Source organism: Dromaius novaehollandiae, chromosome 16 (assembly GCF_036370855.1).
Source record: "Dromaius novaehollandiae isolate bDroNov1 chromosome 16, bDroNov1.hap1, whole genome shotgun sequence".
Classification (NCBI taxonomy): Eukaryota; Metazoa; Chordata; class Aves; order Casuariiformes; family Dromaiidae; genus Dromaius; species Dromaius novaehollandiae.
Genome location: NC_088113.1, coordinates 7134582 through 8288014, shown reverse-complemented (window position 1 = coordinate 8288014; position 1153433 = coordinate 7134582). Strand labels below are relative to the sequence as shown.

General features: G+C 44.7%; 6 protein-coding genes, 2 long non-coding RNA genes and 1 pseudogene across 19 annotated transcripts; 4 read left to right on the top strand and 5 right to left on the bottom strand.

Annotated features, from left to right (window-relative positions):
- Nucleotides 1–21660: 21660 nt before the first annotated feature.
- Nucleotides 21661–24887, top strand: SLC32A1 (solute carrier family 32 member 1). The gene is made up of 2 exons (XM_064521404.1): nt 21661–22178; nt 22946–24887. Exons 1-2 carry the CDS (start codon nt 21801–21803, stop codon nt 24131–24133), a joined length of 1566 nt encoding a protein of 521 aa, XP_064377474.1. The 5' UTR covers nt 21661–21800; the 3' UTR covers nt 24134–24887.
- A 5516-nt stretch (nt 24888–30403) lies between these two features.
- On the top strand, nt 30404–53518 carry SGK2 (serum/glucocorticoid regulated kinase 2). 3 transcript variants are annotated; one of them, XM_026093044.2, is made up of 15 exons: nt 30404–30553; nt 35830–36017; nt 41736–41805; nt 43221–43278; nt 44200–44249; nt 44865–44922; nt 45547–45630; nt 46203–46334; nt 47759–47871; nt 48431–48467; nt 49034–49120; nt 50321–50416; nt 50684–50839; nt 51455–51544; nt 51793–53518. In XM_026093044.2, the coding sequence occupies exons 2-15, from the start codon at nt 35966–35968 to the stop codon at nt 51946–51948; spliced, it is 1239 nt and encodes a 412-aa protein (XP_025948829.1). In that variant the 5' UTR covers nt 30404–30553; nt 35830–35965; the 3' UTR covers nt 51949–53518. The 3 variants fall into 3 exon arrangements, with proteins under 3 accessions (XP_025948829.1, XP_064377473.1, XP_064377472.1); XM_064521403.1 differs by lacking the exon at nt 35830–36017 and having other exon boundaries at nt 30534–30553; XM_064521402.1 differs by lacking the exons at nt 30404–30553; nt 35830–36017; nt 41736–41805 and adding an exon at nt 41973–42058.
- Nucleotides 53519–53954: 436 nt separating this feature from the next.
- On the top strand, nt 53955–66382 carry IFT52 (intraflagellar transport 52). Of its 3 annotated transcripts, XR_010391865.1 has the most exons (14): nt 53955–54348; nt 55454–55541; nt 55803–55932; nt 57449–57524; nt 57612–57683; nt 58398–58524; nt 60515–60601; nt 61277–61369; nt 62063–62217; nt 63566–63653; nt 64477–64585; nt 64679–64740; nt 65319–65464; nt 66044–66382. XR_010391865.1 is itself a non-coding variant. In XM_026093001.2 (13 exons), the coding sequence occupies exons 1-13, from the start codon at nt 54230–54232 to the stop codon at nt 66089–66091; spliced, it is 1338 nt and encodes a 445-aa protein (XP_025948786.2). In that variant the 5' UTR covers nt 53957–54229; the 3' UTR covers nt 66092–66382. The 3 variants fall into 3 exon arrangements, 2 of the variants coding, with proteins under 2 accessions (XP_025948786.2, XP_025948787.2); XM_026093001.2 differs by lacking the exon at nt 64679–64740 and having other exon boundaries at nt 53957–54348; XM_026093002.2 differs by lacking the exon at nt 64679–64740 and having other exon boundaries at nt 53958–54348; nt 61277–61345.
- Nucleotides 66383–69572: 3190 nt separating this feature from the next.
- Nucleotides 69573–70337, bottom strand: LOC135330164 (uncharacterized). Its single transcript, XM_064521807.1, has one exon. The coding sequence runs from the start codon at nt 70335–70337 to the stop codon at nt 69573–69575; it is 765 nt and encodes a 254-aa protein (XP_064377877.1).
- A 2008-nt stretch (nt 70338–72345) lies between these two features.
- Nucleotides 72346–90820, top strand: MYBL2 (MYB proto-oncogene like 2). 5 transcript variants are annotated; one of them, XM_064521397.1, is made up of 14 exons: nt 72346–72593; nt 74734–74827; nt 76137–76208; nt 76625–76717; nt 78451–78671; nt 78826–78982; nt 79681–79950; nt 81420–81806; nt 83041–83180; nt 84668–84767; nt 85358–85471; nt 86030–86146; nt 87617–87763; nt 90049–90820. In XM_064521397.1, exons 1-14 carry the CDS (start codon nt 72361–72363, stop codon nt 90175–90177), a joined length of 2274 nt encoding a protein of 757 aa, XP_064377467.1. In that variant the 5' UTR covers nt 72346–72360; the 3' UTR covers nt 90178–90820. The 5 variants fall into 5 exon arrangements, with proteins under 5 accessions (XP_064377467.1, XP_064377468.1, XP_064377469.1 ...); XM_026093040.2 differs by lacking the exon at nt 72346–72593 and adding an exon at nt 73431–73613; XM_064521398.1 differs by lacking the exon at nt 76137–76208.
- A 100663-nt stretch (nt 90821–191483) lies between these two features.
- Nucleotides 191484–197736, bottom strand: LOC112983795 (vesicle-associated membrane protein-associated protein B-like; annotated as a pseudogene).
- A 262912-nt stretch (nt 197737–460648) lies between these two features.
- Nucleotides 460649–550531, bottom strand: LOC135330099 (uncharacterized). Of its 4 annotated transcripts, none has more exons than XR_010391861.1 (21): nt 548249–550531; nt 547547–547761; nt 547265–547448; nt 546759–546892; nt 539100–539186; nt 535098–535191; nt 533938–534041; nt 531087–531149; nt 520792–521023; nt 508098–508235; nt 487054–487133; nt 484521–484658; nt 484263–484341; nt 483622–483801; nt 480950–481303; nt 474107–474157; nt 470153–470217; nt 466490–466562; nt 464294–464382; nt 461564–461815; nt 460649–461441 (listed from the first exon to the last, which is right to left on the bottom strand). It is a non-coding gene; the product is annotated as an uncharacterized LOC135330099 (long non-coding RNA). The 4 variants fall into 4 exon arrangements; XR_010391864.1 differs by having other exon boundaries at nt 520792–521000; XR_010391862.1 differs by lacking the exon at nt 464294–464382.
- Nucleotides 550532–553498: 2967 nt separating this feature from the next.
- Nucleotides 553499–558219, bottom strand: LOC135330098 (uncharacterized). The gene is made up of 3 exons (XR_010391860.1): nt 558091–558219; nt 557703–557803; nt 553499–554048 (listed from the first exon to the last, which is right to left on the bottom strand). It is a non-coding gene; the product is annotated as an uncharacterized LOC135330098 (long non-coding RNA).
- Nucleotides 558220–581141: 22922 nt separating this feature from the next.
- On the bottom strand, nt 581142–1059787 carry PTPRT (protein tyrosine phosphatase receptor type T). Its single transcript, XM_064521396.1, has 33 exons — nt 1059692–1059787; nt 928496–928621; nt 877000–877271; nt 871416–871497; nt 867350–867465; nt 864830–865004; nt 815640–815933; nt 740853–741149; nt 738034–738143; nt 704550–704751; nt 700939–701041; nt 680632–680905; nt 671797–671833; nt 657212–657347; nt 649803–649832; nt 642518–642565; nt 640126–640274; nt 633517–633552; nt 624978–625165; nt 619131–619218; nt 610887–610963; nt 609902–609938; nt 608757–608854; nt 606832–606948; nt 605413–605567; nt 602544–602679; nt 601361–601510; nt 598215–598388; nt 594203–594334; nt 591936–592061; nt 590356–590519; nt 589725–589860; nt 581142–589021 (listed from the first exon to the last, which is right to left on the bottom strand). The coding sequence occupies exons 1-33, from the start codon at nt 1059759–1059761 to the stop codon at nt 588968–588970; spliced, it is 4389 nt and encodes a 1462-aa protein (XP_064377466.1). The 5' UTR covers nt 1059762–1059787; the 3' UTR covers nt 581142–588967.
- Nucleotides 1059788–1153433: the final 93646 nt, after the last annotated feature.

The window sequence follows — 1153433 nt, the reverse complement described above, 5'->3', positions numbered from 1 at the left end:
TTTTTTTTTTTAGCATGCTACTCTGAGGATATGAAAATTGCTTATATACCTAGTAGAAATGCCCACATTTAGGCCTTTAGCTAACAGCATGTGTATTCCACTCCTCCTCTCCTTCTCTTTGAATGCTTACCAAGTAAAAATTGCTCAGGAGTAATCCATGTAATTTCTATTTCTTGAATGATAAAGCACACCCTTAATCAAATGCTTTTTGGTCAGGATATTCATAAATAAATAAATATACTAGTCTCCAAGCCACATGACTTTATAATAATAAAAAATCCCTTTTTATTCAAGCAGCTGACCTTCCAACAAATTATAACTCATTAGCCTCTCCCATTTTGGAGAAAAAGGAAAGCTTTTAAACCCCAATTTAGAATCCATTTGTCAGCTCTCTCGAGGCCTTTTATTGCCACTTGGATCCAGTGAGAAATCCCTGTGTTAAACAGCAGGAAAGTGCAGAAAGCAGCAGTGATCTGCGAGGGAACTGGGATTTCTGAAATCTTTTTTTTGTATTAAAATCAATAATAAATTATTAAAGTAGCAACATTTTCAAAAATGCCCATGGTGTATATAAAGAGGAGAGAAGGGGAAACTCAGTGCCAAAATAGGCCAATCCCAAGACAACAAGCGGCACATTCCTGCCCATCAGGGACTCCGGCCTGTGCATGGTGCTGAGTGCTTTCACTGCCTGTTTCTCAGAGAGGAAAAATAAAAGATATCTGCGAAAGGTATCACGTTAAAGTCACAAAATCAGGTATGTGATAGCATACATTCTTTCCCTCTGCATTTACTTTTTATTTGAGTTTTTACGTGATGTGGAATGTAACACCTAAACCACCTGCGGGTCAGTACTGGTGCTCTTTGTTTCCTTGGTTAACTACTTGGTATCTTGAGGCCTGATTTTTCTGCAGTCCACTTCCTCAACTCTGCCATTAAAGTCAATGGAATCTGGATTTTGAGCATAACAGTTGCTCAATAATATGAAGTTCCCTTAAAAACTGAGATCCTGGGTATTTCAAGTTGGCATACACAATTAAGCACCATACTGCATAAGTAAAATTGGGATAATACTGCCATGTTCTACTGAATTGATGTGCAGATAAATCTGTCAGTGTTGGAAAACCCAGTTGCTGTAAAGGCCATCAAAAATGGCCTGTGAGAAAACAAATACTCTGACGTTCAGAATATTATCTTACCACTATGCAATAAATGAGGCTTGTGGCCACAAAAAAAAGAAAATGTTGCGATGAGAGTTATCCTTGCTGTGCGGGGAACGAAGCAGGGCCCATGGAGAGAACGTGCACTAGTTGGAAGGCTGACTTTTGGATCCGCATGAAGATGCTAAATTAAACTTGCAAGGATAAGCTTAACTCCGGTGCTTTTGGTCTCCTGAATGCTTCATTTTCCAGTGGTCACGGAGTTATCTGAGTATTGTTTCTGTGTAGTTTCCTGCCTTTAGAAGGAAGATTATACTGACTTCTAGTTTGTTTGCTAGCAGGGTTGGAAGCTGTAGATCCACCAGACACTTGGACTGATGGAGTAGCTGTTAGCTGTCCAATGTGTTATGGTTGACTATGTAAACCTGGGTGAAACAAGAAAGTGTTTTCCTAGGGGGTCTTATAGTTATTTTCAGACAATGCAGAAACAGTGAAATTCATTACTCGTCCCGTTTCCCTCTTTCTCCGACTTCTCCCCCCATCTCCTTCCTCACCGTATCCTGCCTTCCTCCCAGCCACAGCGCCCTCGGGCAGCTCACACCGGCATGCCCTCCGGCACGTTTTTGTTTGTACCGGGCATCTGTCTCGGGAAATTTGGGTCTGAAAAGTCAGTGTTTGCCCAGGCTGAGACGGGCTGAAACAGAGGTTTTCAGGTGGGAAGCGCTACGCCTTGCTGTTGGCTTCGAATAACTGACGTTTCCCTCACACCACATTGCTGGGAGAGAGAAAATTAGTGGCTCTGTCTGTTCGTTGGTGACGAGGCCGGTAAAGCGCGGCGCTGGAGCCCGGGCGCCTGCCCGGGGCCGCGTTCCTGCAGCGACGCTGCCCGGAGGAGCAACCCGCCACCCCGCTGCACCGGCCCCGCGGGAGCCCGCCGGCAGGGGCGGGCTGGGAGGAACCCTGGCGCCGGGTGCGAATCCAGCCCTCCATGCCTTGGCCACGACGCAGTTTTTTAAAAGCATTCCTTTTACAAAAAGTAATACAAACCCTGTCGCTCTGATGACGACATCACCACCTCTCAGGAGAACTCAGGAAGATGCTGTAGAGGCATTTTTAGCCTTCGTACTTTGATCCTGCCGTTTGCCGGAGAGCCAACCTGAATACTTGTTAGATGCTATTGCAACCCGTGTCATCCGGTGCTAGCTGTGACCCCTCCGGGCTGTGAGCCGAAGCCGGGAGCGTCCCAGCTGGCGGCACTGCGCCTGTATTGTGTCACCTCAAAATGCCACGTGCTGTGCTGAGACGCTGCCGGGGTGGGTGCGGAGGGTGGCGTGTGGGGACGTGCCGGCTAAGGAAACCCCCACCGCGGGAGAGGATGGGAGGTTCTGCAGCCTTCCAGCATGGGGAGGTAAAATTAAATAAAAATCTCAACCAACTATTTGAATGTGGCAACAGATGTTTGGGAAAAGATTAGTAAGGGCTGTCCCTGTCCCACGGACATCTGGAGAACAGGGTTTGGTCCTCATAAAAATTATAAAAAATCCTGAACTGCAAAGGGTGTGTAAACATTAATATCAGTACAATTTTCCTGATTTATAACGATGGCATCTTGAGATACTTCCGTATGTCTGCTCTTTCCTCTTGTTACACCTCATCTCGGTACTGCAGGCCTCGTTCACTCTTTTATGTCACATGAGCCTTGTCACGCTGCTCGTACTGGCTCTTTGCCCGTGTCTGAAGGCATCTTGCACCCAACAGCAATTGCCAGCTGAAATAAGATCAGGCCATGAAAAACACTGCATTATTTCACTTACTATTGGTATTTTCCTATGAACTGAGGTGTTTCAGGGTGAGTCTTCGCCGAAGCAGTATCCATGTCGTGCCGGTATGGCACGGGCTGGAGGCAGCGGTTGCCTTTGCCACTTCCCATCTCTGGCGGAGGGTCGGTGGCACACGTGTAGCTCAGCAGAAAAGAGCAGCCCTGGGATTGCCGCTGCTTGGGTATATCATGATATATACTTAGCTGACCTCAGTATGGCACAATACGCGTAGTGTATAGCACAAAATTGTTGAGGACTTCTGTTTTCTAATGCGGGCTTGAGGACTGGGCAAATCTCTGCATAAGCCTAGAGGCACGTTCACAGCTATGAGTCCATCGTACTGCTTCAGCGCCGGCATGAGCAGGTACAAGGGAGTGACCACTGCTGTAAAAATCTCTAATTTTGTAACTACAGTTTAGTTTGGATGGGAAAAAAAGGTCAGACTACAATGCCTTTGATATATGTCACTTTGCTGTTAAATCCTGTATAATGGTGTTATATTAGCGTACTACATTAGCATGGTGCCTCACATGAAAATTATTCCTGAAGAGTATTTTTCTCTTTATGTAGATTTAAACACTTTGCCCCATTTGCCAGGAGAGACAGATTGTTAAAGGCCATAGAAACCCTTTGCCTCTCTTGGCACTCCACAGTGCCACACAGCTGCTGCGAATTTTAATATTATCATCTTCAATTTTAAAAAATTAAGCCAATTTTAGGGAAAAGTAAATAGTCAGGGTTTTCCACTGAGCCCAGCTCACCTCCCTGCCCTTTAAAATTTTATAAATAGAAAAACATCATCAACAAACTCCTTCATTGTGCAAGAGCCTAATTTCTTCCCCTCCACTGGGATCTGGTGTGTTTTTCAGACTCTGTCATTAATTGTGCTGTATTGTGTGCATTTTCTGCTTCACTAGTTAGTCAGAGAGGCAGCAAATGGAGTCAGCTCTAGGTCACAGAACACAAAAAGCCAACTCCTGCTGTCTCCCAATCAGGTAGAGATATTGAATTGGGCTCCACATAATTGAAAACATTAGCAGGCTAGAAAATAAGCCAATTTTTAAACACAGAAATGCAGAAAAAGAGACAAAGTCATAAATTCATGATGAGCCTTATCCAACTCCTGCTCAAAGCAGTAGAAATTCTCCTGTCTCTTGCAATGGGAGCAGATTAGGAGGCACGGAAAGAAAAACTGAGGGCACCGCAATTGAAAGGTAGAGATCAAAATATTTAACAAACAAATGGTACTTCTCCATGACCTGTGAATAAAATAAGTTCTAGTGTTCCCACTTTTCGAACAGGCAAGCTGAGACATAGGAAAAAATGTAGGGATTTTTTACCATAGTTTTCAAAAAGAGCGAGTATAGACTTTCTTTTCTCTACCAATAGAGTTCATAAGCATATCTTATTTGTTCAGAGCTTTTTCTTTCCTACCTTTGTGCCTAGAACTTGTAAATATTTGACCTTTCTTTCCTCAGCTTGTTTTGTTGGTTTTGATGCCCAAGTCAGGGGTGGTGTAGATCACTTTGGCCATAAGAATATGCAGGAAAAGAGGTTACAGTACTCTGCGATGCGCTGCTTTTTACGTGCCGCAGAACACAATTGCTGGTGGAAACCAGAGGCTCCAGCTCAGGCAAGGTGCGTGTCACAGCTAGGGATGGAAAGCTCTTGAGGATGGGCTGGTCGTTGTGGAGCATCTCAGAATGCTTAGCCTGACTCCCACCTCTAATGCTAAAATATCAGAAAGGGGATGGCAGGGAGGGAAACACACACGTTTTTCTGTGCAAATATCTTCTAGGATAACTATCATTATTTTACTGCTGCTCACTGACCACTGTAATGGGATTCAGTGCAGTCTTGTCCGTTACCCCGTACCATGCAAATCTTGGGATTCCTTGTCTGGTCTCCACTGGGGATGCTGTGACACCAACAGCCAATTATATGCATTTTCATTAAAATTAGTTTGGATGTGCTTTCTTCCAAATCTCCCTAGATCTAAAAAATGCAGGATAATAGTTGTGGCCAGGCAGAGGATGTAGGGCAAGAAACTGTAGAAATGTGCTCGATGGAGCTTCCCTTATCAGGTGAGCAGCACTGGCAGATGTGTTCCTCTGGGACCTGCCAGAAATGATGACGTACCCTGAACGAAGGAGATAAGGCAAGGAATAATTCCCCATTGCTTCCTGCTGCTTCTGACCGGCTATCTACATCATCACAGCCCCTTAGTCCATGTACGCCGAGCATTTGGCAGGCGTCAGAACAATACGTGTGCATCAAATCAGCATCAGAACAAAATGTTTGGGGTTCGTTGCTCTAAATCTGCTCAGCTCAACGGTTTTGAAAGGCATGAACTGGAGCTTGCTGCTGCTGTGCTATTGGCCCCACAAGAGCAATGTAATTCCCTGAGCAAAGGGGCAATTCAAATACATATGGATGGATGCTGATGAATGACTGTATCTGCAGCAACTGCCCAGTACCCTAGAAAAGGGCCCTGAAGAGAATCTAGGGGTATAAGACAAATGGACAAAATCACCCTTTACTGAACCTCCATGGAAAAAAAATTGATCTACTGTAGCCACTGTATTTGTACATGTAGTGGCGAGGTGTACAAAGAGGGCACACCCTTCCATTTCCTCTCCCCCACCTCCACATTTTGAAAGACAGTTTATTTTATCATGGCAATAAACTTCAAGATGAAGCACTCTGAAAAAGAGCGTGGGCCCATTCAGCAGTGCTTCCTTACAACCTCAGGTAATGTTTTGCTGATACAGATCGTACATCGGAAGCGTGGTACAGGTTCCACAGTATCGTCTTGGGCTTAGGGAAATACTCCAGTCGTGCAGCTGGATACGAGCCGAAACTCAGTGTGCCTGTTCAGGCATGGGAAATGTACAGTGGGTTGTAGGTTCATAGCAGATGAAATGTGTGAGGTGTTCAAACATGAAAACAGATTTTAGTATTGAATTTTCTTCAGCATCACTCTGGAGTGCACCTCACAGCTGTATTAGTTTTTGATAACAAAATCTTGGGGAGAAGTGGGGAGGCACAGCTTTTATGCAGGTAAATGTATTAATGCTGTTGATAGTGCAAGCGGAAATCTTTTAGCTACTTGTGATTGATGAGGAGGTTGCTAACATCTGGAAATAGCTTTGTGGCATACCCTTATTGTTTACACTCTCATGCTGCTGCATCCCTTATTATTCAGCCACGTGGTCTGTGACCATCACAGAAGAGCAGCTGTTAGCAAATAATATGGACATACAGGTCACATTCATTAAGTTTCAGAGTGAACACCACATGAAGATAAATAAGGCAGTTCACAAAGTTCAAAGAACAGAGAAAGACAGGCTTTTTTTAGGCTTCATAAAGATTCCAAAAGGGTGAGAATGAATGTCTACCTTGACCCAGCTGCATGCTGTTAGCTAACACCTTTAACAACATCCTTTTACTACTAGAATTGTTGGGGCATAGCAGCAGCTGAGACCTTTTAACAGATTTGCACATGTGATGTTTGTGCTCACAGATCCATATGGGAGAGCAGTTGCCATCTCAGTGAAATGAGATATTTCTCCTAGGTGCTCAGCAGAGCAAATGAGTCTTGCATGTTTTCAGGTGGTCTGCTCTTTGAAATTTTGGCACTGGTCCTGTTAAAAGCTCTCTCTCTTGCTCAGTGATGGATTTTACCTCGTGGCTGCAGGAACATGACATAAGTATGGGGCTGCTGAGATGCTCGGTGTTGTATCAGACCGCTTTGGATGTTCTGGATAAGGTGCTTCCAGGAAAGACTGCGTCACTGCTGCTGAGCTGCGCTGGATTGGGGACAGCTGCATTGCAGTACTCAGCAGGTCTTACTGAGCCAGAGTCTCCTTTCTGAAGAAACCCCTGGAAGAGGGTATGTAAAGAACATAGACTTTTTCTCATTGATGTGGGAGAGATTTCCCTCATGGAGAAACCACTAGGGGTATGATCTGAGACCTGACAGATTTCCAGGACAGGTGCTACACTAGATCACAGCTTCTCTGGTGCTTCTCCAGTGAGAGCAAGACACCTTTACTTCCCAACTGTGAGTTTCTCCTCTGCTCTGTCTTTCCTCACCTCTTCTCACAGCAGGGCCCATCACGCTCCTTGCCCAAAAATGTGTGTGGTCAACAGGAGACTGACCCACATCTAAAGGCAAAGCTTCCTCAGGTTCCAGGTGTGGAAGTTGCTGAGCCCTGTGTTGAAGACAAGGCAAATTAAAAAAAATCCTTCTCTGGTTATTGATCTGGAGTGTGTGGGCCTGTGTTGGGACCTCTCTGTAGAGACCCAGCTGGGACAGCTTACAGATACACGCAGATGCTTGCAAACCATCCGGTCACCACGGTTATAGCTGTGATACCTTAAGCCAACAACTTCTGTTGCACAACAGGAACAGGCCAGGAATATCTACAAAGTTGATTAGTGTGATTTCGCTGATGAGTGGTAACTTCTAACACTGTAGTAATTTGTTTACTGTAATCACCCCTCCATAGCATGACTTCTTTGATTTGACCTCCCTGCTCCATGTTTTGTTTGTGAGGTTGCTGTTGCCTTGGCACGCACTCGTGCACCTTGGGGCATCCACTCAGATGCTTCTTCCTAGCCTGGTTTGCTTTTCAGTCTGTAAAAGGTGTGTATCAGACTGAAATCTCAGGGTGACCTTGACATCTGGAAATATTAGGTTAAAATAATACCTCTCTGTGCTATTGCTAAGGCATAATTTAGACACTAGCAAATTTTGTGTTTCCATGTGTGTTCTTACACCAACAAAATGGCTTTGATACTAACTGAAAATGAAGAGAAACTATCTGAGGGTAACAAGAAACAAAAGGGAGAGAGAGAGAGATACAGGTTTTGATTATAAAATAAAACTTTAATTCTTACAAAGCCCTGAATGAGACACAGGAGGGGCAAATATTTATTCTGCTACTGACCTTCTCAGGCAAATAGTGTGTTAGGCCCTGCTGGGGCCAGGAGCATTGTACTGCAGGGAAGTAAGAAATCATTAAAAGCGAGGAAGAGTTTTTAGAGAAGCAACTGATTGCTCAGGGGAATGATAATGAATTCCCCAAATTCCACTGTAGTGAAAAGCTATCATCTGGATGAATGTGGCCAAATAACACCCTTGGATTTTTAGAGTAACATCTGTCCAAACAACCACAACCTTTCCCTTGCTGGGTTGCGCTGGCATCCTCGTGGTGAGAAGATCCCGATGCATGCTCAGACTTTGCGGTTGCTGCAACTGAGGTGCTGGGGGAAGATCTGGGAAACCCGCGTGCTTGCTGGTCTGAGAGCTGGGCCCAAACACCTTTGGTGCTTCTTCATCATTGAATTTCTATAAAGCTAGAACACAACTGCTGAGGATGTGCTTATGTGGCAACATGGTCTTAGCAGATAGGGGATAGCAAATGTTAGTCATGTCCACAGGTTGCTCACGTGGGGTTTATCCTCTTCCTCTGGTGAGATGTAATGCTGGAGGTGCCTGTTTCGAGGGCAGGACTTCCTAGCCATGTGTGCTTGGCCTCTCACAGCAGAGCCTCCCCAAACGCCCGAACCTGCCCTGGGAAATGCTGCACGGGAGCCTTCCCGGGGAGCCCAGGAAGGGAGCGCGTGCTGCGCCGCACCTCCAGAAAGAGCGAGGCTGAGCTCTGGCTGTGGGCGGATCAACCTACAGCAGTAGGAAACGGGATAGGAACTTTTTGCTCATGCTAACATCACCCCCAGATTACACAGAGCTGCAAGAGACACATGGAAGTAGAAGTGGTGGATAGTACCAAATGTTGTTACTCCAACAGCGAAGGCTGCTGAACAGAAATGCCTTATGGGCTGAGCATATTTTCCTTTAGGAGGCTTCACAGCCATCTGCTTCAGCATTTGTACTGACAGCAAGGCCCACAAGAAGGAAGAAAATAGTTTAAGTGCTAGATAACTTTTACTGTTCCTTTATTGGGTCCCATTATTTTTAACTTCTGTTTGTTTTTCATTTTTAAAATACACCTAGATATGTGTCTCTTGTGGGACAAGATGAGAGGAAATATTCTTTTTGTGAAAAATGCCTTTTAATGAACCTTCTATAACATACCAAAGGCCCATAGCCTAGTCTTGACATGTCTTCATCACAAATAAACCAAACAACAACAAAAAAAATTGGATCTGATAAAAAGATAGAGGTGCAGCTAGCACTGGAAGTGTGACGAGAGGAAAAAATTGGCCAGAGGTTTCAATCAGAAGACAGTTAATGCCACCCATTTGTGGTAACCATCCTTAGTGACAGCTTCCACCTTTTAAAGCAGCGTAGAGGGCTGGATACTGAAAGCTGATGTGGGGAGGGAGAAGCTCTGCCAGAGTGAGGATAGGGGTTAATTCTACCAAGGATCAAAACCTGCAGTTCCCTGCCTTCCTCTGCCGGCCTCCATAGACACGCAATCTGGTGATGGCTTCCTCCTCAGGTATATTTTCCACTGATGTTTTTGGACATTTCTCTTTGCATTTGAATGTTTCAAAAATCTGGGCTGAAAAACTGTTTTTTGGAGGCTGCTGACCCCCGTGCTGTGCTGTGGTCAGCCAGATGCCTTGACCCCCCGAGACACCAACCTGAGCCCCTCGTTGCTTTGTGCTGTTAGCTGGGGGACAACCATTCTCTCAACATATGGACTGAGCTTGTAGTGGTTTATATGAAGCTGCTGAAGGCCTAATCCAAAGAAGGTCAATGGGAGTATTTCTTTGTTTGACAGAAGTAGCGTTTTAATCATATGCTGAAGGACAATAAACACAATAGTCATATTTCTTAATATATTGACACTTGGATTATTGGTAAAGAAAGTCTAATTTTGATTTGAGCTTGTGGGTCTTTCCTGGGAGGGGTGAGCGGTGCCTGTGGGGTTTGGCTAGGATGTGGAATGACGTTGTACCAAATATCCATTACAGCTGCTTAGATGCACACTCCTACTCTGACATGGACAGGTGGGAGCATACCGTCCCGGGGGGTAGGGCAAGCTGTTGGCACTTGCCAGGGTTTTCCCTCAGTTGCAGTGTGTGTACAGGTAATTGCAATGCAGGAATAGTGGAGGTGCCACAAGTTTGTCTCCTTGTATCTTGAAACATTACAGACCCTTTGAAGGAAATCTTGGGGTCTGCTTGGTTCTTTAAAACATGTGCCACTCTTTGATTCATCAGCAAAAATGAAATTTCAGGCCTCTGAGATGGTCTTGATTTGCCACCCAGACTGCCTGGCTGGATGGAGCAGCTTTAGTCCACGCTGGCCTCCAGCAGCACACGTGCCTAGCGGTGCCCCGGCCCCTGCGCACCGTGACGGCAGCCGCCCGGGTCGCGAGAGACAGCGGCGGTGGGTGCTGCTCCTAGTGAGCACAGTGCTCTGCAGGAGCGAAGGCAGGCAGACTGCACTCGGGAAGGAAAACACTACTGTTTCCCACCTCAAGTTGCAGTGGGCTGGCTCCTAACAGCAAGCCGCATGGATCGATCGCAGTTATTACAATAAAAATCTGTGCGGTGTCCGGGAATCGTAAGAAAGCCAAGGCCCAAGGAAGCCCAGAGGGTGTCTGCAGAAAATGGGCAACCTGTAGGGACTTGGGAGAGGTATCTGCACCGACAAACTGAAGGAGCAGCGTGCACAAAGTGAGAGAAAAGGGGAAAGCCAAGTTTAGGAGCTCCCGAGCGCATGGCTCAGTTATGTGTATTCCTGCTAAAACAAAGGTAGGAATAAAAGCTGTCTAAATACATAAAAACCATGTGGATTGCTCACTCCACCCCGTCGGAGCTATGGGGATGGACCTCGAGGACCCTGCTAACAAGCTGCTGAATTTGAGTGGCAGGTATGAAACATTTTTAGTCACATGAAGGAAGACCCTGCATCAGAATTAGATCCACAGCAGACAGTGGGAGACCAGCTGAGCACCACTAAAATATGGTTTCAAAAGGTATTGGACAAAATTTGGCAGAAAACGATCAGACAGGTGCCTAACTCTTGAAGAATAAGAAGCTCTTTTGCATAGTTAACAAAAGATTTTTTTTTTCCTCTTCGTCAGATTTACTATAAACTTTATTACAGCTTCGAATGATAGCTTTCTCTGGATTAGTAGTTTTTCTGAGAATACCAAGATTGGCTTATTTCTGCAGGGTTAGTGATCGTTGCTGCTGAAGAGAAACGTACATGTTTCCAGTGTGAGCCTAGAGCTGAAATTCAAACATTTTCAGCCTATGTGTGACTTTCTGCGTGTGAGCAGTCCTGCTGCTTCTGCTGCAGGAGAACGGTTTTTATTACGTTGAGCTGAGAAATGATCTTTGAGCAAATTCGGGTAGGATTTGCCATTCTGTCACACAGATAAGTTAATCTTGGCGCTGCCTGTATCTCCAAGGGCGTTCACCTGAGCTGGGCAAGCTGCGGAGATAGCCGCTTACTTTACCCACTGCTATGAAAAGTGACGTTGCTGCTCTTTGGAGTGCACACGCTGGGGGTCACGCAGCCCATGGAGCCGGCGGCGGCTCTACCACTGTGCTTCTTGCCCAGCCCGGAGGTTTGGGTAGATTTAAGATGCAAAGGAGAAAGAACAGCCAGGGAAAAAAGCTGTAAATGCTAATACCTGGCCGACAGGTTAACGGGGTGTGCAGTACTCACGACTCCCACGCTCTTCCTCGCAGGTTTTCTCTTCCTGCGAGCACCCCTCAGTCGAGTCCGTGGCTTTATTGTGGGCAGCTGAGCAGCTCCATAATGATGCCATTTGTGACTAATCTTCCAGGATTAAAAATGAACTGTATCCGCTGCAGCTTCCACCTTTGCCGCATAGCAACGAGAGCAGAAAGTCAATTAATTACCTTCTCGCTGGAATCCGCCGGCCTTTCGTCCTCAGCTCAGTCAAGTGTGTAATGGAAAAAGGAACGAGGCAGGCTGCATCTGGCCAGCAGGGAATTGCATGACAAAGTGAAAGATGAGCTGTGGGGAAACACGGGAGGGAGGGCACTGGGGGGAAATCCTGGTCCTACAGGTTCATTAAAAAAGTAAGACACCACTGATTACACAATTATTGACTTACTTCCCTGCTTTCAGCCTTAGCTACAGTTGCGCAGGCACCTTTGTCTCCTTGCGGTGCACCAGCTGAGCTGTTGGAGCTGAGGGGCGTTCTCCACCAGATTCTCCCTTCCTTTAGATCTGTGCTTTGGAGAGTGTTTTTTGTTTTGTTGTTGTTGTTTTTTCCTGATGATGTTCACTTCTTGGCTGTCAGAGCCTCTTGTGTTGCCCCAGATGGATGCCACATAGCAACTGGTGGCCAGATCTCCATTGTAGCTCTGAGAGCTGGTTTCAAAGGTGGCCGTTTTACTGTTATTTCAGGTGGCTTCCTATGGTGAAGATTGGGGGAAAAATAATTTTAAAGGTCAAATTTCCTCAAAGATTTGACTGGTGGGTAGTAACACAACTGCGAAAGCACAGGTCTGAACTGATGTTAGGTTTGAATGCAGTCAAGAGGAGGTGGCTTTCCTGTGACGTGAGCATGTATAATATTGCCCTTAGCCCTCCAACGCTAGGGCTAAGTGGGCAGAGCCCTATTTGGGGTGAAACTGGAAAAATGCAAGAAGATAAGGGGTCTTTTAATGTCCATTTATCAGGTCTGGCAGCTTCAGACCCTTCTGCCATTGCCTGTTAATGAGTTAAGTGAGTTAGTGTTGCCTTCAAGTTTACCAGTAGCACTCATCTCACCTTCTCCTGTTGTTCTGCCATGGTTTAAGGATGGGGGCATCATGACAGACACCTCCCGGGCAGGTGGGAAGAAGTGGCAGCGGCAGGGGGAAGGATGAACTGGGATGTGCATAAAGCCTCTGCAGTGGGATCTCTGCTTGTCCTTCCTTTGGTGGCAGAGATGTCATTTAAGGTGCCAGGGAGATGGAGCAGTCCTTAAACTGCCCGTTCCTTTGGTGTTGCAGACAGACCTGGAGGTTGGAAGGGGCTGATAAGTTATTTCTTCCCTCTGGGGACTGTCCCAAACAAGGCAGTTGGTGATGTGAGCTTTCCTGGGTGCTGGTGGAATAAGCAGCATCCAGGTGAGCTCAGGGTGACAGACCCCGTGATCGGAGGCGTCAGGTTGCACCAAGGGGCTCTGAAATACCATCGGGGAGTGAATCCGAGCCTGGTCGCACCGTGCAGCGGCCCTGTGCTGCGAGCTGAGGTGGAGCGAGAGGGCGGCAGAGCTCCTCCGGGGCACAGCAAGCGCTCCAGAGAGGCTGCACGATCACCGCCTACGAGGGCTGTTTGCTGCGCTGAGGGGTTTAAAGCTAAAATAGGGTGGATTCGGTAGAAAGGGAAAAGGTGCTAAAAATAAAACGGGGATTTTCAGGCTGAAATTGGAGCCAGTGGCTAAAGCATAACACAGACACTCCTGCGCTAAAGGCGCAGGCCTGGGGTTCAGACGTTATCGGCATGGTCTCTGGGGTCAGGCCAAAAAATTTCTGCTTAGGCTGGTAATTTAGGCTGAAATGTATATAAGTGGTTAAGTGGTGAACTGCAGCTTTCCGCCGGGGGAAACGCGGGAGCAGCACGCACAAGCACTCGCACGCTTCCGTTTGCCGTGCAGAGAGGCAGAGGACCCGTGGGCCCTGCAGCACCGGCGCAGCCGCCCTTCGGAGACGGATGGGCACCTCTGCGCCCGGCAGCCTTGCGCTCGGGGCCGGGGGCAGCTGGGTGTGCTGTCCCCCGGGAGCCACAACTCGTCCTCCCCCGGGCGCGACGTCTTGGTTTCTTAGCTCTCGCAATGGTGAGAGCAGCGTTTTTGTCTGGTTTTGCAGGTGCAAGGAGGTGTGTGTCTTGATGAGCACATATGTGTGTGTATACTTATATATAGGTATATATCACGTTTTTTACATCTAGGGAAAAGATGTCAGGCATTGTTGCTTCTAAAAATTGTTTTTCGGTCCCATTTACCTTCCCTTCTTATTTCAATGGCCCAGGCTAAATTCACGCAAAGGCACAGGAGCCGTCACTGAAGCCCACGTTAACCCTGGCCCAGCCATTCCCTCGTGCAGCTTCCGAGGCCTTTCTCTGCCATGGTCTGCGGGGCCCGCGCCGTGTGGGGGAATGCGCGGGGCTCTCGGCAAAACCCGCCGTGGGGAGCACGGCCAGTGTGTCAGCACGCTGCCGGGATCGCTCCCCAGCAGCAGCAAACCCCCCGAGGGCCCGGCTCGTCTCGTCGGGAGCATCGACAGGAAAGCTTGCCGCATCCGCATGTTTGATAAATCATACGGCAGTGCTACATTTAGAATATAATTAATACGACCTGTTGCTGTGATTGGATCCAAAGCCACCCAAGTGGATCTGTCCGCGGCCTGCAGTGATCTGCCGCTTAAGCACGCTGGGGATTAGGCACTTGTCGGAGCAGGATAGCAAATAAAATCGCTGCTCAGCTGACTGTTCGGGCCATAGAAGAAATAGGCAAATTCTCTATTGCCTAAATTAGATGTAGGTAAACTGTGTTTACCTGCACTGCCCTCAATTACAGCTTCAGCCACAGCAAGGCTGATTCTGCAGGATGCCGAGAGTTTCCTTGCAGCTGCAAAAAGCCTCGCGGTCTCGTTGCCTTTGAGTCTGCAGCGCGTTTTCCCAGCGCTGTGTGTTGCTGTGTGCACGCTAGTCGGTGTGAGCTGAAAGAGAGCGATGTGCTTGCAGCCCCTCTGCAAAACAAGGCTTTTTCCTCCCCCACTCTTTCTTTTTTCCAGGACAGAAAACCGCAGCCCGCACGCTGCCGCGGTACCGGGAGCGCTGCTGCGGGCTGAGCCCCTCTCCGTTCGCACGGGGCGATGACGGGCCTCGCTCTGCCGGCAGAGCCCAGCGCTTTGGCTTTTCTCGACATGGTAATGACTTGGCACGGTGTGCTTCAGAGCTCGGCTGCGCGTCGCGTCCTCTCCGCGGCTTTTATTTTTGGCCTCTGGCAAGAAGTAATCAATGACATCCGCAAGCAGTGGCTGCGTGGGCAAACGGTGCCTCCCGAAATAGCAGCCTCGCTGCGGGCGCTGCAGGGCTGTGGCTGGTTTTGGGGAGCCGTCGGGAGGGCTGGCGTTTCACCACCATCGTGCCGGTCCCTGCCCGGCAGAGGACTATTTGTGTCAGCCCAAAATCCTGCGCGAGGTCCTGCTTTTGGATAACGCAAAAGCTGATACCTGCTGCCGCCCCTTGCCAGCCTTGGCTGCCCTGGTGGGAGCACCGAGCAGCTCCGAAGCAGAGCCTTCCTGGATAAAAAAATTCATACACGAGAGGAAAAAAAACACAGAACAATGTATAAACGCTGCAGTCGCAGGGCATTAGCTGACTACAGGCTGCTTAGGAAGAAATTTCTGCTCCTGCACAAGATGCCGGCTGGGCCGTGGGCCCTGGGGGGAGCGCGGGCTGGGTATGTCCCGGAGCGTCTGCCTCCGCATTCCCGTGCTGCTGGGGCCCGGACGGTGATGCCGGGCCATGGCCATGCATGACGCTCGCTTGTCTGCAGCTTGCAGTAGACCAGAGTTTTGGGTTTAAAAAAAACAACCCCCTCCCCCCAAACTCCCAGTTTTATACTGGAGGAGAACAGCCTCTTCAGGACCAAGGAGCATGATAATTCAATAATTTTGAAATAAGGCTCTTAGATTATAGTGCTGTAGCAGCAGAGAGGAGAATGGTGCTTTTTATTTGCAAGCCAAAGCTAAAAAACGTGGCACATATGAACTACGCTTTTTCCATTCCTAGTCCATAATTCTTCTCTAGGAAATGCAAGAGCAGGGATATATATGGATATTCAATTTGTCAGTGATGAAGCTTTATATGTTTTGTCAATGAAAATGCTCTTAAGCTCATGGGGACAATACTATTTGCCTAGTGAGCTGGGGATTTGGCATAACAAATAACCAATGACAATCACTTCATTTTTAAGTCAGTAATAAAGACACACTCTCAGTTAAATTCAATTCCAACCTATTGGGAGTATCTTTGAGAACATGTTTCAGTCACATTTTGAGGATGCTTTTGCTTCATAGGTGATAGTAATTTATCAGGGCTCCCCCCTCCTGGTGGCTGAAAATCACAGAAATTCATATACAAATTGGCTCCCAAATCACGGCTCAAAAGAGGCCTATGTTATAAATAGGGAGATCAAATCAAGAAGCCTATATTTAGCTTTCACGTTTTCTTCAGGCCGATTTTCTCCCGGGCTAACTGCTAAGACGTTAATCTGAAATGACGATACTCCCGGCTGTTTATCCGTCCTGTCTTTGTTTTACGGGTCTACGATTTAGGCAGCCATTTTGTGCTAGGCAGAAGAAATTAAAGGCAGGGGAGACATCCAGCACAGGCACCTTCTCCCAGAGACTCCTTTCAGACTTTATTGCTTTGTGTTATTTCCTTCCAAAGTACTGTAATTGTGGCCGTAACTGTCTTCCTGCCCTTTCTGTCTTGAAAACCATTTTCTGTTGAATGGAGCTTTAATATGAAGATCCAAAAGACCAAACGGAGCTTATATGAGCACGGATGCTCTAGGTAGTGCTCCTGCTTTATGCTGGTGGCAGCTGCAGCCGGTCCTGCCCTTCTTCCTCCTGCCTTCTCCTTCCCTCCCTGCTTCAAATTCCCGGAGCTATTAACTAGGTCACGGGAGCTGGTCCCAATCCAGCAGTTTATCTAATTGCCTCTTTATAGTTTCCTGTGTGACTCTTCATTATCCTGTCAGCCCTCCGCTGCCTGGGGCGGGCAGCAGCGCAGGGCTCCCGTGCCGCCCGTCCAGGCCTGCCGCGGCCGGAGGTGCAGCCGGGAGAGCTGCCGGCCCCTCGGCAGGCCTCGTGCAGGGATGCTCCTCGGCCTCGGCGGCTTCTGCAGCCGGCAGCTCCTCCGAGGCTGCCCAGGGGCAGGTTTTAGGCCTGCGGGGCACCTTCGTGGCATAAATAAGGGCTGCGTGCTCGGATGTGGATGCCCACGCTGTCTGTGAGCGTGGAGGGTGAAGCTGAGCACAGAGGATGCTCCTTAAGTTCCCTTTCTCGTGTGGACACACTGCTAACACTGCTGTGCGTCCAGGGCAGCTCACAGCCCCCCAAGCCGATGGGAACCGAGTCCTTTGGGGGCTGGGAGCGTGGCTGTGCAGCGAACCAGGCGAGCTGCTCGTCCTGCCTCCAAAAAATCGTGCTTTAATGCAACTGTCGCTGCGCCGTGCCTAGCAGCAGCCCTGAGAGGGGCTTTTGAGGGCTGGAGAAGGCAGTCCGCCCGGGACTGGCCTTCCTGCTTTGCTCAGATGATTTTTTTAGCATAAATCGCTCTTTTCCCTCTGTTTGGTAGCTAGAGGTGCCAGGCACAAGCCCAGCGGAGCCTGCTCGGCGGCGATAAGGCAGCGTCGCTCCCCTCACTGCCTCTGCCGGTCTCCGGGGAGGGTTTGGGCGAGGGGACGGGCTGCTCCCGCAGGAGCGGGGCTGCACACGCCGAGCCGGGGGGGGGGGGGCACGGGGGGGAGACGAGACCCCCGCCCGCCCCGGGAGCGCTGCAGAGAAGCAGCCGCCGCGGGAGGCCCCGCGGCCGGGGAGCCCTGGCCCCGCGGAGCGGCGGCTGCGGGCGGGCTGCTCCCGCGGCTTCGCCGGAACCGGTGCGCAGCTCCGACACCCCCGGAGAGCCTCTAACCTTTGCACGGGGCTTGGCTCCGTTGTCCCCCTCGGGCTCCTGGGGGTTAGGGGGAGCCCGGAGTGACGCGGCCGCCTCGGCGCAGCCCTCCGCGCAGCCCTGCCTGCTCCGCCACTCCTCGCTCCCCAGCGGAGCAGCGCGCTGCAGGCGGCGATGGGGAGAGAAGCAGAGGTAAAAGGCAAAACCCTCCTCTCTGTCTCTCCGGGCTTCTCTCTTTCCTCTCCTCCTCTGCCTCTCCCCCCTCCCCTTTTTTTTCCCCTCCGGTGTGTTTTATACCCGCTTTTGGCCCCTGTCAGCACATCAGGGTTTTTCTAGACGGCGCAGCAAGACGCTGCTGAAGAAAGTCTTCATCGCCGTCCTTGGCAGCGGGGCCGGCAGCGGAGGGGCTCCGCGGCGCGGCACGGGCTGCAGCCGGGGCCGGGCCGGGCGCCGCGGTGAGAGGCGGGGCGGGGGCCCGACCCGGCCCCGCTGGTGCCGCTGCGGGGCGAGTCCCGCTGCCGGCTCACGTCGGGGCAAGTTTTTCCGCCGCGGACATCGGAGGACCCCGGGGTCCTGCCCGGAGCCCGGGCGGAGGGCGCAGCGGCCGCGGGGGGCAGGCGGGAGCGGGGCGGGCTGCGGGGCGACGGCGCTCGGCAGCGGTTCGCCCGCTGCCCGGACTCCCCGGCACCTTCCCTCCGCTTTAATCCCCACTCCAAGCGGAGGCACCCGCTTTTTTTTTTGTCACTGAAGACCCCCAGACTTCGCCTCGTTTGTCACCGCTCGTTCAGGTGGTGAATGGCCGCCTGCGGGGGCTGGTCTCGGCCACGGGGGTAGGGAGTGTGTGTGGGGCACCGCCTGCACCCCTGCCCCGCCCTCATCCCCTGTACCCCCTGCATCCCTGCACCCCGCACCGCCAGCCAGCATCCCCTGCACCACCCTGATCCCCTGCACCCGCTGCATCCCTGCACCCAGGCATCCCCCGGGCTCCTGCATCCCTGCACCCCGTGGACAGTCCTCATCTCCTGTCCTGCCTTACTGCTCTGCACCCCCTTATGCCCTGCGCATCCCCTGCATCGCCATCACCCTCCGCACCCCGGCGTCCCCGGCACCTCCGCACTCCCTGCAGTCCCGCACCGCCTGGACCGCCTCATCCCCTGCACCCCCCACCGACGCCTCCTCTGCACCCCCACATCCCCTTGCACTGCCCGCATCCCCTGCACCCCCCGCCTCCACTCCACCCCCCCGCATCTCCTGCACCCAATATCCCCTACTCCCCCCGCATCCACTGCACCTGGACCTCCTGCACCCCCTGCACCGCCTGCACCCCCTGCACCGCCTGCACCCCCTGCTTCTCCTGCATCCCCTGCTTCTCCTGCACCCCCTGCTTCTCCTGCCTCCCCCGCATCTCCTGCACCCCCTGCACCGCCTGCACCCCCTGCTTCTCCTGCATCCCCTGCTTCTCCTGCCTCCCCCGCGTCTCCTGCACCCCCGCTCCCCCCGTGCACCGCCCCCCGGTTGCTCGTTTGCCTCCGTGGCCGCCAGGCTTGGCGTGCAGCAGGTTTTTTGACGGGGGCGATAACGCGAGGGGCTCCCTCGGGGCAGGAGGGGTCACCGCTGCCCCCAGCAGCACGTCGGCGGCGAAAAGATCCGCCACCCCACGGCCTCCGCCCGAGGAGAGGGTCCAAGCCCCGAGCGGCGGCGAGGAAGGGGATCCGTAACCCGTGCGGGGGCAGCGCTCAGCAGCCCCTGCCTCGCCCCCCCGTCTCTCCTCTGCCGCGCAGCCCCGGGCCAGCGGCTCTGATTTTCCGGCTCTCCCTGCCTGGAGGCAGCTCCGGAGCCTCCTCAACGCCAGCAGCCGAAGCGGCGTCCCAGCTCTCCCGGGAAAGGGGCGGCCGCCGGGCAACGCTTCGGGCGATCCTTCCTTCTTTCCTCCCTGATGCCCCCTGCACCCCCCAGAAATCTGTCGCTTTCACGGCATTTTTTACAATAAACTTGTCTTTGGTTAAAATAAAAAAAAAAATCGTTCAATTAACCCGCCGCGGTGTTTGTCTTAGTCGTTTTTCAGCATTGTCGAGAGGCGAAACGGGGGCCGCTCGCTACTGCTGCTGCGGCAGCCGTTTTTTAGGTAAAGGCAGCAGTTATGGTCAAAGCCTTCGTTTCCTCGTCCGGAGAGGTTTTAATTTATCTGCATTAAATTCTAGCCACGAAACGCTCCTTGCACGGCCCCAAGCGCACGCCGGACATTTCTAAATCCGGAGCGCGGGTGTGCACCGCTTGCCTTTCCCGACCTATTTGTGCAATGATATGTAATAATTCCTCTGCAAAGCAAAGGCGGAGATGCGCCTTGTTTTGCTGCCTTCTCCGCCTTGCAGAGGAGCGTTTGCTACAGTCAGCCCCATTTTGGGGGCTGGGCCGCGGCCCCGCAGCAGCCGCCCCCGCGCCGAGCGCCGCTGCCTGCCCGGGCCGCTCACGGGCGCCGCAGCCCCGAGCAGCCGCCGCGCACCGGCCTTTCGTTGCCGTCCGCATCAGCGACGTTTCTTTTTGGAAAGTGGCATTTCAGCCGCTTGGCACCCAGTTTCCTTCTGGAGTCCATCAGGCAAATCGTTGCTTTGGAGCGTTTTCTGGAAAGGGGGAGAAGGATGGTTTCCGCAGCTCCCTTCCTTCCCGCGCCGCATCGCACCTGCAGCCCGCGGCTTGGCCGCGCTCCTCCGCGTCTCCTCGGGTTCAATAACGACATTAGAAAAGAATTTGATGTTGACGATTCCGCTCATCTTTAGCAAAAAAATGTGCATTTCTTGCTGTCTAAAAGCAGCAAAGGATGCATAGATTTTTTTTGCCCCTTTTAAGGACCGTCTTATTTTTCAAAAAATAGAACCATTCAAACGATTTTTCGCTAAAACAAAGGGCGGGACGTGCTCCCTCAAACACACTGCTTGACAGTTACGAAGGTTCCCTCGCAACGGTGTGGCTCCCTTTCATAGTGGCTTCTTTGCCATAGAATAGGACAGGGATTTTTTGTTGCCATTATTTGCCGTGGTGGATGGTCACTTCGGAAATACTTAAAATAAAGATAATATAAAGACAAATAGTTGTTTTTATTAAATCACAAGCATAAGCATTCGGAAGCCAAACGAAAATGTCGATACTTTTTAAGGAAAGGCGAATCTCTACTTTTAGCTCGTGGAGGAATGTGTAACGAAATCTCGCCGCGGGGTGCAGATGTCGCATAGCCGCGCAGCGCGGGGACAGCGCCGACGCGCTCGGGGACAGGCGCGGAGCGGCGGTGTCATGGAAGCCGCCTGCCTGGCTGTGGACCCGGGCAGGAGGGAGAACCCGGCATTTCCACATGGATTTGCCGCACACGGACGGTCGGAGTCGTTCCCGACATCTAAATCCGCGGCCGCTCCGCAGAGATTTCGTTATACCGCAGCGGCGCCTGTTCCGCGCAGCCCGCCCCCGCCGCTGTGCCCACCCCCCGCAGTATTATTGTTATTTTTTGGGGTGGGAAAGGCAAAAAGAGGGGGGGGGGAGGAAAATTCCATTAGAAGCCGTGCGAGCGCCCCTTCAGCGGGGGTTGCTCTCTCGGGCGCCCGCTCCGCGGTCGGAGCGGGCTCGGGGCTCCGGCCGCGGTGCGGGGCGGTGCGGGGCGGTGCGGGGCGGTGCGGGGCGGTGCGGGGCGTGCGCGCCCGCGCTGCTGCGGCGGAGCGGGGGCCGGGGCGGGCCGGGGCGGGGGGCCGGGGGGCCGGGGCCGGGCGGGGGGGCCGGGCCGCCGCTCGGCACCTCCCCCAGCACTGCAGCAGCCCGCCCCCGCGCCGCCGCTGCCTGCCGGGGGGCCGCGCTGGCGTGGGGCCGCGGTGCGCGCAGCCCGCGGCGGGCGCTGGCCGTCTGCTGAGCATCGCGCCAGCCGCGCTCCGCATTGCCCGGCCACGCGCGGAGCGGCGCGGAGGGGCGCGGGGCGGGCGGGCTGCGCGGGGCTGGCGGCGCCCGCACCTTCCCGCAGCCGTGTCATGCCCCAGGGGCTGCGGAGCGGCCGCGGGGCGCTGCGCTGCCCAGCGCAGGTAGCGGCTCGGCAAAGCCTCCCGCAGCGGCGGCCGCCTCTCGCCGGCCGCTGAGGCGCCGTCGCCCGCCGCCCGCCCCGTCGGGTCCCTCCGCCGCAGAGGGGCTCCGAGCCGCGGAGCCGGCGCGCCAGCCGCCATGGCCACCCTCCTCCGCAGCAAGCTGTCCAACGTGGCCACCTCGGTGTCCAACAAGTCCCAGGCGAAGATGAGCGGGATGTTCGCGCGGATGGGCTTCCAGGCGGCCACCGACGAGGAGGCGGTGGGGTTCGCCCACTGCGACGACCTGGACATGGAGCACCGGCAGGGCTTGCAGATGGACGTCCTCAAGTCCGACGCCAGCGAGGAGGGCGCCGAGCCGCCCCTGGAAGGGGACATCCACTACCAGCGCGACGGCACCGGCCCGCTGCCGCCGTCCGCCTCCAAGGACGCGGGCGTGTGCGCGGAGCTCGCCGGGCAGGGCAAGCCCAAGATCACGGCGTGGGAGGCGGGCTGGAATGTCACCAACGCCATCCAGGTAAGCGCCGGGGTCCCCGCCGGCTGCCCCGGCCCCCCCGCCCCGCTCCCGCGCCCGCGCCCCCGACCCCGGCGGCTCCGGTGCCCGCCGCACGAATTGCGCCCGCGATCGCAACCCCCCTGCGACGGAAAAAAAAATAATAATAAAAACAAAAACAATCCCCCCAAGCCCCAAGGCTGGATCCCTTTGCTCTGCCCCCCCGCCCCGGCCCCGAATAACGCGCAGAGCCAGGGAGGGGGTGGCGAGCCCCGCAGCGGGAGGGGGGGCGGGGAGGGGGGAGACGGTGGCCCCTGGCCCGGCCCCTCCCGGGGTCCCGGCTCTGGGGACGCCGCCGGGGGTGGCGGCGCACCGGGAGAGGCTGCGGACGGAGAGGGCAGAGACGAGGGCAAAGGCTGGTGTGCGGAAACTGTGCTGGCTTGTCCTGGGTGCCGGGGTGTCCGGGGTGCGCCTGCGGGTACGCGGCGGTGCGTGGGTGCTGCGGTGTGATTGCGCGGGTGACAGTGTGACAGTGCAGGTGGGATTGCAGGGGTGTGAGTGCCCAGGGGTGGTGTGTAAGACGGAGAGAAAGGCTGGGTGTATAACTGCGTGCGGCTGTGATTGCGGGGGTGTGATGGTGCGTGTCGGTGTGCGCGGCTGTGACGGTGTGCAGCTGAGCTAGTGCGTGTGTGCGAGGCGGTGATCGTGCAGCTGCGTGTGCCCAGGAACGGGCGCCTGCCTGATCCTCTCTGCCAGACAAGCAACACAGTTTCCATTTTGTCTCTTTCTAGGGGATGTTTGTTCTGGGCCTGCCCTACGCCATCCTTCATGGCGGATACCTAGGACTCTTTTTAATAATTTTTGCTGCAGTGGTTTGCTGCTACACTGGGAAAATCCTTATTGCCTGTCTTTATGAAGAGAATGAGGATGGGGAGATAGTCAGGGTGAGAGACTCCTATGTGGACATAGCAAACGCTTGCTGCGCGCCCCGCTTCCCCACGCTCGGAGGCAGGATCGTGAATGTGGCTCAGATCATTGAACTCGTCATGACCTGCATTCTCTATGTGGTGGTCAGTGGGAATCTGATGTACAACAGCTTCCCAAACTTGCCTGTCTCCCAGAAGTCATGGTCCATCATTGCCACGGCAGTGCTCCTGCCTTGCGCATTCTTGAAGAACCTCAAGGCAGTCTCGAAGTTCAGCTTGCTCTGCACGTTAGCCCACTTTGTGATCAACATCTTGGTGATTGCCTACTGCCTCTCCAGGGCACGTGACTGGGCCTGGGACAAAGTCAAGTTTTACATTGATGTGAAGAAGTTTCCCATTTCCATTGGTATCATTGTCTTCAGCTACACCTCCCAGATCTTTTTGCCTTCCTTGGAGGGGAACATGCAGAACCCCAAGGAGTTTCATTGCATGATGAACTGGACTCACATAGCAGCTTGCATCCTTAAGGGACTCTTCGCCTTGGTCGCCTATCTGACCTGGGCCGATGAGACCAAGGAAGTCATTACAGACAACTTGCCATCTACCATTAGGGCAGTAGTCAACATTTTCTTGGTGGCCAAAGCTTTGCTTTCTTATCCCTTGCCCTTCTTTGCGGCTGTGGAAGTCTTGGAGAGATCCCTTTTCCAAGATGGAAACAGGGCCTTCTTTCCTAACTGCTATGGGGGTGATGGCAGGCTCAAATCCTGGGGACTCACCCTCAGATGTGCTCTGGTAGTTTTCACCTTGCTGATGGCTATCTATGTCCCTCATTTTGCCCTCTTGATGGGTCTTACTGGGAGCCTCACAGGTGCAGGTCTCTGTTTCCTGCTCCCCAGTCTTTTCCACCTCAAACTCTTGTGGCGGAAGCTCTTGTGGCACCATGTCTTCTTTGATGTAGCCATTTTCGTTATAGGTGGTATCTGCAGTGTTTCTGGGTTCATCCATTCTTTAGAAGGCCTCATAGAGGCCTTTAGAACCAATGCTGAAGACTAAGGAGTGGCCAGAGTTGGTTGCATTAAAAGAGAATTGCATTGAACATCCGCATAGCCAAATAATTCTGCATCCTTTTAATGAAAAGTCATTTTTTTAGTTACGTGCATCCAACAAATTCTATGTCATAGAATCTAAAAATTAAACGAAATACAAGGAAATAAAAGTGTTTCCCCTAAAGTCTTTTTAAATAAGCTAACATTTAAATATATTTTTTGTTATTTAGATTTTTTCAGAGGAAAATATCTGATGCCCCACCCCATCTCCTCACTAGTTGCCTGAAGCTTGGCTCCCAGCAAATGGCCTATTGGGAAACAGTCAGCTTTCAATGCTCTTTACAGATATGCAATTCAGTGTTTCAGGAGCTGAAACACAGTTGCCAGTCCAACGGATTTGGGTTACTGTGCTTGCAATTAGAAGCGAATTAGTGAGTACTGGTAGCAGGAACCTTGTGAGACAGATGTAGACGAGACCTAGATTGTGTGAACAGCCTGACAACTCCAAGCGACAACTGATGACCAGCGATGCCAGTTACCTCTAATGTTTACACTGTAGTTACATAGCACATAAGGACTGCTTAATTCTTCCATCTCAATTCATATCGAGGAACGGCGCTTCCCATCGATTATATTTTGCCTCCGAACGAAATCACAGAATCTGGAGTCCACTTCTTGGTGATGATTGTTTTTTTCATTTGTTTTAACAAGTGTTACTTCTAAATCATGAAAAGAAAAAGCTGTTGGATTTGACATTGTTCAGGATACAGAAACAAAAGTAAGACAACTCATTCTGTGCAATCTACCAGATCCGTGGAGCTGTTTCCAATGTATGTGTGGTGTAATTGTGATAAATAAGATGAAAAATGTATATCAGAAAAAAAATCTATCTTTAACATATAATGTGGTACATAAATATATCAAACAATAAAGAGGAAACATAACCGACACGGCTGGCCTGGTTTGTTGGGGGCTCGCAGGCGCTGGGCAGGGCCAAGAGTGGAGGGAGGGCAAGTGGCCCCCGTGTTTTCCGATGTTTGGGAGGGAGCAGGGCAGAAGGCAGAGCTGCCCCCGGCCCCAGGGCGCCCCGGGAGGCAGAGCTCGGCATCGCCGCCTCCCTTCCAGCCCTTGGTGGAAGCGCCTCGCCGCTTTTAAGCAACGGCGGGAGCGACGGGGTTCCTTCTCGCCGCCTGTGGTTGCCCTGGGCAGATCGGGCGCGCTCCACGCAGCGCGGGGCGGGCAGCGGTGGCACACGGACAGCCCCGCAGCCTGGCGCTTCTTTCTCATCAGCTGCCGAATTAAATTGCCCGTAGCAGGTCGGGAATCGGCGTTTCGCGAACAGCTCGTCCCCCGCCCAGCGAGGGGGCGGCCGCTGCCCGGCCCGGCTGCCCGACCCGCGGCTCCGGCTCGGAGGCGCCGTTTGCCAGCGCGGCCCGAGCCTCTGCTGCTTGTGGGAGGGGAAAATCCCTCAGGCAAACCGAGGCCGTAGGGCAGAGAACGAAACGAAGCGAGGGGCTCAGAGCAGCCCCGGCTGAAGGCAGCTGCCGCCCGAGCCCTGCCTGTCCCCAGCGCTGCGGCCGGGCCGGGGCGCTCAGCCAGGCGCCCTGCGTCCCTGCCCCCGCTCCGCAGCAGGGAACCACCGGCCGTTTTAAAAGCGACCACGGAACGACTCAGCCTCCGCCCGAGCGTTGCCGGGGTGCGGAGGAGCGTTTGCAAGCGCCGGGACCCGCCGGTGCCGTTCCCGCAGCCCCGGCTTAGCGGTGCGTTAGCAGAAGCGATTTCCATTTCGACCCCTCTCCCCCCCCAAACTGCGTGCGAGCCCCGCTGGGGGCAGCGCCAGGGCGGGGGCTGCCGCCTGCCCGGCGGGGCCGGCTGCGAGGCCGCGGTGAGGGGCGGCCGGCTCGGGCGGGCAGCGCCCCCGGGCAGCTCCGCGCTGCGGGGCCGGGGCGCCGCGGCCCGCCCGGCTCGGCCCCAGCGGGGCGAGGGGGCTGCGGAGAGGAGGGGCGCGATGTCCCTGCCCCGCGGCTCTCCGGCAGGAAGCCCAAAGGAAGCTTTCGGCGTGAGCCGGGTTTATTCGGCGTAGGGAAAAGCCACGCCACGCGTGTCCAGGCCCCCGCCTCGTGTGCGCGAGGCTCCGCGGTGGGTCTCTGCCCCCCCAGAGAAGCCACCCTCTGCCTCACCCCCTCGCCGGGCCGCCCTGCCCGAGGAGCGGCGTTTCCCCCGGTGCCCGGGGAACGCACCTGTAGCTGATCCCCCCCCGCCCCCGGGACGGGCCGCGGGTGCGCCGCGACCGGCCGCCTTGCCGCAACACGCAGCCGTGAGCAGCGGGGGCGGCGCGGCCCCTCACCGGCCCTGGCGGCGGCGCGGGGAGCGGCCGGGTGCGCAGCGCCCTCGCCCGGCCCGCACCGGGCAGCGAGGGATCCCCGGGTCCCTCCGGGCGGGAGCCCGCGGTGACGGGCAGGAGGTAGGTGCGGGCTCTGCTTTCCAGCCCCGCCCGCCCTTGTCACCTCCCTGAGCCGCAGCCACCTCCTTCCGCGGTTTCTGTTGCTCTTCTCTGCTGTGGCCTCTCTGTTCAGCTCTGCTTTCCCTCGAGAGCGCTGGGAAGAGACCAGCGTGGGAGGCGATCCGCTCCCCTGTCCCCCCTCTCCCTGCCCGACGTCAGGCTGAGCTAACCCTGTGCGTCCTGAGAGTAAGTGGGGGGCTGAGGGCCCCTGGAAGGTCAACCTGCTCCTCTGCGCGTTCGTGTGCTGTGGTTTTAGGGTCCTTCTCCCTGTGTTCCCCCTTCAGGCTGCGGGAGGCAAAAGGATGCGCCCAGGGCATCCGCATCCGCTGCAGCGTAGCACAGCTCACTCACCTGCCCTTGCAAGGGGCTGCCTGCGTGTGAATGGGGATGTTCATGGACTAACTCTTCTGCTGTTTTTCTGGGTTTTTTTTTAGGGGCTAAAGGCTCTCTGGTTCAGGGCACAAGATGATGGAAAATGTTTTATGGCACCTGAACTTTGCAGAGGTTTCAAACCTAATTTGGGATTTTCCTTTTTTTTCTGGCGAACAAAAGTGGCTCCTGCTTTGAGGGTGTTTGGGGCTGTGGTAGGATCTGTGCCCTTATCAGGATGGTGGGGGAGAGCCAGAGCAGCGGAGGGCTCCTTGTTCTGCCCTCGGCCTGTGCTGTGGGGGAAGACCAGGTGAGTATGAGCAGAGACCATCTCTCAGTGCGAGGTGTGTGCACCTGAGTCCTCCCTACGTGCGGCCTGACCCGTGCACCAGCTGCCCCGAGAACAGAGATACCCCAGCTAGAGAGACAGTTCCCACTCATAGGTCCTACCTCTGCAGCACACTGCGCACACCTGTGCATGCACGCACCTCCTGGGAGCGGAGAGGACACTGCCTGCCCCTTTTCGGGCTGACGTGCACCAAGCAAAGCCCTCCTGGCCCCGTGCCCACGGCGCTGCTCTGCTTGCAGGACTCTACACAGGATGCCGGCAGGAAGGAGGATCTACGGAGGTGGGAATCCCCTTTGGAGGGAGTTGCACCTCTGCTGTGATGCCTTGGAATAGGCTGTGCTGGATGCAGAGGATGACAGGGCATCTCAGTCTGGCCCGCTGTAGTTTTCAGTTGTGGTAAAGTCAGCGAACACTCAGAAAGACCAAAGGGGCTTTGTCGTGCTGTCAGCTCAGCTCAAACATCCTCCTGTGCGCTGCTGTCAGGCTGCTGCTGCACGCTCGCGGCTGCCACGCACACAGCGCCCTGCTTGTGCAACCAACCCGCTCAGCGAGCTGAAGTGATAAGCTGAGGCTTTGTCCTCTAGACTCGTCCATGGCTCAAACGAGCACAGTTGTTTGTGCAACCCTTGTGACTTGGGCTTTAAATACACACAGGCCATGTCCAGCCTGCTGGAGCAGACATCTTGGTGCTGCGCTGATGCTGGTGCAAGTTATGGGCACGCAGTTTTGCTGGAGATGTGCAGCCTGTAAGCAGGGGATGCAGTGAGGTGATCAAAACAAGCCCCCAAATAACGGCAGGTATGAGTCAGACAAATTCTCTGAAAAGCTAGCATAATGGGAAAGTACGATCTCTATTCCAACTGGCTTTTGTCTGCAGATTTGTAGCTTCTGGTCATGTGCTGTACCAAACCTTCTCATTCTGGAAATGAATAAAACAAAGGCCTTCTCTGCCCTGGGAGGAAACAGATTCCTTTATCTCCCTGTGTCTTTATAGTTCCTCAAGTACAATAGGGACCTCTATTTGGGTTAGTTCCCCTAGACACCAGTGTAATATAAAATATTCACTATTGTCATGCACTTGTGTTGCTGTACTGCTGAACAAAGCATTCATGGGCGCTACAGTGAGGGGCAGGCTTAGCCCACTCCCTGTCAGCGTGGTGGTTATGGTGCCAGAGCTCAAAGAGGGATAATACTGGCTCTGCGTTTTACCCCAGGATGTGGAGTCGGCGACCTTGGCGAGAACAGTCGACTGTCTTGGCCTAATGAACCTTGAATTCCTCAAATCATGTATCTAAGACTGCTTCCAAAAATGTTTATTTTCATGGCAGTCATATGTTTTCTTCTGATGTTGTCCATCAGCTGATTTTGTAGCCACATCTTTGTGTTGTTTTGTGTATTCAAATCCTGCCTCAGCTCACACTTCTCCTTTTCTAATGGCCTCCCCTTACAGAGGGATCCTTTTCTTTTTACAATGACCCTTTTTTTTCTCCTCTTTGGCCCGAGATGCCCTGGCCCAACTGGGAGGTATCCATGCTCGTGGGGAGACGGAGCGGTAAGTGGATTGACAAACGTGAGGAACTGTGATGCAGTCGTGTTTTTGTTGTGGGTGTGGGTTTTTTTTCCCTCAAAGCTGTGGGACCCAATTGACTTGATTAGGTCATGACCCCTTTCCATGAGAGGGGCAGGTACAAAAGGTCTTTTAAGTTAAAAAGAAACCTTCCTGTGTAATCAGAAAATGCCTTTACACCTAAGGCATTTTCTATTTCTGGTAAGGAGCTGGAGGTTTCCTTAGGGTGGTATTAGCTGGTGGTATAAGGCAGAGTAGAGGGAAAACACATCTGGGGTGAACAGCAGCCTGCCTTCTTGCTTACCCTTGAAGTAACTGGCCTATAGCAGCTGTGACAAGAAATACTGCCTTTTTTTCCAGAGCAGAAGCTAAAGGATGGCAAGTCCATCAGCATGCTCAACCAGGCAGCTGCGCAGGAGCCCACGTGGTGATGCAGTGCACTGCTGGCCCTTCGCGGGGCTGGGTACCCCAGCCACTGTGGGGTGCCCGTTGCTGCCTTTGGCCCTGGGAGAGGATCCCGCAGCACGTCCCACTCTTGCTGTAATGTCTCTGTCCCTGCCACAAAGGTGGGAGGTGGGCTGGTGGACCTCCTTCAGGGTCTGTGAAGTGAGCACAGCTTCAGGGAGGGGTATTTCTCAGCGTGGGGAGTGCACACAGGGGGGATGGAGGGGAGCAGGGTGCTCACAGGGAGACTGGAGGGGACCTAGGAACGCGAGGAGAAGAGAGTTTGTGGAGGGGGTCCGACAGGCGCTGACAGGAACAGGGAGCAAAAGGCAGCAGGGAACGGAGAGGGCAATCGATCTGATTTTGTTTTTTAACTTGGACTGGTTCCAGCAGGATTCCTCTGGGCCAGTTAGTCCTTTATGCCCCTAATGGGAGGACTTGGACCTGACATGCAGCCAGGGCCCAGTCCTTGCTTGCTGTTCAGGTGTTCTTGCATACCTGTGGCCCAGGATGGGGAGTGTGGAGCAGGAGAAATGTTATGCAGGAGACAAAAATGATGCTGTAGGGCTGTTGTACCAGCAAAGCTCAAGCTTGTAAATGTCCCTGGATCTCCTGTCCAGCTCAGCCCCCACGCATGGGCTGGTGGAGGCTTACAGGGGCAGTGCTGCAAGGTGGCAAAGATCCATGGCGGAGGGACAACCTTGCACAGCTCTTCGCTTGCCCACAAGCTCAGCTGGATCAGTGGTGGATTGTGTCCAGATCCAGGACTCCTACCAGTTCCCCTCTACCTGATGCTGCTGATGTTTCGGAGGTGACGCATGCCTCATTACCTCTGCTAGGACCTGGCATGTGACCCGGCATAGCCTCCGGAAAACGGAGCACTTTGTTCTAAGCCTTTGCACTGCCCTTGGAAGTGAGCTGCCCTCTAAGCACCCCCCAAGGAGGTATTTTTTCTCTCCCACCCCAGTTCCTGTGCCTGAGGCACCTCTAAGTGATGGCAGGGTAATCATTTACTTCCTGCCGTAAGCCACTCCTTCGGACTTTCCTTCGACCTTCAGACTAAATCACCAAAATAAAAACAACAGGAGGGAGAGAGGTAAATGCTGCCTTCTGCAGCTGGCTCCAGGCAGCTGCCTGCCTTCTCCTGCTCCCGGGAACCCAGGAGTCCTGCTCTCTGCTCCTCGCCCCTTGGCTGGTAAAGCTGATTTATTTTCTCATTGATGATTTTGACTTTCTCTTCTCTTAAGGACTTGAGCTAATTTGGGAGAAGCATAGTTTTTTGTGAAGGTCTTGTCTCTTACTACCAGGGACTAGGTACAGAGAGGACCTGGCTCATGGGAGAGCTGGTTGTGGGCATGGTGGGTCTGACTCTGGGACAGCCTTTGGACATGGAGTGGGGGAGGTACTTTGATTTCCAGAATTGGGTTTGTTTCCCAGTTATGGAAGATCACACGAAGCACTAGAACTCTAGAGAGGAGAGAAGCAGCCTCCTTGGACCCCCTGGAAATGCTCTGGAAGGTGGAAAGATTGCTTGCACTGAAACGTGGCTTCCCGAGGGCAGCAATTGCTAGGAAACCACTGGGCAGGGGGCAAAGGAGCTTCTGCCTCCTGCTTGTGTCCTTAGTCCTGCTTCAACTTATGTTCCTGGGATATGAGGAGCAGCTACAAGTGTTTCTGATCCTATCTGCTTTTTTTGACCTGGCAGATCTGTAGAGGCAGTTAGTGACAAATTTTGCCGCAAACAACCTGTGCAGGGAGAGGAGCTGCATTAGGAGTTTGCAGCCAGTACAAGAACAGTTTGTTTGCATCAGAAACTTCGGGTAGTTTTGGCTGTGGTCTCCCAGACTGCCTCTGCGGCTGGGCTGCACCTTGTGAAGTTCAAGGTTGCTGTGTCCAGCACCCCTTGTTTGGGGCACCCCCAACTCCCCTCTCCAGCAGGGCAGGCTGTTCCTGTGAGACAGGAGAGTTTGACACCAGAGCAGAGAGAACGAAGGTTCAGCAGAGCTGAGGACTGGGGGTATATGCACAAGCCGGTGTGTTCTGTGTTATTTCATTGGGAGGGTGTTGGGTGGCTGGCTGGATTTTACTGCTTTTGCACAGAGGCCCACAGCCCCAGATAGTGCCTTGAGCAGCATTTGGCCCAGTTTGGACTGGGCTGCCTGCTGGATCCAGTATTTAACTATATAACTTTGGAAATAATCTCTTGCCATGCCAGCACCAGTTGCTCTCCAGGTTTTATATGTGGATAAAAAGGGGTAAAGGCTGGTACCTTGCACAGCTTCCCACTCCTGCAGGGAAGGGGAAGGTCTAAGCTCACAGGTTTGGGGACAGGCAGTCGGGCTGGCATTCCCAGGGATGCCATCCACAAGTTTTCTGACAAATCCAGTGCCGTGCCAGTGGAGTGGAGGCCTGTTTTTTGGGAAGTGTGGCTGTAGGAGCCATCTCCTAGCTGTTAAGCTGTGCTCAGTCCACTTGGGATGCCCAGGAAACTGCCTCTCTGCCCTTGTCCTGGTTACGCCGGTTACACCTGAAGGTTGGAGCTGTGGGCAGTAGCCCTGTGTGTGCACCCTGCATCAGATATACTTAAAGGTAAATTGCACTGCGGGACCAAAAGTGAATTCGTCTCAAAAGGCCAGATATTTTGTTAAGAAACCCCCCAAAACTTAGGCTGTAAAATGACAAAACTAATCCAAAATCCTGCTGGGGAGGAGAGAACAGCAAACAGGAGAGCTGCAGTATCACCCAGGGACTGGCCTGGGCAGCTGGGAGAGGAGGAGATGTTTAGAGTCTGGCTGCTTCCAACTTTGTTATTTATTCTTTGAGACTGTGCCAACACTTTAATAAAAAACAACAACAACAAAAAAAAACACTTGGGAGCAAGTCCTAGCCAACTAATTTAATGGTAGTAATAAGATCAGGTGTTTCTTCCTCTGAAGATGTCAAAGGTTTTACAAAAGGGATTAGTAATGTTCTGCCATGTTCGTGGTTGTAGAAACTGAGGCACAGAAAGTTGCAGGGGTTAGTCAGAACCACGACTCTGTGCTGTGGAACAGAAACCTGAGCCAGAGCGTTCTCCTCTTGGCTCCTTTTACTAAAATGTGGAAAACTGCCTGGCGTCCGTGTGAGACTCCTTGGCAAACCTGAGGGACAATACTGTGGGCAGAGCCCTGGCTTTCTGAAGCTAAAAGAGAAGGGGAGAGGAGGAAGGTCGGAGGGGAACAGAGATTTTAAAGAACTCCCATTGCTCACCAAAAGTCTGTTCAGTCTTCCTTGAATCTTCTTAGGTGAAGAAATAGGCTGAGACCTTTTAAAGAGCTATGCTATGCGATGCAATGCTGTTCCCTACAAAACAGATGTAACGGAGCAGCCAAACATGTCCCAGTAGTGCCTTAAGCATTTTAGGTCACCTTTCACTGCAAGTTGAAGGGAACTGTGCTCTCCAGGGAAATGTTTGTTTTAACCTTATCTGGACCTTTCCCTGCAATTCTGATTGCTTAGGACGGTGTAGTTCCTCTTAAGTGATACATTTATGATTATGGTTACAGATATTGGTGTATAAAGAGATTAAGACAGGGCAACATTATGCAATAGCTGAATAGCATACAAAAGGTTATAAAACAGAGTATATATGAGAGAGTGAGGGGGTGCTTCTCTGCATGCGTGCGTGGGCTGGGCCTGTTGTCCATCAGAAGCATCTTGCCCTGGAGCAGCCAGAAATGCAGCCTCTATAGGGGAGAGCAGCAGCAGCAGCCGGTCCAGCCAGGAGGGCCAAAGCTCAGCCTTCGCAGTGCAGAGGGTCCACACACCCCATCTTTCACTTCTTTCTAAGGTTTAGGAATGTAAAGGCAGTTTTCCTCTCCCAGAGACAAAGGGAAAAGTGTTTCCAAGTACAGGCAATGTCCACAGGCTCCGGGCTACCCCAGTGCAGCTAAAAACCAGCTTTCTGTAGCTAAGGCTTGTTCCCAGACAGTTTGCCTGACTTTGCCACTGTGGTTTGATGAAGCCCAGGCAGGAGCCATGTGCATAAAAGGGGTTAAACTGCTTGAGAACTGCTAATCACCTCTAGACTGACCTCCAGCAGGAGCTGGCACAGATATGCTCACTGGAGGGCAGGGAAACATCTCCCCCACACAGAAAGGGCAAAGCAATGCCTGCAAGCCCTAACATCGATGCAAGTAGGCCTCTGGCTTTACCCACATAATTCAGTTTTGCTTAGGAAATCAGCTTAAGCTGTGCCAAGATGAACTCTGTGAGCAGTATAATCCCTGCGTGCCCTGGCCAGCCCGCGAGGCGATGCCTGCCTCTGCAGCCTCAGCCGTTTGGCGGTGTTGCACGTTGCTGCAGGGAGCAAAGACCCAGGCAGGTACAGCGGAGCTGGTGGCTCCCCCAGACACCCTCATTTTGGATTTCCTAAAGTGCAAAGCCCCAAGATGAGTAAATGCTGGGACTGAAGAGCCGAGAGCTGAGCTCTGACAGGTGCAGATGTGGGTTTGGGAGCTTGAGCTGGCTGTGTGCACACATCAGTCCTCCCAGTGCTCACCAATAACCTGCTGCTCCTCGTAGCAGCCCAGGCCAGCTGAAGGGCATTGGCCCTGTTACAAGCTGCACTTGGTCACCTTGGCAGGCCCTCCCACTTTAAGGAAACCGCCAGCTATTTTAAGCAAGCCCTGGGTATGCAGAGGGCTCTTTCCAAACCCTGAGGCAGTTTGCAGGCCCATCAGAGCGGGGGCCTGGCGTCAGCAGCCCTAAAGCGACTTCCACTTTGGCCTGCTTCCATGGTGCCACAGAGCTCAGCTGGTCAATATTTAATTGCAGGCGTTGTTTAATCATTAAAGAGCCTAGTTCCTCCTCTGGTTCCTACCTGGCATCAAAGGGGAAGAAGATACAGTTGTGGTGTCTGCCATCCCAGGTTCCCATTGCTCCAGGCAAGGCACAAACCGTGCTATTTCTCAGCAGGATGGATGATATGTATGGACACAACGGGAACCTGCTGGGTGCTGGGCTGGAAATGGGTCAGACCCAGTTCCACGTAATGGGTGCCCACAGGGACATAGGCGTGACAGCAGGGCTGTGTGGAGATGCAGACCTGCTGGTCTCTGCCTCCAGGGCTTGGGCTGAGGCGGCCTCATCTCCTGACCATGAGGGTCTGCAATGCGGATGATGGGGGCTCAGCGCTGAGTACTTGTGCTTACCTGGTAGTACCACCAGTGGGAGCCGCCGGGACTCGCAGGGAGCTGGTCGGCCTCCACCATCGCTCGGCTGCCCCGTACTGCCCTCCTGGCCTGTGGTGGTCCTGTGCTCTGGACCTGGTGCAGAGTCCTGCCTGGACAGACAAGGATGGGGTGCCACCTTTGCCTGACAGCTGTGGCTTCTGGGTGCGGGTGCACTCGAGCCGTCACCCAGCCACGAAGGCTTGTGCCAGCACCCCGTGCATGACCGTTCCCTGCAGTGTATCTAGGGAAGTGGGCCTGAACGGCCGTATAACATAGGTGCCCTGCAAATGTTCCCACATCCAGCAGCCCATCCTGCCCTTCAGTGTGGCACCAACATGTCTGGTCGTGGGTAAGGGGCAGCAGGGAGCTGCGCGGGAGGCAAGAGCTGCTGCTCCAGCGTTGCAAGCTGCTCTGGGACATGTTTGTGGGTGCATAGGGGCAGGGTGAGGGGGAAAGTCTCATCCTTGTGCACATACCAACGGTTTCCTGGGTGGGAACTGTGATGGAGTCTAGCCCTGCTCCTGCCTACCCTCTGTCCCACGCAGGTCACCGATCAGGGGACAGCCACTTGCCCAGGACACCTCTTCACACTGTGGGGTTCTCCAGGACAAACCCCTCAGCAGCTGTCCCAGCAGTCTGAGGGTGTCTGGGCCCTGCTGGTGACTCCCCAGATGGGAGCCCGTTCTACACTCAGGGTGTACCAGCCCTCAGCACCTCCCCGTGCTCCCAGAGCACGTGTTCTCCTGTGCCGGGGAGCCATCCATCCCCAGGCAGTTAGTGCAGGTGCGTGGAGGATGGATTTGACCTCAGCTCCTCAAAAGCATTAAATAGCAAAATCCCTTCCCAAGAGCAGAAACTTGTGAATTTAGCAATGTTATGGTACACTTCTTCCATTGGACAGAATTCAAGCATCCAACCCATAACACCCAGCTCTCATCTGGTGGCATCCGTCTACCAGCCTCAAAGCACTTCACAAAGGAGTCTAAAGAGAGGGAAACTGAGGCACAGGCAAGCAGCTTCCCAGCAGGGCAGTCACAGAGCCAGGAGGGCACTGAGCACCCTGATCTCCACCAGACCTCTTTGTAACCGCATGTTGGGTTGGGGTGACCAGACAACTGTCAGGAAGCAGGTTGCCGCGTCCCAGGGCGCATGCCCAGAGCGTGGCAGCTCACCTTGCTCTGCTGGCTGGCAGCCAGCAGGAAACCCAAGGACTTGCTCTCTTTCTTACCTGTGTAAGACATGACCTTCATCTTTGCAGCGGAAGAAAGGACAGGGCTGCGGCGTGCCTGCCCTCTGTGCGCTCTGCTTCCCAGGGACACCGAGCCGGTCGCCTGGTGCCAGTTGCTGAATTCCTGCCCGAGCTGTAGGGAGAAGTGACGATTTCAGCGGACTTTATGTACGCGACCTGGATGGAGCCCTCCTCCACAGCCCTGGGGAAGACGAGGGGTAATGCTCCTGGCTGGCGCGGTGTTAATAACTGCTGGGGGACTGTGAGGGCAGGGAGGAGGAGGAGGGAGGAGGCCATCGTGTTATGTTTGGCACCCTCTGAGCCTGTTCTGGTCGGAGCCCACGGTGGCAATGGGAAGTCCCTGATGTCCCCTGCTGCATGGCTTCCAGATGGGCTAATTTGGCTTGACGCTTGGTCCCTGGCCCCCACTTTTGACTTTGGACAGGGTTTTTTTCTTGCAGACACAAGGAGCCCAGACACAGCATAACCATCACTTTTTCCATCATTATACGTCATCATCACTGACCATGCTCTAGCTTACTTATTTTATATATTCTGGCCAGTAAAAAGTTTTCCTTCTAGAAGCCTCCTACTTTCTCTTCATTGGATAGAAAATGGGCTTTTAATTAAAGATATCTTGTTGTGGTAAACACAAAATCAGATAGATTTTGCCAACAATACTGAGGTTTTCATTGACAGAAACAAAAGCAGAAGATATTGATTTGAAAATGGAAGATAGCTGCTGAAAGCCAGAAAGTATTCCGAAACATGACCATTCCAATTCAAATAAAGGCAAAAATGGAGTAAAATATTCCTATATTAATATTCCTATATTAAAAACATGATAGAAGAAAATATGATAGTGCTAATAGCTTTAGGATGCTGGCTGAGCAAAAACTTCAGGCTAAGTGAGAACAATATTTTAAGCAGCATGATGCTTCCCCATTCTTGCTACACATGGTGATAAGCACTAAAAACTAAAAGACATTGTCACTTAAATGAATACTGGTCTTTTTATCAGGGTCCTTTCAAACTCAAGACTGTATTAGTTACAGACATGCAGAAGACTTGTCTCTGTAGCCATAACTGTAAAGGCTGCTTTCTTTTCAAATGTTTTGCTCCTGGTAGTTGAGGTTTGGAGCAAGAAGCATGTTTGGTGACAACCAGCCCTTTAGCTCTCAGCGGCAAAGACTACCCCGACTGCTGCAGTAGCTGCACAGCCTTTGCTGCCTTGCATTCACCACTTCACTTGGTCTGCTCAAATCCAAGGCACCCGCGCGCGCCCGCCCCCCCCCCCCCCCCCCCATCATCGCAGGCTGGCATTTCTCCTGCTGTAGCCGCATGGAGGAGATTTTATAGGAAATGATGATGCAAGCAAAAAGAGGCTTTTTTATTTGTTGTGAAGAGAGAGACATGACACCAGCCCTTTTCTGATGTTTCCTTTTCCCAACAGCATGCCCCTGGCACCAGGTTTTCCCCTGCCCAGGTGTTTATGTTTGCATTTAATACTCACGCAAAGGGCCAATCTGGCCACCTTAGGCTGCAGTCTTTCCTGTTTATCACAGAGGTCAGTGGCAGATGCTGAAAGGAGCAGTTTCTTCTGAATTTGACCTAAACTGGATGACAGTTTTAACCTTCCTCCAAACCACATGACAATGGGCAAATTTACAGATCACTACAATGTGTATGAAATTGTTCTAATTCCACCTGAGGTGTCTGCCAGGATTTAATTGGCTCTTATCACCACCTGCACTCCTCCTTCCTCATTCAAAATTACCACCCCCACCTGAATTTTGGGCCCTTGGGTATATCTAGCAGATGCCTTTTCATTTTACCAGCTGATTAGCTTTTCTGGCCCTCTTTAAAGGGCTGCAGAGCAGTAGTAGCACAGTCACCTGAAGAAGGTGGGAGTGTTAATGTTTGTGGGCTAAGTGAACTGCTGTAGGCAACAGAATCATTTCTCCCTGGGTTTTAGGAAACAGCCTCAGGCTTCTAGGCTGGAAGGGTGGTTGGCTGTAGGGTGGGCCAGAGCAAGGATGGGAAGTGTGGGGGATGAGGTGCCTCCACACCCACAGGCTATGGATTGCTTCCTGTGCTTCCGGACACAGGCTTTGCTAGTAGATGTGCTCCCAGGTGTGTTTGATGCTTTGTTCTCTAATTTCATTAGATTTATTTATTTTATTTATTTCTCTCTCCCTCCCCCCCCCCCCCAAATGCTGCAAGCTTTAGCCACCTGCTGTGTTTCCAGATTTGCATGTAGCTCTTTCCCTAAAATCTAGGAGGCTGCTTGTCTGTTAGCTCCAGTTTGCTCAGAGACAGGGCTGCTCAGTTGTGCTTCCCTGTCTGGTTTGCAGCCTCCCTTGGGTGGAGAGAAAGGATCCTCAGGCTAAAACTGGGCAATTTGGAACCTCTGCAGGGGGCAACTAAGTATGTTTCTGCAAGTGAAGAAATCCTTGAAATCTTTCCAAACCTTTTTCTGGGCTAGCTCAATGGGACCCTGTAGACTGAGGAGACATCTGAGGAGGTGAAAGTGGAGCTCCGTGTGGGTTTCCTGGAGGTGGCAGCCTCCCAGATTTGTGGCAGGGGAAAGCCTGAGTCTTCTTTGGCCGGTAAAAGCATGTGTTTGATGTCCTCCTTCCTTTGTTCTCCCTCTGTGCCTCTTCTCTGAGCTGAAACTGGGGTGTCCCCCCAGCTTAGGTTTCATGCAGCCCTGTGTTGGATGAAAGCTGTGGGCTACTCCAGGTGCCTGTCTCAAAACCCTGCCCCTCTAAACCCTGTACTTCCTTCAAAATGTTGCCTGCTGTCCCAATGACAGCCTGCCAGGCCTCGCTGCCTTTCCACGCCGGCAGCTCGCGTCTCCCAGAGAGGGAGCGGATGAGGCACTTGCTCGGAGGGGTTTGCAATCTAGGTTAGGTAGGAAGCGATGCCGAGAGCGGTGACATCAGGAAGGAGGGTGGGAGGCAGCTTGCACATGACGAGTCTATGAGGTTGCCTCTCCGTGCTAGGTATGCGTTGCATTAGTAATGCGGTTGTAGCAAGTAACGCTGGGCTAGCATGGGAATGTGGGTCACCGCTGGCAGAACCATTGAAGGAAGAGGGAGCTGCTGGTGCTGTGCTGTGAGGAAAACGTGTGTTACTGAGGGATGTTTTTTGCAGGGGGGATCCAGCTACGGTAACTGCTCCAACTTGTAAGTAGCAGCCTCATGTTGTGCGAGCTGGTGCCTGCTGCCTTCGGGGTGCCTCTGGCCTGTGCATGGGGTGTAGAGGTCTCTGAGAAGTGTGTGTGTGGGAGGGGGGGAAGGGGTTGTGTGGGAGGGTGCAGCAATCTGTGTTCCTGGAGCGTAACGGCCACATCATGTCATGAAACTTGGACGTGTTTGCTGTTGTGGTCTGTGGCCCTGGCCGTGCCTGGAGCATCCCTGCTGCCCCAGCAGGAGCGATGAGGGATGCAGCCGGGCATGTATAACCAAGTATTCCAGTGTATTTTCATGACCTATTTCTGATTCTGTTGTTCTGTGCATGTGCACTCAGAAAATCTTCATGCTTTAAGGGGAGTGGGATTTGCTAGCAATAAGAAAAAGCTTGTTTGGTTTAAATCTCTTGAGCAGTCAGAAACTACCCTGGCTTTGCAGGTGTGCTCAGGCTGGGGAAGGTGGCTCTTAGTCACTCTAGTATATGGTACAGGATGGGGATATGTGTATCACAAAAATGTGCATGGGACTTCAGTGCAGAAAGAGAGACTCCTGCCTCAGAGCAGGTACACTTAATGAATTAGCTTTGCTGCAAATGCTGCCCTTGGTCAGCAGGGACTTGTTGAGTAGCTTCACTTAGAGCAAGGCAGTAGCTGAGCAGGATGGGGCTAGTGGGGGGGAGCCCTGCGAAGGCTATGCAGCCTTTGTTCAGCCGCACTGCTCCTGCCTTGCTGCAGGCTGGGGAGACTTCACCAAATCAAGCACTGCAGTGTTTGCCCAGCCCCGCAAAGCAAGCTGTGCGCTAGTCCGGAATCCTGCACTGCCACCAAATACCTCTAAGCTAGATGGATGTGTTCCTGTAGCTTGCCCACCTGCTCTCTGAGAAAGCCAAGCCCTGAAATGCCCACCTACAGCTGAAGGGAGTCACCCCTCGCCCCAAGTCTGGGGTCAAATGGTGTCTATGGCAGCAAGTTGAATCTGGGACCAGAAACAGGCTTGTGGGGGACCAAATCTGGAGGACAGGCTGCAGCAGCTGAAGGAGCTGTGTGCAGAGAGCAGCAGGGAAGTGGTCAAACTGCTTGGGCTTGGTTGGGTTGCTCTGGTGAGGGGCTCTTGGGCAGGGGGAAGAGACCTCCTCCTCCTTAGCCCTCTGCTGAATGCTGCTGTTTGCAGCTTGGTGCTTGTTCCACAAGTGCATGTGTGTGTACACCTGGCCGTTCTCTGTCCTGGCCTCCTTCCTGTCACTCTGCTTTGAGTTAGTGTTGCCTGCTCAGTGCCAACAGAGCTGATGTCCCTCAGCCTGTCTCTCCAGGAGCCTGTGGGACAGGCACAGCTTCTGGGCAGGTGCTGGGTGACCTTCAATAGACCTTGGTAATCAAGTGAGACAGACTGTTGGGGAAATAAGGACTATACCGTGTGGGAAGAGGAAGGGGATTGATTTATCTCTGTGTTAGAAGCTGCCTTTGTGCTGTCCCTTCTGGTGGGTGCCTGCTGGGACAAGCTCTTGCCCTGCAGCAGGGCAAGGCATTGGATGGGACTCGTGTCTTGGTGACTTCCCCGATGTTGTAAACTCGCTTGCTGAATGGTTTGTGGGTTTTCCTTTAGATTCCTGCTTTTCTCCTCCCAGTCCAAACTCTAAAGCTGCTGCCTGGTTTTTCTCCTCATCAGATCTGCACCCGGGTCTCGGAACTGCAGGCTGCTAGTGGCTCTCTGGAGCATGCTTAGTCCATCTACCTGCCGCACGCCAGCCCCAGTTCAGACCAGTAGGGGAAATGCTCTGCAAATGATCACAGCCTTGCTCTTACCTCAAAACTTGTTCTCCAACAGACTCCTTGCCTGGAAAGATGGGCTCTGGCAACTGGTGTTGCCAAGTTCTGTCCAATATGACATCTTGTTCATGTCCACAAAAGCACTTTTTAAAACTAATTTGAAAATGTGCATGATTCTGTGAACATTTTGGTTCTTTCTCTTTCCCTTCAGTAGCAAAACTAGCGCTGAACTAGAGGGTGAAAAATGAGTCTTTAAATACTTTGGTTACTTACCGTTAAACAAAATGAGGGACTCCTCAAAAATGCAACTTGAATTGAGGCTTTTCTCCCACTCTGCCTGTGCAGCGGGGAGGAAGGCTCAGGGCTTTGCCCCTCTGTAAAGCGAGTGGTGAAGTTGGGTGGTGGCAGCTGCCTGCTCTCCTCAGCCTGTGCAGCCGAGCACAGGGATGCTCCTTGGTGGGAATCCCGGCTCTGGCTCTGCTGCGTGTCCTTGGGCAAGTTACTTATTTGCTGCCGTGTGTGCTGGCCTACCTCCTGCAGGGCCTTGAAAGGTTTCATTCATGTCCCTAATTACTCGGAGAGCCCTGAATGAAAGGGGCAGTGGATGTGCCAAGTGTGACGTATCCCAGCACAACATCTTCCTTGTGAGCTCTCTCCTTCTCCCCGCTGGGTACTCAGGGGTGTAGCTCAGGGAGGCTTGATGGGGTGTTTTTGACCAAGCCCATCTGCCTGCCCTGGGAGAGGGTGTCCGTTTGGTGGCGCTTATCCCTGTCCTACGAGCTATCGCGGGCTCCCGGTGGGGGTGGGAGGGTGTCCTGGTTCCTATAATTTCCTGGTTATTTTGGTATGTGGGTGGAAGGGGGGAGGAGGGTGGCTGTGGAGAGAAGAGCAAGGTCAGCGAAGAACAAACGTGCCTCTGTGCACTTGTGATCGTGCCGCCGGCGCATCGGCTTAGGTTTTCCAACTTTTCTCGCAGAACTTATAAAGCACGGCCGCGAGAGGATAGGACAAACCATCAAGGCCTCCGGCTCCAGGCTCTGCTCATAGTGAGTACGAAAGCCTCCGCGCGGGATCCGAGCCCTTTAAAAGCGCGGCCCGATAACCCCTGCTCTGGCACCGCGCGGTGAATAGAGCTGGCTGGCACGGGCCAGATGTGGGCAGGGCCCCGGGGACGGGAGAGCCGCCAGCGCGCTGCCGCCGAGCATCGCGACCATGCTCGGCCCTGCCACGGAGGAGGGGGCCGCGGGGAGGGCTCCGTGCCCGGCGGTGCCTGGGGGACGAGCAGGGGATGGCGCGGAGGTGAGGCGTGGGGGAGCCCTGTGTGAGAGCCGGGGCATGAGCTGCGGTCTTCGGAGCTGCCCTGTGGGGTCTGGGAGTTTGAAGGGGCCGAGGGGGAATGGAGAAAGCTCCCTAGGGCAGGGGAGGAGGAACCGGAGCTGCTTTTTCTTCTGCCATGGCTTTAATCTTGGCTTTTGCGAGGGGTGAGTGAGAGGCCTTGAAGAAAAGGGGAATCTCTGGGGCTGCAGGACCCATCCCTCCCCAGCAGCGCTGTCACTTGAGCGGAGCAGGCCTGAGCCAAAAAGCATTGCTGGGCTTAAGCATCCAATTTCTCTCCCCCTGCACCGGCTGCCTCGGGTGGATGAGAGGTTCTCGGTGCATCTGCTTCCTGAGCCTGCCCCAGCTGCTGCAGGCCCTTCCCTGCCGACACAAATGGTCCAAAACTGTCCCGTGCGGTGCAGTCTGGTCTGCGCTGGCCTGGGGAAACGGCCCCAACCAGCGGCAGCCCCAGGCCGGGCGGTGTGGAGCAGCCGGACCCGGCTGGACTCGCCCGCCTCCTGCGCGAGGCCTTGGCAGGAGGGGGCACCTGCCCTGTGGCATCCCTGCACGGTGCCCGCCAGGACCGAGCCCTGCTCCCGGGTTGGGGTGGCACCTGGGCCCCTGCTGCGAGCTGGGGAGCTGTGACCGCCTGGAGGAGGGTCCGGCCGTGCCGGAGAGGACCACAACCCTGTCCAGCCCTGCGACCGTGTGGCTGCTGGGGCTCTGACCATCTCCATGTTGGCTTTCCTGCCAGCTGCTGCCCTTGCAAAATGAAAGGCTGATTGAAGAGCGTTTAGGAAGCCTGTGCTTGTTCCTGGGTGCACGAGTGATTTGAACCTTTTCCCCTCTTCTGTTGGCCTGCACCATGTGCACCTGCTGTCCCTTGCCCACCCCGATGCACCTTGCTGAGGGCAGTGCCGCTCTGGGGGGTGGGACAGGGCCCTGCTGCATGCCAACGTCGTGCTGGCCTGTGGCGGGGAGCTCAGCTGAGGTCCTCCACACGGCAGGGGCGAGTGTGTGATGAGACCTGCGCTGTCCCTGCCAGGCTTGCAGGTTTTGGGTGTGAAGATGTTTCTTGGATTTGTTTTGGGTGGTGGTTTTGTATTTACTTTTTTTTATCCTCACTTGCTCTTCTCTTCCCAAGTGCTGAACGAGTTGCCTTTTTAATGGACCGATCCAGAAGCCCAGACACTAGTCCCCAGGTGAGACCATGGCTCTGATCTGGGAACACCATCACCGGGATGACGAGAGGGGCTGGTGTCCGTAGGAGAAGGCAAGGAGGAGAGCCTGTATGTAGCTCCTGAGCCTGGGCTTAGGCACTCCTGGGGCAGTCAGGTATGACTGCAAAAGTTGTGGAAGCTAAGCCTTGCCTTGGCAGGGCTGGGAGGTCACTGGCCATGTGCTGCTGCCCAGATTGATCCCAGCTGAGTTCTGGGGATGTGGTGCTGCCCCATGTATCCTCAATTTGAAGGTGAATTTTGCACCCCACTTAGACTGGCTCCCCCCAGCCTGTTCCTGCACAGCTAGGCAAGGAGACCCTGTGGGGCTGGCTTCTTCTGTGCCTTCCATGGCTGAGAGGCTTGGGGATGTGGTGAGTGCCCCCTCCCACGTACTGGGCTGCATTCTTCTGGTGGGGAATCATTTGCTTATGGTGTAGAGCAAAAAAATCCCTCCTGGGGTATTTGGTGGCTTCTGCCAGGCAAGGTCTACTGCTATCTTGTCCCTGTGGTCTGTGGGTGATGCTAGCTGGAGAAAAGGGAGAAAAGAGGCCCCAAACAGCCTTTTGGACAAGGATTATTGCCCACAGAATCCAGGGAGGGCAAGATTCCTGGGGAACAGTCTCCTAAGCAATCTCTGACTTGGTCCTTCTGTCCCTTTTGGCAAGCATGGGATGAGGACTTCAGCACAGGTTTTTGACTTAGTAGAGCCTGCAGATTGGGGATGGTATTGCCTTAGGACATAGCTTTGTTTTCCCTAGCCCTTAAAGTTTACCAGAGCATCTTATGTGCCTCTCACTGACTGACATTCCTCAAAGGCTCTGTGCTGCTGCCCTCTGCTAGGGGTGCTGTACTGAGAGAGGGAACGTGCAACCTTGCAACTAATGTTATTGTCATCCTCTCTAGCCTCCAACACCAACTGACAATATCAACCTTGGACCTTCTGCTAACCCAAAGTAAGCTTCCTGCAACAGCCAGGTAGGGTGTGGAGCTTGTGGTGAAGAGATCTGGTGGGGAAACCAGTCAGCCCCTCTGTCTTGTTAAATCTTTTGCAGATGCCATCCATGTGATTACATTGTCCAGCCTTTAACACTATGTATATCTCCAGTGCACCTTCTTTCAAGGCATTCAGCTACAGCTAGTTCCTGTTATCATAACCATCCTCTCCTGTACATGTTCTCTGCAGCCGCTTGTTCCATCTTCCTTTTGAGGGAAAAGAGGGGAAGATATTTTTCATCAGTGCTGCCTCCCTGGCTACTTTTCTCCCTAGAAACAGGGATAAACTCTGTCCCCTTTAAAGCTGCCACCTGACAGGTGCTTTCACCTGCTGTTGTGCTCAGCAGGTGGACTGCTGAGAGATCCCTCATAATTTGTTTAGTGCATTGACACACACACAGTGTGAATTGCCCGTTTGCTGTCAGCACCTTAAGGAGTGAGGGTGACCTACCCAGTGCCCCTTAATCCTTTCACAAGTGCTTATATTTCTGAGAAGGAATGTCGCTCTGATAGTAGCATTGCTGTTAGATGTTTCTCTCCTAGAGGCATTAACTTGCTGCATTCTTGTCCAACAGTGCCAAGCCAACAGACTTCGATTTCCTGAAAGTTATTGGCAAAGGAAGCTTTGGAAGAGTAAGTGGGTTTGTATGGGTGGGCTGTAGTTCTTTGCAGGCAGCTTGGAAAGCGACTTCCTTGCTGAAGGAGATTTTAGCTGTGTCCTTCACTTGCACGTCTCCTGAGGAGTTTGGCCTGAGTGGGGCTGAGAACAGATGAGACCTGAGACAGAGGTTTTTCATAGTCCATCCTTTCTTTGAGATGTCCTGCAGCCCCTCTCCAGAAAGAAGTGGGAGGTGTTTTATGTGCAGTGTTTTATGTCTTACGTTGGTGAGGAGTGGTGCTTGGCAAAATAAGCCTCAGGCTCATTCAGCTAGCAAAAGATCCCTAGACAAATCTGTGCCTAATGAGATTACAAAGACCTACTTTAAGAGAGACCCTCCCCCAGTACTCCAAGCCCACTTGCTATTGCATGGGTAACATGTATTTGGAGATGTCTTGTACCCTTCTCTCCCAATAGGAAAGCATTGAATTAGGGGAAGTCAGCAGGCTGAAGCTTGAGCTTTTAAAATTTTGTATCTGACCCTCTGAAGCAGTGCTCTGAGTATAATCACTCACATGAGTGCTGAGCTAGTGAGGAAACACTGACCAAGTGGCAGAGGGCAAGACACTCAAATCTATGACCATGACTTTCTGTTGCAGGTTCTCCTGGCCAAACGCAAGTGTGATGGGACTTTTTATGCTGTGAAAGTCTTGCAAAAGAAAACCATCCTAAAGAAAAAGGAGGTATGTCTACAAGAGAACTCCTCAGAGAAGATTGGAGGAGGCTTTCATACCTTTACTTTTCACTGGCAAGGTCTGTTCCTCTCCTGTTGGTATGCTGTCCCTGTTGGGAACTATTAATATATACTCCTACTTGAGCCCACTGAAAGGGTAATGTGGCGTATGATAGTGAAGCCAGTGCTTCTCGGAGGGAGGACTGAACCTGCCCTGGCTGTGCTCTGCATAGGGCCAAGCCTCTCCCATCTTGCAGCATAGCTACTGTTTCCCCTGCCCCTTCCTTGGCTACTTCCACAAACACTATTCAGTGTATGAGTAATCCTGGTAATGTAGTTGAAGTATCTTGTGGTTGAGTGAATATTCATGTAGACTACTCACATGTTAAACATGGACTTCTCTGTGCCATGGGAAAGTAGAGAAGAACTGAGATGAATGAGTGAGCAGGAGCTTCCCTTTCTGGGGCTGGAGATGACCACTTTAGGCTCCCAGCTTCCCCTTGTGCAAAACAGCAGTGAGCCCCTACCACACCTTTGGCTGGACCCTGGCTTGAAACTAATGCTTTGCCTGGTTTTTGATAGCAAAACCACATCATGGCAGAACGCAATGTGCTCCTGAAAAATGTCAAGCACCCCTTTCTTGTGGGACTCCATTACTCCTTCCAGACCTCGGAGAAGCTTTATTTTGTGTTGGACTATGTAAATGGGGGTGAGGTGAGTGCATGCACAGTCTGTTCTTAATTAGTCTACTTAATCTTTCCCAGACCTGCTGCTTAATTGTCTAAACCTATTTCCTTTCAGACAATGATGCTGAAGTGTAATGTTGCTTTAACTTCTGAAAAGGACCAGCTAGGAGTGGCTGGCATGCATCTTGCTTATCAGACAAGTGAGGTCTTGCTGGATATGTTGGGGTAGAGTGAAGACTGGAACAGTGTGAAGCATTTTAGAAATGACCCTGCAATGCTGTCTGTCACGGCCTTGAGCATCCATCCACCAGGCACTGTCCTCACTGTGCAGCCCAGTGCCCTGATGAGGTGTCTCACCTCAGTCTGAGCTTTGGGGAGAGGAGGCTTTCCTGGGGGAAATGTGCTGGCAGAGAGATGCTGCCTCTCCAGCATCTCTTCATCATGAGCCTGGGTGCCCACACAACTATATGCTGTATTATGCAGCCTCGCTAGAGAGGAAAATAACCCACTGGCTTCTGGTTCTGTTGGACTTGAGCTTTATAACTTCAGCTCCAACTAGGGAGCTGGGAAACCAGCAGAGGTCAAACACCTGTGTCTCAGGAAAACATAAGGAAACAGGCTGAGCCTGTGGCCAGCCAAACCTAGTGCTGGCAAACACTTATCAGATCTGCTCAGCAGCAGAAAGCACTTGTCCTAGCTCTGCCCAGACAGGCAGTGCTGTGAGTGGTATGTGGTTGCGATGTTTTGTTTTTTGTTTTTTTTTTTTTCTTTTTCCTGACCTGTGCTAGCCACTTCCCAAGATAAGGATGCAGGGGGTGGGGAAATTTATGTGTTAAGGGCATTTTATAAATGGTTGGAGAATATGGGAGATGCTCACCTCTAGGACAGTGGTGAGTTCTGTGCAAAACTTGCTTGTGGACCAGCTCTGGACCCCAGTTCAGTGTTTGGGTGATACCATTGCAGTATGCTAAAAACCTCTTTTTCTGTCCTCTAAAAGTTCCTTTTGCTTCGGCTGCCCTTTTTTAGGGCTACTTGAAACTGGTCAGGAGTTACTGTTAACACGGATGTCGTATCAAAGTGTAATTCCTATTGAGAATGTTAGAGGGCTCAGCTCTGTGTGTGTGTGTACCACTCTTCATGGTTATGGTACAGCTATAAATTGGTCATAGCTAGTGTGTAGCAAGCTATAAAGCTTAATTGGATCAGGAGATGACTGCTTCTGGTACGTGTGCTCTTAAGTGAGATGGTGATATAAGAGAGACACAAATGAAGCAGTTTCAGAAAGTCTTTTAGACTGTTAAATAAGGCTGGTTGGTTTGGGCTTATTTGGTGCTGTTCATGTGCAATTTGCTGCAAAACAGTTTTCATTTGGGTAGTTGGCTTTTCGGCTTGCTCCCAGGTATCCTTCAGCTTCAGAAAAGAAATGATACAACCCTCTCTTTTTGCCTGCAGCTCTTCTTCCACTTGCAAAGAGAACGCTGTTTTCGTGAACCCCGGGCTCGCTTCTATGCTGCAGAAGTTGCTAGTGCAATTGGGTACCTGCATTCCTTAAATATCATTTACAGGTAAGGCATGCATTCCTGCTGGGGAGAACAGGCACAGCGAGCCTGCACAGCCAGGGTGTGTGCCCTGCTGGGGAGGGGAAGGCTTCTTGTGGGAGCCGTGCGAAGTGCAAGACTGGAGTAGCTGGAGAATCTCCTGCCCCAGACAAAATACTGCTCAGCTGGCATCTTAGCCTGCAAGAGGGCTGCTGTCTGTGCAGGACTGGCTGGGCAATAAATACTCCCAGCCTGGGAAGGGAACAGCTGGTGAAATCTCTGTGAGAAAAAGATCTAAAATAAGTCTAGCTCAAGAAATAAGAAAATCTGTCTCATAATGACAATTAATGCATGAATGAGCAGGGAAACACAGGCTAACATCTGACCCTGTGTGAGAGCAGTCTTCCTATTTTATCATGCACATGTTGATTCCCAGCAGAGATGGGAATCTGTACTTTGGGAAGGTTTTAGTGAGTTGGATTGTCAAGTCCAGTCACCTCCTGTTCTTTTCAGCTGATGCTGTTCCAGATCAGGCTTTTCTGAACACCTGGCCAAACCTGCTCAAACAGTAACTTTTGTCTTGCAGGGACTTAAAACCTGAGAACATCCTCTTGGATTGCCAGGTATACTGACTTGTTGTATTGCCTTCCTTTTGGCTTTAAAAGCATTGGGATCACAAATAGAGGGCCAAAGTACTGCAAGCTAACTTCTGGCTCACTTCACTGCGTGGATTTTGTGTGCCACTACACTTCTGCACAGACCTTCAGAGAGGAAGTGAGCACACCCTCTGCAGAACTGCATGCATGGTCCCTGTTCATGCTCCTGCCCAGAGCTGGGACCTGACCTGTGGGCAGGAATCTGCGGTGTTAAAAGCAAGTCTCTGCTGCTACTCTAGAGGGGGCTGCTGTGCGAACTGGTTCTGGGATAAAGGGGTGGCAAAGCACAGCAGAGCACTCTGGATGTCTTTGTAGCTATGCAACTGCAGACACACTTTTTTTTTTTTAAACTAGCTCACTCTCTGTGAGCTCCTGTAATAACATTATAGGATGCCCAGAAAGTAAGGGACGGGAAACAGATGGATGAGGGGCACTATAATGTACACCGGCTGTAATGTGATGGCCAGCACTTCGAAATACTGTCTCCTCACTACAAAGAGTGGGCCAGCCTGAAATACCTTCCTTTTCTTTAGGGACATGTAGTACTGACGGACTTTGGACTCTGCAAAGAAGGAATGGAACAAGAAGAGACTACTTCTACTTTTTGTGGCACCCCTGAGGTACAGCATGTGCTGGAGAGTTTCACTGTGCCCTGGGAGCCAAGAGACCTGCAGAGATCTGCTGCCCTGGGTCTCATAAAGACTTGAGTGGGTGCTCAGCATCTCTGAAAATATGGACTGTGGGAACTAGAGACCATCTTGTGGCTCTTTACAAGGTTGTCAGCCTGAGGCTGGGTTAAAATAAGGCCTTTCCCACAGAGGAGAGAGAGGTTTACCTGTAACAGCTGACTAATACTTTAAATTTGCTGTGCTGTCAGGGACAGGGCGTTCTGGTGCCTTGGAAATGGCTGTTCTTGTGAAACTGGGGCCGTTCCAGGTGGCTGTGGAGACAACCTTGACCCTGGAAGCCCGGAGGCTGGCAGCTGTGAGCAGGCTGTTTACCTGCTTTGATACCCTCTGGTCACAGAACATGAAGGGCACAGCCAGGCTCTGGCCCTGGCTCTGCAAAGGCCCCAAGATTCCTGTGGTATGCAGAGGCTGCAAAATGTCTCATCTGGAGGAGAAGACCAGGCTGTGGAGAATAATGTCTCCTAGTCGGGGTGAATTCTGCGCAGAGGGACAGGAATGCCTTTTCCCTAACACAACTCAACCAGACTTGGCTGAAACAAGTAGCCGTTAGTTTACAGAGGAGGCCCATTTACTCAGGAGTACCGCATGGACTAAGTGGGAATGTTTCAGCATAGTTTTCTGGATTGGGAGCCTGACAGCATATGGAAATGTGGTCTCATGTGTGAGACCAGGCTCTATGTGCTGCTTTTTGTGCAGCAAAACTCTTGAATTCTTGGCTGTTTTTCCCTGGCTGTGGTCACAGAGCTGTGCTTATTGGTGGTTTCACTGATTTGGGCAGACTTACTACGCCTGAAGGCTGCTGCTTTTTTGGAACTACACGGGTTACTTAGTGTAATGTGTCACTTCAGGACAGGTTGGTGGTTGAGTTGTGGTGGCAATTCTTTGTACAAGTCACCTAAAAAAAGAGAATATTCTGCAGCCCAGATAAACACTTCAGGGGTGTTGGCAGGTGCCTTTCAAACCCACTGCTCTAAAGCAAGCAGAAGGTCAACTAAAAAATAGCAGCAATTGCATCTGTGTGCTTCCTAGTGCATTTGCCTAGCTTGAACCGCAACCAAGTTTGCGTATTTACAGAGATACAGCCCTTCCTGTATAATTTGATTCAAATATTTTCCTTCCGACTCCTCCCAGTACTTGGCTCCTGAGGTGCTAAAGAAGCAGCCGTATGACAGGACAGTAGACTGGTGGTGCCTTGGAGCTGTCCTCTATGAGATGCTGTTTGGACTGGTGAGTTTTGAAGCTGTCTTATTCTGTGGCGGATGACTTATTTTCAAGAACTGATGTGAGGTTGGCCTGGTGTTCAAATGGTACATGACATGGATGACTGAATTCTGTATTAAAGTACTTGGTTCAGCCATATCATTGACCTTTTAACAGACAGATCTGGCAGGCCTCCCTCACCCACTCACTGCAGAACTTGTTTAAACCTATGATGCATGGTCCCTTTCAGTAGTCCATGTTTTACCTAGCTGCTTCTCCTCTCTTCCAAATTAGCCTCCTTTTTACAGCCGGGACGTGTCTCAGATGTATGATAACATTCTGCACAAGCCACTGCAGGTCCAAGGAAGCAAGACCATAGCAGCTTGTGACATCCTCCAGGGACTTCTCCACAAGGACCAGAAGAGGAGGCTGGGTGCCAAGACAGACTTTGTAGGTGGCTTCCCTTATGGTTGGGAGAAAGGATAGATTAAAAAACCTTTCTCTTTTGAGCCTTTCTTTTGTGATAACAGCACTGCCTTGGAAAAAGCTTTCCAAGTAGGTTGCTCCCTTTCTCCGTAGTCCTAGAAGGAGCTAATGGGGGAGATAGGGTTGGCTTGGGTAAAGGTCCTCTAGTCTCTAGACACGGTTACTTTGTGGAACCCTTCAGGGCTTTTTTTGATTAAGTTCTGATCTGATCTAGCATACCTAGCTTGTACAGTGCCTCTGAACTGCAGCCTCTCTGTTTTGCTCCAGGGAGAATAATGCCAGGAATATACTACGGAGCCCTGGTTCAGAACAAAAGGGAAATGCTATGGGTCAAGGTGTGGTGGCAAGCTAGGATGCGAGCGTGTGACATTGTCTCTCTTCAGGGGATTACCAAACCATGATGCTCATGTAATGAGGATTGTCTAAGTGGGTTCTACATGAACGTGTGGTAGCTCCAAGTTGTGCCTCAAAAATTTGACTGTTGATGTGAAACCAGCTGTTGGCTTCTGCAAAAGGAAAGCTGGCGGAATACTGACTTTTTCAATTTCCTCCTTCCCCCCCCCCCCCTTTTCTCTGCAGCTTGAGATCAAGAACCATGTATTCTTCAGCCCAATAAACTGGGATGATCTGTATCACAAGAGGATTACCCCTCCATTCAACCCCAACGTGGTAAGTGGATATTTCTGTCGGTATCTGTTATACAGTGGCACAAAAGGAATTGAGCCTGCAAGGTCAATGGTTCCTCTCCAAACACCTCACGTTGACCCTGAGGGATGCTGAAGTGCAGGTTTTGAATCACAAATGCAGAGGCAACGATTGCTTCGAGAGAGTCGCTGTGTTAGACTGTCCAGACACAACCAAGTGGTGGAGGTCTGCTCATGTGAACTGATGCTGTGCCTCTCTGCTCCTTGGTTTAGGCCGGCCCAGCTGATCTGCGACACTTTGATCCGGAGTTCACCCAAGAAGCAGTCTCAAACTCAATCACCCACACACCTGACTTAGCAGCCAGCAGCTCCAGTGCCTCAGATGCGTTTTTAGGATTTTCTTATGCACCAACAGAGGAGGACATCTAGGTTTTAAAAAGGCTTTGAGAAGCCAGATTTTTAACTCAATGGGTTTTATCCTTTTTGAAAGAAATGGTACTGTCCTTTGCTCATGGTTTAAGGAAACTGGGACTAACACACTAACAGGCTAGGACAGAATGGAATTCTTAATTTCTGCTGTTTGGTGGATTTCCCTCTAAATGACTGTTTCTCTGGTAGGGGAGGTGGGACTTTTTTTTTTTCCCCCTTCCCTCTCCCTGGGTGTCTTGTACAACTCTGGCAGACTTGTATCCACTCTGTGTTTGTATTTATGGTTGAGGTATGTACCATCACTCACATCAGCAGCCACATCCCTGTAACTGGCCACTTATTTTGTGTGGAGCTAACTCGGCCCAGCTATGTCTCCTTATTTTTCCTCCCCACACATGCACACCCAAAACAGACTGATCACACTACCTACAGCAGCGGGAAAAACAGTGGCTTCCTTAAACAAGCACAAGTCCACTTAAAGTGGTTGGGAAAGGGATAGTCTGTTCACCAGGGGCCAAACTGAACGGGGTTAGCTTAGCAAGTCCTCTCTCTAAGGCCAGCAACAAACCTGGTAGCTCCAGAGGTTCTTCTGCTGCTGCCTGCAGGTGCTGGTCAGCTTTAATACTTTAGGCCAGGGCTGCAGGGGTTCAGTGGGAGCCTCCAAGGAAGCAGTGCTGTGTTGGCAGTGCAGGTAAGCGATGCTGCTCTCTGGATGAAGCCATTTCTGCATCCTGGACTGAGCTTGCAGGTGACATAGCTGGGCTGAGACTGTTGAGCAGGTATTGCTCCAAAGGCAGCCACCTGTCTGTGTTTTTCTAAGCCTGCCCCTCCACCCCCAAGGTGAATGGATCTTCCCCTCTCCCTCTCTGATCCAGGATGGGGATGCTGCTGAAGCAGCAAGGAGGCTGCTCCGGAGGGGGCCAATATATGCCAAAATCCCAGGTAAAATGGGGGCAGAAGGGGCCAGGCAGCTTAGCCACATACGGATAACCTTATGGCCAAACCCTGCCTTGAGGGAAAGGGTTCCTGTTGCAGCATGGACTGTGCCTCTTGACTCATCTCTGAGGAACAAAAGCACTGCCAAAACACACATGGTCCTGGGCACCACGGAGCACAGTCCAGCACCCAAAGAGGGGCCTAAGCACCGCTCCAGGCACTGCATGTGGGCGACCTACAGCGGACTGAGCCAGAAAATCATCCAGGCTCCAGCGGTGCTCTGGAAACGCCTGTCACCGATGTAGAAAAGCTATTTATTCTGCCTTAATTTAAATGCTGGTATACTCACTGAATGTCACCTTTCCCTTCCCCCCCCCCACCCCACCCTTTTTTTAAAGAGAGAGTTTGTTATTCTCTCTCTGGGGGGAGGCTAAAGGGGGCCAAGCTTCTACCTTATTATTTATATGTGCAACACATGGATAAACAAGGGCCTTTCTAAGAATTGTGCAACAGTTGTACTGTTGGGAAGCTTGTAGGGAAACTTTTTTTTTTAATTACCAGACTCTTATCTTGTACATACTTAAGACATCAGAACTATTACATGGTTTATAGTAAAGTGAACACATGGATGTGCTTTCACCTTTGTGGCCTGTATGTAACTGAGGGGAGTGGGCACAGTGAGCAAGCAGCTGCCTGCTTTATGCATTACAGTTGTTTGTATGTGTATCCTACCCCCCCTTTTTTTCTTTCTTTTTTTTTCTTTTTTTTTAAAAGGAGGATTTGCGGGGGGGAGGGGGGGCGGCAGATTTTACTTCCGATCTGTGAGTGAGTAGCACACCTAGCCCTAATTCCTAGCGGGAGCAGAAAACTGTTCCGGGGGAGGGAGGGGCGCAGCCTCTCCCAGCGCTGACAGGAGTCGCCTCCGCTGCCGTCAGCCTCGGGGTGCGGGCGGGCTCCCGTCCCAGGCGGCCCCCGCCAGCCGTAGTGGTACAGCTTAGCGTCCCCCCCCCCCCCGGGAATGGAACGACCCGCTGCCTCCTGGCTTCGAGAAGGTTCTTTGGCGATGGCCACCACCGCGCCTGCGCGAAGTGAGGGCTGCGCAGGCGCGGCCGGCGCGTTGCTAGGCAGAGCGCGGGCCGCCGCCGGCGCGGGGTGGCGGTTGCGGAGGGCCGCCACTGGCGCAGCCGGTCGCCGCTGCCGTAGCGCGGGGTGACCTCGCTCGGCCCGCCGCGGGGAGGCGCCCGGGGAGCAGGGGCGGTGGCGAAGGGCACGTTGGCGACTGGGCTGGGAGATTCCCTTCAAAGAGCTAGCGGCGCTTGGGGGGGTCGTGGGTAGCCGCGGTGCCATGGAGAAGGGCCAGCGGAACGACATAGTGTTTAACGCGTCCAAGGGGGAGGCTTTCACTCTCAACAGCGGTTACAAATCCCTGCGCAAAAGGCTTCGTAGTAGCTGGAAGATACGAAGGTAAGCTGTGACTTTCTGATGAGCTCTTCGTAGCTTCTCTGGAGCCTTGGGGTGGGGGAGGCCGTGGGGCTGTGACGCAGCCTCGCCTACCCGGCGGGCCGCCGCTGGGTTCCCCGTCGCCTGGCGGGGTGGGAGAGTTTGCCCAGACTGCAGGAGGGTTAGGAGGGACATGCTGCAGTGGGACATAGCGTTAAGTGCTTGCTTTCATCCTTGTCCTTCTGATTTATCCCAGCATTTCCATGTCCAGCAGCAGTAGTTGTCTAAAGAGCATGGGTTTGCGGGTCTTTAGACGTGGGGTGGTCGGTGGGCTCCGTTACAGGCAGGACTGAAGGCACAGTTGGGTTTTTTGGAGCCAGTGGAGAAGGGCTGCGTGGATTCATCTCATCTCTAAGGGAGAAATCGGCTGCTCCTGTGCGAAGAGGCTAGGATGCTTCATCCAGGCCCGGGGTAGGAGTTAGGGCACTGCAGAGATATCCCAATATAAATTTGTGTGTGGTCTGCAGCACTTAAATCATTGACCTACCTGAATAATCTTTGGGAGTATTTATAGCAAGCTAAAGTCTTTAGTTGTGTTGACTGAGCTCTGCAATGTTAGCTAAAATTTTGCTCCAGGATGCTATGCATGGTCTTTGTTGGAAGCTTTCAAGTATTTTATCTGTGGAAGAGACAGAGAGCTCGAGTTATAAGGATCAAATTCCAAATACAAGTTTTTGAGTCTACGTTGCTTTGAAGTTTGTAATAAAAAGAAATCCAGCGTTTCTGTATTAAATTACTGTGTTGTCTCTCTGTCTGTTATAAGATACATCCAGAGGAAAAGGGAAAAAAAAGTAGGAGGAAGCTCATCTAGTGCAAAGTTTGATAGTATCTGTGACAGCTCATACCAGTTCTGAATTGTAACAATATCTTTTTTTAGCGTACTGTCCTATTTAATGGGTTGAAATATGTAAGGATTATTTTAGACTGAGTTGTCAACTTTAAATCGAGAGAAAGGGATGTGAAGTGACTGAAGTGATTTGCTTTGGGTTTATTTGCCAGTTCTTTACAAAAAGTTGTGGTTCAGGGCTATATTCAAGAATAACATGTCTCTTGATTAATCTATTCGTAGTTTAAGAGATGAGATCACGTCGGAGAAACTGGTTGGAGTAAAACTATGGATTACAGCAGGGCCAAGAGAAAAGTTCACTGCTGCTGAGGTAAGAAGTCAATAATCATTTGCAGTTTAGCTACGATTTTAGATTTGTTTAATGCAAAAGAGAAAAGAACAGTGCAGAAGACTGCAGTATTACTGCTTTATATACATTTACACAATTTGAGATTTGAATACCTTTCTTATAGGATCAAATTCATTGCAAGTAGTCAGAAACAGTTATCTTCCCTCATCTCACTGTAACTTCCTGCAGCATTGTTCTTTGCTCCTTTCTTACGTATTTTTCTGGATTTTTGTTACTTTATAGTTTTCTGTTCTGAAGAAATTCCTGGAGGAGGGTGGAGCTCTACTGGTGATGCTGACAGAAGGCGGTGAATCCAGATATGGCACAAATATTAACTACTTGTTAGAAGACTATGGGGTAGCGGTCAATAATGGTAATGGGACTCACTAATACCTTTTATTCCTTTGTTTCCAGCAAAATCTAAAGAACAAGTTGTAAGGTGTAAGCCGTGTAGGTACGTCTCATAAAGTACAGTTTGCTCTAAGATGTTTTCCTTAAAATCTACATGTACACAGCAGTGTAGTGCTGAAGTGCACCAAGGGCTTTTTGTGCCCACAGTAGTTTGGTAACATAGCCATCTCCATTCCTTTGCTGTAGTTGTCAGTTTTAATGGTATTTACTAACAAAAGTTGAATACTAGTGATGTTCCTTGGTAAATAGCCTTTCATTACGGACTTTTTTTTTTTAAGTGTGTTTTAATGGATTGAATCACTTTATGCTCACTCTGAATAAACAATGTCACCTTTCTTTAGCAGCCTGCTAAAATACCATTCATGAGAATTTGTGTTTCCAGAAAATAAGTGAACTGTGTGTTTCCGTATATAAAATATTTTTAGGCTCTTTAGTGGCAGTTGGACAGCTGGTCTTCTAGGTTGTGCTTTTTGCATCAGAACACTGATAGTTTTGGAAGGCATATAAAAAAGAATTTAAGCTTGTAAACATTGATAAATATTCACTCTTTTAATTTGACAATCTTTTTGCATCCGTAAAAGTTGTAGAAGATGTGGAGATGTGCTTATTGTGCATATTTTTATTTGAACTTGCAAATACTTTCCTGTTTTAAATCTGTAAGTCCAGAAGTGTCACGGATGAGTGAGGAGTGGTGCACTTCACTCGTAAGAGAGAAGCAGCAGTATGTTTTATTGAGGTGATGAGATAGTGATTTAACAGACTTTAATCGTAAATAAGACAATAATTTAACAAGGGTCAGTGGCAAGGTTCACTCAGTTATTTACTGCATGGAGGACAGAGTCAGATGAAAGTGTCAAGGAAACCCTCCCGTTGAGTCACGAGGTTCAGAACAAACCCCCTTGCTTTCCAAACTCCTTCTCAGAGGAGTCTGGGTGCGACTGGATCCAGTCTTAGTCCCAGACTTGGTCAGCAGTTTATGTCCAAAGGATTGTGTGTATGATCAATCAGAGATGTAACTTAGCAAAGTTTGCAAAGTTTCAGCATGCTGTTAGTCGCTTACTGAGGATCTGTTGTGGGTAAGGAATCTCTCGACCTTGAGGAGTAACCTTGAGAGGTGTCCCTGCTCAGGAGGAGGTTCTGTACTGCAGCTTGCTGCTGTGCAGGAGAGCTCAGTGGGGTCTGCACTGCCCCCTATTTATGTGGTAAGATGATTGACTCCTAGTCATATTTGCATACTAGACGGATTTTTGTTGGTGCATGCTCAATTAGCTCCTGCCTGTGTGCTGTTTATGGAGAGGTCAGGTGAGGGGGTGGAAGTAGCACGCAGTCACAAGAAGGAAATTTCTTTGGGAACCACATGCCAGTTTTGTGTTAGAAGCAAATGCCCAAGGTAGCCAAGAGCTGAATTCATTTTTAATTGTTATGTCTAGCATAATATATTATATAATGATGTAAATTTCTTCATTTTTCTCTTCAAGATGCTGTAGTACGAAATGTATATTACAAGTACTTCCACCCGAAAGAAGCACTAATTTCTGATGGAGTTTTGAATAGGTAAATATTTTGGGTATATAAATCTTTACTGTAAAGTCTTACACTCCCTTGTGTTTTCAGTAGGTTTTGCTTTTCCGTCTCTTGTAGAGGAATCAGTGAAGCTGCAAGAAAAACAGGGTTTGAGACAACATATGAAGATGGAGGTGCACATGCTGCACAGTAAGTGTTTTCCTCTGAAGCTGCTTCTGTGGAAAGGTGTAGCATAAATCTGAATTGCCAGGCATGTAACCTAGCAGGAGTATATTGTGCTTGTGTTGAGGTGTTCCGATATATTTTTAATGTCAGTCAGATTCTTGCTTCTCAAGGTTCTATCTGGAAAGAAGAATCTGCTCAGTAACTCTTAGCAACTAATCAAGGAGCAGGAGTGGTAGATTTTGAAGGGAATTACTGCTCTCCTGACCTGGTCTTTTTTGCCCCTTTTCAGTGAATTTGAATTTGATTAAACAAAATAAATAGGAATACCCTCTGGTGGGTTGTCTGGCTGCTGGCATGAAGAACTCTAGTTGTTTTCAAAGAGTTTTATTGCAGAGCAGGATAGACAAGTAAGATAGACTTTTATCATAAATTTTATATTACGTTATGTATTTACAGTTAAGTACTCCTGCACTTCTCTCAAATTCAGAAATACACAAATGGAAATGAAGAGCATTCTTTGTTACTTAAATAAGACAAATAAATCCTCAACCTGGAAAATGTCTGGAAAGAGCCTAAAATGTCTTTTTAATTGTCTGAATTTTATAAAGCATTCCTCTTAGCATTGCACCACCATTACATAATTACCATTTGCAGTTTAGGCAGATAGACTGAGGCTTACAGATATGACCGGCCTACCTGATATAGCAGGTACTTAGAGAGTTTTTGTGTTTCCTGCAGAACTCTTACTTTTGTGTATCCATTTGGTGCAACACTGAATGTAATGAAACCAGCAGTGGCTGTTTTGTCCACAGGATCTGTTTGCTTCCCACTCAACCGACCCATTCTTGCTTTTTATCAGCATGAGGTACGATTCTACATGAAATAAACCGTGTATTCTCTGCTTTACCTCCCATAAGAATTGTAAGTATATTGTCCGACAGAGCTTATAAACCACTTCTGTTTTTGATGCATCTGCAAACTCCATATGAGCACAGCAACTCTTGTCTGCTTTTATGGAAAACTTTGTTGCATGGGGTTCAAAGGAGAATGAATTTGATGATCAGTGAAGTTTATGTATTTCTTTATATACCAGAGGATTATTTTTAGTTCTTCTTCATAGCTTTGTTTTATTTTTTTCACTGTTTTAGTGACTGTTTAGTAAGTGGCTTTATTGTTAGCTTCATAAATAGGCCATATTGTATTAGGAAAGAGGTCCGTCTCCTTGGAACCGGTAGATTTTTGTGTGTTATCTTACCCGTTGGGACCTGTTTAGTTTATTTAAAAAAAAATCAGAAACCAAGTCGTAGCTGATAGGTACAAAGAGATAATATGGCTAATGAATGTAATATGTCAACATATTGTTTACTATGTAGGTGCATTTCTAATAGTACTGTGATTTTTGGTATCTTTGAGGGTTTTTTTTTTTTTCTGAAGATGTCTGACTTAATTTGCCCATGTTGTGGCTGAAATAAGCCTCATAAATCGAAGACAGTACAGCAGGGTAAGGTGAACTTGTAAGTACGCTTACTGCTCATATTTTAGTCTGCAGCTGTCAGAGTAAGATATAATTACTTCTCTCTCCCCCGTGCTGTATTTGCACATGGATCCAAACGTATGGATCCATGCCTAATCTTGTGCCCATGATAATCTTGAAGTTATTTGCATTAATGATGAAGATGCTTTTTGGCAACATGATCATCTACGTTATGTAAAGCCTGAGCTGTACTGGGACTATAGCCGTCACAGTTAGTATTGTGTTTCAATACAGTTCCTCTTTAAGTAGGGTCTTACATGTTTCCCCTAGCTGGTATGGAGAGGAGCGTTTTCTTTTGAGAACTATAACAACTAAGTTATACTATAGATGAAGCCCCAAAACCTTTTCTGTACCTCCATGAAGTCATTTGCATGGTTTGATTACCGAAATGTAATAGCTTTGTGTAGTGGAAACAATTTTACATCACACTGGCAGTTCTTCCTTTGATATGTTACAGGGGCATGCACGTCAAATAGATCTTTAAGCAGGCATCATTTTTCCTAACTCGCTGGAGGACGTTTTAGACACAAAGATAGAAGATGAATAAAAAGACTTGTGCCTATCTTGTGACTTATCTTTAGACTTGTTACAGCAGTCTTCCTGATAACATTATGCTATGAATTTTATGCTTGGTGCAGAAAGCATTGCTGTTTTTTGTTGTGTTGAAAACTTCCTATTTCTTATGCACGTCCTTGTGGAAAGGTTAAGGGGTAATCTGGATAGAAAAGAACTCTAAAGAAGGTTCATGCATGTGTCTTCATACATGTTTAATTTAGCTAAATTAAAATATAATGACCTGCATATTTTGCATTTAGTCTTACAAAGAATAAAATTATCAAACTCTTCTCTCATTAGCTGACATGAATGCATGCTATATTGGCATGCTTGCGCATCAGTCCTTCAGGAATACATTCTGAACCACTCAAGATAGGGCTGCAGGAATTTAACAATATGTTAATGTCACTTAATTCTTTTTTGCTTGATTGAAAAAAAAGCATTCTTTTTCTGCAAAAATCACTTAATGCAGCTATTCTTGATGATATTCTGTGTATTTTTTTGATTGCTAATCAATTATCTCTCTAATCTTATGAAATGTAGATCACTATTTTTAATAAATTTATAAGCCTTGTAGAAGTAAGCATATATATACTCTTACAATAATGCCGCATTCTTGTGAGCTTGCCGTCTTTGAAACTGCCTTTGGCACTGCTTTTTCCAAAGTTCCTATTTCTTTAAATCACTTTGTAATTAAACTGCATTAACAATTGCCTCTAAAGCTCTGATCTGGATGGATTTTTTGCTATGTTTTCTTTGTTGACAGGCTCAAGGTGGAAAGATGGCAGTGTTGGGATCTTGCCACATGTTTTCTGATCAATATTTGGATAAAGAAGAAAACAGTAAGATCATGGTAAGTTTTAAAAAAATGTTTCCTTAGTGGATCTTCACAGCATTTACACAGTAATTCAAGCCTCTTAGCTTCCTCTTAGAGCAAGACAGCCATGAAATAGATTCAGTATGGACATTCTAGCCTAATACTAACATACTGGGGAATTTGTCGAAACACAAGTAACAGGAGTATGTTCTAAAAAAATAGATTATGTTACGGGACTCTGAAAAGCTTTTCCTGTCTCTGTCCACCACTTCGTTGTTGTTGATATTTAAACATTTGGTAGCTTTTTGGTTTATTACTTATTCAGAGCTTCTTTAGAGCTTGATTATGGCTACATGATTAATAATAAGCTTTTGCATATATAGCTTCCACCATCTAGAGATGGTAATGGATTTTCCAAAGTGGAATATGTAATATTGTCATCGTGTGTAAGAAGGGGTGTTTTCTGCTGAGGTGTTTCTTGAAAGTATGCATCTAACACAAAGTGTGCTCATTGTTGTGAGTCATTGCTTCCATAAGTATATACAAACAAAGTTTGTATTTTCTCCCTACATGTTCTGTGATTTATTACACAGTTTTTTCCTTCTTTTTCAGCATGTTATTAGTTGGATTTATTATGAATGTTGAAGCAGTTTTAGCACTGTAATAAATTACTTGGACTCTCCTGAAATTAATTGTTTTGCCCTTCTCCAGGATGTGCTTTTCCAGTGGCTCACAACATCAGATATCCAGTTAAACCAGGTGGATATGGAGGACCCTGGGGTAAGAGAGAGCCATCACAATGAAGTAAATAACAGTTTGATCCAACAGGACCAGTTTTGCCAAACCATGTACTTAGCAGGAAATGACTAACAGCTAGATAAATGCTGCTGCTGTTGCAGACCTTTAGTTCATGGCAGGAGGTGAGGTAGACAGAGGAGCTAGGCATAAAAAAAATAATGGCGTAGCAGCTTTGTCAGAGTTGGATGGATGTTTACTGAAAAATTTAAGTCACAGAAGCGTGTTCCAAATTTGCCTGTGTTTACCAGATCATTTGTTGCTCCAGTTGGGTAGGTTTGTACTTCATGTCTGAGCCTTCAGACAGGAGGAGCGTATATGAGGTAAAGGCAGATTTTCTGTATTCGAGTAGGGATCACCTGTGTATCGTTTTCAGCTGATATATGTAAATGCTATTTCTTTATTCGGAAATAACATACATGACAACTGTATACTGCTTATGCATAAGAAGGAAGAGCTGCAGTCTTTCACAGCTGACTACAGTGAGCTCTCTTTATTTCATTTTAATAAAAAATTAATTGGCTTTACAGTTAAGAGAACAGAGATTGCACAGTTTAGAAAATCTAGTAAGCTACACTGCAAAGGGTCATAGCTGGTAGAGAGTGATACAGTTATTTATAGATGAGATTTTAAGTGAGGTAAAAACTAGAAAGAGACTGTAAATGAATTTTTTTCCGCTCATAGCAGTGTCTTTGCGTTCAGATTTCAGACTATACAATGATCCCGGATACAGGTGCGTTGTCTGAGCGATTGAGAGTCTGTCTACAAGAGGGAGAGGAAATCCCAAGAGACTTCACAAAGTTGTTTGATACGTCTCTCTATGAGCTAGATACAACTGCCCTCCCTTCGGTTATCAAGTCAGCAGCTGTGACTTTTTTTTTTCTTTTCTTTCTTTCCTTTTTTTTTTTTTTTTTTTGCTTTCTGTATTTGGCATTTTCTGTTTGTGTTTTAATGTGTGGGAGCTTACGAGCAGAAGGGACTGAGCTGTAAGCAGCATTATGAATACGGATACACCAGAGGTTTGATTTATATGGTGCCACAATGCTATTTCTGTTTTCTCTTGCCCCTTTTCTTAGCTGTAATTTCTGACATTCTCTTTGCCTTTTCTGACTGCTGCTAATTGAATGAATTGGTATTTCTTATAGAACTGTCCACAGTGATGCTGCTGAAATGATACTTGAGAGCTGTTTATTTTTCTGCTTATGCATACTATTTAGCATTTATTGATGCTGAATTTCATTCATCTTTGCATTTCTCAATAATTCTGTATCTTGAGATCCATCTGCTGCTAGGTTTTATCAGTTTTGTATCACTAACAGTTTTGTCACATCACAGCCCATTTGGATCATGCATCCATATCATGTATGAACATGTTGAATAGTAGCAGGCTTAACACAGATTGTATGAAACTCTACTCCACTGTGGACATGCTTTTTTCTTACTATGTATTTCTTGTATTTTCACTTGGTGTAAATTGATGAGGAGATCTCCCTTCCCATTCTGTAACAAATAATTTTCTTTAAATAGCTTTTGATTAGGGAATTTTTCAAAACTTTTTGGAAATCTACGAGTCTGCTTTTTTGAACTGGTCACCTCTCCCACATGCACAATCATCCCTTTAAAAGTCTCTTGAAGAATTTTGATGTGTGATTTCCTTCTTTTCCATCATCTGGTGTCTTCAGCGATCATTATTTTCTTCTTCTCTATCATAATTCTAACTAATTTGCTTTTGTAGAAGTTGGTTCTTACTGATCTGTAGTTCTCTGGAGTCCTTCTAGAAGTGGGCATTCCATTTGTTGCCTTCCAGAATTCCCCTGTTACCATCAGAATTCTTTTATTGGAAATGCTCTAGAGCTTTTCTGGGGAAATCACCTTGTTTATTGTTATTTCATATACTGGTTTGATTTGTCTCCGGTAAAGAAAGCCTTTGTATGTGGGAACTCCACTAAGCTTTTCTGTAGGGAACAGTGATATAAGTAATTGTTGCAACTTTTCCTTTTGTATCCTACCTTTGTGGTCTTCTGTGTTGTGTTGATCAGTCATTTGAGACTCATTTGTGATTTTTATTTTATGCTGCGCCTTTGCGCAGAATGTTGACCCTGGTGTCTTTGAAATATTCGTATCTGCAAACCTTTCTAATGCATGTGAGTTGAAACAGATACTGTATCGTTTCTCTCCTCACACTTTGATCTTTCTGTGCTGCAGAGCTTATGAGCAGCTGAATGTGAAGCGTGAACCTCTCCGGCTCATTCGGCCTCAGTTTGAGACTCCACTACCTCCCCTTCAGCCAGCTGTGAGTAATCTCTGTGCTGATACAGGATATGTTGAATGCTCCTCTCATCTATAAAACTTCTGTGCGTCATTTCCATAGTTCACAGAAGAAAAAAAAAATGCTGTGTTAATATTAATTACTTGATAGAGTTGAATACATTGCAAGGGCTGTCTTTTTAAAAGACGCACTTATTTACACTTGTAATTTTTATCAACAGAGCTTGAAAATGAAGTGTCTGGTGGCACAGCACAATCCAAATCTAGAGAGCTCAGAATGGTTTGCATATATAATGAAATGCTCTTTTAAGCACTTGTAAGCTCTGTCAGTTGCAGAGTCCAGCCTGTGGCTTAAGTGGTGGTTGCATGAAAAAGAAAATACATGTTTTCCCTGATAACTTTTGCCAGAATTAATATGAATACATTTCCAAGGTTAATTGGCCAGCCTCTTACCTGGACTCTTTCAATCCAAAATTGAATCACTTGAATCTCATGGAACAAAACTAAGAACAAACTATGCAAATGCAATATATCTCTTGTTGTGATACTAGCTGGCAATAAATTGGATTGCTCAAAGCAGACTGCCGCAAAAATCAGAAAAGCATCTGATTTTAACGCTTGATTTCATTGTAAGAATGTCTAGAATAAAAGTTTAAGGGCAGAAATTCTGGCATATATATGACTAAACTGTTTTGGAATATTTAGTTTTTTTTGTGAAATCTAAATAGAATTTTTAAAATGTGAAAAGTTTCTTAAAGTCTGATACAAGTCCAAAGCTGTCGTCTTAATTATCTACAAAGTATAAGAAAAATATTTGGCAATCAACCATGCTAATTCTTGTCTTCAAGGTTTTTCCACCTGCTTTCAGAGAATTACCTCCTCCCCCTCTGGAGCTGTTTGACTTAGATGAAATTTTTGCCTCTGAGAAAGCCCGTCTAGCAGAGATTACAAACAAATGTAAGCAGAGCAGGCTAATTGTTTACATGTTTATATATATAAAATCCAAGTTTTTGGAGGAAAACTGGTGATATATTCAGTTTTAAAACACAGGCCTCATTTATGAAAACCTATTGCTGTCATCCTGGACTAAGAATGCTCTGAGTCTTTGGAAGGTAGTATATGACTTCTTAGTTTTGCAATATCAAATAGCAGCAGTGCAGCTTTGTCTTCCTTTCCCTGTGTCTTCCGTCTTCCCCTTTCAAATAGGTGTTTGACCTTCAAGAGGTCTTGTTATGTTAGAGAGTTTTGGCTTCCCTTTCAATTGTTTTTGAGTATTGTTTTTGAAATACTAGTGCAAAATATAGCACCAACTGTTGTTAAGTGCCTGTGTGCTGCTGATGTTACTGATGAGGCTGCAGTTCATTTAATATAAACAGGCATTTTATTTTGCTTCCACCTTCCATTTCCTATATCATTCATAAATCATTTTTCACACTATTGCTGATTAATTTCACATCTTTTTCTGCTTTAAAGTAAAAATGGTAAGGTTTATTCTAAACACACCTTAAATCTAAACAAGATGAGAAAGTACTAGCTGCAGAAGTACATCATGACTAGTCCACTTACCTAAATTATAGGACCTAACTTCCCAAAATGCCGATGACAAATAGCAATGAGTAGTATATTTTTGCACAGGCAATGCAGCTATGTATAGTACTCATCTGTTTCCTTCCTTGGGGTGCTTGCTTAGGTACTGATGACAACTTGGAGTTTTATGTCCGAAAGTGTGGCGAAATCCTGGGAGTAACAAGCAAACTTCCAAAGGACAAGCAAGATGCCAAACATATCCTGGAGCACATCTTTTTCCAAGTGGTTGAGTTTAAGAAAGTGAATCAGGTATTTCTATTAACAGAACTGCAAGTGAATAGTCTGTAGTATCAGCACGGAAGCTGGTAGTCAGTATCTTTGTAGGAGCTATGCTTGTCACAGGCAAGAGGTACAGTGGTATGTTAAGATGTTTACTGTACAGTAAATTAGACCAGTGAAGTGTGATCCAGAATATTTATGACTGGTAATCTATATAGAATATGCAATGCTCAATTTATTAAGTCTTTCATTTATTTTAATTGGGGGATTAATACATGCAAGTGTAGTTCAGGTAATTTCAGCTTAATGTGGCTCATTGATTGTGCATACTTTGTAAAAGCAGCGTGCCCTCATGAATGTTCCTATTGCTTGCTAATACTAAATGTGAAATCAGCAGTGTTAATCACAAGGAGGATTGTGTTTTAAATAATTCTTCCTAGTAAATTTGATGCTTTTAAGCCTGTTTGGGATATTTCCCCCACAGATCGGTTGTTTCCACTAGCAAGTGTTCCACATTTCTCAGATAGTCTAGTTAAAGAGAAAATCTTAAATTTTTACCTTATTACTAATATTCTCTTGTTTTTTCTTCCTCCTATTCCCTCCACTAAGGAACATGGTACCGACACAAGTGAAACTGGATTCCAGAATGGTAACTGAGACCTGGCTTTCTCCAATCTGAGAGATGTTTCAGTAAAAACATACTTGTAATTTTTTTTAACCTCTGTATTCGTTATATTAATTGGAATTATCCTGGTGGTTCTTTGAATGTTTGGATCGTTTATGTGTAGTGATTCAGATAATTTAAGCCTTTTGAGGAAGTGCCTTGTATTTTGCGACCATTTTCCAAATAATTCTCTATTTTTTCCTGCTACTTTATTGTAACTGTGATTTTTAAAAAAAAAAATATGAAAAAAGTCTTATGTTAATAAAATGTGGTTTTGGTCCTTCTTTCTGGCTCTAGTATTTATGTTCTTGTAGTAAGGCTTACTGTGGATTCTTTCAGTGTACACGTAGTCCTTAATGGCACTGCAGGAAAGATCAGCATTTTGGTTCGTGAACTGTGGAAGATGTTGCCATTAATACAGGAGTTGCTGAGGTATGCTAATCTGTCACTCTGAGGCAATCTCCTTTTGGCTCTCTGCCTGACTGAACCAAAGAGAGGCAGGTTTCTTACTGTAGAAGGAAAATACCTCTTCCAGTGAAGGGGAAGAACTGAAAATAAGCAATGGTGACATTCTGTTGCAGAGCTCACTGCCTTTTATAAGGTTGGAAAGGTATTTTGAGAAGAAGGGACAGCATTTGAACGAAAGGGACTTCTAAGATTTAATGGGTTACTATTAAGAAGACGTGATACTGTGCAGCAACTTAGGGAATAGCCTAGATATAGAATACCTGTAAGTAAAAAATATTCCAGAGATAGTGAAGTAGGCACAAGAATGGGAATTAAAGTGGAATTCATTGGCTATGAAATACTGAAGCACAGTGCGCAGCAGAAATGGAGCCAAGAGTATTAGCAATGAAAGGAAAAGATTTGTCAGTAGTATTAGCACTGTCTTTGTTGCAAGGACATTCTTCTTACGTAAACGTCATGAAATTGCACTCTGACATCTCCAAATTGTGTATTTAATCTGGGACCCAAACCATGAAACTGAAATTCTTTTGTTTTTTCTTTTTCCCCCCCATCCTCAAGCCCGCTATGTGGCCTTCACGATCTGTGATTTATCTTGCTGTGTCATGTTTTTTAACTTCAAGGCTGCTTTTTCCAAAACATCTTTGCATCTTCATCCCCTCAAAAAATCCGTTCATTTTACATTCCCTCATGCTTTGGGTTATGAACATTGCACAGATTTTCTGCAAAGCAGGTGTAAGTTACTAACCAGTTGAGACATGCTAGTATGTTAGCAGAAGTCGTTTTATCTCTGCTCGCACTGTAGCTTTTTTTTAATGTAGGTAGATGTGATATATGGCTTATTTTACACATATGTAGGCAATTCAGTGAAGAATTCACAATATCCCAGGCTGCCCTTGTGGCTGCGCTGGCAATAGCTGAAATCTGCAACTGAAGTCTTGGTTATAGCAGCGTGTTTGAAGTTCTGTGTTTCTGTCGCTTTTCTTTAATGACCTGGTTTTATGTTTTTACACAGAGCAGGGCATGGTATGTTCCAGCTAGAGATTTGCACAATAAGCTTAATCTTTCCTCTGCAGTATCAACACCAATCAGTCAACTGGCACAGACTGCAGTTGAACCAAACAGCTGCATTATCCTCTTGCTGGTTTGTACTGCTCTGTGGTGTTTATACTTCAAACTGTAAATAAGTTCTCTTCCTTGGCCATTTTCATGATTGTCACCTGTTCCTGATGTTGTAATATGTTTTAGAAAGACTCATCTGAGCAGCCAGAGAATACAAGCAGCTCTGTGTTTAGTATTTGGTGTCTATAGTGCCACTCTTAACAGCTGAAGTAGAATAGATGTTATTTTGCCCAGAACGTCTAGCATAAAATCTATGTGGAAGCAATGTTTCTCTCCTTCAGCGTTGTTCTCTTGGCCCTCTGGAAGTATTTAAACTGTTATTCTGTAAACAGAAGTGCTTGCTTTGGTCACAGAAGTATGGTACATACTAGGTTTATTGCTGAGTGACAGAATCTTGAAGGGAGTGCAAGGGGGTGAAGGTTTTCAATGAAGTGAGGCAAAGACCCCACGATGTTACACGCAGCTCATCAGGGAGTTTATATAGTAATGATCTTACTGCTGCAATTCATAAATATTGGCTATAAGCAGATATTGCTGCTTTCCCCTTTTTCTGTGCATCTCCTTATGCAAAATTTATCACTTCTCATGCCTTAGTCTATCCCTAAAGGAAGATTGAGGAACACGTATTATTTCTTCAGTAAGTACTAAAGGCCTGGGGAGGCTGTTTTAACACCAGTGATTCTCCAAGTCTTCCTGTCTGCTGTAAACAGCATTGAATAAGAAGGGGAGGTACAGCAAGTAGATGTGTAAGGTAGGAAATGCTAACAAGATGCCAGCAAAAAAATCCTTAAACAGGGACTGAGGGCTCTCCCCTGAGGCCTGGAGGTTGCGGAAAGAGGTAAGCTGTCCTTGCAACTGTGTCAGTAAATGCTTGTGTTGAAGAATTCCTCCAGGTGAGCACAGGATTAAAGTCCTGCACAAAATGCAATGCTGCTGTAGCACTAGGCTGGCTCGCAGGGCTGCGGGTGCCCCAGGAGCCGCTTTCCCCCAGCTCCCTCTTGCTGCCCAGGCCATTCATCTTCTGGGGTGCTAGAAGAGGGATCCCCTGCACTGGCTGCCTGTCCCCCTGCCCTTTCCTCCCGCAGCAGGACCCGGCCAGCTCAGCCCATCGCCTCTCAGCCTTGGGCAGTGACAAGCAGCCACTGCCACAGCTTGGTGCTGCCTGTGCGGGTGCTCAGGCTGCCCCCATCCAGCTCCCCACCCCACAGCAGCGCCAGGCACGCTCACCCTTGTCCTCAGCTGACCTCAGTCACAAGTCCTCTGAAAGACAGTAGCAGTCCCCCCCATTTTTTTCCTCCTCCAAGAAAAAAAGTAAAACTTGCTGAGCAAGTAATCTGAAATGTATTTACAGAAATTCAGCTGGAGGAAGCACTGGCAGTCAGAGCTTGCCAGGTGATGAGCATCAGAGACCACACACAGAATGAAGTTGAAATCTTTATTGCATTAATACAAAAGACACTGATAGGGGAGGGGAAGAGAACTACTCTGGGAAACCACTAGAGCTGCATGTCACTGAGCAGTGCCAATTAGTTGGCATTAGCTTATGGCAGCTTTCTGGGGACTACAGCTAACAAGCAGTCTGCACTTTCTCCATCCAGTGGTGCCCCAAGCAGTTTTCCACTTAAGTCATCTCTAGTTGGAAGATTAAAAATTGCACCTACATCAACAGGTAGTTTCATCAGCAAGCAAGCCCTTGGCTCAGTTCAGGGTAGGAGGCCACTCAGCTGTGTGATCTTCTGTGCTGCAGCATGCATCCATTGTTTTGTGTAGAGTATTATGATCTGCATCACAGAAGTTACCTGAAGCTGTCCGATGAGGCACATAGCAGCTGAACACACACAAATTTAAGATAGGGATTCACTTAGATTTGGAGCTAGGACAGCAGCATCACAGGACTTGATGCAGAAACCCAGATACAGGCTCAGGATCACTTGGCTGATTCTCACAGGTGGAAGACCTATGGATCAGAGCAGGGCACCTCTTGAAGGCACCAGGCCAAGCCAGAGGAATTACTACAGAGGAGGTGTCCAGTGATGGGGTATCCGGTTTTGAACATCCCAGCAACCTCAGCTCTTCAGCACTTACGTCAAGGGACAGATTGGTGTCCAGGGGGACTTTTATTTCAGAAATCTCCCATCTGGGTGCTGGTGGCTTCCCAACAGTTGAGATGTCAGTTACAAGCTCAGTACTCTTGGAAAGCAGATTCTCCAGTGGTTTGGAGTGCTTTTCTGTCTTGCATGGTGTTGATGTGTTCTGCAAGACCACATCCATCATGGAGTGGCACCCCAGTCCTCTGTTGGGGTGCTCAGAAGTCAAGCCAGACAAATCAAAAACAGTTTGACCATGAGGGGTCTTGCAGAAAGAGAAAAGACTGCTATCAGAGACTCCCTGGGTCTGACCGTGCAGGTCAGTCTTCAGACAGCTATTCAGAGACTCTGACTGCTTGACCACATACAGAGAGCTACCTTTTGCTGTGTTGTCCAAGTCTATGAAGAGCTCCCAGGTATTGAGTTTTGAGGCACTGCTAGAATCCATGTAATAACTGTGGACAGGAGAAGAATGGCTATGGCTGGAGGCTCCTGCAACAAAGCCATTTTCCAGGATTTCCTTTAGAGTCAGGATACTGGTACTGTTCTTCTTGGTGGACAACATGATGCAGTATCCCAGCAGTGTCAGGCTTGTGAAGATGAAGATGTCCCTGGTAGAATAAATGTGGTAATAAATAAATAAAAATCCTGTTTCTTAGTGTCCCTTAGGAGGGTGAGGAGACATGCAAGATCTAAGGAAAGCTAGGCATCCAAATTGTAATTTTCTTCTAGTGCAACAGAACTGCCTGTTTATAGGCAGTCAGACCATGGCCTATTTACTGCTCAGAGGAGGTCATTACTGTCAGTGATCTAAGAAGTGCTCCCCCAGGCACTGCAGCACCCTTGCCAAGTTGGGGCAGAAGGGAGCATCCCCACAGCTGCACCTATTCAGCTTTTGGCCAGAGTCCTTGGATGTACTGTTAGGCAGGGCTGTTTCCCATCTACGGGAGGCCTGAAGGAACAGTCCTCCATTCGGTTAGATCAGCTTTCACAGCTGAGCTTCAGCCACTGAATGGCATCCCTTGATGTCCTCGGCCTGCATACCATTACTCTCAGTTTTGTCCTCTTGGATGTAAAGAATCTCAGTAAACCTCTCCATCTGCTAGCAGTACTAAGCTGGAGCAGGACAGGCCTTTTCCTGGCGATACCAGATATTCTGTCCTCATTCCTCAAACCAGGACAGTGTTAACCTCAGTTAGAGTTGCTTCCCTTTGCAAGGGAGGCCCTAATACTGGACCCTGGTTAGGATAAGTGAGAGTCTGAGAATAAGGACTAGCTCCCACATTACATGTAGTCCTGCACATGGTAAAGCCCCTGCCTGCAGATTTGTGGGACCCTGTGATCTACATGTGTGGCACCTAGGGAAGTCCTACTGGACACGTCCTCCTGGCTGCTCTTGTCTTGCTCCGACACTGCACACCAGTACAGCTTGCTCAGCCAGTAACAGTTTCCTTCACGTTCCCCCTCCTCTTGCCAGGAAAGTTCTCTCTCCTTGCTCAATAAACAGCTGCTTGGTAACCATATGGAGAAGAAATGTGGGAGGACAAGGTGGGGAAGGCAGCCAATATCATGAAAAAAGCCACTTTATTTACTATAAAGGGGGACTGCACAATGATGGGTCGTTGTGGAGGAGAAATGTTCCTTAAGAGACTAAAATACTTCTTCCTCAAAGACACTTTAAATAAATTAGTACATGAAAAATAACAAGGAAATAAAAAGCACTTACCTCTAAGAGAAGAGGAAAAAAACCCCACCTCACTACTTACCTTCAGCTTCTATAGAGACCCCTTTCAAGATCCTGATCCTTTTTTACTACTGTTGCTGGTAGTATTTTTATAGTTTTGGTAATTAATTAACAAGCTAATTTCCTAATTAAGCTAGTTTGGATGAGGGAGGATTTTTAGCTTGATGGTAGTAATTAGGGGACACTACTAACCATGCTGAAAGTAAATCCTGAGGCCTGCAAGGACTTGCTTGCGTTTACAACTTTGAAGCGCGTCAGCAAGCAGCTTAGGAGCACAAACGAGGTGTTTGCAATTAAGTTTGGGTGGGTTTGGGACCCATGTTTTTTGACTGTAGGTGAAGGACACATGCACCATTCCTGCTTTGTGGGCCCTAGATGGAAAGCTCAGCTTAGTCTGAAATACTGACCAGGGAACACTTGTATGCACAGACCAAACACTAGGAATTAAAATTATTTTATTAATTTATTATTTATTATTATATCCAATTTATTAATATTATTAAAATTATTTAATAATAAAAATTATTAAAATAGGGGCACTAGCAGGTATGTGGAGATGTGCACGTGTAGCATGCAATGCAAAACCAGCAACCATCCAAAATACATGTGTGCAAATTCCTGTCACGTTCAAGAACAGCTATAACTCATGTAACTTATTATGCTTCTTTTTCAGGCCTGCTTTTTCGTGTGCGTGGTGTAACAGTGCCGCCCCCTGGCAAGAAGGGATGAGGAAGGGCAGAGCGAGGGTTTTCCAGGAGAGCCCCAGCCGCTGGGAGCGTGTGGCCCCGTGCCTTCGGCTTGGGACCCTGTAGTGCCCCCAGAGCAACGGCGCTGGAAAGGCAACATGGGGAACGCGTCCGTTTGTTTGCTGTGTCCTGCCCTCTCAGCAGGTGCCGGGGAGGCGGAGGGAGCAGCGCCCTGCGGCCGAGCGGCCAGGCCACGAGGTGCTGCGTGGTTCCGAGCCTGGACGCGGCTGGTGCTGGTCCCCTCATCGGACTACCTGTTACCCCCGAGGGGTTCAGGCCCCTCTTTTAACCCCGGAAAGCAAACCTGTGCCCACATCCGTGTTCAAAAGCGGTAGGTTTAGCAAGGATGGAGGTGGCCCACGGGAGGATCCCCCTGCCCCACGCAGGTTCCTCGCGAACAGCCCCTCCGCGAGGAGGGACGCGGGTGGGGTGGCTCCTGCCGCGAGCCCCCGGGGCAGGCTGTGCCGGGGGGCCCGGGGGTGGCTGTGCGGGGGCTGGCGGCAGAGAGGGCAGGAGACGATTTGCCTTTAGATTTGTTTCCATACGGTTTTCTTTATAAACTTGCCCAGGTCACAGAGGGGGGTTCCCGACAGGTGGGCAGTTAAGCTAAGCAGCCTTGGGGGCGTTTTAACGTGAGCTCGTCCGCAGGGTGGGTTGCGAGGGGGCTCCCTGCACCCAGGTCCCTGGTGCCGCGGGGGGCACGGCCGCCCTCGAGGGAGAGAGGGCTCTCCCAGCGGGAGAGCAAACCGGCGCTTTATTTGTCACGAGTTGTGCCGAGAGCTGCCGGCCCGCAGCGGGGAAGGGCGCCGGGCCCGAGGGGGCCACCGGGCTCCTGGCAGCGCCCTCTCCGTGGGGACGCGCGGAGCTCCTCGGCCTTGCCCGCGGGCAGAGCCCGGTGCCCTCCTGCAGCCTGGGGCACCCGGGCCGCCGCCACCCCGCCCGGGCCGGGCCGCCGAGAGCCCCCGGGGCTGCGAGGTGGCACCGGGCCGGGCTCTGGGGGACCCCGGGCCAGGTGGCGGCGGGGCGGGGCGGGGCCGCTCCCCGAGGGCGCCGCGGGCCGGGCGGGAACGAGGCCGCTCCCCGAGGGAGCCGCGGGCCGGGCAGCGCTGTCCCGCGCGCGCCTCTTTGTGCAGGCGGACGGACGGGCGGCGGGCGGCGCAGGGGTGCGGTGCGCAGGCGCGGCCCGGCCCCGCGGCGGGGGGGGCCGCAGTTGGCGCGAGATAGGAAAGTGCCTGCCGCCGCCGCCGCCGCCGCCCGGCTCGGCTCGGCTCGGCTCGGCCTGGCCCGGCCCAGTCTGGCCCGCGGGTCCGCGCCGCCAGCCCGCGGCCGCCATGGCGCGCCGCAGCCGCGGGTGAGTGGGGCCGCCCGCGCGCCGGGCTTTATGTGCCTGCCCGCGCCTTCCCGCCGGGCGGAGAGGGGCAAGGCCGGGCCGGGGGGCGGAAAGGGGCAGGTCGGGGGGCGGCGGGGGGGAGAGGGGCAGGCCGGGCGCCGGCCCTGCCTGCAGGGGTGCCAGCCGGGGACCCCCCCCCCCGGTGCCGGGGGCACAGCCTGCCCCGTAGCGGGCGGCAGGACCCACCGCCGGGGCCTGGGCTGTGCTGCGGCCCGGGGGGCCCTGCCTGTGCCCCCGCCCCGGCTGGAGCGGCTTCCTGGGGCCCTGCACCCCGAGCCAGGCGGAGCTGCGCCCGCCTCCCCTCGCTGGAGGCTCGGTACCGGGGGCCTCTCGGCTGCTCTTTGTGGTGCTGCTGCTCCTGAGCAGGCAAAAAGTGGGAGCGGGGACCTAAACGCGTGCTCGGGGCTGGGGATGTGGGGTGGCGGGGCACGGAGTCCTCCCGCACGGCGGCCCGTGCCCCCGGCATCGCGCTGGCAGCAGCTCCGTGGTGTGCGCTGCCCGATCCGGCGCGAAGAGCAGCCCGGGATCTCCGGTTAACATCGGCCTGCGTGGGTGCAGCCCTGGTGGGACGTGCGTGCCGAGTCCCTGCCTGCGCTGTGTAGGATGGCCTCTGCCCTGAAAGCTCACCCCAGAGCACCCAGCTGTCTCCTCTGAGAGCTCCTCCGGGCCCTTCCAGACCATTTTGTTCCTGTTGAATTGTTCTGTGACTGGCTTCTCCTCCTTTTTTCATCTCTTGTTTATGCCAGCAATCAAGGAGGGAGGCCAATGATCTGTAAAGAAGGGAAGTAGCCCCAGCCCCTAGACACAGGGTCCTCCCAGAGGGAAAGAAGCTAGCAAAAATAAAGAGAAATGCTCCTTCCCCTGCTCTCTTGGTGTCCTAGAAATTGCTAGCACACAGCAAGATTTCAAAGTTGAGGGCCCTCTTTAAACCTCCTGTGTCTGAGTTAGTGTCTGAGGTATTGAGATTCAGCACGGGGAAGACTGTAGATCTGGAGCTCTGCACTCCGCTGTGGAGGTTGCTCCCTCTGCTGCATATTTATTGGAGGAGGAAATAATAATCTTTGTTTATTTGTTTCTTTAGTGAGGACCAAGATGATTTGCATTACCAGGATACTGACTCGGATGTGTCAGAACAGCGGGACAGCAGGTGCAAAGTCAAATGGACGCAAGAGGAGGTGAGTGAAAGCCTGGCACTTGCTGAGAGCAGGTGTTTCTGGGGAGGGTTGCAGATGCTGTGGCTGTTTGGAGGCACCTCAGTGACTTCATCTGGCATGGATAAGCTGTAGGAGAACAGCTGGACACATGGAAGAAAGTTGATGGTATGTGTTGAGGATGTTTGTTTATCGTATCCATTAGCAGCTGGGAGAGGAGGCTGTCCCTGGCCTCTGGCATGGCACCTGAGGGTTGGGTGCCACCCTCCAAGTCCTTGCTGAGTGACCACACCATCACCTCGTGTCTTGTCTCACTACTGGAAAGGCCATGGGTCTGTTTTGCTGACCTGAGCTGAGATCTTAGTGAGGAAGGAGTTTCAGGTGAGTCTGAAGTGTAGCTGGAGAGTGGGAGCTCACACCATTTCAGCTTGTGTGTCTGAGCCCTGAGTTGAGGCATCTAGTGTCTGAGGCTCTCTAGGGAGCCAAGAGCGGTTCCAGAGGATGGCTGAGGCCTTGGTGAGCTGAATCACACTGTGGAGATGCCCTCCCTTTTCTGTAGTAAGAGCAGAGAATACTGAGAGTGTTGGGATCATGGTTTAGTCATCCTGGCTGAGAGCCTGAGATTAGTTGGGGTGTTTTCTGCCCTCCTTCCAGTTCCTCCTTAATCTTTATTTTGTGCAAGACCTACAAAATATCCTATCTACCCTGGGGTTTGAACACTGAGTAAGAGCGGTCTTTGTGCAGAGATCAAAGCCTCTTGGGCTCATGTTGGGCAGGGAATTGTTTCTTACCTCTTTGCCCAGCCAGAGCACAGGGGCAAGCTGGCCTGTAGCAGACTTTGCCTGATCTGTAAGAGTAGCAGAAACGTGCGGTTTTTGAAAGGAGTGCTGTAAGGGCTCATCAGTGCTGAAAGGCAGCAGGCTACCAGGTTAGCAGGGATGCACTTAGACAGCAAAAGCAGTGGCTGAGTTGAAGACAGACTGTCTGGTCAGGGATGTGCTGGGACTGAATAAGCAGGTAGCCCTGGCTGCACAGTACGGTTTCACTGTACTAGGACAGAACTGAGATAGGCCTGAATGTGACCACAGCAGCAGAGCTTTTGTATTATACCTCACTGTACAAGCTGGTCCTTGTGCAAAGCCTTGGACTGAACAGTCTGGAGTGCTGCTAAAGGACAGCATGAGCTGCCTTCCTCCCCAGGATGTAGAATGACAAAAAGCTTCTTGACAGATCGAAAGATCGTGCTCCTTTTCTTGATGCCATTGGACCTGGGCATGCCTGTGGCATCTATTGCCTCAGTGTATGTGAAAGTAGATGTCATTATTCTTTGCAGGATGAGCAGCTGAAGATGCTAGTGAGACATTATGGGCAGAATGACTGGAAGTTCCTGGCCAGTCACTTTCCTGTAAGTGAACCCTTGCCCAGTTGGGAATCTTGGTGTATGCCTGTTGCTTCTTGTGCTCGGTGCACTAGTGATCTGTGTTTGTGCAGCAGTTTGCACAATGGGACTCCGGTCTGTGACTGCAGCTCCAGTCTGCTATTATGAAAACAGTGTTCTTTCAGGGCAGGAATACATCCTTCTTTCATAGAGGATGTTTAAGGGTGAGTCTGTTGGAGCTGGGATGAGAAATCGGGGCTCCTGTCTCTATCTTCCATGTCCAGTGCCCTAGCCTATAGTATGTATTCTCCATGTGCTTCTGCAGGTTTTCCATGGGACAGCCTGTCCCCTGCTGTCAAGATGTGCATGTGGGGACTGCTGTTGCCATAGAGGCTTTTGAAGCCTCCAGTCTAACGCAAGGGTGTTCTGATTCCTCCTCCCAGAATCACAGCGATCAGCAGTGTCAGTACCGGTGGCTGAGGGTGTTGAATCCAGACTTGGTTAAGGGCCCTTGGACCAAAGAGGAAGACCAAAAGGTAAGCTGTGCAAGGGCAGGATCTGAGCACTGAAGTGTGGTTGTCTGTGGAGATGATGGAGGTGTCAGACCCTCAAGTCTTTTATTGTAAATTGTGTAATTCCTTCTATTGGTTGTTTCCCTTGGGAGCAGAGCTCTGGACTGCTCTGAGCAGCCTAATGCAGCCACAGCTGTAATGAGCTGAGGCAAGTCTGGGCCTCACCAGCACTGCTGTGGTGGGCTGGCAAGGGAGAGCAGAATGGGGAATTCATCTATCTGCCTGTAGATCTCTTTGCCTGAGCTGGCTGTGGACACAATAGAAAATAAAAAGGCTTTTCCTGTGCCACAGTAGACAGTCTAAAGTAGACACCTGAAATCGGCTGGGTGAATTGACACTACTGAGACCCCGTTTCTCTCTGCTGATTCCAGAGTGAGCTGAGAGGGACCAGTTCAGATAGAGACATCACCTTGACATGCTTAAGAAAAGCTGAGATGAATTTCCCATGTCATGTGTTTTCTGCCCCCAAATTTCCTAGTTTGTCAGGTTACCTGTAACATTTCCCCTCCTTTCTCTCCCTTTTGCTTGCATTACAGGCTGTTATGGTCCCTTCTGCCCCTCAGGCCTCCCATCTGTGTGTTATGTGCATGTCCCAGGGAAACTTGTCATGATGTCCTTCCACCTCCCTGCAGCAGAGCAGTTGCTGCCTGCTCTCCTTTCCCTCTGCAGCTCCCCTTTGCATGTCCTGATCGCACCTGCAAGCTCTCTGGCTCCTTGGACCATGCCGCAGTTTGGTGTCTTTGGTCCATTTCACTGCACTTGGTAGTAAGCAACAGGGACTCCCTTGCCTGGTATATACCAAGAGCCCTGTGAACATGATCGGTGAATCACCTGGCTACCAGCGCCTTTCAGCCAAACACAGCTGGGCGGGATGGAAATGCCCTTTGTGAGCCTTCCAGACTCCTCTCTAAGCTTTTGGCAGGGGAAAGGTTGCTGCTGAACATTGCAGGCAGCAGGTTACATTATAGTGATTTGTCCCGACAGTGCGTGGACATATTGCAGGGGGCTCAGAACAGGTCCCCTGCCCATAAGCATTTGCATCGATCCATGGGCAGAAGTGACAAAGTCCTGGGTGAAGGAGAAGTGGTGGAGTGGATGGTTCTGAAGTGAGTATTGCTCCTTTCTGCTTTGGAGCTTGCACTGTGCATCCTGGTGCTAGCGGGGCATGGAGCTGCAGCCCTTGGCATGTCCTAGGTGTAACGCCCTCTGTTACAGGGAGACCGTGCCCCTTTGTCCTGGCAGGCAGAGCAGTACAGAGTGGATGGGGACTGTTCTCATGCAGCCAAATTCCCAGTAGAAGCGAGGGCAGAAGGAGCCCTGGAGCATGTGGGACTTGATACTTGTTCAGAAATGGGCACGTGTTTTTAAATCTGGGCCCCTCTGCACCCAGTGCACCTGGCAGTCTCCATCTGTGTTCTCTGTGAGCGGTCATCTACGTTCATAGAAGTCATGCAGCAAAATGGTTGCACGGAAACAGCCTTTCTCAGAAATCTATCTGAACCATTGCTCGTGCAAGTGGAGGTACAGCTGATTGACAGCGTTGGATCTCTGCAGTGTTTTCTCATGAGGGGGGCCTTTTCTCTCTGCCCTTAGCTGGTCCCAGCAGAGGTGAAGAACAAAGCCCAAAGATGGCTGTACTGACCCTCTACTCCTATGTTCCATTTCCTTATTTTCTACCTTCTCCCCCCTCTTTAAAGGTAATTGAATTGGTTAAAAAATATGGCACCAAGCAATGGACTCTGATAGCCAAGCACCTGAAAGGGCGGTTAGGAAAGCAGTGCCGGGAACGCTGGCATAACCACCTGAACCCAGAGGTGAAGAAGTCCTCGTGGACAGAGGAAGAGGATCGCATCATTTTTGAGGCCCACAAGGTCCTGGGGAATCGCTGGGCTGAGATTGCCAAGCTGCTGCCTGGGAGGTAGGGCCTCTTTGCTCACTGGTACCTTCACAGCTGGGAGGGCTGTGGAGATCCATGCGTTGGGCCCACACGATGGGGCTGGGGAGTGTGTAGAAACTGCCAGCGATTCACTGCTGTTAATGGCGATTTCTGTTTCCTTCCTCTTTCTCTGGAGGACTGACAATGCTGTGAAGAACCACTGGAATTCCACCATCAAGCGGAAGGTGGACATGGGAGGCTTCCTCAATGAAGCGAAAGAGTCCAAGTCGCTGTATTTACTAGTGGAGGTGGATGGCAAGGAGGACCAGAGTCAAACGAGAGCAGAGTGCCAGGTATTGTACCAATGCATTTGCAGTGCGCAGATGGGGTCTGTCACTTCTGCCTTTGCCACAGCCAGGTGTCTAGATAGGAAGTCTGTGCCTTCCCCCAGCCTTTTCCAAGACACTTAGCTCTTGGGAGGCGTCTCCCTCCAGGGGGTAGAGGTATAATGTGTGCCCGAGTCTGTTAGCCCTGGTAGTGCTGTTGTCTTCCCAGCCACAGTGTCATCTGTGCTGGAGTCTGAAGATCTGTTGCCAGTGGGAAAGGGAGGCTGCTCCACACAGTGCAGTATCTGGGATCATGGTGGGAGAGGTATTGTGTTTCCTTCCTTTAAAAAAGGAAAGAGGGGAAATACACGCAATTATCTGTGTGAAGAAAACGTGGATTTTCAAAGGCAGGCTCTTGGAAAGTAGTAATGCGGAATTAGTACTACCTGCTCAGCCTTTGTTCAACTTCCTCCTGGTGCACTGTTACAGTGAAACCTTTAACTAAAGACTCCTATGGCCATTATGTTGCACAGACTCCTTCCTCAGGTGGTGTATGAGACTGAGCAGAGAGGGAGGATGGGGATGTAAGAAAAGCCAGATAGAAGGGACGGAAAGCAGGAGGAGCTGAATGTGTCCAGGGATCCTTGCCCCTTGTCCCCAGGGCTTGACCTTGCTGCCTTGGTTTCTGTTAATCGCTGGACTTTGTCTTTGTTGTTCGGGAGAAGAATGTCCTACCAAACTGGCCAGTTGATATCTCTGAAATAAAAGAAGAGGATGCCAGTGATGAAGAAGTGACAGGCTTGCAGGAGTTACCCTTGGAGCTGCCAGCTGCTGAACTGGCAGAGCATAACACTGAGGGGACCCCAGACGATGTGGTGCCTGAGGATGCCTCAACATATGTCACGTCACCGTACAAATGGGTTGTCGAAGCTGCCAACTATTTGTGTCCGACAACGGTGCCAGCCTTTAATGAAGCTCTGGACATGATAGAGTCTGTAAGGAACGAACCTCCCGCTAATGTCGGGAGGCCATAGGACCTGATCTGCCCAGCCCTTTCCCTTGAGTGAACTTACTGCCATAGTTTTCCTGGGGCGGGATGGGTCTCTGGCTGAGTTGTGGCTTCCCACTGCACCTTTTCAAAAGGTGGATTAGGCCTTCCCAGCTGTGCCAGTATTGCTCTGAGCCTGCGAATTCCCCTAAGTGTTCTTGTGCAAGGGCTCAGGTTGCGTGTGAGCTGGTTGTTCCTGGCAAACCTGGTCTTGAGCTCTCTTTTATCAGACAGGGTGTAGGAGTGTCCCCAGGTGTCACCTTGCTAAAGAACCAGGCCCAAGCTCATGGGGCTTTCCCTTATTCTCCTTCCTGTTGTGGGATGGGATAGGACAGGTTGAGAGTAGGGCCGGTCCACTTGTAGCATGCAGGACAGATGCCACCATATTGGGGTGAGGCTTTCAGTGGATATAGTTTCGTGAAACTAATAACTGCTCCAGTAAAGTGGTGCTGAGATCGCTGGGGTGACCTAGGTGTGCCAGGGAGAGAGACTGTCCAGAACTGGGAATCTGGGCTGAATTTTGGCAGCAGCAGCAGGGCAAGGCTCTCCAAGGTGTGCAGGCTCCCTGCGCATAGGCAAGTCTCTTGATGTTTCAGAAAGTCTCAATCCTGTGTCCCCATTCTTGCAGCTTGTGCTGCTGAGTCCATCCTGAGCTGCTGTGAGCAGTAAGGGCTGTGATGGTAGGAAGGCTTTCTCCTGTGTGGATTCCTTTAGATTAGCCTCCAGTTAAATATATAACCAGAGCACTTTGCTGCCTTGAGAGGGAAATGTCTCTGCAACCCTCAGCCTGGCTGGGGAGCTTCTGAGCTGATTATCTGTGAAACATCCACTTTGCATGTGTGTGGGAGGACAGAGGCTCTGTCCTTAAGGGTTTAATGGCCCATCTGTGGGTCCTTAGAGGCCTGCCAATACTTTGGGTATTGATGGGGTTGAGCTGTGTTGGGCATCTGATCAATGAACTGGTCTGGTTATTTTTTGATCTGCTTTCAGACATGCACTTTACAGCAGGGCCTTATGGCTGCCTGTACTGGTGCGCCTGGGACTGTGGTTTGGTGTTTGGTGACAGACCATGTTTTGTTTTGTCCCTTCTGTGTGCTGGTGCAGCTGTTTGCGCAGCTGTGCTGTGACCTGAACTGGGGAACTGATCTGGCGTAAAGAAAGAAAACTGCCCTACCCACAAACAACAGCTTTCAGCTGGATCAGTTCCCTGGTCTGCTTCTCAGCTGTGCTGGCAGCAAAAGAGAGGGGGGGCTTGAGCTCTTCTTTAGCCAGGCTCCTTGCAGAAGTCAGTGCAACCTCACAGACCCAGTTATGTCACCCCCCCTTCCCACCTTGCAGTTAGTCTCTGCCTGTGCACCATTTAAACTACTCTGCTTTCCTTCCTGGGCTGTTTCTGATGGTTGCTCTTGTGTGCAGGACCCAGATGGGTGGTGTGATCTTACCCAATTTGACCTGCCTGAGGATCCTTCTGCTGGCAGCAGCAGTAGCAGCAACAGCCCTGTGAGGCAAACGCCCAGCAAGCCAGCTTCATCCCTACATAATGTGACCGAGTACCGCCTGGACGGCCACACCATCTCTGACCTCAGCAAGAGCAGCAAGGGAGAGCTCATCCCTATCTCCCCACATGCAGAGGTGAGCTTTGGCACACCGCCCTCCGTGCTGAAGAGGCAGAAGAAGAGGAAGATCTCCCTCTCTCCTGTTACAGAGAACACCACCAGCACCAGCCTTTCCTTCCTTGACTCCTGCAACAGCATGACACCCAAAAGCACCCCTGTGAAGACATTGCCTTTCTCCCCATCCCAGGTACGGAGCAATGGCAGAGGCCACTCTGTGCCCTTCTGCTTCAGTGAGTTTGTGAACTACTAAGAATGCCAGTGCTTTATCTGCTTGTCTTAATGCTGTGTGTTCCCACCAACTCTGCCAGCTTTCTGTTTCTGTTCCCTTGAATGAGGCAATGCCAGTGCGCAGGGTGTGTGTCCCTCTCTGCTAAGACAAGGTGCAGACTCAGGATCTTTCTATGTCTGTCATCCACTGCTATAACGTCCGCACATGTGATCTTGCAGCATACATCCTGCTGGAGCACCGTGGTGTTCAAACCACCTGAGCCTGCTGCATTGCCGTGTCCTCCGGTACAGTTTCTGCAGCCTGCTCTGCTGTTCTCACCCCATCTCCCCATGCCACTGGCTGAGCCTTTCAGTATTTCTGCTGTTTTCTGCAGCCCTGGGTGGCATGTGGGAGGGTTCTAGTGGACCTTGGATGTGAGGCCAGCAGGAACCAGGATTTGGGGATGTGACCTGAAACATGCAGTTCTGCGGAGTGTGAAGGCCTGAAATGCCTGGAGTGAGTCTGAGAAAACGGAGTGTGCATCCTGTCTCTGACTGAACTCCAGCCATTAGTGAATGTAATAAAAACAGCTGTTCTCCCCTGACAGGATCTTGGATATGAACGTGGTTTCTTGTAGGAGTAAAGCTGTGTCATTTATTAACTGTCGTGAAGTAAAGCCCTAGCAGAGATAAGACAGTTTGTGGTTTTTTCATGAATTAAGTTGAGGACAGCTCAGTACAAAACTTGGCAATTTGTACAGAATCTAGATTGTCATGTTGCTTAGACTTTCAGGTTTGTTAATCCGAGGTTGGAATAGATCTTTAGGTGGTGTGACAGTACCGTTCCTCCCCGTCTTCACCACTTTGGCCTTATCTGGACCACTGCAAGCGGAGGCTTCCCTCCCACTCTGTATCTGACTGTAGTCACACCGACCGATTCCTTATGTGAAGGGAGTAAACTCCATAGGTGGTGAGGCACCTTCCTGTAACCTTCATGTGTGTGCCCATAAACAAGACTATATCCACAGCAGGAGTCATCCTAGTTCATTTGTAGTAGGACAAACTCCCCTCAAGTTGCTCAGTGTTGGTAAGCTGGGAGGATTGTCCCTACACCAGGTTTTTCCCCTTACTTATGAAAAGGTGATACTTGTGATAACGTGCTGGGAAAGCTTAAGACTAAGTGTGTTCTCCTCTTTCCTTCCTGTCCTGGCCAGTTCTTAAACTTCTGGACCAAACAGGATACCCTGGAACTGGAGAACCCGTCTCTGACCTCCACACCTGTGTGCAGTCAAAAGGTGATTGTCACCACCCCTCTGCACAGGGACAAGACTCCGCTGCTCCAGAAGAACTCAGCGTAAGTCCTTTTTTTTCTCCTGTTCCTCCTCACTTGTCCCCACCTGAGCAGCATCCTTTCCACACAAGATGTTTTGCTAACTGGGAGCTCCATTTGTCTGGTGGTTGTGGTGGGCTATGCCTTCAGCAGCAAATTGTCCCCTTGAATTGCTGCTTAAATTGTGCTGAGGAAGCCAGCTGATAGGAGAAGTCAGAGTGTCTAAAACATGCAGGGCAAAGCTGTGAGTGCAAGTGAAAGTCTGTCTAATTGAGCAACAGAACATTCGTCTCCCTGACGCTACCGTGTGCCTTTCGCACATGGCCAGGGCTGGGGGCACCAGCCTCCTCTTGGATCCCCAAGGGTGGATGGAGTTGGTCGCCTTTGCAGGGACATCGGAGGCTGTGTTGCCTTTGGGAGCAGTCCTGCAGTCTCTGTCACATAACTGTTTGTAGGCCAGGCTGGAGATGGGTTCAGGAACTGATCTGAGTTAAGAATGCCTGCTGTGAAACCAAATCCGTGCATTTTCTTAGCTAGGTGAGCTCTCCAGCCCAATTCAGGCATAGCTTCCCCAGTACTTGTACTGGCACTACTGAAAGAAGGGCAGGGCTGGGGATTTCCTTAAATCAGTGTTGCCCCCAAAGACAGCTCCTCTCTGAGCTGCAGGTAACAAACGTCCCATCTGACTGGGGCTGCTGCCAAAGGACCACTGTTGTGCTCAGCTGCTGGGTACGCTGTTGCCTTCTGTGCACATCTTTGTTTGGGAAACATCACTATGCTGTGATCTCTGTGCCAGCAGGGAAGGGATTTGGTTTCCTCAGCAAAGGCTGTCCAGATCCATCCCTTTAGCTCTGCACTCTGTTTTGCCTTGCCCTGAGGGGCAGTGCAGGGCAGTGATCCCAGGGCATCATACCAAACAGAGGTTGGAGAGGGTGGCCTAAACAGGGAGTGCTTTGCTGGTGGACCTGTCACCGTGTGTCACTACACTGCAGCAGCACAGTGTTCGGGGATGCTGGCTTGTGCTAGAAAAAACAGTCTGCCATTGGTATTGCCTTGGGCAGCTCCCCCATCCAGGCAGTGTAAACTGGGTAGGCTGCTCCAAGTGTGTCTGTGCTGGGGACTTCTGCTGGCCCAGCTGTGACTGTCACAAAGCTCAGGTTGGACCTGAGGAGCTCTGCCAACAGAAGCATTGCAGAGTAACACTGGCCTGCAGACCTGTATGTTGCCTGTGTTGGGGCTGCCATACCATTTTCTAACAAGGGTGCTTGGCAGCTGGCTGATCAGAACGGTGTGGCTGGTGTTTCTGAAGGATGTTGTCATGACTAAAGGCTCTTCAGTGCCTGTTCACCCTGCTCACACCCAGAAGCAGTCCAGCCAGGCAGGTGGTGCCTGCTGTTGCTGTGTGAGACACCCCAGGTGGCTCATGTAACGAGAGGACTTGGAAGGACATAGGGTGGTTTTGTGGGTTACAGCATGTCTGATCCTTAGTTTTTCCTTCTCTCTGTTGCCAGGTTTGTCACACCAGATCAGAAGTATGTGGTGGACAACACCCCTCATACCCCTACACCTTTCAAAAACGCCCTGGAGAAATATGGACCAATTAGACCCCTGGTACGTATTGGGCAAGCCTGCTCTTGCTGATGCTGGTGCTTTACTCCCTGTGACCCTTAGTGAATCCAATGGGACTTGGGATAGGTTGCAACAGAGCTGCGAGCCAGCCGTCATCTGGGCAGTAGTAAGGTGGTACAGTCTGGCAGTACTGGGCTGGGCTGAGAGGGATGAAAGGGACCTTATTATGAAGAACATGTCATGGTAAGTAGTCACAGGACTCTTAACTGCCCTGTTAACCAGCGCAAAACATCAAAACTGCCCTTGGATCAGGCTGCAGTACTTGGCTATTGATGACCTAGAGGAAAAGCAAGCAAACAATATACCTAGGTCTCCTTGTGGAACTGGGTCTCTAATGTGGACATAGCTGGGTGCTGTGGGGATGGCAATTTCCAGTATCCAAAGCCCTCTCTTCACGCTGGTCTCTTGAGGGTGCATCTGAAGTTGAGTGTCTTTGTGCCTGGAGAACCTGTAAATCTATCAGGCTGGCAGAAATCTTGTTATGCCTTTTCCTGCAGGGAAGTGAATAATTCCTCCTCATGTTCATCCTTGACTAAATGTCTTATGCTCTATCCCTCCCCTCTTCACTCCAGCCCCAGACCCCTCACCTGGAAGAAGACTTGAAAGAGGTGCTCCGAAGTGAAGCTGGCATTGAATTGATCATAGAGGATGATGTAAAGCCTGAGAAACAGAAAAGGAAACAAGGGGTGAGCTGGTCTTGTGTCCAGTACCTGCTTTTTGGCTGCCCTGTGTTGCTGAGGGGTGTTTGTCCTGCTGCTGGTCCCAAAGGGCCTGTTGGCATGTGGCTGCTGGCTTTTCGTCGTTGGGGCTTCTTGTGTGCCTGAAGTTAAGGCTTGCTTAAAATACTGCTGGCTTCATCCTGATTTATGCTGAACTCGGGACACTGCTAGAAGATACTGTGTGTAGCATACAGGAGATTCCGGACTCAGACCATCTGTGGTGTGTTGGGCTTCCAGAAGGCTGTGGGCTGGTAGACTAAGCTTCTTGGCTCAGTCGCCACTGATAGCATGGCCTTCTCTTCATAACGTGAGGGACTTCCTCTTCTGAATCAATGGCTTTCGATGCTAGGAGGGTAGCAGTGAAGCTGCTCTGCCCTGTGGTGGAGAAGGCTGCAGCACCTCTTCTTCCTGAGGTGCTAATGCCATGCAGACCAGGGGTGATGTGGGCTTGGTGTGCACCTTGGGCCCTTTGCCGAGAATTCACTGAATTGATTTGTGCTGACGCTGTGTTTCTGTGTCCCCCAGCTGCGCAGGAGTCCCATCAAGAAGGTCCGAAAATCTCTGGCCCTGGATATTGTGGATGAAGATACAAAGCAAAATATGCCTGCCCTCCCCAAGACAATCTGTTTCAAGAGGGCCCAGGTGAGAGGTGCTGGGATCAGAGCAGGGGTAGAGCTGGCTGCAGCAGGTGTGAGAGATGAACTTGAGCTCTTTTGGCAGAGGAGCTCTGGGCAGGGATCTGGGCTGGTTGCTTCTGTAATCCTTGTTCAGGATCCTCCACAGCCACCTTGGAGAGTGAGGAGCTGCAGGGAGAGAGCTTTTCTGAGAGGTTAGGCTGCGTTTTTAGAAGGAACCATTGGTTAGAGGGCAGCAAGATCAACTTGGTATCAAATATGATAGCTGAGCAGAACCTGCTGCTCAGCTTCTTGCTGCTGTCAAGCTTTGTATGTGGTTGAGGAGGCCAGGGGCCTTTACAAAAGCCTTGTGCTCTCTGATACCAAAGCAAACATCTCCCTGAAAATATAACACGTCCCTCTCCATCGCAGCTCTACCACTCCTGCTTGCCTGACCACATGGGGTTGGCTCAGGGAGCTGACCTGGCAGAGCACTATCCTAAGGAGGCAGTGATAATTTGTTCTTTACCAGGTTAGTTCCCTGAATTGAGTTGCCACGGGGGGGGGGGGGGGTGAGCCCTTGATGCAGCACAGCTGATAGGGACGGAGGAATAAGTAGGTTGCTCCCAAGTAGGTTGCTCCCCTTTCATCTGCAGCTTTTCTGTATCATCAAGCTGTGCCTGAGAGTATTCCCAGGCAGCTGCACTGTCCTGTGGCTCAGTGCTGCTGAAATGGAGGGCCTGTTCTGCCCTTCCAACACCATCTGGCTGCAGTTTTCCACCCACCACCACTGCTGCTTTTGTGTGCTGACACTGATGAGCCTGGATCATCTCTCTCTGTGTCAGTTGACCCCATTAAAACAGCAGAAAAGCATCAGCATTTTTTGCTGTGCGCTTTTTTTTTTTTTTTTTTTTCCCCCACAGCAACTTAACACAGGGACTGCTGAATCCAGAGCCCTGGCATGGTGTGGGGCTGCAGGTGGAAATCGCAGCCTGAAGGGCAAAGACTCCAGATGGATAGAAATGTGCATGAAAAAGTTACTCAAACTGCAGAAGGGGTGCAAATTCCCTCGTTGCTTGATCACTGCCCAGCTGGTTTTTGATCTGTAGGAGGTGGGAGAAGCCTTATGTGCTCTCATCCTCAGAGCTGCCAGGCTATCCTGGACAAGGTTGGGTGCAGGTGTGAGAAAACCAGATCTTACCAGCCCTCTGTGTCTGTGGGAGGAAGGAGAGGCCTGCATTTGGGCACAGTTGCTTGGTTCTAACATGATGGCCTGCATGTCTTTTTCCCTGAAAGGCTGATTAGGTTAGTAAGCTCTCCAAAGAAACCTTGTACAAAGCAGCTGTGAGAGCTTTGCCACCTACAGCTGCCTCTGAACACCACTTGTTGATGTGGATGCAGGGCTGGATTTGTTCACTAGGCCTGGCCAGGCCAAGGATGCAGCACCGTAGGGCAAATCAGCTTTTTGCTTATACAATTTTCTATCTCTTTAATGCAGCCAGTGAATTTCCTGTCGAGATCCTTGAACCTTTCCTCCTCGAGCAGGAAGAATGACAGCGGTTTGCTCAACAGAGCCTTTGTGCAAGTGCAGCCAGAGAAAATGTCCTACAGGAAAATGCCAAGCCATTTCAGACCACCAGCACCGGTAAATCCTGCAGCTGCTGCTCTCCCCATCAGGAGCTTAGCTGACAGTGCAACCCCTGTTCCTTCTCAGGAGGAAGAGAGAGGGGACACAGCTCTGGAGAAACATAATGCACTCCCATGTGGGCATCCATGCACTGCTAGGGCTGGGTGCTGTCTTTGCATCCAGGTTTGGAGATGCTCAGGCAGTAGTGTCATACCACAGCTCCCTTCCCCTCTCCTTGCCAACCTGCTCTTCTGCTGAGGCTCGAAGCTGTGAGCCTGCTTACCATGTTTGGCCTCGATTTTCTCATGCGAATCGCATCTTGTCCCAGCCCATCAGGGAATTTGGACTATTGACCAGCAGTGAAGTAAACCTTCTTTTTCCCAATGAGCACTCCCTGGGTGGGCAGTAGGAGGCTCATCCTTCTCGTTCCTCTGACCATAGCAGTCTGAGGTGCTGCAAAAATGCCAAACAAAACGGCATTCCCACCCCTGTGATCTTCAGGGTGTTTCTAGGTTGTGGTGAAGGCAGTGGGGCACAGACAGCCCTGGCTGGCTTCATCTTGCTGTTCACTGATCCAGTGCCAGTGTAGAGCTCCAGTTGCCAGTGTGTTTACTGACATTTCAAGCATGGCCTGCCGAGTTTGGTGCTCTTGCAGCTACGCTGTTCCTGGGCTCCCTGTTGTTGCATCCGGGTTGTGCTGGGGTCTCAGCAGCTTACAAATACCCTCAAGATCTCTGGGATATACATGGTTTCTTGTGTTCTGTTTAAAATCTTTACCACTTGCCGTGTTTGCAGGCAGAGTGTACTAGTAGGGGTGTATCCTTGCCTTGGTTAATGGTGTCTTGCCTTGATTGGTGATCAGAGAAAGGGGACTTGGACTGTGATTTTGCTGATGTTTGCTTGGGCCAAGTCATGGGAACTCTCTGGTAGCTCCCATGAGCATGGAAATGCATACTTTTCTTGAGGTGGGGGAACTGCAACAGCAGGCACTGTGCTGGTGTTTTCAGATCCCAGGAAAGGCCTAGGTGCAATATTGTCTTCACTGAGCAGCCTTAGCTCTGTCTTCAGCTAAACACATCAATGAAGAGGGTGCCAGCCATCTTTGGATTAGAGCTGTCCGTTGTGAAAGCCCTTTCTTCTGACAAATAAGTACTCCTCAGCCAAAGCAATTCCTTCCCCTTCTCAAAATAAACCCTACTTAAACACTTCCATCTCTTCTCCCGTCCTAGGCAGGGTCATACTGCTCTGAGTGCTAATAGATCCATATAAATAAAGCTCTGGAAGTGACTTGATGGTGACAGTAAGGCAGCCTGCATGATGACAGTACAGGTGTGCAGTGAACTCCCATCACCCAAAGACAGCAGAGCTGCCGTTGGTGTTGCTCTGAGATTTATGGTAGCAGACTGGTGGTGCTCCTGGCAGTGGCAGATATTTATTAAGGAAGCTCACTTAGCTGTGGGCTGGACCTAAATTAGCCCTTGAGAAAGCACTAGTTGCCAAGCTGTGGCTCTATGGGGCATTTTAATGTTAGCAAACACGGCACCTTGAGCTCCGGTTCTTTGCTGTACATGTGAAAGCGTATTTCCAGTGCTGGGGACTGTGTATCTTTTGGCTGCAGCTATCAGAGGATTCCCATAGGTTTTCCCAGTGTGCCAGACCACCTCATGGGAGCCCCTTCTATGAGCAGTGACTGAAGCACTCCTGATTTACAGCTCTTCCTGCATGCTGCAGGGCCCTGCTGAAACTACAGGCACTGAACTGCAGTTAAGGATGGTCTTTGTGACCAATCTAACCCTTCAGGATTTGAGGCTGAGCAGCTCCTGTAGGAATTGAGTCGTTTAGGAAAAAAGTCCAAAGCTGTTCTTGAACTCCTTCCATCCTTCTGGACTCTTTATTCGGCATGAGGAAGCTTAGTGGGTTTGCGCTTTGGGGTTTCCATCTCGGAAGTCACATGTGAAAGCCTCCAAGTGTACCTGAGTAGTCCAGAAATAGAGTGCTTACCTGAAAAACTAGTGAATGCATCTCCTCTTAGCTAGACATGACCACCTGCCAGCTGAGATGCAGTCAGTGGTGGTGTGTGCATGTCTCCTTGTTGTGAGACAGGTATTCCTAAGCAAGAGGTTTTATTTTCCCTGGGTGGCAAAGTCATTTTTTTTGTTTTTTGTTTGTCATTCTCTTTCCCCCCGTGTTTTGAAATGGTATTTCAATGTTGTAGCGCTCCCACTAGGACATATATAGTAGGACTCTCAGCCCCTTCGTCTCCCCTAACTGTGGTGTAAGTGTACTTTCCTTTCCCTCCACAGATGACCAGAGCTTGGAAAGCCGTGGCCTGTGGTGGAACGCGAGACCAACTCTTCATGCAAGAGAAAGCTCGACAGTTCTTGGGCATGTTGAAACAGAGTCACACATCAAGGACCTTAATCTTATCATGAAGGATTGTTCTGCTTTTTTATTTTTATTTTTATAAAACTTTTATAAGTGGAGGGGAGGGAACCACACTGAAAAAAATATCCTCTGCAAGGCCATAGTGTTGGAGGATTTTTTTTTTCTCCTTTCTGTTCCCAGATCTGAATTTTAATAAATTGGGCTAACTGCTGGCTAATATGTGGGATGCAAGTTTTGAAATCTTATGGCAAGGCAAATAAGGGAGAGGTAGAGAGTGAACAGGGTATTTATCACTCTCTGCAAGATCTAGGTTCCCCAAAAGTTGAAATACACAGCCACGTTTCACCTTGGAATAATGTGTGAAATGGATGTTGGACACTGACCTAACAGACTGTCTGGATTTCATGCTGGCTGCTCTGATCCCTTGGAAATGGCTTTTGTTAAGATTCCTGCACACCTCATGTCTCCTCTCCTGGCTTTACCTGGGCGATGGAGTGGTTCCCCCCTCGCTCTAGGATGGGAAAGGTGTTACGCTCTGGTGGGAGAAGGGACGTGCTTCGAGGTGACCTTCGTTCGGCGCTGGTTGCTCGCTCCCTGCGAAGCTGCTTTGTACTGCTGCGCAATGGGAGCAGCGGGCACCTCTCCCCAGGGACGTGCTCTCTCTTTAAATAAATGATGGTGCTAACAACACCCTTTCGTTCAGACTTGATTTGACTTTGTCCGGGGTGTTGTGATACCCTGAGGGAGGCAGTGCTGTCCCAGGGTAGTGACATCTGGCAAAGGGAGCTGTTGATTGCAGCATTTCCAGGCTCCCGGGAAGGAGAGGGACCCGTGGAGCTCCCCTGCCTGCTCCCCATCGCCCACATCTGCGCAGCCAGCCCGGGGGAGGTCAGACTGGTTGCAGCCGCCTCCCCCCAGGCGGCTGGTGGGACCCGCTGTCTCAGGGGAGCCCTTTGCAGACCCCGGCTCTCCTGGGCGGTGGTGCTGGGGGCGGCACACCCCGGGCGAGGGAGGTGGGGAATGGTTCAGCTGATCCAGCTGAACACAATGCTCAAACCTCAATAACTGCTGGGATTTAACGCTTGGGTCTGGGCCTCAACCAGACCCTGGGGATACCATCATTTCTTACAAGGGATGGTTTATGAGCTCCTGAGGTCAACTGATGAGGGGGAAAGGTGCAGGGCTTGGTGTAAAGGCAGGAAAGCTGGGAGAGCTCAGAAGGGAGCCTGTTTTCATGCAGGTCCTTTTCTTTTATGGCAAGTTGCTGAATTTCTTTGTTAGCTTCCCGGTGTGGGGGAGAAGAGGTGGTTTCCCTTGCCCCCTTGGTAGTTTGATCAGGTGTTTAGAAACAGCTTTGGCTACTTTGCGGGAAGGTGCCTGCTGTAAAGGCCTGAGCGTCTGAGTGGAGTGCCCTGCTGCCTGGTAGGCTCAGCGTAAGAGGGAGCTGTGCAAAGCTGCGCAGAGCCGTGGGCTGGAGGACAGCAGCAGGAGTGCGTGATACAGCAGAGTCTTTTGAGGCCTCTTCTGTCCTCTTTCAGATGCAAAAGATGTGTTGCTGTAGCTGTTTTAGTGCAGTAGCAGTGGTACGGTCTCCTGCTTTGATATAGGCAAGGATGAAATGCAGTGATTTTAGCAATACGTTAACTGTTTGCATTTAGAGTGGTGCTGGAAAAATTGCAGTTACTCACCAGTTAGACCAGTACATAGAGAGCCCTTGGAGCAAGCTCTTAGGGTGTGCGCTGCGATGTGCTGTCTGTCCCTCATGAGTCACCCCGGCAGGTATTGTCTCCAGCTGGCTGGTGGCCACAGCAAAGGTGGTGGTGTGAGGGTCTGTTTGCCTCTGCGCCTCTGAGCGGGACGCACTGCCCGTAGTCCCCTTGCAGGGCGGAAAAACAGAGGAGGGCTACGTAAATCTTGTTTTGGGTTGTGGTTTACATTAGAAATACACAGCTGAAAAATCCTTACTGACAAACTTGTTAGTAAAACCTTGGATCCTAGGAAACAAGGGAATCCTCACAGCCTGGCTCACTTTTCATTTCTACAAGCTCTGGGCCAAAGAAAATCCGTGAAGTCATTTTTATTTCTGTTTCTCCGTGCTGCAGTGTTTGCTTTGGAAATATGGCTGGGACCACTTGTCTGAAAGCATGGCTGTAGCTATTTCAATTTTGTTATTGTTTTAAGAGAAATATGCATAGAACTATCCCTATTTGGCTTTGGGAAGGAAGAAGACCTTTGTGCACCTCCTAGGGTTTTTTTGTTTTGTTTTGCTTTTTTTAAATTGCCTTGGACAAATCCTGGGATGATTTTTGGGTTCTTGTTGTACCGAATCTTGATGAAGATCATCCACAAAGATTCTTGCGTTCCCTCTCTGAGGCCTGCCTTGTCTCAAGGAGCTGTGAACAGACTCGTGCTATTCCAGCATAGCCAGCCCTCTCCTCCTGCAGCCTTTAAAATGAGTGCATGTTTAAACGCCCAGACTGCCTAAACTAGGGAAAGGCTCGGTCGGAAGCGCGTGGAAAGGCTCTGAGTCACGGCTGTGCCCCAGCACGAGCAGTCTGGGCTGGTCTGTGAAATGTGCTGCCCACCGCAGTTTGTCCCGGGCTCTTGCTGCAGAGCTGCTGCTTGACGCGGCCAGGCTTCGTGCACCGTGGTTTGGCCGGCCAGCTGGAGGGAGCAGCACTGGCTGAAGCATTTGCCATGTTACGCCGTGCCTGGGGAGCTTGTCCATGGAGCGGTTTGAGTTTCTTGGACTCTTGTGTCCAGCTGTCGCTCCTCGCTCTGCCTTTCTCTGCTGAGGAAGGGGCCCATTAGACTCACTCTTGGCTCCCTGCAAGCTCCCTTGGACCATGCGTGGTGGCACCCTAGAAACGTGTGTATAGCAGAGACCTGGTGAAATGCTTTGCCTTTCTGAGACTCCGAGCGTGCAGCTTGGGCTCCTGCCTGCCACAACGAAAGTGTGGGAGCCTCAGCTCTGCGGAGACCCTTGTTTGCCAAATCCAGGGTATTCCTGGATTGCTGCCCAGCAGCCCTGAGGTGTCCCGCTGCCGTGGGAAGGAAGAGCCGGGAAGGAAGGGGACACTGTGTCGGAGCCGGCAGCGGTGCTCCGGTGGCCTGGGCAGTTACGCTGCCCGCTCCCGTCCTCGGAGCCGAGCCCTGCAGGAGAGGCGGCTCCCTGTGCGGCGCTCCTGCGGGGTGAGCGTCCCCGTCTGCAGCGTGAGCTGGTGCAGCGAGGGGAGCTCGTTTGGTTTCCAAGTTATAAAAATTGCAGCAGGAGGAGGGATGGAAGGAGAAAACATCTCTGCAGCTGGGCCTGAAAAGCTCTCCGAGACCCCAGCAGCTCTTTTCTGGGGAGCAGGAAACTGGAATTTTTGGAGCGCTCCTGGGAAAGCGTGGAGGAGGTGGGAGAAAGGAGGGTGCTCTCTGAATTTAGCACTCCCAGCCCTTCCTGAGCTGGACAACTTACAAACCCTAATACGAAATTGTGTTTCCTTCCCCACGCCGACGTGAGCTGAGAGTCCTGGGCAGACGCTGCCGGCCTTAGCTGAAGAATAAATCAGTGCACAATCCTGGCATATGTTTCAGAGTTGGCCCTAAATTAAAGGATTATGAGCCTGAGAAGTATTAACTGCTACTCTAATGCTGTGAATCCAGATAGAGCTGGGTGTCCTGCATTGCAGATTGCTTATTAAGAAAGATTGAGGTGCAGAAAAATACTGAGGAAAATGAGTAAGGATAGCATGGTTAATGAGTAAAAAGACAATTAGCTTTTAATTGGAAAATGGAGCTCTTTTGCATGTGGATAGCACCAGCTTGGCTTGGGAACGCCGGGGCAGGAATGGGCATGGGAAGAGGTGCAGCTCAGGAGCTGTTGGCTGGGGAGAAAGGTCCCACTTGCTTCATTTTTCCTTTAATTCAGATGCTTTATTTTATTCCTCCAGAAACCTCTTAGCGGTTAAACTTCAAACGAGCCATTGACTCTCCAGGCCCAGCTCGGCAGGTCTGGGCTGGGGAGGGAAATGCCTTTCAGCCCGGTGCCCAAGGGAGCAGAGCCTCGGGTGTGCAGGGAGAAATCCCCTGCTGCGGCCGTGCTTGCGGCAAAGCTGCCAAAACCTCAGGTCTCTGCTTTTTTTCCTGTATTTAGGCGATTGCCGCAGTTGTTTGAGCCCCGACAAGGAGATTGGATTGATTTTAGCAGGGACGAGAGGGGACCAGTGGAGCTGGAGCGGCTCCTGGGGTGATGGAAGTGCACAGGCTGCAAACAGCACTTTGCTTCCAACCGGGACAGACTGTGGGGAAAAAAGGAAGAAAACACAAACACTGGGGTAAGGAAACGAGGAGAGGACCCCCAAGGCAGGGCCAGGTGCAGGGAGAGCCCCTCTGCTGCCCCAAACGTGGGTCTGGGTGCAGGGCCACCTGGGAGACTGGCGTATGCCTCGCGAAGGGCCCGCGGGGCTGGGGCTCCTTGGGCTTGCTCTTGCTGGCTGGAGGCATTTTATAGCCTTTTTATCTTGTTTTCACAGCCGATTCTGCTAAAGCGCTGTGCAAACAGCAGGTTGTTTACAGGGGGCTTTTCAGCAAGGAGCCTGCAGGGAGAAACCTCCCCGCACGCGGCTGCTGGCAAGTGCAGAGGGAAGCAAACAGCAAAGTGGATATTTTTCCTCGTCTCGGGCATTACCTGTGACCGAAGGAAAAAGATTTCATGCAAATCGGAGGAGGATGGATCTCTCTCCCTGCTCTCTGAAAGTCTCCCATCTCCAAGAGCCTAAACTTCCCGCTGGCTCTTTACATCGGAGGTGTAATTTGCTCTGCAAACGCCTGGGCAGGGCCGGAAGAGAGAGAAACCCTGGGAATCCTGTGCCAGTTTGGTCCCAGTACGGGAGGAAGGAGCCGAGGTTGCCCTTGGCTCCTGCTGGTCGGGACCCGGTGGTTTCGGTGCCCGCTGGGACGTGCGGCTGCCACCAAGGCAGGCAAGTGCCATGTCAACTTGACTCCTATTTACCCCACTGACGGCTCAGACTGAGGAAGAGCAAAATAATTGCTTTTTGCCCTGGTTGGCAAAGTAAGTGGGTTGAGCCGTCAGTGCCGACCCAGGATGCACCTGCATCTGCAGAAACACCGACATATCGCTCCAAGTGAAGTCTGACTGTGGTTTTTTTGCAAAGCCGTGGCCAGGCAGCGTGCAGCTGCTCATCCCGCTGGCATCCAGGGGCTGGCTGGCACCCTGCTCCGGAGCGGAGCTGCTTTGCCTGGTCCCGCATCCCCTTCATGGCCAAGAAATCCGGAAATCTCATTTGCTGTTGAGTTATCGTAAAGGAAGAAGGTGGTGGCATGAATACGGCATGTTGCCGGAGAGCGACGTGGCCGCGGAGCCGGGAGCCCGGTGCAGCTGGGCTCAGCGCTCAGCTGAACTGGCTGGTTTTGGAGCCGGGTGTAAGGCGGTGGAGATGGGGCTGCAACGCGGGAGGCTGCGGAGGAATCCAGACCGCAAGGTTTCCCGAAAACCCGTGTTAGCATCACCGCACCACCTCCCAGCGCGGTGGCCGTGCCGGAGGAGCTGGTACCGGGGCGTGATGAGCACTGCAGTGAAAAGCTGCCCGCCGCCCCCCGCGCTCCATGCATGCATGCAGCCAGTAAATTGCAGAGTGTGAAACTATGAATAATTGTTTAATAGTGATGTGAAGGTTTGAGTTTTAGCATCGCCTGTCATTGGCTGACGTTTCCGTGCAAACACAGCGAGGCTGCGGTGCAGATGCGGGGTGGCTGTGAGGTCTGCGCTCCGCTGGCTCCCCGGCAGCAGCGGCGTGCTGCCGTGGCGTTGCGTTGCGTTGCGTTGCATTGCATTGCGTTGCGTTGCGTTGCGTTGTGTTGCAGCAGAGCTGCCGTTCGCTCGCTGGAAGCGCGGCTGCACTGGCAGTGCTGGCGCTGGACGGGGCCCATCCCCAGCTTTGCTAGGGCGTGCTCGAGCCAGGTGCCTGCTGCTGTTTGGGGACAGAAAGACGAAAAAAAGGAAGAGGTTTGGAAAAGAAAGATGAGTTCTCCGTCGGTGGCCGAATTGCTGAGCACGTTACCCTTTCAGCTGGCTTTGGTCACAGGTGTTTCTCAAACCTTATCTCATCGCTGTGCGGGAACGGAGGCCGCGTTGGCCAGGATCTCATCGCGTTAGACCCCGCGCCGGCTGGCGTCAGGGGAGAAACCGCGGCGCAGTGCTGAGCCCGCGGCGGGCGAGAGGGGCGGTGCACAGTGGCACCTCGGCTCCTGCCCGCGCTTACGTTATTTATCGAGCAGTTGCTAAGCGATAACCTTGTGAAATTTCCCATGTTCTGCTTTTGACACTCTAAACCGTGGGTTTTAGAGGTTTAGGAAATTAGAAGGACAAGTTTAGGCTGATAGATACGTGCTGAGGATTAACTGAGCAGCTCCTGGGTTTTGAGAGATGGAGACCACTCGCGCTCAGAGCTGGCTGCAGCTGGACGGGAGACTAATGGTGTTGGGGAGCTTCAATTTTTTTTTTTTTTCCATGCTGCCGGAGCGAGGAGAGCGCAATTCTTCATCTCAACTAGTGCAGAATAATAAAAGATTAAAAAATGGTACGAGGTCAGGCAAAACATTTTGCTGTGGGAACGGAGGGCTTCTGAGTGAGGAAATGAATGTTTTCATTTGGAAAACATTAGAGAAGAGAAATTTCAGGGAGCTGAAAACTCCCAATATGAGAAGACCGAGTGAAAGAGCCCTCGGGACAGCCTCGGTTTAGCCCAGGTGGCGTTTTCCCATGGGGGCCCATGCTGCGGGAAAGGCCCGCGTGCCGCGCTCGACCGCACGCTGCTCCTCTCCCCGGGGTACCGCTGGCTAACGGAGGTGTGGCTGGAGATACAGGGGCACTTGGTGGCTTTAAATATTTTTTTCCTTAAGGGGAGGCTGTTTTTCCAGAGGTGGGAAGACGTGTGGGTCGCTAACGGGCGCTGGCTTGGGCTGACATTTGTGCAGCACCGGGTTTAACCACTGGAGACCTGCCCGGGGTGGCCGGCGCGGCTCTCGCAGATGCCCCGGCGTGAGCGGCGTTGCAAAACGCCTCTGTCCGGAGAGACCATTTGTATAAAAATGCCGATATCAAATTAGAATCCACAGGGCTGTGAAAATAAAGCCTGTTATCTGTAATTGTGTAGCAGGTAATGGGTGCCAACATCTGCGTTAGATCTGCCCAAACGGATCCGATAAGAGAGGGGGGGAAAAAGTAATAATTTTAGATACAATTCTGCTGATATACTCGTCTATTCCCAGTGTTAGTATAAACTGGGTTTTGAATTAAGCCAAAACAGCCACAGTTAATGTCTAAATCTGCCATTTCTCAGGCTGTGCAGAGGCAGACAAACACAAAATCAATATTTTCCCTAGATGTTGCTAAGTTTTCTTTATAGATTAGTTTCTGCCCAATAACCCTTGCGGAAAGGGGTCTCCAGAGCCCCCTCCGCACCGGGTGGTATCCCGCAGGGAGCCGGCTGTCACGGCAGCACCGTCCGCTTCCCCTGGGCTCGGCCAGGGAACTGGGGGGCTCCCACCTGGCGCCTCCCTGGAGCAGCGGCGAAAGCTGCTGCGATCCCTCCACCAGTGTTTAAGCACAGGGAAATAAATCTCCGCTCCTCATACGCAGTGGAAGGACGTTAAAAGCTTGCTTTACTGGCCGGGAGGCAGCCTGGGCAGCAGGGCAGCTGCGATGGGAACATTGCCTTGGAGGGGAGCAGGCAGGCCTGTCGGGACCCCTCTCCACTTCCTTCAGCTGCCTGGACTTTCCTGCTGCTGCTTGAATCTCACTCTCAAAAAACTGCTCGATCTTCAGAGGAATGAAAACCATTCTTCCCCTGCAAGGAAGAAAATCGTCTTTTTTCCCATCTCTCAGTGTTACGCTTCCTTTTTTAGACAGCTGTGGTAAGTACTGTGCTGTGGACATGCGGCCAGATTAATACACAGATTTGCACGCCGGGCCGTGTTGAGGCAGCAGATCATTTTGTCTCCTGGCAAAGTTTTTCTGGTGTGAACGCTTGTTCTCGGCTGCTGCCACTAAGCGGGAGTGTTGCCACGCAGCAGAGCCGGCCGAGCGGGCCAGCCGCCAGCGGGGCCCCCTTCTCCTTCTCGCTGTTGCTTCTTCCTACGGGAGCAGGAGGAAAATCGGGGAGGAATTTTTGTGTACTTAGAAACCTTTTAACAAGGGCGGTGCCCGTGGAAGCGCGCTCCCAGCTTGCTGGTGCCAGCATATGTTTCTGGCTCTGCTTTCACGAGCAACGAGGCCAAGTGCCCCTTCCTTCCCCAGGCACTTCAGGGAAGCCCAGGTGCTTCCTGGCCCTGGGAATGGGACACGTTCCCCGCTGGCCGGCGCAGGGACTGCTGCTCCCACCAGTCTCTGGAAGCCCGTGCTGGGAATGGAGAGCTTCCTTCGCAAAGAAATGCTGCTAGTCCGAAAGCCCGCAGGTAGGGGAGGGAGGCCAGTGTTGGTCCCATTTTCTGGGGAAGCATCCATGAATGCTGGATGAAAAACCACCAGCAATATGGTCTCCAGTAGCTCAGTGAATGTGATCTGGCTTCTGCTTTTTATCCATGCTTCATGCCAGTCCTTCATTTGAGTTTGTTACAGTGAAGACAGACTCACTAAACTATACATTTAACTTTCCCAAATCTAAGCTGTTACCTGACTCTCTCAACCCAGCACACAAATGACTTCTCCTTTTAATGACTTCTCCTTCTAGCAGTTGTGTCTTGCTGGGAGGACAGCTCTGAAGGCAGAGGGGAAGGGGCAACCACAGCGACGCTGGGGGAAAGCTCGTAGCCATCCCTGGTGATTGGGCAAATACCGCACTGTCAGTCAGAGGCTTATTTTGTGTTAAAGGGGCAAGTGACCTGAGTTCAGAGACTTAGCTGGGACAATGAATAAAAGTATGATCCTTCCCTTGCAACTAAATAAGTCTGACTACATGGACCAAAAGAGACCGATTTACCCCCAGAGCACTTGGAGCCGTGGGGAGGAGAGGTGTTAGTGAAGAGCTGGGGTCGGTTGACGAGGATGCAGGTCAGCTGAGGGACGTTTCACAACCTGGGAAGTGTGACTTCCTGCTGTTGCAATGAGCGCATCAAGAACAGAAGAAATCCTCCAAAATCTGTCGTGGAAGTGACTCCTCCCTGCCTGGAGAAGAGAGCAATAAATGGGTCTCACTTGCTCATTCAAGAATTGCAGTTCAGGATCTCTGCTTTTGGGTGCTTTGATATGGAGTTAACTCTTTCATTATAGGCATGAAGTGGGATAGTGTTTATTTTTTGTCCTTGATATTGATAAAAGATACCCGTCTGCTGCTTTTGGATCTGTCGATATGACTTAAAAGCCAGTGTAATCAAACTGGCTGAGCATTCCCTGCCTAACGCCCTCTGCAGACACTACCAGGTTGTCTGCAGTTCTCCATCTCTCAGAGAGAGCGGTCTCATTCGCATTTTGAGTGGGCTGAGCTGATGCTTGCATAATAACTTATGTGCTTAAGTTGACCTGAAGGTTATTCACCTGCTCTGTGAGATACAATTAAAATGAGACTGGGCTTAGGTAGCTCAGGTTAATTAAACCAGGATGTAATTCAACCCTTTCCCCAGTTAAGACTCTGGTGTCTTTGCCTATGAAATGCAGATAACCCTGTTTATCTGAATGTTCAGACCTTCCTTCAAAGGGTTTTGGGATCTACAAGTGGCAAACACTTGTTTATGGCTTGCCTGAGTTAGAGTTGTGAGTTTTCTTTAAAAATATGTTCTGTTTTCAGTTTCTTATTCCATTTCAAATGTCATCATTTTCTCTTCTTCTTCCAGGGCCACCCAGGGACTTTATTCACAGAATTGGAATGAGCTGCAAAAGGGATAAAGATCATTCGAAGGAACCTAAAAAGAATTGTCTGAGCTCTATGAAATGAAGATTAAAATAAAATAGGTAGGTGAAGCATAGAAGCCGGCACGTATATCTCATAAATACTTGTCCATGAAACTGTGTGCTTTTCCCACCATGCATTATGCCTTAAAATCTGTGAGGGAAGGAGCTGCTGTATCTGTCTTACAAATGGATAAATGGGAACACAGACCAAGGGTGGTAAAATTCAGCAGATTAGAAAATCTGCTAGCACACTGTTAAACACATTTCTGCTTCTTCCTCCCTGTGTGGAAGCTGTAAAGATGTGCTCTGCTGTGGGCTGTTTCAAAGCTGGCATGTGTTACCTGAAGGATATTGTTAAAAATGCTCTACCCTTGCCCAAGTCCGAGCCCTGTAGTCCAGTCACATGTAATCACGGCCCACTTCTTGGCTGGCCATGAGCTAAGCTGCTTGGACACAATGCATCTCGTTCCTGTGTGCCGGTGACTGGTTTTGTGCTTGTGGTGGTGTCGGTGGGGTGGGCAGAGGTGGTCAGTGGGGTCTGTGGGTCGGGCCCAGCCTCGGACCCGTCCTGTGCCAGAGCAACGGCTGGGGTGATGCAGAGTGCATGCGGGAACTGCGGCAGGAATGGCAATGATTCATTAGTTACATGAAGAGCAAAGCTGGGGGAGCAAAACTCCAGAGATGGTTCAGTGCAAGTGAGCGGCTCACGTCATCGCCAAAGTTAACGATGGCATAGGCATCAACTTCTAATTCCTGGGGGAGGTGAGCCTTGGAGGAGGAGAAAAGAGTCTTAACCCTTTGCTGCCTTCAAACACAACGTTCTGGTGCTTTCACTGTGAGTGTAAAGTGAAGGGCTGCCCTGAGTGAAGAGGAAGCCTCAGCAGTGGCCAGGTTTCTGTGTTGGTCTGTGCCTGGGAGGCCGGTATTTATGGGTCTGATAGCTGCACCTGGCTTGCTGCTGGAGTGAGGATCCAGAGGGTTTTTTACACTTTATTTTCTGAACACACTTGAAATTGCTCTGGCTTACCTTCCCCTTCACGCAGCACAGCCCAGCATGGTTATTTATGATGTACCTGGGAACCTGCTAGGTTATGCTCTAAGGACCTGGGTCTAATTGCTTCCAACATTCATTGTGTCTTGGTTGACATTTATCGCTTTAGTTTCCTCCCATCACACCAACAATATTCCTCTAAAATGCCTTCCTCCAGGTTGGCATTTGCATGGTGAAACCCAAGCAGAACCCCTTCCTCCCACATTTTTACATACAAGCTATCTCTCTTGGCAAAGTAGCAGTGACTGTCCAGGAAGGGTCTTCAGAAGGACTCAGTCCTTTCCCTGTAAGGTTATATAGGTAACTGTTCCTCTCTCCAGCACTGTTAGCCTTAAGCACAAGCCAAAGAAAGAGCTTTCTGGAAGATGTAAGGTTACCTGGTGAGGGCCTATTTACATAGCAGGACTTAGTCCTACAACCTGACAGAAGAAAGAGTCCTGTAGCCCGACACCTCTCATCCTGCAGCAGGGTTCCTCAAGGCTCAAATATCTCATTTGCTGGAGGTCAGCAAACAGCCCAGGCCAGTCTCCCAAGGGCTCACAAGGCCCTCCTTGCTGGCTCTGCCTCTCCTGGTAGCTGACAGAGCAGGTAGCTGAGTTCAGACTTTAAAATATTGGTTGAATCTTGTTTGTTCTGCTTTGGAAACAGCATTTAATTCTCCCCCTGTGCATGTGCACATACACGCATCCCTGCAGAAAGCTGCGGGACCTGCAGTTCAGAGCAAATGTATCGCATCTGAGTGGGAGGACAGCAGCAGCTCTATATATGTTTGCCCTATATAGGCAAGAGAGGAAGTCAGAGATCCGAGCCTTGGGTAAACATAAGTTTGGGAGCTGGAATAACCCAAAGGTAAAGTGCTTTAGGATACACCAGATGCAAATGTTCAGGGAGAAGTTCCAGGATGCAGGAAAGCAAATCAACAGTCCTCTCCGCAGACCAGTACCGGCTCCTGTGTTGCCAACTCCAGCAGACCTGGGCTCTTCCAAGAGATGCCATCTCCTCTCTGAACTGATACCTGGTCATGGTGGGCTGCAGCGTCATGCAGAAGGCAAACCTCCAGCAAGGGGTGCTGGGGGCAACCACTGTGGGGCTTGGGGACACCCTTTGTGATGGAGCTGTGTGATAGGAGGGCTGGTGGGTTGGGCTGGCACAAGCCTGGGTCACTTGAATCCCTTGCTGCAGGGCTAGAAGACTTGCCAGGGCTGAGGGTGCTGCATTGTGCTGGAACTTGCTGGGCATTGCAGGGCCTAGTGTTGGTGAGATCTCTGGAGAGGCATCGTACCCTCTCATCTGTGGATGACTCCATGAATCCCTCTGTGCCTCAGCTACCTATGGTCATTGTATCTTGTTCTTAGCCATGCGGTAATGTTGGTATATAGCTAGCAGGTCAGGAAGTCTGGCCACGCTTTGGAGTTGACTGGAGAACAGAGAAAGACCTCTAGCCCTAAGGACTAACTCTCTCTTTCTCCCCAGCCTTTTGAGTGCATGGGCATCCAAGGGCCTTTCTAGGGACCCTGTGAAATGAGAGAAGCTCAGTTACCAGACAGCACAGTAGGCCTGATGTCAATGCATCAGATCTACTAAACTTGCCCCCAAGCTGGTTTTGCACTTGCATGACCGAGGGCCTCCTCATGGCCTCCCTTGTCCCACTCAGCCCTGTTCTTGTTCTCCAGGGTCCCTTAGGTCAACCCTGGATCTGCTGAGTGTCCCCACTCAGCATGTCTCTAGCATGTACCTTATAACAGTTCATTCCTCGGGGCTTTCTGAGATCAGGAGCGTATTGTTGCAGCAGTGTATTGTGCGGATATCTTCCTTGCCCAGGTAAATCTATCTGTTACACATGGCTAACAGATCTGAAAGTCAACTGGTTACACTACACATAATTTACTGCCTCTCGGATGAGGTAGGTCACCAATCCATCTTGGATTTATTTTGTATGACGCGTAGGAGAACTTGATAAGATCCTGTTTCTTACCTCTCCACCCACAGAAGATAGGACAGAGGACTGCGAAATCCCAAGGAGAAAGGCCTTATCCTGCACTGTGTTGGCTCTTGGCTTGACTGAGTGGAGGCTGCGACTCACAAGGGAGGTGGCTTGTGCCAGGGCAGTTGACTGATTTATTGCCTATTTGCTGATTTTGGTTTGCCTTAAGATGTTGGACTGCACACATCACTGACCGGTGGGATGACCTCTGGGAGAGCTTGCTCCTCATGTGGAGGGCACACAGCTGTGGACATCCCAGTGCAATTTGCTGCATCTTTGAGTCAGAGGCAAGGGATTCAGACACAGAATTTGTGTCAGAAAAAAACACACTTAAAAGTAAGCATAAAATGTGAGTGTATCTGTTGCTTCTCTTGGGGATGTAAGCGACCTTGAGGATTGTATCTCAAAATAAGGTGAGGGAAGACAACTCCTGTTTTTGCTTTATAAAGTCATACTTTGTCTATGCTGATTTTCTTGGAGGATCCCGTGGCTGGCTGCTGAAATGTTAGATTTCTGACCTCTCTGTTATCAGGAATGAGCCATAATTAAATGTGAAACTTCCCCCCTTCTCTATCCCTTATCTTTAAAATTCTAGTTGGAAGGGTTTTTTTGGTGCCCATCTAGCTATGGGCGGGCTGCTTTCCTCTTCTGCCCTCAGGGCTATGTCCATGAGACAAGGGCAATGCCAAGACATCACAATGACTTTGGGAGGTGGAGGTGAATAAAAGCCAGGTCATGGTAGGTAACTGTTGAGAACATAACAAAATAACTCAGGAAGGACAAAGGTCTCCAACTCTGCATCAGGCAGTAAAGATGAGGAAGGCAAAGCTGCTATTTCTATGAAGGATAAGTGGAGTCCTGGTCCTCCTTCCAGTATAAAGAAAAAATAAAAGCCATTTTGGGCTTCACTGTTAAGGATTCAACTAACCTTCTCTCTATGTTCCTACCTTTGCAAGACACCATTCAGCTGAGACCTGGCATGTAGGGCTTTCAAAAGTATCTTGATGTAAGCACTTGGACAGTCCCTGCATCATTTAAAGTCTTTGTAGCTCTGTTACGAGCTGTGCCCCTGGTATTGTGCACCTGTGCCCAGGGACCAGCACTTGGTTTCAGGGAGTATGTCAGGCAGTGCTTCGTATCACCCAAAGCATAAATAAAGTCTGAAAAACTCTGCTGTAGTTACTGAAATTCCTTTCCATCATCTAGGGCTTGCTTCTGCCCACACACACTTCTGAATAATCATAAGTTGCTTCTATAATTATGTTTATTACACACTTGCTATGGTGACACAGTATCTTGTGCTGTGGTTGAGACTGCAACCAAGCTGGAATTTTGGTACAAACACGACGCTGATTTTATGGAGGTGCTGAAGGGTTGGGGGGAGGGGGTGAAATCCTTCTGCAGTTATTCTGTCAAACTGCTCCTGCCCAAAACAATGTCACAGTAGATTGTGCAGAGCTTAATAACATGATCATCTTTCTTTACGTGTGTATTTTGATCAACAGCAGACTAATTAATAATGATGTGTCAACAATTTTTAGGCTTTTATGCTTAACACCAGGTTTAGAAGAAGATCATAACCATGTCTGAGCTGCAGTGCACAGATGTAGGCAGACAGGCTGCAATAAATGTTATATGATCTAGATTTCGAATTTTTTTTTAATGTTTATTTCCTGGTTGTGAAGGTTACAGACTTAATCCTCTTTTTTTCCTACCTGCCCCAACTGATCCAATCCTCTAATTTAGGATAGAACAAAGACTTTTGCTTTATCAGATGAACAACTGCTTTGGGGTGAAATCACCCATCCCCCTAAACTTCATGTTATTTTACAAATTGTCTCCTTGACACATTGTAGGGGGGGACTGGCAGCTGAGGTGTTGGTGGCATATCTGACGTCCCAAGCAGGGAGTTGCTAAGATTCTTGAATCAGTGGAACTTGACATGGAGCAAGAGGCTGTCTAGGCACTCAGGTTTCTGTTAAGGGAAACCCCTAGGTACTGGTGACTTTGTCCCAGAGCAGATCATGGGTTGGACAGGCTGTGGACACTGTTGCTGTGTAAATGCTTTTTCTGATCCATGCTTGAGCTTCAAAACTCTGTTATTTGGTGCCAAAGGCTTTTACAGGCTTTTGATTCTACTGACGTGACTCATTGTTACAGAAAATGTCTGCACTGAGCTCCCTCCTTTCCAGAGGTATCTACCTGCCTTTTGAAGTCTCATATAGCTCCTCTCAGAAGGTAAAATAGGCAGAGGGTTAGGGAATGCTGATGTTCTAGTTTGCAAGGGCAGTTGTGATACTCTTGTAGGTACTGGCCCATATTTGATAGTACCAACAGGCTATTTTGCACTGACCCCTGAGGGAGTTCAAAGGAATGGGAGATCTTCAATGTCTTTCATTCACTACGAAGTTCAGGATAAGACTGTTCAGCTTCCAAATATTGGAGAACCCTTTGGAGATGGCTCCCCTCAGTTTCCATTTCAGTCAGGGATCCTAGCCCTGCGGTAACCCTTGCGCAGAAGAGCTGACTGAAGTATCTAGCATGTTGAAGGCTGAGGGAAGGGCCAGTTCTGCTTGCAAAGTGATGCCTGGACAGCCCCTTGGTCCCAAATGAACTCCTTGCAGAAAGGGTGATTGATGGAGCAGCGCTGGCCTTGAATGTGTTGTCCTTTCTGAAGGACATTAAGTGGCTTGGTGTGGGGATGAGGTGGCGAGGACTCTGCATCTAATTGCTGAGAGAGGGCATGTGTCTCCCACCTGTCTTCTGTGACACAGCAGAGAGCTTGCTGTGTTGCCAGGGTTTTGCATAAGGGCAGCGCACCCCAAGGCTGGCTTTCCTGACATGTTTGTTAGCAGCCTGGCCTGCTCTGAGGCCGGTGTTGACCCCAGTCTGAGCAGGAGGTTGGACCAGAGACATCCAGCCTGACCTGTCTTATGATTCCACAACACTGCAAACTTTTGCCAACTTACCCAGGACATAGAGGATTGTTCTCATCCTTCTGCCCGGGCTGATATAGCTGATGCAAGCAACTCGCCCCCTCGGTAGGCAAAGGAGTCCCCTCATATTTCTCCAGTTCATGCTGCTTGGCATAACAGAGATAGTGAAAGAATTTGCCAGCCTGTCCGTGCAGCTGTATCAATGGAGCCTTTGTTACGGTGATGCCCTTTTCTACACACTTCATTCCCCCGCCATCTTCATTGTCTCTTCCTTTTCCCTGTCTTTACCAGCTGCTTCTATCTTTGCCTCTGAATAGTGTTAACCTCAGCGGCATAAGGATAATCTTTTTGACAGGAGCTCCACCAGCTGAGCCCCTCTGAGAAAGCTCCTTTCTGCTCCTCCAGCAGAGACCATCCGCCTGTCTGATACTGGAGCTTTTCCTCCCATCTCAGGGAATAAGACCCCAGAGTGAAAAAGCACAGAGAGGGGTGCAGTTAGTGCCCCGCTGCGATCCCCAGGCAGTGGGAACGGCCTGTCTGGCTGCCAGCCTTCCTGCTGAGAGAGCGAGCTACGTAGCATGGCATGCTGGATACCAACAGGGTAATCAGCGCATAAGCTGCTAATTAAAATATAAGTATACTGCAGTGAGAAGGTGCTTGTGCAACGGACCTTGAAATGCACTGTTTGCATAACTGATGAGAGACGGTTAACACTTCTACAGTAACTCTGGGCTTTCTCTGTGGAAACCTGTGGGCCTGCCCAGCCCGTGTGCACACGTGAAGGAAGTTCTGCTCCCACCTGGGTCCATCCCAGAGGCTATTGTCCCTACAGCAGAGCTGGAGTTAAGGTCTCAGTTCATTTTACACTGTAATTGTGTCTCAGGGTGCAGGCTGTGACATCTAGGGCCTGAGGAACAGACACATGGGCTCAGTCAGCAGCTTTGGGAAGCGGTGACCTGGGGTGGCAGCCAGTGGTGGAAACAGAGGCACAGTGCTCCCATGGACCTCCCTGCTGTGAACAGCCAGTGCTTTTAGCAGGCTGAAGCTGTCCCTCAGATGTCGAGCCTTTGGCTTCCACCTATCTGTGCTGAGCTGAAGTCGTGCTAATCAAAGAGGTATGGAGGCTCCCTTCCCATTGGGTAAGAAGTGACATTTCTGTAGGATTCAGGTCTTCTACCCCCAAACGCTTGGGTGTCGGCTGTCTACCATGCTCTTGAAACACCTGGTCTGAGGGAAGGATGGAGGGGTAGAGTGTTGTCAAAGGAGGACGCGGGCATGTGGACTGCTGAAGGTCTTCCAAATCCTGATTCATGCTCCCTGTGTGAGCCATGGGAAGCTGGAGGCTCGGTTCATCCCCGGACCTGTCTGAAAAGTGGTGTCAGAGGGGACATAGCAGTGGAGCAGTCTGCCCTTGTTCTGCTGCCTGGATGGCAAGAAGCATTGCTGCATGCAGCCACGGAGGTAGGCAGGGGAGTTGTGACCTCTTTCACGCCTTAGTAAACCCACTTCTGGATTATCCTGCTGTAAATGGGCTGTTTGCTCCCTCCTACCTGCACGCCTGAAATGTGGGAGGCTTCGGTTTAATCACTGCCAAAGTGATTGGCGGAGGAAAAACGTAGTCTTTGATTATGCTTATAATGAGCCAGACTTGAATTCACTCTTCTCCCTTTCTTGCTTGTCCATGAGGTCTGCTCTGAGCAGATTCAACATTTACACAGGTGACAAAGTCAAACATGGTCAATACACCCATTATATAGACACATACACAAATTAGGAGTGGACTACAATAGATAATTCCCCTTATGATGAGCGTGGAAAACTAAACAGAGAGGGGAGAAATAAGGTGGCTCTATTTTGCAGACTCTCTTGCTGAGGAAGTTTCTGTTCACCTTTCCGGGGTAGAGGCTGCCCTGCAGACCATGGCTGTTGCTTTGCCTCTGGACGTGCACATGGCCAACCATTTTCTGCTATTTTTCCCCCCCCTGTGCTGCACTCCCAGGCAGCCCCTCTGCTGTCTGCACCCGCCGGTCAGCTGGTTAGCAGGGGTCAGCTCTCCAAGCCCAGTTTTCTGACAAAAGCAGTACCGGCATGGTGGAAAAGACACTTCAGCTTTGTTTTTATTTGCTGAAGGAATGATCTCCCAGTCACTGCATATTTAATGGCTTCCTATGGCTATTTGTTAACCTGACAAGTCGACTAGTGCACCCGGAGCAACGATTCTAGCTGCTTGCCAGAACGTCTCTTTTTACCCCAATAAACTTTCCCAGTCCTCATAGCTCTGTTGATGAGTCTGCCCTTAGATGCAGAGGAGGATATCTCCAAAACAATGAATTCATGTCAGAAGATTTGTGAACAAGCAGCCAAACAATTCCAGCCACAAAGACGTAAGAAAGAATATCATTCCTAAAAGTACTGCATTATTGATTAAGAATTTGTGATCTATAAAATATGGTAACAACACAGGCTGGCTGCAGAATGAATTCGACTAAAAAGCCACCTTTTACCGCCTCTGATCCTCAAGGACGAGAGTAAAACAAGTTTAGCATCGAGCTGGAATTCATTTGTATAATAATATTTTTTGATGACTTGCAAAGGTTATTTTATGATTATCCATCTAATTATAAAATGGCCAACGATTCCATCTTATCCAAATCTGCATCAGCTAAATTATGAAATGTCCTTGTTCTATGCAAATTCTGGAAATATTGCTTCCCTAACCTTCCAACCCCGCTGTCTGTCAATAAGGCTTGTGTGGAGCATAAATCTTAGGGCAGTGCCAGAGTTTGATTCAACTGCAGATAAAATGTGGTGAATTAATTCCGCAGTAATGCTTGGTGGACGGTGAGCGACGAGGAGGTGTGAGCGCGAGCCAGGCGCTGGCGGACGTGCCGTGGTGGGGCTCGAGCGGGGCTGTGCCACCCCGGAGGGGTCCCGCATGGCAAACTCGCCACCTGCGGTTTGCTGTGGGAGGTACGTGGGCTGCTTATTTTTAAAGGATTCGCTGGATGTCCAGATGACTGTGGAGAAGATGCTGGATGATGTTCTCGTGCTCTGGCTGTGGGAGCACTGGAGGAGGGCTGCCCCGTTCCCGGCTCTGCTGCTCGCTGCTCCCCCAACCTTCAAACCACCACGCGATTTCTCTCTGATTGAATTTCTCTCTGTGAGCTGAAGAAAGCATATTTTTCTCTTTTCCCCCTCTTGGTAGGTAGATGGCTCTGAAGAGCGTGTCTGGCGGGCATTATGGTGATGGGCCGTACAGCACGCATTCCTGCTGTGCTCTCTCTCCTCCAGGGACGGTGGTGGGGGGAAACCGAGTCACAGAGTCCCTTCCTGTCCTGAGGGCCCCAGGCAGGGGCACATGTCCAGCTGCCCTCAGCCCCCTGCCCCAGCACTCAGGAAATGCTTCAGTCGGACAATTTGTGGTCTCCGTGCCAAAAGGCAACCTGGAAGGACGGGCCGGAAGAGAAACCCTGTCTCCTTTCACCCCGTGTCCCCCTGTGAGCAACCGAAGTGGAGCAACCTCCACTTACAGCAGGGCGTTTTTTCTGCTGTAACCATTTCCGTTCTGGGCTTTCGCCGTCCCAGCCTGTTGCACTGAAAACCTCAAATCTGTGCCGGCAAACGGTGCCGCTTGGGCCAGGCAGGGTGTCTGGGAGGCTGCAGGGGGGCAGCCTGGGCACCAGCACCCTGCCTGCCCCAGGGGCTCTTCCCGCATTCCCAGGGGCTCTTCCCACATTCCCAGGGGCTGCCGGGCTGGGAAGGGCCACGGGTACGGGGCAGCCGGGATGGCCGCGGGCTCGGCAGGCGGCTGCGCAGAGGGGACGTGCGGGTCCCCGGGGCTGCTCTGCCCCGCCTGGAGCATCTCTCTGCCCAGCTCTTGGCTCGCAGGAAACCAAAGGGAATTTGATTTCTCGGAGGCTTCCTCTCCTCCGTGAAACTTGGCTCGAAAGCCTTTTCAGGGGAGCTGTCAGATAAGCAGAGCCGAGAGACTTGACAGCTGTGGCGGTTTTCTGGCGGGCGGCCGTGGGCCAGGCTGGTCTGCAGTGTTTTTTAGCTCTGCTGTCGCTACCGTGCTTGAATGCCGAGCACACGGTGCAAAGGTGCGAGGGTACTTCCCCCAGCCCTGGCCCCGATGGCTGCCACGGTGAGCGTGGGATGACTGCTCTTGATGCGTGTTGAAGCCAAGAGAGGCGTTTCAGAAAATAAGTAAGGCTCTGTAGGAAGTAGTTGTGTTTATTGGCACAGATAGTGTTGGACAGGGAATAAAACCCCTGAAACTTTGTTCCTTGTACTCCATGGTAGAAATGATCCGTAGCTGGATGAGAGCTCTGGGGACAGTAAATTTTATGACTTGGTTACAGTGCCCTTCTTTGTGTGTTAGATGTGCTAAAAAAACACCTGACCTATGGACAGTGCAATTTAAAGCACAGTTGGTGCAGGTATTAAAATGACTATTGCAGCCGCTATAACCTTGGAGATATTTTGGAAAAGGATGCCACCAACAGAAAGACACTATCAGGGCAGAGCACAGCTGCTAATAGCATGGTACAAATGACCCTTGGCTCTCATTCTACCTGGCCGACCTAGAGTATAACTAGTCATATTTATCAATGTGATAGGAGAAGTCTCAATATGGCCCATTTTTTTGGTGTTATTTTGAAGGTTTGGGCTCTAATTACTAAGAAAAAGTGTCTAGAAATACTTGTGTGGGGGAGAGAGAAAGTACATGCATGAACATGGGGACTTGCATTCCTGGAGATGCTGGGAGGTGCCGTATTTCTGGAATTGTTATCCAGGAGCTTTTCTATACTCATAAGCATATCCTGAGACTCAGCTGTAGCTGGCCATGATCATGGGAATATTTAGAACTATCACAGAAACACTGTGTATATGTATATATCCCTTTTTTGTTTCGAAAAAGATATCAATTCCTAGTACTTAAAAAAAATACATTTTTCCAATTGATAAATAATGAGGCAAAAGAAATTTTTACTTCAGACTTTTGGTTAAAATCCTCTAAAACCGAACGTCTTGGCTACTCAGGGGAGAGGACTTTCCCTCCAAACACCGCAGCTTCTCTCATAGCACTGCGGAAGACAATACTGAAATAAAATAGTCCGAGGCCAATGATTCTTGCAGAGCTGGGTGGAAAAAAGCCCTCATTGTCCATTCACTAAATTAAGTGTTTTGTTTTGTTTTGTTTTTGCTGCCATTCCTGTTGCTGTTAAAACAGGCCTGTGATGATGGGCTTGTGCCTGTATCACGGAGGACGGGCCCGGGGGCGAGCGCAGCCACAGCTCCTGGCTTGGTGGGACTCCCCGCCGGGGCCGGTTGGGGAAACGAGGTCCTGGAGGAATGGAGAGGAGTAAGGAGGAGGTGAAATGCTGCAAAAGGGGAATGGGGAGGAAAGAAGGATTATAAAGATTAGGTCCAATTAGGTACGTGCACTTTAAACATCCGCTCCCGTTAAATGCTCCCAGTTTAAAACAGGCTCTGTTACACGGTTGCAGCTTCCAGACAAAGTCCTATTAAATGCAGCGCCTTTGAAATCCAGGGTCCCAGACACGTCTATTATGAAGATCAGGCCCTATTAAATATATTTGGTTTGAAGATTAGGCCCCATGAAACGCAGGCAGTTTCAAGCTGAAGGCCAATTAAGTGCAGGCAGCCGGAGAACGGGAGCTGGTGGGGAAAGGGAGAGCCCGTAGCGCCGTTCGGCACGTCCGCGCTCCGTCGCTGGCGGGAGCGAGCGTCTGATCCCTTGTGAGACGGCCGGCTTGCGCTTCTGCCCAAGAGCCTCCGACTGCCCTGGCCGTGCTACAGCAGTTCTCCACGCTCGGTCGTCAGCGTGCAGGAACCTGGATGGTCCTGCAGACGTGTGGGGAGCAGAGGCTGGAAGCTGCCCGAGAGGGATGCCTAGGGGATGCCGAACACGCTGGAGCACCCGGCAGTTGGGTGGATGTTGTTAACTGGGGGGGACTGGGGCGGGCACTTGTTGTTATTACTTCTTTTGCAAAGCCCTACTTACCCTGGCGTTTTCGCTGACTTCCACAGATGTGGCGACTCTGCAGAGCCGGGACCGAGAGCCGTGTCGGTGGATTTGGGAGTGATTTTGCAGGATGGCAGCAAGGCCGTTCGGGTGCTCACCTGCCTTTTCAGACTCAGCCATACGTGGCTTGGTCTGGGGTTGCGGTTTTGGTGTTTGAGAGTGCAGCTTGCAGCAGCAACCTCCCCTTTCTGCTGGCGAAGGTGATTCAGCCGTGCATTGGTCTACACCAGCTGCTGGGGACCCCGTAGCGGTTTTTCCCATAGGAGCCCCCATGGCTCCCAGGCTGGATTGCTCCTGCTCCCACGCAGCGAGCAGCATGCCCGGAGGCGGGCGTCAGGCGCTCCTGACCCCATTCCCTCTCCCGGTCCCACCTCGGTGCCTTCTCCCTGCCTTCGTCCCGCTCCTTCCTGCTCTGCTCCCCATGTGTGCGATGCACAAGCGCGTGCAAGGAGCAAGAAGGGCCATTTTCCATCCCGTGCCACCTGGGCGCCGGTCAGGCCGGAGGGGCCTGGTCGTGCTCGCGGGGATGTTAGCAGCATTGTGGCTGTTTGTTTCTGGGGGGTTATGCTGTACTGCTTTTGGGCCTGCGCTTTGGCAGCTTTGGATAACTTTTAATTAGTGCCAGGTGCTTTTTTCTTTAATGGCGAGAAGGGATTTATGCCATTTGAATTTTATCGTATGAAATATTAACTTAAATATGTATATTTAATTTTGGGGATTAGATATTATGCAACAGCACAGTACTAATATCAAAACTTTAATACAGTGTAAATGTCAGACCGCGTCATAAAGATAAAATCTAAATGAAATGTATTTATTTACCTCACTGTTTCACTTACAATAGAAAAAGATATTCAAGTCAAAACAGATTTCTTTTCGCTTTTCAGCTGAAGTGCCTTTTTCTTTGTTCTACTAGAAACCTTTCCATTAAAGCGTTTTTGTACCGCTTCTAACACGTGCAGCTTGACGACCCGTGGTGTTAATGAGCAGCGGGGCTAAGGCCTGCGGTGGGAGGCGAGAGTGCTGTCAGCTCTCGTATCTTCCTGGCCTGATCTTTCCTTCCCTGTTTTCTCCTCGCTCCCTTTCCTAGCCCGGGCTGTGCCTAGGATGGGGACGCGCGTCCCGGCTGCCCAGCGCGCATGCTGCCCGTCCCTGGTTACCTGTGTGCCTCAAAACGTTTTCATGCATTTTTCGCCTTGCCGTGTGAGGTGGGGGCACCTCCGACTCCTGCCTCCCCGGGGCAGCGGCGGTGCTGCAGCCTGGCAGCCGGGGGACGGTGCGGGGCGCCTGGCCGCTCTGCTGCGCCTCTCCCGAGGCAGCGTCCGTCTCGGGCCCCGGCACGGTGCCGATGCGCCTCCCGGAGCAGCACTGGCTCCGCAGCCCGGTCAAGGTTGGGCCCCCCGCGACATTTTGGGGGCGTCAGGGAGGAGCGCGTAACAGCGCGGGCTTGGCGCAGCCTCCTGCCCTCAGTCCTGAGCGATGGGGGCTGGTTTGCAGCGCCGTGCCTCAGTTTCCCTGGAGCAGCCCCTGGCCACCTCCACAGCTTGGACCCCCAGGCCTGGAGCCATCCAGCCTCCACAGCGGGGCGCAGGCAGGGGACCCCCAGGGCAGGTTTGCTGGCACTGCCCCTGCCGCGCTCTCGAAGGCCTGGGTGGCCGCGACATCCATGACGGAGGAGCCCTGCCCTGGGGAACGGCACGACAGGATGAGCACCGTGCTCCCCTTCGCCGCTACCCGCTTGGATCAGCAAGATGAAACTGTGATGCAGGGACACGCGGGCCGTGCTAACGCGGAGAGTGCAATGCAAGCAAGTCTCTCAGTGCAATATTTCTTAGTATTGCCTGTCTTTTGCTTTAATCTTTTTATCTATATCCCTTTTTTTGAAGAAGGAGCAGATGAAAGAGCCCACCACTCACATCAAACTCCTCTCACTCACGGTAAAGGGAACGCTTTTTGCTTTATGGTTCGCTTTGAAGGGAACACTGGCAAAATGAGCTAGGAAGGCGCAAAAGACACCCCAGTTAGTTTAGCAGCATTTATAGTGTCAGAAATTTACACTCCAAAGTAATTAAGACACAGCCATTGGAAAAGGATGCATGAGGCTGCCTCACTGTGGTGCGCTTTCGCTCAGCTTCTGCCACTCCCCAGGGACGGCTGCAAACTGCTCCAAATTACCCCTTCCACTTAAAACAAGTCACAGGCTTTTGGAATAGCAGAGGGTAGAGATGCAGAAACATTTCCACTTCAGAGCCTTGAGCTGCAATATGTTTCAGTTTCTCTAGAATTTGATTTTCTGGCTGAATCCCCAGTCTCTGTCTCTCTGCGTATCAGAGCTGCCAGGCACCTTTGCACAGGCTGGGCTTGCCTTGAGGCAGAGAGGAGATGCCCAAGTGGTAGGTGAAGCTCCTTAAGGACAGCAGGATCGAGGATTTCCAGGACTGGACTCGGAGACCTTGGGAATTAAGGCTTTTTCTAAGGTGCCACAAAGTTTAACTATTGGAGCTCATTGTCTTGTGACATAGTGTGATATAAGGTGATAAAATGTGACCTTGAAGCTTGGTGTCAGCTCGAGAGGAACTGGACTTAAGTAGCTTTAAGAAGCTTCCTGTAGGGGTTTCCTGCAGCTTCTGCCCAAGCGCCGCGAGGGGCTGGGGCTGGGGCTGGGGCTGGGGCTGGGGCCAGGCAGCTGCTGCTCTGGGGCATGCACTAATCCAGCCCGCGAGTGGCCAGCAGCGCTGAGCAGGGCAAATGCAGCCGCTCGCGCCAAGCCTGCCTCTGGATAAATTCTGTTTTAAATTCCTCCTCCTTACCGAATCCAATAAATCAGATGCAATAGCTTCCTCTATCACAAGTGAGATCGTTGCTGCCTGTGCTTGGCCAGGGCTGGTGAGATATCCAGGCGGGGTGATGTGCAGAGGGGTCACAAGCAGGCCGATGACGGTGTGTTGCGTCCCTCACATGCAATGCAGGCGTGGATGATTTAGCCGGACTCTCCTGCCTTCTAGGAAATTGTTCCCTCTATATCTGTGAATTTGGCATCATCATTTAATAATGGGCCAGATCGCACAGCCTGACAGCAAATGGCTTACACAGGGAGGTCTGGAGATTTTGTATTCTATTGTGTAGGAGCTATAAATTGTAACCCTTGTGTCTAGACATGCTAAGGTTAGTGAAAAACAAAGAAAAAAGAGATTCCACTCAGCCATGATGGTAGCTGAAGGCACGAGCTCCACAATGACGGAGCCTCTGATGGCTTCGCTCAGCCCAGCTGGCAGCCAGCAAACTCCTTGGGGCAGGGGCTGCGCTGATCAGGGCTCCGTGCACAGGCTCCCTCATCCCGAGGTGCGTTTGTGGACGTAATGAATAGCAGCATCTGTTCACCTCCTTCTTGCCTGCTGGGAAGGAGCTGGAGCTTGGCGAAGCTCCCCGGCGTTTTGCACGAGTCTCTCCCCCGCCATAGGCAAGTGTGCAGTCCCTCGACTGAGCGAGCGGTGAGGTTTAGAAAAAATAAATTGAGGAGTTTTTTGCTGCAGGCTGTAATTGGCCCCCTGTTTTCCAGGCTCAAAGCCATATATAGCTACTTTGGAGAAGCGATCAGTAATTTTACAGCCAATAAACAACTGCTGTAGGTTTTACAGGCTCAGCCGCTTTGGAGGTCATAGCTCACCCTCGAGGGTGGAAACACGTCCACTGAAGAAGCTGCTGCTGATCCACCTCCTGCGTGCAGTGGTGAAGCTGCCTTTCAGGTGCACTTTGAAGCATCCATCTGTGGTTATTTCCCTGGATTTGGATCCTGGTTATGAGGAACCAGAGATCTGCTCCATAGTGACAAATCATTCTTTCCTATACAACAGACCTCATATCACATCCCCCATGCTTTTTGTGGGGGGTCTTTGCTCCAGTGCAAATGTCTGTGGAGGAAGGGAGACCTTAGGTACCCACAAGGGACAGGGAGGTAGATGGGGGTAGGCAGGATCATCTCCTCGAGCACCAGGGCAGGGCACCTGAGCACACGGCAGCTTGTTTCTGTACCACATCTTTGCCTTAGAAGCATAACGGTAATAAATGATGAAACTCATTGCTGGGTCTGAGGAGCTTTTCTGCTGGCTGCAGCTCCCTGCATGCTGGAAGCGAAGCACTTCTTGCAAGAGGCAAAAGGATGTCATTATGGTCAGCGTATCACCTTGCAACCGCTGGCAATAGCCACGAAGTGGGCTGTATTTCACTACTTTTGAAAAGTGGAGGAATATAAAATTCCAAGTGATAGCTCAAGTTTTAGTTTTATGGGCAGTTGGGGAGCATTGTACTTTTTACCGCTGGCCACAGTGGGGCTGAAGCTAAATTGAACTCAGAAGTTTAATCTGGTTTTAACAAGCTGGGAAGCGTTGGCAAAAAGGAGCAGGTCAATCTCTCCCACGGGGCCCGTGGCAGTGAGCGCAGGGACACTTGCGGCTCCTCGGCAGATGCTGTGTCCGGGCACGAGCCAACAGCCCTGTTGCCTGCGCAGGCTTTGCGCCTGGGCTCCATCGGTGAGCACTGACCTCCGATTTCTGTCCGACCTCCAGGATGAGGCACGAGCCTGGGATTTTCCTTGCTGCACACCCGTTGTGTCAGTCTCAGCCCACTCTACAATATTTACCAGGATTCACACAAGTGAGAAAAGACTGGCCTGCTGCAGTCATTTGGATACTGTGGGGAGGAGGAAATGTAATTCAAGTCCTCATTTTTGCCATGGTTAATTAGGCCCTCTGGAAAGCATAGTGATGCTGAAGGTGAGGAAGACATCTCAGGGCCTGTGGTCACTGCATGGGACTTGGCTCTCCCAAGTGCTCAGCTCAGGCTTTGCAAGGAGCTCAGACCCGGTGCATGGCGCTCCTTGAAAGTCTGTTGACTTACTAAACTGCTAAATGAGTGCTGAGCTTGTCTACAAATGTGGCCTTACCCAGGGGCTAATAATTGAACAACAGTCATTCCTTCCAGCATGATGATTTTGTGAGGAAGGCAGAGACTGCTCAGTGTCTTAGCTTGAAGATTTGCAGTTATTTCCACTTCCAGAGTCGATCTGCCTTCTTTGGGATGCACTGTCCTGCTCAGCATGATGCTGGGCAGATACTTTATCTAGCTTTAGATCAAGTTGAGGTATTGGATGCTGTCCAGCCGGATCAATCTGGGCTAATATACCCTGCCGAGCATCAGTCTGGCTGGAACAACTAGCTGGCAAACCTATGCCATTGCCTCTCTTGATACCAGTATATTTCAGAGCTGAAGGTGGTAATCTCTAGGTGGCCCTGTGCAGTGTGAACATAAGTAGCTCCATGCTGCCCCTGGCTAAGAAAAGCCTGGGCAGAAAATTACTAATTGGCAGGAGCGATAGAGGTGTAGGAGAGCCATGAGAAACTCATTTGTGGGGTCCCACATGGCCGGTGACTCTGCTTTTGGAGATGTCTCCAGATCAGTGGGGACGGTACTGGGAACACAAGCCAGTCAGTGTGTGACTGGGAGCACCAGTCTATTGGCACCTTGAATTCAGGTGTGAACCATTGCGGGCAGGCAATGATCTAGTGAGCACATCCAACCCATCGTCCGCCCTCTGTCCCACTCGCCTCTGGCTCTTTGCTCCAGCAGCTCTGGGAACTGCTGAGGCTTCGACTCCCCAGCTGCAGCTGCTATTTCACTCCCCAGTCCGTGCAGGCACAGGCCATTCAGTACAAGCCTGTGCCTTGAGGAGTGGTGGTTGCTGAGCTGATGAGAAATCTGACTTTAAATTGGAGGAATTTGTAAGTGTGGTTTGCTGGATTTGTAGGGAAATGCTATTGAGCTGCTGTGCTATTGATTTAGACATTTGCTTGGGGTTTGCAGTCTCACTCCTCTTTCTTTTGTTTGGTTTGGGGCTCTGCTGGTGAGTATTGACAGAAGCTATTCAATTATTCCCAAGAAAAAGAGCGAGAGGCAGCGTCAGCATGGCTGCTGCAGCTGCTGCAGAGCAGCTCCCAGAGGGCAGGTCTCAGATTTGCGGGACGAAGTCCACTCCTGGAGCCTCAGCACAGCACAGCCAGGACCCCGGCAGAGAAATCTGCTCTTTTCCTCCTCCCAGGCACAATCCTCTGTCTTGGCAGTCAATAGGAGATGGAGAACTTTTGTAGAAACCACTTCATAATATCACCTTCCAGTTACACCCAGAGAAAGCAAGCATTTAAAGGGGATAAATCATTTCTTTCCCTACACAACTGCGGCAATCAGCCAGAAAAGACGGGGCTGGGCCTGCAGGGAGCACCACTCTTCAGGGCTGATGCCCAGCTGTGATTTGAAGGACTGATTACAGGCAGCCATTGGGTACTCAGGCAGCCAAAGGATTAGACCAAAGAGTATGAATTGTCTGAAAAAGGCACTGTCTTGCTGCAGTGCCCGAAGGGGCACGGGGTGCTGGAGAACGGGAAGGTCTGGCAAAGTGGCAGTGTGCGTGTGCCAGGAGGATGTCTCTAGCGAGGCTGCAGGTGGAAATGGCAGCTGGAGCCCTTCCCTTCCAGAGGTCTCCCTGGCACAAAGCAAAGGGCGCAGGAGCAGCAGCACTGGGGGTCAAGGGGGAGCTCCAGCTGCCTTGGCTCCGCAAAGAGCTTGCCCCCAGCTTCTGCAGGCAGGGCACAGAGGCTGTGCTGAGCACCGCCACCGCCTCAGCCGCACACGAGCCGAGCTGCTGTCAGCTTGAGTCACCAGGCAAAGGGCTGGCCCCGTGCGGGCACGCAGCACAGCAGGTTGAAGAAGCTGCTTTGGGGAAGGTGCAGTCCCTGCCCGCCCGCCGGCTGCAGAACCCAGCACCCGCCATCTGGCAGCACCGCTGCCCCGACACCCTCTCTGCGGGACAAGAGCAGCCCACGGCAGCCTGACCCTTCCCAGCCACGGCTGCACCCGCTCTCAAGGCCGACTCCTCCAGCCCCGAGCACATCCCCTGCTGACGGCTGCTGGACGGGTCTCGCTTGCCCAGCAAGCTGGCCCCTGTGCCAGGCTGGCTGAAAGCTTCCCTTGCTGGCAGAGATGAATTCCCACCCCTAGGGGAAGGACAGTAGAGCCAAGGAGAGACAGAGCGAGAGATTTCCCCGGTGCCGTAGGGTGTCTTCCTCCCTCAGAGGAAAACCAACCCAAACCACGCAGCGCAGTCCCCCTGCCTACCAAACTCCTTGAGGCGAGCCGAGTATTTTCCTGCTCTGAAAACGTGCTGGATTTCATGCAGCAGTGCCCCTGCGAGGCATAGCCCAGCCGTTGGGAAGGGGCTGCACCGAAAGGTGCACGGAGGGTTCTGGGTGGCTCCGAAGCAACCCCAGGGCTCGTGCTGCAGTGGATTTACAGCAGGCATTCGACTGCTGGCCATGGAAATGTTTGCGGCGGCCTCTGAAGCACAGCAGTCTTCCCTCCACTGGCACCCTAACGTAGGGGCAGGAGCTGAGCTCGGTAACACAGGTGCGAGGGCAAGTGCTGGGAGCCCCCTTGCCTTCCCTGATGACGCCTTGATAGCCCAGGCCTTCGCAGTCCCCCGCCCCCCGCCCCGAGAAAACAGGCTGTGGAGCCCTTCCCTCAGGCAGGCGCGTTGGACAGAAACTCGGGCTCCTCGGCCTTGCTAGCCGGGCAGAAGGTGTCGGCCAGCTCTCGGAGGAGTTGCTGGCGACAAAGAGGAAATCGCAAGAGCAGCAAAAGGATACCAGGACGTCAAAGCAGCGCTTGGAAGTAAAGTCTTTATTCTGTGCTGGGGGCGGAGGGGGGTGGGGGATAAGAGGAGGAGGGGGCTCCCCTCCCCGGGGGCTCTCTGGCTCTGGGCAGCAGCTGTGCTGGAAGATGCTTAGAGGATCCCAGCTGGAGGGGCTGTGCCACGCGGTGAGGCCTGTTCTCCGCTGACACGCGAGTCGGCACCGTCAGCAGCCCCTGCGGCTCAGAGAGAGCCAGGGAAGCACAGGGGCATGCGCGCCACAGAGTGCCGAGCCTTCCCTGGCCCGGCAAAGGCAGCGGGAGTGAGGTGCAGCACAGCCCTCTGCGATGTGCTTCCTGCATGTTCTTCTCCCCACGGATTGTTCCAGAGTCTGAGCAAGCTCCCTGCCTTCTCTTGCTGACCGTTCCTTCCGAGCACCGGTGTCAGCAGATGACCTGAAGCCTGGCGCCACGCACCTCCTCAGCTCACCCCCCAGCAGCCACCCAGCTAATGCCCTCCCTCAGCACGCGCATTACTCCGGCGTGGCCCTCACAAGCTTTCCACGCATGGGTCTCTGCCGGGCTCCTCTCTGGGAAGGGGGCTTTGGAGCCGTTGGAGGGACGGGCTGCCTGGAATACTGCTGGCCCGTGGAGGGGAAGGTGTCTCGCGTGCTCCCTGGCCTCGCTTTAGCTTGGGTTTCTGGCACTGGAGCGCAAGGTCTTGATGGGGGTGCCGAGGGGTAATAGAGGGGCTTCTGCACGCCTTCTGCTGTGCTCTGAGCATCTTGCTGAGAGCTTTGGAGGACAGAGGGCAGGAGATGAGGTGACAGTTCCTCTTCAGACTGTGCTTCTGCCTCTGAAGGCATGGCCGTTCCGGGGACCATGATAGGTGGGAGCTTCGTGCTTGGTTGAGGCGTGTCTAAGTTTTTAGCGGGGATTTTCTTTTCTGCTGGCCTTAGAAAGCCCTGGCCCGGAGAGCTCTCCTTCCCATCTCTTGGTCTGCGCTGTTTTGCGACCCGCCTTCCACAATGGACTCCTGAAGCCGGTGTAGTCAGAGAGGGACCACACCGCTCTAATAGCTGCTCCACTAGCCCACTCTCCTCCGTGCTTTCTTCCGAAGAGTCCTCAAAGGAGCTTGCCTTTGCATGCATTTCTTTTTCTAACTTCTCCTCCTCCTTCTTCAGGCTGTCAAGAGCATCACGGACAATCCTTTCAGCATACGCTGTTAATTCTGCGTGGAGATGCCGAACTTGGCAAATGGCATTTTGGATGCTACGCCTTGCAAGCGTGCTACTCTCCGGGGATACAGTTGCAAGATTTTGCAAAGGCTGCACCGGGGGCAACCTTGTGGCTTCTGACAGCCAATGTGCAGATTCCCTAGATGATCCTGCCCCTTCTTTTGTGCTCTGGGTGGAGACAGGCGTCTGGGGTGGCTGCGGTTGTCTCTCAGAAATCGTTTCAAGGGGCAGCTTCAGGACTTCAGAAAATTTACACTGGAAGTGCCGTTCAAATTGAGAAGCCACGAATGATTGCAAGGTGGCTCCAACACTCACAACTGCATCTGTGGGGATTTGGTCAAGAGAAGGCAGAGGAGATGCTCCATCATAGCCTGCTCCCTCAGCTTGCCTCGCTCCGCTTCCTCCCGCTTCGGCAGCTCGCGTGGCTCCTCCGGCAACGAGCTGCTGCCTCCGCCTGGCCAACAGCCTGGGCTCAGAGGCGCCTGACGGGCTGCATAGCAAACGCTTCCCTAAGCGATCCCAAAGGGTTGCTGCAATCTCTCTGGCCGCCTGCCCGATTTCCTGCTGGAGATCTGCAGGCGATGTCTCTGAAGGCTCTGCCCTCCTCGCACTAGCCAATATCCTTCCGCTGATGGCCAGGGGAGCCCGCCTTAAAACGTGGACTGCCGGATGCAGCTCTTTCACCCTCTGCAGCACTTCCTCGACCACGCTCTCAGCCAGCTCTTGCAGCTCCGGGGCTTCTGTCGGCGTAGTGCACACCAGCGTAGTCTGGACTTTGTGATGCACTTCTCCCCTTAAAGGCTTCTGTAACAGAAACCAGCAGCAACTGATGAGGGAACGGTGAAGAAAAGGGTAGAGGAGAGGCAGGAGGTTAAGTGGTTGGGCTGGACTCTTTGCGCTCTTCTGCCGTGGGTGCTGCCTGCTCTCACGACACCTCTGCCTCTTCTCTGAGGCTCACTTGCACCTTTTCCAGTGCGCATGTGAAGAAGGCTAGTTTTGAGACCAAGAGAATAGAAAGGCAGTGCTTGTTCCCGGAGCACCCAGCTGCTCCTGTACTTTGCCTGCCAGGCTGCTCCACCGGATGGAGCCAGGCAGCATTTCCCACGCCCCGCTAATGAGACTCGGGCAACAGCAGGCTCGGCTCTCCTCTAAGCTAACCTTGGAGCTCCCGCAGGAGGCAACTAAGCCACGGACGGCTAAGCACTGGCACTATCGGCCTCAGGGACGCTGCATGTCTGGCTGCTCGCCACAGCAGAAACAAGCAACGGGGACCGTGGGGACACGTAGTGCAGCTAAGGGATTGATGCTGAGCAGGGGAGTCTGAGAGCACCAGAGCCCACTCAGAGCGCCGGGCACACCTGGTCCTGCTCAGCCTGCTGGGGGAGGCTTCACCCTGGCCCAGAGCAGCGCTGTGCTTCAGCCACGCACCCGGGGCGGGAGAGAAGGGCTTGCCTCAGCACTCGCGGCGGGCCCTCGGGCCTGCCTGTGCCCAGCCCCGCGCCCTGCGCTAGCTCAGCACGGAGCCGCGCAGTCGTTTCCGTGCCACAAGGCCTGGCACGCCAGCGCAGCCTTCCCCGCTTCTTCAGGGCAGGCCTTGCTGAGAGACAAGAAGTGAGGCCCCGACCCTCTGCACCGGGAAGCGTGCCTGTGAGCCCTGAGCTGTACGTACTTGTTCTCGACGGTACGTTTTGTGCGCCTCTGTCCTGAGCGTGGCCAGGTACTGCCTGTAGTCGTTGAACTCCCGCAGAGTGCACACCACCTGCGGTGGGACGAGGGCAGAAATCACCCAACGCCTGTCACGCTCGCTACGCAGCCGGCCTTGCCAGCAAGAGCGCTAACGCAGCGGGAGCTGCTCCCCTGCACCCCCTGCCCTGCGCAGCGGCTGGGGGCTCTGCTCCCACCCCCGCAGCGGGCAGCAGCGCTCCTCGCTCCGCCGCCAGGCCACGCACCCGCTGCTCCGTCGGCGCCCAGGCAGCGCGGCACGGCCCTGGCAGAGCAGGCGTGGGACTTCCCCGAGCGGGCTTTGGGCTCCTGCTGCCCCCAGGCAAAGCAGCGCAGCAGCCCCGCGCCCTCCGCCCACAAGAGGCGGCTGCAGCAAGCGCTCTGGCAACCCTGCCTCCTGGAAACTCTTCTTCTCACCCCCATAGCCAACCTACTTTGCCATCCCTGGTGACGTAACCTCCTCTCTGCAGTCTCCGCAGGTTGTCTTTGCGGTTGTAGTAGGCCTGCAAATGCGGGTCATGCAGACCGTTGTACTCGTTGCTTAGTAAGCGGCAGTGTGGGTCGCCCAGATTGAAATAACCAGACGGCTGGTGAAGCTGTAAAACGTATCGTCCGCAGCATGAGCAGGGTAGGAGGGATCAGGAAAGAGACAAAGACGCTTCAGAGCTTCCTCAGCCCATAGGGTAGCTTCTTCAGCCTCTGAGGTTTAGAGTAATTCCTGGCTCAGCACTTAGCTCAGCTCTGAATTTTACCCAAAGGACAGATTTTGCTACTTGAGAAAAAGCCTGGGGCCTACAGCTTCAGTCTAGGGGTCATCTGCTGTTACTGTATGCAAGTGAGGAGCTATTTATGGGGCCATTTGAGAAGATGTCCCGTTTCTCCACTAACATTTACTTCTCCTTTTCTGCATCCAGGGTTGCAGTTCTAAGGAGCTTGCCAGAAAGTTTGCATCTACCTATGGTTTCTTTCCTTTGGCAATTCACTGTGATTGCAAAATGAGGTTGTTGTCAGGAGAGCCACAAAACTGTACGTGTGAAAATAGAAAGTGAGTTTGAATAGCTGATACCAGAAGTCTTTCCCATCATTGTGAAGTCCTAACAAATAGCACAGCCACAGTGCAGGGCAGAGGAGGGTGGGGAGAAGGCAAGAGAAACCCCCCCAAGCAGAAGAGGCATGCAAGCCAAGCAGGGAGCAGTGCAGGAAATCTCCACACCAAAAACTTTTGTCCTGGTGTTTCAAAGTTAGCAAATCTCTGCTCCGCTGTAAGCAGTCTCCTCAGGGTTAGGCAGTCCTAAGGAGCGCCTTGGCTAACTTTGCCTCCGAGTAGTATCTGTATTGGCAACAGTGTATTGAGGCCTGGAAGAAAGAAGAGACTTCCTCTGTTTCCCTAGCAGAGAGGCCATGGCATTGGCATATACCCAAAGAACTGAAGCAGGAGAAATTTTGACTCTCCTTGATGATGATGGTGAGCCCTCCCATTTCTTCTCCAGGCTGCTCAGTGTATCTGGGCAAGCAGAGGCTGAAAAAGCAGGGACTTTTCCTACTCCTTTCTACTGCTTTTACCTTTTCCCCCAGCTTGGTCCGGTAGAAGACAGGGTTGGAGCCAGGCAGCAAAGGGAGTTTGACCCCCAGCGGCATATCCAGCAGCTCAGGACATCCTGCTCCGAGCTGCTGTCTTCTGCGCCCGGGCTAGAAAGACAGAGACGCTCATGGGCATTCGGGCCTCCATCTCAAGAGCCTTCTTGCAGAGCGCTTACCGGAAATGCTCTTTAAAGAGCCCAGACAAGGAGAGTGCAAAGAGTGGCCTATTCCACAGCAGCTCTTTGCTTCATCGCCTCCTTCCCCACAGCTCCAACGCCTGTAAACCAGCCCCCTGGGGTCCTTGCACAGCACCCCTCCTACCTGCTGAGCTCAAATCCAGCACGGGCAGAGAGACAGGAGCCCCTGGGAGCCTGCACTGGCATCCCTCTAGGCCTACCACTCTCACTTCCCTCCGCACTGCCCCAGGCCCCAGAGCAGCCCGCGCGGTCGCCGGCTCCCAAGCTGAGCCCTCTCCATCTGTCCAGCACGCACCTCGCCCCTCTTCTCCTCTGCACTCAGCAGTCCGTCTGCGTCTCGCAGCCCTGCAGCCAGGTAATGCTCCATGGCTCCTCTCGAGAGCCCTCCTGCAGCTGCGACCCTCCACCGGCACCTCTCGCTCCAGCGGCACCCAGCTCCGGTCGCCCCAGCCGGTCTCCCGGCGAGCGGCACGCCCAGAACAATCGCGCATTGTTGCATTGGCGCTTTCCCGCGCCACCGCCCCGCTGCTGCCGGGCCAGCCCGGGGCCGGCCTGCAGCCCTGGCCTGCCCTCGGCTTGCAGGAGAGTTCAAGAGCAAGGCCGACCCAGTCCTTGGGGAGGCTGTGGCAGGCCCTGCGCAGAGCTCTTGACCTTTCCTGAGCACCAAGCAGAGCACCCAAGCTGCTAATCCCCAACCACAGACGTGCCCAGGCAGCGCTGCCAACCAGGCAGCCTGCGGGGTGCCGAACGGTGAGGGCGGAGCCCCAGCATCCATCCCCCCAAAACCACACAAAACTGGAAGGAGACTCAGCCACAGCTGCTGGGAACTCTTCTGCTCAGTAAGGGGAAGGACATCCGCCTTCTGAGAAGAGCAGCCCAAACCAGAGGCCCGTGCAGGCCCGCATGGTGCTGGCGACCTTAGAGCTCCCAGGTCATGGCCCAAAGTGGCTCTCAGGATGTGAGCTTCCACTGCACTGGCGGTGCTGCTCTCTACCTGAGGAAGGTCTCTCTGAGCATGGCTGGGCTTTCTCCTTTGAGCAGGAGATGCCGTGATGCTGTCTGTCGGCAGTCATCACCTTCTCCGAGTGTGCCGGGACAGCCTTTCAGCAGGGCAGGCTCGCAGGTCGCGTTCCTGCCACGCCAATGTGCCAGGAAGGCAGTGCAGCACTCACTGCTGCCCTACCTGCCTGCGGCTGGCTGAGCAAGGGCTTTCAGAAGCATCCACCACAGGGACATGGGGTGCTGGTGAAGGGGAAGGTCTGGCAAAGTGGCAGTGTGCGTGTGCCAGGAGGATGTCTCTAGCGAGGCTGCAGGTGGAAATGGCAGCTGGAGCCCTTCCCTTCCAGAGGTCTCCCTGGGACAAAGCAAAGGGCGCAGGAGCAGCAGCACTGGGGGTCAAGGGGGAGCTCCAGCTGCCTTGGCTCCGCAAAGAGCTTGCCCCCAGCTTCTGCAGGCAGGGCACAGAGGCTGTGCTGAGCACCGCCACCGCCTCAGCCGCACACGAGCCGAGCTGCTGTCAGCTTGAGTCACCAGGCAAAGGGCTGGCCCCGTGCGGGCACGCAGCACAGCAGGTTGAAGAAGCTGCTTTGGGGAAGGTGCAGTCCCTGCCCGCCCGCCGGCTGCAGAACCCAGCACCCGCCATCTGGCAGCACCGCTGCCCCGACACCCTCTCTGCGGGACAAGAGCAGCCCACGGCAGCCTGACGCTTTCCAGCCACGGCTGCACCCGCTCTCAAGGCCGACTCCTCCAGCCCCGAGCACATCCCCTGCTGACGGCTGCTGGACGGGTCTCGCTTGCCCAGCAAGCTGGCCCCTGTGCCAGGCTGGCTGAAAGCTTCCCTTGCTGGCAGAGATGAATTCCCACCCCTAGGGGAAGGACAGTAGAGCCAAGGAGAGACAGAGCGAGAGATTTCCCCAGTGCCGTAGGGTGTCTTCCTCCCTCAGAGGAAAACCAACCCAAACCACGCAGCGCAGTCCCCCTGCCTACCAAACTCCTTGAGGCGAGCCGAGTATTTTCCTGCTCTGAAAACGTGCTGGATTTCATGCAGCAGTGCCCCTGCGAGGCATAGCCCAGCCGTTGGGAAGGGGCTGCACCGAAAGGTGCACGGAGGGTTCTGGGTGGCTCCGAAGCAACCCCAGGGCTCGTGCTGCAGTGGATTTACAGCAGGCATTCGACTGCTGGCCATGGAAATGTTTGCGGCGGCCTCTGAAGCACAGCAGTCTTCCCTCCACTGGCACCCTAACGTAGGGGCAGGAGCTGAGCTCGGTAACACAGGTGCGAGGGCAAGTGCTGGGAGCCCCCTTGCCTTCCCTGATGACGCCTTGATAGCCCAGGCCTTCGCAGTCCCCCGCCCCCCGCCCCGAGAAAACAGGCTGTGGAGCCCTTCCCTCAGGCAGGCGCGTTGGACAGAAACTCGGGCTCCTCGGCCTTGCTAGCCGGGCAGAAGGTGTCGGCCAGCTCTCGGAGGAGTTGCTGGCGACAAAGAGGAAATCGCAAGAGCAGCAAAAGGATACCAGGACGTCAAAGCAGCGCTTGGAAGTAAAGTCTTTATTCTGTGCTGGGGGCGGAGGGGGGTGGGGGATAAGAGGAGGAGGGGGCTCCCCTCCCCGGGGGCTCTCTGGCTCTGGGCAGCAGCTGTGCTGGAAGATGCTTAGAGGATCCCAGCTGGAGGGGCTGTGCCACGCGGTGAGGCCTGTTCTCCGCTGACACGCGAGTCGGCACCGTCAGCAGCCCCTGCGGCTCAGAGAGAGCCAGGGAAGCACAGGGGCATGCGCGCCACAGAGTGCCGAGCCTTCCCTGGCCCGGCAAAGGCAGCGGGAGTGAGGTGCAGCACAGCCCTCTGCGATGTGCTTCCTGCATGTTCTTCTCCCCACGGATTGTTCCAGAGTCTGAGCAAGCTCCCTGCCTTCTCTTGCTGACCGTTCCTTCCGAGCACCGGTGTCAGCAGATGATCTGAAGCCTGGCGCCACGCACCTCCTCAGCTCACCCCCCAGCAGCCACCCAGCTAATGCCCTCCCTCAGCACGCGCATTACTCCGGCGTGGCCCTCACAAGCTTTCCACGCATGGGTCTCTGCCGGGCTCCTCTCTGGGAAGGGGGCTTTGGAGCCGTTGGAGGGACGGGCTGCCTGGAATACTGCTGGCCCGTGGAGGGGAAGGTGTCTCGCGTGCTCCCTGGCCTCGCTTTAGCTTGGGTTTCTGGCACTGGAGCGCAAGGTCTTGATGGGGGTGCCGAGGGGTAATAGAGGGGCTTCTGCACGCCTTCTGCTGTGCTCTGAGCATCTTGCTGAGAGCTTTGGAGGACAGAGGGCAGGAGATGAGGTGACAGTTCCTCTTCAGACTGTGCTTCTGCCTCTGAAGGCATGGCCGTTCCGGGGACCATGATAGGTGGGAGCTTCGTGCTTGGTTGAGGCGTGTCTAAGTTTTTAGCGGGGATTTTCTTTTCTGCTGGCCTTAGAAAGCCCTGGCCCGGAGAGCTCTCCTTCCCATCTCTTGGTCTGCGCTGTTTTGCGACCCGCCTTCCACAATGGACTCCTGAAGCCGGTGTAGTCAGAGAGGGACCACACCGCTCTAATAGCTGCTCCACTAGCCCACTCTCCTCCGTGCTTTCTTCCGAAGAGTCCTCAGAGGAGCTTGCCTTTGCATGCATTTCTTTTTCTAACTTCTCCTCCTCCTCCTTCTTCAGGCTGTCAAGAGCATCACGGACAATCCTTTCAGCATACGCTGTTAATTCTGCGTGGAGATGCCGAACTTGGCAAATGGCATTTTGGATGCTACGCCTTGCAAGCGTGCTACTCTCCGGGGATACAGTTGCAAGATTTTGCAAAGGCTGCACCGGGGGCAACCTTGTGGCTTCTGACAGCCAATGTGCAGATTCGCTAGATGATCCTGCCCCTTCTTTTGTGCTCTGGGTGGAGACAGGCGTCTGGGGTGGCTGCGGTTGTCTCTCAGAAATCGTTTCAAGGGGCAGCTTCAGGACTTCAGAAAATTTACACTGGAAGTGCCGTTCAAATTGAGAAGCCACGAATGATTGCAAGGTGGCTCCAACACTCACAACTGCATCTGTGGGGATTTGGTCAAGAGAAGGCAGAGGAGATGCTCCATCATAGCCTGCTCCCTCAGCTTGCCTCGCTCCGCTTCCTCCCGCTTCGGCAGCTCGCGTGGCTCCTCCGGCAACGAGCTGCTGCCTCCGCCTGGCCAACAGCCTGGGCTCAGAGGCGCCTGACGGGCTGCATAGCAAACGCTTCCCTAAGCGATCCCAAAGGGTTGCTGCAATCTCTCTGGCCGCCTGCCCGATTTCCTGCTGGAGATCTGCAGGCGATGTCTCTGAAGGCTCTGCCCTCCTCGCACTAGCCAATATCCTTCCGCTGATGGCCAGGGGAGCCCGCCTTAAAACGTGGACTGCCGGATGCAGCTCTTTCACCCTCTGCAGCACTTCCTCGACCACGCTCTCAGCCAGCTCTTGCAGCTCCGGGGCTTCTGTCGGCGTAGTGCACACCAGCGTAGTCTGGACTTTGTGATGCACTTCTCCCCTTAAAGGCTTCTGTAACAGAAACCAGCAGCAACTGATGAGGGAACGGTGAAGAAAAGGGTAGAGGAGAGGCAGGAGGTTAAGTGGTTGGGCTGGACTCTTTGCGCTCTTCTGCCGTGGGTGCTGCCTGCTCTCACGACACCTCTGCCTCTTCTCTGAGGCTCACTTGCACCTTTTCCAGTGCGCATGTGAAGAAGGCTAGTTTTGAGACCAAGAGAATAGAAAGGCAGTGCTTGTTCCCGGAGCACCCAGCTGCTCCTGTACTTTGCCTGCCAGGCTGCTCCACCGGATGGAGCCAGGCAGCATTTCCCACGCCCCGCTAATGAGACTCGGGCAACAGCAGGCTCGGCTCTCCTCTAAGCTAACCTTGGAGCTCCCGCAGGAGGCAACTAAGCCACGGACGGCTAAGCACTGGCACTATCGGCCTCAGGGACGCTGCATGTCTGGCTGCTCGCCACAGCAGAAACAAGCAACGGGGACCGTGGGGACACGTAGTGCAGCTAAGGGATTGATGCTGAGCAGGGGAGTCTGAGAGCACCAGAGCCCACTCAGAGCGCCGGGCACACCTGGTCCTGCTCAGCCTGCTGGGGGAGGCTTCACCCTGGCCCAGAGCAGCGCTGTGCTTCAGCCACGCACCCGGGGCGGGAGAGAAGGGCTTGCCTCAGCACTCGCGGCGGGCCCTCGGGCCTGCCTGTGCCCAGCCCCGCGCCCTGCGCTAGCTCAGCACGGAGCCGCGCAGTCGTTTCCGTGCCACAAGGCCTGGCACGCCAGCGCAGCCTTCCCCGCTTCTTCAGGGCAGGCCTTGCTGAGAGACAAGAAGTGAGGCCCCGACCCTCTGCACCGGGAAGCGTGCCTGTGAGCCCTGAGCTGTACGTACTTGTTCTCGACGGTACGTTTTGTGCGCCTCTGTCCTGAGCGTGGCCAGATACTGCCTGTAGTCGTTGAACTCCCGCCGAGTGCACACCACCTGCGGTGGGACGAGGGCAGAAATCACCCAACGCCTGTCACGCTCGCTACGCAGCCGGCCTTGCCAGCAAGAGCGCTAACGCAGCGGGAGCTGCTCCCCTGCACCCCCTGCCCCGCGCAGCGGCTGGGGGCTCTGCTCCCACCCCCGCAGCGGGCAGCAGCGCTCCTCGCTCCGCCGCCAGGCCACGCACCCGCTGCTCCGTCGGCGCCCAGGCAGCGCGGCACGGCCCTGGCAGAGCAGGCGTGGGACTTCCCCGAGCGGGCTTTGGGCTCCTGCTGCCCCCAGGCAAAGCAGCGCAGCAGCCCCGCGCCCTCCGCCCACAAGAGGCGGCTGCAGCAAGCGCTCTGGCAACCCTGCCTCCTGGAAACTCTTCTTCTCACCCCCATAGCCAACCTACTTTGCCATCCCTGGTGACGTAACCTCCTCTCTGCAGTCTCCGCAGGTTGTCTTTGCGGTTGTAGTAGGCCTGCAAATGCGGGTCATGCAGACCGTTGTACTCGTTGCTTAGTAAGCGGCAGTGTGGGTCGCCCAGATTGAAATAACCAGACGGCTGGTGAAGCTGTAAAACGTATCGTCCGCAGCATGAGCAGGGTAGGAGGGATCAGGAAAGAGACAAAGACGCTTCAGAGCTTCCTCAGCCCATAGGGTAGCTTCTTCAGCCTCTGAGGTTTAGAGTAATTCCTGGCTCAGCACTTAGCTCAGCTCTGAATTTTACCCAAAGGACAGATTTTGCTACTTGAGAAAAAGCCTGGGGCCTACAGCTTCAGTCTAGGGGTCATCTGCTGTTACTGTATGCAAGTGAGGAGCTATTTATGGGGCCATTTGAGAAGATGTCCCGTTTCTCCACTAACATTTACTTCTCCTTTTCTGCATCCAGGGTTGCAGTTCTAAGGAGCTCGCCAGAAAGTTTGCATCTACCTATGGTTTCTTTCCTTTGGCAATTCACTGTGATTGCAAAATGAGGTTGTTGTCAGGAGAGCCACAAAACTGTACGTGTGAAAATAGAAAGTGAGTTTGAATAGCTGATACCAGAAGTCTTTCCCATCATTGTGAAGTCCTAACAAATAGCACAGCCACAGTGCAGGGCAGAGGAGGGTGGGGAGAAGGCAAGAGAAACCCCCCCAAGCAGAAGAGGCATGCAAGCCAAGCAGGGAGCAGTGCAGGAAATCTCCACACCAAAAACTTTTGTCCTGGTGTTTCAAAGTTAGCAAATCTCTGCTCCGCTGTAAGCAGTCTCCTCAGGGTTAGGCAGTCCTAAGGAGCGCCTTGGCTAACTTTGCCTCCGAGTAGTATCTGTATTGGCAACAGTGTATTGAGGCCTGGAAGAAAGAAGAGACTTCCTCTGTTTCCCTAGCAGAGAGGCCATGGCATTGGCATATACCCAAAGAACTGAAGCAGGAGAAATTTTGACTCTCCTTGATGATGATGGTGAGCCCTCCCATTTCTTCTCCAGGCTGCTCAGTGTATCTGGGCAAGCAGAGGCTGAAAAAGCAGGGACTTTTCCTACTCCTTTCTACTGCTTTTACCTTTTCCCCCAGCTTGGTCCGGTAGAAGACAGGGTTGGAGCCAGGCAGCAAAGGGAGTTTGACCCCCAGCGGCATATCCAGCAGCTCAGGACATCCTGCTCCGAGCTGCTGTCTTCTGCGCCCGGGCTAGAAAGACAGAGACGCTCATGGGCATTCGGGCCTCCATCTCAAGAGCCTTCTTGCAGAGCGCTTACCGGAAATGCTCTTTAAAGAGCCCAGACAAGGAGAGTGCAAAGAGTGGCCTATTCCACAGCAGCTCTTTGCTTCATCGCCTCCTTCCCCACAGCTCCAACGCCTGTAAACCAGCCCCCTGGGGTCCTTGCACAGCACCCCTCCTACCTGCTGAGCTCAAATCCAGCACGGGCAGAGAGACAGGAGCCCCTGGGAGCCTGCACTGGCATCCCTCTAGGCCTACCACTCTCACTTCCCTCCGCACTGCCCCAGGCCCCAGAGCAGCCCGCGCGGTCGCCGGCTCCCAAGCTGAGCCCTCTCCACCCGTCCAGCACGCACCTCGCCCCTCTTCTCCTCTGCACTCAGCAGTCCGTCTGCGTCTCGCAGCCCTGCAGCCAGGTAATGCTCCATGGCTCCTCTCGAGAGCCCTCCTGCAGCTGCGACCCTCCACCGGCACCTCTCGCTCCAGCGGCACCCAGCTCCGGTCGCCCCAGCCGGTCTCCCGGCGAGCGGCACGCCCAGAACAATCGCGCATTGTTGCATTGGCGCTTTCCCGCGCCACCGCCCCGCCGCTGCCGGGCCAGCCCGGGGCCGGCCTGCAGCCCTGGCCTGCCCTCGGCTTGCAGGAGAGTTCAAGAGCAAGGCCGACCCAGTCCTTGGGGAGGCTGTGGCAGGCCCTGCGCAGAGCTCTTGACCTTTCCTGAGCACCAAGCAGAGCACCCAAGCTGCTAATCCCCAACCACAGACGTGCCCAGGCAGCGCTGCCAACCAGGCAGCCTGCGGGGTGCCGAACGGTGAGGGCGGAGCCCCAGCATCCATCCCCCCAAAACCACACAAAACTGGAAGGAGACTCAGCCACAGCTGCTGGGAACTCTTCTGCTCAGTAAGGGGAAGGACATCCGCCTTCTGAGAAGAGCAGCCCAAACCAGAGGCCCGTGCAGGCCCGCATGGTGCTGGCGACCTTAGAGCTCCCAGGTCATGGCCCAAAGTGGCTCTCAGGATGTGAGCTTCCACTGCACTGGCGGTGCTGCTCTCTACCTGAGGAAGGTCTCTCTGAGCATGGCTGGGCTTTCTCCTTTGAGCAGGAGATGCCGTGATGCTGTCTGTCGGCAGTCATCACCTTCTCCGAGTGTGCCGGGACAGCCTTTCAGCAGGGCAGGCTCGCAGGTCGCGTTCCTGCCACGCCAATGTGCCAGGAAGGCAGTGCAGCACTCACTGCTGCCCTACCTGCCTGTGGCTGGCTGAGCAAGGGCTTGCAGAAGCATCCACCACAGGGACATGGGGTGCTGGTGAAGGGGAAGGTCTGGCAAAGTGGCAGTGTGCGTGTGCCAGGAGGATGTCTCTAGCGAGGCTGCAGGTGGAAATGGCAGCTGGAGCCCTTCCCTTCCAGAGGTCTCCCTGGCACAAAGCAAAGGGCGCAGGAGCGGCAGCACTGGGGGTCAAGGGGGAGCTCCAGCTGCCTTGGCTCCGCAAAGAGCTTGCCCCCAGCTTCTGCAGGCAGGGCACAGAGGCTGTGCTGAGCACCGCCACCGCCTCAGCCGCACACGAGCCGAGCTGCTGTCAGCTTGAGTCACCAGGCAAAGGGCTGGCCCCGTGCGGGCACGCAGCACAGCAGGTTGAAGAAGCTGCTTTGGGGAAGGTGCAGTCCCTGCCCGCCCGCCGGCTGCAGAACCCAGCACCCGCCATCTGGCAGCACCGCTGCCCCGACACCCTCTCTGCGGGACAAGAGCAGCCCACGGCAGCCTGACCCTTCCCAGCCACGGCTGCACCCGCTCTCAAGGCCGACTCCTCCAGCCCCGAGCACATCCCCTGCTGACGGCTGCTGGACGGGTCTCGCTTGCCCAGCAAGCTGGCCCCTGTGCCAGGCTGGCTGAAAGCTTCCCTTGCTGGCAGAGATGAATTCCCACCCCTAGGGGAAGGACAGTAGAGCCAAGGAGAGACAGAGCGAGAGATTTCCCCAGTGCCGTAGGGTGTCTTCCTCCCTCAGAGGAAAACCAACCCAAACCACGCAGCGCAGTCCCCCTGCCTACCAAACTCCTTGAGGCGAGCCGAGTATTTTCCTGCTCTGAAAACGTGCTGGATTTCATGCAGCAGTGCCCCTGCGAGGCATAGCCCAGCCGTTGGGAAGGGGCTGCACCGAAAGGTGCACGGAGGGTTCTGGGTGGCTCCGAAGCAACCCCAGGGCTCGTGCTGCAGTGGATTTACAGCAGGCATTCGACTGCTGGCCATGGAAATGTTTGCGGCGGCCTCTGAAGCACAGCAGTCTTCCCTCCACTGGCACCCTAACGTAGGGGCAGGAGCTGAGCTCGGTAACACAGGTGCGAGGGCAAGTGCTGGGAGCCCCCTTGCCTTCCCTGATGACGCCTTGATAGCCCAGGCCTTCGCAGTCCCCCGCCCCCCGCCCCGAGAAAACAGGCTGTGGAGCCCTTCCCTCAGGCAGGCGCGTTGGACAGAAACTCGGGCTCCTCGGCCTTGCTAGCCGGGCAGAAGGTGTCGGCCAGCTCTCGGAGGAGTTGCTGGCGACAAAGAGGAAATCGCAAGAGCAGCAAAAGGATACCAGGACGTCAAAGCAGCGCTTGGAAGTAAAGTCTTTATTCTGTGCTGGGGGCGGAGGGGGGTGGGGGATAAGAGGAGGAGGGGGCTCCCCTCCCCGGGGGCTCTCTGGCTCTGGGCAGCAGCTGTGCTGGAAGATGCTTAGAGGATCCCAGCTGGAGGGGCTGTGCCACGCGGTGAGGCCTGTTCTCCGCTGACACGCGAGTCGGCACCGTCAGCAGCCCCTGCGGCTCAGAGAGAGCCAGGGAAGCACAGGGGCATGCGCGCCACAGAGTGCCGAGCCTTCCCTGGCCCGGCAAAGGCAGCGGGAGTGAGGTGCAGCACAGCCCTCTGCGATGTGCTTCCTGCATGTTCTTCTCCCCACGGATTGTTCCAGAGTCTGAGCAAGCTCCCTGCCTTCTCTTGCTGACCGTTCCTTCCGAGCACCGGTGTCAGCAGATGATCTGAAGCCTGGCGCCACGCACCTCCTCAGCTCACCCCCCAGCAGCCACCCAGCTAATGCCCTCCCTCAGCACGCGCATTACTCCGGCGTGCCCCTCACAAGCTTTCCACGCATGGGTCTCTGCCGGGCTCCTCTCTGGGAAGGGGGCTTTGGAGCCGTTGGAGGGACGGGCTGCCTGGAATACTGCTGGCCCGTGGAGGGGAAGGTGTCTCGCGTGCTCCCTGGCCTCGCTTTAGCGTGGGTTTCTGGCACTGGAGCGCAAGGTCTTGATGGGGGTGCCGAGGGGTAATAGAGGGGCTTCTGCACGCCTTCTGCTGTGCTCTGAGCATCTTGCTGAGAGCTTTGGAGGACAGAGGGCAGGAGATGAGGTGACAGTTCCTCTTCAGACTGTGCTTCTGCCTCTGAAGGCATGGCCGTTCCGGGGACCATGATAGGTGGGAGCTTTGTGCTTGGTTGAGGCGTGTCTAAGTTTTTAGCGGGGATTTTCTTTTCTGCTGGCCTTAGAAAGCCCTGGCCCGGAGAGCTCTCCTTCCCATCTCTTGGTCTGCGCTGTTTTGCGACCCGCCTTCCACAATGGACTCCTGAAGCCGGTGTAGTCAGAGGGGGACCACACCGCTCTAATAGCTGCTCCACTAGCCCACTCTCCTCCGTGCTTTCTTCCGAAGAGTCCTCAGAGGAGCTTGCCTTTGCATGCATTTCTTTTTCTAACTTCTCCTCCTCCTCCTTCTTCAGGCTGTCAAGAGCATCACGGACAATCCTTTCAGCATACGCTGTTAATTCTGCGTGGAGATGCCGAACTTGGCAAATGGCATTTTGGATGCTACGCCTTGCAAGCGTGCTACTCTCCGGGGATACAGTTGCAAGATTTTGCAAAGGCTGCACCGGGGGCAACCTTGTGGCTTCTGACAGCCAATGTGCAGATTCGCTAGATGATCCTGCCCCTTCTTTTGTGCTCTGGGTGGAGACAGGCGTCTGGGGTGGCTGCGGTTGTCTCTCAGAAATCGTTTCAAGGGGCAGCTTCAGGACTTCAGAAAATTTACACTGGAAGTGCCGTTCAAATTGAGAAGCCACGAATGATTGCAAGGTGGCTCCAACACTCACAACTGCATCTGTGGGGATTTGGTCAAGAGAAGGCAGAGGAGATGCTCCATCATAGCCTGCTCCCTCAGCTTGCCTCGCTCCGCTTCCTCCCGCTTCGGCAGCTCGCGTGGCTCCTCCGGCAACGAGCTGCTGCCTCCGCCTGGCCAACAGCCTGGGCTCAGAGGCGCCTGACGGGCTGCATAGCAAACGCTTCCCTAAGCGATCCCAAAGGGTTGCTGCAATCTCTCTGGCCGCCTGCCCGATTTCCTGCTGGAGATCTGCAGGCGATGTCTCTGAAGGCTCTGCCCTCCTCGCACTAGCCAATATCCTTCCGCTGATGGCCAGGGGAGCCCGCCTTAAAACGTGGACTGCCGGATGCAGCTCTTTCACCCTCTGCAGCACTTCCTCGACCACGCTCTCAGCCAGCTCTTGCAGCTCCGGGGCTTCTGTCGGCGTAGTGCACACCAGCGTAGTCTGGACTTTGTGATGCACTTCTCCCCTTAAAGGCTTCTGTAACAGAAACCAGCAGCAACTGATGAGGGAACGGTGAAGAAAAGGGTAGAGGAGAGGCAGGAGGTTAAGTGGTTGGGCTGGACTCTTTGCGCTCTTCTGCCGTGGGTGCTGCCTGCTCTCACGACACCTCTGCCTCTTCTCTGAGGCTCACTTGCACCTTTTCCAGTGCGCATGTAAAGAAGGCTAGTTTTGAGACCAAGAGAATAGAAAGGCAGTGCTTGTTCCCGGAGCACCCAGCTGCTCCTGTACTTTGCCTGCCAGGCTGCTCCACCGGATGGAGCCAGGCAGCATTTCCCACGCCCCGCTAATGAGACTCGGGCAACAGCAGGCTCGGCTCTCCTCTAAGCTAACCTTGGAGCTCCCGCAGGAGGCAACTAAGCCACGGACGGCTAAGCACTGGCACTATCGGCCTCAGGGACGCTGCATGTCTGGCTGCTCGCCACAGCAGAAACAAGCAACGGGGACCGTGGGGACACGTAGTGCAGCTAAGGGATTGATGCTGAGCAGGGGAGTCTGAGAGCACCAGAGCCCACTCAGAGCGCCGGGCACACCTGGTCCTGCTCAGCCTGCTGGGGGAGGCTTCACCCTGGCCCAGAGCAGCGCTGTGCTTCAGCCACGCACCCGGGGCGGGAGAGAAGGGCTTGCCTCAGCACTCGCGGCGGGCCCTCGGGCCTGCCTGTGCCCAGCCCCGCGCCCTGCGCTAGCTCAGCACGGAGCCGCGCAGTCGTTTCCGTGCCACAAGGCCTGGCACGCCAGCGCAGCCTTCCCCGCTTCTTCAGGGCAGGCCTTGCTGAGAGACAAGAAGTGAGGCCCCGACCCTCTGCACCGGGAAGCGTGCCTGTGAGCCCTGAGCTGTACGTACTTGTTCTCGACGGTACGTTTTGTGCGCCTCTGTCCTGAGCGTGGCCAGGTACTGCCTGTAGTCGTTGAACTCCCGCCGAGTGCACACCACCTGCGGTGGGACGAGGGCAGAAATCACCCAACGCCTGTCACGCTCGCTACGCAGCCGGCCTTGCCAGCAAGAGCGCTAACGCAGCGGGAGCTGCTCCCCTGCACCCCCTGCCCCGCGCAGCGGCTGGGGGCTCTGCTCCCACCCCCGCAGCGGGCAGCAGCGCTCCTCGCTCCGCCGCCAGGCCACGCACCCGCTGCTCCGTCGGCGCCCAGGCAGCGCGGCACGGCCCTGGCAGAGCAGGCGTGGGACTTCCCCGAGCGGGCTTTGGGCTCCTGCTGCCCCCAGGCAAAGCAGCGCAGCAGCCCCGCGCCCTCCGCCCACAAGAGGCGGCTGCAGCAAGCGCTCTGGCAACCCTGCCTCCTGGAAACTCTTCTTCTCACCCCCATAGCCAACCTACTTTGCCATCCCTGGTGACGTAACCTCCTCTCTGCAGTCTCCGCAGGTTGTCTTTGCGGTTGTAGTAGGCCTGCAAATGCGGGTCATGCAGACCGTTGTACTCGTTGCTTAGTAAGCGGCAGTGTGGGTCGCCCAGATTGAAATAACCAGACGGCTGGTGAAGCTGTAAAACGTATCGTCCGCAGCATGAGCAGGGTAGGAGGGATCAGGAAAGAGACAAAGACGCTTCAGAGCTTCCTCAGCCCATAGGGTAGCTTCTTCAGCCTCTGAGGTTTAGAGTAATTCCTGGCTCAGCACTTAGCTCAGCTCTGAATTTTACCCAAAGGACAGATTTTGCTACTTGAGAAAAAGCCTGGGGCCTACAGCTTCAGTCTAGGGGTCATCTGCTGTTACTGTATGCAAGTGAGGAGCTATTTATGGGGCCATTTGAGAAGATGTCCCGTTTCTCCACTAACATTTACTTCTCCTTTTCTGCATCCAGGGTTGCAGTTCTAAGGAGCTTGCCAGAAAGTTTGCATCTACCTATGGTTTCTTTCCTTTGGCAATTCACTGTGATTGCAAAATGAGGTTGTTGTCAGGAGAGCCACAAAACTGTACGTGTGAAAATAGAAAGTGAGTTTGAATAGCTGATACCAGAAGTCTTTCCCATCATTGTGAAGTCCTAACAAATAGCACAGCCACAGTGCAGGGCAGAGGAGGGTGGGGAGAAGGCAAGAGAAACCCCCCCAAGCAGAAGAGGCATGCAAGCCAAGCAGGGAGCAGTGCAGGAAATCTCCACACCAAAAACTTTTGTCCTGGTGTTTCAAAGTTAGCAAATCTCTGCTCCGCTGTAAGCAGTCTCCTCAGGGTTAGGCAGTCCTAAGGAGCGCCTTGGCTAACTTTGCCTCCGAGTAGTATCTGTATTGGCAACAGTGTATTGAGGCCTGGAAGAAAGAAGAGACTTCCTCTGTTTCCCTAGCAGAGAGGCCATGGCATTGGCATATACCCAAAGAACTGAAGCAGGAGAAATTTTGACTCTCCTTGATGATGATGGTGAGCCCTCCCATTTCTTCTCCAGGCTGCTCAGTGTATCTGGGCAAGCAGAGGCTGAAAAAGCAGGGACTTTTCCTACTCCTTTCTACTGCTTTTACCTTTTCCCCCAGCTTGGTCCGGTAGAAGACAGGGTTGGAGCCAGGCAGCAAAGGGAGTTTGACCCCCAGCGGCATATCCAGCAGCTCAGGACATCCTGCTCCGAGCTGCTGTCTTCTGCGCCCGGGCTAGAAAGACAGAGACGCTCATGGGCATTCGGGCCTCCATCTCAAGAGCCTTCTTGCAGAGCGCTTACCGGAAATGCTCTTTAAAGAGCCCAGACAAGGAGAGTGCAAAGAGTGGCCTATTCCACAGCAGCTCTTTGCTTCATCGCCTCCTTCCCCACAGCTCCAACGCCTGTAAACCAGCCCCCTGGGGTCCTTGCACAGCACCCCTCCTACCTGCTGAGCTCAAATCCAGCACGGGCAGAGAGACAGGAGCCCCTGGGAGCCTGCACTGGCATCCCTCTAGGCCTACCACTCTCACTTCCCTCCGCACTGCCCCAGGCCCCAGAGCAGCCCGCGCGGTCGCCGGCTCCCAAGCTGAGCCCTCTCCACCCATCCAGCACGCACCTCGCCCCTCTTCTCCTCTGCACTCAGCAGTCCGTCTGCGTCTCGCAGCCCTGCAGCCAGGTAATGCTCCATGGCTCCTCTCGAGAGCCCTCCTGCAGCTGCGACCCTCCACCGGCACCTCTCGCTCCAGCGGCACCCAGCTCCGGTCGCCCCAGCCGGTCTCCCGGCGAGCGGCACGCCCAGAACAATCGCGCATTGTTGCATTGGCGCTTTCCCGCGCCACCGCCCCGCCGCTGCCGGGCCAGCCCGGGGCCGGCCTGCAGCCCTGGCCTGCCCTCGGCTTGCAGGAGAGTTCAAGAGCAAGGCCGACCCAGTCCTTGGGGAGGCTGTGGCAGGCCCTGCGCAGAGCTCTTGACCTTTCCTGAGCACCAAGCAGAGCACCCAAGCTGCTAATCCCCAACCACAGACGTGCCCAGGCAGCGCTGCCAACCAGGCAGCCTGCGGGGTGCCGAACGGTGAGGGCGGAGCCCCAGCATCCCCCCAAAACCACACAAAACTGGAAGGAGACTCAGCCACAGCTGCTGGGAACTCTTCTGCTCAGTAAGGGGAAGGACATCCGCCTTCTGAGAAGAGCAGCCCAAACCAGAGGCCCGTGCAGGCCCGCATGGTGCTGGCGACCTTAGAGCTCCCAGGTCATGGCCCAAAGTGGCTCTCAGGATGTGAGCTTCCACTGCACTGGCGGTGCTGCTCTCTACCTGAGGAAGGTCTCTCTGAGCATGGCTGGGCTTTCTCCTTTGAGCAGGAGATGCCGTGATGCTGTCTGTCGGCAGTCATCACCTTCTCCGAGTGTGCCGGGACAGCCTTTCAGCAGGGCAGGCTCGCAGGTCGCGTTCCTGCCACGCCAATGTGCCAGGAAGGCAGTGCAGCACTCACTGCTGCCCTACCTGCCTGTGGCTGGCTGAGCAAGGGCTTGCAGAAGCATCCACCACAGGGACATGGGGTGCTGGTGAAGGGGAAGGTCTGGCAAAGTGGCAGTGTGCGTGTGCCAGGAGGATGTCTCTAGCGAGGCTGCAGGTGGAAATGGCAGCTGGAGCCCTTCCCTTCCAGAGGTCTCCCTGGGACAAAGCAAAGGGCGCAGGAGCGGCAGCACTGGGGGTCAAGGGGGAGCTCCAGCTGCCTTGGCTCCGCAAAGAGCTTGCCCCCAGCTTCTGCAGGCAGGGCACAGAGGCTGTGCTGAGCACCGCCACCGCCTCAGCCGCACACGAGCCGAGCTGCTGTCAGCTTGAGTCACCAGGCAAAGGGCTGGCCCCGTGCGGGCACGCAGCACAGCAGGTTGAAGAAGCTGCTTTGGGGAAGGTGCAGTCCCTGCCCGCCCGCCGGCTGCAGAACCCAGCACCCGCCATCTGGCAGCACCGCTGCCCCGACACCCTCTCTGCGGGACAAGAGCAGCCCACGGCAGCCTGACCCTTCCCAGCCACGGCTGCACCCGCTCTCAAGGCCGACTCCTCCAGCCCCGAGCACATCCCCTGCTGACGGCTGCTGGACGGGTCTCGCTTGCCCAGCAAGCTGGCCCCTGTGCCAGGCTGGCTGAAAGCTTCCCTTGCTGGCAGAGATGAATTCCCACCCCTAGGGGAAGGACGGTAGAGCCAAGGAGAGACAGAGCGAGAGATTTCCCCAGTGCCGTAGGGTGTCTTCCTCCCTCAGAGGAAAACCAACCCAAACCACGCAGCGCAGTCCCCCTGCCTACCAAACTCCTTGAGGTGAGCCGAGTATTTTCCTGCTCTGAAAACGTGCTGGATTTCATGCAGCAGTGCCCCTGCGAGGCATAGCCCAGCCGTTGGGAAGGGGCTGCACCGAAAGGTGCACGGAGGGTTCTGGGTGGCTCCGAAGCAACCCCAGGGCTCGTGCTGCAGTGGATTTACAGCAGGCATTCGACTGCTGGCCATGGAAATGTTTGCGGCGGCCTCTGAAGCACAGCAGTCTTCCCTCCACTGGCACCCTAACGTAGGGGCAGGAGCTGAGCTCGGTAACACAGGTGCGAGGGCAAGTGCTGGGAGCCCCCTTGCCTTCCCTGATGACGCCTTGATAGCCCAGGCCTTCGCAGTCCCCCGCCCCCCGCCCCGAGAAAACAGGCTGTGGAGCCCTTCCCTCAGGCAGGCGCGTTGGACAGAAACTCGGGCTCCTCGGCCTTGCTAGCCGGGCAGAAGGTGTCGGCCAGCTCTCGGAGGAGTTGCTGGCGACAAAGAGGAAATCGCAAGAGCAGCAAAAGGATACCAGGACGTCAAAGCAGCGCTTGGAAGTAAAGTCTTTATTCTGTGCTGGGGGCGGAGGGGGGTGGGGGATAAGAGGAGGAGGGGGCTCCCCTCCCCGGGGGCTCTCTGGCTCTGGGCAGCAGCTGTGCTGGAAGATGCTTAGAGGATCCCAGCTGGAGGGGCTGTGCCACGCGGTGAGGCCTGTTCTCCGCTGACACGCGAGTCGGCACCGTCAGCAGCCCCTGCGGCTCAGAGAGAGCCAGGGAAGCACAGGGGCATGCGCGCCACAGAGTGCCGAGCCTTCCCTGGCCCGGCAAAGGCAGCGGGAGTGAGGTGCAGCACAGCCCTCTGCGATGTGCTTCCTGCATGTTCTTCTCCCCACGGATTGTTCCAGAGTCTGAGCAAGCTCCCTGCCTTCTCTTGCTGACCGTTCCTTCCGAGCACCGGTGTCAGCAGATGATCTGAAGCCTGGCGCCACGCACCTCCTCAGCTCACCCCCCAGCAGCCACCCAGCTAATGCCCTCCCTCAGCACGCGCATTACTCCGGCGTGGCCCTCACAAGCTTTCCACGCATGGGTCTCTGCCGGGCTCCTCTCTGGGAAGGGGGCTTTGGAGCCGTTGGAGGGACGGGCTGCCTGGAATACTGCTGGCCCGTGGAGGGGAAGGTGTCTCGCGTGCTCCCTGGCCTCGCTTTAGCGTGGGTTTCTGGCACTGGAGCGCAAGGCCTTGATGGGGGTGCCGAGGGGTAATAGAGGGGCTTCTGCACGCCTTCTGCTGTGCTCTGAGCATCTTGCTGAGAGCTTTGGAGGACAGAGGGCAGGAGATGAGGTGACAGTTCCTCTTCAGACTGTGCTTCTGCCTCTGAAGGCATGGCCGTTCCGGGGACCATGATAGGTGGGAGCTTCGTGCTTGGTTGAGGCGTGTCTAAGTTTTTAGCGGGGATTTTCTTTTCTGCTGGCCTTAGAAAGTCCTGGCCCGGAGAGCTCTCCTTCCCATCTCTTGGTCTGCGCTGTTTTGCGACCCGCCTTCCACAATGGACTCCTGAAGCCGGTGTAGTCAGAGAGGGACCACACCGCTCTAATAGCTGCTCCACTAGCCCACTCTCCTCCGTGCTTTCTTCCGAAGAGTCCTCAGAGGAGCTTGCCTTTGCATGCATTTCTTTTTCTAACTTCTCCTCCTCCTCCTTCTTCAGGCTGTCAAGAGCATCACGGACAATCCTTTCAGCATACGCTGTTAATTCTGCGTGGAGATGCCGAACTTGGCAAATGGCATTTTGGATGCTACGCCTTGCAAGCGTGCTACTCTCCGGGGATACAGTTGCAAGATTTTGCAAAGGCTGCAGCGGGGGCAACCTTGTGGCTTCTGACAGCCAATGTGCAGATTCGCTAGATGATCCTTCCCCTTCTTTTGTGCTCTGGGTGGAGACAGGCGTCTGGGGTGGCTGCGGTTGTCTCTCAGAAATCGTTTCAAGGGGCAGCTTCAGGACTTCAGAAAATTTACACTGGAAGTGCCGTTCAAATTGAGAAGCCACGAATGATTGCAAGGTGGCTCCAACACTCACAACTGCATCTGTGGGGATTTGGTCAAGAGAAGGCAGAGGAGATGCTCCATCATAGCCTGCTCCCTCAGCTTGCCTCGCTCCGCTTCCTCCCGCTTCGGCAGCTCGCGTGGCTCCTCCGGCAACGAGCTGCTGCCTCCGCCTGGCCAACAGCCTGGGCTCAGAGGCGCCTGACGGGCTGCATAGCAAACGCTTCCCTAAGCGATCCCAAAGGGTTGCTGCAATCTCTCTGGCCGCCTGTCCGATTTCCTGCTGGAGATCTGCAGGCGATGTCTCTGAAGGCTCTGCCCTCCTCGCACTAGCCAATATCCTTCCGCTGATGGCCAGGGGAGCCCGCCTTAAAACGTGGACTGCCGGATGCAGCTCTTTCACCCTCTGCAGCACTTCCTCGACCACGCTCTCAGCCAGCTCTTGCAGCTCCGGGGCTTCTGTCAGCGTAGTGCACACCAGCGTAGTCTGGACTTTGTGATGCACTTCTCCCCTTAAAGGCTTCTGTAACAGAAACCAGCAGCAACTGATGAGGGAACGGTGAAGAAAAGGGTAGAGGAGAGGCAGGAGGTTAAGTGGTTGGGCTGGACTCTTTGCGCTCTTCTGCCGTGGGTGCTGCCTGCTCTCACGACACCTCTGCCTCTTCTCTGAGGCTCACTTGCACCTTTTCCAGTGCGCATGTGAAGAAGGCTAGTTTTGAGACCAAGAGAATAGAAAGGCAGTGCTTGTTCCCGGAGCACCCAGCTGCTCCTGTACTTTGCCTGCCAGGCTGCTCCACCGGATGGAGCCAGGCAGCATTTCCCACGCCCCACTAATGAGACTCGGGCAACAGCAGGCTCGGCTCTCCTCTAAGCTAACCTTGGAGCTCCCGCAGGAGGCAACTAAGCCACGGACGGCTAAGCACTGGCACTATCGGCCTCAGGGACGCTGCATGTCTGGCTGCTCGCCACAGCAGAAACAAGCAACGGGGACCGTGGGGACACGTAGTGCAGCTAAGGGATTGATGCTGAGCAGGGGAGTCTGAGAGCACCAGAGCCCACTCAGAGCGCCGGGCACACCTGGTCCTGCTCAGCCTGCTGGGGGAGGCTTCACCCTGGCCCAGAGCAGCGCTGTGCTTCAGCCACGCACCCGGGGCGGGAGAGAAGGGCTTGCCTCAGCACTCGCGGCGGGCCCTCGGGCCTGCCTGTGCCCAGCCCCGCGCCCTGCGCTAGCTCAGCACGGAGCCGCGCAGTCGTTTCCGTGCCACAAGGCCTGGCACGCCAGCGCAGCCTTCCCCGCTTCTTCAGGGCAGGCCTTGCTGAGAGACAAGAAGTGAGGCCCCGACCCTCTGCACCGGGAAGCGTGCCTGTGAGCCCTGAGCTGTACGTACTTGTTCTCGACGGTACGTTTTGTGCGCCTCTGTCCTGAGCGTGGCCAGGTACTGCCTGTAGTCGTTGAACTCCCGCCGAGTGCACACCACCTGCGGTGGGACGAGGGCAGAAATCACCCAAGGCTTGTCACGCTCGCTACGCAGCCGGCCTTGCCAGCAAGAGCGCTAACGCAGCGGGAGCTGCTCCCCTGCACCCCCTGCCCCGCGCAGCGGCTGGGGGCTCTGCTCCCACCCCCGCAGCGGGCAGCAGCGCTCCTCGCTCCGCCGCCAGGCCACGCACCCGCTGCTCCGTCGGCGCCCAGGCAGCGCGGCACGGCCCTGGCAGAGCAGGCGTGGGACTTCCCCGAGCGGGCTTTGGGCTCCTGCTGCCCCCAGGCAAAGCAGCGCAGCAGCCCCGCGCCCTCCGCCCACAAGAGGCGGCTGCAGCAAGCGCTCTGGCAACCCTGCCTCCTGGAAACTCTTCTTCTCACCCCCATAGCCAACCTACTTTGCCATCCCTGGTGACGTAACCTCCTCTCTGCAGTCTCCGCAGGTTGTCTTTGCGGTTGTAGTAGGCCTGCAAATGCGGGTCATGCAGACCGTTGTACTCGTTGCTTAGTAAGCGGCAGTGTGGGTCGCCCAGATTGAAATAACCAGACGGCTGGTGAAGCTGTAAAACGTATCGTCCGCAGCATGAGCAGGGTAGGAGGGATCAGGAAAGAGACAAAGACGCTTCAGAGCTTCCTCAGCCCATAGGGTAGCTTCTTCAGCCTCTGAGGTTTAGAGTAATTCCTGGCTCAGCACTTAGCTCAGCTCTGAATTTTACCCAAAGGACAGATTTTGCTACTTGAGAAAAAGCCTGGGGCCTACAGCTTCAGTCTAGGGGTCATCTGCTGTTACTGTATGCAAGTGAGGAGCTATTTATGGGGCCATTTGAGAAGATGTCCCGTTTCTCCACTAACATTTACTTCTCCTTTTCTGCATCCAGGGTTGCAGTTCTAAGGAGCTTGCCAGAAAGTTTGCATCTACCTATGGTTTCTTTCCTTTGGCAATTCACTGTGATTGCAAAATGAGGTTGTTGTCAGGAGAGCCACAAAACTGTACGTGTGAAAATAGAAAGTGAGTTTGAATAGCTGATACCAGAAGTCTTTCCCATCATTGTGAAGTCCTAACAAATAGCACAGCCACAGTGCAGGGCAGAGGAGGGTGGGGAGAAGGCAAGAGAAACCCCCCCAAGCAGAAGAGGCATGCAAGCCAAGCAGGGAGCAGTGCAGGAAATCTCCACACCAAAAACTTTTGTCCTGGTGTTTCAAAGTTAGCAAATCTCTGCTCCGCTGTAAGCAGTCTCCTCAGGGTTAGGCAGTCCTAAGGAGCGCCTTGGCTAACTTTGCCTCGGAGTAGTATCTGTATTGGCAACAGTGTATTGAGGCCTGGAAGAAAGAAGAGACTTCCTCTGTTTCCCTAGCAGAGAGGCCATGGCATTGGCATATACCCAAAGAACTGAAGCAGGAGAAATTTTGACTCTCCTTGATGATGATGGTGAGCCCTCCCATTTCTTCTCCAGGCTGCTCAGTGTATCTGGGCAAGCAGAGGCTGAAAAAGCAGGGACTTTTCCTACTCCTTTCTACTGCTTTTACCTTTTCCCCCAGCTTGGTCCGGTAGAAGACAGGGTTGGAGCCAGGCAGCAAAGGGAGTTTGACCCCCAGCGGCATATCCAGCAGCTCAGGACATCCTGCTCCGAGCTGCTGTCTTCTGCGCCCGGGCTAGAAAGACAGAGACGCTCATGGGCATTCGGGCCTCCATCTCAAGAGCCTTCTTGCAGAGCGCTTACCGGAAATGCTCTTTAAAGAGCCCAGACAAGGAGAGTGCAAAGAGTGGCCTATTCCACAGCAGCTCTTTGCTTCATCGCCTCCTTCCCCACAGCTCCAACGCCTGTAAACCAGCCCCCTGGGGTCCTTGCACAGCACCCCTCCTACCTGCTGAGCTCAAATCCAGCACGGGCAGAGAGACAGGAGCCCCTGGGAGCCTGCACTGGCATCCCTCTAGGCCTACCACTCTCACTTCCCTCCGCACTGCCCCAGGCCCCAGAGCAGCCCGCGCGGTCGCCGGCTCCCAAGCTGAGCCCTCTCCACCCATCCAGCACGCACCTCGCCCCTCTTCTCCTCTGCACTCAGCAGTCCGTCTGCGTCTCGCAGCCCTGCAGCCAGGTAATGCTCCATGGCTCCTCTCGAGAGCCCTCCTGCAGCTGCGACCCTCCACCGGCACCTCTCGCTCCAGCGGCACCCAGCTCCGGTCGCCCCAGCCGGTCTCCCGGCGAGCGGCACGCCCAGAACAATCGCGCATTGTTGCATTGGCGCTTTCCCGCGCCACCGCCCCGCTGCTGCCGGGCCAGCCCGGGGCCGGCCTGCAGCCCTGGCCTGCCCTCGGCTTGCAGGAGAGTTCAAGAGCAAGGCCGACCCAGTCCTTGGGGAGGCTGTGGCAGGCCCTGCGCAGAGCTCTTGACCTTTCCTGAGCACCAAGCAGAGCACCCAAGCTGCTAATCCCCAACCACAGACGTGCCCAGGCAGCGCTGCCAACCAGGCAGCCTGCGGGGTGCCGAACGGTGAGGGCGGAGCCCCAGCATCCCCCCAAAACCACACAAAACTGGAAGGAGACTCAGCCACAGCTGCTGGGAACTCTTCTGCTCAGTAAGGGGAAGGACATCCGCCTTCTGAGAAGAGCAGCCCAAACCAGAGGCCCGTGCAGGCCCGCATGGTGCTGGCGACCTTAGAGCTCCCAGGTCATGGCCCAAAGTGGCTCTCAGGATGTGAGCTTCCACTGCACTGGCGGTGCTGCTCTCTACCTGAGGAAGGTCTCTCTGAGCATGGCTGGGCTTTCTCCTTTGAGCAGGAGATGCCGTGATGCTGTCTGTCGGCAGTCATCACCTTCTCCGAGTGTGCCGGGACAGCCTTTCAGCAGGGCAGGCTCGCAGGTCGCGTTCCTGCCACGCCAATGTGCCAGGAAGGCAGTGCAGCACTCACTGCTGCCCTACCTGCCTGTGGCTGGCTGAGCAAGGGCTTGCAGAAGCATCCACCACAGGGACATGGGGTGCTGGTGAAGGGGAAGGTCTGGCAAAGTGGCAGTGTGCGTGTGCCAGGAGGATGTCTCTAGCGAGGCTGCAGGTGGAAATGGCAGCTGGAGCCCTTCCCTTCCAGAGGTCTCCCTGGCACAAAGCAAAGGGCGCAGGAGCGGCAGCACTGGGGGTCAAGGGGGAGCTCCAGCTGCCTTGGCTCCGCAAAGAGCTTGCCCCCAGCTTCTGCAGGCAGGGCACAGAGGCTGTGCTGAGCACCGCCACCGCCTCAGCCGCACACGAGCCGAGCTGCTGTCAGCTTGAGTCACCAGGCAAAGGGCTGGCCCCGTGCGGGCACGCAGCACAGCAGGTTGAAGAAGCTGCTTTGGGGAAGGTGCAGTCCCTGCCCGCCCGCCGGCTGCAGAACCCAGCACCCGCCATCTGGCAGCACCGCTGCCCCGACACCCTCTCTGCGGGACAAGAGCAGCCCACGGCAGCCTGACCCTTCCCAGCCACGGCTGCACCCGCTCTCAAGGCCGACTCCTCCAGCCCCGAGCACATCCCCTGCTGACGGCTGCTGGACGGGTCTCGCTTGCCCAGCAAGCTGGCCCCTGTGCCAGGCTGGCTGAAAGCTTCCCTTGCTGGCAGAGATGAATTCCCACCCCTAGGGGAAGGACGGTAGAGCCAAGGAGAGACAGAGCGAGAGATTTCCCCAGTGCCGTAGGGTGTCTTCCTCCCTCAGAGGAAAACCAACCCAAACCACGCAGCGCAGTCCCCCTGCCTACCAAACTCCTTGAGGCGAGCCGAGTATTTTCCTGCTCTGAAAACGTGCTGGATTTCATGCAGCAGTGCCCCTGCGAGGCATAGCCCAGCCGTTGGGAAGGGGCTGCACCGAAAGGTGCACGGAGGGTTCTGGGTGGCTCCGAAGCAACCCCAGGGCTCGTGCTGCAGTGGATTTACAGCAGGCATTCGACTGCTGGCCATGGAAATGTTTGCGGCGGCCTCTGAAGCACAGCAGTCTTCCCTCCACTGGCACCCTAACGTAGGGGCAGGAGCTGAGCTCGGTAACACAGGTGCGAGGGCAAGTGCTGGGAGCCCCCTTGCCTTCCCTGATGACGCCTTGATAGCCCAGGCCTTCGCAGTCCCCCGCCCCCCGCCCCGAGAAAACAGGCTGTGGAGCCCTTCCCTCAGGCAGGCGCGTTGGACAGAAACTCGGGCTCCTCGGCCTTGCTAGCCGGGCAGAAGGTGTCGGCCAGCTCTCGGAGGAGTTGCTGGCGACAAAGAGGAAATCGCAAGAGCAGCAAAAGGATACCAGGACGTCAAAGCAGCGCTTGGAAGTAAAGTCTTTATTCTGTGCTGGGGGCGGAGGGGGGTGGGGGATAAGAGGAGGAGGGGGCTCCCCTCCCCGGGGGCTCTCTGGCTCTGGGCAGCAGCTGTGCTGGAAGATGCTTAGAGGATCCCAGCTGGAGGGGCTGTGCCACGCGGTGAGGCCTGTTCTCCGCTGACACGCGAGTCGGCACCGTCAGCAGCCCCTGCGGCTCAGAGAGAGCCAGGGAAGCACAGGGGCATGCGCGCCACAGAGTGCCGAGCCTTCCCTGGCCCGGCAAAGGCAGCGGGAGTGAGGTGCAGCACAGCCCTCTGCGATGTGCTTCCTGCATGTTCTTCTCCCCACGGATTGTTCCAGAGTCTGAGCAAGCTCCCTGCCTTCTCTTGCTGACCGTTCCTTCCGAGCACCGGTGTCAGCAGATGATCTGAAGCCTGGCGCCACGCACCTCCTCAGCTCACCCCCCAGCAGCCACCCAGCTAATGCCCTCCCTCAGCACGCGCATTACTCCGGCGTGGCCCTCACAAGCTTTCCACGCATGGGTCTCTGCCGGGCTCCTCTCTGGGAAGGGGGCTTTGGAGCCGTTGGAGGGACGGGCTGCCTGGAATACTGCTGGCCCGTGGAGGGGAAGGCGTCTCGCGTGCTCCCTGGCCTCGCTTTAGCTTGGGTTTCTGGCACTGGAGCGCAAGGCCTTGATGGGGGTGCCGAGGGGTAATAGAGGGGCTTCTGCACGCCTTCTGCTGTGCTCTGAGCATCTTGCTGAGAGCTTTGGAGGACAGAGGGGAGGAGATGAGGTGACAGTTCCTCTTCAGACTGTGCTTCTGCCTCTGAAGGCATGGCCGTTCGGGGGACCGTGATAGGTGGGAGCTTCGTGGTTGGTTGAGGCGTGTCTAAGTTTTTAGCGGGGATTTTCTTTTCTGCTGGCCTTAGAAAGTCCTGGCCCGGAGAGCTCTCCTTCCCATCTCTTGGTCTGCGCTGTTTTGCGACCCGCCTTCCACAATGGACTCCTGAAGCCGGTGTAGTCAGAGGGGGACCACACCGCTCTAATAGCTGCTCCACTAGCCCACTCTCCTCCGTGCTTTCTTCCGAAGAGTCCTCAGAGGAGCTTGCCTTTGCATGCATTTCTTTTTCTAACTTCTCCTCCTCCTCCTTCTTCAGGCTGTCAAGAGCATCACGGACAATCCTTTCAGCATACGCTGTTAATTCTGCGTGGAGATGCCGAACTTGGCAAATGGCATTTTGGATGCTACGCCTTGCAAGCGTGCTACTCTCCGGGGATACAGTTGCAAGATTTTGCAAAGGCTGCAGCGGGGGCAACCTTGTGGCTTCTGACAGCCAATGTGCAGATTCGCTAGATGATCCTTCCCCTTCTTTTGTGCTCTGGGTGGAGACAGGCGTCTGGGGTGGCTGCGGTTGTCTCTCAGAAATCGTTTCAAGGGGCAGCTTCAGGACTTCAGAAAATTTACACTGGAAGTGCCGTTCAAATTGAGAAGCCACGAATGATTGCAAGGTGGCTCCAACACTCACAACTGCATCTGTGGGGATTTGGTCAAGAGAAGGCAGAGGAGATGCTCCATCATAGCCTGCTCCCTCAGCTTGCCTCGCTCCGCTTCCTCCCGCTTCGGCAGCTCGCGTGGCTCCTCCGGCAACGAGCTGCTGCCTCCGCCTGGCCAACAGCCTGGGCTCAGAGGCGCCTGACGGGCTGCATAGCAAACGCTTCCCTAAGCGATCCCAAAGGGTTGCTGCAATCTCTCTGGCCGCCTGCCCGATTTCCTGCTGGAGATCTGCAGGCGATGTCTCTGAAGGCTCTGCCCTCCTCGCACTAGCCAATATCCTTCCGCTGATGGCCAGGGGAGCCCGCCTTAAAACGTGGACTGCCGGATGCAGCTCTTTCACCCTCTCCAGCACTTCCTCGACCACGCTCTCAGCCAGCTCTTGCAGCTCCGGGGCTTCTGTCGGCGTAGTGCACACCAGCGTAGTCTGGACTTTGTGATGCACTTCTCCCCTTAAAGGCTTCTGTAACAGAAACCAGCAGCAACTGATGAGGGAACGGTGAAGAAAAGGGTAGAGGAGAGGCAGAAGGGTAAGTTGTTGGGCTGGACTCTTTGCGCTCTTCTGCCGTGGGTGCTGCCTGCTCTCACGACACCTCTGCCTCTTCTCTGAGGCTCACTTGCACCTTTTCCAGTGCGCATGTGAAGAAGGCTAGTTTTGAGACCAAGAGAATAGAAAAGCAGTGCTTGTTCCCGGAGCACCCAGCTGCTCCTGTACTTTGCCTGCCAGGCTGCTCCACCGGATGGAGCCAGGCAGCATTTCCCACGCCCCGCTAATGAGACTCGGGCAACAGCAGGCTCGGCTCTCCTCTAAGCTAACCTTGGAGCTCCCGCAGGAGGCAACTAAGCCACGGACGGCTAAGCACTGGCACTATCGGCCTCAGGGACGCTGCATGTCTGGCTGCTCGCCACAGCAGAAACAAGCAACGGGGACCGTGGGGACACGTAGTGCAGCTAAGGGATTGATGCTGAGCAGGGGAGTCTGAGAGCACCAGAGCCCACTCAGAGCGCCGGGCACACCTGGTCCTGCTCAGCCTGCTGGGGGAGGCTTCACCCTGGCCCAGAGCAGCGCTGTGCTTCAGCCACGCACCCGGGGCGGGAGAGAAGGGCTTGCCTCAGCACTCGCGGCGGGCCCTCGGGCCTGCCTGTGCCCAGCCCCGCGCCCTGCGCTAGCTCAGCACGGAGCCGCGCAGTCGTTTCCGTGCCACAAGGCCTGGCACGCCAGCGCAGCCTTCCCCGCTTCTTCAGGGCAGGCCTTGCTGAGAGACAAGAAGTGAGGCCCCGACCCTCTGCACCGGGAAGCGTGCCTGTGAGCCCTGAGCTGTACGTACTTGTTCTCGACGGTACGTTTTGTGCGCCTCTGTCCTGAGCGTGGCCAGGTACTGCCTGTAGTCGTTGAACTCCCGCCGAGTGCACACCACCTGCGGTGGGACGAGGGCAGAAATCACCCAAGGCTTGTCACGCTCGCTACGCAGCCGGCCTTGCCAGCAAGAGCGCTAACGCAGCGGGAGCTGCTCCCCTGCACCCCCTGCCCCGCGCAGCGGCTGGGGGCTCTGCTCCCACCCCCGCAGCGGGCAGCAGCGCTCCTCGCTCCGCCGCCAGGCCACGCACCCGCTGCTCCGTCGGCGCCCAGGCAGCGCGGCACGGCCCTGGCAGAGCAGGCGTGGGACTTCCCCGAGCGGGCTTTGGGCTCCTGCTGCCCCCAGGCAAAGCAGCGCAGCAGCCCCGCGCCCTCCGCCCACAAGAGGCGGCTGCAGCAAGCGCTCTGGCAACCCTGCCTCCTGGAAACTCTTCTTCTCACCCCCATAGCCAACCTACTTTGCCATCCCTGGTGACGTAACCTCCTCTCTGCAGTCTCCGCAGGTTGTCTTTGCGGTTGTAGTAGGCCTGCAAATGCGGGTCATGCAGACCGTTGTACTCGTTGCTTAGTAAGCGGCAGTGTGGGTCGCCCAGATTGAAATAACCAGACGGCTGGTGAAGCTGTAAAACGTATCGTCCGCAGCATGAGCAGGGTAGGAGGGATCAGGAAAGAGACAAAGACGCTTCAGAGCTTCCTCAGCCCATAGGGTAGCTTCTTCAGCCTCTGAGGTTTAGAGTAATTCCTGGCTCAGCACTTAGCTCAGCTCTGAATTTTACCCAAAGGACAGATTTTGCTACTTGAGAAAAAGCCTGGGGCCTACAGCTTCAGTCTAGGGGTCATCTGCTGTTACTGTATGCAAGTGAGGAGCTATTTATGGGGCCATTTGAGAAGATGTCCCGTTTCTCCACTAACATTTACTTCTCCTTTTCTGCATCCAGGGTTGCAGTTCTAAGGAGCTCGCCAGAAAGTCTGCATCTACCTATGGTTTCTTTCCTTTGGCAATTCACTGTGATTGCAAAATGAGGTTGTTGTCAGGAGAGCCACAAAACTGTACGTGTGAAAATAGAAAGTGAGTTTGAATAGCTGATACCAGAAGTCTTTCCCATCATTGTGAAGTCCCAACAAATAGCACAGCCACAGTGCAGGGCAGAGGAGGGTGGGGAGAAGGCAAGAGAAACCACCCCCCCCACACACACCCCCAAGCAGAAGAGGCATGCAAGCCAAGCAGGAAGGAGTGCAGGAAATCTCCACACCAAAAACTTTTGTCCTGGTGTTTCAAAGTTAGCAAATCTCTGCTCCGCTGTAAGCAGTCTCCTCAGGGTTAGGCAGTCCTAAGGAGCGCCTTGGCTAACTTTGCCTCCGAGTAGTATCTGTATTGGCAACAGTGTATTGAGGCCCGGAAGAAAGAAGAGACTCCCTCTGTTTCCCTAGCAGAGAGGCCATGGCATTGGCATATAGCCAAAGAACTGAAGCAGGAGAAATTTTGACTCTCCTTGATGATGATGGTGAGCCCTCCCATTTCTTCTCCAGGCTGCTCAGTGTATCTGGGCAAGCAGAGGCTGAAAAAGCAGGGACTTTTCCTACTCCTTTCTACTGCTTTTACCTTTTCCCCCAGCTTGGTCCGGTAGAAGACAGGGTTGGAGCCAGGCAGCAAAGGGAGTTTGACCCCCAGCGGCATATCCAGCAGCTCAGGACATCCTGCTCCGAGCTGCTGTCTTCTGCGCCCGGGCTAGAAAGACAGAGACGCTCATGGGCATTCGGGCCTCCATCTCAAGAGCCTTCTTGCAGAGCGCTTACCGGAAATGCTCTTTAAAGAGCCCAGACAAGGAGAGTGCAAAGAGTGGCCTATTCCACAGCAGCTCTTTGCTTCATCGCCTCCTTCCCCACAGCTCCAACGCCTGTAAACCAGCCCCCTGGGGTCCTTGCACAGCACCCCTCCTACCTGCTGAGCTCAAATCCAGCACGGGCAGAGAGACAGGAGCCCCTGGGAGCCTGCACTGGCATCCCTCTAGGCCTACCACTCTCACTTCCCTCCGCACTGCCCCAGGCCCCAGAGCAGCCCGCGCGGTCGCCGGCTCCCAAGCTGAGCCCTCTCCACCCATCCAGCACGCACCTCGCCCCTCTTCTCCTCTGCACTCAGCAGTCCGTCTGCGTCTCGCAGCCCTGCAGCCAGGTAATGCTCCATGGCTCCTCTCGAGAGCCCTCCTGCAGCTGCGACCCTCCACCGGCACCTCTCGCTCCAGCGGCACCCAGCTCCGGTCGCCCCAGCCGGTCTCCCGGCGAGCGGCACGCCCAGAACAATCGCGCATTGTTGCATTGGCGCTTTCCCGCGCCACCGCCCCGCCGCTGCCGGGCCAGCCCGGGGCCGGCCTGCAGCCCTGGCCTGCCCTCGGCTTGCAGGAGAGTTCAAGAGCAAGGCCGACCCAGTCCTTGGGGAGGCTGTGGCAGGCCCTGCGCAGAGCTCTTGACCTTTCCTGAGCACCAAGCAGAGCACCCAAGCTGCTAATCCCCAACCACAGACGTGCCCAGGCAGCGCTGCCAACCAGGCAGCCTGCGGGGTGCCGAACGGTGAGGGCGGAGCCCCAGCATCCATCCCCCCAAAACCACACAAAACTGGAAGGAGACTCAGCCACAGCTGCTGGGAACTCTTCTGCTCAGTAAGGGGAAGGACATCCGCCTTCTGAGAAGAGCAGCCCAAACCAGAGGCCCGTGCAGGCCCGCATGGTGCTGGCGACCTTAGAGCTCCCAGGTCATGGCCCAAAGTGGCTCTCAGGATGTGAGCTTCCACTGCACTGGCGGTGCTGCTCTCTACCTGAGGAAGGTCTCTCTGAGCATGGCTGGGCTTTCTCCTTTGAGCAGGAGATGCCGTGATGCTGTCTGTCGGCAGTCATCACCTTCTCCGAGTGTGCCGGGACAGCCTTTCAGCAGGGCAGGCTCGCAGGTCGCGTTCCTGCCACGCCAATGTGCCAGGAAGGCAGTGCAGCACTCACTGCTGCCCTACCTGCCTGTGGCTGGCTGAGCAAGGGCTTGCAGAAGCATCCACCACAGGGACATGGGGTGCTGGTGAAGGGGAAGGTCTGGCAAAGTGGCAGTGTGCGTGTGCCAGGAGGATGTCTCTAGCGAGGCTGCAGGTGGAAATGGCAGCTGGAGCCCTTCCCTTCCAGAGGTCTCCCTGGCACAAAGCAAAGGGCGCAGGAGCGGCAGCACTGGGGGTCAAGGGGGAGCTCCAGCTGCCTTGGCTCCGCAAAGAGCTTGCCCCCAGCTTCTGCAGGCAGGGCACAGAGGCTGTGCTGAGCACCGCCACCGCCTCAGCCGCACACGAGCCGAGCTGCTGTCAGCTTGAGTCACCAGGCAAAGGGCTGGCCCCGTGCGGGCACGCAGCACAGCAGGTTGAAGAAGCTGCTTTGGGGAAGGTGCAGTCCCTGCCCGCCCGCCGGCTGCAGAACCCAGCACCCGCCATCTGGCAGCACCGCTGCCCCGACACCCTCTCTGCGGGACAAGAGCAGCCCACGGCAGCCTGACCCTTTCCAGCCACGGCTGCACCCGCTCTCAAGGCCGACTCCTCCAGCCCCGAGCACATCCCCTGCTGACGGCTGCTGGACGGGTCTCGCTTGCCCAGCAAGCTGGCCCCTGTGCCAGGCTGGCTGAAAGCTTCCCTTGCTGGCAGAGATGAATTCCCACCCCTAGGGGAAGGACGGTAGAGCCAAGGAGAGACAGAGCGAGAGATTTCCCCAGTGCCGTAGGGTGTCTTCCTCCCTCAGAGGAAAACCAACCCAAACCACGCAGCGCAGTCCCCCTGCCTACCAAACTCCTTGAGGCGAGCCGAGTATTTTCCTGCTCTGAAAACGTGCTGGATTTCATGCAGCAGTGCCCCTGCGAGGCATAGCCCAGCCGTTGGGAAGGGGCTGCACCGAAAGGTGCACGGAGGGTTCTGGGTGGCTCCGAAGCAACCCCAGGGCTCGTGCTGCAGTGGATTTACAGCAGGCATTCGACTGCTGGCCATGGAAATGTTTGCGGCGGCCTCTGAAGCACAGCAGTCTTCCCTCCACTGGCACCCTAACGTAGGGGCAGGAGCTGAGCTCGGTAACACAGGTGCGAGGGCAAGTGCTGGGAGCCCCCTTGCCTTCCCTGATGACGCCTTGATAGCCCAGGTCTTCGCAGTCCCCCGCCCCCCGCCCCGAGAAAACAGGCTGTGGAGCCCTTCCCTCAGGCAGGCGCGTTGGACAGAAACTCGGGCTCCTCGGCCTTGCTAGCCGGGCAGAAGGTGTCGGCCAGCTCTCGGAGGAGTTGCTGGCGACAAAGAGGAAATCGCAAGAGCAGCAAAAGGATACCAGGACGTCAAAGCAGCGCTTGGAAGTAAAGTCTTTATTCTGTGCTGGGGGCGGAGGGGGGTGGGGGATAAGAGGAGGAGGGGGCTCCCCTCCCCGGGGGCTCTCTGGCTCTGGGCAGCAGCTGTGCTGGAAGATGCTTAGAGGATCCCAGCTGGAGGGGCTGTGCCACGCGGTGAGGCCTGTTCTCCGCTGACACGCGAGTCGGCACCGTCAGCAGCCCCTGCGGCTCAGAGAGAGCCAGGGAAGCACAGGGGCATGCGCGCCACAGAGTGCCGAGCCTTCCCTGGCCCGGCAAAGGCAGCGGGAGTGAGGTGCAGCACAGCCCTCTGCGATGTGCTTCCTGCATGTTCTTCTCCCCACGGACTGTTCCAGAGTCTGAGCAAGCTCCCTGCCTTCTCTTGCTGACCGTTCCTTCCGAGCACCGGTGTCAGCAGATGATCTGAAGCCTGGCGCCACGCACCTCCTCAGCTCACCCCCCAGCAGCCACCCAGCTAATGCCCTCCCTCAGCACGCGCATTACTCCGGCGTGCCCCTCACAAGCTTTCCACGCATGGGTCTCTGCCGGGCTCCTCTCTGGGAAGGGGGCTTTGGAGCCGTTGGAGGGACGGGCTGCCTGGAATACTGCTGGCCCGTGGAGGGGAAGGTGTCTCGCGTGCTCCCTGGCCTCGCTTTAGCTTGGGTTTCTGGCACTGGAGCGCAAGGTCTTGATGGGGGTGCCGAGGGGTAATAGAGGGGCTTCTGCACGCCTTCTGCTGTGCTCTGAGCATCTTGCTGAGAGCTTTGGAGGACAGAGGGCAGGAGATGAGGTGACAGTTCCTCTTCAGACTGTGCTTCTGCCTCTGAAGGCATGGCCGTTCCGGGGACCATGATAGGTGGGAGCTTCGTGCTTGGTTGAGGCGTGTCTAAGTTTTTAGCGGGGATTTTCTTTTCTGCTGGCCTTAGAAAGCCCTGGCCCGGAGAGCTCTCCTTCCCATCTCTTGGTCTGCGCTGTTTTGCGACCCGCCTTCCACAATGGACTCCTGAAGCCGGTGTAGTCAGAGAGGGACCACACCGCTCTAATAGCTGCTCCACTAGCCCACTCTCCTCCGTGCTTTCTTCCGAAGAGTCCTCAAAGGAGCTTGCCTTTGCATGCATTTCTTTTTCTAACTTCTCCTCCTCCTTCTTCAGGCTGTCAAGAGCATCACGGACAATCCTTTCAGCATACGCTGTTAATTCTGCGTGGAGATGCCGAACTTGGCAAATGGCATTTTGGATGCTACGCCTTGCAAGCGTGCTACTCTCCGGGGATACAGTTGCAAGATTTTGCAAAGGCTGCACCGGGGGCAACCTTGTGGCTTCTGACAGCCAATGTGCAGATTCCCTAGATGATCCTGCCCCTTCTTTTGTGCTCTGGGTGGAGACAGGCGTCTGGGGTGGCTGTGGTTGTCTCTCAGAAATCGTTTCAAGGGGCAGCTTCAGGACTTCAGAAAATTTACACTGGAAGTGCCGTTCAAATTGAGAAGCCACGAATGATTGCAAGGTGGCTCCAACACTCACAACTGCATCTGTGGGGATTTGGTCAAGAGAAGGCAGAGGAGATGCTCCATCATAGCCTGCTCCCTCAGCTTGCCTCGCTCCGCTTCCTCCCGCTTCGGCAGCTCGCGTGGCTCCTCCGGCAACGAGCTGCTGCCTCCGCCTGGCCAACAGCCTGGGCTCAGAGGCGCCTGACGGGCTGCATAGCAAACGCTTCCCTAAGCGATCCCAAAGGGTTGCTGCAATCTCTCTGGCCGCCTGCCCGATTTCCTGCTGGAGATCTGCAGGCGATGTCTCTGAAGGCTCTGCCCTCCTCGCACTAGCCAATATCCTTCCGCTGATGGCCAGGGGAGCCCGCCTTAAAACGTGGACTGCCGGATGCAGCTCTTTCACCCTCTGCAGCACTTCCTCGACCACGCTCTCAGCCAGCTCTTGCAGCTCCGGGGCTTCTGTCGGCGTAGTGCACACCAGCGTAGTCTGGACTTTGTGATGCACTTCTCCCCTTAAAGGCTTCTGTAACAGAAACCAGCAGCAACTGATGAGGGAACGGTGAAGAAAAGGGTAGAGGAGAGGCAGGAGGTTAAGTGGTTGGGCTGGACTCTTTGCGCTCTTCTGCCGTGGGTGCTGCCTGCTCTCACGACACCTCTGCCTCTTCTCTGAGGCTCACTTGCACCTTTTCCAGTGCGCATGTAAAGAAGGCTAGTTTTGAGACCAAGAGAATAGAAAGGCAGTGCTTGTTCCCGGAGCACCCAGCTGCTCCTGTACTTTGCCTGCCAGGCTGCTCCACCGGATGGAGCCAGGCAGCATTTCCCACGCCCCGCTAATGAGACTCGGGCAACAGCAGGCTCGGCTCTCCTCTAAGCTAACCTTGGAGCTCCCGCAGGAGGCAACTAAGCCACGGACGGCTAAGCACTGGCACTATCGGCCTCAGGGACGCTGCATGTCTGGCTGCTCGCCACAGCAGAAACAAGCAACGGGGACCGTGGGGACACGTAGTGCAGCTAAGGGATTGATGCTGAGCAGGGGAGTCTGAGAGCACCAGAGCCCACTCAGAGCGCCGGGCACACCTGGTCCTGCTCAGCCTGCTGGGGGAGGCTTCACCCTGGCCCAGAGCAGCGCTGTGCTTCAGCCACGCACCCGGGGCGGGAGAGAAGGGCTTGCCTCAGCACTCGCGGCGGGCCCTCGGGCCTGCCTGTGCCCAGCCCCGCGCCCTGCGCTAGCTCAGCACGGAGCCGCGCAGTCGTTTCCGTGCCACAAGGCCTGGCACGCCAGCGCAGCCTTCCCCGCTTCTTCAGGGCAGGCCTTGCTGAGAGACAAGAAGTGAGGCCCCGACCCTCTGCACCGGGAAGCGTGCCTGTGAGCCCTGAGCTGTACGTACTTGTTCTCGACGGTACGTTTTGTGCGCCTCTGTCCTGAGCGTGGCCAGGTACTGCCTGTAGTCGTTGAACTCCCGCCGAGTGCACACCACCTGCGGTGGGACGAGGGCAGAAATCACCCAACGCCTGTCACGCTCGCTACGCAGCCGGCCTTGCCAGCAAGAGCGCTAACGCAGCGGGAGCTGCTCCCCTGCACCCCCTGCCCTGCGCAGCGGCTGGGGGCTCTGCTCCCACCCCCGCAGCGGGCAGCAGCGCTCCTCGCTCCGCCGCCAGGCCACGCACCCGCTGCTCCGTCGGCGCCCAGGCAGCGCGGCACGGCCCTGGCAGAGCAGGCGTGGGACTTCCCCGAGCGGGCTTTGGGCTCCTGCTGCCCCCAGGCAAAGCAGCGCAGCAGCCCCGCGCCCTCCGCCCACAAGAGGCGGCTGCAGCAAGCGCTCTGGCAACCCTGCCTCCTGGAAACTCTTCTTCTCACCCCCATAGCCAACCTACTTTGCCATCCCTGGTGACGTAACCTCCTCTCTGCAGTCTCCGCAGGTTGTCTTTGCGGTTGTAGTAGGCCTGCAAATGCGGGTCATGCAGACCGTTGTACTCGTTGCTTAGTAAGCGGCAGTGTGGGTCGCCCAGATTGAAATAACCAGACGGCTGGTGAAGCTGTAAAACGTATCGTCCGCAGCATGAGCAGGGTAGGAGGGATCAGGAAAGAGACAAAGACGCTTCAGAGCTTCCTCAGCCCATAGGGTAGCTTCTTCAGCCTCTGAGGTTTAGAGTAATTCCTGGCTCAGCACTTAGCTCAGCTCTGAATTTTACCCAAAGGACAGATTTTGCTACTTGAGAAAAAGCCTGGGGCCTACAGCTTCAGTCTAGGGGTCATCTGCTGTTACTGTATGCAAGTGAGGAGCTATTTATGGGGCCATTTGAGAAGATGTCCCGTTTCTCCACTAACATTTACTTCTCCTTTTCTGCATCCAGGGTTGCAGTTCTAAGGAGCTTGCCAGAAAGTTTGCATCTACCTATGGTTTCTTTCCTTTGGCAATTCACTGTGATTGCAAAATGAGGTTGTTGTCAGGAGAGCCACAAAACTGTACGTGTGAAAATAGAAAGTGAGTTTGAATAGCTGATACCAGAAGTCTTTCCCATCATTGTGAAGTCCTAACAAATAGCACAGCCACAGTGCAGGGCAGAGGAGGGTGGGGAGAAGGCAAGAGAAACCCCCCCAAGCAGAAGAGGCATGCAAGCCAAGCAGGGAGCAGTGCAGGAAATCTCCACACCAAAAACTTTTGTCCTGGTGTTTCAAAGTTAGCAAATCTCTGCTCCGCTGTAAGCAGTCTCCTCAGGGTTAGGCAGTCCTAAGGAGCGCCTTGGCTAACTTTGCCTCCGAGTAGTATCTGTATTGGCAACAGTGTATTGAGGCCTGGAAGAAAGAAGAGACTTCCTCTGTTTCCCTAGCAGAGAGGCCATGGCATTGGCATATACCCAAAGAACTGAAGCAGGAGAAATTTTGACTCTCCTTGATGATGATGGTGAGCCCTCCCATTTCTTCTCCAGGCTGCTCAGTGTATCTGGGCAAGCAGAGGCTGAAAAAGCAGGGACTTTTCCTACTCCTTTCTACTGCTTTTACCTTTTCCCCCAGCTTGGTCCGGTAGAAGACAGGGTTGGAGCCAGGCAGCAAAGGGAGTTTGACCCCCAGCGGCATATCCAGCAGCTCAGGACATCCTGCTCCGAGCTGCTGTCTTCTGCGCCCGGGCTAGAAAGACAGAGACGCTCATGGGCATTCGGGCCTCCATCTCAAGAGCCTTCTTGCAGAGCGCTTACCGGAAATGCTCTTTAAAGAGCCCAGACAAGGAGAGTGCAAAGAGTGGCCTATTCCACAGCAGCTCTTTGCTTCATCGCCTCCTTCCCCACAGCTCCAACGCCTGTAAACCAGCCCCCTGGGGTCCTTGCACAGCACCCCTCCTACCTGCTGAGCTCAAATCCAGCACGGGCAGAGAGACAGGAGCCCCTGGGAGCCTGCACTGGCATCCCTCTAGGCCTACCACTCTCACTTCCCTCCGCACTGCCCCAGGCCCCAGAGCAGCCCGCGCGGTCGCCGGCTCCCAAGCTGAGCCCTCTCCATCCGTCCAGCACGCACCTCGCCCCTCTTCTCCTCTGCACTCAGCAGTCCGTCTGCGTCTCGCAGCCCTGCAGCCAGGTAATGCTCCATGGCTCCTCTCGAGAGCCCTCCTGCAGCTGCGACCCTCCACCGGCACCTCTCGCTCCAGCGGCACCCAGCTCCGGTCGCCCCAGCCGGTCTCCCGGCGAGCGGCACGCCCAGAACAATCGCGCATTGTTGCATTGGCGCTTTCCCGCGCCACCGCCCCGCTGCTGCCGGGCCAGCCCGGGGCCGGCCTGCAGCCCTGGCCTGCCCTCGGCTTGCAGGAGAGTTCAAGAGCAAGGCCGACCCAGTCCTTGGGGAGGCTGTGGCAGGCCCTGCGCAGAGCTCTTGACCTTTCCTGAGCACCAAGCAGAGCACCCAAGCTGCTAATCCCCAACCACAGACGTGCCCAGGCAGCGCTGCCAACCAGGCAGCCTGCGGGGTGCCGAACGGTGAGGGCGGAGCCCCAGCATCCATCCCCCCAAAACCACACAAAACTGGAAGGAGACTCAGCCACAGCTGCTGGGAACTCTTCTGCTCAGGGGAAGGGGAAGGACATCCGCCTTCTGAGAAGAGCAGCCCAAACCAGAGGCCCGTGCAGGCCCGCATGGTGCTGGCGACCTTAGAGCTCCCAGGTCATGGCCCAAAGTGGCTCTCAGGATGTGAGCTTCCACTGCACTGGCGGTGCTGCTCTCTACCTGAGGAAGGTCTCTCTGAGCATGGCTGGGCTTTCTCCTTTGAGCAGGAGATGCCGTGATGCTGTCTGTCGGCAGTCATCACCTTCTCCGAGTGTGCCGGGACAGCCTTTCAGCAGGGCAGGCTCGCAGGTCGCGTTCCTGCCACGCCAATGTGCCAGGAAGGCAGTGCAGCACTCACTGCTGCCCTACCTGCCTGCGGCTGGCTGAGCAAGGGCTTTCAGAAGCATCCACCACATGGACATGGGGTGCTGGTGAAGGGGAAGGTCTGGCAAAGTGGCAGTGTGCGTGTGCCAGGAGGATGTCTCTAGCGAGGCTGCAGGTGGAAATGGCAGCTGGAGCCCTTCCCTTCCAGAGGTCTCCCTGGGACAAAGCAAAGGGCGCAGGAGCAGCAGCACTGGGGGTCAAGGGGGAGCTCCAGCTGCCTTGGCTCCGCAAAGAGCTTGCCCCCAGCTTCTGCAGGCAGGGCACAGAGGCTGTGCTGAGCACCGCCACCGCCTCAGCCGCACACGAGCCGAGCTGCTGTCAGCTTGAGTCACCAGGCAAAGGGCTGGCCCCGTGCGGGCACGCAGCACAGCAGGTTGAAGAAGCTGCTTTGGGGAAGGTGCAGTCCCTGCCCGCCCGCCGGCTGCAGAACCCAGCACCCGCCATCTGGCAGCACCGCTGCCCCGACACCCTCTCTGCGGGACAAGAGCAGCCCACGGCAGCCTGACGCTTTCCAGCCACGGCTGCACCCGCTCTCAAGGCCGACTCCTCCAGCCCCGAGCACATCCCCTGCTGACGGCTGCTGGACGGGTCTCGCTTGCCCAGCAAGCTGGCCCCTGTGCCAGGCTGGCTGAAAGCTTCCCTTGCTGGCAGAGATGAATTCCCACCCCTAGGGGAAGGACAGTAGAGCCAAGGAGAGACAGAGCGAGAGATTTCCCCAGTGCCGTAGGGTGTCTTCCTCCCTCAGAGGAAAACCAACCCAAACCACGCAGCGCAGTCCCCCTGCCTACCAAACTCCTTGAGGCGAGCCGAGTATTTTCCTGCTCTGAAAACGTGCTGGATTTCATGCAGCAGTGCCCCTGCGAGGCATAGCCCAGCCGTTGGGAAGGGGCTGCACCGAAAGGTGCACGGAGGGTTCTGGGTGGCTCCGAAGCAACCCCAGGGCTCGTGCTGCAGTGGATTTACAGCAGGCATTCGACTGCTGGCCATGGAAATGTTTGCGGCGGCCTCTGAAGCACAGCAGTCTTCCCTCCACTGGCACCCTAACGTAGGGGCAGGAGCTGAGCTCGGTAACACAGGTGCGAGGGCAAGTGCTGGGAGCCCCCTTGCCTTCCCTGATGACGCCTTGATAGCCCAGGCCTTCGCAGTCCCCCGCCCCCCGCCCCGAGAAAACAGGCTGTGGAGCCCTTCCCTCAGGCAGGCGCGTTGGACAGAAACTCGGGCTCCTCGGCCTTGCTAGCCGGGCAGAAGGTGTCGGCCAGCTCTCGGAGGAGTTGCTGGCGACAAAGAGGAAATCGCAAGAGCAGCAAAAGGATACCAGGACGTCAAAGCAGCGCTTGGAAGTAAAGTCTTTATTCTGTGCTGGGGGCGGAGGGGGGTGGGGGATAAGAGGAGGAGGGGGCTCCCCTCCCCGGGGGCTCTCTGGCTCTGGGCAGCAGCTGTGCTGGAAGATGCTTAGAGGATCCCAGCTGGAGGGGCTGTGCCACGCGGTGAGGCCTGTTCTCCGCTGACACGCGAGTCGGCACCGTCAGCAGCCCCTGCGGCTCAGAGAGAGCCAGGGAAGCACAGGGGCATGCGCGCCACAGAGTGCCGAGCCTTCCCTGGCCCGGCAAAGGCAGCGGGAGTGAGGTGCAGCACAGCCCTCTGCGATGTGCTTCCTGCATGTTCTTCTCCCCACGGATTGTTCCAGAGTCTGAGCAAGCTCCCTGCCTTCTCTTGCTGACCGTTCCTTCCGAGCACCGGTGTCAGCAGATGATCTGAAGCCTGGCGCCACGCACCTCCTCAGCTCACCCCCCAGCAGCCACCCAGCTAATGCCCTCCCTCAGCACGCGCATTACTCCGGCGTGCCCCTCACAAGCTTTCCACGCATGGGTCTCTGCCGGGCTCCTCTCTGGGAAGGGGGCTTTGGAGCCGTTGGAGGGACGGGCTGCCTGGAATACTGCTGGCCCGTGGAGGGGAAGGTGTCTCGCGTGCTCCCTGGCCTCGCTTTAGCGTGGGTTTCTGGCACTGGAGCGCAAGGTCTTGATGGGGGTGCCGAGGGGTAATAGAGGGGCTTCTGCACGCCTTCTGCTGTGCTCTGAGCATCTTGCTGAGAGCTTTGGAGGACAGAGGGCAGGAGATGAGGTGACAGTTCCTCTTCAGACTGTGCTTCTGCCTCTGAAGGCATGGCCGTTCCGGGGACCATGATAGGTGGGAGCTTCGTGCTTGGTTGAGGCGTGTCTAAGTTTTTAGCGGGGATTTTCTTTTCTGCTGGCCTTAGAAAGCCCTGGCCCGGAGAGCTCTCCTTCCCATCTCTTGGTCTGCGCTGTTTTGCGACCCGCCTTCCACAATGGACTCCTGAAGCCGGTGTAGTCAGAGAGGGACCACACCGCTCTAATAGCTGCTCCACTAGCCCACTCTCCTCCGTGCTTTCTTCCGAAGAGTCCTCAGAGGAGCTTGCCTTTGCATGCATTTCTTTTTCTAACTTCTCCTCCTCCTCCTTCTTCAGGCTGTCAAGAGCATCACGGACAATCCTTTCAGCATACGCTGTTAATTCTGCGTGGAGATGCCGAACTTGGCAAATGGCATTTTGGATGCTACGCCTTGCAAGCGTGCTACTCTCCGGGGATACAGTTGCAAGATTTTGCAAAGGCTGCAGCGGGGGCAACCTTGTGGCTTCTGACAGCCAATGTGCAGATTCGCTAGATGATCCTGCCCCTTCTTTTGTGCTCTGGGTGGAGACAGGCGTCTGGGGTGGCTGCGGTTGTCTCTCAGAAATCGTTTCAAGGGGCAGCTTCAGGACTTCAGAAAATTTACACTGGAAGTGCCGTTCAAATTGAGAAGCCACGAATGATTGCAAGGTGGCTCCAACACTCACAACTGCATCTGTGGGGATTTGGTCAAGAGAAGGCAGAGGAGATGCTCCATCATAGCCTGCTCCCTCAGCTTGCCTCGCTCCGCTTCCTCCCGCTTCGGCAGCTCGCGTGGCTCCTCCGGCAACGAGCTGCTGCCTCCGCCTGGCCAACAGCCTGGGCTCAGAGGCGCCTGACGGGCTGCATAGCAAACGCTTCCCTAAGCGATCCCAAAGGGTTGCTGCAATCTCTCTGGCCGCCTGCCCGATTTCCTGCTGGAGATCTGCAGGCGATGTCTCTGAAGGCTCTGCCCTCCTCGCACTAGCCAATATCCTTCCGCTGATGGCCAGGGGAGCCCGCCTTAAAACGTGGACTGCCGGATGCAGCTCTTTCACCCTCTGCAGCACTTCCTCGACCACGCTCTCAGCCAGCTCTTGCAGCTCCGGGGCTTCTGTCGGCGTAGTGCACACCAGCGTAGTCTGGACTTTGTGATGCACTTCTCCCCTTAAAGGCTTCTGTAACAGAAACCAGCAGCAACTGATGAGGGAACGGTGAAGAAAAGGGTAGAGGAGAGGCAGGAGGTTAAGTGGTTGGGCTGGACTCTTTGCGCTCTTCTGCCGTGGGTGCTGCCTGCTCTCACGACACCTCTGCCTCTTCTCTGAGGCTCACTTGCACCTTTTCCAGTGCGCATGTGAAGAAGGCTAGTTTTGAGACCAAGAGAATAGAAAGGCAGTGCTTGTTCCCGGAGCACCCAGCTGCTCCTGTACTTTGCCTGCCAGGCTGCTCCACCGGATGGAGCCAGGCAGCATTTCCCACGCCCCGCTAATGAGACTCGGGCAACAGCAGGCTCGGCTCTCCTCTAAGCTAACCTTGGAGCTCCCGCAGGAGGCAACTAAGCCACGGACGGCTAAGCACTGGCACTATCGGCCTCAGGGACGCTGCATGTCTGGCTGCTCGCCACAGCAGAAACAAGCAACGGGGACCGTGGGGACACGTAGTGCAGCTAAGGGATTGATGCTGAGCAGGGGAGTCTGAGAGCACCAGAGCCCACTCAGAGCGCCGGGCACACCTGGTCCTGCTCAGCCTGCTGGGGGAGGCTTCACCCTGGCCCAGAGCAGCGCTGTGCTTCAGCCACGCACCCGGGGCGGGAGAGAAGGGCTTGCCTCAGCACTCGCGGCGGGCCCTCGGGCCTGCCTGTGCCCAGCCCCGCGCCCTGCGCTAGCTCAGCACGGAGCCGCGCAGTCGTTTCCGTGCCACAAGGCCTGGCACGCCAGCGCAGCCTTCCCCGCTTCTTCAGGGCAGGCCTTGCTGAGAGACAAGAAGTGAGGCCCCGACCCTCTGCACCGGGAAGCGTGCCTGTGAGCCCTGAGCTGTACGTACTTGTTCTCGACGGTACGTTTTGTGCGCCTCTGTCCTGAGCGTGGCCAGATACTGCCTGTAGTCGTTGAACTCCCGCAGAGTGCACACGACCTGCGGTGGGACGAGGGCAGAAATCACCCAAGGCTTGTCACGCTCGCTACGCAGCCGGCCTTGCCAGCAAGAGCGCTAACGCAGCGGGAGCTGCTCCCCTGCACCCCCTGCCCTGCGCAGCGGCTGGGGGCTCTGCTCCCACCCCCGCAGCGGGCAGCAGCGCTCCTCGCTCCGCCGCCAGGCCACGCACCCGCTGCTCCGTCGGCGCCCAGGCAGCGCGGCACGGCCCTGGCAGAGCAGGCGTGGGACTTCCCCGAGCGGGCTTTGGGCTCCTGCTGCCCCCAGGCAAAGCAGCGCAGCAGCCCCGCGCCCTCCGCCCACAAGAGGCGGCTGCAGCAAGCGCTCTGGCAACCCTGCCTCCTGGAAACTCTTCTTCTCACCCCCATAGCCAACCTACTTTGCCATCCCTGGTGACGTAACCTCCTCTCTGCAGTCTCCGCAGGTTGTCTTTGCGGTTGTAGTAGGCCTGCAAATGCGGGTCATGCAGACCGTTGTACTCGTTGCTTAGTAAGCGGCAGTGTGGGTCGCCCAGATTGAAATAACCAGACGGCTGGTGAAGCTGTAAAACGTATCGTCCGCAGCATGAGCAGGGTAGGAGGGATCAGGAAAGAGACAAAGACGCTTCAGAGCTTCCTCAGCCCATAGGGTAGCTTCTTCAGCCTCTGAGGTTTAGAGTAATTCCTGGCTCAGCACTTAGCTCAGCTCTGAATTTTACCCAAAGGACAGATTTTGCTACTTGAGAAAAAGCCTGGGGCCTACAGCTTCAGTCTAGGGGTCATCTGCTGTTACTGTATGCAAGTGAGGAGCTATTTATGGGGCCATTTGAGAAGATGTCCCGTTTCTCCACTAACATTTACTTCTCCTTTTCTGCATCCAGGGTTGCAGTTCTAAGGAGCTCGCCAGAAAGTTTGCATCTACCTATGGTTTCTTTCCTTTGGCAATTCACTGTGATTGCAAAATGAGGTTGTTGTCAGGAGAGCCACAAAACTGTACGTGTGAAAATAGAAAGTGAGTTTGAATAGCTGATACCAGAAGTCTTTCCCATCATTGTGAAGTCCTAACAAATAGCACAGCCACAGTGCAGGGCAGAGGAGGGTGGGGAGAAGGCAAGAGAAACCCCCCCAAGCAGAAGAGGCATGCAAGCCAAGCAGGGAGCAGTGCAGGAAATCTCCACACCAAAAACTTTTGTCCTGGTGTTTCAAAGTTAGCAAATCTCTGCTCCGCTGTAAGCAGTCTCCTCAGGGTTAGGCAGTCCTAAGGAGCGCCTTGGCTAACTTTGCCTCCGAGTAGTATCTGTATTGGCAACAGTGTATTGAGGCCTGGAAGAAAGAAGAGACTTCCTCTGTTTCCCTAGCAGAGAGGCCATGGCATTGGCATATACCCAAAGAACTGAAGCAGGAGAAATTTTGACTCTCCTTGATGATGATGGTGAGCCCTCCCATTTCTTCTCCAGGCTGCTCAGTGTATCTGGGCAAGCAGAGGCTGAAAAAGCAGGGACTTTTCCTACTCCTTTCTACTGCTTTTACCTTTTCCCCCAGCTTGGTCCGGTAGAAGACAGGGTTGGAGCCAGGCAGCAAAGGGAGTTTGACCCCCAGCGGCATATCCAGCAGCTCAGGACATCCTGCTCCGAGCTGCTGTCTTCTGCGCCCGGGCTAGAAAGACAGAGACGCTCATGGGCATTCGGGCCTCCATCTCAAGAGCCTTCTTGCAGAGCGCTTACCGGAAATGCTCTTTAAAGAGCCCAGACAAGGAGAGTGCAAAGAGTGGCCTATTCCACAGCAGCTCTTTGCTTCATCGCCTCCTTCCCCACAGCTCCAACGCCTGTAAACCAGCCCCCTGGGGTCCTTGCACAGCACCCCTCCTACCTGCTGAGCTCAAATCCAGCACGGGCAGAGAGACAGGAGCCCCTGGGAGCCTGCACTGGCATCCCTCTAGGCCTACCACTCTCACTTCCCTCCGCACTGCCCCAGGCCCCAGAGCAGCCCGCGCGGTCGCCGGCTCCCAAGCTGAGCCCTCTCCACCCGTCCAGCACGCACCTCGCCCCTCTTCTCCTCTGCACTCAGCAGTCCGTCTGCGTCTCGCAGCCCTGCAGCCAGGTAATGCTCCATGGCTCCTCTCGAGAGCCCTCCTGCAGCTGCGACCCTCCACCGGCACCTCTCGCTCCAGCGGCACCCAGCTCCGGTCGCCCCAGCCGGTCTCCCGGCGAGCGGCACGCCCAGAACAATCGCGCATTGTTGCATTGGCGCTTTCCCGCGCCACCGCCCCGCCGCTGCCGGGCCAGCCCGGGGCCGGCCTGCAGCCCTGGCCTGCCCTCGGCTTGCAGGAGAGTTCAAGAGCAAGGCCGACCCAGTCCTTGGGGAGGCTGTGGCAGGCCCTGCGCAGAGCTCTTGACCTTTCCTGAGCACCAAGCAGAGCACCCAAGCTGCTAATCCCCAACCACAGACGTGCCCAGGCAGCGCTGCCAACCAGGCAGCCTGCGGGGTGCCGAACGGTGAGGGCGGAGCCCCAGCATCCCCCCAAAACCACGCAAAACTGGAAGGAGACTCAGCCACAGCTGCTGGGAACTCTTCTGCTCAGTAAGGGGAAGGACATCCGCCTTCTGAGAAGAGCAGCCCAAACCAGAGGCCCGTGCAGGCCCGCATGGTGCTGGCGACCTTAGAGCTCCCAGGTCATGGCCCAAAGTGGCTCTCAGGATGTGAGCTTCCACTGCACTGGCGGTGCTGCTCTCTACCTGAGGAAGGTCTCTCTGAGCATGGCTGGGCTTTCTCCTTTGAGCAGGAGATGCCGTGATGCTGTCTGTCGGCAGTCATCACCTTCTCCGAGTGTGCCGGGACAGCCTTTCAGCAGGGCAGGCTCGCAGGTCGCGTTCCTGCCACGCCAATGTGCCAGGAAGGCAGTGCAGCACTCACTGCTGCCCTACCTGCCTGTGGCTGGCTGAGCAAGGGCTTGCAGAAGCATCCACCACAGGGACATGGGGTGCTGGTGAAGGGGAAGGTCTGGCAAAGTGGCAGTGTGCGTGTGCCAGGAGGATGTCTCTAGCGAGGCTGCAGGTGGAAATGGCAGCTGGAGCCCTTCCCTTCCAGAGGTCTCCCTGGGACAAAGCAAAGGGCGCAGGAGCAGCAGCACTGGGGGTCAAGGGGGAGCTCCAGCTGCCTTGGCTCCGCAAAGAGCTTGCCCCCAGCTTCTGCAGGCAGGGCACAGAGGCTGTGCTGAGCACCGCCACCGCCTCAGCCGCACACGAGCCGAGCTGCTGTCAGCTTGAGTCACCAGGCAAAGGGCTGGCCCCGTGCGGGCACGCAGCACAGCAGGTTGAAGAAGCTGCTTTGGGGAAGGTGCAGTCCCTGCCCGCCCGCCGGCTGCAGAACCCAGCACCCGCCATCTGGCAGCACCGCTGCCCCGACACCCTCTCTGCGGGACAAGAGCAGCCCACGGCAGCCTGACCCTTCCCAGCCACGGCTGCACCCGCTCTCAAGGCCGACTCCTCCAGCCCCGAGCACATCCCCTGCTGACGGCTGCTGGACGGGTCTCGCTTGCCCAGCAAGCTGGCCCCTGTGCCAGGCTGGCTGAAAGCTTCCCTTGCTGGCAGAGATGAATTCCCACCCCTAGGGGAAGGACAGTAGAGCCAAGGAGAGACAGAGCGAGAGATTTCCCCAGTGCCGTAGGGTGTCTTCCTCCCTCAGAGGAAAACCAACCCAAACCACGCAGCGCAGTCCCCCTGCCTACCAAACTCCTTGAGGCGAGCCGAGTATTTTCCTGCTCTGAAAACGTGCTGGATTTCATGCAGCAGTGCCCCTGCGAGGCATAGCCCAGCCGTTGGGAAGGGGCTGCACCGAAAGGTGCACGGAGGGTTCTGGGTGGCTCCGAAGCAACCCCAGGGCTCGTGCTGCAGTGGATTTACAGCAGGCATTCGACTGCTGGCCATGGAAATGTTTGCGGCGGCCTCTGAAGCACAGCAGTCTTCCCTCCACTGGCACCCTAACGTAGGGGCAGGAGCTGAGCTCGGTAACACAGGTGCGAGGGCAAGTGCTGGGAGCCCCCTTGCCTTCCCTGATGACGCCTTGATAGCCCAGGCCTTCGCAGTCCCCCGCCCCCCGCCCCGAGAAAACAGGCTGTGGAGCCCTTCCCTCAGGCAGGCGCGTTGGACAGAAACTCGGGCTCCTCGGCCTTGCTAGCCGGGCAGAAGGTGTCGGCCAGCTCTCGGAGGAGTTGCTGGCGACAAAGAGGAAATCGCAAGAGCAGCAAAAGGATACCAGGACGTCAAAGCAGCGCTTGGAAGTAAAGTCTTTATTCTGTGCTGGGGGCGGAGGGGGGTGGGGGATAAGAGGAGGAGGGGGCTCCCCTCCCCGGGGGCTCTCTGGCTCTGGGCAGCAGCTGTGCTGGAAGATGCTTAGAGGATCCCAGCTGGAGGGGCTGTGCCACGCGGTGAGGCCTGTTCTCCGCTGACACGCGAGTCGGCACCGTCAGCAGCCCCTGCGGCTCAGAGAGAGCCAGGGAAGCACAGGGGCATGCGCGCCACAGAGTGCCGAGCCTTCCCTGGCCCGGCAAAGGCAGCGGGAGTGAGGTGCAGCACAGCCCTCTGCGATGTGCTTCCTGCATGTTCTTCTCCCCACGGATTGTTCCAGAGTCTGAGCAAGCTCCCTGCCTTCTCTTGCTGACCGTTCCTTCCGAGCACCGGTGTCAGCAGATGATCTGAAGCCTGGCGCCACGCACCTCCTCAGCTCACCCCCCAGCAGCCACCCAGCTAATGCCCTCCCTCAGCACGCGCATTACTCCGGCGTGCCCCTCACAAGCTTTCCACGCATGGGTCTCTGCCGGGCTCCTCTCTGGGAAGGGGGCTTTGGAGCCGTTGGAGGGACGGGCTGCCTGGAATACTGCTGGCCCGTGGAGGGGAAGGTGTCTCGCGTGCTCCCTGGCCTCGCTTTAGCGTGGGTTTCTGGCACTGGAGCGCAAGGTCTTGATGGGGGTGCCGAGGGGTAATAGAGGGGCTTCTGCACGCCTTCTGCTGTGCTCTGAGCATCTTGCTGAGAGCTTTGGAGGACAGAGGGCAGGAGATGAGGTGACAGTTCCTCTTCAGACTGTGCTTCTGCCTCTGAAGGCATGGCCGTTCCGGGGACCATGATAGGTGGGAGCTTTGTGCTTGGTTGAGGCGTGTCTAAGTTTTTAGCGGGGATTTTCTTTTCTGCTGGCCTTAGAAAGCCCTGGCCCGGAGAGCTCTCCTTCCCATCTCTTGGTCTGCGCTGTTTTGCGACCCGCCTTCCACAATGGACTCCTGAAGCCGGTGTAGTCAGAGGGGGACCACACCGCTCTAATAGCTGCTCCACTAGCCCACTCTCCTCCGTGCTTTCTTCCGAAGAGTCCTCAGAGGAGCTTGCCTTTGCATGCATTTCTTTTTCTAACTTCTCCTCCTCCTCCTTCTTCAGGCTGTCAAGAGCATCACGGACAATCCTTTCAGCATACGCTGTTAATTCTGCGTGGAGATGCCGAACTTGGCAAATGGCATTTTGGATGCTACGCCTTGCAAGCGTGCTACTCTCCGGGGATACAGTTGCAAGATTTTGCAAAGGCTGCACCGGGGGCAACCTTGTGGCTTCTGACAGCCAATGTGCAGATTCGCTAGATGATCCTGCCCCTTCTTTTGTGCTCTGGGTGGAGACAGGCGTCTGGGGTGGCTGCGGTTGTCTCTCAGAAATCGTTTCAAGGGGCAGCTTCAGGACTTCAGAAAATTTACACTGGAAGTGCCGTTCAAATTGAGAAGCCACGAATGATTGCAAGGTGGCTCCAACACTCACAACTGCATCTGTGGGGATTTGGTCAAGAGAAGGCAGAGGAGATGCTCCATCATAGCCTGCTCCCTCAGCTTGCCTCGCTCCGCTTCCTCCCGCTTCGGCAGCTCGCGTGGCTCCTCCGGCAACGAGCTGCTGCCTCCGCCTGGCCAACAGCCTGGGCTCAGAGGCGCCTGACGGGCTGCATAGCAAACGCTTCCCTAAGCGATCCCAAAGGGTTGCTGCAATCTCTCTGGCCGCCTGCCCGATTTCCTGCTGGAGATCTGCAGGCGATGTCTCTGAAGGCTCTGCCCTCCTCGCACTAGCCAATATCCTTCCGCTGATGGCCAGGGGAGCCCGCCTTAAAACGTGGACTGCCGGATGCAGCTCTTTCACCCTCTGCAGCACTTCCTCGACCACGCTCTCAGCCAGCTCTTGCAGCTCCGGGGCTTCTGTCGGCGTAGTGCACACCAGCGTAGTCTGGACTTTGTGATGCACTTCTCCCCTTAAAGGCTTCTGTAACAGAAACCAGCAGCAACTGATGAGGGAACGGTGAAGAAAAGGGTAGAGGAGAGGCAGGAGGTTAAGTGGTTGGGCTGGACTCTTTGCGCTCTTCTGCCGTGGGTGCTGCCTGCTCTCACGACACCTCTGCCTCTTCTCTGAGGCTCACTTGCACCTTTTCCAGTGCGCATGTAAAGAAGGCTAGTTTTGAGACCAAGAGAATAGAAAGGCAGTGCTTGTTCCCGGAGCACCCAGCTGCTCCTGTACTTTGCCTGCCAGGCTGCTCCACCGGATGGAGCCAGGCAGCATTTCCCACGCCCCGCTAATGAGACTCGGGCAACAGCAGGCTCGGCTCTCCTCTAAGCTAACCTTGGAGCTCCCGCAGGAGGCAACTAAGCCACGGACGGCTAAGCACTGGCACTATCGGCCTCAGGGACGCTGCATGTCTGGCTGCTCGCCACAGCAGAAACAAGCAACGGGGACCGTGGGGACACGTAGTGCAGCTAAGGGATTGATGCTGAGCAGGGGAGTCTGAGAGCACCAGAGCCCACTCAGAGCGCCGGGCACACCTGGTCCTGCTCAGCCTGCTGGGGGAGGCTTCACCCTGGCCCAGAGCAGCGCTGTGCTTCAGCCACGCACCCGGGGCGGGAGAGAAGGGCTTGCCTCAGCACTCGCGGCGGGCCCTCGGGCCTGCCTGTGCCCAGCCCCGCGCCCTGCGCTAGCTCAGCACGGAGCCGCGCAGTCGTTTCCGTGCCACAAGGCCTGGCACGCCAGCGCAGCCTTCCCCGCTTCTTCAGGGCAGGCCTTGCTGAGAGACAAGAAGTGAGGCCCCGACCCTCTGCACCGGGAAGCGTGCCTGTGAGCCCTGAGCTGTACGTACTTGTTCTCGACGGTACGTTTTGTGCGCCTCTGTCCTGAGCGTGGCCAGGTACTGCCTGTAGTCGTTGAACTCCCGCCGAGTGCACACCACCTGCGGTGGGACGAGGGCAGAAATCACCCAACGCCTGTCACGCTTGCTACGCAGCCGGCCTTGCCAGCAAGAGCGCTAACGCAGCGGGAGCTGCTCCCCTGCACCCCCTGCCCCGCGCAGCGGCTGGGGGCTCTGCTCCCACCCCCGCAGCGGGCAGCAGCGCTCCTCGCTCCGCCGCCAGGCCACGCACCCGCTGCTCCGTCGGCGCCCAGGCAGCGTGGCACGGCCCTGGCAGAGCAGGCGTGGGACTTCCCCGAGCGGGCTTTGGGCTCCTGCTGCCCCCAGGCAAAGCAGCGCAGCAGCCCCGCGCCCTCCGCCCACAAGAGGCGGCTGCAGCAAGCGCTCTGGCAACCCTGCCTCCTGGAAACTCTTCTTCTCACCCCCATAGCCAACCTACTTTGCCATCCCTGGTGACGTAACCTCCTCTCTGCAGTCTCCGCAGGTTGTCTTTGCGGTTGTAGTAGGCCTGCAAATGCGGGTCATGCAGACCGTTGTACTCGTTGCTTAGTAAGCGGCAGTGTGGGTCGCCCAGATTGAAATAACCAGACGGCTGGTGAAGCTGTAAAACGTATCGTCCGCAGCATGAGCAGGGTAGGAGGGATCAGGAAAGAGACAAAGACGCTTCAGAGCTTCCTCAGCCCATAGGGTAGCTTCTTCAGCCTCTGAGGTTTAGAGTAATTCCTGGCTCAGCACTTAGCTCAGCTCTGAATTTTACCCAAAGGACAGATTTTGCTACTTGAGAAAAAGCCTGGGGCCTACAGCTTCAGTCTAGGGGTCATCTGCTGTTACTGTATGCAAGTGAGGAGCTATTTATGGGGCCATTTGAGAAGATGTCCCGTTTCTCCACTAACATTTACTTCTCCTTTTCTGCATCCAGGGTTGCAGTTCTAAGGAGCTTGCCAGAAAGTTTGCATCTACCTATGGTTTCTTTCCTTTGGCAATTCACTGTGATTGCAAAATGAGGTTGTTGTCAGGAGAGCCACAAAACTGTACGTGTGAAAATAGAAAGTGAGTTTGAATAGCTGATACCAGAAGTCTTTCCCATCATTGTGAAGTCCTAACAAATAGCACAGCCACAGTGCAGGGCAGAGGAGGGTGGGGAGAAGGCAAGAGAAACCCCCCCAAGCAGAAGAGGCATGCAAGCCAAGCAGGGAGCAGTGCAGGAAATCTCCACACCAAAAACTTTTGTCCTGGTGTTTCAAAGTTAGCAAATCTCTGCTCCGCTGTAAGCAGTCTCCTCAGGGTTAGGCAGTCCTAAGGAGCGCCTTGGCTAACTTTGCCTCCGAGTAGTATCTGTATTGGCAACAGTGTATTGAGGCCTGGAAGAAAGAAGAGACTTCCTCTGTTTCCCTAGCAGAGAGGCCATGGCATTGGCATATACCCAAAGAACTGAAGCAGGAGAAATTTTGACTCTCCTTGATGATGATGGTGAGCCCTCCCATTTCTTCTCCAGGCTGCTCAGTGTATCTGGGCAAGCAGAGGCTGAAAAAGCAGGGACTTTTCCTACTCCTTTCTACTGCTTTTACCTTTTCCCCCAGCTTGGTCCGGTAGAAGACAGGGTTGGAGCCAGGCAGCAAAGGGAGTTTGACCCCCAGCGGCATATCCAGCAGCTCAGGACATCCTGCTCCGAGCTGCTGTCTTCTGCGCCCGGGCTAGAAAGACAGAGACGCTCATGGGCATTCGGGCCTCCATCTCAAGAGCCTTCTTGCAGAGCGCTTACCGGAAATGCTCTTTAAAGAGCCCAGACAAGGAGAGTGCAAAGAGTGGCCTATTCCACAGCAGCTCTTTGCTTCATCGCCTCCTTCCCCACAGCTCCAACGCCTGTAAACCAGCCCCCTGGGGTCCTTGCACAGCACCCCTCCTACCTGCTGAGCTCAAATCCAGCACGGGCAGAGAGACAGGAGCCCCTGGGAGCCTGCACTGGCATCCCTCTAGGCCTACCACTCTCACTTCCCTCCGCACTGCCCCAGGCCCCAGAGCAGCCCGCGCGGTCGCCGGCTCCCAAGCTGAGCCCTCTCCACCCATCCAGCACGCACCTCGCCCCTCTTCTCCTCTGCACTCAGCAGTCCGTCTGCGTCTCGCAGCCCTGCAGCCAGGTAATGCTCCATGGCTCCTCTCGAGAGCCCTCCTGCAGCTGCGACCCTCCACCGGCACCTCTCGCTCCAGCGGCACCCAGCTCCGGTCGCCCCAGCCGGTCTCCCGGCGAGCGGCACGCCCAGAACAATCGCGCATTGTTGCATTGGCGCTTTCCCGCGCCACCGCCCCGCCGCTGCCGGGCCAGCCCGGGGCCGGCCTGCAGCCCTGGCCTGCCCTCGGCTTGCAGGAGAGTTCAAGAGCAAGGCCGACCCAGTCCTTGGGGAGGCTGTGGCAGGCCCTGCGCAGAGCTCTTGACCTTTCCTGAGCACCAAGCAGAGCACCCAAGCTGCTAATCCCCAACCACAGACGTGCCCAGGCAGCGCTGCCAACCAGGCAGCCTGCGGGGTGCCGAACGGTGAGGGCGGAGCCCCAGCATCCATCCCCCCAAAACCACACAAAACTGGAAGGAGACTCAGCCACAGCTGCTGGGAACTCTTCTGCTCAGGGGAAGGGGAAGGACATCCGCCTTCTGAGAAGAGCAGCCCAAACCAGAGGCCCGTGCAGGCCCGCATGGTGCTGGCGACCTTAGAGCTCCCAGGTCATGGCCCAAAGTGGCTCTCAGGATGTGAGCTTCCACTGCACTGGCGGTGCTGCTCTCTACCTGAGGAAGGTCTCTCTGAGCATGGCTGGGCTTTCTCCTTTGAGCAGGAGATGCCGTGATGCTGTCTGTCGGCAGTCATCACCTTCTCCGAGTGTGCCGGGACAGCCTTTCAGCAGGGCAGGCTCGCAGGTCGCGTTCCTGCCACGCCAATGTGCCAGGAAGGCAGTGCAGCACTCACTGCTGCCCTACCTGCCTGTGGCTGGCTGAGCAAGGGCTTGCAGAAGCATCCACCACAGGGACATGGGGTGCTGGTGAAGGGGAAGGTCTGGCAAAGTGGCAGTGTGCGTGTGCCAGGAGGATGTCTCTAGCGAGGCTGCAGGTGGAAATGGCAGCTGGAGCCCTTCCCTTCCAGAGGTCTCCCTGGGACAAAGCAAAGGGCGCAGGAGCAGCAGCACTGGGGGTCAAGGGGGAGCTCCAGCTGCCTTGGCTCCGCAAAGAGCTTGCCCCCAGCTTCTGCAGGCAGGGCACAGAGGCTGTGCTGAGCACCGCCACCGCCTCAGCCGCACACGAGCCGAGCTGCTGTCAGCTTGAGTCACCAGGCAAAGGGCTGGCCCCGTGCGGGCACGCAGCACAGCAGGTTGAAGAAGCTGCTTTGGGGAAGGTGCAGTCCCTGCCCGCCCGCCGGCTGCAGAACCCAGCACCCGCCATCTGGCAGCACCGCTGCCCCGACACCCTCTCTGCGGGACAAGAGCAGCCCACGGCAGCCTGACCCTTCCCAGCCACGGCTGCACCCGCTCTCAAGGCCGACTCCTCCAGCCCCGAGCACATCCCCTGCTGACGGCTGCTGGACGGGTCTCGCTTGCCCAGCAAGCTGGCCCCTGTGCCAGGCTGGCTGAAAGCTTCCCTTGCTGGCAGAGATGAATTCCCACCCCTAGGGGAAGGACGGTAGAGCCAAGGAGAGACAGAGCGAGAGATTTCCCCAGTGCCGTAGGGTGTCTTCCTCCCTCAGAGGAAAACCAACCCAAACCACGCAGCGCAGTCCCCCTGCCTACCAAACTCCTTGAGGTGAGCCGAGTATTTTCCTGCTCTGAAAACGTGCTGGATTTCATGCAGCAGTGCCCCTGCGAGGCATAGCCCAGCCGTTGGGAAGGGGCTGCACCGAAAGGTGCACGGAGGGTTCTGGGTGGCTCCGAAGCAACCCCAGGGCTCGTGCTGCAGTGGATTTACAGCAGGCATTCGACTGCTGGCCATGGAAATGTTTGCGGCGGCCTCTGAAGCACAGCAGTCTTCCCTCCACTGGCACCCTAACGTAGGGGCAGGAGCTGAGCTCGGTAACACAGGTGCGAGGGCAAGTGCTGGGAGCCCCCTTGCCTTCCCTGATGACGCCTTGATAGCCCAGGCCTTCGCAGTCCCCCGCCCCCCGCCCCGAGAAAACAGGCTGTGGAGCCCTTCCCTCAGGCAGGCGCGTTGGACAGAAACTCGGGCTCCTCGGCCTTGCTAGCCGGGCAGAAGGTGTCGGCCAGCTCTCGGAGGAGTTGCTGGCGACAAAGAGGAAATCGCAAGAGCAGCAAAAGGATACCAGGACGTCAAAGCAGCGCTTGGAAGTAAAGTCTTTATTCTGTGCTGGGGGCGGAGGGGGGTGGGGGATAAGAGGAGGAGGGGGCTCCCCTCCCCGGGGGCTCTCTGGCTCTGGGCAGCAGCTGTGCTGGAAGATGCTTAGAGGATCCCAGCTGGAGGGGCTGTGCCACGCGGTGAGGCCTGTTCTCCGCTGACACGCGAGTCGGCACCGTCAGCAGCCCCTGCGGCTCAGAGAGAGCCAGGGAAGCACAGGGGCATGCGCGCCACAGAGTGCCGAGCCTTCCCTGGCCCGGCAAAGGCAGCGGGAGTGAGGTGCAGCACAGCCCTCTGCGATGTGCTTCCTGCATGTTCTTCTCCCCACGGATTGTTCCAGAGTCTGAGCAAGCTCCCTGCCTTCTCTTGCTGACCGTTCCTTCCGAGCACCGGTGTCAGCAGATGATCTGAAGCCTGGCGCCACGCACCTCCTCAGCTCACCCCCCAGCAGCCACCCAGCTAATGCCCTCCCTCAGCACGCGCATTACTCCGGCGTGGCCCTCACAAGCTTTCCACGCATGGGTCTCTGCCGGGCTCCTCTCTGGGAAGGGGGCTTTGGAGCCGTTGGAGGGACGGGCTGCCTGGAATACTGCTGGCCCGTGGAGGGGAAGGTGTCTCGCGTGCTCCCTGGCCTCGCTTTAGCGTGGGTTTCTGGCACTGGAGCGCAAGGCCTTGATGGGGGTGCCGAGGGGTAATAGAGGGGCTTCTGCACGCCTTCTGCTGTGCTCTGAGCATCTTGCTGAGAGCTTTGGAGGACAGAGGGCAGGAGATGAGGTGACAGTTCCTCTTCAGACTGTGCTTCTGCCTCTGAAGGCATGGCCGTTCCGGGGACCATGATAGGTGGGAGCTTCGTGCTTGGTTGAGGCGTGTCTAAGTTTTTAGCGGGGATTTTCTTTTCTGCTGGCCTTAGAAAGTCCTGGCCCGGAGAGCTCTCCTTCCCATCTCTTGGTCTGCGCTGTTTTGCGACCCGCCTTCCACAATGGACTCCTGAAGCCGGTGTAGTCAGAGAGGGACCACACCGCTCTAATAGCTGCTCCACTAGCCCACTCTCCTCCGTGCTTTCTTCCGAAGAGTCCTCAGAGGAGCTTGCCTTTGCATGCATTTCTTTTTCTAACTTCTCCTCCTCCTCCTTCTTCAGGCTGTCAAGAGCATCACGGACAATCCTTTCAGCATACGCTGTTAATTCTGCGTGGAGATGCCGAACTTGGCAAATGGCATTTTGGATGCTACGCCTTGCAAGCGTGCTACTCTCCGGGGATACAGTTGCAAGATTTTGCAAAGGCTGCAGCGGGGGCAACCTTGTGGCTTCTGACAGCCAATGTGCAGATTCGCTAGATGATCCTTCCCCTTCTTTTGTGCTCTGGGTGGAGACAGGCGTCTGGGGTGGCTGCGGTTGTCTCTCAGAAATCGTTTCAAGGGGCAGCTTCAGGACTTCAGAAAATTTACACTGGAAGTGCCGTTCAAATTGAGAAGCCACGAATGATTGCAAGGTGGCTCCAACACTCACAACTGCATCTGTGGGGATTTGGTCAAGAGAAGGCAGAGGAGATGCTCCATCATAGCCTGCTCCCTCAGCTTGCCTCGCTCCGCTTCCTCCCGCTTCGGCAGCTCGCGTGGCTCCTCCGGCAACGAGCTGCTGCCTCCGCCTGGCCAACAGCCTGGGCTCAGAGGCGTCTGACGGGCTGCATAGCAAACGCTTCCCTAAGCGATCCCAAAGGGTTGCTGCAATCTCTCTGGCCGCCTGCCCGATTTCCTGCTGGAGATCTGCAGGCGATGTCTCTGAAGGCTCTGCCCTCCTCGCACTAGCCAATATCCTTCCGCTGATGGCCAGGGGAGCCCGCCTTAAAACGTGGACTGCCGGATGCAGCTCTTTCACCCTCTGCAGCACTTCCTCGACCACGCTCTCAGCCAGCTCTTGCAGCTCCGGGGCTTCTGTCAGCGTAGTGCACACCAGCGTAGTCTGGACTTTGTGATGCACTTCTCCCCTTAAAGGCTTCTGTAACAGAAACCAGCAGCAACTGATGAGGGAACGGTGAAGAAAAGGGTAGAGGAGAGGCAGGAGGTTAAGTGGTTGGGCTGGACTCTTTGCGCTCTTCTGCCGTGGGTGCTGCCTGCTCTCACGACACCTCTGCCTCTTCTCTGAGGCTCACTTGCACCTTTTCCAGTGCGCATGTGAAGAAGGCTAGTTTTGAGACCAAGAGAATAGAAAGGCAGTGCTTGTTCCCGGAGCACCCAGCTGCTCCTGTACTTTGCCTGCCAGGCTGCTCCACCGGATGGAGCCAGGCAGCATTTCCCACGCCCCGCTAATGAGACTCGGGCAACAGCAGGCTCGGCTCTCCTCTAAGCTAACCTTGGAGCTCCCGCAGGAGGCAACTAAGCCACGGACGGCTAAGCACTGGCACTATCGGCCTCAGGGACGCTGCATGTCTGGCTGCTCGCCACAGCAGAAACAAGCAACGGGGACCGTGGGGACACGTAGTGCAGCTAAGGGATTGATGCTGAGCAGGGGAGTCTGAGAGCACCAGAGCCCACTCAGAGCGCCGGGCACACCTGGTCCTGCTCAGCCTGCTGGGGGAGGCTTCACCCTGGCCCAGAGCAGCGCTGTGCTTCAGCCACGCACCCGGGGCGGGAGAGAAGGGCTTGCCTCAGCACTCGCGGCGGGCCCTCGGGCCTGCCTGTGCCCAGCCCCGCGCCCTGCGCTAGCTCAGCACGGAGCCGCGCAGTCGTTTCCGTGCCACAAGGCCTGGCACGCCAGCGCAGCCTTCCCCGCTTCTTCAGGGCAGGCCTTGCTGAGGGAAAAGAAGTGAGGCCCCGACCCTCTGCACCGGGAAGCGTGCCTGTGAGCCCTGAGCTGTACGTACTTGTTCTCGACGGTACGTTTTGTGCGCCTCTGTCCTGAGCGTGGCCAGATACTGCCTGTAGTCGTTGAACTCCCGCAGAGTGCACACCACCTGCGGTGGGACGAGGGCAGAAATCACCCAACGCCTGTCACGCTCGCTACGCAGCCGGCCTTGCCAGCAAGAGCGCTAACGCAGCGGGAGCTGCTCCCCTGCACCCCCTGCCCTGCGCAGCGGCTGGGGGCTCTGCTCCCACCCCCGCAGCGGGCAGCAGCGCTCCTCGCTCCGCCGCCAGGCCACGCACCCGCTGCTCCGTCGGCGCCCAGGCAGCGCGGCACGGCCCTGGCAGAGCAGGCGTGGGACTTCCCCGAGCGGGCTTTGGGCTCCTGCTGCCCCCAGGCAAAGCAGCGCAGCAGCCCCGCGCCCTCCGCCCACAAGAGGCGGCTGCAGCAAGCGCTCTGGCAACCCTGCCTCCTGGAAACTCTTCTTCTCACCCCCATAGCCAACCTACTTTGCCATCCCTGGTGACGTAACCTCCTCTCTGCAGTCTCCGCAGGTTGTCTTTGCGGTTGTAGTAGGCCTGCAAATGCGGGTCATGCAGACCGTTGTACTCGTTGCTTAGTAAGCGGCAGTGTGGGTCGCCCAGATTGAAATAACCAGACGGCTGGTGAAGCTGTAAAACGTATCGTCCGCAGCATGAGCAGGGTAGGAGGGATCAGGAAAGAGACAAAGACGCTTCAGAGCTTCCTCAGCCCATAGGGTAGCTTCTTCAGCCTCTGAGGTTTAGAGTAATTCCTGGCTCAGCACTTAGCTCAGCTCTGAATTTTACCCAAAGGACAGATTTTGCTACTTGAGAAAAAGCCTGGGGCCTACAGCTTCAGTCTAGGGGTCATCTGCTGTTACTGTATGCAAGTGAGGAGCTATTTATGGGGCCATTTGAGAAGATGTCCCGTTTCTCCACTAACATTTACTTCTCCTTTTCTGCATCCAGGGTTGCAGTTCTAAGGAGCTTGCCAGAAAGTTTGCATCTACCTATGGTTTCTTTCCTTTGGCAATTCACTGTGATTGCAAAATGAGGTTGTTGTCAGGAGAGCCACAAAACTGTACGTGTGAAAATAGAAAGTGAGTTTGAATAGCTGATACCAGAAGTCTTTCCCATCATTGTGAAGTCCTAACAAATAGCACAGCCACAGTGCAGGGCAGAGGAGGGTGGGGAGAAGGCAAGAGAAACCCCCCCAAGCAGAAGAGGCATGCAAGCCAAGCAGGGAGCAGTGCAGGAAATCTCCACACCAAAAACTTTTGTCCTGGTGTTTCAAAGTTAGCAAATCTCTGCTCCGCTGTAAGCAGTCTCCTCAGGGTTAGGCAGTCCTAAGGAGCGCCTTGGCTAACTTTGCCTCCGAGTAGTATCTGTATTGGCAACAGTGTATTGAGGCCTGGAAGAAAGAAGAGACTTCCTCTGTTTCCCTAGCAGAGAGGCCATGGCATTGGCATATACCCAAAGAACTGAAGCAGGAGAAATTTTGACTCTCCTTGATGATGATGGTGAGCCCTCCCATTTCTTCTCCAGGCTGCTCAGTGTATCTGGGCAAGCAGAGGCTGAAAAAGCAGGGACTTTTCCTACTCCTTTCTACTGCTTTTACCTTTTCCCCCAGCTTGGTCCGGTAGAAGACAGGGTTGGAGCCAGGCAGCAAAGGGAGTTTGACCCCCAGCGGCATATCCAGCAGCTCAGGACATCCTGCTCCGAGCTGCTGTCTTCTGCGCCCGGGCTAGAAAGACAGAGACGCTCATGGGCATTCGGGCCTCCATCTCAAGAGCCTTCTTGCAGAGCGCTTACCGGAAATGCTCTTTAAAGAGCCCAGACAAGGAGAGTGCAAAGAGTGGCCTATTCCACAGCAGCTCTTTGCTTCATCGCCTCCTTCCCCACAGCTCCAACGCCTGTAAACCAGCCCCCTGGGGTCCTTGCACAGCACCCCTCCTACCTGCTGAGCTCAAATCCAGCACGGGCAGAGAGACAGGAGCCCCTGGGAGCCTGCACTGGCATCCCTCTAGGCCTACCACTCTCACTTCCCTCCGCACTGCCCCAGGCCCCAGAGCAGCCCGCGCGGTCGCCGGCTCCCAAGCTGAGCCCTCTCCACCCATCCAGCACGCACCTCGCCCCTCTTCTCCTCTGCACTCAGCAGTCCGTCTGCGTCTCGCAGCCCTGCAGCCAGGTAATGCTCCATGGCTCCTCTCGAGAGCCCTCCTGCAGCTGCGACCCTCCACCGGCACCTCTCGCTCCAGCGGCACCCAGCTCCGGTCGCCCCAGCCGGTCTCCCGGCGAGCGGCACGCCCAGAACAATCGCGCATTGTTGCATTGGCGCTTTCCCGCGCCACCGCCCCGCTGCTGCCGGGCCAGCCCGGGGCCGGCCTGCAGCCCTGGCCTGCCCTCGGCTTGCAGGAGAGTTCAAGAGCAAGGCCGACCCAGTCCTTGGGGAGGCTGTGGCAGGCCCTGCGCAGAGCTCTTGACCTTTCCTGAGCACCAAGCAGAGCACCCAAGCTGCTAATCCCCAACCACAGACGTGCCCAGGCAGCGCTGCCAACCAGGCAGCCTGCGGGGTGCCGAACGGTGAGGGCGGAGCCCCAGCATCCCCCCAAAACCACACAAAACTGGAAGGAGACTCAGCCACAGCTGCTGGGAACTCTTCTGCTCAGTAAGGGGAAGGACATCCGCCTTCTGAGAAGAGCAGCCCAAACCAGAGGCCCGTGCAGGCCCGCATGGTGCTGGCGACCTTAGAGCTCCCAGGTCATGGCCCAAAGTGGCTCTCAGGATGTGAGCTTCCACTGCACTGGCGGTGCTGCTCTCTACCTGAGGAAGGTCTCTCTGAGCATGGCTGGGCTTTCTCCTTTGAGCAGGAGATGCCGTGATGCTGTCTGTCGGCAGTCATCACCTTCTCCGAGTGTGCCGGGACAGCCTTTCAGCAGGGCAGGCTCGCAGGTCGCGTTCCTGCCACGCCAATGTGCCAGGAAGGCAGTGCAGCACTCACTGCTGCCCTACGTGCCTGTGGCTGGCTGAGCAAGGGCTTGCAGAAGCATCCACCACAGGGACATGGGGTGCTGGTGAAGGGGAAGGTCTGGCAAAGTGGCAGTGTGCGTGTGCCAGGAGGATGTCTCTAGCGAGGCTGCAGGTGGAAATGGCAGCTGGAGCCCTTCCCTTCCAGAGGTCTCCCTGGCACAAAGCAAAGGGCGCAGGAGCGGCAGCACTGGGGGTCAAGGGGGAGCTCCAGCTGCCTTGGCTCCGCAAAGAGCTTGCCCCCAGCTTCTGCAGGCAGGGCACAGAGGCTGTGCTGAGCACCGCCACCGCCTCAGCCGCACACGAGCCGAGCTGCTGTCAGCTTGAGTCACCAGGCAAAGGGCTGGCCCCGTGCGGGCACGCAGCACAGCAGGTTGAAGAAGCTGCTTTGGGGAAGGTGCAGTCCCTGCCCGCCCGCCGGCTGCAGAACCCAGCACCCGCCATCTGGCAGCACCGCTGCCCCGACACCCTCTCTGCGGGACAAGAGCAGCCCACGGCAGCCTGACCCTTCCCAGCCACGGCTGCACCCGCTCTCAAGGCCGACTCCTCCAGCCCCGAGCACATCCCCTGCTGACGGCTGCTGGACGGGTCTCGCTTGCCCAGCAAGCTGGCCCCTGTGCCAGGCTGGCTGAAAGCTTCCCTTGCTGGCAGAGATGAATTCCCACCCCTAGGGGAAGGACGGTAGAGCCAAGGAGAGACAGAGCGAGAGATTTCCCCAGTGCCGTAGGGTGTCTTCCTCCCTCAGAGGAAAACCAACCCAAACCACGCAGCGCAGTCCCCCTGCCTACCAAACTCCTTGAGGCGAGCCGAGTATTTTCCTGCTCTGAAAACGTGCTGGATTTCATGCAGCAGTGCCCCTGCGAGGCATAGCCCAGCCGTTGGGAAGGGGCTGCACCGAAAGGTGCACGGAGGGTTCTGGGTGGCTCCGAAGCAACCCCAGGGCTCGTGCTGCAGTGGATTTACAGCAGGCATTCGACTGCTGGCCATGGAAATGTTTGCGGCGGCCTCTGAAGCACAGCAGTCTTCCCTCCACTGGCACCCTAACGTAGGGGCAGGAGCTGAGCTCGGTAACACAGGTGCGAGGGCAAGTGCTGGGAGCCCCCTTGCCTTCCCTGATGACGCCTTGATAGCCCAGGCCTTCGCAGTCCCCCGCCCCCCGCCCCGAGAAAACAGGCTGTGGAGCCCTTCCCTCAGGCAGGCGCGTTGGACAGAAACTCGGGCTCCTCGGCCTTGCTAGCCGGGCAGAAGGTGTCGGCCAGCTCTCGGAGGAGTTGCTGGCGACAAAGAGGAAATCGCAAGAGCAGCAAAAGGATACCAGGACGTCAAAGCAGCGCTTGGAAGTAAAGTCTTTATTCTGTGCTGGGGGCGGAGGGGGGTGGGGGATAAGAGGAGGAGGGGGCTCCCCTCCCCGGGGGCTCTCTGGCTCTGGGCAGCAGCTGTGCTGGAAGATGCTTAGAGGATCCCAGCTGGAGGGGCTGTGCCACGCGGTGAGGCCTGTTCTCCGCTGACACGCGAGTCGGCACCGTCAGCAGCCCCTGCGGCTCAGAGAGAGCCAGGGAAGCACAGGGGCATGCGCGCCACAGAGTGCCGAGCCTTCCCTGGCCCGGCAAAGGCAGCGGGAGTGAGGTGCAGCACAGCCCTCTGCGATGTGCTTCCTGCATGTTCTTCTCCCCACGGATTGTTCCAGAGTCTGAGCAAGCTCCCTGCCTTCTCTTGCTGACCGTTCCTTCCGAGCACCGGTGTCAGCAGATGATCTGAAGCCTGGCGCCACGCACCTCCTCAGCTCACCCCCCAGCAGCCACCCAGCTAATGCCCTCCCTCAGCACGCGCATTACTCCGGCGTGCCCCTCACAAGCTTTCCACGCATGGGTCTCTGCCGGGCTCCTCTCTGGGAAGGGGGCTTTGGAGCCGTTGGAGGGACGGGCTGCCTGGAATACTGCTGGCCCGTGGAGGGGAAGGCGTCTCGCGTGCTCCCTGGCCTCGCTTTAGCGTGGGTTTCTGGCACTGGAGCGCAAGGCCTTGATGGGGGTGCCGAGGGGTAATAGAGGGGCTTCTGCACGCCTTCTGCTGTGCTCTGAGCATCTTGCTGAGAGCTTTGGAGGACAGAGGGGAGGAGATGAGGTGACAGTTCCTCTTCAGACTGTGCTTCTGCCTCTGAAGGCATGGCCGTTCGGGGGACCGTGATAGGTGGGAGCTTCGTGCTTGGTTGAGGCGTGTCTAAGTTTTTAGCGGGGATTTTCTTTTCTGCTGGCCTTAGAAAGTCCTGGCCCGGAGAGCTCTCCTTCCCATCTCTTGGTCTGCGCTGTTTTGCGACCCGCCTTCCACAATGGACTCCTGAAGCCGGTGTAGTCAGAGGGGGACCACACCGCTCTAATAGCTGCTCCACTAGCCCACTCTCCTCCGTGCTTTCTTCCGAAGAGTCCTCAGAGGAGCTTGCCTTTGCATGCATTTCTTTTTCTAACTTCTCCTCCTCCTCCTTCTTCAGGCTGTCAAGAGCATCACGGACAATCCTTTCAGCATACGCTGTTAATTCTGCGTGGAGATGCCGAACTTGGCAAATGGCATTTTGGATGCTACGCCTTGCAAGCGTGCTACTCTCCGGGGATACAGTTGCAAGATTTTGCAAAGGCTGCAGCGGGGGCAACCTTGTGGCTTCTGACAGCCAATGTGCAGATTCGCTAGATGATCCTTCCCCTTCTTTTGTGCTCTGGGTGGAGACAGGCGTCTGGGGTGGCTGCGGTTGTCTCTCAGAAATCGTTTCAAGGGGCAGCTTCAGGACTTCAGAAAATTTACACTGGAAGTGCCGTTCAAATTGAGAAGCCACGAATGATTGCAAGGTGGCTCCAACACTCACAACTGCATCTGTGGGGATTTGGTCAAGAGAAGGCAGAGGAGATGCTCCATCATAGCCTGCTCCCTCAGCTTGCCTCGCTCCGCTTCCTCCCGCTTCGGCAGCTCGCGTGGCTCCTCCGGCAACGAGCTGCTGCCTCCGCCTGGCCAACAGCCTGGGCTCAGAGGCGTCTGACGGGCTGCATAGCAAACGCTTCCCTAAGCGATCCCAAAGGGTTGCTGCAATCTCTCTGGCCGCCTGCCCGATTTCCTGCTGGAGATCTGCAGGCGATGTCTCTGAAGGCTCTGCCCTCCTCGCACTAGCCAATATCCTTCCGCTGATGGCCAGGGGAGCCCGCCTTAAAACGTGGACTGCCGGATGCAGCTCTTTCACCCTCTCCAGCACTTCCTCGACCACGCTCTCAGCCAGCTCTTGCAGCTCCGGGGCTTCTGTCGGCGTAGTGCACACCAGCGTAGTCTGGACTTTGTGATGCACTTCTCCCCTTAAAGGCTTCTGTAACAGAAACCAGCAGCAACTGATGAGGGAACGGTGAAGAAAAGGGTAGAGGAGAGGCAGAAGGGTAAGTTGTTGGGCTGGACTCTTTGCGCTCTTCTGCCGTGGGTGCTGCCTGCTCTCACGACACCTCTGCCTCTTCTCTGAGGCTCACTTGCACCTTTTCCAGTGCGCATGTGAAGAAGGCTAGTTTTGAGACCAAGAGAATAGAAAAGCAGTGCTTGTTCCCGGAGCACCCAGCTGCTCCTGTACTTTGCCTGCCAGGCTGCTCCACCGGATGGAGCCAGGCAGCATTTCCCACGCCCCGCTAATGAGACTCGGGCAACAGCAGGCTCGGCTCTCCTCTAAGCTAACCTTGGAGCTCCCGCAGGAGGCAACTAAGCCACGGACGGCTAAGCACTGGCACTATCGGCCTCAGGGACGCTGCATGTCTGGCTGCTCGCCACAGCAGAAACAAGCAACGGGGACCGTGGGGACACGTAGTGCAGCTAAGGGATTGATGCTGAGCAGGGGAGTCTGAGAGCACCAGAGCCCACTCAGAGCGCCGGGCACACCTGGTCCTGCTCAGCCTGCTGGGGGAGGCTTCACCCTGGCCCAGAGCAGCGCTGTGCTTCAGCCACGCACCCGGGGCGGGAGAGAAGGGCTTGCCTCAGCACTCGCGGCGGGCCCTCGGGCCTGCCTGTGCCCAGCCCCGCGCCCTGCGCTAGCTCAGCACGGAGCCGCGCAGTCGTTTCCGTGCCACAAGGCCTGGCACGCCAGCGCAGCCTTCCCCGCTTCTTCAGGGCAGGCCTTGCTGAGAGACAAGAAGTGAGGCCCCGACCCTCTGCACCGGGAAGCGTGCCTGTGAGCCCTGAGCTGTACGTACTTGTTCTCGACGGTACGTTTTGTGCGCCTCTGTCCTGAGCGTGGCCAGGTACTGCCTGTAGTCGTTGAACTCCCGCCGAGTGCACACCACCTGCGGTGGGACGAGGGCAGAAATCACCCAAGGCTTGTCACGCTCGCTACGCAGCCGGCCTTGCCAGCAAGAGCGCTAACGCAGCGGGAGCTGCTCCCCTGCACCCCCTGCCCCGCGCAGCGGCTGGGGGCTCTGCTCCCACCCCCGCAGCGGGCAGCAGCGCTCCTCGCTCCGCCGCCAGGCCACGCACCCGCTGCTCCGTCGGCGCCCAGGCAGCGCGGCACGGCCCTGGCAGAGCAGGCGTGGGACTTCCCCGAGCGGGCTTTGGGCTCCTGCTGCCCCCAGGCAAAGCAGCGCAGCAGCCCCGCGCCCTCCGCCCACAAGAGGCGGCTGCAGCAAGCGCTCTGGCAACCCTGCCTCCTGGAAACTCTTCTTCTCACCCCCATAGCCAACCTACTTTGCCATCCCTGGTGACGTAACCTCCTTTCTGCAGTCTCCGCAGGTTGTCTTTGCGGTTGTAGTAGGCCTGCAAATGCGGGTCATGCAGACCGTTGTACTCGTTGCTTAGTAAGCGGCAGTGTGGGTCGCCCAGATTGAAATAACCAGACGGCTGGTGAAGCTGTAAAACGTATCGTCCGCAGCATGAGCAGGGTAGGAGGGATCAGGAAAGAGACAAAGACGCTTCAGAGCTTCCTCAGCCCATAGGGTAGCTTCTTCAGCCTCTGAGGTTTAGAGTAATTCCTGGCTCAGCACTTAGCTCAGCTCTGAATTTTACCCAAAGGACAGATTTTGCTACTTGAGAAAAAGCCTGGGGCCTACAGCTTCAGTCTAGGGGTCATCTGCTGTTACTGTATGCAAGTGAGGAGCTATTTATGGGGCCATTTGAGAAGATGTCCCGTTTCTCCACTAACATTTACTTCTCCTTTTCTGCATCCAGGGTTGCAGTTCTAAGGAGCTCGCCAGAAAGTCTGCATCTACCTATGGTTTCTTTCCTTTGGCAATTCACTGTGATTGCAAAATGAGGTTGTTGTCAGGAGAGCCACAAAACTGTACGTGTGAAAATAGAAAGTGAGTTTGAATAGCTGATACCAGAAGTCTTTCCCATCATTGTGAAGTCCCAACAAATAGCACAGCCACAGTGCAGGGCAGAGGAGGGTGGGGAGAAGGCAAGAGAAACCACCCCCCCCACACACACCCCCAAGCAGAAGAGGCATGCAAGCCAAGCAGGAAGGAGTGCAGGAAATCTCCACACCAAAAACTTTTGTCCTGGTGTTTCAAAGTTAGCAAATCTCTGCTCCGCTGTAAGCAGTCTCCTCAGGGTTAGGCAGTCCTAAGGAGCGCCTTGGCTAACTTTGCCTCCGAGTAGTATCTGTATTGGCAACAGTGTATTGAGGCCCGGAAGAAAGAAGAGACTCCCTCTGTTTCCCTAGCAGAGAGGCCATGGCATTGGCATATAGCCAAAGAACTGAAGCAGGAGAAATTTTGACTCTCCTTGATGATGATGGTGAGCCCTCCCATTTCTTCTCCAGGCTGCTCAGTGTATCTGGGCAAGCAGAGGCTGAAAAAGCAGGGACTTTTCCTACTCCTTTCTACTGCTTTTACCTTTTCCCCCAGCTTGGTCCGGTAGAAGACAGGGTTGGAGCCAGGCAGCAAAGGGAGTTTGACCCCCAGCGGCATATCCAGCAGCTCAGGACATCCTGCTCCGAGCTGCTGTCTTCTGCGCCCGGGCTAGAAAGACAGAGACGCTCATGGGCATTCGGGCCTCCATCTCAAGAGCCTTCTTGCAGAGCGCTTACCGGAAATGCTCTTTAAAGAGCCCAGACAAGGAGAGTGCAAAGAGTGGCCTATTCCACAGCAGCTCTTTGCTTCATCGCCTCCTTCCCCACAGCTCCAACGCCTGTAAACCAGCCCCCTGGGGTCCTTGCACAGCACCCCTCCTACCTGCTGAGCTCAAATCCAGCACGGGCAGAGAGACAGGAGCCCCTGGGAGCCTGCACTGGCATCCCTCTAGGCCTACCACTCTCACTTCCCTCCGCACTGCCCCAGGCCCCAGAGCAGCCCGCGCGGTCGCCGGCTCCCAAGCTGAGCCCTCTCCACCCATCCAGCACGCACCTCGCCCCTCTTCTCCTCTGCACTCAGCAGTCCGTCTGCGTCTCGCAGCCCTGCAGCCAGGTAATGCTCCATGGCTCCTCTCGAGAGCCCTCCTGCAGCTGCGACCCTCCACCGGCACCTCTCGCTCCAGCGGCACCCAGCTCCGGTCGCCCCAGCCGGTCTCCCGGCGAGCGGCACGCCCAGAACAATCGCGCATTGTTGCATTGGCGCTTTCCCGCGCCACCGCCCCGCTGCTGCCGGGCCAGCCCGGGGCCGGCCTGCAGCCCTGGCCTGCCCTCGGCTTGCAGGAGAGTTCAAGAGCAAGGCCGACCCAGTCCTTGGGGAGGCTGTGGCAGGCCCTGCGCAGAGCTCTTGACCTTTCCTGAGCACCAAGCAGAGCACCCAAGCTGCTAATCCCCAACCACAGACGTGCCCAGGCAGCGCTGCCAACCAGGCAGCCTGCGGGGTGCCGAACGGTGAGGGCGGAGCCCCAGCATCCATCCCCCCAAAACCACACAAAACTGGAAGGAGACTCAGCCACAGCTGCTGGGAACTCTTCTGCTCGGGAAGGGGAAGGACATCCGCCTTCTGAGAAGAGCAGCCCAAACCAGAGGCCCGTGCAGGCCCGCATGGTGCTGGCGACCTTAGAGCTCCCAGGTCATGGCCCAAAGTGGCTCTCAGGATGTGAGCTTCCACTGCACTGGCGGTGCTGCTCTCTACCTGAGGAAGGTCTCTCTGAGCATGGCTGGGCTTTCTCCTTTGAGCAGGAGATGCCGTGATGCTGTCTGTCGGCAGTCATCACCTTCTCCGAGTGTGCCGGGACAGCCTTTCAGCAGGGCAGGCTCGCAGGTCGCGTTCCTGCCACGCCAATGTGCCAGGAAGGCAGTGCAGCACTCACTGCTGCCCTACGTGCCTGTGGCTGGCTGAGCAAGGGCTTGCAGAAGCATCCACCACAGGGACATGGGGTGCTGGTGAAGGGGAAGGTCTGGCAAAGTGGCAGTGTGCGTGTGCCAGGAGGATGTCTCTAGCGAGGCTGCAGGTGGAAATGGCAGCTGGAGCCCTTCCCTTCCAGAGGTCTCCCTGGGACAAAGCAAAGGGCGCAGGAGCGGCAGCACTGGGGGTCAAGGGGGAGCTCCAGCTGCCTTGGCTCCGCAAAGAGCTTGCCCCCAGCTTCTGCAGGCAGGGCACAGAGGCTGTGCTGAGCACCGCCACCGCCTCAGCCGCACACGAGCCGAGCTGCTGTCAGCTTGAGTCACCAGGCAAAGGGCTGGCCCCATGCGGGCACGCAGCACAGCAGGTTGGAAAAGCTGCTTTGGGGAAGGTGCAGTCCCTGCCCGCCCGCCGGCTGCAGAACCCAGCACCCGCCATCTGGCAGCACTGCTGCCCCGACACCCTGTCTCCGGGCAGTGTGCATGTGTTCAGTCAGCAATCGCCTGAGGGCTGTGCCGCTCCAGCACCTTGGGCGGCAATGCCCCAGTGCCCATGCCTGGGAGAGCTCCTAGACACCTCTGGCAGGCTCCCCGCTGGCTGCTCTTGGAAAACCAAGCCCCCAGCTGTCCCCATGCAGCCAGCTGGCTACGGGGGCAGTACCTGGCCACTCTATCCGTAGCTCTCCCAGTCCATGGCCTCTGGGATGCCACAGGCAGCCACGCCATCCATCTCCAAAGCCTGCAAGAGAAAAGGAGGCATTTGCAGGGAGAGCCCTGAAGCCAGTGGGCTCTGGCCCCAGGGCCCCTTTGCACCTCCCTGCCCGGGACAGGTGATGCACAGCGCAGGCCGAGCTCGGCCTGCCCGCAGCAGCCTCCCTGCCACGGGCGGTCCCTTTTCCAGGGTGGCAGCAAAGTGGAAACTGGAGAAAAGGGAAATCTGAGCGGTCCGAGCGCGGTCTGGCCTGCAGTGGATTTGGGCCCTGCCTTCTGAGCCATCACGCAGGCCCTCCTGTACCCCCGCAGCTCCCCTGCATCTTCTCCCGAGCATCAGTGGCCCCTGGTGCCGGCCGGGCCGGCCCAGCTACACACCTGGCCTTGTCGCCCTGTGGCCAGCACTGGAGCCACGGTGGGACGGAGCCTTTGGAAGCATCCGTGTTCCCATGGCGATAACAGCCCCGTTGTGATGAGCCTTGGTGGGGGCAGGGCTGGGGGGCCAGTGGGCGCACGGTGAGGAAGGGTGGTCCTATGTTGGACCTACCCTAGCACTGATGACCATGGCAGCAGAGACAAATCCTTGGCGTTGGGCTTGCTGGGTGGGAGCGAGGTCTGCTCAAGCAGTCCAGTGCTGATGCTGGTGGTTGCCTCCCCCAGAGGCTGGGGTCTACTTGGCGCTGTCGTTTGTCAGACCTTTGCAAGCACGCTTTCACACCTTGCTCTATCTCCACTGCTCTGCTACTCCCCTTACCACCCCATTTACTCCAGAAGGTGTGTTCTACATGGTCGAGGTGTGTTGCTTGGTAGCCCAATTACCCCAAAGGCCAGTTTTGCCCAGCTCCCAGGTCTGCATCGCTTTAGCAGAGCACTCGTGAGTTGCTGGTGGCCTGGGAGCCTCTGGGGTCCTGCTGGGCTCCTCCTCTTCTCATGCTGGGCACCTTGCAGGCGCCACGTCCCGCGGCTGAGCCCAGCCTTCCCACAGCTCAGGCACTCCTGCCCATCACCCGGGCTGCCTTGGCCTGCTCCGCCGGGCGAGGGGAGAAGGGGCGTGTGTCTGCCCTGACCAGCGGAGACCTGAGGCTGTTGCAGACCTGCTGAGCAAAGGCCTCGCCCCAGCAAGGCTGGTGGGCTGGCGTGGGGAGCCCGCAGCAACCCTGGCTCTAAGATGGTGGTTCCTTGCCTGGCAGCTCTGCCGCCTGCAGCGTGCATGGGGCCTACCCGAGGGCTTGGAAAGGCAGAAAGCCGTCCTCCCCGCTATTCCCCAGAGTGGCATTTCTCATAGCCATTTTGCAGTGACCTACCTTTCCTGTACGGGGAGCAGACACAAATCTCTGCAGGGGCTTTGCTCTGCAGCTCGGCAGTGCTGTGTGCGTGACCATCAGCAGGGTTTGCAGGGACTGCTGGGCCGTGGGGAAAGGGGCTGCGAGCACTGCCAGGGCCACAACCCAGCGCCAGCGTGGTCCAGCTGCAGGCAGTGGTGTGTTTTAGTAGTGCACCTGCCCTCGCCAAGCCCCAACACGCTTGCAGCTCCACCCCAGCCAAAACAGAGAGGCCTCTGCAAAGCTGGCAAACAGGCACTGAGCAAGCGGCATTGCCTCCAAAGGGTGGCTGAAGGGCCACCACCGCTATTACGCCAGAGCCCACTCCAGCAAGGGGGGGAAGCAGGTGGGAGAGAAGAGGGGCAGACACTGCCATAGCCTTCGGCCTCAGCCTGCGGCTGCTGTGTGTACAACCGGAACCTCTGCAAGCAGCCCTGGCATTCCACGGCAGGAAGAAGCCTTGTCCCAGCGGGCACAGTGGCTCAAGGCACTAGGCTCCTGCAGCACAGGAGAGACACGCTGCAGAGAAAGCAGGTTCTCTGGCCTGGGAAGCATCTCTTGTACCTGCCCCAGGCCTTGGTCTTTATGTACCTTGGCCACAGGGAAGGCCATGGCACAGCAAGTCCTCCCACCACCTCTCATTGCAGGTGCCACCCTAGGTGATTCTGTTTGATTAGTGGCTACTTTGTCCCCACAAAGTTTTGTTTTCCCTCCCAGGGAACTTCTCAGGTAGCTCCCTTCATGGTTCCAAGCATGTAAGGTCTCTGTGACACCCGGGGTCAGCCTGAGGCGCTTTTCCGCCTCTCCAGTGCTCTGATTCCTGGCAGAACTGTGTGCTTGTGGGTGGGGGTGCAAAGGGTGGCAACTTCAGTGGAGTTGTGTCTCCTCTCCTTGCTGAGCTGAAAACACCTGGTGAGCCAGTGGGTTTCCTGCTGCCCTCTGTGATGACCTTCCCAGTCCTGGAGCAGGGCAGACTTCCCATCCTACCAGGTAGCTCCTCCCTGCATGCGCTACAGCTGCTGAAGCTGCCCAAAGGATACACTGGCTCCTCCCACACAGCATCCCATTTCTCTTCAAGTCTACCTTGGTTGTGGGTCGTGGCTGTGCATGCGATTCTCGTTCCTTCAGCCACAGCCACTGTCAGGGTAGCCTCTATTTTCGTACTCAGTTCTTGGTTTAAAGCCTTCTGCAACAGAAACAAGGGAAAACTCATGAGTGAAAGCATTCCTTTACTTGGGTTAGTTTTCCTCTTCCTCACTGTCAAGTACACACCGGCTGCGCCTCCAGCAGTCAAACCTGAACAAAGTGTCATCTCCACCGAGAAACCGTCAGATTCCAAGCAGCATTGGACCATTCCTTCAAGCACTGTCTATGATTTGCCAAAGGAATAAGTGGTGGTAGGGGCACGTCACCTGGGATACAGGTATGGGAGGTTTCTCCTGTCCAGGAGTCAAGTGTTGCTGGTGTTTCTAAAAGTCAAGCAGGGGACATTTCCCAAAACAAGGGCGGCTGCAGCCACCCTGAGGTCATGCTTTTGGATCGGGGTGCAGCAGACCTCATACGTTAGGCCGTGCCCTGGAAGTTAGTGGCTGCCTAGGTACCAGCAGGCACGGCCTGACGGCGTTCACTATGTGGTGCATGTGCCTGCAGTCCTGGGTGCAGTCTGAAGAAGGCTGCCACAGGCTGCCAGCCTGATTGCGATGGGGGAGCAAGCTCTGTGTCAAGTATAGAGCCAGGCAAGAGGCTGAAGGTGCCATGACCCATCATTCCCTCTTTTGCACCTTGATTGTTGGGACAAAAGAAGGTTAAGACCTGACTCCCGGGATGTCACCCCACTCCATTCTTGTGTTATTTTCAGAGAGGCTTTTGGATGGGACAGACCCGCACAGCCTTTGAGAAGACCTCCACCAATGGGAATCTCATGTCAGGCAAGAGCAGGCTCTCTCCTCAGCAAGCCTCTCCTCCCCTTCATGAATCAACTAACCCCAAAGCGGCTGCGTTCTCACAACGAGATTCCTGTAGCTGCATCAGTCAACTACATCGTGATTGGCCTCTAGAAGAAAGAGTGACACTGAGGGTTGCCTTTCCCCTGCTTTCTGGGGGACAGGTTAGAAAACCACAACTTGGACAGAGAGAGAGAGGGAGAGAGTGGGAGTCTGGAGCACCATTGTCACAAGAAGGCAAAAGTTGTCTCCTGGGATGGCTTCCTCAGAGCCACCAGCCTGCCATCCCATTAGTTGATTTTTTTTCCCAAGCCTGCCTTCTCTTCAAAAGGCTCAGAAGATGTTCTGCCATGAATGAATTCCTCAGAAAGGACAAAGCTGCTCTGAGTTATGCTGCTTTACTGCATCAGTCCCCAGGCTGTTTGCTGCTCAGCCAGTGCCATCAGCTTTCTGGGGGTTTGTTTCCTCAAGCCACCTGAACCCAAGGCTCCAAACACAGGTTGTGCCACTGTCTTTACAACTAGCGCCTCTTTCCCTCTGGATGCAGACTTTGCTTACTGACGTGCAGGGCTCCAGGACTTCTGTGAGCATCCACAGGGGCGCTCCTATGTCACATATGAAGACACGGACCTCAGATAGGGTGGTGCAAGAGATCGTTTATTGAGGCAACAATGACTGGTTATATAGCAACCAAGCCCAGCCCCTCCTCCTTCTGCGTGTCTCCTTGTGCGTTGTGGCATCTTGCGATAGGCAGGAAGGCACACCGTGATCACTGGCACGTAGGTAGGAAGGCACGTCGTGATCACTGGCACGTAGGCAGGAAGGCACACACTGATCATGGGCACGTAGGCAGGAAGGCACATACTGATCACGGGCAACTCACGTGCACACATTCTGGCCACAGTTCATAGTTACCACATCATCACTTTCTGCCTTAGAGATTCTCTGCTGTCTTACACAGCGTCATCCTATCTTGGTCCCCAACATATCCCCCCTTTTTATTTCTTAAGCTGAATATTGCCAGTACAGTGTGTATTTGTACAGCAAGTACTTTGTGCAAAGCCCTTCGAGTCATTCTCTGCATAAGGCTTATTAAGCAGGGGAGATAGATAGCAAGGGCTAGAAAACTTAGCAAGATTACCAATCCATACGCCAGTACCTTCTTAACCCACGACCCCAAACCTAACGTCCAGTCCTATCCCTCAAAAGGGTTCCATTCTGATTCTATCTACGACTTGTTAGTAAGGTCGTGTAGTCGCCGTAAGCTTTTATGAATCGACATTGACCTGCATGAGGCAGGCAGGTATTGCCAGAAAATACTCCAAAATGTGTTCGTCTTAACTGGCTCTCAGTCCTCGTTTGGTGTTCTGAGGGATGAGTCAATGGGTCGAATCAGCTGTGCAGGCATCCAGCGAGGCCCGTTACCTGTGGAGACACAAGCATAACCTTTCCCCCATGTTATTAAGTCTACTGGTTCACTCCATTGACCCGTTTCCAGGTTCTTATAGCGAACTCGAGGCCGTTCTCGCGCTGCAGGACATGAGAAATGCTTATTAACTGCACTTTGGTCCGTATAATGGTTTAAAAAGTTGAGAACATAGCTTTCCATAGCTGCTCTTGTGGGGAGGCACCGGGACTATTCCCCCTTTTTTGTTTTTCAAGCATGTTTTTTAGAGTACGATGGGTATGTTCCACTATTGCCTGGCCAGTTGGGGAATAGGGAATTCCGGTCACGAGTGACCCCCCAGGTTTGAAGAAATGCCTGTGATCGCTGTGCAGTGTATGCGGGACCATTGTCAGTTTTAATCTGAGTGGGAACCCCCATTGTGGCAAAACAGGCAAGCCAGTGACGACATACATCGTGGCTTTTTTCCCCAGCATAGGCAGTAGTGACAACGTAATGGGAAAAGGTATCTACAGAGACATGGACATATTTCAGTCTTCCGAATGAGGGATAATGGGTAACGTCTGTCTGCCAGACACTGCAGGGTTGCAGGCCTCGAGGGTTGGTCTCTGAGTAGGGTGATAACGGGGATACATTTTGGCAATCAGGGCAACTTCGGATAATGTTTTGGGCCTGGTGATATGATAAGTTTTTTGTAGTGCCTTTGCATTTTGGTGAAAAAAAAATCGTGGGACAATTTAGCCTGCTGATAGGTGTTAGGTGTCAGAACAGCTGCTGTAAAACGGTCGGCAATGCAATTGCCTTGGGCAATCGGCCTGGGTAGAGTGGTGTGAGAGCGAACAGGTAAAACAAAATAGTCATGCTCTCTTTGTTCCAACAAAAACAAGAGTTCCTTCAGAAGAAGAAACAACTGTTGATTCAAAAGGCTTTTCAAAAAGGATCGTTCCAGGCATTGGATAATACCCGTAACGTAAAGAGAGTCAGCAACAACGTTCAAAGGCTGTGCCTTGAATAGTGTGAAGGCTTGGACAGCAGCTGCAGAAGCAGATATTGGGTTGTTTGTCTGGGGTGTCTTCCTCATCCGAAGTCCAACTTCTTCCTTAAACTGTTTATTCTCCTCTGGTAACCTGTGAACTTCTACTTAAAGTCTCTTATATTCTTCCATTACTTTCTTAACTTCAATGTCATCCAGGTTTTGCTTCTTTCCATACTGCTTCCATATCTGAAGTATCAGCTGGAGCAAACATAGACTGTTTGTTTTTTTGTTTTTTTAGCCATAAACTTGTGTTTACTTTTCTCATTAGGATCATAGTCAAAAGGCTGTAGCATCACAGAAACATTAACTGATGTTTCTGCATCAATAATTCCACTGTTAGGTCTTACACAGTATCTATGCAGTGCTGTTGTCTTAACTTTGAAGCACTCATTTCTGTCTGTAGGATTGCCGAGCTTCAGGTTTGTGGTGGCAGCATCTGTGAAAGGCCCTTTGAAAATGAGCTCGAGCTGCGGTTCGAGGCTGAGGACCTGCTCTGCTTTCGCCATGTTCCTCCTCCTGCTGCTCAGCGGTGGCGGGACCAGGCGGAGGCCAATTTTAAAAAAGCTTCCAACATCCCACTTTTCACTTGGTAACTGCATCTCTCGGGCCACCACTACGAGGAGGCCTTGTGCATACTGACAACCCAACTGAGGCCACCAAGAAGACATTGCTTCCTCCAGACGCTGCTGCAGCATCCCTTGCCAACCTGCAATCCCCCCCCTTTCTCCACTCCCTGCTCTCTCCCTGCCCTGGAGAAAGAGCTCGCAAAGCTGGCTGAGCCGCTCAGGCCACTAAGGCGGTTTAGCCCGAATGGATATACTTCATTCTGCTCGCTGGGAAATCAAGGAGGCAGAGCCTGAGCGCTGCCTGCAGTGAGTGGGAAGGGCCCATCCCTGGCGGCCTCCTCCCAGGCATGGCTGCCTTGTCCCCTCCCAAGCAACTAAAAAGTCCTGAGGCCTCGCAAGCCCCTTCATGATGCCCCCACACCTTCGTCGACACAGTCAGGCTCTCTAGGGTAGCAAATCATCGCATGGACAATGTGTGTAAAACTCCCCAGTGTCCCTCCGGCTGAGGCTGCCACCCCGCTGGGAGAAGGGGAGGTGGATGCTCTGTGTCTCAACTTGGCGATTCCTCATCCGTCTTGGCACCTTCAGAGCAGTGAGACTTACTCAGGCAGCAAAGGAGCATTTGGGGCACGAGCAGGAGCAACTGATTTCCCTTTTGTGAGGAAAAGTAAATCCTCAGTGCTGGTGTGAAACTGCATAGAAAAGGAGTTGTCTAGATTACAGGGAGAAAAATACCAATTATATTAAAATAGGGGGAAAATCAGGAAGGCTTTACAAAGGCCGTTCACTGACAAAACTTAGAGCTGAAGGCGGTATATAAAAAGGCTCAGATTTCAATCCACAGAAACATTTCAGTTAAAATAATCCTACAGTACCTGGGCAAAACTCCTGCGGGGTCCAGTGGGAGCCTCACTCGAGGCCTGGAGGATTTACCTTAGCGCTCTTTTGAAAATACTGAAGAGTTTAAAACCGTGGGTTGACTTACCCTGAGGAAAATGATGTGCAGCGGGCCAGGCTGACTCCTGCGTGTCATGGCGGGAGCCAACGCGCAGCGTCCCTCGTGGAGGGACCGGGCTTTGCTCTTTGTCCTTTCCCTTTTGCGGTACAGCAAGAGGAAAGGATGAAAGCGAGGCCCTATAAAGTTTCTGTCTCCACACTCTGGCAGGGCTTTTTTCCCTTGATTTTCTTTTTGCTTGGCTTGGCTGCAAAATCTGCTTTGTTCCTGGCCGCTCGCTGCCCTCGGGACTTGGCGGGGACAGAAAGCGGCTGGCGCAGGGTCGGGAGAGGAGCCTTCCTCGGGGACGTGTTGTGCTTTGCCAGCTGTGGGTGTGATAGGTACCGTTCCCGCAGCCCGCGACGCTTGCTGCGACTAGCACTGGTGCTGAAGCCATCTGGGGGCAATGCTTTTCGAGGGCACCAAAATGAAAAGTTACCAAAATTTTATTGTGCAGCTGTATTTCGCCTGGGAGGCCACGAGACGTGCTCTTCCCTTGAGGATGTGGACTTTGGCTCCTGGTGGCTTTTGAATACCCAGCAAGTGCCAACAAAACATGGCCATGCAGAAAAAAGGAGCTTGAAAAAATGTTCCTTAGCCTATTTCTGCTTTCTGGCTGCTAAAGCGTTACGCAGTCGTTTGTGGGTGAGCTTGGCAGGGTGAGCTAGGCTTGCCGGTCGGCTGCCGGCCTCAGCTGGCGTCACCCTGCGGGGCCAGCCCCCGGGCACCTGCGGGGTTTGGCATGGGTGCCAGCGGGAGCGTGGGGCGGGTGCATCCCCTCGCCGGAGCACGTCTCTGCTTAGAAATGGCGTTTTTCTGGAAAGGTAGGAGGCAACAGGCAGTGCTGAAGTAGCGGAGGAAAAAGACAAATGAGCTCAGAGGATCCTTCAGGGACTTGTTGGAAAAGCAGAGACAGAAAGTAAAAGTCAGGCAGCTGGAGATACTCAGGGACGGAGCAGCTCCTGCCGGGATGAGACCAGCCCGCTGATGTCCTCTCAGCTGCCACCACCTGAAGCTGCAAAGGGAGACTGGGAAAAAATTGTGACTGGTGATAACAGGGAAATTCTTCAGACAGTTGGTGTTTGCGTTATGTCCTGGAGGATAAACCTCTCTAACCTGTATGATATTTTTTTCTCTTCTATTTAACATGGCTGTGGTTCCTCTCGCCATCAATTTAAATGTCCGGTCTGCTTGAATCCTGCTGAAACCTCAGTGATCATTTGTGGCAGCATGTTCCAGAGGTTAATGATACGTTACGTGAAATATTGTAAAAATATAAAAGAAATTTCCCCCAGGCATTTTAACCTCTTCCGGCTGCACTGCCCAGGCTGGCTGTGTGTGATGCCGCGGAGCAGACCTAATTGCAGGGGCACCCCTTCACCTCGTCCTCCTCACCTTGCAAACCCAAAGCCCATCTCAGCCGTTAGCGAATGCTTTATTAACTTGGGAAAAGCGCAAAGAGGTGGGTTTGCAGCGGGGAGAAGAGCCGGCCCCAGTAGAGCTGGGCGGCTGATGCGCTCGGGGCCACTCTCTGCCTGCGGCGAGTGCAGCCGTGTCACCTGCCTGCTAATTAGCTAAACCCATTGAAGGGGCCACAGGCTGTCAGTCGCGACAGCATCTGGCTTTCACCTGATTATTATTAACTTTTTTTTTTCTTAGTTCAGGATTGAGTTTCTTTTCACTTCCCGATAATTGGTGCTGGGTTGCAGAGAGGAAGCCATCTGCGCGACTGGGGAGATTTACCGAGTCGGTAACAGAAGGGATGTCCATGGTGTTTGTTAATTTAGAAGACTACAGTAATCCAAAGCTGATTACAGCTGAGCTGATGCAGTGGGAAATTTGGGACATATTGGCCACCAAGTGTTTCCAGCAGCATCAGGCTGCAGCGGTCGGTCTGGGCGCTCCCGGGCCCAAGAGCACTCTCTTGTGCCCTGCGGCCCCGTGGGCCCAGCACTGATGCTCCCGGCGCAGTCGCTGCTGCTGGTTTCTCCTGCAAAATTCAGCATAGTGTCACTGAAAATCCTGCCTGGTGAACTGGTTGTAATTGAGCCAGGTTTGCATGGTCAGCTCTTGTGTGTCATCTGCTGTGATTTATCTGCTGTGATTTACCCCTTAGCAGAGCCCAGCCCCCCAACACAGGGGTGCTGGAGGAGACCACCTCCCACAGCTAAAATGTACGGAGCTCTCTCACGAGTGTTAGAGCAGGGTAGGGCTACGCCTGTTTGCTCCGCATGGTCATGCTTGAGCCCTGCAGGCCTGATCTGCAAAGACGCTGGCACCTTCCCTCCTGGTTCAAGCCTGCGGGGATGGCAGAGCATCCTTAATTCGCTCCCTCCATTCACTCCAACTTCTTCCACGGGTGCTGTATAAATGAGTTTTTGTAAGGGTCCTGAGCAAAGGCAATGTGGAGAGCGTTTCCTCTGTGCACTGAGCCTGCAACAGGTACCTGATGGCGGTGGGCAAACACGTCCATACCCCACGCTCCTGTCCCCATGCAGTGACAAACTGCACCCAGGGCTGCTTTGCATGGAGATGCTGAGGGTCAGTCGCTGCAGGGCCTCCTGGAGGGGCCAGATTTATTTGCTTGGGGTTGACCACAGCTCTGCATTGCCTCCGATGAGTAATGCAGCCTATGCAAATCGCCCAAATAAATGTCAGGCTTCAGAGAGAGCAATGATGTATCCCTGCCAGGGCAGAGAAGCATCTCTCACATTTGTCACACTTTATTAGCAAATACAGGAGGTTCGATCACCTTCAGTCCCATAAATAAATGCTGGGGGGAGTCATGTGGATGCTCTCCTCTGCAGGGGTCTTTGGTTCAGCCCTGAGGCCACCGGGGAAGAGTGGGACCAGGCTGTGGCTGCAATACCGTGAGCGCGGGGCCGTGCTGGGTGCTTTCCCCCATGGCACGAGGTTTTCCCAGCACTCTGTGCTTGCCCTGGTGCCTGCCTGGGGAGAAAGCGCCGTGTGTGAGCCTCTCCGGAGGGCAACGGGCTCTGCAAAGCACAGCATCTCTGTCCCAAGGCTTGCCTGTGCCGAAGCCCCCTTTTCAATGGAAAAGCCGAATGTGAGTGTTGGGGAGGAAGATAAAAAGCGTCCTGCAAACTGCAGCCAGCTAGCCAGCTCTCCAGCGCGAGGAGGCGAGCACCTCGGATGGGCCTCACATGCAGGCTCGTGCTTACGACTACCATTAAAATGATATATCCCGTGCTGAAGTTCCTAAAGCACATTGGGTTGTCATCCAAATCCTGGACTGGCTGATGGATTCTTTTGCCAGTCATCTGAAGTGATAAACGTTTAATTGGTTTTTCAGGGTGTTTATTGTTTTAATCTCAGTTCAGCTTCCAGGTGTTCATACTTAACTACCTGCACCAGACCGTGCTGCCCCCCACTCCAGCAACGTTACCACGACACGTGGCAGCGTCCTCTGATTCAAACACAGGCAAAACCTGCCTGGGCCATCGGCGGGGCCTGGCTTTTGGAAAGGCCGGGCTGCGGGATCAGGCCCGCAGGCTGTGAACGCGAGCTGTCCCGGATCGAACGCCGCTATTGATTGTTGGTTTGATTCCTGCTGTTTTATTTACTTGTTCAGTAATAATTTGCTTAATAAAACCCTGCGATGCTGATTACTGAGTCACAGAGCCTTTTGATTTCCGATTCCTTTCCCAGCCCAAAAGTTAACGGAGCTTCTGCATTTCCTTCGAAGGACGGTCGAGGGTTTATATCACATACGCAGCGGCATCTCACTAATGCTCCAGCTTGCAGTATAGGCATAAAAACTCAGCAACTAGCATGGTGCTCTTGTGTGCCTAGGTGGGCAAAGGTCTTAACAGCCCACTGCTCATGTAAACACAAAAATATGACTTATGCAAAAGTGTTTAAGGTGAGAAAGGCATTTTTTTTTTGCATTTGTACAGCACCCAGCACAACAGGTCCCTGCCTGGGAGCTGTAGGCAAGCCAGCAACATAAATATGAAATAATATTAATAAAAGTAAGCAAGACTGGAGCTTGCCAGCTGCAGCCACACTGGGGGTTGTCAGGAAGTGACAATACTGCATACAGCCTCTGTGCAAGATTAGAAAGTGTTTGGAAATTGTCCCCCTGAGTCTTTAACTAAGAACAGACAATATGCAAATACAGTTAGTTAATCATTGCAAAATAGGACAAGGTTTCTAGGGACAGAAGGCAATTTTATTCTTCCAGTATACAGGCTCCTTGCTCTTAAATATGTTTAAGAGAAGTCCATATTTTTGGAAAAGGAAGAAAAAAAAGTGAATGGAAAGCTTTGTACCTGGCAGGTGCTTTTGGAGCCCCTTGCTCTTCCCAGGGGTGACAGTGGCAGGTATTGCGCGGCTGTGCTGCGCCTTGTCATGTGATTTGTTTTGGGTTTGGTGACTGCAGAGGGTTTGAACCTGGTTTTGGAGCTGTGGTCACTCATCCTGGTCTACAGGAGCTTGGGATGAGCTTGGAGCAGGGAGTGCCCAAGTTGGCACCCGGCAGTGCTCTGCCCACGCATGCGGCCCCGTTGGCTCCTGCGTCGCACGGTGGTGGAAACCGGGCGGTTTGCAGGCTGAGCGGGGGCAGCAGGAGCCATCATGAAATTCACCAAAAATATTAGGAGAGGGAGCAATGCGACACACTTTGCAGCCCTTATCATCAGTGCGGTGCAGCCTGAATAGCTGTAAAAGTTGATGCTCTTCCACCTGCCGGGCTCGGTGCCGAGGCCCCATCCTGGCACTGCTGCTTCTCAGCATCCCCCACCTTCGTCCACACTGGACTCTCCAGCTCAGAGAGGGTCCCACCGCGGCAGGAGCGAGGTATAAACCCGGCCTGGACCCCAACAAAATGAAATATTTGATATTTTCTCATCAGCCTTTTTTGTTTCCCTGAACTTCCTATCAGTGAAAAATATTTCTGTTTGGCATTTTTAGTCTAATCTGGGATGAAAGAGAAATGCTGAAATATTCCTCTGACCTGCGGCAGTGTTTAGCCAGCTCTATTAATACATCTGCATGCATATTAATAGCCAGGCTGCTCACAAATGGGGGGCGAATTCTGCTGAGCCTCAAACACTGCTGCCGCGCAGCGATGCAGCAACGCGGCCCCCCTCGCTCCCGGTTTCACCGCTGTCTGGCGAGCGCCGGCGGGGTTTTGGGGAGGTGCTGGAAGGGGAGCTGTGGCTGGCGGCAGTTTGGGATGCTGCAGCGTTGCTGCCCTCTACGTGTCCCGGTGGCCACGGGGAATAGGAGCTACCTGGTGGGGCTGCATCAAGCAGGACCCGAGAGTGGTTCAGCCTCTGTCTCCACACCCGGCGGGTATCTTTTTGCTTTGAAACCCACTGGGACCAAGCCAGTGTCCTCTTGGCACTGAGCAAAGCTGCTGGCTGCGTGCGCGGTGCTGGCGGCTGTTCGGTCTGGACTCCTGCCTCTAGATGGCACTGACCCAACGTGTATGGGTGAGAAAGCAGGACAACACCGAGATTTTTTCTTTTTTTTTCTCCCTTTGGGTTATTTTTGTTGTGGAGCAAATTTGGAAGCCCATAATAATGGATTTTCAGTTTCAGAAACAAGTTGCTGATTACAGAAATAGTCGATGCCATTGCGAGAAGGGAGCTTTGCGAGGTCAGGCCCTTGCCCGCCCTACTTGTTTCAGCTGCACTGGTGCTTGGAGGGTTTCCTCCGCGGCGAGTGAAGCCCAGGCGCACGCGCCTTGGTCGCCCTGCACTTTCGGGGCTCCCTCTCACCAGGACGAGCTGTGCAGAGACGCCTGGGGCAGGGTGTCTCCTCATTCCCAGGGAGCAGAGCACTGGCTCCAGTCTCTGGGACCTCCCCTAGAGGCTGCGAGAGATGTTCTCCGAAAGCTCAGGTCTCCTCATGCCCTTGCTGCAGTGTGAACCCCTTGCAAGCAAAGACAGCAGGGTGTTATATGCAGCATGGGGCATATGCAGCTGTGAAGAGTCTCCCCAGCTTCTGCTCTTGGTTACCCCTAGGAAGAGCTTTGCTTTCTAAAGCTCCTTTTACACTTATTTCCGCCTCCCTGAAGCCAAGCAGCAAGAACCTGCCTTCAGATTGGAAGCACTGCAAGACCTGCAGAGTTTGGTGCTATAAACAGCAGCAAGGTTTGCTTCTTCCTCTTCCTCAGCCACTGCTCATAAACCTCCTTTCCTCCTTACTGATGCCGTGGCACTTTCACAGCCCCACGGTGGTGGACCAGGTCCTTCCCAGCATGGAGGGGTCTCCTTTCCATGCCATCAGAGGAGGCTGGGCCAGTGTCACGCTCCTGCAGCCCCGGATGGCTCATGGGAGCGCATGGATTGACGCCGTTGCCGAGCTCTTTGGCTGTGGAAATGGCTGAGAGAAGTGGCACTCCCTATTTAGTAGGCACCACACACTGAATGCTTGAGAAGAGAGGAAAAATTCCCTTTCCTGCTGGGCTGGTTGTGGAGGATAAAATTCTCAGGCATGGGTAGGATGGGTGCAGGGGGAATCGCAGCTCTGGGTAGAAGAAAGACTTTATAAAGAGACACAGAAATATGGGGTGGCTTCAAGGACCAGGGTGAAAGCCCAAGACTTTAATGCCGTTCAGCAGGATGGGTTGTGTGAGCACGGCTGGGCTGGCCGGGGCAGGAGCAAGGACGGCCCTGTCCCCTCGTGTGCATGCTGCCTGCCTCCCTCCCCTGCTGAGGCTGAATTACTGCTCTGGCCGAGGGGGATTACTTATCTGATGGAAGATAAAACCCCAAGGTCACTCAGGCTGAAGGGCTGCTTATGCTTCCTCGTAAGAAATAACTGGAAGGTTTTCGATAGATTTTTGCCTGACCTTGTGGATAACGATGTGCGTGAGCAAAAGGGCAGGGATGGGACTCATCAGGGCCAACCCATGGCTGCAGAGCAGCTCGTGGAAGTATCTGGCTGGGATCTACCTGGTCCTGGGTGGGGAAAGAGCAGTTTATGGCCTGTCTCAGGATATTCATTTGTAGGTATTTGAAAACTGGTGTGATTGCCTACTATACTTGCCAGGCAGCTGGGCTGAGGGCTGAGTATTTGTCTGTGCTTCTTAATACTCTCCAGTAAGCTGCACAAAGGACACTGCAGCATTATTTAGGCATATTTTAACAGGCAAGTCAAGGGAGATTTCTGGGAAATTGGGGCTATTCCCCACGCAGTGAGGGAGGGGAGTACTCAGCTCCCTCCTATTCTGCACAAATTAGCAAGCAGCGTATGTGTTGCCTGAGCAGGAGGGAATCGAATTTGGAGAGGAAACTTTTAAAATGTAGGATGCCTCTATTTCTGCTGTCCCTGCCATCCTGACATCTGTCCTGGGTGGCAGATGTAGCACTGTGCGTGACTCCCTCACTGCCATGGGACATGCCCCGTGATGCTGCCTGTTATGTGAGAAGGGACTTGGGGTTAGGGTGACAACGGGAAGGTGTTCATTTAGGTTGGCCCTTCACATGGGAAAGGGTTGCTACTGAGCCTGTGGTGCCCTGAAGGGGAAAACCTCCAACAAAATAGGTGGGAGACTCTCAGGAAGGGAGGAACCTGCACAGGTGTAACTAGAGAGTCACACATTTGCTGCCAGTTGGCAGCGCAGCTGTGACAAACAGCTGGAATTAAATCAGCTGTGATTGCAGGGTGCCATCGCCTCTCTTGAGTTGCAAATGTGCTAGGACTGCTGGGGGCCTGCAGACCCCTGAGGATAGACAGGATTTGTGCTGTAAACAGCTTCTCCAGCTCTGCCTGTTCTCTGCTTGGAAAGTTGGTCATCCAAAAAGAGAAATGATGCTGTGGGACCAAGCACCTCTCCCCAGGGAGCTCAGTGGTGAGCAGGACTGCATGCAAACCACTCAGAAACCCAATATTCAGCAGATTATTTAGGCCACATGACTTAGCAGCTGTCTGCAGAGAAGAGCCCTGTGCGGGGAGGCAGGAGGCTGGTTAATGAATCTGCCAGTGCTCAGAGTGTGGTTTTGTGTAGGTCAAGTCAATCTCCTTTCCTTCATCTGTCCAATCCAAATTGGCTGCTTGTTTAAGCAAACACTTATTTCTTGTGTGTGTGTGCGGTGACAGGTATGTTCTAGGCTGGGAAGCAATGATAATAGCCAGTGATGATAAAACCAGTTTGTTCAGATCAGTGCACACCAATGTGGCTATCCCATCCAGCTGCTGAGTGCGGGTGAAGATGGATGCTCACAACTGAGAGGGCTGCTGGCATTGCCACAATCAAGGAGTGATTTCTAGGGAGAAATCATATATTTTATTAGACCGATTTACACTGTTAGAAAAAATAGGCGAGCTTTCAGGCACACAAGTCTTTGCCAGCCTTGGGCGAGTTTACTTTTTCAGCCATTCTAGCAGAAAAACATTGCCTCTTTGCATAAACCTAATGCCATTTAAACCTTAGCCCAGCAATCCTATCACATCAGTACTAAGAACTGATGACAAATGCACGTTTTTCCAGCTATCTGAGCAGACTGCCAGATCCCTGGATTTCCACGTGAATGGTGCTTCAGAGACAATCCCTTTTGCTCGTTTTAACCAGGTTACACACTGCTGACCTACGGTGTGTGGGCTCTAGGCCCAGCTGCTGCCAGGGATTTCCAGTTCCTATGCTTAGCATCCCTGTCATTTGGGACTGTTATGGACTAGGTGAGTCCATTGACTGTATCATGGTCCCACTGTTCAAGATTCCACGGTCTCGAAACTTGATCCAACACTCAGTGGGGTTAGAGTTGTTCAGCAGACTGCAACATGTATCAAGCTGTTGGAGACAATGTTTTTCTATATATTTCTAGAAATAGGTACCTGTAGTCACCTGATACCTGTCTGCTGTGGTGGCCTCTAAGGTGCTCTCATCCCTGTCACTCTGATTCCTCTTTTGGCCAGGAGCTTTAGAGGGCAGTTGCTAGCAACGATTTGAGTAGGGGACCAGAAACTGATTGCTTTGATGCTGTCTTTGCCTTTTTGTTGTCTGTGATCAGTAATTAGTCTCATGGTATTGCTCCTGTCCTCTGGCTGAGGATGGAGGTAGCTGGGAATCATGGAAACTGTGGTTGGAAAGAGCCTCTGGAGGTCTCCAAGTCCAACCTCCTGCTCCACATGGACTATCACCAACACCAGGTCAGCTGCAGCTGAGTCTTGAAAAACTCAGCAAGAAAGAATTACTGAAAATCACATTTTCAAGAAGATTTTGGGAAGGGTTGTGAATATCATTAAAAGAAATTTGGATGTTTTGTTTGGATGAGGCCTTACGAATTTTCTGGGCAATAAATGTATCTGATAGGAAATATGAATGTGGGTAAAGTGTTTGCACTATCTTCTATCTGCAGAGTTGCAAAGCTCCTAGAAACATTGCTTTTAGTATTTGCTGTATGTATTTATTCCTTCAGCAAATGTTTCTGGCTTTTATTCATATTTGCTGAATGTTTGGCACACTTCTGAAGCTCAAAAGACAGGAGTGGGCTTGCATGTCCTGTTGCTTGAGAAAGGAGGTGGGATTAGGACAATAATAAAAAGGAGCTCAGGTCCCCGATTTAATCTCAGTAAGAAGCTGCTTGTTCTCCCAGTTTTTGGCTCTGAACATTTTTGTAAGGTTCATCTTCTCCCTGGAGGAAAACACCTGGATGTGAGGTTTCAGGAGCTTCTAACAGACTCTTTTCTTGCAACCTGAAATGCTGAGCGACCCCATTGCTCCTCTGACAAGACGGCTGCTGCTTAATTTCTTCCAGGGCAGAGTGTGAGGAGCAGCTTTACATATAAGTTGGAAGCATTAGCCTTCACACAGCCACCTTGGTGGCTGTGATGGGTGGTTTGAGAATTCCAGCTATAAAGATGCCAAACTAATCACAGGGCTTAGCACCACAAGCAGCGTGAGTATCCCCTGATTTGGTAGTGTTGTGCCGAGGGCCAAGAAGCTGGCAATATTTTTTGTCCTCTGAGCTATTTGGCTGTGTTCAGGTCTCACAACATACTGATTTTGGCAGGCTCCACATGAACCTTGAGGCCACGATGGTCACGGTCACTCAGCCATATGCAGAAGTTTGCCCATAACTCTCCACACCCAAGGGATCAGCAAAACAGCAAAAGCAGAGGGTTTGCCCATCTGCCAAAGTTTTGGGCTGTTCTGGGCAGGATGGCAATGACAGAGACTGCACTCCTACATATCGCTTGGGAAGGCAGGAGCAAGGTTTAGTGCCCTGGACTCATACAGGGAAAACAAATCTCCCAGCCACGGCAAGGTGAAGATGAGGGTAATCAATCCAGAACATTTCTAATGAAGAGTAAACAAGTAAACATGGGCTAGCTGTCTACCTGGGTATATAGCTTCATCAAGAGACACTGGTGACACACTGATAATGGCTTGTATTTAATAACAGGATTTAACATCCTCATAAAGGGAGCAGGCGGTCGTCTGTTGTCAGAACTGCACGATAGAATTTTCTTGTATTATACTTTTACAAATTGCTTGTGAAAAAAGGTCAGGCAGCTTCTATGTGAGATGCTATCTGTTCCCGCTTCCCATCTGGAGCTGGACTTGCAGCCGAGTCCTTGGTGGCTGCTGCGAACGTGCAGGGAACCAGCAGAGCTGCCCCCCCGCCGAGCTGGCTGTGCTGGACGTTGGGCAGCTGAGCTCCCTGTCCCGCTGCTGGCACTGCTCATGTGGTTGGACTCTTAGTTGGGCATTGCCCTGGCTCAAATCCAGCACATTGCCCTCTGGGCAGGTTTGGCCTGTTGCTGCTGAGCCTGCTCCAGGCTCTCTGCTCTGTGGCAGCACGCTGCCCATGGGGAACAGAGCTTCACTGGAGCCCAGTCGCGGAGTCCTCATGGTGCTGCTCTCACGGCACAGCCTGGCCGAGGTCTCGGGCTGGCCTTGTTCCAGGTGTTACAGCTTTAGGCACCCAGCGCAACCAAAGGCGGTGGTTGCTCAGTGGTGCAGACCGTCCGCAGCAGCACTGGACTCATCAAGCCCCTTGCAGTCCCACTGGGGCATGGGAAACTACTCCAAAGACCCAGCTTGCCTCGAAGCTTTGCATGCTCTGGATGTACAGACACCTCCTGGGAGCCCTGCGGATGTGGCACAGCAGGATGGGCTGTGCGGACAGCCAGCAGCACTCACCTCCTTCCTTAGCGTGAGTAATCCCAATTTAGTCATCCAGCGAGCTCCTGGGGCAGAGGGGAGGATGCTATGCGCGGGCGCGAGTGTGCAGTACAAGGCCGTTCACAGGCTATATCAAAGGGGTCTGATGATATCATGGTAACCACAGGGGTGAAGCTTGATTAGCTGGGGTTGTGATCAATAATTAATGATGGTTATTTATTATTTGTTAAGTGCCAACACTGTGTTAGCTTCCACATCCCCAAATGTATACATAGCCTTGTTTGGTGTCCCTGAGTTGCATTTTTATACTGCTTGTAGGTCAGAAAAGATTTCACAGAGAGAATATTTTAAAAAAATGTAATCCTTTGTACAGAAAGAACAGAAACATCCCACTGCTGCAAATTTGCTGTAACCGGGGAGAAAAATTCTCTTCTTTTTGTTAGCAGTTTTATTTCAGCACAGCTCTCAGACAGTGCAGGATGCTATAATCTGCGGGTCAGAAGTCATCACAGAAGTAGTGTGAGTTCATTCCTGTACTGCCGTTCCTCCGGTTAACATAAAGCAGGAGCTGTGCTGAATGCATCAGAGCAAAGAGGAGGGAGAGATGTAATGCAGCCAGATTTTAAAAGATTTAAATAATTTGGGTGGCTGGGTCATGGGCAGTACATGCCATTTGTGATACCTCTGAAGTTGTGCTAATGCCTCGGGGTTGAAATTCATCCCAGGGCAGGAGGTCTGTAGCTTTCCTATAGCTGTTCCTGGCACAGGTGGTCACTATCGCCATATAGCGCTTGTGTGTGGACCTGAGACCCCCCACACACACAGGAGAGAGGGGTCTGGACCTGCAGTTGGACTCTTTATAATGGCAATGGATTAAACACGATGAAGAGAGGACAACATGATGGGACTGAGAAACTAGACTGTCCAAGATGCAGGTGGTGTTGACAGCAAGAAGGACAAAACAGTGAAAGGCTCAGGGATTGGAATTTAATACGATAATTTGAAACCATCTTCCTCTTAATTGGTGGGAATGGTTTATGGTGGGGAGACGTGGAGTGTCAGTCTTTCTTCCCACCCATCATTGCCAAGCAAGGTGCAGCTCCCTATGTCTTGTAACGGGAACAACATACCCCCTCCTCCCTCCACCATGATGGTTCTATCACCAGCCTCCTCTGAAACACCATGTGAAAATGATGGTGATTTTCTTAAGGTGAAAAAGAAACACAGCTGGTATTTGGGAAAATGAGTGAGTGGTTAGTTAAATCTTTATAACCCCTTCACAAAGGTCCTTCAGTTGTACTGGGGAATGGATCCACGGAGAGGACAGGAAAAAGTCAGGGTCAGAGTGTGGCCCCCAGACACGCAGAGCTGAGGCCTGGGCTGTTCGAAGGAGCTGGTTTGTATTTTATATTGGTAAACTTAGCAGTGTTATATTTCTTGCCCTATTGCTCCAACGGTTAGAGACTCTCTTCTAATTTCTGATCTAACTGTAACTCCAGCCAAATTGCACCCTGGTTGAGTACGGGAAGGTTGCCCAACCCAACACGCACGGCAAGGTGTCACCACAAGAGCTCCCAGCATGTTTTGCTGGGCCTCGAAAGTGGGGCAGGGCAACCGCAAACCCCACGCCAGGCCCAGGACATAGGGCTGGGGGAAGCTACTCTGCCCCAGGCTGGCGGCAGTGCTTCCTCTTCTTCCTCCTCCTGCTTGTGTGAGGATTGGGAAGGGGCCATAGCCTCTCCACGGAAGCAGGAGGCCTTGCTTGGCCGCGGTGGGGCTGCTTCGGGCAAGTGTCCTTCTCCACTACTGTCAAGTGATATCAGCCCATTTTTCCCCAATTCTTTTTTTTTTTTCCCAGTATTTATTTCCTACTAATTTTTGCATACTTTCAGAAATGCCATTCCTTCCCAGGGGGACCTGGGGACAATTTTATTGCCATGTTGACACTGGGATTTCTGTCGCTTGCCCTTCACTCCCTCACGGGAGGAGTCATGCCTTCAGAAGTTTCCCAGATTCTTCAAGTCACCTCATTTTAGGGCACTTTTCCCCTCTCCAGAGCCTGTCAGCACTTGCTGGAATAGATGTATGGGTTTTGGGGGTTAAAAGCTGCCACTGAAGGCCGTTCTCCCCAGTGGGCTTTCCCAGCTTGCTGCCACAGGTCCCTTGCCGGGAATGCGTGTCTGCTCAATGTCTGTCTCATAAATCCCACCCTTTCCTAATGCCTGCTCTAATTCTTCCGCTGCTTTAGCTCCCATCCTTTCACTCCTGGCTTCGCTGTTTCGGCTTAAACTGGCGAGAGTGTGAATACAGGCAGTGCGTGATGTACTGTAAACTCACGGATTCAGAACAAACATGTATTAGGTGTCAGTGTTATTTGTAGCTGTCTGACTGTAACAAATCAAATTTTTAAGCAAACTCTGGATACTGTGCAGCCCTATTGTTATCTAGCTCGTTCTGGTGACTGGGACAAATCACTTAAGCTTTGTGCTTGTGGTATATATTTTTTGCCAGAAACCTTTGTTAATATCCGATCCCAGCCTTATATCATACAGAGGGGCACAGTTAATCTTCTCTCTCTCTCTCTCTCTCTCTCTCTCTCTTTCTCTCAGAGAGAGAGAGAGAGAGAGAATTTGGTGTAAACAGAGCGTTATTTTGTACAGAAACACTCTCTACTTAATCCCTATTTTGATGCAATGGGAAAGGGAATGAAGGGTTAATTGGCCCTCCCTGGAGAGATCAGTCTGGAATTTTTAAGGCTTCTTTAGTCCTGTAACGTTTATTAAAGGCTTTTTTGTTTTATTGTTGTAACGCTCCATTCAAAGAAATCCCTCCTGGAGAATTCTTTCAATTTGATCTCTAGCACAGAAATAAACTAGCTTATCTGAGATCTTTTAATATCATATTCAGGGCTTTTAATAAATGTGAGTTTCATCAGTGTCTTTTTCTTTTTCCTTTTTTTTACTGGTGAGATAATTTAATATTAACACATCACACCTTATCACCCAATAACACTTAGTCTCTGTAATCTTATGACAGGCTAATTTCTGTAGCAACATCCCCTGTGTCAAATCTGCTCCATTCCATTACTACCCCAGTTGCTCATACAGTCTGGGTTGGTAATGAATATTCTGGCTTCTAAGCTTTTATCTAAGGATTATGAAATGAATTTTGAGTTTAGCTTGAGGGAGTTACAGCTTCATTTTGCCTAGCAGAGTTTGTAATACCGTTGGAACAAATGGTACCCTCTGTATGCTAAAAATGTAGGATGGAGACCCCAAAATATGTATGTTATAATCATGCAAAACCCCGAACATGGGCTGGGTAATATGTGTAGGATTTGAGAAAAAGGGTTAATTGAAAAGAGATGAGAGGATAAGGAGAAATACATGCTGTGCTGCCTGGGGCCTGGGAATGAGCAGAGCGTGCTGCACCTTATGGTTTAGGTGGGGGAAAAGCCACTTGCGCTGCTGCTAACCTGCTCTCTGAGTGCTGTAGTAAAGGGAAGGGGTTGAATCCCCATGTTTCACGCAGTGTCTTCAATACTACGGTTGCGCTGCTAATAGTGCAGAGGCTGGACGGGGCTGTGGCTGGTGGCAGGGAGGAGGCTGCAGCCTTCCTCTCCCAACCGTCAGTCCAGCCATCGCTGGAGGCCACAGAAGCCGTGCCTGGTCCCTGCTGCATGTCCAGCCGTTGCTTTTCCCTTCCTGTCTTTCTTCACTGTGATGCTAAGAGCTTTCACTTAATTTAATATGTGCAGCTCAGAAGGCTGAAGATGAGGTGAGCTCATTTGGCATAATTATCAGATGTGTCAGGAATGTGAAATTCAAGGCAATATAACTGTCCTAGAGCCGTCACACCTTCGACAGCCTGTCGGCTGTTGATGCTGCAAGGAGAGGAAATGCACCTGCTTCCTCAAGCAGAAAATAGACTGTTAAAAAAAACTGGAGAAGGCTAAACTGCTATCATGTTTTTATGTTTAGCATATGCTCCCAGTTGCTGCTCTGCTGCCCTCTCCCCGCTCGGCTGGCATGAGACCCTCGGAGCAGCACAGGCTCCTCCAGGGAGGGCAGTATCCCCGGAGGAGATCACACCGGCAGCAGTGGGTGCTAAGTTGGAAAGGAAATTCTCTCCCACGTGTATGGTTACATCCAGATAAAATTACACAGTTGCAGCTGATGTGTGGTTGCTCCTGCTAATACACAAAACTGCTCTTCCTTGCCGGGGACAGAACAGGAGCAATACCATGAGACTAATTGCTGATCACAGACAACAAACAGGCAAAGACAGCATCAAAGCAATCAGTTTCTTGTCCCCTACTCAAATTGTTGCTAGCAACTGTCCTCCAAAGCTCCTGGCCAAAAGAAGAATCAGAGTGACAAGGATGAGAGCACCTCAGAGGCCACCACAGCAGACAGGTATCAGGTGACTACAGATAAGGCCTTGTGCAACCCCCAGGAGGATGTGTGAAGATCCTTCCTTGGCCTTCACTGCCCCACATGCCAGCTGTGCTGGGACACGACCCAGTGGCATGGAGGATGGCCAGCCTTCTGCTCCCCCAGCGTCATGTCAGCAGGTGCGGGCATGGGCTTGCGAGGAGGAAAACAGTCTTGAGGCCAGGTCTCTTGCTGAGCTCTGTGTCCAGCTTGGTCACTTGGTGCTTGGGAAGCTGCTGCCCTCCACTGACATGTGCAGAGAGGAGAGTGGTTGCATGCCAGGAGGTGATGTGAGCACAGGTGGGAATGCATGGTGGTGTAGCTTTGTTTAACAAGCAGGGGATGCCTTTCCATCCTCAGAAAGCATTGCAGTATGTTGCCAAGCTGTGCCGCATTTCTACAATTCTCATCCACTCCTCACCTGGCCGCATTCCCACCTGGAGACCATGAGCACAGCTGATAAGTAGGAGAGTAGGTCACCTCTGAAGGCTGAGTGTATTCAGGGAAACTGTTGTTACTAGAAGGTGCTGGAGTGAAAGAAAGGATCCTCTATTCTAGTGTGAGCAGGATTTATTGGTTTCCCTGTGCTGTTTGCTGATGGAGAAGCATTGGAAAGTGAGATGTCTTGCAGTTGCCTACAATTTCCTTATTTGATCTCTTTCCCACCCATGTGGCCTTTAGTTTCCTGTGGAGAGGTCTTTTGCCATTTCACAGCCATGACTAAAGGTCTTGGACTGCTGTCTTTCCTAAGCCTTTTGAACGTGGAATAACAATGACTACAAAGCAAAAGGAGAAGCTGGGAGGTGCTTGGACTTGGGAGCTTTCAATGTAGTGCCTTAATCTGTTCCAGGGGCTGGCTGAAGGTTGCCCATGCTCTGAATGGAGTCCTCTTACTCCTCTTGCATCTGGTGAAGAGGAGCCCTTGTGTCCCAGTGGTCCATGCTCTCAGGTCAGAGACTAGGGCACTCTCAGGTGGCCCTGCCTCCTTCTGCCCTTCAAGGAGGGGCAGCAGCTGAGAACCAGTCTGTTCTGTGGGAACTGGAGTCACTTTTTGATGGTTACTTGTGCAAAGTGACACCAGGCAAAAACATGGTTGTTGTGTGTGGAGGTGGGTGCCTGTATTATTTTTGCCTGACTTCTGCCTGCAGCACTCCATCATTCCTTACTTTATCTTTTGAGAATCCTATCCTTCAGCACAAGCAGGTAAGGACTGCACCATAATACCAATAACCCACCATGAAATGAAGGCATGAAGGAGACAGAGCAGCTAGGATGAGTTATAAGGCAAGAGGGAAGCTAGGCTGCCCCTTGCCTGGCATCCCCCCATGTTGCCTAGGATGAGCAGCAGTGGTGGGAGGACTGCAAAGTCCAAGTCTCCTGCTCTCTTAGTAAATCTCCTACCCCTGCTTTTCTGATAAACGTTTTGGAGCAGCTAGACAAGTTCTTAGCCCAGGCCATGGGGTGCGAAGAAAACAGCTCTGGAGGGCTGAATGGTGCAGTTTCAAAGCTTTGGAGCAGACTTGTCCAATCTGACAGAAGCACTCTTGCCATTTTTTCATGAAAATGATGAGCACATCCCAGTGATGCATCCTGAGCCAAGTGCTTCTGGATGTGGGCTCCCGTGCGTGTGAGAGCTGGCATGTGAGTGCAGGGCAGCTGTTGGGTTTCCCTTTGCCCACATGCCTGCACAAGCCCATGAAGCATCTGATGTTGTGATCCTGGGAGCACAAAGAGCTTCTCTGGGGAGAGATTAGCACTCAGTCAGGGATGCTGCCAGTAAGGAAATAAACAGATGACACTGGGAGGCCTGTACTGGAAAGCAGTGGGTTTCAGAAGGAGATGAGAGGGTAGGTAACAGTTAGACAGCTGCAGGACTTGCTCCACTTCCCTCAGGTTACTTGGCAACGCAACGGCACTGTGCCTGCTCCAGTTTATACTGGAGAAACAGGAGGGTGTTAGCGGGCCTGCTCCTCTTCAGCCACGCTAACGACCGCCGAAATTAACCTGCTGCTTGCACCTCTCTTCCCCAGCAAATGCCTAATAATAAATTCAACAAAAAATAATTACCTTGCCATAAATTGGGTATTAGCATATGAATTAGAGTTTAACATATGAAAGGGCTTTTGATGCCGTATAAAATTAATATTGAAAATGACCGTAACAGAATAACAAATTACACTTTAAAAGTCAGCTTTATCTAGCCCAGACTGACAGCTCAATGGCTGAACTGAAGTGCCCATGTTGGGAACAAGAAGGAGAGCCTGGCAGGAGGGGAGGGATTGCCTCTCCCACTGTCTGGAGGAGGCTGACCGCCACTGTTCAGGAGGACTGGTTCAAACTGAGTAATTTCACTGATCCTAGGGCCTGACACCCCTCCTGCTACAGCCTCTGTCTTCCCTGGGACTGATCTCCCACTGTCATCACCAAGAGATCATCAGGGCTGCTGGGAAGGAAAATTTCTCCCTCAAGGAAGAAAACCACAAAGTGGTGTTTCCAAGGCTGGGACCTCTGCAGAGTTGCCTTTCTCCAGCCAGGGGCAGTGGGGAGGGTGAAGGGATACAGCAGAAGCTGCTAGAAGGTCTAGGTAAAGTGTAGGAGACAGTGTGGGGAAGTCGTCAGTGAACCCACGGCACAACGCAGTGTATGCTTTTGCTGTATGAGCTGATATGTGCTGTGATATACTCTGGTTATAGCTACTGTGCGCATGTTTAATCATTTTACTTGGGCCCTGAGCTTTGGGGGAAGAGTGTGTCCAGACCACCAGGGCTTCTCAGGTAAATGGCTTAGACAGGTGGAAAACTGAGGGATGGAGGAACAGGGCTGAAATGCCGAACTGAAGGAGGATACTAAGCAGGGAAACTCAGGCAAGACCCGCAAAAAGAGCAGGGAGGCAGGACTGGCCTGTGCCTGGTTTGAGAGGCGGCCAGAGTAGCCTTACAGCTCTTGGGCTGTGGGGTCACCAACTTGGCCAAGGCTGGGACTGGAGACTTTGTAGGAGTGCTAGGAAAAGTGCAAGCAGGATCTAGGCAAGAGGTTCAGTGGGGCAGGGCCCCTATGAGGACTCAGCAGGCAGGTGGTCACAGGGACCACAGAAGCAGAGAGAAACTGGAGCACTGAGTTTGCCATCACTGATGCTCAAAACCTCCAGTTTATCTTCTGTGAAAAATGAGGTGGAATAAAGCCTGCTCCATGAGGATGAATTTTATCAAACCAACTCTTCTACAGACTGGTTTCTCGTACAGCCTATTTTGGCATTGCTCTCAGCACTGCAAATTTTTCTTGCTGCTCTGCCAAGCTGACTCTGACTTGCACTGGAAAGGTTTGGCTGTGGGAAGCGGTTGCTTCTCTGCCCTCTCCATCAGCTGCAGCTTAGGTGGGGGGAGAGATATGAGATCCAGGTGGGACCTAGGTGGCAAGTTCACAAATGAGAGCCGGTTACAGCAGCTTTCTAAGCTGCCCTGCACCACCTGCGCTGCTGTAGGATCATGGACATCCTCCCTTGCAGCAAATGCCACGTGCCCCTACTTGGAGGAGCTCCAGTGACCCTGGTGTCCAGCTTCCCAGTGGTGACTGTCCCCACAGCATGGCTGGCAGCAGTGACAGTGTGCTCAGACCTGTGTCATTGCAGTTGCAGCTTGGCATATTGCTCTGACCCCCTGGCAAAAGGCAAAGCACCTGGGGGCAGAGGGGTCTCAAACAGCGGCAGCCGCTTGCTTTGGTGCATGCGAGTCAGAGCTGCAAGATGCTCCTGAGGCCACGTGGGAGGAATTAATCTCATCAGCTCAGGTCTGACCCAGGCTAAAAGCACTGGCACGAACAATAACTGCAGACAGCCCATGTCTCGTAACTCCTCGAACCAATGCTGGGTTATTTTGTATCTAAGCTCCCAGACTGGAACCTGCCTTTTGTTTGCAGCTCCCCAGACACCCACAGGACAGTAGCATCTTCCAGGCACTGCTGTGCTGGACAAGAGATGGGAAGCTCTGCTAAGACCTTGATTAGCAGCCTTCATTTTGAGTGCTCCCTCTTTTTTCTAAGGCAGGGAAAGAATTACCTAGGGAAATTATGTGTGTCCTTCACTGGCGATTAGCCTCCCCTCTGCCCCTCTCACATGTCCCCTGAATTCCTGGGGCCTTTGCTGGATTTGTGCTACTGTGGCTGGCTGTCTTGTGAACGCAGAGCACCAAGTGGACCCGAACAGCAGCTCCTGAGGTTGCTGCAACGAGCAGAAAGTCTCGCTTTAGCCAGACTTGACATTTTGGTGTCTGGCAGCAGGTGCCCAGTAAGTGACAGATGAGAACAGTTAGCTCAATGGCACTGATCATGGCTCTAAGTAGCTCATTATTTTGCTTTTACCTACTGATCATTACAGTCCCTTTCACTTCCAACACAGAAGAAAAAAGCCACCTCCAAGCACTGTTTAGGGCTGCATCACCAGCCAGGGTAATTCTGGCAGCCTCTGCATCTCTTTCTGGCACTCGCTGCCTCCTGTGCTCTCCCCATGCTCCTCTGCAATGTGGCTTTCCCTGAGCACCTCTCCTGGGCTGTGGCCTCTCGTGTGCAATGGTGCAAGCGTTGTGGAGAGCACGGGACCTGCCGGATTGCGGGGACCAGCTCTATAATCCAGAGCTTTCCTTGTGGAGCAAATCGCACTGACCCCAGCAGGCACTCGAACCACCTGCCCCGGGCAGCATCTGGCCTCTGGAGTACGTGTACGGTTTGCTCCTCTGTTAAGAAAGCAAACAAATATCCCCCCCCGCCGCCTGCCCGCCCTGGGTAGGCTAGGGTCAGAGCCTGCCTCGTGCTCCCAGACGCAGCTCCTAGGAAGCCACGAGGACTCCCAGCTGCTGTTCACAGAAACATATATTCCCTGGTGTGCGCAAAGGTGCTGAAGCTGAAAGCAAGGCAATTCATACATTTAATCCCTCCCCTACCCGCCCCCCCATTAGTATTTTGACACTTGCTTCTCATTTATTTGGGGAAGTAATCATTTATTTTTTGTCCATAGCTTTTGTCCAGGGCAATTGTTTTTTACTGATGATTAACCTGGTGCTCTGTTCAGCTGAGTTTTAAGTATCCCAAACAGACTGGCTTTCAGCTGCATTGTTGGTACATCCAGGACAGGATTTAAAAAAGCTGTTCAGGCATGTTGTGATATTGTTAAAACCAATCTGTGGAAATAAATTATTTATTCACAGGCAAAAAGTTTTCTAGGACACAGTTAAGCTGGTAAAGACAAGCCATTTATTTTCTGAGGGGGGGGGCGGGAAAGAAAACCAAGCTCTTATTAGAACAGGAAAGGTAGGAATGCATGATTAAATGTGGTTTAGGTATGAGTAGTTTAATGAGTTGCCACTCATGTCCTGAGCTGCCACATGGGCTCTGTGCACACTCTTAGACTGGCTTAACTGGGAAATAAAACGTGTTAGCTTAAGTCACCTTCTCTGAAGTTTAAGTCAACATGCCTTATCTTGCATTAGGAGCAAGGTAAGAGCACTCAGCTGATGAATGGTGACCCATTAAAATGCAATAACCCCTTTGCATGTCATCACATGTTCAACAGACACAGAAGGTATTAGAAAATGTGAGTCAGAAAGCTTGAAGACTTTTCCAGCCATGCAGCTGGGAAGCTCCACAAACCTGGCCTGCACACAGTGCACCTTTGCAAGGAGCATTGTGCTGTGGTGACACACAACAGTGTCCGTAAGCCACTGTCATGTTTCCCACCAATGTTTTTGTTTTTGTGACAAGAATAGTATCTGTATGGTGGGGAGGGTCATGGCTCATGGGGTTTGTGTTGGAGAGTGAGAGGATGTCTAGCCAGCAGTATTCAGCCACGATATAGAGGTGGATCACCTCTGGGGATCAAGCACTACATGAGCTCGTGGGGCCGGACAAAAGTCAGTCTCCCTCATCTGCCTACCCCAGTGCTTTGCAGAACCTCCTAAGATGTCCTTCTCCCTTGCTTGAGGCATGTCAAGCCTCTGTGCTGGCCTGCATCCAGTTCAGGTCACAAGTTCACGGTTTCATGGCTGTCCTTTTTCTTTCTTCTTGGAGTTTTTTTTGGTTTTGTTTTGTTCTTGCTTGTGGGTGTGGGTTTTTTTAATGTGTGTGTGTGAGCTGAAAACCCTTGGGTTGTGTGTATGCCTAAGATAGTAACATAATTATACCTTCCCAGCTGCTGTCTCTGAGTGTGCTTGCCATGAGTGCCAATTAAAATAAATGCAGATTATTGGGAACTTAAAGGACAAACAAATTGCTTTTGGTCTAAATATCAAGCCTGAATGCTGGATGCTGGGGCCATTGAGGTGTTCTGCATTAGTGTCTGCATTTATGACCTGTATCAGTTCCTTTTAGCAAGGGAAGGACCTCAATCTTGTTGCTGGAGCAGGCAGGGAGTTGTGGCACAGAGGGGCTTTCGATGGGCTGGCTTCTGCACCGAGGGGGTGATGGAGGGAGCGCTTCGCTGCCCCGGCTAGCGTGCCTTCTTTGGACTGAGGGCCGGAGAAGGCTGTGCACTCTGATTGCTGAGCAAACAAGCACTAATCTAAGGAGCTTGCTCTAAATTCACGGCCATACCGAGCAAGCCAAATAGAGACAATCAGGCTTTGCCCTGAGGGTTAACTACCTGCTGCTGAAATACTAATTGCAGTGAATTGTGTCCACCAATTATAGCAAAGGGGGTTTGCCTCCCCACCCCGAGGCTGGGTGAGGAAGAAGCCTGGATCCTCTGGGTGAGGCATGGCACAAATGAGCTTTCTGCTAATCAGCTGAGAGAATGGGGGGTTTGGGAAACCAGTAATGAGGGGGACGCAAGCATCCCTGATCAGCCTGTAACTAGCACAGCCTCAGCTCATCCTAAGTGCCTGTTTGCTTTGGGTGCTTGAGGTCCAGTTCCTACATGCAGGTCCCATGTCTTGGCTGACACTGGCCCCCTCGCTGCTGATGTGATCCAGTGATCGTCTGAGAGAGGTTTGCCGGCTGCCCTCATCTATGCAGCTGTGCATGGGGGGTTGCTCTTCCTCTGGTGCAGAGGATAGTGGTGGTGAGGAATCGGTGTGGTGTTGGAGGGCTGCTTCCCCTGGTGTCTGTGTCCTGTTGGTCCCAGCAGCGAGCCCTCAGCTGGGCACTCGGCTTGAGCTGAGAGCGCCCTAAAGACGAGCTCTCCACCAGGCTGGTCCTCAATGCAGAGAGATGGAGCCAACCATTGGAGAGATGTACCAAACCTGCCTGCTGGCTCTTTTGGGGTGGCCAACATGAACCATCATCGCAAAGGACCTGAAAAACATCTTACTGATCTGTGGCTAAGCCAGATTCTTCAGCCTGGCCTTATCTGCTCAGCTTGATGTCAGCATGGCTGCATGAACTGAAAACACCATGCATCCCAGTCTTAAACTGTGTTATTAACTTTGTGACTGGTTTTCCTGGAGACAGAGTAGTTCTGGTGGGCTGGCAGCTGCTTTGCTCAAGGCTTGCACAGACATGGACTTCACCGCGGCCCCGCTGTGTGCCAGGGGTCTTGCGTGGCGGTGGCCTCCCCATGCAATGGCCAGTGGGGCCAGGAGTGTCCTGCTTGCCATCAGGGAGGATGGAGTTGTACAGGGCTGTTACAGGTCTGTTCCCCTGGGATTTTCTCTAGGCAGAGGTGCTGCGGTCCATGCTGTCTGGGGCAACCGGGCAGGTTGTTCTCCTCATGGAAACTGCTGCCAGTTGGGTCCCTCAGTGCCTCTTGGAGGGTCTAGGACTGGGTTTCTGATGAGACCATATGTCCTGCCAGAGCTGTAGTGGGATCATCCGGCAGGCGGGGTTCAAACTTTCCTTCCTTCAGGCAACTATTTTAATTACAATGTTATAATACTAATAATAAAAAGCAGGATTTAACATTGCCAGCTTTGGGAATCTATTGTTCAGCCTGTTTACCTCCCTTTTTGTTCTGAGAAATGATTAATTGTCTCCTTGGACAAGGTTGTCCTCTAAATTATACTAAATTGGTGGTAAGTTATGTAATATTTCGCACTCTGTACAGCGGTGATTCATTGTTTACAGACCCTCTTGCTGGTGACTCCTTTTGGGAGGCTCAGCTCCGCCGCGGAGGGATCCTGGAGGGATGAGGGAAACGCTGGCACCGCTGCGAGGGCTCGGGGCTGACCGCCGTGCCCCAGCGCGCTCGGCTCTGCGGCAGGACAGTGGCAGCGTGGAGAAACTCGCCCCCGGTTTGCCAGCAGCCCCGAGAGGGGCTGGGAACGTGCCGGTCTCCCGGGCCACTGTGCTGCTCTTCACGTCTGTCTGTCGCCTCTCTTCCTCCAACACGCAAAACCTACAACTGGGGCCACCAGGGAGACTAAACAGCGGCACAGTGAGAAAGATCCGACTCCACTGGCAAAACTCATCAAAGGCACTGTTTTTTCTCCATAGGGATGACCTGAAGACACCCCTCTTTTGGATGGGTACAGCAATCTTTTTTTATTCTTTTAATTTTTAATCAGATCCATTTTATGCTACTAAGAGTCTGTTAGTGGCTGTCCTAGGCAGACCTAGGAGCTGATATGAGTTTTATCACTGGGAGAGGATCGCATCTCCAGTTTATATGCGAGGAGGAAGGAGCAGGTATCTCTTAAAACAAGTTACCTTCTTTTCCCTACGTGTCCGTCCTATTTTTCTAAACTCATAAATTACTCATAAGTAAGCTACCAAAGCGCTACATCTTTGAGATACCTCTTGACGCTTGGTTTAAATGCTGGCAGGTCGAACTTTTGCAGATTCTCAGCCAAGCTCTTGGCTGACTTATTTCATAGAAATGCTGGGTGAAAGCAACCTTGGGAAATCTCTAATCCAACCTCCGGCTCGAAGTGGGCCTACCACCAACACTAGCTCAGGCCAGCTGTGGTGGTGTGTGGTCATATCGCAGAGACCTCTGAGGATGGAAATTTCACCAACTCTGGTGACCTGCTCCAGGGCTTCACCATGCTACAAGGGGAAATCTTTCCCTAATGTTCAACCTGACTTTATATTTTTCACACACCTCCACCCACACCTCACTTAAAGGCTGAACAAGCCCATCTCTCCTGAAACTGGCTGTTTGTGATACTGCGGAAAGGTTCCTCATGAGAGCATGGGCTGAGGAGAAGTGGCCCTGTGCGTGGAAGCATCCGTGCGGGAGGATGGAAAATAATCCATGCAAAATAATAGTTTGCATCTATGCAAAATACCCCCCTACGGCCTCAGGCAGAAGTTCAGACAGCCTTGTGGCAGCGGGTAAGGGAGACATCTCACCCTCTTACTGCACCTGACAGATTTCTCTTGCCTTGAAATGACAGGCAGAGCCTTGAAATAGTATGTACCTTCAGCAGTGACACATGCTTTTCCCTACTTACTTTTTTTTCCCTCCAGCTCTCAGCTGTAGTTTCAGACTATTATTGTAAATTTATCCCAGTTGTATGTCTTCCTTCTGAAAGGAAAGGAAACCCTTCCCCCCCCCCCCCCCCTTTTCAGGCTTTTTTAAATGTAAGTTTTAGTTCTATGCTTTTATTAAAAGATAACTAAAATTTTGAATGTCCTTGTTGAATCTGTTCAGTTTGGGGATGAACGTCTTTTTGATATTGTAATGTGAGCACTTTTTCTCCTAAGTTTTTGCTTGCCAGGAAGTACTGAAGCTCTATACCCCAGTATGGTAGAATTCAGAATATATATATTCTTGATTAGCCCCAGGGGCACATCTCTAAGTAAAAATCTTTCCATCTGGGAAGAACAGAATGATGTGGGTGATCTGGAGAAAATACAAGGGTGACAACCAAACTTTTCCATAGGTATCTGTCATGAAAACCTGTCACTTTGCCAAACTCTTGCCAAATCCCAGCTGCATCCTTTGCCTCCCAGCCCAGGAGTGGGTTGGGCAGTGAAGTCTGCCCTTCAGCTGGAGCAGCTGAGAGACTATTCAGCAGTCTTCTCCCTTTATGGCCTAAATCCCCTTGTCTGTCAAAAGAACAGAAGTGCTGGAGTTATTTAAATGTAAAACTGTCACAATACCTTGATCTTAAAGCTGGAACACATAAAGCATCATAGACTCATAATATCTGATATAAACCTTAACGGTGTGAATGGTGAGTGTTGGCCGTGTTGCAGAGAGCCTCCTTCACAAAGACCAGTAATGCATTTTGGTATGTTTTTTACAGAAACATCCACTTAATCCCCTTTAGGTTTTAAGTAATGCTTTGTACAGGGCAAAAGGGGTATTACTGCCTTTTTGTGTTGTTTGGCCAAATGTTTCCCATGGAGGATATGGGATGTGCCCTCTTCTTTGCCACTCTGCCAACAAGGGTTTTATTTTTAATTTGATTCGGTTCAGACTTATTCATTTAAATGAACAGGTTAAGTATTTTTGACCAAATGCAGATGCTAGATTAAACCAGTGCTGTTGTAAAAGAATACTTCTTCTCTGGAAGTGCTCAGTCAGCTGCAGTTATGTTATGTACTTGTGAATACGTGATAACAGCACACGTTCAAGGGACACAACTAAGCATGTGAACAGTCTGGCTTCGTCCACACAGGAATTTCCCAGAAACCTTTTCTTCATCTGATGGCTGATGAGGTTTTTTTCCCCACCTCTTTGGGGATGGCGGAAGGTTTGGTTGTGTTTTGTGATTCTTGCGGGGATGGAAAGGGATGTGCCAGGGCAGGAGCAATAGGAGCTGGTTAGCCGTGCTGGAGCCATGCCGTCCCAGGTTTGCTGACCACATCACATGTGCAAGCATGATTGGGTGGCAAAGGATTAGAATTAGTGGAGTTTAGGGCAATTTGGAAACTTTGGATTTTGCTGTCACTGTCTCCTGCCTCCTTTTCCTGCTCAAGCTCTCAGGCAGGTTCTCAGGCGAGAGATGCTGCCACCACCGTGTCCTGGAGCCACCGGATAATGGCACTGCTGTTTTACTAAATACACTTGTCCCACATCCCTGGTGTCAACATAAACACGCTCCCTCCTCTCTAGTCCTCCAGCTAATTACTGCCCCTTTCTAGCAGCCCAGGAAACAAGGCTTGCAGAGATGCCTTCACGAGGAGGCTCGGCACGACCGGGGAGCAGTGCTCTGGCTCTGGTCCACAGCCGCAAGCTCTGCTCTGATCAAAAGGTGCCGCAGAAGCGGGGAGCCCCCGTGCAGTGATGCGGCCCTGGGACCAGCAGCTGCCTACCCCGCTGCCCGAGGCATCTGCCAGCTTAGACTCCAGGATGGAGCTGCGCTGTTCCGCCTTTTTTTTTTTCTTTTCTTTTTTCTTCCTTGTTGTTGGAGGCATTTCTGCAGTTTGGGAGTGTCACAGGCCCGCCGGCTCTGGCACTTCACAGCCTGCCGCCCTGAACGTGGCGTTTCTCCCGCGCCCCTCTGCGCCGGGCTCTCCCGCTGCCGCGCCGGCCGGCCCTCCCCGACGTAGTTCTTCACGGACAGAGGCCGGCTTTAGCAGAAGCCTCCTTTGATCACAGGGAGCCTCATCCGGTTCCCGAGACAAGCGTGGCACCGGGAGACGGCAGAAATTAGGGCAGCTCGGTGGCAAGAGGATGCAGTTGCCAAACGGCAGTCAGACAGCGGCTCCCACTCCCGTGTCCTCTCTGTGGCGGTCCAGGAGAGCTCAGGAGCCATCCCTGGGGCCTGGACCTTCCCGGGAGGGAGGGCTGGCAGCCCCTGGGAGCTCCTCCTTTAAGGGGGTGCTGTGAGGGTGACCAAGGTGGCCTTTTTAATGCTGTCAGGATTAGGCTAAGCAGGCAACACTGACGAGGGCACTGGGCAAAAGGAGACTTGTTTGAAACAAGGGGCTGCGTGCTGCCACGTGCCTCCCTTGCACTGATTTCTGTGACCTCCCTCACTGCCGCTCACGTGCCACGACTGCATCTCTGCGCTGATGTGGCTGAGCGAGCTGGGAAGTCGCAGGTACCGGGAGCTCTTTCCTACCCCTTCCCTCTTTATTCACTGTTCCAGGCCTGGTTATCTCGGCATGGATTTTAATTTGGCAGGCTAACATGATTACTTTTCAATAATCCTCAATAAATAATTTAGCGCAGAGTTCTGCCTCTTGCCACTCGTGCCAGTAGGGTTCAAATTGTTTTACCCGATACGTTATAACACAGTCACCTATGTGATGGGCTCAGATCTCACTAGGGATGGGACAAAAGATGAACAGCTACTGAGACAGGACTTGTCTTGTACCTTTGTGGCAACTGTTTGCTTTTTTGGATGCCTGGTAGCCCAGATGTATGGAAGAGCAGATACAGCTGGTGTGCGGATAAATAGCATGTTGTGCTTTGCCCGGGACCCTACATCGGTGCTCTTGTGAGCTGCCAGGTGCAGAGGGGAAAGACTGCAAACTTTCCTTCCCATTAAACCCCAGGACCTTTTAGCGGCCATCACCAAGCAGGAGGCGAGAGCAGATGATCTAATGGTCACCCCTGTGCTGCGGCCAAGCTCTCCTGGGAGTCACTGGGAGCCCCAGTCTTGGCTGGCGGCCACGGCTGCTTTGGGCTCTGGTGTTGTAGTTGGCACCCCGAGGAGGATGGGCTGGTGTCTCCCTGAGCTTGGGCATTGCCCAGCCCCGAATGGCTCCCTTCCCTCCCTGCCCCCCCGCCTTGTGATTCTGGCACGCTGCCCTGGAAAACGGGCCCACAGGATGGGGTGACCCCAGCCCAGCTCGCCAGCCAGGATGGGCACTGCAGCCCCAGAGCCAGCTGACCTTTTGTGCAGTGCATTAACAGCAAATCCTGAAGAGGAGGAGGGCAGGGCCATTATGGAGCAATTTATATGTAAATGCATGAAGTACCAAATCAAAACAAGTCCAGTGGCATTCATTAAGAAAAAAAATATTGAGTTTTCTTGCATGTGTCTGTTTTCCTTTTTCTTTCTTTTCTTTTAAGTCTCAGAGGACAAAACACTTTGGAACCACCTGTATGGCCTCTTTACTTTCCAGCTGCGTCCAGCTGCTGTATCCAAGCATGCATTACAGCTTTGTTTTTCCCCTTCCTACCTAAGGTGGGAGCGAGGTGGCAAGGCACAGTCCTCCAGGCTTCCTCAGAAGGCACTGGAGAGTGGCCTCCCCCCAGGCAACTTGGCCCTTCCTTCTCTGCTGGCTGTCACAGAAACCAGGGCGTCATCTCCCCTGTGAGATGATCCAGGCCTTTGTTGTCCCTGCACCAAAGTGGGAGCCTAAGGGAATCCCTGCAGGGAGCTCCACGGCTGAGACCTCGCTTTCACTTAGAAAGAAGGGCCAAAAACCTTGGACCAGAGGGATTTCTGACCAAAGTATGTTTACCTGTAGCTAAAAACTGAAAAGTCTCTACTGTAAGGTTTTAGCTCTCAGCTGGGGACTGTTTCTGCCAGCAGCAACAGAAACAAGGTAAAATATATGTATACATTCTTAATCAAACTCTTATCTTACAGTAACGGCCCCCCGTAGTAGAGCTGGTGGCACTGCCGCTGAAGCAAGTGTTCTGGTGGTTTTGCATGTGTGAAGAAGGAGCTGGTTCTTCTCCCCTCCTAGCACTGGGTTATCTCTTGTCAAGCCTGGCTTGGCCCATACACAGTTGAGTTTGTGAGGTCTCAGACCTCGCCCGGGGAGTCCCTTGCTTGTATTGCAAGCCTGGCTGTGGTTTGACTTGAAAGGCAGAAAGTGCTCAGGAGAAACTGTTGTCTAGACCTGAACTCAAACTGGAAGAGCTGCTTACAGTGGAAGCGACTTCCCTGGGCAGGTCTTCTTTTTGCACCAATGATTGTGCCAAAATCCCCAGTCCTGCTCCCTTCCCCAGCATCATCGCATCCCAGGGGCTCGTCAAAGTGTCAGAGCCCACGAAGGCACTCCCAGCCTCAGCTCCACAGATGTCGGCAGCAATTGTAGCTGCTTTCATGGGCAGGATATACAGGCCAGCAGTGAAGGAGCGGGGAGGCTTTTTGGCCTCCTGCTTTCTAATCTAGAGGAGGGTTTGTTCAGCTGCGTTAATGCACCTCACAGGCCATGTGCAGCAGTTTTCTGTCCCAGTGCAGTGATTGGGTTACGGTGTCTTCCAGTTGGCTGCTTATGTGTTAGTGGGGAAACAAGAATGCAATCCTGTGCTCAGCATTTTGGGCAATATTATGCAAATCAATGTAAATTCAGTGAGCCCTGCCCCACTGAAATAATGATGGGATTGTCTGCTTTGTCAGGCATTAGTTGAAACACATCATATTTCTATCACGCTTCTTGACACAGAGCATCTGGAGACTTCCGAGAGAGTCTTTCAGCAGCTGTGCAAGGGTATGCTATTCAAATGGAGGAAGAAGAATAATGGAAAATTACTGATGTTATAACACCACTATCAAATATGCAGGAACCCACATCCTGGAAGAGATGTGCTCATTATCTCTCAAACGTATCAAACATGATAGCTCACTCCACAATGCTTAAGCCCGTGGACAGGCATTGCAGACCCAAAGCAGGTGCAGTTAGCAAACATGTATCCTTGGCCTTATCCCCACCCCATCCTCCAAACAGCCAATTTATGATTCTTTCCCTTGAGTGCTTTTATCAGTGGGGGACTGAGCTAGAATTAATCCTGTTTCACTCTGGAGCAAAGAAATATTAGCCTTGTCCCATCAGTGTTGAAGAGCAGCTGAGCTTCTGTTGCCAGCTCGTGTGGCAAACAGGTTTGCAGGAGGATTCCCGTGGTGGCAATGAGCCAGCACATCTGGCCACGCTGGGGTTTTGGGTGATGCAGATGCAAGGCTGGCCTTGGTGAGGCTTTCAGCTGTGCCTGCTGACACGGTGGCGGCGCGGTGGCATTAGGCAAAGTCGACGCAGCAAACAGAAGTGCTGTTGCTCTAGGGCTCTGATTTTGAGACTGTGCTCTGGCGGAGGCTGAGCATGCTGTGAACTCAGGCTAAGCAGAACTATTCTTAGGAGCTCAAATTTGTTGTAAAGGGGACTGTGTCTGCCAGGAAAAAAATGGAGGGGGCAAGGTGAAAAAGGCTAAACATTGCTGTCCGGGTGTGTGGAGTCGTGCTTCACGTGCCAAGATCTTGCCAGAACAGGAGCAGGGCCTCCTCCAGCCCCAGGGCGAGCAGGAACCAGAGCACTGTGGGCACAAGTCAGTGGAGACCTGGCATGTTAACAAGCAATTTAATGAGGAGTCGCATCAACTAGCAGCTGTTGGCTGCCCGAAGGAACAGCAAACCATACCCTGGTGCTTGTATCATGCATGTTGCTGCTGCCGCTTCCTCATGTGCTTTGGTACCTCCACTCGGGAGTAGACGAATGCCCGTAAGCTCTAGGAGGAATTGTGCTAGTTACTTGGCCATCTCTTTGTTTATCCAAAATAACTACCTAGGTGGGTTGGGGCTTTAACTCTTAAAACTCATGATTGGATGAAGCGGGAAAAAGACCCATCTGACAGATTTCCCAGTCACTTGGACAGATTTTTCTGCCAGCTTCTTCCTTATGTGCCTGTGTCAACCCTCAGAAATTAACTAAAAAAATCACAAGAGTTCAGAGAATCATCCCAGAGAGAATTTTCAGGGTAAAAGACTGAAAAGGCGTCACTTAATCATGCAATACAAGAAGTAGATAACAAATAATGCAATACACATCTGAAATGGCTAATTCGTGTGCTAGAGTGATAGCTGAACACCAGACCCCACTTTTGTTGTGTCAGTAATATACCTCAGTCAATGTAAGATAAATCCGATCATAACATTTTATCTTAATCTAAAGGAGATAAAAATAATGCCTACTGGCAAGATGGTGCTCATGGTGTTTTTTTTAGTCTTTTGCCCATTGGAAGTGTTGACTCATCTCTGTCTGGCACATGCTTTCTAATCCTACAACTTCCACTCAGCCTATCGAAAACTAAGTTCACCTCAGCTGCACATTGCATTCACGTAAGCTAAATGACTCCTCGTGTTCTGCTCTCTCTCTAGTGGTTCCCTTGCCTTGTCTGCCCTATTATATCAAACAAAAATCTAGCTACTAAGAGGGAGAGGGTGCAATGCCTCTGGGTGAGGTTTGCCCTTTCCCCTTGGTGAGGCCACCAGCCCGGGGTGGCCGGGACCTGCCACGGCACCGTGCTGTGCCAAGCGGCTCCAGCGCTGGTGGAGGCACCTGGCTGCTGCTGGGGAGGGCGATTGCTCTCCTCTGCCTCTTTTATCCCAGTATTGGGGCTAAGCCCTTGCCAGGAGCCTGGGAGAAGGGACCCAGCTGGGAGGGGAGGCCAGTGGGCCACCGAGATGCCAAGAAGGGAACATGAGCTTTTCCAGATTGGTTTCCAGCCCGCAGCAGGAGACTCCAAGCATTTCTCGTCTCAAGAGTGGCACCTCCTGGGACATGACAATTAATCACTCCCCAGCTGCTATCTACCTGGGAATTAACTAATTTCCTAAGGATTAACCTAATTGCCTAATTATTCTTTGTATTGCCCCTCCACCCACTCCTCATTCATTGTTTAATTTGTAAAATAGCTTTAGTCTCTTCTATTTAAAGACGTTCAAGAGACCTATTTTGGTTTTTGTGCCTATTTCTTTTCTAAACAGTCCAAACAGCCACAAAACTCTCAGCAGCTTCCCTGACAGCAAGGCTGGAAAGGTTTGGCCTGTTACCGTACACCGCCTCCCTCCCTGCCTAGATGAAAGCCCTCTAATCCATTTTATACTTGTGTTCTTCTCGCCTGAATTGCTTCTGAGACAATATTACAATGTAAAAGGGATGAATCTCTGGAGAATATGCTCTATGAGAGCTCCTTGACAGGAGGTGTAGGGTTAGGATATTAACGCAATTTTCTCCTTCGGTGGCTGTTTAACTAATCGAGTTTGTCCTTGCATTTAAAGAATCTGCGCTTGTGTCCGTGAAGCTGCTGTGTGTCTGCCCCTTGGTCTATGTTCACAGTGTCACTAAAAAAAATATGTAAATCACAAACAGAGCAGCTTTTGGTGATCAGGATTGAATATGTTTGTGAGTGGTGGGGTGAATTTGGGCTCCAGTACCCCAGCGGCTTTTGCGAAGGGCCTTAGAGGCTCTTTCAGAGAAGAAGTCAGTGCTCCACCAGGTACCAGCACCTCATGGTTGGGTGCTAGTTGCCCTTTCCACCAGCCAGAGGACCTTCCTTCTCCTCCCCTTCCCTCTGCAGAGCCGGTGCTGAGTCTGAAGCAGGCCCGCTGCCATCCGGGAGGAGAGCAGCTGAACCGCTGCAGATACTAGTCCTCTACTGATTTTGCCTTGTTCTTACAATCATTTAAGTAGTTTCACTAAGCAGAATGAGAAAATCTTCTGATCCCCCAGAGGGTTCTCTCATTCCTTTCTTTCTCGCAAGGAAAAAGAAAAAACAAAATAAACAAAAACAAAGCAGAAAAATTAAACCCATGAGTAAACCATAAATAATGGGGAGAGCTGGCTGAGAGTGCTTTGATGATAAAAATGCATCGGTTATTTGTTTTGCTTTTTCCCTTATAATTTTTCTGTACTCACTTTCCTAACTTTTCACAGACAAGATTTTAATACCACGCATGGCTGCCTTGATAGCCTGGGAGAGTTTGCAGTTCGGCAAGGAGGAGTGTGAGCCCAGTCAGGAGCAGGTGATCCTGTTTCTTGCCTGGGCACATGTGTCACAGCACACTGATTTCCTCCACGGAGCTGCCTGGGGAGTCATTCCTCTGCCACAAGCGTGTCTATCAAGGTCTTAACTGTTTTGTGAGTTACCGAAATGCTTGGGTGTGAGCTGCACATTCATCTTGCTGTGCTTTTCCTGTGTTGTGCTGATGTGTCAGGATCGGTGTAGCCCAGGGTCCATGAATGTCCGTGCGTTGGTTATGTCTGTGGCTGCTTGTGGATCAGGGGTGTCTCTAAAGAGTTTTGCATGGGGGGGAGAAGGGATGTGTGCGTGTGCGTGTGTGTGTGTAGGGGGGTCTGCCCATCTTGCCAGAGAGCAGCGTTTGTAACAAAAGCCAATTTAGAGCGCTAGCAGCACCGTTCTGCTGCTCAGAGGTACTTATTGGCTCATGCAACTAAAAAGATTATGGCATTCAAAGGAAATAATTTATAAACAGCAGATGTTTCATAAACTATGATAAATAAGTAAGTAAAAAAACCCAACCAGAAAACCAACCCACCCAGTATGTGCATGCACCTTGACTTGGAAAAAGGTATCTAGACAGAGCAGCTGCTGAGCGAGCCAAGGGAGGTCAGCTCTGGGCTAGCAGAGAGATACATGCACAATGCCGAATGCCTAATAAGAAATTTCAAAGTGATATGGAGAGAGCATCAGAGGGAAATTAAACTCATGAATTTTTTGGTAAAAAGCAGGTGGGGGGAGAATGAGAGCAAATGGGGAGGTGTGATGTGGAGAATGGGGAAAGGAGATGTAAAAAAATAGTGAAGATGCAGCAGAGCTAGGCCAAAATGCGAAATAGTTCCATCATGCGCCGTGAGCAAAGCTGGAGCATCTTGCAGCCTGCAGGCAGAAAAGTGCCCCGGTCGCTTGCCTGCCTTGTTCCTGGGACAGTGACGGAGGACTGCCCCTGGGGAGGTAGAGGCCTGATGGAGAAGGGGCACCCGAGGCTGTCATTGCCGTGTGCTCCTTCCCAGAGTGCCTCTTTGAGACAACTGTAAAAAATTCTTTTTCAACATCAAAGCATATTTTAGTCTGAGCTTTCAGTATTGATTTCATTTCTCCTGCATCCACTAAATAATGACACTAGCATTTTCAGAAAGTGCCCTTCTAGTGCTCTCTAATTACTTGATTTTTGGACTGTAATCAGCCCTTTCCCTCACTGCTGTCCTGGCAGCCCCTTTCCAGCCACGTGGCACTGGAGAGGAGCAGCAGGACATCTCCCTCCTCCTTGGACTGCCTGCCGGACTGTCTGCCAGTGACGTCCAGCCAGCCGTGGCCCCCGGTGACACAGTGGCTGTGCGCCCGACGGCTCGGCTGCAGCCAGCTGCGCCATTCCCCGCTCCTGCTGCTCTGCCTGCACCCCCTTCTCTGCTTCTCTGTAGCACCAGGACCAGCTCCTTCCTTACAGCTCTTGCTCTATGAACCCATATATCTGCCTGCACTGCTGTACTTCTGCAGTTTTAGCCCCTTTCACATAAAATCAGAAGACATCTGCAGCTTCAGCCTTGGCAGCTGTCAGCCTCACTGGTATGATTGTGTTGGCCTCCCTAAGGCATTACAGGGATGTGAAAGACCTGGCACATTCTTTCCTGGTTGGATGTTAATCATCATATTGTTTGCTCCAGAAATCCTTTGGCAAAGATCCACATCTCTTGACTAGCTTCTAGCAACACCTTCCAGTGATAGCCACTGATGTGATTTCACATTCATATCCATAAATGCTTGCTAATCAGTCCACCATCTGGGTAGGGATCTGGAGTAAGCAGGTAAGTGTCCCTAGTTACCACCTGAAAACTACTAAACAGTGCAAATGAAACAGACGATATAGAAATGTGAAGTGGAGGGATCTCAGGTGATATCCAGCCAGACCAGACCCTCCTCAGCTGCAATAACCGTTGGAGATGTTTCACAGCAGGATGTCTGGGTACCTGGCACACTAACAAAATAACTCAAGGCTGCGGTGGGCTGTCTTCTCCAGATTTACAGACTTCTGTTAACTGTTCCTCCTTCTAGCTTGTGTTTCTATTTACCTGTTTTTCCAGTTTGTCCTTGTCGGGGAGCCAGTGGGATTTTTGGACTTAGGGATCCTTCTCCCTGCTACAAGTAGACTTTTACCTGCTGATTAGAGCAAATGCCCATTTAGGGATTGTAGCTCAGATGGGTGATGGTGTTGATGAGTTAGGCTTTGTGCAGCTTTCGACAACAGGTCAAAGCAGAATGGACATTTTGGAAGAATGTGGCCAAGGTCTGGTTTAATATAGCTCAGACTTCCTGGAGAACTTCATTTGTAGACCAGCTTCAGAAAAGGCTCATAAAGGACTTCAGAAGTCCTCCTGATTTTCTCTCCTGCTCCGCTTTGCACACATGTTTCTCAAGCACTGCTTGAGCATCCAAAGCCACGGCGACGTAGGTTTCAGCTCCCGGGAAAGGGATGTCACTCTGCCCACCTACTCTCGTTTGGCAGAGACATTCTCCCTGACAAAGGCAGTAGAGACCATGGGTCTACTGTGGTTGAGTTATGCAGGCAGAGCAGGCTGTGCATTTGCAGGTGATTTATTTTTGCTTGCTATTTACATTTTCCAGCGCTTGTGTCTCGTGTTTTTTCCTAGAAGAACACAGAATTCATAAAAACCTGGTTCTGTCTCATCCCCTGGGTCATGGCTGGGAGCTCGTTCCTTGTTCATTTCTTTCTGTTTCCATGAATGAAGTGCTCTCCTTTGAGAGGTGCTGTGTGTTAGAAAGAGCTCATTCTAATAGGATTAGTGTTGTCACCATTACTTGTCCTGCCCTAGAGTTTTGAGCTCACACACGTGCTAGAGCTCACATGCTGCTGGGTCCTTATGCACATGCATGTCTCTAGTATCAAGGAAGATGGAGGCCCAGCCTCAAAATGTGTATCAGAGGTGTGACTGAAACATCAGTGTGTGTACACAGGGGGTTGTGCTGAGGGATGAAGCCAGCCCGTACTTGGGGCAGCTGAGTCTAACCTGCACGGCTGTGCCCCAGTACGGTGACGGGCCCTCAGGAAGCCACTGCCTGTGACCTTCTCCCAGGTTCTCCTTCTCACTGGGAGTTGTCTTGTAGCCATACAAAGATTTTAATATTCTCTTTGCAGAGCAAGAGCTCTGAAAGGCCAGCCATCCCCAGGCTTTTCCATGAATAAGAGATTAATCTAGGGACAGTGGTTGGTTACTCATCAGAGCAAAGATCCATGTCCCCCAGCAGCCTCATCTCTGAAAGCGGCCAACAGGAGAGGCCTCAGGAATAGGCTGATTTCAGGGAAGACAAGTGGTTGCACTTCCCCAGTCTGGAGCTGTGCTCCCAGTCTGCAGCTCAGGGACTTCTGAACAGTGGTGGTATCTTTGTATTTAATAACGTTGATGGATTTTTTCTTCCATGTATTTGTTTAATTGCTTTTTGAATTTCTGGATATCTATTTGCTAGCTAATCTCAGCCAAGGAAAGGTTAATGAATTAGAGCCCTTTTAAGTGCCCAAAGGGTCTTGAAACAAAGTATTCTCTATACACAAAGCCTCATATTTTTATACCATCATTAAGAGCTGTAGGGCCATTTGTAAGGGTGGTTGGTGTAAGTCCCAGAGCGCTGGACTCTGATCCATGTCCCCTCCTGTCCCCCTTTCCTCTTGCCCTCACATGCCTGAAAGAGGGATGAATGCTCAGGCTGATTATCTTCTGTTCATAGACACGCAGAAGCAGTGCATTGCTCCCAGATACGGACTGAGTCGCCTTGATCACTTCAGACAACGAGTCTTTCTATTGAACAGAACCGATGGCTTTAGTATTTGCATGGATTCCCTCACCATCACACTGGAAATGGTTTGCAGCCATCATCCTGCGGGTGTTTCAGCTGGGACTGATTCCTGTCCCTTGCAGGAGAGCATGGGGGGTTGCTGCATTAGCACGCCCGCCCTAGCTGTTTCATTTCTGGAGAAGCAGATGTGAAGTGGAGAGCAAGCATTGCCCCACCAGGAGAGGAGAGGGCTTTTCGTCTGGAGGTGCAGGATTTGTCTCAGGCAAGGGCATGTGGCCTCCCTCCTTTACCACCTGAAATCCAGGCCACAGGAAGTCAGTGCATGTTGTGAGAAAAGGAGTGAAAAGAAAAAAATTCTGCCTCTGGTATTTTCTTCTGTCTGAGGTGCTCAGCCCTCAGCAGTGAAGGCAGAGCTGGCCTTCAAGTGAGGTCCGTACAACCGATGTTACCTACAGCTCTCCTGAAACTCGGGTGTGTTAAGAAAGCAATGAGGGATGCGGTTGTTTTTCCCTGATAGAATAAATCTGTAGAGGGCAAAGAAGGGAGAGCATTTGGCAAAGCCAATCCCAGAGAGGATGTGCCTGCAGCCCTGCAAATCGCAGGCTGTTCTCTGCCCTCAAATCAATGTTCAGATCCCTCCGTGACAGGGCTCTGCATTCTGTGGCCTCCCCATCTTTCTCTTAGAGGCTTGAATGCCCAGCTCATGCCTGGCCAATTTCTCTAAGTCTGTCTGGAAATGGCCATTCCCACTAAAGCCATTTTGTTCTGTGCCTGGCAGGTTTTGTCTTCTTCTATTTAGTTATTTTCTATTAGAGGAGGAGGGAGGGATGCTTTTGTTTCAAACATGCAACCTGAAAAACAACATCTGCTTATTATGGATGTGTTTTCTGGGGCCCAGAAACTGCAGCAGAGGAGAAATCTAAAGGAGTGAAGCTGGGTAAAAGTGGAAGTGATAACCAGCATGAACCCAAACCAGCTGAAGAAGAGGTGTCTGGAGGACAGAGCTTCCAGCAACCAGCTCCACTAGTGGCTCCTGCAGGCACAGCTCTGTGGAGCACGCAGCATCTCTGCAGTCTCCCCATCTCGCTCCGGCTCTGCTGGAGCCAGTACTGCTCTTGGGGACAGCAAGATGCTGCCTAACCTCTGCTCAGGGCCGAGTCAGCTGCCAGCCCTGGATGCTCAGCTGGTGCCCTTGTCCCCCTCACACGTCCTGCTGCAAGCTGCCACTCTCCCCTTCTCAGCCTGGAAAGGACATCTGTGCTCTTCAGCTTTGGGGAGAACCATGACTTTGCACCTGCCCTGTGCACAGGCAGAGAACAATTGCTCCAACAACGCACGCTGCCTGTAAAGGGACCAAAAGGTGGTGGCTCAGGACCCTTCCTTCCTCTTTATAGGGCCATGCAGGCAGCCCCTGGCCCGTAGCTGGAAATGCTGGTGGCCTCCGGGTAAAGGAGCAGCTAGGAAGCAGCCAGCAGCACGTGGGAACATGCACTTGGAAAGGGGAGACGGCTGTCCTCTCTGGGTGGGACTCCCAGGACAGCCTACACAGGGAGATGACATATAATTATCTCCCAAACCTGGAATCTGAGAATGTAATTAGGGCTTGTGGGCTGTAATTAACCACAGGGACAGAGCACACAAGCTCTCAGCGTATAAGAGGAGCTTAATGATTGCCTGGAGCCTCCCACTCCAGTGGCTGTTGTACTCTTCAGAGAAGGTATGGGCATAAAACCCCTTCTTGCTGTTATAGCTGTGGGGGACTTCTGTAATACCACCTTTAAATGCATTTTATGAAGTGGGCCTAAGACATGAAAGCTAAGGTTATACATTGCATGGCTGGGTACCTTGAACTGGGCTCCACTGTTTTGGAGGATAGCAGCGAAACTCCAGCATCAGGTGTTGCGGGGTAGCACAAGTGCTTCAGAACCCCAAACACTTGGGCAGCCCATCCTTTCTTGAGGGATATCACTGCCCTCCTACCTCAGCTGCTGCCACAGGTGGGGTCATGTCACTGGCATGGCCTGTGGAAGTGGCCAAGGGTTGGAGGGAAGCAAACGCAGAGTCCCTGGAGGGGCCTCGTGTCCACCTCCCCCTGCTAACCCTGAGCTGCAATGCTGCTGCAGGGATGATGAAGACACGTCCCCAGCTGCTAACTTGTCCAAGGTTCTCACTACTGCATTTCCTTATCCCTCCCCTGAGGAGGTAGGCTCGGCAGCAGCAGGAATACTCTTTGCTGCCAGATTTTGCTGCCAGAGCCCTGTGTGCACCACCTGGCTCCAACAGCTTTGACCAGCCACACCTGGGGCCTCACCCACCCACACACCCTCCAGCTTGGGGATGCATTTAAGCTCAGGCTCTTGGCCCTAGGCATTCCCTAAGCTGGGCTGTGTGTATGTGCTTAGACTTGCACCTTTCTGAGCCTGGCTTTGGTTTGCCCTTGGCCCTGCCCCATTGCTATGGGCCTGTCTGGTGAACCTGTCACTGTCCCCAGCCTGGCTCTTCTTGCTTGGTACCATGGGGCTGTGCCCCTGGTTGGTGAGTTTGCTGTCCTGCAGGTCTTGCTGTCCCCGTTGGCACCCAGCTTGCCTTCACCTGCAGAGCAGGCTGCTCTTACTGCCTCTTGACATTTGCTTCCCCAGGTAGGTCAGACACATTATTATTATTATTTTAATGCTTTTTTTTAATGGAGGCACTAATGCAGTGCAGTTTTTCTCTGGACCTGGCTCATCCGCTACTCAGAGAGAGAGGCCAGCCCCCAGCAGTGAAGATTTCAGTGCCGCCCTTGGGGCAGGAGGGAGTGGGGGGTTGTGTGAGGGGAAGAGGTTGTTGCAAGGTTTTTCTGTCACTTCTGTTGAAGTGGCAGCTGCTGGGGCTCTCAGCCTGGTGTTCAGGTGAGAAATTCTAGCTGAGTGGTGGCATTGCACGGACCCTACTCGCTGGGAGGTGGAAGCGGTCCCAGATACTCAAGGGCGCTGACTCCAGCCTTTGGCCCCCGTTGCCTTGTGCTGCTGTTCCCAGGCAAGGGGTTGGCTGGTCAATCCCCAGCAGTGTGCCACGCCAGGATGGGTGGCTGCCACAGGATTTAGGAGCTGATTTTAAAGGCTCAAAGCTGAGGCTACATTTTCTGTTTCTAATTGCCAGCAGACTTTTAAACACAAGAGGCCAGCTGTGATATATGTTGTAACACAACTAGTGACAGGGTCACAGAGGGCTGTGATACAATAAGGGAAAAAAGCTGGGGAATTGCAGGGTGTGAGAAGAAAGATGAAGAATTGAGGAGAGGGAAGCAAAGAAAAAGCCAGAAGTGACTGGAGGAGGGTGGTAATAAGGTGACAAGGAGTTAATACTTCAGCAGCTGCTTGGTGCACCCAGCAACCCAACACATTTAATGAGATGCTGCATGATGCTAACTTAAAGGGTTGGTCGCTTTAAATAAATATTATAATACATGGGGGACTGTTCTGACAACCTGCTTCAATCCCTCTCAACTCTCCCTATTTTGCTTGGCAGCGTTTTACTGAACCTGCTGTTTTCCCACATGCTGTGGCTACTTTTGGCTGCTGGTTGAACACCAATGCAGCATAGGAGGCTCCTGCCCAGGAGATGTCTGGCTCCTTGGTGCTGCTGGGAGCAGTGCGATGTGCCCTGGCCCTGCTGGCTCTCCTTGCAGGTGACATGTGCTGGAGGAGGGTGCGGCTAGGTGTCCTGGGCACGTCTTGGCCAGGGTGAGGTGGCAAAGCTTGAGTGGGCATGGACCCTGGGCGCTGAATCTGGCTGCGCCTCTGTAGGCTCCCGTCCTTGGTCTGGTGTACTGCTGTCTCTCCAGGGTCTGGCTTCTCAGCACAGATTCATGGTGCCCTGAACCATGCTTTTATCTGCATAAAGCTGACTGCGCTTTAAACCCCCCTCTCCCAGCTCTCCAGGTCCAGCCTAAAGACTAGTTATCAAATGTGCTTGCCGCTTGTGCGGCTTTCTACACCTGGCCCAGTACCTACCTCTGGGAGGCTGGTCTGACAGGGCTTGGAGGAAAGGCTGTTTCAGAATGAGGCAAATGGTTGCTTGACAGGCAGTGATGGGCTCTGCGAATTTGTGATCAAACGCTTTGCCCCGTCCAGGGTCCCTTTCCTACGGTCAGGGCCAGACACAAGGTGATGTGTGCTAGAGGGGAAGGAGCTCACTGTCCTGGGCAAGAAGGGTGGCTGGGACTGACCTCGAGTGGGGAGAAGGCTCAAGGATGTCTGGAGACTGGGAGGAGACTTGCTTAGGGATGGCACAGCTGTGGGGTGTTTAGTGCAGAGCCCTGCTATGTGGGACAAAAGCTGAGCAAAAGGGAAAAGGTTTTCGAAGGGAAAAAGCCCTGACAAACCTGCTGTTTAAATTGCAAACCCAGTCCAAGTGTGCAAAGTGATAGGCTTCTGCGTGTCTGGAGGAAAATACTGCTGCTCTTGTGCCCCTCTCCCTAGCAGTGAGGTTGGGGTGGGAGAGAGCCTGTTGTGGCTCCTGCAGACCTGGGCTCCCCTCTGGCCTCTCCCGCAGGCTGACAGAGTGGCTTTGGCAATTCCTCGCCTGCCTGCGTAACAAGGATAATGCCACTCTAAGGCATGTTGAGAACTTCAGGTGAGATGCTGGGGTTTTTAACTGGGATGCTCACATGATTTCTGGTGAAAACTGCTGTGTGGGGTGGGTGTGTGGTTTTTTTCCTTCTTCAATACACCAAAGTGCTGCCCAATGACTGCAGCCAGCTTGAAAGCCTACTAAAGCAGCTGGGCTTTACAGCTGAGCAAACCCTTTCCTGTGGATGTGATCTTCCCGGGTTTGCAGATTCCTTGTGCTCATGTGGGACAACCCAGAGCTACTGAGGAAGATGAAGAGCTGGGAATAGAGTGGCTAGGTGATTGAAACCAAAGAAAAAGGTTAAAAGTCCCAGCAGTGCAGCTGTAATAACAGGTGCACTGAGCACTTTGCTGCAGTGTAAGATCATTCCAGGTTTTACTGCTCCTCCAGGACACTTTCGCAGGCTGATATCCTTCTCCTGTGCTCTGCCGCCAGCTAACCAGCTGCGAAAAGCAACTGTGAAAGTAAGGAGTGAGAGGAACTGGGAGATCACTAACACGCTAACTGGAGCTGCTCTTCACAGCATGTTTCTCAGTGCCTCTGCTTCAGCTCAGCAGCTCTTTTACTCAAAAGTGCAATCATCTCAAATGCTTCCTGTGCTAAATGCTTGTTTTTAACCTGCTTTTTATGACGGTTCCTCTCTAGCCTCTGTGGCCAAAATGGTGACTGGTTTTGCTTTTCTGAGCAAGATCAGATGGTAATCCTCTTGCCTCTGATCTCTCTTTTTAAAGAGTACTAATTTTCTTCTATGTGGAAATAACATGCATTTTTGCTGTCAAAAAATGGTTGGGATGCTGAGTTGTTCATAGGTTGCAAATAATGTGCTGCGGGGTAGCTTCTAAGACCTGAGCAGACACTATAGAGAGTTTCTTCTTTATCTAAATGCCTATCTATCTCATGCTGTCAAATGCTCCTAAGGGTTTGGTCTGGAAGTTCACTAAGTGTAGGGAAAAGCTTGTGTAGCATGCGTTTCCACAGTGGGAAATGTGTCACATCATGAGGAACTCAAGAGATGTGCAGGACCTGGGTGAAGCTGTTTAAAAAAAAATAAAAATAAATAAAATAATAATAATAATTGTGGCTGAGGGCTACTTTACACTGTGACTTCTGAGTCCTCCCTCCCTCCTTCCACTTGTGTTATTATGGGAGCCCTGTGCTATAGAGAGAGAGCAAAAGAAATGAAATGCTGGGCTGGATGCATTTGCCCAAGGTTGCATGAGCGAGCCACAAGGCGAGAACATCCCCTTAAGTCCTGGCATACTGCCTTTAAAGCTCCCTATGCCCTTAAATTGTGAAGCTGTTGGTGGTAATACCTCCAAAGGTAGCTTGTTTCCCTCCCCGATTTGACAGTCTCTGTGCTGAGCATGGCGAGTTCCTGCACCAAAGGGTGGAAGAGAGGCCTGGCCTTTGCTTGGCTGAATGTTGAACATTGCTGGTGGCCCTCAGGCCTCTGCGGAGCCCTGACTGCCCTCATGTCTGGTCACCTCCTGTGGGAAATCTTTTTTGGAGGAAGGCAGGCCTGATGCAGAGTTGTGCTGTCGATCAGGTGAAGGGTTTGCTGGTAACTGAAACACTGGGGCTGCCTCAGGGCTTCTCAGCACTGTCAGCAGAAGGAAACTCTCTTTCCCTTGCTGCTTGTGGTGAGGTGTTACTAGAGGCAGAAGTGGTTTGTCTCAAGCCTAATGCTGGGATAAAAAGTCATCTTGCTGCACTTCTCGTTGGAGCTCAGCCCCTGCACTGGCTGAGCTGTTGTGGTCTGTTCCCCAGCAGCCTTGCAGCGTGGGGGCAGTGATCTCCATGGTGTGACAGCCTGGCCCTGCCCTGTGTTGTGCAATGCTTGGAAAAGTGCTAGAGCAGCCTTAAAATACACTGTACAGGGAAGAAAGTGCAAAAACATTGATTAAACTGTTTCTGCATATTTTTCTCTATTTTTAGTTGCAATTTGAGAAATGAATGTAGGTTAGAAGTTGGGGAGGGCTTGAGTTTTGCTTGTTTTGAGCAAAATTCAAGAGAATTTTGGAAAACTGGAACAGCTCAGGAAAGCGCTAAGTAGGAACCAAGTACCAAGGGCCCTGGGAGAGCTTGAAAGCAGCTCACTTCTGCCTGAAGAGCAGGCTCCTTGCGTGGCAGGCAGGGAAGAGTTAATTTTTATTTCCTTCCAAATTGTTCCCTGTTTTGTTGGAAGGCATCAGCCATTCTGGTTCACTCGTATAAAATATTACCTAAAGTACAGGTTTTCACCTCACCTAAAGGTATTGTGGAGTGGTGCAAATGACATTTTCTCAGATGCCTGTAGCATTTTTGAGCAGGAGAGGGGACAGTAGACATTGTGGTAGTTGCCACATGGCAAGTGGTTCCACTCGGCTGGCAGGCGAGCCCCTGGAAAGCAGACTGGGACCGCAAGCCCCTGAAAGGGAAGAGTTTGGGATGCAACGTGTGATCTGACAGTTATGTCTTCTGACGCAGCAGTAGGTTACTTCATACAGGGCAAACTCCGATATAATGAAGCACTGGGGACTAGGTTCATAAATGGCTCCAGGCACCTCACTCATTACCTGCCTAATGGGAAAGCTGAGTTTTAGGGGCATTTCATTGAAAATTAATGGGATTCAAGCTCTGGAGTTGCATCAGTTCTTTGGAGGAGGTTAGAGCAGGGACTGGATTTTTTTTCTCCCCTTTCTACCCCCCCCCCCCCCCCCGGCACCAGTCATGTTTCCATGCCTTGGGAAATCCTTTTTTGTCTGATGCAAAAGCCCTCTCACCTAGGGAGCAGGGGAGATCCTCTCCTTGAGCCATCTCTTCTAGCAGGACATGCTATTAGTGTGTACTAGAAATAGCTTAATTTGCAGACTTTTTTTTTTAAAAAAAAAAAGGGGGGGGGGGGGAGAAAAGCCTAAATGTTAAGCTCCTGCAAGCAGCCAGCTCATTCCTCTCTAGCCTGGAGGCACAGTCTTTCAGTAAAGTAGTTCAACCTCAGAAAGTAATTGCTCTTGCAAAATACATGCCCTGTTTTCTCACCAGGTTACTGCAAATGTGTGTACAAACTGGGCAGTCCCAGATGCACTCAGGACTCTGAGCCAGGGCTGAGGATGCTGCTGGGCGGATCTGAGCTAGTCCGGTTTCTAGCAACCATTAGTGTAATTAACCATTCAGTGCCTGTGTAACATTTTATAAGCTATGCGGCTCTCACAGAGGTGTGAGATGTCTTTTTAAGGTATCTCATTGATTTTTTGTGTTCCTGGTTCTACCTCTGGTGCTGGGCTCAGGCTGGGGACTAAAACCATTCCTGGTCACCCAACTGGCAGAGCCCCTGGGGCCCAGGCTCCTGGGTGCAGGCGGAGCAAGGTGAGGAGAGTTACTTGATCTGAGTAGCTATTCAACAGTTAAGGAGAAGAGCAAATTTCCTAGTAGACTGAACTGTAATGTTCCTTATTATAGCTGCTAGATAAGTTATAATTTAACCTGCATTTGGAAAAAAAAAGCTCCGTAGAATGGAACTACACTTCATATCTTTTATTTCAACAAATTATTACTTTGAATACACAGCAAGCTTCGCCTGTTTGCTGCAGAATATTTGAAATACCTAGTGGAGTTAAACAAAAGAGCAGTATTATGGAGTAAACCTAGGTGTGGAGAAGGCACTGAAGTCTCACCTTGGATCCTGCTTAGCAGGAGGGCTGTTGGTGTAGGGGCTGAACACTCAGGTGGAGTTGAGGGCTGTATAGCCTTCTGCCCTCTGCAGAGTAATGAGAGGGATCCTCAGAGGACCGCTAAAGACAGGGAAATTGCCATTGGACAGACACAGATCTAAGAAATCTAGTTTGTTCCTCTGTCATAGATTACTGCTCCCCAGGGAAAGGTTTGAGAGATGGGGTTGTGCTGGGGGGAAGGTGAACTTCTCTGAAATGGAGTCTGAACTGGCCCTAGTCCCAGCTATAGTCTCAGCTGGGTTTAGTTGGGTTTTCAGCAGGATCCCTTGAAGGAGGAGAGGGGGCAGCAGTGGTAAAACTATAAGGAAAAACAGTTGCAGGGCCACCTGCACGGCTCAGTAAAGAGGAGACCTGAGCATGGATCTTGTCCTTCTCCCTTCACCCTTAAAGATGTTCCCCTGCCAGTGCCCTCGGGGGCAGGTTATTGCTGTGGGCTGGGAGGATCACTTTTAGCACTGTTACTGCATCTTCTGGACTGCCTCCCAGCACATCAGTGTTGGGTGCGAATGTTCCGGTCTGTGCCACTGAACTGTGCTTTTTCCCATTACTTTCCCTGCTCTACCCAGCAAAGAAAAGTCTGATGAAGTAACTTTCTTCTTGTAGTGCTCTGCTGCCTTCAGGACACTTGCTCATTCCTCTGGCTTTCAGGCATATGCAAATGTAATTAATATGTTCTAAATTAATCTTCAGCACACAGGGGAGCAAAAAGACACAACCTTCCCCCACTTTTCCCCTAGTCCCCATTTGTCATAACGATGGTGCAGATTAATAGGACTGCAAGAAAGAGCATTTAATATCAAGCTGTGCTGTTACGAAGGTCTGCCTGTGGCTTCCTGCATGGCGGCATAGTTGTTGTAGCTGCTGCTGTCGGACTTATCAGGAGGAGCAGGGATTATTGGCATCCAGAGGTGGGCTTGCAGACTTGTTCAGACTTCAGGAAACATGGGCTGCCACAGTCTGAAGGAGCCCTGGTCCCCTTGGCCCTCACCCTGTGAGGTTTCCTCTGGAGGTGGCTGGTGAGGAGCCATCAGCACTCAATGCCTGGCCCATCATGTTCTGGATGGGGAAGCAGGCTGGAAAACACACCAGGAAACCAAATGACATAATTTTATTAAAAAAAAAAAAAAAAAAAAGGGGACTGATGCAATTCTTTTTCAGCCTGACTCACTGTACATCTCCACTTGTGCGTGCAGTGATTGGCCCCATCACTCTGTGCTCAGCAGGTCACTGAGAGGTTGGCTCATTCATCCTGGCCTTGACTCCTGCTCTCTCAGCCTCTGCTCCTGCCTGGCCCTGTGTGGCATCCCTGGGCCCTGGCACCCATGTCCCTGACAGCACAGCAGTCTCCTGAGCTGCACCACAGCTCTGGGGTGGGGAATGAAGCCTGGGAAAAGCAGCAGGATTAACTTGGGAGACTTCAAGAACAGCAGGCTTTTGAATTTTTTGTCACATTTGTCTCTGGCCATTTAAAAATATTTATGCATTAGTGGGAGATATGCCAAGTTGCTTGTGTGTGCAAATCATGTTTAATTATGCATTAACCTACATTAACAGCTTTTTATCTAGAAACCTCAAAGCGCTTGGCAAGGGTGGGGTGGGGGGAGATGCTTTGCCCTAACTGTTACAGGCACAGAGTATTTCTAAGGGGACGTGGGTGCCTTCCCATGCTGCTGGACAGGGCTGCTGGGGATGGGCCATGGTCTATGCCCATGTGGCTGTATGATGCTCCCTTGCCCTGCATGTGCATGTGACAGCCTGGCCCTGGACTGCAAGGGGACCTGCTTGCACAAGAGCAAGAGTGAGGCCCTTCCTTGCTGAAGTGTTGGCTTTGAGTACTTTTCCTTGCCCCTACCTAAAGCATTTTTTTTTTTTTTTTTTTTTTTATTCCCCTTGAAGGGTCCTTGCAGGACTGTATATAAAATGATGTACTGTCTCTCTGCCTGTTCTTGAAAATCAGGTCTTTAATGCATCCTTCCAGTGCTTTCTATAGATATGTTCATGTAGTATTAGAAGACTCTTTTGCTTACAGGTGCTCTGTACAGGGCATTCTTTTGTACTGACTGGTTTACAGACCACTGACAGCTAACAAAGCATTCAGATATCAGTGCACTTGACTTGTGGCAGGAATATTTTTTAGACTCAGCTAAAGCAAGATTAGTGGATAATCAATGTGTGCTGTAAATTCTATATAGTTAACACATACAATATTTTAAAAGTACCCTACCTGCTTTTCTATTATTTTGTAAAAAGACAGTAATTGATGGATTGGCTTTGATTTTCGTAGAGAGAATAATTGTGTGTGCAAGTCTGAGATGAGGCACTTAGCTAGCTGACATCATGTTCTACAACTCTTCCACCCATTTAGTCATGAAAATCACTGTTTTCAGTGTACCTGGAAAGCTGTACTAGAGTATAGTGCAATGCATTTATTATCAAGTCTTGGAGGTATGTTGTACATGAGCAGCTGAGAAGGCTGGAAATGTGGCTTGTAAAATGCTGACCTTGTGTTTTGTTGGATGCAGTAGTTTTCATGTATCTTGTGCTCTGGCTCTTTCCCTTGACTACCAGTGTCTTCTAAGAGGCAGACTCGATTCTCTTAGTGGGTAGGAAATTGTGCTGCCCTTGACGCAGTTTTCTGATAAATACCTGATGAAAAATGGTTCACTAGCTGCTAACTGTGTTCCTAACTCATTAAATCTCATGGGAACGAACGGTCTCTGCACTTAATGTTTTGTCGGCTGCAGCCTGCCTGAGAGCAACTGTGTATTGCATCAATGCCAAGCGAAAGCCAGCTGCTGGGGAGGCAAAACAAGACTGGATCCCTTGTGTTGGGCTGTCTACAGAGAAATGAAACACCTTTGATCTTCATGGCCTACAACCAGAACTGGTGATGGACAAAGTCAGGAGGGAGTACAAGAAATGGAGATGAGATTATTTTTCCTGTGGCCTCAGGCCAGAGGCAGGGACAAAAGCCAGGACTCAGGTCAAGGCCCTATCTGCTCAATGGGGATACTGGGCAGAAAGGGATTCATCGAGTCAGGAGCTACCCTGAGACATGCAGAGAAGCTCCCTCCTGTTACCATCTTTGAATGCTGCACGCACTGATGCCCTGCAGGGGTAAGTGGCTGCAGGACGGACTCATACTTCAGTTTTCTTTAACAGCTCTCCTAGTGACTAGGTAGTATTTGCCAGAGCAGGAAGTCTTTGAGCCAGCTGTGGCACGACACTGCTGTGTGGCACAAAACCCTCTCATGCAAGAGATGGGACTGCTGCAGCAAAAACCTCATGCTTGTGACTGCCCTGGTCTGTGTGGAGAGATGATCCACCAAGATGTTAGTGTGGCAAGGAGTAAAGCATTAACAGCAGGCAGCCTCAGCTGTTGCCTTGAGGCCTGCAGAAGTCAGGGTTTTGTTCTTTGTGCTGTCTTTCTTCAGCTATGCCAGCTGCTCTGGACTGTTACAAGTTGTTGAGTGAATGTGCATGGGGAAATAGAAAACCTCAGTGCTCTGGCATCTGCAAAGGCTTCATGCATACATGACTGCCCCATCACCAGCCTAGCCCAGGCCCTGTGAGGCTGCATGGGCATAGGTGGAAGCTTGCTGTGTAATGAATGCCTAAATTTAACAGTGAAGTATCTCCTGGAGGCCTAATTTAATCTCCAAGAGTTAAAGCATACAAAATATCATATCCCATGATGGGTGAGAAATAGAGAGACAACAGCCTGCAGAGCAATGTGGTCTACGGGGAAGATCTAGTGCTTAACTTTCATGACTTAAATGGGTTGCCAGACCTTTGAGCAATAGTCTTGTTAACTCCAGGTAAGCAAGTCTGCATTCCCAGCCCTGACAGTGTATACCTAGAAGATGGCCTCTCTCAGAAGGCAGTGCCATGTCCTACTGACCTTCCTGCGGTGGGGATGTCTGATGAGGTCTTGCCAAGAACCTTGCTCATGGGGAGAAGAGGGTTAGTTGACAGCAGTGTAAAACTGAGGTTCTTCCATGCTACTCTCTAATCTGGGACTTGGTCTGTGGAAGCTGCTTGGACCTCTTGTTAAAGATTCCTGTCTGGGTTTGAAGTGGGGAACTGTCTTTCTGCTTGTTCTAATTCCTGTGGATCTTTTAATGTAAAGCTCTGAAAAGGAGCTGAGAAACTAGGGTGGAGGTGCTTCTCACTCCCAAAATGTAGAGGCGGCTCAGCTCTGTGCTTCCTGGGAGACCACAGATGGAGATGATGATCCTTTTGCAAGGAGTGCTCCTTAGCTGGCATTTCTGATGCTACTTGGAAAGCACAAATCAACTAGGAGGCTGAGAAGGCCAGAAATCTGGGATGCATGTTCCTCCCAGGTTTGTCTGGAATTGCAGGACCTCTCTGGTCTAATGTAAGACAAAGAGCAAATGTGTGGAGAAGAACATGAAAATGTTTGCTGGTAACAAGTGAAATGTTCACCTGTAACCTCTTATCAGGGACCTAATTTTCAGAACTCGCCTTTAGTTTCTGGTGCCATTTGCCTTGCAGTTTTGTTTTGGCAACTAGCTTTTTCTAACCAGCTCAAAATATTGAGCACCTGATACCATCCGTTGATGCTTTATGAAGACACCGGTCAGGGCCTGATTCAGATGGCTATATAGGAGCAAGGGTCCTGGGAGTCTTTGGGAGAGGTGAGGGGGAAGGATCCTTTTCCTAAACAACTGGGAGACTGTCCTAACTGCTATTCCCTCAAATCCAGGGTTTTAGTTCTTGTCTTTATTCTCCTGCAGATGACCCAGAACATCTATTCATATCCTGGCTAGCTTGCATTTGTATAGCAGGAGCATGGGATGAAACCTAGCTGAAAATTGTACCCCAAGGAGCCACTTCTAGAAAAATTTCAGGATACTTTGAAATTGTCAGACATGGGAGCAAGTACTGTGCAGATGTAACTACTCCTTGAAAGGCTGGTCTTTTCGCTTAAGATTGATTACTCTGTCTCAGCACGGGTTACTAAACATAAAAAATAAAGGATGCAAGGGAATAAACTCTAGTATAAAAACCTGAAGATTTATCTTTGAGATTTCTCCACCCAGCTTCTGTATTTGTTTTACTGCTTACTTTAGGGGCTCAATTAAGTTTTGGAAGAGGCAGGAGGCAAAGGGTGGGGAAGAAGTCTGTCAGCTAGATGACAAGGCACAGTGCTTCAGTGAGGTGTAACAACATCTGTTTGCTCATGGGAAGGAAGAGGGACCGGTTTTGGTGGTAGCCCTTGGATGGTGGGTATATCAGCAACAGCTGCCTTTGTGCATGTGTGGCAGATGATGAAAGCCTAGGTCTGAAAGCTAGCATGCGGGGCTACAAATTTCTTTGCTACTTGGGTGCTCTGCTGTTGCCCCCCCCCCCCCCCCCAAAGAACAGATTTTGCAGTTCTCAGTGTGGGGGGGAGGGGAGGGGGGAATAAAAAGACTCTCGCTTTCTTTTGTTAATAGAGTTGAACTTAAATGCTTTTGCCTACTGAATTGCATTAAGGTTATGGATGTCTGCTGCATTCAGCATGTTCCTTACTGCCTTAAAATCACCCTCGCAATCCTTACTGCATCCTGTAGGGAAATGCAGTGTGGTGTTTTCCACCGCAGAATAATCCCACCAGCAAGCAGAAATGCTCCCAAAGGCGCTCTGCTCTTGTGGGTCTCTGGGGCGCCACCATGACAGTGGTCTCAGGGCGTTGCTCAGGTAGCAGCAGCAGCTGCTGGTAAAAGGCTGACTTGGGATAAAGCAATGGAAGTAATGGATTTTAGGGAGACATTTTCTGCTGCAGTGATACTGGCAGCTCTGTTGGGATTCATGGAGTTGCTGACCCTGTAAATAGGCTTTTTGCCAGAAAGGTGGCTTTTTCTAGAGGTGGAGTTCCTGTGTTCCCATTTATGGATGGGAAACTGCATGAAGCTCCCAGGTGTGTGGGAAGTCTGCAAGCAAGGGCCAGGGTCCTCCACAGCCTTGGCCAGTGCCCTGTTAGCCTTGAACCATTGCTGGGTGAGTGGGGCTGTCTGGTCCTGAGGAGGCCACAGAGACCCAGCAGGGTATCTTTCCTGTGCCTGGGCTGTGCCCACCAGTTTGTCAGCCCCAGCACAGAGCAGGGATCTCTGAACTCTGATACTGACTGTGGTGCTCTTGCTTTGAGGGAACGTGCTTGGTGGCTTTCCAAACACGACCTGAGAACAAGGCAAGACAGGGCAATAGGACAAGCAGTAGGAGCAGACCTACTGATGTTCACCAGTAGCTTTATTTGCTCAGGTATGTTTGACAAATCCTGTTCCTCTATTTTCTTATTCTCCCTTTCTCCACATCAATAGGAAGCACTTGGGCCCCCTCCCAAGAAATGCTTGGGGTTCTGCAAACAGGGAATGATGATGGGGTTTATTCCTTGGTGCAGGGAAAGTTCAGAGGGTAGCCAGGAGCCAGCTACTTAAGAGGTGCAATCTCTTTGCGGTTGTCTGGGTAGTGATTGTGGTGCAGCTTCCTTAGTCTGAAAACATAAATGAGGCAAGTAATATAGTCAGGCTAGCTGATAAGAGTTGCCAAAAAAAAAAGTGCTCAAGCTAAGAGACTCTGTTACTGTTAGGCTTAGCAGAAGCTGGGTTTTGTTCCATATTCTCCAGTTTTCCACTTCTTTCATCCAGTAGTAATTTTCCTGGGGTTAAAAAGGTGGCTGTTCTTACTCTATACAAATATACTTCTGTCTTTCAAACTTTCACTTTTTAAAATCTGTTTAATGGAAAAAGCACACAGAGTAATTTATTGCAGCTGTTTCTGTCCTGTCACCAGGGAGACACTGAAAGAAGAACAAGAGCCTGGTAGTGCAGGGAGGTAAAAAGCTGGGGCAGAATTGAAATGGGTGATAGAACAGGCAGGAGGACAAGAGGACTGTCCTGTGTGTGTGTGCTCACATACCTACATATGTCATGTCTCTGTGTGTGCACGCACTTACATATATATAGACATATATATGACAAATGAGCTCAGAGGTGGTTTATTTATAATCATTATTATTGGCGAGAACTTTTGTCTTCCTTTGGCTGAACAGCAACAAAAAAAAAAAATCTGTATTATTGTTTCATGCCTTGTTGTACAAGATGCCAGTGCACAGGTTAATGAAAAAAATGCATGAATTTGGATAGATGTATAAAGGTCCCTTGGGTGTTCAGTCATGAGTCTCTGTAGCTGGAAGGCAGAACAGACATAAATAGGCCTGATACAACCAACTGTTTTACATACAAATGATTGCTTGCCTTTTATTTAGTTGACAATATTTGAATCCAAGAATATTAAATAAATTCTGTTATGCTGTCTCCATTACGAGTGATCCTTGATCTCTGAATTGTGGCTTTGGGCTCTGTGGGCTTGCATAAAGGGAGGGGGTGTGAGTATGCATGTGTATTATTCTATATAATGGGGTGAGTGCACTGAAATATGTTCTATTCTTTTGTGAAATGCACCTTCCCCATAATGCTCCACTAGGAGATATGAATAAAGGAAATACATTGGCTTATGATGGACCCATACATGTTAAGGGCTCCATACAATGTACTTTTACTAAACAGCCACAGAGAGTGTTTTTCTCTTTAAATATAACATAATTCTTCTTTTCCATTCCAGGCAATATAATGCTGATGTACGGTTCCAATTGACAGCACTGGGATTCAAGTCCTCACTTCCACCTGCGGAATGTGCACAGGCAAGGAATGTCTTTTCCCTTCCCCTTGTGGGGCTGTCTGGGAGCAGGAGGAGGCGAGGGGTGGCCTGTGGTGCCCACCCGGCAAAGCTGCAGCTGGGGACTGGGGCCACCGGTCACCAAATCCCCTGCCTGCATGGTTCGTTGCTGCAGCCTGCCCCATGTCAGCTTTGCAGCGGTGTCTTTGCATGGAAAAAGCTCTGTATGCCATTAATCCCAGTCTTGTTCAGTCCCGGGAGTAAAAGAAAGACTTAATGAGGGATTTCTCTCAAATACCATCCAGTTCCTTGTACTTACTGGGCAATATTAAAAGCATAAATAAAACAGCTGTTTGTTTCTTCTGGTTGTCTGCTGACTGCAAATCTAGAGGCTTTGCTAGTTCCAGCAAATTACCCTGCTAAGAACACCGCCACCAAAAGGATTAGGTGGACTTCTTGCATAGAAAAACAATTGCTTGAATTAATGGCAACAAGCCCATGCGGTGGCTGTAGGGAACCAGTACTAAATGCGGTTTTGTCTCGTCACTGCTGCTGCACCGCCATTTCCTGGCATTGAACATCCTACCTTGAACAAAGAAACCATCTTCTTCACAGTTTAGAGGTAAACAACCTCGTGTGCCTGTGCAGCAAAAAAAGGTGCAAAGGGCAGACGGCGGCTTCCAGGGGAACGGCACGTCCGGCACGCACCGCCCGCGCACAGCTGCGCTCTGCGCATGAGCAGGAGACCCCGGCTGCCCCCAGCCCGTTTCTGGAAGGTTCCGGGAGGGCGGACTGCGCACGACAGCTAACCTGCATGGGGAGGGAGGAAGCACCGCCCAGAGGCGGGGCAGGAACCTATAAAAACTGCAGACGGCGTGACTGAGGGAGGAGGCGGCTTGTGGAGGGGAGCGGAGAGCTGGGCGTGGAGCTCCGTGTTCGTCGCGGCCGGGCCATGGCTGCCGCCGGCGGGACTTGCGATGACTGGAGATCTCGAACGGAGTCAGCGGAACATCCTCGGACTCGGAGTGGCGGTACCTAGTTCCTTTTCTCCTTTTCCAACTTTCTCTATCTCTTCCCCTTGCCCTTGTTCCCCTCCCCCCTTCGCCTCCCCTTTGCCTTTCCCTCACCTTTTCTCCCCACTTCGCTGAAAATAAAGTTAAAAGGTTGTACGATATTTGACCAGTTTTAGCGTCTTAATCTGCTCCTTGGGATCGTAACGAAACCCTCCCGATATTGGATCGGGACAGTGGCATCCTCTGAAAGGAAAAGGTACTTAGTGCACTTTACTGTGTGGTAAAACATATCTGGAGTGAGCACACGATGGGTGAACAAAAAACAGATGAGGCTTTTTTAGCACTATTCCTTTCATGAAGAAGAGTAAATTCGAAGAATGGTGGAAAAGTTTTGATTTTATTGGCTTTATACAGGTTGTTCTTTAAGCCGTTTGTGTGTCATTGCATAAGCTGTACTAAAATATGACTGTAAACACTCTGGGGTTTCTTGACAGTCCTTGACTGTTGCAAGTATTTTTAAATTGTAGGGAACAGCATCCCTGAAAGTTTTCCCCAGAATTGCAGTTGATGATTGAGTTTATTCTTTTTGATGAAAGGTCTCTCTAGCAAAATTCAGTGTTTCTGGAAGCTTGGTAGGGTCTGTGGCTCTAACATCTCTAAATGCCTGGGTATGTGATTAACTCCCTGTTTTTGTCTTTGTGCTCACAAAATCCACAGTAGTGTACACAGAAGGTGTAATTTTCTATACAGAATGTAAATGGAGACAAAGAAAAGGGACTTGGTCAGGATTGTGCAGATAGTTGGTAGCAAATGAAACTGGGCCCTGTTCCCTTGCAGCCAGGGTTCACTTCCCATCCACAGGCTACCTTCCATATTTAGCAGTTTGTGGAATTTTGTTTTTCCATGAAGATATGCACTATGATATATACTGTGGTAGCACGGACCATAATTCGATAGCAAAAGGCACATCTGCAAGGTTTTGAGAGACCTGAGGGAAAATCTAAACCTAAGAATACTGTTGGATGTGTGAATTGCATTGCAAGGTTACTGCCATATAGGGAAAAAAAATATGGTCACCCATTGAAGTCACTGCTCTGTTGGTTAAAGAAAAATAAGTTAGGGTCCCTGAGACTGCTCAAACCCATTCTTTCCACCCTATCTTGCTTGCTTTTGGCTGCTGCAGCATGCTGACATCATTGCTCTGGCCCCAGCTATGCTCAGCTCTTTGCTAAGCAGATGACCTGAGGCAGATGAGTTGCGCAGGAGATGCCCTCCCAGCACATTTGTGTTTGTTAGTGTAGACATCTCACTTTCCATCCCTCAGGCTTAGTTCCAGGCTTTTTCTTGCCTCTTCAGGTGCATAAAGCAAAACCCAGCTTAGTTTTCTACAGGTCCTTGGGGTTGTCTTTGCTCTTAGCTCACCTAAGTAACAGAAGTGTTGCAGTTATTGAAATCTATACAAAGGGAAGTTTAATTTTAAAACAAAGTTTTCAAATGATGAGAGCCAGCCAGCTCAGAGAACTGTACTTTCAAAAAAAAAAAAAAAACCTCCCTGATTCTATATTAATCCGGAAAATTAAGATAAAATAGTAATTATGGAGCACCACAATGTTCTTATTCTGTCAGAGCTGAGAAGCTGAAGTCCAAAAATGGAGACTGCTCCTGAAACTAAAAATCCTGATACTTTTGAGCTTTTATCTGAGTTCTCACTTCAGAGCTGACAGGATAGAAACCAGGTCCTGGCCATCCTGACCCTGCCTGAGCAGTGCTGAGCAGATTAATGTCTTTGGTGCTGGGCTTCCTGCCTATAGTAAGTTGTGTGTGTGTGGTGTTCCCCCCCCCCCTCCTGTTTCATGGTGATATGGGAGGGATGATGGTGAAGGATGGGGTCTACATTGGTGTGTGAGAAGGTGCTATGCCTGCCAGCAAGACTTTAAACATGCTGCGAGTCTCCACAACTTGTGGTTTTGACAGGCACCCCACAGGCAAGCGTGGGACACCGGATGGTACAGCCCATAGAAGAGGGGTTTGCTCTGAGGTGCTCCCTAAAAGTTAACAAACATCTGGTGCGCCAGGGCCACCACACTGAGGTTGCTGTAGCTTAAGGGCACACCCTCCATTGACCCCCATAAGTCCAGACAAAGGAGAAGTGACACTGCAGACCCACACAATAGACATCTTGGTGCTGTGGAGCCCTCCCTTGCAGAATGATCCGTTAATGGGTGTGTTGGTACTCACTGAGCAGGGCCGTGGGCTGAGCACAAGGTCACCCCGCTGATGAGCGCACTGGGATTGACCAGAGCCATGTGGCCTTGCTACGGCTGTGGGCTGGCATTGTTCTGACTGGGTATAAAAGGTAGTAAGCCACATATGCTTGGTGTGGACTCGGGCCCACGGTTAGCTGGCTTGCAGACCGGAGGACCCATCCGTCAGCACGAATGCCCCTGATGCCAACAGTGTGGTGAGGAGAAACTGCGGAAAATTAGACCGTAAGGGTGGCCCATAAGGGGCGAGAGTGGTTGCTATATGGTGCACCTGTTGCCTGAGAATCAAGGGAAAACTATCCTGGAGGGGTGGCCCTTGAGGAAAGGGTGAGAGCAGTCATTGTATCGTGCACCTGTGATTGAACTGTAGAGCTCTGATATGCATATATATTTACAGTTCTGTTCCATTTCTAGCTTTGCTATACTGTTACCTTTGTTATAACCTCTTAGCTCTAATAAATTCTCACCCTTGACAAATGATGATCTCTTGAGTTCAGTACAACTAACCCTGGAATCCAGAAGAATCCTGGATGTCCTTCTGGTGGCACATCACGCTTTGTGGATGATTCCTCTTTGTTCAGATCATCTTCGCTTAACCATGTATTGGTGCAAGGGGTTATAGGCTGCTGCTAAAAGCTGGCAGGAGAAGAGGTAAAGGGAAAAGGCCTTCTCGCGTCATTTGTAGTTCAGAGATATGCGCGCTTCTCGGAAGCGAGAGTGTTTGCCCTTTGTTGCCTGATGCTCTTACTGCCTCTGTGCCACCACAAAATGCAGCAAGATTCATTGCAAATACAAAGTTTTCCTTGAATAATTGTATTTAGAAGGACCCTTTTGGCATGGGGATGGCGGGTATCTGGCCATACAGGGAGTCTTGGGTGCCACAGCCCTGAACTGCTCCTGGCGCAGCAGCAGCTGCTCCACAGCAAAGCACAAACTTGGTAATTGCTGCAGTGTGCAGCTGATGAATGTGTCTGCAATTAATTTTTGGAGTGAATTATAATTAGCTGCAGGACAGCAGGAGCACAATGTACAGAGGGAAGATGCAGATGCATTTGCAACTCTTCTCTAGTCCACTTTCAAACAACGCTGAACTCAGTGTTTGTGGTGGCCAGCAGTGTTACCTGTTCATTGGGGAGGGCAGGGAGTCGGTGTGAGTTGGCACCACCCTACAATGGGCCTTGTGGAAGGGAGAGGTCCTCCTGCAGCGTTGCCACTTGGGGACAGCGGAGGGGCCCATCACGTGGGTGTGTGGCATGGGAGATGGTGCCCCACCGCCTGCCGGGAGCGGGTGGGGTGGGCAGGAAGGTGGCAGGGCCCCAGCCTGCCCAGCTCCTTACCTGGCTGCTGGAAGTAGCTGAAGTCTCCAGTCTCTTGCTGTGGGTGCCCCAGTGCCTCTTTATAAGCTTCTGTACCATTGCAGGTTGTATCCACCCATACCTCAGGCCCCCTCCTCCAATTCTGCTGTACTGTGGATCTTGATGCTTTGGGGTGTTATTTTTGTAGCTTCTCTGGCTTCTTGTATTTAGAAAACTCCCATTTCCTTGCTGCCAGAAACTTTGCAAAGCAGCTTTGTTCAGCATGTTGTAAAGGGCTAGCACTAATAGTTAATACGCTTTCTGTGTCCCTTGTTTTATTTTGTCAACCATAAATAAGAGGAAAAAAACCACTGGATGATACTGGATCTATGACACGTTTGCTAATGTGGGAGTAATTATTTGAATGGCTTTTGTTCACCGTTCCAAAAAATAAAGGGAGAGAGGGAAAAGCCCTGGGAGCTTTGCTGAAGTAGCTAGCAATTTGCACCAAGGGCTATTAGAGAGCTTTGGCTTGTTTCCTGGGAAATGCTTCTGTGAGCCCCTAATCAGCGCAAGCTTCACAACAATGCATTGCTTGGCTAACTGTGGCTTAACTTATTCCTTTTATTTGCATTTAATGTGCTGTGGCTGAATAGAGATGCAAGTCTGTGTAATGAACACAACTACAATCTGTTTATACAGCAAATAAGAGTAATATTTTTTTCCCCTTGTATAATGCCCTGTAGCTCGGTGAGAGCTTCTTTGAGCAGGGTGCTCAGGGACTTCATATTCTGGCTACACATCTTCTGTGGATGCTATTTCTGTCTGTCGTGACCCTGGCATTGTTTCAAGTCCTGAGTTTCTTGCAGACTTCTCAGTAAATTTCCTTTGATGCCTAAATGCCAGCTCCTGGGCATGCTGAGAAATGTCTAAATGTTTCTGGTGAGGAGCAGCTGGCAATTAAGACATCAGGATCTGTGAAAGGCCTGTCGTCACTCAGCATACTAGCTGATAGGAAGTAGTTGTTGGCATTACTGACTTAAGCTCTTCTGCATCACCTACTTCTTGCTACTTGCTCATTTTATGTGGCTTTAAAATTGCCAGATCGGTCCCTCCCCATGTCTACAGCCTTGCCACCACACAGCCCCCGGGGAGGGGGGAGCTGCGGCTAGCATGGGAAGCAGGAGGTAATGGGAGCAGGTTGTGCCTGTGTTGTCATCAAACGCAGTGACAACCCTAGAAGCCCAGGCTGCGGCTCCTAGCAAGGCATGGAAGTACTGTTTTTTTTTCCTGTTTTTTTTTTCTTTTACTTTTGGTCTTCAGCTCAAGTGTTAGAAATATCTTCCTTTATGTGCTGCAGAGGCTCTGGGTTCATTCCCTACCCTGCTCTCCCAGGGCAATACCTTTTAGGTGCAGGTTATTTGCACCTGGGCTGTATGGAGGAGATGTACTTAACAATTTCTGCCTCTAGGGTTTAATGCTGTTTGTGGCCAATGTGTGAGGGAGAAAACATGTCCGAGATCAGAGGCTTGGGCAGATTGCTGGAATGATTCTGTATGCAGAAACCTTGTGCTGAAATGTGTGAGGGACTGTTGTACTGATACTTAAATCACTGTTGCACTGTAACATACAGCTGGCTAAAGGGAGTATCCCTCTGGGCAGCTGGAGTCAAAGGCTTAATCTGTGTCAGAGGTGCATGGGAGATCTTGCTTTCCTGCCCAGGAAAGGAGAGAACCTATCCATGCAAGCCTCAGAAAAAGCAGAGCTTCCTTCAATAACAAAGGTATTCTCCAGAAAACAGCCTCGCTCAGCAGCTGCAGGGGGAACAGACTTATAACCACGTGTCTCCAGGCTGAATCCTTCACGGCTCTGAGAAGCACATAAATTGCAGCCATGAGAGGAGGGTTTGGCAGCCCTGGTGCAAGATGGATATGACGCCTGCAAAGGACTTGTCCGCAGGTTGCTGACTCAAGATAACTGGTCCTTGCACTGAAGGTGCTGGCAGCGGGCATGGGGAAGTTCAGAAGCTGGAAAATGAACTACGAGCTACAATTTAGTCTTTGGAGAGAGGAAAAATCATATGTACTTACAGATTCCCCCCCCAGCAGCTCACTTTTTAATGTTGGAGACAGGCACCCAAGTGAATGCCTGGGTGAAAACCTGCTAGGACATGCTCACCCGCCCCTTCGCAGTGAACATCATTCATCCTTGTGTTTTGGAGGCAAGCGGTGGTCTGGAGAGCCAAGGTGGCTGCTTGGGGTCTGCTTCTTCTGGGCAGGCCAGCTCTGGGCTTTCAGCTGCCTGAATGGACGGTAGTATTTTCAGCCTGTGTTCTTTAAAACTGAGCAAATAAGCTTATATGTGCATGTGCGTGTAAATGTTGCTAGAGCATTTGAGATGTCAGTGGTCACAAAATGTAAATTGAGCGAAGATGCTGTGGATGGAGCAAAACTCTTCCTATATCTAATAGGCTAGTAAAAATGTTTCCCGTGAAGTCCGGAGATTGTTATTAGTATGCTGTTCTGCTTCCTTCAGTGTAGTCTTGTCAAAAAATTAACTCCGCTGTTCTTCCAACAGCATCGTTTTCTTGTTTGTTTTTCAGGCCCATTCCTGTTTCTTTATCCTGAGGCTTCCTACTTTGCCTTCCTCTTATTTACCACCTCCTTCTGTGAACATCCTTGAAATGGAAAAACAGACAGTTGGGAACACCTGCCTGTCGACATTTTCTGTGGTGTTTCCCCAAAACTGGTGAACTCTGAGGCTGCAGGTGGAAGGTAAGTTCTCCATTTGATTGATTAAACTTAGAAAAGATCTTTTAAGATGAATTCTTTTTCTCACTGCTCACTAGTTCACTTCCAGATAGCACGTTGTCATTTCTCAGAGTATATTATTTCTTCCTCCATCTCAAGGAGGATTCAGATTCCTCCTGCTTGCTGTGGTTGAACCAGGCCTCTAAGGGACTTTTTGGTGACTCCTTTTTCTTCTCCAGCTGCTCTGAGACCCTTGTATGGCCACAGTGCCACATCACGGCTGGAGGGAGAACGTGAGGGGAAACCCCCTCATTGCACATGTTTGAATGGTAGAAACATGAAGGATGGACAAGCTCATGAAAATATATGTCCTTCATGTGGGGTCAGGCCTACGTCTGCTGAATGAGCCTACACCTCCTGGCCAATGCTTTGAAGCTGCACCTGGTGTGTTGAGTTGTTTTCTGTTGTTTTTCCCCTGCCAATGGGGATTAATCAGGGCGATCTGTCTCTGCAGGGCAACGAGGGAGGGAAGTGCCTTTGCAGTGCCAGCCCCGTTCTCGGCGAGCTGATGGGCTGGGCTTTGCAGCTGGACCGCAGAATGGCCCAGGGCAGTGTTTCCCAGCATCTGTCTGCAAAACCGAGCGTGTTTTTTTTCCATGAGGCTCAACATTTCCATTTCTTGAGGCTCTCCCGGGAGCAGCACTGGAGGAGCTTGCTCTGAGTAGCCCCTAATCCCAAAGGGTTAGTCTCACTGTGGGCACAGGCTGGGTAAGTTGTAGGGGAGGGGACATGAAAATTATTAATTTATTTTCATTTCTAGGCAGAATTGGTCCCCAAGCTGTGTGACACTTAGGGGACTGCTGAAACTGCAAAACTGTGTTTTTTGTGTGTGAAGACATGGGCTTTCTTTAAATATGATTACATGAAGAAGAATGAGCCCTGGCTGGGAGCCTGCTTCTCTCTGTATCTCACATATACTGCCTGCGGAGCACCTCACAGATGCCCATAATATGCCTCAAGTACTGCCATCTCCATCATGCATCTCTTATTTTATTTTTTTTCTTCATGGTTTCCCTGAAAGGCCCCTTTGGAAGAAGGACACAGAGGCAGGTGTGCATTGTGTTGGATCACAGGTGCTGGGTTTAGGTTGGAAGGGACCTTTGGAGGGCTCTAGCCGGCAGCACTGCTCGGGGCAGGGCTCCCATCACAGCCGGCTTGGCGCCAGCGGCGTGTTTCCTGCAGCAGCCCTGCTTGCGGGTGGCCCTGGAGCTCCCTCCCCTCTTGGGTTAGCAGTCTTGCACGGAAGCCACTAATAAATTGTTAAGTAATTACTCATGTCCAAAGCAATTTGCTGTCCTGTCCCTTTCATTTTCTCCTGAGAGACAATATTAGTCCTGATTTATGAAGCTCCCTGCCTCAGCCCTAGCACTGTGCACATGCACATGCTGCCAGGGACTCCTGGGACAAGGTCTGGAAGGATGAGCCTGCAATCAGGAGGCTCCAAAGACAGCTTAAAAGCAGAGATTTCTTGTTCACTACAGCTTCTGTAGCAGTTGAAATAGCTTTGAGTGGATATGGGTGTGAATTATTTGTTTTTGTCAGTTCTCGGTGATCACAGAAAAGGCAACCAGACTGTTAACGCTGCTCTGCTTAGGTAGCAACAGAGTGGTAAGAGCAAGTGCTGCGTGCAGAATCTGCTGCTGTCTGAATCTGCTGTCCTTGGGTTCCCACATCCCTGGTCAGTGCTCTGATGGACTGGAGACTTCCCAAGAAAAACCTGGGATTTTGCAGGTGGCATTCATGATTTGGCATTATTCCTTCTGAAATAATGTAGCCAATAAGTGGTTTTTGTTTGCGCGTGGGGGGGGGTGTTTTTTGTTTTTGGGTTTTTTTTGTTTAAGAAAGCAAAGCTCTTGTTACTTGTAGTGTCCAAGAGATAGTACGCGTGATGTTTTTTGTTTAGCTTTGGAAGCATGGGAACATGACCCCAGGCCCCAGGGCCATCCAGGCACATTTGTCCTCCCCTGCTGGTGGCCGTCAGACCACATGCGCAGGAAATGGGGTCCTGTGATGGACAAGTACAAGGTGGTTCTCCTTCAGAGGAAATGAGGGCCCTCGAATCTCCACCAGAATTTGAAAGGATACAGAAAGAGCTATCTGTGACTGTTAAAAGGCACCTTTCTTCACATCATGGTGGCCTGCTGTATCTGTCTCCTGCTCCAGGTTTCTGGCTATAGTCCCTTTTTATAGGCTGTGAGAGACGCAGTTAAAACTTTGGGAGCTTTTCCACCTGTGCTCTCCCTCTTGGCCTAGGTATGACTTTCCTGGCTGGCGTGGTGGAGGAATGCTTGGCATGTCCAATGGGGATTAATTTTCTTTTCCGGAGAGCCCTGAATTATGTTTTTATAGGAGATGTGGATAAAAGTAAATGACTTTAATCAGATTTTTTTTTTTAAGCTGTGGAGCATTAAGCGCGGAATTCTGATCATCCATATTATGGTCTTAATATATTAAAATAATTTGTATTAAATGGAAAAGCTTAAGCAACATGTTTGTTGCTGAAGTTTTCTGATGCATCAAACCACTGAACTGATGGGTATCACTTGGCCAAGCACCTGGAGCAGGCTTTGCTGAAGGGCTGTCTAGTCTTTAAAAACAGGCGTCTTCTGTGGTTACAGAAAGTATATATATTTTTTCCAGTTTTGTCTGGTAGTTAAGCTCAACAGTTCATTTATTCAAAGTCTGTTTAAAAAAAAAAAAAAAAAAAAAGAAATTGGTTTTCCTTTTGCAATCTCTGAATAAAAATCAGGTGCAAGAAGATGAAATCTACTAGCTCTAACATCCTGGAAGATTTTGGCCTCAGTTATCAGAAACAATCAGTTCGATTTTACTGACAGCATGTAATTCTTCTTTTCTATAGTAGATCAGATTTAAATGCAAAGCATACTTTAATAAAAAATATTTTATCTAGCACAGATGAGTAACCTGTAACTGATAGGAAGTTATTTTAAATGCTGATTTGTGTATTTTCATTTGGTTCCAGTTTTCATCCAAGTACAGTTTGGCACAAGTGAAAACAAAAAGACCTCCTGTCGTTTAGTAAATAGGAAGGGCATCACTTAGCATTGTTTAACAAGGCTTTTTTAAAAAAAAGGGAAAAAGGAAAAATTCAGATTCTGAATGTAGGTAACTATTCGCTTAAATACGTACATGTGTATCAGGCACTGCTGGCTAAGAGCGGCAGCAGTGAATTGAATATGAAGGCTATATTTAATTGCACTTCATGTTTTACTGATTTCCCACTTGTGCGAATGAACTTTTCTGCTTGGGAGCAGCTCCCAAGCACAAACAGAAATTGAAACCAGTGAGGTTAACCCTGCTTGCTGATTGAAACCCTTACTTAAATCACCTCGGTCCTTCCCAGGAAGGAGTAAAAGACCTTTGTCACCAGGTAGGGGCCGAGGGCTGTGGACGGCAGCAGCCTCTGCGTGCAGGGCCGGACTGCGGTGCAGTCCCTGTCACCCGCTCCATGCCCAGGAGGCAGCGCCTGCTCCACTTCATTGGCACAACGGAGCCTCCCCAAAACATCCCGCCTTTCTCCTATTTAGTTGCATTTGGATTTGGAAAGCTGCAGAGCTGAAACTGCCATGTTTTCTCCAGTTCCAGGTCACAAAAGAAAGGGTTTCCAGCCCTTCAGAGGGGGGGAGAGAGTGAGAAATAGCTCCTAATCAAAGGGGACACAATAGATTGCTGCTAAAGAAATAAAAATCTGCCTGCACTGATAGTAAACATTGCAGCTGCTCCCACAATTGCTCCCCAGGGCAGCTCATTCAAACTTTAGTCATGCAAGAAAAATAACTGCACCCAGCAGAGCCAGTCCATTCAATAATCAAAAAAAAAAAAAAGCCAGAAAAGAGCCCGTGAGGAAGAGTGGAATTGGTCTATCTTGCTGTTCTTGTCAAGGACATCATGCATAAGTGACCCAGACTCACCGTGGCAGTGAGGTCCAGCTGGTTTTGGGCATCAGCCACTCTGCCTGCACTCTTTCTTCCTTGTTTCCTCCTTTTATCTGTTGTGATCTTCAGTACATTATATGTGGCCAAAAATTGCTATGGATGTGCCTAAGTGGAGGGAGGGAGTGTGTGTGTGTGTGGTGGTTTTTTGTTTTGTTTAAGCACTATTCTTGCGTTGGGGGCTTGGGGATGCCCTAGCCACATCTTCCTTCTGCTTCTGACTCCCTGCATCAGCTGAGGCCACTTAGTCAGTGTCCCTGTGCCTCAGTTTCCCAGGTCTAGTAACATGTATGAGGCCCTGTGGAGATAGGGCTGTACCTCCTCCCACGTACATCAAGAGAGAACAGCTGCTCTTAAAGGAGTGAGAAACCTGCCTTTCTCAAACAAGGGAAGGACTTTTTGAAACCTCTCTTCAGCATCAGGGGAGAAAGGAATGATGTCTGCCCTCTCATCCTCTCCATCACCTTACCTTCCCATGGAAAATGAGCTGCAGGTCTTTTGATATTTTGGAGGGGGAGGTCTAGGGAAGTGCCAAATTGGTTGTGCTCGCACCCATCTCCTTCCATCTCCAGGAATTGTTTCTGGACGCTCCTCCTCCTGCCCTAGCAGCTCAATCCTACTTAAGTTATATCCTGGGAAATGTAGTTCCCATGAAATGCTATGCTTAATAAAATGTGTTGCACATCAATAATTTAACTGCCTCTGACAACATATAAAAATCTGTTAAAAATATTGCAAACTTGGCACAGTATTCTTGATAATTAAAAATGGATGTAATGGCAAAGTATGGTAGGTGTTAACTATAATTCAGCTTTTCATTGTATTTAAAGCAGGGGCCATCAATTTTAAAATACCATAAAAGTGTGGCAAGTTTGCACTACTTTAAATATATCTGATATATTGTCCTATATATTTTAATTATTAATATGCAATACAGCCAACAGGAGTCTAAATTCTACCCAGCACAAGCTCTAGGCAATCATTGTAGGAGGAACTCAGCAAGCCCTTCTCTGGGCTTGAGTCTCCTCTGCCTTGCTCCGTGTGGAGTCATTTACACCTGCGCTAAGCGGGGATAAGATGCCGTCAACCTGAATTTTTCCCCGCATTGCCCTTGAGGTTGTGCTTTGCATCTGTTTTGCATTTGCTGAGCCAGATTGCAGCCTTATCTCTGCTGTTGTAGCCCGGGCATTACAGCAGGGAAGTCAGATGAGTTATTTGAGATTTGTGACAGGGTGGCCGAGAGCAGGATCTGCAGTGCTTTTAACATGGGAGAGAAGAAGAGAAAGTGCACAGCACATGCCTGGCATTAGCTCACTTAATGCAGAGCTGGGAGTTGCTCTGACCCTGTTGAAGATAGAAAGGTAGGGAACAGAAATATAAATAAAATACAACGAAGTGGAGACCTGGGCCAGAAACTCAGACTTTACCATTAACTTTGGGTCAGATTCAGCACACGTACGCTGGTGTAAATGTGGAGAAACTCTAGGAACTTGCTCTGGATTTGCAGTTACTCAGCTGAGGTCTTGTTTCTCCCAAGGTCATGAATGAAGGGCACTCTGCAGAGAGTGATAAGAAATAAGGTAAGCTTAGTTAATGAAACACAAAAATGAGGACCCAGATTTCATAGTATGTGCAGCTCCCTGGCAGGGGGGAGGTTCAGTAAGAGGCAAAGGGTTCACAAAGCTCCAGTATTTCCTGTGTTATCCAGGGCCACCATAATAAAGCAGTCTGGGGTTTTGTGCTTGCTCCAGGTTGTGCCCTACTGCTGTGTCTCTGTCTTTGTTTTGGGACAGAAGAGGTAAAATGAATGGGTAGCTAAAATTTCTTGGAGTTTTTATTTAAGGCTGTCTGCAGTTTCAGGAGGGCATCACCTATGCTTTTCTAGAGTTTTTCTGGGAGTCCTGACTGAGGGAAAACCTGATTTTAAGGAAATGGAGCTGGTGTGCAGTCCAGAGTGAGACAGGAACATGTTGTGAAGTCCCAGAATGTGGGCAAAATGTTCTTTTCTATAAATTGCACTTTGTTTTTAAGATTCTATGGACTGGGCTGTCAAAAAAAGGACAAAAATAGTTCAATTTAGTTCTGCATCCTGGTTTGGGCTGTGCTTTTTTTCGGAGGCTGTGTGTGAACACATCACTTGGCGCACCTGGCCAGATGATTAATATTTTCTCACGGGGGGAATTTATTCCTGACCTGACACAAGCAGGTGATTGGTTTATGCCTTCGAGCCAGAGGATTTATAGGATTGTGCCGTTAGGGAAACACCGGGGTGACTGCGCTCGCTTGAGGCTGGCCGGATCCTGCCATCAGTGCTCCAGTGCTGTGGTCCGGGCAACCCTTGCTGCAGAGCAGCAGGTTCCCCAAAGCTCCCCTCTTCCCCCACTTTGCTTTCCCCCTTTTTTGGGTCCCCAGAGCGCGTTGCTGCACTGCCAGACCCAAGTGCTTCATGATTTCTTGTTTTCTGCCATCTCTAACAGTGTCTTTGGTGTCGACGCTGCCTTGCACAAATAATCCTCGCTAACCTACCGGTGTAAGCGCTTCTGGCTCTTATGTTGTATCAACATCCTTTTTATTCCTCCGAGGTGCGGTCTGTAGGTGATATTTTAGAGAAATCAATTGTGAAGTGAAAATTGGCAGCTTTGGCTCTGCGTGACAATGATAAGTGCCTCATTACTGGCCCAAAGATTTTTTTTCGGGGGGGGGGGGGGGTGGCGGTGGAAAATGTCGATGTTCTGCTTTTCTTTTTAAACAGACTCAGATTATCGTGGGTGTCATGGAAGCATTTTGTATTTTCTGATCAGTAGTGTCTTTGTTAGATACCAGAAGGATTCTCTCCGTGCTGCAGAGCACGGCGCAGAGGATTAATCGGCCTGCTCACAGAGGCAGTATTTTCACGGGTCACTAATAATTGTGTGTGGTGCTTCCTCACAAGGTTTTTTTTTTTTTTTTTCCTGAAGATAAGTAAAAACTGATAAAAATCAAAAAGAAGGTGCAACCTTTGGATGCACACTTCTCTGTTGACTGAACTCTTAGCTCCTTCGTTTTTCCTCCAAGTTGCCCCTTCTTGGTTTGCGGCTGTTCCTGCTGGTTCCCTCTGAGTTCATCCGTGTCCGGCCACAGCGTGGCTGCAGCCTGCTTCTCCTTTTGGAGCATTTTTCTTGTTTCTCAAGCCTGGTTCAAACACTCCTCTGCTCCTGTCCCTAGCGGCACTGCCCCGTTTGATGCTGTCTGCAGCTGCTTTGCTTCACCTGGGCCTAATGGTGAAAATAATGGCTAATTGTGGCCAGGACAAATCCTCACGTAATGCTGACTGATATGTCCCTACAGTTTGATGGAAAATCATTGAAAACTGCTTCCTGAGTATGTTTTTTTTCCACCTGAAGCATAACCACCTTAACAGTCTCACCTAACCATGCTTCTGTGGATTGTTTAAGACAATATCATGTAAGATGGTGTCAAAAGCCTTGCTGAGGTCATCACGTATGACAGCTACTGCTTCTCCCTTTCCACAAGTCCTGCCACTCTGTCATAGAAAAATATTAGATTGGCTTGACATAATTTCTTCTTGACAAATGCATGTTGGCTGTTCCTCACTACCTTGTTATCTTTTAGGTGCTTAGGAAGCGTTTGTTTGATGATTTGTTCCAATATTTTTTCTGGGAATTGAAGTTAAGCTGACTGGCCTGTAATTCCCCTCTCTGTTTGCTGTTCTCTGTTCTTCTGGGACTTGCCACAGTCCCTGAGTTTTCAAAGATAAGCGCTAACAGCCCGGAGATTACTTCTGCCGCTTCTAGGTACCTGGCAGTGAATCACAGCAGACCCAGATGATTTGAAAACATGTAATTTATATGAATTTCTTCTAGACTATTGCCCACTCCTTGTAGTCTGAGTTCCTGCCTTTTTGTCACCATTAATGACTGTAATATCTACACAAATGAATCCATCATTTTTGGCAGTGAAGCATTAGCGTTTGCAATGCTGGTTGGTAGCTGAGCTCTGCTGAGTAATGGAAGAACACTTTGGTCATTGTCTTATTACTAATTTGAATTTTTTGTTGTTGTTATTATTCAGGTTCCTTAAAAACTATATATCAATGCGTAACTTGGCCTCTTTTTATTTGCTTACTTATTTTATTCCTGAAGATGTGTCCTATTCCTCCACATGGCCCTTATAGCCCTTAGCCATTTGAATCAATCTGTATTCTTTTTTCCTCTCTGTGGCCCAGGATGTTGTCCTCACCAGGCTCTTTCTCCATTGGGATAGTTTGCATTTGGTGCCTTTAATATTGCTGTTTAAGATTCAAAGGCAGATGGGTCAGAAGGGAGGGACTGTGCCTGAGTGAGGCTGGAGATGGCAGAAAGTCCCTGCTGGGCTGTGACGCCCTGCCGGGCCCCGGCAGGTCCCCGGCACCGAAGCCAGGTGGGCAGCCTTCAGCTCCTTGTGGCAAGGTCAGGAAGGCAAAACATGCTGTCATGCTCACACGGCAACTTTTCAAGTGAAAACAAATCTTAAATTGGCTGGAAGAATTTTCACTTTGGAACTCTGACACTTTAGATTTACTCTTACCGTTTTCTTATTTTAATATCATTTTGTGCACTTTGCTAATAATTTCACTGATAATGGTAGATACTATGACAATCTGTTAAACAAATCATGCTAATGTTTTTCTTGCTTGCATTAAAGATGCCTGGGATCTGGCTTGCTGATTGGAAACATCTTACTTTTCCTGCTTTTCAAAGTGCTTCCTATCGAATTTGCAATGAAATGGTTTGGCAGTTTTCAAGCAGCAACACTTAGATCAAAGTGTCAACTTGCTTCATTGGAACAAACAGGAGTTGTTTTGTTCTAGAAGTATTTAGTATCTGCTGTACCTAATAATTTATAAATAGTGTTTCAAGTCATATGTTCTGTCATGGTAGAACTTGTCAGTCATAGTAACATGTATTATAAGTTATAATGAACACATCATACAATGAAAAAAAATCTGTAGGAGAGAATCACAACTAAAATTTTGCAAATCTGAAATGAAACCCTGAACTGAAAATTTGATATAAGATGTTGTCATGTCATTTCAGAATTTTCCAATGGGAGCTGACACAAAGGAGCATTTCTTCAAATGACTTTGATGTCAATAAAACAGAATCTTTTTTAACTGAAGAATGGTAAGATAAAAAGGGAAGTGTGGAGAAGTGTAACCACTGAGAGGCCTACATAGATAGCGAAGATCTAATTGTGTTAGGAAATGCCTTTTCCCATGACTCAGTCAGTCTTCTGCCTTACATACTAACTAAAAGAACTTTTTCTCTATATAAAATTCTTGCTAGTAAATTCAAGGCCATGGCAGAACTAAATAGTTCCTCACCTACGTGAGCACTTCCCCTGGGGCAAAACCAAGAGAAGTGAACAGGAAGCTCAGAGCACCAACCCTGCTGTCCTACCCTTGATGGTACCATCATTTATACCTCTGCGGTTGGTGAGGTAGGTCCCTTCCTCTTGCATCGGGGTAAATAGTGACCACAATCACTGCTCAGTGAGGAATCCCAGCCTTTGAAATGTTGCTGGCTGTTGCCTTCTGGGATGTCTTGGTGATTTCTTTTCCTTTTTGGGGGAGGCCTTTGAGATGGAGAGGAGGAGCAGAGAAAGGCAGCCGAGTTGGGTGCATTGCTGTTGGGCACAGCTGAGCCTTCCTGCCTGCACCGGAGTTGGTGGTGGTCTGGCCTGCCTAAGAGACAGACCTGTAAGGGAGGCTGGCTGCGTGCCCCATCTCAAAGTAGAGGAAATCTGCCCACGCCCTAGTTTTATGCTGCAGTGAAAAGACTTTAATGTTGTTCTGTAAAGCATAATGCTCTAATAACTACTTGCTACAGCATTAGTGTATTATTACAAGACTGAGACTGACAAAGAATCAGGATGTGGTGCTTCTCTTTTTAAAATCTTATTTTTTTTGCGGTTCTTACTCTCTGCATAAATCTACGGTCTTTGCCCCAACCTGATTGCTTGTGCCAGATAGCAGGTTTGTAACAGGTCTGAATTTTTCTTTGCGAAAGATTTACATTAGAAGATTGTGTTTTGGTGAAATTGTATTTTTCAGTATGTGTGCTGCATGCAGAAAGGGTATTGATGCGACAATTTAACTTAGTAGGATAAAAGGTAGTATTTTGGAAAGCCCTGCTTTGATTGGATTTGAATGACAGGTTTTGATATTTTTAGTTTGAAATAACATTTTATTTAAAAAATACATAAAAGGGGGGAGAGACTAATCAAGAGCCAAAACTGAAGAGAAACATGTCAGTTAATAGGAATTCTTTTTCTTCCCTTTGGAAATGTATTTCACAATTTAGCAAAGAAAAAAGCCCCCAGATTTTGCATTTCCGTTCAAGACAAAAAAAAGAAAAAGTCTTTGTGTGTGGAATGGCCAGCCCTCAGCGGAATGGCTACCAAGAATGAAAGAGCTGCAAGTATAAAGAAAAGGTAATTTATGTGGTGTAAACCCTTCCTTCCCATTGCTTTCCATGCACTCTGAATCCAGTCACAGAGGAGGTTTATTTTGAAGCCATGAAGACAGATGTAGAGCTGTGGTGACCTAGTGGCTTTTATTGAGATCTCAAACCTGCAGATCTTTGGTCCAAAGTCTGACAGCCCACTGTTCTGCTGCCAGTGCCATGCCGGTAGGATTATAACTAGTGCAAAAGTCTTCAGCTTTAAAAGCTTGGCACGTAGTGAGACATTCTGGGGTTTGCATGGGAATAGAGATATAGTAATGAGTGTGTGCATGAGCAATTGTCTCATGAGTAATTATATGAAAGCTAAGGCCAGCATCAAGCTGCTAGACATGTGCCCGTGTTTAAGTTATGCAGGATTTGAAAGGTTCGGCTCTGAGCAGTACTGCTGGTAGGTCTCCACAGGGCCCATTCTAAGCTTGCATGCTGACTGGCTCTGTAAACAAAACAATAATGAATATAATTATGAATAATTTCCAGCTTCTTGTTCTTATTCAGAAGTCAAGCTGAGTAACTAAAGAATCCTAATTTCCTTGGTGCGGTGATGTCCTATTCAGGATTGGGCAAATGCTAGAGTTTTCCATTTGTGTTTGACTCACTCTTAAAACAGCTCCTCTCCTCACGTCTGCTGTTGCCTTTGATGGATAGACCAGTACCATTAATGCTGATGCTCCTGATGTCAAGCTCCCACTGAGTGGGGCTGCTTTGTGCTAAGCAGGGCACGAGAGAGCTAGTGGCAGCGCCTCTGCCATCTCAGCAGGCAGGACACAGCAGACGGCTGCCATCCTCAGCTGAGAGACAGAGCTCATAATGTGGTCTTTCAGCCCAGGCTCTACATGCAAATTTGCCTGCAAGAAAATAGTGTGGCACAGAACCAAAGTCTTCTAGAGAGAGGGCTGGGGCTCTGGGAGTAAGTGGGGGGTGGCAGTGGCCTGCCAGATGGGGCACATCGGGGACGATTCCTGGGAACAGAGAGGATGGGTCTGGTGGTGTGAGCTGGTGCTGGCTGGCAGCACCCATGGGAGCATGCAGCTGGGAATCCTTTCCTACCCAGCTGGGGGGATGCGAACCACAGAGCACCCTGCAGCACCAGGTCAGAACTCATCAGGATATGGCCACATAGCTGAAACCACAGGGAAAAATGCAATTTGCTGAACAAACGGTATTTGGGAATGCCCAAAATGCAGCTGGGGGATACTGCAATGTTGGGAGACAGATTTGCCCTTTTTCCCTTTTTCATTTTCTTTGCTGCTACGCCGGTGTGCAGAATGCAGTGAAAACAGGCCTGTTTGGTTTTGTGAAAAATGCTGTGGGATCTTTGGTGATCACTAGTGATCAGGAGAGTATCCTGTGTCCCTAAAGGCTTGTTTGTTGTGGCTCTCCAAAGACATTTAAGGTCTCTCGCTCTTACCTTTGAAAGTCAAGCGCTAAAGCCCTGAACGAGGAAATATATGTGCATGTAAACAGCTTCACTCGCATAGGAACTCACCTCCAACTCGAGGGCACTGCTCACATTTGTGCCACTCCTCCCCAAAGAACTTGCTGCATTAAGACATAAAACTCAGCAAATGAGATGGATTCGTTGATGCTCTTTCTGCCAGGAGCTGCGTGCCGCTGGCTCTGCACTGGGAGCAAGGGGTGAAACAGAGGTAGGGCTGGTGTCCCAGGGCATGGGTGGAGAGTGCGGATTCCCAGCATGCTTGATTCAAACTCATGCCTTTGGCTTGCTAAAAAAGAGCTCATATGATTTACGGTGGTGGGAGAGGGAGTAGATACCCACAAAGAATAAAACAGCTTCTCCCTTTCTTGCCTATCTGAAAGTATGACCTCATTTTGAGTTACAGTTTCACTGCTGCCACTGTCTTTTATTATTTCCAAACTGAAAAGTATAACAAAAGGAAAAGATAAAGTCTGAAATCCATTAAAAGCTTCTTATTCTGTGGACTTTTAAAATACCATCTCACCTTGATGTTATTTGAGTTTTCAGTGGCTAAGCTGAATTTTAATTTTGCTCCAGTAGCTTTGCTAGCCAGTTATACCTTTCAGGTTCATACCGCATGCAAGATTAAAAAAAAAATCATCCAGATTTCATTTTTAATCTCCCTCTAACTTCAAACAATTTATCCTTTTTGAGATACCTAATTACCTAACCTCTTTTAGATAACCACGTGATGTGTGCATGTGTGTGTTACATCTGTGATCGCAAAATGGAAGATCTGATCCCTATGGAATGATCCATCAGGGAATGAGGGTAATTAGTCTCTAACAAATACAAATTTGGAAACATCTGTGCTGATTTAAGCTTAGGGAACAGGACTGGGGAGCAGGTTTCAGCAACAGGAAGAGAGTGAGAAGACACAACTCAAGGTACTAGGCAAGTATTGCAATTAAATTAGCTTGAGGAAATTAAATCAAGGGAAATTGGAGTGTGTCATATTTTTCGATCTGGATTTCTGGCCGTTATGAGATTTTGAAGAGAGGTAGTGAAAAAAATAGAAGCTAATAAGTTTTAATTTTTTTTTCTTAGTGACTCAGAGGAGAGCTTGATCAAGCCCTTTCTCATTTTGTGATAATTAATGTGACTCCCATGGCAAAGGGAAGCTGCAATGATTAGTCATAAATCAGCTGAAGTTTCACAGCAGATTTTTGGACAACTTCTCATTGTTTCCGTCTGCACAACTGCACAGGTTTTTTCCTGCAAGTCGAGTTACTCTTGCATGGGCCCATCCAATCTGCAAGGCTGGTCTTTGCTGAAGAAATCCGGGTGTAAACTTGTGAGGAGCAGCTCTCCTGGCCAGGGGGGGATTAGCATTAGCTAACACGCAGGGCTGGGAGCTGTAGGCGTAGAGGCACAGTACCTGATCATTTCTGTTGTGGATAATGAGTGGTAATCTCTGGCAGGGCAGCAGGAGCACACATTGCTGGAGTTATGTCTACTGGTGCTTTTGGGGGGACCATGTTTCACACTTCAGGGAAAGAAAGAACTTCCCTGACTTTTAGGGGTGGTGCATCAGGCTAGGTAGCCTGTGTCTTAGCATTGTTAACTTCATTGTCCTTCAAGGTCTGCACTGGGAAAAGTAGTTAACCTTGTCCTTAAAATTAAGTGCCCACTTAGATGCCAATAGATATGAATAGATGCTTAAGTGCATTCATGAAGAACTTTTCTGAATTACGAATGGATAAATTTAGCTGTCCCTTCAAAAAAAATTGTGTAAGATGCTAAGAGTGCCTTTATAGCAGTGCCTATGTAGCAATATATGTCATATGGCCCAAAGTGTGTGACATGTATCTATCATGCTTAAAACAGGCCAAGGAACCTTTCTTAAGAATTTCTGCTTTCAGTTTTGACCAAAACTGATGCCAGTTTGTAACAGTATTCATTTGGAGTACAGGTTTGGTATCCTCTTGCAAGCCAAGAGGATTACAGGCTTTTGTAATCCAGAGCTCCTGGGTTCTTAAATGCTTTAGAGAGTGGAGCAACACTGTTAGCAGTGCAATTCATTCCCCTGGTGCCCTGTTAAAGAAAGTGGCCTGACATGCCCAGCAGACTTCAATTCAGCAGCGAGAGCAAAGGAGGACAAAGGCCTTTGCACAAGGCAGTTGAGTGACTGTTTCGTTTTTCATTATTACACAGGTAGACAGCACTGCACTCACAGTAGATGTAGAGACTAGGACATGTCCTCCTCCATGGGGAGAGAGCAGAGGACTAAGGAAGGATGAGCTGTTAGACTGGCAAACTCAGAAAAGCAGCAGATTTTCCGGTAGCGATGGTGTTGCTGTGTATTATGGTTAAAACAAACGAGAAAAAGAAGAATTCGTAATTAACTATCCGGGAAGGTGTAAATTAGCAGTTTCTTTCTGAAAAGTGCTACTGTGAGTTCCTTCCCGATTTCTTCTCGTTCCTTGGAGGTGGGAGGTAAGAGGACACCCAGTGATGTAGGTGTTACCACATTGTGCTTCTAAAGGCCCAGGGGAACATGCAGAAATAGCAGGCGCTTATTGTAAAGCGGCAAAAGCTGTTAAACCCAGAGGGTTTGCAGAGCTCTGAATGAGCTTTCTGATAGAGCAAGTACAGAAGCTATGAAAGAGCGGAAGAAGGTGGGTTGAAGGGTAGAGGCTTAGTGTCCCTCTCTCAAGCATCCTAAAAGCAGCTTCCAAGCGCTACAGAATAAACCCAGTGGTGTCCTGCTAACTGGTGTCTCTTTTGCAAGAGGAGGAGAGCAGTGTATGAAGTTACTGGGTGACCTGGTGGGCAGCACAGCCAGCTGCCCTCCTGTAAGTGTGTTTTTTCTCCTTTTATCCCTAGTAGTGTGGGTAGGAAAGCTCACAAAACCGCATGTTCCCCAAAGGAATCTCACTTTCCTTTAGATGAAGTATGTGCTGATGTTGAATGTGTCTTTTAATTGCCTGTACTTTATTCAGTTTTTTCCCCAAATGAGGAAATTGTGGGTGAAAGGCAGCTGTTGCATATTTTTTTCCACTTGGAAGTCCCTTTGCTTTTATGAAGTGTAGGCCACAAGAAACTTGAACTACCATTTTCAAGACAATCAACAAAATCTTTTAGACCTTTTCATGGAAAAGACTGCTCTTCCAGGGATGTGCACCATATCTTTCCAAAACAAGCCACAAGCTTCGCAAGGAACCAGAGTTGTCTTGCCCAAACAGACCTAGGTCATTCCTTTAAAATGAAGTAGGTCTGATGCATAGCTTCTTAATTAATAAAGTTTAAGTACTCCTCTCTAAAAGGTGAGGCTCTTACTGGTTCTTGGCTGAGATCGCAGGCAGAAGAAACAAGACTGGAAACCTTTTTGTACTGCCAGTAGAGTAGATGACTCAGGACCTTCCTGCTGCTGTTTGTCCAAGTGTGAGACAGCAGTAGAAACTTGCACTTGTTCCTTGCCTCCATTCTCTGCTCTAGAGGAGCAAAGCATGTATTTAATTCCATGGCTTTCTCTACTGTTGTTCCCTGTTGTGACTGACAGGGATGATTCTGGATCTGAAGTAGGTCAGCTCCTTTTGAGAAGCTGAACGTGGAGGCTACCAGTTTGTTGTGGTGAGGAAGCCAGGAGAGCTAGCATCTGGCTGGCTTTTGGCTCCAGGATTCCTCCTAGCCTTGGGACCATTTAGCTAATCCAAGAGCTCTACAGGCCACTGCCTCAGTGGAACAGATTTTGATATCCTTTAAATAATTACTTCTGCTTGCAGAAGAAGAAAATAAATGTTAGATGGGCCACTATGGAGGAAAGTAGGTTTATTTCCATGCTGCTCCAATGATTATATTGATATATGCCATGAGTGGTTATTTTTGTTCTACTCTTGGTCTGTTGCAGCTCTAGTACTTATTTCAGGCTCCTGAAAGGCGCTCAGAGATACCTCTAGATATTTTAAACAAATGGATCATGTATCACCTGCAAGATCCTTCCCCAGGGTGTGCTACCGTTTTCAAATGGAGCGGGTCCCCAGGTTGAGTGTGGCAACCCAGTGGCTGATTTCTGCAGTCCTGGGGAGAGAGGACCATCTTCGAGCTGCAGTCCAAGGCAAGCGACGTGTCAGACAATGCATTTACCTGATCGTGATGGAAACCCCATAGCTGTACAAAGAGAGGGCTGGGATGGTAAAGCTGAGGTTCAGGGATAGAAGTTTGTGTTTGGACACAGTTTCCTTGGTGTCTCCCTTCAATTTGAATGCAGAAGTGTATTCCTGTGGTTTTTCAAGCTCTGCCTCTTAGTGTGGGCCTTGGGTTCTCGGCTGGTGAAGAGTTAGTACGTGGTGCGTGTTACACAGAGAAGCTGGAGGAAGGGGGAGTTCCCATGGAGACGGTGGGCCAAAAATGAAACCAAAGGCCATGGATTAGCTGAGCACTGGAGAAGATTAAATGGGGAAGAGGTGGAGTTTTCACCCTGGAGGTCTTCAGAGCAGATGGTCACCTGCGAAGGGTGGTTTTGCATGCAGAGTGTCCCTCATTAGGGTACAAGAACAGGCTGTGTTTGGCATGACTGCAGAGAGGTCACATGCTGAGATCTGTTCTGCCCCTGTACAAAAGCAGAGATTGACACTCACTGCTGCTCTTCCCTTGTTTCTCAGTCTTTAATAGCTAAGTATGGGAGTGTGGCAGGAAGAACACAGCATACTTTCCATCTCCTCCACTCGCAATGTCATTTCTTTGTGAATGTTTGCAAGTAAAAATAGAAAAATAAATAGATGTTGAAGCAAATCCTAGATATGATCTCTAATTAGATTAAGACAGTTATGGAATAATAAATTATCTAACTACCACTGTACAGCTTCACAATGCTTTTAAGATTGATTTTAGCCTAGGGCCCTGGAAAAGTGACTTCAACAAAACTTAAAGAGATTAAGTCTGATTATTAAGTGAAAATACTTTTTTGGTGCCTCTTTCAGATACACAAGCAATCCTTAATGACCCTGTTAAAAAATGATGCGCTGTGCAACTTTGGCAGCTGCTACAGTGCATGGAGCATGGCTTGGGTTTGTGAGGCTGAGCATTGGAAAAAGCAAATGTCCATGGAGAGCTGGGCTACTTGTTTGAAACTTGATGAGTTCAAGTACCTGCAGGTGCAGCCAGCCTGCTTATGGACTGGAAAGGGACTGAGGATCCCAGGTGCTGAGGGCTCAGAGAGCTGAGCAAGAGAGACAAGATAACCGAGAGAGAGGTTGCAGCAGTGTGCTACAACCAGCTGTGAGGTACTGAGACAAACGTATTATGCATTGGGTTAGTTTATTCATTGTCAAAAATGATATTAAAAAGCTTTCCAAGGTGGAAGATGAAGCAGCCAAACAACCTTTTTTTTTTCTTGCAACCTTTTTTTTTTTTTCTTCCTTTTTTTTAATTTTACACCCAGCAGTCACCTGGCAGAGAAAACCGTAGTTTGAGTTAGTCTGGCAAAGGAAAAAGCAAATCGAGGAGAGATCTGTGAGAGGAAGCAAAGCTCTGGGCCAGGCTGTGTACCAGTATGCCTCTGTGTCCCACCCCACTTCCTTTCGCTGTGCTGGCAAGTGCAGTGACAGCAGGCAGATGCTGGGAGAGGTGGGTCCTACTCATGGTGTCTTGTCATGGGAAATGATGCCTGAGCCATCCTGCAGGGCACAAGTCCTCCCAGAGACATGTCTTCTCAGCGCTCGGCTTTGGATTGCCTACTCTCCCTCTGAACCTTCTGCAAGCTGGACCACAGCCTGAGTAAGGGGCAACAGCTAACTTTTGAACACCTCCTGCACCCCCAGGTCCCAGTCAGCTCCATGTGCACAAGTTCCTAGACTGGGAGGACATGACTTTGTGAGGACTTGGGTTTTCTTTGGTATATCTTTTCAAATAAGAGTAACTTGAACCAAAAGGTCTAGGTTTGCTCTTTGGGTAGAGATAATGCACTCTTTTAATCTACCCATAACTGCAGTCCCTCTAACACTTTGGGTTTTTTTCCATTCCGAATTATTTTTGTCCTGCTCTGAAGACAAGCATACAGACTGGTTTATGATGTTCTGACCGTCTAGCTCCAGCTAAGATATTGTGGAGGTTACATTACATAGGTAAATGACTCCAAGAGAGAAGTTCTGTGAGATCTGTGACCAAACCAGAAGTTAGTAAGTCAGGCGCTGACGTGGAAATGTGATAGTGAAATGATTTTATTATTATTATTATTTTTTAAACTTTTAGCCCTTCTAAATTAAAACCCATGCCCCAGTGTTTCAAGTACAAGGGCTCTATTCATTTCTGTCATTGTGTTACGTCTTTAGCTCAGAAGTGATTCACAGTGTTGTTCATCTCCAGTCTGCTAATTTTATCAAGCTGAGCCATGCAGGGTCCATTGCTAATGATGAAGTTTTATTTCATCTCATCTCAGCCATTTGTAGTGTTAATCACCGGCGCTTTTGTCTCCAGCTAGCTAGTCGCCTGGTACTCTTGTCAAGCCACACGGCAGTCGCAGCCCTTTCTTTCCCTGGAGGCAGGAACTGACAGTGCCGGAGGAAGGCTCATGGTTAAGAAATGGTGCTGGTGCCATCGGAGTTCAATCCCTGACAAGTCACTTCATCTCTCCATGCGTCATTTCCCCATCTGGAGAGCGCAGGCTGTGCTTCCTGCCTCCTGGGCATCTGATGGGTTTGAAGGGGCTGGATGCTGTACACAAGATCTGTGCCTGGCGTCCCACATCCTCCAGTGGGAAGCAGTAGGATTTTAGGCTAAGAGATATGCCCTAGCTTCTAATCACCCCAGGATACTGATTCTTTTTTACAATTTTGGGCAAATCATTTAAGCTCTCTGTGGCTAAAGTTCTGCCAGCTGCAAAATATGTACCTGGCTCACAGGAGTGTTTAACAGCAGTAATTAGACGATGTTTGTATATGGCTTTGAGAGCTTGGTGCTGTTATTTGTCACCTGCAGTGCAGTTAACAATCCATATGCCTTTTTTTCCCCTTTGTTTCACAGTCCACTGCAAGCAGTATTTAGAAAGGATTTGCTGTCTGCCATGCAGGAGCGTTTGGAAGCCATCATTATTAAATTAGTCCAGATGGCTTGACAATGCCATTTTGTAGTGCACTGGCCTCTTAACTCTGGACATGCAAGAACATCCAGTCTCATAAAATTGCCCATTACTCGCCGTCAATCTTCACTCTGAAGCTCCTTCAAGTTTTGCCACTGTCCAAGAAAAGCCCAGCTTAGAAGAGCAAAGGTAGACAGTAGCTGATCATGCAACTGGAAACGTCCTAGGTGGAAAGGTGTGTGGAGAATCTGTTCAGGTGAGAGATTTTTAGCAAATGTCCAAACAGTGTGGCTGGAAGACATTGACTTTGTGGGTCCCATCTTGAGTACTAGGCTGTGGCAGAGTGCCCGGCAGCTAAATACATCTCATTACTGCTCATTTACTTTCACTGCTTAAAAGGGGTGCATCAGCATGGGCAAAGCTTGAAACAGCTTTTTTGTGGAAAATCAAGCAGCAGATAGGACTCTAAATATGCAGCAGGTATTTACCAGGGGCTCTGAAGATCTCAGACAGCTAAGGTGTTTCTTCCTTTTGTGGTCATCATGCTGCCTGTGGGACCTGACTGGCCCTCGGGCTGGGTTGCCTGGAGTGACACGCAGTCTGTGCAGCCTCCAGGCAGCAGAGGGGTGGACGGAGATGTGGTTTTATCGATGAATAAGAGCTTGTTCTTCCAAGCTGTCATAGTTACATCACAACCCAGGGGTGAGCATATAGCTCCTTCACTGTATGCCTCTGAATCTCTCCAGCTTTTCCTCGCCCTTGGCAGCCTCAGCAGTTCTGCGTCACCTGTGGATTCGGCCTCCCTGGGGTTGTGTCCCAGGAACATACTTGGCAGAGGAGCACCATGCTGTCAGCCTGTGCCACGGTCATTGCTGACTGGTCCTGCCTACGGCTGCCATTTGTCCCTTCCTAGTCCGTGGCAGGGTTGTGCATCTTGCCTCATGACTACTTAGTCCCCTAAATGGTTTCTTGTGAAGACTTTGACAAAGGTCTTTTAAAAAATCAGGTGCTTTACTTGGCCTCCCTTTAGTCATTATTTTATTGACATTCTGTAGAAAACTAATTAGAGGCTTGGCTTTTCCTGACAGAAGCTTTGCTCACTCTTTCCTGTCACGTCGTATTCACCACGGTACTTTGTTCCTAACTAGATCCCCATCTAAACCATGAGTAATTTCTTTCACTGCTTTATGCTCTATATAAAGAGCAGTCACCTTCTCTGTTTGGTCAGGCTATGTGTCATGAGGATTTAATTCAGAATATGGGTTTTGATTCAGTAAGAGGAGAGAGGCCACTGAGAAGCCAGTGCCAGTGATGCGAGGGGATGCTGCAGAGAGGAGCCTTTACTCATAGGAAGCTAAGTCTATCCTGGGGTGGAGCCTGCAGGGCATCTGCTCGAGAGCTGTCTGTGCCATTGCAAAAACTGCTTAGAGCCAGGGAAGGTGATGTGATGGGAAAATGTCCCGTGTCTTCGTTGCCCTGTAAGTTGGATGGCTGCACATCGCAGCAGCGGTGGGAAGTTGGGTGCTGACTGTTCCCTGCTCCCATGGCATGATCTGACTGTTCCTCCTGTCATGATTTACAAGCTAAACTCCCAGGCTTTCAGGAGTGTCTGTGATACAGTTATACAACACCTTGCAATGCCCTAAATACCTGAAATGGAGAAAAAAAAAAAAAAGAACTTCACTGTGCAAATAGTGTTTGAAGGCATTTGCATAGGCCAAGATGGGCTGTAGAGACCTTTCAGCAAGAGACAGCACCTGATTCAGGGGTGTGTGATACGTAGTTTAGGTTTGGTGAAGTGAGGTGTCTCACAGGGGACTGAATACATATTGAGCCAAGGGCTGTGGAGGGGAGGACTCGTTTTAAGACCTTGGCCTTGTGCTGAGTGCGGTGTCTGTCTGCACAAAACTAGAATGGGCTGCGCACTGCAGGCATCTTTTTGAAATGGTACTGAGGTCAGGGAGGGTTTAGTAAGCCCCCATTAGAGGTGATCTGCCTCTTTCAGTGCGCATGCAGCAAGGTCTGTTGCAATATAGTAAAGCCAACGTGGAAGAATCGGGCCCTGCTGCTGGCTCTGTTTTTTTTGTGCTTGCCCAGTGTCTCTGTGGAGCAGCTGCTGCAGCAAGCTGTCACCGAGAGCCCCTGCCTCTTTGCTTCTATTGCATGTGGAGGGGAGGATGAATTGCTCTTTCCATGAGTATTAAATATTTTATTTTGTGACCTTCTAATCAGATGCTTTATCTCAACTATATATTAAAAGAATAGTAATAAAAAAAGGATTTTAATAAACTTAACCTCCTTAAATTGTGTAATTGTCACTTTCCTAGGACATTAGGGAAGCTGTAAGGAGGAAAAATATGTACAGAGCAGTTTTTGGTGCATTGATAATTTATTATCTAATAATCTCTTCTCTTCCTCACTATTCCCAGTTTTCTCATTACTTGTACACAGCATAATGCCCTGTTGCTAGCAGCGGGTTGCTGTGCTATTGCAGAGCCAGATCTGCTCTGTGTCAGCGTCAATGTGCTGGTGGTTGAGAGGAGGAGGGACTGCTGGATCCAGGCATAGCCAAGACCCGAAGCTGTTAAAAATGCTAAGTGAGCTGATTTCTTTCCTAATGCGGGGCTGTTTTGGGGAAGTGCCATTTCCAGCACAGTGGTGGCCAGCCTTCCTACCTCCCACAAGCCATTTCAGGCATTTCTCAGAGACATAAACCCAGCAGTGGCAGAAGGCTCAGCCCTATGGTTGGTGGAAGCCACTCTTGAGGAGTCACGTGCTGCCCAGGAGATGCTGGTTGGTTGCCCCTGCTCTGTCATTAGGACACTTTTGGGGCTGTATGTAGTGGGACCTGGCCATCACGTGCTGCGATGTGCCCAGCAGAACTGTTTGTCAGGGCCTGCAAAGTCTTTGAAAGGCAAAGCAGAATAGCAGTTCTCTGCGCTGGATCCTAGTGCGCTAGGGATGTGTCCATGCTGTAAAGAAGTGCTGCTTTCAACTCCTTCAGAGTAATTGAAGTGGTATAACATGCCCAGTCTGGGTGTAATCATACCAGTATTAATGGACAACTATGCATTTAAGTCTGGTATGTCATCTGTAATTTGTTCCATTCCCTGACTCTCCTTGCTGGGAGTAAGTGGAAAAACATTTCAGAGCAGGTCCAAGTGCAGTTTAGTTAGTCTCTGATCCTGAACTATTAGAAAGCAGGCACATCCCTGGCTGTGATGGGTACACGTATCCTCAGACACATACCAGATGAAGCTGGTTTCCATGAAGTCACTGAGCTAGCTGATGCTTAGGTATGAAACAAACCCTGCAGATCCCTTGTTTTTCTCAGAGAATGTGTTCCAGATTAGTCAATTTAAATTGAAATAAGTCTTTTCTCATTTGAATGATGGTACGGATGTGAGTTTGTCTCCACTGTGCTGAATGTTGCACAAACTCATTAAGAGCACAAAATACCTACCTGGCAGAGCTCACACACTAGTGCAGGCTGTGCATTTGCCAGAAAAAAAGTGTGTTTACATAGAGGAGGAAGAGCTGAGATAGCTGAGACACTGCAGGGTCCTGATGGAGACAAAGCAGTGGCTTTTTCTACCCCACAGCTGAGGTCAGCTCATTCCTGGTGCCTGGAAATACCCTGCAGAAGCTGGGGTAAAAGTGACCTGGCTTGGTCTTCACAGGGCTTTACAGGGCTGTGGGTCTACCAAAATGTAAAAATGCATGTGATTTTGAAGTGTAGATGTAGCTCCAAGCCAGGTGTACAAGGGGAAATAGAGGCACAGGTTGGAGATAGGACTTCTCTCACCAGCCACCCTGAAGGTTGGGATAGACTTAAGCCAAGAGCTTGGGTGCAGTGCACTCTGCTTGTCCTGACCACACTGCTAGAGTCCACAGCTGGACATCAACATTAGCAATCCCAGAATGGAAAACCCATGACTGCTCTGGCCATTACGTGTCTTGTATGCACTGCTTCCCCTCTCTTTTCTGCTCTCTTATTTGCTTTCTTTCCGTTATGTTTAAAAGTGGAAAATTCTCTCCTTTTACTGTTTACCTTCATATGAGAATTTGTGTGACAGCTTTACCTACACTAGAGTGCTTCTCCTGGAGATAAGTTCATACCTCAAGTCTTTCTGTATCAAAAGGTTATTAATGAAGAGTGAGCATGGGTCAGATAACTGATGCCTGCTGCAATTTGCAATTATTTACTGTGTTTGGGGACACGCATGAAAGTTTTACCATTGTTAAGCTTTGGACAGGGTAGATTGATGGATATGATTTGATTGAAATTGTGTAGAGGGTGATTACAATAAGGAGGTAGGAAATGAAATGAAAATGGTACTGGTTAGGAACCAAATGTAAATTAGTTGCTTTTATTCTTTAGAGCTTTATGTATGTCGATTTGCATCTGCATCGCCAAGGAAGGGCACAGTGCACAGGAACCAGAAGATTATATGTGGTGAAAGCAGATAAATGCACTGTGGTTATGAGTTATCAAACAGAAACTCAGCCTTGACTGTGGGGCAGGCAGATACTACTCTTCAGAGAGCAGAGCTAGATAGTTTTGCCTAACCAAGACACAAATAGGAAGGTGCATGTCCCATAGATAGGGTCAGTAGTGGGGAATCAGGAGACCTGAGCCCTGCTGTTGAGCTGGTGCTGGTTTGCTGGGTGTGTGCACCCAGGTAGGTGCTTGGGGCGCAGTGGGGGAGCAGCCATGTCTGGGAGATGCTAATGACCCACTGGTGCCCTCTTGGTTGTGCCAGAACAGCATGGCATCAGACTGTTCCCTGACCACATCTGTCAAAATGATCCAGGCTGGGGAAGAAAGGGTTCAAAAAGCCTTTAGGTTAAATTGCAGTGTTTCAAGACGGAGTCCTTGATATCTCTCCCAAAACATAGTGATAACAGCTAAGTGTAGCATAGGTACGACTTAAGTGCTGTGACCTGGGAGGCAGATGGGTGTAGCTTTTGGGAGAGCAGAGATGTGTTAAAAGCTTATTGGGAGGGTTTTTGGCTCAGTGGTGGCAGCAGGTCGGAGGAAGAGATCCTGCAACTATGAGTGGCAGTGAGCAACCAAGGGTGGGCTGAGCAGGGTGAGCCTTTAACCTGTGAAGAAGGTGTCTAACTGGGCCCTTATGCCTAACCTTTCAAAGAGGTTCTCAGTTTAGGATGATCCACTTGAGGTACGTAAAAGTCTGAGATGGCAAACGAGGGCAGAGGCACCCCAAACCAGAGCTTTCACCCTGCCTCGGTCATGTCCTTCACAAACTGGGAAGGCGCTTGGATGAGCCCTCTCTTGCAGGGGCAGAGGGCTGGGAATGTAAACTGCTGATTTTATGCAAATATTTCTTTAGCTATTGTTATGACTTTAAAATTGGGGAGAGTCCTGCAAATGCTGCAAATCAGCATGCAATAGCTAATGAAAGGATCTTAATAGAGATTTGCATTGTGGTCTGAGGCCATGACTAGGTACTAGAGGCCATGATGGAGGGAGAGTAAAAGTGGTTACCAGAGCATGATGTGTATCAGCTGGGAACTAAGTGGCAAAGCTCAGATCCAGACCTAAGCTCGGCTGCAGGGCAAAAGGGCTTGGACTTTATCACTGTCCAATCTGGCCATGGAAACTGATGCCCCTGCGCTCTGCCCCCCCCGCTCTCTCCTTGATTCTTGTGATTTTAAAGTAAAATTGGTTTTATTATTCATGAAAACCTGGGATATTCCCCCCTCCCACCCCCAACAAATGGGATTCTGATAACAGAGTTAATAAGGGTAATGTTGTTTTCAGTCACTGGATTTGACTTAAAGCTGGCCTAGGAGAAAGGGAATTCATCTCTGAATACATTAGTTGATGACTGACAGAAAAATATTGCAAATGATGTATATGGTGTATATTATTCAGTCACCTGTTCAGCAGGCTGCATTTTGGAAAAATGTTTTTGCAAATGTATTGTAATAATTGGCAGAAAAGAAAGAAATGAATATTATGCAACCAGTTCTCACTCAAATTGCTCTATTATGTACCTACAGAAGCAAGAACCTCCTAAATTGGGAATGGATGCACACTCTAGACCTCCGTCTCAGGCTCAGCAAGGCATGGTGGTGTATTGACAGGGCAGCTGAACTATAAGGGACCCCCCCATAGCTCCTGCCGCTGTTTGTAAGCCAAGACGAGTGTGAGCGTGTCTCCCAGAGGGTGCAGACTTCTTTTTGGGTTCTGGGACTGTACAGCACCATTTCAGATTCGGTCTGTGCAAGTCAAAGACATGCTGATTTGTTCCGAGCTTGAAGGTTTATTTGCTGCAGCAGATAGGAGGCTGCTTTCTGAGAGAGGGTTTTGGTTGGTAAGTGATAGACAAATAATGATTTTCACTCTGGGACCTCCTGGTTCCTGGCTATGATCTATTCCCAAGCAGAACATAGATCTTGGTTACCCTGGGGTGCTTTTGCATCCTGTGTGACTACCCCAGTGCAGCTGTGCTGGTGCCAGATACCTGCTAATTGATATCAGGGCTTGTATTTGCCAACTGACATAGCCCTGGTGATATCATCTGCAGTATTTTTGTCACCTGTGTGCGCAGTATAGCAAACGCGTCCAGGGGATGTGCACTGGCTTTGCTGTTGTACAGTTTGTCTGCCTGAGTGAGGCACTCCACATGTTGGTCCTTGGTGGCTCACCTCGCTTTGTGCAAGCAGCAGCTCTTGAGTCCGTGCAAGGTAAATTTGCACCTGACAAATCCAGTTTCTACACGCTGACAGCAAATTTGGAACAGGGTAAGAAGTCTCTTGGAAAATGAGCAAGAATGACAGTTAGAAAAGATAATAGATAATATTGGTAGATGGGAGAGCAGTGGAGTAGGAAGAGGAGGAATAATCTATGAGGTAGTTCATAACAGTGGTGGCAGATTTCAAGAGGATGTTCAGTCTGCCTGGAGCAGTGACCCTGCCCCAGCCTGTGTGTGCTGAATCAACTTTTTGACAAAGAGACCCTCTACTGAGTTTAAAATGAACAGTAAGAGATTTCTTTTGACAGTGATCCCATTTGACATGAATAGAGCCCACTGCTGCTGGCTGTTGGAGGCTAGTGGACTTGTAAGATTAGTGGGCCAGAAAACCTAGGTCATGTTCTCATTTGCTCCTAACAGACAGTTTTGATGTACTGACTCTGACCCAGGTTTCTTGATGAAGGACATGATGTTTCTCCCTGCATCTAGCCTGCCTGCTCTGTGTATGTCTCCTTGGGCTATCAAAAGCCTTGAGATTTCTCCAAGGAGCCCAAAAGAAGGTGAGGAGAAGCAAGACAGCCTGTGTGCCCTGTCGCATGGAGAAGGGCTCGCACTAAGTTTTATTCCTGCTGGCTGGGTCCACACCACAAACACTCATTGTGGCTGTTGATTTCTCCTATGAGCTGTCCCCTGGGTCTGAGATGAAAGCAGTGTAATTGGATGCACCACCATAGTGGCCAATGACAAAAAGCATTTTTCTGAAAGCCTTTTCCCCCCCGTTTCTGAAAGATTACATCTGATGTTACAAACCAGTATCATTCCCAGTTGGTACCACTGCTGAGTAATTTACCCTTCTAGAAAAGCTGCTTGTTATTGCAGCATGTTCACTGCAGCCATCCAGGTGAAATTCTCTTTCAAGTTAGAAAAAAAGAAGACAGGATTTTTGTCTTGTGTTGTCCAACAATTCAAAACCCTTGGAGAAAAATGAGATCCAGAGCAAGAGAGGGAGAACACCCATTACTGGATCTGATTTTTAAAAAAAGAAGTGTTGAGAGGGGGAGGCAGAGGGATGCCAGAAGGGTGCTGACCCTACTTGGAAAGGGCTTAGGTCAAGAAATCTCAAGCTATACAGTCCAAAGTGGGATTTGGGTAGGAATTTTCCCTGACCACAAGTGGGTGTTTCAGAAGAAAGACACCAAAGCATCATCCATGGTTCATCAGTGCTTTTGGGAACTTACAGTAGGATAAATGCAGGATGGGAGACATGGTATGACTTTAGTTGATTCCACTTAACTTCAGCTTTCTTCATCCGAAGAGAAATTCCTCTCTTTCCCTACACACTTAAGTTTACTTTCTCTTGCTCTCTTTCTCTTGGGTACATGGAAGCTGCAAGATGTTTGTAGGTGGTGTCTGGCCATGGCTACTTGAATCATCAGAAACCTTGTGCTCCACTGGGCTCTGCTTTGGGGACAGCTAGTCAAAAGCAGTCAAGTGTTCAGTGAGGGGTGTCCACTACCAGATGTAGACCAAAGCCACTGTTCCCCCTTAGGTCATGGTTGTTATTGAAGACCTTTAAACCTGAGAGTCCTTCTCCAGGACAAGGGTAGCAGTGGGGAGAGCACAGGCTGGAAATAAAATAGCTCATATTTGAAGCATCCAGAAAAGTATGCAAGTATGCTCAGAAGGTGTCAGTGATCTCCGGCTTCCCTTGCTGTATAAATTGTGCCAGCCTGGTGTCAGAACGGGCAGATGAAGGCAGAGTATTGGCACCAGATTCAGATGGATGGGAGAATCAGTTTAGATCCATATCAGGACCCAAACCAGAAAGGCTTATTTTCCAATTCAATTCTGCTGAAATCTCAAGGCCCAGTTGGCCTCCTGTGCTCCTGTTTGACTGAGGGTGGTGTTCTCATTAGGGGTGATAATTGATATTTTCAGCTCTGAGCCTCCGATGGGACCTTCTCCAAGGTCCAGGACAGCACAGATGCAGCCCTGCCACGCCAGTCTGCTTCACAGGCCAGCTTCCTCCCCAAGGAACCTGCCTCTGAGACTGACTTGGAGGAGGAAGATAGGTTGCTTTTTTGTTTTTGTTTTTTTTTTTCCAGAGCAAGCAAGAGCTGTGTGAATACTTGAATGCATGTGTACACTTGCCTTCCAGCCTATTCTTGTTATCTTTTGAACAATTGGCCAATTTCAAAGTGATTTAACAGAGAAGTAGAGCTTATAAAGGTATTATATTCCCCCAAAGTTCTGTAAAAATAGCTGAGCAGGTGAGGAAGAGTATCATCCATGGGCCCAACTGAGGGAAAGCCTGCAGCATGAAGTCACTTCTTATAACGTGTTAGAAAATCTTCCTTAGGACTTTCCATAAGAAATTTGGTAATTCTCCTGGCTGTGCAAGTGCCTAAAGTGCGGCAGATGGCGGAACTTTGTTTTTCATCTTTAACAAAAAAAAAAAAAAAAAAAAAAAGTGAGGGGTGGATGTTGATGATGTCTCATGCTTGGAGGCCTTGGGGACCATAGTAGTTACCTAAACCAAAGTTGCCATTGATAGGAAGCATGAAAGGACACCATTCTCAGTTGAACAACAAGGAAATAATGGGAGTAGATAATTCTAGGAAAAATCAAACTTGAATACCTTGTAATTCTTTCTGTTCAAGAGATCTACAGTGCCTTGAAATCACTTTATGCTTATAGTTTTGTAGAAAGTTGGTAGGTAATTCTGTCACTGTTTTACATGTGGGGAAACAGAGGCACAAGGACATGGAAAGTCTGTGGCAGAATCAGGCTTTCAGCCCCTGGTTCTCATCTCAGAGCCTTAGTCACAAGACATTCCATTTTCTTGTAACCAAGGAAATAGAGGAAAAGGAAATGAAGAAGCTGTTCGTTGGTGGCTGTCATTCCTCATGAAAAACTTCAGCAGTGTTTTCTATTTTTACAATAGTTTTTTTTTAGAAAGTCTGCCAAGCTTGATTTCAAAACTGTGAAGTTGGAGAATCTCTGACATTGTTCAGGTCAGTCATTCCAACGGTTAATAATTTTTATTAAAAACAACCCCTTCTTACAGAGTATTTTGAGATGGTGAATGAAGGCCCAGCTCTGCTGTCCTTGAAGCTCTTTGCTTTGTTTGCCACTAAAGCCAGAATTTCTTCTAGAGCCTCTGCATACAGACAGTATGGGTGTTACATTTAATATTACTCACATATGTCCAGATATGCAAGTGACTGACCTTGACACCTAGATAAATAACTCTTCCCTGCCATTTCCGCCCTTTCAGGAGTTCATGTGTGAAAGATTCACGGTGGGGCTGGCTGGAGTCTGCCTTCCTGGGGGAGAATTTTGCAAGCTAAAAAAGAAGGCCTAAAACCATCAGGATGTCTCTCTGAGACAGAAAATCTGTCAGAGATTATTCTGAGCTGTGTTCCTAATCAACCCGAGGCAATGGGAAAATTGTATGCTCCTGTGATTTAATCAAGAAAAACCCAGCATGGTCCAGCCGTTCCTCAGAAGTTAGGATGCTATTTTGTACTAAGAACATGGCAGCAGAAGGCAGAGCAAACACATTCCCCTGGAGCCAGCAAACAGAGGCCTGAGCAGATAAACTATCTGAAAAATGGTTACACTCTATACCCTGCTTAGACTCCCCGTACACGAAATGGCCAGCTAATAACAGACAGATCCTGAAATCAGGATTGAAGGTGTTGTGAGAGAGCTGCCGCACTCTGCTAACTTTCAATAATCGGTGAAGCAATGGCAGTAGAGTTTGTGCACTGCAGTGGAAGAAATCTATTAAGAGTCCTTTCCAAGGCTACGCTGCTGGGGAGAACAGTTAATTGAAACTATAGTGCTTATTTTAATTGTGTCTGTCCATAAGCTTTTGCTCAAATTGCTGTGTTGAGCTGGCTTCCCCACTCCAATAGCTCTGCTCCTGAGTTGAGTGATGGTACTGTATTAGTACGTGGTTTTTTTTTACAGCAGATTTGGATTTACTTTTGTAAAGTGCAGCAGGACTTCAGAGCTGGATAAAAATCAATCCTTCAGGTTCTTTCCTGCAGAGAGATGGGGCTGTCTTCATCCTTTCCACGCCCAGCACCTGTCTCAGAGGGTTGTCTCCAGCCTGCAGAGCGGCGCCCACAGAGAGTCTCGCATTAGCATCCATCAAGCTTTGCACTTCGAAGGGGAACAGCACGTTGACATTGGTTTGGCATGGATGGAGGGGAGGTCTGAATTACCCAGACACAGGGCCTTGCTGAGGCCATTCCCTTTCTGAGTGCCAAGGTAGGATCTCTGCACACTGCAGAACTGAGATGTGTAAGCTCCAAGCCAGTCTGGGTGCCAGACACGGTTTGTGTGGGTGGTTTGCACTTTGCTATTGGCCGTGGTGTATGTATAAACTAGAGACAGCTGCTGAGATGGAGAAAGGAAGTTGTGCAGTGGATTACTTAAATATGGTCTGTCCCGCTAACTGCTAGGAATGCTGTTGCCAGTAATACCAGCCAGTTTGAGCGGAAGAAGCGATTAGGAAAAATGGGGTATTAGTGCTTAAAGTGATCCCAGGAGACCAGCAGCCAAGTGATAAGGAGAGGTGTTAGAAAAGATACCCAAGTCAGAAGCCAGATTAGCACATAGCAAATACACGGCAGCCAAGGCTACGCTGCCAGCCAGGCAATGGGTAATCCGGTGCATGGGAATGTGGCTGGCACGGAGGGAGCCAGGCTCCCAGCTGGGGGTGTTTAGCTGCTGGACGGACAGCACTGATGGCTCTTAGCACAGCATTTTGACTGTGCTGCTTGCTTGATTGCCTTAAAATAAAGAAATTCCAAGTAACGGTTCTTGTTGATAAATCCATTTTGTGCTGCAGATGTCAGAAACCAGGCTGCACTGCAGATCCCCTTTGTGGGTGCTACTTTTCCAGATGAGACACAAATGCTGATTTTTAATAACTACAGAGATAACTGATCAGTGAAGTTTGTCAGTGTCTTGTATTAGTCTAAATCGCCAAGTCTAACTATTCTTCCCTTCAGTTAGGGTAACCCTTTTGCCTTTCCGGAGGGTCTAATGGCTGGTGTGCTGACCAGCAGTCCTGGAGTTTCTTTCTAGCCAGACTGCTGCACTGCTGGGTGACCTCTGCAAGCCACTTCTCTTGCCCATTTTCTCCCAGTGCGAAGTGAGGGTGATGGTATGACCAGGGCTTTGAGATTGGCAGATAACATGAAGTTTGTAAGTGATGTTGGCTATTACATTGCTGGGAAGGACTTGATTTAAACCAAGAGCGGTGCCGGCCAGTTGTGGTTAGGCAGTCACCTTAAGGCAGACTGAGTCTGTGATTCTGGTGATAGGGGACATTTCTGTCACTGACTCCGTGCCAGCGTTTGCAGGACTTGGAGCAGGGACCAGATGGAGAAGAAAAACTACCCTAAGCAAAGAATTGAAGAAAAAGGTTTTTCACATGCTGCCTCCCTTCACGCATAGGGGGTTTTCGGACGTGATAGGTCCAGGGTGCTCCTTGGCTGCACACTCGGTGCAGAGCCGCCTTGCTGCCAACCCCATCCTGGTGCAGATCGCCGCTGGTTTCCACCCGTGCTCTGCACCCATGTCCTTACATCTGGCCTTCCTCGTGGGGAGCCCGTGTGGTGACAAGATGAAAATTCAGCACGCTTGCATCCCTACACAGCCTAGCGCTCGCGCTTGTTTATATTTATACTGCTCCGGCAGTGTGAAGGGAACTTAGTGTAAATTAAATTGAGTGTAAATTATCCTTATTTCAAAACCACTTCACAGTGCCAAGAAAGTCTAAACTGGTTTTAAGACTGCATGGGAATGAAGCTTGTTGCTTTAAAATCCGATCACCTTGTGCTTGGGACCCCTGGGAGGCTTCAAAAGTCTCTAGCAGAGTCTTGCTTTGTTTGCTTGGATTAAAAATGTAAATATATTTAGGCTATAAGTGCAGAATGGGGAGAAGGGAAAAGATTAAAAATATTATGCATTTCCGATTTTTAGATTTATGCTCTTCCTCATAAAAGTGTGAATGACATTTATTTGGCTGGCTGCATAATCCATGTTAACAAGACAATTAGTATGTGCTGAAAGTTATTATTTTCCTCAGCACGTCAAAGTCAGGACTGCTGCTGGATTTGGAATGAAGCCTTGATTCATTTCTTCTTCGCAGTATAAGATAATATTGAATTTTTCTCCAAAGATCTTGACAGCATGTAATTAATACTTTTTTTCCCTTCCTTAAATAAAATGGAGCAAAACACAACAACCTAGCTGGGGAAAAATTCATAGAAAAATGAACATCTCTTTTTTCATCATGTATTGAGTGAATTCTGTGCTTGCTAAAGGTAACAGATTGACAGCCATGGATGACTACAACTCTCTGCTTGTTCAGTGAGCAAGCACAGTGCTAGCAAAGGCAGAAAGTTTTTTCCACGCACCGCGATGTGTCTCTACTGCATAGTTTTGCTGCAGTTGCTCACCTCTGCTCACGCTGATTTGAAACCATTTGGGTGACAGAATCTGGAGTCAGACAGAGTTCCCAGACACTGCCACACTGTAAGTGATTCTGTGTTACTTAAAATGGTGCAAATACTGCGGTCACTGCTTGCTTCTGTTTGCAGGATCCCGGCAGGTTTTGCCAGGGCCTGTGTTACTTTGCTGAAGGTTTCTTCTCCAGCGGGACTCTGGCTGGTTTATTAAAGCCTGTGCCTGTGCACATTGGGGGTTATAAAAGGCCATTCCTTAGCAGCATTTTTCACTTTTTCTCTTAACATTTCCTGCTTTCTCCCCCTGCTCTACATTGCAGAGCTATACGTCTTTTTGCCAGCTAGGCAGGGACTGCTAACACCTTGGGTCTGGCAGCACGGGGCTTGCTGCAGGATCCACTTGGCCTCAGCAAGTCTTGCAGCCATGGCTCAGGCTGTGGTGTTGGGAAGCTTCAAAAGAGCTAATTTCAAGCTCCGGCAAGTACCTGAGCATGTGCTGCTTTGCAGATCACCTTGGGGCAGACAGCCCCGTGCTTGCCCCAGGAGCAGTGGTGGGCAGCAGCCAGGGCAGGAGGCTGCCTGTGGGCTGGGTGAGCCCCCACCCCAGGGCAAGGCTGGGCTGGAGGCCACGTAGTGGAGAAGTGCCCTGAGCAGAAAGGGTAGGGTCGCTAGAGAGCATGTGGATAGCCCTGCTTTCTAGGTTTCATGTTCTTTTTTTATAGTAGGACTTTGGTACCTGGTGGTAAGTGGACATGAAGCCTGTCCTGGCTGAGGAGTGGTGGCAGCTGAGCGTGGGGGAACCTGTAATGGGGTGAGCAGAGCTCTGGGTTGGAAGGAGGCAAACACTGGAAATCAAGAAATGCTCCATCTTAGCTTATTCATGTCATCTTAGGGTGATAGTCACTGGTCCTGCACTGTTCCTTCCCAAGAACCTTCCCAGAGCAAGAGCGGTGGTGCTGGGGCTGTGAATCCAGACTGAGCAGCAGATGAGTTGCCCTACCAACAGTTTGTACTGCAAGGTGGAAGGGGTGTAGAAAAGCAGGCTGCATTATACCTGAGAATTTCCCTCCGTCCCGGTTAGTATCCGAGCATTGCTAGGTGATGCCAGGTGCATCCCTGGTGGGTGGTCAGTAATTGCGTGCTCCTCCTTTGCACTGAGCTCTCAGCGGGATATTGGGTACCTGCAGAGTGGATCAGTCAACAGGAGACGGGGATGCTCTGCCGTTGGAGCAGCGCTGTGCAGGAAGGGGAGCTCATCGGAGGCTGAAGCTCTGTTGCTGGCTCTGCAACTGATTTTGTCTGGGCATCACAGGTGTCTCTGCATCTCAGCTTCACCACCTCTAACAAGGGGAACAGCACTTTTCTGCTTCTCCAGGGAAGATGCAGAGAGCAATTGATTAGCATTTGTGAGGCAGAATGATAAACACCCCCAAAAAAGACCGTGGATAATCAAGCGCAGGGTTTGGAGGGGTGCAGTAAATACAGCAGAGCTCCCACATTGAATACGAATTAATTTAAACATTGAATAACTCTCCTACTCCCTGAGTGCTGTCTATCCTGTGCGCTGAATGAGGCAGGGGTCCTATGGATAAAAGAGTGTGATTAAATTCTGAAACATCATTCATCCGTACAAGGGGACTGGAAAGCTGTGCAAGCATAATTGTAATTAGTGAGAAGAGCCATTCTGGCAGGGCGAGTGGAGAGGGCAAGTCTGCACATACAAAGCTGATCACGCTAACCTCCACGGTAGCACCGTTGGCTTCGGGAGCATGAAAGTAGGGTGAGATCAGGCCAACTATCTTTGACAAATAGCAAATGTGGCAGGGAAATTGATGAAAAACTTCAGAGAGGTGAAAAGATTTAGGGTTAGGCATGAAAAATGTAAGTGTTCCTGGCAGCACGACAATCTTCAGAGTCGTATTTCAATTCCTGGGGGAGAGCTCTTTGTTTAGGAAGGTCACCAGTCTCCTAGCCAGCTACCGCTGTAACTTGCACAAATAAGCATGCAGATTTACCCCTCTCCTTAAACGTGGCCACACAACTAGAATTGCAGCGTTCGTTTGCTTTGGATTCAAAAACTGTTCTTTTAACAGGCTTCCCCTATTTCCCCCTGTAAAACATTTGTCGATGAGAGTCTTTAATTGCTCCAGATCCGGGTCCTCTGGGTACAGCTTAATTCCTTTCTTCTGGCATCCTGCTGCGTCCAAGCTTGGTTCGCTGCAGACCCAGTTCAGCTACAAGAAACTCATTTAGGCCATTAACTGCAGCAGGTGCAAGCTCAAGCCTTCGAGAAAGGCTGTTAGACGACATGCACAGATCAGCCCCGAGTAAAGGTTAATTTCATTCATCAGAAGATGAGATTAAACCACTCTAACTGGTAGCTATTGTTCTGGGCTCTATTATGAGCATTGACACAGACCGGTTCAGGAGCAGTAGTTTCTGTGTTTTCTCTTGCTGTTGAAACACTAGAATAAATTAGGCCCCAGCAACCCTAAACGTAAATAATTCCTACAGGGTTTTTCTGTCATGTCTCGGCCAATCTCTGTTATTATTTTCATAATTATGCCATTCTCCATCTGCTTGATGGAGCTAATGTCTCGCTTTGTCAGTCACTGGCCCATCTTCCTCCAGTGTCTCAGCAATAGGCAGCCAGAGTATGCAGAAATTAGGTTATTTTCCAGGCATTTAAATTACAGCTTTTAGTGCATGCGTATTCATCTTTATGTGTATTCATTGACTGGCTCCTCCTCAATTTTGCCTCATCAGGAAAAGCAGCGTTGCTCCAATCGCTAGAAACGAAGGAAGAAATTCCTTGGGCCGCTAAATGGGTGCAAGGGGGGATCAGCGCTGGTGGGGGGCGCAGAGCCGTGGGGCAGACGTGGCCCCTGGTCCCGCTGTGTCTCGCAAGTGGACCCGGAGGCAGGATGGGTTGAAAGGTGCCTGTATCTCCCCATGTCCGTGTTTCATGGTGCGCGTGGGTACAGCTGCAGTGCTGTTCAAACAGCAGTGAGGGGCTCATCTCTTGCCTCCCCTTTGCCCCCAAAACCTGACTGAACCCCCCAAAAGACAAAGAAAGGTGGTCTCCTCTGGCAAGGCCAGAGGGAGTTGAGACCGTGCATGAGAGCAAAGCAGCCACATGAGCTGTGCTGTGGGGCTTGGCTTGTTCTGTGAAAGGCACTTACTTTCTCCTGTAGGTGCTGATAGCGATATGCCTCAGCAAAAAGTGATATGGGGGGCACAGCTTTTGCAGGATGCCTCCGAGAAGAGCCTTTTTTTGATGCCCTCCCTTTTTGCATGGGGTACAGCCCCTTTTTGCTTTTCTTCTCGTATGTTTTAGATGCTCCAGCCTCACTATAAAGGAGAGACAAAAAGAAAGGTCTCCTGGATGCAGGGCAACACCATGCAGGGCCTCCAGCCAGCTTGGATATGCTGGAGCAGGATTTTAAACTGGCCAGCTCACGCATTGCTAGTCAGAGCTGGAACAGCTCGGCACAGGCTTTAAAACTTGCTGGAAATCTGGGTAAATACTTTGCTAGGTAGCCCACGGCACTGACGCTAGCAGTGCCCGGGCTGGCTGGGCAAGCTGCAAGCTTGAAGGTGATGGGATTGTGCACCTTTCCCAGCCTGACTCCGTGGAGAGCCAGCAAACTGGGGGAGAGCATCTGGCCCCCTTGCATGCCCAGGGGCAGAGGGAGCAGGACATGCCGCAGGACAGAGGGTGATTAATGGCATCAGCATCGCTGTGCATGCCTGCGTCCCTGCTGGGCAGGGACGGTTTCCCACTGATCTGAATAAAGGTGGATGAAGAAAACACAGCGTAGAGGTGCTGTCCGTAAAAAGCGAGGCTGTACGGCTTCGTCGGGGGTGCAGGACAGGCTTGTGGGCGCCTGCGGCCCCGACTGCTTTGATAACGCGGCTCCAGCAGGGCCGACGTAGGCCACGCCTCCTCGGAGCTCGTTATCCTGGCCAAAGCACAAAACAGGTACCGGGCCCAGGCTGCCTCAGTTAAAACTAGCTGGAGTAGCTCTGCACAGACATGCCCTAAGAGAAAGCACTGGTTATGTGTATTGCGCTGCAGTGGATACCTGCAAACGGACATGCACCCTGCTAAATGCATCCACGGTAAAGAGCTAAGGCTGTTGCGTACTTAATATTTCAAACATTCCTAAGCTAGATTGATATGCCATAAATGAACAATGTCAGGTGGCAATGGACATTAGGTAAGAAGCAGCTGGAAGTGATCTGCCTGTGTTTGGGATCTGGCACTGCTAGGAAACTGCTTATATTTGCAGCAGCTTGAAAAACCTTAAGGGATTTTCAGAGAGGTGCGCTATATCCTGGGTGAGAAGGGGGACTCGTCTTCTTGCCCCTCGGGGGTAGTTGCTTTGCCCAGGGCCCACTGTCAGGACCGGATTCTCCTCCAGCGCAAGCCAGCATCACTGCACAGCTGTGTGCGGCTGGCCTGTGGTCTGGAAGCTGCACGCTGGCTTCGGGGGCGAAAGCGTTCTTCCTGAATTTCACATTAAAATGAGGAATTGGGTAACCGAGTGCAGAGATCTGAATTTCAAGTGTGGATGCTCTGTTTAATGAGAGATCGAATTTCTTCACTGATCAGTAAGGGTTACCATTTGTTCATTCCATGAGCAAAAAATACAGCTACACCTCCTGCAGCCAGCTGACAGATTTGCTTATTTCACTTAGTTTTTACCCGTCTTGGTGTACAGTTTGCAGTTCATTTTTGGCACGTTATTTGTAGAATGTAGATTTGGTTCCAGGTCTTTGGTCACTAATAGATTATTCAGTTTAATACGGTGTTTTGTATTGTATGTATGATATCTGCCTTGAATATTTGCCAGATTTATATTATTTATTTCAGAGGAGATACTGTGTCCCCTTCAGCCTGAGTGGTTAACAAAAATTTGAAGTCTGGCTGATTTGTTTCTGTTAGGATGAGAAAGCAGTGATATGCATCAGCTACCTTGTTTGTGTAGCCCTTTTTTTTAATCATGTGCAGAAAAAAAAAAAGAAAAAAGCACATCAGTCATGTTTCCTTAAGCACAATGGGGATAATTCAAGCAGATTCATAAGCCAGAAATCAACACATCTGCCACTCCAGTGAGTTCTCTGACTGAGAAACTAAATCTCTCTCATGTGCCAAATTCATGACTTCCCTTGACTTTCTGCCTCAGGACCACAGGGCTGGGAGCAGAAGGGCAGCTCTACCCTCGCCTACCCACTGTCCACATCTCCTACCACACCCAGACGGCAGCCGTTTCCACTGATGGAAGGACGCAGCTGGTAAAAGTTACCCCAGCAGGCTGAGCTGGCAGTCCAGACTGCCATTAGCATCCAAGTCTGAGGCTCAGCATCTCAAAGAAAGTCTTCAGGAAACTCACTTTGTCCCTGATTTAGAAAAGGTACCTAGAAGAATTCGTTGTCCCGTGTGATGCCGTCTAGGACAGAGGATTTCTTCTCTACCGGCACAGCCAGCCTTGGCCCTACAATGTGCCAGTTTAGCATCGTGACTGGACACTGGGGGCTGCATCCCATTTTTCTTCTGATAAAATCTATTAAATATGCTCCTGACACGCCTGGGCCTCAGGGGTCTGAATCCAAAATGTAGCAGCCATTCGCCACCCAGAGCACAAGTCAAGCTGGGAAACACTGCAACTCTTCAGTCCTTTACAAGGGTGGCATCAAGAATGGGCAGTTTATTTTCAGTTTGGTTGACAAACTCTTGCAGAAGAGAAACCTCTGTGATAGTAAAACTCATTTCAGGAAAAAAAAAGAAAAAGGAAGAGAAAAATATTCCTGTTATGAAATGTAAACTCCCTGCTGTGGAAAACTATTGAGGCAAGTAGATGAGTAAGATTATAAAAAGGATTAGGTATGGATTATCCAGGATTAAGACAATGAACTCTCTTGGATAAAATTCACAAGAGGTTTTCATCTAAATGTGTTTGGGGTCCTAGATAAACTATTACCTTGTGTTAGGAAAAAAAATAAAAACCTCTCCTGGATTGCGAAGAACTACAGACTTTCTTTTTTTCCCATTTCCTCCTTAAAAAAAAAACAAACAACAAAAAAACAGATGAACAAGGACTGAGTGAAATGACCTCATAATACCAACTGGCAACAAAGTAGCAGGTCAAATTTAATGTAGCTGAATGTAAAGTATGCATGTGGGGAAAAAAAGTGTTAACTGTATATAAACTGGGATGGACCCTGGCCTGACTGTTGCCCTGAGGAATGAGATACTGGAATTACAACAGATAGCCCCTATGGAAATGTCAGCTTAGTGCTCAGGAGCAATCAAAACTATGAATCAAATGTGCAAAGGGGACAGAGCAACTTCTCCACCAGGGACAAACGGTGAAGGGTCCAAGGGTCTTCAACTTGGAAGAGGAAGGGTGGAGAGGAGATTACAGCAGAGCTAGAGAAAATCAGGAGTGGTTTGAATTGGGAAGAGAGGTTCACTCTCTCTCCTAAACATACACAAGATCAAACTAAAACAGCAGGTTCAGAAAACCTTAAATAAGGTTTTGTTTCTGGCAGTGGCTTGCTCAGGTGTGGTTCTTGGGACACTGCGATATTAAACCTGGCAGAGGTTTGAAAGGCAACTAGCGAAAAGGTAAGGAGAAAAAATCACAATGGCTTTCAAACCTTGAGGGATACTGCCCTGGCTCAGCAGGTCCTTGAGCCACAGACAGCAGGAAGCTGAGACAGTCCCAGGGACACGTCAGCACATGCTTGTCCCCCACTCACAAATGGCCCCACAGGTTCTCACTGGTGGCTGCAGGAGAGGGAAGAGGCAGACACAGACTTTTGCTCCTCTGCAGTGAGCTCCCTGCAAAGCTGTTGGCCAGGAAGCAGAAGCCATCTGAGACCTTTGCCACACCAGGCACTGCTCCTGCTCCTCCTTGGGCTCCCTGCAGCCCCCAGCACTTCTGCTCCTCACAGCTGTCCCTTTCCTGACAGCAGCAACCCAAGCCAGAAATGTTTTGGCATATGTATGCGTCTCTGTGATACCTGCTCAGAAAAGGACATGGGGCAGATGCCTCTCACCCCAGCATGGACACAGTCCAGCTAACAAGGACAACATTTGGTCTGTACCATGCTGGAAAGGAAAATACGTTACGTTAATTATTCCCCAAGCCTTCCACTACTGCCTTTTTGGAGTAAAGCACTGTTATCAGTGTATGTTATGTAGCATTAATACACAGCATCATCTTTCACAACTTGCTCTTAACAAAGCGAGTTTGGGACTGCAACAGTCCAAGTTATCAGTTCCATTCGTATTTCTAATAGAGGTGATATTGCTTGGTTGTAGACAGCGAAAAATAATTTTCAGATGTTGCTGCTACTCTCAGCAGGGTATAATAGAAACTCATTATCGTTCACAAGTCTAACTTAATTACATTTTTTCTTGAAGGATGTTATGCTGGCTCAGCATGACGTGGGTCTCTTCTACATACATTCAGGGGCTGCCTTCTCAAAATTTACTGTTATCTGTAGTAGAGACCTAAGAAAGGTGGGAAGCAGCTTTAGAACTTTCCTTTTTTCAATGCAGACTGCAACACGGCTCTGCTAGGGCTCAGAGGAAACATTATCCGTGTCCAGGATCTAGATGAAGAGAATAAGATGTTACCTTGCTCCTTTCTAGGCTTGTTGTATCAGATGGTAGCAGAGACTGAAAATTAGTATCGTCTCCACTGGTCGAATCTTGAAGGCTTAACTTGTTCTTTGCTTAACTCTCCTTCACAGAAGATTTACGGTGTTAGTGTGAGTTTGAAGGAGCATAACAGAGGAGTTTGGGACTCAATCCAGGGGTAATAAAAGCATTCTTTGGTTACCCTTTGGATGACCTCTAGGTATAATTTGATGCTGGACATACTGCCTATGTAAGGTAGGATCATGATCTCTGGTGACTAAGATAGAGGGATGACTTGCTGCAGGTCAGAAGTTAAGCGCAGGGAGCCCTTCTCCAAGGTCAGTCCCACGAAAGGCTGCTTTCTCCATTGTTGTCATTGTACAAGAGCCTCCTGTGATCTGGAGGCTGAGGCAGGGAGCTGAAAGTACCCAAACTGAAAATGCCTTTAGCCATTTTATTCATGGGTAACCTACAGTGAGAATCAGCACAGCTTCATGGACCCACTTTCTAGGTCAGCCTGGGAAGTCCCTGGAGTCTGACTCTGGCCCAGCACAACAATCACTGCAGCTTGGAATGGGTTTGGGTGAGTGGTCATAGCATGCACAGGAATGGGCCAGAAAAGATGAATTTTGAAGGCAGGCTCCAAGGCGGGGAAGACAGGGGTGAAGAGAGGAGAACTCAGCCATATAATGAGCTGTGTAATTAAACTTTCTCTTGAGCAAGCGACACTGGGCCAATTCTGCCTCCTGTGAAGCACAACACCTCCAGCACCTCTGACTTCAAGACAAATAAGACCCATGCCTAGGAGCGTTTCTCCAGACAAGGAGGGGGAAACTGAGTACAGAAGCTGTTCTTGTTGCAGGTTTAACAAATGTCTCTGGGGCTATAGTAGAAGGATTTAACCATAAGATACGGAAAGGGGGTTGCCTAGTAATGCATGTGGCCCCAGCATGAGAAAGAAGTCGTCTGAAACAAAGCAAAAGTAATTAAACAGCAGCAGAGCAGGCAGCACCCCTTTGTTGATAATCTATGCAAACTACGAGGGTTCTTGTTTGGACAATCAATAAGCCAGCCCATTTCATTTTATTTTTGTGTGGTTGCATGTAGTGGCTATATTGTGATAGAAACATTGTGAAGAATTGATTCACAGAAATATATCTAGGTTGCTTGTGGTTTATTAAGAAGATCAAGATAACAAGTGCTGCATTATTGATCAAACCCAGAGGGACACTTCCTTCTTTTCTTCTTGTCAATGAAATCCTGTTGTAATTATTTTTTCCCTTTTCTCATTCTTCCCTTCCTCTCAGCCCTCTCTAAGAGGAACTCTCTGGAGATGCAGTAATGAAGTAAGCACAAAAAATGTCCATCAGGGCTGGCAGTGGGCAAGAAAGGGGTAGAAGAGGAGAGAGAGCAGAGATACTGCTAGGAAAGAAAACGTTTATCAGGGTGTATAGAAGTGCATGCTCTGCTAATGCTCTTCATTGAAGCTTACCAGGGGCTGGAGCTGAACAGGAGCCAAAGTGGCCTTTTTTATTTGCACTTTAGAAATTTTCTGTATATTTAAATCTTTATTTACAGCATAACCAGGCCTCCCCACTGGGCTCTGTGCAGAGTTGGGTTTATAAAGCATAGAGATTGCTGTGGGCAAAGGTGGGGAGACCTGGTGACTTGTTAGGAGTTTTAGAAGAAGAAAAGGTGAAGGTTTTCCTAAGGCACTGCCGAGAACTGCTGGTGTGCATGTAAGTACCTATATGTGTATGATTATGTTCATGGTACTGCATCTTTTGTGACAAGCGCAATTTGTTTAAAAGCTCGAGCTCTTGGAATCCTGTGAAAATCTTCACTTTTGACTAAGGAAAAAAAAAAGGTATTTCTTGCCTCATGGCTGCAGAGAAGAGCAAGAGGAGAGTTTGCTTGAGCAGGGTTCAGTAAGCTCGCTTGCCTCTGAGCCCGCAGCTGAAGTCCTGACCTTCCAGGTCCCTTAGTCCCTTCCCTAAGTGAGCATTTACTCTTCCATCAGTATGCAGTTTCTGCAGAATAGGACAGTTTTGAAGTAATCTTGTCCCTTGTTCCTGCTCCTCAAGATTTCCTTCGTCCTGTGAGTCTGAGCTCCTGTCAGCAGTTCAGAGTGGGTAGACCCTACTGTTTTTCCTCTTCCATCTCTAATTTTCACATTTAGCCATGGGAAGTTCAGTTAATCTTTTCCAGTGATCAGTATTCCTTAAGTTCACTCTGTACCTCAGTGATCAGGCTGGAAAATTCCAGTCCTACAGGTTTGTTATAAAGAAAACCTTTAGACTTTGGGATAGGCGAGTTGTACTGCCCTTTGAAGAAGGTGCTTGCCTCAAGTGTCCCACGTGCACCCTTTGGAGCAACAGATTGCCCCCCACCGCAGCTCCCAGGGCTGGGCGTGCAAGGAGCCACGTTGAGCTGGCAGTGGACATTCAAATCTGCTTAAACCATGGGGGAGTGCAGGATTTGAGGAAACCTCTATTGGCGCCTGGGCTCTTTGTTCATCCAGGTTTTCATGTTGGTTATTAACATAGCAAATGGAAATTTCATACTGGAAAGATGGATTGTCCTACAAAAGCTACTGCAATGCTGTGCTTGTTCCCGTGGTTATTAGTTGCCTCCACTGGACAAGTTCCTGGCAGCTGATCGTTAGCTGGAGAGTAGCCGCCAGTGCCTGGCCCTGGACGCCTGGGCCCACACTGTGCACTTCGCTGCCCATCTGTAAGGTGACACTGCAGCTTGCTGACCCCCCCTCCCCAGTGGCCAGTGCCGCTGGCAGTGCTGCCTAAGCATAGCCTGAACGACTTTTCTGCTCAGACAGGCTGTGGGAGATGCTCACATCCTTTATATTAAACATAATACCTTCTGGGCTCAGCGTATTATTTCCTTCCTAAATCCTGTGCCTGTCTAGGCTGCTGTCTGGAGCTCGGCTGAACCCCAGCCCTCCCACACGCCGCACAGGGAAGTGCTCAGTGTACTTAGCAGTTACAACTCGCCAGGCAGTAACTGCTTTTCCTTCAGCCACCTGTATTTGTTGCTCAATTTGTACAGACTAAGATCTCCCACCACTTACATCCCGCAACCCCATAAAATTTAAAAGACTTGCCTGGGCATAATTGGTCTATGTTTTGTTTATATAAGATCACAAACAACACGCTCAAAAATACCAGGAGTACAAAGTGAAGCATAACAGAGTTAGGGAGAGGCCAGAGCTAAACTGTTTGTAGAATTGCCTTGTGCACATACGTGTTATAATCATCTTTAATTGTATGGTCATGTTTAAAAGCTCCCTGCTAGCACTTCAAGTCTCTGCCAGGAAACATGAGATGCTCTAACACTCCCAATGAAAGTGTCACCAGCTGTTCTTTTTTAACAGAGGAATGACTTTTTTTGTTGTTGTTTTCTTTTGTTTTCTGAAATGCCTGAGTCATTTTGGCTGAGCAGATCTGTTCAGACTTAGTCAGGCACTGGGGATTGAAAATTTCCATGTAGCACAGAATTTGGCAGAGTGGTACTCCGGTACTCCACCACTTTTACTGCGCAGCACTTCTGGTCCTGATGGTGCTGCATGCGGCTGACATACAATTTATGTACAGATAGAAGAAAAATACATGCAGGTGTTGGAGATCTAGAGTTTGCCTTGCCTCTTATTTGAGAAATGGTAGCCAAATGCTAGAGTAAACTAAGGGTCAGAGGCTCATAACATGACAGAGATGGTGCTGCCTACTAGCCTTTTTGTTGGGCTCAGATTTAGCACTAAAAACTTAGCTTCACAAGCCCAAAGAGGCTTGCGAGAGGTGCCAATACCCAGCGGTCACTAATTTTGTCCCACTGTCAATGAAGAAAAAGACATGTCCAGCAAGCTGTTCTGGCTTTCCCTCCCCAGCGCAACTACACTCCCAATTTAGGTAGGTGCGACAGATAGGTAGACTTACTTTTGCCTGAACAAAATCACTACAATACTTTCTGTAGAAGCACCAGCATTGCTAGCCCAGGTGGGAGAGGGCATGAATCACAGAAGATAAATTTTATATTCAAAGGTAGTCTGGCAAGTTCTTATGGCACTTAATAGCTGGCAAACTCCCACTGCAAGGGAAGCAGAAAGTAAGTTCAATCATTTCTGTTACAAAAATCCCACTGCTCTTTATTATGTGCACAGATGGTGTCTCAGGAGCTTTGCTGCCAGTGCTCTGCATGCCTAATGCTGGGCAGGGAGCACTCCTTTTCCAGCCCAGGTGATAGTGGGAAAGTACCACTCCTTCATTTCCTAGAACTGTGTGGATTTCCAGCCTCTCCCATTTATACATTTCATTTAAATCAACCTTCCAGCAAAAAGTCAAAATATTACTGCAGACCATATTTAGGGGAGATGAAACCAGAGATACAAGTGAGTGCAGGCTATGTACCATGGAGATGAAGAGCTCTTGCAAACAGAGAAATTAATAGAAAGGTATTGCAGGACATCAAATGAGACGTGGAATGGAGTTGTTTTGTTTTAAATCCTTGATCATTTACAGAACCCTGTAAGGCTGAACTGTATAATCAGCTAGATTTATGGAAATATTTCAATTCCAGGAATGGAGTAATCTGACCAAGTGTTTTCTGTTTTTATTAAGGCTTCTTAATGCAGCACTGCCTTCCATAATAGTGTTCCAGCAGCCTGCACTTCCGCAGCTGCTTAGAAATAACCTAATCTGGCCTTTGATGGTAAGAACCATCTTTCCTGCACTGGTTGCTATTTGCTATAGTGAGCTGGCACTCCTTCACTGCTAACTGGGTTTGGGATACTCCTCCGAATAAAAGTTACAGGACTGTAGAAAGGTCAGATATGCAGGTCTGCTCAGCCTCTTTTTACCAGTATCACACTAATACTGCTATTTACTTTAAACAATAAAACACTGTAGGTTTACACTTTCCTCTTCCAACCTGAAGCTTTCCTAGCACTTAACAGCTGTTACATTATACTATACAGCACCACTAGGATATTGAAAAACACCATCCCAGGTTCACAGGTAGAATAAAAGACACAGAGGACCTGGCTTTTGAGAATCACAGACCTTATCTCAAATGCTTTGGTCTGGTAGAATTGAACCCCTATGTCCTTCAGCTGACAGAACCTGGCATAGATCCATCTAATTTCATGCTGATAGACTAATTACAGTCAGCTGAGAAGTCAAGCATTCTCCCCCCTCCCTCTTCAGAGGAGATAAATACCACTGCACAGTTAGCTGTAGTTGTTGGGGTTTGCCCTTGGCCTTAGTTCTGTAGATTGTGTGCTGTTGTGTGGAAATAGCCTTCTAAAGGGGAAGCTGAAAATGGCCAGAAATCCTTGGGTATGTAAAATAAGAACAGATACTTCAAATTTTGTGCGTGTGCCTGAAGTACCTGTACATTAGATATGTTGGAGGTAATGGATTTAACATGCATGACATTTATCAGACCATTGGCCAACTGAGATACTGATTGCAAATGATTTCAGGTAGAGCAGCTTACGTCACAAACCATTTGGCCTCTGGTCAATTGAAAACCAAAGGATGTAGAATGATGCCTTAGAGTGACCTTCATCTTCTACAGCTAGGCTAAAGGTAAAGGTGAGCTCAGTGGGAACTGTAGATATATCTTTGAAAAACAGACTTCAAATTCCTGATTTCATTAGGAACTTGTGCCTCTACTTTCCCCTGACTTTAGTGGGTTCAGGTATCTAGGTCTCTCTGAATATTTAGGCTTAACTGTCTCCAAGCTAAGCATCCATGAACTGAGACATTAGAATTTACTGAGAATTTTGTCCTAGATCTTTTAATTTTCCTGCCTTTTGTTCAAAGGGCCTTTATTACAAAGCCTGCTGGATTTCCTTGTTGACCTTAATTAATCTGCCCTCTTAGGTAACTGCAGTGCATGCTATGGCTCTGCAAACTTTCTCTGCTATGTTTCTATGTTTAGTGGGTTTTTTTGCTTTTGGTCTTTTTTGCCTCTTTACTGTTGTTTGTAAATAATGGGCCAAATAGAAAGGTAGTATTAGCCATGCTTGGACTGCCCTGATGCTCTGGAGAATTGAAGTGGATGCTCAGGGAACTGAGGGGTGGTCGTTTGTCGTAGCATAATTCTGCTGACTGTCGAGAGAAGCTTAATGTTCCTAGCCTTTCACCTTCAATGATACTAGCAGAGCTGACCTGAGATGCTGGCCTAAAAGAAGTTAGTAAGATAGCTAGCGCCATGAAGTTGGGGGAGTCGATAGTAATGAATATTTAAGTGGTAGAATTTTCCACTGCCACTACTGAACTTTTGTTCTACTAATTACTGCCATTAATAAAATCCTGCCAGCACCTGACTAATGAGGACTTAGCACCAACTGTACTTAATCTATGGCCTTTTGTTTTCTTGGTTGTACGATGCATGTGACAGTTGCCAAGTTGCTGAGCCAGCTTAAGGAGAGTTTCTGAGCATGGAGGGTTTAGTTTGATAGAATATGGAAACAGCCTTGCAAGAAGCCCATGTTGATGAAAATAAAACTTCTTGAAGATGATGCCTTTTGGATTTCAAATAAATGCTAGTTCTTCTCTCTCAAATAAATGCTAGTTCTTCTCTCTCAGATGTTCAGAGAGATGACGGGTATTGTCTTCTGCTTTCTAGGATGACTCTCGATGTCTGAAGGTGGAGTATGGAAGCATGAATTTGCTCACAGGTCTCATCCTCTCCCAGCAGCTACCCAGGAACATCTGCTCTAAAGAGGAAAGAGGTGAGGATGTAAGATGCTTTATGCATACAGTGTACGTGGCTCTCTCCTGTATGATAGCAAACGATGAGCAGATGGAACTCCGTTTTCTGCTGGTGGAAACTAGATTGGAATTTTTGAATTTTCTTGTTGTAGCTTGACTTCTTGTCTACACCAGTCTATGAAATGTGGTGTTCATATGAGGAAAAACTCCATTTACTTCATTCAGAGTCCTTGGTTCAAACTCCGATTTCATCTCCACCTGACCTTTTAGACTGTTCAGGCAGAGATGAAGTTCCTATAGTGTATGCAACAGCTTCTTCCGCTTTTAAAGCACCACAGCACAAAGGTTTGTTCATTCTTTTGAAGTTAACCTGCTTGCAGCTTATCTGTAAATAATTTGTATTGAATAGATGGTATTTAGCTGTAGAACCATGATGCTTTCTCATGCTGTTAGCTGGTATGTGACATGTTATACGCAGTCAAATACTTCAGTAGTTGACCCTCCTGGGGATGATGATGTTGTTTTGAGTGCTGGAATTCCTCCAGTTTGAATTTATTAGGGCTTCAGAGGAGTCTATGCAGAACTAACTGAGGGGGGGAGTCAAATTCTTCACTCAGAAGCGAATGTGAATTGTCTAAGTGTGGAATAGCTGTCACTTGTGACAAGATGGGGGTGTAATTGCAGAACCAAAAAGTCAGCCTGACTCTGAGAGACAGGGGGCTCGGGGCTGCGAATTGCAGTCAACACCAAGCTCTGGCTTCTATCATTTTAAAGTTGTTTCATGTTTAAACAGTGTAATTGCTGTTAAATGCAAGTTCTCTGAGTTTTAATAAAAATAGCTCCACATTAACCTAATGAGTTTTACAGACGAGATTGATAACATTTATTAAAGAGCTTATATAATGTGTTTGCCTGCAATAAAAGATGATAGGACTTGATGACCTGAGAGGTCTTTCTGGTACCAGTGTTTCTGTTACAAGTAGACCAGCCATAAGAGAGCAACAAAAGCTCATGTGCCACTAGTAGAGTTATATAAAGAGTGTAACTAGAAATCAGTTAATATGTGGCCAGTCTGGCAGCTCTGGCAAAAAAAATTTGCTGCTGTTCACTGGCAAGTGGTCTGCTTAGCAGCACCACTTCATGGAGGGGTGCTTATGGAGAAAATGGCTAGAATATGCCATCTGGAAAGGAGGAGAAATGGAGCATCAGAGTCTACCTCCCTATTGGAATAAATGCCACCAGGAGGTTGAGAGAAGCACATTCCCTACTGCCATGCCTGTTTCTTTCCTGGGGGTGACCAAAGTGGAAGTAACTTCCATGCAGCAATAAATTTTTCTCTGCAGTCTGTGGGGAAGGTTGTTTTTTTGTGCTTCTGTCCCATTACTCAATCACTGCAAGAGGTAATACTGCCTGGAGTGGTTCATGGCCGTTCCTGCCCATTTCACAGCCTGTGGCAGATGACACAACTTGTGAGTCATGGCCCTTTAAAAAGCAGGAGAACTAATGATGAATGTATAGCCATGAAACATTCGAGATAGATTTCAGTCCCGGTTTCCCTTAAAGGAAAAAGAAAACCAACCCCAAACCAGAAGACAATTGTAACAGAAATGAGCTTGATTAGCATATGATCCTGAAAACAGAGATGAGAAGCTGCCTTGGTTGCTAACTGCAGTGGTGCTCTGGAAAGGTGTGCAGGGAGAGGAAGAAGCCCCTGACCCCTTGTCTTTTATTAATGTGAGACACCTAGAAGCAATGTTACTATGCATCTTTTTGCAGTTGATTTTCATTTCTTTCACTTTCTCTGTCTTCAGTCCCAACCTATATATTTTTTTCTCTCTCTTGACCTCCCCATTGTCCTAGTTATATACCTTATTATTAAGGTCTGTTCACAGAACTCAAAGGAGCATCTCCTGAATCTCATCAGCAGTTAATGTGCAAGGATTCCCTGAAACCATAACCAGCTAATGACTCCCTGTACTGCTAGTTAGAGAAGTGGTGCAAAGCAGGTCAGAGGGCTCTGTAACAGCCTTAAAATCCTTTCTTGACAGAAGTGAATTAGATACTTGGCCTTGAAAGAAACCACACGTATAGATGGGAGGAGTGTAAGCTCTGTGTGGGACTGGCTGTGTGACTGCCTGACCTCCATACTGTGAGAAAGGGATGATTTCTGATAGCTTGCTTTGTCTGTATTGTGGTGGCCCTGGAAAGCCTTTCTCCTGGCCCATGTTCTGACTTTGCTGGGCAATACACAAACACAAAGCAAGATGATGTGTTTAAAAAAGAAAAATAAAAAAGTGGGAGCAGGAAGAGGCTGCTGGCTTCTGAAAATGGCCTAGTAGTTTTTGCATTAATCATCATGAGCAACCCAAACAGGCCTTAGGCTGAGTTCAACTGTGGGGTGAATGGATGCAGTTCCCCACTGATTAGGAATGTCCTGGAAAGTGTTGGTGCAAATTTGCCACAGATCTGCCTGCTGTGGATTTCTGAGTGGCAGTAAATCCCTTATTACTGCTTATTTCTAAGGAGTGTGTTGTTGAAGTATATTTTGTTACTCATTCTTTTTTCTTAGTTGTCTGAAATTCCCTCAAAAAAGAAGTGGTAGAGTGCATGGTAGAAAGGATGATGATGAATGGAGGATTTGATGGAGGAGGTTCTAGTTAAAAGGAAAAAGCGGAAAGACAATTGGAAGAGTAGAGAAAATGAAGACAAGAAGAGAGTGAAGGAAGGGAGAAGTAGGGACTGTTGGAAGGATGAGACATCTGACTCAGAAAAGGGAGAAAGAGTGGTTGGGAAGGAGGTGGGAACCGTTTATGAATTACATTTTCTCATGATTTGACTGCCTAGGATAATGTCCTCCAGGCATCTGTAGATATTTAATTTTGTAGGGTCTTAGAGTCCCAAGGGGAAATTTCATCCAGCCTCTCGTTTGGGGGCAGTATTTGTCCAGCTTTTCAACATGGCATGAGTGCAGACAGCATGCTGTCAATCAGCTATACAAGACCTGCAGGGAAAGGACGTGATAAGGATTATAACTGCTAAAGCTAAAGATGAAAAAGTACTACTTCCGTGGACTTGGAAATAAAAGCTTTGTGTGGCATTTTTTATTTCATTGTGCTGCGTCTTTGTTTTTAAAGGGAGAGAGAAGAACAAGGTTATTTGTGGGGGCATTAAGTTAAGCAACAGAAAATTCTCTGACTTGAAGTTGCTGCTAGTTTCTTCTCATTTTGTTTTTTTTGACCCTAGATGCATTACTCTCCTGCATCTTCATAGACTGAAGAATAAAACATGACATAACTAAGATGTACAATGTGCTTTTTGGCTAAGCTGCAGGACTGGCAAAACATTACCATCATTTTTCTGACTTTTATTTGAAATCATAAAGAGTTAAGTGCATCCGTTTGCTGTGGTTTATTTTTTCTTCCTTTCTGTGAATAAAAAATGAAGGTGGAGTATGGCAGTTAATTTAATAGTTTGTTGAAAAAATATACTGATCTATGACATCATTAATTGAAATGAAGGGCAGAGAACGTTCAGAGCTGAAAAAAAAAAACCAAAAAAAAAAAACCAAAAGAAAACCAAAAAGGAATGCTTGGCAAATGAGATGAAATAACAAATGAGATCTCAGGGCTCAAACTTACTCCTCATATAGTTTCCAGATTCTGTTCAGTGACGGATCTTAGGGGGCAGAGATAAGAACAGCAGGGTGGGCTTTGATAGTGGTTCTGCTTTTGTGAGGCTTTTTTCCCCCCACTAATTGACAGATGTTTGTCAGCGAATCTTTGGATGCTTGCCAAGTAGATATCTTTTCCTCTCTCTATTTTAAGGAATAGAGTGCTTGTGGAGCCAGTTTCCAAATGTAAGCATTTATTAAGGTAGGCACTAAATCCATATGTAGATACCTAATACTCATTTTTGGTGTTTTACCTTCAAAGAATGACGGCAAAGAAATGATAATAGGTGTCTCCAGGTGCCTGGAATGGTTATTTAAACACATTTCTGGACTTGTCTCAGAGGAACCTAGACGTAAGACAGACTGACCACGATGGACTCATTTATAATAAATCACATCCAACTAATAGTACTGTAAGCCTGGAGTGTTGCTTTTAAAGATGGCATATTGATCTCTTCTTGACAACTTTTGGCTATTTTTAAAGGGTCTTTAGGGCTGAATAAAAAGTGCTGTGATTTTATAGGATTTGAAACCCTATAACTACTGTTCTTCTGTGAAATATTAGTGGAAGAAGGTAGTATTTTCCATTGAGATTTGATGTCATTCTTATGACATCTCTAAATTCAGAAAAAGTGGAAGGCATCTTCCTGTGGTGTGAAGCTATGAGGCTGAAACATCACCTTGTGGGCCAGCAGCCCTGGAGCCTCAATGTAAGCTTTAGTATTGCTGCCTGCGAGCTAGATGTAGTGACCAGCGAAGCTCCTTGGAGCATTAGCGAAGAACCAAGTCACTGTGACTGCATTCCTGCTTCCACTGACTTTGGCTTTATAGCCCCATTTCTACCATTGCTAAAGATGCCAGAAGATTCAGTGCTTGAGCAAACTTTGCTGGAAAAAATTGATTTAGAAATAGTGACAGAGATAAAAAGAAATCTATAGTGGGATAAGCATGTCATGAATGTTGCGGTGACAAGATCAATCTGTTTTGATCAGCGTAGTGCCTTGTACTTCAGCAGCACATTTTGTCTCAAGGCTCACATGTCTGGAGAATGGCAGTGGAAATGGCCGTCGTGTGTCGTCTGTCATCTGGGTAGATAGGGTTAAATGCTCCACAAGAGGAGTTGGAGACAGATGTCTAGGAAACATAATTGTACACCTGCGTATCTTTTTCAGAAGATGCTCTGCTCTGAAATTTAAAACTTTAGGGGTGGGATGTTAGCACAGAAATTAATTTCTAGACATCAGTGCTATCTGGTTAGAGTAATTGCTTATTATCTGCTCCCCTTGGGTTTTCAGCTCTTGGATATGACTATTTGCATCTCAGTTTGTGCTTAAAGGAAGGAGAAAATCACACTCCATCTTTCCAAGGCTCTGTTCTGGCTCTGATACGCCAGGAGGAAAAAAGAATTCAAAGAAATCTTTCTCCTGACTCGTCCTTTCCAAGGAGTACCAGAGTTTGACTGATTTGTCTGACTGGTGATGATGGTAGCTAGTGGATTGGCTGTGGACTCGTAATGATGGTAGCTAGTGGACTAGTGAGATTTGCCATTATACTTAGCCTGTCTTGGCTAAGCCCTGCTGACAGCCCTAAATGAACCCCGTGAGCCCTTCTAATGCGTTAAAAGGTTTTTTTATAAAAGACAGATCACTCATCGTGTAGGTACTGTGGAAACTTGTCTCATCAAAAACTCAAGACAGGCAGAGAAATCTAAATTAGGAACAAATATTAAGCCTCTGGATAGGAAGGTGATGGTTATCTTTGTATCATCAGTAACTCAAATTTGCAGTGAATTGTTGGAGGAGACTATTAGATCCTGTTTGTGTACATCCCAGAGCTGTTGTCAGCTAGACCTTGAAAACTGCCCTGCTCCCAGCAGACCAATGTGCTTGGGTGGTCACCAGGGAGCTGGCTGACAAAAGTGTTCAGACAGTTACTACCAGATTCTCTCCGTGGAAGAAGGTGGAGGGAAGATTTGTTAGCTTGGAGTGTGCTGTTAAAGCTGATTGCAGCTAAAATGGGGGTTCAGGACCTGAAGCGATGTGTGTCCTGTAGTTGCCCCCCCAGCGAGACCATCCAGACAAAACAGATGAAAATGTCAGCATGGCTGGGGAACTTGGGCACAGGGAGGGAGAAACTGGCCCTAGGTCACATATGGTGTCTGGGATGCAGTGAAGGGTCTGAATCGGGATCCATTAGCCATCCAAGTCCAAGCAGTGTCCCTCTTCCACCATGTTTACTGTAGTATGTACATCTTGGGAACCTGGGTTGTAAATGGTGTGGGATAGAAACCCAGTATACTGCTCTCCATGTACCTCGCTTTGTAGGTTGGGATCTGGTATCATTTGCAGCCTCTGAATGTTAATGAGATTTAAGCTGTGAGTAGCCAGAGTGCTGGTTAGTGGTTTAGAAGTCACGGTGTGCGGAATAGTGAAGTTTTTGTCTTTCTCTTTGTCTTTTTTATTTATTTATTTGTTTCTAAGTCTAGAGTAAACACTGCTATAAACTATGCTGATGTAAAACAACTGCAAATCGAGGCATTATTTCATGTTATTTGTACCACAATTTTATTGCATTCACAGTTATTTACAGTATGTAAATAAGCTCCACACTGTGGAAAAATGTGCTGCTATAACTCAGTTGTTTGAGCACTAAAGGGGGGGAAGAATCAACCAAAACCCTTAGATGCGTGCAGCAAGAAAAGATTATGGATAATATTATGGATTTTTTTTGTTATAGGATTAGCTCTGTTTGAAAATAGTACCCATTTCCCAAAATGCTGAAATTTGTGTACTTCAGCTACCTGCATTGTGTTATAAATCTATAATGACTATTTTCCATCAAATATTGTGTTACAGTTGGAATTATTAAATGGTAAATGGCTGTGTAAAGCAATGAGAATTTCCTGCCAGTTGAAAGAGACCTCGCGTGGGTAAGAATATAGCCTTTGAACGTCCCAGCGTCTGTAGACACAAGCAATTATATGCAGATGGAGCGCAGGCAGTACAAAGATATAAATGTAAGGCTCTTTTAAATCCTGCTTGCTGTATTCCCTATGTGAATGTGGACTGCAGTGAGATTGGCTCTTAAGGCTTCATTTTCATCCCACCGAATGTAATGGGAAAACACCTATTAATTTTAGTGGCAGCAGAGCAGGGTGTTTTGGCTGTAGATTAAAGCAGCCTGAGAATTTTGGAGAGAGGGGTACGGAACAACTTTGGCAGAAGAATGTTGCTTGGGTGCGTGCAATTTGAAGAGACTGTTCAAACAGGGAGGAGGCTTCTGTGCTGGCCCTTATGCTTTGTATTAGCAAGTTGGGCTGATTTCCAGAGCCCTGATCTAGGCCAGCGTAAAGTTTGTTCTGGTGAAATCATGGTGTTTGCCAAATACATCATGAAAAGCAGCCATAATAATAATATGCAGTAGAAATAAGAGAGCCATTCTGGTAGACCCAGCTAAAGAAGGAAAAGATTTTTGAAAACAAGGTGATTTTTCCGTTTGCTGAGGGATCTAGCATGTGTTAGTGTTGCACTGCCGCTAAAGAGACCAGGTGCCTTCTGCTGGTACTCTTCCATGGGGTGATAAACGGTCAGAGGAGTGAGTAACACATCTTGTTAGCTCCACGCATGTTCCTCAGTTGTGGGAGGGTGCGATGGCTCTTGCATTGGAGTCGCAGGTGGTTAAAAGAGTGCATTTAAGAAAAGCAGCGTGGCATGTCAAGCTGTCATGAGTGATGCTAGATACGCTTGCAGCGTATAACCCAGCCCCTGCATGTCTCGTGCGCTGTGGAGTTACGGACAGGGCATGACTGCTGTTGAACAAGAGGACAATGCTCTCCGTCCTGCGTGTAAATCATCTGTTTCACACAAACACAATCTCTTGGCTTCCCAGCAGAATACTTAGGAAAACAAACAAATCTCTTTTTCCAGTTTTAATAAACATCTTGTGTAGCTGTCTCTTTTCACCACCTTTCCCTTCTCATTAGGTGAGGCAGTGCCTTCCTTGCAGCCCTCAGAGCTGACCTGTCTGCAGAGAGGCACTGCAAACTGTGCTGCCCTTGTTTCAGGGCTGATGAAACTCCTTTCTGGGCAGCAGGGTTTGCCCACGGGCTCGCTGAACACACACAAATACAGTGAGCTGTCAGGCTGCTGATTTTAGGAGAGATTTTGGCACCTGAAGGTCATTCCCTTGGAAACAGAAAACCTCAAGGGCCTAAAAGGCAGTGAGAGTAAAATGCAGTTAAAATGCAGCAGTGGTGGTTGGTGGAGATGGCTCCAGGGTCACATCAGGGCTGTGACGGTCTGCCCTCCTGTGCCGTCCTCCCTCTGTCTGTCCTTCTGCGTTAGCCTCTGCTCTAAAGCCCTTTGCAATGTGCGTGACCAGATCTGAGTGGTTGTACCATGCCCTGGGACAGTGCAGTATGTTGCTGCACCGTGCCCATTTCTGAAGTAATCTTTTAATGCATGTGGGTAGGTGATCTGCGATTGTACTCATGCTGATGTTTTGAAAGCAAATCAAGCTTTGTTCTTAAACTATGGAAGCTGAGAGCCAAGCCTGGAAAGTAGATTACAAGCCCCTTGTAAGACCTGATGGTGCTGCAGCAATACAGAGAATCTGAAGGGGTTTGGAGGCAGCCCTTGAACAAGAGAAGGATGCGAAGATACTTCATTGTTATTTTTTAAAGTAGCACCTACATGGTTTCTCAGCCATGTTTCTTCCCCCCTAAGTTTTTTTTCCCCAAACATTTTTATCTTTGCTTTCTTTCCCCTGTTCCTGAGAGTCAGAAAAAGCATCTGTTTTCCAAACCCAGTGCGCTGGGCCCTTAACTGGTAGCGGGGGGTGGGAGGGACCAACAGCAAGATGAGCTCTATCCAGGGCTTTTCTCTTTGTTTTCACTGGCTGTTATGATCAGACCCCCAGTAATGTGCTGTAATGAATCAGCACCTCGCAGATGTGGAATAAATTAGTCTTGTGGAAAGAATTTTGCCATAGAAGCAACATAAACTTTGCTGTATTACCCTAAGGTGCCTGGTAATTGCTGTTGATTGGTGGGGGGGGGGGAAAAGCCATCCAGAGGAGAAATGCAATTTGTTGCTGTGGCTACTAGCTCCCAGATTTATTATCTCTCCTCTTTCTCCCTGAGTGTTGTAAAATACCCCACAAATTCAGCAGCTCCAATGGATTCTTTTTCTTTTATGGTTCTTTTTTTCTTTTTTTATTTTAGAGTTAATTCTGTCTGCGGGTTTACAAGGCTGGTGAGTGCACTGTTGCTGTGGACTTGTATTGTAATCACTCGGTGGTGCCCTGTGCTAGTCGTTTGGCATCTGCTCTCAGCCCAGATCTGGAGGCTGCCATTTAAAAATGCATTCGGTATAATGCCTTTCCCCTGAGGTGCCTCATGCCAGGCATCATCAGAGGTGGAGCACAGCAGCTCTCCGATCACGTGCAGCAAAGCTGCATGTGCTGCTAAGGGGAAGAAGGAAGAAGCATCTGATATGTCTGACTGGTTCAGCAGGCATGACCTGGGATATACACACCATGCTAGATAATCCCCTGGACCCGTGCGGCAACACACCTTCGCCTGAAGGAATTATCATGGGAAAAGTAAAGGGACTTCGCTCTTTCTCTCCTCTGAGAGCTGCCGGCTCCTGGCCCAGGCAGTGCTGGCGTAGCCAGGCAGGGACGAGGACGTGTGCCACGGAGCAGCAGGGGCTGTGCAAGGCTGCTCTCCGGGCACTGCCATGGGCCCTCCTCCCCTTGGCACTCTTCCCCCTCCTCACCTCTGCTGCTGGCAAGGTGCAGTGGCTGCTTTTGCATTGGTACGTGGTAATCCAGGCTCCTTGTGGCCAAAGATTGCATCACTTTGGGCCAGGAACTGCTGAAGAGCATCCGGAAAACACTCCTGTGGGTTTCTGTTTGCTTTTACCAAGCTGTCGCACTTTGTACCAGTGCTCTCATTAGGGCTTGGGAGGTGGAAACCTCTTTAATCCCTTGCTGCAGAAACGGGAGATGGGGAGGGTGGAGAGAAACAGGATGCAGTGGTGCCTCCGTCAGGTCCTGCTCCCCAGGGCCCATGAGAGTTCCTGGCTGTTTTTTTTTCCCTTTCTTCCTGCTGAGTGGAGGAAGACCTAAACTGTGCACTGAGGAGACACCCAGCTCCCTGATTTCCACTTTGTTGTCTGTAGTCGGAGTGAAAAAAGGCCTGATTCTGGCTTTTGCAGCTGCAGTGAGGAGAGATGGAGGATTTGCTCTAGTGATCTCCCTAGAGAAAGTCTGCAGCTGGGGAAGCTGCGCTGCAGAGAGTAGAGACAGAACAGCAGAAAAGATTGGGGAAAGGGGTTCAGTTCTTTGCAGCGACCCCCAAAATGTTAAAGTCAGCTCTAAGCCTAGTGGGTCTGCACTGCTGGCTTAGCGACACCCTTGCTCCAAGTGGTGAAAGCTGTCTCCTGCTGCTGCCAGCACTGTGCTGGAAATGTGGTGCTGAGCTGAGGCAGGTGGAGGCCCCTCTCTCTTCATGCACCAAGAATAAAGGCGGGGGCAGCTCCTGCAACGCTCTCAGGGCCAGGCTCTGCAAAGACAGTGTATCTCATGGGTGTTTCTTCTGAATATCTTTGTTAATAGGAGCCTTTGTACACGTACACCCGTGTGCATGCCTAAGCAATAAACCAGCTAAAAGGGGCCCTCTGAAGAGCCTTCCTCTTCTGTGCCTTTTTGGTGCCACCTGCTCTGATATGGAAGCCAGCCTGAAGAGGACTCCTCACTGCCTCCTGGGCCATTTTGCTTTCCCCATCGTGCTGCCTGATGTCCTCTTTCCAGCACTGGGACTGTCAGAGGCACCAGCAATCACTGAATGGGCCGGCTCTCCTGGCTGGGCCGTGTGGCCCCTGCTCAGGCCAGCTGCGCCTGGTGCAACTCTCCCTTTCCCTTGCGAAAGGGCTGGGGCTATTTCCAGATGACGTGCCCAGTCTGCATGCCGGCTCACTGGGGAACACCTCATGCCACTTACCATTCTCAAGGAGAGAACAGGCTAAAGGTTGTATTTATAGCAATTGTAGATGTTGGAGTCATTTTCAGCAGTCTTTTCTCAAGGCTGGAAGGAACATTCTTGGCTGGTGGGACTGGAGCAGATGCTCCTCTTTTTCAGTCTGAGGTTTTCCTCAGCTTGCTAATGTCATGGCTGCATTTTTCTGGAGATGGAGGAAAAACCTGTACCAGTGGCATCCCGCAAAGGCAAAAGGATCCACTCCTGCCCAGGCTTTGCCTGGGGATGTACACGGGGATGCTACAGAAGCTGAGTTAAGGGATGCAGTCAAAGTCTGTGTTGGGTTAAATAAACCCTGCATCACCCTGACCTTCCTAGGTAGAAATGTTTCATTGGCATTTTGGCCCATTGCAAGAGAGAATTTACATGCTGAGTGCTTCATTGTGTTGTCTTTTCCCAGTCTCCTCTTTTAGGAGATATGACGTGCTCCTCCTTTCTCTCCTGGAAAGTCCTGACACGTGCATCATGGAGAGACTTTCAGTTTACCAAATACCCTGCTAGCTTCTCTCGTTCATGGAGGCTAACTGTTAACGACAGCTACCAGAAATGCTTTGACTGTGATAGTGATTACTGGATCAATTTTTTTTCCACCACATTCTTTCTCTGGAAGCGTGTTCAGGACTAATCTTGTGATTTAGAATTAAAAGTTTGCATTGCTTTATAACCTTCCGCTATATGCACACGCACACCCCCCGCAAAGTTTGCACCCACCCTAGGTAAGTCATCTGCTGTATAATTGCTGCAAGTTGCTGAAGTTGCAAGGGTAGCAGGCAGGATCAGAGCTGACTCCGAAGAATCCACAGCAAAAAGCCTGCTCTGCGAAGGTGGTGAGGCCATTTTGTAGATGTCTGAAGCACGAAGGCAGCTTTAGTCTGAGATCCTCTCTCCCTTCCTGCACCCTAGGGTCTGAGCAATAAGGCAATAATTCCCCCAAGATGCACAGTTTTCGTCCCACTGAACAGGCTCAGGACAGCCCTCACTTTTTCAGAATTACTCCTGGTGCAGCATAGAACCAACTTGTTTCTAATATCACCTGGATTCCCAGAAAATAGTGTTGAATGACATGTCTACTAGCAGTTTCTCTTTGAAAGCTAATGCGAGTGTTTGTAGCAGCCTGGGTACTCGTGTTACCCAGGCATACTTCTCTGGCCCACGGAGGTCGTGTTGTAGCTTCTCTTCATCTAGCTTTAGCTGATGGTTGGGCAAAGGAAGCTTGGGGCATTTGTTGGAGGGAAGCATGTGACTATTTCATTTATACACAGTTATAGTCATTTATATATTGTTTATAAAAATGAATATATTGATTTCAAAGGCATATTAAATTACACATGCAATGTATATATTACATATAAAAAATTGGGAAGGCAGGCATGAGGCAGAGGAAATATTTCTGGGCGTGTGTATTTTGCAGTGAGGGACAGCAGCATATAGTACTGAGGAAAAAGGAAGGGAGATTCCTTGTAGGATTTCCCAGGATGGAAGAGTCAGAGTTGGATCTGTGTTCCTCACCAGGATTCCTGCGTGAGCCTGGGCAAGTCCTTTCAGTTTCTGTAAAACGAATATTGTAGCCTTGCTGTTCCTCTCAGTGCTGTGGAGTGGTTTCATGTCGAGGAGTCTGGAGAGGAGCCTCAGAATATTAGGGGTGATATTGCTTATTCTGATAAAAATTCTTTATTTGGTGTCAGAAGATGGCAGTGGTGCGAGTCTTTCTCTGCTTTCTTTTGCACCTATGTTTTAAAGATACAGCCTGCAGAACTTCCCAGTCCCACCTGTAGGCTGCAGGGCACAACAAAGATGCTCCTTGTGGCCGTTAAATAACTTGGCTGGAGACATGGGAGATGGGACAGCTCTGCTGTCCTGGGTAATATACCCACCACTTCCCTCTATCGTGTGATCTGAGTACTGGGTTCTCATCTGAACATCCTGCATCTTCATCTGTCCAGTGCCAAAATCCACCCACTCACCAGTTTCTCTCATACTGTTTGTTTATTGTTTCCTTATGGGTTTCTTATTGTTTCCCGCCTTGTGTATCTAAGCCTGGGTGCATGTTTTCAGGCAGATCATGTTTCTTGTATCGTATGAGCCACTATGTGACCTTTGTCTTCCAGCCTAATACTTTCGTTCTGAGTCCTGTTGCTTTACGCAACTCCTTGTAGGGTCAAGATGCGCTATTTCAAGCACTGTAGACTGGGAAGCTTTTGTCTTTTTTCAGCGCACTGAGTATGGTGGAGCGTGTGTCTGTTCTGGAGAGCTGAGTTTTTGTTATCTATCTGTCTAAATACAGAGCTGGATTTTTCAAAATGATTCAGATTTTGGACTGTTCGGACAGGAAAAGAAATGCCAGGTTCTTAAATTTGCCTCACCTATTACCTTCCCATGATAGACTTTTTAGCTAGGTTTTTAAATACTGGGAGCACAGAGGGAGTTTAAATGTGTAGAATTTTTTAAAAATGTGATGATCTGCCGTGTTATATTAATGGCAGCCTCAGCTTTTCTGCAAAAATGAACTGCAGCTGCTGAGCACTTTGATGTGAGGCAGGGAATGACCCTGCAACCGAAAGCCAACGTGGCACAGAAACGCATGCATGCTATGTTCATGTGAGCCAGCAAACTGGTCAACACCACAGTTCACTAATTATCTCAATTATTTTGGCAGCTTCCTGATCCAGCACCAGTTTCTTAGCTTGTTCCCTGATCCCTGTTTAATGACGGAGTGCTCCTGTAGTTAATTTTTATATTTATGGTCCCTGCCATCACATTCCTTGGGTCTGTTAAATTTTATGCTCTGTAAAACTGTTTATGATTCATGGTGACCCTTGTGCTACTCCAGCTGCAGTGCACAACTGTAAATCTTGTGCTCACTCTTCGGCAGTTAGCTAGTGTGTCCCCCTCCATCCGTTGTGCCTTTTACAGCCTGGGCACAAGTGATGAGCAGAGGGCCCAGACCTGCCCTTGCGTTCTGTTTAGATACCAGAGGCTTGTGCTTTTCTGAGAGTCACTGGCCCAGCCACAGCTACCCACCCAGTGGGCTCTGGGGCGGAGGAACTTGCAGTTCAATGCTTTTTCCAGAAAGCAGAGAGAATTTCTCTTCAGGGTTTTCTTAGAGCTAGATACCAAAAATGGAGCCATCCAAATTTGCTAGGCACTCACGGAAAAAGAGCATAAATCCTAAAAATCTTGGTGTAAAAACTTGAAAGTGGGCAAATCTGAAGGATGTTTTAGAAGTTCTTCAGTTTCTGGAATTGGCATCTAGTTTTGGGTTAGGAAAATGCTTTCCAGCGTTACAGAAAAATCTTTTTTTTTCTTCCCCCCCTATTTAAAAAAGGATTTATTTTTCACAGGAACTCAATGTAGAAGTCTGTATATTTTCTCAGAGATCTGGAACCATTCAGGTTCTTGTTTGGGTCATATTCTTTACCATATAGTGAGGTAACAGGATGTGATTTTTTTTTTTAATGGGGATGTAGCATCCCATAAGTTGTGTCCAGTCATGGTAAAATACTGTTTAAACTTCAGTGGCTGTAAACTCTTATTTAATGTGTGTAATCATTATGAATTTTGTCTTGAGTCTAAATAGCTTTGTAGTCTGAATTGCTGATTTAATTAAAACGAAGGCAGTTTTTTTCATTCCAAATGAAATTATTAGTTTAGCTATAGATTTTTAAGAGAACCAGAGAGATCATTGTTACAACCCGGGCTAACTTTTTGTATAATACAAGCCATAGGATTTCACTCAATGATGTATCCATCCCAATAATTTCTGGTTGACCTGGAATGAAAATGTGTGTATGTGTATATAAAATTCAATCATCTTAAAAAGATATGAAGCGATAGAATATCTACTGCATCCTTTGGCAGTCTGTTCCAATTTGTTGGAATAAGTTCTCCTAAGTCTTCTTCCGACCTTCATTCAGATAAGGTTGGAGTCATTTAAAAATCCTAACTCATCATTTTTCTGCCTGGAAATGTTTTGTGGTTGCCAGTGCTTCCAGCTGCTGGCCAGGTCATTCTTATACTTAATTTGAAGATTTCATTGGACTGTTTAATTCTTTATACTGCCTTTGGGGTTTTGTCATATTCGAAAAATGAAAAAGTACTTGACTGGGTCCCTAGCAAAATGTGTATAAGAAAAACATCCCACAAGAAAATAGATGATATCTCAGCAACAGATGGTAGAAAAATGTTAACTAACCTGAACAGTGCTGTGTGGAAGAACAGCAGAAATGTTGCTTGTGATTTTGATTTTCTATTTGTAAATAGTAGTTTCTGGAGGTCATGCCACACCTGATTAACCCCAAAATCTTAAGGAAAGTTTTAAGCATCATCCTGATTTTGCTCGTTCGTAAACACAGAAAAATCCTGATTCCCACGCAAAACACTTTTAGGCAGAGGTAACATGGCCAGTTCACACTCTCTCCACTTTGTCTGTATTTCAACCCCGCTGATGGACCGTTCTGCTGGGGAGCATCTGCTCTTGAGCGTCTTTCATCCATGCCTAGCAGACTCATGAGTCTGTGTGTCTGTGGGAAGTCCATCAGGGAAGGTACCTTTCGAAGAGTCTATCACTAAGTCAAATTGTTGGGATTTAGTCTCTGGCATTACTTGTTTAAGTCGCGCTGGCCTGACTCAGAAGGCACATGTCAAAAGGTGCTGGTGCTATCTTAAGAACAGTCTGTGTTGGTCCTGATTTTGATCCCACCAACACCATTTTCACGCTTTCAAATTCAAGTGAAGTCAGCACGGCTGCTTCCAGTTTACCCTGACACAGGCAAAAAACAAAGCTAAGTTATTTCATTTTATTGCACTGGACATTTTGCTCTGCACATTTCACTTCCTTCTGATTCTTTCCACTTTTCCTTCTTGCTTTGCTTCCAGGTTCTCCCCCTGAAGCACTGCAGTGCAGTTTCACTTGGCCTTGTGCTCACGCTAGCTGTCCTCTGGCTTATTTTTCTCACAGTTCAGTGTTTCTTTATAAATCCACATCAGCTAGTCTGTACCTGCCTTATGGCTCCAGGCACTTCTGCCAGCACAATTTTTGAAAATTTTTTGATGTTTCCAGCTAGTTAACCAGATCAGCTGGGAGCTCCGTACATGCATTTTCTGTGTCTTTTCTTAGCTGGTCACATCTCTCTCCTCTAAGCATGGAGGGAAAACAAATGGTGCTGCATGCCACAAGGTTCAGTCTGTTTAGATAGTCCTCTTCTACCCAGCTTTAACAATCTCCCTGTTGGCTGTTGCGTGCAGTAGCAACATCTGCCTAGTAGTAAAGTGGGGTATATTATGGGAAGACAAGAAACTCTGGATATATTGCTTAATAAGTAGATTTTAAAATGCTAGTTCTTTATTCTGGTGAATCAAAGCATTTTTCCTTGAGCACAACAACTTTAGAACCACAATAACCCATTAGTAACAAATATTTAAACCCATAAATTACGTTAAATCGGTGTGACCTAAATTGGTAGCCATTGCTACTGCTTCCACATGAATTTCAGAGCAAGGATCCTTGCAGTAGCAGATGTGAGACCTGCCCAGGGCCTAACCTGCCATGTCACTGTGTCAGCCAAGCTCTTATTTGGCAGTTTGGAAGAGATTGTCAAGGGATGATCTGACCGACTGCATAGACATCCTGTGGTCTCCGCACAACATGATCCCTGAGTCTGATGTACCCTGATGTACTTGACCTGCTATAGGTGCTTCGTAGTCCTTAGCTGAAGGTTGCTCAAGGTGGACCTGCAGTGTGGTGACGCCTAAGAGAGCCACATGGCTACAAGCCTCAAGGCAGCTCTGGAGAGGATCCTGGTGCTGGTTTTCAGTCTTTGCCACTGAAGCTGATAGCATCCCTTGAGCTTCAACATTAAAATGATTGCTTAAGTATTTTAATACCTCTGCATCTTTCAGTAAAATAGACCTGAGACTCAGATTCCCTTGATGATCCCAGCCTTTGGCTGCGCAGTCAGAGCAGGGTAAAGATTTAAGGAGCGTTTGCTTATTTCACAAAAAGGGAAAGACTGCTGCACCTCTGGGATAGTGCTGTTCCAGGATATAGTCAAAAATGACTCTGCAGAAGCACCGGTGATGGATGGTAGTAACAAATACTTTTCTGCATAAGGTTTTCATTTTCTAGAGAGAAACGTTTGTTACTGGTTAGTGATAGAGTGTGGTCTTTGGTTTTTCATCTTCTATTTCCTAATCCACTGGTAGATCTTAACTATTCCAATCCTAAATGTTGTTGTTAATTATCTAAACGGTCTTTTTCAAAGATTGCCAGTATTTGGACAGGCTGGGCAGCCTGGTCTCCCATCTGCACTGTTGACCGGTCCTCCAGCACAAGTAGAGCAGAAGAAAAAGGAGGGGAAGAGAGAACTGATGCAACCTGACAGCTCTTGAGGGGTTGCAGACAAGGGGCAGGTGACTTGGACTCTAATGCCAATACTTCCTTAGCCCTTTCTGGTTCCAGTCTCCCAGGACAGCAGGCTGGGAGAGTTTAGTTTGTCTGAGGAAGGCCATTGGGTAGGCTTTCCTTCACTGCTGGAGGATTTAATCAAGGCTAACTCAAAGAAACAAATGGCATGTGTACTGGGGAGTTTCACTGATGGATTTAAGAGAAGACCCTGAGCTCTTGTATTTTTAGAGGATGATGCTACTTGCGATAGCAGTGATTCCAAGTGGCTGCAGAGGTTCAGATGTTTGCTTTGTGAGCAATGAGAATGAGTAGTTCGCATCTGCCACGCAAGCCTGTGGGGTGGGCACTGGATATTGCCCCTTCTCTGTGAGGACACATCTCATAACCCTGTGCATGTCAAGGCCGATTGCAAGCTCCAGGAGCCAACCTGTGTTTTCTTCAAGGGCAAAGAAAGTTGAAGCTGGAGTTTGTTAGTTTGGTAACAAAGGCTGATCTCTTCTCTAGCTCTGTTGAGATCAGCTTAATTCCTGCAAGACACTAGGCTGAGCCAGGGCAGGCTCTTGGGTGCTCAAGTGAGGGGCCTAAAGACCATCCTTCCAAAGAGGCTTTGGTTGCTGCTCCGAAGCTTCAGCATTGCCATGCTCAGGAAATATTTAAAAAAAACAACATCCACCTGAATCAGACTCTCCAAATTGTGAGATTTAGAAAACAAACAATGTCATTGAGAATTTTTAGTCTGTCATGTGTGAGATATTCTTCAATCTGGAATTAGCCTTAACTGCACACTTCTCTGACGGAGACTGGGATAATCCTTTCTGAGGGGAGTTGCTATGCGTTAATTGCTTGTCTTGACTGTTTTCCTTCCTTTTTTCCCACTTCATCCTATCTTTTACTCCTGTACAGGAGCAACAAAATGTGTCTAGAGAAAATGATGGAAAAACTAAATATAACTACTTCCCACATATTATGTTTTCTGACTATTTTTCAATAAAAATTTCTCAGTTGCAAAGACCTTATACATGAGAATGTAATTGCATCATCAACCACTTTCTAATTGCTAGAAAAAAACATTAGCCCAAACAGAGCTTCCTGTAACTTAGCATTATAATTAGATTTAGAATCTTTCAATATATCTTAAAAAAATACTTTCTCACGCATTCAAAGCACTTAAAATAATTTAAAATCATTCTCATTTCTTTATAAAATTTCTATCAACTGCGTAGTGATATAAATTATTCAGTAATTACAATAAATATAAGTTTAATATACATATATATCATTGTAATTAACTGTCCAAATAACCAAAAGTAATTTATTTTTGTTTTAATTCTCTTCTGCTTTCATGGCTCCAAGAGTTGTTCTTTGCCTGAGACCCTACATCTCTCCCATAGTTTATCCCTACCAGTAGATGGTGCCTAATTTATGTGCTTGGAATTATTGTCAGGAGGAATTTCTCCTCTGGCTGTAAAAGGAGCTTGGATGGCTGTTTTAGATGCCTAGTTAGCCAGTTTTCCTCAAATTGCACTGCTGTCCGTAGTACTGCAGCCCTTAAATCCAGGTGTCTTCACCCCCACTCTAGCCCCCCTGTGACTGAAGCACTCCTCCACTGCTGGCGACATGGAAGCTGAGCCAGGTCCTCTCCTGCTGGGGCTGGAGCCTTTTTTTTTTTTTTTTTTTTTTTTTGTCAGGAGGTGACCCCCAGGGAGGAGTTGCTGGTCATGGTGGGTGAGCAAGCAGAGCTCTGGCGGGGGGCATCAGGGTGAAGCCAGTGATGCCGGCTAGTCCGGCACAGTGCTAGATGCTGGGTTCCAGCTGAATGCCTATATCTCTGGGCTCTCGGGTGTTGCTGGAAGGAGAGGTGAGAGTATTCTTCTCCTATGAGAGGAGAAAGCAGTTCCCTTTTGGCCAGGGTGGAGCAGTATTGCTGGGCCCAAGCTGCCCAGGAACCAGTTTATGTCTTACCCTGGGCTGTGAAACCAGAGGGTGTGATGCGCTCACACCTGTGTGGGATGATGGCTCCATGTTTCTTTTTACACTCTGCTGTGAACAAGAGCAGTTGGAGAGATGGTGGTGAAGAACAAATTGCTGGATGGCTCTGCAGAGCAACCTGAACAGGGCGGGGATGAGATACACACCAGGAAATGGGCATTCCTAGCCCTTCACCTTTCTTGTCTCTAGCCTCCAGATCCCTCACTTCTGTCTGAGATAGTCCATATCAGTATCACGCTTTGTTTAAAAGAAAAAGTGAGAAAGAGAAGAAAAATGTAGAAGAAACATTTAGGCACACAGATTATCGATGTTCTCTCATTCCTTGTCCTCGATCGGCTAGTCTTGTCTTCCGTTTTGCAGTTACAGAAGAAAAAGGCATTTGTAGAGCTTGGGACTTCTTATTTACCCTGCAACAGACACGTCCCTGCCTCCCCCTTCCAATGTTTCTTAGTGTCTCTGTTTAAGAACTGGGATGCTAGTAAACTCTTTGCTCTTTGGTTATCCTTTAAGCTTCCCTTTTAGCTGGAAGGAAGAATACTTGAATGGCAGTAAGACCACCTGATCACCCTACCCTCTCTATCCTTGGAAAGCACTTCCTAAACCTTACTTATGCCAGCATACATGAACTGTTTTCTGCTTGGGCAAAATATACCCTGGGAGCTTTATGGTGTGTTGGGTATGTCCAAACCCAAAGTGTGTGGTATGTGGCTGCTTGTGATCCAGAGATGGCCATGCCAAGGTGGTCCCCGGCTGTCTGCGAAGCTGTAGACAGTGTCTTGCTCAGGATGCTTGGAGGTTGGAGCAGCCCCTTATCTGCATTTGGGAGCTTGCCTAGATGGGGTGCTAGAGGGTAGGAAAGCAGAGGAGGTGACACTGGTGGGACAGCACAAGTTTGGGGAGCAAATCAAAGGTGTGAAGATGTCTCAGAAAAACAAACCTGTTGTTAAACCCATCCTAGGCTGCTGGGGATTTTGTTTTTAAATGGATGGGGGGAAGGACGGGGGATCCTGACACTTTTATTCAAATGACTAAAGAGCTCATGTTAACATTCACTTTTTAAAATACAGCGTCGGCCTGCTTGTAAAATGAGCTTTGAAGTGCAGAGCTGACAAACCCCTGGGGAAAGTATGTCTTTTATTAACAACTGCCGGTACACTTCAGGAACCTTATTTTAATGTTTAGTGAAAACGTTTTCTGTGAGAGTAAAAATGGTTGAGAAATCCACTGGACATGGCAGGAGACTTTGGTGCTCTTCATGCTGCTTGCTTTCCTGCCCAAAGAGCTGCTCCCTCTCTTGGTAGCTCTGTTCGAGCCCGCAGGCAGGGTGGGAGGAGGATCAGCTAGTGATGACCATGATAACAGTCATTGCAGAGTCTCGGTGAGTAAGTCATGGTGTGTTGTAACTACTTATGTTACAGGCTAGCAATATCCTACCTGTTTTTTGTTGTTTGGTTGGGTTTTTTTCCTAGTTGTTGAAGTGATTTATGGTCCAAGGCTTCCCCTTGGATTTCAGAGGTGTGATGAGTTCCAGTTCTTCAAAAGGTGCTTAGGCACTTTTGGGAAGATTTTCCCTTTAGAGAATGGTTTATCAAAGAAGTGTCATTACTGTGCTATACACATATACCTCAGATCAGGGTTAAATAAAGGCCAGATACAAAGCAGATGTATTTTAAATATATTTATATAATACAGAGAGTGGACCCATTCTTTCCTGTCTTTAAACGGCCTTGGATGAGTGCAGATTTATTTGGTAGAAATAGACTGGAGCTTTCTTCTTCCTCTCTCATCAGCAGTGCTTTGTGTCCTGCTTGCTCCTGCACATGTCCCTTGTGTGACCAGCAGTATTCATCTGCTAACCAGTGGCACCATGCTGCACACTTGTGGGGAGAGCAGTGCCCCCATCCCTTGCAGATGATTATTCCTGTGAGTAGAACTGGATGTGTAAACTACCAGAAATGGGCAACAGACTCTTAGGTTTCAGGTCAGGAGTTCAAGCCCTGTTGAGGATGAGTGACGTGACGATGACTGCATGCCATGGCCATTCCCAGTGTGAAGCCTATGGTCTGGGGCTGGTCTCTAGAAGGTCAAGTAGGTGTTGGTGTCATAACACTTTCCCCAGTGATGATGTAGGTTAGAAATTTTGACTAATTGTAGCAGAAAACCTATTGATTGAAGAGGTGCTGGCAACCTGACTTCCATAAAAAGAGAAGAAACAAGGCACACTGTCAGGATAGCTCTAGGGAAGCTGTACAGCTACCAACAATGCTATGAATAAATGGAGAAGCCTTCTCCTCCATGCCAGTGTTGCCCCTTGCCCATAGCTCTCAGTAGACTCTTCCACTAGAAGGCTCATTCCCTTTGTTATAGCGGGATCCGCCTGCTGTTTCTGGAACTTGAACAATTTGCTGTAGACTTTCCCTATCAATAAACTTCTAAAATGTAAGAAACTGGCTTGTAAATTGGAACTGTTCCTTGCCAGCCCATGATTATGATGGCAAGGAAGAATCTGGCTATCCTGATTCCTTGATTAAAGACAGTGGTGGACTACAAAGGCATCGCTGAGCTTGCTGTTGAGGCAGAGGCCAGAAGTGTCGATAGCTTTAGCCTGTGTTGCGGTGTCTGTAGCTAAAACAGTGTAAGGGACAAATGTGATTGCACAGTCGGGAAGTGGGGCAAATGGCATGGCTGTCTACCTGCAGACTTTCAGTTATAGGGTCCATAGGAAATCCACTAAACAAATAGCCGTAGCAAGCAGAAGGAGGTGTGATACTTTCTTGCCTTACTGGAATGATGTTCTGAAGAAATCATCAGTAACTTCATCTTTCAGGATTTCTTGGATCAAACGCTGAGGTTTCCATCCACAGCCCTGGATCCAACACAGGGTAATTGCTCCCCTCACATGGATGTCTCAACTTCATAAAGTTATGCACAATTTCATAGGGGTTTTCAGAGAGATCCTTGTCTGAAGACCGTGGGAGGTTAAATAACTCGTCCATGGCTAAAGAAAGAGGTCAGGATCAATGCTGTGATTAGACCTTTGCAGTTCTTGGTTTGAGATTTGGGGATCTGAGAATGGCTGATACAGAATGAAATCAGAGCATCCTGAATTTTTTATGTTGCAGTTCAAGTATATTTGGGCTAGATTCATCAAAGGAATAACCGGGAGAGATATTTTTCATTTGTAGAATCTTAATGAATACATGACATTGCTATTCATTATTTATCTACTTTCACATTTTAATTAATAGCTTTACTGGCCATTTATGATTTTTCTATATTTATAGAAAACCAGCACTCCAAAAATATTGAATTATGCTGCTGTTTGTACCTTTTTGTAAAATTTCCTTAGTATTAGGGAGGACTGAACTTTGTTGTAACTTGTAAGTGCATAAATGAAGGAGAAGAATATCATATATTTTTCTATTCCTTTGAGCCCTGTCAAAAGTTTGCGTTTTGTTTCTCCCACATGCTTTTTACAATGCAGTTGACGTAAATCAGCCAAGGAGGCTGATGTTTCCTGTACGGGTAAGAACCACTAGAGGACACCACCCCTACACCTCATGAAGTAAACGGGCATAACCGTAAATAAAGAAACTGGAGGAAAAGAGTGGCAGTGAAGAAATGCTGCTTCCTACTGTTCCCTGGAGAGGGATGGAGCTAATCCAGCACCTCCTTATAGCCTGGCAGCAGACATAGGCTGGTGATGCACAAGTCCTTGCAACACCTCAGACATCCTTATGTCTTGCAATGCCGGGCTGGATCTGCCTGGCAGAGCCTCTTGTTGCCTGGAGGTGGAGGAGGCCTCCAGGCTTTGCGGGCCTGGAACAGCTCAGGAGGTGCAGTTGTTGGAGGTCTACCTGGGCTTTCTCCAATGGCTCCAGAAGCAACTGTACGCTTAAAAATGAACTAATTTGGAGGTTGCTTAAAATTGAAGGCTCAAAGAAGCATTAATTTAAGACACATTTTCAAAAGAATCAGGGTGCTGACAGCTGACTTGATTGCAGGCTGTACAAGCACCTGGCAAAAAAGACCAACAGCCTGCTGGGGCATGGGCCTGGGGCAGAGCATGCACAAAATGTTAGCGATCCTCCAGCCCTGCTGTGCCCAGAAGCAGTGGCACTGCGCCGCGGGAACAAGAACACCTTTGGGGGAGAGGCTAAAGCAGAGGAATAGGAAATCATGGCTTTGGGGGAAAGATCCTGAGAATGAACATTGTTTGAGCTTACAGAACAGAAAGCTGAGGCTGGGTGTGATGGGTCTGTGTGTATTTTGAGCAGTACAAAGGAGAAGGTGTTTGTCCTCTGTTATGGGGGACAAGGACTGGACTGAAACTGCATCAAGGAAATTCAGATTAAATTTAAAAGAAATCCCTTCAACAGCAAGCCCTGATGAGGTAGGACAGAGTTGCAGGCTACCATAGAGCTAGAGAAACTCCTGTCAGGGTTGTGCCACGTGTTAAGGGAAAGGATTAGGTGACTTTCCTCAACATGCGAGTCCTGTGCCATCCCTTCAGCATGGGCGTGACATCCTTTATCCCGGGAATGACCATTCACACTTCACTGACCCCAAATTGTAATTTATGCAAGATAGGCTTTCTGGTGTAGCTGAGACAGCTCGAGGAGTATGTTGCATCACCCGACTGTCCCCTCAGAGAGCACTCCAGGGTAGGCTGGAGGACAAAGCTCTTAATCTTTTGAAGCTAATGTGAAAAATGATGGAATTTTAAGGCAGACCTGTCTCTCTTGAAGCTTCTCCTTAAAAGAAGCCGTTTCAGGAGCCATGAAAGGTTTATAGTTTTTCAAATGACAGATTTAAAGACAGGGTAATGATGTCAACAAAGCAATTAGATCGCGGAGATAACACAAACACAGGCATTTCCTCTGTTGAAAACTGGTAGCCAAGCTAGGTACTGGGACCTCTTCCACTTAATGGGGGGAAGGGAGGGGAGCTTCCAGACAGGGAAAAGTATTTTAAACTTTTTATTTTTAGGTATTTCAAGGAAAATTATCAGTGACGGTATTAGAACAGAGAGGCATGTATGGAAGAACCCAAGCATGAAGTCACGTTCTTGGGCCCTTGACTGTAAGTCAAAGCTCTCTAGAACAGCAAGTTCATTGTTGTTTTACAAGTTTTTTCAATCTTAAATGCAAAAAAAACAATAAAACTCAATTGAAAAAGTTTGCATCTTTCCTGTATAGCTTTTACCTCCTCTGTGCTGTGTTGTGAATGTCAGAGGAGCAGTGGACATTGATGCTTTCTTAAAGGTCTTTTAATCCTACCAAAATCATGTAAGTCATGTGAAATCTTGGCGCCACTGAAGATGACGGCAAAAATTGTGTTGATTGCTTCAGTCGTGACAGGTTCTTGTGTTTCGCTTTTAACTTATCTGCTTATTGTCTCTATTACTACTGCTAACCTCCGAAATGCCAGGGATTTCTGGGAATGGAAAGGCATCTAGGAAAATGCTCCACTTATTCTCTAAAAAGCATTTTTAAATGGCTTTGAGTTTGCTCCTGAAAAGTAAAGGCACATGCACCTGTCCATGAAGTGGTGTTTTCAAAGAAAGAAGGCTTACCCCTGAGCACACAGGACTGTGCCAAACCTAAGAACATTTTTCCAAATTTCTCCCAGTCTACCCATATACCCATATCTGTTCCTCAGCATTTCCTGGAAAATGGTCCTTTGACAGTAAAAAGCCCACATATGTTTTGGTTACTGATTACCTCTTTTTTTGTTAGAAATGATAACCAAAATGGTTATTTCTGTTGCTAAATTTCTGCCATATTTTTAGGCCTAAGTCTGAATGCAAAACACAGGATGTTAAAATCAAAAATACCTAAGATTTCCAATGTGAAACTTCCCCTGCTCCCCCTTATTTTAAATTAGTGCTCTAAAAAGCTACAGGTTTGAAACCTTTTCTTTTTCTTTTTGAATGAAAAGAGTTCAGAGTAAATTTAAGGCAGATTCTTAAGGAATCACAGGAGCATTTTTTTTTTAAAAGGTATATTTAATTTGCATATGTATACACACACACGTGTGTGTGTATAGGTATATACATACACACATATATTCTTTTCTTCATTCTTGGTAGAATGTAAGATAGTAATTTTTCTGGGTTGCATCACAGGAGAATGGGAGACTTTTCCACTGGGGAAAGAGCAAAACCAGCCTCAGCACAGTCCCTGCCCCAAGGAGGTTACACTGAATCGAGTGGGTTTTTTTGTTGTTGTTGTTTTTAACGCATGCAGCAGTGCTGTTTTTAACCAACACAGACCTGTGATTATGCCCCTTTTCCCATCTGGCTTTTTGCATCAGGACTTCAGCACAGGACGACTTTAACCCTGGCCTGAGCGTGAGTGAGCACTGCGGGTTTCGGAGCGTGTGGCTCTACCGTGTCCTTCTGTGCGGCAGTCACCAGAGGGGGACAAAGCCCCACGCACGGGCGCTGCAGATTGATGCACCTTCCCCACTGCCAAGCTCCTTCCAGGGGTCTGCCAGGTTGGGAGCTGCCCTGGGGCCACCTGCCCTTCAAGTAACCATATATTTGCCCAGGGTAAGGGAGGAGAAGGCTGAACTCTTTTTGCAGACGTAGCATCAGAGCTTTCAAAACTGGTCAGCCTTTCCTCATTTCAACAAAAACACTGATTAAAAATTAGTATTTGTATGTATGAGGACACCCCTTACCCCTGTTTTGACCTAATCCATGGAAAAATGGAGTATACCCGATGCCCAGATGTTTAAGTCAGCACAACTAGTCTATCAGGAAAACTTGCAGCCTGTGGCATTGGAAAATGAGGCAAAAAGCAAATTTGATGAGTATTTGGCTTTTTCAATAGCTAGCTATGCCTGATTGAAACCTGTAGGGAAAACAAACACAATTATTTGGGAGAGATTGAATTTCATTTCCAACAGAAAATATGAAATCTGTCACCTGCGTGTTCACTGTAAGCTGGTTAAAAGCCTGTTGCCAGTTGGAGAATATGCCAGCAACTGTGCCAGCAGATACCAACAGCAGTAGCATCCAGCTCTGAGTCAGGCTGCGTGCACGAGGGACCTGCGTCCTCGTGTCTTTCTGCCACGTGTGCCCCCGAAAGTGAGAGTGCCCCATGCGGCAGACCTCAGCCCCCTTCCAGAGAGCATGAGCGGAGACAGGCGAAGCAGATCCCCCCGCACTCAGGACCTGGGGCCGTGTCCCCCATGATGTGCACTCTAGGCTGCAAACCTTTTGGCTGGTTGGCCGGCCAAGCTTGTTGTGATGAAGTCTGTGAAACCTTAAGACTGAAATAATATTTGGCTTGCGTCCATTTGCTCAGCGCTGGACAGCTTGCTGCTGAATGAAGTTTTTTCTTTGGGTCCTCAGAGTCAGACCCTAGCTGAGATCCAGCTGTCCCTCGTAATTAAATTTTAATGCCTCAAGCTGGGAGTTTGTATTGGTGTCTGAAGTGAAGCAAGTTACGCGGTCAGCCTTGCCGCCGCTGCAGGCTTTGAAGCTCCCCCTGCGCCCACGGGGACGGCGGGGGAAGTCGCACCTCCGCGGGCGCTGCCGCCCTGCTCAGCCCCAGCTGAATCAATGAGACGGTTGTCCATTGATTCAGGGAATGAAAGCTCTTTCTCTTGTGCAGAAGGGAGAGAGGCTAGAAAGCTAATTAGAGTTTGTTCCAGTAAAAGCAGCCTCTGAAGAATGCATTATATTTTCTGAGACGGACACTAAGTGGTGAAGGTCCATCCCTGATGTTTGAGGCGGTTTGAGAGGAAGCGGAAAAATGTGCCCTGTCTTCTCACGTTGTTACACCACCTCCAAAAGGAGCTCTCCGATGGAGACAGCTCATGCAGGCAGTTCAGTGCATGCACCGAGCTAACAGGAGCTAAAAATAGTCATTCTGTCACTTTGAGTCAAATGGTTCTTCCTCATATTGTGTTTTGGCAAAAGGTTTAATTAGAATCGAAAAAACACGACTGCAGCTCGGGTTTTGCTTGAAGCGCGTTTCAGGAACCTACTGCTTCCCGCACTCCCTGGGGGCTCTGCCTACGGTGCCTGTTTTGGACAGCCAACGGCAGCTTTGCTGCCTGCCTCATGGCACCATCTCCCCAGAGCAGTGACCGCAGGCACTGGGGTCCCCACCACCGAGTCTGAACACCACCTTGCTCTGGCAGACGGAGGCACCGAGCCCGCGTCCTCCCGGGAGCACTTGAGGGACACAGGCGGGAGGTGAGCTGGAGGGGCGCCCGCACCCCAGAAGGAGCATAGGAGGAAAGAGGGGACTAGAAAAGCCAACTTTGCTGATGGGCAACATGCTCTTTCTCCTTCTTGTGGTTAGACCTTTTCATTGTGATTACCGTGCAAATAGCCTAGGTGATTATTACGGGGTTTTGTGGGTGTAAATTTAACAAGTCATTCTCGTGTAGTTACACTGGGAGGAAAGACTTTTTCCTTTTTTTCCTCATCTTCTGTATGAGTTAAGTGTGTTTGGTTAATAGTGACTTGATTAGGGACTAGCTCCACATGCAGATTGGCATCAGGACCTGGGTCCTGCCATGATGCAAACCCCATTCGCAGGAGGATCCAGGGAGCAGCAGCAAAAGCTTCTGCAGAAGCGTTCTGTGATCCAACACAAAGCCCAGCGTAAGGGATGCAAAATGAAGGCAGTATGTCTTGCAAGGCTTCTGAGAGCCTTCTTGTCCCCACCCAAACCGTCGTGGTTAGGGAGAACAAATGGGATGCTAGTACAAACAAATCCTGTGTTTAGATGCTGGGGGTTTATACAAGCATCCTTAGAGAGGGTGCATTGGGATTCAGTCCTGCAGGACTCTGGTGGCCAAAGTTTATTGAGCTCTAAAGCACTTGTCTCTCACAAATTCATAGCGAACACAAGATGGTGCAAATGTATCTTAGGGACACCATTTTGTATTTTTATTTCTGACTTTAGCATGCTGCACTGAATTTTGTGAATCTCGTCTCATATTCATTTATTTATTCTAAGTGAAGTTTTCATGGAATTAGAGCAGTTTCCCTTTTAGGCTGGTCATAAAAAATCTGAGTTTTGTCATTACCTTGCCTGCTTAGCATTAAGCCCCAAAATAAATCAGTGCAGATGTGGCTCACTGAAACAAAGATCCAGCAGTTCAAGATGAAAGAGGTGCTAACAAACAACTTTGAATATATGTGCGCTTGTGTGTCTGTGTGTAATACAGTTGATCAAACCTCCGCTGCTGTTTGAGCTTCAGAACAGATGAGTTGGAAAAGACTGTCAAGTAAGTTATAAATTGTTTCCTATCACCCATGCTGCCTTCTTGTTCTGTTATTCCAGCCCTTTCTATTGCATTTGTTTCCTTCCTCCCTCCTTTATGCTATATTAAAGCGTAGCAGAAAATGCTTGTGCTGAAGGTGCCTGTACTTACGTGCTGCTCATAGTATTTTTATTAGACTCTCCCTAGGAATTGACTGCCTGGCTCTCACAAATGAACTAGCCAGCAAAGCCCATTGCTGAGCAGCTGTTTTTCTGCTGGTTGGATAAAGATGCTGTCTGGAGCAGTTTCATCTTTTCAGTTTATCTTTTATTTCCCACACGTACACTCTATGGCATAACATGTCCTGCTGAGTATTAAACCTGTCAGTGCTTTTGGATGTACCTCTACTGCAAGAGCTGATGTTTTGTTCCGAGTTCCTTGTCATCAAAAATATATTGGGCTTGTCCTTCCTATGCACAACCCCGGTGAGGTCCGTGCAGGAAGCTGGAGGTGCATAGTTGTGCCCACAAAGATTCAGGCGTCCTCCAGAGTATCCAAGGGGCTTTGATTTGTTTTTTTGTATGTGTGTAAAGATAACACCTTCTGCATTTTAAATGACTCACAGTGGATGTGATTAAGTCAGGTAGGTTGTAGTTTGGGGGGAATAAAGGAGGAAGAGGTTATTCCGTTCTTTCTCTTGTTTTCCTACTTGAATTCCATTTAATCCATGTTGTCCTTGGGCCATGGAGGAGGTGAGTGGAAAATCAACACATAATGTAGAAACAGAGCCCCAGGCCTTCATATTTCCAACAGGGAAAGCAACTTGCTTGTACAGAAGCTTTTTAAAGTAGCCCCATGGGGACTTAGGGATGCTCCTTGCGCCTTGCCTCTAGAACACTTCAGCTGGCAGTGCGTTCACCGCGAGGGTGTTTTTAAAATCCAATTTGGTGGCTAAACCCTGTGGCAACAAGGCTCAGGTGTTTTTTGACTTTGTGTAAGTACTATGAATCAGTCCAGGCTACTTATCTCCGTGTAAAAATGCGTCTTATTCACAGCTAAGACAAGCACAGGGGAAAGCATGGATCAGGAGGGGTGGCAGTCTCAGCTGGACTGTTCTGGAGCCCTTGCCTGCATTTGGTCGGTCTTATTTAAAACAAACCAAAACCAAATGCCTCCCCTGCATATCACTAACAGCAGTAAACGTTGCCTACCTGGGTTCTGGGAGCACAGCTGAAGCGTGAGCAGCGCTTCTGGGTCTGCGCAGGGACCTGTGCGTTCACAGCACCTCGTGGTCTCCAGGCTTGGCCACCAGTGTCGCGGGCTCCAGAGGTGTGTGCTGCTGCGGGAAAAATATCCCGAGAGTCTGCTAGGCCCAGAGCATTTCCACTGCGAGCTGTGCGCAGCCGCTCCACTGGAGTGAGCGAAAGGGGAACGTGCCTGGTGCGCATCCGCAGTCCCAGACGGCTGTCCTGCTGGACCGGGATTTCCTGGCACCGCAGGGGTAAAGCTTAACGTTTGCGGGACTTGCTTTGCGTGCACGTGCAATTGATACTCAGCTAACGGTGCCTGCATTTTAGTGACCTCTGTCTGCCGGATATTCGTTGGGGGGGAAAAAAAAAAGCCAAAAACAAGCCTGACTGAGGGGAAGAGGAGGGACACATAGCTTACGGGAAAATGGCTCTCAATATGAGATTATAAAAAAAGGAATCAGAAGTCTGACAAGAACATCTCATTTGACAAAGCAGAATGAGAAATGATTTTCTTCTCCCAGGAGAATGTGTGAGATTTCAAATCAGAATCAAAAGTTGGAATCTGGACACTTTTGCTAACCAGCCAGTTAATTTTGTTTACTCAAAAGGAATTAAGGTTTTTCCTGAAATGAAAAAAAAATAGTTCATCTAACTTTGAGCATTTTTGATTTAAGGTTTAAAAATATTTTCCTGACCTTCTTTCTTAAATGAAGAAAACATATGAAAGTGACTCTTTCTTCTGATCAGCCTCCATTTAATAGATGTATATTTTTCAAAGGGAAGATGTTACATCAAACTTTTCTAATGAGCTCTATTTATTGGACATGGCCAAGAAAAGTGTCTGGCTTAAGTCCTGCTTGTGTTGGTTTCTTCCATCTGTGGAATAAATAGCGCAACAGTTTTGTAAATGACAGGATGAGATGGTGAAGAGAACCAGTGAGAAAAAACATCCCTCATACCTGGAATTTTTTGACAGAGATCTAGAGAAAGCGCTCAATCTTGCACAACCAAATTAAAGCCTAATAGTGCGATCTCTCATGGATCTTCATCTGCCCTAGTATGTCTCGAAAATTACTGATAATATTTAGATACTGACTGTACTTCCAACAAAATGGGATTTCAGTCTGACTTGCATTTGAGCTCCCCCAAAGTCCAGAGGTTGTCTGGATTCTGCTCTGGGCTTGTCTCTGCGGGAGGGAAGTGGGAATGCTGCATGTTCTTACTATGTGTTTTAAAGGAAGGTTTCAGATTTCTCTTGCTCGCTTCCTTGGAAAATAACTGATGACAAAAGAGATTTGGGGTTTGGATAAGATAAGAATTAAATTGAATATTTGTCCAGAACCAGTAATGCACTTGTTGGCTTGAAAAGTTTTGCTTGTTTTAATAGTCTCTCTGCTTTCTTCAGCTCCTTAAATTCTCTGTGTCGATATTATACTCAAGCACTAAAACAATCAACAATCCCAAACACCACAGGGTGACAGGATCCATTACAGTAAATGTCTCATTAAAATTCTATAATGGAAAACATTCCCGTCCCTTTTTTGTAATGGCAAAGTACCCCGGGAGGTACAAATATCACATGTAGCACAAAGCCTTTCGAGATATTTTTATAATTTGCAGAAAAAGGGATGACTACACAGGGCTGTTAATTTCAGAGATGGACCCAAGCCTCACAGCTGAAATTTCCGTATTGTCCTAGTTCCTAAAAGCACTTAGGTGTGTGCTCAGCCTTAAGCGCCTGTTTCCATTTACCAGCTTGAGCAAGGCATGTAAAGTCAGAATAATGAGCCATGTGCAAGTGCCCCCCGAACAAGAATTGCACACTCCAGGCTCCAAGGACGGTGTCTCTGAGCCTTGTTCCTTTGGTGAATCACAGTTTATGTCTCTTGGATGGCAGCCTAGGGCCATCCTTCTTAGAGGCGATTCCCCTAATTCCTGTATAAATAGGTTAGCTCTGACTAGACCTACCTACAATAGATAGAGAATAAATTGTTTTGAACCTCCCCAGATCCTGCTGAGGATGATCCCTGAGGTTCTTCCATGTGAGAGCTGGTGCCCAGCAGAGATCACAATGCCATAAAACAGCCTTTTTAAAACAAAGTGTCATGTAGCGTTAACGCTAGGACCAGTGCAGCTTAAGAGAAGAGGATGTGTTCATCGGGACACTGGGAGTAGATACTGAAATGGCAGGTAGTTTGTTGCCTCTTAGTGTTTATTTAGAAGGAATGAGAAAGAAGTGTGCGTTTTCTGACAAACCTGTCAATAAATCTGCTCAGTAGACACCAATAGTAAGCAGCACAGGGACATGGCCAACATATCATAGGCATAAATGATTAAAAACAACTCAAAATCTGTTAGCATGTGATCAAAATTAAGAGAGAGTCTAAGCAAGCTTCTGAATCAGGGCCTAAAATCTAGGTTATTAGTTGCAGTATGTTACCTAGTAATCAGCTACAAGAAAATGCATGCTGCTTAGGTTGTATTTCTAGTTAGTACATAATACGAAAATTAAACAATTAAAATATTTGTGGCAAATAAAACATTATGCTTTCAAGCAAGCAACTGTCCTTATTTAATGCCCTGATTTGTAGTTAGAGTAGCTGCGCAGACGCATCCTATATGTGTTCAGTAGAGCCAGCTGAATTATATGTTTAGAATAATTCATCAGATAAATTCATGCCCATGCATAATCTGCATTCAGATCATGACCTTTACCAATCTGTGCTTTTTCCAGATCTCAGAGCTATCAGTTGATGCTGCCAGGAGGCAGGAGGAGCACAGAAAAGCTTTCTTCCTCCCTCCTCAGTTGGGTAGCATTCCTCCTTTTTGGAGTGGGGGGATGGCCTCAGACCAGGGGCTATTTCTAAAAGGGGAGAAAGATTCTCTGAGCATGTTGTTCAAGGTGCTTTGACCAGAGAACCAGGAAAGGAGTTGTTGATGCAGCAGCGTTTCAAGTACTGATGAGTGGTTGGGAGCACCGTGGCCTTCCCATGGGTCAGCCGAGCTGCGAGAGCTGAGTGCGGCTGGCAGCAAATGCAAGGGGAATGCAAGGAAAAGGTAGGGTAAAGAGGCCTTCCTTGGCCAGCACAGACCAGCTGAGTCATACCTGCTTTCACTGGCCACTAGAAGTTGAAATGCAGTCACCAGCGCCCAGCTGATGTGCAGCGTCTTGCTAAACCACAGTTGCCAAATCGTATGTTTGAGCCCAGAAAGGGTCTGGTGGGGTGAATCGGTCGAGGCAGTGGTAACGGCTGAACTGTGTAACCTGGTGTCTCACAGCTGCTGGACTTTAGGAAATGAGGCAGGGCAGTCGGTGCAGGAGATGTAGGTCCACACATGTTTATCCACTGAAACAGCTGGCTGCTTACACCAGCACCAACCTGATGGGGAAAAATACTGTCAGAGCAGCTCGCTGCTTATGGTGGATATCAGTGTGAGCTGAGCTCATTTTGTGCATCTTAGTGCACTGGAGAGAATAGGACAAAATTAAAATAACTTCGTCACCACAGGCAGAAGCTTAGAAGAGCACAGATAAGGATTAAAAGCAGTTGTAACCCCTGAGGGGTTTTACTCATTCCAAAAAATAATAGGAAGTAAAATAGCTGAAAGCAACAGGACTGTGAAGCGTCAGGAGCCAGAACTGAGCCAGAGCTTCCACGTAGCAGACATTGGTGAATAAGCTTGACCAGATCACAGCCGAAAAAGAAAAGGTGCCTCAATTTGGTTATATAGATTAAGGTAACTTTATGTTAATAATGAAGGAACAGAAATAATCAGATGGCATTCCTCTAGTATTCAGCCGTGGAGAGGTTTCTGTCTGACCTGCATGGTATTTGGACCTTAGCTTCTTAATATTAGATAAGTTTGGTATTTATTAGTGATTTTAAAAGCAAACATTAGTGATTTTAGTATAGAACACCCACATTCTCTCATTTATTTTTGATAGATTCAAAGATTTTTTGTACTGCTCTCACATAGTAACATCTTATCAATACTGCAGTGTTCTTTATTTGCTTCATGTGTTTGAGATTATAAGTAACATTTCCTATAATCTGTTTTTGTGGGAGTGGGGTTTCTCTGTGGCATGTTCCTCAGGCTCCTTTGGATCCTGGCACATTTGGATGAGGGAGAATTTTAACGGATACAAGTCCTGGAGTTGCTGAACTCTTTGACAAGGGCCACAGTTTGTTTAACTCAGGGTGGCTTGACGCTTTGATGCAGTAAGTCCCTGGAAGAGCTGTTCCTCCTTCAAAATGAGCAGGAAACCTGAGTCTTGGGGTTAGATTAGATGTAGGGTCTCTCACTTTGTAGATGTAGTCCTTATTTTGCTGTTCCTCAGCAGCCTCTTGGTTTCCTCGTCTGTAAAATGGGGGACTTGTAATGATCTCTCGTAAGAGTTTGCATAGTGGACAAAAAATAAAAAAAAAAAAAGGTGTTCTGTAGGAAATGTGCGTGAAGGAATATTGAAAAGGAGGACAAGAAATACTGGATTTTGAAAGTTTGTGTGTATACAGTGAGGTTTATTTGCTCTTTCCGTTCATTTGTTCTTTCATCAGGCCAATGAACAATAGCCAAAAACCAAGGAAGACCACATATTTTTTAAAGGATATTAATGTTCCTGTATCTTTGAAGCCAATTAAGTAGCAGCAGGTTTGCAGTGCAGAATGGAACAGCTTTGAATTCTTCCTGTTGGGGTTTTTGACTGCAAAAGCGTGACTGAATGGGGCTTTCATTATTTCATTTTTTTTATTTATTTTAGGCTGTTAAAGAATTATCGTGAATAATTTTCCCATTTCACCATCTGCTTTGGACTCCATTTCAAAGGGTTCCCAATGAGTGTGGCACGTAAAACCCTTTAAAAATGATCCTCTCCATATTTCCTGCACTCAGCAGTCTGCTAATGTGGCCAATAGATCTAGGTGATGGGGCTGCATGATTTAGAGAGGATCATTAGGGTTATGATGAGCTGTGCAACTGTCTTGTTTATTCACAGTTAGCAATTTCACGGCAGTGCCCCTTGTCTCACAAAGATTTTTGCATTTAACCTTTTATAGACTGAGTCGTGCCAGAAACATTCAGCCTGCGGCAGCTCCACGTCGGTCTCCGGAGCACAAGCTGCTCTGCTGCTTTCCATCACATTTCCCCAGTGAGTTGGGCTTGCTGCACGCAGCAGCTCTGGAGAACGTTTCCCAGCTGATGTGCTGGGAAATGCATGTCTCCCACCAGCACTCAGAGGGTTGCTCTCAAGGAGCCGACACATCTTGACTGTCAAGCCACAGTCTCCATGTATTTCCTACTCCTACTGTCTCTTGGGTCCGAGGTCCACTTTTTCTTTGTCTCCCAGTGTCTAACGCCACTGAAGCCTCTATTAAATATTCTTACTGCGATGTCTCTCAGTACAGTGCACAAATGCCCACCTTTCCTGCGAGGAGGAGGAGGAGTAGAAAGCTAAAGTATTTAACCTGCCTGTTGAACAAAATTATTCACTCAGGTGAGGGGCTAAGCAGCATTTTGTTCCTGTGAAGAATATACAGAACGGTCAGTCTTGATGCTGCCCTGTTATGCCAGCTGTAGAATTATTCACATACAGAAAGAAACAGGGTGCAAATCTTAATTCCCTTCGTTGTCTGTAAAGGATAGGAGGGAAGTGACCTTCCGATCATGGAATTTTAATGGAAGAAGCTCTGTAGCCCCAGTTCACCTCTCCCCCTCGGGGGTACCGACTCCTTCGGAGCAGAGGGAACTTGCATGAGGCCTTAAAGTAGCTGCTGCTTCGGGCAGGATGGAGGAGTGAAGACACGTGCTTGGCCCTGGCCCTGCTCTGACCTGGTGGGGTGTGAGTCACTGCCTGTCCCCTCAGCTGTTCAGGCACATTGGCATGTGACTATATCCACATTAACGTGTGCAGATAGATTTATTAGTACAAATATAGCTTCATCGTAATGAGGTTACACGGCTCTGGGACTGCACCTAACTCATCTCCTGACATCTTGGAACCAGGGGGAGATAAACGTGCAACTGTCCTCATCTCTGCCCTGTAGATTTTGTTTGTAGTTCAGAAGACAGACAAATATACTCAGACTTCTCCCCTAAGAATGATATCATTGTAGTTTTTTTTTAATATTCAGGGTAAAATATTATAATGGCACCATTTTCATCCTTCAAGCAAGAAAAAAGTTGATCAGATCTTCCATTCCCACGAAAAGCCTATGAGTCTATTACTTTGCCGGGAATTGGATTTTTTTTTCTTTAAAAGGGCTGCTTTCCTTGCCTAAAAAAATCATGTTTTAGCTGAAATATACTTTCTACTGTGTTTTGTAACAGAATACATAAACAACTCTGAACATTTTCATTTCTGATTCTATATAGTCAGAGTTAGCTTTATATTTCATATTACTGACATCACATTAAAAAACTCCAGCTTTTTGTTTTTATAAACTTTTGTTTTTACTTGTCCTTTTCTCAGTGCGGCTGCATTGGCCTCTTACTTGTCCTGGCAACCCACAGGGTAATAAAAGTAAATATAAGTGTGCTTGAAAAACACAGTCTGGCACTCCCTCCCAAACAAAACCACGTTTTGATGACTTGTTCATTAATGCTAACATAAACCAGCTACAAAAGTCTCGATGCAGACCCTGCAAACCAGAGAGAGTCCTTCCATGACTTACCGGACTTTGACTCAGGCCTTTAATGTACAGAGACAAGACAGCCAGACATACGACTGACCTGAAGAGATCAGATTTACAATAGACATCGATAATAGACATCCATAGTAGGCGGCCGAAGGCTATGGGTGCCTGATAGGTAAACTGAGTGGGTGGGTGGATATGACTGTAACATAGGGCCATGAGGGCATTGGAGTGAGGCCTCTAATTTCACATTAGCATTCTTCTCGTATTTGTTAGATAGAACAATATTAACCTTTTGAATTTATTTAGAAACTCATTAGTGCTTTTTCTATAGTCCATTCTTTTCCTGATTAGCTCTCCTCATTACAATTCAAATTTCTTTCTGCTACATTTACCACATTGTCCTGCTTTCTCTCATCTCTATTGTTGCTAAGCTTAATTTATTAAAGCAATGAAAAAGGAGGAGGGGGGATCAGTTGACATAGCAGACTTCCTAGTCCCTGGTGCTCTGGGAGAAGTATCCAGGGGAGGGGAAGCACTGAAGAAAAGAAACACTGCGAGCTTTCCTTCACACCCTTTCCCCCCCAGCAGCTTGCCAGCATGGGAGGGAGCAAGAGCGGCCGCAGCAGGTTGCTGTATGTGCGCCCATGGCATCAGGGAGCCTGGGCAAACACCGTGCTTCATCGTGGCAGCACCGGGTGAAAGATATTTGGGGTCTGCTCTGATTCGTGCTCAGAGCTGCAGCGAATGGACTGAGCCGCTGGCTGCAGGCAGCTGCCATCCCATGCGCGCCTTCAGCATCCTTCTCTCTCCCGATGCTGCTTTAACGTGGGGAGGCTTGGCTCTTTCATTTTAGGCTTTTTCATTTTAGTTGTTCCTTAATCTAAGAATTTTTAAATTGAATTCACTCTGAAAGTTCAGCATAGTCATCATGTCCGGGAAACACGCACAAATAATCCTCCAGACACCTTTGGCATCTGGTTTTCAAGGTTGCTTTAAGCTGTGTACCTCTAGTAGCGTTTCTTTTGTGTACTTTTTCTTTGTATCAAGATGGAAGTCTGGGAGCTGCTGTAATTGCTCTTGACTTTGCATGCCTCCAGCGGAACATGGATTAACATTATTGGCCAGTATTTTTATAAGAGACCTAAGGAGGCCCTTGTTTTGGAGGGAAGGGAATAGGGGGATGCTAAGCTTTCACACTTGCATTTAGATACTTGTTGCCCTACCTTGCAAAATACTTTCTATTGAGCATATGGAATTTTTGGTGTTGTTTTCCTTTAAAATGGAATGAAAGGCAGTTTATTTGTCCCGCTTGTGTCTCGAGAGCGGTGGCCGTAGTTGCCCATGTGTTTGTGATTAAAGATGCATATGCTTTTGACAAGAGATGATTACATACAGCCAGATGAGTGCAACACTGTGGTTTTCTGATTATTGGTATATATGAACACCTCACAAACGTGCATCACTGTGTTTCACTGCAACTATCATGAAACAGGGAAGGGTGACAGTAATTTTTTTTGAGGCAAGGAGAGATTAAGTAAGTGACTCGACAAAGGTTATAGAAGGAGTTTTTAGCAGAGCCACAAAAGGAATCTAGATTTCTGAATTTCTAGTCCAATGCCTTAATCATAAAATCACCTCTTTTCTGAATTCTTTTCTCTCTGTGGTAATTATAGTTTTTGCTGGTTTTATGTCCTTTATAAAAACCTGTCTTTCACACATTTGTGAAACTAAAAAAACAAGAAGATAAAACAATCATAATTTTCTGAGTGTATAATTTTGGACTCCCGCAGAGGCCTAAAACGAGTAAGGTAATTATTCCACTCAGCTCAGCACCGTTTGGAGAATTAGGCTATTTTTTGACTTGTAGTTTTAAAATAAGACACATGAACTGGAAAAAGTTCAGTGATCAACATGTTAAATAAATCCTTGCAAATATCAGATTTAAGAGAAAGGGAGCTGACTATAAGCCTGGTTGATATTGATGGAATGGCATAAAAAAAAGAAGATTGCATTATACCCTTTAGGGGGAAATGCCAGGGCAGACTTTCAGGGCTAAATTCATTCCACTCCTGGTGAAAGTTAAAGAAAAAGGATTTTCCCCAAGGATGAACTTGGCTCTTGGGCAATCACAAGGGGTCAGTCAGGGGAAGCTGCCAAGAGGAGGTGGGGCCAGCATTAGTAGAGTTGTTAAGGTCTAGACTAGACTTGCATTTGTTAGTGATGGTTAATTAACTTGTTCCTTGGCAATCAGCCATCAGGGCAGGAGGTGGACTTGATTTACAAGTCCTGATTGCCAAGAAAGTCACTGATAATTGCCTGAGAACTTGTGGCTTTCTGCTTTCCACCTTGGTCTTTTGTTCCACTGCAAACTTTTTTTTCCTCTCCCAACAGATTCTTGTCCTCATATAAGACCATTCTGTGGTTGTCACTGTTGACGTGATCGAACCTCTGCCACAGTCTGATTTTGTGTGCCAGTGCCCATGGCAACTGGAGAACATCAGCCATTCACATAGGTAATAAGAGCAAAATTGCGTGTGGTTGAAGAGGGGATTCAGGACCATTGTCTGTGGTTGAGGACAGCACAGTACCCCATAGTATCGCTATCTATCTCCTTCTTCTAGGTTGTCTTTCACTTTGTTTCTAGTTCCATTTTTTCCTCTGTAATATCTGAACACTCTCTGCTGTGCATTGAGCAACATCGCTGCTGTGCTGCCAGTTGTCTGGGTATGTCGTGGGGGGACTGACTGTCAAACAGGTCCAGTGTTGGTGGAAGAACCCATGTGATCCTCCTGTCTCCAGTAGGGTGTCAAGGTACAAATCAGGCTGAGCAGAAGGGAGAACACAGGATTGAGTTACCACTTAGAAAGAGCCAGCCAGACACCAAAATGATTTTCTGTTTAGCTAGAGGTATGCATGGGGTGCATATAGCAAAGGAAGTAGGTTGCCTGTGCAATGCGCGTGTAAGGCAGAGCCAGAATCTGAAAGAGGAAAGGCAGTTTGCATTTATCTTTTTGTGTGTGTTCCCAGAGGCAGGAAAATGGTGGCAATTGCCATGCAGCAAGTTTCTGCTTGGCCAGCTTTGGACGGTTGTTTATAACGAAGCAAATCAGGAAGGAGGGAGAATGCAATAGTCTTGACTGATTTTTGCTACTTCCTCTTTTCCTGGATGTAAGTGAAAGAGAAGGCTGAGAAAGCTTGAGTGCCTAATTGGATCCTGCTAGCGCCAGCCTTTACTGCTGGTACTAGCGAAGTGATGTGAGGAGGGTCTCAGATTCTGGTCCAGGCTGTGGCACAGATTTGCTGCTTACAAGACACTGGGAAGTCCTGCCTGGGGGACCCAACTCTGCATTCTTGCAGGAAGAAAGGTTGCTGGATCCACGATGAGGCTGTTCTGTTTGGGGGATTTTGGGGGAAGATGTTGCATTTTGTCCCCTGTCAAAAGACAGAGTGATAACAAATTTGTGAGACAGGGAGCAGTTGCAGATGCAGCAAGAGACTTGGGGGAGTTGCTGAACCAGAGGGGAACAAAAGGAAGAGAATGACGTTAGCATGTAATTTTTGGCCGTTGTTGCAGAGCATAATAACTTCAATTTAAAAGCTTCTCATTTTCCTCACTTTGTGCCATATTATGGGCTCCAACATATATTTAATGATGGGAATATCACATTTTGCTTCTCTAATCCTGTGCTTGCAATTGATCCATGGCAACCTGCTAAATCTCCATTTGGGTTTCTGAAGTCTGTGAGGGCTCTTGCTATTTGTGTCCTGAGAGATATAAAATTTTAACTTGACCTCTCTTTTTTTGGTGCGTGTATTATTTTGCTTCTTTGCTTTTTTGTGGTAAGATTAGAGTAAAAAAAGAGCGAACAAGGTTGTTTTTGTTACATCTCAAATATTTGTGTCATGTTTCCAGGCTGCCTGCCAGGTTCCTCTTGAACCTCTCTCAATTTCTTCCATTTTGCATTGGCAACTCCATGTCCAGGAGCCCACCTTGCTCTGTGGACTGTCTTAGCTGGGAACCATGACCTCTTGTACCTGGGCAGCACAGCCAAGCAAACAGCCTTAAGATGGAGCCCTCAGGGTTTCTGAAACCCCCAGTTTGAAAAAACAGCTCTAGGTCTAGCTATGGTTTGGCTCCGACTGTTTTGGTGAGGCAAAGGAGAGCTAGGACAGAGGTGCTGGGGTCACAGCATCCTGTGTAACCCTGACAGACAGCCTTCCAGCTCATTCAAAGCTCATTTCTTCAGCTGCAGAACATCTCCAAGGGCTTCCTCAAAGCTCCATCATAATGAATTTGATTGCCATCAGTGACTGTGTCTTTACCTGGAGAACTCATATTAAGTGACCCTTAGCAAGTCTTTCCTGCTGGTTGGTGTGTTTTATGCTCACAGGTTGTGTTGAGACAATACAGCTCCACCTACATATATAACCACATTGAGGAGTTCTGATCCTGGTGAGCTAAGTGTCTGTAACTTTCATGTTAAAAAATAAAAATAAACAAAAAGATAGGTATATATTTTATTGGCACAAACTGTCTTCATAAAAATTGAGCTTGGGGGGAGCGTCTCCTTTGACAAATTGTCTTTGAATCCGTAAGTTACTCATGTTTCACATAGTCTGGCCTTTTCTACCTTTGCTGCAGTGTTTAGTGCCAAATCCTCCTTTCATTTTCCTGTCTGTAGCTGTGCTGTAGATCTTTTCCAAAATACTTTTTTCCTGTGCGACTCATCCAGCTTCCTAAGAGAAACTGCAGCTTATTCCAACTATTCTAAATCTATTTATCCAGGCAAATATTTGGACGTCTAAAACAGTGGTAAAGTGCTGTGATGTCTATCAGGGCAGGAGAGTGCACAAAATCTTTGCAATCGTAAATGTCTCTCTAGTGTGTTTTATCTAAAAATATTAATTGGCAAAGAGCAGTGTATCAAATTTCATTCATACACATACACATTGAGTGGAAGCTTTATTCGTGTTTGAGCTCCATTTTCCCTGCACTAATTTTCAGTTTGCACAGCCTTACTGCTTTATCAGATACTTCACCATGAAGGGAGCAAGGGGCTTTGAGGCTAGGTAACTGCGTGTAGGTATCTGTCTTCTGTGTTACTGTTTCAGTCTTTAAAAGCCATGAGTTGTCATGAGCTGATGGCTGTGTAATGGATTGTTCAAAATCAGCTGGTACTCAGAGACAAAGTCTTCCGATTTTTAGTGTTGTCCGGAATATATTAGATGTCTGAAAGTTAGCCTTGAAGAGGATTTCTCCTGTGGCTGCTGATCAGTCTGGCTTCTTAGTGTGGCTGAAATGCCCTTGGAGCATGTATTGTTGCTGTGTTTGAGCCTTTCTTGCAGCAAAAAAGACATAGTGCCTGGAAGAGAAAAGTAGGGGTAAAAGTGGTGAGGATTTCTGGACTGGTCAAAAGCTCTCGTTTAAGTTGTGGCCAAGTTCAGTTCAGTGGGTCTTGACAGCTACACACTGTCGTACAAGTCAAACACGCCAGAAGAATTTAATGAACATCTGCAAAGGGAATCCTAGTCATAGTGGGTGATGTTGGATGAGACCTCAAGAGAGGATCCGTCCTGTCCCAGTTTCTCAAGCAAGGCTGACCCTTCCTCCAAGAGACATGTTCTCAGATCTGCTGACGCGTGGTCCCGCACTGGGTCACTAGAGCACACAGGGGGCAGTGGGGTGTATAAATTGCTATATAGGTGGCTAGGAATTTGGCAAGATTTCATAGGGAATATTTGGCCTGAGAATATTTCCCATGGACATTGTTTTCCTGGAGGCTCCCAAGGCTGCAGGTGTGAAAGATTTGGTTTTGTTCTCCTTTTCTGGCTTTAAATTTCTAACTGCCTGAGTTCCTTTGTTTCTTCTTGATTCTGTAATAAAGACAGAGGCCTGAATTCATATGTTTGTTTTTATTTGCATTTTTTACTGCATTTAGTCTCATTTCCACATTGCTGAAGGCCATTAGTGAGGAGCTGGATGGCTTGTCTAGGTTTTTGCTTTTTGTAATTTTCCAGAGCTCTATACATAATAAATCAGGCACAAGTTTTTGCTTTTGTAATTAGCTAATCCACAATGCAACAGAAGCAGTAGAAGTGATTGAATACGTCAAGTTTTAGGCCTTGTGAAAAAACACAACAAAATAAAGAAACATATTTGTGGTGATACTTTTCAGAATTGTTGTCCTCACTCTTATCCAGATCTCGCCATGAATTTAGGACAAGCAAAAGATTTTTGCCCCTATGCCGTCCTCCAGCCTGTCCTAACCTGTACTTGATATGGGCTTTTAATATGAAACATAAACCTCTGCAGCCTAAGTATTGCTTCACCTTTCAGTTCATCTCACTTACACACAACAACTCTTCTCTCTTCCCCTAAAGGAAGGTGCAGGCCAGCAGCAAGACTAGCAGCATGCGTTTCTTGTATGAATATCTTGATCAGCTAGTTACAGCTCTTCTGTGGCGAGACCCTGTAATTCATCCTTTTCGAAGACCCCTTAAACTCTGTTTTATCTTCCTTCGCTAAAGAAGGAAGGTCAAAGTGAAGGAAGTTCGGCGCGACTTTCTCAGAAACACGTCTGATGTTGCTGACTGGTACTGAGCTGTAATATTTAATCAAATCCACATTAGGCTGCATTCAGACAGGATGCTGTTTGAGTTCAGTCTGACCGCTTTTCTTAAATAAGCAAAGAATAGCACTCGAAAGTCCTCTCTCACAGCCTAGTGAAAGCAAAGTTGCATATCAGGTGTCCTCTATACTGACAAAATATTCCTATGTCAGAAACTGCTTCTGCTAATCTTACACCGTTTACTTTAAATTATTTTTATCATTTATACAGTTAAGTGTCCTTGCTTCTGATGTTTCACCACATGAACTTCACCTTGTTTTGTACAGAAGGCCCTGGGTCATCTCCTGTATAGCTCTTGCTCTGCGGTTCTTCTGCCCTTCGCTGGCATGCTCAAACCTTAATTCCTTGTATTCCAACTGCTAATTGTAGTTATTTATTTCGTACAACATCTTTTTTCGTAAAGAAGAAAACTTAATGCAGACTGAGTGCTGGATTCCTGCTTTCCTCCACATGGAGGAAGAGCATTCAAAGTTCCAGCTCTGTAATTATTTCCTGACTTCCATGTACACCTGCAAAATACTGCCTGCAGCAGAACATCAGAGACCATTAAAAGAATATTTTCTGCAAAGAGGAGAATGCAAGAATGCACTAAAGATTTTATATCTATTTGGTGAATGTAAGAATATTAACAGAATAAAAATATTAATTGTCAGCAAATGAACAAATTTAGCTGGTAATGTTGGAAGCATAAAGCATTAAGAATACTTAATTTAAAACACGTTTGAGGAGGAAAAGGTATGTAATCTGAAGTAGTCTTCATTTTAATAGGTATTTCCTTGACTTCATTGAGGCTCATTGTTTTGAGTTGCAAATATTTTGTGTACTGTATTGTCCACTCGTTAAGCAATGCTCTATTTGCTGCTTGTTTGTTACACTCATAATTTGCTACTTAGTCTAGTTGAAATTAAGAGTAGCTTCCACTGAAGGCATACAGAGGAGCTTGGGGAAGGGGGGGCTGTGTTTCACAGCTGTGAACTAGAAGATCGTGCAGGATGATATGTCTCACTGTGATATCGTAAGGACAATGACAATGGTTATGACAATGAAAATCAACCAATGACTTCAGCTTTTATTTTCTAAAAAGATTAGGACAAGAGTCACACTAAATTTTTTCTCGGGACTGCTCCTTGGTTCACCCCTTCCGTGCACTGATGCAGGTCATCAGCATGCTCAAAGTCTTGATAAACTGTGCTTGCGCTATTGGCTCTGCAGATGTAATGCACACAGGACAGCTGCCCTCTGTAATTTCTGATGAGGAAAGCTTTCATATTCACTGGTAAGAGCAACCTCTCTCTTAAACTGTCACAGCCTGGGTCAGGAAAGTATAAGACTGTTTCCTTTGGAGCTGATCTGCCTTCTCTTCTGGGAATTAGCTAGGCATTAGTCATAGTTTTACTGGGCCCTCTCTTTGCCCTTTCCAGATAAATTGGTTTGGAAGAGGAGGGCAGGGCTGTGAGACTCGGAAGGGCGGAGGCACTGTCCAGGCAGCTTCTTCTTGGGACAACTGATTTACAGAGCCAGAAGGAAGCTCCTGGAAACCTAGCTTTCGCTTCTGCATGGGGGGTCGGTTTATCTAATTTCACCCTGACATTGCCAGGTGGTGGGTCATGGATGAGACACGGCCCCTGGATGTTACAGCAGCTCATGGAGTCTGTGTCAGGAGGCGGTAAAGGTGTGCTCTGGTGTGCAGGGTACACAGAAAGGGTTTTTTTTGTTTGTTTGGTTGGTTTTTTGTGATCCCCTTCTCATTCCAAAAGAAGCACCAGAGATCCTGCTTAAGCAGCAGATGAAAAGAAAACGCCCTTATCTTATCCCATAGACAGTAGAGAAGGCCAAAAGGGCATGGCCTCTTCCCTGTCAGAGCCGTGTTAGTGGCAGGATATGAAACCTTCCCTGAGAGCTGAAAGAATGGTGAAGGGTGCGAATGTAATCCTTCTGCTATAATGTCCCGGACCCACTCGGATGATTTACTAGTGACAGGATAACTTATGTGATCCTATGGAAATCTGTGTGAGCCTTCTGTCATTGACTTAGAAAGGCCAGGATTTCACCCTACAGTGCTTCAGTTCTTTTTCTGGTCTTCAGTGTCTTTTCTACCTGTTTTCATCTACTATCTTCTCTGCAAACTACTTTCACTTTTTGTCAGATAGAAAATGTTTGCTGCTCTCGGGTCCAGCCCGGCTAGGGTTTCCTTGAAGATGCTCTGTCCATCAGAGGTTTATTTTGCAGATGGAAACTGCTGAGATGCCCTCGATAGTACCCATTGTTCAAGTATTTGTTCACCCTGCCCTTTCCTCAGCAAATTTCCAACATATGTATTGGCTTTCTGAGTTAGTCACATGGATGATGGCTTTTATTTGTGTGCACCCACGTTTGAAAACTGCATTGGATCAGTTGCTACAAGAGCAATGGCAAGATTCATTCCTGGAGAAACAGGCAGCTCCAGACCCAAAGTTTGGATCCAGAGCTGGGCTAACCTCTGCTCAGAGAATGTGGGTCTAGGGATCCACAAGCCGTTCATCTGCAGTTTGGACCTGCATCTCTGGAAAATGTCAGGAAGGCATGCTGACAAGAAGCAACACAATAATATTTTTCCAGTGAGCTGCTATTAACCTCCATGTCTTTTATACCTTAAAGCAATGTTACACATGAAAAGAGATCAGCAAATACTTTTCCAAAGGCAGTCAAACACTGTTGTTCTTTATCGGCTCAAATCTTTGTTGCCTGAGGTTATCTGAATCATTCCACTTGCTAAAATGTGGGGATGATTTTCCTTCTTTTAGTGTGAAAAGTTTACACTTTAAGACTCATGCAGGAAGGACCAAAAAGCATTTAGTTTGGCTGCACAGTAAAACAGTGGTTTGAGTTCATTGCTTTGTTACTTTGAAGTGCTTATTACAAACTAGCTCCATCACAGCTGCTGTTAAAAATCTGTGCCCAGGTCTCTGCACACTGACACAAACTGCAAAATGTACAGTTTACACCGGTTGTTTCTGTGTGCTGGTAACAGCTGGTATGTAAAAAAGCATTCTCTCTTCCCCAATTCATGTTACTAAATCTGTAGTCTGTGGGTGTTTGTCTGGATTTTGCTTATTTCAATGACTCCCAAAACATCTCCTGATGGGGCAACAGGAAGTAGCAGGGATGCAATAAGGAAGGACGAGATATCCGGAGAGCATGGTTAGAGGTGCAGCAAAATCAACCCGAAGTGGAGTGGAATTGAGCAACAGATGCAGGGCAGAAATCTTTGTCTTTTCTGTGGATGGCCCAGCTGAGATCCTTTCCTCTGCAAGCCTGATTTGATGTGTCGTGGTCTTCTCTCTTTCTCAGAATGAGTAGCTAGGGAGGTCCAAGCATTATGGTAAGGCAAGGTTTGTAGGGTGAGGTAAACCTTTTAATAAATTAAGAGATGGAAGAAAATGCATTTCGGGGAGTACAAGCCTCTCTCTGTTACATGCAGCATGCTGTCCTTCAGGAAAAGGCTTCTCCAAGAGCTTCATGTGGAGACTCTGGGAGATTGACAGGTAACAATAGCAGTCAGATTGGTAAAAGTTTTTGTAGATTTACTGTCAACAGAACCTAACTTTTCCTGAGAATGTTTACCTTAGTTCTTTTTTTACTCCAACCTTAAAAATAGTTGGAAAAATAGATTTTATTGATGGAAAAATTGCATGAGTCTTTTTCACCTGCATTTTCAACAGAAATAAGTCTGCTGCATGCAGACTTCTTTTTCTGGTGGTGCTAATCTTTTGGGGGGTTGGTTACTCGATGCTACCAGAAAAATAATAGCAATTTCATGGAAAGCGAAGGCTGTCCTTGAACATTTCCTTTTGTAGAAAATCCCTCTTTCCTTTGGGAGGGAAAATATTCCACTGGAAAACTTTCAGCCAGTCTTGATTTGCTTCTTGCCTTTTCTACATTGTAGCTCTGGCTCCACATCAAATCATTCACTTTTGTCTGTGCCCGCTTCTTTCCCATCTGCCACACTGTAATGGGAAATAAATCTCCAAGCTCTTTTCTGTTCCTTAGCATCCTGAAAGTCTTCTGTTCTCACTGACTGACTGAGATTATACATCTCCTCTTCTAAAACACTAAAAGTACCATTTATATTTTTTCCCAGAATCCTTTTTGACTGGTGTCAGATATAGAAATACTAACAAAATAAACCTCAAGCATAAAACAAAAAAAGCATCTCTGGTTCTATTTGCACTAAAGATAAGATCCTTTTTTCAATGGAAAGGGATGTTTACTGAGATGCTCTGGCTTCTCTCTCCCTGCCAGCCACTTTCCCATGTCCTGCTGAAGCCAGTGCAGTTTTGCCCCGTGCACTATGGGATGAAAGTTGGTTCCTGTGTTGGCAGCGGTCACACAACACCACATGCCATGTGTTCCCCATGTTGCCGTTTTGCAGTCTGAACTTTTCCCTAGGCAAACAGATCTGGGCAGCGCCCAGGTTCTTGGCTCCAGGATATGCCTCAGCCCATGGATTTCTTGGAGCATGACAAGGCCTTGCCTTATATCCTGAGACTTGTTGGTCCTTAGTAAGCATGGAGCAGGGTTTTAGTTTTGCAGTGATTTCTAAGTCAAATCTGCCCTTTTTTGTTTCAACCTGTCTGATGTGTTCTGCTGGGGATCTGTGAGTCAGGCTAGGCTCTCTCCAGAAATCAGGGGGGTTGTTACCATCATGCACTCTATGGCACCCAGACATCCCACTGCCTAATCAGAGTGGCACGATTTGCTTTAGTCATCTGCTTTATATGCTCAGAATCGCCCTTTCAAGGTGTCTGCTGCGTCTGGGGAAAGCTTAGGTTCCTAATTGTTGAGTTGCTGAAGACTGCCTCTGCCAGAGCTAAATGTCTAATGCAGGTTAAAGCTCAAGCTGTAAAGTCCTGCTCTTCCCAGTAAGCCGCTCTGCTCTTGGCACGCTTGGCAGAAGCGGCGCCAGCTCGCGCACAGCTGCTGCAGGGTGGGCATGGGCAACGGCTCCGCGCGCGCGTGTGGGCTTGCAGTCAGCAGAGTAATCAGATGCGGTTGTGAGCACGCCCAAGGAGTAGGAAGGTGTTGCTTTTACACTAGCCCCTTCTCACTGCAGAATCACGCTTGAAACTCTTTCTCGTCAGATGCTGAAAGCAAAGCATCTCTGATGTATATTTGCCATTTTGGAAGGGAGAGCGTCCAACTTCAGCTGGTGGCTGCGTCACGTACCAAAGTGCCTTCCACTGCTCCTGAAAGCACCTTGGCTGTGCGCTCCAGATACGGCTCTAAATGACAACGCGACTGTGGGGTGGTTAAGGCACTGTGAGAGGTCAAAGGCTAATGAGCAATCCTTCCTTTAAGGAAATACATTGTCACCTTCAGGGCTACCACTTGGCTGCACCAACTCTCCCAGCTTTCTGACAGCTCGGGTTCATTTTTATCTGTTCTGAGCATATCCATCTGCTCTCCGAGGCAGCGAACTGTTCTGCTCTCGTTGGGAATGAAATGTGAAGGGAAAGGGGAAAAAAGCATTTGATTCCTGTCAGGTAGATGAAAACTCAGTTTCCCTCCTTCTCTTTGCTGCCTCCTGGACAACATACCGAATGTAGAAGGTGACCTTTTGTCTCCTTCCTCCCCACCCGAGCCGAAAGAGATTCGGCTGACACATCTGATGACAGATAGATACCAGCGTGAGCAAATTGTGCTTGAACTTGCTCCAGAGAAAATTGTTACAAGGCGTGCGCACAGGCTCAGCCGCATTAGGGAGAGCACAGATCATAGTCAAATGTTTGTGTCATTTGCAAACGCCACAGAGAGGGGACATGGAGGGATGAACAGATGAGCATTTTAAACTCTAAAGGTTACTGTAGAGAACATGAAATAAGGCTCTGTGTTTGACTTTTGAAGAATGTTCTCCATTTGGGGAAAGTTCAGATGAAATCAGTTTAATCTCTACCACCTGGAATTTTGTTTTTTTCATCTTGTGCATTTTTGTAATTTTATTTTAAAGGTGATTTCTTGTTTTTTTTTTTTCCTAAGAAGTTCCTGAAATCTTGATGCTCACCAACCTTTGGTTGGTGTATATGCTGAGTACTGCTGGTATGAGCAGAAGTTAGGGAAAATAGATACGCAGACATTTTAAAGCTGTAGAAACTGTTTATGAGAACTAAATTCTGATTGAAAATCCCAGACACAGAAAGGGAATCTAAATCCAAGCACTTTTAAAGTGTATCCTTGCCTGTCCAAATAGCATTTCCTGGCTGATCTGCAGTAAACGCCACGTTAACTCATAAATTCATCAAGATACAATGAAGAGTTGTCCATTCTGGCCACCTCTATCATTCTGCCACTCGTGTCTGAACAAACTTGCTCTCTTCCTGCACATGCACACACTGAACCCTGCCAAGCTCTGCTCAGACAGGAGCACTGAGTTCCTTCCAGGCTGCTTATTTTAAGATGTGAAGGATATTTTGGGATTAAACATATAGTACAAGAATGACCTTTTTTTTCCCTCTCTTTGTCTGTCATGGTGAAATCATGTCTCTCCATCCTTTGATCTTAGTAAGATAATCATTTATGGCACTGCCTAATGCTTGGTCATCCTTCAGGATGCTCAGAGAAGCAGCTTCACTCCTTGCACCAGGCAGCTCCTATTGAATCTGTTCAGGCCGTGTCTGTTTAAAAACTAGGCTCTGCAGCCAAGAGGACAGCAAGAAATGGTTGGTGCTGGCATGCAGCCCCTTGAGAGGACAGAGACAGGATCAGCCTGCAGTGGACAGGGACAGACAAAAGAAACCTGCAGGACTGGCATGCAATTATCTTGCTTGCCAACCTCATTACAGAGGCATGTACTTCCAGTATGCTGCCCCTTGCCTCAGAGAGGACGAAGTCCGACTGATTCTGAATAATTCTGGGCGAAATTCAGGTGGGGCTGAAGCAGGTGTAGTTTCAAGGAAGTCAGTTTGTTTGGCCCAGCTTAAGCTGGGGTCCCTTTGCATGGTGGATGAGTCCCCAGGATCACTCTGGGCAGCCTCAGGACTGTTGGGAGTGACACGAAAAGGCAGTGATCCTTTTTGTGCTACTCTGAAACTTGTTAGATCAATGTACTCTGGTAGTATCATCACTGCCAGAGCACGTGCCTGGGAGTTTTAACCTGCTTCTTAGCCCTTGCTGATTCTAGAAAAAGTCAAAAGTACAAGTGTGGGAGCCTGAGACAAATCTGATCCTACAACACTAGCATTGAAAAAAGCAAAATCCATAGCATGAAAGCCTCTTTGCTCTCAACAAAGAAATTCAGCAGCATTTAGATTTTTGGGGGAAATGCCTGTATTTGGGACACCAAATAATATTTTGGCCTTGGCATGCTGGTCAAAGTCCAGTTACAATTTCTCAGGAAGATGCTACTCCATGGCTTGAGGTGAAATCCAGGTAAAAGACTCTTTAGAGAAAGCTGGTATAAAGAGCTGCAAAAAAAGAACTGTTTGTAGTGCCACAAAGTAAGTTTGGAAGCCCCCGGGGATGCTGCTTCATATTCATGAGTGGCATCTACTGGCATTTATCTATTAACTCGTTACCCACAAGCGGGTGAGACCCACGTTCCCCGACTTCCCTGCAGCAGCTCCCTCTGCTTGCAGCAGGCCTCCAGGTGGGCCATTTTGGTGGCCCGTGGCCCCAAACCACTTGCCCAGCTCCTGGGGATGGCTGGCGGGAGCAAGGCTATGACCGGCATGCCCCCATCCACCATCTGTTTTGAGATGGGAGGCAGAGTCATGAGAGCGTATCAGCCTGTGTTTCTGGGAGATGGCTGGTGGCTCTGACGGCGATGTGTGCACACCTGCCGTATTTACAGCACCAAGAAGCTACCTCGGCAACACGAGGCTGGAGCAAAAAGTCAGCGACGCTGCCTCGGAGAGGTGTCTGACCGAGCTCTGCTGCACACGTCGTCAGCCAGGGGATTTCCATTGTTAAGACGATCCGCGGCACCGCTCTTTAACAGTCTCCGGACAGCAGCCTGTAGCCTGAGCAAGCAGTCTGGAGAGCTGTTTCAGAGACAGCAAAATGCACTGAAACACACATTTATGGCCATGAAGGCTTGTTTATAGGACTTGGCCTGATGATGGGCTTTTATGGAACATGACACGTGGATGTTGAAAGCCTTAAAGTTCCTCAGGCTTATTGACAAAAGCTGCATGCTTCTTCTAAGGTGGCTGAAAAAACAGGGAAGAGAACATTTCCTCTCAGTTAAGAAAACCCTATTTTGTTTGGGTTTGTTTCATTTTCTTTTGCTGCGGGAAGCCAGCCCATCCTCCTGGACTGCCTCAGTGGGCTTCAGGCATGTTTCCCACCATCTCCTTATTTCCTCAGGGCAGTCCAGGATGTGTCCTACCTCTTCTCACCCTTGCTATGGTTTTCATGATAGTGCCATGTCCCTTCCCCATGAGGGAGCCTGTCGTCACCAGACATGTGCCCTACTCAGGTGAAGATGGAAACTCTAGCCAGAGCAAGGAGAGACAGTGGCACAAAGTCAGCACCAGCTCCTTGCACCCAGCAATGCTCAGGTACCTCTGTGAAAGTTTCTGACCAGTCTCTTTCATTTCTGCCACTTAATTCTGTGTGTATTTCCAGTTCAAATGAAAACCTAGTAGGGCACTACAGGAATCAGCCAGGTTCCTTTATTTGGCCGTAAAAACCAGAGATCAGAGCTGATCTGCAGAGTCTCAGCATGTAATTTAAATAAAAAAAGAGTATTTGTCTTCCTGTTTCACTCTTCTGAAGTGATAACATAATATAATATATACATACCTTCAAGGAACCCCATATAAATGATATTAGGATTCAAAGCTGACACACTTTTTTAGGAAATGCTTCCCTTAATACTGTGTGTGTAGCTCTAATTTGGCCTATGTGGTTGCACATACATGTGGTATCATGCAGCTTTTTCTGCTGAATTTTTGCTTTGCCAGGACTGGGGTAACCATTCAATGTTTCCTTCTCTTCCTCTTGGTGCCTTCTTCACAGATGGTGTGTAGAATTCAGATTAATTTCTTCCTAGTTTTTCCTTTCTGTGGTACATGTGCTTCATGGACGTGACTGATTTTTTTTTTCTACAATACCCGATATGCATTGTATATCAGCTTGTTTTGTAGTTGAGAAAGTGAGGCACAAAAGAGCTGTAACTAGTGTCCACTGATTTTCCTTTTTCCAACTTGAAAATTGCTGGGATTGATTATTAAAAGACTGCAGGAAGCTGACCCTGCTGCTGTGCACACACCCAGGAGAACTGAGCCCTGTTGTGAAATGCTGCTGAGAGTTTGCCATGAATTCGTAGGTGTTATTTCCCTTCTGCATTTGGCTCAGGTAGTATTGGTTCCTTGCAGAGGCGCGTTACAGTAACCGCGAGGGCTTTGGAGACTGTGGTGCTCCCCTACGGCTCCGTTTTGAGATATTTGAGCAGAACTTTGTTGCCTGAGCTGGGGGATGATATATGGTAATTTTTTCAAAATCTTATTACTGAAAATGTTGGCTAGCATTTATAGCATTTCCTGACTGGTTATGTACATGGTTGGAGAGTTAATTTACTCCGTAATTAACTACTTGCATGCTTGCCCTTGCCAATCTTCCCTCTCTATTTTGTCTTCTATGGCCAGGGGCTTAGTTTTCTAACGTGTAGCATCTCTCATTCATTTGGGTTTCTCTTTCTTGATACCACGTGGCTTGTGGTTGTTTAGGAAGGTGGCTGTTGCAGCCCTGTCCAGGCTGCAGTAAAGCCTACTATACCGTAAATGTTGGGCCACTGAAGCATGACTTTACTGATCATAATTTTTCCTCTCTGGAGCCACACTGGCTCTTTAGTTTTGTGCAGTCAGTGTCCTACAGGATCTGTGCTGGACCCTGCACACTAAGGTTTTCAAATGGCCCGTGATTTCTACGATAATTGGGCATAGTCTATGGAAGATAATGGCAGGATGTAGGCCTGTGATTCAGTTCGCTTCTGCCTTCTCAAACACCAACCTAAATTTTAAATCCAATCTAACAGCTTACCTAAGCAGCTTTGAAACCTATCCAGTCCCCATTTCTGGCTTCTTTCCCCCCTTCCTCTGTACCCCTTCCCTTCTCTGAGGCTGTTCATCTCATTTCTTCCCCCCTCCTCCTCCTCCTCGCCCCCCCCCCCCCCAACCTGTTCATCCTACGTCTGGCTTTCAACTGATCCAGGCTGTGATGAGCAACCACTCATGCCAGCCAGTAGCTTCAAAAGCTTTCTTGAATGTCAGTATTGCTTAGGATGCTTTCCTCCAAAATATGTTTGCTGCTGAAGAACTCCTGTGAGTTGAAAGGCACTGGGTGGCATTTTCAAAAGGGCCTATGTAACTTAGGGACTCAGGTCTCAACGGACATCGGTAACGGGGGGTGCCTTGATCCACTTGCATGCTCTTTAAAATCACTGCCTGTTGTTCCAAAAGCAACGCAGGCAGATGAAGAAATGTCAGTATGCAAGGACTTGCATTTCTCTCCTGTTGTCCAAACCAGGAAATTACCTGCTTCTGTATATGTAGAACAGTGAAGTTGTTATATGTTGCAGCTGCTGAACGAGTTTCCTGTCTGATTGGCCATGTAGTTCTGTGAGAAATATTTGGAATGGAGTAGATGTGTGGTCTCTGAGGGTTTTCCAGGTGTGTGATGAGGAGATTGAAACAACTGTTTTCAGGAAATATCCTTCCTCGACAGGAAAGACTGTCTCTAAAAGCTATGGCTTTTAGGGGGCTGCCTTTGACCAAGCAGTAGACCATGGGTTATATGAACCTAAAGCTGCTCTAGAACTGCTGTATGACGGACTACAACAACTAGCTCTCCCTGGCCCAGACAGTGACCACACTCCACTGAAGAACTACTGCACTGCAGGTTGTGAGCCAGTGAGAGGGCTGCTTTAATGTCTGAACAGGTGGAACAGAGGACAGTTAGAAGCCTTCCAGTTACGGGAAATCTGAGTCATGAAAACCACTGGATAAATTTAAATACATTGTTCTAGCTTAGATGAGGAGACAATCTGGGTGAGGAGAAGGAGGTATGCATCTTACTGAGGGAAGAACCCGTTCAAATGGCATAGGAACTGTCCTGAGCCTGAAAATCTGCCAGACCTGAGATAAAAGGACTAGCTTTGAAAGACACTGATTTAATATTTGCATTTCAAAAATCCAGCTAAGGGACATTATGCTAAAATGTTTTTTAAAAGTGAGAAAAAACTTTTGCTGGTATTTGCAAGTTGTATGAAGGAAGAGGGCCTGGAAATCTCATCAGAACTGCACATTATAAAGCCTTTTAGAGACTTTTGAGGGAATCTTGTATTTGAACTCTAAATTTGGTAACATCTCTGCTTTAAACAAAAAACTGGGAAAGGAATGGGAAGATCGCACTGTAGTGAGGTTGCAGTGGGCTCGGACAGGCTGGTGAGACAATCTGGCTTTTAACTGGTTTTTGAGAGTCAAGAGTCTGGTCTGCTACCCGGTTTACCCCTGCAGGTCGGAGTTAATGGGCCTTGGTGAGCCATGTGATCTCCAAATGGACTTTCTATGGTTGTGTTTGTCTGGGAACCGCTGCCACAAAGTGCGTAGCAAACAGCCTGGTGTTCTGGCTGTCTCTCCTGGCACTTACACTGGTCTCAAACATCATGTAAATGGCATGTTAGCAGTGGTGCTCAGGTAAACTCCACACCACCTGTCAGAGTGAAAAGTATCAGCTATTAATTTTCACAAAGATCCTGGACACTGGTTGAGACAAGGCTGATAAGTGTGAGAGCTGGAGGTGGAGTGGAGATGTGCAGGTTGACCCAGGTGATGGTGGGAAGAGGGGTGAATAGCCTGTGATTCGCTCGGTGCTGAGCTGCAATTGCGACCATGTAAATGAAGGCAGTTTAGGGGGAAACAATCTGAAGTCAAAGGCCTAGTCACTCTTACCATGTTGATAGACAGATTGCCTACAAAGTGCATAATGAAAGCATCCTCTGCGTCACCATCTGCTATCATCTTCTTGGGAAATGAGCTGCATGGCTTACTGGTATCACCACTCCCGGGCTCCCAGTGACAGTAGAAATCTCATCTGCAACCAGCCTGGGACAGTGTGATTGCTGAGGTGAACAGAGGGATCCAGGCCTGATGTCACAACAGGACAGGGTTTAGAAAATAACCACGTAGCTACTAATACAAAACAACCAGGCCCATGGGGCTTTCTCTCCACCCTTGCTTTAGACAGTAACAGTAATTCTAAGTATTATTACGGTTTTTACAAACAAAGATCTCAAAACACTATGGTACAGACTCATTATTATCATCTTACACATGGGGTCTGTGAAGCATACGGAAATGAAATGGTTTCCCTGGGACCATTAAGTGGGTAAATGACAGGGCTAAAAAGGAGTCTCAATTCAACCTTTCATGCAATCTGTCGCCATCTCCAAATCAGAGGAAGAGGGCCAGGAAAGTTAAGTAACTGCTATTTAACTGAATGACTACCATGAGCTGAGTCCTCTCAGTAAGATGCTTTCACAAGTACTCCACCTAGATTGCTCTGATAAACCAAGACATTTTTCAACAAAAAACATTTGACAGAAAGGACAGCGAGCCACATATGGCTATACTGTATGTCAGTCACACGAACCCTAATACATTCAGAAGTTCCAAATGCCTTTTAAAGCTAATGGTCTGTGCACTAATAGCTCCTGGCCCTGGAATCCGGGCTAGCAGCTGGTGCCACTATTTGGTAGCCCCAAGGATGAGCATGTGTGCAGTGGGCAGGCGACTGGATTTCAGGAGCGGCGAAAGGCTTAGGATTCCTGCCTTGCTAATTCTATCATTCAGTGTAGTCTTTAATCAAGATGAAAAGTCAAGAGACCGCAAGGGGCTAACAAACAACAGCTTTGCCCGATTACTGGAGTCCAGCTCACTCAGACCTGACAGACATTGCCTGCAACTGCCAGGCCAGTAACAGCTTGTAAAACTGCCTGAGTTGCAGCTGTTCTTCTTCCCCTGTGGTGTCTGCTGGACAATGCTAGAAATAACATCAGAGAATAATACGTCTGTCTCTGGCCTTTTCGGTGATGCAGGGTCTATTATTTGAGGGGTGGATGTCAAGTCGTATAAAAGCATCTGAATATCTCCACCTAAGCCCAGCAGAAATAAACAGGCTCTCTGACATGGGGTTGTAATATCAACTAGTGAAGGCATTAGTATCTCTCTTCCTTCTCTCTTTCTTGGTCTTTGCCTTGTGGAATGCATCTGAAGAACATAGCCTTGTAAGGCAGGGCCATGGCAGAAAGAGCAAGAGCACTAAAATGGCTAAAGGAGATTGTCAGAGCACTGAAACCATTCAAGGAGATGCTGTACATTGCTGAAGCCAGTACAGAGTGATCCAGTTTGTATCTGGAGGGTGATTTGGAAAGTTGGTTTGTTACTTGAGCTGTGCAAAGCGATGGGTACCACCTGTTTTCTTGATGGTAAGAGGTTTTAAGGTATCCTCTGATGTCCCATTTTAACCCTGATAGTCAAGGTTTTGACATTCCACATGAAACCTAATACATTACTGGAATGAACGCATCTAAGCACCGTCTGTCTTTCTGCCCTTGAGAGCTGAGCCATCCCAGACTTAGGAGTTGCAAAATCCCTGCGGTTGCTGAAAATCTCCTTCTGATGCTCTGCAGGTTGTCTAGGGTCCACTCCAGTCTCCTGGACAAATTGGGATAATCCCAGATTGAAAATCATTTTGGGTGACTCTCTCTACTCTATTGGCTGAGGTTCTACAGGCCCAGTTCCCATCAAATCTCATAGCTCTCGCTCTCTGCCCAAAAGCTTACTCTTAGTGGTTCCAGATCATACAGTAGAGACCAGAAAGGCTCTTTTGAGTGTCACACACGGTGAGATCCAGAAAGAGATCACCAGTTCTAAGCATACTCATCATTAACCTTCCCACCATTTCCCAGAAATATCCTTTCCCATTACACTTGTGACTGAGTCTGAACCTTGCTCCAGATGGCAGTGGGCTGAGGAGATGAATTTTTACTGCAGTCAGAGCTCACAGATACTCAAAAAAAGGGAAATTGTGAAAAATTGCAATGACAAGGTTGTTTGGGTAGCTTGTGATGTTCTGGCTTTAGAGAAATCCATGGCTAATGTGCCTGCGTGGCAAGGTAAACTAAAGACCATTTAATTCTATTTAAGCTTAACACAGCAGAGGAAGAATCCCCCTGTATCCTGGATTCCTCCTTGCTGTTTGCAAGCATTGAGGCTGTTTTTTACACATGTTGCTCAGTCACTTGATGTTAAGGAGTTTAGGATAATGTATTTCTGGGACTGGGTTATTAAGGAGCTTAGGGCCCTTGCTCTGCCTCATACTCTTTTTGGACCACACGATCTGGTACAATATGGCAATTCAGGGGTTCATGGAAGAGAAGATCTACTTGTTCCTTGCACCTCCCTATCCTTTCTTCCTGCATCCCTGTTGCAAGGAGGAATCTTGCTCCTTGTTTCTCTAGTAGTCATAAAGCTGAGCTTGAGATGAGAGATGATAGTCCCTTCCAGAAGCTAGACTGCAGCTATGTATAGACTTTATATTTCATGCAATGACAGGAGAACAATCTGGTGTTTAAAGTACTGGGGTGAGCTGCTCATCTTGGGAAAGGCATGAAGTGGGCAGTATCTTACAGAGTTGGAGGCCTAAAGGGGAGTGAGAAACCACCTTCCCACTTTGTGAGGTGCGGTGCTGCATTGCTCTGTGTCATGGTATGGGTGTCTTATGGGGGAGAACTGAAATCCTAATTTGGCTGAGGGACAGGGAGCAGGTGGAGTCTGGGCAGATCTGAAACTTTCTCTCCATTCCTTTATTTACCATCTCCATTTGTTTTTTCTTCTACTTCATTTTCGTTAGCATTTGCCACTGCATTTTCTCTCCCCCGCTCCCTTCTTTCTTCTGATCTTAACAATCCTATTTCCAAGCCTGGAGTGTTTAGGAGTGTTTGAAATTAGGAAATATTTCCTGCTGTGTTCTGTGTGGTACTTGTTAAAAGGTTAGCTGTATTTTAATACAGCATCATCAGTAGCAGTGAATTGAGGTTTAGGGCATCATATATTAAACATGTAAACGCAGATATTTTTCACAATAGCTGCCTCATCTTACACAATATATTAATAACGCAGGGAGTTCTAGATCATCTGTCCCTGTCATTGCTGCTACATATTGATTTAGTCACAAGGACTAGCCGTTAGAGAGCAAAATAGGTGAAGCTGTTCCATGACCTTTTTCCTTCTCCTCACTAATAAATTCTGTAGTTTCTTTACAGGCAATCAACACTGCATCCTAGCAGCAGTATTTTGGTAATGTCCATGGTGCTGAGTCTGGATATAACCAAGCCTAGGGGGTAAATGCTTTTCAGAAAGATTATATTAGTGCAGATCTTGATGATCCACTGGCTTGTATATATGATTCTCTTCTGTGCCAGACAGGAGAACTTAATTCATGCCTCTGGTGTTCGTCTCACATCACTGCAGGGTACCTGCATTCATCACTAGGCGCAGTCCTACCTGGGAAGCTGTATGATAATGGAAAGGAGGTTGCAAGGAATCTGGAGAGTTTATTTAGTCCACCCCCTGACCCTGAAGTTGTAGTGCGCTTCCACAGGATGACCTAGATTTTTAAGACTGAGTATGTGGAGCAGAAGAGGCATATGTCTCCCCTAACAGCTCTTCTTGATGAAGAAGTAGGTGGGAACTGCATTGCTCAGCTCCAGAAGTGGATAGAGCCTGTTCAGATGGGATGGGTACTGAGCTGGCAGTCTGCTGACAGCTCCCTGCTCATGTGGGTACATCCCCAGGGAGGATGTTACTCCTGTCTCTGCAGAAATGACTCAGGCCCCAGGAACCTGGGGACTCTCCTCATGCACTAAGGTATCTGTGTAGTGAAGGAAAGCCAACAATGTCTCTACTTTTCTTCAAGAATTTCAGGCTTCTGTCATTGGGGTACCTGCAGGGGATGGAAATGAAGTGGATGGCACCCCTTCGTGCTTTTGTCCATGCAAGCAGGGCTGGCTCTAGTGGATATTTGCATGCAGTATACACAAGTACAGCATGCTTTTGAAAATAGGGGTCCAGGGGTCCTGCCTCCAGTTGGCAGGCACAGATACCACCTGCCTGTATGGGCAAACGGTGGCAGCTGGCATTGTAATGCTTCAGTTCCCCTCTCCGAAAGCTACGGTGCAGTGCTGCCTAACACAATATTGATAAATGCTCCTTTAGTCCTTGTTATTTTCTCAGAGTTGATGGTAGAGTCAGGAGTCCCACTCAGGGGTGGATTTTTCCCTTGCCAGTGTCAGAGCTGGGCATCCACATGGAGTTGTGCACTGCCTGTGTGGAGCAGGCGAGAGGGGACTCATGTCCTCAGGCTGCAATTTATGAGAGAGGTGACATTGTTAGAGAAATGTACGCTAGCACCCATGGTCAGAATCATACCAAGAGTGCTAGAGGCCAGACCTTGAGTGACAACAGGGAGTGGCAGTGATGGGTGACTTTCTCCAGAGAGATACCGTGGGACTTGCCAGAATGAGGTCTGTGAGTCTCCCAGAGCTCTTTTTGGGCACTGTTACATTATAGCCCCTAGACTGATATAATTAATGAGACATCCCACTTTATGTACTAATATGTTTTGTGTGACTCACCCTAATGAACAAAAACAATACTGTGTGCCTCATAATGGGACTCCTGGTCTTCATGTCCCAGTGTTTGCTATGAATTATTTGAGTCATCTAGAGGGATGTGAGAGTAGTGAATTCACTGCTGATTCCATCTCTCTTCAGGTGACTCAGAGGGTCTAGTTAGCAGTTTTGATTCTATTTAGGACTAGTCCTCAACCTGCAGAGTCTGCCAGCTTGAAAATGTCTCCGTGGTCTTGTCCTCTACTTTCATTTAGCCCTTGACTACATTTTCCTTACCTTCCCTCGGCTTAAAAAATAAGGTATGTTCTTCCATATCTCATGTGTATTGTGGGTGCACTAAGGCTAGGTCTATCAGAAAAGGAAGACAAGTAATTTAGCTCTTAAATTTAAGGACAGTAGCAGCAGTCATGGCAGGCTTTTACTCAGATGAGTCTGTAAAGCGTGTGCATGGTGTGCGTGTTCCAGAGGAATGAACAGATCAAGTTGCTTCATGGGCGGGAAAGTTGACAATCACTTCTATTTAGAAGTAGGTTGAGTCTGAAGCTTTGTTTCTTAAAACCTGTAATCTTCTTTTAAATCCTTCCATGTTCACTTTTTCACTTGGTGCCTTGAGGTTTCACTGCCCTTCTGGACTTTGAGGTTCTGTGAAGACATTCTTCTAGCTGGAGCCTTGGAACAGAAAGCCTGAAGGGAACTTTGGAAAGATTAAAGATTGCTTCAAGAGAATGAATGAGAGCAGACAGCTGGGATTTCCCAAAGCTAAGAGCTGGTGCACAGAACCTTACTGCTTTGTAGCAGCTCTGAATTTGCCTCTGCCAATGGCTAAAGGGGATAAAACTGAACATCTGCCGTCTGTGACTTATGACCAGTGAGGGGTGATCCTCCATTATTCCAGGGAATGAGACTGATATAAAACAAAACACTTCATGCCATGCTTTTACTGACATTAGAAGGACACAGATGTTAGGGTCACGTTTCTATTTTTAAGACCCCACTTCAGATTACAAGCCTACAATAGGCCAGTGGAAAAGAAGTCGGTCTCCCTTGAAGAAAAGGAGTTAAGAGTCTTTTGTGGATGCAAAACTGAAGAGACAAGTGCTACAGCAAGTGAGGCAGGGATACGCGCTTCACTTCCACCAGACTTAAGTGGCTAGAGTTCTAGGACTTCTCTCTGATTTTGTGCACATACCATAGAGATTGCCTAAATCCTAAAATATCTCATCTGTGAAATTTTAGGAAGAAGCATCTTAGGACTTTCCTCAAAAAGTAGTGGCTATTAGGAATGATTAAGGTAACTGAGTACAGCAAGATAGTTTTATCATCTTTTCCTGAGTAAGAAGACTTAAGAATACTTGAAAAGCAGAGTGAATGTTAGTTTTAATCTAACAGTTTAAATAGTTCAGACTTTTTCTGTAGCTTGCATAGGCCAGATCTTTGGAAGGTTCACCCCCTCTATCTCACATTTAAGATTACAAAAGGGGACTTAAAGCAGAAGTCAGTGGGGTTGGCATGTCAAAGGGAGTGGTGTTGATGTATCCTGGATGATGGCATGACCTGTGGCAGAGATTATCTATCAATACTTCTTAGAGAAACCTTGAAGTGGTTTTAGCTATGGCAGGCGACAAATCAGGAAGGGTGGTAAAAGCCACTTTTGCACCCCACCTTCTCTAGCATTGCTGAACCAGCCCTGGCAAGGCCATAAAAAATAGCTCCATGTAAATATTTGGCCTCAGTCATCCTATTCATATTTCTTCTTGTCACTTTCTTGCTCCTTTTTCCTTCAGAAAAGCCCTAAGAAAATCTGTTCCTTGCATATACGGCTAAAAAGAATGAAAATAATCATGTTAACAAGATTTGTATTTATACCTTGCGTAATTTTTCCCAGTAGGGGAAAATTTGCCTTAACATCTACAACAGACTCTAAATGCTTTGTCCAATAGATTGATGTGCTCTGTGAATTAACAAGTATTAGTAAGAGGATGACTCTGCTATGCTCCCCTGAAAGCAATAGAAACATATGGGGTATTACATGAAGAAAATTCCAAAAAAACCCAAACGACTATAAGAAGAGGGATCCGCCAAAGCATGATTGCTAATTCTTCCCAAGATGCAAAGTTTAAAAACAATTAGATGGAGGCACAAACTGTGCAAGCAAATCCATTTCCATGTGCAAAATCTTCTGTTAGTAATTGCAAATTGGACAGTGAGTTGAAATTCTCCCCAGTGGAGATGGGGAAAGCACAGAGGCTTCTGCCCCTCTAAAATCTTGTTTGTCTCTGTGGTACTTACAGAGCCCTTATTAATGAAGTATTTAAGCATGTTGCAACCTTACCACAACCCCTGAGAACAGCATTCATTTTATAGGCATAAACTGAAACACAGGAGTTATGTTAATGCTTACCTTGGCTCAGCTGTCCTGGGAGTAGCAGCCTGCAGCATCCCAAAACCCAGATCTGCACATCCACATTGCCCTTACGGGCAGGCTGCACTGCAAATCCCATCTGCTGCAGCAGGAGGTAACAACAAGGTCCTTTTAAGATCCTTGGAACATTTTATCTCACCAGCCTCAGTCCTCAGGTGATTCTTACAATGTGGATGCGTGGAGAACAGGCATAATCTCTGTGGCCCGTTTGCCTTGGACTCGAAGTCTGCCCAGCAGCAATAGCACCCCAGTTGCCACCAGGATGAGCCTCAAAATACTCCACCAACTGAACAGCATGGTCAGGCTGTAAGTTTGGCCTCTGGCCAAATCTCAGTGGTGATCTTTTACTTTAGAACAGATGCAGATGATAAGTGCAGTTTGTTCAAGGTTATTCAGAAGGTCTGTGGGCAATCTGGCTTCAAGTCCTTGAAAACCCAGGCTAAGTGGATAGTGGAAGCAGATGTATCTGAGATCCTTGGGTCTTTCTGCCAAAAGAGTAGCTCTTTGCTCCTTGCAAAAACCTCTGTGCCTGGGCTGTGGATGTAGCACAGCTCAGAGAGGCAATGCTCTCAGGGCACAGCACGTGGAGAAGAGGAGCAGGTTTCCCAAAGTAAGATTTGAACCTGCTCAGACACAAGCCTGTCTGAACTGAAGTGACGTTGAGTAATCTCATAAAGAGAATGATACACTATGGTACCTGTGGTCACAGCATACTGGTATGGGTTACCGAGGAGGTCCTTTTTCAATCTTATATTCTTGCAGCCATCTATCCTCTTGAGAGAAAACTTAGACCACAGCTGAAGTGAATTAGTTAGGGATAATTTCTGTCTTGTTTATGAATGCCCTCTTGCTTCCAGTCGTGCAGGTGGCTGTGTATTTTGCAGATGAATCAATGTGAAGCAAAAAAAGCCCTAATTAACTGCACGCTTTCCTTTTTCAAGTAATGACGAACAAAGATGTTTCAAAGTTGTGGCTCAAAGGTACTTGATAAATAAGGTATCCAAATACAATGCTTTTTTCATCTGAATGTTGGATGGTTTCTAAGAAAGTCCCAGAACAACAGGACAACGACAGAACAGTAATAAACAAAATGTTGGTGGGTTCACATGGAAGTCAGGAAGTTTTTTATTAATCCCACAATGTTTCCCTGGACTACTTTAAAAGCCAGGAATTAAAGATCATCCTCTAGTGTTGACTATTTTCAATAGCTGGAATATATTTAACAATAAATGCGTCCAAAAATGGGTCCTTGCCAGTGGTTTTTCACTCAGCACTGCCCTTGCTGACCTGCCACAGTGCCCCAGCTGTCTGCCCAGCTCCTCACAGCTGCTCCATCTCCCTTTCGTGCAGACCCCAACCCCAAAATCACCCCCATCATGCCCTCACATCCTTCATGCACTTCCCAGCCTGTCCTTCAGAGCCACGATGCAGGCATTGGAGGGGTTTATTCATGGGGGAATGGGTATATTCGTACATATATTACTGTTTGACTTCCCTCCGAAGACTTCGAGGGACCTTATGGGAAAAGAGGCAGAAGGGGCAGCTTTCAACAGCTTGACCAGCTTTGCAGTCAGTGTTGCTGCCTCTGAACATCCCGCGAATATCCACTCCTTCTGGTTCAGTTTGTTCATCTGATTGTTTTTCTGCTTGCCTTCATTTTAAAAATTCAAGTCTTGTCCCAGCTAATTCAGAAAGAGGAAAGGTGGGGAAACTTTCTTCAGGTTCCCTAAACCAGAAGAGAAAGCAGCAGCCTGCTTGGAAAGAGATCACAGGATGGATGTAGAAATACCTGAACGTTCCAAATGCCGACCAAATTAAAATGCTTATTAAGAAATAGGGGAGAGCTTCCAATAGAGAGAGCACTGGGAGCCATAGCTGGTAGCATACCCTGTGCTGGCACTGGATGTAACAGCAGCTTTTTGATGGCTTGTAGTCTTAGAAAGGCACAATATAAAATCCACCTAAATCCCAAAGCAGCCTTGGGCTATGAAATTAAGCAAGTCCAAAGACTGCTGTGGGGAGAGTAAACAAGGAGAGTCCTTCGAAGATATTTGTTGCTGTAGAATATGTGCTTTTTGGAATATGATTATAAAGAATGCAAAATAAATTATTAGCAGACTGGAAATCAGTTTCCTTCTGCACTGAGTTATTCTTCATTGGGATAATCCTTCCTATCGATAATTTTAAAATTCAAAAATTGGTTAAAACTTTGTTCCTTGCTGGGAATATATGTCACTACTAGGCATCGGAAATCTTCTTTACCACCTTCCCATAAAACTGGTTGACAAATATATGACTCATCAAGGCACTGAAAAAGTTTATTTATATTTTTCAAGACATGCTTAAGATCTCCTCTCTCCACCCCACCCCAACCCTCCAACTTTGTCACTTTTTCAGGACTTTATGTTGACATCTAGAGGGGAAATAAGACAAAAGGAAGCCAAAAGAGGGTGAGATTTGAAGGAAACCAAGGTGCTTGCACAAAACTTACAGGACAATCAGATGCAGCTCTGTGTGTGCTGGCAGTTTGTGTATCACACGTGGGCCCAATCCTGCTCCCATTTTGGCTGGGGCATTCTTAGAGGTTAAGCTCCTGTGTGCCCATGCTAGGTATGTGCTGAATCCTGATGTGTTTCTTAAGCTTGCCTCAAGACCTGATTTTCTGTCCATACAGACAGTAAAGCTGCAACTGTGGTTCTAGGACTGGCCAGAGGATGCCTCAGAGGGGCACCTCCAACCCTGCCTCTCCGGTACTTGCGGTGCGCCCCAAAGCCTTGGGGCAGAGGCTGTGTGCGAGTGTGGTTTGGGCGAAAGGGGTCAGGTTGTGAACTATTGTTTGTGTGAGGTTGCTGTCATTTCTGCCCTTGACGTTGTTAGCAGACAAATGTATTCTGGCTGTGGGCTCTGCATACTTCTCCATAACAATTTTTACACCCATTTTATGGCTCTGTGTAGCAGGGAGGAAGGGGATTTAGAGTGACTTTTCTGTAATTGAGAATCAGGTCCTATAGCTCATAAGAAGTCTATTACCAAACTCATCGATATGTGGTAATCAGAGATGCTCAGGTGTCTGCATATATGAGAAATGCAGTTTCTGCAAAAATAGAGTTTTCCATGGAAAAAACTGATTGTAAAGGAAAATAGATTTTTCTGTTTGGTCAAGAAGATTTAAATGAAATATATCATTCCAGTCTAGTGGAGCCAGATCGAACTATCTTGGCACATTAAACCAAATCAAAACATGTCATTTTCAGTTAATTCAACATTTCTTTGTGTTTGCCAGAGCTGCTCCAGTGCCCTGCGGGAGCTGTAGTTCAGATGCTGTGTGCCCTGCTCCTGCACTGATAGCTCTGTGGCTGAAGCACATCCCTCGCAATGAACTGGGGCCTCTTGTTCGGGCGGGAGAGGGTGGAAGGACAGATGACCACAGAAGAGCCTGGAGAAAGTGTTTGGTTTGAAAGCCTAGCTGATAGAGAGGAATGGCTGCAGCATATCTCAAGAAGGCAAAGCAAGGCTTTTTGATTTATGAAAATGATTTTGTTATATAGAGAAATGTTTCTAAACAAAACACATTAAGGTAATCAGGTTTTCTCATTTTTTTCCCTAACAACATTTTCCTATGACCTGCATTTCATTTGCCCCTTCTTCAGGCACAGCTCTCATTGTGCTGCATTTTGCTGTCTCCTGGTCTGAACTAGCACTGTCCAGATCGGGGGACACCACTTACAAACCTTTTTTTGAAAATCCTGACTCATTTTCAGAATCAGCCACATCTGAGCTCCTTTTTCCTTTTCATTTCCTAATTTTCAGAGCTTCACAGATACTTTTGTGTGCACTAGTTTCTGGGAAAAGACTGGATTTCTGTCTTGAGCTGTAGGCCTGCACAGAGTGCGCATGATACTTGAAACCACACCATTTGCACCACTAACAGTAGGTATCTAAGAGAGCCAGCCGTGTGTATTTTATAGACTGGTAGAGTCAAGCCCATCACTAAGTCACTCTTTTTTAGGTGAGTGAAATCCTCTGGATTTCTGTGAATTTGCACAAGTAGACATCTGAAGTATCATCATGCTGGAACTAAGCTGTATGAATCCATCTACTAAAGCAAAGGCATTTCTTACAAGCATGATTTGTAAACAGTGGTTGTGTTCAAGTGAAATGTGAAATGTCAATTGACATTAATCCAAACCTTGCCCCCAGTGAGAAGTAAAGCTCATAGGGGTTGCCCACAGATTTTGATTTAGTTCCCGAAACTGTGATGTTAAAGCTGTGAAAGATTGGGATGGCTGACAACCACTGAATTTGCCTCGGTAAATGAATAATGTTGACTTCCCTTCCAGGCCCACTGGGTGCTGAGTGTGATTAAAGGCAAGTCAAGAAGGACTGTGTGGTATTAATTCTATAGAGGAAATCTGTTGCATTATTCATCAGATGTATACGGATAATTCTAGGAGGAGAGAAAATAGAGAAGCACCTTTGGTTGTATTGTAACATCTGTGAGTACAGCTGGCTCTTTTCGTATGTGTTCCACTTATTATGTGCAATTTGTATGTTTTCTTCTCCATCCTCAGTGAAAAACAGCTCTAAAGAAGAAAGTTGCAGAGCTTGTTATTACCAGGGCAAAACTCCCACTCCTCCTGTACAGACAGGAATGGCCAAGCTCCTGTTCAGCCTTGGCTGTAATATCTGCTATCATTTGTCAGCCTTCACATAATCAGGTAATGTAATATAATTCCTACACTCTTAATCAAGCCTGGTGAGCAGATGGCAGAATTCAAGCTCCTAGATTTTGTCTAATGATGCAGCCCAATTCCAGATCTGATCCCCCCCACTGCTGCTGCCAGTGTGGTCTTTACACTCGGGCCAGGGATGCAGCTCCACTTGCCCAGCTAATGGGTGGCCCAGGAAAGGGAGGCCGGCAGCAAGTGAGAGAGGGGCACTAAGCCCAGACCAGTCGCCTTCCTCTTCATTATGGTGCTGGAGCCATCTCTCCAGGTATGAATACAGAGAGGAAGGCCAAGGGATGCACTGAGATTAGGTGGCATGGTGGCATGGTTTTGCAGGGTGTTGCAGGGCACAGGGACCACTGCAGCTCCAGTGTGCTTCTCACCAGCACCTGAGCTGTGAGGCAGCTCTGCTGGGGGCTGTTCACGTGCTGTGCTTTGAATGCGGCATTAAACCTAGATCACCTCTGCTTGCCAACAGGAGTCAGCTGATAGCAGCAGTTGGACAGAGGCTTGACAGTGTCCCCAGCACCAATAAACATTTTCCAAGCCGTGTGTAACCAGCTTTGGAGAACATGGTCACAGTGTTTCACAGCCACGATGCTACCGTGGAGCATCTAAGCTGATGAGAAGGAGCCAGTATACGTGAACGGAGGAGCATAGATGTGAGGCGTTTTGTATGAGACAGTCTGTCCTGATAAGTTTGGCCAAGGAAGGTAATGCTGCGTGTTTCATTCGCCCCACCTGTAAAGTGAGAGTAGCAACACTAAACTTCCACACTAAAGAGGATGCAAAGTTTATCCTACAAATGTCCATGAAATGCTTTTTTGGTAAGGAAATTATTATTCCTGTGCAAGATTTGAGCAGCATTTCACAGAGAGCTACTCCAGAAATAACATTGTGCTTTGGAAACAGGGAAAGCTTTACATATCCTGCACACAGAGTAAGGCAGGCCAGCTTCTCCCAGGAAGTATATCTCTGACAGCTTCCTTTGGGAAATAAAGCCAGCTCCAGGACTTAGTAGCTGGATCTCCTTTACAAAATGTGTTAGATCACCTTCTAGCTTCACCTGAATTACTACAGCCTGATCCTTCTCATTTGACGCACAGCTTCTCCCCTTTGCCTGGCTGAGCTCATCTGCTCGAAGGCCACTTTGCCAGGTGGCAGGCCATGCTTGTATGTATTTTTGCACCTGAACCTGGAGGTGTTTCATGGCTTCTGTCAGAAGTGATGTCAAGTTATATAGACTAGCTGCTTAGGACTGCTTTACTAAGAGACTGCTAAAGATACATAGTCTTTTCATGCCTGCTCCCACAGGAGGGCTGGTAGGTGGTTGTTTTCCATGTTGCATTAACATTATTTTTCTGATTCTAAGCTGCTAAGCATCCCAAGGAAAAACTTGAGAGCTACTTTGAAGAGAGAAAACGTGGACGTACTGTTGTTGCTCAAACAGCAGCAATGACCTGAGAGGGTGTGCATCAACTTAATGCACAGTATGTGGGAATTGTCTATCCTTCCTCCCTTTTGCTGGAAGATTTCTCTTGGTGCCGCTGTGGCACCTGGGGAAACACAGATGCCATTGGAGTTGCTACTCCTAGGGAGCATGGGGGACGGAGGGACAGGGTGCTGGAGCCTTTGAGCACTGCAGGGCAGTCCCAGGAGGAGCTGTGTTTGCAAGCGGAGTCCCAAGGCTGCAGTGAATCTCAGTGCTCTCTCTGAGATAGGGTGTTCATTTCTTCAGTGGAGTTGTGCTAAAAGAAATCTTGTGGTAAGCACGGATGTGCTAATAACTGTGGATGTCTGCTCAGTTAGAAGGACTGAAAGGGGCTTAAAAGCCCTCCTCAGAATCCTGCACTGCTGGTAATCATCTCGAGTGATTAGAGCCTTATAAACTGAAATGCACAGGTACATGTCCAGACACACAGCTGTGTGTGGTGACCCATTTGTGTGGGCACTTCCCAGATGTCTGGCTGAATCAAGGCAGAAGATGACTTGTTTGATGCACAAATGACCACTAAGCTTACAAGCTTAGGGGGCAACATTTAATTTGGCTGCTGGAAACAGTTTCAACCAGGTACAGGAAGAGATGCATTTTGGCTGTTGGGGAAAATGACAGAAACAAGAAGGGAGACAAGTGTGTTTCTGCATTGCTTTTGTTGCATGAGTTCATATTCTAATAGATGGTCCTTCTCCTGCCTGGTGCACGTGGCTGCTGTCCTGACATGTGTGGCTCCACTAAAGTCCCTCTGCCCCCTCCCTCCTTAAGCCATGGAGATGTGAGATTAATTCCCAGCTGTGATAGTCATTGTCTCCTTGTGCAGGTTCATCAGGTACAACACAGACTCAAGCTTGTCTGAACCTTGATGATAAGCTCTCCTTGTTAAAAGCCATTATATTTGCTACTAGCTGAGTACAATTCTGACTGACTACCGCAGTTCTCCTCTGCATGTAATTGAATTCATATTCATCATAAAGCAATGAAAAATAAATTGTGTGTGTGTTTTTTTCCCCCTCATAAAGCAAGGCATGCCGCTGGCTCTGCCTTCCCTGTAATCTTCCCCCTTGCAACTTATTATAATAGAATTCATGGGAACAGAACAGCAGAAATAGATTGTGCATTTTTGACCCACCTAGCAGAAAGAGAGCTTTATTTCAGTGCCAAGGAGGAATTGATTAATTCAGTTGGCTTCAGGGGAAAGCTGAAGTCTTAGTTTAAGATGCTTCAATACCAAAGGACAGTGCTTGCTCAGTTGCAGGCTGACTGAGATGGCGTGACAGAGGCCCTGTGCCTCCAGTTGTGTGGGGGTCTGTGGGTGGCAAAATATTCAAGTAATCAGTTGTTCTGAGTCTAAAATCTTAAAGGCTTCATGTGTCTCCGTGTGAGGTTTCCAAGTGCAAGCCTCCACAGCCTGTGCGCTTCCAGCATGCAAAACATCCCAGTTCAAGAGAATCTGCTAGTCCAGTGTGCAGCGCGGGTGGGATCAGTTCAAGAAGGAGTCCATCTTCCCATGGTAACTAGCTGTCACCATGGCAATGACATATGTTTGGTGCAGAGGAGGGGGAGAAGTTGTCACAGACTATCAGGACCACTTTCCCAAGATGCTTTAAAGGGTGCAAGGCATTGCTGTGAGTGGTGCTTATTCCTTTAGATCCTGTTCCTGTCCAGAGACTGATGGTTTCCCTTATGTTGGTCTGCTGAAGAGACATCTTCCTTTGAAGGAGATGTCAAACCACTTGGTGCCCTCCTTTGAATTGTTTTTAAAGCCCTCTTGATTGGGCAGCCTACAAATGATGGATAGTTGGTGGAGAGCTGGTTAACTGAGGCCATTGCCTCCTCCTCATTTGTGTTTACCTTTTTTTTTTTTTTTGTCCTTCTGTCTTTGATGTGATCCAGAAACCAGGATTTAATGGTGCCCTGTGAGCAGAGCTACTACTGCCTTGTAGAAGCCTGTCAGAAGAGTTCTGACAGGAAAAAAGCAATGTTTTCTGCAGCCCCTGGCTCACTGCCATTTGGGGGATATTTGCTTCTGAGACAGACCAGCGCAGGCAGTCCTGATGCAGCATAATATTAGCAGATTTTGTTCAACAAAGGGTTCAAATGTCTTACCAGCTAATTATTAATTTAATTACAATGAAATTATTAATTACATTTTAATACTGAAAGGCTTTGCTTCTGCAATTCGTGAAGTTTACATTAGGGAAAAAAAAAAAGAAAGGGAACTCATTGGCAACAAGGCCTGGGAGTTGTGTGATTGCAGCCCTCTGTGAGGCTCCCACCTCGCAGCTCATGCTTTTTCTTCCCTTCTTCCTCTCAGCACTTGTGGTGGTAAGCATGTAAGTCATGGGTGGAAAGCACCATGCTTGTGCTGTCCTGCATAGGACAGTTTCTGTCCTAATCAATGCTAGATGCACCTCAGGAATTCAGAAACCTTCCTTAACCTTACTTGTGTTGGCTGCCCGTGATAAAATCCCTTCTTTGTTGAAATAAAACTTCCTTAAAGTAAAAATAGTAGAGCAAAGTAGAACAGGGAGAAGTTTGCAGGTTCCTGAGGAAGACCTCTACCACAGATGAAGTCTGGGCTTGTGACTCAGGCCCTCAGCACTTCTGCAGTGCCTATAAAAATGGTCATCACCTTCTGTCTTGAGGTCTGGGGAGCAGAAAGAGAGAAATGATTTCCCCTTCAGTAGAAAACTCTCAGAGGACTTTCAGATTGTTGGGGGTAATAATATTTTCCTCTCTCATCACTCCTTATGCTGTGTGACCATACCATGGGATGAGAAAGGTTAATGCATGCCTTCTCTATAAAACAAGGTAACAAGCACCCGTCTCTGGGGACCATGAATGCATCACCTTTGCACTGGCTAGTTTGCTCTGATGGCTGAGGGAAGAGCTTAGGCTGTGATGATATAATTACAGATATAATTGCAGTCAGCAATTGTTAAAATAATTCATCTGTTTTCTGCCTTATGAGGGAAGTCATGAAGTAAAACCTGCAGAAGGGAATCTAATGCATGATACAGTAACCCTGCTGGGCATCTGACAATCGTCTCTAAATTAGAAGTCTGTTTGATGGGTGTTCCTTGGAGTATCATATTATGCATAAATTTCTCTCTGCTTTCACCCTTACTTTTGAGATTTTCTATAGTTCAGTAAACACTTGCCACTGGAGATAGGAGTTGCTATGCAGGATCAGAAAAGCGTTTCCTTAGGTCAGAAACCCGTCTCTGGTGCTGGCCACCACAGCAGCTTTAAAAGGGGACAGGGAAAAGCCACGGAGGAATAGATGCCAGAAAGGATGATGATGCCATTACACACAATGAATAGCAAACAATACCTGCCTTTTTAACAGATTTCTTATGCAGATCTTTCAAAGCATGTCTTCTAAAGTTCAGTGTCATTTATTCCTCATTTTACTGAAGAGGAAACTGAAGAATAAAGAGGCAAAATGTCTCAGCTGAGATCATTCAATATGTGAAAGACAGAATAGGAAAGAGAACCCAGGTCTCCTGTGTCCCTCTCCAGTATTTTATCCATTAGGCATTACTTTCTCCTGGTTCTTGCACTTTCTGTTCATATGCAAGTCCCTCTAAAGCCATTACTTCTGCTCATTTCACAAATGCTATTTCTTCTGTATAGCTTTTGAGATGGCGTGATAAGAACCGAACACAGTGCTCAAGTGAGATCATATCGTTGGTTTATACAACAGCATATTTATATAGGCAACCAGATGTTTTGTTTGCTTTAATTCCTTTGAGTTGTCTCACACTGGTGCACAGTCATTTCTAATGGCTTATGATTTGTTTAGACCCTAGCAGGAGGTCTAGACTCTTTTTAAGAAACATTGGGAAAAGCAGGGAAATGTGTTCAAGTAAGGATTGTGAAATATTCTCCCTTCTAACTGAAGATGGAGATGGGCAATCTCCCCATTCTTCTCAGAAAATTATACAGTTAAATGGAAAATTGGGACATATTTTTGATCTTTTGATAACTTCAAAAAAGGTGTCACAGAGGTCAGGCATACACACACACACCACACAAATACAGAAAAAATTACGTATAATGTGACCTTTAAAAATACTTCCTCCTTCCCTATTTCCTCTCATTTGCTTTGCCTAGCAATGAAACTGGATGGTTAAGGTCTTCTTTCCAGAGTGCTTAGTCTCTGTCTGTCAATCCTTGGGTTTCAGCAGCTAATCACCCAGCTTTGTGAGGGCCTGCTGAAGTCCTTGCAGTGTTCTCCAGCACCGACCAAGCTTGTAACAGCCTTGGTTGAAGCCTGGTGGAGGGGTTGTGTTTCAAGGCTGATAAACAGAGCGGCAGAAGGTGATCCTACAGTGTCCCTGTCATATCCACTGGTATATAAGAACAAGGCTTTCTAAAGAGAGAGGGTGACAGCAGCCACCAGCAAAACGTGAAGGACTGAGGTCTTTAGCACAGAAAACAGTAAGGGTGCAGGGGAGAAGGCAGGTCCCATCAAGTGCAGCTCAATCTGCTAACTGGGGTATTTAAGGGGAGGTGTTCACATGACCCCGTGATAGATGGGAAGCAAAGTCTGCTCGTGTGAGGACGCCCACAGCTGCTAGGCCAGCCAGGCCTCCTGTCCTGGCTTCTTTAGTTTGACTGGCATGAGTGGGACTGTTATGAGAAAAGATGGTTTCATGGGGAGGGAGCTTTTGGTTGGAAAGGCAGCAGTAGTAATTTCCAGCCATGAGAGCTCAGCCCTGAGGGAGCACTTTGATCTAGCCTGGCTCTCCCAACCGCAGTGGCATTTCTGTATGATTGCAGTGCATTTGATGCTTCCAGAGATGGTCTGTGAATGTGACATCACGCCAAGAATATTGAGGTGTTTGTGTATTCATGTATTATGTTAATTCACAAGCAGGCTAGTCAGGACAGGAGAGAGAGACCAGAGGGGATTTAAGACGCAGCCAGCTCTGAAATGTTGCACTGATTAAGGAGGGCATATACCCTTGTTGTTCCGCCAGGTCTGCACCCAGAGCTTGCACTAGAATGCTCAGTTTGCACGTGATGTTAGCGTGCATACACTTTGTGCCAGATATCTTACAGTCACTTAATTTATTCCACTTGTCAAATAGGGGTTCTTCTTTTAGGCCAGTAGAGAGGATTTGGTGCCAGCAGGTACAACTCAGAGGAGCATTTGTAAAGACAGTGCATTCGTGGTACAGGCTTATGGCCCCATACAGTGGCACCTTACACTGCTTGTGTGGGCATCTTTTAATTTTTTGTCAATACATCTCTTATCTTCCTAGCAATAGGGCACTTCCAGTAATGTTAAGAAATAGAGAGTGACTAGGAAGAAAATCCAAGATGAGTCAGTGACTGAGCTGGAAGAAAAGAATCAGGAGTCCTGAGGCCCGGCTCCTTCAGTGTATAGCAAAAGCAGAATTACCATGATGTCCTCTTTGGACTCTGGCCTTCCACAGTTGGTTCAGTTTGATCTTTAGGAGGTAAAGACTTGGCACCTGGACTTTCCTATGGACCATCAGATGAGGTAATTAAAAAAAAGTGGAGAAATAGCCAACCTCATGCTCCTGTTTTAACCACACAAGATGTATATCCTCGCTTGGTTCCCTAGCAGCAGGGAAGCCACAAGCAGTCCTCCCACTGAAGTACAGCACTGTTCAAGAACTAAACCAGCACTTATTCTCAGATGCTTAAACTGATTGCAGCCGTGATCTGCCTGGTCAGCCTCTGAATGCCACTTCCCCTTGCTTGAGTCATTTAATCACCACTGCCAATCAGCACTATTGAACAGAGGAACAATACATTTCAAAGCTCAATCACCTTCATAATCATCTCACTGTCAGCACATGTGTCTCCCTGGAGGGCAGAACTACGGACAGATGAGATGCAGGGTGTTTTTATAGTTGAAATGCTCATTCATATGTATGTCTCGTGAGCACACATATGACTACATGTATATATACATGGGTATGTATGTTATGCTTTTAAAGGTAGACTAAATATTGGGAGAAGCATGCACTCAGAGTAATATGCATTCAACAGCATGTGCAGCTTCTTGAATGTGAATAAAAGTTCAGTCAGCTGAGAAATGTGCTTAAAAACAACAGTGATGTTGCAAGGCTTATAGTGACACTGGTCATTGTTTAAATGCACTCAGTGGAGAGGGCTCACATGGAAATGAGTCCATGATAGACCTTCTGCTGGAAGGTCTCCTACTTCGCTTTGTATAGAAGTTGCGAGGGACAGAACACAATTTCCGTCCCTGCTGCAGTGCTATCAGACACTGATGCTAAATCTCCTCATTATCATTAAGTTGTTCAAGCTGCTCCTTTCTTTCTTTTTTGAATTCAGAAACTTTCTCTGAAAAGCATCCATGTGGTGTGAGAGACAGGAGCCTTAGAGAATCTGTTCAGCTTTGTGGAGCCAGTCAGTCACAGAGCCATCTCTTCCATCCTGCATAAATGCTCCAGGTGGGCTGGGAAGTCTCCCTGCCCACCCTCCCTCCTCTCTTCATGTCCTTCCCAGCAATAAGTTCTCTGAAAACTGGCATTTCCCTGTAGAAATTTTATATTGCAGCAGAAGAGGATTTTCATGCAAACAGTTCTTTAAGTGAGAAATTTTCAATTCTGATAGCTATCCACTCCCTATTTGTAACTATTTTCAGCTTTCTACACAGCTTTCTCTCCTTCATCGCTCCTGATATGCATTATTGAGTTAAACCTTCTTAATCATTGTGCTCTGGAGCAGTCTGTCTAGCACCTTCGATAAGTCCTGACTTCACTTCTAGGGATTTTACAAGCAGCAATGTCCCCTGTTAGTCCTGAGATGTGGGAACATGCATCCAGCCCTGCAGTGGTTGTGCCCAGTGGTGTTACTAGGATCACTGGCTTTTGACCAACAGCATAGTACAAGGCTGATGGTATGTAATACTCTGTTGTGATTCATCACTCAAGAGTATAGATACTAATTATAATCTGCCTTTTATATATGTCACTAGCCTATAATTTTAATCCCAAACATTTGTGTGTGTAATGAGGCAGTGCTTTTATGGCATGCATCCTGGCGTAAGCCTGTGATTTGTAACATGCTGGAAATATAAAATCAAATAAGAGGAAATAAAAATGAAACAATAGCAAACTTGTGCCCTTTGAATTTGATATATAAAAAGTGTTGTAATGACTTTAGAGTTTGCAAGGAAAACTGAATGTGCATATACCTCTCTCTCTCTCTCTCTCTCTCTCTCTCTCTCTCTCCCTCTCTCTCTCTGTGTGTGTGTGTTTATACACATATACAAAGGTAACTTTCAAAGTCTAGGCTTTCTTACGCTGATGCTCATCAAAGCAAATCTTCTTGATATCCTTTGACCCAGAGGGAATGTGTGAGTAGGATCAAACCAGAGTCATATCTGCCTTTGACTTGTTAAGGCAGAGTATAAACACAACTCAATTGCATGCAGAGCTGCTTCCTGGTGTGCGGATGCCTTTCCCGGAAGGCTTTGAGGGGCACCTCTGCTATCGCCATCAGTAACTTCTGGGCTGACATGCCAGCCTTCATTGGCACTCAGATTCCGGTTCTGACCCAAGTGTTGGTTGGATTGCTGCAACCTAATTTGCAGGGTGCAGATTCAGCTCCTATTCGAGTGTTAGCACCTTTACCAACATGACTCCCACAGCAGCTGTAACAAGGCCTGATGGCCATGCAGGCTCATTAACCGTGGGATGTATGGGCTGGGTAAAGAAGTGGGAGCTTCCAGGAAATGTGGTCTTATTAATCTATACCAAATCGGGAAAATGCCCCATAGGGAGGAATTTGGGGGTTCTGGGCACTTTTCCGATAAGGAACATTAGGGCGTCTGGAAAGGAGGACTCTGGCTAGGAGCAGGAGGCCACTGCAAGAAAGGGAGGCACAATTAGCACCACCAGTGAGTGCCAGGTCAGACATGTGGTTCTGTTACTGTATCCCAGAACTTCATCTGTCTGACAGCCACAAGGCACATGACACGTACCAGAAGAGCTGAGGCTCTGGAGAGCTTTAGGAACAATTTCTGGAACAGAAAAGATTACTGGTCCCCAGCACGCTGCTGCTTTGCAGACTGAACTGGTATCAGGTGCCCCAGATCCCCGCTGGCTTGTTGCCCCAGCTGGGGTTTGATCCCATCGAGCAGCCCCTGAGCCAGCGTAACTGTTGATGTTAACTGTCTCATGGCATCGACCATGGGATGGTTGAGCCTGGCACAAAGCTGCACAGCCAGGAACAGGGGATCCTGAAGTGCCAGTCTGTGCTCTCCTGATGGCTTTCGTAGTTCTGGGGAAGAACCCACATTTATCCTGGTCAACCCATCGGTTTAATGGACATGTGAACTAAATAAATGTGCCAGGAGGAAAGGCATATGCTTTGTTGGATTCTGTTTCTCCTAAAGAATATTCTTTATCAAAAGTTGAGTGATACGAGAGAGTGAGTAGGAAGAAAACAATAAAAAAAAATTGATATTTGAGCACTGGAAGAAGAAACCAGCTTTCCTTGGAGAATGACACTGAGGAGGAAAAGAGAAAGTACTGAGTTGGAAATAATCTATGTTTTATGTTTTAAAATAGCAGCAAAAGCAATAAACTATTCCTTTTGGCTGCTTCTCCAAGCAAGACACTTTGGATGGAGGCTTTTCACTGCAATGAAAATTATATGATCTCACTTGTAGATTGGCATGATGTAATAATCATGTAGAGAGTATTTCATTATCTTACATGGGTCATTGGAAAACTGGTTGGTAAAATGGATCATGAGCTATAGGGAACATTCCTGCTACAATTCAAAAATGTCCAACATACAGCAAGTGACTAAAGGGTTTTAAAAAATCCCGCTGTATGTAGTAATTTTTTCTAGTTACAGTCACAAAAATATACATTTTTTTCCCCTCTGTGATTTTTCATCCCTTCTTAATAACAGCCAAGACGTCCTTCCTAGGCCTTCATTTTTTCTTCTGTATTAAGACCTGATGATCCGTTAAGGCAAATCCTATATTTTGAATTGCATCTAAATTGATACTGGAACATGGAAGGCTTGCTGCAAAACCACTTCCATTCTCTTCCGTTGGCCATTAGATGGATTTTTCTTTCAGAAAACAAATGAGAATTTTGATTGTGTGTGTCATTCAAACTGCAATTCCATTTTATTAAATGGTTCCAGACAGTTGGTGCTGGGAACACTGTAATAAGGACTTTAACATCTGAGACTGTTTGGCTGAATTTGCCAGCCAATTCCATGCACTTAGTCAGGAAATTCTGGCTGTGGCTAAGTGCACAAACTGAAAAACATACGAAACAATGAAAATAAGTGTTTTATTATGTCACTAATATTTAAAATGCTTTAGGATGGCAGCTGTTCATTTCTGCATGTTCCAATGCCCTAAGGAACAGTACTCTCTGGACTTCTTGTTTTCAGTGTTCGTCTTGGCATTGCAACGCCATTCCTCTTCCCCTTCTAACATCCCAAATGTTCTTGAAGTCACTGGGGAAAGGAAGCCTCAGACAGAATAAATGCTGCCTGAGACGAAAGGATAACATTTCAGGAATGCATTAATCTTTTTTTCTTCCCCAAAACAGGCACAGATTCATCAGCCTAGATCCAAGGAAGGATGTGGGCTTTGCTTTCTCCATTTCTACACACCCAGGCCTTCGAGGGGAGCCCAGAGTCCTGGGCAGGTACCTGCATCTGTACAGTGCCAGCAGAAGGAAAGCGTCTCCGTTAGGAACAGAGGAAGCCCACCTCTGCCCTGCTAGCATCTGTGGAGGGCCCACAATCAGCAATGCTGCCCTCAGGCAGGTGCTTCCAACTCTTCTTGTAAAATAACATCAATCCGGCTTTTTTGGAGTCACATAGAAATGCATATCCCCAGGCAATGCCCAAATCCCCAAGGGACAGACTGGAGTATGGGTTGTGGTCAGTCCCTGCTAAGTCAAGAGTATTGTGCAGAAAGGAGTGAGATTTTTAGAGAGAAAAGGAGCATAAAGGCATAAAGGCAGCACAACTGTAGGTTTGTGGAGGTCAGATTAGAATACAGTACAGATTTTATTAGTTTGCACAGGTCTCAGTCCGACTAGGATTACAGATACCCATGTGCTGTGCAAGCAAGGCAAGTAGTCCCTGCCTTTTGGTTAGACATCCAGCTGGAAGGGAGAAGTCCTGAGTAGATTCTGTAAGGCCTGTGATTCTTTTTTCTTTTCTTTTTTTTGTTCAAAGACTAGTCACTGTTTAATGTGAAATGCAACTGCTGCTGCAAACCACAAACAGCTCAGTACAAATGGGATGCGGCGCTCTCATGGCGACTCACTCCACCTTGATTCAGTGGCTTGATTTAAGGAGACTGCAGTCACCAGCAGCACAAAATCCATAAAATGTAGGTGCTTGCGTGGCTCCTGTTTGGAAGCTGTACAACAGCTTCCCAGTCAAACCGAAGGGCTTTCTTTTTTCCCTGTTAGCACCGTTTTCCCATGTGGAGGTAGCTTTCTCCCAACAGAGCAAGGCTGGAGATGGAAAGTGTCAATAGATAGCTAAGCACAGGTGACCACTGGAGAAGGGAGGCTGGAAACAGCTGCCTTTGCAAGTCACTCGGTCTCTCTCCTCCCAAGGCAAAGAAAAGAAAAGAAAGAAATTTTAGTAGCCTTGCTTGTGGTTTGAGGAAAAATCCCATTAAAAGGCCACCAGAGGGGGTAGCTTCCACTACTTCATAGAAGTCCTGGAAAGCTGGTGCCAGCATGGCACATATTAATGTTATTATTTATAGCACTCTACCTATACTTATGTAAGTGGTGCTAATTAGTAGATGGAATTAGCCAACTGCTCTCGGCAGTATAATTGTAAATAATTTCCTAACGTTTCACTCGCTGAGTAATGAGTTTCTCTTGGAAATACAAAAGATGAACTAATGATAATCTGGCAATTTCCAGCAAGATGACAAACATTAATTACATGGGATTACAATGTGATCCTCAAATTTAAGTCACTTTGGTATTTCTAGGCACAGATAGATCTTAGGATTTAGTGGACTCTCTTTCTGGCCTGCAGCATTTTATTTTATTTTTTCTTGTTTAAAGCCACCTTTCAACTTTATCTTTCACCCACAGATCAAGTCACGATCAACCACTTTACAGGCAGAACTGCTGGGCCAGATTTTCTGACAAGATAGTCACATAATTGTGAATGAAAAATATGTACAGTCTCAAGCTTAATTGGCATTTTAAAATGAGTGTGCCTGCAGACTGGACCATTGCATGTACAGGTACGTAGCTTGGGTTTGATTGCATTTATGATCAGGCAGCTGTGAGCTTAAATGTGGGATGTATGATGTACTAAAATCAGCTCCAGAAGAGAGTGGTGCAAGGAATGCTGGAATACAAAATATTCACTGAATAAGCTCGTGTCAGCAAACCGAACCTTTTATTTGGTGTTTTCAAAAGATCTCTGCTAACTGCTGAAGGTCCTTTGGAAGTTCCTTTACGCTAATGTCTGAATTCTGGAGTTTCCAAATAACAGGGAAATTAATATTTATTAATAACAGGGGTTGCAGAGAGAAACTACATCTACTGATGCAGACCTGTTTCTTCCTGGTCCAACCAAGTTTTCCTCAGGTGCCTCTTATCCAAGCATTGCCTAAATGCACCTTTCTTCTTTGGGAAGATTTGAGTTATCACTCATAGAGAAGGGGATGTAGATATGAAACTGGGTGCTAGGCTGTCAAAACCAAAGTCCATTTTTGAATTTTTAACTGAGGTGTGATCACCTTCATGTGTTTGGAATCAGTCCCAGGCTAATTATAGTTTCCATACTTGCAGGAAATTGGAACTTTGTATATGATAACCTTGCTGTTCTCGACATATTCACTAGTTCTCTGTAAATAATATAAACTGATGAAAATCACCACTGGAACGGTTCACTAAAATGAGAAAGGAGACTTTATTCACTGAAATAAAGAGGAAGACATTCATGGATAGTGGTTGGACTGAAATCCAGGGGCACCAGGACTTTCAGCAGCAGTGCTTGGTTTCTGAGTTTGTACAGAGCCGACATGAGCTTGTGCATACAGCCACTTCGCTGGGCATCAGCAAAGCCCCTTTCTATTCTGCCCCTGCGGCTTGCCTGCAATGTGATCGCGGGCATGCAACAACCTCTTTTAGTTTCTCCATCCACACCCAGGGGATAATGATACTTCTTCATTTACACAGAGCTCCTTCTCTCTCCCCAGATCCCAAGGTGGTATGCAAAGATGTGTAAGTATTACAGTAATTGCTGTATCACTGCCAGCATGCACTGGGTTGGGAGGACGTGAGCTGACTGCATACTCATAACAAAGCACGTGGCCCTGTGTCCGCTTAACTGCTTGTTTTCAGGTCCCACTCATCCGACACAGAGCCAGCAGTTGTTTGAAGTATAAATACTGCGTGCATCTTACGCTATCTTCCCAGACCTCTTGCAATGCTCCATTGGCTTACTTGGAATTGCTGTGAGTTTGCTAAATACTAAAGACCAGTGCTCAGATTTCAAAATATTTTGGTGCCCAAGTCCTATTGATTTAAAAGCAAACTATTGTTTTAAAAGCCTTTGAAAATCTGCCTCTTCGGGTCTGTCTGCATAGATACAGGTGCAGACGTGGCCCCAATTCTGCCATCAGTACTTAAAGTGAGGGGTAGCTGGGTATAGCCTGGCTAATTTCTTGAGGTTTACTCACAGAGTATTTATCATCTTGCACCGAGAAGGAGGAGAGCAAAATCCAGCCTCAGGAGCTGAGGTTTAGAATTTAAAAATTATTATCTTATCATTTACATTCACATCTATTCACGGAAAAAAGTTTTGACTATTTACCTTTGTAGCGGGTGAAATCTGACAGTGCTGCCGTCTGTTGTGATGTTCACAGCGGCTGCAGGATGCATACGTTTATATAGTGCAAAAGGGTGTTGTAATTCCCCTCGGCTCTACACCAACCAGTTTCCCAGAGCCTGCCACATGTTGCATGGCCTCCATCTGCAGGTAAGAATAATGGTGTTATTTCTCCCTTCCTGTGACTTTTGAATCAGTAAAAACATCTCTTACCTCAGCTCTCATAATTAAGTGTCAGGGTTGATTTTGCTCTAGAGTTGGTACCTGAAGTAGCAATGTGTGAACAAGCTTTAGTGACAGCTTTTGTTATTTTGGCAAGTCCCATACAATCCACCAGACAACTGGCTCAACTGAAGGTTACTTGTCCTGTCATTTGGGCATTTTCTTATACGTATAAACTAGATATTGCATTAATTTGCTTACTATGCTGGCCTCAGTCATGTCCCTCTTTTCAGGGGAATCTTTTCCAACTGCTCAAAGTCACTGATAAAATCAATTTATAATTTTAATTCTATCTTTCAGTCTCCAGCGACTCTTCAGCATTGTCTCTCGCAGGAGCCCTGCCTGTTGGCGAGTCCTCTAACATATATCACTGCAAGCTCCTTGTAATCCTGCTAGACTTCACATATTCAACTGAAATTTTCTGTAACAGGTACCTGCCACCAGCTGACTTGCTTAGAGAAGACTTCAGGCAAAACAATTCTGAAGTTTCTGAGAAAGGGTAATGAGATATATGCTGTTTCACTCACCCTAACAAAAAACTTCCAGCGATCTCTCCTTTCAGAAGCTCCGCTTTGCTTTAGAGCAGGGATTTAAAATCTCTGTCGAGGATTTTCCTTTCCCTCTGTCTTGAAACTATCCCAAATACGTCCACTCGCAGACATTTGGAAAAATGCAGTTTGTGAATAATGAAGATTTGCTAGGTCTTTGTTGCTGAAAAGGTTGTACTCCTGTTTCATTTGCCCTGAACGTGCTAAAGTGTAGACAAAGGAGGATTGCTTCTGCAGCAGGGACTGCAGGATGCTGCGGACCTGCAGAAGCCAAGCGTACATACGGAAAAAGAGCTCTCCCCAGCTCTGAGGCTCCTTGCTGATGCTCAGGCAGGATGAAATACGAAGTTACCTGATTCCCTTTCAGAGGAGATAATGACTAGACCTACGGAGAGAGCGTAGTAAGACTAGTCTGGGAAAATGTACTTTAGGGAATACGACTGAGCTTGGAGCTTAGCAAGCAGGAAGAAGAGGAGCAAGACTGGAAACTGGCCGGGATGTAGGGACTGGCTTGGCAGACACCGGGGCCGAGAGCAGCTATTAATTACAGTACCGAGTGTCTGTGAAATGCATACTGATCAGGGTGGTGGTCTTTTAAACTCCCCTTTGCTGCATTTCGCATCCTGTGAATGCATGCAGGAAGTAACAGAGATTCAGGCCCAAGATTGCTGCGCAGGTATTTCCTTCAGCAGTTCCTCCGAGCCGGCGAGCGCACGTGGTTGAAGGAGGTACCGGTTTCCATAACTTTGAGCCTGTTTTTTTCTGGTTAAGGACAGCCCTTTAAGTGCTGTCTTGAGTAAGGACTCAGACCTTTAATGCTGCTTGCTGAAACTCTTTCATAGACATGCAGAAGAATATTCAGTTATTTAGAAAACATAGATAAAAATCAGGATCTCGAATCCTTATTTTTACTCATTGGCATTTTCTGTTATCTCCTGTCTTCTTCCCTTTGCAGTCCCTTTCCTTGTCTTCTGCTGCTTTAACCATGAAAGTATCTAATAGCTAAATTGATTGAGTCTTGACCTGTAGCTAAAGGAGAACAGTCCGTTCTCAGAAGCTGAGCTGTCAGTTTTTTTATATAGCTCCTTTAATTGTGTTTATTTCAGAATTAGAGAGACCAATTCTCTATGGGCAGAAACTGTTGACACTAGCAGAGCATTTGGCCATCAAAATTATGTACATTTTATTGTTGTGCATTATTTACTGGCTTATATAGCATCTTTAGCAAATGCTGCTGCACCATAATGAATACCCATTAATTTTGCATTAATGTATGCCCTATCAAATACATTCTAGAGGGTCTGGCACGGGGTACCAGCTTTCTCTGACCTTGGTTGTGCCAGTTAATTACCTGGTAAATGAACACTGTGAAGTGGGTCGTGGAATGATATGTACCTCAAATGATGTCGTGAGGCTTAATCCATTCATAGCACTTTGAGATCTTTCAGAAAAAGCATAGTCAGAAAACAATATTTAAAACAGGAGGGGGTTGTCTGGTAGCTGTTATTACAGTGGACACTGAACACTTCTCCAAATAAAGGCTGAATGCTTGCAAGGGAGGACAAAATACCTTCAAATATTTACTTATGCTTTTAATCGCTCTTGGGATATTTCCACGCAGGAGAGTGCTGTGCTAAATAGAGAAAGGGGCTAGCAGAGGTACAGCGCAGCTGTGCAGCCATACTGACTAGGAGAGAAGCTTGGGCAACTTGGAGCGGGATCCTAGACTAGAGCCAAAGCTGTAGCTATAACAGCTTTGCATGAGGAAACCACAGTCCTGCATTTCTCAGGTTTGGCCCCTTTTCGCAGACGTTTGGACAATTTAGGTTTTCTTTGCAAAGCTGCCCACAGGAAGAAAAGTTGGAACTCCTGAACAGATATGCTAGTGGAAAGAGAATTTAAAAATTATTTCATTTACATCCATCCAGGGGGCTTGGAGGAATAGTCCTTGCGGGTGAGTGACTCGATGCCCTGCAGGAATGCAACACAAGTGGGGAGTCCAGAGGCGGGGCGGGGAGCAAATTAAATTTGGAACAAAGAGCGAGCGGCTGGGCAATAAACAGACATGATATGTTCATTGACATTTGTGAGCTGGAGTCTCACTTGGCTGAATGGTTATGGATTGTCTGACTGGCTAATGAAAAAAGAAGTATTTATTTCACTTTGGTTTATGGTCAGTTTCTACTAAGATTCGCTTTCCGACGGCCGTGTGTTAGGCTGCTGCTACAGAGTTTGGATCACAGAAATAATGAGAAAGTATTTCACACTCTGGAAATACAGCATGAAATCCTGGCCCATCTGAATGCCAGTGTGAAGGACTCCTTAACTGCTGAGGAGCCAGGACTTCCTCCCCAAACCTGTCACTGAATGCCTTGTATTTATTGGAACCTGGAAAGGTTTCTAAAAAAAGGTATGTTTCTGAATCACTCATCAGATAGTCAAAATTATCTTTTGACTCCTATCTGGAGTCACTGTCGAGCTGGAAGAGAGGGAGCTGAGGGTTGTTCCAGCATCTTCTGAGTTGTAGCACATGAGATGTTGGGGCAGCAGAAGATCTGGGAAAGGTGTTATGGCCCCGAGATTCGCTCCCCCTCTGCTAAATCAGGGTTTGCCTGCTACTGCTGGGGCCGCAGTGGAGCAGTCCTGGGGAGAACTTCATCCTGGTGGGAACAGAGGAGCCTCAAGCTGGACTGCTCAGTCCATCACTGTCACCTGTGAATTAGTTTTACAAACTCCTGGTTCAGAAAGTGCTTTTAACAGTATCCTTTCTGCCCAGAGTCAGATGCTGCTTACCTTGAACATATGGTACTGTAGTAGCCATGATGGCTGAAGGATTGTGGCAGGGAAAAATATCCTCTACTGAACCAGCTGCTATAGATGGAAAATCAGAGACAGGGCCAAGAGAAACAAAGGGCTTCTCTAAACAGGGCTTGCGTGCCCTCAGTTCTCTTCATATGAAGTAGATGGCACCTCTCCTGGCAAACCTTGCTCCATGTTGACGAGTTGTGCCTAATTACTGCTGTTGGCTGCTGGAAGGTCCCACAGCACTAGGCATCCCTGATGCCTTGTTTCTATCTCTCTCCTTTTCTCTGCTTCCATGAAATGTTCCACTTCAAACAGTGAGATGGAATCACAGGCATGCAATTGCACCCGCACCTACGTGCGGGTGTCGAGTGAGTCATGCTGGCTTGGGCCCCTGAGGCTGTCCTGCTTCTGCTCTCACTTTTCTCATCCTTCCTTTTCCTCCTCCTGCTGTGCCACCCGCTTGGTTTTAATTGCTGGGTACGGTGGCTGCCCACACATAGGCACCAATGAGTAGCTGTAGCATGGAGCCAACGCTCCATGAAATAATAACATATTCTGGTTTATCACAGTCCGTCTCCTCTCTTCCCACCAGCTTCTTTCACTCACTTTACACCTGTTAGGCTGCCACTGTTCCTGATCTCACAGATCCTCACACTTTTCCCTTCACTTTCATTCTCATGGACTGTCACATCTGGCAGCATGAAATTCGTGTCTCAGCAATGGGGAGATTTTGGAAAGCCACTTTTGTCAAAGCACTGCTGCTGAGACAAGTCTGCTTTATCTGTGGTCTCCTTGGACTCACCTCTTCCTCACACCTTGCTCTGCCTCTCACCATCTCTTCATAAATTAGCATTGACTTTCTGACTCCACACATTTCCTGAGTTGTCCATATTGTCTTAATCTCACCAAGGTATATTTGTATATGGGGAGGAGAGTGCGTGGAGGACATAGAAAGCTGCCAGGGAGAGAAAAGCTATTATTTAAGACGTGCCCTAGCCATGTTTTGTTCACGAGAGTGAACGCGGCCTGGGACAGAGCCTTCATTTGCATTGACTCCAGGCCTCTCTGCGACATACAGAGTATTTTATTTTTGGAGCCATGTCTGCAGGCAGCATAATAATGGGATAGATCCTGACTGCGTAGACATTTGTTCAGACTCTGTGCTGGTGGGCATACGGAAAAAACGAGAACAGAATAGATGAGACTAGCCTAGAGTAACTAGCAGTCAGATCCACTGTAGTCACCGATTTATACTAACTAAGGATCCAGCCTGTGCAATCTGGTTGAACGTTAATTTCTGCTCAAATTCCACTTTCCATTAGCACTCTGTGAGCATTTCTTTGACAGGAGAAATTTTTCACTATCGTAAAAAAAGCAGTCACGTTTCGGCGGAAGCTACTGCATTCAGTTCATCTACACACACGCATGCACTCCCAGACATGCACAGAGCTTAATTTTGCATAATCACATTGGTTTTTAACCATAGCAATATATTCAGATCTTTGGACACCTGACAGTCAGATCCAGCTCTCTAGCAGCCTCCCTGCTAGAAAAGTGATTACATTTGTCGAAAGGCACCCAGTGGAGAGTTTAAAGGTGCCTCAGACCTACCATTCTAGGGGGAGCAGAGTGCCTTTCAGGTTAATTATTGCAAAGGGGGCATCTCGGCCAAACTTTCCACCACAATAGAGCTCAGGTGATCAAGAACAATTGTAACTACATCCAGCAAAGGATTATGAACTTTAACTCACTAATGGGTGATTTAGTCAGACTGTCTTTCACTTTGTGGTGATGAATCTGCTTGTTGAGATCAAAGTCTAGTAATAAAATTCTTTGTTTACCTCCAAAGAAAGCAGAACCTTTCTAGTTGAGTTGAAGGGGTGGGAGGGACACCAGCCATTTGCTACCTCTTCTGCTCAGCTTCTTTTCTGTGCATGAAGTTCTTTAGTTTCACTAGAATCTATAAAAAAAACAACTTGAAGCAAACCAGAATCTAGTAATTCTTCCAAGCTTTTCCCCTCCTGCTCAGCTGGGCTGAGCTAGTGATTGTTTGCTCTCCTGCTCTCTAAGTCCCTTTTAAAAGAGACAATCTCAAATGAAATAATCATGATTAACAATAATTACATTCCCAAATGAACAGCCACTGTTGTTGGATCCTGCTATACTTTGAACTTCAATGCCGATCTCTGTACTCTGAGTGAAGACGCATGTGGCTGGCCTCTGTAAGGGATGGTACAGGGAGAATTCATCCCTCCCTGGGACAAGAAAATAAACTAGATGGCCTTTTGAGGCTCTGAGCCCCTGTGGTGAAGGAGTTACACGAGCGCTTTGCCTGTCTCTTTACACTAAACTGTTAAAAAAAATCCTGTCATATGACAGAGAAATGGAGCTGCCACAAGGCTGAGAGAGAATACTTTTGGGGAAGAAATTGAGTAGCAAAATGCAACTGTCTCTAATTAGAAGGTTTCATGGACACTGGAAGGCCATCTCCTTGCTTTCAACATGATCTAAGACCTGAAGTGACTTAAATAAGAAACTTAAATAAGAAACTTGAAGAGGAGAGAATATTTTGCTTTTTTTTTTTTTTTTTTTTTTTTTTTTGGAACATAAATGTAATTTGGGTGCGATAGACGTGATGAACTGTAATGTTTCAGTTTAGGTTCTGTTTCCTGAATGGCATTGCTTGACTCGTTCAGATTTGGTATACTGTTGTCAATCAATCAAAGTTAACCAAGTGACTGAAAGTGCACTCAGAAAGTACGGAGTTTGCTCCAGCAGCTGTAGTCCTTGTGGAGATAAAATAAACATCACAAAAGTGTTTTCTGAAGATTTTTCATAAGCAAACAAAGAGCACACAAAATTATAAAATTGAAACAACTAAATGCCCAAGAGACATTTTCATGTTTATCTGGTGTGCACTAAAATATATAATAAGGCTTTATGAAATAGGCTACATTTCTCCTGCAGATATTCCTGATGTGTAATAGGGTTCATTTGAATTGGAAAACAGAAAAATCTTGGAATCATTCTAGACATGATCTTGGGGATTTTCCAGCAAATTCAATTTATTTTGGACTTTGTATGTGGGCCTGACTGAGCCTTGGAAGGTTCAGGAGAATTTTTTGGAACCTCCGTGACAGATTTTTCTCTCTGTTACACCAGTAGGAGCCTGAAAAAGTTGTATTTATAGCAAGCGATTTACTTGAGTTACATCTGTATGCATTAATTGAGATCACACTCTGTCTCCATCCTTAAATGTTTTCCTTTTTTTGAACATAGATCAGAGATGAGGCATCTCTGCTCTCCGTGCTCAGGTACCATGGGGCTGTGGGATGGCAGGGATATTAACTGGGAACTGTGTCTGCTACAGTACCGTGCTAGTGACCTTTCTAGTAACAATCACGCTGCGTAGACAACTGCATAAATGCAAAGTACTATCTTTTCTTTCATCGGGCAAGGAGGTGCAGTACTGGAGTTCTGACAAACATCTCTTTCATTTTGCTTTCTCAAATTTAGCTCAGATAATGGAAACTTTCACACAACAAAGAAAAAACAGCAAGAGTTCCCATTATTTGCAAATCTGCAGAGTTTTAGCCACTGAGGGATAAATCACAGAGCTAGGAAAGCCCTGAGACTATGCGATTTTGGTTTTATGGGTCATTAGCTTAAGTGGCCTGAGATGCTCTTCTTTTGACATACAAATGGCAGCATTTTTATTTATTGTGGGTGGGATTGGTTTCCCTCACAAGGGGTTCTCTTGAACCTATCATTATTTGCATTGAGCATGGAAAGAGGTGTATTTCTTCAGTTGTGTGAAGCACTTCTTTAAGGATCAGCGTTGTTTTCTCCATCCCTCAGCTTCCTCACAGGCTGATAGTTTTTGTGGCACCGCTGGTTCCAACTGGAGCTAAAAGACTTGTGAGTGTGGCTAAATGTCATTGCCTATGTTTCACTTAGTTATACTGAAACTCTTGCGACAGGCAGTGCTGTTTAGCCTTTGATGTAAGCGAATCTCAGCGCATGTTGGCACTGTAAAGGATAATTATTGTAAAAAGCAAGGTACCCAATTCCTTTAAGCTCCTTTAGAGATTTCTCACCAAATTCAAGCACTGCAACAGGAATTCCTTCTCTCTTTGCTTTTGCAAGTGATCGGGAAGTTCCGGATCTGCCTCTACTGCCAGGAAGTGGCTGTGTCCTGGCACAGCAGGGGTGCAACTCCCTGGCACAGCAGCAACCAGCTGCCCGCTGGACTCTGTGCTGCTGTTCAGCGCTTGGCTTGTTCATGCAGGATTATATGCAGACTGCCCAGCTGGGTGCTGACCTGGTGGGTAAGACACTGTTCTTTTCTGCATGGGCAGGAACACTCACAGATACTGGGAGGAAGATGCTGTTCTACCTTTGCAGATGCCGTTGCTGAAGATTTTTTTGTCTTGCTCCATCAGTTCAGTACAGCCTGGGACATTTGATAGTCCTGGGTCTGTCAGAGGAGTACCCTATGCTTTCCTCTAATTGCCTAAGCCGTAGATCTATGGCATAAGATTCAAAAGTGATTGGTTATTTACTAAAGCTGTGCTGATGTTCAGCATAGGGTTTTATCTTCTGTGTTTCTAGCAACAGATACATGGAACAGTTTCCTAAATCCGGCACTGCAAGCTTTGGTCTTCTTTCAGAGGTCAGATCTAGAGAAGAGAACTTTGTCACTAGTGTCCTGTACAGTGGAGTCCCACTGAAGTTAAGATGGTTAAAAGTCCTCCCAGATAACTAATTTCTTTAGTGCAAATAGTGCACTAAATAGTGCAATAATTTTTACTGCCCCACAAGTGGAATGACAAGGGCTGCAAATCTAAATATTCATTTTCTTCCTGTAATAGAACTGTCCCCAGACAAAACAAAATGTTGGGCAAGACCCATGCTGCTTTCCGCATGGGGAAGCAGCCCTGCGCGGTGGTGTGGGCCTCATCCTGAGAATGAAATAGGTTTTGTGTGTGTGGTTTTTGCTATGGAGGCACCCATGCCTTGCTCGTGACGACAGCCATATGCTGCTGGGTGAAAGTAAAGCTGCAAAAGGTGGTGATCTGGTTAAGTGAGCAGCAAAACAAGTGGAGGGCATTGGGGGCATGAAGTAATCAAATAGCAGTTTTGGAAGATTGTGCAACAGCAGTAAAGAAGATCCTGTGTGTTTTATAGTGTGAGGATGGATTATGCACAGGCCAGTCTGCCATTCAGTCTGTGCAGAATTGCATCCAAAAACCCAAAACCAATAGGTACAACGTAGCCAAACACTGAGTGCAATTGTTTATTTGCTGTGGTCTTCTCTTTTTGCAGTCAGGTGTTTCAGTTGATCACTCTTAAAAGCTTATGCTTGATCAAGGTATTATACCAAAACACAGTCCTATATAGCTGGTGAATCCTTTATGCTCTTCAGCAAGGGGATAACTCTTTCAAGGTATCACTGTGGTCTCAGAGCAGCCACTGATCTAATGCATTTTGCTTCAGAAGCACAACATGCAGGTGCACATGGCCATGCCTGCACCACCTTCCCCTACATCTATCATTTGGGTTTCTTCCTGCCTTTTGATGTAATCTTCATGAAGTAGGAATTTGCTTTACTTCAGCTGGCACACTACTGCGTCAGTTCAGTGCAAGCGGAGATGTAGATTACTAACCTGTATTTAATGCAAAAGCATCAGTGAAAAAAATTCCTACGTCTCCATCACCCCCCTGCACCATCAGTCCTTCTACCCACATTTGCAACAGCAAATACTGACTGTTTTGATCGTTACTTAATGCACATGCCTCTGCTTTGGCAGGAAGCATCCTGCTGACTAGCTTCAAATTGCACAGATTCAAACACACTTTCAGTGGCCTTTTCCCTACTACAGTTAGAGGGGCAAGGTCAAATACACAGTGGAATTGCTCTCTGCTTCCTTCCAGTGATTTTTGGACCCTATGTACATCAGCTGGAGATGGCTTTCATGTAGCCTGGAACTACTCCAGAGTTTTTATATTAGAACAAAAAAAAAATCCCGTCTTAAAGGCACCACACATTATTTTGCTGGACATAGTGTTCTGCCTCCTACTGCGAAGGTCAAAAGCAAAAGCTCTATTTTTCACAAGTGTCATGCCAGAAAAAGCTAACACTGACAGCCTTGGAAATAAAAAATCTACTTACATGGTCTGAGTAGTGTCAGTTTGTCTTTCTCATGTGCACATACATTGCATGAGAGCCCTAACTCAGACTTGAGCAGGCTTCCTCTAGGAGTGAGCAGTCCTGGTAGAAATGCATTCCTCTCTGTTCATATAGCAGCTGTGACTGCCAGATGAGGCCTCAGCTCATGCCAGGGCTTTCGTTATGTGGATACCTAACTATGAAGGGCTTTTCTGAGACCTCCCTCAAATAATCTCACAAGTCACAGAGACAGATTTGGATTCATGAACAGCTCATTTTGACTTGTAGCTTTTAGCCTGAAATCTCCAATTTCTATAGCCTGTTGAAATTTTCTGTGTTAAATCAGATGAAGCTTATGACAGGCAAGACAGAGGAACATAGGACTGGCAGGGACATCTCAGGCTATCCAGTTCTGCCTCTTGTTATTGTGGGCTACCTCTTCATTCAAGCTTATTTATGAAACTGTCTAGGCTTCAGTCTTTCAGTCTTCCTGCTCTAAGTTGAAAGCTGCCCAAGTACTTCATTCCCCTTATTCCTGGGACCTTTCTAATTTCTAGCCTGAACTTATTCTCCCCCCAGGCCAACATTCCCAATTTTTTCTTGTCACTGTTATCTTTTATATCTGTGGTGAGGACAAATTGCAAATTTAACTAGCATTGATGCTGCAAAGTTTTGCTGTATATATAAATAGAATAATTTAACGTTTTCAATAATTACAATATTTTAGTGTTTTCATCTGATTACCTGAAAATGCTTTTTTTCCCTCCTCCCATATTTCACATAAGTTCCTTTTATCAACAATTTAAACAAATGTTATTCTATAGGGGTTTGCTGTAGTTGCTCTAGATTTAAAAAGCATAAAAACTTGTTTGTAAGTATGTCTTGTAACCATTTGTAACAGTGACTATTACTCCCTTTATGACAGTGTGGAAAAGAGAGAACTGAGCACATGGACTATAAAGCTGTGGGAACTATGGAATTATAAACTATAGAACGATAAATTATAGGAAGGAGGGACAGGGGGGGTAGGTACTGATTGCTCACCCTTTTCTCCAGCACAAGAATTAGTCGGCATCACTTGAAGCCAGAAGAAGCTACCTTCAAAACAAACATTAAAAGGTCGTAGTTCTTGCAACTGATGGTAGACTTGCTGGACTTCTTGCTGAAGAATTTGGCAGATGCAAAAAACATTACATGGATTCAAGGGGAAAAGAGTTAATGGAAGAGAAATCTGAGAGTTTCAGAGTGTAAAGAATTTCTTTTCAATTCGGGAAGACCCTGAGCCAAAAGGATTTGAGGATGGGAGAAAGTAAGTATCGTACGAGTTTGCCATGTTGTTATTCTCTAGGCAAATAACACTGGAGTTAGCTTAGCTCAGTGAGCTTGGAGAGTGATAATGGTACCTGGAGCTATGCTGTTTAACCTTGGTTCACAACAGCCTAACGCAGTAAGTTTGTCCCACAATGTTCGGTGAACATCTTTTTTTTTTTCTTTATGTGAATATATCCTATCACTCATATGATTCATATTTGTAACTTGCCTAAAACAGGTGTGAAGCCCTGATTCATTGATTTTAAGAGGTATTTTAAAACCAGAAAATTTACAGAGGTGGATAGGAGAATTTTTAAAAGCGTCAGAACACTGCCCTCCATTGATTTCAGTAGCAGCCAGCTTTGTAAGTGTACCCAATTTGCACGAATAAACGAATGATTTCAGCTGTGTGAATCATGACTGTAAATACTGGAATTTCAACTGAAGTAGCTTCTTGTGAACTTTTAGCTTTTTATCTCTCAGACCATTAAAAAAAACATTAAAAAGTAACAAAGAGCTAGTGTTTGTGCTGTCATCGCAGGAAAATAAAGAAAATAAAGTTCACTGAAGGCATTGCAAGTTTAGCTCCTCTTAGCAACATGCTATTCTTTCCAGATTGTCTGAGTAGATTTGATTTGAAAATGTCAGAAAATCACTTATCTTCTCAGTGAAAGTCCAGGTATGAGGTATAGGCTCATGTAGAGGCCACTCATCATACCTCACCTTTGAGGCCATTGTGTCAAAGTTGGGCCCTTTTGCTCATTTTGAATTTGAGCAAAGAGTCCAGAGGGATTCAGTGAAAGAAGTGTTATTAATTCTTCACAAAACATATGGAAAGATATGACAATTACTGTAGTAGGCATATCTGTTTCTGCCTCTCGGGAAAGGAAAAAGGAAGGAAAAACTGAAAACTTTCTATACTGAGGACTTTCTGTAAAGGGATGTTCTGTCATGGCCTTGCATCTTGTGCTAGATCTTGCTTTCTGAATCAGTGAAAAGGAGTGCTAACTCTGAAGGTTTTTTAACTTTTTTTTACTGTTTATATATATATATACACACATGTATATACACACACATATTTATACACATATGTGTGTGCGCATATCTGTGTTTGTGTGTGTGTGTATATATGTACATATATATATGTATATATATATCAAAGCAATTTTACAGCAGTACAATCTCATTGTCTTGCACTTCCAGAAAGTCCTCGCTTGTACCAAGTGAAAGTGAGCTCATATTAGGTCTGGTTTTATAAATATGAAAGCATAGCTTTGGTATAAATGCTTGTGTGCCTCTGTGCTGCTTCATATACACTTTGGAAGGTCCAGTTAATGCTGCAACACAAAGCATTAAGACCCTTGTAAATGGATGGTTAATGACGACTAGTGGAAAATCTGCTAGTGTTTTATTTTATTAAGAATTGCCTAGGTGGGACACAGAATGGGGTAACAGAGTTAATATGTTCATGTTCGTGACTGATTCAGTGCAATCAAGGGATTGCTGTGATTGGAGAAGAAAGATGAGTGAGGACACTGCTTTCTTCATTTGTCACTTGCCTTTCTCTGGCCAGATGATAACTTGAATTATTTGAAAATGGAGCCCATCTCTGGAAGCTGTTAAGCAGTTTCAGTTCATGCTGAAAGGCCTGAGAATGTTTTTTGAAAAATGCTTTAGGAATCTAGAACTGATATTTTCATTACAACCTAAAGTCTGGCCTCTTCAGACAGTATTCTGGGCGGATTTGTGATTTCATAGCAAAAATGGTGACAGTATGGAATAGCAGATGTGGGTTGTTCTCTGGGAGTTTTATGGATTCAGTTAGGGAGGTATTGATCTGCTCAGTAAATGCTTAAGTTTTTGCATTTCTTCATATAGCTGCAGTCAGGAGATCTGGTGTCCAAAATACTAGATTTTTCCTTATCTGTTCATGCTTATTTATGTGCCCTCTCAGCAACCTTCCATCTGTTCTTGTGCCCTGTTGAAACCCCAGGTAGGAAGCAATGGGACTGGAGAAATTCTGTGGAGTAATGGATGGTGTGTCCATGCTGAGCTGTCCTGGATGAAGCATAATTACAAGGAAAAAGGCATGAAGGACAGGGAGAAAAAACTGGGGAAAGGTGAGAGGAAAGGCAAACTCAGTTGGCTTATGCCAACATTTTCGAAATCCCTAATTCATTCCGACTTCTTCATAATGAGTAGCAGCAGAATTAATTACAATATTTGCCACCATATCTCTCAGCTTGCCTTTTGCTAAAATCTTACATGCTTCCTAGAATTTTTATTGTAGCTAAGCCACTCCCACCATCAGTGCATGTGATTACTTTAGCCCTGGTGGACACATGATGTTAGTGAGCTGAATATAGAGAACACATGATTTTAGTGAGCTGCATTTGGCACCTTTTTGCTGTCCTCCTTCAGCACCCTTCTGTGATGGCAGGTTTGTTACCTTGACTCAGAGTGTAGGACTTGACTTCTCTGTCAGTCTTTGATGGGGACTATTAGCCACAGTTCTTCTCTTGAAAGGTATTAGGGTCTTACCAAAATCTCTAAATAACAAATTTTAGCAAGTACTGCTCACTGTGTGTGTCCCGTCTTCCTGGCATTGGAAAGGTGTACTGTATTGCCAACAGTTGTCGTAACATTTGGTCAAAAATTGCGTTCTGGCTGCTCCTGACCCTTTTCTCTCCTTTACCCACAGAGGGAATTGCAAGGGGCATGCTGGCTCCCCCTTGGATACCTCTTTGCCAGCCAGCATTATCAGTGTTTTGTGGCTGGCTGTCTCCAGGCCTCCAGCAGTCTCAGCTTCCTCCTCTAGCTGACTTGGTTTGGCAGCTGGGCTTCTGCCCAGGGGAGCTCCCCCTGCCCTGGTCTTGCCAAGCGTGACCTGACTCAGGCTGGGAGAGCGCTGCTCTGGGGAGGTGGATGCTCCATTGCAACTTGTGCTCAGGGCACAGTGACCCAGTTAAGGACACTGTCACACCTTTGTGTGATAGCCTTGACTCTGCAGAGAGAAGCAGTCACGCAGACAGGGAAGAAGGGAGGACGGAGTCTTCTCACCACAGACACCTGGCAAAAGGTACCGGGAAGCTGGCACAGAAGCAGGGAGACCTCAGAGCAAAGTCCTCAGGGGTGGAAGCTTTCATGTGGGAGAAATGCACAGTGGGAGTGAAAGAGGTTTATTTTTAGTGTTTCTGTTGGACTGAATCCAGAAAGCCAGATGATGCGCCTTCTGATAAGCAAATGTGTTTTTACTGGCTTCAGCAAACCCATATGTATGTCCAAAGAGTTATGTTTCCCTTAAATTTTGCTAATGGGAGCTTCCAGTCTGAACTACAGCGTGGTGTAGCTACAGGATCCTTTTAGTGAGCATATTTGCTCTACAGATTTGTGCAGCATCATGTCTGCCATACAATTTAACAGAACCTGCAGAGCCCTGGGGGGTGGGGAGGGTAGATTCACTTCTGGCTTGCACATTCCTCACAAAATTAAATCAGGACAAGTTCTGGCTTAGAGCTACCTAAAAGGCCAACACTTCTATAATCATGCAAATGGCTAGTTACGCTGAGCGGTATATATGGTGGGGAGGAGGAGTGCAAGGAGAGAGTTGGGCCAGGATCCAAGCCTTAAGGAGACTGTAGGAAGAAGATCCTGCAGTCTTCGGACTGTAGGAGCAGTCTGCTTAGATCTCAGCCAGTGGTTCATGCACTGTTTCCATTTTCTTGCAAGAAATTTTCTGAAGAAAAAGTGTCATCTAAGATATCTTTACATTGTTACCACAGCTGCTATCGGCATTCAAGTCATGTGCCTAAAGACCAACTTCTTGCTGCCTTCTTCCTTCCTACCACCACCCTACTCTTTTCAGTACCATATGGGTTGCTATTACGCTTTTTTTCAATATCTTTGTTTTATTTCTTATGACAGCAGTTGCTGATCTGCCAAGGCCAGAGCATTCCTAGCACATAATAAAGACTGTGCCCTGTTAGTGAGGTCCTTGTCTTCTGCAGCCCACTGGTTTCCAGTCTCACAAGAGTGCTAGTCTTTGACACAGTCTCCTAAGTCCTATTTGTGCTCTTGCTGTTTCTGTTCTGCAGTTATCTGCCACCTGCTTGGTGGCACAGTAGTCAGTTGCTGCTTTGTTCCTAAACCTCATATTTTCACTGTTTTATCATGCTTAGCTGATGGCTAGACCTGTTCCTAAGTTCTCCCTATCCCAGCTTGTCTGTCCTGGCCACCTCTTGCTATTCCACCGCTGTCTTAATACCATCCTCCCCTGCTTGTGCCCTGTGACTGCTGTTACACTGCAACAGGAGCCTTCATCACTCCTTTGGCAGTGCCCTCAACTGCCTTTTTCATGATTTGTAGTCCCAGAGCCATCTTGCAGCACAGCCTGAAGTGACAGGTAGCTGTGCAATTTGCTGGCTGTTCCAGGAGGTACAAGTAGCAGCCCTATGCTTTTGGCCACCTTGTGACAATTCTCCATTGTCCTGGGCTATATAACTAGCTCAGCACTGACTCAATAGCATCTGCGCTTGCTAGTCCTCCACCAGACCACAACAGACTTTCTCCATGTAATGCAGTCTCTTGGCTCTGCAGCTCGTCGGTATCTCTGGGCTGTTACCTGTTTTCCTCTCTGCTCTCTAACTTGTCCTCCAGCACAATTGTTCGAAACAGGTGCAGCAGGGGACCAGAAGTCACTGCTCATTTAGAAACATGATATAACCTCTTTCCCAGTCTTAATTTTCAACTGAGGCAGGTTCATTTCCCAAGCAGTGACAGAGATGCGGACAAGATCCAAGTTCTCTTACGCTTAAAGAAAGATGAAAACTGCTGTCTTAGCTGGAGGGAGGTACCTTGGGGTAGAGCCAGTGGGAAAGAGGTCAAACCTAGGATCTGCCATCAGCGAAGAGATTTTGGAGAGTTTTTCTTAGGTCTGTTTCTTCTGCCATCTTTTCTCAGTTATGCACACACCGGCATACAAGTGCTACTGTATCATTGTTTACTACTTAGCCAGTGACAGGGAAAGTATTTCTCTCCTCTTAGGCTACAACTGCCAACACTTAGCCTTCAGGAACATAATGACCAGCCAGTGTGAAACTGTTAAAATTACCTCATAAATAACTCTTAATGCACAGAGAACTAGGAGTTGCTGTTGCTCATGGATAAATTACTCACTGCCATTATGGAGCATTAAACCATGGCTAATATGGAGGTCTCCGTAGGGAATTCATTAAACACCAGAGGTTTCCTATGGATTTAACCATCAGGGAGTGACACAGCTCTTGCTGCTTCCCAACTCTACTGGGTCAGAGGTAATGCACTTCTGCACAGGAGTACCAGGGATGCTAATGGACCAGGAAAATGCCTCTTAATGAAAAAAATACCAACATTGTTAACATTTGGTGGCAGAATGTTGTTTGTAGCAAGATTTTTTTCTACATATAGTTTGGAAGTTTTCTCCTTTCTTTTCACATGAAGACATTAAGGAAGTGTAATTGGAATTGCTCCTCTTACAATCGGAAACCATGCAAAGGGCAATACATCAGACTTGCCAGTCCTGCCGGTGAAGATGATTTCCACATGTCTACATTTAGCTTGGCTGAAAAAGATGTGTTGCAATATGTTCATTTGTTGCCTGTGATAGATCAGAGCTATTGCAAGATGTATCTACCTGTGTTAACCATCACACTCTGATTACCTGGTAGGTGAACCCTCTGACAAGACACAGCTGTGCCTGCATTTACATGGCCATGCAACTCCCCTGAAATGGGATTTCAGCAGCCCAGACTCCTTCCACCTGAGCAGAGGTACTAAACTGAGTCAGAAGGCAGAGGCTCCCTATGATTGAGTAAGAGATGTCAGCATCTCTTGACAGTCTTTGAGCCTGTATATGATCTAAATTGACCTTCAGAGACTCTCAATCAAAAGCAGACTGAATTGTAACTATAGACCTATGCATAACTTCACTGTGTATTTAAGGTGTGTTGAGCACCTTCAGGTCCTCAGAACAAAGTTGGGCCAGTGCAGCTTCCAGCATTCTAGTGGTTCATGTGCATTTGTGCTTGCAGGTCACAAAAGCCCAATGAAAAGATACTACCTACCATTTTAAGGAATTTTGGGAAGGCTTGATGACTACTCTGAAAGTGCTTGGGGTTTCCTTTTGTAAGAAACTATTTGGTAAGTACTGACTGTATTTCTCTAGCACGTTTTTCCATTTTTATTCCCTTTTGTATTACTACTTTAGCATAAGTAATTTTAGTATTAAAATTATTCAAATCAAAATTTTTTTGATATATTCAGTATCAAGGTGTTATGTAAAAGGCATGTCCTTTGTAGCATTCTAGTGAAACTGTAGTTATTCTTAAAGCTATTGTAGCTGTTATTTGCATGTTGTTAATATGACTACACTATTAACTACCCCACTGACACTAATTAGACAGAGATGTGAACAGAACTTGACACCCAGCAGTGTTCCCCATTGGGCCACCTCTTCCACACCTTCCTACTCCATATTTTAGTTAAATGCTGGGTGGACATCTGCAAAATAGCCACATAAATGTAGACTCATTGTGGCCCAGTAAATTCTGTATCCATTGGAAAAACTACTGGTTTCCTTCTGTGCAGTTGGTACCCAATGAAAGTTGCACTGATGTCATGGGCTGACTCCCTGTGCATGGCCTATACATCCCAAGGCAAAAAGGGAAGATCTCGTGACTGCCAGTAGAGCCCCGAAGGAACTTGACTTTCCATGGTTTTGTGTGAAGACTACCAAACAAGACTGCTTTACTCTTTCACCTTCCTATTGAGGGACCAGGGATAGTTATGGCTGGAATTACTGGTGCTGTGCTGGGTTAGTGCAAACCGTGTAACTAACTCTTTCAGAACCAGCTAGAATTCCAACCATTCAGGGTGCTGAGGGGATTTGCACCATTTAAGCTTTCTATAGACCAAGAGTGGTCTCTCTAATTATTCAGGGCATCTATGCTGTGGGCCTGGCCACTGCTTATTTCAAGTGAGCTGAAAGTCTGCCTCGGCGGCAGGGTGACTGTGCTCAGTGGTGCGCGCTCTTGCTGGTCCACTGGCTGTCTCTAAGGAGGACCTGGCTGAAACACGCCCTGGCTCCCTCCTGGAAAGCAGAAAGGAAGGCAAAGCATAGCACAGAAGGAACCAAAACTTGGAGAGGAAGTGGCTGGGCAGCACTTACAAGTGTCATGGTTTAAACATAGCTTGAGTCTTAGTCTAGAGTAGTCAAGTTGTTTCACTGATTATCTAGGGAAACTCAGCTTCTGACATTAGGAGACTAAATTAGGTGATGTGATTACTTCCTTGAAGTCAAATAAGATACTAATCCTTCAGGCATCCTGATCTTTCTGGCTTCTCTTCCATTCCTTCCATTGCAATGCAAGTCATACATTGCAAGTCAATTAAAAAGATGAACTGTTATTAATTAAATAGTCTTCAAAACTCTGCTTAATGTTCTGACCCCTATTTCTGGCTCAGCAGGATACTAAATGATGCCCACTGAGTCAGGAGCAAACCCAGCCCTTTACCATGAAGAAAGTCTGAGATCTGAAGGGAGAAGGCAGAGGGAAAAGTAATTAACTGTGCTTCTGACTGATCAAGAAGTTTAATCCTCACCTGCAGCTGGACTGTATTTAGCTGATAGGAAGGAGGGAGACTAGGATTCAATTCAGCCAGCCCTAGAGCATCCTGCTGTATCCTGCCTGAATTCTCCTCCTCTGGCTCCATTGTAGCCATGCTGGAGCAGACAGGATCTGGCCTGGTGCTGTTCTTCTTGGGTCATTTTTTTCCTGCTCTGACTTACTTACATATGAAACAGGCAAAGAGACCGTGTAGGGATATTGCAAGTCTTCAAAAATGTTTTATTTTGGTATCTGCATAACACTGGGTCTGCCCTGGTAAGGTTATTGCAACGAATAACTGATGAAACAACATTCAGTGGCCAGTTATTTTAAAGTGCTCCCAATCTTGTTTGGTTGTGATAAAGAGGATAAATAGAGAAATACACATATTCACATCCACACAAAAGCTGAAATCACATGTGGCAGAGATAGTCAGAAACAATAAAGTCCAAGATTGAAAAATGAAAGAGAAGGGTAAAGCCTGGTGGTTTAATATGAGGGAGAATATATGACAGAATCTTTCATCTCTGACCATGTTTGCTGCAAAGTAATAAGATACATTGGCTCTGAATGGAGAAGATAAGAGACTGGGATAAAAAACAAGCTTCAGTACAACAATCATGGGAGCAAAATTATTGCCTTGTTTTTATTACTACAGGCATAGAAATATGGTGGAAATATGTAGCTGCAGAGAAAACTCAACTGACTGGATGGGGTGCTAAACACTTGAGGTACACTTTTAAAAGGGTGAATGTTCAAGCAATTTGCTCTTTTAAAACTATCTGAATAATGCTGCCTCTGGACAGGCTGAATGCCTTAAAACAGTGGTTGTAGCTTACAGCTTTGAGTGAAAACGTTGAGAAAATAGGACCTCCTACAGCAAACCAGTAGTGGCTGTCTGTGCCAGGACTGGGAAGATGGTACAGCATCAGATCCGACGGTGCTGGCTCCCAGACCCCCTTTCCCTGACGCAGCAGCGCCCTGGTGCTACAGCTGCAGCCCTTGCTAGTGAATTCAATTTGCGACCAGGTTTAGACATTTCCCTGTTTTAAAGCTAGGGAAATAGAAATGAAACCAGAATGACATTTTCAAGTGCAGGAGCGTACTGCTGAGTTCCGAACTTTGCATGTAGTTTCCTAAACAAGCAGGCTGATTTTCCAACATGCTGAGCAGCTTCTGAAGCCAAATGGAAATTCAGCTGGAGACACAGCTGGGTCACTAATGTGAAAAGGGCTTGGGATGAAAGGCACTGTGTGAAAGTTTCTGTCATGCAGTTGCTTTGTCTCTGTAGACTTCCAGACAGCCCTGAAAGCTGAAGCAAGTGTAAAGATGCAGCTGAACCTGGGAGCATGTGTTACACAGCACTGCTGGGCTTCTTGGATCTCATACATTGCAAGTCAGCTTTTAAAGAAGTTAGAGTCTTTTTCCCACTATTATTCATCCTCCTAGCTCAGGAAAGCTTCTCTTTGCTCCCCTTCTAGGACAGGAATTTCCATTTTTTCTATGTTTCTGTTTGGCTGCCAGGGAGAAAGAGGCAGGGGACATGCAGATTCTTGCCACTCCCTGGACTGCTCTTTGCTCCCTGGGCCCAAGGAGGTGTCAAGCAAAAATATGAGGTCCAGCTTGCAGAGCATCAGGGAGTTTTAGACTTGCATCAAAATGTTTTGGCTTTAACCCTCTTTTGGTAGCAGGTCAGACCAGCCTTTGGCCAAGACTTCCATGCTCAGCCCAGCCCAGGGGGATGTCTGGGTTCTGAGCCAGTGTCACTCTGTGCTGTTAATTCGTTCCTGGTGTTGTCAATGTGTTTAACTCCATCTTGTATGGATTTGAGGTTTGGATTGACTACCTGTTTGTCACCAAATAGTTGTTTTATTTGTTTTTTCTTCTAACTTCATACACATTTCAGCTAAAATGCTTTTTGCTTTTGTCCAGCTTTGAGTCAAGATAGACCGGGTGTGTAACCTTCAAAACCTACACTGCTCAGAGGAAGGGGGGAAAAAACAGTCAAATCACTCTGTGCCCATCCACCTTTCTCCTGCCTCCCTCCCCCATGCTCACCTGCCTGACGTGGCCTGGCTTGGCCTGGCCCCGTTAGCTGTTCCCACAGTTCATCTTCCTGCTCTTCTAACCACTGTCCACCCGTGCACACACACACACAGGCATGCATCTGCAAGGTCCCTGCACCTGTGCTTCCTATGTTGCTCAGTGCTGAGAGGTCCTCAGAGATCCTATTTTCTCTTTATCACCAGGACAGCTGAATTGCAATGAGTGGTGGCATTTCAAACCTAAACGCTGGAGCTCAGGTGCAGGGAGGTGTTGGGGAAAAGATGAAAATGAGGGACACTTGTAGCCTTCAGAGCTTTCTGGACATAAGAGGAGGCTGCGTAAGGCGGATGGGGCTGTGGGGACCTAGTGAGAGGGCGTAGAGTGGGGCACATGGCTTTGGCGTGCTCGGTGGGCTGCTTGCACCCGGGAGGAAGACCGCCTTCTGCTTTCAGTGATTTAGAGGGAGAAGGATCCTCTGTGTGTCTGCGACCTCGCAGCATTACTGCAACCCAAATAATTATTAATGCAACGTCTTGCTATGCAGCCCAAAGGGGCTACGTTTTGTGATGCAGAATATACTGACTCCCCGCTGTGCGGTATCTTATGTTGCAGTGACAGCAGTCTCCCAGGCTCTTCATTACAGCAGCTTTCCTTATTTGTTTATCAGGAGAAAATATGACAAATTTGGTCAGGTTATGGAACAAGGAGCATATACAGGCTTTTTCTAAAGACCAAATCTCCCTGGAGCTTGTTTCCCCCCCACCTTTTTCCACTAGTGCCTTTGAAGATTTGGCCTCTCCAGCTCCCCCAAGTGGATTTGTTCACTAGCTTGTAAGCAGTTTATATCTGAAGCATATTAAAATGAAAACTCTGTGGATTAAAGCAGCATTTCCACCATATTTGAGCAAAAAGCTTCCAAAGGACCCACTGAGATGAAAACACAGTTTCTGTACTTGAATGCGATTATGCTCATTAGAAATTGTCCTTCACAGGACTTATGTATAGTTTCCTGATAGGAGAGGTAGGCAGGACACTAGTTCCTTCTCCAGTTGGAGGTGCTGCAAGGTATCACGTGTTGTTGGACAAAGGAGAAAAATGTGGGGGTTTTTTGTTTTTATTTTTTTCTTTTTTTCCAAAGACGAATTTGGAAGTTTATGCAGAGGAGCCATTTCAGCACATCTCTGTGGTTTGTGAAGGTTATTTTACTTCTAGAAAAAGCTCAGGAATGCCAGGGCTACCCTCTAGCCTGCTGCTGTAGGGGCGCGATGTGGATGTCCTCTGGTGAGAGGCTGATTGGGCTTTGGATGTGGAAAAAATGAGGTAGCTCCAGGCTGATTTTGTGGTGGCAAGAAACTACAACACAGAATTGCCACCATCTATCAAGGAGTGAGACCTCTGAGCCAATGCACGTGAGTTGCCCTCCCACCACCCCAGAAGAAGGAGATGGCTGCAAGGGTGTGGTGTGTTGTTTTTTTTTTTTTTTTTTTTTTTTTTTTTTTTTAATATCAAGGCATGTCACGCAGCATGATCTGATGATTTGTCCCGTGACACATTGATCCCGGCATCCTGAGACGTCGAGGTCTTTTTTGGGGCAGAGTGTGACCATGGCAATTGAAGTCTCTGATTTGAACTTCTGCACTACATGTACCCCTCCTCTTTTGCTTGTCACTTGGGAATAGATGTTGAGTTTTGTGTGATACCAAAGATACAGCTGCAGCAACAGAGAACAAAAAAAAAAAAAGAAAAAAACCAAGAGTGTTTAAAATAACCAACTATAAACTGTAGAGTAATGTAGGGGTATAATTCAGAAAAGCAGCCAGCCTTCCAGGAGTGATGTCCCCATCAGCTCATGAGTTCCTCTTTCCCCACTGGTTTCTCAGTTTCTGTTCATGTTGGTCAACCAATGCCCCTCCTAGAGCAGATCTGCTGTCATTTAAAGGCCATGTGGATAAGTGTGAAACATATTTGAATGCTAAAAATATGGGACACTTCAACAACAGTTAGAAAAAAGTTTTTTAAGGTTCAGATTTCCTCATTTATTGAGAGTATCCCAAGTTCAGGCATCTCAATTCCAAACCAATAGAACTAAAGATATTTATTTCATGTGAAGTGATTGTTTCTATGACATGAAAATACTTCATTCTATTTTCATTTTTTTTAGACCTATTTTAAAAGTTCTCTTGAAATGTCAGTTAAAAAAAAACCCTAAGCATTTCATTGTAGATCAATTCAATCTTATCAGATTTTCATTTGTAAAACAAAGTTTTGTAAGGTTGACAAGCACGTTTAAATTTAAGTAGCCTCTTTTGGTTTCAGATTTCCTGAACGGAAAAGAATTCCCATGGGTTCTATTTAAAACCTGCTGTTATGTGCATTAAAAAAAAAAATCCAAACTATAAAGTGTCATGAACCAGAATGTGTTTCATTCACCCCAACATAAATTGCAAGTGTAACAATGCCTTTGAGAAACAGGGAACAGGAGAGTATTTCTCAAGTACTTCAGCGTGCCAAGAAAACTGTACCCTCATCAGTTATTCCTGCTACAGCTCAAGATTTTTCTGAAGTAGACACATTTAAGAGTTCTCAATAAAAACCCAGAGCCAACAGAAATCACCTCATTTAATTCTGAGTGTGAGGCTGAGACCAAGTTCCCTGAAAGGTTAACGAAGATTTCTGGTCTATGCATGCCTCTGGGAGTGTATCTGATCAGTCCCACCCTTTTCTGTGATTTTGCATTGAAGTGCTAAGAAAGGACTTTACAGCCCCTTTAAATATTAGTAGTTAGTATTCCCCACATATGTTCAGGCCAGAAAGCAAATAAACAAGCAAACAAACCAAAACAACACAACCAAGAAAAGAAGAGGGTAGAACTATTGATGGAAATTTTACATCTGGCACTCAAAAAAAAAAAAGGTCAGACCTTGAGGGCGTAAGTTGAGAGAACCAGCTGCCTGGTGCTTGTTAGGTGAAGCTGCTGATCTGGGTGTTGCGTCTGTGATTGCTCCGGGTGCAAAGCTCGGTCTGGCAGCAAATGGGATTCGGGGTCTTCAGAGTGTTACGTGCTCGTATGTGCTAGTAAAGATCCCTCAGGTTCTTCTTCCCTCAAAGATTTGGCACTAAGTATTTTGACATAGCACGATATATTCTAAATATAGAGAGATATATGTATATATTACGCACACTGAAATTCATATTTTTGGATTGCATGAAATGCTGACAGTTTTGCAACATTTTACATCTATGTTCCTTAAACTGCTTTGCAGGTGAATTTTGTAATGTTTGGGAAACACCTTCCTTTGTTTACGTAGAAGGAGATTGGATAACACAGCTTCATACGCAGGGATTTCATCGTTTCTATTATCTGTCCTTTGAGTAAAACTATGTAGCTGGACTCTTGTTCCTTCACACAAGCCTCTTGATGTCAGAGGAGACTTTATTATTATAAGGACATCTGCAAATGGATTTGATTTAACTGGGGAGGCAGGCAACTGTGACTGGCATTTTTTTTCAACGCAAGTGGAAGCAGGAAGGAGAAGGAGAGATGCAGGTGTGGAGGAGGCCTATGAGATGCATTGCTGGAAGAAAGTCCTGGCCAAGGATGCCGTAAATCTTTACGCTGGCTCTGAGTGTGACAAGCTGGTTTTGCTATTGTCACTGCTGATTTGGGTTCCTTTGTTTTCATGCCTAAACAGGCATCTAACTCATTCTCACCTGGGCTACAACTACCCTGGGAAGGGGGGTGGGATGAACGTCACTGGAAATGGAAATTATTTTTAGCCAAATTTTGGAATCTTGATATACCTCAGTTTTCACTTTCTCAGCACATTTTATTCAATTTTATTAGGTCATTTAGCAAATAATTTTAATTTTCTGCTTAGATCTGAATTTCTGAAAGTAATGTACTGTTGTACAGTTAATGAGTCTGCTAATAAGCTCCAAGAAAATGTGATTTGCAAATCATTCCAGGACATAACTGTCACTCAGACCCCATGCCAATTAGCATAACCATTAGCAACTATCCCTAAGAGGTCCTTGAAATTTAAATGAGAGTTCCTAAGATCCCTTTTACTAGGGGAAGGCAAAGATTCTTCCTCATATGGAAAATTCAGCCTGATAAAAAGCAATAACTCATTAAAGACAAAGTATGTCTTTAGAGGTAAATGGCCACCTGGGTTTTGAGCAGCGGCAGTGTTTCTGTAATGCACTTCATGTTTGTTTGCCCTTATAATGATGTTAAGAGGTATCATGGCCAACCACTTGCTTGAGCCACAAAGAGCTGCTGCCGAGGCATTGATACAGCCACAAGGTGAGGAGTGGTTTTATTGCGAACGTGAAATAAAAGTTAGTATTATGGGAGGATTTAGGGAGCAATATTTCACCCACGAGTTCTTGCCAAATCTTGGTGAATTTAACAACATATTTACTTGAAAAAGGGCTGCATAAACATTGCCTGAGGTTGTGGCTGATGCTGCAACGTCCTCAGGTGCTGCAGGTGGCTGGAGCTCCTCTGGGTCTGAGTGAGTTAGGCCTGGCTGTGATGCATGCTGGATGTCAGACCCCAATGTTTGGCACCACAGGCCCAGCTTTAAGGGGAAGCACTTTTGGGTCCCTTTGGTGTCCCCAACCCATCCGTTTCCCCTGCTGCTACCACAGTGCAACACTGCCTGAGGCCTGTCGGCCACAGTGAGGACAGGGCTGGTGCTGGGAGGCTGAGATTGTTGATTTTCTTAAAAAAAAAAAAAAAAAAAAAAATTCCACAGATCTGACGTGTCTAGGAACCCCCTCCTCTCCTTTGCCTCAGTTAAAGTCAACGCTTGCAAGAGGAGGGTTGTAATCATCGATTCGCTTTTTGCTCTACTTGACCATATTCAGAGAGGACTGTGTTTCAGGTCAGCAGATGATGCTTCTGTGTCTTTCTAGCAATGGAAATACCTATTTTTTTGTCTTTCCTTCCCCGTCTCTTACTGCTTTGGGCTCCCAGGACTCATTTTGTCACATATCCTAGGGAGCAAAGAACTTCATGGCTTTGTTTAGGGTAACATAACATCACAGGGATCTTGCCATGACATTGCAGATATCTTCCTGCAGGTAATGTTTTAGCCAGGTTTATCAGGCAAACACTTTAGGAGAGATGTAAAAGCATTTCACTCAGGAGACTGTTCTGGTTGAGGATGAAGGGGAATAAAAAAGTGTGCCATATTAGGCAAATTTAAAGACATAGTAAAGGCATAGCTTATTCTCTTTTCTTTGAATCTTGCCTTATTTCCATAATGAGTAATCCTTGTACTTGCACCTAACTTCTGCAAACTAGAGTTGGATGGTTCTGCTGGGGTCTCACTGGCCAGAGCCAGCTCACTGGGGGATCTTTCAGCCATCTCCTTTCCTCCACGGCAGCCTCACAGGGGACAGACCCTTGCTGCGGCATGTGAAACACTAAAGTTGCACACTGTGTCTTGTGTCTGTGCAGGTGGGCAGGCCTGATGACTACCACTGCACCCATGCAGCTCATGGCGGTGCAGTCCAAAGCTGAGATCCAGTCCTAAGAACTTGAAAGCTTGTGCTGCTTTTTTTTTTCCAGTTACTCTTGAGAGCAGTTCAGGAGGGTGCTCACAGCCCGAGGATGGAGCCCTGCAATGACGCCGATGGGGTATTTGTGACTTTGAAACTCTTCCGAGCTTCTAAGTGTCCAGCTGACTCTATCTGGGTTTTACCTAAGCAAATGAATATGAAATACAGGATTAAATAAAACAGAGATCTAGCAATTGATGCGAGTCATCTAGGAGAGATTAAAATTGACAGACAAATGAACAAAGCAGATCATACGCTAAGATGAAAGAGGGGATGAAGTTTGTCAGGCCCAAGGAACTGACTCGGAAGGCAGTGTTATGAATTAACGGCACAGTACAGCTGGCCATCAGGCTAGATAACTTCTTTTGCTGTCCTGTGCGCAGTCCTTCTCCCGTCCGCCTCCGGAGGGCTTGCCCTGCCACCACTTGTGTTCCCATCAGCCGGAGGAATGTCAGCCCAGTGCTACCTGCCTTGTTTCCCGCAAGGGTGTTGTGTCAGGTTTCTTCATATCCCACCTGCTAATGATTTGACTGTTTGTTTGTTTCTCCCTTTTTTTAAAGCAACATTAAAGACATTTAGGACTGGGGAAAGGATGTATGCAGTAATAATATTATGCAAACAAAGCAAACTGATTATGATGGTGATTATTAATAGTAACATTAAGCAGCATCTGGGACCTGATTGATTAAAGACAACTGAGAGGTACAGGAGGCCTTAGAGCACTTTCCAAGGTCTGTTTTCTCCTTTCCTGATGGATTCTGAGCAGCTGTTGCCTGGATGCTTTATACCACCTTGTACAGCCAGGCTCCTCGCTAACCTGTCTTATGTCTAGCCAGGACTCTGCCAGGGAGGTGCAATCCTTTCAGAGCTGCCAGTGAGTGGCTGTATCCCACCAGGTATTACAGCTCAGGCTAGTCAAAGCTCAGTAAATGCTAGTTTTCCTTATTTAATAAGAAGATTGTATGGAAACTCCGGTTTCCTGTAGTGAGCCTAGGAGAGGATGATTCTTAAATCATTCCCAGTTCAGGCCTTATTCTGGGGCTAAACTTTTCTTGGCCCTTTTGGCTATTGATAGATAATCATTTGCCATCTTCTTTTTTTCTTCTTGAAAGGAAAAGCCAAGGGCACATAAATCATATTTTCATGCAAGAGACCAGGTACAGATTTTTTTGGTATTTGCCATTAATTGCCTTCTCAGTTTTTGTTAGACAAGAAAGGATATTAAGGGGATTGCGCAATGGCCAATTAGTTTTAAAGGTCTTTAGTTCCAATACTTACCAGGAATAATTTGTAATCTTCCTTTGACAAAGGCAGCCGAGAAACCCTTTTTGATAATAACACTAAATCAAGCTGCTAGAGCACACACCGATTAACATATACAAGGGACGTTACACCAAACAGAAATTCAATTTAACAGAACTCACAGCTCCAACCACATCCCAGGTGTATTCATATCCTTCTGCAGCCTTCTCTGTTTCACCCTCTTATCCCCGTCTTCAGAGGTCTCAACATGAATTTTATCATGTTTCCTCTTACCCTCTGTCATACACAGCGTACTCACTGCCCACCATTTTTTCGCATAACGTTCTTTGGCCTCTTCTTTCTTTACTGATCTCTTCAGATCAGATCTTTGGATCTAGCTACAGGGATGAAGGTCATTTTGTTACCAGGCAAGCAGGAGGCAGCATGTGTGCACTTAAGCCCTTTCCCACATCTTAGAGATACAAGAAAAGGGTGCTGACTTCAGTTGTTTAGGGTCTGCATGTGCTGAAGCTAGGCCAGCTGAACTAGACCAGCTTAGTAAAGGACTTCTCCTTTCATTTCTAAGGCACCCAGGGCTCAACATCCTCAAGAGAGTCTGCTGCAGCTCAGGCCAGGGCACTGAGAAGACTGGCTCAGTATTCTGTCACTCCAGCAGAGCAGAAGAAACCTAAGTGCAGACCTGATCACGCACAGACAAGGCACCAGCTATTTGATCCAGCCTTCCCCCTTGGTGGGAGCTATCCGACCTTGCACATTTGGCCAGCTGCCAGGCTTCCATCTCTATTTTAGCCATTAGAAAGGCAGACGGATACCTGTAAATGGGTGTTCTGAAAGATGTATAATATCACTACCTTTGCTGAAATGCAAATGGGAATAATTTTATCACCTATGACCACTAGAAATGGTTTGCGAAATAAAGGCATTGAGAGGAACAAAGAAAGCGAGCATGGGTTGAAGGCTCCCTAAGTAGAGCCAATAGTATCCCCTAATAGGAAATAAAGTCCTTGTTAAGGAGCTATTATTGCATTAAAAAGTAGTGGTTGAAATCAGTTCATAAGGAGCTGAGCCACTTAAGTGTATCTGCAGACAAAGCATGTTCCTATTAAAGGACTTGCCTGTCTGTGCTATCTCTGAATGTTTCTTCTGAGCCTTCTTCAGGTATATCAACAAATCTTTTTTTTGTCGAGTGAGGATACTGTTTACAGTGGAGATTTTAGTGGAGTGTTTTGTAGCTGTAGAGATTACATCGGCTTTTTATGTAGTACTGGAGACCCCAAAATGTTGTCCTAGCCCTACTCTCAACGGAGAGCCTGGGCAGCTGGCCAGCCACAACTGCTCCATGAAACAGAGGAGAAGGCAACTTAGCAGCCAAAAGTGACAGCAGGACTTCATCTATATCCTCCTCTCCCTCTCCCCCCTGTAAACCTACTCTGGAGAGAGCAGTGATGTGACATTACGTCTGTCTTTCTATTTTCTCTATTTCTGTCTTTTGTTTATTTGTTCATAAGCTGAGAAGAATTTCTTAACAGTACTTGTGAATGTCAGCAATCAGAATGCAATGCCACGGAGACCTAAATCAGCTGTCATCTCTCAAATGCCTCTCCAATGCTGAAAGTGTCAAACACGTTTGTCAAAGTGTGGGAAGATGCCTGCACACAAAACATTCATCTGGGGCTGCCTTCTAATATCTACTTTCATACTAAATATTGTCTTTTTCTATAGGTAACACAGGCAACAAAATCTGTCACTTTCAAAAAAAGCCAAACAGGCAGAGAAATGTGGAGTCAGTTCATCTCTGTTGCATGGTAGGTTTTGTAGCATCTTGGTTATTGTAGAGCTGTAATAATTCAAACCAGACTGCTAATGTCTGTGTGCTAGTAAGCTGGCGGAGCCCCACTCACTTGAAGAAAATGAGGATTTGGTTTTGACTTTAGGCTGAACAGTTCTCTTTTGTCTGCTTAGGTTGTTCCCTTGTTGAGTGGCAGGAGCATGTCTTCCCTTTGCCAACCTTTCACAGGCTTCTCTAATGAAATAGTAAATTTTCTGTGGCAGAGACCATCTCTGTTAATGTTTGTCTTGCACTGTAGTCACAGCAGTTCAGTGATGGGGGCCAGGCACCTGTTTTGGGACCTGCATCTCATATGCTGCGTAGATCCATGTTGAGATGTGTGTGGGCACATGGAACCAGGCCTGTGTGTGTCCAGACAGAGCTGCTCATAGGAAGGTGCAGTAGGAAATATGCTTTCAAGGCTCTTTACACCATGCCGTGTGACTCTGGGCGTCTCCCCATGCACAAGGTACAGGCTTTGCAGAAAACCAAAATGCCACCCCTGTATCTTGTGAGGGAAACGCAACTGCAGTTTAAATGATTACATCCTGTAGGCTGGATCTGGCCCAAAGGTCACTGCTAGATTGTGCTGATGTAGCTTGCATGAGAGTCCTTGGCTGAGTGTATGTGCAGGCCTGATGTGGCAGTTTGGTATCTCATCTGGTTTCCTAGACATTTTTGGGCTTGTGTCTGTCTACCAGATCTGCCTAATAATTCCTGAGTCATTGGCTAATTTCAACCAAAGTTGATGTAGGAATGGAGAGCTCAAGGATAATTACACTTCTGCAGGTTACATGAAAATAAGTTGCTGGGTAAAAAAAAAAGAGAGAGAAAAACTCTATGAAAGTGGTCACAGAAGGAAGTGCTCACTCATGAACTTAAACCTCATAAGACATCTAAGAGCACCATGTTGCATATCCTAACTGCAGAAAAGGCTTTGTCACACTCATCAGCCATCAGAAACTCCAAACACAAGACACACAACTATAAGAACCAGGTTTCATTAGTACCACACCTCACAAAACTGCTAAATTATATCATGTGCCTTGCAGGGTTAGTTGTCCCCTGGTCCATGCCAGATGCAGAGTCTTGACCTGGTAGTCAGGAATCCACAGCTTCCATTTCTGCTTCTTCCACAGTGACAAGGTGGGTGGATTTCCATCCAAGTGATTTAAATGAGCCAGTAGGGAACCGTGATTTAAATCATCCATGTTTGCTTTTTACATTGGCACAAAGGCAGCTTTAATGATGTATGTTCCTACTGCTGCAGCTGAAATCTAAATTCCTGGAATATTCCCCCTAGATAATCTCTAAAGTTCATGTGTTTGCCTCAGGCTAGTGAGCTCCACACAAGGGAGTACATTCTCAGCATGGTTAAGCATTGTGGAACTACTGCAGCTTGTATGGGCAGCCTGAAATAGGCAGCCAGGAGGTAGGTGCCAAACGGGAGGATATTAAGTACCTCTTGGCTTCTGCTGAGCAGAGGACTAAGAGGGATACTGTTCTGAAGAGCTAGAAAGTGCTGGAAGGTGGACAGCAGGACCACCAGAGTAGGACATGACATGTCTGAGCCATGGCCTGTCATGCTGTAAAGCAACCGCCCCGCAACACGCTGAGTGGAAGAAATCAGTGAAGATGCTCCCATGTGCAGAGCAGGAGCAGCGTGGGCCACGCGCAGCTGGGAATTTTGGACTTCCAGTGTGCATACGAAGGTATTCTAAGCAAAATTTCAGGCCTGGATGGATGGGAAACTTACAGTGTAGATACGCTATTAGTTAAAAAGAAAAGATCTTTTTTTCATGGAAAACCATGAAACTTTGATGCATAACTAGTAAATACAGACTTGATATTCAAGCCCCTTTTTTTTCTTGCTAGCTAGAAAAATGCCCTATACTAGACAAAGTTATTTGAACAAGTATGCTGTTTAACTGCACATTAATCAAGTCTTCATTTTTATATTTTGCAATGTTAAAAATGGTGAATTCTCCACTTTATTAGTGGAGAATCAGCATCTCACCTGCAATCTGTTTCAAGTTGCACTTGGGTGGAAAATGGGACCTAAGGACATGAAGAAGCATGTGTCTTATTCATCAACAACACTCTGTCAAGGTGCTGAATATAAAAGACAGTGAATGAGGGCCAAATTTCTGGTCATCTTATGGTATGATTTTATGAAAGGTAGATCTGGGCCTCTCATCCTTAAGTTATATTCTTGGATTGAACAGGTCCTGACTTTTTGACTTTCTGAGTCAACTGGTCACAGAACTGAAATAGCTGAATAAGCTGAAATCGAAAAGAAAAAAAAAAGTCCTTTAGTATCTGCAAAAGTGACCATAAGTTTAAGTGCTTCTGCAGACATCAGTTCTGGGTGAGTCAGGTTAGTTGGCTTGACCTCCACTTATCTGTGGTGACAAGCTTCTGCCATCCAAATATAGTATCTGTAATTTAGGTTTAAGGTGTGCAATAGATTATAATAAGTTTACACGGTCAACACTTAATCTTTTAATCTAAGTATCATTTTTTGTTTTTAAAATAACAAGTATTAAAGTTTGAAAAATCTGATTGTACTTTTGAAAAGTCACTTTTTAGCTTTCACATTTAACCATCCTAGCATGTGTTTGCAGCCAACTCTTCCTCTTTCATATTTTCATTTCACCATCCATAAAGTGGAGAAGACGCTTGCCATATGTGTACAACACAGTGGGATTCCCTGGTTCTAAACCGTCAATTAGTCCTAACAACTATTATTTCTTTATTGCAGAAGGCACTTTTCACACCTCACATTATCAAAGCAGCACGATACACATCTCGCCGTATCCTTTCCATTGTGTACAGCATCCCCTACTTTTCCAGATCATGCAGAGATGATTAACACCACCTGATACAATAGCAGTTTCCTGACATGGCTTCCTGAGGCATTTCGTGAATGCAGTAAACTTCAGAAAGCCCATTAGTGAGGAGAGATACAAACACACCTTACCAGTGTGGGTCAGTTCAGTCGCAGATGGTGTTCCATGCCTTGTGTTTCAAGGCCAAGCACTTGATGATGTGGAGTACTCTATTCTTCTCTGTCTTCTGGTTTCATCCTGGTAGCCATGGTAATAGTGTGTTCTGCAAAGCTGGCACTGAGCACCACGTATTCTCCTCATCGCCTACAACAGGTAATTGGAGGAGCGGGAGCCTTCTTGTCTCCCAGCAGTCGCGTTAATGCGGAGCACAGTGGAACCCGCCAACATTGGTATTCCAGTGCTCTTCTCTTTTCCTTCCTAGCTGCCTTCTTCCTCCTAGCTATTTTCCATACAAACACCCATTTAAGGCGAAGGGGAGAAAAAAGACAAATGCTAATAATTGCATTATGATTTCCGAAGCCAGGAAGTTTGACTGGCGTTGTTATCACTGGTATGATAATGTGGTAAGTAAGAAGATACCATCAGAAGTTGCCTTCATCTCTGGAGATACTTAATAACCTCTCTGTGTAGATACCTATCTTAGACTCCACAAGGGTTATGACTGGAAGGCTTTTCTGAAAGTCCTACTTGCACTACTTTATATAAATATTTCAAAACTTGTTAACACGCTCTCCCCGACAGAATTCATCAGCACAGGACTGTAATTGTAAAGCAACTTCAAACAGCTCCGCTACTGCCTTCTCGTGTGTCTGAGGGAGGCTGTGCACCGGGGCTCATTTATCAAACTACCTGTTAGGAGAAAACAGCTATTAAAGAACATCTATTTCAAACACTGTGACCAAAGAGTATAACAACACTTTGGCCTTGTGTGGCTCTTTTCATGTGTAGATCTCAAAGTGCTTTGGTGTCACTAATTTGAAGCAGATATCTCGCTAATTAACATTAATGTCTGGGATGGAGGACTGCGTTTTGCGAATCAGTAATGACATGGACAGTCATCATTTACTGCTAGATGAAAGATAACGTATTGCAGAGTAGGCTTTGGTCATTTTTTTTGTAACAAACTTAGTTCACTTTGCTTAGGGAGAAGGATCTGCAGCAGAGCATAAGGTCCCTAAGCTTCATGGCAAGCTGAAGCCCAATTTTGAAATATTTGTGCCCAGTTCCTCTCTCTCTCTCTCTCCAAAGTTTCTTAGGTGTGGAGAAGGGGACCGATGTCTAGGTGGAGATCTGCTTTTTCCCCTTTTGGTATCTGTATTTTCAGTAACTGGTGCCTGCACTTCCAGTGGGTTTGACAGTAAACTTGGCCCCACTCAGGACCACAGAAAGTTTTATGTGCAGTATGTTGCAAAAGAGAGGCCCTCAGCTAGCAAACGTTTCCAGGAAGGAAGGGTAGGGTTGGTTTGTTTAGGGCCAGTGCTCATCTGCACTCGTTCTCGATGCTATCTGGGCTGTACTGACTGCTGGATGGCTGCTGCAGCACGGGACATGGGGCTTGGCAGTGCTCGCTGAGAGGACAGCTGTCGCCTGTACGCCAAGCGGGTTGGATTGCCATGCAGCCCGTCCTGTTGAGCTGCTCCTTAGCCCACCGTGCCATCCCGCGGGGTGAGATGAGAGATGACAGCTTCACCTAGAAAAGCTATTTTATGTTTCAAGTCATCGGCCATATCTACATCCAAAGTACAAGCTTTCTAAACAAAACCAAGGAGATCTGTAGGGACAGCTGGGAGAGAAGAAGCTCCTGGAGCAAGAGGGCTCTGGAGATCTTGATGGTGTTTCACAAGAGCATTATCTCGTCGAAGGCTGTCACTTGGGAAACCAAGTGCTACCACAGCATGAAGGTTTAAATGCCGTTCCAGAGTGATTCAGTTGGCAGAACTGCTGGTTTTGCTATGCCTGATTCAAATCCTGTGCTTCAGTTGCTAGGCCCAACAAGCGAAGCCTATTAAGTCCCCAAAATGCAGTGGTATAATAATGAAGAATGCTGTGAAGCACTTAGCAATAGAAAAGCCTGGGTAATGGGAGACTTAATTTGGAACATATCATTTGTCAGATAATTTGGAGGCACGTCTCAAAACAGTGCTTAAGAATGGAGTTTGCTGCACCAGCTGAAGTCACCCCAAATGTTCTTTCTTTGTTGCAAATCCCTTTTTAAATCCAAGCCTTCAGAAAACCTGGAACCAATAAATGACATAAAAGAATAAATGTTCACTACACAAATTTGGGCTTGGTTCAAACACAATATTAGAAAGCTGAATTAATTGTGTTTGTATCTAACCCAAATATATTTTATGAAACAATGAGGCCTCTTAAATGACTAACTGCTGCCCAGAATATATTTTCCCTGAACCAAACTAGATAACAGCATATCCCTCTTAAATTGGTCAGGAGAAATGGCTGCCAAATGACAATTCTGTTCCCCATATTTATTCGCCATCTGTGACTTCCATATCAATTTGCTCATTTTATAAATCAAAACTAGATTTCCCCCCCCCTTTCCCTTTCTCTGTCAGAGCTGCAGTGTAACTCCAGTATCTGAAAACCAAACTACGCTCTTTTTCCTGCTGCAGGAATGATTGCTGCTGCTGATGCATGGTAGAGCATGGCTTGTTCCCCTTCAGCTCAGTTGGCTTTGCAGTGTGAGCAGTAGGTAAGGCTTGTTTATGCCAATGGGCTAGAGATGGGCAGCAACAGGAAGGAATTCCCGGAAGTAACCTGTCTTTTCCCAAATGAATGGCAGGAGAGTGCCAGAGCTTAAGAGGTAAGGCACGTGGTGGCAGTGGTGGTGGTGGTGGGGATTATGTTTGCACTTTTGTAGCATCCTTTACAAACCTGAAAGGCTGCGCTTGCTTGATAAATTCCAGCTTTTGATGGAAGCAACCAGTTCCTGGAAAAGAGAAAAATCAGAAAAATTGTTGCCAGATGCTAGTGATCCAACATCAGTACAGTTCATCTACTTCTGTTCTTAAAAAGCACTTGATATTTCATGAGTAAGGGGTATTCATGGTGCTCCACAGCATGTGCCTCTGTGCTCACGATCCACCTGCCATCGCCAGGGAGTGGGCAGGACCTCTCTGAGGCAGGGATTAAGACTGAAGGGCATAGCACTAACTGATTAGAGTCTTTTTGTCGGCCTCATAACATAAGAAAGACAGGGTCACTCTGCAGTATTAATGGCAGCTACATTTAGAACAAGTAAACAAGAAATGCTACTTCATGCAGAGTGTAATCAGCCTGTGACCTTCACCACTGCCAAGAGGTCAAGCAGCCAAACGTGGTGATGGATCTTGGGTGTGATTCTGGCACTGCGTGTAACCCTGTAGTTACATGCACTCATCAAGTACTCAAAGCTCAGACTATAAGGCAACCAAAAGGAATGTCTCTTGCTCTTCCATCTCCTTTTTTTCACAGCCATCCATTTTTAGCATTGCACACCTGTTACTATAGTAGCAGCCCAGGGTACTTTTACCCTCAGCTGATACTGGCCGCTCTCAGAGAGTAATCAATCCGCTACAGCAAAGCCAGCATTCCTGCATATGAAAAAAGACAGCTGCTATCAAATCACCAAAGTAGCTCAGACTTGGCTTAGAGGTCTTGAATTGTAAATAACACTGATACATTTAAATTCTGAGCAGAATTTATGATCCAGTTGTAGATAGATACATTCTCTCAAAACTACACATTGGTGTTAGACCCATCTCCTGTGGCTGCAGAGGGTGGCTCAGTTAGGCACTCTTTACGTTTGTTAGAGCTGGAGCAGAGTAAAAAAACAGGGTTGCTTAGCACAGGTTTTCCCTGCATAGCTTGTTGCGACTCTGAGCTTCATCTAGGCTTTTGTTTTTGTTTGACATGAACTCGTTTTGAGGCCAGTAGAAAACTCTCTGTATCTGTCTGCACAGCTTGCATGAAATGCAGCCCTAAAACTTGGGCTCAGATTTTATGAACCTTTCCAAATGGATCTGTGGAACTGATGAAAATGTAAGCATTTTTGACAAAACTCAAGAACTGATGTGTTTTGCTTTGGTTTTATGTTGTGCTGCATACATTTTATGGCTCTAAATCAGAAACCTATCTGAACTTTCTTTACTATAGACATGAGGTGGAAACTTCACAAGAATAGGCTGTCTCATGAAATTTCTAGTACTTAACAGACTTTATGGGAAACATCATGAGAACCATTTTTTCTCAAAGGTGTCTGGATGCTTCCACACCTTCCTCTGCTAAGGATATTTTAACTGTAGCCATGAATCAGAATTTCCTTTGGATGGAAGTCTCATTGAGGTGTCCTTTTATCTTTACCCTGTCTCCACCGCTCTTCTGCAGATGGCAAGGGAAACATGTCATCTGGAAGGAACAGCTGGCACAATGGGAGAAGACATGAAGGTAGGTGCAGGGATGTTGTTCACCTGCCTCAAGAGCCATGATGAAGTCAAATGAACAGCACAACGAAAGGAGATGAAGGAAGAAGGAAATACTCTCCCAGGCAATTTTCTTGGAGGAATAGAATTATGCAAGGAATGATTGACAAATTAGAAGCACTTTGCACCTAATTTTAATGTGCTTAGATCTTAGTGAGGAGAAATATGTTAAGAAGTTTCAAATTACCCACCTTGCCAGTTGCTGCCTTCTCTAAAATCAAAATCAATCTAGACATTTGGTACTAAATCTTAAAGAAACAAATTGCTTTCTATGGTACACTGCTTTCTTAAAACAGCTTTATTTGTAAGTCCAGCTGAGCAAATTAATTTAAACAGTGAGCTGGTACATGATAGTTGAGCACTTGTTACTAAGTCTACTTAGTTATATGAGCACAAAGCATACTGCCAGGTAAACTTAAACTCAGCCCGACCTTGGACTCTTAATTCAGAGCCCTCTGATGTCCATGAGAGACTTTCAATTGATTTAATGGCTTTTGAAGTAGATCTCAGCCGACATCAGCAATCAGTGGTGGTCTTACTTAATTTATTAGCCCTACTGATCCTGGTTCCCAGGATCCAGTACTCTTTGACCAGTTTTTTTTAGCTATTCCATGCATGGAGAGTGTAACAGTTAATGTCAAATTTACTTATTTGAAGATATTTGACATTAGACAAGATTTAGATTTAGCAGAGTGATACAGCAATATACTGAAATCACAATACAAGTGTAAGTTACACCTAGCAGAATTGCAATTGCAATATACAGTCGAATCACAATACAGATGTGATTCCCATTACCGGTCTCTATAGTATGCTCACTGTCAGGACACTGGGCATCCCCGGTCACTGGGAAGGAATATGTGGGCTGAAACCAGCTCAATCGCATTGCTTTCTTTCAAATTCTTTTGTTAGTTGTTCAGTTTTTATACTCTATGTTTGGCTGAGCCATGCATAGAGTCCCCACCCCATGCTGGTTTGGCTCACTCAGGGAGACATTCACACTCTTTTGATTAACTCAAGGAGAAACTTTTACACAACCAATTGAAACACTCATTTTTAACTGATCCACCCAACTGATATACCTCTTTATCTAAAATAGAGGCCACCCTCCAGTACCCTTTGTGTTGAGATAAATTCAGCTTTCTTTGCAACAACCGTGGTCAGGCACTCCCTACAGTCTTCCCGGAGCTTCATGGTCACATTGAATGGGCCCTTGCCCATTGCCTCTGAGCCTTCTTCCATTGTAGGGGTTTATTAGTTGGTCACACCAGAAAGGGAGCGACTTCCCAAAGACCCTTCTTTTTTCACCTGCCTGTGCAGCAGCTGTTCTTGTGCTAGCCACATCCTACAGCTGGTTACACCCCCCCAGCCCCAAGGGAAGCTCCTTGAAATCAGATGGCTTTGGAGTATGCACCCTCTTTCTCTGTGTCTGCACCTATACCTGTACTGTTCCCAATGAAGGTCAGAGCTTGTGAGGCACCAGGGAGATTTGAAGCCAAGCTTTAAAGTGCTCTTCAAACTGGACTGCTCCTCAGGCAGTCCTTGAAGCTCTTTCTCTTGACCTCAGTCCTTGCAGGCTTGCTGGAAATAGGATGTGTCCGTTTTATTTAATGTAAGTGGTCTGAAATAGCCAGCTCAACATTCCAATTACGTAATGAGACTTATTGAAGCTTATGAGCTGCCTTGGCTTGCAAGACAATTAAATTTCAGGAAAGAGAAAATATTCCAGTGAGGCTGGTGGATTCATAATACTATTTGAGGCTTAATGCATAATAAAAATTTGCCTTTTAAAGTTTAATATAATATGCAATGGCCCTAAATGACCAGTAAAAACATTATGCAAATTTTTAAGGAAGTTATTGCCTTCTGTAAAAGACAATTTATCAACGGCTTGTAAACAAAGGGTTTTCCTGATGATTATGAACCAAAGAAAATGCAGAAATGAGCAGGCATAAATGGGTCGTAGGAAAATAAGGTCAACAGAACTCTGTATAATATGAATGGTTGTGGGCCTTCCCATCAGCCAGGCCTGGGAAGTAGTGCACTGTTATTTCTGTGTGTTAAAGGACTACAATCAAGCCGCTGAAATACAAAAAGAAGAAAAACAAAAGTTAACTGTCAGCCAGCTTTTGTATGATCACATGAATCTAAATTATAAAACCTAATAAACACTGCAAGATTCTCAAAAACAATGTGAGGTGGTGCGACCATCAAAAAAAAAAAAATCACAAATACATGAAAAAAACACCCTAAGTTCAGGGATTCCCTGTGAATGTCTGCCAGCTGCCATACCCACCTCTGGAAGAGAGGAGGACCTGCTAATCCTGCTCTGGAGAGAAGGGCTACAGCTGTGCATGCACCACGCTGTTCTGCCTTGTGCAGTGGGCCCAGGGGCAGCCGGTTACTTCACAGCAGTGGGGAGATGTGGGAGGAGGAATAAGACTACACCACTGTCATACAGTGATTCCCAGGCTTTTTTTTAGACAGTGTGGACGGAGCTGGACCCCCAGTGACAATCCCAGCACATCCAAGTCCCTAACATTGTGATTGTTTCAAAAAATGTTTCCGCTATTATGGAGCCTTTTTTACAGTAGTGCCATCAATTGCATACGCAGAGATATTTTATTTTAGATGTATTACAAAGTTACAAAGGCATTTGCATTGTTAATTTCTCCGATGTCAAACAAACACCATTATTGCAAAATGAATGCAGCTACCCAGCTGAGAAACAGATTCATTCACTGCAAATAAGCAAAACTTTAAAAATGAATGAGTTCTACTGATTGCAAGTTTCACTGGAAATTAATAATATACTAGGAATTTTTCACACAAAAGGTAATGAAAGCGCTGTAACTATTTGTTTCCAGTTGTCGATCTTCATCCCCCTCCAAGGTTCAAGGGATCATCACTGACTTGAACCTCACAAGTCCTAAGTAAGAGCACCAGTTTTGTTGTTAGTCTGGGGAGCTGATTTTTTCCAGTGACATATGATGTGACCCTCCAGTCTTGCCAGTTTAGGCAGCTTTGCGCTCCCCTGGTCAGTCAGGCTCCTGAAGGAAGGTCTGATGAGCTTATCTGCTGTCATTGTCTCATCTATGCCAGATCACTGTGCTTTGCAACTAGCTGTGAAAAGTCTCAACCTGTTCTTTCAGCCTAACTCTTGCTCTCTATTTCTTCACACACTGGCCAGCAGTTATTCATTCTTCCTTTGATGGCTATTGCATACACTGCTGTTTTCATCCTCCTTTTCCCAAGGCCACCTTGTTCTTCCCTCTTCTGCTTTGTATCCATGGCATTTATAACTTTGTGTTCATAACAACAACTTCAATGCTTGGAAAATTAAGTGAGCTGGGCTTGTTATATGGCAAATTAAACCTGAACAGCTCCAAAAAACATTTTGAAGTATTTGTCTCCTTCTGTATATTCATCTGCTAGATGAATCACTTGAGTTATAAAAAGTGTAGAAGAGAAAAAAATCTAATGGAAATGATAATATGATTACTGCCCACAAATGTCCCAAATCAAGCATAACAGTTACACACAAGTAGGCTGTCTGAATGTCTGTGATTTTTTTTTCTTATTTTATTATTTGAAGTTGAATTAGCAATTGATTTTAGGTCTTTATATACCTTTCCACACAGTTGATACTGCAAGTGAAAAGCAACAGCTAGATATTTATTTTATGACTGTGCAACAGTGAAGTCTCATGGGGCTGAAGGCTATGTGCCCTTCTTTGTATCATCTTGTTTCAAATATTGAGAAAACACAAGAGAAATGTTTATTCACAGATGTACTTATTGAGGAACTATTAAACTAGTCTCCATGTCAATCTGTATTTTACTTATTTATTTGGCCTTTGAATGCTTTTCCTGTGTGTGTTCAGCAGACATAGGCAAGGAATTAGCAGCCTTATTGTACATTTAATGATAATATCAAAGCATGTGGCTGAAGTACAGTGATCAACTTGCAGAATTAGTGACAAGATTCAGACTTAATATCTTTTATCAAGAAATCATAATAAACCCATAAAATGCTATTTTAAAAATGTCCAAGTACAAAGACAGCAGCCCACTGTAATCAGAGACCAGATATTAATTATTAAGAAGGTATAAATCCTTGTGTTCATGGGCTGGACGCATAGGGTAGGTGCATAGGGTGGTATTTATTCTTAGTACTAATTTTAAGCTGAAAACATTTGTTGTAAAATGACATAGTTACTGTTACAAACGTAGACAAGCATTCTTCTCACCAGCTTGAATTCTGCCTTTGTCCACCTTGCTCGTCAGAAATGCCACCCTGTTTGTAATAGGGTCCAGCACACAGAACTCTTTCTGAAGACTATAGGGAAACCCTCAGCACACTTCTCCCAGTAAGCAGGATGCTCCACTGTGTGGAAGAAATGGGCTGGGGAGCAGATGGTGAATGAGAGCTGGAGCAACATGGTTTTGCTGTTGCACTAATGACATGCAAAGCAGCACATGCTCCTCTTGCTGAGAGCTGAAAGTGTCCTGATGGGAAAAACACGGCATTCCTATTATTAAAGGCTCAGATTCCTGCTATTGATGTTTACATATCCACTCACGAAGAGAGGAAGAGACTTGCTGCTCTTCATGGCAGCAGTATGCATTGGCCAGTCTGCAGCCCTCTGGAAGGGCTGGGCAGAGAGGAGGACAGGCTGGCCAGTCTTGCATGGGTGCATGGTCATTCTAGATTGCAAGCTCTTCTTTCTAGAAGGCAGCTTACAGCCCTCTGACCAACTTCATTGGCACAGCAGGGGCTTGGGAAGGGAGACAGAGAGCGAGAGAGAGCTTGCACTGTTGCAGAAGAGGATAGGCTCTAGAGTAGCCCAGACTGGAAACTAGGGGATTAGCTCGGAAAGGAGCACAAAAATGTGACAAGTTTCCTGATGAGATTTGTGAAATGCTGATACTGGTTCTTTTGGACCTCACAAGCTGGTTTTTCTCTGTGGCTTGCCTCCCTTTCACTCAACTCTGAGCGCAGCCTGATGACTTCGCTTCCTCTTTTTGCAAGACACAGCTTGGTCAGCCTGATCCAGCCCAGCATGCAGGACCACAGAGCGAGAAGAAACCAGAAGCCAAGTGAAATCCAGGCTCACAAGAGCCCCATTAGGCTGCTCATCCCCAACTACAGCCTAGCTCTGTGAGTCTGTCCCCACCTTAAGGAAGGAGGTACTCTTCAGATGGCCAAAAGGTGATCAAGAAGGCTGGGAGGTCTACCTGACCAGGAGGACGATAGCAGCACAGCACTGACTGGAGGTCCTCTGGGTCATGCTGCAATGAAGGCACGAAAGATACACCTAAAAGAGTCATTTCAATTATAACTTGGACTGTTAGAGCCAGAGAATGCTAATTTGTATATCTATGCTCCGGTAGACTCAGGGCAATCCTGGCTGGACATTTGAGTGTCTCTTCTGGGGGGGGGAAGGGGGGGCGGTCCCTGAATAGTCCTTTGGACTAACCAAGGATTTGTCTCTGCATGAGTAGAAGAGTTGGTTTATATTTGAGTGCAATCCTTACCTTTCCCTGGATAAGGTTTTGGCTTACTGAGAAGCAGGCATGCCTGATATCTGAGATTAATTAAAAAGAGGGGTCCCCTAACAACAGAGCTTTAGGCTCTTCAGATGAAAAGCAAAGTATTCTTATCAAATACGGAGTAATTCATATCAGCTAGACTGCTTACTCCAATCCAGTTGTGTGATTCAATAAATACATTTTGTCAAGATAACCAGGTATAACCTGATTCAGTGAACTATTTTCCCACCTGCTCTTGAGAACACATTTTTGGTGAAGAGAGCGAGCCAGAGAGCAATGAAACTGTTCATACACATCCAGGCCAGCACATCTGCTTAGTGCTCATCTTTTCTTCATTTCAATAGGCATTTCACTGGGGCCAGGATGGGAGCTGTTGGGAACTACTCCAAGTTTGTTATTTCAGACGAATTTCAAAAAATAACATCTTTTCATTTGTTATATTTTGCCATAAAGTCACTGGCTTAATCCTGCTGAAAGACACTGCTAATGAAGTGCAGGCTGTATGCAGCATACGCTCATATAATATGTAGTGGGGTTGTCCTGACTTGGGCAGCAGACCCTTGGTACAGAACATTGCGTACATGTGCCATTGTGCTAATGGGACAGTTTTGGAATTACTCCACTTCTGAACTGAATCCAGATTTTAAAACCAGTCTCCAAAAAGGTATCTGCTCGTTTAATTCATTTGTGGTAATAGCCTCAAATGAGACGCATTCATTTCCTCTTAACATAACTGTATTATGAAATTCTATTGTGGATAAGGCACTTGGAGGAAATCTTAATTATTTTTTAAAGCTTTAATTCCTTTCCATTGGACAGTTTTGGAAGATACATGTGCCCTTACAACTGAGCCCTTACTTCAGCTCTGAACAGACTTTCCCAGGCTTTATTCAACCAAGAAATCACTTCAGTTTTCTGGGGAAAAAAACAAAGAACAAAAACTCCGTATAGTGTTGTGCATCCTGCTGCTTTTGGGTAGTCCAGAAAATGGTTAGAATACAGAGTATTTATGTAAATAACTTCTTCTTTTACAAAAATTGAAATTTTTTTCCTGCAGTAATAACAAATGTAACTCAACATGTTTGACAATGCCTAGCACCCCTCGAGTGACAGCAGGAACTGACAGCAACCAGGAGCCATAATAATTTCATGAACTATTTTCTGTTGTCCTATAGGCTGTACAATTAGGATTACAACTACTGCTTGTCAGGTGTCTTCTCCCATCGTGTATGCAAATGTGAGTTACATTCATTAGCTTCCTGAAGGTTTATGCTAACATTTTACTTTGCGAGCAGAGTGGGCTTAGAGAGCACATTCAGCCAATTCAGAAAAATTTGATAACCGCTAGTATTTCCCCTGTACTAGACAATTGCTGGCAACGCTTACATGTGCTTTAATATGCCCATATTCCTAATGGCAGGGAAGACTCAGTCCAAGGGTGATCAATCTTGACTCGAATGGAAGGCGGGGACTTCTTTCTGGTGGTGACAACACACCCATGTACCATCATATTGTCCTTTATACAGTCCAGTTTCAAGGGAAAATGCTCCTGAGCCTCCAATTTTATCTAGAATTAGCTTCACAGAGACAGCAGATATGACTCAGCATATGTGGCCATTTTGCATCAGCCAAACATCGTTCAGTGAGGTCCTTAAATTTCCAACAGTTTCATAACCAACTCACATAGCATTTGTTTTCACTAATCTGTTAAGTTATTGTGGGTCATCAGGAGATGCATTTTGTGGTTAAGACATTCATGGTAGGGGTGAGAGACGTCAGATCAATGAACTTCTCTGTATTGTGCTGCTCCCTATCAATGTCATGTAGCAGTCGTTGCAGTGCAACACTTCTTTAATTAAAGCCACTTCTGGCTGGCAATGAAGCCAAAAATGATGCCACCAAGCCACTAGGATGACTTCTCTGCTGTTCCCTGTTTGTTCCTTCTCATCAGAGAAAGGCGGGACAACATCTGTCAAGCTCCCTGTGATGGTCAGGAGTTGCTGACGTAGAGTCTCTGGTCTTGGAAGTTACTAATGGACTGTTAGGTGATTTTCCTCCCATCAGGAAATCCACTTCTGGCACCAAAGGGCCAGAGTGACTCTTCCATTGCCTGCTCTCAGGCCCTCCCAGTGCAGGCTTATGGCCAGACTGGAAGCAGAGCAGCTGGCACATCTCTGATCAGCTTTGTGTGGCATTGCTGCTTCACAGGGTCAGTCCCTAAACCAGCCTCAGGGAAAGAAGCCCACAAAGGAAAAATGACTGTTATCAGGTCTGTTATCAGTCATTATTTTGGTACGTGGATTCAGTGGGAACTTGGCTCTCAGACAAGCAGACTGCGCTCTGTGGGGTCTGCTGAAGCATCACCCACCACCACTAAGCTTAGGAGTCAGTTTAATATTTCCATTGCAATTCAAGACAGACGTTGCTGCTGCTCACATTTAGCCTGGAATAGGGAGGAAAGGCAAGCTAGATCCTGGCAAATCTTAGCTGCAACCGTGTATATGCGAAGGAAGTGCCTCTCTGAAAGCGAAGAGGGAGTCTTCCTCATCCATGCTCTGTGCCGCGCATTAGCCTGCTCTCTCCAGGGACCAAGAGTAAGTGCTAACTCTATATAAGTACTGTTCCCAGTGGAAAAGCATTTTTAAAATTCATCTTACCCTACTCTCTATCATTTGACATTAAAAATAAAGACATTTTCAGTTTGGCATGATGGACCACCACTTTTATGTAAAACCCCAAGCTGGGATAGCAGGAGCTGTGGCAGCTCAGGAGTGAGTCTTTCTCTGTCTTGCTCTCTGTTTGGAGACCTTGTTATTAGGCTCTCGCTGTCAGAGGGTACGTTGCATTTAGTTGAAAGATGTAAGTACACTTAACAAAGGGAAAGGTGAGAGAGATGGCTAAGGTGCAGAGACAGAGCATTTCCAGCTCCGATTTCAGTGGTACAAAGGTACAGACGTGTTTATAATCCAGAGGATTTTCTTATTTTAGAAGTGCTTGAAAGATTAATGGCAGCCTGGAAAAATCAATAGTAACTCATCACAGGCAAAATCTTCTGGAAGACCAAATCCCATAGGGATGGAGGGGGGAGGCGATGATACAAAACAAAATTATGACACGCTGTAGAGGGACTAATGAGGCTATGATTAAAATCCAGGGCTGTGTCACTCTGTAACTCTCCCGCAAGCTTCCTGGGCAAATGGGCCAGCCAGAGGCCCAGATCCTGAAAAGTACTTAGGCACTAATAAAATAAAAATAGGCAAGTTGGATTTCTAGATACTTTTTGAGAATCAGGATCCATCTCTCTTTCTGCCTCATTCTCCCCTCTATAATATTGTGAGGTTTCCTTTCTCTCCTGTTGAATCTCTTTGGCTTCTTCACACTTTAAACTAGTGTAGGGCAGAGAGCGTTCACTGTTGAACACACAGTGCTTAGCCCAGGAGCCTCCTGGTCTTGGCTACCACCTTAAATGCTGCTATATCTTAACAGAAGTAAATAGTGAAGGAGAGTTAGGCTGGAATAGGCTTGAGAGACACAATCAGGTAAAGCACGAAACAGACTTCCAAGTGGGATCTTGAAACAAGCTCCTTAAATCTCATCAGGGAAAAGCATAATGTAAAGGATAGCCTTGAGCCGATGGGAGATGCAGTCATTTTAAACATATTTTGAACAGCAGCCATTAGGTGTTCAGGGTGCTAGAAAGTTACAAGAACTGGTGAGATGAGCTCTCTTCCAAGAAGTCTCCTGGAAAGTAATAACAATTTAAAACCACCAGATACACTAATAATTTCTGTGAATGCAAAATGAAGATAGATACAAGGTTACAGAGCACTTCTGGCACAATACCTTTGCAAGGTCTTTTTGGGCCAGAGGGAATGAAACTGTGTATATGTTGAGAGCTATTCTAATAATATTTATCAGAAGAAAAAGCTTTACAGAATCAGCTGCCAGGGCTGAGTCAGAATGTGTCAACATCCTACTGCCTGCGATCTACATTAGATCTAAAAGATTTGGCAAGAAATTTGGATCAGAGCAATTACCTATGTGGCTATTTGTTAAGGGTTGTCTCAAACAGAGCACTCAGAGAAATTGAACTGTCAGAAACTAATACAGGAATAATAAGAGGACATTTCATCTCCATTGGACACCAGAGATGAATAGCAGGTAAGTCTGAATGGAAAAAAAACTAAATTGAATGTGTATTTGGCTTTAGTTTTTGTTAAAGGACTATAACATGAAAAATGAATATTTTAAGGAGAGAAGACTGGGCCTTCAATTTCTTTCAATAATGTTAGTGTTGTATATACTGGTTTGAATAAAATACATTTCATAAAACACCTACACACAGCTCTGCAATGCATTATGGATGGCCCCTCTTGAGAAATCTTACATTGCTTTCAATTTTGACATAGTGATATAGTAATAATAGAAAATTCAGGCATAATATTCAGACTGCATCTCCCCCCCCCCCCTTTATTATTCTTTGCCACACTGAGTGAGCAAGATACGCTTTCCTGATGCATCTTTCGACAGCTAGCACGGTGCTATGGCACTAGCAGACGGCAATACCTGATGCAGCAGGAAGGTTGTGTCCCGGTTTGTGTGGGCTGAGCGTGGAGGTTGGAGCAGGGTCTTTACCAAAAGCTCCAAAAGCCCTTGAGGGTCTGGGAAGAACAGGGTAGCTGAAGCTGGAGGAGCTGCCCCCCAAAACACAAGCACATGCTGTGCTTGATTAGAAGTCAAACCATGTAGCCCAAGGGGTTTCCCTTTGGACTGATAGAGAAAACTCAAGTGCTTGGACATCGACTGAAGGAGCAGTGTGTGTCTCAGTGTGTATGAGAGTAGCAGTTAGAAACAGCAGAAAGAAGGCACAGAGAAAGCCATCAAGGAGCTACAGAGTGTTTGAAAGAGTTTTACTTCATTGTGCTAAAGGACTCAGTAGGTGATGGTGCAAGATGGTCCAGCAAAGATCACAAGGCAAGAAAACTCCTCCTTGTTTTCCCTTGTGAGCAAAGGCCAGCACGAAGCTCTGGTACGTTTGCCATATCAATATAATCCTGCCTGCCTGCTGCTCCCAGCATCATGAAACCTTTTACAGGAGTCCTGGACTGCAGAAAGAAGCTGGTTTCCCAGCCTGATGGGGGATAGCATTTGAAAAGCTCGCTGTGAGGCTGGAAGTGGATAGTCTTTGCCCATGCCCATTGAATTGCCTGCTGCATCCTGCCAAAAGGCTGCTAAAGCAAACTGAAGGCTAGGTGAGAGGCAGAGAAGGGAGCAGAGAGGCCAAATAGCTGTACAAACAGCCAGCATTGGAGATTAGCGGTGGGTTATTATCCAGTGGTAATTACCAGCTACGCCAGATTTGAAAGGCCTAGAGGGCCTGCTTTGAGGGCAATATGTAAAAAGCCCTACTTCCTGGCTAGTTTCCATCATAGATTTTGCACTGAGATTAAAGTCCAAGCAAATTACTGCTTCTATGCTCGGATTGGGGCTACTCTGTGACCGGGGCTGGGGAAAGTAGCTGTGATGGGCAGACATGTCTCTTCTCAGACTGTCACTGGACTTGCAGGTCTACTGGGCCAAGAGGACCCACAGAGCTACTCCTTTGCCGGCTGACATGCCTTTGGCACTCTCCCCCTTCACCCTTTGTGAGAAATCCTCCGTACCTCTCTGTGAATGCCGGGGCTCATAAAATCTGTATCTGCTGTGTGGGTGTGCTCTTAAATTAATAGCAGGGCAGATGCATTTGGCTTCCTGCTTTGCATGCACAGCCTAATTTCTAGGCAACCTGATTAGCAGGGAAGTTTGAAATGCCGCGGTAAACAATCAGGCTTTCCAACTACGGAGGACTGTTTTACTGCTGAGCAAACGGTAACCCAGGCAGTGCCACAGAGGCTGGATTTGAACCGTGGAATCAGCCAAGACAGCGAGAGGGCAGTGAGAGACAAGGAGAGGGTGTTACAAAGGTGGCAGAGGTAGAGCTAAATGCCATCCAGGGCCAGGGGTCGTTGTGCGTATAAATTTGAAATGCTTTGGCCCTTTTACTGTGTGGTCTGGGCTGAGCCTGGCAGCCCTGCTCCTGGGGACCTCTGCTCCCACCCCTGGGAGCGGGGCTGCCAGGCTGCGCATCCGGGTGAACCAGGCTCCGAAACCAGATGGCACCCTTGGCCAGTTCCAGAGTTTCCTGTACAGCAGTTAATTACCATCCGGCTGTGCTGTGCCAGGTCCTTCGGCACAGGGGCCTCCTTTGTGCAGCAGTCCTTGTGCTGCTCCAGGACCTCCAGGAACCTGCTGCCCTGGCCAGCATGGCAGAAGGGAAGCTCTGTCAGCATCTCCCCACCGCACGTCCTGCAGGCCCTTAAGCTGGCCTCTGCCTTCGCTTATGTTCCTGGGCTTGTGACTACGGCAGGTGCTGATACTGCACAAGCAGAACACCAGTGACATGCACTCACTGCTCTATCTTGGGTTCTGAAATTTCAGTGATAAAACCTCAACTCCCCCCAGTTTTTGAGATGATATTTGCAGAGCCTCTTCCTAATCTTGAAAGATCCTAGATATGGTAAGATGGCTTAAAGACTGTATGTCAGGTCCAGCTGGGTGTCCTTGCCAAGCCAGGAATAGGGATGGAAGTGAGAGCAGCATCCTTATTCCTTCCAGCTCTGTGATTTGTGAGGCTGATTTGATTCAATGTTCATTTACACTCCTGTGAAGACCAAAGGCAACACAGGGCTGCAAAACTCCCCTGGGTAAGAATAGCGCTCAGCATGCTCCATATTGGGACCCTGACACGATAAGTGGCTGGTGTAGCTTTTGTGCTTCTGCAACAAGTCCCTGCCACTGGCATAGCTGAGCTGGCTGAGACTCCTCTCTGTCCGTCATGAGGGGTGCACATACATGGACTCCCTGCTCCTGGTCCAGGAGGGCATGTGGGCTCCTCTGACTCTTTCTTTAGACGCATGTCGCCATGTGGGTCACATCAGAGAGTATGCAAGACAGGCATGCAAAGCACAGGCTGTTGGCTTTACTGTCCCCATTGAGTTTAACTGCTGTACATCAAGGTCTTCCCACAATTTTCCAGGAGAACCATTTATGTGCAAATGAGAATAATTGCCACTGATTATTCATTAGCTATCACTTGTCATCAGCTACTATCCAGTTTTGAAAGTCTCAGTCTCCCAAGTAGGCCAAGTAGGTGAGTAGGGGTGCTTAATCTCCCAGCAAATAATAGAACATAAGAATTCAAATGAAACAGCCACATACATTGTCTGACAGATAAAAGTAGCAAATATAACCAACAAAATCAAATCTGCTTCAGAAATGCTTTACAGGAAGTGAAAAGCATCACGATCGTGGGCCCTAAGAACCACACCACAGAAATCAGGCACAAAACGTATCAACAGACGCACACCAAAAGGTAAAATGCAACATTCCTTAGAACAATTAGCAATCATAACATTATGTTCCTTCCCATTACTGTCAGCCATGCCTTAGCCACCCACTATGTAAAATTATACGGTTAAGATCAGAAGTGTATATCAGCTGATTAGCTAAGGGCTCCCTGAGAGCTGTGCTATACAGGAGGAAAGCACGCATTTAAATGGGAACAAAATGAAAATCACATCAACCTTCTGGGTCAAATCTGCGCGCGCACACACACACACACACACACACACACACACGCACACAGAGTGTTGAAAGCACAATATTTTTGAAAGAATTAGGCAGGAAACCGCTTCTATTGACAATGGTGGAGGGAAAAGCCGGGAAAATGGGAAAGCAAAGGTACATTGAGGAGGGAATAAAGGAGGGTAGATAGTGAGTGGGGATGTCTGATTTGCCTTTGCCATTTGCAGTTTGGAGAACTGGTTTGGGACCTGCAGATGTTTCCAGAGGATTTAGTCCTGCTCCCCTTTAAATTTCAGGATGGCATGGAGGATCTCCTTCAGAATGGACATTTTCACTTACATTGTTTATATGTATATTTATGGCCTTGTCTTTGCCCCTCTCTCTCTTATACACTCATCTACCTCTTCACTTATTTGGTTGTTCACCTACTCCAATTATTTCCTATTCCCGCTGCCTTGCCACCACTCCCCACTTCTATTTTCTACTGTGTATGAAAAAGAGATAGAGTAAGAAGAAGTAAGAGAAAGGGAGTGGGAGGAACTCCAAAGTTTCCAGTCTGCTAGTATTCATGACAAGTGGAAGGGCATGTGGAAGGGGAACCAGCAAGCCCTATTTTCCTGGGGCCTGCAGGAGACCTGCATTGGGAAGCCCCAGGAAAGTCCTGGAAGAGGGTGTTTTTCTTGCAAGTAGGACGCAGGAAAAGGAAGAGCCAATGGGTAAGAAGAAAAGAAAAGAGAGTAAGGGAAAGACTTAAGGAATGGAATGAAAGAAGGAGAAAGGGAAGTAAATGAGAAATGAGGGAAAGAGAGAGGAGAAGACTAAGAATTAAAGGGAATTTTAGAATTCAAGAGATTTTAGAGAATAAACAGAACCAGAGAGAGGACAGTGAAGAGTAGGACTGAGACACATAGATGAATCAGGTATTCACATCCAGGAGCAAGGTGCCTTAGGGAGAGGCAGAGCTCTGGGCTGGTGCTCAGAGATGCTCAGTCATCCCCATTACACAACCAGACTCCAGCCTGACAAAACCTTCCTTGCAGAAAGTAAAAATCAACCCAGCCCCTGTGCTCCTCTGAATCAACTCCTGCACAGTTAGAGTGCACCCGAGAAGAGGACCTGTCTTGTGCTATCAGCAATATGCAGGAAAGCCATCCTCACAAGCGGTATTTCGTAACACTTGGCCTACTGCAATTTTCACTATTTCGGGAAAGGGCAGATGGGGTGGGAGCTTGTGTTAGTGACCTTTGTTCAGCCTTTGGCTTTTGCTGTCACTGCTCAGAGCTCTTTGCAACACTAACTCAGGAAAGCTCAAGAACAGAAGGAGTAGCAGAAGCAGAATGAGTGCTCTAGAGCTGAACAGGTCAATAAAAAATAAAACAAAGATCTTTTAAATCCCCTGTGTATGTAGGATAGAATACTAGTTTCCAAGGCAGTGGAAAATTTTCCCCTCACAGTTCAGTACCATTTGTGAAAAATTATCTGTGGGGAAAAAATATAATTTCCCAGTCAGCTTTCTTGCTGAATGTCTCTGCCTGGTAGCCAGCTGTCTGTCAACTTCTGCTAACATCACCATATCTAAAATTATAGTTATGGTACAGTTTGTGCTGTCGAATAGGAAATCATAGGAATTGTCCAACTAGATCATACCAGTGGTTCATCCAGACTAATGTCCTGTCTCAACCGTCATCAAAGCAAGACGTTTTGGAGGGCTGGCTCTGGTCTGTTTTTCCTTATTTCTTTCTAACCAATGTTTCCTTTCCTTTCTCTATCTTTCATTGTCTTACACCTCTCTCATTTTGCCTTCTTCCTTCTCTTCTTGTCGTCTCTGCCTCCTTTGCTCGGCCATTCTTTCTCTCCCATGTTCCCTCTCATTGAAGCTCCCCTCAATATCAATAGCTATATCCATTCCTGCTCTGATACTATGGGAAGCTTTGTAGGATTTGAGTGGAAAATGCGGCCCCTTCTCCAGCCTCCACTCACAGCACAGGCCCCTGGTAATGGAACTGTGCAGGGATCAATAGAAAATGGGAAATGAGTTTCATTTCAACTCTTCACAAGGACATTTACAGCTAGCTCTGCTTGGAGTTATTGTTTGAAGTCCCAATAGCAAGCCCAAGGATTGAATAGGACATGAAGTTTTTCATACAATATGACTCATTAGGATGATATATGCCTTGGTTGCAAAGTAACAAATGTAATTCTTGAGATATCTTAGGCCTAACTTGAGCAAAGGTAATAACAGACCCCCCGTCTGTAACAGAGCTTGATTTTTTTTTAAAGAACATGGACTAAATATACAGACAGTCTTTCAATTTGTTGTTTTCCAGATACTACCGAGGCTTAATGACTAAATAAGTACAAAATTAAAGGCTCATTACCCACCCCAAAAAGTCCCTGTCATGTATTAAACCTTTCAGAAGAAGCTAGGAAAAGGGAGAAGTGCCCATTAGAAGGATAAACATATCACAGATCTGAATGTCAAATCAAATTGAGCAAAAATTAATTAACTTTGTGAGCATTAGAAGGTAGAGTCTGGTGTCAGCAGAGACTATGTTTACCTATTTGTACTTTCTCTGCAAGCTTGAAAGGCACTAGAGGTTGTGATGGAATTAATGTGTGCCAAATGCAATCCTCACAGCTCACTCTCATGAAAGAAACCCTTTCCTCATTTCGGAAACCACTTTTCTTGGGTCTTGAAGAAATTGTCTGTAAATGGCACTCTCCCTTGTGCCAGATTCTCTGAGAACTGATACTTCTCTCAAGCTGCTCTCCCAGCTGGGGACTTATTAACCCAAAGATCTTGCTGAAATTGCTGTCCAAATCATTTGAGAGGGCTTTGGATCAGGCCCACAGCACCAGCTGGTTTATGGCTACAGCGCAACTTAAAAATGATGCCCTGAAAAAGAACTATCTGTAGCTGAGAGTTAATCCCCTTGAAATCAATAATTCCTGATCCCTGAAGCTGTTGTTCTGGTGATGGATGGCTGGCAAGTGAGAGCCAACTTTCTGAAATCATCCCCTTTTCTCGCCTTTCGGAAACAAGCTTTTTTTTCTATTTTTATACCAGCTGATAAAACAACTGTAATCAACTCTTTTCTGCTCCATAAAATAGTTACTGCTAATTACTAATTATTGGGAATAAGCCTTCTACCATATCTGGAAGCATTATAGTGACTGGGAGTTAACAGTGATCATGGCTTTTGGAAGAGCCATTATTCACTTGTAAGGGTTGCATATGGCACACTGAAGAGTTTTTAACTGCCATGAGCCAAAAAAATGTTTGAAAGGGAGGTCGAAGATTGTCAGATATTAATAGCCATACACATTTTTACATATGTTTGCATATGAGACTGTTGAGTGCAAATTGAAATTCAAGTCATTGCCTCCATTAGATGCTTACTGGCCATTTGCATACAAAAACACTTGATTTGTGTAGACAATCACAGTAATTGCATGGGCAAAGAGTTGCTGCCTTGTGCCTCCCTCATGCAAAACTTACTTCTGGGCATTAGTAAGCGCTAGCAAGCAGAATACAAACTCACTGAAAGCTATACCCATATGCTGGCAATTAGATGTTTGCAGTCTTTCTTCTGTCAGATGTCATGGTTTCTAGGGAGAGGAATTAATGAAGATCAGACCAAAGTGACCCAGCTACAGAATAACCTCAAGTCTTCCTGACTGGGAAAACTCATTCTATAATCTTTGTATAAACATTAGTATCAGCTGCAGAGGGGAAAATCAGCCAGATGGATAATCATATATCAGAAAGTCCTGATACAGCAGTGAAGAGCATATTTTAGTATCAGTCCCAAGGTGCAAGTGCACAAACTAATTTCTTTTCCCCAGTACAGGTCGCAGTAGCAGTTAGCATGCTGAAGGCTGGGCCACCGCGGGTCTGCAGGCTCCAAGCAGACCTGCTGGAGTCCACCTTTTCAATGCCAGGTTTTCCTCATTTCCAGAAAGAGTGGAAACTGGGGAAGATCAAATAAGAATTGATCAGAATATGCACCTGAAACTTGAACTGGAGAGAGATCAAACTTTATTGGACTTTCTAACAAGGACTTCTTTTGTGCTCTTCCTACCTGCCTTTCCTCACTCTTTCCAAGGTAGCCAAATATCTGAAATTCCTGGAACTCACTTAAGATATCTAGCCTATTTCTGCAGTCCCAAGAAATAGGCCCTCAGCTGAAATTAAAAGTTCTTATATCGATCAAGAGAAATCCATTCCTAAAGACTTGCTTCTGTTAGCAGTAGAGATCCACAAAGTGAGTATACTTTGTCCATACCTGACTCAGCACTGGTTTTCAGAGTATTACAGTGGCCAGATGCTTTTCCAAACTTAATTCAAAGATGGTACCTTCTACATGAAAGATCTCACAAACTAAATGCACCTAGCCAGGTGTTTTATTCAGACATAGGAGTGCACACAGGAAGAAAATGAAGTTCTCACTGCTTCTGGGTGCTGGTACAAACCTGCAAGCACGTCAGCTTCACCACAAATCCTTGGGGTAGTGCTTAGAAACCAAGATGCTAAGAAAGTGTTTGAGTAGATTCACAGTCAGTTGCTTAGTTATTGCCTTCCAATACATCTCAACTCTGGCCACTACCAGAGGTTGATCACTGCCAGCATGACCTGGCCCATGTGGGAACTTACTTCCTGCGTTACAACAAAAAAAGCTTTTTCTTCAATGCCTTTGCTGGAATCCTGGATAGACCCTCACCAGATTGCTTGCTTCCCTTTCACGTCTATAAATGATGCACTGGTGATTTGTTCCTCCTTTAGACTTTTCTATACCTACATTTAGGTATTCATCACTTTCTGACCATACACCTCCCTTCTCAGGTGCAGCTTTGCTTCCCCTCCTCATATAAATGCCACTGAAACCAAACCCTTCTCTTTTCATACCTGTATTAAGCAGCATGTGTCACTGTTTACTTTACATTCTTCTGCAGATGGATTAAATAAAAAGAAAGTAAGATCTTAACCAACCAGATATTAAACATACCTAAGAGGCCTGAGTGTTGTAGCAAGTGCTGCTCTTTTATTCTTCCTCTTTTGCTCTACCCATAGACATCTTCTGATATGTCTGAATGGTGGCCTGGAAGCACTGAGCACATGCTGGGTCTTTTTTCTTCCTTCATTGCATCTATAAAATAATAAATAATACTAGGCAAGGCAAAATAATAACTAATACAAGCGACTTTGAAAATATACTTTTCAGTTTGTGGACTTATAGCCCCATTAATTCTACTACATAATTCCCCCAAAGGAGAAACAGAAAATGTTCATTATAAGTAGAACAGAGAAATATCCATCCCTTTCGATTTTCAGGAACTAATACAGACTATAGATGGGTCTTAGCTACTTAATCTCTACTGCGATTCTCATCTGGATCTAACAACTGCTAATGCTGGAGGTTCCTATCTGCTTTGCAGACCATCCAAAGCCTGGAACTGAGATAAAGAACAGAGCTTCATCAGCGGCCGAAGGGCATTTGCCATGTATTGAATGCAGAAATAAACTTGGGGCCCTTTTGATTTAATCTAAATAGCACCGGAGGAAAAGAAGCAACAGCAGTAAGTTCTGTTTGACTCAAATTCCCAGTTTATGCAAATTTTTCTTCTTTAATATTTGGATTAATCTATAAAACAGTAATTCTGCAGAAAAATGGAGTTTCGGGGGAAGCTATTCAGGAATTTTGGCTTAATTTGGCAAACAATTTTGCTGTAGAAGTAGGAACGACTATGAAGAAAGGTTTTTTTCTTCAAAACTGATGATTTTTCCTTCAGCTTTTAAAAATAAAACTGGCATAGATTTTACAAGGTTAAAAAAAGGCTTAAATAGCATTGTGAAAAAAGCATTGCATTTTTTTAAGTTCAGTGAAATATTCTAAGTTGATCCAAAATGTTTTTTTTTATTCAGGTTTTGTTCTTTCTTCCAAAAAGATGGATAGTTTCATTAAACTTTTCTCTCCCTGCCCCTGCGAAGAAAAAACAGCCCCCTAAACCCATTCTGCTTCAGCTTGACCTGAAGTAAATTTTTGCTATTTTTCGATTTTTCCAACAAACACTCTCTTTTCCTGCATCTAGTCCAGCTCATATCAAGGCCTCTGGTTTATGATGATTTTCTTTTGAACCTTACCTCACATCAGGAGTGGGCCCAGGATCACTAGGGGCTTGGATCCAATTTCCAGCTCCAAGTTTCATTCCAGAATTTAAACTCTATCTTGATTCATTCGCATCTTAAGTTTGACTCAGCCAAAAGGAAACTTAATGAAATACAAAAACTCCCTACAGCTGTAAACACAAGTCAGTCATCGATCTGTGTTGTCCTTATTATTTTCTATTTGTTCCAGCCTGTTCACAGTAACTTGTGAGGATGAGTCCAATAACCGGAGATATTCTCAGAATTCATTCCTGTGAGCACTAAGACCTCAGACAGTATTTAATTTTCTCATGATTGTCAGCTGTGAAAAGTGTCAGCAGACAAAAGCTCCCCTGGTGTGGGACAGTTAAAGGATTTCTTTGGTCTGTGAAAGCACCTCAAACAAGCAAGGAAATGGGCTCCAAGCTGATTACTGTTCCCCAGTGCTATAGGTGACATCAGAGGAAATCTCTGCTGGCAAATCAAATCAGACCTGCTATCCTTCTGTATTGCCCTTCATGCCAGTTATCTTAGGCCAGTTCAAATGATTAGGAAGAGCCCAAGTCTAGCAAATCTGTCTGAAATCCTTTGCTTTAAAACTTTTAGCAGGTTCAGCCTCGTGACCTGCCAGAGGGTAGTTAATCAAAACTCTTAGGAGTACGACTTCTGAACTCCTGAGCATCGCACAGACATAGAAGAATCACCAGCTAGACACTATTTAAAACTGAACCTGAGAACCACACAATAAATCCTGAGTTAAAAGGACCGCAGAAATGTCCCGGAGCTGAGCAACTCAGTAATTACTGTAATATTAACACTGGTCTTGTAAAAATGATTTTTCTCATTAGGAGATTTCAAAATGCTTGACAAAGTTTGTCATTACAAAGCTGGTCAGCATATTTTCATGTAAACTGCTTTCTGTTGGGAAGTGATGTTTCAATAAGCCTGAGATGTCCCATTATGCGTTGCCCCTTCTATTGCTACTGGTAGCACATGGCGAAATACTGCACAAAAACAGAACAATCTGAAAAAAAACCATTGTTTTCCTCTGAGCCATAAACTGTATTTGAAATGAGATTTCCAAAATAGTACATTGGGGGCAGAGAGGAATTTATATTTTACAACAGGTCTTGCAAATATCTGAGTATTATTCCAAAACAGAAGAAAATGCATCTTAAATATAGACCTTTGCCATTTGCCCATTTAATAAAATAGGGGCGGATCAGGAATTGTGTCCCTGTCTTACACATCCTTGACCTCCAAAACACCTGGATTCATCCTATCTATCTGTTCTCTCAAATTGATGCCCTCACACAGGCACATTTCCCTCTGAAGGTACCTGGTGGTGGTGGGGGGTGTCCTTTGATGAGTTTCCCTTGCGTGCTCCTAATTATATTTTGTAAAAGCTAAAGGGCTATTGTTGCCTGTTAGTGAAATCAAAGACTCTTAAAAGCACTTTGTGCCCTAGGGTTATGCATTTATAATTTACAGACACTTTGCTACACATTCAATCTTGCCTTGCAGAAACCAGTTCTTTCCTAAACATTGCAGCATATGCAGTGTAGAGATAGCTTTTATTTATTTCTTAAAAGACATTAGTTAATCAACTAGAGCAACCAGTTGCAAGATACTTTGAGTCAACTGGATTAAAGCGATTATGGGATTATTAAATGGATTAAGTTCTATCAATAACTCATCAGCCAGAAGAGCTAAAGTCCTAGTCAGCTAGAGAAAAAAAAGACCATGCCAGCCACTTCTATTTGTGGTTCACCTTGAACTTATCTATAACTTCTGCCTGTTTCACTCATGTTTCTATAGCAACCAGGGTAATTGACATTAATTACCATATTTTGTCTGTGGTTATTTTGTGCTAATTTCATTTTTGAATCGCTTTGAATTATAATGTAAGACCCTGGTAAAGGCTTTTCACTCTGTTTTTCATAAGGTTTTGTGGGTTTTAATGTGTACCCCCTGCCCCCAATGCACACTAGAGAGATCATGAGGCGTACATAGACACATGTAGGTGGGGAAGCTGCAGGACTGGGGCTTGTTCAGCCGTGAGAAGAGATGGCTTCGAAGGACCTAACAGCAGCCTCCAGGACCAATAGGGAAGTCATCAAGGAGATGGAGCCAGGTCTTTGCAGCTGAAAATGGTGGGAGAATGAGAGGCAAGGACATGAACTGAAACAAGAGAGATTCAGCCAGGATATAAAGAAAAAAAAAATCCCCATGAGGGCAGTCAAACATTGGAACTGGTTGCCCCAAAATGTTGTGCAGATTCTGCCCTTGGAGGTTTTCAAGACTCTGCTGGAAAAAGCCCTGAGCAACCTGCTCTGGCCTCATGGCTGACCCTGCTTTGGGCAGGAGATTAGACTGCAGCAACCTCCTGAGATCCTTTTCAATCTGAACTATCCTATGGTTACATGCCTATGAGCCTATGATTATTCACTTCTTTTGGCTTTTTTTTTTTTTTTTGAATAATCATAAAAACTGTGAATGCACAGCCTATCATAGTGTGTAGTAAGATTAATACTTTGCCTGAAGAACTTCTGTTCTGCTTTAGTTTATTTGCTACTGATATTCCAGTGTTATTCCTATCGAAGTTCAGGGCTTCATCGTATGTGTGTTTACATCTAAGATTTAGAATCTAAATCCTCAAAGCTATTTAGGCCACTAAACCCCATTGAAATCAATACTTCGCCTTTCTAGAAAATGTTACCCTCAGCTAAGAAGAGTTTTAGATTATATAAATTGATCACAAGGAAGAAGAATTAAATGTCAGCTATTTTTGCTAATTAAGATAACAATAAAAATATAGAATAATAACCTACAGTTCCCAGTTTTTTGGGCCTTGACTTCATGAGATGGTAAGTGTCCTAGCTTTCCAGGGATACCGGTAGAAGTTGGAGGCATATGGCCTCTCTCTGAATTTGTCCTTCAGCATCTTTAATAAGCATGGGCTTTTTACTTGATGCGTAAATATATTCTAGAGAGATCCCAGAACTGTTAAGTGTCATTCCTCCTTTCTGAGATAGTTAACATATGCTGTAAAACTACTGTACAACATAGCTGCTGTCAGGCTGGAAAAAAAATCTGAACTTAACTCTAATTGTGAAAATTAGATTTTCACATAAGCATGAAAACTTCAAAGCTCTTCTGACAGCAATGAATGGGCGTGTATTAAACTCACAGAAAAAAAAAGATCCTGCAACACTGTGTCACTGAAAATATTAACAGTGCATTACGGTCATGCAAGTTGCAGGTTCAGAATGTAGTTTAAAAAACCTTGCTCTGAAATATCAAATAATACTGGACTATTCTAAGGTGTGGTGGAGAGAGACTTTTTACTGTGGGTATGCGTGCATTCCCCTAAGGCAAAAAACTGGTTTCTCAAGCTAGGAATAGTGCATAGCAGAAATGTGCTAAAGAAACGTGTTAGTTCACCAAAAGCATGAAACCAACATTACGATGGAAAAAAATAAAAATAAAAATGGCAGTTTGAAAAGAAATCAGAAAGCATCTCTAGTTCATTTCTGATGAGCTAAGAAGTGTCAAGGTTCATCCGAATGAGACTGTACTCTGATATCTAAAACTGAAAACGCTTGTCCTGCAAAACCAGATCCAGGCTAAGGAGTGATTATGGCCATCACGGTTAGAAAGATTGGATTTCTCACCTTTGGATGTGGCCATGGCACCGTGAAGCTCTGCAGGTGTGAACTCTGCAATGACTTCCTTGCTAAGTTTCACGTTCCTTAGCTGGTCTCGTGCTTTGTCTTCACTACATTTTTCCTACAGGAGATCTCATATGTGTCAGTTATCCACAAGCCTGAAAAAGCACCATCTCTTCTAGTTTTGAAAATGAGGCTTACAGACCTGGAGATCCCCATGGACCTCTGAGATGGTAGGAGACCTTACAAGAAATAATGCGGACTCAGCAGTCCTCATACGGAGAACAAATGCTCAAGCATCTCCTCCACCTTGTACATCTGATGAAATTTCTTTGCAAGAATATGTTGATGCAGCCTCATTCTGTCATAGTAACAGATTATAACTCTTTAGTCTTGGCAAGTGGAGAAGGCAGGGAGGGAACTCTGCACAGGGAAAAGAAGTGCTTCATCAGAGAAGACAAGAAGGGAACACTTAGAAAAGCAAGATTTTGTTTAGGCAGTTACACTTAGTCTGTCCTTGTTGAACTTTCAGGGTATTTAGATGAGGCATATTTAGTTTTACTATGCTACTGTTTTCGATTTTTTTAAGAAACCACATTTTTTAATGTGCTGTTATTGAGTTCAGGTAGTCAGTGCCAAGCAAATTACAAACCCGGACCTTGAAGCAGAGGTCCTAAAAGGTTAAGCATTTCTGGAGTTCAGGCCTTCGATTGCTATATTATCAGAGAGAGAGAGCATTAGATTTGCTCGGAATTCTTCACAAGTATTTTCAGAGCCTGAGTTATATGGTTGCCTGTATAACTGCAAGCACAGTCTTCCTGAAATGGTGCCTCTGAATGATAAAAAGTATGGATCTAAAAGAGGGAGGCAGAAGCAGGGAGAAGGAGGGAGAGGCCTAATTGAGCCTGTTTGAAAAAGTGGCTTGGAGTCATTTTCCCACTTCCAACCTTGCTTGCAATCTCCTTTTTTCTGTTTGAGTGCCTTGCTCAGAGACGGCCTTTGTGACGCTCCGCGTGGAAGAGGCAACAAACAAATAAATTGCACAGCCGCACGTTCTCTGCAAAGGAGTGCTCTTCCAGGCTGTGAAACCAGGCAGCAGATATCAAGGGAGCACATCTGGCTGATGAGCACCAGGAGCAAGGAACGTGACAGAAGATAATATATTGCACAGAACTTCCGAACAACTTCCCTTAACTAATATACGACTATTAAAAAAGAAAAATACACTTCGTAATAACATTTCAGCATTGCAGTCAGATTCTCCAGTGCTTGAAAGATGGTTTATTAACTCAGACATTGTTGTGTAGAGAGCACTTGCAGTCTTTGGCCTTACACTTAATAACTCACTAAGCATGAATGGGTTCAGTAATTCATTCCTTGTCTTGTGTGGCTGCTCAAAAAACACATTGGGCTAAAATTTATGGCCTGTTCTTGCAAGATCGTGAGCACCTCCTGCAGGTCTGTGACAGCTCCACGCTGCTGTTAACCCGAGCAACGTGCTCCAGACTGCTAAAAACCCAGCAGAACCAGGACGCCTGCTTTAGATGTCCTAAGAAGAGATTAGTCAGATCTATGTTAGGTTTCGGTAACAATGCTGGTTTGGGGATTGAATGCACCCCAAACATGCAGATTGGTCCTCTGAGACTTTTAGACACCCCCCGCCCCCGGCTTCTTTCCACCACCGGTATCGTGAGACTATCAGTTCTCGCTTGATTATGGCAGGATGACTGGAAGGCTGGAGACCAAGCAGATTATGATGTTAGAAAGGCAAGAAACTAAAACTTAAGCAGCTAAAGGAACAGAGGCTACATCATTTCTGAAAGTGTGCTTTGCGAGGGTTTTTTTACTGACTCCTGCCAGACCAAAACTCCTCTCTGCGAGTGCCCACACTTCTTGAGCCAGGTGCTAGGACTGCCTCTTCCCTATTTTGAAGTTGTGTTCTCCAGTAAAGTGAGATCAGATTCAGTATTTCTGATAGCTGTAAGGCACAATCACAAAGGAAGAAAAACAAAAACTTTGAAAACCCTCCCCCCTGACTTAATGAATATGTAGTGTTATTCATCCTAACAGAGCAATTGAGGGCACGACAGAAACAATAAGCATTAGCTGTTCAGTATACCTGAATATATCTGAAGTCCTTTCCTCCGTGTATTTTGTGTTGCAGCAGTGACATATGGAGGAGAATCAACTCAACTCCTCAGCCCTTTCAACTGTAGCACAATCTTTTATTGGCGAATCACCTTGCCCTTGAAAATCTGACTGAAATGCAACAAAAATAAACCCTTTGCGGTAAACAGTCAACAGGTTCTGCCTACAGATGCTGATGTGTTGTGTATTAAATGCTGTCACTTGGCACTCTGAGACTAAAACCCTTGCTATGAACAGATGTGGGCAGACTAACAGTGACTCTTGAGGGGAAACTTGAAATTCTCCAGTATAAACATGAAGCAATTAACTTTGCCTATGATTTTCTGTGCTGCCCTCTTTACTGCTTTTAAAGATGGGAACACTGAGTTGGATGACAGACTCTTCTGTCTGGCTGGTCTGGATCATATTGCCATTCCATTTCAGCGATCTTCAAAACTGCCATTTTTGAAAGAGACTAAGGAAGAGACTCCCAAAGACGATACAAACATTCAGTCCCCTTGGGAGCGCCCAGACTAGATTATCTATGAACATGAATGCAAGGAGCCTCAGAAACCTTCTGTGAGGCAGAGAAGTGCTAGATGTCTGGATGAAAAAAAAAAAAAAAAAAAAAAAAACAAACAGAAACAGCCATGATTTATTCCAGGTCAATCAGAATGTCAGATGCAGAACTTGTATCATCAACCTCCCAGTTAAGATTTCAGTCACTAGAACATCTTCCCTTTCTCTCAGAAACACAGAGACGGATTCTTCACGTGCTCAACCTTGGCATAAATCAGGAGTAACACCATGGATGTCCCCAGTGTCACTTTGTGGGTGAGAGGAGAGTTGAGGCTTAGATTCACAAAGAGAGGAGGTTAACCAGGAGTCAGATGCCTAAATGCCTTTGTAAATCAAGGCTTGAGTGTCTTCGTTCATTAATGAAGCAAAGAAAAAAAAATGGCTGTAATTAGAGCAAGAGGAATGTCAGAAAGTAGCTGCATGAATAGTGTCTCATACTGAAAAAGATTGGCTTCAAGCTCACTCATGCTTATTGGGATGAAAGAGATTTTTGTTCATCGGTGCATGTAGGAGTGTTCTGTAAATATGAAAACAATCATATTCACTCTTGCAGCCATTTGGAGGGTGAACATTTCAAACTGGACAGCATGAATTTGAAGTGAAGTGTCAGTCCCCCTGGAAGAACATGTGCAAGGGCAGTGGCCACTGCAGGGAACAGGGAACTCTATCTGCCATGTGTGGCAGTTCCCAGATTTCAAAGTCTAAGTGTTAAGGACTCACATTCAACCGATGAGATAATAATGATGTGGCAGGGAAGAGTTTGAATAAAGCTGAGCAGCTAAGAAAAAAAGGGCTATCTTGTGAGAAGTTTGTGGGTGAGATAGGAGGATACTTTGCCCATTAGAAAAGGTTAATGGTGAGTTAATCACTTAGCCCAGTTTAATGGTGAACACTGTCCCTGCCCCACTAGGAGCAAATGAAAAGAGAGTCCGCAAAGCCATACTCACAGCTCCCCACTTCCGTGGCTGCAGCCTGCATTTCAAGCTGCAAACCCTCAAGAGACCACACATTTGCTAGGACTTTTGAAGATGCACTTCCCTGACCATGATAGGCTTCTCTTGGACTTCCTTGGGAACTGATTTTTCAATCTGATGCTTGTGGGCAACAGACCTGCTGCTGGCACTGCTTGGCCACCAGAAAGCAAGATGTAGTAGTGCAGAACCAGGTTACAATACAGAACTCAGTCCATTACTGACCAGACGGAAAAACCCGGCATCTGCATTTAGCCAGACGTATCCTGCCATGCTGTTGTAGCCAGTGCTATTAGTGGCTGGGCTCTCAAGGCATGCAAAGTGTCTAGGTGTTATTGGAGGGTCCCATTCTTAGCTCATGTAAAGCTGTGAAGAGCCACTGAAGTTAAAGGAGCGATGTACACAGATTTATAACACCTGAATGAAAGTCACCAGTCATTAATGAAACACACCCTACCAGATCACACCTAACTAGTTCTATTCTATTGGCAGAAACAAAATGAAATACATGAAGGACCAAATGATCTCTCTAACTGTAGCCACAGTACCACCAGGTGCTGTGTAAGACCTATGTTTACGCAAACAGATTGGTATTGATTCGATGAAGGTTTCTGGCAATTACAGTGAGGTGAGTAGGAAGAAATTAGGCATCCAAAAGGCCTCATCAGGCAAGTGCATTGCTAAATGTAACAGATTTGGGAGCAGGATGATTTCTGTGATGATTTGTCTTTTACACAGAAGCCACTTGTTCATTGTTATTTGGGATAAGGCAACAAAACCATGAGATGGGATGAGATTGAATGCTGAAATGACTTTGAACAGACATTTGTAACATCTAGGATGCTTTGACATTGGCAACTGTGATAAATTATTTGTAAAGTTACTGTGATCTTAGTTATGGTAGTGTAAATCAGTTGGTGTTTAACCAATAGAACAAAGGACCTCAGATGTATGAAATAGCTTTATGTGTAAAGCAGATGGTTTCGGTTACAAAACAGCACATTTCAGGATGCATTCTTTGGAGCTATCCCCAAGGCGGCACCTTTAACATCAGCTGGTAACCTCATTCTGCCAATCTCAGGAATGTGCAGAGAGCAAAGGGCTATCCACTGCTAGCAGGAGGGCTTCTTTGAGTCTAGCTGGGCAAAGCTGGGAAGGGAAATAGCTTTCCTCAGAACATCTGATATAATGGACAAGACGACCAAGCTTCCAGAATCACAGCCCTTCTTTGCATATGAATTAGGAACAGCACTATACAATGGGGAAAGCCATATAAGAACAATTTCTCTAAATTTAGCTTAATTACTTAACTTGGTCTTTGAATCTAATAATAATGAATGCTAATTTTGTCTCTTGTATTTGCCTGTGACTGAAACCTGTGAATTTCTAAGAGAATTTGTGTCTGACTGATGAACTCTAAATTTAGCCAAAGTAGCAAGTAACAATCCTTACCTAATCCCAATCTAATCTGAGAACTAACACCAGCATTTGTGCATAAATGAGCACCTTCTACCACATTGTCTTCTGCCCAATCTTGCAGGGCTTGGGGGGCATGCAAGATTCTCTGGGTACAAGCATAATTTTGAACATAACACATTGTTTTATAAACTTGTCACTGGGAAAGCTTCTATAGGGTTTTAACCTGCAGTTCGAGAAATGAAAATATTGCAAAGGCTGAATCTATAGGCCTAATTTTGCAAGCCAGAATTTCTGTACTTTTTGACATTGTAGGCACGGATGTACAACTTCACAGGCCTCAACCTCAACCGCATCCTGGCTGCCCGTGGGTGAGAGCTGGTTCTGGCTCTGTCCCCACCAAGCCAGCTGCCCCGTGGAGGAAGCTGCAGTGTGCTCCGACAGGTCCCCCGTCCGCATGAGCCGGGGCCAGCGCCATGGGACTAGGTGCGGGATGCGCCCACCTTGCAGCACACCAGCAAACCTGCGTGGGGAGCCCTCTGCATCTGAGGCTGCAGCCAGCAAAGGCTCTACTTTTTCTTTTAGATTTGAGTCCAGTCCACTACAGTGAAGAGGCTGATGAGGGTGACGACGAGGGTGGTTGATGAGTGTGACTGCCTTAGGCTTCCCCAAGTGTTTGCACAGAAACATACGGCAACCACCCTTGCTGTAGAAAGATGGAAGTTTAAACCCCCCCCCCCACACACACACATAAAATATTCCAAAATATAACAGGGCATAAACACATACCTTGAAGTAGAGTGCATTTTTTTTCTTGTTGCCTACACAGTAGATTATAGTTAATTAAACCTCTGCTCACATAAACAGAAAAAGAAAGGATGTAAAAGTAATGAGCTGACAACACGGTCTGTATTATGTTGGGCTTCTAAGAGAATTTAATTTGGAGAAGAATTATGCATAGGCTGAAAGACAGTCCATTAAACTGAGCCAACTGTCTGGAAAGAGATAAGGCAAAAAAAGTGTGCTGCCTCCTGTGAAATAAATAGCACAGTGCTCTTTCCTCCTACCTTGTGTGTGCACAGGGCTGCACACACACAGGCCAGCGGACAGGCAGCCCGCGCACCGGAGACGGGGCAGGGCAGCGCGCGGGCTGCTCGGGGCATCAGCGGAGACCCGAGGGATGCAGGAACAGTAGTGGTGACGGCCAGGGAGCATGCACTGCTGGGACTCAGGTCTGCTGGGACTGCAAATTTTACAGGAGGAAGGACACCTAAGTCTAGATAGATGTTGGTAATATTTACTCTGGTGAAGCCATGTCCAGCACAGCACAGTGCATAGGGAGCAGCCTGAGACGATCCATGTCCTATTTACAAACAACTCCAGCAACATCTGAATCCAGATCTCAGCTAGCTAACGACACAGGTAAACACAGAGTTATTATGAACCTGGGGGACACGTTCTTCAGCTTTCGGTGGTGGTATTTCCCTCTTCCAGTATTGCTTATAGGCTGTTATATTAAAAGAAGGATAGAGGATATCAGCAAAACAACAGGGCAAAACATGCATGAAGGTATTGCCAAATAAACAAGCCAGTTTGCTCAAGGGACTCATTTTCCTACTGTGATCTCCTTGATGCTACTCACAGCTATTTAGGATAATAAACTTTTAAATAAGATTCTGGGGTTTGTTTCTTTAATAAAAAAGGCACTGGGGCTAAAGTAATTTACACTACCTATGGATCTCCCCCAAATTATTTACTTTATAAGCTGATAGGTTGTGGCACTGAAGCTCTCCCCGCCCCCCCCCCCCCCTTCCCAGCAGCTGTAAGTCATAATCCCTTCAAATGCTTCCTTCTAAACATTTTTCTTAAGCCCTGGGGGGGATGTTGATTAGAGCTGAGAAAGTAAGGGATTTGTTTTTTCAATTTTGAGAAAACATGGGAAAATAATTTTGAGAAGAGTGAAAACAGGGGTTTTTTTTGAATTCTCTAAGCAAATTTTAAAAAAAATCATCTATTTTAAATTCAATAGAATACTACATGTAACGTCTTTTCCAACCACTCTTAAAAGGGAGTGTTAAAATATTTCTAAATAAATCCAAAAGAACTTTGAAACAAACATCAGTTAATATAAGGAAAAAAACAGGTTCTTTTTCAGGTCAGCAAGAGAGAAACTAATTAACAAAAGCTGCCCATTGCACCAGCTCTGCATTTTGCAGAGAAATCTTGAGATAATCCTTGGCTGAAAACGGCACCTACCTGCAGTTCTCCTCTCCCTGCCGTGAACTCCGAGGGCCCCATTGCTGCAGACGGACGTTTAGCCAAACGGCTGCGGCTGGAAAGTGCCGCGTGTCCTGCAAGCGAGGCCGAGACACGGCTCGGCCTCCCACCGAGGCCAGCACCTCCGACGGTCGTGCCGCTTCAGTGGGTCAGGCGAGCTGAGATGCTGGTCCATAGTCAGGATGGATTGGGGTTTTTTTCTGATTTAAAACAAATAAAGTATAGTTCCTACAAGTTTGCAGCCTCCCTTTCTAAATGAAGGTGGAAGCCACTCATCTACATGATGGAAGGGAAGGGCTGGTGTGGGGAAAAGCCAGGGTTTGCAGAATCGCAACTTTTGGGGTTTGCTTTGTGGACAGACCTGTGTCCGCAGTCCTCAAACCACCTGGCATGTGTCACACTAGTTGCAGCCTCCTGAAAGAGCTTTCTGTCATTTACCCCAGTATTGGCTCTGAATAGGTCCATTGGCTTTGGGGCAGGTACTGAAGTAAGTGAAAGAACAGTTGAGCTCCTTCCTTTTGTTTCAATTACTTTTTTCAATGCTTTTCCCTTTCCTATCTTTTTGGAAAACTTCAGGCAGCCTTATGCGATGCACGGGCTGAAGGCGTGCATCTGCCCTTAAAAAGCAAGGAACAATCTGTATAGAAAACGAGGGAGAACATTTCAATTTGACTTGCTACTGCCAGCCGGCCAGATGCCTGAATAAAAAGATCGAGGGACTGCAGCATTGCAATGTCCGGATTTGCACAAGATTTGTGACTAGAGAAGTTCTATCTGCTGCTTAGCACGTTCCTCTGCTTTTGTTTGCCGTTCATTTGGGTGGGCAGGGATGATTGCTATTCCAGCAGCATTATCTCCCTTACTCCAAAGGGATGAAATCTGGCAGAGTCCATTTGTTTTGGATATTGACAATAATCCCTTAGTTTCCGAGAACCACAAAGGCCCTTAAAATAAATACCAAACCCGAGCAAAATAAAACTGTCAACATTTAGCCCTAGATTGTCAGAAAAGTTGAGCACTCGCTCAGGAAAGCATTTAAAATACAGGCACAAAAGCCTGCTGAATGTACTCCCCAAAAGGGCTCTAATCAGCTGTTTGCACGCCAAGCTGCACGCTGAAGGGTTATGTATGCATTGCTGTTACAGCACATACAGGCTCTGTCAGCAACATTGCCTTTATCCAGATCTCTCATTTTCTAAAAAAACCTATGCGCTTGAGCATTTTTAGAGAAAGATGGGCCAGTGTGATGAAAGAGAGAGAATAGCCAACACACAGCAAGTCATTCATGGGTTGTGCTCTCCCCTGCACAGAGGGACCTTGCTAAGTAATGTACGGCATAATCTCCATCGCTTTTTCTCCTCTTCTGGGCATACTCTGTCACTCAGTCACAGTTGTATTGGTCTCACGGTCCTGGAGATGGGGAGAAACCAGAGCATGTTCTGAAGCCGTGGGAGCAGGGTAGGAAGGGCAGAGGGAGCTGGGTGAGCCTCGCACAGGCTGGGCAACCTGCACGTGTTTGCTCACCACAACTGGAGCTGAGAGAGTAGAGCAGAGCAATGCAGACAACTAGCCCTGTGGGACTGAACTTTGGGGCACTTTTCTAGGCTTCAGAAGTTGCAAATAGACTGAGACTATTTCCAGTGTGTGAGATGACACTTGTTACTATCTAGCTGTATGACATGACTTGGGTCACACCACCGACTGGATGTCTACACAACAGCTAGTAGCCTCTTGGGAGAAGGCTGATCAGCTGTTTGATACGACCTGGCAAAACTACTCAGCTTTGTATAACAAGTTGTACAGCAATAAGCTAGCTTAGTTCCTCAGCCTTGGTTGGAAGCACTCACTCATGCCCAGATCTCTTTCATTTCTTCTATCCATCAAGTAAACCACTCCTTAGCCACCTTTCCCATCCATCTCAGAAAAGCCTTTGCATTAATCCTTTCCTCTCTTCTGTCTCCATTCAGTATGCACAGTAAGGACTTGACTTCTTCCAACATCCCTTTCTTACAGTCCTACCTCAAACTGAGCTCAAGATTTGACTTCCATGCAGCTGGATGCGCTGATTGAACAAAGTTATGATGATGATATGATACTTGAACACAGCCTCAGCCCTTTAGCTCTTGGAGAGGGAGCCCATGCTGTTGCACATGTCTACCAAAGCTATCCCAAAAACAAGCAAAGTTCTTGGCTGTGGTTGTTTTAACAGAGTCAGTGCTCAGAGAGATCCTGCAAAAATGATGCATCGCATGCTGCTGGAGACAACTGGAAGCCAGTTGGAGACTCTTAGCAATAAGCACTGATTTGAGCTGGCCTTTGAGTGTGATCTGAATCTTTCTGTGTGTCTGCATTTTGCTTGCGTGGAGTCTCCGAGCTGCCTTGTGTTGCCTTCTAGACACCAGCACACTCGATACAGCTCTGAAGCTATTGGACATGCTGTTAGATCCTTAGCGCAGGGCCATTGTCTTGTTGTTATTAGTGGGGGATTAGAAGTTTAAGGCCTCAGAGCTTAATGGCCTCAGCAGGTGGAGAGCATGGCACTAGCTGTGAAAATGACAAAAATCAATAGCTAATCCAGTGCAGTCAGTCAACCTTTTCAAAGCCTCATCTGTATTGATTTCCGAGTGCTGCTCTTCCTGTCCCTTGACGTAATCAGTCTGTTTGCTCAGCAGACAGACTCGCTCTCTTCCACCCTCCCCCCTTTTTTTGGCTTTTTACACTTAGGAATGGATTACTTAGATCCCCCCAGATTTTCATCTCTCCGACTGCTGTCAGAGTAATGATTAAAGGGGAGGCAGATGGGGCGACCAGCTCTTACAAATCAAGGAAGAGCTGACCTGGAGTGTGATGGATGTTTCAGGAAAGGAGCAGGCGGACTTCAGCATAGGAAGGATGGAGGACATCTGGTCAGGTTAGATAGTTACAGTCCAGAGAGTGAATGCAGAAAAAATTACTTCTGTCTCCTTTCCCCATCACTTTGAAGATACATCAGAGTAATCATGCTGATAGAAAAACCCCCACGGCACTATGTGAGTTTAGGGACTAGCATGCAAGGGTCTTGGAGCAAGTTCCTCTCTTATACAGAGGATAACAGTCTTTTTCCTTCACCCACCCTGCTTTGGCTATTTGCATAGTAATTTTTAGGGGCATCTAGACAACCTTGTCAAAACACCACTGTAATGACTCCTATTGCTAGAAGCAGCACAGTGTAGTGGTTCCCAGCCAGTGGCTCAGGGTATAGATGGTTGTGTGGAGACAGGAGGTACGTTTCCATTATTAGCCCTTTTGTTTGACCTGGCCACCTCCCTTTTCCATGCCTGAGTTTTTCCTCCTTTACTTTAGGAGCCAGTGAATAAAGCCAGGGTGATTTCACAAGAGCATGAGAGAGAACCAGGAGCAAAGCTCTCCCTTTCCAACGCCTCTCTCCTCCATGTACAACACAGCCCTCTCAGTGGTGCCCAGCACACTGCTAACAGGGTGCTGTGCTGGGACCCCTTCTGCCCATGCAATGGCCCCGGTGCGGAGCCATCATACCTCAGCATTTCCCGGCCCTGAAATAAAGAGCTACTGAGAAAGCAGAAAGGTAGACGGGAACCATTAGCCACCAGCTTGGAGCAGTCTCAACCTAGGGATGGTCCATAATCTTTGCAGTCCGAGTGAGGGCTATTCACTGATATTAAGTGCCAGCCTAGCTCATAGGAACCACAGTGTGACTGAAGTAAAGACACTAATTAATGGGCACGCTTGGTGGTGCTTTGAGCAGCCTCTAAGAACTGAATTGACCAAAAGAGTAATATTTGAAAAAACATATCTGCCATTTTGCACTGGCAAATCAAAAAAAAAATTTTTTTTTTGCTTGTTTGAAGTTTGATGAGCCATGTAGCTGTCCACACTGCAGCAAGGGCACCTGCAGAGCTGGGCTCACCACTGCATGTATCCTCAGCGTGAGAGCACTCCAGTAGCACTGAACAACACGGCAAAAAGCACAGAGAGGCTTCTTCTGCCCGGGCACTGCCATTGAAGCCAGCCGACCGGCGAAGAGGGGCATGCCATGTGCAGTCACCAACAGAGGCCCCGTTCAGAGCAAGGTCCCAGGCGCTGGGCCCTGAGGAGAGACAATCCTTGCCCCAAGCTTGTAGACTAAGCACAGGATGAAGCAGGTGGCCAAGTGGCTTAGCTGGGGCTTCACTAACAGTGAGGGATCTGTTCTGTGCTCTTACACAGAGATGCCCCAACCTGCAGTCAAACCAGTAGGCCAGCCTGCCTTCACAGACATGGTAGTGTCATTCTTTGCACTTGGTGAGTATTGTCCTTTCAAAGATTTGCTCATTCCCAGCTCTGAGCTGATCTAGCATTGTTAGACTGGGGAGATAAGAAAGCATAATTTACCATAATGTTTTTTCCCCAGGCTGTTTAGCTTTGCCTCAAACACAGCAAACAAATTCTGTCAAATCTAGTTACATTTTATTCTGTCTCTTGTAACTGGGATCAGAGGGCAGACATTTATCAGACAAGCAGCTGAATTACCAAATTACATTCCTAAAACAACCAAACAAAAAGTCCCTCTGCCTATGACTCCATCTGGGGGGAACTGGGGAGGGGAGTACGCCCAGTACTTGTCCCTGAAAATTATGTTGAAGCATCTGCTATCATTACAGCCACCAGAATGACTCCAGCAGAACAGCAACTATTGAAGAGCAAAATATTCTCAGCAGAAGCCCACTTTTAATGATGCACTTAATGCTACTTCCTCTGTTAAAAAATCATGCCAGTCACACACACACACAAAATCCACTTCCTGGATATACAGGTTTCAATAGGAAAGTCACCTCTGTGCCTGCAGCTCCATTCTGCCCTAGGCTAACAGCAAAGAATAGCTTTGGGCTCCTCAGTGGCACTGCTTTAATTACACCTGCAGATGGGACAATCTGGCAGCAGAGCCCACCATTGGTCCCTTTCCTACCCAGTTATGTGTTAATGGCCTTGTCTGAAGTCGCCTGGTACAAAGAGCCGAGGAGGCACTGAAGGTAAGCATTGCAGAGCTACACAATGAGGTCTGCAGGCCAATATGCCTTTATTTTAATGAGAATTCAGTGAACAAGTCCCGTAAGATTTTCAGCTGGCATGATCAGCATAGGGAAGGGAAGAAGGAATTAGTCTGAAACAACATCTGCCCTTCAGAGGATAGTTGGCAAACCTTTGATAAAGCCTTTTCCCTCTTACAAGTTTCTCTCAAGGACCTTGCTGAGTTAAACCCTGCCCCAGGACAGAAGAGAAAGCCCTGCCCAGCGAGCTACCGGCCTGCCTGTTGGCCTTGAGATAAGGGGTGGACTTTGAGGATGGACCATGGCAGTACCAGGAGACCACATTGTCATGCTAGATGAGCCGTGGTTTCTGTGCACATTCAGTCCCGTACCACTGCCATGCTGCAGCACGGCCTGTCTGGGCTGCTGATCCCCGGAGAGGCTGCTCCTCCCAGTCCCTGCTGCAGGATGGTGAGCGCAGTCTCTCTCCCCGTCTCTTTGTAGTGGGATCCTTTCATCTGATGCTGAAGATTGCTCCCTGACTTTTGCCAAACACGACACTTGCAGATACTTTTCCTTTGGGACTTGATGACTGCATTTTCTAATTAGAAAGAAGCACTTCTTGCAATACAACGTGTGATGTATTTGCCAGGAGAAGCAGAAGGATGGCTGAAAGGAACAAAGAGATGTAGCTGCACGTATCATGTTGCCAGTGCTGGGTAGTCTCCTCAGGAGCTGGCCGTGGACAAGACTTGTCCGTGGAGTCTCACATTCCCTTAGGAACAGGAGCATTTGCTCCTCTGCAGATCTCCGTCTGCCTGCCTGCCACGGCTGACAGACTCCCTCTCCCCTTCCCTTTCCGCAGGCTGTGATCCGTACAGCTTAGCATCCTCCTTTGATCCTCAGCTTAGCCCTGGGAAGACTTGCCTTTATCAGCCTGGAGGGAGAGGCAGAAGTGCTCCCAATTAGCAGCTCCCCTCTTTGCTCTTGCTAGGGCTCATTGCACCCCCAGTCTCACTTGGCTCCATAACAGCCCTTCTGATCTCACTCTCTCGCAAGTAACTGCAAGGGAAACAGCCAGTATTGGCATAAGCGACTAGTGAGGTAGCTTTTCTTTGGTCAGGTCTACATTGACTTGAGCACCATCCCCCTGACCTACCTTTACCCACCCTAACACAGGCGCCTATTTTACGAGGCTCATCTCCTTTGGCTTTCAGCGGAGAAAGAGTCAGGCTTCAACAGAGCGTGCTTCATAGCACTCACGTTAGGCTTCTGCACTCTCTATAGACTAGAGAGAGCAGGTTTTTAGCAAAGGCATCAGAGACTGATACATGAAGTAGGCAAAGCGATTTCCTTCGCTCTGTTCCTGAAGGTACCATTTTTCAGCTGAGATGCCAAAGCAGTCTTGACTACTTGTAATAAATAAAGATCCTATTTTTAATATTCTGCAAGGGGAAAGTTTTTATCCCAGGGGCGATGACTACATTTTCCTATGAGTGGAGGTGTTAACCTTGTTGTATAGACTACATTTTAGCCTAAATTATTGCTAAAAAGTATGAATTTTTTATGTGATGATGACCTTTTCCAGGAAAGCTCTAGGCTTCATAGTTGCTGCACAATGCTTAAACACTATAGTAAAAAGCACCACTGTTGACTAGACCATGCAAAAAATAACTTTGTGGCTTAACAGGGCAAAATCGTCCTGCTGAAGTATTGAAAATTAGATTCCCAAATCTATTTTTAGGCACTACACAGAAGTGCAGCTGATTAATGAATGATGCAGTTCAGAGCCCATTTTAACCACTCAGATATGCAAATTCAGTCTTAGTTTTCCAATGGACATAACTAATGGTGATGGGATTATCTTACCACTACATGAGCAGTAAATAGGTAATTACTTTTTCATGCGTTCATTAAACATTTAACCAGCATTTATACATATAAGTGACATATAACAAGGTAGTTTTAACAGGTTCATTTCAGATTCAGTTTGCAAAGACGTTAATTGACATTTAATAGTTTTGTAATTTATCTCTGTCATCTTACATTCTGGAAAAATGCTAGAATATATTTCAGCACAGTGGAGAATGGTACAATTTAATGTAATATTAACCATATCATCAAGATACACATTTATTGCAGCTGCATAAAGCTAAACTAAGTTACACAGAAAGTAATTAGGTAGTTCAAAACTGTATTAATCTTCAGTATTTTGTTTCAAACCACCCACAAAATTTTAGGATGCAACTACTGTATATGGCAGTTAAGAAAGTGGGTTTATATGTAATAATGTGGCTACATAGTTACGTAATATGCATACATACCTAGCTCATTTCTGGTTTTAATAATTAAGAATTCAGTACATTTACTGAAGCACACATGCTGACTTTTGGAATAGCTCTGTTTATTATTATAATTGCCTCATGCTTATACTTCTACAGTTCTTTTCAGTGACCCAGAACTATACCAGGCTATAGGCTGAAAGCTCTATTGCTTATCTGAGTATTTCTGGACAAATATATATGTATTTTATCTAGGTAAAACATTTCTGGTACCTTGGAACTGAGCACTGAAATTTAACGCGAGCTTGGCTTTTGTAGCAAGGATACATCATCTGTTATTTTTACAAGAATCGAGCAAAATTCAGGCCATCAGGGGCATGGTGACCTAGGGCAGATGGAGAGCTCTTTCCACTCAACTACAAAAAAAGGAAAGAAAGTGTATTAACAGGACCTCACTGCAGTAATTATTTCCAAACACGGTTGTGCATTACTCCTGCTCACATCACAGTGAGCAAAGCATGATCAGTACAGTGCTTACCTTTACAGCCTGCTCCTTTAAAGCCAAGTATAGGAGGTGAGTAAGAGGTTAGCTGCAGGAGGGCAAGAAATAGTCTCGTGCAGAGCAGTGACTCAACAGGAAGGGCTTGAAATAACTTCATTGGTTTAGCATCTTCTGGAGCTTTAACATCAGTGTAGACAGGGCCTAATTTATCCAAAGGTGCGTGAACCAGATCACTGCTCCAGGGCTGTAACTTGTATCAGCCTCACCGGTTATTAGTTCATATTCCACCTGGTATCACAGGACACACCAAACGGTCAGAGGCATCACCATTTGTCCACATCAAACCATCTTCTGCGGCTCTTATTAACTTAACTCCTGGTATTGAGCTGTGGTTTGATTATGTCATTTTCTTCCCAGTAAAAATAACCTGTCTGTGATGACTGTTTCTGTGGCTTTTCCCTCACTGACTTTTGGTTGCTGGGGAAAAAAAAAAAATACCCAGTCACTCCCCATCACCTAGAGTTTTAATCTGAAAAGCCACAGGACAATGGAACTATTCAGAATCTTAGAATGTTGTTTCTCAGTGTTTTTTTAGGGGATACTGTCAAACTGAATTTGTACAAACTGAATTTGACTCTTTCTGTATGTGCTGTGAACCTCCCATTATTTGCCAAAGAAAATCCTAGAAGAAAGGATTGTCAGAGGTCAGTAAAGGTCTGGGAGATTAACACGTCTGAGTCACTGGTTTTCCATCTGCCCTGTGCTGGTGCTTAGCCGATTAGTTAGAAGAGAAAACATTTCCCATAATCTGCAGCTCTGGTTTGATGTGAACATATTCAAGATTTTAGCATTAGATGCTTCAGCCTGGTTTCTGTACATCTGAAGTAAACATATTCAGTCTGACACACACATGCAACCTACCTGAGCAACTAATTCTGAAAAACAAATACAGAAATACTTACCCACTGATGGCCATTTGTTTGCTTTCAAGAACCCTTGAACATATTAAAATATTGACAAGATTGGCAAGTCTCAGCATGGCTTGGAAAAGCTAGAACCAAACTTCATTATGATTTGCATTTATTTGTTATTGAGTTGCTTACTTAATTTTTTATGAACTCTGAAACTTATGCATTTAGATCTAGAAACCTAGAAGAATTTTTCTACAAACAAATTATTGTAATTAATTGCTTCCATAATACCACTGTAAATGAGCAGTAAGCCAGAAACAATACAAACATCCAGACAACTAGTCAGAATACCTCCTTTCTCAGCAATGGTCTTTGTGGAAAACATTTAAAGATCAGCAAATATCGACCATTTGCAACAAATGAACGGACTATGACATTGCCTTGGTCAGACTATGGATCTAAAAATACCCAGGAAAAGGCTGTGACGCCTTTATTGTCCCTCTCTTTCTCTTGTTCTAGATCATATCACTTCCATTTGGTTATTCAAGATGAAAGGGAGGAATAACATCCAAAGGCAAAGTGTCATGGCTGGAGTACCCCGCTACCCTTAGCTGGTACAGAAGGACACCAAGAGATCATCTGTCTCTGGTCATCTTGGAAGACCTGTTGTAATTAATACTGTGTGTGAGCTGTTAGCTGAGCTTGTGCATTGGCTTGACGTTGGTCTCCATCCCTCTTTTCAAATTTGCCAGGTGAGGACTCAACTGGCTAATGAAAAGAAGCTATTCCTACCATTGGCTGTTGGAGCAGAAGCAGACTGATGGGGTCAAATGGAAACGCTTGCTCTGCCCTGCCCACACTTCGGCTCCCCTGGAAGGACACCTGGAGAGTGGCAGTCCCTGGAACCCAGATGCTTCAGGCACTGAAGGCATTCAGGGTTCCTGTGAACTCCAGTGGACTGGAAAGCAGGTCCTTTCCTGCAATCAAGATGCGAGGTCATGCACAGAATCACTAAGGTTATATATTTAATTTATTTAGGCATGCTCTTTGCCAGGTTATGAGAAGTCTAACATGTTCGTGGCTGTTTGTAGAAAATGAGGAAGTGATTCTTTAAGCTACAAATGTACAAAAGTGGGAGCCTAATCCTTCAGCCCATCTGTCATTAAAATTTCTCCTCCAGTGATCTGGAGCTGGGTTTAAGCACAGCTGGCAGTCTTGGCCATAGATATGTATGTATATACAAAGAGAAAGAGGTGTGTGTGTGTCCGCACACACACACTGGAGCAGTTTCCATCCACAGATGCACTTTTGGGGTATAAATAACGTCAGCATTGTTTCCCCCATCAGCCACGCTACACTGGACTGATGGTCAGTGCAATGCACACCACACTGAACATCTGGAACGTCCAACTGCTCTGGGGTAGGATAGTATTTTGCAGATCAGATGAAATGGATATGCTCTTGTAGTACTGTGCAATGATATTTATACTAATGCAGTATATATCTGCAATAGACTGAACCAGATCGTATTTTGTTGACTTAATTGAAATAAAAGAAGCAGAGCTTGGGTAAGCCAATAAAAGGTTCATGGATGAGACAGACAATTAAAAAACTCCACAGGTTCCAGGAATAAGGAAATTCAGTCATTTGCTCCCATTAACAGAGCTTGGTAAACTCTCGAGGCAAATCATTTTTTCCATTATATTTATTCCTTGTGCTGATCTGTGAAATTCTGATGAATGCAGTAGCATTTTACAGATGTGTTTACTATTCAACAGGCTGTGTGGGCTAGCCAGTCTGAGGAGTGCTATGGAGGAGAAACTGCTTGAAATTGGTAAAATTAAAATAATCCTACCTGTAATGTGGGCAGAGAACCAAACGACCTGTGCATTGTCATTACTCTTGCCACCACAACAACAGAAAGAATCATCTCTATGGATGTTCCTAGTAAACAAATCAGAAAGGTCACTGCTGCCAGTGAGGAAAATTTGAGCTTTCTATTAAAAACTGTGTTCACTGATACTTCTGAGTCCAATCCATTCCTCAAGACCTCTGCACAGTGAGCACCGCTTTTATCCTTACAGGCGGAATTCAATTAAAAGAAAAAACAGAAAAAGAATATAAAAAAATAAAGCTGATTTCCCACTCAGATTAAAGATGTGTTGTTTTCTTAGAGATTATCCTGTGTTGTCCTGAGACCCTCTACTGCTTATGTCCTAGTTCAGGTAACTGCCCAAGCCTGCTGCACTGGACATCACTGCTGGAGGGCATTCATGTTTGGGGAGAAGACTGTGGACCACAGTGAACCTTGTGCCTTTGCAAAGTATTTGGGCAGAAAAGACCATCAGCAGTCATTTATGCTAATTAGTGCGCTGGTGCTTTTGCAGATACCCAGTTTGCAATTTTTACTTGTTGCTTTCTGAGGCCAACATCCTACTAAGTCTTCTTGCCTTCTCAAAGGCCAAAGCCTAGGACTTAACAGAGCTCTACTTGATAAAGGATCATTCAACAGCAAAGAACTGTAGTAGCGGGGCACACTTCAAAGAAAGGGAACATTAAACATTTGACTTAAATGAAAACTTAAGCAAGCTGTTCTGAATACTAAATTTCCTCTCACTGCCCCACCAAACATCAGTGATGTTACCCCCTGGTGGAGAGCTTTCCAGAGCAGGCCCTCTCATGGTTTCTCGTACCTCTGTATTTCAACTGTGACCAAAATGACAATAAGTGAATATGAGATAAAGCTTTCCCCACCGCCCCCCTTTTTTTAATTTTATTCTTATTTTATTTTATTCTTATTTTATCTTTTATTCTTATTCTTATTTGAATGTAGGCAAGTACTCCAACAGAATGTAAAAATTCACTGGGTCTTTGCCCTTTATAAACAGCACTGTGAAATGCTCCAGTTCTACCTTCTGGAGTATGCATTGCGTGTTTTATAAGGTGTGCAGGTTAAATGTAAATAATTACCAGCTCTCACATCCTCATCCAGCCAGGAGAGATGCCAAGAGCTTATGTGTTTACCGTCAGATCTATTGGGAAATTTCCCAAGAGCATGAGCTCTCAGACATTTAGTCAAAACATCTAGTGATAACTGTCTCCAGAACATTCAGCAGCTCTTTGATTGACATATTTCTCATCAACAAGTTGGCTTTGTTTACATCCCTCTAAGAAGTACATAGGCAGTGATGGAAAAAATACAGCCAGACTTTTCTTTTCTTAGACTTTCTTCCTCTAGCAAGTTGGGTTTTATTTCAGGAAATGTTATCAGCCCAGATTTGCTAGTATTAACCAGTTGGGCTTGCTGAAATGGCCATGCAAAACAGCATGTGAATACTCTTGGAGGAGGCTTCCAGCAGCTCTGCTCTGAAGCAGGATCAGCAGAAGGCAGAGATGGCTTAAAGCTGTATTTTTGCTTCAGCCTGCCTAGACTGAGGACATTTATACCACATCAGGCAACCATGCCTTTTACGAAGCAAATTCTGTGTCTCCCTTAAACACACACAAATGCTGATATCAGATTGTATTTTACTTGGCTTAATTTCATGCAACTGTTTCTTGTCAGAGTGACCAACCCTAAGCACTCCTCTCCCACCTCACAGTCTTGGCGCTTCTAAAACCCTCCTGGAGAAGGCACAGGCTCTACCACCAATGTGCTGCAGAGAAAACTCAAAGCAAGTTGTCCCTTTAAGAGTTTAGTTTGTCCATTCAAAAATATCTCCAATACTGACTTACCTCATGGAGCTGCTGCAGAATTTGATTTATTTATGTATACATAATGGAGCACCTCACAGGCCTTCACCTATCTGCATTTTTTTGTAGCACCTCTCATTATGGTACCTAACTATGCACGCACTAAGCTGCCGGAAGGAATAATTCTCTGGTCTTTTTTTTTTTTTTGCCACATTCATTTATGTAGTGGGACCCAAATCAGTGTAGAGAGTATAGTGTGTATTGTCATGAATCCCAATTCTGAAGCATTCTTCGGTGAGGTGAACTATCTGCTGTCTACTACCTTGTTTGGACAAATAAATAAGCGCCTTTCTCTCACCTCCATTTCAGCCTGAAGATACGCAGCAAGCAGACGGCACAGCAGCTCCTGAGGAAAGGTGGAACTTGCCCTGCTAAGTCAACCAGAAACGGACTGCATGAACATCTAGAAGCTACAGCATCAAGGAACCCGTCCCAGAAGGATGAGTGAGGTAACTTAATCAGTCCTGTCCACCTCTCAGTTTGTAAATGCACTGTGACATCTTTTGCCTCACACCATATGGGTATCCAGGTGTGGCAAATATCCCAGGTGAGAATCCTTGAATCAGAGCTGGTGGCCTGCATCCCAGAGGAAGGAGGCATTTGTTTTTCCAACCCTCTGTCCTGAGAGTTGCACTAACACGAGAGCCCCAGAAACCACTTTGTCAATTATACCCCTTGCCCTTGGACAACCCTGGGTGCTGCTCACCCACAGTAACCAGGGTTACCCGGTTACTCAAGCCAAGGCACTCAGGTGCCTGTCCTGCTTAAAAAAAAAAAAAAAAGAAAAAGAAAAAGAAAAAAAAGAAAGAAACACACAGAGCTAATAACCTTGAAATACTATTGCAAAGTCTACCATATTATCCAGCAATTAGGAAGATTTCTTTTTTTAAATCCACAGCTAGCAAGACTTCTTGAAAAAAATAGCTGTTTTGGAACAGAAAAAAGGACAAGCTGTTTCAGTCATCATTTTATTACTGACTCACAAGGGAAATCAGTGAGTCTACCAGTGGTTCATGTAATTCTGTTGCCAGCTTCTCAGAAAGGAAATGTCATGTATAGCAACTTGTTTTTCTATTGCAGCAATTAAAGTACATAGGAGGCCACAACAAAATCAATACAAAACTGGTAAATCCTTAATGAATGACAGCAAAATACTGATCTTCTTGCCTAAAGAAATGCCTACCTAAATGCCACCATTTTCAGGGTTATGCAATTGAAGGCTTTTCTGGTCTATCTTTTGAAGGGTCTGCCTTTTATTTATCTTGCATTTATTTACGGATTGCCAAACGGCCTCATGCTTCTTGCTCATTGTGTTCGAGCTTCCTCTGAGGAAATTATGTTCAAGTGCAAATTTTCAAGGCTGAAGATATCCCTAAGGCGAGTGCAGTTTATGCTCCATGAAACACGTGTGGGGTCCTGCCCAAGAAGCCCTGAGAGGCTCACCAGGGAGCCTACGAGGCTGGATTCACAGAGCACCGCTGAGAGCCTGCATTTAGAAGGGCCAAAGAAACCCCGTTGGTTAGAAAAGACACACACACACACACACACACACACACACACACACACACACACACACAGAGCCCACTCCTACAACCAGTTTGGAAGGGACAGACACTGGTTTCCCCAGGCAAAGGCAAAGGACTCCCATGCATGAATCCAGTTGAATGACTGGACCTATTTGACTTTTTGGGGGGGCTTTAAAGGATGTGCACAGTCATCCCATCCATCTGAAACCAATTACTTGTGGAAGGACACTGGGCAGAGAGGGCTGGAAGCTCTTATGAGTTCTCTTCAGTGTCTCCAGATGGACTTTCTCAGACTGGAGGCCTCATCCTTTACTCCAGCCCTTGGGGTCTTGTGATTCTTCCCCTCTTATGTCAGCATGACACCCATTTTTCTCAGCAAGGTTATCTGAGATTGGCAAGTAGATATCTTCCCTTAGTGAGCCACGATCAGTGGTCCAGAGATGGATATCAACTTCCAACCTCACAACAAGAATACAGCAATTTTTGAAAGGAAAACATTTCTCAGCCAATAGGAACTGCTTCTGCACATGACTTGCCTGTGTCTGACCACCCTGTTGAGGGCTTTAGAAGGCCCAGCTACTTTTGCCTTCATGGGGACCTGCTGCAGTGTTCTACTGTCCCTTCTAAGCCATACCTGTATGGTCATGTTTTTCCCCTTTGTAGTCACTTTAAAAGCTTTCAAATCACTTTTTTTGCTTCTTTTTGAAAAAAAAACAAGCCAAGTAACTGTGCTACTTCTGTGGATGCAGGGAAGAATTTTCATGGTTAGTAGTGTACATACGGTTTTTCCCTTTCCATGTTTTTGTTGATAATTTATGTAGGTAGAGGCCAGCTATTGCCTCCGAGAGCTCCCTATTTGCCCTGCGAAGCAGCATACTCAGACAGTAAGAATTCCAGTAAGCCAGTACAGAGTGATCTCAATAACCAGGTCACATACAGTGCTCATAAATAATTGCAGATCAGCCCTACATCCTTCACAGATGTAACCTCTTTTTTTTTCTTTCTTTCTTTTTAATTTCTACACACTTTTCTATCAAAACTGTGCTTTTTTAAGCAGAATCAGCTAGTGTTTTTGATTGTAGCCAGGGCCTCTGCTTATGCACTGCATGTTACTGCATTTGTATCTATTTTTTTAACAGCCAAGTTGTTTTCTAGTGCTGGAATGGTTTGATGTGCTGTACTAAATGCTCATTGTGTCTGTCACATGCTTATCCTATTTCAGCAGCAAGAAATCAATACAAATTGATTTGAGAATGTCCAATCTTATCAAGTATCGAGTGGGGTGCTGGGACAAACGCTGAGCTGATGGTATAACATATAGATTTTAACAAGACATGTAGCCCCAAGTATGACAATCTTGTTTAAAAAGGATGGTTGGACTTCAGGGTGTTAAATGTGTTTGTTCCTCACTATGCCCTCGGCTTTCAGATGGTGCCAATTTCCGTACCAGCTCTCTCTCAGCTAAAAACAGAGTGTAAGCACACTCTATAGTCCTAGTAGAAGATTATGTAGGGATGAGAGAAAGCCTTGCATTTAGAAATATAAACGCTGCCAGCAAATGCTATTTCAGCAATTACCTATGTTTAGTAATTATGCTAATGTTGATTCTCAAAAGGCTGTTATTTGCTCAGCATGTTCCTCATACTTTATCTCTCTACCTGCCTAACCCTTTATTTTCACTCTAGCTATTACTGGTTGTTTGTCAAGTTAAGTGATGTTTGCAGTGCCAAATGTTGTCAAGGTACTGTTGCCTTAGTTGAATTCCTATTTTTCCAACACCGGCTTCTGCGTTTTTCTGTTTATCACAACTACAAGGCTCTGGGGAATGGATTTCACTGCTTTCAGGAGGCCTTGGGTGCTGCAGGTGTTACTGGTACTTTGGGCTGCAGGATGAACGAGCAGCTCCTGGGCTCTGTAACAACACATTTGACAAGGTGTGATGGGCAACAACTTGTAACTGTTGAACTGACATACATGGGGACCCTGTATCCTCCTGTACTGCTGGAACAGCACTCCACCTTGTGCCAATGTGCTGGCAAATGGCAAAGGCACGCTAACATGAGAATTAACCATTTAAACACCCACAGAACATGCTCCCATGAATACAACCATATGAAAGGCTAACAGCTTAAATGGCAGGAAAAACATAACTACAGCAACCTAATCAGTTAGCTCTGAGGAAGTGTCTAGTACCATGTGTGCACTTTTAGATCTAGAACTGATTGAGAGCCCACAGCCTCAATGTACATGCAGGGGAGTGTTTATTTGTATACGAGTCTTGTATGTGCATATCAGAGAGGAAATTACTCAGTTGTCTGTAGGTGTCAAGCAAAACTGGATTACCAACGGCAGCACACATCAAAGTGGATGAGGCCAGTGGGCCACAGCTGGCTAGCAATAAGGGCCCTATCCCCAAGGACATACACACTACTCACCAGGGCCTCAGCAAGATGCCTTCCCAGGAGATGCAATGGCAGAAGACAGAGATGAAGTGTCCTGCCTGGAACAGGAAAAGAGAAGCACTGATTTGGGGACAGCAAGAAGGGAAAGACTGGCCCTGGAAAGCCAGCCTGCATACACATGCAATCACTTTAAAAAGAGCCCATTTAAGAGGCCAGGTCATGTCTGTGCCATGCAATGCAACACCGTGTGTGTTGAGTCTAGAAACCCCATGGATGCAACAGTGCTCAGCTGCTCCTATTGAGAAGCCTGTGCTGCTTCCCTGCTGGGCTCCGCACGGAGTGTTACCACTGCCTCCTCGTGCTCTGCTAGCAGCTGCCCTGCTGACAGAAATTGTTTCAGCAATCTCCTGTTTCATTCCAGACAAACAGACAGACAATTCCCAGGCACAATTTGGGATTTAACAGGTTAGGGGCCATTTCAACAAGTATCTTGCAAATCGCAGACTATGCTAAAGGACAGGGGAGTCCTAGAGTATGGACATGAGCCTGTAAGTCTCAGTGTCAAGGAATAATACCAGGTACATTTAATTTGCCAGTACAGACACGGCTTTTGAGAACTTGACTCTGTATTCCAGCCTCACCGTAACCTACAACAGTCTCAAAGACAGAGCACTGCATTGTACACCTTAATAAGCTCATTTGCTATGCATGTAGATGCTGGTGTCAAGACCCTGCTTGAACTTTATGGATTCTAACTTTCTTTTCTCATTGATTTTTTTCTTGTAATTTCCCACCATGTTCCTGCTGTTCAGGGAACAGAACAGGAGCCCTCCTGTGGCTAATTTAGCATCTATTAGCTCTTTATCAACTTATTTGTAAAGTAGTTGTTAAGACTTCTTCGGAAGGATGAAATTACATCTGATCCTCAGCACTCTGCATGGAGGGAAGGCCAGTCTATGAAAAGGAACAAGGATCCCACGCAGAGATGTGCAATCTCTATAGACAGCAATGTTAGCAAAGAACTAGCGTGTTTAAATGGTCAAGATAAGCAAGGTACAAATAGGGCTGACTTGGCATATGTGTTCGTTAACTTAGATGTGGGAGCTTTGAACTGAAGAGACAAACGATTAAGCTATAATTGTGTCTTCTTTAAGGGGGCATTTTGAACAGCTAACCCTTTTGTAAGGTGGCTCTTATTACACATATCACGTCCTCCTATGGATAAACAGCCCTTTATCTCAGTTGACTTTTCTGTCTTCTTTTCCTTGTGAAATGCTGGATCTGATTTAAGTTCTAATGTACCACCCAGCATACAGTGACTCAAAATTCAATAGATCTTTCCTGTTATCTCTTTCCTTCTGGAAAACCTTCATCAATGAAAGCCTTGAAGATGTTTTAAATGACCAATATAGAACACTGCTCTTTAACTGTGTAATCAGAGATGATTTACTGAATGCATTTCAGGATGATTGTAGCATGTGTTAAGGAATTCTTCAAGAAACAGAGGAGAAAGTTGCTAAGGCTTATTCGCCTCCCCTGAAGGGAAATGCAAAGCTACAGGAACACTAGCTGCATATGTCGCTATTATTCTGGAATAAGGCGTATCCATTAAGAAAAACAGAAAACCCTCTATGTCAGGTATATGGAAACTTTCCACTCACTTTAAGACCAGCATAAAGCACAAGCATCAGTGATAGATCATGCTGACCTGTTTCCTAGTGTGGGCACTGAATCATACATGCTATTTGCACACCCACTTTTTTCATCAAATGCATCTGCAGATGTGGTTATCTGCTTTGCACATTCAGTGGAAGCTCAGTTTAGGTGCTGAAAGGTACATCTATCTTGTATTAAAGGCAGGTTCTTCTTACAACATATGTTATTTTTTGTCTTACAGCCAGCTGTTACAATATAAACTTGTAGAATATATTTGTGTTAACAAGAAGGAACAGCAAAATATACTGAACAGGGGCACATCTCTGGTAGACTTCACATTTGCTCCACTGACTTTGGCTCAGTAGAACTGTGCCAGTTTACACCAACCAGGGAAGTTTAAATCAACCTTTTCCCACCTCGTGAGAGCATCTTGGGACAGCAGGTGATCTCGCATGTCACATGTATTAGAGTCTGCAGCACTCAGACCCGAGAGATTGCTGTATTCACTTTCTCCCCACCGTTTCTTGGCTTTGCATGTTTAAATCAACCCTGAACCATTATTTGATTGAACCTTCTTTTAGCTTAATCAGTTTCAAATGTTTATTTGTCTCTCTATTCCAAAAGTCCTTCTATGCCTATTTATCACCTGAGCACAGATCTGGTTCTCAGCAGTAAGTATCTCACAGATGAGCTTGTGTAAAGAGAAAAAATGAGAACTTCAGTGCTCTGCAGGAGGATTAGAGCTTATTATAATAGCATTGAGCTTACAGCAGGTTGAAAATGTAAGGGAGATCTGATTCAGAGAAGAAATATGATAATTTGTGGCCAGAGGGAATCACAGAAGGCTTTAGCCAAATTGGAAATTACCTTTTGGTGCTCCTTTACTATAATTCCTGCAACTCCAGTTATAGTAATACAATAGGTTGTTTAACTCTGTCTTATAACACCGTGACTTGTGCATGACTTAATCTGTCCAACACCTCTTAATGAACTCATTATTCTTACGATGTCTAATTACGCAGAGGGTTTTGCTCTAGTTTAAGGGAAAGTGTTGAACTAACATATATTAAGGAAGTAAATGAAGACATTATGGATAAGCTAATGCAATCCTTTTGGGGATCTGCGTGGCAACATCTAACTCAGCAAGAGGATTGGATGCACTGGGTGAAATTGGGGTTACAAACTGATTCAGGAGTTCTGGGTATGAGGCAAAGCTGAGTGCTTTGTTTGACCCCAGCAGATCTGCAAACCCTTGTAGTACCCTAAAACCCTGAGCTGACACACTCTATATTAGTCTCTCTGGGAGTTCCTAATATTTGTCTGAGCTGGAGCTAGATAGGCACTAAAGCTGATCAGAAAATGCTTTTTCTTCTGTGATGATTTTTTTTTTATTTATTTTTTTGTTCAGAAGTACTTAGACCATGGGATCCTATCAGAATGCCCCAAAGAAGATAACTGCCTCATGCTCCTAAGTTGCCTTATTGACAGGACTGTCTTGTTTTGCTATGTTTCCAAGCTGCACCATTGTCTCCTCTCTTTCTGAGGGAAGTTGTGCATAATGAAAATCATAGAGTTACTGTGTGCCTTGCACCAGAATTTAGCCTGTGAAGCTAGTACAGAGGGGCGGATGGATACAAACCTATGTTCATGCAGCAACTGCTGGTCCACTCCACATGGATACTGAACACTCCCTCTCCATGCAGTCTCTGATTCTGAGAGAAGGTTCATTTTTTAAAACTGAATTTTTCTACAGAAATCTGATTCTTTTCTCAAAAAACTTCACTTAGCCACTAAAAAAAATTCAACTGAAAATTGTCAATCATCCCAAAAGGTTGACTGGGAACACTCCTTGAGGACAGAGGATAGAAGTGTCCAACCTGTGAGAACACAGCAGTCATCCGGATGTGGGGGATTTGGTTTTGAGTCCCTTACATATTTATGCTTTCCTTCTCAGACTATTAAAAACTACTAAATAGATACAATAGTATCTTCACATTGACATACAGGGCAAACCACAGTTCAGTACATCTGAAAAATGAGCTGTGCTTCAGTGAGGTCCATGAGCCAAGTGCATAAATCAGCTGATTTCTAACCCTTACTGGGTATATTGGGAACCGGGAGAAAATGCAATACCTGCTTTCATTGCTCTAAAAAAACTATATATTATAAATATATATATTCTATATAACTTGATATACTTTACTGTTGTATTTTAAAGAGCAAGGTATAAAATGTTAGATCGAGAGGTACAGGTAGGTTGACTAAGCAAAGGAAATATCCTACATTTTCATGGGATGTTGACAAGTTGATTTGGCGAGAAGTGTGACTTACCTACTTCCACCTTGTGCAGTCACTTGAGAAAGCAGGGACTTCTCATGGTGTCTAGAAAAAAAAAACAAATGTAGAAAATCTGATGATTGCAAGTGAAAGCAATGTATTTTCTTTTAACAGAAGAGTCTTATAATCTGATTTATTCCAAAAGTGGTCTGATTGCAAGGAATCTGCTCTACAGCAGAAGACAGACATGGAAAGAGCTTTCCATATGGTGATTAACTGCAGACAGAGGAATTTCTATATAGGGTTAGACCTCATAACCTTAAATTCAGCACACTAAGATTGACGAGAACCTGGGGTTCCAGAGGAGACCACATAGTTACAGGATATGGCTTGCATTTTGAGGGGACAGGCTCTGATGACTTAGGAAACTGTCTCCAGACCTGTATTGTTTTGAGTCATTTCCACTGTTGAGAGAAGTGAGATAATACTCCAACAGCACATGGCCCATCTTGCTCTTCCATAGTCAGAAACTGCCTTAGGCCCTGAGGTTTTCATATGATTCCTTTCCTTTTGTTTAACTCATTCCTGTAAAACATGGATTTTTCTCTTTACGAACAGATTCTATATTAGGTCTGTAAATGTACAACGCTGCAGTTCTCCATGAATGGAGACCACACTTGGCTCATTTATTTTCAATTTCCCAAACAAAAATGTTTGTACCACTCAAAAATGACATCCTTGAGCTTTGACGCCTTGATTCCTGGGAGTTATTCTCAGTCTCCAGCCTATCAACAACATTAGATTTCCCAAACAGTTCAAAACAGAAAAAAAAAAACCCCAAACTCACCTTTTGTCCACAGCTTCAAAATATGTTCAGAAGGTCTCTTCCACCCTGGGTAAGCAGCAACCGTAGGCCTGCCACAGGATCTGCAGTCTGGAAGCTGTGCTCAAATAGTTGCCTCTTCTCCCTCTCCCACTGCTCTACTTTCAAACAATTCTGCTTTGGTTTTGTTTTATAAAAAACCCTATTTGTCTTGCTGCTGGAGAGCCGCAGAACAGATCCTACAGAACTGTTTCAAACCCAGCTTCTCTCCCAGGCTAAACTCAATATTCAGGGGCATGGTGGGTCAAAATTGTTTCTTCGTGGCCTTTAGGTATTCATTAAATACATACAACTCTGGTGTATTATCCCTTTTCAGTTATGTTTTATTGCTTTCAATAATAGCTACAATTTAGAAAGTGCACATAGACTGAATAAAACATATAATAAAAGCTTATAGCTAAAATACAACTCAATGAACTCAAGGAGTAAAAAAAGCAAAGACCAGGTAGCTGGGAGTTTCAGCATACAGGTCCTAGTTCTGACAAGCATTCAGCCTGTAGAACTTCACATCCATTTCTAACCCACACAACAACCCAAAGAATTTTTTTTTAACTGTAAACTCTTTTTCCTTGTTGAAGTCTATTACCTTCCATATTTTTATAGTTAAACTCATGCTTAAGCTTTGTGCAGGATAAGGATGATCAGGATATTTTCTGACTAAAAATCCATCTGAAATGACCCAAGTTTCCAGACAGTCACAAGAACAGAAGTACAAAAATGGAAGGCTGAAACTATTAAAACATTCAAAATGTCCAATCCTCTTTTTCAAGGAAAATCAATAGCATTTTGAAGCACTGAAATTTGATGCAAACTCTTTTTACACTAAAATTCTGAATTTCTCATTCTAGATTGGGTGTCTAGACACCCCTGTGATTAATACTTTCATGACTGCCCAGCCAGACAGATGACTGAAGGAAGAGAGAAGCATACTAACCACCTAAATAAAAATATCTTAACTAAAGTGCCTGTCAAGGCAGTGAAATTTCCTGGCCTGAAGCGAAAAGCAGCAAAGTTTAGTGGGGAAAACAAGTAACCGTCATACAAGCATCCCCAGAGGCGAAATTCAACGAAAATTCTGAACATCCAGAAAGTTGCAGGAGGCTTTGCTATGTATCCAAAGTACTGTTGTTTGGCATTAACTCAAAGCACGACTTGTTATATGAGAGCAACCTGTTAAACAAAATATGCTGGTCACCTGGGCAGGGGTAATGATGCACCAAAGAAACTGTTCCTTAATATTACTTAAACCAAATGCACCAATTTGCTGATATTGTCATTTATCTTTAATTCCTTTCAGGTCTGCTTTACTGCCTGGCATGGGCTTAGTGCCATTTAGCTCCATGATACTTGGCTGCTGAGTTGTTTTCACTGGACTCAGGAGTACGCAGAGTAAGGATCCTACCTGTCATCCTTAAAAGGTCACTTCATTAATCTCAAAACAGCTATGAGGATCAATCCTGGTCGAGTTGGTCATAAACAGACAAGACAGGGTTAAGCATGCGATCCAGCAAGCAATCAGGGAGCAGAAACAATGCCGCGAGATGCAGGGGCCTCATCCCATGGGTTGAATAACCAGCCGCCAATACGTATAAGCCTGATTTTGCAAGCCGACCTCTAGGCTAAAATGTGTGTGAGAGAGGGCAGGCGGACTGCAGCACCTAACATGCAACTGTGAGAAACGAGCAGCTCAACAACAAAGACAACCTGTTCGCCGATAGTGTAAAAATATCAAGGCCACCTTCTGCTCTGTCAATAATGCCAACGCTTATTGCCCAGCAGTTATATTTTCTGGAAAGCATTTTCTTTTCTTTTGTTCTCTTTTTCTTTCTTTTTTTTTTCTTTTTTTTTTTCATATTACTGTGCTGCCCATGGGAGGAATGCAAAGGCCTATCATTCTCCTCTAAATAGCTCATTAAAATTCACCTAGGAAAAGATGCCTGCAAAATACTTGCTGAGAGCAAAGCAAGTTGTGCTGTGACAGTCGCTTGCCGCACCAGTGATAACCGGTTCAGTTACCTTGTGTTCCCAGTCTCTGCCATACCTGTCTGATATCTTACCCTTGACTAAACACACTGTGTTAGTGCAGTTATGTGCAAAGCTTAACACAGTAAGAGCCCCAATCCATAAGGAGTCATTAGAGGCTACGGCAATATAAATAATACATAAATCATTCATAATAATCAATAACTATATTCCTCAAATGCTGTATTTCCAATGAATAATTCCATCAGTTCAAGGCGTCAGGCAGGCAGCAGGCAAAAAAGCTGCAAGCAGCTCTGAAAACTTCCCAAATTATAGCCTCGTGCAGGTCAGGTGGAGTCAGGAATGGCATGAATAATGGGGGAAACAAGCTGGCAAAGATAAAAAGATTTCGCCACAGTCTAAGAGAAGGAGATACACACAGGAGAGAAAAGGATAGACTCTGGGGGAGTTATTCAGCCAGGGCACACATGTATCTCCTCCTGTTTACATGCCACTTCCTGCAGTTTCAGAAAGAAATTTTGGGAGACTGAGATGAAGATAACAGACTTGCGTTTTTTCCGCAGTCCTACAACCTGATACTACATGAAAAACCCTTCAAGAGGACAGTTTTGGGACCAAGCTCTAGTTAACATGCAGAAGCGTGTCACAGTCTGCCCTTCCATGAAGATGTCTCACAGGGATGTCTCAAAGGGAGCTGGGAGCCTCAGCCTCCTGAGGGCTGCCAACAACGCCACAGCAAATCCACCTGCGGCATAAAAAGGCTTCAGCCTTTGAGGTGTTGCCATGGTTAAAGCTGTTTGCCTGCTCATCATCTGTGAACTTGACGACATCTTTCTTCATCTGACGTTGTTTGCAGAGCAGACACCTCGGCTCTTGGACAGGCTCACCTTTTATAAAGTTAGGCTAGATCCAGGCCTTTGATAACTCACAGACCTGCTGTGCACCAAAAGAGCTTTTGTATTTGGATTACGAAAAACAGCAGCCTGTTGTGCTGTCTCCACTGGGAGCCTTTGGTTTGGTAGTGTCAGGGAGTAGCTGTACAGTAAATCTAATCAGAATAAACTTTTGCACTTACATGGCATCATTTTGTGATCTTGCCATTACTCAGATGTTTCCTAAGCACTGCTTAATTAAGTCCTGCAGCTCCCTCAAATGGTGGGAAAATAAGTGCATGTATATTCTTTGCTCAAGGTAACCCAGGACACTGATAACTTAAATAATTTGGCTGAGGTCACACCATGAGGTTGTGGCAAACACAAGCACACCACCAACTACTTTCAATGCCTATGAGTTTTGGTATATATCTATAAAAGCGTTATGGTGGTAAGATATGATGACCTCCCCACCACATCACCATTTGTTTCTAAGGCCACTCATGCATAGTCAGAAATACCTATTTTTAAAAGATGTAGTTTTCTTGTTTTGCTGGGTTCTTTTTTTTTCCTGGAAAATGGGTGCTGGCCACAGTGATCAGTTTCTGGAAATGGGAGATAGCGTGAAAACTTTTTAGGAGTAGCAGAAGTCTTTTCTGATGCTCCTGCTTCTGGCCACAACCTTATTAGAAAAATTGCTAATGATTTGGCAACTGCATTTTGTTTCAAAGCCTTTCATTCATCTGCCTCTGCCTGCCAACCCAGTGACACTTAATCAGTTCGGTGAGCCTCTGACACTTCCTATTGACTAAATGCCATAGCCAGGCTGCAGTCATTGCAGAGATGCTGGTGACAAGCGTCCTTTACCCGCAGATGCACCACAGAAGCCACATCGTCATGGTAGCTCTTTCGTAACACTGAAGAAGTTTGTCTAGTGATTTCTACATTCAGCCCTCGCACAAGCAATTTTCTCAGTCGGCAAGACATCATTTATGGTGCAAGTAGAACAGTATTTCTGTAAGCAGGCACTAGCAGCCTGCTCTGACCTCACCATAGCTAAATTAAGTCTAGCTATTGGCCTTTGCACAACACTGGCATAACCCCACATATGTTAATGCTGACGCCTCCACTATATGTCCTGCTCTGTTTACTCCTGCACGTTCTGGGGGAAACCAGGCAGTTGTTCCTTAGCTGTTCCGTGTCTTATTGCAACACTTAGGTCTAAAAGTGGTGAGCTGAACTGAAGTCTAGAAGTGGCTGGTTTTTCTGCCTATTGACTGCAGAGGGAACCTAAATGCTAAGTGAAGACACAGATGTCTAAGATTAGGTGAGCCACCTCCTGTCCTAACTGCATGCGTACATGTAGTGCAGTGTGGAGACACTCAAGCTGTGTCTCAGTTACCAAGTGTTAAGTACATTAACACTGCACTCTGTCCAAATTAATACAGCTTGTTTTTCAAAGAATATGTTAATTTGTCCATCTACAAGAACAACGATACACAGCTTCCAGTAACCAAGCAGGAGCAGGGCTCCACTGTGGTCCAAATAGTCCCAAAAGCAGAGGAAGATTTGGTTCAAGATTACACCATGACACAAAGACCCCATCAGTATCCCAGCAAGAGGTCCTGACTTCCACTCACCATTTATAACCCCTAACCACATTTTCCATGTAACTGCGTCAGAGTAATAGCCTTCTGTCAAGCTTCTGCCATTCATCCATCACAAATTAACAATCTATTCAGATTTCTGAAATATGTTTAATCTTCCCTGATGCCCATGATTTTTATGTTATCCCTTTATTGAGGCAATTAAGTTTGCTTCCAATCCATAGTTTTAGGGTTTATATTTACATTTTTACTACTAGTTTTTGAACTGCCCTGGTTCCTTTACATTTGCAGGGTTTAATTCATGCTTATGTTCAGCTCACATGGCACCCTCAGCACATGGTGTCAACTGTAACTCCCTGCAGAATGTAGACATGAAGGCCTCACTCACTCCAAAAGAAACCTGAAAATGCATGAACAGGAATGGGATGCTTCCTTCTAACTTTGACAATTTGCTCATGGCCTATAATATTTTTACATGAAGATTAAAAAAAAAATCTATCTATCATGATTGTGGCTGTTCTCATTATAATGCATGTAAATGAATAATCCAGTGAGTGTGAAAAAAGACACAGACAGGGAGAGAGAAAAATCCTAATGAAAAACTCAGCAGAGCATACAATACATCTGTCTAGCGTTTTAAAAGGTTGTCCATCTTCGTGGTCTTCATGACCACTCATACTTTACAGCAGAACAGGTCAGTGAATGCTTTTTCTTGCATGATTTACATAATAGAAAAAGCTAGGAGTTTTTTATTTTTGCTGAAGAAGCTAAATTAAACAGAGTTTGGACCTCAGCAGCAAAAGGCAGCCCCATCTGGCTGCTCATCTTTACTATAGCAGTACTGGGAGTGCAGGACATTGGCACAGACCTGCCAAAAATGCTAGATTGTGCAGGAAAGTGCCAAAGAAACTCCTTTATTCCCCACCAGTTTCCACACCAAGGTTGGAAAAGCTCTGCACAGCTGGCTGCCACCCTGCCCATCGCGCTCGCTAACCGGAGAGCTGCCAGCTGCAGTTCCCCAGCCCCAGCCATCCATCAGCCTGTTATTGCCACTGTAAACACTGCATTTGTCAACAGCTAATGTTTTTCACAGTCAGGGTGTGATGGATTAGCCTTCATTCAAAATGAAGGGTCAGATTTCATCAGGATTAGATCAGAACACTGAGGGAGTCCCATGGGTGCTGCCAGGGCATGATGAACTCCCAATCGACCAGCTATTTTCACGGCTGTAGGACCAAAACCCTTGGGGAATGGGTCTGAAACCACTTTTAAGCCTGGGTGTGAAGAATGTTATAAAAAATATGACTATTTGACCTTTATGTAGAAGGTGTGGTACCACTGCTGGATCCCAAAGCAATGTGTACGAATTCCCATGAGTCACTGTAAGCTACAGGAGGGGGGAATGGCCAAACCAAAGTACGTGCTCAGTGTCATGTAATAATACTGCTGGAGCTACAGCTACAACTCAGACATCCGCTCTATGCCCTCCCAGTTCCTGACACAAGGCATCGACCCTTGAGACCAATGAACAAGTGTGCAACCCCTCTTTTACCTTGTGTTTGAACAGGAGCTGATTTTCCCTGATAGCATCCTTCAGCACTGTTAGTCTCCACTGAACCTGGTGAAGATGGGCTTCCTCCTCATCTTTCCAGCTGTCTGAAAAGTCCAGAGCTTAGAGACTGAAGAGGCCTTGCGGTTGGTTAAAGCTTCTCATGCTGTATGTCTGCCTTGACGACATCTTGTCACAGAAAGCTGAGACTGCTGAATACCTGTGTGCTCTCCTTAGTGAGGCCAGCAGATTGCAGCTCAGTGGCTCTGTAGATCGCGTTCTGGCCTGGGTATCTTTTCAGGTCTCAGGGCAGAGTTTATGAATGTCTCAGTTATTCCATAGGCTGGAATGGCTCTTCTGCAAAGAGGCAAATCTACTGAAACAGGTGTTTCTTGGGGTTTTATAATCATTCTTTTTTGGGGGGAAGTTTGAGGAGACCCCCAGGAAAGAAAGCCACAGGAGTCTCAGTGAGCTCTCATTTTGACTCAGAGGAAACGTGAAAGCTTGCTGAAACCAAATCTGTCTTACCCACAGCACACTTCATCTGTCCTCTGCTTTGATTTTATTTACAGAGTTCTTCTGGCATAACCACTTAGGCCTCACACTCTGCTTCCTCGAATGGCAGCTGAGCAGATTTGTTACCCAGACTGACTATGACCACTGACTCTCCTGCTTTCCTCCCTGTATTTTATTTACTCTCCTCCCTTCCTGATAACACTATGTGCCTTGTTAAGTTGCTGAAAGAGCTACCAGTGGTGGATACTCCACTAAGAATGCATAGAAATGCATACTCAAAAAAAAGAAAAAGAAAAAGACAACACATAATTAATTCTTCTTTATCTCAATTGTCTCCATCCTTTATAGCTGTTAACTTTATGTAATGGCTCCTTGCTATGAGGAGGCGGTGTCAGGGAGCTGCTCTGCTGTGCTAGTTGGGATGCCAGTCACGCACAGGCCCTAGCAAGGTGCTCCCAAAGAGCCAGCAGGGCCACCGGGATGAGGCACCACTGAACAACAAGCCATGCTCAAAAATGCCTCCGCTCCGGGAGGAACTTGTATATTGTATTGAGGACAAAATTACTCGGATCCCTCACCCAGCTGCCTGCTTCTGTGTGTGGGGAAGAACACGCAAGCAGACAAAAAGGCAGTCTGCTGCGTGGCTTTCATCCCGTCCTCTGCTAGTCACCAAGTGGTAGGAGCACGCTGATCCACAGCCTGCGGCTGAGCCTCGTATCCCGTCGTGCCTGGCAGAGGCAAGTGGGAAAGCGCGGCACAGGCTGTCCCGGCCTCCCGTCTGAGGCCGGCGTGCCAGGTTTGCTCCGACAGAGGCGTCGGCGAGTCTCCGAGAGAGCGCGCGCAAAGCCGCTCTGACGAATGGTGCTAGCTCCTCCGCTTTCGCCTCTCTTCCCCACGTACGGATCTGGCCCGTGGGCAGAGCCAGCTGTCCGCTCGGGCAGGAGACGGCGGCTGCCAGAGGCTGCGGACCGCCAAGGGCAGCGAAAACGGCCCGGACTCGCTGCTGTACACCTGGGCCAGAGCCCGCAAAAGCCCGGCTGGCTCCTGCTGCTCTGCCGGCAGGTCAGGGACGGGTCCACGGGCAGCAGGGACACCCCAGCCGCGGCCCTCCCCGCACGGCCCAGCTTTGCCCACGCTGCTGAGACGTGCAGGGGACAGAAACGGTGCTGGGCGCTCTGACTCCTACCAGCACCCCATCTGGTGCAGTGGTTTTGGAGAGCCCCGATTCTGTTTAGTGTACAACATGCTCGGGCAGGGTTTTACCAGCTGCCATCCACCTTGCACCGTGGGTGCTGTAACGATTCATCACAGCATCCCGCACTGGGTAACAACCAAAGCGGGCTTTTTAATCATTTTCTACAATTAGTGAGAACATTTTTCTAGGTATTAGGTAGCATTGATGCAGTCTTTCTTAAATTGGACTGGCATTATCTAGCAGCCTGTTGTTATTTAGCAACGTGGGCTGTTATATTAGTATTGTCTTGTCACCATTTAGTTTTTAATTAACATGAATTTAATCTTTTCTCTCCTAATTGCAAAAGGGAAAAAAAGGAAAGGGGAAAGGAAAGGGGAACGGGAAAGGGAAAGGAAAAGTAGTCAGCAGTAGATGTTCGCAAAGTATCCACAGCACAGTATCTGCACAATTTCCCTGCGCAATCCATGAGCCACTAAACACTGAGGGCACTTTCTAACATGCGCTGTAACCGTTATGAGCACGATGAGCTACATTAAGTTCTAGTGCCCTCTCTACATTTTTGACCTAGAGCCACCACTTGCAGCCAGGATTCACTGTCTCCCACCAGCACGCTCAGGAAGGCTAGCCGCCAGGCAGTTGTGCTTGTGTAATTAGTTTCTAAGGCTGCAAAACTATACAATTCCTGAACTTTTGGTGTTTCTTTTTCCTTTTTGCACCAGAGACAAGCCAGAAAGGGGAAATCTACTCTAAAGGGTAAAAACAAGCAGTAAAAAGAGAACAAGGGAAACATCTTACCACCTTCTCTCCCAGGGAGCAGTTACCCTGATTAAACATCTGCCATGGATTCCCTTCTGCGCAAAGCTCTTAGGATGTCAGAGAGCAACCCAGAATTTGGGGTCTGTTCATGGCCCTAGGGAGAATGGAAGTGAAAACGGGCAGATTCTGTGGAGTTTGAGCTCCCTACCTGAACGCATGCTGATGATGGCAGAGCGAGGGCTGACTGCAGAGGTGTGGGAACCAGCCTGGAGCACCGAGCAGCCCATCAGACCATTGCTGGAGCTCAGAAGAAGGTTAGACGGGATACACTACACAGAGCCATTGCTTCTTCCAAGTGAAACAGTCATTATGCTTCTGCCTTTAAATACTATTTCAAGGTGAAGAAATTTGATAGAAAGATCAAAAACATTCCTAAATCCTCTTGGTTTAAGGGGTTATGATGCTTGCAACCTTAGATAAAGTGTTTGAGAAAGCTCACTAGTCACCATGCAGTTACACACAGAAAGCCGTGTAGTACTCACATGTTTGCTGTATGGCCTTATGTATCAAAGTCTTTATCCTGAAAGTAATGCTGATTTTACCTCCACCGAAATTTTTTGGTCCCTTGTGTTTCTTTGCAAGACTGGTCTACAGTTTCTTGCCTGTCTTTGCACTGCTCACCCTGGGCAAGCTCTGTATCACCCCTTGCCCATGGCAGCATTCCCCGCCAGCACATCTGATTCAAGCCCTGATAAAGGGCATAATTTAAGCCAGTCACATTCAGAATTAAATAAGAGATCAGGTCCCCCCCACCCCACCGCATCTCTTCCTTTTGTCTCTTTAAATTACCTTTCAGCTCGATCCCAGACTGAGTAATTCAGATCTTACAGGAAATGAAAGTCATGGTCCATGGAGAGATAATGGTTACCTAAGAGCAGCAAAAAAAAAAAAAAAAAAAAAAAGAAGTGAGGGGAAGACTTATCCTCCCCCCCATGCTAAATTCACCTGAGTTGAGAAGGGTTATAAATCAATAGGTCTGTTGATAGTTTGGTTTCTCATGCAAGCTTATCATCCCATTTTATCCGGCTCATCATCTTGTGGACCTACAGACTGGCGATAAATAGGCAGCTCCAGAATGACTCAAGACGACATTAAGGAGAAAAATGCCTCCCATCTCCTTGTTTGTTTATGCACGCTGCTTCCACTCCACAGTCATCTGTACAGCATTCACTCCTTGCCACCATTCTAAAATAAAATAAAAACGAAATAAATCACAGACGCCTGAGGTTAGGGGAGGTTCGGCAGTCTTGAGCAATGACACCGGACGGTCTCGGGGGGCTGACCTGGGAACCTACACAGAGATATTTATTTCAATGACCCCCCCACCCCCTCCAGAAGAAACAGCCCCCCACACTCCCCACTCACACATGACTATACTCATCCTCTCTTTTCCCCATGCTGTTGGGGAAGATGAGGGATGAGGACAGAAGGATCTCCCCTCCCCTTCGACCTTGTTTTCCCTCTCTGGCCTCTGATTTTGCCGTAGCTCTCCAGCACTCCCACAAATATCTTTCTTGGGAGGTAAGAGCAGTCACAGAGGCTTGGACCAAGCACCCATCTAGCCCCGCATGCTGCCCCCAGTACCTTCTCTAGCCTCAGCCTCCTTCCCGTTGAGGGACTTTTCCGAGACTGATGTGGCTCGTGTATTCGGTAACCACCAGTGCCCTCGCGTGCTTTGGTGAAGGACTCTGCAGATCAGAAACCTGCAGAGTGAGGGGCCTTGCTCTTGCCTGAGTACTGCTCCCACCTGCGTGAGCGAATGCAGTGAAGGACATGCACTGACCATCAAGGTACCAAGCCCTAACTTACTGGTAGTGGAGGCATAAGCGCATATAAAACATTGACCTTGGTCTAACCTTGGCTCTTAGTATCCGCTACAGAGCAAAATTTATCTCTGTCCAAGCCCAGGCCTACGGCAACTCTCAAGCTGGCCCCACTTCTGGCCCTTTCATCCCTGTTAGCAACTACTATCAGCAAGATTAAAAGCACGGTGCTTCTTTCCTGGATTATAACGTATTTGGAGCTGCAGCCTCACTTTATAGTTTGCTACACTAGCAAGCCTGTAACTCTTCCTGAGTTACTTCTGTTGTCTCTGTTAACGTAGCAGTCATTTGTCCCTCAGGCTCTAACGAACATCTCCAAACAGCCTTGCTAGCTGGAAACGCGCCATGGGACCTGCTTTACAGGTGGGGACGTGAGGAGCAGAGAGAGGCTGACTAATTTGACCAAGGCTGCACAGGAAATACAAAGCTGAACTTAAATTTGAACTGAAGTCATCAAAGTCTCACTTTGGCACTTATATTACCATGCCATATTCAGGGTAAGAAAATTTAAAGTCATCATTTGGAAATATAAAGAAATATTCATATAGCACATAATCTTTTTATACTGAGATCTCCCTATGAAGAGTCCCTGTTTTGGTAGTCATTCCTGTATTCCCTGAGCTAGAGAGTTATTAGAGGCACTTCGCAGTAAATGGATCTGATGCACTAGGCACTTCCTGCATGCAAAACACAGGGCTATTTTAGTTTGTTTATTTTCCTCTCCTTCCCCATCCTGCTTGGCTCAAGTCACTTGTACCTTTTTGGGTTTTGATGTAGTGTTGCCATGAGAAGCCACGTTGCCTACTTTGCTACAAGAAGTGTGAACTTTTATCTCCCCGCTGCAAGAGAGTAGTAAATCAGAACAGGCTGACAGCTTTGTCTCACAGTCTGTTATCCACAGGCGAGAGGATGCCTCCCCCGAGATCCCATTAGGTGTACTGTCTCCACCACTAAACTTTCGACAAGCACATTCGCTGAGACCTGCATGTCAAAGAGAGTCCGCCAGCTAATGATCACTGGGAATTCACTTCCTTTTGCTCTTTCTCTCCCTCGTCCACCTCCCGTTCCTTTCTCTCTCACACTTTATTCTCAAGTTTATTAAAAATAGCCTCCATTTAGTGAAGCTACATCACTTAGAGCCTGTGTAACAGCTCCTGCTAAACTGATGCTCTGTGCGGTATTGAATGCAGGAGCAAAGCCTCCAGCTGCACGGGCAGGTATTGGAAGCAGTGAGAAGCTACTGTGAATCCTGCCTTTGCTCTGCTGACACCAACAAAAAGAAAACGAGACAGAGTGACAGGACGAAATAGCTGGATGTAACAAACCCTCATTATGTCTAATATGGTGCTCGCCTCCCAGGTACAATGGGACCCATCATTCACAGACACAGGGAGAAGACACACCTGGAGGCTGTGTGACGCTTCTCTTCCCCTTCCAAATATTATCAGCACATCCCTGAGCCTGAAGCCATTATTGGGTATGTGCAGTGGGTAGCGTGAGGGAGCTGCAAAGCGAAAACAACACCAGCAACATCTTGTATCTGGATGGGAGGCTTCTGCCATTGATAATATATCTCTCAGACACAACTGTCCAAGGCCTCATCAATACAGGACGTGTACGTGGAGCACCAGCAGAACAGCACTGCTGAAATAACCAGTCCTGGTTTTACTGCACGGCTGTCAGCCCAGCTTCAAAGCCCCCTTCTGCTCTCCCATGCTAGAGGACAAAAAATAAGATTTGAAAATCACCCCACAAACCTGAGAGGAGCTGCCACAGAGGTCTAATGGGTCTTGTAGTGTCCCAGCCACGGTGTGACATCTCAATCATAGCCTCTCTGCTGCAAGAGAAGGGACGGAGACTTTTCATCTGAGAGCGGTTATGAGAAAAGCATCACACCAAAGGCAACAGATCCTATTTACGACCATTGTATGAACATGTGATGAGCAAGCTGGAAATGCACTCGCTCTCCAGGAGGGGAGCAGGCCTTTGGTAAAGGCACAGCAGGGTACCTAAAAATCCCAGGCTACTCATGGTAAATGCACTAGTGTTTTCCATCAGTTGGTCTGGTTTTGGACTTGCATCACAAATAACAGGAAGCATAGTGGATTTCTGTCTTAGAGCTCGTAGCTCAATAGGTCAGATACAACCCCACACTAGAAAAGAAGGGCATGATGCATTTGATAACTAGAAAACTAAATATATGGAAGCCCTTACCAAGGCCAAGACAAGGGTACCATGAGCAGACCTGCAGGGAAAAAAAACAAAAGAAAGAAAGAAAAAGCTTACAAAGCATTTCCTGCTGCAGGAAAACAGTCTCTAGGAGCCTGTGGGAAAGAGCTTCTCAGCTCTGCCTCTGCAAATAGTTTTCTAAAAATACCAGAATTCAGCAATTATCACTAGAATTATTTGATATTTACTGTCATTCAAATGCTGATGTAGACAAAAGGCATTTGCTAGGTGTCAGCTAGACCCCAGACCAACTCTCCCCTGTTTCTGTGCCCTGGATGAGCAGATCAGATGGAAGCCACTGGCCCTGGTTATTTAGCTTCTGCTGATTAGGCTCAGCTGGGGCAAGGCAAACTCCGCAGCACACTTGCTCCAAATTTTACTCTCCACTGATGAATCCAGTCTGATATAACTTAAAAACTCACAGAATAGTTTTGGTCCTACATGCACAGCATCATTACAAGCTACCAAAAATACATTATCATTCCTCATGGGGATTTATATGTAAGCGCTATCCAGGGCCACGGAGGAGCTTTGCAGCAGGAGTGCTCTGATCTTAAATCTTCAACTGGCATTATGCCCCTTTACACAGCAGAATAGTGGCTGAATGACCCTCCAAGTACTCATTAAAGTGAGGCCCAGTCGATAACGGAGAGGACACGGCAGAGAGCCATGCCGGAGCCTCTGGAGCTAGAGAAAGAGCAAGTCAGAAGCTTCCTCTCACGCTCCCTCCCAACAACATTTCCTGAGGCTCAGAGCCAGCCCAGAGGCATCACACAGAAAAGATTGCAGGTTGGGCTATCACCAGCCCAAAAGGAAAAAAATGGTTTCCACATCCCTTGGCTTCATCTGAAGGTTTGCATCTGGCAGTGGTTTCCAGCCACTTTCCTGTCACTTTGTGCTGAGGTGAATGGGAACATGGTAGAAGCACACTCAAATGTGTCCTAAGAAACCAAACAGCTTCAAGCCCATTTTTCTCAAGTTTAACGGAGTGGGGAAATGATTTTCACCTAACTTGCAATGAGTTTACAAGACAATCAGTCATTGCCTCTGCTGGAGAGATCTTGCAGCCAAACCAGACCCCAAGGCAGTCCTCCCAGCAGGAGAGAGATTAAGCAGAAGCTGGCACAAGGCAATACAGCTACACAGCGTGCAGTGGCAGTGCTGCTGTGCCACAAATGCAGGAGTATGCTGCTACACATCAGCATGAGACACAAAGTCTCTGTAGGTGCAATCTGGCTGTAAAGTGCCCACTGCTCTCTGACTCCTTTGCAGCCTGAAAGATCCCCAATAGACACAAGAGAGAGCAGGGAGATACAGAGGAGCCACTAAAATGCAGAGAGAGATGGACTTGTGGGAACTACCCTTCTTTTCTGATGCAGTGGCTTATAGGACTTGAGCTACTTCATTAAGTTACCTTTTTTCCCCTACAGTCACTCTCTCCAACTTAACAAACACAATGGTTTATACATCCTCAGCCCATGCCAAAGTCCCCCACCAACACGTGCATAGACCAAAGGGATATCCAGATGCTCATGCCATACACACCTTCTTGGTTAGCTATACCGAATGCTGCTTTCTTCATACCCCACCCCCTTCAAGGCAGGCTAATATTGTCTTCTCTTCATCAGGGCTTCCTAACACAAGCCTGTCTCACCAAGGTATGAAAGTAATCCCAAGTGCCCCAGCATGCAAATCCAATCACCACACCTGGAGTTTGGAGGCTATTTGGTATTGACAGGGGTTTGACAGCCAGAGAGGTCCAAGGCACAGCACGGTGATGCAAAGGCTGTTGGGTGCAGAAAGGTGCATCAAAGCACAAATAGGAGAAGCGACTCAGAGGCAGATAGGGAGGGAACAGTAAATGCTCTGTGGATTCTTCTGGGCTAGTTGTTTTTTCCATGGTTGCCTGCAGTAACTGGGATGCAGCTAGGTCCCTTCAAGTGTTATTTTATACCAAAAAAATACATGTGTGAGGCGGCGGTGGTGGGTGAATTCCTGACCTTGGCTTAACCCTTTCTGAAGATGAGGGCCAGCGTAAGAGCTATATTTCTAAAACTCCTAAGCTCTCGGGATCCAGAGGGAGGTTCGGGTCTGGGACGTGAGGCTCACATTCATCTCCACAAGAGTGAGAAACAAAAAAAATACAATTTAATCTGTCTTCTATCTTGTGTTTTGCTGATAGCACCATAGGGGACCTCAGGACAAGAGTAGCAGAGATATTGCAGGTACAGCTGTGAGTGTAATGGATTTTTCAGTTCATTTGGAAAACAAACCAGAGCTGTTCTGTTTTGACCTGAAACATTTTTTTCCACTAGAATGAGAGAAAAGGCGCAAAAATTCACTTTCAATCAACTGAAACATCCTGTATGACCAAAATGAAAGCTTTCATTTTGTTTTTACGGCACTCAACCATTTCTGAATTCATGGCAAATTCAAAACAAAAAATACCGTCAAGAAAAATGGTCTGGCTTTACCTAAATATTTTTTCCCCTCTTTGGGAACGCTGCACCAAATAATTTCAGTTTGCCTTTGAACTGTTTGGAAAGGTGAAGTGAAATCTGACTCCAAGCAGAATGTCCCTTGTCCCCACGACCTCTTTTGAGGCTAGGCTAGAGATGCATTAATATAGCTGCAGGTAGCCAGTTGCACAGGGCCTGTCTTCCCCTTGCACAGTTATAACAACATGACTAGCTCCCTCAAAATAGCAGTTTTAAACTCCTTTCCTGCCCCATCCAAATATCTGTAATAAAGGTAATTCACAGCTCTAGAGAGGTGCACACTCCTTACCCACTGATGGCCACCTGCTAATAAACTGCAGAAGTGCCCCTCGGTCTACATCTTAAAGTGTGTTATTAATGGGTTGGCGTCCCCCAGAGAACAGCAGGAGGACTGAAAGTAAACCGTCAGGATATGTCAGGATTTGAGTCACAGTGCAGCTCTAATTGAAATCTTCTCTGTCATTTACTCATCAGGAATGTAGAGCTCCTCCTTTGAATGAAACATTAGACACTGGCCTGACAGCTCCAGGTGGAAGATTATTCGGCAGCTTAATCGCTCCCTGACAGCCCCAGTTACTCCCACATCAGCATCTATTAACCTTCGTTTTATTCAGTCCCTTTTATGTCTTTTTAATCTGTGACTCTGGGGACTTTGGAACAAGAGCTGGTCAGATCTCAAAAAGGATGGCAGAGCTGTGTTTTGCCATAGCAAATTAAAGATGTTTAACCGGGCAAGCATTGCCTGTTGGGTCACCTACTTTTGAATGGAAGTCTTAAGAGAAGAGGTTGCCTTGTGAAACTAAACTATTAATCTGGTTGGGAAGGAGATAACCATTTTGCCCAAAGTTGGGATGTTATCAGAAGAGTCACACTTTTGGGGTGTACTGTTTAAAGCCCCAAGTCATAGATGTAAAAGACACCGTGAAAATATCAGTTTTCACTTAATTTAATTTTTTTTCACAAGTTAGTTTTGAGCCTCTGTGTTTGCAGAGAAAAGCTCAAAAACAGATGTGAGTACACCCTGAAGGCTCAGACACTAGAAGACAGATAAAAAGAACCCAAGGTTTATCCTCTCTAAATCAAGACTGGATGTCTTTTGAAAATTGATGCTATAACTCAAACAGAAGTTATGGGCTTGATGCAGAAATTATTAGCTGAGGTTTCCTGAGCTGTATTATGCAGGAAGTCAGACTACATGATGATAATAGTCCCTTTTTGCCGTCAAATCTATGAATCCTCCTCCTGAGTGTTTTGCAGTCGCCCCCTAATCGCCCTTCCCTGTCTTACATGCTTGGGTCCAGATTCTCAATGGTGTTCAGGTGTCTAGCACCAAGTATGGATTTTCATGAGGAAAATAAAGGAGCTTTAGCACCTGCATAAAGTCTTACTCACCTGCTCCAGTTTTTTGCTTCAGTGCAGAGAGTTCACTCTGTGTCCCCCTGCCCAGAGACGGGAAGCCAGAAAACCTGTAGCAATGAGCAAACCTAGGCACTCTGGGCTTCAATTGCCCCAGCCTGGTGACACAGGGCAGGTGCTTATCACCACTGTATGTGGGGCTCAGCCCCTCCTCATTGATATCATAAGTGTATCTCTACCTGCTCAGCTGCTACTGAAACCCCTGGAAGATCTGAGCCTTCAGACCCTGCAGTACACCTGATGCACTGCAGAAAGTCAGTGACCAGCATGTTCCTGAGTAGATGAGAAGCAGGGTGGCCATCTCAAGCTCTGTATCTGTCATAAAAACTCTTCCTTCCAGCCGCCGCCTTTACCTCTTCCAATTTCATTTTGTGCTCCTCCTGCCTTCCAGTTAACCAGTATTTCTCCATAATGCAATGAGGCTGGTCAGCTGCCAACTAGTCCCAATTATCTGTTTGTTGCTGCAACACATGTTGCTCTGCTTGATTCCTGGCTAAGCCAAGTCTTCTCTCCACCCATGGCCACAGATGCCCAAAGATTCGACACTCCTGCCTCATGTGACTCTGGCAGATTTTGCATCAAAGTTGGTCCAGATTGCCTTTGCTGGCCCCAGTCGGCTCTGCAACGCAATAGTGCAGTCATCTCCAGAATAAGTAACTCTCTTATGAAAGGACACCAGCAGGCCTCCCATTCTCCTATCTTTGCTGCTGTATGTGAAAATCAAGATCAATGAAATGTATCCAAAAAGCTGTCTCAGTCAAGAGAAGACACAAGCTTCAAGCGGTGGTGCTGTGCTTCTGCAATGCAGTCCTAGGAATCTGAAATTCATCCTCTCATCAGGGGTTCCCAGCCCCATTAATAATCTGAAATAAAATGAATCCATGCCCAGTACAGTTTCCAGCTAAGCCAGACAAGCCAAACTGGCACAGTAGATAATAGATGTGTGCTGGAAAGCTGGGGGAAACCTGGGTAATGGGAAAGAGGTGGAAAGGCTTCCTGGAAGGAATGCCTGGAAAGATGGATTTGATGGAGGAGAGAAGAGGCTGCCTGGTGAAAAGGAAAGGAATGTGTTCAAAGCAAGCCTGACCCAAGATATAACACCAAGAATGAAGAGATCAAGGGAATAGGAGAATAAAGTGGCTATGAAACACAAATAGAAATAGGAAGAACAGCAAAGATTTCAAAAGATCTATGTTGGAGACCAGACTGAGCTAAACAAGTACAAGAAGCTATGAACCCAATGAACATATTCAGGGGAGGTGCTGGTAAAGGAAAATAAAGACAGAAGTGATGATCTGGAAGCAGAGGAAGAGGTGAAAAAATCAAAAGGACTGAACAGGCAAATTCTCCTCAGATGAAGACAGGAGACGACCTTGCGGCTCGCAACCTTTTTCATACTGGGAACAGAGGGAAAGGATGGATGTGAGTAAAGTTCCTGAGTGGCAAGTTTCAGTTTAAACATATATGTATGTATGTATGTATGTACAGATAGACAGATATTCTACTGCAAAAACAAAAGGATAAAAACATCCCAGAAAGAAGTTCCTGCCTTTCCAGAACTTCTCCGGTGTGATAAGGAACAATCACAGTCCATCCTGGCCACTAAGACAGTTGTGCTGTTTGACAGCACAAGTTGCATAAGTTTAGAGAAAGGATGAATAAGTTTGCTGGCAGTAGATTTTGAGTTCTGAATTATGGGAATTTGACATGCTATGACCCCCTGCTGAATAGTAGTCCTAGGAACAGGGTCAGGAGTGCTTAACTGTGATGTGTGACTTTAACACTGCCAATTCTATCTGCACAGCAAGCATTAAGATTGTGATCTTTATTTATACCCCCCACCACCACAATGCCGCTCACCTGAGGAATGCAAGTGAAGAAAAGGCTTTGAAAGACAACTATTGCAGCTTATTTACAATGGCTCCACTGGATCGCAGCACTCTCCAGGCACATGTTAAAGCAGCAATAACGGAAGCAAAAGCATTTTTAAAATCAGCCTTTATAGCTTTGCATTGGTGACATGTATTTAAATCATCTGCATGCCATCAAACATGGGTTCCAATTTAAATGTCACTGTGGAAGCTCTTTCTCTCATCTGTTCACAAAGTCATTTGTCACTTTCCAATTCATGGCAATGAAAGGAAGCAAAGAGAAAATAAGACAAACAAATGAAGATCTATGTTTTTAATGTAAAATGTAACCCTTGAAACCTCTTACCGTATTTTTTTTTAATATCATCATTCAGGAAAAAGGAAAAAAGGAAAACAAAACAAAGCTACTGTTAAAGGAAACAATAGACAAAGGAAAAAGCTTTCTCTTTGCTTAAATACTAGAACTAATAATCAAATGAAATAACCATTATGGCTGATCATCTGGCTGCCAAAATGGATGTTTACCTTTCCATTTATTACCACCACTGTTGTGATCAACTTGAATAAGCATGGAAAAAATAAAATAAAATTAAGTGGAGGAGCTTTTTTCATAGCTTTTAATTCTAACCTCATGAAAAGCAGCCTCATTTTCCAGAAATGTGTGGCAATTTTTTTCTGGCAATCTAAGAAAGTGCTTTATATATCCTATTAATTTTTTTCTAATACCCAGTTTATGCTACACCAGATTATAGCATCCCTCTACATATGGAAACCTTTGACATCCTAAAATCCTTTCGACCAGTAACTTTTTTTAATTTTAGTCAGATTATTAAGAGCATAATCCATGAAAAATATAATATGGTCTCTATATCTGAAGACACTATTAAACTATTATTTCATTTTTATGTTTCAATGGCAACTATAGAACAGCCATAAAAACATGGATTATATGATAGCAATGATAAAAAAAAAAAGGTCACCAACAAGCACAGGGCCAAAAGTACTAGTCCCAGTCATGCAACATTGCTCCTGATGTCAGAGTATAACCTAGTGGCTGGATTTTTCACCTTAAGGGGGAAAATATTTCAAATCAAAATAATTTTTAGATGGTTTCTGAAGGACAAGAGAATTCTGACTTCGGTCGTATATTGTGAAATACATTTTTGGTTTCCCTTATCAGAGTGAGAGCTTTCAATTTTTCTCTGAAAGACCCAGTTTCTGCAGTCTTGTGATTGAAACAAGAATCACTGTTCTTCTATAAAAATAATCAAGACTGTAACCTAGACCCATATGTAAGAGAAAATACTTTAAAAATGTAAATTTTGTAGGTTAAAACACCAAAAGATGCAAAGAAAAATCTCAGAATGTTCCTTAAAGGAGTCCCATCATTTGATGTGAAAGCCATGCTTTTAAGCGAGTCTTGAATCATGGCTGTGCTCACAAAGTCTATTCACTTTCGTAAAATTACTTATGAACTTGAATTCAAAACCCATTCACATTAGATTTTTCTTTTGATGTTATGAGACTTTGGGTCAAGATTATCCGCACACAAAATGAAGCATGCACTTTCAACACCAGAAGCAGTCTCAAAATCAAAACCAGGGCTGAAAAGGGGACGGGGACAGTCCCACCTGCTATACAAATCCCAAAGCTGGCACAAAGGTAGAGGCAGGAGCATGCAGAGCGGGGAGTTCCAGGCTTGAAACTAGTTTTCACTGACTGCAAAACTGCAGCTGCACACTTGGGCTTACTAGTATTGCAGGCCTAATTCAGCTGTAGTTGTTGTGCCCACAGCTCAATCGACCCAGAGCTGATCATCTCCACTTAGGTCTCCAGTGCTTGCCTGAACACCCAGAGCATTCGCACCCACTGACTCCAGCTCTGTCTTCACATTCCCCATCACAGCATCAGGTGTAGCTGCTCCTTCAGTTTGCTTCTGTAAGAGATGAGTGGAAGGGGTAATAGGTATTGCCCCCAAAATTTCCACAGAAATTTGCCAGAATCAATTTTTAAAATTTCATTTTAATTTTGAATGCATCTCTTGGGCTTTTCAGCTGGCAACCTAACTTTAAACACTTAAATTAAGAAACCAGTTGGCTTAATTGACAATCACCTAATTGGCACATCCACCTTGTTACCATCTTTGCGCCAGTCAAAGTTTACTACCATGGATTAGGAAACAGCACTGACTGTTAACGAAATATTTTTCCATAGTCCACAAAGGAAAAAGTCTCACATTCAACTAACGTGAATGTGTGCATTAACACATTGGTTAGCTTAAGAACACAGTTTTGTTTCTCTGTAATCTTTTCAGGTGCTTATGAGTGAATTCAGCATTCATGGAAGCAAAAGATTAGATGGTCTAGATCAAAGAACAGCATGAATGGGTCCCAATCAGCATTCCCAACTGAGCTGGCTGAATAATCTGCTCTGCGAATTTGGCCTCTTGTTCTGCTCTCCAATTATCCACAGGCAGATGGTGATTTTGTTGTATTTATTCGCTATATAAATTATTTGCTGAATAACTTCAGTAAACAATTCTTGCTTGATAGATTGCCAGCAAGCAGTTCTCTGAGGCTGCTCAGCACTTGCTCTGGCACAATAAGGTGTGAAGATCACCTGGGATCATTGCTGTCTGCTGGGACGAGCAGAGTCCTTACGAACAGGTTCCCGAAGCAAATCGCTGTGATTTCAATTTCAACATTCTCTTTCTAGGAATATTTTTCTAAACTGTCTTTTTTCCCAAGAGCGTGTCGAGAGTCATCCCAGTGGCCAGAATTATCCTAGGTAAACTAAAAGAGAGATATGCCCAAGTACCCTAGTTCCCATTGCAGCTGCAGCCCTGGCTCTGCAGGTCTCCCAGGCACTTTCCTACCGAGGCCTAAGGCTTTTGGCTCTTCCTTCTCCTGGAGGGCAGTCACCACCCACCTATGACTGTGCTTTCTTTCCTGGCTAAGCAGTCGTCTTACAGTATTTTCTCTGAAAAGCTTTTATCCTAATGAATGACATAAGTTACCTTAAAAACAATAGGGCTGATGCTCAGCATGGTTTACATTCATCTGGGTCCTTCAGCCTCTCTCTGTGATGGCCTGTCTCTCCAGAGGTCTTCTGGCACCCCACCTTCTCCTTTTGCTGGAAGAGGCTTTCAGATGTTGAATGTTCCCCTGACCTCCAGGTCCCCCACTTCAGCAAAAATACACTTGCTACTCACCACTTAGCAGTGTTAAAAGACAGATACAGGTCCTTGAATCTGGAAGGTTATGCGTAGTCTGTCAAGCATATGGATTAACAGATAATATCAGAGAAGCTGTTTAGCTTCATACTTGAATTCCACTGAATCTGAGCATCAGTGAAATACTACAAATATTCTACTACTCTAAGACAAGCTGGGTCAATAAAGTTTTAGAGAAATTGCCACGGTGCATCACTGCTCATATAATAATTGTAACTCTCTAATGGGGCAACCTACAGTATTCATAAAGTTACTACATTTCCATATTTTTGAATTATTTACCTAGAAGGCCCAATAGATCACAAGAATTCTTTAAAAATGTGCACACCTATTTATGGAAAACATTTTCCAGTTTGATTTTGTACAAAATAAATTCCCTAGTGCCTGTCAATGGATTGTGGACCAACCCCCCTCTCCTATATGTGGATTTCTACCAGACAGAAATAAAGCATGGAATGGCATTAGTGTAGGTTTTTCTTATTTTATGGGCCATAAGAAAAATCACTGATCTCAGGACTTATATGCTGGCCAGCAAATGACCATTCAAAGATGAATTATAGAAGCATAAGGAATTGCCAATAAATCATACATTGATACCAAAAGCACATGGAGACCTACCAATCATAGCAGAGAGAAAACCAACATTTCTGACATTAAGATCTGAAACAATCCTGGCAGCATCACCCCTGAGGGGACAGAAATATATTTTCCAATGACTCTGCAAAAGACATGGGGATTTCTTAATGAACAAGCTGCGAAATCATCCTATATACATGAATGCAGAAATATGAGACAAAGCTAGGAGATGAAGCACGTGAAATGCTTGTTCAGCTTCAAAGTAATGTAGATACATGCTGAGCTGGCAGCCTTCAGCATGGTATAGGGCAGGAACCGAATACAGGCCTATGACTGAGCTACCAAAAATTAAGGGGTTTGCAGCTCAGTGTTGCCTGAGTGTAGATGTTAGAGTGGGAAAGACCAAGTTACTTCTATGCTTGGAAGGCTGGGCTTGGGACTGCGAGGGTCTGGACAACCATGGAGACCTACCAGCCTGTTCTCAGGACTGAGTTGTGCAACAGTTTTTTGAAAGAAATTTCACTATTAAGCAGAGGCTTTTCACAATATCATATGCTCAGGATTAATGATGTAGCAAGCTGCGGAGGACGCGAGCGTGTATTTGTGGAAGGAGGACTTAACAGTTGCAATCTTTTCACATTTGGATGCTACATGTTAAGTATACAAAGGCAGGAATTCACACCACCTAGTCTGAGATGACTAACTAGTCTAATTTGACTCTCTCTCTAATTAACAGAGAAATTCAGACAGCTCTGAAGGAGCATTTCAAAGCAGGAACCTAATTTAGCTGCTCTAAGTCACACCCCAGAGGAGCTCTCCCTGCCCCCCATTGATTATAGAGGGAACTAGAGGAGATCAGCTAGCTAACTTAATTGATTAAATTAGATGTCTAAAGTTGTGTGCTACAAGTACCCTGCAAAGTGCCCTAGAACAGGAAGATTAGCACAATTTCCAGTGCTGTGTAAAAAACCTTGAACTGTATCCAACACAAATTACACAATCTTTCAGACTGATACCGTTTTTTGATAGCTAACAGTGCTAACAATTCACTGCACGAAATATTAAGTACTGTAGAATGGCTTAGCACTGAAGCAAAATAAAAAGTCACGATTAATACTGAAACCCTGCATAAGGGTTTCTTTCTTACTGGTACTAGAATTCAAACTAGAGCAGGAGGGTGACAGAGCAGCATAACGGATGTGCTAAAAGGGAGAACTTCTCCTGGCAAGTGTAGGTGTTTGGAATAGAAAATTTGGACCTAAGAAAGCAGTTTGCAACTTTGTTGGAGGAAGAATTCCTCTTTGCAAGACAAAAGACTGTGTGAAACAAAGAGTAAATAAATACAACTCAAAATAAAAAAAAAAAAAGCATGAAGATTAAGCTCTCAGCTTCTACTGCAGCCTGACAATGCATCTGACAAGTTAACACAGGGGTTGGAAAAAAAAGAATACTTGTTTTTTTCTGCGGGGAGACCGCATTTTGAAATCACTGAAGAGTTTCTTATTGACTTCAGTCATACTGCCTCATGAACAGTCTTTGGGTAAAACCTTTGGGATGTAGCTTCATGATCATAAGATTTATCTGTCCTTCAGAAGACATTAAACAGTAAGCCATTTTCTTCCATAAATAGATACCATACAGTAGTTTTCCTCTTTCTTCTACAGCACCTTGGTCTACCTACTACTAGAGAAAAGAGTCCGGCCTAGGTTCAGCTTGCTATGTTCCCATAGAGAAAAATCCTGAATTCTTAAGTATTTATGGACATGTACCAGCCTGTATTAGCTGAGACTCTTTAGAATTAATGTGTCAGCTGTTTCTGCTAATTGCGCTTCTTTGGGCACCGCTGAGACACTGTGCCCTAGAAAAATTCTCCCAAGATGGCCTTGCTTTCATGGCTCTTCTCTTCTTGTTTCACTCCTGCCGAGCTGCAGCTTAGAGAGGCTCATTTTACAACGTGTCTCTCCGTTGACTTCTGTGGCCACCAAGCTGCCCCTGTTCACTGGAGCAAAAGCATTTTTCTTCCTGCTCCCAGGCCTCCACGTCCTGCTACCGGAAACGAAGCTACAATGTCTGAGGCACTGGAGCAGTTGCTCCTGCCTATGGAAGATGGAAGCACTAAACTGTTAAATTAACAGCTGCAAACAGCTCTTGGAATTGGAATGAAAGCAAATGAACGTGACTCCAAACCCACTTCTTCTGAGCAAGGCAGACCCCCGGTACAACCCCGGCCAGAGGAACCGCTGGCGCTCGGGGCGCAAAGCAATCGCCTGGCATGTGCTGCTGCAGGGGCTGTCGTTCCACATAGCAGCACAACCTCCACCTCTGAGACCAAGCAGTTTGCATAAAAACACTTATAGGGCAAAAAATCGTCTTGCGACTGATGGAGAAACCTTAAAAAAACATTGTGAAACTCAGTTTGTTAAGCCCCACATTGCTGCTCAGCTGGGGGTATTTTTTTCTAGACCGTTTCACCCATCCCTATATGATGATATAAAAGTCAGCGCTTCACTGAACTTTCTAATAGCCAGGACATATTTCCTTTGCAACCCCAGTGCTCTCTCTCGCTATGAGCTTTCTTCTAAGCAGCATGACACAACATATTGTAAAGGGAAAATGATAATTAGAAGGAACATTCGAGCAGAGGAACTTGTCTGGAAAAATGCTTTAGTTAAATGAAGCGATAAAGATTGTTTTTAACTTAATCTGTTAAACACACACACTCACACACACACATACGCAGATCTATCCCAGCACAAGAATGTCTGTTCACCGTAAACTTGCAGTCTGTATATGGAGGACAGACAGACAGGAGGAGGAGAAATGAATTACAATTTTGAGTTTGCCAAGGTTAAGCTGAGGTACAGAGACATTAAAGGCACATCGAGTACTGAAACTCTGAAGTGCTACATGGGACACTTGTATCACTATTTGCTCCTAGACACAAACCAAGGAGACCACAGCGTGTAGGTGTGCTGGCTGCTTCTTCCACCCATTCGGGAATCTCTGCACACTGCACAACTGTACGAGCTACCGTGTCCCACAGCTCTAGGGGAAATCTGCATCACAGACAGGAATGGAATTTAGTTAGGATACCTTAATGTTGCCATCATCCTTCTTAAGGGCTAGCGTTAAAACCTTTGGTATTTTCAGACAAACATGTAATAAATACACATCCAATACTCATTACAAATACTGGAGAGAACAATAAATGAAAAATGCCCTGAGAAGATGAAAAAAATCTATTGCCCTGACAGTCAATTTCTGTTTGTGTCTTTGGCTGGTGCAGGGGGATGATGGGAGACAGTGGCAAGCAAAAACACCCAGTTTTCAGTTAAAAATATTCCCAACCATATTATTTTTTTCTCCAGAATACATTGTAGAAATGCTTAGAAATTGTATAGCGTTTTTCTTAAATTCATATATACATACACATATCAATATATATATCCCCCTTCATAGACAATGCCAGGGGCTCAGAGACCATTCAGTTTGACCGTGGCAGCCTCTGAGTAGCAAAAATACATATTTGTTGTTTGATAAGCATTAAAAATCACCTCATACAGTTCTGAGTGTATCTGTTTGCCATCTCCATTGGGTTCTGGTTTCTTCACGATGACAGTTTTGCTGTATTTGAAGAAAGGCTTCTCTAGCATTACTTCTACAGTGCAGCCTGTTGTAGGAAAAGCCCATCTCTTCTGTTGAATTCTCTCAAACTACAGTCGAAGGGCCAAGTTGCTCCCTGAGAACCAAACCCTCGCATTTGGACAGAGATTCCTGAAAGAAAGATTAGAAGTGCTTGCTGCTGAAAACCGTCTCTGTTCAAGAGTGGATGTAAGTTAGTCAGTTGTATTTTCCTAACCAGCCCACCACAACGTTGACAGGTCCTCCACTCAGAAATGCTTTGCTGTCTCTTAGAAAAGGGAACTATACTTACTGTGGAGTAGGCTAATTTGGGCGTGCAGGGGGAGATGAGCATGGAACCCCCTTTTTTTTGGAAGCATAAAACCTAATCTGCTTTGAGGAAGGTTAAATCTTAAACAAGTGGTGGATCTTAAAAAGCTACAGAGATACACGGCTGTCAGAAGTAATTCCAAGTGAAAAGGGGTTACAGAATGCAGGCAAGGTGACCAAAAGTGTTCAGTAGATCAGGTTTGTCAGGTAAATCTCCATCACGTAAGTATACCAAAATGATCAAGAAGGTTCTCATTGTAGAGCCTTAGGAATGAGTCAATGGGCTACTAATCACTGCACAACTGCTAATGATAAACAGAAGTAAGAAAGCACTCCTGAAATCACAGTGAGAAGATGAGGGAGAAGGAGTTTTCCTACTGTTTGTGGCTCTGTCTGAGCTTGCAAGTGTGGTGCAAAAAGAAATTCATACAGCTGTCCAGAACAGATACATTTTCTCTTTTTCTTATTAAAGTATGATTTTTTTTTTTTTGTGGTAACCTTTTGCTTTCTTCTTTCAGCCCATCTTTTCTTTTTGTCTTCAAACACACAGAGAGAAAAAAATTTAAAGAAGAGCTGTATTTCAGCTCTTTGTTGGGAGACATAGGGCAGAGCAGCAGAACTTATTTGTGCTCAGGCTCCTTTCAGTAACACTGTGAAGTCAGGCTGGGGCAGGACAGCTGGTGGGTCAATGTTATGACCATTTTTTCTCACACTGTTATTCAAAATCTTTTAGATTAACATTAAAATAGCCAGTGTGAATAAGACCCAATGACTATTTCACCTAGTGTGCCATCTCAGGCAATGGTTGACACAAGAAGCCTCACAGGGAAATGCAAAAAACTGCCACCCAGGAAAATAATTTAACAAATCCTCAGTGTACTAGAACATAAGTCTAAAGAAGAGCCATTAAAGACCCGTAACACATTCAAAAGCACCCCTTGTGATTAACCATTACAGTTTTGGGTATTTTAATGATTGTCTTTGAATCTAAAAGCCATGAATTTCTGCACAGGAGATGAAATGAGGCTGGCAGTCCTAGTCAAATCTCACCCGCTGCATTCTTCTACTCATTGCTCAGATGGGGTGCCTCATCCCAGAAGACATTACAGACTGAGTGCTCATTTATTGTAATGCCTGTCTACAAATCTGCCCTTCACATCTACATAAACCTGGTTTCATTCCACCCCAGAAAAGAAACTAGTTTCTTGTATCCAAATGGGGAGACGAGAGGATAATCCAGCAGTGTGAAGATGAACTCTGATTAACCAGCCTTTGAGTCTTTCTGGATGGGGACACTAGAGGCTCCCCTGCCTTGGGAGGAAGACAGTCATGGGAGGAAATATTCTCCAGCACAATCTCTTTCGCAGACTATCAGCGCAAAAGATTCATTTCTGCTTGTTGGATTTTATGTTTCCAGTAAATTTTGTGCAGGTGAAAAGTGTCACATTCATAGCCCTGGAGACCCAGGCACTATTGTAGAGGTTATCTCTTTTCCTGACATTGCCTATAAACAAGTTCCTTTCTTTCTTTTTCTATTCTTTTACAAGCTCTCCCACCACAATGGTGTCCAAGTTCACCCTTTATGCAAACAACACATGAGAGGGAGAAATACTGGCTCTGCTCAGGTCAGCAACAAACTCTGATTACCTTTAGTCGCACCATAATTTCATAGTTGTGCTTCAAGTGCAACTACTTCCTGGGATTTAAATGTAATACAAGATTAATACCAGAGTTAAAAAATTAAATGTCTCCCTTGTTTTTTTCACAAATGCTGGTGGTTCCCAGGGTGTTCCTAAGAGATTCTTCAGTTCCTACTACACACTCTCAGCTTCAGCCAAACTCATTCTCTTGTTTAGGAGCAAGGGCCCAGCCATCGGAGTTGTAATGGAGTATTTGGGTGCTGCAGGTTGGTTAAATTGACACCAGCTTCCTGTTCTGTCCTGCCAATGTAAATACCTGTTCCTAAGGGGAAAAGATACCTTTTGGTTATTCGGCCTGGATGACCCACTCAGATCTTACTCTTTCTGCTCATGCATAACTTGTCTATGGAGCTTCTTGCTACAAGATGCTTTTGAAGCAGTGGGAATTTACTATTTTGCCTTGTTTTAGTGTGAAACAAGTAAAATTTGTTATTTTCATAGTGTTTTGCTCTCATCATGTTTGAACTTAAAATTCAAAATGGGGGTTCAGTTCCATGCAAATCCTCTTATGTCATAAATAGCATCCATGAACACGGCAAAATTGCTAATAGCACACAGTTAAAGCTCCAGCATATGACTATGCTTTTGCATCTGCAAGTCCCTGGCATAAAGGCAGCACAGATCAAAACTACTTAGCAGACATTTTCTCATTCTAAAATGACTTTTCTCTTTGTTTTTCTGTTCTTGAACTTTGGCCACTAATATTAGCATCTCATTCTTGGGAGTTCAGAACACTCAAAACATGAACTTTTTTCCAGAAGAGTCTGTAGCAGAAGGTGCTGAGACAGCATTCCTCTCACTGACAAAATTGCATAGCCCTCATTTTTAAGGACAGTATGTCAGCCAGCCAGGCTGTATAAAATGCAGTTCTGAAAATATATCTAGTAGCGTAGATACCAAGTCATCTCTGAAGGCTGAGAAAGTCCATTTTCTGCATCAATGACAAAAAAGCAGGACACAGAATAGTCACTGACTTTAATAGGCATAAAACTGGACCCAGCTTAAAAGGAATCTTCTCCAGATGATCACTCTGAGCTTTTCATTTAGTATTAGTTGTACAGCACTAGTATTGTAGCAGATACTACTTCTAAGTGAAAGCCTATGGGCTACCAAAGACATGTTGCTTGCATGCATTCTCTTACATAACAGGAGCAAGCACTTTGCCACTCTGTCTCCATGGCCGTAGCAGTAAATATTCCTAGGTAACCATCAAATCAAAATTTTCACACTAATTTAAGCTTCCTCCTGTCCTATTAGGGCATTACAGATTCATTCAACAGCAGTTAAAGAACTTCAGGCCCATAGCATTCATTGTCAGGTTTGCTTTCCGGATGGAAAGTTAAAAATAAAATTCAAGTTCAATAGCCATTCTTCTTGCAAAACATATGTCACCTATAAAAAGCCATGACATATAGCTACGTGCTACAGCTCTCTCATTTACACTTTGTCTGCAGGTGGCAAACTAAACCCAGGAAATAAATATATCATTACAGAAAAGTTAAATGGAAAACAAGCATTTTCACATATTTTACCACCATCATCTCCTCCAGAGCACCACACAGAAAATCCTCAAAAGGACTTCAGCCTTTTCTTCAGGCTAGGCCTGCAGAACCTAGTCAGCTGACTCTAAGATGCCATCCTTCCCTTCCACATCCCTTTCCCCCCAAACTCTATCTCCATGATGTGCAGTGCAAGTAACTGTATTATGGTCTTTATTTTTGCTTATAAGGGAGTCCTAGTTGGTCCTTTCTCCTTCCTACTCCTGGAGAGGCAGGAGAGGCAGGAAAGTGAGTATTAAATCAAGATGTGCTCTCCTGAAGACATCACTCATCCTTAAATTTAAAAGATGATGACTAATCTTTCCCATTCTTTCTCTTCTAATTGGAAAAAGTCTGTACTAGACAAATTTTTGTAAGAAAAAAATCGGTAGATATGTGAATAAATAGTAGGAGTTGACATAGCTTTTGTTGAATCAGATTGTGATCAGAAATCTGCTGGAGTTCTCTAAAGGTGTTAATGAGCTTGTGAATAAGAAGGACTGGTCAACATAGTGCAGCTGGATTTCTAAAAAGCTTTCATTAAAGTTCCTCACTAAGGATCTTAAAGATGTGAAACCACCATGGGATAAGAGACCTGCTCATTTTGCAGATCAATGGCTGGTTATAAAATAGGAAATAGAAGGTAAGGATAATTTTCACTATCAAGGGAGGTTACCAGCAAGGCCTTAAAAGGATCTCTGCTAGAACTTCTTTTATTTTATATATTTATCATATTTATATATATGTAACCTCAAAATGGGGATAAACAGTGATATGACAAGTTGCTGATGATACAAAGCTATTTGCAATAAATAAAATTGAAGTTCATTGCAAGGAAGCGCAAAAGGCTCCCATGACACTGCATGATAAAAATGGTAGAAGAAAGTCAGTGGGTGGGATACCTATAAACTCAGTTGACTATGGAACTCTGGACTAGATTAAATAGACTAGGATTATTCAACTGCAGTCAATGAAAAAAGATAAAAGATTGATAAACCTATAAAACTATAAATTGTGTAGTGAAGATGAACATGCAGTGATTATTCCGTTTCTTAAAATAGGAAAACAAGACAGGATCTAATGAAATTTGTGGGCAACAGGGTTAAAATAAACAAAAATAAATATTTTTAGTACAAGGTGAAAAATTACTTTGGGCCTGCTTATTGTCAAAGGATATTTCAGAGGCTGAAACCATGAACAGAAAAGATTCATTGAGATAAGTTGTTATTACTCCTAGTTGTTGAGATACATCATCAAGTCCACAAAGTGCTAACTCCAGAAGCTGGGTGAAAGATCAAATTATAATTACCTGTTTTCTTATAGATGGCTTGCCAGTTAACCTACTATTGGCCACTGTCAGGAACAAGACAGAGAGTTAGCTGGACCTTTAATCCAACCTTGTATAGCAATTCTTCCATTTTCACCATGACCACCCCCAGAATCTGCCTGCCGGCCAAACAGACTGCCTGAAAGGGAGCTGGACTATAGCCAGTTTTGAGTGGAGGGAGGAGGGCTAAAACAATTCTGGATTTAATAACTGTTTAAACCTTGTATTGCAGTCAGTATGCTTCACTATACCTTCAATATACCTTGCATCATACCAGCCTTGCATTCACTTATTTGCAATGATGTGACACAACATCATATAGAAAATGGTCAAGAACTCCAAGTTAATAAAAGATTGCCTGCCTAAATATATATAAAAAAAGCATGTTCTCCTCATCTGAACAGAACGGCTGTTGCGAGATGCTGGCCAGCTAGTTGTTCTTAGCTGAAAGGAGGAGACTGTGATAGGGCCAAACTTAGCATGGGAAACTGCGGATGGTTATCTTTAGGGAGAGACATAGGATCTACGCAGTAAATACAAGATGAAAGAGAGACACTATTCACCAGGACCATGAGCATGATATCTGCCTTATCTCAGTTGTAGCTTTTTCCTTTCGTGCTGCTGTAAGAGGATTAGGAGTTTCTTGGAAGGCTTTTGGGCTGTGAAGGGCATCCACAAAACATCCTTCTCTTACTCCCATTCAAATATCACTGAAGTCAGAGTGTCTTTCTGCAGCATCTTCTGTTTGCGGTTCAGTCCCCAGAAAAAATTACCCATGGAAGATAACTGTTGGAGCGCAGTGCTATGCTCTCTTTCTCAACTCTAGTTATAGAGCCAAAGTAGCTGCCCAAATCCCAAAGACAACAGCTGTTTCCAACTCTCTGACCCTGGGTTAGTTCTTGAGCTGAATCTGCACACAGACTCCTGACACCCACCTCCCCATCTCCCCTCCAGCACAGTTAAGCTGATCAAACTCAGACCATTTCTTCAAAGCTTCTACATATTTCTATGAGTTATCTGCCAAAAACCACTCCCCTGATAGTTATCACTTGTACATTATTAATGAAGAAAGATACCATCTCTTTTCATGCTAGCTATCAGCTCCATCCCATAACAGTCTGCTTTCTCAGAGTTATTTAGGAATGTGTGGGTTGCCTTGTCACATTGGTTGGGTAATGAAAGGGTATAGAAAACAGCCTGAGACCCAGTGCTGGAGACATGTAATTATTTCTGATATCAAGAGAGCTTGTAAGTTGGATTTTTTTATTATTTGTGCTATGATAATTGTATCTGAGTGTTTACCTTCTAGCCTTATTCCTAATTTAACAAGCTAAAAAGATGGATGCATTAGCAGGGTTTCTAAGGGGAAAAGAGTGTAATAGAGTTTCCAGTACCCTTTGCTGCTACATGAACCTTTCTGAAAGCACGGGCCACAGATGCTTGCAGTTTGTCTCAGTGACTGTTAAAGTTTATTTTCATCCCATATTTTTTCTCAGTGCTGGATGTCACACAACAAGTGCAACATGGCACAAGGCTGTGTTCTGATATGGCCCCTTTTATGCAGCTTAAGCAAAAACGTACACATTTAAAGTCCAAATACAGTGCCACTTTCATGTTGCCATGGCATAACGGAAGCTCAGCTCATTCTCAAGCCAGACAAGAATATCCCAGGCTCTAGAAGCCATGGGTTTCCCCCAAGATAACTGAAAACCCATCACCATGGGTTGGCGCAAGAGCCAACTTCTCTGCCAGGAATTATCAGAAAGAAGACATCAATGTTGACGTACAAATGCACATTAAACATATCAGTGATTTCCATAACAGAGGGAATACTACTCCACGCATCTATATACAGGGGAGAGAGCTATTTAAAGCTTTAAACTTCATCTCTGCATCCCATAAGCCTAACTGGAGTTCACTGGGAATTGCAAAGTTCACACCACAACATTCACTGAGACTTGTAAACATCAGAGAAGGTTTCATGCAGTGTGAAAAAGGATGAATCCAAGGATGAACCCATGACCATATCTGGCATAACTGACTGGCGAATTTCCAAAATTTAAGCCATTCCACTATTATAACACATCTGAAAATCTGGGCATTTTCACCTTCAGCCATCACTTATTAACATGCCCTGCTGCTGTATTACAATAGTGTGTCTGGAAAATGTCACTAGTTTTGCCCTGGATTCCAGTTACACACTTGGCTATCTGCAGCTGCATTGAATTAGGGTGTGCTGATTGATGGATTCTGAAGGCAAACAGCATACTTAAAAGAAAATGCTCCAGAAAAAAAGAGCTCAGTTCTTTCCCACTGAAAAGAAGAGCCCCTTCTAGACATTGTCTGGTCAGGAGCAAAGGAGGAAGGCGGCCTCCGAATTGAGAAAAAAGCAGACTGTGTGACTAAACTACGGTGAAAAGGAGCTCTGATCCACTGGGAGTGAGAGTCTGGCACTTGCCTCACCTTCATCTGTGCTGTTTCCTCTCCTGCTGCTTGAAGATAGCCAAGAGCTTCCTTTTTAATCAAGGACCATTGGAAAGTACCAGCGGGCTCCCACTCACAACGCGTTGATTGGCTTCCAACTGCAGTGACAATTGCATCCTGTAATCAAAATAGCAATCATTAATGGCACAATTATTCCCCCCCTCCAAACACAGACACACACTCTTGTACCACTGAGTAATGACTCAGAAATGCAGACTACAAACAATGTGAAATGTATAACTGGCTCCGGGAAACGCCAGTACCCTCGCCTCGCACCAGGCAGCTCTTTTTTCAGAATGTCAAATGCGCTCGGAAAGCAGGTGTTGATGACAGAACCTGCGGATCAAGGGACTAATTGGAAATTGAAAGGCAAATCTAAAAGAATTGAGATGGGAATCCAAGTTGATGTAATTTTTATTTTCACCCAGCCTCCCCCCACTCCATCCATGTTGCACCACCTTCAGCATCGCTCACCCACATTTTATCAGAGGGGCTGCTGCCCTACTGGGAACTACCTTCTGGCCGCTTTCCTTCTCTGTTACATGCCGTGCTCTGGGGCCACAGAGAAGGTAATAATTTTAGGATGTCTGATTTTTCTGGCTGGATTGAATACAGAGCTGGGGTAGTTTGTTCTGAACACACTTAATTGTCCTGCCAGCTTTTCCTTTTCATCTTACATCCTCACCTGCTTTCTGCTCCCTTCCTGCTTGGTGATGTGTCATTACTGCACTGCCTCCCCCTCTTCCATACCTACATCCAGGACATGGACAAGGTCTCTTTTCCCGCTCTGGGCCCTGTGCTCAACAGCTTCACACCTATCTCCTCAGACATCCTTCTCCATCAGTGGCTCAGGACTCCTTTAGCACAACCACCTTTTCCCTTCCTTTTGAGTATGAAATAAATCTCTGCAGAAGCATATCCAGCTCAGTGATGAATTCTTTTAACCTTAATATTTGCAAAGTAGAACAAACAAGTATAGCCACTACAGGATCAATTAAGTGTCACCTTCCTCTTTCAAACTTCTGATTTCTTATTAGAGCTGGGTGGAAAATGGGCTTCACAATTTGCTGTCAAGGCAGAAATGAAAAAAATAAAAATGGATGCATTTTTAATTGGGTTGTATTTGATGAAATAAAGCCAAATAGAAATTTCTGTGAGGTCTTCTTCTTCTTCTTTTTTTTTTTAATAATTACAATGAATCTTTAACAAGTTGCTATTTTAAAACATAGAGATTGCAAAGTTCTATTCTGAAATGTCAAAAAGAAAAGTATTGACAACCTCAAAATTTTCCTCTTGGCTTTTTTGCTCCCCACCAAAGGTATACACCAAGTTGAAGCCTATTTTGTGCATAATTCTCTTCTCTCTAATTTTCACTTTAGTTCTTTAAGATCTGGAGTGAGATGGAGCGTTTATGAAATGTTGTTCACGAATGAATCTTCTGGACAATAAAAACATGCACTCTATTTACTCTTCTGCAATGCACCATTTGGAAATGCTCTCACGGCATCGTATTTTAATGCCTTCTTTCCCTCCTCAACTGATTTGCAGGTATCTACCAAGGATAAGAAAGAAGATTCTTTCCTAGAGTAACCAGTACGAGACAGAAGCACAGGTCGCCACGGTGGGAAAAGTGTCTTCTTGTCAGCCTGCGTCAGACTGACTTATTAGCAAATCATTAGCAACAGGCGAATCTCAGGAGTCTGGCAGTTTCATTCAGTTCATTTCAGATAAATATTTAAAGGTGTTTGTCTTTATTGCTCTTCGCTGGGCTTATCCTAATATGTTTGGCCTGGAAATCAGACTGAGGATTTGGGAGTCTCAAACAGCTTGACAGAGCCCACAGACCAAATGCAGAGTAAATTAGTGATACATAGCGGTTGCGCTCGGTAGCTTGACAAGCAGTGGTGTTTAGAGGAACTATCGGATTGGATTTAGGACCTACAGCAAAAGGAAATAGAAGAGAGAAAAGAAGGCCTTGTTCAGCTGTCAGTCGAGCCCCGCAGCAGAAAGGAGGAGCTAGGCTTCAACAAGAGCAAAAGTCTTTCCCTGCTTGATTCTATTAATAAGTTTTTCTAAGCACAGATAGATACTTTTTATTTTAACAACTAGTTCTGCTCTATACCAGGGATTTCAGCCAAAGATGACCATCAACCAGGGCACATACCAACTCTCAAAGAGCAGAACAGCTCCCTAAGCCACAATTTTCCAGCAGCTGGACTGCTGGAAAGAGGGCCAGGATCTTCACAAAAGCAAATACTGCCTTACAGAGGCTCTGCCTTAAGGGGGAACTTAGCACTGCTGCAGCCACTCTAATCACTGGGTTCAAGGCAATTCCCAGCGCTGGGGGAAAAAAAAAAGATTTGGCTGGCTCCTCTAGTACATGATGAGACACAAAAGCAGAAACATGTGCAGCACCGCCTTTTTTTAAAGTGTATTATTATTAACTGGAAATAGCAGCCAGATCCATCATGTTCAGCATGCCCCACATCACCGCTTCACTAAACACCGCAGATTATTTCCCTGTAATTGGCTTCTTGAGCTATCTAGCAGCCTCGATTCATTTCCATTAAGGTTTGGAAGAATGAGATCATTTAATATTTCCCCATTCCTCCCCCCACTCCCTTCTTTTTTCCCCCTATTTTTGTAAATTTGGCCATTAAGTGCCCACTGCCATTCCTTCAGTCACAAAAGTTAAAGTTTAGCACTTGATATGGCAGTGGAGCAGCCCAAACAGTAGTGAAGTAAAAAGACTGTAATTCTTACTATATACTTTTGCCTCCTTACCTTGAAAGGGAAAAACATTTGTGCCCAGCAAAATCACACAACAGTTTCACTTCTGTTACATCCATCAGCTTTGCACAGAACTGCTTGAAGGAATGGTCAAGGCGAGTGAAATAACCAATAACCTATAGAAGAAAGTCCCGTAGCCTGATAACAAAACCGACATCAAATTTATAAGTCTGCTGATTTTTGCCTTTGGTAGTTGCAGAACATTAATTAAAAATGTTCTGGATATAGATTAAGTTTCTGCACTTGGAAGTTATCATCAATGCCTCACCTGCCTTGAAATGAGAACTGCATTTTTTTTGATAAATGGATTGAAAGCATTGCCTAGTCTCACTAGGTATCTGTATCTTCCCTCTGAGGATTTATTCCCTAGCGAAGTACTCCAGCTCTGTGTTGCCTCCCATGCTGTAGCTGTGCACAAGGACTGCGCACCTTCGCCAGCCATGAAACAGCTGCTTATATCAACAGAAATACTATGACGGATCAGGATGATACCAGTTTTAATGCCAGGATCGTGTCCTCATAATAGCACGGATATCAAGTGAACAATCCTTGCATCAGACATGTACAAATCCTTGACTTTTTGCCAGTTTAGAAAGATTGCTGATGTCTATGTCACAGTTTCAGTTCTGGCTTTGTCTCTGCCCGGATACTCATTGTTACTCTCCTTTTGAGAACAGGATGCAAAATGCCACATCGCCATTTCTACTTCTTTTTCTAATTTTCTGCACATGAGCTTCTTAATTCCGTTTCCCCCCCCCCCCTTTCTGATAACTGTTAATCTCATAAATGAGTTATCATACATTTAAAATCTCTCCTGTTCTGGCAATTATTACACTTTGATGCAGCGATCTTTTGATGTTCGTTTTCATTAATTCCCCGTTCCGTTGCTGGCAGACTCTGACCTGATCTGACCCCATGCTCCTCCCAGACGACTGCCGGACTGGCCCAGGAGCCCACATGGGTTCAGCTGGGGCTTTTGCATTCTCATTTCATTGCCTGGCTGTGGAAGTGCCAGGGAAAACTGCGACCCGCGCAGCCTGTGCTCATCTGAGCTCTGTGAACACTGTGCACCAGCTGATCAGATCAAGAAGTAAAAGTCCACTTAAAAGGCCTGTTGGGACAGCCTGGAGAACTTTACATAATTCAGAGGGTTTCAGTTAGTCCAGAAATGCATGTTCCATATTGACAGCTCCACGGGGATACGAACAGCAAAAATTTATATACTATTGGTATATGAAGAAGGCACAGAATAGGAAATGGGATTAACAAGGTCAAGCAGTAACAGGATATGCGTTACCACCCTGTCTTGCCATTCCAGTCCTGATCTCCCAAAGCAGCTGCGTAAATCACATTGTGCACCATCGCTGTTTTTACCAGTGTAGTTTTCAAATCACTACTGCGCCCACCTTTGAGTGTGCCCCCAGAGTGAGACCCTCCAAGCGCTGTCCTGGGAACCTGCCCTCTCACTGCCTGGCTCTGCCCTGGCAAGGAAAAGCGGGGGAAAATGGGAAATGGAGGGGCTCCTGGGCTCTAGAGGGGATTATGTAGGATTCGCCTCCAAAAAATAATTATGTAAAAATAAATGGCCTAACACAGATTTATGCAACACTTGGCTGGCTCCTAATTTTGACTTCCATGGAGGATATTGATTTATATCAGCTGGATGTCTGTCACTATATACACATATTAGGATCTGACAGAGAATTACCAGTTCTGCCAGTGCTTAAAATACTCTGGGGATGAGGAGGAATTCAGGTTTAACAGAACTAAAACATTAAAGTAAACTGACTCTTTGAAGCTTCAGGATAGAAAGCCGCCCTCCAAGAACAGAAAACCACCCTGCAAGGACACAAAAGCAAGCAAGCCACCCTCCAAGCACACAACTGCATGTCATCTAGAGGGCAGCTCACTGAAGGGTCCATGAGACGTCTCTGGCCTCAAACCACTAACAAAGGTGTCAGGGATGTATTTAACCCAGGTCTGTATTGGTGAAAGAACACAGAAAGCAGCTAGGAAATGAAACGTTTGTAGCACTGAAATGCTTGCAGCATGACCAGCTAAAGACCAGAAGGAGGAGATCAGCAAAGGAACAGTCTCCTGTTTGATTCTTGTTTTCAGTGTCCATTCTCTGGAAATACTCAGGATTTCATCATAATTCTGAACTCTCCTTGTTAATAAAATCCACCCAGAAGTTACTGGATATTGGTACCCAAGAGATGACATAGGGATGGAGCCAAGGGATGGAGCCTACTGAAGGCTCCTCTTTCCTTCACAGTGCAGTACGGCTACAGGGACTGATGAGGCAGCAAAGAAGGGATCACAAGACTGAGTAGCTACAGAGGTCCTTACACAAGGCTAGTCAAGAGCAAAAGACCCAGGTAGTCAGGACTTGTGCCAGGCGGAATATGGATGGGGTAGAAAGGGTTGAGACAGCCGCTGACAGTTAGGTTTTTGTCGGGGATAAGGAGATGAGGATGTTATTGGTGCAGGTTCCTGCCTCGAAAAGGGCCTACTGCCGCCCAGGATGGTTCTGTTGGAAGGTATGGGGGAATCTACAGGCCATTTAGCCCCACCTTCCCCAGGAGATTTGACAGCAGAAGCCTGGTCAGGAAAAAAAAACGTCTTCACTATATAGGCGGCAACACACATCCAACAGAAAAAGGGAAATCTTGGAGAGAGACAGAGGTCTTGTGACAGAGACACAGATAAGTCAATGAACACAGCAACTGGGCGTTGCACTTAGAGAGAGAGAGAGAGATCATTCCCTGAACCCTGCCAGAGAGAGAAAAGCAAGCCATACTAACAACTTGAGCTTCAGGCAAATGGACACAACTCTCAGGGGAGAGAGGGAAATCCTCCAAAGGATTGGAGGATCCTCCAACCACCAAAGCTACGCGCCCTTCCCCATAGCTGGCCATCCCCTGCACCTTCTGCTGCTGCCCGAAATCAGTTCCCTTTGAAACACTGGGCACAAAATAAACGTCGTGCAGCACTGAATGCACAGACTGCTAGTCCTCCAGTCCAAAATGCACCATCCCAAGATGTCACCTAACCCTAACTGTGCTGGCAAGGAAGGGAGAGGAACACAAGGTGGCCCAGCAAAATTCTAGGATTTACACCTAAAATATTCTTTTCTGCAGCCCTCTGTTGTTTCCTTGCTTAATGAAGCACGAAGGCTCTTCCAGGCCCAAGAATCACGAACCCTGTGTTAGGCTGACTCATCTAATGGCTAAGAAGAAGGCCACATTTCCACTGCATAAAACCTTTTATTTAATTTTTTAAGGCAATCAATAAGCCCCTAATTATAATGTTCCCTTTCTTGTCCTTGTTCAGATCTGTGTCAGCCTGATAATGTCACCAAGTGGAACAGATAAAAGTTTTACTAGTCCTTCAGGGCTATTATGCCAAATGAGGAATTGCTACATATTCACTTGCAAACAGCTGCTAATGTTTAATTTTTTACATAAAATGCTATGGAAATAAAGATGCAATGCACTGAGCAGCTGCTAATGTTCTGTTTTGTTTGTACACTGGCTGTGGAGTGGAGGGCAGTGCTTATCTGCAGCATCACTGCTGCCACGCTAGATTGAATAGCACAGTGTAGGGCGAGGCCTCATCCAAACTCTTGCTCATATCAGCTCCAGCTGCTGGGCTTTCAAAGAGTCCTGGAGCTTGGGATCACACTGCAGAGAAATTCAATCTTAAATCTGCTGTTAAAAGAATGAAAAAAAAAATCACTTCCTATCGGGAAATGCTTTTTTCTCTTCTTTTGTTTCTGCACATAAAAAGAGACAGATTTTGTTCCCAGTATCATAGGAAGCCAAACCGTTTTATTTTCTGCTTTTCCAAATGATATTTTATTTCTTCTGATTTCACTTCACAGCTTTCTAGGTGGGGGCCAATGGCTGAATGAAGCTGGACATTGCCAATGGTCTCCAGGCATGACTGGCTGGTTCACCTATTTCTCTAGCAGTACATATGAAATCAAACCATCAAAAAGAGTGGAAACAAACTACTTATCTCAAGAGGATAGAGAAAGGGGAATTAGTCACCCTTTGAAATATGGAGGCTATAGCAAATGAGAATAGATGGGCTTTGATGTCAGAAGGAGATGTTGGCAGTTGAGCTCAAATCCTGATAGCTCCTTCTCAAAACCTAGCTCAGACTGGCTTTCATCTCTAAAGGTCTGAAACAGCTCTGTGCTTCAAAAAAGGAGATGTCTTTGGGGATCTCTGTTCAAAAGTGAAGCACAGGGAAGGAATTAGACTGAGGCAGTCACACCACCAAGTCCAGCATTGCTCAGCCAACAGCTGATGTAATCCAAGTCCTGCCTCGTTTGCTCAAGGAATTCATGGGTTAGAACTTGAATTAGGAAGCGCAAGTTTGAGAAATGGCTGCTGATGCTCTTTAACTATGGGGCGACTCTTTTCACTGTTGTCTTGACACTGCTTAAGCACAGCCCGTCTAAAAGCAAACAGCAAACAGATTAATTAAGCCTCTGGTAAATAAACTTATAGGTAAGGTTTAGCAAATCAAGGCACAGAGCAGCAAAGTGATTTATGCAAGGCTATAGCTAAGTCTGGTACCTTGAACTCACTCCCTGTGCACAACTATACTACACAGTTTTCCAAGAGCTACCACTCTATCTTCGTTTTGTACTGCAAAGCTCAGCCAGCCCACAAAACTGCTCACTTCAATACACAAGCACTCTGGACCACAGCCTGCTAGATGTCTTCAACAGAGCTGAACGGAGAGAGCAGAATTTGGCTCTAGTGCCTTAGGGCAAATATCTTTCAGTGTGTGTGCATGTGCGTGAGACTGAATAAATTTGATTAGATTTGGTGTGACAAAATTATCAAGGAAACATTTGCATTGCCATTTATGCAGCAGGCTGCATGATGCGGAGTAGAAAGAGAACATGTTCAGGGTGTCAGGCAGCTGTATGCCACGATTAATGGGAAGAGACATGTGAGCCGGAGAATAATCATACTCATTAACAGTGACATCCAAAACTAACGTGGACAGCGTCTTCTCACCAAGGGCAACGGACATGTCTGAGTCTCCTCTGACTTGAGCCATTGCTGCAGTGGGGCTCAAGGCAGTTGAGCCAAATGCCCCAACATCCTCCCTGTCCTGTGCAGTGCCCTCATCTCCAGCTCACACAGCAACATTCCCTGAGCTACTGCAGCCTCCGGGGCTAAGGATGCTCCGACTGCAGAGAAGCAGGCCGTGGGACACTGCGGTGTGCCACAGAGTGCGGGAGCCTGCTCGTTTGGTGCGGCCACTTGGGGCTAGGACAGCTGAAGGGGAACTGCCGACAAGCCTATTCTAACAGTTTAAAATCAGCTTGTGAGTCAGAGGAACAGATTTAACCCATTTGTGAGCAGGCACTGTCTGAGGTCAAGGGTGGTATTATTTTAGGATGTGAGCTGTTCTAACGGCTGTAGGAAATTTTAAGCGGGATGCTTTTTTTCTTCTGCTTTTTCACCCAGTTGTGGGACTGGTGAGAGTGACTTATATTATATCCAAGAGAACCTCTGAATGAAAAACATTAGAGAATCAAATCATTTTGCAGGTCTCTGCAATGGCTAGTTCTTGGTATAAGAGTATAAGAGCTCTCTTCAAAGAGAGACTCTGCCAGACCTCAAAGAATGAGTATTTTGTATGATTGTGTGCGTGTTTAGTGGCTTCTTCATCTTGAACCAGTTCTTCCTCTTTATTCCTATAAATACAGTATGATTTGGCAGGGCGAACTGCACAGGGTGGAACTGAGTAATAGCTCTCAGGGTTTCTATAAATTAAGAACAGCCGACTTGACAATGTACATGTCGTCTTTATCAATTTACTTCCCGAGTCCATGCCAAGCATTCTGCAATAAACTTCCTGTCCATTTCATCCCTAATCATGTGTAGCATAAATCCCACAGATCAGAGACTGCTCACAGGGCTGAGGAAGGATGAGCCAGGGGTGTTTATCCTCAGACATGATCAAGCCGAGGCAGCCATTCGCCTCTCCCCACCCTCCACCATAGCAAAGGAACCTCGAGCCAGGGAATAATCAGGGTTTGGGTTATTTTCTTCTCTAATCCAAATGCAAAGCATCTGGACACCCTCATTTGCTGTGCGGTCCACCACCCCTTTTCTTTCCGCTTTGCTCATAAACAAGCTGCAGGTGAACAGCAGTTGCTTGCTCAGCACTTTCCAGGTTTTATCCCACTATTTTTAAATACAGCACAAATGTGATTAACACATCACTGATTATCTCCAGAAGGATTCAAGAGGGAGACTGCCAGACAGCTTCAAGTCTTTCAAAATACTATTAAGGTTAAAGAAAGCGAGTGAGGTTTGGAGAAGTGAGTTGGGATGCAGAGAATTATTTTTGCACTTCAGAAGAGGCATGGGAAGGGAACAAATGTACCATTATACTCTGGCTCTTTGTGTCACCTCTGAGAGCCTAAGTTATCATGGAGAATTGTTAAATCCAGCCCCGTCTTTGAGGGCAAAGGTAGATATTGCAATGGAAGCTCACTGAAATCTCCTCTCATGAGCTCATGTGCCATATTTCTTCCTTTGCTGGCACAGTACTCTTTTCGCATGTCATTGTCTTCCGTCCTGCTTTTCTAGCCACTTGTCTGGCTTTTCCAGGTAGCCAATACCTGGCTTGACCAATCTGTCCATTCAGGACAAATGGGCAGAGTGTGCATGCAGTGAATCCAACACGTCTCATGACGACGCACACAAATACTTTCAGAGATATTCAGGTATCTACAGATCTTTCTGGACACGATGGGCTAACTCTGCAAATGCAGCACAGCATCTGCACTTCCATCTGGGAAACTGGGGAGAAATCTGGACAGGCATATGGGAGTCGCTATTTTTTAAATTTCCGACATTGACAGATATGCATCTGAATTTTCAACAGCAGTACCCCGGCTCACAGGGTGAGCTGCATTTGCCCTTCTCTATTGGGTGAAATGGGATTTTGGACCAATATTCTACTGATGGAGAGGCAGAGCTCCTCCATGTCCAGAAAGAATTTGCACTCTCTGTTGGGAGGCCAAAGGCCGTTGCTGGGCAGCGCTGTGCTGCCTTGATTCAGCTGCCTGGGAGCCTTGAATAAGAAATTCAGCCCCCAAAGTATCAGTGCTTTAGTCACACTTGAGTCTGAAAAGTCAGACACTATAATAAACTGTGTTGACAGAGATGTGAAAATAAGGATTTTTCCTGTTCTACATAAACAAGATTTATTTCCAAATCATTCCTCTTTGCAGACCTTAAGATTTTTTTCTTCTCATTTCCTTGCCCATGTCTTCTTTTCATATTTCTTTTCTTTGTAGGTCTGGATTAATCTATCCTGATTTTAGCCAAGTGTGGTTATATACATATGTGTATGTATGTATCTATGTATGCATGCATGCATCCCATTGCAAAATGTTTACATCTTTGAAATCTCCTGGAAAATTCCCCAGCAGGCATTAAGAGGCAGAAGCCTCCAGGAAGGCTAATAAATCATTCCAAGTATGATGTTTGTAGGCAAGTTCATTTTAGAGATGATAAAAAGAAGCACATTTTCAAAATGTTAATGAACCCACAGGAATGGTGAGCAGACCTTCACATGTCTGCCCACTTATTGGTGATGGGCAAAGTCAGGTACCAAAGATGTCTGACTAGAAGGAGTTAGAGTATAAATGACTGTGTAGTGTTTCCAAGCCTATGAAAAGGGAGGCAAGGTTCAGAAATGATTGGGGTGGGGGGGCAGAAATGAGTCTCCCACAAGCCTATTTTTCAGAAACTATAGTTTGGCTTGTTCCTGAGAACTGCAGGAGACTCAGCACAGAGAAGTAATTGCTCATGAGAAATTCCCTCTGAATATGTAGGGACACATTAATGGCCAGCTCGGTAATAGAAGGTGCAAACCTCACACCTGGCTGCTGCTCAAGAAGCTGTTTGTATCAATTTCTGCATGTCCATATATTTCTGTTACATACATTAGTCCTTGGGAGGAATGTCGTCAAAGTCAATGACTCAGCGTGTGACTTTCCAAAGCCCAGCATCTCTCGTACAGCCATACATGGGAGATGTAAGAGGTACAAAGGCTGAGCATAAACACAAATAAAATATGCAATTGCACAAATCAGATGTAACGATTACTATAGCTGATAACACATTCATTATGCTCCTGCTTCTGAGTGCTACAGGGAACAAGAAGCCCACTTCCCTCCCCAACACCACAATTACAGAGCATTTTACTATAGCTTCCTAGCTCTTTTCTTTTTTTTTTCATGATTGGTAGAGTAACCATTTGGAAATGAAACTCCTGCAACCTTTCATTAAAGAAGATAGGAAGCCAGGAAGGTAGCATTATATATGGCATTTTTATGAAACATTAGGCACAAAGCGATAGTTTTGTTATTGCGTATTAGAAAGCTTGGAAGGACGCTTAGCCAACATGATAGCTTGATTGCGTGAACATTCAAATACATCTTTTTGGAAAGGAGATATGGGCTAATGGAATAGCTAACAGGTCATGTTTTGGCTGCTGAGGGGTTGATTTTTAAAGCAGAGCTATGGCTGATAACCCTAGTTTCCTGAAAATATGTCTTAGTTTGTAAGACAATTGAAATATTCACAGCTATTTTCTAATATGCCTGGGACCTTAGTCTTTTCCCACGTGTAGCACTGGTTTCAGTGCATTTTTGCCTGATTTATATCAGTGCAAAAGAAGAGAAACCCCAGCTGCATATTTCTTTATATAGACCTCAGTTCCACAAGGTATTTAAGGACAATTTTAAATCAATCCCTATTCAGTGAAGACTGAAGTAGGTCTTAGGCTTTCAGTAAAGAAACAAGCTTAACTGCTTTGCTTAATAGGAATGAACTACAAGCCAGGGCTTCAGCAGCTACTTTAGGTCAACACCTGCACCTTTTCTGATGAACCTTGCTACAGAGGAAAGTAATTATATCAAAAAAAATGTACCTGTGGTATGAAGCTAGACTTAGCTCAAGCCTGCAGGAAATTTCATTACCTGGCTGCAGCATGTCAGCTGAAAAATATTTGACATTAAGACCTCTCCCCTCAATGCAAAAGAAATATTGAGGAAAGCAACATACCTAAATATTGGATTATATTTTAGTGGGCTTCCCTAACTGCATCTGCGAAAACTGCAAGTCTCTCTGTTCCGTGAAAGGACAATCCTCTCCAAGGCATGCAAAATCGAGGAACACACATGTGAGTTATAGAGCTCACAAACTGGTGTTTTAGTACCCCCCCCCCCACAAGCACACCCATCCTTTGCACAGCCAAGATATGCTTGTGCATTTTATAGATACAGTTAAGAAGCCAGCTGGAAACTTAATCTACTGTGTTTCATACTAAGTGAATGTTGACTAGAATTAAAATAATTTATATTTTGCAAGGGCAGTTTTGTAACGCTTTTCCTTCCACCCAGGGCCATGAACTGCAGCAGCAATTAGTAGGTGACATGACCGACAGAAGTCACAGTTTCAAGAGGTCAGAGACAAGTTTCCATGCTCACAGGATCTGCATATTGCATCACAGTTGAAAGATGCTAAAACCTAAATAAACGGGTTCAGGTTTGTAACTGCCACACTGACCCCAGGTAGATGTGGATGGTACTGAGAGACTCAGTGCTCCTCTACAACACGCAGTCCCAGCGGCACCTGAAGCCTGATGATGAGGTCCATTAAGGGATAAAGTCTGATGCATGACCTTCCCTGTGGCCATCTGCAAAACCACCTACCCCGGCTCTGCGCAGGTGCTCCGGCAGCCGGCACGTCGCGAGAGCCAGGGCTCCTGCCAGCCACGATGCCGGGCTGGCCTGACGGCTCTCTGCAGAGCACTGACGATGCAGGGGGGGCATTACCTGGGCGAAGCTTCCTTCCTCCTCCTCACGCTGTCCCAGCTGCTGGCCCCGGGTGTCCTGTGCCCTCCGTGGGACATCGGATGGAGCAAGGGGGAGGTCTGGTGCAAGGGGGATTTGTCCCTGACGCAGGGCAGTGGAGCACAGCCAAGAAGATTTCCTTCGGCCCCAAATTTAGCCAGCCCTTAATGCAATTCCTCCAATGCAACCTGCTGGGAGTGTGCAAGAGAAGCACCTATAAATAAACAAACAAATACAGAAGTTCTTCTTTTTTTTTTTAAGAATAAGAAACTCTTCTAAATTAAATTTCATGCACTGATAGGTACTTAGGGGTTATGGTAGAATACCTCACAATATTCAGAGCTTCATTAAGGGCACAAATAACTGTGGATAACTGGGATTTATGTAATTACATCCAGACCTGAGCTTCCTTGTGCTTAAAATCACAAAGCAATTAGCAAAACAACAAATAAGGAGCCCAAGCAAAAGAATATATTAAGTTTCTAGTTCCAGGCCCACGAAGGAAAACTTGAAAAGATAACCGGCCTGTAAAAAGTCTCTGCAGAACACTTCAGCAATACCACTCTGAAAGGTAATTTTTCTGGGGGGACTCCACTTGCATAACCTCAAGCGAGGAGGCAGCAGCAAAGGCCTATGGTTCAGCCCAAAGGACCCGAGAGCATGGGAGGCAGCTAGATCATGGAGCCCACTGCACCATAGCCCCCTGTGCAAGGCTGTACAGAAATAGTCATAAAAGTTATTATACAAGTCACTAGTTCTCCATCTCCCACAGATACCTCCTCATTCATTTGGCCATTGTTGCTCATGCTTAGTAATGACAATGCCCTAAGCAAATTCTGCTTTCTGGTACATTTGCTATAAAACCAGAATAAATCCACTGTCTTCCATCAGGTTATCTGAGACCGATATGAGCGTATCAGACAGGAAAGTCTAATACTTTAATCTTCTCATTGTTCTCTGAGCACAGCAGCAGCAGCGAAAGTCAGCATGGGAAGCCTCTGACAGTTCTTGCACTTTCTTTATTTATTTACGTTTTAACCAAAGTTTTCCCCATTGAAATCTCAATTCCCTTTCTTCATCTGCCATTGGGGTCACCGCGGCAGGGGTGAAGGCAGCAGATATCTGGTTATGCACAACAGATGCCAGCACAACAGAAATAAAAGAAAGTGCTCGATGCATAACTCTTGATTGTTCGAGCAGAAATGTACTGACCTAAATGGGATTTCACCTTGGGAGCTTCAGCTGAATTGCATCTGAACAGGGGTGAAATTCCCCGTGCATATGGCAAGTCCCCGGCTGGCGTGCTCAAAGCTCCACATCGCTTCATCAGGCCCTCGGAGTCCAACATTAACTCTACAGAATGCTGTTATTAGGGAGACGAGAACAGCTGCAAGTGTCTCTTAATGCCAGTGGGGAACTGGGGAGCACTAAACTACTGAACGTATAATATTAAAGGAAGAAGAATATAGCTCCACTGAATTAGCTTAGGCCGCTGAGGACTGTTTGTTTCAATTATCACTGGTACAGCCAAGTCCCCTGAAATCCGCCATTAGCTCCCAAAATGTTCTCTTATACATAGGCACACAGGTCAAGGCTGACTGGATCAAATACCTTTTGCTTTAATGAAGCTTTTTTATAGCACACATTGGGGCAGACACCTAAAAGGGAGCGCGAGCACTTAAAAATAAATGGGTCAAATGCGTCCCCAGCGTAACTTGATGGGATGGTATTGACATTTTGTTTAGACCTTAGCTGCTGGGCAAGTAAAGTGGCACCAAAAAAAAAAATAAATAAATAAACCCCAAAGAACTGAACTGAAGGAACGAGCTGCCTTGTCTCCCTGCCCAGCTTCCCTTCCACAGAAGTTCAGTACATGACGCTTGTGCTTTGCAGTGAGATACTTGCAGAAAGTCGTTTCCTACCTGCCAATGCTATTTACCAAAGCCCTTCTAGGAAAAGGGTTAAGTTCATGCCTGTGCCTCCATTCATGGCTCCACTGAAGTAGATGGAAAAAATTGGCTCCAAAGCGTAGCACAGTTGCCTGGTTTCTTTTGCCTGGTTGATGCTACCACATAGGGAGAGGATTGAATTTGTCTGAAAAGCCCAGGATTGTACCTCAATTAAAGTTCAAAAAACATCAAACGAAGCCAAGAAGGCACAGTTCAAATCTTCTGGTCCCTTCATGCATTTGACAGTACACTGGCATGAGCTTTGCTCTTTGCCCCAGGGAGGAAGGATGTGTGAGTGTAACCGGCGGCGTAGCAGAATAGGGATGGTACTGAGACTGCAGTTCAGAGACTACGATGGCAATAGGAGTGTGCCAGCAATCCTAGCTCCCCCTGCATGCTAACAGACAAGGAAAAGAGGTTCTTACTGAAATTGGATGGATATATATATATATATTTTTAAGATATCAAATCTCATTATACACAAACCACTTGCAAGTCCACAGCCAACTCTGCTCAGTCTGGCTGCTCAGAAATGCTGTCTTATTTCAAGGTTGAATTTCCCCACGTTCATTTTCCAGACTTCTCGTTAGGCTCTGTTTTGCAAGGTCAAAAGACCCTTAACTCTCAAGACTTGTCTCCATGTACATGTTCTTATAATGAACAGTAAGACCTCCTTTCAATCTTCTAATAAGCTCATGAATAGAGTACCCTATGCCTCAGGTCATAACTTGTTTCCCATCCCCTGAATCATTTCCATAGCCTTCCTTTGAGGTGTCTCTAAGATCTTCATGTCTCTCCTGAAGAGGCAATATCAGAACTGGAGCAGTTCTCCAGCAGTGATTGTCACAGTCCTGAGGAGAGAAATGAGGTTACTCCCCTAATTCCATTTGATACTCTCTTTTCACGTACGTCCAAGGTTGAACTTGGCCCATTTGCTGAAGCACTGAGAGCTCACATTGCGGCTACTATCCACAACGCCCCCTAAATCGATCTCAGAGTCACCATCTTCCAAGACAAAATCCCCCACTCTCTAGGTCCCTCCAGTAATTTTCCTTCCCAGGTGCACCAGCTAAAATCCAGCAGTATTAAACCTCAGGAGTGTGGACTGCTGCCTCTGCAGGTGCTGTCTGGGCTCTCTCCCTGCACTGCTCTGCATGCATGCACAGCAGATGATGAACCACCACAGTTTACAGGCCAGACTATTAAGGTAAACCAGAACTGATTTGAAGTTATTTCATCATGGATTGTAGCATTTCAATGATTTACTCCCCAAACAGCTGAGCCATTTACCGAGTGGCAGCAAGCAGCCCTGGGAAAGGTGAAGGCAGCCAGGAGCTGGAGCTGTTGCAGTCATCCCAGGCTAAGCCTCCCCAGCTTGTCATCCCGGGCCCCAAGAGCGTAAGAGGCCATAGTTTTCCTGGTACTGGAAGTACAACAAAGAGTTCAGCTTCATGCACGGATGTTCATGGAAATTGCAAGTAGAGAGCTTCAGGGTTTTACTGGATTTCTTCCCTCTCTAAGGATAAGGGGGGAGGCCTTTAGTTTATAGGGCCTTTAATGCCCCAGGGACTGGGGGAAGAGAAAAGCTCCTTGTAGAACAATACAAACACAGTCACGCATCAAGTAACTCTGCTGAGAATTTTAGCAAACTTTTCCATAGATTTTTCTTTGAAGAAAAAAGAAGAACAATATTGTCCTCCCGAGGAGATATATTTCACTGGATGGACTATTTGTTACGGTAGCTGATGCCCCTGCCAACCCACAGGAAAGCAAACGGAGTGATTACAAGAGTCTAAAAACTATTGCTGCAAGTGAAAAAGCACATGAAGTAAGCGTAACCATTTTTAAGCTATGCGGAAGTTTTGCCTGCTGATTCCACAGCACCAAAGTTATAATTGCTTGTAGACTACGCAGTTACTTTTTGTTCTGTCCAAAGTCATGAGCAAACACCAAACTTGTAATCTGTGCCCTGTGATTCATTACAGTGGCTACCAAGGGGAAAGAAAACCCTAGTTTGCAACAGAGATTCATGCATTGGCCTTTAAACTCTGGAGACCTGGATCAGTTTCTGAGCGCAAATTGCCTCTGCAGATCTTAATGATGGATGAAAGGAAGACCTAGATTATACCAACTGAAAAGGCCAGATGATTTCTGAATTTACAGGGTATTTGGGGAGGTGCCTGTACATATGTGTGCCCTAGTTAATGAAAAGGCATGCCAGGCACTCTGCAGATGAGAGAGCAAATAGTTTCCATTTATCACTCCAGGTTCTCAGATGAAGCACAGTGGCCAGGAAAACCTGATGACAGATTTCAGGAGATGGTACAAACTTCTGGGCTAAAGCACAGACTGTAAAAGTGACATGCTGGGAGATGGGAAACATGTCGATGTTTCCACAGGTGGAATCTGAGTAATCCCTTAAATCCCCGAGAAGCAAAGACCTGCAGTTCTGTGTAGACTTGCTGCATTTTTTATCAGTGCTGAACTGCAGTCAGTTCCTTTCAGCCTGCAGTAAATACAGAAGATATCTCATTAGCCTAGTTTAAGGTGGGGAGGTAAGAGAAGATATATCCACTGGTTTTAAGTGGAATAAAGAATTATATACAAACAGTGCAAGCCTGCAGCAGCTGCAGTCAAGAAAACAAATCAACCATTTATTACTTCTCCTTCAGTGTTTTTAAACATTTATGGAGCATCATCAATAACCAAGTTAATTGTGAATGGTTGATGGTGTATTTGCAAAGCCTTCTTTAACGTGCAAGAATCAGAACTGCCGTGAAAGGGACTTTTCATCAATGACAATAATTATATGGCCTTTAAGAGCCTTCTGCATGCCTTATGGCATAATCCTGTGCAGCAAGTCATACTGGGCTTTTCATAACATTATTAATGACTGGAGCTGAAGAATGTCGAGCAAAGGGGAACAACTTATTTATTCCTGCATGTGCGTGCAGCTGAACGCCCGCTGCGGAGCAAGGAGGTGGCCACCATTTTCCTAGGGAAAGAATCGTCAACATTTGCAGCTGAGCAAACACACACGCTCGACGCTCCCTGCCATTTACCAAGGAAGAAATTAATTCTGAGTGACCTCGTTACTGCTGGTGGCACCTTCCATAACTATCCAAACAAAAAACAAGCTGCATACTTGTGTGCTGACCTAGTGTCAGAAATGAAGAATTTGTCTCCAGACTGATTTAATCGTATCGGAAGACGGATGCCAGTATTCATTACTGTGACAAAATGCTTATTGTTTAATCACATTATCCACCAGCCTTCAATCAGGCTGAGACAAGTTCATCTGACACTGACCTGCGCTGGGGATCATATAGAGCTGCCTGACTCCAAGTGCTTTGTTTCAGGACAATTCTGGAGTCTCCATGGGAGGCTGAACATCTGAAGGCTGCACCGTGTACTTCCCTTTACAGCTCATCTGGCTGCTGTGTTTTACCTGTCTGTTCCCTTCCTTCTGGGTGACCGCCCTCTGTAGCCCCCCTTTTCACCCAGCTGGATAGAAAGAAGGCAGCTGCAAATAACTATTGCACAGAAAGGACTTTCTGATCCCTCTCCAGACCTCATTGGACCTGAGCACACATCAGCTACCTTGCATCTTTCATGCATTCAGCTTTGGTTGGTTGGCTGGTTGATTTGTTTTTAACAAAACCACATAATTTTTGGCCCCCAATCATGAACTTCGCACATGATGGGTACATTTTACCCATGATAAGTATTGCACATGCAGGAGCAATTCCAAATGTCCGGAAGGACATAATGCACAAGCACATAAGAAGGTAGCCACCGCTGCAGTAGCTCAGACTAGTGTGCACTCTTGTTCAGGATCTTTCAGTGGTCAGAATCATTTGCTACAGAGCAAGATGAACAAAACCAAACACACCCAGAGAGAAAGCACTTTCCTAATGCCTGACTTTTGAGAGACTCTCCTCTGAACCAGGGACTACACTCGTCAGTCATCCCGCTTTAACCATGATGCCAATACAAGATTTCTGATCAGTTTTCTGATAGATGTATTCAGATTTCTTAAGGCTTTCAAGTATATCTGTTGACTAATATTGCTCAAGGCACTGTACTTTGGACCAAACACAGGGAAATGCAATTTACCACCTCCAGCCAATACTTTCTCCTGTATTCTTGGAGGTCCCTTTTTTTGGAAGACAGCTGCCCACACCAGCAGGAGGGAAACCTCCATTTTCAGATGTAGTTCACTCTGATAAGGGCTTCAATGGGCTGTGCTAAGCTGAACAGGGATGTGGGGAAGGGAGCAGGCTTTCTTTCATCATACAATTCCATAAAATGTTAGGCAGTGCTGAATCTTGAATAAATTAGGGGTGGGGGAAGTCCTGGTTCTTCTGTAAGGATACGTAAGCAGTGGCTTATTCTGAGAAAAGCATCCCTTGGACACATGGTTGGAAGACGCATCCTCAGCTCCTGCTCATCAGGGGAATGTCAGCATCTTGGAGAGGAACACGACTTCCCAAAAGAGGCCAGATGCCACCTCCTACTCCAGAGACTTTCCACTCCTGACATTCCTTGCTGTGCTGTCTCCTCTTGTTCCCGATTCCTGCCATCACTGGTGAGAGAATTCTCTATATCTCATACTACTTGGACCAGCTTTTCTAAATCTCTCTGATTTTTTTGTAAAGCATAACTTTGCTCTGTTCTCTACACCCTAGTTTCACTTGACTTTGGCTCCAGATGTATTGCATTAAAATATGAAGCTAATAGGCCCAATTTTGGGCAAACTATACCAGCATAAATAAGAAACAACTCTAGCGAAGTCAATGGAATTGCACAGGTATAATTCAGATCAGTCTGGCCTACCAGAAATTTATCCAAGTAAGCATTTCTTCGTCTATTTTGTAATGCAATTAAGTAACCAAAGACATAAAGAATGGTGGTACATTTGTACAAGGAACTATATAATATCATTTTATCATAATCTTTAGGTGGAGTCCCATTCCTTCCTGAAGGTAAAATCCAAAGAACTTAATTATTTTCCCTGATTTACAGCTTCCTAGGCTGCCCCCCACTGAGGTTTGCCAGGCTTCCTCAAGACAAAATTAGAGGTCACAGAATAGAAAAAAACCTGCTTAAAATATTTCCAAAATGCTTTCCATTTTGATGACATCTGCTCAGCTCTGGTAAGGAGTACAGAGAAAAAAAGGGAGCTCAGGCTTTCGCCAACTAATTTCAATGTGGGTAGCTATATCCCACCGATAATTCCTGTAACTAGAGTGCAGAACATGAATAACTCTTCTACAGACCATGCTTAACGAAGCTGTAAATACATAATTGTGTCCTACAGACTGCGCATCCTCAAGCTTATAACTTCTCTTGGAGCTATGACATATCTTTCACAAAGACATTTAGCCTTGAGCTAAGGACTTCAAATGATGGAGAATCCACCTTGCCGCTGGGTAATTTATTTCAGTGGTTAATTACTCTCACTAAAAAATGTGCACCATATTTCTAGGCCACATTTGTCTAGCAACTGTTCTAGTGCAGGTTTTTAAATGAGTCCAAATGCATGCTGGAACAGGACTTTGGGAGTTAATTAATACTGTTTGGATAGCCAGACAGTGGAGACATGTTCAATAAAGCTGACATTTATGTATCCCTATCAGTTCACAAAGATTAAATGCACAGAACTGTCTGCAAAGCAACAGGCTCGTGCATTTTTACATATTTTAGTAGAATTTCAATAAAGTCATGAAGAATAATCTACTTTGTTTCCACCAAAACCTGCTTTCTATAATTAAGGGTAGAACAGTTTTAGATCTCATCATTTAGGAGAAAATATTCATTCTATAGTCCCTTGCAAGCCTGAGCTGAAAAACATTTATCTTACCATTTTCATTTTTTCTCCATGATTTATAAATGTTTGTGTCTTCCCCTAGAGAGGAGCGTGAGTTTTGGTTTCCCGACATTGATTGATTCAAGGGGAAAAAGTACGTAACACTTGATCTGACAAGATGCACACATGCAAGCCTTGGACAGATGTACCACTGAGAGGAGGTAATATTTTAAGTCTTGAACAGAGTTCTTTTCAGATCTTATCTGAGTTCAGATTCTTCAAGAAATTATTACAAATATGCAAAGAAAAACAGAGTACCGGGAGAAAAAGTCTTTCCAACTACTACATAAATGGAATCATTCTGGCCAAGTCATTTATTGCAATTCGTCTTGAGAATCAGACCTTGGCTAAAGGAAATGGACAGGATTTTGCTCAGCTTCCAGATCAGTCAAATGAACAGATCTAGGACACTACGTAAAAAATGCCAAGACATGCAAACGCTTATGCAACCACCACAAAGGCATATCTCTTCTTCCTCCCCCTACCACCACGCGGTCATCAGAAAATCAAGGTCTCCCTGTTTGGACCAGCATAAAGCTTTAAAGCTCAAACCGGTTTTGAAAATTCAAGATTCCAAGGGAAACTATTTTTTGGTTTTGGCCGATTTAAATATTTCAGTTCAAATTAATTTGAATTAGCTCAGTTCACGCTGTTCCTCTGTTGTTTTGGCTTTTTAACCATAATATAATATGATTATAATATAATATAACCATAATATAATTTTTTAACCATAATATAATTATGGTTAAAGACAAATAGATGATTTTGTGCTGGGGAAAAAGGCAATAACCAAAGCCTAAAAATTTACACTTGGATTATTAAAAAAAAAAGAATTTCTTGTGAATGACTTCATTTACCTTTAATGAATTGACATATCCTAAAGAAAAAGATCTTTTGTTCAAAATACTCCTTACCAGCCCCAACAAATATTTCTTCCTGTGTTTGTCTGCCCCAGTAAGTGCCTGCTGTGCAATGAGAACCCCTTACGTTTCCCAACATAATTCAATATACCCATCACCAAATGTGAAAGAAGTACAGCACACAAACATGCATCCAAGTAAAAATGACTTCAGCAAACATTTCTTTCTATTTTACTGAAAGTAACCTGGCATGCCTTCCAAGAAGCTTAGTCTTAAGCGAAATAAACGTAACTGTACGTAGCCTTCTAACCCCTATATCTTCATTTCAAATGCATTGTTTTTAGAGGAAAACACTGTGTCTGTCTAATGGGGCTTGGGAAAGCCACATTTTCCTTCAAATACACCCTCAAAGTAAAGCAGGAGTGTTGACTAAAGAGGAACTAATTCTATTTTGCTTGCTTTCAATAAGAAAAAGAATCTTCTCTCCTCCCCTTCTAGCCCCAAGCAACAGTCTTGGCAGCAAAGAATTTTTTTTCATAAAGCATAATGCAGAAGCAGCTCTCATTCACTCCAGCAAATCCTGTTTAATCCCTGGATTTGTATCATTTGCTGACTAGACTGAGAAATTTGGCTGCATCTAATCCTTTGGCTTCTGAAGGAAAATGGCTTATTTAAATATTTAGCTGCACTTTGTCAGTACCATTGGGGCAGGGGTGATGGATGACAGCAATTACGCTGGGTGCATCTCCATTAACATACCACTTTCTCCAGGTATGGAGTCTGCCTCTTGTATGATTTGTTTAATGATCAGGACTGAATGGGAATTTTAATGATCCCTCAACAGCTCATGTTCATTTGAGGTTGATTCTTATTTAGTGGCATATAAGTAGCCAGTGAGTCAGGATGATCAGGACAGTGGATTAGGTACATACTCTGCAAGCAAGTTTTCTCAATATCTCATGCCCCCCCTAATTCGCGACAACTAAAACACACCACACAGTAACTAGAGGTTCAGCCATAAAAGCTTAAGGAGCTCCCAAAGTCCTTCAGCGTTAAGAGATTACATTTTAATACATCATGTGATAAGAGCATATAACACTTCTCACAAAATATCTATCAGTGGTATATTTCTGTCACAAAGTATTTCTTTTCTCTCTATATATACCCATATGTGCGTATAAAAAGATACATATATTTAAATGGGCATGTGTGTGTGTATGTATATACACACACACACACACACACACGCATATATATATATATATGTCTTTGTGCATCTGTATCTCTAAAGATGTCTTCAGTATACCAGGAGCTAGCAGTGAAACGCTGACTCCGCAGAAATCAGGGGACACTTGGCAGAGTGGCATCTCGGGTCCAGAGAGGGGCTGCCAAGGATGTCCTCACGCACGCCCCAGGCTCGCTGCTTTTCAGAATGTGATGAACAAATACTTACGGCCCAGAGCGGAGATGCGGACTCGGCCCGTGACTGAATAGCAGACACAAAAGTGGCCACATCCATTCATGAATGCAAATGCAAACGCTCTCTGGTGTCCTGGGCGCCAGAGGACATGAGTCAAGAATAAATCTGAAGCCACTCACTGGTTTTCAGGCTGGGTACATCCGTCGTTGCAACAGAGCGGGTCCAGTCCTCCTTACCAAGCACTGCAAGGGTAAACACAGAAGAGACTGAAAGACGATGACAACAAAGGCTATTTATGTACTTATCACAAAAACTTGAGTTTGACCTTCAGTTTTTTCCCCTGGACCCATATCCTTTCTCTTCCTGTCTAGGCCAAGGGTCCTGCTCTGGCTACCATTCTCTATATGCTATTCATAACATTTTTCCATGTACAGTAAAATCATTTGGCTGCTATTTTGAGTATTCATTTTTGCCTTTTCACATGTTCCTATATGCACATAAGCCTTGCGCGAACTATTTCCCTCGTGGCTAGTGCAGTACACAAGTAGAGAAACAATTGTTCTGGGTGGACTACAGTATGTTCAAATTACAGGAAAATCCATACAGTAAGATGTGATAACCTGATACACCCCACTGCCTCTCCATGTCTCAGGTGCATGTGGTATAAACCATGTGTAGCTGATTTGATACTCAGAGGAGAAGACAGATGAAGAAAACAGATTTTTGCACACAGAATCATTGTCAGGTAATATACAGCTCTTTTAAAATATAATGTGCATTGTAAGTAATGTTCCTAAATTGAAATATTGAGGCATGAGGCCTGGCTACCAAAAGGGTAGTAACAAGGCATATCTAGAGAAATGCTGCGCTCTCCTCCCTTGGTGCACCAAGCAGTTGGAGTCAGGAAAGACAACGCTGTATTCCCCCTGCATTTTGGAGAGGAAAAAAACCACTCTGGTTTTCCCCACTATCAAAAAAGGTGTCTATCCAAGATCTGCTTCCTCACATATACAGGCTGCACCAGCACATTTTTCCCCATTATTTCTTCTGCTACAAGGCAGCATTTGCCTTGGAAAGATCCCTGTACAGGTGTGATGGGCAGCTTTAATCAGTCAGGCCACAGGCCTGACCTCCTTTCTCCACTTCAGCCTTCACTGCAGAGGAATTAACAGAGGCCACCTTAACGAATAATTAAAGGCAGACAACACAGGGGATCTACACGGCACTGCCATCCATTAATGGAAATGATGGATGCTCCGTATTAACCTTGCCACAGCTGCAGCCCTACAGACAGGGGAAGAAGCAGCTGTATGAGCGATTCACTGAGGTTAGCTCTTGAAAATTGTATTAATATTTCACTTGCCTATGCGAACAAATCCCTCCTTCCCATGCTGAAGGGGTGGACTATGTTTCATGGTTTGGCTAGCCATATGCTCCCTCCAAAGCTGAAGCTGAAAACGTGGAGGTGAGCACGAACTTCGCCGCCGGCTCTGTGGGACATCCTGGTGCTGCCCGACCTTCTCGCGGGGTGTTAGAAGGTGAAGCTGTCCGTAGTCCCGTGGATTGCAGTCTGGTGGGACCCCCTGGAGCCAGGCTCATTAAATCTCAGGAGGAGGAGATAGATAACTCAGCCTTGACAACATCAATCCCAGCAGCTGGCACTCTTAGGCAGATTTTTTGATTGTTTTGTTGACCACAGTTCCAGGGAGAACGAAAGGGATGTAGCATTGATCATTCACTATGGACAGACCTATTAGCTTCACCTTTCACCACCTATAAATTGTCTATGAACAGGTCACCAAATTCTCCACCTGAGACATCCCACAGCAGTTTGGACCGCCTGGCATGGTGACACGGCAAACCTCACACGCTTGGTGGCACACTGGACACACCAGGCTCCATCCAAACGTGGTGAAGGCTATCCAGCAAGAAAGCTCTCTAGTGCTGAGGGATCCTAATAAATATGCAGGCAAGTAGTTAAAGTACTGAGAGAAAAAGGAAAGGCTGCAAATATTCTTAGCATGGTGGCTTAGCTGGAGCTCAGCTGTAGGAAAGGAACATTTTCCAGGTTCACCTCTGGGGCCGATCAGTTAAAATGAAGTTTTCTGCAGCCCAGAGCCTGTGCTGCCACCCATTGCCCAATGCTGTGTCCAAGGCGAGCTAGAAACTCGCATGGTTTCAGGAGGGGAAGAGTCACGGGTGTTTCTCACGGCTGGCTTACCTCTACGGCAGCACCCCGGTTCTCCCGCGCGCCTTCCCCGGCCGGCGCTGTTTAACCATCTAACCACACAGTCGCTACTCAGCACTGCTCTTCTGACAAACCACTATAGGTCTCCGCTTGGTTTATCAAGTTAAATATGGTCATATACGCAAGCCAGGGCAGTGGCCGGGGAGGTCCACTGCGACGGGCGTTTTCTAAGGCAGTGGCATTACGAGCTCAGATGTTCTGGCTCCAGCAGAGCTCCAGGGCTCTGCAAACCTCTTAAAGGTATGTCCAAAGGGATCTGCAAGAAACTGCAGAGTATCATTTGTGCTCTTACCAAATCACTTCATGTTCACTTACTCGCTCTGTTGCCTTACAGTTCTAACTTAGTCAAGTGGTAAGGAGCTGATGGGAGAGAGGGGAAAGAGGAGCAGAGGGGTGAGAAGAGACGGAAGCAGCCAGCAGGCTTTGGGGAAGGGCCTCAGGTTGAAGGCAGAAAAGGATTGATGGATTTTTAGATTACAACGCTTTTCTGAATGTTTACACTCCTCTGTACATTTCCAGCCTTTTTTATGTCAATCTGAAAAGTGTTAACTTTCCTTGTCTGCTGCCTACCTACACGTAGTCTAATTTGCAGCTACCTGCTAACAATAAATAATTTAAAACGCTACAGAGATTTTGTACTTTTTTTACATCTTGAGTTGTCATTTGACAATGCGCGAAGTGGAAGCCAAGCACAGCAGAGACTGAGAAATCCAGATGTCCAAGCAAAATGTGGGTGGCAGAACCAGGGAATCAGGGAAGATTCAAAAGCAGCTTGTAATTACCTGCGAACAAGGAGACTTGAGGAAGACTAGCCTCACACGAACCCACGCAAGTACATTTTCTTGCCGTAGAGAGCACGGGTAGAATACGCCTTGTTGAGTTTATGCTGCGAATATAGAGACACTCAGGTTCGTTTAAAGCACAGATTTGGAGGTTTAACCCTGAAGAGGAAGAACTTTTGCATTTTAACTAGGAGGGTCTGACTTCATGTGACTGCAAATTGTAACTGTTACAGCTTCCAACCGGTAGCGTAACCACCACTTTGAATACACAGCTGTGACACCGCCAGATGTTAAAGACAGACCAGGAGTACCTCCAGGTGAGCCTAACATGGAACCCATCTTGTCTGGCCAACCAAAAGGTCTCCCAACAGCTTTTACTGCAGCATGACCGGAGGAGACCGTGAGTCTGGATCTAACAGCTTTTCCTGCTGATGCTGCACCTCCTCCACTGACTGCCCAACTGATGTGGGAAGCAGACAAACTCACCATGGGGCAGAGGAGATCAGGTGTGGGATTTGCTCCAATTTCAGTGATCAGCTACCGCCAGGAGAAACATCAATGGCAGCAACAGAGCCCACAGGATACGGAGGTATGGAAGGACCGCTTGCCTCAAACGCTGGCCCAACCCAAACCCACGGGGAAGAAAGCCCATGTGTGATTTTCCCTAAGGTGCCAGTGGCCTGCTACATTTCGAGAAGTGCTAACACTGGTTTAGAAGCTTGGGGGCCAGATGCCTCCCTGCGGTGCTGAGCGAGAACCAGGAGGGGAAGGTGGGAGAGCAGCAGGAGACCCCGAGGGTCCAGGCAGGATGGCACTGGGGTGGCTGGACTACTGCAGCGTGCTCAGCTGGGAGCCGGCCTTCGCGGCCCCCAGCGAGGAGCTGCGGCTGGGCGAAAGGCAGGCCCACCTGGCTTGGAAGCACCTGGGGAACGACGTTTGCATCCCGAAATGATGGAGCAGTGACAGCCTGATGGACACCTGCACTCTGCCCAGCTGGAGGCAGCTGCCCCGTTTGCCAGTTACAGCCTTTCCCACCTGCGTCTGTCTCTCCTGCTCCTGCTGCAGCTCCTTTGGCTGCCATACAGTTTGCCTTCCCGCTTTTGCTCAACTTCCACCCTCCACAGCTCTAACTTTTTATACATTTTTATCGAAAAGTATACCTTTGCTCTGCTCCCTATGCACAAACTTCACCAATCTTTAGCTCCAGCTCCATTGCGTAAAACTATGAAGTTAACAGGCCAAATTCCAGGCTGCCTATAAAACATAAAAAAAAGGAGCAAGTCCAGTGAAGTACCTCCCCCTTCTGAAGCATCTACAGCAGACAGTGCTAACACGGACAACTTCCCCCAGCAATTTCTGAGCTATACCAGCATCAGACAAGCATTTCTCCCTCCAGTTCATTTGCAGCCCCTCGACGTGTTTGAAAGACACAGGGAGTGAGAACAAAACTGCAGCGTTTCTGTTTAGCTAGTAAGGCAAATGTCAAAGCACTGGAGGAAATTTTTGCAGCTGACAGACCCTCGGAGGCAGAACTGCAGAAGGAGGTTGCAAAGCGACCTGTTTCTTGTTTCTAGTTACCTGCCTCCGCAGGTGCTTGCCACCCCGACTGGGAAGTCCTTGCCCTCAACACCGGAAAGAAACTTCGACAGGACAACTGCAACAGGTCTGAAAACCTTTACGTATTTTTGTGCAGCTTTGTTCACAGATCAAATGTGTGTTTTGAATGTGAGTGTTGTGGGCTTATCGAACTTCTGCCGCTGATTGTGTGATTACATGCCGCTGATTATATGAAGGAAACCATGTTTACTTTCACCCGGCTTTCTATCCGAGTTTTTCAAAACTTTTTCAAAAGCACAAAATTATATCACAGTTCAGTGAAGATTTATTATTCAGCAAACAGTTCAATTCAGAGTACCAGCTTCCCTGTTGTTTTGCAATATAGACTGTGAGATATTGTCATACTTACTTGGCACAGTTTCTTTGTACAAAGCTCTTGACCCTATTGAATTTGGCTCACAACTTCTCATACGAAAGAAGGCATAAGACAGTGGCTTAAAAGTGAACCTGAAAACTGCCAGAATATTATTCATTTGTTTAGATGAAAGTACTAATGAAATTTTTCCAGAATGGCTGATGGTCACGTATAAGTAAATTTAAAAGAGAGAGAGAGATGAAATACCAGAAGAACTTATTACCTTGTTGACACTACTAGGGAAACAGCTACATGTAAAAATGCCTGAAAGCTCCTCAGCAAAACCACTTTCAGAAGCAGCCATTAATATTACAAATACCGCAGCAGTGACGGAAGGCGGCTCTCACAGATGTGGTGTTTGCAATTTGAATTGTGGTGCAGAGCACTGTTTATGAGGACTTCAACAAATACATGTCAGAGCTCTAATGTGGACCTTTCATTTGCACCTGGAAATCAAAAAAAATGATGTTTGTTCTCTCCCTGGCTGCTCCCAGGTACTTTTCAAGCCAGCCAGTTATATTTAATAAAAAAACAGTACTTTTTGTTATAGGAAGTTCTGAATAGGGCCTTGTTCAGAATTGCACAGAAATATGAGCATCTTCTGCAATAATTAGCCAGAAAGTTTAGCCGCAATTGGTCTGATCTCTCACATTTTTAATGGCAAGAATAACCTTTGCAGCACTGGGCTGGATTTCTGGAGGCAGAAAGAGTGAGTCTGCTTGCTAACTTTCTATTAGAGCTACTCATCTGGTGGAAACGAACAACAAACAGCGACAGCAGAAATGATGGGAAGGATTCCCGCCACCGGAGTTTGCAATGACTGCAAAGCTTCGGTCAGGAACAGAGCCCTCCCTCACCTCCATAACCCTCCTCAAGCATCGGCAAAGGTAAAGCTCTTCCCTCCGCAGCCATCTATATTTTTCTCTGCCCTCTAAGAGATGACAATGGTTTTCTAAAACGTGGAATAACATAACAACAAAGAGATGTAAGGAGAGGAGAACATGGGACTGACACAGAAGAAGAGAAAGAATAACTGAGAAATAGAAAGGCAAATAGTGGTGCTCATCATGGGGAATACTCAGTGCAACCCTGAGGGGCTTGTGACATCTTGAAATTAGCCTGGGTAGACCACCATTGGAGAAGACCCATTTAGGGTCTGATCATTATAGAAAGCCACTCTTTAGAAAAAGAACTAATTTGGTTTTATACTCTGCTTTTCATGCCCAAGTCATTGCAAAGCACCTTGAGAAATGAGATGCATTATAATTTATGACTGCTGGCAAGCAGAGGAGGTTTTATATGCACAGCAATGCTGCACAAACTGCCTTTGACATAAGAACTTGTTCTCCTGAGCAGACATACATTGCATCTGGAGACAGGAGCAGGGCAATTTATTCTACTCCCCCTTCCAAGGATGCTCCTTGCGGCCTTGTGCAGCACCAACAGTAAGTATCCGTGCCAGTCCCACCTTGGGACCAACATAGCTGTCTGCTGTTTAAGGGGTGAGCAGAATTAACATGTCCAAAATAGATCAAGTCCAAAGTGCTGAGGCCTAAGCGTCCCACTGGGCAAGCACAAATGTCCAGGATCACCTAAAGGAGCGGTATGAGTTGCTGTTCTGCCTGGCTGGCCTGACTTCAAGTGATCTAACCTTTTCCATTAATGATCATCCAGCTATTTGCAGGTGGCATGGCTGGATGCAGAATCACAGGTCTGCATTTGTAGGGAGAAGCTCCCCATTGCCAGTGCATGTTTTTCTGGCATGTGCAGGCTACTGCAACAGGAGACCTGCGTGACCTCGAGCTAACCTGGAACCCCAAATCAACGTGCTAGAAGCAAAGCTGTTCACAAACTCAGACTGAGCTGTGTGAAGCAAAGCTACTTATGAATAAAACGAGGCAATTTGTTATCTTGTTTAAAGCTGTTGGTGATTTCAGCTAAGTTTGACTTGATGTGGGGTTTCATCAAACTCAGAGTTCAGGGCAAACATGGCAGAAATATGTGCGAGGAACCCTGCAAGTCAGAATGATTGGCTTTGTCTCAGATGAGGAGAAATGCACAAGCTGCTCTCTGCAGAGGAACGGATGTAAATTATGATAAGAAAAACCCAGCAACTTGTTTACAGTGAGTGTTACCTAAATTATGTCAATATTTCTCCCACTTTTTTGTCAAAAGGCAAACAAATCCCTTCCCCACCCCTTAGCTTTCAAAAAATCAGCCAGCTACATCTCCTCTTAAAATGCCAGTTGATTACATGCTTTAAAGCGTAAATATAAAAATAAAAGATCTCATTTTTGTTATTGAAAAGCACATAGAATAAAAATAATATTGCATCAGCCCATCATTAGTGAGTATTTCATCACAAACCACAGCTTGGCCTTCACTCATTATTGATGAAAACTGGGCTGCTTCACAGTCTAGCTCTGCAGGTTAGCACAGGGGAGCTCTCCCTGCATCACGTGCACAAGGGTTAATTAATACTGTCTGTGATCCGTGATTAAATTTGTCCTAGAGGATCACTGTACCTGACATGCCCAGGGCCATGTGTTATGTAGTCTCCTGAAAGGGAACCAAACTACAGTGGATACCTTTCTCTTCTGCTTCAGTAAAGTAAAACAAGTAATGGGGTTGTTTTTTTCCTAGACAATCAGAAGCTACAGCAATAACTCTCCGAGCAGCCAGAAAGTTCTGGAGGTATATTGGTTTCCTGAACTATCTGATATAAATCCCTGGGGGTAATTACAGAACAGAGAAATAAGCCATAAATCCAGTTTAATTGGCATCAACAAGAAAAACAAAAGGTGATAGAGTTTCATCCCTCCTCCTGCTCTCCCCACGTTGTTGTTAATGTCTTTGGGACATCTGAAAACCAGGGAGGGTCAGACCCAGAAATCAGCATCTCAACATGGATGGGGAATTTCCCTCAGAATAAGGTTTATATAGGAAACCCTCCGTCTCAAACCTGGGTAAGGAGTTTACATGGAAAATCAACAGAGTAGAAAACTGAAGTCAGCCTAGATTATCTCACTCCAGGACTTCCGAGCCTGCAAGAGCTGATTCATTTGAACAGCTCGAGCGCTCAGCTTTCAATCTGTACAGCACAAGCACCATACAGGCCATGCCGGTGGCACACACACTGTTGGCAGGAGTGGAAAGGAGAGTTGGAGCTCTTGTTCCCATCTGCACTAACCTGCTGCACTTATTAGTCCATATTACCATGAGCACCATGTTCCAGACTCCCACTTCTTTCAGCCGTGTCCTCTTGGCAGTAAAGGGCCTGGAAAGAAATGAGCAGAAATCTGTGCAGTTTTACTGTCCAGTAATCAGCATTTTATGATAACCCCCTTGAGAAGGGAACAAGCTGGGTGCAGTCTCCCTTTGTCAATCAGTTTATCGGCAATTCAGTGTTGGAAGGGGCAGCATATCCTGGCAGTGGGACAGCCAGCTCTGCTCTTGCAGTTGTCACGAACTTCCTCTATATACTCAGCTTCAGGAAAAAAAAAAAAAAACATTGAACAAAAGGGGCTGTAAATGTCATTACCCCCTGGGCTGACTGAGAGGCCTGAAGGTGGGCTCAATGTTTTACTGCAGACAGAGCATCTGTTCCCTGGCACTGACATTTGAAGGACGGTGCTGGGGCACTCGCTCACTGCTCCACGTACGCGAGATACCAAGCAGAACGGAGCACAGAGTCTAGGACCCTAGGCCAGAGCATCTGTCTGCATGAGTCTTGCTGTTGTCCTGGCTGATGGTTGTTAAAGTGCATCCGTGGCTTGCTCGAGAAGTCCAGGATGAATGATAGCAGGGACTAAGTTTGTGACCCCCAGTGCCAGTAAAATATATCTCCACTCTGAGCTAGAGAAGTTGCTCTCAATAACTGGGTTGTAAGTCTTGTAGCTGAAGGAAATGTGATTTCATTTATTAAGTCAGTGTAATCCTCTAACAGTGCTTTGCCACTAAGCTGGCACAGAAAATGCAAGGACCAAGATTGTAACAAGCCTGCTCCAAAGGCAGAAGAGTTTAGATTTGTCTCCTTTCAACCTGAGGGAGCAGAATCAATCTAGTTTGGAGTCAGAGAAACACTGCAAGGTCCCCGTGCAGGGCTGGTTCAGCAGTTACAGGGTGGGTCTGGTCTTTGGTGGTGGTAGTTCAGTGAGGTTTCTTCATACCTCAGTTGCTGAGACTTCTTTAAGCAAATCATCACTGAAGTGTCCAGAGCAGTGTTCAGCCAATCTGTCTACATAGCTCGACTCCAGTATTGCAATAGCCGTTTATTTGCCAGCCACAATCTAATCTAGTCCTTTTGCTTACTGCTATTTATCTTTAGAATAATTCCGCAAGCTGGTAGCTATAACAGCCTTCTGCCCTGTCTTGTCCTGCTGTCCAAGTGGACAAAGCACAAAGAGAAAAAGGAAAACCAGCTGTCCTACCTGTGGGGAGCAGGCGCTCCCCACTTCCAACCCCACACCTTCCTTCTCCTGGTCAGACGCAAAGGACAGGAATGCACATTTCTGTTACTCCCATACATCCTCCTTTTACAGACATGCAAAGCAAAAAAATCCTTGAAATACATCACCATGGAAGCTGAGGGAAGACATAAAAGACTGCAGACATTAGTGCTAACATTTAAGCACTGGGACCCAGCACTGTCCTCTGCTCAGCTTGTAGTGCACCAGTCCAGGAGACCATCTAACTTTAAATGGTCATCTGGTACCAGACTCATACAAATCCGGTTTATACCAGCCTGGGCTCAAAGACAGTTTATTAGAGAAGAAACTGTATAAGGACAGTTATACTTCCTTGAATGTTACAGAGCTTCTCAGCTGGGGATCTATCAGTGCGTTATGCAGAAACGCAGTATGCCTCATAGCTCTCAGTTACACATGTGCACACTCAGACAGAGAGGGAGAAAGTTATTTGATTTTGTCCACACACATCATTCGAGAACAGAACAAGGGTTTGTGGGTAGCCCCATCGAGTACAGAAGCCGTGGGATTGTTCTTCATCAGGCTACTTTACACCCATTTTATACGGAGCAACACTGAATCATACGGAAGACATGAACCAGAACACTGATTAGTGGGGGAAATAGTAATCAGTAAACACAGGCCAGAAAATTAGCATCTGAGTCTCTAAGTCCATCCTTAGCAATCACCAGCAATCATGTAATCAGTCATCTAAGTCCAGTCTACTAAGCATCCACTTTGCTCCTACACCCCAACCTCTGTGCTGTATCTTAGCCTGTTGCTTGTAGTATGAAAGGCCAAAAGCCTCAAGAACTTGTGATGGACCTCAAAGAGGTAGAACAAGAGACCAAGGGAACCATCACCACGGGGAGCTCTTAGTGGGCAGGGTGTCCATCAAAGCGCCCAGCTGACACCCAGAGATCTCCTCTGTCACATGGCAAAGGAAGGCAAAAGAAGAGGGAGCAAACCTATCACAATCTTGGTTCTTACCGTGTTCACCACCCAAATACCCAACCAGATAAAATGTTATCTCCTCTAATGCTGCATTATAGTGACTGGTTAACTAATGTCCACACTGTGCAATACTGAAAAGAGATTGCAGTCTCCTCCCATCTTGACTTCTGAAGGGCAAAAAGGCACCTATTTGCAGTTTTAGTTGTGTGCACTATTTTCCTGAGTCAACCCTGCTGCAGCCCAACCTTTTTGTTTGCTGCAGCACAACTCCGTGTAGCTGTAAAGCAAAATGTCACTCCACACAATGATGCCACACTTCTTGCAATTGTCTTTGCCTCTGCTTTTCTGTCCCAGCTGGCAAAGACAGGCCCTTTCCCTCAAAGAGATGTAACACAAGTATCAATAAATCAAAATGTCACACTTGATACAATACAGACATGTGAGCAGGCCTCTTTCTCCAGGTCTGCTCTGGCATTAACATTCCCTGGGGGGTGTAACAGAGAGTTGTTGAGAACAGCTGCCACTCATTTTTGTTACCTCTACCATAGAAGATTAACTTGCAGCCCTTAGGAGGAACAGAAATCAAATGGCAGCAGGAGGAAAACATCTGAAACAGAAATTGGAGTGCGCCTGCCTTCTTTCTCTCCAAGATACCACCACTTCCCCCCACCACACACACTTTGTTTCTTTGGTTGCTTGATCATCAGATTTGAAACCCTAAAGTAAAAGAAAAATTTTGCATCCCTTTCACTGAAGTTAGTGGGATGACTCAGGAGCTTACGTGCTGCTTTGGAACGCGGGTGAAAGCTCCAGTGAGGAGCTCAGAGAAAATAAGGCTGCTTCTTACCATCTCTGTTCCTCCTTTACGCTGTTTGGGATGCAGTGGGACAAGACTTGGGGATGAAGGCAATACTGCCTGCTTCTGAAGTGCAGACATGGTCAGGAGAACCATGATATCTCATGCAAGTTTCGGTATACTAACTAAGCTCCCTCCAGAGACCTGGGCACAGTAGCTGTATACTGCACTGAGCCGGCCAGCCCGATACCCAGCGCTGACCACGGAGAATCACACAGCTGCTCCCAGGTTGCGATGCTCAAAGCGTTTGTGATAGTGGTTCATTGATCTGAGCAGCCCAGGAAGTTCCTGCCATCACTGCCTTGCTGAAGGGCTCCGGCTCTGCAGGGACGGGCACATCTCCCAGCAGCCCCAGGAATAAAAGGGCTGTGGGCATTTTAAATGTATCCAAGTTTTCTGTACATGCCATCCTGTTCTACATGGCCTCCCCAGTGTCAGCCAGTCTGAACGGCAATAAAAAAGGGCTTACATCTTTATTATACACTTCAGAAGGTGACAGGGAGCAAACGTCACAGGGTTTCCTGCCCCAGCAACGTCATCTGTTCCACAAGCCCTTCAAAAACATTATTGCTTACTAGTGACAATACCAAGTGTTTTCTGCCTTTCCTATGAAGACCTCCATTCACTTCTTTTTCAGGCCTGGCAGCAGCCTCCAGCTTAAGAAGAGGAACCCAAGCTGAAGGTTCAGATCTAGTTCTGGATGCAGCCACAGTCCCTCATATGGAGCCCTGGGGACAGATCCTTCTGCCTTTGAACGCTGAAGGTAAAACCCCTTCATTGCACTCAATTTAGGATCAGATCTGGGACAGGACTGGCCTCAGGATATTCATTCCAAACCATTTCCAGCTTAAAACCATTTTTTCCCCTCGCTTCTTTTTAACGTATATATATTGTTTCTTCTTCTTTTGTGACCAGATGCAGGTTTCATCTTCTGTTGATTATTGTAACATCCTCTTTCCCTCTCACTTTGCTCTCTCCCCCTCTTTCCTTTCATCTCAGCCTTATTCCCTGTTCATTGTACTTTCCTCTTTTTTATGTATTGTATGGGCCTTCCTTGGTGAGTGTCTAGTTCTGAAAGCAAACTCATGATGCTGTGCATTCCGGGAAGTTATATGAGCCTGTATTCTTTTGGTGATGCCAATGCTTTTAAAGAGGCAGCCTCGTTTTCATTAAAGCAATTTGCATTGCATTACCCACATTTGCATTCAAATGCACTTATCTTGATCCTAAAACATAGGTGTATTTGGGAGCAGATTAACAGTATGTTTGTAAGTAGTTTAAAATACAGCAATCATAAAAATTCCAGCAGCTTTGGGAAAATGTCTTGCTGGCTTTTGCTGCCTAGGCTCTGTGCTAGTCTGTACACCAGGGATCCCAAACTGTTTGTGATAATGGAGCAGGCCATTTAGAAGAACTGTCACAGTGGTGGATCGTATGGTTTCCAGTGAATTAAGCAGAGTCACTTAAATTTGATTATCCTCCTCTCAGTCAGTGCACCTAAAAGTGTCGGGAAAAAGTTACCCAGCATCCAAATTCTCCCATTAAACTATTTTGTGAGCCCAGCTTTCAAACAGGGTCGACAAAGTTAGGGCCTTTATCCCTGCCTTTATACATCCCCCCTCCATCCCTAGGATATCCAGAATGAAAGCTGCCAGTGGCCATTACCCGTTTTAGGAATTCATATTCATGTGTAACTATCAAAGACTTTGAAAAGAGTAACAACCAAAAAAAAAAAAAAAGAAAGAAAGAAAGCGTGGAAAGGCCAAATTCCTAGATATTGGCATTCTCTGAATTTTTGCACAAATAAAAGGACACAATTAAATCTAGCTTTTTCCTCCCTAAATCTAAAAGCTATCCTTAGCACCCCAGTGAAACTGTAATTCCTGTCAGTATTCTCTAAATATGCATTGCTCTTTATCTAAGCTCTGGACACACAAGCTTAAACAAACATGAAGTTTGGGACATGCAAAAAAACATATAAAACATTACAATCAATGCTATTCTCTGCATAGGGCCCTAGGAGTTTAAGGCTGGACCTTCCAACTGTAGACTTGGGCATAGACATAGGCTTGCACGACACCCGTCTTAGCCTAATGGGAGCCTAGTTTAAGATCATCTCCGAGACTGGCTACAGTCACTTAAATTGTTCTGCTCAAAAGTGGGAAAACCTGCTGTCATCTCACTGTGGCGTTAAATTAAGTAACGACACCATGCACCCTCATCCTGCTCCCCGGCAATGCTGTGCACTGCAGACACAGTGCCATGAACGATGGCTAGGATGAAGACATGCATATCCACAGGTAAATACTATGGGGCAGGGAGAGAAAAGTGAAAAGGGAAAGGCAGAAAGTTGGTGCACAGCCAATTTCATGATGCTGTCTGCTCATGCAAGACACAAGGAAATACTATCAAAGATTAATATGTGAAAGCCCAGCAGGAACTGTGCATGCAAGGGATTGTGGAGGGGAAAAAATAAAAAGTACGGTTATACTGTGATATGAGAGAGCCTATAAATCAAAGCACATTAGCAAAGTCTCGGATGCACAAATAAATTGGCAGAGACATTATACCACTTTCACTTAAGTGAAGGGGACTGAGCAAACTTTTTTTCTGTGAGGGATTTGCTGATCCCAAGTTTAAGTCACAGATGTTTCCCTGGAAAAAAAAGCAGCTTTCATTTCTACCCATCTCATGGGGTAAAAATGTGATTGTTTATATGAAACTAGTATGAAATCTCAGGACATAGACAAAAACCCTACTGCAGCATGCATTTTTGCTTTCAGTTTCAATGAATAAAAACATAAAAAAATAAAGCTTTTTCTAAAAACATTTCAGGGTAGCACACACTTGCCCAAAGCAAGTGGGCAGCAGTATAGTGAAGGCATGGCATAGCGCCTGCATCACCTGAGATGCACAAGAACATCCTCTGGAGCTGTTTGTGAGCTATTTGTGAGCTATCTGGACACAGGAATAAGTGAACATCTGAAGTAGATGGTGGGAAAGCAGAGGAAACAGCTGAAGGCTGTCATCTTGCCCAATATAATGAGCACTGTCCAGTGGCTATAACCAGTTGCTGCAAGCACAGCGCACACCTATTTTCCAGGAGCAAGCAGGCACAGAGAGAGGCTTGTGTCTCCCTAAGGCAATGCATAAATATGATGATCCTAACCATGTCTGCATGAGACAGAATGATTTTTCCTTCAATTTTCTGTTAAATACTCGACAATTTAAAGCATAGTTGTGAGGCATCCATACGGAGGGGCAGTGCTTTACAGAATCTTTTTCTAAACACCTAAAATACTACAGAGACAACATAAAATGAAGCATTTAGAAGTCTCTGTCCTGCCCTTTCGTATTATAGTTAACATAAGACTGAATTTTTTTCCAAAACTGCTGAATCTCTTCTTCTGGGAGTTCTTTTAATTACACTTATAATATTATTTTAGGAAGAATATTATCTTTCCTATAATACAAATGCACTTGCTCAAAAATTTTATTTAATTGTTGATAGGCTCAAACAATAAACTGGAGCTGTTCCATTCATGCCCTGTCCAACCTGCGTGCAAGCTAGAGGGAACAAACAACATGGGACCTCTCGGCTGTGTTTTGATAATGTTTTTAGCAATGATGATGAACAGAAGCTTGTGGAAAAGGTACTGTTCTGTCCTTTTGGGAAGAGAAAGATTTAGGTTTGCTGCTTCTTGGATATTTTTTTTTTAATTGCAAGGTACCAAAATTTAGTAGTCACTTCTGCAAATCTTAGCTTTGAATTCCAGCCAAAGAGCCTCCAAGGGGAGCACTCTGCAAGGGAGATAGGGTAACGTATTGGGAACTTTTATTAGGAAACATGCCGTGTTCTATAGCCTTGTCCCAAAACACTATAGAAAGGGGGTTCAGTGGTTTGGGAACTCCAGCAGGACTCGAGACTGATTTCTAGCTCTCTCCGAATCCTCATATAATTTGAGGCGAGTCACTCAGACTCACTGTGACACAGTTTCTCTTTGCAGAGGTATCCCAAGGATAGCTAAGAAGTTTATGAGCTGTTCAAAGGCTATAGTGATAAAGGCCATGTGAGAAGTTAAATGGAAACATCACTGTAACTGTCTGCTGGTGTTATTGTAGGATGCCAACATATTGCTAAGTCAGAAGAAAAGGTAAAAATTTCCTTCTTTTTAGAGCAACACTCAAGGGCATTTCTGGACGTCTCTCTACAGTGTGACCTCGCACCTAGAGACAGGCTGAGCTGACACGTTCAGATCTGGAGGCAATGTTCTGTAACATTACAAGTGTTAAAAGACAGGATTTCAGCTCAGCGTTGTAGGGAGAATATGGAAACATTTTTTCCTTATGCACAAAATTCAGATGATTGCTATTGTCAGCAAAAAGCAATTGTGACAGTGTCATTCCAGGATGTTATACTTATTTTCCAAGAGGTTGGCCAAAAGCCCAGGAAAGCCATGAAGAGCTCCCCAGGGTCTAGATTCATCTAACATAATATTACCCACGTAAACAGCTTGCACAAGTCACCTAGGCTCCTTCAGCAATTAGTGGGAAGAGACAGAGGCACATCTACCTGCACATCGTCCTGCTCTCACAGCATCAGAGAACCAGCTTGAAGAAGATGCCCGACCAGCGCTGACCTGGGGTTTGGAGCCGTCTCTCACGGAGGCTCTGGCAGACAGATTTCTTTCCTGTTCCAGGTCACTCCTGTGACAAAGAAGAGAAAGTAAGAGCTCTGGGCAAGAGTACACCACATTTACCTTCCCCAGCTATGGCGAACACATGGGAGCCTGAGTTCTCTGGACCAAGCCAGTTTGATTTGAAATCCACTGAAAGCAGATATATTCAGGAGAAGCAGCATTTTAACCTATTTATTTCTAACCATTTCTTTTAATACTAACATTCAGCACAGAAAGAGATCAGTCTCTTTATTGCACCTTGGAACAAATGTGGCCACATTTCTCATATAAATGCCTTCTGAGAGCAAGTTAAGCTTGTATTTAGTACCTCTAAGTTGAATTTCTTTTCAAGGATGCTGTTGCATCCTATTTGGTTCCCAGGCCATTTATAAGAACTCACCTCTGAATATTGTGCACACATGTGACATAAAATGTGCAGCTCCATAGGTTCAAGAATTATTCAGTTGAGAAGAGCATCCCTTTCCTTGTGAAGAATCATCACTTTTCAAGTTCTTGAGCCGTTTGGAAAGCTGGCAGTGAGAAGCAATCCTTAATGCCCAGAATAAAGTCTTCTCCTTGGAAATCTATAAACAGCAAGCAGGAAGACACTGATTTAGACCAAAACCCTAGTATGTCCCAGATGCAACCTCTCCCAGGAGGACTGAGGGAATGGAGGCCGTACCCCAGCCAGGAGCTCCTGGCCTTCCCATCCAGCCATCGCGAGGGCACTTTTATTGCAGTAGCAGCCCAGGTAGCAGTGACCGATGGGAAGCACCTCGCACGTCAGGAGGCCTGGGAGATTCCCCTGGGAAGGCAACTGCTTGCTTGCACAACAGGCCTGGTTTATTGCTGCTTCCTCGTCCTTGCTTTATTTCTCTCTTGAAGCACTACTTCCATCTTTAGAATAAACATGGACATTTTTAAAACAGCCAACGTACTTTGCCCTTGCCCAGTTGCTCTCATCTATCATGTGGTAAACTCTGCAGGGCTGCAGTAATTCCCTCTGAGAAGATGTAATCCCTGCTTTCAAATCCTTTCTGTATCTTCACTGGACTTCTGGCTGCCTGGACAGAATTGCTTCAAGTCCTGAGGCCTTGCAGCAAAAGCAGAGGGCATATGTGTGTGGGTGCATGTGTTCATGAAATCTAAGATGCCTCCCCCAGCATCATCTTGGACAAAGCCAACAATTTTCTCATGGGATGGGGCATTTACTTCTTTTACTGCCATCCAAGGGGATGTGCCGTATGCTCATGATTCCCCATGCCATGCCCTCCCCTCTCCTCTCTGGGCAGCTGTAGTTTCCTCAGCCTATTCCCTATTTTGTGTCTGCAATTCCAATTTTCGTTTCCAGTAACTCCCAGTAACCTTGGTGAATCTTACCCACCTTGCACCCGAGAGCGGCTGGCCTCAGGTCATCTTTTGATATGGGGCAAGACACCAGCATTGCCCAAAACACAGATGTGGCCTTAGCTGAAACGAGGGCTCCCTGTGCCCAGGGACACAAGGAGTCCCGCGCCGCGGTCAGCGCAGCCCCGCTGAACACGTTCCCTCACCCAGTAATTGCTACCAGCCCTCGGCGGGGGAGACGGCAGGTCCAACCATGGCAGCCCTGTGAAAACATCTATGCCCTTTATTAATAGCAGAATAATAGGTTTTCTCGAGCTCGCACTTGTACTAAACTAAGCTTATGATTGAATGAGACTCTCAGGGACAAATATCGCTCAAACCCCGAACTGCACAAGCTGGGAAATGCAGGACCATCCCACAGGAACGCTGTTACCCCATTTGCCCTTAGCAGCTCTATCCATTTTTAAACATTGGTGTCACTCTGCCTGTGTTTCCATGTTCAGGAAACAAAACCAAAACCCTGAAAGCTGCACAGCAGGACTGAGGCGATGGGAAACACAATTCAGAAGCCAACCGTAGACCCTGAACCTTCCATCTCATTCTCACTCTTTTCTTATCCCAGATGTAAGTACCCAGGATGCAGAGGGCAGAGCCCCAGCTGCAAAGCACTGAAGCGGTGGCCTTTGTCCACAGACCCCTTGGCTACAACCAGTTCTCCGTTCCGTTTGTGCCTTGGCCAAAGCTGAGCTGGTAGAAAGAGAAAGAAATTAGTTCCTCCTCGCTCTGGCAGTCAAACATCAAAACAGAATAACAAAAATAATATTTCATCATTAAAGATAGGCAATTATGGATTTTTTTTAGCTCATAAGGAATTAAAAAATAAAAATGTTTCTAATCAAAGTGAAAGTGTTTGATTCTTAAGTGGCCTGAAAAAACCAAAAAAATGAAGGTGCAATTAGAATTTTTTTTCCTGTTTTGGTTGAATGCTGTTTTCACTGCGCCATTTAAAATATTAAGTGAAAACTCCCCCAAAATTACTTTAAAGAAAATTTCAAAACAGTAAAGCATTTTAAAACATCAGAATATTCTGATTTTTTCTCTAATGAATAATTCTGCATGGACTGAATAGTTCGGACTTTTGAAGCATTGGCTTTTGTGAAAATAAAAATCTGCTTTTTTTTTTTAATGTTTTGATCAAAAATGTTCACTCGTCAGTAGAGTCCAACTGGGGACACTGATCTCAGTACTGTACCATGTACCGTACTCTTTACAGGACACCGCTCTCACTACTATACATTTTAGATCATACATCCTTCACAAATCAAGGAAAAATTAGAATATTGTTTTCAAAGACCGTTTTACAGGGACTTATCTCTTGCTAGAAATGAACTATATGCATGCCAAGTCTACCCCTCATGTAGGCATTACCCACAGGGGAGGGACAATTTCCGTGAAATTCCTGTGAATACAAGTTGGCTGTGAACAACTGTAAGCACCAAACTGATATTCCAGCACTGTTACAAAAGTGCCCTCTTTCCTGTGAAATGTTAAACCAAGGTTGGCCACTTCAGACTCTAAGAGGTGTTCCTGATCCATGGACTCCCAACCAAATTGCGGCTGTGGCTTGTGGTATTCTGCTTTTCTGCAGCATTCTGTTGTCTGTTAAGCCAAAAAAGTTCATTTTTGTTCTCTGTCATAAATGGCTTCTTGTGTTTCAAAGTGATCTTTCATAATTGCCATGGTTCCTCTTAGCTGTGCTCCAGAGGGAAGATAGTAGTTCTTGTATATTTTTAGTGTAAATCAAGAGTAATCCCCCTGATGTCAAAGGTGCATAAAAGCAAAGTGAGAAGACAATTAAGTCCTGCTGTTTTCAAAGTGCTTTGGAATCTTTGGGAATAGAAAGGTGCTATATGAACATAAGATACTATATTATTTATTAGTGTATAATAAATCCATGTAGCATAGTAATGCATGTGCAAAGTCTAAGTACTAGGCACAGGTCGGTAGGCTCTCCATATGTCTGTTTTCGCTCTCTGGAGAGCTATGCCATGTATAACGAGAAGTGAGCAGCAAAATAAAAATGTGTAAGGGCCAATAAAAACAAGCTGTTTTTTTCAGCCCTTATAACTGAACAGTTTGTTTCAATGGCATCTTCACTTAATACTTCCATATTTTCTTGCTTCACAAGTCCACAGAGTAATGACGGGCTACAACAGAAAGCTTCAGCACAAATTTCAGAATGCCTGAGTCAGCCACTTATCTTCATTTATCCTCTTCTGATGTTTTAAAAACAAAACAAAACAAAACAAAAAGCGCTGCAATTTCATAATCCTAAAATAAATAGATTTCCCCCTCCTCCCCCCCCCCCCCCCAGTTTTGCTGGAAATAAAACTGTGTCACACTATTCTCCTGCATTTCCTTATTACTGCCTTTATCCCTAGCTTACATTTAGTGCCAGGAGTCATATTGGTCTTAATGTTAAAGCAGTGAGAGCTCATATTTAACAACTAAATTATGCTTTATTTAAAGATTACAGAACACCAAACACAGTAGAGTCTTCCTTTCACAGTAGCTTGCAGCTTGTTCTCTGTCCTTATGGTGCAGAGTCTTGTTTTGCTACAGAGAGACCTATGTGTAGACTCTGCTTTCTTACAGAATAATAATCCTTCAACCAAGTACTTCCTAAGCGCTCTTTAACTGGCAGCAGACACTGTGGGTATGTCTGCCCTCACCCTAAGATGACTTAAGAACCGTAACGTCATGCTAGCTAGATGGAAAGCAGCAGTTTGAGAATTAAGATCTTCCACCTCAAAGCCACAAATGCAAATCTTATTAGAGCTGCTAGTGAGCCTATGAGAATAAGCTCTTCTAAAATAGGAACCAGCTTTTTGTTTAGCCTTGGGTACTGCCTGTGGAGGGTGGCTCCAGCTCCAGCCGCAGCCTGAAGATTGCATTGTTTGCAATGGCAAACAATGGTCATGCAATGGGTACTCAAGGTTCTGCATGAACATGCAGTGGTGGCCTCTGTCTCCTTCCACATGCACAGATGTCACCACCAGGACACTGAATAGCTCCTGTGCTGTTAGGAGACTGAGGGTGAAAATGGCACAGAAGCGCCAATCTCTACTCCAAAGATGCCTTCTTCTAGACACATCTGCCAGGCAACATAGGAGAAGTAGCATTGTAAAGGTCTGCGATTACATTGTTTCAGTGATGAAATAGAAAAATTTTGGTTTAATCTAGGTCTGTACTTGGCTGATAGGAATACATTGGATTAGGGTGTGATAAAATCATTCCTTCCTACCTAAAACAAGGTATCAGCAGAACTCTGGGGACTTGTTTTTGGTGTTAGTGTTGTACTATATCCAGCAGAGTGAGCTAGCAAAAATTCTGCCACTCACATATGCTGTATTTTACAAAAGCACATTGGTTGGAAGGAGCTCTGGAGGTCTCCAGTTCAGCCCCATATTCAAAGCAGGCCAAATTAGTTCATATTGCTCAGAGACTTGCTGGGTTCTGAATGTCTCAAAGGACGAAGACTTCAAAACTTCTCTGTGCCAAATTCCAATGCGACTACCCTCTTTATGAGAGTCTTTTTCCCTAATAGTTGATTGGAATTCCTCTTTTTGCAGCTTGCGCCCTTTGCCTCTCACCTTTCCAACATGCACATCTGAGAAGAGTCTGGCTCCATCTTCTCCATCTTCTCCCATTCAGCAGTTGTAGACAGCAATAAGATCTCATCTTCACCGTGTCTTCTTCAGGCTGAGCAACCCAGCTCTGCCTGTGTTGTGTGCCGTGGGCTCAAACCCTCTAACTAGCTTGGTGGCCTCTGCTGGACTCTCTCCATGACATCCATATCTTTCTTGTGCTGGGACGCAGTACTCCAGAGAATGAAAGACAATTTACACAATTGATCTTTGTCATTCGAATAGCCACAAAGAGCAGCTTGAGTGCCAGAGACTCTGATGAGTGGACAAGATCATACAGGCTGTCCAATTTTTCAGGAGAAGTAGGCACCAAACCAAAGAAATGTAAAAGTAACACTGACACATGACTGTTCCAAAACATAAATGACTCACCTCATATGACTAAGGTTCAGAATTTGTCTCATTGTTTGGAACAGTCTGGACTCTTCTTGAATATTTGGGCAGCTACACTGTATTCAGGAGAGCCAGGCAAGTGCTGTGAATTTTTTTTTCCTGTGTCCTGAACTTCTGCATGTCTTAATATTTGCTGTACTTTCTGGAAATAGCTTCCATTTTGTATTCTGTTCGGAACAGCCTAGCAGAGGAGACATATGTTGTGCTGACAGGAAAGAGATTGTTAGAGCTGCTCTTAAAACTGGAAAAGAAAATAACAGCAGAAGAAGAATAGAACATTAACAGGTACGTACTCTTCTAGGATAAGATTTGTTCTTCACCTGAAATCAAGCACAAGTTTTATTCTACTGCCTGTCACTGTGCTCATCTCCTATCTGTCTACATAGAAACAGTTTTCATGGCAAAGTCTCCAGCGGACTCCGTGGGAGCCTTTTCTCACTGGATTCTGTCCAGTTTGGGGCAGCTCTGGACTTTTTGCTGAAGAATGAAAAAGTTGTCACTGTCTACATCATTCTGTAATATCTTCTGATCTCTCCTGCAGGACATGTCATTGGCCAGCTTCTTCTGAACAAGAATGACTTTTCTCCTCCTCTCCTCCCAGCTGCACATTAGAGTGGGGCTGTTACCCACCACTGCTCCAAGTTCTGCTGCAGAGCAGCGACTGCAGTCACAGGAACACTGAGCCATCTACGCCTGGGATCAAACATGTATTTTAAAGTGATGCCTAGGTACAACACTGGCACATGATACGCAAATCATCATCACAGCCACTCTGAAAAGGAGTGCTGTGCTCCAGCTATTTTAAATATCACACAAGAACAACCTTAAAACAAGTCAAAGGGTTAATCACTAAATTTCAGACGCCGAAGTTTGATATAATGGGCACCGAATGAAAGTGATAATAAGACAGAGGAGCACGCTGCCGTTAACAAAAGTGAGTTCAAAGGGTTTCGAATGAGGCTGCAGGTGAATTCTGCAATACATCCAGCTCTGAGGAAAAGTTGGAGTTTCTGTTTTTATTTGTTTGTTTTTATTTTGTTATGGAAAATCAACAAACATATATTCCTGGATTTAAAAAAGCAGCTGCATCAGATTTGGCTGACAATGAGGAAATGGGAATTGAAATTTGAACTCTCTGAAAAATCACAGTTTACGAGATATTGTTTCTTATAACACATTGTTTTCCTGTGGAGTCTTCTGTGTGCAGCCCTAAAATCCCTTTTCATAAATAAAGCCATCTGTCTCTTTTGAACTATAGTAGCTGTAATTTTAAAAGTCAGTACTGTAATTGCTAATATCTACAACTAATTAGCTCCAAAGCAGTGAAAACCTTCAGCATCTGATGCACCTTTCAGCAGTGCCTGACAATAGCTGTATTTTTAAAAATTAGTCATAAACACCAATTTTTATGAAAGATATATTGAGCTGTGGATGTCAGGTGATTTGAAAGGTAGGGATGAGATTAAGAAAGGAGCCTGGAACTCAACTTCCTTTCCTCTGACAAGCAAAAATCTCTCTTGGGATCTACCTGGATAGAAGAAGTTTGAATAGATAAACTAGCTACTTCATTTCTATGTGCATGGTTAGCTTCACTTACAATAAGAAAGAGAAAGGGAAAAAGAGCGTATTTCTGAATAAAAAAGATTTGCATAGATTTGCATATTACCAGAATCTCTGGGATCTCGTGTTCTGTAAAGATGGGACTCTGGAAGAGCTGGAGTGCTGTCAGCAGGAAAACTGGCAGGGGGAGGACAAAGGAAAACAGCCATCATCAAAAAATGTTTCCTAGCAAGTTGCATTTTTCAAATGGTACATATACAAAACTTTCGTGATGCTTAATTGCCAAGATCAAAACGGTAAGTATATTTTGGTGACAGAAATACTCCCTGATGGAAAATGTTTTCGGAGCTTCTGAAGCACTTTCCTCTAGTACAAACAGTTCCTCAGGAGGAAGGTGAAGTGCCTTCCCTCCTGCCTGCTTACCTTTGAAGTAAAGCAACTATCCAATCTGCATTTCTTTGAACCAAAGTAACTGTGCAAAGAGGATCGGCAGGGCTAATGCTTTTGCAGACCAGAAAAGATGACTGAAAATAAGAGAAGAAAAGTAGGCGTACAAAGCAGATAGTGCATCTATTGATTTTAATACACTACATGTAAGAGAGAGAGCTCTTCTAAAATCGGATCCCAACTACATGACTCTGTGACATAAATTCTCAAGACCTTGCACACCTACAACTTAGCAGTGAGTTTTTAAAACCTTTAGTAAATGTGTTGGAAGAGAAAATAAATCCAACTCTTTCTAATGGTTAAGTGGGAATCAGGAGGATTTTGTTTTGGCTGGGATTCAGAAAAACACACTGCAGATTCCCAGTGAGACTAACAAGACTTTAACATATTCATAAGTGGTTTGTTGAACTGGACTTTGTCACAAGACTTTTTAGAAAAATCACTTACCGCTTTCTAACTCTTTAAATATCTGTAACATGGAACTAATACTGACACAGGATAGTATCGTAACTCCCAGGCAGAGGTCTGAGGTATAAATATCATTTCTTTAACCTCCTTTGAGAATCTTCAGAGGAATTTCTTAAGAAGAAAATAAGATTGCTCTAAAATAAGGATCCCCAGCCAAAGCCCACTAGAACCAAAAGAATGACCCTCCTTGATTTCAAAGGACTTTGAATGACAACCTCAAATGTGCTTATGAAGAGTCTCTGAAGAAAGGGAGGGCGATGAAAGAGGGAATGTGTGTGTGCATGTCAGTGTGGGTGCACGTGGGTATGTGTAGGAATGAGATTAGCTATCAATTCCATCTAAATAGACAACCATAAGCAATTCTGGAAAGGCCTTATGGAGGCTCAGGGGCTTAAAGCAATCCTTATCATTCCAAGAAGATGCAGCAGGACCGAGATAGTTATTCCTATCTTTGAAAATGGCAGATTTTAGCAAGGGAGAAAGGCACAGTTAAAATGGTCTCCCTCCTGAAACTCCATTTTCTTAATGCTCTCTGCTTTCCCATTTTCTCTAACTCTTTTTTGTAGCGTTTTCCTTTTCTCATTAGGAAATAAGGGTTCTTATGAATAACTCCCAGATGTGAAAAGCAACTGCATATCCACCTACTTCCTGATGGATTTTCTCAGCAAAGTGCCCTGCTCTGTTATCTCATGCAACAACATGGGGTGAGGACAGAGGGAGCAAACATTGCTGCTTTTCTTTCCAACCTAGTCAATGCTACAAGAGGCTTCTCGAAAGGAAGGAAAGGCAGTGCAGAAGATTACAGCTCCGAACTTGACTGTGATGTGTTTTGTGTTTGTTGCTTATGCCAAAAATCTAATCGCCCGAGTAAAGAAGTCACCAAAAAGGTGGCATTCATCAGCAAGCCACAACTGAGGCCACCTCCTCCCAAACAATATCCCTCTGAAAGAGCAGAGGAGTCCACTAGTGAGAAGATGGCACAGGCTAGACCTCTGGCATCTCCTTGCTCTGCCACAGTTTCCTACACACCCTTGGAAAAGACCCGCTCTTTCCTTCTCAGCTCCCTTCTTAACACTCTCCTGACATCGCAGTGCTGAGTCTGCTGTCTCTGTCATGTATCTCTCCTTCTGTTTGTCTGTATCCATCTGCAATCACCTATATTCTTACCAGAATACATGGTCTTTAGAAGGGGAACATCTTTTTTGTTCTCTTTGTACAGTTCCTATAAGCTGAGACTCCTGATCTCTGAAAAGGGCTACCAGCCATTGAGGCAGCAATACAACTAAGAAATCAGTGCTTTCTTTTCTCTTCCCAAGCACCCTGTTATCTGTAATTGTAAGAAGCTTATTTAAGGCTGTGAATTACTTCTTGATCCTTGGATAAGGTCTAAATACAAACGGACATTTCTCTTGATTTCTAGAGTTGCCAAACTGTATACACTGAGTTCAAGTGTATACACTTAAATTATATACTTAAATTCTGGGCTAGATTTTAGAATAAATTTGGCATAATCGACCTTACTTTCCTGGCACGACTTAAAATACTGCCATGAGCTGAGTTAAACCTCCTTGAAACCAAATTGTACGACCTCATTTAAGGCAGCTGTAGTGAAACTTCAGTTGACTGAAGCACTATCCGTATCACAGCCACTCAGTCTAGCTTGTGCACACGCTGAGGAATGTGACCCAAAGAATTCCCTGTAAGTTGCAGTAAGGTTATGGATAGTGACTGGTAAGATGGTAGCTTGCTGGAGACTTTAAAAGCAAAATGCAGGAAAGCAAGGAAGCATTAGAGACAGCCAGAGAAATACTGTGGGAATAAGACCCCAAAAAATTGAAAAGGGAGTCTAGTACAGTGGGGATCCAGATTCAATTAACTGTTAGATAATACTGTGATGAATATGATTATTACGAATGGCAGTACAAGGCTCAGCTTGCTACAAGTCAACTGTCTCAAAGCCAAAGAAGAGGCAATAAAGTTTGCAAAAAGCAAACATGTGGCCCGCTAGATTTCATAAAATCTTTCATTTGCCATTGCTATTAGCAAGTAAAAAGCCAAGGTGCAAGTAAGGCTACTTGTTGAACCCACAGGAGCCCAGGACAGATAAGTAAAGCACCACTTCTCCCTTAAAGTACAACAGCAAGGAAGGGGGAGGCTCAGTTTGTCTGCCCATGCTGTGCCTCTTCTGTACGTATAGGGATTTCTGTCTCTAGGACTGTTAATATAGCACCTTTCAAAGACAGTGAATTCTCTTTAAAAATAGAGATAATGAGGCTGTTTTCACTCAACACCGCATTTAGATAGAAAAACAAAACAAATAATGCTATCAAGATTTATAGCAAATACATTAGGAAGGGCACTACAGCATTTGTATAAAGAACTCACATGGACCTGCAGTAGAAAAAACACTTTACTTTTATGACATTAACTTTAGGGCATGAAAAAGCACCTCATTAATGATTAGAGGAATATAGATGAGCCATTACAGTCTATATGTCCTTACAAATGATATACAGGGAGAACTAAAAGACAACAAATTACAGGCTGTAATGTTCAGCTGCTTTTTTCCCCGCCTCACTTATTTCTCTCTCTCTCAATCTCGCAGCTCAAAGAGGCCAACTGGAAATTATATTGACTGAATGCATATTAACTTAGTCAAATAACTAGCAAGTCCAGTGCATGGAGCAGGCGGCCGATGTGGGCTAGGGTCACAGTAACACCCGGAGCCGGGGAGGAGCCCGAGGCCTCGTGATGCTGCCACGCGTGCCGGCATTGGGGCTGACAGCCACCGCTTGTGCGGTGCTCGCCGGTCTCCCCGTACGGGTCACCCAGCAGCCCGTTTCCAGCCGCCTGCCTGCTTCATCAGGGAGCTGCTGATCGCTGCCGCAACAACCGGTCGCATGTGGTGCCACTTACCTGATCTGCCGCCGGAGAGGACTTGCTGCAAGAGGGCGTCCCGATGAACCATCCTCGCTGAACTCCGCTCCGAGAGCGCGCTTGCACTCCAGGGTTATGCTCTGAAAAAAGAGGTTTTATGCTCTCTATAAACATTTTTATTTCAGGGTCTTCGGTCCTCCTCCATCCCTTATGTCAAGTGCAGTAGGCATTTGGCTGAAGTGTCTCAGTTTATGATGTTTTAAAATAATATACTTTACTTCCTCGCATAAGCGAGCTAAGTGCGCCTTCAGTCAGTTCTTGCTGATGGACGAGTGACATTATAAACTCACTAAGTCACAGTAACTCAGTCCCTCTCGATCATTTGACCTTATGCTAAAAGACAACCGTTCATCACAGAATTTCCCACCTCGTGGAGAGGAAGGAAGAGCAGAAGGAAGGAAGATGGGCGAATGGAGAGGCAAAGCAAAATTAAGCGACTTGCTCAAGGTCCCCTCAGAGGTCTGCAGCACAAGCACAGCTGAATTCAGAGCTGAACGCCAGCTGAGGTCTTACTGCCAAGAAAATTATCCCTCTAAAAATCAGAAAAAGCATGCGCTCCACCTCAGGAGGCAAGCCAGCATTTTGCGTTCAAGATAAGGAACGGAGGGGAGGCTGCGGCTATGGGTCTTGGCTGCACTTGCTGCTCAAACATTGACTGACCTCCCCAGCACCAGCGCTGATGGAAAAGCCCTTCCTTTGTGGCAGCCTCTGCCTCCAGCAGAACAACGAGTAGAAGGAATTTTATACTCATACTGCACTAGGAATAACGCAGGAGAATACACGTCTCCTGCGGGGCACTATGTCTGAAGAGGAGAAATCTCATTCCCTAAAGATATTTTAGGACAGCTCTTTCCTCCTTCTCCTTTCTCACGGTGTTTCAGATGCAGAGGCCCTCCAGAGCACCGCTGAGTGCAACAGGGTCAAAGCCATGGCAAGGATGCAGAGAAAAAGGGGTCACGATGAAGGCAAATAAATTGGACATATGAAGGGCAAGTTACTGCAGCAATGATTCATTTTACCAGTAATCAACCAGCTCTTGCAGGGGTTTCACAGGTAGTGTGGGGCTCTGAAGACAGCTTGGTATTGAGCCAGCAGGTCCTTCAGCAAGAGGAAGGGAAGACGACACTGGAAGAGAAAGCTTTTCCAATACCACATTATCCATGGTTGGGGCACAGGTGATTTCTGCTGCAGTGTGGACAAAGCCCGGTGAGGAAGCCAGTATAAGTAACTCGAGGAAGATTAACCAGAAAAAAAGGGAATCTTCCCAAGCCATGGCAGCTCACAGCACAGCTCCAAGGAGATAAGCAGAGCCGCTATGTCCTACACTATGCACCAGTCTCCAGCTGGGTTTTTTGGGGGGAGTCCTTAAGGTAAGCAAAGTTAAAGCAGCCCGGAGGCGGCTCTAACGCAGCACGGTGAGACAGCCTGGGCAATCTAGCACCCATGAGAGCTTTACATTACCCTCTGCAGTTCCCTTGGCCTGGAAAAGGCAGACTGATACCATGGACTAAGGTCGATGGATCCCTAGGGCTCCTTGAAAGCTGCTGTTGTACCGGCATCTTTTGAGCTCAGCGCTGACTTCTCCATTGCCTTGCCACATAATTCTCCCTTTATGGAGCTCTTACCTTGGGGGAAAATGGGTTTTTATTGCAAAGTCAAAAGGTAATTTTTACACAGACTCCATTACCTGTTTATAATTAAAACCATAAAGTCCCTTTGTAGGAGGCTTAATAACTTTCCCCCACACCAAAGGAGGTTTTCATAAAAAGACTCATTAAAAGTACTCACAGCTAATGCTGTAAAATGAGGGGGAAATATAAAATTATGAGGGCTTATTTCAGCATTTAAAAAAAAGGTATTTTTTCCCCATTTTTATAGCTCAAAGTGATACAAAAATGGCAGGCCAGTCTTATCCTTTCTAGTCCTTGTCCTCTCTCCTTCCCCTCTTCCAGGGGATGATTTGCCTCAAAGGAACGCCTGGGCCTTGCCAGTGTTGTGAGCACGAGTTGTGAGAGAGCAGCTGTGATTTCTGACCTTGAGACAGCTCGGGGAGGTTCGAGGCTGGCAGCTCCTGGGAGCTGCAGCTTCCTGTTTGTTTGTCTAGACCTCACGCCATTCCCAACCACGACAACACAGGGATAATACGAGCAGCGTGCATAAATTTCTCTGAAGCTTTCTGTCATTTGGGACCCTGGAGGCTGCTGAAAGATGTGCTTGGTGTCTGAAGGCTGTTAAAAATATATATCTTTGCAACACTATCAACAACAAAATGTGGCCTTTAAAATAAACGCATATAAAGTAAGCTAACATGTTTTACTTTGCAATAACTGGTTAGGAATGTGGATGTGGCTGGTTCCCAGAGCTTGGCTAACAACCAGTAATGGGTTAAATTTTATAGTTCAAATGGCTGAAACAGCATGCTCACGCCTTCCTCACTTAGGTAAGCCTAAGCTTTAGTCATAACCAATGTTTCAGAGAGGGAGATGGCCTCAGAGCCTTTCTCACTGCTCCCTGACTGTATTTCAGCCATGATCATTTTCAGCGCAGTACCTGTTCCTCCGAGTTACAGAACAAAAGCTGGGTCGTTGTGCATCTTCTCAGAGAAAGCCAACATACTGGTTATGTAGCAGCTCACACTTTAGGCATTCTCAAGCTAGGATACATCTGAGTATGATTCCTGTTCAGTACTCTAGTAAGAGATGCTGCCACATCAACGGCACTCGGATGTCTGAAGCTGCTGCTCACTAGAGCCATCTAAGCAGAGGAGACCAGGGCTGCTACTGAAAGTATTTCCAAATCAGTTCCCAGGATATGGTGGGATGTATAAGGAGTGCAAAGATAAGAAAGTTGGTAATATGAAAGATTTATCCAAAATAGTGAGGGCCTTTACAGTTGCAAAATTAAAGTTAAAAAAAAAAAACTTACTGTACAGGAATTTTAAAAATGATTACACTCAGTCTGATGTGGTTCTGAGCCAATCACTGTCCTGTGAGAGCTGTGTTGGTCCTTTGCTAGATCTGAAGAGTAAAAACAAGTAAGAAAAAACAGCACAAAAAACTTTAAAACTACAAGGCAATCCCCTTCCCCCCAAACCCCCAAACCTCAAGCAAAGTTTCTAAAAACAGTTATTGGAATCGTACTAGCAGTTTGAACAACATGGATACAAGAGCTACAGACATATCAATCAGAGAGCCAAGCCCTATTCTACCACCCTCTTTATGTTTTCTGTTTTATTGTCCTTTCAACCAACCTTATCTGCAGCATAGATTTCCAGCCTGTGTTTATTCTTCTTCTCTTGCTCTAAATAACAGCATGTCCTTATCATCATGAGCACTTGATAATGTCACCTTGGCAGCAAATTATATGTGCAAATGAGATAAAATTGGTTAACTTAAGTGGTAGCACAGTGGAGGTCAATCCCTGCTCATGCCAAGCTCACGGGTTAATATGTAACTGTCATCGTTCTACCCTTCAGCACGGGAGAGTTGATCTATTTGAGTCTGGGGAAGTCCAGTTCCTTTGGAGCCTGGCATAAAATGGATATTACCTTTAACAGAAATAGAGTGGACAGAGACTCTTTGAGCTCAGGAAGCTTGGAACCATAATTTTGGGAACAATGTGCTCTAAATTTTGCCCTGCACACAGGCTGTTCACTGTACAGTCCTGTTTGCTACAGAACTGTTACATCATCCTATTCCATCCTTCCAGTCAATGATCGATCTCCTTAAATTTACCTTCATTTCTTGCAATCATGTCTCTAATATCCTTTGACTTCTGTAAATTATTTATGATCAGAAATGCTGAATCACAGGGAACTGAGGTTATAAGAAACTTATTTATGCCAAAGAAATTGATCCCTTTTAATTTAAAGCCTTCATGTATTACTATTTATCTTACGCCTCTTATTTCAGGTCTTTGTCCCACATCTGGGCCACCGCAGGTGGAGAGCCATGTATCTGTCAGAACCATAAAGCAGTCTCTTTGCTCTTCTTGGCCTCCTTGACCATGCTGCTCACCTTGCTTTATTAGTGCAGTTCTTCAGAATTTCTGACAAAGTGAAATATCCCCCCTTGTTGCCCTCCTTCATTTAATGCAGTAGTACTTCAAATGACTTTTTCAAGTTGTAGCAGCCTCTCAGCTTCCTCCCTCCAGCCACCTCTTTCCCTTTTCTTCTTTTTCACTTTTCCTTTTTTTCCTAACTGACACTCAAATTCCACTTCTTTCTCGAGCCTCGGGTCTTTCCATTTCACCTTTATGTCACTGTGGTATACAAACAGCTGTTATTATGTTAATCTTATCTGACTGTTTCCCCCCCTTAGTGACCTTCTTCCTCTTGGTAGAAGAAGGTTTTACTTCAAAAACCCTTCTAGCTCCCTCCCTTCCTGCAGTAGTGTGGCAAACAAGACTTATTTCGTCATTCAGGTCTCCTTTGTACAGTGTCTCCTACTAGAAACAGAGGACTTCTTGATTTTGTGCTGTTCCCCTTAGCCTCAGGAAATTTCTGCTCCTTGAACACATGGCTTTTTGCCACTGTCCACAGTTTAAGGCTTTATCTCCATAGCCACGTTACAGTGGTCCCACCCCTTCAGACTCCCACGGGGAAGTCAGCCAGAGCAGCTAACTGCTGGCAGTCGGCATCATCTGTCCGTTCCACGGAGGACCTCTTTGCTCTGGGGTGGCACAAAGCGATGGAGAGCAGGGTGCCCCCGGAGGTGGGCAGCCATGGGGCAATGCCAGTGTACCAGTCACCTCTGATGCGCAGCAATCCCGGCCCATCCTCTAACTGAGGCAGAAAATCAGCTGCTCCCTCAGCAGCCAGGAGACATTTCCAATGATGGCTATAAAAAATGCCTTCTATCTCATTTATCTGTCCCTAGTACATGAAGGCACCTTGTAATGCGAGTTTGTAGCTTGCAGTTCTTTCTCTCACTATTATTTGTAACTTACTCTTCTAGAAACTTCAAAGTAATTGGCCTTGGCAGATTTTCCTGTCAATTCATCTCTCCCTACTCCTTAGCTCTCTCATCTACTCAGCCTGTAAAGACTGCAAGGAAGGGGGCAATGCTCCCTGCATGTGTCCTGCACCTGGTTCAACAGGACCTGGACCCCAGTGGGGCTCCTGAGCAGCAGTGGAGTGACAGTCAGGGAAAGCCCCCGTGCAGCTCCCCCTGCTCTTGCTGCGCTTTGGGTCTCACGAAGCAGAGACTGAAGTAGGCAGCTGGGTTTCACTCCTACCTGGGTACTGAATCTTTGACGGTTTCTGCCTGAACCTCCCCACCTCTAGCAATATTGCTCCTCACTAAGCTCAGGCCAACAAGGTCGGGCTTTGTAAGGCGGGTCCTGAACAATTCATACAGAATTGTGCGATATGTTAAATTGCAGGAATGCCATTTATCAACTATGTGCCACAAAAAAGCAATCACAGTGGGAAGGGAACAAAAATTAGATGGGTTAATGAGGCTGGGGATGGGGGAAAGAGTAACTCAAAGACAGGTTAAGCAAACCAGTCATATTACAATGTTCTTTTTCCTGTATGTTATTTGTACCTAGTACACGTATACTTGCTTCAAAAGAAAAAGAACATTAAATTTAACAGAAGACCATAAACACTAGAGGAAAGTCTGAAACCATTTGAAATGCTACCCATCTGCTGTCATTATGCATGAGAGAAGGTCCAGCTCACTTGAGAAAATTCAGAGCATTTCAGTTATGGGCCTGACTTCAGCATCTGACTCCTGCGCCAAAGGAGCCCCCCTCTCTACAGAGAAAACACAGCCCACGCACTCACACGCTCAACTCCCTTCAGTTCACAAATAGCTGCAGGTAAGTATCCAAGGATGGACTTAGCTCATCAAATGCAGGAGGTAGCACCACGTTCAATAAGGTTGATATATCATTTACAAGATGCTGTGCGATAGAATATGCAGTAATCACACCAAAGAACAGCAAAATAGAATACAAGACAGGTATGAAAAATCGCAGACAGATCAGTAATTTGTCATAGACTTACAAGGAGTTTGCCAAAGTTGGAGGCAATGGAAGAACATGCTGCTTCTGTGCCTTCAAACCAACTCAGACGCTGGATTCTCCATTTCAGTGTCAGGACACTAAACAGCAGTGATTACTGATGAACAACATAGAAACGTATTCTCATGCCTTTTCACTCCCTGATTCTACCATTCAGTTAGGAGAAAATTTCCCCAACAAACAGTTTACTGATTGTCCATTATGCAATTCTTTCTCTGAAATTGGTAGACTCCCATCCAGACGTCAGGCACAGCTGAATCCAGAACCCAGATGCAATTTTTACCTCTGGAGCCAAAGACCTATGTCATGTCATTTAACCTGGCTGTACCTCCCCACTTGTAACAAAAGCACAAGAACAACTCCAGTCTCAAGCTTCCCTGGACTTTCATATAGATTATGAGCACGGTGAAGTAAGGACGATGTCTGTGGCATGGTCTGGAGAGTGCCTGATATAATAGAGCAATGATCTGGTTTGGGGACTGCAGAAATGGCTAATGCAAAACTATAAATAAAAATAGTAGATCAAGGGTATTGTAATTTCTGTATCATGCACTTAGCCTCCTGTGTGGGATGGAGCTGTGGGTTTTTTTTATTCCTCTCTTTTTTTGGAAAGTTTTTCAGGCACTCGTAGTCTGCAATGATACCCGCTCCCCCCTCCAGAAGATGGCTTCATGCAGTACACTGGATCCGGCTCAGCTCTGCGAGCAGTAAGCTACTAAATGAGAACTGGAAGCATCAGTGAAATGCATGTGGGTACCAAAACACACCCATACCGTGCGTTTTTTTTTAAAGGCCAAGCACTAAAATCTTTAAAGATTTAAATACAATAAGTGCTTTTAGACTTAGAAATTAATGACGCTCGCTACTAAATTGCATTTAAGATGCAAGTGCTTGCTGAAGAAGTTTGTCTGATCGGTTCTCTCAAGGCACCTCGCTCCTTCACCACCTTGGTACACAGGGAGGGCCAATCCTGCCAAATCAGCTATTACCCCATAATCACATGTTGAGCAAAAAACCTGCCCCCCTGGTCTGCTAAATGCAAGCCCAGTGCTTTAGGGACTTCTCTCTTTTATCCCAGCATTGCACCTCAGTGAGCACCTCATTACTTTTGTTCTCGGAAAAGCACGCGAACGACAAAATGAGTAAGAAACATCTCGTTTTTTTCCACCCAAAGGCAGGAGAAAGGCAGAGCAAAACAAACAGCTTCCTGCAGGAACCGCAGCCGCTTCAGCGCGCGCGAGGGGCGACGCGTGCATACAAATGGTGCCTAATTAACTGCTTAAGGACAGATTAGTTGCCATATGGTGCCAAGAATGATGGGTGTGCTCCTGGAGCAGGATTGATCGATTACAAATATGCCACCTCATGAAATACGCTGCCGGCAAGATGAGCTGCCTCGCCCCCAGGAGAACGGCGGGGAAGGAGCTGCGGGGGGGACATGGGTGCTGTGCTGCTCGGGCACGCCGCGTCGCCTCCCTTTTCCTCTCGCCGCTGCGGCCGGGCGCAGGTGAGCCGTGCTCGGAGGATGCCCGCGGGCATCGGCGCGCTCAGGTCGCAGGTGCTCCTTGTCGCCGCCTCGACCGAGCGGCTTCAAGCGACGGAGGCAACGGCAGTTCGGAGAGAGGATCTGTGCCGCTAGCGGTAAAAAGCAATTGCTCCATAGGGCAACGCCATAACTCAAGGACTAAGTCAAGACATCGGCTTGTGAGGCGCTCACACGAGAGTTTGCATATCAAAGGATGCCAAAGAGGGAGGAAGAGCTGGACCTCGGTATTGACCTGCCTCTCCACTCCGGCTGGATGTTCTTCGGAAAGAAAACCCCTTTCTGTCCAAATCCCACGGAAGACGGGAGTGGGGGAAGACAGTTTAGCTCCTGAGGCCGGCAGTGAGGTCCAGCTGGGTGGGCCAAGCCACTCTGCCTGCTCACGGCCGCTGGGAAAGGTGGTTACGTCCTGCAGCTCCCCACATGGCATAAAACTAACTTAGGAAAAACAACGGTGCTCTGCCAGTCCAGAAACCTCCATCGGCTCATCGAGGGCTTGGCCACACAGCTGGTGCCTAGCCAGAAGCGGAGAAAGGACGGCAAGGGATCACACCTTTCAGCAGCCACGAGCCGTTACGCTGGCCCGGCTGCCTCTTTCAGCCCCTGCTTTATCCTGCATGTGTTAATCAGGGAAAATCATTTAATCTCTTTGTTTCTCACCTCCTTTTCTGTAAAAATGGGTTATTGATATATCCCAACACTGCACGGTTTGGCATGGAAAAATCCATAACTGGCACTTTGTTGCCATGGTTATGGGACTCGGCACACGTATGGGTGCGTGCGGGGACGAAATGCAAATTGTAATTCATACAGATTGCCTCTTGCTCAAATCACGAACTGCATCACGCGAAGGCCTGAAGCAAAGTCCCTGGAAATCAATGAAAAGGCTTCATTGCAGTGCGGATTAGTCTATTAAAGTCTAATCTTCAATATTTCCCCCGAGAATTCCCCAGGCCTGCCAAAACTGATGGGCCTAAAAGCGAGCAGAGCGCTACCCCGAGTGCCGGAGCAGCAGATTGTACTACAAGCACCAAGCCATTGGAGACGGTGTTATAATGAAGAGCAGATGACAGAGCAGTCATTGTGAACGTCAAAAAGGTCAAGTGATCCCATGCTTTCTCCGAAGCAATTTATAGGGTGCTTCAGGAAGATCTGAAATAGAATAATCTTGACTAGGAATTAAGAGCTCTCATTGTACTCCTTCCTGCACCTCCGTGGGAGAGCTGGAAAACCAAGGAGATTTGTCAAATGTTAAACACAAGCAAAAGAAACCATCTGCCTGCTTTCTCAGCCTTTTCAACTCCTCTTTCCAGCACAGCTTTAAATGCCTGCCTCACCCTCAGTCTGAGCCTCGTAACACTCCTTTACATACGCAAAAAAGCAATGTGGCAAGTAGTCTAAAAACACTCAGCTGCCTCCTAGTGCCACTTAGCACTTGAAAAATAAGAAGGAACCAGCAAGACTGAATGATGCAAAAAGACAGCAAGCAAACACTTGATGCTGAAAATGGGATGCGACCCACTGAGATCTCTGGTTTTGGCACAGAATTCTCTGGAATTTTTACCTATGCAAACCTAAGGAGCTGAAGGACTGAGGATTGCTAGACTATAAGAAAAATCCACTCTATTGTAGAGATGTTAAGGCAACTTTTAAACCACAGTCAGGAGGCACCTAAATATTGCATTAGAATGGGCCATTGAGCATCACAGCAGCACCAAAGGAAGGGAAAGCATCTAGAGCATGAGAGGAAAATTGCAAGGTAAAGGGAACATTTTAAGGTGGGAGACTTGTTCCTGCAAGAGGCTTAGCACGTCTCGCACACACACAATGCCTCTTTAACAGAACACGGTATTTTTATTTTAAATTTAGCCTTTAAAAACCCCTGTTCTGTACAGAAGAGCCATCATATAGAGCAGGTGGAGAGCCAGCCCTGCATGTGCTGCATGTCACTTCTCAACTATCTGCAGCAATTGTGGTTGCAAGTTTGTCACGAGAGGGATCATGTAGTGGATTTAAGTAGACAGAAGCATTAACAAATGGAACTCCATTAAGTAATGTCCAAATACCTCCAAAATTATTGAATTCAGACATAACATTATTTTCAGAAGAGAGGTGGGAAAAAGTTATTACAAGATCAGTGCAATCTGGCAAAACTTGCCACTCTATTCAAATGCAATTCCATTGAAAAGCTTCACACACAATGCACTGGATTCCATTTACAACGCTTGGCGGAGAGAAACAACAAACACGTTTTTTAGAAGATAAGGCTTTTCACAGCCTTGTTTGTTATCATTACTCTAATTATTCTGGGGTATTTTTTTCCTTTCTTCTCCAAGGAATATGGAAAATACAGAAAGAAAATGCAGTACAACATTCTCTGCCTCCCTCTCTCTCCCTCGCCCATCCCTTTTAAGAGAATGGTTACAGGCTGTCTTTTATGAGCCTAAAAGTAAGATGCTAAATACAGACAGTGAAGAGAGTGTCACTTATATCAGTGTTTTTACAAAATCCAGTAAATTACAGAAAAGCAAGGTTCTTCAAAATGACCTTTTAGGTACTAGACAATTTATCTGAAGTGGGAAAAAGAGGAAAAAAATCAAGAGGACTTTCTCGTGATAGCATGAAGTGCACTTAGTAAGAGAAAGCTGTTGAAAACACTTATACTCTATTTTAGGGCTTTCTACTGTTGCCCATCACCATGGTATCAGAACATATGAAATGGAAAGTAGATTAGCAAATACTAAGTCCTTGTGGGGTTTCTGGTTCTTTGTCATTTTTGGCTTATGCAGAATCCCCTGAGAGGTAAGTACAGGTGTGTTTGTTTTCTGTGAAGGTGAAAGAAAATTTTATTTTTTCACAGTGCTGGGTAAGAGAAAGGATCTGCAGCAATTTCTCAAATTGGTCAGACTCTGGATTTGCCCAGTTTTCTCTGGAAGTTTATTCCACAGTCAGGGCCCTTATGCACATCAGATGCCTATACTTCAGAATCGGACACTGATATTTTAGAATCTCTGAAGGCTGCATAGGTATCTTGAGGTGTCAAAGTGTGTTTTACTATAGATACCTCATTTATAGGTTTGAATGGGTTAATTTTCGTATGGGTAATTCTGTGAAATTACTCCACTGGCTGTGAATTCACAACACTAATTTTTGATAGCTTTTACCAGAATAAAAACCCCGTGCCTATCACATTTCTGTGTCTCTCCTAAGATGACCGCTAGGACCATCACTGTCACAAGTTACACGATGTAGCTATTATTGCCATGAATATTACATCGCAAATGATGGGATTTTCTGGTCATCTGGTTGTGCCGTGTAAAATTCTGTTTGAACAGAACTAACCATGAAACATTTAGAATGATTACAAAAAAAGAGATGAAAAAACCCGAAGTAATGGAGGAGGAAAAAAAGGACTTGGGAACACCCTCCAGTGCAGCCAGTACCCTCACACAGCAATTCTTATTGCCTCCTATAGTATGTAATGAGGATCTTCGCTATAGCTGCATAGCTGGCCTGGGTCACTCTCAAGCTCTGTTAGGGCCATTCAACCCACATGTCACCTCTACGTCACTTGAGCTCCAAGTCCCCAAGGTGGGGTCTAGACTGCCAGTGACATGGGATAGCCAAGCTAATAATCTTGATGCTCCACAGCATGCTGGGCATAAGCAGCCAGAACTCCAGTCCCAAGTTAGATCATCTAATCTGGCTACATTCATATTGCTACACAGTCCTGGAAACCAAACTTATGTAAATAAATTATTCCACTGATTGCAGGGACTGACATAATGCACAATTGGTTGTATGCTATGAATGCAGATTTACTGTTGGGAAGGCTCAACAGCAAGCTCAACAGCTGCACAGCGAATCTGTGCAGGCAGAGCCACCATCGCCTTCTCCTCTTTGCAACCCTTCTGCTAGGCCTTGATTGGCAGCATACAGAGCGGGGTGCAATTTCCAGGGATTTAGTAAACTAAATTGCTGGTTCAATCCTCCACCCAGAAATCTGGGAAAATTAAATCAGGCTATCTGATCTACAGTAAGACTCCAGTATGTGTGCACTGTCTGTGAGCCCACAGATGCCACAAGCTGCCTGCACAGCAGCAGGCTGGGGCCAAGAGGCTGGAGCAGAGGTCCACGTGGCATTGCCTTGAGCCACGACGATGCCTGCCCCAAGCGCCCACAGTCAGTGAGGGCACCCCATCCCCATGTCCAAGACTCCAAGCTATGTAGGAAGGTTAAGAGTCAGCACCATTGCCCTGTCTCCAAAGGAATTAGCCCTGATCAAGTCCTTAAGAAAAAGGTCTTTTTTGGGGGGAGTCTCCCAGGCATGCACCCAGCCATCTCCATGGTGCCCTCGGAAGTACTGTGCACACTGAGGGGGCCAGGTCCTTGCCCAAACTCAATGTTCAGGGTTTTCTATCACCTCTGCTACGCACAGAGCACGGTGACTTGACGTGGTGTGGGTCTAGCCTGGTGGGAGGCAGGAATTTCTTCCTGAAGGGGCCCACCAGCCCATGCACTATAGAGGGAGACTGAGGACAGCAGAAAGTTACGCACTGCAAACACCTAAATTTCAGGCAACTAAGTTTTATGTTGCCTCTAGACTTGTGACTTCTTAGCTGGGGTTTTGCACAAGTTTCTTGACAAATCATAGAATCCTTTTACATTACACCCTCTTAAATATCACTAAACTCTATAGCCATCGAACATTGTTTTCACGGAACAAGGAAGCAGTCGATTACCGTAACTAATATATCCAGTGAAACTATTAACAAACCAGTATTTTGAAAAACCTTCTGAGGGTGCAGGGGAAGTTATATTTAGAATAGTTTAGCCTACGGTTTTTACCTTTTTCAGCACTACATGTAGAAGTAGTGTCTATTTAAAATAATTACAAAGCCAGTATAATTCATTCAGAATCACTTCAAAATAAGTGTGAGCAGAAAGAACTTTAAAAAAATTAAAAAGGAATGAAATCAATGCCTTGAACATAAATGTAACTGAAAAAAGTATGAGACAAAATCATTACTCAGGGAAGACGATTTAAATTACTACTGCTTTGATGCTTATGAAGAAGAAAGGCATCTTGATAACTACAAGTAAAACCAAGATATCACCATTATCATTGAAGAATAAGTTATCAGGAGAGAACTGGGTCCCTGTTATGTCTGTTTTGTTCTGAGATCTTGAATAGTAGTGATTTGATTCAATCACCCTCCAAAGAGGGTGACTATATCCCACACCAGAAAGACAAAAGATCTGATGAATTTTCCATCTAAGGGTGCACTCCTGGAAAGAGCTCCCTGAAGGCAGAGCCATGCAGTTCCACAGAACTTCACTGAGCACGTAATTACAGATTAGAGAAGTTGAGTGGGTGCATGTATTTTTGCATGTCCAATCATTAAGTCAGCTTTGACATAACAATTTGTAACAAGAACATATTTTGAAGATGACAAGGTGACAAGAGGCAAACACCAAAACACTGAGTCAGCTCCCCAAGAAAACTATTTATAGAGATTTATTTAAAGGTTATAGGGAATCTAAAGGAAGTTAATTGAGAAGATGGAGACAGGTTATCCTCTGAGATGTACAGTCTAAGGACAAGAGGCAGCAGTCACAAGCTGCAGCAAGAGAAATTCTCACTGGCCCTACATAAAAATTATTCACAAGAGTGTGGAAGCACTGGAATTTGTGCCCAAAGAGTCTGTGAAACCTCCATCTGTGGAGAAGTTCAAAACTTGATTGGACAAGGCCTGGAGAAACCTGATTTAACTTTGAAATTAGCTCTGCTTTAATTAGGAGACTTAGCTTGGACTAGAGATCTCCAGAGGTCCCTTCCAACCTAAACTATTCTCTGATCTGCTCTGGAAAGATGGAAGGAAAGAACATATCGCCTGCACATATTTAGATAACCACAGCTTTTTCTAAATAGTGCAGAGGATATTCGATCACCTGGTAAAATTTGATCAGTTCAGATGAAGAAGTCACTTAGCAAGGAGCTCACACCCCCAGCAAGCTCCCAGCATCTTACTTGAACTACAGCCTGCTGCTTCGTGCCCAAGTTTTCCAGCAGTCTCTTCCTTACATCTGAAACCCCAGGACCGGGAAGATACTCATGCTGCTCTCAACATGGGCCTACTAGGCTATGTGCACCAGGCAGCCTCCTCCAACAGCGGCTGCCCTAGGGTCAGCAGGGAGAGAAGGAGAGAAAGGGAGAAACAGGCTATTTCTACATTTCAATTTAAATCAGATCCCTAGTGTTGTTCCCGCATGTCTCATCATGGATAAAGAATACAGCCCTTTCTCTGCCTCATCTTTTTGGGTTTATGCCATGACACACACTCTCCAGGTGGTCGGGAGGAATGTGCTACTCTTAAGATTACACAAAAGGGATTTTGGGGGAAAAAAAATCAAAACCAAAACCAAAACAAAAAACCCAACAACCCAACCCTGTGGATATATAAGGAAGGAAACAAACTTCCTTTCAGAGTCAGCGGAGAATGGCACGAGGCCACCCGTGCACAGAGATGAGCTCCAGGTTTGCTACTTGCCATCTGGGACTTTTCATCCCTGCAAGCAGCTGACAGCAAGGCCATGCCATGCGGCGGGATGGCTTGTCACCACCCCGCTGCCAGCTGCAGCCCTCTGCCAAACAGTTCATAGGCTTAGCTGGTTGCTTTTTCTTCCCTTGCAGCTTTTGCTCAGAAGCTGAAGAAGATGCAGGGGCACTAAAACATGCCTAAGCTCTGCCCAGAGGGACCTTGCTGTTCAGCCCACAGTGGGTTTTATAATAAGTTCAGGATTGCTCTGGAGTTCCAATAAATTTAAGATTGGAAGAAATCCAAGTGAAGGGTCTAGGGTTGTCTTCCTTGCTCCTTCCTTGTGAAAGCAATTTCCTTTATTGGCATCTTCAAAGCAAAAGTAATCTTTCTGAGGGAGATTTGGCAAAAACATGGAAGCTTTTTATAGTGACAAGGGCAAAGGTTTATAAAACTCCATTGAAGGCATTGCAGTCCAAGGTAATAGGTAGCTATAGACTCAAAGGAGAATTAATAGAAAGAAAACAGCCTGGGTTTTCAGTCGGGAGAAAGGGAGAAACCTTTGTTTGATTTTTGAAATTGATTTTCACCAGTATTTTTCCCTTCCAGTGCACATACACGGACACCACCAAACACCAATATTTTAAAAGGCAGACATGACTTTGAAAGCAGGCATTTGAGAAGCTTTCCAGCCCTTCAAAACAAAGAATTGCACTGAAGAGTCATTCTTACTTACCCACCGAGTCTAAGTAATGCTGCAGTTCCCATCATTATAATCTGGATCCAGAGACTGGGATGTTCTTCCCAAGAGCCCTTTTGTATTTAGGAGAGAGCAAGAGTGATGAGTGACAAAAGAAAAACAAGTTTGTCTAAAGTTTAATATTTCTAACAAAGCAGAGTAAGCTAATACCAGGAGAAAAGTCATTCCCACATAAGGCTCAGCGGAGTCCTCTAAGTGCAGATGTGGGACCTCATATTCTCTGGCAGAATCAGCTCTTCCCTTGATCACTTGTGCTAGAAGACAGGCTGAGCTGTCATCCAGCAAGTTTTAAAGCCAACAAATGTTCCCATCTCCAATTGTTTTTCATGCTGACAATTGCAAGTGTATTCAAAAAAGAAAGCAGGCAGATAATAGTAGAAGGATTATATTTCTCAAGCATATGTGCTGTGGGGATTGTGAGGCTGAAACAGTAGTTGGACAACTCCTGGCAAACACATCTCAAGGAGGAAGCCAAAATCTTCATTCCTTGTGGACAAAGGGAAACTGTTGCCTTTATAAAATACTATTGTTCAAATTCTTTAAAAATAAAACTATGCCATTTTCTGCTTTGGTCACAGTTTAATCTATATATTGAGCTGAAAGAGAGGAAAATTGAAGTTAGCAAAATTTTGCCTGGAGTAAGCAGTTTTATTGTTGTTAATTATGCTCATTATTTCATTTTTAATGTCTGTTTTGATTTCTGAACTGTGGGACAAAAGAAGCTGTCAGCATCTTCTCTCCATTATTTAGCTCCACGATTTCTCCCCAAGACTAGAGCTGAGACGTTCATCCCTACAGCTAAGAGTCTCTCCATATCAAGGGGCTGGATAGCACATGTAGGGCAGTCAGCGACAGGGGCCCTAGGAGCACCAAACACACACCTAGGGCAGGTTGCTGAGCCGCACGGACTGTGATACTCTGGCACTCCAGAGTAGCCATCGCAATGATGCCTTCTGTCTAATTACACGTCGTATAATTGCTCTTTAAAGTATCCATGTATACATAAATATATACGCCCCTATCTGGTGCCTCTCTCAAATGCTGCCTGAAGGGATGCTCTACCTTTGCAGCTGCAGCACTTTGCTGGCTCTCAAACTCAGAGCCTGCTAGGGCAGCGTGGTGGCCCTTCCTTGGTCTCTCTCCCATAGGCTGATAGCTACTTTTTAAAGAAGCAGGTAGCACTGGACCCGCTTCCCTGGCCATCAGCAGCACACCTGAACATGACAGCCAGCCTGACCGCCAAGACGAGTATCAAAGGACCCCGCTGCTCTTTGTGTCTGCTCTGATGCTCAGCTTGCAGTAGGGTAAAGGCGTCTTCTCCTGACCTCTCTACTCTTTGGCTGCTACCGTGCTTGTGGACCTTGGTGTCTGAAGGCATTGCTCTGACTCCCTTCACTCTTTACCTCTCATTCCCACCATTTTATAGCAGTTCCAGGTCCTGCACTACTGGGAATATCCCAGTATTTTGTTTTGAGAATACAAGCACAGAGCAAGGCACTTGACCTTGTACATGCAGTCTTTTGCTTAAATCTTTCAAGTGGTTTTTATAGCATCTTAACAGGAAATTTGTACTCAAATTTCTCAAGAATCATGGCTCTACCTGAGTTTCAGGTGAACGTAGCACTTTTGCAATCAGAAAATACAAACCTTTCTTGCAGCATTACAATAACCAAGGCTATAATGCAGCACACAAATTTTAAAGGCAGTGCTTTAAATATAGCTCAAATCTTTGCTATTACTCTGTCTTGGAGTGAGCAGGGAAGAAGGAAAATTGAGAGGAAGAGTGCAAGTTTGCTAGGAGGTGTTTGATGAGCATAGATATATGATTTGGTGATATTTGCTTTGGGTATGTTGCACAATGTTTTGGACCTGAAAAAGTTACACCTTTAAAATATTCTCATGTTCTTTTTTGGATAGAAGACATTTCCAAAGTTTTTAAGCCTGCTAGATTCTCACTTGGCTATGGGGCCAAAAGTCCAAAGCCTCTAAAACCAAGGGTGCCAAAGTTTGGCAGAATCTCACACTGCCTGCTGTTGCCCATTCATAGCAAATCAAACAAGTCTCTAGCCAGAAACACAAATCCACTGGCTTCCAGATTATTGTACATTTTTATCTCCAAGATACTGGTAAAAGTCAGTTCAGGCCCAGATTTTAGGTTAGTATTTCATAGAAGGAAGGACTGCATCAGGGAAGAGGGTTTTTCTTTTTGTTCATTTAAAGAACACAAAAATCTGTAATATCCTGAGCCTAAAAAGTATTTCAGGGAAAGCAGTGATGACATTTCAGGTAACCACTTTGATTAGATCAGGCTGCCAGTGTTTGCTTAGATACCTTGCCTCCCTTCCAAACCCACTTGACTTTTTCTGTTTGTAACTGAAAATACACAACACAAATCATCCTTTCAAACTTCCTCCTACCGTGGATAAAAAAAAAAAGAAAGAAAGAAAAAAGGGGCTTTACAATTCTAATGCTGTAACTGCTGTGCATACGCCAGGAGTTTGTTCCTACTGTGTCAGCTCATACAACAGCTTGGCCTTATCTACGCTGCACAGAGATTTGAACAGGTTTAAGAAAGCTTTCAGAAATTTAAATTCTCTGTTTACCGCCTAGTAGCTGCCTCTGCTCCTTAGCACACAGTCCCTGCCATGCTGATGAACAAGCACAGCCCTGTCCTAATGCACAAGGATTCCTCAAAAGGAATAATATAAATTAAGGTGAAGTCCTAACTTGATTCAACTCAAGGGAAATGCTCAGGGTGGTGGGCACTGGGTAGAGAACTAGGAAAGGGTTTTAGGCCTATATAATCTCCCTGACTTAACTGAAGAGTGAGATTGTAAGAAAAACTAAATGATTGTCAGTCTGATTAGCCATGTCTTTGCAGAGCCCGCCAAAGGCAACAGCACTGTCATGTTGAGGGATGTCAAAAGAAGCAGCAAAGTTTAGAAAGAGTTGGGAGAAAATTCCCAGGACATCAAAACATGGGCCTTTTGATGAACACCACCACCACAGATCTCTTCCAACAGGTATCACTCCAGTACACATTCTCCCAAGCTAATGCCTTCCCTAGTTAACAGATACAGCCTCAAGCTTGCTCGATAACCCCACACAAAGCAGCATATAAGCTATTTACATACATATGTCCTGTCCTGACAAAATACACAGTGGTTACAAAAGTTAAACTGCTGAGAAAAAGTTACCCTGGATTTTTCCCAAAAGTGAAGGTGCAAAATGCCACTAAGATCAAAATGATATTTAATTCAAATGAACTTGAGTCTCCCTCTCCAGACTCCAAGCTGCTGGAACCTGCTGTGCAGGGATATTGCCTTACCCAGCCACTGAGCCAGGTGGGCAGGCTTGGGCCAGCTTTGCACAAGGAAGTGATAACCAAAGAAAATTACTCTCCAGTGAAGACAGGTAGACCTGCAGAAACATGGTAAGAGAAAAGCTACAGAAAGTGATTTCAATACTTGGTCATTTCATGCTGGATGGATCATGTTAGCAAACAATGGAACTGGTTGCCCAGAGAGTTTGTGGAGTTTCCATCCTTGGAGATATTCAAAACCCAACTGGACACAGTCCTGGGCAATCTTCTCTAGCTGACCCTGCTTGAGCAGGGGGTTAGACCAGACAATCTCCAGAAGTACCTTCCAACTCCAACTATTCTGTGATTCTGTGAAAACATTTCATTTTGATCTCTCCACTACATGTGACTTCATTTACAAAAACAGTTAAATCCATCTGCTATTTTTTTTTTTTTGAGGTTGCCCCTCAGGTTCAAAAGGTATAGCATGTCCTTATCAATCCCTCAGAGCATGCTTTGATAACTTCTAAGCCTACCCTTTTTCAATAGTCTCTCAGAGAGCAAGAAAGAGAAGCAAACTGCAAGTAATTGCATCCTGAAATGATGGAGTTATCTCCCTAAAAATATGATTAGATACTCAGGAATAAACATTCCTCTCTGATCTCCTTGTGGTCCTCTGCTTGCAAAAACTCACTACTACTCGCCCAGCTCCATGCAGTATCCACAGTGGGAGAATTATTTGAAAAGCAGCAGTCAAAAGAAAAAAAAGAAATCCAAGTAGCACTGAAAAAAATAGCACTGTTTTCCACAGGCTAATGCATACAAAATTCTGACATTATTCAACATGCTTCAGATCAAAAGCTGTTACAGTATCTGGTACTGACAGAGATCTATTCTCTTCTAGTAAGCCAGTAAGCGCTTTATATTCCCACTGTATTAGACGGTCATTTTAGCCTGGTCTTATAATTTCCAAGCTGCAGTTTGCAAAATTAGTTTCCAAATTTGCAAATCTGATTCATGTGAGCAACAGCAGCAGCAGCAGGAGTTTGTCAGTGCGAACTACTGGCATGTTTACTGCTAACACTGAGCTTGGACTTAATTATTTGTTCTCTACTTGCTGAATGTTATTGCAGCTATTCTTCCACAAAGAGTGCGATGAGGCGGCAAGGCTGGGGGAATTTGTGTGAGTAAGGGTGGAGGGATTATTCCCAGGCTGTAGGGTGCCAAGCTCTGGGAGACCCCTCTGCTGGAAGATATCTAGGAAGAGCAAGCAGGAGGCCCTTGGACAGGCCTTGAAAGTGATGAAAAGAAAGATGGTATGAAATTTGTTGTAATCCTGAAAAGCACTGAAGGTTGGTAAGAGAGCAGGAGCAGCCGCCTCTGCCACTGTGGGAGAGGTAATATTTGGTTGTTTCCCCCCTCCTCCTCAAATACACTTGCTTCTCATTTCCCAGCTCTGAGCTTGTGCCTAGCCACAGAATCGCATCTCAGTGCTGACCCTCCTGCAATGTGAGCACATCGGCACTAAGAGAATTGGGGTTGCTCATTACCTCCTTTGTGAAAGCCTATTTTTCACTGCAAGATAGTTCCTATGGCACCAGAATAAACAATAATTTTGGTTCTTTGCACGTCACCAGCATTATCTTAGACAACCTGTTCTTTCATTGTCAGCGCTCTGGATTGTAGAAACACCGCCAACAAAGCCTTCCAGTAGCTCATGTTTTAGAAGTACATATGTGCTCAGCTTTTAGAAGGAGGAGGTGGCAGAAGATACATGCGCGCAGACATGTGCACACACAGTTGCATGCCCAACCGTTTCCCTGTTTCACTTATGGGGCAGGTTCATTGCCAAGAGTGATCCACAAAACTGGACTGTCTCAATCCTCACGGGCAATTCTTGCTGCAGGTGCTCTTGGCACGCTCTGCTGTCGGGTCAGAATCCCTGCACGGATCCTACTGATGGAGAAAGCTTGTGTGGGTTCAAACACAACTCAACACATTATCAGGAAGAAAGCCCCATCAAGATACCACCTTTCATTTGTGATGTCCCATAATCAGGCAGCATATCAGAGGCGGCCATTAAAAACTTACTGTTGTTCGTGTTTTTCCTCAGAATCCACAGTGTGCCATCATCAGAGACTGGCTATGCAGCTGCTGGGATCTCTGGTCTGGTCTCCTACAGCTGTCCATTGCTTTATGCAGCTGGAGGAACACAAAATAACTTTCCTAGTAACAGATGGAAAGTCCATGGTGGAACAGAGAGCTTAATGTTTCCTAATAAGCTCATGCAATAACTGGTAAGCTCTCCTTCCTTCTCAGTGCACTCAGTCATGAAGCTTCAGTGAAGGGATACTCCCAGGAACATCTTCAGAAATTTGAAAGAAATGGATATTTCATACAAACTCTTCAGCATCTTGAGCCTACATGGATCAAGGCTCACATTCATCCTAGATGTGAGCATACTGAGGAGATTATTGCAATAAACTCTTGGCCTTACTGATCTCCAAGAGTAAGGTCATGCATATTTTAATGATTTGTCTATGCAAGCCGGGCTTTTCTCACAGACGTTTTGGAGGGAACCATTTATACAGTCAAAGAAAACCTACTTCACCCCTTCACTGAAAAATTTACCAGGTTACACTTTATCCTGACAGCGTATCGTTTACAAGGTATTAATAAAGGAGTAATAAATGTTATATTGCTTCAGATAGAAAGAGTATACTATAGGTGTTTATAAACACACCAGTAAATGTTACACTTTTAAGTAACCCTATTGACCTGTAGTATAAATGCTCTACAACTATGATTCACACCATATATTAACACTTTATGGATAAACTTTTACAAGCCACTTATAAATAGCCTCTCAGTACAAATGTTATGTCCTCCCAAATACGCATGGAAAGGTCACAGAAAACACAATCATTTCAAGAAAGAACACAAGTCCTTTTGTTTGCTTTAGTTCCTGTAAAATTGTTCTTTAAAAGTACAATTAACACAGAACAAAATTTTTTTAAACTGGTTTTATTATTCAAATGTAGAAATTCAACAAAAAAGAGAGAGCACCTGAAATGGTCAAGCTAGATTGTTCAGAGGAAGAATTTCCCAGAATAAGCAAGCAGTATTAATTCTGCTTGCCTGTCTTTTCCTTCTCCCTTTCTCTTTTTATCTTTGCAGATATCTGCTAATGGGGTGAATGATCCCATCTAATTTCAGACATTCCAGAACTGGTTGTCCGAGTTGATATTGGTCATCAAGTTAACTCATAATCAATGGAGCAAAATGGGCACATCCAGAGGACAATCCAGCCCAGTCGTCTTATCATGACTTTATCCATAGTGAACTCACCTTCCGGAGAGGCATTTTTCTCACTGCCAAGCTAATCATCTATGTTCCCTCTCCAGAGCCGGACAGCTAACATGTAGATGGCCATGCCTGAATGAGATAAACCCCATTTTTAACATCTGCAAATTCAGCTCAGTATGATATATGGAATTTGAAGGTTTAATTTGTGAAAGTGGGAGCTTCAGCTTCGGTGAAGAGAACTTGTCAAACTTGGCCAAACTTGAAGTAGTATCAGTAGAAAGATACTGGTTATCATGGGGATGGATAGAAAGGTAGAAGCTGATGTTTTAAGACAGTGACTGATGTTGGTAAAATCTCTACTGCCTTCACATTTCTCAGTTTGTATTGGTAACAGCAAAATTGTAGAATGGGAGGCAAAGCACTTTGAAACCCTGGGGTTTCAGACTTCTATACCTATGGTCCAACATCACCTTCAACCCACTGATATCTTTGGGTGAGCAATGCTGGGCAGACAACAAGAGGACAGAAACATGAATTAGTATTTGTTTCCAAAATCTGGCATGTCAGTGTGTATCACTGTAAGACTAAGACTGCCTGGAATCTTGCAGAGCTTTCTCTGCTGTCCACCTGCCACAAATGCAAACCGGTCTTAATATCTAGTGTCAGTAAAACATTTTGCAAACCTGGATGAAGCATCCTATGGCAAGGCAAACTGTAACTAATCATTATGAATATATAACTGTCTCTATTAGTTAGGACTTTTCTGGCAAAGTTTCCTCTCCAACTAACACTGTGGCGAGGAAATTTCTTTGGTAGTAACTTCTTCCTTCTAACTGACTCCCTGGTGTACCAATAACTCTGTGTAGTTGCAGGGAGCTTTATACAGTCTAACCTTGTTATAATGAACCCTTTGAATAAATTGATGCTATATCTGAATGTTCAACCACAATTAAGATGCAAGAATTTGCTGCATCAGGCTGATGAAGAAGCAGCAACATTTGAGCTAAACATATCTAAGTACAATTACAGAGTTTTGTTCACATCAATCAAGAATTAATTCAAGGAAATATTTTCAAAAGAAAATAGCTAAGACATGCACAAAAGAAAGAGAAAATATGCTTCCAAGGTAACTTCATCACACTTTAAGAAAAACAGGAGCGATATCATTCTTGTTCAGACACTTTTTTTTTTTTAGTAAGGCTAATTACCAATGCAAAAGAGATTAGCTCCTATCATTGGGGTTGTATTACTGAAGCTAGAGTGTAGCAAGACATGACGCTCCTGCTCTGGCACTCTAAGCTGTGAATCTCAATGCACTCTTGTGCTTGTATTCTGGGAAAAAAAGTTGTCTTCTGAATACGTGAGTCCTGTCTACTTTCTTGTCTACTACTTTGTACTAACTCAATCAGCGGGCAAGGTGCTGGTAAGCAAGGCTGGAAGGCCAGAAGACGGCAGCCTGCTGGTAAACGCGTGGAACTATTGACTACTGACACACAAATCCTAAATTCAAGTTTGGCATGTATGTGTCTATTTATAGAAAACACTGGAAAAATCTCACTATCATATTAGCAGTGTCTTTCAGCACTTGAATAAGCAAGGAAATAATGCAGTAAAACCTACTAGTAAGAAAGCTTTGCAAAAATATGCTTGGCTCTAACCCACGCAGTTAAGACCAGAATTTTCAAAAATACTTAGCTCACATATTTAGGTTGTCTAAGAGGACAGACTCAAAATTTTCAGCTGGATTGAATTGTCCAGTGAATTCTCTTTGCTGCTGTTGAGCTACTTCTGAATTATAACCATGATGTAAAGCTCTCTGTCCGTCGATGTGACAGGAGGCTGGTCTTGGCTCTTCCATGCAATCACTCCACCACTTCTGATGGTATTACTTGCAGTAAATTGTCCCCTCCAGGTGCAAAGAAAAGGCACAAGTACAAGAGTCTCTTAGTAAAACATTAATCTCAGATCACAGATTTATTTTATGGATTTGCAACACAGCCCATATTACAAACATTGTCTGGGAACATTTACAAGAATAAATAAGATGGACTCGCAGTTGTAAAAAAAAGATTACACTTCACTGTAATGTACAGTCAAAAAATATATCTGATATTCATTGACTTGACATTATTTACCTTCCTTCTTTTAAGCTAGAAAGAAAAGACACTGAATGCACAGTGTTGAGATTTCTGTATTTATATTTTTTTCCTTTTTTTTAATACGTGCTTTATCTATCAAACATCCAAACTGTACAAGTGAGTTTCACCAGTAATCCATAAGGGCCAAGGGCGGGGGGGGGGGGGGGGGGGGGAATCGCAACAGCAAAGAGATTAGCTCTCATGCAGCACTCGTCCCTGCTGGCTGAACGGTTGCATTCAGGGAGCGGAAATAGGATACTGCTGATGCAGAGGCAGCCACAGCATTGCCATGTGACGGAGTAACAAGGCTGGCAACAAGTGATGCTAGTACATTTTAATTTCAGCAGGATCGATGCAGCGGGGGAAGGAGGCGAAGGAGATTAAATCAATATGGGAGTGAATTTTGTTAACATGGTGAGTCTGTATGAGTTAAACGTGTAAAGGATACAGCTGAAACTTTTGGCATAGAAGTACAGTGTAAGTGCTGGAGAGGTAAGAAAGGGCTACAGGGGTGACAATGGGGTAATGCCAGTTCTGCTGCAGGTACATGAAGTCCAGCACAGGAAGCCTGGTGAGACTTTCAGCAATCCAAACAACTGAGAGGCTTTTAGAGCAGCTATATTCATTCAATTTGTAAAGTGCTGGCCACACTCCCCCTTCTCTGCAAATCTACTCCCTTCCATAACTTCACATAAATATGATCCCTAGAGGTCTCCACTGAAAGATGAGCTACTCACACAAGGATGTCTCCACAGTGCAACGCTCTTGAGGTATGCCACAAATTCCCCCAAACACAGTCCTGTTCTGCGACATCAGATCTCCCAATAAACACCATCACCATAGAAATATTGCCACTCTGCAACAAGTAACTCCACTAAAGTAACCTCTACATCATTGGGAACCTACATGCAAGAGATCAGGACTCATCCCAAAGCGTACATCTGCACTGTAACCTCACCTTGCAACAAGCAAATCCTGGCTCCAGACAGACTGCTGTGGACTAGCCTATGTCTATACTGCTCAGAAACAGCTCATGCTGAATCGACTTGGAAGAAAAGCATTTTAGTTTGTTCTTTTCTCGTTTCATTCTTTTTCCCCCTCCCCACCAGGAAACACCATGGGAACACCAGCATCTGTCATCCAGCTTGCTGCATTGTTTTGTTTCTTAAGGCTCAGGTTGAAAACAGAGAAAACAGAGAAAAGGGATAAAAAGGGATGAAAAATCTGCTTGACGTTTTGGGACAAGGACAGGGATGGAAAGATTAATTTAGATCTCTGGGGCTTCTCCAAACTGAAAAAGCTGCTAGTATTTCATGATTATGCCAGTCTGACATGAAACTGTAGGATATGCCATGTATAGTTTACTGTGTACAAGGGAGGCTTTTAAATTCTTTTAATGCAGCAAATAAAGATTATAGACTAGAAGCTGCTGGAAGTCAGCAAGGTTTTTGTTGTTGTTGTTTTTCTCCATCAAATTCAGTGCCAGCAGGACTTGGTCCTGATGCATGAAAAATTATGATTTATCTTGACTGCTATAGCAAACTGCACATTCTTCAAGTATATATATTAGGAGGGAGATGACTGATACCTTTTCCAAGTTATTTAACAGATAACACAGGATAGATTTTCCTAGTGGCCCTCCCCAAAACTACAGAAGTTGGGCTTTGCTTGCTATGTTATTTGCTGGTCCTCGTTGAAGGAAGAGCTGTAGGCATTTTTGGAAACGGGGAAGGGAAGGGCACCTGCATTTTTAAAATATGCATCATGCATGTATGGCTATAGAAGATTTAAATCTAAATAAATACGAACACAAGAGGATTAACAGAATTCTTATACTCGCGCATGCTAAATTTTGGTTAGCTGGCTCTCCCAATTTCTACTCCTGAAAAGGTCTGTGCAGGAAAAATGCAGTAATTTGTTCTAGTGTTTCACAGTCTTCTAAGAAATACATTCAATTTTGGACCCACAGGCAGCGGTCATGCTGAACAACTTTTGTTATGTGGCCCCATTTATGTTTCTAACAAACTAGATTTCACAGAAGTTTGTAAACTCAAGACAACTGAACAAATCCCAAATGAAAACAGCAGGCTCGCATCAAGCTCTTGAGATGCCCCTTGCAATGGCCAGATATATCATCGAAGTTAACTGTGCTACAATGTAATACACTAGATTATTTAAATTCATTATAGGACAATGAAGTTTTCTGAGGGCTACGTTTCCCTTATATTGCTCTGTAATGACTTGTTACAAATTTTGCAAGTGTGACTGGTAAAGACACCTCGTATTTGAAGATTTCTCTCTCAAGCAAGTCTGCTTTTATGTTTGTCCCTCAGAATTCATTCCCTCTTATACTGACTGTTTGGTCTCTAGAGAGCTCCACAGGGTGGAATGTGGTATTACCTGTTTTTATGATCTTGGCATGAACTCAGAAAAGTAAGAGATATATAAGTAGCTCTGCTCAAGAACGAGAGACAGAACAAGGTGCAAGTTTCCTACCTGTTTCAGGACTCCATTTAATCTGCCTTCTCCTCCAATGTTTGCTTTTCTCCCAAAGGAGATTTCTTCTCCTTTCCTTCTCTTCCACATGGCAATTAGTGTAACTGCCTTCTGAAGCACTTCCTGGAGGAGCCTGTCTCCTTTGCCTGACTCTACAGGACATCAAAAGCAGTGACCAACAATCCATGGTCTGTGGATTCCTAGGGAAAATCCCACAAACTACTTCTAAAGGGCCTGTGAAAAGTAAATAGAAAAATAAAAGTCTACCATCTGCAGGCTTAACTCTGCTACTGTGGGTCTACATTGCCACTTGGCATTTTTTTGTACAAAGTTTACAGATCCAAAATAAAAGCCTGGAAGCTCCTGACACACAAACATGTGCTTCACTAGGCAGAAGTTACACCTTGTGATATCCTTCCCTGCCCCACAGAGCTACATGGACCAGAAAATTAGGGGTCACAGGCATTTCCCCAAATCTCTTTCTACCTTTGGGAATTATCTGGACATTCTCTTCAAGTGTGCATGTGTGTGGGCAGGGAGCTGGCCAAGAGTGATGGGATCCAGTAATAGCAGCTTGGTTCAGGGCCACAAGACCACAAAGTCAACAGCTCTTCTAGGCATGTAGAAATCTTTCGTTGCTGAGTGCCTGTTGCACATAGACCAAGGCGGACAACTCTAGCTAACATAAATGGCTAAAATATGATATAAGTAAGTGGGACCTAACAGCGCATTAATAAAACCGGTTGGGGCTAAGCATGGCAAAGGCAGACACGAAGTTTCATGTAACTCTGTGCAACTTTGCTACAGAATTTCAATCATGAATCAAAGTGCCTCCTACTAACATAGTCGAGAGACTTTCCTGATAAAAGAACATCAGTTATGTCAAGCTGTGGACATGACCAAAATCACCAAATTCCCATTTGCTTGCTTGCTACCGAAAGTCCCGATTCAGTTACTTTCTCATATATACACTGTGCTCCCTTGCAAGGTTTCTTATCTGTATTAATAAACAAAACTTGACACGCAATAATCTATACTGCGTAAGTGTCAGTTTGTCCGTGTTTTGTGCTTTGCCACCCAGTGCTCTCCCAGACAATATGCAAGTATGGGCTGAGGGAAAGCATGAGGCGGTACCTCAAAAGTCCATATACAGGAAAGGTCAGACGCCTTCTCCTTAGACATTATTGCAGGGCGGGGGGCGGAAAGGTGCCAGTATATGGCACAGCTACCGAGGAGCAATTAACTAAAAGAGCAACAAAAAAAAAAAAAAAAGAAACAATTGTCAAGCCTACTGTACCTTTTAGAGGTTTTGGTCTCTATCTCTCTCCTGCAGACAACTCAGGGTCTTCCTTCTCCAGCAGCCACTCTAGATATTTCTGGAATTCTTTGCTTCAGTTACATGCCTTAACAATTTAAGATGTTAGTCACCCTTTGTATGAGATAGTTCCCTGCCACCCTTCTTCAATTATTTCTAGCTCCCTCAATTTTAGATTAGAATTTAGACCAATACTGTGCTATTAATAAACAATGGTCCATTGACCCTGGAGATATCTGAACAGGAGTAAATCTGTCTTCATTATGACCAATAAGATATTGTCAATATCGTATTTTCCCTGTTTAAATTCAATCTTTTCTATCTTTTCTAACAACTCTACTCCCCACTGACTATTAATCCTATCAGGAGTGAGACAAGTCTCCTTTATCTCAACTCACGTCTCTCTCTCACAGTGAAAACAAATCCAACGCCCATAACCTCGCTTTGAACACATTACTTTTTGTGCTATATGCTATTCTCTGGTTTAAATAACCTCATGGTAGTTAGGTTATTTAAAGTGAGGTTCTTTTCTTTTTCCACACAATTCCCTTCATGATTATTTCAGGCAGAGCATATACGCACTGTGCAGTGATGAACAGCATAAAGATCCCTCAGCCAAGACAGAGCAGGGCCAGGCCCCTGGAAGCAGCCAACTCCATGCCAACATAAAAGCGTGGGTCTACGGACAATACAACCTGTGGGGTTTGCTCAGCATCTTCCCACATTGATTGTAGGCAGGAAATTAGGAGAAGGTCAAGACACACAACTGAGTTACCACACAGGAAGGTCTGTACGTCAGCTGGGCTGTGCTAACCAGCATCATCTGTGTTACTCATCCATTACAAACACAAGATAAAACTTCGCTTAACCATCTTTCACTGAAGTTCACGCTAATGTAGCTCTGTATTTGCAGAGGGCTCAAAGCATGCCCATGGCAAGTTGCTGCGGGTCAGCTGATACACAGGCCTGACCCTTTAGCAGCATTTTTCATACCATGAAAATACATTGAAACTTACCTCAAAGCCTTAAACAACTCCACTGTGGTGCTATTCTGCTCTGTTCTTCTGAGGCTTGCTTCTCTCCATGCACATTTGCTTCACACATTCTCTTCTGTTTTTTAATCCACTTTCTTTCATGCTACTCTTAAGCTTGGAACCATCTCCCACACCTCACGCTTCAGTCATATTGTCATTTCTTCTACCTCTGCATTCCTTTTACCTTGCTATTATACCTCATTGCTTTAGCTAATCTTTCAACAATTCACGAGAGGAACCTCTTTTACTACTGGACTGTTAGCTTCCATGTAAAATTAACAGAAAGCTAAATACTAATTAATATTTTCATAGCATCCAACTAACTTTGGTCACCTCTGCATATACTTTGACAATACTGAATGACACTTAGGACAACTAACATTATAAAAAAAGCTGAGAACGTAACCAAAAAGCAAATAGCCCACAAATAACTCAAAGAAGAGACTGCCTGGCCATGACAACTGTGTTGATGCACACAGCACCTTTTCTTTAGAGAGATGGTAGGGATTTGGAAAATAGGGGCTGATTCCCTCTGGCCTTCTGGGCTGAAGGAACTCAGGAACACCTTGCTGACTTGTAACTCTAACTTCTTTCTACTTAGGCAGCTGTTGAAATATCCTGCCCCGGGATCAGTGCTCACTCCCCTCTTCTCCGCAACTGGCACCCGACTACTGATCTACACTGTTACGGCAAGACACCTCTAATCAAAACACTACTATTTTGCCTTCCTTTTCTTTTCTATGTCACAGTGCTGCTTTCCCTTTTATCCTCCTCTTCTGTTTGCAAATACCCAGCATCTTTTTTTTTAGATTTCTGCAGGTCCCGGCAGAGATGGTAACTTTTCAGTTAGGTACAGGTATGTTTAAGTCAAGAGTTCTTTTCATCAGATTTAATAATTCTCCTTCACTGTCAAGGCAAAGGTATAACTATTAAAAAAAGGATGAGAATGAATCAGAGGGGTCTTTTGGTTTTATGTATGGAATTATTACCATTTTTTTGAACTTCTGGCATTCTCCATGTCAGATATCGACACGACCAAGCTCATGGCACAGTCTCTGAGTATTTATCTGAGAGCAGAAAACTACGGGGTGGTCAGAAAGTGGAATTTTCTTAAACTCTCACTTTCAATCTAGCTCTTAGAAAATCTGTACCTGAAGAAACCTACCTCTCCCAGGATCTTATTTACATAGAGAGCAACCTCATATTCCCACACTCTCTACATAAAATATATGACTAAACTGAAATACTGAATATTGTAAGGTCTTGTTCATTTAAATTTTCTTTTTTCTCTGAGATCAACCTGCAGACCTTAATGATTAACTACTTACGTATACTCTTTCGGAAAAGCAATTTCTTAGCTGCAAAGAAGTCAGAGTAAGATCCAGAACTGTGGCAAAACACATCTGCTGTTTGTTTCAAAGAAACAGAGTTGCACAGGCATTTCTGCAGAACAAAACAAAAGCTGTTTTGCTTAAGATGGAAAGTTGCTGTGCTGGTCTAATGCATTTCTTAATGCATGCCACTACAGATTTCTGTGTAGGTACCTCGCCTTTCCTACAGCTTGGATGGGTCATCACTTTTAAGTTTGCAGGGCCTGGAAATCTGGATAAATTGCTCAGTTACATCTGATAGTACCGATGTAGTACATCTGATGGAAATAGCGAGGAAATCTTGATCAAACACGACTTTAAGATTACCTTCAGACTTTATGCTCTGTGAACAGGAACCTTTTTTGCTCTTTGTTGGCACAGTGCCTAGTTCAATTGGGTCCTGTCATAACTAGGGCTCCTAAGTTCTACAGCAATACACATAATAAATAAAAAATAATAATACATAATATATGACCAATAAGTACCTACTTTATACCCTGTTTTTTAAAGACACACTGCACCCCAGCAAATTCCTCAAAAACATGGCAACAAAGTTACCAAAGCTGCAAGACAAATGCAACTTGTTTGATGCAAATTTTAATTTTAAGGTTTAAGTGGCTGTGAAACTCTTTAATGATATCGCTTCACCAGCACTGAACAGAACATGGACCAGAGAGATGTAACCAGCTTGTGCACAGCCTTGGGAGTCTAGCAGAAACTGGGGGGGAACAATTGTGCAGAAGCCGAGGCAGTGAATATGTGAACAGCTTCTCATTTCCGCTATTTTCATGCTAAAAGGAACTGGATATGGGAAGAGAACTCCAGCATTTTTCTTTTTTTTGGTGTTGGCCTTTACATTTGGAACAAAACAAGAACCAAGAAAAAACCCCAACAGAGAAGGTAGACAAATTGTAACAAAAAGTTTCATATATCCCCTATGGCTATATCTCATTTTTCCCAAATGACTGCTGCATGAAATTCAAAATTTAAAGACCGGGATTTGAGAGCAAAATCACAAATTAAAAAGGAGACATTTAAAAGACAGAATTTCCTCGGGGTTTCATTCTTTCTCCACTCCGTAGCAAGGAGAGCAAAAATACAATCCAAAAGAGGAGACGGGAAGTCGGAGGGGATTACAAAGTCCAGTCTTCCAGCCTGTCTCCCGTTTTGCTAATTTGTACAGTAGGTTATTTGAGAAGCGGTAGACGCTCCGGTAGAAAGCAGGCAGCAGCACACACAGGCATCATCTCGTCCTCCCAGCGGCGCTGAGGTCTGTGCAGTCGCAGTCTCTGGCTCCGGGAAGGAGAGTTTTTCCTTCCCACACTTGTTACTGCCTTCGAGTGTGGGAGAGGGGAAGAGAGCGTCTGTCAGAGACGGGGCTCTGGCGTTTAGGGGACTCCCCTCCCTTTGCTCGGCTAAAAGGAACTCAAGTATTCCAGTGCAACCTCGTATACAAATCTATACTGTTCCTGAAAGAGAGAGCAGAAAGCAGTGGCAGAAGGACACAGGCGAACTCTTCCAGAGCCTCGCTCGACATGCTGACAAGAACCATCCCCTCTCCCTTATTTATACCATTTGGCAGGAGCAGGCAAACATTAATTGTATTTCTACGAGATAGTGAATGTATGTTACCAGGAGATGCTACAGTCAATGGAAGGGAGAAATGCCCGAAGAGGCAGGCCTGACACAGGCTATTCATTATTTCCTTCATGCTCTCGTTGCATGCATTCCTTTTGAGGCAAGAACTCGGTTTGACCAACTGAGATGCTTTAATTCAGGACAGTTTAATCTCTTCAGTTACAGGGAGCAAGGCCCTGGGTTCGGGCTGTTCTCCCTTCCCGGTTTCAAGGCATGTGAGAGCACCTAGCTCTGGGTGCTGCGCATGCGCAGGGGGATGACTCCCCTCCCTCCCTGCAGCCGTGAGGACAGCCTGGGGGTCTGAGCTCCTGGAGGCAGCTGGATGTGGGAGGCACTGTCCATTGCTCCCCCTCGCCTCACGGAGAGGAGGAGGAAGACCTGTGGATACACTGTATGCGCTAACAACGGGACTCTCTTTAATTCTGACGGTGTTAAATGAAGATTGGTTTTGATTCACAAAGCTAAGCCAGGAAGCTCTTTAGCTCTCCTAAAGTCCCCCTGCATACGCTGGGTGGGTGAGGTGCAGGAACTTACCAGCGACTCCACCATGTTGGATTTGTTATTTCGCAACGTTTTCACTATGTGGAACACATCGATGATATTTTGCTGTTGGATCATTTCACACACGCTGCAGATGGCACAGAAGGTGCCACTGCGTCCCCCGCCATTCCTAGGTGCAGAAGGAAAGAGGTGATAGGTAAAGCTAGCCAAGGCCTAAGTAGTGGAAAAAACGGACAGCAGCAGTGCAGCACGAGATGGGGATGGAAGGGCCAAGTCGATCCCTGGCAGCAGCAGACGGCCCCAGGACCTCAGCGCTGCTCCTGCTGACCTGGCCACACAACAGGAGAAGCCCTGCCATGACCAGAGCTGGACACTTAGCACTGCTGCTTCTGTGGGTCTGGGCTGCAACCATGAGGTCTACCTAAAGCCCCATTTACACGACACGAAGCAACAGACCTTTTTGCCTACTCCTCATTATGCTCAGGAAGTCTCTGGGCCAGGATGCTAGGCTGTAGCACAATATTCAACTTGAATTGTATTGCAAATGTAATTTAACTTCATTTTCCCCAGCGGAAGCCTGGCAGCCCACCAGATCTCCAGATCTATAATCAGTGCTCGTCAGACAGCACATGCAAGGTCGCAAACATTTTCCAGTCTGACTTACAGGCAGTGGACAACAGTGCGTCCGTCCCTCCCGTCATACTGTTCCTGCCACTTCTCCAACCTTCTGACCACCTTCAGGAGGGAGCGTTTGGAAGGAGGGGTGTCCCTGTATGCTGGCCAGCCAATGTACTGCAGGTGCTGAACGATACGGTATCCATCCTGGGGCTAAAACAAATAGCATTTTCATGATGATAAATGAAATGGGTCAAAAAGCAGAGAGAGGGTAAAGCAGGATGTACTGGTTATGTAGCACTGTCTCCTCTGAATTTGCTGTCATCAGTGTTAGCCACCTTCACTCTGGATACCTGACACAGTGGGGAACAAGGACTTTGGAAAAGCCTGGAGATAATGGTGATCTCAGGTATTACAGAGCTGGGCAAAAACTAGGTGCTCAAGATCCCTGTTTACTATAGAGAATCAAGTCTCATCAAACTGTAAGAATAGGTCATATACATCTTTCCTGGTAGCCTGCGCTGGAGGTCAGTTGTGCCATTTGAGCTAAAGGCAAAGACCACTCTCAAAATATCTCTGGGGACCATAGAAGGAAAGGATGCTCATAAAGATTTTAGTAAAGCTGTTGTTGTTGAATACAGACGGGTGCAGAGAACCATGAATTTACAGCAACCACCCTGTAAGCTATGCATTTACTAGCTAGTTTGCAGTGTGGGAGTCATAGAGGCTTAGTGTTATTAGCGACCTGTTGTCAGGGCTGTCCCTGGTTCAGAAGCAGTTGCCTTGGGATACTGGCAAGGTGAATATGTATCTGATTTAGCCACTCATGTAAATGGACCACAAGGTTCATTCTGTAACGGCATAACTGAATTGCTGCTTAGACTCTACCACACGATCAGAGACTGATGCGTTAAATAGGATGGAAATGTAATTTCTGGAGCCTGTTTCCGTTTCTGATTAAAAAAAGAAAAGGAAAAAAAAACCAGACATATAATCAATCTGGGAAACAACTACTACTGAGTGAAAAATCCTCTACTGAAATCCTGACCACTGCAGCCCTTAAGTTGCGTTGTTTGGGTCCAGTGTGCAGATAAACTTTGTCAGTACCATTTCAGCTACCCCGAGGCTGAAGGAGTCAGACAAGAAGCTGCTTGCAGAAATGGCAGTTGCTTATTCATGGGGAAACAATGGCAACTGGGAATCCCAGTCCAGCCAGTAAACACTGCATCTGTCTTCAGAGACAAAGCCACTGTAAATATCCCGCATAGTGGCTGACAGATGGAGAGCAGTTGACAATATCCTAGTTTATTTCTTACAATATTGATGGTTTTACGTTGGCTACTAGGTGATTAATTGTTCTCAAATACACACAGAAAATGCATTCCATTTAAATGCAGATTTCCAGCTCATATCATCCACTTGCTGCTTTCAGCCAAGAGCATCTTACTGATGTAGACTGATGTAACTAAATGTTAATTGAAGGAATTAGCTACTCAATTTTGCACTAGAATCCTGTTCCGAGGTGAGAGATTCAGCATCTCTAAACCACAACTCTCAGTTCCGGCTCTTCCTCAAGCTAAAATATATTTTACAGAACAAATGAGCAATCTTGTATTTCACTGATCTTACCCTGGCCATGTTGCAGATCCGGAATATCCGGTTGATGATATCTTCATCAATGTCTGCTGAAACAAACTCTACTTGAATGGGGCCATAACAGCAGGATGTCTTCTCCGGCCAGTACTGCATGCAGAGCTAGTGAAAACACCACAAGAAACAGAAAGCACATTAACTATTAATAAGGAACCTTATGATAAGTCTTCTTTCCATTCAAATTTATATCCAGTTCAAATCCGTAACCAATCCTGGAATTCTTTTATTTTCTTTTTAAATGCCCAATCTTCGCTCATGCTGATGTTACTGAATTGAAAGTATAAAAAAATCCTAACCACACAGATTTCAATCTAAGTATGTGAAATCCATCTGGAAATAGATTGTGGCAAAAAAATATTTTGTATGAGATCTCATTAGCAGTTTCTGCTGAGATTGTATTTCTTTGTGCTTTCTTCTTCCTATTTTCAAGTGTAATTTTGAGAAGTTTTGAAACCCCCAGATGCTCATTTGAACTTGATCTCAAGCTATTCAAGTTCAATCATTGTCACTAATGACGTCAAGTGTGTGCACGCCACTGCATTAATTCTGCATTCCCATTATCCTTTGATCATATGGGATAAAATTTGGGTGGGATAGTCATGCAATCTTATGCATCTTTGCCCTTGTTAGTTTTGCAAGACTAAAAAGCAAGCCAAGACTACATAAGCAAGTCCTCCTTTGAAGGCCATCTTTACTCCTCATTCAGACTGTCAAGCAGCCTACCGATCTCCTCTCAGAGCATTTGTCTGATAGCTAAGGAGATGTGAGCTGTGCAGAAGCTAGGAGTATGTTTTTGGTACTGGCTGCAGACTTAAGCTAGCTGACGCCATGCTAGATAATTGTCAAACTGACTTTATGCATTGCCAAATCTACTTCTCTGTGCCTACAAATTATCTCTTAAAAACCGAAACTGCCAGGACAAAAAACAAGGCAGGTGAAGTCTTGTGCATAGAGATAGTCAGCAAGAACAATACTGTTCTGAGGCTGATAATTTCCTGTTTTTCGAGAACAAAGTGTGAGAAAGTGTGTCTAGTTTCCAGAAGGCGCATTTCTTTAAAGCATCAGAAAAAAGAAAAAGATGAAATCCATGTCTGGATTCAATGCCAGGACTCAGAAGCAAGCTGTGGGGATCTGATCAGTGATGCGAAACGCACAAGAGCATCAGGACTTGGGCGCTGGCTGCCAGGAGAGCCCGCGGCAGAAAGGCTGGAACGCAGCACTCCGGCTGCACATCGAAACAAAATCCCCCAGCTCTCACCCTGAAGGGAGACCGCCTCAATGAAAGTGTGATTGGTTTCTCCATTACCATCAAAAAAGGGCCCAATAATCTCACTGTCTTCGAATGTGGTAAGATTCTGAAGGCAGCGAAGAGACAAATGAAAAATTAAGCCATAAAGTACCAAGTACTTGAGGGTTCTTCTTCTCATGTTTAACGAGTGCCGTAATGGATGAATTAGCAATGCCAAATGCACTCTTTATACAAATTACATGATTATCCTTTTTTGAAAGCTATTATCTTCTGCCACTCATCAGCAAGGTGGCTAGCAATTCTCGTACAGAAGGAACGGGAACCACTCCTCACCCAGCAAGACCTACTTCTGAAATAACGTTACGTTCGGTAAGAAATCAACTCCCACACAACTCCAAAAAGAAAAAAAACACATAGCATCATATGCTTCTCCAGAAAGTACACCAAATAACTACACTTCTCTATCCTATAGAATTTCATTGGAAATCTCAGGGAAAAGGCTCTTAACCTCCTTCAAGCTGATTTCAGCATCTCTCTTGCTTCCATTCTTCTGGAATGCCACAGGAACAGGCTTGCTGACCACACTGTTGCAGTTCTAGTTGGGATCTCAAAAAGTGATGGGCAAGCATGAAGACACTGAGGTTCTGGGTAGGGGATTACATTTTTCTGAACCAAAGAAAAAGGAAAATAAGAAAGAGAAGAAAGCAGGTTTGGGAGGGAGTCATAGGTCTGCAAATACAATGTACTTAGATAGCTAATCCCTGCTAACTGCTGTGAGAATGAGCTGCCTTAGCAGGAGCCAAGCACCTTAATATCTTTGTGGATCTGGCCTTTATCTTTTGTTGTACCCTAAAACCTTATTTATTCCTTTCCAGTTCCCCTTTTGTAATTTTTCTTTTTTAACTACAAGAAAATGGCAGCAGAGATTCCCCTCAAAATCCTTTGGATTTGAGAAGAAAGCCACATAACAAAAACGCTGAAAAAAATGACTTACCTGTGCTGCGTCCATCTCATTCAGCATCACGATGGAGGAGCAGTTATAATCAAACACCAGCCTCCAGAAGTCTGTTACGGTGTTGGGCAGAGGGTGCTGGGTTACAATAAAGGCAGCAGGTTGCTTGTGGCTCTAACAAAAGAATAAGATTAGTTAAAAAAAATTCAATCAACTTTTATTCAAACGAATATTATACCCAGGAGGCTATGGCTAGGCAATCTGAGCCATTTAACCAGATTATACAAATCACATATCCTTCTCCTTGTTATCGCTGTGCAATGAATGAATGTCTCATAATGGGATTCTTTTGCTCCCAATGAAGACATTTCATTAAAGGAGTGTCACAAGAGCAGAGATTACCCAAATCAATTATTTATATTTTGAGACTCAGCAAATAATTCTAATTCTACTCTTACTACTACTGCTACTACTAGTAGTAATATTAATAATTAGCAAGAAAATAGCTGGAAGCAAAATGTTATCCTTTCTGCTGCTGGGGACTCTAGGAACTACAGAAGGGATTAGTTCCCCGTCTGCTATTGCTCCCTGGTGGCACAGTGCCACAGAAATGGCTCATCTGGATTTACAGAAGTCCCGTAAGAGCATGTGGGGCAGCATTCAGAGTCTGGCAGACTGGCATTCAACGGCTGGCGCTATTCCTCCGCCTCATGAAAGCCCTCTGGCCTTGGCCTCCTGGGCTGGGAAGGGAGGGGAATGGTGCTCCCAGGCTCCGCGCAGCCGTGTTTGTGCATCTCTGCAAGGTGTGCTGAGATTGCGGAGCAATGGGGACAGGCTCAGAGCGTTATCGCCTTCCCGCTGCGGCGGGCAATGCTTAGGTGAGCCTGTAACCTGCACAACCGTCTGTGCTGTACGACTGTGAAGCAGACTTGAATTAAAAGGAACAACAATGCTTGGTAAAAGACAAATTAAGATTTTGATTTTACAATACAGAAAGAAAGAAATACCCACAGTATTAAGATGACAGTTGTTAGGGCTTGCAATTTCTCCTCCACGTGAGCCGGTTGTGGGTGGAAATGCCGAGTGGACTACACTGGGGACAGGAGAGTGTGCCGCGCACCTTCTGCACCTTTCTAACAAGTTTGCAAGGGGGCTGCAACATGCTTTTGAGTGCACATGTGTGAGGAGGGTGATGGGAAATGAAGTAAAGAGACAGAAAAGGAAAACTGTTGGGAAACCAGCAGTCTGGAATGGATTTTCCTCTTTCTTCCTACTCTGTCTTTCAAACCTAGGAGCACCAATATGGATTTAAAGCTATGGATTTAAAGAAAGAAAGGCAACAGAGCAGTACATAAAATGGCGAAACTTATTTCCTTCATCCTCCCCTCCAAAAGCAAACCCTAGAGTCACAAAAATGGTAATGTTTCTGCTAATTTATTTCATTATGCACCAATATAGCTGACTGCATAATTGGCTGAACAGTCAGATGAAAGTATTATCTGTTTGTAGGTTTTGCCAGTAGGAGAAGAAAGAAATACAGCCCACCTGTTTCTTTGCCATAAGTGAGGAGCCAGCCTCACTGTCCTGTTTTAAAGGGAAGGAACTGACACACTGAGATGTTAATTAGTCATGTAAGAGAGCATTGGTAAGACCTTGGAAAGAAAATACTTCCATCTTTCTCCAAGACATGTGTGTTAAATACAAAGCTACTAGCGCTTGCGTATGGCATGAATTAGACACGCAAGTACTGCCCCTTTGCTTAAGAAGCATGTTCAGCTGCTTTAGGGGAAGGGGAAGGAGAGGGACAGTCTTTCACCTTTCTTCTTAGCAAGGCATTTTGTTGATGCAAACGTGACACTGAATGGTTGTCACAACAAAGACCCTAAGGTCTGTTGACTTGAAAGGGACAGAGGACGTGAAGAGAAAAGGCTAAGAGAGTCTTGAAATCTCCTGAGTAGAATTTCTGTCCTCTGTGGACAGCAGCGGCCCTTTGGCCCTGTTCTCAAAGGGTTTGCTCAAATCCAGATAGCATGTAGGCTAACACTTTTTCTTTCAATTGAGTCGGTTCCTTCATCCTTATTGAGAAATTCCTTCAAGTGAATGACAAAAGGATAGAGCTGAGAGCCTGGGCTGGATGGCAGTCAGTACAGGTACTCCCTAACTGGTATTCCTGGGAGCTAACTGGTATGGGTATTCCCAAAAGCTAACTGAAGGCATAAGAGGCCAGTTTCTTAAGCTCTGCAGTCAACAGACTGAAACAGTCTTCAGCACAGCTTGAACTGGAAGCCCAGATGAAGTGCTTCACCTTCTGAGGGACTCTGTCTTGTCCAGAGCCTCAATGGCTCTGGAAGCAGGTCCATATGGCATTCTGTGTCCAAGACTAACTTTGCTGAACGCAGTCCCGAGCAGCCTGCCAGACTGTTTTCCTGAGACAACAGCTGGAGATTTATGCTTCCAAACCCATGGAAACCCAACGGTAATCATTCTAGGTGCTCCATTACCCTTCCTGCTCTACCACTCCCTCCATCACAACCTTCAAGTAAAATGCAGAGCATTCTGCAACTCAAGTAAGAACTGGGAGAGAAGTAAAAAAAAGATAAACATGAGAAACCTGTAAGGGAGTAGTAAATGAAATGATCAGCATTGGGGGTCCATGTGGCCAAGTGTTCCCTAGGACATGCCAATCTTCACACAAGGGAAGAACAAATGCTAGTTCAAGGCTAGATGGGATGGAAGGTCCCTTGCAGAGTCCATGTCCAGTACAAACCTGCAGATGTTAAGTGACTGGAAAACAAAAAATTGCAAGGTCTGTCTGCAGCAGGAACAGCCCAGGAAGATCTGGGATTTAGGCTGATACATGACTATTTCAAGAGCTATTGATTCCTCTACGAAAGGATAAAGGAGTGTCAGAGAACATCATAGGTGGCTGAATTTCAATGACAGGTGAAACATCTCCTTACACAAAAAAATATTAAGTGGCAGAAATTTTGTAGGGAAGGGTAGTGCAGGTTTGAAGTAATGCAGGCTGAAATGTGCACATTCACAAGCTCTGAGAAATCAGAGGAGAACTGAGTGTGCTTCAGCCGATTTGTCAAAGCACAAAACACATTAAAAAGGAAAAAAAAAAAGAAAAACTGTTTCCTCAGGCACATTTGCAATGAAAACATCAAAACTTTTCTGAAAAAAACCAAAATCCATTCCACGACCATCTGACTTCACCTCTTCAATACAGGAGTATCACTGTTCCCCAAAGAATTATGGACCGAACAAAATTAAAAAAGACTGACCCTATTCAACATTACTCAGAAAAAAATGATGACACTTCACCCTAGATCATACTTACACATACTCCAACTGCAATAATTAGGGGCTTTTACAGGCATTTGTGTCCAATGGCAGTTAGGCATCATAGCAAAAAAGAAGCTATCAACATAACTCACCATACACAAATGACCTGTCCTGCAAGATTCTAGCCTATAAACAAAGCAAGGGAAAATGCCTTCAGACAGATTCACATCAGCTTAACTCATAACCTTCAGCCCTAAAGTTCTTTGCACATCTGATCCCTGCACTCCCATAGTCTTAACTGCATAGGCTCAAATAAATCACTCTCTCCACACTGCAAACTATTCTCTTCAAAAAGCTGAGCTGGCAATTTCTCCTGGTGAACATTTCTCTTCCAACTTCCACATCAATCAGTGCAAGGGAAGAGTTGTCCCACTGCTTTTTTGTCCATCTGCCTTTCTAAGATGCAACTCCAGACTGCATGCTGATGGGCTTCTTAGTCAAAAATTTTCCACCAGTGTGAAGCGAAACTACGAGGTATTGTGATAAACCATGTTCTATGTGACCCATTTTTGCATTTCTGTGAAGGTGACAAAATTCATGTGGCTTTGTTGTGGTTTTGAGATGTCAGCCCGAGAAACTGGAGAAAAAAAATACCTTTTGCTTTGGATCCACTTCTCCCAGAAAAAAACAAAAAAACCCCCTAAACTCCCAAGTGAATAGATTCAACGCAAACTAGGACCAGTGTGGACTCTACAGTGCTGCTTACATCCATGAGTGCAGCATTGATGTAATTGCTTGATTCACCATCCACAGAGATGAGAAAAGGCAGGCACCGGTCCAAGGGCAACACATCCATGCAGCGGTTCTTGTCATGGTTCCTCGGCAGAAGCCCGATGCTGCAGTCTTCTGGCCGAACACGTGGCGTCACAATATTGAGAGTCTGCAAAACGGGGAGGGAAGAAGGGAAAGACAGACAGATGCAGGCTGAGTATCTTTGAATTTACCTCTTAAAAGGTGTCTCTACACAGTTAGCTTATTTTAAAACTATTTAGAATAGCAAATCCCAGAGAATATGAAAAAGAGTAAGCACTGAGGAGCTTGTTACTGTTACAATACATTGTTTTGCACGTGCTCCGGAGGTGCTCTTTTAAACACCCTAAGTCTAGCATGAATTTAGGGCACTAAACAAGTTCTAAGATGCTTTTTTTTTCCCCTTAGGGATTTCATCTACAGAAGTTTTAACAATTCCCAGCTCTAAAATCCCACAGCAGTTAGATGACGTTTCTGTTCCTTCTTAGAGATAGGAAACAGCTGTCACAGCTGCAAATTGCAGCTCTGCCCCTGTCACTAAGTGAAACTTCCTTGTGTTTATACCATCTTTAGGGTGGAATCAGACATCCTTCTCCCTCTTTGGTGGGATTCTCTGCAGAAGTACTGCGAGGATTGACCTGGCCTACCCAGCAGGCAAGGCCAAGTTCAAGCCCTCTGGTGGTTCCCAGCTGATTCATCTTAGCAATAGATATTAAAAAAAAGAAGTATTTTTTTTTAAACAGGAGAAAGTTACGTTGCTGTCTATATTATTTAGATTGCTGCTTTCCTTTTGGAGAGATGCACAGGATGCTTCCCTTACCTAGTCATACCACATCTCTGGGGTCTGGCTGTCAGGCCTTTACCCTTTTCTGTCTTTCCCACAGCATGATGGAATGTGTTTCTTTAAATCTAGTTTTCTTTTGTGTTAACCATTGTGGGGGCCTCCTGACAAACCAGTCCAGGGAGCCTAGCAGGGGTCAGGAACAGCAAATCGAAGCAAATGCATTTTAACACTGTCTCTTAAGTCTTGGTAGACCAGGGGTGATCTGATGTCATTCTACGTTTACTGGTCATGTGTCCTTTCCTGAATCAACTCCATGTATTAATAGAGTGAATTCCTTTGCAACCATCACATGAACGCACAAAAATTTAGGGGGCCAAAAATTCTTACACAGAGCTTGCCAGAGAGGTTATGAATGACCTTCCTCATTTTTATGAGGAAAACAATCTAATATGCAAGAATGCATGAAGCACAGAATTAGAAATAATATTGCTGCTCTATATTATGTAGGCTGCATGTAGAAGTCCCTTTGTCCAGAAATGGAAAGCGGGCAGCCTGGCAGAGGGAGCCACATGAAATCGCAAACCTCTGACAGTGCAAATGAGTAGGCAGGGGATGTGTTAGTGATTTACCCCTCTACTTTATGTCCTTCCCCTCTCTACCTTGTTTTTGTGCTTAGTCAGACTCTAAAAGCTCTCTCAAGCAGAGCCGCTACACGTTCAGGCAACGTGCACTATGCGAGAAAACCATCCAGTCTTACCTGAGGACCAGAGGGACCAACATAATACAGATTACTAACAGTTCTACAGTTAGATCAACTGGTTCATAAAGACTGTAGCAAGAGATAATGTGCTCTGCATTGAATCCAGGCATTTAGGGCTGAAGAACGCTCTAAGCTAAAATCCTGTAAAAAGAGCATTCTACAACTAGACAGAGAACAAACCTCTTATGCAAAGTACAGAGGAGCTTTTCCTTCCCATAGGAGCTGCCAGCCCCTGGCAGCTCAAAAGAACAAGCACACAAGCGACAAATCTTGTCTCATATCATGACAAAATAAGCACAGCAAGCGGTGTCATTTTTTTTAATAGCACAACAGCATTTGATAAAGTTAGGCTTTGGTTCCTTCACACCAGGCATCCAGAACCAGAAACACTTTTACAGATCTGATATCATGGGATAAAACCAGATTTTTTACTTGAACTGCCATCAGTTGGGATCCACAATTTTTATCTCACTATGCCAACCCTGTTTGTCTGTAAGGTTTCAAATAAAGAACAAATTACCCCTCTGTGTAGAGAGGGAGGAAAAGCTGTGGAGCAGCAAAGGCATCTGACCCACACTGGGGCTTCTAGAAGTCATTCTACAACTGCAGAAGACACTTTGCTGGGGTATGAGGGACATCTACTGCTAGAGGGTTCTCCACCTTTTTACCGTTGACTAAAACAGCCTTAATAAATAGCAGCGCTCTCCCTCTCTTTACATTCCAACTCACTTTGCCCCAAATTTGTCACAATATTATGTTTTTCCACACACACACTGAAGCCGGTTTAAAATCCTGAAAGAATTTACAAAAACCTCAGGAATAAGAGTGGCAAGTTCAGCTCACTGTTCTGGAGGGAGAGTCCTTTCCTGCGCAAGAGGTACAACTGGCTCACGGCCACAGTGTCCTAAGCCTCAGTTTATTAGGATGGGTTAAGCAATAGTGTTAGCAAAAGACGGAGTGGCCCCCCCATCATTGCTTGCCCCAGGCAAACCGCACGACTCCCCTAGTTATGAGTTTTATGATATGTCACTTCAGTTCTGGCCACCAGGTATTTGCGAAAAAGTACGTAGTGAGCTAAGGGTTTCAGTCTGTTGAAAATTAGTACTAGAAAAAGTAATGCTCACTGCTCACTTTCTCATTTGTATGAAAGGACGTTAGCAAGCTGAATGACTAGTCAGGACAGGGGAACAGCATACAAGCCAAGAGCCAGTTAATAAGGGTCCTTGAGGCACAAATGTTTCTGCATAAATTACAGAAGTAAATGAACAACAATATATTTGTTGGAATGAGAAAGTCCAATGTTATCTGTGAAAATTAACACCCTTGCTCTGTCGAAGAGATGGGAAAATTTTTCTTTGCCGAAGGCTGAAAAGCCTATGCTTAAACACGAACTTCAACCTGATCCAGCAGTAACCCAACAAAAATCACCTGAAATCAGCCCCTGGCTCAGTGTCCCCCTTCTCTGCTCTGTTGGAAATTGTCAAATAGTAAGAAGAAATTGATTAAACACACATTTAATACACCAACTGCAATGACCAAGACAGGCGTAAGAAATTACCTGAAATTCATCTTTTATCTGGCTGGAATTGGTCTGCGGATCTAGTCTGCTGATGTTGTAATATATGGATCTGAACTCGCAGACTGGAATGGCCGTGTTGCCGCAGAGACATGCCTCCAAAATGGCATCATGGACAAACACATACTGCTCCTGGACAGGGAAGGGGACAAGACATTAAAATCATATTTTCAACACAGATCATGAAATATCACAGTCGAGTTAAATAATCTAGGCTGTCTTTTTTTCTTTATGCCTGATATGCATATCTGGCTCTGTTTCATGTGCAAATTACACAGTGTGCAACGTGACAGCTTTCAGAGCATATTTCATCCATCATTGAACATGAAGCCTCGTATTCCTTTCAAATTTAAAAGCATGATGCAAAGTCACCAATCTCTGGATGCTGGGGCAAAACGGGGATGGGCCCAGGAGGAAATCCACGTGCAAAGCTTTTCTGTTCACAAGCACGAGGCAACGCTCCCTTCGCTGTCAGGAATGGACTACGGCTAGGGCATACTACAACACCTGCAACACTAACTGTGCCAGAAGGTCTACTCCATCTATCTTTTCTAATTGACTTTTGGAGATGCCTGGTATTCTGTGTAAAGCTCTTTCCTGAACTACATATGAGATATGAAGCCCAGCTGAGTTAAAAGACCTGCTCTGTTTCAGACTATTGCCTTGACCCTCAGGAAGGGAAAGTATTAAAGTACAGGTATAAAACTTCTGTAGTATGACAGCAGCTCCCTGGAAGTCTGCGCAGCTACAAAATGTATGTGATGGAGCAGCTTGCTTAATCAGGACCTCAAAGTTGAAACTGAGGATGTTTCACTCATTTCTTAAGCTAGTCATCAATATAAAACAGGTACTACCTGAGTCTGCAATATACCTGTGAACGAGACAGGAGAGGATTCACGAGCGAGTTTTTTTATAAAGTGAGAACAGAATTAAACAGCCTTGCCAAGGCCTGAACTTCAAGATTTGCCCTCCTGTCTTGCAGGCATTCAGGAGATGCCCGTGAATGCGATTCAGAGGACATCTGGCCACGGTTAGCCACAGACAGTCCGGTATAATCACAGCACAGTGGAAGCAAGCCTCGACTTAATGAATTGCTGGGCTCCCGGTGAGCCGGGGAGCCGACAGGAAAGCAGTACATTGTAAGAGGAGATCTGCTGGCACCTACCTCCGTCTGTACCAAATTGACCCTTTGGGAGCGCAGCTCTCGCACACAGTTAAATATATCTACCACGCCTTCGTTCTCTGCCATGTCAAGCATGATGTCAATGGCAATAAAGCATCCTGTTCTCCCAGCCCCAGCACTAAAAAAAGAAAAAAAAAACACAATTAAAGCCTGCATGATCAATGGACCGTGGAGAGGCAGGGCTTTGAAGAGGAGAAAATAACTGTAGCACAGACACAGCTGTCTTCTTTTGGAAGCTGCTCCTCTCTCTCTAATGGGTTGATTTTTCTGTGTGGCTAAATCAGCTCAGGATTTAAGAGAAGGAGGTGAAAAGTTTCTTCAAAGGGGAATGGACCCAGGCAGCAGGAGAAAAAAAAAAAGTTTTGTTTTCTTGAACATTAACAGAAAAATTATTCGAGGAAAAAATTCATCATGATTTTACAGGCCTGTTCAGCTGTACATCTATCAGCACAAACGATACAGGAGAGCAGCCTCCAGGTTGCAAGTAAATACAATTCCAGAAAAAAGCTTTTCAAAGCTTTTGTTTGTTTGTTTGTTTTTTCCTTTTTTCCCCTCATGGGCTTCTTAGAAATCACACATATTTACCCAGGTGGGCCTGATGAAAGATGCTTAGTCCTCTACCTCAAACATCTCCTTTCCCTTTTGCATTAGAGCACTTTTGGGTCCAGAACTGGGTGATATTGAGGGGCAGGTTGTAAAATTGTAGAGAAAGGAGCTCAAGGCTACTAAAAAACTTCATTTTAGAATCCCCCGCTGCTTGTGAGAACTGGGCCATCTCCTACTATGTTGTCAGTGTGTCCCTCTGTGTTGTCATTGTGTCCCCCTTTCCTCCTGGGAAATAGTCCAAGCTGTTTAGGTGGGAAGGACAGACAGAGGAGGGAGTCTTCATGCTGCTCTGGAGGAAGAAGGAAGAAGGAAAACTCAGCCAGAATCAGGGAAACTTCAGTTGCATGAACGTCCAGCAGAGCCAAAAGCAAGGAGATATGAATGACCATAAATTAATGGACCAGATTAATCAACTGCTGAATAGAGAGAAGATATTTTTCATTTGCAGAATTTTAATGAATAAGCAGCATTTCCTCTCCCTTTATCTCCCAGCTTTTCAGAATTTTAACAAATAGTTATAACATTTCTATATTTAGAGGACTCTGGCACTTCATAAATATCGAACAGTAGCATTATCCAGCAAGGCATCGGTAGGGAGAATTTGGTAATTACTACTTAAAGCAAGTCATTAAAATTCGAAAGCAGATAAATAACAGAGAGGAAATGGCATTTATTCATTAAAATATGAAGGATGAAAAATTTCTCCTTGCTTTCTTGGTGATGATGAATCTTTCCAAGGCCAGACCCATGTCACAGCTCCAAGGAAGCAAATTCAAGCCCTCAACCGTGCAAGAATTCCCTTCTGTCAGCTCCTGGGGCTTAGCTATATTTTATTATAAATCTGATTCACTCCTTGCTGAAAAAATAGACTATAAAAAAGATAAGATTTACTAGATTTTCATTTTTAAAGTGGTTTTGGGATGTATTCTCTCTCTCTCCTTGATTGCACAGCCTGGCAGTATGAGGTAACTGCCGGTGGATTGATTTGGGGTGAGATTTTGGGACAGCCAGCTCTGCTCTCTAGGCTTGTGCTGCATCCCCGTCTCCTCTGTAGGACTGGTGCACATAGCTGTGGTCACAGCGCTGCGGAAGTAGCTGCTACAAACTCAAACTCTGCTTTGGTAGCAATGTCTTTCTTGGCATTTGAGATCATAAAGTAACAAACATAAACTTCACTGATGGGTTACAAAAGCAACTGTTTTCCCTGTGAAGCTGAGAGAAGGATGTTTATGCATGTCCAATGCTCACTAAATTTTTTCGGAGCTCTGTCACCACCTCCCGATTCAGTGCATCATCCCCATATCGTATAATCCCAATCCAATCCAGCCTAATCCCTCCCCCAAACTTTTCTTATGCTGCAAATCCGTGCAGAAATCTGATAATTATTAGGACAGTCCAAGTCAGGAGACCTGCGCTCCCTTCCTGGCTCTGACGCCAGTCTGGGCGCATGTCTCTGCTCTCCCATCATTAGCATGTCTGACTGCATTTCAGACTTGGTTCTTCATGTCAGGGACACTACATATTTATATAGTGCCTTGCACAGCAGGGCTTTAAGTTCAGTTGGGAAAAGGCAGTGCAGAGGAGCCCACAACAGTAACAGCAGCAGCCCGCGTTAGCAAGCGTGCAATTCAACAGTCTCAATTTTCACAGTTGTAAAAAATGCAGTTTTCCTCACACATTCTCCTTTCATTTACTAGCTGGGAGGCACTGAGCAGCTTTTGGGCTTGGAGGAAGCTATGATGCACAGTGGACGGCATCCACCCCCAGGAAGACAGAGCTATGTTGCAGATGAGACCGTTGACCCAGGTACAAAGCAAAAGTGCAGTGTTCATGGGCACAGAAAGGCAAGGTTGCTTTAAGGCTCCCTGTCTGCAGCTGTGCTTTTTTGGTAGCCATTGTCCCTTCTGCCATGGGAGGTTTGCTGCAAGCAACGACCAGAACGGCTGTCCCAACTATTCACCATTTTCCTAGCTCGGCTATGAGCATCTAAGAGTGCACAGGCCACCTGAAAATTTTCTACCACCTAATAGCCCTCACCGAGCTACTTAAATCATCTCCAGTTCATGCCAGCTAAGCTCTAGAGCTGCCACTTTGGAACAGAGAACCTGGTTCCACTCTGTTCCCTTGTGAGACAAACTATACTCTTAAACAACCAAGATGTAGTTGATTATTGCGGCACTAGAAGAGAAAGGAGAAAAGCTTAAAAAGCTGGTGGAGTGAAAGGTAAGACGAATCACTTGCGTACCTGCAGTGCACAACGATAGGTCCTGCTTCAGGGGGATTGAGAAACTTCACTTGTCGAACAAAGCCCAAGAGACCCGTGGCATAGCAGGGAACGCCGTGGTCCGGCCAGCTGGTGAAGTGGAACTGCCGAATCTCTCGGATCTCATGGTAGCCTTTCTGAGGAGACAACACAGCCACTGTTTTTCCTCCATCAGGTTGCCATCAGCCTATTCCGATCCCTGCTCCCTTTCCTTCGCGCCACGGGCTGAACACGCCAGCTCCCTAGTAAAACTTGTCCTAGAGTTCAACACCAGCTGATCAGGAGCTTTACAAGGTGACTTTAGTCCTAGCATACCAGGGCTGCACTTATTCACAGTCTCCTTTGGTGGTATTTCCAAAACCACTATCAAGTCACTCTCTCAAATCCTTTTCAGTGAAGTGAATATTAATGTTAATTGAAAGGTGTTGAAGCAACAGACTGGGGAATTGAAACCTACAGAGTAGGTATGTGCCGGGCAACAGCGGATTTTCTGATACCTACTGTCAAAAAATCTCAGCTTGAGATTACAGTGAGTGGTGAAATGGGCTGAAACTGGTACCCAGACCCAACTCTTGGCCTTTCTGATGAGACCAGGTTATTGCTACACCACAGGTATATGCTGCATAAAGGGTAACAAAGAGGTGCCAGTTAGCTACAGCATTTTACCATATAGAAGATGTACGTGGAACCCAGTGACAGGGGGAGACTAACGTCAAGTTCTCTGGCATCAGCATTTTGACATTAGCATGTCCTTTGGCATTAGCACTTCTTACCAAGTTTCTCAGTGGTTCAATGAAATACAGAGCTGGGGTATTAGAAAACTGGGACAATATTCCCAGTGTTGCTCAGCAGAAGTTCACTCGGTGAGAATTTTTGAAAAGCTTTAAAACAACCCACTGAATGATTGCACTTTGATTTGGACAGACCTGGAATACTCTGTCATTTAGACTTGCAATTTCTAATGAAACATAAGAAAAATCTTCCAAATCCTGCAGATTTGTGGATAAGCCTTACAGTCCAGCCTTCATTATGTTTTTTTCTCCGTCAGAAAGGGACCCTACCTCACATCTAGTTTAACGGTATCTTTTGTCATCTGTAATTTGCTGCTGTGAAACAGCAGTTATTATTCATGGCAGGTTGTCAACTACCTGCCGGCTTTTGGATGCATTTAGACTTTATGCGCTATGGAGTCTACCTTTGTGCCTACACCTAGATGTTCATGCAAAATCATTTGTCCAAAACTGGAAGCTACATCAGAAGTTTAGATTTTTGGAGTGAAACCTATCCAAATACTGACAGCTCCACCTTCAAGAGGATTCTGGATATTTTTCCCAGAGTCCACATTTCAGATGACAAATGAAGTGCTGTATCAGGATTTCAGCTGACTGGAGATTTCCTTACCTTTTGTACAGTAAATGTACGTATGACATACTCTGCCAATGGTTCTGTCTCAATTAACGTGACTTTAATATCTCCATACACTTCTGTGTCATCTGGCCAGTACCGAACACATTTTACCTGGGAACACAAAGAAAATATTGAGAGGAAATAGCTCCAGTTGAGTCAGCGCTGACCTACGCTTTACTCCACTTTCAAGCTGAAGCTCAACACAAATTGCATTTTCCCCTGATGTTCAGACCCCGTAAAAATCTATTAGATAAGTTAGCTCAAAACTCCTCTACCACAGAGAGAAACTACAGGGAGGACATTTATTCCGTTTCCTCTGCAGTGAATACCAATGCAAAAGATTCATTTAGCTTTTCCTCTCTTACCCTGTCTTCCTTAAATTGCCTTGTATATATACATATATATATATGTAAGGTTTATACCATGTTTACAGAATATGATATACATATATCAGGTTTATAGAATACCTGGCAGTCACTACCTGCCATCCTTCTGACTAAAATCAATGCTTTTTCTAATACTACTGTAATTCCAAACTCTCTGTTTAGCTACAGAATTTCAGTTCACATGGACTGTGTGACACTTGTTGATACATTACATTTGCTTGACTCTAAGCTTTCCTTATCAGATGTGGACACAAATTTGACATTTTACCAGCTGTGACATGCCTGAGCTGAGGCTCAAGAAAGAAATCTCGTGATCATGTAAATACATCCCAAGCTTAGCTACTTCTAGAAGTCACGTGCAAAACTAATGGTAGAAATTCAAGTCAGGGCTGTGAAGGGCTGAAGAAGGGCTATTTAAGCTTACAAAAACTAGTAAGTTATTAACTGCTGTAACACAAAAGACTGGAACAGCACCTAAAAGCTAAGCCAATTAGCTACTGAAAGGCAGTCTCCATATTCCAGTCCCAGTCATAATCAGAAAGGTTTTAATAAATATAAAAATAATGATTAACATAAATTCTTTTTACAGAGAGGAGTTTATCCCAAACTGAGGTGTCAGTAGAAGATAAAATACACAGAATAAATAACAACAAATCAACAGGCGCAGGTGGCATTCAACCATGAGATCTGAAGGAAAGCACATATGAAACTGCTGAATTACTAAGGGTTGCAAGTAACCCGTCACGTAAATTTGTCTTCATACCAAAGGAATGGGAGGAGACAAAACGTCACAGCAAAATTTCAAAGTGATCCAGTCTCTGGCTGAGAATGCCCCTAACCTGAAGACTACCAGGAGTGGGGAGAATACGATGGGAGAAGCATTTTTTCGTATTAAGTCGGCGGTGGTCAGCCTGTACCTCTTGCACTGTCCACGTCTGCTCCCATCCTGGGCTTTGACAATTGTCCTGTGCTGCCACAGGAGCTTCTGGTTCACCCAAACCACAGTGAAGCTGTGGGTGCTGGGGAGGCCAATCCTGCTGGGTGGCCCCAGGTGCCGGCTGCACATGGTCTTATACTACCCTGGGATAGTGATACTGTGAAACTTTCAGAAGCTCTAGGCTTTGAAGTGTCATGCAAAGAGCTCTTTTGAACAGGTTCAACACAAGTCACATGTCCTTGCCCCTCCGGAATTTTGTGGGTAGAGATGTATTAAAATTATACAGGTAAAGAATAATTACTACAGAAGTACATTTTTCCCTGTGTAGTGAAAAAGGAAACAGCTCCTCAGCTAGCATAAATTTGTATAACTCTACTGAAGCCCAGACTTACAGCAGGAACAAGATCCTTATTAGTCTGGAAGGAAAGCAGCTAAGTATTACAAAATCTAGCATTTCACGGAAGAACCCCGAGCGGCGTAATTCATTCCCTCACTCCTCAAACTACAGCAAACAAGAGGCGTTTCCCTCCCTGCACATGCCTGGAACGTGCCCAGCACTGGTTTGGCTTTACCTGTTGGGAAAACGGCATCCTTACCCTGCCGACTTCCACTAAGTTGGTGACCATAACAACACTTGCAGAGTTCTCTTGCCAAATCATTCTCCAGAAATCCTTCACCGTCTCTTGCATCGGCCCTGGGCCAGGAGAAAAGACAAAAGGACATGTTAAGAGAGTGTACTGAATGCCAGCAATCCGTTTCAGTTGTTCACTATCCATCGCCATGTTCCCACGAACTCCCCCTCTTCCCTTCAGAGTATCCCGCTGTGCTTCAGCGAACGGCATTGAAGCTCTTTAAGAAAGCAGACACCTCATCCTTCCTGGCATGGGGATTTTGAGGTTCTAGTGTGCTGGAAACAGAGATGCTGGCTGTATCGTAAATAGTGGCGACAGCTCCAGTAGGTCCCAGACGGGGGACATTGATGCACCCTAGTGACTCTGTAATTAGGGCTCTGCTGAGATTTGTACTTGAAGCAGGACTAAAATTCCTCCATTTCACACTTTAATATTTACTAACTCCGTCAGAGAACACATGCGGAAAGGAGCCCCTTTTTGAAGTTCCCCCAGAGAGAAAATTTTCAGGCTCCAACAGCCAAACAGCCAGTACTCGCAGGAGGTTTATTAGACTAGAGCTTCTCTCTGATGTTGTTTCCTTCCTCTCTTTTCCACCACAGACAAAATCCTCCCACAGATCCCTTCTCCCCTTCTGCCCATGTTCCATCCTCCCTATTTTTTGTCCAGCTGCATTCCCTGTACCATTACATCCTCTGACTCCCAATTTTACTCTAATATGTTACTTTTCTGTTTGGACAGAGACCAGACAGAGAGGAAGTCATGAAGCAGAATTTAAGCACCGTGTCATTGATGTGAAAGTCACATTTGTGGGGAAGGAATGCATCAAGGTGAGGACAAATAATTGTAAGGGAAGGGGTCATGGCACAAGTTTGCCTAGTGATGGAGGAAAATATCCTCCCAGAGTAAGGAACATGTGTAGCTGAGGTTTTATGTTTAAATGTTTTAAATCTCTCTGAACATCCCACACCCTTCTTTTTGGTACCCCTATACCGCCCTAAGTTTTCAGGTATTCCCCAAAACAGAAGATGCCATGCTGTGGAACTGCTCTTTCACCAGTTTAAAACAGCAGCGGTTTTAACAAATATTTAGACATACAAGAATGAACTTGCCTTGAGTTGCAATGTAATGACGAGGCCGGTGGTATCCCTGCAAAAATATGAAAATATGTGAAGGTTTGTGAGATCACAGATCAGAAAAAGCACAACAGCATGCATGTTATACTTTCCAACAACTGCTGCATACTTGACAGTGTACTAATACAGGCAACTGAACGGGTGAAGACAAGCACCTGCATTACGCTTTGGGATTATAAGTGACGGTATCTTGCTTAGGCTGAATATTTTAAACCACCCCCCTCCCCCCCCCCCCAAATTGGAAGATTTCATTACACCAAAGAGAAAAAAGAAAGGAGACAGTTTTCACTATTTCCTCAAAGTCCTATAACTAACCTGTGGGCAACTCTGAAACTGAACATGCAAAAAAGTTGCATCTACTAGTTTGAAAAACACGTAAGGCGAGCCTTTGCATCGGTATGAAAACCATGAATGTTAAAGCTCTGCAGCTTTATTAAGTGCATTCCTCAGTTTCCTCCATTAAAGCAGCTCTTCAAAATGATGTTATGTTGCTAAGCATTAGGAAATGCGTACAAAATAATTCATGTTTGTTTGATCACTCTGCATGTATGAGGAAGGCTTTTTCACTGTTATTTTGCAACATGTGAAAAAGTATAAACCAATCCATTTACACGCCTACTGCACTGCACCTTTGTACGCAGCCAGTACATCTCAGATACCTATTAATGTCATTGTGAGGGGCTGATACTGATTTCCACATCTGTTGTGCATTTATCCCACATTCTACTTAATGTTTGTGGATCTGTCAAGCATAGGAAATCTCCATGTATCTAGATCAGTCAGAAAGAAAAAAAAATGCAGACCAAGAACCTTTTCCCATTGCCACAATACGACGTTTGTATAATGTTCATCTGTCATTCATATCAGATCAAGAGTCAGTCCCTATCTAAGATGCCCCAAATCCGTAAGCGGACTTGTCAGCAGGAGTCTTTGCCATACAGCGAGCGTCCACGAGCCTTACGTCTATGTAGTTGGCGTTTATGTAATCAGAGTGAGGGTCCCCATCCAGCAGCTGCAATCTCACCCTTGAATGATCATCTGAAAGAAGGAAAGAAAAATACTAACTGTAACAATAAAAAGGAGTTTGTAGGTGCTTTGTTTTATCTGATCATTCTTGCAAGCAGTTAATTGACTCCTTACAGTAAGATGAGAGAATATCAGAGCTATTCCTATTCTACCTGCCTTTCCTTTTGGATTTCAGATGTCATGTTTAGACCCTTAGGTTACCATTCATTCATATTCAGCATTGATTATACACTGCTGTTACTATAATCTATTGTAAGAGCTTTTACATAGCTCACAAATACTGCTTGGTTTTGGGGTCTCAGGATGGATCTCTGTAGGGAAGTATCTCTACCACAAAAGCCAAAAAGCCATCTTCACACCTGGAAATAACCACCTCCCTGGCTTGCTCAGAGCTATGGAAACTGAGGCAAGAGCCAGAACAGATCAGGCTAAAAATAAGTAGCTCATAAAGACGTATAAAAGATTAAATAGGATAAAATGGCAAATAAAATCCTGCAAACAACCAATGAGGCAGCCTAGAAAAATGAAAGGAAATACCAAAGCAAATCAAAGCAAAGTTCTTTTACATGACACACAGAAGTCACTGCAGCAAAATGACACAGAGGTGCAAAAAAAAAAAAAAAAGTTAGAACCTTTCACATTTTTGAGGACGTCCAAAGTTGCTTTAGACAAGGCAATAAAATAACAGATATCAATCTTTTCATCTCCCAGCATGCTCTACAGTTCAGACCTAGAAAGAAACTACCTTGGGGCAGATTATGGCATAATTTTCCACCAAGGGAATATTTTGATCCATCCCTGGCACAGCTGGCGCCGGGGTCCGTCAAAGACGCCGCTCAGCTAGCTGTGCTGGCGACCCAATTTGGTCCGGCAGCTCCTGCACTGGCACGCAATTAATTGCACAACTATTATCTAAGGAGCAATTGCTTGGTAAAGGCTGCTGGTTTACGGAGGCCAGTGCTAGGCACTCTGGGTTCCTTTTTAAAGGATTTTTTCAGAACTGTAACACTGTAATGATTTCATTGATTTTACTTTTACTCTCTATGCTAGCTATGTAGAATGCAGCTCCCAGTCAGTAAAACACTGATGTTTAGAAGCACTTTATAAAACACGGACCTCAGCACGATTTACATTCAAATAAAAAGAATCATAGCAATGAAGCATAAAAATGTGAGGTCTGATTCTGCCCTAAGTCAGAAAAGGTTTTAATAATGACTTAAATAAATGTATAATCAGATAATAATTGTGAAGGCCAATGTGCACACAGTTCTGAAAACCCAGATTTGAATGTATTAAATACTCATTTGCTCATGTAAAACAATGATTCTCACACTCTGTTCATTCTTTGGGTGAGGTTTTCACACCAAAAATTACCACCACATTGTTGCATTTATCAAATGCCACATTTGCATTCAAAAATGATTACTCAGGTGAATCCATCATAGGCTCCATTATATTTGTATTAACAAATATAACTTCTGTAAATGCATTGAGAGCAGGTGTATTTCCCAGAGTGCTGATCTTGTCCCCAGCTCTAGAGGATTACCTGTGCCCAAGGCAATCGTACTAGGAACGCCAGTAAAGCAGGTTGTTAGACAGACAACAAAAGAATTCATACTTGCAGCAATTCACAAAGACAAAGAGCTGATTAAACTGGACATACATAAAATATACTAAACTTCCTGTAGACAATTTCACACTTGCAACTCAAGGCTGGAAACCAAGCTAGTTAAGCACCATGCAGATCAAAAAAAAAAAAAATCCCTAGAGCTAATGGTCGAGGGAGAGAACTTTTACTTATTCTTCTTGTGATGCCACCAGACGAGAAGTTAGGGAAGTCTAACGTATTGCAACAATGCAACTGGAAAGGGATGACACCAAAAATGCCCTTATGACAGGCGGAAAGAGTATCAAGTGGACTCTTAGGTCAACTCTTTAGTGGCACAAAGACACTGTCTACACGTGGTGTGTAGCTTAGCTACATTGACTAGCCCTCAAGGAAGAACCTATGTCTCTTCATTTAATAGATACCAAACTCATAGATTAGATTTCACCTCTTTGAACTGCTCTTAAGCTAGACACTTAAATGAGACAGGGTGAAGGCCTCCTCGAAGGAACTAGCTGTGAAAGACTTGAGAAGGAGACCACAGAAGAGGTCTATGCATTTAAGAGGAGGTTTAAATATTTAAGGCAATTATGGAAAAAGAAAAGATGCTCTGTAGCTTTAAAAACAGCTTTTTTCCTTTAAGCCACATACGGTTATTTTATCTGTGAAGCACAGTAAATGATGAAGACATAACCACTAGAAATGAATGACATTTAATAGAAAAGAGACATTCAGGCTTAGGTCCAATTATATTTTGGGACCAAGTGAAATATACTTTCATCTAAACTTTGCTTCAGGAGGACAGAATACATAATATTTCACAGTACATTTCACAAAAATAACATTACTTCCTATGGGAGACTCATTTCACTTATAAGTGCAAACAGTGCAGCAGAAACCCTCTGCATATATAGTAAGCACACCAAATATGAACGATGACTTAATGTTGCTTTCAATATTGTTCACATGTTTAGGAGTACAGGCTAGATAAAAGTTCATGAAATAACTTCTCTTTTAAATCACTTTTTTCCCCCAAACTTGGAAATTTATTTGGAATTCTTTTTTTTTTAGATGGAGAAGGGGAAAACCAATGCAGTTTATTATGCTAAGAACGGCAATATTAATAGCTTTGTATAGAGTTTTTTCATCTTTAGATTTCAAAGGGCTTTTTAAAGAACAGTAAATATCTTCATTACAACTTCCCCCAATGGTTAGAAAGTACTCCTGATTCTGCACCCTTTCCAGTGGACTCAGCTACCCAAGGAGACTACATATTTTGCACACTGAAAGGAAAGTGTAGCTCAACTCATCTGAAAATTCATTAGACATCATGAAATCACCATGCATTACAGACAGATGATGAGAAACTGCTTAAAAATATGCAAGGAAATAGAAGAAAAAATTCATGTCTGTAATAGTCAGGGCTGTAGAGAAATGGAAAACAAACTTTTATATTATTTTATTTCTCCCTATTTACTGTAGTCCATATGCAAGTTAGCAAAACTAAATTTTTATGGAAAGGAAGAGTACTTTGACTGAAAATTGGTCTTAACGCAGATTTCAAAAATGACAAGACTCTCACTGAAAAGCACTGTGCTCCCATTTTAGCACAAAAATATTATTGTTTCAAACTTCTGTCAAAATTCCCATTAGTGATCATTTTAAATTTCAGTGCAATTTTGTGACACCTCATTTTGACACCAGCACTGGATTAATCTCCCACAACTTTAGCCATCTAAATATTATGCAGCTAGTCTAGACTGCTGTCAAGGTTTCCTACTTCATAGTCAGTGGCAAAACGCAGGTACCTGAAATGGCAGACATCAAGGCAGTTGCGGTGGGAAAGGACGAGGTGCCCTCCTGGGCACGCTCTCCTCCCCTCTCTGTCTCCACTGATTCTCGACGATGCCTTGAGAACCAAGTAACAACTAAGTGCAATATATCCCACCCTCCTGGGATGAGGCAATGTAAACGTCGTAGAGATGAGCAAGGGTCAAGGCACTACACAAGAAACCATGAAAGCAGAATGCTTGGAAGAGAAATTAAGAATTTATTCTAAATCCTCTGGTAATCTCTCTGTCGTCTGTCTCTTCCACCACAAAATTCTGAGATTAATTCGCAATCTTCTAACCAAAAGCACATGCTAGTCAGAGCATGAAGAAAATGAAGCAAGTTTCTCTACTGTCCTTTGTCATCAACTCAGTAGTTTTTACTGGACCATTATACGACTTTAAAATCATGGCATAACTGGGAAGATGGCAGGGCTCCACCGTAGATGGGAGAACTGTGTCTGATGGAACACCAGTACCTGCACCCCTGTGAGAGCCGAGCTGAGCTGAGCTGCTCCTGAAATATTGTGTTCATCCAGAGGACAAGAGAAAGGGAAAGTCAAGTGCTCTCCTGTAAGTCAAAGCAAAACAAAGTCCGATGTCCCTACTTCCTCAGCTCTCAGCTGAGAGTTTTCACGCTTACATGCAGTGGTTCTGAATTTGGAGAAGATGGAGAGAAATGTGATAGAACTGAACACCAAAGGCCCCAAATAACTTGTGGATGCTTCCTATATCATGGGGTCACCTAAGCCGACAAGCTCAATATCCTTTCCCTAGCAAATACTTGCAGATGCACTTGGAAGGCCTCAAAATCTAGGTCCTAAAGCAAATGTAATTTACCTTCAGTATATGAATGGATCCACTACACACCCTCGTCCCCTAAACTCATCTCCAAAGAAAAATCTTGCATCTCAACTGTGTGGTGTTTGCATTTTTTATACACAAAGCCCAAGAGCACAGCTCATGGGCCCTGCCGATATAACAAGAAATACTAGTAAGGCAGTTCCCTCGAGCATGAGGAAAGCTGTGCGATTACAATCAGCAGACAGAAACCATCTTACCAGCATCAGCAGTGGATCTCTGTGGTCATACATATACCATTCCACTCCTCAACTTTCCCTTCTCTCTAAAAAGCACACCAGCATTGTAGAGTGAAGGGAATCCCGAGAAGTCTGGTTTGGCAACATGGAGGAGCTTAGAGCTCTCCTGCATCTCCTCACCATGAACAGCTAAGCCTCATCTGCAGCTTTGGTTTGCAAATGCAGGAATGGCAGATGTTGGGGTTGGCAGCAAGATCTAGGTTTTCATAGAGAGGCATGGTGTTAATATAGCATTAGGAAAGCGATGAGCCGAGTAAAACAGTCCTGTTAGTGTACTGTTACCCAAGAGGGCATAAAGACAAGATCTAATCTGCAGTGATTCACTGAGCAACGCTACTTATTGCAAGAGCTTACAAACCCACATTTCAACACAATTCTCTGAGGCAGTTACAAAAGTTAGATCAAAACCTGACTTTTCAATTCATTCCCCAAAAGGGATTTGTGAGTTCTTGTTCCAGGAGCGATGAAACGGCAACTGCAGTTAAACAAATAAGGTTAATCGCCATCAGCAGCCTTTTACCAAATAAAACGGTAAGAGTAATCAGTGCAGACTCTGGTTTCTACAGCAATTGCAGTTCTAGCATAACAAAGCAGTAAGATAAGGGTATAACAGTTTTCCACCTTCTGTCCCCTGCTCAGGGTTCTGCAGTTTGTACCCACTGAGCCCAATTCGTTTTCACGATCTGCCCAGAGGGAGCCAGTCTCCTGCTTTCTGTTTTCAGCTCTGCTAAATATCCTCTATTCTGGATCTTGTTGTTGCCTTTAACTCAGGCAAATTGCCCAATTTAACCCATCGATAGCAGAGCTAAGGGGAAGAGGAGAGAAACCATAATAAGGGTCGAACTCCCCTTTTCTCCCTTCTAAATATCGGATCTTCTTATCACAGAACATGGGAACCTCCCAAAGACATTAACAGGAGCTATTCATTTTCTACAGCAGCAGAAAATCCTGAATAAAAATGAAAAGATATTGCAGTAAGAATCGTTTGTGGCACCATTAACTTCTGGTACGTGCTGCAAATCCTGCACAGGGTCCATCCACTGCAGCCACTGGTAGACAACTTTCTCAGCATGGCTGCCTAGTATCCATCAGCCTTAACAGATACTTTTCAACACCTGAATTCAAATTCCTTTTCTGTCAGCATCAAATGGCTCATGCTGGTTCCACAGCTGAAGCTAGAAATTGTGTAAGGATGCTACTATGTTTGTCCAGATGGAAATGTGTTTGCTCCATGTCAGATGTGCTCCGCACACAGGAGACATGAATGTAGGGCTGAGCTCAAAACATTGCCCCTGGCATCACTGGCAAGTTTCCCAATGGTTTCAAAAAATGTCTGCTAAAGTTTCCCCCCCTTTCTTAGGCATCCTTCTCCCCAGTCTCATCCAAGTGAAGAGATGATTTCCTTCCATTTCACTTTATCACACTTTATTATGTGTTACTAAATTCTCCTTGCTGTCCTTTAGAAGAGCTACTGTCTCCTCTTCAAGCTCTTTATTTCACATACATTTGAAGGGAATAAAAAACCCATCTAACCTTGTTATTTAACTTAAACTCTTATGCATCATTCCTCTCTTTCACAACCTTTGCTTTTCTTATCTATGTCTTTCCACCCTCTCTACCTCCTTCTGAAATCTTTCCCAACAGCCCTCTGACTCGAGCTTCTATTCTCATGCTTTATATTGCACAGACACCTCTTTCTTAGCTTTGATTACATTCTGCATTTCCTTTTACAAGCACATCACCTCCTATCTGTATTCCCACTGTATTTATATTTATAGCTAAAAGGCAAGCATCACTCTTTGTCAGACAACAATTCATCTTCGTGAACACCTCCTTCTGGGTCATACACCATTTATCTTGCTTGATATTGCTTCCTTAATTCCTTCTCACGTGTTTCACTTGGAGTTCAATTTTTGCAACGATTTTCAACCTAAATTAGATGGCGACTACTGTACACAATCTTGTCTCTTTTCACCTCCACTTTTACATTATGCCAACTTCTTCTTCAAAGTCATGCAAAGAAACAAAGAATCTTTCCTGCGCTCTTCCTTATATCATACTAAGGCACTTCCTTCTTCAAAACAACACGTAGTTGTTAGATGGACGATTCATCTCACTTAGACTAACTTGATCTAAGCTAATCATCGAGACAGCCAGGTTGAACCACTGTTTAGTGGTACCTCTCTGTGCCACTAACACAAAGGAAGCTTACAGAGAGGCCAAGCTTTTAGACAGTTAAGGGACATATTTTCACACTAACAGTAATAATCCAGTATTATTAGTTCCATTTTTCACATGAAGAAACAAAGACAGGAGGTGCTAGCAACCAGCTCACAAGCAGCGCAGAAAGCCAGCAGAAGAAATGAGATCAGATTGGAGATGTTAAATTTTTGACCTTCATTTCCACAATTATTCACTTTTATTATGAGGCCTCTGAACTGATTTGCTCTATTCCATGCCCCCGAAACACAAAATCACTTCTTTCAGATCATAAAAGAAACAGAGAGGAAAGTTAAGAAATGTGTGAGATCATCGTCCTTTGTGACCAAGTGTGCACAAATATTCCTAATGCCACCACACTGACTCTGTTCCCTCCCATTTTACCCCTTTAGTAAAGTCTGTTCTACAGTGAATACATTTTTAACCTGGGGAAAAATACAGTACTAAATACATCACTCTGTGTGACAATTCTGCTCTTATTTAGAATAGGTTTCCATAGCTCTATACTGTCCTGCAAACCTACGCAACATCCATTTAGGTTCCTATTTCTTGTTCTCTGGCCTGAGTTATCCAATTTGCGGCTGCTCAGCAGCCCCTAAAAAGAATGATTTCTGATACCTCCCCTCCCCACTCATCATGGGGAATAACAACACATTGGGATAAGCTGCCTGAAGAGCTTGTGGAAAGCTCAGCTTTGGAGATCTCCAGCAAAAGGCTTCACAAACATCTGATAAAAATGACAGCTGTGGAGCTAGTCCTGAATTGGAGAATAAGACTGACCTAAATGTTTTTATGGAGTCCTTCCCTTGCCTGCCATTCTACAATGTATTCATGTCCCTGTAACTACAACAGTAATCGCTTACTGAAAGAAGGAAACAGAGGAGCATTTTAGTGCATTTTCAACAGCCTTACTGTGATTCTGAAGCAGAAACAAAGCTCACCCACAAAGCCAACCAGCTCTCTGCAGACAAACAGCAGGTGCTCTACTGGTTACCGATCCTCGAGCAAAGAGAAAATCCTGTCTCTGAGCCATATCTAAAAATCTGATACATCCTCATCTCCCTTTGCCCTGCTCCCATTTGGGGCACGGAAGGTTCTGTGCTACGCAGTAATAACACCCAGATAATGGGCATCACGATCCATCACAGAAACCTGACAGAAGGATTTAGCCCTCAAACTGCAAACATTAAACCTATACTAACAGGGCTTGTAGATATATAACTGTAAAGTCATGTAAAACAAATGTAAAACAATGAAAAAATGTAAAACAAACAAAAAACCACAGAAAAGAACGTTGCCTGTAACAAATACCGAATGCGTGACACTGTATGCCAGTTTTTATTGAGATTCTCAAACACACCCTTTTCCACAAGTTGCTTATAAACTCATACAGGAAGCTCAATTTAATGTGAATTTACACCTACAGGAGATGATGTTTCCGTATCGATTCTTATTGCGGTTTTCGTCTTCCTTGGCTGTATCCCAGGATGCCGTCTGCCCCTCAGGCAGTGCCTGCAAAATAAACAACAGCGGAGGGTTTATAAAAATCTGGCCAATGCCTTCAGGTGGATTAACATGACAGAGCAGGGCAGAAATAAAGGCACTGCATAATTCAGTAGTCACCCAAGCAACCACTGCTCTTGAGGAAAGGGCACATCTAATAACGCAAAAAGCAGAGCTTGGTGCAGACCATTTGCATCTTTGGGATTTTGCTGGCTAAGACTCATTTCCCTCCTGCAACTTCAGACTCCTAAGAAGCAGGGAAATTTGTTCTGGCTGCACAGTCCCAGGTCAAGCTGCATTTCCCCAGCAGAACTGGATCTGCAGAGATTTCACATGCATACCTCTGAGAAAACCCAGGAGGCTGAAACACAGGGCTCAGTCTTTGATATTTAAGTTGAAAACAGATGTAGTGGTTTCACCTATTTCTGTATCAATAATGGGGTGATGCAAGTCTTCATTAATCACACAGTACAAACCACTGGCTGTTTTTCTTTGAGGAAAAAAAAAGCTGCAGTGTGTTGGATCACGTCTACGGAAGGGAGGCAAAAGGAGGTAAAACATACAGACTGAATATAAATGGCCATTTTCCTAAAATCTACCCTTTTAGGGGAGAAAGGATGGGGCAAGGAAACTGGTGGCAAACAGGGCTTCTCCAGCTTGGTCCTTTAACTGTTCTGAACCAAATGAGCCACCTTCCCCTTGAGACATGTTGAGGAAGGATCTTAATGCCAGAGACAGGGAAAAGGCAGCCGTCACGGGACCTAGCTGGAGGACGGTCTTGTCTTCCTTGGAACATGGCCATGAACAGGGCGGTCCCTCTCCAGGATCTCTCAGGATCATCAGGGGATGTTAGCACAAGTAGATCAAAGCAGCCAGAGCTGCTGGATCCTGTTCCAGTTGTGACAGAAGGGAAAGTCACAGTCAGAAGACAGCTGCCATTCGCTGTAGCCAACCTGTACATCGATTTGTGTTGCAAAAGTAGGTGAGAAAAAGAACAGCTTCCACCAATTTTTTTCTGCAGATCTGCCTCTTCCAAGACCTACTCCCTAATGTGATCCTATCTTGCTAAAAACAACTGCAGCGTCACAAATTGTATTATTTATAATCCCTAAGGAATAATTGGTTTTTATAAGGCAATCATTGCAGAATCGTATCGCTCTTAGCTAGCAGCAGGTAGTTTGACACAGCTGTACTGGAAAATGAATTTATCTGCATCTTCACAAGCCATGCAGGTCTATTACAGTGCCTGCATGCAATAGCAGAGGGACACAATTATTAGGATCTACAACGCTGACATTATTACAATTAAACTTAATACGAGCAGCGCCCCGACAGACCAGATCATGGTGAATTTCCCCAAAGGGGTTCGAGGCCGGAAAATGTCAGGCACCGCAGCACTGCCCTGAACATCGCTGACAAAAGCCAGGAACAGCGAGTTCCTATTCAAAAGCCTAGGAGAAAGAGTAATAACTCTGTAATTGCTGAGGCCTTTGATCACACACATATTTCCTTTCACAGACAGCTGTTTCCAAATAGCATCTCATCTCCTGGACAAAAAATACAAACCCCCACACAACAACAAAAAATCTCTGAATAAAAAAAGAGGTGAGGTAGGTTCATTTTCATCTTCAAAGACTGAGTAAAAAGGTGCCTTATTTTTTCTTCTGCTAATATCGAGTTGCAGCAGATTGACCAGCGAATGGCAGCCGTCATTAGACGTCTAATCACAGCCATCTGAAAAAAGAAGTTCTCTCTCATCACTTCCACACATGGGGAAGGTTGTCTTGGCCAAAGAAAATCCCTTCAGGCCCAACAAATCCTATCTCCACTAAATCTGTCCTGTCACATGACTTAAACATGAAATTCTCCCCTGTAATTGGTGTTTTGATATTTGCCCGATATAGCCTCCAAAAATTTAACGGAAAGTCTGGGATTGTTCATCGTCTGGGATTGTTCATCTTCAGAAACACAGAAATCTCTACTTTGCACAAAACTATCCCTCTCTTTTGGAAGAGATGGGGTATATTTCTGAGGGGTGAGGAACACACGCTCCCTTTGCAAAAGGGTCGCTTACTCCACCACTTTTCTACACAGCAGATGAGCAAACGGGAGTAACTGCACGTGCACAGGCGGTACACCACAAGCAGTTCTTCAGTGAGAGCGCTAAAAATGCAGCACTAAGGCCTGAAACTGCAGCAGAAATACAAAGGCAAGAGTATCGCTTAAAATTCAACTGCCTCCAGAAGAAGAGGGGAACACCTGAAGTTTTGTCCCTTGAGCCTTGGTTTGTACAACAAATATTTCTGTGCTTTCAAAAAGGGGTAATATTTGTTTCTCTCTGCATTATCAGCAGTGGGAAACCAGCATGGACCATCCAGGTATCTTTTCTTTGCTCCTTATTTGATGTTTTTAAGCTTTCTACAGTAAATACTCTGCATTCTTTTTTGTTTAACTACCATGTTTCAGTCTTCAAAAGTCTGGGCTCAGTTCTTAGTTTTTCTCTTACTTTTATTCTTCTAGAGAAGTTCTGTAAAATTTGTATTATCTTCCCAGTTGTGGAACATATGTTATAATGACACTTTTGGACTAAATGGATCTAATTTTTATCTGAAATTACAGGGTGGGATCTCTAAAAGAAGTCAGCTTCATCTCAATCAAGCTTTTAAGCATCGTGGCCCAAATGTAACCAAAGCGCTGACATTAAATTGAGGCTTAGCGCAAACCAATTTAAATTTCCAGTGGATGCATTTGGCAAATTTGCTGTTTGTTTTCATTTAAGGAAGAAGACTCGAGTCCTTCATCTGCACTCAGCCGCTCCCAGTGCTGCGGTTTGACTATATAAAGCCTCCGGCAACATCATCAACTACAGACGCTGCTGCTCTGCTCCGGTCCTGCCACGCAGCCCTCATCCTCCTCACCCCGACACCTGCACAACGGCGATGGCACAACTGCTCCCGCGACTGTGCTGAAAAGCTGCTTTGGCTGAAAAAGCAGCTGAAAAGAAGTATTTCAGCCAGTTCAGCTCCCTGCTCCGGTTCACAGCAAGGGCACGCAGAGCTTTAAGCCAGCGCAGTGCACGGCGGCAGCGAGGCCCTGCGGCCAAACGCCACGCAGCCTCGTGTCCGAGCCTGAACTGCAGGATCTGGTGTTTAGACCAGACAGAGGATGTGCAGCCACTCAGCAGGGAAAGGGTTAAAATCGAGAGGTTCCCTTCCATACGCTGCAACCTGTCGATGCTAAAATGCTCAAGGAAGGAGCTGCAAAATCCTAAAAAACTAAATGATCTCAGCTACGCAGCAAGAGGAATGCACTTTGATGACATCCTAAATCATACTCGAAAATGAGTTTGGAGGCTTAAGCTTATTATCTCCGTAGCAGGTAATCGGTGCTCACAGTAAATCTAGGACTAGTCTAGTAGCTTGCAACAAATCAGAGCCGACAGGCGCTGAAAAATGAACTGGCGACAAGTGAAGAAGTCCTACTTAAAAGTTTGCACCTAGGCCACATTTTGTCACATTTTGGCTACAGGTATGACAGGCACAGGCCAAATAACGCCCCCAGGGATGCCCACGTCTATGCATACACGGTTGGCATCACCTCGCACCAACAGCGACACTGGGCACACGGTCGCGCCCCGGCTTTTACCTGCGTGCGGAGCTGTGCATGAGCTGCAAGCTCCGGAAATATTCCTCTGCATACCCTTGGTAAAATATGTTACCTTTGCTCTAGCATTACGGAGGTGAAGGTATTTTTTAAACAAACACGAAATGCAATTCCTCGGTAGCTACATGGAGGTGGGAATGGACAGAGATATGAGACTGCCACGTGTGACAGGATCTTTGGTAACGTCACCAAATAAGCTGTAATTTATGCTAGCAGTTTGCAAAGGAAGGAGAAAAGCAGATCCTTAAAAAACCCCCATATTTGGAGGTCACACTGATATCAATTTATGAAAATATATTTTAAGAGAGACATAAAGCAATGTTTTAGGCCATTTCTTATTAAAAATCTTATCAAACATTTTGCAAAACAGGTTTTCTGATCTTCCAGATTCCAGTTTGAGAGGCTGCTTTCTGCCAACTTAAAACTACCCTTCCTACCTTCCACGACTTTTAATGCTCAACATCCTCCCTAAATTTGCGGTATTGCTATTTGTGGTTGAAAACTGGAGCTGAAGTGCTACCTGCATCCCATGTTCTGCAAGCCAAATTCCACCACCTAAAATGACTGCCATTTAAGATAATTACCTCTGATTGAAGGGTAGACTGTTGCGTACGATTTCGGAGCCTGTGGAATTCTCCAGGCTATTTCTTGTAAAGAAAGAAATTATGCAAATCTATATAATGTCATCGTCATTATATACATATGTGGATAGCACTTTCTGCAAAAGGCAGAACTTGTGGAGCTGAAAGTTGCATTGACATTTTTCATGCTAATGTGTTATTTTGATAATTACCAATGCCAGTGCCAGAAAATTACATATATGCCAGCACCTGTTTTCTTCTTGAACATCAAGAACTAGATCTTATGGCATCTGTAAGTGAGCTGCATGCAGTTTTGGGTGCTATTCATGGAAGCGGAGCCTAAGGAGGGGAGCCAAGCAAATCTTCCATGAGAATTACTACCTTTTTCATTACTAAACACAGCTCTTTGTATTGAGAGTTTAATCAATGTGCTTGATTGTGCAGCATGACTGACTAGACGCTGGTAAAATACAGTTACCAGAAACATTTGTTACAGCAGTTTTTGATGCCATCTGATTAAAAAATACTCCCTGGCGACACCCAGGAAAAGACTGCCTCTCAGTAACAGCATAAACCAGCACCAGTGAGACAAACCCCATGGACGTGCAGGGTTGAAAAGCAAGCCGTTTTCATTAAATTACGTATACGTATTTTTCACAGCTGTTACGTTATTTTTAAATAGTTTTAATTGCCATAACGCGTATTATTACTTACTGCCTTCCCACAAGCTTACTTCACTCATTATAATTATCACTCACTAGAGCTAAGTCTCACAAACGTTTGATACTATTTCCCTCTTCTGTTCTCTCCCCCTCTAAATGTATACTCTCTTTCAACTCCTCCCCAATGACGTATTTCTTCTCGTCTTTGCTTTGAAGTTATGTTCCTGATAACTCCAGCTTTTGGGGCTTTTTTCTTCTTTTTTTGCAGCTAACTTGTTGCCTCTCTCCACGTTGCAGGTCGGTCAAACACATTCTGAGTTTGAGGTTTGAACATATGGGACAACTCCATCATCATTTCAGCTACCCAAGGCTCCTGGCTTTGCTTTTACAATCCTGCGCGCAGGCAATTAAGCTGTGATTTAATGTGATGAATTGCTGCAGAGTATTTGGGGCTAGAACAGAGAGAAAGCTAAAGCAAAAAACCTTGCTTTTCTTAGAGCCTGGTTTGCACTGTTGTAGCTAAGAATAGGACTAGGGGACTCCAAACCCTTCACTGAGTCCAGCATCTGTTAAATATTTACTACCTGCCCTTAACAGGAGAGAGGGCACATGCTAACGGATGAACACGATGTTGGTCTCCTACTGCAGTAGTAAACACCTTTTCTTCAGACCCAGGAAACAGAAGGCCACCGGAGATTGCTACTGCTATGAAATCCCAGCCTTACAAACAGAAATAAGATGAAGGAAGGATTAAGAAGGTAAATGAATTAAGGAAAAATAGTTATCCTCCCCTCCCAAGCATCTAGCCTTAGTTGTGAGTGCAACTTGTCTCCTTGGTGGTGTGAGCAAGCGTTCCTCTCACCTCATACTCCTCTTTAAATCCATAGCCCTGGCCTCGCTTCATCTGGGTGATGTGCTGCAGCAGGTCGGCCACGCGGATGGCTGGCTGGAACTGCCCCCGGGGGTAGGACATTTCCACCGGCTCGCAGCTCCGGTACGGATGGGTCTGGATAGTCAGAGTTGGCTGGCTCATCTCTCCATGGCTACTGTCTGTTTTAAAGACAGGGAGGCAAAACAAGCTTTCACCTATCTGTTATTTCCACTCTCATTCTCGGTCCGTTTGTTTTTTTTCCCACCACCCCATAGGCCAGTGCAGGCAAAAGAAAGTAAAGAAACAAACACAGGCGCCTACGGCTGCCTAGAAATACAACGTCACACTCGAAGTATTTTTTGTGTCAAGGAGGCAAACCCAAAAGAGATGGGAACAGAATAAATAGCCCATCAGGCATAATGATGGTATAGCACATATAGTGAAACAGCACATATCGTAAGCATGAGCTTGGCGTAAGGACTGCGCTCCAGTTACATACCTTCCGCCACAAACCTGCAAAGAACATGACTGAGCAAGATATTCAAGAGGGATTTGGGGTGTGTAACGGGAGATAACTGAGAGGGGCCCAGTTAACAGAGAACAGATTATTAGCATATCAAACAAGGCGCACAGCCTTGTCAGGCAAATGAAACTGCTTTGAAAGTTCAGGCCTAAAATTTATACATCAATTACGAAGATGTAGCATTAGCAGCAAGAATAAAATAGCACAGAAATACAGTTACCTTGCATGCAGAAACTTAAATTTCAGATTTGTAAACTTAAGAGTAAAAGTTCCTTTTCCACAGAAATGGATTTAAAAAGCTCTGTCACTATATAGATGGAAATTGCAGCTTCCTATACCCCCAGCAAAACTCTAAATATATAACAAAATATCCCTGGAGGACTGACTAAGAGTAAAGAACTTAAATCAACAAACAATTGATTGTCACAATATTTATTTTTAACAAGAGAAACTTGGATTAAATGCAAGATTTAGTTTCTTATCTACCACAGTAGCCCAAATTCCAATGGTTGGCCAAATGAACCATTGCCTTTTCATACAATTATGGGTATCTAAGATGCACGGACTCCTTGGCAGATGCAGGCCTTCTGCATCGGTTCTTTCTGGTCTTAGTGAACAACAGCATATTAGCAAATGCAAAAGATATCTTCTTCAAGTTGTTCAAAAAATTTGAAGATTGCATACAGCTGGCTCAATTCTTGCGGCAGGTTTACCGAATAAGGCAAGAGCCTAAACACCTAAACCAGTCATGTTTTAGAAGGAATAAAGAATAAATGGATTTCTGAAGCCCAGGTTCTCATAAACACACTCACAATCCTGGGATGCTCAAAGGTTTAGAGAGTTATGGCTCTAGCAAAGCAACTCTAGCATACAAAATGTGAATAAATTTGGAATTTAAGGAAGAGTAACGTTCAAAGCATTTGTATAATCATCCCTAATGCTCCGACTAATGACAGTGTGAGAACTCGGAACAGTGGGAATTTCAAGGCTTATTAATTCCCCTAGTTGGATTCGCTTTCCCAATGCATCTTTCCTCCCCTATTCCCTATTAACCTCCTGTAATGGAAAAGAGAAGATTTTTATCGTGGGCCATTTCCGACAGACGTACTATGCTTAATTTTCCATCATTAGGTTTAATACAAACCCAATTTCACAACTGGCTTCTCTGAGGAACCTACACATAATGCCACATTTTTTATCAGCCCCAATTAAAAAACATTGCAATATCCCTATTCGAGAGGGAGTCTTAAAACTAATGTATGGTTCCAGCACTAATACAGTAAGGGCACACACAGAGCGCAGGCTACTTGTAAAATGTAACTCAGATCAGTCGGTCCCTTCACAGGCAACTATTAATTTCTCTCTTCATCAGATCCTTTAATTCTGGTCTATTTGGCTCTCGTCCTTCAACGGTTTCACAGGGAGAGGTGAAAGGCAGAAGCGTGTCCCTCTCCACCTTGCAGAATAATTTCTTCTGCTTAGCTTCCTAGCTAAGTGTTTCTGCTTAAAAAGAAAAGAAAAAAAAAAAAGAAAAAAGCATCACGCGATCTAGGTCATCCTATGCTCAACCCCAGGACACACTAAGAGTTGAAACCAAGAAGAAGATCAGCTCCTCTGGATTTCTATGACAAATGTGTCCCAACTGGCCCCTGCGCGCTCCCCAAAAGAAAACCTAAGCTTGGCATTCGCACTAACTCAGGATGGCTGTCAAGTCTTGCCGCAAGCTTTTTATCTGGGCCAAGGAAAAAATTAGAGGGGCTTTTATAGAGACAAATTACTATGTACAAGGTGAGCCTTGTGCTCATATGTTCTGCTAATAAAACCCGATGCAAGAAACATATTGTTCTGTCTCCGTCTAATCGCACCGTGAGCATGAACCTAAGCATGGTTAATGAGGCACTCGAGCAAGGCACTGCACCGTCGCTCTAGACGGGCTGTTTACGGCAATTTTGTGAACAATTCAAAACGCAGGGTAGGAGGAGAGGTAGCGGCAAACTGATCTCTCACCGGGACAATCAACCACAAGAGCCTTTGGAGGGCTTACAAACTGGCTTCGCTTTCCTGCAGCTTGCAGCAATAAAACACATTTTGCTTCTTCTGGCACTGTTATTACTGGAAAGGCATCGAAAATAGCAGCCCCTCAGCAAAATCGGACTTCGGGTTTAATTGTTGCACTTAGGGTGAATCACAGTTAATTTTCCATAAGCCCTGCTCTCCATCCCCCTTCCCGCAATCATCCTCCCATTTTCTTGCAAATACGGATAAGTGTATAAGACAAATTGGCCTACAGTTTTGACAGTACCTCTAAAGAAACCGTGTCTTATATGAGTTCCCAGTGAGAAGAACCAATGAAGAAAACAGACACTTTTGGAAATAATTCACAATAACACTCAGAAACTAGTAAACATACAAAACCCTGCATCAGATTTTTTGGATTATATTTCATATGCATGCCTTATTTTTAGTCATATGGGCTTGTTCTGTTGATAGGAACATAAACCACGAAATTCCACTGAATACCAAAGGCAGAACACAGTTTTGAGAAATACACCCAAATTTAAACGTTTCAAATGATGGTGATTCCATTCCAACCTCAAAACTTGTGCTGAACATGTCTTAACTGCAAGTTGACTCTGTTTAGCTTCACCTTCCAAGCACTGAATCTTACTCTACCTTCTCTCAACTAGATTAAAGAGCCCCCCAAATACCTGAAATATTGACCCATGCAGTTCCTTCTTCATTTTCTCTTTGGTAAAGCAAATTGATTGAGAGCTTCTGAAGTCTCACTAAGGCAGACTGTTCAGAGCTCCAGATCCTTCCTAAAACCACCTCCAATTTTCTAAAGTTCTTCTTGTGCAGCTGTAAATAAAACAGATATTTGGTATGTTGCTGGAAACATGCTGTTTACGGTAGGATCATTTCTAGTATTAGTGGCTGCAACAGTAAAATATTTTGTCAGCTTGTTTGGTAACACTTTTGGAGCCACACTCTCGGTCCCCCTACCAAGATGTCCATCGCCAGTGCAGATTTTTTGATTTCTGGAAGATAGCACTTTAATTATGAGCCTGGTAGTTCACAGAATGTCCTCAAGTTCTGTTTAAGGCATATTAAAAAACACTCACTGCCTCCCCTAAACGAGCCTGATTGTGAAACTCTTCAGGCATCTCAGCTTATCAGTTTAGTTTAGGGGTGCAAGTGCAGATAATCAAATTCAAAAAAACACTGGCTACACTTTTATTTTCCACAAGCTCTCCCTGCTTATGAAATTGTACTTCTGTGGCTCCCTCCTTTGCTGGAGAAATAATGATAAACTTGCTGAAGCAAACTGTGAGGTCCAGCTCTGCCAGGAGAAACACAGCAGAGCAGCGTGTGCTGAGGAAAGCTCTAGCCAAGGATGGATAGATGGCATCTTCCTCCTTTGATGAGTAACCTGAGGGTGGGATATTATTGCCTGCCTGCTGCTACACCATCTTCTATTATATACTTCGCTTGCTATCCAGGCAAGTAAAATACATGCATCTGCCTCCAGAGAAAAGCTGATAAACTCCTCCATAGATGTCATGGAAATGATGAAAAACAGCAGAGAAATTAGATTCGCAGGTCTGCATTTGCTGTGTACAGCCAGACCGCTATGCAATGTTCCCGTCAGGCTGCTGGGAAGGGACCTGTTCACCCCGAGCAGCTTTTGAGATTGAAACTTTAGATCCTTTCACACACATTATCTTGTTTCATAAACATAGTTTTGTTAGTCTGAGAGACAGATATCTACACATATACACACATTTTGACGTTGCCTTTAGAAAACAAAACAAAACCCAACCTATGCCTCAAACAACTAAAGCGATGCTGCACTGATGCATAAGCTTGAATACATGAATACATGGAGAAGGTTCTTTCAAAACTTTTGCTTCAATATCCACAAACCTATTGTGCTTCTGCAATGAAAGGCCTATCATCTTTGTTTATATTTTTATTCTCTTAGCCTTGGCAAGTGTGTAACACGATAAGACATCCTTTGCACAAAATAAATTACATTTTGAGTGGTGTTTGTGATGGATTTAATTACACACATATCCAATCTCTCTCTACTAGAGTAAGGGTTGTCAATTATTTGACATCTTCCAAGGATGGCTACAGCATGGCTAATATCTCTTCCCATTACACTAGGGATACAGTGGTACTTGGTAAGATTAATTTGCTTTTATGTGCACATCAAGGCTTTATTGTATGATAAATACCCAGCTCTAAGGTTATATATAGTATATACAACACAAACAGTGGTATGGCAAACCAGAGTCAAACCACCATTTGTCTAATAATACCAATTTAGCTCCACAAGGCACGTTCCTTAGCAAAAAGCCTTCCGACACCAAGTTTGACAGAAAGTGGAGGATGCATCTTTCATTTGAAATGCTTTGAAGAAGCTGCATGTGTATGATAAAAAAAGATGCTGGAGAAATTTATTTTCTCTAGATTTTTAAGAGATTTTAAAGAGTCACTTGGTAATCACCTTACAGATGTGTACTCCAGTCTTACAAAAAACACCGATCATGTATATTTTTTTCATCAGATAGCAAAGAAGAAACCCCTTAAAGGTGTAAGGAAGATGCTCTGGTGATGTGGGCAAGCCTTGGGATTGCTGGGCACATGTGTAACTGCAGCTCATCAAATGCATGGACCTCACCAAGCCAAATCTCTCTTTGCCTCCAGGGTGAAAAGGAGTTGTCAGATCTATCTGCCTCACAGAGCACTAGGTCAGTGAGGTCATTAGTTAAAAACTGCTGACAACTTTGAAACAGCACACAAACCAGCAGCCACTAAAGACTGGAAGGTAAAGCCTTCCTGAGCTATCTGGTCATAAGCAGCCTCTCAGGAACATTTTAAGAGAAGTTCAGCTCAGGTAACAGCCCTTGTGTTTGGCAACGGCATGCTCCTCAGCTGCTCGCTCTTCTGCAGGTCAACGTTAGCACGCTGAACTGATGCAAAAGCCTCCGCCACAGCTCTTTAGAGGCTGGCATGGCCTGGGAGGCTACAGATACTATTAAACAGATCAAGCTGTGGATTTTTAAATGCCCATTGCTTAAAAATAACTCATCCTTCAATTTAAAAAGTCAGTAATGGTGAGGCTCGCTAATGCAGCAATATCAGTTTCTTAATCCCTTTCCAGTTCTTCAACCATATGGTTGTAGATAAACCCCCTGCAGATTGTTCAGACATGGGCAAAAGCCCATCCTATCCATGGAGGAGAGAAATCCAGGGCAAATTTCCATATGTTTCCAAGAGCAAGCCAGGTTTTGTGTGCGACTTCATGACAGTGAGCTGTGTGCATGGAACTCCGAAGCAACCGAACCTTTGGGCTCTCTGGAGGGCAGAGACTTTCGCTATCATGAGCCTCCTGAGCAGGCGAAATGGCAAGGGGAAGTGCCCTTATGGACTGACAGAGGATGTTAATGTATGCTAGGGAAGGACATACTGCTTCCTCCGAAAAGCCTGCCCTGATGACATTTGCTCAACATTTTCCAGAGCTCCTGGCCATGCACGTTTTCTCCAGAACAACCTCTAAAGTCTGCACTACCTCCTATTCAGGCTTTACACTACTTGTACAACACGGGCCTTACTGGAATATTAAAAGCAGAGAAATCTACTTTCTTTGTTAGTAGTAAGTATTCGCTTCCCTAGCAAAGATACTTGTGCAAACCATTTAAATCCAGAGTTGTCAACAAAATTACACAGCTAAAAACATGCATTACACAGAAAAGTATTAATCAAGCAGAGGACAGGGCAGAGGCAAAAAAACATCCCCTATATCTTACTATCAACAAATCATGCCACAGTCAAGTCTTGAGAGTCATCTGCCATTGCAAACACAGAACATCTACTAGCAGAAGACATAACAGAGGGGAACAAACACTGCCGAACTGCAGGTAGAGCCCAATAATGGTGGTGGAATGCCTGCGGCCCTTTTTAACATCTCTTTTTACTTCCCAGGAATAATTATTAATAAATTTAAAAAAATAAATTGATCTTGCTTATTTGCTGATTTTGCTTATTGAACAGCATCTTGCAATGTCTTGTGAATCTGTCTGAGAAGCCAGAATGTCGGTTCCCAGCTCTCATTTGTCCATGTCGCAGAACAGAAAATTGTTCAAAGCTAAGGGCTGCTCCATAGCACCTCTGGCTGTTCAGCTCAGTTGGAACTGGGGAAATGACCTGTCTGGGTAAATCTTGTCTTAAAAGTTATCTGTGCTTGACTTCCCATGTGTAAAACAGGGATATTAATTCTCACACACCTCAGAGACCATTCTTAGCAGGTATCAAGTTTGAAAGAGTTTTGAATCCCTAACTAGAAGACTACTTTAACTCCTAATCCCTGCTTTTTTCCCTCTAAACTTTGCGATTTTGAAAGCTTCATGGGCTTTTGGGGTTTTAACTTCTGCTGATGGGAGGCACAGGTTCAATCTCCAGATCACTCCTTGACCCTCCGAGTAAGGAGCGTGCAGTTCACGCTGTGATATAGCTGCCCTAACAAAACTCAAAACACAGCTATTCTCACTATCCAGACACAGGTGTGGAAAGAGCTCCAGCAAATGAGGGCCTGATTTTTGCAGGTGCTGAGCACCACGTTAAGAGGGGTTGGACACCTTCCCGCAAATTGCAGGTCTGAGCCCTATTTCTAATGGGGCTATAACCAAAACATCAATCTACCTTTGGACTTTTCTCTTGACATCACCGAGTCTCTGGGAAAATAAGAGCAAACCTTCTGGGAAAAGGACTCCCTCTCGCTTCCTTGAAAAAGGGCTCCTTTATTGCAGCCGGTGTTTTGATGGATAGCTGGATAAATATCTGTATTGTGGCAGTGCCTGCAAGCCTGTCTCTGCCCGACTGCCAGTCCGTAAGGCAAGGCACTGGAGTGATCGGCCGTAATTTCTTCCTGCTCTAACCACGGGCCTTCAACACGCACCAAGCAATGTTTAAAGCAGGCCCGGTAGAAATGAACAGTTACTGCAGGTAATCCGAAACGACAGGTCTGCTAAATCCCCCCGGGTGGATTCTGATCAGCCACCCATCATCGTGCGGAGGCATTGCCGAGGAACTGCCGCCTGCAAACTCTGCAGACCGGCAGCGTCACGTCCCCCAGGGAGAGCCGCCAGTTGCACGCTGCTGCCGCTCACTTTCGGGGTGCACCTCGGCTAAGCTGCCGAGTAACTTCCTTTATCGACTTGGCTGCTGCCACTTTTGCCATCTCCGTTAACTCACTGCAACAGCACATTATTTTTAAAACTCCAAAAGCTGAGAGCTGCGCACTGGATGCTTTACTTCACCACCTGAACAAAAGGAGCTAATTTCAGCTAACTAACATCTTCCTTTAAAGCTACCGGCAGCCACAAAAGAGCCTGCGTCTCTCAGAGCTAGCATTTTTATTAGCCTCTCAAACCTATGCTTGATTGCTTGAGTATTTAGCATTTAATTTGCAGCATACACAAAATGAGGGGGAGGTCACTTGCTCAAACTCAGCCTCTGATTTCTCCATATAATCTATTTGCCACAGAGTCCAGAAGAAGTGAACTTCCCACCTGCTTTGAACATGCAAATCCGCACTCCCATTTGCAAGCCCTGAGGCACACAGAGCTGAGCTTCACACACACCACTTCAACACACAGGCACCATCACTGCCGTGAGCCAAAACTAAGCAAAAGGCAAGAAAGCACATGGGAATTTAGCCCAGAAGGTCAAATCCCATTCACAAAATGAAATAACAATGAACCATTCTTCCCTTAAAAAAAAAACCAAAACATAATCATCACCATCATAATAATAACGATAAAGCTGGAGTAAAAAAAAAAAAAAAACCTACAAAAGGCTTTTGAATTAATGCAATACTTGATCACGGGATAAATAATGACTTTGGAGCCCAGGCAGTTAACTGTGTTCCCTGAGTCATTTTCGAGGCGCAACGAGTGTGTTTTCTCTCCAATGAAGTGCAGTGCACCATACCTGTCTTCTTACCTAGCAGCGTGGTCGATGGAACAGTGTCTGATGATACTTTGAGATGAAATTCCGTTCACCCACACGACACGGATCAATGGAAATCAACAGAAGATCAATAGGAAAAAAGTTACAAAAAATGAAAACAAGGTTAGCGGTATCTAACACTCGGAAGATTCAGTCTATATGTCATATTGGGAAATGCACAAAAGCAAAGAAAATTAAGGAATGAAATAAAAGTCTGGCACTAGTACCTGAGTAGTAGGAATTCAACAAAGATTTGCTCTGAAGGGTTTTGCTTTGGACAGAAAATGAACAAGGAGAGGGTGATGCTAGGTAGGAAAGACATAAGGAAAAGACTTTAGACATATATTAAGAGAGAGAAAGAACAGGGAGAATGTTCCTCAAAGAACACAGTAATATGGGATATATAAGGCTTATCACAATGAATTGTATTTTTCATCTCAACATGCATATTACATTTATTACAATGTCATCATGATGGATTTCCTTTAATATAAGCATTCCACACCCCAAACATTGTATTATAGTTATTGTAAATCAATGTGTAGGACTATATTTTATATACCCATTTTTTTTAACCAAAGGAGTAAACTTATGTTTTTATCTCTGGGAGAAAGATCCTTAAAAACAACCCCCAAAATACAAACTACAAAGAAGCAAATGCAGTATTAACAGTAAAGTAAGCCTGTTCAAACACAATGTACACTAGTTAACACGAATGTTTTAGATGTATATTTTGCAGTTCTTTAGAAATTTACAGGTAGGGTAGCATATTTTTTTCTTAAAACCATGATCTAAGATAACAAGGGAATTGTTCCTCAACTAAAAACTGTCCACAGCGATTCCTACAATTCTCTCCCCTGCGAGATGGGTTCTTTGAGCAGGACAAGCATCCCTGCTCTCTATTTAAAGCATCAGCTTTCTCTGGACAAGAATCCACAAATAGTTTCCATATTAATCAAATGTATATGCAAAGGAGGCAGGGATCAACTCTATACGGTACATTCTTTTCTCAACAATAAATGTATGAAGTTGGTTTATATACAGAATAGCATATGTGCACATTTTTATGGTAATCTGTTGTTTCTGAAATCACGTTCTTTTGTTGTCCCTCTGCGTTCATTCTTAGAGTTACAGACGCTTCTTATCTCTTCCTCAAAATGATGGGAAACAAGCTAATATAAAATCTCAGCACATCAGAAAGATGACAATAGATAACACAGGAATAACTATTCTGTAATCCAACAGAAGTAGACAAAACTCAGTATACAAAGCAATTTCAGAAGCAATTTATGCATCTCTGAAATAAACATCGCTTACAAATTTCAAGTTATTCTATGGGGTGAACTAGTCACTAGTCCAGGGAGTTTCATGAAGTCTGCAGAGTTCCCTCCTAAGCAGTTTATACTCATCCAGCAAACAAACTCACTCTAACGCTGTATTTTCCTGCCATATTTTCAGATTTGCACTATTTGAAATCCCATTGAGATCATCGGCTGCCTCACAGCCTAGTCTGCTGGACTTGTGCACCAGCTGCCTTCAAGCCAGCATCTCTCATGTGGGGCCTCCTATCCTTTCTCTCCTGTGTGCCTCAGCCTAAATCAGACCCTGCCCTTACTATACTTGAAGCCTGGCCATTTTTACAGATGTGTAAAATATGGTCTAGAAAGAGCCATTTGTTTGCCCGGGCTCACAGAGCAGTCAACAGCCAGAGCTTGGAGCAGTACCTGCATTTTCTGAAATCTGGGACTATAAAAGAACTCACTGGGCCATACCGCCTTTCTGGGAACTAATCATTATAAATTATAAATTACTTAGGCATTTAAAGATAAAAATCTTACTGTCTTCAGACAGTTTGACTACAAAAAATTACTCACTGAGGATTTTGAAATGGACCATACTTGCAAGACAGGGAGGTGAATTCTAGGTGAGTTCTAGATTATTTCTTCAAAAGGGGGTGAGGGAAAGCAAGTTGCCCAAGACTTTTAAAGAGCTTGTTTTCAAAATCCATCAGGTAGGGGCTTGTATAAGCAGAGCGCTGTGTTCACAGTGCATTCGCCTAACCAGAGGGTCTTCCACGCGCGCACGTATCGCAGGAAACACGTGCCGACTGAACTTCATGCCTAAGTAGGGATCTTTGCTTCATTTAAAATTGGCTCTGCACTCTCTGGAGTGACATGTGAGGACAAACAGGTCCCTCTAGTCACACGGCATGGTGGAGGTCCACTCCTATCTAGAAGATGATTCTCTCCTAACTTTTATAAGATTTTGTAAACACACAAACGACCCCCAACCCCACCCCCCAACAAACCCAAACCACCATGAAAACCAATAAAGGTGCTCTTGTATTTTGACTTAAAGAAACCATAATTTTCTTTCCTTCTACACCTTTTATATCTATTTATATATTTTGGATTTTTTTTTCACTAATGAAAATATCTCATGGTCATGATCCTCACCCTTGGGCCTTATTTGGCAGGTATCCTAACAGAGTGAAAATTATCTATGGGGTTTGAATCAGAACTAGATCTTAATGCAACTGTTTCGAATTACAGCAAGACTTCTGCGTTTCATTCATTACAAAAGCATGCGGGGTATGGAGAGGTGGGAGCTTAGATTCTTGGTTAAAGATGATCTTTACCACTCTAAGTAGCATTTACCCATATTTTCCTCTTATCTCATAGCTCTTGCCAGTCAAAGCACAGAAGCTGTCCCATGGTGCTCATTACTGCCTACCTGGGCTCCCTACAGCTTCCTCCACGCTGCCTTCACACTGGGCTTCTACCCGTACCATTAAGGCTACTGACCGAATCTGTATCAATCTCACCCCTTCAATAGTCTGGAAAAAAGTCTTCTCCCAAACTAAGATGTTGCAGAAGTTAAGTATGCCCTAATACATCAGTTGCTAGCAAAAATGGCAGCATTTTTAAGAGATCAAGTCCTAGGAATCAAAGAGCTCCTCCTGCCTGCAAGCCCACAGGGACGTCGAGATGGCTCTGCTGGTGATGAAGCGTTCTCCTTGGACAAGCCCTGCCTGGCTTGTATTATCTATAGCACTATCTGTGGCATTTTATCATTGCAAAGCTGGAAGAGCAGTCCCTCTGTGCAGGACATATCATTAGTGCATCACTGGGGAGATGATATACTACTGCTTCTCCCATCACACCGACGGGCTGCCAAACTACACAAAATTTATGGGCAATAACGACCCTTTGCACACCCTTCCGGTCAAAGCACAGATGCACGTGGACAATTTTAGGCCCACTTTGTCACGTATTTGTCACCTCGTTTCACAATAACACTGCACTGAGTCCATGCCTATATGTGGCCGTGCCACACTGAAGAAAATGACAGCATTTTCCAAACATTCTTGCAAACTGAGGAGCAGTCTCAAATACTGCAGATATCACCATTTACCTTCCTCAGGTTTATATCACTATTGTATAAAAAAATTCCACAAAAATATTTGGGAAAATAAATAGACTGTGATGAGCCTGCTTTATCTCCACATAATCTCTGGATAAAACCTGACAAACTGGAATAATGCTGGAATAACTCATCTTTCAGCAAATATTTACTCCTGGTGCCATACGGTGTCAGACACACAGGTCAATTCCATAAAACCTCTCCAGTCACAACCTCGATAAGCATCAGCATGAATTCTGCCTGAATAAGGACTATTAATGCGGGAAGGAAAAAGGGGTAAGGAGCCTTGCTTTGGGCCAAAAAAGATAAATGCCCATTTCTGTTGTAATTTTCAGCAAAACCTGAGCTCCCTGTTCCAGCCCAGAGGTTACAGATCTTCCTGGAACGTAATTACATTTGATAACAAACACCTCTGTCAAATGATAAAATTCAATCCTGTGCCAAGGGGACTGCTTGCTTCTGATGCAGGGCAGTGGCCCTCTATAAAGGACCCCATTTCGCCCAGAAAACCTGACCTTATGGATGATACCGTTTGCATCAGCTTATAGTGAAAAAATAAAAAGGACTGAGATGGAGCAGGTGAAGAAAAAAATGTTCTTACTAATTACAGAGGCAAGAGGATGGTAAATCTCAATGGCAAAAGAATTACCATTCCTGCGTTGCATACTTTTCCCAGAACTGACTATATAAGCACAGCCATTTTTACATTTTCTTGGAAAAGATGGGGCTGAGGAGCAGAAAGGGAGCTGCTCTCTTCTGGTGTCCTCGAGATGCCCTGCACCAGCAGGACCCTTGATCACGAGAGGACCATTGCTCCTTCCTTTAGAGCAGACTTCCCCATAAACAGGGAGTCTATAGCAGGAGGGCGGACCAGGAATCGCCCAAAACCAGCAAATGTCTTCCTGCAGCAGGAGCAGAACAGTGGCCAAGCTGGAGAAATGACAGGAAAGAAGAGGCCTCTAGAGGCACTCTTGGAATTTGTTCTTTCTCGAAAGTCATTAAAATCAGGGGGATGGGAAGGAAAAACTGGAGGAAAGGACACGTGCCCTGCAAGGACAGTGTTATCAGGAGATGAGTATGTCTCCAAGTCTTTTATTTAATTCGATAGTTACAAGTTTTCCTACTTAACAAGTTGCCTTTGGGACCTAATAAAAGTAATCTTAGGATTGAAGGCACTCAGTACCTCTTGGTGGATTTCCTTCAAGAAGAAAGGGGTATTTCCACGTCACAGCTTCAGCTATCTCAGGCTCCCGTAACTGAGCTCAAGATGGAAAGGATGACTATCTACCATGCGATATGTTTCTTATTGTGAGGCAAAAGAAGAAAATTTAAGAAGGAACTTGACTGTCTCTTAGGAGAGAGTGTTGATTTACCACTGTAAAATCATATTAGTTAGCAGAAAGGTGACAATGTAATCCTACTTACGTTATTCAAAAGTTAAAATAGGCTCCTACAGAAATCCTTAAGTATTAAATTCCATTAAGGCAATTTTTTGAAAAGAAAGGCTTTTTCCCTTTTTTTCTATCTGTATCATCAGTGCCAAACCCATAAAATTCCTGTATCAGCATGTGCACACTGCTGCACAGGACAGAACTTACCTCCAACACCTCAGCATCCTGGACTTGGCAGAAAAAAAATGTGGAGAAATCATGAAGGCTTACTGGTAATTATTTCTCACGGATATATATTTATATATATAAAAAAACAGCCTGCGACTTACATCAGGCTGTGTCATAGAGGGAGGTACTGGCAAAATCTGCAATGATGTCAAACAAGCAAAGAACTAACTGATAAAAAACCTGGCGGGATGCTTTTTGTAAAATTAGTTACAACATATTTTCTGTAACTGCCATTTCAAGTAAATGACTCAGCTGTTTTAATTAGTGCCTCAAAATATCAAAAAATAAGATGAGGGCACATTATAGGCTCATTCATCTCTTATTATTTTTATTTTCTGGTTGGAAGTAAGTTTTAAAAACTCAGAGTCTGAGGGACGTGCTAAAAACTTCAAAGCCCCATACTTTTAACACAAGCTACCTTTTGCTATTTCTAGGATGTCTGTTACAACGCTGTCTTCTGCTATCTTGTCTTTCAAAGATATGAACCACTGACAACTCTTGCTGTCTTCTTTAGGAGATACAGCTACTCAGCACCTGTGAAAATTAGATCTTGACTCAAGTCAATTTAATATCAGAGACAAGTCTTCACTGCTACCCTTGAAGGTCTCAAACACCTATTTATCTGTCTTACAGGTATGCTACACAGAGTGACAGTAGCAATCTATGCAGGTGGAATTTGGCGTGACCTACAGAGAGAGGTATAAGAAGGACTCACTCAGCCTGTCCCGCTCCATCTGAGATTACAAAGAAAGGTTTCAATGATAAAAAATAACATTTTCTATCACAAGCACTTCTTCATTAGTATTTAGGGGAAAAACACTTCACTAAGACGTTTAAGAATGACAAGAGAGTTTTGGTACATATTTGTGTTTCAGACCCAGTCCCTCTTCAAACTAACAGGCTATGTGTCAAAAGAAGCAGTGACATTACCATCATGTCTAAGTTAAAATTTATTTAATATGAAGAAGTTTACAAATCCACCATGCAATCCACCATGCTCTCAGTCTGGGACTAGGATGACTAGACTATATCTTTGTGCTGCTTTGCCCACAATACTCTTCCATCTACAGAGGTCTGAGGGGTTTGCAAGCATTAACTAGGATTCGTTTTACTGAACTCCTGCGAAAAATAAACTGATGACACAGAAGAAGAAATGCTGTCCTTTCTTATTTCCATTTCAGCTCTCTAGCCATGAGACCATGCTTTCTTTCACAACAATTCCATACAGAAAATGTTGCTTCATCCTAGAAGTCGGCTAAGTGATTTGATTTGACTTTGAGGAACAAATAAACATGTACCTTTCTGTCTGATATAATTACTAAAATGGACTTCATAAATTATTCTCAGTAGATTCAGAATCAGCAGGAATGCTCTCCACCTATCTGACAGTTAAAATAGGGGCAGCGTCAGAGAAATTTCAGATGGATTTCTAGTGAGTTTCAGCAACAAACTCTACCACTTCTTTCCTAACTCTTCAATATTGTGCCCATAGGAATAGGTCCTTTTAAGAACCTGGATCTCCCTAAAGGGGACATATCCATTGCAAGCAAGTTAAACTTACTGAATCCATTAACATCTTGGCAGCTGGAAGAAAAAGCTTCTTCATTGTGAACAGCACTGAGTTTGGTAGCGGTCTTGTCTGAAGTAGCCACGGGACCCATCTCTCTCTGCGTGCTGGTCTGAGTCTCCTTCTGCTTCTTGGCTAGCTTCCTTTAGGGCATTTTGAAGAGGGGAGAAAGCAAGGTCAGTTTCCCTCGTTAACAACAAAACGAAAAAAGAAAATATCAAAAAAAAAATCACAGTTATCCCACTTGGACTGACATGCAGGGCATGTGGCAAATAGCACAAGAAGAAACCCGTGGCTCTATCAACTAATTGCTCTGGAGTGCCATAAACATCGTGGTGGAAGCCTGTGGCCCTGAGCTTAGCTGTCCCTCCCAGCAACGCATCTCACGCAAACCTGTGTCACCCCAGCAGCAGGCGTGCTACAACGTCCCCGGGGAGGGCGATGCGGGCACATCTCTGGAAGCCACTCCAGGACGTCCAGCGGGCACTGGATGAGGACAGCCATTAGAGCTGCTCACTAGGAGGCAAACGGGATGTCGGCACCCGTCCCGCGGGGGCACCTACGCTCGGTCTGGGATTTCCACTGAATGCTCCAGTGAAGTGTGCGACCTGACGCTGGAACCGGAGACTTGGAGCAGGACTTGTGTCCTGTCCCCAAGCAGTGGAATGAGGACAGCAACCTCCACTAGGTTTTCCAAACACCCAAACTGCACTGAGAACCAGAGTCAGGGAAGAGCAGGGCAACTTAAAGGCTGGAGCCACTTGAAAAACAACTATGTTCGGATAGGCCTATTTGGGGAGAATGTGTCTTTTCTTATTCTGAGGAGACACCAAAAAACATCGGCAAGAGCAGAAATGCTGCCAGCTCTGAAAACACTAACAAAGCTAAGAACATAAGCGGCTCCTCTTTTGCAAACACGGCTAATAATAAGAAAATAGAGAGAAGCAGAAAAAGTGAGCTGCTAAGCTTCCATTGACATTTGACTGCCCTGTGCTTCATTCATATCAGAGAGCAAAACTGTTTAAAAATGAATGCGTGACATTCTCCAACCCGCACCTTGAAAAAATATCACACAAATCCCTAGCACCGGCAAAGAACTTTGCTTACATGGCTTCCATGGATAAGAAAATAAAACAAAATAAAAGGGAGAAAAACAGATTACTGTAAGTAGGGGCTTAAGTTCTCTCTTTCTCCCCTAACTCAAAGCAAAAAAAAATAAAAAAAATCCTAACAACTAAATCATTTTGCAAAGAGGTTTTTCTTCACTAAAATGAAATGCTTACGGTAAGTACTACCCATCTTTTAAACTTCATTAGATTCTTACAAGGATATTCCTAGCAACATCGTTCAGCAAGCTTTATTTGCTCACAGCAGATGCCAGAATGGCATTTACGAGCAAGTTCAAGCATGCAGCTGAGCCCCAATCCTTCATGAGATGGGGTAGCTGGGCCAGCTGCATCCGTTTGCAAGGAAGGGTCAAAGAGCACCAAAATCTGTGTCTGTATCTGTGGGAAACTACTATTCAAGGCAAGCTGCATGATCCAGACCAGGATAGCACAGGTTTATGGAGAAATTCCACCGTCTGCTGCAAATTTCCGAACAAATGCATCCATCTCATCTGCTCAACCAGGTGAGGATCAGCCTTTAGTGGTTTGAATTCAAACCCACAGCTATTCAAATCGGGGGCATAATTACAGAGCAGTTTGCATGCTTAGACCTCACAAAATCTCCATGACGTACTTGCTTCTGCAGATGAAGATGCAAACGGTGGAATGGGGCTTGCACGATGAAGCAAAAAGCTGGCATTTAACGATGCTAAAAGCTTTACTCTCAATATACAGCAATGCTAGCATAGTTGGATTCATTAGCTGCGAGATACAGCCATGCGAGCCCACTACTTTGTGTGCTGTGCTACCTGAGGTAACAACAACAGCCTTGGATTTGCTAATCATACATGGCTACGTGGATTCTTTGGCAACAGGAATTAAAATTTCTCAGTGGGAAACACTAATCCAAAATGCAGAAGTCCTTAACAACAAGCACTCTGGACTGCTGGGGTGAGCCACTACAGCTTGCCACTACTGATGTTCAAAAACAGTGAGTCAAGAAGAGTGACCTCTTCAGTAAAGCCAGATTAAATTATTTGTGGCAATAATCACCTACAAGTCCCCATGCTCAGTATCTTTTCAGAAACGCCAAAAAGCTACAAAGAGCTGGAACTGGCAAACTCATTTTCCCTTTCGGTGACTAAGCAGTAACATGTTCTGCATGTTCTATGCAGAAAAAAATCCCCCAAAACCCAAGCCCACTGCTCCCCAAAGGCCTGCTGACAAAAAAAAAGAAAAAAAAGAAAGAAAAAAAAAAGCCCTGTGCAAAGCAGTTCTACCTGGTCCTGTAGAAGACAGAGAGGCCCCTAAAACATTGGCTTGAATGCCTAAAAAGAAAAGGTGACATGAGTTTAAAGTTCTCAACCTAACTCGCAACCGCCGCCGCTCGCCGCCGGCTGCCCGAGCTCGCGAGGGGCAGGCCCAGGCGCCCCGAAGAGGCCGCGCGGGAAGCTGCCCAGCATCCGCCAGCGCTGCGAATCTCTTTCAACAGCGCGTCATCCATTTCCACCTTTCTCCCGCTTGCACCCAAGCACAGAAAAATTCCTCATCTAAATTTAGCGGAAGACAGCTCTCTTTTGAGGATTTCCGAGCTAAGCTTGCCAGACACATCAAGGGCCTCGCGGGTGCTAAATGTGCCTTTTCTGCCACAGCTACGTGTCTGGAGAGAGTGGCAGCACAGGACTAAGCCTATTTGGTCCTTACCATCATTATAATTCACAGAAAGGATTATGAAATCAAATGACTAGCACTTGCGAGAATGTTAGGGATATAGCTTAAACCCACGGCTAGGTAGAGGTTTATTCGCCGGCCCGTCAAAATGTCTTTGGAATGGGGAAAGCGTTTATCTGAAAAGGCCATTTCCAAAAATAGGGCGCTTCGAGAGCTCGCGGGCCCTCGCTGACAAGCTGCACCAGGGACACGGCTCCCGCTCCCCTCGTCGCAACCTCCAGCCGAAACGGCCGTTGGTGCATCCGTGTCAATCACGGGCCGACCGCCGGCTGTTCGCAGCGCCCGCCCGGTGGAGGCTGTCACCCGGCACGGGGAAGACGCTTTCCGTCTCATGCATTATGCAGGCGAGAAGGGGACGAAACATAGGACCGGGCAGAGACTCGGAAGGAGAGGCTAATGCAATCAACACACGGCGACGGGACTGAAATGTCAAAATGTCAATAAGGTGAAAGTAATGGCTGCTTTACATTTCAGTGTAAGGGAAATGTGCCAAAAAGACAACATGAATCCGTGGATGGAGTTTACTGGGTTGCTCTTTTCAGCTCAATAAGGAGGGTTCATAAATGAAGCGCAGATGCACATGGGCACTGTACGCACAGGAGCGATGCGACACAAAGGGGCTCGGAGTGGAGTAAAACAACGCAACTAGCTGTATGATCGGGGAGCGGCAGTCGACTGAGCTAAAGCAAGGCCAGGAACTGTTAACAGCGAACCTAAACAAAGTGTCAGTTTTGAAAAAACAATGGAGATTTGATTTAGTTGTTTTGGAAACTTCTCTCTCAGAGAATAACTGTAAACTGCTGAAACATCATATAGAAATTGCAGGATTTCCAGTACAACAGTCAAGGACTGTATCAACTAGAAAGCACTTGCTACTACGCCTATAAATCAGACAATTCAAGCAATATTTTCATTTTTAAGTGTTTGCAGGATCAGATTCCAATTTTGTAGCAGTCTGGATAAACTGCACGAATTATATTTTAAAAGCAGCTTCAAACCCTTTTCTAACTCTTTATATCAATTTTACAGGCATGAATGTTGAATCTGTAACTGCCACTCCTAAAGAGCTCTGGTACGTGTACGTTGACAGATTTAATTTTAGATGTCTCACAAAGATAGATTATATATACTATAATGTAGATTTGCATGCACAGGTAATTTAGACATTAGGTATAGATCACGTAAGTTAAACATGAAATTTCCTCCTACAGACAAAAATTGCTTAGTGCCATGATTTTCAATAAGCAATTTAAGAAGGCTTCACAATACAATTCCTACCAGATATTTGTGCGCAGGAGCCTACCGGGAGGTCGTACACCGTTTATTGTGAAATCTGCACAAATTCAAGGAAGGCCATGCAAATGCACACGCGGGAGCACTGCTTAAATAGCGGTTTCACCAAAGAGGATCCGCCTCTCCCCTATCTCAATGCCAGATCACAAGCTCCACTTGGATGAACAGTTTCATGTCAGTGTAATAAAAGGTAGTAATTATACTCAGCACCAGGTGCTGCAAGGCACAGAGTATTTCTTTTGCTCTAATTTGGGATCGGTAAGTGCTACCTCTGCGGTAGTGCTGCACCCACTTCTGCAATACCGCACTGCAAATCGCATGTGTACCAAAGGGAGATGGTCAAGCGGACACCAACAAGACAGGTAAATCTAGAAAACACGCTCTTCAAATGGTCTTCAAATACATGAAAGGGTACCGCAGCCACAGGGAAGGTGGTCTCCTGGTCCACAGCGGCTGGGGAAAAAGCGATGGGGCTCAACTGTGGGAAGGATCGTTGATTTTAGACTTTGGAAAAACTTCATGCAGCAAAGCCTGCCCTTCACTCAAGTAGGTAGGCTGTGAAATCCATCACTGGAAGCCTTCTCGCACCACATGACAGAAGCAGAGGAGAGAGGGGCAGCACGGCGGTGGGGACCTCCTCCCCGCTCCTGCGCAGCCGCGCTTATGCTGGGAACCGCAGGTCCTTGCGTCTCCTCGCCTATCACCAGCGGGGCTGAGGGACATCCTCTGGCCTAAGCACACATGCAAGTTTACTGCTTCTCAACGCCTTTACAAAGTCAAACCCTCCGCTTACCGCTAAGCGTCGAGATAGCTTGTACTTGTACTTTTTCAGTGCTTGCCACAGTGAAGCCAAACTCAGTGCAGCAGTATTTTTTGCAGGGGTCTGCGAGTGTAGCATGGGACTCTCTAATGCTTCCTTGGGCACATTAATCCCTGTATTTGGGGAGGATGTTTACCCACAACGGTACCAACGCTAGAATAGTCAGGTGCACGTAAGAGATGTACAGCAGAGGAATATACTTGTATAAACAGATTCTCCAAGCACATCCCTCTTCAGAGTTTAGGGTAACGGTTACTACAAGGACATGTTCTAAATCAAATCTCACATACTGCCTGGATCTTTTCTTTTTTTGCCTTCATTAGCCTGGCATAACCACTGATTCATTATTTGCTCCTCCAGCAGCTAATGAAAAATCAGTTTCTTCCTAAAATTTTGATTTAACAAGCTGACCCGCACAAGCAGATCCCACTTTCTATGGAAATATATAGAGATATTTATACATGCATGTGTTTATGCAGAATTACACCTGTAAATGAAATTGATGTTTTATTTCTTTTCAAATGCCCTCACAGAAGTTGGAAATAAATTCAGCACATAAATTCTGTTATTTCAAAAAAATGCAGGTATAAATTTAGCCTAATGCTTTTGATAGAATCTCTCCCATTAAGAGAAACTCCTGGCTCAAACTTCTGTAATAGTTACAATTTGCATGAAATTACAGTGGGAGTTGCAGGTGCTTCATACATTGCAATGGGGTCCTCAGCACTCTTGCCAGATCAGGGATAACAGAAAGCAACTTATTTGCCATTGAGAGTCCTTTTCTCACACACAACATTAAACTGAGTGCTTGTAACATATACATGAGTCCATCTACTGCCAGAAAGATTTCTCCTCTGGTCTGATACCACTCTCGATCAAATGTCATTCTGTAACACAGTATGTAAGATCAGCAGAAAGAAAAAAAAACGTTGAAAAGAAAACAATGTCAACATTTCCATTCCTTACCCTTGTGAGGAAATAATAAAACATTATAAGGGCCCTGTAATGAAAAATACTAAAAATATGTTCTAAATGAGGTGTCTGTCATTAAATGCAAAGCCTACTTTAACGTAGATATAATGCCGTCTATGTTTTACAGTTCCACCCAAGCAAAGAAAGAAAAACTCTCAGGCATTGCTAGGTCATACTGCATCTGCTGCAATGTTATGGCCCATAATTTTAATCGCACAACATTGAACTGTATCTTCCTATGTATTAAACTAATTTTGTAGAAATCTCAGATAAAATTTGTTCTCAGCATAAATACAGAGTAACTCCTTTGAATAGTTTCCACCATCATCCCAGTGACAGTGATGTGATCAGTGCATCAGGACCGGAGCTCATAACTCTCCATCCTTCTCTTCCCTTTGCAAAGCGAGGAGGATTTAACTAGCATACCCTGCACTGGTAGAGCAAGTTCTGTCCATGGATGTCAGTGTCTGCAACTAACTTTTAATGATGGGTAAACTGAGATACGCAAAATGATGTCAACCCTGCATGCTGACCACATTAGGAAAAGAGGCCTTCTGGGTTTGTATTTCCACTTAATCTGTGCTAAAAGTCTTTATGGCCTTCTCTTTCACCCATAATAATATCCCTTCCCATACGTTGTAGGCAGTTTTTTATGAACTGCTGCCATGTGAAAATCCCATAGCTATTTACTCAATAAGCACCAAAGTAGCATGAAGAGGAGCTTCTCTTATAAATGAGTATTTTTGACTGGTTTCTCTGAAGTTACAGGTAACTCTACCATCTTACAGAATCAGAATCCTGGAGAGCAACAGAATGCAAGATTTTGGTCCCTAACAAGAAGAAATGACAGCAAAGTAGGTGAGAAAGGGTTAAGAGGAATTACTTGAAAGCAGAAAAGAATTACTGCAAGCAGCACAACTTTGAAGTCCAGAAATTGAAACTAAAAATAAAGCAATGTAGTACATATGGTTGTATTTAAAGGTCTGCCAGCAGATCTATTTGAGAACCTGCTTTTCAATACTGATAACTCATTCAATTCAAATTTGCTTCAGGACTAAAACATTCATACGAGGTCATAGCATGGAAACCAATTCTATTAAAAAAAATCTCTCAATATACATATTGCTGCTCTTATTTTCACGACACTTCAAATAAACTTAAATCAAATCTCTTTCTCTTCCTAAGAGGCTCTGGCAATTTCTATCAGCTTTGCCTAAGATAGCAATACTTAGCAATTTAAGATTTTCATCTGCAATCACAATAAAACACCCCATTTCATATGGAACTTGAAATGTGAAACTAAATACAATTTAATCATATGCTCCTTGATGGATACTCCTACTTTTTTCCCTCACACCAATTATTCTTTAGGAAAAAAACGAGACCTTGGTTTTGCCACATCAGGGATCAGGCCAAGCTCTAGTCAGAAATGAAACGCTGACATGCACAGCTTGATGCTGCCAGAAGTATGTATCACCTGATGACCATTTAGGCATTACCTCTACCGTAGTGATGTCCCAGCTAGCAGAGCTCATGCTAGGTGGGATACCTGGGACGCCACAAGCACAGAACTAATAATGATCTCTCTACAGAAAGTTTGGAGTATTGTGTTGGGGAGATACAGCTATACGGTTTCTGCAGCCTGAGCTCCTAATTCCATTCATCAGTGCTTCAGCGGGTGCTACGAACACCTAAGCCTGCCTGGAGGCACCTCTGACTTCCCTCCACTGTGATACACTGCATGATGCACATCCACCTTATTAAATCTTTACAGCCCATCACTACTTGCTTCTGCAGCTGCTGAAACTCAGTGCAACCTCAGGCTTGGGTGATCTCCAGAGGCTTAATTCTTCACTTTTCTTGAGTCACTCTCCTGATCCCTAAAAAAAAGTTCTAACATATGTGATCCATCAAAGCCACTGCAAGACAGCAAAGAGACGGCTTCATGATGTCCTTACTTTCTCTGTAGCAGAGTAATCCTCAGCTGACTACTTAAAGCAACGCTGTGGCTCAGTTGTAAAAAGGGGTCAGACAGGGCTCAGAATTTGATTCATGGTTCTTAAATACATGGAACTCAAAATATAATAATGCAAGGAACAGACTGACCACGTAGTGCCTGCAGGAAGATGACAAAATTATAACGGAAGACCGGGGACTGAATTTTACAGGCAACGGCGCTGATTGGTCATAAGGAAACAAAAGCAGTGTAACAGCGCAGATAGCACTATTCCGACATCCGTGGGAAACGTGCAGGAGAGGCATTAGCATGAAAAGCACTTTTATGTTAAAACTGTCCCCGAGTTTAACACTTAATTTAACTTTTATTGAAATCATTCTGAATTTTTACGGTCAAATGCTGTTCTTGGAGAACTGGTGTGAAGTCTAGAGAAAAGGGAGTTACTCTGCATTTACTATTATGCAACTGAGCAGAGTCAAGGCTCATTAGTGTGGGTTTCAAACACTGCACGTTTAGGCTCTCTGCATAGTTAACAAATGGAAGAGGTTCCTCTTTCAATTATCTTCTGGTCTGTCACCTGAGGAGGTAAAAACACTCCAACAGGTACATAGGGAGCCTAATACTTAAGTCCTTCACCCTGTTCTTAAGATTTAAACCAACTCACATGGAAAAGGTGTCAACTTCCGATAAAATGGCTGAATATCAATGCCCTCCTTGTGCTGAGCGTCTGAACACCTTACAGACATGCCGTGGGACAAAGCTACAAGCTCCCAACACAGATACTTGTAGGAACGGGCAGAGGAGGAGGCTGTCCCCTGCCAGGGCTGACAGACTCCAGGGACGAGCAGGACAGATGTGGCCCTTTGGACAACTTTGTCTATGCCAGAGGCCCAGAAAGTCAGGCAGGTTGCTGCTTTTGAGGGAAAAGTGTAGGTGTGTGATACAGACCTGCTCCTCTCAAAAGCAGCAGTTGCTTTCTCCATCCCTCCCTGCTGTCTGATGGCAGCAAAGGCATCCCAACTCAACTCTCCAGGACTCTTTCTTCAGATGATTGCCCCAGTTTTCCTCTCCTCCTGATCCTCTGACAACTAGCACTGTGGCAGAAACAGCCTGGCCCTGATTCGTTTCCAGCCCCTCGATCTTTAGGCAATGGCTGCCTCTGGAGGTATTACATGTAAAGCATTTTCATGTGCCTTAACAACTGCCCTAATTATGCAGCATTGTCATTAGCACTGGAGAAGTGATTCAGGTGTGAAAATCTGAGCCAAGTGAACCTCCAGGGGTCTAAACTGAGACTCTGGACCTTGCAGCTCTAGGAACGGAGACACTTGCTGAGAAAATGTCGAGTCCTAGTTCCTGGCTACCAAAAAGAACATCAAGCCGACTCAGAAACCTTATGTTTTTTAGAAAAGCTTACATCCAAGGCTGAGAAATTCCTGACAATAGCTTTTAGGTGTGAATTTCCCTGCAGTCCAGCTAAATGCAGTGGACAATGAATGCACTCTGCATTTGTCCATTAGCACGTGAAGAACTGTAAACGTTAACGGACCTATCTATGGCCATTTGCACAGGTGTTTGCAAGCACAGTTGTAGGTGCAATGATGAAATGGTAAAGTGGTGAAACAGGGAAAATATAATAGGTGTGAAATGAGAAAATAAAATGCAAGCTGCTAGAAAGACAAGGATACATGGAATGGTTTAAAAAAAAAGCAGTAAAAGAAAAGCACACAAGAAAGCACAAATTACAACAGCGAGCATGCTCAAGAAACATCATCTCCAGCTAGGTACTTACAAGTAATAGGAGTAGGAATATGCATTTCTTCTAAATGTTGATGGGCCAGTCAGATGAAGAAAATGTCCAAAAGGAAAAAAAGGAAAAGTACATAATTAGATTTATATGAACTCTTAGCTTTTTTTCAGCATATAAAATACTTGTCCTGCCATTTGTACTGAGTTCTTTTTCTCCTACACTTTTTTCCAGCAGCTGTATGTGCTTGAGGAACGGATACTGAACCGGAGATGGGTAAATATGGTTCTGTTTCCACTTCTGCTACCGACTTCTTGTGTCACTATGAAAAAGTCACTTCCTCTCTTTCTGCCTCAATTTCACGTATAATGAGACTTACCTTTGTTCGTAAAGTGCTTTAAGGTTTTTGGAACGGAAAGCATTATGTAAAAGCTATTAATATAAATAACAACAAATAGGAAAATGACAATGAAAAATGCCACAATTTTGGAATATTCAGATAACGAACAAACTGTGCACTGACAAACCAAGCTTCATCAAGCTCTGAGCCGCAAATAGTTTATTAACAATTCAAGGAACTTTACATATTTATAGCTGATCACTGGCTCTGCATCAGCTTTCTGTGTCACTGCGATTAAACATTTCCTTTTCCATTTTTTCCACAATAAGCTTCAGAAGCTTTTTGATACAGAGCAGCACCACAAAATGAGTCCTGGCAAAGAGTTGTAAGTTAAGAGGGGATGTCTCCCCTCTTAGAACTGGAAAAGAGCTTCTCTGAAAAGGCTCTCTTGCTACAAATGTCGCACATATTATTAATAATAAAATAATAAAATACCAGGAAGCACTTACAAAGTACAGGCACGGGATACAGGGGGTCACTTTAATGATTGCTCTGAACACAGCTTGCATGAGGAGACATGGAAACCGGAGGCAGTGCACCAGTGGGGCTCTCCGTGCACAACCACCCGCACTGGCGTGCACGCACTGAGCGTATGGCCATTTGCACAGCTGCCTTGTCTTATCTTCTCGTGTTGGAGATACCTCCTGCCCCATTTCCTCATATATTTAACCTGTTGCCCTGGGAAGAGATTCCTCCTGGGAAAAGACAGCGGACTACAAACGCATCAAATGATTGCACTGCAATGACATCTATTTTGCCTGGCTGTGGTCTTGCCGTAAACCTGAAATTCAGGCTGGACACCTGATCTACCCAAGCTATCTGTGTGAGGCTCGGGTACACCACCAAGTAGTTATGGCAGAATGGCAGAATCCTGTGAAATTCAGGAATTGTGCATAAGACGGCAATACCTCAATTAAAAAGCAGTGATTGCCACTGAGCTTCACCGTGAAATTCTGAGTTCCTTTGAACCTCTAAGCAAAGGCAAAACTGCCAGGACGTGCAAAATGAGAACCAATACAGATGAACCGACCCAGAAAATATCCCATTAAGCCCCTCTGACACGCCAGCACCATGTCTCACACAGCACTGCTGGCTGTAAGGCTTCTGCTGAACATCTTGCAAACCTTTCTGCTTTTCTCATGTCTCAGCCACTGGACACATGTGATCACAAGAGACTCTCACTTCTCATTAAAAAACTGCCTATCCCTCAAGGCAGCAGAAGAAAGCTTAGAAAGGTGAACTCCCTAAGGATGGAAAATAAAAGGCAGCAAACAAAAGGAGGGTCACATTTTGGAAACAGCCAGGCCATTTTGGCTCAAATTCTCCCAAAATATACTGCCCAAGACATGTGCTTACTACGCAATATTTCAAAACTAAGTGTTAAAATTGGTCAGAGTTACGGACCACTGAAAACATGACTTGCCCCTAAAGCGTATCAGGCAACCTGCAAATCCTGCCCATCACACGGACAGAACGTCCTTCTTAAATAAGGACATAAAAGCGACAGCGGTCACTGCATGTGCAAATACCTCTCTAGTAATTCTGCCCTATAACTCTGGTATGTTCTGCTTAAGAGGCTGATGGGTTTTATTTAATTAGTTTTAGGTAACAACCTAAATCCTAATCCAGAATAAGGAGCTGACTTTTCATAGACGGAACTAATCTGAGACCCTACGTAGCTCCAAATCTCCTTTTTTGCTACCAACAGCAGTTTAAAGAACTTATTTACAGTACACCCGTGACAGGCTGTCTGATCCTATTTATTCAGTCTTATCCTTAAAGGGGTCACTGGAGGTTTTGTCCTCACAAACGCGCCAGTCTGAGAAGTGTCACGTTGCTCACTCCAGGGAAACGCAAGTCACAGTTACGGAGGAGTTAAAACAGTCCAGACGCGATCAGAATGGACCAGCATCTAATCCTTTTGGGGGGCAAAGTCAAAGTGTATTTCCTCCAGAAAAAAAGTTTGCAAATGCCTTTTTTCCCCCTTTGTTTCACCATGGTTTTCCTAAGCAGTCATTTATTCTCTGTTACACAAAAATATGTAACTAATACTAAGGACAAACAAACAAGCTCCTTAGAGCATTAGCAATGCCCTGATACAATAAATATGAGGTATTTCAAGGTACATATCTATTAATGAAAGAAGGCTGGGCTGCCTTGAGTTATGTGGGTAATTGCACCCATGTGGGCACTGATCACCAGCTCACATGCTGTAAATTAACAGGCTCAATTATTCTGCAGCAATTTGCGTGTCCATATCCAGATGTTGATATTGGAGCTGTAAATACGTAACTCACATAGCTAGTGGGGCTCCAAAGCTGGGAAAACAAATTGTGTTAACTGCTTTGAGTTTAAATACCATATGACACATAGTCATATTTAAAGCAGGAATCTTTTATACACAAACACACATTTTTTACACAGTACAAATACATACCTAAACATGCTAGCAGACTTTAGGTGACCCCCAGGGTTCAACTAAAATCTTTTAGGCAACACAAAATCAAACCCAATTCTTCAACTGCATAAAAATTCCAGCTGGCTCAGTTTAACCTCACGTATCTGACTGAACTGCGTAAAACAGCTGGCAGGCCCCCAAATTTGCCAGTTGCAAAAAATGTTAAACATGATCTATTGAAATAGGAGCCAATTTTTGCCCAGGCCTTATATATGTACAATGCAAAAAAGTATACACATTTCAGGTGTCTCACAAAAGCAGAATGCAACTTCTGATGATCTCTCTAATCCTAATCTCAAACCAGTTTCCTTCTTCTCTTAGCACTTCCCCCTCTTCTACCCACTCTCCTTCCTTTGCTCTCAGTGCTGGCTAAAAAAGTGCTTCATTCAGGAAAATCAGATGGATTGTGTCTATTACTGAGGGGCTACAATGCCCTGGGGACCATGAACAAATGTCACTATGATATTTTGCAGCTCCATTTGAAGGAAATGCCTCAAGTTCGTCTAATTAAATTACTTTTCTGCATTGTTGCTTTGCAAGGCAAAACTGTCTCATGCTAATGCCTCTGTGAACTGAAAAGAGGATCTCACTTTAAAGTAAGGTTAATACTAAAATTGACGCCAGGAGGTTAAGCTCCTAGCATTTCTGTTTGTGAAGCAGGAGGACAACTCTGCTGTTAAACGGTTCGCTCAGATGAGTGCGAGCTCCCAGATACGCTCCTCCAGAAGTTCAAACCAGCCCATGGTTTCTCTAGGTTTCCTCCTGACCCACAACGAAGGTTTGCTGCATTGCACAACAAACATGTATAGTCCATTTAAAAAAAAACAAACCCCTTTTACTCTAAATCAGCTGTGAACTTTTACTTTTGCTTTGAAGGGTCTTACTTATTGATAACCTGGCTTTTTGCTGGTTCTCCAGTTTCCAGTGGAAGACATGCGATTAAGCAGAGATGACGAATCATGGGTATGCATCAAGATATTTCCACATCGATGCATTCATCAGAACCAGAATGATAAAGTTCTCCTCCAGGGTATTTGGAGAAAATTAATTGCCCATAATTCTAGTTCTGAGAAATTCCCAACTATTTTCAAACTTATACAAAAAATATATTGGCAACAATCACTCTGCCTAGCAGCAAGTGTCTCATGTTAACATTTTTATAGATGTGGTAGACAGTTTGGGAACACAAGTTTTATGTGAAATCTGATGACAGGAAAAAATGGCCTTTGGTGAATAACTAAGGGAGATACTGTACTGAACATATGACTGGCTTAAAAAAAGGCTTAAAAAACCCCCATCATTACTGAGATTCTGTCCCGTACCTGCAGCTAGGCGGCCAGCTTTGTTTCTCAAAAATCCCGAAAATGAATCCACCGTCTAGTGCACTGAAGATTTGGCTTTTGGATTTCCTTCCTGATCAGAAGATAGTGCAGACACCTCTCATACGGGAACAACCTTCATGTGTTTTAATGTCTCCCTTTATTGCCATTGAAGCATTTACAAGTATATATACATTGACAAATTATGTCCGCTCTTCCAAGTTCCTCCTGTTTTATACTTTCAACTCCACATTGGAGAAAATCCCCTTGAAGAAAATGAGTATTATCGCCTTAGCATTTAAAGTGTATTGCCTCTTTAGAGTATCCTTAATTCTCTTAGCTCTTTGCATGCCACACCACAGAAAAATCATGCCAGAATAATGGATTCTTGATCACCATGAAAAATCATTGTTTGTTTTCTGCTCAGGAATATACATGATTTAGAACAGTAATACATAGTGTGAAAATAATGAAGGATGTTATCAACCCCAAAATCTGCAAAACATACAAGGATGTTTGGATGTGGCATCACTCTGTACATCAGGACTGCTTTCCTTACAGGTTTTATCTTTCAAGCTGAAAATAAAAGCTTTTCTTAAAGAGTATTTACAAAAGGTAGCAGGAGTGAAGGAGGGGTGGGCATTAAACAAAAGCTAGAAACCCAGCTCAATTATTCCTGAAACCCTTTTTCCATTTTTCATTGGGGGCTACCCAGGTAGCCCTCCTCTAGCCTTCCTCCAGTATCTCAGGGTCATTTTCATACTGAGGATCCCAAAACTGGACCCAGCATGCCAGAAGCAAGCTCGCCAATGCTGAACAGAGGGAACTAATCACTTCCCTCAACCTGCTGGCTACATTTGTGCTAACATGGCCCAGGATCCAGTTGCTTTCTTTGCTGACCTGTGTTCAACTTGTCCAAGACCTCCAGGTTCTTCTCTGCAAACCTGCTTTCTAGTCACCCCGAGCGTGTACTGCGGTGTGTGGTTAATCCAGCCCAGAGGCCAGACTTTGCATTTGACTTTGTTAGATTTCACGAGGTTCCCATCAGCCCATTTCTCCAGCCTGTCAAGATCCCTCTGAGTAGCAACCCTGCACTCCAGCATCTAAGGCATAAAGTACTCTGTTTGCATATGTGAACTGGAGGCATATACTGGAGATCATATATAGATTTAACTGCTGTTTCCTTTTTGGAAAATTTGGGATTGCTTGTCATAGAGATAAGAGATCTCAAGGGAACAGGGCTTTATTTTGCCAAGCCTCACTCCTTGCAGCAGACCCAGTAAAGTCAGCAAGATTACTCATGTGTCATACTACCTGCACCCTAGGCTAGGGGCTACCTGGTTAGCTAGCTCAGGTTTCATTTAGAAACAAATTAATGTTGAAAAGCTGGGGTCACTTTAGAAATGCCTGGTAGAAGTAAATACAAAATACATCCTTTTCTTAAGAAAACGTCTTGCCTAAGTGGTTTTCTGAATTATAGTGTATTAAACAGCAAACATGGAGCTCTTACAGCAGTGGTTGCAATGGTCTACATCAAAGTCTAAGTGCAAACAGTCCAAAGAAAATCACACAAAATGAACTGCTTGAATAAATTTCACTTCCATACATGATTGTATAAAGTTTCATCCCCCAATAAACTAAAGCTAACTCTCAGAAAGACTTCTAACCCTCAGCAAGATGTAATATCCCCGCTGAACACTGGTTGCAAACAAATTGCTGTGTGAAAATATGTGCCATCAAGGCTGACTTGGGAACAAGGCTCTGTTCTAGGCATAAACACAGGCTTTTGATTAAAGAACAAAATAATAAAATAGAGAGAAATTTTCTTCAGCCCTCTTTACTGCCTTTTGTAACTAGTCATTAGGCAATTTCATGGGAATGCAGAGTACCTGCAAAGCTGTATTACTCCTTTGAGCCAGAATGCAAAAGAATATAAACAATACAGATAAAACCAACAAATTTTAAGTAAAAAATAAACAAGATGAAGAAATGTGCAAAACACAGAGAGACTCCATACTGCTAAGCAGCTCAATTTCCATTCGATGCCCACTTTTCACCTATGCTCACACACATACACGCGTGGTTATCTGGAGGTCTGAGATTGCTTTATAAAACCTCACCACCTTTCTTGGAGGTATTTTTCACTCTTTACTTTTGTTTTTTTTCAGCAGGATAAAAGGACCTGCTTCATACTGTGAAGTTATTCTAACAAATTCTGATCCACTGTCGCAAAGTCTTATTTTTAAACCTTGTGTTTTAGTCCCTAGTGGCTACTCTGCATCCACGTAGCAACCCAGATGCTGCAAGCAGCTTTACTGCCATAGTGCTGGGCCCAGAGTGGACAACCTCAGCAGTGCTTCCTTCATCTTCTGTCTCCCCCGCAACTGTCTGCCTCTCTTCTCCAGTACCTTTAAGCCAGTCCTCAGTCTCACTCACCGTCTTGTTCTCACCTCTAATTTCTTACTTCTCTGTTTCTTTCAGTTCACAGAACAAAGGTGCTCAAGTCTGTCCAGTTTTCAGCTCTCACTATCCTCTTTCAGTTACAACTCCCTTCCCTCCCTTAAACAAAAAAACCAACTTATCTTGCTTGCATCTAATCTGAATGTTGCTTGAACAGCTTTGACCACATTATTGTCTCTCCTTCCATCTTTTACTGTATTCCAACGCTAGCTTCACCTTCTTATGACTTTTAATGTGAGCTTCTCACCTTCCTTTTCAAGGGTCTTGATGCCTCATCCTCTCCCTATGTATCACTTCAGAAGATACTATTCTGGTCTCTATTGGTTGCGAGCTCTCATCACCATGAGCTTGAAGCAGGCACTTGAGCTTTCTTCTGTGCTTTCACTTTGAGTCTTCTGTAGATGAGTGTAAATATATCACACCATTTTAAGACAAAACCTGGCCTTCCTCTGCCGTTAAAAAAGAAAACTTGTCTTCTATTAGACCATGCTTGTGCTGAGTGCACGCGCTAACATGCTGACTTCCATTGCCTCGTTTTCCTTTTGTATCTCCCTGTTCACCTTCACCTGCTGTTCCTTCTCTTAAATCATTAACTCTCAGGAGTAACAACTAGTCCTGTGTTGTTCACACAGCATCTGGCAAAACAGGCTTCTCTTCTGTGACTACAACTTCTTAGTAGTACTGTTATGTGCATAAATATTAACAGCTGCCCCCGCAACCCAAATGGAGTATTTTATCTCTACCAAATTTATTCTTCTTATTGAAGTAACAGCACTCCAGCCAGGAGGTCCAAGATGGAAGCAAAGCAGAAACTTACCTTCTCTTGATGGTAAGCATTGCTCCTAAGAGGATAATAACAAACATCAGAAGACCAGCTATAACCCCGGCCATTTTCACTGTGCTGTCAACTTGCTTTTCGGGTTCCACTGCATTGGAATTCTGGGTGGAAGCTCCTTAAAAGATGGAGGGAGAGGAAGGAGGAGATAAAAAAAAAGAACTTGTAGAAAAATCCTGAAATGACCCAGTTTTAACATTCATTTGAAAGCCTAATGGCATACTTGCAATCTAATTGCAATAGACCAACTGTCCATCTAACTTAATCCTTTGCCTTTAATAATGGCTAGTGCCAGATATTTCAAAGCAAAGTGCAAAATCCCAGTGTAATGCAATTGACAATAATATTTTACAATATTGTACTGCAGTGGGGTATTTATTCCTCTGATGCATTCAGCATACCCAGAAGCAGGAGGATTAATAGCAGTTACAATTATCACCTCAAGTAGTTTAAGTGGAGGTGCAATCCTTACTCATTGAAATAGTGAAAGTAAAAGTTTGCACTGATATATCCATAATAGTTTTGCAGAAACATTTTTTTTTCTTTTAAGATCAGGTTGCATTGGTATTTCTCATTATACTGGATTCTTGGCTTTTGTAAACATGCAATTACAATTATGCATGTAACAAGCATTAATCCAACCCACAGAGCATCCTCCACACCATCTAATGTATTGCATGCATGAGTTCTTCTCTGGCCTAGGCAAGACAACATGATTTCTACCTCTTAGAAAAAAAAAAAAAAAAAAAGAAAGAAAAAGAAAAAGTACAGCCTACACACCTAAAAACAAAACATTTTTAGAAATTTGTTATTTGCAAAGCATTTCCTCTTTTACTTACTTGTCATGATCTGACCTCAAGGTTCTGTTACCCCTCCAACAACTGCGGAATGTGACGTGTACAGATTTTTTTCCAGATATAGCTTAAAGCACTGAGTTTGATTTAGAAAGGCCCACAAGATTTGAGTCATGGCTATTCTAAAGACTAAATGACCCTATTTTTTATTATATTCCTAATATACCTAACTCCTGCAAAAAAACCACTGCTATTGAATTTGATGGATTTACAAGAATTCATGCTACATGAGATCACAATCTTATCTTGGGCTTTACCTTGACTGTTGAATTCAGCCAAATCTTCCTCTACAGTTTGAACATGGTAGGAAAAGGGAATAAAAGGTGAAAACAGAGAGCCGTCATCAGAAAACTGTCATGTTTTGCTCTTCTAACCACTTTGTGTTGTTGACTTTCAGGGAAAGTCAGGTGTTTGGGGACATCATATTCAACTGAGCCAAGGTTTCGGTGAGACAACGGAAAGCCTCACTGGGTTATTCTTGTCACCATTTGCCACTTGTTAATCTGCATGTTTCAGAAGATCTCTGTCTGCAAAGATGACTCCCAGTGGTTACCCTGATCAAACCATGGAAGTGAATATAGGGCTTCCTAATACTCCCTCAAACAGGGCCTGAGCTGATGGACCGCAGTGGGATGAGGATCTGATCTTGAACAAAGTAGAATATTCTCCTCTCAATTGTATTTTGAAGAGTAAATACAAAACAATGAAACATAATTGCAAGACAAGAAAACTAACCACTTTTAAAGGTAAAGATACGATTTCATTTTCCCTAAAGCTGAGCTGCTGATCTAGTTTACCACGGCAAAACACAGTATTTAACCAAGCAAAAATCTTCATTGCTGTTTGAAGAGCACATGTCATTTTCAGCTTTCTGTCCCTGACCACTCTACCAATCTGCTATATGTTGGGTCCAACAGCTTTCCCACTCAATTAGAGCTCGCTGCTAAAGTTTTGTGCTCACACTTCTGAAAAGCAGTAATGGGACTCCATATGGTACGAACTCCATATTATCATCTATGTTTGCCAACACTTCTTACAATTTTGGAGCAAATCTGTCCAAGAGGTGAGCTATATACCATCCAGACACGTAACCCTGACATTGCCACACAACAAAATAAATGATAAACGTACAAATTTTATCCTGCAAATGGCTAAAACTATACTTGTTTGACCTGAAACTCAGAGGTACTCCAAATTATCCTCCACTTGAGTCACAGTTGCTCCTATGACTGTAAGTGATAGGTATTGGAAAATGGTTTTCTAGCACAGTCAGATGCCCCATTTTTGTACAATCTGAATGTCCTCATGTGTTGTAAACTACGTTAAAAAAAGCCAGAATACACTGTCAGCTCCATCCTGTAATTCACTAGATTGGTTTGATTCTGCCAGGCTGTTGCTTATCACTACAGGCAATGAGCGGTCAGTGTGTTTTTTTTTGTTCCCACTGTAGACTACTGCCCTTTTAGAAAGAGAATAAAGGCTGATTATCCATCCTGACACGTACACACTGTGGTGACTGATTCACTTGAAACTCCTGTATAACTCCCTCTATCTTGGCAAAGGCCAACAATTCCTTTAGGCTACTAGTCCAACCATTCGTAAGTCGTCTCTGCTAACAGTGTCTAGGAACTGATAGTATGACAGTGCCAGTAAGTTCCTGAGCCTCAGCATTCTTAAAGCTCTGCAATCAAGCAGTTCTCTGAAGGGGCCCATTGCTTTCCTGCCATTCTGGGGGATCATCTTCCTGGTAGATGCCTAAATCTCCCACGGCTAGCTGCTCTGCCACCTGCATTGCGCCAGCTGTCAGTACCCGAGAACATTTCTATTCTAGCAGTGGGAGGTCTGTGAGCTGTTGCTGCAGTTGCAGAAGATGACTTCTGCTGCTCTCCACTGTTCCTTTTTGCTGCCATTTTACATATCTCCTTGCCTTCAACATTTTTTTGGAATTAAGTTTTGCTTCTCTTTTTTACAAGCATGCATAAAGATCTACAATTCTGCGAGCAAAAAGCCCGTAAGAACTGCTCAAATGGCCATTTCACACAAATGTCTTTAAATAGCCTTGGAAAGCTCTGCACTACTGTACTTGAGGGGCCAATCTTTTCTTTCTGAGAAGCAATGTTTCTATACTGCTGAGATCAAAGGGGAAAGAAAACAAACTATCACCCTAGTTTCTAGTGGTGATTTCCACCACATTTCTTGGGATAAATTGTTTCTCATACCTGAAGCTGGATACTGGAATAATAGGACATAGGACAGGTCACCATTGCTATTACTGTGTGCATTTCAGGGGCACCCAGAGATCCCTGTTAAGGGCAGGACCCCATTACATTGTACTAGCATGAAGTAGGACAATCTTCTGCCCTAAGCTTACTTCCTTAATAAGGTAGGCAAGTGATAGAAAAGACAGAGCCAGAGAAGTGAAGAACCCAGGTCCCTTGTCACCCTGCCTGTGCATGCCCCTCTCGACCAAGCTACTTCTTTCAGAGATATTTATATTTATGTACTGGGACTGCACAGTCCCAGAAGCCTGACCAGAATCTGACTTTCACAGGCACTGTCATTCACCCAGCCCGATCTTACATACACAGCTATTTGAAGATTTTAATCCTCTCTCACAGACCCACCCCATTCTGTTTTTTTCAATCCTTTTCAAGATCCCCAAACACAGAGATCTGGCATCCTGCTGCTATGCAGAGCATGGCGCAAGCAGCACATTCACGGGAGATACAATTCTCAGCACATCGCAGAGATACAAAAAGCACAAAGCAGAGGGAAACGGGTTCTTCTGCAAAGCTGCTAACCTCACCAGCCTGCAAGAAGTCAGTTTATGGATCATCAAGCAGTGCCTGTTCTAGTAATGCAGTCACAGGTACCCAAGGCCTAATCCAGCTATCCTGCTACTGAGCCTGCAGTTCATAGGTGCCTAAATACCAGATTATTTCAGTAACGAGTAACTATCAGAAAAAATGGTTTTCTATTGTGCCAGAAAGTTAGTTTTCTACAGCGCCTTGGGGCTTTCGAGCCTTTAAATTCCTCCTTGCTTTATATCATGGTCGAAGCTGGCAGAGCAGTGGCCAAAAGTTAGTAATCCACTTCTTAGGAACAGGAATTGTCAAATCCCCAAAGAATTTCACTACAAAGGGCTGCCATCTGTATTCCAGAGCTAAATGTTTCAGAAGCTTTCTTTCATCTGAAAGTGTTTCTGTCCACAAGGAGGAAGAGCTGGCCTGTTTACCTGCTTCACCCCCCGAGGATGGTTTTGCAGGCGAGTCCAACAGCCAAACCTCAAGTTTTTACCAGCCATTATCAAAGAGGAGAGTATGCCTCTCTCAAAATATTAAGAAATTGAAAGATCATCTACTTACCAGCAGGAGTTCATATGTAGTGCTACACATATCCAGAGTGATTCATATGTTCTTTAAATTATCTTAATGTTCATGCAAAGTAAGTAATAAATTACGCTATCTACTTTACAGAACTGGACAGAATTAAGGATATGCCTTTGGCACTATAGCTACTCAACAGCAGAGCTGAGGACTGGTGTTTCCTGCCTGACACTCTGCGGTAATTACATCAGACGACAGAGCATTGCACAGACAGGAAAAAGTCGTGGAGAAACAGAAATGGCAGCTAGGTGGAAGAAGACACCATGGCAATCTTCCACCCAGCCATTTGTGGACAGCCACATGATTTGAAAACCATATGCCACCAGGTGTGAAGTTACCTTCTCAGAAGAGGTGACATACTAAAGAACATCCATGAAGGAAGGATTACTGAGTGCATGCAGCTAAGCAGGACTGATGATACAAGTTTTTTCCATAAAGCGTGTTACACAAACCCTAATTGAAGCATTCCTTATTTAAAGCAGCAATTACAATACTGCATTAAAAAATGTAACTGGTAGGAAAAAAAAAATCAAAAGAGCCCTAGGCATATTCCTCTTCCACAGGCAGGAAGAAAAGACAGGTATTTAAGTGAGATTTCCAAGTGGGGAGGCATAAAGAAAAAAGATGGTTAGTCCTGTGGTGGAAGCGGTACCACAACCAGCAGCAGTGTTACTGCATCGGAGAGAGAAGCGTTGGATCCCACAAGGAGAACAGAAGAGGAAAAACCGAAATGGCTATAGGGATTGCTGGGCTAGACACCCAGGGGCAAAAGCACCACGCAAGAGTGAGTAACAGAGGGTCAAAGTCAGAGAAGCAAACTCGTGATGGGAGTTTCAACACGGCTGGGTGACAGGAAGACCCAGAAAGGGGAAAAGTCAGTCTGGCAAAAACAGGGCTTGGTCTTAGATTTATAGCACCTAAGAATATTGCTTTCTCAGCTGGAATGTCACTCTTGAAACAAAAACTACTCAGAAAAATGACTTCACAACAGTATTTAACCCAGAAGAATTAATGAAAAATAATGGGTTAAATATTCATTACAAGTTAAAATGAGCTACTCAATTAATCAGAGTAATTTCTTTGCAGCACACGCCAGCTAGGCAGCATGCAGAATGTAAAATTTCCTAATAGACCTGGAGGCTTCTTTTCCAAAGAGAGTTATTCTCAAATCGCTTGTAAACATGGTTTCCTTTTCTTTCTTTTTTTTTTAATGCTGTTTTCTATGCTAGTGGCCTACAAATGATTAAAGCATCTCTAACTGTAGAAACATTTTCCCTTGCATGTTCAGATCCTGATTATATCTGCACCTTTGACAACATTGTCTCCGAGACTCAAGCGCAAGAGTACATAGACAGTTTTGTGTAACTAGATAGCATTAAGATAGCGGTGGAATGGTATTGTTTTACATCTTGGGCTGTTAGCTAGCCCGATAAGCAGCAAAGACCCTCTGTTTCGGCTGCCCCGTGCTGGGGGGTTGTGCGAGCCGGGCTGGTTTGCGCCCTGCCGCAAGGTGCCAGAGCACGGGCGCTAGGGATGCAACGCGGGTGTTCCCTCACAGCCTCAGGGAACAAAGTGAAACCGCTGATCTGAAAGGCGGCTGTCGCTCTGGCCATTGCCTTGACTGTTGCAATTCCTTAAAAAAAAAGAAAAAACCACCGACAACACTATCACTACATGTAATGGCACAATACCAATTTTCCGTCTCCGGGTACTGAAGCTTGCAAACAGCGAAGGCCTCCATTCGCAGGCCAAAGATTACAATGTGACATTCCCATTTTTTAAAAAAAGCTTAAAAGGAATGGAAGCAATTACGAGAGCCAAAAGCTTTCAACCACGTTGTAAGTGGAGAGAAGCAGCAAGACTGAGCAGCCTTGGTGAGAACGAAAGACCAGAATTTATACAAGGGATTAGCAGGCAGCCAGGTTGAATCTGTAGGAGGATGAGGGTAAACACGCAGCAAGGAATCAAGATCAGTGTTACTAAACTGGGTGAGAATTAAAAAAATAGCTCTAAGAAAATAATCGATTCCAGAGATTCCAGTCAAAACCCACCACACGAGGGCTTTTCTTCTCTCTTGCTGTTTTTCTTCCACTCTCTTTAGAATAGAGCCACTTCATTTGTGCTACAGGCGGATATACAGTCCCCAAGAATGAGAATGGTTATTACATTTTCTTGAACGAGGAGCTCAGATGAAGAGCAGCTGTTCTGATGTCTACAAGCGATGGGATGGTTCGGAGAGTCACAGCACACATCCATTGTAACTCTCCACCTGTGCAGAGCTAGTTAGAGACTGGCTTTAAATTATAAAACTGGGGAAAAAGTAAAGTTCCCATTATCATGAGGCCAAATTGACATATGTGACTTAATTTTTGTGTGGTTTTAAACAGAAACAGGGAGGTGAATCTTTTCAATGACAGGCAAAAACATTACAAGGCATGATTAATTAACGTCTGCACAAGGCCAGTTCTCTTTAAGCACTAACTTTGCTTTTGTCATGGTTATCGTTAAAAACTCACAACCAAACTAGCTGCAAAACTACAAAACCAGTCAGCAAAGTCCAGAGACAGCAATAAAATGAATACTGAAATAAGGCCACCTTTCCAGTTGGGCTGCTCAAAGCTGCTCTTAGGACACGGTGGCCTGAGAAAACAGGGTCTGGTAAGACTTCACATCTGAGCTGAAAGACCAGCATGCAGCAGAGGACACTCACCACCCTCCTGTAAAAAGGCACTCACATGGCCAATGCATTAGCGAGTCTGCATGTACGCACACTACGTTCTCTGCATAAAACAGTGGGAAACTTTCTGGCAAGTTGAAGCCGCATTTTCCCATAGGTCTCAGAGAAAATCTTACTTTCCTCTACAAAGTTATTAAGAAATGGTCTATCCCACACCTACCTCTCTTGTCACACATTCAAATGCTACCATATAGTTTTTCGAAGTCCAGTTCCTGAAGAATTTGAGAACCTAATGCCTTAATAATAACCCTGCCTGCTTCTGAACAGGGGCGCGTTGAGAAAGCTATTTAAGAAAACAGAGGCATAATGAATTAGTAATAGCCTTGGGTTTGACGTGCCTTTGGAAGTGCTATGTAAGGATGTTAACAACGATAATCTGTTCATGAAAATCTTTTCAAGGGATCCACAGCAGAGGAACAATGGCTGATACACCTAAGAAAGTATCTCCACACATAGGGAAATGGTGAAGAAATATTGACTATCTAGTATTTCGATGGGAAAATACGAGGGTTAGGAACATGCAACTCTACTGTCTTCTAAAATGTAACTACCTTATGGCTTTGATGCCCAACTACTGCTGTTTTTTCTTCATTTGGCCAGCTGCTGGTTCAGCTGCAAACAAGGGTGTCTGTACAACCCACCAGCCACAACCACAGCATCCTTTCACACCAGGCACTCCTGCTGGATGGGTACAGCAGCCTCCAGAGCACGCTGGGGAAATCCCTGCCTACTCTGATTCCCAGAGCTTGGCTCACACAAAAATAATCAATTCTATTCTGCTCTAAAAACCCTTCTTTTCTGAAGTGACCTGGAGCATCTCAGCAGTGGCTGCTTTGAAGTGACCAGCAACAGCAGGCTGTGAAAATATCTATCCCAAATCTTACCTTAAAACCCTGGCTTCTCCCTTCCCTCTGGTTACACTAACTGGGGAACCCTAGACTGTAGCAGAGCTCTGGAAGAGGCAGATGTCCTCTAGACACTGGGCTGAGGTCAGCAAACTCAGTTCACCTGTAGCCTCATCCAACTTTGCACTAAGTTTTCCAACAATCCAAAGTTGGTTCATCAGCTCGTTGGGTTAAGGAAACCCCCAGAACAGACATTTTAAATCCCTCTACACAAGTCTGGATACTAAATTTGATGAAAATGAGGATGCTCACTAGTTAGATGGGCATTTAAATGCTGGGAAGTTTGATTTTTCTTCCCAGTGGGGAATATTTTTCAGTAAGAGCAACATAAGTGTGCCTGTTTTTAACATTTAATTATGGTGACACATGAACCTGTGCTCAAAAATAACTTTTAGAAGGCAGAGACTTGTTCAAGGAAAAAGAAAACATTTTCATGCATCCAACTTAAAAAATGCAATGAAGTCTTCTGAAATAAATAGCACAAAACAAAATAAGTCTGTCAAAAGAGTAACATTCCAGTGCATCAAAAGACAAAATGCAATAACAAACAGATTTGAAGTGGGACAAGATCTGTTTAAAAAATACATTATCTGTCTACAAAACCAGAATATATTTTGAAGACAATGGAGCCTTCCTAAATGAATTTGAGAAAACAGGACCTATTAAAGGAAGAGTTTTCAGATGCAGCAAAATCATGTGAATAGTGTGTGTGTGGGGGGGTTCGTCCTGATTTTCAACTATTTTTTGCACTGTTTCTGTTGAAGATTTTTTTTTTGGGGGGGGATGATTTCATTGGTCACTTTTTGGAACTGGGTTCACTTTTGAGGTCTCAGGCTGGTTGCAGGCTCATCTTCTGGGCAGGCCCCTTTGCTCGGTGACAACACTCCTCCTGCTTGCTGATGTGCTACAGAAACGCAGGACCACTTCTCTCAGTTTTAAAGGCATTGGAACTCCACAGTAATCCCAGTTCTTTTTTCTTCCAGTTTCACCAAGCTGCCTTTATGTGTAGTTAAAATAATTGATGTGTGAGGAAGTTGTACCTATACAGGAACAACCACACAGCCCTGGAAAAGGAACATTCCTACAAAAATTTAATCCATCCCCAAACAGAAAATTCATCCTGCCTTTCTCCCTCCTTCTTCCCTCTTTGGGACTGGCATGTCCCAACTGTATGCCTATCGAGCTAAAGTAGAAGAAAGCAGTTCCACAAGCTGGCAGGATTTCTTTTCTATTTTTACATTTTCTGGAGCACCAAGACAGTCTGGGCCACAGTGTCACATACCACAACACGCTCTTATGACACACAGACTCTCAGATACTTTCTGATGGAAATCTCCAAAACATTTAAAATGTTTTGAACTTCTCCATTCGTGATCTGTGAATGAGCTTAACGCCATGCTAACTGAGGGTTTGATTCTGCAGCGCCTCTGATGCCCAAAGGAGTGTGCAAATAGAGGGCTGGAGAATCAGGTCTTCAGTTCTCTGTCATCACTTTCTCCAACAGCAGGACCCAGATGTTCAAACACAAGTGTAATGACCAACCCCAGAAAATACAATAGCTTCTTAAATGCACAAATAAAAAATGAAAAATCATCTCCATGCATGCTCAGAAAGATTTTCAGCCTCTATAGAGGACCAGCGAGGAATCCATGTGCCACCTAAGTCACACTTGAACGCTCCTGTGAAGACTGAAGCGTTGTTTGGGCCTCCAGGTGACCTTCTGTACAGGCCATGTAAGAGAAAGCCTCCTTTTCATTCTAGTTGGAATAATCCCAAAATTATCTTCCCATGCAGACAAAACATGAAACAAGAGGTCATAAAGCAGCTCAGACTTCCAGAAGTTGTAACAATCTTCCCTTTCCTGAACTGATAATCACCTGTGCTCAAGAGGCTGGGCGGGTTTCGCGTGGTTACCTGTTGCCTGCCTATTACTGCTAAGAACAAGGAAAACCGTTCCCAGGCAGCATGCACAAGAAAACAAAAAGGAAAAAAAAATAAAAATGTACCTCATAATGATAAACTTCCCCTTTTTTTCAATTTGCAAGAACTCACATTTAGAAGAAAGAAGAAATGAGTATCAAGAGATAAGGAACCATTAATGAGCCCTCTGCCTTGGTTTCAATTGCACTGTGAAATTAATTTAATACATTCTAAGGATACAAGTGGTAATTGTTCTCTTTTGGTAAGAGGTTGCAATTTTCGCTAATAAAGTATCAATATAAATATGTTGCTTTAAGACAGGGAAAACAAGTCAGTTAACTCAGAAAGATTTAGACATATTAAAATAAATGCCATCAGGGAAGCCAAATGGTAAAACTAATAAATAAATTAGTTGAATGAAAATTGTATGGCAGAGAGCTGGTAAACTGGGGTTTCATTACAAACTTATTTTAAAGTGTATTTTATGCTAATGATAGGCATCCAAGTGACTGATACTATGAAAGACATCACTAATTTAAAAAGAGTAGCTGTCCATCTGAGGAGATACGCTTATGGCTGGAAGCAGTAAGAAATCTGAGACCAGCGACTCTGAAAACAAATACATACACAGATACAAGAGTTTAATAATGCTTGTGGATTTAAGACATGCTGACAAGATGTGAAATGGCTACACAGACTGGACAAATGCAGAGAGCTTTCTGATGGGTTGTCAAATGTCAACACGGCAAAAGTTGACAAGTCTCTGCCCTTGGCCATTTTCATTGGCATCAGCCAACTCTTACACTGAGATGCTGGAGGGACAGAAATGTGCTCCACAGGCGTGCTCGCCCTGCTGGGTACCCACCAACGGCGCTTCGGAGGATGTACGACTGCTGTCATGACCTAGTGCACTGAAATGCTGGAGAGACCCTGACATCTAAGCCAGTACACAAAGATTTGCGAGATCTTCCCTGGGACCACGAGGATCAAGTTCCTCCAAAGAGAAGCAGCACACAGGGAAGGCACGCTGCAGCGTGCACCCCATGAAGGATGGCAAGCAGCCCTGGATGGAGCTGAGCTGAAATGGAAAGGGATCAACCCAACCAGTCTAGGTCATGCTAAAATTGAGATCTCAGTGACACAAACGGGTAGGAGCCAAAACTGGGAAGTATCCAAAATTCTTTTTAATGGTCTAGAATATTCTTGAGGAGTTGTCTACTTCAATTTTATTGTTTTTGAGGCAAAAAGCACACTGCCTTGCAGCCTGCCGAAGTAGCGGCGATGGAAGAGCCTCATGAACCTCTCAAGTAAAGTAATTAAAGCTACTCGGCTTCTGAACTAGTGCCTTGCAGCAATACCCAAGATGTGTTATAATCCCCCAGTAACACATTGCCTGATGCATTTTATTGCTTCATTACTCTCACATTCATGTTTACTGCCCTTGTTAATCCAACACTTCAAGAGAACACTTGCCTTGCTTATACATAACTTGATTCTAATCTCCATTTTACTGGTGTAAATCAGAACTCATTTCACTAATGTTAATGTTAATGGAGTTACGGGAGTGCCAAATGTCTAATGAAAAAATCAGGCCAATTGCCAGAAATGAACCTTTAATCTGGCACCAGTAGCACACATTTATTCTCTTGTGTCAATCTGCAAACCAAAATATGCTCGTTCTCTGGTACGAACTCAAAATGGAGCTTTAGGACTGTCAACGCTGAGTCTAGCCTAGAGTCCCAAGAAGTTTATTCGTTCTGTCTCTTGCCAATACTACAACCAAAGACACCACAGTCACATCTTTGCCAGCAGCTCCGATGAATTTGTTCAAGGCAGATTACAGATTCACTCATTCTAGCCTCAGAAAGACAACGTTGCAAATAAAGGCAACTACAGGGCAATGCCATTAAATATGATCAATATGATGAGTGGACAGAAGGGGGTACAGACACAGTTGGTCAGCTAGAACATCCCAATCATCATTCTTTGATCAGACACAATGTAATTACAGTTTCCTCATGCCTCTGTCTACCCAGTAGAGATAGGGAAGATATGAACTCCCTTTTCAGGGGCTTGGATGTAGCATGGCTGTGTCCTCCTACTCATAAGCAGTTAATGCAGGGAGAGAGTTCAGCCTTATGACATACGGGAATCTTAAATGAAGAAAAAGCTCTAAAGCACAGAAGCACCTTTAGCTATTGCTATTGCTCAGCTGCCCACACTTCACAAAACTCTTCAGAAGTGCCAGTAATGGAAGATAACGGTACGTTATCAAGACTACAGATTCGCTTGTGGTGCTACCTTCCTTGCGTGCTGCAACTAATACAGTACCTTTGAAGAGCCAAAACTGGCATAAAATTAGCCACAGATGTGCATATTTCCAGTGTCCTTGCTAATGGTCAGGCACTGAAAAATACAAAACTGCAAATCACAGAGCAAGGAAAAGAAAAAAACAAAAAAGTACCACCTATAGGAAAAAAAGTATTCCACAGAAATTTCCACACTCCATGTATAAAGAAAAAAGACTTCTGCCTATCAGAACTAAATCAAAAGTTATATCCATTGAGACAGTGAGAATAAACACTAGTCCTACCATAATCTCTTGCCCTTTTCCGTTTATGTGAATCAAGAAAAATGCTAGGGTAAGACTATCAGAAAGCAGTGGACTAGGCATCTTCACGTTCTACCCAACTCTTTCATTCCTCTTTTTAGATTAATATTACTAAGAAATCACTTGTTTAAAAGAGCCAACATTCAGAAACGACAGGACGAGGGTAGCTTGTTGACTCTTCTTTGTGACCTAGCAGGTTAAATCAGTTTGCAGAAGCCAGCTAGGGATTAAACACTTATGTGAATCTTTTCTGGATTACCCAAATCAGACTGTGCAAATCAAAAGATCGTGTGAGAATAGGATTTTTCAAGCTATATGAGTTTGGTTTTTTTTGTTTTTTTGTTTTAATCTGAAGAATAGGCATAGAACAAGTATCTTTTCTGTTAGCATGACAGCATTCTTCTACCAACTCCAAAAATAGGAACCACTGAAATGGAAGAAACAACAGGTTTCCAAAAATGTATGAATCCAGTTTCTCTGATTTCATGAAGAGACCTCCTGCCACATTCTGGGAAACCCTTGGGAGGCTCATTTCACCCAGACTTGTTCTATCCAAGCCTACTCTTTCTCCTTCTACCACCAGAAAGCCAAAATAAGGTATCTGCAATGGTCATGCCACTTGTAGGTTGGAAAAACTGAGGGGGAAGGAGAGGAGATTGAGACAAACAGAATGTTTCTAACCTGGAGATACAAATTAAATGAAGATTTTACGAGGACTTTTTTTAAAGAGGACAGCAACAAGAGGTTATGAGGACCACCACAGCCACAGACAGAAAGGAAAGAGGGCAAAAACGGCTCATCCTCCTTGGCTTTCAGTGGTGACACAACTGCTTACAGTACCAGCAGCTTCCAGTATGAGGTCTAAGTAGCAATTAGAGCCACACAGGGAGTGACTCCACGCAATGCCGTCCCAATGTATGGTACTACGCGTAACATATCTGGGGATGCCTCATGGCAAGGAAAAAGACTGCTTCTGCTACCGGACAACGGCTAGCTGGGGCTTCTTTGATGCCTCCCAACTCCTCTCTAAGTGCAGAAGCAGAAGCAATGAGGAGAAAATACCTAGAAATAATTAGCTTCTGTTACTGCTACAAGAGAGAAAGGAGCGAAAGAACAGAAAAGAACAGGATGGTGCCTCTTAAAGAAAGAGGGCCACAGGTTCCTGCCAATTTTATTCAGCTCTGGAAAGACTCCACAGGCAGTAATGGAGATATTCCACATTACAATAAAGCAGCAAAAGCACAAGGTGCAGCCTCAAGTTTTGAAAATGGAAAGCTACCTGCAACATGGCCCATGGCAATTACCTACCATTTCCTTACAGCTCATTTTGAAACTAGATGTGTGTTGAGGAAGTCTTTTTGCAGCTACTCCTCTGTTTGTGTCACAAGTAAATTGCTTTACTGACACCTTTGTTGGCAAAGTAGCCCCTGGGGTAATGCTAAAGTCTTTAGGAAAGCTGTTAAACGCAACTCTAAAATCCAAGAAGTAACCAAGACGTTGTTATCGCTGGTCCCTCGAGCTACACCTTGTGAAGCAGACCTGGGGGACAGAGTACTGCATCTTAACAATATATCGCCAAACCGTTTATACCAGGCTTGCTCAGTGATAACGCTTGGTCTACTCTGAACTTCCCCCAATGAAAACAAGAAATTTTGTTTTTCTGATTTATCTTATAATTCAACTAGTTTGTTGAATTATGCCATGAAAACGGTGTGATAGAAGACTTGTGCCCTGCTGCGTTCAAGGTTAAGATTTTCAAAATCCGTTGGAAATCAGGCTTACGGGAGATCTCTTACTTATCTACCTCATACAGGCGCAGAGAGAATGAAGTTAATAGGAAGCACTTTCAGTCACAGTCTGCCAACAGCAAGGACAGCCATCAGCACAGGAGAGCTGAGGACAATACGGGAAAGGAGGAACCACGGAGAGAGAGAGGGATACCTTGTCTTAAGAAATAACAGAGTCCACATATACAGTAAAGGGGTTCTGGAAATTGTTGTTCTGCCTTTATAATCTTTAAAAACTCCTTAAAAAAAAAGAAAAAAAAGAAAAAGGAGGCTTGTCCTTTGAATGGTAACTGTAATCAAGTTGTGTCACCACTGTAGCTTTTACACTACCAGCCTTGTGCTTTACAGGAAAAGGAGACTCACATACCTTTGATTGCCAGCCGGACACAGTTGATTTTTGTTTCCTGAAAAATATAAAAGTATAGGAAAACATCAAGGTGTGCAATTTGCCCATCTGCAATAAACACACATTCCTTAAAAACAAGCACTAAAACAAATTTAGCAGTTTTCTTACACTTCATTTCTGAAAATACCGCCAACACTTCCATAAAATGCTCCATACTAATGGACCTGCATGCAGCTGCTTTGCTAACTGCTGGGAAGTTAGAGTGACAATGTAGTTTTCCACACTAGATGTGTGAGTGATGGGTCCCACATAACTGGCTGATTAATTAATAGAAATTACCAGTTAAATGACCTGATCCGTAATATGCAGAGAAGCCTTGGGTCAAAAGTACATGCAACTGGACATCTAATTTTCATGCACCATTACTACAAATTTTACAAATTGGGTATTTATTTAAACACATGGCACAGAGACACTTAAGCAGTCATTTGAACACTTCAGCTATCTGAAATGCATGTGAAGCAAAGCAGCATGTCGCACGGCTAGCCCTGCCAAATGCGCTATTCAAACGCGACCCAAAGCACTGCAGCTTTTTCATCACGGAGCTGGGAAAAAACCCAACGCCTTTGTTCAATCCACCTCAGAGTCCGCAGATCTGCATAAACAGTAATTTGGATGTGAACAACAATGTTGTATTTGGCTTAACTAAAAAACCTCAAATTCAGCAGTCTTCTCAGGCCATCTCCATTGAAAACACATCCTTTCTGGTATCCCAAAGTCCTCATTCTGCAGCCGTTATTGGCATGGATTACTTCTGCTCGATACATGATTGCCATCCAAATCCTAACATGTTGCTTCAGTTAGAAAAGTGACTTTGTCAGTCAGTAATCTGCTGCAGGGGTTTCTTAGCACTTTATGTCTTTACACGCTCTTGTACATGTCTCAGGTGTAATGAATACTGCATAAATTACTGTATGTAACAATGCTACATTAATATGGATGTGGCATGTGCTCTGGAAACAACAGCGTGGCGGATGCACTGCTGAGCAGCTCGTTCCACCCTCCAGCAGTAACAGGAGCACAGTAAAAGGCTGGATTTGCTCTTGGAGAAAACCAGTTGCACCTGGGGCAGACCTTCCTTGGCCCCAGCAGAAACACATGGCTGCACCGTGCCTTCCTCCTCGCACGCGGTCGCACGCGGGAAGGGGCAACGGCAGGATCCATGGGATCCATGCTCTGGGACGTACAATAGCGAATCCCTCTGATCCCCCTCCACGTGCTCCTCAAGATACAACTCAGCCGTGCTGCTTGGATAAAAGCAACCTCACGTGTATTCCAGGAAGAAAAGGGTATTCATTAGGACAACCTCTCCCTCTCACCTTGCCTTGAAACTCTCTTAAGGAGCTCCTGGATCACTGGACACATGACATCCATCACAGCCGGCCCTATCCACGCATACTGTCCTCAGCGTGCAACCAAAGTACCATTTGTCCCAGTGAACCAGAGCCGTATCTCTTTGTGCACTGACTTCTCCCTCCCCGCAAAAATGACCCCTCTGCACAACTCGTACAACTGCCAGCACCAGCGAGTCAACCAAGCTGCCCGATGGAGCTCTGTGCTCTCTTCCGCCTCCCGCAAAATCAGCTCCAATTGCCAGCTTCTCCGGCAATCCCAAAGCTTTATTACCAGTGATGATACATGAAGCGGGAAGAACACAGCTTTACTTTCAGAGCCCAGCCTCAGCATGTAACAATGGAAATAATAACAATATTAACAACAACAACCACCAATCCTGATGTAGTTTATAATCTAAAGAAATGGGATCCATTAAATCAGTCATGAAAAATAAACTTTGAATATCAAGACAGCATTTTTGCAGTCCAAAAGTAGCTGGGCACTTGCACAGATTTTGTCACTTTTTTTTGGTAGCTATTGCTTCATACTGGCTCCAAAGTGCAACAGAAAGCTGGAGAAATTAGTCAATGCTGAGAAAAGAATAGGTGAGAAAACAAAAAATGAAATCTTGTTAATGAAGCTGCAACTGATCTCATTTGAGCATGTATGTATTCCTGCACATTACCCTCCCACAGGGTAATTTGAGAAGAGAGGATACAGTGTGCTCTGTTTGCATGTACATCTTCTAATTGCTGTATTTAGCACAGACAATCATCCTTAGCAAAAGACAGTGATCAGGTACTGCCAAAAGGAAGAGAAATCCGTCACCTGAGGAACAAGTCCCCTGGACTTGACTTCACGTTGCATCTTCTGAGGAGGAGAACTTGAAAGCAACTCAAAAGCACACCAGATGTAGAGCTACTGGGCATGCTAAAGCCTAAAGAAGGGAGCTCAGTCCATATTCCTCACTAGGGCTAATTATTCCTTTGATTTCAACTGAACATCTCATTGATCAACTCCGTGCTTCTCTCTTCAGCGTCTCATAAATTTTTTTTTTCACATTTACTGCATTTTTGTTTGAGTTTGCCTGAACTTTTCTGCCAACAAACAGAATAAATAAATACAGATTTTTTCCCTCAAAACAGTAAAACGATTTTTTGACAACCACACCTGTTTTCTGAAAAATACTAGTCTTGATTCAGGCAGAGTGTTTACTTGTTCACAGTAAAATAAGATGCTTCTGTTTAGGCAATAGTAAAACAGGAATAAATAATATAGTTAATTCTCAATTATCCATCCAGGTGGCTTAAGGCAATTGCAATAAAAATCATGAAATAAAGGGATAAAAAAAAGTTTTAGAAAAACAAGTCATATCCCCAAATTTCATTCCCTGATTGTCCCTGTATGTTCTTTCAAGGGGGTCATTTTATGAGGCCACGGAAGATTTAAGAGGCTTTATATCTGCAACAATCTTAATGATGACCCCAGAGCTTACATATTTAGGATAAGACACCAGTTTTGTATTATGGCTAAAGTCACGGGAATTACTCAAATTAAGATCCTAGTCCCACTGCTACTTTGGCAGTACAGCATTGCCACGTTACGGTACCGTGGACGTTTCATATTCAGGCACTAACAGAACAATATAGGTATATTTTATCCAAAACTCCAGAAGCAGGAAAACACTGTGACTTTCATCTGCAAGAGACACGCTGCAGCTCTTGATCCAACTTTCCTTTGCCAACATGCACGTGGTTATAGGAGTTTGGTCTCTGGACCGGCTCCCCTACGCACCCGCCACGGTTCTGACGTACCCTGACGGGCTCCTCCTGGAGCGCGGACCACCGAATTTTCTATAATTTTGACTGTGATGTCTGAGCATTCTCTGAAAACAGCTTGCTTTCCAAAGAAAGGGAGCTGATCCTGCCCACTGTTCATTTAGGTTCCTAAAAGCACGTTTCACTGAAGCGCGCTGGATGCTGACAAGTTCTGCCTCCATCGCTGTAGTGTTTGGACGGAAACAATTTTCCGCAGAAAGGGGTTATGAGGGCAGCAGGACACATGTTTATGCGACAGCTGCATCTTCACAACCTAAAAGGGCAAATGCTTTTTTTTTCTTTTAAAATGACAGCTTGCTGCTCCCAGACTATGAACAATAAAAGAAGCAGGCTCTTTCATCCAGCTGTTTCTGCACTCACAATTTTTTCCTTCCTTTTCCATTATTACGCCGCTGCATTAGTTAAGCGGCGCGTTCGCCGTCACGAGAGCACAGCAGCATCGGGGGAGAACCGCGGTCCCCGCGCTCGCAGTTCAAGGCTGGCCCGCAACGGCCAGTTTCATCAAGGAGCTCAAACTGGGCACAGGCAATTCTCACTTTTGCTGCTACACAGATGATACAGACAAGTAATCACCAGTCTCCTGCCTGGTTTCAACCATCACCTTTAGTACCTTGTGTCCCAGAGCTATGCTGAACACGCCTGTAGGCAACCTGTTTCCCCCATGAGCTGAACCACTGCCTTATTAGCCGAGAGCCCTAAGGAATTATTTTTTCCATTCTTAACAAATTTTGCCCAAATTTGGGGGAGCTCTAGGCTATGTCTTTGCTATCTCACTGAAGGCAACTGTTCGCTGTGTTTAAAGTTAATCATGTGCATGGCTTTGCAGGATCCATGGACTCCCCTATAATTCCTATTGCCAGTTTAAGAAAACTGCTAATCGTCCAAGAGGACTAAGCCAAACCCTTATACTGCCTTTCCAATACCAGCTATTTTTGGTATCTGTTTTAGTGTTGTGGGCTTTTATTTTATTATCTAAAATAAGAAGTTACTTGAATGATATATAATCATTTATTACCCACATCTCCTAACCTCCCAAACCCTGAAGTTAAATGAGAGCATATTATTTAAGCAAATAATAGAACCACTGGGGAAACTCTCAGGCCCCCACATTCTGGCCCAGGATGGCCAGCCAGATGTGGAAACAAGGGGTTACAAGAGCACGGTCTTTCCACAACTGCTGTATTTTTGCCCCAGAAGCTGCAACATGTAGCTTAAAAGAATAAGCATCCATGGTCAAAACTGTACACCTCAAAACCCAATGAATATAGAGCTCCTCAAAGCTGTTTAACTGTTTGTACAAGCAATTTAGGTACCTAGGCACTACTCAAGTTCTCAAAATGGGGCTCGTGCTGAATTAAAGTACCCCAGCAGCTTTCTGTGGGCCATCTCCCCCAGGGATGAATCTCACCTTAAGCACTGGCAGCTCTAACCATACCCCCAAAATCTCCCAGAAGGATGTTCTGCATTGTGATGAGACCTGTCAGTGTCCAGAAACCCAGCCTGAAGTCCCCTGCTAATAACGAACTGCACAATTGTGCATGTAGTACAAGTCATTAGACAGGAAAAGAAAAAATCAATGAGAAACTCTGGAGACTCTATCATTCCCTCAAAAATAATATTCTCATTGATTACTGCGGTGTTATTTTCACGCTCCTGGCCTGAAAACATGACTTGCCTGTTGGACCACGAGCAGCTGGCAGCGCCTTCCACATCATCCCCAGCTGCGCCACGAAGGCTCCTGCCTCGTTTCCCATTTAGAGCAAAAACGGCCAAGAATTATTGATTGCAACTGCGCTGCTACAGATTTCATTTTAACTCAGAGGAGTAAAATTCAACCACTGCAGGAAGGATTTCTAGGAAGCTCTAGTTTCAGCACTACTTAAAATTCAGGCAGGTTTCGCAGCAACTGAAGAATCTTCCCCAGCCGAATGTGTTTGCTGAATCACTAACCAGAGACTCTCACTTACGACGACCCAGAGAAAGAACTTGGGAGCAATAAAACCTGCAACGTTTAACTTTGATTATTAAACAAGTATACAATGGCAAGGGCGGGTGAGGAATAACGTGACGTTGCCATCTTGCACCAGCCTCAGCTCTCAGAAAGAGGAGGACATTGCAAGGACTGGTGCTGTTAAGGGGCTGAGCACAGGGAGGGTTTTTGGACATGGGAAACTTCCCGCTGCGTCAGACAGCCAATCTTGCCGGTGGCAGTGGTGCGCGCAGAGATTTTGCCAGAGCGCACAGAGAAGCCAGTTGCCTATTCTTTTTGTGTCACTTCTTGTACCACCTCCTCCTAACAAATAAACAGTCACCAATTGTGCTTCTCACCCACACAAAACCTGGAGCTTCTGTTTTCTTCTCTTTTTTTCTTTTTAATTTTCTCCCCCCTCTTACTTCTAACTCTTGACACATTTCACTTCAGCATCTGGCTTTCGACAATCCCTAGGAGGGAAAGGCACACGGTTTGGAAGGATTTTGTACAACAGAGCCGAAAACGATGCTGCTGCACACATGTGCTACTTAGACCCGTCTCTGGAAGCAACACCACGTTGACCAGATTTCACGCGATGGTCCAGAGAAAAGAATTCAGTGAGCGACAGCTATCTTATTCAGACTCACAAACAACAAACACAGCGTTGCACACGAGAAGGCAGGGAAGCTCGCAATCCGATTTTGCAGCAATTTGTCACACTTGTTCTGCACCCAGCTGTTAATTATGTTCCTTTCAATGCAACAATCACAGCTAATGGTTACAGAGCAGACAAGAACGCCAAATGAGCACAACCCTCCACGTACAGAGAGGCCGAAACAATGTAGAAACTCCTAAAACACAGCCACCTCCTCTTAATCAAGCTTTTTGACCAAACGCAGAATGTTTCTTCAAATTAAACCCCCCAGAGTCCTACATTTCCAAAGGAAGATGTTATGGTTCACTGCACGAAGGTTTCTCATTGCAGGTTCCAGGTGTGGAAAGAAGCTTCATCATTTCAAAACCACCAGTGATTAATGGAACTGCAGAATATCCTAGTTAAAATATGAGTGGCAATAGTCTATTAGAAAGGTTTTAATGTGTAAGGGCACACAAGGCTGTATTTTAATCCTGCTAAACAGTAGTGTTTCAGAATTTCTGCAGACGTGCATTATCAGAAATGCCACATTGCAGCCGCGTTTGCAGGCTCTGTGAAGACGACGGTCGAAACTGCTCAATTTGTAGATCCAAGTGTCTACTCAGAACTCTAAATACAAATTAGACCTGCAAACAATTCTGGGAACAAAACAAAACTCATTATTTACAGCTGTAAAAGACTGGATGCAAATCAGACCCTAATGTTTGAAACGCAGGACTTAAGGATTTCATCATGAAACGAAAAGTATCACAGTTATGCAGCTGAAGAGCCAAGTGCCACTCTTGGACTTGCACCCAGCAGATGGCATCCTGCTATATTTTCTCGATGTTTTTTCCTGTACCTATCAGCTAAATTGCACTTTAAGGATACATAAGCATATGCTGTACCTACACAAATTATTAACACAAGAGGCAACTGCTTGCTCAAATAGGAATTTGTTTTGTCTGGCAGGGTATTTCTTTTACCTGTATTCACAAGCTGCATACTGTTGCAAACAGGCTCTTTGGATTATTTAGGCTTGCAAGTCCAGATTCTGTAAGCAAAAAACGTCCTGTATTTCTCCTTGCAATTGAAAATTATGGAATAGTCCAGTTGTTGCAAAGCCACAAATTTTCCAGCTCAGACTGGCAGGGACTGCTGGGTTTCTTGTGTGTGGTTTGTCCTTATCTGTAGCAGACGGAGCATAGTCCATATCCAGTGGTAATTTGGGAATTTATACGATGCAGGGACTCAGGACATTGGCAACGATATGGACCTCTCCCACAATACGGTCTAACTGCCTTATAGGCTTTTACTAACTGGTCTTAAATTTTTTGCAAGTATTTGCAAAGCAAGTTTTGTTTCCAGAACATGGGGAATAGGTGTTCAGTTGACCCTCTGGATGTGCTATGTATAATGTGTGTGACTGCAGGTGTCCAATTTCAGTGGGGTCCAGAGGTCCAGAAAAAGCAGGAAACACACATTAATGCTGCCTTAATCCAGAATGCTAGGTGGAGCCTACAATTCCATTTATATTACTCATTTACGGCACACTATATTGTACTTGAGCAAATAAAGTTTTTCCTTCCCTGGGGATCCATTCAGGAGCAACTAACTAGCACACGAGGGGGAATTAACTAGACACAGAGAGACATACACATATATTTCACAATTTCCTTTATAAAGGCAAACCTAAAATTGAATTAATTGAGTAGTGCTGGAAGCAGTCTGTACCGACTAGCAAGGGAACCAAGGTGAAAAACAGCACCGTATTGAGATCTGTGTTCGTCGGCTGCACAGCAGATACTCTGCAGGAGAATGGTGATGAATGGAGGCACTAAGCCAGTAAGATATGTTGTGGACATTCATTGGCATTGCTAGCCTGTTAAACAACGTGCAGTCCCCTGTGATGTACTGTGATGTCTTTTAGGTGTAGAAGACTCTATTCCAAGTGGAGACCAAAGCCTACAATGCCTTTCACCTTTGACTGATTTTTCTTATTTTGCTCTTTCAGAGGTGATGTCTTGAAGAATTTAGCCAAGTGAAAGTTGGATTCATGACAGCACTGGCAAAGGTGCTAAGAACACACACAACTGCCCAACTTCTTGACTGAACATTAATGCCGTAAGATTTTTCATGAGGCCTGAATGTCAAATTGTATCACGTTATATGATAATGAAAAACAATTAGGGGAGTAAAAGGTAAGGAAGGGAGTAAGGTGAATCACTGCTCAGGCTGGATCTCGCCTGTTCACTGTCAGCTGAACAGGACTGCAACAGCCAAGTTAAAAGAATGTCGCAAACAATTTTCAGTTGGAAAGAAAAAATGGAAGAGAGAAGAGGTCTTCACTTTTCTTAAGACTGGATCTGTCAGAGCATGACATGTACATCATTTGAGTCTGCAAACTTAGTAGCACAGTTAAAGTATTTATAAAAATATAGTCCAGGATATCCAAAAGGAGCAAGACAGACATGCACACTGTCCCCTCTATAGCCTAACTTACACTTTGATCAAAATGAAAATCCTAACCATAATTTCTAAATTAAGATGTGACCAAATCAAGCTAGAAGGTAATCCAACTTCACAGCATTTGGGCAGTTCTCGTCTCATAATGTCTCCTCCAAAATGACAAGCACTGGAACTGATGACTGCCAGGATGTAGCAGCTCTCTCTTTTAAAAGGACAACAGTCCCTACTCCAATTTTAACGCAACTGCAAGGAAAAGTGGCAGAATAAAGAAGCAAATTTTAAGCAATCCACTTTGTAAACCACATGACAGTAACCCAACATGTGCCTTTCATCACCTGGCCCCTCTATGGGCCTCTCATTGGATCTAAGTATCAGGGAGAGACTTGAGTGAAGGGCAAGTAGTAGCATGCTTAATTTTCACCAAATTTCTGCAAGAGGGTAATAATGAGTAGGAGATAAACTGGCATCTGATGGAGATAGAAAGAGAAAGGTCGGGAGGACAGAGGCGGTCATATGTACAGATCCAGCTTAATTTTCTCTGCACTTACTCCATTCGCTTTGCTAAGAGCCTGGAAGTATATGCTGTAGCTTTTCAGGGGTGAAAGGGGAGCGTTCCAGTAGCCGTTGTAGGTTTTGTTGTCGCCCACCGTGAACGGCTGCGTGACAGGCAGGTTGTCAGGCTTCAGCTCGGCCGCAAAGTAGTGGGGTGAGTCCAGACTGGAAGCGTTCTTGTAGCTCACTGGCACAGAGAAGCACTCAATGATGTCTGCAGCTCTCCGTGCTTTTTGCAGCTTCTCTTCCTTGACAACGAGCTGATAGACACTAGGAGGGAGAGAGGAAGATAAGGTTAGAATCTCAAGAGCCTTAAACACCAAGAAACTTTCCAAAGACAAAAGCAAAAGGCAAAGTAATAAAATAACTTCCAGGGCATCACAGCAAATACCGTTCCTGGAGCACTGTAGTAGCAGCGACAACTGAGTGGTACTACGTGCGCAAGACGCTGATCACTTACTCTGTTGATTCGGCTGAATTAGTCAAGATATACCTTTGTGAAAGTCCAAATAGGTTTCAGTGATGTCACGCTTTGGGAAAAGAAGGTATTGAATAAAATACCCAACCTAGAATGCATTTTTAATTTAGTGAAAATTGGAAAGCAATTGCTTTCTCTTTTAGCCACCGAATTATGAATTGTTCGCTCAGGCCAAAAGGTGACTGCGGTAAAGGAAGGCATCAATAACTGGCAGCGGTGCCAGGTCCCTTTTGAAACAGTTTCAGGGACAAGAACAAGAACAAAAACCAGTTTCGATATACAAAAAAGATCTCATAACTTCTAAGGATGGCCCTTTCTCACATCACTTTTGGGTCATATCCCGGGATAAAGAGTTCTCTAGTACTAATTCTGATGGCATACCTCCTCCTAACCTCTAACACTAAAAGGTTGACTTATATATTGACCAGCTGCCTTTTTTATCTCTTCCAGTTCACTTTTGTTTCAGTAAACAACAGCTCTTCATATTCCTTCCAGCTCTATGAAATGTTAATCCTTTCACAGTCCTACCAAGTTTTGGGACTCTATGATACGTAATAGTGATTCTTGCTATTTCTAGCTCACTTTTCCAGGCTTCAGAAGGTTGCAAGGCACCCACATGCACTTTGCTATGTTTCTCAGACAGTTAACAAAGCATTTAAGTTCAGGGCTGCTACAGCTGAGGCAGATATACCGTCTGCGTATCACCACTTACCCATCCGACAAAGAAAGATACCACTGCAGTCATTTCACTTTTTGGCAGGGTATTCACATACGCTGCCCTCACCTGCCTGTGCAAGGCCGGTCTTTCGTTTAGTTAGACCGGGGGAGATCGATTAAAAGATAGCAAACTGCCAGCAGCGTATCATTCTCCCTGCTTGCAGCTGCTCGTTGTTGCAGAAAGATTGGTTAGAAAAATTTCTAGCATTGCAATGGCTCATCAGTACTTCTGGGGGAAGCAAAGCCATGGCAGCTTAAATAAGCACCAGTATAAGAAAAACCTAGCTCGTGTTTTTTAATTAATTATTATTTTACTTCTGTGGGTATCTGGTGCATTCACTGTGAACAAGGAAGCGGTCAGTGATTCTTTTGGCAAACTATCAGCAAGGGAGACTCCCACTGCTAGACACGAAAGCAAATAATCTGTACAAATACAGTCAGCTTATGAGTTGCTTTGTACTGAAATTGTCCTTATGAGGGATGCTACCAGCATGTGCTAATGCAGCAAGACGCACCCACCAGATGTAGGGACTGTCGCCTTCAAAGACAACCCATTAACATATCTAAAAACTTTCCACAGTCCTACAGCTCACTGGTGGTTTTAATAGAATGTTTCACGCCTTCTCTGGTATTTACTTTTCTGATTTCTAAAAAGATTAACAAGTTTCCCAGCAACAGTTTCAGAATTATCATCTATAAGCAAAATCTCATCTAACCTGAACACTCCTCCCAGTCTGGCAAGAGAAACTTGTAGTTTGCCTTTCTGGCCACTGTCTACTCAGACCATCCACAGATTCTTATTCTGACCCTTCACTCTGGCATATTGCTTGAAATAGAATACGGATTTAATTTATCTTGCTAAAAGCAAAATAACATGCATTTTGGTTTGGAGTTTCCTTTCCTACAAATTTATCAAACGATGAAAAGAATACCTGCAACTACAAAACTTCTTGGGAGTCAGCATTCACCTGCAAATCACAAGGTTTTAAGCGAGAAGTTGTTTTTTGCTGTGCTTATGCAGGAAGGGCATTTGTGAGAACACCTGGCAGAATGTAAAGGTGATATGCAGTCCTTTCTCTATCAAATGATAGGCTTTCATAAAGGCAGGACTTTTTATACCTGCAGACAAAAAAAAAAGAAAGCCGCCTTCTGTATTTGAGTGCCAATATTCAGTTTTGTTACTGCAGATTGAATGGATCTCTCATTTTAACCACAGTGCTCTATTAGAAATATGTTACTACCCCTTTTGGACGTTTGATGGTGTTTCCTTGACAGTATATGAGAACTGGAGCCCCGTCAGCCCCTCCAGTCAGTTCCTCAAATGTCTCAAGATTTGCAGGCTACATCCACTTGCACAACTTCATTCTCTGTCACAGGTTTGTTCATCTAAATTACATAGTTCAACTGAATTACATAGCTCGCCACTCACAGGAAGCCTTCTTCAGGAGAGGGGACAAAGTTCACGGTCCCTTTCTTCCTAGATAAATGTTCAGGGACAAAGAATCAGTGCCTGCTCTTTCCAAACCTGCCAATGACCTGGTCATGTTCCTCTGCTGTTTTATTCTGATCAAAATGCCCACGATGGCATAACTAGTATACTCCATACCTTCAAAAACAAATCAAAATTTAGAATGAATTCCAAAGAAAGTGAAAGCTCTGAACAGCAACAACCCAGCAACTATCTGGGCAAACAACGGCAGCCTTTCCAACCAACATGCAGGCACGACGCTGACATTTCTAAGGGCATTGGCCACACTCCTCCTAACTGAAAAAATGCTTGGTTTGAGTTTTATCCCCTCAAAAATGCATCCCTTTGTTGACAGTAGACAGTATTTCCTTTTTATGTACATATAACTCCTTCCAGCCTACGCAGAAGCATAGGGTTCCTGCTTCCCATCTCCCCGTCCGCACAATGTCCCAAGCGCAACCTCATTTCTTCGGTATCCCACTTCTAAGCAATGACCTATACCTACTTTTTTTTATAAGAAGAAGAAAGGGGACGTTCCCAGGGACGTGAATTGCCAGATATATGAATTCTTTCCACACTCGGAGAAGTCGTTACCTCTGAAAACATTCTCAGAGTCTTCCTGGACTGTTTGATCACCTGCTCCTCCAACACACGCACCCTTTTTCAGGATGAGCAAGAGCTTTGATACACATGTAATGTAATAGGAGATACTCTTTTACTTGTATTCTTTCACATTTTAGCTTTCCTACTTAGCTTTTAACTCATACTCTTCCTTTCACGGGAATAACTCACCGTTTTAATGTCAAGAAATTTTACTCGTTACTTTTGAAGTTTCTTCTTTTGGAATAACTCGAGGTGCTTCTGGAAGCACAATGGGACATTCACGAGCATTCAACTGAAATGTAACAGATGTCCCGTCTGTGTTCAAGTTAAAACTCCATTAATCTCCTGCTCGAATACTGTCCCTTTTTCCTGTGAAACAAACATCTGAGCTAGCAGCACTGCCATTGTTCCCGCTTTCTAAAGAGCACACTCCTTGCTGAAACCCGGGACGAGCGACTGCTCGCCTCTCTTGGCGGTTTTTCCTTTATGCCTGGCACTGTCCTAGCTCACAGCGACGGCTGCAGCACACGCATCTCTCTGCTTTACCTGCTTCAACCAGTGACCTTCACTCCTCACCTCCCTGCTTTCCTACAGTCTCAGCTATTTGGTGGTGGTCAAGTGCCGCTCAAAGGTAGCGGTCAAGGGGCCAAAAGAGTCGCCGCTGTCAAAGATCATTCTGACCTGAAGCTTATCGCTCTGGGAAACTGGTGCCTTATCGAATGATTATTTTGCATCTTGCCCTCTGATACTTTGATCCAGATTTCAGTCTGCCTGGTCCCCCCACAAGAGCAGGATTCGCAGTTCATTTCCAGCTAGTACACAAACTCTTACAGTCTCACTTCCTTTTTTCGTTTTCCTGCGATATCTTTATTTTTCAGGTTATGTTTTTTCCTCACGTTTTCTTTTTACCAGGGAGCAAGATGGTCTCAAGCTGCCTTTAGGTCATTTTCAGGTATCAACTTCTCCACTTTAAACGTTCAATACCGCCAGGCATGCAAGTGCTTCCACCCCTACTACTGCCAGCATTAAGACTCTCATAAAGGTGTGCCTCTTCGGTGGGATAGATAGAAAGGCAACGATCCTACTTCAAAATGAAATTTTTGCGGGATTTTTGAGTAGCAAGCATACAATTACCCACCCTAAAGTTTGACCAGAACGGCTGGATTGCTACAACAATTCTCAAGAGTAAATGCAGTTCAGCTTTGTCAGAAGATACCTTTTCCTGATGTGTCATGACCCCTAAAGCCTGCGGCTGGGCACCAACTCAAAATCAACCCAGTGAATATGATCTGCCCTATTAGCCTGCGAAAGCACTTCACCTGCAGACCCATTTCTACACCAACGTCGAGCAGCGTCAACCATTCGAAACTTGTTACAACTCCCAATTTCAGAATACAAAGCAGTGTGATTACAACTCAGGAAAAGAGGAGTATGTTTCCAAAAAGAAGTGCTAGAGGGAAGGAAAAAAAAGGGGCAGGGGGAAGTATAGAGGAGATATCCCAAGTATTTTATTAGCTTTTATTCTGGCTACCAGAGAGGCAGTAGCAAGGATCTCCTGGGGATCTCTGCCTCTCAGCTTCAAAGCTAGCGCTTGCAGCCAGCATCAGCCAACCCTGCTTGCCTAGCAGGAATCGATACATCCGCTGAAAACGCCCAGCTGGATGAAAGAAAGTTTCAGTGTCACACATTGAAATTGTATTAAGAGAGACAACAAAAGTGGCGCAGTGAAGCTAGCGATACCGGAGAGCAACCTCAGTGCCAATAAACGCAAAGACGACACAGCAAACCGACTGCTTCAGGTTCAGCATTAGCACGCGGCCCCATCGACAGCCCCGGCAGGGCAGGGCAGGGCAGGGCAGGGCTCCCGGGCATTCGCTAACGGGGCTCCCGCTCCAGCGCCCAATTCCTCGGCGGCTGGGAAGCCGGCGGCCCCGCTGCGCAGCTGCACGCTCCTACTAAAGAAGGTCCCAACTGGGCTCCTTGATAAATTTCACAGGTTTCCTATAGACAAAACCCCATTACTTTAATAGAAGCTATTTAAAGTTTTTGACAGCTCTGTTCTAAATCACTGATAAAAGCACCAGCCATAATGGTCGCCACAGCACAAATGTTGTCTGCAGAGGAAGAAAATGTGCTCTTATCATCATCTACAAGGTAATCTTATAAATTATGAGTTCTCTATTCAGTGTGGAAGCACAAGTGTGAATAATCAACATTTCACATCACAGCCTTGTGTCCCTGCTACCGAGAGATCCCTGGGCTCTCTCCGACTTCTCCTTCCCTGCTCTTGATCTTGCAGCACGATGCGAGGACGAGCTGAGGAAGCAACTGTCCAGAAATCTAGCCACGTATTTAGACCAGACTCAACTTTTGGGTACAGGATGGGCATGAACGCGGAGAGGGAAGGCTGTGTCAGAGCTTCCCACGGTGCATCCGCCGGCTCGTCGGCATGCTTTGGCATCCCGACGTGGCACTTCCCAACAAGGAGAAACCTGCACTAGATCCCCGACAATGACAGAGTGTGAAAAGGAATATAATTTCTTCCTGGCCTTACACTGATCTCCTTACCTGACTTATTAAAGCTTAAAAGAAACAATCCTTCAGCAGTTTAGTATTCCCACTTGACCCATTTTGGTATCTAGAATTGAATGTACCATATCTGTTTAAGATTTAATAGATTTCAACTTAATTTTAATATTTAATACATCAATATTTTATCGGATGTTTTTTATTTCCAATAATATTTTCCTCTTGGGGAAGAAAAATAAGTGGCAATTAGCCGAGCCTGATCTTGCAGTGCATGATTTGACCAGCCTGTTGCGAGCAGGTTTTGTAGCCCACCCTTAGAGAACAGGAACTTCTCATTTCTGGTTCAAATGTGCTGTGTTACCTTCAGGATAACTGTTTGACAGGCCTCAGGAAATAAGATGGTATGAAAGAGTAGCAGTTGCCTTGTTATTAGTTATCTTAATTCAAAGATGAAGGAGAAGGACAATGAAGCAAGCAGTGCAGGGCTCCTCTGCCCTCACAGTTGTGCCCCCTCGGACGGAAGGCAGGTGGAAAGCAGCAGCCAATACGGAGCTGGGCACGGTATCTGTTCTGTGGCATTCCCACATGCAACACTTCTGAAAATGCTGTCCAAAAGCACAGCACCCCAAATCAAACACTGTCTGACCAAGCCAGGAGAGTAAATGCTGCACAGAAATAAGTAACGGGCATCAAGTGCCTATGCAGAGGGTCAAAGGCACGTTAAGTAGAAGGGCAAACAACCAATTCAGCTTTTTTGTCTTCAGGGTGCGAAAGTATTGGAGACACATGCTCTTCAGAGCACGGGAGTATTCTGCGCTCATACCCCCACCAAGCAGCACCAGGAAACTCCAGATACCAAATGCTGATTCCCTGCTATAACAAACGGCAAAAACCAGATACAGGTTCAGCCACCAGATGCCAGGCCTGCTCACCGCAAAGGCACCCGCAGATCGGTCTCCCTGGATGTTACCGAAACATGGCAATCCGCATCCCAAAGAGTCCAACTTCTCTTTTAGCGCCTATTTTTCAAGACGACAGAAAAAAATCAAAGAATACAGGCTACAGATATTTACACTGGCCTTTTTTTTTCCCCCCTGCTCTTCCATTTAACTTGTGACCCCACTGAATTTGGTTGAACCACTTTCAATGCACGTGCATACCTCCATGTAGGTTCACTGCCTTTATTCTGACAACATGGGACCATCTCCCGGGATGCTGGAAGGGGAGAGAGTTTGATGTGGTGTCTCATACTCAAATTTAGAATTCAAATTAGCTGCTGAATGTGCAGATGCTTATTTTATGGCCAAGCTGATTTCAGTGACGCAGACTGAGACAGAAGAGTAGCATCAACGTCTTTATTTTCTGTCTCTTAAAGGTATCTAACTAAACATCTGACTTCTGCCACCTAGGCAATAAAAAACACAGTATTACCACCCACAAGAAGTAAATCTCAGAGCAGTTCCAGACCAAACCCCAAAGGTGCCGAGGAAACCACGGGATCCAGGCCCTGGATGTTTTTTGTGAGCTGGTAGCACTTCAGTATCCAGGCATAAGTTTTCTCCTCCTGGAAAATCTGATGAAACGTAATATGGATGGAAGCAAAAAATATTCTATAAAAATCTATCGGTACTCTATAGAGCTTACTTTAAAAAACTGTGCAATTGAACAGTAAGATGAGATGCTTCTTACAGCGTGCCTCCAGCCCTCCCATAAACTTGCATAGAAGGGATTTGTAATAAATGCGCTAGGATGGTAAAAACAAACCAAACGCTTTAAAAATGATTTATAGAACATAAACTTTTTTCTATTAAAATTTACAAGAACTAAATGTGTAACTGTCATAAAGCCGAATGCGGAGCCTCGGAGCACCCACTGCATCTACTGCACCTCTCTACTTTGGATCTAACGGTGAACTTGCCTCACCAGGCTCCTCCTGCAATCCGGCAAATGAATGTTCAGGCGTTCGGAAGTGACTCTGCAGACGGCTTCTCCGTTCATAAAGGTTTCTGGGTTCGAACAGGCGGCAATATATTCCTGCCAAGCTATTTCGTATGTCCTAAACTTTCACCCTTATTACCTCCCACAGCACCTTTGATCAGAAGTTCTGAAAATAATCTACAAAACATAATGAACTGAGTTTCACAGCCACCTAGGATGTACATATAGGGCCCCAATACACTGTTCTGCAATTTTCTCTCTATTTAGGGATTGATTTTAAATCCATTTCAACTCAATTAAAGATTGTCATAACCCCCATAAAGCTTTGGAATAGCTCCACGCAGAATGCAATATGCTGGAATTAAGGTTAGCCCTCAATAAACATTTTTATGCAAAAAATACAGAAAAAAGAAAGATTGTTTTGCAGTGTCATCTTCTAGAATATGCTTGGCTATTTCAAAGATTCAAAAACTAGCCCATTCTGAATACTAGGCAGCACTGTCATCAATGACATCATCAAAAGAAATCAGCTTCTTCCCATCTGCAAGACATTTAAAAAATAAAGCTTATAATAGTGATGTTACTCAAGGAAATAGTGTCTCATTTTACAGATATTCACGCCAGCTCCCTCATTGTGAAGGAGCTCCTTCATTCCTGTGGGTTCTTTTCATTCTTTTAAACTAAACGACTCTTCTACTGTATTCACTGAAGTTGAAGAATACCAACAAAATACTCAAATTCAGCCAAATTTGTAAAAAACGGCACAGAAAGAAGACATGGTTGTTACTGTCATTGCTATGAAAAACCTGCCGATACTAATGTAATCCATTTTTTAAGAAGGCTGATAAGAGAGTCCCTTCAAATTTTCTCCCAGTCTCCAATTCACCAGCTTGCTAAGGCATGCTTTACCCTGAAATCCATGAAATAAAGGGCAGTGATTTCCCATTTGGACAATACTATTTCGAACCACAGTTTTCTTATGGGCATCCTCTTATCTAAAATTTCAAGCCTTGCTAAATTTCTACGATGACTGAAAGAGGCACTAGAAAACGTCAGTCTAAAGACTGATCCTATCCCAACCACGGATACGGGAAGAGGATTAAACACCTTCCATCTCCCCTTCAGCATTTCTTTGGAAAGAAGCAGGACATCACCGCCAGTGCTACCCCACTGTGTAGGGACTGCTCCCTCTAGAGAAAGGGGATATCGTCCCCAGTCACTATCACAAAATGTGATGAGCTGCCTGTGGGGACAGCTGGTGTCCTAAGAAATTGTGCATTGTGTCAAGCCTAAAAAAAAAAAAAAAAAAAAATTGTATTTAACAAGAAAAGCATCCTGCCAGCATTACTATGTCTAATGCTACCTTTGGCCAGAATACTTTGTCTGAAAGTACCTCGCAATCACCCTGCGGCATCCTATAAAATTCCCATGATTGACTAAAAAATGGAAAATCTATTAGAAAGTTTTCTTTTCTTTTTTAAGAGACGTGAAACCTTGCCTTAGATATAACATCAACCTACACAGTCCAAGAGTCCTATCACATTTTGACAGACCTACGAGGTACAATCCATAATTACCCCAATGTCACAGATGTGTAAACAGCCACACAGAGAAACTACAAGGAGTGATTTGCCCAATATCACACAGCATCAGTTGTCTGTAAACGAACCCCGTATTTTTGTCCAATATTCCTACTGGACAACATCACCGGCAGGCATTACGTCCTCTCCAGCATGATCTGGAATAGCATGCTGGTGATCTGCTCATCCACCACCACGAAAGCAGCTCCCTGGTAAACTGGGGAAAACATCAGCAGCAGCTACTTTAGGGAGAACTTTCAAAATTTCAGGTTAAAATAAGCCAAGGCTTGGTCTTTCTTAGAACTGTACCAGATAAAAGTCAGAGCTGCTTGTTAATGTGTTCCAAAAGCACTATTGACAATATGGTGTAAATAAGGTATAAAGGCATTAACAATGTGGTGCAAATAAGGCATAAGGTATAAAGGTAGCTGCTTTGCACCCTTCATGCCTAGAAAGGGATCTCGGATCTGCCCCGTGAAGTGTGGCTATCTGGAGAAGCTGCGTTTCTGAAGTCTGAAGGAATATTATATGTTCTATGCTTTATAGGATGGGTTTGCATCAAGCACAATATATTTATACATATATATAACTTTATATATATATGTATATAAATTTTTATATCTCTGTCTTCTGTTTTGTAAGCTCCAAGGTGCCTTCCAGCCACATGGCCTTGCAAGCTCTCCATCAGGCTGGCTCAGGCAAGCTGATGCCATCTAGAGCAAACCACTCCAGGGAAGCCTGCGTCTAGCCCAATGCAAGTGGCACATGCAGAGAAACCGCACAAATAACCCCCCTCACCCCTTCAAGGTATTTTCTGCCTCTTTTGGAATAGCAGTAGTATAAAATAAACAGCTATATGTGTGTGTGTGTGTGTGTGTGTGTGTGTGTGTGTGTGTGTGTGTGTGTGTGTGTGTGCATACATATATACACACATATATTTAAAAATATATACACACACACGTGCTCAAATCCATCCTCCCAACCTCCTCATGCTTCACTCACTATTACTTGGTAGAGTGACTAATGATCAAGGCTCAAGGAAGGACAGATAATTAAAGAAATTCAGAAATGCAACTATCTCCGTATAGTTCTGAGAAAATCTAGTAATCATGGAAGTGTCTGTGCAAAGCAAACAGAAATGTGGCAACATCTAGAAAATGTAAGCAGCTGCCAAAAAATCAACTGAATTGGGAGACAGTATTTACTGACCAAAAGAGGGATTTGGGTACTTAAAAGCTCATTTTTTCCAACTCTGTGATTCAGTATAATAAAAGATGTTATCTGTACTCCTACTACTGCCTTCTTTACATCCTCTGACCATCTGAACACTACCATGGCTCCTATTTACCTGCATTATATATGCATCATTCCTTTAAATGTCTTAAATTCTCTCCGTTTAATCTTCTTGGAAATGAAAAAAGAGAAAAAGGAAAAGAAAAAAGAACCAGAGGGCATTTCAAAGCTCTACGCTCCATTATCTCAACCATCTCCATAAGCCTGACCTGGCTTGCAACACAGATTAGACATAATAGCTGCTGTTCCCCAGCGGAATAGGCCCAGTCCCTATCTCTCCAGTTCAATGTTATTTTGCGCTGGCAGATTAAAGATAATGAGTGCAGACAGATATGGCTTTCACAGCAACAGGAGCTAATGTTAGTGGCTTTGGAGGTGTTTTTTTCCCTCCTGAACCACCTGCCATCTGTTTGATCTACAAAAAGAAAAAAAAAAAAAGAAATCCTTTCGTGTTAATGTCGCTTAGCATTAAACAGGCATCGTTGACTGAGGTCTTTTTGTCATCCTCAGTGATCATTGGTTTGCTTTAAGACCAAAGGAAAGCTTCAAGGACAAGAAGAGCTAAAGCGGTTCTTCAGCAAGCTGCAGGATCAGGAGAGAGCAGGGCTATGCAATGAGTTCGGCCATGCCCTTCACAAAGGTGGTGGCTTGGACAAGGGCATGAGTACACCAGGATATATTCTCAATCAGGCTAAATTTAGCTATTTCCACTGGCTTCCATTAAAGCAGGCCAATTTGCATGCAGAAACAATCTAAGCTTGCATTGTAAAGTTTCTCTTCACTTCACAGAACCATAGCTACTAGACTATGGAGGGGAAGCCCATATGCAAGAATCTGTTGTCTTTTTTAGAAGAGAACACTAGAAAAATACTTTTTAAACTAAAAAGCTAAGAAAAGCACAAGACTTCAACATGGGAGAACCGGCTCTGTTTGTAACCTCAGGAGAACCTCCAATCCTGGATAGGGCCAATATAGTCAGATAACACTCTACTCACAGCTATATCATCCACGTACAATGGGAAAGATGAGCTCTCGAGAGAGAACACAGATTTTGAGCTCCTGAGGCTGCAGGAACATCAGCCAGATTCTTTCCTCCTGTTCTGGGCACCTCGTGCTTTTCCGAAAGTGCAAAGTGATCATGCTTCTGACACCAGGGAGAGGTCTCACGTGGGTAAATAGCTCTTTCCCCACAACATCTCCTGCCCAGGAACACAAGTGAATGGAGGCTGGAGAAACGGGAGAAGGCACGTCCTGAGGGCAAGGCACAGCACCTTCTCTGCGTCCAGTCTCATCTGCTCTGTCACTGCTCATAAACAGCTCTTCCTTCCACTGTGCTGGGAATGGGGCAGATCAGGAGGTTGCACACCAGGAGGTTGTAACCGGTAATCCTGTGCTTTGCCAACTCCCTTCAAGGCTAAGCATGTTTTTCATGCAAGAGAAAACATGAGGTATAGAGTGTGCCCTTTGGGAAGAAAAAATCCAACCTCAGCATCAGCTCCTGGAGTTCCTAAGGAGTCTGCCAAGATGGGCACCAAAGGAAGGCAGAAGTGCCTTCTCATCTTTCCGCTTTGCTGTTTGACCTTTCCAGAAAAAACCTAACTCTGCCTCTCTCCTTCCACTTTCACACCACGACTACTTTTAATTAAACCCGTCCTATTTCCTCTTCCTTATGCACAGTAAGCACATCTCTCACCATCTCTTCATTCTGCCTTTCGCTTTGGAAAAGTGCTGTGCAAGGAGAACTGAAATTATACAGAGGCAAAATAGCAGCATGGCTGCAGAGGTTTCCTCTTCGGAATTGTCTGGCTCCGTTTATGATAATCCCTTCGTTCCATCTGCAGCCCACGCGCTGCTGCAGCGGCCCTCTCTTTGAGCTCCAAGAAATTATGCATTCATTATGGAGGAAATTAACACCTCAAAGCAAACTATAATTAGGAATTCTTCAGTTCAGTTTATGCTTTTTCAATTAGGCCCTCTATAATTTTAATCACGGGAGCATTAACATGTTTCCGGAATTTATATACCTGTAGTATAATTAAATCCTGAAATGCCTTAGTCTGCAACAGCAAAGCGCGGCTTACTCATCCTCCCTTTTATTGCATTTCTGTGTGATTATATACCCATTGAGGGGCACCTGCCAGTGTAAACACTGCTCGCCACGTGCAACAGAAAAGAGCCACTTGCCCTCTGAACCCATCAGTCCCACTCCTGCTAGAGGCTGCTTGCTGGAGAAGGCTTGTGCACTGCTTCCCAGCTGGGGACATTTGCTGGGAACTAGTGCCCACATTCATCCCCATCTCATTTTAAGTACTTAAAGGAGAGGCTTCAATCTGGTAAAACTTCCTCTGTGGCCCATGTCCCTTAAGAGAGCCAAGCTCCTTCTCGTGAGCAGCTCAGACCATGGGTAGCATGTTTGGGCCCAGTTCATCCCATCTAAAGGTCTGATCCAAAGGCTATTAAAGGCAAAAGGATGTTTGGCAGTAAGTCTGAAGGAATTTACAGTTCCTAATTCTTAATATGTCCTACACAGCTTGCTATTATCCTTTTAATCCAGGATAACAAGGAAGGGGCATATTCGCTTTGGAAGCTGTGAAGCAAATAAAGAAGTTCTCAAATTGGTAGCTATTTTCTCCCGTTCCCTCCTTGTCTTACCAGTTGACAGCTTGATGTGAGAAAATGGCCATCAATTTGTGATTCATGGCTTAAAGTTCAGACTTCATTAACCTTTTGATTGCTGGAATTTAATCTGACAGTTCACGTGGACAACGTAAAAGATTTATGCAAAAAACCTCACTCCCCCACCCTCAATTTCCTCAAGCCTTCATAAAACACACTAAAAACGCTAGCAAAAGCGTCACTGTGCAGCTAATAAAATGCTGCTTGACACAAAAGAATTGTCTCCGTGTGTTATTTGATTGTTAAATATTATAATTAAAACACACAAAAACTTTCTTTCTTTCTTTCCTCTCCCATTTCTAGCTACCGCCAAAGCTCTTGGTGGAATAGTTAGCAAGACACAGCAGGTCACCCAAGCGCAGGCAGCGGCTACGTTTCTGACAGCTGGTAAGGGGACAACAGCAGTTTTGTGACTTTTTAAGGGACAGCATGCTCAGACAAACAGTGTGCTGATGCAGTAAGAAAACACATTTGCTGCACCAGATCAGAGGGTGGACCCCAAATAGCACGTATCCTGACTTTTTTGGGCCAACACCTAAAAAAAACCCCTTGAAACATCCATTCAGTAATTATGCCATGCTATACAAAAGACATAGCATTCCTTCCAGATACTTACGGCTGTCATCTCGTGCCCCGACATGTCCCTGTCTCACCACAATGCCTCTTTCGTGATACAGTAGGCAAAGCATGTCTAAGATCTAGACTAACTCCAAGTGTCGCTGACCACAGAAGTCATCGCGTGTGATCTAAACCCACCGTTCAAGGATGCTCGCTGCAGCGGACACGCGTGCTTGGCTTGGCTCACCAGGGCTAGGACACGCTGATGAGGTCACTTGGCAAAGCCTCCAAAGGGTTCCCGGGCAACCCTGTTTGGTTCCTTTTTGGTGTAATAAGCACCTTTCACCCAAGGTCTTTTTCTCTCTTAAATTCACACGCTGTTAAAGAAGCAGCAACCCTGCTTCATCTTTAAGTGGAAAGTAACTCCTGGTCATTTGCCTTCGACTTCTTGCCTAAATTAAAGGCAGAATGCTTTGCAGGAGAAATCCAGTCCAAATGAATTCAGAACAATATCCCTAAGGTATATTACAGGAGACATTAATTAATACAGATAATTAGATATATAATATCAGGAGCCTAGATTGATAACCTTATTCCTCATTAGATACCACAAAATTAATAGATTTAATATGATGACTGTTTCCCTCTAATCAATGAACCAAGTCACATGATGCACATATTTGCTTAGGAGTTTAGAAAAAGGTAGCCAGGATTTTTTATTGCTAGATATTTATAACACACCTATCAAAGCAACTGAACTTTCCAAATTACCAAGGGCGCGATCATTTTTTATGCTATCCACAGCTTTCAACACGAGAACCTTTTTTATTGTTTCACTGATCTTTGTCTCTGGTCTTTATTTTCTAGCACAAGGTACGCTGCGTGGGAGGTTTGAGAAGAAGAAATTGCTACCCTTTCCTGACATTAATGAATTAATTAGCAACATAAAGACCTGAGGCAAACTCATGCAATGGCAATAAAATCCCACTAAGAAGTTTCAAAGCAACGTGCTGCACGGCATCGCTCACCGTGTAGCTACTAGATGGTACACACCAAAGTCACCATCTCTAAAACCAACGAGAACCCGAACAAAGTTTGCCAGTTGACAGCTTCTAGTCTGTTCATCGCATTCCTCCTCCACCACAGCATCAAGTCCATGAGGCTTGCAAACCACTGCAGCATAAGAACGGAGAGAAGCACTGTGCACTACAAACAAGATCAAAATAAAGATGCCAGTGAGAGGGATATGAGAAAGGTGAGCACGGGAAGAACAGATAGTGGCTGAAATGACAAGAGGCAGAAGAATCGTCTGGAGATTAAAGCTCCAGCTGACGACTCTGGAGATTCAAAATTTCCACTTTGTTGCAGACTGAGATGGTAGGCAAGTTTCATCTGCTCAAACCCTCAGTTCTCTAATATAAAATGAAAGCAATACCACTCAACACAGAAATGCCCCTACATCACAGGAAGTCTTCATTTGCTACTGCATGTAGGAATATAAGTACACAGACACGTTGTACTGGGTTGTTTACCTGGGGAATAGCTAAAGACTTGAGCACAGAAGTGGAAAAAAAATACTGTCCTTCTTCCTAGCTGTTCTGTCAAATAACACCACAACTTTATTTTCTCTTGATTTGTCTAGCATCATAGCAACCAAAAATATTTCCACTATTTGATGCCTGGGAGACCAAGAAACAAAAGATAATATTCAAGCGTAACATGGGGCTTGGTGCCTATGAAGTAATTTCTGCTACTGTCTGATCCTGATACAAAAATATTTGCTTTACTTTTGCTCAGTGCTTCCAAATATTAACATTTGGAAAATTCAAAATATTTAAAATCACCTTCTGTTTAGATATTTTAAACAAAATGCAGTATTTTAAGACACATATTAATACAATAACCCATCCTTCCTCACCAAAGTGTTTACATGTATCCAACCTCTGCACACATGCAAAATAAATGACTCCTATCTGAATAAGTTTCTCCAGGACCACTTAGACCTATTCCTTACATGGCATATATGTATGCATGAGGCCACATGCAAAATTTGCATACCTATGTTCTAAAAATACCATTTTTTAATACAGTACAGAGGTCAGGTACCTGAATACCACCCTGTACTTGCACGCTGGTCGAGTCAAACAAGAACATCACAGGTTATTTACACATCACAGAGCTGCGAGAAGATAGAAGTCCTCCACAGTCTATATAAATCAAGTTGAAACCCCAAGATATAATTACAGACTCTTCCCAAACCTCTTCTGCAGCATCCAGAAAGAAAAACAGCTCCAGTATCCAGAGCAACATACCTACAAGGCAATCAAATTTAAAGGGAACATTTATTTAAACGCTGAAATTCTCAAAACTAATGCATGCACTGGGAATCTGATTTCATTTTTCCTCTCCATTCTAGTGGTCTAGATAGATTGATACAACCAACCACATGTTAATAAACCAGCTGGACTTTCAAATATCGAACACCTGGCAAAATGCTCAGTGGACATGTCACGTAGATAAAATCCCGCATAGCAGTATTTTCAAGTAGCGAATGGGATATAAATTCTCAAACATAGGTCTAAAGAAGTCATTTGTGAATAATCTATAGATTACTGACTCAGCCTTCCTGACAATAACAGATTCAAAGGCAGAATTGTCCTCAAAAATCACACTGGAATTTTTCAGGAAAGAGTTGAAGAAAAAAGATTGGGAAGTCTTGCATTCTTCTTTCCTCTTCTGAATTTATTACAGATGAATGGCTGTCTTCAGCAAATCAATCATAACACCATTTGGGGGCTTTAGATTGATATAAGAACACCTAAAAGTTATTTTTAAAGGGCAATGTGAAGTCAAGCCCTGGGGGTTGTACGATCAAAAACAAAGGTGAGAAAAATAAAGGCCACAAGGGAGATCATTTACGCTTGTTGATGCTTCATCTTTCTTTTGGCAATGGGACAAAATAGATAAAAGAATAAGTTTATAGTTTTCCTAATAATTCATATCAAAGTTTCTTCTTCACTGCTATCTACAGATTGCTAAAAATGCCAAGTTCCTGCCCATTAGTTTTATAAACAAATGCATTTAAGTTACTTATGATGAGCACCAGGAAACACCAGAAACGTCTTCATGTTGAAAGTGACTGCAGATTTGGTGCACTCACATTTCAGATGAATGGAAATGCGATGAATCTTATTTGGCATATTGTACACTACTACTCTAAAAATGATCTCGCAGACTACACGCCATCTGTATCCTGCTTAAACTACAGCCGAATCAAGTAACACAAGACAAAGTCACGCAACCGTCTCACATACGGCTGCAAGTTTACGGTTCCACCGCCCCACATCCTCCAACTCACCACCACCAGCAGATGAGAGGAAACATTAAGAACGATTACTGCGCAGCCCGTGCTTTTCTTCCCTGCAGTTTGGAAGTATAACAAAAACCTGTGACACTGCAGAGAAGAAACCGGCTGCCTGAGGACTTGCCAGGCTGCTCAGACAAGTGGCCTACTCACTCCTGCGAAAGCTCTCCATGTCAGACCTCCTCCAGGAAGGTCCAAGAAAATCTGTTTCAGACTGCTTTCAAGCACCTTTTCAGAGGCAGCTCAGGCAGGCTGGGATCTGAAAGGTCGGTGTGCAAAAGGGAGTGGACCTAGCAAAGCGTGGTGATGTCTGCCCGGGAGCGCAGGCAAACGGACATCCTACGAGCATCCTGCATGCAGCATCTCCACCAGCGACTTCAAAACGGCCTCGCGGCTCAGCGTGAAGATTTCTCATCAGCATTTTGTCTCGAATCTGCTTCTGTATTTTCACTAAACACCTTGGATAACTGAACAGAGGATGGCGTCAGGCTAAGAGGAGCTGCAAGTCCTTTCAGTCGGCATCAGAATTCAAAGTAATTTTGAAAATAGATTTAGATGCTATTTGGTTGGGATGAATGCAAACTACTATACTTGTGAAGGAGAAATAAAACCCCCAGAGATAGGGGGTAGAACAACTAACCAGGCAGCAATACAGAGGATATATTGGATCTCAGCTTGAATATGCAAAAAACAATGGGGAAAAACCCACCTCATTGTGCGTTAGAAGCATCACAAGCAGTTCAAGGTGTGCAGTTATTCTAACCTGCCTGGTGCTGCTGGGGCCTCCGATGGAGCACCACCTGCGTTTGGATGTTGTATTTCAAGAGGATTTAGACAAATTGGAGAGTGTGCATAGGAGACTGACAGAACGTGAAAGAGGTTGGGAAAATCTGACCTGAAGTTGAAAGAATTGGATTTGCTGCATTTAGACCAAGAAGAGACTAAAGGGAGAGGTGTGCTCGGCTATACGGTAAAGGTATTCACACATTGCCAAGGCTGTTGTAGTTAACGCAAAGCTAAAAATCTGCCCAAGACATCCCCCTGCCCCCAACTTACATCCCATTTTTCATACACTCCTCCATAAGTCAACGAAATGGGCTCATTACAGCAGTAACCTGATCACTTGGATGCAGAATTAAATATTGCCGTCTCTGCAAATGTGTATATAATAGACCACAATGCAATTAAAGAAACCAGACTGAAAATTTATAAAAATGCTTACAGGTTTTCTTTTATAATTGACTTATTTGCTGGAAAAGACATTATTCACTGAATGTGGTTAAAGTATAGTAAATTGACTTTGAGAAAAATTGCAAGACTTTTCAATAAAAAGACAATAGCTATACTCTTCAGACAGCAGGTGATAAAACAAGACACAGGAATGTTCCCCTATATAAAGAAATGAAACAAAACAGAATTGTGTGATTTTACCGCTCTTTTCCAGCAGAACAACTTCCCTACAGGACTTAGAAAATAGGCTACTAAATTTGTTCATATGGAGTACCAGAGATTAAAGTAAAACTTTAAAGCAGAACAAACTAGAAATGGGATGGTACTAAATCTTAAAGAACAGATTTTCTGCTTGAAAATATCAAAGCAATTTGGGGAAAAGCTGTGACTTAGGCTGGACCACTAATTGACATAGCATATTTCATTAAAGCAGGTAGGTTTACATGTGACCAGTCTGCTCCCAAATACTTAGTGGGACATCTTGCAAAAGCACTTAAGTGTCAATGGGATGTACAGACCCAAATCACTTTTGAAAGAAGGAGCTAAGTGTTTTTAAAATATTGCCCTTAGAAAACATTTCAAGAGTTTCTTCTGAAAATTCAAGTCTGAAGAGACTACGGGAAGCTAATGATTGCTGGATACTTCTGCAAAGTGGCCTAGATCTTCCTAGGTAAATGTCAACAGCTTTTATCATAAGCAACACTAATTTCTACACTCAGCCGAAGAGACTGGCAGAATGAACCACTAACTGGAATTTCTGCCGGGGACGGAGAAGGTTAGCTGTCAATGCTGGCTCTCTCGGGAAGTCTATTCTTCCGTGCTGATATCTTTTACGGCATACAAATTCACCTAGACAAAAGACGACAATGAAGTATAGGTCTCTGCAAGCTGCATTTCCACAGTCAGGGAGCGATCCGTCACCGAGTGTCCCATTCCAGTATTGGGCATCTCACCAGTAAGAACGGACCCAGCTCAGGGAGAGCTAGAAGTATTTTCTACGTGGTCATTATTTTACTCCAAGGGCAGGTGTGCCATTTCCTGCCCTTAAATCCTCTACTCTGGAGACTGCTTGCCCAGAGCAGCCAACAAAGCCTCACTCCCAGACTGACTGCAGCCTGGTCAAACTCAGAGCTCCTCTCTGCCACGTTAGCTCCTGCCTCATCCAGCAAACAGTGCGGGAGAAACAGCTAGACTGTAACACAAAGTGTGAGGAGTCCCATTGGATCCAGAACCTGAAGAAACGCATCCGCAAAATTGTCAAGATCACAGAACCACAGAATGGTAGAGGTTGGAAGGGACCTCTGGAGACCATCTAGTCCAACTCCCCTGCTCAAGCAGGGTCACTTAGAGCACATCACCCAGGACCCTGTCCAGATGTCTTTTGAACATCTCCAAGGATGGAGACTCCACAACCTCTCTGAGCAACCTGTTCCAGTGCTCTGTTACCCAAGACAGTTTGGGCATTCCTGCTTTGGTTCCCAACGGCCTTATCCGTTACAGAAGACAGGGCAGGGGATGGAGACCTGAAGCCTCCTTCGCTTTTGCATGGCGATACTAAACTTACAACACGGGCATACACACACTTCCACATATTGAAGTGCCAGCATTGCACAGGCATCCAAAGTGATGCTGAAAGGGTAATAACCTCGTGCAACGCTATCAGCCATCCTTCCCGGAGGTTAACAGCAGGAGGCAAGCAGATTGAGGCATTTATAAAAAGAGCCTGTGAAAGGCAGAATCAACGGCAGAGTTGGCCTTTTAGTGTGCATATGCTTTCAGCAGCTGCATTATCACATGAGAATGACAGAGGCCTGAGTGAAACTTGGGGAAAAAGAGAGAGAAAACTGAGAAAAAAGACCAAACTCCTACCTGACAGGCGCTCCCCGGGACTGAGCAGGCTTCAGCAGGACTGTGATGGTAGTGTCGGTCTCATTTAAGGGGGAGTCTGTGTCGTATTCGGGCATCGATGGTGCTACGGCAGAACAAAAAGCAGTGCATTAGGTATATACCACTTACTGCTTTTGGTAGCGATGACAACGTAATATTAATGTTATTAGCAATACTAACATATTCTTGGGGACCATTTAACATTGCTTACATGAAATGTCAAAATACTTTGCAAGTGTTATGACCAAAATGTCAACACCATTAAAAAGTTTGTATGCCCGTTCCCATAAAAATTAAATAGGAACTGGACACCCAAATCTTCCAGCTGGCTTTGAAAATCCTGTCTTGAATTTTTTAAGACTTAGTAATCCTTTGAGATGGGATCATTCCTTCAATTTTATGAGAAAGAAGACTGCACCGATGTTAAAGGATACCACTTAGGACCAGCGAATCAGTAGCAGAGCTAAGAAGAGAAGGCAGGAAGCCTGGCTCCTGTTCTCTGGTCTTGTCCCTAGATTAGACCTCCCACATTTTAGGTGTAGTTTTTAATAGACAGGCTTAAGCTGTGGGTCTCCTTGATTAGCTGGAGGATGCGTTACGAAGCAGGAAAACAGGAAGAGAGGAGCACAAATTAGCCAGGTTATTTCAGCACTCAGATCTGCAGTATTTTACCACAGTGCTTTAGTGATTTTGAACACTAAAAGCATTAGGCAGCTGCAAGGCTTCCAATGGTTGTATTTGAGCAGTAACCACCCACGGTGTCCATCATTTCACTGAGGATCTTCCCCAAGGCAATATGGAAAACTGCAAAATATTCACATTTAGCCTAACAAGTCTAACTCCCGAGACTATTTCTGCTTTGTTATTTTGTGTTAAGGTCATTTCATGAAAGTAGAATACATCTCCTTAGACATTAATATTTTGCTTAGTATGGTACTTCTTCCTTTCCCAATAGCAGACATCCGTTTGGGACATATCTCTCCTGTGGACGAAATGATGAGATCACAAGTGAGTGTGGCATCAGATATATCCCAAAGATGCAAGCTTTGTTGAAATATCTTTAAGGATAAAGCAAATAGAAGAATTTAAATCAAGAGTGTAGTCCTCCTCAGCTCAACTGCGACTCGCAAGGGCAAACTGCATTGCAGGGGTTCCACGCTTAATCCTCTCACAGCGATTTCCACTGTAATCCTGCTTACAATCAGGAATTTTATCTAAAAGCCCCCAAACTGTCAAGAACGGTGGTTGCTATTATCAGCTCAGGTACCGACTTCCCCATCAATAAGCCGGCAGTGAGTTCAGAGCGAATGCTGATGCCTTTACAAGGATTTCCGTGAAGAAGGTGCTCTGCATCCAGGGAAAGCAGTACCAGCTGTTTAAAGAAGATGCACATCACCAGCTGTCTTCTACACTAGGTATCACAGTACTTCCTCACCAGCAGTCTTCTCTACCAGACACCACAGCACTTTCCAGAGATGCCAAAATAAAAATTGTTCAGCAGCTGCTCCAGCCAGAGGGGATGTTTCTGCAGCTCAATGCAGTGCCCCAAAAGGCTCCAGCTTGGCCACCAGAACCGGGCTGGAAACTCGCTTTTTCGACTCCGTAATTCTGCTTTGAAGCAGCTTCTATGCGCCTAGCTGAAGCACCATGCTCACGCGGCAAAATTGCTTCTGAGATGTGAACGAGCTCAAGTGTCTCTTTCTGGCTGTGCGTGAGACCTGTTTAGTCTTTAATCTTTTGTATAAACTGTTGCACCGGACACAGCAAATTTACAATCCTGCTTTCAGACCACATATAGTTAAGAAGTTGGTGAAAGACCCCTAGGTCTTGGCAGGGCTAGCTAATGGCATGGAGTGTAATTCAGTGATCACTGTAATAGTCAAAAGACTGTAATCAGATACAGTAGCTTTCTTGCATACTCCACAGGGAATATTCATGTAGTACGTCAATAAAATGAGAGTTAGCAGTGACCTCTCCAAAAAGACAAGCACTGCTCATTGATTTAATGTCGATCTTCTAAGAGCCCTTAGAAATTCTGCCATTTAATCATGATAAAGAAATAAACAAAAGTGCACCTATACAAATATGTATACTCACGCATTCCTACAACATAAATGCGTTTTCCTTTTAAAAATATGCTTTGCCAGAAAGTCTTATAGGCACATTCCAGTAAGTAAAAATATAAGCCAATGCAAAAATCACTTTTCTCCCTGCTTCTTTGGGGACTGCATCTCAGAGCAAGTTTAGCAGAAATTTTCAAATGACATGCAGAGAACTGATCATGCAATGGGATAATCTAATATCAGAGAGTATCCTAGTGCCTGCATGGAGTCTGCGTCTGCCTACTGCAAACCAGATGTTTGGAAGACAGAAGAGAGAAGAAAACCAGAGTTCAATGTGCATACAGTTAATAATCATGCAGGCTCCTAACATGATTTGAGCACTCACTGATTAATAAAATGGAAAGAAACTGAATCAGAGGGAAAACGCGCTATCTCTACGGTGCTATTTTGTTCTTCTGTTCTGGACACAAGTGAGTAGAGTGTATGCCATGACTTCGCCTAAGTGCAGGGCTGCAAAAACCATAGCAGGCCGTGGAGTTGTTCCTGACGGCGAATGGCTTTACTACGTGAAGCGCTGGGAAACGGGCTTTTGCACTAAACGCCAAGGGTTCAAACCCTGCTGATGGTTAGCAGAGGAAATGGATATATTTTGCTTCCTAAAAATTTACACTGTCACTTACAGCTAACAACTTGTTTTTATTAACCAGTTTTGAATAAGGGCAATGCAAAATATGCATTGCTGTACACTCTTTTCTATGCCACCAGACATAATTTCAAGCATTGCAAGTGTCCCAAGGAATCAGTACATCAGGCTTCTAAAATTAGTTTTGGCTTTACTGAGAAAATAGATAAAGATACTCCAAAAAAAAAGGCAGTTTTGAACTCTGTTAGAGAACCCATTTTAGTACTAACAATTAAATCCTGAAATTAGAATCGACATATGTCTGTCCCATATTTTCTCCACCATCCCCTTATCCTTTTTTTTTTGGTCTAGCTAGCACAAACTCCCTCTTTTTTTTCCCCCCAAAAGACACAGGAGCCTTTTCCCTGCAACAGTGCCTGACTTCAGTGTCTTTCATATAATTGTCTGCTTACCTCAAACCATTCCTCTGCCCTTATTCAGAAGAAAACCCCCCAAAACTGCTTTCCTCTTTTCTTTTTTTTTAATCTCTTTCTAATATTAATTCAATTACTTCATTACTTCTATGTTGGGTGCATTCTGAAGATGAAAGCCACATTGTTGAAGGTGCCTACCAGACTAAGCATATGATATCAATAATCTATTATAGTGACGATCCATCTGTAGAATTAATAAAGGTTCTCATTAAAATGATCCTCAGGTCAACTCTAACCACTGCATTTGTAATCCAAATGAACACAGACACTGGATTGTGGCCCCTTTAAAAATTTGACCTATGAAGAATGTATAGGTGACACTGAGTTAAACACTTTTGTATTGTTTTATCTGTCTGTTAGCTGTGAATCTAAAGAACAAAGTCCTAGCAGGTTCCTCCTTCTCCAAAGCAGTACCTGAAATCTTAGTTGCAATCCGTGTTGTGATGGGTGGCCCAAAGCCCTTGACTGTGCTTGCTTTGATGGTGAATGAATACGTAGTCCCTGGATATAATCCTACAAAGAGGTGATGTGTTTCATTCCTTAGCTTGAAGACTTTCCCTCTTTGGCTGGACAGGTCAGCACTGGGATCCAGAGACCCAACGGCCTTGTATGTAATCTGCAAATGAAGAACAAGGACAGTAAGGTGATAAGGGGCCTTCTGCACCTGCCCTTTCTCTGCTCCCCTACTGCACCATCGCTACAGACTAGAGATCGAAAATTAAAGGACAGATATTACTTCAGTATCTCCAGTGAACAGATTTGCATTTGGATGCTGGCAAGCAAACACGACAATCTTTCCAAGCCTCTACTTAGCAAGAAACTAATTTCTTCTCTCTGCTAAAACCTCAGCGTGTGCTGATTTACAACAAAAGGTGCAAAGAATTGCTTTTTGTTACAGGCGTCAGACCTTCTGCAGCCAAACTAGAACGCACAGCACGAGCTGCAGAAACTGCACGAGAATTTCCCATGTAATTCCTTCCCCATAGCATATGAAAACTTTCGGTGCAAGACAAGGACACGTTTTCCATCAAGTAATTTTTTCTTCTGGCAAATGGTCTTCTCCAAAGCCCACTGAAAACAACGGGAGCCTTTTCCTGACTTCAAAGGGTTCGGAATTCTTTTTCCCACCCTAACGAGAGTACGCTGAAATGAAATATTGAAATGAAATGATATGATCAGATGAAATAAATACCACCAAGTCTTCAGATGCAAGACCTTCTCTTCTTGCCTGAGTTTCTGAGACAGTTTCTGCTATAATTTCCTCCCCCCGGCTTCTTAGCCTGGCTTGGCAGGTTTATGTGTAATGCCGTGGCTGGGTTTTGCCCGAGAGAATAAGTCAGCAGGGTTACGGGCCTGGAGGGCTATTCATGAATACATACATGGCTGGTGCTAATGTGCCTTCGGAGGAGCCCGGCCTGAAAGCACACCTTTGAAATTCGGCTCGAGCTGCATTACGCTTACCGGCAGCAGCCCTGGTGATATACAGACACTTGGAAGTAAAACTCATGACTTATTTACCAGCCAATTCCTTGCCTACGTTCCAAATTCAATGCAAAGGCAGCTCAACTGCAACTGAGCTGTCAATATAATATAGTGTGCTCCGCTGCTCTCCTAACCTTTCCTGATACTATGGGATCCTCGCTTATTTGTAATGAAACGCCATGAATAAATCAATGTATGTTAATATAGCTGGGCTTCAATTTTTTATGAAGGACTCCACAAGAACCTGAATCCCAGCTTTGCTGAAAGAGTCTTTGAAAAAATTTAAGTCCCTTGTTTTACGAGAGGAGGAAAATGTTGCACTTGGAGGAAAAATAAATGTGCAATGTTCAAAAAGAGGGGGCTTAACAACAGGATAGAAAAGAGAAACAGGCTGATTCGACTGACACCAAATGGACAGGGAAGGATGTGGGTGCACGAACACTATTATTTGGACAGCGCAGAACAATATAGACAGCGCTGATAGCCAAGACTGAACAACGTAACCGAGAAGGCCAGCGAATCACACCCGGACTGACAGAGCAGCAAAAAATAAGGAAAGCAGAACTCTTAGAGGAGTTAGATTTAACCAGTTTAGCGGTGATTTCCTTGAAACCTCCCTCATTTTTTTCCAGGAATTAAAACCTGTTTTTTAATTTTTACTACTTCCCCGAAACCTGAGAAAGAGTCAGAAGCAGCGTGGTCATTAAAACAAACTATTTCAAACGGGCAGGAGAAATCGTGACCTAGCTTTTGCTTGGGTAAGGTGAGGCACACGCCGTGCCGCGTGACGGGGGACAACGCTGTGACAGCTCTTGTTGCATCAGGGCACTCGGAGGCAGCAAGGGAATCTATGCAAAAACATCCCTGGGAATTTGAACGAGGATCACGGGCCTCAGCCACAGCACTCAGTCACTGCCATAGGAAATTCCAGAAGGAAAAAGAATGTGTTTAGTGTTAGTTGGGAACGAACGCATAAAATCCGTAGGCGCTACCTGCAAACCAAATGCTAGAGAAATCCCAATTCTGTAACATTCCCGGGGGGAATGAACACATTCGGAGTCTGGGAGTAACACGGGGAGCTTCCTACCGCTAGGCCAGGCCAGTCAGTAGCCAACGTGAAACCAGTGGCGCTTACTTTCAAAGCTGTTATACAGAAGGCTGTAAACGTAAGTGGAAGGTGCACTTGTCCCTGATCTGCATATAAATAGAAGAATTTGGCTACCTTCACCAGTTCTAAATTTACTATAAAATGAGTTATTTTTCCTCATTTTAAAAAGATTGGCCTTAAGGCAAGCAGAACTGGAAATGCTTTCAAGAGGACAAAACAAGGAAAGTCCCTGGGATTTACAAAATCAGGCTGTTTTTTGCTGCTCGCTATAGCACAGAAGAGGAGCACAGGGGACCTTAAAACAACCTGGGCTCAAAACTCACTAGAGGTAGGGAAGGAGCATACTTCAGGGGGAACACGCCTCAGATTTGAGACTGAAGTTTGAGGCAGTTTTCAAAAACACTGGTCACTGCAATCAGACATCATTACTTCCTCCAAAATTCTGAGAGATAAAAGCTACAGTAAAGAGAGGCTCATGGCATACCTAAACCATGAGACATCCTCAAGAGTGCCAGATAATCGTGACCACAGCAGAAGCTCTATCCGAACGGCTACGACCCCTACGAAACCAGGCGATGCGCAAACATTTGGAGAAAAACACACGGTTTAATTTTAACACAGGCACAATAAGTGGATGCAACAAAACCAGAAACCAGCAAAACAGTGGGGCACAACTCCTGGTGCACGTGTGGTCCACCCCGTTAGCAGAAATACCTAAGAGAGTGGTAAGTGCGATTGTGTCAGCTACTAACCTGCTTTTTGCTCTTATCTGAGTTAGATTCAAGGTTTTCTCTGCTTTGCACAGGAAGAGCTCTGAGGGATGGCCATGGCGGGGACGGTCTCTGCGGACGCTGCCAGGACAGCCAGACCCGCCGGCTGTGCCCCCAGCTCTGCTGCCCGCTGCCATCCCGGCCACGATGAGCTGCCGCTCTCCAAACCTCCACTTGGCCGGTTATTAAAATATCAGTGCTAGGCAAAGCGTGGACAACTCTGGACAGCTCAGCCTCAGCGTTTCCCATGTGGCCTCCCAATGCAGCCAAACACCCCCTGCTCCAACTGCTCTTGCGGGCCGGTGCCCCGCCACGCTGGCTGTCCTGATGCACATCCGAACCCCGCCATCCATCCCGGCAGCATTTCTCACAGCCCAAACAGTCGCTGCTTATCGCAGATGGAGGTATTTCCTCTCCTGCATATCAACACGTTGCACCAGATCCATCTGTGGGTGCATGCGCGTGTCTGCCTCAAGGGCATCCTCCCTATAGAAATAGAAGATGCCGCAGTGTATCACTTTGATGGACTAGCTTTCATGTAGAAATATATATAAATATATATATTTCGTTTTGGCAAACTGTACAAGTACATACAATGCCACTACTTTTCTTAAGACTCCAGTGTAGCCCAGTAGACTGATTTCATTTATGGGCAAAGCATCCTGATGCGGAAAGCTCCTGCAGTGAGTGACTGCGTTTCTCCCACCCCTTTCTCCTCTCCGGGTCCCTCCCTCAGGAAGGAAGGAAACACCATGTATTTATTTCCATCCTGGATCTGGAGTTTTTGTCATGGCAAATGACATAGCAGGAGCTGCACTACCATATTTTAGCAAGGACGGCACAAAAAGTGTCTGTGAATCAATCCGTCATTTAGCAGACTATAACCAGATGAAATGGAGACACTAAGATGTTGCCTTTTTTCTCCTCAATTTAAGTTCAAAGTTCTGAAGCGAGAGAAATCTCAGGGAATCAGACTGTGGAAAAATTTTCAAGAAGAAACTATGGAAACTTCCAACTCTGAAGTCATTTATAAATGCCCTGAAACACGTCTGGAAAAGAGATCTGCCACTTCCTTTGAACAAGAAGGATGTCAGAAAAAAGCACCTACTCTTCTAGTTGGTATGCTGAGTGTTTATCCTTGTTTCTTGTTCCCTGGGAGGAACCGTTTCACTACAAAGCAAACAAGAGATTCTGATCTAGAAAATGAGATGACTCAATTACTAGATAGCAGCTGTTCTAAATTATTTTAACATATGCTATTTTAATGACAAGTCATGTCACATAATACTCCTATATTCTGAAAAAATTGAAATAAAATTAAACGTTTAAAAAACCAGACAAAAAAGCAAACAAGAAAATATTCGAAAATATATTTCACAGATTCCAGTTTGATTGAAAATATTGGAAATATTTGTTTTGTTTCTGATTTAGGACACATGCAAGTACGAAGATGAGGGAATTTCTAAAAAAAACCCCCAGAGGATCTATGTTTTTAACCAGCTATTACCTACTAACCGCTGCCCAGCAGACTGCTGTGATAGACAAAGTTGTGCCTCACCTCTGCAGACTGAGATGGTTGTCTGGAGTTGGCACGTGTAGCTTAGCGTTTACGTATTGGCTCCACTGCAATTTGATGGTCTCGGGAAAAAATTTAATGGCCCCTGCTATGGTTCTCATCACAGCAAACACCAGAACGGGCTACAAACAGCAGAACCAAGGAATACACACAACCAAAACCCAAAGCTTCCTTGGGCTCTTTGTTGTTAAACTAAGGAAAAGGGTATTTAACTGAAGCAACAGCAGCAGCAGATGTGAAGTAACCAGAAATTCAAAAAGTCAGACAGCACAGAAATTCGGAAAGATAAATAACAGCCAACTTTCCCACCGCAACAGGAGGGATGAAACTCTGATCTAAGCACTTATCCACCTGGAGAGGAATGATTTATTCAGGAGGCAGAGGGAGATGACAATTCGAGTCTCCGGTCAGTTTAGCTCCCATCTGAATTGTGCAAAATTTGGCTACATCAGTCTAAATTTATCATGAACAAAATTTAAAGCAGGTCAGCTGTACAAGCTACAAACCTATTGGAAACCACCAAAAGGGCATCATATATTTAATTTCCGAGTGTTCAGTGACATATAACTGCTGTGTTAGATTACGAAGAATAAAATGAGGACAGATGAGCGTAAGAAATGTGATGGTTAGCAAGTTCACTCCTCATTATTAGCTCAGCAGACATCCCGGAAAATTTTCCTGTCTACTCCAGCGCCCTCTCACTCCCCATTAACCAGATCATCTTATTCCACCCTCCCCTTTGTTTTCTATTCATTTTAAAAGTTGAAAATATTAACTCCTTGCAATCACCAAGCAAGTGCTACATTAACAACCGCTAAGATCAAGATGTAATATTGAGAGCATTAAAGGCAGCTCTTCTCTCCTTCGCAGAGCCTAATTTAACACAACGCTCCAGGGAAACGTGAATGCTTTACTCGCGATCGTCATTTGTGACCGTAAAACTTCTATTACAACACAAGACTTGAAAAAAACCTTCCACTGTGAAGGGCAAGACCACAGCAGAAAGCATTAACTGAACTAGGAGGCACAAGGCTCCTTTTCATTGCAAACGTTTCTTCAAGAAGCAAGCAAATAAAAACCTTAATCCCCTTAATTTTCACTCAGCTTGCAGATGTTTGGGCAAGTGTGTTCACACATGCAAAAGGATACGGAGATGCGGGGATGCAGTGTTATAGGGGCTCATCGGGCAGATCTCGACTCTGCCTGCTCAGCCCGAGCACCGGGCACAGAGCAGGGCGCAGAACGGGGCACGGGAAGCTGAATTAACGTTAGTGGTTAGCCCTCTGCCATCGCAGTCATGCTGTGTCCAGTGCCCAGGTTATCCCTGCAGCTCTATACCATGCTTAGCAAATAAAGACAATAGCCCAGTCTGGTGGATTTTATTCCAGCTTTATGTGTGCAAGTAGTGCCGTCTTTGCCCTGGGCTTTTTTTTTTTTAATAAAAAAAGTAATAGTAAATGTAGCTGGAAATTGGATATTAAAAAAAAATGGAGAAAAAGGGTACATACTGTTAAGAATGTGGAAATTAAACAGTGAAACGGACGGTCAAGAGATGTGATGAATTATCCTTCATGTTTAGGCATTCCTTTCGAAGGATGTATTAGTGCCCAACCAGGACGTCCTGAACTTAATACAAGACTAAACTGCAATTTAGATCTTATCACTTCATTGTAACGGCCCTTCTTGCCCTCCAATGCTATGCAGTAAAATCCCTTTGGAAACACTGGATGGCTTTTTTGGATTGTCTTTAATCCTCATTAATTAATTAACAAGAAAGAATAACCTGCTCAAATCACGGCTGATAAATCCATGTAGTCATCCCATGCATTCAGTGCATTCCTGTTAGCTTTCATGCTGATGAATAACTAAATTGTCAGGATTTCACATGCTCATAACCTTAAAACTGGGGGCAGGAAACTCAAATGTCTCCATACCGAGAGCTTGCCAGGCAAGGCAAAAAATCTGCTCAGATGTTTCTTTCCACAACAATTGATCCCAGAACAAACACCACTTTATCTCATATCTTTTGTCATATAGGATTAATCAACCATGATGAGCAGAATTTTGCTCTCTACAACCATCTTCACCATCCAACATTAGGGCTTTACGTTTCCCCTCTGATTCCAGCGATTGCAGCCTGTTGGAGTGCAAACGGTAAGTACTGCTGTTAAATCAAACACTGCTTTGGAGGTACATTATGCAACTTTCTATCTATTCTCCATTTTAGCGACAGCCTGCATAGCAGTTTGGGGAAGGCATCTGAAGCCCATAAATCCATTACATTATCCCCCGTGTTCCCATTGGCGTTTTATGCCCCTGTCTTTATAAAACAGGCCATTGAGCCTCGTCATTCTCCCTAATACAACACACAGTCCTTAACTTCTGGGACACTTTGGAACTGACAGCTAGCAGTAATTTATTTTTTTTGGTTAGTAATGTCCCAAGACTGAAACTATCTTGTGCTAAGGCCAACAGAGAGCCAGGACTAGGAACACGCCAAAACTGCTCTATTTGTGACCTTGTCAGGATCAGAACCTGGGTCTGCACAGATGACCTGACTAGGGTCTTTCACTTGATTAAACGGGAAGAAAATGCAGTTTTTCCAGCATTAGAGCTGTTTTTTGAAATCACTCCCACCTTGTGAGACAAGATGTGGAATCAGGACTTTTTTATTCACTGGGTCTTATCATACCATGCAACACAGGGGTACAGAGGGAGAAGGCATAGGGGGGCCTCCCCATAGAAGAGGCAGTGGAAAGAAGGGTCCCTGATGATGGTCAGAGGTTTCAGCTCTTTCACTACTGTTCAACTAGTAGGCGACAAGAAGAGGGTGGCTTTTCCATCCCGCTGGGAGAGCAGGTTAGCTCGGAGGCACCCACAAAACAGTAACGTCCCCTCAGTGCTCTCTGAAACCGCTTGCTGCAATTCCATCGCATAGCAGGGTGAGCCCAAAACTTGACAAACGGGTGAGAAACAAAGTTTGTCACAGGCAAAGAGTGATTCTGCGAGGTGAGAAATCATTATGCAGGTCACAAGAGGGCAGAGATGGGGGGGAGTCAGAGACCGGCGGAGAGAGCTGGATGCATTCGCAGGCCTCAGCGTCACAGACTGAGGAGAGGGGGAACCAAGCCAAAAGCTCCATGATTGAAAAGTCCTTGGGAAACAATAGGCTATTTAGTTTTTAATCTTGCTTTACATATGGCACACCATGCTCTAATAAAGCTGACAAGCAAACTTCATTTTTCCCATCTCTCCGCCAAATAAACACAAGTAAACTGCTGCACGAGGGTCTGCCAGAAATAGCCTTGAACTTGAAGCTATCAAAACGTTTCCTTCATTTCCTGAGCCACTGCCGCAGGAAAGCAGCGCTCCCCAAGCCAGGAGCTAAGAAGTCATGTGCAATATAATTTAATTGTGCAAATGACTTTTTTTATGGTGAAAGGATGCTAGCTCCGGTTCATAGGATCTTCTGGACTTTTTCTTTGAATTCAGCGTGTCCAAAGGGTATAAAAAGTAAAGAGGTGTTTTACCGAGCATCTCGCTTCAGTTCAGACTTTGCTGACCTCAGAAAGACCAGAAGATTTGCAAGGTTTCTCCTCAGTTCAGACTGCATCTGCTTTACTTTCACATGGTTAATTCTGAGCTCCTGAAACGCTTCTTTTTGAACCTAAGTGGCTATGCAACGTTCATAAGGCACCTAATATGAAAAGCGGCTTCAGATTTCATGGCAAACAACCACAAGAAATAGCCATTCCCCACAGCACAGCTTTCCCTCTCTGCCTTCAAGCTGGACCTGACAACAAGAGGCTTATAGAGATGCTCCTAAAATTGGACGTATCACTCGCACAGACCGGCCCTTTGCCACTGAGCACCATGCGGCTTTTCCCCACTCGCAGCGCAGCAGGTCAGACCACGAAGGTGTAACTGTGCCCCCTTCCTCAGCGGCACCCCCAGGACTGGGGCTGAAGCACAGTAAGGAAAATAAGGACTTGCCACTGCTTGTACCATAAGTAAAGCAGAATTCAAACCTTACGATCCAACACCTTAACCCAGCCTGCAACGTATTTAAGAACAAAAATCAGCTCTTTGCTTCTGCACAGCCTCCTGCTCGGGGTCACTCTCAGAGCCACGCTCCATGGGAAAGCAGCCGGCACAGGCCGCTGCCAAACACCTTAAGAAGCTAATGCAACACAGGGAGTGAAAAAAAGCAGATTTAGGGATGCAAAGCAGCATCTACATCAGCTGTAACCCAACAACAACAATTACAAAAGAATGAGCCAGAGACCAAACTTTAGTGTTTCTGATCTTTCTATAAATTCTTTGTCTTCAGTTATTAATTCGATATTTAATCTTGGCAAAGCAGCGGCTTCAGCAGACAGTTAAAGATCTCTTCCACCTTCCAAAACATACATGCGCATGTGTGCACACTACAGATCAAAGTGAAACATAATTTATATTGTTATTTTGTACAGTTGTAAGTAGCCACAGGGATTCTGCTTCGGCTTCCCAGTCCCATTAAGACCGACACACTGGTGCTTATAAGGCTCCGTCTGACAACACTTGCCACTTACATTTCCCAGGCTGATACCAAGCAGAGTGCAGATCATGAACAAGCAGGGCCCTGGATGTGGGCTACACGTTTGATTTAAAGTTCAAAACTGAGAGTGTCACAGGTGGGGGACTCAGCTCTGCATTTTTTCCAGAGCGCACAAGTATTTTCGCTAGCTCACCTCCCTCCTCCCGCAGCAGCGCGAGCCTGCCCCACTTCGGTGGGGAGGGCAAGGCAAGAAGAACCAAGGAGGGTTCATACGCTATTAGAGGTGAATCGTGCAGGAACCTACAGACCTTACAGGGAGATAAATCTTTCTGGAAGCAGACTGGGGAAAGCAGCAGCATTTCCCCAGTCACGGTTTTTAGGCTGCATCCTGGCCGCCCTTGCTGCACGCTGCGGCGGAAACCGAGGCACACAAGCCCTGTGTGGCCCGGGGATGGTGGGCAACACACTTGTCTCACAGCTTAGGCACAGTAATGACTGGTAAAACCTCAATCCAGTCCATAAAAAAACCCTAAAACAAGTGCTTTTCCTCCCCTCCATCACCTTACTAAAATCAGCTATCATACAGGGGCAAGGAAACCCAAACAGATGTCGTCACCTAATTCCAGTGCTGTATAAATGTAAGTATGTATAAATATATATATAAAAAATGTATAAATATATAACACAGAATTAAAAGAAGCCTAGTTTGGGCAGATTATGGCCTAAACCCTAATCCGTGGCGTGTGAAACATTTTGGAAAGGTCTTCATATTCATAATGAACACAAATGGTAACCAGGCCAGTTACACTTCTGAATACACACCAGCAGTGGCACACCGACCGCCGGGAAGAGTACTTTGTATGACGCCCCAACTCAAAGCAGCTAAGCGAGGTTTCGAGCCCAGCAACCACTCAAACACATTTAGCTTCTTTTCCTGTCCCGGGAATGTAAGTGCATCTCTACATGCTTATCTCAAAAGCAGAGGATGAGCAAATAGGGCCCAAAGCTGCGTCCCCAGGGAAAAAAGATCAGCCTGCAAAAACTCACACAAAAATGTCAAAATTGATCCTAAAAGGAGGACTCACAGCACAAAGAATCACAACTCACTTCAAAAGCAGCTCTGGCACAGTCCAGGACCGAACCTTTGGGCTGTGTGGCCTCCATCATACGGGCATCTGTAATTCAAGCTTCATTTTCACATGTTCATTTTTTTGGTCCTTCCCTTGCTGCCTGGACCTTTCCATTTCCAGACTTACCGCAGAACTGGAAGCACCAGCATCTCAACCACCAAACACCCAAGACTAAAATGCAGAAGAGCTGTTGTGCTTGGCTAATCATCCAACAACCTGCTTGCTGTACCTCTCTGTGCTCTTCGTACACCATTACTTTTGAAGCTGAGTTTGCCACGACATGACAGGACGGCAGAACACGTAAAAATGGAAGGTTTGATCATTTTTTGGCATCGCCTATTACAAGCAATGACTCTGATTGCAGTTTATATAGCTGTCTCTCAAGTTATGACATCGAGCCGTCCCAGCTATAGATTTTCCTCACCAGAAAGATGAAAAGCAGCTGTACAGTGAAGGATGGAAATAGGCTGTGCAATTTCCAAACCCATTTTTCTATTTTTTTAAATTAATACCTGCACACTTCCTGTCTAGCATAATTCCCTAAAATACAGGCTGGCCAGTTGCAAAGATTTTGAAAACTGCAAGTCAATTTGGTAAATTCAGCCTTAAGAAATAGAGCGGAAGACAACCCACCTCCCCCATAAATGCACACCTGTCATAAATAAGAAGTTAAGAACCTCTTTCTGAAGCCAGTTAAAAAATCCCTGTTTTAATGTTCTAAGTGATAGCAAATAAATCCAACTGAACTGCTTCAGCCAGCAAAAAAGCCAAATCGCTTCTGCAATACTTTAGCAGAAAACCGGTCAGCTTTGCCAGCTAGATAATATGGAGTGAAGCAAAATAAATTTTTATATGCAAAATATTTGCTGGGGGGTTAGTGGTGAAGATGCTGTCCTGCACATTAGTATTTATAGCAAGACGGAACAATTCTCCTGAGCAGCTATGCAAAGGTAGAACAGGTTGAAGTTATGAATATTACTTAGCTGTTTGTGTCACTTCAATTTGAATAAGAATACAGCTGCCAGCCCAATCTTGCAATGACAGTACCCTAAAACGTAAGAACCTGGTTCCATCTTTCAGGCGCGGATTTGGGGAAAGGAAGGTGGGGAAGGCAGCAGCTGGTGGCACCGGTACTGGAACGCATACATGGCTTTACACTTTGATTTTGCTTTCCATGCTAATCAAAACATTTCAGCAGATAAAACCAACTTTGTGCCTGAAATATCCAGGCCTTTCGAGCGCCCTGGCAGTGTTTAGAGGGCTTTCACCCGGGGTGCACACTGCTCAGGACTCTCAGTGAATAAAATCACTGCTGCCGGTTTCCTTTTGAATATATTCTAGGCCTCATTTTCCAATGTCCTGGGGAGAGTCCAAAGTCTGAAGAGAGCTAGAAATGCTCCAGCACCTCAGAAAAACAACCCCTTCCATTTCATCAGGCATAACTGCTTTAGAGCAAACACCTGGGATACATTTTGCAGCTACATTAGGTATCGCATGAGTAAAATCCTACCACTACTGCAGAAGAGGTCTTCTCTAACCAGGTTAGCTGCAGTAAGTTTTCTGGGTTATTCACCTGAACAGCATTTTCATACAAGCCATAGGCTGTCAAATACCTGGCATACAAAGCAAGTTAAAACTTTCCACTAGAAAATCAATGTTTCAATGTTTCTAAGCAACTTTCCACACAAAGGTGTCTCTGAGATATCCACTAGCTGAAAAACATCTCCTAACTACTAAATATTCTTTGCGGAGAGAAAAACCTCATGGTAACCTTATAAGCAAAGAAAACGTGTTCAAAGGTGTTACACTGACTGAAGCAACAATTTTTCCTTTGACACTCACGTCTGAATACAGTGATTTCATACTACAAATCAAAGAAGGGCCCTCCTTGCCTGCTGGTATTCGTTACAAATGCCCAAGCTCTCTCCTGTACAGATGTTTTGTTTTGCCTCCTGGCCCTTAGGCTCCTGGTTAGCCTCTTCTGTTATACGCTCTGAAGAACAGACTACCATGAAGATGGTTAACAAGGTACTACTTTGCTACAGAACAGGTTTCAAACAATTTTTGGAAAGCACATTTGGTTCTACCATAAAACCAACTAGCACAGGATTTCCACAGAGTTTTAAGCACAATTTTAGACAAGAGAGCTATATAAAATTCAAGGGAATCTGGTGCCACTTGAGCAATCTGCACAACTAGGAACTCAGCTGCAAAACTGAAGGACAAGAGGATGGTCTGCTTCAACTTCTTAGCCTACGCTGGACTGGAGGAAGCAGGTGAACATGTTCAGAAATTATGGTCACTTGAGGAATAAGACAAGAAACTAATATAATGAAAATCTGTCATTAACCAGGAGGGGACTGGAAATGGCAAATTTCCAGGTCAAGGCTTCAATAAGATGGGAAGAGAGGGCGATTCAATAAATACTCCTACCTAATGCTGACTCCTAACAGAGCTGCAGTACTGACGAGGTAATCTCACTCACCCTGCGGCCATCACACTGGAAAGAGCTGGTCAGACAGGCTTGTTCACAGCATATGGGTCCTAAAAAGCAAGTGCCCACTAGCATTTGACCTCACTAAAAGAGTATGAAAAAGGTCGTGCCATGATGGACCTCTCCCTGCGAAGCTTCCTTTCTGGCTGCTTTCTCTAGGCAGAAGCTTCTCAGTTCCCTCTGACTCTTCATCCCACCAAATAGTCAAAAGCAAAACCATTGTACAAGGCCTGCAAAATTCTCTTTCCCATCCCAGCTACCGTCCTGGCTCTTCTGCATGCTGTTATCTTGCTCATCTACTCTGAATTATGAAATCTAGCATGTTGCAGCCACTGTTTGCAGCTGAACAAGGTACGTGGCTCCACTGAGAAACCTGAGCAGAGGGAATGCAAAAGCAGTTTTTCCTCACACCCTGAAATCCCACTTTCTCCAAATATAACTGCCTGGTCAAAATGCAGGGATAGATATCTGAACGGGCAAGCCTGAGCAGTGCACTTCTTAAGGCCTTTGCGCGGACACTCCCCACGGCGGCTGATTCACTTTGTCTGCGCAAGGACAAACTTCAAAGCTCTAAAGCCAGTGTTAGGCTGGCCTTTCTCCTCATTACATTCATCTTTTTGATTCAATTTGGGAAAATACAGGAGTTCATTCAACTAGACTAGAACTTGACTAAAACAGAAATGACTATGTTGCGTATATTACTGTATATTTTACGTTGTAAGTTTTTTTGCACCTGTATTATTCTGTTTTTCTAGCACACTGTGGGCACTACATGAATAAAACGTGAACTGTGCAGATCTCTAGGTACCTCTCAACTCCAATTTTGTTTTTGTGGTCCTGTAATCAACTTTCAATCCACATGACAATACTTTGCACTTTTAAAATCTTTTAAATATTTTGCAAAATTCTTGCTCTAACACAATTGCTGTACTCCAAACTCTTGTATTCCAGACAAAAGAAGAGAAGTTTAAAATAGTCCAATTTATTCTTCTAATTCCCCTTTGGGATAATCTAGCTCTGCTTCTCCTTTCCCTTTTGCCAGTGAGCTGGAAAATCATTCACAAAGCTGCCAGATGAACCTGGCTAGCTCCCTCCCAGCTTTATGAATAAGAAGCAAAACCTTTACAAATATTCTTCCTTGACTCCTCAGCCCACCGTGTTCGAATCTTCCGCCCCACCAAGCATCTTCCCTGGCCTCTAATAGCACCAGCGGGAAGATCCATGAAGGCTCTCCTAATTCAAAGCCGTTATCTCCTCCTGTCTCCTACCCTCAACTCTTGATCCGTGTCGGGGGGCAGAAATAGAAGAAAACAGATTGGTTTCTCAGCAACACTCTCACACCGCTCTGGCAAAAGCCATGTTGCCAATGGCACTGCTGTGTTGGCATCTGGACATGGGGCGAGAGCGGATGGCACGAGGCAGAGGCACCGTGACAAGCGACCAGAGGAAGCCAACTGGCTTTAACTTCTCACGGTGAGGAGGTAAAGAGGTTTAATTGCTGCGGATGTAGACCTAAGCTTCACATGCTGGGAATCACAGAATCCAACTAAACTTGAAAGGTTCAGGCAATTTTTAAAAAGTACTCCATTAGGTTTCCATTGCAAAGCAAGACTGGAGGATGAGAAATCGAGAAACATTGTGGATACTTTCTTCACTGAGGCAGCAAATATTTTCTCCCACTTCAAGCCATTTCTTTTAGTACTCTCTACCCCACCGACCTGTATTTCCAAAAACCATGACGCTAATGCTTAAGCCATCCCTCTTACAATGCAAGATGGCTACAGCAGGGCGAAGGGAAGACAAGGCAGGACGAACCCTTGAGGCTTTAAATCCAGTCTTTTGCTAGCACAGGCAAGGACGCAGAGGATATTCAACGCCACATCCTCACAGGACAGAGCTCCACCGCCAACCCCTGGCCTCATCCAAAACACGCTTCCCAAATCCCAACAACAGCTTTTTGTATCTCTGCACGCTTGACTCTCTGTAGGTTATTCGAGCCAGTCACGGTAGTTCAACGTGCTGTGGGCCTCCATGGGAATTTGGGGGAGGAAGGCGGCAGGCCGGAGGTTTCCACAAAACCAAAAAGGGCTGAAAGACACTGCCGTAGAGTACATACATATTCCTGTGGGACTCTCAAAAAAGGCTTCAAGACGCTAAACAACAGCAGTAGTAAAGCTACGTCTATTCATGGTTGAAGCTGAGCTGCTGTATCTTCAATGCAAACCCTTCGCCCCTGGCTACTGCAGGCTTAAATTTTCTGATAGCCTCAAGTGATTCATGGTTTCCACCTCAAAGCCTGTATTGGTTCAGCCCCAAATGAAGTAGAAAGAATCACTTCTTATTGGACATATCAAAGCTAAGATATTTTATGCTGGTTTTATTTAGCCTGATTTCGAGATTTCACAGAACCCTTCTGAACTTTCCAAATCTAGTGTACCAGCTGAAAAACAGCAGTAGGTCTAAACAGAAAACTCAGTAACAGCTCCCCAGTTTTCCCTAAGAACATTTTGTTTAGCCATACCTAAAAGGTACTAAAATACCATCAGGTGGGTGCTGCCTAAATTACCCTGAAAAAAGATCATCATGGGCATTTTAGAGAAGGAAAAGGCTCCTACATTGACACCTTGAGCTTGTTACAAGATATAATTTAAATAGCCTTAGCAGCTGCACCATGACTTAACGCAACACTATTGCCTTTTACCAACAGGCATTAGGACGCTGAATAGTAGTAATAAAAATGTGAGCTTGAAAGTTGCTCAGCTTAGGCATTAAGTACAACCCATGAGTAGGTTAGCATTAAAATGTGGCAAATTAGAGTGCAAACACCTGGTCCTGAAAAGTCATGCAGAAAACTTAGTTTATACTGCCTCTCCTTGTTTCTTATTAAAATAATTTGGAGGCTTGAAAGTGAAACATTTATGAATTCACTGGGGAACTGGAGAGAGTCATCACACAGTAATGGAAAGGCAGACTTCTTATTGATTCAAATTAAGGGTAATTTATTGAAAAAAACCCCATGATTTGCATGAAAGACACTGCCTAAAGACACAGCAGTCTAAGTGTGTTTTGATATATTTTACGCATATATACATACACACGTAGACTGCTTGGTATAACTCAGTCTGCTAAGTGAATCCACTAGCGTGACTGCTCTGCCGTAATTTCTTTATTTTATAATTGACCAGCAAGATAAAACAAATCAGTCACAAGACTGTTCTCAGGTAAATCAAGTCTTATGCATCTCAAGAGAAGCCTCTCCTGTCTTACAATTTCTTAGGAGCAGCCTGGTTATTCTTATCGTCTCTTGTGTCCCTCCTGAGCAACGAAACCTAACTGTCTTAGGGTGAACCACGATTCCTCTCGTCAGCTGTCCTTGGTCTTAAAGAAAAATTGGGGCACCTTTCTTGGACAGCTCTTAGCCCTGGGAAATGGAGAGTAAATCGGAACTATTCTCAGTGAGTTCAGGTTACCACAGAGGACACTGGAGTGAAGATCTCTGTCCCAGAAGCACTGCTATTTTCCACAGAAAAACCACTTGCCAGAAGAAACCTATCTTCATGTGGAAGCTCAAATCTTCCAGACTTGCATCTAGATCTTCAACAACAAACTCAGACAAATTGCAACACTAGAGAGCTTACAGCAGTCTTGGAGAATCTGTGGGGCACTCCTGGGCCCCTCAACGCATTAGCCTGCCAACATTTTCTAACTTAAAAGCTCTGTCTTCTTTTCAGTTCCAAGTTGCCCACAGCTAGAGCTGCAGGAACACCACTGTAGGCTATAAACCCCGGGGTGCCACTGGTGTGCCAGTAGCACCAGGCAGGCATCGCACTGGAGATCAAGAACTGCGTTTCTCTCCTCTTCCTCCTCCCAGCTGTGGTGAGGAGCAGGATTCCCAGCTGCTCCTCCCATCACCATCCTCCTCTCCGGTGAACACACTACACTGGAGCACCTCCCCTGGTGCTTGAATCGACAGCGCGTTTCTTCTGGAGCGCTTCACTGCCGAGCATTTATATTTTCCAGAAAATCTGGTATGAACGCAACAGGTTGAAAAACCAAAAGAAAGGCACGCCACACTTACCTACCTTCACCACCACTTGCTGGACCACAAACAAGTTCATCTGAAGTTTCGTGCTTGTGAACAGACCATTTGTGCAGCGTGCTGGGCAGGCACGCAAGTCATTGCTCTCAATAACCTAAATTTTCACAAGGAGCTTACGGCAGTTTCCATTTCGGTCTACATGCTCTGAACATCCAAGGATTTGATAGAAGCAATTACTCTCAGGGAGCCAGAAAGGGGCTCATTTGAACAGACTTAAAAGTTTGAATTTGTCATTTGCATATGCAAAACTAATGCCAGAGAAGCACATAAACAGAAATGTAAGGAAGCGTTAAGAAAATCTGATTTTTTTTTGGGGGGGGGGGTCGTCTGAGGAAAACACTAGTAAAAAGCAGTAACTAACGTGAATCTTACAGTGAAGGAAAAAAACTGCATGAAGTGCTGGGGAGCCACTTGCAAAGGCAAATTATCACAGGGACGGCAGAAATGGCACAGGGATAATTTACATTCCCAGTTGGTAAAAAGCAATGATTAATACAGCTAGAGAAAATGTAAAAGTTAATGAATAACTGAAATGTTTAAACAAATTGCCAGTTTAATAAAGCTGGATGACAGGGCGAAAGTGTTGGGAATAAAAACCCAAGGTTCTCTTAGCAGATGGAGAATCCACAGATCAAATGAGGAGAAGAAAAGGGCATCAAAGGAAATAATTACTCTCCAAGTAAGAAAGAAATGGAATAAACATTTATATTGTCTCTTCTCCTCCTCTGAAAGTCTCCAACATTCAAATTTATTTAAATTTACATACTTAGCTAATTAAAGCCCTAAAAATAATATAATTTTTTATGGGCCATTTCTGGAGAAAACTAGCATAACTTGAAACAGACTTAAGTACTTTGATTATTGCATCAAGTTACTATTAGTTTTCACGATGCAATAAATTCGAAAAAAATGCTTTCTGCTGATCCAATTACAATTCTATTTTTAAGCAATTTAAAAAAATTAAAAATGCATTGCAGACTTCCAGACTTAATGGCTTGAATTTAATAAAAAAAAAAAAAATTCTGGCTGACAAAATACCGAACCAAATTCTCGGCTGATATGAACAGGAGCACCTTATAGAAGCTGCAGAGTCAGTGGAGTTAGGCCATTGGCATCAGCTGGTCTTTTTACAGAAGCCCCATCCTGCCAGTGCCAGTCTGGGTCCATTCCTTCTCCTGTCTCATTAATAGCTGCTCTGCAGGCCAAATCTGACCTGCAAGTTGTTGTTCAAACTCTATTGCTTTTAATTGACTGGTACATAACAACGAGCCACAGCAGCGCAGTAAGGACACTGATGTAGAGCACTTGTTCTGCAAGGCTAACAACATTAAGTTTTTACTCCCTGCCACAACAGCAGGTAGCCAAAATGCCCAGGAAGAAGACAGACCACCTCCCTGCAGAAGTGTCATTTACAGTCATTTCTCACGACCGCCTCTACATTCCCAGACGATGTCCATCCTGTAATCAGGGTATAGCTAAGCATTCCTATTACAGATATGTTTACTGTGTTAGAAGTATGGTACAATGAGTACTCTGCAAGTGGAAATAGAAGTAATGCAAGTACAAGAGCACAAACTACACGCTGACATTAAATCATTATTTTCTGGTCTCAGATGTCTGCATGACCTGCTGCTCACAAAATTCATCTGTAGAGAGAGCACTCCTTCCACTCGTACAGCAATGAGGAGCTGCTCAGCTCCAGATCCTGTGAGGTGTGGGAGCCTTCTGTTCCCCCTTTTCTCACTCTCAAACACAGTCACTTTTGTTTTGACTATAATACTGATGAAAATCAATGACCTGAGATCACAGCCGCTAGAAACACTTGAATGCCAAGATAAGGTACTCATCTGCAGTGTCTGCAATGCTCAAGAGATGCTAAAGAAGTGGTAACATTTCCAAGGAACGGTACTGGCCAGGGATCATAGCTGGAAACCAGGAAGTGAGAAAAGAACAACCAGTTTGCATTAAGAGAAGAGTCAAGCAAAACTTCAAGTTTACTGCTGTTAGATAAGTCTACAGCTCTATCATCATAATTCATCATCATCATACATCAAAGCAGTGTGATGTAGAAAAGCATTAATATCCTCATGTTAGAAATAAAAGAGTAACTGAGGTCACACGTAAACCTGCAGCAGAGCCCAGACCTGAAACCAAGCTCTCAGTAAACCCACGCTAACCATTACACTTCCTTTCTATACATTTACTGAAAATACTTCAACCTGCTTTTTTTGTACTTCTCTGCCTTGCCTGTTTCCCCTTTACTTACTCCTAACTTGGAAGCAGATGCACCAAAACCCAGTATAGCCAAGTCTGTTCTTACACTGTATCTGCTCTGAATGATGGTGACGACCTCAAAAATCCCTCTAGAAGTCTCATTCAAGTCTGATTTTCTTAGAGTTTCACATAGACATCTACAGAGAGATTCACGTTGTTGGGCTGCAAGCCTGGATCTATCCAACAACAAAGTTTCCAACCTTTTCAGCGCAAGGCAGAGAGCTGTCACCTCTTAGGTTGTTGTATCTTGTCCCTTCCTCAGATGCATGACATTGGTTCCTTAATGCAGTAGATTCTTGGCAGTGATGTTAAATTCCATTTAATAGCAGACGATCACAATACCTCACAACAGTCCCATCCACGGAAGCACAGTTCACTCCAGGGACTTTAATGTGAGAAGGAAATGCTGTTGAACAGAAGGCAACATATCTTCCACTACATTTAAATCCATGGATATGTCTGCTTGCAATGTCAAGTAGCAGAAAAAACAAGTGCCACCTCGGAGAAGAGCTGTCACCTCATCTGTTACCTTCTTTAACAAAACGATGGCTCTCTGAGGGGCAGCCGAGGCTGAATGGGTTGTACCAGATTGCAATGCATTTAGCTGCTGGCAATATTTATAATCAGAAAGGTTTATAAGCAGAAATATTTATAAGCAGTAAATTTAGAGGGTGACATGTTGTTAAAAGCTGTGCTAAACATATCACACAGTACACTGCTGAAATGCTGCATCCCTTAGGTGAGAAGAGGATACTGGGGAAAGCGATCTTCCCATACACTAATTATGTCCTTGCTTTAGTATCAAGTCCCAGCAATGTTATTGGCTAGACTTCCCAAATTTTCTGAAGGTAACTAAATAAAAAAACCACATCTCTACCTCCCGAATGTCTACCTTGCGTATGTGGAGGATGAAAATTAATTTAAACCTGTTAATTGTTTTTACAGTTATTTTATTTCGCTTTGCTTATTTGGGGAGGGGGGAAGAGACCTCCGTTGCACATGATGCAATCAACTCCAGTGCTCAGGGACAACATTGCAATGCTTTGCTGTAAAGGCATGTGGCCACCAGGTCTCCTAATGAGAGCAATATATGACACCAGTAACATTTTATTGGCTCAGAGTTTCTCTCGGTTTTCTCATCTGAACTGACATAGCATGCAAATCCAGACAAGATCTCCAAAAGATTTGTGAAAAGGCTGCAAATCTCTCGACCAGATCGCATTCCAGCCATCTTATCGGGGACTCAACTCACCAACAGCTCAAGTAACACACATCAGCAAACACAAAACACATTGTCTCTACTCACCTACACATAGACCTACACACAGTCTACTTGATAAGACTGTAAAAACACGGCTGTCCTGGTCTATGGCATAAATACAATTGTTGCTACAACCAAGGAAGCTTTCTCCAAAAAACAGGCACTGTCAGTCTTAAAGGATCTGTTGTGCATAGCAACAATTGGCACAATATTTTATTTCTATGCTTATCCAATTTGAGACAACACTGAAAATCCTATACAGAAGTGTGAACAAGTACAGATGTACGTTCAGCTTCAGCATGTTTCAAAACCTTCCACCAAACTAGAGGAATCACTGTTGGTCATATTTCATTAGGAACTGATTAATCACAGGCAAGGCTTCCCCAAGCAGCTTGTGCCCCTAGCAGATCGCTATGGAGCATGTTCGCAGATCCTCTGTTAGGACAGCACTGTGTTAAATCCCAGTAAATAATCTGGTCACTGTGACACGCATAGATCCCTTAAGGAGCAAAGATGCTAAAACAATAATGCAATGACATGAAAAAACAGTGGATAAACTGCATGCCTTCATTCTTCCCAGACACAAAAATTTCACTGGGGCTTCCTCTTTATCTCAGATTTTGTTTGAAAAAAGGGGCATTGGTACCAGACTTCCCCCACAAGAAATGTCAAACACTTCGACTTTTTTTTCCTTTTGCCACCAAGGACCTCAGAGTAACAAAGGAAAACCCCGAGATCTCCACTCAGCAGGCAGAACTGCAGCTCTTAATACCATTTCTTTATATGACAACTATCAGCAAACCACTGTAGCTGCAGGGATTTTTCTCATGGTCCAGCAAGGCTGTTGCAAAGATCCACAAAGTCCTCCTGTCTTTTTTTAAAACTCTCAGTAAAGCAGCTAGCAATGGCTGCACCTTCCTGGTGCTGTGGTCCTGTTGCTGCCGCTGAGATTACACAAGTTAAACTAGTAGCAGGTAACACGGCACTCCATCAAAACTCTTTCATAAGCAGCTTTCTTGGTGCTCAATTACCATGACAGAGGGAACTAAGAGTCTAAGAAACTCAGCCAACAGCACGGGCAGACCTTTGCCTCAGGCAAAGCAGAATGAATTCCCAGCGTCCCCAAGTCAATGCAATTTATAGCCCCGGGCTATGTCTCATTACTCCTGCCCAGCCAAGGTGGTTAGAACGCCAGTGTCAGTCGAGCAACAGACTTGTCTCTTGCTGGCGCTCCTCCTAAAGCAGTAACCGCAATTTTATTTAGCTGGAAAGCTGGTCTATTGTACACTGAAGTTTGGAAAGGAGAGAGAATGCATCTGCAAAGCAGAGTGGTGCAAGACACATTTTTAAAAGTAACAAGGAGAGAGGAAGATTACAGTATCCCGGAAAAGGACTGACTTATATCTACTAAGCAGCACTTTGCTCAACAACAGCGTGAAGAGGATCACAAGGTTCATCCTTAATAAGGATGCTCGCTAGGTAAGGATGTGAACTTTTGTCTGAATAACCTGTGTAACTCGGATAACTTCCAATTCTTAGCTGTATCCTAAATAATAAAATGACAATTTAATAATACTGTATACACATTATTGTGTTTTCCTTCAAATTTATCATGAGTTTTACACTGACACAAATTCAGAAAATTAAATAGCTTAGAAAAAGCTTTTGAGCTCATGGAGAAAGCAATATTCTCAAGCACTGAAGGAACAATGTCCTAGAAGGTAAAACCATGGAGTTCTGTGTTCATAAGTTGTGTTCGTGTTTCTTGTCTCCACTAAGTAAACCAACAATCATTTTAAAGTGACTACCCCCTTGTGGTCCTGCCAAACAAAACAAAACAAAACAACCCACTACATTACACTATTCTGCTGCCTGTATTCTAGCTAAAGGAAGAAGTAGTCTGGGTGACAAACACGTTTTGGGATACCCACAGCAGAAGACAATCCATTAATCCTGCTCTCGCTGATAGTTCAGGCTAGACCAACATTCAGGCTTTTGAGCACTTCTCTGCAGGAACTTATGGAGATGAGAAGGTCTGAGCTTGACCAGAGGTTCAGTGGATCACATTTCTGACTCTGGAAAAGTCAAAGCCAACCTTAGATAAAGATCTTTAATTCTAAAAGACAACATAAATCTGGACAGAAGCACCTTTCTCACTAATTTTCTATCTTTTCTAGTTCATGTTCTTCTACAGAGTTTTTCCATTAGAGATGCTGGCCTTGTAGAAGGATTTTAAGGATGACAGAAACAGGTTGCCTTTCTCAACTCCTTTTTTGAACTTTAGAGTTAAGCCCATGAATACTCAGGGACTAATGGACCTCTTCCAGAAGCAGCAGCATTTCAGACAGCATTGTGACCCAGAATGAGAATGCTTGAACAAAAAAATACAAAACGGTTGGAGATGTTAAATATTCCTGGGACAACAGTCAGGTTAACAAGGAAGTCCTAGAATTTTCTACGGGTGGGTTGTTTAATTTTGGATGTATTTTGAATGGCTTTTCATTTCAGTTGATCAGATCAAAATACTCCCCAAATGAAGGAGATGGAAACAGGACTAGACCAAACCTTTTTTGCAGGTATCTGAAGAGAAATCTCTAGCTTAGCTAGCTAGGCCTCGCACGGGATCTGCTCTGAAGTGTGGGGAACATCAGGGGGACAATCAATTTCACAGCTCTATAAAGCTGATTGAAACATGATTACACAGCAAACCACGGGCTTTTTTCCTAAAACTTGCTGACTGCCTGTGCTTCTTTGGAACAATTACTTTTGCAGAAGAATTTGGACTGCAGCTGGGATGGACATTAGTTTCAATCTTATCAAGAAGTTTCAGACATTTTGGGGTACGAGACTAAAGTTAATTGCACCAAGGGATACACAAAAGGAGTAATTTGGAAGAAGTTATCTTCAAATGAACAGGAAAGAGGAGGTTAGAGAACAACCTTCCTCCAGCACTGGACTTCAGAACAGAAGGGTATTTTCTAACCAGGAGATCAGGGGCATTTGCTCTCTTAAAATTCTGCATAAACCTGACATTTGCTGCTACTGATGTCCCTCCCCAGCCCAATAAATTTCATCCAGGAAATGAGAGCAAGCAAGTACCTTTTCTTCTTGCATTCTTGTACTATTTCTTTGGGAGAAGGTTAAGGGAGAGTTAAATGGCATTTTTGCAAGTGGCACTTAAGGCTGGCAACAGGTGACAGACTAAGAGCCTCGAAGAATAAAGTCCTTTAATTTTAGCACAGCAAAAGCACAGCATGGTTAGCAACCATATAAAAAGCCACAGCAATGCCCTAGGAATGAATATGGAAGTTAACCCAGCGAGACCCTGCGAACGAGAGAGGCCCATTTGCTCCCTAACACATTTACTGTGAGTCACGTGATAAACACAGAGCCGATTAAACCTTAAACACAGCCAACACACCTAGAGACTGACTGTAACACGGCCCTGTACCCAGCTTTTCTCTTGACCAGGAATGGGGGAAATCAGGCCTGAGAAGTCTCATCTTTCTTGCTCAGAGTCCTCCTCCTGTTCGTGCCTCCCTGGGACTTTATTGTTTTTTTGTTTTCTATAAATAAAACTAAATTTAATGTCTGTGAGAAAGGGAGGAAGAATGGCATAGGTAACAAAGCAATTGGGAGCGCCTCTGTAATGTATTCAGGCCATTAAGGATTTCATTAGGTTTACTAAAAGGTCATTAATGATAAAATATCTTCTTTTATTTTACCTACTTTCTAAACATTATAGTCTATTCTGCCATTCAAGCTTGCACCCCACCGACATTAATTAGCATGCTACATATTAAGGAGAGCTTTTAATGAGCTGTTATTTCATATGATTTTATTGGAGAGCCTCATTGTTCAGTTTAATAGCACAATATGACAACTATTGAAATTGCTTTGATAGGACCGCAGCATTGGTGGGGTCATTCAATCTCTCTGCTCGTTCCTCAATTAGTTCTTGACGCTGAAAGCTCTGCTTAATAAATTCTCATAGCTGGTTCACCATGTTATTCTTGCTGTAGTGAAAGCCATGGGCAACAAACAGAAAGCCAAGGCAACGCAATGGAGCACTAACAATCTCCATTTACAGCTCTTCTGCTTGCCGTGTGCCATAAAGTAATGGAACAGAGACCCATGTATACCTGCGACATTTTTGTCGTGTTTATAGATCTACCGTCAGCCCTAACTATTATTGTAGTTAGCTGATAACTGTAAGACCGCATTTTTAGTCGCTTAAATCCTAAGCCATCCGTTTGGGGTTCTTTTCTACATCAAGCGTCTGCGCCTCATCCTAAGCCGCTTCTGAAAATTTCAGGCAAAAACAGTTCAACCAGAGACAAAAAGAAGCGGACAGCACTCCAAGGGTCACTCTCCCCTTGCTAAAATCCAGCAGCTGCCAGTGTCCTTCTGAAACACGTCCCACCCTTGCTGCCAGAGGTCCCACCTGGATGGCAGGGAGAGTAGAAATCAGGAATAAATAGTGATAAAAAGGGGAGGGAAATGGGGAGGGAAAAGACTCAAAGTGGCATGTAGATTGGGAATGTAAACTGGGGCACAGGAAACTAAACCCAAGACTGCACGCTGGATGGCATGATCATACTTAAAGACAGGATCTAAGATATATGCACAAGGGCAGCAATATGATCCAGTTTCCATAAGGAACCATAACACTGTCATCTCCTCGCCTTGGAGGAGAACATCAACTGCCTTTTCCTCCTTTACACAGTTCCTCGGTTACACTCACAGGATAAAGCCACCACTTCTGAGTTTTTCAACGCTATCCACTTGCTAAATTAAGCAATCCTCAAGATGAAAGGGAAATAAGTAGGAAGTACAGTAAAGGAAGTACAACCCTGTATCTGTAGCACACTTTCAAGTTAGTTAATTTATTTGGGAAACCAAGATATTGTAAGATCTGAACATGGAGTTGCTGAAGAGCTTTATCTATGTTACCATAACGGCACAGGTAGACTGGCACTTGAGAAGTTTAGAAAGAAGAAATGGGATTAAGGATCAACTGTTTTCCAGGATGAGTAATAAAGAGAAACAGCATGTTTGAAAAAAGAATGAGTATAGATCCAAACTGTAATTTTTCTAGAATAGAAAAGAAAGGAGGCAGAAAGAGAAAACGATGCGCACAAACCTACAAAAGTTTTTTTTTTAATTTGAACCTATTACATAAAAGAATAAGTGATTTTTTCAGTTCTCATAATTTAAGTTTGGTTTAGAACAGCCTAATGTACACATTAAAATAATTCAAGTCCTTCCTTTTTTTTAAAAAATAGGCTTCATTGTTGCCAAATATTTTCTATTATTTGCATTGGATTTATATTGCTGCAAGTCTATTGGCTTCAAAAAAACAATAAAAAGGTAATCAAAGAAACTGTTGTGCTCAGGGGACTGGATTATGTTTTTATTTCTGGAAAGCTTGATCAAGCAAATTTTTTTTAACCGTTGATTCATATCATTTATAACACGAGTTTGCTATTTACCTGGAAGTTGTCATACATTAAAAAAAAAAATGCTATCTGAGTAAGTTTCTCAAAATAGCCTCTCGTTTTCTGATCATGATGTTACTGGAAGCCACAGAATTTAAAAGAGCACCATTAACAAATGCTTCCAAGTTAAGGATGTCTTCAAGTAACAGCAAGCGAGTAGAGCGTGATTAAGAATTCTGTATAATTTGAGGAAGTTTGTTCAAAAGCTCTTTAAGGTGCCTATTCAGAAAAGCATTACTAATTAGGAAATCATTTAAACATTTGCTTAATTTTAAGGATGTGTTAATACCACTGCAGTTAATGGGACTTAGGCACACACCTAGCTCCCTTGAAGTCCATACTTACTCAGGACAGCACTTGAGAGGAAACAAGTACTTACAATTAAAGTTGTGCTTAAGAGCTTTTCTTAACAGAGGTCTAACGCAATAAAAACCAGAAGTAAATTATTCCGCCTTTAACAGAGTAGGTCCCAGTGGGTCGGCGCTCACTTTACAGGAACAGAAGAGCTATGTTTATAGCTATGCATCTGTGGTTCAGAGCTGCAAGTGCTGGTTTTAAACCAACCGGGACACAATGGAGAAGCTACCCAAAGTGCCCCGTGCCTGGCAAAGGGGCCACATAGGTAGGTACGAGAATCCTAGGACTGATAGGGAGCTTTTAAGCTATATTACTAGGTTAATGTGAAAAAAGAGGGCTTTCCATGGGATTCTGCTGAAGAATACTGAGCTGAAAGAACATGTATTTCTTGTGACCAAGTGCTCCTCTCCAACTGCACCCAGAAAGCTGTCTCATTAAGCTCTGCCTTGTCCCAGGGAGAGGACAACAGGGTCTACAGCTGACATGGCATCTAAAACTGCTACGAAAGACAGAAACGCATAGATTTATAGCCCTTGTCAACTACTAAGAAAAGATAATACATCAGTGCCATCAGCATCATTCCCTTTCCAAACCTGGCCTGCATCCTGATCAGGATGGGTCCACGGTAGTGGCAGTGGCCAACCAATCTGCTCCCCACGTGTTCAGTGAACACTACAGTCAGCAACCATCGAGTGAACAATTCATCTTCAGCCAGTCCAGCCCTTTTCCAATGCAATTTTGCACAAAAAAGCTGTTAACTACAAAACAAATTTAGCTGTCTGTATATGCACAGCTTTCCTTATGTGTAATGGAGAGGATGCAGCAGTCAACTAGAGCTGACAGAGCTTCAAACTTAAATAGATTATACATAGTTGCACAGTTTTGTTGCTAGCTAGTTGAGGTTATTAAAGGATTCTGATTCAACACTGTGCTTATGCGATATAACACTTATTCTTTGGGTAATTGACTTTCATGGACTCTGGACAAACAATATACTGCTGTACAAGACACCACATAAATCCAGTGTCAAAGGAAAAACACATTAGTGTTGTAGACGAACAGAGCAGTAGTGTCCAATTGTACGAAGGCTGCACTGTCCTATGTCCTTACAGCAGAATGACAGAGCTATGGCTACATATATACAATCTTAAATTGACCATTTCCTGGGTTTTGAGCACTTAACAGTGTCTCCTTAATGTTCTCTTAATGTTCGGTTAAATGCAGTAGCCAGCTGTGCGCAGCATGGACTTCCTTCAGTGCACACTCAATGAGCTTAGTGAGAAAGCTTCGTCCCAAGAGCATCACACATCCACCAAATGCAATTGAGAAGCTGCAACATGATTGATTTTCATGGGAACATTCAAAGCCACTTCTCACTGAAGGCAATTTCCGAGAATTGTCATCTTTCTACTATTTCGATTGTAGAGCTTTATATAAATTGGTTGCAAGATTTTGTGGTTGTTGCTTTCCTTCTTGTGGGAGGCATTTTTCACCGCTCTTAACCAACAAAAAGCCCTTAAATAAACAAACAGACGACTAAGCCAAGTTCAGCTCCCACCCCTCTCAGCTCTTCCAGGAAAATTTTATTTCCTGCACCTTTCAACAGGGAAGATTTTATCCTAAAAATTTCAGGCTTCATGAATAGCTTTAAAAAAGGGCTATGAATAGAAATGCATGGATAACCCTGCAGCAGATAGTTATCATACCAGACAATCATGCTTTGCGTTATAATAAGTATGCACTTTCAAAGGTCAAAGCTAGAAGAAATTTGTTACCACTCTATTGTAAATGCAGGCAGTGCATCCCACAAAGGTTGACCTTATGCATGACCCTCTAAGAGACCATTTCCATGTAACGACCTCTCCTGCAGAGAAAAACTGAGCGAAGTGATGGAGGAGAAATGGCGTATTGGCAACTGGAGAGATGATGAAGGGCAGACTGCAATTTTACATGGCAACTAAGAGGATCTGTAACCTCTGAAGCGCAATTTAAACTCAAATCCACTGGGATTAGGGGAACTAGGCTCCAAGCATCCCATTAAAGATTTGAAATTGTGTGCGAAAGTCTCTTATATTATTATTCCTGGCATCTAAACACAGATTTGCAGCATTTCAGAAGTGGAAACAGAGAAAACTAGCTAATTAAAAGCTGCAAATGAGTCCTTATTTTTCCCAAGACCCATGTACAACCCACATGGGACTTAATAATCATAAAGATGAGAACGTAAGTGATTACAAGAACACACCTTGCAATGTTTAAAAAGACAGTTTGCTGTTTAAACATTGCCTTTAGGCACGGCTCATTGAAAGGACTTCACCAACTGAGAGCCATTTTTCTAGCCAAGGAGATGAATATACCATAGTCACTCTTTAAATGCTTTCAGGATTGTAATGTGTCATAATGATGCCTTCCCCTCAAGTAACATGACAAATATTTTAGACAAGACTGCTGCATATTTTTTCTTTCTTTCCCTTTAAGGAAGAAACACTGTAAAAATTGACAATTCCGAGAAAGCGATGGCATACAAAAGAACTTATTTACAAGGGTGAAAACCAGCATCACTTACTGTACACCAGTAAGCTTCCAGCTGCCAAAAATGGACAGCAAAATGCAGATACACACAATTACTTTTATTTACATTTTCCAAATTAAATACAAGTTTGCACAAAATATCTGGGTCCATATGCGTATATGAAGCACTTCAATCTGAATTAGAGAACAAATGTCTGAGACAACCTCATCTGATCTAAAAGCAGGAGAACTTAATTGCAAAAGCTGATCTTGTGTGACCTTGAATTGGACTGCATGTTGCTTCAATCCAATAACAGAATAGGTCTTTCTACTGTGTGATGTTGGACTGACTTTATGCACACTCGGGGTGAAAAGAAATATTTGCCTATCTTGGTACACACAGGCTTTGCAGCTGAACTCCCACAGAGTATAAGCACACTAAGCATCATTTGATTATTAGGGATTTTAAAGCATAGCAGCTTTTACATGATGGAAAAAAGCATGTAAAAAAGTTGTGGTGCTTTTGGTCTGCCAGGAGAGAGAATGGGGGGCAGGATTTATTCTGGTATCATTAGCTTCTGCCACTCACAGCTGGCTATGAGAGACAGCTGTAATAAGGCCTCTTTCATGAACGTCACATGCAAAAATATCTATATAGGGCAGTCTAAACAAACCAATGTACTAGGGAAAAAATCCATCATCGCTATTTAGCTGTGGTTTTGAACTCAGCTTGATCTACCTGTCTCGTGTAAGTACTTACACACTTTGAACCTACCTGGTGACTTGCCTACAGCTAGAGCTCTTAAGCTTCATCTCCATTGCACCGCTTACTTGCAGCAGCAATCTATGTAGCTCCCTAAGGACTTACCCAACTGGACAGATAAACTGACACCTCCTAACTCGGCACATGCTCATTGTATTAACTGCTTTGCTGTGCTCCTCCAACATCCCTAGGATGCACTGTACCATCGCTCATTTTCTGCATGTCTCACATCCGAATCTTTCCAGCATGTTGATTAACAGACTCTTAATTTGCAGGGCTTTCCAAGTTCCCTTGAACAAGAGGTTTCTGCTCCCTAGAAACAGACAGCAATTACCTTCTGATCTGGTGATCTAGAAGATTTCTTTCTTTCAAAATCCAGCTGTGGCTGTATCCAGTGAGACAATTAATTCTTCAGCTGAATGCCGGGGGTGGGGGGGTAGCCAGCCTTAAATGCAAGGCTGTAGCTATGTCTTTTTTTACAAGACTACATGAGCAGTGTGAAGGATAAAGGTCCATCAGAGGAGATCTGCATAAGTCAAAAAGGTTCATTAAGGCCCTTTCATTTTGTTTAGGCTCTTTAGAAGTATTCAGTCATTATGAACATAGTGATGTTGGCTGCCAAATTACTTGCTGAAGATTGTGCTACTGAATTTCAGCCCAGTTGGCACGTAACTAGGGCACATGCAAATGGCAATGGCAATTTGTGCGATATGGAAGTCTGTCTGCCAGGGAGCTGCAAGAATAATTAGAGATCTGAGGGGAAAATCTGTCCCAAAGAAAAGCAAGTGGGATGTAAGTGGAATAGGCAGTATGTTTATTTGGAAGCATTTGAAAGCTTAGAGACAATCACTTTAACAGAATTAGAGAGAAAATACAGTACCTAGATACAATAAAGCTGGCTGGTGATGGTAAGGAAGTATTACTTAGCTGGGCTAAGGGGGAGGCTTTCTTAGGAGGGTTTGTGCCTAAGGGAGTTTGAGAGACAGTTACCTGCAGGATACCTCTATGGCAATCTAGCCGGTTACTTTCCAGAGTAATGCAAATCTTGACCTCACTAACCCACATTCATAAAATGATGTTTCTTGATCTGTGCTTTGGAAGGGATTTTTCCTTAAATTTTGGTAGGTGCTTGGGCTTTTTTTCTCCCTAAAGACAACAAAGCAGGTGTGAAGTTTCTAGATAGCTGCAAATTTGCTAGCACATCACCGAGTCTCCCAGCTCTTATTGGTGATAGATTGGCACTGCAGGTGTTGTTTTCAGAAGCAGTGTTCCCTATAGATACATCATTAAATAGTGCTACGCAGGTTCATAGTTTAGGGTTGTAGTTTTGACCTTTTTGTTGTTGTTGTTAAAGGCTTCTATTCCCACCCGTATCAGTACTGCAGACCACTGATACCCGAAAGAACCGAAAACTTATCACCAAATACTACTTTTTTCTTCCTCTTTAACCAATAGGCCAGCTGAACTCTGTTAAAGCAGTACAAGGTCATGGTGATGCTGAATAATGCCTGAACCCTGTCTCAAACAAAACTTTGGAGGTCATTACTGCTGAGGAATTACTTCAGTCCTATACACATAGCATGAATTCTTAAAATAATACCAGTACAAACTTGCAGGTACTAAGTATCTATCCATTACCTGGGCAACACAAGAAGTTTCTCAGTATTTTCAGGAAGATTACACTTCAATTGCAGGTAGCAGGTTAAGATGCTTCTGTGCAAAGACCTATGTTTTATTTACTGAGGAGTATCAAAAACAGGATCTCCTGCTATCGGGAATAGGCACTCATACTATCGCCTGTGATAGGGACTTGAACAGCCTAACAACTATCTTGAGAGTGCTCTGGCCATCTCTCCAAGCTGCACATAACTGGTCATCTGTACTTTTATCTCCAGCTGATGAACACTTGTCTCAGAGTGTGGGATTGTTCTTTGTGAATATCCTCATGCAAGAAGAGAGAGGAGAGGGAAGTGTTTCTGTTCATGTCAACCTTCAGGCACTTTAGTTCTCCTGATGTTTTTAACACTTGGATTTTCATCTTTCTGGAGATGAGGGGGAGGAGGAAAAGGAAGAAGAGCTGGAATTCACCTTGACTTCTCTTTGGCTTCAGCTGTCATACATGTGTAGAGTCACTATCAGGAATGGAATATTTTGTGTGCGCCTCCACTGAGACTCGAGCAATGATGTGACTTGAGGGGCAAAGGCACTGTCATGATGCATCACTACCCCGCAGGCGTTAAAGTATCTCTATGCAGCTGCTCAGCCAGAAAAGCTACTCAGATTGCTGAAGTCCTTTCAATGAGCTGAGCCCAAGGCAATATTTTAGCAGGAAACTGCTTCTTTAAAAATTAAAAGGAGTTATTTTTGCATCATTTGACTCGGAGTATTTCTAAACGTGTTCCATTACAGGTCACCGGTGTTGCCAGAAAAATAATGAATTCGCAACTGATTCTATTCAAACCAATTCCTCTAAAAAATACAGATAGCATTATTGTATAATTCCTTACACATATACACAGAATAGCCTGTGGTACACCTATAAAAACCATGGAATTGGAGGGTTAGCTCTAGTTCCAGCGTAGCAGACAGGTGATATGCAACTTGCACAGGTTTTAACAAGTGTCTCAGCAGTGACCAACAAAACATGACTGCTTACTTTAGACTTTTCATGGCTGAAATGACACAAAATTAGCACGAGGAATTTCTATTTATTTAGCTTTTTTACTGTATCAAATCCAATGTACCTTCTGCAAGCCAGCTGGATAGAGGACCTAAAAGTGCAGTTACATTTAAGCCCAGGAGAAAATTGCCAACTCTTGCTTGTGCTGTAGTATAAGAGTTGACTGATGTTAAACCTAGTTGATTTGTTCCACTGAACAGTCACTGTGTTAGACACACCCAGCACGACCCGGTGTGAGCAAGCAGACCTAGGAGTGACATATCATACAATGACTTGCCGTTCCAAAGCTGAGGAGAAGCTGACCGGGAGGAGGAAAGTCTGCCTAGATTCTTCTTGGCAGTGTCAGAGTTCACTTCTCATAACCATGCCTCTTCCAAAAAAGTTTGTGCATTCTTCCAGCGTAAAAGAGAAAGCAGGCAAGTGGTGCTTGCCCCTCCATATCACACCATTCCGCATGAGGCCACGGCAAGGATTTGTAAATCATCATAAAAGTAAGTTTTTGGGGTTTTTTTTTAAGCATACTGTGGTAGACACTATTAACTGAAGCATGCTCAGTCAGCACCAGTTCAGACTGTCTGAACCACCCTCCACTGTTTATTAAACGTGCCTTTATCTTCTTTTGCTGAACTCTCTCTCATTTCCCATGATCCCCTAAGCAGTCCTTTTTTAAATTCTTTTTTCTCACCTGCAGGCATATGTGACAGTCTCCCCAGAACCACATACAATGATACTAACACTCCCGTATCCAACTAGAAGCATCTTCTCTGACACACCCTAGAATCATGTTTGGTTTTTTTCATCCTGTATAGAATGGCCATAACCAGCTTTATGTTTTGTTTGCGGGGAGGGAGGGTGCTGATAGAAATATGTATTATTGAGGGATTCAGGAAGAACATATGTATTCAGAGCAACAAATATAAGATAACACCTAATGGCCATATTCTGTTGAGAGTGGCTGGAAAGTGTTATGACTACGAGGAAGCCAGAGAGCAGTTAGCTGCAGTATTCTAAGATGGTATAAAACCTAACAGAAGTATACCTCAAGAAACAGAAAGGAACGGAAAAGACCTTGCAAATGTCGCAGAAGGAAAAAAGGCAGCATATAAACACCTGAGATGTGGAGAAATGTATGGCCCTCGTTTTACCCCAAATATAGATAAAAAATTCTTTTTTTTTTTTTTTTTTAAACTGGGAAAACATTTTCAATGACAGCATCAGACTACCTTGAAGCATCTCATCTATTTTAATCTGACTTCTTTTAGAACCTGCTGAAATCTCTCAGAGCTCAGGATTGGCTTAATCACACATGAAAAGGGCCCTGTGGCACGTGTTCCTTGACAACAGTCTGGTCTCCTTACCTCATAGAGCGTAATGATGCCATTTGTCTCATTTGGAGGCTTCCACTGAACATAGATCTTCTCTTCGAAAGGTCCTCCTTGGATGGATTCCAAGGGAACGGGTCCAGGAACTACACAAATAAAAAACCTGTGTTAGAAGCTACCACCAGCTCCAGCTGCCACACACATCAGAAGACACCAAGAGTCCACCCAACTGCATGTCCAGAGCTGAGGGGAAAAAAAACCTCAAAATCCCCAAGGTACTACCACTGGCCTGTTCTCAACCTTTGGTTCCAATAAGAAAACCCTAATGCAGCCACTAGGCCATAAATAAAATCATAATCCAAGAAGAAATGACGTTATCACCAATATGCCCTTACTCCAGCACAGCGTAGCAGCAGTAGATCATTGAGTATCTAACATGGAATCAAAGACTACAGAAGGTGAATTTACAGGCGTTTATCTAGCCAATCACCAGAAAGTGCTTTCCTCACATAAACACAAAAATTTATGTTTCCTGATCCCATATAACATCACACAATAATTGCTTACTTTTATGCCAAGTTATGCACTGGTTTTATTACTTCCAGACATCAATATTCCATTGCTATATGCATTTTTTCTAATTTTCCCTTCTATTTAAATACAAAACTGCTAAAAATCTGCCTTTCAAATACAAACTTCAACAAATGAGCTCAATTTAACATAGCCTCAAATATAGCTATTTACACAAGTGCAAATAATACTAATTAACATTCTGCAGATAAAGATTCATGAACAGAAGGTGATTTAAGCAGTATTATTTGCACTTCTCAAAGAAAAATCCCAATGCCAGTCCTGCTTCCACAGGTTGTTACACTACTGCAAATCCTCAGGGTACGTCCAAACAGCAAAATGCAGGAAGATGCAGAGACAACTTAGCTACCTCTGGACAAACTGGATCTCCAGTAACATTCATTGACCCATTTGGCAAAGCTACACCTAGACTGCTCTGTACTGTTTTTCCAAAAGTCTGGTCAATCAGAGAACTGGGAACATAACTAGGATTGTCTCTGCAACGGAAAGCAGTGATGGCATCGCACACTATTTACTCCTAGCTTCAGTATGACCCTCTCATTGCTTAAACGCCTCATCATCTGTATTCTGTCCTGAGCTAGATTCCTTCACGTTCACTGTATCATATATGCACAGCCCAGGAACTTCCAATTACAGATCTGGCCACTCATTAGGGCAAGTTATGGCTCAGTCACCAAATAAACGTACCTGCGTTGACTCCTGAACTCTCTGAGTGTTTGGCTAAACTACTGGAGGCCAAGGCAGAGGCCTCTTAGGTAGCATGCGATAGCTAGGCCAAGCCATTCCATTAGCACCCTGAAATTACAGAAATGCCTACAGTAGCTACAGAATGACAGCTGAAGTTGGAGCAAATCTTGCTTTAATCCCTTCCCTCTCCTCAAAACTCTTCTGGAACAACCCAGAGGTATTTCCAACAGAGCTGCGCTCCTTCCAGGAAATAGCCGACAACTCTATGGCTTTAACAAACCTACCACTCTTCCTCAGCCACAAAACACCGCTCCCACACACTCAGTGGAAGAGTACACCCACAAGGAAGGGGGATGTGTCTTTTCAACAGAAAGCCACCTGTGGGGATCTATAAAAATCTAGACAGCATAGCCTCCTTCAGAAATTAGTTTCAACAAGTAATCCCAGCTCTTCTGCTACCTTTATTTGTCATTGTTTTCCATGACTACCGTCTTAGCTCATGCCCTCCACCTGGGAACTTTAGAGACGGGATGTACATGTAATACCTCAAGGTGTTACAAAAAGTGGCACCCAGGATGGGAACGATGCCCTCCTTTAAAGGCCATAATTTGTAAGACTGAGGCACTGGGTATTTGCATTTTGCTCACAAGCTGACTTGTGCATTTACCAACCTGCTATCAGATACAGCGAATGAGAGGGTTTGAGTACAGAATTATCTCACATTCTGGTTGCAATGCCAAAGGATAGCTGCATTCAGTAGGGGATTTAATGTGTCCTCCTTCACACACACAACAGTAAAACCCCACCTATCTAAACAGCCAGACTGTGCCTTGGTGTAAAGATGCTATTGGCCTGCACCCCTTTATCAGCATGAAAGGTTGACTTCCTTAGTAGAGTAACAATGTAAGATTTATATTTCATTATGGCTACAAGGCCAGCTAAAAATCTGCCTACCCAAGCAAAATTTTAATGCTGTGAAAGATAACTAAATGCACTCCCAAGCCGGCCTCATGAAAAACCCTGGTCATTTTTCTGAAAGATTTGCGATCTTCTCACACCCCCTTTATGATATATTGGAACACTAGAGGCACTTTCAGCTGAGCGAAACTTTGAGCAGCACCTCCTAACAGCTCCGGCAGCAGAAGAGCGCTTCTTTTTTAACATGTTAGACAGAACAGAGGCTTGTAGGCTACGAGAGTCCTTGGTCTGAGCTAGCAAAGATGGAAAAAATAATACTTTAGAGCTTTTCATCAGTATTTCCGAAAACTGCTCTTTTGTATCATGAAGGGAAGAGTTAGCACCCAATGAATTAGCACCAAATATTACATCCAGAAGACTGGCATTAAGAAGAGATACATGCTGAAAAGGAAGACATTATACAGCTTTTTGGGGTAGTAAAGTGAAGCAAAAAGAAAATCACCAAATGCCAGAATTGTATTTGCCCACAGGCGAAAGGACGTAGCTCTGAGAGCCCTTGGGAGTTCAGAACGTGACTCCTGCAGAATTAAACCTACTGCCGTCCTGTAACTACCCTGCCCGCATCTGTTGCAAAAAACAAGCAAACCAACACAACTTACCATCCTCCTCAGTCTGCACAACCAACTCCTCACTCTCCATTTTGCCCTCGGGGTTAGAGAGGGCTAACCTCAGCCTGATGGTCATGAAGGGCCGAAGGCCTCGCAAGGTGTAGTGGGAAGAGGTTTGGATGAGCTCCTCCGCTTCAAATTTTTGCTGGTTAAACACATACTGGTACTGGACCGTGAGATTGTAGCTGTGGCAGCGGGTCACCGCATAACCAAAGGGCTCCCACTGCAAGGTCAGCTGCCGGGAGCGGATATCGACAACTTCTACATTCTGCGGTCCGTGGACTGGATCTGTAAAGCAAGCACATGAAAAAAAAAACCTTAAAAGAAGGCAGTCCTCCATTAATATGTCTCCTGCCATATGACCGGAGTATCCGAGTACCCCACAGTCCTAAATGTTCTCACTGATGTAAAGGAATCCAGTGATATTATTCACCTTTTAGAGAGAGGAACAAAGACACGAGGAAATTCATATCACACCCACAAATGTATCCTGAATTTTCACTGAAGAGCCCCTTATTCCAGGGCCCTGAACAAAGGCCACACTCCCAGGTCCCAAGCAAGGTCATGAAATCCAATGATGGGAGCATGATTCCCATCAGGAAAGTAGTGTGGAAGTCACACTTTCTTCCTTCTTACCCTCTCCAAAAAAATGTATGGTCTACCTGAAGTGCCTAAATACCTTGGTGAGTCCAGCCTTAAGTGATGCAATTATACAGGAAATCACTGACAGAGGAATGAACTGAAGTCTCTCAACTTTTAATTTAGCTTCGTAACTCCTAGAGCCTCCTGCCAACCCAAACTCATTCTGCTCAAACTAAAGAATACGAATATAAGAACAAAGATGCAGAGCGTGGCTGTAATCGTTCTGCCCTCCCAGTCCTACCGTCCCCTCAGTTTCTAAACTCTCGGGAGGCACTCTTGGCTGTTGTGGCAATGGGGCATCAGCAGATCACATCACGCCTTGAGCGAGTTTTCTGAGTCATCGCAGCCACGTGCCAAGAAAACTTTTACGTCACATCATATCAACGTCCTGGCCCCTAAGAAGTTTGATCACTCTCTATTCTTTCTACAGGATCTGACTGAGGTAAATTTTGAATATTCATGCATAGGAATCATTTTCACCTGCTGTTCCTTAACTTATTTTTGACAGCATAACTCAAATGCTCTGACTACAGACTCTGCCCTTTACATACAGTATAAACGCACACCCTGCTAGACGTGCTGATATAAAGAATGAGGGAGCAAAATCAGAAGTGTTTGAGATATATCAGATGGTAGTAATACCACATATGCCATAGTTTGTTTATCTGACATTTCTTCAACTTGTGTAGTTTGCTTTTTTGTTCAATATATACTTATAGCAATATGATTAGAAAACATGTAATTTCGCAGAGAGTTTCTTGATTTAAAGCACAATTTAAAGTACTTCACCCACTTCTCATATTTTCTCACAATTTCAACCTATGAAAAGAACAGAACATTTTAATGGAAACAGAAAAAAAAGAACTCACAAAGACTCCCAAATACTAGCTACGCATTTTTGAAAGAGAATTAATGCAGAGAAAAAGCCTTCTGGTAATTCTTGAAAGTAAAGCACGCACCAGCCATACTGACTTGAACTAATGCATCAGCAGAAAACACACTATAATAACCAGTGTATTTCATAGTACTTCCAAAAAACTCTTATAACAGACAATGGCAAAATAGCTATGAGATGAACACCACTGTAAATGTTTGTATTGCTACACACACCTGTGAACACACTTTCAAATGGGCTATCAAAGCTCGTGACTCATCTAGGATTCCAAATAAGCCATGCTATTCCCCTCGCATCCAGCAAACATCCAGAGAATCTTTAGGGCTGTGTGTGCCAAAAAAATCATAAATTCAGAAATTATAGAATATATGGGTACATATATTTACTTAGCATAGGTGATAATCATTCACTTTCTGTAAAAACCTTGAAAAAACAGTTCTGCAGATGACTTATATGAGTAATTAAGGTGAACAAAAGAACAGTTCTGTGAAAACTTTCAGCTTCCGAAACCGCAAAGGTAAGCACAAGCCTCCTTCCGAGACACATCGAAAACAGAGAATACCAAAAAAAAAAAAAAGAAAAGAAAAGAAAAAAAAGAAAAAAAAGAAAGATGCAGAAGGCCTGTCCTTCAGCACGCTCTCTGCTACACCAAGTAATCAGATCCAGACTCCGAACGAGAACGTGGCTGGGAGATGGCACTAACATCCATGCAAAGACAACTCTGCAGCTGAAGATGGCAATTAGTCCCTGTGCTAACGTTACAGTGTTTTTTTAAATTACAGTTATTTTCTTTAAGTCAGTCACGTTATGGAAGAATGGGTAGTTAAAGGGTGTCTGGTTTACTGATGTCAGATGCTCTGACTCCATTGGTGGGCAGGGAATGTTTCTGATTCAGCATCAACCTCATCAAGACATATGTCCAAAACCCAGTCAAAAAAGTCTAGGTAAGATTACTTGCATATTCAGCTTTCTGTCTCATTTTGCTCCCCACGTCTACTTTTCCCTTTGTTACACAAAGTCTCAGAAGCTGGCTCGTGTCATATCCCTAAACCAGTTTCTAATTATAACTCAAATTTATACTGTAAACGCTCTAGGATATAGCCCGAGGCCTTTCTTTGGTTTTTCAACCATTGAGTCTTCTCATTAGAATAACCTGGCTATTAACTGCAAATGGGATTGAGTCACAAAGTGAGCAGCTAAAATAGCAACCCCGCTACACTAGAGTTCTGTATCACTGAACACACAACGTTCGCCAAGAACTATCTGTTCTCAGGCTGGGAGTCTTAAACTGTGAGATTTTTCAGTCCTGAGAAAGAGATTGTGATGCTGTAGCTCACAGTGAAAGCAGCAACGGGAAGCAGGTTTCAGACGTGCCCACAGCCTGGAGAGTCTCCAGGATTAGGTGCAGACATGGGGAAGAACTTGATTTCACATCAAATGGCCTTCTAGTTTCTTGAGTAAAGGGGAAATAAATAAATACATAAATAAAAACTATTTGAACTTTAGCTTCAGAAAAGAAGAAACCAGACTGGAACTAAATCAATGAATTGAAGCAGGACCTGGGGAGTTTTATATTCTCTCTTGCTCCTTCTCACAGTTGCAATCTCCTTTTGCTGAAAACGGAGACCATATAATTTTGAACGCGTTTTCCACTCTGATTTCCTCTGCAGCATGAGCCATTTTTACTCGTTGTCAAAGATGAGATTTTGTACTGTTGTTTTCAAAGGATAGTGGTCCTACCATCTTGACCATTTAATTCCCTATGCATTTTAGCTTTCTAAATATACATCCTTCTATTTCCATCTTAGTCTCAGAAGGTGTTAATACCTACCCCTGGGACTCTACTGTATTGCATTGCTTATTTTTCATAACGTGGTAATGACTTATTTTCCCCCAAACAAACAAGAAGAATAAAAATGTTCATAATTGAGCTATAAGCCTCAACTCAATAATGGTAAATACTTGCAGACTGGACAAACTGCTCCATTTCTCTACTCTTGGAATTTTAGCTTCCAAATGAGGCAACGAGAATCCTGGAAATCATTAACCTTACACCTGGCTGCGTAAGAAAAGCTGCTAACGTATATCTCAACTTCAGCTGTACAAAAAAAACCCCTACCAAAGCAAGACTGAAAGAGACTGACTCAATTTTAATGCTTACGGATTGCGTATTTTAAGATATCCACATAACCTGCATAAACCAAAATTTCCAAGTGTCCTGGGACCCTGGGGAAAAAAAAACGAAGGAAATCCTTAACAGGCAGCAACAACGAAACAGCTGCCACTGCCCTACTGCAACCAGTCTTGGACGCATGCAAACATCACCACAGTCTCTGGGATTTCACTGTGCAAACACTGTATTTTTTATTTCAGTCTGGCTGAACTCTTAAATACATTTTTAAAGTCACATTGTAATCAAAGACTGAATAATACAATATCTCTCACCAGTGCTTCAACATCTATCATTGCTTTGGCAGGCTGCCTGCAAACACTTAGCAAGCCAGGAACCTGTCTGATGTAGTTGTGATGGACAAGTAGGCAGAATGGAAACAAGGAGACCCACAGGGCTCCAGCTGCGGTCTCAATCCTTAGGTCCACATAAGCAGACACTTTTGACTCAGTGACGTGCAATGTTCAGGGGTTGCATCTCCAGCTATCATCATTTTACAGAAAGTCCACTTTTGCGGCTGATTTTGTTCCTTCCTTATTGAGTGCTACAGATCTTATTTTGTTCACTCTAGTCTTCTGGCTCAAGGTGAGACATAGAAAAGCAAAGGTTGATTTAGATTATTAACAACAGTTGTCTCTGCTTTATACCTCTCCATCCTGGGAAGAGGAGAGGGGAAAGGAAGTAATGGCAAAGCACTGGGGTTTGAATACAAAGCGAAAGTTGAGCAGAAAAGTTAAATAGAGACAATCAGCTGCTGCCCTTCAGGTTAACTACCTGCTGCAGGAGCCTAATTGCAAGAAATTGTTGCTGTCAGTAAAGACACGGCATTGAGCAGAAGACGTCCGTATTGCTCGGAAGCCCCGTTGCCCATGTCTCCTGACCCGATGGAGAGCACGAGGCAGAGTTTATTAACGGTGCAGGTGTCCACTGATTAAATCCTGTCTCCCAGCAGTAGGTTACAGAGACAGAGAACGCTCAAAGGGAAGAAAAATGAGCATGACAGCTGCAGTAGCTTTCCACGAGTCCTAAGCTGATGCTTTCTGATAAAGAATGAAAATGTTTGTGAGCCATTATTCCTGCCTTCCCCACACATACACACATCAGAGCTTATAGGTCAAAGCTGGCCAACTAGTATCTGGGCACCCTAGCAAGGTCCACAGCCCTTTTCCCTAGGCAGACTGTATCAAATAATACCAAATGCTTAGCAAGAAATACCTTCTCATTTTCTCCAGCTGGGAAAGAAAGTGGACATGTTTTTCCATCATCTGTAAGGCTATTACAGCTGTGCAGCCCATTTCACGATAGGTCTCTATTAAACCTCCAGAAATGAATTTTACTGCTAGCAGAGGCTGATGCTGCAGATTTCAGGCACATGCGCGGAGCCCTCTCGCACACCTGCGCTGCCTTCCTTGGAGGTAACTCCATTCTACGTGCAAGGGAATCAGTCTCCAGAGGTAAATGTTAATGCAATCTGCTCATCACAAAGAGCCTGATCTCTCCATGAATCTTTCCCACATTGCAACTTCAACCTTTTCAGACAAACACTGAGAATAATGCCACTCTGTACATTATTACTGCCTGAGTAAATTAGAATATATCTGTCCTGCTCACTCTTAATGGTAAAGCCAACACAAATAATTGCTAAAAACTCTGTTGTTACAGAGACATTTTCAGTGTGGCAGACAGATTTCTGCAACTAGTAACTACCAAAGAGACAGAAAATTTACTGCTTTCAAATTAGTCCATTTATTTCTCATCCTGTACGAAGACTGAGCTGTGCAGTTTAATGCTAGTGGCTGTCCTTCCTGGAATTCATTTGCAAAGCCAACGAAAGCCTGCAGTTTAGAGCCATCAATTTTTATCAGGGTATCTAATGATACGTGCAGTTTGCCCTTCTTGATACGTGTTCCTGCTGGAGAAATCCTACAGAATACAAGTGCTAGGACACCAAAAGGCTTCCAGATCCATACAAGAGTTCAAGGAGTGTTGGGCTGTTCGTTTTATCTGCTCTGAAGGCAGACAAGGATGGGGCAGTCCAAACATAAACTGGAAAACTGTAGGGCTGTGTGTCCATCCAGACACCTGTCTTAAAGGCAAGGAGATGCCTGCACACATTGCCAGTTGATAGTAAGACCAAAAATTGTGCTCTGCCAGCTACCAGCTTGGTACAAACTCTCTGCATAACCCAGAAAATACTTACATCCATTTCCATTTACAAAATACTGGTTTGGTAGCATCACAGAATGGCACTTGCTAGATTTGAAAACTTCACAGAATATTCCACTCCCACAATTAAATGAGACGGTGGCTAATTCTCATGTGACAACACCACCACCCTTAAGGAAGGTGAATGGGCAGTGAGAGGACGCTTCCTTTGCAGATTCTTAGATATTTTACAAAGACTCTGCTCGTGTGCTGCAGACGGAAAACCAAGAGGCAAAATAATCTGTCCAACAACAATTTGACTCCAGGGATCAGACTGGAGCTGAAGCTTTCTCTATGTCACCTCTCCTCTCTGCTTCCTCCTCTTCACCTTAAACGTGCTTAGGTTGAAACAAGCCTAAGGCAGCAAACCTACTATCAAAAAAACCCAGAGCAAGACGAACAAGGCCGAAGCATTGCAGGGGCATGCCTTAACGTACAAGTCAGGGTGAAACAGCCAACTCTGCAGCGTGTGCTCTTCAAAGAAACACCGCCAGGTGAGTTTGGTCTACAAACTCCCTCCTTACCGGTGCGGACGTTGCAGAGCGACAGCGGGCTCCGTCTGTCCCGGGGGTGCAGCCCGTCGTCTGCCAAGAGAGTTTCTTGGTCGAGCACCACAACTCCTACAGATGCTGCCCACCGTATTTCAAAGCCTTCCTAGCATGAATACGGCATAAATGCCTTTTTAGGCATGACAGATAAAAACACCGACTAAACAGAGCGCACTGCTCTTCCAATACCAGAAAAGTCTCTTGGATTTGCCCTTTTCTGCATAAAGAGTATTTCCCTAACATTTGGATCTAAATTATGTTTCTTAACCAGTTTGGGCATCGCTGGGCTAAAGGCAGAGCGCAGACAGAGCTGCAGGCAGGCAATTACATAGAGAAGCATGCGTTGAGGAAAGACTTGCACGGAGAAAAACGGAAGAGAAGAATGAGCCTAACACAATAAAATCACCGCAGAACAAACAGCCGGTTTGTTGAGATACCTACAATCAACTGAAGCCCAAGCCGTACACAAAGAAAGCAGCGTCATTACAGCTGATGAACTAAAATAGGCCATTTTGTGGCATTCTCTGAGAAATGAAGAGCTGCCCTGGCAGATAGCTGAATCTATTATAAAAGAAAGATGAAATAAGTTAGGTAATGGAGTAGGTGCTTAGATAAGCCAGGGACTGAGCTCTCCAAATGCTTGACATGATCATTTCACTTCAGCTCTCACAGCATATTTTCTCCAGTTTTTGACTGATCTGGTTTTGTTTCCATTGCAAATATAACTTTGAATTCTGCATTGAAACAAAACCAAGGAAAATATCTGACACACTACAAAACCATTAAACATCCTCTGCTCTCTTACTCAAACCTTGTTAAGCAGCAAAACCCATAAGTCAACCCAAATTGCCTTCAACTGGGTCCACATCTACCTAATGCTGAGAAACTTCAGCAAACCTTTCCGTTCATTATAAAATTCTCACATTACAGAATTCCCCACGACATCCCCATTCGTTACAGGTTCCCGCGCTGGCACGCTCCACCGTCGCCCCGAAAGCCGAGCCTGGGGGAGCGACAGGGATGCAACCCAGCAGCGCAGGGCGCCGGAGCCCAGCCGCACCGGTAAGCGACTACAAGGTAACGAAGCACTGCCTTTGCAAAAAGGTCTGTTTATTAGCATCCGTTTAAACGCTTTTTTTCCCCCTCATTATATTACTAAATGGTAAAAAGAAACCTTTCTTCCTCTCACACCTAAAACCATTGGTTCCTTAACAAAAATAATAATTTAAGACAACAATAAAGGGTAATTACTGGTTTTATTAAAAGCATCTATCATGGATTCGTACAACGGCGGTATTCCATGGCTGAGAACAAAACGTACTTCACTGAGCTTTTGGATGATTAAATACAAAAGCACAATTAAATATGCTAATGAAAGTGGGACTATAAAGCTGGTAGGTGTCGTGGTTTTTGGCAAACAAAAGTGAAACTTTTGTTTTTAAACAAATTATGTTAATTTTATTATGTATAAATAAACTATTTAACTATTTATTCCATTATTATGTGTGTGCATTTATTTTTATTACCTTTTCCTGTGCACGTTAACTGCTGTTTTCTTCAAGTGGAATAAATGGAAACGATTAGAATAATATATAAACTAGTTTCTGTCAAAAAAAAATGATCTCCATAAAAATAAATAAGGTAATCAAAACAGGAGCTATGCAAATGTTTAACTGAAGCTTCCTCTACAGAGCCATGGGTCTGCTGAATTATTCTGAGCAACACTGGAGAGAAGAGCGCTGTGCTTGTAAGATAGGCGCTCTCTCATTTATAACTCCAGTTTCCCTTTATGCCTGTGCAGCGTGCAAGAAAAAAAAATTCTTTAGGTTATTTTGGAAATCTGTCTCGCAAAAACAAATTAAAAAATGTAAAAGATGGTTTTCCAGGCTACTGGTAGATCTATCAGGAGGAGCTATCAGCTGATGAAGCACTGGCTTTCTAGGGGCTACCGAAATGCTTTACCTGGCCCAAACCTCGAGGCTGGCCCATTTTTTCAGCATCCAGGAGGTGCCGTAATTCCCTTTTGCACCAGGCACCGTCGGTCCTGCGTGAGAAATCCAAATACACTAAGGACTAGCTGTTCCCCTGTATTTGGTAACATCAAAAGGGATTTTGATCTAAACCGTGCCGTATTGGCTAAAGGAAAAAAAAAAAGGTTTTCAGTTGCTAGGAATGCTACGATTGGATAATTACTTGAGGCAAAGCAGAAGGTGTCACAGCCACATAAATAAGGTTAGGCAAATGAGGCACCAGGAGTGAAATACATGGCAACGAGCCCATAGGATCAACGGGAGAAAACAGGCAGCTGGAAATTCAGCTAACGGAAAAGAGGAGAGAGACTCCAAACCTGCACCAGCTCAGCTTCTTTTTCCCCAGCTTTTCCCTCACCTAGATGGAGGCTTTCAAATCCCTTCGACCGAGTTGCAAAGTGTTTCAGGAACTTATTTTTAGAAAGGCTATAAATACAGTTTGCGATCAGCTGTTTAATTCTGATTTCATGCTCCCGTCCGCCTTCCACGGGAGCGTTGAAGTCAGCACTGCAACGCCATTAACGCCACGGACGGTCAAATGTTATGCAAATGTAGGTACCTGAATAAAGGTTCAGCTCAAAATGCTACAGACGCTCTCTGGGATAGGAGACAGTCCAAAGTTTGCTCTGCACAGGATCGACGCACTGGATTTAGTCCTGTAACTGCCCTTTGCGCAAAGACAGCACCAGCGCTGCTTCAAGCGGCGACCGTCTGCACCTCCTGAAGAGCGTGCCGCTAAGGAAATACCTTAACAAATTTCACCACAGACATCATGTACAAGAAAATACAGATAAACTAGCTCTCAGCAACGCTCTCAAGCCTATTAGGAGAACGCAGCTCCTAACAGAGCCAGCGCACTCCCTGTAACCCGAGTGCACAGGCCACAGCATCAGGATTACGGCAGCCTCATTAATACTCCCAACACACCATTTTTTAACTCTCATTTAATTCCAAGTCTTTCTTTCAGCTCAAGTGTATCTTTTTAAACTCAGCAGGCTTCTTTCTTTTAAAATGCAACTGGATTAATTGCCTGCTCAGAAAATGACTCAATTCTAAATGATCCTAAATTGCTCCTAATACCTGTAATCTTTCTCCTGTCTCACGGCACCGCTGTACTACTCTAGGTTTCTACTATCAGACCAGCTCAGGGTTTGCTCACTGTGTAACGTCCTGCAAAGCAAGAGGCATCAATCCGCCATGGGCTGGCCACGCTCATCAGGTACGGCTCCCACCGGCCGGCGAACGGCTCGGTGAGCTCTCTACTAGGCTCAACATCGAGCTGATTTCATCCAGGAAAATCTCTCAGGGGAGAGATTTTCTTCTGTTTCATAAACTTTGAGGGACTTTTGGTTTTGCAGTTTAAAAAAGGAAACAGGAAATAGCGCTGCTTACCACAGAACATCAAATTATTGTTTTTGCTCGCTCGATACTGATACCAGAAAGCTGCATCTTCCCTTTCCTTAACCCCTATTTGCTGTGCAGGCCTGGACGCATCCTTCCCAGCACCACTCAGCTCATCTGCACAGGAAAGCAAGTGATTAGCAGCCAACTACAGTTTTACCAGAGTATTAACACTGTTTAATCCACAGTCACTGAAGGTGCAGCAAAGGGGCAGCTTTGCACGCTCGCACGCAGGTGCGCACACGTACGCATCCTCCACCCACCATACACAGGGGAATGGTAACCAGGGGAATGGTAACTAGACTAGAGCTTGCTCAGAGCATGAAACTAGAGTCTGCCAGGAGGAGACTTTCTGCAGCCTTCAGGAGAGACAAAGATGAAGGACGCACGGAAGACTGACAGCAATACAAAGCATGTCAGTACTCAGTTGGCAAGCTTTCATTCAGAGCCCTATATGGATACACTTATTTATCTTAGAACTAAAAACCTGAGCCCTGGTTTTAATGAGCACAGGAGGTTCACTCCTAATTGACCTAAAGGTCCAGACATGGCAGTGGAATAGGTGCGGTCCTCATTTATAGGCAGAGGGGGATCTGCAGCTCTGCTGACTTTCTTCATATCTCACGGGTGGTGCCAGGGATTTGGTCTCTCCCCAGCTAGGAAATTAGCTTTGTAGCAAACAAAATGCTGTGTGTTACTGCGACCAGCGTACAGAAGAGTCAGCATGTGCTTCGCTCCAGCTGCACATCTGCTAGTGGAAGATCCTGGAAAGGCCGTGAGCCCACCCGTGGATCACAGCTGAGGCAAAGCTGGAGCACGAGGAGCCATATAGGGTGCTGGCACTACAGTGCCTTCGTGTTTGGGTTCGGAAACATGGAAGGTGAATCAATGTTTACAGCACTACATAAAATTACAGTGCTAATGAGCAAGTTAGTCATGCCCTAAAAGTTAGGGTAAGGCTCATTTGTCCACATCAAGATCTTTGTACCTTAGAAAGCTTTTCTGGGCGAATAAAGCCTCTGGCACTGGCCATTTCTTGCTGCATACAAAAAAAAATAAAAAAGAAAAAAAAAAGAACTGAAGTGGAAAAAAAAAGCAGTGTGTTTTGTTTTCAGCAACTATGGCTTGATTCTTTGCTGCCGTGGCTTTAACAACAAGGCTAGAAGGAAGTAGATGAGCATTCATGTGCAAAAAAAAGCCTATGGTTTTAACAGAATTAGGCAGCTGAACTCATTTCCACCCCATTAGGATCAGTCTATGAGACAGGGCTGCCAATGAAAGCGCAAGAGATTAGCTTTCCCCTTGCTAGCTTAAGCAATGCTCTGGGCGCCAAATACAGATCACGACACTTTTCAGGGATATTGCAAAGCTCGTGCAGGGAACTGATCCAGATCCTGCCTTTCAATTTCTCAACAAAGCCATTTTCACACAAATGCACCACTGTGCCCTGAAAGAGTTTGTTTTGAAATGGAAAAGGAAAGGATGTAGATTCTTAGCAGAAATCCAAATCCATTTGCTGAAAGTGTGTTGAGGTAAGCTAGGAGTTTCTAAAGAATGATAAGATAATACGTCACTCGACTAGTCCACTGACTGCTACCACAGCTTGGCATCACCGGTCTGTAAGTTGCAACAGCATTTATGGTGAGACACTCTCTTTGTTCATTTAATACACCATTGAATTAATATAAAGAAAATATTGCATTCCTACTTTTTTTTCCTCTAGTATTTCTACCTAGAACAAGTGCTGAGAGTCAGTTTGATGGCTGGTTGTCCTCTAGCTGCTAATGATTTCCTTCTGTTTGGACCAGAGGGCAGTAGAGAAGGGCAGAAAAGAAATAGCTACTGCTTTGCTATTAAAATAGCAATACTCCTATCAAAGATGCGTTAGATTTGCTCCCTAGATGGTCATAACTTATCTAAAGAAGTAGAAGATGGGAAATGCCAATCTCTACACATTTGGCATCCTCTTAGCTCCATTCTCTCAAGACTTATAGGTACACTTTCTCTTCTTTCCCAATTTCCAAAAACCTTCTATGAAGCCCATCCCACAAGAGCATTACAGTTACAAAGTGAAGCACTTAAATGTTGGGACAAGTTAGAATTAGGGTTGTGCACGTGATGTGAATTTTGCCTTATTTGTGCCTATGCATTGTGATCACCCAAGGTCCTTCAGACACTTTTAAGTATCTGCAGCATCAGGGGACTCAGAAAGAGCCCATCCAACCCTTTGGGTGTGCTAGTGTATTAAGGCAGCCTAAGCCTCTCCGTAAAGGTGAGAGGGTAGGTACAAAATACATGTTCAGGCCTGAACATTACAGTGCCCAAGCATCTTCGTGCCTCTTGCCCATGGACTGTTATAACGAAGTAATGTTTTTTGCACAGCAGTGCTTCCCACACAAGTACAGAAGATAGATTTTTATCCCTCTGTAAATTGGATGCAAGAATTAAAACAGCTGGTCAGTTCAATGGACTGACTAGCAGATAGCAGCAGGCTGTAGTCATTTATGTCTTCAGCACTGATTTGTACACTGTGCCAGCGGGCAAAGACATTTATTGTCAGCAGAAGAACCATGAGACTTAAATTGGGTTTATGGTTGAGAACACACTCTACCAACCACCTAGTTCTTTCACTCCTGCACTCCTCCTTGCTCCATATACCCTCCACAATCAGGGTTCCTTCTGCCAACCTCAACCCAGTCTTTTGTCCACTCCAATCCTCACTCCATTCTCCATTTCCTCAGATTCATCTGCTCCCAGGACTTCTTACTCCAGTCTGATTTGCCAGCCCATCCCAATCCACCCTCTTTCAGGGACTGCAGCTCCCCATCAGGCAGGCTCCTGATCCCTGACAGTCACCAGGTCTCAATCACAAACCTTGCTCATATGTTCCTCCTTCATCCTCAAAAAACATCCCAGTTTCCATCTTCAATTGTTCCCCTCCACTTCTCCATCCCCACATTCTGCCACAGAATCACAAAAGCGTTGAGGCTGGAAAGGACTTCTGGAGATCATGTAGTCCAACCTTCCTGCTCAAGCAGGGTCACCTAGAGCACACTGCTCAGGACTGTGTCCAGGCGGCTTTTGAATATCTCCAAGGAAGGAGACTCCACAACCTCTCTGGGCAACCTGTTCCAGTACTGTTACCCTCACTGTAAAGAAGTTTTCTCTCATATTCAGATGGAACTTCTTGTGTTTCAGTTCGTGCCCGTTGTCTCTCATCCTGTCACAGGGCACCACTGAAAAGAATCTGGCCTCATGCTCTCTACACCCTCCTTTCAGATACTTATAAATATTGATAAGATCCCCCCCAGCCTTTTCTTCTCCACTCCAGGCTGGACAGTCCCAACTCTCTCAGCCTCTCCTCATATGAGATGCCCCAGGCCCTTAACCATCTTAGTAGCCCTCCACCGGACTCGCTCCAGTACCTCCACGTCTCTCTTGTATTGGGGAGCCCAGAACTGGACACAGTACTCCACCAGGGCTGAGTAGAGGGAGAGGATCACCTCCCTCAACCTGCTGGCAGTGCTCTTCCTAATGCAAGCCAGGATACCATTGGCCTTCTTGGCCACAAGGGCACGTTGCTGGCTCACTGTCAGCCTGTAGTTCACCAGGACCCCCAGGTCCTTCTCCGCAGAGCTGCTTTCCAGCAGGTCAGCCGCCACCCTGTACTGGTGTATTTCTTCTTCCTGGAAATGGCTGAAGATTTCCAAAGCATTCTGGAGGTTGTTCATATTTAACATTTCAGCCCAAATAACAAGCTTGAAAGGCCATAAAGAGGAGGTCCTTACTCAGGATGCTTCGGTTCACTCGTGCAGACAGTACCGGCTGCTCCATCTCCATTCTGTCTTTGCATCTCATTCTCAGAGTAATGGTATGGGGCTAAAAGTAGGTTATGAGGCAAACTTCCCATACAGTCGACCCCCATCAAAGTCGTGCTTCAGGGAGAAATGCTCTATTTGTTACCATATTTAGGCTGTAAGCTCCTGGCGCATGGACACGGATTCCTTTTTTCTGCGTGCAGAGAAACAGCCTGAGGCAATGTCACAATATTGATCAGAGCACACACATGAAATCGGGAATGTTAAAAAAAAAAAAGAAAAAAGAAAAAAGAAAAAAAACCCCACCACACACACAAGAATAATAAATGGAAAATAATATAAGATCCAAGCTCCCTGAAAAACACTGCGGCAAAAAGCACTACAAAGGACCCCAGTCCCTCTGCACGTCACCGTCAAGCTAGGCAAACATCAGCCGAGGCAGCCTGCCTGGCACCTGCCTCCGCTCTCCCTGCCGTAACGGCAGCGCTAGCCCTCTGCTTTCATTACACCGCACGCTCCCAGCAGAGCACAGAAGTAGAAAGACAGCGACTGGCTCTCAGAACCCAATTAAAATTTCGGATGCCAATCAAGAGAGGTAAAGAGCTGCTCTTGTTTTGTGGTAGTCAGAGAGCATCGCTGCCTTATTCACTGTCTACTTTCTCTAATCCAGACAGCACTGGCTGCATTAAATAGCACAAGACCATCTAATGAAAACCTAGCAGCTTGGGGAAGCGTTAGGTACCAGTATACTCATCAAAACAAAATTCTCTCCTGTGGGAGCAGTTTATTGATTTGTATATCTGACTCTCTTTGGGATTATTGTTCAATTACTTTTATCCTCTGAGATGAAAGAAGCCGAATGTAACATCAAAAGCAGATAAAAAAAAGTCGCATGTTTCAATCTTTCTTTCAAATCTGCATAATATCCATTACAGATCCGATTTTCAAGAGAGCCCTCTGAGAGCGACAGTGGAGGGTAACTCCATCAGACATACAGCGCTCATCTACATTTTCTCTAATTATTCTGGCTGCAGCCAGCATCCTTCCTGTAAAGCACATATTTGTTCTTGAGCAAATGACAGCCTGCAGAAGCCATTTGACAACATCTCCTTTCATCAGGTGAGCTGCTTGCTAATCGTTGATATGATTAGCAATTTATCACCACTTACAAATACAAATACAGCATATAATTTCCCCTGCTAACTTGGAGCACCATTAAAGAGCTTAAAGTATGGCAGTGGTCAAGAGACCGTGAAAATGTCATTTTGCTGGTCTGCATTTGTTCTTCACTAAAAGGTTTTCATGCTCTGCTTGCTCACAAAACAAAAATACTTTTTTTTTTTTTTTTTAATTGTGAACCCTCTGTTTTCACTGTGGGGCACAGAAGCACATCAGTCGCTTTAGGATGCACACACCATCATCAAGGCAGCACCTGCAATCAGGATCTTGCTGTCACGTCTGTGAAGCACACCGAACACGAAACCGAAGTTACAACTCCACGAGGATGATTTTACAGTGAAGAGTTCATTAGGAAAATAGTGTTTTATAATGGCATGGGCATTCAAACTATAGTGCAACTTGCAGATGGTGCTCACAACCCTGCATTTGAAACCTCTTCAGAGCTGCGGCAGCCACGTATCCACTGGCAGCATGAACGCAAGTATCATTAAAGCTGGAGCTGCAGTCTGAAGAAATGCTTGCGTTTCCCAATTTGCATGTTTGACAAATATCTGTTTCCTCATCTCTAAGAAGAGCTACCCATTTTATTAAACAAACAGCTCAGTAAGGCTCTTTATAACTCCTAGCTGTGGTCTCTTAGGGTAGACTATACGCTTGCCTCCAGAAACGCAAGCAAAGCTGCTCTCCAAATTCACAGCACGATGAGGTTTAGCTATGGACTAGACCAAGAAGCCACTTTAAGCCCAGAATTAAATGGGACCCTGGAGGATGTCCAGACCACTGCAGCTCAGTTTTTACTGTATTTGAGCTATTCACCTGCTTTGGCACTATTTCGACCTTTCATAACAGGCTGTTGTAAAATCGAGTCTTTGCAAAAGCTATTTCGGACAAGGCTGGACTGTAAAACACATTGGTTTTCTCTTAGTGATACAAGTGCAAGGGGTATGTAGTAATGAGTATTACTGAACTTTAAAATATTGGTTCTAGGGGCAATAGATTTTGCCCAAAGAGATATTAGTGCTCCACCTCAACGTTAAAAAAAAATCACTTGAAAACTTGCAGCAGCACATTCAAAGCCCATTAGTATGCGTTTTCAAATGTCTTGCTTCAAATGTGACAGCCAAATTCCTCGAATCAATCAGCCAAAGGGAATTATTTTACTTGGAAATTATGTGAAGAGAAAGTAGCAGAAAACAGTAAAATGTAAAATAACTTTACACTGTAACTTAAGCAACTACATAGGCTTTTTGGAGAAATAAGAAACAACACTATATGCATCTGCCTCATGGGATGACAAGCTGCAGAACATTTTGTGGTTTTTGTAGTAGAACAAGGTTTGGGATTTTAACGTTTGATTTGCACCACGAAAAGCACTGGGAAGCCTGCGGGCATGCACGCGCAGCACCGGGTGCCCGAAGGCCAGCTCGCTAGCTAGGTACGCACTGGGTACGAGCAAGCACGGCGCTCACCAACTGCGGTTTGTCTACAGGCGTCATTTGTGTCTGCGGCTTTGATGTTGTGCTCATTCTCCCATTCTGTTGTGCTTCTCTCAATTACATGCTTGCATTCACCTTGCAAAATAGGCAAAGCTGAGTTTCTTCGGTTAGAAATTCTGCCCCGAAGTACCCCTATGCACCCGTCTGACTCACATGGGCCACATGGCAGATTCCTAAATGCCGAGGCTGCAAAGACGCCCATCCTGCATTATCTCAATAAAGTATATTTAACTTATTCACAAGATGACTAGCCATTGCATGAATAGCTTGCAAGCCCTGGCCCAAAGCATTCATGGCTTTCAGATACACGAGTGAATGAATTCAGCAGGATCTCCCCCATAATTTACGAGGAATCATCCTGCCCTTCAACTCCAGTATGGCATTTCTGTTATTTTGTTCCGTTTGCTTTACCCTTCAGCAATTGCACTCAGGTCAAAGAAAGACTTTTCTTCCCCACAGCCAGGGAGTCGTGGTGGTCCCTTCTGTGTAAAAGGAGGACAGTACAGTCACAGCCCTGAGACGCGTGTTTTTTTTTTTTCCCACAAGCCTCTCACAATTTGGGCTGCCCCGAGAGTCTATCAACCCAGACGGACCGCCGCTGGTGAAGCACCTTGTCCAAACGCAAAGACAACAAAATAATCTGGTGACCCGATCCTCAGTGACAGGGGAGATAGCTGAAGGACGGGGAAAGAGTCATCTACCTGTATTTTCGTATTTCCTCTAAAAAATGAAGGGGCCAGGAGTAACCAACATAATAAAAAACACAGCTTCCAGAGGCCAAGAGAAAGGTGTCTGACAGCATTCGGTAGAGAGAAATGCTTTTCTGACATCTGCAAAATTGAAGTACAAAATGGCTTGTCCATACACTTCAGGCAGTTCATTCCAGGAGGAAAACAAATATATAAAGTGCTCTCACCCTCCTTTTGATTTAAAACAGTCATAATTTCTGATTTGGAGCTACAGTTTTAATGAAAATATTGTCACTCACAAAGTTAAACATTATTCGAAACCGTTAACTGAGCAACGCAAACGAGTATTTAGAAGAACACTGCTGGTATGCAATACAAAAACCAAACAGGAGTAAACCACATGGAAAGTGGAGATATTGTTATCTAGCACATTTTGAAACTTCATCTGGAGTTCTGCATAAACCTGAGTGACCACAGTCATGAAACGGATTAATTCAGCATTGAAAGAGTAAGGAGGAGACTTCCCCAAATGATCAAGAGACCATGGCCCTGCTTTATACAAGGAGGATTAAAAGACCTTGGCTTGCTCAAGAAAAATGGAGGCTGGGAGAATATTTTAGTCTATAAATATGCAGGGCAGGAAACACCACAGAGCAAAAAGAGATGGAAGCTGACGAACTGGGTACAACAGCGGTTGTGAACAATGTAGTCTATTGAGGAACCAGATCCTATCAGAGGATTTCAGTGCAGAAGAGATCAACAACTTTAAAGCCACTAAACCCAGATTACCCAGGCAGGGAGCATATCTTGGCCTGGAGGTGAGCCTGAGATACCACAACCAAGGATCTACATCAGCATCAGTTGGTGGCTCTTATATGTGGTGGCATTTTGCAAAGCCACAGAGACATTGCCATTTGCAGCAAGACAACCTGAAACAGTTCGATAAAAGCCAGTTTATTAGGGTAAGCTAAACTGTGGAAGCCCTTCAGTAGTGTTGGTAATTAAGTGGTATTACTGATACCCTTGGAAAGCTTTGTAGCACGCTTCAAGATTGAATATCGGCACTAATTAGCGTTAGCTCACACAAAAATTTGGAATAGCCTTCTGATTAAAGTGGAGCTACAAAATCTATCAGGTTTTAAAACAGACCTTAGTAGATGTGTGAAAAAAAGGTTTTACATCATGAAGGGAAGCAATATGAGGGAATGAGACTTGATAGTCCAAAAGGCCCCTTCCACTTACGAGAGTTACACTGAAAATGTTAACAAAAACCGAGAACACACCTTGAAATAAGTCGCAATTCACAGCAGGCCCATCAGCCGCAACTCAGGCTTTCTGAGGCTCGTTTTCTTCCCCCTTGCTTCTCATCAGACCGCTACATCTTTTGTTTGCGGTGATTTGTGGTAACGCTGGGTTAAATCCACGGGGTTTCACTGCAAAACTCCAAAGTGAAACATGGAGGCTGCCAAGCCCCACATACATCAGTGAGGAAACCATCTGACCTGGGAGAGTCATTTAAATGGGAGCTGAGATTAATACCCATTGCTCAGAAGAGGACTATTGCCATACAACGACACGGAAGAGGCTCATGCTGAGTTTCTTTTAAATAACTGCACCAGGCAGCAACCATCTGAAAAAAGAGTGCTTTCTCACATACTACTGTGGGATTGTCAATTTAAGAAAATATATGTTAAGATGAAGAAGGAATATATTGCTGTTGATAGAAGCACTAACTTTTTGTAACTGGACTCAAACTCAAAACTGACATGTCTTAAAAAAAAAAGAAAAAAAGAAATCCGTGAACCCCCATTTCAGTTGTGTTGAATATCTTTCTGAATGTTTCTTATTCTCATGCTATAGTTTGTACCAGAAACTACATCACCTGCTGGTGGTAAAGATGATTCCAGCAGTGCACATTCGACAACTGCTCATGTAAAGGTTAATGAATGAGGCTAAAAAAATCCTTGGAACAGTTTAAGTTATAGACTACCCAAACAGCACTAATCTCTTCATATACTTCCATAGAGACTGCTATGAAAGTACATTAAAAGTGAAGTTACAGATTATTATGCAGGTGGTATTATAAGGAAATTCCTACACTAATTCAAAACTATCCTTCAAGTCTGAGTTTTCAATTTTTGACAAAAGTATTACTGCAGCAAGACTTGCAGTTGATGGGAATAAATTCATCAGAGTCCGTCTGAATAACGCATCCACTTGCCAACTGTCTCATTACAGAGGCAATGCATCCAGACAGAGCTCCCAGGACGTCAGCACAAGGACAGACAGCAAAGCAATAACCTTTTCGCTTTGCAGGGTCTTCCATCTAGCTAAAACCCCTCCGGCTATCTGCATTCGGGGCTTCAGGCCCTCTAGCCCTCAGCCTAAATTAAACTAGCAAATTCCGAGTGCCAGAAGATAGATCTGCAACACTGCAAGCAGAAGAGGTCATCGTGCCAGATGAGATACAAGAAATATTGCCGTTATGTGTGAAATCCTTTTACATGCCCTGCGTAGAACATTTCGATTAACGTTATTGCTTAATCAATTCGTATTGAAAGCAAAGTGGTGTGAAAAGGAAGCACTGACACTGCAGCAGTCTTCTGTGACAACGCAGGAGAACTTCCCTGCGAGGAAGAATTGCCTCTCACGTAATACACACCACACTGCCAGTGCAAAGCCTTCCTCACAGTATAGGCGTCTGAGAGCATACCAAGAAAGACCGAGTGTTTCTGGCCCTTCCTATAGAAAGGACGTTGGGATCTCCAGGAATAAGAGGACCAAGCAACACACTTGTTGCCTATTAAGTATGCTTACACACCTGCTTATATAAATACATCCAATCTAGCTTTAAAATGAGTGGACTGAGTATCATTAGTATTTTAGCCACTGAAACTCCATGTAAGCTGCAAAACCTACTGAAGAAACTCATTAAACACTAGGCTGTTAACTCCTGCTGGATCCCATCCTCTTCTGGGTCGTGGTACCACCAGGTGGTTTAAGTTTAGCCTGGGCTTGTCTGCACAAAACAAGAGCACTGCCAGGTAGATCTACCCTAAACAACAGAGCGAGAAAAGGCACAGTCTATTATAGATGCAGAGTCAAGCAGCCAGAAGATACGTAAGGTATGAGAAGCAACAACACCAGAAATTCTCAGCCACAGGGTTAAATATTCTTGTGAAGATAATCCTCCTATCCAAGATGTGACAAATCCAACTTCCTAGGAGATGGCTTTGTGCGCGGAATAAAGCTGCACTGAGCAGCAGTGGACAGAGTGCATCTGGTGCTTCTATTGTAAGCGGAAATTAATACCCAGGTAGAAATAACCACAAATCAGTCTTACTTAGCTCATCAGCCGAATGCCAGCCTTTACATAAGAATACATTTTTGGCATTTCCAATCTTAGGCTTCATTGTGATAAAAAGCCAGCCTTGTCAGCTAATCCTGGTGTGCTAATCAGGAAGGGTGGGAAGCCGAGAAGCAGCTCTTCCATCTGCCCGCTCACATGCGGAAGCGAGGAGACGCTGGAGAACGCCGGCTGCTCCGACCACGCAGGGGGATTCATCACCGTCCGAGAAGCTGAGCAGGATAAAGAGCACCAAGTCTGAAAACGGCAGGCTTCTGGGGCACCTGTCTCACTGATCAATCTAATTCCACAACTCAACGCGTCAATAATGAATAGCTGATGATCATGAAGCAGAGCAGATTGCTCAGCAATTAAGGCCTGACCCAAGATTGCTATGGATTTTCTTATGTGAGTAAGCACTACACAGAATTGAGACGGAAAGCACTGGGGATGAACACATCACCATTCAATACATTAACATGACACTGTTTTCCTGGGAGGAAAACGGCTGTATTTTGGATCAGATTGTAACTGTACTCTGAAAAAAGCAGGTCTGTGTGTTTTTGCCTATAGTACCCTGAGTCTGTGGTGAAAAGGACTATTAATTTCGATGTCTGTACTTTGAATGGAGGTATGTAAGATCTAAGATATTTGATAAAATGTCTGTAACTGCCTTTTTTGATGTGTTTTATGCCTAATGCTTCAAAGGAAATGAAAAAGGAAGCAATGAAGTAGCTGCACAAAGGGAGACAAAGATGTAGGTTGCACGGTCAGAGGCTGATACTCTGAAAAACAAACTTCATCCTTGCAAACAGGAGGCAAGGTAAAAAACCTTTTCCTGTTTTTATACTGCAATTTTCAAATAGGACACTGGAAAACACTAAAATACCTTAAGTGCAGTATTCGTCAGTAGTCCTGTGTGAACATGACATGCAAAAAGGGAACATCCAGATGGCCTCATGTTTCAACTTCTACCTATATTCAGCAGGAAAAAATATTCTCGAAGTTAGGCAGAAAAAAAAGGCTTGGTCCATGGATACAATAAATATATAGACGAAGGAATCCCAAACCACGGCATTAGAGACAGCCACTCTGCTTCACATATGGAAGCTTCCAGCTCACGCCGACACCAAGACTGCCGTAACTTGATGATGCTTCTGTTTCACTGGAAGTTGTTACCAAAGGTCAGCCAGTTTGGGGAAATCCTGCGGCTTGATCAGAAGCAGTAGGAATTACCCTGGTTTTCTGGGGGGATTTGCTCCCCTTCCTGTGTCCTGAACCATAGATGAGCCGAGGATTTGGCCTCCTGGAGCAACCCCAGCTGTAACGATACTGGCTCTGGGGTGCGTTTACGAATGGCAGTAAAATGGGAGGCTACGCTGTGACAGCGGGAACAACACGGCCCCTATGGAGAAGGAGCCACTGCAGAAGACCTGCCCCGAAAGCTGTATCCGGGAGCCCATACCTGAAATCTGTCACTTGAGTATCAGTGCTTGCAGAGATCCATCTTCAGCTAAACAAAGTCAGAGGGAAATGGCCCTGGTTCATTAGCGACCATCTGCTTTTATCTCAATACTTTCTCTTCCTAGTCTACAACTGCAATACTAATCAAACAGGAACGAAAGGGCTTTTCTTTGATGAGCACATTGCGCTGATGAAAGGCAGCTGAAGCCCTCCGTGTAGGCAAGGCATGTAATCATCGAAGCCACCGGTGCTGCGAGTTGCCCGGTGCTTTGTGTCAGCCCTAGCAGGGTTATTTTTATGAATGAAATCCTGCCTGGGAAGCAGAGGTGCTGCTTCGTTTCCACGAGGGCCTTGTCAGAGGTTCAGTGCCTGTGCCGAGGCTGGCCCGGAGCCCGTGCAGCCACAATCCGCTTTGCGGGCACGCCGAATTCAAGCTTGTGCCTTTTCCCTTCGGCCATGACTTGGCCTAGGCAGCAGCTCGGCCAGCGCCGGCCACGTGCCTCACCGGCCTGGACCCAACTTGACTTTCTAGCTTGGCCTTGGAGCTGCCTCACCACCACAGACTCGCTGGCAATCCTGCCTGCCGGCAGACCCCGACAACCGCCACCGGTCCAGCTCGGCCGGGCCAAAAAGTCTGTTTTATTAATATATTGGAAGTCTCTTAGTTTAACGTTTCCATATGGCTTTTCAATGCCTTTGAACTTTTAGCAAAGTCTGTCTTTGGTCGGTTTTCATCATTTTTAATAGGAAGGACTGAACTTCACACGCAGACATTTTGCCCACAGCAGGCAAGGCTTTTGTCAGCTAATAACCACAGATGTCTATGTCTTTATATTCACTATTTATAATCTTAAATGATTATAGAAGAATGGGAAGTATTTGAAAAAGCATTTCTGAAAAGTATTATTGGGACATATAATGGTCATTCAAAATACATGATCGCCCTTTAGCACAGGCTTGGTACGTTAAAAGAGTCTTCAAGCTCCTTCCAAAATAGCTGCTCTCTTCAGATGATCCCAGCAGACATGGCAACCACCCGTTACCATTTTGCTTTGGCCTGTTCAAGGAGAAGTGCAAGCAGTTGTCCTCAGCACCAGCGGCCACCACGGACTGCTGCTCACATTTGCACGTACCCTTAGCTGTCTTCAGTCTTTATCACTTTTCATATGCAGTAAGGAAGAGCAGGGCAGTAAAACCTGGGGAAGGAAATGCCCGCGCTGGAGAAGGAGCAGAGGATAAGTGCCAAAGCAAAAGCCACTGTCAAGTTTCTGAGGTTTCCGCGCCGTTTACAGAACGTTTCGGGCTGTGTTTTAGTACGAGTGCCATGCATTTTTTTTTCCAGGATAGGTAACCTTGGAGATAAATTGTTCGTGAATCAGCAAATACTTGCATGTGTTCTTAAGATTTTCTGAAGTGAGATATTTACATCCTTATATAATCCGAAGAGGAAACAGGTGGCTCTTCAACGTACTTGTGGCTTTTTCAATTACATGCTTAGGCTCACAGAATGGGAACCCAAGGGTGGGCTGTTAGTTGCGGTGTAATTGCCCTGCTACGGCAGGCAGTACCACAAAAGCGCTGAAATCTCCCTTAGCAAACACGAATGCATTGGTTTGCTTGTATGCAATTTGTAGTACGGTATTTGTCTTGAATGGTTTTCCATTTGCATCTGAATACAAACTGGACACATTTATTTCCATCTACTTTCACAAGTTATTTTGCATTCAAATTATAGGAACTTGTATGTACGTTATGCTACAGAATAAACAATATAAATGAGGCGTGTGCTTGAATACATCAAGCAACTGAAACAAGAAACAGGTCTTACAGTCCTCACTTTTCCCGCAAAGGAATAGAAAACCACAGCCCAGATGTACACTATACGGATAGTACTGAGATCATTACATTAGAAATACGTCTAAAGAGAGCAAAGCTGCAGTGTTATCATCTGCTCAAAGAGGCTTTAAAATTAAACCATACACGCAAGCGCTAATGTAAGGAAGGGTTAACTGACACGTCTCCATTCCTGTGGTCCCCGGACGATGCCTTGGCTATTTCTCTGCTGCAATCAAACTAAAGGTGCTCCAGATTTGATCGATGCCTAATGCATCCAAATGAGTTTCACGAGTCTGGAGCCTGAAACGGCATTTGTAAATTAGTAGCTGCTGGCCTGCGATGGGCCTTCAATGTGCGATCAATAGTGTAGACAGTACCAGAGAGGGTAAGATTAAAGATGGAGATTCTTGGCAAAGGTACCAACGAGATCAATCACATGCCATGACCAGAAAACCTCAAACCATGTGTTACAGCTTATATACTTCTAAATATAATTTTTTCTCAGATTTTTTTTTTGGCCACATGTTACCCAAAGACTTTTCATGTTAAAAACTGCTGTAAACTGAATAAACTGAAGTGTGGAGTACTCCTACATAATGAGCAAAGGCATGTACTATCAGACTTTGCTCAAATTATATGCCATATCCATTATGTTTCTATATAAAGGGTTCAGTATCACGATCACCATTTTCAATAGTACAAGGTTTGATATGGCAACTTGCAACACAAAACGCTTATATTGGTATTGGGTCTCAGACATCAACAAAGATCAGACAAGGTGACACAGAAAAATATAAAAATTCCTCTTTTCCAGAACATAAGGTTTGCATGAACAAAGTTTAACTTGGAAACATCTTAGGACACAGATCGTTAAGATAATCACCTGTGTCTCTGTAAAACATACTGTAGGAAATGATCTGGTTTTACAATTTCCACACTAAGTGCAAATGCCCCAGGCAAAAAGGGAACTGATTCTAAGGAATTCCCAAAGACTGAGGTTTAATAGAATTAATTTGTTTTCTTCTTTCTTAATTTCCATTCAATTTTTCATAGACATGTTGTTGGTATCACCCTAAACTCTTCTTCCTCCTAAGTATTTACAAACGCCTAAATGATTTTTTTACTTTCTGCTCAATCAGGACACAATATGTATGCCTAATTAGATCTTTAGGGTCTGTAATATCTCTTCCCAGTTCTCTGAGCATTTTGAGTGCTATTATTTTAAATCTTCCCAGTTTTTCAGCATCTTGAAGACAGCTACTGATTATAATAACCTGCTGAAGAACCTAGCCTCTCCCCTCCACCTTTCTTCATGCTTCGAACCAGAGCATTAGACACACCTGCTAACTCCCGGGAGCAGTAGGTCCACAAGTCATATCTGAAATGTCATGCAAGTGAATGTGAAAAACCATTCTAAATGCAAGTGGCACAAAAAAAAGACAAGAAAAAAATCAGCTGGCAAAAAATACATTCTTGCTGATTACCAGCAATTTAGCAATGTCAGGATCTGCAGCGTTCCCTAGGTGGTCTGCCTGCAAATAAAATGAATGCAACAAATGGAATCTTCTGGCTTAAGAAAAGTTAGGAAACAATTTAAGTGAGGTTAAATGAGCAACGGATGAGTCAATCCTTATCAAGCAGAGTTTATGCTGTCTTTCAGGAAATTCTTGCACATGGGAGGTGTGCGTGCAAGGAAGGGCTTTGAACGAGCAGGTACTCCATTCAGGTCGGCAAACATGCATTTACGTGTCCTATGGACCTCTTTTTGCCCACATTTTGAACCAAGTCTCACAAAATATGGTGGAAAACCAGAGTCAAAGAGGAATTTTAATGCACAAATTTAGACATTATTTTAAAAATAAGAGTAAGCATAGAAAAATATTACAGATAAACTATGAGAAAATTAATTGAGAAAACAAAGAGAGAGATGAGATGAGAGAAGAGCTAGGCAGAACATTTGCAGGGCCACAAGAGAAAGGACAAGGTGCTTCATACCCTCTAGGAGGAAACAAACAGAGCTTGAAAGATATTTTAGTGGAAATGGGGGAGAAATTCTCATCTCTCCCTTTCAGTCACTTACCCCCAAACCCTTCCAAAGCTCCCTATTCAAATGAAGCAGAACTTGGATCAAAATGTAACCAAAGACATTTAACAACCCAAATTTAAGTTCTAATTTTGAAGCAGCAACTACATCTGTGCTGATACACACCAGTTTTGCATCAAAGAAAAAAAAATAGTTCCTTTAAACACTGGATTCCAAATGAAGTCAAAAGTTCCTGTGGTGTTGTACATAATACACTGATTTAATTTTTTTTCTCTATTTTTTGTTCATCCTACTCTATCATTGAAGGTCAGTATGTGTCCTGTCCTAGGACATACTACACATACTACAGTATGTGTCCTGTCCTGTCAGAACTGCTGCTTGTTTCCTGCTGATCTTACACAAGAACTTCGTGAAGCTTCATCCTTGCTAAACACCAAGGGGCATCCGACCCTCGTTTTCCTCCATCTTCCTAGTCTTTAATTACCATTTCATTGCTAGAGGTTAATCATCTACCTTCTTCCAAGGAGATGTTTGTTTAACCATCAAAAATCAGCACATGGTACACGTCATTCATTGAAGCAATCAGAGGAACACACTCCAGTCAGCACCATTTATCAATGTCGAGCAGAAGAGCAATTATATTTCATCCAACCAAAAATAAACAGACAGGCATCACATCTTTGATGACAGGCAAAACTATCATCTGTTTCTGTATAGCTCTCATCAAGTCCCCACTGACACAAAATTGTACGTGGGTATCTGTGCTAGGTAAGGAATGCATTACACTGGAATAATCAGAAATGAAAACTTTAACATATTTGTTCTAGGGATGAGCAGGCGAACAGGGGGAAATTGAGAAAATCAACCTTGAACAGAACAACAAAATGAAAAACTGAACATCAATATTTATTATGGTTTGCCAACATATACTACAATAGCTTGAATTTTCAGATTGCCTACATGCCTGTAAGCCCAAAGTCCATTAACATTAGTGCTCTGCAAGACAGAATAATCCAGCGTGGGCTGTTTTATGGCACAAATGCATAGATTCACAAAGCCATTAAACCTCCAGCATTCTTCTTTGCTTAACACCAACCACAACAGGATTTATTGCTTAAAGTTGATCCCAAAGCAGCATCTCAAGAATCCAGCCCAGGTTAGCATGCTAGTACGCGTATGGAGCTCAGGGGGGTCACAGTGGCTGTCCAGTGACTTACAACAGAGAAGGAGTTAAAGGCAGAGACTGCAAGTAAGATGCATATGCATTCATATGCATTTTCTTATTACATTTTGAGGTGGCATATATGCGCATTGTTGTGAGAATCAACAGGAGCTAGATGGACGGGAGAAAAACCAGCCTTACTGGGGGGTTTCAGTATTGTACTAATGAACTCAGCTCTGCTCTATGGCCATCTTTTGGACCCTTAGCAACAGCTTAGAATATCCTCCCAAACCGGCACAATAAAGGCAATATAGAGCCTGGAATGATCCTCTCATAGCAGTGGATATACCTGCTGTGGTGAGCACACTGCAGCATTCACCCACACCTTAGCCACACTGCCTAGATTTCCCATTCACTGCAGCTGGTTTCCTTCCTTTTACATATGAATCTAGTTCTCAGCAACAAAACACTCCAGGCAGAAACTTCTAGGTATTAATGAATTTCTCAGGTGGTTTAAGCCACTTAATCTTTGCCCTCATTCCTTATAGTACCACCCAAGGCAGATTATACTCACCCAGATATGCACTGCCTGATGTGTCTTTATTGCTTAATTATCAAGGTGAGATGCTCATACTTAATAAGGCATTTAATCATAAACACATATTTCTAAGCATTGCCAACAAAAAAGTATACTTAGCTAAACAACATCGCTGATTTTTTTTTGTTATTCCATTCTTGCATGGTATTAAATTCTACTTTGCAGTATAGTTGCTAACTTTGCCACATGAACCTTGAAGAAGAAAACATGTATCAAGCTTTGCTTTCACATATTATTGTCGGGTCAAACTGCAAGACCTTTAACTAGCCTTCCTGTGGGGTCACCTCATACTTGAAGCAGTTATCACTACCTCTCCCAGTTACATGAATCGAACCCAAAGTTCTTAGCGTGCAAGAAATGAACCCCCCTTCCTCCAACCTGGCTGTCCTGGGACATCTTGGTTATCCTGAAAGTAATAATTTATCCACTGGCTTCCAAATTACAAGTACTTCAGGGATCCAAATGTTACTGCGACCTGACATGGGGAGGTGTGGGTCTGCACACCAGCTCCAGACGGGTGGAGAATTGCCCTCCAAAGCCTTGTCCACCTAGCTTTTATCAGCACCTACAGGAAGTACCTGTTATGCAAATCCTTTCATTATCAGCAGGCATCAGCTGCCTCTCTAAGGCATCATGTGAGAAGATGTATAGAAAAATAAGACAGCAAAGAGGCTTGCAATATTTTGTACTCCCCTCCTCTGCCCCACGCCATACTCATCTCTATCCATTCCGTTCTTGACTGGGGCAGCTAAATTCTCCTTCTTCACCGACACAATGGCTCCACCATCTCCTCACACAACCCAGTCCGCTGCTTCCCTAGCCTTACTGTTAAAAACTCTTTCCTAAAGCCTAAGCTGAATCTTTCTTGCTGCTATTTAAGCCCATTACTTTTCGTCCTATCCACTACAGACATGGAAAAAGAGATTACTCTCTCATTTCCTTTTACATTCTTGAAGAATATTATGTTCTGTATCAGCTCTCCTCCAGACTAAACTCTCTTAATTGATTAAATCTTCCCTTCCAGACCTCTGACTATTCTCACCGCTTTCCTTTGGGCTCTTCCAGTCGCTTTGCATGTCTGACTTCACAGTGTCCAAAACTGGGTTTGCTTCTTCAGTCAAAACCTTATTACTGCCTTATTCCAGAAAGGGGATAGCAAAGGTGAGAGACATTCTGCTCAACAGCTTCATGCTCCAGAGAGAAAATGGCCCTTGTCTGAGGACAGAATAATCAAGGTTAGCAGATAAATACCTTGTAGCTGTTCATACAGTCCTGCTCCGAGGGCAGCAGGCTAAAGTTTTTTAATCAGGGAAAAAAGTTCATGGAGTCAAGAGTTCCTCTTCCAACTTAACCCCAAAGTTAGCGATTCAACAGATGCACACGCCACAAGATTTCCACAGGCTGCTTGCCTCGGAAATGACGACTGCGGGGACTAAAATCTGCCTAGAAGCAACAAGTGACAGTAGAAGTGATATACAGAAAGCTTCGGGGTAATACTTACTGAATTCCGGTCATTTTGTGTTGTGCCTGAAACATCTGCAGGCCAGGTTTTTCACAGGAGGAGTATTTTCACATTGCACTGAAAAGACTGGACTAACTCTGAGTATCACTAGCATCTCTTTAGGATCTACTTGGAGTATTATGCAAGAAGCCACGTCAACAGGGAGGAGAGAGGAAGTCTGCTGGAAGAGGACAAAGACCTTTGCTGTAAGAAGCCCACAGCAAAGTGCACATTGCCAGAAATGCAGCCACCGGTTGCTGCTTACTTGCTTTTTGGACTTTTCACTGTGTCATTATTTTCTTCCTAGATACCAGCTCACGCTCCCGAGAGAGAGTTCAGATTTATCATTTTTGATTTTAAGGTATGAGTAACAGTGCACATATTCCATGGACACATCTGCCCAGATAACACGGCACAGAAATAAGATTCGCATTATTTAGTGAATGTCTCATTAATATATTTAACCAAAGACAAGTGCGAGACAGTCCTGTGACACTGCGTGAGTCAGGAGGAGATGTCGTTCTTCTAGACTATCAGGAAAGCAAGGAGAAAGTAGAGCTTCAGCCCTCATATACTGTGGCTGCTAAAACACTAACGAGCCATTCCAGCATAGTTTCAAGATTCAAGATATATTTAGTCAAAAAGGTGCAGAGACTTCTTTGTAATGTACAAAGAGAGACAAATGTTTTACTGCTCAAGAACACTGGAAGCTGACAAAACTGGAAGGAAGAAAACCAGTATCCTGTAGTATCATGTGAGGGGGAACAACCACAAGCTGTATTTTCACATGCTATAGGAGACCAAGCAGAAACACTTTAAGGGAAGAGGAGATAAACCACAGTGGATTTACCTCACCAGTGCAGGAAGCTATTGCTCTATCCCTAACATTAGTGCAGCTATTCTGGGCCCTCCCTTCCTCTCTTCTGACACCTGTTACAATTAATGCAAGAAAACAGAGTTCTCCTCTTGTCCAAGTTACCACTTCTCTTTGCCAGAGCAAACCGCAAGGGGCAGTTCCAGGTTAGGCATAATCTGATGCCACTGCCATCTGGCAGGCCACCCTGGGATGACCTGAGCTCGCCCCTCCAACCTTTTCCTCTGGTTCCGGACTTCTCATTTTCACCCATTTCCTTGCATCACATCTAGCCATCAAGCAGCCAGCTGGGGGTGGCAGGAAGGGACAGCTGGGACAACCTTCACCATCTACCCTTCAAGCTCCCAGACCGGGATGGAACTGCACCACCTGCAGCACGGAGGAACCCGCTAATCTGCTCTTCCCCGGTGATTTCAAACCCACCGTTCTCATCAAGGACGGAAAAGCCACATACTCTTCAAAGCTTCTGACAAAGCTGAATTACAGAGCTGCAAATGAGGCTGTTACTTTGGAGGCAGTAACGTTCATCTCGAAGCAGGTACTGCGGTGTGCCACCTGTAGATTTGCAGTTTCTGTTTGTGGGCTTTCTTTTTTTTTTTTTTTCTGGCTCCAGTGATTGCATCAAGAGCTATCACATTTGTGTCTGAAAGAAAATCAGTACTCTCTTTTTTATTCATTAAACATGTGACCGACCACCAGCAAGAGAACAGCAATCCATTTTACATTAAACAGCCTACCACACTTCCCTCAGAAGTCAGAAACAGTCCCTAGACCCAACTGTGTCATCTCTGCCTAAAGTACAAGTATCTCAGGTACTTCTGAACGTCCTACACTGCAAGCTAATGGCCGAAGTAGATGACACAGGCTGTGTGAAGGCACAGCAGATAAACTTCGGCACACGCTACCACCCTCGGCTCTTTCATGCAGTTCAATTTCTTAACATTTTCTAAAGTGGCTGTTTTTGCATTCCTTCCAAAGGGTACGTTTCTTAAAATAGCTTTGTTGATATGCAAAAGCTCTTCAACACGCCCCTGTGAATGAATTTCAGGGACCTCTCGACACTTTTACACATCATTCTTAGCTGCAAGATTAGCAGCACAGACCTTCCAGCAATTCAGATGTACGCTCCAGATCTTCAGGACATGAGGTTGAACTACAGCATCTCCTGAAGTGCAAATAAAATGCATTTTGCCTTTTGTGCTTATGACAGAGGTTGGGACTCGCTGCTTAGAAGAAGAGGGAATATTGTTGCATTGAAACAGGAATAAGTGAAAAATGGCCAACAAAAACATTTAAAATACATTTAAAATTTAAAATACTGGTCTCCTTCCTAGCTCTGTCCCTCTCTTCCAGACATGCACAACACACACCTGTTTTTAAAAAACAACTATGGAAAAATATAATCTTGGGAAACAATTTATTTATTTATTTATTTATTTATTTTTAAGATTTTCATTCAAGGCACTACAGGCAGCACAAACAAACAAAAAAGCATTCTTTGAACAGCTCAGATGCTTTACTTTGCCATGCAGGACAGCAAGTTTGATCTTTCAGCACTTATACATGCAATCCTGACGTTGCTGTAGGATGTGCGCTCCACTGTTTATGAGCCAGTGGGCATTCTTTGACACAGCACCTGAATGAGCCATGTCTTTTCTCCAAGAAGTACCTGAATTAGATCCAGCATTGTTGTGCTGACTCCTTCATGAGCAACAGAAAGTAAAAGCTTTTGGTCTCTTTTAATGAACTCATCTTCCCCAAACACTCCACATCATGGGGTGCAAAATATGAGTCTGGAAGTACTTAGACACAGCAAAACATTCACGTCATCTGACACCAACTTTTCCCATCCATACAGGCACAGAAAAGCAGAACAGGTCCTTACATGTGAAGCTGTAGAGAAGTTTTAATTAACCATAAAACTCAGAGACTCTGAATGCCTACACAGTTAGATTAGAATTGCAATTATTAGGACTTTGTGCCTATGCATTATTAAAAACATTCTCCTTATCACTGCATGCTACGTAAGATTTGATTCATGGCTTTCACGTCATACCAGCATCTTAAACCAAACATCACCATCAACCTTTTAGAATCATACCAATCTATCATGCCATTTACAATGAAAACATCATCCTCAAAATGCAATTACTGTCGGTTTCCGGGCCAACCACAGCTTGAGCATCCACGTGTTCTCACGCACACCTCCTGGCCCTGTTCGCCACTGGTGGGTACTCACATCCTTCCCTCTTAAAAGCAGAGTTGGAAGCTCCTTCCACTTCACTGCCACTAGCCCTACTGCAGCTGACTGTGATTTAGTGTTCCAGTGACCACTCAGCAAAGTGCTGAGTGCCCATATGCGTTTTTTTCTAGCAAACCATGGTATGGAAAGAGGTGATTCGTCCCAAGCTCTGTCTGCATACCTAGATAATTGTATTAGCTTCCTTTCCCACGAGGAGTGAAGAAACTTCTGACATACAGCACCCATTCAGTAATACAATAACCTACTATAAATGATGCTTCTCAAGATATAGTCTGAATACTTCTGATATTTTCGAAGTTGCACTTCTGTCTTGCATAAATAGTGAAACAACCCTAAAAAGCATCTTTCATAATGTCAAATATAAAAATCATGTCTGTCATAATGTCAAATATAGAAGCTCCTCAGATGTGCTATATAAAAATCATGTCTGTCATAATGTCAAATATAGAAGCTCCTCAGATGTGCTATATACCTACAGTTCTTCTAGGACAAATATGACATATGAGAAGACAAGTGCACAGCACCTTGTCCCTCAGAAGCAGAAGGTCTTCTGAAGCTGCCTCATTGTCCTTTGTCTCTAGTTTTAGTGAGACAGTCTGTATCAAACAGGTTTAGGAGGACAGATAAAAATTAGGCTACAAAAGAACTAACAAAAGGGACTTGCTGCACATGGAGGGTTATATCCATAGGAATCAAACTAACCAAACCAAACTGAATCCTATGTGGAGTCTGATGGCAGGAAATCCATATTCCCCTTCTCTTCCCCATCTTAGTAGGATAACTGAAATCCTGGTATGGAAGTAATAAGGATGCTCTCCACCACTACAGCATTTTGGACATATCCCTTTGCAGATAGGATCTCAGTTTGGTGCTCCACCTTGAGCTCTGAGCAACAGAAATACTTCGAACCAGCAGGTAGCTTCTTTGTCCATTCATCTGAAGAACCTGCTTATATGGACATCAACTGATAACAGGATATTTTTCACCAATTCTCAGAAAGATACCGAAAAGCTTGTAAAACAGAACAAGCGCAACACTGGACAGCAGAGGGAATAAAGCAATGCTCCACATGCGCCAGCTCCTTTGGAAAGCCACTACCAACTAATCTACCCTGGCAGAAGGAACCAATCTCAAGAAATCTTTTCTCTTTCGCCCAAACCAGTCACTTGTAAGTACTCCCATGTACTTCTGACCCCGTGGTCAAGGATATTACTTTTCAGCCTTTAAAGCAATAAAAGACCTTCAGAGGACAAAAGAAAAGCTTCTCGGGTGAGTCAAGGGAAAGGAAACAAGGTTTCCACTCCAGGCGGTGAGACACATAACTAGATCAAGCGTCTGACAGTCCTTTAGCGTTCACATGAATGCCAGGCAAAGGGAATCACAGCAACAGGCCGGGCCCGGCTGACTGCGAGAGCAGAAAGGAAACAAGCTATGCTTTCCATCTATCACTCCTTCCTAACTCCACTAACGGCAAACGAGAGGAGCTAAAGGGACTGAGCAGCATTTTCTCATTTATAGAGGAAATAAAACGAGCGGATCACACTGCTCATTGCCTCTGTAGGCCAAGCTGCGAGGGACAACACCCTAGAGCCAGTAGCACAGCTTTAGAGGATATTGCTATTAAAATGGTATTTTACTGTCAAGCTGTCAAAGCTGTTCTTTCCCTTCTTCTCACTCTTTTATCAGTTTAACATCAACAACTTCCCCTTGACATCGCCTATGTGGTGCTGCAGGCAGAGAAACTTTAGCAATAGGCACAGCGACTAAAGCAATTCAAAAATGATCCCAAAAAACAAAAGTTTCAAAGGAAAAAACCCAAGGCTCATACAACCAGTTTTCTTTTAGAACATCTTGCTCGTGGTGAGATTCTCCTAAGTGCATGGCCGCGCCGCAGCAGAGGGCTTCCCGGCCCCCCAAGGCAAGGCTGCCAGGAGGCACCGATGCCCAGCGCACTCCATACGGATGCAGAGCACACGTTGGGTGTGCAGCAGAGCCACAGCCCTAGATGGACGAATCAAACCAAGAGCATCTCCAGATCGCCTAGTCATGGTTCCAAAACAAAGAAAAATCCCTGAGAAGTATCTCATTTTGTTGGTCAGCAAATACTTGGAAAATCAATTGCCTTAGTTGTTCTTCAAGCATTTTGACTCTTCCCCTCTTCCCTAACAGATCATAGTGCCTCTCTTAGGTTTAAAACTTTCAGAAACACAGTTTAACCAATAAATTAGTTCTTACGTTATTTGTATTTATCCTTAGCTCTCAGTTCTTATGAAATGCAATTTTACCAAAATAAAACTGTCATGATGGCAATAAATGGCTATTTTCTAAAATAGCCTTAACTCGCAAAAGTTGCCTTTGTTTAAAAACAAAAAGAAACAAAAAGAAACCTCCTCTTCCAGTACCCAGCACAACACATCCAAAGATAATCACTACTGGAAACTCTTGTCTAAATAGTATTTCAGTCTTCCATGAAGAAATGCCTGCTCCGTTAACACCTCCGGTTCAGTATCCGGGATTCACCCTCTGCATTCTGCTGAGACAGACTCGGCACCGCAAGGTTACTGTCCCCAGAAGCGAGGGATTCAGTGCTCGAGAGACTATGACAGCGACCACCAAAAGGTTGTCACAGAGCTCAATTTCCTGTTTCAGTCTGAAAAGCAAGACAGGGGAAGATATTCAAAATCATATGAAAAGAATGAAATGTGTGTGTCCTATTAGCACTAATACTAAGCCTAAACTGCTCTGACACAGGAGTAAGCTTGCAGGAGGTAAAGAAAAGATGGGGATGCAGGAGCTAAGGGTGGTTTTCTGTGCTACTGGCCGTCTACCCTACCCGTGACCTCCACTTTCAATGCACCCAGAGATATTCTTCCTTCCTCCTTCCCACTCAGCAAATGTGCACACATCTCCTCCCACTTGTTAACAAAAACTAGGAGCCCAGGAGAATTATCTGCCTAGTAAATACTGCTAACGATGCATTTACCTATAAATATTCACCTATAAATATGTAACTATACAATCATATATCATGCAAAATATATTCTCTGTAAACATAGCAACATATAAACTAGAATATTTAATAAAATACCTTAGTACTACTCCTAATAGTAATGCAACTAGCCAAACTGCTATGAGAGTCAAAGGTTTCTAGCAATACCCACTGCCAGTTCTGGGACAACACAGACTGGTTTCTTCTCAGTTTCGAGTATAAAGGGCTGCTGGTTGAATCCCCAAACCTATCAAAATGGGGGATTTAAGGAAGAAAATTTGGCATAGTTTGGCAGAACTACATCACGGGATTGAGATGTTGAATTCTGCAGGAAAACAGTTAAGTACTGCACAGTCCTTTCATGTTCAGGTGGCATCAAAATCAGTAATAAGGAATTCAGTGTAGAGGAAACATACAGCAGTTGCAGCATTTCAATTTATGGGCAAGCTGATATACTCTGGGAACTCCTTTGATTTTTCTTGGGCTGATCTTTGATGTTTACACCACCGCAAGTTCCATTTGCTGTTTTTACATCTTCAAAGGCATCTAAAAGCATCTTCTCCAGCCAAATTTTCCTCTTGCAGTTTATTCGTAGGGAAAGGCAAAAAGACAATGAAGGCTGTGCGAATGTCCAAGCTACCTGCTGCACATGTGCAGCGTTCTCATTTATTTCCTTCCAGGAGGGAGAGAGAAAAATAAAGGGAATAGCTTGCTTTCAAACTTGTGGCCACTTCTCCATATCTAACCCCACCAGGCTGTCATGTTATTCATGCTTGGATTCTCTGCTGTAATATTCTTTCATTTCAACATTGCTGTCACATAAAAGATCCAACAATATCAAACAGAATTTATAGAAGCACACAGTGCTCTTGCCAAAGGCTACAGCTATAAAATAGATAGATGCTGCCCACCTTTTTTTTGGTTTACTTCTAAATAAATATAGATAGGGCAATAATGAAGTTTTAGTCCATCTGTTCTAACATTGTTAGAACTAGATGCTAGATCAGGAAGCCCAATTAGATTTCTGCTTGAACAGACAGGCATCTAATGTTGTCTGCTACAGCACAGCATAAAGGTAAAAACACAAAACACTACACGCCAATGAGGAATATTTGCTACCCTGCTAGCCATTTGTGTTTGAAAGCACTGCGGCAATAGAAAGCTCAGACATCTCTTAATTAAGTCAAAATGAGCAGACTGAATATTTACTTGTCGGCTGTCCATGTTTGTGTAAAATATTTATGGCTACGCTCTTGGTCCTACAAAGAAGAAGGGTTTTTGCCATTTTCTAGAGTTCATACTACTGGCCTAAATGTTACATAAAGTGTATTTTATTCAGAAATTATTTAAAATCTCAAATTCAAATAATTGTTTGAAACGACGCCACTAGCTCCCCTTAAAATGCCAGCCAGCGAGTGCTATGTCTTTCTTTTTCCGAGGAAGGAGGTTGTGCAGGTGCTACAGCAATCTCATCTCTAACACAGGAGAAGGCCGGGGTGGCTGAAGAAGTGATTTATGTAACCAGTGCGATACGAGGTGACTCCGAGACATTAGTAAGACATGGTCAATGCTATAAAGGCATTTGAGAGCCCTTACGAGAGCACATCTTTGTCATATTTCAACACTCATAATCTTTAAAAATTAGCTTTTACAAAGGGATCAAGTGATCTCAGAGAAATCTTGGACCAAGGTACATCTCGTCTGCCACTCTCATGATGATATACGACCAAAATAGCAAACTGAACCTCCTGATATGCGTGTGCTACAATGGCACATACAGATAAGGGGTACAAGTACGCACTTTCCTACGTAATTGCCTATTTTCTCTCTTTTATTTTTTCCTTTTATATACCCATGTCCCTTTTACAGCATCATATCAGCTCAAACATGCTATTGACATTTCTTAAACACCACAACTGAAGGCTCTCAAGTATTAATTGCATCTATAGCAAGCAGGACTGAAGAAGTTTGACCCTCTGAAGGATGCTTTCGTACTAAATAACAAACGCCCCTAGAACGACAAAATCTCTGAAACTAAAAAGCTGAAGAAACCTAAACTATATGTTGGTAAATATGTGAGGAAACTATATCTCCCCAGTAAGGAAGACTGAAAAAGCAATTCCTCCACAACAGTACACCTCATGAACTTGCATTTTGCTTTTAATACAATTTCTAGGTTTCACACCATTAAAGGCAAAATAAAACCTCATAGAAGGAAATGGGAACAAGGCAGGTTTGTGACCAGCAGCCGTCAGATAATAACCAATCGATACTCTTCTCCCCAAAGAATAATGGCGCATCGACAATTTGTTTTACTTCGTCTGTCTCCCGGTTTCTGGTGCTTTGAATTATCCTCCATCCTAGGCTCTGCCTGGGTGCAGCCGGGGGAAATACTAGTTATTGCTCGGCAACTGAATAAAAAACACCGAAGGGAAAAAAAAAGGAAAAAAAAAAAGAATTCGCTTCTTATTTGATACGAGTAATCCACGAGGCTGCTCTTCCTTTGTTTCACATTTTATATTCTTGATGTCTTCCCTCTCCCCGTGAAGCACAGGCGTACTCAGGGGACAGCTCCTGCCTGGTGTGCAAATACAATTCAGGGGACATTTTTCCCTATCGCTTTCTGCTGCTGACACATTGCTGTTATACTTCCGAACTGTGCATGTTTCCAGGACCTATTCTCTTTTTCTCTTAGCAGAAAAAATTGTTACTCTTTTTATTCATTTTCAAATCAAATTTAGTATTAATTAAAGGTCCAGGAAGACTAGGGATCTTTAGATAACCCTTACTAGAAGTACCTTACAAAATATTTAATTCTCTATTACATTCCATATGTGTTTTCACATCATTGTAGATAACTCGATCCTTAACTTTATTCCTGCTATAGAATTGATAGGGTGGTCTTAAAAATCTTTTAGAGGAGACATAATTATTAATTCCTACTGTTTTTTAAAGTAATTCCTGTAGGACCTCTTTGGTTTCATCCCTAATAAATTCCTCAGATGTGGTACATAAAGGTTCACTGAACATGTAGAGATAATATGGACCACAGTATCTTTAGCGTGCTTAAACTTTGAACTAGGACAACCTGCAATGAACTAGCCAGGGTCACTCAATTCCTGGCCTATTTGCTCTCCTTTACGAATAGGAAACTTCTTTGGTTTCCCACTTCTTTACACCTGAGAAGAACATGCGAAACCACCGTTTCATTCCAGAACCGCCATTATCCATCCAGCACAAGATTTCAGACACTGCTTCCCAGCCGATAAGCATCACGGACTCCACCAAAGACACTGACCTTTGCGTGCCACTTCTTTTAGTGCACGTTCAGAAATGTTTCCGTTATTTTCCTTTGCAACGTATTGAGCTGTATCCTTCCTGGTTCCACTACGAAACTGTATTTGTCATCTTATATTTTGTACTTTACACGTACTACGACTACAAGGGGCTAGCTAGCATGATGAACAACAGCTTTAAACAAGCACTATCGTGGCCAAAGTAAAGCAGGTGGTTTTTCAAATGGACCAAATTACAGCACTTAAAAAGTTGCAAGTTTTACACCATCTGATTTCCAAACATTTAAATGCATTAAGCACGTGTTTCTATTTAGGCAGTGGGATACCCTACGACAACAGCAACAAAAAGGTGCATGTTTTCAGGTCAGCAAGGAAGGGTACAAACTGTTAAACCATGAACTTGCACCGAATCTTCTTCCCACCCGACACTAATTCCTTTGGAAAGGACGGATGCGCCTCTCTCATCTGAATACAGCCTGACAGACAACTGCTAGGAGAAAGGCAGAACGGGATACAGAACCGGACCACAACTGGTTGCACAATTTCATATGCAACACGCTCGAGGGAAAGGAAAACCTTGCTTCTAGCTCCATGGACCTCTAGGGATGGAAAGAAAATGAGCCGCTTAGGCTGACCTGCAAGGGCCAGTAAATCGCTGCTGACTTCAGCAGAGTATTTTAAAAGAAAAAGACGATGCAATTCTGTTGGTCGTCTTCAAACACAGTCAACTTCTGCCACACTCAGGCTAGGAAAACTAACACTGGATTTTATTTTAACAATGTTCTTCAGTTACAGGGACAGGGTAGTCACCACCTAGTTCCCCATCAACATGACTCACCTTCCCGTCATCTTTGTCACTAAGGGCCCCTTTGATTTTGTATCCTGCGGGGCAGGCATGGAGCCAAGCACACAGGAAAAGGAAAGATTACCACCCCAGGAAAACAGCAAGCATCCCTGACATTAAAGCAGTGGCCTCAGGGCACACCTTAAGCGTTGTCAAGCATTTTGCCAATATATTTTTCAAGTATCTCAGGCTTCCAGAAGCCTCTATAAAATGCAGCCACTACTTCTACTATATTGCTGCGGTCATTGCCACAAAATGCATTCTGGAAACAGCCGGGAAAGTTTCATTATGTGCCCCAAACAGGAAGCAGCCTAAAGGTTTACAGGCTTAATAGGGAAGAAGTACTGTGCTGCTTCCTAGCCTTGTTGTCCTGTGCATTCCCACTACTGACGGCTCCATCACTGTGCTATATTAACGTTGCAGTGCTGCACATTTGCCTGTAGTGACATATTCAATCTATTTATCCCTTCTGCTGTTCTTTTTCCTCTTCCATCTATCTACGTATCATCTAGCACCATATTCATTTCCTACTTAAATCTCACCCCGAGCTTTAAAGGAGTAACCGTGGATCTGGATCATTCATCCAGGGTCATTCAGGGTTTTCATTTCAAAAAGAGGAAAAGAGAGGACCCGTGGCTGGTTATGACAAAACAGATAAAATATTTCCACTAAAAGGATCTCTATATTCTTCTCTGTTTCCTTGTGATGATCTCAGAGAAGCAAACATGGCGCAGTTCTTCAAGCTATATGCATACGGGTCCCAAAGGTCTGTGTTGCAAAAAAGTCAAAGTAGCCAGCTACGTGCAGGGCACCAGCTCGCGATGGGGTTACAAGATACTCACCCAACTCCAACCGAAGGACATTCCTGAAGATGCTGTTTCCCCTTCTCCCAACTGACCGTAATCTGCAGGCCATTTTCACAGGGCAGTCTGCTGGTCCAGTGCCTCCTCCCACCTGATCCTTAGCTCTTACCTACTACCATGCACAGCAAAAATACACGACCTTGATTGTGGGGATGTCTTCTGAGCATCTCTCAATTTGCCTTTCAGTCTCATGACTGCTGTTCATTCTCAGGCGATTGTTTGCTGCCCAGCTCTGAAAGGGGCAAAAGCAGTCAACATGAGCAGCTTGGAGCTTTGGATACAGTTTCTTCATCTGAAAGTCCCACCTAATGCCCAGTCCCAGCAGAGATTGGTGATTTCACATAACCAATTTTGACAGTAACATAAGTAAGAGCAAGCAAAAAATCCTTGACTCAAGTCTTTAATGTTGTGGGCAAGTGCCATTCCCAGAACATGTGTGCAAGTGCTAGAAAACAAGTGGAAAGAGTCCCCATCCCATGAAGACTCTCAGGAGATAGCCATGGAAGGAAGGAGAGCCAAGTGTCCCATCAGCTCATGTGGTGGACAGATGAGTGAACTTTTGCCTTAAACATTTCTCGGTACATAAGGTGCAAGCAAACCGTAACCCCGAACAAGCCATCTGTCCCTGGCGGAAACAGGACTGAGCTGCTGCGACCCCCGAAATGGTCTCCCTGCGACCACCCAGGACACACCGAGCCTGTGCTGAGCAGACCATGATCGGGCAGAGACTTTGGGACCTGGACTGTAAATTATTGCCGTTTAGCACAACTTCTATAAAACTTGCTTAGCATGAGTAGCTAAATTTGCTGAAGCCTTAGGCTGCACTCCCTAGTACAGTGAGAAAGGGCCCCAGAGCTGCTGCAGGTGGGAACGATAAGGGAGTTACCAGCAGTTTGCATTCCTGTGCACTGCTGAAACAGTGCTAATTGCTGGAGTTACCACCTCTCTGTCAGACCCTGAGAGACAACGGCAGGACCTGAGGAATGAAGACACACCTGTCAGCAGAAACAGCAACACTAAACGGCCTACCTAGGGACAGTGATGAGACCCAATAAGGCGCAGGAGACCCCAGACCTAAATATTACTATTGGTCTGAACTACCACGTGGGGGGTGGGAAACTTAATTTGAAAAAGCTGTAATTGCCCAGGGATTTCTTTGTTGGGGGTCCCTCTTTGGAGGCACCCAACTCGAGCTGTAACCACTGCACGTGTGTCATTACAATTTATTTATTTAATTTGCCTTGATTTGGCTCCGAGCTTTTCAGCAGGAACCTAGGGTCAGACCCTGCTCGAGCTGTAATTACTGCACGTGCATCGCCAAAACTTACACCCAGAGTGAAGAGGACCCACCCACCACCAGACGGGAGCCCCCCCCAACCGCCGAAACTCCCAAAGGAAGAGGACCAACGGGATGCTGCTGGATCCATGGGTGGTGATATCTTTCTCTCTCTCTCTCTTTTTCTCTCTCTTTTGTTGAATGTTGGTAAGATCTGTTCGAAACGTGTGGCATGGGACTTGTCTAGCTAGTTGCAGTAACCGCCACTGAATTATCCTATTTGACCACATGCCTTATCTTTGTGTTAATAAAACATAAAACTGGTTGGCTGGTGTCGTTTCACCTTAATTCAGTCCAAGGGCATCACGAACTTGGTCGTTGGCCCGAAGGGGAGGGAGGTCGTCCTGAACGACTCCTTTCGGGCCGCGACAGCTCACCACTGGAGTTGCCTATTTATGCACTATATATGTGCACATTCTTGTCTTCCTAAATGCTTTCAAAGTCAATGAGTTCCTCCCTATAGCCTGACATGCAGATTACACAAGTGCAGTTCCACCACCTGAACATCTACAGCTGCAGAAATGAATCAAATTTCAAAATGGGTAAATGCCAAGTTATTTGCACCTTTATATTACCCAAGTTTCTTGCAGGAACTGAACTTTTGCCTTTATGCAATTCTTCTCATCACCAGGTTCACAATACTCTTTGAGCCAAGTGAACTCTACCATGACCATCTATATACCAAAATGTCTTTAGAGCAACGGTTTGAAATTTTAGAACGTAGAACACCACCAAATCACAACGTGAGCTAACAAGTGTCAAGTCACATTTACTACATGTTCTTTATTTTCATGTACATAAAACGTATAACCTAAGAAAGTTCATGCCAATGCATGCAAATGTATGCCTGTCTGTGCATATTTCTGCCTCATTTCCTCTGTAAGTCGTGTTTTACACAGACATCTTACTTCAAAAACAGCCTGGAGATCACAGAACTCACTCCATGTAGGGGAAAATGTGAGAGGACTATTTTTCAGTATTTGCAAATTTCAGTTTTCCAAATATTTTGATTTTGTTGGAGTTTTTGTTTTTAATTTAAACACATTTTCTTATAGGACATTCAATATTTCAAGCAGTACGCATTTGTTATATTCTAAGCAAGTCAAATCCCTGACCTGAAAGAAGTCACCAGGTGGAAACATACTTGCTTGAAATATTAAAACAGAGAAAGCTATAGCTGTTTCTGCAGGTGCCAAAGAAGATGTTGCAACCATGTCACTTAGTTGAGCAGACAGGTTGTTTTTTGTTTTTGTTTTTTTAAGTTATGCAACTGGGTACTGAGAACAGAAGGAAAATTTTTCTTTCTCAGTTTTCCTTTGTGCAATTGCAAGACAAGACACAAGAAGATGAAAAATGCTCATTCTAAACCCCTGAATCTCCCCAAAGAAATCACTATTACTTATTACGGCCACTCCTCTGCTTAATAAATCACCTTTATATGCAAACTCGGTTTTGTTTTTCTCCTGCAGCCAGTTCAATCATCATTCACTTCAAACTGAGACCCCCCACCCTGTTCTAAACTGGGGGTCTTGTGTATTTTAACAGTTTCAGTTGAAAATTTCAGTGTCCACCTAAAAAGTGACTCATACAAATTGCAAATTCTAAAACTTAATCTTATAAATAAGAAATATAACTCATCCTTTTCTCAACCACGTAAAAGATAACTCAGGAAATCCATAAAGTCAAATTAACCTTTTCACCATGCCCCAATTCACAACTTGTGCAGTGAATGTGGCCCTGGGAGCTTCAGTCTTGCAGACGGGCACTCTCAAGCGACAGCAGACCCCACCGCAGGCGAGGACATGGCAAATGGGATCCAGCCATAATAGTTCCTTGTGCCTTAGCTGCTTCTTACCTCTGACAGCGGTAATTAGTACCCTTTAAGGCAGAGCTATGCAACCTTTGCTCTCTGAATTGCTGCTGCGACCACCACAGAGGGGCTGAGAAGCTGTGGAACCACAAAGAACAAGTGTGGTGGTGGCTCCCAGCGCAGCCCATCCTGTATCCCTTAACTAGCCGGAAAGGCAGGACCGTTCCCTTGGATGTCCCGGGCCAGGCAGGTGGAAAGATCCCAGCTCCAAGGTAGAGCTTCAGTTTTGTGTCTTCCCTAAACACCCAGCAGCCTGAGTGCTGAGTAAAAGGGGCATCGTTGTGTCTTTGCTTGGAAGGCTAATGATGCTATTTAGGGAGAGACTTGAACAAGAGCATACTGCAAAATAAAATACCGTAAGTAGAATTTTAGACTACAAGGAAACCTCCTGGGCTCTTTAAATTCATGCTTTTTATTTCTACCTCCTCAACAGAAAAAAAATCAGTCTTGATTTATCACTTAAATCTCTAAATCAGCAAAGATCACTCAGAGTTTGGTGCTGAAGAGTTCATACATTTGATGAGCTAATCAGCAGAGCTTACTCAAGTTTCGGAGGTATGCATAATGCAAACAACAAAAGCAAAAGGTAACTGAAAAGCCGATCTATACAAGCACCCGGTGACAATTCCATCATTTCAGCAATTTAAGACCAGATTGGACACAAAATTCAAGTATGGCATCTTACACAAAACAAGATTGCGTCATCAGAAGCCCCTTCCAGGGCTCTTCCATCTCTGGTTATTTCAAAATTATTATACCTACCACAAATAACTGCCATTCCTGCCTTCATGGGCTTGTCTTCCTCACTTAACAAGGGAAGGCAGAGTAAGGAACTCTCTCCCACACCCCTTCACCATGGTCCTAAGGCTTCTGAGATCTCACCTCCAACCACAACCCCGAACCAGGCTGCCCTAACATCACTGCTAGTATTCATGGACGTAGGCATAGAAGGAGATTCTTGTTCTGAGACAGAAACCCCACTGCCATCTCACTGAGAGCTTGTGGACATCTTCAACCGAACGTGACCAGGCTGCATGTCCCAAAATGTCTAACCACAGCTCACATGCCATGTCTGTTAAGGCCATCCAGACAGCAGATGATAATCTAGTATTAATAACTTCTTTCCCTTCCCTTCTCCGTCTGCTCTGCAAATGACTGATAAATCTTGCCAGCAGCCATTTCTAAACAACATAAATCTGTGTTTTACAGTCTATGTTAAACCAACAAGCTTCCAGAAAGGAACAAGAACGCTATGCAGCGCTGTTGCAGATGAATGGCTCAAACGGTATAAAACTGAGTTTTTTCGAGACCTTTCAGTCACCACTTTAGAGATCTCACAGCCTACAAGCCCGATGTTCACCAGCACTTCAAACAATGGAAGAAGCTGACCAGCAAAAGCTATTAAACTAACTTTAACACAAACCCCAAATCATCTGAATTCTCCCTCTCAGGGCTTGGATTTTGTCCTTATTATTTTATTTTTTAAGCTACCTAATAACATATCATGCACTGCTGACGTCCTAGTTTGGAGCGCTGATCTGATGTTCCTACTGGATGAAGGCTGAAGCTTCAAGCAACCTAGAGAACCCCTTAATGGGAGGCATTAAGGACTTTACAGTTTAAGTTGTTTGTGCGAACACAGTAGCATAAAGTGTACATCAGTAAACAGCTTGATCCATATCTGTAACTCCTAAATATTTTGCAATTACCATTCAAGAATCCCAAAGCAGTTCGTAAGCATGACTACAAAACGACATTAACGCATTTCAGAACAACGTATATATGAAGGAGGAGACGCACACGCGCACACACAAGCTTCAAGAGGGAAAAGCCAGTGAGCTTTTTACCACAAAGTAAAATAAACCATAAATACAAATTGATATAAACTTAATACCTTTTTGTAAACGTAGCTGTGATATTGGCCATGGAAACATGTGCAGATGCTAAGATGCGTGTTAGCAGAGCAGAGTCTGCACATAGAAAAAGCTCAGCTTTGTTCAAGATCACACTGACCTGAAAGCCAGAAAAACGTACCCAAGTTCCTATTGAAAACATGGGACTGCACTGATTCCAGGCTGACAGATAACACGCACCAAGAAAAAAATTTGGCTGCTGCAACCATGTCCTGGAAATCATTAAGGTTATAATAAAGTCAATGCAATAGTAGTGAAATTGCACTTCAAGCCTCCAATGACAGCCTGCTCTTGCCCACTTCCACGTCGGAGCCTGCCTGGATCGCCCTCTTCCCGTCCGGTGCGTCGGGCACCAGACTGCGCGGCAGACAGACCTCTCCTCCCTCCGAGAGGCCCAAAGCAACAGATGGAGCAATTAGCTCCCTGCCCCACAATATTGCTGTTTCTGGAACCGAGGGTGCCAGGGAAGATAATTGCTTTTGCTGCTCTCTTGGAACATGCTCCGTTGTTTGCCGACAAACGCTCTCCCTCAAAACACATGCTGGAAAGCCCAGGGCTGGGAAGCATTTGTATGCCTTTGTAAATGTATCTAACCACAAAAATTCATCCCTAGTGCAGCATCTAGCATTTGGAGATAACCCTCTACCCATTCTGGCTGATTAAAAAAAAAGTTATGTGAGACATACCAAGGCATTTTCTTTGTGTGAATTAAAACAGAGAGTTAAGAGATGTTCCCACCTCTTTTAGCTGAAATTGTTTGTTGCTACATAACGTTCCTCAAGCAACATGCCTACTATGTTTTCTCTTAGAGGTGGCCACATCTCAGCGGTAGGCAATTTAGATTATATTTGGCTTTGCAACATGGAGAGCAAATTTGGATAGAAAATAATAATTAAGCATTTTGAATTAATTACTATTTTGGCCTTGACATTTAAACTTCTCAATTCATTATAAAAGTATTTGACTGCTACAGCTGCTTCAACCTCTGTTTCCTTATTTGTCCTCTCTACTACATGCTATTTCTAAAATTTACATTTACAAATACTTCCCAACCTACACAGTTCTTAGTATATCACTGTGCACAGCATGCTGCAGGACTACATATATTTTGGTTTAAGACAGTTAAAGGCCGAGAAAACATATTTTAAAAATACCGGGTCACACCACAAATCTAAATTGTCACTAAAATTATCCCTTGTCTCAAAATAAGCCTTTATGCATTGCAAATCCAGGTTAAAGTGTTAGAGAGTGCTTGAGGCAATCTCAGTGACAAGTTTTCCGCAGTGATTCCCAATGAGAGTTCGCAGCAGACCACATTACAAGTGAATCATTGCTCTTGGAGGACAACACCGGAGCTTGTGACTTGCTCTTGATGAAGGCACCTTTAACTAGCGCTAGCTGCTATCCATCTATCTCAAACAGGCTGTTCCTCTAGCCCAACATATTAGCACAGAATAGCTTTTTCCCGACTGCTTTAACACACCAAGTATGATTGGTGAGGTGCAACATGAACAAAGTTTATTTCTCCTGAGACATTTTATATTGGGTAGTTTCAGTCCGCTGCTTTACAGCATGTTAATGAGCATCATCCATCACGTATTGTGTCTTGAGATTACGCACGCAACGCCTCCGAATTTTATAAGTGCCATCGCTGATGATTTGCAACTCAAACTTCAGCGCGATCTTGCAACGTAAACCCGACCCGAGCAGAGCTCCATCAGCTTTGCACGACTCTGTACAAGCCAAAGACTCCACTCGTACGGATCTATTGAAAGACTAACACACAAACAGTAATACTTGATACAAAATACTACATTTTACACAGGGTATATTGCATTTGTTTGTATTTCTAATACAAATCTGTCCCCTCTTATAGCTCTCCCCATCCACTCCTTTACCACCCAGTGATAACTAGTCCCTATTTGATATTCACCCACTCATTAAATTCCAGTCCCCCCCGCAGGAGAACTAGGTCTCTAACAAACACAGCTTGATCACTTGACTGTAGATATTTAAAATGCAGTAGGATAGACCGCAAAAGGAAAGGAAGAAAAAACTGTTCCAAGAAACGTTCCCAGATACGCAATACCTAAAACCACATGCACGCATTTCTACCAACCCAGCAAATGTCTCTAGAGAATCAGCTCTGGTGGGCCTAGAGCCACCTAAGTCACGACGTTCTCCAGGATCTGCACAGTTACACAGTGGAAATAGGGCATTATTTATAGTAAGTGGCAAACCACTATTAATTCATTCATCATTGACTTAAAAAACAAAATGAACCATTACAACTTTCATGGGACTGTGCAATACGGTTTTGTTGCAATCCAGCTCAAAATACTCTGGAAATCTTTGACAATTTTCCATGCTAGGAGGACGGGTTTCCTGGCTAAGGACTAACAGCAGGACAGGAGTGGGAGGGGGATCTATTGATATGCTGACTTTTTCGGAGTCCACCTGTGGCAGGGCCCAGGTGTGTTAGGAGCAATACAGACCCACCCCCAAGCCTTGCCTACAAAAGATTAAACCATTGACAAGGTCTGAGGGGCGGTCAAACCTGCCCTTTGCACTGCGTGAGCTCCTGCTGCCGAACTGCGACGTCTCGCTCTATCTGTGAAGTTTTGAAGAGGTTTACCTGGAAGAAGGGACTTTCCACACTGCCATCTTCTCCTACCGAATTACTGGAGAGGAAGGCAGATGGTGGAGAAAATCCATAGTTACAAGGGGTCTATCCGCAGTCCCAGTGAGGGGAGTCCACAAGGGACATACATGTTTTATGCAGTATCTCCAGTGCTTCAATCTGTGTAATGCTAAGGGCCTTCCACTGGGCTTAACGCCTGCCCCTGCCCAAAAGCAGGCTCCAGCCAGCACAAACTGCATCTCAAGCGGTCACAACCACCAGGGCATTTGAGCAGGTCCTGATGAAAATTACACAGTTACTAACACAAAAGTATCATAGGGCTTCACTGAGGAGGAGCCCGGGGGGACCCTCAGTTGCTTCTCTTCCCATCTGGCCACTGGGAAGAGTTTTCCATTTCCCTTCTCTTTCCCTTTTTTATTTATTTATTTTTTTCCACTTTCACCTTTTAACTTGCTTTGTTAGAGCTGATATGTATGCCACCAGCTACAGCCTCCACTAATACATCTTTGTGCGTGTGTGCCTGTTTCAGCATCCTTTGTGCAACAGTATTACACAAATCAGGAAGGGCACAAACACCACAAGAGGATCCCGTGGAAGCACACTGGGGAAATGCTGAGCGCACCACGGTTGCTGCAATCACATATTGTTGCTATTTACCGTACCAAAGCAGAGAGGATGGCAAGTGCTACAGCTATTGCACGCTCTCCACAACTGTAGTAGCTAAAACATAATAAACCTTAGCATAAGCCACTCCCACCATACAAAGAAACAGAAGTGTTGCTAATCCTCATTTTACAGATGGGAAAATGAAGCAAAGCAAAGAGATTAACACTGTATTTTCACAACAACTTCAAACTGGTCCTCCCAAGACCTCTCAGCATCTCGGTGCTCTACCTGAGCCACCCCCTTCCCACCAGTCCTTCATCTACCTGGGAATCTGGATCATGGAGTTGATCGGATTAAAGTTAACCTTTCCTTTCCTCCTCACCTGCCTCCACCTCGCCGTAACAGTTCTTTCAGCAGGGATGCAGCCTTATGCCAGTCTAAAACAACTGTGAAATTAAAGGATAACTATCTTGCCTGAAGCCATGCAGAAGTCCTGGGCCAAAGACAGAAGTGAAAGTTGAGCATCTCAAGTCCTAAGCTGGTACTGTAACTTTTAGCCATTCAACAACAGCCTCCTAACCATTGCCGATGCTCATGGACATGGTCTTTAACGCAGACAGGGACTAGGGCTTTAATATGCATGAAAATTCACACGGAAACACCAGCATTATGGTCTGGCATGGACAACCATTTCCAGAAGAAGTCAGAAGCAAAAGGAACAGGCACGCACAAATGGGGAGGAGTCACCCGCTGCCCCTTTGCTGGTCAATGAGTGAGAGCGAGCACGCAGTAGTCGTCCCAGGACAGGTAAACAGTGATGAAACGTTCTCCCTGCACTGCAAGGTTTCAAAAGCAGGTTTAGACAGACTTGTGTCCATCCTGTTCTCGTACGTCACGTCACCACCTTAGTTACTTTTCTTACACTTGCACAGCAAGGGCGGATTTGTTTCTCCACTTTTGTCCCATGTCCTCAAACAGACACATCCCGAAAATCCCCTTTGCTCTCTCCATTCCTGGGCTGTAGCAGAAAATTAGAAACTTTGGGGTCATCACTGGGTTATGTCATTACACTAAAACGTGACAGATTCTGCCTTGGGATTACCTCAACGTATGCGCACCACTGTGCTGTACTGCTGATTTTGCCTTAGAGATGAGCTCAAACTAGAAGCGCCTTTCTATCCCAACCCAGCAGCTATTTCCAAGTACTTGGAGAAGGAAGACAAAATACCTGGCTGGTTTAATCTGTTTTTAACAGTGATTACTAGTTTGAAACAAACATGTCCAAGAGCTTGAATACAATTTTTTAAAGGTTTACGCAAAAAAAAAAAAAAAAAAAAAAAAAAAAGCAGCAGCTCAATTCTAATAAAACACTATTGCCTCCTCCATGACTGGTCTGTAATGATGGCCTTCACAGGACTGCCCAAGCTCAGCAGCCTACTGCTCTGCTTAAATATTAATCATGTTGATTTCCACTATAAAACATGAGGCTAATGAATCATCGTCCATGTGCTTTTGCAGGCTATCTACCTGCCTGCTCAGCAAAACTATTATCAGCCCATCAGAGATTCTTCTTTCATAATGATAACATCACAAAACTCTGCAAGGTGATGGAAAAACTCTGGTTGGAGATTTTTTTTCCCCATTATTACTTTTCATATCACCCTGCAGAGCTTTAAGTACATGATAAAAGTTCACCAAAAGCATCTCAGTCCGGACTGTACATTAGCTATTCGCTCCTCTGGATGCTTGCTGCAATGGATATAAAACCACGTCTTGCATTTTTTTTGGTGACAATGATTCTCTTCTTTTATTGTAATCTTTTATTTGCTTTCAGTCTTAGTTGTCCACTTTGATTTAAGGTACATCTTTCCTCTAGACTGACGAGACAGCATAAAACAGACATATCAAAGCTAGAGAATTATTTACTTGAAAAATGCCAGCTTTGAAAATCTCTTTTTTCCCCTAAATGGAATCTTTTAAAGCCCAGTGCATGCAACTCTCACTGCACTCCTCATATAGCTGCACTTGGGTAACTACATGGCAGTCTATGATCCACCCGGTAGCTCAGGCGATTTATAAAGGTCACTTCCTACAGTGCGTGGAGTTAATATAAAACACTGTTCCTTCAGAGTTTAAAAACACACAGTACAGTTTTACAAAGAACAACAGAGTAGGGAAGATATTTGCATGAAGGTCTCTGCAAAAGTTCTTTATGCAACAAGGCCCTCGTCATTCACAACACCTATTCTCTATGGGAGAAGGACTGGCTTTGGTCTGGCTGGAGTAGAAAGGACAATCCCTTAAGTGAATCAACATGAAGTCCTGTTTCCTTCTCCAGTCTTCCTCAACCCTTGACACAAAATACTTAGGTCCTTTTATGTAGTCTGCAACTTCCTCACTTATCTTCCCATCCCCAAACACATACTAATAGCTCGTATTGCAACATTAAAAATCAAGGATGAGAGAACTCAGATTCCTAGTCAAGATAGTGTTAGTCAAGTAAGGGGCTTATTAAATTAGAGGTTCCTACTAATGGAAGAGGCAAGTTAATCTGTGGCATACTCCACTAAAGGTTATGATAAAGAAGGAAAAAAATTAATCACAGGATCATAGAATAATTCAGGTTGGAGGGGACCTTTGCAGGTCCAAATCCCCACTCAGAACAGGACTAACTTCAAAGTTATATTCAGCTTTGAAATTAGAGCAGATCCATGACTTCTGGTCCTCTCACTGGGCATTTCCAAGAATGATCTGGCTCCATCTTCTCTAAAACAACTCGTTAGATAGTTACAGACAGCAACTGGATTTTGTTTCTCACCACCCGCTTCTCCTCAGACTGAACAAACCCATCTCAGCCTCTCCTCATCCATCATGCGCCATGATCCTTTTGGTGGCTCTCTGCTGAGCTTGCTCCAGTTTGCCATTGACTTGCTTCTACTGGGGAGCCCTAAACGGGATGTAATACTCCAGATGCTGTTTCACAAGTGCCAGAGGGGATTAACCACTTCCCTTGGCCTGCAGGCTACACTCTTACTAACGCAGCCCAGCATGCTCTTACGCTTTATTGCTACAAGGGATCTTGGTTCCATCCCTGCATGCTGAGGCAATCCTTCTGCGTTCCTGGGTAAGCACATCCTTGCTTTCACCTCCTGGATACTTCCTTTTATATTTGAGCTCAGACAAGCTCTCCCCTGGCCACACCAGCCACACTTCACTTCCTGCACAACAGAACAGACCGTTTCTACACTTTGAGGAAGCTGTCCTTGAAGACTTACCAAACCTCCGAGACCCTCTGGCCCTTCAGGGCAGAATCCCACAATATCCCATCTGGAAGTCTCCTTGTCATCCAAGGTCCATGCTCCACAGCCCAGGACCATTCTTTTGCCACTTACCTGCCTCGCTATCCTCAGGACCTTAAATTCCATCATCTTATGGTCACAACAGCAAAGGCTGCTACTGACCTTCACAGTCCCAAACCATTCTGTTATTCATGAATAGTAGGTTCAATAGAGAACCTCCTCTAGTTGGCTCATCCAGCATTTGCAACAAAAAGTCATCTTTGCGGCAGTCCAAAAACCTCTTGGATTGCTTGTATCCTGCCATACTGCCCTTCTGGCAAGCGCTGGGGCAGTTAAAGCCCCACACGAGAAGAATATTTCCAAGAAGCCCAGGTAATCCACGATCTTCCAGGAGACCTCATAAAGTGACATCGCATGAGTCTTGCCAGCTCATAGCTCAGTGTTATCACTATGAACTGGAGCCACTTACACAGCAGGAAGTTCCTCCCCACTAAAACTATGCTAACAGAAAAATTTAGCACATATTAAATACACTTTTCTTCCACAAGCTTGGAAATCTAGAGGAAAAAAAGGTGGCTCCCCCCCCTCCAGAAACAAAGAAGTTGAACCTGTTTTCCCTATGATCCTGGACAGGGGGAAGCACTTAATGCCTTCCTCATTCCTTGAGCTCAGAGGTCACTTGCCAGTTTCTCCCTCTTCCTATTCACATAGGATTTTTTTTTTTTTTTTAACAGTTGAAATCAACTATGTGAAGTTTTGACAGGCTTGACAGCATCACATGTCTTCCAAAGCTTCCCAGCACAAGCAAGGGAGGAAAAATGATAATTTGCATGCAAGTCTGCACAATGGTTTGGTTTACTCACCCAAATTTGATGCTGAACTAAAACTCTGTGACCAATTGACCTGTGACCTTCTGCTTTCTCAGAAAGTACGCTCATTTTTTGCAGCTCTTCCTTTAATAAAAGGCACAGAATGGAAGGAAGAGTCCCCTTGCAAACAGAAATGAAAAAAGGCCACTGGAATGAACAGGGAGAGATTAATTTTTCTTTAAAAGCTCATGCGTGTCTTCCTAGTAGTCTGGAGGAGAGAGGTTTGTTGCCTACTTTGCTGCTCAGTACACCATGCAGAGAGCAGTTGGCAACTGAAGGCTGTGCTCTTCGGAAAATGTGCTGAAACGCAAAGCTAGCTCATTAATCCTGGAACCACGCAAAGTTTATCATGTGGTCACGTTTCCCCCGATCTGCGAGCAGCTGGGTGATGCAGAATTTTCCCGATTATCACATCCCAGGAAGACAAAAGGTGCTAGGTCAGACCCATTACTGATGGATGTCCGTTCACTGATGGATGCCTATTAACTATGTGCTATCAACTCCTGGAAACGCAGTTTTTGCCAGCTGAATAAAAGCATTAGAAAGACAGATGGATTAAGCAGCCTCTCCAGAAAAGAAGAAAGTCAACTAAGAGTGAACAGAAGTCAGGTGTCCCATCGCAAATCTAGAGCAACGTTCCACTACATTTCTTTCACTTTAACTTCTATACTTAACAATATACTAACCCATTAAAATTCTATCATTAAACAATTCGCAAGAGCACTCAATCTGTATTTGAGATGCCTCACTCTGCTCTCAGGTATGTACTGATAAGAGTTTAGTGAATCAGGGCAAAATTTAACCAAAGGAATTGTTCTATTCTAAAAAGTCCAATCCCTATTTCCAGTTAAGGTCATTTTCTCAGTTCTGGCATGACAGTTAATTTTTTAGAAAAAAAAAGAGGGGCCCCTAACATCAATAAGAGTGGATGAGTTAGTGGAAGAGTTAAATTGGAGAGAATTATTTTTAACTAACCAACTCATCTTTTACATGGCAAAAGCACCAGGAAGTCAAGCAAAACAAACACTACTCCTTTAGAAAGTGACTTTTGTGGGCAGGTTCCTCCAGAAATAACTGGTAAAATTGGTAAAACTTAGGATCACGCTGAAATGGAAGCTCCTCAAATACACAGACCTATATCTTCCTATGCACACACAGCTAGGGCTGCCGCAGTCCTGTGCCCAAAGCAGGTGCCTAGGTGCCATCCCCCAGTTTGTGCACGCAACTGCACGACGCAAAGGCAGACTCACGGGAACGGCCCATCCTTGCAAACACGCACCGCTGAGGAAGGTACAAGCGTGAGCATTTGCAGCGCCTGCTCTAGGGACCGTGGTCAGATCTGGTCTTGCAAAGGCCTGGCTTTAGCAACACACACTTTTTCCATCCAGCAAACATTTGGCCCTGCTGGCCTATGCTTCGGGAAAGGCTTCCGTTATTCAACGGAGGGCAGGGAGGCTTTGCAAGAGGAAAACGGACAACACAGAAGATGGTGAGATTATTGTTTGGAGTGTTAAGAGGATTTCCCTGTCTCTTTTCTCTAAACTATCTGTGTGTCAGCTAGCAGCTACTACACATAGCCTGTGCTTCAAGGGCTGTCAGAGATGAGTCCCAGGTAACGACAGGGAGAAGAGTATCATTAATAGGCACAGGGGAATGCAGACTGCTACCTGCACATCTTCTGACCCCCTCACATCTTGGGCAGCCACAGTCACAGAATCACAGGGGTCAGAAGAGCTGACTTGTGGCCTAAAACTCCAGGCTATGAAAGACAAAGGTGAAATCAAGAAGATTAAGCACTACAGCAAAGCCCGAATTCGGTGTCCAGCATGTTAAACCATCAGCAGCTCTGAACTCATCAAGGCCTGGCTAACCACGGAGGTTGGCAGGGGCATAATGACTTTTAGGAGAGCCAGCATGGGAAAAATTACTGCTGCCATGTGGCCATCATTTATTTACAGGTAATTGCCTGTTCCAGCTGGTTATTACAAGGACATGTGGATCTCCCATAGTGCTACCTATGACATGCACAATAACATGATTTCTTTGGCAATTGCATTTTGATAGACACGGTTTTACTATTTTCGTCTAGAAAGAGCAGCATTCTCTGGCAAGGGTTTCTGCTGCCAGGGCTGCTGGCAAGCCCACGGCAGGTTCATCTGTGTTTCTATGAAGGCAAGGAATTTCAGCATATCTTGAAAAGCAAGAACGCAGGCGCTTTCTGCAAGGCCCGTGCTCACGACCGAAAAACCTAACAGCGCCAACATCAGCGAGTCTGAGCAATGAAGTTACAACCCAGACTCTCCCATGGGGAGTTTTCGAATCCCCCTCCCAATACTTAACCCTGTCTTCACTGACGGCAATGAACTCTCACCTCGTGGGATACCGCAACAAAAACTCAGCTACGTTAAGCTTCGCATGACCAACCATATCCCCCTCTTCCTTTTGGCAAAGCTGGGCAGAGAAATGGGAAGTGACTGACGGGGGCTTTCAAGGCCACGCTGCCCGGTGGCATTCCCCGAGGATGATGACGGCTCACGGCGTTGCCACCTGATCTACAAGCGGTGCTCTAGTTCCTCGCCTGCGAGAGGAGTCTAGTTTACAATGCCAGAAGACTTTCCTTTAGGAAAAAAATAAAAATAAACAAGTAACAAATGGCTAGAGAATCTCTGCACAGATCCGCACCAAAGCTGGTATCACCCAGGCATACTATAAACATGTTTGGACTCCACAGTACTAAAGAAAGTAACTCTCACGCAAACGACACTGTAAATCCCACACATCTTTCACGACTCAATGTGTTTAATAACGGTGTTTCACTTGAATGAGTAACACACAATAATGACTACACTCATATAATAATTAGTTTCTGCTTCCCATCTATCTGCCATTACATAAATGTAGAAGTCAGATCTATGCGCTTTTTTTTGACAATTACCATTTCTTTTCCTCTATTTAGAAACAAATGTAATTACTTCAACTGGAGAAGACAGAATTACTCCTGCAGCAGAGTCAAAACATGCATCAACACTCATTTTCTGTAATTATTTCACAAGCAGCTCTGTCTAGCATCTTTCTCAAATGAAAAGAGTTTTCAAAAGGCCTTTGGCTACTTAATGAGTAGCATACAATTATAGGCACAATTGAAGAGAAAAATGAAAAAAGAGGAGAGGTTCTCACCAGTCATTTAACCTCCTCTTTTAGTGCCTGCCTTAAACACAAAATAAGTTCAGAGAACAAGATGATCCCCTTCATATGCTCTGTTTTCTTCCGTGCTTGATAGACATTGTCAGGTCGCCAGCAGTCTCCTCCAGGACTGAGAAGTGTCATAGCTAGGCTATAAATAAGTACTGTGTATATCCACGGCTCACTTCCTAGCAATGTATTTTTGTAGCAGAGAGTGTTGTGATTAACCACAACTTTTTGAAATGATCATTTATTGGCGTTATTGTCTAGACACACAAACCACACACAGCTCCCAGAAGAATTAATGCATTGCGTTATGCCCATACTTATACCAGTTGCAGAATTAAATGCAACTAGTAACAAACAAGCGTGGCTCGGAGGTGATATTAAGGGTACGAGACCAGAGTGTAACGCTGCATTAGTGAAATTCTGTGGCACAAGCAGGGGCAGGTGGCACCAGAAAAGCCCCCCAGATGTTTCTGCTTGCATCAGCTAGAGCTGCGCCTCTTCCGCACCGCACAGAGCGGCGGAAACTGGAGATCGGAGGAACAAAAAGAGAGGCAAGACGGGACAGACTGCTCCTGACGGCCACATTTCTCCCTCCTCATCAGTGTGAAGCCAAGATAAAACGTGACGCAAGTATGGCAAAAGGACGTTCCTTCTGCAAGCTTCCTAAAGGCAAGACGCACAGAAAGTCCCGCGTGCTCTCACAACCTTCACACTCCCACACAAGCTCGTCCCCTCTCTGATACCCAGAGCCTGACAACTCCTGCCAGGCACTTTTATAAAGTGAAAAATAAGAGCTATTTTAAAGTCAAATAGGGTGGCACAGTTATTAAGTTATTTTTATGCTCCTCTGCACTTCTAAGACAAACTTAGAGTCTCTTCACTTCCCAAATACATGCTTTTAAGGCATGGATGAGTAAACAGCACACGCCAGGTCCGTCGCTTCAGTCGTTTTACTGATGATAGAGTGATTAGTACCATAAGGCAGCTTATTAAAGCAAAGGATTAAGGAGTCAGAATACGCCCCAACTTGAAATAAGCTAAGCAAGAGGAAAATGACTTAACACCACAGAACTAGAGTAAGTAAAAAAAGAAGTAGATTCAAGTTTAAGTAGTTTTAAACTCAATTCATAGTTAGATTAGCTTCAATTTGGCAGGGAAAAAAGTTAAACTTCTAAAGATAAATCTGCAGAATCATGGACAATTTGCAAAATGGTGTCAAACAGTTTGCTCTAAATTTAAGGGCTATTCAGTGCAGTGAACAATCGCAAGATCTCCAATCCAGATATCCAAGCAGCACAGAAATTTGGAGGTTTCAAGAACCGAAGATGAATTTTAATGACTTAAAAGAAAGTTGAGAAGGGAAATTGCCTTTCAAATCTTCTTCTTCCACAGCCGTTAATGCTTCAAATTGCCACCTACTATGTAAGACGACACCTCATTTTGTCTCATCTTGGGATGGCAGAGCCAGTAACTACGAATCTGGATGGAACCTGTACTGCATTTTAAATGGGAACAGTCACCGCTTGGGACCAGAATCAGATTTAGATCCACACTTTTAAATCCACATTTGCCGCAGACTGTGTAGAACCTACTGCAGACTACTTAACATAGCCGCAAATATAGATGAATAAATAAATAAGTAGGCAAATAAAGGCAAATGCAATTCCCACCACTGCCAGAGCCTGGGATCGAAGGATTGAGAAAGTTATTTTATTGCACACCCTTACCTTCTCTTTTACCTACCCTAACTCCAACTGCGCTTATCATCTCAAGAAGAAACAGCTACGTAGGATGGGCAGAAATATTCCTCTGCACCCAACTGCCTGCCAAGGCGCTCTGCACTTTGACAAGTCGTTCTGCAAGAAAGTCCAGTTATTCACCAAAAGGCTGGCATGGGCTGCCGAGCCCCGAGGCGTCCTGGCCCCTCCACTCATGTCCTGGTGCTGGGCCCATATCTTGCCAGGTTCCTTCGTTTCTGGCCAAGGGGCCACACTCGGATCCCGTACGCGCCAGCGTGCCCCAGCAAAGGCTGGTTAATGCAGGCGAGGCTGGTTGCATCTGCCTCACCAGGGTGTTTCAGTGACAAACTGGTCCCCAAAGGAAGATTTACCAAACTGAGCTGTGATATATCGCTGAGTTTCTGCAGTCAAAAGCAGTGACAAGTGTGTCCCAGAGCGCACAGGGTTAGTTACAGCAAACACTGAAGTCAACACGCTCTTGCCTTTTCCATTTCTAAATGTGCCATAATATTTACTGCTGCAATATCCGTCCCCATCAGCTCCTTAACTATTTCTAATGGAGTTCAATTAAAATGAAGTACTGTAACATACAACCAACACGTGCATGTTATTGATACTTAAAGACGTTATCATAAAGAAAACAGCTCTTCAGCACTGATTCACGCAGAAGGCTGAACAGAAAGTTTCTGTATTTCCCCATCACACTTTAAACTTAGCGTTTCTACAACGGAAAAATTTCATTGCAGCTCCTCCATTTTAATTACTCCACTAAGTTTGTATTTGAACACCAATATATTTAACACCAGTCTCCTGGCTCTTCATTTCACTTGGTCACCAAATATACTCACAAGTAGAACAACCCCAAGGAAGAAACCAAGGAAGAAGCTTTAGACTGAAGGGGAACCTGAGCATATCAGTGTAACAGAGAACTTGAGGAGGATGCCAGGGCATGTAGGAACAACACTGGATAAAACAGGCAACGCTTAGAATTAGGCAGTGATGAGAAGGCTTTTCCTCTTTCATCTGTTCCCTCAACCTTGGCTATAATGAAACACACAAAAATCTAAGATGTCTTTTTCAATTTTGGACTACAGTCTTACTATATAAATGAATACAGTAATGTAATGAATAAACCTGATTATCAGAGGAAGCGAGAGGGAGAAATGTCACTGGTTAGAGGGAAACCTAATAGCTGGTGGTTGGACCTGCGCCTCTTTTCACCAGGGCACATGGGTGCCTGGTTGTGCAGGTACGCACAGAATGCAAAAGGGCAAAGCACGTTCACCGAGTTGCCAAGCTGTGACATGAAGACATACCGATGCTCTCACTGCCTTTTATGCCTCTTGCCATATTTATTAGTACTGTTTCAGCTTTTATGAGCCTTGGATAAAGATCAGGTTCCCAGAGCATAAACACCAAGACTGCAGCTTCTACTGAGCACTAACATACATACGCGCACCCAGGCTAGGCATCAGCTTCTCTACGGGATATACTGCAGAAACAAAATGTCTCCAACTCCCGTTATCATAGAGAATACATTACATGGTATCAGATAATGAGATCTTCCCCACAGCTGCTACCAAGCAAGTGACATTGCTTAGATATTTAATTGCCATAGTTTTATTCAGAAGTTACTTCCCCTTCCCTACACATACACAATTTTGTAAAATTCAGATTTTCAGGCAATTTGTCCCCATGTTATTCAATCACATCTAAGGAATGTCATAATGGTCAAACTAGTATTTGAAAATGCTTTGTATACCACAGCGTGCAAGTTGGAAGATGTTTAATTATAACCCAAAGGTCTCCCAGACTACACAACCTGCAGGATGAAAACCTTGCTCAGTGATACCTGAGCCTCCCAGGACAATAGGCAGGATTTGAAGGCAGCAGGACTCCCCACCCACCTAACACACCAGCCAAAGCAAGCAGGCACTCAGGAGCTGAAAGCTAGCACAGCACTTAAAGGAAACAGAGATCTGACACTACGCTTTGAGGGAGCAGAAGCTGAGCTCTTATTCCCCCGAGAATGAAGCACCCGCTCAGCTCTGAAATTCAAATACTCCTTTTTCACTAGAAGAAAAAGAGATAATAAAATTTGAAGAAAATAAAGGAAACAGAAGTGACAGATGATAATGTAAAAGTTGAACAGCACTCAACCCAGCCTTGCCGCATCCACAGCAAACTCAACAGCACTTGCGACATCCACCGGTCCTCCCCCGAAGTTGAGCACTGTATGTTAATACCATAATAGCTTTACACAAAAAAGGCTGGTACAATGCAATGTGAAGGCTGCCAAGAAGCGGTGCGGTTCTGAAACTTCATATCAAATCTGCCCTTATAAACGTCCCTCTAGCGTGGTACATCTTGACACCCATATGTTGTCTCAGCAACGCAGGAAATGTAAAGCTTTTCAGATCACCCCGCCTGGCACAGTTCCTGAGGCTTCCCTTCAAACAGACGGCATTCTCCACAAGATAATATTTTTACTGCTAAAATTATTGCAAGCTATGTAATTTGGTGGATGCCTTTGCAAGAAACTCAGAAAGCTCAAAGGAATTGCTGGAGCTTGTTGGGATTACTAGAGGCCACAGTGCTGTGTCTTGGAGGCAGCAGCAAAGGCAGCCCTGGTGCTCCCCAGAAACGGATGTGGAGCAGGCAAAGGACCTTCTGCCATCGCCCCGTGGGTACGGCAGGAGTAAATGTAGATGTTGAAAGAATCCTGCTTTTTCAGCAGGCTTTTGAGGTGGGGGAACGGCACCTCCTGCGATGCTCTAAGCCCGGGTGCAGACCTCCAGCCCCACCTTCCACTACCTCCCTTGGGGCTGTCTGGACACGGCGAGAGGGCAAACAGACAGCAGCTCAGATAAATCGGTTTCAGCAGCCCATCCCCTGCCTACTCTGCGTTCACTGAACTAGACATGCAGCCACCACACGACTGAAACCAACTTCCATTTTGCTCTGCCATGTGCCCTCTGGGTCATCACAGGCAGTTTTTGTCCCCAGAGGACATTTTTGTCCCCAGAAAGGTTTTCACTCCTGCAGCGGAGTGGCAGCGCGTTCCCAGGTCGCCTCCAGGCAGGGTTACAGGCGGCAGCCCGCAAGCAGGGGAGGCCAAGGCCTCTGTTTTTGCATGGAGATCTAACGTTCAGTGTGTAACTGGCACATACTCAGAAAAAGAGAAGCAAAAGGGAAGTTTAAAAATAAAATAGACCAAATTTAGTGAGGTTATGCAGGGAGTGGGGGACAGTTGGCTTCTGACTCAGGACTGTCGAGCTCTTTGGACCAACAGTACTGTAACTGTCATAAATATCACAAAAGCAAAGCAGAAAGAGGTTTTAAGGATAGACCTGTCAACACCATCTGGAAATCACTCAGCTTTGCCGCCCAGAGTCTGACCACGTTGCTGTTACTTCTGTGCTCCGAATACACAGCTCGGCAAGCTGCGGCGGCACGGAGACGGCTGCTCCGAGCATCGCACGCCGTCCTCGTGCTCGCCAAAGCCGGAGGGCTGCAGGCCAGGCTCTGCATTGCGGTCTGACTCTCCTTTGACGAAGGCAAATTCAAAGAAAATCATGAAGGTGATATAGCGCCGGGGACAACCTAAGGTAGGATTTGTTTCCCAAACTCTTAAAGGTATTTGGGTTTAAAAGCATTCCTCTCCTCTTTCAGCACATTCAAGTACACTGTCTGACACTGCTACTTCATGATTCCTGTGTTTTTCCTGTATTTCAAGTATTTTGCACAATGCAGTACTTTTTGTCCTTCTGTGGCAAACAAAAGAGATTTCTGCATGATTCTGTATCTCAGGCATCAGTTTTATCTTGTCGTCCTTCTTCGCCTAACCTCCAGAGCTCTCCTCTTCCCAGAGTTACTTCCTTGCAGTGGGAAATGCATGGCCAGCAGACAAATGTGCATGGCTGGGCAGGCATGGCTGGGTTAAGAAGAGGACGTTAGGATTCACTGACGACCACACAGGCCGGCCGAAGCAAGCCAGGTGGAAAGGGTCAGACCAACAGAGCCGATGCTGCCGCGCAGGACAGCAAGCAGAGCAGGCTGCAGCAAACCAAGCTCACCCCCGAGCGTGGACAAGCTGTTTAACAGCGACTGGAGATTATAAAAGAAAGATTTGTTAGTCACGCAGGAGGAAACGTGGACACTGATTTCAGGGCTGAGAAAGGAGAGAAAACACAACTCAAATGGGAGGGAGGGCTGGCCTGCTGCAGCCCTCAGCGTCCCACGCAAAACTAGTTGAAGAACAAGAAGAGAAGGAGACAGAAAAAAATGTATATGGGTGTTTAAATCTTCCTACTGCTTACAGCAGCTATCATGTGCAATTTTGTTTAGAAACCCTGTCACATCTGTTTTGACTAATAGGCCATTTATGCCGAAAGCATGAGCTATCAACCCAGAGCTCCCCCAGCTCAGCACCCTGCAAAATCGCACCCTTAACTCGCGAGCGGGAGGGCAGCATCACCGCGAGCCCCAGGAGCGATGGGGCCACGGTCCTGTTTCCCTGCAGCAGGGCACCTGCCTGCGGCTGCTGGGCCTCCTTTCCCTACGTCAAGGGAAGAAACTGGGTGGTTTCTTTGGTTCGGAAAGCTAGCATGCGAGTCTACCCCCGGGACGCGAGGGCAGAAACCCAGCGTGCCTCCTCCCCGCTGGTTTGTGGCATCCTATCGCCCTGATATTATTCTTCCCAACAGTCCTCACAAGGAAAATTTGTAACATTTCTATAAAATAGACAGCACAGCACCTCCTAAGTCCTTTTTTTTAACTCATTTAAACTATGGTTTCATAAGCACTTCTGTAGAGATTAACACCGGCCAGATACGAAACTAGCTGATTGCAGACACGCTGCAGCAATGATGGGCAACGAAACGCAGAATTACATGCAAGGTCCTTCCTCATACTATGAATGAGGGAAATACACTTGAAAAAAGGAAAACTCACTAGCCATTCCTTAAAATATTTTTGAATGGCTACTCCTATCCATGAAGCCTACATTTAAGCACTCTGTATGGTATATAAATGAAGATCCGTCCCATTCCCAACAAGCCCAGCCAGTGCTGGTCTTATGCAAAGCACTTTTGAGCATGAATTTCCAACTTCTGCACATACACAGATGCCCAGCATGGCTGTGCAAATACCAGGTCAAACAGTACTCACAATTATTTTTGCTAGACAAACCCTATGCTTCATAGAACATATGAACATTGATTTTATATTAATTCATTACACTATCATTATCATCTAAAATTGAGATTCAGGTATGTCCTGAGTTTATACAACTCCTCCTACTTCCCCTTTCTCACATCGGAGGCTTGGAAAAAAATACGCTATCTTGTTGCCGGTGTTCAATGTATTCTAGAATCAGCGTCTAAATGAAACAAATGCTGCAATACACCTTTGGATGATGAACGCTTAGCTAGCTATAAAAGACTTGGCTTATTTATTCATGGAAAATGGAAGGCGAGCTTGTGCCCTCCGATAAGGATAATAAAGGATCTGCTGCGCTAGGCACCCTACAGACCCGAGCTGGCAGACGCTCTACCCCAACCAGCTTCGCAGGTACGACACAGGGTGAACGTTCTATCGCTGGGTGTTGCAAGTCATTCTCTGGCCTGGGGCCAGCTCCATCACCCCGGCGTGACAGGCTTGGAAGAGGCACGCCAAAGGCCTCACCAACGTGCAGCATAATGTACCGGCGTCACACGAGGCACCTGCTCGCACAGGATGCGATTCCAGCTCTCACACACCAAGGTATTTGCTTCCGCGTGAAAAGAAGTGAACATTGGCTCCGCTGTGCCCGCTGCACCGGGAGAAAGCTCCGAACGGCCCGCGTGGCCCGTCCCAGGCAGGGAGAGCGCCGGCAGAAGGGGGGTCCAGAGCTCACGTGCACAACGCCAACTGGCGCCAACACCTCTCGAAAACAGCTTCACAACACAAATGAAAACACAAACCCCAGAGAAAGAACAGATTTCTACTTCGGTGGTTTATGCCAGATACTGCAAAGTTCATCTCTCAACTCTCCAGCTCCCGATTTCTTTAGAAGGGTGGGAGAGAAATTAGAATAACAAGCTTTAACACGGGGGGGGGGGGGGAAGTTTTATGATTGAAACTAATATGAGTGCCTTTGTGGATTCATTTAGAAGAGTCAAGACCATAATACACACATTGAGGGAATTTCTGAGCACAAGAAACTTGATGGTTATCACCCAAAACCTCGCAGTCAACACAAAGCAAACTACAGAAGGAAACATGCACCACCACAATTGGAGTAGACATGACACATCAGGATTTTAATCCACCACATGTATCAGACAGGAATCTGATGGCATTCAGGTCCTCTTATAGGAGCAAGGGTACCAGCCTTGTCTGACCTGGCATACCATTAATTCTATATGAAAGGGGGAGGAAAAAAAAAACCCATAATCCTAGACTTGCTTCCGGGCACCGTTCTGCTCGTTACAGTGGGATTCTGCCCAGAAAGAAGAATCGCGTGCATCTTTTTGCAGATGAATGTGTTATGAATGTAACAATAAATGCTATAGTAAAGCAGCCTATAAAACAACAGATGTAAAGATTTACTTCTGTACTGGGTTAACAGATAATCCATCTGAGGAAAACAAAACCAGCTGGAAAGAAATGGTTATTAATAGGTATAATTTCATTCCTATACATATGTAGTTCATACATAAGATTGCCTTAGGTACAACATTCCTTCTCTTGAGCTTGACATCCTAGATTCCTCTGTTAAGAAAAGACAACTTAATGTCAACAATTGATCTTCCGATTAAACAACATTAGTAAAATAAACGTACTTTTAAGAATGCCAGGTTGAATAATTTTGTCACTTTAAGGCTTTGTCTTCAAAGTGATGAACTTCCTTGATATCTAATCTAGTCTTTCAATCTCAGAATATTTCATCAACCTTCATTAACTGAAAAAATCAGCCTCTGGAGGGTTGGATATATTTACCAGCTCTACTTCCTTCCTGCTGCTTTCTCCTTTCCCCAGTAGTTGCGGGAAACCCTCCGAAAGCACCACAGGGAGCAAAGGGCGATGCTGAGGCATGCGGCCTTTGCTGTCGTATGTGGTCTCTGTTCCCCTTCTCCAACGGTCTCCGCACCAAGACGTTAGTCCTATAATCTGAAGGATTACTGGCAGCTAGAAGGGGGACTGGTGGCTGGAGAGTGAACCACATTTTAGCAACAAGTGTTGGTCTGATCTTGACGCTCAGGCCTGTATGTCTCTCTAGCAACGACTGAGTACTTGGATGTGGTCATAGCTACGGTCTACTTGAACACCACAACTTCTAAACTCACACACTATTGCACACTGCTTTGTATTTTTAAGCAGCCCAGCAGAGACGGCGACGCTGCCTTTTGGCGTTAGCGATTAAAGAGAAACACCCATGCTGTTCAAAAAGTTTCCTTCACGGGAAAAGACCTGAATTCAAGTTTCCACTTTAAGATTATAAAATGAAACAGCAAAGAACAACAGAAAGGAGTGGGGAGCATTTGCTTTCCTCTCTTTGCAGGCAGTGGAATAACAGGGAATTAAGATGGTGGCTAAGTTTAGACCCCCCGCCTGGGCAAGCGGCCGCGGCGATCGCTGGGGTCACGCTGCAGGGTCCAGGACCGCGGAGGGCTCCACATGAACCGAGGTCCATGGGAACCCCCCCCCCCGCCCCGCCCCGAGGGCGGCTCAGAGCTCTGGTTCACTCATGGTTCCCGGCACAGAGAGGTGCCTTGCACTCCCCGACTCCATCTGCCAGCTCTGCAACAGCATTCGAGACCTCAGCGCTGTTTTCTCAAAACTGCACAACACCCCGGGAGACACGGGTGAGTCGGCGAGCATTGAACGAGAAGTCCTGTTCGCTTCAATATTTCAGGGACCACTGGGGGAAAATAAAAGGGTAAAATATTCATGACAAGATGTAAAACAACTGAACATGTAAGGAAAGAAAATGTTCCTAAATGTCTTACAAATACCTCAGGGTTAAAAACATAACACGGGATTAAAAATGTAGTGTCCTTCTCCACTTGGCCCCTGCCTTGCTTTTTCTATTACACATTAGAGCTTCCAAGAAAGCCAATTAAAGTGCACTTTATTCTTCAAAATGCTTAAAATTGGGCACTTTGAGCATGTAAACTCTAAATGCCGCTTATTATTTGAGTGCTTCTTAGCTCAGAGTTGCGTACATTAAAAACGCATTTGGAAACGAAAGGCGTTTGCATTTCAGCTGTCTTTGGAAGAAAACGAGGAGGACCATCAGCAGCGAGCCGTGTTTGTCCCAGGGCAAAGACAGGATCCTGCCTACGCAAATCCCCCGAGCCCAAACACTTTGCAAGACTGGGCCTCTCTTTTCACTCCCTGAATGAGTTACAGTATATATTACGCACAGCAAGAAAACAGAAACCTCCCTCCGGTTGCTCCTCGGCGAAGTCCAATGCTTAACACATGCGCGGCAAGCACACACACGTAGCATCCTCCTCCCCGGCTTCCTCCCACTAGCGGGGCTTTTCACACTAGTATAAAGTGACATCTGGAAACTATCATCTCATTGCACCCTCAAAAGAAACCTGACAGAAGCAGTAATAATATGGTAATAAGGGATGGAGTTTTATGAAAGATGCCACTTAACTGAAGGCTAAAAGACACCATGCAATTTAAATAAATTGCTTTTAGCAGGGGACTGAGCGACAATCACAAAAAAAGAGCCCAGCCCACCGCTGCAAATCGCGGGGCAGACTTTGGGCGGTGTAAGATGCTGACTCCAGGGTGGCAAAGGCAGCTTTACACGAGCTGAGGACAGTGCCTTAGGAAGCAAAACTTTTAAGACCATGCTGGAGAGACCTGCAAATTGAGATCGTTAAAATGACGGTGCTAAGCAAAGAGAAAAGCAGCTATTAACATGTCAAATATCTGCTTATTTTGTTCCCCCTCCCCTTCGAAGCTTGAGTGCGCTGAAAAAGAGGAATCACGCAAGTGGTTATCTGAATGCACACAAGAAAATTCAAAGCATGTCTGCGGTATTACGCACCACGACGAGGACTCAGCTCCCTTGTTAACTGGGCTGTTTGCTAACACTGAATTCAATGCAATTTTAAGTTCTCCGTGTACCGCTTTTACCCAGGCTCTAGTACAGAAGATCTGAAACTACTGAGGTGGGTCTCACTTTCTAGCCAGGGCCCTGCTTGGACACAGCCTTCAAGCATGCTAAGTGGCAACGCAACCTGGAAAAGCTGCAAGAAGAGAAAAATCAGTTTGGCTTTGCACTCAGGTAATATTCCACTCAAAACCATTTCCACTCTGGAAAGGGCTCCTCACACACCCCATTCTTAGCTGCTTCAGATCTGCAATGCTGCTCAACCAACTGGTGCTCAGGGATTTATCTGAGACCAACAAAACAGTGGGTCTTTTTTTTTTTTAAAGGAATTACTGAGAAACTTTTAAGTTCCAGAGAGAAATGCAATGCAACAGAAGGGGGTCTTCTCGGCCACTGCCCTCCTGCAGGCTTTGCCAGACAACAAACGTGCTTCTATTCTAGCAAATAGTGTGCGCGTGGGGAGGGCAGACTTGGAAAGACATTTAGTCCATCTTGCTGTCCAGAAGATGGATCAGCTATATCGCAACCATTCCTGACAGGTCTAAAGCCTCCTAATAATGTCCAATGACAGCAACTCTATATCTTCTCTAGGCAACCTACTCCAGAGCTTAAGTACTGTCACATGTGTACATGGTTTCCCCCAACTCCCAAAATCTAACACTAATCTACCGTGGGTAAATACAGCATGAAAACATGCTAACGTGCTAACAGACTCCTACCTTCCTATAGCAACCAATGTGTCTCTTTTCTTCTTTGGGGGGCCTCTTCAGATTAGGGCCACAGAAGGCTCTTTGGACTACAACCACTGAACTCAGAGGCCAAGAAATACCACCCAAGACAGTGGACTATTCAGCTGCCATGAAAGGAGGTACTAGATGGGTTTGCCGCTCTCAGAAGAAGTCACAAGGTCCCATCGTTAGCAACAATTCATCTTCTCAGCATGAAAGCCTCAGGCCTTTATGAAAGCTCTCCTCTTACTGACCAGCTTGCCCACTTGGGAAATAATGCTATATTCAAACCGCATTATAGAAAGTCATTAAATTAAACACCACCACCACAGAGCTTGATGTGGAAATGAATAACTAGACTTCATATTGATAAATAAAAATAAAAAATGTGTGCGGACAGCAAACTGCCTTTACAGATAATAATATATATATATATATATATATATATATAAAAATAAATTCTGAGAATTTAAATCCATCATGAGCAAAATCCCCCTGGAAAAAAAAAATCCAGACCAAAGCACTATTATGACTGCCTCTACATTAATAACTGTATTTGTGCAGACTAAGATAAGGGCAATCAACCCTCATGCTTGAGGACAAAAGCCAAGCTCCTGCAGAGGTCGGGAGAAAGAAATTTCCTCGCCATACACACCTCGGCGCTCAGCCAGCTAGAGGCAACGCGGGGCATGCTTTGCTAGGCTCGGGAATTATCAGGCATCGGCCACTGCCGGAAACAAATACCAGATTTACAGCAGGCCAACGCGCTTCGGTGGTAAATCTCAGCCTTTCCTTTGTGCAGCAGTGCCTCCAACACACTGAATTTAGTGCCTGAACTTCGGATGTACTGAGCACTCAACTCAAGCTCAGCATCTTGCCAGCTCCGACGACTCTGCCTCTGGCGAGTCCTGTATCCGGTCAGTCACCCACAGCGCGCCAAAACACCTTGCTTCCAGCTTCCCCATTTAATTAGTCCCCTTTCTGCTCCCAAATTCCTTCTGCTTCAGATAGGTCATCACTGTTGTTATATCCCAGACAAAGTAGCTGCTTCTTGCTTCAATCCTTTTCCACTACTTTCTATTCACGGTTAAATACAATCTATCCTCTGTTCTTTCAAAGATATCTTTCCATTTGGACCAAGTTTCTACAGCCAATACATCTAATTTGCTATCGATAGGTCCTCCAAGAGGTGGCATTTTCCCGGCATGCCCCTGTCCAGGTAACCAGCTACACCTCCCCAGCTTGGAGAAGCCAGAAGAATCCATGACTTCCCACAGAGCTCCACAGCTGAAGGTGAAGCCGTGCCTGTGCCGTCCCAGGAGGTTTGAAGATGCGTTATGGGCTGACAGAAGTTAAAACCTGACACACCGAGACAAGAAAAGCACGCCAATCCTGCACACTCAGGGCCACAAAATGCATAAAGCAAACGCTCCACCTTTTCTTTAAGCTGTTACCTGAAGGGTAGGTGCTGCCCTTCTACTCCCAAAGAGATGGAGAAGCGGGGAGGGGGCATGGATGAAGCGGAAAATCAAAACACATTTGTTATCTATTTTGACCAGTGTGACGGGGAAAATTATCATCTTATAAGTAAAGGGACTTAAGCCCCTAGGATATGATATAGATGAAGCCCCTATCTTTCCCCATAGCTGCTAGGCTGTATTTCCAGGCACAAATTGGGGATCAAGGATCAAAAAGAAGGAATATCATATTTTTCTAACTCAGAAGTCTTATCTCCCTAGCTGACGAGCCAAAGGCTATGGAGGGGGAATGAAAGCAGAGTTTCAATCATCAACAAAATGCTAAAAGTAACGGACGAAGTTACTAAAAAACGGCTCCCGGTCCCAAGGGCTTTGTGGGATGCACGCATCGAACCGCGACGCCGCGTGGTGCCAGCCTCGATGGCTCCCTCGCCGCGTCTCCGGGGCTTGTTTTAGCGAAGAGAAGCAAGCCCCTCGCAGCATTCCCCAACAAAACCAGAAAACAAGAAACCCAAGTGAGGTTTGCCTTCACCGCTAAGATTTTAAAAAGTATTTCAGCATTTCTGCTAACTGAGCGTCTGTGCTCCCAGCTGTGTGCATTTAAAGGCATAGACGATGGTGGATTGAAGAGTTACATTGACTTCCCTATTAATGTTAATTATAAAATGATGTTTGAGGCTTAGAGTAATTCCGAGGTGAAATAAATTTGAGAGTCCAGCATACCTATGCCTCAGCCGTACAGCCCCTCTCAAACCACTTTATATGCCACCTCTGTAGTGCTTTGACGAACACTTAAAGAGTTTTAGGAAGCTTTTTTCCAGTTTCTCTGTTTGTTTCTAGAGCTTTTGAAAAACAAGGGTATCAGTATAGCAACCGTGAATCTTATTTTTCAACATCTACATGTGAACAAGCTATCACCTTAAAGCCAAATCAGTGAGAAGTATTTTTGACCCTTTTGTTACAGCCGCTCATACCAACCCAGATCGCAGCAGAATAACCTCCGGGCTGTTTGGTCTGCGCGTTTCCTAACGCAGCAAACAGCTGCCTTCATGGCAGCGCTGTACTCCTTTTTCTAACATCTGTAACAGAGCAACCAAGAGAGAACAACATTTCCCTAAAATATGAAAGTGTACTTTCGACCCCCCCCCCAAATTGGCAAAAGTTGCTTATTATTTATAAACTTCACAAGATTTTGTGGCAACAAAGCACCTTTTAACGGTTACCAACGAGGAAAAGCCTTTCCAACTATCCTGCAGCAGCTGATGAAACTTGGAGAGTACACCTTCTTTGCATTTATCTCGGTTGCTTTTTCTCGACTACTTTTAAGAGAAGTATTTCAATCGCGTTGTTCGAGACTAACTTTTATTTCCCTAGACTAAGAACAAAAATTGAGTATTGATCTTTACAACCGCTCCTTTCTCCAGGAGCTCGATCACATCCTCCTGCTGAATAACCCCCTCTCTAACCACGCAGCTCCAGAGGCAGACAGAAAAGGAGCCATGTCAAAATTTTCGTATCGGGACAAAAACTTCTGTCTTCCCTAAGCTGGATCACTGTAACGGACCAGCAGGTTTCCTCTATCCGAGCCTCCGGGTCGCTAAACCTTCTCCCCCTCCTGCCACCAGAGCCTGAAGAAGCTGAGTGGCTATGGCCCGCAATAGCTTTTTCAGCTATTATTCTAACCAGGTCCAAGTAGTATTTTAAAATAAAATTTTATCTCTGCCTCATTATTAATATTCATTTAAATGTTACTCTTTGGCCTTGCTTTTCACGTGGGTTCTTCCAGCATGAAGGTAGACACTTTTCAGATGAGGCAATTTTTCACAACAACGGCCTCTTTGCAAGGTCACCTCTTCTCGTTGCAGCTGCCAGAGGACAGAGACTCTTACTATTCTCCCATTCCGCAGCAACCAAAAAGGAGGGGAAGAAAGAAAAAAAGAAAAGCACACAGGGGAAGAGGAAAGAAGTGCAGAGAAGCAAAGCAAAGCCCAGCCTTCCCAAATCACAGCTTCCCAAAGACTGACCTTTCGAACAAAGCTGAAAACCCCACACCCAGAAGATGATGCTGTACAGAGCACGGCTAAGAACTGGGCACAAACATATGACCCTGACCCTGTCATCTCCCCCAACCTATTATTCTTCTAGAATTTCATATCTTCCTTTCTTTTAACTGCCCTCAAACCCATCTCTGGTCTTAACCTCAGACAGTCGTTCTCTCTTCTCCCCATTCCCTGTTGGGCAAGTCTTCGCCCTGACCAACAGGTTACTACTTTAGGCCTCAAGGTCATTTAATCTTTTCCTGCCCCAAGTCACCTTCTGTGAAGAAGACAGAAAAAAAAATCCATCACTCCTTTGGCAAAGGCAGGTTTTGCCATGTTTTCTGTTTTTTCTTAGCAAGGAGGCAAGCCGGGACTTCATTTTCACTATCATTTCTAAAGATCAAATATAAACAAAGTCTTGTGCCACTGGGGATGCTTTTGACTTCCTACAGGACAGTATTACAACGGATGCACAGGTACACAGTGTTTGTAAAAATTTAGATAAGATATCATGCAATTTAATAAAACTTCTTTGTGGCCATCCGGAGCAAGACATTTCATAATTCATTTTTGTGAGGTTTTCATTTAATCAAAAACTTTTTAAAGTCCATGAAAACACCTTGCTCAAAAAAAAACCCCGCTTCGCTCAAAAAATCTGAAGATCGTGAATGATGTCGATAACAGCTACGTCGTGGCGTGATGAGACTTCCCAAACCCACGCCGCTGCCGTGATGCCAGGCCTGCGGTGAAGAGCCTCACTGCGGACAACCGCAGCTCCGTAAAGGAGTCGCTAACGCTTGCGGTGATGCAGAAGAGGAGCACGGTCCCTCTCAGATCCTATCCTAACTCAGAGCTGGGAATAAGAACTGCATTGTAAGGTCTGCCTAAATTAAAGTATAGCCCATGAGTTATTCAGACCCAAGGCCACAGAAGGATAACGGACATCGATTCTCACTGTCAGAAAGTGGTGGACACCTTCTGTTTATGGTTGCACCAATTTCTTGTACGTGAAATAATTAAATAAACACTTCTTTCCCAGTATAGGTGACTCTCCATTACCACTTCAGCATTCAGCTTTGCCACCTATATTAGTGGGCCCTGAGTCCTAGCAGCACTGTAAAACAGGACTACTTCAGCATCTGCCGACTGCACACTGATGTGTAGGAGTTTGATATTTCTCGCTTTGCTAAAAAAACAAGAAAAAGAACCAAAAAATGCACTTTAAGAAAAAGCAGCATCACTCACCAGAAACTGTTAAGTAAAACCAAAAAAAAAAAACCCAAGAAAACCCAAACTCAATTTAAATTGACATTATTCATTAGGTACTCTAAGGAAAATGAAGGAAGTAGCGTTGTTTTGTTACCTCACTACATTTTTGAAAATCTTTACTGTGAGAGTTTCAGGTAATTATCCTAGAAATAGAATATTTTGAAGGAGTTCTACCACCACACATGGAAATTGGAATAACGATTTACATTTTCTTGTCTATCATTTCGGTTGGCATTTTGAGGAAGCCATGCACCTTTAGAGATTGGGTAAGCTTCTTGCTTCGAGACCATATTTAGATCAAGATCATTAGTTTCTCCCACCCAATGCCCTAAACAAAGCACAAATGCTGTCACCATCAATCTCAACAAGCTCTGTATGACCATTAACATTAATAGAATGACCTCCCCTGGTTAGATTTTCATTAGTAAATTAGGATGGAAAACAGTGAGTGGCACTGCTTAGCCAAATTGGCCAGATTATCCACATCATCCTTCACGATGTCAGTCAATACCCAGGCAGAGCAAGAAAACTCAGCAATTTGGGATGCACTACAAGACATCATTAAGCACAGAGCCAACATCCTCTCTTCGACCTCTGAATTCAACTGAAGACTATACAGCAAGCTTTATAGACCTTTACAGGTAAGGTGGGCAGGTTTGGCTGCTGCCGCAAGTGTGCCTGCAAACCCACGATGCATGAGCAACAGACCATATCTCAGCCTATCGACTTTGCACATGCAAATGTATAGTGACAGGCCAAGCCATGTCCAAACACAAATGAATTTCCACTATAAGGTAAAGAAGCTGCTACTTTCCAAGGCAATGAGTGCAACAGTAACTACAGGCAACAGGATATTATGCTCTGCCCTTCTAAAATCTGGTATGCAATGTACAACCCTGCTGCTCTGCCAAGAGTCTGCAAAACTGTGCATCTCTTGGTGCGACTTCATGAGGTTGTGAGTGTTCATTTTCGAGCAGAAAGGAATAATATTTTCCAAAATTAGCACTGGGCCCAAACTCAAACCTCTTCTTTCTTGCTGTAGTGCCCTTATTCCCCAGGCTCTCATGTAGTTATTTCCACTGAAGGTTAGAGACCACAATTCTGGTGCTAAGTGGACGAGGAGACAGCCAAAAGATGGGTAGAGGAGCATGTGCCAATTTCCCAAATAGGTCAGGACAGAAGTGTCATTGAATGCTTTCAGGCTACCTGCAGGAAAGCCTCCAAACATCTGTCTGTACCAATGGGCAAGTGCTGAACACAACACACACTTATGTGCCAGATCCTCATGAGTAATTTTTATTTTTTAACCAATTCTTCCCAAAAAGACACCAGATATTCACTGCTTAATAACCTGCACCAAAAAGGGAAGGCAATAATGACTTTTCTTCCCCCACTCAGAGCACTCTTTACTTGCTAGGCTTCCGCTCTCTGTAGGGGAAGAGGGTGCTGGTGGGGTTCCCATGCTGTGCCAGTATGTGAAGACCACTAATGTAGCACTAAATCCCATCCCAGGAAGGCGCTGGGCAGGTTTTGGTGCTTTCTGAGCCACTTTCACACCTCAGATTTGCTGTTTGTTCAGAAAAGTACCTGGAACGAGAATGCTTTTGTGTAAGTTCTCTACTACTTAAATCCACTTGCTGCAAACCCCTTTTTTGTGGGGAGGAAATGAAGGGGGAGAGCAATCTTTCGGTTTCTGTCCTTTGTTCAAACCACAAGAACGATCTTGCAAAAATTACAAAAGTGCAAATCTTGAGAAGACAGTTGTTTAGTGGAAGAAAATGCTACATAGTAAATTACTTCGTTCATTCTCTTGCAATGCAAAGAGCTTGAGTTCCCTTAATGCCTAATGTTATTGTATGAAAACAGCACGAATAGACAACATATTTGAAAAATGAGGGAACATGATCCTTTAGTTTTTCCAAGAAAGGCAAATAGGGTTTAGAAAGACAGACTTTGCCTGTCCCTTGATCAAAATTGATCTGCTCCAATAGAAAAGTCAAAGGGAAGACATAGCACAGTGTTCAGTTTTCTTTGTCAGAAATGAAAAGAATCAGAACCAAATGGATACAAAAATGTATCTTAACAACTTCACGCTTATCCACTTCAACACACTTAACAGCACTGTCGATTTGTTAATAGAGAACGCTGAACGATTGCCCCAGAACAGCCTATATCCTGTTATGCTCTTAGAGGGCAAAAATTTGACAGTAGGTAATCTTAGGATCAATTTGCCTCCTAGAGAATCGTCTGAAACGTTTTTACTGGCTTGCCCATTTCAACGGAATGTAGTAAAATACTGTAGCCAAAAGTTTGACAAGTAAATATACTACGTGCATAAAAACAGTCTCAAACAGTTGCCTATGGGAAAAAAAGGACAAGTAAAATGCCCCAGGACATATCGCAGTTCTTCCTGTAAATTCAAATCTCTGTAGAAACACACCTGCAATAAGGAGGGGAGGAGTACTGTTGGTTAATGGATCAGTAAGCAAGCCAAAACCTCATTACAGCGTATAAAGCAGGAGAAACCCTACCTGCACATTTTGTTCTTGTTGTGAGCGGTGGTCCAGGGGGCCCCGTGCCTCCTTCTCCGGGGCGAGTGAGCAGCACTCGGATCTCATACTCCACGTCAGGATCCAAATGCCACAGTTTGTAATTAGGGGAGTCTACAATGTGCGTTTCCGCCCAGTTCCCGGTGGTCGTCCGATATTCCACCTCTTTCAGGATGATGGGCCCATCTCCGATGATGGAGTTGGCATTGGGTTTGATCCACAGGTAGGTGGCTCCGACAGCCAGCAGCTCAGGAGGGGCAATAGGTGTTGGGGGCTCTGTAGACATAAAGAAATCATGAGAGGCTTGAGCAAATTTTGTCAAAAGGATCAAATTTCTCTTAGGTACCCGCAGCAAGGCCTTGCCAAAATCTTCTGTTACAGAGACACAGTTTCCACTGTCGTTTACCAAATCTTTCATAACAGTTTAATACATTACTGAAAAGAATTTGTCTTCTTATATTTGTGCTAAAAATTCAATGCCCTCACAGTGGGGGTAGAGGGAGAAAAAAGCATTACCAACTCAGAAACACATACTGCAAAATGCAGCACCCACAGAGCAACCTCTGTCTAAAATAAGACACAGCAGCCACACTGAAAAGGTCAGAGCGTTAACACTTATTTCCTTTCCTAAGAATATGAACGACGAAGGGAGAAAAGAATTTGCAAATAAAGACTGAATGCACTTAGCAGATCCCTGGTACAAAAAGGCTCCAGCATATCAACCCTTTCCTGCCACGTGACCCAATGGGGGAGAATATCACCATCATCAATCATGGGGTTGTGGTTCAGCCAAAAGAGGTATGATCCTTAACACAACTAGCAATGTGTGGGAAACTGAAATCACTTGCTCATTCTGCAATTTTTATCCAACAAAATATAGGTTAAAGACGGGATTTTTTTTTTTAATCAAACCACTGGCTATGTGTCTGAAAAGATATTGGTAAATTTGAACACCGGGGACCTTCACGTGGTCAGTGCTATCAGAGACAGGAGGCTGCTAAAACTGATTCTAACTTGGACTCTTGGTAGCTCACAACTAAGGGAGAACTCGAAGACATGCCTGAATCAACATATCCTGCCATGTTCAACTGCAAAGTCTGCTTAACTTCACAGGCAAAGATACCGCAGCGAAGTCTGCAGGAGACCTGAAGACCACTTGGAAAAAGTCAGAGAAGCACCATCAAGAGACAGAAGCCAGATCACTGAATATTACTTCTGTGACAAAAAGAAAAGCCAGCCAATAAAAGACATCTCAGCTACACCCTTGGAGAAAGTCTACAAAAAGTCTACAGGGGTCTGGCCGCCTGCTTGATTTTTGGTTTTCTGTTTGCTTTGCTTCGTTTTTTAAAGGCAGTGTATAAATAACACCTGCACATTGGAAGCCACATGAATATCGTATGCCTTGCGGTTTTGAAAACGTGAACTGAGCCATGCAAGATTACAAGCAATTTCTTTAACCTCAGCTAGCTTTCCCTGTGTCACACACCAATTTGGTTCACTCTCTGCCTAGAGGACACACAAATTCTATTCTCCTGTGATATTAAGGCAACAAGAAAGGACATATCTCTTGCAGAAGAAGAATCCTATAAATGTTGTAAATGTTACAACAAGATATAAATTTCAGAGTTCTACAGGAGTTGTCCCACGTCCCCAGGTGATTCCTCAAAGAACCCAGAAAGCTGGAAGAACCCAGGACACACAGAAGTGTGGAGGAAACGCGACTGAGCACCACAGGATGAGAGGAACAAGGGCCTTCCCCCCAGAAGCGGTCTTGCAGGTTAGCATCTGCTCCACGAAGGGAAGCGACAGGAGGAAACCATTATTAGACAAAATGATCAACTGAAACGTTAGCTAATCTTATTTTCTCCAGCTAACTGCACTCTGAGCCGTGCTATCTCAGAGTTTGATTACAGTAGTTGTGTACTCTTAACCATGGAAAAAAGTCAGATACCCAACATGAGCAAAGTTGTGTCATGAGCTAAGGCTTTGAGGAAAATTTTGTTTCTGCTTTTATTCTGTGCTGTTCCCATAGCTCTAGGCAGAATTTGTTTCTGATACAAAATGTCAGGCTGATCATATTCTGACTTACTGAGTCTCTTTTTCCAAGAAAGCTATTTTCAAGAAATACAGGTAGATACATTTTCATTAAAACCTGATCATTATACATCACAAACAATTTATTACTTGCAAGACAATTAGAAGATAGACTTAAGCGATTTTTATTCCCAGTGCAAAAAATGACATCGTACAAGTCACATCATATCTGAACATATGAGACAAATGAAATACTAAGCCCCGTACTCCTGGGTTTTAGATACTTCAATAGCAACGTGATCCAGATTACTTTGGGATTTGGTTGCAGGTTAGAAGAGATTTATGGGACTGAGCTAAATTAATAAAGCAGTTTGTCTCTCTAAATATACACAATAGTCTTGCCTTTTGAGTAACTTTTAAGCAAGTTTAGAAACTGAAATTGCCAAACTGATTTAGATTACAACGACAACCAACATTGTTGATTTCTTTCTTTAAGAACGTATCTAAGCCAATTTTTGTCAAAAATGATAGTAGCTTCCCCTTATTTGTCTTTCCTGTGTATTTCTGTCCTTCTAAGTATAATAAGAGAAATAGCTGTCTCCTCAATACTGCATCACTGAAAACAGCAGGATCCCTTCTATCAGCAAAAACTGGACAAGGAGCAAGTCTTTAATATCACTCTATGCCAAACTGTTTCAAGGGATTTAAACAAACTACTCATTATTTAGCAAAACCAACACATATATAGGGACCATTTTTTGGCCTCTGTAACTAAATACACTTGTCAGTTACAGATGACCAGCCTGATGTTATGAGCTCACTATTTTGACTACATTCTCTGTGTGATCTTGATTAAATAAACACGGTGACAGATTGAGGTTGTACATGTGTAATTGCAATCACCCATATTTTAAGCTCCATTTAATCCAGACAGTATTTCATACTGCAAGCTTCATCCAGCCAATTGCTCCCTTTCAGCCACTCCCCCTCTTCCTCCAGTCACAGAAGAGAAACTAGTAGACTAGGAGGACCTACATAGCACAAGGTCAAAAAAAGGTTATTGAACATAAGTAGATTTTATTGTATGTGCACAGCAGGTCCAGCTAGGCAGTCAGGAAGAGAATTCAGGGTATGGCCGCCTTCTCCCATTGGAAGAGGAAATACAGCTGTGGTCCACAGCTGTGAAGACAGAACAGTGTTAGAGCTTTAACTGGACACCAACAGGTCAGTAGTGCAAACAACAGAAGAAGACAAAACCACCATGAAGGACAAGGAAAGACGAAATACTTTCTGACTGCTGTGAAAGACGCATTTTTCACTCTTGGGCAACTGTTTCTGAATGCTTCTGCTCTCCTACTGGAATACTTCTGCACGCAATTCTCTAAGCAACGGGACAACTGTTACAGCATGGAAGAAGACTGGGCTCCAAAAAGGACAGAGCGCTCAGCGACCAAACCCTGGACACAGCATAGGTGAAATGGATGTGAGAACAGAGGTTATTTTCTACATTTAGTTTTCCAGTGATCTGCAATTCTGTGGTAAAATACCAGCAGGGAAGCAGCCAAAAAACAGAAAGACAATAAAAGTCTGCTAAACTCTGATAGCTGAAAACCAGCAAGAAGGAAAAGACATTATGGAAGATGAATTATTCATTCGTGTCACATTCTCTGCATTACTTTTTTCCCCATAAAGATGATGCACTAATAGCAAGAAAATGGTATGCTGAAGAAAATCAGCGAGCCCATTAGAAGCATGACAGGATGCAGCTGGTCTGTCAGTCCTTGGTGGTGGCCTCACAGCTGTTTGGAAACTCCTGCATGGAATCGGAGAGCTCCTGAGAAAAATACAAAATGTCACATAGATTTTGGCTACTACGGAGAAAGCAACTGCAATCATCTCTTTAGGAGGTGGTGGGAAATCCTGTGAAAGATATCAGTAGGTCTTAGATGTCTAAGCAACTAGGAAATGTTTAGATTGGTTACCATCCAAGTGAACAGCACACAGGAAGTTTCTCTCCCAACTGTGTGACAAACAGTCCTCATTCAGCAGTTTCATCCTGGAAACGCACCCAGGGGTACATTAAGATTATTTTCCTGAGTACTACTTTTTATGAATTCTTTTTGTCAACTTCTATCCAGCTCCCCTGCTTACATTTAAAACTCCTGTCTGAAAGAGCAAGATGAGACTGCTGAATACTTAACAGACTGTGATTGCTCAGAAGCCAAAGTTGTAGAACTAACAATTTCCCTTTGGGCAACAGCATATGATGCCTTCAGTAGGCATGCTGAAAAATACTTCAAAACATAGTTGCAAGAAACATGTTCAGTCCTAATTTAACCAGAAAGTTAAAGGTATGAATTTCACTATCAAGTATTAAACACAGACCCTTTACTTAGGTTCTGTAAGGAGATACTCCTCTTAGATATAACACCCACTTGGACAATTAAAGCGGTATTTAAATGTTTCAGTCAGTGTCACTTGTGTTAATTTTGTCTCTGTTCTTAAAGCTGTGTTAGTCTGAAAAGTTTATACATTTTTAGATGAATACTGTGCATATATAATTAGTTAGAAACTGTACCATCTTTTCAGATGGTGAACTTCCAAGTATCCACCAAAACGACAACTTTCACTGGAAGATGAAAAGGGCTAAGGAACTAATATAGAAGGAGAGCAAGGAGAGAAGAGAACTAAATGCTTGAATAAAGCACCCATCTACCATTCAGATTCGCTCAATATTTATATTAATGCCTTAGTGATGATTTCTTTCTACTGATGATTACTTTTGTGGGTACACAACCTATGATTCATAGCTGATCTGGAAGTTCCAGGTCAGCCACAAATTTGAAAAACAAAACATAGTCTTCATCTGTGGAATGGAAACATTATTCTTTTATTGACCTGGTATGGATCAGCACAGTGACTCTCACAGCAAGGTCCTGATCTTGGCTAAAGCTTCAAGTTTCACTATGATACTAATGGTAATTTCAGTCCTTGCTCTTCATTTTTCCATCTTAGTGTGATACAGTGATCCATTCTTACAAGACTGCGGAAAGTCTATACCGTTCCTTTTTTTATGCTCAAATTGGAATGTTTATTTAACTTTCTAACGTGCGCATTTTTTATTGTTATTGCAACAGATGATGCAATGTCAGAGCAAACACTGACTGCGACTAAGGGGTTTGTCTGAACTATGCAACATAAAGCAGATAAACTGGAGCTTCATGCCATACTAGTACTAGAGCTACCTTATTTAGTGCTATCTCAACTACTTCTACCTCGTCCCGGTATGCAGAGCAGACATATCCTGAACTTTCCAGTGTAAAAAACCTAATTCCTCTTATGTTTGTATTTAGTTTTACTTTAAATATAAGATACGAAGAAACACATACTTCAGGGTCTAGTCAATACGACCTTACAAAGACAAGGGAGGCAAAAATTTCACCTAGTGGAAATTCCCAGACAAACCCTTCATAAATCCCTGTTTAAAAATATTACTACGAAAGATTTAAAACAATGAACTCGAAACTAAGAAAAATGCCTGATTATGAAGCTGGAAAGGAGCACAGCTGAGAGACTGCTCTATCAACCCTTTCTGAAAGGAGACTGAAGTCCCACCAACACAGCCTGTCAGGAGGAGGACGAGGTCATTCCCAAGCACCTCTAGAAATATTCCAGAATTGTCTGGCAGGTCAAAAATGAACTGTCAGTGAAGTTGTCTCAAAACCAGTGAATATCCAAGATATGAAAATGAGTCTTGGAAACATAGTCTTTTCTACCAATGTCTCTCACTTCCATAACATGGTGAAAAATGTCATCTGTTGAACTGCTGTATGTGGGGTTTTTTGTTTGTTTTGAAATTTCACAAAAGCCTATCAAGGCAGGAGAAAGAACTGCTTGTGTGAGCGACTTCTGGCAGAGTAAGTTGCCCAGAGAGGTTGTGGAGTCCCCGTCCTTGCAGATTTTCAAAAGCCATCTGGATGGGGTCCTAGGTAACCTGCTGTAGGTGACCCTGTTTGAGCAGAGAGTTGGACTAGATGATCTTAAAGGTCCCTTCCAACCTCAATCATTCTGAGATTCAAGATTAAAGAACTGAAGATATGCATTTTTACTGCTTTCTAAAGAGGGAAAGAGGTGGCTGCCATTCCAAGAGAAAAAACAAAGGGAAACCAGCTGAGTCTTTTAGGGCCAGTTAGGGTAACTATTGGATACAGTATATTTTCTCATCTCGTACTGTTTTATTAAGATAGGATGAATTGTTTCATAGAAACAAAGTATGTAAGAACATAACAGCAGCTGTACCTGGTGAGACCAAAGGTTCATCGAGCCCACTATCACCTCTCAAGTAGCAGCGCGTAAGTCTACATCTAGGGAAGAGTGCAAGAACTGGGCAATTACACATTAGATTTCTCCATAACATGCTAATTATTTCCAGCTTATGGACTTCTTGAACTTCCTAAAGTAATTTTTTAACACCTGTGTCATCCCTTGGCAAGGAATTCCACAGGTGAACTACTACCTGCTGCATGAAGAACGCACTTGACACTTCAAAAAAATAAAATAAATAACTAGAGTAACCGAGGTTAGAAATTCAGAAATCTGAAACGTTTTTTTTTTCCAGTTTCATGTAACTTCTTATCCTTCAGCTGCGACCGCGAAGACTGAAACATGAAAGAAAAATCCCCAGCAACTGGTTTCACTGTCTTCTGTGAAATAATCCATAAGAAAAAAACATTAAAGAAAATTTAATCTTGAAACAACTGGATAAAACTCTTAGGCTATGGGTTTTATGTGAATAAAACTTTGATTCTTTCAAAAATTGATCCTTTGTTGATAATAAGTCCAGCTGGTAAAATGTACAACCAAAGAGACCATAAACTCTCACTTGCCTTTGTGTTTGCCTACGGATGGTGTTAGATAAAAAGACCCACTGGCGCTACAAAACACTAGTGCATGGCAAGTTCAGCAGTGCTGAGTTTACCCTTTATTTTGTTATTAAGCATTGCGTGTTCACACCAACAAGTTGAATTTTTAATACGACCTTCACAAGCATCAAGATGAGCCTACAGTCTTTCCAAAATATTAGTCATGCAAACACTATACATAGCCAAAACTCCAGAACAGCAGGAAGACAGTTGCAACACGTACACAGGCAGCCCTATTTTGTTTCCATGCATGCTTATGAAATTCAGCACGGGCTGCAAAAATAGATGGAAGATTCCATCTATTCCATAGATTGGAAGACAGATAATATTCTTTATTCTTTGGGGGTTGCAGGAGGGGCTGCTATAAAAGACCAACAAGCGGGTTCTGTGTTTCCAAACCTGATACTGATTATTCCCTTGCTAATGGGAATTGTAAGCTTTTCTCACAGCATCCTAAATGTGCTGCTGTGGAAATTGTGCTTGCCGAACAGATAAGAATGGGACCGGGACGCAAGGAGGCTGAATTTCAAGCTTCTCAGAGGGTTTTTACAAACAATACAGAGAAGAGCGCATTTGTGGAGTTTTCCTCACAATAGCCATAGATGGTTACAATTTAAGAGCTGCTGAGAACATAGGTACTTAAATTTGCATTTAAGGAGGCAGAATCAGCTTTCTCAAGAAAAAAATGAAATCATGCTAAAGTGCCTATGTTCTGATTTTTTGCACCTCCATCCTTTAAGCAGAATTTGCCATCTTTTCAGAACTGCTTTCTATACCTTTTTTATAATTATTGCTGGCTGTTAGAGATTCACGTTACTCTTTGAACAGCATTCACGCAAGCTACCTTTCCCTAGCTTTACACCTCAGCAATAAGCAACCTGACTTTTGAATCACAGTATTTGTATTGGCATTATTTATTAGCACCTTCCACACTATCTGTTATAAACGCAGCAGTTGAATTTTCTTCTTCGGTGATTGTCTGAACTTCCAGGTTCCATTTACTGCCCAAAGAAATGGCACAAGGATTTTACAATATTTAGCACAAGAGTATTTCACAGCCATGACTGACACTGTACCGACAGGGTTTTTGCCTCAAAAAGAGACATTCAAACCTGTCTCAGAGTAAAGTAATAGGCTGACAGCAGTGACACATGTCAACTGTGTTGGAAGAGAGGGCCACTTGCATTAGTGAAGTGCATCTTCAGCTCACGTGGATGAGTAAATGCCACCAGCTAGGGAACACAAGGCTTCTCCCAAGGTAAAGTGCCCAGAACCAATTCTGAAGCTAATGACTCTAAATATTTAATTAAAGCCAAAATCTAAGAAAGCGAGCAAAGGGGAAGACCTGGGCTTTCTACACTCTGGAGAACAAGAGGCAATGGTTTTACAGGTTTATACATTTTACAGGTGCAAAAGCCATTATTGCGGGAAGCTCGTTTTGCATCGTCTGTAAACAGGCCAGTCCCACCAGGCCAACATCACCCTTACAGGGCAAAGTCTAACCTCGCCTCCTCCATCAGCACTCCCCTGCTACGCGTGAGGCCTGCCTGTGGACACGCAGGGCTCCTCCCGCCCCAAGGAGATCCACACCGCGTTAATCCTCATGAATCATCAGGCAGAGGATGTTTATGTGCTTAACGACCAAAGACTAAAAGACAAAATGGCAGTTTACCCTTTCATCCCTTGACAGGTTGGTATTACGCTAAAGATCTAGGATATGGGAGCAATAAGGGAGGTTTGCGCTTAGGCACTGCTATATTGTTCTGTGGATTAACAGATTTAGTGTCAGTACTCTCCATTCAATCCTCCTTCCCAACACAGAATTTACTAACACAACGATAAGTAACATTAATAATTCTCTGATACAGACTACTCGCATGCCACAGCAGATCATTTGCTTTTTTTCTTCTCGCTTTTCTCTTCACAGTTAATGCTTCTGTCTCCAAGGGACTTGCCATGTTTCATGATTTACTCAGCCCTCTCCTACCTTAAAACAAAAAGTTGTCTATGCATATTATCTTTAAACTAGTGCCTGAAGAAGTAGGAATTTCTTCCCAAAACAAAACTGAAGCTGTAAATGATTCAGTCCTAAGTACTGGTGTCACTGGAAGGGAGCAGCATTAAGACACAGGTCTATATAACACAGGCTGAGCGGGCAAACGCCTGCAGTTGTGTGGAGCAGAAGAAAACAGTGTTTCAAAGGAGAAGGAGCACCTCCCAAGAAGCTGGATGATTGGCCAGGGAAAGGATCTAAGGATCTTTTCAGGAGTGGTGCAACCCAACCTTGACGTTGTTTTGAGCAGAAGGCAAGATGACTGACCTCCCCAGTTCACTTCCAACCTGAATAATCCTACGATCCTATGAACAGGCATAGGATGGGTCACAGGCAAATGCTCAGTGCAACAGTCAGAACAGGAGATTAAGGATCTAGATAAATGTTTCAACAATATGGACACGGTGAGGCTGAGCCATAACCTTTAGTGCAAGAAAAAAGCCCCATGACTGCCGACGCAAAGTTTAATCTGTGGGTGGCTTGTGGATTGCTTACATTTACAGTGGGAAAGGTAGAAAGTCAAGTGATTCTGTGTCGACAGAATCGCAAGTTCATAGCAAGACCTCGAGAGAGAAGTGGTCTGAGAAGGAAAAGACAGGGGACAGTGGAAATGGCACAAGCACAGGAAATCACCTAAAGAAGAGAAAAGGAAAAGAAAGGCCAGCAGTGTATGTACAAGAAGCAGGAGACAAAAGAAAAATAATCAAGAAACAGATGAGAAAGAATGAAGCAAAGTGGTCAGAGAACCAGCACAACAGCAACGAAAAACAAGAGGAAAGCAGATCTCAGTGAATAGCAATCAACATCAGAGAAAGCCAACAGTGCAAAGGACCCATTATTTGACAAGATGTTAGTCTTCTGGCATTCCCAAAGACCTCAAAATTCAAAGACTTCCTTTACACCTCACAACGGGGTACTCAAATTCCTACGTATGCACAATGGGAGAACTTACTGCAGCCTGATGTAGATGCAGAATATATCTTCTCTATGTATTTTCCCCTTAAGAAGTGGTGGAAATATGTATTTCAAATCACCATGGAGTATGTTCTAAATTAAGCAACTGGCAGTCTGGGTTTAAGAGGAAAAAACAATACTTCTTACAGGAGTTACTATGAAGCACCAGAAAACCTCGCAACTCATTCCTGAAAGCACTCCATGCAAGACACATGCAACAAACGCTGGAAGAAGAAAGTTCATCTCTATTCATGTCACCTTATTAAACAAAAATTTATAAGCCCACCCTGAGACCAGAAAGAGTTGGTACAGGCCGATTACCTCCTACCAACTCTTCTTGTAATTGTGTTATAGGTTAAAGGAGAGGGGCACCAGATATCAAGCAGGAATTACCGTACTACTCTATTTCATTAGCCTTTCATACTATTTGTCTCTCAGAAGCTTTAGCCTGAATCCCACCAGAGCCTCAGAGGATGCTTTCATTCTTTAATAAAGAAGAAAATAACATTGGATTAGTTGAACAGTATCTCATTTCCCAGCATAAATTAAGTGAATTAGATGGAAGACTCTGTGCTCTAATTGTAAAGCTTATTACAAGAACTCACACAGATTAGAACTGAATGCTTCTCTTTGAGTCATCATTTGTACTGTAAAAGAGGGGAAAAAAGAAGATGATTGGAGACTCTCCCATGGCTCCCTAACAGCTCAATATTGATATGCAGGAATCTCCAGTACTGCAGCAAAACACGTTTGTAAAACTCACGCGCTGGGAGTGCTACAGGACAACCTTCCTTCACATGGATAGAAGTGCTACCCTATACAATGCACAGGCAGTCCCTGAGAGTCTCTAAGAGCAACCAGCCCCCAGGGTGGGGGACAATGAACAATTGGCTCTCATTTCTAAAGCGCACACAATTTTTTGACATTTTCAGCTGCAAAATAGCTACTAAATAACACCATGAACAAGAATCCCTGTGGCTTATAGAACGACGTTGTTATGGTATATCATCCCATTTTCAGAGATCTTTCATGAAATGTGTGGGGCCCAACAAAATAAGAGTTTTGTGCACTATGAATTTAGGTACCCGTGAGTGGATTACAACTATCCTGCTTTTTAATGTGCAGCTTCTATATATTCAAGTCCATACTAGCGGTTTCAGGTTCTCTTTATAGTCAACGGAGAGAAATGGACAATTTCAGAGAACTGTACAACTAACCTTAAGATACATTTTTAAGACAGATAAAATGAACTGCTTCCTGAAACTGTCCCTTTTTCTGACTGGTATTCAAATTCAGGTGAGATGCACTCCACCTCTCGACACTTGCATTCTCAGTGCCTGGCCTTCAGCATGAAACACTAACGTATCAGAACAGTCAGTCAATAGAGGTGGAAGCCACAAAGTCAGCAAGCTGTGCAAAATACTGCTCAGCAAGAAGTAACACTGAGCGCCAGCATGCTCTTTGAATGCTCTCTGAATGCACTCACATTGAGGGCGGCAGAACTCAGCTGCTGCAGTCCAAAACCATCCTATTAAGGTTAATGATTACACTTTCCTCTGGAAAAGATGAGCACAACTCCCTCTTTCCTTTTACAAATGCAGCCAGAACGTGCACTGGTGACAGAGATGCCCTTTGATTTAATAATTCAATGGCTAAAATTCTTGTCAAAGAAGGCATTTCTTTCTCTCATTAAGACTGTTCTGAGGCAGGAGCATTTCAGTCCCATCTGTTCAAGCTGGATCACACACACACCAAAAAGAGCTCAGGTTAAATTTGACCAAAAGAAAACAAAAAAGGTCCATGACTTTCTCTAACCAGCATCTAACTGCTCCTTGTTGAGCAAGTCCTGGGTTCTTGAACCAAGGCTTGTTGTCTGGACTCATCGGTGATATATTTTCTCTCACAACAACCAGTCATTTTTACTCCTGCTTCCCTCATTTCTTAGATCTTGCCCTGGATGACAGATACATCAGAAATGCATGCGCTAAAATTTCATGTTAGTCTTGAAATGACCTAAGAAGAAAGCCAAGCTAGTGTTTAACACGAGACACAGGTATCAGAACGTGGTAATTATGAAAATATCACAAAGCATCGGCAGTGAGCATCAGCTCTCCTTTGACAAAGAACATGAAAAGACTGGAGCATCCTAGAAACCCTTGTGATAACATACCGATTTCTCCATCAGAAACTGCTGCAACCTTGCAAGTGCCAACAGTCACCCAAGTTGCTTGCTGCTGGTTGGTTTTGAACCAGTCCCTCTGCGTTCGCTGCCTTTCCCCACGTGAGAACCCCAGAGGTTATTATAATCTCTGCATAGTTGCACTCTACGTTACTTTCTGTAACAGCCAATTCTGTAACGCTACAACTTGCAACATCCATCTCTGGGAGCCTGCCCTTTCTTACCGCTGGGCCAAGTCTGTAATAAGATACTGAAAACTGCATTCACGTCCTATCAAAAAGGAGATCCTCTCCACCCGTCACTAGACAGGGCCAGCTTCAGCTCTGTCTCATGTTCCTAACTCCACGGGCTATTTAAACTCATACATCATGTGTTATTAAATCTGTTCCAGCTTTCTGCATGAACAAGCTGCTAATCTCCCATAGGGACCGTGAATGTAAACTCAACAAGCACCAAAAAAAAAAAAAAAAAAAAAAAAAAAGGCAGGAGTAAACACATAAACCGTGAAACATGTAATTTCAGGTCAACTCAAGTTCAAGCAGCTTCATCAGTTGCTATGCTACCAGCATATGATGGTGGGAAAGGATGAAGGCGACGAGATTTTATAGCTTCGTCTATGGAGGCTATTTAGCAACTTCTTTCTGGCACATCTCTTGTCTGCAGAATGAAGGATCGTTAGCGTCGAAGCTGCTGAAATGGCAAGCGACTGGAGGTATTGACTACGATGAGCAGCATGGAATGGCTGGTCTGGATTGACTAAGTAGCTTCATCCATAGCAACCTGCTAGGTTTGCAAGAAGAGCCTGAGGCAGGATTTTTCATTTCATTTAAGGCAAAGTGGAGAATTAAACAACTGCTGCCCTTTACCTCCCTGCCCACCACCTAAAGACGTGTGGAAGAGCTGTGGAGCAGCAAGGAGAACTGAAGCACAAGCCAGACTGGAGTTTAAACAGGAGACCACGACTGCGGGAAGACTTCTGACTCCCCAGTGTCACCAGTTCTGCTCTTTCAGCGCCGATGCCGACCTGTCTTCTCGCTCACGTGTTGCACACCCCAGAGCTGGGTCAGCTTCAAGTGAGGAGACGGGGTGTGCAACACAGCATATTTCAAGGAACTCTATACTCACAGCTACTCCTCACACTTGCTGAAGCAAATATTCAAATGCTGTTTTATAACTGTGGAAATAATGATGAAGAGATGGCGACAGGGCCAGAAAGTGAATGTAGTGCCTTGTTCCAGGCAACAGACACCATGACCCCCAACAAAGAAGAATGTGCCAGAGATGACATACAAATTCAGGCTCTTTTGACCCATAAAATAAAAACTTCTCATCTAAGCATTTATTTTCCTGTGACAGATCTGTGGAAAAAACTAATCACATTTTATCACTGGGAGGCAAATAAAATCTGACAGAGCCTCCTCAGAGCTCACACTGAAGTACTGCAGAGTGGCTGCTGCCACTGGGAAGCTCTGCAAGCCACGTGGCTGCAGGCTCATCCTGAACAGCTCTGTAGACCTTTTAAATCAACGTACCTCAACCACATCAAGCTGCCGTGAACAACCTACCCAGCTGGCCAAGCCTCCGAGCGGATGGACACCTGCGTGCATGCACTCCTGATGTTAATCTGAGCAAGAACACAGCTGAGATCACGGTGTTCACAGGAAGCTTGGATGAATCAGAACTGACTTGTTCAGATAGGAGCTATGTTGAGCGGTCACTTCAGGCAGTTGCTCTGCCTGTCTGGAGGAACCGACTGAAATGACATTTATGCTTCAGCAGACTGTGAGGAACGTGGTTAGCACAAGGGAAGAACAGGCTTTGCCATTATCACAACTATGTTTCATTCAACTCTTAAAATTTCTCTCTTTACTTCTCTTGCTGGAAGTAAGCTGGGATGTAAACCCTAGGCAGCCTGAAGAAATTCCATAATAGCTGGAGATCAATGACATTTAATACATATTCCAAATACATATTCTACGTATTGCAAAACATTTACACTAATAACATCTACATTAGCTGTCCTATGATTTGCACTGAAGGTAGCACTCTTCATTCAAGAGTTTGACCACTAAGATTAATTACGCTTCCACTTTTACTCATAACACATATGTAACAAAATCTGAGAAACAGCCAAGTAGCTGCCAAAAACTATTCTGCTGCCACTAAGGTCATACTGTTTATACAGCTATGCAAGTAATCTAATCTTTTATAAAAATAACAGCATGGCAAGGATCATTGCTTCTGGTGGCAAAAAGAATCATACTGTCTAGCAAGATATACATCAGGAAGAACGACTTGAAGCTCCATAGCAATTTCCAGCATACAAAAAGATTCCCCCCCCCCCCCCACTTAAGTTCTATGCCAATCTCTCTGGCTAGTGTAAAATATGCAAAAAAGAAATAAGGTTCCCTGCTACATAGAGACATCAAGCTACTCCCCAAACAGAAAGTTTACATAGGTAATTATAAACTCAAATTACTTATTTTCCAAAAGAACGAACAGAGATAAACTTTCTATTTCTAAATATAACAAAGAATACTCAAGAGTCAACCCTGTTAACCCAAAATATGCTCCAACAGTAGGAGGAATTCTTTCAAAACACCTTCTTTGCCTATGCTATTTTACCTCAGCACAAGCTGAACAGGGCTGCAGACTGTGATATTACCCCTACTAAAATACTGCAGTTCAAAAATATCCAGCGTTACCTGGATGGCTCCAAAAGCCTTAGCACTTCAAAAACAACGCAAACTAAAACCAATTTGTTTTCTGTATTCCCTCTCTTTTTTTTCCTACTTGCATTAATCATGTCCCCACAAAAAAAAAAAGAAGTGAATTTCCTGAAGCCTGGCTTCGTTTGGGATATGGGAACCCACGTACATTGAACCCACTGAACCCATACAGCGCACAGTTTTAATGGTGCACTATACAGGCACACCTTGAAGTCAGGACCTACACGCCTGATAAACCCCATTTTATTTCAAGAGTCTCACTAAGTATCACAATCTTCCCCGCAAAACAATGTAAAAGAGACATTTCAAAATCTATTTTGTGTATGAAAGAACCTATTTTGTAGCTATTAAAGAAAAAAAGATTGAGGACCCAACACAGTTCACCCTACAGCAGAGAAGGCAAATGACAATTCTACCAATTCTACAAATCTATTCTTAGAGCTACCACTTAAGCGAGCGACCAGCAGCAGAAAAATAATGGGAGATGGGAAGGGAGAGCTGGTAATTGCCCCAGGTGCAGCACAAACAGAAGACTGTCCAAGCGTGATGACCAATTCCTTAACCAAGAGACCAGGCCACCCCAACAAATCTAATAGCCAGATTAAGGAAAGGTAGACAGGCTATTGCACCTAGACAGGAGATCCAAGATCCCAGAATGAGATGTTGTTGTTCTACTGTTTTTTCCATACATGTGACATTTGCCAGTATTCCCAAGAACATCTGTGGTTAGTCAAGAAATCCCTTCAGTACATTTTCCTTGCTCCCAGCTATGTTGTCCCTGAGGCAGTTAATTACCAACAAGATCTCAGTCAGGCAAATTCGAGAGCCTATTTAGGCTTTGGGAGAGCCCTGGCATTGCCTTCAGGGTTTAGGCTATGAGAACTAAGTGTTAAATACAGATCCTGCAACTGAACAACAGTGTTCACTCAACGTTAAGACAACCTAAGTCCTGACTAGAGATGATCTTGCATTTTATGCAATAGAAACCTTTTCATCTGGAGAAGAAGCTACACCACGTTCCCATTGTACCAAGTTTTCTGCATTTCCAGAAAGATCTGAAACCATCTTCCTTCAGAGAAAAACCCTATTAGAAAAATATCTATTCCACCAGTGGTAGAAATGATAGGTTATAAGGTTTTACAGAGCAGCTAACAGGGAGAATATTTACTTTGCTCCAAATCTTCCCAAAACAAAATCTGCAGATGTCAAGGCATCATCCGCATATATGACTACGGTGGTGATTAGTAGCGTCTTCACTGAAGCACACTTTTCTGGCCAAAGCTTTCTGCACAGAGTTTATTATTACTCCCCTTACTGACACAAATTGGGCCTGGGCTTTCCTGAATAGGTTCAGATTCAATTTATATTTACTGATTTAATAGGCTGAGAGTTTCCTAAACAGTCACACAGAAGCATGCTAACTTTCTGAGAGCCACTGTGTGCTGCAAAGGCTAAGGACGGAGACTTCCCATCCTGTTTTTACACAAGACACGGAGGAAACCTTTCGTTATTTATTTGGGAGCATGAAGAACAGCACAAAGGATTCAGGTCATACCGATAGGTCGTCCTTGCAGGACAACGTGCACTGGTTTGATCTACAAGCCTCCTATTTCTAATACCAGCATTCCCTAAGTATCGCAAGCAAACAGGCCGAGAATCATCAAGGAACGGGAACTCACCCATGATCTGGCTGAAATCGGAGACTGCTGAACTGACTTCAGCCAAGGCATACACTCTGATCAAACACTACACTACTGCAGAGCGGGATGTGAGTTTCTACTAGTTGAGAGGAGTGGGTTAGGTATGTTTATACACGTGCACACCCGCAAATATTTGTATTACCATAATGTCGCTAACACCATGGTGATAAGCACTGCACAAACAGCCTCTACACCAAACAGCTCGTAGCTCAGCACACACAAGGAAATGGTGACAGTCCTGGCCAGCGAGACAGGAGTAGCCTTATCAGCCTGTTAGCGAGCACTTTGTAGTCATAACAACAACACTGAGAGCTGTCAATTAACATAATAGCACAATTAGCCGCAGCCTGAGCAACATGTCCTCCTGTAAAACTGAAGGCTCAGTAACCGGAATGCAGAAGGACCACAATACTATCAAGCGCAAGAAGTTCCTATGCTGAAGTTTGAAATTAAAACTTGCAAAATTATTCTTCTCCCCAATAAGGGACGATCACCACTTTGTACAAGGATTCTGCTTCTTAACTCCACAGAGAAGGCATCACGGTCGAGTTCAGCACACTGTGATTTGAAGCGCTGACGGATAAACAAGTTCAGTAAAGAAATGCCAGTGTTTGGAAATTTAACTTTTGATCCTTAAGGCTGTCCCCTTCACACTGAAACAAAACATCAAAGGCAGTATGTTGATTATGGCATTTGCTACATGTGTAAACTGAAGTTATGACATATAAGGGATTATTTTTCTTTTATTTTGTACGTGTGGAGCTCCTGCTGATGTAGATCGATGGCAATTTGAAAGCAGAGAAGTCACTGCATAGTCTGTCATTTTTATAGTCATGTACATCTGCGCAAAAAAAGCTAAGTGATTCTACTGCTACATAATTATCAGGCATGGGGTCAAAATTCACCTTTCATACTGTCAGTAATACGTGTCACGTACCTGCTGAAACAGCCAGATTTCAAATACTTCTCAACATGAAACAGTGCTGCAATGTTTCATTGAAGCACAGAAGCTACAGGGGAGAACAGCAACACAAAACATGCAGAAGAATAGTCTTGCATGATTATCTAAAAGGATCTGACCTGATTATACGCAGTCAAGTATTCAGTCCCTGAATTTTATTTCTATTTATTTTCAGGCTTCACAAGCAGAACTCTATGCTCTCCAAATAAACTCCAGTTAATGCCTGATGAGATCTTTCTTCAGTGCCACAGAAAACCATTTATTTCTCAAACTTGTAAATTTACATTCCCTCCTTGGAGCACAAGTAAAAATCACTAGAAGTGAATTGTTACGGATAATCATGCCCTTTAGAAGAGCTAGAGAAAAATACTACAGGTCAAATTCTACCCACAAAACTTGCACCAGGGAAATCTATTGCTTTGTAAGGCTATTTAAACCAAACTCTCTTCGCTTTGCTCATACAGAGCTCCTCATTTTAAGCGATCCTTAAAAATAGTTGAATATCTCTCAAATTGAGAACAGCCACATACAGATTATGTTATAATATTCGGCTTTCATGGATAGTGTTTGATCATTTCACTCTTATTTGTTCACTATTCATCCACTTAGCTCCTTGTAGATTTGGTTAATTATTTAAGAAATACAGAGATTATCTGGCTCTGCTCCTAATTCTTCTCTAGTTTACGCCAGTACAAATCCAGAATAAATGGAGTTACCACTGTGAAGCAAATAAGCCACGATTCTCCGCTTCTGTCCCCAACTAATCTGAAATGCTGATGATTTCTCATCCTTCACAGGCCAGCTGATAAGAACCAGCACCAGAGGGAACTATTTTCTAGCAGAGTCCGCACCGTGCCTGCTCTGAACCCATTTGTTGCTTCGTAGGACCCTGGCACAGCTCCACAGTCCAATGAACATGATTAAAAACGACTTGATGAATTTAGTCTATTGAACAGGTGGCTATAGCCAGGCTGGAGGGAAAAGAAAAACACTATTTGCTAGAGAGAAATATGTAATGCTTTCTAGAGATGTTTAAACAACAATAGCTCTACGGACTCGGGCACAGACAAACCCCAGGCATCCTCACTCTGCTAACTGATGGCTGTCGAAAGCTCTGCAATGATCAGGAGTGAAAAGTGGGGGACAGGGAGAAGAAACCACTGCCCGGCTGCCAACACTTTTCACCACAACGATTATTTGATTAAATCCTGTGGCATCAGCAAATAGGAGATGACGAGAGAGTGCGTCAAGAAAAGATGCTACTCAGCAAACACAGCGCTTGCAAGGCGGCGGGGAACCGCTGCCTCTGGGGCTGGGATCGACTCCCCAGCAAATCCCGGGAGGATCAGAGGCAGCAGCTTCCAGCCTGAGCAAGCAAGGCCAGCTGGCTCCAGAGTGACCAGGGACAAAAGGACTTGCTGGACAGCTGGACGGACTAACAGGGGCCTCTCCGGGCACCACGATCAAACCATAGGGGTTTAGACAGAGTTGCCCGTGGGTATTTCTAAGATCACATAAAACCCTGATTTTAAAAAGCGTGCAATAATTTCATAAAAGGAAAGAATTGGAGCTGCCAACCCCACCTGGACCTCCTGCAGCAACGATAGTTCATGTACAGGTATTACACAGGCTAAGGAACGCATCACAGGGTTGCAGTTCTAGGGGAGTTAAAGTGATGAAATAACCAGAAAAGGGTACGTTGAGACTAACGAAACAAATACAGAACTAGTCCCAAAACCGTAACAAAACCCTCTGGAATTACAGGTGTTCTTGATTATTAAAAGTGAGAGAAGAAAAATAAACATTGGAAACAAATCTGCTGCTTTCATCTAACAAAATAGATTTCAAAGATTTCCAGGAGGCACCAGCTCTTTAATATATTATGCCTATTTCTTCAACTCCCATTGGTGATCTCCTTGACAGCTGCACTTTAATTTATTTGTGTGTTATTGAAAGTTGTTTGAGTAAAATATGGAATACAGTGAATTACACACACATCTGTCATAAACTGCCAGTTTGAACGTGATCTGCCATGCAATTGGTAGGCATTCACTTCACTGTTAATAAAATATGTGGCTGTATTTTCTGGGGATATACCAATATTCGTTGAATAAAAGCTAGCTGCCCTGAAACGTGGACAGTAAAACTGAGGCGAATTCACATGGGATGCACAAGCTTCAGCTGCGACGGTAACAATGGTCCACTTATTCTGATATCTTGTCTGAAATTCCTATGCTTTATCTAAGAATGTAAATTGCCTCTTTATACACATTAAAAGACTCCCAATGATACAAAGGCAAATTATATTGCAGAACTAAGAGGATATAAGTTACAGGGAGAAACAAGCAGTCCACACACATGCACACTTTTTTTTTTCCTTTTTATTGGGTTCTTAGGAGCTCATTTGGAATTTACCGTGCATGTAAATGCCAAATGAATTTCAAGTACCGCGTTAGCTGCCAATCCATTACACAATCCCTTGCAATTTTAACTTACAACTCCTAACTGCCTGTGGCATCGATTTTGATTTCTAGTCCTTACAGCCCATTGCTTGCTACTTAGACTATCTTGTTATCCTGTGGAAATCACAGTATTAACATTTGATACCATCTTCTAAATAAAGATGCACTTCTAATGGAACATTGCCCAGTGTTTTATAATGGGAACAAGAACACATAGGAAGCTGCAAGGAGGCTCCATTCCATAGCAAACAAGGATTTCAGAACCAAAATGGCTTTCACAGACAACTGGTAGATTTAACAGCAATACTTTAAAGTGCTTTCTTTACAAGATTACCACAACAAATGAGTAGGAACAAAGTCACCGCTGCCTCTTCCATCTCATGTGCTGAAACAGCTAGTGAAGCCTAATATTCCCGTGTGCATTAGAGCAACCGAAGGGTTAGGCACACAATGCCTTCTGCCACCCCTGCTACAGAAAGCAGCACATCTTCTGCTGGAAAATTTAGCACAATGTATTTATCAGACCTGTAGGAGGAACCGGACACTCTCCAGTAGTTCGGCTGGTAAAGCAGTCTTGGACTGCCGCAGTGGATGGACACAGGCTCTTTAGGACGGACAGACCAGGACAGCGAGGAGGGGAATTGCCGGGCACGTGAGGAAGCACGGAGTTCTGCCTTGGGATGGGGGATGCGCCAGCTGAGAGCTTTTGTGTCAGGATCAGAGGGCAGACCAACCCTGTGGTGGGTGTCTGCTATAGATAGCGTTACGAGGAAGAAGCAGTGGATGAGGCCTTCTTCGGAAAATTGGAAAAAGCCTCATATTCCCAAGCCCTAGTCCTGACAGGAGACTTTAGCCAGGCCAGTATCTGCTGGGCAGGCAACACAGCAAGCAATTCAGGACATTTTTGGAGTGTGTTGATGGCAACTTCTTGACACAGGTGATGATGGAACTGATGAGCTGAGGTGCTCTGCTGGACCTCATACCTACAAACAAGGAAGCACTGCTAAGGGCTGTAAAGGTCGGGGGCAGCCTTAGATGCAGAGACCATGAGACAGTGGCGTTCAGGGTCCTGAGTGGAGGAAACAAGGCATTAACCAGGATCATAACCCTGGACTTCAGGAGAGCAGATTTTAGCCTGTTCAAAGATCTGCTTGGAAAAATCCCATGCATCCTGGAGAGATGAGGGGTCCAGGAAAGCTGGTTAATTTTCAAGGATCACCTCCTCCAAGCTCAAAAATGGTGAACAGGAATCAAGCAATGGTGGCAGGAGCTCTGCATGGAAGCGCAAGGACCTCCTGACAAAACTCGGACATAAAAACGGAAGCATACAAGAGGTGGAAGCAGGGACAGGCAGCCAAGAAGGAATACAGAGACACTGTATGAGCATGTAGGGGTGGTGTTACAAAAGCCACAGACTGTCTGGGGATAAATCTGGCAAGGAACACAAGGACAAGAAGAAGGGCTTCTACAGGTTTATGATCAGCAAAAGGAAGAAAACAGAAAACGTGGGCCTGGTAGGAGGCCTCAAAAAAGAACATGGAGAAGGCTGAGGTAAGGTACCAACGTCTTCTTCGCCTCAGTCTTTGCTGGGTAAGAGTTGCCTTCATGAATCCCAGGAACCTGAGATCAGTGGGGAAGTCTGGAGAAAGGAAGACTTACCCTCAATGGAAAAGGATCAGGTTAGGGAATATTTAAACAAACTGGACACGCACAAGCACAGGGGACTTGATGGGATGTACCCACAAGTGCTGAGGGAAAGAACTGATGTCACTGTGAGGCCACTCTCAGTAATGCTGAGGACAAAGAAAGCAAATGTGATCCGCGTCTATGGAGGAATAACCCCATACATCAGTACAGGCTGGGGACGAACGGGCTAGATAGCAGCTTTACAGAAAATGATCTGAGGGTCCTGGTGGACAACAAGCTGCCCGTAAGCCAGCAACATTCCCTTGAGACAAAGGCGGCCAAGGGTTTTCTAGGCTGCATTAGGAAGAGGGCTGCCAGCAGGTTCTCATCTACTCAGCACTGATGAGACCGCATCTGGAGTGCTGTGTCCAGTTCTGGGATCCCTAACACCAGAAAGACATGGACATACTGAATCAAGTCCATTGAACAGTCAACGCAGATGACCGAGGGATTGGAGCATCTGACACAGGAGGAAAGGCCAAGAGGGCTGGAATGGTTTAACCTTGAGAAATCAAGTCTCAGGAGGCCACTTAGCAATGTCTATAAATGACTGATGGGAGGGAGTAGCCAGACTCTTCTCAGTGGTGCCTAGTGACAGAACAAGAGGCAGTGGGCACAAACTGAAATACAGGAAATACCATTTAAACAGAAGAAGAAAACGTCTTTTTACTGTAAACATAATCAAACACTGGAATGAGCTGCCCAGATAGGTTGTGGAGTCTCCATCCTCAGAGACATTCAAAACCCAAGGTCCTGAGCAACTGTCTCTAGCTAAACCTGTTTTGAGCAGGGAGGTGGACTCAATGGTTTTGAGCAGGGAGGTGGACTCAATGGTCTCCAAAGGTCTCTTCCAACCTCAACTATCCTGTGATTCGGTGCAAGTCTGTGATTTCAAAGACTTTGGGATCAGCTATGAATGGGCAATCCAATATCTCAGTATGTGGAGTGTTCACCATATTTATGTAGTATTTGCTGCCTTTTCCCTGTAAAAATGTCTTAGGTGGTTTACATGTCAAATACTACAGCAGCTTGAAATACTTCACATAACTAACTTTTATCATCAACTTGATAGGAGCTACAGACTCAGAGACCATAATAGGAAGATTCAAAGATAATCAGATTTGCTCACTATCATCACTCAGCCAGTGGTCTGAAAGCAGATCCAACTTTTCTGTCAGAAGACCTGCAGTTACAGACCTGTCTTCTACTATATGCCAGCAAAACCACAAATCTTATTGCCCAGACCTCCTCTTGGCATTAGCACTCCCTTAGCTCTAAGAAAGCAGAAGCACAACCTTGGCGCAACAGGAGCAATGAAGGAGATTAGTTTTCAGACTACGTTAACTCCAGAAAAAGCTGCTTGTCTGATTATTACCATCGACAACATACAACTGCTGGAATCGGATGTTGGGTTTCTGCAATGCATACCTGGATCACAGACTAACATATATGACGCAAAGTATCAGGGAGACATACACATCAGCAGTACACTACAGTTCAGGACTAGGGAAAAATACTGTACCTAGTGAAGCCACAGAGGGTTCGAATCAGTTGCAGCTATTTGATTGTGGTCCCACAAACAGGCTATCAATTTTGTGTTTTCATATACTACAGAATTTCTTCATCAGAAAGGCAGAATTTTCATGACAGTTTTGTGTATGCATTTATCATAATTACTGCTATATATTACACTTCTGTGTTTAAGCCTGTTTCTACTGCAGGCATAAGCAAGGATTTTGACTGTTAAAGATCTGGACATCCACCTGTAACTTGCTAAGAGGAACACGCAAAAACCAAGCTCCCCAAGCTTCTTGAAAACATAAGATTAAAAAAACAAAACCAAAAAACCCTCTATTTCTTTATACCATTCAATGCAAGCAAACAATTACAGCGGAATTAAAACTAGTCTGTGGTGCACAGTTTATCTCAATGTGTGGTACAGAAAGGCTTTCACTAAACCTTTATTGTGTGAAGACCGCAGACAACAGACCATGAAGAAAACTGCACAGATAGTGTTCCCATGGCACGCTGCCACAGGCATCCAAAGCTGTGCTGGTATTATTTACTGGAACACAATCCACAAAAGTTAATATTCACAATTAGCTAACTTGACCCACATGGCCTTTTCAAGCATCTTTTAAGTGCATTTTACTTGAATCGTACATTACAAACCCCTTCATTTCTTTGATTCGTTAAGTTCAATGCCTCCTTCTAATGCTTAGTAACCGCAGTATCTGGCTCTTCTATCAGTAAAATCCTTCGAGAAACCTACAATAGCCACAGGAAAGGAATAAAGCCACATGAAAGCTGTGGTTTTAAAAATTTCATCTGATACAACTAATTACTTGGCTAGATTAATTTACCACTGAATTGTACCCCGTTCCTTTCCTAAGAAATCACACTGCAGACTTATGACGCTAAGCTTGTGCATCAACATTATCCAAATGACTCATATTAACCAGACATCAAAGACCCAGTGATGAACACACACACAGCTCAATACTTTCTCAGGACAACAAGCTCCTGAAAACGAACTAAGGTAGAAGAGCAGCCACACCATCAGCTTACTTGTCTCTGGGCAGCCTGTCTTGCTTCCAAATTCATTGGAATTAAGAGAGAAGGAAAGACGTCCCAGTGCAACGTCAGCTTACAGAGAATTAATCATTCACTGCCGTTCAAAGTGCCCAGACGCTAAACCCAGTTATGTTTATACACAAGATTTTTTGCTGAGAGGAATTTTATGTGGATAATAATGGCATTTTCATCTCACACAATTGTGAAATAAATTGAAAGGCACCATTATCTTGTAGGCAAACTTTAAAAAAATGCTTAGTAGCAGCATACACCGAGGAATCAATTGGCAATCCCAGGATTCTTGCATTTTTTGTTAAAAAACACCTTTCAGAATGCTGCTACAACTTAATCAGTAGAATTAAATATAGACCAGTGCAAAACAGAGGGTAAATGCAATGACTCAAACCAGCACTTGAATAGACACCACAACTTTCCTAAACAGAGACAACTTTAAGGCAAACTAACTCCCAACTATTAAAAAACAAAATAAAAAAACCCCAAGAATCTAGATGAGGGATGTACAAACACAACAGTTGAATACAGTCTTGGCTGGGCAAGGTAGAAATATAGTTTGATGCAAAGAAGACAAAAGAACTGCAGTATGTTTACACCAGGGAAAAACATACCTTGTCATTACCTTTATTCCGAGATTATCTGTATTATAGGACTTACAGCATACACAAGTATTGCTCCATTTGCGGGAAACAGCAGTGGAAAATGTGATCATGAATCATTTATGATTGCTCAAATGACAAGCCACTCTGGGAACAGTTAAGAACTGCAAACAGAATATGCAACACTTAAAATTCCTTTTTTTCCACCATCATGACTGGATGATACACTGTAATGTACATGTAAACACACTCCGTCAATGGTAAATCTCGTGAGGTGCTGTGGCCTAAAAGATACAACAGGTAAGACCTGTATTCTGCCATTCCCAGTTAGCCAGTCTTTACAATTTGACTAACCTTAGTCAGAATTTCCAAATTACAGTTGACTAAGTGGATCCAACCTCACCAAACAATCCATCCCACCTGTACGAATCACGTCGTTCCCTTACTTTCTACAAGATTCTCAGACTGGACGGGGGATCGGTCTCAGGGCCATATGAACTATCCAACTGCCAGCTATCTTCTTCCCAAAGGACTTGCAGGTTCCCTGTCCCCTTCCATCTGCCCATTCCACAACTAGCAGCATATGTATCACAACCAAAGTTTACACATTTCTCATCACATAACCATCCACACAACCACTGCGCAATGCAGACAATGTTCATCATCCAAGACACTTCCAGTCACCAAACAAAGGAGACCTGGTACAGAAATCTTGAGTGCATCGATGAAAGAGCTATACAGGCCCACCACAGCTAAAGAACATGGCTTTCTCCTTGCCTTCAACATGCTGCATTAGCGACTGACAGGAACACGCCAGGATTTGTGTCTGTAATAGGCAGTTTTGGGGTCAGCTTGTTCAATAGGTTGTTTGCCAGAATGCAGCATCCCTTATATACAGTGTTATCTACAGAAGGCAAGGACTGCTTGCCTTATTTCCCTGAAAACGATAAACAGATACCAAACAGATAAACCAGTGAGGAGGAGCAGCAGTAACATCCATTTGACATGGCAGCAACAGCTCATTTTTAGTGTTTAATAGTGTGACAGATTCCACGTTTGTGGCTACAATCATGGCACCATTCATTACATAAATATTTTCACAAGCACTGGCCTGAGGGATCCAAACTTTTAACCTTTAAGATAGGCTTCAAAGTCTTGCAAATTTGCAGTAAAGGGGCAGCTGTTGAAAATCATTCCGCGATAACAGCGAGAAGGAAAAGTGTGTTAAAAGGATTTACATTTTAGACAGCTACAGAGTAGCCACACAAGTGCATTTTACAAGCATATACATTCTAAAATACCAACACTAGTCATTTTTCTTGTTAAAAACACAGAAAAAAACCCATAAAGGTAACTTCTGCATTGTGGAGGTGCAAAATGGAAAACAAAGCTCCTACGGAAGTGCTCAGAGGACGGGCAATAGCAGTCGTGATGGGGCAATCTAAACCTGTTCGAGATGAGGAAGGAACAAAGTCATTTCCCATGACCTGCTACTTCTTTAAAAGCCACCTTAGAACAACTGTATTTGAATTCTGCTCAATCTGGCCAGGAAAGATAAATACAGAAAGTGAGAGAGAGTTTAAGGTAAGAAACACGTTTCATAACACTATTTTGTTTAAGTGAAAACTTTCAGGGAGCCAGAGTCATCCGTCTTCTATCATATCACGTATCACCAGTGAAGGTATCACAAACTATTCAATCTCCACATACCTCTACAGACCCTACAGTAAAGAAAATTTGCCTAAGAGGAGAGAAGCAGATCATTTTTACAGTAAGAGCTTGCTCCTTCCACAAATTGCGAACATTGAAAGCCTCTTAACTTTCCAGGGCACTACAGTCCAGAATTGTGCAGAACAGATTCTGAAAGGTCCTAAGAGATAGACAATTAAAAAGAATAATAAAAAAGAAGAAGAACTACCTGCAGGAAGCAGCACAAGTCATGACGAGAACCAAAATCAGAATCAGAGTTCCCCTCTGTGTCAGCTAAACACACGTCTGCTCCTGATGGCACCTCTATTTTAAGTGTTTCCAGTTCCTGAGGTCTGTCATGAGGATAGTGAGGGGCAGCAGGAGATAAAATAAATACCTGAATACTTGAGGGAGCACGTAAAGAAACCACAAGCAAAAACAAAGAGGCTGATTCAACTCTGGGCGAAGCAATGCTACCTCATTGCTAAGGGTAGGCTGCAGGGGAGAAATGCGGCGCAGCGACGACGGAGTCCTCCTCACCCTGCCCGCGTCTCCTCACAGTCAGTGTGTGACAGCCTGACAGACTGATTGCAAACAACAGCCAGCTGGATAAAGGGTAATTGGACAGGGAATCGCTTTCTCGTTTTTGCTGCTTAGGCTCCACAATACCTATTTCTCTGTATTTTCACCCTCTCTCTGCCTCACGAGCAGACATGGACAAACAAGACTGGTATCCTAGGGTGCTTGCTATTGATAAAGAGTATATGAACTAAAACACGTTACTACTAAATATACTCTGTGGTTGAATCTGCCACTTTCCCCCTGCACTAGGCCCATAGTGCAGCAAGTGTCCAGCCGTAACAGCCGTAACAGATGAGCCGTGTATCCTGCTTCCTCGCCTCCCCATCCCGTGCTCAGGCCATGCCAATTCCTTCAGCGCGCTGATGGGTGGCAGCAGTTGGGGTTGTGTCAAACAGCTTCTTTATGCTGCTCTAGGCTCATCCACTTGTTCCTTCCGTTTTTATAGCCCCGTGCAAGTTCTCGTAGACTTTGAATGGAATTTTCAGGGATGGCGCTCTTTGTATTCTCAGGCTCCTCTGTCAGTGCAGCAGCCAGACGCCCGCCTTAGCTCCAAATACAAGATTCTCAAGCACACTGTTACTTACGGACTGTTAAGAGAAGAGGTGACAATTGCTAAGGTCATGAGAGCCAACTATGAAATTCGAAGACTACCAAATTCACTGACTGCCTCCATGAGCTTGAATTAATTTACGTTCCAAAACTCCCCAGGTAGCAGCTATCCAGGGTTTCTTCCCCCAGACAGGCAACAAGCTTCCTCCTCTTTCACCAACAGGCCAGGCAAACACTTGGGCTCAGAGTCCCAATCTCAAGTCATACACTCCCCCCCCCCCCCCCGCCCCAATGTCTCATGTTAATCCAGATGGATTTAAACTTTGCCCTATTTGAGGACAAGAACCTCATCCTAGGGTGAGGATGGCAGCTCAGCCTCATGGTTTTCCAACACAAGCACCCCAACACAAGGGCACAGGCCACGTAGTGATGGCTACACTGTGACGGTCTACATATCTCAGGGGAGACAGACGCAGGGGCAGCTGTAGATACTAGAAGGGGTTATATACACCCTGCGTACTTGCAAAGAGTGCCAGAACCGGTCAGGAGGAGTTTAGGACTGAATGCTGAAAAGATATATTTATCTCAAAGTGGGCATTCATACCTCCTCCACTCTACCTTACACCTCTCCAAAGGAGAGTTTTCAGTCTCTCGTAAATAGACACAAAGACACCTGAGTGGCTGGGATTGGTATCGTATCCCAGCTCCCCAGTGCCAGCTTGTCCAGGTTATAAATCTATCTTTTTTTAATCATCACAGTGATATTCTGTAGCAGCAGTTCATACAGGCTAATTATATTACAGGAGAAAAATGCGTGACTTCAGTAAATTTTACATCTCCAATCTACCCTTCATTTCCTCTTGCTCCTAAACCGTTCTCTAATCAAACTCAGGGCTGTTCTGAGAGGGGACAGATGGAAAAGGATCCTTTTCAAGTAAAACAGTGGGTATGGAAAGAGATTCTGACTAAAGAAAGCACCCATCAAAATATTCTGCTTTCCCATACATCTCTTTAAAGAGCCTTGCAAATGCCAATGGAAATGATGGGGCGTCTGATGTTTTGACAGAAGCAAGAACATCAGTAAGGTAAGAGCTGTCAGCAGGTATTTTATTTTCTCCCGGAAGAATTAGGCTACTGTTTAGGCATTACTTTTTTACTAAACCTTCTTTTATTTCCATTCTATAATGCAATCCTGAAAGATGGCATATTTTATTTGCCTGTGAACTAGATAGATTAGAGAGTAATAGCGACAGCTTGTGAATAAAAGCATGCATGATTCAAAGTCAGTGGCCAGCGCAGATGCACTAATTGCCCTGCCACTGGGAAAATTGAGGAAAACTATTCTATACCCCAGCGCTTTCCTTATTGATACACTGAGAAGCATGTCTAACAATGCTTAAGTAAAATTACATAACAGTAAGATAGGACGGGAAACTTCATTACTTCATATGCGTTAAATACCTATATATAGCATTAGCAGAAAAGATGGCTTTGTGTATGTATTTTACAGCCCCAGATGCCAGATATGAATTAATACGGCTGCATTACCAGCGACTCCCACCAGACGGGGGGCGACACTGAGCACAACCACAGGCACCAGACCACGGGCAGCCATGCCCAATGGGCAGCACTAGGGTCTTACCAGAGCTTAGCAGATGGAAGCTGAGAAACTGGAGCCAAGGTACAAACCCAAATTAGGAACCAGGCTTAGAAAAACAGTCACAGGCTTCGGCAGTGACTGCAGGTGCTGCCTGCTCTCCTGTCCTCAGAAATTAAGGTCACAGAATGAACAGACTCTTTCTTACCGCAGTCCAGCTGAAAGACCTCATTTATTCAGTAACTGTTTAATAGGCCTCATCTGCTGTAAAGCCATGGGGAACTCGCGCCCAGCCACAGACACAGCAACAAGGGGGAAGAGGCTCGGGGGAGAGTGACAAACTTCAGGACCCAAGGAACAGATGCAGGAGTGAGGTCAAGGAGCCAAATCAGATGAATTGCAGAGGGACCACAAAGCCAAACACCTTGGACAAGGCCTCCAGAGAGCTGGCCGATGCTGCTCAGAGGAACCATGCCTGGAGATACACCATGAATACGAACCAAAGTCAGTTATTCAATCCACCCCACAGAATAAGAACTAGAATCCTTTTACAAGGAAGTGCTGCATGTCAAACAGCTCAGTGCAGAAGATGTGAGAGGTGAAGCAGATCTGCCAGCACAGACTCCTCAGAAGACATTTATCAATAAAAGAAAGGGTTGAATCAGAGAGAGGATATACAAGGTCTTTCTTTATCAGGGACAATACGATAGATGTTTATGCTCTGCACTAATTTGTTTAATGATGCTTATTCAGAAATTCTTATTTAGTTATTATAAAGACGAGTAGCATATGAATAAGTATTGTTAGATGCCTTGAATACTGAAGAGATGGCATTTTCTATAGAGGTACAGCAGACGTATGAGAGTGACTCAGATATTTATGTTCTCTATTTAAAATAAAATTAGCAAGCTTTTAGAGGAACACACTGCTTCCAGATACATAAAAGCATTCATGATTATATCTGCAATTTCCAACCAATGCAGAAGTTTTGCTTATTCTAGTCCATACACAGCCTGCACTTCCATTCCCGTGGTGCATAATAGCGACAAACATTACCTCAAAAAGAAAAAGCCTGGAATCAAAGTTGGTTTACATCCAGAGTAACTATACTAGGGAGGGGTTTGGACAGATGCAAAAAACTTCATTATACATAGAAAACCCGTTTGGCTAAATAAGCTCATTCACTGGTAGGCAGTGTAGCAGGTTTGCAGCTATTTCCACACCTAAGTGTTAAGAAAAGTAGTGGATACTGTGCATCTTGAAGCCTCTAGACCATGCTCTCAAAATCTGCTAACCCTGTATTTTCTCAATGCACACATCACATGCACACACATGCTGATTTGGTACAGATTTTGAGGGAGAAAAAAAAAACAACAGCTGGTTCCCTGCAATTAAATCAATGAAATATTAAACAAAAATTCTACAAATTACTTCATTTTTAACTACTAAAAAAATCTGGATGGGCTTTTCAGCTTTTGTAAGGACATTAGCAGCCCAAAATTTCCCATATGAAACAGATGGCAGTGGTATTTACTGAAATTTTTTCTCCTCCAAAACCCCCCCCAAAAAAGCTATGCTTTCAAGTTTTTTTTTTAAACCATCTAACAGCGAAGCGTCTTGCACCAAAATAAACTTGCTACAACATTTGAGCTGACCTTGTTAAAAATGAGTTAAATTTAACCTGTGTAAAACCAGAACTCCCTAAAGCTGTCTTTAAAGAACAAGAAAAGCTTTTGTTGACTAATTAAATTCACAATCTCATTTTCAATTGGAAGATAGAATGCTAATTGGCATAACTGATGCAAACAGAGATATCTCGGGCACTGCGCTAATGGTCTGCTTGCCTTTCTCTTGGAAAGATCGGAGGGTCCAAACACTCTTTCAGTCCGGTTGTTTGGGCTTCAACAGGCAGCATCAGTAACTTCAGAAATCTCTCCTTTTAGCTCTCCCACTCCACACATACACACTGCCTCTTTTTAATGCAAACTGTGTGATGGAGCTGATTAAAGTAAAAAAATAATGACTTACTTTCTCAAGAGTTGTCACTGGGGGCAGGCGAGGAGGTTAATTTTCCCTGAAACAGTTCATAGTGTGACTACACAAATATCTGAACAGCCATCATTCCTTCCTAAGGGCATCAGCAACTCCCAATCTCATCCATCCACCCCAGAATGCCCATTAGAGAGCTGGATTCCTGGACAGGATGAAGGAACAGGGCCAAAACAGTGAATGTAGGAAGAAATGGGTAAGAAAGCGTATGGTCTGAGAGGAGAGAGAGGGGAAATGTGGAAAGCTCAGGTTAGCAATGTGAGCTCTGGGGGGCATCCAGAGCAGGAATGTGTCAAGAAAGGATGGATTTACGTGCACGTATAGCCCAGGACAGAGCTAGGAACGGCCAACACTCCAACAGATGGAAACTGTCCACTGTCGAGTGAGTTTAAGAACACCTGGCCAAATCCTCCAATGTCCCTCTAGGTCTCGCCCCAAAACAACTCTCCAGGAAAATGAACTGGATACAAGTAAATGAAAAAAAATGGAAGTTTGAGATGAACTTCTAGGTAACTACTCTGTAAAAGTGGCATTTCTCACCGTCACCGGATGTCATTCATTTATAAGGGGCAGTTCCAAAGCAGTGTACTCAAAAAGTAAGTGTGCATGCCTGCTACACTGGATTAACCTCTAGGATCAAAGAGCAAGAGGCATAGATTCAAACAGCACACTTGCTAAGACTTGATGATAGAAATATACATCCCTAAAAAATTGTTTTCCTTTCCATCTTGGATATGTATTTCATGCAATATTAACCACACCCATCCGTCCCAATTTTATTACTCTAAATAAGTTTGCGCTTGTTAATTTTCCTGAAAATTGAACCCAGCAGGGTTTCACCAAATTTTTTTTTTTTAAAGCGATGCCTCCAAATAGGAATATAATAGTGCATATAGTGAAAAGCAGGCTGCAGAACCTAGCAAGATATGTGACAACTCATTTAACATTTAAATTGTTTGAGGTGTTATTTCAGGTAAGTGATCCTAATGCACTGCCACATTTTATGCCATTAGCCCCAGGGCCCCAAGCATAGTCATTTAGTTAGACATCATCTTAAAGTCCCCCCGGGTTCAGTTTTTCATGAACACTAACAAATACAGGCTTAGACTTGCAGTAGAGTAAGTGCTTACTTCCATGCATGTAATGCCATGCACGGCGAGAGCCATACATACGCTTGCACTCCTGGGTGACAGCATCTACTGCCTTAATGAGAGACTATTCTAAGCCTGCTGCAGCATACAACTGCTTTAGAAATAATATACACATCACGCACCTAGTACATCTATCTTGACTATACATTTGAGACACCTAACGAAATGGCCTCCAAGAGGAAGCACCTCGGTTGCTGGCAAAGTCCCCTGCGAAAAGCATCTGCCTCTGAGGTTCCCCAGGAGGAGATCTGGCCAGCCCCAGTCAGGCTCTCAGCTCTGACAGACTGGATTCCAGCTACAGTCAACAACAACCACATTTCTGCCTGAAAGCTTCCGAGAATTACGAACACCGCCAGAATTACTGCCTCTGAGAGAGCTTGCTGAAAGCTCATCTCCTCTCTCCATCTGTTTAGATGTCTAGCAAATACCCACACAGGAATTTGGTGCACTACTATGGAGGGAGGATGAACTTCTCTAATGAAAGCACAGAAGATCCTCCAAGTGTGGTGCATATGCTACCATGGACGTCGACACCTGTAATCAAAGCTGCCATGCAGACAGAATCACAGAATAGCTGAGGTTGGAAGGGACCTCTGGAGATCATCCAGTCCAACCAGGACAGAGAATGCCAAGTGTAGGGAAAAAAATATTCTTTTAAGAAATATTACATGACTTTTTCAAATAGTCACTAGGTAATACAACGAAAGAGAAAAAAAAGAAGAAAATTAGATATTCTGCTCCTTGAGATCTGTAGTGCCACTGAAAAAATCTGTTTATCAGATTTGGCAGGTGTAGGTGACTTCAACACCCCCCACCCCCCAAAAAAAAAAAATTGCTTGTAACTGAACTGCTAAGCTGAGCAAATCTCAGTGCAGTTTGCAACAGGGGATGGGTCAAGAAGAACACATGGAGGTATCAACAGTTATGCTATAACTTAAATTCTTTCATGTTTTCTACAGATATATTGTTTGGGGTTTTGTTTCAACTTTTTGTTACTCAAAGACATTCTGCTGCAAAGACGTTCTGATGCCAAGCACCTCCAAATCACAGTTCAATCATAGGAGTTCCCTCATTCCTTTCCATGAATATGCACATAGTATCTCACATATCCAGTAACACGCTGAACTTTTTACTCTCAATTTATGCTACAACTGCCTGGGACATTAATTTAAGAGACACAAATGGTAAGAGAAAGAACACATTAGAGACTGTAACCTGTAGATATGGCACCAAATCCTTTGGGCTTAGCAATGCCCAAGCAATTCTGATTTACTGGAGGAACACAAATAACAGAGAAGCATTTTGTGTATAATAGTCTCATGAATTGTTTTGAAATAAACTGGCTTTCCTACTTTGCTTTTTACAGAAACACATCTGCAGCAATGGATGTCAACAGTGTGGTCCTCATACAAGGAACTGCACTGCTGTAATTGTAAATAAACCTCTACTATTTTGGAGTAACCCTAGCAACCCACATGTCTAACTTGCCAATTATTAGTTATTTTCTCCATTCAGTTCTACTAGAATTACCTACCATATTTGTGTTTGTTCACATTGAAAACAAGATAACTATGCCTTGCAGAAACCAGAGGGCCATTTATCTGATCCTACTGAGAAAATTTTAACTGATGTAAGGAAAATTATCACCTTACCTGCAGCAAAACATTTTGATGTGGACAGACACGTCGATGAGTGGATAACATTACGGCCTGTCACTCGAGTTGCTGCTCTAGAGAGCAGCTAATGAGGAAGAGAAGTAACGGACGCATATAAAAATGTAAGAACTGACCCAAAAACATACAATGGATTTACCTAAGATAGAAACTTAAAAACCAAAAAAAACAAAAAACAAAAAACAAAACAAACAACAACAAAAAACAGGTAGTACAGTCTACACCAGTGATTGCTGTAAATATTGAAGGTTGCTAATTTAGTGTACACCACCCAACTGAAATAATTTGCTTCTTTTTGATCCATTTAGAGTACCTCACCAACTGTACAAGAGTAACTTCAGAAGGATGTTTCGCCGTGCTCTGATATGACTTTCAGACCATGCTTCGAGTGGGAGCATTTACTTCCCTCTAGTTCCTGGCAGTGTCATTGCAGAAGTTCTTACTCAGGTAAGTACCTAATCCGCTGCTGAAGTATTTGCCTCTAAACCACTTTTTTTTTTTTTTTTTTTTTCCTTTCCCTGTTGGTATCTTAAGATAAATCTGATCCATCAGTGCTGTGGCTTGCTACTACAGTGCTTTCGAAGCAGAGATCCAATCCAGAAGGACTTTAACGGGAGAAATTTTTTCAAGAGGGCTCCTTCCTTTGCCAAATCTCAGGAACAAACCCCAGCTCTGAAGGCCCAGGAGCTGCAGGCACAGCCTCCTAAAGAAAGTTCAGTTGTTACTGGGTTAAGATGGTGCTAAGGCTGCTAAAGCTTCGGAGAGCTAAGCAAATCATATAAGGAAATCATATAAAAATATTGTGGAGTGTTTTGCATGCCTGTAGAGGTCACAGACTTCAGAAGGTTTGCATATGCCAATACATATGCTGTTTCCATAGAAAATTCAAGCCATTCAGTGGGTAAGCCAGCTTGGATAGCGAGCACTAAGCCATATTTTTCAATAAATACATCTGTTCAGTGCTTTCCCCCTGTTTTTGCTCCATTTGACTATCTTCTAGACATGACAGCTGGAGGCATTCTACCTCAACTAACAGCAAGTAGCAGCATAAGCCACAGAAAACAGCATTTAATATTTAAGGTCAGTTTTTAGGTCTCATTGTCTGAAAATTTCAAGTCAAATTTGAAAGAAAGAGACAGCTAAGTAACAACCGACTGAGACTCGAGGAGTCAGAATAAAACTTAATTGACAAAAACAGCTTCCACTATGCACCAGTAAACTTCGGATGCCAAAAATGCAGCCAGTAACTGCTGCAGTGAGCAAGTGTCTTAAATGTTCACCTGAACCCAGCAGTGTTTCTCAAGAATAACTCGAAGTTGGATTCTGTCTTATAGCTCAGCCCTAATCTCAGAAATTAACAACAGAAGCCCTTTAAGCTTACTGTCAACCTTAATCAAGGCTTTCCCTGCATGTTTGTGTCCCAGTCATCCACCTTACGTTGCTTTCGATAAGGTGAACCACAACCGTACCGCCTGCACTCCACGAGCCTGACTGCTCTGTCAAAGCGGCAGTGACTCCTTACGACGTCTGTGCTGTCCAGGATGGTATGACACTATGGCTGGGAACCCCTCCTCTCCCTTCCCACCTAAGTGTCCTTAAGCAATGGCCAAAACAAGCTGCAAGACTGATGTACCAAAAATCTTACAGGGTCTCCCCCGCCTCTCCCCAGCCATATCACTAAGCGCGACAGCAGTATCATCACCACGTCCCCCGCTAAGCTAGCCTCATGGATGTAAAGGCACACCAGAAGGGTCTGCTAGCCTGTTTAAGTCACCTGAAAACTAGGCGAATCTTTCTTTTCTACTCCATACTTATCTTGTCATTTTTGTCTTTTATTATATACCGTGTTTCAGAATACATTGCATATCACAACACACTTTCCATCTTTCACCTAAGCTGGACACGCGTGCTTATTTTCAGTTTAAAGCTCAGCCCTGCAACGTGCTTCTTCATTTAGACTGCTCCCTGTGAGAAACTCCTAAATATTACACTGAAAGATCAATGTTTTTCCTCTTTTCTCACAAAATGCATTTTGAAGCAGTAATAAATGCTAGAAATTCCAATATGCTTCACGGTGTGCTGTTCACTATGATAGCCACAATGACAGGTGATAGGTCTTGGTATTTTCACAAATAGCATTCTAGAGCCTGCAAGAAAAAGGGCAAGATTGGAACTACCATACAAAACTCCTGCATAAAGGAAAAGGATGGCAGAGCCAGCACCAAATAAGATTTTCATCTGATTTATTCCAGAAGCAAAAAGCATTTCATCACTTTCCATTAAGGCCAATCTGACTACCAGTTCACCCTGTTGCTGATGACAGAGCAGTTGCCAATGCTCATAAAATACTTTCTGCACTTTATTCCTATAGGCCTTAAGGTGCACGAGTGCCAAGAGAAGCACAACAAACACTAAAAAAACACTTTGCTGACATCCTAACTATCCAGAGACTTTACTTCCTAGATGAGATACCCATCTCCACCACAGATGCTATGGAGGCAGAAAACAGAGATGACAGTGGAAGAGTTCATAGCTATCAGGGACACACCTGCATTGATCCAAAGGCCAAGGGCAGGACGTGCATGAGATCCATCCAATACTGCCTCAAAATATCTCATATCTGACATGCCAGGGAACATATCTGATAATTTGGAAAGAGTTCAGCCTTCATCATACACAGATACTGTTACAGCTTTGTGCAAGTTCCTGCAAAAAATACCTGCATCTCCCAATTATAAAGGCTTTCCTGTGATACAGAGATGCTTTTTAGGGGTGGGGGGGGAAATCAAGACACTCATTTTCTTTGTGACAGCTACTAAAAGATTGTCTGAGGAAAAATAATTTTAAAGTTACATATCTGAACTTTAACAACTTTAGTAGAAAACATCCCCTTAAAGCCACTGCTTGAGGCCTTCAGCACATTTTCTTACAGTTCTTTCACTAAATTTTAATACATTTGTTCTGATACTGAGTCCCAAAGCTTATCACATAGGCAAAGACAGTCTCCTGCCATGTGAAATGCTCTGAGAAGTTCTGTGTGAAGAAGTGCTTCTTCTTTAGCATACAGTACATATTTATAGTTCTTTTCTTTGTCGCTGCTGGAGAGGGCTTGCATCAAAACTGAAAAATTTATCTACTTGTGCTTAGAAGTTTCCCATTTCATAGCAAGAAAGAGAACATGTTAGGCAAATCTATTCACTGTGGAAACAAAAGCAAATGTTCCACGGACACATGTGCAAGTTCAGTGTGAGATGCCTTCCCCAGAACTGAAAGCAGTGCTTCAAGGTAACAAGAGATCTTGCAGAAAAACTTAAGGCACTTGCATGAGATAATCAAACAAAGCCAACATCATGGTCAATACAAGCTCCTATACTTGTACAAGGACAAAACATTCAATACTTGAAGATTTATTAAAGTTAGCAGAAAGACTTGGGATCTCATAGCTGGATGCAGAAGCTAGAGACATTTGACTAGAAATAAGGTACAGATAAACAGTGGAAATAATTCAGTATTCAAAGCACTTACCTAAGGGTTGTTAAAGATTCTGCATCACTCAAAAACTTTAACTCAGTCAGCCTCTAAAACTATTCTACTTTATTCATATGTTATTGTATGTGCGCAAAAGTGACTAATAAATTCTATAGCTTGCATATCAAAGAAGGTCAAATTAGATTAAACCATTTTTCAGACTGACAGTGTATCTGTAAGCAAGACTCGTTACATGAGAAACAATAAACAAATTTCCTTACGAGTATGAAGCTGCTATACCTGGGGCTGAGACATGCAGAAATTCTGATCCTCTACCCAAAGTAATTCTTAGAAGAGGGAATAATCTAGATCCTATTAAAACTATCACAGTTTTAATGAGGAGCATCAAATCTTGCTTTCCACCCAGAATATACCAGCAATCCAACTGCAAAGATTGTATCTACACCACAATTCCAGGGAGGAGAGAGAAAAAGAAGTGATGATAAATTTGAAGATTATTCTATAACAGAGAAAGTTTCCTCAGACACCCTGGCTAAATGCAGTGTTAACTACTGCTAAATAATATCCAGCTAGCAGAGCTTTGAAGAGGACCATACATATGGGAAAAAGGTTATATCCTAGAGAGACAGAATGTAGTTCTCCAAATTATCGTCAGTGTGTAATTCAATTACAGACAGTGAAGTTAAGTCTTGTGCACCTTCAACACTTGTCATATGATCCATATAGCTTTTAATGTAGCCTTGTCCTTTATTAGCAGAGAACAATTATGGCACTCGGTTGTCAGAGGTCATACACAAAATCAAGACTGGTGCTCTCAGAGCTCCGTATACATATTTAAAGCTAGCATCACGTGAACACACTCAATTTTAAATCTTAAAAAAGAAATCAAATAGTATACCAGTTTAGGACTTTTCATAGATAGCCACCTAGAAATTTCTACAACAGTTTTGCCTGCAATGAGATTGGCATTCTCAAGAGCATATGGGTTTGTGACCACAACGATCATCGAACAGCACTGCACAAGCAAAGTGACTGCTGCACGCTCTGAACGCCCTCACTAGTATGAAATGAAACCAAGATACCAGAATTCCTCGTCATCCTCACAGTACCATGTTCTTGATGCAAGGCAAACAAAAGCAAATGATCTGCAAAACTCATCAAGCAGAGCAAGACTATGTGACAGAGATGGAGTTAAGCAGGAGGGAGGTAGAATAGAGCAATATAATAGCAAGGACAGAAGTGCTTATACTTAAGAGTTTCAACCTCATGATCATACTGACAAATCCCTATATAGTAAGCAGCCTGGGTAAGATGACAATATAATACTATACTAGCCTTTTGAAAGGCAATATGATATTGTCAGCACCGTTCACAAGAGTCAATCCAAAAGTCAGAAGCGGCAACAAGAGAGGGTAATATTTTTGCATTTGCCGTAAGATGAAAAAGAGAAAATTAAGTAAATAAGCAAGCCAAACCTCTTCAATTTTAATTTGTGTCTGTATCCTGCTGAGGAACAAACAATTTGTAAGCTGTAGTCTGTCGTGTAATTCAGTATTAGCTGCAGGCTAATAAATAGGACAGTAAAACACATGCAAAGACTGAGTTATAGGATCCAAAGACAGATAGCTTAAGTCTTGCAGCTATTTGCATCTTCCTCACATACAGACACACACTGATGGAAGTTTCCTGCTGAGAGAGAGAGAGACAAGTAAGAGATACAGTGGAGAAAAGCCTCAGTAAAAAAGAGAAAGACGACTGTAATAACTCGAGACAGGGGTTTTTACGTGTTCGTGCAGCATAGCACTGGGCTGCAAATGATAGTTGATACACAATGACACAACTGAAATTATTTATAATAAAAGGCAAGTCAGAGAAAATCAGCAAGACTAGGAGAGGTCCATGAAGAACCCAGGATGTTGAAAGGCCCACTTTGAAGCTACCATGCTACAACTGCTCAGAAGGCCATAGGGATGGCAGAGAGCTAGGAAACTTCATGTTATGCTTCTCCTTAAATCCATAGGCTAATGATTACAATAGTGACAGGGCCTGCAGTAATCACGCTATTCAACGGCTGCTCAGTTGTTTTTTTGCTCTTAGATCTAAAGCCTCCTGTGAAAGGAGTCCCAGCAAGGCAGGGTAACATTAAGGATGTAATCTGAACTGGTGTCCCAGCACTGGCAAGTGAGGGAACAACTGGTGGCATTTAACATGGCAGAATGATTAACAGAACAGATGAAAGCTAAGAAATGGCACAGCAGATTTTGGGGCAGTGGTTCTGGGGAAACTGGTTTTCACCACCGGACAGCTGGAATAGGTGCTGGGAAATTATTTGCTCAGAAGAACGAAAGATGCTTCAACTGGACAGAGGTGGTGTAGCAGGGCTGCAAAATCTCAATTCAGACTGCAACTTTGGCTGTTTTCTTGTCTCAGATAATCTCACAGTTGAGCAGGGAACTAACTTCAAAGCAATCATTCTTTTCCTAACACAGAAACTTGTTCTTTAATCTTTCCACTCAGATAGGACAAATGCAAACAATACCAGCTCTGCAGAACTCAGCTTCCCCCTGGAGTTAAGCAAAGCAAACCCCTTAGCTCCATCATTCAGAGGTAAATGCTATGCGAACTTTAAAAACCCCATTTACCTGAATACCTAACATGTGCTTGCTGAATGGCCTCTGTTCAGCATAGCTAATAGGCTTCAAAAGACTTTTGTGGACTCCTAGCTTTGAAGCTAATGGGATTCTGGAGCTGCTGTAATGCTAATCTTCTTAGTTGTGAACTCAGCTATCTACTAGTGTTTACAGGCTTCATCAATCCTTCATCCCAAACTTGCAAGCTTCTTCTTTCGCTTAGAATTATCCCTTCAGCTTGTAAATACTCACCTCCAAACCCAGTAGAGCAGTTTTAAAGGTGCTCACACAGTAGGTCAGTAGCAACTTTTGTGCTAGGATGCTAAAAGCAAAGGAGACAGTCGGGTCTGTACTACATATTTAGGCTCACTGATGACAGACCTGGAAGTCACTAGGAAGGCAGAATATGCATGCAAAGAGGGATTAAGATAGTTTTTAACTTCAGCACAGTCAAAGGTGGTTCAAGATGCACAAAGGAGAAAAGGCTACACAAAAACTTTTAAGGAATGATTTAGCACAGATTTCTAGGAACTGATACATTGCTTTTAAGTGTTCTGTATTTTGGTTTGCAATATGTATTTTTTAATTTAAAAATAATAATAATAATTTAAAAAAAGCTGGGCAAACACTTCATTCACCCCAAGAAACCCAAGCAGCTTCACACTATGCTACCAAGGAAACTAAAGCCTAGGTCAGGTCAAAGATAGCTAGGGAATTCATTATCACCTTGTCCAAGACAAGCAACCATCCACCCTTCACAGCTGATTTTGAACTCCTTAGTTCAGTTGTCCTACACTGAATACAACACTTCTGGAGAAGCCTACTAGCTGCAGTAACTCCTGTATGTCTGAAAGAGATCAGCAACTACACTTCTTCACACTGGGTGCCTAGTACTGCAAAATTCAAGAGCTCCAATAATCATCTTGGTCGGAGGCATTGTGTTCATGGGAACAGTTTACTCACTTCATTGGAAATTCACATGGTTTTGCTACACAGATGGGATCTATAGGGCCCACGGCATTGTAAACATACTTTGTTTACCTGGTTTATTCTTACGCAAGGTTCTCGTATTAATTTTCACCCTTGCGCACCTCAAGAGAATCTGATGCAATTTAAAAACAGCTCTAAGTCTATATTTCTCAGAAGATTTGGAAGCCCATTAATATTGTCCCTACAGTTAAACAGGCAGAAGTAGGAGAGATGAGCTAAAGAAAAATTTAACAATGTACAGGACTCAATTTTCATGCTAAATCTTTCAGCTAAGGCATAATCAATATAAAAAATGAGTGCCAGTTTGAATCATAATGTCACACTAGCATCAGGATCCATCAACTCACCTCACTGTATGAAAAAAAAAAAAAAAAGGCACATTAAAAAGACTCTTAGCAAAAGGACTGGGGTTTGGAACATGTCCCAGCATTTGATGCTCTTGCCTGAGAACCAACGGTCCTGAATTAAATCATACGTAGTTGCTTTAAACCTTCCAGATGAGTTTAACTAGGCACTGAGAAGGCCAAGAGCTCTGACGGATGGAAAGCATAGGCAGCATCTGGCATGATCACACCTACTAGAAACAGTAGCATAGGTTGGGGGAAAAGTGATATGAAGTGGCAATTCTCTCTTCTGACTAGGCTTGGCAAGCATGCTGGAAAGCTAAGGGGAGGAAAAGTATATTGGCAAAGTAACCGCTATTCCAACTTTCACTTTAAAAATAAAGAAGAACTGGTGCTTGCAAGACCCTGCAAACTGATGAATGGAAATTACAGAAAATGGGAGCCTCCAGCACTGAAAACCCAACAGCCCGAGTTAATAGTTAATACTCTTTACACTCTAGAGGCAACACACTGGACGGCCACATTACTGGTATCTCTCTGCAAGATGCAAGGCAGCATGAAATACGTGCCATCATCTTGTCCAAACTTAGCGGCAAACCTGAGCAGCATCCTAGGCAGGCTGAAACGGACAGTTGTGTTTACCAGCACCCCTGCTTCAGTTTGTTAGGAGCTCTCCTTAAAATTTAAAGTAAATAAATAGGTATTGCTTATTGGAAGACTCGCCAATAAATAACATTTAATTTCCACTAATTTTTGGATCAGGTCTTTTATCTGGAGATCAAAATTTTACATAATATATTCAGGTATTTTTAACATGTTAGGATCGACGACACCAGGACATCAGGCAAAAAGGTGTCTGCTAAAGCATGATAAGACAGCTAATTTATTTAGTCTTTGTTTGATGCCCGCTTTTCCCCTTTCTACTGCCTGATGGGGGAAGACACCCTCGGAAGTGCAGATGTGAGCACATTTAGCCTCTTTTCTTCAGATGTCTTCCCTACAAGACTGATTCATTGGAAGTCAAGGAAAGGAGAGGGGATCCAGAAAGAAGAGAAGGTCTTTCACCCCCAAGATGCTTTTGCTTTCATTATTTTTCTGCTTTGGAGATTATTTCTATTCCTTTTGAATGGGGAGCAAGAAGGAACGTGACACAGATGAAGTATGAAAGACAGTTCCCAACTGCTGCTTTCACCTGATCACAACGTTATCCTCCTTCAAAGCAGCGAGAAGGCTCCCTTCTGCCCACAGGGACTCGTGGTTACACTCAGTTCAAGTTGGGAGGAACGATAAATTAAAAAAAAAAAAAAAAAAAAAAAAAAAAAAGCCTTTTACCAAGTTAACCACACCTTCACTTAACCACACCTTCACTTAAGGAAAAAATACTTGCTGGAGTCCTGAGAGCGAGGAGAAAATAACGCAGAGACACGCCTCCTTGCTACTGCTCGCGGCAGGAGTCGTGTGCATCACGGGCCGTCGGGAGTGCATCCCTCCGGCTCTGGGGCTGCACGGCCTCCAGCGCCACGAGCCGTCCCCAACACCGCAGCAGGAGCCACCGTCCCGGTTGGGGGGCTGGAGACAATCCCACCAAAAAGCTAGGAAAAACACAACCAGCCATGCTCTTTCTTCCTTGGAGAACTGAAGGAGACCTGATTGAGTTGCTTCTCCTTCACCTTTGCATATTTAGTGCATTTTAAAAGCACTTCTCTCTTTTCTCCTGAAACCTTTTCCGACAAATCTCTCCATTTTCTTGACTGATGGCATTAAGATTACATGGGAAATGCAATCTGTCTTTTCTCCAAACTGGACAATTCGTTTTTAATCCTCCTCCTTTTATTACTGGATTTATCCCTTGCATTTTATCAAGAGCTTTATGCATCAGCAGCAACAGTTGTATTTAGTAAACCATATATTAAAAATAAGCTCAGGAATTTTCATCCCATGCCTACCTCTCTACCAATCTCCAGTGAAATTTGAATCAAAATTAAAAACAACATTTTTGACTTGCATTTGCCTCAGAAATAAAAACATTTTTTAATATGCCCACCATTAGTTTGAACTGAATTTCAGGAATTCCTTGCAAGTGATGTGATAGGAAAATCATATTAATTTCACTGGTGGCTATAATAAAGATGAACCTTTACAAAATACTCCCTGCTGGTCTGGTGTAGAAATAGAAGGGTTAGTGAAGAAAGAGATACAAAAAGTTGAGGAAGAATAAAAATTGAGTTGGCAAAAAGCCCTGAGTTTGTGAACTTTCCTTGTATCCCAGCTGTAGTCTTGTATTCTTTCTGGACACAATGATTCTAATTTATATCTCCACAACTAAGTAAATGTGAGAAATGATGAATATACACATCTGAACATGACTGCAAGTCTATTTGGCACTGTGCAATTTTGAAAATTGGCTCCTGTGTATAAAGCATGTGTCAATCAGATCGCAAGGAAAGGGATTCATTCCCCAGGTCTATTTTGGGGTTAAATGGAAGAAAAAGGAAACGTTTCTTCTTGCAAGAACACTTATCTTTCTTCCCAACTGCCAATTTCTATGAGCTTTCTCCTCACATCTCCCCCATCCGCTTCACAAAAAAGACATTAGTCAGACTGAAAGGAGAGAAAGCAAAGGCAAAGCACTCGGTGAAAGGGAGCCTTTGAAATCTCTTGCCTCCCCTTTTCTCAGCACACACCCACTTAATGATTAAAACTGAGCTAAATCAACTGCTGTTAGACAAGGTTGAACTGGACAATTAGAACAGAGCAATGAGGTGCTCGAGTAACTGCCCGCCAGATTCAAACACTAAGGAAAGGCATATTACATTACTTGCATCAGAACTGTTTGTGCTTGCTCAGTAATTTCCAAGACAGCATAACCTTCATAAACGGTCCATGTGCACACGCACACCCACCCTCGTGTGTCGGTGTAGGGTGCAAAAGAGCAACATCATTACAGACCTTATCAAATCGACACTTAACTTCTCTTGGTACAGTGCATGCAAATTCTGCAGACTTCATCTACTTCTGTAACTGCTAAAACAGAGAGAGAGACAGCAGCCAGCCTTGAGGGAAAGCCTTATTAGCACAGCTTCACTGACACTGTTGGTAGAACCAGCAAAAAAGACATTTTCCTGTTCACCAGGTGATAACTTTGAGGATCTTGATTAATGTGCTTTAGTCAAGCAGGCAAATTCAAATCTACCCAGCAACTTTTGCAATCTGAGTGATTCAGAGAGGAATTTGCATGCATTTCAGCTACTTAACTGAACTTCATTATGCATGCCAGAAAATATATTTTTGAAATCTAAAAGGCATGTATTGCTGACCACAGCTGTGCTCATCTCCTAAACAGCTCCAAGTGAGGGACCGGATTTGGTCCTCCAGCTATCCTCATCGGCACAAGAAAAGCGTTGCAATACACTGGTACTTTCCAGTTCACTGTCACCAGTGTCATGACTGAAATACGGGGGCTTGAGTACCACCTTAGCCACAGTTGTCTTATTATTACCCCTTGATGACAAGGATATTGTCAGCTTTAATGAGTACTTTTGGCGTGAATATGCTAAGATACAGAACTATCCTGTCGCTAAGCATGGAAATAAAAACGTGGGAGAATCCTTTTCCTATCTACCACCTTTTTTAATAACTGCTTTATATGCAATGAAAGACCTAGGAGTTTGTGGACATTTTAAAGCAGGTACTTTGCATACAATTTTATTTTCATCTTTGTGACGCACACTTGCCCCTCACTGAGGGAAGCTCTAGGATACATGAACAACACCATATTATATTCTTTCATACCTATATTCCACTTGTGTTGCTCATGGAAACCTATGGAAGGCCAGAAAGGACGTTTCTAGGGCCAACTCCACCCCAAGTCAAAGGCTCAGCCACAGAATGGAGATCTTTTCATTTCTGACTTTTTTTTTTTTAAGCTCCAGGATGCTCTTTCTCCTAATAGGTCTCCTGGCTGTTTAATAATTAATTGAAACTATTTGTACACAGCTCCTATTATAAACCCTGAGATGGTCAAAATATCTGTAAAGGCTTCCTATTAAGTCTGCTTCTTAAATGATAATCCTGAATGTGCAGAGTATACTTAATACAGGAGCATCTTAACAGTACAGATTTTTTTTTTTAATGTCTTCTTATTTAGCATGTTTTTCACATTAGAATATCTTGACTCCGATGAGTGGACAGGATTTTTTTTTGTTGTTTTGCTTTTTTTTTTTAAAATTCTAATGTGCGCTATAAAGAAATGACTCAGATCACTAGAGCAGTCTCCGCTGCGTACCTGGTGAGCTAATAAATAGACGATACAATTACAGTGACAAGCATCATTGCCAAAGAGAACGAGAGCAAAAATAGCAAGCAAAACTCTGGAAAAGGAGCCACCTCTCCCTCTGGTGTCACCCAAGGCATCAGCTTCTCATGTCTAAAAACTTCATGAAAGGACTGACAGATAAAAGCCAAGCTGTCCCAAATATCACAACGATGACAGCAAGCCACTTGGTTAAGGGACAGACTTTTTATCCGTGTTGACTAGCTGAACGCTTTGAAAAGCAACTAAGAGAAAACTGAGGAGAAGCAGAACATCTCCTGGGTGACAGGTAGCTCTCTTGTAACAGAGCAGGGATCGGAGATCGCCACGTACACCATGGAAGAACTCACATCTGATAGCACCAAAATAACGAGAAAGGACTTTCTGGAGAGCAAAAGCCAGAGAAAAAAACAGTTCATGAAAAGTTATAGATGCTGAAATGCTCCCTTCTGATCAGCTCTCAACTGATTTCTACCACCGGTTAAGTAATTAATTCAGGCACCCAGAACATCTGAAAGGGATCAGAGCAAAAACAATTGCCAAACTAACCTCTAGGGCACGTGTGTCCACACACACACGCGTGCACACACAGTTTAAAACGCGACATAATGTGACAGGTGTCCTGCAAGGACATTTGAACTATATCATTAATACCGATCTTAAACGCCCAGATTCCAGCCAGTTTCACAGTCTTTTAAACAATCTTTACACAAGCCAACCCACTTTCAGTTCAGCATACGAGTAGCTGCCATGCAGTTAACTGAAAATTACAGACAAGAAGCATTTCGTTCGTATGCCACCAGTATAGAAAGATGCAGAATCTCTGAGTTTTCCTGAAAACTGCCCTGGGCAAAATTGTATTAAATTACTATATGTGCAACAGTGAGAGATAAGAAATTGGGAAGAGCTATTTCCACCGGGGCAGCATAGGATGGTAAGGTGCACAGATGGAAATGATGGGTTTCTCTTGCTTGACTATTATGTTTCTAGAGTGCAAAAAGAAGAATAAATGTATCATCAATTATACAAGCCTTGTATCAGCTGAGTCAGAAGACAGAAAAGTATTAGCATAAACAGTGACTGCCTCTACAGAAAAGCTTTTTCTCAGTATTGTGAGGGTATCACCTGCCTCTAAACATACTGCAATAATTTGAAACTAATAATGTTATGGTCTTTTGTGCAAGATTTCCAGTAATTACTTTGCAATAATCTCCTTTTTTAACTTAGTTAAGCACTTACGTTCACACAGATGAGGAAGGGGAGGACCTGTGGCAGGGAGGGTTGTTTTGTTTAGGTTTAATTTCACTGATCAAATTTTTCTGTGAAATAGATTATCTACTGCTTCAATGTAAAGCGTAGGAGTAGCAGGTATATTTCAAAGCAAAATCTCTCTCTCTATTTATCAAATAATAATCATGTAATGTCAAGAAATGTGAGCTACTCTTTCCTATTTCAATACCGTGAAAAAATAAAAAATCTTATTCCTAGGGAAGCAAACTGAAATCTTTATCTTTGCAGGCAAAGACACACAGAGACTCTTAAACCTTGACCTTTGTTGAAGCAGTCCCATACAGTTTTATGTTTAACTGACTGAGAGAAAGAACACGAGAGGCAGAGCATTAGGTTGGATTTAGTGGGTTTAAGGACAGGACTATCAACTGAGCAGAACTTCAATTACAGACTAATTTAATGTATACCCAAGTACATTATTGCAATTCAATAAACATCTCTTCAGAATTAAACAATTTCACTTTGCTTTCATTTCAGCCTATGTGCATGCATTACAAGTTTGTTATTATTCACACCAAAATTAGCCAGACTTTTTTGGAAGCACTGATCCATGCAATCCCAGTGTGACACATTGCTGCTTCAAACTAACCTCAAACAAATGACTTAACCTTACCCTGCTTACCAACTAGGAACAAGGAAGAGAGGAACGTTCCTTCAGTATAATCCCTTAATTTCTTCTAGGTAGGTGTCTGTTTGCTTGACTAATCCAGCAATGAATCTATCAGCGTTTTCCTGTTGGAAGTCCAACCTCTTGTGTTTGTAACTTATTCTTCTATTTTTTTCTTTCTCAAATTGTTACACAAGAAAATGTCAGGCACATATCCTACTTTGCACATTTGGTATTTGTTGCTCTGTAAGGTTGCCTTCCTTCTGTTTGGTTATAATGCAGTACTAGATATGCCATTACTGGCAACTCGCTTCCATTTCAATCATGAATTAACTCCTCCAGAAGCAAACAAGACAGATGCAAGATCCCTCGGTGGAAGTTAAAAGCTCTTGGCATCTCACTGGAACATTGTCTTTGTGATCTGTGCAGTTTGAATACCTACAACACTCAACACTCAGTATTTGACACCTCGCAAAGACACCTGCATGTTGATTGTCAAACGCCATAGGAATTTGGTAGAAAGTACTGCAGTGGATCAAAGCGATCTTGTTTCTACAGCCGCCCTCCATCAAACACTTAGATCAATAATATTATACTCTGTGAGCATCCCTATACCTCAAATTCCTTTCACCAATGTCTGTGTAAGATGGGACTCAGGATGAAGCAGGCTCACGAGTGACTTAGCCACCTCCTGAACTCCCCTCCTAAGGCAATGAGCATCCCTGTGGTGTAGCTGAGGAAGAGTTTAAGAAAGGCAGCACTTTACTCCATGCCTCCTGGGTACTTTCTCCTTAATCAACCCGGTCCAGTTCTACGCTCTTCGACAAGCACCGTCTTGCACATGTCAGGTACAGCATCAGCTCTTAAATCATAGTAAACAACACAGGCCAAAAACCCAAGCTTCCTTCAGGAACTACCGCTGCCTCTGTCTACTTCAGGACATGAGAAGAATCAGTCCCATCATTTACCCCCAGCAGCCTTGAGCAGACAGACTCTTCTGACATAAAATACTCCATCACAGGATTATTTATGCCTGGTAAAACACTAAAGGAAGGCAGACAAAGCTGACTGACAGCCAAACTGTTCAGCTATCCACATTAAAAGGATCCATAGCTACCGTGCATTATTACAAAAGCTTGCAAACAGGGCTGTATCCAGACAAAGTTTGTTTCCATGATTCAAACGTGTTTTAAGAAAAATGATTGAAATTCATATCACTTTACAACCCTTTTCTCCTACTTTAAATATAATGAATAAAGGAGGAAGGTCCAATAGGATGTTAATTTTTACACATAGCTGCCACCTGGGAAGAAATATTCATCAGAAAAACTTGTTGCTTTAATACAACCTACCTTTCACTATTAATTCTGCATAATTCGAAACTCCAGATCCACCATCAGAACGAATGACGCACCGGTACTTGCTGATACTGCGCTGCGAAGTGTCAGCTACACTGACAGTAGCAGAAAAACGTCTATGGTTGACCACTCTAGTCACCATTAACGCTGTGTCCCTTCCATTCCACTGCTGTAAAAGCAGACAAAAATAATGCAAGTTATGAGGACATGTAGCTTGTTTATCCATGGATAATTCAGTCTTTGTTATGCTTCTTAACACTGCTTAGACCTTCATGTTCACATTGCTAGGTTAGACTTCATACAGTACAAATTCTCAATGAAAGATTGCTAACCATACCCCTACAAAACTGATGTGGGCTCTGGACTGTATGATCTAATGGGTGTAAATATTCTTGCGTATATATTTAGGATTATTAAGGCTTTCCTGTCTATTCAATTTTTGAAACATATTTGGATGTTTGGTTGAAAAGGCTGGAGAGTGACAGCTCCAACTACATACTTGTACAGGATATATTTACAAGTTTAGCTAGCATATGAAAATACCACAAATAAACACATTTTGTACACCTGGAGAAACACAAACGAACAGATTTTGTACACCTGGCACTTGCAGATGTCTATTTCTGTTTCAGGACCAACTTAAATAAATGATTTGGATGCACAGACATGCTTACATGTCCAACACTGCTCAAAAAGCCTCTCTCTACCAATGCCACACTACATTTTCAAAATTGGAAATCAGACAGATGCAGAACTAGCCAGAAATTGATGTTCTACACAGCATAGACATCTGAACTTGCTCAGTTGGTCTAGCTTATTAGGAGTTGCAAAGAAAGTATACTGTTTTGCCAGTTTCCAGTAATCAATTTTTTGGTGGTATTTCCAAGCCTATTTTCATTAAATGCTTCAATTTTAAAGAATGGAAAACAAGTTTCCACTAGCAACAATAATGATTTTCTCTCAAACCCCTGCTTCTCATGGGAAAAGGTTCACACTGCTTCAGGTCAGATGTGTTTTACACATATCTAGTCATAATTGTGGAAGGATTTCACAGAAAAAACTCAAAAAAGATAACGAGTAAGCCAAAACGCATCTCAGTGGATGTTAAAAGTATAACATAGGTTAAGAAATTTCAGACAAAAATGGAATTGTTAGGATAACAGCTGTGTTTCAGTACAGCTAAAGCAACTGTCAAAAGTCATTTTATATAATGCCAAATGTTTTTCTCACCAACTCAAGTATTTTTTCCCAGTACTAATTTTCACCTTTGCTAATTTGTCCCCTAATATTTAGGCTCAGTTTGAAATTGTTATTTCTAAACTAAATTTAAAGAATGGGAAAATCCATTAGTTATTTGAATAAATACCATAGCAATTATGGCAAGGGCCACTCTTCTCTACCTCAGATGATGTTGCAAATAGACCTTTTTATAGATGCCAAAATAAAGAAACTGAATTCTGTCCTCAGGGCATTAATTCAAGAAAAGATGTGTGTTTAAATTCTGCTGTATCCGAAGAGCTCTAAGCACACGCTTGCCCAATCAGGGCCTCTGAGCTGTGAATAAAAACTGTTGATTTGCTTAAACTTTCTGAAGTTAATTAAACTTTCTGAAGTTTGAAGTCTGATGCTGGCCCTGGGTACATGCACAGTACATAGCATAACAATGTCTCCTTGTTTGGGATGTCAGCAGTTTCATGGCCCAGAAGTTTAGAAGAAGAAAGAGGTCTACTATTTTAAAAGCCTCTAGAGGAGCTGTGCGTGTGGAACGGGGTAACATTAAGATTCCACATTTCTGAGCACTTCAAAGGGCTGAAAAAAAACCACTTTGCCCTTCACCAGAAAGCAAACACTTTTCAGGTTTGCTAATTTTCCCATTTCTAACTCTAAACTGAAAATCTATTCTTAAACATTGCTACCATACCCACATGAACAGCATGAGCCAGCCTTTCAAGTCCAAACAAGAGGGCAAAAATATAGGCAAAAAGAGGTGGAAGACTTTGCTTCTCTTGTCTTGAAGTCTTTCAGTGAGTGATTAAAGGGAACAGTTTGATATTAACCCAATCAAGGGAAGCTGAGAGGAAGAAACACAGCAGGTACAAACTGGCTTTGCCTGTTCTGCACCATCCAGGTAGTCCTCCTAGACCCTTCCTGTTAGCATAGGTTTCCACCTATGGAAAATGCTATGGACCACTACATGGTCTGCAGTCCGGAGTAGGCAACATTTTGGGAGGGGGAGAAAAAAGATGACTGCATATTAAGCAGAAGGGAGAAAATACTCCATTTGTTCCATCTTTCCTGTTCTACTGCTGGATGTCTACAAGCACATGGGCATTTGACTGAAACCACAGTTCTACTGTCACTGGCCATTTTTCCATCTTCTATATCGTATTTTGTCAACTTGAACTCTCATCAGCTTAAAACAGTTCAGAAAGGATCCTGATGAAGGGACTTTGCCCCACCACCCAGTCCTTCCCCATCTACTTATTTTTGCTTGAAAAGACACCATCGCTTTACCTGGAGCCAGAGCTTGTCGTGCTGGGACCACTTGCCCCCGGCGATGCACTGGAAGGTTGCGTTCTGCCCCACGTTAACCTCCACGTTCTGCAGCCGGAGGAAATGCGGTGCTTTCCCTAGCAGAAAACGCACAGTGTTGCCAGGGTAGAGCAAGGCAGCAATCGGCTGCGTTACACAGAGATACACACACTCAGCAAATTATTAGGGCAAAGACAGGTCTAGCCTTGACAAAGCGATTTAGCAAAATAAAGCTGTCCTTCAGCTTTAATGATTCCGTGTGGAGCGGAGGATCTTGCAGAGGATGACCTACGGGACCATATAAAGCTCTGGCACAGCTAGAAACACATTTACTACCAGATCACAACGCAAGATCACAGTCATCAGCACAAGTTCTTACTGCTTGCTATGAAGTGCAATTGAGTAATTTCTTTTCTTCAGAAAATTGTGTTTCTAAAAAGGTCAAAAAAAATCACATGCTTTGGAGTTTGTCAAGTGTGACCGACCTAAAACCAATTCTTATAGGGTTCTTTTTTTCCTTTTTATTTTCTTGATTGTCAAATAAATCCTAGGGCTTTAGAATAATTATATAACTTTGACATCAAACCACTAATATTAAATTTTAGTATCACCAATATTAGCATATCACTGTATCAGTTTATTAATCGCTGATATCAGTGTGTCACCCGTTTTAAATTCAGTACTAATTAAATTTTAGATCACTGATACTAAAACACTGACAACCCTGATATTAAATAATCAGCTGTTCACACAGGAACAAGATCAGAGCACTGTTTTTGAACTAAACCATGGACTCATTCACCTCTGTAAGTCAACTTAGAGGAAAATAAAAAGCATTTTACAGCAGTGAACCTGACCCTTTCAAATGAAATCAGTTCTGTACTAGGTTTCAGAACAAAGTTTATGCACCATTTAAATACTTTCAGTAGGGCGCACAGGAGTCTTGTGAGACTCTGAAGGTCAGACTTTTTCAAATTCATGTCCACCTTTCATACTAAAGGACTGTGTGTTATTATGATTAGGCATCAACAGCACACACAATTTCTGAGCACTTATCAACTCATACTTCTCCACTGGAATTAAATAGCTTCAAAAGGACGTGGGCATCTGTGTGTGCGTGCACAAGGCTTGACATCTAGCTCGTTAGCTACTACTTTCGTGCTTGGATATGGGCAAGCCCATTTTCCAGACACATGATGACGAATTCATGACAAATCTTTGTATGTTGGTGCTGCACCGTGTTCGCCAAACACCCCGCTTGCCAACCACTCCGGCAAACCAGGACTGCTGAAACGAAGCAATTCTCTACCATCACGCTTCCTGGGGAGCAATAATTTCAAAGTTTATAAGAAAACTACCTTTGGGTGAGAGAGAGAACATACTATGTGATATTTGCAGGCTCATATGAATAATTTCTGCTCGCAGTCAAAGCAGGGCAGACATAAGCCAGCTCCAAACCTGAAGCAGTGCAGCCAGGGTGAGCACAGCAACCGCAGCCCCCAGCTCCTGGGGCTCAGCGCTGCTCAACAGCCAGGCGTGGGCAGAGCCGGTGGGGGCAGCGACAGTGCTGACATTTGTTTTTGCTCCATCACTGTGTCATTAGGGGCATTTTGCTGATACACCATGATCTAGGAAGGTGAAACAGAAATGAGGAAAAAAAAAAAAAAAACAAAAAACAACCCAGTGATTTCAGTCATCTCCAGGGTCATCAGGAGCTTTGTGGTTCCAGTGGTCTGAGCTAGGGAACGCTTTGCTGACGTTTACCCAGGGTGGCCGTCACTGCCAAGCGACACGTGCAACACCAGGAATCAGCAGGGAGAAGCATTTAAAAGACTGACGAGCTTACAGGGGGGAATACCGTACATTCAAACTCACCTCAGACTTATTTCAAACTTGTATCTTCAAGCTTACTAGGCAAGTCTGAAGAATTTACTTGCAGGCAACACCATATGCTGCAAGTGGCAAACTGATGCACAACGGAGTAGTTACAGTTCGCATCATTTTTGTTCTGAGTCTTTTGAAACCTGAGCGCAAGCTCATTAAAAAGTAAGTACAGTAACTCCACCGGTAACATTGATGTTTTTTTGAAGGATGATATGAGAGTTTTCTGGTGGATTTGTCCATTAATAATGACACAGTAGTGAAACTTCTATTAACTCTACCAGGAAAAAGGCAGCTAAAATATTCAGAAATGACATGACTTGGAAGAACACACACTTCTCCTTTCTAAAACCAGCAAGGACACAAAGTGCTTCAGTTGATCTTTATAAGCAATGCACATGGACGCTGTGTAAAAGGCTTTTTAAAAGGCAGCTGGGTTGACACGGAAACTCCCTGTCTGTACTTTCAGAGCTATGCAGCCATTCTCAACGAACTGGAGCAGCGCGACTGAAAGATCAGTTACTCAACACATGACTTCTTAATCACTGAATGAACATGCTGACAACACTGCTGTCTCCACATGCATAAATTTTATATATTTTCATACAGACTTCAATTCAAAAAAGCACTCATTCACTAAATGAAGATTAAGTTCATACATAATTTTGCAGAGACACCTGCATATACTTGCAGAAATGGACTTAAACAGCAATTTAAATACTTCAATAAGCAGAGTAGAGTCTAACACTGCATCCTTTCTCCTTTTTACATCACCTAACCTTCTTGTTCAGGTTTTGCTTGGCTTTATTGGCCCCTCCACCAGGACGGGGATCAGGCAGCACCCAATGCGCTGTGGAACGTAAACATGCCACGTGGGGGATCTGTTTGGATGCTGCCAATTAGCAGCAGCAGCTGGTTAATACTGATTGTAAGTTTTTCTTAATGAAGTAAATGCACCCAAAGGCCTAAGAAATGAGCACATGATAAATATAATTTAGTTAAACAGCAATTATCCATATTGCAGTTACCAGAAATGTCCTGTTAAGCTTGAGCAGAACCACGTCTGTCACACTGGATGGCAGCTATTTTTTGAAATTTGGTGTTGCAGGGAAACCAGTCGATCTCAGCCCACAGATGTGACCCATGTGATTCACTTGTGCACAGCAGCTGCCACCACCTTACTAGTGAGAACTAGTGAGACAGGCTGTAAAACTCGAAGGGGTTTGTGCTGCCCTTCCAAATGACACCAGGCTTGCTGAATTTGCAGCATCAAATGATGAATAAAATCAGGGTATCATCCAAAATTACAGTTGAATACCAAACATCTAATAACTTAAGCATTAAAAGCTGTGGGGTCATTACAGATTACTCATAAGGACATTAATATATTTGAGGAAGAAAATCACAAAGCATGTCTAAACTCATTAAAGAACATGAAGGCTCTTCAAATCTTTAGAAGAGACTGTACACTACATATACAATACATACATACAAGAGTCGTCAAACCAAACTGTGGACACACAAATCAAAGCAGTTCAGATCCAAAGGCTGAGATTTTGTGCTTTTTTAAGTACAAAAATCTGGACTGCATGTATTATGACTAGGATAGAAAAAACACAGTATTAATAACTTTGAACAGCATAATGAACCTGCATTAGTCTCCACTCCTGCGCAAGTGTATTGTCTGAATGAGACATTTTAAATCTGCATGGAGGCGCTGAGTGGGCTTAACTTTTGTCTCAGGAGATACCTTTTGGATACATCCTTTAATGAAAGGAATACTGATTTTTATTTATTTATTTATTTAAGTTAACTGCATAGAATATTGTCAGAAGCTTTTTGAATCTTTTTCTTCAGGGGTGTGATTCAGAAATAACAAAACAATCAAGAGTTTTATGTTGTCTTAAGAACAGAGGAAGAGAGATTTCCATAGACATTCTGGCACTAGCTACAGATCCAGAGCAGCTTGGCCTTTTGCACAGCTTGCAAAGTTATGTAATTATGCAAGACTGACTCTCTCAGAGAGACTCAAGAAGACACTTCAGAGTTGACTGAACTGGGTAAATCACTCATCTAGACTGCGAAGCCTGATATATAACACATTACCATGGTTAAAAAAAAAAAAAGAAAAGAAAAGAAAAGAAAAGAGAAAACAAAGAATGCTCACTGCATGGATGGGCAAGAACTCTGACTTCATCCACAGCGATGTACCCTGGATGTCCTTTCAAGGAGACAGATTCAAATATCACCTGAAATACAAGAAAGAAAAGGTTTTCTTAAAAAGGAGTAGCTGCACTAGACATTTGGCCAGTCACCCCATTCCACTCCTATTCCAGTGTCGGAACCTTTCAAGGTGTTTGATCATTAATGGTGAAGGGATACAGGTGCAATTTAGTAAAGATGTGCATATTAAAGACTGAAAGTCTGTTCGATAGAGGAAGCAAAAAGTTACAGTAACATTTATTAGGATTAGAGAGTTATGTGCTTCCTTCATTTGGAGGAGCAAAAAAAATTCCATGGGTACACACAAACGTATTCAGTCTAAGCACCAGTGCAAGTTTGTTGGGAGTCATTTGATATCTTGTTCTTAGTAGGCTTCCAAAACTTGGAGAATGCTGTTCATTAAACAAAATTATCTCACTGAATCAATAACCCCACATGGATTGTTTTGGAGGAAACCCTGATTTGGCGTGCAAGCCATCGCAGTGCCCGAGAGCAAATTCTGAGCAACAGATGACCCTGGATTCCAGCTACTGCACTGAAATAAAATTCTCCCCAAAATATTAGAATAAAATAGTTTCTCTGCCTTTCTCTGCATCAAACTAATATGGTTTGAGAATGAATTATCTTAAAAGGCTCATACATAATATTTCTCTACATTACTGTTACACTAATTAGACTTATTTTATTTATGTATTGGACAATGAAAATGTTCCACTAATTTGGGGCTGAACATACAAATATTACAGGCAAACAAAAACATAACTTCTTCCTGTGACTCTGGGAATGCACCTGGAAACCTGTCCTAATTTGGAGTACCTTGCAAATAAAAATATACAGACTACTTGAAAAGAGTTCAGAAAAAAGCCAGAAGACTAATAAAGAGATTATCAAAGCTAAAATAACTACTGCCAAATAAGCTAACTAAAATTCAGAAAAAAGTAGTATCAAATATGACACAGACATGAAGTCTGTTAACAACTTAAAGCTGGCTTTTAACACTAGTCTACATAGAAGTTGATAGCCCCTGTTTCTCACTACTTGGCCTCTTTTTCATCTCCTCCATCAGAAGATTAAATATAGTAAAATATCCAGTGGTCCAAATGCTTATCACTGAATGCCCAGGCTGTTAGAGCAGTGTGTACTCCATAAGCACAACCTTTTTGTTAACCATTTTGCTTTGCACTGGAGCTTCCAGAACTTAGTTTCTGCTCATGCTTCCACGACTTCCTGAGATCTGTTCCCCCAATTCCAAACACATCCAAATGTGAGATCTCCTCAAAGTCTTTCAGAAAAAAAGCATGATAAAAACAGGTAGAATACAAAAACAAACGCAGAAAAGCTCAGCTGCTAACAAAATGTAAGAATAGAATTTTTACAGCAGAGGAGGGTGGACAAAAAATAGACTGTCCAAAGGGTAGAAGGAGGAAGCAAATCCCTGGAAGAGAAAATAATAATCAAAAAAAAATAACAAGTGCTCTGAGTGATGAAAGGTCCTTGATAGGTTTTCTAGGAACTGTATAGACTAATAGCGCGGTATATATCCATAATACGGAAATTAGGAATAATTTTGTAAAATGAGATGTCATTCATGATACAAATTGTACCTCCTGGCAAGGTCACCTAAGGAACTATTGCAGCATCCTTCAAACACAAGATTACTGGTGGCAACTTCACAGTTACTAAAACTTACTTTAGCATTTGTGAGAAGCTCTAAGTCATGCTAAAGTCCATCTTCTTTTTCCCTCAAGCTGACTTCCTCAGAGTCTCGGCACTTGGAACCAAAAGCTCTCCGCAACATGGGCACCGGCTATGAGCAGGTGGCAAAAGCAAGTGCCACTAAATAGAGATTGATCGTCTGTTAATTACTGACCTGTACAGAGCCCTTAATATCGTGCAATATAACCCGAGCCACTGCAGTCGCTGCATCAGTTGATGGAAAGCCCATGCATCTCATCTTCACATCAGTGCAGAACCCACTGAAAAGAGCGGAGGATTCCTCTCCATTCAGACAGTATTGTTTTAACAGAGGGTTTTATCATCTGTCCTGCTCTACGCTCAGATCTTCTCTTTACTTCCCAGTTCAGACTTCCACATCGTTGGCCTGTTTCATATTGTGCAGCGTCTCGGCCCTATTCGAGCCAGTAGCACAGGAGCACATGTGCTTTCCTGGAGACAGAGAACTGGGCCCCAGAGAAGAGGAGGAGGCAGAAACCCAAGCATGTACAAGGCCCGCTGCTGCAAACTCAACATTGAATGTCTCTTGTGTCCTTTTAACCTCAGTGGAAAATGCAATATAATGGCTGAGACACAGGCTTTTAACAGTGTTTTACATTTAAGGAACTCCTCAGAACACAATACAGCTGACAAAATACAAAGCCTTACTCTTGAAAAGCATTTTTAAATGCCCCTGAAAACTGCAAAACCCAAGCGATTTCATGTTCCCTTACCAATAAGCAACCCTACATTTCAGAGCTGCTACATACCACCACCGTCTGTGTTAGCAAAGCAGCCCAGCTCATCCGGTGCGGTACAAGTTTTCTTCAGGCACAGATCAATAACGTTCCTCGCTATACATCAAGAAGCCTCTTCCTGCAGACGAATGCTGCCCTGGGTGCATTCTGGGACTCAGTTCATCCTCATGGCAAGCAATAATTCAGAATTACACTTATTAACTTTCTTCAAGTACTATTATGGCTTTGTTTGCTACACTAAAAACATATGCAGGCTGGGAATCCAAGTATGACTAACTCCAGGGTAGACATCATAAATCTCCATCATGTTCACATCTCAGCACAGTGCTTTTAGATCCGGTTGACTCATACAGCCTTTGCGTACACGAGCCAGGCCTAAAAGCATGACCTCCAGCCTTGGGCCGGGTCGCTCATCTTGCACGAGTCACATCTCCAAAACCTAGAGCACTGGCCGAAGCCTCAGCCACAAGGCAACCGGTTGCAGATTGCTCGCGGCAGGCTTTCCGACGCACGCTGCGACTCGCGACGGCACGGTTTCTGCATGTTCAGAGAAGCCTCCGCATTTGCGCTGACGCAGGTTTCATCACTTAGGATAAAGGCAATTTTTCCTGCGTTATCTAGTGCTTTTCAAATACGGAAGATGCTTTCAGGGCTCTCGTGCACAGAGCTCGACAGGCATGCAATTCGGATTTAAAGCTGACAAGTAACACTCCTACGGCGCACCTGAGATGGAGAGCGCGAAGCGAGATGCTCCCCAGGCGTCAGCACAGCCCTGCCTTTGCCATCCCGCCACCGCCGGCCTCCTTTAGCCTGCAGCGTGCCATCAGGCTGTCAACCACCGACAATTTTGACAGAAGTCCTTCATGATGTTTTCCTCCTCACTTTTGTGAGCTTAATTTTTTTTCCTTTCTCACTTTGATTAAATGTAGAAATCCATTAGGTTGCAGCCCATCCACAAAGGATGGCTGATAAAATTAGGGCCTCACAAGACAGTTGGATAGATTTTAAAAAAAGTTTTTAAAGCCACATGTAAGGATTAAGAATAAAAATATAAAGCAGACTGAAACATCAACCCCTACCTACCAAAAAAAAATAAATAAATAAAATCTGTGTTTTGTGGAAAGGAGCTACTCCCAGCCAGTTACTGCTGATTTTCAAACTGTCCACTTTTGGGCAGCAGTGAAAAGTTCTTTAAAAGGACTTTTATTCAGAAAAAACAAACCTGACCTGCAAAAGGACTTGCAAGAGAAGTAACTAATGCTGAGGAAGCCTAGGATCAGTATATCTAAGAGTAGGATCTCTTAGCAGGAGATCAGACCATCTTTCCCAGGCTTCTCAAACACTGATTATCAGGGTGAAAGATTGTCTTTTCTTTATCCCTTTAGAGCACCCACTATGAAGCAGATTTTGGGTCAGGACCAGGTTCACATTAATACGAACTCAATATCAAGGATTTTAATATGATTTCAGAACAAGTGGCAAATTGTGCTCAGCCCTCCAGACCCCACTTTGCACCTCCCCGTCCCTTCCTGCCCCCCTGCTCGGTGCGCAGGCTTGGGCTCTGCTGATATCCCCAACTCTTTCAAAGGCAAAACATTAAAGCTTTCTACTTTGGCTCAGATTTTTAAAGACTTCCTACCCAGTTATTAAAAGAAAAAAAAAGAAGCTTTTCTGCCTGCTGTTGTCTATCCACAGACTGCTCTCTGCCTTTTCAGAGCTTTCTCTGTACTAAATTCGCTCATGTCTTTTAGTCATCTCCTATATGTATCTCCTTATCCTGTAAGGTGTGGGATGCAATTACTTCCCCGGCTTTTTGTCTTGGATGGAAAACAAGATAAAAACATACCCCAACACTTAACGAGAAGTATGCAAATCCATTATGTGCCACTATCTCTTATTAAAACTGAAACAACTCCTGCAACAGCTACTCCTTACAACAGGAACATGTGTAGATACAGCTGCAACATCTGCAGTCTGCATTGTACACCAGCTCACAGGTACTGTTAAATTTAGCACTGTTACAGACAACTTTTTACCAGCTGTGCTCTAAGTACGTGAACAGTCTTTCATGACACATTTGTTCAAGCCCCTATGGTCAAAGCAAGAGCGACAGCTTTTCTATCTACTCAAGGAAACAAGATTTCACAGAATGAAGCAAGCAGCCTGGGTCTTTCTCAAGACCAACACAGGCTCACGCGTAGATGATCACAGAAGTTGCCACCAACAAAACTGCAGTTTTACACAACTTCCATCCAGCCTCCCTCCAGGCAAAGACACCCGAGCTCTCGAGCTACCCAGATCATTAATCCCGGCAGAACTGAAAGACTTCCAATACAGGGCATGTCTGATGACTTCCTACACTTGGGCACGGGTGAAACTCAGGAAACCATGGAAATGACTGCTTTAACAACTCATGAAAAAGAATCTCCTAACAGAACAAGCAAAACTATGGTACAAGCAAGGCTTTAAAAAACATAAATAAAAAACAAACAAAGGAAAGGAGATAAAAGGAGGGTCGGGTGAAGAGACTGCTCATTTTGTAAACACAGTACAAGCTTTTATTAGTATCTTCTGTATCTGTGCCCCTTAGATGGGCAGCAGGAACCCAGATGCAGAGCTGAATGAACAAATGCTAAGCATTCACTCGCATGGAAGCAACCAAGATCCAAAAACAGGTCAGGCAAGCTTACGCAGAGAGAGCCAGTTAAACATCGAGACAGCCCCTTGTAAATTTACATTTGCAAAGCGTCATGGAAAGTGCCAGCACAAATCTGTTTAGGTGCCAACTTCAAGACATAAGCGGGTGTTAACTTTCCAATAATTTGGCTCTAACAGTACTTCACTCTGCAACTGAACAGCTTCCCAAGAAAAGGTCTGAAGAGGGAAGAAACATGTAAAAATGCTTAAATCACCTCTTCTTATAAAACTCACTCTGACACAAAAAGGGGGAAAAAATCAGAATTAAACTTGCAGAATACCTACTGCCAACCATAGCCTAGCCTCATACCTAGCCAAACTTTCAAAGGGGTAAGAGCGAAAAGTATTACAAATTCATACCTGATAAAAATGTGGCCAGAACGTACTGATGGCAAGTTCCGCCTTCACCCATCCTTCCGTAACAATCCCTGACACATTCCATATGGGATTGCCCTGCGGTCCACCGTTCACCTTCACATAGACATTCAGAGAGCCAGGACTGGAACGGTCTCTGCTGGATAAGTAATAGTGGAAGTCGATGCAATGTGTGTCATTTTCCTTCAATGTAGGCAAAAGCAAGTGTGCTTTCTGCCCAGATGCCCGTCCAGAGCTGTTTACCATCATGAAGGAGCCTATAGACAGCGAAGGGAAAATGGAAAGAGAAGAAAAAGGGGTTTTTGTTTGGCTCTTTCAACAAAAGCAGTTCCATCAAAAATGTAAGCGATTCTTCAAAAGCCAGAAAACGAAACATTCGTCTGGAGAACTCAAACTAGCTATTTTATGTTAGCGGTTAGGTAACAAAAAGAAAGGATATTAAAATTACAGGGTAGAGATACAAACAGATTCAGGGCCAACTACCACTACCATAATTACATAATTTAAAAAACAAATAAAAAAATCTGCTTTGCTTGTATTATTTTATAACCTTATAATAAAACAGTCACTCTAAACAAAAGCGCATCCACAGTTAAACCAGCAGCAGCAGCAGCACAGATCTCCTGGCGGATACCCACGTACCTCCTTTCCCAAAGGCACGTTCAGAACAGAAGACTACAGCAACGGACCAAACCCTCAGCTGGTGCAAGTCTACGTGGACTTACCTACTTTGTGCCAATCTATATTTGCTAACCCTGCATCCTGGCTCTATCAGCTTTTGAAGAGTGCGATATGTTAACAAAATCCCAATTTTCAGAGTCCAGATGAAGGAGACTTGTTAGCAACATCTCAAGTAGAAATAATGCAACAAGGCCAATTACACTTCTGGGAGGGAAGGACAGGCCGAATTTAGGCAGGGAAATGCATACTGAAGCAATTGATGAGTCTGTTAACCCTGAAGCTTGCATCACATTAACCACGGCACTGCATGTCGAACTCCTGTTTGGATTCATCAGGCAGGTATTTTGCAGCACATTGTGTCTCGACTCATCTCTTCACAGATGCGTCGAGGTGACAAATGTTACCAACAGGGAAAAACATTATGAGTTATTTGATTCACTTCTGTTTAAAGGAGCTGCTTTGTGTGTGTGCAGACACACAGAGAAAAAGCTGAAGGAAATACCGAGGGATGGGGGGGAAAAAATCTGTGTGTCAGCAGCCAGGCATGATAATTTTTAATCAAATGCAGCCCTCTTGACATTTTGCAGTTCGGATGCTGCTGCCAAGTCATGCTACAAATGTATTTCTCTGCTGGCCTCTTGCAGTTCACAGAAGATTGAGTTTGAAAAGGCTTGCCCCACTTCTAACCTATTGACTTTCCCTATTCCATGCTGTAGTGGTGTGGCAGACACTCAGATGAGCCACATAAAAATTGTGATCAATTCTGTGCAGTGAAAAGCCATATAGTCTAAATTTGTATCAACAGACACCAGCAACTTTCTCCCACAAAACTGTTTTCTCTTTGTCCTGTGTTTATATGATACATATGCATTTTGTAAAGGATTGAGAAGCACAGATGCAGAAGGAAGTCAATCCTTCATAGGGAAACCAGACACTCCAGAGACCTCGGAAAATTCAAGCACAACGCAAGCCCAGGTGGGGAAGAGGCTTTACTAAGCAAGATGAAAAGCTACAGGCAAGACACCCTCAGGTAATTCTATCTTTCATCTGGATAAGTTGAAAATCAAAATGGCCCCAAATCAAGAAACTCAGCGAGGACTTCGAGAAACTTAACAGTAGGATCCAAACTTTGCAATTTCTCTCTAATAATCAAAGTCCAAAAGACAGGATTTAGTCAAATGTTCCCTGCTGATCTAACCCTGCTCCCAAACAACCATAAAATCTCCTTCAATTAAATGAGAGAAGCTTTAACAGAGTACTGTCTACATAATTTTTTTAAAAAAACCCACCTAAATAAACCAAAGTTTGAGAAACTGAGATTTGGATTCAGTTTCGATGACCCAGGAAAAGGTAGCATCAGCAAGCACAACTGCCAACAGGCTGGAAGAGGCAGCATGGCCTGGCGGCTGCAGCTGCAGGCTGGATGGCCTGGTTTCTAAGACTAAGTGCTACACACACTCCCATGATCTTTGACAGCACACACAGTCTACCTCGTCTACCTTTATAAATGAAGTAAGAACGATACTACTTTCCTACTAAAGATCTGGGAGGAAAGGCACTATATAAATGCTGAGTAACAGGAGTAGATTTTCCCCATGGAGGAGTATAGTAATTGCTGTGAAATGCACTGCCTGCAGCATTTCAATGACACACAGAGAAGCGGTACAATATAGGACGAAGAAAACTTATACATTTGCCAGATCTCAGATTCAAGGATGATGACAAAGCCGATAAAATTACTCAGTCAAGAAAAGCTGAGCTTTTGTGCATCCACAGGTTTTTGACCAAGTGACTGCAATGGTGGGTAGGAACTCAAGAAAACTGGTTTCTGCTTCATTGCCGACCGGATCATGGGCAAGTCATATCACTTCTGGGTGTCCTTCATCTCTTTTACATTTAGATTATAAAAGGATTCCTACGCTAAAGAGTTGCTCTGAAGCTGTACTGTGTCTAACACAACAGGGCCTTGAACTGCACTGAGGTAGACAAGTGTTTCAACGATAGAAAAAGTTAGGGAGTATTTCACTTTTAAAGATTCCCGTATAAAAATAATGAGTTTTCCTCTGGGAGAAAAACATCAGCTTTATATAAAGTTCAAAGCAATAATTACATTTTTATTTTTTGCCACCCACAAAAAAATGAATCACAAGCTATTCGCGGTATGACAATGGCCTTTTGTGCAACTGCTGAGCATCTGGAGAGAGCATGGAGCCGGCTTCTGGCAACTGGCAGAAGAGGAGCACATAAAGTATCTGCGCACCAAAAACCACTTCATAAAATAATTACATTACAGTCTTATTTTACTGAAAGAATAACCTTACAAACTTGTTAATTGCCATATTCAGATTATACATAGTTTCTTATTTATAATTTATGATTTTTACACAGTAAGCCCAGAGAAAATAACTCAACTGTCTCCAGTTAAATCCTGGTAAGGCACATTACTTTATGTGACAGAGGAAAACACGTGAAATTTCCACTTACAGTGCCATACCCCGTGGAGAAAGGCACTCATATCCTGGTTAAATCAGTTTGTTGTCTTCTGCCTGTACCACGTTCCTTACTTCCACAGAGGCTTCATATGACAGCTTACCCAAAAAACACCTTCCCTGGCTGGTCAAGACATAGCGCCCTCAAGGCCAGCATTAGCAGTAGGTATAAATGTATAGGTTTAAAGACTATAGTCAATAAAGGATAAAAGAATATGCCTGTCTACAAAATTTAATTATTGTGAATATGACACACAGGCTTCCAAAACAGACCCATTTGGGCAAGTTTTTCATTTTTCTTTTCCTAGCGTGAACTCAGCTGGAGATGCTCATCCAGTAGGATCCTCAAAAGGTTGCCCCGCACGCTCCGAGATGCACAACCAGGACCCACAGCTGGGCTCCGCTGCCCTCTTATAAAGGCCCATGCACAGTGAAGCTTGTTTGGGCAGGATACAGCACCTAGGGATAGGTCTGAGATCATAAACCTTGTTCTCACTAGAAAAAATTAATTTCATAAATTTCAAAGCAGCCTTTTAAGGACCTGAGCACTTTTTTCCTTATTATCTTTAATAAAAAATTGGCATATTGTGATTCAGAGTTTGACAGCCCTCTTTAGACTGAATGCAAAATTGAAGCTAATGAGAGTTATTCTCAATTTATAGGCCTATATATGCAAATAAAAGAGGTGCAATCTGGTCTGGCACCAACAAACCACTTGTCACATTTTCCGCTCCCATATAAAGAACTAGGGAATGAATTAACATGTCACAAATGGAAATTATTGATCAATGCATGACTGAAAGCCTCTTAAATGTCTCCAGGCAGGAATCTGAATAAAACAAAAGGTTATCTTGGAGAAACTCTTTTATTTAGACCACTGCATATTCGATTTTGAAAAATAATAATAATAAAAATCATTAGCCTTGTTGTTTTGTTTTCCTTCATCAGGAAAGTTCAAATGTCATAAATTAGACACTAAACTGAAAAAAGAGTTTGGGGGAGAAAAAGTTACCTATGTTGTGTAAAATCTGGTCTTTAAATTCATTGTACACAGAAGTATATGCTCGTTAAAGCAGACCAAATATCAGGTCAGTTTAATTTAGCGCTCTTGGATCAACAGGTTAGATTAATTAATATCCTGCTGGTTTTGCCAGCTTCCTGAAGAACCAAAAATAAACCTGTTATGTTCAGATCAGTCAGAAACTAGGAGGAAGGGAAGATGGTAAATAAATTCATTTTTAAAAATCCATTCAAACGACAGGGAACATAAAACGGCACTCTCTCCTAGTTATTAAACATACCACTGAAAATTGGGGAATTAAACCATGAAGTGCTCTCTAGCTGGCCATAAATTTCAATTTTTCCCCTGCTTGGTGCATAATGATGCCTTGATAAGCCTCCTATTATTGATGCATCTGCAACATATATCCTCTTTTTGGAGCTGAAATGCTACTCTGTAGCAGATGGTGGCTATTGTGTTTACACATCAGCACTTTATGATTGCATTTTCTCACGTCTGCAGTAAAAAGAAAGCCGTAATTGAGTTTTTAATGGCTTTGCACATTGTTCATTAAGATTACATGAGTGTGTTCTGACAAATGACAGCTGAAGAAATGAGCCACTGAGAACCCCTTGTCATCACCAGACAGACCTCAGCTGATGCTGTTTCACTGCTGGCTTTGAAGAACTGTGCTGTTTAAAAGTGAAATTATAGCAACCATTAAAAGACTGAATGTAAACTTGAAAAGAACGCTGTCAAAATGCTTGACTGCAAAATGAGACTTCTGAAACATGAAAAATCAAAATCAGGTACGGATTGTCCTTTTAAATAACAAACTCCTTCCAAAAATACAGGCGTGAGCTTTCCACCAGCTCCATCAATTGCATGAATGTGTTTTACAGACACGGTTTTGCTCATTTATTTCCAAAGAAGAAACCTTTCTCCAAGAAATTAAACATTTGACACCTGACATTGTTCTGGTAGAACACAGAACCGTAGGATCACTCCGGATGAAAGGGACCTCAGGAAGTCTCTAGTCCAACCTCCTGCTCAAAGCAGGGTCAGCCACGAGGTCAGACCTCACGTTCAGGGCCTTATCCAGTCGTGTCTTGAAAGGACAGAGACTGCACAAACTCTCTCGGCAACCTGTTCCAACGTTTAACTGTCCTCATGGCTTTGCCTCACACCCAGACTGAACCTCTCATTTCAATTTATGCCCTTTGTCTCTAACCGTCCAGCCACAGGCTGCTGTAAAGCAGGTGCTGCTGGCTCGGTCTTCTTGATAACCTCCTCGTAGCATCTGGGGGGCGGCTATTAGGTCTCCCATGGCCTTCCCTTCCCCAGCTGAAGAAGCCCTGGTCTCTCAGCCCCCCTCACAGGGCAAGTGATCCAGTGTCGACCACTGAGAGAGTAAGTGTTAACCCCTAGTCTTTGCTTCATATCTGTTGATCTTCTGAGCACCTTGTTTCTTCTACAGCAGCCTCAAGCCTTTAAAGAAAATTCCTCTCAAATGACTTTTGGAAATCCTGTGCAGTCTTTGAAAGTCACATTTAACAACAGAATCTGCTTTACTTGTATTCTTTCTACTTCGTCAAACTAATCCAATAGATTTGCAAGGTATCACTTCCTTTTGCAAGAGTGCTTTGACCCTTTCCCAGTATTTCACCACGGGTTAGGATTAGGGTCAGTACCAGTCCTTGTATAATGACCAGAAGTCAGAAGGAGCAGCACAAAATAAGTCCTTTATCATAAGACATTTTTACACAAGGAGAGTTCAAAAAAAATACTCACCTACCCTAGTGAATTAAGCAAGCTCATGCCTTCTCTAGTAAGCTTCCCAAATATGACTTTTTCACACCTCTTATCATAAGGCACACATTTATAATATTCTCAGTGAATCTTAATGCCATAGAACAGAGAATGCAAAGTATCTACACTAAGTATGAAAGAAAATGTTTAAAGATAAGAAAAGAAGTCCATCTACCTCTACACATGGCTTCCAGTAGTGACAGAGTGGCTATTTTCAAAAGAACGTAAGGAACAGGACCCTTTGGAGTGGAGGACACCACTTCAGCTTCAGACAGTCATTCTCAGGATTTTCTACGTGAAAGGCTGCAGCTACCCCTTCCATTGACCAGCCACAAATAGATCTTCCTTTCAGAATTTTTTTGAGTCACTTTACCTTTCTGTTTTGAATAACACCCTGTGTCAACAGGTTCTACAGTTTAATTATGCACCGCATTGGAAAAAAAACATATTTCCATGCACTTGCTTAAGCTGCTGCCACCTAATTAGTATTCTTATTTTGTGAAAAGTTATGATTACCCACCTGCTTCACACTTTTCACATTTTTATATCCCCACTCTTCATACTCCTGTATAACTGAGCAAGCCTCAGCAGTCTCTTCCTCTGACTGATGTATCACAGACAGCAGTGCTTGCACAAACTCAACATTAAACAAGGCATATCTCACAGTTGCTATCCTTTTTTCAAATATTTGTACAAAATCGGGCCCATGGGTTTTATTTCTCAAATGTGGGCCACACAGAATTAATCTACCAGTGAAATAAAAAGAGCTTGATCCGCAGATAAATACGAATATGAGCTGCAAGTTGAATTCAGTAAAATTCATGATGACAATTCATTCACTTAGGAGACTGTCAGATAAGATGACACTTTTTAAAGATACCATCTTTTTTTTTTTATTTGTAAAGAGTTTTTCTTCTGAAAAAATCTATGCTATGAAAAGAATTATGGTTTTTTTTGTAAGAAAATTTTTTCTGGGAACAGGACTTATCCCGTATGGCTTTAGTGACTGCAAATATTTGCTGTAATTATTCAAAGAAAGAGAGGATTATGCCATAAACACCTTCCCTGAAATACTAGGTGTGTAACAAATGTAGTTCTGGTTTGCACCTTCCACAGCATCCTTGGGAGGAGGGATGTTTGCAGCTCTCCTTTTATAATAAAACCAAGTAATTACAAGGCACAATACTCCAAAATAGGGAAACCAGGTTTCCCACAGTTTCATAATTGCAAACTGTAGACTTTTTCATCGATTCCCCTGCTTGAGCCATAAATGACTGCAGGCATTTTCAGTGCCATCCGAGACACCGTTACCAGTAAATCACAGGTATTACCAAACTACACTCCTTTCACAAATGTCTTTCAAGGGGTGAATAATGGTGAACCACAGACATTGAAAGATGCTGATAACCTAGCAGTGGCCTTCAGCCAAATGACAGCTTCCCTTTATTCACTCCTGAAGTAAGTGCAGAAGTGAGTGACATTTAGTGCAAGGGGCTTAACCTCCAAAATGGGAATCACTGAACGACCCTTGACAGAAGAAAGAAGCACTTCTATGGGAACCCAAATGAAAAAGAAAAATGTGTACATGTTTTAGTGTCCTGCCTCTTTACACGCTGGCAGATCCAAGTCAACAAACTCTCTCCAACTATGAAATCAAGATGAGATCAAGTGACTGCAAAGCCAAGAAGGGTCCACATTAGCTGAAGGCAGTAATGTGGATGATGGGCTTCCGCAAGAGGCTCTGAAGGAATGGTTTGCAGATGAAATATTTTGTCAAAAGTTTCAAAACTCCAGCTCTCTTAGTGACGGAAAGATGGCCTCATAAAAGAAAGGTTTCAAAGTCCAGAAGCTTGTGGTCCATTCTAGGTTATAAGATATTCTGCACCAGTGATACAAAGGGCGATCTACTCAAAATGTGTTTGCTCATTTTTCTTACTTCTATAATAACACTAGCTTTTTCCCCCATCATACCTGGGAAGGGAACCTATATGTTAAAGGGATGATTTTTTTAACATTAATAAAGAACATTTAAATCACCAAGTGAAACTAGTCATCTTACTGTTTTATTGTTATAAGCATTTTTCTTCTTACAATGTAACATGTGAGTACAGCTCTTGTTCACACTATTCAGTGGTATTTACCTAGGACAACTGATTAGAGAGATTGGCATATCTGCAACGTAAAGCTAGCGTGCAGGATTCAGATTCTGACTTCCTAATTCTCTCAGCAATATACAGGGATATCTTCCATTGGTCCAAAGAAAATTAAGCTGAAATATGAAGGCAGAACTCTTAGAAAAATAATAACAAGAACAAGCCCTTGGGAGAGTGATAGTACTCAACATAGCAGAGGCAAGAGGAAATTTTTAAGCACAGAAGGAACTTGTCTTCATCTTCTTTTCTAGTGTAGGCACAGTCATTGAGGCAGAAATCCTGGTGTGAAAGCCAACTGGTAGGGAACCGATCGCAATACTACATCAATGACTAGACAGAAAAAGAGAGTCTTCTCGCCATAGCTAGTTTCCAGCCCCAGCTACAGCCCAGAGTGGTTTCTAATAGCCTGTACCCAATATGGGTACCTGTACCCAAACTACTGTTAGGTTCCATGTGGAAAATCAGCATGTAAAGGTTAATTAACATCTGTATAGACTGAACACAGCAGCAAAGCGTAACCATACTTCTGACCCAAAAAAAGCTTGTTCCAGACCACGGTTCAGGAAATTCCTGAGAGCATTCACATGTAATAGTTCTGGACTAGAGTAGGGACAACTCAGATTATCATGAAGACTCAAAATAAAGCTTCTCACTTCAGTGGTACAAGGTTAATATGTGGCTTTGCTTTCCACCTACATCCCTAAACGGGCCTGCCTTAGAGCATGCAGAGCACCATCCTTCTCTCCTTGGAAATCAGCCAAACAATATTTGAGTCTGGTATTTGCTGGAATAGCAGCAGTGGTCAAGTCACCTTCTCCCCTCCCTCACCAAACTCAGGTTCTGATTTGCAAAGCAGAAACCTCAAATCCCACAAGACAGCCATTGCTTCCACGATACAGCTATCTGGCCACTACTCTGTATATCTCCTGCTTATCTCTAGGATCTACAGTTATTTCTAGAATTTTCTTCCCATGTTTCATAAATGCTTCTTTATTAAAACAGTGACTGGCACAGCCATAAGCCTAGGTTTGCTGAGAAACAAAAAACAGTGGTGTGCTATAGAATCAGAAACTATTCTGTAGATCTCAGCAGTGAAAAACTTTTTAATGGATTCACTGCCAGCACTCAATGCTGCAAAGGTCACTGCTGTAGTATACTTTGAGACTGCCCTTACTCCATATTTATACATACAGTATAAATCACTTGGTAGTACTAATCTTTAAAGATGGGTGAAAACATATTACTAAACCCTGAAAATTGTGAACAGCTTCTGTTGCTTTTCAATTCCAGTAGTCTGACAACTACCTATCCTATCAATCATTATCTTAATGCTTTGTAAACAGTAGACTTTAAGAAAGTTTAGGTTATTAAACCAACAAACAAACAAAACAGAGGGAATGGTCATAATTCAACACAGCATCTTTGTCTAAACACATCGCAAATCTTGCTGTTAGTATGTCAGAGCTTTATTATAGCTGAGCCTTGAAAGAGAAGGCCAACAGAAAGGAGATGCAGGAGTGCTAGCAAGCCTCCTTTCAAAGCCTCTTGCAAGCATAGTTCCACCACCTACTAACTTTCATAGGCACCACCTGAATGCTCTAGATTCAGCAGAATGATGCTGAGTAACCTCATCTGCTCTAACCTGTGACACTGCTGCCAAATGTCTTTTTCCTCTCACAGAAATGGCAGTGTTACTTTCAGTAGCCTCTGTATACATCCTTCAAAAAAACCTGACCAAATTTTTTAGTTCAAGACATACAACTACTTGTGTAATGACCATAATACATTAATAGATGCTAAAGAACTCTCTCACAAGGAATTGCTAAGAAGAAATGAGTTCAGAAGTAGCGGGCAGTAAAGACTTTTCTGAAAAAGTAAATGTTATTATGTGTGTTCCATAGATTTGTCTTCAAATATGGTACTTACCTTTAAAAGTGAATTCCATATCTTGTTAAAACACCACAGCCAAAAATAAAAATCTCTCCAACCATGTAGATACAAGTTCAAGAAAATCATGATTTAAGTTGGTGATTACATACAATTAAAGAATTATATCATTTAATTACATCTACAGCAACATCAGCTCTACAAGGAAGGAGGCGGCATCAAAACATTGCAGACATCAAAGGTCTGGCATCTCTTGATATCAAATCACTCAACTGAAATATGTCGTGATATGCCTAAATGTACAGGACATGCACAAAATTAGGATTAAACTTTCTTTTTGGTTTTAAAAGCTGTGTTTCACATGAATGTCTGATATAGGGGCAATGGTCAACAGACATGAAATGACTAACAACACACAATTATCTTCACAGTCTATTTATACTGTATCATCGAGATACAATCGTTGATCAGTTACGACTGAACGGTGGTCCTTTTCCATGATACTTTTTGTTTTCTACTTTTATATTCCGTTCATCTGTTCCAATTCTGAACACATATTTTCACTTTTGCCTACCTTCTCTCCTCTATACACAGCTTAAAAGATGAAGTATACAGGTCACAATCTCCATTTTTCCTTACTTTCCCCTTTCAAGGATGCCAAATCATACTTGTTGGGTATTGCTTCTTTTGTGAGAGGGGTGTGGATGGATGGCTCAAGGTTCATAATGAAGTTCAAACTTTGTTTCTCAGTTTGGATACGCTAATACCACTGAGTTTTACTATAACCACGTGGTTGTCCTAGCGTAGCTCAAGGTTCTCAGACACCGGTCACAGTCTACAGAGCATGTCTCTCAAATGCCACATTAGATCATCAGCTAAGAAAGCTGTGTGTTTGTAGTCTCCTCTTCTTGCTAAGTTCAGGAAATACTGCTTATCCTCTTGCTCTTGCATTTAATTGAAAATTACATAAAATCTAAATTGCAGGGCCAGTTGGACCTACAGGTTGAACTACTCTGGACTTTCAGAAAGACACCTTTAACATCAACAGGACATCTGCCAGAAGCAGTCTGGGGAAAACCGCACTCTATTAGAAAGTATATTGGGCTCCAGGTAGTTCAATTACAAACTTATTTTCAATATATTGGATGCTCTGTTTGCTTAGTCATTAAAGATAAATGGCTGTATAATTTTTAATGATCAACTCCCACAGTATTACAACAATATTACATGTTAGCTGGAAAAAGATAATTTATCAGTTGGCATGCAGTTACATTGCTAGCCTACATCTGTAGCCCCTGTGACTTGTGTACAATTTCCATATCTGTCTTCTACATGCAGTATTTTCTAGGAAACTGTGGTGGATTACTGCTTGTATTTGTGACAGAAAACACATATTAAACTTAATGCCAAAAGGCAACTACAGCAAAGGATGTCTGAAAAGGGACTGTTTAAGAAACAGTTTGTTTTTACATAACAGTGTTCTAACCATACGGTCATTTATTTGCACATTTAACAAATCAGCACTACAACTCTAAACCCAGAATATGCTATTTTTGAATCAAGTTTTCAACTTGGCTGAGCTCAGTTTTAACAGAAAGTGTTAGCTGTCTTGAGGTTAATGTTGCTAATCTGGGTTTACTGCAGGATAGCCAAGGATGGAATGCGGCACAACGAATTCAGAAAATAATTCAGACCATCTCATAAGCCATCACACAGTATGGCACAGCAAGGAATTTCTCAAAAGGAGCAGCTCAAAACTGCAAAAGCAGAGGTTGATGCAGGCCACTGTGGAGGTGTATTGGCAGAGGAGAAAGGAGTTTCAGTTATTCCTACCCACTTCTTTACCGGTTATTATATTTAGCATTTGCCCATTCTCATGAGAACTAGAATTAGACTACATTTTTCTTTTAAATCAGCAATATCCCTCTTCACAGGAGTGAAGAGTCCTCTTCATAAGTGCACTAACCTGAAAATGGGAGTCAATGCGAGCCTCTTCTTTTTCAGGGGTACTGTCCTGTTAGGATGGTCATTTCCATTTCTGACTGAATGCTACTGATTTAGTTTTCAAGAAAAGAACAAAAATTTCTCCATCATATGAAGAATTTGGTGATTAACTCACGTCCTTACACAAAATGATATTTGTGCTTAAAAAAACCCAAACCATGTAGTTTTAATTGAGGATTAATAATCTGGATTCATCATTACACAAAAGTCTAAGCATTATCTTAGCAAACGTGATAGTTACTGAAACCTGTCAAATATTTTTATTCAAATAACTTAACAGTTGTATTTAATAACAAAGCATTTTCTCCAGCTAGCTTAAAAGATGTTGCCTTTGAGCCACTAGATATGGTCTTGCATTTTAATCAAGTAAATATGCTCGGTATGCTTATTGCACCTATAATTTAGAGTATTTTATCATGACTAGCTTCTTGGTCTTTTTGGTGTTAAGTAACAACAGGATTATCAGTATCTGAAGAGGTTATTATTCAAGCAGGGGTTTTGAGCCCAACTGCATTCTTGAGCAAATAATTTTCACTAAATTGTTCCAAGATACATACAGATCCCCCCCACCTCCCCAGACTGCAGTTCATTTAGAAACTGATAGTGTTATATATATGGTAAATTATGATCAGAAATGAATATAATCTACTGAATATTCCCAGCACATCTTTTGGTCGAGTTTTTCCTGATTCCTAAGACACAAATTCTGAGTTTCGCAGGCAATGACAGATTGACCCTATACCATTTCTTGGATGGAAACTTTCAGAAGACTTTCAATACTCCACCTAGAGACTTCCTTGGTCCAATCTAAACTCACCTTTTTTCCACTAGGTAACACATCTAGTAGCTGCCACCCAAAATGACTGGCTTACGTAGTGGCAAATGCATTGACCTGACTAGGACGATCATTTAAATAAAAGGTAGTAGTTAACAAACATGTGGCAAGCACTGCACCAAGTCCCTTGGCACTTTGATTAAATGGATGGAATTAAAAATGATAGGCAGTACAGACTGAGCTTACAAGTTGCAAAATACATAAGACACAGCCCTTAAACTATCGCAAGTATGCCAGCTGCTAGTTTGTCTCAAGTTCCTCACAGCCCTCTGCAAATTTTTCAGTTGGTGCCACATTAGTTATTTAATTGCTCCTTTCCTTTTACAGAACACAGCTTAATGTATTTTATTAGGAAAGAAATTTGGACTGTCAGTTGTTAACCTTCTGCCCTGTTTGACTATTTTCTGTCTCAGCCAGTCTTCAAATCCCAAACAGAATTTTGCTCCCCCACGAGAATTACTTTATTTAATAAACTCTCGGGAGGTATTTCAAGAGCTTTGAAATCCCTGGTAAATCCAGTTTTTATCCATTATTACACTAACATATAAGTAATTTCAGTATATTAGAAAGTCATAGTTTTCCTTTGCAAATGCTCTGCTGATTAGTCTTTCACACTGGATTTATCCAGGTAGATTCATCTAAGTCTTATTGTTTCAATCATTTTACCTCTCCAAAGAATATTCATTCCATTGCGCTTTCAAGGATCATCCCTTTTTCTTCTCTTCAAAGAAAAACCCCTCAGTGCTCTTTTTAGTAGCCAATTAAAGAGATGTGAAAAACCATTAGCCAATCTATGGCTTCACTTAAAAATTTCCTCAGGCTATCGCAAGGACTTGTCTCTTACCAAAGCCACGACTGGTCATTTGCCCAAAAGAACCTCCACTCAACATCCTTGCAAAGAGGTCCCAAACAAGACATGATAATTTCTAGAATTAAGACTAGTGCAAAGTAACCATTTAGATCATCTGAAGTGTACGTTTTTCCCAAGTGAAGCAGCAGCTTATTACTGCTACTCTAGCTGACTCACCAGTGCTCACTGCCTGCAACTAGGAGATTTAAATAAAACTCCTATCTCATGTTAGCTTATTCTGAAATTATCTCTTCACCTCAGTTTCAATTGTCTATACTACAGTTCAGAATTATTCCTAACTGGCTTCTTTTTTTTTCTTTTTTTCTTTTTTTTTTTTTTTTAAGTAGAGTGCTATTTTTAATCTTCAAAGCACCCTTACTTGCTATTCATCACAGTCCCTGCAGTCTCCCCCAGTTGGTACTTTGAGTCTTCAATGATGTTGCCAAACACAACAGAGAAACTGTTTTTAAAGACTGCAACACGGCAATGGTCGAACAACTTGCACCAATATACAAGGTGCACCTTCTAGCCTGAAGTACAAATTATAACATAGTTCCTCTATCGTCTGCTCTTGCATTTTCAACTAAAACCAATGACAAGATATGCGTGAGCTTCAGTAGAAGGGCAGATCTTTGACATACTCTTAATTCACTAATTCTTTTTTCTTAAAATTGTTGTCATTTAAGCAGGTATGAAATATCTTTGGGGGATTACACATTTTAATTGTTACCAGACAATGAATACTGCGCGATGCTCCCTGTATAAATGAGAATAAAAATAAAAATTCTAAGTGAGAGGTCTGGAAGGAACTTAAAGTGGAGTGCCAGGCAATGAGAGCAGGGCATTCAAGATGGCCAAGAGGTAAACTGAAAACTTCAGTCATGTTTTCAGAATAGGAATGACATTTTCAGTAACAGCATCGATTCAAAAAGGAACAGAGATTTTTCCAAAGACAAGGCTCCTCATTACTCCAAGAGTGTGCAGTTGAAACAGCCTGAAATATCTTGAGTAGAGTGAGCTAAAATTATGCTCAAGCAGATTTCTCAGGTTCTGATCCTGTTGTAAATAAAGCAGGAAAATGAACCTCTCTCCTGAACACAGCATGATCAGGATCAGTGCCAAATTATTAACATGCGTTCCCTCAGTAGGATTATCCATCTTTGAAAAATAATTGCTCTTCATAGCCTTGCAAACAAATGAGCAATTTATGTAGGATTTAAATTGAGCTAGCTAAAATTTTCACGAATTCATGCAAACAGACTAACCTTCCAAGCATGTGGATGCAATTAAGCTTTCGGCTTTCCCATTAATCTCTATTACAGAGATCTAGTCCAAGATTTGTATTTCAACTCCTCTTGGTTAAATATATCAAATTCTGTTCTTTGAGCAGGAGCCATTTGTGTTGTAGACAGCTCCAAGAGTCAGCGCTATCCTGACCTAGATTCTGTGGCTGAGGTTTCTCTCTCTAGTATCTACACCCTACTCATTTTAAGAACCCAATTTAAATGGCCAGTTGAGTTTCTGGCAAACTGGGATGGGTTTTATTTGACTTCTCGCTCATGAATTTTAGCCAGAAGTTGAAGAAGGAGTAGAGAGAATTTGGATCTTTTTTTGTCCTCGCTCAAGGTTTCCTGCCCAACTCTGCATATAATAGGAATTTTTAACCCATTGACATTAATGGAGTAATTCCAGATATATGTTAGCTTTACCAACATTGGATGCTGTGTGAAAGACATTCATATTGTACTTGTACTGCTATTATAAATGCTGGTTGGTGTCACCAACTCCCTTATCCCTTCAGTTGTCTTCAGAATATCAAACCAAGCATTAAACAGATTCCTGGCTTGTAAGAAAGCAATTCAGTGCGGTTTCTTGAAAAATGTGTGTCCATGTATGTCATACAGTTAGATTTGGTGATATTTCCCTAAAGTGATTAAAGTTTTTAGTTGCCTTCATGTAAGAAAACTACTCAGAAAAACACAGACAAATCCCCCCAAATCTTTAAAGCATTTTGTCAAATAACTGTTTAGATGCATTTTCTACTTTCTACAGAAGACAACACAAGAATCAGCAGGTTGCTTTAACCTAAAGCATCTCTGCATAAAAAGCAACTCAGAAGGAAAACCGAGTGCTGCTTTTGTTTTCCAGACTACATGTATCCAGACAGCCTTAGAGGCAAAATCACAGGAGAAATAAGAAAACGTCTCCAAACACATAATCAAATAAGATTGTTTCCTCCAGCAGTTGTGTATGATATAAAATGGATCTATTAAAAAAAAAAAAATCTTATCTTTAACATTACTAAAGCTAGTAACATGATCAAAAAAAAGCAGTTACATAAACAAACTTGCAGCAATGTTAGGAATAAAAACATCTGATGGCTCTTATATAACTTCCCTCCATCTTGGAGCCACTTTCTCTTTGACTGACCAGGACCAGTGAACCTTGGCATAGGCTGGGCAAGGTCAGCACTGTGTCTGCAGGTGCTGGAATGGCCCTCCATCCACAGGCGAAGGCTAATAACACACACACTAGGAAATGTACACCTCTGAAAAACAATTAATGAAATAATCTTACCATTTGTGAGCAATACGCAATGATACTGTTACTTTGGAGCTTTTATTGACACTTGATGGGGATAACGTGCGTAGACTGCTCATGACTCAGTCACTCACGAGGGATACGGCCACAGGAGATTCACTGTGATGCCTCATCAAATCCAACCCATCACTTCTTGTTTTAAAAGACAGTGCATGTTCAGGTAGGCCGCTGTATTGCCAGGATGATCAGCTTGTCAAGGACAATAGTAGCCTATGTCTGGAGAGTTTGAGTATTTCTCAAGCTATCAACATTTCTCAAAAAGAAAATCACACTGCTTTGAAGAAACACTGAGATACATAGAACCTAAATACTGTTTCTGTCATTAATCCTTCCACTTTGGCATCTCATTTGTGTCTGTGGCCCTACGGTACTTCACAGGAGAGCAGGTACTGGAGCCAAACATGAAGAGCCCAGGGATGTTCTGCACATAGAGCTGCTCCACTCCCGACCCCACACTGCAAGGCACAGGGAAGTGTACTACATTTCAACAAATGCTTTGTCTAGCAGCACAGTAAAAATGTTAATATCTTAAAACATAGCCCCTGTTGATGCTCTGCTCCAAATAGCTCTATAAACATACCATTTTTGGTGGTAAGAAATTTCCCTGAGATGGACCACTGCTGATTGTGAAATAAATGCAAAAACTGCAGTTAAGAAACAAAGCTTTTTTCCATTTATTTAGTCTTCTCTATTACTTTTGGTATGTGCAGCACCATGATGTGAGCCACCAGACAAAGGGAATTTGAGCAGTCCTCCCATTTGACAGTTTGCTTTGCAAGTTTGCCTTCTTACACTGCAAGGAAGAATCCAATTTCCAAACCAACAGGCAGTCCCTCTAAAACACATCTTTCCATTCTGAACGTATATCATTTGCCACTTGTGCTTTGAGGACATGCAATTATGCTCCATCCTGGCAAGGCAAAGGCTCAGCATATTCCACTGAAAGCTGGTAACATGCCCTAGGTTTCTGTTTTCAACACAGGTATCTTCTTGACATTTTGATTTTTCAGTACTGTTGACACCACAAATCAAAGCATAACCCTTCCCCAAAAAGTCTCTGTGGCTCCTATCCTGATTATCTCTTATTCTAAAATACTGGATTTTGTATTAGAGTACTTTGATTTTAAACAATTCAAGATTTTTTTTTTAGTCAATGTATTCATGGCGGTGCTTAAAAAGATAAACAAGAATTAAAATCATTTCCCCCATTTAGATCAGGTTTTGTTCTGTACTCACACAGCCTCTAACTAGAGGACTAATTTGGAGGAACAGCCGAAAGTTATTTCTTCCTGGTGACAGAGTGGGTTAGCCTCAGCATGCAACAGTTTTCCTATCAAACTGCTTTCCAGAAGTCCTGTTTCCACTACAGGATATATCCTTAACCTTCATGGAACTCCCTTGGTCATTAGCATACTTATTTTTTTGTAACGTATTTCCATTACACATCAGTGTAAAAGATGGTTTTAACCACCTGCTAGTTTGAAAACTATGGAGCAAATCTCTTTCATCTCCATTGATGCTAGAAATCCAGCAGCCCGAAGCACTCAAAATACCAGATAACATTCCAAGTCATGATTCTTCCCCCCTCCATAAATGTAAAATAAAAGTCCAAAACAGCTAAACTGTCACATTACTAGATGCATTAGCCCCAGCATGGATGTTTCTGAGTGTTCAGATCAATGCCGCAATAGTACTCAAAACTGAGGACATGGACCAAGAATTTTAACAATGCCAATGCAACTGAAACACTAATTCATTCTAAATATGTCATCCACATCCTGGGCAACCTTCAGACACCTTTAAAGCACATTCAGTTTACAAGGACAATTTTCAAAGCACCTGTGTACCTTTGCTGCACAGCAGGATTACACCAATTCAACCACACAATTGTAACAGCAAAAGTTATATTGTCATAGTACATGTTAAAATGTATGGCCTTGCTAGAGCTGCATATTCGCAACTCTGAAATAAGTGTGCATTTTTAATTACTCATTAAGCTCTTGAAGATGATGTTATTAGTATTTTGCTGTCTAAGATACTTCTCAGTTAAATCAAGCCGCAAGCACAACAGGGATGTGAGGGCTTTCTAAAAATTTAGCAGAAGCGCTGTCGCACATCTAGCAACGGAAGTCACCAAAGTATAAAGAAAAGCTGACCCAAGAGATCAAAAAAATTAAAGAAACAGGGAGAACGCTGAAAGAAAGATTATACATTGCATAAATTATGCAAACACAAACTCTGAAAGCATATTACACAGTTCTCCTATTTCTGAAGCAATGTATTACAGAGAGCTGATCCTCCCTCCATATCTAACATGAAACTAAGGTTATCAAAGAAAGGAAATACAGCTCACAGCCAACCCATCTTCGCTTTTCCCTTCTCAGCATGGTGCAGCCATGCATGACGCGCAGCAGGACACAGGAACATCCAGAGGAGGACAGGTAGAGCCCACGCAGGGCTGAGGGACCGCCAGAGCTGCCCCACACCCCACTGAGCCCTTCGACTGACAAAATAGCCAAGGTGGCCACAGAAGAAACCACAGTTTGGTTTTGGTCTCAAGCCAAAACCTCTTCCACTGCAGCCTCCTGCTAGTCAAGGACCAGGAGAGATGCAATGAAAGAAGTGCCATCGATGCCTCCTCACACCAACCTCCTGCCAACTCTTTAAAACTCAATGCTTTCCTAATAAAAATAAATAATTAGGAACAATTTTTCCTTCAAAGCAAAGACTGAGTGAACATTAAGGTCAACCTGCAATTAGTTCTAGCAGTGTAGATCTCACCGGTGTGTGACTGCAGGGTTTAGTTCCAATAAGGAACATTGGAATTGACATACCACGTTAGATAAGCAACTAATTACTCCACTACTTTCTCTTTAAAATCAGCTAACCTGTAATATTCTCCAAAAAAGTAAAATACAAGAAATCTTATGCTGGCAGCTACAGAATAACATCTTTTACAGAAACGCTTCTAAGGCTTGGTAATTAGTTACAAACCTTGAAATTTAAGAGCTTTCAGGCTTATTATAGAGGGGAAAATCATGAGAAAAATAAAATCTATTCAGCTACTGAAAATCACAGCAGATTTGCTACTTCTTAAAGATGCACTACCAGAGAATTTGTTGCTAAGACAAGTTTAAAATGAGCTAAAGGTCTCAAGGCCACCTGCAACCACATAAAATTCAGAATTTCCTTTCCTCCACAATTCAGTTAGAAACACTTTCCTGATGTTTCATTGCCCTGATACCTCACTTAATTGGGGATTTGCCCTTTCTACCCTCCAGTAAACGTCCCAAGACAGAAAGCAAACAGATATAAAACGCCTGTGAGAAAAACAAGTTGTCCTTCCACCTCGACGTGTCCAATCAATACAGTTTCCCTGACCAAAGGCAGGTGAGACAGAACGCCGCTGTTGCCTAATTAATGGAAAGACACGTGGCTACTGTTCGAAAGTCAGAATTGCTTAAATATATTACCCTGCCACATAGTGCAGAAGCATAATTTAGTCCTTTATGACAGTCTTTGGAAAGAACACATTTTTATAGTGCTTGTTGAAGTATGTGCTGATGCATATGTTTGGGAAGGAACGCAAGTTTATCTTCTTTTGCCCATATAGATTTTCTTCCATTTGATGAATAAGTCATTAGAGATAGCAACAGCCAAGTCCTGTTGTATATATTTATAACAAGGCATTTCAAGGCGCTGATATAGTTCAATCTCAACATAGTAGTTCTTGCATCTTATTTCAGGGGTTCTTTGGGCTTTTGCCTCACAAGGCATCAGATGCTACAAATAACACCTAGTTAACACAGGCGGTATATACACATACACTGATATCGTATGTTGAATAACAAAACAGAAAAAAAAAAAGCTCCAGAATGCCTTTACGCCTCACTTGAGCCTTCATTCATAGTCGCCACTAGTATTAATTACAGCAGCTGTTGGACCACGCTAATCTGTGCTTGCCAAAAGAGCGTCCCAGAGATTCCTTCAGAAATTAGTGGACACAGTGATCCCTACGCTCTGAATTGAGTTTATACGCCTCCGCCCTAGGTACCGTGAGGTTTTATCAGCACTGTTTACCCAGTTCAAGGAGGACTAGCAACTCATCCATGCCCATTAAAAATCCAGGCACAAGCTTACCTCACAGTACTGACGTGCCACCAGAGCATGCAGAAGGTTTTGAAACCAAGGGTCAGGCTTAGGACTTCTCCCGTTAAAATGCAAGCCAAATTAAGGACCTAGGCATAAGATTGGGGTGAGCAGCATCAATCACTTCAAAGAACCAAGTCTCTTTAATAAACTCAAACACAATAATGAAAAAGCAGGTGGTAACAGAAGCGATACAACCATCTGAACAGTTCAGCTGGTTCCCTCCTCCCGATGCCTGCTGCCTTTCTTGCCCCGCAAGGCCAGAGTCTTCTGCTTACTGCAGCAGCAGCGAAAACAAGGCAACAGGCAACTAAGGCACTGCAAGACAATCTCAGCAAGGATGATCCCACACTCAACCAAATGAGTAAGTCACTGGTACTCTTGTTCTTCCCCAGTCTGAAGCATCTCTCAAAGACAAAAAGCTTCCACAGAAAAATGTTTATGCATTAGAAACCCAGCCATTCACACCAGCTCTCCGTGCTGGATTGGCTTTCCATGCCATATTACTCTGCTGACTCTTGTAATGAATACGATAGCAAATGCTTTGCATTCCTCTGTTGCTGCACACATGGTGGCAGGATCTTGGGAAACCCCTGTAAATGGCTCTCCTGGAATAACGAGATTCCTTTCATCCCGTTAGGCCATCTGTTGAACAGAAGATCACAGATCGTATTTCAGTTCCTGGCAAAACTTTGGCAGAGGGGCATGGATGCCAGTTGAATTCCTGACATGGCTATGCAGTTAAACGAAACAAAAAAAGGTTGTTTTGAATAAGCTTGAGTCAATAACGTGAGAAGCAGCTGGGCAGAGTCTACTGTATATGAGTGTTTTACCTAGTAACATGGACCTTTTTTATTTTTGAATTGTTCACCAGCCTAGTTTGACACGAACTTCTTTGGGGTTTGTAATAGTCTGAATCCTATATGTGCTATTTTTTAATCTCACCTCATCACAGTGTGTGTCTTTAAGCTACAAAACATTGCTTCTGCTCATGGGTTGGATCACTGACCCTTTTATGAGCAAGGAACAATTGCTTCTGCAGCAACCAGCCAATATCACAGCGCTGTTTTCAGGTAGGCACTGGAGTTCTCAGGAACAGACATGCCCCCAAATTTCTAGGCTTCCCACACCCAGAAAAATCAAGCCCTATCACAGTGCGAATATCTTCCCGATATTTCTCTTACTTCCAATTTACCTTTAATTTGGCCATGATCAAGAACACAAGATGAACATCCCTAGAAACATATGAGAATCATCAACCCAGGGGACACAGGCTGTGGCCCCTACATGCCAGAGCCAGCATGCAAGCAGAGCTTGACTGTACTGCAGGTTTGGGAGCTGGAGCAGTACTTGGGAAAAGAGCGCTATTTCTAGCTCCTGAACCAACCTTTCTCATTAGTTGCAGAAAGATACATCAGTCATATCTTAATGAGAACGCCAATCTGGAAAAAGTATATAACCACTGACGCACAGGGAACAAAGAGCAACCACATTCCCAATATACTATTGTAAAGAGCTATGCCTTTGAGGAATTTTAATTAAGAAATATATTAATCACATTAATGCTTTATTTTGCTTTTTAGAGTCTCTTACATTTGGGAGGGAGATTCTCATTCACCTTAAAAGGATCTGCATTTCAAGGAATTTGGATCTGAAATACTGACAGCACATCTTTTTAGTACCCGATGCCAAATTTATTTTAAATAGCATTTTTGCTGCTGGTCTCAAGCATACTGCTCAGCATGCTGCTGCTCTCTACTGCTCTTCTACCTTTTCATTCTATTTTGACCCTTTTGCACCAATGCAACACGTCATCATTCAAAGATGCACGCGTGTCTTAAGTGCTAAGGCCTTTGCCTCCCTCCCCCTCCAAAACAAGGAGACATATTTTTGCTGCTTATTGGATATAAAGATGTCCACTGACGCCACTGCTAAAAGAACTAAGAAAAAAAGCTTGCTTCATGCCCAGTATCATTGCAATGACAAATAGCAGCTTGCACTTAAGCTCAGATCCTACACTAATATACTTGCAAGCCACCAAAACATGTATCTGCATTTCTAACAGCTCTAACGGGGACAATCACAAGGGGACAATCACAAGCCATTGTGTTCTCCTGCCCTTGGGGATTTTGGACAACGGCATGGTGACATTCCAAGTATCTCCACCATCACCACCTCAGTGACATGAAAAGCTTTTATGTTCTCAGCAGGGACACACACAAAACAACAACAAAGCGTGGAAACACACGTAGAACATTTCCACCATAGCTGGTTTAAAAACAAGCATTGGCCAGTACTGCACATGCTGTTTTCAAACACATAATTTAAAAATGTATTAAGAAACTGTAACACACTTCTAAATAGGTTTTTTTTTAATCTTAAGGACTGATGTAGCCTGTACCTCAGCAGAGAACACAGCTGAGTACCAGTAAAAAGATTAGTGTACTAGAATTATGTTTGTCATTCATCCAGGGTTGTTTCTTCCTAAAATAACACAGGCTCTCTCTATGCTTAGGGACGAGACAAACAGCTCTGTGCTTGTCTACATCTTTAAATCCTGCATTAAACCATGTCATTTCTCAGCTTCGTACATGGTTTACAGACTTCAGCTTCAGCTATAAAGTCACAAACACCACCTCTGGCAACTTCAGTCCCATTTCTGAAAAAACATATAGGAATATCTGCCTCATGTAACATTTTGTTCTTCTGCAGTTTTGTTTTTCACTCAGCTTTAATTTTGCTTTCTAACAACTACAGTTTGCATTCCCAATAAAGTGAGACCAAACAGCAGCAAAAACTCCCAATGGCAACACAGTTAAATTAAATCTATGAAAGTCCAGTTTGAGTGAAGCACAATATATTATACTTGCATGTGATAAACTGTAACCCTCTAAAGGGTCTGAATTCCTGCTGCTGCAAATGGAATTTAGCCATCGATGGTCTGCTTCAACGGGCTGAACTCAGTGACCGAGGTGATTAAGAGAAACCACACACTACATTTCCACCGTTTTTGCAAACTGAACAAGTGAACATTGCACAAGTCAAAGAAAAGCACTTTCACTGGAATATGAAAATTCAGTGCAACACCTCCCTACTGTAATCTTTGCTCCACGAGCTGATGCACCAGAAAGTCCACGATGAGATAACAAAGCCCCAAATAACGCAGTACTTTTCCACTGAATCCATGCAAAGTGACCATGTGTCACAGTAAATTAAATGCTTTATTTTCTCAACTAGGTATACAAAATAGGTTGCAAGTAAAAAAGACCTGGCCTCTTACAGGTTACTCTTTTACCTCCACAAGTATTTTCAATGCCATTCCAAGAGAACTGAGATATTTCTTCATTTTTTGAAATACAGGCAAGCTTTCAAAACAATCTCCTTTCCAACTACGAAAAGGCATTCAGCTCTTTGCAGAGAGACAGACCTGAGGAGCACAAGTGCACCCCTAAGTGTGCCACAGCGGCTTTCTGCGCTCTGATCCCAGCAGTACAGGTCGGGAAAAGAGTGAGACATTCCCAGCCTGGAAGAGCTGGCAAATCCCAGCAAAAGAGCCAGGATTCAGGACAGCCTATGCAAAAGTCCCCATATATTCCCAGCCATGCCATTTCTCCTCTGCTGAAAAAGGCCTGTATATATAGTTAAAGTACCCTCACGCATAATAGACTATTTCAACTGCTTGAAAGAACCACAACGAAAAGCAACAAATTCCACAAAATACCACTTAGTGAGGCTAAGTAACTCTCTTGACCTATGTGCTCTTGATAAATAATTTGTTTAGACAGGGTTTCCCGGGGACTCGCAAGAAATGCTCCTTCCCTCTCTGGTTTTCTACAGACTTTCTCTGTCCGCAAGCAAATTTATCTTGACTGGTCTTCTGGCTGTTAACTAAGAAAAAACAATTACTTTTAAATTACAAGTATCCATTTCTATCATTATTCAGATTAATAACTGTGCATACTTGAGGTAAATTTAGAAAAAGCTACATTACAAACAGGCAGAAGATGTAAAGTTAAATAAATGTGGGACACAGACTAAACACAAGCCAGTAATTTCTCCTGGGCACTTCAAGCAACTTATTTTATCCATATATTTTAAATGGATTTATTAATTTATCTCACTGTTTCACCAATTTCACATTCTTAGTATTTTCCATCTTACTTTCTGCCTAGACTCCTTCATAACATTTGCTTTTCGGCTATCAGTATCCGTAGCAGAGTTCACTGATGATACGTACCATATGTTGAAGCAGTAGTTATTCAAATCCTTTGTGACATTCAGAATGTGCTAAGATATTATGACCTTTGAAAAGCCACGTGAATGGGAAGGGAGGTTGCAGAATAGGAAGAATGACTTCTTTTCTTGGGAAAACAACTGCAGCTGATAGAGGCATGCTCTTCAAGAAAGATTAAATCCTCAACTGATACAAACTGGCCAGGCTCCAAGAAGTCAACAGATACACTGGAAACCTCATGTGAGAATGTGGCTTGTTAGTTAAGCAGAAAGGGATACAATGCTGCCTTTGTTATTTGCAACCATCATATTCCCTGGCCCTCACAGAGCAAGCATCTTCAGCACTTCCCAAGCAGAGTCCTTTGCTTGAGGGTGAAAGTTCAAACCTCATCCTCACTTTTAGACTTCTACTGGCAAGGAGACTCAGCAAATTTTGTGATAAGACTGCCCTGTGGCAGTGAACAATCCATTTGTCCCCTAAAAATTACTCTGAAGACGCACTCTTTCACCCTGGATCTCATCACAAGCCCAAAGTCAGCAGACCACTGCTACCTGAGAGTTTCTGAACGAGCCCCTTCACCTTTCCTAACAGCACTTTTAGGGGAAGAAGAAATGGACCACCATTAACCAACCTGCAAATTATTCCTCACGAAAACATACCAGATACACTTTTGCAGGCAAGATGAAAATCCACTGGAAGACGTTATCAAACTGAGAAAACTTTTTAAAAATAAAAATACTGGGAAAAAGCATGCACTTTCATTTCACCGTAGGCAGGACCACAGTGAGCCAACATCTCTTTCAGACGAGACATACGTTGTATCATTGCTATTGTGCTGGTGAACAGCACAGCGCCCTTCAGGCCAGGGCTGAGGTGCATCAGCACAACTACTTATTGTGGAATTACATTGTGATAACCACGCAGCTCTAGATAATGCTATCCATCCCTCATATTTGTCAACGTTATTACGAAAAATTCCCCTGAAAGAAAATTTAAATTTTTTTCCTACAGCAGATCAATCCTCCAAAGAGATAAAAGTAAACAAAGAAACATTACGCTGGATATCACAAAATGTTTTCTCAGAGTAAGGTCAATTTAATCAGTGAAAGAGTCACCTAGGAGAAATGGTGAAATACTTACTACTCGAATTGTTTCAAAGGGACTAGATAAAATACTCAGACATATAGGGGAGGAAGGACAACCAGCTGAAAGAAGGAATATTCCCATCACTACTGTCCAAAGAACAAGGTCATAGAGAGTACTTGTCTCTTCTGTGCTCCCAAGTATTACCAACAGCTTTATTCTGCAGTAACTGCATTCTTGATGCAACCCAGGTGCAGGTGTCCAAAACAGCTCATGAACCCAAAACATGCATTTTAGGAAAACTGATAGTTTCACGAACAAAAATAATATATAAATGTTTCATTTTTAACTGCAAAATAAGATAATTCGGAAGCACAGCAAAAAAAAAAAAGTTTTTTTATGCAAGAATCAATATCTATGACTTTGTTCTATTTACTATTTATCAGGATACGTGTGTTAATTCTTACTGATCAAGAGGAGTATCATTGCTTCAGGACAAAGCAATGTCTTCACAGCCTAGAAAACGTGATCTGTATGAGTTAAATGTTGAAAAGTTTGACAGGTAACCAATAAGCATCTACACGAGCTAATGAGCAGATCCTTAGTCTAACTATCAACAAAAATCCATGAAAGACTCCTGTATTATTTTTTAGTGAGAACATACAGCCTGGCCATATATAATATTTAAGGACAGACAGAATGAACTAAACACGCGGTTTTGATTATGACTGCAGTCTAAATGGATGCTTAGTGTATGATTAAACCAATTAATCAATTAACAAGCACAGAATAGAAAAAAGACAGTAGAAGCATATATGACACCTGTATACTGAAATGAGTAAATGTATAGAAGCAGTAGTGTAGCTTGAGTCCTTTGCCTGTGACCCTACCATGTATTATCTGGTCACTACTACAGCATTACATATCATACTTCCCTAACAAAGACACATAAGCAACAAACCAGATTAAGTTCTGTGGCTGGGGAAGGCTGAGTAAAACAACAGGACTAAAGCACATACTGGAGTACTGTAGCAAGGGAGTGAGGCCATAATCACTAAAGAACTGAGACAGATGAGCAGGATAGCCGTAAATTAACTTCACATAATAATATATCAGTTTTGACCTCATTTGTTTTAACTTGAAAGGAATGTGGTTCTTTAGAAATTTTTACTCTACTGGAGAATGAATCTTTCTATGGCCTTTTGCAAGGAGGCTGTACTGTTGCTACCAAAGCCCAGCGCTCAGTATTGTAGATTTTGAGCAAAGCTCAAACGTTATCTGTAGCATCTACTAAGTTATATTTGCAGAAGCACTTTTTTGGGTGGGATGCCTGTGTCTTCAGAAGAGCTTCTAGTAAGAAAAAGTAAAGAAAGCTACACCTCTAAAGCTGCCACACAACAGAAACTTTGGATGGAAGGTCCAGTCTAATGGCAAGGTTGACATGATGATCATGCTTTAGTGTAACTTGAGAGTCTTTCTCCTCTCTTCTTCCTCTCTTTAGCCTGGATACTCATTAACAGTCCCAGTGGCCACAGAAACCTTAACACTAAGGAGTTTAGATCACATGCTCAGCTTTTTCTTAAAATTATATTGTGGAGAAAGTCTACAAAAATTTTATGGGGTAATAAATGGTTGGTGAATGCCGCTTTCCTCTTCTTCCCTACACTCTGAAAGTGCTTAGCTAATGTTTTAAAAGTACTTGGAGTATTTACCCTACACTCCTCCTCTTGAAAGTCTCCATTTGATGCATTTCTCTTTACACTGCTGAATTCTGATTAACATGCACAGCCCTCTCGCTTCTGGTTCATAGCATCTTGTTCTTAAATGTATCACCAGCTCAGATGTTCCTGTAGCATCTGTCCATTTTATTCTCAGCAGAACATCTTTAAACTTCAGTGAGGCCCCCTGTTAATTGCCTTTTTCCCCCTCTACTTCCTAAAGGCTATTAGACATAGATTTTTCCAACCTCCCTTAATGTATTTAGATCCTCAGAACCCCTGATCATTCCCAGTTTGACCTCTGCTACATCCTCATCTCTCCTCTAACAGCCTTTCTATAATAGGGTGAACTCAACAGAATAATGACCCCAGCAGCCCTGTATATACAGCTACAATTTTCACTAGTTCTACTTAATCATTCCAGAATTTCTTTCCTTTTAATTGTCCTTTTGATGTAGCTGAGCAATGCGTCAAAGGCATCAGCTTTATCCTCTATAACCCTTTTTCTACTACAGTTTTTAACTATACACTTACTTATATTCTCTTGCTTTCCAGCTTTTATAGCGTTGTTACCTTACATATATCTGGCATTTCCAAATCATTTACTACCTTCACCTCATGGCTGGGACAAGTTCTGATCCCCCCCGCCCCACCCTTTCCTTTGATTATAATCATCATTTTCATAAAACCTTAGATTCGTATTTTCAGGATCTTTCTGCAAATTTCTCTCACTCACATCCCAGTAAAAAATACAGACCAGTCCTAGGAGTTATCACTGCGACAATTCCCTATATATCGAAGTGCTATAACACAGACATAAGCCCAGATTAAATTATCAAAAGCAATCCTTTAACTCCCCTGGCAAGCATTTTTTATGGTACAGCTTTATCTGATAGATCAGCCAACTTAAGACTGTCGGTAGATTCCTTCATGAATATTTTTAATTAGTTTCTTCGATGCACAGAGATACCTCCTCATTCCAGAGGATAATGCAACTCCTCTCCCTACTTTAGACTATGATCATTGCTCTTTTACCTCTTCTCAGCACTCTTGCACAAGAACTGTTCCACTTTCTGTTGGTGTTACCTGCTCAATCTAACTCGATTCAAGACTAAACTCAACAGCTAGTTTACTCAGACATTTAGTTTCTCACTTTACATCTGGATAGGAAGGACTAAATTTGCAAGAAGAACCTTCTCACAGTCCACCTTCCTATTTTAATACTTTGAACCTTTATCTTTGAGTATTTTGATCCTGATATCTAGTCATTGGCTGTGATACCAGAAACCTGTCATTGGGCTCTTACCGTACAATTAAGAAGTGATAATAGAAACAGGCAGTATCTTACTGCATGTACTTAGAACAGTCTATGGCTACAAATAAATACTTCATAGGTAATATTCCCCAAAGTAGCTAAGAGATAAAGAAAAGTACACTAAGAGGACTTACACTTTAAAATTATACTTCATTAAGGGATTTAAGTACCCGAACCTTTTGAGTACTTGCTCAAAGAATTTCTTCAAATTTCTATTTATGAGATTCTTAGGTTGATGAAAAAAATTCTAACTGCATCAAAGCATTAAACAAAACTAAGCACATTCAGCACTGGAACACAGGTCTTCAAAAAAAAAAAAAAAAAGTAAATCCTGATATATGAGATGGGTATCTAGATCAGGTGAACTTACTCAGTCCTATTTCCTTCCTCCTCTTCCTCACAATGAGTACAAGAAAACTCTGAATTTATCTTTTAGAGAAATAATAAAGGGTAGAAGGTAGAAACAGTCTTTTATTCAAGATTTCTTTTTAAAAGTATGAAATTTTGCCAACTGGGTGGACATTGCTAGATAAAGAAGAAATATATTTGATATCCCTGATTGATCACACATATCCCAGAGCTAATAAGCTCTCTCTGGAGTGGTAGCTACAAAAATTATGGCTTGATCTTCTGGTAACTTCAGCCAATGAGCATTTTGCTAGTCCTCAAGAGCAGCAAGTATAGGTGAACTATGCAGACTGTTCTCCTATTTCAGGAACCACATTTTTTTCTTTGCTTGATAGCAAAGAAACTTCTTTCTCTTTTAGCAAGAAACTGAAAGGAAGCTGAGAATTGCTGATCTTCTTGAATAATAAAACCCAATGCTCACTTTAAGTGTTTCCTCACCAGACATGGGGCCCAGTATTGTCAGGGCTTATCTCCTTGTTTAGAACAAGAGACACAGTGTGTTCACCTATAAGAATCAATATGGAAATAACAGAAGCTTTTCTTAAGGCGATACAAAAGCACAGATTCACCTGAACAGCAAGCCTGGATCCATGCAGTAGAACTCCCACTTCCTCAGACTGCTTTCTAATCAAGATCATCTGATATCACACTATGCTTCAAACACCTTCTCAGCGGTTGTGTGCCACGACATGAAAAGTAAAGTAAACGAGCTTATAAAACAGGAATGTATATGGAAACATCTGTATGAGTTTCACAAACTGGGGGAATAACACTAAAGGTGTTGGGATGAAACTATCCTCATCACTTATTCTTCATTTTGCAGTCCAAACCCCAGAGTGATCACAGAGCAACTAGCAAAGGGAGAATGATACTGTGGAGACAGCAACTTTCTCCCATGCTTTCCTGGTCCAGCTGAGTTGACTTCCTTGGTTGCGGAGAAAATATACAAGAGTAACTCAATTTTTTTTCTATTTTTGAGAAATCGGTATTCACATTTAAAAAAAAATCCATCTTATTATTCTCATTGTTCAAAAAAAGATTCTTGTTTTAAAACACCATAAAAGGAAAATAAGATTGCTCAAAATCTTCAAATTTACTAGGAGTAATAGTACCTCCTGTCTGAAGGAGAGAGAGATCAAAGCCTTCTGACAGACGCTTTCAGAGCCTACAGGTTCCACAGTCCATCTTCAGTCCAAATAAATTAAATAAGTTAGCAGAAAGTCTCCCGTCTTCTGACTTGTGTTCTATGTTACAGCTCTAAAAGCAATTAAAAACAAATAAAAGCTCTAAAACCAAAGTATCATGGTATATAACAAATGTGGCATTTGGAGACAAATACCCTAGATCGTTTGAATGGGAAAACAGGTCGTGTGTTCTCCTGTTATGTACTGGATGGCCATGCGGATTAGAAACTATCGAGCCATGTGGATTAGAAACAAACTCGGTCCCTCCTGCGCATCTACGCCATCAGCACACAAATCGCACACCGCCCCTGTAAGAACCCTACTGCCTTTCCAACAGAGAAAAAACAGTACATGACTTTTGCAACCAGTCAAAAGCAAACAAGTCCTTAAATGCCAAACCACAGTAATCACGAGTGCTTTGAAAAACAAACAAACAAAAAAAACATGACCTCCAAAAAATAGAAGTATTGCAAATGACAGACTAATTCAGGATAATTGCCATCTGGTTTAACATTTGAAAGCTGTGCCTCCTGCATCTGAGACTCCTGTTATTTTCAGGGGAGACATCTCATTTGGGCCAGAAAGAAAAACAACTGGGCGACAGTCACAACCGTTAAATCAACTGTGCTCAGGGGCTTTAAATGCTAGTAGCAACTGCTTAGATTAAAAAAAACAAAAAACAAAAAAAACCACACAAGTGCTGAATTCGGAGTTCAGTGGGTGTCCTAAGTGGTTCTAGATCTCTTACACAAATGTCACCACTTAACATGACATGGTTAATGCACAAGCTTGTGACGGAGGGCAGAAGGATTTGCAGCAAGAACCAGAAGAACCAATTCCATTTTATTCCTTTCTGCCTCCATTTTCTGTCAAGAAGAGCAGAGGAACCAAGGGCCAATGAAGCAAGTTTATAACAGAAGCTTTTTCCCATAAGACATCCCTGTAGCTCAGAGACAGCACAGTCTGACTTTTCTGAGAAACTCTATTTTGGGGCTGCAAGCTAGTGAGCACCACTGGCAGACCAGATTCAGGCCACACGTCAGCATTCAACCACAGCGTCCTTCCAGAGACTGACCCTCTCCCTGCTCCATGCATGAAAACATCCGCGCACTGCACATAAAGACCTTTTATCAAAAGCCATTCCTTAAAAGACTTAGGCTTTCTCAAAAAATTAATCGCATCTGACCATGCCACGTGGCTGTTGTGTGGACCTGCTGTTTAACGGTGCTCAGCGATGCTTTTATTGTGCAGACTGCAAAGTATTGCAGGGTAATTTCAAAATCACAGAAAGCTGCCACACAGGTTACAGCTATCCAGGGCAACTTCATTTAACACCTAGTTATTTCTAGGCTTGTCTGATGTTTTGCATTCATTTTAATTAAAATACATATTTCAGGAAAGAAAACCGTGAACGTATTTCTACTAGAAATGCAACCAGTCCTGCACTACAAAGTATTTACTTATTCCCAAATGGAATTGGCTATAGGAAAATGATTTAAGCCTCACCTAACCAGCAAATATAGCTTGTGATCTTTTTCCATACACTGTCCAACCCTTTATTTTCTAATTCAGCTTCTGAGACTTGCTGCTTATCTACTGGTGTTTCTTAGAGGCTCCTGTTGTGTTTTTTTGAGCACCCTGGAATCAGATTAGTGCTGGCATCACGAGAGTCTCCGTCTCTCTGACTCCATCAGCTTGTGGCTCTAAAGCTGCCATTCCCTCGGGTCGCAAAGCCAACACCTTTACCATTTGCGTGCAAAACCTAGAAAAGCCTGAAGGAATCCGTACATACCAGAGACTTCTGTGAGCTTTCACTTCCATGATTTAATCCATATTTCATATGCATTTCTACAGAATTAAACAGATTTCATCCTATGGATTAATTCAACAAGTTATCCACATGCTCGAGCGAGGCTATGCCAGAGCGTGGAGATGGACGATTACAGGGACCGGAGCCCTGGAGCAGCTCCTGGCCACATGACGTGGTTGCAGAACTGAATATCCTCCTCTCCCCATGCTCAGGTCAAGACAAGCAGGGCTCTGGGACAAAAGGCCCATCGTTACATGGACTCTGATTCCACTTGCACATATAGCAGATTAGATTCTTGTCACATATACTGTTTCCTTTTTCTTTAATATTTGCTTATTCCTTGCAAAAAGTACACTGATACTCCAGGCTTGCAGCCTACAAAAGTCAATAATACCCTTGTAAAATAAAAAACTTAAAAAGAGAGAGAGAGAAGTAGGTTCTGACCCTGATTCTCACACAATTCTCATCAGGGACACCAAAAAAAAGTTGCAAAAGGCAAATTATTCCATTTCTTACTTCTGTAACCAGCCTCAACAGCAACAATGTAAGTTGCTTGTTTGCTTTGAATTTGCCTACGTTAGCAATGCACTTTGAAGTACAGAACTGAGTCCTGGCTCTCAAAAACTTCTTCAGATAAACAAAGAAATCTTCCCAACTTTTTCTTTGCCTCCACTACTATAACTCCTCCTCTGCATATCACCCCCCATCTGTTAACTTTCTGTACTTAAAAGAGCAGCTAAATACTTCGCTGCTTTATGATTTATTTTAGGGGGAAATATGATGCCCTGGATTAGTTTCACACTACCTCAAGTGCTTTGATGCATATAGGCCTATATACATAAAATCATTTTACTGTAGTTATGTTTGTTTGTAAATCCCTGATATCCTCTCCTGTGGGTTACAAAGGAAAAAGAACAAAGAACCAAGTATTATTACCAGACTTTAACCTTTACAAAGTTTACACACTGATCAGACTTGCCCACGCTTCCACAGTGGATAATCGGGAACGTCCACAGAGCCCAATGTCTGCCTTTGAGAGACGGCCGAGACCTCTGCCCACCCGCCTCGTCGAGCCACCGTCTGGGGACTTCTCCGAGTTCAGGAGTGGGAGCGAGTTCCCCGTTACCTCGGTAGGTTAGCGCTGTACTCCGAAGCAGCAACCTGCGTATCTCACGTGCAATCCTCCTTGCGCTTGCCGCTGACAAGGAACAGTGACACTTTCCAAACAGTCTTTGCAACAAGCCTACTGCAGAAAGAGGCCAGAAAAAACACTCCAAGCAACTTGTGAAAACACTGAGGGCTCAAAATTCCTCCTACTGATCAACGGCATTTGTGACAACCTCATAAAGGTAAAGATGAACTTTACGGAAAAGAAAAAGCTATAACAAATTGCTTTATAAGAAGTCAGACTTTTATAATGGCTTTTTATGACCGTAAGCTTAGCTGGTGAGTAGCACTGTAAATGCTTCCAATTCTTCAGGTAAGGGATCACCGTGTCCAGCACTTACTGAACATCAGAGAGTAATTGGGGGGCTTTACAACTAGCACCAGGTTAAAAAGCAAAACACTACTCTTTTGCTCCCAGAGTAAACTTTGCTTCGTCTGTAAGAGAACAAAAAAGCCACCCCTCCAAAACAAAAAAATCCTTTGGCCTATTAAAAGATTGTGATGGGTAGCAATGACGAATAACACAGAAAAGGCCTCATGTTAAAGGCAGCCATAAAACTAAATAGTACTTCTTCACAGTCTATGTTGTTAAAGCTCTTATAAACTAGTGAGAAATGCTGAAATAAGTCTTGGAAAATAAAATGGTCTGCTAAACCACAAAAGTCACGGCCAGGGCAAGAACCTTATCTTTCCGTTTACCGGCTTCGTCCTGTGACCGCTTAAAAGCCTCACTACGATAACAACACTTACCGGCTCAAAATTAGAGCAATTTAACCACAGCTAAATATCCTCTCCAGAACATCTCACAGCCAGGATCAGCAGGCTTTTTCTCTTATTTTTTAAAACTTTCTTTCCAGTTTTTGACATAGGGAATACGCAGTAAAACAACTACAACAGTCATTTCTATACCCATAATTGAACTGCTTTAAATAGAAGTTTTCCCAGTAAACTAGCTTTTAATTAATAAAATCTAATCCAGTCCCTTAACATCTAGAAATGGATTTCTGCCCTCCTACGTTCCAACAGCTAACTTAGTCACCTTCACTGAAAACTGAGCACTTGTAAGGAGGAAAAAAAAAAAAAAAAAAAAAAAATTTTTTTAGCTGGTAAGTTTATCCCTCTTAACTATTAAGGCTGAAGCATTAGAAGGCCCTCCTACCATGCCAAAACCCTCAAAAGTTGCTTCTGTCTTCAGTTCACATGAATTTGCTTTCAGAATAACTGACAAAAAAAAATAAAAGCAAAAAGGTTGGGAAAACTGCCTTTCAACACCGCTTCTTTTTCTCACTCAACACTGAGGACACTAATTCAGAGCTCAAGCAATGCTACTGAAAGAGTTCTGGATGAAGACATTTTGTTGCAGCTTTTTGTTATTTTCCATCTGAGAAACTTTTTAAATTCCTACTGCAGAATAAAGGGGCAGATAATAAAAGTATTAAGTATTTGGTCTCAGCAGCTATGCTTCCTCTGAGAGGCCTCTGCATGTGCCTGGCAGTTCTGCTCCTCTCGTCAAGGATTTCCAGGTTCCGCTTCCCCTGCGGAGGATCTGCTGGAGATGCCGTGGCTTCCGTTCCGTCTCAAGTTTCCTTCCTCCAGAAGACGTTGATGAGGGTGCCCAGTCTTGTCTTGATGTAGAACTGGGGGATACCCAGATCCTGGATCACACCATACAGACAAAGTTTGTGCACAAAGGACTGCCTTTTGTAACGTAGGTGCTGGGATTAAAAACTAACTCTTGTTCATTAGCTGTGCAGGTGGCAGGCAGGACATACTGAACCGTATCTCAGGTAGTCCTATAGATGTGGAACACATAACATTTCAATGCAAGAGTAGTAAGTATAACTGTAAAAAATACAAATATATTTTGCATCAAAGTTTAAACAGCTTAAAAAAGGTCCTTGAATGTCCTATTACGTGTGTCCTCATGGTTCTCTGATGCTGAAGAAGCTTTTGCTTTTTAAAATGTCTTGTAAAGCCTGAGCTAGGTTCACAGACTTGGGCTGAAAAGTCTGTGTGTTGAGGGGGAAAACCCAACTGCATGGAAGTTCATAAAAGAAGTGCTTCCCTTAACACTCTAGGATCCTTGTTTTCAAAAGAAACATCTGCTTTATATGGATGTCTGCATATACATGCAGACATTTAGCCTATACACCTGTGAACAGATCACACACTGTCTCCAGGACAGCCAACTGCACAACAATATCCCATGCCAGTAAAGAAATAAAGGAACCAGGAGTCATCCTACTAGGTGAGCTGCTGCCCTACTAAAGATCAAGTTGAATGCAAGAGTTGAGTCAAATTCTGGTCATTTAATTTGTAGGGGGGGCTGCAGTTTGATGAGAGAGCAACAGGGGAATACATGCAGAAAATGCAGCAGCCTAGAGTCCCTTTGCTCGACTAATGTTAACCATTGCTTTTTAACGTTTCCAGGAGCTGAAACCGTAAGAGCAGAGGCTGACGTGGCTCCAGTCCACCACACCTGGCAACACAGGTTTCTCTCAGCCACGTTCTGTTTCATGGCAATTGCGCGTCAAGTCTCACGTGCATGTTCTAATCCAAGGCTGTGCTGTTTGAATGGCTGTGCTCACTACAAAACACCAGAGGCAAATCTAGCTCTCCATGAAAGAAAAGGACAAATTCACAACTAAACAATTACTTGTAGGATATTTATCCTAATTTCTCAACGCGCAAATGTTTGCAGTGACTTGAGGCAGATTGTTTTGCTGGTAAGAGATGCAAACTGTCAGGAAATGGCAAAAGGCAATTAGTAAATCACTGTCTCTTTTGTAATCACTGATGAAATTTCAAGGTTTTTTTTCCATCCCCTATTGCACATTTCCACAAACAAGCAAGACATCACCTCGAAAATGAATGCAATTAATTTTATTAGCTGAAGCTTTTAAAACAGAATGGCTTCTCATTTACATTCCTGGCAGAAATTCAATAAGATTACTATAATGTTGATTGACTGGTGCTGCAGTTACACCAGCACCCGGAAAAAGAAACAAATTTAATGTTTGTTTAGGGATTTTTAGAGCTAGGTACTTTGAACTGCTAAGTACTTTGAAGTAAAGTTGCAATTTAAATGATTATGTAAAAGTTATTTTACTGTGTGTTTATTGAAGCTGGAACTGTTTTCTTTGCTTCTGCACCAAACTCCTTCACTGTTAGCCCTGCGCATCCAGATGATCAAAAATTAGTTGAATTTTCTCCCTTACAGAGCTGAACTGACCACTAAAAATGTCTGCATAAAATTACATATTCTATCATCTATGTACCTAAACACTTGCCCTCTCTCAGTGCAGCAGCAGTTTTATAGGTATGAAGCAATTGCATAGGTTATTATAGGTGGATAGGGATTTCTCGATTTTACTTTCATATCAGTATAACTGCGGCCACCAGAGTAGTGTCATACTGCCTTAGCAATTTAGGCTAAAAGCAAATAATTACAACAGAAATGCTTACGCTGTCCTGGTTAACAGAGATTTTATAGCAAACTTTCAATTAGAGACAGAAACCTGAAGGCCACAGTGATTAGGCATTTATTTTGGAAAACATAATGGGTTTGTAAAAAACATCATCATTTGTGGTCATGTAAATATTGAGCAAAAGCGGACATTTGTGTTTGAATCTCAGGCTGAAGAAGCACGAGAGAACGACAGAAAAAAATTAATTGCAAATTTAGGTATAAATTCCACAACTCGAATCACTCAACTGCAGAATTACTTTTCTACCATAGTTGCACAGGAAGGCTCAGCTGTGGCCCAAGTGTCACAACGAACAGAGGTACAAAAGGGAGGAGCAACTTTCCTTAACTCAAGCAGCGAGACACCTACACAGTCAATGAATTTCCAGGAGTAAATGTAGGTAAACTGAAAAGGCTTAATCATTGTCCTAAGAACACCTATTAAATAAAGTATTGAAGAGGCTCCAAGGTTGATAAGTTTTTATCACTTTCTCTGCTTCAAACAGATGTATGGGAGTACATACATAAAGACACAGCAAAGCTTTCGTGCTCGGGGAAACAATTTGCCATAGCCAGCTGAATTCTGCATGGGCTATTACATTGTACGTTTGTGACCCTGAGGCATCCTGCTCAGATTTCATTTCTGAATTCAGTTTAAGAAGGTTTTATATATATTCATCATCAAGTGAGATATTACTTATTGCCTGTACTTCTGGAGCAATAAAAAGTATTCTGGAAAAGCAGGTGGGAGGACTGGATTTGGTATCTGAAGAGAGAGAGGAGAAAAAAATAAAAGGCGAGCAAAGAGCTCTGCAGTGACTAAGAAAAACTAGTGCTGGGCACATTCCTCTAGTTAAAATATAGGAGAGAATCATTGGACCGATTCCAATTTGAAGAAACAGCAAATTTCAGGTGAAGCATTTAGAAACATTAGTAGCTTGTTTTCTTCCATAAATGAAGATTAGGTGGAGTCCTTCAGAGGATTTGATGCAATATTTTGTTTTTACTATGAACACTATGATCTCTATTTCAGAGGGAGGATTTTGGCAATTCATCTGTTTTTAAAGCTCTCTCATGCAAAAGGAAATAGAAAGCTGAAGAGGTAGGTGATTGAACGTGAAAGCCAAAATAATTCTCAGTGTATTACCTATGTGGGAAAAGCTCTCATGGATCAGTGTTTGGATCCAAATGAGATGATTTCTGAGCAGTGCAGACCTGCCGCTGTACCAATACTAGGATTTTAGCTAAACATTTGTATCTCCTTGCTTAGGGAGATGTCTGAGAAGAGCTAAACATAACCTAAAACCTAAACTGCAGGCGTGTGGTACATCAGGTTTAGCAATAGGCCAGAATAGATATGAAGCTGTAGTCTGGACCTACACTTGCCAGGATCTTACAACAGATGATGAGGAAGTCAGTTACTTAATTCAGACCATGCATGCTTGTACATATGAAAAAATAATGTCTTAAAGATGAAATAAAGAAAAGGAAGCTTTCCCCCTAACAGACCAAGTATCTGCAAAAATGGGTATGAAGACAGAGGAGACTCTGGAACACGGGGAATGAGATAAACTGAAGTTCTCAATTTGATCCAGCCATAACCCCCAATCCGGGTAAGTAGTCCTAACACACTGTACACCGTGCCCTCCGCTCTGTATTATATCATGGATTATTCATTCTCACCCCATGCCCTACTCAGGATGCAGTATGGGACTGCAATAAAATCTCCCAAGCACTGTAACAACTGACTCTTCTCTTGGGATGATCAGGGACTCCTGCTATGGATCTAAGAACAGAGGAGAACAGCATTCCTGTAACTGAAGTCCTGGTTGGTTTTATTTTTCAGAAGATAGGCATGTCTGTGAAGCAGTCTGTACCACTACCCACACTGCGTATGATCAAGCAAATGTAAAAAGACAGGGCAGACTGCTTATTCCAAGGATGCTAGCTTAACGTGAGAATCTCAAAAAAATGAAAATCGTTAAAAAGGTCCCAAATTTTTCAAATAATGCATTATATTTTTTTGAACTATACATGGCTAAAAAATGTCTCAGCCAACGCTGTGCCCCTTATTTTCCTGTAAGATCTCTAGATTTCATGACAAGCCAGCTCCCACACTGGGGCTGCAGAGCAGGGATGGAAGCAGAGATGACAACCTCTGATAACTGAAGGTTTGCAGGTTCTGAGGCACTGCCTACAGGAAAAAGGTGGCTGGCTGTTTAAAAGTGTCACATGTGAAACTGTGTCTTAAGAGCCACCACTGGCAACCTAACTCCACCTGAAAACCCCTAGTTTAAAAGCACAGTGATTCCACTTTGGAGGAAGATTAGTTTAAGAGTCCCGAAGCACTAATTTAGACTGTGACAAGACACCTGAAAAAACAAATCCACTATAGAGCGAAATCTGGTATTACCACTCAAAGCTTTGAGATGCTTCTTACCTTATGTGTTAGAAGTTCAAATATTTGGGGAGAAAAAGGCTTCCTGTCAAGCGCAAAACTGAAGGATACACTTTTTTCTCTTCTAACAAATGAACAGCTTGAAGAAAAGAGATTAAAGTGCTAAAACATACTGAAAGTTCTAAAAACTAAGCAAGTAGACAAAAGTCCTATGATTTCACAAAACTGGTCAAATACGTATCCGTATGGTCCATCCTGCCCAAAAGTATCAGGCACAGAAGCAGCCCTGTGTGTAACAGCACTTATTTTACAGTGAGTTATAGCTCAGTCTGCTTTGCTGGTTTGGAGCAGCACACTAATTAATACAATCAGAGCCAAAAGTTTCAGAAATCTCCCAATCGTGCTCATTAGCATATACTGCTGAGAGACTTCATAAAGTTCAAAGCTTATCTTGTAGCCTGCGTGCTCCTTGTTTGCTCAGAGCAGCAGCTGGCCAAGCGATCTCCCTTCTTCTCAAAGAGCAAAATTAAATTAGATTAGCTCATCTTCTCTCCCTTGTAGAATTAAGATCATGCTATGAAAACAAGCAAATTAGCTTCTGAAGTCCTGTTTCTCACTTAAAGGGTACAAGGTGGAGGGATGCTTTCTGTACCAATTTAACAGAGTTGCAAAACAGTGTGCCTGTCTTGTTTTCTTAACAGTCTGAAGGAAACAGTTTTACAGATCTACATCCCACTGGCCTTGAAGGCTGTGAGCAACAGGGAATCTCGAGGGATGAAGCCACAAACAAGGGAGAAACGGACACAAGACCTTGAGAAAAGAAGTACAAGAACAGTGTGGCTTCCAGTATGAGCTGCTGAAGTGCTGAGTTCTGACAGCCTCTTGGCTTGTCATTCGGTAAAAATATGACTGAGGAAAAGAAGAAAACTTAGTTCCTAAATAAAGTAAGATAGGGAACAGGAATGTTCAATGAAAAGAAAAGCTTGCAATGTAAGAAAACAGAAAAGAGAAAACAGAGAAGAAAAGACTGCCCAGGCTTGAAAGTCAGATTGAAGTACAACAAATATTTGTGAGTGGTGAATGGGATGGAGGTGAAGAGCTCAAATATCACAGTGATGGCAGATGCCATATAAAAATCAAACAAGTGTATAACAGTGAATCAAGTTCAAAAGGGGCCATACAAATGAGATCCTACATTTAAACTCTAGTTTCTAGAGCTGAATTGCTGCACACCAAGCTGTGAGGTCAGTTGGCACAGATGCACTTAAACAAGCTTATAAAAATGTGTCCCCATTAAACTACCATGCTGCAGCAATTAGACACACTCCAGAAGATCATCCTATGCAATCTGTTCTAGAGGAACAGCTAATGAGAACTAAGCTAAACACTTTTTCTGGTTATGATTCCTCCTCTGAATATTCCCATAACTGTACTGCTAAACAATTTAAACCTATAAAACTGAAAGGGGGAAAGACAATTGTCTGCTGTGGACAGATGGAGTAGTAGCACTGGCCACGAGAACGCACAACGATCACGCTCACACACACAACGTATGATCACAGTGATCAACACATCTTCACTCAGTCATCCTAGACCACATCAAATTTAGCAAGAAGTTAATTTAGCTTACAGTATTTTTTAAAACAACCTGACTATACCCTGGTTTGGCTAGGAATGAGGGAGAAGGTGAGTTGGGTTTTATTGCCACGATTCTTCACACTCACATCTTCAGTAAGGCAACTTGGGCAGATTAAAACATGAAGATGGTATTGGAAAAAATAATAAAATAATTGTCATACATATTGAGCACAAAGGGGCATCAATGGAGTGCAAAGGAACTTTTCAAAAGTTCAGAGTTTCAGAGAATCTGAATGGCAAGTGAGTTTATGAGTCAGACTGGCTTATAAGGTATCACTAACAATTATCCTATGAAAATGCTAACGACAGTACTCAAGGAGTTAGTAACTTGGGTGTTATGGTGACAAATGTGGTATAAAAGCAGATAAAAAAACCACAGGTACTGTACAAACTTTCAGTGCATAAAACATTTGTTCTAAAGCATATTAAGATTCCTGGACTGAAAGAAATGAACCTGCTATTTCAAGATACTGAAGAGGGCAGACCACTTAGGCTCCCTCCAAGCTTGTTCTTTTAGCTCGTTTCTGCCCACATCTGCTGCTGCTGTGTCCACAACAGAGGCACAGCAGGAAAACTGGATAAAACACCAGTTGAGATTACAGCCTGACTCCAACAACATCCATAACAAGGAGATAGGTGGTATTTTCAAAGATCAAAGGGATTTGGCCAGATCTTTAGCATCAACGATATTCTTGTTTTGGAAGAATTAGAGGGACCAAGGAGGCTCTTAAATGCCCAAGTTACACGTTGAAGGTTTCCTATCCAACTTTCCTTGTGATATCCTGCAGATTAACACTGCCATTCCATACACATTACCCTCAGGCTCACACTGTAAGTAAACTTAAAGTAGAAGACTAGGAGAAAAGCCTGTTTCCACAACTAGAAATGTAAACCCTCTGGTGGCAGAGAGAGTCCTTGCTCTGTTTGTACAAGTCCTACCCCGCTGCACCCAGTGTAAGTACTACAAACAAGGGCCAGACACCTCTCTGTTGTGTGAACTGTATTTATAGAAATTATGCTAATAAAAAAAAACATCAACCATTTCTCAAGGTAAATGAGGCTCCAACAGGGCTTGTGTTAGAGTATGAAATGTCTCTGTTCCCTGTGAATCCCCTGCAACTTGGCGGTGCCATTTTACTGCAGCTGCTCATTCAATTCAGAGTTCACATCGTGAAACACGACAGCAAGAAAAAGAGCCGATAACAATTCAGTGAATACAGCTTTTCATTTGAAAAGATTCTCAAACATTTTCAATTGCTTTATCTCGTTTAATTTTCAACATTCATAAACATAATTGCATTTATTTTTCTAGTCAATACTGAAAACAAGTGATAATTTGTAATATTGCAACTTCTAGCCTAAAGGAATACAACCACAACACCAGTTTCCACCGCCTTCTAAACAAGGTGGATGATACGGAGGAGGCTGGATTCCCTAATGCAGAAGATGCATACATTATTCTTCCCCATGAGAATATCAGAGTATTGTTGCTATCAGCTTCTTTTTGTACATATACAAATAACTTTTGGAAAATATACATATTGAAAGCAAGTATTTTTTCATGTGCCAAATTATGTGCACTAAGTATCTGACAGTGGGATTTACTGGGAACAGTAAATGCTAATCTTTCCCAGGCATAAGAAATGACCTGCTTTTTCCCAGGGATTCTAAGTAGCCACAATTCTCAGTGGAACCAGTGAACAGAGATTGTTAATACTATTCCATCCAGACAACCTGCATCCTTTTAATTAAATATTGAAGTATTCGAAAATCTAGACTGTGCCCACAGCCTGTTATGAATCCCCATCCATTTATTTTGAAGCTGGTGGAAAGATTTCCAGTTATCCCAGTGAACACTGAATAAGTGTATTCGCTACGGTAAAGAATTAGTATCGGGTAAATAATGCATAACACTGACTCAACATAAAGCACCTGAGAAAAGCTGAAAATTCATACCAACGCACTTGGCAAGGCTCTAAGTACACGAGGGACTGCGTCACAAGCTTCGTGATACTTTTTGCCTTTACTGCATTCTGCCAGCCTCAGCTTTGAATGCCTGTTTAAGACTCTTCACTTGGACCACTTCTGAGGAGTAATTTTGCCTGCTGTTTCCTCAGTGCTTCCTTTTGTAAATCCCTATCTTTCAGTGTCTCCCTACTCATTCATAACCATCTTCTTGCCCCATGCAGATTGCTCAGATCATTCCTCTCTTGGACTTCCTTCCAGTTGGGCCTCCCATCCTTAGCTTGCTAACCAATCTTCCGGGGCGTGGGGAATCGATGGAGAAGCTCACAGTTTGAAAAACAAAATTTAAAATTCAGACTTGAAGGGTTTTGAGAAATGCCTCAGCTCTGACTAGACCTGCAGTATTCCCTACTCCAATGAATTTCTTCAGTATCAGGGTCTACCTCTCCCTTTTCCTAAAATATTTGTTCCTACCTTAGTCGTCACTTTGTTCCTTCAGCTCCAGGAGTATTCAGGATCTCATCTTCACCGGGAGGACACCCCCACACATACCCAATCCCTTGTTCTATACCTAGGCATCTTGCTTACTTCTGCTCTTCCGTCAACACGCTTCTTTTCCTGTTGTGAATTTTCTAGTATCAGTGAAAGAGCATTATATTATCAAACATCCCCTTATTATAGAAAGAAATTCCACAAAAATAAGCATTTAAAACAGAAGATCTTAGTCTCAAAGCTTGTTCTATATAGTAGCCTTATTTCAATGCAACCATAATTACATCTGTAGAATTTAAACTAGATGATTTTTTAATCATTAAACTACTTGGAAGATACTTGAATCAAGTTCCTTACATGAAAAGAAGCCTCTATCTCCCCAACTCTTGAAGCTTTTCAAGTTTTTAAGGAAAAATGTTCTTCCATTAGTGTGGCTATGTAAAGCTGTAACTTGGCTCTCAAAAAAGAACCAGTTTTAATACCTTTGGCATCTGGACAATGGGCCCTAATAGAACGCAAACGGACAGATTAAAAAAAAAATAGAATGCGTCCTAAAATGCTGAGAGTCCTCAGTTCCTGCTTAAGCCAACGGGTGCTGAGAAAAATTCACGTGCTTCAGTACTGAAGCCACAGAGGAAGAGCACCTATGTCGATGGCTTTCTTGTCCACCCTCCCACTGCAACGCCAGCTGATGTTACAGCAGCGCTTTGGAAGTGTTATGCTCTCACTAATGGCAGTAATGGAAAGGTCCCGACATTCACAAACAGCTCTGTTTCTAACAGCTTTCACAGAAAAGGATCAGAAATAGACTGACAACAGTTCAAATGTACCATTTAACACATCAAGGTGCAGTAACTACATGTATACCATGCATACCAACAACATCCCCTTCAGGGTCATTAAAGGTCTTTCTAGAAGTCACCCTCTCAGACTCCTTTTATAACTTTTTTTTTTTTAATATATCATGCATGTTCAGAGAGGGCAAAGCATCCTTGGTAAGTTTGATGTCAGGATCGAAGTACCATCTAAATCTACATGGCTACATGCTTCTGCTGACTTCTCTCCTTAGTGCACGAGAAGAAATTCTATTTCGCATTCACAACATGAACGACAAAACATTAAACACTGAGATGTAATTTCCCTTCAGCAGAAAGCCTCTACAGGGGTAAATGAACTTAATTAACAGTATCTTGTATTTTACATCACAGAAGAGTTCTGCCTCACTTTTAAGATTTTTAATTTACACGTTTCTTTCTTCACACACACTTATGCCAAATAGCACATCACTGTTCATATAGTCCATTTAAAATCAACAGGCCTACTCGCAGAGCAAATGTACTACTCAGTGTTATAACACAGGAACACAAGACCATAAGCAAATGTTTGATATGAATAGCCTTTAAGACTAATCCCATTAAGTTACCTTTCTGAAAGCAGTTCTGTGCAACAGAAGTAACAATGGCTTGTGGCTTTCATTGCTGGTTTTCCCAGCACATGGCTATGATTTAGTTACAGATAACCCAGATCTGATAGTCAAAATAGTGATATAGTAGATATATATAGTCAAAAAAATATGAATGGCAATTCAGTCTTCTGAGAGACAACTAAACCCAAACGCTGGGTTCCCAGCAGCAATTATGGAATCAGTTATAACAACGGCTTTGGGGGATCTTACTGGACAGAGTACGTGAAAGCAACGGAAGGCCACACAGTGCCAGAAAAGTCTTCTCTAGTTGCTTGCAAAGATGCATCTCTCCCAAATCTACATTTGTAAATAGGCCAAAACAGTACACTTTCCCAACAGTCAAAACATTCCTACACACGTCCACTAAAATAAAACAGGGAAGGTTGATCTCTTGATCAACCCCCAAAACTCAAGTTAGTGTAAATCAGGAACAAAATTCCAGAAAATGGGGAAAAGTTATCTACCACTGCAACTATAAAAAGCTACCCCCAAACACAGACATGAAGCTGCACGGTAAAGACCAAAATCAAAGAGCACTGGAAAGCATCCAGAGATCCCATTCTGCTTAGAACTTGAAAGCTGAGAAATGACTTTTAGTTCATTGCCTAACAGCAGACTAATCTATTTATTTGTATGGAAGTGAAAGACTGGGGACAAACATATTTGCCACATCCTTAGTAATTTCCCCTGATTTTTCCTTAAAAAAAACAAAAAAAAAACAAAAAAAAAAACATACACAGCTGAGCCAAATTTCTTCCTCCATCTCAGACAAAATTGGATCATGATTCATCACATACACAGTTGGGTTTTAATTTATTCCTTTAACAAGTTTGTTGGTGTATTTTCTTGTAAGCAAGAATTAATACACTCAGACAGAAGAAAATGTTAATTTTATTGCACTGCCTTTCAAATTTATAAATGTTGCGTCTAACTCCTGTTGGCATTTATTCCAGCCTGAAGGAAAAAAGGCGACAAATATTTGACCTGTGTGCAGAGGTTCTCCGTTCTTTCTAAAAGTTAACAGTGATTTCACATCAGTGACGTTCTGAATGAAGTTAAAGAATCCTGCGGGCATAGATGGAAGGCTATCACTCACCTTCCTCAAGAAGAGCTGTTCTGCAGTTATTCATTCACGCTAACTCCATGATGTCACTCACCACAGAGAGCAAGGTGACACAGAAAAGCATTTCATCCATTAGGCTAACAAAACTTCACTCAGTTCAGTGGAGCCCAAGTAGAATTTTGCCATCTGGTACTCATATATACATCATGCCTATGACATTTGCCTGCTAAATGGGTAGTTCACGAAGCAACACTAATGATGATAACCCTTCTGTTCTTCCTTTCAGCAAGAAGCTCGGAGAGCCCTCCAGCCACTAGAACCAACAAGCATACCCAGTTAGATAAGGGAAGAGTCCCCAGCGCTCACCTCTGCAACAACAGAGAAGAAAAATTCGGCGACAAATTCTCAGTGAGGTACTGCAACGTACTGAAGGAAAACAAGGAGCTACACACATTCACCAGCTCTTGAGCTGTGTTCACTTCACAGGACCATGTAGTACAGATATGGAAGTAACCCATTTGTGCCTTAACCTTGCCAGCTACTATCTCAAAATGTCCACCACTATCAGGACTGAGTACAGATTCCTTCTCCAAGTCCACATAAGGGAATGGAGCAAATGCTGACTGCTTCTTTGAAGGATGAACCTGACCGCTCAGTGTTGCAGCTGGCATTAGATTTTCATACACACTAATAGTGTAGTTGGTATCCATTTGGTACTAACCCACCATAGTTTTCTGAAGCAACATAAAACAGTTCAAATCCTTTAGCTCTGTAACTGTAACCAGAGGAAGGACAAACACATTACGTGTGCCAGTGGACTTCAGAGCCAGCGGTGTAACATTAGTTGTCTGCTACTGAAAAATGTCATAGAAATAAACACACAAAAAACATAAAACTACTCAGTGCCATTCTCCATGAGGTTAACAGTAAACCTAACACTGAGGAATGCTGCTGCAGAAAGGCACATGACATAATGGCTTGGTATTCAGAGTGGGATCATATTTAATACAATTAAAGTAATTACTCCAATCTAGTCAGCCCTAGTTAGGTCTCCACTGCAGTTAATTAGTAAATGCTGGTAAAATGCTTTGAACATGCAAATGTTAAATACTTTCATTATGAACATTATTCTTACAACTGCTGCAAGGGCAGACAGGTCCACAGTGCTTGGAGTGCTACAATGTTGTAACAGGAAGGAGGGAGAAAAAAAAAAAAGCAGCCAGTATTTCTGACTGACTGGTTTTAACATTTTAACTTTTTAACTCAAAACATTTGCTTGTTGTGCTAACCAGGTATTTGCCTCTAAAAATAAAGAAATGCTCAGGCCCTTTGTACTTGCCAAGAAAATACCTTCTGTGATCCAATACAAACTAAAGGACCACATCCATCTCACATTATCTAATGCTGGCACATAAAGATCGAACATTTTCAGAAAAAGGGAATAAAAGCTGCATGTTATAAATAAAAGAGGAGCAGGAGAAGACCCGTTTGCTGTGAAAACTGAACTTCTGCCTTGTCAATACTGTCATGCAGTGCTGAATCCCTATTCGGTAATACAGTTTGGACAAATACCCAAAGACGACAAGGAAATACAACAACTGAAGGCACGGGTTAGAGGGAAGGAAATGAGACATTGCCTGTCAAGAAAGAATAAAGGATTGGGTCATGTTCAGTCCTGAGAAAGTAAGACTTCACAGAATCACAGAAGGGTTGAGGTTGAAAGGGACCTCTGCAGCTCATCTAGTGCAACCCCCCTGCTCAAGCAGGGTCACCTACAGCACATCGCCCAGGATTGTGTCCAGACAACTTTTGAATATCTCCAAGGAAGGAGACTCCACAACCTCTCTAGGCAACCTGTGCCAGTGCTCTGTTACCCTCACAGTACCCTCACAGACTTAATAGTCTACAGCTATGTAGAAGAGATTATAAACAAGGCAGCAGTTGATTATTCTTCCTAGTCAAAGATGGAGCAAAAAGTAACAAGATGAAGTTATGAAAGGGAAAAATGGAGGCTGAGAAACTTCGTAACTCAAACAGTTACTGGAACAAGTAGCCGAGAGGTTGGAGAATACTCATCACTAAGGCTATTCAGGCTCAAATAAACACCCATCTGTTAAAGAATATTGTTATAATCTCTCTTGCTGTTATGTAAAGAGATAGAATGAGAGTCTCAAAGTCAAGAGACTGGTTACTCACCTTTCATCTCCTTCTGATTTTTGAAGTATTTATTCAAAACAACAAACATTTTGGTTATTAATCCCCCAACTAACACTGTTTCCAGCCCTGAGGAATAAATCACAGAATTCATGGAAAACAGTTTATTTCCTAGTAATGGTGTAAAACAGATTGTCTACAAACTAGCTCCACTGCTAATGGAGCATTTTAATTCCTCTTTTCGGGGCATTTTAATTCAAAAAATCAAGAACAGAAAGTTGTCCCTGGGCAGAGAGCTTTGCAGCAGTGTGTCTGTAGACAATCGCACAGCACTACAAACTCAGGCTCTCATTCATGGTACCGACCTCCTTTGAAGAGCACTTTGAGATCTAACGATGAAAAGTACTGTAAGAAGTGCTAGATATCATCATTAGTATTCAGGAGGACAGAATTCTGTGGCTTGGTTGAATTCAAAGGGGCCTGCTGGTGCTTATGAAAGCCGACACATTTACAGAAGAAAACAGCTCTGACGGAAATGTTAATGTAGACTGACCAAGGTGGGGGGAGACCCTGCTTTCTGCCAACAGCTCCCAGCAGGTTGTGCTGCAGACTTATTTAGTATCATTGAACCACTCTACGGCCCACTCGCTCTTTTTTTTTTACCATTTCCACACTCAGGATCCCACAACATATTATTTTGTTATATTCCCTCCTAGAAAAGTAAGATACTGTCTGAAACACCATTCTGATGAAGAACCTTTGCATCACTGCTCACCTCCTCAGAACCCTGTGCAGCCTGGCACTCTCATCACTACTCTCCACACTAACGAGCTTCCCTGGCTAAGGCTGGCCACCAGAAGATGGTTAGTTCACCAGCACCTTTTTTGTCACCACCTCTTACACCCTGCAGCTCCGTGGATGTACACCCTGCTGCTTTCAGCTGCTGCGGAGAAATTAAATGGAATGGAAAGTTAAGCACCCATTAGTCTAGTACTCTAGTTTTAAAGATGTCCCTGCTTGTAGGAGCAGAACGTGCTGTTCATTAGTTTATTCAGCTGGCTTTACCACCAGATGAGCTTTAAGTAAACACCCTTTATCCTTACAAAACAGATTTTCAGTGAGTAACCAATACAAATAAAATGCATTAAAATTCTGTTCAGCAATACAGATTCTCAATAATAGCTCTAGTGTCTCTGCTAGCTTAAGGCAGTCTAATTGACCATGATAATTTACTTCAAGGTTCACGCGATGTGGACAGTTCTTGAAAGCATGTTTGCTACTGGAGCCATCTGTACATACTGACTGCAGTCAATCTTCTCTCCTTTTTCTACCTACTGATTTTGCCTTTTGCTCTACGTGAATAGCCATGCTCATGTGAAGAACTGAGTCATTTCCCCTCATACTCCTTAAGCCTCTTTAGGTAATATTTCTTTATCAGCATATTCCAGGTGGTTGGCAGCTTCACCTGTTGCATCTTTCTAAGTACATAAAAAAGTTCTCTGCATTTCTTATTGTAGGTCCAATGTTATTAAATTCACAGTTGCTCTGAGACCACTATGTATTTAATTATTTCTGCTTTAGGATACAATGGAATGAAAGTACTAAGAGTAAGACCACATAACTCACTGTATTTTCTTAGTTTTAGAAGAAATAATTTTGAAAGCCTTGTGAAAAAATACATCGTACTGTTTTGTTTTGGAGTGGGGGGGTGGAGGTTTGTTTTGTTCATTTGTTTGACTGTGCCTTTCTAGCTAGACTGTTGTTTGTCTCTTATTTTTCCATGGTTCCAGTGAGCTAAGAACAATAATACACTCTCATATGGTCCCCAGGTGGCTGAAGATAGGCTTACATTAACATTTAGAGTTGACGTTAAACTCCTCCAGTCCAAGCCATGCAAGCTCTTCCATTTATTTCTTGCCTCCCAATTTGCCTCAAAGTCATACATTTTTCTTGTTCCTTCTGATCATTCTGGGATCAGATAATTCAAAGATCTGTCTTGTCTCTCTAGCTAGGTATACTAGTGAAAGGGAGTGCGACACAGAAGGGAGGATGCTAAGGAACTGTAGGGACAAAAACGGCCTCATTAAGAAGGCAACACATCTGGAATGAATACAGCTGAGACCAGAAAACAGTAGTTATTAACTTTCATAATTAGCTTCCTTTAGTATAGCAAGGCCAGAACAAGTGTTACACACTTTGAAAGACAGTTTCCAATCAAAGCTGTAATAAAAAAGCTTAACTGACCACTGGTGATGGAGAAACTGCAGTGAGCCTGGTACCTTGCATGCTAGCTTTCTATTGACAGGTTTAATACACAGGGGTGAAGACTGGGCTCTCCACCAATGGCTGCAGCAGGGAGATGTTGTTCTATCAGATATACATGGTGTCCTTAACAGACACTTAGCAATTTCACATCTCTTACCCCAGGAATTACAGGTGTAAAAATACCGCTTGAGCATTACACATGTTGATTCTGCAATTTAGCTCATGCTTGTCAGAGTGCAAGGCACTAACTGGAAACAAATCCATCTTTCTCAGAACTGCAATCAAAATCTTAACTGGCTGGTCAGTTCTGCTTGCCATTATATGAATGGCTTTAACAGAGCTTGCTCTCTTATTTTAGGTGGCAAAGACCAGCAGGTGAACTGTAATTTTTTAGAAAATCTTAGTGTACTTTCTAAAAAACAAGTTCTTTTCCAATGTGAACAGAGCATCCCACAGCATTTTAGAAAGGACAGAGAATTTATTCCCATACACACCACAGCATAATGTTAATTTCCAATGAGAAACAAAACTTCCAGAAAAAAAAATCATTACTGGGAGCTCTCCAGAGAATATTTCAAGTATCTTGTGGAAGAGGATGTTATTGTTAGATGTTCTCAATATATGTTAGCAACTTAGATATTCTGGTGACTCCCTCCGTGGGAAATATTCTTCTTGCATATGAAAATTTCAGGATTTGAAATCCCAGTATAATAAGACATTGGTTACTAAAGCTAGTTCTTTCGAAATTTACTTGTCCTTCTCAGGATTAGAATTTAAAGCAGTTGATTAAAATCTGAATGCTAACTGCAGGGTCCAGTGCTCCTGGAGGTCTCAAAGCTTTACTTTTTCTGACTTCCTGAACACTCGTCTCTCCGGTAAGAGCACTCTGTGACCCTGATCCTGAAACACGCAAAGGCTGGCCAAACCTTGGAGTGTTTTATCTAAAACAATCATTCTCTCTCTTGAATGTGGAAAAAAAAATAGGAGTAAGGGACAAAATGATTTAGTAAAGACATCAAGTGACGGATACTGTAAAAAGCCATCTCACATTCATGAATCCTGTTGTCAGATTATTTTAAACACAAAAATCAGTTTCATAGCACTGAATAAAACACTATCTCATATGAGCTAATAGTTGATTCTCACAAATGATAATATCGTTAAAAATTCTGCCCTGTCGTTGAGGCTTCCTACTTACCAGTTGGAACAGCAGGATCCATTGTTGGCTTTTCCCAGGTATTGATCTGCTCCCAGGTAAATCCATTGGTCCCCAAAGCCACACTATAACCACAGTTATTGTAGTGCTCATCAAATGAACAACCACCTAAAGACAAGAAAAATGAATATATTCTTCTATTAATAATTTGTCTCATTTTCTTAGTTCATTTACATCAGTATTTTGCATCCAAGTTTCCAAGAGGAAAAAGTAATAATAAAAAAATCATTTTCCAGCATATTAGGTTTCAGGCAGCAGGGAGGAATTCCCTTGAAGCTATCTCAAAAATATTTTTTGAATCTTCTGCTGTTTGAATCCTTTAGAAGCCTTTCTTTTCTTCCCTCCACGCTGCTGTTCCTTAGGCCAGCTGGCTTAATTCAACCTATTGTCTTAAAATTTTACAGTGCAGTTGCACACGATAAGCACGTGCATGAATATTTCAGTTCAAGTCTCAGTAACTGGTACCTAACTACAGAAACCTTCAAGTCAGGTATTCAAAAAGGAGGAAGAAGTAACCTACATGCTGAACATACAATCACAGTTCCACTGTTCTTACAGCAAAATCTTCACTTCATTCCACTTTTAAACCTTGAATTACACAAGGTTGGGTTTTAACTACTGTAAAGTCCAATTTCCTTTCAATTATCTTTCACATATCACGAAGCCTCACGCGGCCACGACTTGTCCTCAAAGTCTACAGTACTTTGGGGTGGAAGCCTTCCATTTATAATGAGAGAATGACACGGGGATGGCAGTTCCACACATCCCAAGCTGTTGACTGAGTGATCTGTCTTCCTGCAATTCCCGCTATACTTGGAAGTGTTTAGACATCATAAATAACCTGGCAGCTCTCTGAGCATTTGTGAATCAAGAGAAACCCACAAACAATGGCATGAAATTTTGCATTACAGCACAAATTTTAAAAACTTGCGTCATGCAGACAAATCAAGCTAGTTGGTGCCCATTACACTGCCTCAGGCACATTCCTCTTCACTTCCGCCCAACTTGGGCTGTCAAACCCATCCGAGTACTGACTCCATTAGAAAAAGCAGCCTACGTCCTGTAGTCCAGACCTTAACCGTGCCAATGATAGCTCTGCACTGCTGTGGTTTGCTCTCTCGGAGAAGCAAGGATAATTTTTCTGTGTAGATATTAGTCCTTCAAAGTCAACTGGACATATCTAACACTTCTGGGGTTGAAAGGACTCAGCAGCACTCAAGGCTACATTAACTTGCTCTGCCAGCCAAACTGCCAATTGCTCTTGACACTAATCGGAGAATTAGATGCACAGAGATGTCCCTGACTCGTCACTACTTCCCCCAGGCTGCACTGTCTGAACATCCACGATAAACAGCTGGAACACAAGTGATCTGTGGCTCCTTTGCAATGAGGGTCACCCAACACAGGGACATTCAGGCCTTCTTCAGTGTTCACTCATATTTTTTGATTCTCTAGCTCCCAAGAAAGGCCAAACTTGTCTCAGCTCCTATGGAATGCTTAATAAATAACAAACCCAAATACACTTCAAGTCATTATCTTCATTAAATCCTTATGCTATTAAAGGACTTTATGTGCACTCTAACTGCAATTAGCTTTCCATTAAGTTGTACAAAACTTAACAAAAGGAACTTATTTCTTAAGCTTAATCAAGTATTTACTAGAGGGATTTGCAGGATAAAGTACCTGATGCCCAAAATTACTGTGTTGCTAAAGAAAAGTTTAAGGTGAAGCTTGTCCGAAAATATTAATAGCAATTCAATTTTGATATATAATTTTGATAGATTGTATATATTTTATAGATCCATCTATAGCAGATTTTATGACTCCTACAACCTTGGCTGCCTCTGTCTCAGCAGTTCCCTCCAAGTCTTTCTGAAGCTTCATTTCTTCTGCAAGTTTTGACAACTTTCCTTTACGTTTGCTGCACTCACTAAACTTTCATGGCTGCCGAAATAAGCAGGATTACAAGTTAGCTGTTTCCCTAACTTTTTATACCATTTAGGTGAAAAAGACTGCAAACAAATACTGTGATCAAGCCAGACAAACACACAAAGCCTCATATACATAGAGAAAATTACAGGTTCTGCTATGAAGATCCAGAAGACAAACAAGGTAACAAAGTATAGGGTACAGTCCCTATTTAAGAGAGAATGCAATTAAAAGGATTAATTTACCAAAAGTAACAAAACTGGAATTTGGAGAGGTGAATTTGCAGGAAACGAGGATGGGAAGAAAAAGCTCAAGTCAAATCCAAGGGTGCAGGCAAGCCTACTGGCTGCACAGCGAGCACAGAAAGGTTGGATCTCGGCTCTCAAAAGGAAGAAAGCCTTGTCCACATCTTGCTACCACGTGGGTCAAAAGAGAGCAAAATTAAAAGTAAAGACTCCCGATGCAAGCCATACTCACCGGGAGCTGAAAAGCCTGTAACCCTTCTCTCTGCATTAAGACAGCATACGCTACGTGGTGTAACAGGAAAGAAACTTCAGAAAGCGGAAGGACTGAATCACATCGTCAGGAATATTGCAGAATTTGGGGCAACTTTAATAGTGTCCTTTGCTCGCGTCAGCAGAACAAATATACTGCGGGTAGTGCCAGGGCCTAGCCTTTTTGCAGAAAGAAACTTGACATTACAGCTACAATCGCTGGTCATTGAGCCGTGTTCAGGAACACGGCCTTAAAAATCCCATGCCAACTGCAGCTCAGGAATTCGGGACCCACTGTGCTTTTCAAAACGCAGTTGTCCACTCCTAACCGGAAACCCAGCCTCAGAGTCCAGTTATACCCTATTTTCCACACTATTTCCTGCAATAAAAAGCCAGCAGACTAAGCAATGCTCAGTTGCACCAGCACAACACCTCCGCAATCAGACCATGTCTTGGTGACAGCTCTGTCACCGCATGACCTCCAAGCAAAGGGGTCAGCTCGCTCTGCCCTACAGCGTGGCGGCTTGCTGGGGCCTGCAAACACACATGGACCAGCTCTGATAAAGTCCGATAAGCTCAGATGGACCACTCTGAATAGGACCAAGCTCTAGCTTAAGGAAGATAACATAGGGGTGTGAAAGGGAAGAATTTGGTGGGGGTGGGGGTGGGGCCATACCACAACGCCTTTTCTGTGGAATTTTGTTGTCCCAGCAGATGAAAGTGCTCCTTTGTTCCTGTGGATGTTCAGAAAAGTAAGCGCATAAGCAAGCCAACAAGGAAACACAGGATAAAGACACGTTTGATGTCCAATTAAGAGCGGCGCGGTTCCCCTCACGCAGGTATTCTTAGTGCCAACGCGATGACACTGTGCGATGCACTTTGCGTGCTACACAATTACCTAGAGGCAAGATCCTCGGAAAATCAGTTCGTCTCCGCTAATGAATTTCAGGTTGGCCTGCAAAGGTATTAATAGATTTTAATGTCCACTTAAGTAGGAATACTAAGTTCAAAATGGGAAGGCCAGCTAAAACCAGCAGACATTATCTCCGCTGTCAGTGCAAGCTTACTATTCAGAATCTTTTAAGACAACATGTCACCTGTGTGGATACCTAAACGTGAGCTACATCTAAATATGCTGGAATAAAGAGGAAAAAAGGGTAAGGTCCCTCTTAATGCATAATCATCCATCACTGAAACGTAACTGCTTGGCAGCAGAACAAGGCTACTCATTAGCAAACAGAAAAAAAAAAATCCGCAAATTTGGAGGAAAAGATATTGTAGGATGAATTGAGATACCCGGGTTGCATGTTACAATTTTAGCCACAGTACCACAAAGGCGCTTTGAAGAAAACAAAAAACATTCGCACAATAACCAACACGGGATTCTGCATCTATTCGTTGCTAACCAGGGTGAGGATCTTTGGAAGCAAAGGGGAATCCTGGAATCTATCAATCAGCTAAAAACTAATAGTGGAAAGTGGAGTTACTAAAACGGGACAAAAAGAAAAGGAAATGACGGCGACTTCAATAGTGCCAGATAATGCACGCGGCGTTGACCCTTCCTTTTCACAAAATGAAACCCAAACAAGAAAGAAATCCTTCCCTGCCTGGAAAGGTTCATCCTGAAGCAAATAACGGCTTACACAGGAAGGATAAAGCCTCCCTTGTTTCACACCGCAGGCTCGTAACGATGCCACCGCTCATCTGAGTGATGCTAATTAATCTTGAGCAGACCTATCATCAGCTACTGCGTCTTGCCCCCGGATTAAATGTAAACCAGCCTTGCATAAATTGAATGCCTCCTTTGAATATATAATTGAATTTGCAGAAGTGTGTGCCAGGGGGGTGTTTAAATAAGTGCACAAAAATGATAAAAAGGACTTCATGCCATTATATCTAATTCAGTAAGCAAAAATAACGGCAGGGCACGTTCCAATTAGCGTTTGATTTATTTATTTTAACAAATCCAATTAGTAGAATGTTTTATAAAGTCATCCAATGTCAAACTCTCCCAGACTCGCTGCATAAAAACAATACTTCTAAAAAGGGATAAAGAAACACACTGATGTGAGAAAGCTCATTCCCTATCCTGTGTTTTTTAGTACCCGCAGAAAACAACACAGCATCAGACATAATTTGATCAAACATTCACAGCATCCCCAAGGTGAGGTAGAAGAAGAGAGCGAGAACCTCAGCAACCGCATTCCTCCCACTCCAGACCTTTCTTCTGCAAGGAGCAAGTACCTAGTTACACACACACGAGTTTTGCTTTGCTTTTTTAAGTGGAAATTATAAAAGCATGTATAATTCCAAAATCTTTTTCCAGGAACATCACTTTTGAAATTCTCTCGCAAGAGCCGAGATTTAGTCCTTCAGCTTAGACCTTCTTAGCCTCACAAAATAGGAAGAGAGCACAAGAAGAAACAAATGCCGTAATAAAGAGGTCGTGCTTACGGACTATAAGAACTGCAGAAGCTATACCACCACTGTTTCTGATCCTTCATTCTCATCTTTTACAATGACGCTGACGTCTACAGAGCTGGAAGAGATGCACTTGGCTCATTAGGATAACAACTTCTACCGCGGGAAGTATTTATCATACAGAAATTCATTTCTAACTCATTTTTCAGACTGTAAACTCCACGCAGCATTAGAAAACTTACTGTATATTGTTATGGGGGTGGAAGAGAGAGAATAAAAATGTAAAGCTCGTGCTAAGGAGCTTTGTTTAAGACAGTATAAATCTTTTTCAGAGATACTGGGGTTCCCGCTCCCAGGAAGAGTGAAGCTTTGGGTGCCTTCTACTCCATCCAGAAACATTAACTGACATCAGAAACAAATACGAGCAGACCAAAATGCCAAGTTTAACCAAAAAGCAGATTCCACAGACAAAACCTATTTCCAATTACTACTGTCCAACAAACTCAGCTCCCAGACATCATGCTGAAGAGAGAGACAAGTACAAAGGGCCTGGAAGAGGGCACTTGTCACTTGGGATGTCATTAGCGTTAAGCGTAGCACCTTAGAAGCAATGTTCTGCGTCGCCTTTGCCATCTCCATAGTACAGGTTGGGAAGTTTCACAAAGGCCAACACTAATCAGGCATTTCATTTTTCAGGAAATCATCCTTCTGCCATCATCGTGTTATCAGTCTGCTCTTACAACTGACCAACTGCAACCAATACTTTTGCATTTTATTATTCTATTTATTTTATATTCCCATATTTTCCCAGGAAAAGGGAGCTGTAAAAAAGAAGAGAGATCATTATTGAGACAAAGAGCACCACATATGCTCGATGCATATTAAAACTCAGGCTCCACGAGGAAGAGAAAGATGTTACAACTACCCAAACAGCAGAAAAATCTTTGATCAGATTTTGCACCTCATTATTCACCAGAGGATCTACACTGGGGAGAAACTGAGGAATAGATTCCCTAGCCTATAATAAGGTATAAACTCCAACTTGAGCATTTGTAACATCTTTTTCTTATGTGAATTCTCCAAAAATTGAATTCAGACCTAGCATAAATTCAGCGAATTCACTCAACTATGAAACACATCCACTAAAAAAATCAGGCTTTCCTACTGCTGGTGCTCGCAAAAGCACTCCTCTCACGGTATCCTGATGCTTTGTGTTTTAGAAGCAAGCACCAATGCATCAAGGATTCCTCTGTGCTGCAAACCCGTTCCTGCATGTGACCTGGGTTCTGCTGCAAGTACGATGACTTTCGTTGATTCTCTGCTGCAAACATTAGCACTCAACTCTGAGTCCAGGAACGGTGCATCGACCACAGGATGGTTCCATTTGCTTCTTTCCATGTTACTTCCAAACGTAGTATTATTAGATTTGGATGCCAGGCTTTTATCTATGCTGAAGGGTGCTAGTTCTCTGAGATAGTGCTAACAAATACCTGGCTTAGAAATAGGTATGGATTAGACCTCTCTATACCATTTTTTTTTTTCTTTTTCAATCTTTGAAAAAACTGAGCGCAGCTTAGAAAAGCTCTTCATTTCAACTGCAAACTGCGATGGCCCTAAAGTAGACTAGACATTGGATATTTTGCATCACGATGCTTTCAAGTGCTATCAACCTACTCAGGAAAACTATTGTACTATGGGTATACATTTTTTAAAGCCTTTTCCAAATTTATATTTCAACAAAATTGCTCTCTTTGCAAGTTTAATATTACACATCCATTTCCACACAAACTGTGTCTAGCTTATGATCATAGTTTCCACATACACATATACATATGTGCACAGAGATAACTACTGGTTGTACTTTCTTTGCATAGGAGTCTTGCTATATTCAAAATACTGTCGGGACTGTGTAAAGGGCCATCTAGGCTCTTTCATAATGAATCTCACTAACAACATACTCAGCTTAGTTTAATACTATGAAAGCAACAGATTGAATAGCATCTAGCACAAACTACAAAACACCTACTTCATCTTCCCAGCACTAGCAGAGTTTTCTTTCAGCACTTCTTTGAAGACACTTTGGTCCTAAATGTGGACTAGAGTCTGCCGAAGTCTACCAGTTATCCTCCTATTTCCATGGGATCACTTTGCTGAAGAACAGGCATCATATCTGGACTCCTGTTATATAGCAGAGAAGTATTTAAGCTGTATTTCCTCAATTTGTCAGGTTAAACTAACTTTTAATTCTTAAATTCATTATTGTAGGTTTCTCTCTCTGCAAAAGCTTGCCCACACGTATCTCAGCCTGAGCACTAGACCAGCTCCTACATTCTTTACTAATTCTGCACCTCATAACCATCAAGGATCAGTGAAATCACTTTGAAGTATCTTAAGAGCACAACTAACACTGTGTCATTTGTTCAAATTTATATGTCCAAACCAAGGGTAACTCATCTAACTCCACTTGCCAGAATGCATGTCCTATATCTTACACCAAGAATATCTTTTCACTTCTGACTGCTTAGCTGTCACTATTTCAACAGCTCAATATTAGAATTTTATTGCTCTATTAAAATGCATATATCTATTGCTCTATTAAAATGCATATATCTATATAGATCCATAATTTCAGTGGATTTTTTCCAGCTATAGAACCAAACCAAGTCAGTTTATATACCATACCTTTTAAAAGAATACTAACTTTCCATATTAAGTTTAGTTTAAGGCTGCTGAAACGTATTTCCTTTTTGTGAAGAATTTTCTTACTTGCCTATCCACCGGTAATGGAATTCATAAAATTAACATTGGTTTTAGAAAACAGGATATTATTAAACTGACATTCCTCATTTGCTTTTTTAATGCTTTCCCTTAATCAAATCTTTTTAATTCAGTAGTTGGATACCTTTCCAACCCTGAAACAGGCTCCTCCGGTATTCAGAATACAATGAAAAGAAGAAATACAAATTCATAGAGTGCACTTGCCTTTATTCTTATAGCCTAAACATAAGATATGCCTTACTCTGCTTAAATTTCTGCTTCTTGAGTTACAGGACCATTTCTTTTTCTTAAAATAATGCTGGTTTGTATTCCAAAAATCCAGCTTAAATGATTAGCCATGTTTGCTGAACTTGCGTTTAGCCATGCTTATCAAATCACAACCATTTGCGGGCAATCGTTGTTCCAACAAAAAAACTTCCATTATTTTTTCCATCCTTCAAGCATACGAAGTCTCCTAGGTCTAATTGTTCAGTATGCCTTGACAGGACTATCAAACATTATATTTACAGTGCATTTTGACCAAATCCTACCTCATCTATTGCACTGGAATCTTGATCAGTCACTACTCTCTATTGACTTCACTTCACCATTTTCTCATGTGAGATGGAATAGCTTGTTCACATTGTACAGTCACTTAAATCACATACTTAACTTCTCATATCCACCAAGGCAGCAAAAAAAAAAAAGTCTGAAGATAGCTGTTTATCACTTATTATATATTCCATAAATAAGCCCATCTTTTCCTTATAAACTTTTATACAAACTCCAAAGTAATGTGTTTGAACTTTAAGCAAAAACCTGTCATTGGCTGACTCATATCATCTTTGATAACGAATAAAACAGTGTCTCAGAAGTACAATTTCAGGAATTCCAAGTCCATCTAAATGTCTGCTTTTATCTTTTTCCTTTCTTTGAACAACAACTGTTCCTGCAGCACTGCTGGGGCTACTGGTTTGGAGGAGAACATCTCTGTGTTTGAGATGTTCTCTCTGAAGACTTCCTGGTCAGAAAACATGAAGATGGTAGCTTAAATAAGGGTAGGTAACTTGGTTTAATGCACCTCCAGTGAATATGGCATGAAATTAAATACTATTGGGTTGTAATTGGAGGTAACTAGAACATATTTTTTATCTATTTCAGATAAGAAATTAAGTGCTTTGCAGGCTGGCAATTTCAGAAGTGTTCCATTAGCTCAAATATCTTCCCAAATGAAGTCCACACACACACACACGCTCCATCCATCCATCACCTAGGAGATTCCTGTTCTGCTTCCAAAAGGAAAGCCCAAGAATTCAAATGCTTTCTCATAGGAGACTTTAATGTGGCAAGCTGATTCTTAGTGAATAATACTCAATTTTTTTAAAATATGTTTGGAAGAATACATGCAACTAACGCGGCAGCATTGTGCAGTTCTCCAAAGACTAATCCTTGATGTTTCAAGTAGCATATTTAATATGTAACAGCTCAACTGTATACTGGTTGAGTATCAGGAATATATCTAAAAAGACAGACATATCCATTACTGAGTTTCAGCAAATAAAATCTAATTGGCTAATACAATGGTAATAACTTGCAATGAGTGTTGCAATTGGCGTATCTTGTAAAATTTAATAAAGTGGTTATTGGAAGCTATTTCCAGCTGGTGGCCATATAAATAACTTTTATTGAGGTCTAACAAGCGTAATGGCTCCAAATTTGTGCAATTCCCAGACTGAGGTTCACAAAGTGTGCTCTTACTTGTTGCTGGCACTTACTGTTTCATGCTACTTATAAGGTGCTCTATCTAGGATACTTTGAAACATGAATTTTCAGTTAAACCGTGACCTTCATTCAATGTGCAAAGAGCAAGACGATCCCTGAAATGACAGTGGTTAATGAGCTGTTTTGTTTTCTGGTACCCTGGAGTCAGACTGCCAGCAGCAGGGCAAAGGCTACGCTCTGAGACCTTAAAAAGTTTGGTCAGATGAACGATGGCTGAGGCACTAACAATCAGCTACAGTCAAATTCTGATATCTGTTTGTTTGTTTTTGCATTTTTCATATGCATTTTCTCCCTTGATACTCCTAGGCATACCATTCGCATTGCAATATCCAGGATGCTTTGCAGAATCACAGTAGAAGTGGGGCAAACAGAGAGCACAGGAAGCCTTGCTCTCCTCTACAGCACATTGTAAACATGGAAACAACGGGAAAATTTGCTTACCTTTTTAGCCTCCAGAGTCCTCTATGTAAATTCTTTGCCCAAGAGCAAAACATACAGTAAATGTGTGCCAGGAATAAACAAATCTCTGCCTAACAGCACATATGAGTTTCTGAAAATACATATAGCACCTTTTCTGGTTAACCAACTTTCCTTCTACAGTATGCAAGCATACACAAAAAAGTGCCTAATTACAGCTATAAATCTTCCACTTAAGATATGTGACCCACAGCATGCATGCATGGAGAGCCCAAACTGCTGTGCTCTAAACTCTGTATCAAATAAGGATAGCTGGCAAAAGGAGAGAGTATTTAGGATAGCATTAACACAAATGCAGTTATCTCTAAAGAGAGTTCACACTTCATTTTAGAAGAGGTCCTATCCAGTAGTTTGACAACAATATAATAATAAAATTGTCAAGGGCCAGTCTGCTAAAGCATGATAAACTTGAGAACAAACCAAAAATGTTTCTGCTACCCTCTTTTCTTCCAGCTCCCCCTCCTCAATTACACTTTAGTCTTTAAAAGCAAACGCTGTTAGAAAGAATCAGCTTCCCAAACGCCATCCCTTGCAGCACATCCCTCTGCTCAACATACTCTTTTGGAGCATCCTCAGCCAGCTGCAGCCAGTGACAAATCGTGGGCAATCTAAACACAATTATCGGCCAGGTTTCACTGAGACGGTCCTGCCTGGCCAGTACCGGGTAGCTTGCCTCCATCCACCGATGTGGGCAACTGATTATCTGCAATTAAGAGGCTGCGAACTATTCCACATTACCTGCTCGGTCTCTTGATTTTACAGGAAGCAATTCTGAACTGTAAAATGAACTAATTTTCAACATTTTATGCTCATTATGCACTTCATTTAGAAGCAGATTGAGATTGTACAATCAACATTACACAGAACTCAACTGGTAGCAAAAGTATAGCAAAAAAATTCCTCATCCAACTCCCTCATCCAAGGCCTGTTTCCTATCTCTAGCCCATTTTGAGACTAAAACTTACAATACTACATTTCAAATCAAAAATATTATTTCAGAAAGATTTACTGAATTTCCCAGTTCTTGTTCCTTTAAAAGAGTATCAAGTTTGAGTTTTGCTGGGAAGTTTCTTACTTCTAAGACTTGAAGGGCACAACATGAAGGAATAAAAAAAATGCAATGCAATCACTTTACAGAAGACTGCATGATGAAGTTGGAACAAGAAACCCTTCTGGGCCATACAAACCCACAGCTGCAGTCATAACTTGATCATCGATTCCCTGAGACTCCCAAACCAGGTACCCTGAGGTTTTGTCCTGGGCACACACACGTATAACCTGTGTCAAACAAACTCGATTCAGCTGTGACAGCCCAGCAAAGGACCACTTCTAAAAGCCTAAATTTGATAAATGGTTTGAAACTGTTTTTAATTGACAACGTGTCAATATTAAACTGCCCTTAGAGTAGCATGTGCAGCTACCGTAACACCTTTGATATAACACTGTAAAATACAACACACACTGGAAGTTGTCAACAAACTTTACATCACTATTCCTAATACCGAAATGGTCTGGGCTCATCGGTGCAATTCAAATGCACAAAAAGCTCATTTGCTAGAAATCCACTTGTGCGAATAAGCTCTTAACAGCAATTTAAAATATAACTGTCTTTGCTTAAAAGATTTCTCTTAACAGCCAGAAGTTGAATGACACATTCTGGGTAGATTAGACCTCGTGCACGATGCTGTTTTAGCCACAGTCTCATAAAGCCCTATAAGATACATCTCCACTTGATTTCCACACTTGTAAATACATTTATGAGCGTAGCTGCGCATGCTATTTAATGTCACAGGAAACGTCAGCATTAAAACGCTGTCGCCGATAACGCATGCCCAGGGCCCACAAGTGAAGGTGCAGATCCTCAGGTGCAAAGATTGTTTAAAAGAAAAAAAAATAAAAAAAAATAAATAAAAAAGTTCTCCTAAACATTTCAGCCATGAAAAGGCATTAGAAATTTTATACTCAGTTAAAGCTCAGTATAAAATTCCTAATAAACTACTCAGTTAAAGCAGAGTGTAAAATTTCTAATAAACTCAGTGTTCTTTAATAACAATTTTACACAGGTCATTGTAATTTTAAAATGTCTATGCAAGTATCTGATTCATTAAATACTTCAGAAGATCATGGTCATATTAATTCACAAATTAGATTCAGTTTCTGATCAACTGAATTAGCATTAAATATGCTTATCCAATTACAGCCATACTTCAGTTACATAGATACTTCAGTTAACAACCAGGAATTGGCATTGCAGCCAAAAATGTAAGAAGGACCAAGACAGCATTACTCTACTTTAGTATGTGCCCTATTATCCTTCTCTTAATCTGAGGAAACCTAAAACTGTTAAAACCCTTCAGGTACAAGCTTTAGCACACTGCATGAAAAATACTAATAACGTGAATAAAATAATCAGGCATCCCCCACTTACTATCCACACACTTTGTGGACTATTTGAAGAATTATGGTATCAGCCCTCATGTTCTCTCCTGGGGTCTCCTCCTACCACCTAGCCAGCACATAGCCGGGATCACGGAGACGCTTCACGCAGCCAGCTTAAAAATACATGAATGACTGAAGCATGTCAGACCGCAGGTCAGACTACTGTAGCAGATACAGCCAAAAAAAGATGCCAGAACAAGACAAGCATACAGTGCATCTTTCCTGAAACACCTTCCCAGCTTCAGACAGTCATCCTGAAACCAACGGTGCCAGCTCTGTGCCTCCCATGGACTGACTGCTCTTTGCTCTGAAGCTGTCCAGCCTTTTCCCAAATCTACATGCACTTCTGGACTCAGTAACCTCTTGTGACAACGACTTCCACAGCTCAGCCGCTCCGACAGCTTCTGGCTACCGCTTTCCTGGGGACAGCTAGAAACACAGAGGGTATTTCTGCCCGTGCACAAGGCCAAACCAGCACAGGACAGCGGCACTATACGTACAGAGATGGGATCTGCCGCATGTGCAGAGCTGACACTCATGTGATGAGAAAGGGATTACGGTATACAGCTTTCCCATGAAAGCGGCAGTGCTTGCCAGGCCGTATCCAGGAGGCATAAGTGCTTTAAATGACATTGTGCACTTCGGGTAAGACAGACTTCTCACCAGGCTATCAACCTCCAGCACTTTTTTCTTCTAAGCTGCTGTCTCACAGGGAAACAATCGTGGTATATATGACTATATTGTAGCAATTTCAGATTATTTTAAGATTAGATAATGAATACAAATCCAAAGATCTCCCAGCTGGAATAAGGATGTAATTTAACTGCATCTGAAAATACTCATCTGTGATAAAAACTAATATAATTTCCCAGAACTGTGACTACAATTAATGTGGACTCAGGAAAAGCAATATTTAGGCAGCAGTTATGATTTTATTAGCATAAAGAATAAAAAGAATCGAGTTGAGGGGACATGGCTTTGAATGTCAAGTTTATACCAGACAGAGTTGTACAGGTCAGGTTTTTTTGTTTTACTGAAATCTTTCGCCTTTCACTCATTTTTTCTAAGAAAAGGAGATATTATGTATCCACAAATCATCTGCACTCAAATGCAGGACAATTGTGAATATTGCCTTACTATACATATTTGACCTGACTTTTTAGTTACACTACTAACTTCTGAAACACTGTTACACTTCAGCGATCCCACTCCTCTCAGAATGACTGAGGCTCAGTTCAATCTTTGCGGTGAGACGTCTCATGTACATAGAGCTAATTGCCACAACGCTTTAACGGAGCGAGAGTTACCAAGAACACAGAATCTCATTACACTCAACTCTGAAAACAAGAAAATGAAAATATGAGCTATTACAAAGTGACCTTCTCCTTCCTTGGAGCTGACAGCAGCCACTGGGAACACTGTACTAAAGATGACAGCAAGTCATAAAGGACTGTGAGAAGATGCTATTGCTTGAGCTGCATGTCACAAATAAAAATTACAGCATTTATCAACAGATAATTCAGCTACGTTATCTGATTAGCTTCACCTACACTGAATGAGGAACAAAATAATTAGGCATGCTTGAGAGCGCTATGGACCAGCGACATGAGATCCCTACGTAACATCCTGTTTCTTGGGAATATCATCAGGGATCATCTTGCCACAGCATCCTCACGTAGGTGGGAAGAACCGCCATAGGGTGGATGGAGTATTGCGGAGGTGAAACGCTGGTCTGAGCCTGAACAAGTTTGCGCAACCCACAACTGTGCTTTAGCAAAAGCTCTCAGCCTGTCCTACAGTGATTTTCCCACCTCAAAAAAAACCTCAGCTTAAAACACACACAGTTTTGAGAATGGCACTCACAAAACTGCGACAGACTATGTTCTCTAGCGAACATATTGGCTGGGAACTGAAGAATAAAAAAATCATAAAGAAAACCTGCACACAGAGAAAGTAAAACACTGAGTTATCTTAGCCAGTGGAAAATGCCAACGAGAGGTCAACCGCTGTCGCTTGTCCTTGGGCCTTTTCCTACCTCTTTCTGTTCTTATGAAACAGCAGGTTATAAGAAGATATTTCTGGATTGGCAACTAAATACATAACTTGGTGACTAGTAGCTGGCTCGTCCACTACGTTTCAATTTGGAGTGGTTAGAGCATTCTGGGCTTTCCTTTTCTCCATCTCTGGGTAGATTCATAAGGAGCAAACTCCTGACCTTCGTTTCGCTAGATTGAACGAGCCACACTCACAGAAAAAGTTCTCAATTTTGCCAATAATTCTCACAGCCCTTCTTTGCATCTGTCATGGGCTGAATTCATCCTTCTTCTAAAAGAGCACTGGAGTGTACAGAATATTCCAGATGAGATTATTTTTGGTCTGTATAATAGCATTCTTATTTCACCATCTCTCCTTACAGGAGCAGTTTTCCTTCTTCATGAGCAAATCTCACAAACCGATCTCAGTCTCCTCTTATTAATGCTCCAACAGCTTTCTAGTGACTTTCAACTCATTTGCCATCTTAAAGCAAAAAAACTAATGTGACCTTGCACTTTATAATACCAAATTACATCCCATTTCTATTTTACCACGTTTCAAAGTCTTAATTCTGGTCTGACTATTCTAACCTCCAACTCTGTGCCATTGATTACCTATATTAGCACATTCCTAGTCTTCACGTTGGGGCATCAGTGAAAAAATTAAGTTGGATCTCAAGAATTATCCTTGCACTTTAGTTAACCTCCTTTCAATCTGCTGCAGTGGAAAGGTAACGCTAAAAGCTAATAACACCCAGGTTAGCCCTAGACTCACCCACCCAACTGATTTTTCATGTAGTAAGATGTTATGAAACCTGAGTTAGATCTACCACACTACCTCTTCATGAAGAGTCCATCCCTAGCACTGTATCTCAAAACTTTCAAGTAATTTTTAGTAACATCATGTCAAATAGTATGTCCATGTGCTAATTTCTTTGTAAAGTCTATCTTTTAGGATCTACATGAGTGTGTTTTAAAACATCTACACTTTAAATTAAACTTCTATCAGGCCTTAACAATTAACAAGATTCAGTAGCGAAGGCAGCAATTTGTACCAGCTTGGTACAAATTTCATCTTTTACCCATCCAGTTCCATATAGTTTATGATATTAAAAAGGCTATTTGATTTCATATATTAAAGTCAGTGGAATATAATGCTGGAACTGCTTCAACCCGGCAATCATTTAATAGAATCTGATTTTCAATACTGTCAAATTGATACGGCATTTAATAGATAAGAAAGTGATAATGAGAAAGATATGATTGAGTATACCAACTTTAAAACCCTTCCTTTAACAAGTTTCCATTTGACTTTCTCAAATTTGAAGTTACTCTTTTGACACAAAACATCAATGATTTAGAAATTATACTTTCTAGTGGAAGTACTTATGAGTTAGTGCAAGCTTACTTTTTCCTCTCAGAGTCTTGGAAGAATTTCACAACAGTGTTGATATGCATTATGTTTATACAGCTTTCTGATTCTTACATTGGCTTGGGAAAAAAGGACTGTGTGTGTGTATATATATACATACACACACAATATACACACACGTACTTTTGTATTTTTATGTATATAAGTATATACATTTTTATTTGTATGCATATATATATGCACACACACACATGAATCTAAGAAAGTGATCATATCCACTTTGATGCTTCTGGTACCTTAAATTTCTACTATGTGTAAAATTCAGGAAGTTTACTCATGATCTGAATTACTAATTTGCACTGCAACTATTGTGCCACCTTTGCAGAGTGAAAAGCCACATACACGAACAGCAGCTCTTGTGATGGTTTCTGCACAAGGTGGACAACAGGTCACTCCTCTTGCAGACAGGGGAGGAGAAGGCTCAGTGCTTGGCTGGGAAGCAGGCAAGCCCCAGATGCTTTCGTTGATAACATCAGTTATACACCTTGTTTTATATGGCAATGACCTGGTACTATAGGATCTTTAAAATATACTTTCAGAGACCTGGAAAAAGCACAGCAAAACAACTAAACTCCTATTTAAGGCTGTTACTAAATCTCAAAAAACTGCACTATCGTTGTCCTCTCCAACCCTCTGCTTCCCCGAAACCTTGGTTATAGATCCACACAAGTTACCTAAACTGGTTATACTTAAATTCTTGAAACAAAGACTAAGGAGAGTACTTATCACTGGGGAAACGTGCCATGAAAATTAAGCCTTCTGCCTACAAATGCAATTTTTTCTTCGTTATTATTAAAACACCGCAAGTTTCTTCCTATCGTTTGGCAATACTAGTGCAAGCAAACCATCAAATACTTATTACTTCAACAGTCACGTATCATTAGAAGTAAAAGCATGATTTGTTACCGTCTCCCATATATTTTGGTCCACCCTGCATTTACATTTGAGAGGCAGAGCTGTCACTCTGGATAGTAAATTCATACCTGTTAGACTCCAATGAAAGAGGGGAAAGGTTTTAAACTACCATAAACACACAATTTACCATTAGCAATTTAGACTTTTCTTAAAAAGTAAGACTTGCATACTGGAAAATAAGCATGTCTGGCAGGGAGCGAGTTTGGCATACTGTATTGTTCTTCATTTAGCTTAGCATATTTCGAGGCTCTTGCAAAGGTCACTTAATTCTACTTATCAGCATGAGATTTTCTAGACCAAAGAGACTTCACCTGATTTTAATGAGTTTTGTGGCCTTCATGAACTCTTAAACTCTTATATATACTAACCACTGTCAAATACGCGTATGTTAAAAAGGGTGCCAACAGATACACAAAAACAGATTACTGAACTACCCATTCTTTGTTATTATTAAGGGTTTTGTATTAGGTCATATTTCTTTTCTGCATGACTTCTGAAGAAGCATGATCTGCCTGAAACACTGCAGAACACACGTACGTAAAACACATAAGATTAAAAAAAAGATATAATTATTTATAATGTTTTGAATTGTTAAAATTGCTGCCTTTCATCACCAGCATTTTCGGGTGAGCATAAAATACTTTCCAAAAGTTTTAAATCTCTTTGACTATCATATCAGTCAGCTTTTTTTTCCAAGAATTCCTCTCGAAATGGATATTCACTCTTTTTCATTTTGCCAGAGATAAAAACTATACCCAGCTGAATATGCAACTCTCCATGTACTTGTATCATCATAGCACCCAGGAGACCTACGTGATGGCCAGGATCTGAACAAATTCATGTTATTGCACTAAAACCTTTCATTTCTCTGGAATCTGCAATACACAGGGCACGAAGAAGTCCACACAGGGAATCGGTAACGGATTCCCCAGATGCATGAGCAGCTTATATTGGCAATGCACCGGGAGGCTGAGAGTTTAGGATTAATACTAGGTGTCTAAATACTAGTCTAAGATTTGTTGCTAGTCTGGCATGGATTTACCTGCTTAAACTTGGGTTTTCCACAGGCTGCCCACAAGGCCACTACGGGAAGCCCTAGTGAGAAGGGCATGCTGGGAAGAGGAAAGGTGAAGGATTACAGACCATCCTACTGCTGGTAGCTGGTGTATAAAACATGGTTTAGAAGCTACACAAGCCAAAAATAGTGCCTAAACCATCTGACATTATCTTTGGTCTCCCTCTTCAGTTACATGTTCTCCACTAGACCACTGGGACGGGACAGAATGGTTTCCACCCAGATCTCCCAGGAAACATCTGTAGGTTTTGTGCAGTTTTGGTCATCTCCCTTCTGGCTAACTGAATTCAGCCTTTAAAGACCTAATCTAACAACCATTTAGTACAAGACTGCTCTTCGTGATCTTCCTAGCTTTTTCTAACAACTTTACGTAGAATACTCTTTAAAGAAGTTTTACAACAGAGGAATTCTTAGAATTGCTGCAAGATTGCTTTAACTAACGCCATCCCCTAAACAATTTTTTTCCTCTTCTACTTTCAGAACTGTATATACCCTGCGTGCTGGCAGTTGCCCCTTTTCAAAAGGGAAGCTGCCTTTACATTTCTAATAATAATTAGGATGTATCATTTAAGCAGCACTCACAGGACAAGATAGACAGAAAAAAAAAAATCTAGCCACAGCAATATTCATGTTCCTGTGCCAGGGCACAGCCAGCATCACAACATCATGACGCCAGAGACCTCTAATAGCCAGTGAGCCATTACATGCAAATGCTAGAGCAGCTCTTCTCTGCAATTATATCCCAAAGAGTGGCCCCCTAGAGTTGACATATTATGGTAATAAATTCATGCAATATTTAGATTAGTGAAATACATTTTCATGGGTAATACATACCATATTTGTAACAAAGTCCCTGGCTGATGCATTAACTCCACGCTTTAGAACATGGACCCAACGACTTAGTACCAACTACTACCTAGACGACTAAAACGCTGTCAGCATTTATCCACCCAACCGTATCTTTGACCTCCCACCAGCAAGTCTATGTCTGTTAGGAATTTGTCATGGTGTCTTAAATGCCAGGCTCCAAACGTTTGCCTTGATTGCTTCTGCCTCAGCCATCTCGCAGTACAAGGAGGCAGACTGCAGGCTGACTGACAGCTCTAGATTGAAACAAAACAAAAACTGAGACTCAAGACTTGTATCTCTCCTTTTGCCACGGCATCTACACAGATTTTACCCAATTTAAGCCATTAAGTATTTTAATTTCTCTTCAAAACAGTCATGAAATTGTTCTCACTCAAGTAAAAAACACACTGACTTGGTCTGAAGAATGCAAAAGGCTCGGAAAAAGCTCACCTGCCAAAGTTCATATCACCACCATCCATAGCTACCCATTTATTCGGAGAGACAGGTTACAATAGTAATGTTCTACTTGCAGTACTCCTACTCCTAGAAAACGAAAAAGTAATGGATACGCTATCCCTTGAGGTCCAAAATGTTCACCATACAACAGTGATCAGGCATTTTCAAGATAAACACTGTTTTTGAAGAATAGGATTTTTTTTTTTGTGAGGTACAAAACACTATGTTCAAATAAATTAAATGCTATGATTGCGTACCATCCATCTGCTTTTTCTTCAGATATCTGCACTATAGAAGAAAGCACAGATTTTCATCTGTGGAAGGTTCGCTTGTACACTTGCAGGTTTTTTCAAACTCCTCTAAAGCACTCTGGTAATTAATGCACCAAACAAATCATCTTGCTTGATGCTCCTGTTGTCCTACAGCTTAGCAGCCAGGCAGGTGAGAAGCCTTTGGCTTTGCAGAATATACAGCTTTTGCTCACATGTAATAGGCACTGAACTGCAAAACGTGGCATTTTATTTTCTGAAATGAAAGCATATTCATACGCATACCCCAATGTCATGTTCATTTTTATGAGTGAGCAAACTTTAGCACTTGTGACCATAAAGCTTTCACTTCCAATTTAAGTCAAAAATTCCTGAAGAGGTGCACGGCGTTGGAGACTGCCATGATGTAGAACCCTGGGACACACATGCCAACAGACAATTCAAACCTGTCCTTGGGTAACTACATTAAAATCAAGAAGAAAAACTATCATTTAACAAGGTTACCCACTTCAGACATGGCAGAATCATTTCCCCTTCAAATTCTGTCTTAGAAAAGAAGCCTAAAGGGAAGAATAGCCATATTTCTCTTCCAAAGGGAAAAGCAGTATTTCTGGAAAAGTCAATGTTTTTGGTAAATACTTGTCATCAGTTTAGATTATGTGAAAAGAGGCTTTTAGAGCGTTACTTTTCATACCTGCTCATAGAATTATCTGACATTAAGGATAACACTGCAATAAACACAGCACTAAAGCTTTTCACTTAACTCTGAAAAATTGCTCAATATTGACAAGACTTTTAATTTGCACTTGTTTGTAGACCTCCCCAGCTCAACATACCAGGAAGAGCAAGTTAGTGAAAGAAATGAATAAAAATGGCCAAGGAGATTAGCAGCTGGACCCACTGCATGGAGAGAAAAGGAATAACCAAGGAAGACCAGGAAGATCTCCTCTGATGATGACCTCCTCTGATGCCTGCTCAGAGCACTAGAGAAAGGTAGCAGAACTGGTCCCTAGCATCATACTCTGATGGTGCATTTCCTGAAGAACGACTTTAAGATGACTTTCTAGAACTGAGTCCAATTAATACTGTTGAAAGGATTACCTACTTCTGAAATAACTGTAGTGTCCCTCTTTTCCCTCTCTGCTATACCAAACTGACCACAACCTAGATCTCCCCCGCTTTCACCTGTCGCCAGCAGCATCAGGTTTCACCTTCCGTAGCACTTTCCACCCTCTTCCATGTTTTTTCAGATGCTAACTGTATTGCACAGAATTCAAGTTGTGAGATGACAGCAATAGGTTTCTGCTTTATATTTTTTCCTCCCCCTTTTAACTGACATTGCTAGGCTAGAAAATCACAACCATAAATTTAATTTACAGAGCTGAAAGCTTCAGTTTAAAACTATAAAAACAGGAATAGAGAAAAAATAAACTGAAGTAAGTTTGAAGCCAGTGGCTTTGTCAGCACTGTAAATGAACAAATGTTCTCCCTGTGCAAATGTCCTAATAAAAACAAGGGTTTAATTGCATTTTTCTCCAATACAAGTGGAAACATTAAAACTATGCATGGGGAAAGAGGGGAGTGAACTTGATAAAACTTCCAGGGCTGTGAAAAGGAGGATTGGTGTTAAAGAGCTAGATATACACTAAGGTGTGAGCTTCCTTCTTCCTCCCTTCCTACATGCCCATATCACAGCATCGCAGAGCTCTGACCAGCATTAACTTCCTGCCCACCTACGCTGCTGTTTCATTCCAGTGTTCATACAGGCTCATGTACAGAAATAAAAGCTAACTTTCTGCTCTTTTTTGTGCAAATCCTTCCCCTTTATTTCCATTCTGACCAGCAAAACCCCGAATCCCAAAAGATTATAAAAATCCTTTAAAAAAAAAAAAAAAGTGTTTTTTTTTCCGTAACTGTGTAAGAAAATCCCTGCTTCCAACTACTGTCATACAGTAGAGTGGATAGGATGTTGGCCTTGAACCCAGTATTTACTGTGGCATTGCACAAGGGTTCCTGCAAGCGCCTACCTGCTTCCGTTTGTGAAATAAGATTAATGTCACTTAATACCCTTCACAAATTCCTTTAAAAAAGGAATTGCTAAGAAGTATGAAGGTCTTCCCAGAATTTTTTTCTGGGAGAGTAAGACTTTAGACACCATTGCTAACACCACCAAACAGAACCCAGAAGCACCAACCTCAGTTTAAGTCTGCTCTGCAAGTATTGTACGATCTCTGGGCATTTTGCCACCTTAGGGATTCTGACATACAGTTGCAGCAACAATATTTGTTCACATAGGTGCAATTTTTGATTGTAGTTCAAAAATCTGAAGAGACTCAAAAAGTTTTGGCACGTGCATCTGTCCACAACAGCTTAAGTTACTACTGAGTAGGGTTAATGTAAGTGCAAAGCAGCTGCTAGGAACACAGTTACCCCATAAAGACTTCTCTTCTGTGCATTTAAGGAGTGGCTGACTATAGGGAGATCTAGGGCTACATGAGAACACAACATACAGAAACATGAATTTCCTAAAGAAGCCTCATACTGCCACCTCAGATGGAGCCATCCTCTGCTCCATATGCAACATTAGCTCCCTTACAATTCCTACACGCTTTTCTCCCTAACCCACCCCACACTAAACATCTGGCACTTCATTTTTACAGACCTTAAATACCTGAAGATTCTTGAGTTTTAATTACCAAAGGCCTGATAAAAATTTCAACCAGCAGCTGGCGTTAGCAAGAAGCACTCCGGAGACCGACCATCACGCGGTACTGGGAGGAAAAGAAACAGCATGACAGTAAAATGTGCATTTGGCTTGTTGCAGTTTCCAGAGGAGCTTGCTGCATGCCACCACCACCTGCAGCTTTCAGCATCATCTGGAAAAGAAAGCTATGTGGGGAAATAACCACAGCCGTTCCCACCTGGTGCCCTATTCCCTGCCACAGCGTGCAACGAAAAGCCGCAGCAATCAGCAATGCAGATCATCTCTCCCCTGCTGTCTGAGCTGGGAGCCGGGAGGCCAGGATTTCTGCCATCCTCACATGGGGCAGGAATACAGGAAGCTGTTGCTTCACAAGAAATATCCTCACACATAGCGCGTTCAAGTAATGACTTGATCTTGTAATTCAAGAACTCCTCGGAGGAGGATTTGATTGTTCTAGAGGAAAATGAGTGACTTTATACTAACTGTCTTTCAAATTAAACAGCATCGGTCCCCCCAAGAGGTGAAGAAAAATAAGTAGCTGCTTTACATCACAGAAGATGACTGCTACAGCCAATGTCTCCCAGGCCTAACAGAAAAATTCCCCAGACAATGTGGAAAGTGAGAAACACTATTTTTCTCATGCTTCCTTCAAATCAAGGCATCAGCATTTTGAAGTATGATGCTACATCCCATCTCTAAAACAGCAGGCCTACTTCTGCTGGCTCAAAAGGTCCTGGATGAATCACTTAAGCTTTTAGGATGTGTAAATTCTACTTTACGGATAGATAGCCTATCTCAACACATCACAAGGAGGTGTTATCGTCTCTTGGAGCAAAGCGGTACAACGTGCACTCTGCAGACAAATTTCTCCACTCTCCCAGCGGTTAAGAAACAGGCTCCAGTATCCATATGGTGTGTCAGACACCCTCGGCAGACTGCAAACAGCCAGAAGTAGCATGGGGTAGGGGGCCAGGTAGCCAGTGCCCCAAGCAAAGGGACCTTCACACCCTGCAGCTCCAGGCACTCAAAGCCCCTTAGCACACAGTTGGCATACACTATTGCAATTTTAACCCTTCCCAGGTTTAATTCCTTTTCCATTTGCTAGGATTACCAGCAACAGACAAGAGACAGATCTTGCTTTTATACGCAAAGCACCAAGGATGCAAGAGGGAAGCATCAGTGAAGGGTAAATAAGCACTGTGGAACGCTCCGAGTTGATAATCCTGTACATACAAATGTGCCCCTACAAATGCCATGTATTGAAGTGTGGATATAAATCCTAATTCTAAGTGATTGTTATGAAGGCTTAAAGCCAGCAAAGCTTTGCCAAACTTGAGTCACAAAATCTATTGTTTCCCTACCCCGAATGGCTTACAGAATTTGTCAATATTCAGAAAATTGTCACTCAAATCTCCTGCAGCTGAGAGTGAATGCAAAACAAGCATGAGGGCAGCACAGGCTCCTACCGCTGCTCGGGATGGGCTGGTTCAGATGCAGAGGGTGCAGGACTGGAAAGTGACAACAAAAACACGATAAATCACACGAGAGATCTCAAGTTTCTCTTAAATCTCAAAGCAAACCACATGTATTTGCTACTAGCCAGGATTAATCCTGGGAAAGAACGAACTTTCTCATGCTCGTGTCATTTGAGATTTCTGTGCCTTCCTTTTTCATCCGCGAAACAGGTGTCACAAGCCCTAGTATTAGAAAAGCGCTCATGACAATTTCAGAAAGTGCCACTTACTGGAAGTGCCAAGCACTCCTAGCAGCTCAGGAAATCTTAATTTGTTGCTTCAGATTTCTCTCTTTTTCCCTACGTAACACTCTGCATGTAGACAAACAGAAGAAAAAGAAACAAGCTCAATCGAATGAGGAAAATCAGTTTATTTTCCCACAAGAACTGCATTGTTTAAATGCCCTCCGCAGGACAGGAGCTCATTAAAAATATCAGGCTTGCTATTCATTCAGTACAGCAACCACACACAGGAATTATCAGCTGTTTTCCTAATCCGTTTTACAAACAGCCAACCAAACCTTGAATCTTCAGGCTCTGCAGACCTGAACAGGCCCTGAGGCACAGCCAGCAAGTAGCTTGAAGGAGAAACCTTCTTCCAGTGCTGCAGGAATTACAGAGCACCCAAAGTAACCTCCGTTTCCAGATTCACCTGGTAGCAGTACGGTGCAAACGCGCTGCTGCTGTTATCGTGTCCAAGATGAAGCTGAAATTAGCAATCTTCATTTTAAGTATTTACAGAAAGCCAAACTCCTCCATTCTTCATCCATGGATAAAAGTTCAATTGCCTACATGTGTTATCACAGGGCTAAGCAGACAAACGTGCGGGTTTGCTTAATACTACTACAATTCCAACACTGTCGAGTTCCTCCCAAATATTTCTTACTTGCCCCATCACTTCAAGAAGAATATTTAGCTCCATGAAACAGAGTTCCTGTCTCAGGCAAACGGTCCAGCTCCCCAAATGAGGAGGACAGAAGCAATGGACATAAACCCTCCTTTAATGACTTCTGCTTGTCCAGAGCAATAGGGGGGCTTACAGCCAGCTGTCTGCCCTCCGAGCACATCCGGACCTTCTGCCGCTACACTTACGTGTTCGAAGAAAGCAAGAAAGTTGGTCAGAAAGAACGCAACTTGGAGCCAACAACTGAAAACTCCCGACTTTTGTGAATACAGCTATAGTAATTTCCTGGCAAGCTATTTAAATGCATATCTGCTTACTCTATTTACAACATCTCCAGACTTGCCTATTTAAACAACGAGAATTCAAGCAATCTGTACAAACAGCTGATATTGTACTTGCAGGGCTTTAACGACTAAGGCAGCAAGGTCTAAATTTACAAAAACAGAACTAGTGCCACCATGGCAACAAGTTAGCAAACAGCGAAGGCTCCTTCTGAAACTGGGAAGAAATATTGCTTCTAATTGCACTGATACCAGGTGTAGGACTGTTGAATACAGTCATTTCTGGCATGCACTCTTCACAAAAAGAAAATGTTAAACTCTAATATACAAATATCCACTGAAAATATACTTCCAGATGCACACATGCTTGCAATAAAAATTGAATACACAATACCACCTAAGCTCGTTTTCATTCAGGTGGGAAATAATATGGAAATAAGGAACTGCATACAAATATAGGACTGCAAATAAGCACAAACTTTGAAATATATGTACAGTAACAACTTCTAGCTAAACAGAAAAATCTATTTTGAAGGAAAAATATTGAGTATTGTGATCCATCTGCAGACAGCTAAAAAAAAAAAAAAAAAAAAGGCAAAATTTATCAACTAGATTTGTTCCAAAGCCTATGGCTGCCAAGCCAGAGCTCTTCCCTGCTCATTTAAATGTCACTTCAACCATGGGCACTCAAAGTGAAAGGCTAGTGAGACCACAGCACAGTGAGAACCCCCAACAACATTTTCCACTGGGGAGAAGGAGTCTTTTGTTGTTGTTGTTGTTGTTAAACCAGATAATAACAGTAGAGCCTTATACAGAAAGAACAAGGAGACCGAATTAGCCATACCTCAAAAACAGTACTTTTAGCTGTCCTCCATTCTAACAGAAGGAGATGCAAAAGAAAAAACATCCAAAAAAGAACAGATACAATCTGTTCCATTCTCACCAGAAAAAGCAAAAAAGCCCCATTCTTTTGCAGCAGCATTCTCCATTTCTACCATCCAATCCTCAGTTCAGTTAAGCTAGTGCAAAAATTTGTATCAACACCGCTAGGCACTGACTTCAACTGCAATTGAATAGCAATATTTTTTTTTACTCTCCTTCCCTCTCCAGGGCAGATACTCAGATGGTATCAGATACTGACAGCCAGCTGGACTTCAAAGAAAGAGCAGCCATGAAAACTTCGGCCATACTATTAGCTTTGATGTGATCTGGATCAGGACCTTAAATGAGGAAGGAAATCTCAAGACAAGCATTGCTTCATCACGAAGCCAGAGACAGGCTACAGGTCTTCACCCTTGGGAAGGTTTCAAAAGCCCTTCAGTTTTAAATTATCAGTTCCAGACGCTCACAACCAGCAACTTCAACCTGAAGGGTTCTAACCAAAATTACACAACTGCTCCAAAAGAAGTTCAAAGTCCTCCTGAGGATAAGTATCTGTTCAAACTCTCTCCACAGTTCAAGTCAAATGTGAATTTTTACTGTGGAGCAACTTAGTACCTACACAGAGCTAATTGGAAAGGAAACACTAAAACGGTTTCAAAGCTAGACTTAGCCTTTTGTTGGCAAGGATGCGTTTGCCATGTAAAACCACAAACCAGAAAAGAGCAAATACCTTCCACTTCTTCGTGTGTGAACACCCAGCACAGCCACGCACCTGGAGCTGTAGAACCAGGAGACGGCTTCTCAAAGTGCTGAAGTGAAAGGGCTGCTGGAAGTAATAGAGCAGTCTGAAGCTACGTGTCCTAATGAATTCACAGCATCTTTAAAACAGGTCAACAACAGAAATTAACAACAACCAAAAACATGATTTGACATGCAGCAGAAATAAGTTTCCTACAGTGTTGTCTCCTTCACCTGCTCGTTATTATATCTCCTTTATCTTCCTGTTCTGGTGACTCAGTTACAGTACCTCTCTGTCCCCTCAGAGTAGAGACCAGCTAAATCCCAGATGTCTGGAACAGAACAGGTAAAAGCCAAATTCCAGATAATTTTTCTCTTCCGTATCTAGTGCCTCGTGTTCAAAAATTTACCCAAGATTAATTCCTATTTGAGGTTTGGCTGCAACTGGTAAATGGTTTCATAAAGTATCAAAAAAAAGGGACAGCGCAACAGCAGCAAGGATGACATATAGGGAAGTGAAGTTCAGGAATTTCAGCCTAAAAAGGATTTTTAGCCTGACCTCAAGCTAGAATATTATTACTATCAGCCAAGTTTCAGCAGCAGCGGTTCTGAGTATAGACCACATGCTACTACCCATGGAGGTAAGGGAGAACCTCTTCTTACTTGTTCAGAAGTTCACCCCGCACCACAGACAACTGGTGCGTCACACAGGTCCCTAGTTCCTCTGCCTGTCCCAGCGTGGACTCTATACGTTTGCTATGAGCACAAAATACAGACATGGTTCTTGCTGTCTTACGATCTGAAATGGGTGGAACTTTAAAGTGTGAAATTGCAAATAATTTCTATTTATAGCTTATGAAGTTATAATCCTGAAAGTGCATTATATTTCTGCTCCTTTTTTGTGGTTTATAGCAAACATTTTTTTCACTCTCCTGTGAATAATGGAGCATATGCATCCTCCCAGAATTTCATAGCAAAACTGCATCTGGAGAATGTCCCTCTATTATCTTCACATGAACAGGGAGAAAAGAAAATAGGGAAGTATTTTTTTAAGGGATCAGATAGAAGGCTTTGAATGCTAGATCTCCCCACCTGCTTCTCCACTAGACTGCCCTGTCTTCAGATTCCCTGCAAACCACAGAAATCTTTTCCTTGAGATCTGAAAGAAAATACCCTCTCTATATATACTTTCCTTCTTGTAATGAGTAGTTTCCTGTCATAGAAATGCCTGATCAGGATTTCCATTGTAATGACACAAAAAGTTCTATAAAAAGAACCTCTCTAAGCTAGTGAATCAAGAGGAAGTGTTTATTATACCTTATGAACAACCTAAAATTTTCATGGCAGTTTGCATTGGGAAAACAGCTAAAACATAACTGTTTCATTCTGCTATATGATTGCAACTTTCCTCCTGTCATTTTTGGGGAGTTCTTAACACACTTCAACCGTCAGCAGAAACACCGAAAGGAACCTGCTTGCACCAAAGAACTTGCAACATATAGTGCTTGATAATTAAGATTTTTGTGGTTTTAAAAGCACAAAGATTTTTGATATATTAATGATAAGTTATTGATGTTGCTAATGGTCACTAGGTATAACTGCAAAGAGAACGTCACATCAAAACGACATCGCTGTATACAGACCAATGACAGTCATGCTGATTGACAAAGGATTTCAGAGATCCTTCTCACTTTTACCTAACACAAACTCAAAAGGTGCAGTTTTAAGCCATCTTAAAATCCTAAGGTTCATTCTTCCTCAGAAGCGGCCAGTTTTACTCTTCCTCCAAGCTGCTCTGTTTGCTCAGTCAACGACATTGGATCCAGAGCTTCGCTCCTCGTTCCCACAAGACATAAAAGCACCATGGTTTTCTAGAACTCCAGACAAGCTTCCCCAGCTAGCAGGAGTCTGTAACCTTTGCTAGCACCAGCAGCTTTTGCTTCTTAGTTACTGCTCTACCTGTGTAAGTTTGAAGGTATTATCCTCTACAGACTAATCTACCCTCACCCAACTTGTGCTGCCTGGGAGTGCACCGCCGCGTCCCCCCAGCCACACGCAGGACCTGAATGCCTGTGGCACAGGGCACTCAGCATCACACATTAACATCTGCTGTTCAGTGTCTTCTCCCTTCTCCAGTAGCTGCTTCATGCGTAATGATGTTCTACTTGAAGTCCGCTCCGGGGCCTGAATACTATAGGATGGATTTATACACACAGGTTTCAGAAGTAGGTCAAAGCCAGGCACCAACTCTGCTCTTGGCAGGCAACACAGCTACTAGAGAGAGACCGGGACCTGCAGAGGGGTTAGCAGCAGCTACACAATGTTTGCAGTAAAGGCATCAATTAAGGCCAACCTGGATTAAAAGATACTATTCCTAATACAAGTCCATGTAAACCATCAAATACTCAGGTAGCTCAATAGGCAGCGCTCACCTTTACTACTCTTGTGGCCCATTTCACCTATAGGGAAACCCACAACCATACGCTTGCCAGCCTCCTGCTTACCCCTATAGCTTGAGCCTTGCTGAGCTCTGCGGACAGCACGGTGACACAAGGCAGGAGTGGAAGCAGGAGTGGCTGTTTATAACACGCGTGCTTTGAGTAGAACTGTCACAAGGAAAAACACTGTTTTTTCCTCAACAGCTGTAAATGCCCACAGGGAACATTTCAGTATTTTAGGCTCTGCTCCTTGCACCCAAAAGTAGGCTCCAGTAGTTAGAGCTCCCTGCGCCCAGGACGGGAGTGCAGACACAGAACCTGCGACAGCCACAGAATCCGAGGGGAAGGCGTTGCAGAGTTCCCAGCAATGACACCCGTCCAGAATGGAAAAGCATGGAGGATGAGGGCTGATTCTCCAATAACTTAATATTATCTATGTTCTGAATGCCCTGTTGTGGCATCTGCTATCTCCTTTTAATCAGAATTAATTAGGACATACAGGAAAAAAGAGTGAAAAGACGACACCTCCAGTGAAATACCGAAAGAGTCACAAAGTCGCAGCAGACTCGGTTGCTGATTAGGGCAAACCCACCACAGTCTGGCAAAGTAAAGATTTATTTTTACAGCTAAGAATTTAGGATGAAAGGAGCAATGAACATTTCTCTGGAGAGCAAAGGGACTCCACTGGCAAGTCTGGTTCAAGAAACCAGGCTGAGACTAAGCAGCTCAGTTTGGCTAGTCTGCCAGGCGACTGTCTAGTAAGCAAGACAGGGGGATTTGTGTGATTTTTAATCCTTGATCACCTCTGCCATGTAAGCCAATATTTCATTCTTTCCAGTGCCATTTTTAAAAGGCTGTCTACATTTCCTACATACAAAGAGGACAAAGCTACAGGCACCAAATCGTTACAGGGCTGCCAGAATATTCACAGTTGTTACTCGTGGCCCAGATCAAAAAGCAGCAAAATTGTGCAATTCCACCCTTGAGGCGCGCAAACTTACAGGCTTGACGCTTCTCAATCCAGTGCCAGAGCAGCGTCACTCACTGCGTAACCAAGACTACTGATGCCTGTTGGGTGACAGCAGGATACATGTTTGCTTTTTGCTATCTGCTGCAGGCAGTGGGAACACGCACCTCAGCAGGTATTATAAAAGCAATGGAAAGCGCTGAAGAGTGGTGACATCTTTCCCCCATTCTTGAAATACTTGTTTTTTCAGCCATGAAGATGGGTGAAGCAAGTTCTCGTGCAGTCATAGCCATTTCTAAACAAAGCACCTTTGTGTAAACTAGAGGGTAAACTAGAGGAATCTATTACAAAGCACAAAAAATATATATATTTTTTTTTACACACAGTCTAATGTTTTGTTAATTCGCTCAATTGCCATTCAAATCACCTCTTTTTTCCCCTCTAGAAATAGAAAAAGCAGCAGTTTTTAAGTAATTCCTAAACTCAATTAGCATTTATTATAACTTCCCAGGTACAACCTACGCTTATCTCCCAACAGCATAAAGAGGGCTCTTTGAGAGGTTATGAGAAAAGTAGTCATTTAACAGCTGATCTCCAACACACTGTTTTTACAATCCAGCCCATTTCTAAAATATCCTGTCACCCTATAATCTTCAGAAAGATTAAAGGTACATAACACAGCTTTAAAAACCTGCCCACACTGCTTAAGGTCTCTTATTAGTCAGCTTTTCCCCAAACTCACTGTTCATTATTTCTCAGACAGCCAAGAACTGAAACGGAGTTCCTGTAATTCCAGTAGCATGTCACTTCCAGCAGGCAGCAATGGGTGGACTTCCTGGCTGCCGGAGGATCAAAGAGCACACGAGGACTATTGTGTGAAAGAAAAGGTGAAAACAGAGGTGAATACTTCAAACCGTTTCAGAAGATTTTGGGTATTCTTCATTTAACTCTAAATTTTCTGCAGCATCCCTTCTGTATGACCATGCTAATGCTGAGCTCTTAAGATGTTCATCTTTAACCCAACTCAAAGCCCTAAATACTCATTATAGCTAGCTGTCTACAGTATGCCCCTGCAAACATGCAAGACTGCAAGTGACGCTGCAGTAATTAGAAAAGGGTAACACGTTCCCATTTCTTCTCTTCATTTCAAAGTTGTAATGTCACTGTTTTTATCATCATCCCCCCTCTCCTCTCACTGTGGTTTTGCAAAGTATCCTTTTGGAAAGAACACAAAAAATTAATCTGCATTGGAATAGTTAAACTGTAGAAAAGAAATATTTATTAATGCAATTTGTGCTGGAAAAGGCGAGATACTTCCTGGCCCCCAGTATTTTCCCTCTCATTCATATTTGGTTGAATCCTCCCTCTTCTCTTTCAGAAATCCAGACCCAGGTAATAGCAAGCAAAGCTGATCCGTCATTCAATCCTCGCTTTTTTGCTGCTTGGAGCTAAACTGCCTTATTTTAAACCATACATAAGTTATACATACTGTATAACCACCTCCCTGCTTGTGCTGTTTGAGGTTTGTTTCTCAGATATCTGCTCTTTGCAGGGTAAATGGGGAATGGATTTTAACTGCAGGAGGCAGGTTTTCTCAAACTTCAGTGCTTGACAATGTCATCCTTCATCCAGAGGCTTTACAGCTTGGGAGAAAATACCCACCATTTCCACAGCTGTTGAAAGAAGGGGAGAAAAGGGCACACCTGATTAAACAGTGCCTGCTACAGCTCAGCTGGCTGTATTTCTTGTACATACACGCTGCTCTTGGTCTTTTACAGGTTCTTAGATTTTGACTGAGATCAAACCTGCAGAAATATTGTTAGCCCAGATGACAGAACCATGATCACTGCTTGGATAACTGTAGTGGTGCCAAGAACATCAGTATGTTGGGAACATAACATAGGTGGTCACCACCTGCTTTACAAAGGCACCTAGGAGGAGCATCTTCACATTTAACTCAACTAAAGGAAGTGGAAGTAGTCAAGAATATGGAAAGCGAGGGCAACTTGAATGATGGGAACCGTGGAGCCATCGTGGTTCGTGGAAACCACGGAGTTCGTGGTTTGTGGGAAAACAGAGACAAGAACATCAAAAACAGTGGATTTTTTAAACAAATACAGAGGTTCAGATGACTGGTAGGTAGCATGCCACGTGAAACTGCCAGAAGGTAGCCACAGTCCTGGAAAGCTTGCAGTTCCTTAAAAACAACTATCACAGCACAGAGAATGGATAGCAGTTGGTAAGAAACCGAAAAACTGAATCAAGTTCTTCAGTGATCGCGTGTGCAAGAACTCTAAAAAGAAAGTGAAAACTGGACCATATTGCCTGAGTGAGTTTAAACACACAGCAGGAGCATACGAAGACCAGTATCAGAGAGGCCAATGCACAAAACTAATTAAACACAGGATAACAAAGCTATTAAAAAACCAGAATACTATGATAGAGAGGCAACACCATGGAATCAAGAAAACACTGTACTATGAGAAAAGAGATAGAAGAGGGGGAAAAAAAATAGTTGAGCATATCTACAGGCACCAGATGCTCAAAGTTTGGCTAGGCCTGATGTAACTCTTAGAGCCAACGGTTTTACTAAAGATTTTCTATGAAGAACTTAGAGGATGGATGAGATTCTAGAAGATGCACAAAGACAAAAATAGTACCTATCTTAAAAAAAAGAAAGCAAGCACCAACTAATTATAGACCAGTTGGCTTAACTCAAATTCCCCCTCAAAGTGATGGAACATATTGGTAGACAAACTACTCACTTACAGGCATTAAGATAAGGAAGCGAGTAACAGCCAACACAGATTTGTCAAGAATCAATCTAATTTCTTTCTATAGCAATGTAGCAGGCTTTGTGGATAAAGGATAAGAGAGGAATAGAATTTAGACATCTAGACTCTAGCAGGGCTTTTGACACTATCTCATAAGAGAGACTTCTAAAGTCTGTGTCTGACATTTGTTCACTTCAGACAAGCCTTTTTTCTAAATACAGTATAGTTCCCTAACAATAAATCAGAAATTACTAATGCAGCATCAGACACTAAACTGAAATTCAGCCTAGCACAAAGTTGGGAGCTTCCACTGTCGTAACTGATAGTGGTAGCCCAGTGGAGGGGAAGGACATGTTTACAAATCCCCAGTTAAGAGTAATAATAGCAAAGCATGGGGAACAGTTTGTCAGGGAAGGTTACAGAGTCTCCAGCACTGGATGTTTCCTTTATTCTTACGAATAGTCTGGTCCTGTGAAAATTAAATGCGATTAATCCTGTGTTGGGAGACGGACAGACCAAACACCCTGCTGACTTTCAAGCTTGAATTTTCTGACCACTTGGAAGTGTTTTATAAATGCTAATAAGTAAAACCCCTTGTACCTCCCTGTACAGATGGCTAAAGTATACAAGCAATTACATGATTAGTTCAAGACTTTGTCAGCAAAAGAGTGCGCTGAATCCCCCTACAACTCCGAACACACAGACTGGGTTGATTCTTGGGGCCTTTAATCTCTGCAGGGGAACAGGGAACAGCAGAACATGCTTCGCGTTTGTGGCTGGAAGAAGCGGGCAAGTAGCTGCAGGCCCTCCCGATTTGTTCGGCCAGCACAGGGACTCAGCTGAAAGCTTGTTCCAGATAAGTACTACGCCCAGCCCATCAGTTTTCATCCTTGTCTCACCAGCATGGGCAGAGTGAGAACACACAGAAGGACCGTAACCAAACCATCGCTGCTTGAGAGAATTGAGTTCCCAGCACCACGTTTTCCACTCTGCCACCTCACTTGAAGGCATCCTCCAGGTCTAGTAGAAATAAATACTGCTTCGACAGCATTCGGTGAATAGACAGACGTACCGACTTAGAGGAATTATCTGCAGACGGATACTTTTCTGACTGCAACCTGCAGAACGTACAAACTACTCAACCAGAGACACAAGAGGGACTGAATAAAAAATAAATAAATAAAGCATTATACATGCTTGTCAGTGAAAGCACATTTATATATGGGTAGTCTGAGACCTCTAAGATTATGGTCTTCTTGTGAATTAGATCTGAACAGAGCAGAACACTCCTATCTAAGCTGCTACCGAGCACCTTAACACTCCAATTATTTTTTCTACATCGGTCGCTGTGCTTTCAGAGTGCCCAGGAATCTACCTGGGAGCAGAAACAGACATGTCCAACTTCACCAATTAGGCTTGTTCAGAGCATTTTCAATCCTGACACAGTTCGGAAGTTTGATATTCGGTGACACTTCTGGTCCAGCCTTGAAGAGACTTGGGTACAGATTAAAAATTTGAGTGCTTAGCTAAGAATAGAGATTTCTTAACTTTGCCTGTCACTTACAAAACCACAACCAGACTAGATGACATACAGGAGGCAGAAAGTCCGTGCCACTGTCAAGTAGCCAGCTCTTCCTGAAGCTCATATATTACAGTTTGCGTCTCCATATTACTGAATGTACTGCAGGGAGAAAAACAGTTCATTTTAATCTCTTAGGTTGTTTTATTTTACCTCATCTTCTCAGCAAGAAAACAGGGCATATCTTATTGTAAAATAACTTTTTCTTTAATAATTCTATTCTACGCTTTGTTCATTGCTGCCAATGAAACACGGAGACAAACTTAACAAGACAACCCTCTCCCTCCTCACCCCCCTGCACGCAATGCAGTACTTTACCAGTTACTGTGGCACCACGCAAGCCCTTCTCCACGCACAAACACCAAAGGCACAAGTTCATTTTGTGATACAATTTCACAGGCCAGATTTTACAGTCTAAGAATTGCTCCCTTCTGTCCTGTCTCCCAGTAAAAGCAACTGTCAGGACACGGACGGGATACTTAGACCACCAGGGGGAGATGCAAAAGAGAGAAACCCCTTGACAACACGTCTCAGTGCTGTCAGCCCAGATCTGCCGGGAGGACTGTTACACCCACTTGCAGCACGCTTCCCGCTCCCCAGTGAGGTCCTCAGCAGCACGTCTCACCGGCTGGTGTTAAGAAAAACTTGCAGTTCTTTTCCTTCCATTAGCAGAGGACACAAAAAAAACAGAATAGCACTGCTCTCACTTTACTTGCGTGGGCTCTGTTTATTGCCAGTGGCAAAACATGGATCTAAATTATTAGGCCCAACTCATTTTTACACTCCTTAGCATCCAAAGATAAAGTTAGTGCATGCAGGTTATTAGAAACAGCTTGGACAGATGAGACAATCTGGAGGACATGAAGAAAACGAGATGACTGGCAACTGAGTTTGCATCTACGGGGACTCAGTCAATAGGAAAGAGAAATAGTAACTTCATAAAATGTCATAACAGCACAAAACCACGTGCACAGAAGATAAGGCACTCCTTCCTGAGTCTTTCTATATGCCTAATTAATACTCTGAACCTGAGGTTTGAATCAGCCCATTCCGGTTTGCAGCCCACATCCGTAGCAGGCAGCAGACGGAGAGCAGCGGGCGCCAGCAGGCCACGGAGCACTGCCACGCTGCCCACGCGGCAGCAGGGCCGCACGCGCAACCTCGGGGAACCGCGCCAAATCCTCCTCCCAACACCCGCAGCAGGAGAATCCCAGGCAAAACTACAAGCTACGGCTAACACCTGTTTCCCTGTACGCGCTTTGGTTTCTGCCAGCCTGCAAAAAGCCCTGGTTTCCATAGAAACAGGAATACTACAGTAAAGCAAACAAAAAATATATATATTCGATTGTCAGCACGGAAAGATTGATTATTTAGGTTTCACCCCACACGTGTAAAACCAACACAGGGCTTTGTGTCATTTACTCCCAACTTAAATTCCTTCCTGCTGGTTTCAAGTGATATTTACGAGCGCTGTGATCTAGGAGCCTCCTTCCTTTCCGCAGCACCAGCCTCCCTCTGCTACAGCAACAGCACGGCTAAGCACATCGGGAAGCGGGGAGGGAGCGCATGTGCTGCCTATGTCTCCATCAAAACCAACATGTAGGCAAAGCGCTGAGGAAAGAGGCAAAGAAAAGGATAAAACGTCATAATTATTTTTTTTAAATTCCCTTTGGGTAGCACTCCTTGAATACCAATGGCTACGGAGCAGCTCTTTACTATGCGAGCGGCATACCGCGCGGAGAGTCTCTCAGAAAGAAGCCAGACCAAACTCCACAGTTCATCTGATATGTAATTCCCATGGGTTATAAATCACTCATGTTCCCTATTAATGAAAAGCCTGAACTACTTTATGAGCAATTAATTAGTGTACTTAGGTAAACTAAAGTAATAGTAGCATATTGGATTAAAACAATGGAGCAGCTTGTCCAAAACTCGATATCCAGCAGGAGCTGGCTGCAGAGAAAGGTCTAAGCAACCCAGCACCAGATCCTGGTGCAGTAACAAGGCTCCCAGGGAGAAAGCTAGTTCCTAGCCCCAGGCAATGAAAGGCTGGCTGATGTCCTGAAGCAGGAGGCTTTATCTTTCCTAGACCTTCATCCTACACAATTTAATTGTGGATTTTCGAGTAAATGTCTCATCTTTTTCCAAGCCTAAGTTATTTCCCTGAAATACCTTAAGATAGAGAATGGCACAAGTAAAACGTGCTCTTTTTATCAGTTTTAAATGCACTACCTTTCATATTTTTTGGATCCCCCTTTGTTCCTACATTACAAGAGCCGTGAATGGCAGCTAACGAAGAACACTGCGCAGATGCAGCTTCCCATCTGAAGGACTGCTGCACTGTAAGAGAGATGGACAAAAAACAAGCATCACTGATCCACATGTTTATTCTGGATTAATCAACGTATGCTAACTGCATAGCAGGAAAAAAAAGCACAAAAGAAATCGGTTTGGAAAGAGAGCTAGGTTAGAGAGGATGTCGGTAAACAAGAAAAGCAAGGGGATGCAGGCAGGGAAGCTGGTGCAAAGGGAGGCTGCGACACTGAAGAGGACTGAAGATGGTAGAAGAGGACACAGTTACTGGTTCATAAAATAATCAGGAAAAAGTCTGTCCGTCCATCCCCCAAGAATGGGATCCAAAAATGATGAACAGCAGAGTAAATGAATGCAAACACATCAATCTGAGGTAGAGAACTGCAAATCTTCAGTTTGATGATGAAGATACTGCTGTTATCAGAATGGATCTTACACAGAGGATCAACCAAATCAGACTTGTGGGAACAACTGGGACAGGCTGCACGCAACGCCAAGAGACAAACACAACCCCAAGGCAGCATTATGCAAAAGACACCACCTCCCCGAGAAGAGGGAAGGAAAAAAAGACAAAATGACAAGATCTTTTATTACTCAGGAGACCACCTACCAACACAATAATATCCATTAAAAGTATCCATTCTGTCTTATTCCCTAATTCTACCTCACAGCAAACAACCCACAAACGCTGAACGTCTGAGGCCTGATTTGTGTCCGTCCCCACGGCACGCTCGCAGATCCTAGCCTCAGCTAGTGCCCTGTCCCGCTGTCTGCTTTTCTCATCATGCTTATTTATGTTTAGCTTGCTTCACTGCAACCAGAAAATACAGAAGGATGCCATGGCTACCAAAGCCTTAAATGGCATGTGCTCATCACAGGGATAGTCTCCCATTGCTCTGTTTATCTTCCAAAGATATTATTAGACACAGAGGAGGAAAATGAGAAAGCATCCTATGAACGCACAGCAGACTCTGACTTTTAAGGTGAGTCCACCTCCTGGTGAAGCTGCTTCACAAAGTTAACGTAAAGAATTAGCAGGCAAGTGCAGTAGCTTTAACAGCAACACCCCAAGATGGTGAAGGACTAACCACTACTTTCCAGTTGCAAAAGATCAAAGGAGGTTTTCCTGAAAACTAGAACACCAAAAAGCAGCCCTTGGAGCATCCATTTAATTTAAAGGAAGAAATCGGAGATGGGAATAGAGGTGGTGTCCTCAGGGAAGTGCCCTTCTTACAGAGCCCCCAAGGCAATCTCTGTTGCTGCAAAGCTCTTGACGGTTAGACCCAACTCCTCACGTTTCCAGCTGCAGTAATACGGCATCGCTCCTTCGAGTGCAAGGGAACGGGGAGGGTGCAGTGAAACCCGTGCCACTGCAACAGCAAACAACAACAGAGCAGCCGCACCATATACTCTGCATTTATTGTTTTACTTTTGATTAAACAGTTAAAGGTTATAAATTAGAAAAGGTCACTAACTTACATTTACAAACCAAGCCTATTTCACAAAAATGGGGAACAGTGACACTTGCTGTAACTACATACATTTTCATTACTACTTTACCAGGCTTGGCATACAAAATTTTTCTCTTACATCTTTCTTTCCTTTATAAATAGGGTTGGTACATTTAAGGCATTTAAAATAGCTGGAAAATGCGCAGACAGCTTTCAAAATCAGCAATGCGAAACCAAGCTGTTTCTTAATATGACTAGCCGGACCTGAAGTAATATCCAAGATGACCTTACATATTAAAATTCCTTTATAGACAGATGTAAATAACTCATGCATCTTCAGAAATGTAAGTTAAAAAAACAACAAAACAAACAATGTAAATATAACGCATCATATCACATGATGCAAAATCGACTGACATCAACAACAGTATTTGCAACTTCAAAACAGGATGTGGAGCCTCTCTTCTGTTCCCACTTGGTTTCAGGAGATCCAAGCAAAAACCAAGGGATTCTCAAACCCTAATCCCATCTCTGGTACAGATGCTCCTTATGGCTTTAAAGAAATCACTTTGCAACTCAATTCCCCCACCTATAACATTGGAAGACTTGTTCTCACTTTCCTCAAGTATTGCAAAGGGGGTTGGCAAGGATCAACTTGGAAAGCATGTAAGGCACTTTGAATACGAATGCATTATGTGCTGCTAACTTATTCTGTCTGAGAAAGATCAGCCCCAAATAATTCTGCAGAAAACCTGCTCTCTGGGCCTGAACACAGCCTCTTTCAACTCAAGCGCTGTCGCTCTACACATGTGCGAATAGCGACAGTTGTCTTAAGTTCTACAAAATTCATGGCTTTAAACTAATTTGAGTTAAGAAAATAATTTCTGTAAATTAAAGCCTGCAATACTCCAGGGTTTTATTAAAAAAAAAAGAACGCAAGCATTTTGTCTGCTAAAAGGAAAACTAGAGATATCTCCTGGGGATAGCTAAAATTGCTTGGCTTCTCTGCTAATGCCCTGAGACACGGCATCCTAGAGAAACAGATGTATACGTGAGGGCACAAGGCAACATACTGGGAAAGCCCCAAGCTCTAAAATTTACTTTCCTTAAGCACCGCCACATTGACAGCACACTGCAAGGCTCATCCTTGATTGTGCATTTGCCTGAACAGAGCAGGAGGGTCTGCTTTGGAAGACACAGCGTGTAGGAGGGGAGAAATGTTCTTTTCTAATTGTTGATGGTCCAGGGTTACATAAACACAGGCATTAGGTAGGGGCCAGATGCTTATCTCTATAAAAACATACAGATTTTAGCCAATAAACTATCTAGCATCAATTCCTAAACACAGATTTAGGTATATTTATAGTATCTAGATGTATATAGCCAAGTCTTCCCTGACATTGACTGAACAGGACTGTACTACTTTCAGGTGAGACAGATGAGTTTCCAGGTTGGAGCTGTTTCAAGCTACCTGCTGTAAAACTGCTATAAATTACAGCAGGAGATTTTATGGAGGGTTGCCATAATGCTTCAACCCTTTCAAAAATCAGGAAAATCAGCATCACTTTCGATCACCACCTTGGAGAACAGAGCCTAGTCTCTGCTGTTTCCTTGAATTATCACTTCATTAAAAAACAACAAAAAAACTTAAAAAGGGAGGGGTAGGGGGAGAAAGCCCATCTTCCATTTTAACACTGTGAATTTGTCCTTACAGACTTTTATGGCCAAAAAATCTAGCTGAATCTCACACATATATTGAGTCATTCTACATTAGAGTGTATTTACACCCTATCAGCAAATAGGCACATCCAGGTAGGGCAGCCTTTCACAGAACATCAAAGATTTCAGAAGCAAACAGTTTATCCAGAAGAGACTATTGAATGCATTGTGCATACCTTGCAAGCTACGTAAATCCCAAAGATTATGGAGATTTCCAAAGGAATTTAAGAGGACTCAGTGGTACATCCACTCAAATTAAAGAGCTGGTTTAACTTAGTCTCTCAACTATTTTCTCCTACATTACATGCTCTGTAACTTAAGGAAGAAGTATCAACTTCCCTTCTGAAATTCATACATACATACTATGTTTAGATGAAAAGTGAGAAGTCGTCATCTGCTTCCAGAGTTTTACAGAAGCAGCTAATTTCCCTTTTTCTCAGATTTCTCCCAAGTGAAAGGGGGATAAAAACCCTGCCACTTGGTGTTAATGGAGTCTTGCACAGACTTTTGCCTGAAGGAGAAGCTTAAGCCAGCAAAAACAGAGAACTCAGCAGAAAAAGAATTCCTCTTCCCCTCAATTAGCAGATGAAAGGGGCCCTCTCAGGTCCCTAGAAACCCAAAAGGAAGGGGCAAGTAAGAAGGACGGGGTAATAAAGCTTCGTGTTTCTATTTTAATGCTGCAATTGCAATCAGCAGTGAGAAGAAAAGTTTTCAGTTTGCCAGTCTTTTAACACGATCGAGGGCATGATTTTTTTCTACTCAGTTACAATGCTGTAAATCAAGAGGCATTCCACTGACATCAAGCACATTACAATGATATTCATCCCTATATGCAAAGGGGAGAATCAGCAGTTTCTTTGCATGTGGGTTCTTACCCAGTCCTCATCACTGCTGTGGCCAACAGAGCATTAAGTAACGTGATTAACATCTGTCAGTTGAGCTTTGGTCTCATCTTCTCCTTGCAGAGACAGTTCTGTGTGCAGAAGAGTATTTTGTGTTTATACCAGTGTCAGGAAAGAGCTGGAGAGCTGAAGACGGAGAATGAGGTATATTTCACACAAAACCATTTAAAAAACACTTTAAAAGCCCCATTGTTCGAGTTAATTAAAACTCAGCACTGAAGAATCCATGAAAAACAGTCCCCACACTGGCTCAGGAGGCAGAAGACAGTCTATTGCTGTAGTTTATGCCTGTATCTAACGTCCATGACTCAAGCAAGGGAAAGAATCATAAGAGTAATACAAACTATAAACGGTATGGATATGTCTATGAAATAAAGCCTCCTCTGAGTTCTTAAACTCGCAGAATTTCTAATACAAGTAGTTTAGAATAGAAGGATGGTGAGAAAAGGTCCAGGCAGGACAAAGATGATAAGCCCAAAGCAAAAGGTAAGAGAATTGACATGCATGAGTTGCGGGGGGGCGGGGGAGGGGGTGCAAAAAACAAAAAAACAAAAGAAAAACAAGCTCTTCTCTGGTTAGTGGTAACAATACAACCTTTTTTTCCTCTCTCTGGCATGTATCTGTTGTATATATGTAGCCTGTTACCTGATCCCAACCCCATGTCAGCAGACACAAATCGTATACAGCTGTGACCACATGGATCACCTCTGAGCAGCTGTGCTTTGGAAGAGTAGTTCTCACTAATACTCCCAAAGATTCAGGCCTTTAACCTAAAGCATCGCAAACATAACCACGTTTCAAACTTACATGAGGTCTGAAACAACCAACAGGGCAAACACACTTAACCAGACTAGATTTACCTATAGACAAAGCAAAACAGGCTGAGAAATGCAAGAGAAAAAAAGCAGCCCAAGTTCTGGACTTCACAAACTACATATACAATATAGCAACCAGACTGCTTCATATAGCAAAAACTTCTCTCATCTTAGCCACATTTCCACAAGTATGATAGCATCCACATAGTGACTGTATGCTTTTCCAGTCTTAGCAGCTAGCGCCTCCAGCTAACATGGAAGGAAAGGCCTTGGTGCCTGCAAACAAGACATGAAATGCCTTCGATTTTTGCAGCCTGAATTTTCATCTTGATTAGTTCAAATTAATACTGAGTCTTTCAATGGAATAACAGAAATTCTCTTTAAAACAAAAAGCACAGATATTAATCATTCAGTTTAGCCTGCTTTTGGATACAAAGCATTCAAGAACATTCATGAGTTCATCTTCACCTTTGATATCATCTACGCACTAAAATCAGGGAGTCAAGCAACCTGCTACCCAACAAGATGCACATGCGTTTTTAACTGCAAATCTACTTTTGCAAAAAAGTGGCACACAACATCAAGCTCCTAACACATTTATTCTTGATCATCACATTTTGCATTTTTAAAATTTAAATTCTGCTCCAGACTTTGTTGCAAAGTTCAAAAAATCAACTCTTCCTCCGTCACACTGATTTGAGTACCAACACTCAGAAAAGAGGTAGCTGCAATTTAGAGTGGAAATGCCACCTCTGGTTGTATTTTTGTAGGGTATTCAAAAGTAGAACAAATACTTCACTCTAGGAAAGCTCATTTAAAAGAATGCTCAGCTGAATGTTTAGGAGCAAAAGGGAAGGAGGAGGAAGCAGGGGAAAGGCATCCCCTCAGAAACCCCTCCAGCCCCCCTAATGTGACACAGCAGGAAAATCTCCAATTCAGTATTGCCCCAAAGACATAGAAATAATTAAAATTCCCATTATAAATGGAAACTAGAATTTCTTTTTTCTATTTTATCCGAAACTGCAAACAGGCAATGTGGTTAATCAAAGCAATTCTAAATGGTTACGTTATTATTCCAGCTTCTATTTCCAAACTGAATCATTTAATAGATTTTCTGCTTCAGGCAAAACAGACTGAAAAAGTCAGTCAGTATTTCTGCTGGGTGAAGGAGGGAAAAAAAGGAAAAAGAACCTTATAAAGTGACTGAAGCCAATAAGTATTCATTTAAATATGGCCCAGTAGCTACCGAAGAGTCTGCTGTATTCCTAGGCAAAGTAACCTATTAAGGTGGTTCACACAAAGCAGATGCTCAAAATTTTCGAAAGGGGAAAAAAAAAAAAAAGGAGTCTCTTGCACTTACTGGAAGAAAAAAATATATCCAGTGAGTTTACAGTGTTCACATAATAACTAGTCACAGAAAGCTAAACTAACATTATCTTTCATGAACCAGTCTCACATATGTCTAGATTAGCAGTAGCTTGCAGTTAGGATACTGATGCTCTTTTTTATTGGCTGCATAAATCCCAGTTTAAAGCTACCAGACACCTCAGCGCTGTAGAGAGTCTATCAGATGCAAGGGTATTTTGTTTTTCCTCAAAGCACTGAGCTCCTGCATTTCCTAATGCTAAAGACCATTTTACAGATGACAAATGAGGACAGAAATGACAAGTTAATCAGTTCATGTTATGTTGGCCCTTCACTTTTAAAGATACATATATCCAGAAGATAAAGAAAGAAAGGTAGAGAAAACCAAAGAATGTGAAGCCTATCCCCTGATTTCCTTGATAAAAATGGAAGAAAGAGACTTCGGTATCAGAGCAAACATACAACACATCACCAGGAGGATACCTGCATTTTGGAAAAGAGCAGAGACTCTCTTGCATGCCTGAGACAAAGAAACCCAATGGGTTATCATGCCTAGGCCACATGATACAAGATGTGCCTGATCAAGCCATTTTTAATGTAGTATTCTAGTGAAGATAAAAGTTTGTTCATAGCATCCCAAAAAAGAACCATTTAAAATGACAGGACCTACTTAATGAGACAGCACACCATTTGGAAGCAGGGACACCGGAGAACTGAAAGGAGGTGCACAGAGCACATGAAGAACAGACTTGCAGCATAATACTGCGTGAGAGCCCAAAGGTGGCCAACAGCAAGGATGAGTTTAAGGATGAAACTTCAGTCTCCTCTACTCTCAGATTTGCAATTTAAACAGCATTGAAATCTGCTATTTACTTCATTTACTTCTTACTAACTTTACTTTGGGAAGCAGAGAGTTGTGACCAATGACCAGGACACAGGGAGGAAGAACTTCACAATCATAGTTTCACTCTCTACCAGTCTCTCCATTGCTTTCCTGCTCTTTTCTGTTTCCCACAAAATAAAACAAGACCTAGAAGAGGCTGATCCTCAGGACAGCTTCATGATAGGAGAACACACAGGGAATGCCACACAAAACAACAGTTCTGAAAAGCTCACAAAAGCTGCTGCACCATACTTCTAAATTACTCTCACATGGCCAAGAGAGTTATATCACAGAGCAGACCTGGAAAGCATGCACTGACAAAAAGGACAATTCTCCAACGACAAAGAAATGAGCCATGCAATTAAATGGAAGACAACTGACTTAGTGCAGGATGATGCTTCTAATTAAACTGATTTTAAAGGCTCATACAAATATTCACCTTGATTCTGCACAAGGAAAACAATCACTTGGATGGCACCTCCTGGTAGTTGAGTCTCACTGCAATATTAATTATGCCCCAGGGAAAATATTCTGCCTATCCAAGGAGACAGAACGTAGTGAAGTCTAATAAATGAAAGGCACGCTGGAAAGTGGGGTATGCAGAGAATACAGATTTAGAAAACCCTGGCTCTGCAGAATCAAGAGAACATTGCGTGGAAAATTCAAGTCAAGCCTAGCGTGGCACCGGTTTGATGCTGAGGTTGCTGGGAAAATGCAGGAAATTAAAAGAGAGAGGCTGTGTCAACATTTATCATTATTTTTAGTACACAATTTATGATTATGGACTCCAATAAATCAAACAGCAGCAGAACAAAGAACGCTTATGCAAACTCTGCTCTACTTATCTGTACACCTCTGAAAACAGGAAACATGATGGGAAGAGAACTAAGCGCATCAGAGCAAACTAAAATGTGAGGCAAGATTTCAGGCTACAGCAACATAGAGAGCTCTTAGTCCCTAGACCTTTGACTCAAAGAGTACAACTGACAACAACGCAGCCAGGTTAGAGAAAGTCTTTTCTCACAGCTGTGTAATACAGTCACAGGGGGTAGGGGGATAGGAGGAACTGCCTAGTGTAGTATGCTAAGTCTCTAGGTGAGCTGTCAAGCACTCTCCTTGCGTGAGGATGGATTCTCTCCCTTGGAAGAGAATGAAAAAGCATTTGCTACCTTCCATGCTTCTGGTTACTTTACGCTAAATGAGGGCCTTGAAAAATATCATAAAATTTCAGTACTTAAATGTTTAAGCTACTGTGTGTTCAATACACAGAAAGCATACCCAAAAGACAACATTCTGTTTTGCTACAGCAGTACAAATCCAGATGTCTTCATTTGTTTTTTTTACGCAGTGACTCTACATCTGTACTGCATCCCAGAACAGGATTTGGTTCCAGTGCATCCTTTCAGCCGCAATCCTCCTATGCCCATTATAAACAGGAGAAAAGCTCTCTTCCTGCTAAAACAATACACCAGTAGGATATCTCCTCTCCCTCCGCACTGCCTACAGCACCAAACACTGCAGAATCCATACCTCACCGTCTTTAACACTTCTTTCCTTGAGACACAGAGCAGAACGCAAAGCTACAGTCTCAGCTGCTGTGATCTGGACAAGCACAACTGAGCGTAGCTCTGCAGCACAACTCTGGTCACTGGTTGAGCAGCTGCCATTCTTTCATACCGCTGGGCTTAAAGTTTGGCTGGGGCTTAGAGTTTGGCTGGTTGTTTCATGAGAAACAGCTCTGCCATGTTCCTGAAACACATCTTCGTCAGAGATGTTTCTGTAGTGCTGTGGATCTTGAGGCGTTACTGCTTTTGGAGCAAAAGGTGGGCAAAGGCAGTGCCAACCAAGCTGCAATGCAGAGGCTCTCACAAAACCTGCTTTTCACTGGGTTTGTATTCTTTGTTGCCCATCCTGCTCCCAAGGACTGGAATAACTCCAATTCTTGTCCTGTTCCCAGAGGCATCTGTACCAGGCAGAGACAGCGGCACAGCGGCAGGCGGGAGCTCTGCACGTACTGCCTGCCCAGGCAGCTGCTCTCAAAGAGGACAAAACGGCCTAACACTGCACTCTGGGAGCTGACCACAAATTTCTCTTCTCCCAGCTATTAACGCAGAGCAATTGTGCTGACACTCGTTTCCAAGACTTCCACTGCTTTTTCATATTGACTGAATTTAAGATTAATTTAAAATGCTTTAAATTGGCCACGATATCTAAACACTAATAGAGGGATATAGAAAGCATGCAGTTAAGTTTAAAAAAAAAAAAAACAAGGAATTGACTACTGCATTGTTACTCATTCTTTTCCTGATATACAAACGTACTTGTTAGCTAGGCACCCTAAACTTTATAAAAACACAAAACTGGTTAAAGCATGCATCTCGGGATGACCTGAGCAGGAGAGCACACGGACAAGGCAGAATTTTCTGTCCAAGCTGTTTTAGTCATCTCTAACTGGTATCATGCTAAACGCAGCTAGCACAGCATACCCCTCTTTTGACAACGGGTCAACAAGAAACTCACCCTGTGAACTACCGTGTCACTCACGCAGCCACAGCAAGCCAAAGAACACAACAGTGCGCATTTACAGACACACTGTCCTCCCCAGTGAAAAGATCTTTTGATACTGGATATATAAAAATTCCTTTTGTATTGTTTTTCTGTCCTCCTGCTACTGTAAAAATCTGAAGCTTTGCTATACATGAAGCAGGAAGGTGCAGGTTTGCAACAACAAATGAAAATATATGTCCCATGTGGCAAGCATTTGACACGTCCAAGCAGGACAAGCAGCACTGAAATTTTCATCAACCTTAAAATGGACAGTAAACCTGAAGCAGCAAGCACGTGCAGTTATAAAAGGACATCTTCACAAAACTATCACAGGAAAAAAAAATTCTAAAACATGTAGTTTTGCCAAGTCCATAACAATATTACCATTTTTAGAGAAGTCTTGCACAGCATCACACAGCATAATTTGCTGAAGGCAGTTCATCACAGAATAGTGTTTGCCATTCAAACGTTTCATGGTAGGAATAACTGTACCTATTGATGACAGCCCAGCCTCTGCCCTCCCACACTCTAAGCTAACCCAAAGCAGTCCCGATTCACCGGGAGCACTGCGGGACATGGACCCTCCGCACGTCTGGGATTGCATGGCACCTAGCAATATTCACCTCTGTGAACGGCCACAACAGGGGGCAGGGGGAAAACAACCTTCACCTTCTGTTACAGATGGATGCTCATCCATCTTTATAATCCTGGCGTTAGAGGACAGCTGTCTCGTTTACTAAGGAATAGGAAAATTACCAAAGAGCTGAGTAAAAAGCCTCATGATTGATTTCTGGAAGAGCAGCAAGTCTGAGTTGTTAATGACATACTTGCCAAGGACAGGGCAAGACTTCCCTGCTCTTGGCCACACAGCTACACCTGTGCCAGCCAGCCGTCTCAAAACCTGAAGGCACCTGTATCCGCAGATCACTGTGGTTCATGAGAACTGCGTTTGTCTGTGTCTACATATTTTTTTTAAAAAATCAGCATACAAACCAACTTTATAAAACTGCTGTCAGATTTGTCTACTGGCCCAATCTCATTAAGCATTTGCACTCTACGCAGCATTGTAAAGTATACGATAATCCACTTCAGCAGCCTCGCTTAAGATTTATGGGATGGTGGCAGCCATCAAGCCTGCATGCATTTAAAAAAAACTAAATTTGTTGCTGATCAATAGCTGAATTCACCAATATCTGAATTCTGTTTCATTTGAAAGTCTCCTGAAGCTCCATACTTATTCAAAATGAAAGAAATACTGCGACTTCAACTAAGAAAGAAAGAAAAAACATTTTCAGAAAGAAAAGTGCTAGCAAGACCCATTTCTCAGCCTAAAAACAGGTGGATCAAAGATGCAGTGTGGAGAGGCACTTTTCAACCTTGCAGACACTGACGTAAAAGAAACCTGCTTTAGTAGCGCTAGCAAAGAAAAGTTGTCAGTTTTCACCCTGACCACGCAGGAAGCTTCATAGATACAGGCCTCCCCTAGCTGGGAAAATCAGCACTCTTCCCTCAGCTGGTTTCCACTCGGTTGACAGGAACGCAACGTAGAGATCGTTGCTCTCTCCAGTACAAAATTACTCTGCAGTGTGGGAAAAGGCGAAGCAGTGGCAACAGATTTCTGACAGCAGAAACCAAGGACAGCCACTGGTCTGCCCGCTTCATGGAAAGGAAAAAGAAAGAAAGAAAAGAAGGTAAAGGGACAGCTGGCAAGAGGCAACTTTTGAAGTGGCACTAAAAATAGGATTTAGATTTGCTGTTCAGCTTTAATACCGTATTTTCTAACTGCTTGACTTCTCAGACTTAATGTGGTGTTAAAGCTGGTTTTGCATGAAATAGATAAACACAATTATCTTGTGCTTATACAGAGCGTTATTTAAAAAAGAAGTTTTCCATATTCACAGCTCACTGGGATAAAGCAGTTTTGTGACGATCGGGAGAGCAGTAAAAATGGGAGAATTAAGAAAGAAATGTGAAGTGCGGATTCACCCTAAAGAACATTCTGAAGATCACTAGGACGGTTTTATGGTTTGCTAGGAAAAACTTAGCAACTCGAAAAAGATTTTTGAAAGGAACATAACTCGTGGTCTTAGAGCATGATAAAGCTCCTCACTTCAGCGTAAAGATCCTTTCCCACGCCAGAGGACTGGTCCTAGCTGAGGAATCCTGAATCTCCTGCCTCTTTGCTTCTGGATTCCTTGGCTTTTTGCCCCTATTCAAACTGCAAAACCAAAAAAGCAACCTCCCCATTCATTTCACATCATACCCACAACAAATAACTAAAGGCATCTATGTGGCTCATATTAAATATTCATCTAATTAAATACTCATCTAATTTAATTTTGTATTAATACTTTGTTTAATAAATCAGTTTTAAATGCAAAACATTTATCAACGCATTTTCTTCTTCTGTGGTCAGTATATTTAATACTTTTACACAGTTAATTTTTCTGAAGTACCATTCTCTCCCCCCACAACTTGTATTTCAATTTCCAAATACATGTAGACACAAACCAAAAGTAACAATCGAATCTAATGAAAACAGCTCACATTATTCATTCACTGATTAAAAACACACAGAAAACCAAGAATCAGAATATATATTAATCTATTAACCTACTTAAATAAATGCATGCGTCTATAATACAGTCATAGTTCTAAAAAACTCAACTCCAAGAATATATCCCCTGGTAACCTTTATTGCATACTGATTTATCATCCATTCATTGTGAATCAAATTTTACCTGGAAAAATAACCAGACAGAAAAGCAAAGCGAGTGTACATCCTGCTTGCCAATTTAAAATCGAAAATCAAAGTGTTAAATTAAAAATTAAAGATCAAACCACTCTAGAGCTGGCTGAATGCAAGCTCTTTAGAGATGGCAGATTTTAAAAGGGGACTGCAGTTTTAAACTGGGCAAACTTCACAGTGTGGAACTGGCAAAATGGTCTCCAGTAGCTTGCTTGTGTTGTGAGACCAGGCAAACTTTCACCACTGACCGTAAAGGAAGACAAATTAGGGCAACATTGAGCCTATTTTTGAAAATCTTAGCCCCAGCTAATATTTCCACTGTGTGCTATGACATTCACCACTTATGTTATAGTTCTACCCCAGTTTCCACTCTCTGCTCCATAGCCTATCAGCGTGGTATTTCAGCTTTAACTGAATGAAAAAGAGCAATTATAACATCCTACAACTTCATCATCTTAAAAACCAAAGATGCTTTCTCAATATTTCTTATAAACAGGAGTAAAATTCAAGCAGTTGGTCCCATTCATCTTTTCCTTTCCATAGAAGGTTTTTTAGCTTGTAGCCAGGCGCTGTCAAAGAAATCAACTGTGTCTCTATAACTACCACGATAAGGAAGACAGACACCTGGAGTAGCAACTGGTCCTAAATGATTTCACTAGGGAACAGCTTTCTGTGGTAGCTGACAAAAAATATATCTTGATGGGGCATGTGTTCTTCACAAGAGGAAACCGCATCATTTTGAGAGCTACTTAAGACCATACAGAAAAGCTTGGAACTAAAAAAAAAAAAAAAAAAAAAAAAAAAAAAGCCCTGCTTGCTCCTGTTTGTTCGTATTACGTGTGCCAGTCAAGCCATTGCCACCTACGCAAACAATTCTTCTTCTGCCTCCCATTGACAAATAGATGAAGGATGTTGCTTTGACTGACGGAGAAATAAAACCAGAGAAAACAGAACTTCAAATAAAAACAGAGATAACTTTAATATAACATGATTTCAAGCTACAGGCATTATGGGCTGACATCCCACAAAGCAACACTTCTAAATCTAAAAAACTACTACAATTTCAGAAAGTATTACAGAAGATTGAGAGCAGGGATGGACCAAAATACTTTTGTTGAAGGTCAAAGGCAGATCTATCACATAAACAAAAAGTACAGAAAGATTTCCATCTCATACACATGTCTACGTGTAAGATCCTCACAGCTCTTAACCAATACTGAGTTTGTTCAACCATTACAATATGTACATAGAAACCAGACTCTTACTCCATCACCTTAGTAGGACAACAAGAAATCAATCTCTGAGTATACAGATGATCATACTGACTATTCCAGTATAGACGTAATGCAAGTATTAAAGGGAAAGGATAATCTTAATCACTGTTCCTCTAATCCTGTCCCTTCCAAAGCCACTGGCAAACACAGGGAGATTTCAGTGATGCAGAACAAGCTGAAATAAATTCAAGCCTTCCTTCCCCACGAGATATCCTCTGCGTCACTTGTGTTTCTCTAAAATGCCCTCTACCCCCGTGTATTATAGCTTGGGGGTGCTGGTCCACAGGCAGGAGAAGGACAGACAAACCTTTAGTTTTTCATACGAAACTCAACTTTCAAACGAAGGGCAAGAACTTTTTATTATTACGACCCTTTTCATTATTATGAAATGAAGAAGTGTTGCTATCCCTGTCGCATGAGACAGAAACTATGGCACAAAAACTGTAGGACACATTTTTAGAGGTAGTAATGTACTTAAAGCTGTAAGAAATTAAATAGCAAGGTTTCAAGCAGCAGACACATAACTCCTACTGAAACTGGTGGGAACTAGCCACTTAACACCTTTCTGAAACTCCCAGTAAGTTCCTGTTCATTTCTCAAGTCCTTAGCACCTTTGAAAGTGTTACCCAATTTGCACAAAACGTCAAGGTACACCAAAGAACTGAATCCAGATACCAGTGTCCACCTGCCACCAGATGGTTTTGTTCTCCTCCCACTAAGCCTGGAGAAGACATGAGCTGACAGGTGCTGACTTGCAGCTTACACGCACACTCGGATCAGAATGACGCGACAACTCAGCACCCTTCAGCTCTGCTGGAGTGACCATCTTGGTACGCACTCCTAACCACAGCAGGTAGGATACAACACAGCCGGCATCAAAGGAGGGTTCAAGAATGCAAAAAGTCTCTCAGGAACTCTCTCAAAAAGTGTCTTGCACATGGGTCAGCTTTGTGCACGGTAACTTCGCAAATCCTACTACCTTTAGCTCAGAATTTTTATGCCACTGATCAAAAAACTTTGAACAAGTGGTATAGCACATGTTCAAGCCAGGTTTCCTTAAAAAAATAATAATAATTTGCAAGTAGAAACTGTAAGAGAAGCAAGAATACCGTATTCCTGAAGCAGTAAAATTCTGGAACCAGGACCCTTCTTTTTTTCTTATTTCCATTTCCCAGGATATTACTGTGCTTGTTATAGTAGATCCAAGTGCCTGCAGTACCTTAAACAGTCTTTAAGCAAACCAAGAGAGCATGCTGTGCTCGCCCTAATAAGCTTGAAGCATAACATTGTCCTTTCTCAGTATTTAGGGTGTTCTAAAGCAATCTGTGCTGTCACCAAAAAATAACTTGGTATTTAATACTTCAGGAAAGTAGCACTAAGCAGCACGTTGGTTAACACACAATATCAGACAGCTAAGTATCGCAAACAGCCTGAGCAGTTTTGCCTTATGCACCAGGCACCTGACTTGCTTTCCCTCACACCCCTTCCTACTCTTCCCTGAGCAGCTGCACAACTGACAGAGGTCCTCTAGGACTCAGATTTCCCCCCTTCACAGTTTCTGACACCGTTCCCATCTTCCATAACAATCCCATAGCTACTGAACTGCTTTCTGCAAGAAGCTCTGCTACTTCTCGCAGCCTTGCCTTGGAGACACTTTGGGGCATCTCACAACCACAGGATGAGAAAACATGTAGCCTTCCAGCTACATATTTTGCCACTCCACTCTGCCTCCAAATAAAATGTTCCTTAGAGAATAACAATCTCTTTGAGAGTATCACCAAAACTCTCTTTTATGAGAGGCAATCTAAAGCAGCACACACATACTTGAAGCAAACAAGTTTGTTGAGAGTAACAAAAGATCTAGTGATTTTTACCTGATTGAGGTTCCAACACAGAGCAATGCATACTCCAGGTTTTAATTTTCACTTCTCTGCAATCAACAAGCGCTTGCAACATTTGCCCTAACCTGGTTACTATTTCTGTCCAAGATCTTTTTTTCTAGGACAGCACAGAGAATGGCAAGTCAGAATGGAAACAGGGATAAAAGACGAGGAGCACAGTAAATGCACATTAACACTGATATTCTACAGCATCTACTATTTACTTACCTGGATACCAAGCTGTTAACTGATCAGAAAGAAAAATCTGAATACCATGTATGACAATGGTGCAAAAACAGGATGTCCTTTATTTGCACACTCTCTCGCTGCAGGCTTGTAAAATCTTGGCAATCTGAGCAGTCCACAGATGTTAAATACTATTAGATCACTTCAGGGAAAGATCATGAAACACTGCTCTGTCAAATTCACAGCTGCTCTTCTATGGAATTTCAGACAATTTCAAATTAGAAAATAAGGCACACATTTTTAACAGTAAGGGTGATTAACCACTATGACAAAACGCAAAAGGAAGGGCTGTATTCCCCCTATCCTCATGCTTTAAAGAACGGACAGCTTTCTGAAAGGCATGTGTACGCCAAATCATGGTCAAGCTTTGGTCATGATTACAATTTGTTTCTTGGATCTGAATGAAAGGTAGCAAGTGAAAATGAGTAACCTGAACACAGAAGAGATGGTACTAGATAGTCCCTCCTGTCCCTAATCCCTGCGAATCTGAGAGTTTCAGCAACTGTTCTAGCACACAGTTTCTCAAACTTCTGAGCTTTCTATGCCTTAACAGAACAAGAAGAATTTGCTGAGCAAAAGTCCTTGTGTGATCCTGCCCTTAATCATACGAAAAAACCCTCCTGGTTTAAAAATAGCAGACCAGATGAAAGCAATAAATTCACTGTCTTGCTGAAAATAATAGAGAAGCCAAACATCCTTGGAAAGACTGTTTCAACAACAAAAATAAAAATAAAAATAAATCAAGGTATCCACTCTAACTTTAGGAAACCTCATACAGTAAGATATTTACTGAAGTCTATTGGTTAGATGAAAAGCTTTAAAATTCAGGACAGGAGCTCAGTCAGAATTAATAGGCAAGCAGTAGAGTAAAGGAAAAGAGCAAGGGACAGACTAATAATTCTTTGGAAGACAAGCATAAAGGAGAGAGAAAAACCTTTGAGTTAAAGGCATAGGTATTTAAAAGGCAAACCCCAAGGAGCTAATGATCAAGCTTAAAAAACTGATTCTAAAGAAGACACTGATGAAAACATAATAACCTGAATATTGAGAAGAACTATTACCACTGCAGGGATTAATATGGACTACACACTAATATTCCTCAGATGTTCACATGCTGGGCTTTATCTCTAGAGCAAGACTAAACAAAAAACACCCTACACCCATTAATCTTGCTTCTACTGTGTCGTCGTTTCTGCTCCTTCCATTGAAGTAGCAGCAGCAGCAAGAATGCAAAATGGATGGGGTAACAAGAGATATATCCTTGAATGAAGGGTGAAATCTGCCAAAAAGGACGCACTACCTCAAAGTTTCCAGAAGGATCAACAGGAAAACACACACACACACACCCCAAAAATTAATGTTACTGCAGGCTTCTCTCTGGGGCTGGTCTATGGTGGTATGCAGTTAAGCATACTGTGGAAGGGTGAGGTTGGAAAGGTTAATACAGTACCAAAACAATACAGTAAATTAATACAGACCTACATCCAGGAAAGCCTTTCATTCTCAAAGATTCCCTCTCCGCTGTTATTTTCTATTTCAGAGTAGATCCATATGTGGGTACTAGTGGCAAAATCTCACTAGCTCAAAGAGTATGCCTTTCCAAGGCCAAGGAAGGAGTGGGGAAGGGAAAGCTACAAATGTTTTCTTTCCTAAAACAAACAAGTGAAAAAGTAACAACATAAGCTTATCTAAGGGACTGATATCCCTTAGAAATGTCAGGGCTTAAAGGTCTGAAATAACATGTTCCATAATATACTTTACAAGGTTTTTCTTATGATGGTAACGTGCTTCAGCGGGCCAAAGAAGGAGGTCCACTTCTGAGAGAACTGAAACAAAATACATTTTATTGAGCTTGTACATTTTATGAGAGACAATTTTTAAGGCGAGAGCTTGAGATTTCAAGCCTACTGAGCCACAGGATGTAAAAAAAAAAAAAAAAATAGCTTTACTTTAGATCACACAACACTACTGTTCTTAACAAGCATTTTCTTACCATGGTGTGATAAACCCTAGCTTGAGCTTGAACCATCTGTTTGTTTCAAATAATAGTGTCTGCTACAGCTTAAGCATGAAAGCAAAGAAGATTCAATAAACTGGTTAATCGGTTCAGTCTTCTATACAGCAGTTCAAGTCTTCACTGCAAGATTTACCCAACTAAAAGGTGAAAAGAAATTAACCATTTCAACCTCCCAGCTCCTGCTTTCACCACCCCCCAGACAAGACTCTCATTTCTAATTCACCCAGCCTTGAAGGTTTGTGCTTCTAACCTAGCCAGCTTTTCCAGCTTCCTTAAGACTAACTCATAAGCAAAGTTACAATATGCTTAGAAGAATTTGTCTGGGAACACTGAGCCCTTTCACAGGGGTGTAGAATTTAAAAATACAAAAATTAATTAATTATAAATTGTAAAATATAAAAAGCATGAATGAAAGAGTTTGACCAGAGAAAATTATTCTAGGTTGACTTCAACAAATGCTTTGAAACTATTTTTTAAAGTAGAAAAAAGATTATTTTGCTTTGAAAGCATGTTTTAGTGTTGCTTCTTTCAAAAAAGTGGTGTTGTAATTATCTTCCTACATAATCAGAAAAATCTTGGTAGCACACAGTTAAAATATTCTGTTGCTTAGCAGTTTTCATCTCTGTTAAAATGAGAAAGGGTATGAAGGGACTTATTGTTGTCTCAAAAGCAAACAGTGCTTTATTTCAGCATGCCTTCACCATGAAAACAGAAACAATCTCTCATCTTTACCAGGGCTAAGCTTTACAGTTTACATGTCTATACAATTTAATGTTTTTCAGGCTCTTACACTATCATTAGTCTTTTTTTTTTTTTTTTTTTTTTTTTTTTTAAATATTCCTTCTTCTCTTTCACCACAGTAAATGACCCGTCACGGGACAAGGGTGGAATTCTCAGGCCTCTCGGGGTTACACCAAGCTTCGTGGAAAAGCACAAATGCACCTCAACCCTCAGGCTCACACTTCTTCGCATGCTCAGATTTTATGTGCTTAAAACAGAAAGAAGTTATTTGTAGTGGTAAAGTTTCAAATAATTACTCCATTAGAACTGGGACTAAACACTACCACGTGTTTCTCTTATCCTGAAACACCACAACAAAACCGACACATCCCATACACACTGCATGACGAAATCGGGTTAGAAGGGTCTAGGAAAACAACTAGAATTACTGTGTCAATTAGTTAATGATTAATCTCTACTGAGTAAAGACAGAGCAGCAGTTTTTACAGACACACAATGAAAGAGAAGGAAGCACATCTGAGGGTGTCTTCATGCAGCCCGAACAGCCTTCAAGACAACACTTGCTGCATCAAAGCAAATCATGGAAGACCTACCAAGTCTTCCTATTTCTCCGATCCTTAAGTCTCAAAATCTTGCTATTCTTCTGCGAGTTTTGCTTTATCTTGGAGTTAAAGCTTCTGTAAATTATGACACATGGGCATTCTTCACACTATTTTAAATCCAAATCTTTCAAATAATACTGATGCTCATTTAAGTTGTCTAAATTGCTCTGATCTGAAATCTGCAGGACTTGCACAAAGCACGCATGTTTGGCAGGGTGACATGTTCTGCATCTTGCATCACTGGTTTTTAAAGATTACTCTGGTGAAGCATACGCAAATAAAAAGAAACAAAAAACTCCAAATGAATCAATATCAGGAAGACAGAACTTCTAACATGAAAGCCAAAGTCAACTATGATTCTTAGTGCAGTATTCTCCCCAAGTCCTGATGATTTGAACTAAAAGAAAAGAACCAGTTTGTGCATTTTACTGTTTATTTTGTTTAATATGCAAACTCCAACCCCCAAATCCACTGCACGTGTGAAGTCTGTGCGGTGCACATGCAACGAGGCTCCACAGAGACACAGCGGTCTGAGGCTGTGGACCAGCACAGGGAGGGGGGGGCATGGTACAACTGTAATTCCAGTGAGAAAACTGATGATTATTTCATGGAATACAAGTAGGGAAGTAAATCCTCATGAAGAAATTTATTGGAGAGAATAGCTGATAGCATTGTGTTCAAAGTACACTTCCTGAGCCTACAGTCTTAATTTATATGGATATCACACAAACTTACAACACTCTCTAGAGTAACATTCATTATAAACCAACTCTATAAAGCAGCTGAATAGACAGAAGCAAGACAGACTTAGGTATGTATGTATCTTTTATGAATAGGGAAAGATTCCCAAAACCACATATGGAACCATCATGCAACTTGAGTTCTTACTGGTACGTACATATCACAAACAAAGGAATTATTTGCTTTCTCTCTCAGACTTTAAACAATGAAGTCATCATCAAAGGCTACCTTCAAGGTTCTCACCTCTTTTGAGGCAGGACAGACTATTGGTTAAATGACACTTCAGACGAAGCATTCCCTAATGTAAAAAGATACAGAAACTACCATCACTCCTTTATCATCATTTTCTATGGTTTATTAAGTTGAAAAAAAAATCAGAACAAAGACTGCATGCATCCTGGTACTGATTCAACAAAAGGATTAAATGCTTACGTGGATAATGGAAAACCCGTAATTTCACCAGAGATTATTTATTTATTGAAGTTCAAAGGCATATTAACCTCTTGCACTTTGGAACATACAGCAAATTCTAGCTGCGGCAAGGGAGAGAAAACACCCCTAGGAGTTATACTAACTCTCCTCCTGCATTTCTTACATGCTTGTTTGATGCACCCCACAACAGCCACTCTCAGCAGGAGAAAACTGGACTAGGCAGATGGCTGGTCTGAAGTATATATTTAATTATTGGAATTGTTTCCTGCCAGGTCCAAACGCAAACAGAAGTGCTGCTCGACTGCCAGAGAATTACCTTGGTGCTTACCTTTCTAGAAAGTCAAGAACTATTTTTTTAAAACCTAACATTGGATAAATACAGGTACTTCTTACTACGCAAGCATAATAATATTTTATCTGATTTATAGGTTCTGCTGCATATCTCTGCTTCATAAGCCAAAACTGTATGAGTGATAAATTACAGGGATGCATGAAATTATAGAGTACAGGGGACATGTTGTCAAAGATGCGAAAAAGAAGGTGCAATATGCATGCATTCGAAGCATTCAGCGAAAAGGAAGCTATCTCTTTGCATGAAAAGTTTCTAAATGTACATATTCTCATTTGACTTCTCATTTGTTGTTCTAGGGTTTTCAGGGAGAGAGAAAAGGGGGAGAGAAAAGGGAATATTCGCTCCGAGCTCCTGCATACAACTCTAGGGTTCAGACAAGCATCAGTAGCTTTCAAAGAGAGCATGCCTCAGCAAACCTCTGCTCTCCTCACAGAGTTATCCCAAATTACGCACACGGAAGAAGTGCTGTGCTGTTCATCCAAGGCTTTCCTGGGCACCAGCCTGGACCCTGCCTCTGCTCTCCTCACAGAGCTATCCCAAATTACGCACACGGAAGAAGTGCTGTGCTGTTCATCCAAGGCTTTCCTGGGCACCGGTCTGGACCCTGCTCACTCAATCTACAAGGGAGACTGCCTCTTCCTCGATGGCACAGCCACCATGCCATGCCACCCACGCTTGGCAAAAGTTACCTGCACCAAGCCCAAGCTAAAAAGCCCAGCTGAAAAGCAGAGCACATTCGCTCAACTTGAGCTTTGCCTTAGTGCACTGACACAGCTTCTGGTCAGGAATTCATTTTCCTCTACAGCTCTCTAAGCAGCTTGCATTAGCGCTAGTCACATACCGAGTGGTATACGCTGGCAGATATATGACAAAAAACAGAACCTGAGGTCCTCCAGGGCCAAGAAAGTTTTCCATGCCATTAACACATCAGGTGGAGGTCTCTAGAGGCAAACTGCCACCAAACTGGCACAGCAAAATGTTCTAAAAAGTGCTTCTTTACAAGATACTGGCTGCAAGTTTCCATGAAAGCTGTGGTAAGGCACTTACGTAAGTCAAGTTGATAGGACGGGGGAAGCAAATGACAAACTGCTCTACAATGCAAGAAACAACGCAGTCTAAGAACCCTGTAAGATAAATGATTTAGAAATACAAGTTTATGCCTCAAAGATCATACCTCCTCGTTACCCCATATCCTCTGCATAACGTGCCTTCCATCTCACTGATCTCCAGCACTCTCAAAGACCCAATTTCAAGGGAAAACTGTTTTTTCAAGGGAGAACTGGAGTCTTCCTCCAATCAGTCTGTCACATCTAGCAGCCTGGAAAGGCATAACAAATACTGGGCAGATAAGAAAATTAAAGCCTCTGCCTTGATTGCAAACTTATCTGCCATCCAGCTCCTTGGAAGCCACCACCATTTTGAACAGTCCTTCCCACCAACAGCGAAGCATCAAGGTGCCAAAGGCATCTGGCAAAAGGGAAGGTCTGGCTTATGGAACTGAAACGAATCTAAAGGTAGAAATTAAAACAGCACTGGAATAATATACACGAATCTGACTTGGAAGAGTTCTGAGATATGCTTAAAGAAACAAAAAAAAAGCAAAAGCCAAAAAACAAACAAAAAAAGCTTTTACCTTTAAGCTGTGATTCAGGAAAGCAAATGAAAGTGCAATTAAATCTTCTCACCATTCAAAAAGCTGTCCCAACCACGTGAACTCAACAGCAGCAGTGGTTATTCCACAGTCTATCTAAAATGAGCCAGTGGCATCAATCTGAATTCCAGAAATCAGGTGTCCTGCTGACTGGGCTCTCACCAACAGCCATATGCAGTGACTGAAGAGCTCTCATCCTGGCTTCTTCAGCAGGGCAGATCTGCAGTACATTACCCGAGCTATGCACAGGGCCAGCACAGTGGAGTTCACAGTGGCATATATGCTCTCTCAGGATAGATATCGGGCTATAATTTCCAGAGTTATTAATCTATCTCTTTTCAAGAACACTAAACAAGTTCAGAATTAAACAGAAAAACAAAGCTATGGATTATCCTTCTGTAATGCTTAATAGCCTCTGAAGCCAGCCAGCCACTAGCTGCAAATACAGGTGTTTTACTGGGAGCAGACCTTTGGCTGTGGAACATTATTAGAAAATGCCGCTGTGCTTTCCAGCTCATTTGGCCAGTGTAATTGAGGTTGGTAACAAACATCTACAACTGTCACAGTCGTTCACAGTAATGAAAGATTCAACAACTGTGGGACTCTTCCAAGGCTGTCTTCACTTTCCAAATTTCAGAGGGTATATTCCCTTGTGGATGATGTGTGCCAAAGGCATACCTGGAGCACTAAAGTCTACGCTCTCTTTTGGGGTTCCAAGACTGACAAACAGCTTTCAAACAGAGATGAAAAAATGCACCTAATAAATATGGAAAGAAACACTCTCAGAAAGCTATTGAGTGCAAGAGTTAGAGAAAGCACTGGATGCAGTGAGGTAACTTTTTTTTCTTTTTTCCATAGTAATAACCAAAATTTACACAATACTAAAAGCCTGGCATACAAATGCAAACACCACTATAATCCCTGTTAAAAAAGCACACAGAGAAATTAAAGCAAGCTTAACTGAACAGTGTTTGTGAATACTAATGAGCCTAAAAGCTAAATCCAAGCTTTCAAAAAAAAAAGTAGGACAGGATTGTTTTCAGACTAATTTGTATTTAAACCAGATGCTTTCCATGTGAAACATAAGGAAAAGAATGAACTATCTTGCCCTAGAAAAGAATCAAAATAAGTATAACAAGGTAAGATCTTGGAAACTGTCTGGATATCTGGACATAGTCAACATTTAAGCTGTGCTATGCTCAAATGTCACTGGACAGTAGTTCACTTTAAATCTCCACATTTTCTTGTGGAAACCAAAAGCTTTTATTTTTTCCTCTCATAGTCTCTCATACTACCATATCGCTTACTTTTCCACCTGATAGGTGAATACAATGCATTTGCTGCCAACAGAAGTGTAAGACAAATGTGAAAGGACTTTCACATCTCACATGAGCACTTCAAGCTCAATTTTGTGAATCCTGAACATCCCTTGCATCAAACCGAGTGCTTTGAAATCCTACCAACTTCAGGGAGGAAAAGAAAGCATATCAGGTGGGATTCATCTAAAACTTAAATGTTTATAATGTAGACACCTATAGAAACAGCATAGATGAGTTGTTCTGATATAGTCCGTGAAGAAGGACTGGTACTTTTATCCTCAATGTCATCTCATCCTCATGTATGTATCTAGGCGAGATGAATCATACCCAAGAACCACCTATGACCTACCAACCTCCCGTGGCTCTAAGGAGAGCTGAGAGGAATTCACCCCAAATGCAGCTGTCTGCAACAGATATCTAAAAGTAAGTGAGATGAATCTCACTCTTCACATTCCATAGATTAGAAGCATAATATTCCCTATCTATGCACAGAAATTTGACCAAGACATTGCAAAGTATCAGCTCAGTTCTTTGAACAGCTAGCATGTTCATCAAAGATCAGTCTCCCTTCTCTCGGCTGTTCTAAACTGACATAGGTCCATTAGCTTCAGTATTTTTTTAAACAAAAGATCTAATCCCCAAATGGATTTAGTTCATAACTATTCCAGATCAAGTATTTCTCATTGAACTGCGGGGTTTTTGTCCCACACTTAAGCTTCCATTCAAAGGAGCACTGACAAAGTGGTACATGCTGCTAGAGTATGCTGTGGAAGACCACCAACAGTAGCCTGGCTGCTTTGCAAGAACAGTTTAGACAGTACTGTTTTTAAATTAGGGACCAAAATGTTCAAGGTACGCACGCACACTGTGAATCCTGATTGGTGGCACCTCTATTGAAGTAACAACATGAGGAATTGCAGAATGCTACAGATAACAAAAGAAAAATGCATATGCAGACAGCCCACCCTGACCTGCAATGCCACTAACTTGAGAAACTGCAGGGCACTACAGATTACAAAAGGGGGTATTGGCTTGGCAGAACACAGAAGTTAGCAAAGCACTAACACCCTAAATAACAAACAGGGTATAAAGTCAACAAAACCAGGGCCAATGGCGAAGGTATTAATAGGCAAGCTGTTCACTGGAAAGAGATAAGAGCAGTAAAGGGAAAGACTTGGAGAAGGGGAAAAAAAGGGGAAAAACAGGAGTATTAAGGGAAGCAAATCATGTGAGCAGAGCTGTTCAGGGTTGCCACTGAGCAGCCATGCACCTGATCAATACATCTCAGAGCAGGACAAGAAACCTGGTTTTGCTCTAACCATTCTTGAATCTGACTTCCTTCCACGGTCACTGGGGACCTAGGTGCTTTCCCTACCACCGGCACAGACTGAACATCCTAGCAAAAATATCCGTCTGCTGTATTTTATGTTTAGAAATCTACAGTCTGTGAGGCAAAATCTAAATACTATTTGACAAGTGAAAAGTGAACAGCAGAGAATAAGATGAGAATTGGGGTAATCTCTGAAAAAAGTTACTGCACTGTAAGATTGCACTGAACTCTGTTTGCCAGAACAGTGAATGCAGAGGATGCTAACACCAGAAATTTCTAGGAGTGTTCATGTGCCAGAGGAGCAGAGACTATTTAGGTATGAAGAATGGGAACTCAGATCCTTCACCTATCCATGTGGACAGGTCCAGAGTTTGGGCGGGGGCGGGGGGAGGGAGGGGGCAGGATTAAAAGCCAGTCACCAGGCAACCCCAAAATTATTCTGTATCTCCTTACACATACACTCAAAGCCCAGTAGAAGCAAATTCACTTTGAAGGGGCAAGGACCTAAGCATAGCCCACCTGCTTTTACTTCTTGGTGCTTTGATGAAAAACAGCAACCCTAAAGAAAGGATTCTAACAACAAAAGAAAACAAAACCACTGAAGAATAAATTTTTTCTCAAGAGCTACGGATCTTCATGTTACCCCCTCATCTGTAGAAAAATATACTCTTTTCTCCAGAATCAGCTACTGCAACTCTGCATCACTGTCACAAGCAGCAATGTACAAGAAGCTGTACCAAAAGTCCCATTCTCATACATAAAGTCAACAATTACAGAAACCCTTTCCTGAAAAACCAAGCCAGTTAGATCCTACAAACTCAGCTTTTCCTCCTTCAACTTCATTCACCTTTCCCCATTACTATCCCATCTGCACTAATTACAGGAATACAGACAGCTGCAGCCTCCATTGCTCAGCCTCTAGAGATCAGCGGTTACCAGAGTTCAAATGGTTCATTAACTTGTTGCACTTGGACCCCAGAGGTAAGAATCTAGGGTCTAGAACACAGTTTTATGAAAGCAACAAAAAGAAAAAAATAAAAATAATACACCATGCAGTGAGCAAAGCAAGACTTCTCTTCTCTCCCCCAAAACTAAGACAAGGGGGAATTCCCACCCTCCCCCTGCAGAGATGAAGATAGCAGAGAACTGTGTCCTTCAGGCTTAAAACTGGAATTTACCTCTTGCATTCATGTATAAATGAGCTAATAGTTAGTTTGGATCCAAGTGAGAACCACAGCTGTGTATATCCTAAAACACAACTGATAATGTCTGACAAGCTGGGCAGCACTGGTATGAACAGGCTTCCTTGCCCACTAGTCTCCAATGCAAAGCAAACGCACTCGATATAACACACTCCAATGCTCTTGAACTCTGTATTCCTCCTCCTTGGGAAAAAGGTGGGATTTAGGGATAAGAGCTTTGTCAAAGCTTCTAATGCATCCTCAGATAGCATACAGCAATCAATGATGCAACACCCAGGTGTTGGAAACTACATGTGCTCAAAGACAGCTCATTTACTTCAGTCCTGACAACAGCAATGACATTAGCCAAAGTTTCCATTTAATTCATTTTAGGCTGAAAAGCCCCATTCCCCAGATGTAAATATTGCTGTCTAACGAGAAACAGTCACACACGATTATGTTGTAAGACAGCAAATGTCTGAGGATCTTGAGAAAGCTGATTTGTTAGGCTAATTCCTGGAGGTAAGAACTTGGGTAAGCAATGGCTCAAAATGTGATCTCAAGAACTCCATTCTTGAGGGGGACACTACAGAACATAGCTTTGGATCTTCTCTGAGATGAGTAAGACCCAAATGATGACTGGATGAGAAAGCAACTTGAGCCATCCCATCTTTTTACCTGTGAATTTCTTCACAGGAAAAAGGAGGTTTATTTAAAATATGCATTTTATAGCCACAGCAGGAAGGAGCTAGCTATTTGCTTGCCTCCAGCTATAAAAGCTGATCTCCTGACAGAGCAACAAACTGCTCCTCCTTCCGACTGGCAGGTCTCATCTGCCTCCAAGGCTGTGTCAGGAATCTGCAGACCGCAAGCAAGAAAATGCCTATTAAGGTGAAGTTTTTAGTCTAGGTTTGTAGGGCTACAGGTTTACCTTTTGGAGCACTGTCATATCTGTGCCTCCCAGGCTACAAAGCAAAAGCCAGAAAAGCTTTCCACTCCCACTGCTACAACATTGGCCCAGCTGTTGTCACTAATGCACTGACGACTTCTTAAGAGCATCGTATAGCACAAGCAAGGACAAACCAGGAAAGCAGGCACCCAGATTCCTATTCTCCAACAGAAATGGTCTGGAAAATAATAATGCATTACTGAAGCAGCATGTGCAGTGTCTCTGCTCTCCGAAGAACAGTTCTCCTTCCCTAAGGTACTCTGTCTCTCTTGCATCTCACTCTACTTCTTCCCCACCTTCAAAATGCCAATGCATGCCTACAAGGAACTTTCTGGCCCTAATACTAAATATCTACTATCTAGGTCTCATTTTAACGTTAAAGAGCTTCTGAACCTTTTGCTTTACACCCATTAAGAGATATTTCAGTCCAAGCACACCTTTCAGTAAGAAAGAAGAGAAAGGGAACAAAAAACCCCTTAGCAAATCCAGGAGCCTGCAAGTCTGTAATTGATCCAGGAGGGAGTTGAAACCATAATTAATCCATTCGGGAAATGGGAATCTCTCTAACACACTTCTTTTTCAAAAGGGGAGGGAGGAAGCACCTGGTTATGTTCACTTAACAAACAAGCAAAAGCTAATTGCTTCATAGCACCAGGAAAAATCTATCCAGGGAATATGTCCTCTTATCTAATGCCACCTGCAGCAGGACTGTACTGCTCTGAATTACACCCAAGATCAAAGAGCATCTGTGCATAGTATTATTGTATTTCCTCCTCCCATCTCTTCACTCCATGAGATGAGTTTATATTTCTGATCACTCTGCTAAATTTTTTTTAAAAAAAAACTTTTAATTATTGTGAGACATTCCCACTTCTCACCTTCCTCCCCACATATCAAAGCAATTCAAAGCTCAACATATCCATCACAGTTTGTGGAAGCAGGAAACGTGACAGTCTCATAGCAGCAGTTCATTGTGAGAGCTATTCCCTCCCTACAAAGCAGCTGCTGCCAGATAGCTTGTCTGTCAATATGCAGACCAGCATCTGCTAATCATACACTCACTGATTCCCACTTGCTACTGCTAATAAGGGGCAGGTTAGATATAGAACAGCATAATTAGTTATAAATTGAAATTAATTACCATAATAATGAAAGGATGTATGAGTATGAAGTTTGCTTCTTTTACAGGGATATTTACAAAAGAAAGATAAATAAGGTAATTTGTGTTAAATTTTTTACTAACAAACCTATAAGGAATTCAAAGTGTGTAGTATGTAGCAAGGAAACAGACACTAAAAGGCATTCATTACCAGGCACATCAAACCAAACACCTTCAGGAGGATGGAAACACATACTAATAGCCAAATGCCATACAGAAGAAAGTATATGTTATCATGCATCATGTCTATGAAGCGTGGGCTCAAAGTTTCCTACTTTGACCCTCTCATTGATTCAAGGTACATCTGTGTTATTAGGAGCTGAATTTGCAAGGAAGTTGGCAGACCATGCTGCCTTTGAGCGCTGACAGTTGTGAAGCATTGATATAGGTTTCAGAGCTCACTCAGGACCCTGGGTGCTTTGTTGGACAGTCAGCTTGCGCTGAAATCTAGGTTGCCAGGAATGACTTCATTTGAGAGAATCCCATCGCTAAATATGCTAGATATCCATTTACCAGAAGCTACAGCAGAGAAGAGCCCTCAAAATCATCAGCTATAAAACACAGCAGATAGCACTGCACAAAAAGACATTCTACATGTTGGAGGATAAAAAGCATTCTCAGCAGCTTTGGTCGGTTTAAGATAAAAGAAACTCCTTGGAAGTTGGTCAGCGGTATGACTATGTAAAATTGGTTTATCATTTCTGATCTCCACAACTGGCTGAAATTAAGCAGCGTCACTTGCAACACACTGAGCTTATCTGTCAGCCTCTGCTTTATTCAGCTTTTTAACCTATTCGATAACAACACCACAACACTCAACGCTTCTCTACGTAGCATGCTTGTGGGTAGAAATGACCATCCTCCAATTTGCCAGCATAGGGGCAGTAACCGTAGCAGATTGACAGCACTAACAAAAAGGATGAAACCAGCATTTCAGTCTGTGATGATTAACACAGCAGTACTATAAACAAACTCACATTCCCCAAGGATCTCTGCTCACTGAGCCTTACTCTTGTGTTTAAGTACTAGCACTGTATGGAGCATGCTAAACCTAAGCCTGCTACAACCAAAACCCTACATCCTTTGGGTTAGGGCAATAGTTGCATGCTACTCGCAGAGAAGGCAGACAACAATTAATCTAGGAAGCTTAATAAAAACACTTTTGTGGGTAGATCAGACTCAGTGTTAGGAAAGAACTGACAAAGCTGACTTTAAACAGAGAAGCCGGCAAAAAGAGGAGAGAAGTAATGACATCGTGTTCAGTGTTGTGCTCACAGCGTTGATCAACACCATCTCTGCCAGATCTAGAAGGTACTACCCTAAACGTAATCATTAACTGCATTAACTGTAGATACAAATTACTACACGTCTCATCTCTAACTTCCTCAGCTAATGTAAGGTGGCAAGCCTTATCCACCACAGTGGTTTACTACACTGATGGTGGGACGGAGAGCATTAGGAGATGCCTGGCTCAGCTCTTCCTAATTCACTAATGGCAGGCTGGAGCCCTTAACGATGTCACTGAATCAAACCTCTCCACTGTTACAAGTGTCTGGACTTGCATGCGCTACGATCCCCTGAAAAAGTATTCACTCTACACTAGGGAACCACTGGAATTAAGTCACAGACTCCTTCTAAGGCCTTTCACTAGATCGCTTCAACATGACAACAAACATAAGTGTCATGGGCCAGAAACCGTGGTTCTGTCAAATAAAGGACAATGGTCACCCAGAACACCGAAGGCAGATATGAGATCTGCAGTGAAATTCTGAAGATGGAGGTCTGACTTTTGCTCAGTTTGGCTGGCAGTTGACAGGCCAGGAAGCTTCCTTCCCAGAACATCCCGCCTATTTCTTGTGGGAATAGGTTTGGTGTTATACAATGATCAAGCATAAAAGGAGAGGCTGCAAACAACGCCCAGGGCTGGGGGGAGGAGGAGGAGGAGGCAGTAGGGAAGATGCATCTGCAAATTACCTGCAAGAAACAAATCTACACTGGCATAAGTAACATGCCAAGTAAAGCATGCTTAACTGTCCATCAGCTCTGTGAAAGGCCTTTCAGTCCTGTAAGTGCAAGCTTGTATATACTTCATTCATTTACCATCCCTAGTGGTTTTTGTATTAGATTAAGTGTTTATACAGTGCTTTGAAGATGGAAATGACTGAAAGTGGCAAGTACTTTCATTAGATATCAAAGAGCTAGCTATACCTTCCTAGAGGATAAGCGGATCCATCAGCTGAAATAACTGGTTGCATTTCACACTCTGTCAGAGTAGAATAGTTATGTCATTTTTTTTTCATAGTATATACAGAGGAAAGTACAGAATAATGTTCAGATTTGCTCTTGGAGGAAGCAGATCAAACAGGGTTAAGCAGCTGTTATTTTACCAAAGCATTACCTTCTTATTCGTTAGAAGGAGCATTGTCTTTCTCTGAAAAATCAAATATTGGACACAGCTAGAAATAAAAAACTAAAAATGATGGGAAACAGCTATAAACCATTGTGGCAAATGCAGTGTTTCTAGCTTTAATCCTATTTTACCAAAGTTAGACTCTGCTAACTTTGCTATTCCTGGCTCCAGAAGCATATGGATTAAAGTACAATTAAGATGATACCTGGAAAAATATGAAGAGGAGAACACACTGAGACACAGGGGGCAGTTTCAATGTTTCTTTTGTACAGGTACCAACTATGACTGTTTTTATGCAGCAGAAACTGGATTGCTCTTTGCATTTCAACAACATTAAAAATGATTTTAGAGGGAGTTGTTTATCGTATCATTCTGAGGCTGTTTGAGAAGGTTGCCATTCCTTCCTTCATCAGAATGGTTGCAATCTCCTACTATAGCAAAGCTGGCAGAGAGCCAGCTGCTTTCCTAGTACCTATACTACTGCCTCTAGATGCCAAGACAGGAAAAAGAAAAAGCAAACAATAGGCAGCAGATTAGCACTGCCACCAGTAATAAAGAGAAAAATACACCCCACTCCCCCAGACTGTGCAAATAACACTTTGGGAATCTGTGCTGCTGTTAGTTACAGCTCATAAAGGTTACCAAGATAATACATCCAAATCTCTTAGTAATGTTACAGGTCTAAAATACTCAAGTTTATTTACACAATGCTTTAAAAGAGATAGAGCTTAAATTGTGATTATTTAAAACATAATTTTAATCTTTTTATATAAATTTAATAAAAATTCTAGATAATATGGGGGAGGAGGAAGCAGATAAAAAAATAGTTCGGGGGGCATTCTTACTCCTATCTTCCTAAAATAGAGCTCTAGTATTAAGACCACTGTGATTATCATTACAGTATTTAAATAGCCTTTGATTCACACGGTAAGTAATTGGCTCAATATTTTCATCTAACAAACACGACTGATCCTCTGATAACAGCATTTAGTTTCCTGGCATGTCAAGTCCTGTATTGACCACTAACTTTTTTTTTTCTTTTTTGTCAAATCATAGTCGATGCAGCACCTCTGCAAGACAGAAAAGATTTAAGGCACAAGGCAATAATAACCAGGAATGAGCTGCAGGAACACATCATCGTTAAATGCATTAGGTGACTGGACTGATTGGGGACAAACTATTAGAGCAGCTCAATGGAGCATGCTTTATGGTTTATAATGATTAGGGGCCCTGCATCTATCAGAGGTTTGGTCAACCTAGACCAAAGGAAAAAGTATACATACATTGTGGAGATATGAGAGTCTTACTGCAGCCCTGTGTCAACAGTAAGGCAAAGAGATCAAGAATCAGCCAATAACAAGAAACCTGAGAGTTTATGAATTTCACAACAGTTAAATGAAAATCCCGATTTAGACAGAAAGGCAAGAGGGGATAAAGACATCATGAAGTTTCACTAAAGGGACTATTCCAAGAAGCAGTTTCAACGATGCGCCTGTAACAGGTAAGACAGCTCCAGTTCTGCCTCTGTAATGAAGTCAGAAGAGACACTGCAACAATGATCCTGCCATTACTTTTGAGAGGCTATAAACCATGATCAGTTTTGAGGGTCTATAAACCACGAGAAGACAAAGGGCTTAAGTATGTGCGGTACAAGCAATACAGACGAACTGGAATACAGGAGTAGCAACTTGACTTGCATTAGCATGCACGTCTCCGCACGTCTTTATCTTCACAAGCGGCTGTCTGAAATACCTTGGGAGAATGGGAACTGAAAAGTTAAGGTAAAGGCAGTGAAATCCCATCCTGAAAGGCCTCCAGCAGCACAGAGGAACCTTAATTCTATGTTAATGACATTCCTGGTCACTCTTCCAATAGGAAGATAAACATTTCCTGCAAGAATAAGGAGCCATTTAGCTGGTTTGTTGTTAGAGCAGCGATCCCTGTTCCTGCATATTTTGTTACCAAGAAGTAGCATTAATAACCTTACTTGAAATATTTGGAAAATGGATGTCCATCACATCTGAAAGGTCATGGATGCAGTCCATTTTTCACATGGGGCCCATATATTCTGAATTTGCCATAATAAGTGTACAGTCATAGAAGAAAAATGGTTCGCCTTTCGGTTCTTTTCCAACTTCCCACACAACACACAAACCACTTCCAGCCTTTTGAGATCTTCCTTTCTCCCTAAGGGGCCTTCGGTGAACAGCATTTTGCCCCTTGGCATCTACGGCCCTGTGCTAACAAAAGTATATCACAGGTAGCTGGTCAGTGGAGGACATGCATTTTCATCATGAAGCTTGACCTAAATGTTCACTGTACAGGACAGCATCTCCCACTTCCCCACATTTCAGCAGAGCTCCTTGCTTCAGCGTTTGCTCTCCAGCCACTTCAACGGCCTATATAATTCTTATCTCAGTCTTGAGTCTCCTCAGTCCCAAACACTCTGCTTGCTTTTTCTCCTCTCAAGGGCCACATGCATCAACTCATTCTAGGAGTTGCATGTCATTCACTCTTTAGATCCTTCCTAGACCCAATAACTGAGAGACTTAACAGAGCTGAAACTGTTTAGCCTCAAGAAGAGAAGGCTCGGAGGGCGGGGGCAGATTTCTTGTCCTTATGTATAAATATCTGAGAGGGAGCGAATAAGAAGACAGAGCCATACAGAGCTCAGTAGTGCCCAGTGAAAGAACAGGAGGCAATGAGCACAAGTTGAAATACATGAAATTGTGTTTAAATATAAGAAAAAAAAGTTTATTGTAAATGCAGTTGTACACTGGAAGAGATCGCCCAGAGAGATTGCAGAATTTCCATCTTTGGAGATACTTAAAACTGCCCAAACCCCTGGGCAACCTGCTCTAGTTGCCCCTGCTTTAAGAAGGGTGGTTGGACTAGACAGTCTCTAGTGGTGCCTTCCAACCTCAACAACTCTGTGATTCAGTAATGCATGGGGAGACAGGGTAAAGACCTGACACACCTCAGAAATCAGCTCCTCCCACTTAAGTCTCAAATTCAGCAGAGGAAAGGATTCAAGACGCCTTTAAGATGCAGGGGGCTCCAAATATGAACAACAACTACTTCCCCTTGACCATAACCCCAAGCTCCTCCCTATCTGTCATCACCCCATCCCTTTAGATGCCCAATTCCTTTTCTTCTCATGAAGTATCTGTATGAGAGCATTCAATATTATCCACCCAACTTCATTCTTCCTTTAGCTCCATTTTCAGTGTCATTTCCCCAAATCTACAATAAATGTTACACATTAATGAGACTGAAAGCAGTAGTGGGTACATCAGAGCCATGGACATCTTTATCAATCAATTTTTGTTTGAGGAGACTTTCTCTCAGGACAGTCAGGGTCTAATGACTCCAAATTTGGCTCACTAGTGCCTCCTCATATCTCTAAAGCTTCCAGATATTTTACGTAAGTATACAGATTTTATAACGCCCAGCCACATTGGCTTTAAAAGGGAAGTTCTCAGAACTGCACCTGTACTGTACAGAGCAGGCACTCCACTATATCTAAAGCTTTGATTTCATTACAGCAGTTAGCAACAGAACAAAGTGGAGAATTCAGCACATTATGGTGCTCTCGAGCCAGTCCAACATTGTATCATGCTCTTCTCGAGGGGAACTTACAGCAACTTCTGTGAGCTCTGAACAGCAGTGGCTGGCCTAGTCTTCTCACAAGTAATTCATTAAGTTAGAAAATTGAAAACTGCAGTAAGAAGCTTCCTGTGCTGCCAACATAATTCAACTTCAAACTACATCTCAGCTAAATGTACAGCATAGTTCAGGCTACATGGCTCACTCAGCCTATGACCTCTTCACTGAGACTGATTTCTGCTAGCTGTTACGACATGGCCACTTGTCTACATTAGATTTCCATATGCAAGCAGAAATACCTTCCTCAGTACTTGAACTGGTTTTTGTTTTAACTGAAGGAAAAGTAGCAACAACAGAAGTCACCTGAAACTCCCTGGCCAGTGCTATAATAAACTTTGACCTGCTGCGTACCAGGCACGTAAGGCAACCCTAGACATGTACTTCCAAGATGTTAAAACAGCAGGATGTGTCTGCCTCTGCCTCTTAAAATATCTACCCATCTGGAGTAACAGGGACATGAAAAAATTAAGCTGGAACACATACTCTAAAGAGCAGGTAATCCATATATAAAGAGAGGTAAGAATCACAGGTCAACTCTGAACAGAATACAAGACAGAACAGCACAGCACTGAACAGGTGCTTTTTTTTTTTAAATCAAAATATGAGTCAATAAATAATTTCCACTTAGGCCACTAGAGAGCTGTCAGAGGACAATGACATTCAGAAGTTACCTATCAAGCCCAGAATCAAAGCTGCAACTTTGAATTTAAAAGGCGAAAGCCTGTATATCCCATTCCAAGTAATACTGTACATAAAGCAGATGCAGTTGCAGCAATAACAACAACATACTTTTAATTTACACCCTTTATGATCTCTTTCAGCCATTTCAGAGAGACATGACTAATTAGCTTTTTTTTTTTTTCAACCTTTGCAGTAAAGGTCTTGTCCCAAATTTTACTATTCCCCATAAATGGGGGTTATCACAAGATGTTGGCAGGGCAGAAGAGAGCCCACTCCAATATTAGCTATAGTTATCTACAGTTATATCCATCTCTCCGCTGAGCTCATCAAGTACATATCTGAAAGAGGCTGCCAGACTATTGCTATTAGCTCAGGGACAATAAGAAAGCTCTGTGTGGGTCAGCTTTCTTACTTACCTTGTAACAACTTCAGGATACACAACACTGCTGTCAGTGCAATGCATACTAAATCAGTTGTTAATATGCCCCAAAAGCAGTCTCCTGACCCACGCGGACCTTGCTGTCACTTACTGCTGAAATCCACCAAAAAAATTGGGCAGATTTTTTTAATCTATTATTGTGTAAAATTATTAGAAATTTTGAAAGAAACCTTATTTCCACTTTTTACTTGATAAATTCCAAGTTTCCTCAGGTATCTAGAGAAAATTAAGAGTGAGATTTTTAACATGCAGAGGTCCTTTCCAGTCCTGATGACATTGACAGGAATATTGCTACCAGATTACATGGGTGAATAAAATTAAGACAATGTTGAATACTTTCTAAACTCTACCATAAAGGAAGTGCATTACTATCTTTTCTATGATAGAAACAAATCTCTGAAAAAAAGATTAACACCTCACCATTCCAGTGAGTTAAGTACTATTATTGCCACTTTGCAAATGAGGAAAGTGGCAATGATTTGCCCAAAGGCCGTATGACAAAAAACAAACTGGAAACAACCCATAGCCTCTCCATCTGTTATTCTATCTGCTAAACATTCGTACTTGCTTAGGCTACTACTAGTGAAAGGCTAAAGCAATCTGAATTTTTCCAGTCTCACTGGATTTTCAAAGAGGAAATAGGTCCCTATTGGAAAGCATTCAGATTGTCCCAAGTAATTAGCTGGGGTATTTCTCATTTGGACACGCCAAGAACATTCTCATCTTCAGCTAACATGTCTCTGCAATGAACAGAGGGAGTTTTTGCCAGGTTATAATAAAAGTTGAATGAAATTCAAAATTTCTGGGCCAGGAGAAACTCAATCATTAAAATATTTCTTTACATTCTATATCAGAGTAAAAATTTGAATTGCCTTTTAACCTCTAAAATAGAAATTGTCAAACTTTTGATATTGCTTTAAATGAAAACAAAACATTTCCGTAATTCCTGAAAGAAAATACTGTTTCATTTTTTCAACTCTCCAAACTGCAAGTCAGTTTGATATTAAGTAACAAGTTTTAATTGCAACACAGCTCACCTCTCCTTACAGACTGGCAAAACTCTCTCCTCTATGGATACAGTGTTATTGCATGCCCATGATACATCACCAGTCTTGAACATTATTACAAGAGAGGAAGCTCAAGATTTTCTAAGAGGAGCACTCAGCAGCTTCATGAGTCCTAGATGGCAATGATTTCACAGCAAAATAAAGCCTCAGATAATTTTTTCTACTCAAAAGCAAAGGAAAAAAAATATTGACAGTTGGACTGAACAGACTATGAAACAAAATGTTTTCTCTCTTTTTTTTTTTTTTTTTAAAAAAAAGGAAATGGTGGAAAGTTTTTAAGGTTCCAGGGTTAAGATTTCCATTGGGAAACTGACTTTGGAGATACTGCACTTTCTACCATAGAGTAATTATGATGAACAACTTCAAAACAGTTCTTTAAGTAAAGATTTGCTGTTCATTGCAACTTCTCTCTTCCCTAATGTTCCTTTAGAGTCACGTATTGGTTAACGGGCCACAAAAAACAGTGCATTAAGCTTCCTCTACCTCCCCCCCACCCCACTGCCTTTTTTCTCCCTTTCCTTCAAAAATTGTCTGTTCTGAAGCAGCCAGTGAAAACATCTGATGGATCTACAAACACCAATAAGCAACACCAAAACAGAGAAACCTGGTTTAAAAATTCAGCAAGGATAAATATTTGTGTAACCTCTAAGTGATCTGCTTTTCTTCCCTCCTGTTATGATAGGAAAAGTGAAGATCAAATTCATTTAAACACAGAGAAAGCTTCCAGAACTAAAGAAAGATATTGCAGAGTCACTGAGGTTTTCATAATTTATCTAAGCATAATGCTATACTGTGGGAATAAGAAAAGACCATGTAGCCTCTCCAGTCTTTAACTAGCATTCAAATCAGTGTTCCCTTCGTCAAAAAGATGAGATCTCTAAAGGCAAAATTACATCGTTTTCCACTTTGTGTCACATCAGCCTTCTCCCTCATCGCCCCTCTTCCCCTCCCCCCACAATGGTAATGCTCTTGTTCTGAAATAGGAGAAAACATCTGCTGACAAACAATGCAGTCTTATATGCAACATTATTGGTTGTTATGCCACAACAGCCGAATCCACTGCAAATACGCTGAGTAAAATGCAGCCATCACAACCTCAAGTACATTACTTGTTACTAACCATCTCAGTTCAAATTAAAGCATCACATTCCCCCTCCTCAACCCACATAACCCTCCTGTTATAAAAATTTCTTCCCAGGAAAGTGTAATGAAAATATAAAACTTTTATTGCTTAAGTTAGATTACACAGACTTAAGTTATTCTGATGTACAGCACGGTATAGAGGAGGGAATCAGCCCAGTCTAAACAACATATTTCTGCTGTCCATTTTTTTTGATTTTATCATCATCCTGGCACAATGCCACCCCACTCATCACGCAGAGCATTCTAGATAGGTGACATGAATGATCGTCAGGTACAGTAATATTCATAATGCGTAGTGATGATCATGGTGCTGCAGGAATGAACGCTTCAGCCTTCACTGAAGAGAAACAGCATGGGAAAGAAGATGCGTCTTCTGACTGCCAATTTGCAAAGTGCCACAACTCATTCAGGCTGATCAGCCTCAGAATAAGCAAAGCCATTACAACCATCTACTAGAAAACAAACAGAACAGACTGGCAAGATGGCCAATTTTTAAGTAGTCTGCAAAAAGTCCTTTGATTTTAATCATTAGTGATAAACGAGCACCCAGTTACATCAAAAGTAGGAAAGAATGGAAGCGAAAGAAACTAGCGTTAAGTCAGCTATGCACAAAATCACTATTTCGTTCATCCTCATGTCTCAGTTGATACATGCGTTATTTTACCGGCCAGACACTGCTGGATACAACCTCTCTCCACAACAGGAGAATAGTTTTTGACCACAGAACTACACGAGATGCTTCCTGCAAAGAAATGGTGCGAATCAATCTTCAGGTCTTTACACAGTTTCACTACAGCAACAAAAACACTGCAAATGATCCATGACTAATTCTTTTGAGTAAATGAAGAGAATTAAATCTATTCTATTCTTACTTAGCACTTACAGGTCAATCCATTGTTCAGTTGCCTTTTTGTAAATGCTAATGAGGCAAAGACAGCTACAACTGTGTATGTAGTCTCCTGTCACAATGAGCAAGAGACAGAGGATGTTCACACACAGCTCTCCAAGCCACGTGTTCATCTACAGTCACGAATGGTGATGGTGGAGATATCACTACCAAACAGCCAGAAGCTCTTTAGGCTAAGTTTCCATTTCTTTCTAACCCACCAGTCTGAATTCCCTACATACTCCCCATTTCTTCCTTAATCATTACAAGTACTTTTATTAATACACTTCCCAGCACCATTGACTATTGCCTTAGACCTAACATCCAAAATGATGAGGCAATATAAACTTGATGGTATTAATATTACCACAGGGCCAAATTTTCACAGAGCTAGCCAAAGCATGTAGGGTGTTAGAGATGTGTTCTCTGTTTGTCTCTCAGATTGAGCAGGGGGCTACCAGAAGAAGAAAAAAAAAGGGGGGGGAGGGATGGTCTTTAATCCCAACTCCCTCAATTTTACAGCTCATTAATCAAAGAAAAATACAGAAACTGTAGGTACTGCTGGCCTGATTTCCAGGGGCACGGAGCAGACTTCCAGTTGCAGCAATGAGGAGCTACAGCTGGGAGACAACAAAAAAAAATTTTTTTTTAAACTAAGTAGAGCAGTCAAACCGCTCAATAGATGTTATTAATTATATTGTCAGCTCAAGACTGATACATTTACTCTTCGGTGATACTGTAATTATCCTGAAAGTGCCCTGCCTTCGCCCGGTAAGTACTGTGTGCTGCAATTAATTTTTCCTCTGAAGATAGATGTTTGGTAGTATTATATAACTCACAAGGTACTTGCTACCTGTATTTAAAAAGATATTCACTGTCACATTCTTGAAGGTATCCAAAAAGTAACAAGAATAAAGTCACATGAACACAGAAATGCATTCTCCCTGCTATACCTCTTTGAGTCAAGCTTTTGAAAAGAGCCTGCTAATGTTGAGCAACATCCTGAAACAGCAGTCCCTGCCTGACATTTCTAATAACTCCTAGTTACAGGCAAGAGCCTCAGAAGTCACAGAAACTGGGTACTCGAGTAATGAGGCACACAGAATCACTGGTTATCTCAGTTAACTCAGAGAGCTCTCTCCAGTGCTCCCCACAGGCCTAGCTCCACATAGCACCAAGCACACCTGTGTACAGGTGGTAACACTGAGAACAATATACATCGTTGTGCCACAGCCACAGAGAGCAAGACAGACAAGAAAGTACTCCCAAAGTGAGAAAGTATTCTGTGGCACAGTCCTTGAAACAAATAGTAGTCTCCCCTTTCTTATCCACATAACCAGGATTCAATCTCACCTTCCCCCATCTCAGGCAGCATAGCCCCAAAACCAGAAGCTGCCCAGAAAAGAGCCATTTTTCTACTTGCTTGCAAGAGATGACTTAGTGGCTTTCTCATTCATGAAAATTTATAAGCAGCTACAGGTTCAGCCCAGGAAATACCCCTTAACTCTGGGAAACAAAGCAGCTCTATACCAAGAAAGGAACATTACTATATCACAACCTGGTACTAAAGATCTAATTAATTTAAGCATACCATATCCTTCCAGGAGAAAATGGCATTCTGTTACTGACTAGATCCTGCATAACTAAACTTAGTTTTTGTCCTTTATCCTCTCCCTGCCCCCATCTCCTAGGAATTCTAACCCCAATCCACACAAGGTTGTTCTCCATCACATAGACTTATAATTAGTTCCTCGATAGGTGAAACAGGTGAAGATGAACCAACAATAAAGACATTTTAAGAGTTCTGCTCGATTCCTGAGCTCCCACAGTTGCAATGCAATTGGCAAACTGATCAAAAATGAATGAGCTGCGATCATGAAATAATGCACAGCAGCATCATACCTAAGGGATGGCATAGGCCCAGTGCATAAAGGTGACCCTTCTGTTTGTCCTTACAGTGCAAAACCATTGCATCTTCATGATCTCCTAGGAAAGGGAAACCTAGATTGTGAAAATAAGTTTGCAACAACTGCACTTGATACTAGGCTCCATTGATGCAGCTGCACTTTATTCAGTGAAATTATTCCCAAATGTTAAATCCAGCCCAAATAATTTATTTTCTTTCTCTTCCCCCTTTATAAAAAGTGTTCTGCATATGGATTTCCAGACCAATGAAAGAACGCTATAACACTCAAATTAAGCCTTTATTGTCACTTGTGACTGGCTCCTTCAGGCCCAGTCTCGCATTTCTTACTCTGAAGTAGATCCTGGATCTTCCAGGGAAAATGGTTCCAATTTTGCCTTAGTAAAGGCTGCATATGAGCCTTCCACTGGGGATTCTGTTCAACTCAAAAAGCAATTTCTTTTTCAGGAAAAAAAGGAGAGAGAGAACTTTCTTTTTTGACAAGATGCAGCTTAATTGGAAATACAGAATAAATTAGGATAAGCCAGCCCAGGGATTTTTAAGGCAAAAATAGTCTTTAGCAGTATTGAATATTTGAGTACAAAGCAGAAACAAATTAACTGATCATCTTTTTATTTTATAGAGGAGACAAGTTATTTTATAAAATATTCTCGGGAGTAGCCTTAAAAAAGTTATTATAATTAGCCAAAGTTATTACCTGTTTAAATAATCATATCATCCTACCCATCTTGATACCATCTACTACTTTTACCATAACTTAGTCTCTTTGTTATAGGTGCTGCACAAGACACTGCACAAGCTCTAAAGAACTCAGTACTGTGCTGTGAAGGCTCAATAAAGAATTTTTACAGTGGTTACCATTTGACAAACTTAGGTAATAAACATAATAAAGAAATGTGTCTGACATCAATAACATGAAAGCTCTTAAAGTCATTTAGCCCATCCTCCTGCCCTTGCTCTGCATGGTGTACACAGCTTTCTTATCCCTCAGAAAGGAGATTGAATATACTTCTGTTTATCACTCTCCCAAAAATGCCATTCATAAAAAAACTCCAATATGCAAGGACTACAATCCCCTTTCTCCTATCCTGAAAGACTATAAAACTATTCTTAAAGTGAGATATTCTCCCAATTCCCTAAAGTCATCATGAGGTAATCATTTGTTGCAAAACACTGACACGAAACTTTCCGACATCTGCAGGAAAAACCTACCCCAGGAGCACACCCACTATGTTGTCCAAGAAGCTGCTTCCACAAAAGCAACCGTTACAACTGTTTGTCCACTCTCTCCTCATTAAACCTTCTTATAAAGTGAGAGATTTACAAAATAACATGGGAAAAGAGCGACAGTAGGTGTTCTCCAAACCAACATAGTGACAATGGAGGACCTGTCTTTCTACACCATCAAGCTGCTCTTGTAACACAAACTGCCATCTTCTCCATATCAGAGGGGCTCACGTATTTAATGGGTCTTTCTGCTTACATGCTTCAGTGAAACAGACACAGCAGCCAAGCTACGCTCAGGTATCCTTTTTTACTTCTCAGACAGGAAATGTTAAGCTACCTCTTCCTATTTAACTGGAAAACCTCATAGCTCTAGTAAAGCAAGATAGGGCAACAATCCAGTCTGAAGGATGGATTTTGAAGGACATACGTGCATAAATCTGTGGGTGTAAAAGAGTGTAAAACATCAGAATATGTGTTAGCAAGGTGTAATTTATAATGCATTCACATCTCACAATCTACACGAAATAGCGATCCAAGTGTTACTTCTCTCTCGCTGACCCAGCCTCACTTAAAAATCAAAGTTTTCCCAAGAATCAAGTCTTAGCTATCACTTAGGGGTGTGCAATATAATTTTAGCCTGGATTCTGATGCATCAGACCTGCACAACAATACTGACTGTAGGCCTGTCCATCAATCCTCCCTTCTCCAACAATCTCTGAAATCGTTGCGTGATTTCAGCCTAATTTGCCAAAGATACTTAAGTTTCATAAAAATTTCTGAAAATAGACCTTAAAGTAACAGAAAGGACCACATTGCTTTTCCCCACCTCCTGCCCAGGAATGCTGCAACATAAACACAAACACTATTAAATAGCAGACAATCTACCCAGGCAAAAGCCATTTAAATCCAGGTTTCTAAGCTCTGCTGCTCTTGCAAGTACCGATTCTATACTGTGATCCAATTCCACCTTCCTAGATGAGGGCAGAAAACATACTTATGACTAATCCAAAAGGTTAGCCAGATTTTCAAAAACACTGGAAGCTCATCAGTAAATTCACTTGCTTATAAGGAGCTGGGGGTCACTTCCCCCCCCCCCCTTTTTTTTTATTTAAACACCCAGCACCACAGTCAGGAAACAGCGGTACAGAACAGACTTCAAGGAAAGAGAGCGCACACAGCCCTTCCCCAGCCCAGCGTGTTCTGGGGCCTTAACGCCCAGTCCCTGCTGCTTCCTCAACTCCTCTACAGAACAGTGTCCAAGAAAAGTCAACTCACATCTTAAACATGGAAACAAAAATTGGAAGAAAAATTCAAGTTTTTAAACAAAGTCGTGCTCTGTGAAGTTTTTCAGTTTGTCTAACTGTAGCGGGCAAAACAGTCTGGACTTGGGGAATTTTACTTGATTTCGGTTACCACCAGTTAACACGAACTTTTAATTACCTGTCCAGGTGTAGAGGAAAGCGTAGACAAGCAATTAAACACACGCTTCGGGAACCCCACCCCCACCCCCGGCACCCGCCCTGCGCCGCTCCGCGCCGCTCCCCGCCTCACACCCGGCCGGCCCCTCCCAGCCCCTTCACCACGACGACGGCAGCGCAGGAGGTCGGTGCCGGTGCCTAACGGCTTCCTCCTGCCGCTCCTTCCTCCCTCCCCGCTTTCTCCCGCGGCCCCTCGAGCGGCACCTCACTGGGCAGCGGCCGCCGCTTCCCGCCTCTCGCCGCCACCTCATGGCGGCCCCTCGCTTGCTCTTAACTAGGCCTGCGCGCCGGCGCCAGGTAGCCTCTCCCGATTGGTGGACGCTTCGGCGCGCGATGACGTATGCAGCGCGGCGTCGGAGCGGGCCGAACCGGCTGCAGCCGGCCCGGGCAGGGCGCGGCCTCCCCCCACACTAGCGGCTGCAGCCCCGGTTACCCCACCGAGGAGCAGTGAATTACCCTATTATTAAAAAAAAAACCCAAGAGTTTGAGGGAGAGATCATTGGTATTCCAGACTGATCCTCTTGTGACAGCACCTCTGGGGACTGAACCAGGGTAGAAGCACAAGTTCTGCTTTCTGTTCTTTAGCTCTATGAAAATTTTGAGCCGGAGACTCTGCAGGCAAAGCTGGGAGATCATCTGGCGGCCTCTGCAGCAGGCTGACCAGGGCGGCATCACCCCTTTGAAGAGCTTCCCCGCCGAGTTTTCCTTGGCCTATCTTCTTGGAAAGCAAATCCAGTCTGAGACATGCAAGTCCCTTTGATGTGTCAGGATACACCAAACATTAACAGCCTGATTAGAGTGGAGAAATCTATTTATAATCCCCCTGAGACAGGAAGACGTTAGGAAATACATTAACATAGCTCATGGTTAAAATACTGCTTTGAGTGGAAGTTAGTATCTGGAAAAAAACAGCACCCTGTAATGCTCTCTGTTGCGTAACTCCATAGAAGGCCTTCTTTTCAACTCTTTTCCTCCTCCAACTTGGTCATCTACCAGAAATGACTCCTGGCACAGCTCTACAGTTAGTTTTGGAAAACATTGCTTCCCACACTAACCAAGGACTAAACCATGCTGCTCTGCCATAGCAGCCCACAGGGGATATGAGGTCGTCACATTTTTGTCAACATGGCAATTCATAATGTTTGCAATTTATTCATTTGCTTCCACATTCTTTGGTGGAGTTGGTCACCTTTTTGTTATCTGTTTCTGATTTGCTGGCTGATGCTAAATTGAGTAGCTGATGCTAGATTTGCTTTTGTCACAAGGTTGCTACAGACCTTGACTTTTCTTACTAAAGAAAGTGACTTTATGTCATCCATTATTGGTTATTATAGAGACTTCACCCTGCCTTCTGATATGGATGTCTTTGATTTTGAAATAAAATCAAAACAGGCACTTGTAATGTTCTGGGAATGAGGGTAGTGGTAGGGAAGCAGAGAAAGACTACATCGTTAAGTTACTTTGGCTATAAACTCTGCAGAGCCCAATCTCAGAATTATTATGGTCTGTTTCAATTTTAAAGTTCAAGTTTAAAAGGATATGAAATTAACCATCCATAGGCTCAAGCCTCAGCTATGAATTCCTTCCACACAGCTCTCTTATGGCTCCAAAACCTTCCTGGGTGTAAAAGCAATGACTGACTGCACAAGTCAGCTGAAAATATCACCTACATCATCTTACTTTCTCAGTAATTCTTGAACTTCAGTCCATCAAGAAACACAATAAATCTGTAAAAGCATAACTGCATATTTCTCTTCTAACGTCCACATTTTCAGAGGATATTCTTTGGATTTTGCTTTCTGCTCTCTCTGCAAGCCTTCTTTCCTTTCAGAGCTTCCTACCTTTTCTCTGTCCCTCCTCAGCATACTGTATATGTATTTCCCTTTTCTTGTCTTACGTATTTTTCCATAGAAATGAACTGAAACACTTCTGCTGCCACAGTGGGAGACAGAACAAAAAATTAAAGCCCAAACTTATGAAATAATCAGTTCATTCAATACCACCACAACGCACCTTCCAGTCCTTTGCAGGCACAGAAGTATCAATTAGGGTATGACTTAACACTGTATCACACCTTTCAATAGCTACAGTTGCACAAGGAAGCCAAACAAAATTCAAATGACTAGCAATCTGAGTCAGGCTCTTTGTTAGTACATGAGGTTAGCCTGTATTTCTGAGGCAGAAACTCCCCTTTGAGTAATTTAGCTCATTTGCAGTTATGATCATGTAGATATGTGGCTACACATACTGCATGCAAAAGGAGGTACCACTGTACTTGTTACAGATAGAGCCATTTTAGAAGAAGTTTTTAGGGGGGATTGAGTTGTTTTGTTTTTTTTGGTTTGTTTTGGGGTTTTTTTTTTGGTTTTTAATTATTAACTCATGTCTTAAACAGAATAAAAGTAAATTCTGCACCACAAACATAACATCACAAATCTGTTAAGGAAAAAACCCTATAATTACTTTGTTTACAGTTTCAAATAAAAGGAAGATTTTTTTTATTACATAATATAAAAAAGCAAAATTATAAGGTTCTAAGGCAAGAGAAAAGAAAGTGAATCCCTGTTAAATGGCCATAAGAGAATGCAATATACAATTAAACTTTGTTAATATAAAAGACTACATCTAATCAAAGTGGGTACACACACCTAAAAGGGAATGATGGCTTGTGGAAGCTGCACACTTGGAAACTCTGGGGCAGAGCATGAAGCACCTCTATTAACCTACAGCTGTGTGTGTGGAAGCAAATGTTGTTCACCAGTATTTTCTCACAGCTAAGAGAAGCCACGACAGCTTCCGGTGCCACCCTCCCAACAGGAGCTGCAGGCTGCCAGTGTTCCTCTGCAACAATATAGTCATTCACCAACAGAAGCTGGAAACACAGTATGACTGTCCAGGCATCACGGTAAAGAAACACTGGGCCTCTCATTCTCACTCGCATCCCGCTTTATACTGATGCTAGCCTTGCCATCAAGAAAAACAATTGCAAACTAAATATTACAGTGTAGCACTTAAACTGTAGCATCATCATGCCTGGACTCTTTTCAAAGGCAACTTTCATTTTGCATTTCCTGGGTTCAAAACACTAAATTTGAAGATAGTTATATTTTTCTATTCTTAAAAAAAAAAAAAAAAAAGCATTCAGCATTTGCCAATGTGTTACCCTGAAACTTACTGTCTTTACACAGGTGGTTTTTTTGTAAATGAACAAAGACCAAGGGATACACACGTGTACAAACATACAGGTTATGGATACCTACATGCTCACATTTCATTCCCCATCCCCCTCAACTATCTGCACCTCTGCTCCTAGTACTATGATTTACTCCAACACAGAGAACAAATTATGATATCTTCTGTATGATGCGAGAGAACAGGGTCTTAGAAACCTAGGGCTACTATGAACATAAATCCTGAGGCCTCACCCTGACTGCTACGTACAGAAGAATAAACCAATCTCTGAGTTTCAGCTTTTTCTTGTACTTTGAGATCTGAAGGCCCTTAAACTGCTACTGCAGAGGTCAAGTGCATCGGAAATCATGACAGTGGACAGATTTTTTTTTTCTTTGAATAATCTAATGGAGGGGGGAGGGTGTTATTTATTACTACCGCTTATATTGTGGCAGCTGAGAGAAAGCTACATCATCATGCTCCCCTGTACTCACTGTGCAAACAAAATTATGCCTGCCCTAAAATCTTACATATCAAAAGCCTGCTTTTTTTTTTTTTTTTAAGAGAAAGAAATTGTACACTTGAAATTTCTCTTTTTAGAAACCTTAGGGTTCAGGATGCCAAGTATCATAACATCAATTGACACTTTCACAAAAACACTTGGTGAAATGAGTAAAGATATGAAGGAAGAAAAACTCAAAACTCTGTACCAAATATTCTGACTTCTCCCATACTAAGTCAATGCTTCAGACATTTTCACATGTGAAACCAAGATGACATCTGCAGCCCACCCAGAACAGCCTTGACTATTTTTTCTTTGTAATGGCTTTTCTTCCAGTCTCACAACATTTGTTCCAGATGAACATCTGAGATTACAAAAATGTACCAACTTTTCAATATAATAGTGGCTATACAGCACATCACATCATCCCAAGTTATATGACAACTTTTTTTCTTTTTTTTTTAAAGATGACATTTCAAGGAGACAAAAGTGTGACTCGATCTCTTTTCAAGAATTCCAGTAAGAGATATCTTTTCTTTCCAGGTAGTCCGTGACAGACTGAAACCGTAACTTTTTTTCTTCCCCCAACTGAAAGTAGACTTAGCATTTATATCCCAAGAGAGTTATATAAATTTTATCTAATTGTGCAATAGGACAATGTCTTCTTGAACAGTTTAGAAAGCTGTCTGATAAAGGACTGAAGAAACCTTTATTCAGGGATTTTTTGCTAACATTGACAGTAACAAAAAGATAGTGAAGGGTCATTTACTGCTGGTTTTGTGGTTGCATCTAAAGTAGATCAAGGCTGCTGAGCATGAATTTTGAGGAAGGCAATACCAATCTAACCAGCTGACAGACACTCAGAAGAGGCAATAAGAGCTGCGTAGTAGTGCTGCACCTGAATTCACTTACCAGTGCTGTTGTAAGCAAGCCAGGTTTGAGGTCAGATTCCTAGCTGCTTGTTTTCACCAGGTACATATCCACTGCTCCTGAGAGTGGCTGGAAGTGGTAATGTAAGCTGACTTTGTGATAGCTGGAAAATCCTAGCTAGGGGTATCTGGTGTTTTTTTAAATGCATAAAATATTCTGTTTTCAGTCGTTGGTAAATAAGTGAAACAGAAGTTTAGCGTTACAGCTCTATTGCCAGCATTTACAGTTGTCCTAAATGCCACAGTTAGGTACATTGAGAACTATGGCATACCAACAAAAGGCTAAATTTCACACAGAGAGACTAGTTTCCCTTAGCTCTGCCCTGCCACTGTCAGTGCTAAGCAAAAGATGCAACAGCATGAGAAAAACTGTAGTCGTATCAGCACAATCTGTACATCACAATTATACTGTATGGATAGATATCACAACTCTATCTGTGCAAGAACATCTGCATCTATGTGACATTCGATCAGCATAACATTCCTTGCATGGACATAAAAGGCTGAAATAAGGAATGCTAACAGTTGTCCTCACGCAGCTAGAAAAAGCCCTTAGACTGAAAGTACTCGTTAGATAGAAGCGACACACTCAGAAATGGGATATCAGCTGCCATTTCTCAGAGATACAGAATTTAAAATCAATTAAAAGAAGCTCCTACCTACTCCCCACACCACCTGTCATCACTCCAAACATCCCTAAGGCCCTGTAACACAACATGCATTAAAAAAAAACAAAACAAAACAAAAAAAACCCTCCACATCCCCAAATATGAACCACCTACATACAGGCCATCCATATAAGAAGTTAACACTCCAAAAGAACAATCAATATCCTTTCCCATTAGTTGTCTCCACAGATTTTTCATTTAGGCTTTTCCTTAGCAGCCTTAAGGGAAAAAATGAGATGTGTGCGACTGCACAGGAACTAAGACAAGACTCTTAAGGGCATTTAGAGCTGTTATTATATCCATTTCCTCTTGACAGATGAATGAACTGAAGACATTATAAAGAAAGAAAACTGATTTTTATCGAGGATGTTACCTATACATTATGTTACAGCTGGCTGGCCAAGCTTTGGAGCTGCATGAACTGCTCAAAAGCCTTCAAGTGAAGGTCTCATACTAGAGCTATGGCATCTGACATAGCTGATAGGTGCTGATGGATACTCTGAGTCTCTGACCATGGCAAGGCACTGAGTCCAACACCACTGTGGATCTCAGCTGCACATCTCCTTCAGCCCCATCCCAGACTGTTAAGGCATGCCTCAGTATGGGAGCCATAGCTGCCTTCTACTGGCTTCCTTTTCTCATCACTCTAAGACACAGAGCAAGTATCTTGCAAATCCCAGGCATACAAGGATTTTCATATACAGCTCATATGATGGGAGAGTTTGGCCATCCATTCTTGACCACAGAGAGAATGAGAGGCAGCATTAATAGAAAACCTAATAGAAAGCCCATAACACAAACTACAAGCATTACAGGATACTAGTAAAGCACTGCCACAATGCCCAAAGTTGGCTGCATGTCATCTATAGGTCCCATGTATGATCTTTGGGTCTGTTCAGAGTTTGACAAGTCTGCCTGCAATGCTCACATGCACTTTACACACTCCAAACAATAGCAGATAACATCCTTCTCTCAGATCACCACATGTTCTGGGCTCATTTTTGTACCACAGGAGGAAAAAAAAAATCCGGACTATTTATTTGATATATGGACTTAGACTATTCTCATGAAGCTAAGTCTCCAAATTAGAGAACTGAAATAGCTTGAAAGGTTCAAAAGATACATGCTATGGATTAGATTTAAGCTCACATAGTATAGATCTATATTAAATTAATGCAAGCTAGGAACCATTTCTCCATAATTAAAAAGGAGATGCAATGCTATGGAGCTAGATAAGCCTCATGGAAGTCAAACCCTATTACCTCTTTTCTTCAGGCTTGTTTAGAACAGCTAGTTTCCTTTAACATTCTTCAAGACAAAGCAGCATCATACAGTGTAGGAAAAGAACAAAGCATCTGCTTTTATCTGTCTCTCTCTCTTCTGAGTAAATATTGCATCACTGTTCTCCCTAGGAAGTGTCTTTCATCTTTGTTTTAAGGATACAGGCAAACTGATGTAGTTGTGAGTATCCATCAACCTTTTACATCCGAGAACCAGAACTCTGAGGGCATCCTCTCTCCATAACACTCAAGCATGTGCAAAGATTTCCCTCTCATCTTTGTTCACCAAGCTGACGTTGTTCACTGAAGGTCAGATCACTCGAGACTTTTGGCTGCTGAGAGTAGCAAGAATGGCTGCATGCTGAACTTTTTTTCTGAGATGGTGTCAAAACAGCCTGTAAAAATCAAAGCATGTGTGTGCTAGGTGCCATCTGTTACCCTTTCCAGAAAAAGGGCCATGATATTTATATCCCCTGAGAATATCCACATTAGATGTAAGTAAAGACTCTACTCCTTATGTATGGCTCTGCACAGAAATATAACGACTGCAGAACAGCTGAAGGAAAAACAATAAAAAGGATATTGTTAGGACAAGCACATACTATAAGGAATAATGGAGGAGGGAGTGAATTGTATTAGCATACTGCATCTCATAGAGATTTAAGAGTGATAAAGAGCAGATCTTAAGTATCCTTCACAGAAGGAGGACAGTATTTAAACCTAAAATGCTCTGTATATAGTCTAGATTAAAAGGGAAAGGATCATCAGAAGCTGGTAAAATAGCAGTTGTTTTTGCGGCCTTTTTCAAGATTCATTCCACCACTCTGCAGTCACGGAACAGAGAAGTAAGTGTTCTGATGGCATCTCCTCTTGCATCAGTCAAAGTCTGTAGGTCTAGCACCCACCTGCCTTTCTTCATTTGTGTCAGTTGCTTAAACTGAAGCACCATTACTTTTTCTGCTCCTAGCTGAAAGGAGGAATAATGAAGAATGGTGTGCTGCAAGCCACAGCTGAGAGATATACCCACACACTCTTAGATCTGTGTCATCAAATGAGTTAACAATAGTGGATGCTCTTAAAAAAATGTTTCTTTTACCCAAGAGATGATTTCCAGCATCCCCCTCTGCCACAAACACACATATTCTACTTGATTTTCTGTTTGAAGGCCTTACTGCTCAGCTGTTGCAATCAACATTGGTAATCTAGTCCTCAAGAGCCAACAAAAAGCTCTGCAAGCAAGGTTTAGCTCTGCACAGAGAAGAAACATATGACAACTTCTTAGTGATAAAACTACCTCATAGGTCTTGTCAGTGTGGAACAGTTAGAAATGTAAGACAAAAGAATATGTTCAGAAGTCTAATGTACAGCTTAAGACCAATTTAAATTATATTCCTATGAAACGATTACCATCTGAATATACTGACCCCCCTTTTTAATATAAGCATATACATAGCAAGAGTGTGTATGTTTATACAGTTCCTTTGATCCAAAGCCTCCCCCCAATTACCCCCCACACACACTTTGCTATCGCTAGTGTAGTGAAAGCATTGGCACAAGGTCCATTGCTATTAAATATGCACGATAACATATCCACACAATTTTAACAAGACAACCCATTGGGTGAAATATTTCTGCTCTTGCCTAAAAATAGCTAACCATATTATGGGATATATGCACTATACACCACAGGTAACCAGCCATGTGTAATGGCAGAACCCTAAGAAAAGAAAAGAAAAAAGTAGGTAAAATTATGGAAACTAGGTTTAGACCTCTGCCTTTTACCCACGTCTGTATCATTACTGCAAAGTAGACACAGCAATATCCCCAAAAGCAGAAGAGCTAGTATTAATATTTGCTGCCATTTTCCTGATTTTGTATTAGTCTAGATCAGCAGGGGAAAGATTTTGAAGAGACAAAAGGAAAGAATCATCCACATCTATTTCTAGCTGGCTGTGGGCTTACCTGGCTGGCACACAGTAACAATGCATGTGAACGCTCCTGGCTTACTACAAAAATGAGCTCACATGACATAGATTAACTATCTACCATGGGGGAGGCATCACTTATCTTGAATGTGCTGTGAGTCAGCTACCATAGCTCAGCTGACACACAGTAATTTAACCAAATGTCTAGACCATAAATTAACTGCACGGATCACATAACTTTCAGAGATCTTGCATGTTCCTCCAATGAGTCAGAAGGGAAAACAGATATTCACCTGGTAGTCCTGTCCATAGTGAGTTCAGCAGCCAGCTACACCTCAAGATATTCCAGCCCATAATGAATACATATCTCTGTTCCTTTTGATTCACCAATGCCCAAACACCCTAACTTTGCTATCGTATCATGGTAGCACAGTAGATTTTTATCATAGTTGATATCCACAGCTGCAAAAAGGAAACAGGTCTGCACTAGAGTCAGCTCAGATGCCTAGACATTTGCTAAGCCCAGGGGATTTTTCCTGCTTCCTATCAGTCCCCATTCTGTAAAGAAAAAAAAAAGAAAAAGAAAAAAGAAAGAAAGAAAAAGAAAAACCCTACATATTCCCAAGTCTGAGACTTGGAAATATTAAAACCCATCTTCACTAGTCATCAGCAGCTTTCAAATTATTCACGCAGAAAATTACTCAAGCCTCCTTCCCACCACCACATATAAATGCATCCGTTTCTGATTTAAAACAAAGTTCAATTCTTATTTTTTTAAAAAAGCTTTTATCTTAAGGAAATATGGAGGCTTCAAAGTTCTGTAATTTGCAGTTCATTTCAACATTAGTGGAAAGAAATGTTCTTCCACAAACTATTTCCTCGGTCAATTAGACAAATCCTCTAAGTGGAGTTTGTGAAGTAGTTCGTGTCCAGGAACTTAATTAGGACTTAATTCCACTTGCATCCACCTCACCCACGCTAACAACCAAGTATGGGCCATGCAGCTCACAAGGCCTCACAGGAACGGCATCTATGCAAGAGGAGCCCTGGGACAGCTGAGAACACTGAAGGGTCAGTTCAGCCACTACAGCTGCTGGGATGAAGCATGTTAGAAAAAAGGTTGCAAAAGGCAGACATCCATCAGAAAGGAACAACTAATTAAAAATGGATGAAAGACTCGGCAGAGGTCCTGACTGCCTGTGGTCATTGAGAAAACCCCTACTGTAAATTTTAAGAGTAATAGTTTTCCCTAATGCCCTTGCTGATTTCCTCTGACATTTGCAAACTATCCCTGTTACATTCCCCTGCAGTTTCAATTATATTGTCACTTGCACATTTGTCTTGTTTACCTGCTCGACTCTTAACTGTGAATCTTGGCACTTCTAATTAGGATTCCTAGCACAACACTATTCAACATCGGAAGAAAGGCTCACGAATCCAAAGCTGGCTTTTGAGCCCAAAACCAGTGGGGGCAAGCACAAAAGCAGAGTAGCTCTACAACAACAATACAAGCGCCATATTTTACTCTATGGGTAGCTGCAGCACTTTGGTGGCAAAAGAAGTGTAAACATATTGAGCAATTTCTAAAAATAATTAGGGTCTCTTGGGAAGAAAGGAATTTGAACAATATTTATAGAGAAACTGAACTAAGACAAAAGTAGCAGCCCCTATTGCCAGAGCAGGCCTCTAAGACATAGCAGTAGTTTAATGTTATACTAGAAAGCAAGTAAACTTCCTGATACAAGGTTTACCTAAAAACAGCTTGCCTCATCTTACTGGGGCTCATCCCAAATTCCCCATCAACATTATCATATTAAACACAGTAGTACCTAGGTATTACAGATGGACAGCAGGGCCAACAGGCCAAGCTCAACTGTTCTTGTGTTTTGCTAAGGAAGGGTCCAGATTTTTTTTTGTTGTTGTTGTTTTCCTTTCAATCTCAGCATCCATAAAGAACAATAGCTTGAAAGAAAGGATACTGAGCCAACTGGAAAAGCCATCAACAGTGAGGTGAGCACACTCCTGGGTACAGAATGAAGTTTTGAAGCTTACTCCACAACAGAGCTAGCAGACCAATGCACTATATTCCCTGATCTAACTGGCAATAGCTCTCTGTTTTTAGGCAAAGGACAGGGCGCTCTCCCTTTTGTTTTATAAGATAAGGCAGGCACCCCTACGTATGTAGTGAAATGCAGGAGGCCACAATCATATTCATGAACCCAAAGCTAGCCCCTGCTGCACCCCCTAGACAGTAGTTCAATAGAAAATATTTCCCCTTTTCCCATGACTTCAAGCGACAGATAAGAGTCTTGAAAATATGAAATACAGATGATTTCAGTTTAACAGGAAACTTATTTGGAAACTTATTTCTGTATGCTTTCTAGATCCATAAAGCCATATTTTATGACAAATACAATGAAAAAGAAGAATATGGTTTCTGAGCACTCCCTTTCACATGCTTATGCCTCTATCACTTCTGGAGCAGTGAAGTTGCTTCTTATGGTCACACACCTGAAAAGCCCTGCAGCAGTTAAAGATGAAACATTTAGGCTGGCTTATTCCATACCACCTTTCCTCCTTACAGCCAGATTTAAGTCTCCTGCATGGGTAAAATTCAAAGATGTCATTATCAAAACTTCCAAGCCCTAGTCCTTGTACAGGGCCACATCTGTGACTGCATACTTCCTCGGACAGGGAGCGCCTGCTTTGCCTGCTGCATAGCTACTTACAAACAGTAAGTGTGCTGATTACATAGTCCCCCCATGACCATAGCATCTGGGCACATCAAGTCTTTTTATTTGTCTGGATACCTGGATATGAAAGAACTTTTATTCTGATTTTACACCTATAAATAAATCACAAGAACCACAGCTCAGATTTTTTCAAGATATGTAGGTGTCTAAACACACAGAGGGCCTCTGCAGGAATTTATGATGGCTCCAAGATACCTCAGTATCCAAGATTAGGCAAAGAGTCTGAAGAAAGGGGAAGAGTACCCTGGACCACAGTTTAGCCTCTTGTCACTAAACAAAACTTTCACACACAGAGACAAGATTTACAAAGCCTCAAGAAGAGCCTAGGAGGCAAAAATATATGACAGATATGTAAGGGCTTGGTCTGACAATGCAATATGTTCTTTGCTTTCCAATGAAGTCTGTGAGAACTGCAGATTCTTTGCATTTTGCTGTATTGATTTATTGGGGGGAGGGGGAGAAGAGGGGCAGGAAATAAAACCAGCTGTCTGTCCTGCCTACCCTTTCATGCACATGTTTCCTTTGAAGGTCCCAGGCAGCTATATGCACATCCACAGCTGGAGGAACTGCTCTGATGAGGGATATGAGCTGGAGTATCCAGCCCATATTATGCATCAGAAATGAACAAAAGTAATGAACTCAAGAAATGTCTCAGGGGTGGCAGTGTCAAAAATCAAGAGCAAAACATAATTAAGAGATGCAAAGGCTGAAAGAAATCCAAAAGCATCCAGTAAGAAAAAAAATTTAAGTCATATTTGTTTTGTGCATTATCAGAAAGAAATACAATATATTTCCTATCCCATAAAATATACATATAATTTTCATAGAAATAAGACCCAGGAGAGGCATAAATTTTCCAAAGCATTTCTGCAGTTCAGAAGAACACCGTAAAACAGTTTGATAACTTGGAGATTGCATTTCCCTCCATTCGCCATGCACGCACACACTCAGGCACACACATGCAACCAAACCCTGATTTTGCCTGCCAAGTGAAAAATTATTGATGCTTTATAACTACAGACCAATAAACTTCATGAATTTCATTTATCTGAAGATTGAAATAGAAGGAGAAAGGTAGGTAGCATCCTTAAATTAGGAATTATTAATATCTTTTAATTTTTTTCACACACCACTTTCTATTAAATCCATTTACAATCAAAACCAGTAAATGGCATTTTGGAGAGACCATTACATGCTCATTTGGCAGAAGGCTCCTTCTGAATCATCCACAGTAGCAACCAAAGTGATGTTTCTTCTCACAGAGGTGTTGGGTTGTTCCTGAGAATAAGTAAAGTTTATGATGTGAATGTGGTGTCCCCCGCCCCAAAACAGCTGAGACATGGGATCCAGTCCGTCTGTTCTGACCTATTCTCCCCCAAAACATCCACACCAGAGAGCCAGGGCCTTTCTCCTGGAGGTCCTGCCCAGCTCGCAGGTCTCACTTCTGCTATACCCACTGCTGGCATGGGCAGGATTGGGCAGCTCCTTCTCTTGGTGATCTCCGGTACTCAGCACATGAGGCATCTGGGGGGTTTTCACAGCAAGATCATAGCTGGCAGAAAAGTCACTGCAAAAGATTCCTCCTCCTCCCCAAAATAGCTACAAATCTGACACAAGGGGATTCATAGCAGCAGCAGCATTTCCAAGAGACACTGTTCAAAAAAATTCTATCATAAGCTGATCAAACCTACTATTATAGAACAAACAGTGTTCCTGTAAGATGCTACTGTCAATACTACCCATCACAGCCACCCATGCCTTGTATCAACTGGCTTATTTGTGACATTTGGCACCGTAGTTCCCATTTGTAAAAATGCAGACAGCATCAGCTGGGCCTGCTCTGGATGGCAATAAAGTTGCTCCACATGGAGTAAAGGTAGATCAAATCCTTAAATTGTCAAAGGCTTCAATAGAAAAGAAATAAGACAGTGTGTGTGTGTGGGGGGGGGGGTGCCAAAAATCCATCAAACGCAGGTTAGCTATCTTGTCAGTCGCGCTAAATAGCTATAAATGGGCATGTTCATTCAGGCAGAGACGGCACTGTGGGGAGTTCAATGCAGGAGGAGGAGGAGGCAGGCAGCTCCCCTTCCAGATGGGATAAATCAGCATCTGTTTTATTCTCAGCTTTGAACAGCTAAATGCATTTAAAACCCACAAAAAATAAGCAAGTCTCCCCACCACCACACACACAGAGGCAGAAGACTATGAGACTGAAAGGCAGAAGGGCTTGTTAAATAAGACAGCAAACATTTGGGGGTGATGCATTCAAACAGGAAAAGACTGGTAACCCTTCATGGCTTGGGCAACATCACTTGCTTTGGGCTTTTATTTCTAGTGCAGACTCTTATTTTCTGGAAGTGACTGCTTAGTTATGCATGTTTCTTGTTAACCATCATGTAAACAACGGGTATTTCCCCTCAGATAGTGACTTGCTTACAAACAGGAGCATCATCTCTCCCAACTCTCTAATCCATAAGGGTGCAAAACATTTTTTTTTAATTTTTAATATTTTTTAAAAAAATCCAATGCAACAGGTTTCTAATCCATTAATCACCAATGACTACCCAGCCCAGCAAAATAATAATAAAAACCCCCAACAGCTGTTCCATCTGAAGTATCTACACATCACAGCTGTTTCCTCTTACTGCATGGTTTATGTTCCAAAACTGTGAGCTAATAGAAGCAAGGCTCAGCTGAACAGCTAAACAGACACAGCACAGCACTGAGGGATGACTCCGAAAGCACGCAAATAAAGTTCATTTCCATCTAGAATTCTCCCCAAAATCTGTCACTGTCCCTGCTGGAGACTGGCTATGCTAGTGGCAATTACAGGCGTCAGAAAAGACACTTTATTTGTACAAATTTAGTCCAGAGCCAGACAACTTGGAACATAAACACCTCTCCAGTCCTCCAAAAGCCACATCACAAAGACCACGCACCACTGAAAAGCCTGAGGCACAGGAGGCATCATCTCCAGGAACAGGGTGATTTTAAGCTGATTCTTTGTCTGGATCTATTGTTCTTTGGCTTTGGGGGTAGCTTTTGAAGGACCTGCCTTCTGTCTGTGCCTCCATACCTCTCAAATACACCAGCCCTTCCCCCTCCAAACCCACTGTTACTTGATTTAAAAGCATGAAGCGGAAAAAAAAAAAGCAAACGCACATTCACGTACGAGCACAAGTCTTTGACACAGAGGTTTTTCAGAACAAAAAGCATTCTCAGGGCTGGTGTCAGAATATTAGCAAGAACATACAGAGCCTTTCACCTCCAAGACTAAAAGCAGATCTCCGGCCCAGCCAAGAAGCTGCTGAAAGTTGTTGCCATCTGAGGGCAGCCCAGTGATGAAATTTCTGGCACAGAAGCATCTGAAGAGCATTAAACTAACTGCACTGGCACCATCTTCCTCTTCAGAAACGAGTGGTTCTGCGGCTCGGCCGTCGGGCATATCAACAGTGCAGTCATCCAGCTAGGAAGGGCGCATTGGCCAGGCCAAACGCTAAAATCAGAGTTTGGTATCCAAAGGCACATGTGTGGGACCAGGGCTATGTTTTCTTCTTTAAAGTCCCGTATTTAAATACAAGCTTTGCTAACAAATAGTTAAGAGAAATAAACTAAGCTTTTTGGCAGAGCAAGCACAGCATTACCTGACACAGACAAAAACCCAACACTTCCTTTGAACACTCAGGAAACTTGTGATATTTGGGGGTAAAGAAAAGATGGAACAAAAATTCACACTTGAAATAAACAAAGTTATGCCTTATAAACAACTGAATAATTTATTTTTTAGAATGCTTAAGCTAGTACCTATTCAAACTTAAGCATTTACTTAAGGCAAAATGTTTCTCTTCCTCAACAGCATCATTCATCTTATCTGCCCCTTTCAGAAGGGGGTTTTATAGGAACTTAAAACAGATCTTAGGAAGTATTCATTTAACTTTCTGACTCTAAGCCATTCCTCAGCCTTGCCCTACATTTCACCTTGTGGTTCAAGCCTGGAAAGAGTATGTGTATGGGATTTATAGTGACTGTCAGAATAAGCCTGTCATATCTGGACACTGCGCAGTATTTGCGGTTGCTTGCACAACTCTGATGGGAAGAGGGGAGCTCAGAGAGATCTGGACAAGCCATACCTTTACTAGCAATACCGTCAGCTGCTTAAAAAAAGCACTGCAGCCAGTAAGAAGTACTCCTCCATGATCTATCTGCCTATACAACCAAATATATCGAAGTTTCAGCAGACTCCATAGAAGATGCCGTGAGGCAATTTTCAAGCATTTATTACCTCTACAGACTCGTCTTTACTTTGGCTGCAAGGCTGGCATATCACAGAAAAGTCATTTATGCTTTTGAACTTCCGTTTTCTTATTCACATGGAATGCCAATTTCAATCATTGTCACTACCCATCACTAATTACTATTCTTTACCTTATTTAAGCTATTACTCAAAAAAAATTGTTGGAAGTGAAACACATGTAAAATATCAATCACTGTGATACAAAGCAAACAAAACTACAGGCAAGTCAAACTGACATCTAATGCCATCTGCATCTCCTTAGATACAATAACTGAAGACATGGACTTGCAACCAGAATATCACCTTAGGACCAGCCACATATATCATAATGTTAGCAGAAATCTGAGGTCTGTGGATCTGCAGAAAGAGCTTTATAGCCCTTATTATTTCATTATATAGATTTAAATGTCTTAAGATGAATGAAACCTGGCATTTTGTGAAAAAGAGAGAACAGAAATACAGAGCAGACAGCACTAACTCGTAAGAAAACCAGTGACCGAGCCCTTCTTCTGGCCACATTCACTGCTATAAAACACAATTGCTCTCGAACATTCCTAAAACATAATGAAGATGCCAGATAAAAAACTGAGACATCTCAGAGCAATACTGGAAGGGAAAATACACTGGAAGATTTATATGCATCTAGAGGTAAGTGGTAGAAAACAGTCTGCAGAAGGTGAAAATTTCATCTTTCCAGCTATTCATCACCTTAAAAGGCACTTGCTTTGGGCACAGGGAGACATATTACAAATTTGTTACCAATTTCTCTTGAAAAACATTTGAGGAGAATTTGATTTTCCAAAACAAAAGTAAATAAAAGCAGTATTGCAACCTGCATGCCGGTGCAAAATGCATTTTACATGCACAACTCAGTTTCTATGTGTATTAAAAATGTAACAAAAATAACAGATTAAAAAAAGAATGCTTGCTTCTTCCATAACCTTGTTAGAAATGCTAGATATTTCACTTTCCATTCACTTGCTTGTAGGAAAATCAATATTTTAGTTTACAATAACACTTGCAATTCAAGTTCTCCAGAGATCATGCACAGATGAAGTCTCTACTAAAATTAGCAGAAGTTTCAATCAAGCAGCTGAACGGTGAAAAAGGTAAGCCCAATTTATTGCCATATTAACATTTATCAGAAGTCACAAACCACAGGAACACAAAGGAAAAAACAAAACCACCCCCACAAATCTTCAAACAAACAGAAATCCTGTTCCTACAGCAAATACTGGGTGCTCTACACCTAAGACAGGAAAACTTGCTTTAGTCACCTCGTTGTTCGCCAGTTCCTTGAACAAATTACCAGGGAAATGATCTTTTTGACCCTAAATTGAGAGACTGATTTGGATGGCAACCCAGATTTTAATCACAGACTGTTCCGCCAAAGACAATTCACAGGAGCAGACTGTTTCACACCTGTATGTCTAATTTTCACTGCTCCTGATGTTCACACACAATTAACTCTTATCTAGGCAAAAGCCAGCTTGCTGCCTCTGCTTTCTTCCATCAGAGGTCCCAGTGAAGAAGTGGAAGCTAAGCGCAGGTCATGTGCAGGCATGCAGAAAGCAGCCAGGAGGAGCAGGGTGAGCTCAGCAACGTGGCAAGCACTGCACACACGTGCCTGCGAGCCAGAGAGCTCTCACTTTTCTTCTAGTCCCATCAGTGTATTCAAAGGAGAAGTTCTCAAACTTTTCCCTTCAAGGCTAGAGGCACAAAAGAAACACTTATCAGAGACCTGCTATTGGTATCAGCAATGTCTCCTCGAACCGAGGCTGCCCCAGCGCTCACTTTCTCCCAGCGCCTCATGCAGCTACACAGCGCAGGTCCCACCGGCAGCTCACGCTGCCTCCATGCTCTCCCTCACACCCCACGGTGCTCCTGCAGCCCCGCTCCCAGGGCACGGCCTTTAATCCCTCCCTTCTGAGCTCTTTTGACAGCTAGCTGCTTTAAGTCAACCTACTTCAATCCTTCAGTGCCACCTCCTAGCTTCCTTCCCTCCAAACTAGGGGCTAATTTACCAGGAAGACAGCAGGGAGAAGTAGGTAGAAACACTATTCCCCCCAGCAAGTGCCCTCTTCACACACCTGATTTGGTTAGAGGTGATCATTCTGCAGCTGATCCTACCTAAGCACCTCCTGCCCTGCTGAGCTGAACAGAGCCCTTCAGCAAACATACGGACAGCTTAACCAGCAGGCTGCAACCACCTGACGGCACCGAGAGCAGTTAAGGAGCTGCATGTGGAGTCTGGAGTTCGCAAGTCAAATCTGGAAAACATCAGTTCAGTAAAGAACTTGAACCTGTTGCATTATTAGAGAAAGCACTGAGACCTACTACCGTGCTGCGGCTCCCCAGGCTTTGCCTGCTGATGGAGGCGGCCTGAAAAGCAGCCGGGATGCAGCATGCACTGGAGACAGCACAAAGTGTGGTTATAGTAACAAAATTCTCCTCTAAACTACATCTGCACACAACGGTCAAAATTTGGGGAGGTCTATGACACCTGAGCCAAATCACATATAGGATCCACTCATTACTATGGAGGAAGGCAGAGAGGAAGAGAAAATATCCACCCTTCTGGCTCTTTTGTTCACGGTTCATTCTCTGTAATTACACAGTGGTCAAGACAGGGACTGCTATCTTTAACCCTGGTCAGAAACAAGAAGTGATAACAAATAGCTTCATAATTGAATAGTTATCATGGATTTTCACCTAATGAATAGTTTTATTATGTTGGAAAAATTTCCTGGCTCTTTAAGGCCACTGCTTCCATACACTAAAAGATTCAGTGATTTTGTTTGTGTTACAAGAATGCAAGCATTTTTATTTTAATCCACTCCTTTGCTGAAGCTTGGAATAAAACCTCCGGATCAAAAAAGATTGGTTGGTCTTCAGCTTATTTTAAAATATCTTACAATAAAAAAAAATTGTTCAACAGAAGCCCAGTTTGGATGTCTCACAGAGCCTGTAAATAATCTCAATACCCAGTTAGTATCTTTTCTTAAGCAATAAGAACTGCATTAACCAACTTCCCAGTGCTTGCACTGCCATTGCCTAAAGCACTAATCAGGGATGCCTGTGCTTTTTGTATCCCAGGATGCAACCCATCAGCTTGTTCCTGCTCTAATTGGACAATCATACCTGAAGCTACATCTCAGATCTTTTAACTATCATCTCTCCCTACCATTGGAATAAAACAACTTGTTAATGGGTAAAGAAAAAATGGAATTGCATTAGATGGCAATTACAGTCCTGTGGATTATCATATCAAGATTCAGCACAGCTCTGCTGGCTGTAATGTGGGCAGTGACGAGCACTTCGCAGAGAGCACTAAACAGTAAAGGCACACGGCATTTCCCATGGCGAGTTGAACTATGATTGAGCAGAGGCTGACGGAATCCCAATATTATCACCAGAAGCCCCAGTCCTGCTGCCATTAAGTCAAGTTCATTAGCAGCCTACAACAACACAAGTTCAACTAGAAATTCAAAGTGTTTAATACACTAAGTTTCAACCAGGACCACTGATTACAGTGGCCATCATTTCATCTACACGTTTCAAATCATTTAAGAGAACTGCACAGACCTGGGCATTCTAGCTTGGTCCACATAGCTCAGAAACAGCTGATCAACTCCGTATTTCCATCATTTGTTCTTACCTAATCACTTCTAAAGGAGTCTTACAGGGCTTGGGTATTTTGTTTGTTTCTGAGAACAATATTGGAAACCCTCAGCTGCAAGTCTAATCCAGTGGTCTCTATATGCATCCCCCCAAATAAGTAATAAATAGGTGGTGGGGGGGGTGCTAGATCTTACATATTCTCTCTGAAAGCTTTAAGGAACAGAGATTTCAAAGTATGAATGACTGATGAATGGACACCTTTGAGATCAGTTCACAGATGGCTTCATCTATGAGGTATATATCCATGGTACAATGAGTCCCTAGTATTAGAAGCAATACAAGTAGCCAAAAAAACATGGCCAGATATTTTTCAGTTTATGGAACTTCTTAACTGACACTGGTTAACACAGGGATTTTAGTGAAGCTTGATTTCATTCAGGAACAGAACTGCTTCTTAACATTTAAGTTACTTTCCTTGTTCTTACTCTAAAAATACCTAATATTAATGCTGGCCTCTTATCTGGAGTTGTAACATCATCTAAAGATACTAGATTAGGCCTCCCAGTTTTCAGTCTTGGCAGCATTATTATTTTTTTTTTATTCATGTCTCTAATCTCCTAACTCTTCCCAAAAGCCATAGGTCAAGAAGCCATAAGAGTAATGAGCTACTCTTCTCAGAAACAAATTCTGCTGCTAACCTTTATGCAGGCCATCAAGAAAAATGATTAGGAAGCCTCCTCCCATTCCTGTCAGCTTTGAATCCAAAAAGCACTGCAAGATCACAAGGAACAACTCATCTGAGACTGCTCCCACTTCATTCATTTCCAGTTATTACTTGTAAAAGCAGCTTGTTAACCAACTGGCTGGTGTTGCTGTTTGCCTTCAACCTGTTCAGCACGAGCCGGGAGGGCCAGTTGCAGCAAGGCAACGCAAGGGGATTCCCTTCCTCTCCAAGGTACTAAGGAGCAAGAGAGGTGTGTTTATAGCCAAGCAAAAACTCTATTAGGATGGTTAAGTGTTATGTTGGTTGTATTTCATAGAAAAAAAGGGTGGAAGGCGTGAGAAAAGATGATGATTGCATCCTGACCTCACTTGGGAGGCATAAAAAGGAACAAAAACGGATTTAAAAAGTGAGCAGGTTTAATGAATGACAAAGTGCAAATCATATTTCAATATGACTAAAAACTGGCTTTGCTAATTACAACCAGAGAAGAAATACCAGAACACACACACAAAAATTCTGGACATGGTACATGCAGAAAACAGATTCTTTTTTTTTCTCTTGTCTGCATAGGAAGATACCTATCATGTATTCTTATCCCTGCAAATGGGGCAATGCAGAAGTGTGGATCTAGCACACATGCCAAAGTTCAGAAATACCCCGGTGTGTGGGGGAAAGAGAGAAGCAGGGAAATGTATGTGACTTATTTTTATGCCTTGAGTAAAAAGCGAAGTATGTCTTAACTTAGAGGAGATACATGCAGTGGACTCTTTTTTGTTTTAAAGGGTAAATTAAATGACCTAAACAACTATAGGGTTGTCAACTTGGCATCAATCCCAGGCAAAAGAAAACAGCTGATACAGAACTCAATTAATAAAGAAATAAAGGAAACTAGCATAATTCATCCATAAGCCCATGTTGACTAACAGGCCTTAGCAGATTAAATTATTTTTGTCAACACTGCTACCCTTATTTTTTTTTAATGAAAAAGATCATATTAGACTTTGACAAAATTTGGCATAATTTGACATCTTGCCCAATTAACCAGCCTGTCCTAAGAGCACGGTGCATAATAACATATCAAGAACTGGCTCCTGCACCAATTTCAGGATCCACTGCATAGTGGAGACAGCCTCTTGAATTCCAAAATTCAGTAACGAGTACCAGCCTGGCTGTTTTCCATACCTTACTCAGGATCACATACACATTGCATTTTTTTTTTTTTGGTACAACTTACAAGGCCTAAATAAGAGCAATCAGAGACAAAATGAGAACTGAAGCACAGCTCCTCTTCCCCAAACTCTCTGCTGGTATGAAGCTAAAAAGGCAAATTCTAGGTCTGAGAGATACATATAGGCAATTTAATGGATTAGGGAAAGTCATAAAGGCAAGTGTGCCTTTGCAAATGGAAGCAGACAGAGGATGTAGATGAGAAAGGAGAAAGCAATGGAGAAAATGAGCTAATTGTGTTCAAAAGATCAGGAAAGGTAAAAATACCTGCCAAGGAAAGGAAGAAAGAATTCATTTTAACATGCAGAAGGGACTTTTGAAAAAGCATCCTGTATTTCAAGTGTTTAACTTCCATCCTTCCCAGGTTTTTTATTCTCACATTATCACTCTACAGTGCCTTACCCTTGTAGAGCATTGAGCTCTCTGGAAATAACAGGGAATTAAGGAGGCAGTGCATGCTACTCCGTATCAGCACAAGACACGCCGAGGGGTCTCAGGGGCTCATGCCCTTCGAGGGTTCGGAAATCAGTTCTACTCCTTTTCATTTCCCCTGACGCTGACCAACGTTTGTGACTTAATTGTAAATGCTTTCTCCCATAAACATAGTGAATAGAATTCCCAATCTCATATCAAATTGGTGGTAAACTCAGTGGCATCTCTCTTATTTCCAAATGAACTTGCCTTATTAAAAAAGTAATGAGCTATTAATTAACTTTGCACTCATACAAAGCTGTTTAATTCTCAATCCAATTAACAGCAATCTGCTGAAGGATTCTAATGATTATTTTAAATTTGCTAAGAGAAACATCTCTGAGCCTTTCATAATAAGATACTTATAGAATCGCATGGGCTGGATCTTGTTGCTTTTTAATTCAATAATATTTTTACTACACTTCATCTCTACGATATGATCTTTGATAACTAATCATTTAGATGCAAGACAAGATCATCTAACTGCAAACTGCTTATTCAGAAGTGGTTTTTGGGAGATTGGTTATTTTGTTATAGTTTTTCCAGTCATATTAATATTAGTATAGAGGGGTCCACATTCTCAGGTACAATCTCTATTCAGATAAGTCTCACATTGACTTCACACAGTTTTTTTTCTTTGCAAAGACTGCAAAAGTAGGCCACTTACCACCTTTGCAAAAATGTGACAAAGCGTCACCAGTCTAGGCATGCAAATCTACACGGTGGCCCAAAGTGGCCTAAGCGATAATGATAACAGTGCTCATCTTGTATGTACATGTAAAACTAAATATGGACTGGTGTTACATAGATGGACAAGAAGGATTTTATAGTCAGATGATTCAACCATCTGGAGATATTAAAAGTTTGTGTTTCTTGATTTTTTTTTTTAAACAAACGTATATCTATTGAACGTACACACTAGCAGTCACTACTTGCCTAGATTCACCTACCACCTTTTCTCATAGAGGATAAAGGAGCTCCAGAAATCTGCCCTTTAAAGAATAGTCCATCTGTCCACTGCTGTAGCAAAGGCATTTTCACAGTAGAAATTTGCAGCTTCTGGTTCTCACTAGTATTATACATTTTCTCTAAAGAAAACGAAGAGAATACTCAACTGAAAACACAAAGAAGCATTTAGGAAGACGGAGTACCACTTCCAACCACCCCATCTAGAAAAGAAGGCAAAAGCTTCACAGGACACAACACAATCACATATATGATTCCCAAAGATTAATTATTCTTGCCTACCTGAAATGAAAACTGTCAGAAATCTGCAGATCAATATCTAATTCTGAGCAATTCTGAGAGCGTGCTGTATCACCTGGGTCCCAGATGCCCCATTTCAACCACGTCTTCACAGCAGGAAGTTTGTAAAGGCAGTTCCTAACCAGCCTTGGTAGATGTTAACCCACACCACGCACACATACACACACTTGTGGTTTAGCTTAATAAATGCCTGAACCTGAAACAGCATAACCTGTGGCACGTTAAGATTGATATGCTGGCATGAGATCATAACAGCGATTAATGTGGCAGCGGTGCAGGATGTGATGAAAGTGCACTGAAAAAATGCAATAGTTTTGCAGTATTCAAAAAAAAAAAAAAACCAAAAAACAAAAAACAAAAAAACCCCAAACCCCCAAAACAAAAGCTTTCACATTGCTCTCATCCAGATCCCAGATTTGCTACCATTTACAGGCAGGCATTTGGACTTCACCTATTTCTGCGGTTTTGCTGGATTTCCCACTGCATGTGCTACTAAGAGGGGAATCAGGACGCCACCACCTCCCCATAACACTGTTTGCTGTTGAAGGAGCTGAGGCTAGCAAAGGACATACTACCTAGACTACAAACTGAATCAAGTCTAAGAACCAAAGAAAACATTTTTGGCACATCAGTGAATTTCAGTTAAATTCACTTTCCTTCATCAGCTTCTTCTCATTTCAACTGGAAGGAGGACTACGATACTGCTGGGCTCTCGGGCTTCTGCAGGAGTCATCTGAAGTACTGCCATACCCTTCGGTGGCTAGACTGAGGCTGTGAAAACAGCTCTTCTGCCCATGTCTCTCTCCTGATAAGAAACAGGATGCATCGCAAACATCAGGAGAGCAAGCTGAATTTTTAAAGTTTTAGATAGAGTAGTTTTCAAAACAGTTGTCTGCAGTTGATTGCTAAAGTTTTTGAGATGTCCATAGTACCAAATGAAATCAGATGTTGCTTTTTGCTTCGCTGCGATTCCCTAGCACTTCTAATTCTTACATGGCCTTGTGCAGGACAACCACACAGCGTAGGGCAAGGACTGTTCATCTTTCTGATTGATGCAGAACATCTCCGGGTTTTTTCTTCCTCCCTTGTAGACAGTTCATTTTGCATGGCTCCAAAGTTCATTTGCATGCTTCACAGCCTCCTGCTTCAGCAGGGATGTAGGCTACTGTTTGATGATTTACTATTTGCCTTTGATTGAGGCCGAGGGCATTTCACATTACTTTATTATCTAATGTGTATACACAGAGCGTATTAACAGCCGCATCCATATTCTTATTTTACAAATCAACGCTGTGCTTCTGCCCGGATCAGAAAAACCATCTGAAATTGTTGATCTGTTCATATCTCTTTTTCTATTGATCACGGTACCTGCAGCACCACCAAGTTTCCCTTGGCACAAACGACGTTCAGATTATGCAATTTTCCATATGGTCAAAGTACAGATAACTGCTATTAACTTGCCGCGAAAGTAGTAAGAGCCAAACTACTCAAATACTTTGTGCATCACCCTCTGGATACATACCTTCTCACATACAAATGAATCATTTCTAGTGTAACCTCTGCCAGTTAGACTGGGCTGATTTATTGCTGCTTACAGGATTTCCCCAAGCTCACAGAACTGCCCATCAACTCTATCCCAAACGTGGCAGTTGGCTTGCCAAACGCGAGACCTGAAGAACTATACATGGAGGTGGTTCATGCTCTCATGAATTACAGAAACAGAATGGTAAGAGCTACCTGCACATCTTGTTTAACCAGACAGCCTTACTTTGAAAACCGCTCCCTCTGAACAATTAAGCTATTCTTTGGGGCTAGAAAGGATTTCTCTCCTTCTGAAAAAGGAAAAAAAAAATCTTATACTGCCGTGTTACTTTTACACCACAGTAACTAAAAGGATTCTTGGTGTATTGAGGAATTAATACCCGTCATGTGACATCTGTGCTCTTACACATTCCCTCTACAAGAGGGAAAACAACTGTGCACTGTGATGAAGCCAAACTTGTATACCCATTTTCAGACTTCACACACAGAAAAGGCATTTCTCTTTACAAGCGTAGATAGCTTTGATGAATTTTTTTTTCTCCTTGATGGAATTTGACTGTGCCTAAACTGCACAATGATGCTGGGTGTATTCATGGTCGGTTCCAAAATTCTCACTAATTCCTGCAGTAGTGCAATTATATGGATGCTGATATTACGTAGCTTCGTAAAAGAGGGGACACGTGTCTCATGACCTGCGTTGGGCAGTGCACGAGCAGCAAGTCTGAAGTTATCACAGGTGCTGAACTTGAACAGTACCTTCGCCATGTAGTTTAATGCAGCTGAGAAGCTCTAGATCACACACTTGCATGCATAATACATGTAATCAAAACATCTTACAGCTTGTTTAAAGCCACTGATGTGTCCAGTCTGCAAGGCATCTGGAAATGCCCAAATAACCCTCTGAAGTTCTCAAATTCCACCACAGATGGGAATTATGGATGAAATAGGGCACATTCAGGAAAAAAGAGAAATAGGGAAGTCCTAAAAATGGAGACTTAGAGGAAGCAACAGAAATAGGATTTTTTGGAAAAAAGCTATTAAAAAGTTACTTTCTTTGTATAAAATTTAAGATTTCCTGCCACACTCAAAAGGTATGTAATACAACCACAGTCTGGGAGAACTCATCACACAATTGCTCTGAAAGCCTAAACAAAACAAGTAACAACTGCTGCTTTCATTCATCACTACAGACAGTGTGGCCAGCTCAACACAGGGCACAGCAAGGCATTGCCCCAGACATTCTGCAAAATCTGTGTTATGAAATATCCCCACTACACCTGCAAACGAGGAGGCAAGAAAGCACAATAACAGCTTCATTTCCTTTGCAAGCAAGCAACCAGGAGTGACCAGCAATAGTCCCCTTCTTATCAAGAATAATCTCTGAGTTGACCAACAAAAACAACAGCGCTCTTCAAGGAGGTGGAGCATTTTGGCCTTACTGCTGGACCACTGATTCAGGGAGAATTAAGACAGAACTAAGACCCATATCCCCATTAATGCAGATATTCATCACGGCCCATATTCTGTGTTTACACCCTGAACTCACTCCCACTTGAATCAAACAGGCTGATTCCAGTAAGAGCCAAACTACCGTAAAATTGAGATCCAAGTCTAAACACAGCTCTATATTGGAGTAAATGATCTCTCCCCCAACACAGCACAGATCCAATGGTATTAGCTAAAGAGTCTGCAGTATAAAACTTGCATCCATATTTTTTCTTCTTTTCAAAATTGTGGTAGTTAATACTGTACTACATAACCTCAGATAATTGATTTATATGAAAGTATTTATATAAACACTGGGAAACTTATCATCAAAATAAACACTAACAGCTGAGGTTTTGGTGCAGCACAAAAGCATTTTACTAGATTTGAGATGTGATCAAATCCAAATATCATAATTTTGTATTTAAAATTTCTGTTCACCTCAAGAAAGGGTTTACAAAAAGAGATAATGTTATAACTAATTCACACTGTATTAAAAAACAGATGTGCCAGGAACTTGCAGGAGGAAACCAGTTGCTAACGCTGCACAACAACAACTTAGAGCAAGGACTGAAGAGAATGTCACATCCAACTAAAAGAACCAAGTACAAACAGATAAGACATTGCTATTTAGCCTGAAATCTCCAGGGAGAGTCAATAATAAGGTGCACAATATTTTTTTGTTTGATAGAAAACCATGTACAGAAAATTAATGGAAGTGTAGGATCATTACAAATAAAATGAGTGACTAGGTATAAAATAGGACATGGCTAGAAACAGGTAGGCAAAGCAGTGAGACAAAAACTCGGTCACAGTCTAGGCTTCTTGCACCTGTCTAACTTTGTGAGAGCTTGTTCTTTTTTCAGTGTGAAATGCTGTCATTTCTAAAAAGAGCAATCTGTTCTCCTAAAACAAAGCACAATCTTCTGTTACAAGGTCTAATTTACACAGTACTGGCTTCTCCATGTTAGAAGACAATTCAAAACCACCTCAGCAGCAGCTTGACTTCACAGGCTTAAAATCTGAGGATGCCATCTGCAGTCATACATTTACATTTAACATTAAATTGCGCTCCTGGCAAACTACACTCTCTGCCTACAAAGCCTCATTCTCTTATTCCAGCAGTGACTCCTGTAGTGCTCTTCCAGCACCCACACGGTAACTCCTAAATGAAAGGATGTCTGCTCTCAAATGTTCAAAAGAAAAGATTATGTCAAAAAGAAAGTTGAGGCTTACAATACTTGACCTCATAACGTGCGATTTAAAGCAATGGTGAAACCACTGACAATGCAAGGAGACCCTAGAGAAACTACACTACTGCCACCATGGTTTTTTCCACAGTTGCCTTCATCCTGCTGTACCAGGTGAATGTACAGAGAAAAAACTACTACCTGCATTTTGAAGTCATATAGCCACAGCTGCTCTCCTTTGTAGGACCCAAGAACTGATCTGATGCTGCCAGCTGTAGTTCTGACATGGACCCAAGTGTGAAGTGATCATTATTTTCAAGCACAGCATGGCTGTGGTCTGGGGAATCTGCAAGCTATACTGGGAACGTGCTGGCTTCACAGCTACCATTAAAAAACCCACAATCCTGAAGAACCACTCGTCAACAGATCTATCTGCTAACTATATATCCACTGATTATCAAGTAGTTCTTTTAATCTTAGCTTTCTCTTAAGGTCTTGAAGATGGATAATTTACATGCAGAACAGCTTATTAGAAAATCAAACCAGAATGGCTACAAAGTCACTGCTTACAACTTTCAAAGCTGCGCAGGTCCAAAAGAGACAGACAATCCCAGTCTGTTACTTGCATCCCATTATTCACTACGGAGGCATGTTCCTAGCATTATCACACAGTTCATGTGGCGCATGGATATTTCTGTGCCAATTTGAATCCATCCATGCAAAGCATAACTGATTTTCTATAGTATATTTTAAGTATAGTCAAACACCTTAAGCCCTCAATAAGTATTTTAACAGATCGAAAAAAATACAGATTAGTAAAGGCATTTTAATGCGTGCCACCATTTGCAGTTTAGAAGCTTTCGGGACACATATGTTTAATCAGAGAGAGTTGATTAGGATCATGGCTGAGTGATTATTTATTGATGTGTGCACAGAGGGATGAAAATAGGGTAGGATAACTGGCTCTTTGCCACAGTAGCTGGCAATAGGTATTGACCGTTTTTTATTTTTGGACATTAGCCCAAACATGACACTGTAGCGCCGGGTGAGTTCTACATCCAGCAAAACGTAAGCACGTGCATCACTTTATGTATATGATTAATCCTTTTAATATCAGGCCAAGCTACTCCCAAACTCACAGTTAGTCAGGGCATCTACCTGCATATGTTACAGAGCAGTTATGCACATCTGTATTCTTTTAAGCAACCCAAGGAGAAAAAGAAGTCGGCATTTAGAATACGGTATTGCAATAGACTGAATTCAAAAGCACAGTTAGATGTGTTTTAGGCGCTTGGTGTGAAGTGGTAATCACAGCCTTTCTCTTGCTGCCCAATATTGAAATGAGGGAAGAGCAAATATTTGCTTTTCTGAGAGGGTGATATTCCAACAGATGAAAAATATAAGAACTAAATATTGACTGAATGTGAGGACTCGCAATCAAAACAGTGCAAGGCCTCGGTCCCGGTTGGGACTCGAACTAGGAACCCTCACCTCCTAAAAGGGCTCAGTCTATCAGGTGACCTGTTCATAACACTCCGAAGGTCTGCAAACAGAGATACCAGGCTCTCAACAGAAGATCACAAGAAGAAAGATGGCTTAAAAATTGCCAGGACTCATCTGTTTCAACGAAGCTGCGAGCAGCGTTGGAGCTGACCCATAACCATTCAAGCCCACTTGGAGCTTTTCCACAGAGTTGGATGGGCTTTGAACCAGACCCTTGAGCACAGCTGCTCGGTCATTAATACCCAGACCTCTAAATAAATCCAAAGGATGCCTTTGTGTCTCCTCTCTATGCCTCCATATCCAAAATGCTGCTGGTTACATTTGATACGCAAGCAATATCGGTCAAAGTGAGATGGACCAGAAACAAAGATTTTCAACCTAGAAACTAACCTATCACCTCTCCCCCACACTTCTTTTTCAGTATCTTTCTGCCTTTACCATCAGTCATCATACCTGAAGAGACACTTTGGCCCGTGTATTTAAAAATCACAATCTTTCACCAGCCTCTTCGTTAGCACTGTAGTTTACCTTCAGTAATCAGTAGCAAAGGAATTCAAAACAGAATCACTGAACTTGCTTTAATCAACTTGCCAACTTCATTAGAATTTAAAAAATCTCTTTGAAAACCTCCCCAGAAGCCTCTCGCCCCTTCTCTTTGCTCCAGAAAAAGTAATTATCAGACCTGCCTCAGACCATACACACAAACATATATATAGAAATGTTCAAGAGTGCGTGCTTATGTGTAGCTCCAAAATAACAGAGATGTAGAAAATCCTGGATGGTTTAAAAAAGTACATACTGTTTGAATCACAAGCAGCTACATTATTTTGTTTTACAATTTTAAAATGAAAAAAGCTGTTCAAATAGTTTCTTACTTTGAGGAATTAAGGGAGAAAATAGTTGCAGCAGGCCACATGGCTTGGAGACAGCAGGGTTATTCCCAACTTTGTTTTCTCAGCAGGGATCACTAATTTGTGTGGAGAGTTTTAATGCAGATTGATATCCTTCAACTCAAAGAACATCATTTGACTCTAGCTCTGATTTGGGACAGCATTTCCAACTGAGTATTTTGCACAAGGGTAGAAGATACACAGGGGGATTGGATGCATGTGGAGCAGAGAAACACGACAGAACTTAGTTACCTTCATACAGTTTTGATCAGGTTCCCCAAACCAGCGGAGGCCTCACAACAGCACTTACCTTACTATCAAATTTGGAAGTAATTCTGCATATGCAGACAGACACCCGCTAGAAATGCTGACAAGCAACACTGTGCATTTCTACATTTAAACACAGATATTTTAAAAGAGATTTGGAGGAGGCTGCTGAGTAAAAAGTAGTCAGCTACGTATGCAATGCAAAGGGATGCTAAGATAAATAAATCAGTTTAGAAACTGATGTGAACTTCCTTGCTTTAATACCTCCCAGTCAAAAATCAATGCATTTTAGTTGCTCAATGCAAAGTAATGTTTTGTTCTGAACTGGAAAGAAAAAAGGGAAAAAAAAAGAGGGAGTTTTCACATTCTCTGCTAAAGAAAGCTCCTCAGCAAGTATTTATTTGGTATTCTTATCAATAAAACAAACTCCATTTTGATTTCTATTTCATATGATACAACATTGAAAATTTCAAACAGGAAAAATTAAGCAATGCTCCAAGAACATAATGAAAACGGTTGGATTTTTTATTTTTTTATTTTATTTTTTTTATCATCTTCCCACTCCCTCCAATAAAAATTTCCAGTGTATCAGCCAAATTGTGAACATAACCACATATCTAAGGGAATATCGTTCTGTCCAAGAGTTTGACCACCTGTGGATTTAAGGCTCTTTAGAGCAGAGAAAAGCGAAGGATGTGCTTATTTAACAGCCAATTTCTGATATAGACTTAGTTAAATTCAGTGGTAGGATATTATAATAATAGGGACATTAAACAAGCAATGCATCTCTGGAATCCTCATTAAAAAAGACAAAAAGGTATCTTAAAAAGGGGTTTTGCAAGTAGAACTCTAGTACTCCAATTTACAAGACAACGAATTACGGCCATTAGTAATCGACTGCTATCACAAGTCTTCCTCAGCTTTTAGCTTTCGAGAATACAGTCATAATGAGATTTCAGCATCCTACTGGGCAGAAATATTGGTTGAGGTTGCATTTAACACCTGGCTGCATGGCTGGTGTCGCAGGCAGAGCTTTGGCTTTGATGGCCACAAGACCTTCTGAGGAAAGAGGCCTGCAAGCAAGAGAGAGGATCCACCCGTCAGGGTGGGCTAAGAGCATCCTTGCCGACAGGCTTGCCATCCTGATGGGGAGGACTCCAAATTAGGATGGAAACCACAGCTTCAGCCAAGGGAGGGAATGACTGCTGTGGAAAGCAAAACTGGTAGAGGGCCATCAGGACAGTCAGGACTGGAGCACACGTCTCAAAAGCAGAAGCCGTGGGAACGGGGTTTGTTCCAAATAATTAATTCCAAATAATAACTCGGCATGCCCTAAATCACAGGCAATAGCAAGAACATAAGTTCACCGTTCTCAATTATCCAACCCAAGACATCCCTTACATTGTTCCCCCCCTATTCTTACCCTATTCCTCTCTTGGTTTTTACAACCCCCCGAATTCCCTTCTGCCTCTTCCCTTTTACCAACCATCAGATTTAGTGATTCCCTGAAGTGGCTTTACAAAGTAATTACAAAGTAATTCAGTCTCAAGCCATTTATCAGTGAGACTGACATCTGCCTCCCACCCAAACACAAGGCTCAAAACTGAAGGTACAAAACCAGGGCAGCTTTCAAAACACATTCAGAGGAGAGACTTACTCAGCACTGCTCCCCCCAGTCTTCCACTGCAGAAAGGAGTTTTCTTTCAAGTCTCTAGACATGCTTCTAGCAGCATAAATCTTTGCAGGGAGAACTCTTAAATCATCTGCAGAAAAGCAAGTCGCCAAGCAGACTAATTCACAACAGCCCAAGTCCCTCCACCATTTCTCACGGATTAAAGAGTCCTCATCTTCCCCCAGTACAGCGGTAACAGGTCCTTCAATAAAGCACACAAAGCAGAGCATGGCCTGGGATGCTCTGATAAAGAGGCATGTGACTCCTCACGACAGATAATGCCTCAGCTCAGCACCTCTCCCAACTTTTTCTGTCTTTTTCTTTTCATTCCTTCATCCTCCTGACCTCAAGTTGTTTTTACTTTACAGCTTGTACTTCGTTATTGCCCTTCTCTTTTGCTACTCCTAAACTAGATTAATGGCCGATATTAATGGTAATTTGATGCAAGGATAACATTACATAGATATCTTTGATTTTTGTCATACAAAAGGAAACTCACTTGCTCTGTGACCCAAACCAAAGAGAGTTTTCTCCATCCATGAATCAAATTGGAAGTGCTACAGCTATGCTGCTGCACTGCTGAGCTCAATGTTTTGCCTCTCAGCATGGCCCATTCCCTTGTGTTCGAGACTGTACTGAGCAGGCTTGTCCACCTTTCAGTCAGCTCAAAATACAAGCAGGCTCAGTTGTGCAAGTCTGAGAAAGATCAGTGCTATAAAAGCAAGCAAAGGTTATGATAGGAGGTCTGCTACCTACCCCTGTAGTCCTGTATTAGGGAGTTACTTGCTCCCCAAGCTAGATGCATAGCAGGCCATAAGGAAGAAACAGCATGCATATACGTTTATAGATACTTGTTACGCTAGCCAAGATCAGCCCTTGTACCAATGCAGCAGATGTGTTCTGTTCTCTGCCCGAACAGAGCAGTATGAAGTTCCCAAATTTGAGGACAATGATGCGGACCTTTCCAGTTCTGAGCAGAAGATGGGAGGGACATTGTGACTGGAGAATATCCATAGCCTGAGAAGACCCATGTCCACTGGCATGACGAAGATTTTAAAGATGCTGTTGAGGCTGGCTCTGGTGTGATAATGGCTTTGGCCTTATGAGCTCTTAGATACTAACCAAAGCCAGTCCACAGCCAGAGAAGAGCCCATACAGCCTTGACAGTCAGTGTATCCGGTCAAGAACAATCACAACCTGGGAGTCCACTCAGATTTTGGCAGGTGAGAAAGAGACTACTCATCTAGTGTTGCATATATAAACCTATATAAAAATCTACCCCTTTCCTTACCAAAACAGCAGGAGCTCAGAGCAGACACAAGTGCCTGCCCTGCCCCCAAAAGCTTTAATTTACTCTGTTTAATGCCCACATTTAAAATACTGCTAAACATGTTTGATACAGACTATTGCAAACAGGCAATCACAAAGTCATTATTTTTCAAATCTAAAATTAATAAGATGGTTCAAGCAGGCAGAGCAGCAGTACTAGCAGTCCAATAACAGGAGCTAGAAGTACCAGTGGAGCCACACATGAATGTATAAAAATGAAGAGTCAGAGGCCAGCAAAAGCTGCAATAGACTTGGGCAAAGGGCCCATATACACAATACAGAGGAGCTGTTCATTTCCACAAAGAATTTTCTCTAGACAAGTCTAAATTCCACAACGAAAATGCCTTCTCCTTTTTCCTACAAAGATGGTTACACTATTTCTAGGACATGAACAAAAAAAAAAAAAAAAAAAAAAAAAAAAAAAAGAAAAGAAAAAAAAAAAGAAAGGTAAAAAACAACACTGACAGAAAAAGGATTTTCCTACAGTCTTTCATGGGGGTATCAAATAAGCTGCACTACCTTGTAGCAGCACTCCCAATAAAAGGGTTTAGTGAAGAAGTTAAACGGCAAGCAGCCCCAAGTCATTCAACATACCATAGAAGAGAAGAAATTATTGACTTCGGAGTGTGTTTGAGTTCTGTAAATCAGAAAAAAAAACCCAAAAAACAAAAAACAAAAAAACTTAGTTCTATGAATCCACACCACCTGAACAGCAGGGCTACCTCCGGACTTCAAGGAGGTTCAAGTACTGGAAAACTTGTCAGGTCCCCAAAAGAGCCAAATTATTCAAACTCTCTTAAAATACCTGCCTCAGCCTCTGAAAGAAAACATTCAAGAAACATCAGCATTCCACCAACAAATGCCTCTCCCTTCTTGTACGTTCTCTCAAAAAAAGAATGTGTGCTTTTCCTTAGATGACTATATAATTCCCACTGACACACTGATTATTACCTTTCTGTACCAAGTGGACAGCACTGAGACAGTAAATCAGGATGAGCTAACATAATATGCCAACTCATTCAGCAAAGCCAAATATTTGATGAAACACTAAATTGAAATTTAACCAGATGAGAACCACCTGGGAAATCCCGCCCTACGTATTAGCTGTCTCCAAATACAATTCAAGAAAAATAGAAAAAGACCACACATGCACATTTACACACACAAAAATACATGGGTCAGACAAGTATTGCATTAACTGATCTGCACAAGGAGAAGATGGACCATTCACGTGTACATACATGCAGGCATCAGCATAACGAGACAAGACACAGACATGCTGGTGCGAGTCCAGCAAAGGGCGACAAAGATGATTAAGGGACTGGAGCATCCGACATATGAGCGGAGGTAAAGAGAGCTGGGATGGCTTAGCCTGGAGAAGAGGAGGCTCAGGGCAGATCTTGCCACTGACTATACTTGCCTGATGGGAGAGAATAAAGAAGATAGACCAGACTTCTCTCCGTGGCGTCAGAGGATGCAGGCACAAATTGAAATACAAGAAATTCCATTAAAACATAAAAACAAAAAACAAAAAAATGAACACCACACCATTTTCTACTGCGGAGGTGATCAAACCCTGGAAGAGAATGTCCAGAGACACCACAGAGCCTCCATCCCCAGAGATATAAAAAACCCAACTGGACATGGTCCTGAGCAAGCCGATCTAGTTGACCCTGCTTTGAGCCGGGAGGTTGGACTGGGCCCCAGAGGCCCAGAGGTCCCTTCCAAACTTAACAGTTCTGTGATTACATTAAAGAGCATTGATATCAGAATCTAACACTTACCTAGATCTCTAGGTATATTTGAACAATTATAGAAAGTGGAAAGTATCATTTTAGGCCACTTTTAACTAGAGAGTTCTTTGTTGTTCCACATAATATATGTGTGATGAAGATAAAGAGGACCTACCTCTTGGTAATTTGGGGAGAAAAAGAGGCTCAGAAGTCGGATTAAACACCTCATTTACTGAGAAAGAAAAACAAGAAAATGTCTGAATAACATTGTGCTTCACCACTCTCATAAACTTCTGTTATTTTATGACAGAATAGAAAAGAACGACCTTGGTCCATTATACGTGCCCCCAATGCCCGGAAGAAATCCATTAACCTTTTTCTCTACTGCAACATAGACATAAATCAGTCACAAATAAAAAAGATGGTCTCACCTCAGAATCAATTTTTAACAACCTCTCGAGTGAAAAACAAACCTCTTTCACTTCCCAGCATTTGTATATTTACTGTCATACTGTCTTTCTTAAAAGAATACTTGTCAACCTTATAAAATCAATGTCTGCCCTGCCCCGAGGCATCTGTCACCTGCCACAAAGCACCCTCCGAAAAGGCAAGTTCCAGAATCCATTTATGATGGAGACATTCCCATGCATCAACCTTGCAAAGCAGCATAACTCTGTACTCCACTGCTCAGTCAGGCACTAGCCCCGCGTGCAAGCCACCCTGGGGCTCTTCATAACAAGAATATGAGCAGCTGCAAGGAGAAAAGGACCACATGCATGCACGTGCATGCACTTAGGTCAGAGTCCCACTCGTAGGAAATTGCTTTTGCCTGACATGTTTAGAGGAAGCACAAAATTCATTTTGGGGAGCGCAAGAGGTTCACTTCCTCCCGTGCATCTCCTACGTTTCTTCAGGTAAGGCAGTTGTGTGCTGTTCCTAACTCAAAGGAGCTCCCCAAAGATTGCTACGATGTCCTACGATGTCCAAACACCGTCTATCAAACCATTACTTATCTCACCTTTGAAAGACTCTACAAGGCTCTACAATGAAAGCACAATTTCATCCCTGACCTTAACCTTGGATACTTTGGCTAGGAAAAGCAACAAGACAAAGGAGCTTAAGATACAAAACTGACACACTCCAAAACAAATTCTGGAAGCACGCTTGCTTCAGTGCGCCAATTCTGACATCCATTACAAGCAGTGACGGGACCACCAGAACACACTGTTTCCAGTCCCTGTTTCAGTGGGCATACTGATTAGCAGAGTTGTCCCTTTCCACTTGGAAGTACTGTGCACCACTTAGCGTTCATAAGACACACTCCCTGCAGGTGGGAAGGGAAGCTCTGCTGATTTCATGCCACACGTGCTCAGGGATGTCACTCAAGACCTTCTCGCACCATCTGGAGAATCTACCCTTTCATAGAAGTGGGGGGTGCAGAGGGAACCAGTCTGAAAACATGCTGCAGTCATATATTGCCTTTCATTAAAACATCTCAAAGTATTTTATAAATGCTAATTTAGCTTTCCCAGGCCTCTGTGATATAGAGAAGAAACATATATGACATTTACAATAGGCTTAATTGAGATACGGAAAAATTAACTTGCCAAAGGCAATAAAACACGTCAGAGACAGAGCTTTGAACAGAAGACCTAGGCCTCCAATTCCCAAACCCCTGATCTGAGTGATACAAAATATTCATCTACTCCCTGCCTCCCTGAAGGTCTCACTCTCACAATGCAGAAATTCCGGCGAGTATAAAAGCATTATGAAGGGAGTGCACTTCTCACCATTGGCATGATTTAAATACAACATTCAATAGGCTGCTTTGTCATCAAGGAAACCTAAAGTTAGCCAAGAGGGGCAAGGTTTCATTTTCGCCTGTAAGATTTCAAAACGCAAGCGCTATGAGTCACAAGTCTTTGATTCTCCCAGAATACTAGGAACACAGAGGGCTGTAATATACTTACTTCTGAAAGATTAATTAACAATGAAGTACCATAAAAGACTGGGGGAGGAGAAGACCTTGATTCATTTTCATCCTAAAATACATTTTCTTTAAATCATTTCCCTTGTGTAATTATACATATATTACAGATAGTGCTCTTGTACTTGATTTGCCTTGCTATAAAATGGCAATGTAAACATTTTCTTCCTCCTTAATCTCTTTGGAATCAAAGTGATTATCTGAAAAGATAGATATCGTGAGGAATGGTATTCAATACAACAAATAATTATCCATCTGTATTTACTTTCTTTTTAATACATTAAAATGGAAGGAAGGGAGAAGGAGGAGTCAAGGTTGAGCCCTGTGTAAATACCAGCTTGAGTGTATGATTCCTGCTCACATTTTCTTGTGCTACTGCATTACGCTGTATCCTGTGGGCATGGCTTATCAATAAACAGCAATCATAAGTTTCCAGGCTCCTGTTTCGTCCTGAATTCCCATAAAGGAAAAATTGTTAATTGTTCAGAAAGAGATGCCACTTATAAAGCCACTGTTCTGACACAAACAACCTGAAAATCTCAGCCTTTATTTCCTTTGTGAATTAGACAGTTGAAACCAGATCTGCAAGCAGTAAAAAGTGAGTATATTAATCCCACCGCACTTCCCCCCAGTCCCTCGGTGACCTGCCTATCAGAAGCGTCTCCCACGGCACCATAGTGGGCATTCCCAGCTAAAGATGCTTTAACGTGCAACACTAGCTGGCAGGCCTGTGTCAGTCATGATGGGCTGGGATCAAGAAGATATTCTTTAGAACCACTCTCAGGAAAAAAGCACGTGAATGGACGTCTCAGCCCAAGGACACTGGAGGATCCCTCTCACTAGGGTAACCCTCCTTGTACCAACAGCATGCCAGAAAGCCACCACAATGAAGTCTTGCCTGTATCCAACAGGACATTTAGTTTTTAGGACAAAGGAACCTTAAAAAAAAAAAAAACAAAAAAAACAAAAAAAAACAAAAAAAACCCCACCTCTCAGAAAAGAAGGAAAAAAAAAGATTCAAAGCCTTTTTAATTGCTAGGTGTATTTTCTTACCTTCTTTCTCTTAGTAGACTGCAGTTGCAGTGAAGAGGGGATTTTAAAGAGCATTTCTAAATAAATCCATTCACCTTCATGGCCTTAGAATAGGAACCGATCTGCGTGTTTATTAGGCGTATGCTATGAGCACGCAGACACGTACACCCGCTGCTGTGGCACGATAATTTCCTAGAACATAACCTAACGGCACTGGTGGGCAGTACATGAAAAACACCGGCCATGGGAGGAATGAATCCACTATGTATGGCTTGGGAGAGAAAATAAAATAGCAGAACAAGGAAAATGAACTGCAAGCCTACGGGTATGAAGAAAAATGAGAAATTTTTGAAAAAACTGATGATTTGTTCTGAGTATTTAAGTTATTTCAATGTTCAGAAGGACAACAAAAAGGAATAGAATTGAAGTTAATTTTCAGAAGACACAAGTTCCCCAAAATTGACTGATAAATAACTCAACCTATTTTTTTGCCACCTTTTTTCCTTAATGACATTTGAATAATCAATTACTCAATTTAATTGAGATAGAACTGGTTTCCCCACCCAGCTTTCGACTGTTTCAGTTAAAGCCAACAAAGCACCAGATGACCCTAATTGCAAATACAATGCTGGTTTTGATACAAAAATATAAGAACACAGAAATAAGATGATCACACCATGGGGCATCATGTATGTGGATAGCATACGAAAAAAGGAAAGTCAGAGCCCAAAGTAGGGGGCAGTACACAGACTAGCTCGTGGTTATAAAACAGCAGACAAAGCTCCTGCCCAGGCCTCCACGCAATCCTAAAGAGAAGCCCCAAACAATCATCCAGCTCTTGCTGGTGACCGACTGCCCTATCTCAAAGCAAAACTGACAATAAAGTAATAAATTATTAATAAAAATCAAGCATTCCAAAAGGTATTAATTTCCCCAGCAGAAGTTCATCCACAAAACCTTTCATCAATCCTCTTATGGATCTGACTTTTTTTTTTTTTTTTTTTTTTTTTTTTTTTTTCTTCAAATGGGATCACGTACTCTTTCCTGCCATGGCACCTTTTTGTTGCTCTGTGCAAAAGACGGATGGTACTTGCTGAACGAGCAGCTCTTTACTATTTTGTTTTATTCTCATTGTCAGCTCCATGGCCCCATGCATTATTTACTGCACGCTATGCAAACTGATCTCCACAGAGAGAATTATTAATTTCCTCTTGGATATCTCCGCAGCTATAGAGTTTCTATTCCTTCGCAAACATTCACGGATCTACTGTCTCACCAGCGCTGTGTCGAACTGCTCCCTGCCTTAGAGACCATGAGCAAAGAGAGAGGTTAAGGTAGGACACCCCCGAACTGGATGCCCCCCCTTGGAAGTGCTCAGGATTTTGCAGGGTCCTCGGGAATCCGCATCGCCTTCACGTTTTAAAAATGGAGCTCATTGAGTTCAGCTGCAGCTAGGACTGCTTTGCACTTTTCTGTGTTAAATTCAGGGCCTCAAATCAGGCTGCGCTGGGGTAACAGCTAATGACCACCTCCAAAAGCTTTGCTTAAACAGCTCACTGAACCTTTAGGAACTCTGCTGCAGAAATAAGGCATCACACGCTTAACTGTGGAAACACTTCTCTCTCCAACTTGGGTGTTAAACACCTGCTAACATCTTGAACAAACTGCACAACTCCAGCACGCGGCTGCTGCCGACGGGACGGCGCGAGGGCCGTGCGAGCACGCTTCGTTTCGGCGGCTCAGCTCCTCCAAACGCGCGGCGTGGGAACCGCAGCCCTGCCTGCGAGCGCGTAAGCACACGTAGCGCGCACACGGCGAGCGCGGACCACCGGCGGTCCTGACCCAAAGCCCAGCGCCATCAACAGAAACACTTTCCACCGTCTTCAACACATTTTATCAGATGAATTAGGAACAGCTAAAATACATTAACGCGTGCTACCAGCACTTCCACTTATTCTATGCTAAATACAACATGCTCTTTTTTCATGCTATGCCTCCTCCTCCTCCTCCCCCTCTTCAGTAGCATCATACGTTAGAAACCTTGGGGGGGGGGGGGGGGGGGAAGGAAAGCCCACAGCAGATTATTCAATTTGTTTTTTTTCCCCCCAGAGTGCAGTACCTTGCTCTCTACGGGAGATGGTCAATTATTTTGTCCAGCCTTGATGTAAATGACTCGGGCAACAGGGTTTTCCACCGTATCCTTTGGGGGACAATTCCACAGCTTCACGGATCTGCAGAAAGACTTCCCTAGCGCTCAGAGTAAATTATCCTCTTGTTTAAATCTCACTCTATTACCACAGGTGTCTATTAAATAAACCTCCCTTCTTCCTCCTCCTTTCCTCCAAAGAGTTCTCTCCTTTGCCTCAATTCGCAGTTATTGCTCCAGAAGCTAAATATGTTTAGGTCTTATAAATCCTTGCTTGTAAGTGAAGAAACCCCTGGTTGCTTTTAGGTGCTCTTGATACTTTAATTTCTCACTCTCAAGAGTCAGAAGGTGCTCAGGGCCAAGGGCAATTTTCCAGGTATACGGGGAAGAAAGAAAAAGAAAAAAAAAAAAAAAAACAAAGCAAAACCACCCAGACATATACTAAAGACATTATATTTCACCTGCTGTCTATGTAGTTTGAAAAAGCATACTTGCTTCTTTTTAAAGCCATATTTGGCTTTATGTTAATGTGCTGTTGACTGTCAGCCCTCTGAAAATCTCAGTTTCAGTCATTCCTGGATTTCTCCCATCCACCATAAATAACTTTGCATCCATTTACTCCAGACCTATATTGCAACATTGCAAAACTGCGAAATTTCACCAAGCGGGGGCTAAATTTCTGCCTGCGATTCTTATCTGTTGACTTGAGAGTGTTTCTTCCCTCTTTGCAATTCCTTTACATTTGCCATTGCTAAGAAAAACTAACAAATGCACCACTAATTTTCCCAAACTTTAGTGAAGCTTATATCTATCCTAACAAGTAATCTTTCTGCCGTCCCCTATGCTAAGGGAAAGTGGGTTATGGGAGGAGTGTCATACACCACATAATCCAAATGCACATTCTGTACCCTTCCTTCATGGAAAGTTTCAAGTGAAATTGCCCTTGGCCAGCAGGATATGCTCCAAACTTGCCTCACTTAGTGATGCTTCTGTTGCTTTCTACATGTTCCAGGGTCCAAACATCTCCCGGGTCACAGCGCAGTCAGTAACCGCTGGGAATGCACCGAGTAACACAAGGCAATTTAGTACTTTTCCTCAATAAAACTACTTTTCTTATTTATTTAGCATTTGGTTTGCAATAGAGGCTCATCAACACAGAGGTGGTGGGGGAGTGCTGGGGAGATAATGCTTCTCTGTTACATTGCTGTAAAAACTGTAGGAGTTTACATGAACACCGGCATAAGAGCTACTGGAAAGAAAAAGAGGAAGCCTTTAAGAAAGGCCAAGGAGGGGTTGTGATTTACTGAAGATGCTGAGAGACCTTCAAACGCCAGGACTTTGTTCCAAAACATTCTTTCTGAAAGTGTCCGAGAATTAATTTTGTTATTTTTGCTTAAAAAGCAAAGTACAAAAATAAAACAGACTTCCAATGCATCTATACTCAGTATGCTAATTCTGAAGACTCAACATACACAGCAATGTAAATAAGCACATCACAGAACATTGAAAACTTCAGCACACAGAAATACATTATAATAAAAAAAACGCAAAGTCAAGACATTGCTTCAGAAGGTTGTTTTTGTTTAGTAGGGTCATTTAAGGACAATTAATTATACTTTCTTATTTCTGCAGGCTGTGGTTTTGGCGGTCTCCAGGCTTATCCTGTGCCAATAGAGACAGCATGGTTTATTTCCAAGCTTTCCGCTTCTCTGATTATTTCTACCGCATGGTGATATCTGTTAGTACATATACCTTATCTCCCATTTTTTTATGTATATATATATAAAAAATATTCGCTGTGTATCTAGGAGGCTATTGCTAACAAAGAAACGTGGTAGAAACCTAAACAGAGTTTATAAAATGTGAACTAAGAGAGCGAACGGGAACTCTGAACAAGCTGAGAGAGATGCGTGCAGGGACTGGAGAGCCTGGGGTGCGGGGGAGCCTATTCAAAAGCAAGGAAATGAAAAATAAATCTCTGACACTGAAATTTTGTCATGTTATTAACTATACACACAAGGAAGAACCATATAATACGGATCCTTAGATGCTCCAGAACAAAAACTTTTCTTTATGCTATTTTAATGTCTTAGATTAATGAAAACAAATTCAGTCTTGCTCCATCTCAGTTATCTTCAACTGTTGCATTTCCTTCTGGTCTGGTATCTTCCTATAGCACTTAGCACCCCAGGATCCGCGAAAGCACAACGTTTTGTATAAATGCTAAGCAGGAACTGGGGTATCTGACCTAGAGTAAGGTAGTCCGCTTCACCCTCCTTTACAGAGAGGTACTGAGGAGAGTCAAATAAAGATTAATCCAAGACAACCTGCAAAAAAAGTGGAAATTCTTTTTTGTAATCTGAAAACAAGGGATTTTACAGAAAGCTGGAACATTGTTCCAACCATTTTTGCAGCAGAAGAAATTCCTTTAAAAAGTACATATAATATGTTTAAACAAGTCTTGTAGGAAGTCTTATTTTGTACTAACTTATATGGATTTTTTTCCTTCAGTTCACGCTGGAATGTTTGTATTTCAAAAACCGCAAGGGAAATGCTTGTTTAAGCAGTTTTTCTTATGAATCGATTTTCAGATCTGATCTGTGGAAACTTTTCAACTGGTCCTAAATTTAATGAAAGCTTGCCTTCACAGAAATTAAATATTGGGTCCAATTAAACCAGGCAGCATCCAAACAGTCAGCAGCGTCCCTGGCAATAACTACAGGCATGCGTGTGTTTACAGGAGTAACATGGAAAAAAAAGTTGGGATTGCTGGCAAGCAAAGCAGCCGTCGCTGCCTGTGTACCCGGCTTTCCCGCGCAGGCTGGAGCCAAGCGGAGCACCCTAGGGTGCCTCCACGAGCTCCGCCCGCCCTAAAGGGAGGGAGTCATGGCGGCAATGAGCACCCAGAACGCGTGAGTCCAGACGGCTGGAAGCCACCGGTCTGCGCTGCTAATTTATCAGAAGATTATGCCCCATTTAGTCAGAGCCAAAATAATGAAATAAGAAGATCTTCCTCGAACCAACATTTAACTTCTCTTCCAAAAGAATTTTTTTGGAGGAGGGAGAAGGAAAGAAGAGCAGTTGGCGTTAGCTCACTGATGAATCTAATGCCTTCACGACGTTTAACTCCATTTGGCTGCGGCACAAAGCGAGGCAACGCATCTGGGCTGCCTGGCACAGACCTCCGAACGGAGCAGAACGACGCGTCCAGGTACTCGCACGGAGCTGCTGTCACAGTGACCTACTTGGGGACAAACGGTAATTGGATAATAGCGTGTTTTGGAGGGCAAATATATCAAAGTCTTTGCCATTTACATGCTTATTCTTTTTCATTACCAAAACAAGCAGCATGCAACTGTCGCACAAACACAGGAGCATTCACAGAAAGATCTCCGAAATATCAGCTGAACGACAGTAGCAATGGGGAAAACTTCATCTTGTCGTTTTAGACTCTTAAAGCATTAGCAACTGGCAAATTTAAAAAATATGTTCATATACTTTTCTAAGCAAACCTAGAACTGGTTATTAGTAGCTTAAAAATATTTGGATCAGTTTGGTTTGCAAAGAGATATGCTTAACCAGTTTAAGAAAATAAAACAGTGCAGCTGAAGACAGGCAATAAAAACTAGGCGCTGCAGCCCATGCTTTGGCCTATGGACCAAAATTTGCAGCACCAGCTATCTAGCAATAATTTTAGGTGTCAGCTAACTTGCAGAAAGGGAAGAGACAGGCAATGGCAGCGACAGCCATCATCTGAAACCGTGAGCATCAGGAACAGGAGCCCATTTTTGAGTTTTATCTTTTGTCTACTTTCTCACTGTTTTATGCTGTCAGATTCATCTTACCTTTTAGGTTTCTTTTCATACTTCATCCCTTCCTTTTCCTACTGCCATAGTCTCTTCATACTTGCTTCCCATCATCTTCCTAACCACTCCTTCCACCCCCGAACGTGACATCATCTTGTCAACCAGCATCCTTACTGCTCTGCTCCTACGTTGTTCCTTTTCCTTCTGCTCTTTAGCTCTTGCACAATTGCAAGATGTAAATGTTCTTCAGAGTGCCGAAATGAGTCTTTTGCATCTCTGAAGCATTTAGCACAGTTCGGTCTTTGGATATTCCAAGTTATTAAACAACAAAGCAACCACACAAGGTTTAATTAATAACAAACAAACAGGGAGAGAAAGGAGGGAGTTTATATTAAAGAAGATGCTCACTAGGGGAGTTGACTTGTTACCGTTACAAATTCACAACCGCTTATCGAGTCCAGAATATGAATGAAGATAACAAGCTGCTCTGCACACCCACTTGACAAGCACAAATGAACTGCAAGCTAAGCAAGAGGATCTTCCAGCTAGACAGAAGTGCAGGTATCCCCTCTTGGGGACAGGGGGACTTGAATGGAAAACACTAGGAATAGCCCACAGAGGTTTATATTGGTGCTTTTCAGTTCTTAGGAATGAGGAGAGATAGAACAAAGTAAAAATTCTTGATACCACCCCAGCAGAGTCAAGCATGGAGATAGATATACACAGCCTACTAGCTTAACATGAATTTTTTTACAGTGCCTTTCAGCAGTACATCTCCCCCCCAAAACAAACTCTCCACACAACCCAAAAAACAGACAAACAAACAAAGAAAACCCTGATTGAGGTGGAAATGCATGACTTTCTTCCCCCCCCCAAGTTTCATCGACAACTGTTTCTATTAGGGCACTTAATTCACCTCTAGAAATGCAGAATAAGATTTGGTCCGTTAGTACATGAAAGTGTGTGCATTGACAGGAGATTCCTGTCCTGGGCAAATGAACCATCAAGGACAGCAACTTCATCTTGCTGACAGAAGTACTTCTCTGCTGACGCAGCCAATACCGCCGGGATTCCAGTGAGGGCATCTCTAAAGGAAAAGGGACACCAGCCTATAGCAGTCGAGTTCCTTTAATTACCCTTTTTCCTCCCCTATTTCATCTTCAGACTCTACTTCCACTAGGTGCTCACAGCTACACATACTTTCTCCAGAAGACACTTCTGCCAATCTTCCTTTATTATCATCCTAATAAACAAAACCATATGTGACTGATTCCATTTTCAACTCAGTGCTTTTTTGCTAAAAACAAACAAAAAGCACATGAAAGCACTCTGTACACAATTGCTGTATTTGCCTACTCAGGCCTTTCTTTCTGTTTGTGAAGCTTCCCGTTCCTTTATCGAGGAAGTGACCTTTGAGCCGATACTAAGGGAATGAAGATTCACATGCACACAGATATAAGTCATTTCAGACAGATATAAGTCATTTCAGTAAGAGTGACAAATTCAGCAGCACCAAAGTCATTAAAAAAAGCACAAAATTGCAGGAATATTCCAAGTTTAGTGCAAAGGCCGCCTTCTGTTCAAATCAGTAGTAACATTTTCTTCAAATTCAAGAGTAGAAGGATTGAGCCCCAACACGGGAAAAAAAAAAAGGGGGGGATACAACTCTAGATTAAGTTGTGATACTCATGATAATGTTATTCTTTAGTACATTACAGAGAACAAGTAGCTAAATAGTCCTCCTTTGCTTAATGTACAACTTTACAAGCATGGAATCACCAACTTGCAGCCAAGAGCTGCTTCCCAGTGGTTTAACATGCAATCACTCTCTGGGAACGCAGCCGAGATCATGACAAGGATGTACATGAGAAAAGACCATAGTAAATTCCACATTTCCTCTGTTACACTGAATCTGAAGACATTTCCGCTAACAACAAAACAAAATATGAAACACAAGATACTTTCAGTGCTTCCAGCACAAAGGCAACGGCATAGCTGAATAAAGATGTTTGCATAACTGTAAGCTGCTCAGGCTGCAGCACTGATCTGTGCCCACACAACATCATCAGCTGTCAAACCCCACCGCCTTTTTGCGAGCTGAACTCAAAATATCAAGGAACAAGAGCCAGGCTCCATCCTCCTAAAATTCATGAGAAACTTGATCATTCTTTAACTGCATCTGCTGCAGAACTTGAAACTGCAGCAGAATTCACTGAGTCCACTTGAAGTCCCAAGCCCGTAGGCCCAGAGAGATAGAGAGGAAAGAAGAAATCAAGAGGCTGGCCTTGGATTGATTTACAAGTAGTAGCTAACAGGAAATGAGAAAACCAGAGACCACCAAGCAAGCTCATTCTTCCTAGGGTTTTCTGCTGTCCTGTTTACTGGGCCTTGTTCACAGTTGCGCTTCCCAGAATTATGTCATCGTTAACTAACTGTGACATCAAACAACACTTATAATCTTTCTTTCCTCCAAAGGTCGTTATTGTCTTTAACTGACGTCTCTCAATTTCTCTCAATTTCTCTTCTAGGCTGTGCGATGCCCTGACATCCAGTTTACAGAGTATCTGACATTTCTGAACTCTGATATGATAGATGGGATGTATTTATCAGATATTAAAAAACAAGTGGGTCTGATTAAATGATGTATAGCCTGATTAAGACATAGTAATTGTCTCTTCTACTATGAAGATATACGATCTTTAGAGCTTGCAATAATGAACACTAGAAGCAATCACTTACTATGTAGTGAGTGAACAGGAAGATGGGACCAGATTGTAAAAAGTTCTTTCTGACGGCCTCAATGCCATTCATCCGTGCTGTATGTGCGCTTTAGGGTGTGTATGGGAGCCCTTTTCTCCAAGTTCTTGGGTTTGTTTGGAAAAGAGCAGGACGCGGAAGGTGAGCAGCATTAAAAAGTAAAGAGACTGATGCTGGCAACACAGGCCCGTGAAAGTGGCTGTTCAGTAAAGGGATGGACAAGGACTTCCCCAAAGAAGCAAGTATCAGCAAAATGAAGCCATACCCAAGTAGCACTAGTCAGCAAAAACAGGGAGCACAACATCAGAAGAAGAATTAGAGAACAAGGAAACACGAGTTTGACTGGGGGGGGGTGGGAGGGGGACCCACAAACCTAAATTTAAAAAGCACTCTTGGCCAAATTCACCAGCTTTAATGAGCCAAGTAATACTGCTCTGTGAAACGTTCAGAAATACAATAAAAGCTGAGCACACCACATTCTTCTCAAGAATAACAGCGCAGAGCCAGGAAACATCCATCTCCGAGCTGTTCTTTGTGGAAGTGGAGCCCTGGTGTTCCTGGGCAGCAGCAGATGCACCCAAAGACACTTACATTGCAGTGGGAAATCTGGACTACAACTTTGGTCAATTTAACACAGCCAATGACCTCTATATGATGCTGTTCTTTAAACTCTCCGCAAGTAAAGCCTTGTTTGAGACTATACCTACACGCACAGTTTTGAAGCTTCATCATGCATTTTATCTATGCATTACAAGACACTCAAGAAACAGACTGAGGCAGTTTTCATAAAAAAGTAAGAAATGTATCTCTCTAAAAGCAGTATGTTTTATACAGAGATACATACAGATACTCCTGCTCCTCTTCACCCAAACATCATAAAGAGTTTGTTATGGATGTTAATTAGGCTTCAGTATTTCCATGGCACAAACAGGTAAGTAGTATTGCTCTTACTGCTCACACAGAGAGCAGACCCATGCACATCTCAATCACAGCTGGTTGCTGGATTTAAGACATCCCTCTGCCCCACTCCCCAAAATAAAACTCTCATAATCAAAAAAAAAAAAAAAAAAAAAAGTCAAAGTCAAGTAAATCTGCTCATTGCCAAAGTGTTTAGACTTGGGTGCTAATGTTGTACACCTCTCCATTTCATGCTCAGCGCTTCCCATTGAAGCAAAGAACAATGCCTGCCACTGCTATCAGCTTCCCTCGTTTATTAAATTATAAAGAAAATTACCAGAACCATAAAACAATTATTATGATAAATAATGAGCTTTAAAAAGAAAAAGAAAAAGAAAAAACACACAAGAAAACCCACACACGCATACAGAGAGAATCAGACACTGATCCTTCTGTGCTGAACGTTATTCAAAAGGATTGTCAGTGCAATGTTGAACAGATCGATTGCTTTCTTCTCTCCATTTAACTAGATTCTTATATACAACAATAATTGTTCCTGTAAAAAACAACCCTTGTCCGTATACATACATTATATATATTTTTAAACAGGTTCACAAAGCCTCAGACCTACATCTTTAGCACTATACAGGTTTCCATAGTAACAGATTGTGGTGTCTTCTTAGAAAAATACTGCAATATTCTACAGTAAACGTCCCAAATCATTCCCATAACATTATTGAAAGCTACAGCAAGTGGGCCTACACACGAAGAATAATGTAGACTCTAAAAAAGTACCTTTAAACCAGAGGAGGAGTGCTGAGGGGCTTTCAGAAGGGTAGATGATAAAAAAGGGCTCTGCATTTGTAAGAGAAGGATGACGACGTGGAGGTTCACAAATGCCTTTATACACACAGTGACCTTTCACGGCAACTGTTGAAACCAACGGTCTCACAGCAACATCTTTTTAATATTAATTCTTCATCTATTAGAAAACAAATCAAACCAGCCAGGCAAGAAAATAAAGTTGAACTGTGCTGCTAACAGTTCCCCAGAGAGAGTGAAAAGTGATTATTGAGTTAAATGGCTGCACCGTTAACGGTTGCCATGCGGAGTAGCTTACTCAGAAAGATCCATTTTTCATTGCCAATTTACTGACAGCCAAATCTGTGAGTAAATGAACTCCTAGTAAACAAATTAATTCCCCCCTCGCCAAATTCCTTTGTTTGCTCACTTGTTCCCCTTTAATCTTCCCTCTTCCCCCACAAACCATGCGTAATAAACTATCGGTTGAGGCAACTTTATGATGCAGCATCAGCGCTTGAAAGCCAACAGCTGTACGTCCAAATGTTCAGGAGCTCTGCTACAGTGAAACAACAACAAAAAAAGTTATATATGGGCAGCACTGTTGTGAGGGGTGAGGAAAAAAAAGCAGACTAATCTGGTCAGGATGTTCAGGTGAACAGTCCCCCTGCAAACCCACTGTCCCATTTTCCCCCAAATGTTTTTTCACAGCTGCAAAAGGACTGTAGTCTCTCTTCTCCACTCTATATTGATTAAAATGAGAGCTGTAGCAAAGAGCACAGCAACTGCAAGAATGTTCACCATGTTCAGTGGGAGAAAAATCACACACACAGGGAAAATATTTCCCCTGAAGGAAAGTTCCTTCGTTTCTGCAATCCTGGAAAGACGCAGCAGTTGCTAGAATTACCTGATGTTACTTTTGTCTCTTGTACGAGAAAGTAGAAAAATTCAGTTAGTAGCTGACCCTAAAAACCTCAAAAGCAAATCTGCAATTATAAACTCAGAGCCTGCACATAACTAAAAATAATTGCTGGGGAAAGAGAGTTATAAATAGAGCAATAGGGAAATTTCATAAGAAAAGGAGAAAAATACATTAACCACCTCCCTCAATACAAATCAGGTGTTCTAGCAAGAAACTACAGGCACTCACGTATAGTTTTGTGGTATTTCTGATTTCACGTATTGTGGATAACACAGAGAAGAAACTACACAAGCCAAGTAGGAATTTACTGGTGCTTTGCCCCGACTTGTGCCTTTCCTGCTCTTTGCCCCGATTGTCATGTAACAAAACAAAGCAAAGCAAAGCAACCCCAGCCAACTTCTCGCACAATGATTTTTTTCAGGATGTTTAACAAAAGGCTGCTGAATAAACACATGAGGCTTGGGAAAATAATTCCGTCAGAAAGAGCGAGCAGGGAGATTGGCATCCTAAAGTCGTGGAGACAGCACCACCCGACGGAAGACGGGAAAACGCTCCCGCAGCATTAGCTGAAGTCTCTCCCAAACTTCACAGAGATTTCAGGGATGAAGTGTGTCTGAACAACTTTTCTTTTTACCGTAAAGGCAGCAGACGCGTGCACTGGATACCGGCCGTCACCCTGGACTCCAAATTTACAGGCCAAGAAGAGGAACCTTATTCCGTAAGGCCATTCATGGAAGCAGCTCAGCAAACGTTATTTATCAAAATAGGCTGCTCTGATTTTGAACAGTTAAGAATGCACTGAAGTGGGAGGTGGGAGGTGATGCTAGTAATCATGAGACCTCCCAATCGCGATACCCATTGAACTGGCAGGGAAAACCAAACATTTCATGGCTTTCTGAAAACAGCGATTAGCCATTTACTAAGTTTACATAGGTTTAGCTCATTTTATGCTACTGTATTCCCCAAATACAACTGCTTTCTGCCCCCTAAAAAGTTTTCAGTCTTCACAATCTTCCCCCCGCCAGTATCTGGCTAAATGATTCATCAAAAGCCAAGGATCTGATCTCGACGGCGTGACAACCGCACAGAACATGAAACACGCTCCAGAAAGAGAGAAAAAGGAAAAATAGCTCCCCATATTGCTTACTCAACAAAGAAGCTGTTTAACTAGGTTAGATTTCCCTGTGTTTCTAATAAAACCAAACATGTGCAGTTGCCTAGCAATGTAAACAAGATGCTACAGTTTTGTCGAACAGCACCAAATTGATCACGATATCTACTTCACAGAGCTGACCGAGGTCTCTGGTGCCATTCTGGCCCTTCACACATCAAACTTTCTTTTAAGCTGTGCTGTACTGAAGATGCTGCTGAAAGGTGTGCATAATGCTCTGCCTGCCTGCTCAGCATTGGCTACACTGCACGATATTTCTGTTTTAAAGAAGCGAGACAGTCATCTGAGCTCTCAGTCTTAACTAGGAAAAATCTGCCACTAAGAGAGATAAACTAAGCTTAAGCTTGCTGGAAGTACAAAACCCAAGTCTCAAGAACTGAGATTTATCCCTGCAAAAGCAATGCTGTGCAGTAAAATTTTGCTTATGCATCTTAAACATGCAGATGGGAAAAAAAATTTATAAAAACTTAGAAGGCTAGAGAGACATGAAGTCAGGAGAGAAGGAAGAATCATGCCCCCCTCTCCCTTAAGAAAAACTGCAGAGGGAGAAAATTAAAAGAGCCAAAAGAAAACAAAGTCACATATACCACAGATTTACCTACAAAATGGCACAAGGGGAGCAAACCAGCTCTCTAAGCACCTGTCAGCTTGAAGTAATTCCAACTATGCCTAAAGGAACTTGCAAGAGGGGAAAAATAGAAGGCTGCTATTAATGCGCACATGCCATGGAACAAAGTATTCCTTGACCTCGGAGCAACAGAGATGCCAACAACTGGGAAGGACCCAGTCCAAGTATCTAAGCCCCCCCAGACAAAGTTACTCGAGCCGTGGGATGTGAGGGGAACCGGGGAGAAAAAACTGCCGCTGAACTTCTAAGAACAGCTCCGAAAGCCCCTGCCTGGCTCGAGGAGGAAGGCAGCGACTCCTCCCGAGGCGGCCCATCCTTCAGATGCTAACTCCTGCCTTGGACTCTAAACAACTGTTTACTATAAAAAGGACTCAAGTGTCTCAAATCCGAGAATGAACCTGACACTCGTTTCCCACCACACACAACTTTCCAGGGAGCAAGGCTCCTCAGCCCCAAATACAGCTACCACTATTATACAATACAATCTCCCGCAGAGCCGAGCAAAGACGGCAAAACCTTTCAAAAGCACGCTGCTAGCATGGAAGCATTGCCGGGATTGCGATGAGATTCAAAAGCGACGCCTGCAAAGGACTTTTAGCAAGACTGCTCTTTCCCTTGCCAACCACCGGGCTTCTGAGAGACCTCTCAGCCCTGCCCGCTCCAGGTCTTTCATAAAAATAAATAAAAAATACCGAATATATATATATATATATATCTTCTCTGTACGAGGCCGAGGAGCGTGGGGAGGGCTGGGGAGGGCAGAGCGCCGAGGAGCTGGGTGCCCCGCGGCTCGCAGGGCCCCGGCGGCGGCGGCCAACTTCCCCGGGGAGCGGAGAGCCCGCGGCGGGGCGCCCCGGCCGGGCAGCGGGGAACCGGGAGCGCGGAGCCGGGCAGGGGGGAGCCGGGCTCCGGCGGCGGAGCGGGCGGGCTGGGCGCACTCACCTGCGAAGCCCTGGCCCTCCGCCTTCGGCAGCAGCTGCAAGAGCAAGACGATCGCGGCGACGCCGGGCATCCTTCCGCCGAGTTCACCTGCCCCGGCCGCTGCCGCCGAGCCGCTGCCGCGCCGCCGATATCGCCCGCATCGGCGGCTGCGGAGCGCCCGGGAGCCGGAGCCGGAGCCGCGGCGCTGCTCGGCGGAGCCGCCGAAGTGCCGGCGGGAGGCGAGGGGGAGCCGCGGGAGGCAGGGGCGGGAGGCTCCCCCCAGCCAGCGCCAGCCCCCGCCGCGGCAGGGCAGGCAGAGACGGAGGGATTCCCCCCCCCCCCCGCCCCGAATTAAGAGGCTTTCTCAGTTTTTTTTAATCCCCGTTCGAGCCCAGCTGCACGCACAAAAATCTGCTATCGGCACAGCACCGCGCCAGCACATCTAGCCTTCCTGCTCGTGCCCTGTTTCCAGCGGGGACGGAGAGCAAATGCAGCATGTGGCATTAAGCAAAGAGCTGGAATCGCGGCTGGGAGCGGCGCGGAGGTGGGAAGGGAAGAAGCGACCCCCCCCCCTGCGAGGGCCAGACCTGCGAGGAACGGCAGGTTTCGGGGGGTCCCTCGTTAGATCGGCTGCTATGAACAGCTTACAGGCATTGTCAGCCGAAAACAGTAATTTTGTCATTAACTCTCCCCAAAGTAAAGTGAATAACTGCTAAATACCTAATCACACCATATACTGCTGCCCCCGCAGGCTTTATACACAGGCAGAGGCATAATCTTGGTCAAATTCCTAAAAATCGCTTTTCAAGGGCTACTTCTTTACCAAATAAACATTCCTTGCCTAAGAAAAAGTACAAAGCCAGCAGACACATCGGTATCGATCAGCCACCCGGGCTCAGATCTGCACGGGAAGAGGCGAGCGATGACCATCTCGCCTGCTTAGCCATCAGCACAACGGGAGATTGTTATTGTCAGTAAGTTAACTTTCCAAAAAATTAAAAAAAAAAATAAAAGCCCGTGGTACTAGGTATGCTTCTAACAGTACTTCAGGTTTAACACTATTTCCTTATTAATTTAACACCGCTCTTCTTGTAACTTAATTTCTCTCCTCCTCATGATTCCTCTAGCTCTTTCCAATTCCCCCTCCTCTCCCGCACTGGACCTGTTTTCTCCTTGTTCTTGGAGAGCTTTTTTAGCGGATCACACGGTCAGAAGGCGAGGGGATGCGCCGGGGCGAGCACAGCCCGTAGAGGGTAGTGTTGCACCAGCAGTAACCGCCTCCTGCCCCGCTCCCCTCCGCTTGCAAGCCGCTTTTTGGGAGGAAGGTGCATCATTTCCCCAGACTCAGAGCGGAGCTAGTCGGGTCTGGACCAAGCACACAGGTTCTTCACCAGAAGGAGCAGCTGTGTCCTCCTTTGCCTTCCCTCCCCCTTCCCAAAATCAGAACAAGATGTGCTCTACCATTCATACCAAATCACCTTTACAACTGCCACTTTGCATTTAACACACAATGATAAAGAATTTAGAGCTCAAAAGGCTGGAAGTCACACACAAAGTATGAAGGGGGATTTCCTTGAGGATGCTGGAGGACTGCAGGCCCATCCTGACAGACAGAAGTTTCTGCCTCTGTTGAAGATACCTTCGGTGGGGAAGGGAAGGAGAGTGCTCCTGGGCCACTGCAAGGCGCAAAGGGAGAGTGTGCCTGTGCCCTGGCAGTGCTACTTGGGGACATCAGGGAGAGGGTAAATAGCTGGAAACAGAGGGCATCTGCATGCAAACGCCATTGCCTGACAAAGCACGTGTGCCGCAGCCCCTCGAACAGGCTCACGTACAGGGGTAGGGGAGACTCCCAAGCCCACTGTGGAGTAACTCAAGCAAGGAGCCTTGTGGGCTGAGCACTCAAATCTCCAGTTCAACATTTTGAAGTCACAATGGAAATATTTGACCAGACAAGGGTTGGGATGTTAAGGGAGCACACTTCCCACCAGCCAGGCTTCACCCAGTGAAGATGACTTCCCTGTTTGCTGCCAATATCTATTTCCCCAGAGAATTAGGCTGCCTGGAAGAGAAGGTGGCAACTGGTGGCTCCCTGCTCAGACAACCCAGGAAGCCCGGAGCAAAGCAAGGAGTGGGACCCGTATTCCAGATCCTCAGTTTCCTGCCTAACTGAGGAACACTATTTCCAGTGGTATAATCTCCCTTTTGGAAACCTGATTTAAAAAAAAAATCAGAGATGAATTTCCTCTTTCAAAGGAAGAGCTCACTCTGCAAAATGTTTTATTTATCCTGCCTGCAAAAGGGTGAAGACTAACTCCTCTTCCCCCAGCTGCAGCTGTGTACCAGGGCAACTCCAGCAGTGCCACATGCAAGGGATTCGCATGCACACCTTGCTCACAGGGACAGGACTTCCACGCTGTGACCAGATCTTTATGCACAAGACAAACTGAAAAACAGATAGCAACAAAAATACAGACATCATCTATTTCACAGTAGCCTGCAGATAAAGAATATTGTACAACACCTATATTAATTGAAGCCAAGTAGTGTCCTCTTTCAAATTCTTCCTCCCCCCAACACCTGTGTTCACCTGTGTGAACAGCTTCAAGAGTTAATATAGCTGAATTCCAGTAGTATCCAACATCCATCAGCAGAACTGAGTTTGAGGACATCGAAGTTTTTTGTTTAAAACCAAATCCCCCACCAAGCCTCCAGCCAATGAAATATGATCCTTACGTTAGATGTCAACATCATTTCAAAAATTATGGCCTAAAACTAGCTTTAGCAGAGTAAAAGAACAATTGTAGAAGCAAGAACACAATTAGCAGTAAAGGGAAAGCCTTGAGTAGAACAGCAGAACAGCAAGGAGACAGAAGATGTCCCTATCCAAGTAGTCCGCTAAGTAGTACAAAGGATGCAGCTAGTGGAGTAGGTGTGGGAAGAAAGTGCTGCCACCGTTCACTAGCGATGCAAGGTGCTTGGACAATAAAAGTGGAGGGACTTGAACTACAGAGGTGGTGCAGGTAAGAAATGAAGAAAACATTGTGGAAGAGCAAGTTGCAAAAATAGCCCTAAATCAAGTGACTGCCGGTTGTTTTCATCCAAGCTAAATAATAGGGAAAGCAAAAGCATGTCCGTAACTTGTGTTCAAAATGACAAAATCTGATAAACTAAGTCACTTACTGAGGTCATCTGGACCAAGGAGCTTAGGGAGTGGAGAGCAGAGAAGCTTAATGCTTCTGCCAATGAAAGGTGTTAACCTATGGAAAAAATCTGCATCCTAAGCAAAGTGAACAAGGTTGGAAGAGAGGACCTTTACCTCTAAGCGAATAAACAAGAAGAGGTCAGAAATAAGCAGTCTACAAGAATCCGGAAAAAGGATGGATCAGAAGGGGCAAGTATGCCTTAAACATCTAAAAGTAGGAGGCTGTACATTAGGTTGAACTGAATTAGACTAAATTAAACCTTATAAAGGATTGTCAGAACACAAAACCACTTTGTGAGAGGAAAACAAAGAGCAAGAGAAGATGTGGGGTGGCTGCAGGGGATTTTTGTTAAAAACAACGCTGAACTACTAACATCTAATTGCAAATTAACAAGCATGAGCCCATACCGAACAAGGGGAAAAGCAGTATGAGCAGCTCGTAGGCTTTTGGCAAAAAAAACTATGAAGATATAGAGCTAAGCAGAAAATAAGGTAAAGTGTAATACAGATTTTTCAAATGGAGATTAGGCAGATCCCTTGCTTTTTTTAAAAAACATAAGTTTTGCTAATAAAAGTAGTGCAATCAGATCACATCCATCGAAACATCCTTAGAACAAGACACAGGAAAATAAGTATTAGTATAGAAAACAGCAGCAGCAAAGAACTGTCCTTGAAGAGAAGGGCAATAATAAGTAGGGCTGCAAGCTAAGGTCACAGGTTTGTGAGGTTAGCAGTTGGGGTCTTTTACAGTCTTGTTAAAGTTTAATTTTTACATTAATACTACTGGGTCTGTGTTCTAATGAAATACACTGGTGACACAAAGTCAATAGAAACTGTTGACACAGAAGAGGATTGAAATGGTCTTTAAGAGGACAACGTCTCCGAGGTCTGGATGTACAGCACTGGGATGAAATCCAACAATAAGAAGTTGTATAACTAGAGATGGAGAAGAGCAACAAGATACTATAAGCCAGGAATGTATCACTTAAAAAGAAACAAATGTATTATCAGTATAACCAGTCTGCAACCAAGGGAGCCCCTGAAATTCAAACAGGGCCATGATTTTGGTTCAGCGATAAGCCACCAAGCAAAATGAGGACGAGTTATGTTCCAAGAATTCTCACACTAACCATCAACTAACACATAATGCTATAAGGTAAGTAAGTGCCTGTGTGTGTTTATACACACACACATGGTCTTGTTAAATCTTTTTCTGTAGGCTAGTACATGCTACACAATGTTATTTTATAAAAGCAGCAAAAGAGGATTTTTAAATCTGATATCATCTTAGTGTACTATGATAGTGTCTCAAGTAAGGTCTTGAGTGGCTTAAAAAGGAAAACATCACCATAAGTTCTGAAGTTTCCTTGAGCCTGTTGCTTGAGGCTCCTAGACTCCACAAAACTGCTCCCTCACTGCATCAGAGAAGAAGGGAAGCATATTTAATCCTTAGTTTTGCTCACCCACAAACAATGCAGTTAGCCCCTGGAAAACAGTGTGCCAAACAACTGAAGGGACTGTCATGCTATGGCACTAACTGCATTAAACCTCAAGAAAACAATCAAAAAAAAATCATTGCATGGACTTGAATCAATACATATGCTTTCAAGGTATTTCAAACACGCAAATCTCTAAATATGCAAACCTGCTGTCAGGTTAGAATATAAACAGAGGAATTCATCATGTCCCTTGCAGTCTCCTACCTCCAGCTGTAAGCCAACACGCAGGCACTGGCTGGGCTACAGCTGCCCCACCAGCAGACAACCTGGTTCCTCTTCCTAAAAATAAGAGAGGGATGCACCATGGCCCACGTGCTTCTAAGGATAAGAAAGTGTCTTCTTGCAGTTTTACATGCTTCTTCAAGAGGATATGAGAACACCAAAACACAGTTGGAACTTAAATTCCTGGTTATAGGCAAATTCCTAGAGATATAGAAGGCACTTTGTCCCATATATACAGGGTTGTATGCCTGATCACTGCATAAATTTCATTTTTCTTTGATAAATTTGGGCACACATTCAGATCAGTCTGATCTGGTACAGTAAACTTTTTTCTCCCCTAGAGCAAATAAGATGGATATATATACACACATATACACATGTGTGTGTGTGTATACATATATACACACATACACACACTGCAGTTTCCATTACAGCACTATCTGTTAAGCGGTATCTTCCTCTGCAATTAATCAGCAGGGTTTGCTGACGAAGGTAAAAGGTAGAGTTCCCCTACAGTTCAGGGCACAGAAGCCCTGTTCCCACTTCTTTGCACTGTACATTGCAAATTTTGCCCTAGGATGAGACCTGTTAAGTTTTTGTTGCCAGGGATTGGGAGGATGAGAATGGAAACTTAACACCTTGTGCAGTTCTCCCAATATCACTTGTAACATCTCCCATCTCTTTTCCTGATTTCAATTTCTATTATTGAAAACAAAACTTTGTCACCAGCATTGGCTTCAACTCACCATATGGGCTTTTTTTTTTTTTTTTTTTTTTTTTTTTTTTTTAAGTGTGTACATACATATACTCCATCCCCACCAAACCCCCCCCCCCCCCCAAAAAAAACCGCACAGCTGCATGGCATCTTATATACTGAAGAGTTAAGAGTAAGCCAACTCTGAGTATCACTGGAGACAAGACCTCTGCCCAGCTGCCTGCACCCCTTGAGTAGTACCTTGTCTGTTTTTCACTCCTTCCGAGTTATCAGCACATCTGCAGAAAGCTATGTGTATAAATACAGACACCAGCCATCTGTTTTAATCTGGTTACAAGATGAAATCATTAATCGGTCAGACACATTGGCATTGATCTCTTATGCATCACCCTCATTAATAAGTTCCTCCCTTTCTGAAGGGAAAGAAATTAACTACCAACTATCAATTATTCAGAAATACAAGTTCACCTTTATACTAACACAACAGCACTTCATGGGAAATGCTAGAAAAGCCTGTGTCTAGCAGTGTGTCTTGACAACGCGGTATCACCAAAAAGCAATGCGTTAAGACTGCAGGCAGACACAAACAAACAGAAAGCCAGCAGCATCCAGAGGAAGTCTCAAAATGCCGACCAACCCAGCGGCTGCTCTCCGATAGCAGCAGTTCAGGAACTTCACCTCTTGGTCTTCCTACATAACAAAAAAGGATCAGAGTTAAAGCATAGGTGTACTCTGATAAGCGTCTTTGTAAATAAAAGGTTACCCATTTTCAGGGTCTTAGCTCAACAACTCTCAGATAAAAATTAATTAGGAAGATAGCTGCCACACACTGTGGTCTGCTTGTCTACATTATGCTTCTTTTAAAAGCCTGAGGAGCAGAGAAGGTGACACCAGTTGCCTTGTGCTGCTGCTGCTGCAGGCTGGGCTGGAGGAAACCGTCTGTTCAGAGCAAGGATATTCCTTCAGGAAAATGCCTGAGCATGCAAGGAGCTGTCTCCAGTGGCCAAACAGCCTGGGAGGACAGGGACCAAGAAATCAGACCCGGCCAAAAGGAAGCCTGCAACAGCATCAGTCAGGGGCTGCAGAGAGGAGCAGGGAGCAGAAACACAGCCAGGCCTTGGCAGGAATAAAGAGAAAGCAGCTTGCCCCGAGGACCCAGCACGGGTGCTGCGGCTGGTGCAGGAAGCCACAGTGGTGTTTGCCAAGAGCAAACCTGAGGGACAAGATCCACCCTGAAAGACTCCCGGGGACAGGGGAGATTTGCTCACCCAACATGTTAGCTCTATTCAGTACTCCCCAGGGCAGGGTTTTCACTACTTTAAGAAGTTTGGTGTTCTGCTCTAGGTTATGATAAAACCCTTTGAGTTTTAACATTCCTCATGGCCTTGGGGTGTTCATTTTAAGGAAAGACATGCAAAAAAAGATCCCCTGCAGAGCACTGGTGGACCCATGCTGCTGTCAGAGTAGTGTTCCGGCATCCCATGTAGCATCCTTTGACCAGCGTATCATGCTCTGCTTACAGCATTTGCTGCGTTGTGACTAAGAACAGATCCAGTAGCTGGAACATGCCTGATATTTTTGAAGTTGCATAAAGCTGGAGACCCTACCTCACTCTGGCAGAGCGGTATCAGCCTGGGAAGTAACCAAAACAGTGAACTGAACAACTCTATAAATGCACTGCTTCTAGTTATAAGCTCAAACTAACAAGAACTTATTTTCAAAGTAAAGAACATGGACATGAAAATAAGGGAGGAAAAGTATTTTTCTAATAATTCTGTTAATTTGAGCTGCTTTTAAAACACTGAACAGATACAGTTCACATTCCACTTAGTTTTAACTGCTGTTAAGTATTGTGATGTGCTCCTCAGACGTACAGTGCTATTACCAAAATGTAATCCTTAATTGGGGTCACTAATCTCACTAAAAACCTCCACGCATGTTACATTTGATACAACGTTTTCCTGTATGGACAGTATTAAACAGGGACATTTGGAGCAGTTATATGAAATAACAGCAGGTGGCTACATGTGTTCTACATGGTTTGCCAGCGGACACTGCCATTAAACTGGGAAGCAGGCACCTTTCCATCAGCACAAAAAACAGGGACAGCTCTTCCAGGTAAGGGATGCTTGCTGCTATCTACCTTCAGACAAGTCACTGATTCTGTGATGGAGGTAGGAGACAGAGAAACATCCAAAAAGTGGTGTTAAACCATAAGACAAACAAACAAAAAACCACACACCACACACAGACAGGAAAGGTATTATGCACAAAGAAGTTCACAGCTTTGCTTTTGAGAATTTTTTTTCCTCCTACACATATGGCAGAGCTTACTGTCATGACAGGAGTAAATGATAGAACCATGGTAATTCCATTACCATCTCTGGTAACCATTTTTTCCACCAGCTATAGTTCAGTGTTTGCCCTTGACCACTTTTTTTTTGGGGGGGGGGGGGGGCAGAGAAGGGAGAAGGGAGAGCAGGGAGTAGAAACTCGATGCATGCATAATAAGCCAATTGCCATGATACACACAGAGAAAAGGGATAAAGGCAAGGGATTTCTGAAAGCCCCTCACATGATCTGTTTATGCCCTGAAGCTTGTGGCTTGATTACCCTTCTCATATCAGCTAGTGTAACTACAAGAGTTAATGGCAGTAATGAAGTTACTCAACTTTATTGTACTGTGGGCTACTGTGTATACTGTAGCCATTTTCTTTCCTCCTCCAGTTTCACATCACCATCATCATTTGCTTTCTCTGAAGCAGCCCATGCCTATTTACAAGCAATTCAGGATGTGGAAGTCCTCTGACAAGAAAGTGTGGTTATGTATATTTAGATGAAGATATAAATATAGATGAGATTCCCTCTAGAATTTGTTTTTCCTCACCATTAGCTAAGCCATTCCTTCACAGCATTTTTCATATAGGAGCAACACAGCCTGTGCTCTCTGTGGCCCACCTGCCAATGGCACCTCTGACATGAGGGATGGAAACCCAACACGGTTTGCTCACAGCAATGTTTGACAGAGCTTGTAGAGTTGGTCTTTCTTAGATCTGTTATAGGTCTCATTTATTATGCCAAGAATCTCCAGCAGAAGTTACACAACCATACTCCCTCCCAAATGAGTGCTCCCAACACCTTAGTCCAGCTGAGTCCTGACCTTAACCTTAGGACTGCAATGGCTGCCAGCAGCCAGGGCTCCATTGCCCTCAAACCAAAGCAACTCAACCCCAACAGGATTTCTTGAGCAAAGATTAGAAATCTCAGCAATGGCAAATCCAAATCTGATCAAGTACAAGATTTAATAAATCATCTTCTACAATACAACTCGAGGCACAGATCTCCCACCTTGTTGTACCAGAGAGGCCCGAAAGGGACGCACTGGGAAGGGTAACTCAGCAGTTTAGAAACTGAGTATTTCAGTCAGCCTAGGCCTCATGCTCCAGCTTCTCATATAAAAATAGGTTTAGTTCATCCCTGTACCAAAGTACATTCTGATTATAAATACACAAAAATTTACCATGCTCAGTTACTCAGGTTTTAGAGACCTTAAGTATGCAATTCTGCAAAGAGAAAAGAGCCAGCTGAGAGGTACCTCAGAAAACAGGAACAGGAGCAATAAAACCCCCGAATACTTGAAGCACTTTACAGAATTTCAGCCAGCTTCCTTCCAGACCTGTGCTAACTAGTTCATCAGCTCTCACTTCCTCCCTCAGTTTCTTTACCTTAATTCTCTCTTCCTTTGCTCTCCTACACTGCTGCAACACACTTGCCCCTGCCCTCTCCCCCTCCTTTATTTAAATCTCATGCTAATCCATAAAAAAGATCCCTGCATGGGATAATTTTGGTCTTAGAGCAAACTGATTTGTCCCATGGAAGAGCCTCCCCCTCTCTCCACAACTGCAGATAGAGCCTTGGAGTTTGAAGCTCCCAAATCCAACATTTCAAACACACACTGAAAGTTAGACTGGATTAAACCAAGCCTAATGTGTGTGTTACACGTTATCACATACCTGCCTAGAGAAGCATCCTGGGCACAGAAACTGTGTATACAATGCCTAACATAATGGGACCATGAGAAACAACCATAATAAATGTGGTTAATTATTAAAGTGCAAGACCTGGCAGAAGATGATAGGGTACTAACACTTTCTCCAATATCCCCTTTTACTTAGTGTTCACATTAGAAAGTCTAAATCACACTCAGCTGCACCAATGAAGCTAATCAAACAGCTCCTCCTTACAAGCCAAGTAATTGATTAGTAAAAATATTATTATATGCTTTTGCAGCCCAAGCTTATTAAGAAACAAGAGAAGCTCAAGTAGAAATGAAACATGACTGTAAGGATATTTGGCTTATCACATCATACCAAACTCCCAGTGGCAAATCCGTTGATAACTCGTGATTGCTAAAGGAATTATTGATGTCTTTAGTGTACATGTATATTTCCAGTTATCTTGATGCAAGTTCTACTTTAGAGGGATTTTTTTTCTTCCTAATCTTCCCCAATTTTTAATACTAGAAAGAAAGAATTAACAACAATGACAGTTCTAACTCTAGCTAGTGTATCTGCAAGGCATTTCCCCCTCTCCTCCCTACATCAAAAAACAATGTGACAAATTATGGCTGCTTCTTTCACAGTCTCACTCTGTCTTCCCCTCCAAGCACACGAATTCCAAAATGCTAAAATGAAAATTAGGGTTCCAGATGGTGCATTTTGCAGATTCCCAGTTGGGCAGTTGGTTTTTAACTGCCCAGTTCAGTCAAACACAAAATACCAGTAAAAACCATTTGAGTTAATCAACAATACAGATACAAACTGGAGGTTAACAAAGAATGCTTTTTGTAGTTACAACTAGCCAAATTTATAAAGACAAGGTTTGCCAGAACAGAGCAGGGAAGTAACAAACCTTTAGCATTCGCAAGCATGAAAGCCTTTAGCAAGTTTTTCCATTTTGCAGGTATAAAAGCAAGCATCTCTGCCACTATCTGGATTACCTGGAAATACCATGAAAGTAAGCTGATAGATACAAGAGTTCTTTAGGAAGAGGAAAGAAAGCAGCCTAGAACATTAGTAAAAAAGGATGAATTATTCTAAACCTTGTACAGTTATATTCAGTCTATGATGTTGTGTTTTAGCTCACATTAATCAAACTGTTCCCTTGTTATGAGATCTTGTACTTAGGGGATTTGAACACATGCAAGGAAGACCAACTTGCATCTTCACAGGAGGTGTAAACCTCCTTCTGTACAGCATGCTAAACACCAATTCTGTATATACGCCAAGGAATAACTAGAGGATCACATCCATCAGATGCTTGTTTGAGAGCATCAATGCTTACAGAAGACCATCTAGAAGACTTGCAGAACCCCAGAGTAGCCATTTTTTAATTGATTGCTTGAAGCTTATAAAGCAGAGTCTGTACAGATATTTGTAAGTGGACATAATGATATAAAATATTTTTATTATTACTGTAGCACCACAGGTAGACATGAACATTATCAAGAAAAAAAGAGACCACCCCAAAAAAGAATCTTATGTCTTCCTCCTCAGCAATCCCCCCACTCCCCCCCCCCCCAAAAAAAAAGACCCCCAAACAAAAAACCACCCAACAACCCACTTAGTCCCTTTAGAAGATATACTAAGCATTCATCAGTGTTTGTTAAGGTCACATTTTCCTCTCAGTGCTACAGCACTGAACCCTCGTGGCCTATGCGGACCATACCGGGCATTAGCAGAAGACAAAAGGAAGCCAGTATCACACAGGACAACCCATAGTCTTATGAGGTAAGACGACTGGCCCTAATTTACTTCCCAGTCCATCTTCTGTTACTTTATGAGTCTTGAAAGCAAAGAAACAGCTTCTCTCTTCATGCCAATATGGTGCTAGAGACAGAGGAACTGCTGGAAGCTTAAAAAATGCCACCTGCCCTCTCCCCTTTGCTGATCCCTAGTTTAACTTTGCTTCCTGCTTTGACCTCACCAGCCCTCAACATGGTCCATCTGTCTAGATCAAGCCTCAAATTAGCTGGCATATCCTGCAGCAAGATCAGAATAAGGAGGCCTTATCTTGCCTCTCTGGGCAAGTCAGTAGTCAGTCATTCAGTCCCACTAAATTCTTGTAGGTATTAAAGGGGAAGGAAAAAAGGGGGTGGGGGGAGAGTGTATGCACCTGGTCAAGGTCAAGCAGTGTCCACTCACATGAGAGATCAATGGATCTAGACTGACATCAATTGGATATTGCACCCAGTCCAGAGGTTTTTTTATTTTGAGACTGGACTTCAGCTGCCTACTTCAGATAAGCATAATGTAAGTGAATTTGGCTTTACAGCTACCTAAATAATCAAATAAAGAGTCTTTGCTTTTGTAAGTGCTTGTAAAGCAATCAAGAACTGACACAACCCAATGTTCCTTTAATAGTAATTATCATACTTCAGGGGGAAAAAACCCCTCCTCGAACACCAATTTATTTTCTATTTGAAAGCCAGTCTTGCTAGTTATTAGATATTCTCCTTGCTATCACTGTCAGTAAATTATTAAACAGCTGACCAGGCTTTGTTTTAAAATGATTCTCTTATGAAGCTCCCCGATATATTTACCATGAATACTGAATGATTCGGAGGCCTCTAAGGGCACATGAATGATTTCTATTTACTACCTTTAGCAAAAAGCCTGTGTAATTAGCAGCAGGAATCTGACTTGAATCACAGCTACTAGTGATATTTCCAGCTCACTTACGCAGGGCCTTTTAAAAAAAGGAAAGCTCTAAGCTTTTGATGGGAGAAAAGATTTTAGCCTAGGAAGTTACTAAGTGGCTGTGCACTCAAAGAGATGCATGAAGAATCAGACCCCTACCGGGAACGTGGCGAGGATATCCATACCCAAAAGCAGCCGCCTTACCCACTTAATAGAAAAGAGAATTTATAGAGTTCTCTGTAAAAGCAGCTAATCTCTTCTCCAGACCTCCTGCTACCAGATTGCACGGCTATCATACTCCCCCTCTTAAACAAAGCATGCAGATTCTCCCTTAGTTGTGTTCATGACATATAGGCTTACCTACACTTTTAAGCTTCTTTTTCAGCTAACATCTTTTTATGTACATTCATACACCTACTCGCATAATGAGCCTGCCAAGTAGAGTAGCACTGTTATCTCCATTTTACAGCTGGAAAGTGGACAGAGGTCACGTTCTCCCAATACACCAAAGAGGTATATAGCAGAACTGGGATTAAAAACTGCAATTATCACAGTGCTATCAGTACCCTTTTGGCCCACAGTAGTTGGGCAAAAACAAGGATTGAGAACACAGCAAGCAATCGCAGTTATTTCCTTTCCAAAAGCCCAGCTTTCAGTAGACAGAAGACACACAATAGTGTTTTAATTATTTCCGTTTAAACCAGCCACAAGCAGATGGCCTTTCCACATGCGTAGCTAGTTTCATAAACACTGACTGCAGGTAACAGTCCCACAGATTTCTGAAAGCAGCTCGTTGCAAGCGTTTGCTACTTGGAGTTTGTCTCTTGGTGGCTGGTTGGCTCCCACCCATGAGATCACCCCGTGCCGCCGTGCTGGCGGCTGGCAGAGGCAGGCTGTGTAGCAACCTGCAATGCCAAAACGTGCAGGCATTTATTCAAAGTAGCTGTTTCTCAGGCAGGCCTGCTGAAATAAGCATACTTATTTTAATTATCTCATGAAACAATAAAAAATTCTCATGAATATTTCTCATGGAACAATAGTCACAAAGCAGCTGAGCAGAGGCAAGAGCTCTCCAGGGGTGCACCTACAAGCTAAAGTCTGCAGAAAGATTTGAGAATTCATCTAGTGTTTGTCACTATTTCTATTCCGGTAAGTAGCCGTAGGCTACTCTGCAGTTGAGACCGCTAAGGGCTGTGTGCCCGGGAAGCTAATAGGAGCATTGCCATCGATTTCAGTGAATATGAGACTGAATCCAAGCTGGACACCTAAATAGAAAATGACATCTCCACTTCAGATTTCGTCTTGCCTTTGATCTAAAAGGAGCAGGTCCACTACCAACTCTCTAGTTATGCATCATATGCAGGAAGTGAAAATGAGATCCAGTTGCAGGAAAATCAAGCTTTCAAATAAAAATCATGCATTAGGCCTCAAAAACTATTTATATATATATTTGAAAATCAAACCACCACAAGTCAAGTTCAGCATAGTATAACACCAAGTTCTGCATTGCCAGGGAGGAAAAAAAAGCACAGAAATTCTGAAGCTGAACATTATAGTTCAGTACTCAATATTTTGGTAGCTGCAGTAATTGCTTTCTGCTGGAGCCAAAAATAAACCTGTTAAGTCTGCAGTAAAAGCAATACGTCGACAAGTGAAATTGTAGAAGCACAACATCCAAAAATCTATATAATCAGAGAACTCAGATGGGAACATTTTGCTAACTAATTGTAATACACATACAAGTGGCTTCCAGTGAGGAAATACTTCACCTAGCTCCTATTGCCTTGGCCAGCAGAAAGGGATTTTTTCTCTTTAGTCCTCTTGATAGAGCTGCCACTAGGAAACGGGGGAAAAAAAGCAAAACAAAAAGCCTGCTAGTTCTCTAGTCCAATACTTTCACTTACCACCCCTCATTACACAATCTCGAAGCCTTCCCTAAAGGCCACAGTCACTTAGAATACTAGTTAGTAACATTCAGGATTTTCCTTGCATGACAGACAAGCCATTTCACTTGTCAAACCTTAAGGTCAAAAGATTAAGTTTGATTCCACACTGTACAGCAGCAGTGGCAGAACAGTCCATAGAAAGCAGAAGCCTTGGGCTTTATGTCCCTCTCCAGATAAATAGACTAGACTTCCTCTGAACTTGAGGGCACATCCACAGCACAAACCAAAGTTCATGAAATTCTGTTCACTCTAAAAACCAGCTAGAGCAGTTCTAACTTTGGCCATGAATGAAGTGCTCTGGACAGTCACAAGGCAGCACAACTGTGGTCCGCCACAACATCCAGCATCTCTTGCCTCATCCCCCACTCCCTACCCTTAGCTCCAGAGGCCCTGAAAATGGGAAGTGCCTAAGTGTCAAGCCTGGAGCGTGATCCAGCCCCATCTTGCCCTAATAAAGTGTTTTAGAGTTTACTGTTGGAGTTTAATGCCTAGATAACACTTGGCTATGACACACCCTAGGTCAATGGTGCATATCATTCCACCCACACTCAACGATTCTCTTATTTCCTTCCCAACCGAGTAATTTCGTTATCATCATCTCTGACATGGTTAATGCAGAGCCAACATCCTTCCTGTCACAAAACAGACAACTTGAGACTAGAAACCCACCCCACTTCAACAGCAACAACAACAACAAAAAACACTGAGAAGGATGGACAGTCAGTTCATTTCTAAGTGTCTATTTTTATTTGGAAAAGAGGAAGAGGGAGATCAATGTGTTAGAAACAAAAATGAAGAATAACTGGTAAGAGAATCAAAAGACACAGGGAAAAATCCATGTCAAAAGGTCCAAGTATGATAAAGAGTTGGTGTTTCAAAGTATAACAAGATTTTTTCATTGGCATATGCCCATTGTTAACACTTTTACCCCTTTTATATAGTAACAAGCGAATAATTTAGTAAATATTTCTGGTTTAGTTTATAAAGGAACAGCAGGAATACTTATATCAACTGAAAAAAAGATGAGGTATTTAATCCTTCAGCATTTAATATAATCAAGGAACAACTGAGAAAGAATAACAAAACTGTGCAGTAACCTATACCAAAAATTCCTGAAGTGGTTCTCCTAGGTCATGTTTGACCCCCAAGCACTAAGTTTAATACAGCTTTGAAGACTGACAGTATCAAACCAATATCCAAGAAAGGCAAATTAAGTGACCCAGCTTAACTGATTAGCTCTGCATCAGTCTTGGACAAAATAGAGGGAAAATGGACCTGAGTAGTTAACAGAGCAAGTTACAGGACAGAAGTTAGAGAAATGTGTTGATATCTGTTCATAAAATTGACCTTGATTAGATGTGATGCAATCAGTGTTTTAAGGTGTTTGATTTTATGATGCATGTTGTTCCTACTACCAAATTGATATCATAAGACAAGCAAAGCATAATTATTATAAGTAATAGGAAGCCGATCGCTCCTCAGCAGCAGTTGTCTTCCAGGAACTCTAATCAAACAGGTATGTTTATAGTGGCATTCTCCAGCAATAGACAATAAGCATGTCAAATAGCATCATGTTTACCTAGTCTGGGGTAGAGCTCAACACATGGATGACAAACATTTCGTGAAATAAGTGACAGCAAGGAAGCCAGGCCAGTCGCGTAAAGCAATCTGGAAGGCTTTTCAACATGTAAATATCCACTCCAACAAAAAAAAATATTTTAGTACATCTTAGCGCTAAGGGTTATACAAGTACTGACATGCTTTCTAACATGGGAGATTCTGTTCTGAAAAGCAGTCAGAAGATATTTATGGGTCATACTGCTCAGTAAGAAAACATTAATTCCCTGAGCAATTTTAGAGCTTTAAGTCTCTCTAGAATCCATGAAACAAAGGAACAGCAAGTAGAAATCAGAAGTTGCTTTCACCACCATATATGGCAGAGCAGGGACCGTTACTGGAATGGTGAGAGCAAATCTGATGTCCCCATTCTACATAAATGTTGAAAAACTGGAGACAGCATAGAAAGAATCAGAAGAATTATCTGAAGGCTGGAGGAGAAAGTCTTATTGTCACAACAAGAGCGAGCTCAATTCTTTTATTTTACCAAGAAGGTTAAAAGGGACTTGGTGACAGGTATGTCTTTGAGAATAAAATAGGAGCTACTGAAGAGCTTCTTAATGTAATAAAGACAAAAGAAACAGTATTCAAAGGTTTCTGAAAACATACCTCCATCAAATAGGATGCATTATCTATAGAAGTTGACTTCAGGCCTAGACAATGCTTTTTGGATAATTTCAGCTGAATACAGGTTATTGAGTTTAAAAATCTACATTACAGGCTATGACTGAAAGAACAAAATATATGATTCATGGGAATACCAGAAGTATTTTACCTTACTTTTAAGCATTCTTTACCAAAAGAGGAACAACCCTCACCTCAGACTCAGAGGTAGAGCATCACTTGTGAATTGCAAGGGCTTGAAGCTTGGCTTGAAGGCACAGTCTATGAAAGATGAAACAGCTGCAGATGAAACAACTCATGCCAAGGAGGAACTTCAGAATACAAAATGAATCTGCAGGAAAAGAAGTAGGTGTGTAAAGTGCAAGTGTGAAGAAAAGAATGAGGCACAGGTAACATTATAAATACATTTTATTCTCTCCTGCCAACTGTGGAGGTCTGAGGAATATAACATATCCTCTGCCTTCAACTATCTTTGTACCCATCACTCATTTGTTTTTAATACTTTACTTCTTGCACTCTGCAAGACACCAGTGCTGTTACATATATATTCATCTCTCACACCATTTATATAAATGAGTTGCAGAGATTTTGAATCTTGCAGCAGCTCACAGCAATGCAAGTTTCTCAGCTGTCCATTCTGGTGATGAATATTTTCAGGAACAGAGTTGGACTGATTGATCTGTTCAGCTCTTACAGAATGTACCAGTTTCCATAATATCAGTCAATTTAAGTATAGGTTATTTATTATGTATTTTGAAAACACCAATTGCATTGCATAGTTATTAATATAGAGGGCTATACTGATGACATAGCTATGGTACTGTCCAGAAGAATACCCCCCTGCACACACACACACACCCCCTACTAATAAAAGTCATACCTTGAAGAAGTGTGGAACAGTCATTAGGGATGCTGAAGTCAGTAGCCAAAGACTAGACTGATGTAGTTTCACTCTTAAGTATTGCTTGTAACTTTATAAAGATCCCATATTTGTTCCAGTCTCAAGTCTAATGAAACTCATTATTCTGCCACAGCCAGATATTGTGGTATCACCTTGATGACCATAACTGGTTTTAAGATAAGCTGCTCCATCAAGAAACTAAAACTATATACAGAATAACCTAACAAGCATCCTATTCTATTGCCTGCAGCATGTAAACATACACTACTTTGTCTTACTTGAACCAGAGTGCACTGCCTTTTAGGAAGCAAAACAAGAAGGAGCATATGACACATTTTTACACCTTCATGAAGACATATTTCATACAGCTAATACCAGCCTGGTGGGAAGACTCAAGACAAATAGTACAGAGCAATCAGAATGTAAAAGCTCACTCTCCAGTTTCAAAGTTCACCCGCACTCACTGTAAACTGCTTGAGAAGCTCTGCTTTCTCAGTGCCTTTCACCCCCTCCACCCCAAACACCAGTCAATTCAGATTTCTGAAAGCTGAGGATTTGTCCCAGAGGTTTCAGCTAAGTACATAACAGATAAATTCAGTTAGTCAGTTCATAGACAGCCCCTGATAGCGGGAAAGGGCTTTGCTCACAGGATGAAGCATCCTCCATACGTATCTTGGTCAGCTCTAATGAATGCACATTACATAAAGATTTAGAAATCTGTCTACTCATCCTTTAAAAAACACATACAAATCTCATTTATATACAGTATATTTTCTAAGCAGGTTATTTTTAATGGTATTTTTACTCTTTTATAGTATCTTTCATCTGAGAGGCTCAAAGTGAATTACAAGCACCAGCTAATTAATTTCTCAAAGGATTATTCCAGAAATGTTTGTTCATGCTCCCTCATTCTCCATACTCCCACTCTGTTCCAAGCAGGAACAAGGAAGAGGGTCATAATTTTAGGAATAGGTTTCAGTAAACTTCTGTATGCTCTTACCAGAAGCTGGTCTCGATCAGTTCTTCCTTCCTCCTCACTCAGTCCTTATTTGTGAGGCTGCACAAGCAGGGCTCCTCACATAGGCAAAAGCATTAGTTTCAATACTAAAATATTAACACAGTGCCAGACACAGTTGTGTCTCGGCTTTTCATGAAGCTGACAACATACAAATGCTCTTAAGGACCAAATTCGGACTAGCTTTTTTGTTCTGCCTAAGTGATCTTGACACTTCGTGGTATATGTAGAAGCTCCCGTTATAAGCACATGAAGTTGCATACACAAGTGCAGTCTGCAGTGAAAAAGCTGTCCTTTCTGCATACAAAAAATAGACTTAAAGTTTCAATACTTGCTTCTTCACCTGCAGAAGAAAATCTACTCCACATGTTACTTTTTTCCTCATTGGTGGCCTGTTTTGGCACTAAAAGTAAGTGCATGCTTGTTTAAGCCCTTTTAAATTAAATACACATACAATCCAATTTACCTTGCAACGGAAGATGGTGAAGAGACATTTAAACATGGTTTTACAGTTATGCAGACACCATGAATGCAAGGGACTATGCAGTTGTAGCTGGGCCATAACCTCACCATACAACCCTGAGCTCCTACAGCCCAGGTCAGTACCTGGAGATAGCGATAGCCTCCTTGTGCCCAGACCTCCCGGCAGGCCTAAATCGTTGGACACAAAACCAGCATGTATTTATGTCACCATATTTAGTTGGCTCTGGCAAGGTAACAGTCTGCCTAGCTAGGAGTTCACAGAACACCAGGCCTGGAAGTTTCCTGTAATTCCTCAAGGTACTGTAGCCATAGAGTTGAGACATCGAAGCCTGTATCCAGGAGGCATGTTCCTTCATCGGAGCTGGAGTCTACCAGTGATGGACAAGAACTACAGGCTATGATATACATTGGTTTCCAAATGGTGGTTTGTAGAGCTCTCTGGATCCTAAGACTTTGTAATGCACCTCTAAGACACAACTTAAGTCATATATCACAGGCACTCCTACTGAAAAAATTATCAGCCTGAATAAATCCAAACAGAGGGAAAGGAGGGAGGGAAAAAATGAAAGAAAAACCAGTGATAAATAGATGAGACTTCCTGTGGCAGCTTAAGCACAGATTTGAAGATCATACACCTAAGTAGGCAGTCAAGAAAGAGGCATATGTGAACTCATACTTTCGTCCCCCATAAGTCTTCACCATTGAGCACGGAGTCCACTCTTCACCAGGAGTCCAAGTAGTTCTACATGCCATTAGCCATTTACACCAGTCACCAATTAAGACCAATTGGCAAATTAAGACTAATTGGCTCTACGAGCAAATCCACACCTCAGTCAGCACATGACAAATTCAAGTTGCTCTGAAAATTTTCACCTTGGATGATATCAAACTGCCACTTCTTTCTAAAATTTGTCATTCCCTGCACACACATGTGAAGCTGCTGTTCAAATGAACATATTAACTGCAAGACCTTTTGTATCCATGGCTGTACCCAAGTAAGCAAATAAAAGAAACAGTCCTTTACTACAGTCTATCTTGTCCTGAAGCTTGAAAAGATACTCTATAAGATATTGAATTAGACAAGAATAAGAAAAGCAATTATGCTTAGATAAACCACAGGTGCCCTAACTTCTTATGGCTCAACTTTTACTCAAGATGAAAGCATCTGACATATTCTGCAATGATGGATTCCTGAAGCCCTCCTTCCAACCAGGGCAGGATACAAGGGCCTTCCAGATCTTCATTCTCAGATCAAATTCTACCCTCTGGTAAACCCAGAAACATTCACAGCCCACAAGAATTTGGTTACCCTCCCATGTCACCCCCATACTAGGGGGGAAGAAATAGTCAGTAGTATGACAATTGTGCCTGAGGGGTGCAAAATTTTTTTTTTTTTTTTTTTTTTTTTTTTAAAAACACAACAAAACCCCCCACAATAATGTTGAAATCAATCCAGGCAGGAAGAAGACCAAATTGCCCAAGGAATCCAAATTAGGTTCTGTGGGTGCCCAGCAGAGCTGCTGCATAGTGTCAGCCAACAAATTGGCTTTCTGCTGTATCTTTAATTAGTTCCTTCTCCATATAAGAAGTAGCAAGATAAGTCACCAGTTAAATTGACAGAGCTTATAAAAGCAAAAGTGAATTGAAATATAAATTATAAAGACAATTAAAATATATAGTGCATGCTATGGAATCATTCTGCATCCTGAAACTATTCATTTAAAGAAGCATTTAAAGAAGAAAGAGACAAAACTGGATACAAGCCACAAACAACTGCAGGTTAGTTGTACCCTTAATCACTACAAAGAGTTCAGGGTGGATTTCTAGGCTTTAGGTCAGTGCTGTTTATGCTTGTTAATACTTTTTTCACCTGCAAAATTCTAGAGTCTTTCCTTACTATAGAAGATGATATAGAAAGAAACGGTCAGGCAGTTAATTTATTATCTAAAAAGGCACTGAACAAGTTAGAACACAAACTCAATAAACATAAGGATTTGTGAAAGGTTAGAGGAAAACAAGGTTTTATTTGAGATAAAGTTATCATTAGGAAGTGAAGGTGATGCTTTAGGAGATTAAGAGATTTGATATTTTAAGGGATTAGATTTAGAAATGCAACAAAGTTAAGAGGGAAAACCAAAGGCTGCCTTAAAGCAGCAAAGAAATACACACACACAAAGTGATTTATATGTTAGAGTCCCTTTTATCCTACGGACACTGTCTAAACACAGACAAGCAGCTCCGTACTGTGAAGTATTAATTGAGGCATTTCCCACATATTTGAAGGGCATGCATACACAGGCATCAGTCAGAGGATGGCTATTTTAGCTTAACAACATAGTTATATTGTATAATATAACAAAGTCGATATATCAAGTGATGTGGTAACTGCAACTTAATTCAGATATCTATGTCCATACAAGACTATTCACTATGCACATCTGTATATATTAAAGATACAGAATGACAAAGAAATTTGTACTCAACTCCTTAAGATGCAAAGTATTTGTATTATGTTCCCAAAACTATAAACTCATACGTACTGATATGGGAACACAGTTACAAAACTATGCAAGATGTCCATCGATGCCATTGCTTCAGGCAATATTACACTTGCAATGGCATTTGCAATATAAAGCACTAAAGGAGCACTTGCATCTTCTGCTTTAATTTTTGCCTTGCCTGACTTCAGAAGACGCAAAGGAGAATAATCCAGCAGCACAGTACAGCCTGCATTAGTCAAGGTCTGGGCAATTAGCATCCCTAATAAAAACTGCTTGAGGATAAGGTAGATAATTTTTTTTTGCCTCCAAATATAATTTTGATATGCTCCAGATTCAAAGCAAAGCTTTCTGCTGTCTTCAAAGCATCACTGAATGTCAGCAAGAGGAGAAAAGTATCAGTCTCTTGTTATAACATACATTTATTACCATCTATTCAATCATAAATGTTAATGTTATTTCACCCTCTCATTCCTCCTCCTTCTTCTTCCCCTTACGCCTTCAACCCTTCCCCCTCTAAAAAAGGGTGGCCTTGTCTAATAAACCTGGCTCTATGACTTCTCTACTACTGGAGACTTAAACAAGGCAGAGTCCTGCAGTACAGAGAAAAATGCATGCATGCATATATTATATAAAACAAAGCACCTGTAATAAAGAAGTCTTTGTGGGTGTTGGATTTATTCCTGTTATGATATACAATGCAATTTTTGCTTTTATATCTAACAGATAGCACTACTTACACCTGGTAATGTAAATCACACCACCACGGAATGACATTACAGAACTGCACAGGGTCGCTTGCTTTGCACAACTGTCAATAGTAACAATGCTGGGAGTCCAACAATAGAAGAGTATATGATGTATTCTGAGCTACAGGGCTTGGAAAAATTTACTGAATGTATTCCAGCCATTGAATTGTCATAAAGAGCTCTGTCAGACTGCTGACATTCATCAGATCAGCCCTATCTAGCAAGTTTATACATTATCCCTTCCCTTTCTTCTGCTGGCAGAGGAACATTGCTTAGGACAGAGCACACGTGTGCACACTGACTCTTGAACACATGACTCTGCTCCAGGATCCTCTGATCCTACACTGCCACAGGACGGAGAGCATGAAAAGCTGTAATAATGGGAATGCAATAGAAATTAGAGCACGTACTAGTGAGGCATCCCCAAATGCTGGGACATCAAATGACTTATCCATTGACAACAGAGAAAGCGAGCAATGAGTTTGAGAGAGAATAGGAAAAAAACCTATGAGTTCTGGCCTTATGACCCCTGTGAAAGCCAGAGTACCACACATACACCCTGCAACACAACAGGGCAGCACCTTCACTCAGACTAGAAAGAAATGAAATCACATTATCATTGCTATTGAAGTTGTAAGCGCCCCATTGTGAAGGATTAAGGGCTCCACTGTGCCAAAGTGCTACTTTGTTCCCCCAAATGCTGTCAGCTATTTCAAGACAGAACTACTCAATGAAAAGCAAACAGGAGGGAGAGTGAGGAAGATCACAGCAGGGCGATAAAGATGTTTGCCAAGCTCATCTTCATCTTTTCATAGATCAGAAAGCTACACCATTGAAGTAGTAGTTCTATTTCAGCACTCAGGTGGTTCTTTAGCAGAATAACATGCCTGCAAAATAATTTGTGCATGGAAAATTCTGCATCTGCCATTTGCAAACCGGCCATTTGGCTTATTTTAATGCAAAAAACCCTGTGCATTTATTTGTGCATACACAATAACCATGACTTATCAGGGCTGTGGGGCATCTTTAAACACCAACCCTTGCTCTGGCATGTACAAGTTACAGCTACTTTTTGTGATGGAGATGCAGAACAGATCAGCACACTACTCAGACCTGCAGGGAGGTGGAATCTGTGTGCATATTCACTTTGGCTCTAAGAATTTGCTGCAGAATGAAGTACATGAGCCAGGGAGGTTTTTAAACAAACATCTTCGATAATTGCAGACGTGGCAGGAGAAGATATGAAAGGAGTGTGAAAACTGGCTGCATTTATCTGAAAGGACACAACAGTTTGAAGCATTTCCAATTACGGAAGTTCTACTTTAAGAACTTTGTCATTTCAATTTTTCCCATACACTTTGTTGCCTTCTGTATTTCTGCGAATTCTTATCTCTTCAGCCCATTGCCACAGGCTACAGGTCTGGAACACAGCCTAGTTCCCATTTTAGTCATGATGGAAAATGAGGGGGGTGGGAATCTAGTGTCATAGCAGAGTTAAGCTCTGCCACTTCCATTCCCATGAGATCTTCTGCAAGATCTTCTGGTTTGCTAAGCAAATGTAAATCTGAGGGGCATCTGCTGCTGCTGCTGCCACCACTTCTTTCTCCATCATCACTGCTGTTTAATTTGTCTGAGGAACTCCAGCTAAGGAACAGGGCAGTTGCACAGCTAGTTGCTGGCTGCCAACCAGAGGAAAACAGCTCAGCAGCTGACAAGAACCCAGAGTCCATTCTCTTGTTCCTCCAAAATAATCCATTTCTGACTGGCTGACAAAAGTAAATGAGAATTGTGCATCACAAAAGCACATCCCTTCTCAGGATGCTGGTGAGGTGACTCATGCACCAAATTGCCTACCCTCGCATTAAGTGTTTGGTCAGTCTAATTTTTAAACAGCTAGTCTTTGCAGAGCCACAAACTCAGATCTCAGCAGGATCTGCTTGGTACTGTTTCCTTTCAAGGCAGAACAACAAGATATCATAGCATTTTGTATTCTAAAATCATAACAATTCTTTTGGACTCTTCAAAAGAGTCTCTCCAATACTTAGCTCCCCAGCTATGGTACCGAGTTGGACTGGTCATGCAAAACCTCCCACCCGGCCGTCCACAGACCATTGTGGTACCTTTGACCATTTTCTCTATGCAAGGATAATAACTCCTTCAATCCTTGATAAAGTCCTTAAGGTCTGAGTGTTATTTATTCTTCTGAAGACAGTTCCTAATCTTGGTGTCCATAGACAAAGTTTTTCAGCCCTTTACACAGTTTCCTACACGTTGGTTGCCATACTTAACTCTCAGAGGTGACCTCATCTCAGTGGTCCCCTCTGCAAGAAGCTATTGTACCAACTTGAAATAAAAGTGGATGTGAAACAAAACATTAAGGGGGAAAGAAGAGGACTGACTAAAGTAAGAGGCCTTGTAGTGCTATGAAATTATTATCTGTTGCACTCTTGGTTCTTTGTCTCCTTTTATTTTTATGTTCCTAGGGACAGCAGAGGGAAGAAAACAACTGAACAAGTGTCCTTCATAGGATATTAACAGCACAGCAGAAAGCCATACTTCAAATGGCTTGGTTACCCCACTCTTGAGCCAACCATCTCAATCCCATCCAATTTGTACTGTCTTACACAATTAGAAGTCCAACTCATTTCTGGTGTAAACCCCCAGATTTAGGCTGCAGACCAATTTGTTCCTACCTTTCTGCAGTGTAGCTTCTGCAAGTCACAGTAACAGCACGTACAACCAACACAAGGATCCACTTTGGACAGTTGAGGAACTCTGTGCAATCAATATAAATTTAATCATTTTCCTAGGAAGCAATAGCGCTTCGGATTTTCCTTGACATTTTCATTCTTTATTGCATGCAGACAATGCCACCTTTCTAGGGGCACAGAAAAGATAGGTACAGTACATCAGAGCCTGTTTTATGCATGGCACTTTAACACTGTAGCTATCATTACACTAAGGGGCATAACATCATGAAGGTTAATACCCCAACTGTTATTCGTCCTCTCCCTTTCACAGCCCTTCCAGTGCAAGACAACCTACATGGTGTTTACTGCCTAATGAGTCCCTTGCACATTTCTCCACAACACCAAACCTCTATCTGATAAACATAGCCCTTACTTCCCATGGTTTGGGCTACACTTTGTGAAGAAGAAGCGGCAGTCATAGTGCTCTTCCTTGCTAATTGGAAGCCATTGTTTAACATTAGCACTGGTTTTTGCTGCTGCCAGTTTGGTTTGTTTGCAAAAGGTATGCTTTTACACAAGCCTTCATGAGCATCATTCCTTCAGCAGCCTGGCACAAAGTCTATTACATGATGTATTAGCCTTCAGTTCTCCTCCTCTCTTTATATGCTTTAATAATTCTACATTAAGTGGAAGCGACAATATAATCCTTGGACTGATTTTACCTTTACTACATTGAAAGTCAGCAATTTATTATTAAAAAACACCCTGTTCAGTATTTCAAAGACCAAATGCAATATTGTTATTCCTAATAGTGGCTCAACCATATAGCTTATGGCCAACTTGTGTCCTACTAAATTATGATAAAAACAGACTATGAAACAAGTTAGGCAATCAGGTGTTTGCATGTCAATTTTTTTTAAAAAAAAAAAAAAAAAAAAAAACAAATATCAGCCTACTAAATATTTGCAAAAGGAGAGGGCATGCAAGAGAGCTCATTCTACCATATCACAGTTCTGACCTGTTTTTAACCAGTTAAATATACTACTGCAGGCTTCACTTGTGTATGAAATGGCCAGGCTCACCGAGCACCCCCGCCACGGCACACAGTAACAGAGCATTTCTGTAAGCACCATCACAGTAACTGAGCATGAAGTTGTCTGCAACAGCAGATCCAGGACCATTAACAGCTGTATGATGCAGTCCCTCACTATCTGAGACATTTGATACAGGCATGAGAGGGAATGAAAGCATTTCTTCCATTTCCTAGGACACTCCATCCCCTTCCTGGGATACGTTTATCCCATGTTACTTCAGGCATTTTTATAGACACTGCAGGAGGAGCATGACTTTGAGCTCCAAGATTTTAACACAGTAGGAGGTTTTCACAGGGCTGGACTATCCAGCACCTCTGCTTACTGCAGGGTTAATCTCACATGCTGCATTTGTTGCCTGCTGTATTACAGGAGATACCGGCTATTTAGCTGGACCATGGGTTGTGCCATTGCTCCCTTGGTCCCAATTGCCAGTGAGCCTTTGGGTGACTTTGCATACAGAGATCACCCACCAAGGAAGACAGACTCCCCACTGTCTCTTTGCATTCTTCCCTCACAGCAAATATATACCAACAGTGAAATAAATCTCAGCAGAGAAGTGGCAGCACCTTGGTGCTGTGCAGAAAATACCTTAAATCAGGGTCATGACCTTTTAAGTCCAGACAGCACCTCTGATTCACAACCCATAGTATAGTGAAAAAAATGCCTCTCAGCAAGAAAGAGCTACTAGATGACCAAATAATATGAGGAAACAAAACCAGAAAGCAGCAGGGGAGAGAAGAAGGTAGTATCAACAGAACTGGGAGCTAACTAGTCACAAATAAGCACAAGACTTAACTAAGGAACGATCTCACTGATGTAAATAGCACAAAGATGTTTTAAAGAACAAGAATCAGACCCTCTGCTCTGGCCAGAAGATGTGTAGCCCAGTCTGGAGTATCGTCGACACCAGCAGTTTGCGAATGGCTGATGTAATCTATGTTAGATGTCAAACCGTCGGTAACTCTGTTCATGGGCTGTGCTTCTAATCAGCCTATAATTCTAACAGGTCTCCCAGATCTAATACAGCACTGGCGGATTGAGTACACACAGGCTCATCTATAATAAAAGAAACCGCTGCTATGCCGTGCTTCTCCCTGTAGTGATTGTAAGGTAGCACGTAATCTTTGTAACTGTCAGGGTGGGGGGGAGCAAGGGGAAAATTCTGCTCAATTATGATATGTTTTTACTTCTTTTCCAGGTTTCCTCATGAAGCTTAGGGGAGGTGGCAATGACAGCAGGTTTACACCAATTCTTATTTCCTATTTAGACCTGTGTAACAGTTAATTTTTTGGGGGGTGACTTGGAAAACAGCTCAAGAAATCCATCCATTTCCCCAAAGACAAAATATTCTATTTCAAGGTTCAGATTTCCTCCTACAGCTGAAACAATTAACAGCTATATCTATAAAATGCTGAAGCATTACCAAGTGTATGTTTTTAAAAGAAAAAGTTTCAGACAACATTTTTCTGTGCTGTCCCATCGTCCCCTGCACCTGACTAACCCCCTCCACACGGCCCAGCAGAAGGGCAGGTAACCAGGTGCTCAGGTGTGCTGTACAGTGGCACACCAAACAGTTAAGGTCTGTGGGTACAAATAATAAATGTTTGCATCAATGTGTTCTAGCAGTTAAGAGTAATATCCAGCTGAACTCACATAAGGACTAATGGAAAGGAGGAAGGTAACTGATGTACTTAGAATCAACTTAAATGTTACTCTCACCCAGTCTCGGTAAGCAACACTTCATGTTCACTGCCAGAATGTGGCAAAGACTCCAGCATCCATTGGAAAAAAAAAAAAATCATTTTTACTATCTTCTCTTCTTTCTGCAACTTCAGCCTTTACATCTTTCCACTCAGACACAGAGGTCTCCCAGCTGCTCAAAAAACCCAGTAGCCCTTGAGGGTCACTTCTGAGGTACCAGCCCTATTTGCCAGTGGGGCAAGTGCATGTGTCTCCATGTGCATGCATCAGACTTTCTTCCAAAGAATCCCTGTAAAACAACTTATTCCCTCCCTTCTCCCCACTTTATACCAGAACACTCCTTTCAAGCATTCCTGCTCCTGCTTTAACTTCACTCCATGACCCAGCTTCACAGCAACCCATTGCAAACAGCTTCCCAGTTTCCAGAACACCACCACGCTCCCCCACTGCCAGCACAAGGGCATATGTGCCCTTCCAAGCTTCCTCAAGCTATTCTGAGACCTGCTAAGAAAAATCTATGACTTTACAGCCTGTCTGAGCCCTAGCAGCAATCACTAACACTCCACATTTTCAAATCTAATCTCATTTCTGATTAAACTTCTCTCCCATTTGTAATCTTGGTGATGTGATTTGTGCAGCTCAGTATAAATATATGCTTTAGAATTAAACTGGTTCAGCAATTTTGACAATGATTTCTCAGAAATTAAGCCTGGACAATTTGTTTGGCTGAAGTAGAATCATTTGAAACATATATGATAGAAAGGCTGCAAAGTACTTCGTAGCATAGCACACCAATAAATATTAGTGAAGAGATCTCATTTGTGCCTGGCTCCCAGAGCGTTAGGAAAAGGTTAGCAGGAACGTGCTGCCCTGGCAGAGTGCAGAAGCAGCATTTTTGCTTAAAACAAAGCCAGTGCAAAGCCCAGGACCACACACAAGTGGCAGCTTTTGCCTGCCCTCAATCAGTATCCAGATTAGTAATGACCATTCAAAGAAGGACTAAACAACCAGGTGAATAGATCTGAAGACCAGAGTCAGCATCTTGAGAATAAAGTCAGTCAGGCATGCCTTGGGACCCGTACCGTCTTACCGCTCAGCCCAAATGCCAGTTGGGCAACTACCCTAGGCCAGCAGCAACATAATGTCATTTTATTAATGCCTCCTGAAAGCCTCCAACCCACACATACTGCTCCAAGAGGCCCCCAAATTCCATGATAGTGGAGAAGGGCACGGGCAGCCTCAGCCATATAGCCCTCTGCACCACAGCCAGATTTCCCAGTGCTGCAGCTATCTAGGAAGTTCTGATAAAGCGGTGCACACAGTAGCCTTAACACAAAACTACATTATTCCTCACCAAGGACTGCAATCCATAGGTTCCTAAGAGCAATCACCAACCTAGGAACCTACAGATTCTTCACTTGCTAGGGAAATATTACACCTACAATTGCATTTCATGAGCATTCTTGCCAAATAGTGTCTTTAACTCCTCCTGCCCTATCCCCCAGTCATCCTCACTATCTTCCCTTTTCATGCAATATTTACAGTGACTGCTTCTTCAGCCTCAGCTGCTTTGTTTTGTAGCAGCTCCTTTCTATTTTTAGTTCTTTAGCAACATTATTTTTACACACCTTTTTCCTCCACTTTCTCCACTCTTTCCACAGACACACACTTCAACTCCCATTCTATCTCCTCCTTTATATTCTTCTGTCCCTTAGTTTGAAATTCTGCTCCTCCTCTCATTGTATTTCTCTGCAATCTGTTTTACCTCTACATGTTCTCAATCATCCCCAGACATTACTCTGGTGGCCTAATTCTACCACTTTCCTCATTCATCTTCCCAGGCTAAAGAAATCTAAAGTAAAGACTAAAGTCTCACTTCTCTCACTTCCACCCCCGCGTTCACTCATATTCAGAGCACACAAGGCTTGTATTATAGCAAGACCCTATCTGTTGTTTCAACATGGTATTTCACAGTTCCATTGCCCAACATCTGAAGTACAACTCCATTAACTATCAGGCATCTGATAGTGAAGTGATTTTTCCCTGTAAGTAAATGAATGCAGAAAGATACCAGCAGCTTCATCCAGGAAACCTGAATGTCCATGTAAATCTCAGTGTCAGCATTCTTGCTGCCTCTTTCCAAAAGCTTACCTTTTTCTTTTTGCATTTGCTGATGAATCAGCAGCAGTCATGGATGAAGGAAGAAGGAGAAAAAAATGAAATAATGGTTGGGCATTCAGTCTAGCAGATGGAGCAACCAGAACAGTCCATCCCAAAAAGCCCAGCCATTAAAAAAAGAGCACGTTCTCTGGCTGATGATCTCAACAGGCCTGCTCCTGCCGCTCCATCCTCTTCAACATTTAGACATATTCTGAATACACAGGGGCAGCATAATTTGTAAGTCTCTGCACATATCCTCCCCCATCCACTTAATTCCTATGGGAAGAACTACCTCACTCAAATGCATTGTTAACCATTGCATTTTTCAGGAATGCATCCTCAACAGATAGCAAGGTATAAACATTTGTGAGGTCAGATGGCTAAGTTAAAAAGAAACAATGAAAATAATTCAGTGCAAACAGACCACGCTGTTCTGATTTCTGCTTTTAGAAGTTCCTTCTACCTATGAATATCACTGACATAGTATCCTTTTAAAGGGTGGATTGGTCTACAGTATCTCTGACCCAAACCTTTAGCAGAAGACAATATCTCAAGAATCTGTCCCCATCACCCTGATGTCAAACACACAGCTACACACATCTTAATCTCTAGCTCAGTAGCTTCACATAAAAAACCCAACACAAACTAAAAAACCCAGACAACAACTGTGTTAATGTGGCATTGTAACCCTTCATACAGGGACAGATGCATAGAGCATGCCCTTATCCAGATTTATCAAGCTACTGGCCTCTGAGCATTTCAGCTGCAATATTAGCACAAATGTGTTTCATTAAGTAAAAGCAAGTCAGGCACACACAGAAAACCTCCTATTTTTCAGGTCTTTAAATAGGAAGAAATCCTCAGGTCTACTGAGAAGTATCTACTACAAGTACTTATTCCACAGTGTCTGTTTAAAAACTGCCACAGTCCTGTGCTGAGATCAGCTAGACTTTTAAACACACCAAACTTAAATGCCTTTTTAGATCAAGGATTGTTTTTTCTTCCATTTTACTCAAGACTGAGATTCCACTCCTCAGCAGGGCCTCAAAAAAAAAAACAGAAAAAACAAGAGGGAAAAAAAACAGAAACAAACACCTTTTCTAATGGATGCACTTAGTCATTGACCAAATACTCAAATTTTAATTCTCCACTTCTCTCTGCTTTGGTGGTCTACTGATCTAGATTTTTAGCAATCTCTTCTAGCACAGAAAAATTGCAATTGTTCTCTCCAAAATTAATTTGAGATGTTGCTGGATGAAGACAGACAAGAGGGACTAATTTAATTCTACTGATTTCCGAGAAGTTTCAGCTAGTGACATACTTACAATGTCAAATTGACCTATATTACTGCTTTTGTCTGTTTTCTTTGTTAATACTACTACAGGACTCTTCTGCTGGCTTTTTAGAAGTATGCTAAGGTAAACAGATCTTGATGTTGTGCTGTAGTATCTATTCCTATAGACAGATGCAAAAACAACAACATTTCTTTAAAAATAGCTAAAGAATACAGCCCTATTATATTCAATTGGTTGAACAGATGCAAGACCCAATTATAATACCCATTCTTCATACAAGAGTACAAACAACCAGCTCAGTGAACCATCCTGCCTTTCCACAACTTTATAAATACACCTCCAAAATTTCCCTGCTTAATGATGTATTCCAGCTGTGCATGTGGGTGTGTATTTTTCTAACTATATGAAGCAGCAGCAGCAACAATGACAAGGGCCAATGTGCTCCAAAGCAGCATAACCACCAACTGACATGAAGAAGGAAGGCTGTAGTAACCACAGTTCAAACTGAGGAGATGCAGGGAAAAGTTAGGGGATTTTTTCCTCTAATCAAACATGTCACCCCATCCACCACTAGACTTGGGGGCTTCCAATTATGTCCCTCTGAAGAAGAAGAAAAAAAAAAGAAAAAAAGAAATCAACCATCCTATGCAAGGAGGACTTGTATCTGGGTTATCAATACTCACCTGAAAAGTGCTTTCATGCTGCAGAAAGCAACAACCAGACCTCATTTTCAGCTGGAAGGAATTCTCCAACCCAAGACTAATTTCTGTTTTGTCATTATCCAATGTTTTCTCATTAGTTATCCCAAATTTTGAAGTGGTGCAAAGTATTTGCTGGCACCTATATGAATGAATTCAAGTGTGGCTCACCCAATAGAGACAAAGTTTCTGTAGATCAGCAGCAATGCCTTATCTAAGGTTTAGGAAACTTTCAGCTGGACGAACAGAGGAAGCAAGCTGAGTGTAATAAGGCTGCAGATATAAGCAAGCTGGGACTTGGTTCAGATCACAGACTCAGGTACATACAACAAATTAAAGCAGACTATGCATCTGCATTTTCTTTTGTATATCCAGTCTGACAGCAATGTGAGGTCTCACAGCTCATTAACCCCAGCCTGCTTTATATAAGCAAAACACCCCACCCCTTCAAGAAAGAGGGTGTCTTGTCCCCTCAATGTCAACAAAAGATGGTTTGACCGCCATCTCAGTCTTGGTAGATCCATATAGTACAAGGAACAGAGCTGGTCTTTTTAAAATTGTTAGTTAATGCTAATTACAACTTCAGCTTGTGCTCCCCTTTCTCCTACTCCATACAGCCTTGGGTTCACTTGAGGCCCATCCATAAGCACTGGTTTATATCCAAAGTAAGAACTGAGCTCAGGATTAGGTGTACACTTAAGAACTCAGCGCTGTTCTCATTTAGGGGCTTATTTCCTGAACTTAGATCCAGTGTTGTGCTGACTGGGGTACCAGGAGCAATCCAGCTGTAATGGCACAGATCACACACAGGCAACAGAGCACAGCTGAGAGGCAAGGTGCATTAAGCAAAGCTCTTGGCTGCCGCATCTAGATAGATCCTGATAACCAAACTGTAAATACATCTACATTACACACCTATGGATGTAGTAACAATATTTCCAATTCCAGGTGAATCTAATCCCCCTCCTATTTAATCAGAGGAGAGTAAGAGTTACAAGGATATTCTTACAGGAAGATAGACCAAGTACCTTGGCTTTAGCATTTGGCAGACAGCTATCTGTGTGCAGAATTCAGACTTTGTTTACCGATTCATTTTTAAATAACTTTTCCTATCTTGGATGCACAGAACCGTTCCCTGCAAATCTTCTCACTGATGTTGTACTGAGCCAGTCAACAGCCTGGACCAATAGCACTACCAGGGCTGGGACCTTCTCCACTCATCTTAATTAGGTGTTAACTTCAAAAGCCTTTTTGTTACATACTACCTGCCAGCATCAAACAAAAAAGACAAACACTAACATTGAGTCATCAAAAATGTAATTACAGGGTCTCTCAAAGAGGTGGCTCTGACTGTTCTCCAGTTTTAAGTCTAGAAATTTATAGCGTAAGAACAGTGTAGTCATAGAAGGAGAACCCTACAATAAGAAAACAGATTAAAAGACACTGACAGAGAAGTATAGCTGAATTTCAAACAGCCCTGAATACCACATGCATTCACATTGCTTATTTAGTGCTCACCCACCTAGGTTTTCAGAAGCTATACTCCCCCTTATTTTACTTTTTTCTCCCTCCTCCTTTAAACACAGGTGCAGACAGCACATGCAGACAGCACATGCAGACTTTGCAGCCCAATCTGTTGGCACCCTTCAACGCATTTCATTACAGGCTTGCAATCTGTGGTGAAACAAATGATTCAGGAGGAAATGGATTATCAGGCAATATATTATTTGGCACACAAGAGCATCAATTGCATTTGCCATGGAACTTCCTATGCACTACCAACAAGGATCCTGCATCTTGCACATCTTAAATGCCACATGCCATAAAGGCAGCAAGGGCTCCTTGCTGCAGCCCAAACCTGTAGCACCTAAGATGGTGCATAACTGAAGTAAGTGCACAAAGCAGACGAGTTGCCTGTCTTATGGAAGTTACATTAATAAATAACTTCAAAAATAATTGTGTTAGAAAGTCATACTGAGCACACTGTGTGAGTGTGAAGAACTGTTACTGTGAAAACATCAATGAGCCTTTTAATAAGCATAGGCCTGCTCCTGCAGACGCACACTTGCAAAAATAAACATGCTCTATTTCAGTTTCACACAATCCCATCAGCAGCACTGACGTTCTGGCCTATCGCATATGTAGCATTAACCACATGCTCACTGCTTGCAGATCACGCTTCTGGTCAGCATTCAGATGAAGAGAACATGGGCAAATTCCACCTCATTAGAAGTTTTACTGCAAATACATTCCATGAACTGCTTACCATCAATCACAGATTTCAGCAAGGATGGCTCTCAGGAAAAGTGCAGAGAAAAATAGAGAAGGGCAACATTTAAAAATCTAGACTGCAAGACACCATGCTTTAGTCAGGAAAGGCTCAAAGTGTCACTGTAGAGAGGCAGCCAGCAACTGACTACCTGGGAAACAGCTCTCAGCATTTACAGACTACCTTTTGATAGGGGCCTGTTCAGTGCTGGGGAGATCTGAATAGCCAACTGATCACAACACTGCTAACCCTATGCTGCTTTGTGACTTAACGGGCCATACAACGGGAACACGAAACTAGCTTTCAATCCACACTACCAAAGAGCTCAACAGGGGCTTCTCACCAGCATCAATATTTCTCCTATGTTTGTCTGATGTAATAATTCTTTTTTTCCCTTCCCATCACGTTCTTGACTCTAAAGGGTGGTCAAAGCACTAAGGACAGCTGCATTTACCAGGTTTCCTACCATTATGACAAAGCTAAGTGACTGTGTTTAAACAAGAAAGCTCTTGATCCAGATTATGTCAGTAGTCACCCCTGTTATCCACAGGAGCCCAAGCTCCTGTATAAATACTGGCAAATGTGAAGTGCTGCTAACCCACACAACAGAACAATGACATTTATGCTTGCAACCGAGAAATCTCTGTACTTTGCAGAAAAGGCTTCAGGATTAAGAAACTTTGAATCAAATGTGAACCAATCCTTGCTGTAAATCTATTAGTTAATATATTAACATCAGAAAAGCTAAAGTTCCTTAAGAAATGGTATGAAGCAGAGATTACAGGGAGAGTCTTAGAGGGCTCCTTTTTCTTTCATCTGATGACTTTAACAAGAACAAGCCCACCACAAACGCCGTATCAGTAACAGAGTAATATAAGCATTAGAACTGGGCAATTTATTACTGTAGTCAGGGTGTTAAATAGTATGCTCCCCCTCAGGATAAAACCACACCTGGGTTTCTTCTTCCATTTTAAGAAAGTGCTTGCGACTTTGAACAAAGTATCTTGAAGCTATGTCAGTTTTTTCTTCCACAAAATGGTTGAAGTACTTTTCTCTTTCAGAGACAAGAACAAAAGGGAAACCAGTTGCTATTTCACAGAAAACAGAATGTCAGAATTTAATGCTATACTGAAGGCCAAACCAGCCATTTTTAAAACAAGTCTTTAATCCAGTGAAAGTTTTCTATTACAACTGCAATTTGTTAAAGCAAAGAGGTGATGCAGATCCAGCCATTTAGCTGTCAATGCAAAAGAACAACTGCTCATTTTTACTCGATGACTATAACTTGGCTGTTCCAAATGGGCAGGTATGAAATAAGTGAAACTCTTTGCGAAAACATCACCTGCAATTTTCAGGTGATATGAGGTTCAGAGTTCCAGCCATTGAAGCTGGTGAACACCCCAGGTTCAGGGATTGCCTGGAGCACTGCATGCATTCTCCCTCTGAACAGTTCACCTAGAACAGCCAATCACTGTCATTGTGCTAATATTAACTGGAAAAAAAAAAAAAAAAAAAGAAATGCTTATTTCCATGTCTTCATAGAGGATAATAATGTTCATATTAAACATCTAGTTGACCACCTTAAAGGGAGACTGCACCTGTAAGGGAGCATTTTTGTGGAACATTTGCAGGAAGCCTTTTGCAGACCATTGATTTCAGGTTCTGGTTTGCTCCATGTGTCCCATTTCAAGGCATCAGAGCCATTGCAAAGTCAGCAGGCACATGATCTTTTGGTGAAGAAATTAACCTTAATCAAAGGTAAATCTCAAAATTTCATGTATTAAAGATGGACTGCTGTAATTAACTGGATCACCTGCTGGAGAAGGATAATCACTCCAGATACTGCAGAACTCAATGTTGCTGCTTCAACATGCTTTGCTATCATGTTTGTGATTTAACCAATTTTCAAATTAATTACAAAAAAGTTAGATCTGTGATGGCATCTCAAATTCCTAGACTTTATACACTAACACAGCATTAGACTCTTTTCCATACAACCCTGAAGGATCCAAACATATCTTCAATCTTAACCTGCTACCTTCTGCAAATACATTCTAACTGAGAATATATTCAATATTCTCCCTGGTGCTATATACACACACCCCTGCACTGCCACCACTTGTTTCCTCAGTTGTGTCCATGCCCAGCTTCTCCTGGGGGCTGCAAACTCCGGAAACCTGGTCCAGAAGGCACCCACAAGGCACCTGCTGACAAAGAGATATACCTAGTTTTCAGCTAACTGAGCCAGGGGAGAGAAATCAGTTTTGCCATGCCTCAGTTTAAAGATGACTGTAGTTCTCAGAAGCATCAGGAGACTGATTTCCTTGGTTTTCGTATAGTCCTTTTAAGTTATAAAATTGGATTTAATGAATTGAAAGGTATTAATACAATTCAGAGGACTGTTCAGGAATTGTCATCAAAACCAGCCTGGTCTCTAGCAATGATTAGGATCAACTTTTTAGGTAACAGGAAGATACAGATTTATTTGGAGCAGGCAGAAAATTAAAAAACAAAAGAAAAAACTCACAACTGCACAAGCCTGGAACACTGCAAACTGCTTCCCCCCCCCATTTTTGTTCTACAGAATATTTTAATGTCCATTTCAGAAGCAATGCCTGTCCCCCTTAAAGGCAATTTCACCTCTGAGAAACCAAGGAGGGTACTTGTGACAGGCCTCAGCTCCTGCACAGGGATATGTTGTTTGTTTGTTTTAAGGGCACTTGGAAACACAGCTGAGCGGATGAGCTATTTTGCTATGGTCTTTTGCCTGAGGGAACCAGAAGTTTTAATGGTTGGTTGAACCCAAAAAGTGAGGGGGGAAGAAAAACCTCATTGATGATCACTGAGAAGCTGCAAGAGATGAATTTTTCAATCTGCACCAAACCAAATGCTGCTTTATTTTGACTGTTTTCAACACACCCAATCAATATCTTGGAATAGAGAGATCAATCAACACACAAACCTTTTCCAATTGTTACGTGAAAGGAGAAGTGAGCTGCTGGAGAACACCCTCGCCACCTCGGGACCCCGCTCCAAGCTCGGGATGCACCGTGGCAAACGCACAGGGTGGACACGATGCCTTGAGTGGATGCTCTGCTGCTCCACACAGCTGCGATGCAGGACCTCCCTGTACAACTACATTTCAAACTAGTAGGATTGACTAAAAACATGAGTGATATCTCACAGGACTCATTTTTCTGGGAATTAAAATAATGAGATGTGCTGGCTGCACATCCCTCCCATCTCACACTCTCCCTCCACTCCGAAGTCCATGCTGGAAGGTCTCCCATTACAGGGCCTTGTGAGGCTAGGGGTGACACTTGAAGGCTTGCTAAAGCCAGATCTGCACCCACTGGGAGCATTGCAACTGCTGCCTTAACACCCAGGCAGTGCCAAGGAACCTGAAACTCTCATTTATATACTTTCACAGGCCATTTGATTTTTCAATCTTGGCTTTTTCTTTTTTTTTTAAAAAGCTTTCATTTTCCATGCATTTTAAACTTTTCATTTTTTTAAGTGAACTTGCTGAAGCTGATCTTTTTTTTTTTTTTTTAATTATTAAAGTAGCCTTAAGGAAGAGCAGCTGAGTAGGTATTCAGCTAGCTTAAGTAAGTCTCTAGCTGCCATTCTCAATATACCCTGATGTCTCAATATGGCTAAACCCGGAAAGGAATATGAAGCAAGACTCTGCTTTAGCACCTCTCTTCAAAAAGAAGATCTAAATTAAAAAACCTTATCAGTGCTGTGGCATTATCAAATGCTTCCAGTTTTCTGGAATAAGCTTGTTTTTTCAGGAGGCAAAAAACTAACAGTAGGCCACTAAGGGCCCAAGAGGGAGGGAGTGAAGAAAGGAGGGACACTCTCTCAGTACTTCAGGTTATGGCTTTCTGCTTCATTTACCTGACTTATAAGCCCCAATTATAACACCAGAGAAAAAGCCAACAGAAAAGACAAAACAGAAGCAGCTCCCATTTGAGGTAAAGCTCCTGAGAAGCAACCATCTGCCTGCCTCCCTCCCTCATCCATTTGGGCTCCCACTTGGGAAGAAGCGCCTTGTACCTCTTTGCTGCCATCACATCTGACCCCAGGGGAAAGATATGCTTCTCCTTGTCCTGCAGCTCCGCTATTACTCTCCATTCCTTCCTCCAAAGGCAACAACTTCTCCTGCCTCCTCCAGGCAGCTGTTACCGCAGGGTGGAGACTCTAGGCCCAGTTTCTCCACGAAGAGACATTGTTCCAATGTTGCCTTATGACCCTGTCATTTGTGTTAAGACAGAAGTCCTTCTTCCTCAAGAAGAGTCCCCAAAGCCACATTTACTGACAGACACCAGAACTCTGAGCTGAGTCTCCAGGTTTGGAGAGATGGGAGAAGGGTGGGGGGAAGGAGTGTTACCTCCTTTCCCACTAGTCTCTCCATCCTAGTCTGAATTAATTTTGAAATATTCTTACCTTCCTATCAAAAGCTAAGTCACTGTAGTCTGTTTTACACCAGCCCCGCCCCCCCCCCAAAAAAAACCCAAAAAACCCCATACACTGATCCAGCTTTGATTTCAGCCCCCCCACTACTCATCTTATTTGCTCCCTGGGGTTTGGGAGGGAAGGGGAAAAAAACACACACACAGAAAACCACCCCACCACACACACCACCTAACAACTCTTTTTGCTAGAGCATTAAAAGCTGTGAGAGTACAGGGAGGACAAAGCCAGACTCTTTTTGGAGGTGCACAGCAAGAGGACAAAGAATCATGAGCAAAAGTTGAAATAAGGAAAACTACAACTAGATATTGGGAGGGGAAAAGTCACAATGAGTAAGGTCAAGAATTGGAAGAGAGGCACAGACAGGTTGAGTTCTGAAAAATCTCTAAGGATGAAGATGTCAGTTGGACAAGGGCCTTAGCCACCCCATTTAACTCCAAAGTTGGCCCTGTTTTAGGCAGCAGAGTGCATACCAGATTGCCTTCAGAGGTCTCTACCAACCTAAATTCTTCTATGGTAAAAGTCAGTTTGAAGGTCTGATTCTTGCTCAAAAAGTCTTTATACCCCACACATGCAAAAATGTAGTCTGTAGTTGGCAGAGGATAGCATTCATATCTTTGCATTAATTTAAAAGCCCTGCAGCTGACTTGAGATCTCTCAGAAGAGTAAAAAAGTTCTCAGACCAATATTAATGACTTTTAAAAATACACACACACATACACACACACACATTTCCTTCTCTAGCTGGGAGAAAGTCTGCTCCTCTGTAGGTGATGACCTTGATGAATGCTCAATAAAGCATTCTCCAACAACCTATATCTTCCGGGAGAAAAGGGCAACAGCTTCATATGACATCCCAGCTGGCATAATTTTGATGCTAGCAGACAAAGATTCAAACAGTTGCAAGGACCTTAAGAATGTCTCAGACTTTTGAAATGCCCTCTGCTTGCCCAACACTTGTGGCACCTCTCAGCAGCTGAGGGATGCTGAACATTCTGAAACAGAGCAGAAACTGCAATAGCAATTTAGCACACACTAAAACCTAAAATAAGTAAGCAAGCAAGCAGTAACTAGCAGTAAGCGCGTGTATAAAGAGTAGAGCAACTGTCTAAGCTGAAGAGTTAATTCATAGTAATTTTATAATCTCTACATACCAACAGGCATGCCTAGCTTAAACATCTACACTCATCCATTCAGAAAAATTGTTCTGATAAACATGCCAGAGAGTGAGGACAACATCATAAGTCGCTTCGCATTCTCTCTGAAGACATACCGACCTAGTCCTGCTTTCTAATGTTTTAGCTTGACATCTTGCCCCCAGTGGATATACATGTTAACCACTAAAGCTACTAATAGAGTAAATCTCCATTTTTAAATGGCTGGTTGGGTGTCAGGTCTTCCTGGAGAGCTAGCATGTTGTGACAAGCTATTTTGAAAGCTTCCCCCAAACATAGTTTTGGTTTCTTGCAACCAGACTTTGTCTTTGGTCCTGTGTCACTGGATTCAGCTGTTTTAGTTTTTCCAATATTCCTTAGATGGAGATCAGTACATGGCTTATCCTTTGTGAGCGTGTGTGGTCACTTCTATGTTCACCAGGGCATTTGATCTTCCTGCACACTGCTGAGGAACATGTTACTTGATTTCAACAGCAGAAGTCCCCATACCCACTTACATTTTACAATTAACTCTCCCCTGCCTTGAAAGAAGGCAGACTCTTGTGCAGCAATGTTATAGTATTTATTTCTCTCAAAGAAAAAGTTTGTTTTCATTTCTCACTTCCAGTTTAGCTTTTTGGCTTTTACAAGGCCAAGCAAATATGTACTTTCAAGCTCCGATTTTGAGGTATTTATAACACTTGCCCAATTATAAATTCAAAGGGCAGGGAGAAGGGGATTAATCCGCATACCAGTGGAAATCTCCCTCAGGAGCACCTTTTAAGAGGCATATCTCACTTATTAAATACTTATAGTCCAAGTGCAAACCTTGCATGCTTTTTTGGCCTCTTCCACTGTTGTTATGAATTCTTACTGCTCTGAGCCAGGCCAAGTTCCTTTCTGCTAGCAAATACCTTTTAATTTGCTCCTTTTTGGTGCCACAGACTGGTCTATCCTGTAGCAGTTACCCTAATGAGCTATGTGCTGCTCTTTTACTTAGAAATAAGCCACATCAACAACAAAATCCCTCAAACTCTCTCCCATACACAGCTAGTTTCGCCTTGGCCCCCCTCACCTGTTACAAAACTTGAGACGATTTCCAGTACAGCTTGTCTGAAGCAGGTGATACTCCCATAAGATCCTTCAGAGGTCTATACTTTTACCTCCCAATTTCTGGGGTTCCCACATACTTTTGAAAAGGGAATAGCTTTTTCTACCAGGCACACTGAAGAAAAATTGATTTGTCATTATTTCATTCTCACATTTCAGAACATGGCTATTATCTACTGCTGGCAACTGTTCCACCTCGGCTACATTAATCTCATGATATTCCCATAGTTGTATTTTCCTTATTACTGGGGGTTCACTCAGCTATTTACGGTACCAGAGGCCCTATTTCATGAAGGCAAACAAGATAACATTCCCCCCCTTGCCCTACTGCAGACATATGTATCCTTCCTTTTGACCTGGTTTCACCCATGCAGTCTTTCAATCCCCACTCAAGTCAGAACCATGCCCCCAAGTTACCACACAGAATTTGCCAATTTATTTTATGTATCTAGTCTCAGCACTGGAAAGGACTACCAGTGAACAAATATACAGGATGTGACAGTATAGCTAGGTAGTTTAATCAGCAAAGCATGTTTAGTTGCTAGTAGCATCTCAATGACCACAAGAACCATTCAAACATCACCCAGCCTCGAAAGTAAGTAACAAAAGAAGTGGCACTAGTACATCTTGTCAGACTAAATTCAGTCTGAATGAAGCATATTGGTAGACCCAGGCCAGAACATCTGGGCTCAGTCAATTAGTTTTTTTAGTAAAGAGAAAGATAATGCAAACAATGATATTTCCTTTTCTGACAGTCAAAAAAAAGTTAGCTTTAAGTATTTGTTTTGGTGCAGAGCCTCATTAAAAGGCATCTAGTTGTATCACATCTGCTTTCAAACAACACAAAGATTTTCTCCCTTTTCTAAATCAATTTTGAACAAGCAGCTACCTTAGTTTTCATCACTATCACAGACTCAAATGGATAATTAGTTATTTCTTGGTACAAGAGTTTATTTTGATTATCAGTAGATTTGTTCTATTACACTCAAGTCCACAGTATACTACAATCTCAAAGTTCCTGATGAGGCATCTACCTGAACTACACTACCAGCAAGCAGTTTACTTAAATGTAGTAATACTAAGAACCATTTTGGCTTTGATTAACAGAAAGACACAAGTATGGAAAGAGATGCCAAGTAGCAGCTAAGGCTATCTGATCCACAGAAGAGAGAGAGGGTTCCCTAGGAAGTCTTGCCATTATTCCTAAGAAAAGACATTTTAACCTCCGTTGAGTCTTATTCATCCTTCTTGCATCTGTCTTAGAAGTCCAAGTTTAGAAGCAGCACCAATGATAAGTAAGATTTCCCCTATGCAAGTGCTCCTCCTCCCTAAACAGCTACATAAATCTAATGAGAAAAATAATGTCCCTCCTTCCCCTCCCTGCCCTTCCCAGCATTTCTAGAGCTGCACAAAAAAGGAGCAAAGGAAAACCTTGCAGAAAGATATTCAACTGAAAAAAACTTAATATATTCAGCCTAAACTGTGCATCTGTATTATTTCTGGGAAAACCACACAGCTTAAGGGGCACTTTCCATTTTACAGCCATTTACAAAGCATTTCCATGGTGCCTACAGAAAAGGCTTCAAAAGAGGGAATGAACAGTATGCAAAGCTCAGAATAAGATTTGATGAGAAACCAATTTCTGCCACCTTATTTTTCTATTCCTTATATTTTTTACACGACTTTTTAAAAATAGACAATTTGTCACTTGCAAGTTCCAATATGCCGCTCACAACATAGCATTTACTTTCCTCTTTGAATATATTATCCTCAGGCTTGGAAGCCTCTAAGAACTACCACATCTCTGGATATATGCAACATTTCTGATGTTACATCTGCATTTATTTCCTTTTTTTCCTTTCCTCCTTTTATTTTCCTTTTCCAGGTAACTACTCTGCCTGAAGAACAGTCTGGGGACATGGCATATTTCTTCTATAGAGATTGAAACCAAGTCCAGTAGCACCCAACTCCACCAACACCAACTGAAGGTTAGCAGATCTGAATACAGGGTTTCCAAAGATGGGTGCTTGGTTCCTCCACTTCTTTCAAGGAGAAAAAGAAAGAAAGAAGGGGAAACAAACAAACAAAAATACTAATACAACACCACCAACCCCCCAGGACAAGTTTAGCAGTATTTTTGAAAGTTAGATGTCCGAGTTATTCTAACTTTTATTCTTTCTAATTTTTATGGCATACATCCCTTCTCCAAAAGGTCAAGCACAGTGGCCTTCTTAAAAGAAAAAGAAAAAACCCACAGCACACACATACCAGACCACACACCCCAGTTTAACAGGAGCCATCACAAGAGGACTCTCCCTTCCAGCCACCACCTGTAGCCCTCAGTAACACCTGGGGGGAGGCTCCCAGCACAGGTGGGAAGCAGAGGGTGAGACAAGGCAGGGTGCAAGGGCTGCCCATCTACTGAAAACTGGAATGAGACCCCAAACTTGTTTCATATATGCCATTGAAAAAGCTGCCAAATTAAGCCTTTCCACTCATATCAATCTTGAAGTTTAGCCAATGACCCAAAGAGAAAGATTTTGCTCAATTGGCAAGAGCAAGACAACATGGCTCCAAAAGACACAAATAACATTTATCAGACCAATCAAGCTGCTAATGCCACATTGTTTCTTTAAGTTTTGAGGACTGTTTGAAGACCAGTTGATTTACAAGAGTGACTCTTTTCAGTATGTTTGAGAAACATGTAGAAAACAAACACTGGAAGACTTCAGGTGACCTGTTGGCAAACACATGCCCTGGCATGTTTAAGGATATGTCCCAGCACACCAGGAAGGGAGATTTCTTGCTCTTCATTGCCAGCCTTAAGCTGTCATTGCCCACGCAAACTTTTTCCACCCTTACTGAAAGTAATCCCCCATAAAACAGAAGCAGCCCACAGGTAATTATTTCAGACTACACAGCCTGAAAGCTGGACAGGTTTGTCAAAATGATTTTTGCTCCTATGGTTTATTATCTTATTGTGAAGATTTTATGAGAAAAAGATTAAATCACTGCCCTGATGTGTGCATTTCATTAAGCTTCTAATCCTTAAAGAGTCACTAATGCAACTAGCCATTGAAATGCATTAAATCATAGTTCAGTCATATTGACCAAAATAATCTCCTAGTTATTTCAGAATGGAACTGAGCATAGGAGCTGTGCTGTAAATTACACTCCAAAACTCTTCTAAGCTGACAAAGAAGAATGAATAGAAAGGCAACTTTGATTGCTTTTGGTATGCATCAACATGGGAAGGCTAGAGACATACATCTACTCAGCAATTCATTCAGAGTAAATTGGATTTTAAGGGTCACTATTCATGCAGTGGTGCTTAGGTAACTAAGTGGTTTGGATGGGATGGGGGTGGTTGTTTCTGCTGTCTATGATAAGCCACCACCATCACAATATCAAGAAAAAAATAAGAGCAAGCAACAGTCTCAAATGCTCCTGAATTATTAGCAAATTCAGCCTACTTCCAAAGAACATTGCCCAGAAAACACCTCTGGTCCATGACAGAAACAAAGAGCCTGCCGTACACCTGATAAAAGCAAAAGAGTTGTAAATAAAAGTAAGATTTGTTTCTGGTTTTGCTCCCAGTGGGCTACCTGGAAGCATGTGTAAAGGGTGTCATTTCTAAAGGCTAAAACTTGCTCCTATTTTCATCCTCTTCTGCTTCCCATTCAGGTGGGGAGGAAGGACATGTTTCCACCACCAGGCCTAAACATGCCTTCCCATCCTGTTTTTGAGGGAAGCTTGCATGAATTTTCAGTCTCTGTGTGTCAGTTGATGACTTATTTATAGCATCCAAAGAAGGCTTTTCCTGCCAGTTCCATACAGTTGTAATCAAGTTTGCCAAAGGTTCAAGAATAGGTAGTAAATGATCAGAACTAATACAAACAGTAATCTAGTAAGGAAATCCATGACCGATACATCTTAATATTCAGTGCTAAATTTACTATACCTTAAGTGACTGTAGCCATAAATCTTTCAAGAAGAGCTTGCCTTGCAGAGCATGCTTTCAAGTATAATATTTGCAACTTAAACACCCTGTAGACCAATAATTATTCACTGTCAACATTTGTAAATCCTTTTTAATAACTTACATTCTCATTACTAGAAAGATCACCAGAAAGGAAAAAAATATATATTTTATATACACACACTGATTACACACATAGCAAGATGCTACCTCTCAAGTTAGAGCATCAATTCACAAAACACAAGATGACTTCTGTAACTTTCTGATATCTTTGGTTGATTCTCTCCATTTTGTCATGGCAGACATATTTGGCAAACAAGGAACAAGACTGCCATCCCAGTGAGATGGGCATGGAGTGTGCCAGAGCTTTCAGGAAGATGGGTTTGGACCTTTCCTCCTAGGAGAAGGGCATTGAAATATGAAAGCTCATTTTTCTTTGAACAGATGCTAGACTGGATACAATTTCAAATCTGAGGAAACAGACATAGTGGAACTAAGCAGAGCATATAAAGAACCCATCAGTTTCCAGTTCCACCAAATCCATTCAGGCTTGCTCTCAAACCAGTTTAAACACTTTCTGGGCTGCTGCCAACCCTGTGCAGTTCCCTGGTCTCCTGGAGAAGCCCTTTCCCAAACCTCATCCCAGATGGCTCCAAGGCCATAGGCCCAGGCTGGTGTTTGCCAGGCAACTCTCTCCCACCCACCATCTGGAGCCCTCTCCACCCACCTTCTTCTGCTGTCTCCATGAAGAAAGAGCCACCTCTTTCTCTCCAAAGAGACTTTCTTCACCCAGTCACTCTCTTCCTAAAGAAGGATCTCACAACTCCATGAAGAACCAGTAAAACAAGTACTGTGCATCACCATGGGCTTCAAAAAACTGAACTTCTACTGAAGTTAACAAGATTTACTAATGGTATTAGATGGCTAAGGATTTGACTTTCAGAACAGCAGCTCCATGATGATCAAGAGCATGTTATTTTTACATATATTTTTATCTCTATTTACTCCCTACACTTTAGGTCTTTGCCTCAGGCTAGGCCTTCTTTCATTAATCAAGCTGACCTGGAATGAGTTAGGCTTGCTCTTAATTTCCTTCTAACATCCTTTCTTTTTACTAAGTACATACATGCCTATACCACTGGGTGCTAGCCTACAGGCCTGCATATGAAACAAGTAGGCAAGACAGTATCATGAATCAGACAGGGCTTTGAAGCAAGCCCACCTAGACCTTTTCCTTGCTACAAACTACTACAAAAGACTAAAAAGGCTTTTAAGATCAAGGAGTCAGATTTTGGTAGAACACAAGTTAGACTAACTAATTTTTCTACAGCAAAAAACCATAAAACACCAGAGACAAAACCAGAAATTAAAAAAGTTTAGAAACCTTTTTCCTCCAGGTGAGTCCTCCTCCACCATGCTTTCTGCACTGCAACAAATCCAGCACAGTCCCTCTAGATCTCTGGGAGCTTTCTCTTTCCACTGTTATAAACACTTGGCTACAGCTGCTTGTTCTTTGACTTGATTCTCTCTCTTCTTCCTTCTTTGTACTCTGGAAACTACTTGTCCCAATCCTGCTCAGCTCTTCCCTGCGGTGGGAGCAATCACACCCGCCAAAAGGACACACCTGATGTAGTCACACCCTTTAGAAAACACAAGTAAGCAAAACTGATGAGGGTTGTCATAGTGGTCAAAAGAACTCAGTGAAAGCTGGAAGAAATGCCGGTAGATTTGGCTTTTTTATATACCCCTGTGTTTTCTTTAGCCAGGATTGAAAGTGTCTTAGCTTCTCTACTCCAACAGGCACCAATTAGTAGATCAATTAGTAGTTTACACTAAACAAAATTACTGTAACCAAACCTTTATCATACTACAGTGATGAAACCCAGATTTTTAACATTGACAGAAGACATCCAAAATGCCTGTTTAATAGAAGTCATATAATAATATTCTCCCAGTTGCACTGTGGAGCAATGCCTCACTCTAAAGTTTATCTTTTACTGCTGCTGAAAGACAAACACAAGGCATATAATTTTAGCCAGATTTGGTTTGTGGCAAGTTTTATATCTGCTTCTACTTCAAATCTGAAGCTGGGTCTGCCTACCTAAAGTCTTGCCAGGCTTTTTTCCCATAGCTATATTAATTGTTAATAATTGGACAATTATAATTGCCCTCTGAACAGAGCAGACAAACAGATTATCATTCTTAGAAAAGGACTGACCCACAGCCACCAGGCTCCCTGTATTTTGCAGTCCAAATTTATTTCATGAAGTCTTGTCCCCTGGGAGCAGAAGTATACCCAGCCGCAGCGCATGCAAACTCAGTATTATGCTCCAGTCCCAGGATCTGGGAATCTTCCATGGTGGGGGCTCACGCAGAGTGAAATGCAGGTGCTGCAACTGGCTGGCTCCGATTTGATCATCCTCCATTAAAACGGCACAGACAAAAGCAACTTTACCCAAGCACAGAATTCAGGTATTAGTAAGCAGCTGAGGGGTTATCCACCATGTTTCATTTAGCTTGCTAAGAACTCTTCGACAAAATTTGAGTGATTAACATATGACGTGGTATGTGTTTTATTCTCACCATGCGAGTCACGAAAGTAGCACACAAGTGCCAGCTGGCACACTATGACAATGAAATAATCAATTCTGCAGTGTGTTGTTTTTATGAAGGTGGTAATTTTCCATATTCCACAGGTATATTAAAAGAAAAGGTCAGTCAAAATACTCAGTATTCTCTCAAAGGTCTTTCTCAGCCATTTTTGTTGCTGTTGTTGGGCAAAGAATCAGTGTTACTTACTCCTCTGCCTACAGGATAGCAAGTGCCACTTCTCTGTGTGTCTCAATATCAAGTTTATCCAACAAGATATTGAAATATCTTACTCTGTTTCTAATAGCACTGACTACTCAGTGCATTAGTTAAATGCTAGAATATGCCAGTGCAGGTTATATGCCATTAGGTGTTTACTTCTTGATTTTTCCTTTGTAGCCTTTATTTTCTCAGGCTTGTCAAATTATTGTGTCTTTATTACATTATGCATTATTACTTCTGCTCTTAACCCAAAGCCTACTGAAACCAGCGGAAAGATCCCCATTCATAACTACAAGTCTTGAATCAAGCATCTGAGTTTCAAGAGTTTATTGCCTCCTCAGCTCCCAGGGGCTTTAGCTGCAGTTGCAGGTTCACTATTGCTAATTTTAACTCTAGTCCACAACAAAGGTAGCTGTCAAACATTTTTCCCAGCCCCTGTTGTATTCAGATGCCCTGCCATTAATGCTAAGTGGTGTGTGGTTGCATCCATGTAGTTAAGGAGCCAAGTACAAAAATTACTGCTCTTCTCACAGTGCAACAGCAGGGGACAGTTATAAAAATATGTCAGCAATTGGTCTGCAAAGAGGATTGGCCAAATATTCTTAGTTACTGTCCGACAGATCTGGCAGGGCAAATGCTGAAGGAGTGCATAACATACTCCCCATGCAAACGGAGAAACTGTTTTCTCATTTAGCACACATTCAGAATTCTTTTTACTGCTTTGTAGAAGAAAATCCAGTTTCATAGAGGTTCAAGTTTAATATCTGCTGCAGGCCTGCAGGAGCTATTAGCTGATAATTCTCTAAGCTTTTGCTGTAGACTCCCTTACCAGCAGCGCTGAAATTATCAAATTACAACAATATGATGGAAAACCTTTGCTGCAGCAATGAATTCTTCTCCCATTGGAGCTGGACACAGTTACTTACCTTCAGTATTCAGATATGTATTAGCGATTCTATCTAATAAACACATCTCAGTCTCCTTTTTTATGCTATTATAGAATAATCAACCTCAAGAGAGCAACAATCCTTAGGACTCTTCAAAATTTTAACATTTACTAAAAAAAAAAAAAAAACAAAACCCTAAAGTGCAAGTATTTTTCATTTGTTTTTTAGTCTGAGCTTTGATTTTCAAGTTCCCTTGACTGTTGCCGAATGGGTGCTTTATGTATTCCTATGCTGTGCTCATATGCTGGTCTTCTGAACTGAAAAATAAGATAACATACTTTGTCATGCTCCAGATCCTGCTAAATCATCATGGTAGATTTGCCAGTACTGGAGCAGTATGATTTTGAAAAGATCCTGCTGTTAGGACTGTAGAAAACTACCCCTTTTTTTCTTTAAATAGGAAAAGAAAAATGGAAGGCCATCATCACAAGTGGAGACAGTCTTGCTGCTCTGGGAGCATAGGCTCATCCTCTACCAGTCTGGCTCACAGGCCCTTTTACTGGACATTTTGCTCCCAGGGAAGGATGGCTTTACTCGCCCCTCCACAGCCGACGGGGGAGTGCGTGTTGGTGAGACCGAAGGGCAGATGGTGATGGCCAGCAGACAGGCCAGCGGCCGCTGAGCCATACCTGCTGCAAATTTTATCTGAGTGCTATCTGCCGCACAAAGTCTGACAAGGCAAGAGAGAGCCTCCCTGAGCTCTGAGAGCTCAAGTTCAGAGACGACTGGAACACTTTGAACAGCCAGCAAGATACTCTCTTCAAAATGACAGTCACCAGGGGCGCGTTAGGAGGATGCCTTGTGTTCCTCCTCTGAGGACAGAGGATAACTTGTTAGGCTGTGTGAGTCTTTTCCTGATTTCCTTCATGTGCTTTCTATTTATTGGAGGGATCTAGTTATGTTATGGAGAATTTCACAGGTACCTTGACTAGCAAGAACATGTTTTCACTCAGTCATGGTTTCTGTAACTTTATAAAATTTTTAAAAAACAGAGTCTGTGCTTCCACAGAGCAAACTACTGCCTTCATCTGAACCAGCTTGTTGGACCCTGTTTTATTTTTCAAGACTGAAAATATGTAATATTTTTTATCAAGATGTTTATATAATGAGATACCCTTGAAAAAAATCAAGTGCAAATAAATAAAATTGGATTAAACTTATTTGGGGGAATAAATTGATTAAAATAATTCTTTATGGGCCCCAAAGCATCTATACAAACAGATTAAATCTGTGGAGTTCTACCAAAACAAAGAGCTTCAGTAAAAAGTGGGGGAAACAGTGTAGGATGAAATTAGTTCACATAGTTTTCAGTCTAAAAGCTTAAAATTAAATGTCACCCCAGATTTTCCAGCTAGTCAACCCTCAGGAATTTTACAGGCTGAAATAATGAAGCGTCAAGACTATGTTTAGACAGAAGGGAGCAAAAGTGTAAGTTAAGCAAGAAAAGCAAACAGTTACTGGTTTCCGTTCATCCTCCAAGATGTTAAAAATAAGTTTTCCCTTCTTAATTCTGAGACGCAATCCTTAGGAGGCTTTGAAGACTTTAAATCAGATTTCCACCATTCTTTCTGTGTGCCTTCAAACAAACTCTCTTGGCTCTTGCAGACTAGCTACCCTGCTTTTTGGTTCAAAGAGCACGTGGAGAGCTGATGGATGGCATGCCACAGTGGTGGGTTTGTAGCCTGGACATTTGGGGGACATGGAAGTCAGGCTAGGAATGAAGTTTGATTTCTGAAAGCCGTCCAAAAGCTGGAGGATGTAGCTGTGACCCATGTGATTAGAAAATGAAGCAAGTGCCTAATTACAAAGGCTAAGGGTGGGTCAGCAAGGTAAACTCCAATGCTGTTCCCCAGCCTGGACCCATCTGACACCGTGAGTGATGGGGAGGGCACAGCTAAATATTCTGGGAGAAATGAGAAAGCAGCTCTGCTCTGCAATATCCGACTTGCAGTACGGTGCTTTCTGTATCTCCAGTTCCATTTTCCTCTTCCTGTGGATAGGCACAAAAGTTCTCAGTGAAATAAGTGCTGCTGTGCAGTGATCATTCAGCATATTTAGGGTTAGGTTAAGATTAGTGGTTCTTTGTTACTGTTTCTGTATATTTTTGTGTGCTTCCCAAATACAGTTTGCTTGCTGCTGTAAGACTTTACTGAAATAAAAACCCTTGCTAAGTTCTGTGCTGAGGAAAAAGATTGCTGTGTGCATGAAATTCTGCATTTTCAATGTGGAAGAGAAATCAGCTGGAAAAGTGCTGCTCAACACACTGCAATTTTGTGACATGTACTTCATAACAAAATGTTCTAGTTTGCAGTGTTCTCAATAAATACATATGCCTATCATACAGCTTTTTTTTTTTTTTTTTTTTTTTTTTTTTTTTTTTTGTATGGGGAGGAGAGAGATTTCTGGGGCTGAAGGAGGAAGGAGCTGTGAAAAGGAGAGCAAACAGTGGCTCCTGCTCTTCTCCCACCTTCTCCCAGCGCACACGTGCATCCCACCATTGCCATTTGGACAGCGTGGTACAGGGAGAGGAAGCCAATATTAAATTAGTCCTCAAGAAGGGAGGACTCTCCAAACCTGTCAGGCCAAGCCCATTATCACCCTGAAACAGCCAGTTGTGAATTGAATGAGTTAAGCCTATTAGAGTGCGGTACGGAGTATATTTACCAGTTCGCAAGTTGAGACATAGCTCGATGGATAGATAATTCACGCTGACATACACACGTTGAGTCCGGCGCGCCGTCGCCGTTAACACCACAGCCCTGCGCTGCTGCATCCCTCATCTGTGCAATTTTATCCAGGTCAGTTGTAGGCACATAGCTGCATTTCTATCCGATTAGCCAAAGCACATGATATCAAGATTTCTGTTTTATGCTGGCTTTAGGCTGTCTATGGGAGGATGGATGATACCTGACTCAGCATAAAACCCGCTTGTACAAGGTTAACTCATAAAAAAACAGTGTAAACGGGCACAGTCCTGGAGGCAGGAGCTGTCTCCTTTCTCCAGAGCTGTCCCTCAGCCTTTGGAGAAGCAGGAGACGGCACCCGCTCTGCACGAGCAACATCTCAGTCGTCAAAAGAGGTAAGGCAAGCTCTGGAGACATGTGAAGAGTGCCAACAATTTCCCCTGAACAAGTCAGAAGTAGACAAGCTGGACGTGGGGAGGAGAAAGACGGTTTCCGGGTCTAAGTTTCTCGCCCTTTTTTACATACCTATGCAGGGATACAGGATGCAAGTTTAATCCGTATCTCTTGCCTATTGCTTCTCCCCCTTCTTTAGACTAACACTATATTCATATAGATATCCAGATATATAGAAACTAGTTCTTGCAGTACAAACATGTGAGTTATATTATTTATTCTGGAATGTATATAAATATATATATGCAGATATGATTGATAAGAGAAAAAAAATGAAACTTAGTCATAAATTATAACAACAGCGCTGCCAACCACCAGCATTTAGAAGTCACGAGTCAGCTCTCACAAAAACATGAGATATTATTCTCCAGAAAGATAATACACATTGAGTTATTTATCTTCTGCTTTTTGAATCTCTAAAATGCATTTAAATCACATTTTCAAGCTTTTGTTCTTAATCATGAAGTAGAAACTTACTTTTAGGGGGAAAAAAGCTGAATTTCTCACACTGGCATAACTCCAGGAAACAGGACCTTACGGGAAGAAAAAAAACAAAGAAATATAACATGAGGATCATATTAAAACTGTGAGAGTCGACAACACTTTGTCATAATAGAGTATTTTTATGCCAAAACAACTAAGTGTGACATGGGGAAGCTAGGCCACCATTGCATTTCATGTCCTCCTTCTCAAATTAACTCTTTGCTGAAGCACTAGCCTGCAGTATCACCCAGCATCTTCAAACAACTCTTTGTAGATATATTTTCTAAGGAAGAAAAGGCCGGAGTGCGAGGGTCAAAATCTGCCCTTGGGCAATGTCTGCAGAGTAGTACTTACAGATTGTACTAACTAGATATCAAAGCTCCAACACCAGAGACAGCTGAAAGTAATATGAAAAAAGAAGTCTCTTCCTAAAAGAAAACTAATGTACAAGGGCAGAGGGAAAATTCATTAGCTACTAGTGAAAACACCAATGGTTTTTGGCTCTGATTGTTTAGGCTCTTCCAACAACATCAGCAGCTTTAGTGAACAGAGGTTGCAATTTTTAGGGAAGAGCAATTCTATTGGGAAATGTTCCCCAGTTGGCAAATCTGCGCATTAGTAGCTGTGCACAGCTGCTTTTGGGTATATTCCCTGCCTCCTTCTATCAGGACATGGGGTCTGATTTTATGAGAGTCCCTCAGGTGTAATTAAAATTTGGAATTCCTGATCCTGCCTCATTTTGCTAATTACAGATTGTATACCTGGAGAAAGAAACATATTCCTCAAGAAGGACTTAGAAATGATGAGGGGGAGTGTGCCCACACTACGTCACTTGATTGCCTCACGCACGACTTCTTATTTGGCGAGGTATCCCTTACCATCTGAAGGCAAATGGGATTACTTTACTTCACCATAACTACTTCAGCTTTCTCTGCAGTGAGTCCTGCCACCATATATCTGCACCAAAACTAGGACCTTCACCAGTGATGACTGAGTGCTGCCCACTGCGTTTTCTTGGGCATTTCATCCGGAGCCTCAGTTCTTTGAGATCACTGAGGAGCTCTTCATCCTTCATTCAAAAAGTTCCTAGTTTTCCTAAGGACAGAGCATTTTCAGAGAGCTGAGGCTCAAAACAGGAAGCAAATAAAAACATGAAAATATTACTGAAAAATTGACTTTTTAAAAGTCAGTCTGGGTAGTCTGGGTTTCATAACTTCTAAATGGTACATAGCTGATAATATCGTATTGTGATTTTTTGCAGAGAAATAAGAAATGACAACTAAAGAAACTTGTAGCAGCCTCCGCAAAGCACTAGGTAAGGTTTTCTTTACTCCTTTAAGACACGCTAATGCAGTGAAACAAAGGCAAAGAATCCTATTTGGTCAAACAATCCCCTTGGCTGCAGCACAATCTTTTTTTAAGGAAATCCAATGCTGTAAATAACAAGAGTAATTTCTCAAGAGATTAAAGAAAATAAGCTCACTTTCTTGAAAGAAAATGAGCTAAAATATCATTGACGAATGGCAGTCTGAGGCTCGAATGCTTTATTACAGGCTGATGACACCATATTCTCCCTCATATTTACAAGTATGGCAAGGTATCTTTTATACAGTTGAATGGAAAAAGCCTGTTTAGCTGAATGCTGTTGTTTGGCTTGTTTGCCCCCCTTCTTGGACAAGAGAAAGGTACTTGGTGCAGTGTCGCAATAAATCTGGTATCTAAGAAAATGAGACTGAGCGCCCCAGCCAGACCAGGCACAGCCGGTCCCAGCGAAACGCCGTCTTCCTGCACGTGCCCTGCAGCGGGTGCAGTCTGCCAGGGCTGCGAGACGCGCACCTCCAGCGAAGCCCTGCAGACCCTCGCCTAGCACAGCCGGCCACAGTTCTGCTGGCGTATCCAGTGATATGAGTGAATATCCTGTAAGAGACACAGAAACTCCTTTTCAAGAGTGACCTGAGCAGCAACTGAAGCTGGGATGGAGGATAGCGGAGAACCACGCTGACCCATGGCACTGCTGTGCCTACAGAAGTTTTCTTTCAAAGATGTGTTTCATTCTGTCTATGCTGCGCAGGCTATTATAGCTATATTAGAGACAGAAGAGCAATGGGAATGAAAAGGAGAAAAGCTTGTTTTCAGCCCAATATCTTAAGCTAAGCAAACAAGCTTTTATGATCCTTTTGCCCGGCAGTGAGGCCACCCTTTCGCCCACACCCCATCTCTCGAGACCTTTGACCATTTCATCCAAACATGACAAGCGCCAAACACATTAGTTCCTATAACTTTAATTAAAGCAGATGGTCAGGTAGAAGAGACACATCCTGCCAGCAGCTCCACAGATGGAAAGGCACCTGGAGTTCGGTTCCTATCACACGCCAAGCAACACATGGGGAGAGGATTTCTGCACAGCCCAGCAGTGGGCAGAGGGATGGCCTGAGCCCGCACCTCCTGGGACACCAAAGCCGGTTGGAGGCCAAGGCTCCTCAGCTCCCATGCTCACAGAACTGCTGGCCAGGGCGGGGACTGGCAGGGGCGAGAAGGGGTCAGGGACATCCAAACCTTGGTGTGACTGCTTAGGCACGGAGAAAAACTCGTCTTACTTCTCAGCTTACAAACCAAAAGCTATTTCAAATTATTGATGATAATTTAGGCAGTAGATTAATTTCATTGTTAATATGCAGCAGGTCCCTGCCTATGTTAGATATATGTCATTTCTTGCAAGTAATTCAGCTCTAATCTTAGAGGGGTTCCTGCAGACAATGTCAACTGTTCTGCTGGAAAGGATACACTAGAACTAGTAAGCACAGCTTTATACCCAAACTAGCTTTGCCTCTAAGTCTCAGGTAGATCAGTGTAAACCTCTTTTTTTTGTTTTGCTTCCGTGGATTCGTAGCATCCATAAGTACAGCCATCCTTGGGGTGCTGCTGCACTCACAGGCCTACCAAGGAGTACTGCCTAGAAAATGTTCACAGCTGGAGATAATAGTGAAAAATTGAGGGCAAAAATAAGGAGGTATACATGGAAAAAAGACTTACTTCTGACCAGACAGAAAAGGCTGGGAGGGAGAGAGCAAGTCATTAAATCCAAATCTTGGCTGATAAAAGAAGATAGCTATATCTTTTCTTGCAGGATTTGTGAGGAAGGAAATAAGAAAGTAAAACACATTTTCAGCACTGCTGCTGTGCATCATCATTGCAATTATTTAGCAAAGAGGTGGTTTAGCCTAAATAAAAACTGTACTAACTTTGATAACAGTTCTTTTAATTTGTATAGGTTTGATGGTGCATTAAGGGCTACAGGCACAATTGTTTTCAAAGAATACTTGCTCTTTCATGAGACCATATACGGGATTTTGTTTGCTTTTGTCCCAAGGATAATAGAAAATAACAGAAGCTTGACATCATAATAGAGTTCAAGTGCCTTAGCAGTATATCTACTCTCAAAAGAATTATAGAAAAGCTGAAGCTAATGTACTTTTTCGCGTGCATGGCACAGGCAGCCCATTTTATAGCTTTTGCAAATAAACAGGCTGTTGCCTCTCTTGTCCATCAATTGAGGCAGCTTTTGCGATGATATAATGCTGTTGATTCAAATCCGATCAGCTGCTATTGCCTAATTATACAAGCAAAACAAATCCAGACTGTTTAAGGTAGAAGCGGGAGGTAGGAGGGGAAACTGCCATAAAACTCTGAGGGAGACCTGTCCTCTCATTTCAAACATGTGGTAAAACCAAAGAGTTTTTTTCCCTTTAAACAGGAATACAGCAGCCATGATTCCACAGACCTATTTACTTTTCTTTTCATAATGTGCCAGTCTGCATGCAATAAAACTGTCAGGCACAACTCAAGAGCAATAAAGATAGGGAAAACAGTTATTTAACAGGCCAAGAATCATCTGCACATTGTCACTATGTATTCAGAGCAGTGCTCTGGTAAAAAGTCATTTTGCAAAATGACAATTTGTGTTGCATCTATTTTCATCTCTCCTCCCATTCCCGTTTGCTCGATTCTCTCAGCAGGAGTAGGGAGATTTCTTCATCACTACTCTGCTGCTGCTAGTTGTTGCTAACGAAGCTGATTCTGGTCTGCTCAGTGCACTGACACAGAGGGAAGAAAAGGGAAAGAGCAGAAGGGTGTACGACCTACAAAAAGGCCATGAGAAAAGCTAAATGGGAAATTTAATCTCTGTTTTACCAGTCTCAGGCTAGGTATGTAAACCTATGTATCCCCAATATTCATAGGGAAGGAGAGTGAGAGAAAGACCAAAGCCCAGATGCACAAAGAATCTGAATGGTATCTGCTTCGGATACAATTCACAGAAACTGTTAAATAAAATGGCTCCAGTCTGAGAGAGACAAAAGAGAGTCTAAAATCTGGGCCTTTTACATTCCACCACCAAGGGCAGTGAGGTCAGTAACTTCAAGTACTAGTTACTGATCCCTCAGGCTGAATAGTTAAATGGACACTCTAAGAAATACTTGCTTCAGGAAGTCCCAGGCATAAAAAGCTCATCAAGCCCACCAAAAGTATGACCTAAGTACATGAACCTTATTTCAAGTTTCTTCTCCAAAAACACAGTTCACCTTTCCTAGGGGTTTATTTCACAACTCTTAGAGATAAAACTATTCAAAACAATTTTCATGCAATCTCTTGTCTTCAGATTCTGGAGCTATATGTAAAAATGCTACACAGACTCTGACACATGTGGAAAGACTCAAAGGGGTGCTGATGATCCAAGAAAGGTTGCTCTGAGCCAAAACATCTCAAGAAAGTGGAATGGTGACCAGAAGGATATATAAAGTCAAAGAACGTAAGGATTTAACTCAAAGACAAGCCCCCCAGTGTTTGTGGTCTAAAATCAGGCGGCATTAACCCTCATGTCCTGCCTATATTGTACCTTGGCTAGCTTTGTTCTACCACTAGAAGTTCCCTATATAGAGGTAAATGGACAAAGCTTTTTTACCTCCAGACACTTAATAAAATCTATGGCCTTTGATAGGCGGGAGGTCCTATTCAGTGATGTAACAGTCCTTCTGGCATTGCTGTGCACCGTTAAACAGCTTTTCTTGACATGGCTGTGTATCAGTAAATGGTTAAGTGATCCCTCCACATGACTTTGTGCAACTTAGTGACATATACAAAGCATTTTGAAATATCCATTAGCAATGCTGGATATTAGATGAAAAGAGACATTTTGGGATTTGAAAAACATCGTTCCCAGGATGTCTTGCACCTGATGGGGATGAGAAAGACAACTATTGGAAGGAAAGAGTATTCTGAGGTGTAATCCCGATCAAAAAAGCTACTGCCAGGCATCATATCCAGCTAATGATCTCACTGCTGACATACCATCTTGGAAGCTTTTAACCCCCAGAAAATAACGGCACGGTGTACAAGTGGCGCAGAGCTGCATTCACGCTGAAGTCTGCTATCCATCTTCTCAAAACACCATGGCTGCCTTAATAGGAAGGGGTTTGGCAGAAGGCGTATGAAAAACACAACTATTGGGCTTTGATCTCCTGTGGTGCTCTCCATACTGCTGCATAATTTGCTCTTTTGAACATCAACAGGAGGTTAAAACACAGTGCAGCGAGCTGGCCAGCCCTTCTTCACAAAAACAAATGGGTTCCTGAAAAATCTTGATGAGCAATATGAAGTTTAACTATGAGGTACGTGGGAAACACATGCAGGCAGCATATAGATCTAGAAACATAACCATTGTGACTACCTTGTTGCAGATTTGTATTTACTTATTTATGTACTGTAATTATCAAGTGGTATAATTACTGGACGGATTGTGCTATATCTGTATTTGCAGACAATCAGCTGCGCAGAGGGGCTGGAGACACATGGCATTTGATCCAGGACTTTCACAGCCACTTCACAGGCCTGTTTTGTTGTGGGAACGTTGGCAGACCTATAAAGAAGTTATTGATTTTAATTTGTGTACAGAATATTGTTTAATCTGCGCAGAGCGCCTCTTGTTCCACCTTATGAAGTCAGCAGAATGAGATAAAAGTATGAACGATCTGCTGAATTGCACTGGATTAAAAACCAGCCATCAGTGAAATTTTATCTTTCAAAAATAACAACCGGTTGCCACATACCATTGACTTAAACCAAGTTATGTGTAATGTGGTGGCAGTCATCTCCTTCCAAGACTGTCCCTAGGGAGATCGTGGGATCTTCATGACACCTAATAAACCAAACAAGTAGTCTGGCATAGCTTTGGCTCACCTGTGAGCTTTCTGTGGGTGGTGGGTAAGCAGACAGGCTCTCCATCCACGTCCATGGCCCTGGAGTGTGTGGGGCTTTCTGGGAAACCAGACGGATTACACCCAAAGGGAATTTTCAAGAGGAGGCTCCTCTCTCCTTTGTGCATCTTTTTACTCCTCTGATGCTCCACAATAAATTACTAAAACACTGCTTCCTAAATGACCAATTACCCGCCTGTTTGAGAGCCCAGAGAATAGCACTCCAGAAAATGCCACAAAATCATTCAGATTCCAACCCAGGAGTTTAATTCAGCTGTGCTCATAACGGCTTTTGCTCCCCGCTTGTGGTTACAGGCGTAAACAGCCGAGAAGTGGGTGGGCTGGAGCAGTCGGTGTCTCAAGGGCTGTCGGGAGCCGGGAAGCCCGAGCTGCGCCGGAGCGGCGGTGCCGGGAGCTGCCTGACCTTTCCCACGTGCCCTTCGCAGCCCCCGCCGGTGGCTCGGCCGCCCTGGCACCGCGGGAGGCAGCTCACGGCGGCAGCAAAGCAAAGCGAAATAAAAGAGCTTCATCCCCGTCCTCCTCCTCGCTCCCCTCCCTGCGCTCACCACACAGGCCTTGCCCTTCTCTGGAGGCAAAACCTGTCTGCCAGAGCCCGGTCTAACACGCGGCTTTGCCCAGATATGCTATGAAAGGATGAGGCACTTCCTCGCCCCGCTCCTGTTACTCGAGTTTAAATATCACATAAATCGGGCACTGGCTACAGCAGGGCACAGAAAACACTGTGTGGTGTTAACACTCCTGGCCATTTGATTCTAGTTAGTATTTAAAGGCCTTTTTAGTAGAAAAATGTAGTTTGGACCAAGACTATAGTCATATAAGTCAATGTTATATATAGGGAGTAGACTAGATCTATTACTTTTACTTTGTTACTTTTATTTATTATTGTATTTTACTTGGAGTCGAGCTAGAGTTGAATACTGATGCCTGGGAAGGAAAGGCTAGTGCATTCCCACTGCAATATCCAGCCCTCTTTTCCAGCTCCATAGCATGGCTGGAAAACCATGTTTTCACGTGTAATTCGGAATAGATCTGGCAAGAAAAGCATTTCCAAATTAATCTTTGGAATTCTGACTGCTCAGCAGCCCTTCCCCAACTCGACTCATGGCACGAAGACCATCTCCCCTGAAATTCCATTAAAAATGCTAGCAAAATAAACCCATTACAGCTGTAACAGTTCAAATTAATGTCAGTACGTCAGGACATATGTCTAATTTCAGCTGGGAGACTTTCAGGTTGGAATCCTCATTACGGGCAGCATCGGCTGTTTCCAAACAGCCTTCAGGCCAAGAGAGATTCATTTTAAATGAGGAACATCAAGGCAGAGCAGACAGCACTGTTCAGAGGGTGCATTAATTTCCGTCAGCTTGCTAAGGCTATGATTATCATCACTTTGGGTTTAATAATTTTCTTAAATCCACTACTGATGCAGTTTCCGCACATCTTTCTTCTCCGTGGGAGACGGCAGGGAGAAACAGGCACCGTAGCCTTCAGGTGGGATGGAGGAGGAGCGAGGACCTCGCTTAGAGCACAGCAGCGCAGCGACTCGGCTCAGGCCGGCGGTGTGGGAGTCATTACAAATCTGTGCCCATCCAGAAATCTGACAGCTGTAATCATTCGGCACAATGGCCCCGCTGATAAGGAATAGCTGAGCCGAAATGAAACTGAAAATTGAACCGAAAGTATTAAGCCACTCAAACTGTATGTACTTGAGTGAGAAACCAGAACACTAATCTATATGCATATCGATCCTGGTACATAGAAAAGGAGGGCTGAACTTGTCCGACGGCGGTATTCAGAAACTCCAATTGGGAGTGAAACCCTTTGCATTGGGTGATATATGAACGCGAGGCACCAGGCAGATCTTTTCACAGATTCCCTGCCATTTAGTTTTGGATGACACAAAGGAACATAAAGGAAGGAAGGCGGATGACAGCGGTATGAGATCACAGAGTTACACAACCTTAGCATATTTACGGCTTGATTCTTAAGACAGCGTGTTGATAATCACCGCTTTATCTTTTCTGTCCTGTCTGTTGTGAATTTTTAAAATATTGTTTGCCAATTTCTCCCTCTTGATATGTGAGTCTCAAAAAAAAAAAAAAAAAAAAAATCAGATTTGTTCCCCTCTGTTGCCAGTGTCGCTCACTGCTTTCAGGAGAGGCCCTGCTTTCCCAGGATTATACACAACTGATGCTTTAGAATATAGGTTTTCAAATTTCTTACCACTGAGCCCCTGTATTCTCAAGCAAAATAAATAGGACGGCTTCATTTTGCTTTGTCAACTTTTAAAATGAAAAAAATCTGACCTTTTGACATAATTGAGACATGCCGGTGGATTCCATTTTTTTTGAAAAACTTCTGGGACTCTATCAAAACTAATTTTTCTTCTTCTCAGCAACATTTTGGTTTTTCAATGCAAACCTGAAAAATGCTGATGAGTGAAAAAGGAATCTTGGCTGAAACTTTTCACAATGAAGAAAAGCTTCTGTGCAAGTTCGCAAGCCAAAAGCCATCAAGACATGCCTGAATGCACGCTGAAGGAAAGGATAATGTATTGTATATTATCAGAAAAGAGAATGTTTAAAGCCTTCATCTAGCCCATATATCTCACTGGAAAGCTTCTTAGCTACGGACACAGAGTTTACTTGGGAACAAGATGACTGATCCACGCTGAAGCTAGGAAACCACCAGCAGCATCTCCAAGCATTTAAGGAGCATTGTAGAGAGTGTGTGTGTGTATGTGTGTCTGTGCTTGTGTGCACATACACATCTGCATACATGCCAAAGGTAATGTTGAGGGTTAAATGAGAACAAAAGAACTCTCTGGCTATGGATTTTACTTTTCTCCATTGGATTTATTGGATTAACTGGCTGAGGTCACCTCCCCACTGGATAGTCAATGGTGAAAGGAAGATTCAATGCTCAAAAGAGCCGGTTGACCTGCATTCATTGTGCTTGCCACCATATCTCTGGTGGCCAGTGAATGGAGTAGACTGAGAGGATTTAACTGGGATTTAAGAAGAAATTACCTAGAGTGTCTGGCTTGAATGCTTTTTCTGAAGCTTCTCCAAAGGTTTTTTAAAAGCAATCCATCAGAGACAAATCAATGTGTAAACTTCAGGTTAGGTGGTCAAAGTGCATGATTAATGCAATTAATAGGGGGCTACATTAGATATTCACATTCAATCCTGCATGGCAGGTAGAGCGGGGAGCTGCATGGGAAAAAATGGGCAGTTGTGGTTCTTCCCTCTCCCTTACTTCTGGAGATAAGCAATGTACTTCAATATTTTTTCTGGATATGTTGTTGTCTTCTGACTTTACCTTGCACCAGCTCAGCTGCCTTGCTTGGGAGGGAAACTTCAGTCGAGCCTACACCTGCTTTCCTCCAGTCCTTTTCCACACTCTCAAAAGATCTTCTGCAGCTGGTGGAAGCAAAAGAAATACAGGGAAATCACTATTCTTCCTATCCACAATGTGGGCCAAGCAATCACTAATGTGAACATCCCAAAAGCTTCTTGCTTGTTCCTGGTCTTTTTCTCATGGTTCCTTTTTTTTTTTTTTTTTTCTTTTTTCCTCCTGCCTAACAGATATGAATAAACCTAAGCAGGAATATATTCAGCTGAACACAACCTGAAGCAGGACTATTTACTGCCATCAGCAGATACTCATCAAGTGAAAAGTACACTGTGGAGGAAAAGTAGCAAGAGTAAAGCAGGTTGGAGGTGAAAAAACAGTCCATCTGCCTGATTTCGTATTTTATGCAAGGTAACAAGGAGTTTTGCATGCGTTGTACATGATTAAGGTAAAAAGGCTTGTGCTGAGTGTAAAACTGTCCTGAACACTTAAGCTATGTACAAACGTAGCATTTCTCCTCAAACTATTGCCCAGATTTGGGAAAGGACCTAAGTAAGGGTTTAGGAAGCTTCTTCACCAGGAGAACTCAAACTGAAGTTACATGTACTTATGCACCTGGCAGAACTGGTGCCTGTCTGAGAAAAGCGGACAATTTACACTACGGACAGCTTTAGAACTCCTCTCTCTGCCCTTCAGCCACACCTGAAGCACAGACACACTTTGTGTGGCTCAGCATGAAACACGATCCTGCAGACAGTACTTCCGATCTGAATTCCAAAATGTACCCATGTTTCAAAGCTCATGAAAGTCACTGCAGCGTTTCGCAGGATCCCTGTAAACACTGTCGCCATTTCACAGCTTCCTCAGGCTATTTTTTCATCTCTAACATGCTTCAACCCTTTAAAGTAATATTTAGACCAATGTTGTTATTAGATTTTCCCTGGATGAAAGGATCTATAAACGTAAATGCCAATTGCTAATTCTTGCTAGTAGAAAATAACAGTATTAGTACATCACACAATAAGAAAAAATTAAGCTGGTAATTTATAGTGCTGAATTAGATACACTAACAAAAGAGAGAGGCAATTACAGACCACAGTAAAATCTTCAGTGCACAGACTTATGCATTCCTCAGTGTTAGTGTTCAATTAGGGTAAAATTTACTTTCAGTACAAGACATAACGCCAAGGGCTCTCAGGCCCTCAGTAAAAATACAGGTTTTCATCTCATATGCCTCCATGAAAAGTCTTTTTTATTCTGGCAAAGCTCGAGGTTTAGCTCTAAAGAACAATTAGATTTGCATTACACATTGTGTTAACAGGCTACAGCACACAGATTTATCTGCTGAATGAATATATTCTAATAGGTCTGATGATCTGTCTTTATAGTACCATTTGATTAACAACAAATTTATTCACTTGGCAGCTGTATTCCTTAATCAGGTATTCACTAAGCAATAGCATATAAATATGTATAAATGTCAGATTTATGGATCAGAGAGTACAATAATTTCATTTGAAGAGAGGTGGATTGTCTATACTTCTAATTAGCTTCCTTTTAAATGGGCTCATCAAATGTACATATTTGTACATGTCTAGGGCCTGATTTTCAGGCCCACGGTGCATGTCCAATTGCTCAGACTTCCCTTCCTCTGAAGCCTAATTGGAATCCTTTGACAAGCCCTTTCGGCTCAATTAGATCGGACGCCACACAAACACATGCTTGTATGACATAGTTTTATAGGGGGTTCACGTTCAAGACAGGGTAATTCATCTGTTTGCACATGCACATAATTTGCGCCCAGCCAATCTCTGCTTGTTGTAGGAATCTGCACACCCAAAAATAGGTGCTAGCAATATATATGCAAGTAAACCGGCAAATGGCATAAAAAGAAATCACTACAGGGATGGATGTTGGTTGTGATAATGATGAAAATGGATGCTGGTTGTGATAATAATGAAAAACGATCGTAATTACAAGGGAGAAATATTCTACCCGTGGAATTTAATCCAGGCTTTTGAAGCAGATTGTAGACTAACTTCACAGAAGTATTTTTACCTTTCTTTTTCAAGCAGATTCTCTAACAGCCACTTTTATACCTCATGGGAGGCAAGAAGTAAAAAAAGTGATTTGAAATAATCCTTGGTTTATCAGGGATAAGTACTGTCATTTCGATACAGGTACAGGAGGTAACAGGACTTGAGCTATAGGACCCCAATTAGAATGAAAACTGAATCGGCTTTGAAGACATAAGCAGTTTGAATGATGTTAATGGCCTCTACTTGGGAGCACTACAGGTATCTAAGTTGAAATTTCGAGCACCTACATTTAGAAGATAAAATTCTCTGTGAAGACCAGCAGACTCCCCAAGAGGACTGCTTGCAGCAGCCATGCTACAAGCCTAGGAAGGTAAAAACAACCTCAAAATGAGAGTTTATCTGTTCTACATGCATCGTTCTTGCTATGAACAACTTTTGCATTTGACTTTGAATTTTCCAGGAAACCTGGAACACACATGGTACTTCTGCCTGGAAAGGAGCAGCATCTCGGTGGCACTTCCACCAAAGAAGAAAGGGTAGCATGCTGCAGGTCCATAGCTCTCGCTGGTGCACCCCGTGCCCTTCTCATTACTCTCCAGCCAAACGGCTGAACGACAGCTCTTGCTGTTTTCTGAGGTGTTATATCTCTGTGAGGCAGGTTTTATTTCCCTGAGATTAAGTGGAAAACGTCAGCTATCTGCCTTCAGCCCTGCATAGTGGCAGAAGTCTCAGACTGACAGAAAGTAAGATACATTTATGCCACATATTTTAATGAAATATTAGAGATGAAAAAGATGAGGACAATGATGCATTCCCTACTGCTCTAAATTCTTACTAGAGCATGCTAAACCCATAACTTTGTATGTTGTGAACACTGTGTGTGCTAAAGCAGCTTCTTTGCATCTTAACTGTGTGTCTTCCCTGGGGTGAGCTCTTTCGGTACGGTGTGACATACACACAGTGTTTCTTTATGTATGGTCTATGTCACTGCACACACTGGCATGAACCTGAAGCAAATCTCCCAAGCAAAATGTTTGAATACAAACATCGAGAGATTCATTTCAGCTCTACGTGGGACAGGCCTGTGTCTGGAGCAGGAGGGACTGCAGTGCTGGTCCAGGTTCCCTTACTGCGCTGCCTGGAGACGTCACGGGTGGCGACCATGCTCTATCCTTTCTGGCTGGAATAATTTCAATAAAGTACAGAAAATTCCACGTGATTCTCAGAGGAGAAGATCATAACCACGTTACCACACCAGTCTTGGTTTATTAACAGTGTCTGTATTACGCCCATTGGTGTAATACTTCTGCTACACAGAAGTAATCTGTAAATAAATTAAGGGCTAAAAAATCATCCTTCACGCAGCTCCAGCTGAATAGGAATTTGGCCTGTTTTTATTTATTAATTGAGCTACTGTTCTACTATCTTCAATAACGTAACAAGTGATGTAAGGAGACTGATCCATCTCCATTTAATATTCAGTATACAGTTGCACATTGAGACAGATGTGAGAATAATAGTTCCTTGCCATATTTAAGCCTACTGAGCCCTGCAGATCTCTTCTTCTAATATTACTTTTGATTTATCAAATCTGATTTGGGGCTTATAGCCTATACAGAGAGAGTTCTCAAATTCCTAATCCATTTGCCAACAACTATCTTCTCTGCTTTACTACTTCATCTTCCTTATTCACTGATCTGAAGGGCTGGAGTTTAAACTGATTTAGCAGGGGCAAAAAAAAAAAAAGATTTTTATTATAAGGTTTGACAATCATATATGTCCTGATCCAGAGACCAAATAAAGAGCAAATGCCTATCTGCTGTGCCACTTAATGCAGGACACCAAACTGATGACCTGTGATGGAGCATGTATAAAGCTTCCTGCTGAGTAAACAGAAGTGGCAGCAGTTTGTCACCCATCATGAAAATAATAGTTTCCAGTGGCAATTATCATACAGCTGAAATTGCATGCTGCTATCAGTTAAAAGACTGTTTTGTGGAGACATTTCCCTACCCAGAGATATTTCACAGTTACATGCTAAAAAGGAGAACTGGCTCTTTTTCCCAAACGTGCACCTTCTTTCCTAGGTCTAAGAGGGACATTTTGGTATACAGGCCAAGTAGCTTAATTTCAGCCTACTACTAAGGAACATGGATTTTTACGTTATGCAACACTGGGTAAGTCATTTAATTTTTCTTAGCCTCTGCTTTTCTGTAACAGGGAGTTTCCTGCTAGAAGCTGTTGCAGATACTGTATTAATCTTGCTCCCAACCTCAGTAAGAGTCCCCTTAAATCATCCAGTCCTGACCCTTGTGTACGGTCAGTTCAGCACCATCTTCCAGTGCTTTGTCCTGCCTGGTTCTCACTACACCAGCTTATGATGCTTGTTTTGCCTGCCTTGAGATGTTTTTCCACAATCCAAACATTTTTAAAAAGCAACTTGCTGAGCTGACTTGGCTTTTCCAGTTGAAATGCACTTTCAGCAAGTAAGTGTCTGGCCCTGTGTTTTTCAGTTAATGACTTAAAAATGCAAAGAATAAATTAAAAATACAAAATAAAATGTACTAGTCCCTTTATTTCTTGCTCAGAGGCAAATTGTGCTACTTTAATTTAACAGAAAATGAGCAGCTTCATGACTAGATGTGTTGCAAATAAACTGACAACCTTTATACAATACAATTACTTTATTTTATGTGATATTATTATTATCTGAGCTATCTGACACTTTCTTATGGCTCATATAAAAATTCTTATTTTAGTGTAACTCTGTGCTTAAATAGATCCCTTTGTACTATGTAAAATAATCCCTCTCCTCTCACATTAGCATTTACAGCCTCCAAAATATACAGAGCTCTGTCATATTCCTTCCTCCACTGTTCTAAAGGCTGGGTTTTAGCACCATTGCCAAAGCAAGTCCTTCCACTGATCTGCCCCATGCTTGGGTCACCCAAAAGCGTGCCTACTGCAACAACTCAGTGCCATGGTACTGGAACAAAGGCTTTCCTCTATTTAGGCTGACATTTTTGACAGAAAAGTGTATGTTTCTGGAAGGAGAATCATGATAACCCAGCTATTTCACTTCTGTTTCCTAAATAAATTCATACAAGTGGCTGGTGCTGCATTGGGCCAGGCAGATAGACCCATTCATTACCAGCTTCCCCAACTACATGCTACATATTTAATTCTTCTGATCCTTCCTCACAAATTCCTCCTCAGCCTGGGAAGCCTGTTAGCAGCTCTTCTCTTTGTTCCCTACGAATCCCTCAAGAAACTAAGCAGATAACTGCTTAACAATTACTTAAATGCAAGAAAATTTTACCCACTGCATTAATTCGCTTTTCGCCACTTGGCAAAAGACCTGTTCCCTCTGCCTCCCTTCCCCTGGCCTGCAGCCCACGTTTTGAACGCAGCCAAAGGTGACAAGGTGAGCTTTGATTTAACACAGCCCAAAGTAGACAAGTGGCTGCTGTTTCCAAAACCTCTCTGCATGTCAGCACCCACGACTGCTGCGCTGGGCTCTCCGCGCGTGGCCACGTCGCCTGCAGAGCAAAGTGCCCAGCTGGGTCCCACTGCAAGCATGGCCCACCAAGACCAGGGCTTGCAGGTACAGACACCCTTTACACTGTGGTTTCTTTTAGCTTTACTCTGACAATTAATGATTCACAGAGTGAGGTAACTAAGCAGGCAATGTCAGATAAGTTGCATTCAATCAAATGTTCGGATTCGGTGGCACACAATAAACACCATAATCACACGTGCCTACTTGGAAAGACCCACACCGTTTTTTTCTTCGCTGATGATGCAGCTGTCTGGCATATTAAGCAATATACCTTTCTACCACTGGTTAGATGTAGAGGAAGGAGTTAGAAAAAACTGATCAGAGGACAACTGCTGCCTCTGAGAAATGTGTCAGGGTCTGGGGAAGGCAGACTGGGCTGGGCACCGAGGGCAGCTGAACCCCTGCAGTCTCTTCTGCTTGTGCTGGATGGAAGAAACCCAACGCCGTGGGTGCATGGGGTTAATGGAATCACGTTGGGAGGAGGGGGAGACTGAAGGGAGCCTTCTCTAACCATGAGCAGCGTGTGATGAGACCGCTGAGGTCCCTGGTGGTGCACACTTTCTTGTTAAACTAGTAGACAGTTCTAAAACTGGATTGCCTTCCTCACTTGCGATTGGAAGAGGAGCAGTCAAAATAGACAAACATGCACCGACACGCTCTGCTCCTGCCGTGACACTGCCACGGTGAAAAAGGGAAATACTGTCCTTCCACCCCAGCTGAGTGGTGTTAGTATAATGACTGGACACAAGATGTTCGAAAAATAAGGATTTAGAGGCACTTTCTGGTGCCAGTGCAAAATGGGGAGTGGTGGAGGGAAAAGAGAGTTTAGCAGCTATTCAGTAACACATTCAAAGTGAGACTTATCACATGTTTTAATAGGTCCAGGTACCAGCAGATGCTCTTCCTGATGGGGACCTCTGGCCCACTAACAAATGGAGTTGCCCTGCCGCATTCTAGAAGTATGTATAGAGGCACCTCTTTTCTTCTATATTAGCAGTATTAAAAATTTGTATGTATGTTCTCTACAGCATTTCTCTCTTTCTGACTGGTTGCAGCATGTGATCCAAATTATTTCCTCATGTGTCTAGAACTTACTTTCCCTTGAGAATGTGTGGAAAATACTTTGCTTTTTTGGCAATAAATGCATCACTACTGTAAACAAGACTTTTTCTGAGCTCCTTTTAATGAAGTTAATTAGGAAAACATTATGCAACAGATTATTAGTAGCACAGCAAGTAACAAACTCACTGTGTCTAATTTATTATTAGGTTATTTCCACTAGAACTGGAGACACGCTCACCCTGTCCAGTCTCCTAATGCAGTGAATTCTTGATATTTGGTCACAATATGTTAAAACACTGTGCAGAGGACTATGCTCTTGAACATGCTATTTATTGTTAAATACAATTGGATGAAAAGGAAAACAAATATTTGTCAATATGTAGTGTGTTAAACAGCAAGAGCAGGAAATAAATGGTCCCAAAAAACTATGTAAGCCATCAGCATTTGGGGATCCTTAAAAACCATTAAAGGGGAGGAGGGTGGGCGTTGCGACAATAAGTAGAAATGTATGAAGAGCAATTAGTGTGCTTATCATAATGATGGCAAACCTTATTATTTCCTGGATCCCTAATACGCTTGCACCTTCATGTGATCCTGAAAAGCATCTTGGCTGATTCAGAGAAATTACATCACTGTCTCCAATATATGACTAAACCCTGAAGCCACCCTCAGAAGGAGATAACTGGTTCCTTCTATCACCACTTGCCATATGTCTCCTCTTTCTTCCTCCACTTTCTTAGCCTCATTTACTATGGAAACAAGGCTTGTGTGATCCTGCTGCCTTTTTTATTCCCTTCACCTCACATACAACTTCTAAACCTGTGGGTCTATTTTGGTCAAATTTGACAGATGAGTAGAAAGCTCCAAGACAACTGGAGTCCTAAAAGTCTTATCAGGGTAGGCAGCTGAGAGAGAGAAAGAAAAAGAGAAACACCTTATTAATATCCCCTATAACTTCCTTATATGAGGGTAAAGGCTGTAGTGTAAGCCAGCTCCCCACCAGATGCAAGTCAGTCATTATAAAGGGACTTCAACATGCAAGAAGAGTTTCTGCCATGACCTCCTTGGGCAGAAAATTCAGTCAGCCACAGGACACGTCTGTAGAAAACCAGACTTCATTATTTTTGGTGCTCAGTGAACTACCTGTATTTTCTCTTCTCTTTTTCTAACTGTTATTAGAACAAAAAAGACAGTGTCATCCAACCAAGACTTTGGTATCTTTTTTTGAGTCACTGCTGTATTTGTTATGAGAAATGAAGCTAAAAGCAAAGCCTTCAGCATCACCACAGCAGCCCTGGAGAAGCTGATCAGATCACACACTATCTCTGTTTCTCTCCTAGTAAGACTGCCAGGAAAAATCTGTCCCACAAAGACAGATGATGCATCTTTTCTCTGCTAATCTCGTCTTACTCCTCTTTTGAGTGTCTTGTTTTTTCTTCAGGGAAGCAGAATTAGATTTCAACAGAAACAATAGCAACAGCAGTAACAGCAGCTCCATTATCTCCACTAATTGCTCTTTTTCTCCCAAATATTATTTGTGTCGCCTGAACATCTACAAACCTGGGCTTTCCTAAGGAAAAATCTCTCTCAATAGTTAAAGGAGAAAGGATTAAGGGATATTGTTAAAATGAAAACCCTACTTAATAACTAACATCTTCAATTCTTTAACTTTTTTTTTCCTTTTCCTATATCTCTAATGAAAGGTTAAAAAGATCTGTAAGGCTGATTGTTGCCATGGGACTAAGCAGCCTGGAGTCTATTAATTCAACTCCCAACAGTTTGTTTAACTAGTTAGTGTGCAGCACTAGCAGGGTCATGCTGACATCCTTATTTCAGCCCTCTTTTCAAGTGAAATAAATGCAGCGTACTCTAGCTGCATAGCTCCAGCTGAAGACTTACAATTAAATTTAAGCTTAAGTTCACAAGTTAAAATTTCTATGAGCTTGTGTCAAAAAGCCTGGCATTCTGGACCATAAAAAATTAAAATTAAAGCCAAATAAGAAAACAATATGTCTCATGAGTAAGTCAACCTGCTAGTTGAGGGCCTGATCCAAAGTATTTTTTTAAAAGCTAATAATTGACATTACTCCTTTCCATTGAAAGGATGATCAGCAGCAACTTCTTTAGAAAGCAGAAGTAAGAATGAGCACAGACTCTTACTGGTGGGATAAGGTAGGGTAAGGCCTATGTTTATGCTGGGTCTGGAGTTCTGTCATAGTTTCCTTCTTACTTAAAGTGCCCTCTGTCCTTTCTTAAACTATGACTGGTTCTGAACCTATTTAATTTCTCTTCCTCTCTTGAGCAACTGCTTCTTCTTTTTCAAGGCTGCCTTGATATGTTGGACTCACCAGTGACCTGGAGACATAGGTGATAGATAAATTCGATAAACTGTCTGATGATAGGTAATTTTCATCTTGTACTCCAACACTACTCTATTCATGCAAAAAACCTGGGGTGCATCTGGGATGCAAATAAAAGTCAGCAACACCAAATGGAATGACCTTTTGGTAAAGGATGAAATTTAAACATCTTACACATGGTGTATTTATGTATCAGGAGTATAGGCACACATTTCATATGAATGATTGTATGTGTGTATATACTTACAGGAAGAGTTTATGTGCATTGGATGGATGGCTAAAGTACTTTGCCACATCTGCATTGTGCATGCAACTGTAAGCATGATCTTGCAAAGTGTCCTGCAAACAATTGTGCTTAGCCCTGATCTTGTAAAATGTCTTATGAAGATGAAGTTAAATACATGTAGCTGACAACAGTTGCACTCACATAATCATGAACAAAGCAGTCTAATCTTTCATTTAGAAAATTACTGTAAATGTCAGCCACTGAAAACTAAATCACTTCTGCAAGTCAGAATAAAGGATATCAGAATCAAGCAATACTAAACTTCATAACTTTGAAAAACTTATATGGAAATTCCCAATCTAAGTTAGAGTCAGCAGTATTAACAACTGTGAGCTGAGCTTCCAGTCCTTTTAGCCTTCCTGTTATGTTCTGTAGGTGTTTTTTTCTACAAAGGTACTGAGCCATTAACTCCCATTTTAGACCAAACAAGCGAATAGGCAGGCTTTCAGTCAAGATCCTCCACAACAGACCTCCCCTGTGTGATTAATGAAGTATTGAGGAAGATGAATGCACATAAGCTCACTCTGAGTAGGGCGAGCACCACCTTGGAGAAAGCTTTTGATGAGAGGAAATTGCTCTGTATTAAGAGCTCTCTGGAGCCAAGGCAGAGACAAAAGTTACATTCAGTTCTCTGTAAATGAGTTCTACTCTCTGTCTTCACAACTTTAACTAAACGTTGAACAGGAAGACTTAGTTGCTCTTGAGACTCCATAATTTGCCCTGTGAATGCTTTACAAAGAGATGGGCTGGTAAAGAAGAACATTGAATTTAAGCAAAATACAGTAGTCACAGCACTTCTGGTATCAAGAGGCAAGGTACATGAATCAGACATTATAAAGGAGCTCAGCTGTAAAGGTTGGAAACTGGAATAAGAATGAGCACACATTTCATGAGGAACATAGTCCTCAACATACAAAGGCATCATGTGTCTCAGGAGAACATGAAAGAATTCAAGTATTGTCCATTCAATGGCCAATTGCATCAGATATTTGCAAGGCAAGAGGAAGAAATTAAGATGAAGAATAGTCTCACTGAGGACAGGGGATGTTATCATGAAAAATGCTTCATTTGGTGCAACAGGCGCTCTAGTCAAAAGAATGTCAGAGTTTATTCTTCCTTCCTTTTCTTCTTGTACTAAGGTTTAGTTCATCAAATTCCCTGTTCCTCACCACTATTCTACCTGGAAATTTCTAAATTTTGCACACTAGTTCCTGATAAGAAAGTTTTTTTTATCCCATCATGTTCAGAACCATTTTTACCCTGAGGGTGATAGTCTACAGCAGCAGCCCAAGTAAGCATTCCTTGCAACTCCTGTTTTGGAATCAATGCTGAACTTTTTTCTTTATTTCTTTCTGTTTTTAAGCAAGCTTGAAATTTTCTTCCTTTAAAGAAGCCTTTAAAACCTTCCCATTTTCTCTGGATAATACATCTCTAAACGACATTGTTATACTCTAAGAAAAGGACCATTTTCTGTCACTTGGAAACCCACGCCTCATTTTGAACTGAAATAAACCCAATAATAAAATTAATCTGAAGCACTCTTCCTCTGGAGAGAGTCAGAGAAAATATGATGGGTTATAAACTGAACCACAGGATACAATAATGCAGTACAGGCAATACTGAGAACAAGACTTCCACTAGCTGGGACATGACATACCTCAGCAGAAAGGTTAGTGATTTACTGTGGGAAAGCAGCAAATATAACGACAAAATATAAGTGAAGACCAGATAATAAAAAGTTGTAAGCATATTGAAATGCTTGCAGAGGATCTGAAAGGTTTCTTAAGATCCTGGTCTATAAAGGCAGAGGATCTGCCATTCTGTTAAAGTTGATGGTGTCTCTGGGATCCAGAAGCATTTAACTGAAGTTCTGGTGCTGAAACAAGGGAGCCTTTCTCATGACTTGAGCTTCTGGTTTTAGATGTACTAAAAATTGCTATTATGTGCATTTCCTTTTGGGACATCCTGTTAAAAACACCTAGTTTCCAGAGGAATAAAGTACCCACGTAACCTGTTAGACTTGATTATTCTACTGCAGTGAAATTCAGGCTGAAATGTTGGGAACACAAATAGCAAGACACCTAAATTACAGGCCCTGAGAGAAAATTGGGGTATCTATCTCTTCTGTCTGAATTTCCTTTCAATATTTTCTGTAAAATAGGGATAGTTATGGCAATTTCCTAAGTGTGAAGGGAGGGTCAATTAGTGTCAACTAAACCTTATAGTTTTGTAAAACACTACATGTGCCAAAAATTAATGAATCAGAACCCCACAACGAAAGTGCAGGGCATGTCTAATGGAGGGAACGCTGAACAAGAGAGTGGACTTCATTTTATAATTTTTATGACTGAGGGATGAACTGACAGAAGCTGACAGTGACAAAGAAAAGATACTGCTCTGGAAATTGGCCAGTTTTTATGAAGCTGTTATCAACAGAAAGGTAACAGATGTGATGTTTCAATAACAGGGCATGAGAAAATACAGCTAATGCATATGGCAAGACAAAACACTTGTTTAACTCCTTTCAGGACACTCAAGACTCCAAAAAATTAAGTAAGCTACAAAAAGAGGTCTAATTTAGTGGTCGCAATAAAGTAATGGGAACCCTATAATCTAGTCTGACTTCTACTACGAATTCTGTTCAACTTTGGTAGGGCATTTTTTTCCTTGTGGTAAGCCTGGCTATAAACAGCAGGTAGTGCTGTAACAAGTCTGTCATATTTTACAATTTGGGGAACCCTATTTAAGGTTATATTACCTGTCATGAGAAAAGGTAACATTAACAGGATCCGAACGCACAACCTCCTTTTTCTGCAAGTTTTTTTCTCTCTACTTCGTCCAACTGAAAAACTGGATTAGCCATGAGCAGCCTAAGGACCCTGGTATTCAAGCAGCTCTGAATATATCCAACAAGAGGGCCAATTACATACGTATTTAGGATAACACAATTGTGCTGCACCACGAAAGTGTTAGGAGTTCTCTCACACAACATTTTCCCATTTGAGAGGCACCACAGAAGTGACAAGTATTAAATATTTTATGAGGCTGGACTGAATACTGGAGGGCGCTCTAAGAAATTTCCTTTTCATCGTAGACCAATGCTTCCTTTATTTGCTAGGCCCTGAGAAGCAAAAGGAAGACTCTGCCATTTGTTGGCACTCTATGACACTAACTTTACAGAAGCTAACAGAACAATACTACTTATTTTCACATTCCAGTAGGTGACACCTTTATCTGGGCACCCAAACTGTACTTCTAACAATCTTAAATATTTGAGTAGCTTGATTTTTGTTTGCCTTTCTTCACCTTTTCTTCTAATGGTTGATGGCCATTAATTACAATCTTCTTTGCTGTTTTGCTCCATGCCCCGACCACTGTTTTTCCTTCAAGCCCAAAAGGCACTGCACGCAGCATCTCTGCTCCTTGAATGCCACGCTTAGGTCTTGACTGCAGTGCTATGCTCTCACAATCTTAAGTACTGGGCAAAGACACACTTGCAGTCTTGAGGGATGTAGGTGTCTTATTTTGATTTTCTATTTCAGCAGAGATTTTGAGGAGCTTCCTTTAAAAGCCCTGTCAAAAACTTAAAGAATTGGACCATCCAATAGCCATTTATACTTCATTTATCTAGAGAGCCAGGGCTCCAAGGGAGAACAGACTCAAAAAGAAAATGTCCAGTTTACAGTAGTGGGAGGATGACTCTTAACACCTTTGCAAGTTAAGGAAGAATACATTTGATTGTTCCTTTATTCCTTTTAATCACCTCCGTTTGATTCAAGACAATTTATTACAATCAACTCAGAACATTAATCTGATTCCCCCTAGTTCCTTTACTGTCATCTTGGCACTGAAAGGACCAACCTCCAGCTAGGACAGCAGCATCTCAGAAGGACGTCCCAGATTCAAAGGCAATGTCCAGGGACTCTTTGCTCTGCACGTCTGATATGATGGGCAGCACATAATTTCCTTTTTTGTGTTCATCAAAGGCCACAGGCCAATTTCAAACGCTAAGCATTTGCCTCCCCACAGGTTGACTCATTTTTAACTCCTTACCATAGCAACTAAATTAACAAACAGACAATAAACCTTCTGGCTATCAACACGTATTTCATGAACCATGTTTTTCTAAGTGGGATCCTGATCCTTGTGCACAAGGACTAAAATACTGCAGCAATTTCAGTATTGATACCTTTATGATTGCATGACAAGACTTCCATTTGATGCATTTCTTAATAGCTCAGCTCTTGCAGGGAAAGAATTAGATAAAAAATTATACAAAAAGTTTTTTAAATCCTGTAGTCTGTGGGAAAAGGAGTGTAAAAGGACATAATTTGCATTTGTGAGGAACAGACACACATAACAGCATTTTTTCAAAAATCTACGATTACAGTTTGTACAAGCTTAAGACCAAGAAAGACAACCAAGGGAATCTATGGAGTTGGTGAAATTGCTGGACTGCCTTTTCATTAGCAAGGATTTGACATGCTAAATTACTGTTGTGGCTTTTATTATTTTAAAGGTACTTTATTGTATCAACACAGTTACGGGATTATTTTTAGTTTATTAGCTGGAAACAAAACCTCCCTCAGAATCCTAGCCTCAGCATAGGAAGACAATGTGTTTTTTCTTGACTCTTGGGTGACGGAAGAGTAGGAACTGAAGAGCAGAAGGGCAGATAACATGCAGCACAGCCCAATAACCAGAGCAAACCTCTTATGTCTGACACAGGATGGCTTGCTCAAAAATGAATGCTGAAACTGTGGCTTGCATATATCATACATTGATTCCTTGATTTGCTCATGTTTAGCTCTTCGTGGATGTGCCTAAGTGAAAAGTGACCAAGAAAATGAAAAATCCCATCTTCTGCTTAGTATTTACATGCAGTGAGCTAGTAAAACACCACAACTTATGGTCCCGTGAGATCAAGGACTGACCCCCACAAAAGCTGTCATTGTCACTGACCTCCCAAAACCTCTCCCAAAGACTGCTCTGGCTTTGACATTAGCTTTAAGCCATCATCACCTGCCTTAATCATTTCTGCTTGGTTTTACTGATACAAGAACATTGCTACGCTGGTCAGAGCCTTAGAATCAATAAAACAGAGCGGGAAAGAGCCGTGCTCCCTTCTGCCTCGTCCATCACCTGCCAGCCCAGTTCTGCTGCCAGAATGCCATTTTTCACTTGACAAAAAGCCTCCCTTGGAGCTTATTGGTGGAGGCACCTAAAACCTTATATACATTAAAGCAACTGAATTGATACCCTGTCAGATGAAGAGAATCTCTTTATTTCTGGCGAGAGTTAATGATGATTTATTAGGCAGAACATACAGGTCCCAGGACATATTTGCAAGGACTTGTCAATCAGAAAAAATTTCTCTGGAGATTTGGACTAGCCTTATTTCATACTTTTTATTTAGGAGACACAGGAGGGGAATGGACTTCAGTTTGAAGCACTTCACAGATAACATGAAGCTTTAAAAAGATAAAATGCCAGATGAAAAAGGACATCTTAGGTCACTGAGGACAATCCCATGTCATCACAGAAAAGACACTAAGGAAACATGTATAAGTGAATAGAACTTGGGGGACTGTAAAATACAAACATGATAGTTGATAGGGAAGATTTCCAATGTAAGGGAATGTCTGAAATCAAATTAATGCAAAGAACACTGTCCTAGATCTTAAGAAAAGTCAGCAAAACACTTTCAAATAACTGAGTTTGTGATCTCGCCATATTAATTGCTCTCAATGGCAGACTCATGGATCTTTTGCCACAGCAGGGTGGGATTCTGTGCCCCAAAGTAAATATTCCTATTTCAGCAAGTCACCCTGGACTGCCTTTGAAGTCAGTGGAGAGAAATGAGCATTTTTAGGGTGCAATTCATCTGGCTTGTGTTAGATAGTAGAGAAGTCAGATGGATTACACCCTAAAAGCATCCCCTCCTTTCTGTAATAAGTCAGGGGTCACTCACTCAGATGACTACACCACGAACCTCTAAAGCTTGGTAAGATGAATCCTCTTTAAGTGACCATCCCACTATCTACTGAGGGCTAGTTCACAGGATGACGAACTGGAGGGGAGAGAGGGTTAATAACTCTCTGTCACGTCCTTAGAAGTCAGGAATTTCTGAGCCTTTCTGATTTTTAAAACCGTCTTGCCTGTTTCATCTTTCTAGCTCCATAGCTGTTGCTAAAGGGAAGCTGGAAGGACAGAAGAGCAGTAACAGATATCCTCCTACGTAAAACAAGATTCAAAGGGAGCAGGTGCTGTTTGAGACGTGCCTCAGGATGTGTAGCAGGTACAATAACAGAAAAGAAGCTCCATTATAGGCTTTGATTAGAAAGTGTATGCAGCTAGGACTGTCTTCTTAGATTGCGTCCAGACTAGAAGTTGGAAAAATCCAGCAGAAGCTGGCAGGCCACAAGCAAATGGGAAGCAATCCCCACATCCAGTCGTCTTGCTTAAGGATCACTTCTCTTATTCATTTTGACTCATCACTGTCTTCACTGAGAGGGACGTGGCAGCGTGCTGTGCCTGCAGGAGCAGCATTTAAAGCTCTTAGCTAATATTTTCGACAGGAGAAGAACCCGCCAAACATTTAACTCCGACACGCGGGCCGTACGCCTCCAGCTCTGCCAGGCTGCGGAGGCTGCAGCCATCTCGAGCCGGCAAGAGGCAGGTGGTGTGCTCCCTCCAGAAGCTCGGCTCCGGCTCTCGCATATCCCATACTTTGAAACAAGCCTTGCAGACAGTGAGCATGTGGCTGCTCTGTGTATGGGAGAGCAACATTAATCACCTTTAAAAAACCTCTTATGTTCTAGTGACAACAGTCTGTACAAAAGCAGAGCAGAGGCTGCATCATCCCTATTTTCCAAGATTTATAGCAGAGCAGCAGGAACTTGCTTTGGGCTGCTGCAAGGCCTCTCCTCACACAGTACTTTTATTTCAGAAAAGCAGAACAGAATCTGTCTTCCCTGCTTGAATTATAAATATAGCTTTCTCTTTGTACTCCCTGAAAATGAAAATGGACTTCACACGAGAGAGACATTTGCATGTCTTTCTTCACTCCAAGCGGTGGAGGAGGTGAACCCTACCAAGGCAAGGGACACACATTACAGCATTTGAAGTGAATATAAAAAAGCAGGGTGTCCTACCAAAGAGACGGTTTCTGTTACAGTTTCCTGCTACCCATCATCCCTCTCTCAGCAGTGAGGCAGGATCTAGCTCCCAGAGCAGCTCAGATCACAAGAGAAAACTGCTTGACATTGATTGCACTTTTTCCAGGACTCAGGTCCCCCCCAGAGCCAGCCTCCCCAGCCAGGAGAAAGATAACCCTCCCCTTGCTAATCAATCAGAGTTCAGTGCTCTGCGTCACAGTCTTGTTATGGAGAGTGATGGCACCCATCTTAATCTCTCCATCCCTAACTGCTTTGCCTTTTTTTTTTTCTTTAAAAAAAAGATAGTCCAGAACACCCCATAAGGCTATTTGTGCCTTATAACACATAAACAGGACTTCCAGACCAGGCCTTCTCCTAGGCTTCCTCCTCCCATATATCCAGAACTACCTGGGGCCCAAGGGTTGGAAACCATGTAAGACAATACTCTCGCATGCAGATTTTGGTGATTCACACTCTTCATCTAAGCCCTGATAGTGAATCTTGGTGTCAGGTGTCAAACACCATCTCTTGGGCCAAATTCCACTAAAAATGAAAAGAACTCATTTGTACTCAAAAACTGCCCTCCCCCTGTGTTCCTGCTCTGCTACAAGGCAATGAAAACCTGGAAATTCAGTAAAAGATAAAACAAGGCATTCAGCCTCCTCCATGGCCTGTTGGGCGGAGGTGTTTTGCTGTGCATCTCTCTCCTCTAACTGAATTTACTTGCACAACTTTAACATTTTTAATATCATTATTGTGTCTGCAGTAGACATTTTCTTCTGTCCTCGTTCCCTGCAGTTACTCAGCCCATTTCTCTTTGTCACTTGTGCAGAACTGTACCTCCGCGGAAGGTTTATCATCGCAGAAAACGAAAGGCAGGGAGGAGAAACACCCACTGTTCAGACTAATGGCTCCACTGATTGATGCTAAAATGCAGCATCAGTTTAGTTTGTTTTTTCCAGTGCTTGTTGCCACCACGCAGAAAGTTCCCCCGCCCCAAATAAGTGCTTAATAGACGCTTACTCCTTCCACCCTCCAACGTGTGGGTATTAAGGGGTCCACCTAGAAACTAATATAAAAGCATGAAAACAACCTATTCAGGGCTCTCTAGTCTGTGACCATCAAAGGCAAGACCTTCTAAGTGAACAAGCTACAGAAAAACAACCCTCATTACATTTGGGCCTAATTTATTTGCCCTACATTGCCCGTAGTTAAATTCTATTATTATTACTGCTTCTTGCCACAGTATTGGCCAATGGCACCTTGTGGGAAAACCTCTACTGACGTCAGTCATTTTTACAGAGCCCCATTGCCCATCTGAAGGGAAATCTATAGGGGGAACTCTGCTTCCACCCAGCCTCCACTGAAACTGTGGAAGGCCCCATACGTGCAAGAAGAAGGACCTGCGCTGTGACTTGGCCTAGAGGGAGAACTAGGGTAGGAACAGGCTCCCGTCAAAAATGGTGAAAAGGCGTGGAGAAGCCTGTGTTGCCCACAAACCTGGCTTAGTGGGGAGATGAAGCCAGACCAAATGTGGGGCCAGCCTTTCTGCCTGTGCGCAAGCCATAGAGGAAGCCCCAGAGTGCCCCCTCCCAGCAGGTTGCCATAAAAATTAACATAAACCGTCTTTAGCTCCATATTGCTGCTCTACGCTGTGTCTCCTGAGAGCCCAGTGTGCCACACAATGAGTTTTTTTCAACAGAGACCTTCCTTTATGAAAGGTGTTTCGGAGATTATAGTGAGAGAATAAAATTGCTATGTCTAGGTTGTCCACAACATCTTCTCCCATATGCTTAATTCCTTCTAAAGGGGGACAAATCAGTCCCTGTGATAGCATTTCATAGGATGATCCTTATAAAAAATGAGCTCTACACTAGTGGGCTTTAAAAGTCTATAGGACTGTAAAAAACAACCAAACTTACAGAACAGCTTGTGTATCTGCCATAAAGAAGATACTGATCCGGGTATAATAAAATAGCCTCCATCTTGCCTGCTGGGATCGGGTTGGTTACTTTTTACTTAATGCCTCTTTATTTTTATTTTGGATTTAGTGCGCGTTATAAACACCTTGCAAGGAGCGGATGTGTGAGTGCTGTGATTTAACACCATTGGCGCTACAGCAGCTTTGCTGTGCAGAAGCAGAAAGTGACAAAGTCATGCATTGTGCAGCAGGTTTGCTTTTCTCTCTCTTTTTGTTTAAATTAAACTCTTTGTATAAATAGTCATTCTAGCTGATTATATAATCTCCCACATTTAGAACGTCTGTGTTGCAACCATGGCAACTCACAGAGCTGAACGCGTTAGGTTCAAATTTCTTTCTAAATTTGCTGAAGAGGGTGAAGAAACAGCTCTGGAAGCCCTCCTCAGACAACCTACATTTGTTCTCTGTGTGTGCAGAGCTCAGTCCATCCTGGATGGACAGCACCCAACATCCTAAGCAGGAGAGGAGCTAATGCCTGCAATGTCCCAGTGTGTCCACTACTGGACACGGATAACAGTATCGCCGCAGAAAATTAATATTTATATTTTGAATGATTAACAAATTAAATAAGAGAATCGAGCAGCGGCAGAGCTGGAGAATGACCGCTATTGTGCAGAGCAGGCAGAGCTCACAGTATCCGCGTGGATTTTCTCACCTTGCCTCAACACCGTGCTTCATCTTTGGTTTAGAGAAACAGTACCTGAGCTAAAGGATTCAAAAATTCCCTTCTCACGTGGCTACGAATCAATCTGAGGGTGATATTAACAGCCCTGAATGCTGATGTTTAGTCCCAATTTGCCACCTACAGAACATGAGCTTCATTGCTCATACGAAGGGGACAAACTCAACTAATATTTTAATGCAACTTTGGCCAAATCACATCAAAACTGCAGAAGTTCTCATTCTCTAGCCTGCTGCCCACCTCCAAGAGAGCCAGCTCCCACCCATTTTCACTGCTCTGCAATGAATCTGCGAAGGATGGTAAGGTAAAGCAAGTCCTGACACTGTAAAGTGAAAAAGCAGATTTTAAAGAATGAATTGAAGAAAAAAGTGTAACTGGGTAAGCTATCTAATTAACCAACATGGTCACCTACAGTATTTTTCTATTTATTCTATAATTCTTGGTATTGTCTTAGAAGTGATGAATCATCACAATGAGGTCTTTATTTTTCTTATGCCATAAATACTCCAGATGGAATATGTGGCCAGATTTTCAAGTAACATGCCTGTCAAAATGCCCTGTACTGGTTACAACTGCATGAGCAATATCAAATGCAGACAGCGATTTTGTGCTTGCAGCATTTTTGTGTTTGCTGGGACTGAAGTTCTACCATGTTGTGTAAATTCTATGATCAGATTGGTGAGCTTATATAAGAAGTTAAACTGTGTATTTTCAGTTGCCCATCTGTCTTGCACAACTAGCTGCTTCTGTTCCAGGCTAGGTTTTTGCAGACATTGCCAGGTATGACCTGTTGCAGACCTGTTTTGGCCTAGTTATAAGTCTGCCTCACAGTCTAGAGAGTGTTATCCTCATACAAATATGACAAAGACCATAATCTAATCGAAGAAACAGAAAATATTCCTTCATATTCTATTTAAATCTTCACAGCAACAAATGAAAGCAAGGATGTCGCACTTCTTATTTTAGGCATTTTAAAGTTTGTACAGGATTTAATCTCCTTCTTCAGTTGGATATTTACAGCAATAAAAGGTCCAGCCATGTATAGGCAATACATGCTACAATTATAATTACGTTTACAAAAAAGAAGTAGCAATCAATATTTCATGTAGAGCCTGATTCTGATTATACCTGACCAACAGTGATGCTAATAACCTACTTATATCAATTAATATCTTTCCAATTACATCTTAATTACTAGCCTGGCCATACCAAAGCTGCCTTGAAATTGTTTGACAGGAATTCATACATATATATTTGTCTTACATTGGCATGAGCTTTGACACCATTAAGTGCTGGTCTGCTTGCTGCAGACTAGAGAGAGAACAGAGATTAAATGAAATAATTAATTATGTGCATTTGAAATTGAATAGAAAAAATACAAAAAATAAGGCAGCTGAGCTTGTACATTAACAGTAGCTTGTTCCATTAATTTGGTTTCTCATTGATGCTTTCTAATTCCTTTTTCATTACGTTAGAAGCAGGGATAAATTCTGCCAGAGTTAATACTTTTGTGGAGATGCAAGACTCATTTTAAATGTGTCTATTCTCCTACCTGTAGGAGATGGATCTTTTTGTTATCTTCTTCCCTGCCTGATAATCCCATGGAGGACTGAATAAACTCACACATTCAAGGGAATAATGCTAGCACAGTTAGCCTGACATACGCACAAACCCACCAGGACTCAGGATAAGGTAGGGAGGGTGTTTAAATAGGCAAATAAAAAGCCACCTGAGCCTCTCTTGCAGAATAATGTAAGCAGGAGCTTCTCTGGGAGACAAGTAAACAAATGAATTAATAGAAGTCTTAGCCCCTTGTTGGGCATTATTCACTGCTCTTTATTAGGTCGTTCCTTGGAAACCTAGGTAAACTTTGACTGCTACTTTCTCTTCGATCTGTGCCCAAATTGTCTGAATTAATGTAATCCTGGAAACCTCTCAAGAATTCTGAATTCACAGACCAGTCTGTACTTATTTCCATTTGAAAGGGCAGCTGGTGCAAATCATGGCTGGAGCAGCTCAGTAGGGTGGCCATGGCTGATATGAGCTGTGATCATGAGAGGAGAGAATGGAAAGAGATAGAAAGGTTGGGGTTAAACCAAAAATGCATAATGGGTGTCCAGATTCATGGGTCAGGAGAAAAAGAGTGAAGAGGTAACCTCCTCCTACCTGAGTTTTGCCCTTTGTCCCTTGCTGGTAACGCCTTTAGTATAAATTAGGAAGTATGAAGTTGCTTTCCCCTGTTAGTGGTGACATTTTCTGGACAACTTTAAAAGACAGTGTCCTTCTCCCCAAACCCTCCGTGTAGAGCCTCTTGCCAACCCTAAACCAATGCAGGGGTGTTTAAAGGCAATAGCAGCAATATCAATGCATGCGGCCTAAATCATTTGTTCAGCCAGGTCACAGTAACTTTTTTAAGCTTTTTACAGAAACACAATCTCTCCTGGTCTACTTCTACCTTTTACTTTGCCTTGAATCCCCCCCCCCCCCAAGTCTGACACCTTCCTTTTCTAGTGAAATTCAATCATAAGAGAGTATTGTAATGGTGCTCTTGGTATCCCTGTTATTCCCCTCACCTTTTCTTGCCATGAATGCACTTTGCTGTTACATAACTAGTGCCTTCATATTCATATTGCAAGCTTCCGTGAGGCAGATTGCCGCAAAGGGTACACTTTTCATCTGGTCTATTGAGGTAAATGCAGAGGTATGTAGTTTGCATACGTCTCAGTGTCCAAATTTTATACGTTCTTTTGGCAACATCTGTGTTTTTCTATGCATACAACAAAGCAACTCTACACTTAGCTGCAGAAGAACACACTCAAAAACACCTCTTGGAAAGCTCCCCTACATTTCAATATAAGACCACATACTTCTCTTAACAACTTCACTAGGAAAGGCTACTTCACTATGAAATATTTTAAGGGTGCTGCCTGTTGCTCTCTGAATTTGGATCGACTTGGATTGCCTTAGACAGGCTAGCAAAGACTCTCAAGTGAACACAACTTAGGTAGTGAGACCGGGAACACACTGCTCCCAAGGAAGACAAATCAATAGTGTGGGACTTGCTTGCTGAATTAGCTCCGCGCCATGAGCAAGGAATAACAGCACCAAAATCCAGTTGTATTCAGAGCAGTAATACAAATAGTGGCTGTTGCCATCAGAAGCTAATCATTTTCTAACAGTAAGCAGAGTGGTGGAGCAAATACTGAACTATTCCCCTATCCTATAGTATACTATACACTATACTATTTTTTTCATGTAATCATTCCAGAATCAGGAACAGAACGAATGACACAATTACCATGGTAATTTCCTATTTTCTAACTGCACAGAGGTCATTTGGATACCCTGGTATCATAATAGTTGGTAATATCTGACTTCTTAACGGCTACCAAAAGGTTGGCCCAATAATGTTGCAAAATACAAGTAGGTAAAGAGCATAGCTGCTTAGACATTCATTGCTATTATGAATGGACCTTACAAAAGGAATTAGTTTATGTAACTCATATTTCAGGAAAGCAAATGAACTCTCAAATGTCCTATAATTATAATAATTATTTCTGCTTGATATTTAATTACTCTACCTAATGAGCCAGCAGAACTATAATGGCAGGTAAAGCTCTGATGAAATTGTCTTTTTCTTGCAATTTGGTTTCCAAAAAAGGACATAGATTTCGGTGTTTACAACAGCTCATGATTAAGTAATGCCACATTTTCCCTGATTTTCAAAATGTGATTAGTTGTGGCTACGCTGCTTCTGCAAATTGCTGTTCATATCACAGAACCATGACCTGGACTGGGCACTAAGCTCTTGTTCCTGAAAGTACTTCTGCTGATGTTGATTACAGCACAAATAAATGATCACTAATGTGTGAGCAAAGTGACTATAACAAGAGATGCCTGGAAAAAAGAAAGAATCCATTCAGATCATCTGGAAACAGCATTTAAAAAAATGTATGAATACATGAAACCACAGTTTAACAAATGCATTGTTTTGATTTTGGGCACTTAAAGTGAAGGATAATTGGAAGCAAAGTGGTAGATCTATAAATGGATTTTGTCAGCATTCGCAAAACAGTGGGGGTAGCGGAATACAACTCTTTTGGTCCTTCATCCCAGTTGCTAAAGGACTCTCCGAAACGATGAAGATTCAGGCTCAAATCCTTCACTGCACTGATTTAGGGCAGCAATTTGAACCACGTTCTCCTGCTTTTATGAGAATATCCCAGTCACAATACTTGCAAATATTCTGCAGCGGGTCTGTGTCTTTTGCTGTTAGGCACTCAGCAGCCTGGTTGCGAGGCACTCATGTGAAAGGAGTGCACTTTGGTGTTATTTCTGTTCCATTTGAAGAAGTCTAACTCAACTATTATCTGCCACTCCAAAATGTCCAGTCACGGTCATAGCCGCTGTAAGGTATGGGCCAGGACAGAGAACGAATTCCCTGCTCCCCATGCTGATACCATCATTAAAGGAAAGCTTAGATGATCTGTAACAGGGCTATCTACTATGGAGGGGAAGCTAGCACTGTTTTCAGCTATGTTGTGCCTTCTGCATAAGTAAAATCTTCACTGTAGCCAGCTGAGAAATTTGCACAAGCACCAAGGCTCCTAAGGCAAGAACTGGCACTAGAGGATCATAGAAGCTTATTTGCTGTGATCCCTTTTTAAAATGAAAGGGAAATGAAGCATAGAAATGCTCAAGTCCAAGGGCAGGAGTGTGTTGGAGGAAGCAACGGCAGAAGTAGAGCATTTCTAGAACTTTCTGTTCTCTGAGGGAAACAGTAAGGTTAAGGGTCATTATGGCATTTTGTATGGAAGTCTGGTGGCGTTTGCAAAATTCCATGTATTTCAGCTTAATATAGATATGAAATATGATATGTGTATCTATTTCAAAAAAACTTGTGAAATGCACCGAATTGCGGAAAGAACGCACTGCCAACATGAACGGGGGAGATGCTCTCTCTACACGCCGGTAGTTGAGAACCTATTGTTTAAAAGACTAAACAGACTATATTCAAGGCCTGCTGTTCAGTGACCCACACTTAGGAAGAAGGAACCTGCTTATTCAAAATTTGTCCTTGCAACTTACTGGTATTTTAGCAATACAAGATTCTAATTTTAATACCCATCAAACCGTTCCTAGGCTGCAGGTGTATCTAAGCCTCAGAAATGGAGCCAGGTTTCATTTTAGTTTGAAGTATCAAAACTGCTGACAATTAAACTTAATTGTATGAATAAGCTCCTTGACAGAATGCATCACTGGGCTTTCATCCAACCTGGTGCTGGCAGGAAAAGAGAAATCTATATGCAGAGTCTGTCAACTTCCTGTAACCCGGGAGCACAGGGCTTTATCACAGTTTAATAGAAACATAAGGATCCTGGTCTTCCTACCTTTCCAAGAAAATTCCATTTCTCTTTTTCATGAAGTGTTGCATTAATAGTCCTTATCCTCAACAATCTTATTTTCCCGAGCCACATTTTCTTGCAGGTAAATTTTGAGAAAAAGGATTAAATCTTTTCATGAGGTTTAATTATTGGCTTTAGCTTTACCCACCCAAACAACAGACATGAAAAGTCTGAACAAAGAAGGCCCAATATCTTTTTGTAGAAATATCCTTTCTGAAATATTAATGTTTTGTTTCCCTCTAGGGTGGCATCTTTATTTTTTGCTTCTTATACAACCAGCCTGTTACTGCATCTGCTTCTACAACTAGAATTGCATGAAGTAAAGATGTTCTTGGGGACCAGGGGTCAGTTGTTTTCTATTTCATTTCTTTTTGATTTAATTTTAATTTATTGTTCCTTATTCTATCACTTACAAAGGTCTGCAGGCAGCTACTCAAGTTGAATAAATCTAAATACCATTACCAATAATTGGATAAGCTTTAGCATGGATTTCTGTAACACCTATAAACCCACACATTTTCATGGTACATAAAGTAGGTCTAAGGAAGGGATTGTCGACCACTATGGCGTGGTGAAGCTCGGAATTTTTATCCTATGAATTAACAGATTTTGTCTCCATGGTTTTTCATAAGCCATGGTTTTATCACATTCTTATAATTAGGAACGGGACAAGTGCAAACCCCAGACCAAATGCCACCAGACTACACAACAGTTTGGAAATAGATTCTTGTATTAATCAGTAATTTGTTCCTATTCCTCATGGAGATAAATGTCCAAGCTATTTAACATCTGTGAAGTGTGACAGAACAGTGTCCCTTACCATCCCTACAGAGCATCTCAGAGCCCTCACCGAGTTTGTCCCAGCGTTACCACCTTGAGGAGGACAGGCACACCAGCCCTGTTTTACGGGCAGGAAACCAAGGTACAAAGAAAGGTCCAATCCACAAGCAAATTTAATGCTGACTTCACACAGAGTTCAAAGCGACTTTTTCCAAGATCCACAGGAAATCAGGAGCTGATAAATGGTTAGGAGCCAGCCTTTCTCTATCTTATATTAACTTAACCATTCTTATACTAGCTTAACCATTCAAACGTTCTTCCTGTCACTGCAACAGTAAAATTTAAAGCAACTTTTGCTTTTAGGTCCCTTATTTAAAAATGTTTTAACAGGGAATGAGCCAGATCTCTGCTCAACACCATGGTTCTGAGCGATGTGCTATCAGGAAAACAAAGGCAATACACTGAGTGCCAGAATGGGACACGCAAAACCCGAGAGAACTGAAAGGCCAGAAATGCCACTAGCAACAGGGGCGGTTCTGAGCAAAGTTTCCTTCTGCATCTGCAAGCAATGAGTGCCAGCAAAAGGGAAGACAGTCAGAGAGTAGCTTTATTTCTGACAGTCGCTGGGTGTGAAGCATTTCATGATTTTAATAGTTTTTGGGTTAGTCTAGCAGAAGATACTAACTGCATTACATGCACTGAAGGAGTAGAAAACTCCAGAAATCGAACATATGAGAGTTACAGAAGAAAGAGAAAATATAGAATAGTTTGTGACTGGTCTGAGGAGCCAATCTTACAACTTCTTTATTTTATATCTTGAAGAGGGCAGAGTTTCAGAGCCACCTACAATATCCAGATATTGACTGAAATATGCAATAAAAATCCAGAAGAGATGTAAGGAGACACAGTGTTAAACCTTGGCAAAGCCACAAGCAGTTACCCAGCAGTGCATCACTTGGTCCAGAGGATAGTTTGTGGGGACAGAAAAGTGCTTCGATACTGTGGGTGTTATAGAGAGCATTAAATACTTCAAAAACGACCCCTGAAGATATTTAAATCTACCGGATTTCCTCTGTATGAGTGTAGTAACAAGTAGACTATAAGGAATTGGGAGCATTTCACAAACTCCACTGAAAGTCAAAAATGCAGCATCCAGAGTCTGCCTATTCTGAAAAGAGCAGAGAAGACAGTTTTCTACAATATGTTAGTATACTTGGCTCCTTCACTAAGGAGAAGGGCTGATTGCTAACCACGTGTTGTAGATCTAGGATCTGCCGTACAGGTGAGACACAGCTCCATTTGGCATTCAGGTGCTGCAGTGCCAAAATGGTCTAAGTAAGGAGGAGCAGGAGCAGCGTCTGGAGACAAATGGAAACTGTGATCCTTTAGTAGAGCAGAACAACCGCATTGCAGGATGCTCTCAGAAGCCAAAAAACAACACAGTAACAAAGAAACAAACGCTATCAGAGCACCTTCACCTGAAGAGAAAGCTTACTCACTCCCGTTTGGGGAGCCCAGAACCATTTCCCTTGCGTTCAGGGGAACTCATGTTTCATGTCTCAAGTCTGAGTCCACCACCATACAGCTATCCTAGAGCGGGTTTGTCTTTGCTTTGCACTTGTGTTTATCATCTCATATTTTAGTAAGCTTTCAACTTTATTTAAATGTGTTTTAGAACAAATCAAAAACCTAAATTGATTCATGAGGATTTACGGCATTTTAATTACAGAGTGTGTTTCTGAATGATTTAAAGGCTGATAAGAGCTTGAAACAGCCCAAGATTCTGAGAGGAAATGAGAAACATGACATTTTGAAAAGGAAACCAATTTTCCTCAACTTAAACTGTTGCTCATATAAACCAAATTATAAATATACTCTGTGACTGTAATGCTACAGAGGACTGCTTATGAAAATATGATTAGTAGTGCAATTTTCTTAGGTTTCAGCTGCTTTCTTTTCTTTGCTGGCTTTAATGCAGCAAAAATCAACATCCCTCCTCCTCACCCACCCATCTTTCTGAATGAAAATAAAATGACAAATCAAATTCTGCAGGATAGCTTGGGGGTATCCTGATAAAACTCTGCCACACTAGGTAAGAGAACTCAGGACAATTCTAAGCAAGTTTTGGGGTATAGAGGAATCTTTCCTGCAATATATACATAAATGAAAGACATTTGAACATGGCTATGATCCCAAGATTATGCCTAGTCCAGTGTCACAATTCAGCATGTCTTGACATCCACAGCTCATACACGAAACAAAGACTGAGACGTGGTGACAGGATCTAGCCTCTCTTTTCCAAAGATGACCCGTCCATACAAGGCCATAAGCTGCCAGTCAGGGGGCACCAAATAGGGCAAACATGTTGAAGACATTGAGAACTTTTGAATATCTTCTGGCAGGCCAGAAATATCTTCAATGGACACAGCAAGAAACAACTAAAACATATCTTGAGCTCCAGAATCCCCCACTTGGCTTCCAACATTAGATGGTACTGGGAGAGTGTGGGATTTGCACAATTTATATGGGATTTACAATTGAAGACTTCGTAGCACTTCTTTAGATCAGTGGTCTACTTCAAATGCTTTGTGGTTACAGTGTCAGAAAGCTCAGCAGTGCTAAATTTCAAGTTAAAAATAAAAAATAGTCTGGCTTGGCCCATCTGGATACTACAGATCTTGCACTGCCTCTGAGAAACTGGGCTTTAATCCAGTATCAGTAATGAAAAAAATGTATTCGCTAGCATTCTTCTTTCACAAATACTGTGTATAGCACTTCAGAAAGGCACCAGATAAAAGTAAGATTATTTTATTTATCGGTAAAGGTATTTATCAGGGAAGGAAAATGCAAGAGAAATACTTGCTTGTGAAGATGTGTGGTAAGATGATATTGTGTGCTAAATCTTAGTTTCTCGGAGTTGGCAGGCATTTATTACAGATGAATTACCAACCTTTTCCTGAGTACGATTTCCAACAAAACATGACCGTCAGTGACATTTATATAAGGGTGCTGGAAAGCTTAGACTTTGGAAACTCTCCATTATGCCTTGTTAGAACTGATCCATGTGCAGATGCTGGACCTAACTCTCCTACCAACATACTGCTTGCATGTTTTCAGCCTTTTCTTCCTGAGAGTGCTGAGAGCATCAAGGAGACCCAAAATATAAAGCAGTGATATCCTTTTGTTTCTTTAACATTCTTCCTTGCTGCTTCTTTTCTCTCTTGGTGCAATCCTGGAGAAATTAGGACATAATTTCCCCCATGCTTATTTTCTAATGTGTACTTAATCTCTCTACATTCAAATGACAATAGGTTGCTAAATGTATACCTTCGTCAACAGGTGCCTGGTGTGTACAATACCTTTTCATTACGCCATTGAGTGAACTGTATCTGTTTGTTATATTAATCTCTTTAGCTTTTCAAAAGCAGTGGCACACATTGTAATTTTAAGCTCCCAGCTGATGACTCGTTCCATCACTCCCAAGCCCATGCAGAGCAAGGCAACCAACTGCCTAGCTCTACACTTCTGCTGGAAAAAGCACCATTTGCACTAGAGCTTTGTGAGGATTTCTGAGGAGGAAGCTATTGCCAAAGATGAAGCTTCATTAAGACACAATGACAGCTGAAATGGAACAAACAATAACTCTGGTCCCTCCCTGCTTCTGCCTGTCCTCACCCTCTCTGTAGCATCTACATACTGCTCACTTGCACTGCACATGCACTGAAACGACAGTGTCCATAAAGTGGTTTTCACCCCAGGATCTCAAAGCATTAGACCAACAGGTGTAGCTACATTCACAGAAAGTCTCCATATGCTCTTTGCTCTTCTAGAGCAATGTAACTCTGTGGAGGGGTTAGAGAGAAAAGCAACCCCCTCCCTCTCTGGAAGCTGGCACAGAAAGCTGCATGAGGAGCCCCTGTTCACTATGGCCAGGTGGTGACAGTACCACTTCTCAGTGGGGTTATCAGTTTGTGTTACGTGTTGTAGCTACCTGGCATGATACAGGAGTAGTCAGAATCCTGGGGAAGCTGCTGAGGTCACATCTAATGCCTTACTTAGGCCGAGGCAGCCCAGAAAGGGATTGATAACTAGCTTTACCAGCCATGGCCAACACCTTCTGCCCAGCTCCTCTTGGAAGTGTAGTACAGAATTCAACAAAATGTATGACTGACCTGTGTAGAATAGACGGAGAACATTCTCATTGGCTCAGTGAACCTCTATAGGTGGAGAGAGGATAAACCAGTTCTGTGTCTGTGGAGTACGTACCTGCTGTGATATGACCCTGAGACGACTTTTGGCTTCCCCAGGAGCTCCTTAAAAAGAATTCTCCAACACAGAGATGGAGAAAGAAAATTAATGAAGGTGATAATTACAGTATTGGGGACTGTAACTAAAAAAAAGAGTTCCAAGAAACAGGGATTTTAAGCATGACATGCTGAAAAAATTCATGCTTCTTTAAGCAGAAGCAGTTGCAAGTGTGAGACTGTATAGAGAGGATCTCTTTCAAGTGTTTTGGACCCTAAGACATTACTGAACATTGCATGTTATTAGATGTGAAGAGAAATTAAAGAATATATCTCAAATTGACGACAGGAGCAGCTCAGAAGCAGCAGAAAAGTTCCAGCAGAGCTATAACAATCTGAAGATATGGAAAATAACTGGAAGGGATTTATTCAACACTTCACAAGTGTAAGCAATGCTGTAAATGGAAAGGAAAACAGACAGTAGATACACTTCTGACAGTAACAGCTTCTTACATACTCTAAGTGTATGAACAGTTTTGAATGCTTTCTTGCCAGCTAGGCTGCTATAAACCTGGATTATCCAAATCTGAGCCATATTCCATGCCACATAAAAAGAAAATATAAGAGGTAAATATAACAGGTCATGGTTTTCGTATGAGAATACAAAAAGAAAAGCAAATTGAAAAAGAAATTTTGATTCATAAAGGATTGCAGAGTGTTTAATAAGAGATGAGAGCATGATTGGGAAGACCGCAAAGTACAAAACAGAGCTGAAAAAGCCCAACTGTCACACCCTTCACACCTGAAAATAAATCACCTTGCTGTATGAGAGAGGTCAAAAGACACATTGAATCCAAAGTGATATTATGTGTGGGGAACTGTTTTGCTTTTGGACTTAGAATTAAATATGTGAACAAATACTATTTGCACTAAGTTTGGGGTAATATCATTGCCAAGTATTTTCCTAATGTGGGATGCCTTAGCTTAGTTGTGAATGAAAATACACACCCTCGTAAAGAGACAGTCTTTTTTCACATTTCCTTTTGGGGTGCGATTGTTTGAATTTTCCTTAAAAACATGCAACCAGTTGATGACGACCAAGGTGTGCTAAGTTTGTACAGAAATTGTTCACATAGGTGATGGTGTAATTCATAGGTGTAACGTCTTAGTGATGAATGCAATGTATCTGGGAGGGAAAATAAGAAATTGAGGTGTCTATGTAGATTATGTTATACCAAAAATCCTCACCAGCACGTCAATGCCAGCGAACAAAGAGGTTTCATGATTTTCTTAATGGAGGAACTGTGTAGGAAAAACGTGCATCTAATCTAGTAGCTGATATTTGAAAGTGACGCTGTGCAAATATGTAATAGACAAAGGGATTCAGATTTGAATAAGAAGTTTGAGAAATAGCATGGGTTAATTAAAAAGGCCATAGCATTTGGATGCAAACAGCAAGCACAGAAATAATCTCTGCACTGAACTTCAAAAGTGAATGGGGTTGGCATCTTAAAATGGTGCGGTCAAAGCTTAGGACCAGAGATTCACTCATCATAGGTACTAACAAAAGTTAAGTATAGAACACTTAAAAGAGAAAACCATTGGTCTTAGAGGTATGAATATAAAATATGGCATGTCTTTGTTTATTGGAAGCCAATACTGATTGAAACAGTCTGTAGTCCACTTACTGTCATTGCTAAGAGAATCCCGGCAAACACCTTCTGCCCCAAGTCTACAGAAATCCATACCAAGCTGTGATGCTGGCACGGGACAGATTACTTCCACTCCTTTCTGTCCTTAAGGAAATCAACATATATTTGTTTGGAACAACTGAAAATAAATCAAACAAAACTACACATACCTATATACGCCCAAGTTTGTTTGAAAGTCTGATCCACACTTAATGATTGCTCAAATAGACAGCACCAATAAAACATCAAGAGGAAACAGGTCACTAGAATGCTTAAAGGTTTAGAATCTGGAGAAAGAACAAGGGGGAATTTGTAAAAGTATGGAAAGACACATAAAACTTTAAGAGTTGAAGGAGCTACCACATCTTTATTGGTTATAATTACTTGGAATTTTGAGTTTAATCATTTCATTTGTTAAGCTACGTTCAGTTTGGGAAAAGAAAGATGTATTATTAGGTTTATTCCTTGAAGAGGTTTGGTTTCTGAGATACTAGAAGTACAGAGAGACTTCCAAAGACAAATTTGTTAGGCAGAAAAAAACCACATAACAGAATAAAGTCTTTCTTTCAATCACTTTTGGCCCTGGTGATAGATGAATACTATGTAATTAGCATCAAGTTGGCAACTTTCCTTAGAACATTTGATGGATAGAGCAGAGAAAACAAATACTCCGTCCCCTATGACCTCCCTTTTCCTAGCCAAAGTCTACATTGTCCAT

What these genes read in the sequence shown, in the direction of transcription:
- SLC32A1 (XM_064521404.1), top strand. Translation starts at nt 21,801, where the DNA reads ATGGCCACCCTCCTCCGCAGCAAGCTGTCCAACGTGGCCACCTCGGTG. An exon ending in ATGTCACCAACGCCATCCAG is followed by an intron (nt 22,179 to 22,945) that starts GTAAGCGCCGGG and finishes GTCTCTTTCTAG; the next exon opens with GGGATGTTTGTTCTGGGCCT.
- SGK2 (XM_026093044.2), top strand. Translation starts at nt 35,966, where the DNA reads ATGTACGCGACCTGGATGGAGCCCTCCTCCACAGCCCTGGGGAAGACG. An exon ending in GCAAAGGAAGCTTTGGAAGA is followed by an intron (nt 44,923 to 45,546) that starts GTAAGTGGGTTT and finishes TTTCTGTTGCAG; the next exon opens with GTTCTCCTGGCCAAACGCAA. An exon ending in CCATCCTAAAGAAAAAGGAG is followed by an intron (nt 45,631 to 46,202) that starts GTATGTCTACAA and finishes GGTTTTTGATAG; the next exon opens with CAAAACCACATCATGGCAGA.
- IFT52 (XM_026093001.2), top strand. Translation starts at nt 54,230, where the DNA reads ATGGAGAAGGGCCAGCGGAACGACATAGTGTTTAACGCGTCCAAGGGG. An exon ending in AAAAGTTCACTGCTGCTGAG is followed by an intron (nt 55,542 to 55,802) that starts GTAAGAAGTCAA and finishes GTTACTTTATAG; the next exon opens with TTTTCTGTTCTGAAGAAATT. An exon ending in AGCAGAGATTACAAACAAAT is followed by an intron (nt 64,586 to 65,318) that starts GTAAGCAGAGCA and finishes GTGCTTGCTTAG; the next exon opens with GTACTGATGACAACTTGGAG.
- LOC135330164 (XM_064521807.1), bottom strand. Translation starts at nt 70,337, where the DNA reads ATGTTGTCCACCAAGAAGAACAGTACCAGTATCCTGACTCTAAAGGAA.
- MYBL2 (XM_064521397.1), top strand. Translation starts at nt 72,361, where the DNA reads ATGGGGAACGCGTCCGTTTGTTTGCTGTGTCCTGCCCTCTCAGCAGGT. An exon ending in CCAAAGAGGAAGACCAAAAG is followed by an intron (nt 76,718 to 78,450) that starts GTAAGCTGTGCA and finishes CCCTCTTTAAAG; the next exon opens with GTAATTGAATTGGTTAAAAA. An exon ending in AAACGAGAGCAGAGTGCCAG is followed by an intron (nt 78,983 to 79,680) that starts GTATTGTACCAA and finishes GTTCGGGAGAAG; the next exon opens with AATGTCCTACCAAACTGGCC.
- PTPRT (XM_064521396.1), bottom strand. Translation starts at nt 1,059,761, where the DNA reads ATGCCCGGCGTCGCCGCGATCGTCTTGCTCTTGCAGCTGCTGCCGAAG. An exon ending in GATTTAAAGAGGAGTATGAG is followed by an intron (nt 619,219 to 624,977) that starts GTGAGAGGAACG and finishes TTTATTTTGCAG; the next exon opens with GCACTGCCTGAGGGGCAGAC. An exon ending in ACTTAGTGGAAGTCGGCAGG is followed by an intron (nt 606,949 to 608,756) that starts GTAAGGATGCCG and finishes TTGTGTTCCCAG; the next exon opens with GTAAAATGTGTTCGGTACTG.